This window comes from Anticarsia gemmatalis, chromosome 1 (assembly GCF_050436995.1).
Source record: "Anticarsia gemmatalis isolate Benzon Research Colony breed Stoneville strain chromosome 1, ilAntGemm2 primary, whole genome shotgun sequence".
Classification (NCBI taxonomy): domain Eukaryota; kingdom Metazoa; phylum Arthropoda; class Insecta; order Lepidoptera; family Erebidae; genus Anticarsia; species Anticarsia gemmatalis.
The window spans coordinates 2,340,651-3,494,083 of record NC_134745.1 but is presented as its reverse complement, the minus strand read 5'-3'; the positions used below and the strand labels follow the sequence as shown (position 1 = coordinate 3,494,083).

At 34.9% G+C, this 1,153,433-nt stretch overlaps 39 protein-coding genes, 1 long non-coding RNA gene and 7 other non-coding genes across 72 annotated transcripts; 28 read left to right on the top strand and 19 right to left on the bottom strand.

Moving 5' to 3' along the window:
- Window positions 1-21,581: 21,581 nt before the first annotated feature.
- On the top strand, window positions 21,582-21,653 carry TRNAW-CCA (transfer RNA tryptophan (anticodon CCA)). The gene has a single exon. It is a non-coding gene; the product is annotated as a tRNA-Trp (tRNA).
- A 392-nt stretch (window positions 21,654-22,045) lies between these two features.
- On the top strand, window positions 22,046-22,117 carry TRNAW-CCA (transfer RNA tryptophan (anticodon CCA)). The gene has a single exon. It is a non-coding gene; the product is annotated as a tRNA-Trp (tRNA).
- Window positions 22,118-23,174: 1,057 nt separating this feature from the next.
- TRNAW-CCA (transfer RNA tryptophan (anticodon CCA)) lies at window positions 23,175-23,246 on the top strand. The gene has a single exon. It is a non-coding gene; the product is annotated as a tRNA-Trp (tRNA).
- Window positions 23,247-23,954: 708 nt separating this feature from the next.
- TRNAW-CCA (transfer RNA tryptophan (anticodon CCA)) lies at window positions 23,955-24,026 on the bottom strand. Its single transcript has one exon. It is a non-coding gene; the product is annotated as a tRNA-Trp (tRNA).
- Window positions 24,027-32,233: 8,207 nt separating this feature from the next.
- On the top strand, window positions 32,234-33,294 carry LOC142987372 (uncharacterized). The gene is made up of 2 exons (XM_076136134.1): window positions 32,234-32,412; window positions 32,577-33,294. Exons 1-2 carry the CDS (start codon window positions 32,404-32,406, stop codon window positions 33,156-33,158), a joined length of 591 nt encoding a protein of 196 aa, XP_075992249.1. The 5' UTR covers window positions 32,234-32,403; the 3' UTR covers window positions 33,159-33,294.
- Window positions 33,295-37,665: 4,371 nt separating this feature from the next.
- Window positions 37,666-37,738, top strand: TRNAV-AAC (transfer RNA valine (anticodon AAC)). The gene has a single exon. It is a non-coding gene; the product is annotated as a tRNA-Val (tRNA).
- Window positions 37,739-228,758: 191,020 nt separating this feature from the next.
- Window positions 228,759-258,229, top strand: ken (zinc finger and BTB domain-containing ken and barbie protein). 2 transcript variants are annotated; one of them, XM_076113006.1, is made up of 5 exons: window positions 228,759-229,158; window positions 252,815-252,997; window positions 253,749-253,869; window positions 254,007-254,480; window positions 254,592-258,229. In XM_076113006.1, the coding sequence occupies exons 2-5, from the start codon at window positions 252,822-252,824 to the stop codon at window positions 255,522-255,524; spliced, it is 1,704 nt and encodes a 567-aa protein (XP_075969121.1). In that variant the 5' UTR covers window positions 228,759-229,158; window positions 252,815-252,821; the 3' UTR covers window positions 255,525-258,229. The 2 variants fall into 2 exon arrangements, with proteins under 2 accessions (XP_075969121.1, XP_075969112.1); XM_076112997.1 differs by lacking the exon at window positions 228,759-229,158 and adding an exon at window positions 232,957-233,290.
- Window positions 258,230-259,921: 1,692 nt separating this feature from the next.
- LOC142972143 (apolipoprotein D-like) lies at window positions 259,922-274,135 on the top strand. Its single transcript, XM_076112985.1, has 6 exons — window positions 259,922-260,007; window positions 269,840-270,108; window positions 271,976-272,133; window positions 272,536-272,720; window positions 273,103-273,329; window positions 273,567-274,135. Exons 2-6 carry the CDS (start codon window positions 270,028-270,030, stop codon window positions 273,774-273,776), a joined length of 861 nt encoding a protein of 286 aa, XP_075969100.1. The 5' UTR covers window positions 259,922-260,007; window positions 269,840-270,027; the 3' UTR covers window positions 273,777-274,135.
- Window positions 274,136-277,727: 3,592 nt separating this feature from the next.
- LOC142987910 (apolipoprotein D-like) lies at window positions 277,728-293,629 on the top strand. The gene is made up of 5 exons (XM_076112971.1): window positions 277,728-277,838; window positions 289,782-289,910; window positions 290,899-291,029; window positions 291,481-291,668; window positions 292,073-293,629. The coding sequence occupies exons 2-5, from the start codon at window positions 289,782-289,784 to the stop codon at window positions 292,213-292,215; spliced, it is 591 nt and encodes a 196-aa protein (XP_075969086.1). The 5' UTR covers window positions 277,728-277,838; the 3' UTR covers window positions 292,216-293,629.
- Window positions 293,630-303,737, bottom strand: LOC142987902 (uncharacterized). Its single transcript, XM_076136860.1, has 13 exons — window positions 303,113-303,737; window positions 302,884-303,047; window positions 302,321-302,520; window positions 301,683-301,797; window positions 301,389-301,588; window positions 301,003-301,256; window positions 300,664-300,918; window positions 300,358-300,502; window positions 297,531-297,682; window positions 296,530-296,709; window positions 296,145-296,287; window positions 295,637-295,834; window positions 293,630-294,199 (listed from the first exon to the last, which is right to left on the bottom strand). Exons 1-13 carry the CDS (start codon window positions 303,393-303,395, stop codon window positions 293,945-293,947), a joined length of 2,544 nt encoding a protein of 847 aa, XP_075992975.1. The 5' UTR covers window positions 303,396-303,737; the 3' UTR covers window positions 293,630-293,944.
- Window positions 303,738-305,356: 1,619 nt separating this feature from the next.
- LOC142987884 (uncharacterized) lies at window positions 305,357-448,142 on the top strand. 3 transcript variants are annotated; one of them, XM_076136832.1, is made up of 4 exons: window positions 305,358-308,344; window positions 373,014-373,148; window positions 435,002-435,053; window positions 446,723-448,142. In XM_076136832.1, the coding sequence occupies exons 1-4, from the start codon at window positions 305,598-305,600 to the stop codon at window positions 446,936-446,938; spliced, it is 3,150 nt and encodes a 1,049-aa protein (XP_075992947.1). In that variant the 5' UTR covers window positions 305,358-305,597; the 3' UTR covers window positions 446,939-448,142. The 3 variants fall into 3 exon arrangements, with proteins under 3 accessions (XP_075992963.1, XP_075992947.1, XP_075992955.1); XM_076136848.1 differs by lacking the exons at window positions 373,014-373,148; window positions 435,002-435,053; window positions 446,723-448,142 and adding exons at window positions 342,090-342,122; window positions 388,031-388,054 and having other exon boundaries at window positions 305,357-308,344; XM_076136840.1 differs by lacking the exon at window positions 373,014-373,148.
- Window positions 344,261-344,333, top strand: TRNAK-UUU (transfer RNA lysine (anticodon UUU)). Its single transcript has one exon. It is a non-coding gene; the product is annotated as a tRNA-Lys (tRNA).
- A 2,030-nt stretch (window positions 448,143-450,172) lies between the features above and the next one.
- On the top strand, window positions 450,173-456,656 carry Cog3 (conserved oligomeric Golgi complex subunit 3). The gene is made up of 11 exons (XM_076136808.1): window positions 450,173-450,447; window positions 450,578-450,766; window positions 451,090-451,216; window positions 451,553-451,701; window positions 452,107-452,363; window positions 452,720-452,938; window positions 453,245-453,384; window positions 453,657-453,817; window positions 454,139-454,774; window positions 455,015-455,197; window positions 455,551-456,656. The coding sequence occupies exons 1-11, from the start codon at window positions 450,307-450,309 to the stop codon at window positions 455,809-455,811; spliced, it is 2,463 nt and encodes an 820-aa protein (XP_075992923.1). The 5' UTR covers window positions 450,173-450,306; the 3' UTR covers window positions 455,812-456,656.
- On the bottom strand, window positions 456,593-458,259 carry UQCR-C1 (Ubiquinol-cytochrome c reductase core protein 1). Its single transcript, XM_076136818.1, has one exon. It carries the CDS (start codon window positions 458,160-458,162, stop codon window positions 456,762-456,764), a length of 1,401 nt encoding a protein of 466 aa, XP_075992933.1. The 5' UTR covers window positions 458,163-458,259; the 3' UTR covers window positions 456,593-456,761.
- Window positions 458,260-458,893: 634 nt separating this feature from the next.
- On the top strand, window positions 458,894-486,946 carry LOC142987818 (solute carrier family 25 member 32). The gene is made up of 6 exons (XM_076136758.1): window positions 458,894-459,286; window positions 460,275-460,428; window positions 466,209-466,458; window positions 477,677-477,790; window positions 481,041-481,186; window positions 484,636-486,946. The coding sequence occupies exons 1-6, from the start codon at window positions 459,136-459,138 to the stop codon at window positions 484,778-484,780; spliced, it is 960 nt and encodes a 319-aa protein (XP_075992873.1). The 5' UTR covers window positions 458,894-459,135; the 3' UTR covers window positions 484,781-486,946.
- Window positions 486,947-488,005: 1,059 nt separating this feature from the next.
- Window positions 488,006-513,999, top strand: Rab32 (RAS oncogene family member Rab32). Of its 8 annotated transcripts, none has more exons than XM_076136723.1 (5): window positions 488,006-488,176; window positions 507,322-507,535; window positions 510,325-510,506; window positions 510,917-511,060; window positions 512,800-513,999. In XM_076136723.1, the coding sequence occupies exons 1-5, from the start codon at window positions 488,021-488,023 to the stop codon at window positions 512,923-512,925; spliced, it is 822 nt and encodes a 273-aa protein (XP_075992838.1). In that variant the 5' UTR covers window positions 488,006-488,020; the 3' UTR covers window positions 512,926-513,999. The 8 variants fall into 8 exon arrangements, with proteins under 8 accessions (XP_075992838.1, XP_075992839.1, XP_075992851.1 ...); XM_076136724.1 differs by lacking the exon at window positions 488,006-488,176 and adding an exon at window positions 491,990-492,370; XM_076136736.1 differs by lacking the exon at window positions 488,006-488,176 and adding an exon at window positions 492,837-492,980.
- Window positions 514,000-519,292: 5,293 nt separating this feature from the next.
- Window positions 519,293-533,087, top strand: LOC142987246 (protein white-like). 2 transcript variants are annotated; one of them, XM_076136009.1, is made up of 12 exons: window positions 519,293-519,662; window positions 520,114-520,258; window positions 520,613-520,661; window positions 521,978-522,155; window positions 523,609-523,758; window positions 524,944-525,182; window positions 527,251-527,406; window positions 529,104-529,209; window positions 529,623-529,847; window positions 530,241-530,376; window positions 531,654-531,860; window positions 532,855-533,087. In XM_076136009.1, exons 1-12 carry the CDS (start codon window positions 519,648-519,650, stop codon window positions 533,034-533,036), a joined length of 1,788 nt encoding a protein of 595 aa, XP_075992124.1. In that variant the 5' UTR covers window positions 519,293-519,647; the 3' UTR covers window positions 533,037-533,087. The 2 variants fall into 2 exon arrangements, with proteins under 2 accessions (XP_075992124.1, XP_075992040.1); XM_076135925.1 differs by having other exon boundaries at window positions 520,111-520,258.
- A 2,319-nt stretch (window positions 533,088-535,406) lies between these two features.
- On the bottom strand, window positions 535,407-556,861 carry LOC142987725 (protein scarlet-like). Of its 3 annotated transcripts, none has more exons than XM_076136721.1 (12): window positions 556,075-556,435; window positions 549,595-549,830; window positions 546,697-546,745; window positions 546,298-546,481; window positions 543,995-544,147; window positions 543,267-543,505; window positions 541,393-541,603; window positions 539,907-539,935; window positions 539,652-539,757; window positions 538,888-539,118; window positions 538,484-538,619; window positions 535,407-535,827 (listed from the first exon to the last, which is right to left on the bottom strand). In XM_076136721.1, exons 2-12 carry the CDS (start codon window positions 549,797-549,799, stop codon window positions 535,439-535,441), a joined length of 1,932 nt encoding a protein of 643 aa, XP_075992836.1. In that variant the 5' UTR covers window positions 549,800-549,830; window positions 556,075-556,435; the 3' UTR covers window positions 535,407-535,438. The 3 variants fall into 3 exon arrangements, with proteins under 3 accessions (XP_075992836.1, XP_075992830.1, XP_075992822.1); XM_076136715.1 differs by lacking the exons at window positions 535,407-535,827; window positions 556,075-556,435 and adding exons at window positions 536,897-538,141; window positions 556,839-556,861; XM_076136707.1 differs by lacking the exon at window positions 535,407-535,827 and adding an exon at window positions 536,897-538,141 and having other exon boundaries at window positions 556,075-556,431.
- A 1,005-nt stretch (window positions 556,862-557,866) lies between these two features.
- Window positions 557,867-559,346, top strand: LOC142977980 (uncharacterized). Its single transcript, XM_076122191.1, has 3 exons — window positions 557,867-558,452; window positions 558,785-559,090; window positions 559,172-559,346. The coding sequence occupies exons 1-3, from the start codon at window positions 557,917-557,919 to the stop codon at window positions 559,344-559,346; spliced, it is 1,017 nt and encodes a 338-aa protein (XP_075978306.1). The 5' UTR covers window positions 557,867-557,916.
- Window positions 559,347-559,688: 342 nt separating this feature from the next.
- Window positions 559,689-562,712, top strand: LOC142987721 (ATPase inhibitor mai-2, mitochondrial-like). Of its 2 annotated transcripts, none has more exons than XM_076136683.1 (3): window positions 559,689-559,848; window positions 561,191-561,317; window positions 562,357-562,712. In XM_076136683.1, the coding sequence occupies exons 1-3, from the start codon at window positions 559,796-559,798 to the stop codon at window positions 562,489-562,491; spliced, it is 315 nt and encodes a 104-aa protein (XP_075992798.1). In that variant the 5' UTR covers window positions 559,689-559,795; the 3' UTR covers window positions 562,492-562,712. The 2 variants fall into 2 exon arrangements, with proteins under 2 accessions (XP_075992798.1, XP_075992809.1); XM_076136694.1 differs by lacking the exon at window positions 559,689-559,848 and adding an exon at window positions 560,035-560,182.
- Window positions 562,713-564,532: 1,820 nt separating this feature from the next.
- Window positions 564,533-875,954, top strand: Sdc (Syndecan). 5 transcript variants are annotated; one of them, XM_076136787.1, is made up of 5 exons: window positions 564,533-564,771; window positions 867,616-867,805; window positions 869,448-869,572; window positions 870,921-871,038; window positions 872,654-875,954. In XM_076136787.1, the coding sequence occupies exons 1-5, from the start codon at window positions 564,706-564,708 to the stop codon at window positions 872,824-872,826; spliced, it is 672 nt and encodes a 223-aa protein (XP_075992902.1). In that variant the 5' UTR covers window positions 564,533-564,705; the 3' UTR covers window positions 872,827-875,954. The 5 variants fall into 5 exon arrangements, with proteins under 5 accessions (XP_075992902.1, XP_075992894.1, XP_075992888.1 ...); XM_076136779.1 differs by having other exon boundaries at window positions 564,534-564,771; window positions 870,915-871,038; XM_076136773.1 differs by having other exon boundaries at window positions 564,534-564,771; window positions 867,616-868,003.
- Window positions 723,845-729,648, bottom strand: LOC142987713 (lipase 3-like). The gene is made up of 6 exons (XM_076136669.1): window positions 729,519-729,648; window positions 728,073-728,268; window positions 727,473-727,846; window positions 727,015-727,167; window positions 724,896-725,281; window positions 723,845-724,328 (listed from the first exon to the last, which is right to left on the bottom strand). The coding sequence occupies exons 1-6, from the start codon at window positions 729,591-729,593 to the stop codon at window positions 724,133-724,135; spliced, it is 1,380 nt and encodes a 459-aa protein (XP_075992784.1). The 5' UTR covers window positions 729,594-729,648; the 3' UTR covers window positions 723,845-724,132.
- Window positions 875,955-877,252: 1,298 nt separating the features above from the next.
- Window positions 877,253-883,485, bottom strand: LOC142987862 (uncharacterized). The gene is made up of 2 exons (XR_012960547.1): window positions 883,349-883,485; window positions 877,253-877,657 (listed from the first exon to the last, which is right to left on the bottom strand). It is a non-coding gene; the product is annotated as an uncharacterized LOC142987862 (long non-coding RNA).
- On the top strand, window positions 878,696-878,775 carry TRNAL-UAG (transfer RNA leucine (anticodon UAG)). Its single transcript has one exon. It is a non-coding gene; the product is annotated as a tRNA-Leu (tRNA).
- Window positions 883,486-890,689: 7,204 nt separating the features above from the next.
- LOC142987704 (uncharacterized) lies at window positions 890,690-892,445 on the top strand. Its single transcript, XM_076136658.1, has 2 exons — window positions 890,690-890,814; window positions 890,942-892,445. The coding sequence occupies exons 1-2, from the start codon at window positions 890,745-890,747 to the stop codon at window positions 892,222-892,224; spliced, it is 1,353 nt and encodes a 450-aa protein (XP_075992773.1). The 5' UTR covers window positions 890,690-890,744; the 3' UTR covers window positions 892,225-892,445.
- Window positions 892,431-907,737, bottom strand: LOC142987694 (acyl-coenzyme A oxidase 1-like). Its single transcript, XM_076136646.1, has 13 exons — window positions 907,464-907,737; window positions 906,210-906,369; window positions 905,177-905,345; window positions 904,772-904,895; window positions 904,272-904,516; window positions 903,775-903,935; window positions 903,298-903,460; window positions 902,572-902,762; window positions 901,836-901,982; window positions 901,552-901,657; window positions 899,490-899,642; window positions 893,240-893,356; window positions 892,431-892,728 (listed from the first exon to the last, which is right to left on the bottom strand). The coding sequence occupies exons 1-13, from the start codon at window positions 907,582-907,584 to the stop codon at window positions 892,585-892,587; spliced, it is 2,001 nt and encodes a 666-aa protein (XP_075992761.1). The 5' UTR covers window positions 907,585-907,737; the 3' UTR covers window positions 892,431-892,584.
- Window positions 907,738-908,191: 454 nt separating this feature from the next.
- On the bottom strand, window positions 908,192-920,042 carry LOC142987678 (acyl-coenzyme A oxidase 1-like). The gene is made up of 14 exons (XM_076136604.1): window positions 919,881-920,042; window positions 919,295-919,525; window positions 918,044-918,200; window positions 916,659-916,833; window positions 916,056-916,179; window positions 914,837-915,081; window positions 914,015-914,178; window positions 913,574-913,736; window positions 913,015-913,205; window positions 911,833-911,982; window positions 911,387-911,492; window positions 910,677-910,829; window positions 909,334-909,450; window positions 908,192-908,737 (listed from the first exon to the last, which is right to left on the bottom strand). The coding sequence occupies exons 2-14, from the start codon at window positions 919,428-919,430 to the stop codon at window positions 908,594-908,596; spliced, it is 2,025 nt and encodes a 674-aa protein (XP_075992719.1). The 5' UTR covers window positions 919,431-919,525; window positions 919,881-920,042; the 3' UTR covers window positions 908,192-908,593.
- A 490-nt stretch (window positions 920,043-920,532) lies between these two features.
- On the bottom strand, window positions 920,533-931,310 carry LOC142987687 (acyl-coenzyme A oxidase 1-like). Its single transcript, XM_076136617.1, has 14 exons — window positions 931,145-931,310; window positions 929,978-930,153; window positions 928,871-929,027; window positions 928,180-928,348; window positions 927,287-927,410; window positions 926,669-926,913; window positions 926,235-926,395; window positions 925,610-925,772; window positions 924,412-924,602; window positions 923,945-924,094; window positions 922,881-922,986; window positions 922,308-922,460; window positions 921,876-921,992; window positions 920,533-920,936 (listed from the first exon to the last, which is right to left on the bottom strand). Exons 2-14 carry the CDS (start codon window positions 930,099-930,101, stop codon window positions 920,790-920,792), a joined length of 2,007 nt encoding a protein of 668 aa, XP_075992732.1. The 5' UTR covers window positions 930,102-930,153; window positions 931,145-931,310; the 3' UTR covers window positions 920,533-920,789.
- Window positions 931,311-932,107: 797 nt separating this feature from the next.
- Window positions 932,108-945,457, bottom strand: LOC142987688 (acyl-coenzyme A oxidase 1-like). The gene is made up of 13 exons (XM_076136632.1): window positions 945,291-945,457; window positions 941,441-941,603; window positions 940,887-941,055; window positions 940,574-940,697; window positions 940,062-940,306; window positions 939,553-939,713; window positions 939,098-939,260; window positions 934,695-934,885; window positions 934,325-934,474; window positions 933,689-933,794; window positions 933,271-933,423; window positions 932,836-932,952; window positions 932,108-932,502 (listed from the first exon to the last, which is right to left on the bottom strand). The coding sequence occupies exons 1-13, from the start codon at window positions 945,406-945,408 to the stop codon at window positions 932,359-932,361; spliced, it is 2,004 nt and encodes a 667-aa protein (XP_075992747.1). The 5' UTR covers window positions 945,409-945,457; the 3' UTR covers window positions 932,108-932,358.
- Window positions 945,458-946,536: 1,079 nt separating this feature from the next.
- Window positions 946,537-949,246, bottom strand: RpL19 (ribosomal protein L19). Its single transcript, XM_076136593.1, has 5 exons — window positions 949,151-949,246; window positions 948,850-948,956; window positions 947,826-947,989; window positions 947,146-947,336; window positions 946,537-946,720 (listed from the first exon to the last, which is right to left on the bottom strand). The coding sequence occupies exons 1-5, from the start codon at window positions 949,153-949,155 to the stop codon at window positions 946,585-946,587; spliced, it is 603 nt and encodes a 200-aa protein (XP_075992708.1). The 5' UTR covers window positions 949,156-949,246; the 3' UTR covers window positions 946,537-946,584.
- Window positions 949,247-949,437: 191 nt separating this feature from the next.
- Window positions 949,438-950,897, top strand: LOC142987176 (14 kDa phosphohistidine phosphatase-like). The gene is made up of 3 exons (XM_076135797.1): window positions 949,438-949,594; window positions 949,848-950,038; window positions 950,611-950,897. The coding sequence occupies exons 2-3, from the start codon at window positions 949,877-949,879 to the stop codon at window positions 950,803-950,805; spliced, it is 357 nt and encodes a 118-aa protein (XP_075991912.1). The 5' UTR covers window positions 949,438-949,594; window positions 949,848-949,876; the 3' UTR covers window positions 950,806-950,897.
- Window positions 950,898-951,790: 893 nt separating this feature from the next.
- LOC142987662 (acyl-coenzyme A oxidase 1-like) lies at window positions 951,791-968,779 on the top strand. The gene is made up of 13 exons (XM_076136580.1): window positions 951,791-952,105; window positions 955,633-955,792; window positions 956,366-956,534; window positions 958,148-958,271; window positions 963,488-963,732; window positions 964,316-964,476; window positions 964,975-965,137; window positions 965,467-965,657; window positions 966,123-966,275; window positions 966,538-966,643; window positions 967,061-967,213; window positions 967,780-967,896; window positions 968,172-968,779. The coding sequence occupies exons 1-13, from the start codon at window positions 951,979-951,981 to the stop codon at window positions 968,313-968,315; spliced, it is 2,013 nt and encodes a 670-aa protein (XP_075992695.1). The 5' UTR covers window positions 951,791-951,978; the 3' UTR covers window positions 968,316-968,779.
- A 3,515-nt stretch (window positions 968,780-972,294) lies between these two features.
- LOC142987653 (uncharacterized) lies at window positions 972,295-975,153 on the top strand. Of its 2 annotated transcripts, none has more exons than XM_076136565.1 (6): window positions 972,295-972,495; window positions 972,568-972,817; window positions 973,011-973,074; window positions 973,156-973,315; window positions 973,529-973,762; window positions 974,030-975,153. In XM_076136565.1, the coding sequence occupies exons 1-6, from the start codon at window positions 972,382-972,384 to the stop codon at window positions 974,498-974,500; spliced, it is 1,293 nt and encodes a 430-aa protein (XP_075992680.1). In that variant the 5' UTR covers window positions 972,295-972,381; the 3' UTR covers window positions 974,501-975,153. The 2 variants fall into 2 exon arrangements, with proteins under 2 accessions (XP_075992680.1, XP_075992671.1); XM_076136556.1 differs by having other exon boundaries at window positions 973,005-973,074; window positions 974,030-975,152.
- A 374-nt stretch (window positions 975,154-975,527) lies between these two features.
- Window positions 975,528-980,918, bottom strand: LOC142987645 (uncharacterized). The gene is made up of 10 exons (XM_076136543.1): window positions 980,857-980,918; window positions 979,635-979,799; window positions 979,088-979,366; window positions 978,726-978,854; window positions 978,198-978,355; window positions 977,891-978,023; window positions 977,489-977,713; window positions 976,983-977,138; window positions 976,469-976,586; window positions 975,528-976,104 (listed from the first exon to the last, which is right to left on the bottom strand). The coding sequence occupies exons 3-10, from the start codon at window positions 979,205-979,207 to the stop codon at window positions 975,854-975,856; spliced, it is 1,290 nt and encodes a 429-aa protein (XP_075992658.1). The 5' UTR covers window positions 979,208-979,366; window positions 979,635-979,799; window positions 980,857-980,918; the 3' UTR covers window positions 975,528-975,853.
- Window positions 980,556-983,112, top strand: Galk (N-acetylgalactosamine kinase). Its single transcript, XM_076136532.1, has one exon. It carries the CDS (start codon window positions 981,144-981,146, stop codon window positions 982,620-982,622), a length of 1,479 nt encoding a protein of 492 aa, XP_075992647.1. The 5' UTR covers window positions 980,556-981,143; the 3' UTR covers window positions 982,623-983,112.
- A 499-nt stretch (window positions 983,113-983,611) lies between these two features.
- Window positions 983,612-990,649, top strand: eIF2Bdelta (eukaryotic translation initiation factor 2B subunit delta). Of its 4 annotated transcripts, none has more exons than XM_076136497.1 (12): window positions 983,612-983,775; window positions 983,870-983,904; window positions 984,177-984,392; window positions 984,587-985,261; window positions 985,695-985,868; window positions 986,173-986,306; window positions 987,313-987,412; window positions 988,233-988,412; window positions 988,770-988,897; window positions 989,303-989,480; window positions 989,918-990,098; window positions 990,395-990,649. In XM_076136497.1, exons 2-12 carry the CDS (start codon window positions 983,890-983,892, stop codon window positions 990,598-990,600), a joined length of 2,187 nt encoding a protein of 728 aa, XP_075992612.1. In that variant the 5' UTR covers window positions 983,612-983,775; window positions 983,870-983,889; the 3' UTR covers window positions 990,601-990,649. The 4 variants fall into 4 exon arrangements, with proteins under 4 accessions (XP_075992612.1, XP_075992595.1, XP_075992604.1 ...); XM_076136480.1 differs by having other exon boundaries at window positions 984,587-985,291; XM_076136489.1 differs by having other exon boundaries at window positions 983,613-983,775; window positions 985,689-985,868.
- A 1,342-nt stretch (window positions 990,650-991,991) lies between these two features.
- Window positions 991,992-993,607, bottom strand: LOC142987619 (dolichyl-diphosphooligosaccharide--protein glycosyltransferase subunit 1). The gene has a single exon (XM_076136507.1). It carries the CDS (start codon window positions 993,559-993,561, stop codon window positions 992,149-992,151), a length of 1,413 nt encoding a protein of 470 aa, XP_075992622.1. The 5' UTR covers window positions 993,562-993,607; the 3' UTR covers window positions 991,992-992,148.
- A 149-nt stretch (window positions 993,608-993,756) lies between these two features.
- On the top strand, window positions 993,757-996,601 carry LOC142987627 (uncharacterized). The gene is made up of 2 exons (XM_076136520.1): window positions 993,757-994,112; window positions 994,457-996,601. The coding sequence occupies exons 1-2, from the start codon at window positions 994,073-994,075 to the stop codon at window positions 994,741-994,743; spliced, it is 327 nt and encodes a 108-aa protein (XP_075992635.1). The 5' UTR covers window positions 993,757-994,072; the 3' UTR covers window positions 994,744-996,601.
- Window positions 996,602-1,001,415: 4,814 nt separating this feature from the next.
- On the bottom strand, window positions 1,001,416-1,015,142 carry CaBP1 (Protein disulfide-isomerase A6 homolog CaBP1). The gene is made up of 8 exons (XM_076136460.1): window positions 1,014,979-1,015,142; window positions 1,014,694-1,014,887; window positions 1,013,539-1,013,763; window positions 1,010,184-1,010,336; window positions 1,009,064-1,009,273; window positions 1,004,218-1,004,372; window positions 1,002,698-1,002,856; window positions 1,001,416-1,002,475 (listed from the first exon to the last, which is right to left on the bottom strand). The coding sequence occupies exons 1-8, from the start codon at window positions 1,014,998-1,015,000 to the stop codon at window positions 1,002,319-1,002,321; spliced, it is 1,275 nt and encodes a 424-aa protein (XP_075992575.1). The 5' UTR covers window positions 1,015,001-1,015,142; the 3' UTR covers window positions 1,001,416-1,002,318.
- Window positions 1,015,143-1,015,853: 711 nt separating this feature from the next.
- On the top strand, window positions 1,015,854-1,019,735 carry LOC142987580 (deoxynucleoside kinase-like). The gene is made up of 5 exons (XM_076136447.1): window positions 1,015,854-1,016,024; window positions 1,016,180-1,016,358; window positions 1,016,946-1,017,198; window positions 1,018,303-1,018,457; window positions 1,018,857-1,019,735. Exons 1-5 carry the CDS (start codon window positions 1,015,985-1,015,987, stop codon window positions 1,019,034-1,019,036), a joined length of 807 nt encoding a protein of 268 aa, XP_075992562.1. The 5' UTR covers window positions 1,015,854-1,015,984; the 3' UTR covers window positions 1,019,037-1,019,735.
- Window positions 1,019,736-1,020,282: 547 nt separating this feature from the next.
- LOC142987561 (solute carrier organic anion transporter family member 74D-like) lies at window positions 1,020,283-1,087,811 on the top strand. 4 transcript variants are annotated; one of them, XM_076136425.1, is made up of 11 exons: window positions 1,020,283-1,020,659; window positions 1,056,197-1,056,939; window positions 1,068,344-1,068,484; window positions 1,074,668-1,074,799; window positions 1,077,526-1,077,690; window positions 1,080,507-1,080,632; window positions 1,081,148-1,081,284; window positions 1,081,720-1,081,850; window positions 1,082,260-1,082,456; window positions 1,082,844-1,083,020; window positions 1,083,321-1,087,811. In XM_076136425.1, exons 2-11 carry the CDS (start codon window positions 1,056,273-1,056,275, stop codon window positions 1,083,521-1,083,523), a joined length of 2,076 nt encoding a protein of 691 aa, XP_075992540.1. In that variant the 5' UTR covers window positions 1,020,283-1,020,659; window positions 1,056,197-1,056,272; the 3' UTR covers window positions 1,083,524-1,087,811. The 4 variants fall into 4 exon arrangements, with proteins under 4 accessions (XP_075992540.1, XP_075992530.1, XP_075992549.1 ...); XM_076136415.1 differs by lacking the exon at window positions 1,020,283-1,020,659 and adding an exon at window positions 1,038,109-1,038,375; XM_076136434.1 differs by lacking the exon at window positions 1,020,283-1,020,659 and adding an exon at window positions 1,055,382-1,055,400.
- Window positions 1,087,812-1,093,179: 5,368 nt separating this feature from the next.
- Window positions 1,093,180-1,094,840, bottom strand: LOC142986386 (uncharacterized). Its single transcript, XM_076135200.1, has 3 exons — window positions 1,094,757-1,094,840; window positions 1,094,359-1,094,500; window positions 1,093,180-1,093,515 (listed from the first exon to the last, which is right to left on the bottom strand). Exons 1-3 carry the CDS (start codon window positions 1,094,818-1,094,820, stop codon window positions 1,093,377-1,093,379), a joined length of 345 nt encoding a protein of 114 aa, XP_075991315.1. The 5' UTR covers window positions 1,094,821-1,094,840; the 3' UTR covers window positions 1,093,180-1,093,376.
- A 2,071-nt stretch (window positions 1,094,841-1,096,911) lies between these two features.
- LOC142985668 (uncharacterized) lies at window positions 1,096,912-1,098,318 on the bottom strand. Its single transcript, XM_076134173.1, has 2 exons — window positions 1,098,211-1,098,318; window positions 1,096,912-1,097,301 (listed from the first exon to the last, which is right to left on the bottom strand). Exons 1-2 carry the CDS (start codon window positions 1,098,278-1,098,280, stop codon window positions 1,097,045-1,097,047), a joined length of 327 nt encoding a protein of 108 aa, XP_075990288.1. The 5' UTR covers window positions 1,098,281-1,098,318; the 3' UTR covers window positions 1,096,912-1,097,044.
- A 927-nt stretch (window positions 1,098,319-1,099,245) lies between these two features.
- Window positions 1,099,246-1,100,617, bottom strand: LOC142987554 (uncharacterized). Its single transcript, XM_076136394.1, has 3 exons — window positions 1,100,486-1,100,617; window positions 1,099,600-1,100,185; window positions 1,099,246-1,099,383 (listed from the first exon to the last, which is right to left on the bottom strand). Exons 1-3 carry the CDS (start codon window positions 1,100,547-1,100,549, stop codon window positions 1,099,377-1,099,379), a joined length of 657 nt encoding a protein of 218 aa, XP_075992509.1. The 5' UTR covers window positions 1,100,550-1,100,617; the 3' UTR covers window positions 1,099,246-1,099,376.
- Window positions 1,100,618-1,111,764: 11,147 nt separating this feature from the next.
- LOC142987547 (uncharacterized) lies at window positions 1,111,765-1,114,820 on the bottom strand. The gene is made up of 2 exons (XM_076136380.1): window positions 1,114,669-1,114,820; window positions 1,111,765-1,114,515 (listed from the first exon to the last, which is right to left on the bottom strand). The coding sequence occupies exons 1-2, from the start codon at window positions 1,114,763-1,114,765 to the stop codon at window positions 1,111,868-1,111,870; spliced, it is 2,745 nt and encodes a 914-aa protein (XP_075992495.1). The 5' UTR covers window positions 1,114,766-1,114,820; the 3' UTR covers window positions 1,111,765-1,111,867.
- A 21,248-nt stretch (window positions 1,114,821-1,136,068) lies between these two features.
- On the top strand, window positions 1,136,069-1,138,708 carry LOC142984898 (uncharacterized). The gene is made up of 2 exons (XM_076133159.1): window positions 1,136,069-1,136,240; window positions 1,136,325-1,138,708. Exons 1-2 carry the CDS (start codon window positions 1,136,232-1,136,234, stop codon window positions 1,137,189-1,137,191), a joined length of 876 nt encoding a protein of 291 aa, XP_075989274.1. The 5' UTR covers window positions 1,136,069-1,136,231; the 3' UTR covers window positions 1,137,192-1,138,708.
- Window positions 1,138,709-1,139,641: 933 nt separating this feature from the next.
- Window positions 1,139,642-1,140,829, bottom strand: LOC142987538 (uncharacterized). The gene is made up of 2 exons (XM_076136368.1): window positions 1,140,652-1,140,829; window positions 1,139,642-1,140,400 (listed from the first exon to the last, which is right to left on the bottom strand). Exons 1-2 carry the CDS (start codon window positions 1,140,749-1,140,751, stop codon window positions 1,139,751-1,139,753), a joined length of 750 nt encoding a protein of 249 aa, XP_075992483.1. The 5' UTR covers window positions 1,140,752-1,140,829; the 3' UTR covers window positions 1,139,642-1,139,750.
- Between the last annotated feature and the right edge of the window lie 12,604 nt (window positions 1,140,830-1,153,433).

Below are 1,153,433 nucleotides of genomic sequence, written 5' to 3'. Positions count from 1 at the left end.
TATCACGCCTGTTAAAGCCAAAGGTGTATTTAATGCATCCGCAGTTTACCATTAACATTGTTAGTCCCATGTGAAAGGAGCGAGCCTATTAATATTATTTGAAATTATTATTTATAATATATTTTTTTTATGCTCCTGTGAGTTCGAAAATGGGATTGAAGACAATGAAACTCCATAATTATAAAAAAAAACTAAATTGCTAACCAAAACATTAATCACTGACGTTGGTCAGTGATTAATGTGTTGGTTAGCCGTTTAGTTTTTTTATTATTTATACATTATCTGTTTAAAAAAACGGCTCCGAAAAGGAAAACCTTTTCCTGTATAACCAAAAAACTTCCAAACTAACATTCACCTCACACAACACGAGCCAAATAACCGTGAAAACATCCTTCAGTACCATATGTACGTATAATACGCATAAAATATGTACATACCATCAACATACCGTAAGCAAATTAAGCTCACATTATTCACCCCTGTGAATTGGTGCTAATAACCGACCCGGGAACGAACCCCACGACATGGGGTGCTATTGAAAAACGTGTGCCCACTTTGTGAGGATGCGTCTGCGAGATGATGGACGATGTCGGCGTTTTAATTATAATTTGAATGTTTCTTTTTACGTTTGTGAGTTTTTCAGTAGTGATTCTATGTTCAATGAAAATTATCGATGTTTTATATGCTTCACCGGCTTCAACCGATATAAAAATTAATCATACTTATTAAAAAAATATAGTTTACTTTTGTAGTCTACTAATCAACTTTTCGTTGTATATCTCATAACGTCGTATGAATAAAAGTAATTAAGTCTAAAACATTCACAAGAAATTATGGCTTTGATAATTAAACTAGGTGTTCTGTTTCAGTTACTCATAATGAATTCTTTTAACCCTTTATAAAATATGCATGAGACACGCACATATGTAAAGTATGAAAGATTAAGGTATTTTCCTTTGAACTAAAAACTGGTGTAGTCAAAAACGCGAAAGTCTCGGTGGAAATTTTAACAGATTGCCTCACGTAGACGCACACGCGTGGCTTGTGTTTAAAGACTTCTATCAATGGTTCTCGATTTTACATTTGTTTTAATCGAGAAGACTATGCTAAACTATGCTTATTTTAGTGAGTAAAGCTTAGAAAAACATAGACAAAGTTATTTTGTGCTTTTAAGCTTGGATCGGATAGTGTGGGATCGGATCGGATCTTGGATAGTTTCCTAAAAATAAAAATATGTGTTACCATAATATGACATGTGTTAAAATGTACTAGTGGCATTTTTCGTATTTTTCCTGAATATTGCTAATTTCAAGTAAAACCGAAGCAGGTACCTTTTCAATATTATAAAAAGTGAAGAAAATAAATATTTTTTTTATTCATAGTATTCATGAATAAAAAAAATAAGGTTAATTTATGAAAAGGATTAAAAGTAAGTAATCGTTCGAGTTTCCTTAGTAAGACTGCTATTTTGTACGCATAAAACATGTAATCCGTCATTTCATTGTATAAAGAAACGGATTATTTATATGTATAACGAGTATGTTAGAGTAAAGTATAGCAGAATGTAATTTATTATGAGTTTTACTTTTATTTACACCACTTTGTTTATATTAGGGTGCTAGATATTAGGCGCAAAATAAGTTTATTTGCAGCCCAGAGAGGGAATTACGTTTTCTTTTACAACTAAAAGGTGTGAAAAGGCTTTCTACGTTCAACGTGCGTATAAATATAAAAAAAACTGTAATTGAAACTGAATACGTTTTTACACGAATATTAAAAAATCTTCATTTTTTTACCAAAAAGGCAACTTTGCTCTTGTGTCGAGGGGACTTTAACAAACATACAAACAACGGACACAAAGAAGAACTAGACCCGAAAGTCAAAACAATTATATTATTTGTGGATTGAAAAAATAATGAATTATAATTTTTTGTTCCTTGTGTGTTAAGTATTAATAGTTCAAATAAACGATAAAAAAGTACATTTCAAATCACAAAATTCTGAGCATTCATTTAATAATATAACATCAATCGAAATTTGACTAAAACACCAATCATTCACAGACAACGAGTATTCATTGAAACAGAAAGTCATTTCCATTACCGTAAACATTTGTTTATTTGCGTCGTTCATTTCTAAAAATACATGTGCCCGTTTTGTGTGATATATCCCAAATTATCACCGCGGAAACGATTCAGTCATCTTTCGTCGGTTCATTAACTTTTTGCGTATTTTTAATGGTATTAAGTTATAAAAGAGTAGCAACTTTTCCTTAGAGCTGCACATACTTTATATTGTAGATTGCAACGCAGATTATAGGATTTCTGGATTGAATTGTATTTCGTATTCAAGATACAGATTGCCTAATAGCCTCCGACTTCATTCGCATGAATATTGTACATCGCTATGGCTTTATGTAAAAGTCCAACATTTTAACAGTTTGATATTAAATTGGTTCTGAGTACTAGAAAGTTTTTAACTTTGTTTAACAATTAAATTGCTTTTCAGTATGTAACTATCAAATTTGTTTATTAAACTCACTTTTTACGGGGTTTATCTCATAAAAACTTAGTGCCTCTCATTTTAAAAACACCTAGATAAAAGATTTTAACAAAATAATATTAATTATACCTACTCATATAGACAGGCTAAGCTTCTATAGTCAGCATTAGAAGCAATTGCTCATCACATAGTACTTATAGCGAGAATGCTTCTAGTATTCAGTGTTTATTACGTTCTGTGGTAGAACATAGTGTAAAACTCAATATGTGAACAACTTTGTCCCGTATCAGTACAGGGCAAACTTCGCTGACCATAGGGAAGAGTTCGCTACCAACTTTTCTACTATATTTGTTTTAGCACATTATTATGAAGATATATTATTATGAAGTAAAGGGTAGTTCGCAGGCTCATTCCCATGGTATATGTGATACATAATGGTCTATTACAGTAGTAAGTGCCTAGGTCAAAATTTGCGTAAAACATACAATGTACTAAACAATAAAAAATTTAATAAAGTTTGCAAATACACATTATTTTGAAAATAACTTAGTAGTGCGTGGGAGGCTGAGATATACAAAAAAATTAAAAGATTAGTAAAGTCATGTCATCAGCTCACAAGATTATAGTCTAGATATCGATCGAGCATACCAAGGCTCTCTACTTATTTATCGAAATATATAATATAGGAAAAGATACAGGAGGTTCTTGTATAAACGATTTTATTACGAGTGATTTGATTTTTAGTCCGCTGCCTCCTATAGATAACTCAATCTTTCAAAGACGAATAAAAAATCACAGCAATAAATCTTTATTGCCGTGTTGTTTGTCCCATATTATTTGTGCCGTTGAGCAATTTTCGTTTTCTTTGACAACATCATTTACCCTACTAGCAAGTAATTGCACGTGTGTGGCTGTTTGAGCAATAAAAATGTTTTACGCCACATTTTCTTGCGTATGTAACAATAAAACGGGGCAGGTAATGAAAATTGACAGGGAGACTTGAAAAATGCTTGGCAGCGAAATTATTTCTCTTGCTTGGGCACTTTTTCTTGTAATATAAGGTTATTTAATTGTTTGTTTTTTCCTCATATTGTTTCTAACTTAGTTCTATAACTATTGCAGGAAGTTATTGTGATAACATCAGGACTTTAATCGTTTATTTTTGAATTTTGATTTCATGTTTTTGCGTAAAGAATTATGCCATAATTTCTTCAAGGCGCTTGAATGAGACGATTTTGATCACGGATACACTTACTTTTGTCTTCAAACGAGCAAGTGATTAGCCACCCACCAGCTATTGGTAGAAGAGTCTTAGCGATTGTCCGCTGACCACCAAATGCTGTACCGAAAACTGTTCTTTATTATTATAATGGTCAACAGGTCTTAAACAGTGATCACGGTCGACGTAATTTGATCGAAACGTCGGGGAAACAAATAAGGTCCTAACCTTTAATTTTCAGTGGCGTTTAAGACCCGTTGCATTATAATATTATGTGTACAAGTCGCGAGAGTTTGAAAACGTTAACTGTTCTTTATTTTTTTTAAAGGTCTGCATAACCCTAACATCTGAACAAACAACACACTAAAAATAAACCAATGTGTTTCCAAAAATAAATTATAACCGAGTTTTAATGAAAGCCGAACGAAGTGACGGTTGTAATTAGAAAAGTTCAATCTGGTTTGCAAAAATGCCATCTCGGGGCGCGAGCCGATAGGAAAAATTTTAATTGGATATACAATACTGGTGGCAAGTTGGGCCTTGTTGCCGACGTGTTTGTTCAGTATGTTTTATGTTTTTTCGGTAACAATTTGTTTGGGTGAATTGTGAGACCTTCGGGACTTCCGATTGATGTTTAATTGGGAGCCAATAAGTTTTTTAATGATCTCATTAACATAAGACTAGTTATATAGGCGATTATGTGTATATGGATAGGTTACTGACAAAAACGTTTAGTCCTATGTTAATCTACATTGTGGCTAAATATTAATAAACACACATACATACTTCCAAACAATAACATCACGTCTAGTTGTAGGATATCAGCCGGCCGACTACTGTTAGTTCTGTTAGTATACTTCCCGTGGGTATTCTTAATTACGACGTAAACATTATTTTGACATACTTACATTACATACATACACAGAGAATATTTTCTTACAATTAAAGTAACGTAGTTTACATACAAGGTCCAACAAATAGACGGAGAGTCGTGCCAAGACGAGACGTCTGTCCCGTAAACAAATGCGGGCTTAACTTCTTAAGCTTTGTATTTGTCTTTTGGCTAATCCTAACTAAATTAAATTAGCATGACTCGTTTTTGAATCAAAATAGTATTACTTGTTCTTTATTTGTTGCAAATCTTTACCATAGCCTTTTCAAACTAATAACACTTAAGATATTTATATATTTATATATTATGTTTGTGTCAATTGTTTGAGATTGAAAATTGAAATATTTTTGTCCCTTTGAGTCCAAATTAACCTACGTCGGACATTTCGTTTGTAAAAAAAAATATAGTAGTCCGATTTTGGTTAAATTAATCCGATAAATAAAAAGAGTTTTCAAAGATGTTTCAGGGTTATTTCTCCAAAACTTTTTTATTACCAAATATTGACTTGACAAATGACAATTGTAAGAACTTCCATTAATAACTTTCGCCAATCGAACTGGCGAAGAAATTTCATATAAATCGTTTCCGTTCTTCTTCGCAAGTAACAGTCCAAAATCCGTTCAAATTGGATAGGTAACAAGTTTGGTGCTGGCGTAATGAACGGAATTCCGTACATACCGGAGTGCGAAGACATTGCAGGTAGGAGTCGCCTTTTATTGGATTTCTCCACTTCAACTGTGGAGCTTTGAAGAGCGTTATATTGAGTTTTTCGGAGTCACGCTCCGAATAGTTTTGGATACATTTTTTTACGTGTTTTCCTCTGATTTCGATCCTTTGTGACAGAAAATAAGGCGAGCGTGTGAATATTTTCTTAGAAATTTTCTATGAATAGATTTTATTGAAGTTACGATTCGTATCAAAGTTGTCAAGCCTATTTATTTTTCTGACTAGACATTTCAGATCTTATATATTTTTTATGTAAATAAATTAAATTCTATTTGCCTTTGTATAGTTGCCTTTTGTAAAGGTCGTTTGTAATAACCAATTTGAGTACAATTTATTTATCAAACTACAGAATTCACCAGGCTACTAAACTGTTTTCTTACTTAAAGTTTCGTAGTGACTAGAAAACAGCCGTAATTATACAAATAAATTAATTAACTTGAGCATGCAAAATCCACTTAGCCAGCAAAGTGGACTTTAGGCCTAACACCTCCCTCGTTTGAGTGGAGACCCGGTGTGTAACCCGAGTGGTAAAAAAAACACGAAAGTTTTGATTGTTTCACGATCAAAATGCATCTACTTCTGCACTGAAATAACAGTTTCAATTCCTCGAATTTTCCCGTTCAACAAAACATTACGTAATCCAATTTCGTGTTCCGCGTTCGTCCAAAATTCGTCGAAGATTACCATCGAAATGGGTCCATTCTCCAGACGGCTATTACACCGATAACGTGTACGGTTAGCCACTTCGCCTTGAGACGCTCAGTCGCTGAAGTAATTGTGACTTTGATAGTGAACCTGCACCTAATTTGTGTCAGCTAAAACGCTTTCTGATGGGATGATGCTAAAACGATTTTTGATGATACGCTGTAGTTTATTTTATTTGATGTGGATGGAAATGGGAGCTGTGTTGTGATTTTGGTTTGCGTTTAGCTTATATCCTGGTAATAGTTAGATTAGTTATTTTGAGATAAGTCTCGAATTTTGCCTGTACCGCTGCAATCAAGACCTGTGTCTTATTATACTATAGTTATAGTTCTTAGACTGGAGAACGCTTAGCTCGTAAAATTAAAGTTAAGGTTTTTGGTTCTACTTATTTAAATATTATTAACGTTGAATTTTACGATTGTTAATATATTGATGAAAATTTTATTAAAATTAAATGTTAATAGTCGATTTCCTAAAGATATATTATTTTCAACCAGTTAAACGCGTTGGTAACTTTTCAGTCCAACAATCTAAAATTCCAGCTTTTGTCGTAAGAAAACTTTGCAAAACTACGCCTTTTATGTAATGTTCTTTTAACGTATTTATTTTTACAGTTTCCAGTAACAGTATTTGCTCTTATTACGTATAAAGTTGGCCGCAGAAGTAACTTGCACTATGTTTTATACTAGGTTTTACTAGTTCCAGTAAAATCTCACGTCCGAGCTATTACAAGTTGGTATAAAAAACAAAGTTGCTGCCCCGAGTGAGTTGGGACTTGTTTTACATGTGTTAGAATGTTATTACTGAATGGGTAGAACAATGTTAATGGTGTAGTGAAGATTATTGTCGACGTGTACTTTACTGCGTTATACTATCTACTACTTATTTAAAAAAAGGCTCGAGGAAAAGAAGTGCTTATTTTAACGTGAAAATAAGTTCAATTATAAACTGGTTTCAGATTTCAAAGTATATTTTTGGTAACTAAAGTCTTACCAATTAAATATTCTAATGCTGGTTTCATCAAAATCTGTTCAGTAGTTTGGGAGTGATTGTGTAACAAAGCAATATAATTCAACTACACATCCAAAAACCCAAACTATTAGATTTACAATACAAATAAGATTAATTCTATTAATGATATTGCAATATCATTCTAACCTCAATAAGACATGATTTTGATGTTATAACAATATGTTCTATGTAGAGACAAAATTGCCATCTTTGCCTTGTGGAGATTTAAAACTTTAAGTCGAAGTTCCACTAAAAGACTTGCATTGTATAAATTCAATTTCATAATAATGGTATAAGTGGACTAGCAACTTAGTGCTCGCAATTTGCTCGAGATCATGTTATTGCATTCACGTGACGAGAAATCTAAGAAAACTGCACCACTTTGTTCTTATTGAGTCAATGCTATCAGAAAATATCGTTTCAGACTAGTTATATTATGTATTGTATTAGGTTATTTAAAGAAAAGATGTAGGTGTAAATAAAATCAATTAATATTATAATAATATGTAAAAACTGAGACGCTTGTCCAGCAGTTGGACGGTAATAAGATAAAAAAAGCATGAGGAACTTTACCTGATTGTATGGACAAAATTCAGGAAATGCAGTTGTTATCAACTTTGGGCTTTGTACACTTTGAACTTTATGTTATAGATAGTGCCTTGTTGGAGCTAGAGCAAAACAACATAATAATATTATTATTGTGTATTTTACTTACAAAGTTTTGGCAGCGGTAGTATTTTTATAAACCCATACTTAGTGGTTATTTAATTTAAGAACATTATGATATAATGCTTTTTACAGCCCTGGAACTTCAAGCTCCTCACTAACAAATTACATAATTACATAAGTAAAGTAAAACAAATCGCAAAATATATATACGAAGTTCTCAAAAAAAATCAAACCACGTTGCAAGCGTAGGAAAATATCCCGTTCATAATCACGTATAAGTCCCAGTGGCACAAAGTTCCTCGTGAACACAAAGATATCGCATCTACTTCACGCAGTTACACCACGTTACACCTTCTACAATATCACAGACAAAAAATTAAAAACAACAAAACGCCCCGACTGTTTGTCACGTCACACCTGCAGCTTACTGCTTAGGGAGTGAACACACTTGTACAGAAGAATAGATTTTATTTAGAATTTAGTTTTTAAGAAGAGAAGTATACTGATGTACAAAGTGTTGTTTAGATAACTGACTTGGTACTTGATGTGTAGTAAATAGATTTTTTTTTACTGTACTTTGATCACTTGGCCTCCCGTTCTCAACTTTACAATAACAGAAATTTAGGTAAGTACAACATTTTTTATAGAAATAATATTTATAGAAATCTCCAAGGAAAATAAAAATAAAATCAACGTCTTACAGTTATAATCAAGCGAGTCTTCCAAATAGTTCTTTAGGAAAATTACACTAAGCATTACAAAGAAAATCATGTTCTAATAATAATTCAAGACAGACGTTTTTTTATTATAAGCTCTTCAAAATCCAGGCCATCTTGAATCTAGCAAAAAACCCAGTAAATCTTGGTAATAAAATTTTATTGAATAAGTAGGCTCTGTTTGCTTTCACAAGTAATAAAATAATGATGTAAATGATGTTTTACCGTCGAAACTGAGCTTACGCGCGATTGAATGAATAAATTGTACAGAAAAACTGCCTGTTTATTTTTTCCTTGCCATATAATATCGGGATTTTGTTCTCACAAAACATATTTTTGTATTTTTGATGGTCTCTTTAGCGATACGGCTTTGAGTTAGATTATTTGGTTAGAGAGTATTATTAGATTCTATGTTATAGTATTGTTCCTATATTTATAACTAAAGCCGACCCTGGGCCCTGGACCTATGATAATATTGCGCAATAAGTTTGCCCAGTTTAATTCTACGCGGCCTTGTATGACGTAGTACACTGTCGCAAGTATTGTAAAAAACAACCTATCAAATATATTATGCAATATTCCCTGTTGTGCCATATTATTGATCTTATAAGGTGAGCTAATGGTAAAAATGCTTTCGATACTTTAATTTTACCTTTATAGCACGGTTTTAATATTGAAATGGCCTAAGATAAAAGTTCTTTGGGAACAATACCGGAAATACCATTGATTTTTCGCATAAAAGATTTCTACTGCTAAGTGACAAGTTTCTCTGAACATCCTGCTTAAAGTTAATATATAACATTTAAAACTGTTGTTTATTTTACTGTAATGTTTTCTTGTATATTTTCTAACGAATGATTTATGCTTGAATAGTGTGCTAGCACCTTACAACCATTTAATCACAGTTTAATCTAGTAGATTGCGGGAAGACTCGTTTTGTTCCACTTTGCACTTTCACTATTAAAAACAATACTAATAAATAAAATACTGTTTGTTTTACTATAAAAACAATTTCAATTTAAAATATCATAAATGCACAAGTCTGTCTCTGTTCTATTAACAGAGAGTATAAATAGTTAAAAATCCAAGGACACAAGGATAATACATAGACTTTATTACAATCAACCAGCGGATGAAATTTTGTACGAAAACAAAGCCAAGAGAATTAGCTGATAACTAAATGTTAGAAAGAAGATATGTCGCCAAAACGTCAGTGAAATAAAACATCGGCACAATAATACAAAATTGGTAAGATTTTCACTTATTTTTAAGCTTTTCCTCGTAGTAAGTAAATAAACAAACCGATTGAAGTCTAAGCCGCTCAGGCGCTTTAAGCCTTTCAACCTCCACTGTCTAATGGCATCAAAACCGATAGTTATTGATGCAAAGCGTGAGACACCTTAAGCCGATCAAAGCCGTCGCCTGTCTATCGATCAGGTTTACACCTCCAAGATTATCATATCAAATGATTAATGATCTTAGCCTAGATATAGGTTTTTCAATATATTTCAATCTGCTAGTAGTTTTCAGTGAGTATGTTTTGTTTTAAGAAATAATTGGACAACTTCCCTGAATCAGTAAGTACAACATTATACATTTTTAATTACCAAAAGTGTCAGAAATTATTTGACTTGTCGTCTTACCATAATAACAGTCCCGTCGCGCTGCCTGCATTTTTGCATTTGTACATGCTCTGCTTAAATTGCAATCAGATGATCGTGTATGATTTATTCAAAGACAAAACGTATTTTATTATAAAATGCACGTATTTAGAAGCAAGTGACTTTTTGCCTACGCACACGAATTGTAGAAAAAACGTAGATATTTGTACAAAACGAGATGTTGTCGCTCAGGAAAACCATTTCGTTGTGTAACTGAGTTGTGACATGCAAATGTCGTGAAACTCGACCCTTATCAGACTAAAAATACCCACGAACTGTTGGTGCATGTCCGGATTCTGCTTGAGCTTTAGAAAAAATATTAAAGACTATTGTGTAGCTCTCTAACAAACATTCCAGAAGCCCATTCTTAATTTTTATTAGAAAAATTCTCAAATAAATTAATTCAATAATTAATATGTGGCTTATTTGTAAATTTCCCCTTACAATAGAAATATGAAATGGGTCAAAACGAATCAAACCTATTTAGTCCCAAAGGTTTAGATCTAAAATACAATGCACTTAAGTTGCATCAATAATACAAGTGTGCTTTTGAATAAATAGAAATACACGAAAGTATATCGTAATTATAGCTTTCTTTGGTAGCTCTATTTGTTTGCTTACAATGATTTCACGTGAAATGATACCAAAAAAAACGTTTTTTTTTCTAATATACTCAATAATTGTATTTGATTATTATTCTTGTTCCTTATGGATAATAATTTGTTTGATTGGTAACTTTATAAAATTCTGACCGAAAATTAATTGTCAGGTAATATAAATCAACACGCATTTACGTTACCCAAAAACAAACTCAAATAAAGTTATTCGAGAGTAGAAAAATATATGATTGAGTAATTTGTAATAGAGTACATGCAAAACGAAAATATACTACATGGCTCGAGTTGACGTCACAATCTGCAATAGGATAGACATCACCGTATCCTTGTTCTAACGCAAGTCTGAACATCAAAATATTCCCCCCTACACTACGTGTCCATACCATGTCCATACCGTGTCCACCGTCCATCGTCTGTCCTTTATTTCATACAGACTTGTAAACCAGTACTCCCATTGCTATGCATATAATAACAGAATGTACTATCTGTATGCAAATTTCAAGTGCATTGTGCGTTACCGGCGCGTCAATAGCATAGAGTGGGGTAGACTTGTTCAGTAACAATTGTATGGCTACACAGCTCCTGTTAAATTGTGTTGTGCAAACCGAACTTTGATTCGGTTGCTCGTCTGTTTTGAAGGGTTTTGTCCGTGTTTTGTGTGTGTGTGTTTGATGTTTGTGTGCGGCTAGACTGTTTTTGTGAGGCGTTGGATCTGATAAATAGAAAGCATATTGGGTGTTTGAATGCGAAATTATTTGATCTATAACTGGCTTGTGCCCGTGGCTACTTGCGTTGAAAAGTAAGCTATGTTCGGTGAAAAACGCCGAAACATTAAAACTTTTGTATTTAATATACTTAACTAGTATTAGCTATAAAGACTTGTCTAGGGACCTATGAACGTTAATTATTTAATGAACTAATCATAGTAGGCTGAATAAACACGATTATGAACTACAATGTCCCTTTATCTAGATAATTAATTATTATTACTTACTAGTAAATCTAAACTATCTCTACATAAAAACATTCCTTGGAATTTCCAAAAACGTAATAAACAAACCTGTTCATAATTCCTGGAACCCAAAACCTCAACCCCACAATCTGCAATTTGGAATTATGAAAGGATTTTCTACAGTTTCATTGTATGTCAAATTATCTGCGATGTAACGAACCGGATTACAAGAGAAATATGGAGCGAAAAAAAGTGATTTTTGTCTTACAATGTACCGTAATTTGAATATATTATCCCTTGATTGCTGGCTTCAGGTGCAAGCTTTTCGTTTCGATAGAACTTTGTTGAGATAAGTTAGGTTGAAGTAATGCTCTGGCAAGATTTAACTTAGTTATGGAACTATGTTATGTTAAAGTGTATTAGTTAATTAGAAGATATGCAATTTTGATGAATAAAAGGTTTACAAGTGGAAGTTTGTTTGTCTGTCTGGCTTGTGGCGATAATAAAGGTATGAATGCAAACCTGTGTGTGTTAGGTACCATTTTACGACAAAACTGCCGAAAAAAGCAAGGCAAACACTTTGGATAAAAAATAAAAAAAAATAAATTTAACCCATTACTGTCCCACTGCTGGGCAAGGGTCTCCTCCCGTAATGAGGGAGGGGTTAGGCCTTGAGTCCTCCACGCTGGCCAAGTGCGGGTTGGGGACTTTGCATGCCCTCAATAAATGTATTAAACAAATTTTTAGGCATGCAAGGTTTCCTCACGATGTTTTCCTTCACCGTTGGAGCATGTGATAATTATTTCTAATACACACATAACTTCGAAAAGTCATTGGTGTGTCGCCTCGGATTCGAACCTGCGACCACTAGCGTGGGAGGTGCCAACTTAAACCACTCGGCTATCACTGCATTTTGGATAAACCAAAGAATTAAAAATTGCCGCATTGTTCATTGCTTCATTTTTCTTCATTATTGAAATGAGGAATAAAACTTTGAACGCAAAACCACGCTATATGTACTAGTTTCTGAATAACACTTTATTATTTCCATATATCTATAGGTTCACATTTATGCTTCTGATGTATATACATAGGTATATGTAACAGTTAATAGGCTAATGGTTGGACAGGTGTTCACATATCATTGAACAGAATTAAGTGGTGTGTACTAACTACGGATATCTGTGGTACTAACTTATGTATAAATTAGTGAGGCGAATGATTGTTTGACCTAAGTCTAAGTGATCGTAGTGCTGTTCGATAATAAGCTATATTTAAGTAGGTTTTTCTATTGATAATAGTGCTGAAAGCACTATAAAATACTTATATATCTGCTTATGTCGGATGAGGTGAGTCTTGAGGTAGCGAGTTCGATTTACAAGTAAGGCTTTCTTGTATCCTTATGTCCTCAATAAAACCCTCAAAAGCAACTATTATCGAATTGTATACAGTCAAAGGATTGTTCATGCAATTTGAAGTTGCTAAGTTGTTATGTAACAAGGCTACGGGCTAGGTTTCATCTCAGATGAACGGCCAATAGTGTAAGCGTCTAAGCAAGATTCTGATTAAAACTCAACAAAAAGCAACTGGAAAGAGGAAATTGAGCCATTCAACTGAAAAATAAATTTTAAAACTATACTCAATAAACAATCGAACATCAGCGTCACTATTACTTATACGTTCGACGAACGGTTAATACGAAACAAATGGAAATGTTACCGGGATGAAATGCAAATTTATTCAATTAATCCGGCCGCCAGTCTGTATTGGGTGTCGCAAAGCCGTGATTGGCGTTAAGTCGTTCAACCGTACGAAAGTGGTTTGGCGTTTACAGAATAGGGATGTGGTACCAAATTTGAATATGTTTGCTTATTAGTTTTAGAGCGATGTTAGTTCAGGCTGTTTGGATCGCGTTCATTGAATAGAAATAACGATTTAATTATTCTGCACTTAATATTGTTTGATTTTGTTTGACCTCTTGAGCTGACATTTAGAATTATGATATTATGACGACCCACGTTTCGACCTTTCCTTGATCAAAAGTTTGCACAACTTATACGAAAAAATATTTTGGTAAACGAACGTAATATTGAGTTAAAGGTCACTTGACAGGGTCTTTAGCAGTGTGTATGTATTCTAGAGGGAGATTATAATAATAATCTTTCGAAATGAAGCAACATTTATATTTTTTATGTAATTAATAAGCAGTGATAGCCGAGTGGTATAAGTTGACACCTCCCACGCAAGTGGTCGCAGGTTCGAACCCGAGGCAACACACCAATGACTTTTCGAAGTTAACTATGTGTGTATTAGAAATAATTATCAACCGTGAAGGAAAACCCGCACTTGGCCAGCGTGGTGGACTCAAGGCCTGACCCCTGCCTCATTACGAGAGGAGACCCTTGCCCAGCAGTGGGACATTAATGGGTTAAATTTATTTATTTTATTATATACAAATATATTGTCTTGTAATTTCATTTAACTTTCTCCAGCAAGGTTTGGAATAAAATAAACACTGCTGTGAAAACTTTTTAAATTTTTCGTCAAACTAATAACAGGAAAACGTTAGATGCACTCGAGACGAGAGATAGCGTGGAGTCGACAAGTGCTCATCTTTTCGGGGACTATTAAATTACTTTATTCACATCCACGGAGCTGCTGTGAAAGTGATGAGCTGGTACAAGTAAAAAACTTAAAGCGGTTAAAGGAAAAGTAAAAGAAATAAATAACACACTATTGACAAAATGTAAATACCTATCATATTTTCATCAGATAAAATCCATTATTTGTATTCTGTAAACTAAGTCTAAAAATACAAGTAGCGTACAGTAATACCTTACCAATTCTGAGTAAATTAAAAGTGCCATAAATTAAAAATAAAATTATTTTGCGAGCATCCCAACTCACGTAATTCTGCGAACAAGCATTTTCATTACGGTCATGGTACAAACTTCATTTTTTTTCTTTGCATTAAAATTTAACAATCGGAATCGCTTAATATTAAGCAGGCTGAAAGCAACAACACAAGAACGACAGATAAAAAAAATGTGTTTTAGAATACTCGATTTATTCCTCCTTTCCCTTGCACATCATCTGAAACTCAGACGTCTGCGCAATTTATGACTTCAAACTGTGAAACGGACCTGTCCTTTTGTGGTGCGTACGTACACAAGTCTAGAATATTCCAGTTTATGCATTATACTCGCATGTTCACAAACATCCTGCCAGAGCTGAAAATATAAATATTTTAAAAGAATTTTCTTAAATTAAATTTCAAAGTTGACATTCGTTTTTGAGTCTGTCTGTCGTAAAATATATTATACAATGTTTTGTTGTCGTCTTAAGACCTAAACTAGTTTAAAACCAATATCCCGTGAAGCAATAACAGTTTTCCCCAATTGGAAATGTAAAATTCTTCTTTATTAAAAAACTTTTCGTAATAAAATATAATTCATTAAACATTCTTATCTACACATCTTCTACTTGCGCATTCACATTCATAACAATATGTAAACCTAAAAAATTAATAATAATTAAATCGAAAAAAAGTTTAAAAAAAATATATTTTTATACATTTATGAAAGAATTTACGTGCATGACTAACATTTAAAATTTAGCAACAAATTTTATTGTCCCAATGACCCATTAAAAAAATAAACCTATTCACTGAATATGGAAACTCATTTACTATACACAAAACGGGCAAAAACTACTTTCATTTGCTTTCACAATATGCAGTGGGTGTTCAAAGTTTCATAATGCAAGCGTGACAATGAATACATTATTAGTTTTAATAACAAATTCAAACAAAATGCCCTGTGAAAACTCTATTTGTGTTAAGCGATGTGTTATTTTAGTGTGATGGAATATGATTATAACTTCATGCCTGTATTTATGAAGTAAATATGTTGGCCTTAATATTTAACATATATTGCGAGGTAATAAATTAATGAATTACCTGTTTGCAAAGATTTTTAGACTTTGTTTTGCAATGTGTGTAGACCTTTTAAGCCATGAACGAAAGTGCGCTAATGGGCATGTTCTAAATAATTCTTCTGTTACAGGACAATTATAGTGATATACTTTGTAATAGAGGGGCGTGCAGATAATACTACAAAATATGTACCAATTTAAACATGGACTTTCTAAAATGTATCGAATCTTAAGATTTTTCTGCGTTTCTTAGTGAATTTACGATTACAAATGCATGGTCCTTTTTAGGTTAAAGATGACTTGTAATGCGTAAAACGTACCTAAATATTTGTAACACTTTTTCCGTTACTCAGTAACTATTTAACCATAAAATATGGTAATTGTCATCACATATACCAAAAACTAAAAGAATAGAATCGTGATTACGAATATATTTCAGTTCCCTAGTTTCCATTCACGCCGAGTTCATTACGTGAAAGTTTACAAAGCCTTTTATTAAAATTCAAACGTACCGGTTAAGTTTTTAACGGTCCAAAGACTTTGAATTTATGAAGTAAAGTATTACATTTTTAATTTCAGCACGATTCTCTTTGTTGAATAATCTTTTTGATGAGTAATTTGTAGGTACGTGCTGACTGTGCTCAAGGTGATTTAAGGATTAAAGACAACTAGCTTTTGCCCGTAACCACGGCCGCGTGAAATGGATATTTAAAATGTAATAAATCTTTTGTAGCAATATAGTCCATAAACTATATCTGTGCTGAAATTCATACAAATCTTTTAAGGAGTACAACCTGGGAGAATTACGTAGAATAGAACAATAAAATGAAATCAAATCAAAACTGTCAAGATACCAATTAATATTCAGTATTAAAAAAACAAAAGATGACCCCAACTTACGCCCTCAAAAAGAATCAACACTCGATTTGAAACCCCATAAAGTGGAAAAAACACATCGAGTTACAAAGAACCCATTTAGAAACACTTACCTAAAAGAAACCATTAAATGAAATTGAGTCCCCGCCCAGCAAAGAACACAAATAAAACATAACAAACAGTAAGAAAGTGCTCATTAAGAGTTCTAGTAAATAAACAAGAGATAAATTACTGCACGGGCGACAAAATATTAAAAAAAAGCATGCAGATTTATGTCGCGTCTCACGAGGGGACACTAAAACAGCGATTAGTAGAATAAAAGTAAAAAGAAACTGTTGCGGAAATCTTTCGTTAGATAAAATAAGGACTACGTTTTTACCGGTTATTCTGATTATTAAACATCTTATTGTTGCTATGTGCATGAATGTATGTTTTTATCCATTATGTCTATCGAATAAATAGCGTACTCTGCAAATATCCACAGATGGACACTGGCGATTCGTATCTACATTGAATAGTAAGGAGGGTTACCTAAATGAAGCCTATGTCCTAATAAGGCCTTATTCTTTAATTTCCCGCTTCTTGGTGTCGAATGGACGACAATGTATGTAGAAGTGCGTGCATTAGTTGATGTACTTGCTGTAATTAATGTACCTTTAATAAAAACCCTCTGATGAACTAGTTTACAAATCTCGATGTTAGAAACAAAAGTCCACCCTGTACAGTGTACATATCTCTTGTAAGAAAATTAGAAATGTTTCCCTTTGTTCGTAAAAAACAAATTAGGTACAACACCGTTCTGCTTAAACGTTTGTCGAATTCGCTTATTTCATAGCTCGAACCGAAACATGGCACAGCAACGGTGTCAGTTACACAGCAAAAATATTGTCGAGAAAAACTGTGATAAGATACCGAACACGAATATTTTAAAATGTACAATATTTATAAGGGTTGCAATCAAAATGATAACCTTTTTGGCTGCATTGTTTCTGTGTATTGAATAATTTAGGTAAATATAATGTGTATTTTGATGGAAAGATTTAAAAATCAACCAAAAAAACGTATGTGTGACGTTTTATTATTACCTACTTTTGTTTCAATATTTTTAGTGCGCATGAAATATTTTTTCTGTTGTTATGGCAACCTGCATGATAGAGAGAGAGAGAGAAACTAATAACAACTTGATTGTTTTTAGATTTTGTCACTAAAGCACAAACTAAAGTTTGAAAACTTCCAATTAAGTTTCATACTACCTGTCTGTGAAAATACAAATATTAACTAGCCCGGGCTGACTCCACGTTTAAAGATAAAACAATGTGAGTTATTTATGTCTGCCAAAGTAATATTTTCATTTCGTTAAATAAAAATTAGTAGACTAAGCCCATAAGTCTAAAATCTAAACGAAATATTTATAAAAATAAATGAAGAATAGGTGTAATCCTATTTGAACTTATTTTAGAAACAATAAGCCTGTCGTAGACAAATCCCAGTGGACAAGTATTACGGGAAATATCGACATATTGACGTCTCCTAATAGTTATAATCCTCTGTACGGAATTGGAGAGAAAATCTTAGAAATATTGCAGACACCAATATTAGAAGTAGAGAATGTCTATTTAAGCTCAGTATGTCTGCAGATGATGTTATAGCTTTAGTCGTTTAAAAACAATTAGAAGTACGATTTGTTGTGTTGTTATTTGCTGCTGTATGAAGTTCAATCAAAAGATAGTTCTTAATTGAAGTGATTCTGCAAATCGAATGTCTTTCAAACTTTGAAAAAGTTAATTTTGTATGTGTAGTACTGGGTGGTGTAGGTGATAAAAATGTCGCGTCATGTGGTTAACCAATTGGCAAGCAAGAAGAAATAGATTCATTCACCACACGGTTATTAACAAAATCTATATGAGACTACATACTATGCTACTCATGCATATAAAATTTCGAGACGAGAAAAAACAAACTACAAAAGAAACTTCCACCTATTTATTAAAACATCATTACGTACGGAACCCCCTATTAGTAGAGATTTCATTTAGTGGCGGATCCCCTAAATCGTTTAAGTTAAACCGGGGATTTACCCCGAGGTGGAGTATTAAAGGTGCATTCGCTATACTAATTGAAAAGAGGGGAAATATTATTGATTGGCCACCTTTTTTTCGCTTCAGGATTTTGGTTAGCTTTTGTTTTTATTTCGGGAGGATATTGCATATTAGGTAGGGGCTGAAGTAAGTGAAGAGAGTTTTGTTAGGAAATACATCATATTACAGTGACGCGGTTTTGTATTATAAGTTCAATTTTTCTCCAAATGAAACGATGGGGAGGGGGTAAGGCCTTGAATCCACCACGCTGGCCACGCTGGCTTGGGGACTTACTTCTCCTGTTTTGAAGTCGGTTAAAATGAGTTTTGAATATTTTCACCCAGGTTCCAATATTTGCTACAACAAACGCTTGTAAACTTCTACTAATTATCTAAAACTAAATTCTCTTGTCCGTATAATCACACGATTCAGCTGCATAGGTGTTCTCATTACCTTCCAAACAAATCCTTGTCTTACAAACACGGTTGGCGTGACAAAAACGACATCAATTTACATAATTAATCCTCCCTGTGACACGGTTAAGCGGATTACTCTGAACCAAATTGGATGTGGCTACTCTATTACGTCATATATGTTCGTACCTGGGTATTTTTTCGTAGGATAATTAAAGTAGAGTCCGGTGATGGGGTTTGTTGATTTAGGAGATGTGTAGGAAGTAATTACTTGACTTAAAGAGAGATAATCCCGTAATAAAATATAGTTCAATTGATATGCGCGATAATATTTTTGATGATGGTAAATTGGTTTCATAGCTATAATATTTGTGGTCAACTATTATTTATCGAAATATTGAGACGATTCTTTTTTAACTACTTAGTTTCGATAGTACCATACATAAAATTAATGCAAGATCAGTATCATCACAATAAAACGTTATTTAAATTAGCTGTCATACTCAAGAAATACTTATTAGAAGCTTTCAAACAAGACATTTTCACCATAACAAGACGCAAATCGTCCAAAAATAGCACTTTCCAACTAAAATCAATCACTCAATTTTCAATTCAAATATTTTCATTGCTTCATTCCATAAATCAGCCTACTTTACCCCTGAAGGCTTCCAAAAATAGATAAAATAAGGGTAGAAAAAAACTTTTTTCGTGATATTGAATAAGGTCTCGTTGTTTTATTCCATTTTCGCGTCAGATCATACGTCAATGTGACAATGTGTGTGACGTCATCATCCATTTGTTCAAATCGGCTCGGCGATTTGGTTTTATATCCAACGTGTCCAACGTGCACCGAATTTGTATTAAGGACCGTTTTTTCTTATTTCTTTCGGTAGAGGTATGAAAATATATTTTTTTAACATGGTTGCATTTTTAATCATTCTGGCAGTACATTTTGATGTGTTTGAAAGAATATTTATTTATTCGTCGGTAACCTACCAATTTATTCGGCAAACACAGGAAATGTATGCTTTATTATTTTAGTTAAATCTGGACACTCTTTCTCTTTAATTTTTTCATAATTTTCATGACTAAATATAGTTTTTTAATCACAATATACATCTAAGAAATTCACAATTTAACTATAAGCGTATTATCAAAAACCCTGCTCGAAAGATTACAAACGTCCTTCAAAACCAACTACAGAAATCACCTCCTAAAATCACAGTACAAAACAATGAAATAGCTTTGTATAAATAATAACTGGAACAGGAGCTTGCCGACACGGACCGTCGTAAGCGGCTTACTCCGGCCCTTCAATTTGCCAGGCAAATCTCTTCGCACCTCGTACAATGGATGCCTTAGAGGAAAATTACGCTGGATTGACACCGACTCTGAAAGCCGTGGTTCTTTTGAAGAATATGTGGATTGTATGTAGAAATGGAATAGGTTTTGCTACTGGTCTTTTAACTGAAGAAAACCTACTACTGTTAGTACCTACTTGAGAGGATTCGTAGTTGAAGAAGCTTAGGTACAATAAGTAGAGTTTATTCACGAGAAAAAATTTGGTTGTATATAATAATTTTATTATATTCTTACTACACAATTTAGATACAAATTAACGGCGAACGAAGGAAAACTCATAATCTATACTAATATTATAAAGCTGAAGACTTTGTTTGTTTGAACGCGCTAATCTCAGGAACTACTGGTCCGATTTGAAAAATTATTTCAGTGTTAGATAGTCCACTTATCGAGGAAGGCTATAATCACGCTACGACTAATAGGAGCAGAGTAACAGTAAAAAATGTTACAAAAACGGAGAAAATTATGACCCATTCTCTCCTATGTGACGCAAGCGAAGTTGCGCGGGTCAGCTAGTTTTCAATATTTGATTTGATTGAACATTAATTTAATAAATAACTTTATGTAAATAAATAGTAAATAAGTTATTTATTAAATTGACTTATAGGTAATAGTTACAAATTGTGCAGCAGTGAAATATAGTCTATACTTTAAATCCTTTACATTGTGAAACTCTGGCCAGCGCTGATGCTGTAAAAAGTATAAAAAACAAATGACACGAGTTGCACTGGAGCTCCACAAATAAAACGGTTTGGAAACGTAACCTCAATCAACAAACACGCGTAGTTGTAAACAGCGATGCGTTTTTGTACGAATACGCGAACTTGCAACAGAAAGCCGATATTTTAAATGAAAACAAAGAACGAACGTATGAACATAGAAAATCTATTTATATGAATAAAAAATTATTGCTTAATGTGTGTGATTAGCGCAAAACTCGAAAACAGCTCAACACGGAAAGAAAAATGCGAAGAGAAAAATAAAAGAAACAGGAAGAATAAAGTTACCGGGATTGCACAGAAATTGTTGTTTCTAAATTGATGTCTTTATTTATCAACATTAAAGTTGAAAGCCACATAATTTTAGATAAAAGACATTCAAATCATTTTATTCAGATCTAAAACCCAAGATAAACGAGATAAAGAAAAAAACGAAATAATGAGTATTAATACTCATTAATTACGATTATTTTGGGATTAAAAGATAATAGAAATGTCACCAAAATGAGTTATTGATGCTTCGACAACAAGACTCCGTGGCGCAACGGTAGCGCGTCTGACTCCAGATCAGAAGGTTGCGTGTTCAAATCACGTCGGGGTCAATTATCAGTTTTTGATTTTGACAATATCAAAACTGGGAACAAAATTATAAAATTCCCAAAGGTGTTATCTTTTTAAAATCTTCTTTAAACTATTTGTTACCCTATAAATTACCGTTTCCAGACTAATACACTGGCCTTAAAATTTTAATATAGATGTTGCAATCAAATTGACTTGCAAAATGTTTAGCTCCACTTACTTATATTATTGTTATCAAAAAATATTCTTTGAACCTTATACAAATCGTAGTAAGTTGAGAATAAGAACATTTATGATGCAGTCAAAATGAGTTGCATAATATTTTAAGCACTGGTTATACAAACAAGACTATTTTCGTCTATGCGATAATTTATTGTCCCATTTGTGGCGTGCAATTTTGGCGTCTATGCATGTCGACTCCGTGGCGCAACGGTAGCGCGTCTGACTCCAGATCAGAAGGTTGCGTGTTCAAATCACGTCGGGGTCATGTCTCTCTTTTTGGACATTTCAAATATGATTACTTAGAGCTTAAATAAGTTAGTTTTGGAGTATTTTGGAAAAATAATTGTAATCCAAGTATGTTTTTAAGTTATTACATTTTAATTTTATGTATGAATGAAATTGCTATATTTACATAAAACGTGTCTGTGAGATAATTATTATGTGTATGTCTATATTCACAGGTGTTTTCTCATAAAAATGTAAAGTTGGCTCGACTTATTTCCTTTGATGTGACGTAATCGAGAACTCGTAGTAATTACGTAGCAAGTGCTACGACAACGTAACGCGACTGTCTTAAGTAAGTGCGTTTTGTCGCAGACACAGTGTTCACCTTAGAGTTGCATATTGTAAAGTAGCTTGAAAGCCAACAACATGGACAATATATGAAATTTGTACAACCTCTCATGCTTTTTAAATAATTATCTTATTAATAAATGTCGTGGAAACTCTCTGATTAGTAACACAGTGTTTTGTTACTTTCGATATTTTTTTTTACTGTAAAAGTAATAAAACACTATATATTATCAGAGCCTATACGACGTTTATTAGTAGGATAGTTTATCTGAATTATACTTATTGTACGGATGAGCAAAATCGTTTCTTCTGACTTCAAACTTAATTAGGGCCCAAACTAAACTATTCAGCTATTAAAATAAATTGAATTAATTAACATTAACGTATTACTGCACAGCTAATTGACGTACCTAATTATTATTATAATTACTAATGAGCTCTTGAGACCAAATTTACTGAAGTCTAAAACAGATAAATAATGTGGGTAATATTAATTATGATACATGTTACATAAATCCATGCCCGAATTACGATTCATACACAAATCTAAATTTTACACTGTTCCTAATAAGATGACAATTTATAAGCTCACGAAACCTTTTCATATTTCGATGTTTTAGCCAAAAACATTGGCTTCATAAATTTACAATCGTTTTAATAGTGCAGAAAAAAAAATGTCGAGACACGTTTTACATTCTGCTAATACTCGTTTAAAAAGTGTGCAGATATATTGAAGGTAAAAGGCAAGTGACTCCGTGGCGCAACGGTAGCGCGTCTGACTCCAGATCAGAAGGTTGCGTGTTCAAATCACGTCGGGGTCAATGACATTATTTTTGAAGAAAATTAAAATTCTGTTAATGTCGTTTATTACTATAAGAATGTAAGTACCATAGTAAAGTAAAAATTAACCCAAAACTCTAAAAAAAAAAAAAAAAAATTATTTCTAGTTTAGTTTAGTTTTTAAAAGTTACTTATAGTTAAGTTTTATTGTAATAAAAATATGGATTTATTTCTTAAACTCAAATATGTGATGTGAGTTTTTCTTTTATGAAGATTTGCTTTCAGATCTTTATCAACTGAAAATTGAAAAAAATATCGTATGAACCATAAATCAGTTACTGTTGTTACCAGTTTAGAAATAATCCGTTTAATGAACGGGCGCTTCAGAAACCAATTAAAATACCATTTTATATTTAAAAATAATCGGGAGATCTGTCTATACTGTTCATTGATTCTATTTGCTTGTACTTTTCTACTGTATTTTTAGTAAACTATCCCGTAAAGTGAAAGAATTCTTGGAGTCGGTCCAAATTCTATAGTTTATATGTTTTCTCTTTACTATAACAATTCAGGTTATCGGTTTCCTACAAGAACTAATAAGATGAACAAACCCAAAACCAATTAAAAATCAGAATCTAAAAGATTTCAAAAACATAAGTACCTAAATATAGTACACATCTTTACCTTTTGCAAATTAAATAACAATCACCAAATAAAAATATCGCCAAAAAATTACAAAAAGACAGTATTGACCCCGACGTGATTTGAACACGCAACCTTCTGATCTGGAGTCAGACGCGCTACCGTTGCGCCACGGAGTCATACTGGTAATGCGCTAATAACAAGACGTAACTAGAGCTAATAAATTATCTGAAAGATAATGTACCAATTAATTTCTGTTATCTAGTATCTACGTATCGACAGATACGCTATCTGTAGGTATGAAGTTGATAGTGAATGTTTGTTTACATTCGTAGAGTTATCTCGGAAATGGCTGAACTGGATTTGTTTGGATTGGAATGTGAATGCATTACGTACCTACTAGAATCTGTCTGTAACAAATGTACTTTATTTAAAGTATGATAGTATTTAAGCTGATGTTATTGATTACTGCTACTAAATTGTTTTTGAAGTTTAACTGAATCTAAAAGCTATTAAAACTTGAGGTCAAATATAATTTCACTGTATTTATCTCAAATAAACCTCTTTTTAGGCATTTTTTGATAACCAGTAAACAGCCAAAATAGTATATTATTTACTTTGAAACATTCACTTTCTCATATTTTTGTGTTTAAGACTGTCCGATTTAGTTAGCCAGCAGACAAAACAGAGAGAGTTAATTTCATGATTATTTTAGTAATATTAGATAACTAATAACAATATAACATGGAAGTGAAAGTTCAGATTGTCAAAACATTGTTCACATTCTAACCTAAAAATAGTCAGAAACATACAAAACAAAAATAAATCGAAGCGAACACAATATAAATGCGGTCATTAGAGCTATTACGTTCGTCTTCATTTACTTATTTAATTTGCTGATAGACACGCGACGATACCGAACAGTGGTTTCATTAAACGACTTTTAACTATCTACATATAGCTGTGATAGCCGAGTGATATACTTACCTATGGTGTCTACATTTGTATAGAAGTAGTCATAACCACATTTGCATTGACCTCCCACGTATCTGGTTGTAGGTTCAAACGTAAGGGAACTTAAATCTTGCGTGCACGGGAATTCAAGCAATAATCTTTATTATAATTAAGCAATTTTCAGTGGACTTGCTATTTCTTCTCTTAAGGTTCTTTCTAGATTCAGCAACTGTTAATGAGTAAATGATTTGATTGTAACTGTTAATGAGTAATTAATTTTGAATGCAAAATCAAAATCAAAATCAAATCATTATTCATTTAGGTCAAATATTGACACTTATGATAGTCGTTACAATTACTGAATCTACCACTAGCTCGGAAAGGGGGTAGAGCCTTATGAGAAGAGCTAGCGAGAAACTCACGGCCACTCTTTTCAATCGCCAAAAAGTTTTACAATGTGGTTGATACAATAATTGATCATGCGAGGAGCTGCCAACAATCAGCGATATAGACTAAACGTCAATTAAGTTAAATGAACATAGCTAGGTTATTTATTAGTCTCTGATCATACCGTATGTTGGGGGCACCTACTAGCATGTGATAATAAGAATATGGGCAGCAAGTGAGCACACTGGTTGTGAACATTATAAAAGAAAAAAGTGACAGTTTTATGAATAACATCAAATTGTACGTAACATCACCTATTTGCATCATTAATTGCCCATATTTTACAATATTTAGACCTACTGCTACTGAGTTTATACAATTTATAGCAAAGTTCCCTAATTTCAAAGAATCCTAATCAAGCGAGCGACTAATCCCAAGAGCTATTGTCGTTTAGATACTCATCAATTCTGTAATAAGCTTTCCTAACGAGATGTTCCTTAACAGCAACTTTGAATTTTGGCAGGGGTAAATCCATGATGTGCTTTGGAAGCTTGTTGAAGAAACGAATGCCGAGACCTACAAACGAATTGTGCACCTTGTGTAAACGATGATGGGGACCTACTAATTTGTGTCTGTTTCTAGTGTTGTAATTGTGTCTATCGCTATTTGTTGCGAAAGTCCCTAAATTTTGTTTTATATACAACAAGTTTGCAAGCACATACTGTGATGACACCGTCAGTATCCCTATCTGCCCAAAAAGCTCTCTCAAGGAGTCTCGCGCTCCTAAACTATAAATTGCACGGATAGCTCTTTTTTGAAGGACAAAAATAACATCTATATCAGCAGCCTTACCCCACAGTAATATACCGTAAGACATGACGCTGTGAAAATAACTAAAGTAAACCAGTCTTGCCGCATCCACACCAGCAAACTGTCTTACTTTTCTGATTGCGTACGCGGCGGAGCTGAGTCTCCCCGAGAGATGCGCTATTTGAGTGCCCCATTGGAGCTTGCTATCCAGACTGATACCTAAAAAAGTTGCCGAAGCTACCAAATCGATAGTTTGCCCATTTACGACTATGTTAGTACCTAAATTCCTCGCGTTGGGCATAGTGAACCTAATGCACTTAGTTTTGTTAGAATTTAATAACAGATTATTACAAGTGAACCAGTTGCGGACCTGTTCAAGAATACTATTGATATCAATAAAACAAGACTTCGAACGATCTACTTTAAAAATGAGTGAAGTGTCATCTGCAAATAATATAATATCCTACATCATTTTGTATATGTCCCACTTTCCCATCCTGTTTCAATCTCATTCAGGCGTGTTCCGCACAGTGCATATAACTTTTAAATAGCCTACATTAATACGCTCAACTCTTTGTTTACCATCAATTGATAGACAGCAATTACAATAAATCCCAAAGTGGGAAAAAAATCGTAATAAATGTCATGTTTTTGACATAAAATTAACTGCTAGGTACTGAAATTAATATCATTTAGAAGCAAAAAGTTGGTTTTGCTTATGTTAATTGCATAATATTTGATACTAAATTAACTGAAGCAAAGCATGGCAGCTAATTACAGATCTCACATATACGCTGAACTTCAATTAAGTAATAACTATTAATATGCTACAATCTAAAATGTACTCTAAACGCGAGGACATAAAGCTGAAATTTCCTTGTAGTGAAAATAAGTTATTTCAGCAGTACATATTTAAATTGGTGCACTTGTTCAACGTTACTGTTTTTGATGTTATTGAATTAAATTTTAACCGGCATTTTCCAATGGTTTCGCTCACAAGACCACTTCATTATGAAAAACATTAAAATCAGCTGTTGAAACGTTGTTTTATTTGCAAATTATGGTTATTCATATTTATGTTTATTGAAATAAAATATTGAGAAATGTGGCTTTTCAGAAGTATTAATGTTACTTTTATACTTTTAACATGATAATAATAATGTATGACAACGTTTATAGTGCAATGGTTAAAGTGATCATTGTGGTGATCAACGAACGGTGGTTTGATTTCCACTTATAACGAGTACTTGTTCTTCTTTCTTTACTTTTGTGTTCGACAAAAATGAATTAAATGCCACCTGACAAGCTTGATGATGGTTTGAATTTCCTACGACGCATATTTTAACTATTACCGTATCTGCAGAAATTGAGAATTTTACCCGTAAATTTTAGGCGTGTTAATATTTAATTCCTTCGGTTATACAGCAACATTAACTAAACTTTGATTGTGAATCTACGTGTATATTATAAATAGTTTTATGTTTCACTAGCTTTGCCCTCGTGGATTTCCACCCCCTTTAGAGTGGAATATCCACAGATCCTCTCTTAATATTTCTTAACAATTCTCATACCAAATTTCAACTTTTTACGCTCAGTCGTTTCAGCCGTGCGTTGTCCATCAGTTACTCAGTAGCGGAAGAGATTTATGTGTACTATCTCTTCATATCAGTCTATATAAAACTCATGTATTAAATCAAATCAAAATGTCTTCACCCAAATTCACTTCAAACGTACTACAATGGGCTCTAAGACAGTCTACACAGGACCCTCGAGTGGCACAGAGGTACTAGTACTAATGAAGAGCCGTATCACGCACCGATACATACCGAGTACGGCACTGATATATTACCGGTAACAGCTCTTCAGTACTCGAGTGGAGTCCGTAACTGGTATATGTATTAGGTATGTAGTTGCGAAGAATTACGAGTGTATGTTGTGCGTAGAGTATAGTTGAATTGGTCACTGTTTTGAATAGTATGTTAATTCTTTATAAGGTTTTTTTTGCAAGGGTCTGAATAAAATTATTTTTGTTTTTTTTTTCAATTTTTAAAATGAATAATAAATCTTTGGTCTCTGCCAATCATAAGGGGAGAAGGCGTGATTTTATGGTTGTTTGTATGTGTGGTTCTTATGAAAAACAGGCTTTATTCTTAATAGGTTTATTTGACGCTTATTGAAATAGATTAGTGCACTACTAATGTCTTCCAAAAATTAATTTGCCCCAGTCAGCTGATTCTTCATTACAAAAAAATAAAATATCAAGCGTGAAAAATAAAATTTGATGGCCTTTTCATGTTCTAGAATGATCTCTCTAAATCATGTTACACATTCCACAGACACTTCAGTCTATAACAGATCTATATAAAAGGAATTTGACCTTTTTACATAAACCAAAAGCAATTTTATCTTCGTTCGATACACAAGTGCAGTAGGTACCCCCACATTCAGCTTGTTGACTCGAGTCGATCTCAGTGAGGTCCCGCTTGTTATTACTGACTAAAAAAAACTTAAATAGGCGTATCAGGAATGAAAAATAAAATTCGTTGGCCTTTTCAAGTTCTGGAATGATCTCTCTAAACCATGTTACGCATTCCACAGCCACTTTAGTCTGAAACAGATCTCTATCAAAGGAATTTGACCTTTTAACGTAAACCAAAAGCAATTTTATCTTCGTTCGATAGTACACAAGTGCAGTAGGTACCTCCACAGTCAGCTTGTTGACTCGAGTCGATCTCAGTGAGGTCCCGCTTGTTATTACTGTCGGTCATGAATATTCAGCACTCGGCTCCGAGCACTGAAACTTGGAACAACTAACCGACAATCAGTGCGGAGAATTATGAAAATATATGCCGCTGAAGAATTTTTGGTTCGCTTTTTACGTTGGTATTTTTGGACAATATAGTCAACAAATTGGAATGTTTTACGACGAAGTTATGTATTTGGGTGTTGTAAATAAATTAGTAAAAAAATTTAGATTAATTATCTAGTTATGTTCTATTTAGATATCAACATAGGTTTGAGATGGACTGGGCCCAGTCCATCTCAAACCCGAACCCCATTGAAAAGAGTGGTTGTGAGCGTCTCGGCCACTCTTTTCAATCGCCAAATTATTTACAGTGTGGTTGATTCATTTGTCATGTTAAATTAAAATCCCATAACCTAGTACCTACTGCCAAACCAGGTACCTACACACACAAGTTTGTAGTATAAAACGTTGATATAGCTGGACAAAATTTGTACCGACAGACTCACGTAGTAAAGCGCTCATCAATTTAACAAAGTGTCTACCCGCCTTTACATGACGTAATTTCAATCGAATGTATCATTAAGCTTCTAATTTACAGTGGACGGCAGTAAATCGTGTCCGGTCCTTTAATTTATTGGTCGCAGTTTCATGGTCCAGTGCTAAATTAATCTAACACGTATTTAGCTAACTGACGTGTGGATGGCCTTGCAAGTATGGACTGTGGTATTTTGTAGCGCTTAGTGCTTTGTTAGAACATCATTGTAATTGATAACATAATTAGACAACAGATTTGAATGAAAACGGGAAACAATTTTGGACCACGTAGAGAGAGTTTGAAAATTAAAAATTATTTCATTTCAAATGATCAGGTTGCAATTCTAAGATAACCACAACCATACATCTTGAAGCAAGAACTGACCTCGGATCTAATGCAAAATAATAAATCAAGACTCATTTATATTGGGAGTTAGAAATCATTAATAAAGTACCCCATTATAAATTCTCTATTACATTATTGCACTAACAGTTTTCGTTATAAAATAATTTTTGCAATATCGAAAGCAAATATCAGGAAAATAACGAATTTTCAAAAATGCTTAAACATTATTGCGTAGTAAAACATCTGCATTGATTTACGTACACATTTATCAATTTTATTACTCCACTAGCTATCGCCCGCGACTTTTCCTGCATACGATATTCATTTATATTTTCAGCTTTATTTATTACTTCTTGAGAAGCAAAATTTATATTTTAGAGTTTCGGGATTATCCGGAAACGTTTGGCAGTTTTACGACTTAGTTCGTAGAAGCGATATAGATGATACTAATACTAAAATTGTTAGTATCTGGACATCGAAATACCAAGCACTATTAAACTTTTATATTTTGAGGAACCAAACGCGATGTGACGAATACGTACAAATGTTTGATGATTAAAGAGACTGACCATGCAATTTAATGGTATTAATTATAAGAATTTGTGTTTCCAAATAAAAATATGTACCTACGAACAAATTTCGAAATCAAATCATTAGAACAATAATTATCAGGAATTTTGATAGTCAAAATGGTATTTTAGTTTGTGATAAAGTGCTGTAATATTTTTCAATATTGAGTCTAAATGCTATTAAAATATTTAGCAAAAAGGTATTTCATAGAAATCAACGATTATAATTAAAGTTATAATGGATAATTTTACTATAAAAACACGTCTTAATCTGAGAGAAAATACCGATAGAAATATACACGTGAACGTTCTCATATTATTGTTTATGCTTTAAGTAAGCAAACAGGATAGCAATTAGAAAAATCTGCGCACAAGTTTTAATAGTATAAAGGCGTAAAGTACAAAAAAACCTGAGTCATATGGCCAATAATATGAGTACAAATAGCACTTGGACGCAATTCAAATCCTCGCAAACAGTTGCATAAAACTACAATGGTGGCTTCATTAGGGCTGCTGCGACGAAATATTTGCATTCATTGTTATTATTATATGTACTTATTTTTATCTATTATTTTACCTTATTTGTACTTATACACATAAGTAACATTAAACCGATTACCTATACCCGAAGGTGTTGGCAGAGGCATACAATATTTTTTACGTCCAATAATTTGTGTGCATACTTATTGGTATTTACCGAGCACATTTCCAAATGTCAGGCTACTATTTAAATATATTCTAATATAAACTTATAATAACTGTTTTCCTGACACGTGAACCGTACCCGAGACCTCAATTTGATTGATATTCTGCTTCTGTTTCACACACTTGGACTGGAACACTAAACAGAGTCCTACACAATTCACTAGTTTCAATAAAATTGACCGCTATAGCCAAATATCGACTATGAAGACATTTAGAAACCTGTAAAAAATACATAAAAATTACTCGAAATCATATAAATTTTCGTAGATAGATAATAAGAAAACAGTTAAGTTGAAAAAGCACAAAGTCACTGGCGGCACCTGCACTCAACCATTTCAGTAACAAAGAAGACCAGGAACATTTCAAGTCTTAACTCTTATTACAGGAAGGATAATAACTACTAGAAAAGCGGTAGTACTACTATTAAACTGTTGGCGCCCCTACTGGGATGCAAGCAAAGCCGGATATACGCGGCTCACTTTACGATTATTACTTCCTTTGCGCTCTTACTGTGACACTAGTGGGTACTGAACGCTTGTTTTATTGTTTATTATTCTTTCAATGGGGGAAGATCAGACAAATAAGGGTTGTGAATAAATCTGTGTGTTTTGATCACTGCTGATGGATTTCTTGAGAGTGGAGCTATTTATTTTGTTGAGGAGGGAATAGAATTGCAAGTTTGTTTTGTCAAGAAAACAAATAATTACTACGTTTTCTCACTTAAGTACTGAAATAAATGTATTTTCGTTTCTTATATTGTAATTAAAATTATTCCCATTTTTGCTTACGAGCACCACTTAAAAGTAAAGTTTGTAATCGTTAAATCGCTAACATTATTGTCCACAATCAGGATGAAAGGCAAATTCATGTCTTTAATCGTGAAAAACAATAAAAACAACTAAACCACCGATTCCAAAAGTATCGTATGTATCGACTCACTAAGAGACCACCCGAAGGCAGAGTGATCTGAAACAAATACATATTACTTCCCACTAAACTTTTGACTGCTTCCGTGGCGCAGTGGTTTAGGTCACCACGCCGCAACCATTGCGTCGGGAGGTCGTGGGTTCGATTCCCACACGGGGCAATTATTTGTGCGATCCACAAATAATTGTTTCGGGTCTGGTTGTGCTTTGTGTCCGTTGCTTGTATGTTTGTAAAAGTCCCCGCGACACAAGAGCAATTCTTAGTGCGGGAGATGTCTTTTTAAAAAAAAAAAAACGATTCTGCACAGGTGAATGTACCGGCTCACTCGCGTATTCACATTCACGTAGCCATAAATGTTCGATAATACAAGATTTCAACGCATAAATCTAAGGTTTATTGATTTCCTAAATTACGCTATAAAATCCAACAGCAATAGTGACGAAATACTGTTACGTTAGTTTGCAGAACATAATAGTAGGCTACTAGGAAGTGAGTTTATTATAAGTACGTGTTCAATATTTGTTTTTCGGTGCATTTATTTGGAACAATTTTGATTGAAATGTGGTTTTTAAGCTGAAATGATTTCAGTAAGTTCATTAAATATGTATTTGTTATTCTCTTTAATTTTTATTGTTTAGAGTTAAACATTGTCAATGAATTGAAAACTGTTATAAAACCCTAAAAATCATTTGGAACTGACTGTGTAGCACAAAATATTTTATGCTACTTTACAATTTCCTTTCTTTTCCAGGTCACATTACAAACATGGCTGCTTTTAGCAATAGCATCTTTAGGAAACTGTCAATACCCGGGGCAATTTGCAATGGTACCACTACCACCGCCGCCGCCACCTATCCAAGTGCCTGTTCCAGTTGCCGTACCTATTGGTATTCCTATACCAATCAGAGAAAAAACCACAACAACAACCCAGAAACCAGAAGAAGAATCTCCACCGATAAATATATACATTCCATTCCCTCCACCGTTACCTGCCTTACCCCCATTACCTTTTCCGCCCCCACCCTTCCCTCCAGGACCGGTTCCACCAGGACATTGTAATAACAACACCAACGGAGAAGCTCTACCGTTCCCACCACCTCCCCAAATGTACCCTTTACCTTATTTACTTCCAGCACCGCCCCCTATGATCATGGTACCAGATTTTCGACCAGCTACCAAACGAAGGCGAAAGAAAACCAAAGATTCTTCTTCGTCGGATAGCGATACGGATAGTGATTCATCGTCCTCGGATACTGATAGCAGTTTTGAGAGAAAAAAGAAAAAGAAATGGAGAAAAAAACATCGTAAATTACGTAAGAAACATGTTTGGTAGTCGTAACATAAATGTTTCTAAAGCCTAAAGGTGGTCTACTCTGAAATTACAACCTTCGGGACCGATGACACTCGACCGAAGGTTCCATTTCTTCTTCTAACTTTAATTATAATAAAATATGTTATTTTTAACGTTACTTAAGACCTTTTATAACTATGTATATTCATTCAGTAAGACTCAGTCATCAAAATCATTAGTAAAATCCGCTTACGGAATTTCAACAATGGTTTAGATGGAATAGCAGCTCCTTACAATGAACTTCTAACACACACGTAACTTCAAGAAATCTTTTTTAAGGTTCAGGTTTTCAATCATAGACCGAAATTGCTTTTGCCTTACGACAAACAGTTTTAAAATAGATCTTCTTGAAGTTAAAGACTTCGAAGATCTAAAGCACATTAAGGTTTCATGAAACAGCCGAACAAGCGACCTATTACCCCGAAGCAAAGCCAGTGCAGTGCATTACCATTTTTATAGCAGTGTGTCTGCGTATTATGCAGATTGGTACGTCGACGACTGAGGAGTGAGCGGCCTGATTGGGGAGAGGCAGCGGTCACACTCATTTATGAGATGATGTAGCTATGAAAAATTGTTTATGTATGTTATGAAGGAACTACAGTGAATGTAGGTCGACGATTACTAGTGTCTCTATTATTATTTGGCGTTTCCGAAATAATTTGCGTGTGCGATTGAAAGCAGACGAGCATTGCTTGATTGACGGGTATGCAAAATTTTCAATATTGAATGGTTCAAGGGTGCTTTATAATTCGATGGTTACAAATATGTCCAGAAGCACATGTGAGTTTTCTGCTAAATTGGATCAATTTCTTTACAATTCGAAGTGGTCGCCATGGCCAAAATAGGTGGTATAGAAAGATAATTCGATGGTTAAGTAACATCTCAGAAATGGAACACTAGTCTCTATAAAAAATCTTACAAACCCGTAAGATTATAATCGATAACTCTCAAAACGTAACATCATTGTAGATCATAAGACATTTATCTCTATTGACCGATAGATGGCGCTATTACCAAAACGTAATTTTTCGACAAGAACAAAATAACCGCTTGAAATGCGATATTGGGACATACCCTAATGTGTTCTGAAAGCGAGTGCCGTGCTAATCTATGCAAACCGGGTTTAAGATTGACTTGTTTGTAGGGCACACTTCGTTCGTGATTACGGCACACGTATGGAGACTAATCTCGGCTTTACCTATACACGGTTTTACAAGAGGGATTGTTTGGTATTACTCACTTTTATAAAATTGTGGATGGTTTGTTTATACTTCGAAGCCTTTTCAGGAGAGAAAATTTGAAAAATGTGAAAGCAGCTATTTTATCTATATTGTAATAATCTGGAGCAAAAACTTGATAAAATAATTACACACTTCAGACCCGAAATCATTAAGTAAATTTTTATTTGCTTTTAAATTTAAAACCGTATGGAAGTCACACTGCAGCGGCCAGCTCCAAAAAATTAAATAACTCATTTTAAAGCCAATTTAAGCTCAGACTCTCCCACATACAATCTTCGCAACAATCACCAGACTCACAGCATCAGAACTGCTCCATAACTTACGTACGTCGCTAATAAACGACAATGGCGTTACATAAATTTGTTGGAGGCAATAAATAATGGAAAATTGCCCACCCATGTCAACCGGTATCAAATTGGTGGTGTCAGTACTCCTTACTAACGTGTTATGTGAGGATTAAGTTGCTATAGATGTTACCGTAAAATAACATTGTGGTGAACCATGATAAGTGCCAGTTTGAGACGTCAGTAGCTCGATTCTCTACTACTATCGACTACCGACAACCGACCTGTCATCGAGAAATTTTGTATGAAAATCTGATCAGCGCCTCTGACGGGTGTCGTAGGAAACATTTTGGCAGTACATTCTAAATGTCAAAATTTCGATACCTAGCCGGTTGTCGGTAGTCCATAGAGGTAATGAATCGAGGTACAGAACATTTATGTGATTACTATTATCATGATGTAATAGTAAAGTTGGTCGTTGCTATCGATGCATCGAGATCATGCGCATACGATATGAATATTTGTGTGATACAGAAATACCTAGTTGTTTTGGCGCTGGTGATGTCTGTTGTTTGTAAAATTTGCACAATATTGATTAAATCTACTCTGGTAGTAAAAAATCAAGTATCCTGTTATCATAGTCAATTTAAAAGTATTTACAGCAACGACTAATCGTTTCTTAGCTTATAGAATCCAACTCAAAAACAGCAAATGTTCAAAAGTTTTATATAAAACTGTGCCCCAACTATATGCTCCATCGGTAAACACCTTAGAAAGTCTTAAGTTCTCCATAGTTAGAAGTTTAACAGTAGCACAATATATTAGGTACCTCATAATTCACGTGAACCAATGACCTCGATATGGTAGGTCAGGGTGCATGGAGAAAGTACAGGATACTTGAGAACGGTCCAGGGAATAGAGGATTAATGAAACAACATTACCTTAATGTAGGGTCTTTACGACGCAGATTTTATGCAAAAGAAAGGAGAAATCCAATATATTTTGAAAGATTTTCGTGAACACCACGGCGTATTTAACAGAAAAATAATTCAAAAATATACATATGTATTAGGTAACTACATGAATTTAATTTAAATTTGAAACCAAATATTGTTTATAGCTAGTGCATTGTTATATGTTTTAATCTGGGAACCTTTTATGTTTTATGCGTCTGTATTTAAGTTGACTGCCATAAATAAATGAGAAATGGTTACAAGTCTTATTCGCGCATCAAACTTGCTTTAAAATATTTTAATTTCCCGGATTCTCTTTTTCTTTTGTATAACTTTTATACTTATTAGCAACATTTTTTTATCACTCTGGCCTAGTTGACCGAGTTTAGGCGGCCTCTTCCCAATATTAGCAGAAGATCCGCCTACAATAATCAATCATTAGGCAAGCTTGTAGGATCGCCTCCCGGCCGACTGTATCAGCACTCCAGATCTCAAACATTAAGTGCCATTAATCACATCGACTTGTTTTTGTTACAAATACACGCTAATGTAACGGAACACTTTAGTGTATTGGCAATATTTTTAAACACTACAAAAATATATTTGAAAAGAAATAGTACTAGAATTCATAGTTAAACAACCGAAGCTCCCAATTAAATCCGAAATTTCAATTTTACGCTTCAAATGGTGTCGATAATACTGACTTATATACTTAATAACTAGTTTTTAGTCATCTAGACAATAATTGCCACGTCATAAATTCACCTGATGTTTCGTGAGCTTCTTTTCTTCATGTGTAAAATGATAATGTACAAGGGTAGAAATATAGGAACATAGAGAGCAATCCAATCAGATCAAAAGAAAAGAAAAGAAAATGAATGTAAAGTTTTTGAAGTTTCTTCTCAGCAATACATGCGGTTTAAACGATCTATCCTTTTCTGTTTCTAGTGTGCCAATTTAAAGGACATTATATCCCTAATTAAAAAGTCCATCAATAAGTCCCCATTCCCCTCTGAAAAGCAAAACCTTGCATTCCAATTAATCCAATGAGCCTCACAAATATTCAATTACAATACCTTAAAACGACTTTATATATTCCACTCAGTAATTCGTCCGCCTTTAAACAAATTATCCCAATTTACATTCTTAAATAGCAATTATTGTACAAAGGATCGCCTATTTATTATTAACGTCGGTACATTTTAATTAAAATGGCGAAATCGCAAATAAATACGTTTACAAATTTGCTGTATTGTTAATTTTATTTTGGTATTTCGGGTTATTGATAACGCAATCTGTTATCGAATATTTGTTTATTTTATCGCTTGGAAATGTACAATTTTAATAGCTTTCCTGCTGTTGGTAATGTGTCCCTTTGGTTAGGTACTTTGGGCTGGTAGAGACGCTCGCTGTTTCGTTTATTAACAAAAATATTAGGATAATTTTATTTATGTTCGTACTATAAAATACCTTTCAAGAGTATAATAAATAGGGCTATTATTCTTTAATCAGTTTTCCTACTATAATAACAAACGTTTTGAGAGTATGTTGTATATAGAGTAGATTATATTTCTATTCTTATTAACAATATCCTTATTATTATAATTCATTGGTACTTTTTCCTTTAAAACGATTGTGAGTAATGAATGACAAAAGATTTAACATAACGAGTGATAAAATATAAAAAAAACATACTTTTATATTAATCTCCCATGTAGTCACATAGGAGATTAATATAAAAAGTATGTTTTATATAGTCATATATCACTATAATAACAGTGTCATAACTTTAATAATATTTAAATGAATTCTAAATATTTATGATTATATATCGTCAAGGTAATTCAATATTATTATACATAAGTATAATGGGCGCAATAATAGAACAGAATTAAAAAGAGATAAAATATACATTTGTATTATCGAGGTCATTATATTATTGGATCAACTTTCTTAATCTAATAATAATAAGTAGCTCTACCTATACGACTAATTCGACACATGCTTTCAAGTTTCCGTGGTGTAGCGGTTATCACATCTGCCTAACACGCAGAAGGCCCCCGGTTCGATCCCGGGCGGAAACATATCTTTTTGCGGTTGGTGTTTAAAGTTTTGTTTAGAACACTGCGTGCGTAATACATTAATTTTGTTATATTTTTACCTACAAAACATATAGAATCTATATTGATATTTACCGTATTCAAAGATATAGGTATAACTAAATAAAAAATATACGTATGTATTAACATCGCCACTTTACCCCAAAGGACAAAAACGTTAAAAGACGTTGAAACATTGATAGAGTCATAATGAAGAATAGGTACTGAATATTTAAAATTTCGGTATTATACTTTTATATTAATAATTATGAATGTAACCATAATAATTATAAGGACTATAAGACACAAATAACACAATTAAAAAGTATTTAGCACCAAACTTTACTGAAAATGTTGCCATACAATTTGCAATGAAGTGTTGCATTAAAAAAAATCTTGTCACCTGAATGAGTTTTTATTCAAACACTCAGACCGTCCGTTAACGAGCCGTATGCCCCAAACTGTCTACAAACAGCGTTTATTATCCAACAAGGTACAGATAGCAGCAAAGAAATGAGAAAAGAGTTGCAATACATGACACCTTAATCCTTGTATCCTTCTAATCTAAGGTTTAAAGCATGTTCGTGCTTCGGAGAGCAGGTAAACGTCTGTCGAGATTGCTGTCTATTGGGATAACAGTCGATCACCCACGTCAAAGATCACGGGCGGCTCGGACTACTTTAACTTTAATAGCTTGATAAAACTGAACGTCAAATGAATAAAAGTGCCGGTCTCATCTATGTGACAGTCGTTTGTCTATTGCGTATGCGCATAGCGCTGTGTGATATGCAACGGACAAAAAAAGTTAATCTCAAGTAGTAAATTCAGGTCTTGTTGATTGTTTACTTGTTCCACTCGGTTCTTAGCAAAGAAGATATCTTAAAAATTGACTGTAATATACTAAATGAAAAGCCCTTCTGAATTTTGTAACACAGACACATCCATTGAATAATAATATATAGAGATTGGTTTACAATGTTAAAATAGTACTCACCAACACCTACATTTTGTCAATTTATATATTTAATAAAACTATTTATTTTCAGTCACATTCGTTGCTGACTATACCTTCATGTACATCCTTCAGTAAAACAACTAACGGAACACAAATTATCCTGGCACTACTTTAAAATGATAGACTTTATCACAAGTACATAAGGTTCAGTTTCGACTGACAGTGGTGTAAAATAGGGGTGCAACTAGATAATGATGTTTTGCTTGAATGACGGGTACAACGCTGTCACTGATATTATTTTTAGTATATTATGTAACTAGAGTTTATTATATGACATAATCATTACTGTTTTTATAAGGATCAAGTTTCGTAACAGCTAAATATGTTTAAAACTCTAAGGTACTCTAAGATATCAGAACATTTCACCCTCGGGTAAAAAAAATGGCTACAATATACTAGGTAGATATAATCACGAAAATTAACTACGTCTAAAGTGGGAACAGATTGCAAGAGGTTGGCAGCAGTTTTCACTATCGTTCAGATCACGAAGGCAAAAAATAGTAGTATTATTGTACCCAATTTTGAAGAAGAAAGAAATGCAACATCTTTAATTCAGACTTTAAATTTGTCGCCAGGTTATCTCCTTTAGAGAAATTCTTAGGCAAATTAATTTCGCACAAATGTGCACGGTGACTTTAAAAAAAATTCTTTAAAGCATTATAGAAGCCTTCATTGTATACACCATATAATAAACTTTCAAACAAACCAAGGCAAAGTTAAAAACTAACATCATAATGTACCATTATTTTCAAAGTTACAACGTCTCCATAACAGGCAAGTTTCAGAATATCCAGTCTTATACTCGGTGTGGAGCTAAACAAAACAGTTTAGGTACAGGGACACGCACTAACGAAGGCAACGCAGTGTAAACTTGTTACTGTGAGGGGTAAACAACAGCCTCGCCGCTTCCAGGCAGCCACTGTTACACTGTACGGGGGTAACGCAGTAGTTTAACTAAAGATCTATAAATTATTAAATTATTGAAATTATTTTTTTAAATACCTTGTAAGAATCTGCCCAGTTATCTGTTTTATGCTTTAATACTACCAGATCTATCAAATCATCTAAAAAATAACGCTTAGATGACATAAGAATAATTTTGAGATAGTTATATGACGAACTAATAATTCGTCAAATACCAACTATCTTAAGATTTTTCTTATTTTCTCATCGTCTATCAAATAATTTAGTAAGTGTTATACCATTTTCGAAAGCTCATTAAATGCGCCAACTTTTGAAGGTACATGCCGAAAAAGCGTAGTACAATTATTTTTCAGGACAGACTGTCAAAGTTGAGTGATGAAATTATTTTCACGGCATAATTCGCCATAAAAGGGATATTTTCTGATATTCCAATGAAGTTATGTGCAAATAATGAATTGAATATTGTGGGAGCGTTACTTAAGAATACTCCACATAAAAAAAGAACTAGAAAAGAAGTCATTTGTTGCCACAGTAGACTAAACTCATCAGAGGGTGGCAATTTTACAAAAATGGTTGTCATTTTTAAACTACACGAGATAGATTTTTTTAAATTATTTTTTGTGAGCCAACACAACTCGGCCTAGCTCAGGTTTTCATTTTGACGTTGAGTTTTGGGACACGTTGTATAGGCATACCTACTTAATTACAAAGACGCTTGTTTCCGTTTGCAATTTTAAGCCGTTGAATCATTAAAATGTATTGAGCAATCCAGATTACTAAACAGACCTGCGAAAACTGACTTAACAGCTGAAATTATTGGTATTTTCAATTATTTTAAGGCAAGAATTCATCACTAAAGAATTCAAACATTCCTTCTTATGCTTGAAGTAGTTGGCTTACTGCACTTTTTCTTTATAGTATCATCACCCTTCACCTTACACCTCATATCTGGAAGGGTGACATGAACACGTTGTGTTTACCCTTCGTCCTTACGCGTTACCTAAAAATTTATGAACAGATTCTTTAGAGCACCGATATGACCTGCCTTTTACTTCACATCAAAGTTTGAGATCTCTTAAATAAGAAAACTTATAAAATCCGTTAAAATAATGTTGAAAACTGGGCTCAGAACATGGTGTTAATAGCAAATTCCAGCGTAATCGGTGTACACTGTACAAACACACATAAAAAAACATACTGGCCGAAGTAAGAACCTTTTTTCATTACTGTGCAAAGTTCAAACCCTATAAATAATGAGTACCTAGTTAAAGTTAGTAGCCGTCAAACCCCACAAAAATACGAAAACCAAGAGTCCACGATATTAGTTTAAATTTTAATTTGACACAATAAAATTATCTTTTCACAAGAAAATGTTTTCCTACATACCGACAACTACTATATAAGAAATACAACACCTACAAGCACTTAACTATTAAATCATAAAAAAACATGCTAAAGTTCATATTCCTGTTTGCACAAACAGACTCCTTGAAAGCAATAAATACGCGATATAATATCAATTTCGAAGCATCTCCAGACAATATTCTCAACAATAAGTTTTAAAGTGTTTCAATACTCTTCAATAAGAAGAATGCATTATAATACATTCAAGTATTTTATACGACTTCGTTTTGTTGTTCAGTATTGAAATTTTATTGTATAGACAGTTTTATTGGTGTGAATATTTATTCTGACATTAAATAGGTACATAATGGTAACTTGTATTAAAACACTAGCTGACCCGTGCAACTTCGCTTGCGTCACATAAGAGTGAAAGGGTCAAATTTTTCCCCGTTATTGTAACATTTTTTATTGCTACTCTGCTCCTGTTGGTCGTAGCGTGATGATGTATAACCTATAGCCTTCCTCGATAAATGGACTATCTAACACTGAACGAATTTTTCAAATCGGACCAGTAGTTCCTGAGATTAGCGCGTTCAAACAAACAAACAATCAAACTCTTCAGCTTTATATTATTAGTATAGATTATTAGTATAGATTAAAACATTGTATACGGTTTGGGATGTTTATTTTCACTATAGTACCGAAAAATGAAATGTAGTGCACTTTGTGTGCACAGTTTATATTTTAAAATACGTCTGTCCCATGACTTACAGCTACCGATAGAGGAAAGATATTTGCCTAACAACGGGGGTTAGACGTTCAGATATCTCCGATATATAAAATTATGATTATATAATTAAACCAGTTTGTACATTGTACACACATAAACACCACACTTGTTATGTTCGAAAGTGCAAGCAGAAATGTATAAAATACACCCGTGTCTCGTCCGTATATATTTAAAAGAAACACTAGGAAATAATGCAAACTGACAAGCAGTATCAGAGGAACGTGCTAGTTTACAAAAGAAGGCACAATAAATTAACGTAAAGTACACAAAGCCTACCGTAAATTAAAAGGTTTTGCAGGGTTCAACAAAAAGTAAAAAGGATTTTCGATGAGTCCATGAAAATTACTTTCCGCGGTAGTATAAATATAATAAGTAAATGCCATAAAAACCTAAAAATCAAAGCATACTCAAAAGATCTATTCAAAATTCTTATAATTCTTAAACAAAACATTGTATTTCACATTAAATTTCTCCATACTAATAAATTCTTAAAGATGTTCCAATCGTACTATCTCCGACACACGAAATACCAACATACGTAAAACTCGGCATAGCCAATCACTTCATTATTGAAACAGAGCGGACTCCGAGTCAAAGCTCAATCAATCCGACCATTGGACCAAACACTTGGTACATACTGCCGTCCAATCAACCAAGACCTGTCGAAATCCAACGGTTTCCTTTCATGCGTCTGTAATTTCTTCGGCAAAGGGAGGTGTGGGAGCTCTAAGTGTAGTGGTGCGTGGTCAATCACATTGTAATTGCCTGCAGGAGCAAGATACCCGTGAAATGACGACTGCCCTCTGACAAGGGTCTCACATATGCTCCAGGGCTTTCGATTTAGCCTTACACCCTCTCTCATTTTCGGTGATAATACCCTATTTATATTTTTTAAGCCGCTCTCTCCTTTTTATCTGTATATTGATCTAATTTGTTAGGATAGGTAGAAAGTTCTTTATAGTTTGGAGAGGCGATGGTTTTGAATGAGTATTATATTAGCTGTTTGACTTGAGACCTGCGCTGCCTGCGCAATACCTGTTAAAATTGTATCTGGTAAAGTAAAGGGTTAGTAGTGATATGAAAATTTCTTCAAATGGCGTGACGTAGTAGTTTTCAAATGTTTTCTTTCGACTACATCATATATTTTGATTCTTAATCAAGTTCCAGTTTTCTAGTTGAAGACAGACAAACAAAAAATCTAAAAATGCTACTTGGCGTTTTTCAAAATTTAATTCAATTCATATACTAAGAATAAATAGTACATTTATTTTCTATGTTTTCAATAATAAGTACCATATTATTACTTTCGTAGTGTCCCATATAGTACAGATACTTGTACCAAGTATTGGAATCATGTATCACATGAGCTCTGAAGTTTGTAACCGAACTTCTTCGCGAAGTATTCGGGGTTAGTCTGGAATTCGTGATATAAGACCGAAGCGATATATGGATTTTAATGCCAGATAGTTTGAGGACGAATTCAAATTGAAATGAATACTTTCACGACTATTTGTGAATTTGTCATGAAATGTATGTTACATAGATGTGACTTTCGAACCTTTTATTATCCTTACGAGATGTAGATAAAAGACGTTTAAAAAATAAACACTATTCTACTAATAACACTATTCTAATAATAAAAAACAAACTATTTTCACAAGAATTTTCGAGTACCTACTTAATAATGAAAATCTGAAAATCGCTTTTTAATTTTATACACTGTTTTTATATGATTGGTTAAGTGTTGCGTAACCAAACAAAACATAAAGTATCAAACCTTATGCCTTAACATACATCTACAAAGTAAGTACCTCTCAAATAAATATACCTATTAAATTATTACTATCAAAGTAGGGCACACGTATCCAAAAACTTTTGCCCATACGAATATCTTATTACCGTGCAATTGAAAGTACAATAAAATTCGAACGTGTCCCGTAGCATTCATTTTTCTTAAGCATAAATTACACCCGAAACGTTTCCTTTGAACTTCATCCTTTTTTTATTAAGTTGTCCTATAAAGGGACGTACCTGTCCCTTTTTATTAAAAGGTTATAAATGAAAAAAGATTTTGTTCGCTCAAACGAAAGTGGGCACTTGTGTAGCGAGCCTTAAATTAATTAATATTCGACTAACTGCTCTTAAACTGATTATTTTGTTTCAAACGAAAAATAAGGAAATGTTTACGCTAATGTTTTAATTTTTGGATCCGTATCTGGGTCAGCGTATTTTCGAGTGAAAATTTTACTGTCGAGACCACAAAAACGCATAAAGTCGAATTAATCTTGTTACTGACTGCAATAATTTATGTTATAAATAAAAGCAAAATGAACGCTTTTAACATGGTGCAGTAAGCTCCGTATATAAACGATGTTGGATAAAATATTGTGTAGTGAGTGTAGCACTTTTTAATTGAAAATTTTACCGAATATTTTTTTTTTGTATTAGTGTTACAATAAACAATGTATTGTGTTTTTGTAAGTACAAATATTTTCATTTGGAGCCGGTATTCTAACACAAAAAAGCAGATTTAAAAATAATGATTAAAAAAGAGCTTTGATTTTTTGCTGATTATATTTCAAATGGTTCTCATGGAGAATCTGTATCAATCCAATAACATAAATATGTAAACCTATTAACAAATATTTGGATATATACTAAACTCTAGTCTACAACTGAAAGTGTTCAAAATGACAATCTGATAAACCCATATTTAGGTTTAGAAATATACATCTATACCACATAGTAGTTACTTTTTCCAACACGTCGAATCAAAAATACTTTCTACTAGAAAAATAACCTCTGATGAATCAATGCCAATTACTACAGCATCAATATTAATGATATAAGTTAAATACTACATTTGTCTTAATCGAGTCGTCTGTGAGAAATACGCATCTGTTCTTGAGCATCAATAAATACTGACCTACGTCTAGCCGTAGAACAAACGCGCGGATAGTACGACTTGAGATGTGTTTCAAGTATCTACAATATATATAAGTTGTTAGAATTATTTAAAATGTATGAAAGCAAAAAAGAATAAGTGCTAATTACGCTGTCAATTGCTTTCATATGTGCGATGCTGTGTACTGTATGTACGTCATGTGACTTCTAACTGATTGTATCGCCGTAACTTTGAAGCCAACAAAATATACGGCCAATATTTTTGACAGTCTATAAGTCTGACTCAAATTATTTACAGACTTCCTATTATTGGGTACTGATAATATAGTCCGAGCTTTGAACAGCCTAGAATAATTATTTTGTGAACAGATGTATACCGTGGTTCTTGTACCGCAAACCTTTATATATTAGTTGCGTCTAAAACATTAGAATTATAATTTCAAATCGCGATAGTTCAAAATTGTTAAACCTAGAAAAGCAAAACCTCACTCTAACCAAAACATAATAACAAAGTTTCCATTGATGCACCCTCAATATTATACCTATATAATACAGCGTGTGTTCAAGGGGAGGGTACGTAGAGCACCCTCTATTAGGCTCTATAATAATACCTAATTGTTTCCTAAACAGACAGGGCGCGGGGGTAACTTCATTACAACATTGTCTGAGTGCAGCCTCCGTAATTTGCGTTTGTTTATAATATTTATTTATTTATTTATTTATTTATTTATTTAGGACAACCAACAAGGCATACACCAGGAAGCATGCATAATACGATACATTCATAAAAACTTAAACTAGGTGTTGCCTCAATTAAAGGCTGCCACGGCATGCAAAGTAATAAAATATTACAAAAGATCAAAGCAGATCGTGAATACAGATTTATGTTACTGATCGATTAATAGTTTTTTTTGTTATTATTTAAAAAGCCGAAAAAAGTGCTAGTAACAATTTTGAAAAGCATGACATCAAAAGGTTAACAATGTCGATTACATATTTTTTAGTTGACTTATTAATTGTTTTTTAAATTTGTATAGGCTATTAAACATAATATCATTATCGAGGCTGCAGGAGCGTGTCAAGTGATTATATTGAGCTTGTAATCGTTTCAAAGTTGAGAAATGACCCAAGTTAGTTTTAGAACAGCCAGCAAAGAACGGTTGGTACCTTGATAGACGGGCGAGCCTGTAGGGTACATTGATATTTATTTGACTTAATAAATGTGAACAGTCTATGTAGCCATTTAAGACTTTGTAAAGAAACAAATGATCCAGGAGCAAACGACGGTCCTCCAAACTCGACATATTGAAGTGGTTTAAGCGAGAATTATAGGAGGGCAATTGTTTGGCCAGATTGCACTGATAAGAAAGGTGCCATAGAAATCTAATATAGGTATGTAGGTAGGTTTTAGGTTAGTAATATTTGCTGGAGAAAGTGGAAATGCAAAATAGCGGTATGGATAAACAAATATAGAGCTAATTTTATAAAAAGGTGACTTACTGGTACAGGTCGTTATTGCCTTAAAGTTTTGAATATACATTTAGTTTATGACTAAAACGCTGCACATTTTTATTCGCAATGTACTCTTCTTCACAGAAGTAGTGATGAGTATCTATCAGAAAATCAGCAATATCTTGTAGTCGTGTTTCTACCAGTCGTTGCATTGTGTTACAATCGGAAAGATTTTTCAAGTGACGATATTACATACTTACTCATTGGCATGCACTAAGGCCTTTACGTAGACTTAAAGCTACAAAGAATATTGTACAATTACAATGCCATTGCTGAACAGATAAATACCTGTTTTATAATCATATCTTCATAATCAGAAATTCACCCAAATAAACATATGAACTGTCCTCCCAAGCCAAAAATATTTGAACACAACCAATATTTCACCAGCTACATTATCATAGCAAACACTAATACATTGTCCCGTCCAATTAGCCGTTAACAAAACAACGCTAGTGAACGGGAACATGTACATTGTATGTGTCGAACACGGCAGCTGTCTTATGCAGGTGACTACTAATAGACAAACGCACGGTACATAGTCCATGTATATTGTATACTTGGTAAATATATAAGGATTGTGTAGTAGTAGAAGCGTAGTATATAAAGACGGTGATTCTATACCACTATCAACTATCAAAGTATCCATAACCGCAGGCTACCGAGAAATATATGAAAAACTGATCAAAGGAGTGATTTTCTACTCCTACAGACTATTATACAGACAACCGGCTAGCTATCGACAACGTTCATATAAAAAAGTGATCAGCCTCTAGCGGGCGACGTAGGAACTATTTTTGCAGAACACTTTAAATGACAAAATCTCGTTTGACTAGCGAGCATATGGCTAATGAGAAGCTGGCAAGAAACTGTCACATTACGATATTTTAAAAACTTTATTCAACTTGCGTCGTTAGTTCTTACTCACAAAGACACGAAACTAATGTTCTGACATACTAACACACAAAACTACGCACTATTCACTTTTATCTTGCCTTCAAAGTAAATATTATTTGAGCCCAATTCATAAAATCCAATACTTGGAATTAGTAATAACAAAAAATACCTTTCCTCTTTGACAATTACTGTAACAAACATAAAACTATATTTGAAACATAATAAGTAACATCGGCCGTCGATATATCGATATATACTGTAATTAGTTTTCTTCATAAGAAGGATTACTAGTCAAAGTTTGTCGTTAATAAGAAAAGTTACAGTGACATCGATACAAATAACTGGTGTTGTTAGTTTTGTTGGGTTATGGTGTTTGTTGGGCATGAACTATTGATGACGACAATGATAATCGTTGAAGCACTGAGTCACAATATCTGGCCAAAAAAAAACAATTTGTGCAATTTAAAACAAAGTTAGGTCACCTTTTGACTATTTTAAAAAGAAAAATAGTATTTAAAAAAAATATATCCTATTATTATCTGAACATTTCCGATATTCCGGTATTTACGGTATATTATTATGTAAATAAAGTTGTTATCACCATTCACCAATGTAAAATAGTAATCTTATTCAGCCATTGCTGATTTCTTTAAGCCCATAATAATTATGAATACATAATATTATATCTGTTATACTCAAAAGTGTAGGCAGCGGTGTGCCAAATACACCCACATTTCAGCATTCAATAATGAATTATACGAATTGAGATCGCATAATTCATAGCCAAACTAATTTTCTACAGGATTAATCTTACTTTTTTGAAACTCTCTGTAACTACATTTGATAAATCAATTGTATAGAAGTAAAGTTTACTACACATTTTTATTTAATAAGAAGTCTCTTATAAAATAAAAATCCATAGTAAACTTTCCTCTACATCATTTTTCAAAACAATTACTCTACACATTCAAGATGAAGTCTTCTAAGAAAACAAGCTACCCTACAAGCTACACAACTTATTTAAAATAAGTAGATGTTCCTGTTTGCTTCCAAGGAGGCGGCACTCAATATCGTTGTTCAAACATGACGTAATAGGAAACATCTTGCTAACGGAACCGGAAGTGAAGGAGCAAACACCAAGATTTAAATTCCTTTTTAGATATTTTTTCTTGTATGTTGGTTTGATTAATTTTGTTTGCAAAACTAAATTGAAATGTATTCGAAATAATAATGTCTGTATCATTGACGTTAAGGTAGTTAATACGCAGATTTTACTCCCAATCTCAAATCCGTCAGTATAACTCCCAATGGAACTAATATTTATCTGATATTCAATATCACAAATATCTAAAGGTTGCGGGTCTGGTTCTACCTTGTCATGGACATGTTAGTAAAAGGCTACACTAGATCTATTAGCTCTTGAGTTATCCTTCAAAGGCAAGTATTACTTGGAAACTAACCTCAACCCGCACTTGGCCAGCGTGGTGGACTCAAGGCCTAACCCCTCCCTCATTACGGGAGGAGACTTATTAATATACATTTCAGAATGGGAGACCGCTTACTAGCTTCTGTTTTAAAAGTAGTTTAGCTAGTGTGCGGTCTCCCTATGATTGACTTTTAAACGCTGAATGCTAAATACACCAATGTAAATAAGTATAGAGTAGAGACAGTAGTCTACTGTCACTTTACTATAGATACCTTTCAATACACTTGATCCAATAATAGTGTAGTACACAAACACGTAAGTTTGTACGCAAGTGGTTGGCAACACTGTCTCGCCCCGAGCTTGCGGTAACTTGCTTTTGTGATGGGTTTTCTACTTACTGTAGACACGTTAGACATTGTGTGGTGGTGAAGAAAATAAGGGTTTAAAAACATGGTAGATACTGCTTTTTTATAAATTAAATGACTGTTATACTTACCAAAAAATCATTGTTTTCTAGCACCTCTACGATCTCTTTATATAAGGATGGCAGGAGTTTTTAAACCAATAGAAAATCAAAACTGACTGCCTAAGAATATGAATAATAAAAACTATTTATATCCTTGGTAACTATAGAAATTGTTTAGTTTCAGAACAATACCTTCCTTCCTTATCTCTCAACAAAATCTCACCTTCTCTATCTCAAAATCTTTTTGCTCCTCTATGACCACCGTATCAAAGCAAACTCCACATATCCAGGCAAACTGCAAGCAAGCAGACAAGCAAACTGCCTAGGGATATGAGTCATAAAAAATATTTAAATCCTTGGTAACTATAGATTGAAATTCTCTAATTTCATAACTCTTAACTCTGAACAATTTTTTCCTTCTCTATCTTATATCTTTTTGCTCCTCTATTACTACCGTATCAAATTCACCACTAGTACAGAAACTACCCCCTCATATAATAAGTTTACGCAGAACACCGTTCCTCCATTCGTTTCACGGTGTGCACTTGCTAACCGAGTTTTTCGGCGCGGCTCCAACTCAAATCTGTTTAAAGTCTAACATAGTAGAGTAATTCAATCGTCTTATAGACAGTGTTATATCTCGTTTGGCTTATAGGAAGCGCGATTTTCTACACTCGGTACTATCGAGTATCGCACATGTATCAAGAGTTTGACATTTAAGTCTGGCTGAAATAATACTTCTGTCGAACGCAATTAAATTCAATTTAGTTTATTTCATTGGGCATGCATGTTTTAATTTTCTAAAAAAAACTTATTGAGCACCAATTAAACATATAGAGCGGTGTTGGTCTGCCTATATTTTGAACTAGCTGACCCGCGCAACTTCGCTTGCGTCACATAAGAGAATCATAATTTTCCCCGTTTTTGTAACATTTTTCACTGGTACTCTGCTCCTATTGGTCGTAGCGTGATGATATATAGCCTATAGCCTTCCTCGATAAATGGGCTATCTAACACTGAAAGAATTTTTCAAATCGGATCAGTAGTTCCCGAGATTAGCGCGTTCAAACAAACAAACTCTTCAACTTTATAATATTAGTATAGATGAAAGGAAAAAAAATCAAGTAATTACTTGAATTTTGTTTTTTTTGTGTGAATTTTCATTTTAAAATTGTTTTCAACTCTTTACTATAGAAAACCTCTGTTGTAGATAGTTTACATCGGAAAGCTATTTAGCTTCAAAAATCGTCAAGCGTGAACACTAAAGGTGTGTTACACATTTCAGAGAGTTTCATAAAAACTAATTTATGTATGAAAGAGCGCGTTCAGCAGACCGAAATACCGTTTTTCACTTGATTTAGTACCTCACTCGCTGTTCTCATATTATTATGTGGATTTTAATAATATTTGCGAATTATTTCGTGTTACTTTGTATTTTCAGTGTGTTTTGATACCGTTTTAAATAACAGTTTGTTATCATACGTTTTAATTAACCGTGTTATTTTTTATTCGGGTAAAGTATTCTAGTCATAGTATATAGGTTGTTTACTATAGCATAGTATAGGTAGAACTGTATTATAAATCTATGTAGTTTGCAATCAGGCAGTCGTTTGGGAGTTGTCCGATGGTATAGACAGCTGTAATTCTAATAATGTATACAAGTTGCACCTACATATGTATTTGCATAGCTAATGTAGATATTTAATAGTTTTCACAGAACAACATAAATTTTATGTAATAACAAAGAATATAGTATTTGATAGACTATATTTTTAATTATTTTTTACCATACTTTTTGATTGTTCTTTATTATCACTACAACAAAAACTGACTGAATAATAGTACACATAATTTATAGTATAAGTGTTTAAAGAACTTAATTATTATGTTATCACGCGATAACTAGCATAATTTATCAAATACTAACAGCAAATAATTTCACGGATTAGCAGTTCTGCCATCACGAGGGATTTGCAGATACAGCTTAAAAACACATATCATTGGCAAATACCAACATACGAGGATATAATTCAGATTCCATTAATCATACCGACTCTCATAATCAGCAAAACTATTTACAAAACATTAGAAAATAAACCTTATGTTTTAAACTCTAAGGTGTATTTTCCTTTGGTAGTTTTCAGGGTGATAGTCCATAAGAGGAATCCAATTATTTTGGACACAATCAACACGGAGATCATTCGGATATGTAGATGTCGCTCCGGTCGAATCGAATGAGCGGTGCCGAATTGAACGAATGATTGGACTTATCGAATAACTGTTATTTGCGAATATCGAATTAGCATATCGATATTTGAAACGGGAAATTATTATGGGATTATGTAATTATAGTGCTAAAATATTGCTAGTTAAATTTTTGAGGTTTCGATTTGTTAGTATTCGGGTAGAATAAACCGTTTACTATTTTAAAAATTTAATGATCAGAATACATTTGAATTTTATCCATATTCTCATGAATTTATATTTGTGTGAATGGTGTATGAATAATTTCGGTTCAATGTGTAAAATAAACATAGCACATATGTTATATTTACACACTCACAGAAAATAGTTTGACTTTATATTCTCGGTGTTCAATACATATACATTTTTGCATTGAACAATTGACGCAATAATCGTAAAGAAGGAATCAAAATTTTGTTCAATAGCACAAATGTAAAAAATGTTTTAGTTTTACATAAGTTCAGGGTTACATGTAATTAGTTGCAATTTGTGATAAAGTTTTTTATTTTCTTAGATCCGAAATCAATTGGAGAGCAATTTACCTATAAATATAAGTTATGAGATAGAAAATACATATTTTATTACTTGAAGCAGAATATAAACGTGGTATCTTCATGACTCATCATAATACCCCATTCTCATAATATATTTTGTCAAAATATATCATAATATGTAGTAAATCATAAACTTAATTCCACAAAGGGTAAAAGTTCAAGCTACAAATAAACCTATCGACAGAGTGAATGACTTGTTTTTCCATTCGGCTATCATTCACTCATTGTGGAAACCGCGAAAAAACTCATGTTTACAATCTACGACAAAGTTTATGGGAATTACGACAAGGGATAAGCGAATGGCGTTTGTTATTAAATAAATGTATGAAATGTAAGGTAGGTATCTTAATTAAGAATTACTATCTTCACTGTGTTATTCATAAGATATACTGAGAATAAATCTGAAATTAAGGCAATTTCTGACAAACAGTGCAACAGGAAAGTGAAGCTCGCGTTTACCTTTATTTCAGTTTCAAAAATCACTTTGAAATCACTTGACACTTTTTCGTCTTGTAATTAATGGTGTCGATTGCACCCTGTCTTAAAAAAACGCCTCAAAAGGATTGAAACAGATAGACTTAATGATTTAATTAGAATAGTCGATCACGATCATTTTGTGATTTACCTACTATATTATTATGAATATATAGGTAGTTTTGTAAGTAATATATCCAATTCGCGTCAGTCTTAAACTCGCACCAAAACCAGCGAAGACACCCTACTATCCACAAAAGGCATTCACAAACCACGTCTGGGTACTTCGTAAGACTAATATTTTCTTCCACAAGAGGGGTGGCTCCTATAAATTCTATCCCTATTGATAGTTAGTAGCACATTAGTTCTCCTTTTGTACTTCGAAGGCTATTCACTTGAAAAAGTGGCTTATACCATCGTATTATGGGCCGGAGCATTATTCTGAAGACTGTTTAATGGATAGACATATTTTAGTTTGGGATTTTTCTTTTAAGATGTGGTCACTAAGTTTGAGCGTATTAATGGGTAAGGTGACTGTGACCGCAGAATGGTAAACAAATTGTAGCTAGTATATATATATTTTTAATATTTTTATGTTATTGCGTGTTTTTTTCTTTAGACATCCAAGAAAATTAAAGTTTAGTACTTTCTTTGAAAAAATTAAACGAAACTGTTTTATGTGTGTATGTATATTTTTTTTTTATTTATTTATTTATTCATTTACATATAAAAGTACCTAATATAATTTGTTTAGTCACTTTTACTATTTTTTTAATGTAGTATTTTAAACAAACTGGCAACAAATCCATCACTGCAACTTAAAAAATAATATTCAAAAAGCCCATCCCCTGAAATTCAAAACTATTTCAACTCTAAAAATCCTACACACGTAAATATCGGCCAGTGCTGCACTCGTAGCGACGCGATAAGTGGTCCTCAAGCGAGATCAAAGCTATGTTACATTTTAATTGCCACCCTTACGCCTCGCGCCCTTGGGAGGGGACTCGCAGGGCGCGTGGACACTGCAAGTGCACACCCGGTTGGATGATTCTCGTTAAATGTGTCTAAGTGGATAGTTTATTTAGTTTCATTGCTGTCTAGGTGGGATATTTTATTTAAATTTTGCCGTAATTGGGTGCATCTTTTCTAGACTAGTTTTTTCCAAAGCTTCGTGTCTGTTTGCTGAAAAAAGGAGCGTACTTCTTCATCACAATCTTTTTACTTTTCTCTACTTCTGGCAGTATGAGTCTTGTATAGACATGCGCACCTTGCCAAATTGAGGACTGTTAGATACTACTGAGAATATTCGGACTGACAGACAAATAAAATGTTCACTAGATGACTGGGCCTACACGTTAGAAAAAGCAGCATAGAAATTCTGGTAGCAACTTGCTTTGAGCGAAGTATTTTTCCACGAAACCTAGATGAGTCGAAAAATGTTTTTCGTAAAACAAGCATACCAAATACTTTAGAGGATTCTGGTGAATTCTAAGAGAATTGGTCTTCTCAGAAACATTTTATTGTTCTCAGAAAACATTTTCAAAAGAACTGGTACTATTTAGGTCTATGTTGGAACTACTCATTATGACTGCAGCTAGAATACTATTATATAGCTAAGCTCTGCTTCACAGAAATGATGGTTTTAGTTGTTACCAGCCTGAGCAGTGCCTGAACAGATTGCGAAGAACTTAAAATCTACAAGTACATCTAAAGAGCGTGATTTTATGTACTCTGTACCTAAGTAAGTATGTAATAAGTTGAATAATTTTTTTCACGTTTACCGACACAGACATGAACTTTAAATGAGCACAAAATAAAAAAGAATTATGTTTGACTGAAAAACACAATCCACATCCAGACTGAGGGAATTAACAATCCAATATTTTACTAGTCCGCAAATTCAAACATACCGATAAAATTTATCAGATTTGATTATTGCAGTTACAGTTCATAGCGTCCATACACAATATTTACGTTTCATACATGTTGGTCGTTTTGCCGACGCGGCGTGCGTCCACGTATAATTTGCATCTGTGCGTCGCTCGCTTCAGTGCACGCTTTATGTTAGTCGTGTGCGTTTTGTTACCTTTTGTTCAGTTCAGTGGATTTAGTTTTTTTAGTACGGTTTGTATGAAAATATTTGTCTGTTAACGTTCATTAGTAGATATTTTTTGTTATAAATTTTGTTTTTATTTTCAAGACTACTCCCGCACTAAGAATTGCTCTTGTGTCGCGGAGAGTTTGACAAACATACAAACAACGGACACAATATAGAATCAAACCCTAAACACCATTTGTGGATCTCTCGAATATTTGTTCCGTGTGGCAATCGAGCCCACCACCTCCCGGCGTACTAGTAATGGCGTGGCGACTATTCCAACCACAGCACCACGGAGGTATTTGAATGTTGGAAAGTAATATGTAGCCGACTCATAATAGCGATACGCAGAGAGTTCGTAATATGAATCAAAATGGTGACTTCTTTGATAGTCGATGTTTTTCCATCAGCTTACGACCCAGAAAAACCAACGGTATCTGCCATTTGCCGGTATTGAGAGAACCGAATTCATTGAAAATTTTATTGAAATAGCGAATATACTTATCATTATTCAGGGCAATTTACAATTTTATTGATTTTCACAATTTTTTTTATGAAAATCTTATTATTTACATGGAAAAAAACAAGCGTAAAGTGGTACGCTCGGCTAAAAATTATATCATAGTACGGGCCTGCTGGAAGCACTCAGCCTAAGAGAAAAATATAAAACTAGCTGGAACCACTGAAACTTCATTATTATTGTTTACACTCACATTAAAAAGAGATACACTTTTTGTTTGTCCATAGTAAAATAATGTCAAATAGTATTGAATCGTTTTCAAAAACTACTTTATGAAAGGACTATAATTACTTCTTTAGCCAATAGTTTAAGCATCTGCCCCCCACGCAAGCTTTCTAGGGCTTGATCCCAAAGCTACAAACCAAGACTCTTCTAATGTAATCCCTTTCTTATTATAGGACCATTGCCTAGCAATACGACACTTTGCCTACAATGTCAGTTAGTTTATAGTTAGTAAGCAAGTCAGTTGATTTTTATTAAAAGCAAATTGTTTGAAAATCAAACCTTTTAAAACAAGTGAAGTCACTGGAAAAAGCCAGTTTGTTATATAAATAGGGCTTTTAAAGTTTCCTCGGTAGTAAAACAAGGTAAAATTGAATCGCATCGACAGCGTTGCCAACCTCGCGGTGAAAGCGTTGCGGTTTGCGACGTAATGTTGGTACACTTGGTACGGTACGGTGACGTCACTTTGTTCATAACGTTGTTATAATTTAGTTGTTGGTATGTTATGGTGTATGGGGAATATGAGGTTCTCAGTGAAAATGATTTCCCATATTATAGATTGGTTAGTGTTTGATCGCAAACTAGTTGATGACGATGTGATAAAAATTGACCAATAACTTAAAAACTAGTTATATTACAAAGTTTGCTAGACAACCCACTGACTGCTTTAGTAACTTCAAGTCCAGATACATATCCTGGATTCCATACTACTTTCATCAGTCCACGTGATATCAATACTACAATAAGGTTGGTATAGTTTGGTTTACGTTTTAGAATAGAAAATCTTTATAAAATAAATTATGGCAATAGAAAAATACTCCTCAGGTGACGACTTAAAATTGCTGTTTGATCCAAAAAAAAAATTAACACCCCTCGTTTTTACAAGTCTTTAAAAATCTAACGAATGCTTAGTACATCAAAGGGCAAAAGTATCAAATAAAATCTTTATCTTTGTACTTTGTATTACACTAGCAAACCCACCCCAAAACAAACGGGAAAAAAATCACTCCAATAAATTGACAAGCATTAAAAAAATATTTGAAACCTATTAAAATTAAGTCCCTCCTTAAGATGTTTCGATAGATGAACGCAAACAAAAATTCCATGCGACTCACATCAAAAGGGACCTTAAACGTTTTCACGGGTTCTTTGACAAATTTAATGTTACCTCAATGTTGGGGCTGTGAGGCCGGCGGGAGGTAATGAGCGGTACATAGCGATCTTACCGGTGAAGAAGTAGAAGAAGCAAGTAATCTGTATTTTTGTTAAAGCTTTAAGATTTTTAACGCTCGATAAAAACAGCCCTTAACGATTTTTAACATTATTTTTTCAATCGCGTTTAAGACCCGTTACATTACAATATAAAAAACAGCTCTTAATATTATTAAGTCAGTTGGATTTTTAATAACAAATTAATACAGTAATGATAAAAATTTAAATATTGTTTCGGTAAACAACGTAAAGCTAGTGTTTTACAACTTAAAGTAAAGTCGAAGATCTAAAGAAAACCAAGCCTATCAACTTCTGTCATAGGTTAACTAAAAAGTTACTATTATCATACATACACTACTTATTTATCATATGCTTATGGATAGAAACCACGTGCCAGCTATTGAAAAGCTAGTTTCGAGAGAAAGCTCTTTCGAGAAATACTTACTTCTTTTCTGGAGAACAATATTTTATGCCTTTTCCTATATGAATGTTTTCTCCGCGTTTTTAAAGGCCACAATCGAGTCGTTTGAAAATGTTTATTTACAACATACCAAAAAGTAATTTATTTTTTCATTCGTCAAAGCATTCGTTTTGCAAAGAAATCATATCAAAAGTACTTTATACTGTTTGTAGACACTTATTTAGTGTGTTTTTATTAGGCTTCTACATATGCCAGACTAACCTTTTGTGTACCTGAATACTAAAAGTCTGATTTGGTTTTAAAAATAAAAGGTAGACAGAAAGGAATAAAAAAAAATGGTGTTCAAATTGGCTTAAAAATCATTCACTTTAATAAAAATATAAAAATATTTTATTGTTGTTGAATAGTAGTAGTAACCTCCAGTTACATAGTCGCTATACAATGGTCTAGGACGGAATAAAATTAAAATATGAAACCTCTAATTTTAGTGTCTTAACTTGTCGGAATTTTTTCGCCAACTATTCAAATCAATATTCTATGGTCCTTTCAATCAACTTTAAATAGTTGTAGGATATACCGAAGCACATTTCAAATTATTACCTAAGCCTACTTTCCTTCATTTATTTTTCTACTTCTAGAGCTTAACTTTTATCAAAACACCCATAGATACCGTCGAGCCTCTACAGGACACTATGAGCACTTATACTGCACCATATTTGATATTTAATAATAATTTCCAGTAGGTATTATCTACCCACAGTGAAGATTAGCAACTAAACGAAGTGACGGGCTCACAACGTTCCATAAAGAAATTTTAATGTAATAAGCTTTCTTTGTGAGCTGGAAATTCAAAGGCTTTTAGTTTATTATCCCAGGTTATGAAACTACCGTTGGCGTACCGAAGCTTAAACTGTATAAGCGGGCTGGTACAATTTATGGGATGAGCGATTTCATAAGCGATGCGCGTGAGCGAGAATTTCAGTACAATGAGTGACATGTGCGTTTTTTATGTACGTAAGAATTCGAATTCATATCTTTATACATATTAAGTCTATATACATCTTCGAATCTCAAAGTGTGATCTCTAGTAAGTATATTCGGAACCCATTTCGTAATAGACATTTTTAACTGCTTAGAATCCTAGTACCTAGTAGCTCAAAGAATAGAAGATGTGACAAGTGTGGCCATGACAGGTTTAGTGGCTTAAACAATTTGAGCTATGCCTAACTTTATCTAAATTACTCATTTTAAAATAATGATGATATCAAAGGAATAGCAATCAATTACGAAGCTAGAAGAAGATTAAGCAGCTTTTAGCTATTTAGTTGGTTGTAGATTATAACAACATTTCAAGCAGGTTTTAACCTGCCTGAAAAGCCAATTTATTCTTTATTTTTTTATACTTTAAAAAAAGACAACTCCCGCACTAAGCATTGCTCTTGTGTCGCGGGGACTTTTACAACCATATAAACAACGGACACAAAGCACAACCAGGCTCGGAAAAATTATTTGTGGATCGCACATATTATTGCTCCGTGTGGGAAACGAACCCACGACCTCCCGACGCAGTGGTATCGGCGTGGTGACCTAAACCACTGCGGTACGAAGGCAGTCAAATTGTCATTTTTACTGAAAATGCGTTTATAAAAAATAAATTAAAAACTATTCACAAAAAATGCTGTTGTACATTTATTCATATAATATGTAAGTCATACATAATTGTAATAAAACAGTTGTAATGTTATAACTTGAAGCATAAAATTGCGATCTGCGGATTTATTTTGTTCTAGTAAGTACGTGAGTTACACACTATGAGGTGGATTTTACGATTATTTACTTTGTAAACTTTCATATTAAATCTTGTACGTAATTTGTTATGTTCAGAACGTTAACGTTTAGATTATATCGTTTTATGAATTGTTAAAGTGTAGTATCATCTTGTCGTGGGTATTTGTACGTAGTTTAATAGTAATGTCTGTTTATTTTGTAGTAGAAAGTGGTTTTAAGAGCACATAGCGAAGAAAAATATGTATTTATATCAACAACAACAAAAATTATAATGCATTACAGAATTATTTTGTTGATCGTAATTTTTTACAGATAAAAATGCTAAGCGCAAAATAATTAGAGAGTTTAAGAACTCATAAAGTAATTTTGGAAAACATTATCCTGAAGATTAAAAGCTCAGTGCAAAGTAAGCACTGAACGTTCATAAATTGCTTACAATGACATCTAGTGTACTAAACCGTAACAAAAACAGCTAGACAGATGTTCAAATGGCAAACCGTTGCCAGTTTTACCATAAACTGCCAGATGGCGCTGTTCAAAATAATTTCATTATTGAGATTACACTATAATAAATTAAAAAGTTATTATCAAAAGACCCATTCGTATATAAAAATTAATTAACAACTGAAAAATTCGGTTTACTTAGCTTTTATAGTCTAAAAGCGTAACGCATTGTGAAGGTTTTAGTTTCCTATATTTTCGATAGATGTCTCTTGTGTCAAGTGAAAATCAAAAATCTTAAGATTTCTACCTTAATAAGCCAGTTTAACTTGCAGTTTGTAGAGGCCGTGTTTTTTAATTAAATAATTTACAACAGAAACAATAAACGGCGCTAGAACTGTTGTTATAGTAATCTGTCACTTAAAGCCAAGCTATAGAATATATTCACGTAACTAGCCGTCAGTCCATAACATAAGAAATTGCAAAATAATAATTGAAGACTGATATCCAACACACCTTTCTCTTCATAATGAGGCATTAAAATATAGGACGTTAAGATTTTCTTTAAAGAAAATTGTAGGTTTCAAAAAAATCTTTCAATAAACTCAAAGACATCATCAAGTCAAAAAAGTTATAGCTGCTTCCATAAACAATCCAGTATATTTTATTTACATTAGGTTTTTTCTAAAACACTATCATACCTACTATAAAGAGCCACCTAGAAGATTGTTCTTCAGAAATAGTGTTTCTTCATCAAAGGCCATACTTAAGTACATAAATTTCCACACAATTTCCTCCAACGTAATCTCTTTTACCAAAACAGTGGGACGTGAACTTGAAAAACACCATCAAATTAATTATATAACCCACGAATTCTACCTACGTAATGAAGAACTAGGAAATGTTCCCACATACTTTTTTATCAAATAAATACAAGGCTAACTACTGCATGCATTACCAAAACCATAAGACCCCTGTACAAATACGAACATTTCCACACAAGAGCTCAAGTTACAATAGTCATACACCACCAACCAGTATAAAAGAGCTCTCATATACTATTTCATGGTATGGCAACAGAGGTCAAGTTAACTGGTAATATACATTCACACGCATATTTTAGTGTAGTTCGTGATTGACGGCGTTGTATGTATATGCGATAGCATCTGTTTGTCTGTTTATCTGTCGTCACCCTTCACGTGTGTACTGACAGTTTTCTATAAAGCGCTTACGGACATACGGACAAGTCTTGCGAAATAGGAAGCGTGAAATTGTATTTTGACAAGTTGATTATAACTTCAAGTTGGTATTCAAGCTGTCTAATTATTTTACTACAAGATTATGTAGATAGAGTTTACGTCTGAACAATGACTGACTGACTGATGACTGGCTGGTTTAGAAGTAGTATTTCTAACTCGAATTTATTGTATTCGACAGCAGATTTCGGAATTAGGGTTTGTTTCTAGGATGGCAATTAATTTTAATTGCTATGAACAAAAGCCAAAAACCTTTGCTTCCAGGAATTATGGTATTCTTTTTTCTTGATTCCACTCTCTCCAAGTTTTTTACACTGATCGTTAACAGGAAATTTTAGAAAGGTTTAAGGACGGCTTTTGAAACTTACTCCCTACGAGGATATCAAGGAAATTAACCTTATCCTAAAAGGAGATTTTTTGTAGATGACTCATTATAAATACATAATAATATGAACTTTTATGCTCACTTATCAAACTTTTTTAATATTAAAATTCATAGGCAGTAAATGCATGTTCAAAGTTTTTTTACTGCTGTCAATCATTTGTCGAAGAAGCTTGCGTGCTATTCTCAATAAGAAACCTAGAGCTTATAATTTGCTGATATTGTTATATTGAATGGTAAAACTATGAATTGATCTATCAAAGATATACACAAGAAGGCTAGCGCTTTGGACTCTTTCATGTCTGCTTGCTCAAGAAATTATAACTAAAGTTAAGATTTTCATTATGTTCACTAAGTCTTAAATAAGTAACTATTATTTTGTTGCAGACTCAGGAGCACCATACGAGTTGCTTATGCTTCTGCAACAAAAAAAAAACCATTCTGGCGAAGTTAGAATCAAAGTAAAAGTGGTTGTTTTAAACGTTGACCTGGCAAACATGATGGTTTTACCGCATCTAAAAGTGATGAGAAAACATTATTTTGATATCGAACAATTTATCTTTAGAGATACACATACTCTGATTCATGCATTTTTTGCTCCATCCACATTCACTCACTGAAACACAATCCAATAAAACAAATGCGGTTTAATGCAAAACAGTCATTAGATACCACTCAGTGAACTATATACAATATTGATTTAGACGCCTTTTTTCTATGACCAGTGGGAACAAATCGCCTCGAGACATGTTCAGATGAATAATTACAAAAATGATTGTGCTCATTACTTCAAACATCAGATTGAATCTCACACGGAGCGGACAGCGTGAGAAACAACTTAAGTTGCGGGCAACGATACAGAATTGTGCTATTTAAGTAAGGTCAGCATAATAAGATAATGATCATTATAAAAAACAACTTCTACAATCGTCAATGACGAATTGCGAAACTAGAATTAAGATAAAAACTATCTGGACATGATATTTTTCACGTATATTTGCGTAACCGACACGATTTTCGGACGGTCTTGTGAATTTTGGTGGGGAAAAGGCCGTGTCTATTATCACAACATGCTTTTATTTGTTTTCACAAGTTACCAACTGCTGCGATGACGGTGTAAAGGTAACAAACGCGATGACCTACTATAAAATAGTAGCAGAATAGTAGTGTGGTTTTCCCTACCCAAATCACCGAGTGTCACTGACGCACTTAAAGATAGTTGCATATACCAGTGAGTTAAACAATGGATTATGCAACCTATGGCTCGGACATGCCATAGATAGGTGACAGCGCTAAATTGTTTCTGAACTGAGCATCTCCTCGTTTTTGGGTTAAAATTAGCAACCCAAGGCTCAGGCATACTCGTACCATGGATAAGAAATCATTTAATGGTTGAAGCTGAACTTCTCCGTGATTTAGACACAGATAATAGTTATTAAGTCACTGAGTTTGTCAATAAGAAATTAGTTAAGAAGTCTATAGCCAGTGCTGGATAAATAGCAATAATAGGCTATAAGCTTTCACTCTTGCATGGGGTATTGACATTATATTACTGTGGCGAAATATCAATTTGTAATACACCTGCCTCACCCTTTAGAGATACTGTCGTGGTGTTATATTACTGGTTCTAAGCAGGCTTTTGTAGGTGTGTCTTCATGCGAAGTAAACTTTGAATGACGACTGTATAGGGCTATTATGTTGTTTGCTAATTTTATTTCTGTATCTACTGTTTAATCTAGGATTACGAATGCAGAAAATTATGCTTCGAAATGTACTTAATTAAATAAAACAATGTAATATCCCACTAAATTTGCATAGGGACAAGCGTACAGAATTTCATTTCATTCATTTCAACATTTTGTATGAGTATATGCTTTGTATTATCTACGAAGGGCTTCAAGCTATCCTAAATGACATTAAACTGCTTGATGTTCTTATCAATTTTCTCTTCTTTCACATTTGTATAGAATAAAACAGACCTAGATCAGTCAGTATAGGGTGTTATTTTGCATGCCAAAAGCTGATTATGGTGTTTCTGTACATATTTGTAACATATTTTAACATGTACCCATATCCGCAAAATAAATATTTGAATCAGATGACAAAAATCTACTTTCTTTCACAGACTTCCAAAAACGCCCATATCAAATTACGTTTTTACAATAATGCAATCTTAGCATTTTCTCAATGTAATGTAGTATGTGGAGATAAATAGAGTTTTTGTACATATTAACGCAAATATTGCTTAGCTGAATTTGGCAAACTCGAATAAGGCTTCTCAATAATATAAACATTTAAACAAAAGCAATACTACGACAATAAAATAGTAAAAAAACTGCAACAACACTCACAGCATGTAGAAGATCACATAAATAAATTATCCTTATTTACCTTTCCTTCAAATACCTATCTGTTATAAATAATTTATAACAATCCTTACCTATTGCACGTGTAAGACGTAATCGATATAAAATAGCTGATTTAATTGCAAGTTAAAAAACGAAAGTATAAGGAATACCTGTAGAGGCAGCGGCTAACCTTGATGGTATAATTGATGGAACCATAAAAAGTAGTGTGTTAGAATGTAAGGCTTTAGCTAGAGATGCTACGGATGTTTTATGTCGAGATTATATTATATTTGCCGATGAATGGAGCTAAATGACTGTTCATTTTTATTTTGTAGCTTCAGAAATGGCTTTGGAAGTTTGATCTTGAGTTTATATTAGTTTATTAAGTCTTTTAAGCAATACGATGTAAGCATTGTATTCAATTGCACTTTAAACAAAGAAGCTGTAAGTACAAGAATTCATTCGAAATTTGTGACCTTAAAATTACAAATTCGGTCTATTCTCTCATCTAAGCTCTCTTACATGGTAATAGTAAAACAAATTATTTGTACAAATGAATGAGATTATCATCTGTAATTTCTAAACAGCTATTATCTGTATCAATAACAAGTGTTTGATTACCTCTACCTTTCCCATCTCTAGTATTATTGACTTAGATGTTACGGCGTCCCACAAGGAAAGAGAATGGGCCCATTATTAGTTGACATTTAATGTTTGTGCACAGTCATCAATAACGTTCATTGGAAAAATGCGGTGTAATGTTAAATAACAACTTGCTTAGTAATACACTTGAAAATTGTAATTGCCGTCATTCACACGGAGATGTGTGAAGATAATTATTTTAAGTACGTAGTAAGTTCATATTATTATAGTGCGTGTATACTCGATAACCACCGTAATTATTTGATAAACAATATTAATATCAACAAAGTAGAAAAAGCAAAGAATCATAACACTGCCACTACTAAAAGTGTTGTGCTACTAAATATAGCTAAGTCTAATAAGGATGAACCTTGAACACGACTAGAACTTGATTGAATGCTTGAAGAAGATTATAATTGCGTTCCACCATAAAATAGGGTGTGGCGTTAATAGCTATTTCTATGAACAAACATTACTTAGAATATAATATACGTAATACTTCGAGATGACGTTATTGTCGACCATTAAATATGTTATTTATATTTCTACGCATTCTTTAGGTTTCACAAAACGTACTAAGTCTTTCCAAAACAACAAAAGGAATAAAACTCACGTTTTAAACATAATTTTATTACGAATCTCGACCATAATAAGATAAATCACGACCCAACTCACAATTTTAAATTTACTTTTTTTCGCATCACCAAATATGAAATTATTCTTTGGCCAAATACATTCGACCTTTGCGTGACTTCTCTATACGTTCATGTATGACATTGCCAAAAAAACTCAAGTAAAAACATGCAGGCAGACAAGCATTCTTTGTGTACGTCTAGCCAATGACCTTCGGATGTGATGAACGACTTTTTAGCCGATAAAAAACTGTTCGGTGAATTTACCTAACTTTTTGTTGGCACTTCTAAGAACTTACCTAAGCCTTAGGTAAATGCATTCCAGTTTGGTATTATACCGTCGATATAAAAGTCGGATGCCATAATTTTGGTCGATAAAGATCGGTTAGCTAGTATTGGTTTGCGAATCCGAATGTTTTGAGTTACCATCCCGAGATTCCTTTTAATTAATTAAGCAAATTTCTAGGGCGAAGAAACTGTGTTTTATCTTGTACCCAAAGAGGATGAGGTCAAGGAATTTGAGCGTCGGTATCAGTTTCTCTTTAAGTCGTGGGAGACTTTTATTTGTGGTATAACTTATCTTTTTTGTATGTGGATATTCGCTGGAACCTAGCGGCGAATACATTGATACCATTCCTTCTATTGATAGCCATAAAAAGTTGGAAGTATCAACAAATGAATTTTACGAGCCACATTTGAATAATGTTCAAATTAACATGTGTGAACTGTAGTTTGATATTTACAAGGACTATTACAAAATACTTTATCTAGAGTGCTTGTGTCTTTTGCTATTTGACAGTCACGGCTACAAAAGTATTTTAGAACTTCTTAGATTTAAGCCTATCACAATTCCTTCGAGTTTTTTGTCCAGATTTGTTATCTTCATCATTAAACACATTAATAAGTAATAGCTAAACATCATAATAACATCAATTAAATTGACATCATAAGAGAGCGCCGCGAATTGATTCTTTAAAATCTATACTAATATAATAAATTATTTATATTTATGTTAAGTATACGATATTTCTCATAATGTCAATAATTCATTCGGATTCATGGTTCTTATTCAGCCTTCGGACTTCTTTAAGATAATCATCATAAAAATATTCGTAGGTATATCACTTTTGACAGTTATCATATCCAACGTTAAAAATTAATTTGATCACCACATGGCTAAGCCTTGATGAATTTTCTGTGTTTTGCGGTAAACACGATAAAATAGACAAATTATTGTCAGCACTATGCTACTTAAGTCAGTAGGTGGTTTTCAAAGGGAAGCAATCCTTTAATACGAATTAAAATTGTTTAATACTCACGAAATGCATAATCTATACTAATATTATAAAGCTGAAGAGTTTGTTTGTTTGTTTGTTTGTTTGAACGCGCTAATCTCAGGAACTACTGATCCGATCTGAAAAATTCTTTCAGTGTTAGATAGCCTATTTATCGAGGAAGGTTATGGGCTATATAACATCACGCTACGACCAATAGGAGCGGAGTAGCAACGAGAAATGTTACAAAAACGGGAAAAATTATGACGCATTCTTTCTTATGTGACGCAAGCGAAGTTGCGCGGGTCAGCTAGTATGTCATATAAATGTAAGCTCAATATGATGTATTAGTTAGCTAAAATGTGTGCTTATAAAATCTTCTTTAGTTGTTAAGGATTAGTATGTATAATGTTAAGGCTTTATTAAACGAATCAATTCAACAATCTGCAAAAAAGGCCCATACTATACTTGACTATTTCAGGCTAATAAAAGAGCCTTACTAAGTAACAGCATAAACAAGCAACAACCTTAGGTATAAAACCACAGAACAATTCCATCAAGCAAGCTTAAAACATAACAATTATAAAATCAATTATTACAAACTACATTGCAGTGTTATGTGATTATACCGTTTTTTCTCGTCATAAAGGGCCGTCGTGACTGATTAACTCATAAATCCAACAATGGCAAGCTTAATGTGACTCCATTACTGTGGGTATTATCCTTGCCTCCTACTCTTTGCTGCAGGGCTGACTAGGCCAAATTGGCTAATTGGATGTTTTGTTATCTGCTATAGTCGTGAATGATTTTAAAGTATTCAATTTGGGCTTACTTTACAACTCGACACGCTTTAGTATATAGAAAATAAAAGAAAATTTGCATTATGTAGTTGTACCGAATGTAATGTAGTGCCTGTATTGCTTTGCTTATGGAATGATCTATGTTCTACTAAAGAGTTTATCAAGAGGTTTGAAGTCCTAATATTATGCAAATTGTGACGGTTAGTAAAGTTAACTTTGTAAAAATATACATAGTATCAAAATAGGTCTACTACAGATAATTAAAATGTTTAAAAAAACAAGTCAAAACATATTATTTTTAGTGTATATCATAATAAAAGTAAAAATTTAAAATATTGCTGTAGTTGCAACAAATTATGATGATGATGACAATATGGCTGCATTACGCCATTATCTGTTGACAAAAACAAACCGGTAAAAAAGTCAAATTAAAATTCGTCTACCAAAATAATTAATGAATATTACAACAATTCCGTTGCTAATGATCGTATAAATAATGTAAAATAATATTTATTAGATCATCCAAACGAGTATGAGTCACTACTGGTTTTGCAGTAGTTTGACGACAAAATACATGTATTATTATTATACCTCTAGTTGATCTATTAACAGAATTAAAAGAACTAAGTCTGTATTTTACAACGAATCTCCAAAACTCCTGGATCAATTTGAAAAGTTCTTTCATTTATACTACGTTATTTTTCATTTATGACTCGCTATTTTTGTATAAAGACAGTTGAAAAGGAGAAAATTTTCCTCGCGGAATATTTTCGCGCAGAAGCCCGTTTTCAAATAGATTCAGAAATTAATTATTGATGTAATATTGTGAAATGTTTGAGGTTAGTTTCGTGTAGGTGTTGTTTGTCACGATTCCTGTCTTTGAAACCGACACCTTAGTCATAAGCCCTTAATATTGGAAGTCCTAATCTTTATTACACGTATGCATCGTTATATAAATCAATCAAATCAAAGTCAGTCTCAATTACGCAGATTTTTTGTAGTCATAACAATAGGACTTTTATTATTGATATTTGCATACTAAAACAATTAGCGTGATTTTCCGCAGTCTGTACTACCGACTACGAAGAACGTCCAGGAGCGCTGTAGCTCGATTCTCAACCACTATCGATTCGGTAATCAAATAAATTTTTTCGATTGCTAGCCAGTTGTCGGTACAACTGGCTAGCAATCGAAAAAATTTATATGAAAATCTGATCAGCGCCTCTAACGGACGTCGTAGGAACTATGGTGGCTGCAAAGTTTGAATGTCAAATTTTCGATCATTTGTGACAAGTGATTGTCACAAAATTTGTAAGGGTAGGAACTCGCTCCAGTGTATCACATCTCACTTTCCTGACTATGATATCTGAGATCACATATAAATTATGGATTACTTTCTTCTTTCTGCTTCTTAGTTAGTCTGCAACACTTCAATTACCGTGTCTGAAATTTCTAGTTATTTTGCTGCAGTCTCGTTCTTTCATATCTATACTTCTATACTGATATAATAAAGCTGAAGAGTTTGTTTGTTTGTTTGTTTGAACGCGCTAATCTCAGGAACTACTGGTCCGATTTGAAAAATTCTTTCAATGTTAGATAGCCCATTTATCGAGGAAGGCTATAGGCTATAAAACGTCACGCCACGGTCATTAGGAGCGGAGTAGCAATGAAAAATGTTACCAAAACGGGGAAAATTTTGACCCATTCTCTTAGGTGACGCAAGCGAAGTTGCGCGGGTCAGCTAGTGATATTATAAGAGACAAATAACCGGGAACTTAAAAGCATTTTTTATGGACAATACACAATCACACCATCAATCACCTCATGACAGGTTCTTTATTGATTTTAAACTTCTTTAATTCAACTACCAGCCCTACAAATTCTACGAGGTGTGAAAATGACAAGTCGTGTATCAATGCAATATACACGTAAGTGGCAATTAATTGGGCCCTCATAACAAGGCTCATCATGCATATTCAGTTAATGCCGTCTGTCACTCGCGACTATTGTTCAACTGACACAAATTACTCGGCGTAGGCTCTTGAAGTAACATGTTTAAGGCGCTTTTAGAGTGAAGGAAACTTGTTTGTGGTGATATCGTTGGTACAGGTGATAAGGATAGTTTCTTTATAGTTCACTAGCTGACCCGCGCTACTTCGCTTGCGTCACCTAAGAGAATGGGTCAAAAATTTCCCCGTTTTTGTAACATTTTTCGTTGCTACTCCGCTCCTAATGACCGTAGCGTGATTTTATATAGCCTATAGCCTTCCTCGATAAATGGGCTATCTAACACTGAAAGAATTTTTCAAATCGCACCAGTAGTTCCTGAGATTAGCGCGTTCAAACAAACAAACAATCAAACAAACAAACAAACAAACTCTTCAGCTTTATTATATTCGTATAGATTTAGTATTATAGGACAGTAAGATTCTGGAGAATTGTAAATATAGGACATGAACGTTCTTTAGAAATGATTGACGAGCCAAATTACTATGTGGATTTAAAAAAGTATGTTATTTTTCAAAACTGCGTATGCCCAGGTTTATTATGTATTTTTTTCATCATTAAGTTCAAATATATGACGTAACGTGTCATGAAACATAATGTTTAAAGATAAAAAAGCAAGTTTGAAGTAATACTGAAGATGACACCAATTCAGAGTAAAATACTCCAGAAACATTAGCTTTTAAAACATATTCCAGTTCCCCTTTCATATTTTTCCTGCATTTGTTTCAGAATCCCTTTACCTCTTATCAATATAACAGAGCCTTTAGGCTATTACTGCCGCGTGCTGTAAATCCACTCAGCAAGGTTGTGTGTGGTCGAATAAGTGTGAGATTTAGTTCATGGAAAACCTTTGTCTACTTTACGTGCTTCATTTTCAATTTTCGATCGACTTGTATTGTTCTTTTTACATTGCTTTTTTCTTACCGCTCATTTATTTTGGGGTTAATCTTTGCGGGTAATGGAGCGTGGATGTTTTCGTTTGTCGTAATGTTTTGTTGTTTTTTTGCTATAAAAGTTGGTAAATATTTTCAAATAAGAACCGGTGCTTGATGGCTTCTAGAGTGAATTACCGAATAAAAATACTTTTTGTGGCAAATAAAATCTGATTTTGACATTTCCAATGTATTTTCTCTTTTGAAAAATAGCAATGATTAAATCATCAGTAGTAATACTGATGATTTGGCACGATATCAATCAGTCATGCTTAAATTTTGAATAGGTGTACGTTTAGACGAAGGTACGTTTAGTTTAGGTACAAAAATAACGTGATCAGAGTAATTCTTGATCAAATAAGGTCATCATCGAAATCCAATGATGAAGGAAACACAAATCTTGTTAATTGACAACAAAACACTTAAATTATTATGTCCGGTGGATGCACTTAACATTGTTTATAGACAACATCCTAGCCCACTGGCCTAGTACTTTGAACGATTTCATCTAAGTATCGTCATAAAGTTCGTGTGTTAGTCTGAAACGGTCTTACTGGTTGTTCAGAATCGTCTTTAGACTTGAAATGTAACTTTAAACGCAAACTTCTCGAGTTATTTTTATTGCTATAATTCCAGCTAAAAATGTTTTAAATAAAAACGAATTGTCATCTGTGTTATTAACCGTGCTAACATTACTAAACTTAATATTATCATAAATGTGACTTATTTTAATCTCCTCCGAAACTTTTCTCAAGAAACAACCTTTAAATAAAAACACAAAGAGGACAACCTACAATTTTCCTTTAACCTAAACATCAAACGGGCTTCATAGGAAGCCGTTACAAAACCACGCATCATTATTATTTATATATCCATCATTATATTAACATCTTTCATTACCATACCCAACAAGTTTGGCTCATTCAAGGAAATCTACTATTTTTCTTAAATTGTATCAACGCCTTTTGATATTCGCCCTTGACCGTCGAAGATTTATGCAAACTATCACTTTGCACATTACAATTTGTCAAGACGAAGTTACTTGTGAATTTCAACAGGTCGGTGATGAAATTGGACTAAACAATTATTGACGAAGCTCTTAGGTAACTGGTTCCTTATAGGGTGAGGTGTCTTCTTGGTCGAAGGGAAAGTTGAGAAATATTTTGTACTAAAAAGATTACGATGCTGACAAGATTGGTGTGACAGTTTTACGTGGTTTTACTACATTATTTTAAAATATTATATCATCCACCCTTAAAAAAAGTGTGTAGGCAGCCGTTAAAGAATGCCGCGATCTCTACTATCTTAAAATATGTTTCCTTATAAAGTACTACAACATTACATGAAAAAAAATTATTTATTTACATTAAATTCTGAGTTCCAAGATACCAACAGGGCATGTTAAGTTTTACAACTCAACCACTTGCGTGGGAGTCGAAACCTTAATTACTTACATAGGTTACAAGCGTGATAACCAAGTTCAAGATTTCCTTTCAAACATTTTTGTACAACACAATTTCCATAAAATGGTACAAAATAAACGGTTGTTCATATAACTATGGGTACGTTCTGGTGATGTGAAATCCGCTCGCCGTCAAGGTCCCAGCTAACTGCCAACCTTCTGAGAGGCATTTGTGATTAGAGCCGCTAATCAACGTTTGCTAACACTGTATTATGTTTTATGTGCATTATTTTATATCTTACTGTTTGAATGTGGATGATTTAGCAGGAAAGATAATGATTTTTAGGTCTATTCTATGGAAAATTTGAGGAAATATTTGGCGAAAATGCCTATTGACAAAGAAATTGAGTTTTGTTGATCATAAAGAAAAGCTATGATCAATGTGCATTTGTATACCCAGTGCACGTTTTGTCAAAATAAAATAGAGACATATTATCAAAGAATTTATTTTACAATATTTCCTTATTAAGGTCCTAAGTAGTCAAACCTTTATTTTTTCACTTTTAACACATACAAACCTATAATACTCAATTACTGAACAGATTTTGATAAAACTTGGCAGTATCGTACCTTATGAACCAAAATAACTATAAACTAAAAAAAAATTGACTAATACTAACTTTTGCCCGTGGTTTTGTTCATGTCGTCCATATCCATATTATAATTCACGCGGACGGTTCGCGGACAAGAGTCATATGGCTATGGCTAGTTCTATATAATCGTATCTTATTTAACGACATCCCGTCATTACTGACACGTTATTAATATTGATCTAAGCTTTTCAACGTTTTCCGCTAATCAAGCGAGACGTTTGATGCCAGTCACATCCCGTAGGTGAGAAATAACTTAAAGTTAAGTGAGGTATTAAGGCAAATTATATTCACTTTAGTGCGACATGAAATGAATTTTAAACCGTAATATTCTTCTCTTGCGTGGATATAATATGTGATCTTTTAAAAAGTGTTTCAATAGAACTTAGCAGTTTCTCCCAATTTATACAATTTCCAAAATTACCAAAGTTTTTTTGGGACGTTCTTTCTATTAGATTCAATTATGATTAATGTGATTAATTTTAATAGATTAAAATGCTGAAGTGGGCTCCCAGTCCCTCCCGATACAGCTGAATGACACTATTTTACTTGCAGCAACTACCTGTCGGACCTCCACAACCCATAATTTAGCGGATAAATCGTCAATATTGGTACAACAAGAGATCTTGCCACAGATTTCTCGATATACATTATCGTGCTGAAAACAACTTAAACAATAAATCAATCAGATCAAATCGAAAGCGATTATCCGTTTACGCAACAAAAAACAAAGGTGTTTCTCCTATTAAAGTTTCAAGTCATTTAAACTAGTCTAGATTAGTCTTGGAAGCCATGACAGACACCTTATTACACTAATTGATAGTGCAACTAGTGCAATCAATCATTACTTACATTGTCGACTGATAATGCTCTTTTTGTGTTTGGTTGTTGAATAACTAATGAATTGTCGTTTTAAAAGGTGGGTTTCAATGTGGAATTTTCGTTTTTTTATGATATCATGCACGTGTTATACTCGAAGGCGTATTTTGATGTATAATAATATATTTAATACACACAGTTTTCACCGTTTACAAAACAGTGCAGCTACAGACTTTTCACTTTACAGAATAAAACAAGTGAACGAACCAAGGCCCTGTCATTTTCTTTTACGAATACTACTAGATGTAATCACTACATAGTATAAAACAAAGTCGCCCATTTTGTCTGTAGTCCCTTCGTATGCATAAAACTTTAAAACTACGCAACGGATTTTGATGCGGTTTTCACTAATAGAAAGAGTATTTTCTCCGACAGGTTTTTATATATAATTGAAATACATTGAAACTATATTAGCGGAGTTATAGCGATTTATGTCCAAGAAGTCAGAAAAAAAATCTAATTGAAGATTGCATTTGTGCGTGCGCCGCTTATACCGTTGGATACAAGTAAGAACAATGTATAGCAAAAACATTGGTCTTTATTAGTTCTACAAAAAAGTCCGCGATGACATATATCCAGCTTTTTTATTTAAGTCACAAAAACTACTTTTCTGTATTTAAAAAACATTTAATTCGTTGGGTGATGTTTAACTGGTGATATAACCAATAATACATATATCCTTATCAAAATAAGTAAGTTCATCATCACGAGCATTTAATTTAGATTATTTTTGCAGTTTACAGTGTGTTATTTAGACATATAGTTTAGGAGATATCACGATATTAGTATTGCGGCACGGTACGGGCCGGCCGCGGCGGCGGGGGCAGCGTCCCTATAAATAGCGTATATGTAGTGATTGTGTACAATTCGCTTTTAAAACAGAAATGTACAATTGTAGTGCATTCGGTTTATCACTGTACATTTATCTTTTAAACCCTGAATATGCTGAAAACTGAAATCTATACTATATACTATATACTATTATACTATACTATAATATTATAAAGCTGAAGAGTTTGTTTGTTTGTTTGTTTGTTTGAACGCGCTAATCTCGGGAACTACTGGTCCGATTTGAAAAATTCTTTCAGTGTTAGATAGCCCATTTATCGAGGAAGGTTATAGGGTATATATCATCACGCTACGACTAATAGGAGCAGAGTACCAGTGAAAAATGTTACAAAAACGGGGAAAATTATGATTTTCTTATGTGACGCAAGCGAAGTTGCGCGGGTCAGCTAGTATACCTATATAGTAAAATGAGGGAAAATTAAAAATCTTTTTGTGAATTTAAATCCTTTTTAACCGGGCGTAAAACTCATGTTTCAGGTGACTTGACCATTGCTAATCACGCAAAATGAATATGGAAAAAGAATAATTAGAGGGAAAGAGCGGACATATTAAAGAGACCGAGGCGTAATAACATACTGTAACCAATAAAGGGACGACTAACTAAACAGCGCTTCGCAAATTACATCGCATAGAGACAGTACTTATATATTAACTGCCTTTATTTCTCTCTAAACGAACTATAATTATTATAATTTATAGTTAAATATACTCCAATCTTCATTGACTCATCTTAACCGCAATTTCATAATCGTCCTTTTCTCATCGACATCCTGTTGTTTATTGCAAGCGGTATTTTCTTGCAATAAATATGCAAATGACTCCCCCCCTCTTCCCATTATTGCGCAGTCGCAGCAAAATGATACGCAAATAGCCATTGTTATACATAATTACCTAATTGCTCTTTTCTCGTGTTATAACTTTCAATGTACGGAAGCCGGGAATAATTGTATGCACATTTGCATACCATTAATTCATTCTTTGTTACTATGATAGAAATCGTGGTCCAAGGTCGATAATAATAACATTAATTGTGGAATCATTCAGCGATTATTTCTTAACGATTGTTGTTTTTTCTTTGGAGAGTTAATTCGTGATTCGCGTAATGGAAAAAGCCCTTAAACGTGATTAACAATGGACATGTTGAGGTAGGTCGAGCTCTCACGTGAACTGACATGTTGTCAGTCGTCTTTCTTTTTTGAGTGACGAACTTGTTTGGAATTGATACTTACATGGTCGGGTATTATACCGCACCGATGTGGAGTTCGTTTCTAAATAATTTAATAATAATGCCATCTCATTTAATGTCGATACATATTGTTAAAATTATTTATTGCAGTTTTTCATGTTACAATAAATATAAGTATTCACTGTGATAAAACTTATACATGCATTTTGTAATTGTTAGTTTTAGGCCGGCAGGCAGTTTTTCAGTTTATAAAAAGATGTAAGATAACCATCTACTTTCAAATTGGTAGTTTTATGAAAAAAATGTATGAAAACTTCTGTGAAAATTCCATCTGATGAGCTTATAGCTAATGATGATGAATGATATATATTAAGAAGTCGCAAAACCTTGCATGCAATGCAATGCTTAGAAGGTATTATTTATAATTAGCAACATTATTTTTAAACTGATTTTATATTTAACTACGAAAAGTGTCAAATCAAAAATACACTGCGACAAACTTAACCGTCAAAACACTCACATATTTAAATCATAAACACACAATATTTAAAATGATAAATACTGGCTATATATTAGGCTTTCAACATATAACAAAGACATTGTTATTATAGCGGACATACATATTGAAATAAAGACATTTATCATAAGCAGATTTATAATAAATAAGCTTTTTATCGATAACCAGTTTACTTGGCGAGTAACACTCCCATTAGTCAACGCTTAGCGTTTAAAATATTATATTATAACAAGCAAATGCCCGCGGCTTTTTTGCAAAAATACTTTTAGGTAGTACTAATTATTAGGTGTATTGATTTTCTAGATTATCTGACTGCTAGCTGATTGGCAGTCATGATATGGTTTAGATTTATTTCGATCGCATTTCAAAATATAAGGAACTTATCTCGTGTCACTATTGATTCAAGTGCTCTCAACTCCCAGATTAATAAATTATTATGTATAAATTGTATTTATTTATTATACATAAATAATATACAATAATACATAAATAATTTAGTGTACCAAGAAACCACATATGTCGTTTATCGGTATAAAGATAGTTTATGAAGAAAATTCCTATTTTAACGATAATTTAAAACATATTAAATATGAAAACGTTATACGATACCGCGAGTTATCACAATTGGTAAAATATCATTGATCTACATCTAAACACAATGCATATTAATAACATTACGCTGAAAGCCGCATTGCATTAGTACCTGACTACAGATACTGAAAGGCTTTTTTGATCGACAACCGGCTATCTATTGAGAAATTTTATATGAAATCAGCACTTCTAGATGGCCGTAAGAACCAGCTGATCAGTACATTCTAAATGTCGTATCCTCGTTACTTGTTAGTACCCAATGTTAATAATCGCTCTACTATGTCTAACAAAACTGCAAAAAATAAGAAAAATGCAACAATAATTAAGTTAATCAAATTATTATTATCTTTTTACACGCACTGCTTTGACAAATATCAAACATACTATATTATAATAGGCCGTTTAATTTAAAGTCAATTATTATTTATTTATACATTTATTTAGTGAATTATCTACACATAGATCATTAATTATCTGATAATTATAATCTAAAGCCTGCAAAGTAACCCGCACTTGGTCAGTGTGGTGGACTCCAGACCTAACCCCTCTCTCATTGGGAAGGAGACCTGTACTCATCAGTAGGACCATAACAGGTTAAAAATACTTTCAATTATTATAATAAAACATATCTATCTATTGATCGAAGGAAATAACCATTTTTATATTAAGAAATCCTAGTCAACCCACGTATATTATAGTTATTCCTACACAGCTCGAGTATAATAATATTCTCGTCCATTCATCTAGTTATTAGTCCTATCGACAGTATCATTTATAACGCAATTCTCGTACAATTTCTCACAAACTTATACTAATTTAAAATGCTATTTATGGCTCTTTGTAATAAAACATTCGTGACAAAATTACCTTTTATTTATTGATTCGTTTGAGAGCTTCAACAGGGGACATTTCTCATTTTATTGTTTACACGAAAGCGATGGCATGAATGATTTTGGTGTGTAAAAGTACTGTTAAAATAAAACACGAACTTGAATGTATTGTTTGTTGCACTTGTATCACTAAATTGAAGTCAAGAGGTTAACATCTCGCTATTATTTAAAGAACTACTTAAATAAAACTTCTTGTGTTATAAAAGCGAAAGTTTGTGACTTCTTTACCCAAAAACTACTGGGTAGTTGCAGAAGCATTTTATCCAAATAAAAACCCAAAGTCGTAATATAACTTGTCCAATAGATTGACGCAAGGTTAGATGAATCTTATTCAGATTAGTTTACGCAAAATACCAAAGGGAGGCCGATTTATGAGAGATTTTTACACAGATTGAAAGTAATGCAAAAGCCTCATTTTTTTCTTTTTTTATGAACGAGCTAGGAGAAAAACCCTACTGCATTAATGAACTTAATAATGAAAAAATAGCAATTTATATTATCAGCTTATAAAATACGATTATGATCAAATATATGAATCTAGATGAAGCAAAGGAAATGTGTAATGATGGTAATTGGCAATCTTTATTCCTTTTCTTTCTGTGAACAAGGTATCATATGTTTTCTATATTTTTGTAATAAATAATGTACTTAAACAAGTTTTAAAGAGCGTGAGAACAATTACTGTTGCAAATTAATGAATATTTCATTCACAGCTTGATGTCATCCGTTGGTGTTAAAAGAAGCAATTTTTGCAGCGATTTCACTCTCTACGCCTATGAGCATATTTTTATTAATATTTTATTGGCGGCTTCCCTTACGGCTTGCCCGCTCCGGCTTCGCCCAGCTTATTAACTTTAACAATTTACACAATTAAGCCTTTCTCGAGAATCACACTGAAATAACGAATGTCGTGAAAAATAGTTCAATAAATTTTGAGCTTATTAAATATGAGCCAGACAGACGAGGCTAGAAGACATTAATTAGTGAATTATAAATACTTTACTTAATTATACATATGTAGTAAATACTACGAACATTCTAAACTTTTATGATATAAAAGTAAAACTTTTATATAGCTTATATACGAATACTTTGTATGAACACGCCACTAATACATAATGCATCGAATTAACGAGAGGTCAAACAAGTCATTCATCATTCTCTAATACAACATGTCCAGTATATTCTGACCTCTCCATACACACACCTCGTTAATTTCCCAAAGACATTTTCCGCACTATAAGAAACTAGAGAGCTCAAAGTAAAGTGGTGTTTTTTTCGCCAAGTCGGTTTAAAAAGTTAGATGTTAATTATAGTCGGCAAATCTCTTCCTGTTAGAAATAAGCGAGGTGAAGTAATTAATTAAAATGTGATTAGTTGCTTCCATGTTGGTTCTTTATATGGTTTTGGAGTTTTGAAAAATGGACTCCAGTTTAATTCATTATTTCCTTCATCGTATGGTTAATGATTAACCTAGTGTCAAAGCTCAGGTCGCCTGAAGGCCTTTAACATGGCGTAGCAGCTGTTATTTCAATAGACATCTACGGGACCGACTCTTTATGTGTTTCGGAAGCACGGAGATACTCAGCTCAAATACCATTGTGCGGCTACCATCATCGGAATATCAGCGCTATGATTGCTTAACTTATATATAGTTATTAGACCTTTATTAACAAATATGATGTTTTTTATCTCAAAAAGCATTCAACATAGATAATTTTGCGGGTCAAATCAATAAAAATCAAAACGAATGTAGAACCTAAGACAGTCGTTAAATCTACCACTAGCTCGGAAATGGGGTAGAGCCCGTTCTATCGACTTGTTAAAGAGTCATTATTTTAAACCCTCGTTCTGCATTTTAAAATAACTGAAGTTAAATTCCCTTATCAGTTTATTATAATCCAGTCCTATTTGCAACTTTATAAATGAGATAGAAGCAGTAGATTTAAGTATTAGTATTGCATTAATGATAGCTCTTAATCGATGTTCTATCGTGGTTCGCAAGGTGTGTTTGTAATTACTGAATCCAATTTAAATTGAATCTGAATGAATACGAAAGATAAGTAGTTTACAGACATTCTCAACCTTGAATTGCGTGATGTGCAGACGTTTTTATATATTTTGTTACTCATACTATATTTTTCAATATTTAAAATGCGAAAGTTTCTGTCTCAGCATAGCAATACTCCGATTTAAATTTTCAGTTCTTCAAAAATGCCAAGACGGTTTTGTTTAGCTAGAGGGAAGCCGAAAGGTTTGCGCTTATGAATAACGTACTAAGTTTTTTCGTGTTTTTTATATTTTTTACATAATTATGCCATTTTTTGCCATAAAATTCTAAAACTGAAAGTAATATAACGGAAAATGTTGAGCGCAGCTGTTTCAAAGCCTTTATAAAAGCAATTATTATAAATAATGGTACTATAATTTTAGATGAAAGCTCGTACGAGCTTTGTAATAATTACTTCTATTCGCATTTGTTTGTTTCGCTTTACGAGTTCGAGTTTTATTAAAATGTTCAAAACATGCACTAAAGCACTAAAAAGAAAAAGAACAGAAATAGTTATATTAACTTTGTTTGTAAGCTCGCCAGTTATCCATAAAGGTTTGTTTTTAAAGTAAACAGGGTTGTATTGAGAACCATCTACTTTTCACCGTTTACAAGTTAATAAGTGACTATATCCAAATAAAGGGCATGGAACAAAACATTCCAACAGATACAATCACTCAAAAATTACTATCAACCTCATGGCAGTAGTTCGCAGATCGATAGTCCGACATACAGTACAACCGACTGACAGAATGACCGATAGACCGACAGATCGAACAACTAACCGATTGTCAGATTGACCGGCGTGCTATTTGACAGATTGACTAATATTCAAATTGTCAGATCGACTAATAAAGCAATTCGTCAGATAGACCAATCGAGAGACCGACGGAATGACCGACAGACCGGCCGAGAATCCGACAGACCCATAGACAGACAGAGCAATAAGTCGACCGACATTCAGACTGACCGACAAAGCGGCAGACCGATCGATAGACCCTAATGAACCCACTCATTGAGAAAATAAAACGTCAAGCCAATACATTAACCTGCAAGACACAGTTAGCAAAGAAAAAGCTTTTATTAATTCAAGTCTTCTATCAGAATACCGTACGCAGTGGCGTCGTGTAACTAGTGTGAAATAAAACCACATCGTCGCTATCAATCGTGGTTGAAGATTAAGGCGGTCTTCCCACGGTTGTGAACACCTGTGTCCTGTCTATGAAGCTTATTGCTGATGCAGATAAAATAGGTGCAATTTTCTAGGGAACTTTCTGTTTCATTCAGAGATATTTATTACTCGTTAGATAGTTGAAGGAGTGTTTTTGGCCATGCATTATATTACGAAATGATACTCCGAATAATATATTCTGAAATTGTGAATTACTAAGCTGACTAACTATTAACATTTTGTAGGAATGATGATCGGATCAATGTGTAGATGGATGAGGAGGTTCAAATAATTTCTTAAAACAAGTAACAGAGTCAGAACTAACTAATACCTCACAACTGAGATAGAAATTAATTAATTGCATATAATTAAAAACTACATCTAGCCTTTCTTTCAAATTGCTAAAATCCCTTTCTTCATATTCCAAATCGCAATCCATGACAAAAATGTTACTTTTTTCGCAAAACAAAGCTCGCACTTATTTCCATCGCACGATGTATACGGGATAGTGCAAGCCACAACCGCAGAATTAACTGCAATTATAAGAACAGTACGCTAAGTTGGGACCTGCCCATCCAGTATTATAACGGTACTTGCTCTCGGACGAGCAGCGGAAACTGAAATGTGCGCTGGCGCAAGTCATACGATTTTAGCTAGTGAGAATTTATGCTTATAGTTTTGGGCTTAGGCCATAGATGATTACTACGAATAATTAGGGTAAATATGATATGAAACGTAGATTTAATTGGAGTATAGGGTCAGTTTATCGAGTTCATGGTACGATTTTGTTGATGAAGTTGCTAATGTTCTTAAGAAATGAAAATTTAAATCGTCAAAAATACTGAGCTGGTACAAAAATAAAGACATTTATATGCCTCACAGATATTCGCCACTATGACGGTTAAATAGCTGGTTTTAAGCCCGATGCAATTCCCACTTCATGAACAACAACAGACAACACTCTGCTCTACGCCTTTCTCCAGGTACTAAAACACAAAGCTCTCAAAACTTGTACCACTCAATTGAAGTCATTGCAAAAACTAGATTTTGTCACGCAAGCGGCCATTAAAGCTTTTGAACGGATATGACGACGATACTCGAGTTTAATTGGGTTTCTTTTTCATTTCTCCTTTTGCTATTCCGACGGCAATTTCTGAGCGTTTATCGATACATTCGTATCTTGGAATTTATCCACCCGATATTAACTACGTTTGTAAATGTAAGTTAAAAAGTGTTTTGCGAAACTCGTCGGTACTGTTTTGTGAGAAAAAGTAAAGAATATCATGAATTCTACATGTTTTTTTTTTGCTCCTTCGAGTATTTCGAATACTTTTTATATATGTCTTATTGATTAATGTTTGACGGTCTTCTTCTGTTCAGAAATGTGTATGTTGATATAATGTTGCAATGTATGTCATATTTACTTATTTACAGAGCTTACTTTTAATGTAGGCTTATACAAGAATCGATGGAGGTCAGAAAGTGATTCTAGGGATTATGATATTGCCAATAACACAATGACTCATGTAATTTTGCACACCTATGAAAGAGAAAATATCCCAAAGTACAGCCTCGTGAGAAAAAATACTAGCTTATTTTGCACGCCTTCAGAAAATAATTAAATTATCCAAGAATTTCAAGTATGCTCTTATTAAAAGTACTTTTAGACGGCGGCTAGTTCACCATTAACATTATAATTGTTAATTCAATGGTTCATTGTAGTAAAATGTTATTAGTACACAGGTGGAAGCTGTTCTCTTGCTCTTTGCGTTAGAGTGCTTTTACACTTTGTCGTCTTCAACTTTTCTAATAGGTAACTTTGTCAGTTCAAGTCTTTTAAAATGAGGTACATCTCTTAACATCTCTTATTGGCGCCTCTAGCGGGCGCTGTAGGGACTGCTTACTGGTTTAGTACGCAGTACAATTGAAATGTCAAACTCTTGATGCTTAAAATGACAAGCGACACACATAGTCGGTTCGGCTCGTTAGGTTCGGAAATATTTATCAAACAACAAAACAGAGTCGAAGCAATTATTGCACTTGCTCGGCTTGTGCTGATCGAGTTATTCTTTCGACTTATATCGTCACAATTTAGTATCTTCCCAGTAATGCCGAACAGAATAGAAAGAAAAAAAAAAGTTTATTTTCAGCGCACAGCACACACGCCATACACCATAGAAACAAATTCGCAAAAATGTGTAATTAAATAACAATACTATTAAAAAAGTCATAGAAAATAATTGATTTTCGGAAATAAAAATAATAATATACATAATTCATTCGGTGTTGCTATGAAATGAAGGAATATTTACAGTATTTGACCATAAGTGGAAAAGCCCCTTTACATAATATCGCACCTTTCGGCTTCTAAAAGTATCATATTAACGTATCTTTGGGCGGCTCGAATAACTTCGACTGGTAGTAAACTAACCGTAAGAAGAAAGGCGTAATGTTATATTAATGAACTATAAAGATGAAAAAATAGACGACAATGCATCAATTAACTTATAATTCGTAAAATTTTATAAGATTAAAATACGGAAAAGAGAAGTTGTTATTAAATTACAAAAATGTAAAGTAAAATACGAAGACAATTATAGAAGAATTTACAGCAATTTAGGATTTGGCTAAGTGCTAAATAGATTTAAAATGGGCTCGTTTGCCTTGTTTCTAAATTATCAGAAAAAAAGACTACCTATCGAAATACGTAAATATTTAAATAACGTACATACCTTTAGAGGTCCGTTACCGTTAGTTAAAAAGCAAAATGTTTCAAAAGGAAAAGACCGAAAAATGGGAATCTGAAAAATATCATCCTGTTTTTTTTGCGTTGCTAACCCAATATGTAATTTAATAATACATTAAATTGTTTAATATTCATTAAACATTAACTCAGAAACGCTAATAAAACTACAGGACGCAATTCAACAAATAAAAGGAAACCGTGTTAAAAAGAACTTTCAGTACCGCGTTAAAATTGTATAAAGTATGAATTACAATCGTTAATAAGTTTGACATCGGTAGATAATGGTGGGCAATATAAATGGCTAGCGAATAAGCATCGGATACAATGTTTTTTTTGTAAGACCATCGGTATTGGCTCCGCATCCTGTATGAACCGTTATATTTACATCGATGTACGAGTATTTTGCTATTTTGGATGTGAATTGCGAAGAAAATCACACATGGAAAATGGTTTTATGATTCGTATAATATATTTGTCGAATAAAATTTGAGTAATTTATGGAAAAATCTGTGCTTCTAGAAAATTATGTATGTTTCTTTAAAGATGACTAATTATTGGTTTTCAATATAGGCACTAAAAAAATCTCTCTCAGTCTAGAGGAAGGGTCAGGAGACCCTTGCCCTAGCGTGGGACAGTAACGGGTTAAAATAAAATTCATACTTACCCAAAATCATACATGATTTTAACAGATGACTTCAGCTCACCTGTTACCTGTACACCTGTTAACAAAATATGTTTTATGTTTAAAGTAGGTAGTTATTTCCATAATAAAGAAATCGTTTTCTATCTTTAAAAACAGTATATCTTATAAACAATGTCGTTATAAGCTACCCAGTTTACGCATATGGTTTAATAATGCACACCCACCCAATTAACAGGCAACGAAAGCACATTCACATTTTCTCACATTCACAATGTTATCATCCCTGAAAACCAGATTGCCAAGATCTCTTTTATCCGCCCTTAATTACACCACAACTTGTATCCTCCACCTGTCCATTATATATTTTTTATTTTCCATTTCATGGGAAAAGTATGGAGACACCTGTTCGAGGAGAGATGGTAAAAAACCATTGAAATATTGATATTCCCACAAGTGATGTTTGAACGATATTCAAGTAATAAATGCTTATTGAATCCAAATGTCCACTTGACGCATGACGTTTCAATTGGTCAGCTTTTTAAAATGTGTTTTAAAGAAAAAGTCTTGCGCCTTCGCCTTACTTTTGTCGTATTTTTAGGTGCGTGTATTGTTTTTTTGTGCTTTATTCATGATGACTTTAACAATAACTACTTTTTATAAATCGCGAGTGGACCAATTCTATGGAGAGGTCTCTTGCTCAAATATAAAAAAAACAAAACGGTATTTTTTCATTATTCTTAGTGGTTGTTCTCATCTACAATTGCCTATAAGAGAGTAGAAAATAACTTAAGTAATAGTTCTCATTACGGTTCAAAATTAATCAATCAGCCCCAATCGTACATCGGCAGCTCTAAAACGGTCTCAAGATTTGCACTAATGAAGTTAATTAAAAACTTGAAATAAATGCGTGCAACTACTTTAACAAATGTTTCATCTGGACAGTATATTAAGCTTCGATAACACTAATTATACAAGAAAAAATAAGATATGAAAAACCTACACACGCAACGTACATAGTTGCTTTAATAAATTAAATAAAAACTACACCATTTATAAAATTAGTGGCATAAAGCATCTGTTTGGAAAAACGAAGAAAAATTATGGTATCCGTTTTTGAATAATCAGTTAAAAAAAACTTAGAACTTATGGTGGGTACTTCGATATAATAAAAATAACTTTTCTTCGGGTGTATTTTTCTTTTCTCTGCATAACGCGTCTGTGCGTGCCTTATATGGAGTAAGTAATATAGCAAAAGGTGCTATTTCCACGTGGCCAACAAAGGTGCGCCAAAGCAAACACTAGTTATGATGGCAGAGTTCATTGATCATGCCATGAAACTTCACATAAATTATCGTTCGTAAGAGATCCTTGTGAAATAGTAAGACTAGCTTAGGGCGCATTAGGTGTTAATTTTGATGCTGTGATATTCGATCTAGATTTTATCGAAAAATCGGGTTACTTTGAACATTTTACGGAACTTACTATTCACTATTAGATGCTTACTATTAGTTTTATAGATTTACAAAGAAATGTTGAAGACTGAAAACTTAATTAAATATGAGTCATACTGAAAGAAATTGGAAGCTCATACGATAGAACGGCGAATAAGATTAATAGGCGATTTACACAATGAAAAAAAAGAGAAGAAAAAAATATTTCTTGAATAAAAAAGGAGCACTATACCCTAAAAAATATTAAAAAACATAAATTAAAAGTTTCTCTAACTTACTTGTCAAATATTAGCTCTTGTTCAGAATTATTGATAATAATTTATCTACGGAACCTTTTTCTATCGTAGAGGAGTCATACCAGTTTTATTTTCTCGGTGACCGGAACTGCAGATGGCCGGCGCATCACATCCGGTGACACCGAGCACGATTGACAACCTTCATTGACGGCTCAGACTGATCACACTTACATGAGCGAAGCGGGGAGCGAGTTAGAATGCTACCAGACTTACGAGATGTACATTTATTATCATAAGCAATCTAAATAACAAGCGTACATTTTATTACTAAAAAAAATCAGTTGAAAGCAAATAATAAATGTATGCAATGAATAAAATATATTTTCTGAATCGAGTACCGAATATTTTTTATTGATTACATTTCACATAAATTCTGTGCAAAAACAGTGGCAATATATTTATCTGAAGTTTATGATGTTTTTTGGTTTGAACACGATTTGGTAAGAATACTCAGACATTTAACACTCGCATTGCTAAATTTGGTCAACGAATCATAAACGGAAAACTATACCCAAAAATGCTTCCCAAAAAGGTTTATTTTTTGTTCATTCTTCTAAAAAAGCTACTATATTTATACGTAATCGCCATATCTTATACTAAAACCACAACCTCACATCCTTTTAACAAGCGACTAAGCATTACAAGATTAAAACAACTGCAGCCGATCACTAATTACGGGTCTCCTAGGTGTCCTGCTTACCAATATGGCAACCAACCCACCTGTCCATACATCGCGTTATCATTGTACCACTTGTCTAAGAAAAAAACTCTATTAGCTTCGTACTTTTGCGCTTTCGTTTTTTAATGTCAAGTTATCGAGAGAATAGATTGTTCGTGGAGTTGCTCGAAGGTGTTTCGAATGTTTCGTGTTTGAGGTTTATACAGACAGAAATATGGTAGTTTACGTCACTATTAAGGTTTTGGGGTTCGCCGTAGACGTCAATGTGGCTTGCATAAAATATCTACAATAATAATAATTATTATTATACAATAAAAACTCAACCATTATACTATAATAATTATTATTATTATTGTATATTTATTCAAGTATCAATAGATAAAATGACAGACAAATTTGGAGAATCCTTTAAAGTTAGATTCATCAGAATTTATTTAGTCACGGATAGGAGCATCGGTAAAATGACCGAATGTTCATATTCAAATCCTTCCGAATTGTGCTTACCAATGTTTGACTCAAAAGGGACCTGGCGGCGATTCTGTTTATTTTATTTAAGTAAAATTATCATTGTCTTCACTTCATTTACATTAAAAAGTATAGTGGAAGCGAATTAAGTGATATAAAAAAAAGTTTACGCCTAATTAAACTTCAGACAACAGATGAAAGAGCACATTAAATATTTTTATTAATATTGCGTTAATAATATTTCTATAAGCGTATCGCAGTAGCCGTAGGTGGATTAATTAATTTTATATTAAGCCAACATTCTAGATATGTGTAAGCGTGTTGTTTAGTTGCTTCAGGAGGCTTTATTGCCAGATGTTTCTTTAGTATCCTATAACGTCTTTATAACAACTCTTGAAGGGTTCTTCGCTAATCTAGACACGCGGTAGCATGTTGAGCTAAAGACAAAACTAGCGAACATCATCGTATGTAATACTAGCTGACCAGTACGGTTCCGCTCGCGTGGATGTCGTCCTGTCAAACTGCGCTGATCTGTTGGAAATTTAATCAGAATAGAGGCTTTAATATATTAATATTTATTTATATTAATTTATTGAGTACGTTTTATTGTAAATTTCAGGACTATGCACTATGTCCGCACCTATTTAGATACAGTTCTTCTTTTTGTGAAGTGAACAATCTACATTGGCTCTCTTCTAACATTTCTGTTATTATTCGAATAGTTATTTTAGGAGCGACTTTTCATCACTTTAATTTTACACTTTTTTGTTGACACGGGGAAAGTAGGTGGGTCATCACTTATCCCCGGCGTTATTAATAGGAACTAGAGCACGTTAGCCACATAGCACAGAGTACAACTAGGCCCGAAAGAAAATGAAACATAATTACTTACATTTTTGTTTCATATCAGATAAACCGTACAACGCAGTGAGCAATAATAGTAATGAAGCGAATGATTTGCATACAAATAAACACATATGTGCTTCTGGGCCACCAAGATAGTTAGATCGACCTAAATGTTAACTACAGGTTCATATTAGTCCTTAAATATGCATATAAGGACCACATTGTTTCAATTTTATGCGACATTACAATAAAAATATTTATAACCATTTAGCAACACAAAATATCGTCAACACCTACACTTTTTCTTCGAAAGCCTCACACGACGCCTTAATACAAAAACGAATGAGAAACATAAGATTCCTAAATAAATTCTTTCTTTCTTCGAAGTACAAATAGGAATAAAAATCTCGACGGGCATTCATATAGGTTTTAATGATAGCTGGTCAAACGTAAAATGTAGATAGTATCGCCAACCCGTTTCCTTGAGTTAAGTGTCTGCCACACGGTACGAACATTATTGTATTAATATTTTGCAAGAGATGAGTGGAAAAAAATGTTTTTTTATAAAAATGTTTAGAATTAAAAAAATATATATATGACAAATTGGTTTCAAAATACAGAGACCGTACAAAAATGTCTATTAAGAAAATAAAGGTTTTACAATTTTTTTGGCCCGATCAGTTAATTTCATGTACATTAGACTGCATGCAAAGTAAAGCCCTCCCTTCTCATTTTCACTTGTCTCTTTTCTTCGATTTCTGTATGTATTTTTGCGAGTACCTAAAGTCAAGCTGTCCTAGAAGTAGTATTTCTATTTTTTTTTCCGTCCACTTATTGAATATTAGTTTTTTAATGTATTAGTTTCCTTATGTTTTACCATCATTTTTGAATTCACATTCGCTTAAACATAACATGTTCGGTTCGCTGTATCGTCTGTGCAGGTCTTTACACCAACATTTTGACATTTACCCGAAGCCTCCAACCTTTTTATTTACGCGTGGAGAAATGATCCCGGGCTATTTCCTCCGGTTAAGAAATGCGGCCTTGACTGGACATCGAACTTGTATACAGTGCGGACGACTTTTTCTACACAAAAATAAAACACAACCGTGGGGTAGGTTCGATTAAAATTTGCGCGCGTAAAATATAGAGTTCTGCCGGAATTGTATTTTGTAGGGTTCCTCAAAATTAATTGGTTTGACAGTTCGACATATTATATTGATCGGTATTTTGAAATATTTGGTGGAATTTAGCTAACAAGTAATTGATGTAATTGCAAAATATTGTTAGAAAAAGAAAAATTATGCAGTGTGCAGTTGAAAATCGGCATTAAGGCAGGGTCACTATGAAAATAAAGCAAAAAATAACTATAAAATAATTTATACATTAATTTGATAGGTTCGGGCAATATTTTACCATATTGATTTTTATACGGAAGCCATGAGAAGTGAGCCATTTTCATCTTTTTGAAGAATTTACTTAACAATTTCGGTGGATATAAGTCAACTACCATAAAAATCTTATCAGCAGCACATTTGCACATTACACTTTAAGAAAAAAATTGGGATAATTTAGTACAGAACTTTAATCGTAAAAGTCAAACTCGCGCATAAGCTTTTTTATTACTTATTAAGAAGTAAATATGTGTGATTATCATTATATCGGGTAATGAATGCAACAAGACATGCCATTTTTGAAGGCAGCCATATAATTTCTATAATTGCAACGGACTTTTTTCACTGAAATGAACGAATTGGAACTGTATTTTCGTCCAAATAGTTTTTTAATTCCTATATTTCAATATGGTTATTATGTTTTCTATCAACCTAGTGTTATAGTTGCCAGAAGTCTTCTGACATGACTGTAATCCAGCTGTAACTGTTGTAATCGAGTGGATTTTATACGTGCCCTCCAAAGCACGAAGACGTTTATCTAAAATCCCACTACGCAATCACCCATCTACGAAATGTTCGCGCTAAGACCCTTACCTTAACCCACTATCATTTTATAAGCGCAACTAACTATTCGCGCCTACTTTCAACCCAAAAAAATAATAGTCTACTTCGTGCCCACTCATATCTTATTAACACATTAAAATAATTATGATATCATAACTATGAACATTAACCATTTATGGGAGTTGAAATTACTTTTGTAATACCTTATGAGTGCGCTAGTGGTGACACCTGTCGGATTAGTCTGATATTGCAATGGCTGTTTCAGTTCATTGACTTTGCAATTATTTTATTCAACTTTGTTATTTTGAGGTAATGAGTTGATGCTGAATGTGTAAAGCCGGCCAAGTGTCTGTCGTATTCGCGCACGGAGAGTTCTGTATCCATATTTACACTAAAGAGATTACAAAGAGCAAAAACGTTACTTATTGTATGGGGTATTAAATAATTGTTAAATTCTTTTTTTTTATTGTTATAGCAACAAGAATACGTCATCTGTGAAAATTTCAACTGTCTTGCTTAAACGGTTCGTAAGATACAGCCTAGTGACAAACAGCAGCAAAGTCTCAATAATAGGGTCCCGTGTGTTCCTCTTCGGTACAAAACCCGAAAAAGATATCTTTGAATAGAATACTAATACTAGTGGAGGTTTTTGTGGATTTTCCTTTATCCCCATTTTACTCTAAAGTTAAACAAAAAACTCTTTCTAATATACCAAATCATGAAGGTTGATATTTCCAAGTGACAGATGGTCGAGGAAAAACTTTGATATTTCTGAAAATGCCTAGGAATTACAGACATATCTAACCTAATATTACAACGCACTAAAAGAAGTTACTAATTAATGTAAAAACAGCTTAAAACGTGCATAAAAGTCCTTAATGAGTGTATTAGCATGCAATGAAGCAAGAGAATGTGACATCGTAATAGCAAGATGTTTACTGTCACCTATTAACAAATTAACAAGACATTTTGTACTTAGTATTAGACAGTTACAGGCATTTGGTATTTCAATTCAATTTCTCTAAAGACAGTAAAACGTAAAGCTTTGAATACACTTACTAAGGTGGAATTCCCTACCACTATCGACTGTCGACAACCGGCTAGCTATCCAGAAATTTTGTATGAAAATCTGGTCAGCGCTTCGGGCGTCGTAGGAAAGATTTTTGCAGTACATTTGAAATGTCAAATTCACGATACTCGGTAATACCGATTGTAGAGGATTGCACTACTAACCCATGCAACTCCCGCCCTTTTTTTTTTTTTCGTCAGGAAAATGCATTACTGCATGTCCCGCTCCAGGGAGGAAGCGGGGGCCTGTCGGGCTCTCCCGCCGGCTAGGCGTTCCGGCTTAAAATTTGGGCATACCGACTTAAAACCTGACGGTGTTCCTTCAATAGTCACCATAAAGTGGCCAGGACGCGGTACCTCCAATTGGATACTCCGCGTCCCAACTCCCGCCCTACCTCGCACACAAAAAAACCATTTAACTCTACTGCTTTATTTATCTATACTAATACTTAATATTAAGCTTAAGAGTTTTCTTGATTAGACGGGCTAATCTTTTAAACTACTAGTGTGAATCTGGGGGCACGGAAGTGCCCCCGCAAGTCGAGCAAAAAAAAAGCGGCACGGCCGTAACATCCTTTTCTCGAAGCAATTCGGGCTATTTTTGACACCCCTATAATTTCGTTGTGGATAAAACAAGAAGCCTGGATTTTCAGCAACTAATCAGTCATTGTATAAACACGGTATATTTAAAATTTCAGTCAATTTGAACCAGTAGTTTAAGAATGACAACTTGTTAAAATTTTGAATTTTGTCACTCACTGATTCACTGACTCACTGACTCACCGATCATCAAAAGTCTAAGGTACTTCTATCAGACTTAGAAGCTTAAAATTTAGAATACAAATAGGGTTTAGTGTCTTAATCATGGGAAAAATTTAATATTTTCTAATTTCGGTCCAGTTTTCTAAATACACCAACTGCAACAATAACTTTGTAATTCCATATAAATGTATAAGATTACAAGGTTACATTTGCAGTTAATAAATTATTATTACTGTAGAAAATAAAATAAACAGGTGTAAATAGGTAACTACTATATGAGGCATAACGGGAGGGGGTAAAGGGTTGGTAAGGGTGTTTAGCCCATGAAACTGAACAACATTCCCATAAGAAAATATGTTGAATTATGAAAAAAAAAACGTCTTTCCATACAAATTTGACTTATGTTCGCTCTACAAAAAGAAGTGAGATGCCATCAAAAACATTCTGTAAAAACCTCAAGTCTCGCCGTAAAAAGTGGTGAGATCTATATAATACCAAGTCGATTAATCTATTTAGTCCCTACTTAAAGGACCTTCTGTCTTAAGTTATTACGTATGTTATTATCATGCCAATTTAAAAAAAATACCTTTAAAACAAATAGATCGACTTGGTCATCGCAAGAAAACACAAATTCGCCATTATTAACATTTTAGGAGCATTAACTTCTTGTCGTGCTGTGTAGTGTGATACATACTAATAATCAAATCATGCGATGGCCAGGTCGGTCTATTTGTTTTAGAGGTATTTTTTTGAAATTGGCATGATAATAACATACGTAATAACTTAAGACAGAAGGTCCTTTAAGTAGGGACTAAATAGATTAATCGACTTGGTATTATATAGATCTCACCACTTTTTACGGCGAGACTTGAGGTTTTTACAGAATGTTTTTGATGGCATAAAATATGTATGTTTGTGTTTCCAATAGGAACTAAATTCACTAAATTGCCAGTAGCGTTAGACTGGGGACGCTTTCGTGCTGCTATTAATATTTTAAATTGAGGTTGTCGGAGAAAGAGAACTATCTCCGACAACCTCAATTTAAATTTTAGCAAAATCGCTTCAGTGATTAGATAGATAGATAACCTTTTATATTTATAATAATAGTTTGAAATTATAGATATAACTGCTTGCTATCCTCCATTTCGCGATTAGCATCTATTGGATGCTCCCGTTAATAGCTCTAATAAACGTATAGCAAAGTTCTACCTACGTATATATGTACATACATATGTCTCATATCTACTACAATGAACTCCATTTATTTTCCTGCAATCATTTTAGGTTGCTTATTAAAAAGCATTTAAACTATTTTTTATTTGTCTTGTTTTACTTAAAAATAGTTCTAAATATCTTCAAAATAATAATATACATTTGTTTATTTATGACATATGTTCTGAGGCAGAGGTCTCGAGTACAATACCCGGATTGGACAAATAGAGATTGTAATGTGGTTCATTCGGCAACTATTCCTTATGTATATGGCTTGACCACACATACGCTTTTTGTATTTCAATCAACCACTTTCCTACCCATGTACCCAGTTAAGATGTCTTAATGAATATTCATGGTACATTATCATTGTAAAGTAAATTAGTTTCGCCTTTGGTAATGCAAATATTGCAACTTGGGCGGTCTTTAAAAATGATGTATGGTTCCAGCAAAGACCTAGTTATTTATGATGTATTTATTTAACTAAAAATAACTTAGAAAGTTTATTTCGCTAAAAGGTTGTAGAGCTATTTTGAATTTAACAAAATAGCAACTAAAGACACTTCGAGTACATACAAAAAATAGTGCACATAAAATGATTAATCTTCAGATGCCCCCTAAAAATATTTTTTTAATTTAAAATTAAAAAAACAATTAGGTAAATGCTTTTCGTTGCAATTGTAAAGAAAACAAAATGTATTAATAAAATAAACTTTTTTTTCTTATTCCAGAATATTTGCAAACTCTTACCTTACCTATGTCATGTAATACATAAAAAGACTGCCTTATATATATGTTACTGTAAAAGCCCGAACTGTGGTAAATCCTAAGATTTTCCGGTAAAACCTAAGATTTACCAACTCTTAATGGTAAAAGTCCGAACAAGCCAGAGTTTAAAAACTATGTTACGGTATATAAAAAAATCCTCCTTCATAACTATGTATATAACTATTTCACGGTATAATTATATACTGTGACATAGTTATAAAGAAGGAGTTTTGGGCATAGCGACATGGGTAGGTTAGGTTAGAAGGCTAAGGTGGGAGCGAGCGAAGCGAAGCTCCCACCTTAGCCTTCGTGGTTATTTTTTTTTAACCACCCCGAAGGAGGAGCCCCGCGAAGCGGGGCTCCGGCGACATCTCGACATCATCAAGTGAATATAGGTAAAAGTTCGAAATAAAAGAATTGTTCGGACTTTTACCATTGCGAGTTGGTAAATCTTAGGTTATACCGGAAAATCTTAGGATATACCACCGTTCGGGCTTTTACAGTAACATATACATATATTAGCAGCCGCGGTAGAAAAAATGTGTGACTCTCTCTCTGCCTATGTCATTGTAATTATATTTATGGAAAGACCACCTAAACTACATTTGAGCAACTGCAGTAGAAAAACATCTTGAAAATTTATAAATATATGCTTGACTTTTCCACGTAAAAAAAAAAATAATTTTCCTGTACAATTTTCCTTGACTAAATGTTAACCTATCCATTTAATAATCTTAGTCTTTTATCAAATACTTCATTCACAGTCTTGCCACAAAACGATTATGAATTGTAATATAATAATTATGTAAATATACGCATGAATGTGACCTTTCATATAAAATTAGGATTATCATCTACACGATTGCTTGAAAGCAAACTTATCAATATAGTTTGCATAAATGGTACTTACAATGTTATTAGGTCGGTATGTGGAGCAAGTTTGTGTTTGTATGTTTGTCTGTTCGTTTGTTGAAAAATACTTAAGAAAATGATTTTGTAGAGTAAAGGAGCTAGAGTTAAAAGAAAATCAAGCCTACTTTCTGATGGCTTAATTTAACAACTATTTCTACACTAAACAGTAGTTTTAGACAATAAGTTTTTGGTCATTACATGAATATATAATTGCCATTTTTAATCGACAGCTTAGGTCCACGACAAGTGTACCTAGTGCCGAACCTTCAAGCAGTCGACGGTGAAATGTTGTCTTATTTTCGTACAATATAAGATTTAATTTATTCGATAGAGCAGAAAAACCTAATAAGGACGAAACACGCATTAAATAATATTTTTCCCAAGGAATGATTCCCAGATAGCCGGTTACGCAAAATGAACCGGCTGTCTTCTTATTTACAATATATTATTATAATATTTAACACCAGATGCTGCTTAAGTACACATTAAACCAAATTAAGTTAATAAGCAACACCTGACCATTGAAACGATGTATAATTATTATAGAACCAACGCTTAAAGTTCGATTGTAGCAATTATATTAAAAATAAATAAGCTGCCGATCGAGCCTTTTGAATTTCAAATAGATAACCTGATAAAGTGAGTAACTATAAAAGTAGATGTATTGCAGAGGTCACAATATCATTACTAAATCAGTCATTTACCTGTCATTTTAAAAACTAACGATTCTCAGCAGCCGTTACTTCCGAGTCTCGAAATGTGACATTTGAAATTTACTGCAAAAATAGTTCCTATCGCGCCCGCTAGAGGCGTTGATTAATTTTTTATTTAACGTTTCGACGATAGCTATCCGTTTGTCCTTAGGATAGTGGTCGAGATTCATGCTCTAGTAGCGGACTCATTTAACTGTGACTTATAGTGACAAAAACTACGGACTTTTCCCGTAATATTTTCCACAGGCACAGCCGCAAAAGCTGCCTAGTTTATGCCTACAGGTGGCGTGTGTATGTCTAAGCAAGTTAGACTAAAAATAGTCAAGCAGATGCGCCTATTGATGCACCTAGCTCAATTGAAAAGGTCAGCATAAATAATTTTGCATAACAAACTATGCACATAATCTAAGTGTAATATATAATTTGTTTGTTTACTTTGACTCTAATTAAATACTGAATATTTAGCGTGATGTAATTAAACGGGAGAATTTATAGCTTCATTTTAAATAATGTGGTTTTCTAACTAGCTGACACATCACAAATAGTGGTCTTATTCTCAACTAAGAAAAGCTTGTACTATGGTAATCAGACGACAGACAAACGTACTTTTAGACTTCCAAATACATACATATTCAAATAAATAAATTTACATCTAGACTCAGAACAGTAGCTCGGATCTCTACCACTATACCAAAAACCGGCTAGCTATCGAGAAATTTTGTACGAAAATCTGATCAGCGTCTCTAAAGGGCGTCGTAGGAACTATTTTGGCAGTTAATTTTAAATGTCAAACTTTCGAGACTCGACAGTACCGACTAGAGAAACGCGCTAATGATAATCGTACTTATTGGGTGGGGACCTACCACACTCATTTATTTATCTCAATTATATTTAAATAATACATTTTAGATAAATAAAGCAATAATCTTCATTACAGATGATACGAAATCCAATTAAACATGATACAATTATAAGTTTTATATAAGTACCCACAATTATGCGATTCGCTGTAATATTCTTCTATGGTATTTAAAATGACTCAGTTTATAAGTATTCTATCTAGGTGCGGATAACGTATACAATTCTAAGGGCAATTATAAAATTAACGACTAAATTAATGTAACTAATAATTACTTTTAAAGTTTTTTATTCATATTTGTATCAATATTATTAAGCCAGTTACCTGAAGGTCATGTTTTCTGTTCTATATTGATAGTTCTATGTAATAAAGGTGCCTAATAGCATTATAATAAGCCGTATACGATATGAAACACCGAGCTACTTGAAAATATCCTAAAGATGGCATTTTGCTGCCTCTATTTATTTTATAAATATAATTTAGTACCTCTTTGATGTAAAAAGTGCTGTTGAAAATAGCAATTAGTGAAGCAAACACTGCTTAATTTTCGAGCACAATAAATATTCAGGTATGCGATGGAGATGCCATACGTCCACCATTTTTAACATAAGATTCAGACTACATACCGATTTATGCAAGCCACAGCAGAAGCCAATCAAAGAGCAAACAAGTAAACATTCAAACTTTCTGCCATTCAAAAATAACATTCAAAAACAATAAGTACAATATAAACGTCGGTAAACTACCTGCCTTAAAAAGTGACCGTGAGATTTTTTGCCAATGTTTTTATATATTTTTGAATGCGACTAACTATAATTTCAAAACTTAATACGCCAACTTTACTCTTTTTCTTTTTGAAATGTTTGACTAAATACCTAAAACATGTTTTTTGATGGCGAACGATCACAACTATATATCATTGAACTTAAGCGGCTTCTGCTTTGAACATTGATATAATAAATATCTGTTTCTTATAAAGTTTTATAAGGACTTTCAAAGTAAATATTCCATTTCATCAACATTACTTTAATAGTTTTATGTTGGACTCTAAAAACATATCATTTGAGCCTATCTTTTGTTTTCTTTCTATCCTTCTACGATTACAAGCATACAGTATATTAGGTTTCCTTTCTTTCAGCATTTTTTTCTTCTACCTAAGGCATCCTGACTATCAGAATGTCGGTTCCCGCCATCGTAGATAGACGTGACAATCACTTTGACCAGAAGTAGCCCCCTATAATCACCAAAAATGTATTCATCAAGTGCTACCCTAACAAAGCCTTCTTTATGTACATACATGTGTAAATACGCAGTCATCTTTCTAGAATATTCTCGCGTCATAATTCTTAAGTGACGGTCTTCATTCAAGAATCCTTTCCACTCTCCAGCCATTGATACAACAAAGTATTTCTTAAAATTGCCTATTCGACCTTCGTCGTACCGTTCAATGCTCATACGTACAAAATAATATACATAGGTTTTCCAGCCAATCTGGTGTATGCAAATCAGTTTAAATGTCACTTGCAAGATTACTTGTAAAGGGTGATGACCTATTCACAGATGCGTTATCAATGCTGTTATTAGATTATATTGAAGGTATTGAAGCTTAAAGGTGTGAATTTCGAAGTCACATTAGCTGTTGGGATGTTTATTGGTGTCTTTTACTTGTGCCGCAGTTGGAGAGCTGTGTTGCTTTGGTGTTGAATTTTGTTTGGATATTATATGAACATTTCTACACATAAGCAGGATAAAACTTTAAAAAGCTTGTAAATTATATTAAAAGACTCAATTCTTGTTACTTCTTATGCTTGCTAACTTAGTTTCATGCCGTCTAAGATGGTTTATGTTTTTTTTGTTCTAAAATTGAGCTTTTAAATGAACATACATCGGTTAGTGTCACTAAGACTTCCATTTTGATTATGTTTTTTTTAAATTATCCTGTATACTATATCTATATATGCAGTAGATAAAATAACAGAAAACATACTATCAAATTTCTTCACAATAAAGTAAACATTAACTTTATTTTTTTCTCACAAGTGTTATATTACATTTTCCCACTACATGTATGGAAAAATAAATAGAAAGTTGTTTATAAATATAGTTAATGTATGCAGCTCGCGTCGGCATCACCGAATATGGATATCTGACATCAGAAACATATATCTTATGCATATCGTCTTGTTATAACAGCAGTTCATTTCAATGTTCCAAGAGAATTATTATGGAACACTAGCTGATTACTCGCATGCAAGCCCTAATTAGAAAATACTTTTGGGAAATGAAAAAACTTATATTTGGCGAGAAATCAAAAACAGCTCTAGGCAAATTTTGCCGTGAGAGAAACGTCTAAATACATTATTGGTAGTAAATTGCAGCACCTAAAATAAAACATCTCTATGAAGATTTCCTCAATTTTCCAATGTATTTATAGAGGCTCTCCTAGCTTGTAGCGCTTACTGTTCGAGCAGTAGTCTCCATAGATGATATTCTCCATAGCAAATGTCTCCGTGGCCGTAGAGTAGTACTTGAGTTGAACTGTCTTCGTGCTTCGTAGAGCACGTGAAATGTAAGTTGTATTTTTAACCATTTAGTAAGTCGTTAAACCATGTCAAATACCTTCGAGTGGTTTGAATAACTTTGACAGTATTTGACTACTTACCACACGATGAATGAAAGAATAATGTATATCCATACTAATATTATAAATGCGAAAGTAACTCTGTCTGTCTGTCTGTCTGTCTGTCTGTCTGTCTGTCTGCTACTCAATCACGCCTAAACTACTGAACCAATTTGCATGAAATTTGGTATGGAGATACTTTGATATCCGAGAAAGGACATAGGCTACTTTTTACTCCGGGAAAATGACGCATTTTCCGGGAAAATTCAGGTGGCGAACGAAGTCGCGAATAATCAATATTGTAATGACATTAAATTAACATAATTCCGTTGTCATGGCAACTGTTTTAATGGTGGATATGCCTTAGCGCGACTTCGTTATATTAAGAGATATAAATAATTTTAAGAATATTATTCGTGAAAAATAAAGCATATTTTATATCATCACGCTACGACCAATAGGAGCAGAGTAACAGTAAAAAAGTGTTACAAAAACGAGGAAAATTCTGACCTATTCTCTCTTATGTGACGCAAGCGAAGTTGCGCGGGTCAGCTAGTGTTAACATAAAATGCAAATTTTCCAATAAACCTTCCACGTTAATGTACAGGCCATTTGTCTTTCTGACCACGTTTCCCTTACTAAGGAATAGATCCTATCATCTATGATAAGTGACTATGATAATTCTAGGCGATAATTTGTGATAAAAATACATCGTCCTCCTACAAGTGTGACAATAAGAACAAAAGTGTAATATTCTTTTAAAATTTATAGCACAAGGCAACAAAGGATTAATTATTATATCAATTAAAAGTAATAAGTGATAAATTTTATAATTTATGCTCTCTATTTTGCATATCAAGTTGATGATATTTTAATGAAATTATATTAAAGATAGTGTATACAGTTAAATACCGTTTACTCCGTACGCTACAGTTAAAGACATAAAATAAAAAATATCTGTTGAGCTTAATGGAGAAGTGTTGAAACGTCCGTCAACTTGTTACTTTCATTTATGCTTATACTTACATTATAGTAGAGAAAGAAACAGTTCAGAACATAAAATTGATAGGTTTTGCTATATCTGGCCGGTAAAGTTTAGATTTTGATAGAAGCCATCCACCGATGGGCTCGCAAAAAAAGTTAAAAGATAAATAACGATAAAAGATTTATGTATACAAATCATACAAAACGTTGCATTACGTCAGTTTCAAACATTACATTAGCCGCACCTACAATAACGCCAAATATAAAATGCAAAACCGCATGAAGAACCGTCAAAGCGTGCAATCTCCTTTGTTCCACGAGTTCACATAATTCAGAGTTATCCAAACATCTCAGTTACAGTTGGCGATGTGTTCTACAATCTTTGTAATGTAGGCACCAAGAACAATGGGACCAAGCCTATCGCGGGACGAGATAGAGCACGCTAATTTTTAGGGCTGTACGTTCTACAAAGTATAATATCCTTATTGCTACGTCTTTAACCGTATTTCTTCGCAGGGGTTACTTAATCGGCTACGGGCTAATAGCACTATCAATTCTAGAGGAAAGTCCTCCAGAAGAAGCTAGACATAACTGATAACTGTAATCTGTAGAAATGAAGGTTTCAAGGCTTGATGTATTTTGTGGTTATTATTCTGCTTAATTAATTAGATAATCTCATTTTAATAAAATCACTTTTAATTAGTTGCCCTTACTCATAAATAGCAGTGATTTGAGTTTTCTGACTTTTAGTAGTTTTCACTGAATACATTTTCTCTAATAAACCCGAATGATACTGATCATTTAGTTTTAAAAACCTTTTTAAATTAAATGTACGACATCCAATACCGCTTTTGTCAGCCCTGACTCCACCAAAACTAGGTTTAATGTCACCAGTGTATTACAAAGCAACACTAGTACCTCAACCTACACCGGGGCAGTGTCAATCACGAAACTAAACAGCAATAAATCTTACACTATCACTTCAATCTCTTTGCATGCGATCAGCGCAACTTATTGGCCAAAATTATCAGCCAATCGGCGGCCTTTTGAAGTCTGCTATTGAAATTACTTGTCTTGAACATGTGAATGTGAATGGGAATAAAATTATTGTATGGGCTAATACTTATAAGATATCACTAGAATTTACGATGAAATGGCATTAAACTCCATTTAGTATTAGTTTCTTTACCCTAATTTGACTGGCAAATTTTTAAAGTAAAGTATTCTTTGTCTATATACTTTGTAGCGCGGTTTTCTACAGTCGGTACTATCAGGTATTGAGGGTTGACAATTAAATTAACTGTCACAATAATTAGTTCCTACGGCGCCGGCTAGAATACATCGATAGTTAGTCGATAGTCTATAGTGATTCAAAATATGGCTGGATTCAATTAGTTCGTATGACTAATGAGAGATCTAATTTTCAAATATTTATCCTTTTAGGGTCATTTCACAGAAATATGTCTAAATCACCAATCAGAGAGGAGACCGTTAAAGAAAACTTTCCAATAAGTCCTTGAAAATATTGCGTCAGAAGCCGAACACCGTTATAAATCTTTCATCTGATATCCTGTTACGGATGTGACTAGTCTTGATATGTATAACATTTATCCTACCCCTAGGGACATAAGCTGGTTGATTCATATACCTAAGTACCTGTATGTTGGCCGCTGGTCGACCCCGAAGAAAAAACCTATGTGATTATATGTCACCAATCACCACCATTGTCCACGTTTTGCCATCAACAAAATCGTCAGTCCCGTGTAATAGAGGGCGATCCCAATGCAATTTACCGGACACGTCACCAAACTTTGTGAGGAGACAGCTTAGGGAGACTTTCAAAAACCGCTTACCCATCTTGAAACTTATTTTATACTTACGCCCGCGTTACGTCCACGTGAATATCTTTTCTCGGGATAAAAAGTAACCAATATGTATGCAATGTATCTAGGCATTAAATTATATGGATACTAAATGTCATGAAAATCATTTGTGTAGTTTTTGCGTTAAAGAGAAATAAACCTCATAAATTGAATAGACAAATCTATTCAATTTATTTTAAACTTTATATACTTTAACTTTTTTTATAGGTGTATATAGTCGGAACTTATGCCAAAGGCATTTTCTACCAGTCTATCTTGGGGTAATGTAGAGATTGAATTCATAATATTAGGGTAGATACTGTTTTAGCCGTATGTGTTAAAACCGTCAAAACTACATTCAAAATGGCAATGATCACAAACATTTGTACACCGCAAGAGACGCGTGCGCAAAGCTCGACCCCATTCGATTGCGGCGTACATTACGTCATATTGGTTAGAGAATTAGGACGAGTATGTACTCATGTTGCTAAGTGACGTCATCACGTCATTTCGCATTGATTAGAAATGTTCGGCTTCTTGTTTGATGGTATTGACTGCAGTAGCGTGATTCTCTACATTCGGTACTGTCGGGTATCGAAAATTTGACGTTCAAAATGTACTGTCACAATGATTTCTGCATCGCCCGTTAGAGGAACTGGTCAGATTTTCGTAGCTAGTCGACAGAGGTAGAAAATTGAGTTATTGGTTGAATGATATTGCAAGTAAAGTGACATTTAATTATTCATTGGTAGCTGCATCTTTCAACTCATCCCGCAGTTTGTATCTTGCCTTTGAAATCACGTTTGTATGTATCAAGAGGTGCAAATTTTTGTCCATCGTTTTCACAATAATTTTACGACTGTTTAAATAGGAGCTTGGAGCTCTACCCAACTGGTTTATGATCAGCCCTTGAGTTTATTAGATGTTGAAGTTACTTGGTCTTCAGTTATGACTTTGGAGTCAGATAAAATATCTGACTCCAAAGTCTGTCAGAATATTTGTTTGGGCAAATCGCCTCTACGGTGTACTTTCAGTGTGTCGACAGCCATTTTGAATGATTAGGAATTCAGACTAATCAAATACCTTATAGTAAATTTGTAGTGAAACGCAATCACAGATGACAAGATCAAATTGCATATAAAAATACGAACTTGAATGCCATTTCAGATTTGGACATATTATAAATCACAGACGCAAATTGGAACCAGACATAAATAAATTTAAAAAGCCATTAGCTATTTTAATGATTCGAATAACCTAAAACAAGGACGTTCTCAGAATTTAGGCTCCAGACCGAATGTAATGCACATGTTTGCAACCATACATGCTGACACTAATTTGATCTTAACTCCCACAAAATAGTACTTAGAAGTTATTATCTAGGTCTTAAAACCAAGTACTTAACAGTGCATGTAATGAGATAATTCAGAAAGCATGCAAGCAGCATTAAACGACTATGCAAAAAATCGTCCCATATCATCAACAGATGCCAAACATATCTCATGAAATACATCTCGACATTATGATTATTTTTTACTATGGCGACATCACTGTAGGATATGGGGTTATCGTGCAATAAAAAAAAATGTTATACTTACTTATACAGTTTTATTAAGTATAAGAACTGAATTAAAAATGTACTATTTAACTAAAAAAAACTCGAGAGAGAACAGCCGTAAGACGTACTTTACTTTTTACTTTATGACGATGGAGGCCACCATGCCACATCTTGAGGACTTTCCAGAACTGACTGATGATGATATCATTTTATTCGCCTTGGGGACCTACCATATAAAACTTGCAAAATCCTACTGTGCAGAACATATTCGGAATGGAATTTATTATATTGAATTATTTAGAGAAAACCAGCTAACTGATTTGCCAAGGTATAATATTCGAGAAGATAATGTCTGGTTAATTAGAGGACGAATACAATCTCGACACGTTAGATCGCGCGTTTATTATTGTTACATATTAATAAACCGAAGTGAAACTGGGAGACGTGCTATTGAACAGTGGTATTGCACATGCCTAACAGGGGCGCGTACGGTTGGAAGTTGTGCCCATATAATATCAATTATATGGTATATGGGCAAAGGTCGACATAATAATATCGACTTTAATCTACCAGCGGCAATGTTATCGACTATTATAATAAATGAATAATATAACGTTATTTTTGTCTGGATAATAGTTCTGTTGTAATTAAGTATCTACTTGCACAATTGTTTTTGTGTTATTAATACTTAAAATGTCTAGTTGAACAATTGCTTTTTGTAATTATCGTCTAAAATGTAATTTTTTATTTTAAAATAAAAATACTTTATTTTTGTCAAAAGTCTTTTTAAAAAAAAAACCCCGTCGAATTCCGAACTAAAAATTGGTACTGGCTTTTCATGGGACGTAATAATGATATTGAAACTTGTCCCATGTCTGTTGATGGGATGGGACACTGCCCATACATTTTTTTGCATGGTCCTTTACAGCAAACAAAAGTGACATTTAACCAATCGTTTCGACCAAATACTGAAAATTTTACCTCGAGCTGTCCTTATGGCACGTTCACAGGAATTGCAGAGATAGGTCGGTTACTTTAGTCAGTATTCAGGTCATAGTTCGATCAATTAGAGCCGCCATCGACCTTATACCGAATAAATGATAAAAGTTTTCTACTGAAATATGAGATTGTATTTGTTCAAAAACAAAATAAGATATTAACAAGTTATACCAATAACGCACTCCCAAATAAACGTAAAAGGTAAAATTTGTGACGTAAAAAAACTTGAAAAATGCATGGTTATAAAAAGTAAATCGAAAAACATTTCTCATAACACGAGTACGTTTGAAAGTCAGTGTGTTTACGGCCAAAGACCTAAAGGCTAATTAGAGATAGGGCGAGCAAGGACATCGAGACAGACGGACAAATAATGTCCGCTATTGTTTTCGCATTAGACGTCATGTAGTGACAAAAAATTGGTTGATAAATTGCGATTTTAATGTAATAATATACGACTACATATATTAGGTATATTATACAATAAAACGGCTCAAATTGGGCTAAAAATTATATAATGTGTTTTAAGTAATTAACGATTAAAGTATAATATAGCGCAAATTGTAGTAATAATAACTTTTCAGCTGAGAACTTTGTTCCAAATAAAGTAGTGAACTGCAGCAGTTTAAGCAATATGGAAATGGTATCTGAGAATTGTCAATTTTTTTTATAACCCATAATACCTCTCTTGGGCCGTTTAAAAATGCCAAGGATCAAGACCACTCCCAAATAAAGTAACCAAAAAACCAGCAGTATATTTTACATTGACCTAATTCCAATCTTACTTCTTCGTACGACATAGATACTTCCTATAAATCCTTCACTTTTCAAAACAGATTCTTATCTAACCTTGTTCACACGTGGTCCCATGGAAATTTTAAACAAACTGATAAATACAAGTATTTCGCTATCAACGGTACCCTTCGGTCTATTTACAAAGCGAGGGGAAGACATGCTGACCTACATATATCCTGTAGAGGATAAAGGCCCTCTGTCTAACTCACACGTGCGATCTCTATGAGCGTGTGTTTGTCTGCGTGCTTGTGTGTCTGTATGCGTGTCTGCGTGTGCGCTTGTTTAGAAGTTGCGCGTATGTGCGTTTCTTACACGTGTGTGTTTGTGTGAATAAGGCCCGTTGTTTCGAGAGTGTTGTAATTATTTTTCAGTATGTATCTTGCGTTTTGAATTATGTTGACATTAGTAATGTTTTGTGTAATTGGTTTGGTCATTATTTTATTCTTGAAAATATGTGGACAGATTTGTATAAAAGGATTTAAGGATTACTTGAGACATGATTACATGAGTACATTTTTATCTTATAAGTCAAATTAAAGTTCAATTCGTCGCTCTATCTACATCTATCTTACATCAGCTTCTTATTGGTATTGTAAAACTAATAAGAGTAGGTATGCTTATACTTATTATACTCAATTACCTCTTCTTATTCGATTACTCGTTTCTTGTCTGAAGTCATTTCTCTGCCAAAAGAATTCTTATGTAAAGATATTATTAAGAAGAAAGTACATTTTCGAAATCGAAATCAGATCTGTAGAATTTTCGGGAGCTTGTTACGATTGCTTAATAGAGTGTTTACGTTCACACGGTCTCAAGTAATTCATGTATAAATAACAAGATATCCAAGATAAAAACAATCAGTAATCTTAATACTATTATTTGTATAATTGCTTCATTAACAGACTATAATTATTGTTCATTATAAATCTGCACAAAACATAGCGACTCAGGTTTAATCATTTAAGGTACATGTACATGCACATGCACACGTACCGTCAGTTGCCTGAGAAGATCAAGTGCGCAGTACTCGTAAGTCTTGTAAATCATGACGTATTGATGTGAATCAAAAGCTATTTTTTTCCATAGGAAAAAAGGCGTGATTTCAGGTATGTATGTAATAAATATAAGCTTAAGTGTACTCATAAAGCGACGACTACAAACGAGATGTAAGCCTCGATAGTAGTTTCCTCGACAGTAATAGGAAATTGCCACTCAGCACCTCATTATATATTTTATAAAATAATTAATTCATACCAAGTAATTTTATATGCAAAACGCTTGATAGAAAGGCAATAAAATTACAAGGAAAGTTCTAACTTTCAACATTTATTAAACCCTACCCTACTACGGGAAATTAACTTATAGTAGCATGCATACATTTTATTTTTGCGCATTTGTAGCAATATCTGCCGCATGTGAATATTGTGAATACAGTAGAAACATCGGTCGGTTGTCAAAATCTAGCATTGTCAGATAAAGTTTCGCAAACTATAAATAATTCCCAGTTTATCTAATTAAAGAGTTAAACTATACCAATACCTACTCAGAGATGGTGAAAGCTTATTTTGGTTATATCTCTTCAGAAGTCTAAATCGTTGCTTATCAGGGAGAAATATTATATGGATTTGCTGCCACTATATCTATGAAATAGTTTATCTATAAGCAGTAAAACGTATTTTTCTTGCTGTTTAACTAGCAATAACAATTTTCATTTGATCAGTTACGCTTCTATGTGAATACGGTTGTTACATGTACAGGCTCCTTTAGCCGTATTAAACCAGACCTAATAACAGAGATTAGCATAGCAATAGGTACAACAGAAATAAATATATAACATTAGTCAGAGCACTGAGAACTGCAACATTGTAACACGTAACGAGGGACTCGTGAATTGTGATAGTGGAACGTGAACATGAATTCTAAGACCTGTGACCAAGACATAAATATAAGCAACATGGACCATAGCCGTTAGTGCCAATACAAAATTATATTAATTATATAGAAACTAGTGGACCTGTAGCGCGATTCTGTACAATTGGAACCATTGAGTATCGAGAGTTTGACAGCTAAAATGTACTGCCAAAATAATTTCTACGACGTCCGCTAGAGGCGCTAATGAAATTTTTATACAAAATTTTTCGATAGCTGGCCGGTTGTCGATACTCGATATTAGTAGATAAATGGGCTACTGCGCAGCAAAATATAAGCGACAGCAAAAATGTTTTCTGAAACTGTTAAACTGGGGCTAATCTTATTACTTGTCCTAACTAAGTTCATATAAAGTACGGACTTACGCTAAATGCGCAATTCAAAATTTCATAATTCCTCGTTAGCAATAACTTTTTTTGTTATGACACTTTATGTGTTGACTTAAGATTTTATGATAGATAACTAGAGATTATTTTACTGTGGATCACTGGTTTAAAACTGTGACAAGAGGTCTCCTTGACACTCACCCAAACAGTTAGTTAAATATTCTTTTTTAATTAAATGTCACTCGCAATTTCTTGGACATCTAAAGAAAGAAATATAAAATATAATAAATTTCGATAATATTGAGTTTTTTATTAGTATTATGTTCTAGTAATAGTTGTTTCTTAACTAAATAAAGCTTACCACAGTAAAAGTTCATTTAAAACGAAGATAATCTTGTGAAGCAGGAACGTTAGCGGTTACGTCAATACGATTATACAAGAAGATGTTCGCATTTAATACTTGACTGATAAAGATCAGATTTAATTAAGAGAAACTCGAGAAAATCCCTAACGAACTACAGAGCCGGTTAGATAGACTTAAAGACTAACGATCGAAATTATAATGTAGCCGTTACTACTCTTTAAAGTAAATTCTTGTAACTAATAATAATTGGGTACTTTTGTCTCGTTGGGATAAAAATATAAGGTACACCAGCCAAGCCTTTCTTCCAATCATATTGGAGACGGCTTCCAGTTTCACCGGATGCAGCTGAATAACAGTTTTTACATGGAGCGACTGCCCATCATGTCTCCACAACCCTGTTACGTGGGCTATAACACGATAACCCTTGGTGAGTCTGTTTACCAGATTTTCAAGCTTCTGACTTCCGGTAACGACTGCCAAAGATCTTTGAAATAACAGCCAGGACCCACAAATTATTGTATTTTGCAATGCTACATGTGTAATATGGTCACTCGTCCTCTGACCAACCTTAGCAAGTGTAGCTTTACCTATAATATCGCTTTGGGCGCTTGATGCTACTTAGCCGCACAAAATATACAATTAATTATATTATCCTTCGAAAGCCATTATATGTATACCATATTATTACAAACTTTGCTAATAAACATTATTGTTGCTAACCTTTTTACTTTTATCCAACATCGGTATTGACAAATTGCTCTATCCAATAGTAATCCGATAGTTCCATTCTTGTACGCTAGATGCCGCTGATAACTACGGTTATTAGTTAAAGCCTCTAGAAGGTTTAAACACTTAATGACTTCGAACAATTGCAATTAAGTGTTAATTTAATTTTAAAATCAGATTAGAATTAACATTCTACATCGTGAGGAAACAAATCGTTTTATTGCGAAACTCTCCGGAGAAAGTCACTGGGTCACAATGATTTACAGAATATGTAACAATAATTATAAATATGAATATTAAATTAAAAGAAATCGTTGATTTGCAATCTTTTAATTCTGACATCCTTTTATTTACATCCATTTGCATATTCTGCTAATTGGCCATATTTTATTAAATCACCTTACATTCATTACCTGTAGACAGCACTTACCTTCCTAGGTACTTTTTTCTGATTCAATTGTTCTTAACTTCTCAAAAAATAGTATCTGGGAGGACTTTAATGACTTCACATAAATACACGAGTTTATAAATAAGTGTACAACAAAAAAGGATTAAGGGCAACATCGTTTCCCTAATTTTAGCCTAAAACTTTATACGGATGACATTGTAAAATACCTTAATATCACACCTGAATCTTTAAAATTCATATTTTGTGACACTATTTAATAGTTAAATTAATTATTAATTTATTAAGAACACTGCTTAGCTCCCAATAGTACAGGACAAAACAAAAATAAAAGTACAACGTTAAGAATAAATTATAAGACCACTGCACTAAATATATCCAATAACAGCCTTTTCCTTCGTTAAGATTTACGCAGGATGACTTTCAAAGTTTTGTGAAAGGAAATTATTACGTAAACCTATTTGAAGATGGACGTGATTTATATTTACGATAGCGATAGGCTACTGTTTAAATATTTATTTGGATTAAGACCAATTTGAATTTTAAATATTTGCGACTAAAAATTATAACGAAATTTTATCGAAGCAAAGGTGTTATTTTACAATACAGATGAGTGATCAATATTAGGTACTGACTTAAATCTAAGTTTGTCTTTCTGTTACATTTTTACGGTTAAACCAACGAGCCAATTTTGATGAAGGTAGTTTGTTGTCTGGGGTGAAACAGAAAGTACGCACAATTTTTCAAAACAAATCTTAAATTAACCAAATTGACGCGTGCCATATTTGGCTAGTAGATTAAAATATAAGACAGAATATTTGTATATAAACAGTTAACAAATGTAACATATGAAAATGACCTTAGAAACGCTCTAAAACATCACTAAAGTTACTGACCGCACCCAAAACACAACACGACACAAATAAAAAAACAAATAATTTAAAATAACATCTTTCCAAATAAAAGTGATTTGTCAGTACAACGCCCTAGTTAACCGCACAATAAAAAGCAGTGGCATAAAGGACATGAGTTCATTGAACTGTCTCTATAATTGCAAGAACAAGCGAAGATCACTCTGTTAACCTTGGTGAGCCTTTTTCTTCACATGCCTATACACAAAAACTTATTTAAGTATTAAAATTGATTACAGTGGAACAAAAGGTGCTTGTTCTGTCACTCCATATTTTACTGTCGTGTTTTAAGAACTATTCAATTCGGTTTTGCGTTTGGACTTTTGGTTAAGTCCAGGTAAAAGCAAAAGTGTGCCTAATTGAGACACTGAAGATTTCGTTATAGTTTTTTTTTCTTTTTTATTCCTTAGTCCCAATTGCCTTCAGACAAGATTTATCTATTTCTCTAAAATAGAATCTACAATATCTGTTAGAGCCATAATTTTTAGTGACAATATCGATAGATTGATCAAAAATTCTTGTGCAATACTTACCTCCGAAAAGTTGTGTTTAAGTTGAATGTCTCCTTAAGGTTCTTTCCAAATAAACAAAAATTTGCTGTGATGCAGTATTTGTTTTTGATGGTTCGATACTAACAAAATAAATCAATGCATGGAGGCAAAATTTTATATAATTATAATATATGCACACAAAAGGTGCAGATACTATTAGTATTGCGTTTACAGGTAGCGAAAGAAGGAGCCCTATTTAAATATATACTGCCTGAAAGAATCTTCTACCCTCTAACTCTGATCTTTACCCCTTGGATATAGGTAAAGATCAGAGAAACGCAAATATAGTGACCAACCAAATGGTATTCTTAGTAATTCAGGGTCGTTTTCCAAACGAAATACCTGATAAACCTTCTCATATATTACCTCCTTATAAGCACAATACGATAGAAATAAATCATATTATATTTTGCTGAAGGTTCCAAAATCGCGACCAACACACGTGTTGCGCAAATCATTGTCTAAACTATTGTTATTGTACACAAAAGCATAGTTTTTTCAAACGCATACAAAAACAATTTTAAACATGAGAACGCTTTTACTTTCTTCAACTTTTTTTGCTGCCGTTCCACAGATCGGTGAATCGTCGCCGTTCAGTGTTTCTTTTCGTACAACCTTGGAGTCGACTTACCGAGTTTGTTAAACCGTAAATACCTAATCATCGCAAAAAATACCAGAAAGTAATATGTTATACCTGACTGGATTCGAATAGAGTTTTATTTTGAATTTGACACCTTGTTAAAACGTTGATTTTATTATAAAATGGTCATACTTAATTGGAAAACGTTACTAATTTTGAAGAACAATAACCGTCACTCATAATTCATAGATGAATAACGAAGAAAACTTTCCCGAATAGTTTTAAAACAGTAAAGAAAAATATTGAACTGCGACGATGGGCGAGATTTACTCGAAAGCATATTGCATCGTTACCTGCACGCATTCCCACACTTCATCTCATATTCAGTCACCTTTCCCTTTCACTCGCGCGATTGTTTATATACCTCTCTCCCTCTAGCAGAATATCCACTTACGAATCGACGTCATCTTTCACTCTCACTATCGATACAGGTACACTCAAAAATATCAGATGCAGGTAAATTATTAGTCATTATTCTTGATTCATTGAAATAGTTCATTTAAATTTGTTGTACAATTATTTTTATTGGCAATTTGTCTCATTGCATTTATTTAATCTAATAAAACATTCTGTCGCTTTACATTAAAGTATTTAATAGCAATTCTAAATAGTGACAATAAATATTCAGAAAAGTAATTTAAACGTAGGAAGATAATAAAATTGATAAAGTTAATTGCTTATAGACTGAAAATGTCAGAGTCAAGTTTAAAAATATAATAAATGACATTGTATTGATAAAGTAAATGTTAATACGACACAAATAAAAATAAATTTGTATATAAATCATGAAGTAAATTCTTCAAGTAAACGACTTACGTGTTAAATTAATTTTAATTGATTGTTCTTGTTATTTTGCGTTTACTACTTGTGACGTAAAGCCGTTCAGCTGGATGCGCTCGCGCACTTTCTTCAAAACGAGACAGCGATACACTTTCCAATATGCGGGAAAGAGACGGGGTTAGAAAACAATGATGCTTGGTTTTTTATACCGTGCAACCATACTCTGTCGTAACATCACTTTCTTTCAGATTTTAGAATTCCGTAGCGCCTTGGGGCTTATTTATTAATAAGATTGTTTTGTGATGAAAATGAATATTTTTTATTTGTAACTGATTACTTAACATGCACGATGTAAATGAGAAATAAGCGTATGGATGTGGTTTGCAAATTAAATACGTCTACATATAACGTTTAAATTATTATTGTTCATATAATATTATATTGATAAATGAGATCCTTTGTACACATATAATGAATATTATGTTTCTACCATGTCTATATCTAGAAGGGAGGAAAATGTACACGATACAACCTAATTTCTTAAATAAGGTAATTGTTGAATTATGAATTTAACCGTATAGTAATAGCCTGGTTAACAAGCTTCAGCTTATTAAACTCTGGACGTTAAAGTAGACTTCCCGACAGTAAAAAACTTCCCGAATCGGTAATCAACCAGAGATCTCATGATAAAGTTAATTTTCAGCTAGAATTTTGTTTATTATTACTTCTAATTATATCGTCAGCTGCTTTTAAGCATGTGTTCTAATTATAAGCGTATTGAAGGAAATACGCTGTCGCAGGACATAACGAATGCAATGTACTTATGCTGTTTAATCTATGTTGTTTGCTCATAGAATCAGCAGATGTCTACGAATATAAAGTTGCATACTAATTATAGCAGCTGTAGGGATATTTTTTTCAATCATAATAGCATAGTAGTTAATTAGGCAAATATTGAACGCTTAATATCAAAGGTGTAAGTGGGATGGTGTTATATTCAATTAGAATGTTTCCGCTTACCTAGTTTATCGTGTCTATGTTCTTCCAGAATTACATGTTGAAACGTTTAATTAAAGGAAAACTTTGTAACATAATTTTGCTTGTTATTTTTTTATACACTAAACTGTAGTCTATTAAACTAGTTAAGTAGCTAGCGTGTAGTGAATTAAAAATATTTTTTCTCATTAAATAAATAACAGGTAATCTTTTTGAAGAATGCACTGAAAACTTATTTACATCTCCCCATAAATGATTGTGTTGAAAAAATCGTTATATAACTTAAAGAATTTTCATATTTGGTACAAAGGCTGTATATAACTGGATAAGGCATGTGATACTTTATGATGCTGTGACATGATTTTTTCAAGTACACCAAATAGCAAGCATCGGGTTGTTAATTTATAGTGAAACAACATTTTTTTTTTCTAAAAATAAACACATTCTATATTAGAATCATAATATTCAGGCTAGCATGTTATGTTAAGGCATATGAAAATTTTCATCCATTGAATTCTTCCAGGAGGCAGGAACAAAAATAACAAATAACCTATGAAATAATAGTCGTAGTTCAAGAGAACTCAGAATTGTACCAGCACCTCGCGCTTCACAGATTTTTTCCACGGTATCGTGTGCAATTCGTTGACTCCAATTATTAATCGGTGATAGAGTGAGAGCTCGAGTCAACGCGCACGCGCCACTTTCAAAGCCAATGACTGATGATCGACAGTTTTTCTCCAGTCATGCTTCAAATGGTTCAAGTGAAAATTGAAATGTATTGTTCTATTCATTTACTCGGTTGCACTTTCTCTTAGTTAGTTTTGGGGCTTAATTAGTTTGACGCAGCTTGGGGTAAACGGTTTCTTATTAACTAATTCTATTTTATATCTATAGCCAAGTGATCTAAACATGTGGCTTCTACACGAGAGGTTAAGAGTTCGACTTCAAGGCAACACACCAAGATTTCGAAGTCATGTGTATTTGAAATAATTATCACTTGCACGATGGGTGGAGAAGAATATCATGATGAAACCTTACATGCCTAAGAGTTCCTAAATACAATTTTTGAAGGGATACAAAGTCCTTAACCCTAACTGAGACTATGAAAGAATCCTCGACCAAAATCTTGACAAATAGTGCAGGCTAATAAATTACAGTAAATGAATCGGTAAATGAATTATTATCTTTACTAATATTATAAAGCTGAAGAGTTTGTTTGTTTGTTCGAACGCGCTAATCTCGGGAACTACTGGTCCGATTTGAAAAATTATTTCAGTGTTAGATAGCCCATTTATTGAGGAAGGCTATAGGCTATATCATCACGCTACGACTAATAGGAGTAGAGTATCAGTAAAAAATGTTACAAAAACGGGGGAAATTATGACCCATTCTCTCTTATATGACGCAAGCGAAGTTGCGCGGGTCAGCTAGTTTATTATAAAATAAATGCCTTATAAGCTTATTTTATTTATCGTAATAATATAATTTTTCAATATTATATGTAAATTTTTAAGAGAATACATTTATGTGAATATAATACTCTAACCTGATAAATTAATTATTATATACAAATAAATATTAACAAGGTACTAACTAACTAATATATTATAATAACAGCAAAATAAATAATATTAATGTATTCAAAAACTAGTTCTTGTAAGTAGTATAGAAGTTTAATAAACACCTGTAAGCATTATCAACTTAGCTGGATGCAAATAGGCTGCGTGCATAATTACTCTTCATTCTTTCCACTTACGATACAGTCACGAGCATAAACATGTACCTATATAATATTACATTTTTAATTGTACTTACTTTTTATGAATATACATAAACATACATACATATAAGCTGTAGGTAGAGGTGCAATACTCCCACGACTCACCACTAAAAATGTTAGTCCAATGTAAAAGAGACGAGAATATTTAATTGCTTTTTACCGGTCACTTTAAAAAACTTTTACCTACTTTTGAGAAATATTTTAATATAAATTAGAAAATTCCAACAGCTCTGTCCCGGGAATCGCACCCAAGACCTTACAATTGCCTCCAACCGACAGCCACACAGGCAGTCATGAGTACGTTTAGGAATATATCAATATAATTATTGAAATGAATACACAGTGCTGTAATATAACTTAAAAGTTACTCAACGGTAGTCATATGGTTATTTTCACACTGATGAAAATGTGACAGTGTGTACATATTATTGCTCTTGACTGTTTAATAAATATAGACATAAATACGTCAAGGAATATTCATGATGTACTAGAATAGACTAGAATTTATTGACTAAGTATGTTTTCTTTGTCAACGCCCACATTTCTCCAGTTATACTTTGTTATCTTGTAAAATACGTTCTTTTTATCCTTTACTTAATAAATTTTACTTATTATTATCATCCAACTACTGGTCACAGGATTTCAGAATGAAAACGGACTAGGTCTAAACCAGATTTTTTTACAGCAAACTTCTTTTATAATAGAAACTTTTGACGATAGAGATTAAATTATTTGTTTTAATCACCTAATTTATATAGGCCTAATTTAGTTATTACATGCGTCCTAATTTCGTCTTAACTAGACTTCCAACCTAGTATTTGTCGTAAAATAGCATAATAGTACGTTAAGCACTTTCCCAGTGAACACGTGCACTCAATTAAAAAAGTAATGTTATTCAAGCATGCTCCATACGGGTACAAAAATCCTCAACAAAAATTCAAAAGCTTTAAAATACACATACGTTTATTGAATTTCTTCGGTTCACTCACTGAATTCATAGTACCTTTAATCGAACAATGAACACGTACGTCTATTTATCCACGGCCACGCGTAACCTGCAATTTGAAAAAAAAAACTACAAACTTTTTGCTCCTATTATCCAACACAAAAACTACCAGCCTGATCTAAATCGGAATTCTTAAGGGTCGTAATAGAATAGAAAGAGAGGTGAAATCAAAATTTTTTGTTCGTCTGTCTTTCACATAACTTTCCCCGGAACACAATGGGACCAGGTAGGCGGGGGCCAAAAAAAGGTCCTTTAGGTACACCCGATTGTGTGATAGTGACATTTTATACATCGAGGTCATGATTCGACGGATTTTGAGAATTTATTCGAGTAGCGGGAGATTTTAAGTTATTACTGTTTGGTGCTCTGGATATCTTACTTCTTTAAGCGGCTTTTGTTTTAGGCACAGAAAACAGTCCTAGCAGAACAACAGTTCTTTACTAGGAACATGAAGGAGGTACGAAATTAGTGCTTCTATACCGTAGTTCCTTTTTGTGGGAAACAAAAAAGGATACGATCCCAACATTCGCTAAAGTTACTTCTTTCATCTTATTATTTGTTTATTGAATACTGCCAATGAAGACATCACACAGGAACATAATATTCTAACAGCCAGCAATATTTTGTTATTAAACATTCCTCTAATACACTTCGACGTTGCTCAACTATAACAATGTAAAAGTATTGACTAGTATTATTCTAGAATTTCCTCACAGTGAATGACATAAATGTCATAAGTGTAAACTAATAAGTCTAATGTCAAAGTAAAGGTTACAAAATGGTCCCTTATCAAAACGACCCTGAGACTCAACCTTCGCACATTCTACAGATATTTGAACGCTATGTTTGGACGTTAGTGTCAACAATCATAACATTGTATTGAGTTTATAGTATATTGATTTTAAAGCAATATTGAAGTTTATTTTACCAGTTACAAGTTTGCCTTGGATAGAGAAAGATGAAAAACTGTATGACGTCCATCATGTCGGTTCAAACAAAAAATATGAGAAATAAAATAATACTGTAGTTAAGACATATACTTATAAAAATACTATCTTAAGGTTTTGAAAAGGTTCTAACGTCGAACGGTCGATTATTTGGTGCGATCACTAGACCTACAAATAGGATAAAATCGGGATGCTATAATGTGGATGTCAAATGAACCACCAAAAGAAACGTAAAAGGCTCCTATTATTGAAAACAAAGATTACCATACCAGTCAATGTATTAAGAATTTCTTCAAACACATTCAATCAGTTCAGAGGTTAGGTAACGAACAAACAGACGGATAAAATATCAGTTGAAACATGAATTTAGAAAGTCAATTTGCGGGAATTTCAACTAATGATCAAAAAATTGTAATGTTGTGCCATATTTACGCAAATATTGTGCGGTGAAATGGAACTAATTTTACGGAATATTTCATTCACGTTGAAATCCTAAATTATTTCTTCATACCTATTTAGACATGGTAGCATTGTTCAAATAGTCTTCTTTTGTTTGGTTAGAATTTAATTTTATGCTGTAGTTATGAAAATACCTTTGACTTGGAGATAACATAGACTTGGCTTAACCTCTGTTAGTTTAACAACAAAGGGTGGAGACAGACTCAACGTGCGAATACAATTGGTAAAATTATTAATATTAGTGTCAAAAAAAATATTTCATTTGGGAGCAACTTCTTCAATTATGACTGTTGAATGATGATATTTTAAAATGTGTTATAAGTGATGTCCAGCAAAACTTTTACTAACTGATCTTTTAAAATCTTACTCACTAACTTATCTTTTCATTGATCGTATCTTATATGACTACATTGTTGATAAATCAGTACAGTCAAGAGCATAAATATGTATACACAATTTCAATTATCATTCGCATATCGATATCAGTTTAATTATTGGCATTATTTAACAATAAATACAAAGTCTTAGTAAAATTACTTTTGAAATAAAAAAAACAGTAATTTTAATATTTTAATACCTAAAAATGCTTTCGTAAATATGACATTCTATACATATTTTTGCTCGAGACCGTATAACAAAACTCACATTAGAGATTGAAACAAATCATGCAAAAGCCATTAAGATTGACGAATTGATACCGTGTAGTGCCATACACACAGTAAAAGTAGATTATCCGCTTGCTGAAGTAAAAGTGAATTAGCGAACATTATCTCAACTGGAGCAATGTACTACGTGATTTTTGTAATCCGTATAAATTGTAGATAGTTTAAAGAGACCTTTCTTAAATTTGTACAAAAATACTTATTGTATTTTATTTGTATTATAAACTATACTACTAAAAAAACTACTACTACAAGTACAATTAATATAAATTTGGAGGTGACAATGTAGTTTGAGAGTTAATATAACGAAAAGATACTTCAGGAAAAAAAATACCTCAATAAATGAAGAAGTAGACGAAGAAGTAGAAGTAGACATAAGTTAAAGATTTCAAGAAGTTATAAGCCCTTTAAAAATGAATAAAGTGATGAAAGAAAAAACTCTTAAAAAAATTATGCCAATTAACGTTACTGTCTCTATTTACATTACTTTCCTTGCACTACATATCAGATCCTAAGTACTATTGATAATGAAAACCAAACAACTCTCAATTTCTGCAAATGTAACTTCAAAACCAGTTATTATAATTTGCTTAATTACAGCCACAAATTCATGTTTATCTGTACTCGTACAAGTCTCGTTACCCACAACGAAATCACCATACTAACTGTGCCTTACAAATGCTTACCACACTAAATTGCATCAAAATCCTAATAAACATCTTGTTCAGATAACGTTGGAGTTATGAAAATACTCGTTGAAAGGAAAGTAGCGCCTCGATCTTATGATTGTGATGAAATATTGCTTAGCAACGTGTGAAAGGAGATTTTAATACGGCCTTTATGATAGATACGTGTAATTTTACTGAGTACAAAATATGTTATATTTTTGGGTCGTTATAATGTTAGAATTATGTGACACTAATCCATAAATATGTGCCGTAAAACAAGGTTTTCTTGAATTAAATAGATATAAAAGGAAATAATAGTTAGGTAGTATATGCCGAAACAAAAACTAAACCAAAATTTTATTTATTGCGACAAAAATAAAAATGTTCAACATAAATTAGCGAGAACAGCGTGGACCTAGAAGATGTGCGATGATTCACACGGTGGTCGTAATCTTTATAATCAAAGTTGGAGCTGTGACCCAAATCCGTGCAACCGCCGAGTACTTTCATTGTGAACGCTAAACTACTCTCACACTCACATAAAAACACTCACACAAACACAAAACAACGTGTAACGATACAAAAACTACACACACTAACAAAAGAAGTAAACACACTGATGTAATTTCAAATACAGATCGTACACATTGAGTCACCAATACAAACGCAACTTGTGTCTAGATGGACGTATGCGTGAAAGACATTTGCATATATAATGAATTAGGTATATCAGGGCAAAGGAATTCTGTTTTGCTTAATTTCGAGTTCATTGCATATATAACGGTATTATTATGTACAGGACTTATCACAGCACACGGCGCACACATAGACGTAGAACAACACAAGTGAAACCGGTGTTAGTGTTCACTCTACAAATGTGTGACAGTAGCGTATTGTGCTTTGGCATTAGAGCGAGAAGAGATGCGTATAATGTATCATTTAAGATCTAGGACATCATTCCCGCCTTGTTCTAATTACGTAGAAGAATGTACAATTGATTGATGACGACAAAAGCTGAAGAATTGAAAGAAAAAAGAAAGCGAGCGTGGAAGCATTGTGGGTCAGTAATGAAATGACTTGATGACAACGTACTGTATGTTAGAAAATGTAGTAGTGAAAGTAAAGACCGTGTAATTGCAGCAAATTGTATAACATCATATAGTGTCACAATGACGAGAATCATCAAAAGACGATTAGGCAAATAGGAAAATAAGCATAACAAGGCCTGTAACGTTGTCGTAAGGGTTTGTGTAATCGCATTTAGTAACGTTTTGCTAACCATCTCAACATCCAAACTGTTATACTTAAGATTTCATCTTGTTACAAATTGTGTACCTTTGTAATTTCAGAGTGGAACTAAACTGCGACACCTTGTTGCTAACATACTTAACCATATTCTTGTTACTATCCTTCTAATAATATGAGTTTTATTACAGTAGATTCGAGTCGTTATTCGTCTGAAATATACTTTCTAATTTCATGAATATAATGAAGCTGTTACATCAAGTCTTTCCATTTGACCTTTTGTTTATACCAACCAGTCTCTTACTTTTAAAAAAGCTGTGTATGATGAGTTAATTAAGAAATTATCATTAAGTAAAAATATAGTCGCTTCAGTATCTCGCAACCGACACCGGAAGCAAATCCAAATGAAATTGATTACTTCCAACGATCATTCAAATCAGTGTCATACAGTCATAATCTCTTCACAGGCAGTTGCGTAATGTGCGCTGGCGCATTCGTGACGTAACCGAAACGAGCTCAGCGAAAGTTGCTACGGCAATTTCACTCTCCTACCAATCTTTCTCTTAATCGTCCACCTCTCTCGCACACACCACTTTCATATTATCGTGTCTTTCTCCCACTTCGGAACGTTCACCATCTCTGTCTTTCGCACAGTTTTCTTGTATATCGCGTGCTCTGTCAGTAGCTTCTTCACGGTTGGCATGGACCATTTTTTCGGTTTCGCACGCGCTGGAGGCGTTGCCACTACGTAATCAATTGTCTTCTTGTTTGTTTGTACTGCGGTAGCGCCTTAGGCGACGTGTTTTTCGTCTTCAAATGTATCATTATACACAATCGATAAGTTGGTAATTGACTCAATTACAACTTGTTATAATTCTTTAAGGTTATAATATAGCTTTGCATTTTAAATCACTGGTACATATTACAACATCTTTAATATTATATTAGCATTCGACTATTATAAATTTGATGGTTGATTTATGTGAGCGGAGGCAATAAATAAAGTACGTTTAAATACCAAGCCTATTTCCGCATATTTAAAACACTGATGTTACCTTGAAATGTGCCCTTACATTCAAATTTCTAATACAAATACGGATATCGACTAATAGTGCAGTATTGATTGAGTAGATGTCCGTTTAATCAAATAACACAAAGAGTTGCTTTTTATATCAGACCGTAGATCGAGACCTTAAAAAGTGAGTTCAATAAAATTGTAAGAGTTGTCTTTATCTCAATAATTAACCTCTCATTAGTCTTTTTTTCTGTCATACAATAAGCAGAGAAATAAATAAATAACATGTTCCAAAGTAATTCGAGGTACGACAAAGCGAAATAATACATTTCTGACAACCACATTAACATCTAGTCTTTTTTATAGCCTACATTCAAAACGATACACGTGACATGCATAAAGTCTATCCTTCAAAGCCAAAAGAATCCCCATACCAATACAAAAATGATTATATTCAACAACTAACAGCTAAAAGGGCGTGCAAGGATCGCAATATCCTTAGTTTCTGGCGATTGGCAGTCCACTGAAGGTCGGTGGAAAGTAGTACCGCTGCGCTGGCATTCCGGCGACGGCTCACAACGCACTTTCGTCCCGCAAGGCTGCCAACTATGATATCCTTTATACTGTTTACGTTTGCTGGAAAATATATTTACAGTTATTTTTTACGGATTTAAAGCCGGAACAGTGATAAAACTCTGAGTTCTACCATCAATAAATGACAGTGTTAGGGTACTAGCTGACCCCACACTACCGTATGTGTGCAAAGTTTCATTCCAAACTGAGTAATTGACTACTATAGGTTACTATACAAAGATGGGCGGCTTTACACACGTGCAACCTTACACCCCGTATTTTGAAAATTCGATGTTCATCCCGGGTCTTTTACTATGTCCAGCGTCTTTCAGAAAATTTGTTTAGCAGTTTAGACGGGAAAGTGTAAAAAACAGCAATTTTTTAACGGTGGATCTTGCATCTTTTTGATATCTTAAAGCATAGTAGCTTCTAGTGACCAACCAGACACGGAACAGTATGACATTGGCATTGTCATGAATGCTGGAAATTATTTGTGGTTTTTTTGGAAGTGGTTTTACAACAGGATGCGGGATAATGTTTTCAATGTCACTGTTACTTTTAAATATATTAATAGTAACAATTTTATTCGAAAATTGCGTCGATACACTGACGGTATTGTGAGAAAACTTTTTTGACTAAGAAATATTGAAGAAGTGTAAAGTTATAGCACATTTGACCTGCGTGATGAAAGTGCCCGTTTCATATACATAACAAGTGAGTAAAGCAATCAAGCAATCTGTAAAAGGGAAAAGACGCGACAGGACGATATCTCAAAATTCTGTTTCGATAATACAGCTTCGACATTACCAACAAATGCAAATGAGTACATAAAAGCATCACACTTCTAAATTTATTTACCTTTTATCACAATTTTCATCGTCTTTCGATAAAGAAAGCAATTATAAACATGATATATTGACCAGTCCCTTATATTCCTGGCAATATTAAAGCGAATATGCAATGACGTACATCACTATCGGAATACCGCTACAATCGAACCATACTAGGAACGTTGTAACCGCACCTGGTACTCATGTATCTAGTATAGAAAGCAGGTGGCAAATAACTATATTGTTTCATCGCGTGAGCTTCTGATTTTAATTATATTTTACTAAGCAACTATAGGCATTATTCATATCGTTATTATAGTAACTTTACATATTTTAATCTGATATCTTGTGTAGAATATAATTGGAACCGTTCTACCTATAAAAACTTGCAAGTTTATATTATGTATAAATTAAATTTTATTCTCGCATCGTTTTATATTTATTTTTCAGGTACTCAGAGTAACTAAACAAGAACATATGATGATATCAAGCAAAGAAGTACTTTTATTCAAAATTTTATGAAAACTTAAAAAACTAGTGAGATCAAACCTACCTAAACCGATTTCATTCAATAATCCCTTCATTGGCTATAGCCAGTCTTCGAAGGTAGGACTGATAGAGTATATCAGACAAAGATGTTTCTATAAGAACCCCCCAAATAGCTAGAACAATAATTCCGTACCTGTTCGATTTTTTGTTCATTTCATCACTTGATGTAATATGTAAAGATATAGTAATAAAGTTAGTACCTAGATAGGTACAACGTTGAGACTAAATATACTCCAAGACTACATTAATTTTAACTACCATGCAATTCAAATGAAATCAGACTATCATCAGCAAATAAACGCAATACGCAAAGAGCCTTAGCTTTAATACGATTAAACGGCAGGGGGTCCTTTTAAATTTATACTACTAATTCTAAAGCTTACAATGTACTAGAAATATATCATCAAGTTATCGTAGGTGCACCTGTAAACCTTGCAATGGAAATAGTTTACGGGCAATTGAACTGCTTCTGTGGTCTGCGCGGTGTTATGCGACTGCTGATCGCAAGATTTCGGGCCGGCTAATTTGCTAGTGGGGTTTTCTAATTTATGTTATTACTTGTCTTATTAGTATTTGTGTAACGTGCCTGGTATATAGCTATAGGCGTGTCCTCTATTTCATGGGAGTAACATTGTAAAAGGCGAAACGTGGGTATGGGCACTTCGTACACCTACGCCACCTGTGAGTATAACAGGAGTGATGTTAAAATAGTACTGATTTTTGACTAGTCTAGGATGTAAGTACTGTAAATTGATATGAAATTTCAGATCCGGACTGCATACGAATACAAAATGCAAAATAATATTAACACGAAATAATGAACTTCATATTGATTTAGACTTTCTCCCTATTCGAGTTAATCGCAAACAGTTATATTTTTTAAGGTTTTGTAGCAAATTTCATTTAGGATATCCGATAGTTTCGTGCTAGAAATATATCTGTGAGGTATAGTGGGTGCACCTGTAAGCCTTGCATAGTAAACAGCTCGCGGCCAAATTGCGAGGCTTCAAAGATTGCTAAGTATTATCTGATTCGGTTTGCCAACCAATGTATTATTATATCTTTTGTCTGAGTACGAAAGTATACATTGTTTCCAGTTACCGTTTAGGTAAAGGCTATGGGAATGGTGATTTGGAATTTCGATAACTTCAAGAGCAGAGAGACTACAATCGACTACAGACTACAGCTAACGAGGTAGATAGAGAAATTTTGTTTTTACTGGTTTCCTCGCAATCCAAATGAACCGTGTTTTTCAGTACTTCACAATAGTCAAACTGACGGTATGTCAACGATACGATAAATTAAAGTGTAGGAATTTACGCTACCGTTCAGTGCTCCAAGGTTTCCTGGCAAAAAGGAACAATTCGTGTCTTCGGCTTACAACCATTAAAAGAAAACAAACAAATTGAACTAAATAATAAAAATCCAAAACCACCACAACCCACTGAGTCCCAGAAAGATGAAGAGCTTAAGTCTTGAGTCTTTGTATACTTAGGTACCTTAAAATCTGTTTTAAACAACTCCCAGACACTTATACACTCAATTCAATATAATTTTTCCTTTAGCTAACTTCTTTACAAATGCTATCATTGAAGGCAAAACAATCAAGCAATTAACGCTCAAACACTTGCAGTATCAATATCAGAGAAGAAAAATTTTCTCACATTTAAATAATAATGCGATACAAGTAAAAGTAAGTGCAGTTATTGTATAACGTAAACAACGGTTCAACAGTAGTGGGAATATCGGCTTTCTATTAATTAACGATTATCTGTGGGCGAGCTGCGTCGCCGTGTCATTGGTTTAAGACCAATACTCATGCGAGACTACTGTGAAAGTAAAAAAGTTGTAAATTTAACACTAGGACTTTTTAAAGTTAAGTTTCATGTGAATCTTTTGATGTGTATACTTTACAAGTATACAAACAATGGACACACAAACAAGAAGGCCTGAAAAAGTACGCGTATTATTTTCGTAGACTACAACTTTCAAAAAGTAGTAGTGCGTAGTGCCCTTTTTTAAAAAGGTTACACGGAGCAGTGACGGACGCACTTATTTCAGTAGCACAATTTTACAAATAGATAGAACTTAAATGAAGAGGAACGAATTAAGGCCTAAAAAATATATGCTTATAGCCAGATCCAAAACAGAGATAATGCTATCAGTAGAAACAAACATTAGGTTTACCAGGAATCATCATATAGTTAAAGCATTTGAATCAGGAATATTTGAACTTATGTCCTGCATGCACTGTTGAAAAATATTACGTAGTTATGTTAACTAAGAAGTCTTTAACCGGTCCATAAGAGTAGTAGCTAATGTGAAATCCCCCTAATTTAATGCGTGGTTTAAAATTATGGCAGTTTTCGTGATTTCTCCACATCTGCTAGTTTTATTTTATGACGGAGTTTCTAAGAAAATGTATTTTAATATTTCCCGTGGGTGCTGTATCGAGACTCTATTACGCAACGTCGTTTGCTAAGAGGAATATCAGAATATCTAAGCTGTACAGTTTCTGTATAAGCTTTTACAACTGCTACTTTTTGCAGATGCTGAATGTAGGTTTTCTTAACAAGATAATAATATGTACAATGTACATAATGAATATGGAAATTTGCCTGTCTGTCAGTATGCTTTAAGGTAAAATCACTAGACTGAATTTTCAGAAATTTGTAATTTGTCAAGTAGACTCAAAATGCACATCATAGGGTAATTCATTAGCGGCTGAAAGAGGAACATTGCACACAAACGAAGCCGTAGGTAGCTACTAGGCAACCAACCTTACATAAAAGTTTAAGAGATAGTTGACGGCTTATGTTCTAATGCTATCCACGCAATGCTTTTACTCTACCGCAATGATTTATATTCCGAAGGAATAATCAACAAGCCTATTGGACATCTTTTATAGAATCTATTTATGCATATTTCGGCGACACATTTCAACAATTTGCATTATGTACGATCAAAATTACGACTAAACCAAGCTTGGCCCTGATTTAGGCCCGGATTAACTTAGAACGGTATTACACATTTTACGACCAAAACCATTAAGTAAATAATCTAAATACACAACCTTCGACTAAAAATATTACACTTTAGTTCTAATATAAGTAATATCTAACGCATTAAGCTCAATATAATGTCAATGTAACGAATATGTAGACTAATATTACGAGATCAGGGTAATTGATAAAACTACATAGAAAAATAAACAAGCAAAATTGAACTTTATGCTTCAAACTTTATGGTACATTTTCCTGTGTAGTCGGTAGGTGTTCTTTGCTAGTAATAAGGCTTTAATTGGATGAATAAATTACAATCCCAGTACTAGGCAATATGTTTTAAAGTTATTGTTCAATAAAACTCAATGGAGGCAATACAGCTTTTGTGTTAAGAAACTTGCTGATATTTAAATTATTTAGGTCGTAAATATACGTGATTATGAATACATGTTAACTCATTATTGGTATTATTGATAGTGTATGAATGTCTGGACTAACAGCTTGGGATTTATATAATTATGCTTTTCTGAGCTTTAAAAAATGAGCTGACAATTTCTTAGCTTCGAGAAGTGTTTAATGTTTTAGTTACAATTTCCCCAAGGGTGTAGACAGAGATGTATAAATATACCCGCGTTTCACGGTAAACATTTGTTAAACCTTTTGCCATGCCAGACATGTTACCAAACTTTAGCAACTGTAGTAAACTAGTAACAAAACTAGTATATAAATTTAAAAAAATGCTATAGGTCTATAGTACTTCGACCGTTATATGAACCCGAGAAGTTGCAATCAGTAGGTCTACACCACTGTTCACAAAGGCAATCAGTTAGTTCCAATTATCGTCCCATACAAGAATAACAGCTAACGTTATTACTGTATGTCTTCGTATAATTTACACCTTGTTGACATTAAAATGACAATCATCCTTGTCATAAAAATTAAGGGTCCTTTTCCCACTTTCTCAATTATCCATTGCGCTGTTCCGATTATAAGAAAAATGGTTTATTAATTTGAACTATTATCCACGATTTCTTTACAAATATAAATAAATTGTTAAATGAATTACTAAGCGCTGTACGATAACGGATAGTCCGTTCGAGCTTTTCTTTTAAATGTACATTTCAGGCACAATTAAGGTTAATGTGGAGAGAATAAACGATAAATATCCAAATCAATTTTGGTCGCAAAAAACCGAGGAACAGAAAACTTGTAAAAAAAAGACCGACAAAATAAATCAAATTTTTGACATTTGGATCAGTACTAAATGCCCTTTCAGAATCAGATCATCTGGTCACAAGTCACCTTTATGACTCATATGGACGCGTCGACCTTTCCTTCTTTTTGCCACTCTTAAATAACCGCCGGAAGTACCTAATCAGGATTCTTGGATCCTTTTAAGTAATTTCGCTGTTTTTAGTCGTTTTCTTATAAATAAAGTTGGAAATTCCGGTTGGGATTAAGATTTAGGTTTTAAAGGTCATTGGGATTTTATGGCGGCTCCTGGTGAATTTATAGCTCTATAATAAATAATGGCTGGCGCGAGTGAGTAGTTAAAGTAATGACCTAACGGCTGCTGCCGTGTTGAATAGAGTTAGTAAGTACTTGAGTTATTTTTATCTTATAGGCTAGGTAAGGAGTAAGCGGCAGAAATTACCAAATACACTCGCTGTTCGCTATTTTTTTTTGTCTTTGACAAGGCATATAAAACTTTTAAAAGATCAGAGCTGCAATTAAAAAAAATGAAAAATTTTTAAGTAGGTAATTGAAATTTTATTGGATTTTACTTTGCCTTTTCGAGAACCTAATTTGTATACCTTTATATATTTTTATCCAATTCAAATATTTAATTAAGAGTTTTTTATGCCTACTCAATGATTTCTTTTTCTCACGTTTGTAAACAACTAACAAACTCCTACTAAAATATACGCCTACAATTCTAAATCAATTTAAAGTTCTTTATAAGGTAGAAAATTCATAATAAACTTCATTATACTGACCTCAACTGTCTTGTTGAATTTATGTTTTAATTTCAATAAATATAACAACACATTTGAATGAATCATTATACTAATTAAAACGTATGTTGTCTGTAACCCAATCATGTAAAAAAGGCTTAACGGATTTCGATAAAATTGATCTTACAGAAGTTGCTTGGATTGATAGGTACACAAATAGGATCTTTATACTTTCACGTTTTGTAATTAATATCTGATAATGCAGAATTTGTGAAATTAGGGTCTGTAGAGATAGGGCGTGTAGATTCAGATGCTTGGCTTTACATGAGAACTGATATCTTTTTCGCAGGGCAAACCTTATGTGGTCGTCTCAGCAACATTTTACACAAATGTGGAATTGAGTAGTTAATTTTAATTTAGAGGAATTAAGTATTTTACTTAGATTTGCTTGACGGTCCGGTGCGAGTTCTTGCAAGTTGAATGAAAAAAAAAATTACTGAAATCTCATCGTTTTTCTTTGATTCCATACAATATTATACGTAGACGAAGTGACAATAAAAAAATACCCTTGTACTTTTTACGACAAAATTGTATGTAACAGCTAGTTAGTCATAATAATGACTATAAACTCGCCCAAGGAAGTTAAGTTTTACAGAAAGCACAGTGAAAGTTACTTAAAGGCTTGTTGGCTTTATCGAAAGCGGTTACGTATTAACCGCTAATATTTGATGAATGAATAAAATAACAATGTTTGTCCCAATAAAAATATCTAGAAGACTTAAATATATTTGTGAAGTAGAAAGTTTATCTAAAATATGAGAATTAAGTACTAGCTTCCGTTAGAAACTTTCCCTGCAGTAATAGATGCCTTTTTCGGGTTTTGTAGATAAAAAATGGTTTCGTAAATAAATCATAGAGCTTTCCTTTTTTTTAAGATTTCGGATATTAAGGTGACAATGCATTTTACTTTGATTTACACGTATTTATCAGCACAAGTTACGCTGGCTCGATAATTCTTGATGAATCTTATCTAGTCATCGTGAATATTACTTAAAAGTTCAAAATTTATTGGTCATTTAGGTTTGGTTCGGTATTAAAAATATCTATAAGTCAGCTGTTACCGGACAAAATATCTGTAATTTGATAATTGTAGAGTTATTTATACCGCTAAGAATATTATTATGATGACCAATTAACTGAAGTGGAAGCTTTTAAACAATACCTAATAAGCAGAAAAATAGAGAATCATGTCACAAAAATGCTGTGAATGAGTAATTCCTAACCTCTACGATAAAATTAAAATGCAATATTAATAATAAATAACAATTCATAATACCAATGACCGCCATATTTGGTATACAAAAATAGAACTAAAATTCAAATTACTCATTAAATCAGTTTGAAGAGCACGCTATGGAACGTGACGTCATTTCTTGGAACATATTTTCAAATGTCACAATGACAGACGTGGTATACAGAGATTTGAAAAAGGTACGAATCATTATGACACATATTTAAAAAGAGGATGTATTCTCGGGATCCAATAAAATTCTTAGAACGCCACAGACAATGTATTAAACTTTTTCCTCTTTCGATTAATTTCTTTGGTGAATGTGAGTTCAAGGTGAAACGTTTTGTGTACAAGGTCATGGTTATGAGACATAAAATGGCTGTATCGTAATAATACTCTACTTAAGCAATGAAATGCAACAAACCACATTAAACTCATTTACATTACCAGAGTACCAATTTTCGGAGGTAGGTTAAAGGACCTTCAAAAATGATCAGAAGATCTTGCAAACTTGAGCCTACAATTTCAATTGTCAAAAACGGGGAAGTTTGAATTTAATATACTTGTAGGCTTAAAAGGTGTTTGTATGTGTTTGAGAAAAAGGACATAGAAATGAAAAGGGATTAAGACAGTAGACGGCTGATAGAGATGAATAGAAGATGAGAACATTTTGTACCGACGTTTCTTAACGTGTGATAAGAGTAAAGCAATGTAGGCTTAATAGGCTTATGCCAGCATGTCTAGGTTCAGTCCTTATGTAGAGTCTATAAGTTTTTAAAGGAGCTGTTTTTAGATAATTGCAACCTCTTTATTCAGAGGTAAGTTACCGTTTACAGGAAAGTAGGAATAAAAGTAAAGTTTCCGCACGTCAATGGCTTACGTGTATTCTCACACGACGTGGCCACGTCAATAAATCCAATCAAACAATTCATACAATTTCAAGGAAATATATAAAGTTTAGAAATTACCTGCATTAATCATCACTTGAATGTCAAGTTATATATTATATTACAAGCGGAAATCCTTTTGCGCTATTATTTAATCATTTATATTAATAACTGTATTTTAATGTTATTGATACGGATATTTTTATTATATTTTATTTTAGCGCCTAGGGTTTGTGACAGGAAATTCTTATAAACGGATATTTGAAGTATGGCCACTATGCCTAGGAAAACGGTAATAAAGTAGACCGGTAATATAAAAGACATTGCATTTTTAATATAAAATAAATTGCTTAAATTACTTACGTATTGATATGTCTATCGCAAATAAACTAATCAGCAAACGTTATTCAAGCATATATCAAAATAATTGAAAAAATATTTCTTCTCGTTCAAAGTGGCTTTTACCACCTTGTATAATCTAACGAGAAAATGGCTTTAGGGTTCCGTACCCGAAGGATAAAACGGGAATCCTTTTGCTAAGACTTCGCTGTCTGCATATCTATCTGTCTGTCTGCCTGTATCTTATGAACAATAAAATTTAGGCAGTAGAAATTTTCGCAGATGATGTATTTTTGCTGCCGTATTAACAACAAAACCAAAATAAAATAAATATTTTATGGGGCTACCATGCAGCAGGCTTGTCTATTTTGCCATTTTTTTAACAACGGTACAGAACCCTATCGTGCACAAGTTCAGCACTCACTTGGTCAGTTTTTTACTTGTTCAATTCTGGCTTAAAAATAACACACAGCCTTTTCAGACAGTAGGTTGAATACGTTCCTTAATAACACATGCGCTCTTAGACCGTAACATGCTAATTACAGCACGATCGCGTTTGAAACATCTAAATGATATAATTCACACAGGATGGTGCTTATTAGTTGACGGTATCATCATTAATACCTTACAGCCTATTTCCGAACACCATTTATAACGACATTAGCTTCTAAAAACACTTTGTAGCATGTAATTAAATAAGTCCTGAACACCTTTAAGACGATTCTATAAAATTATAGGGTTTGAGTATTTTTCTAGTAAAGTCTAGTTTTTTTAAACGGTCATATTTCTATGTAGTTTTATCAAGATGTTGAATATATAAATAACTATTTATTAAAATTGTACTGAATATTGAACAAAAATTATTGCGATCAATCGATTTACATTGGACTGCTAGGCGTTACAGCGCAGAGTAAAACGATTGTGGTTTCTTTTGCAAACTTCCTGCAAATTAATTTGAGCCTCAACAACCTGAAATTTTTGTAAATACTTAACCAAGATAAAGATTTTTTCAATCCGAAACATCAGAAGCAATGCAAAATACCTATCACTTTGAATTCTATCTTTTGACATCATTTCGTATGTTTTTAACTCCATTTTTTTTCAATTAAAAAAATGTAATCGATTTTCTTCCATAGGCCATGAGTAGGTAAAATGTAACTTCTGTTCTCCAGCAAAATCATAAACAAGATTATCCCAATATTACAGCAAGAGAGCTTACATTGTTGTAGCATATACCGCCTGTGTACCGACAAGATCTCTATAGATCGTGAATCGCATGGCGTGTCAAAATGCCGTTTATCCACCATCTTCACATGCCTGTCACTGAAAAAAGACTACGGCGCCAAAGTTGCAATACTTACTACAACTGTCTCTATGGTTTTGGCGATAAGTGTATACTACTGCTGCGTCTCGAGTTCGAGTCCCAAGTCAGATACATTGCTGAATTGTCTATGATGCCGTAGCCTGATTAATGATTATATTATTTAGATTTGATTGATTGCTGTTGGTATTTTAAAATCTTTTATTAAATATTTTTTTATTAGTGGCCCGAGATTTGGAAACGTGGCCAGTATACGCAATAAGCCTATTCGCTATCACATGAGACTTGCATGTAGACGTCCAAACACGAGTGTAATTTCTACAGCTCTACATATTTATACATTTTATTCATATAATATGTACTATGACCGGCTTTACTAAACCTTAGCAAAGAGTCAACAGGTTTTCCCACATCCCTTAACAAGTTAGCAGCTGCCCAATAACCTGATGTCTTTAAAATATCTAAGAAGATAATTGACTAATTTATTCTTCGATGCGGCGACAATTTATACCGCAAATGTAACATATGTTTTAAGTATCCTGTACGAATGTACCACCCATAGCGTTTGTAGGGAGGCATATCATTTGTGGTTTTGTTAAGGACCCGTAATGGGATTCTTAACACTATGTCTGAGGAGATGATGATTTAATTATTACGTTGAGTACTTCTGTTGATCCAATAGTAAATAAAAGCTTGAAGTAATTTCAGTTTTTGTTTATTGGTTTATTTTACTCCAAGTAAGTAACTCCAGATAAATCCAAAAATGTATACAATTTATCGATGTATGTTTATAGGTCTTAATAAGCTCTACTTTATTTGAAAGAAAAAAAAATATTTTAAGCGTTTCATTTCCTAATATTGTTTGTTCGGCTAACATAAAAAAGTTGCTCAATTTTGTATTGTATGGACGATACATATTTCTTTCAAAATCAGATATTTTGGCTACTTTTTGTTTACATTTTAATTAGAATTATTTATTCATGTGTATACACAGAATAACATGAGCTAGCTCAAGCACCTAAAACATAACAACAACCTTCAGAGATGGCAATACATAAAAAAAAATATAATAAAACAGTCGCGTTAAAGATTGCTGCGAACACAACCAAAGCCAAAGCAAAACGTACCACAATGAATAAAGGGTCCTACTACCTACACTTATATGCATCGACCTACATGTACATCCTCATAGAGTCAAAGTTCGCGAGGCAACCTTCGAAGCACCCAATCAACTATCTAATGAACCGCCAACGAAATAAATTACATACATTGAACATTGTTAATAATTTGCCGATGGGCGTCACTGTGCATTTATTTATGTGAATATGTACATAATACTTGCTTATATCATATAAGTATATAGATTGTAAGCGTGAGAGTGCATTTGTTTGTCTTTTCATATTTCTCTTGAAATGGACTGGACTGGTTTGAATGATATTAGAAAATGTGAAAGATACTTGTCACAATCGGTTAGAACCTACTTTAGGTAAGACGATTTCGACGAAAAAAAAGGGGGGGGGGGAGCTTTTGCTCTGCAGTAAGACAACAGAAGCGGCTAAGGAAAAGGATCAAAATCGACACAAAAAACTTGAGACAAAGGTGTTTTATAAAACGCAAATAATGCTCTTTACTTACCTAAAAATCTCGAAAGCATTTCTAGAGATAGTGCTAAAATGACCATTTTGTTACTGGATATTTCACTTATGGTGTGTATAATCAGTACTATATAAGGGAGATGATCATGTATTACAATAAGATTAAGATTTTGTATAAGTTCACTAAAAACCCTGAAAAAAAGATAGTTCTATGTTGCGCTGTGTTCTGAGTTCGAGCAGAATAATATTACCCGGGTCTTATTAAATAATAATTTGCCGATGGGCGTACTATGCATTTATTTATGTGAATATATTATTAGAAATATCAATTAGTTATAACTGTCAGATTTGCATGACGTTTAACTGGTCTTTGCTTACAATGTATTTGATTCTTAGTATTCATTAATTCTTGGTGGTCTATGCAGTTACAAAATATGAGGATTATACTACAATTTCAATTCAGTTATACCTTAAACGATTTGTTTCAAAGATCACTCTGGTATAAGGAGCATCAACAGCTGATATGGAGTAGCAGTGAGAGAGAGATAAGTACACGATCATGTGACCTAACTATATTTTATGCACGTACTTAACCAAAAACTGTTTTTAATATATAAAAAGTAAATGAGAAGCATGAAGTTTTTAATAGATTTATGTATCATGAAAATGCTTTTCAGTAATACAGTCCTAAATCTGAAGCAAATAAAATCCTTACTGATTGACCCATTTTTATAAATTTTGAATAATTTGGACAGTCTATTGTGATTGGAAATATTATTACATTTCATCAATAAAAGCTACTAACACTCATTGCCAGTAACACGATTCTGTACAGTTGGTACTGTCGAGTATCGAAAGTTTGACATTTCGCATGTACTGCCAAAATAGTTCCTACAACGCCCATTAGAGGCGCTGATCAAATTTTCATACAAAATTTCTCAATGACAAGCCAGTTGTCGGTAGTCGACAGTAGTAGAGAATCGAGCTACCGTACCATGGACAGAGCTTCAAAGCCAGTCTTCATATATACAGCCATGTCATGAGCTGTCAAAGAATAACGTTAACGCAACCGCGGGTGGCACTATTTAATTTTCCTTTATTGCATATTGAAAAGTATCAAATGAATACCTACATCAGTTGCGCTATAAACCTGTCGATATGCGTTTTATTTAAATAAGTGTTAGACGCAACACACCTTGAGTACAGGTAACGACAGAAGTCTATTATTGATAATAATATTTGTAAAGTTTGTGTTGTTGTTTAACTAATGGTTGTGTGTAGTTAGTAGAGTTTAGCTTTGTTAAAATGCTTTAATAGTTCCTAAATGTGAGATAATCTTGAGATAACCTTTATAATAATTATATTATTATTATCTTTATATTTCTACTACTAGCTGACCCGCGCAACTTCGCTTGCGTCACATAAAAGAGAATAGGTCATAATTTTCGCCGTTTTTGTAACATTTTTTACTGGTACTCTGCTCCTATTGGTCGTAGTGTGATGATATATAGCCTATAACCTTCCTCGATAAATAGACTCTATCTAACACTGAAAGATTTTTTTTAAATCGGACCATTAGTTCCTGAAATTATCGCGTTCAAACAAACAAACAAACTCTTCAGCTTTATAATATTAGTATAGATTTCATCCTAATCTGTTGAGTAGTATATGCGAGAAAGAGTAACAAACATCCATACATACATACTCACAAACTTTCGCATTTATAATATTAGTAGGATCTGTCTACCAAATTTCATCAAAGTTTTTCAACAGCTCTTTATATAATGTTGCATTTAAGTTAGTAAAAACTTTGTATGATACGTCTGTGGGGCTTTCTCAAAAACTACTGTATTATTTCACGATTTTTTTTTTTACTAATACAAACCTTAATTATTCCTTAACAACAAAATACCTATGCTTTTTTTTCACGAAAAATATTCTCAAAATTATTTATATCTCTTAATATAACGAAGTCGCGCTAAGGCATATCCGCCATTAAAACAGTTGCCATGACAACGGAATTTGGTAATTCAATTGTCATTATAAGGTTGATTATTCACGACTTCGTTCGTAACCTGAATTTTCCCGGGAAATGCGTCATTTTCCCGGGGTAAAAAGTACCCTATGTCCTTTCTCGGGTATCAAAATATCTCCATACCAAATTTCATGCAAATTGATTCAGTAGTTTAGGCGTGATTGAGTAGCAGACAGACAGACAGACAGACAGACAGACAGAGTTACTTTCGCATTTATAATATTAGTATGGATTGTTTTAATGCAGTCTGTACGTAGGTAAAGAAATATAAATCTTAGAACAGATGAAACACATTGCAAAACTTTTATGAAAGCTTAAGAAAAATAATGTAATATAAAAACCGATCAAGTTCGAGTGGGACTCGCGCACGAAGAGTCGTATGAGAGACCCATTAAATTTTTACTTATTTTATTTCGTTACTTATTCTAGTGATATCAGACATACATAAAATCTGTGAAAATTTCAACTGCCTGACTAGCTCATGAGATACAGCCTGTTCACGGACAGGCAGACAGACAGACAGCGAAGTCTTAGTAATAGTCACGTTTTTACCCTTTGGACACGGAACCCTAATTATGGTTTTTCCTAATTGCTCGGCTGTCACTGCGAAAGAGAAAACAAATCAGAATATTATAATAGGAGTTAGCTTTGTATACTCTTCAATGCGGCTAAAGTTGTTTTTTGTATATGAAAGATGGTTTGTTTTCTTTAGGTCTAGTTGTTCCTGTTGCTTTCAGTCAGCAACAAACCGGACACTTGACTTAAAGAATATTTTTTCAGTTATACTGCTTAGCTTAACTTTACAAGGACAGTCATTATTCTTACCCGAACCACATGAGTCATAAAAACATTATAATGTTTTAGGCAGTAAATCAAAATAACGCGCAAAACATTCTTAGAAGTATTTGAATCACTCAGGAATTTCAACAATAGACACTTTTCATCGGTTCCCACATTTTATTATGATTTTATTCCATTAAAATCGTATTCAAATAATGTTCTAGTCTGTTGTAATTAATTACTGAATTAATTGGAGACAATTATGAAAAAAAGAACTACTAATTATTTTTGCATTGTAGCGGTGACAACCATTTATTTTCAGTTGTACATTAAACTTATTTAACAAACACTAGATAATACTGTTCTTCGGAAATTCGCGAACAACTACTTATAGTTGTCACTTACTTCCAACTTATAGATATGTTTGATGCGACTCCAAAAAGTTTTAAAGTTAAACTCACTAAACAACCCATGGAAGCATTATTTCCAAAGAACTTTGAAAGTTAGTGATATTAAAATAATGGTGACAGCAAAAAAATTGGTTGTACTTGCCGATAGTATCTACGTCTATTTGCGCCTATACCTTTGCTTTTTAAAAAAAGTCACTACAATATGAAATAAGTACGGTTCAAATAAAATACCTAATTGCAGGAGAAGCTTATAATTACGACTAACCCTCGTTTCTTCATCGACCAGCCTTTAGCATTACTTCATTAAACTCTACAAAATCAAACGGCCATTAATATAATAAACATTTTACGATGTTCGCACACCATTAAATCACGCTTTAAAAGTAAATTTGCATAGATAAAATAATACAAAGGAAAATTGCTTATTCCTTGCATACGATGACCTCTGGGCGGTATTTCGCAAACCCATGGTTGGTTACAGTCCTATAGTGTTGAAACCGCGGCTGGGTATAATGTCTTGTGAAATTTTTGTCACAATGTTTGTGTGTTTTAATAGCTGTGTGAAGTGAATTATGGGGACAATATTATGTGTTAGGATTTATGATAAAACCTAGGAGATTGTTTCGGATTTTGTAACTATTTATTTTAAGTGTGCGGCATGTTAGGACTGAGTTGCTAAGAAGCCAATAACAAAAGGCTTATCAGTTAGAAAGTATAATACATGTCTTTTAGTGTTAAACGCTCTATGACCCGAATCTCTACCACTATTGACTAGCGGCTAGTTATCGAGAAATTTGGTATGAAAATCTGATCAGCGCCTCTAGCGGGCGCCGTAGGAACTATTTTGGCAGTACATTTCAAACGTCAATCTTTCGATACTCTACCGTACTGAATGTAGAGAATTAAGCTATCAGTTGCTGTTTAGGTCGAGAAAATTTCAAATATTAATAATGCCTGATGTAGATAAATATTAAATTTTTAATTAATATTTCATTTGCGCACACCCTTTCTTTCATTTTAACGGACAAAAAAGGTAAAAGATCTGACAAGCAATAAAAACGTTGTTGAGTGTCATTACAGTAATTTTGTCGTAAGCTGCTGAGTTTGAAAGTTCAACACTATAATCCTCCGATAATCTCAGGTTACTAACTACAAACGATAAGCAAGAGCTATAGCCTACCTATTTGTAGGTAATCAACGCTACATAATGCTAAACGAAATTATATTATTTTAAAGTTTATAACCCTTTCACTAAATATTACAAAATTACTGTTTCGTCCACGTTCAAATATCCTCATACATACCTCGGCCGTATTGAACTCGAACGTGTTCTATGTTCAACCCCGGGACTCGAACAAGGAATAAAATGTTCTATTATTGGATACTCGCTCGATGGATTGTTTAATACAATTTTTTTCTTAGCAACCTAAAAGCAAACAGATAGAAGTTAACCTCATGAAACGGGCAATACTGAGGTGGGCCGCTAGTATGGTAATACTTAATTATAACTATACCTTTTCACAAATACTAAACTCAATTCTAAAGTACCAAAAACTAGGGTAGCAACTAATCTAATTGACTGAACAGAATACTAAAACGCATTGTCGTAAAACAAATCGTAAACTAACTTAACAACATTGCTTGCCTTGTTCAGAACGAATTCTAGATTGAAGGCTGATTTATCTATATTTAGTACAAATTCCTTCGTCTAATTGTGTTATCAACTTCTTAACAGAAAATAGGAATTCAAACAGTAGTTCTAACTAAACAAAACATCACAATTAGATATAATTTGAAAGCAGTTTTGAGTCAAAGAAAGAGTTATTAAAAGTGTGTTAAGAAAATTTTAATGAAGTGAAGAAAATAATGTAATTTTATTATCGTATTTAGCAAAAACTTTCAATTAAAGGAAGAAAATCATAATTTGGACGCAACTCTTGTTCTACTTCATACCCTTAGCATCAACAAGGATAATGTTATTTTTGGAAACTTTTAATCAGTTAATATAAATTATCGACCCAGGTTTATGCATTAATAATGTTACTCTTATATAATAGAAGACGAGCCTATAACAATCAAGAAATATACCTACTAACATAAATTAAAAATACTATTAGTTCTTTGCCCGACACGGGAAAACTGCTCTGAATAAAAAGTCTGTAATGCAATACTAATTAACAAGATCCTAATTAATTACAAGTTAACCAGCAAGTAACAAGCAAAATAGTTTTCATCAGTCATTTTCCCATTTCACGGATCGCCGGTGTTAATTAAAAAACTATTGAGTGAAGTTTTAAAATAATGCTTACGTCACTAGTCAACCTTCGGCTAAATACGGATGAATTGGAAAGAAATTCGTTGGAACGTTTATTTTTAAGATATTGTTACGATTTTTTTGACTTGTTACTTAGTTTCATAGATCCTTGTCTATGTTACTTATTAAAAGAAAAGACGCTACGATCATTTTTTAATGGAGCATAGTTGTTCCTGAAATTATTCTCTTAAAAGAATTTGTAACAATCAGAACAAAAAAAAGACAATAATAAGGATGTTGACTAAATATATTTTATAAACCGTCTAGATTGTGAAAGAATATTATAAAAGTTTAATTTTTATACATATATATACATTTTCAATTTGGTATTCTATAATTTTGAAATATTTGTTAATGTATCCCGAAGCCTAGCTACGTGAGAGCAATAGGCTCGCCTCCTATCATGGGGATAATGTGAAACGTATAATTAAAACACTATGTATATTCTATAATTATTTGGATTTGGTAAAATGATCTGTAGATAAACATATCATAGTAACTGCGATGATGAATAACCTCGTTACCATTATCTATCGTTCTATCTATATTTTCAGCCACTGTTGAGCATTACTACCCACTGTTGAGTTAAAGCCTCCCCCTTAAGCTACCACTACAACCAAGATAAAAAAGTTATTTATATTTTTGTATGACAAGAAGCAAATAAATGAATATAGCTCACGTAATATCTAAGGAAATGTTTCGAAAAAGTCATGTCATGACCTTTCTTCTCTGAATACGATTATTTACAAACAATATTTATTATTATAGAGACATGCAAGTAATAAAGTCGTTGAAATGACGCTCAGTAATAAAAGTGAATAATGACTCAATTCATACAAATAATTTACCAGTCAGTAGAACCCTTTAAAATACCCACTAGTAGTCCAAGAGCTAGTGAACGCCAGTGACTTCAATTTTAAAGTAGACTATCATAACTTTTATACTTTCGCGTTACATGATTAATAAATAATAGGATACGGGAAATAACACATTTTACTTCGAAACCTGCAACGAAACGATAGGCATTTCAAGATAAAAATTCTATAAAATGAAGATCAGGGGAGCTATCATATATCTCTGTTGACAACTATTTGAAAGCCACTATTCTATTCATTGTTTTCTCCCTTAGATTGTTGTGATTAACACGTTACGTCAGAGCAGCAATGTAATGAATAGCGACCAACAACTTGACGTACACTGCTGTCAACTGAGATACGTGATATGATGATGAGTTGATGATTGACGTTCACAGGCTCTTGGTCTAAGGCTTTTATAACCAATCAATAAAGACAGCTCTATTAAAATTATGAAGCCCATATAACAACTTTAATTTATTTTTGTAAAAACTATTCTAGTTTTACAATAACAAGGAAAGTGACCTTTCATTTCATGACAATTAAGACCTCTTATTCAAAGTAACTTTAAATGTTCGTTACGTTTTCACACACATAAAACTGTCCAAAACGTAGGCGAACAGGGACAAAAGTTACTACCTTAATTTTTCCAAATAAATGTTGTTTAACCAAATAATGTTCAAAAACTGTAGGACAATAAATGAATAATTATTATCATGAAATAATTGTCACTCTATCTGAAGAAATGTAAATGAAACCGATCGTAAAACATAAAGGGACTATTCTGAAAGCGTTCGCAATAAACATATCGCGCACGACCCTGAGTCGAGCACGTTGATATAAGGAATACGGAAGCGATCGCTCTCAAAATTCACGGCGCAAAACTTACGCTGGTAATTTTCGGTGTGGTACGTGTCAGTGTGTCTTCCTTGTGAGGTGTGAGGCGCAATGAGTACGATGTGCCGGAAGGTGCGAGTGATGGACGTGAGAATTAGTATGGCGTGAAGGTTAGAACATGGGTTAGTGTTTGATGACGTGTTAGGTCAGGTTAGGCGCGGTTTCTTGAAATGTGAGTGATAGTAGTATTTTGTTAAGGTGTTTCTGTTCCTCTGATTTGAAATATTTCAAAAAGTTTTATATTATTGTTGCTGAATTAATTCAACTTAGCCTCATTCTTTTATATCTTCAACACTAGTAATTCGCTTTCCCAGATGGGTGCACGCTTGTACAGTGTGGTCAGAGCTGAGGACCCACTTGTCTCAGCAAACTATACCTTCAGAAGATTTTTACGGAGTTTCTCAAATCGCTACCACCTAATAAGTCATAGCTGTTGTAGCTAAAATTCATAACAATATCACCCAGACTACTGCTATATTGATTTGAAAACAATATTCAGTTCTAAAAAATAGCTGCGTTACTTGCTCCCAGTGTGCCTCTGAGGAAAATCCTCGCTACGCAGATGGGCCTATTTTATTTGCGCGCGCGCAGGCTGTCTGCGATCCGCACCGTCCTCTTGAATGACAAATTTCATTGGACCTTGAACATGTTCATATATATTTTCCTCGTGACGCGCGCGTGCTTTAAATATAAGATTATACATGCGTATGTTTTTGAGAATAGGTGCATATACATACAAAGTTATTTGACAATTTGAGTGAAGTTTATTGAGACGTAAAGGAGTTACACGGTCTGCATTTTTTTGGAAAATGTTTTAGCTTGTTTTATATTCGTGCAGTTATTTTCTACATCCGGTTTTCAAGAGATGTCAGTTACGATTGAGGAAAATCTTTAACAATTTATTTGGCGCTTTTATGTCTCCGAAAGTAAATCTGAACATCTGAAAGCAAGAAAGTAAAAAAACAGAAAGGTTTAACGGTCGAACAAATTAATGAAGTATCTAAAAAGGCATTTTGATGTCTCTTTTTAGATTTCATATTATCCTCCTGGATCTAAAAATCTAATCTAAAATGCATTACTAACCTCCAATTCACCACAGCAACATCAAATTCAAAAGCCTAAAATACATTGCAAACATCAAGTAACAAATCAGCCATTCAATTCTATAATCCGTTTAGCGCAAGTACAATTGTACACAACAGCCTATAAGTTAATACAGAACATATATCCCATTGTATTAGTGGTGTAACCAAACAAGCAATTAAGCGACTGTAAGCCCATATCGATTAATCATTTCGTTGCCCACGTACTATCAACATAGTGCTACAATACCATAGTAAGTTTAGGGTGCATATGATAGTTTTAGAAACAGGATAGTCCTTTTGACAGCCGTGATTTTTGTCTTCAAATTTAACTGAAAATGAGATATTCTATGGGAAAGAAGAGAATTACTTCATGCTATGCAACACAAGAAAAAACTGCTAAACAAAATTGTTCTGACTTTTGCATACTGCTGAGAACGAAACATACAACAGGTGAAAGAGCTTGAAGGCGTCTTACAAACCAAAATGTAACCAAGCTCCGAAGACACTAAGCAGTAAATCTTCACTAATTGGTAGCATCATTATTATAAAAAATAACAAAAAACAAATACCAAAAATAATAAAAATACCTCTGAAAAATAAATCTTTAGTAAACAGAGATATTTTTAAAAGCAACAAAAAATAACATCAAGGCATATGCAATAACTATTCGTGCAAAAAATTAGAAGTAAAATTCTTGTAACCCTGTAAACATTAAAGTATCACAACTATCCTACATCAACACAAACTCACAGCCACACTAAAAAGGACAAGTGCACTAAGTGTTCGTACATTGTTTTTGTTATAACAATAATTAATTACTGCCGCGGTAGGTATTCAGGTGGGCTCAGATGTTTGCTCACTCGGTAATTGTCCACCCACCGGTTGTATTGATGTCGACGCCGGCCCTGGCTCTAATTGACAGAATAGACACCTAGAAAAAAGGTTGCGTTTGTGTAGTTGTTTTATATTAATGTTTCGGGTTGTTAATGTATGACGGGCTTTTAATCTTTGGATTTTATATTTTGATTTTTGTCTTTAATGATTACGTATATTGTTAACTATGCAACGCGATACTATGCTGTGCGCAACTATACTATTTAGCGCGATTTAAGCATTATCCATCTATTAAAGACAACATTTTTATAATTAGATTACTGTTCCTCCACCTCATCATAAAATAGCATTGAAAATTAATAGCTTTCCTGGAAGAGCTTTTTTAAGAAAACCCGCCCTTGCTTTTTGATTTAACATCTCTCTCTGTCTTCCTTCGCAGAAGTGTACTATGCCTATAAGTGGGTCAGTAATAAGCTAAATATATTCATTAATCTGGAAGTTTACTTAAATGTAGATAACAGTCCGATGATAGAAAGTTATATAAATCCTCCTCGTCCTAAATGACAATCCACTAATGTCTACAAGAAGGAAGAACATAACGTTTAAAGTATCATCAAACACTGATAGCCATTTTCCTAGTCGGAAATCATACGAAATATGCCCATATTAGTTCACAATACCTTACTTGTTCCACGACACCTGGTGTCAGAGTGATTTATGTATAAGGAAGTTATCCAAACCCTTTGACGTTAGACAACGTGAAACTCGCCTGTATAGTCGAGCCTTTCGATATGTAGTACCTGTGGAAAGCTTTTAGAGGTTACGGTGCGGATACGACACGATATCGATCGGCAATAAGAATTACCTAATAACCTAATAAAACGAAATGGCTGCTACAATTGGTACTGTTGACTTTTAAAGGCGTTTTTTATGTCCGGAACATTATTCTATAGTGAAAGGATTTTTGGAAAGGAGGAAAATTATAAACCTTTAAGTTTTATCGAATGTAGCAGAAAAAGAATAAATTATAATTACGAAATTATGATTTAGAAGAATGACGTTGACCGCAAACAGTGTCGTATATACAAGTAGACCATCGAAACACCAACGCCCTTAAATATTCCTGGACAGAGTGCAGTGCCAATACCTTAATGACATTTCCAGTAGAAACCCACCATTTAAGCAGTTACCTGGAAAATGGAAATATTTTCACTCATAAAATATTGATTGATTCAATAAGACGTATACTAGAAAATGAGTATACGACTTAGGATCACAAAGTGATTTCGAATAAACATCGTATCGTAGTTCTAAAGTCACAATCTCAACACAAGAGTAGGAACGCTTGCAGCACACCAGTGTCGCTAATTACCCATTGAGTCGAGATAGCATCGACAACGCGCAATTCACGCCGAGCGCACTGTTCACACTCAGTTCAATTGGACCCGATACGTACGCAACTATTGTTTGTTAGGTGTAAGTTATAGAAGGACTAAGTGGAGTTGGTATTTTCAGAGAAAAAACAGAAACTCGGACTTACTGTAGTTATCGGATGTAAAGCTAAATTAATGATGAAAAGGAGTTATTTCCCTTTTGAATCCATGACTCATCTGTTTGAGAAATCGGATGTTACTTTTCTAGTCTAAATTGTTGGGGACGGAATGTAGCCTGTGAAAAATGGGTAAAGTAAGGTTTTAACGGGATGATTGTCAGGCGGAATCAAAAGAGAAAACTGAAAAGAACTTGTTTAATCTAGTATCAGAGTTCAGATGACTGCCAACTAGACCTGCGCCTGACCCCTCACATGTGGGTCAGTATTAGTAGTAGTCCCTTTTAGCAATGAGACTTTTACGAAAATCTAGGACTTTAGACATAAATATCAGTCATCAATTTCCTATTGCAAGATTTCACGCTTTAAAAATAGCTACTTGCACAATTTTGACATTATTGCAAAAAAAATGTATACCAGAGCAATCGTGACATCAACCTCTGACAATATCACTACATGAACTTTTAACCCTACCCAGCATGTCATTCCCATACATTAGACTCCATACGCCCACATTACAAAACATGGTAACAAACCATAACTGAGTACCGTGGACGAAACTTTCACTTATCCACGGCTTTTTGCGAATATCATGAGAATACATAGTTCAAAGTTTGCATAAATCACGACGAGATTGCGATTCTTGATTAGGCGATAACTTTGTAAGCGAAAGCTTTTGGATACGTTAGTTGAAATTATACGAGTAAAAATATTTCCGTCCTATTGTAAAATATGTATTTTTGACGCAATTTTCTGCTACAATCCCATCAGTAAATATCATTATAAATTGGCGATATATTTGCAAACATCGACTCATGTTTTTTTAAAGCTATTTTACTAAGAATTAGCTTTACGATCTTATTTTTTCTAAATGCGTAACGTTAATGCTAATAAGCAGCCTCTTATAACCTAAGATGACCTATCATGAGATATCTCATAGTTTTATTTCCTAGGGCACAAGTTGTTTACTTATTATTTTCCTAGCAGCAAATAGTTACAATACCCCTGAATATAAATTATCAAAATTTATTTATACTTCTTGTATCTGTGTAAGATACTATTTCAAAGAATAAATTTTGAATTCTGCATTAACTCGATATAAAAATTTTCACGCTGCTAGTTTTTGTCACAAATAATTGTTGAAATATGGAAAATAAAGTGGTAGAAGATGCTAGTTTTATTTCAAACCGCTATCTCCTACAAATTACGACGAGGAACTATGAAAGCACTAGATTTTATGTTTTCCGTGTGGCTCGTTAGTGGCTATTGAACAAATTGTCTGAATGCTAACAGCTTACTTGCGATGATTTAAAATGTGTTGCTTATCAATTTGCATAGCGATGTCGTAATAAAATAAATTAATTCAACCATTGTTTTTCTCGGACAAAGGATTCCTTGAATAATATTGCGGCTTTATTTTTATATGAATTTAAATATATTAATAAGTTTTATTTATGTAGTACTGTTAATATTGCACGCTGAAGCCCAGTTCTGTTATAAAGTGTTGCACTGCGCTATTATCAAATACTATCTTTTTCAAATCTTTTTAAAGTGCTTTAATTTTATGGCTACGAAGTAGTATTGTCTACGAAGCAATGTTATAAGTGATTAAATTGAGAAAACAGGGAGTTGTTTTTAAACTAGAATACACCTGACCAGCCAGTCAAACATTCAATTTTGGCTATTACCAGCTGCTGGTCCATTTTATTGTCAACCAGAAACCGTTACATACTAGATATTTAACTGCAAATTTTCAAAAAAAAATATTTTCCTATAAATTAGTCTCCACCACCAAGATAGAACTAGAAACAAACCGTAAAATTAATCAACCTTACAAGATTTAGGCTTCTTACAATAGTAAACAAACCTTCAATAAACCAATCTCTACCCTACATCTTACTAAGACTTCTCACACAAAACAAACAGAATCGATACAACCATAGCACATTATTGGTTTATTAGCTTTACAAGTAATTCCACTCATTCTCACTATCGACCATGTAATCAACTGCCTACAACATTATTAGCGGCTGAATTCAAAAGCCATTGTTATAATTATTCATTTGTATATTATTAAACTCGCGTTTGATTGCCGACTGATGTCATTGCTTGTTCAGAGTGAATGTGACATGGTTATTGAAGTGTTGTCGATATATATTAATTAATGGCGATAAAGGAGTACATAATTTCTGACACTACTACTTAATTATTAAAATAAATAAATATAAATACCATAAAAAATATAAAGATACGGTGGTAACTGTTGGTTTGGAACATAAATTTTAATCAGGATGTCTTACTTATTATATTAAGTCCAATTCAGTTTCTCGCCAGCTCTTCTATTCGTCCGTACCTTCCGAACTGGCGGTAAATTCGCTCACTGTATCTGACCATCATAAGTACACCAGTACATGACAAATGGTTTGATTTTATTTTAAGTCAATAGAAGTTAGGTAAAGTAAAAAGCTTAACGAAAAAAATTCATTAATCATTAAATATTGTAAAGAAATAACATTACCATTTTCTCGATTTACGTTTATTCTGCTCACCTTGCGACTACACATGCACTGAAAGCTTTAACCAGAAGCGGGATATCCACGACACCTGTGTTATAACATAATTTATTGACTAACCTAAGTCTATTTTCGACCTTTATGAACTGTTGAAATGTCACAATTGTGCTTTAATTCCCGATATATCATAGAACCCTTTGTTCTTGACGGGGACAATGATTAATGTCCACACGATCAGCTTACACAAATACTGTTATGACGCGTGAGGTTAATTGATATACAGAATAATGTACACGGTAATTGATTGATTTAGACTTTAATAGCCGGTTTAGTATGCATAAAGTAGGCCCTGATTGTTCTAGGCTATAAGACTTGATTTACACTGATATACTGATAGTATCGAGTTGTATCCAGCGCGTATCATATTGTTATAATTATATTGTTAAACTATCGCGTATGTATGAGGAAAATAAAGTTCAAATTTGATGTTCGAGTGTACTAAAGAGTGCAGAAGCTGCATCCTTCACAATAATAAAGTCCTAGAGGAAGCGATATTAAAAAAATAATATGAAGTTGAGACTAGCAAATGCTTCCTTTTTGAAACTTGATATTATTTGATATTTATATCATATCATAAATTGAAAATTCGGGTATATTTCACAAACATAATAAATGTTATGCTACCAAGTTGATAGGTTGAGCAAAACAAAACAAAAAAACATAGTTTACCAACAAATTGGGCTACCTACGCAAACTTTTTGGATTAGAATTGCTAGTAACCCATACTTGTTTAAAACTAATCTTAATTTGGAATAAAATAATCAGTTTATATAAAAAAAAACGTGCCGCCGGAATTGAGAAATCTCCTCCCGTTGAAGTTGTTTAGATAAATATACGAGAAAGACCGTGACTACGACTAATACTGTGTACACCAAGCCTTAAGCAGTATTAGGTAGGCTCTGTTTATACAAACACAGGACAATAAAAGTATGTTCAGTAATAAAATAGTTTGTATGCCAGGTGAAGTATGTTACATAACTACAAGATAAACTAAATATTTATATTATTAACACTTTGCGTAAAATGTGTATCGGATAAATGAATATGAATATTACTGTATACGGTTGTCAATCAGTGTATAAAATTGTTTTGATACTTGTATGGAGGCATAGGATCATGTATACTGTTACTTATGTACCAAATAACGAGTTATTATTTTGAGGAAAAAATAGATGTTCTCTTATTTTACGCGATCTTATTAAAATATGAAGTAAAAAAAATGTATCAAATAATATAACTGGACGTAATGTTTTTATTAGTATCTAAAACAAAAAGACTGTTATTTGTTAATTTAGACATCTTCATCGAGTTAACGGTTTTTTATTTTATTAACACATTTAATTTAATATTCCGACTACACTTTTTTTCTGGTAAAAAAACTATGATAGATGATATAATTAATTTCAGGAGCTTACAAAGCGTGCCACCTTGTCATCACATACACCTTTAAAAAAATATCATACATTATATACAATTTTTCACTGAACCACTAGTTAATTACCACAAATCATCTCTTACATCGATTAAACATAGACTTTACATTAATGGTTAATTAAAAAAGTTTCCGTTGTAAGAGCCACTATAGCAAAAGGCTTGCTACACACTTATTCGATTTGCCATTAATCGGACTAGCCGTTCGGTAAAACCGAATGCCATCAAAAACATTCTGTAAAAACCTCAAGTCTCGCCGTAAAAAGTTGTGAGATCTATATAATACCAAGTCGATTAATCTATTTAGTCTCTACTTAAAGGACCTTCTGTCTTAAGTTATTACGTATGTTATTATCATGCCAATTTAAAAAAAATACCTCTAAAACAAATAGACCGACCTGGCCATCGCATGATTTGATTATTAGTATGTATCACACTACATAGCACGACAAGAAGTTAATGCTCCTGAAATGTTAATAATGGCGAATTTGTGTTTTCTTGCGATGACCAAGTCGATCTATTTGTTTTAAAGGTATTTTTTTTAAATTGGCATGATAATAACATACGTAATAACTTAAGACAGAAGGTCCTTTAAGTAGAGACTAAATAGATTAATCGACTTGGTATTATATAGATCTCACAACTTTTTACGGCGAGACTTGAGGTTTTTACAGAATGTTTTTGATGGCATCTCACTTCTTTTTGTAGAGCGAACATAAGTCCGATTAGTATGGAAAGACGTTTTTTTTTCATAATTCAACATATTTTCTTATGGGAATGTTGTTCAGTTTCATGGGCTAAACACCCTTACCCACCCTTTACCCCCTCCCGTTATGCCTCATATAGTAGGTACCTGTACCTATTTACACCTATTTATTTTATTTTCTACAGTAATAATAATTCATTAACTGCAAATGTAACCTTGTAATCTTATACATTTATATGGGATTACAAAGTTATTGTTGCAGTTGGTGTATTTAGAAAACTGGACCGAAATTAGAAAATATTAAATTTTTCCCATGATTAAGACACTAAACCCTAATTGTATTCTAAATTTTAAGCTTCTAAGTCTGCTAGAAGTACCTTAGACTTTTGATGATCGGTGAGTCAGTGAGTCAGTGAATCAGTGAGTGACAAAATTCAAAATTTTAACAAGTTGTCATTCTTAAACTACTGGTTCAAATTGACTGAAATTTTTAATATACCGTGTTTATACAATGACTGATTAGTTGCTGAAAATCCAGGCTTCTTGTTTTATCCACAACGAAATTATAGGGGTGTCAAAAATAGCCCGAATTGCTTCGAGAAAAGGATGTTACGGCCGTGCCGCTTTTTTTTTGCTCGACTTGCGGGGGCACTTCCGTGCTCCCAGATATATGTGTAGATGAATGTTCGGGAAAAATGTCAATCGACATCGCTGTGCCGGATTGTTTAAACCCAACTAGGAACTACCCAATCGGCAAAAGCCCAACAAGTAAAGTAATTTTTGTTTGTGTTGGGAGTATTTGATATTTTTTAAACCCGTTATTGTCCCACTTCTGGACAAGGGTCTCCTACATTTTTCTTACTCGAATTTGATGTTTAACCAATATTGCCGAACCGAACGTGCCGATCCGAACATGTATGCAGCAAGCCTGACATACCTCTAGATAATATAAATTTATTTAAAAATCAATTGAAAGGACATTGACGCATTTATTCAATTGCAAACCGCCGAAGGTGTTCCTTACAAACTCATTTAGTTTGATTGCCAGGAATATTAATTAGCTAGTACTTAATAAAATGTGCAGCTGCTGATTTCAAGGGCCCCGGTTTGGTTCCCAGGTGGGTGTTAGAATTTTAACTAAAAATTATTGGCAGATAATTTGGTGACGACCACGGGAATCAACTTCTGTAGATAAATAGCGCACTTGATATAAAATTTAGTTATCTAATCTTTGAAATTAAGGCACTTTCTTAAAACTTATTTAAAGCCATTTTGATTATATGATGGGAAAACGGAAAAGCGTAATCCTAATCAGAATTAAAGGAAAATTAGAGTTACGGAATTGATCTTTCGGATTCTTATCACTATTTTAATTCTTAAACTGTACTTTTGATATCAATAAATAGGTCACCTGTTCTTAACTCTCGAAACTACTTAATAATTAAAAGCCGCAGTGGAATTTAAATAGTTAATTATACATTATTAATTACTTAATCAAATTAATCTTTCAATAAACAAACATGATCTTTAATAGCATCGAGATATTTGTACACATAGTTTTTTGATCTTTATAGAGAGAACCGTTTAGTACATTATAAGTATATTTTATAAGATAAATATGAGCACTTTAATTATTTATTTTTTTTAACGGGTGGAGTTTTGGCAGTGTTTTCATAAGTGAGGGACATTAGCTAGTTAGAAAACTTGCCGATTTCTAACTTGCAGAATATGTAGCAATGCGATTAAGATAGCCAGGTTCAAATACGTATCTCACAAATCTAACTTCCAATAATATCAAGTGTACTTAGTGATCAATGCAAAAGTGCGGATCTTAGCACGTCTGGTTGGTTGTTTGTTACTAAATGGGCGCATGGGAAAGCTTTTTTAACTCTTCCAGTAAGATTCTAAATTTGGATAAAGTAAAACGGATATAGCACGTCCTTACATAAGCTGTAGATTTATCGAGATGATGGTGTGTCCGTCTTTATTCATTAAAAAGCTTTTTTCTTACCTTTTTTGGACGAAAATAAATTATATCTTATATTTTCTTGTTTTTTTAATATTATTTCTATATTTCAACTTCCTTGAAGCTATTTAAGTGGAAAAACTAGATCACTTCCTCGTTTTTTAAATATTTTTACAATGCACAATTTATGTTAAAACTGCTTGTTTATATTGTTCATTAAAGGTCTAATTAAGACAAGTACAAATGATCACATTATACGAGTAAGCTTTTAAATTTAATGCTTAAATTAATTATTTGATGTATGAACTACTAACCGACCCGCGCGGCTCCACTCGGGTACAGACTCCCCTTAACTAAAAGACCGAGATTTTCAGCCCCCTATTATATATTTATTTATAGTCTGCAAGCTTTCTACTGGAGGCTAGAGCTTGTCTTTTAGTCTTCTATGCACGTCAGTCGTGAACTAAGGTCTGTTAATCTTCTACCAGTCAGTGACAAAAGTTGTTATTGTTTTATATAATAGGGCCTTTTGTAAGCTACAGAAAATCACCCTGTCATATTTCAACAAATTTCGGTCAGCAGTTTTCTACAGAAAGACGGACAAACAAACACCCACTTTAATATTTACATTATCAGTAAGAATTTACTTAATTGGTTTGCAAATAAAAATATAAATTTTGTAAACGATACCGACAAAAAGGTGTCATTTATCAAGCATGGACTTGATACCTATCTCACTCTTGGTCTACTATATTATAAATAGTTGATGAAATAAAACCGTTTCTTTTTTTAAGTTTAAGATGTATTAAATACTAGCTGACCCACGCAACTTCGCTTGCGTCACATAAGAGAGTCATAATTTTCTCCGTTTTTGTAACATTTTTCATTGTTACTCTGCTCCTTTTAGTCGTAGCGTAATGATATATAGCCTATAGCCTTCCTCGATAAATGGGCTATCTAACACTGAAAGAATTTTTCAAATCGGACCAGTAGTTCCTGAGATTAGCGCGTTCAAACAAACAAACAAACAAACAAACAAACTATAGTATAGATTTCCCATAATAATACTTACCCTTTATACTACAATGTAATTGATATTTATTTTCTTCCCATCCCGGTGACTTTGTAGTCATCTGTGAAATCCTGTGTATGAAATTTTTATACCGTTATATCCTTTTAATAGTTCATCTGATCATACTTGGTGTGACAGTAAAATAAGAGTCCTTAGGTAAATAAAAAATATATAGTTCTTCAAAGTTTAAATTGACTGATAGTTACCGTATATTAGTAGCTGCAGCTGAAGCTACATAGTATATTGATAGCATTAAGTATTTTATTATGAAGAGGCCGAATACAAAAGTACAAATGTTTTCTATTTGAAACCAATAAACCTGAATGATGAAGCTAGATGAATAACAAAATACAACGTAATGTCCTGTTCGTTTTTCAATATTTAGAGTAAAAACTACGATCAATTATTCTCGACTCCTAAACTATCGAGATTTTATTATGGTTCAAGATGTGGGCTGTTTTTTATAAAATTGGTCGCTATGGCTAGAAGGATATATTATATTTTGAACAGTATATGTACGTTTACAGCATGTTATGTATCGAGCTAAACAAAATGGGCAAGTATTTCCAGTAACAATCCTAGTCTAATTCATAACAAAATTGATCTAGTTCTGTACAGTCCAAGAAAAATCCTAAGCAAGAATTCACACCGAGATATTACAATCACAGAAACCAGTTAGTTTTGTCATTATCAATGGTATTCTTAAAATGTGGACTGCATAATTATATATTCATAAATACTAGCCATAACTTGTAATAACGGGAATAATTACGGACACGCAAAAAATGCCTGATCGACATGTCAACGGTAGTAAATGATTTAAATACGTCAGGTTGATTTTTTTGTTTGATATGTGTTTGGCCTAATCTGTGCATAATTAATACTGTCTATAGAAGACTTGGTATTAAAAAAAAAGGATATTATGCCTTATTTACTTTATAAAATGGATAGATTATCCGGAACTTATACATGAGCTGTTAAACGGGACCTTGAAGTACAGAATATTATATTTTTTTATATTTATAGATGATTTAAGAAAAATAAGTTTGTAGGAATCTTAGTAAATTTTGTTCTTTGGTTTCACGAGGTTTCTCGTTCCGGGCACGCTATCTTTTTTTTATCGAATTAGTTAATAGTAGCTCTAGCTAGTTTGTACGCTGAACAAGTGAATATCAATTATTCCAAATCAAATCAGAGTTAAACTTGAACGAATCTACAACTAAAGCTTTCGAAAATACATTTAGCCCCGTTACGTACTGAGAGGTTCGCTTCCCATAAATCTATGGTTATATTATGCTACTAGTTACTACCCTCTTTAACTATATCCACAACGTATTTGATTGAGAAAAAAGAAATTCTCTATCCTCAGGCATTCCCTGCCACCCTTCCAGAAAGGTGTCCAAATCGTCACGCTAACGCAATACCTTGCATTGATTAAAGAGTAATTTAATATATTAGGTCGGGGAAAAGTCTTTTCGCATTATAGTATGTATAATCTTGTAATAAAATCTTTTCTCTACACAAAAAAGCTCAATATTTGGGTACCTTACGAGCTCACTGAAAGAAACCTAATGAACCATGTACTCATTTGTGATTCTTGAAGCCAAAGAGATTTTATTACAAGCTCATAAATACTATAATGCGAAAAGACTTTTTCCCCGACCTAATATAATTTAACCAAAATTCGTAAGCATTTCAGATCGAAAGTAACAGCATACTATTATATCGATACTAAAACAAGAAAAGAAAAATGTTCCGCTTCCCGCTGCTCCTCAGACCATACGTCACCATAAACTCGATGGTTACAAATAGTTGGAGACAAAGCGGGGCCTTGAGGCAATTAATTAGATTCAGTGCGGCATGCAACGTGTGTCGTATAGATACCGAATGTGAGGCCGGCACTACCTACTTCTATAACATATGTTGAAGACATACAAACATATAATAAAGGAACCGTTAAATGGGTTGAGTAATATTTCGGTAATTAATTAGGACTTTCGCTTCTGTAAGCCAAGTCTCGTTTGTCGTAACGAAATATTATAAAGAATAAAAATTGACAATGTCCTAATTCAATTTCATTTTCATTCAGGCAGGGCAGAGAGTGATAGTCAAACTCAATAATATTTTTTGTTTTAGAGCCATTGCCTATCTAAAATTAAAGGAAATATCGGTAGTTTAAAATATTAGATACTTACCTGATTCAATTACGTAACAGACATCGTTTAAAATTAACTGTTTACAAAATCAGTGTATAACATACATTATTTAAATACAACTCTAATTTTGCACTCAGTTTTCACATAATACATTTATGTCAAAATAAAAGCGTCAAATTCACATAATAACTTACGTGACAAATGACAATTCAAGCTAGAATTGACATAATTCTCAGGAGAAACCCGGAATAGAGAACAGTTTATGTAAATGGCAATTAGGCCTACCTACTTTCTTAAACATATAACCTACGACGCCCGGACAAATAAACTTATTAATATATTTAAAGTTACTATGTTAAAGATTTGGTGCACCGATCTTACTATGCCAGTACATTCGCAAAATTTTGATATCCACCCGGAACATCTGTTTTGTGTGACCCATTGATAGATTGTTCCGAGTCTCCTCTTTTTCTTTCTGCAATTTGTATTTCAAATGGCCCATTCCAGTCCACATTATATGTTATATATTTTTTTAGTCAAAATTTTTAAGTTCTTAAAAGTTATAGCCACATCATTGATCGTACAGTCCATAATTACTAGTGTCTTTAAAAATAGTAATATCATTCAACAAAACGTTTGCTACAAATATTGAAACTCATCAAATTGCTATCCACAGACAAACGGACATTGTATGAGAAATTCTCACAAAGAAAATTACGTATGCCATTCAGCGCAGAGCGCCTAATTTTAGACGATAGTTAACGCTTCGCAAGGCCTTCTTTTGTTCAACAGGCCTATTGTGCCTAGGCATTAATGTGGTCTAACAGTTTCAAGGGAGTCTCGATTAGTACTTGCAAGCTTCGATAGTATGTGAACCGAAGTTCTAAAGATTGAACACATTTTTGTATAATATTACTAATGCAGCGATAATCCAAGCCACTGGCAGATGTACTTGTGGTGGCAAGATGTATTGATGTGAATGAAGAAAGGGAAGTTTGTTATCATCGTATGTCTCTGCCTACCCCAGTGTATAAAGGCGTAATATTATGTATGTATGTGTATTATTATTTTTTATAATCTAAAACGTTTAACAACCGTAGTGACACCTCGAAGTTCTAATGCTAATGGGCAACATATTTTGGTTAAGCTTCATTATAGTTTACGAGAGTACTGTAAGTAATTTGTGAAAGTTTGATTAAACAGTATAATAAATGATAAACAGTTTTCAAATAATGATTAAATTCTTTGAATATTGTTAAATTTGGGAAGTGAAGCCGCGGGAATCGTCTTTTTATTTGAAAAGGTTAATTCATTCTTCTATACTTGTCAAATTTTAGTGCTAGAGCTTAAACTTCTGATTTAAAAAACATAAGGCAATCAGTAGCAATAGTATGTTCAATCAGCACACCCAATAAGGTAATTCCAATCAATTTTTATTCCGTACTAATTGTAGTGGAAATCTATATCCCAACCTTTATATCCACACCGAATAAGGTCTAATTAAACTTGTAAACAATATCACAAACACTTGAGCCGCATATATTTTACAATTAAGAGATATAAATACCAGTTCTATGAATTAAACATGAATATCGAGATATTAAAACTAGCGTAAATGCAAAACGGAAACACTTGATCAATTTGATACGATCGACAAACCAAAACTGCACTTGCCGTTTTTGGCCAACAGGTGGCGCTTAAGTCTACTCTAATCACGTACGATCGTGCAAGGAAACCTTACCGATATGGCGTGGAAAAATGAACTTTATTGCGTTGTAATAGAGGTGTTGTTCTATATTTCGAGCGGTAAAAATGTGTCAGGAGTGCATAGAAGCGACCTTGAGGAGTCGGGGTATCGTAGCATATTAATAACGTATCACGTATGCAATCACCGTCTAGAAGACATAGGCAGCAAGGTGGAAGAAAGGGCATGGTATGTCAGCCAGCCTCAAGGCCGACCACTCGGTATAAACCGACGTATTATCATACTGCAGCTTTTAGAGGAAATCGCGCACATATTGTTCCTTTTACAATTCACTGTATAATACTAGTTAATTGCTCAGTGTGATTCTGCGATGTTCTCTTAGAAGGTAAATAATGTAAGTACGATCCGAGGCCGAGAGGTTCATTTCTAAAATGTCAAGGGTTCTCTCTAATCTTCATTAAATGTAATAGTTTACTGACGTATACCAATTTTATTGAATGACTTATGTATTTGAATAAATAAGTCGATAATCATTTAAATGGATTTTAGAATTATTTTAAACGTCAATGTCGTTTGAATGCCTTTACATTTACTATCAGCTTACACAATTTGAACGTTTGAGCACGCACTTCTTTATTATTTAATCATGCCGTTTTTTTATTGTATTTTTTTAATAAATAAATAACGTGTGTTAAAATAACGTCCTTAGACGCACTTAAATAAATTAATATGTCGATCACCTGTTAATGCACTAGGGTAGATACTAAATAAGACTGACCAAAAAAGTGGCCAGTATATATGAAAATAATTAAAAAATAAATAAATATCATTGGACAACTCACACACGGTCATTTGATTCCAAACTAAGCAGAGCTTGTACTATATGGTAACCAAATAACTGATAAACATACTTATATATTTCTAAATACATACTTATATAGATAAATTGACATCCAACAAAAGTTGTACACTTACCCAATTTCCTCCTACTAACCTAACAACCTTCCCTACAAATACTCTAAAATAGTTACAAAGTTACCATTAGATAAAGAAAATTACTCGAAGATCGCAAGAATAAGAAAAAACAAAATAAGAGAGACAGTTAAAGACAAAAACTTAAGGAATAATAAGTTCACACTTTTCAAGTTAATCATTAATTTTATTTTTATAGTATTTCTTAAATGTGTAATGTCACCTTCCGGTTATTCACATCGTTCGATGAATAACGCCTTTGTAAGTAACACTTTTTGTTACTTTTGTAGAATTTCTATGTAAAACAAGTTTGTGAAGAAAATAAACGTTTGTCGTTTAAACTAAAATATCAAGCATTTATATTAGTTACTTATATTATTATGATATTTTTAATTCAAACTCATTTTAATTTCTGGACTGCCACTGTATCGCAGTTAATTTGATCCACGGTTTGTTTTCCATGTCTTTTCTTACTTATTTTAGAATATTTCACCAACGCTTTTCGTTTCTGATTCCAAACGGTTTCAAGTAAAGAACATTCTCCTCCACACTGGAACAAGAGTTTAATTTTCAATTTTCTTGTTACAGAGCTCCTGATTTCTCCAAAAGAAAAACGCTGGCCGTAGCTGTTATTCACCATGAATTGAATAAATTGTAGTAGCTACTTCATCATATAATCAAGAGAATGATCAAGCATGGACTAGGATACATAACACTAAGAGTATCTGTGCGTACTAAATGACCATAAAGTCTATTATTATAATCAGTTATCATACCAATCTTAAGGAAAGAGAAAAGAAAAAAAGAACACGGGAAACTTTTCCACAATAAACAACAGACACGTGCAAAAACAAGTTCTCAAATCCAGCAAAAACATTTCTTAGTAGTTTTATATCACCATAGCTATGTCCTAACGTACAACAAACATTCATTCGAACATTACACAGTACTGCACATTGTGAAGGTAAATACTTAACAACAAAGTAAATAAAATATCCTATACCTATATAGGTAAGAATTATTTGCTGTTTTAAACAGTTATTCGTGCTATTCTATAATTATGCTATATACTGCTATCCTTTGCTAATCAATATCAATGGGGAAAATATATGTGTTTGAAGTACAATCGGTGAAAACTTTGATTCAATAAAGAAATCATTACATTGATAATATTTGATTTGCTTTTTGCTCTTTGCTATTTGTCTAAGCTTTGCAATAATATAATAATATATGGTTCCAAAAATCAATTAATACATTTGATAGTAATTAATTTGCTTTTAGGGCTTCGGTCAGATAATTAAAGTATAAAATTTTTCCCACATATAATTTAACCTGATATAAGTAACAATAATCTCTGCGAACCACGTGAGTAACAAAGGCTTTCCTACATTTCCCAACATGACAAAAAATTCAACAAAATATACGAAAATTCCCCAACAATTTTCTCGTCTCAGTGTACAATACAGTGGAACGATTGATTGCGGCATACCAACATTCATTCTACAATTACGAACCATTACGTCGCTCCATATCCACAAGGTCGGCCGTCGTGTGAAGTCGGTCTAGCATTAGATGCGTATGTACAGACGAGGAAAGAATTACTAAATATGTTTTCTTTGTGACAGCTTGTAAATGCGCAGCAGTACTGTAGCTGTATTATGTCATGGCCCATAATAGTTCCGTATCTTCCTAAGACTACTTCAACATGAATTTAATTGAACATTTGTAATTCTAACTCATGTTATTTTACTGTACCTCTATATAAAAACCAAAACCAGCATTGATTGGCATCAAAAATTTATCAAGTCAGCTAACTACTGGTAGATTTTTCCTTGCTCGCCACGCTGCAACTGAGTATGTTTCCTGTTGAAACGTAAGTACGACTCAGCGCGATAAACGCAGCTGAAAGATCTGGTTTTTGTGCGGCTAAAATGGAAATACCCCAGAGCGTTTAATGGTTTTAAGAAGAGATTTTTTCCGTTTTTAAATAGAAGCAATTAAATTTAGCCAAAAATATTTAGCGCGCGGAGAGAATACAGAGCGCCTTAAGAAAATTAAGGTCTTTATTATGCTCGTTATCTTGTAAAAAAATCTTTAATTTTCTTGAGGCCTAAGGGTGTATTAATAGGTCCTTTATCACCACTTCACCGTACGGGGTGATCGTCATGCACATCACGCACTTTGTCACGAGCCACATGATCATCATTATATTGAAGGTATGAACAGGAATGTCAAGTGATAAACATGAGTAGTGATTTCTACGTCGTTCACTCTTGATAGAATTCGTGCCCCTTGCAGTACATACCTTTTGTTTGATGATTTTAAAGATGTCAAATCAACAAAATTCTGTAAGTTCTGTCATAATAAGCCCTTTTGCACACAGTTAAATAAACCCAAATCTCTTTCATAACAAACGCATTAAAAAATATAGAGAAGAATAGAGTAAATCAAAAGTATCTGGTAACAAAATCCTTTGTTGATAACCACCACTTACCCCTTGTTCATATTTCGATGTCTTTTTCTCGTATAATTTTTGTTAGTTATAATATCTAGTCAATCAAAAACTCATCAACATGTTGTTTTTCCCCATACCGCATTTTAAACATTTCCCGTTTCAAGCATACCAAACTTATTCATAAACTTAACAATCTTCCAAAAAAATCTCAAAAACTCGTATCTTTGTTTGAAAAAAGGCAATTATATAATTTCAAATTCACTCAATGCGGTAATAGAGTTAGTTAAAGGTCAATGAAAAACCAAATGTATTTCTTGTATACACGAGTTATATCTCTTCCGCGTTTCGAGATGTTTTTTGTGGTTATTAAACAAAAATTAGATAGAAGGATGTTGCGAAATAGCTTTTTATTATCTTTATTTTAAATAAAATCATGATAATATTTATATTATTGTATAAAGAATAGAATTATTTTTTGTTTTGTTTGTTTATATGAGAAAAAAATAAGTCGTACATCGCCACTACAATTATCGCTGCATGAGATGCTGTAAGCTGTGCTATCATCAGGGAGCATCACAATGGATTTCTAATTATTAATTTAAGCGTAAGAATATCAATACTTCCTGCATGTTTTACTATTTCACGTGATTAATAACCACACCACCCAGGGTTTTAAAACATGATATTTTTATACCTAACAACCGAGACAAGAACATCTTTCAGTCCATTTCATATAGTTTGCAAGGCACATCTATCTTCCTAAAAAACGTCCTTCCCAAAAGCGAAAAACGTTTGTAATTCTAACCCACTGTCGTCGACAGTACATGCGCCTGAGCAAGTGCGTTGGATCCACGGCACGGAGTGGAAGGTCGAGAGATTTACTGCCTTTTGTGTAGCCTGCACTCAAGTGTACCGCTAGATGCGTTTGTGGTGACTGCACAATGCCTTGTTTATTAATAACTTGTGCCACTTTCAAATGTTCATGTGTGACCTATGGCTGTATGGTTTTCAGGATTATTTGTACTTAGGAGTCGATTATTTTGTACTTGAATGGGAAGTACACGAATCGATTGAATAATGTAAGAGAAGATTATGTTGTAAGTTTAATAAACGATTTATCGATAACTATGTTGCTTTTGATCAAGACTTAGGGTGTTTCATGAAATCAACATGAAGAAAGTAATACGGAAAAACATTTACTTTGCTACAGAATTTGGAAAACAATCGAATAATTCAGTGCATTTTTGTTCTATTCAATGCTTCCATACAATTTAAAGTTTTAGTTTCTGATTAAAATGTTATTATTGCCACTTTTCTAGAATTTGCATACTCACTGCATAGCATAATCATTTCGTCAAATACATAACTAATAAATATTCTAAAAATTCTTTCACAAAATCCACCGATGTCAGTACTGTCAATAAACTTAACAATAGAAATTAGCATTATCCAACATGATAATACAAGCGTTACTTAGTTAATTACAATACTGTCACCGACATTGAACCGCGCTCGTTTGTACGACCAACAAGGAGAAACTAATGAAATTGTATGGAAATTAGACATTTATTGCAGACGATTGAGTAATTTTTGTTTGAATATACAATATTTACATTGTTTTGAATATGATTAACCATTTTTCTGATAAACTCATCCTTCTATTGCTGTCATAAAGTGGTTAGAAGTAGCTCTATTGCTATCGACTATCGACAACCAACTTGCTATCAAAAAATTTGTATGAAAATCTGGTCAGCGCTTCTAGCGGACGTCGTAGAAACTACTTTTGCGGTACATTTTAATGTCAAACTTTCGATACTCGATGTTTCCAATTGTAGAGAATTGAAAAAAATATTTTGCCCAGGAAATGTCGACCAAATTTATCTTAAAACCAAGCTTTATGACATCTTCTGAAGAAATTACAGAACCTCGCATTCACTTACAGATTTAATAACTTTGCTAATCTAATAACCCTTTTCTCCTGAGAAAGATTAGCATTCTTCTCCATGATTTCTAGATATTACAAGGAAATGAAGAGTAAACTAAGAACCACTCAATAGAAGTAGTAAAAATATTTAAGCGATTGAAAACGAGATAAACATCAAAGGTCATACGCGTAGGAGTTGCATCGTTACTTCCGCGTTCGAACTAATCAAATTATATTACTGTGTATTTGATAGCTTTTTATTATTCTATAAACCATAATTTTAATATATTATTCTACTACTATTTAGATTGCATTTTCTCCGTTATAGTCAAATATATTGTATTGTGCCCCATATATATGTACAACTTTAGCTCTTATATCTCTTGTATCTCTCTCTATAGCTTAGACTTTCTTCCAAATTATGTTGGAGTCGGCTCGTATATCTCGGCTCTTTTAAGGCAAATTATATAGCACAACATAAAGTATTGCACAATATTATTATGTTTGAGGGATTATAACGAAATATATTATTTAAATCTTTACAATATTGAGGTATAGGTAAGCTTAGTACAAATGATGAATTATGTTTACGTGTAATCTATATACTAATATACTAATACTATAATATTATAAAGCTGAAGAGTTTGTTTGTTTGTTTGTTTGAACGCGCTGATCTCGGGAACTACTGGTCCGATTTCAAAAATTCTTTCAGTGTTAGATAGCCCATTTATCGAGGAAGGCTATAGGCTATATAACATCACGCTACGGTCATAAGGAGCGGAGAAGCAACGAAAAATGTTACAAAAACGAGGAAAATTTTGACCCATTCTCTTAGGTGACGCAAGCGAAGTGGCGCGGGTCAGCTAGTATTTAATAATGGGGAATGTATGGATAGTGGAGAAGAAACGATTAGCTTATCGGGTAAAATCCTGACAATTTTTTTCATACCTTTGCTGCCACTTTATCCATCGGATAGATTAACGACACTTACCTGGAAGTCGTGAAACTGGTTGTTAATCTATTACTTAGACCAATAACATAAATATTTGTTGTAAGCTGACTATGAAGTGCGAAGTGCCAGTAATGCATATTGCACTATATTAAGGTGGACACACATCAGGTTACTTACTTGTAACATAATTGTAATTCAGTCAAACGAATGCTTAACTTACAAATTACACACTTATTAAAACTTAACTTGAAAGTCTGACCACTAGCTTTCCGGAGGGTATCGTGTTATAACCCTGGCAATTAGGTTATGGAGGTCTGATATGCAGTCGCTCCATGTAAAATACTGGTATCCAGCTGCATCCGGTGAAACTGGAAGCCGACTCCAACATAGTTGTAAGAAAAAGGCTAGGCTGATGATGACTGTTCATAGTTAATGTTCTAATGTGCACTAACCTTTTACAAACAAGCATACAAAATAAATTGATTAGATTATCCGCATTATGTATCAGTTCTCGATATGGACATGTTTTACCATGTTGTAGTGGACGAGAGTTCTATGTAAATGTGACACTCGGCGCCATCTATATCGCGATTTATTGTTCTATGTCCTATTTATGTTTCTAATTAGAACTGGCATGTTTGTTATTGAATGAGAAAATAGAGTGATTAGTGTGCTTTTTTATGTATTGTTCAACAGTTTACACCCTTTGAGTGTGGATCATAAAACATGAGTTTCTGGATTTTTGTATGGTTGAATAAATTGCTAACGCTATTCATATCAAGAATTTAATTATTTTAAAGTTAAATAAGGTTAAGTAATTCGACGGTTGGTTTACGTACATATCTCTGTTGAAAAGAGATTATCCTTTTCTAATTAACAGTATGCAAATTGGAAACTGGAAGTTTATGAATGTGAAGATTACCGGTAGACCGTAGAGGGTTACTTGGACGCATTGCGAACTCTGGCTTTTATTTTTAAATTAATATTATCTTTATATTAATATAGCTAGTTTAAATATCTCTTATAAATTGCAAGTATTTGTTTTTATTTATTTTTCTAAATATTATTGTATGATTAAAGTGTGAAGATTAAAAGTAAGTATGTGCACAGCTGATCACACCCTTCTCGTTGTAGTGCCATTCTAAAAAGAAGAATGCAAACTTCATGAATAATCTCATTCAATTTTAATGCACATCTGGTAAATAAAGGTTTTGTCTCTCACCTGTACATCTTACCTGGCCGGTCACCGCAAAACCACTTAAGATAATTCTAGTTTAAACCGCCTACACGACAGGGTCAATAAGATAGGTAAAATACATATTGTACAAGCAAAAAAGACAATGCATGGGTGACCTTGCGAGCTAAGTCAAATTCTTCTGATGTGCCAATGTGTGGGCGACCGCAAAAACTATCCTATGACATTGCCACGCCTTGTTTTGACATGGTTCTAATTCTAACACATTTTGTTCCACGGATGGAACCTTGTCGGTTTGTGTTTGAGTTGAATGTTGGCTGGACAATTGCTTCGGCCCACACCTCCGAGTATTGTTGAGGACAGTACAAGCGATGATGTAACTATAAAATAAATTGTCTCACGCTCTCTTAATTATGTTTAAAGAATTTTATTTATGTGGAGTAAGTTAATGTTCCGTATATAATAGTGGCTATGACGATTAAGTATAAAATTCTGAAAATTTATTTTTCTTTCCTTTTATTTACCTATTGATTTCTTCTATCAATAGGTAAGGTAGGTAGGTTTTGTTTCCTTAGCCTGTTTAAGTCCCACCGCTGACAATGGTGGCAAGTTCCTGCCAAATATTTTTAAATTCTGCCTGAGTTTTACTATTTTCGCGAAGGCAAAAACAATAGATAAATAAATTATAGGTAGGTACATAAAATGTATAATACCGGTAAGAATAATTTTCTCGGATATTGTTTATAGAGTTACCTGTCGTTACGCGTGGCCGTAACAATAAATGCAAAACAATTCGTAATTTATTTATGCGGCAATTTTATAATACATATTTATAAGAGATTATTCTTAGTAACATTCCTAATGTGATCAGTGGTAACTAACTTGATTGAAGCATGGCAGTCTAGGCTAAAACCTGCGTTAAAAAATGGATCTGAATAACTAGTTTCATACTTAGTTGAGATACACGCAAAGGATCAAACCCTGGACCAATCAATTAGATTATTTGGATAAAATGTAGAGCAAAACACTTAGCTTATTAATTGACTAAAGCACTCGACACTTACTGACGTCCGCTAAAATTTGAGTCATTTGCACAGCGCTATTCTCCTTTCTACAACATCTTACTTCCTGAGGATACCTCTCTACTAGACCGTTACTGACGACTAACATTTCGTAAAGAAAATAGTTCTCTTGAACTACGCTAGGGGGCGTTGATCAATTTTTCATACATTTCGAATGATCCAGAAAATCGTTCCAGCAACCTTTCATAACCATAAAAGATATCATCGCTACTTTAACAGGTTCGCAAACCTAATCTCATGAAGCGTAGGCGAGGAAATTTCGGCAGGTAGTCTCATGCTAATATACATAGCAGGATCTTTTGATACCATCGCGTTTGGCTTCGATGCATTCACAATCTTGTAATGTGCCTGCATTTGAATAAACAGATTCAATGTCAAAAGATTCAATGTTTTGATCGGACCGTTTTGTTGAGACGCTGCAAATAGGTTTGCATACTAATATGCAATTGATACAGCTTTTTTGCTGTACGTAGATACAAAATGTTTTCTGTGTTGTATAATAAAAAATATCAATTTGTATGCATACTAGATCTGTAGATACAAAAATGTGTGATGCACTTTTTGCTTGTGCGGTGTTTATTATATTACAACCACTTTTCTATTTATATATCTAATTGCATGGTATAATTTTGTTCTACAAATTGTTTCAAAGATCACTGGACTATAAAAGGCTTCGATATTATTATCTAGACTTTTACTGAATGCTAATAATGCAGGTGCGACACATTGACTAAAATTACATTTAAATTGTTTTCTTCCTGGTCATTTATATCAAAATATATTTGTTTATATATCTCGAAACGTGTTCAACTTGTCTGAGAGTATTTTTTCTTTCGGCAAGTAATTTTACGCTCCGTGTACTTTTGTTTCCACATCTCATATTTTCTGTTTACGACCAACAGAAACAATTTAATGTAAATTTCGTTTCAAACCAAAAGTAATTTTCTTTGTCTTGATTTTTCCTTCTTTAGTTGTATGGTTTATTTTAAATTAACGTATTTCGAAATAATTGATATCTCTAAAACAATCTGCAACGTAATTTTAATTTCTTTGTTTGATATTTGGTACAAGTTTATCTTGTAAAGGTATCTTGAGTAGCGTCATTTCCTTTTACATCGTTTTAAAAGAATTGTATACTCTATATGAAATGATACTTCAAGATAACTGAATGATTCAATCTTTAAAATATATCATTTCATTCACTTTGTAATTAGTTCTCACTGTAACTCACCACGTTTTGACGAAGTTAAAACTATGTAGGTACGACATTTTTATTTACTCTGAGACAGTTTTTGACTCGTAGAACTCAATACTGGTTGAACTAAATAAATAAAATCTGAAGATCTCTTTCATATTCTTCACCATCACGCGCATCCTTCAATTGTTTATTCTAATCAATTCTTAGATCATGTAAAGGTAAATCTATTATTTTTCTTATCTCTCTATCATTAGGACCTCCATCGACTGACTTCCTTCTGACTCGTACATTTGTATTGTTCTCAACATCAAATAAAACACAAACCAAGCTTCTAATGTCCAGATAATGATAGTGGAAGTAATTTTTTACCAACATGTAAGGTTAAATTTTTTACAACACCAGCTAATGCATGTTGAGAAAATCTTTTGTATTTTTTAATTTTTATCAAAGCGAAAATTATTGTCTTCGTACCATTTTGATGAGGTTGTATGGAACAAAAGAAGACCTTGTCAGATTGACAACTCACGGTGGGTAATTTGTAAATTTTCATTTCCTCGGCACAAGGTCACGCATCGAATAGATATCATGGAAATTGCCAGCTCTTTTCACGACTTCTCGTGTGTGAACAAAATTGTTTTTTTCAATTACTTTAATATCACGAATAATGGCCATTAAAATTATAAAAAGACTTCCTTTTTTGTCATTCAAATTACCATACTCGAAATCTTTACAATTATAACTACTTAGCATTAATATCACAGGTTCTCTCATTCTCAATTTAGTAATTAATCGATTATAGTAACTGCCACTCTAATTCCAAAAAAAAATACCGCTACAAAATTCCATACATCATATTTCAGTCTATCAAGTCAAAGAACAAACTAGATCTACAAGATGCATACAGGACTATAACTCAGCAAGTAATGTACAATTTTCTGTATTACATTCATACATAGTTGCCTCGTTTAATTCACTCCAGCGCCAATTATACTCACACTACCGTACAAAGATCACGTTTGTTTGTTCCTATCTACAAGACACATGGGCTGAGAAATGAATGATTTATTAAAAAGATTGCTCTGCAACATGGCTGAAATTCAATACGAAACAACCTCTTAGTTTGATGATTTTAAAGATGTATATCATATCGATAACTTAATAAGTATCAACTTTCCATCGAATTTAGGAGAGAGGCTGTTTCATGATACTTAACGCATAGTGTAGCTATTTTTATGGATATTGAAACAACTACTGTAATGTTTAAAAGCTTTAAGAAAATTCTCAAAATGTTTTTTGTACATTGAACGTGAGGTACACAAACAATGACTCAAAGATAATTTCTTATTCCGTCTAAACACTTAGTCATAAAGAACAACTCAAAAACTGAACACTAGGATTGCCTCAGTTTAATTCGATCACGTGTCTTTCAACGTGAAGAACGATACATTCATTTTCCACGAAGAAAGCTGACGACATTTTCTTATTACACATCATACATTGCTCACTTACAACGTATTTTCAAAACTGTGGTTTAAGATAACCGGCAATGTATGTGACACGTCTTTATATGTTGGCGTATGAATTAGGAAGCGTTTTTGCCGGGCCTCTGAAGGTGTAGTCTGTTTTTTGTGAATAGTTACGTGCAATTCTTTGTGTGTATCAAAACTGTCTGGTTATTAGATGATTCACTCTGACTTGAGGTGTATTGTTCGGACTAATATTAGTGCATTTAGATGATATGACATAATAACAATGACTTTTTGTTTATTGCAACAAACTAGTTTTAATTGACCGTGTTTTTGTTTTATACTTGTGCAATACTATTTTCCATAAGGTCTGTAGACAGACCGATACAGTTATAGATACGTCTTTTGGTTTATAATAACCGATCCTATTTGCTTAAAAGAATTTTAAAGTGCAAATATAAGGTGAAGTACGGCACAGTGGTCTTCAATTAAAAAAAACTTTATATATATTCCGGACAAAAAAAAATGCTTTAAAAAGTATTTCCTACTCTAGACAACTAACTTCAACAGTTTTCCGTCGATATAAAATTTTCCTCACAATAATTATTTTAGTATTTTTCATGGAAAATAAGCTTATCATTAATTTGTCTCTCGTCTCAGCGCAGACGGAATGCATTCCATGTAGACTCGAACATAAATAAGGTGAGTGAATCAGATTGAATCAGTGCATTATTATTCTATGCAAGACTTGAGTCGACCGGGGAAATGGGTTACCTACAGCCTTAGTACGAAGCATTCTTCGCTTCTTTGACTCAAGGACTTGTTGATGTGTCTTTGAGTTAGTACCTTACAGAGAACGAAAGAACAGACTTTGTTTAAATTTGGGGATCCCCTGCTCCTGCAGATGAATAATGGAGATCAAATCTTATCAATGGTCATGGAGACTTTATCTAGAAAAGTCACAAAATCAGCTAAATGGTCTATGAGGTGTCAACCGCGGCTGAACTATTTATATCATGTATAGAGCTGCCTATCTAAAAATAATTCCTCAATCTTCGCACTATACTAATGCTTTAATAATATTCTTTAAGTTAAATGCTTCCTGGTAATTACAAAACGCTAATGGTCGGTAAACATTCAGGAAGCTCTCCCTAATTCTTTCTGTATTTGATATATGTACAATCACTACGTATTTTTACCTTCGCCTTCTCCTAAATAACTAAACATTTTTCAAACATTCGACCCAATTGTGTGTAGGTTAATATTATGTGTGAAACAGTGTAAACAGCAATAACTAGAAATGTTCACGTAATCGTGCGAGCACTCGCTATACGATCGCCGCGGTAAGGTTGCTCGTGGAGGGCATGTTGATATAATACTACATTCAGCTAGTAAAAACTATAATATAGTAATTAAATATTATACCTAATTTTCTTTAGAAATTATTCATGATAAGGATATTTTTTAACACCTTATTTACACAATGGTATTTTTTCCCAGAGGGTTAAAACCACACCCTTGGGGAGTTTTTGATACAGTATATAATACATAGTATATAGCATACTATGGTACACTCTATCATTGCGTCACACGTTTATTCATGACACAGTTTGGTAAAAATAGTGAGTAGATGGTAGTCTAAGCGAACTGTAAACTATCAGCAACTACCTACTGTTGAAATTAGTGTACTGTAATAAGTATGAACTATTAAAGTTGGTTTAGTAAAGTCGGGAATACGACGTTTTAGACTTTCACGTGGCCCAGTGACGTTTGTAAAAATAATATATTATTTTGTATAATATATAACAAATAACTTTATATTGTAATATTATATTTATTTATGACAAATTTATTCACCCCGGACAGTTTTTGACTAAATTCGCCTTAGTCCTTGCCAAAATTTAAAGTTTGTTTCGGTTTAGTAGCTACTTAATTCAGAGTGGTCATTTTGGCAACATATTATTTTATACGAAATGGAAAAGATTCAAATTGTGTTACTAGCACTACAAATAAAAAAAAATACAAAAAGCTTTTTATAATGATTACTATCTTCTTTGCGTGGAACAAAATATAAATAATCTTTTATTATAAACACCAAAGGGCTTGTTCTAACTTATCATGAAAATGAGAACTCAATTTTTATAGTACAAAACGTAGTAGATCTTTTGAAATTAATATCCTACAATAAACAATAAAACTAAAAACTACCGCATCTCCATTTTCAATGCTCTTAATCAATCAGTGTCGAGTATGAACACAAGCAATAATTACTTACATCGCAGTACACAATTAATTGTCCACCCATGAAGTACGGCGTTACCTAGATTATGTTATTACCTGCGACATAGTAATTAAAACTAGACGGTCTTGTTCTGACAGATCAAGTGGAACCAGCTTCAAATGGTGTTTGATTTCATGAAATTAGTTTGATTGGAGAAAATGTTAATTCCCAGCAATAAAGATATTGTTCACAAACTTTTGATTCTGTAATAATATGTATGTAAAGTTCCTCTTCTTTTGGCGCTGATATCGCGTAGCAATCTTCTATGGAATGGCATTTTGTATATAATACGCAACCGATGGCGCGGTCGGCCAACGTATGCGACGTTTGAGCTCCCCTTTCTGCAACGCTGAATCAATGTCAATCCTGAAAAGTTTGAACGCAATGCAGCGTACCAAAAAAAAGAACGTGTAAAAATGTCACACACCCAAAGTAGCAAAGGTTTGAAGATGTACGTCAATCCAAAGAAAATTGAAGACGGGTCCTCGTCGACCTAGCTGTGCGAGAAAAGTAGCCTGATTAGCCTGAGTTAGGTCCTGGTCCTTGGCTATCATGTTATGTTATGTTTTCATCAATGTTATTATAGTAGTTTAGCCATAAAAGACTAAAAATCTTTCGCCTCTGTAGTATAACTATGGAAGATATGATGTATGAAGACCTATCTATATACCTACAATACATAGTCTAGTAAAATCGCAACTGCGATTAATTTGCAGCATGTGTTTAGATCGCCATCGTAAATTGAACGAACTGCAAGCAAATGTGGCTTCAGAAAATAATTAAGTTGTCTCACAAAATATTTATTGAAGGCTTGTAATTACGTCTTAATTACTGTGTTCGTTTGGATAACCTTTCTATGTTTGCAGGTTAGCAATTAAAATACGCGGGACGTCTAATTTTATACAGGAAATCGTTTTAATTTTCTTGTTAGTAATGTTTAGGCCCTTTAATGCTAGTGCTTGCGTACTTTAGACGTTCATTAAACACACATCATGTTCTAATACAAGATACCTATAAACATTAAAGATAATAATTACTGACTGCCTATGTGGCGTGGACGGTAATGAATTTGACTGCTAATCACGAGGTTCTGAGTTTTATTCCCGAGTCGGACGTTGTGCTATTGGACTTTTTGTAATGTATATTAGATTATATTTATATAGTAGTCCGGAGTTTGGTAACATACCTAGCATGACGGACACGACATGGCAATAGGCTCGCCCCCTATTTCAGGGTACTAACACACCTTCGGGCATAACAGGCATGAAATTATGTTTGTATGTGTATAGGTGTGTATGTTAGTAGGATCATAATAAATTTTCTAATAAAATAATTAAATTTTTCTAAGAAAATAACAAGGAAGCAATTTTCTATACGTAAATAAATATTAGTATAATAATTTCCAAGATAATACTCATATTAAAAATCGATTATTCATCATAATGTTTGTACATTATATAATTATCCTCATAAACAGCCTACCAAGTTTGGTCATCATTGAATAGGTCTATCTCAAACTTTTCACAATAGACATTCAACGCGGTCCGTTTCTAGAGAAACTAAGTCGTAGGCCCAACTATTTCGTTCTTTCCAAGGCCTACAGCATTCTTCAAACATTTGTTTTAAACAATGGTCGCCTAGCAACAACAATTTTGCATATCATTACGCCACCGCGCCTTCTTTCTGCACCTAGGCCCTATGTGGTAACAGTGACGTCCCACTTCAGTCAAGGTTCTAACTTCGACAACCCATCTTCATGACAAAAACGACACATTTACTTAAACCAACACAAGCGATTGTAACCCTTATTGCGTTAAAGTTAGAGTAGCTAATGCTGCGGTAATAGAACACTGATGATACTGTTCCACGTCCCTGCCAAGGTCCTACCGCGAGGCAGTGCACACATTTGCATAACCACGCGAAAAGTCTAAAGCTTTACGCATATTGATTTTAATTATCAACCGTATAATCTTACAGATAGAGTTCAGAATGAAATGCGGTAGTGAGCGTAAATACTGCGTTTGGTATATAAGATATTACACAAAGGAATAACGATAGTATTGAAGTGTTACGCCGCGGTACGTGTAACCACGAATGTCACGTAGTTTTAACCATAATCTACTCTTGAATTTTTTATTATGCTCTAACGACTTTTCTAATTTAAACCATATAGTAAGAAACATAAAGTTGAGATTAACATGTGGTATAGTTTATCAAAAGCTTTAGTTAATTCCAAGTGACATAGATATCAAACCTTAGGACCGGAGGGCATAATATTGTATCAGAAAACTTGTGATTAAGATTAATGCTGGCAAAATGTGGGTGGCAAAACTGATTACAGACATTGTTATAATAATATTTCCTCGGAGCTATGAGTGCTATGACAAATATAATTAGTTTTGGTCGTTCATAAATATTTATGTTTTCTATTACAGGTTCGACAGTGTCCTAAAATAAATCAAGTTTAATAAAAGGTCGTAAACAATAATAAAGTGTGGTTGGCATAATAATTTCATGGCTGGTTTATTTCTATGTGGTATTTATGTCAAGTAGGCTGTCGAAAAAATATACTTATACCTTGCTTTTCCAGTATGTATTATTAAAACGCTAATAAGAACATTGACTGTTTAAGAAACATTGGAGTACTTTCAATAAGATTTGTGAAAACCATAGGTTCCTTTAGGTTTCCCCTATCTTGTGGCACCTAGCACCATTGTCTTTTTAGGCCTATTTTTTATATTAAATATATATTGACGAGACTTTTAATCAAGAAAATATTAAGTCGGCCTCACTAGACAATTCAAAGGGAAAAATTGTATATATAAAAAAAAACTAACCTACTCTACATAATTTTTAGTCGACTTGACTTTTTTATTTGTTACGGAGGTCAAGTTTACTCCTAAAGTCCTCGTCAACCGTATACTCCTACAGTATAGTGAATGATTAGAAATTACAACTACACTTGTAAAAGCAAAATACAGAAATCGAAAGCAGACTAATAAATGGGTCTTTTAAATACAATCTAGGTTTAACGAAACATCTACTTAGTCTGCACATTATCAGGCTTTAGCTTTCCAATGAATGTAGTTCTATAAATCAATGAGTTGAAGAAAACTCGACGCTTTCACCATATCCGTGCTCTTGGTCTCTCATTAATAATGATTTAGTTATTTCACTTGACTGTTCGTTAAATAGGCTCGCTCCCTACTAAATAGAACTAATATAAATAGCGAAAAGTGGGTGAATTCCGTACACCTTCGGGTACAACGGTGATAATTATTATGTATGTTTGTTTGTTGTTCATTTTTCTGCTTCTGTAGGCTTTGCTTAGGTAGTCCTACAAAGCGGTCTCGAGTTCCTCGAATCTGGTAGAACGCTACTAGGTTTTTAATTGTCTCCTGGAATATATTTAACAGTAGCTGTAGGTTTGGTGATATGCAGCAAATTAAAGTTACCGGGACGGATTTTGATAGAAACCTTAAAATAACGGCGACGGTTGCGAGAGTCCCGAACTCTGTCTATCTTTTTAAATATAGACTAACTGGTGCAAAGTTATTCTCTGGATCTGAGAAAAAAAATGAAAAATTGAAGGTTTTAAGACCTTAATTTTCACGTAACTCTGCGACAAATATCACCACGAGTAATGGCGCAAGGCGGATGCGATCGAGGACGTCTATACTCGAAAAAAGCTGTGCAAAAGTGAACGGAACAAATGAGTATAGATCCTATTGTTCAATTATATCTTTTTCACGTAGTCAAAGGTCGTGAGCTGCTTGATGAGAATTTGTTCCGCCATCTTCTCTTATGTGAACATGGAAATTATAAATTACGAAATTCGAGTTCGTGTATTAATTTGTAAAGCATTGTGGAAACATTTTAGGGATTGTTGCTAAACAAGAATATGACCAATTAATTTTAGTAATGTACCTAGACATCGTTTTAAAGTTAAATATCATTTGTAAAAATAATGTTCTTGATGACAATAAAAATATTAATGAAATGCATTATTCTATTCTCATATAAATCACGTATTCATTTATCGAAAGCACCGTTCACAATCAATCAAACACGCATATATTTATTCACAATAATATTGAATACTATTTTCTTTGTCATTAGGTAAATAACAACTATTCTATAGTCTACTCCACTTTGTTTGATACTTGCTATATTATTATATGTTATTACGCTTACAATAGCCTTGAATTAAACATGTCCAATACCATGGCATGAGAAATATTTATTACAAGACCAACTTAGCAGTACAAAAATCCAAGAGATTTCCGTAAGATTACATTAGCATACTGATTCCAAGTTTTATTTAGATACGGCCTACGAACGTATTTCTACATAAAAGGAACACATTTAAAACATTCTGAACGAGAAAAGAGCCTTACACAAAACAAAAAGTATCGTAAAATGTTGTCCTAAATGTCAGTCAAGGTTCGCGGAATTCAGAAAAAAAGGCAACATAAATATTTGCCCACAATTTGATGACGCCTTGTGTGACGACTAAAACAAGCCCTATTGTTCAACAAGATATGTATAAAATCACTTATTTGCTCAACAAAAAAAACGGTCAATCCGAAATTCTAACACAAACGAGGCAAAATTTCGCGTTGACATTGAAACGCAAGTGTTTCACGGTCTTTTCGGACATGAGTTCATTGCAACCTATTTGCATACGAAAAGGCATAGTGACGGCTTTGACTTTGTAGCTGCGTCGACTTTCGTCGTAAAAGGCAAAAACAAGCGATCATAAACGATGCAACTACCCAGAATATTTTTTGCACTAATAAAGTCGTAAACATTTTGTCCCAGTTTTTGTCATTATGATCCAATTTTTTTTCGAAAGTCTACAATGGTGGAATTATGTCGTAATGTTCGAACAATGGATTGTTTATTTTGACTGTTGGGATCTTTGTCGGGTGCCGATGGGGGTCCGGAAAGTAAAATGAATGCCAGTCAACACACTTCACTTTCGATTTCGTGTTTTGTTGGTAATTAAAAAGTGTTGCGACACCTTTTAAATGGGGCGCCATTTTGGGAAAAATCTTTACGCGGCGTATTTTTGTAACATGGTCATGTTTGACGTCACGACACGCTACGTTCACTTACAACATTACTAGTTTAAGATTTGCTATCTCTTAATCTCATAACTTTCTTGTAAAGGCTAGATTGGCAATATAGATACCAGAGAAATCGTATAGGCCATATACGTCTGTGAGACATATTGATGGCTTAAGTCGAAAGGCAATATGAAATTGATTTTAGCAGCAATATCTAATAGGCCAAATATGTATATGTTGGCAAATCGGTCATTAATCAACTTACTAACTGACCTGTGATTCGTTGAGAGAATGTTATCGATTGAATAGTTTGTTATGTAATATTAGATTATGAACGTTATGGTCTGCGGGATGATTAAGGTGGTTATTAAAATAATGCCTACATGGCTTGAGAAGACACGGCAGAACTGTATTTACAGACATTTGATGCAGCACTATCTATTAGCATATTTTGTGTCCGCAGCGGGCGTACTTTAGTATCAAGCATTTATTACGGTTATACTACAGTATAGATAATACACGTGTTATATGATACTCATATAGTAATCCATTCAAAGACTAGCAGTCAATCGTCTGCGTAACAGTGGCTCCTCAACGGTCACTATATCAGCAACCTTAGGCGCGGCCAGTTACAAAAGAAGAAATAAAACATTACTTTGGGAACTAATTAACAAAAGGGATTCATTATTCAAAAGTCCACTCCCTATATTTATTACGCATAAACTTGAGACATCATCTATACTAATATTATAAAGCTGAAGAGTTTGTTTGTTTGATTGATTGTTTGTTTGTTTGTTTGAACGCGCTAATCTCAGGAACTACTGGTCCGATTTGAAAAATTCTTTCAGTGTTAGATAGCCCAATTATCGAGGAAGGCTATATCTATACTAATATTATAAAGCTGAAGAGTTTGTTTGTTTGATTGATTGTTTGTTTGTTTGTTTGAACGCGCTAATCTCAGGAACTACGGGTCCGATTTGAAAAATTCTTTCAGTGTTAGATAGCCCAATTATCGAGGAAGGCTATAGTCTATATATCATTACGCTACGACCAATAGGAACAGAATAGCATTAGAAAATGTTACAAAAACGGGGAAAATGTTGACCCATTCTCTCATAAGTGACGCAAGCGAAGTTGCGCGGGTCAGCTAGTTTAAAATATACGTTCTAATTTGTCATTCAAACATTTATACTACGTAGGCATAATAAATGGATCCAAGTCAAATAAATGATGATTACCATCATTAGATACGACCTTACTTCTTTTAAGTCATCAATGGAACAAGTGATGGCCAAAAAACCAAGCCTACGCTGTTAGATGATTAAATATAGTACGTTTCAGTTTCGCCGTAGATTTGCACGTGTTGTTTATTCTTGGCTCATCATTAAGCAGGTATATTTACGGCAAGAGTAAGAAACAAAAACGTTTAATATTTAGCTACATTTGTAATCACGCCTTTCTACAAAAAGTGAAATTAAAGGCTAATGGTAAAGGAATATTCATTGAATTATTGACACAGATAGTTACTTTATTGTAGGTATTAGGCGATTAAAAGGGTCACAGTATCAGTTAATTAAAAGTATATTTTATTGGATTGAATTTTTTTTACAAAATCCCAACTTATTAATTCAACGTCAAATATCTTGCACGAGGCCAAAACTATTTCAAATAAAAATATTATATTTCGAATATTCAAAACAGTTTCAACCTTATCAGCATCAGTAGTAAAACTTTTGCTTTCATTTATATTGGTCGGCTTGTCAATACATCGGCGTCTTTCATCTAACAAAGCCCTTTGATCTGAAAGGGTACCGCATTGTTACATAATTACTTAATAGATTCAAAAACCTTTTTTATAGAAATGTGAAAGTGACTGTTGCAATAAATTTTATTATTCTGCTACTTTGGCTTCTTTATTTCTTTGTTTTACGGCTTTTAATGGCTTATTCAAAGTCGGAAGCTTATGGCTTAGACTTTCGTTTTCTGCCGATTTTTATTCGTTTGTTGCCAATTGTTTTGTTTTAGTTTATCTTAGCGCAAGGATTGTGTCGCGGCTCTTTTCAATAACTTTGGGTAATAACTTCTACTTTTGACGGGACGAAATTGTTTTTGTTAGATTTTTATGATGTTTGTTGCATATTTTTGAATAAGAGAGCCCAAATAGAGATAAAATAAGATTCTTTGAAGATTTAAACAGTTCCAGTTCAGTTATTGCAAGATTCATTGATTACGCTACTTTTCTTTCTCCCCATACATTGCTTTGGCTGACAGCTTTATATACAAAACACAACAAATGGTATGTCATTACCATGCTGTACTATGTAATGTTTCTATCAAAACCCTTAGTTTCTAAGCACGTATATTTTAAAATGCCTTGTTAAATGACTTATCAAATCTCGTATTTTCTTTATAACGCGCAATTGCGGTGACGTTGTATAAACTATCTTCAAACATCCACTCGTAAAGTATTAACCTAATTAACAATAATACGTAATTAATATGTTTTCTATCATAATCCTTATTGCTTTTCCTATTAATGAAAAGGTCACGTTGGGTCATTTCCAAAGAAATCACGAATAATGTATTTTTAATGTAAATATCATTATAAAGTGACTTAAGAGAATATTAAACTAATAACTTAACGATCTAGAAATGAGTAAAATACGATTATCTTTATCTTTATTATGTAATAATTGAATAATTTGACATATTATCTCGAATATCAGGACTTCAAAAACTTTACTTTTCCGTATGTTATAAAAAAGACAATCTTTTATGTTTATTATTTTGCTATTTAATGTACCTACGCATGCATTTCAAAACTTTGATATATTAATAAATGCATTAGTCAAAAAGACTATCCTTTTACAACAAAATCTACTGACAAAACAAAACAGCACACAAACTACAATCCTAAAAGTAAGTAATCGCGCTATTTAATTACTCTACAATTTTTTACCTATAGTTTTAAATCTAGCATTTCCCATCTCCTGTAAATCAGTCTAAGCATTACCATACCATTAAGTATGAACCTGCATTCAATTTACTTCATACTAAAACTGTTCCCATCTACAAAACCTTAAATCACCAATGACTCACAGCAATAACAGTCGACTTAATGCATCATTTCAAGTCATTTTAAACAGATTACATTTCGGGTCAGTGTAAAAATTAAATCTTGGCCTTTGATATGCGAGATTAACGTTGTAAAAACTTTGTCAATGCCGCACGTACTGTCCATCAGCTGTCGACGACTTTATCCTCACGACTAAGCCTATCTTGTGTACTGAGCCGTGATCGCTAAATGAATTATGAAAATATTTGGCTCATTTTGTTCGTGATGTGTAGGAAATTAAGTATGAGAGGAAAAACGCGTTATATTTGTTTTTAAAACAGATAATTACATAATTTTTGCATTTATGATGAGTTTGATTTAGTCGATATACGAATTACGTATTTGACATGGACTCAGATGGGTATCTATCGGCCATCATAGTCATCCACAACATTTCTCTATCTGCTCTTCAAGGCATATCCTTAGCCAGTTTTGCTACTATTTGTATAAATCATTCTTAACCAAGTTAACCAAAATATCCTTTATCTAATAAGCTCGTGAAAAGAAACGGCAAGAAACTCTTACTCACTCTACTCAACAGGCAGAAGTTATACCATGTGTGATGTGTAATTAAATTATATGTACCTAATAGCGAAAGTATACCTATTGCAGATATAACTGAGAAGTCGGTACTCTATAGCCAGCATTTAATACAATATCTCTTCTGTCTTTTTTAGAGTTTCCAAAAGCCCTACTGGCAGAAAAGATAAATCGCCGAATGTGAAATAGTCTGGAGACTAAAGAAAAATACCATATTTTAAGTCCTACATACTCTAGAATAAAATAAATCAGTTCACTACGACAGCTGTCTTAGGTCTGTGCTATAAAATGATAATAATATTTTATTTTTTCTATTTCTCATAATACTTATATTGACAGCACCAATTACATATTTTTTTCTATTCATATTTATGTCACTCTTATCAATCATAAATGCGAAAATTAAGTCTTATCGTCACATATGTCAATCAATCAACTTGAACCATATGTGTGTTAATATAAAATCAGTAAAGCAAATATTAGAACAAAGTTTAGAAACATAAAAAATGCGGATATAGATTAGTTTTTAGTGTTTTAAACTGGTAAATTTTGTGCTGATAAATCGAGGTGTAGGTAATATCATTTTTATTATTCACATAGAATATTAAATACTGGTAACATTCTCTGATAAGCTTTTTTATGTATACTAAACTGCACACATTGTTCTGCCCAACTCATAACCCAATTTCAGCGCTGCCATTTTTTTCTATATCTTGAAAAATGGACATCATATTTCTGACAATTGACATTTTATTAAGTATAGTTTTCTGATATCAGACAGTCAACCCTTTCTTATTTAATGCTCCGTATTGATAAATACCTCGTGCAAGTCAGTTCAGCGATTTTTGAGTTTATCCCGAGCAAGCAGACAAACAGACAGACTTCGGTTTAAAATATATCACTACTCAATACTAGTTCCACCGCAGTACTTCTAATATGTAACCGTTCACTACTGTCCACTGCTGTCATTTGTCAGATGTCAGTCTATTGAAAACGCTGACCGTATATGGCACTGACTGTTTATGCAAACATACACGCATACATACAAATTGTGTATGACATTGCTTAGTATTAATACACTGTACATACTTTCTATAAAATAATTATAGCAGAAAAATATTATTTTTTAATAAAAAATAATTAAATTTATAACTTGTAATGATAAAAATTATATTCAGGTCTGAAATGACAATCAAATAATTTAAAGAAAATTGTATCATCTTTTTAAGAAAATAAGCGTTTTATTTTTCAAATGGCCGCCGTATTTCCCGATCCCGATTCAAAGCCTCGTACCTAAATAGGAATATGTATTATACCTAAATAGGAATATATATTATAACGTAAAATTTTTTCTAGTAGTAAAATCAAAAACTGTTGCAAAACTTCTTTATTAATCCCTGTATTATTATCCAAGATTATTTCTCCTAAACTAATCCAATCAAATAGCCTACATCTACCACAGTTTAAACCCTTTAAAAACCCAAGCTTATCTCGTTTCCACAAGATCTTCATCATCCAAACAACCCAATTCTCTTTCAAACAGTAGTTTCCGTATAAAGATAACAAAGGCGAACAAACACTTCAGCTTTAATCCATTCTTCCTGATCGGGATGACTTGGTTATGCGGTCAGCGGTGCGTCATTGCCAACCTTCTAACGAGAACATGATGTGGGATTGGTTTAATTCATGAGAGATACAGATTTATGTTTATTATCGTTCATTCAATAAGAATTTTTTTATTGTGTAGTTAACAGTGGTCTTTATCGGAATGCGTATGAAAAAAGCACCTAAATCAAGACTTAACGTTTTTCAAAATATTTTAAGACAGATTTCATTCGTCTCCCAGCATCGGCAATGTTTATAAAACTAATTAATTTATTTATAGACATTTATCACACAAAAGTAAAGTTTGAAAAATGTTGGTCCTTTCAAATTGTTAGTGACGTCTTCGTAGCGCCTATAACATATTATTATCCGTAAGTATTATAGATATTTCCAGTTAATTTTACTCAAATGTATGCCAACACATCAAATATTTTCGTACTATCGAAGTCAAATTTCGCTGTGAGTTGTAACTTGGTCCATTCGTAACCGTAGCTTACTTTCAAAATAGATCATTAACTACCAGTACAGAACTGTCACGTTTGCGTGGGAGTCATCTTGTGTCCGTGGAAGTATTATATTGTTTGTTAAGGTACTGTTTCAAGTACACTACACAGAAATATCGTAAATGCAGGAAAATAATATAATTGCAAACAACTTTATTTATGATGCAGTCAAACGACGGAGTGCAGTCTCCCGCTTGTCTCCATGTAGGATATAACGCTTGAAGCAAAAGCAATCCTCCCAGCTTTCATAGTAAAAGTATGTACTTCTTAAATATCTGGGCAACTTAATCAAGACAAACCAATTTTCGGAATAACGTTTCTAGCTTATATAAGAAAAATCATACTATCACACTTTATTTAAAACGCTGCTCTTTGAGTTACCTAGTAGGCGACCAAACCTCTCTAGCGGGTAATATTTAACTATTAGTCGATCTACTTTTACCAGTTCAGTTCCTGTTTTAAGGGCTCCTTCCGAATTTCGGCTTATTAACTATATTAGTATACACTTTCTAATACATTTTCGCGAGAAAGAAATCCCAATATTATTTTTAAAGTCCTTTGCTGCATACTACCTTGCACTCTACGCTTTCGGCATTGAATCTACTGCACTAGTAAAAGCCACGTACTGCCGTCGTATTCAAAGACCTATAATTACTATAATTGTATCCATTAATGAACAGTCATAAATATAATTGTATTATTTATTACTTGTTAAGTTTATATTATTAGATTTTATTGTTTGTTTTTATTCAACGGATTATCATTTTAAACGGGTGTTCGGTTTTATTCATCTAGATTTGTAAAGAGTTAATTAACAACGTCTTTTTCAATGCTACTTGGTTTAATTGTAATGTTATATGACCTTTTTTGAACAGAGAGTTATATTTTTGAAGGTCGGTATCTAATTTTTACTTCTTATTATATACATTTTACTTCTTATACTATTTCAATATTTCTAACAGTAGACAGAAATTAATGTATTTTATTTGTCCAAATAACCAATGAAAATAATTTTAACCAAGGCTTATACGCCATACAGAAACAGTTTAAAACAAATTACAGAGCAATTGAAAAAAATCTAATATAAGTTACAAAAATCTATAACTATAAAAGTATTTTGCCCTACCCAGGAAACGAAACCCAGACCACACGCTTAGCAGTGGGATACAATACCGACCGCGCCACAGACGCAGTAAACAAAATAGTAATACGCAATACGGAAGGCTTCTTCTATAAAAGGTGTTCCATCAAACAAATCTATCACATTCAGTACAAAATTCATTAGCATTCTTACCGTACCGTCATCACTCTTTATATCCAAGTAATTCCATACTGATGATTAATCTATGGTACCTAGAGCAAGCCACGTGCATACTATATACTCTACATAGGGTCAAAGATCATGAATGTACTTACTACTATTATAAATGCACCGTGAAATAACATAGGAGTATTGTTTAATTTATTAATTGACTGTGCACTAATAGAAGCTTTATTTTAATTTATTGTATCTTCAAACATAGTCTGTTTTTGTTTTTTCTAAAATGCTTTTTAGGAAATATACCTTGAATAACCTCGTGGCTTACTTAACAACAGCCGCGCGGATCGATCTCTGAGGTTAAGCCATGCTTGCCGAGGTTGATTTGTGGATGGGTGATCATCTAATACATATCAAGTTCCTACGTGTTTCGGAAGGCACGTTAAATTGTGGATCCCGGCTGTCATTTTCGAAGATCTTTGACAGTCGTTAACAGCAGTCAGAAGCTTGAAAGTCTGACAACCAGTCTTACCGAAGGCTATCGTGTTATCCCAGGTAACTGGGTTGTGGAGGTCAGATAGGCAGTCGCTCCATGTAAAACACTGGTATTCAGCTGCATCCGGTAAGACTGGAAGCCGACTCCAACATAGCTTGGAAGAAAGGCTAATATATATACCTTGAATAACCTAAAAATAGTTTACATTTTTTCTTCTTTTTAAGCTATAGAAAAGAGAACTTCAGAAGACGACTGGAACAGCCTTTGCTGTGGAAGGTTTAGATAAATGTATGTTAAAAGATACTCGCAACGTTGTTGTAGTAGTAGATTCAGTAATTTGTTTAATACATTTATTGAGGGCATGCAAAGTCCCCAACCTGCACTTGCCAGCGTGGTGTACTGAAAGTCTTACCTCTCCCTATTTTGGGAGGAGACCCTTGCTCTGCAGTGGGACAGTCATGGGTTAAAAAAAAATGAGTATCAAAAGTGTCAATATTTGAGCTAAATGATTTGATTTTGATGTTGTAAAACTAATATTATTGTCTATTAAATTCACACATCCTTTTTATAACGAAGGGAAGTAATAAACCCTTCACATGATTCAACGCAATTACAATCAAGCAAAGGTTACCAGTGATTGGTTGTAGAACTGATGTTGATGCTCACGAAGGAAATTAACTTTGTTACGTAACTTCATGAAGTTTACAACCTTCACCTTTGCCGTCGTGATGATGTTGTTGTTGTGTGTAGAAGAAATGTTTATGCGTGATTCTAATAATTGTATTATTGTTTTATTTGTCAGCTACTTTATAAACTATAGATTTTATACATCACTAGCTCTTCCCCGCGACTCTGATCGCTTGGCTTGCGAGCTGTTTTATAACTTATGTGTTATTTTGATATATAAGCTACAACACTGCCAAGTTCCATCAAAATCGGTTTAGTAGTTTTAGGGTGATTGAATAACAAACATCCAAAGTTTTGCACATGAAACTTGTTAAAAAATATTAATTAAACTTTTCAAAACGAAACGAATTGACTTGACTGGCTCCGTCACCACGCCGATACCACTGCATCGGGAGGTCGTGGGTTCGATTCCCACACGGAGCAATTATTTGTGCGATCCACAAATAATTGTTTCGGGTCTGGTTGTGCTTTGTGTCCGTTGTATGTATGTTTTTAAAAGTCCCCGCGACACAAGAGCAATTCTTAGTGCGGGAGTTGGCTTTATAAAATGATTCAGCGATATATCTTAGACCGAGTAGATAAGTCTACGTAGCGCTCTTTACTCAAAACCAGATGTTACTTAAATCCAAATCAATAAACAAAAGCATTATGTAAGATATGATCAGTCATAATTCTATTTGCAACAATTGAAGTAAGCCAAAAGGTGAGTAATGCCTAAACACATAAAATGTGACCGAAATCACGCACAGTAAACCATAAAGAAAACACGTATCATCCTTCGCGGCCAGCAAACGACCAAGGACCAAGAAATATTCCGCAAATTCCAAGTACACGTAGCCCTTGACCGTCACGACATCTTAAAATAAACTAATTACAAACAATTATTTCCATTCTCAAATGAAAATCATTTAACAATACCGAGAAGTGTTCTACGCAAACCGTTTTCCAGTTAAAGATATAGGAATACAAAATAATAATGGAATATTGTTTATCGTGGATTAGTCAGAATGTGAATTATTCCTATATTAATTAATACATTGATAGTGACGTAGTTATTTGCGTATCGTTGAGGAAGCCTTAGTAGCGTAAATAGCTCTAATTGGGTGGCTGTTTATCTGAAAACAGGGAGTTCACCTCAGATGTAATTAAAACTTTGTTACCACAATTGAAATACCTAACTGTAATTGAGAGAGAGAAAGAGAAATCTTAAAAGAAAATACAAACCCGAAAGTGTTACTTTTTTAATTTATATATAGGTACGTTACTGTAAAAGCCCGAACTGTGGTAAATTCTAAGATTTTCCGGTAAAACCTAAGATTTACCAACTCTCAATGGTAAAAGTCCGAACAATTCTTTAATTTCAAACTTTTACCTCTATTCACTTGATGATGTCGAGATGTCGCCGGATCCTCCTCATTCTGAGTGGTTTTAAAAAAATTGTATACCGTAACATAGTTTTTAAACACCGGCTTGTTCGGACTTTTACCATTGAGAGTTGGTAAATCTTAGGTGTTACCGGAAAATCTTAGGATTTACCATAGTTCGGGCTTTTACAGTAACATATATATTTTTTAAAACACATTCAAATTACAATAGGTACTGCTAGTGAACTACGTGAAGACTAAAATAACAATTACACGTCACTGAAAATTGTTGCAGTCACTTTATGTTAAAGTAGAAATTTAAGATATGACGACATATTATGCAAAAGTTTTCGAGTATGATATAAAATTCGCCTACATTTCGCAATTAATATAGTCAATCCTATCTTATGGGAGCAAACCTATTGCCCTATAACGAGCACGTTAGCGAATTCCGAGGTACTGTTAAGAATAATCTAGACTATAGCCAAGTAGTCCACTATACAGGCAAATCCGGAGGTACATTTTCCAAATGATTAAAATGTGATTCAATACCTTAGTCACTTGTACACCGGAGATTAAAGTTCGTTGTGTGATCAACAATACTAAAATACCCGATGATTACGTTAATGCGTTTTCCATTGAATATAATTATATACAAAGATTGTAGCCACTACATCTATATTTTGTTTTAGCCGGTAATGTATGTTTAAGTGCAATTATATGTACATATTTACGGATAATATATAATGTCTTTCTCAGGGTAATCTAACAAGTCTATGTGAAGTTAATGGTGTACTTTATTTATTTTATGTTAAACAAAATCCTTGGATATATTTTATAACAAATGTTTTGTTGAGTATTTGCCCTAGAAATGTAAGTAATTAATATAATGAATGTGACTAAATAAACTACAATTTATGGTTATTGTATCAAAACTATAACAAACCACTTTAAAATAAGTTGCTTCTGACCTAGGCTTCTAAAGACATCAAATATAAAAAAAACAAAAGTGGTACAATAAAACCGAAAAATATAATACAGTAATTAGATTTTTCTATGAGGCCAGTTAAAAGTAATTTAAGATTTTCACATTTTATTTTTTTGCGTAAGTATATGGAACGAAAGTCTCCGTAAAAATACGTCGCAGTCGGTTACGAAACTGTAACTTTAAAGAATTTTTTTTTAAATTATTTTAGTGGTAGCTTTTTCTTTATATGCCTATAAAGAAAAAGCTACCACTAAAATAATTTAAAAACTTTATTTTAAATTTAAGCACCGACAAAACATTATACGTGTAAGATTCGCGGTTAAAGTCTCAATGTCAAATCTTTTAGAACGGAAAAAAGGTGTATCATTATACTGTCATTAGGATATATTAATAACAAATTAGGATCCAAAATTCAGAACTCATTTTAATAAGACCTTAAATTTTTCATAATTGGTGTGGTTTTATAAAAAGATAAGATTACGATCTAAACGATGAAAAAAGAATAAATACTTTTGCTAAAATTTTGAAATTAATTTAATTTTTAAGCAAATGTATATTGTTGTCTAAAGTTTTTCATAAAACAAATAATGAAATAAGCAATTAAAGCTTCGTGTTATGTCTTCCGGTATCTTTTAAAAACAAAATGTAGCAAAATTATTTAGACACACGTCTCACGATGTCTGTTTTACAAACGGTTTTACATTTCCTTGAGAGGACCGCCTGTCATCGATGCTGTAATGTTGTTCAATTCTAAATAAATAAATGCAAAGAATAACTTTTACAGGTTATGGATAAATGTCGGATAATCCAACCTAAAAATTGGATAAACAATACCTTATTTATTTATCTTAAACACATTAACTAATATCGGGTCTCAAATTCGAGTGAAGAACTTAAAAAAACACTTCTCTGTCTATCTCTCTTTCCCTCTCTACCTATCTGTTGTCGTATCAAATAAGTTTGCCGTCTCATTTCCTCACTAATGTCCATCAAAACAATTGATTTAATAAGCAATTAACAATAAAACACGACAGCTACATACTTTATTACATGTATACGAATGTAAATGGAAGCGTGATGTATAGTTAGAGATCATTAAATCGCAGGAAATAATCGTACAGCGATTGTAATATTTAAATATCGGATAAACATGGCATATAGTCACGGTTTAATCTCTAAGTGTAAAGATATAATACATGTTACAGTTAAAATACAAATTTTGACGTTGTAACAAACGTCTTTCTCTTCCATGCTATGAATCCCATATGGTAGTGGGGTCAGCCTTCCTGGTCTTTCTCTTCCACTACGCTCTGTCCTGAACATCGTCTTCGGAAACCTCACACTCGCTGATATCTTTCTGCACTACAGTTTCCCATCTAGTTTTGGGCCGCCCCGTTACGATGCAGTGCTTTATTTCCTACGTAGTCTGCAGGCCTCCTCTTGACCTTGCCATATTACCTCAGCCTACTCTCCTGCATTTTCAGACGTTGTAACAAACGTCTGAAACCAAATATTTTTTTACCACGTGACCGTCCCTCTGCTGGGCAAGGGGTTAGGCCAAGTGCAGGGACTTTGTTGCATTCCCTCATGAAATGTGTTAATCAATTATTTTAAGCTGATGAAATTGGTGTGCTACTTACATTTGTGTTTGTTGACTTCATTGCAAATATTGAAGGACAAAAGAAATAAGTAGTGAAAGTACATTTCTTAAAGTAAACAGGACCAGATTTACTAGCGCTGGAAATTATCAGCAATTTACCTAGTTCATAATGATTTATAGAAAAAAATAGCTGGGAGTTGGTACGAATAAATAATTAACATACACTTTCAGGCGGCAGTACGTAAGTGTAATCCAAATTAAACCATTCACCAATAAACATCACAACTGTCACCGCCAGACGCTGAACTTATAAAACTTACAAACATACTCGTATAATTTACGGCGCCAAAATGCAACGACGATACAACAATTCATAAATCGTACAAAATACTGCTTTCATACTTCGTCTACAACATAGATATTGAGCGTGAAAACTCAGTCGATTCGAAGGGTGAGGTCACCATTTACGAGCTAATAGTACTTACAAAAAACACGAAAGAATTTAATCGTACTACCAAATCAAGCTTTTTGTGCTCTGACTAATATTAAAACGGTCTGGCGGGTGCAGTTTTAGTTATCTATACTAATCTATACTATAGTATTATATATATACTATAGTATTATAAAATTGTAGAGTTTGTTTGTTTGAACGCGCTAATCTCAGGAACTACTGGTGCGAAATGAAGAATTATTTTACTGTTGGACAGCCTATTTATTGAGGAAGCCTATAGGCTATATGTCATCACGCTACGACCAATAGGAGCAGAGTACCATTAAAAAATGTTACAAAAACGGGGAAAATTTTGACCCATTCTCTCTTATGTGACGCAAGCGAAGTTGCGCGGGTCAGCTAGTGTAGTATATAATCTATTACATCATATCTTGGTACTAATTGTTTAATGCCTTTCAGTAAATATAATTTGTTCTTTAGACTAAGTTACTAACTGTAATGATGCAGCAAAATGCAACGATAGGAGCTTTTTTGTTTGTTTTTTTTTTATGAGTGTTATGCATTAGATTGCAATGCTAGCTTTAGTGTAGTTTTAAGAACGCAATCACGAATTATTATAGATGCGATTCGAGACTAGTTAATATGCAACAACTTATGATTATATTGTGTATAGTGTGTATTATGTGTTAAAAAAAACATGTTATCGAAAATGCTGGCACTTGGGTATAAAGGGCATAGCTTGGTTTTTCTAATTGAGATGGCAGGTTAAAGAAAATAATGCTTTCCAATATATTATGCTTATCTGCATAAACCGATAAAGATATTAATAGTATGTAATTATAAGTATTAAATTACAAATATTATGACAGAAGGTTATCATATTAATCCAAAGAAAAATATCCACTCTCTTTATGCTGTGATCGACCTTTATTTATAACTTTTACTAAAACCGTGACACTGACTGTTCACTTTCTGAAATCTATTGTCAGTACTTATTTATTATCAAATTAGATTTTTTTTATCGTACATGATTATGAAACAAACTGTATAATGTTTTACAAAAGATTTGTGTGTTTTTAGTGTTTTACTTTAAAGAGTAAATAAACCATATACAGTACAATACAGTCCACCGATGCCCGTGTAAATAACACGGCTTACATCTCAATCCTAAGTTTTGACATTTGGATTCATACTAAATCCTTATTCGAAGAGTTCAAGATAAACTAGTAACTTCCTTTAATCACTGCAGCCCTTTATTGGCACAAATAACTCGAAAACTAGACGCTCTGAGACAAATTCATTTGCATATTAAGTAAGCAAATCTGTACACATCAACTAATCTCATTAATATTGAAATGGAAACCAATTTTTCTCGAACACGAACAAGGCCTACGAAATCAATTTTTCCGAATTATTCGTGAAACAAATTGCTTCTTCGATAATTTGCTGAGATCGATGCGCATAATATCGATCAGTTTAAAAATCGATTACAAATCGATATTAATAGAGGGAAGCGATGCAATTAAAACTTTGATTGCAAATCACTGGTTAATTGTAAAAAATTACGCAAGGATAAAAACCCTTTCTACCTGACGCAACTTTTCGTTATATTTCATAGTTGTTCAATCCTGTTTGCGAATGAGAGTAAACTGTTTTTTGAATGCGTGTTACAAAAGTCTAGGTTGACTCATTTGTGAAAATAACGTGGGTTCTAAAAATAGGATCACGCAATAGTATGCCTTCTTTTCTTATAAAATAAAGGTCGTATTGCGTGTGAAGCAATATTGTCAGTTGTCTCGTTACTGGTGAAAATAATTAGTAATCAAGTTCCGCGAATTAGTTTCGTTTTAATGAACATTTCTCATTCTGGTCGGTAGGTTGTAATAAATCTATCAAATCCTACACGATTTCGTAAATGTTGCCATTTAATTTATGAAATCATTCACAGATCTGGATACAATCTTTGGTTACAATCTGTTATTTATCTTCTCTATTTGCTACAATTATTCTCACGATTGAGTAAAACGTGAGAATTAATTGAAGTGAATCAACAATATGAGATCGTAATTGACTACATTTGCATACACGTTCATAAAATCACACTTAATGTCGTAGAGGAAATGTATAAACAAGACACTTTATGTACTATCGTCTCTGTAAATGGGCTATTTATAGTGAAGTCTGGTGGAAAACTTGGACACTCGTATTAAATTGATGTGATTTATATAGCACAGAAGAAATTTAGTCAATGAATAATGATGGACATGTTAAAGATGCAATCGTACCTTTTCATTCATTTTAACAGTGACTATGTCATCTCTAACAAACAACTTTTTTTCTAATCTTCGCCATATATCATATACATAACGATACGTCTGTTATACGCAAAGGAGTATACATAGGTAGAGAGGTAGAGAATACAGAGGTGTATGAAATATTCCATCCATACGTCCCATGTAATATGAGGCGAACTTATTGCCAAAAATGAAGGTATTTTTTTTTTTCAAATAAAACCAAAGTATTTGATTTATCTCTCATAAACCTATGTGTTTGATATTTCACGTAAAAAGACAATATTTAAGCATTTTGTTTCGGTATTCATGATGCATACAAAACAGTACTTATTAAAACTAAAACCAGCTATTACAGGATCAATCATTGGTAATTTATTTGTACCTACTATTAAAGTAATCGTGCGTTTAGATGCAGAAAATGATTGATCAGATGGTTATTGGTGATTCACGGATATGAATATGAAATGTATATACAATACCTGTATGATGAACAAGCAGACATGCATAGATACGCTTTATCGCAACTACAGCGCACCTCGTACTGAATAGATGTTTGTTTTCCTTAGTAAGACCATTTAAGAATAAAATTAAATATTACGTAGCGTGCTTTTCTAAACTGGATACCATCAAGTAGAAAGTTTGACCTATAAGTTGAAACAAATAGGTCCTTCACAATGCGATAGAGGTGTTGTTCAGTTTCCAAGAAAAAGTTTTCAGTGACTAGGTACTCAGTCAACAACAGAAAATTGCTCTCCGGTTCTATATTATGATCACCAGTAACATGAACAAAACGAAAAATGTAGAGATAAAATTCAACTTTACAAACTTACAACACCAATATCAAAGATCTAAACAAAACAATACAAAGCTATATTTCTCCTTCATCCAAAGCAGTTCTACGGATAATATCTCAACGGATAAGCAAATAAATCCGGTACAATGTAACCCAAACGTTAGTAGGTATGATCATTACTCAGTCTATTGTAACACGACATTTAGTAAAGGTGACACCAGCTCTTACAACTCAGGATGTGACTCAATTCTTTGAGCAAAAAACACTGATATACACTTTCTGTAGAGTTAAGTACATGTACCAATTTGTAGGGCTGGCACATGTATATAGCACTACTCTGTATAGTCGGTCGTTTCGAGTATCGAGAGTTTGACATTTAAAATGTACTGCCAAAATAATTTCTACGCTGCCCGCTAGAGGCGCTGAATCGATTGTCTAATCGGTTGCCGGTAGTCGATAGTGACACCACGTTTCTTTTCATAACCAACGAAAGATCGAAAGCTTTTATTAAGTGAATGAGTCAATTGTCGATTTAATGCGGCCAGTAAAATCAATCGCCTGTTGGCCAATTGATGGCCTATCTCGTGTTAGGTGTATGTATGGCTTATTCCAAGTAAAACCAGCCTTTATTTCTGAACATCTTTCACCTCCAAATCACCGAATTTTCTATGAAATAAGAAATAATAAATCAGCCTTGACAGCTAGGGCCTATTCTAATTAAACCAATACTCTCGCAATAAGTAAGATACTAAATACGATTCTAATCATTCTGTAATTTCGTATGAACTGTTTTACTATACAAAATCACTATTTAAATATGCAAAGTTATAATAGGTATGTAACTATATTTTATACTTTTACAAAATTCCGTTTGGTATGTCATAAGTTAGTTACGCGAATTTACCCGGCCACTTTTGCCCTATAATTACTTACTTTCCTTATTCCAAAGGTTAAAGAATATTGGTAACACTAATATTACTCATAATAATATACCTCTTTCACAGGTAGTCCAAATAATAACAAGGAAAGTCCTACCGAACGAACTTTTAACCTATTCAATCAATTGTGAATAAAATTTCCCCATGAACAAATTTCGATGACAAAATTTATTACCTATTTCCTCGTTTCAAATTAAACTATAATAAAAGGAAGGCTAGTAAGCCTATTATTTTATTAACGAGCTTTTTTATGATAATATTCAGGAAAAAATATGGAACAACAATTTGCCAATTGAGAAAGAAGATAAATGAATGAAAAATAAACTTAAAACGTAATTTTACACCTTCTATAACAATGTTTAATTAACCTTTGTCCTGTCCAAATCAAAATCAAATAATTTATTCATATAGGTCAAGTACTGACACTTATGATTGTCAATGATACAGAGAGTAATTTTACCGCTATTTCGGAAGGTAAGAGCTGGCAAGATACTCTTGGCCACTTATCAAACCCACAGCTTAGGAGATAGAAATTAACAGTATTAACCACAGTCACTAATCTACATTATTTATGCCCGGTTTCTGAGGTGCATATAGCGGTAGTTTATCTAGTCAATTGCGTTTTTTAGTCAAAGTTCGTTTGTTAGTTCAAACGCTATTGAATATAACTACCGCTAAATGTACCTCAGAAACCGGGGGTTAATAGGTACTTAACATTTTTTTTTTTACATTTAAAAGCAAAATAAAAAGCGCAAATAAATACTTTTCGTACAAATTGTCAGCCCTATTGGTTCCAATTCTGACAAAAGAAATAAAGGTCATTCTAATCATTACTTAGATACGAGTCGCTTAAGGGCATTAACAATTACGTCTTATTTAATTGTTACATACTGAACTCATTGTTTTGTATAGTTTATTTAAACAATAGGAAGTAGACTTTAAATTAGAGAGCATAGTACATGCTTTGTGACTGCTTCTTATATAAACTATCTTATCACAAAAAACCGACAACTCATACTAACATAATCTGTAAGTTTTCGACTAGTAGAGTGAACTAGAGTGAATGAAATTTTGACCACGTATCTCCTTCAGGCAAGATAAAAGTATGTGTTAAAAATTTCTACATATACAGAAGTTGACTTGATAAATCTTTACTTATTTAGAAAAAAGTTATTACAAAAATTAAAAAGAAATTGAGAGTTACTGTGAATTATCAGGCAGGAAGTAATATCCAGAAAATCTGAACTTTAATGAAATCTTTTCCATATTAAATTTGCCAAACCTTTATAAATTCGGGACGAGTTGATAGTCTTTAATGTATCAAAATTATGTAACACGTAGTGTATAATACTGAAGAATGTTGCATTTGTTACATTTCGCGACAATATAAACATTTTTTGCCGTTGACAATAAAATCCACAATACCAGTTCAACTTATTTCAATAACGCTATGTGCAATGTTTGCATAAATATCAATTAATTGAATCAATCGAGATTATTTATCTAATATTGATCGAGGAATTAAAAGAATATTAATCAGTATAAAAACTATTGGAATTGTAATAACTGAGATTGTATGAGCTATAAAATTGTAGTAAAAAAACATTGTTTACAAATATTCCCAGGTTTTACCAGTTCTGAGTAAATATCGCATAGAGTGTCAGAAGTTTTTTTTTTGATAACCAGCTGCCGTTGTATCTCTTGGATAATATATTTGACGCTTATATCTGTAATATTTTACATAACTCTTTTTATTTACTCGCTCTAGAAGGTAACGTATAATGCAATCTTCCTAAAGCCGAACATTAGAGAGTATTAAGAACGTCCAGATTTATGGAAAAAGGTATTATTGAAAAATATAAAATGTAAAGGCGACACCCAATAGTGAGAGTACAAGAAAGATTGAGTTTGAAGAACAAACAAAACAACAACTAACAGCAGTCAGGAACTAAGGACACAGAATCAAACATTTCCGAAACATATTTCCAAAATAACCCAAATCTATTATCTCCTCATATAATAATTACATCACTAGTACAACCGCAACCCAATTTAGACTAACTGGTATAATTATGAAAGGTTTTTTCAATTTAATAGCCAAGTACTTGGGTCATAAAACGGACGCCTACGTAAGGCCCAAACCCACCGATTGCTCAATAAAAGATAGTTCGAATTATTCCACTTACAACTAAGCTGGTTTAATGTAGGCTTTGCAGACGGGCGATTTTACATGAAATACATTCAGGGATAAGAATACAAGTTATGTGTGTATTAGAAAAATTATTACTAGTTCCAACGGTAAAGGAAAACTTCGTAATGCAACTTTGCATGCCTGAGAGTTCTTTAGAACAGTCATGAACGTCTGCAACCTGCAATCGGCCAGCGTGGTGGCTTCAAGGCCCCACTCCTCTCTCATTACGGGAGGAGACCCTTGCCCAGCAGTGGAGTATTAATGGGTTTGTTTTCTAGAGTGCCACAGAGGAACATACATAAACAGAAAGACAGATAAATACATTACTTGCTTTTACACGGCGCAGTCAGTCAAAGTAAAGTGTGAATTATAAAACTGATCAATTTTTGTGATATCTAGACGGTAAGCATAATGAAAAGAATCTTTAATGAACTACTTACACATTGTTAAACAATAAATTCTGATGAAAAACTTATATTTTCCGTGTACTCAATTAGTTACAGAAGCGTTTCAGCATCATATTTTACCAACTGTCTTTAAAGAAGGCACTAAATTCTTTTTATTTTTTACAAATGCTGTCAATATTGTCAACATCATGTTTCTAGTATCAATAACTAATAAATATCTGACAATCAATCACAATTATGTTTCAACGCTGCTGTCGACTTAATTACAACACTTTACCGTTAATTAATATGCAATAGTCTTGTAAAGTACTAGAACGGTCTATTGATGAATAATATTAATAAGTTTGTTCCTGGAGTCTTTCCTTTTATGATATGACGAGTATTGTTAATTAAAAGGACAGCGAGACACTTTACATACGGCCCTACACTTGCTCGAGTTTTGTAAAACCTCTCCAGCTTTATATTGTATCCAAGTTAGAAACGATATCGATGTAATTAGACGAAAAATATATCCATAAAATCACGTCTTTTCCCATAGGAGTAGGCAAAGTACAGAGAACGCAACTTGAAGCTATCCTTGCGAAGCTCCTTAGCTTCATTAAAAACCATTAACGAAAAATACCGTACCGTAAGTATTCTTCCTTGAAGCTTTGGAAAATGGTTTCTTCTACTGAAACTCATAACCAGAGCAAGAGCCGTAAAGTAAAGCCAAAAAATATTCTTAATTGACTAGAAAAAGTTATATTTGTCACACATTTCCTGTACTCCCAAAAATCACATAATAATTATAAAAATACAACTGTTCTGCTATCTTTTGGACTAGTATAGTCGTCTGATACTTTAATTTCACAAGAACTATTACTACCACTATCATTTCCAATACCTTTCTATCTGACAATTGCAACATTCTGCATCGCAGTTGCTCGTATACAAGACCCGCCCTGACAGAAGCAAGATAGATTTATTTGTTGCAAATACAACCTGCTAATGAGCCCCTAGTTACCGGTTACATTGCAACAATTAATAATAAGTTTACATTAAGTCAACAATCTATATTGTCTTAGATCGTAATCTTTTGTATCGACCGGTAATTACGGAACAAGTCTACTTTACATTTAAATATTCTGTTCTGAATCTGACTGCCTCTGTGGCGCTCGCTGTCGGAAATTTATCCCCGAGGTGCCGGGTTCGATTCCCAGGACGAAAACGTTTTGGTCTTTTTCTTATTTTTGTTGAACAAGTATTTTTTTAGGTATAGATTATAGTCAATAGGAGTACCCCGGAGTTTGATAAAATGTCCGGTAAATTGCAAAAGGTCATCCCTTTTTACATGAGCCTTACGTCATTAACGGCGAAACAGGGCGTATTTCGTACACCTCTCCCTACACCTTTGGAAATCGCAGGCATGATATTATGTATGTATGTAAAATATTCAATTCTACGTCCATCTAATGATAAAAATGCTGAACTGCTCCGTTTTCCACTAATCGGATTCAATTAATAGAATATTCTATTCTGTAAAAGCGACAGAGTGATTTATTAGGTGGTTGTGCTTGATCTTAGTGATAACGTTTCGATTATAGATCTTTAAAGACGTTAGACAACAGATATTTTTGCTTGTTATTCTCATAATACGAAAATAATTATATTGCTTGAAAACTTATTGTTCGCCTATCACTTACTGATTTTTACTCCTTAACAGTAAGCTTCTGAAATCTTCCGCTAAGCTTATGAGTCGTTGCAAAATATTTTTTACATACACATATTTTTCGACATTTAACTCCCTAGTTTTGGATCTTTAAGTATTTCCTTCAAATACTTATTTTATCACAAATTAGCCACGAATGCATAATAGACAGATAGACAAACTACTATATCTACGACTTTAAACATAGATATGAGAGTGATCCTGCTCAAAGTCAACTTGTATTATCAGCTTCCCCATCAATTTCTCCACATCACATCACCATCAAACTCGAACCAGTACAACTTGTCTTCAAACAGATGCCTATCAACATTGCCCAACGAGCTTATAGAAATAAAATCAACTAAAAGATAAAGGCAACGATGACTGGTACAGATTTATCTCATCAAGATAACAATGAAAACTAATTAATTTAATAAGTGTAGGTGCGGGATATGACAGATTGTGTAATCGTGATAACAGGTCTTTGCGGTTTGGTGGTATTCACTTGTAGCAATTATGGGAGGAACGGAGATAGAAGTAGTGCTCTCTCTGTCTTGTGAATGGGGTTAAATGGTTTGTGCTTAAAGTTTCTGGGTATGTACGGTGTGATATAATCAGGATACGCTGTCATCTTGCTCTTAAGCTTTGATTGGGTGAAAAGTGTTTCATGACCGGTAGCAGTACTACTTCACTGTTTTAGAGTAAGCTCTTAACCCAAAAAAATATGTCAGAAACCAATTTATAAAAAGATTTTGTATGATGCTTTAAGATGGCCAGCAGCGACGGGCCAAAAACGGAAATGATTCGGTGATCTGGATAAATTCCTAGAATGATGGCTGAAAACAGCAAGCGTCTTAAACTCCAAGGGACCTTTACATGTAATTAGGCAAATGAGAAAAATATGTAACACGTCTTTTTGTTACCATTTTCATTATTAAGAATCAAATTTTTCATCATCTATAGAACTTTGAGTCTTAACAATGGATATAAAATATACAGATTTACACTACTTAACATTCCTTGGGAATAACAGCATCGTGACTGCCGTTATATATGTGTGACTTGTGCGTAACGGCAACAGTGATACAAAGAAACCTCATTGGTATGATCCGCAGATGTTGTCTCAGTATCGGAGCAAATAACTGGCTACTCTTAGAACTAACTGTCTGGTTACAAACCTTGAATTTGTTCTAGAATATAGATGATGGGGACAATACTAAAGAGGGTAACTCTTTAATATTGTCGCCATCATCTTACTCATAAAAATACATGAAGTTAATAAAGGCTTATAAAGAGTTTTGTTTCTTTCACTCCTTAGCGAAATGAAAAAGAGAAAACATATTAATAAATTTAACCCATTAATGTCTCACTGCTGGGCAAGGGTCTCCTCCCGTAATGTGGGAGGGGGTAGGGCTTGAGTCCACCACGCTGGCCAAGTGCGGGTTGGGGACTTTGCATGCCCTCAATAAATGTTTCCTCACGATGTTTTCCTTCACCGTTGGAGCATGTGATAATTATTTCTAATACACACATAACTTCGAAAAGTCATTGGTGTGTTGCCTCGGGTTTGAACCTGCAACCACTTGCGTGGGAGATGTCAACTTATACCACTCGGCTATCACTGCACATATTATAGTAGTTTTTTAACTAAAATAGGTTTATAGTGTGTTTATGAATAAGAGGATAAGATTATTTTATTAGTACAGGCGATTGTTGGTTGCGAGGTCTCGAGTTCAGATCCCAGATTTGCCAAATACAGTTTTTTTTTATCGTACTCAATAATAGCCCGGTGTTCAGTTTGGTAAGTTGAAGTATTATTTAGTTATGATCAGTCAAGGGAAAAGGCAAACCTTCCTTTATCTTGTTTGAAGCTAATTTAAGACTTCCTGGCTTGTTGAGTATCATCAGCACTGAGTTGATCTAATGTAGAATAAGAAGGAAATTCCGTTTAAGAAATAAATTACACACATTAAATCACGTGTTGTTTTGATGAAAGTAAGCAAAGCCTTATGAATGTTATTTGTTATGATCCATACAGGCTTCTTTTAAAGGAATGAAAACCGCAATGATCCTTGTACATTTAAATTTGAGAGAATATCTAACCCATTACTCTCACTATCTACTTCCCAAAAAAGGAGAAGTTTTGAGTTTACCACGCCGTTTTAGTTCGGTTTGGTGACTTTGTAGTTAAGGAATGCATTAAAAATCTTTATAGGAAAAGTTTCATCACGACGTCAAGACAGAAATAGAGCAAAAGACAAATATAATAGAATCGACTTGGTAAAATAAGTCCTATAAATATAATAAAGAAGTAAAATATTCTAAATATAAAGCAAAAGCAGCAATGTCTACAATGTGAACAATAGTGGACTTATACGGAAGTGAAACATACATTTCACAAATGGTGTAATTGTATTCAAGGACACATTTTTTCGTTTTATGATCTCCACACAATTCGCGATGACGTCAGAAACCTTTTTTTCGTGAAAACCAACGACTTGACTTGTCTGAGAAAATAACCAACTACTCAATGCATATACAATTTTATAAATACGCACAATTTTGTTAAACCCGTTTTTTTCCAGCTGGTAGTGAGTACTGAACACTAGACTGGGATTCGATTCCGAGGTCGAACAAAGTGCCACCGGTCTTTTCTAATTTATATTAGATTATATTAGTCTCAATAGTAAAGTTTGATAATATACCAATAAGTTCGCCCCCAATAACTTGGGACTAAAATTGTTAATGTGTTTCATACATCTCTGCCTTCACCGTCAAGTATAAGAGGCGTGATTTTGTACGTTATTTTGTAAAACAGACTACTTATTACAACAAAAATTGTATTGTGACTCACAACAATGTTCAATGTACATTGTACGTACCTATTCACGATATGGGGCATGTTTTCTTCACTGACTCACACAATGATGTGTTTGTTTGATAAACCAAATGCCGACAAATTTCACTCATGAATGAACTAGGATGACTAAAATTAAATGATAGTACTTATTTATACATGTTCTTGGAAAATTTCGTCATCTAGCTTGTAGTACTCGAGATAAAATCGCTGATAGTGTGCAGTGATAAAATTTAGAAGAAAAAACATGTTTTTTCGTTTTAGCGGTAGTGAAAATGACTGCTGATCGTAAAGTCTCAGACTCTCCTTTTAAACTAATCAAAGTTGATTGTGCCATTTTATTTATGATACCTAAAAGCTATCTAAAATGTTGCCCCCTTATAAAACTGACTATTCAAAAGTCGATACTCAGGGCGCATTTAATACTATTGCGACTTTCAAGTAGTAAAAAGTATACAAAACCTGGTCCTGAACTTGAAAATGCTAGAAAAATGAATTAAAGAATTTTGCTGTAAACCTAATTTTCAACGTTCTAGAACCTTCGATGATAAAATGATAATGATCGAGCAAATAACGTGCCTTCTGGATCGTGAAAATGCTAATCACCTGAGATTTTCTTTTTTGCATCGTTCTATTTGCAAACCAAATTACGTCATCATAAAAAAACCAGCCAGTAACAGTAAAGATCTTTAAAATTCGCAAATAAAAATTAACTAACTGTAACAAGTTCGTTGACTTTTCGATCGTGTGGACCTCGAAAATGTACTTTTACTGTTACTATTAACATTCACCGGAAAATAAACAAGCCAATGATAAAATAATTAAATGTGGAGCAGTTTTCCAAAACGTTTTAAGTTCAGCTATAACCTTTTTTCTTAATTTTATGACTAATGCAAAAACTTCCTTGTATTCTGACGTAATTTTGCAAAAACAATGTCTACTAAATTATGAATTTTACACTTTCCGGAATGATACTTTCATGCATTCAAGTAATTGTCAATTCACTTTTGATTCTTCTAGAATTAATACCGCTATTTTTGGTGTATGCATAGTGGAAATCAGGTTTTTGTCTAACGCTTAGCCAAACGTATCATAATGTTGACATTGACACATTAAAAAGCCAAGTCGGACTTCCCATTTTAGGTGTCGTCCGAAAGAGTTTCAGTGCGCCCTATTCTGGGTCAGATGAACTTCTTTGAAAATTAACAACTGTACAAATTATATGAATACAATATTGAAAACTATCTAATTTCTTTCGTTTCGAGTATCTAACTCTTTTACTTTTAACTTTCTTTCTTTTAACTAACTTTAATTAGGCTAGAGTCTTCTAACGGTATAAGGTTTTTGGACTTAAGTCCGTCATTCTGACCAAGTTGGCATCCCCTCAAGAACTGTTTTTCGAACTCTCAAGCATACACTTCATAAAAGTAGACTCAGGAAGACGAGAATTTGATCAGCATTTTACCCTTGTAAATGGTGATCAGATCCTTATCTCAAGAATGACAAATGCGAGTTCCTAGTAGCAATTTTATGCGCTTGCATATCCGTCTGCTAAAAGCAATTATGGTAATAATATAATTCGTATTTTAATAGATTAATTGACTCATCGACAGCAGTGTTTAGCGATGACATGCTGCATATAAGTAGTGAAGTAGGGAACCATTTTGCATATAGTTAAAACCTACAGTATATGACGAGTGCAATGGATAAATATAAATTCTTATTCATGCATTTGCACTCACTGATTGGTACAAAAGTAAAGTTTACCCTTTCGTCAGAACCCTCAGATACATATAATGAAAGGTATCATAGCTGAAATTGTGTACTATTTCTGTGTTAATTTGTGGAAAAAAATATTTTGTTTTGTTCCGGGTTTTTATCTATCTCCATGAAGAAATAACAGAGTCGTTTCAGCGTTATAGCCATTTAGACGAAACAGACCGGCGATAGTTTCTTGCTTCCAGTATCACCCTAAAATATGGGAAGGGCCTTCAATGTCTCAGTAGTCAAGTCGTTGGTTAGGAATAATAGAAATGAGTGTTAACTTTCTCAAAGAACATGTTGTGACATGTCTTTCTGAACTTTACGCTAAAGCTAGAAGTATCATGCGCTTTCTCTTACCTATAAATATTTTACTACCTAATTATATAATCAAAGTCAAATAATTGCGATACTTATTGCCCTAATTCAAACCGAAGGCTTTTTTTAAGTGAAGAAAATAATTTGGTAATTTAAAGTAATATTTCTTTTATGAATTATTAAGGTCACAATCACGTCACAATCTTGTATGACTTAGTATTCTATGTACAAATCGCGATAACTCAAACTATTTACATAGAATATTATTCAAAAATGGCTGTGTATATAAATTTCCCATATTTTCTATATTTATGACTAGCTCTATGTAAACAGTCCCTAATCGTTTGCCCAGCGGGTGGCACCACTGTGATGTTGAAAGCAAACATTTCGTCACGTTGGCCAACCTTACTTCATTTCACGTAGATTGTGCCGATATCTTAGCTTGAGAAAATGCTTTCAAATACGATAAGCCGTTTCATAATGGCACACTCTTTATGGGCTTACAACCTTTAGAAGTTGGGTCATGATTTATATATATTTTTTTACGGGCAGAAATTCCGAAAAAAAAAGTATAATAAGTGCTGATCCAGGTTATAAAATATCTCTGTAACCTAATTTCATTTTCTTTGTTTGATTGTTGTAAAAAAAATTTTTTTCATCAAATTCAGTTCAGTGGGAAGTTCAAGGCGAAATGTCTAGCACCGAACATCCATCTACTGAGACATTGTATAAACTGTGAAAATAGACCTTATGTATAAAATCGTGCTAACCACAACTTATCTCTGAGTTATTAAGGAGTCTGTGTCTGTCAGTTCAGAGACATTATTCTCATTATTAAACTCTCGTTATTATTTTATATTTTACCTTGAAACAAAATAAACATTTGTGCCTAAAATACTCTGTTTGTCGTATTTTGAGGAAATAATTAAATGCTATCAAATTACCAGTACAGCGGACTAATTAATGTATAAAATTATATAAGCGCTTACTTTGTTATTTACAAACAAGAAAATAATATATAGTGTAATTGTTTATTTATATACAAAACTTATTATTAATTTCTCTGTCGCCAACCTCAAGAATTAATCAGTTTATGTACCTATTTCTTGAGGAACGGTAATTAAATTTACCCTTTTATGGTAGTGGTAACATAAAAGGTAAAATTTACTCTCTCGTAGAGGTAAGTTTAAGTAACTCCTATTTAATTATCGAGAATACCTAAGAGTCACCTCTAGAAATAAAAAAAAACTCTTAAAAAATTCAGTTATTTTTGAGTTTTTCGTTCAGTAGCGGGACTCTGTACAGTCGGTACTGTCAAGTATCGAAAGTTTGACATTTAGAATGTACTGCCAAAATAGTTCCTACGACGCCCATCGGAGGCGCTGATCAGATTTTCATACAACATTTCTCGATGACAAGCCGGTTGTCGGTATCGAGCTACTAAGCGCCAACGCGAGCAAAACCAATATAATATGTATTATAGTATACAGTATTACCTATTGTCATTTGACCTTACGACCTTTCAAAACGTAGGTTATTGACCACAATACTTCTGATAAAGCTCTATGACATCATTATTAAGTTTTTAATGTGAGAACAATAGCGGTACTCTGGGCTTTCCAATTCTCAGTATAGGAGGAAACCAAAGGTTGTTCAAATAAAGGATAATTTGTAAATAAACTCTCTTATTATAATTTGTCTTATGTATTGTTTTATTGTATGATCTTGTAATTAGAATAAAGCTTTCTGCGGGTAACCAAAGCGATGGAATGACTCTTCTATATTTGTAGACTTTATCTATGTTTTGGATATTAAAAACAAAATTATAAAGAAGCTAGTCGTTACTCAGGTTGCCGATTTCTTACTACTAGCAACTATTGACAATCAGCTATGAAAAGTAGTAGAAAGCGCCTCTAGCAGGTGCCGTAGAAATTAATTTTGCAGTACATTTTAAATGTCAACCTCTCGATAATCTATAACACTACCGTTAAATAGTATCGGATGTACCCGATACACACATTTCACTCCTGTATCGACAATTTGAGTTTACAAAATACGTTACTACGAGGCGCTGATCAGTTTTTCAAAAAAGTTCGATAGTTTTAGGGAATAGTCCATCAGTAGCTTTTGTGTTTACTAACTTTTAACAAGTTAACATCTACGTACAATATTAGTATAGATAAAGATAGAAAGATAGACTTCATGTCGTAAAGATGTTTAAACATGAGCCAACCTAGTGGTTTGTTTAAAAAGGTCAGCTTTGTTCGAAAGGATGCCTCTGCGGGTCTCCGTGTAATCGATCGATCAAATCTGGGTGTAAATGTCTTCGACTAGTATAGACTAGTTCTATTCAAAGATAAAGCTTAGCAGCCGATAGGCTTTGCACGACAAATTAAAAAACATAGGTATTATATTTCTAATTTATCTCTAGTCTAGCTTACTTACTTACTTACCCCGTTGGCACAACGACCCAAAATGTGTCCTGGCCTCCGACACGAGAGAACGCCAAGCTACATTTTACAATAGACATGCGACGCGAAAATTTGAAAGCTATTCTATTGATTCTGGAATTTGTCAATCCGAAATTCAACGAGGTTTTTAGTCTGCGAGAATTCGAACTCAAAATTAGTAGACATAAATAATATAATGGAAGATATGTTGTTTGCTTTGTTCTAAATGTATGTCAATTATCGAGAAAGTCATGGCCAATAAGATGACTAAACTATTAAGTAATCTGTAGCATGTCTTCAAAAACCATTTAAAAATAAAATGCTTAAGAACCGAACGTGAAATATGACGGAATCGCCGAACTCTCGCGTTTGTGTTCTAAGAAATTGATTATTTTGGTTCAAATATAGGGCATGGCAACGAGCGAAAATAAATAAATAAACGCCCATCTGTTGTACTTGCTTACGTCATATTTACTATTAGACCTGAAATTCTCATGTTATCAATAGTATATTTTTTAGGACCGGTGAAATGAGGAAACTGACTTGAACATTAGTATAACTTACAAGTTACATCTCTAAGGCATTTTAAACTTTTGCAATGTATCTACTTTTTTCTATTCGGTTTCATTTTCTCCATAACCTGCACTATTAGTGTAAACATTGACAGAAATAAATGTTTTTATCTTCATCTTATCGTGGAGGTTCTATTTTTTAGTTTTCAACACGTAGAGGAAGACCAAAAAGGAGATGGATGGATTGTGTGAAAGAAGATATGAACAAGAAAGGGGTGAATACAGAGTTGACGGCTGAAAGGGATGAGTGGAAGAGGAAAACATGTTGTGCCGACCCCACCTAGCGTGGGACAATGGTAAAGAACATTATAGTTTTCAACACGCTTCGACATCACGTAGACATCCTAATTCCTACGCACTGCGTCAGAAGAAAATGTTCTGAAAAAAGTAATGACTCCAAAATGCTCCTTTTACAAAACTACCATTTTTTTTTATAGTAATCGAATGACTAATTCGAAAGTATGTCTCATATGCTCAAAAGGTATACTGCTCAGCCAGAGCCACAAATTTAACACTAATTATTCACCAAACCACAAACCAAATTGTCTAAAAATGCAATTTTATTGTGTGTACAAGTAATTTCTTTTAATAGTGATGATTTCATAACACTACGTCTATCAGTGGCAACCTTGTGCGGCGCACATGTTGTCCAAATCGTTCATTTTTTTGTCACACCGACAGTACATAATGTGGGAACTAGTTAGTACCTTGAGATTGTAAACATGATGATTTTCTTATGAGCTATATTCATGTTTTTATGCAGCGGGCGATATTACAGAATATGGATTTTCTCCAAGGCTGTTTGGTTTCTACCAGTGTTGGGTCAATCAACTAATTTTTTCAATCAATTGATTAGTCATGACTAATTTAGTCATGAATTATTTAGTCATGATTGAATTAATCATGAGTAAAAATAATAATCATAATCATGATTAAATAAATTAGTCATCAATCATTTAATGATTAAATGACTGATGACTAATTTATTGTATTTTTGTATGATGATTAAACTAAAAAAATTAATTCAGGTGACATAATTTTAGTTTAATTGAACACATCTATAAAACTATAACTGATCACCACCGTAAGTTGACTGAAAGAAGATAATTCCATTATTTATAAAATTTGATTTTCAAAATGCGTAGTTTTAAAAAGCAATTTAAATTTTTTTAAACTAAATTAGCCCGAACTTACATATTTTTGCAAATGTGTACCTGTGTAAATTTAAAAAAAAATTAACTGATTCTGTTGTAAAACTAGCTTTAATTAAAAACCTGTGATTAACAAATCAACAGTCATGGAACGTAGACTTGAAAAGCTTAGTTTTATTTAACTATCATTTTTAGTCATTAAAATTTTAGTCATGATTGAATAACTAACACTAACACTAATTAATCATCAATCACGACTCATGATTGAATTTTTTTAGTCATTATTCATTAGTCATGAATAAATAATTTAATCTTAATCATCAATCATCAATTAAACTAAATTTTGCCCAACACTGGTTTCTACCTTATTTTATTCTATTTTTTTGTGGTATCTTATTTTGGTAAATTTAATCGACTTATTTTATTTTATTTGCGAGTCCATCATGGCAATTAATTACCAAAGTACAAGCTCTGCTGAGTTTTGAATCAAATAACCGTGTGCGAGTTGTCCAGTAATAATATATAATGAATGATAAACAAGAATGGTATTATGGTGGTCATCGGCGGCGACGTGCAGTCTGTCGTTAATTTGGAATCGTACCCTAAACAAGAAGTAAAATAAATTCATACCTAACCTTATTTACTAATGACTATACATAGGAAAAGTCGTGTGCAAAGCTTTCAGTTTAAATGTAATTATTTGTTCATGGTCACCGGACAAACATGTAAGGAATATATTTTCAAAAATTTCCTTCTAGCGAAATAAGAGCCTTATTACAATTTATTTCTAAATAATAACCAATTAATTTTCGAAGCAAACCACAAACTTTATAATGACTTATTATTTACTCTCATTGTTTCAGTAATAGCTCGAAATCCTGAAATTTTCCTGCAAAAGTCAAATGGGAGAAGCGTGACTGCGAATATTTATCATGGAGCCTGCAATTTCCTGTAACACTTCCATATATTTCAAAACCTAATCAACGAATTCTTGGAATTTTAATATGGGTTTCAAATTAGTATATTGCATTCATTATTGTTTCACATTAATCTCTTCTCATAGATCCTGTATTGGATGTAATATAAGTTAATTTGATAGCCACTATGCTGTACATTGCGGCTTCGACATACCTAACATATTCCTCACTATTATATTAGAAAAGTTATGTACGCTAAACATAAATTGAAAAATGTAACAAGTAGTTTTTGCGGTGTAAGAGTAACAAACATCCAAACAAATGCACGCAATGATTCCACAAACACACATTCTTTTTATGTTACAGTTATATACAATGCCCTTTTAGAAAACAATTTATTTATTAGGAATATTGGATACCTTTTGCGATAACGGGACACGATCTGTCTCAATAGATAGATTCCATTAGTATTTATTACTTAGCTATCTAAATTACAATCTTACTTTCCCGGCTTTTTATATGAAATACGGTACTATAACAAAAGCAATTTACAACAATAATTATCGAGCCTCCCACCATCCGAGATACTACCTCGTATCAAGATCTCATACATTCGAAGGTCACATAAACTAAACACCAAAAGGAAGTCAAAGCTATTAAACAATCTTTGTTACATCTGACACAGCGGTCTCACACTAACCCTCATTTGTATTAGGAAGTTAAGCCAAAATGACGTGTGAAATGCTCCACCGTATCAATAATATAATCAATATTGTTTACAATATTGTTTGTATCCGACATCTACTCCGGTTCCCACCGCAGTGTGCGATCAAACTCGACATAACAAAATAAATATTCAACAGTTTGACTATAAACAAACTGCACACTTGTTCCTGCGTAACGGTACGGACAACACACGAACTAGCGATCGGCAAAGCTCGGCTAACCTCGGCTATCGTCGTTACAAACCTGCCGTTATTCAAAAATTCTCATGAAGTCTTTCGACTATTTTCGTGAAAACCGTATATTATTTTCTAAGGTCTTCGCTCACAAACATGTCTTAATTGGCGGATAATGAAGGCGGTAGAATTAAAATTAATTGCATGAAAAGCAATTATAAATCTACTGATCTCGGACGGTTTTAAAACAAGGATTTCCTGTTTGCCTCAACAAAATCTTCACATTTAGGTACATTACTACTGTTGCTAATGAAATAGCTATTATTATATATATTTATAGGTATTTATTTGGATTTTTTCCTGTTATTGCGGTATGTTATTTCCCTCATTTATTTTTACAATACAATTCTAAATTTTGTCCGTTTGTGTCCGTGTTACAATTACTACAGAATTAACAGCACCTTTGCTTAACCACATTTAGAGTTATCAATTTAATTTAATGAGTTCTCGCAGTTATTACGACTAAATTTGGAGGAAACACTTGTTTGTTCGAATATTTCCAATATATACTTTATTTCTAATTTCAATTAGTGAACATGAGAGCAAATAACATAATATGCGGTTTCTAAAGGGAATTTAATCGTAGGTTTATTAAGAAGGGAAAACCACTAAGAATTGTCCCGCAACGCTTGTTAGCCAATAAAATTCCAAAAATAGCAATTTCAAACAAGCACAGAATTAGTTAATTATTGCGGTTTTTTTCAATGTCAAACTTTTCCTGATATTTTTACAATGTAAGTACATATTTACAGGAAAAAACAGTCGCTAAAAAGGGATATTTTTATCATAATTATTTACCCAACCCCAATTGATAAAAAATAACAGGAAACGAGAAAAAATGTTAATTACGTAATTTTCCGTAAATTATTACAATTGTTGTTCTAAAAAAAGTAAAAAAAAATGCTGCAAAAGCATTTTTTTTTACTTTTTTTAGAACGGAAATACATGATTTGTGAAAATTTCAGCTTTCTAGCTATCGCGGTATATAAGATACTGTCTGGAGACAGACAGACAGCAGAGGCCTTAGTATTAGGATTGTATTAGTAATAGGGTTCCGTTTTATCCTTTGGAAATGGAACCCTAAAAACACTAACAATACTGGCCATAAATAAAAAGAGAGAGAGAGAGATGCCACTGCTGAAAGCGATCATTTGAAATATTCTATGCTTCTTTCTCATGTAGTTGTCAGTCAAACATGCCAAAGTTCTAAGCTATACCCTCTTATTCATAAAAATATATGAAGTTATTAAAGGCTTATAAAGTGTTTTGTTTCTTTCACTCCTTAGTGAAATGAAAAAGTGAAAACATATTTAAGTAGTGTTTTAACTAAAATAGGTTTATAGTGTGTTTTTGAATAAGAAAGTTAGGGTTTATAAAGATTCTTGCTTACATTGTTTTGCTGTCGGTACCTGTCCTCTCGTTGTAGGGACACGTTAAACGTAAGTGATCTGTCAGTGCGCAATTTATTAATTATTACTACAAACTACTTAACTTCTGACCAGAATGTACTTTTATACCTACAACTTTAAAACTTTCGCGTTGTGTAATAGACGCGATCAAGCATTTTTAATCAATTTCTATGCTTTTTTTAGGTAAAATAAGGGATGAATACAATTTCATCCAAATAAATTTAAATAAAATATTTTATAAGCTCTGCCCATTTCGTAAGCTTTTGCAACAATTTTCAGATTCATATGAAGGAGCTCTAAATATTTTTTTATTCTATCATAGCATCTATCATCGCGGTTGCCTTCTCATCACTGATTACTCCACTACCATTATAGGTTAAATCATAATATATCATAGAACGTGTTTAACATACTCTTTTATTTTATAACGGCCAGTGATAAAAATACATCTAAATAAGTAAAAAAATCAAAATATGTTGAGATTTCGTTCGACACTATAAACTTTTTTTGTAATATTTTTAAATTTCGTTCGATTGTTAAACACATTTTTATAGCCAGTTACTTTTTCTTGGCGGTATTGTCGATGTGCAAATGAGACAGTTTCGTCGCCAAGCAGTCGGTGTGTAGTAAGTACTACAGAGGAAATAGTAGCATATAGTAAGGAATGGTTTGGCAAACTGCCATTAATTGCTTCTGCAGAATAACAATGTGTTGCATCATTTTACACGCAATCGTCGTAATTTAGTTATGGATAGAATAGTTAGGTCACTGAGATATTAACTTATCACTAAAGAATTAATACTAAATGTGGAAAAAAACCTTCGTACTGAACTCGCGATCTCCTGACGCGATGGTAACGGTATGAGGGTTATCTTAAGCTCGGTAAAAAATCCGTGAAAAAGATATCGCGACCACCAGTAGTTTTATTCCGGGCAGCATGGAGTCCTAAATCCATTGAGTTTTGTTTCAAACTAATGTCAAGTTTGAATATTATAATTCTGCAAGATTGAACGCCGATTCAAAATCGAACTATGTAACCGTTAAGTAAAACATAAATTGGTTACAAAAATATTATAACTGTATATAATTTGTCACAAAATATACAAGTAATTAATTCTTTCAGTGTACATTCATCGAGCATTTTATTAGAAAGTCCGTATCGCACTATTTATTTCAGTGAAAGTGTCGTGAGACAGAACAATTACATAACAATATTATATACAATACATCTTGAAAAGTAATCGTAGCCTAGATATTAAATTATTTCCTCAAAACACACCGACTCTAATGAAGATTTCTATTTGAGAAAAAATTAACACACAATGCCTTAAAAGCGACTTCTACATTTCAAACAAATGTAATTCTAGAAATTATTTAACACTGCTTTTGTTTTTAGAAAATATTGTAGACGACAAGATAATCATTCAATTCCCAATAATAATATACCGACATAACATTGATGAGCCCTCAGTTTAAAATAGTAGCTAACATAAAAACAGCGAAACAAAAGAGTACTTGCAGCCCAGTCCGCCTTTGTCCATAACCGCTCAGTAATTTTATTACAATCAAAAATTTTCATCTCGTCTAAAATCCGTTGTCTCAGTAAAAAAGTGCAATGATACAAAAGTGATCGTTGACAGGAATGAGCATATATCTGTGCCTCTAGTGGAAAAGGGTATAAGTCCGATTTTGTCGGAAATGAGTTAAGCATACCAAAACGTTAAAAAATGCTCTATCGATAGGTGAAAACAAAAATTGTTTATTTTAAAAAAATGAGAAAGTTAGCAATGTGCAAAAGGGGTTACACTAAAAATATTGCAAAAGTGCACTCTGAACAATTTTTTTACAAATCGGACTTATACCCTTATACCTTTTTCACAAGAGGCACAGATATTTTATATCTTTCTACTAAACCATTTGGCTATAAATTCTTCCCATGAACTTCAAACGTGCAGGAGTAAAACTAGCCCATTTCTAATGAGGCCGAGTGAGGTCAGTCCGTTCCCTTTCCCTAGAAACTTGTACAATACACACGTGCACACATTGTACTGTAATAACAATACTAGTAAACAAATATGACCCATTTTACACTAGGCCGACACATGAAGGGTTAGTTCCAAACATGTGGTGTGTTAAATACCCGCGGTTTTTATTGTTGTTTATGTGACTGCTTCTGTTTAAAAAAATCATGCATTTTTGAAATCTCATACGCGGTCATCGTGAGCGCGATTTTTTGTAGTTGGTACTGTCGGCTAGCGTACGTTTGGCTTTTAATATTGTGGACAAAAAATCATTAAAATTATACAAATAAAGAACAAATCCGGGTGTTAATCAGTTTTACCATCAAAAGAATTTTATCTGAAAACAGTTCTCTAAATTGCCGATTTTAACAACTTTCGTCACTGAAAATTTAAATAAACAAAATACCCGTCCACGCAGTACAATTTTGAAGATTGAAAAAGATGGAGTTATTGTCACATTATGCGAGGAAATTGTTAAAATCCTGCCGAAACCTGGTCGGCCTCTTGTTATATATGTATAAATAAACTTATCTATCAGTTTTTGGGTTAATTCGCATAATCTTGTTTGTAAAACAAACTTCCTCGTTAGGGTTTTACTGGTAATTATATTTGGGAATACCTAATACGACGTTTGTCCATTAAAATAAAATTAGTTTTGTAGTGAATTAGGTGGCCCGCAAACGAAGTGATAACTGTTGTAAAATAGACGGACTTATTATTTTCTAATGCTTCATAAATCGACCGCACATCTCTTCTTTAAGTAGATATTATTTTTGTAAATTGACACCTAGAAAGACACACAGATCGTGTAAGTGATGTCTTGCGCAAAGATCAGATGCGTAGTACTCGTAACCGGCGATCCTGTAGAACAAGATATATGGATGTGAATGAAGCAAGGGCAATTTGGAAGGATCGCGCCAAGGGGAGTTCTTTGATCTCTGGCTACCCCTATAAAAAATAGACGTGATTTGATGTGTGTTTGTATGTTTGTTAGTGAAGATAACGAAATGGGGATTCCCCAAGATTTTTCCTAATATTCCCAACTTACTTTTCATTTTATTTTTCCCAAAAATAGTACCCGGAACCCCGTTGTTTCTAAAATACATACACATGGATTACCCATCAAATAATATTTAGGTAAAACCAAAATCATTTCGTTACCTAGACAGGAAAAAAATATGGAGTCTTCCTTCTAATTGGGAATCACGAGTACAGGCATTGGATAACTGAAATGCCTACAATATATAACACTGAAACAAAAACATCCTATTGGCTGAAGTATATCTGTTTTTCAGCAGCCAATAGAGTTATCCTAACGATAAGAAATAAATAGTTATGTTATTTTACTTACCCATATATTTAGGGTTTTTCATGGAGTGTATTGTTAAATCACAATGGACGATTGTATGAGGGTCTGTTTTAATTGAAACTGTATGTATGTATATAATTAGATTAGATTAGGTTGCACCGTACGTGGTTTCAAGTCAGTTTATACCGCGATTAAAAGCCTTCGATACTGTTTTCGTGTCGAGTGTTTAAAATTAGTTTTCTTTCGAAAATAAAATGAATGTTGACAGGGTAACAAAAAAATAATTCTATTTATTAGTTAAATAATATAAAATATTCATTTACTGTTTTTCTTAATACAGAAATGGAGACTTAATAAAAAACCGTTAAAGTTAGTGAGGCCTTACTATTTTGTGCGATTGGGCCAAATTAGATCATTTTTCAATTTAATATAAGTATAAGAAAAACAAACAAAAATATTCCCTAATTTTTTATATTGTTTGAGACAGAAAAACATATTCAAACAAATAATAGTCAAAAACTACCGGTGAATGTTCTATAAAAATAATTGAGTCCACTACTGCGGTTAAAACGTCAAACGAAAGTGAATAATACAATGATCGCGTTAATTCTCGCGATTACTTAAATAATCATGCAACACGAAAGTGTGAAAGTGATATTTATAATGCAAAAACAATGATGAAAATCTCCATTACACCTTTTGTCAGAGCTCACGCAAAAACCGTAAATTCAGATCACGCGATATTATTTCCAAGATAGTAGTTTTCGTTTTAATAAAACTTTACGCATGGAACACTAAATTGTCGGTTACAATTTGTTGTGTTGATTTATAATTTAACACCTATATATATAATTACTCGAAAATATAGGCAGAACTGAAAAAAATTGACGAATAGAATAGATGTTTGTCATATAACGGGCACGTTACCAAACTCCGAGTACTATTGAGAACATTTTATTAGAAAATACAAATTTTATATCACTTTGCCTGGGTTCCGAACCCTAGACCTGCAGAAGGACACACTACCGCCTAGACTAAGAGGCAGGTATCGATTAATAGTTTAAATAAAAAGTTGTTTCGGAAACTGTCAAGCCTCTCTATTACCTCTCATTCTCATTAATCATTCTCAATCTTCTCTGCCTACTGCAGTCAAAATCATAGACCTTACTTGCTACAAATTTTAGTTACCATACCATTAATATTTACAATTAGGTATTTACAACTAGTTTTTTCAATAGTAAATAGTATTCCGTGTTTGAATCTAGGTTATAAGCTATCCGTGTGTGTCTTTGATAAAAAATAAACTGTATTATTAGCGTGAAAGAACAACCAAAAGCGACATTATAATTAACTTTCGCATGTATAATGTTTATACGATAAAATATATCGCATAATACAATTATAGTACAAAAAGTGCGCTTTTTTCCCGTCTGTCAGTCAAGCATCACTTAAATAAATATGCGTCGTACATATCGATAAACAAATTGTTAGCTCGCCGTCTCGTTAGTACAAGGAAACAATTGCGTCTAAAAATATACTCCCAAATACAACTGTGACTAACTGCCTCGGTGGTCTAGAAGTGTATGTTAGTACTGATAGAAAATACGGACAAAAAATGTAAAGATAAGTATACTACTTTTAGTATAGACTTTATAATATAGAAAATATATTATTATGTTACGTAATAATTCGTACTACACTTACTAATATTTTGGAACCGAAAGTATAATAATATGTATTTGTCTGTCTGTTATGCTTTCACCGCTTAACGGCTAAACCAATATACATTGCATTAAGCGATAGAGAAGTGAAATAGAAATTTGGTAGTCTACGGGACAGATTTTGCCCAACAGTAGGGTAAAGATTTTAAGTAAATATTTGGCAGCGCTACGTATTATAAAATAAAGTTCCCTTGTTACGTCTGTCTGTTCTAACTAATAATTTTCTGTCTTATAGGTTTTTATCAATAGATAATTTATAATTAAAGAAAGTTTTCTTTTAAAAATCTCTCATTTTCATGTTTATGTTTTGCGTACTATTCTAAAAAAGCAAAAGAGATTTAACAAAATTCGGTCAAAGAATTCAAGTAAACAAATACACCTGTTTCTCGTTGTTTTATCTTTTACTACGTGTTTACTACACGTTATCATTTGATAAGATAAGTATAATAAAGTATTGTGAAAGTAACGTAGTACCGTTTCACTTTTAAACTGATAACGTTGATAGTTCATATCTAAGATTTCGGCGCTCGATTAGATAATATATTGTTTTATTTTTAATTTCGTTTGTAGTGAAGTCTGTTTATCTATTCGTTTATCAATTGGTTCGAAAATGCTGTATCGATTTTGTTGCCTTTAATTTTCTTCTCTTTTTGACTATAGAAGTACACTATACTACGCCATATCTAAATCGAAAGTGTATGTCGATGTTGGCAGGTGCAGTTATTTTCATGTAGAGGGACATTATTTGGTGAGCACATGCTCTAGTTTCTGTTTAAGTAGTGCCTATTTCTACCCAAAGGGATAGGTGAAAACACTATACTTTGCGAGTTATCTTTTGAATCTGCAAACACTACGACATTGCAAGAAAGATCAATTATCAAAATAGTAGTATTAGCTAAAAAATCACCGTGTCCCACTGCTGGGAAAGTCCTCTCCTTCAGATTTTCAGTTTTCTCCCGTCCGTCGTGCGATGCCATCCATCTAATAATGTGTCGGAGTCATCCCGCGATCTCCGTTTGGGTCTTTCTTCCCACTTCGTAGCAATATCGCGTCCTTCATTTAGAAGATATTTTTATGGAAAATTTCCAATCATCATTCTCAATGAACGCGGAAGGAGTGAATCAATCAGTAAACAGGTATCTATCGTTATCAAAACAAAATCTTTCTAGTGATAGATATACAGCTAAGTGTCAAATCTATTCCGTTATTTGTTTGTTATAATCTATGATTAATTGAGTATTTAAAAACGTGACATCGTAATCCTTTAATGAATAATTGTATGTTACCTGACAGATTTATTAAAATGTTGGTCAATGTAAATGGGCTTGGCTAAGGTTTGGTTATGCAAAATGCAAATTATAAACAAAATTACATACAAAACATTGTGATTGTTTATTTTCAACTGGCCTATTCCCGTGGACACGCCTTTTAATAATGAATAGGTATTACATAAAGCGTGACGCCACCTACGTTACTATGTTTTGGTTAAAGTATGTCTTTTCCTGAAATATATCTTAGGTTCTTCAAAAGAATACCATGCTAAGAGGTAGGTAACTCATTGGATAAATCGTTTAGATTGAAAGAACAAGGAAATTTTCACATTTCTAATGTTAGTATAGATAGTATAAATGAAAAGTACTTCCTTGTAAAACTGGGAATTCATGATCACAAGCAGTTTTTATCCTTGTTTTTAAATGAATGATTAAATTACCCGTACTCCCTCAATGACTCAGAGAAAGGTGTAATTTACAATTTGTCATATTTTACACATGGTGATAAGTGGTTAATGACTCACTACTCCAGTGAAACCCAGACCAGCCTAACCACAAACCCATACACATCAAACACAGTCATACAAAGTCTAAAGTGTATGGTATAATCACAAACTCGACCATGAATCGTCCTCCACAGGCGCCCGAATGTGACGCCAACAAAAAACGGATCGCGAAAAAAACGAAAACAATAAAAAAGTGTTACAAATGTATGAAATATTCTAAGATGGCTGAATTGGTTACAATGGGTGGCGTGTGACCGATAGATGTAACACAACCAAATTAGGAAGTCACTACTTTTCCTACCAAAGTATCGGATCCCATAGAATGTGTGTGCTTTTTAAATAAGTCATGTTATAATGGAATAAAAAATGGTCGGTGAGATCAGCGGGTCGGCCTTGAAATTGCAAAGCGGATAGCGCGCGAATTGAATTGGCCATTGGTTTTTTTACCGACGTTTAAACTTTCGAGTTGCATGAAAAGAAAATGTAGAGGTTTTTATGCGTCACAACAGGAGGTATTGAGGCGGCCACCAATTGACTGAAATATTTTTTTAGGCAATAAACTGGTACCTATTAGTTACTTTTAATTTTCGTATTGCATGACTATTATTTCATAGAATCGAGTTAATGCTAGTACGTAAAATTGTATGGTTATCTAGGTGGTATCTTTTCGGTACGTATGCTTTTCCTTCCCTATTTTGTTATTGATTTGAATAAAAACTTTCATAGTGAAAATCCATCCTACTCACCATATTTCCTATTGATATTATAAATGCGGAAGTTTATGAGGATATAATTATTATGAATGTTAGAGTAGGTACACTTCTAAAGAAAAAAATTTTTTTTTTTTATTTGGTTTATCATAACTTCTTATCGTTTAGGTAAAATTATAATTAACATAAACGTTACAAAATTTCGGCTGAGAGTAGGATTTTTAATAAATATTATTTTGTTACCAAACGGATAATTAAGTAACAATGAAAGGTTTCATTGGAAAAAAGAAAAATTGAACACATATGCATAATCTTATTAATATAAACAACCACCAGTTTCACAGCTTTTGGGTAAGCGACGGTTACATCCAATACTTTAAATGGCAGTAAAAGTAGAATAAACTGACAACATTCTAACTGATATACTAACCAAAACCAAAACTTATTTAAAAGAAGTAATAAAACCGGTCATAAATATAATTTCATATAATATTATAATGCAACGGGTCTTATACGCGATTGAAATTTTAATAAGACCCGTTGCATTATAATATTATGTGTACTAGTTGCGAGAGTTTAAAAACGTTAATTTCATATAGTGTATCAAACGTTAAATACACAGTGGCCAATTCACACCGCGCGCACATCACAAGTGAGAATGAAATTCGTGATAGTGTCTCGTCTCGCTTCCTGCTTCGTACAAACAAAACAGATATTAACACGCAAAAACACTAATTAACTGAATATAGAGAATATCCTGCTAACATCTAACACTAGGTATAAATAATAATATGACCCTGAACGCTGAGTTAGCGTGAGTAAACTTTCGGATTTTTCGTCTTGGAGATTCAAAGTTAGGCTGTCCATAGACTTGCAGTATTGCGCAATAGGTTTGCACAATTTAATTGCAGATTGAAATTGAACGTTACCGCCAATTTGTATATTAGAATCTAGATAAAGCAACAAATTCTCATTGGCAAGCAGTATCACCTAAACCGCGGTTTAAAAAATTGTCTCATTTGATAAAACTTCGGTAGGGTAACCAAGACTAAGGCAACGGTAAATACCTATATCATGTTATAATTATAGATTCCCCGGGTTTAAAAGTATCCTATATGTAAATACAGATTGAAAACCTTATGTTTACAATCTGTTAAGTATTTTTTTCGAGATTGACAAACTATCAAACACACATACCCTCAGAAACATTCGTATTTATAAATCAATAGGAAGTAAGATTAGTAACATATTATATTTATAGATTACTTAACTCGACATTTATGAATGAAACCAAAAAACTGTACAAAACAAAGCTTTATAACCGAGCCTACTAGAATTATGTTTAATGAATCGATGGTGAATAATGTACTACATCGATCACCTATAACATGAAGGTCATGTACACCATAACTTAATTACCATAGCAATATCCTTACAATTATAGTGAGGAAGTATATCGTTTATAATTATACGGTGTTGAGAGTAAACTGTGACTGTACTGTTAGATATGGGATTTTGCTTCGCTTGAAAAGTTAGGTCATAGTCTAACCGATGGTCGAACACAGGGGAATGTAAGAAAAAAAAGAAATCTTTAAAAACTAGTCCTGCTATATACATATACTATGTATACTATGTCTTGAACGTGAAAATAAAACTAGAAATATATTATCATTTATCATAGCAAGATGTTGGCGAATTTTGTGTTTGTGTCGCAGTTTGTGTTTCGAATAGAAATTATGGGAACCAATTATTTACACAAGAATTCTTAATCTTTTAATAATCATGGTGGCTTTTCAAAATATGGCATTTTCAAAATATTACAATGGTGTTCTGAATAAATATGTTGACAATATACCTAATATTTCACGTATTCAATTAATTTTACATTATCATTATACGTAAACGAAAATATGTATTTATTTATCCTTCCTCCCGTAACGTGAAGCGATTCAGGTATATTTTGGCAGTGAGTAAGATAACATCCCAGAAAATGGCACGAGCTTTATCACCAAAAAGTGCCAATGCAGGCAAAACCACATGCAAATCCAGTATTATTACACAGTCACGTGGTCTCTGCGAGTTACAACGTGAGTCAGGATTATGCTAACCGATAATGGCTTCCTCTCAACACTTTTAAATCGTGGAACTTTCCTACTATGTGCATTTTATTCGCATTTTGATATTCAGTATCCTGTAAGCAGAGATAAGTGCGGCCATGGTTATGCTAAACAAGCTAGAACTTTGTTGTAATAATGATATTCCTACGCGTTTGTATTGTAGAGAGTTTTTGCTTTTTTATTTCATGTAAGTGTAAGTTTTACATGAAAGTTTTTATATAACAATTTCAAAATTGTAGGAATTAAGGGGGTTGGGTCTGATTATCTTTTATTCAAAAAATTTGACACAAAAATTTTTTTAACAGACAGAAATGTTTGAACATTCTTTCGTAACTAGCATCACCTACTATTATTTGTCTCATGTCTGAGCACAGGCTATATGACAATAATTTAACCAAGAATAACACTGAATGATTTAATTAAGTATCTAATTATTACATTTATTTTGTTAGTACTCTACAAATTTCATTGTCGAAGTAAGAATTCCTATTTTCATTTCATTTCAGACACACCATTTTTCACCTGCATAAAACATACTCATGTAAACCAAAACATTACAAATTAAAATAATATTCGACTCTAGAAAATTCTATTTTTATCCCTCACATTTTTTACTCGGGACAAATTTAAAATTCGCAACAACATTGTTCAGAATGTTATCAAGGCGATATTTTATACGATTGGTATTCTAAAACAACTGCTTATGCTGTTCGTATAAATATAAATGTATTGTGAAGTGTCGATGAAGGAAAATATGCATTATATTTGCCCATTAACGCATAAGGTGGTGACTTAAAATATGGCAGGAGCGAGGAAATTCTCTAAGCTATTTTTTTATACTCCTTTAGAGAACTTTATTGAAATGTTGTTGATGATTTCCGTACATTAATTCCGAACGAAATGCAAGTTATTCAGGCAAATTTTTGTTTTCACTGCTAGACCGCTGAATTTGTTTAGATTTGGCAGGACAGTGGATTACATCCAAGAGAAAGACCGGCTGTTTCATTAAAATTATGGTCTTTAGCAGCTTTTGTAGTCCATTTCTACGCACAGCTGAGTACAGATTTCACTTCATCACATTCACCTTTCCCGTAATTATCTTATCCAGAGCATCGCATTTCTTAATATCGTTTACTCAGTGTGCTACTGGACGCCCCACACTCCTTTTATCATTCATTGGACAAAAAATATAGTCAGGTTTTAAATTCCAAAACAAGATAAAGCAGCAATCTATAACTACTTTTAAATAAAACTCTCAAAGTCATTGCTTTCGTCAAAACGGATCTACAATCATAATATTATAAGTTTTATCTTGCCGAGGCCGAGGGCTAAGGACGTCCTAGACAAAACGATAACTAGTACCGTCAAAACATAAATCTATTACAACATCTCCTTATCACTTATCACTGAATAGTCGAAGTTCGATGGATTTATTGTAGAACAAAACACGTGCGAGAGTTTTTATTACGATTGATATTTTGCTTTTGAGATTGACTTTTGCGGTTTTTCTACAAAAAGTTAAACATTCAATGCGCATTTTGGCATATTTCCGTACTGAAAACACGAAAAGGCACGCTTTTTGTGAATAGATATGATTTACATGATTGAAATTTCAGTTAAATAAATTATTTTTACATGTTGACGTTTTTAGTTGTTTTACAGGAAAATTTGTTGCTGTGTACATACACTGTGTAGAGACACAAAGTACCTACACAGCAACAAATTTTTTATGCGCATTTCAGAGTTCACTGCTTTTCTTTCATTTCCACATCATTTCAAAGATTTCCTTAATATTTAATTTACAGTTCTCTTATCTAAAACAAAATCCCAAATGTTTTTCTAAAAACATCAACTACGCTATAGATTTTTATCTCATAAATAGATATTTATACAACCTTATTGGTAAAATACAAAAGTTTATAACATTATCTTAACATCATGAATTGAAGAATACACTATGAAACAATATGTCTGGTCCCGCTACCGCCTGCGCGGAGGCCACACACGACCATAAACCGCTTAATTGACGAGATCACGTGGCAATAGGAAATAGTACCTATCATTTACAACAAAGTAAATTAACGTCCAACACAAGGTTCATGGAGAATTGTAATAGATTCACAGTACTGCGAGTGTTTATGTCATAATATTGGTTTACTAAAGGTATTTTTCTATTTAAGATCGGTTTTACGAACACTTTCTTGTGTTAATAAATGTTAATTTGTTCGTAGTTTCATCGCAGTTATCATTTTTATGGGCTTTTCTCTCGTAGGTAAGTCCTGTACGGAAAATCGCTGTCCCCAAGAGAAAATCGTTTTATTAGACTCTATTCAACCAATAGCTGTGTAACTACTGTACGGAGAATCACTTAAAGCGTGTATTAGAAATAACACATATTTTTCAGTACTTTTAACTATTTTTCAATATTATACTTTCTTTTTTAAGTAAATAAATTAACCAATATATTTCTCGACTTCAACAATTAGGCCAACATATTCAAAAACTTACAATATCATTTTCTAATCAGCAATGAACTTTTGGTTTTTCAAAAGGGAAACTCGTAAGCTACTTATACTTCCGTATGCGGCCGATATACGTTGTATTTATTAGATAATTGGGTATTGTACATACCCAGATAATTTCGGAATTACCTTGTTATTGTTCACCACGGGTTTTCAGGTTTTTAATTAGAACAACTTGTTCTTCAGGAATGTAAATGAAAATGTAGTAATTGAATTTAAGATAATTCGACTGCTTGTTATTTCGGGGTTTATTTCGAACTGGCTTATATTTTGGAATCGATATATGGGACAGCAACGCATGGTGCGGTCATTCCATAGATGGGTGATCGCATAGTGGTATTTGGTCCCTGCGATTGTCATTTACATAACAGTCGTTAGGTCATGTCAAAATCATCGCCTTCGGGCGGCTTGAACAATTTCTCACTAGGTTGACCCCAAACCGTGCGATATAATGCGGACTCAATACGGTTTAAAGGAAATTCAAGCCACTAATAAATTTTCATAATATATTAATAAAATATTTTTCTTTAAACTCGGTAAAAATACGGTATTTTAGAAATTATCTTATGACTAGAATTAACGTTACGTGATTTTAACATTTGAGTAAAAGAGAATTTGATTAACTTCAAAAGATTTCGCCCGATTACATTTTTAATAGGTAATAGTTCCTAATTTCGATCAACAGATAGCAGCACCATCTCCATAATTATGAATAAAGGACAGTGTTTATCAAAATAGTGTCGCAATCCATTGCAATAACAAAAATCATAATATTATTATTATAAAAATGAAATCAAAACAGTAAAATTATATATTTTATCATTTACTATAGCAGACTACATAACACGGTTTCCGCTTGCGTAACAGCCGAATGTGAATGATAGCCGGTTCGATTCCCCGGCGGGGTTATCAGTTTTGTAACATAATATCTTACAAATCAAGGTTGTGGCACAGTTTTCTTTTAGCTATGTTATCTTTTGAGTGGCTTCGTTCTATTATCGAATTGTGTTTGTACTTTGGATGGTGACTTTTTATTTTGTTATTTTTACTTACACTAAGAATTTCGTTTCTTCTTTTGATTATACTTACTTATTAGTAGTGACTGAAATGCAAGAAGACTATATACCTGTAATTGTCATACCTTAAAAATAATTTTATTTTTTTTATTCCGGAATTCTCATTTCCCCTGTATGGCATTCCCCCATGTATGTTTATCCCCTTTTAACGCGACATTACAATAAATTTTTCTCATTAAAAAATCTTATTATTCGAAATCAAACCCGAGACTCCTGTATCACTAGAACATAAACTGCTGAGCCAGGTAGCGCAGTGTCACGGCTTCGATTCACGTAAAAATCACTAATTACGTTTTTAAATTAAATACTTTCTATGATCATCATCATGCCAGTTTCAAATGACAACGATAGCCCCATCACTCCACATCTCACCTCTACAAACACACATATAAACTATTAATAACACAATAATATCTGTAAGCTTATCCGCACCAGCTAAACGAATTTAGGCCACATGCATTAGAAAGAGAACGAATTCCGCGATAAACGTTATTACGTGAGGTTATCAAATTAAACTTGTTGCTCCATTTTAGAAATGCGAGGAAACACCGATTTTATGTTATAAACAAACGTATGTATCTTTATGTTACATGTGACTGGTACATGGTAGTCATTGAGATAGTAATAGATACGTAGCTAGGATATGTTTGTGTTGAAGTACTATGACTGTACTAGATGAATCTAGTGTATCTAGAAACTAGTGTAGTTGTCCGAGGAAAAATACATGGTCGATTGGGATTTTTTTAAAGGGCTAAATTAAATTAAGTACAAGTAAGCCACACAGTGACCTTTGATGCGTCGGTGGCGTAAGAATTTGACCTTAGTAAACTTTGCTTCTGAAGATAATTCATTGTTTTTTTTTTGCTTTTACAATTACAGCATCGGATGAAATACGAGTAATTGTGACTAAAAATACCCATCAGACCTTAAAACATGGACATGCATTTTTTTTTGATAACACGAGAACTCTGGACTCAACTTGACGTTCTGGCCAATATAGCAGTACCAACTAGCAAGAGTCGTAACCAGAAAACAAGAAATCCATGTGCAACATGGGATAAAAGATAAAGATACAATATTTTTACCGTAAACAACATTTTATGTTCTAACTACTATGGCGTTATTGCCAAGAAAATTCTGTTCTATAACATATCACGTCAGTTGTAATCACCACATCGGTGCATCATAGCAACGACCACGTGCGAGTGACATTCAATCCACACACCCGACGATTCTAGGGTTACGTAATATAATGCCTACTTTCAATGTCGCCGGAGCCGCATGAGCATTTACTATGCACTATTATTTGTTTTCTTTTATAATATTATACAAGTGTTTCTTTGATAGACGAAGATTGTATACGATTTTTAATTTTAGGCTTTGATTTATTGGTCACTTAAGGTTTTTTTTTTGTTTTTAAGCAAGAGATTTTTTAAGAATTGATCTTGTGTGCTGGGGACTTTTACAAATATACAATCAACGGACACAAAGTACAACCAGACCCGTAACAACTATTTGTGGATCGTACATATATTTTTCATGATTGTTTCGTGTGGGAATCGAACCCACGACTTTCCGTCGCAATGGTAACGGCGTGTTGATCTTAGCTTAGCCACTGCGCCACGGAGGCAGTCTTAATTCTGAGAGACGTTCGATTTGAATTTTGGAGGTTACAGTTCGTGTATTAAAAAAAAGTATTGTATTCAGCATCAGGAGTTTACTGTTTTGCAAAGTATAAGCAGTTTTGGGCTTTAAATCTTTATGATAGGTGTCGTTGTTGCATAACATATTTATCAGACGAATAATTGCATTGTTTAATAATGACAATGAAAGTATAAACTGATATGTAAATATGGTTAAACAAAGTCTGTGAAGAAACGGTTCTATGCAAAACTCAAAAACAGGTTTTCATTAAGTAAACAATCTGCTATTTACCCATTCTTTCGGCGCAAATCGGAACGCAAATATTATTAAGTTAAGCATTACCTCATTTTTGTCTAACGGAAACTAATATAATGATCTATTACCAAATGAACGACAAAAACTAGTTTTGAGATTTGTTTTCAAGGACCTTCTATAATAGGCACTATGTCAAAGTCACATTCTAGGAAACACATTAGTATCTTGGTCAATTTGACCTCACAATGTCAAAATAACTTTAAAAAACATTTAGAACACTATCTTCCCACAGTGTATCCCTGAATTGAGGGAGGGGTTAGAAACATTTTAATCAACATTTAATTTAATCTTTTCTCATAAGAAAAGTACGTTAGCCGTGATAACAATCAACTAATCCTTTTAGTATCAAAATACAGTTAATTTAACAATGTAACATGGTGACCCAATCAGGTTTTTTTCAAGTTTTCACGGACAGTCCACAATAAGACCCTTCTCATTGTAATATTTCAGGGACGTTTTACAATGACCCTACCGTTAGTTTGACCTATTTTTGGTAGTATTCCTTTTGAGAAACCATGGTGACGTCATAAGCCTCTAAGGAAGGATGGATGAATGAAGATTATTAGAACATCGTCTCATACAATATAATTGAAATCAAGGTTTCAAGGACATTCTACAAACGTTACTTTGTCAATATGACATTACAGGGATGTTCCACAATGAACCCTTTGTCAATCTGACCTATTTATGTCAAAACGACATTTGAAAAATTTCGACACGACAGTTTCTCTTGTGAAAGATATATCAATTAAGACTATTAAAACCATTCAAGTGTTCATTAATAATAATCTTCAACTATTTCATAGCTGACGTTTTCAAGGGTAAAGAGAACTCTTAGTAATTTATTGTTTGAGACTCAAGATGTAGGGTCCTGACTAAAATAGATGACCCCATTTCCACACATGGATGTTCTAAGGGGTTAAGAGATCAAGGAGACGGACATTAGTGCATATCCTCATGTGTAATAATAAACACATACTGTTAAAACCCACTGAGTTTCAGCTTTCGCACAAAACTTGTCAATTTTATTTGAGACTAGCTGTCCGCCCGTGGCTTCGCAGAGGTTTAATCTCACTCCCTTCTGGGGGAAATTTCCAAAAATTCTCTCTTTAGTTCCTCTACATTTTCTAAGAAATCTTCATGCCTTATTTAAACTTTCTACTGTCAGGAGTGTGCGCTGTGCGTTGTCCATCAGTCAGTCACTCAGCAACGGAAGAGTTTTATGCATATTGAATGATAACATCAAAGAAAAATACCGAATTACATTTTTAAAACCTAAAAATAAAGTTGTAAAATCATCCGTGTTTCGCACTCCACACTTCGGTACTCTGCCAATTATCCATTATTAATAAAACCCAATTAAGCAGCCACTTTCGCATACCCATTAACATATTGGTCAACACACCACCTGGACCAGCCGTTTTGTAATAAAAATTAAAAAGACATACCATCAGCTTCTGTTTTACCACTTTGTATTAATAGGTGTAATTAAGTGAGAATACAAACGAGCTTTATCTTAATAACGAGACAACTGACAATGTGAAATTTTAAAATTTAATTAAATATTAATCGGTTTTGAGAGGCACGAAGTTCTGGCGTCTGGTTATCGGGCCGCTATCAAAAATGTATGAAAAATTAATTCCCGCCCGAAGCTTAAATGATATGAACTAATTTTGTCAAGTAAATCTAAATGTTGAACGACAAAAGGTGACATGATAGTATCAGTTTGTTCTCGTTATAGTTTAGATATCGTCAATAGTACAACAGCTGCGTAATATTCGTTTAGTTTTTTAGGTCAAAATGACATTCGCTAATCAGGAACTGTAATAATGATGATCATGATTGTTCATAGAGATAACATGTTTGAAATGTTAGAACTAAAAATTCATGGAATCATATTCCGCTAATCAATATTTATTCAATTAATATCTTTACGGGTAAATAAATCTTTAAACAGTGTAAATAAAATACGAAATAATAAAACCAACGAAATAAGAAGTCAGTTTTCATATATTTTAAAGCGAAGTAATTATTTTATGTTAATTAAAATTAAGTCAATTAAATTACACCACCCGCTATCGTGTATTATTAACGTTTGACACTTGTCCTGTCAAAACAACCACTAATGTCATATTGACACCCAGATAGTTAACATCGCAAAATGTCACGAAACTTCATCTCCTAGTGATAGGTACCGGTAATTGATAAATGTATCGTTGACCAATTTATCTGCAGATCATTAATTTGATAATATTATTTTTAAATTGGTCACGCAATTGATACAATGTTGATTGTAATATGATACTTTTGCCGCGAGATGCATCTGCACTTTATAAGAACACTATAAAGAAACAACTATTTTCCGGTAAAAAATATCTTCTGGTTTTTTGCATATTCATGAGGTTTAAGAGTCCATTCACATAGCGAGTGTTGAGAGCTGTTTAAATTGTGATAAATTTACATTCTATTCATTCATTTCACATCTCATGTAAATGTACTGTTAATTTGTAGTCTTTTCTTCCCTATTTGTGACCGACCCAACCAAGTGGGCGTCCATATATCAGAATAAAGAAAAGAGTGGACTTTGCTTAACGTTGCCCCAAAAATTAATTAAGACTGTCGTAAAACAATAGCAATTAATATGCTTTAGGAAACCAGTTACAACTGTATTTGCTTAAAGCAAAACAAAATACAGGCCCAATTTAATAGAAACTCAGTCTCCAGCATCCCGGAAAAGTAAATAACTCTATATTTTAGTCACACACAGTATTACTACGCAGATTACAACTTCTAATGTTATATCACATACATAATATAAGGGGAAACCCATTGCCATTTACCTGGCATAGTTCCAAATTTCGTATTACGATTGAGAGTTTCCTGACGTAAACTTTACAACTCTTACTGATCTGAAGATTATACTTGAAAGCAACAAGGATGAGTCATATTTCTTTGAAATTTAAAATTAGATTACTGCTGGAAAATATCGAGAAAATCCTACATATTTTCGATTATTTTTAGACTGGTATGATTTCAGACGATAAAACCAAAACGGCTTACGATAGTTTGTCTTAAATCCTTCAGCATTAACTTGAGTACCCCTTTTTAGAATTAGTAATTGAATGGTATTCAAATCTAATATTCAATTAGCAGCTTGGAGTGTGATAAAATGTGCAAATGTTACAAAGTCGAAACATAAATGGGAAAAAGTGCTACCTAACCTAAAAATAAAAACCTAAAAAATATACCTAAATTCGTAAATGAACGATTTTGCGACCTTCGATAAGTCTGAAACAGATTTATAAAAAAAAAACGTTTTTTTTTTTGCCTCATAGTTTTTTTACACGGCGAAAAATATAGGTTCCTATCTAATACAGTCTCGCTGGAAACCATATAGTATTAAAAAAAGTATGCGTAGAAACGTATTTAAAACTACTACATAATCATGTTTATGAATGACGTTCTATTTATACAAGGTCCTGTTTAACAAAACCGTTAGTTGCATGACCCATTTTATGTTACCAAATATTCATTAAAACAATGAAGGATCAATCATCGCGTCGAACAATAAAATAATACGAATAGTTTGGCGATCGTCCAAATATTGTAGCGATTGTAGAGAACAATCGAACTGTTTTTTATTAAGTACTGTTTGTATTATGCTAAACATTTGTGGCAGATTGTTTGTAGGATGGTATGCTTTTCACGTTATTTTGTATCGTGTGTCTGAATTAGTTTGTATATATTCAAGAAAGTATTTCAATCGTATCTTTAGATCAGAATATCTTAGTTCCTATTTATCTATTTCTATTAATGCTACTTACAATTATTACATTGTTGTACTACATTTAACCTTACTCGGACCTAACAGGACCCGCCTTATCCATAATCATTCAGAAAATTCCATTTTTAGACATTTTCTAAGTTACACTACCTTGCGATTCTGCAACGAAAAATGACGAGCTAACTGTCTGCCACAAATCATCAGCTAGCAGACTTAAAATCCTAAATGAATGTTTATACTAAGTAGGAGACACGTAGAAAGTGAACGGAGTTTATTGGCTCAGATCTATATGACATGAGTTGCTTGAACTTTCCTTAAATGCATAGTTGCGAAAATATTTGTAATAGTAGGGACAAATGTCATGTGAAGTTGACTTTGTAGTTTGTATTACATTTGTAGATAGAGATAAGCAAATTAAGCGTTGAGTTATTAATAATGGGTTGATTTAATAACCAGTCTGCAGTACCAGCTGCGGAGGTTTTTTAGTTTCATATCCGAGAGGAGGTGTCAATGAAAATAATTCGGTCTTAAGGTTCCCGTCTTAGCCCAAATTACAAAAAAATATATCAGTTTAAGGTCAAATACAATGAATTACATTGTTTTAAGAGACTTTTTTAAGTTCTTTATCAATACAAACCCCTATAAAATAGTAACACTATGACATTCAGGTTATAGTTCAATTGGTCAGAGAGTAAAAGTGCCACTGAACCATATAGTGACGATCAACTGTAACTCTTTTCTCTATCACTTTCGACTATAGACTATCTAGAATGTATAACTATCGGCTAGCTATCGAGAAATTCTATATGAAAACATGATCAGTGCCTTTAGCGGTTGCCATAGAAATGAAATGTTCAGTACATTTTAAATGTCAAAATCTCGATACCCATTAGTACCGACTGGTGAGAATCACCAAACTTGTAGAAACTGGCAAAATAATAAAGCGACCTTTCTACATAAAACGACAATTTGAATAAGCTTGTAATCTCGAATTGCAAGTCTCCAATACAAACCTTGCACCAAAGAGAAAGTAACGGCCTTTCTTTCAATTCCCGTCCATTTCAATGGAAAAACGTATTCAAATAGTATTCGGTATAAAACCGTTAAATTGGATATCATGGTCCGCTATTGACAATTGAAGTATGTTTGACAAAGTGATTTCTACTGCTGTATCATCATTTACTAAGAGAAAACTGTTTTTGGATTTATTGTTTCATTTATTTATTCACAAACAATACATAAAACAATTGTGTTTGAATTTTGTATTGAAAATCGTCAAATTGATATTGACACATTAGTAGAGTAATATGTATGTAGAGCCCTTTAAACTTATTTCCTAGATAAATACAAATATCTATTTCACTTGACTCTTATGTACATTATGAAACGATTTGAGTATTAAAATTTTAGTTAATTATGAAACAAGAATAATCTCACAATAAACTCCTTTTACAAAAAATACAATTACAAAGCGTGCCTAAAACAAAAGCAGAAATAAGAAAATTAAAAACAACTACTAATCAACCTTCAGAAAAGTGCTACATCACATGGTCAAGCGCATAAAAACAGCCTGAAACAGGAGACAGACATAAGAAAAACAATCACTATACAACCTTCACAGACACCTACTTAATCATGAAAAACCAAATTTCCCAAAGAATAAGATCTATAACAATGTATTTAAGTATATAACACGGATCTCTGAGTGCGGTTCAAGCCACGTTTGGAGGCCTCACAGGCCGGAAGCACGATGTAGGTAGTTTGTGTTAATTTTCTCACGCCAAGCCTTAGTCATGACAGTACAACCTCTTTTTAAATGTTCAATGGACGGATGGCTGCAATTTTTTTGTTGCTATTTTTAGTTTCAGTGTTTTATGTGGGTATTCCGGGAAAACCTTGACGAGATTGGACGAAATGTGGAAATGTTATAAAGTATTGCTTCGGGTTGAGTAAATAACGAGACTATTTGGGTGAAAATTATAATTTTATTCTGCCATTGTAGAGCTCTTAGAAACTCTACTTTATCTACTCTCTTTTAAAGAGACAAAAAATGTTTTTCCAACTCTACAATAGTGACTTTATTCTGACATTTTTAAAGCAGTAACTGTTCTCGCAACTGGTTACAAAAAACTGCTGTACACACATAGAAACAAACTGTCGAAAACATGTTAAAATATTTTACTTTACCTTCAAAATGTTGATATTTTCTCAGCTTTAGTGCAAGTTACCTAATGTTTACTACAACGTACGAGTCTAGACAACGTACTACAATAAATAACATCGTAAACTTGACCAGACAATCACTTAGTTTTATGTTCACGTGGGCTTACAACACTAATCTAATAAATAGTACTACAGCAAAAATATATATAAAATTCAGTTAGCTATTCAATAATCGCGAATTATTAATGCTGAGTGAGAGTATGTTTTACAGTTTCTTAGTTTAGGAAATTTGACTTTTGAACGATACATCCTCGATACTATCGAGTTGTTGGCAAGTGTCACGATATATCACCCAATATTTGGAACATTGGTTTTGAATTGATCTGTATAAAGAGAAAATTTTCAGTCACTTTGATAATGTATGACGTATTCAACAAATTATTACACGTTGCAAAGTTTTAAAACTACTGTAATCTAAAACGTTTTGAAAATCACTTAATCTGTATAAGTATAATTATGCCGAGCTAATTACAGTCCCTAAATCAAATCAAACAACACCAAAAACTGAACTACTGATAAAAACATTCACTTTATTTACATCGATTCATATCAACACTAATCACCGTATCAAAAGTGAAATCCAAACCATATTTTGCAAAGATAATCGCGATAAACTATTTCCACGCCTTGCCGAAGAAAACGCAACGCTTATCGTGGTTCGAATCACTGAGGGAATCAGGTTACAATGCGATAGACAAGTGACTACAACCTGCCAGTGTTATGCAATACTATCATATTTAACTCACTACTTTCTTTGCACGTGGCGGTGCAATAAGACACTGTTTTATCTATTCCGACTGTTTCTATAGAAAATATGTGTATTTTTTCGCTTTTTGAAGTGACTCTCATTTCTGATCAAAGATTTTTGTGAAAAATGTGAACTTTATTGATTCTAGTTTAATTTTTCTTTCAGATATACACTGTAGAGATATCTAGTCTAATAGTACTACTTCTACTAGTCTCTCTAGCTGCTCTAGTATTTAATATGAAAAGTCTTTGTTTTTCTCGAAATAGTTGCTAGATTTGCCAGAAATGTTGCTAAGATAGAGTAATTTTGTATTGACTTATTAACAACCGTCTTATTAGAAGATTTAGTTTCGGATTTGAATACTCTCTCCAAAACACCGAAACTAAATCACCTGCAGCGACTACTAAACAGAAATGCAAACAAAATATGATACGTTCTCTCTCACACGCGCACATGTACTTAGTTGCTAACGAAAGTGCGCTACCTACTTATTTTCCAACATATACGTATGTACATTGTACAAACGTGTATTTTACTGATTAACCAATTTCACTTCGTTTTCAACGGGACACACTGTCACTCATTAACTTTTCGGTTTAGAAAGTGAATATTTATACCTCGTATTAAATAGTGGACGCTTTTACTATACGAGTATAATAACCGTAGGTACGATAGCGTACTGCGCATTTCCGAATAATAACTTGTTTGTATGGAAAACTGCGTGGTAAAATCGGATAAAATATGTTTATGTGATAAGTGTTTACGTTTCAAATTATACGATTTCCATTCGCTATCGTTGTAATGAAAAGGATAAAGTTTATTTTTAACGAAAGTGACGTCACTTTTCAGAATACGTTTTCTATTGGGTGTAATGTTTTGGTGGTGTGTGCGCCTGTTGCATGGGAGTCGCGTATCGTGGCGAGGGGCGTGCGAGCACGGGCGGCGCGGCGGCGTGGCGAACGCGGGACGTGACCGCACGGGACGGGAGGAGTCGCGGCCGCGTGGCGCGGGAGTTGCGGGAAGCGACCTTGACGCCTCACGAGGAATGAATCACGGCAGCGAAAGTGGGAGAAATGTGCCGCCGCGCCCCGCGCCGCTCACTTTTACTTTCCAGTGTGGCGCAACCGACTGCGGCTTGGCGGAGCGCGCGCGCCACTCGCCCGGCGCCCGCGGCCCGCAGCGCCGTCGCGCCGACCCGCACACCGCGCTCCCGACACTCTCCGCCCGCGCCTGTGACTGTGCCCGGATTACAGTGATACAACCACACAGTGCATCACACACGATTCAGTTTGAGTGATTCCCGTGGCGAAAGTAGAAACCGGGTCGCCGATAAGCGTTGTGCAACAAGTTGCGCGCGGAACTCGCGCGCGGCCTCGCACTCTCCCGCAGGAAGCGTGTCGCAAGCGGGGAAGTGGCGCAAGCGCCGGGAAGCCGTCGCGTGCGCTCCTGCACACACACACACCCTGGATTGCCCCGGCGATACTGGATTCTCTTCTAACATAGTCCCCTGGTAAGAGACATCGATGTGTACTTAGTTGTAGTATTTAGTAGGCTATCGCTGTGAATTAGAAAGTGTCAGCTACAGAGAAAAGCAGTAATTAGAGGTCGCGTTCGCGCACTGTTCCATCCCGCGCGTTCGCTTCTAAGCGTCGGAGATCGCAGTGAAGGGGACCAAGTGTCAACCAACACACTCAAAGCGCACAATTGGCGTCACCGCCGACTGAACTTCGGCTCGGGTGTCGGAAACGCTACAAATAAAGAAGTGAAATATCCAAGGACAATACAACTTTCAAGTGATTTCGCGCGCGGCCGACAATAAAAACTTCGTAACGCGCCTGCGCAACCTCTCGGTCTCACTTTCGACGTCTGCGCCGAGCCTCGCTCGACGAGCCGCGCTTTCAATAACTATTACAAAACCTCCGGCATGTCGAATTTTCTTTCGAAAGTTATCGCCGCTAGAAATTTGATTCTGTGAAGTAACGAGCGTTTCAAAACTTTTATTAACTTAGGTGATGTTGAAAATGTGAAAATTGTGCTCCGACCACATGTTTCGGTGGAAAACCTTGTAGTCTCCGTGACCACAACTGAGTCATTTTGTTAAAGCCATTACGAGCAGCACGTTGCGAGCAACTGTCATCATTAAGGAGAACTGAAAGGAACACAGTCCAAGGCCAGTTGGATAACGAATTTTCGTTTAATATTAATAAATGGCAAGCACGGCCGATCGTGACGGATCCAATGGTGCACGCGGATGCATAGGATCTGTGACCGAAACACTTTCACGCGAACGCCCGCTGCGATCACAATAACCGAGCCAAATCGACACAATAAAAGACACGATATAGATGATATAATCGTTCGTAATTGACGAAATTCATTTCACGCAATTAGTTTGGTTGCTATGCTAGCGATACGAATTCTTTGTGCCGATACCTCGAATACAATACAACGTATCTATTCTTGCGATTTAAAAATACATTTATTTAAAATAAGAATCGCACACACAGAAAAGCCATAACAGAAACATGTATTGTGATGAATGAAGAGGACACATTACTCTCACGTGACATATTTTACAAACTAGTAAGCTGTAGAACAAATTGTCTATTTATTTATTGAATAAGTTGCGTATTATAGAGCCGATACATCTGTATGAATGTGATAATCCTTTCTAAAATATCTGTTAATCTATCAATACATCGTGATAAGAAACTAGTTATGCAATTCACGCATGCAACGGCTTAAACGCTTTCATTTTCAAACTCGAACATTAGTGGGCGGGTCTTTAAATGTCAGGATTAAGATTTATGATAAACATCGTGATTAGGCAGTGACAAAAGTACAATGAATATAGTTAAACTTTCACCCGGAGAAATGGCGGCGCGAAAGTGCGTCGGCTGAGCGGACGATTTCATCCCGATTTCACAAGACGATTTAACGAAATTATTCGCGTGTATCGAAATTTGAGGATGTGTTGAAAAATCGTATGAGTGTCAACACTTTTCCTTTACGTCGACGTTCAAGAAAAACGGCTTATTATGAGAATAAATCAGAATGCTTAGTAAAGTGAAAACCTAGAGTTTTGATGTAGTCAATTCTCGCAGGTACAGATCATCACAATTTGTGAGAAAAGTTTTAACATGTTTCCGAGGTATTTTATGGTGAATCATAAAGATGGTCGATGACGAAATGTCATAATAAACTTTAGAGCGTGCATCACAAGTGCTGCCTTTATACGGCGTGAGAGTTCTTTAAGTTTTGTAATCACATTGAAGTGCAAATTGTCGGTTTAATTTCTGACCTATTCAAGCCTCTAAGGCTGAATATAATAATAATATGTTTTAAGTAATATCTGGTACTGGTAAATATTTGCAAAACGTTATTAAAAAATACACATGAACGGGAACGCATGTTTATCAAAGAAACTGTTCAATTGTTGATATTTTACACTAATGACTGTGTTTTAGTAGAACATAGATATTTCGTAAAACCGTGAACAGACCATTGTTTTGCAACGCATATGAAAAGGTCTGTTACAAATACTATGATAAATGAATAGTTCTGCACAACGACAGTTCACTATTTATCAATAGATCCATTTATAAAATATCACTTTTGCATGATATCATGTTTCCGTGTTTAATTAATTCAACGGCAATAAATATATAGTAAGTGTTCACATCGAGATAAACAATAGGATTATACACGAGTCGGTGTTGGGAGCCTCTTACTTTGTTACAAAATAAGTTTCAATAACAAAAATATTAAATTGAGACTCAGAAACAAGTAGCAATTAAAGTAATTCTCACAGAGGCTGATGTTGTGTTTACGTAATTTGTGTCTTTTGAAGAAATTCACTGTGTTATCCAATCTGTTTAGACAATGATAGTAAGGAAATGAAAGTGGAAAGCTGTTACGAGAACGGAACAGTTGCGTTTATAGTCGCATTAGCACGTTATAAAGTTTACATCGAGCCATCTGGTTCGGATGTTCCATATACAAATCTGCATATTCATCGATATGCTAATGTCCACTCTAAAAATCTGTGCGATCACAAAAACCGTTTTTTTGTTATATGACATTTGTTTCTAGTGATATTTATTTATCATAAGTAGAACATTTGGCACGTAAATGTCGCGAGGAAATCCGTATTGCCTAAACCTGTATCTGCGGAAGGACAATGTTCGTTTCGAAGTAACAGTCTTACGGCTAGTTCCCTGGGTGTGTCTTAGAACATTTCTATCTCAGTACAAGATTATTTTTGATTCTTTCTTTCATAGTATGTAAGCTAGCTTCGACATATCTTTTATCTCTTTCCTTCTCTTTCCGTTGGCTACTGGAGAGTTCAGAGTCCCAAAAAAAGATAAATGTGTCAGCCCCTAACTTAATGTTTTTATATAAGTATTGTTCTTTCACTAGATGTTCTGTATCAGTTTTGATAAGTACTTTGGAACTGGTACCAAACTAAAACAAATAAATTAAATAAACTGCCTCACATTTATGAATGCGAATCTAGGCTAGGCTCATTATTCTTCAAAACACCATGATTAATGAGTCAAACAATACAATAGGTTAAAATATTCATATCATTTAACTTTTCTTTCAAATTTTATGAAACATCTTTCACTGCTCGCGGTAACAGCTTTATTTGCTCAAAACAAATGTGTTTCATTAAAACCATTTGCGAACTCTCTAACGACCTACTTAACTGCATTATCTTAAACTTCTTCACCTACTGTAATTGCGCCACAGTTTTCATTTCTCGGTGACCACCCACGCTAACTACGTGTCAAATTGCTAATAGCATTATCAACTTTCATTGCATCATCGTCGTCATCACTAGTAATTATAGTGTTTGTCCAGGCGACACCGCTCGTTATAACAATAAAGCTATCTGCTACGCTCATTAACTTATAAAAGTACTCCAATATTTATTTTGGACCTGCAGTTTGTTCAGTACTCGGACTCATCTCTAGATAGAATATAAACATCTTATATGGAAGCATCGTTTAATCTGTCGGTACCGTCAAGTAGGTAACAGCGGCGTAGGCGATGGCGGTACACATTGCAACGTGCCGATTCATATCCAAGGTCTTTCCTAGTGGAAGAGAACGGAGTTTCCTGCGGCCGCCTATCTCTCGCGCACACCGACATTCGCACGTGAACGCACACGCGCCCACGTGTCGCTATTCTTTGTGTTCAATCTTTCCTAGTTACCGTTGCGTCTCGCGAGGCATCTTCTTTTTGTGCCGTCCGCTAACGTTTGAAGTTTGAGGCTCCGACCGCTTCATTATATAGGCGACGGGCGATGCGCGCGCTTCGCAGTTAGTGTGTCACTAGAGCCGGCGCGAGAGGTGGCCTGCAAGGACTGTACCGCGCCAACCTTTTTTTCTGTGCGTGCGATGTTTTCACTTTCGTCATTTTGACCGGGCCAGTTTGATTTGACGTCGCTCGCGCACGGACGTGTCTAGGTTCCGGCGTTGTGATATCCTGTGATCGCTGGTGCTCCGGATTGTTATTGTTTATGAAATTTATTTTTTTGTGAAAATATGGCTGTGATAAAGTGTTAATATGTTCGATAGTAACATTCTTTTTAATTTCTACAATGAGATTGCTAATAGAAGTGCACTACAGTTGGCAAGGTAAGGTTGTTTTGTTTGTTTACCTTAAATTTTAGTATGTGGGGATGCGCATGTAGGTGTGGGCGGCGGGTAGGTAGGCACAATGTTCGTAGTCCGGTGGGACGGTCGGCACAACCTTGGCTCTAATGAACGCACTATTCGCCGCTTCATCCGCCTCTCGCCTTCGCCTGAGCCTCGCTCGGCGAAGAGGTTAATAGGTTCACATTAGATGGTGGTTTGCGAAATCGTCTGACTGAGCTCAGCGTATGCTGCGCCCGCGACGCTTTTCCACGGTTGGTTTCGCGCGCATTCGACACACACAAGTTTCATAAAGATTATTACGCGACCATTCACAATTTCACATATTGAGACTACAATAACTGCATGTAGAACATATAAAAACACAAATCGGAAATCATCAACACGGTACCTACATCACATAACATAGCGTAAATTAGATATTACACAATTCATTAGCATACAGAAAACTATTAAATAAACAAACATTGTAAATGGAGCTTCAACAACAAAAGTAAAAAATATTTATATTTTTCATTAAGAGTTTGATGTTAAAAATATATTTCCAAACAAAGTTTTGGAAGTCTCATCGTTTTCGTTCACCGGAGCACGTTAATGAGCGCCAATTAATTACCTGTTTAACCGCGAATTTCACTTTTGATTGCTCGTGCATAAAATCGATTTGGGAACTGATAAATACTCGTTTCGCAATAGTAAAAGTCGACTCATTGCTTTGACACGTAATTACCGAATATCATTACGGGCATGGGAATCGATTATTGAGAAATCATTGCGCAGTTGAAGAGTTTCAATAAATGTCGTATTTTTTTGATAGCCATCTTATTTGTGTACAGTTTAAAAATAATCAATAACAATATTGTCCAGTCGATTAGGTCTATTATTATTTTATTCGTCAGAATCTTACGCAAACATAACAAAACAAAAAATACAACATTGAACTGAATTAATTTCGTGTTAATCGTGTAATGAGTTATCATTTTATTAATTACTACCTATCCAAGGCTTCCAAACAATCTTGTTGATAATTCGTGCTATTGACAAATATTGTTACGATTGAGATAAGTGCGTGATCGAACAATATTTATATCACTTCCTTGATCAATAAAATATTTTCGATAATAACAACGCTTTAATTGCTCCCGAAATTTTAATTTTCGGCAACAGAAAAACGACAAAGAAAACTGAAACAAAATTTTGAGTGACCTAAATAGAAATGTTTTCAATAATAAAGTCCAAATATATCACGGTAAATAGTAACAAATCATAAAAATAAAACACACTAAAAATATAAAGTTGCTAACAAAACTTTATATTTGAAACAAGGAAGCAATAAAAACTACCTAACATCGGGAGCGTCAGATAGTTTTGTAAATAAAACAAAAGAATATGCTACAGTTCTGAATACGTGAGGTATCTACAAGTGTATTGTTTCAAATACTTTTATTACATGAACTACAAAGGAGAAGGTACCTATAGACGTAGATAGGAGAGCCTCTGTGCGTGGAATATTTACAAATGTTGTTTTGAATATCATCTATGTCTGTCAATGATTACTACAAGATTTTTAATGTTTTATAAACATCATTGAAACTCACGATGAAACAACTAAGAACAAAAGTTTGACAGCTGCGAGAAAAAGGAAAATAATCTTAACTACATCACGATTTCTGTTTTTGAAAGTAAAAACCTAAAGCACCGTCAATGGGGAAATACAATGACGAATATCAAAAACGAAATGCGCAATTAAAATAAAATGTTTAACCTTCAAACGATACATAAACAATATTTTGATCCGCAATCGAAATTAATAAAACAATAAGAAGCGGAGAACCACTCAATGAAATTCCACAAATTGCCTATTTCGGGTTAAGGGCAACTAAAATGTCATACTTTATTACGATACCTGTTATTGACATTTATACAAAATTGATGATCAGAAGCGCGTTGATGAAAATTACGCAATGTGAATTGATATCGATGTTTGTAGAGAGAACTGTGTCAATGAAGCAGAAGTGCTGGCAGTTGGCACGAGTTAACAATTAAAGGGCGAGCCACGAATGATCGCCCAATGCCGTTTTTCTATTTGACTTAACGAATATCACGCGTATTTTTAGTGTTCCGCACTTGTACGAAAATAAACTGCATATTTGTTAAATTGTCTTGTTCTAAACTTAGATGGAAATTTACAGGCCAATTGGAATATACGGTGATGGGAAATTGACGCGTTCCAATTAGATTATTAAGTTAAGTAGATCTTGTTAAGAAAATTTCGACTATCTATTTGACATTCTGGTCATTGCTTATAAGACTATCTATCTGTTCATTCAAATCATCATTATGTGCTACTCTGTTTTATCCATAATCTCTTAGTTCATTTCGACCACCAGATATGTTAATGACTCCTTGAACTTTTCTATATTGATGATATAGGTACATTCAATTATAATTCGAAATAAACCTCAAAGATTGGTTCTTATAAATATTTTAATAAATAACAAACCTTGATATTCAAATGCGGTTATGAAATGACTTGAATTAACTGTGGATGTAGTATTTTAAAACATGTCTTTGGATCGGCCTTCGTTCAGTATTGTCTGATTAACACGATGGGTACCGATAAGACCCACCGTTCAAATTGATAAGATTTTTGATTTGTATAACCTTTAAATATTTGATAAATTTAACCGCAGTTCCTATCTGCCCTACATTTCTTTATAGGATCTGTAGAAACACAATCAAATATCCTATAAGAAAATATACTAACAAGACCAATTCTAATAAACAGATTTCTGAAATTCTGTATCCAAAATTCCCATTCACCATTCATGTTTTCGCTATCATCTTGTAGCTAAGTGATATTATAAATTACTTCGATGCTTATCACATTTTAAGTAGGTATCGATACTTATAACCGCATAGATACAGTTGTTCTACTAAACCTACCAGTAACCCACACAATCAAATAATTAGTTTCGCATTGTCAAACACCAAATTAATTAGATTTGATAATATTTGTTTTACGCAATATCAGTGTAGCTTCCGTGTGGAACAATCCACTCGTTTATCGTCTACACGTGGTCACAAACTAGATCTTTTTCCCGCTGCAGTTTGCATAAACTAATTACGGACACGGGCGAGAACCTCTGTTTGTTCGTAATAATCTATTCGTTACAAATAATTGTAATATAACCACAAATGTAACCGTTGTAATTAGGTCACGCTATGATTCGATTGTAACTCCTATTTCCTGGAAATATGTCGCTGCTACTATGAACTTATCATGACCATTATACTAGCGTTGCATAGCAATAGGAAAAATCTTGAATCTAATTAATATTACCATCTATAATTGTCTTGAATAATAACGTAGGAAGTACGGAAAATAAGGCAACATAAATGCTCCTAATGATAGCGAAGCGTTTAAACTTGCAAAAACTAGTTGCGCACGTTTGCGAAAATCTAAATTTTCAATGGAGTCATAATTAGTAAAACGCATCGTTTGTTCGCAGGCTTTGTGCACGTATTTAACGTTCCGAGAAACTAGGTTTACAACGTAGAAACGCAAACATTTCTAAAATCCCAAATGCGAGAGCCGAGCTGCTCGATGCTATTTCGCAATCGACATTTACTCCTTGTAAAGTCGACATAAACATTTTCTCAGAAATACAAATATATTCGGCACCATTGCACTTAGAATTATCCATCCGAATAAAAATGTCTCAACTTCTTTATCGTCCGATGGAATTTCTTCATAGTTCTGCGTACAATTTGACATTGAACTGAATTAAAAAGCGTTATCAGAGGGCTCGATATGTTTGTCAGTGTAGTGTGCGCCGGTTGTGAAACACTCGTAACATTTGGACAGTAGTTAAATAGAGGCTCATTAACACCTTTTCGTTTGGTTTTAATCATTATTTAATCGAATTTTAATGTATCCTTACTATTCGAATGTGACGGTCACTGTCCATGTCCATCTATTAGCACAGTTAACAAGTTCCAATTCGATCAGACGTATCTCCGTCACCGCTAATTCTGCCTTTTCGATGCCGACATTTTAATTTTAATGTATATTCAAATAAAAAACTCGATACTTTAAACTTCTGAAACTCAAGCCAAGGTCATAAACGTCGGCGAGTACTGAAGAACATAATAACAGTAAAAATAATACAACGCGGCAGATATGGTAGTTCAAAAACACCATTGTATTAGGACACAATAAAATTTGGAATAGAAGTTGTCAAATTACTCCCAGCCCTTTCTTGTTCCCGTTCACGGTACAAATTACCGAAGGACGTTGGAACTGGGTCACTTCGGAAATAGTTTATTGTTATCGGCTAGTCTGCGCGCACGCAATGCTCACACGCACGCCCAAGCGGCGTTCGATTTTCAAACGTTTACACACACGAACGAACCCCCGACTCAATTAGGGTTCATCCTTTAAGACTCTCGGAAGTCCTTGTGCTAGTTTGCCTTCGGAATCTTCAATATCATCATCGTTTATATCTATGGGTGCGGTATCAAACGGCTTCCGCTTTCGTATCAAAATCAAAACGTACTTTCTTAAGGTCGACTTGTCAATAAAATTGAAAAGGTGTCGGATTTATATTTTCATAATATTCTTAATATAATGTCAATACGACTGTTGAGGCCAGAGTTTGGTCTATTAGTTTTATTACGTAGTTACCCTTGCGTCGAATATTTAATATTTATAGCCTAACGCTTTCGACAGACCCTTGGTAATGCGTGATCTTCGATGCAAGTACATGGTGCGCCAAGGCTCTTCGTTTGATTGCTTCTTATTAAATGATGCACCTCGATGTGCACCGATCTGACAATTGTTTACGACGCCACCAATACACCTAATGCATCACTCTAGTAATAACCTTTAGAACCTTGACCACGCCAATAAATTAATTATAGTGGCTTGTCACAGTCGGCAATAAAAATTCTCATCTACGCATAAAGTGTGATTGTTCACAATTTTATAGGCAATTCGATTAGTGGCAAGTTGTAAAATAACTTGGAGACCTCAAGGCTTCCAAACAATAACTCACACACGGCCACGTCGCTGGCACACCGCCACACAATGAATAGTACTGTTTCATAGATAACGCATAGACCTATCAATTTGGTCTAGCACATTCACAGGCGTACAAATCTGCGCTCACATCCGGAGTAGGGCGTGTAGTGCGTGTGTGAGTGCACTCACACTGTCGCGCCATTTCCCACTAGCTGACTAGCCCCACTCCGAGTGCGCACGCGCGCGCACACACAACCACACACAAACCCTATAGTAAAGACTAATAAGACTGAAGTATCGTGAACGAAAGCGCACGTTTCACGCCCAACATGTATTTTTAGCAAAATGCTACGCCGTACGGGTAGGTCAGTTACTATTATGACTGAAATTTTGATAAGAGCCATTGAGTGTATCGTAATGAGAGTTGCGTAACAGCTTTCATTATTTCTTATCTTTCCATTCATGTAACCTCGGGTAGCACTGTCCATGCCCGCCGGTATTGTTTGGACATACAGGTGCGATAGAGAACAATATTCATCAAAACAATCACTATAATCTTCATTCCAAACAAATCCATTATCACATTCATAGGAAGAGAATTCATGAATAACTTCACTATCAATAATTCAACAAGTTTTTTGGTAGCACATTCGCGGAACGTTTATCACTTACCCAAAACATTGAAATCGAATCTTTTGATTTCGGTAATCCAAATAAGAATAGCATGAAATATTGAAATCCTATTATCCTGATTATGGAAAGCGAAATGCCGCAACATGTGCTAGGAATAAAACATAGATGAGTCATCTTGTGGTTTTAGTTTGTCAAAACGTGATTCAATTGTACATACAATTTTAGCGAAAGACTCGCATGATTGATCATCGTCGAATTTAGAATGGTTTGAATAGTGGTCCATTTTTCCTCCTAACCTCTTTGCGGTTCCCTGAAATGATTGGTCCTTCTCCGTATTAAATTAAAGAGAATCATTTTATTCTCCAGAATTGATTACTGACAAGTACATCATTAAAATTAGTATTGTAAGTGAGAAGTATATTTCGCTTATACTCGTAAACTAAGAGGTATAACGACTATCTTCTATAACAACATTTATTAAATGAACGTATTTAGAACATAAGTTATGTTCTCCCGTCATAGGATCAGTCTTCGTTTTTACAACCTATTATGTTAACGCACAAAATATTATCAAAGTGACATGCCCTCGGTCGTATAACACTTTATAGCTTCATTGTCCTTAGTTATAAATAAGAAAATCTTTACGTTACAAGACATAAGTTGTGGCACTTCCTTGCTGTAAACAAACATTTCACGTTAGACAGTCAATACTTATTTAAATCTATAATCTATACACATGTTTCTGTCCATCTGTTCCTTCTTTTCTTATAATAAATCACTCTTCATTGAATCTCATTATTGATTTAATATTATGCACTTGTACTTGTATTTTAGGTTTAAAAAAGGTAACGCGGAGTCGCAGAATATCCTTAAAAAAATCACTTAGCAACCATTTTGTTGTTGCTTTATAAAGACAAAGATGTCATTTAACTTGAACTTTATTAGAATTTTCACTAGGAAACAGACAATAAATAATAAAATTATTCAACAGTCACAGTAACCGTATTTGATAACCTACAATCGTTTGTTAGTTCTACATAAATAAATGCGAAAAGTAATTTCATATTATTATATTTCCTCTTAATATTTTCTATATATTTTCCTATACTATTAAAGATAATGGGTAGCACTTTAACCACTATTTCCATTAGTTCACCTTTATAAATAACTTTATTTACTATGTTTAATGCCATATTTACAAGTTTGAGAAAAAATATTATCTTACAGTTGCTGGTGATACCTAATATCCATATCTATACAAATTTTATAAAAACAAAAGTCTATGCGGTTGTTTGTTACGCGTTTATAGCTAAACCGGTGAACCGACTTTGATAAAATTTATTTTAAAAATATTAAAAATATCCTAGGTCCTACATAGGCCAGGTCAAACAAAGGCATTTTTTTAATCCAACCCTTAGTGGTTAATACATTGAATAATTACTCTTATCATCTGAGGAATCGCTTGCGTCAGCTAGCGACACACAATTTTCAAATATCCTAATAATTAGTCATATTATTATTAAGTTTATCTTCTTTAATCTTTACTAAAACATTTTCACCTCGTTTATATTTATTCAAATCTTAAACTCTTTCAATTTCATCACATCTCGGGTTATCTACAAAATGATATTTTTCATGAACACGCTCCATTTTCCAAACGCACTTAATGTTTGCGTCGGTTGTGAAAGACGATGGTTATCTCATTAAAATTACGGCACATTTTCCCACTTGAGCAACCGTTACACTCGGTTTGATGCAAATGTAACAAAAAAATATTCTTTCTACATTGTCTTATCTCCTTTTTCGCTTGTTTTAAAATGTTTAAGTTATTTTGTTCCTGTATATTAGTCAGCTTATTACGTCATTGTTTATTTGTTTTATTTGAACACTTGTGAAATACTCGTCATCTTCTTCAAAATAATGTTTTTAAGTTTGATACCTACGAAAATTCGATACCTACAAACACCTCTGATTGGTCGCTCAGTATCAATTCCAAACCAATCGTGTTGTGAAACTGTGACAATCCAAGAGAAATCCTTAGTATGCTTATCTTCCCCAGTAGCATACATAATGTTCCGCTGATATTTAACTTCGCTGATAACTCGGAAATTGGGACAGACATTGTATTGTGGTCCTCTCACGTTTCGTGCTTAATCTTCGGTTGCTAACTTTTTGTTGTTAGCGATTAATCACTCCACGCTATTGCGCACTTTTGAGACGTAGTAAACATCTAAGATAAATATTTTGTAGTTTTACGTTTCTGTATTATGAGCTGGTTTTCATATAAATATGATAAATAAAAATTGGTCGATTCTATTGTAACGTTGAATTTGAATTGAATACAGTAGCATGAGTCAGAAAGACTCTCTTTGATTAACAATATAAAATGTTTCCAATAGGTACACGGTTAGCACTTATAAGTCATTCAATGTTGTATTATTAAGTGTTTTCCTCGACATTGTTTACCGATTTTAACGCTTACGTCTTTATTCCTAGAATTCATAAAAAAAACTCCCAAGAATTACCTTTACAAGGAAATGGGAAATTCCAGAGAATTATGACTTGTTGGAGGACAATATGACATGCATGTATTAAAATTATTGAGACATAATATATCAATCAAATAATAATCCTAATAAGGACACACGACAAGATATAAGAATTGAATAAAGATCTTCAATTATGAAAAGATATAATATCATGAATATACATGAAGATAGACATAAAAGGAAATGTCTGTATGAATGGCGAATAAATTGTACAGACACGCCTCTAATAGATGCAAAAATACGTAAAGGAATTAATAAGGTTACAAATGAAAAGCTCTAATACATTAAAGATGGGCCAGATGAGGAATATGAACGTAAATATGACGAAACTGTCGGACACATAAGATGATGCTTATTAAGATTACAACACTAACGCTAAAACGAGGCTTCTCAAAATTACCCCGAAAAAACCTCACGTAACAGTGATGGACATAAAAGCAAGGAAATCAAAACTGAGTCGCTACAACAGTTACGTGGTCGCATTACGTAAAGCCTTTCGCATACTTTCTCTGACAGCAAAATTTAGTGTTCGCTGTTATGCAACTTTACGAAATGGCAGTCGACTAAATTTCATCATTTCGACTACAGAGAAGATCACGGCTTCATATATGGAAGTGAGCGACGATGTGACGAAATAAGAAATGCTGGGATGTGTTTTTTAAGAAAACGTGTCGTTTTAATTCATCTTATGTACCAGCGGTCACATTTCGTTGATTTATTTCTTACTGAGTGACACCTGGTTTTAAATCAAATTACGTCACTTAGCAAATAGAAATCTCTTTCCTATTACGTATTCTGGTTAAGAGTGGAACCAGTAAAAGTAAGAAATGTGGGCTGATGTTAAATAGTCCAATAGAAAATTTGTTATGCTACTGAATTAAAAATGCAAACTGATTTAATGACAACCTATCTGTATAAATAACAATTAAGCATTGATAATTATGCAAAAACAATTACTAGCAGCAAGAACTTCTTAGGAACATTAAGTACATACTCGAGACCGGTATTCCTTATAATGACAGCTCAAGTTGAAACAGGAAATTTTCAATTAAAAAAAATCAAACATGTCAGTGAATTACCATAAATACTTCTATAATAACAATATAAAGCTGTCAGTCGGTTTTATATTGAGTTGAACGATGCAAATGTGAGTTTTTACCTAAGACTTGAGTGAAGTAACTTTCTAAAAACTGCTCGAGTGACCTTGAAATAAAACGCTGTTACAAAACCGCGGGCCGCTCGCCGGCGCTAACTCCCCCCTCCTGTGCAACGTGCCCGCGGATCTACGCACGCTCCACCACCACACGCGCACGCGCAGCGCCGCTGTGTGCGCACCCCTACACACACACGCACACACACAGACACACACAAACAGACACGCACGCACACACGTGCATCACACAAACACAAACAACACGTGTAGCTCATGTGTGAGTTAATCAGTTGAATGTGTAGAAAGGAGTGGTGAAAAATCTAGTCCGGTCCTACAACCTTACAACATTCTAAAGATTGGCATGTAATTCTTTGAACACGTGATATCAAAGAAAGAACTTCTAGTAACAGGGTGATTAAGAAAATGAGTCACTCGACGCTCCCGATCTATTGTGCGGTCTTCGTCTGCGTCACTACGATACGGAAAAACCGAAGAAAATAACTAGAGTTTTTCACTGAAATAAAATAGTCAGAGGTCATAAAATTATTCCATTCATACATTTATGCATCTGCGGCACGTTAACAAAACACGCCTTAAAATTCTGTCAGTTTTGAAATCATCGAATTCCAAATATGTGAAATCCTTGAACATGGATGTGGGTCATGATCAGGTTCCAATATGTGTCTCGTGCTCGGTTATTAGCATAGAGTTCTGAGGCGCGCGCGCCGATACGTTGCGCAATACTGTTGACTTTCATCCTGAAGGTCAAGTGCCATCCTATTTCAAAACGGACCTTGGACGAGTCTGGTTTACCTCGGACCGTTTGTAGAGAACAGTCGAGTAAACGGAAGAGATTGGTGCTAATAGATATTAATCAAACAAAGAAGACGTCTTTATGTTTCGTCGGCTGTTGGCTTTTAAAAATAATTGCTTGTAAATAAGAAAGATCAATCGCAGCAACACATCAAACAATCGAATGTAACTTTTTAGATAAGTATCGTTTTATAATAGTCGTATTCGATACAAACTTATGTTCGATTTGTTACAAAGCGGCCACGGATGCGAAGGTCAACTAATTTCGCGGCGTGAGAACGCCTCTATATAGACGATTTAATTCATCATAATTTGCTGTAATAACACCAGAGATATTCAAATGACTGCCGACAATCAAATCCGACCTTTTCTTAGACACGTTCTTTATAAATAGTCATCTAACTGCCGCAGTGATCGCAAAATGTCGAACACGAACTCGATTTGTTTCCGAACCAAAACAGTTGCGAAAATGTAGAAATACGCCAAAGGCGGTGTGTTGATCAGCGCGTCGACGGCGACGCCATTACCTCGGGAACAGAGGAAATCTTCATCCGAGCCGACGGGTGTCAATGTTTCGCAACCACATTCCAAAACGGCTGACGTTACATTTGTAATAAGCGCGTATGTACATTAGAGCTGTTTGCAGTAACAGTTAACAAGTATCTGGCACAAGGGATCGATCGTCAATCAAACGCAAGGTGAGAGTGTAACTGCGTAGCTATTTTAGCATCATCGAAGGTAAAACTGATTCGCGCTTTCGGCCCAAGACTCTCTCGTACAAGGGTACGATGGCATTTATAAATAAATACGTTTGTCAGCTGCCAACCGCAGTGTTATGTTTGATTATTGATTAGTCTACGCACTGCTGACATTCCGAATCACACCTACAGATAGCAGACACTCGTCATAACACCGAAGCGGTCAAACCACTGATGACCACCCAAATACCTATTAAACAATCTTACGCGTATTCCACGAGAACTAATAAAACGCAGTTATAAAGCAGTAAAACGATGAATGAAACAAAGCAAACGTTTGATGTTGATGTGAAACGTAAAGCCAATCATTATCACCCAAATTATCGTAATGGCAATGATCTCATTTGACTCGAGGCTCGACACTGATTACAATAACTAATTTGGATGGTCCCTCGTTTTAACAACGCAAAAGAAAATGATCAGCGATAAGCTTATCGATAAAAAGCGTGAATTCCTAAAGAGTTTGTTTTCGTCACACGTTGAACGATTATTGACACACGTCGAAGACGGCGGGAGCGGCGAACGGTTTAGTGGAGAGGGAATGCATTGATGGTGCACAGAATGCAGAGGCGAGCGTTGTTCTTATGAATGAAGTGGTATTTGTTGTGGAGTCGCATTACATAATGTATGTGGTGGAGCGGCATGGCGCATGGCGGCACTCGGTGCTGGCACCGAACATTTCGTCCGAAGGCCAGCAGCACAAAGCGTGTGCGGCGTATCGCTCGCCACGCGCGCCCAGCGGTTTCCTGTTTGACGACTATCGACTTACATCACTATCGCTTTCTGTCATACCTCGCACGCCTGTTAGAAGCTTGTAAAGGGGTCTGGCCCGTTGCTAAGTACCTTTGTACATGCGTTTGTCATTGAAGCTGTCTACTACCGGCATTATTATTACGACTTCCCAATCTCGCAACTCACAGCTCTTCCTTATTATTAAATTATTCAAACGCTCGTTTTCGTTATATCATTACGATACCGCGTAGCGTGTTTAATTGATGTATTTGCATTTCGTAACCGATAGGCGTGAAGTGAGTGCCTCGCCGATTGTCGCGAAAATTTCAACGGGTTACAGAATTGGCGTTAAAATGGATACAGACAATTTAATTTAGCCGATCATTTCAGTTATGTAAATAGAGCAGAAAACCGTTCACGAGCATGTAAATGCAGCCCATGAGATTCTGTGCGATTGTGAGCAAACCGGCAGAATGGCGTCGATCCGGTGTGTCAATCGGAACGCATCGGAGCATGCTGAGATCTAGCCTGGATACGCCGCCGAGTAATTGTTACTCGTATTCTAAACGTATAGATTTATCGCTTTGTTTTCTTAGTCGAATGCGTTTTACCAATAAGCCAAATGCTAATTATTCATTCTCGTAGTAATGTCTTCATTTGCATTAAAATGAACATTAGCATATAATTTGAATGTTACTTTTTCTGTCGTTTTGACGGCTGAGATTTTATGAGGTTTTGGTTCTTCGCGTCAATGAGGATTACGCAAGTGTTTGTCATTATCTTGCAAATGTCATTTCCACTGAGAATTTAAACAACAATTTGATTGACAATCAAGTTGACATTTCTATGAGAATCGTCTTGCAAGAGTTGTAATGCGATTGACCTCCCATTGATGACGACACTTCTGACGTCTTGGTCATTATCATTTGAACTTCAGAAGTAACAGATTGCAGGATTGCACCCATAAATCAGTACTGTAAAAAAACAATTGATGATTGAGCTTGGCCATGCAATTCTTGTGAGTTGTTCTTATTCTCATAATTCATTGACGATAACATAATGCTCTGATAGAATACGAATCAAGAAGTTAATAACTGTGTTGAATTTGAAGTTGCAACTGTTTTGATATTGGGTTGGGTCGGTTTAGTTTATTTTTGATTGTCTGGTGACAGTTATGAGGCAACACACTGCTTAAAGCAACATTGTAGGCCTGTGTTTGCGCAACATTAGAACTGCTCGTTTCATAGTCCTGTACACATTATACTGCAATATTTCCCATGACGAATAATTGTTAAAGCTTGTATACTATAAATACGAAAGTTATATTTGTCTCACGCTTTAAAAACTATTTTCATTTATTACATTTACTATGTTCATGTTTTGTTCGCGAAGGTTGAAATCATTTGTCAGATATTGTTAAAGTATAACTTTGACTTTAGGTTTTGTTAGAAAAAATCTGCTCTAAATCGGTTCAGTTTTAAGTAGAAGCGGTGAAAAATCCACGCAATAAATGTCATACTAACAGTTGTATTACTATTGTGTAGTTAGAAAACCATTTTTGTTTTAAGAAATAAGGCCTCTTTATTTACACGTTACAAGTGTACCTCCCTACAATAAACATAGCCGTTACTTTAGGACGATTGTGTTAGAACAACGTCCTTGTACACCACTCGTTCTAATGTAAATATTTGTTATATAATTATTATTTAAATTTTTCATCGTTTCAAATACAATTTCTACATAATTTAAATAAATTTCCATTAGACTATCGTGATTGTTTTGCGTCAATACAGATGTATATCCGATACAGGCCCTTGTACATACGTCAATAATTTTAGACTGTTCAATTATTCGTACAGTTACTTGCAATATTAGTAAGAAAATTTTATACCTATATGATTTTTATTGAAGACCTCTTGTTTTTGTTTAGTGAAAGAGTTGACCACAAACCACACGTTGACAGGTCACCTCTTTCCATTCATAATAATTATTTGTTCATATATTCTTAATTAGTAATGGGAATTCGCACAAATATGAGTCTTGTTTTGTAGCACTTTAGTAGGTGCTCTGAACAACCAGTAAACAATACAGGTAGTTTTAATATTTCGTGTAGAAATGAACTTTCCTCTGTATTGTACAGTAATGTTTCCGTGAAATGCAGTTTTTCCTCATAAATAAAAATCACGTTCTAGGTATTTAATATTCCTTTTTCTTAGTAATCATCTAGGAAAATGTCGAGGTGAAGCAATATTGAAATGAAATGCAATAAATCAATGGCTGACATTGTTTTTTTTTCCTTTTCTTATGACACATATCTACTAAGAAACGTGCGAAAAAATTAAACGTCATCCGCTGACGTTCGGAAAACAGCATTTCCATAGAAAGGAAATTAATAACTAGAAGAAACATAAATCATTACGTCAGTAGGAGAAAAACTATTTACCGGTAACTTAGATACAGATTAAATCTACTGTTGACTCAGATTACAAAACATTAAAATTGATCACCATACTTCATAAATCAAGATTTGACATAGACATTTTCGTAACTTTCAATTTATTTGCCAATGGACGGCGAAAGTTTCAACTTTTTTCAATCGTACGCTCCAGTAGTCCAACAGTGACTGTCTTGTACAATTTCTAGGCTTGCAACACTAACAATGCGATGTTTCGTAAAGTCGTTTATTCGCCGTAAACCGGCCATAGTGTCGGTGATATGCTCAATTAATTGTCATCTGTTCTGCACAACTCATTTTAATGAGTTCGCCATTGAGTTGAATATTTTTTTTAAATCTATGAAATAAGATTGTTATTTATTTTACACGGAATTATTACGCATTTCTCAGTTATCTTACAACGTAGTTCACGGTGAGGAAAAGAACAGCTTACGAAATTTTAATTGATCTTGCGTTTGACTCCTAAAATAGTGATGACTTAATTTTTCAGACGTTTCACTTCACCTTAGCACTGTTCACCTACTTTCTAAAGTGGCGTTCTGCAAGGAACTACTTTAGGTCCCGTTTTCGTACATTGTATCATTGTTGCTACAACAATATTTCTAAGAATATTTTTAATTGCATAGCGATAAAAACATTCAATCAATTACCTTAAAAGTAGAAGAAACGTGGTCGTTAGAAACAAGCCATTACTTTTGTCGAGTGCTACGAGTTACTAATTATTTATAAGTACACATTGAGTTACAATTATGTCGTTCTATTCCTCCTTTTACAGTGACATGACTGTCATAAAAACCATTAAGAGAGCAACAATCTAGAGTCGGTACCGATCGGGTAAGACCGTAATGTCAACCATTCTAGGTTACACAGTACGTGCTTAATTAGTGTGGGCAGGATTATGTAAGCCGAGCGGGCGTTTCTTTTATGAGCCAACCTTGATACTTGGACTGATTGAGATATTTTTATAGATGTTGATATTGTAAATAACCGTTGTTTTCGTTCTTCCTGATTGTTGACAGCTGATGTTGATTGGTTCGCTTCGGTATATCGTGTTTTGTGACGTGTTTATGTTTTCTTTTCAATCGAAGAGGTCTGTCCGCGAATTGGTTGCTTAGTTTCAATGTTTTGCATTAGCGATATCAATATTGTGTGTTAAATTTTTATAATAAAAAACATTCTTCCTTCTTTACTCTTATGGGTAAAAAAATATATTTGTTTAAAAACATAACAATACGGTTCGATTATAATAGGAAAATATAGTATAACTGTATTCAATTAACTATTTTATCAGTATTGAAAAGTGAACAGTATTGAGCGTAGCTTTGTTTGTTTTTATAAAATACCTACGTTTAATTTCCTTATGATGTAATCAATGCTTCGTTGTACGAGGCAATTATGTTAGTAGCTGTGTACCTTAACAATAGAATAGTTCACTATTATTACTAAATAGTAGCGTACCCCACTGACCTGTTTCGATAACATTTCTTAGTGAAAGTTGAACAGTATGGGCCTTATCTATGATCCTAAGTACTAAGAACCGTACAACAATGCCGAAGTAGAGAAACGTACTCGTAAAACATGGCTGTGTTACTCTCACTTTTTAACGAAAAAACAACAATAATATTTTGAACTATAATATTGCTTAACCGAATTACCTTCGTCTGCTCCAAATGAGTAAGTAACAGGCAAAGAGATTGTGTTTATTATTAAATATCCGGAATTTTGTTTACTGAAAAGTGTTGGTGAAAGTGTTTAACGAAGGCCACTCTTAAAAGGCCATGCAAATATAAAAACATTGAGTTTTATCTTTCATTCACGTTTTAGATAATTCCGTGTGCATGGATCGTTTTATTGGTAGTGCAGTGCCATCTGTTGGTAAACTGTGTAAGATGTTTACTACTGCCATCTAGTGAATTGGAAACGAAGCTGGTAGAAAGTGAAAGTAGTTGATGACTCAGTAACTTACTTATAGATGGTGCTTCAAAAGTTTAATTATTATTAACCTTCAAAGGTTAAAACCAATAATTAATTTTACATTCATCTAAGTCTAGAACAGCTGTTGGAGATCATAGGCAGCTATAATAACAAACGGCTAACATTTGCCTACAGAAAACCAGTTTTATGCGGTTGCAAAACATTTACCTTGATTTGTTGATAATGCCACTTCAAAAAACAAAGGTAACAATGTGAAAAAGTATGATTGTATCAACGATTATTATATTGTATTACATCATTTTTACTTCCACACCGACAGTAAAACTTTATTACAAGAAATATAATTGACTACACAGAAAACAGATTCAGTAGAATATGCAATATAAATTATGTTAGAAACAAATTAATATTAAATAATATTCTATTACATAAAACTTGAATTTGTAAGTTTCATCTTCATATTAATAAATGAAATCTCACAATTTGAGTGAATACATAACGAACAAGCACGCGTCAATTTTAGTTCAGCCTTGAGTATTCAAATTAACTGAACTGAGTGATTGACTCACAATAAATAAATTTAACATTTTAACTATTTACGACTTAATCGTTTATTTTTAACTATTTATTCTTAGTTTAACATCTAACTAGTTATCGATTTTGATATTAATTTGCCATGGGCGTCTTTTTACTGGAAGTTATCTTTTTGTAGAATCGTAGATTTTTTTAGAGTGTATTTTGCACTGTGTTTTTAACTTCAAGGCACCTGCAATTTTTTATTTAATATCAAAATTCAGCAAATAGTATAAACCTTATTGGCGCCCAAACGGGGACCCCTAAGAAATCTTCTCCTTCATACATCTTAACTTTTTATACCACTATCTTTATAATCTATCACAAACCGACAAAGAACAAAACCTTGAACCGGCTTCAGACACAGCCAACCCTAGATAACACTAATTCGATGCAAAACATGGGAACTGCATCGTTTCGAGCGGCTTCACATTGACAATGGCGGGTGAGCCTGCCTCGCATCGCTGGCCAGGCCTGAAAATACCACTACATGTACTAAACTGTATGATGTACTGATCAGTGTGCGTTGTCCCGCCCAGTGCCGCCCAAGGACATAGCATGAAAAGGATTAAGGAAATGGTGACATGGTTTCGTTGCTTTGTGAGTTCGCTGAAATTTTACGTATCGGAAATTGCAATTGAAACATGTTCTATGCCTTTTATTAGATTCGGGCAACTAGGTATTGGTATTTAGATAAAAAATTTAGAATAAAAATAAGGCATAATAACTATGCATAATTAAATTCCTCGTTACAAAAGAACAAAGCATCTGAAACGAGATTAATCAACTGCTTTGTATCATGTGTTGTCTGTGTTCCGTTTAAAACCAGTTTGTTTGATAGTTGCTCTCTGAAACACTAAAATAATAACCAGTTATCTATCCATCTTTAACACTTGTTACTTTTACCGCCGCCGACGCGCAACCTTCGATTAGTTCCACATTCATTACAATTTTGACGTACATTTGTTAAGCAAATTATTCTAAGTTTTTTAAATCGTGATCACGTCATATAATAAACATTTGGTATTAATTATGTGGCCTTCAATAAGAGCCTCATTAAAACAGACTCGCAGCCCACATTCATTGCCCAAGGAAAATTTAGCATCACGGTCTTCCACATAAAACGTATCTCATTTTTTGTAACCATGTACGGATACAAAGAACTTAATTCTCGTTTCAATGACTGCTCGTTTCCCGCGCTCAAGGAAATGTTCACTCTTTGTCAAGTCATATAATTTTATCCAGAACTTAATTAGTATTTTCGTTTTTTGTCAATTGTTAGTTAATGCTAATTGTAGAATTCTTGTTTCATCATTCAGAATTTTTAATAAAGATTTCGAAACATACCTAATTCTAACACATGTAAAATTAAACGTATTCAAAGGTATTCGTGAAGGCCCTTCTTGAGTATTAGCTCAAATGTTTGGCAACGCAACTGTCTAAACTGTAACGTTCGATGGCAACAAAAAGTTTGGAACAAACAATTGAAAACGAAATGATTACGAAGTCGTGACATAGCGTCGATTAAGATCGTCTTGTGCGAGAACATTCCGCAGCGGCGTACACGGTTATGTCCCTCGTTGCACTTTTATATACCACCGCAATTAAATATGACTTTTGAGCGAAACAGTGCAACAATAGAGCAGCAGTCGCCGACAACAATGAACACTACTCCACCGTTGTGACCCCACGGTTGCTAAACCTCGACACAATGCAAAAGAAGCGCCTGTTGATCGTCTTTTAAACGATCTTGCGCTTCTATCGCAACGCTAATAGCACGTTGTGATGCTTTATCGGGCCAAGGTCCTATTGCAACAGGCTTTCTAGCACCTGCGACTAGGACTTCAGTGCTACTTTTGGCAGTCCAAGTACACGTCAGCTGTTCACGTTAATTTAAATTCTTCTCACCTTTTAACCTTTTTAATTTGGTTGAGAAACTAGAATTGTTTAGGTAAGCGCTATTGTGTCGTATCTGCGACTGAATGGAGTATGTGAACAGTAAGTTTAACGCAGGAATAGATTTCGATTGATCGAGCAATGATATTGAATCGTTTGTTATCGTAACAGTCGGCTGGCCGCAGCCTTGTCTTCCTTTACACCGACGGTTTTCAGTCTGGCATAGAACAAGGCTAATGAACCAAGAACGTTATGACGGGCCTCAGTTTCGGCATGATTTCACTTATTTACGTGCTGCATTATACGATACGTCTGATCACGAAACAATAATTGAACTCATCTTCCAATTAGGCAACATTCATATACATATACACAACGCCCGTTGAAATTGATAATTTTGAAGCGATTTTTTAATTGGCATGTTTTCCACAATTTTTGAATAATAGCTGCACTTCCTTATGTCTACGAGTGGGTACAAAAACTAAGATGTAATGATTTCAAAGTCTTCACACGTTAGTCAAGTACAATAGGTATTTGTTACGCGGTACGCCTCGAATTTCACACAATTGTAAAAAGTGGGAGCGTGATCATCGTACAGATAGGTTTTATGGTTTTAGCTTGCGTTTTATTATTGTTTAATTTATTCAATCATATCAATGTTGATATATTATGGGTATACTCTCACAATTATTAAACATTCTTACATTTATTATCAACTTTCACTTAAGAAATTCTTATAACGTCAACGCAATCCTTCTCAAAACATATAGATCTCCAAAACTAGCTTACTCTGTATGAAACACAATACACAATATGTCACAGCAATAGTTCAGCTAATCACTGCACATTTCCTAAAAGCTAGCAACAAATACAATCGCAGATCCTTCAAACGATCCAAATAAAACCAGCTTTCCTATCTTATCTTAGATCTGACGAGAAATGGCGCTCTTGAGTCCTTCTTTAATACTTATCTGTTTGTTTGTTTGCAGTGCTGGAATGATGGGAGAGGGCCTGCTGACTCTGACGTACGGCAAGCATCACGCCTGCATCCTCAACGAAGTGGGAGCGGCGTGGCGCGGCGCTCGCTACTCCGACCTGGTGCTGGTGTGCGACGACGCCGTGCCGCTCGCCGCGCACAGGATCGTCATGGCCGCTGCTAGCCCACTCATCAGGTAAACACTATCTCTATGAACTACGACTAAAATCTTAACTTACAGGAATTTAGCGCCTTCTCATTGGTATTGAAAAAAATCTGTTTCCCAAATCTGGGTGTCATCATCAAAATTTTGAATCATTTATGTTATTTATTGACCTTCTAACTGATTTTCAAAACATATGTCTATTTGTGTCAAGCATTCATAGATCAGAATTTTAAAGTTCAGAAAATAAAATGAAAAATTCATAATCCATCGTACACTATACTATACAGCTTGCCGGAAGTCTGCCGATAAAGAAGTAGAACATCCAATTTGTAAGCAAAACTTTTACTTCAATGTCATTACTCACGAAGTAAGAAAATTATACCAGCTTTGTGAAAGTCGTTACGAATATCGTTTACAAAGTTAAAACAGTAGCGTGAATAGGAAGCAGTTACCTTCAAACAAATTACATCACCAGTTCGTAGTTTTCACTACGAGTACTACAATAGTTCTCGAACCGGCCATCAGTGTAATCTAATCTTAATTATTTAATAAGGTTAATTGGTAAGCCAATCCAATAACACACTGAAGCGACCGGTATCTAGTAGGTGTAAGGCAATGAGTGTACGCGGAAGATAGATATCTACCATTTTATCTGGACTTTAGACCAGGATGTATGAATAAAACTACATTTACTCAACTAGTTTATTATATAGTTAACTAACTATAAAGATATCTAAGATTCTAAGAATAACATAAACTTACGATATACTTTGTTTTCCAGGAAAATACTGGATGATACGCCGTCAGTCGAGAATCCGGTCACGATTCACATGTCGGGCATCAGCAGCACGCTCATGAGGCATCTCCTTGTGTTCTTGTACAGCGGCCAAGCCTACATAGAGGTTAGCATCAATTTATTATACACAACACAACTACATTATCATACATTAATTAGCCTCCAAGAAACTAGTCGGAACGACTATTACATTTGCATTTAATTTCAACTAGGATATTAATTTTCATCTGTGTTCTTTTCCAGTCTGGTGAAATAGATGATATGCAAGAGCTGTTTGAATTATTGGAAATAAAATCGGATGTTTGGAAATCAACAAAGGAACGACAACAGGCTGAGGAACGGAACAGATCATGCGAGCGACTAAAGTCAAAGACATTGAAAACAGATATCAACAGCAATGAGAGCAGTAAACACGATGCGCCTTCAGGATCCTCGCACTCAGAGAGTGAGCTCGTCACTCCTGGGGCAGGATACAGTAAAGACAAAGGAGATGAAAACATGAGTATAAAGAAAGAAAACATGTCTACTAGCAGTAATGATGAAAGGGAAGACGAAGAACAGGATGGTGAGAACAGAGACAAGGAATGTGGACGACTCATGGCGCGACGAAGAAGTTCATCCAACCCGGTCAACTTGTCGCTCGCGAGGAACTCAGAGAACACAGGCAGTGAACACGACGACTCACAGGACGTGGACGTGGAAACAGTTGCGGCAAAGGTAATTTGAAATTATATTATAACTTATAAACACTATGGGAGACTCCATTTTCGTTTCATTTCTTTTTTTGGTGGTAATTCAATTACTTATTGTATTATTTTCTTTTTCCAGAACATTAACAGAAGAAGATCGACATCATCAAGCCAGGAAGAACCACAGGAAACAACAGTATACCGGAGACAATTGCTTAGTGATAGGTTAGGTCGTGGAATTGAACGTGCTAAAAGGAAATCACATTATCTAGAACCGCCAGAATTAGACTTACGGACCGTCAAATTAGAAGACTACGCGCATCTCAAACCACCCGACCAAGACTTGATATCACTCGTGCAGACATCTCCCGAAAACTATGTCGTCACACCTCACCGGAAAAGAAGACCTGGCTTCCATAATTCACCTTCACAGAATCCTCCTTTCGTATCATTCCCCCCGAGTTACTTAGAAGAAATGGCACACCTGCGGTATACACAAGGGCCCGGCAGTGCGGCGGCAGTCGCAGCCAGCGCGCGGCTCGGGGTCTTACACCCACTGAGCACGTCGGCGCCTCCGTACTTACCTGAGAGGAGCGCGACTCCCCCGACCACGACGCACGAGGACGCTCTCAAATACAGACCTCCAAGTGCCGGCTCGTGGGGACCCTGGCTCTGTCAACCACAAATGGGTGGAGACGACACGCCCTCGACGGAACACGACCAAGGATCGAGCAAACAAGCGCCAGTACGAGAATATCGTTGTGAGTACTGTGGCAAACAGTTCGGCATGTCGTGGAATCTCAAAACTCACTTACGAGTACATACCGGAGAGAAGCCTTTCGCTTGTCGACTGTGTGTTGCCATGTTCAAACAGAAGGCTCACCTGCTAAAACACTTATGTTCGGTGCATCGGAACGTCATATCGTCGAGCGAGAACGACGGTCGGACGAACACGCCCGGCCGGTTCAACTGCTGTTTCTGTCAACTCACGTTCGAGGCGCTTCCAGAACTCATCAGACACTTGTCAGGACCACACAATAGTTTGCTTCTCAGTAAAAATTTGCATGAATGACGCCCGCTCACGTGACGCGGGCGCTCGCGTACCTTTGGACTTTGAAAACTTCTTCTCTCCTAGCGAGAGTTCAATTGTGATATGTGTTTAGAAGGATATAATGTTAAGTGTTTAGTTTTAGGACATGTGATATCGCAGAGCGATACTCATAGTGAGGCATCCGCGGGAGACCACCGCGGGTGTGATGTTGATGACTAATTTTAAAATCACATGTTTGCCGAATGGGTCCAAATTGTTATAATTTGTTTAAAAATTATAATCCGGGACCAACACCTTCCAAGATAGTATTTATTTGAAAGATGTATTTCATTAGGGTAAATATTATTAAAAGCCACCGACACATTAATTCCTTAAGCATAGAAAATAGACATGTTTGTCAAAGAAAAGTTGCGAAGTATTTAAGGCCTAAAGAGATGACGTCACATCAACTACCTCCTAATTTAAATCAGTATCTTGATGAATCTACTGTGGCGTTAAATAGGTTCGTATTGACTTTATACTTTGTAACAAGTATACAGTCAATAGATCTAGTCAGAATTGGAACTAAGAATTAGAACAAGTATAAGTTTAGAACATTATTACAATTGGTTACATTAAAACTACATCAGTATTTCGGTGCTTCTGAACAAATGTTTTCTACAATCATATACCTCTAAAATATACTAAAGATTTCATTTTCAATATTTTCGATCCCCGCTTCGTTCCAAACCATCTGACTTGACATTTCGCAGCTTTTTACGACATTTACAATCTCAATATTAGGTTTTATCATTTTATTGTAACTTCTAGAAAAAAATGTGTTCGTAATAATATAATTTATAGTTTGCATATCCTTCCATTCGTTCGTGCCGATTATTGCAATGTGGATAAGCACCAAAGATTTGTAAAGCATTGAAAACGTTTTGGTGTACAATTAAGAGAAATTAAAGGGACCTGAAATGATTTTGATTTTGTTAAACTTAAAGTAGGTACCAATTTAATAATCTCATCTGTAGTTACTAACGTTCTACTCTCTGTAACCACTTCCGTAATTCCGTTACGAACTTTATTGTCAAGCTTGAATATCTTCTTATTTTTGGATTAATTTACTTTAGTGTTAATACGAAGCTTACCAGGCATTATTTTCAAATGGATATTTTTATCAACTAGTACTTTAGCTTTATTAAAAATCTTCGAAACTTAATTTCGATGTCGCTTTTTATCGAACACGTTACTGTGGCCAGTTATATTAAAGCTATTATTGTAGTGAAGGCTGGATGTTCAATATTATTTAAGGCTTCTATTATACAAAGTATACAAAATTAGCGATTGATTGTTTCATCAGTACGATGCCAAAAGTTTATATTTTATTAATCATCAATACGTTGTATTGAACCTCGATTCTTATGTTTATTCCAATAGCCAGTTTACTGGAGAATGGAGAATATTATTCCGAAATACTCATTTTGTACAATCCATTTATACGTACTTTATTTGGAATTCCATTTATTTAATGTTCTCATTCACGCGGATACTTATCAATGCAATTATTGTTGTTTATTTATACTTCAATAAAACTAAAGTTACCATCGTTGTTCAAAACTTAGAGTAAACTATGAAATTGTCGAGTTGCTTTAAAGTCTCTTTCGAACGTTACCTATATACCTGATTTTTTGTCGTTTTTTTTTCGTGTTATATTCGACGTCGTTATTGACGTAATTATTAATTGGGGAACAATTTATTTTTAAGGATTGTGATTTCAAGGAATCGTTTAGGTTTATTCTATGTGATAATTGTCTGTTTTTGTCTTAAGTAGGCACGTTGAGAACGCTGTCTTCCAATGCGTTTTCCATTTTAAATCCATGTTGCTGGCACACGGGAATTCATTGAGAACAAAATACAGCAATAAAAACAGAGTCACTTTGAAAATAGAATAATTGTCACCTTTTTTCACTTGCATCTTTTGCAGTCTCCATGTTGTGTGATCGGTTTAGAAGACTCAATGTAATCCCGTGTTCTGAAACATATTCGTGTAAATAAAAATTATAGAATTAAGTCAACGATGCATGACAAAAAAATCGTCCACAAACCGCTGCCTAATCTATACGTAACTTGAACAAATTGTATTTTTATAACATTTTCTTGGAAAAACCAACTTGTAGAATAGGATCGTTGTGATATCTCGGCGAAAGTCGGAATTGCCTTAATATAAAATATCAATGCAAGTAGGAACTCACTGATACGTAATTGTGTTTCTTAGATAGATGTAATCGCTAGGTATAGTTTATACCTAAATATTTAGTCGCACGACAGTGCCACAGGCCAAGTTCTTGCGAAAAAAGTAGATATTATTTTTATAATATTTTTGGTGAAATAACAGTTTATAAATTGTACCTGCTTTGGAATTAAAATATATATTGTGTGAAAGGATTTATCTAAGGAACACAAACACGCCGATTCGAAATATTAATTTGTAAAAAACATGACGTTGTTAAGAATTAAAAATGTAAATAGTAACTAGTTATAAGTTTAATGGTAAATAAAGCTTAACTTAATCTTGTTGAACTTGAATATTGATTTTTCTCTGTTAATTGTAAATTAAAAAGTATTTGATAAGTTTTCACATACTTGTACAATTTTATGTAGATATTGTTTAGAAAATAACATTCTGTAAAAATGTGTTCTTACCGTAGTAAATTAAATAACGAGAATATTTTAGTTACACACGCTACTGTTGTTTATTTATTAACACGCTTAGAAAAGCAATATTCGGATAACCTTCCTTACCGTCCTTAAGATCAATCAACATGATAATTACATACCAATAAATAAAATATTAAACATATCTAATACACGAAACAAAGAGCAGTATTAATCTTATACTAATATGGTTCAAACCACCAATTAAGTAGGTACGTACAGAAACGATATCTACCACATTTCATCTTAGAGCACACGGGACACTCATATCCCGTACTATTAGATCAACACAACACATCTTTACCAATATCAACTTAGAAAGGACATCCCAACGTTTAATAGTCAATAAACTGCATAACTACTAGTAAACTACATGCTACTGCGAATATCAAGTTTAGCACCTCATTGATGTGCGTTCAAATTGCTTCTACAGCAGTAACATGGGTTAATGTCACATTTGGATAGTTTGAAATATTTTAAAGTAAGTCTTGTAGGAGCAGTGGTTAATAAAGGTTTTGTGGAAGTAAAGAACTTGAAATAGACAATGAGACTGGACCCTTTTAGATAGCGGCGAATCTACAATAAATTAGGGATCATGAGATGAAGACTTGATATTGGAGGTAGGTCTTGACCTGGGTGTCATGTAACATCGGTAGTTTCTGGTGATGTCGTGATTGGAAGGTGACTCGAAGCCTAGGATCTGCTAACAGACGGGAATAATGGATTCACCAATAACAGTAAAAGAGATAGCAAATAGTATGAAGCAAAACTATTCGAATTCGACATGTATCGGTAGTTTTACAATAAGAGAGAGATGTTTCGTTACCCGATTTTGAATAAACTAATAAGGTTATGATAATTGTTTAGTTTCCTATGCTACAAATCTTATTTTTATCCCACCCAGGCCCTAGGCATGGTTTAACTATTTAAGCATCTAGGAGACTCTACGAGATCGTAGTTCTGTGGTAAGCTGATAGAGGGCGTGAAACTTAAGAATAAAATATGTTTCTTTTGTATTGTGAAAGAAGGACATAAGTTACATTCATAGTATCACGCCTGATGTACCCAAAGGTGTCGGGCAGAGACATAAGTTTGTCCTTCCTAAACAAAGAAAATCTATTGGAAGAACAGAATGACATCTTTTCGGACTTGGGAATCACTCTCGGGACCGTAGGATTTGCAGTCGATTAGTCCGACCAAATCGAACAACCACCTACATCTTTTCGAATGTAGAGAATTAAAAAGTCGGAAATTATTAAATCGTTACATAGCCATAAAGCTATCAGATGTTTTAAAGAATAAACACCTTGAATATTTTGAAATCATGTAACCAAAATTATATAGATTTCGATTTTTGACCTCGTTGAAAATATGCGCGCGTTGTAGCAAATACCTACACAGCTTGACAATCTAGTCAACTTATTCTAATTCAGATTTGTTTTAGATCATATAAAAATTAAAATTCAATCCAAAATAAATTCTTTGATTTTCCATCAATAAACAATTTAAGACCGATCTGAATATAATACAAGGATAGTCAAAGCAAAATAATGAAGCCACTCTTACCCAAGTAAAGTCATTTTAAGCAATCTAAAATGGCTTCTAGCCGGTTAGTAAGTCATATACCAATATTCTCTTACAAATCACTTCAAGATCACCCACTAGAACTAAACTGGATAAGTAAGGAATTATAAAGAAAGCATTCTATTGGTCAGAACAAATCATATTACGTGTGGTCACGCGTCGCGAAGCCTTATGATATAACTAGAGGAACAGTCCAAGTTGTGACCTAACTGCTGAACAGGTGAGTTGTATATCTGATAATACCGTGATTTATTTAGACCATTCTAGAATATGATACTGCCATCCTCTAACTATAATGCCGTTATCTACAAAAACAATTTTTCGAGATATTCGATAAAAAGGCGCTAGAAAAGAATAATGCAATGCTGTTTCGTAACTATCTGGAAACTGCGATTGGAATTATCTTTAGCAGCATCTGGGAACAGCATTGCATGTTTCTTTTCTCGCGCCTTTTCGCGTATATCTCGAAGCAAAATGCCGTTATCTACAAAATTGTTTTTGTAGATAACGGCATTATAGTTAGAGGACGGCAGGATAGATGTCGGGAGCACTTTTGAAAGAAAAGTGTGAAAATTAAGGTATATTCCCAGTTGTTTTCTCTACGCTGTCATCTCGGATGACAAGTGGGAATTTTCTACCTATTTTTATTCCCAGTTATCACCCATGGGACAGTGTTAGAGGGGACAACTGGGAATATACGAGTACTAAGCCCAGGCAAGTGTTGGACGTATTCGCGTTAATTCCCGTACCCTTTTTTTTAACCCTTTCCTGTCGCACTGCTGGGCATGAGTCTTCTCCCGACCGAAAAAGGGTATAGGCCTTGAATCCACCATGCTGGCCAAATGCGGGATGGACTTTGCATGCCCTCAATAAATGTATTAAATAAATTTTAGACATGCAAGGTTTCAACACAATGTTTTCCTTCACCGTTAGATCTAGTGATAATTATTCTAATACACACATAACTTCGAAAAGTCATTGGTGTTTCCTCAGGTTTGCACAGTCGACCCATCATGCAACGCGAAAGTTACGATGGACTTGTGTCCATGGTCAAAAAATTTATAAATCACTACTAATATGAACAGAATGAGGTACTAGTAATTATTCATAGTGGCAAGTGTTTTCAAAACGGAAGTAAGATATATATCCTACGAAGAAACTAAAATGTGTTAAGAAATGCCCTTCGTTTACGCGGGCCCTTAATAAATTTCCTTCTTTTGGTAATAGAAGAAAAATCTTATATTATTTATCAAGTGATAAATATTGCAAGCCTGGGTTCTTGAGGGGCTACAAGGATTCAAATCTAAACTAGGTTTTGTGATGTGCTCATGGTGAAATTTTTCCCTCATTTCGGAAGGACATTTAGACTGCAGTGGATCAGTAATCGATTAAATTAAAAGCTTTTCAGCAACGTTTTCTAACCGAAAACCTCAATACACATTGTTTGACACATCAAAACATTCTAAGGTGCAAATAGTTTCACAAAGAGTTATCATAAATACAACTAACAATGTTGCTAAAGGAGTAGCGTTCTCTTTCTATAAAAGCGAGAGCAAAAACTCGCAGTAACTCGCCTTAATCGTGAAAGAACAAATAAGTCAAACATTCCTGTTCAGTAAATTACTATTTATAATTCTTTTTACTGAGCCAACGCTCTTTAAATAGACATAACCATAATTAGATGTGCTCATAGGAGTTTATTGTAAAAAATGGACGATTGCAACCCACTTGTAAGTGAGTATTCCGTATAGCTTTAATAATTTCGCCATACCCAACGTTGATTCGCAACTTTACTTATAAAATAATAGTTTTTACTTCCAGATTTCATAAGTTTGTAAGTTAAAAGGTATCTAAGGTATATATACCTACCTAAAAGATGAATCTTTTAATAGATAAATAAATGTTACAATTATTTTAAAATAACCTCTTGAGCGAACTTAGCATAAGAATCGTACTTACTTTAACAAAAAAAATCTAAATCTCAGCATAATAGCTTTCTGTATAGAATTTAGAATCTTTCTTCAATAGCTACACCGTTCGGTGATAACGTTTTCGATCTGGAGAATTTTATTAGGGTTTCGTACATTTCCCCCTCGGGGAGTTTCCACCTTGTCGTGGTGAGGGGGCTCAGTAGCCGTGGCAATCCAGCCACGGTGAAGCTAGGAGGGACTCAACCCGTAAGGCCTGACGTAAGTCGGGTTCGGGGGCTGCCGCCTCTTTCGAGGTGGTGGTCGCGAGGAAGAAAACCTCTATAAAAAATTACCCTTTGGCGGCTCCGTTCCTCATCCCACAAACCTTCGGGTCGGTGGTATGGCGAGCGGTTCTGGCTGGTGTGGCGGGAAGCAACGGCAGGTAATCTCCTCGCGGGGATTGCTGGCCGGGGCTTCCAGGCCAGTGGGGGGGAGGACGGGCTCACCCGGATTCGGTATCGTTTCCGGGTGGGCAGACTTCAGTCACCGTCCTCAAACTCGTTATCCCGGTGGAGGCGTCGTGGTCACGTCTCGCGGCCACTGCTGGGACCGAGGGCCTTGCCTTAATTGGCTGGGTCAAGAGGAGAAAACCTCAATAAAAAACTTTAGGTTAGAATGCCCGTGAAACCTGCCCGACCTCACGGTGTAGATAGGGTTACCCAGGTACAGGGGGCTCTGCCTGGGTGGACGGTATATTTCCCCCATACTCGTGGGATCAGTATGAATATTGACAATTTAAATAAAAAAGTTTGTGGAGAAGTTGGGGACGTAGTCCTTGTTGTGGACGAGGGAATATTCAGGCGTCCTAAGACGCCTGAAAATACCCAGAGGGTGGAAGGAGGTGGAGGGGGTTCCAGGCCCCAGACGCTTAGCGAAAGGGGTTCTAGGTCCCGGACGCTTAGTGGAAGACGTTCCAGGTCCCGGACGCCTGTGGTGTTGGGGGCCTCTAGTTCGGGGCAGACGGACCAGCTCGCTGAGCTATCCGAGGCTGAGGAGCCTACGTTCTTCAGGCGTCCCTCGATTAGTGACAGCGAGTCGGAAAGGGACGAGGCTGCCTCTTCGGGCGGAGCCCCAATATTCAGGAAGGGGCGCCAGGTAGCCAGTGAATCAGGCAAAGGCCGAAAGCGGCCAGTATCAGCCATGCGCCAAGAGGCCGTGCCTCTGGCCAAAGTGAGCCCACGCAAGGGTGGGAAAAAGAAGAGAGGGAAAGCGCGATCGTCTCCCGCTAGCGAAGAGAGTGGCCTCAGCTGTGTCGTAACCGGGTCGATGACCGACCTGGACATAGCCCTGAGTGCCGATGAGGGAAATCGCCTCCAATTGGAGCCAGGGCCGTCTGACCGGGAGCTAGAAAAACTGACCGCGACAGACATCGCCCAACTAATGTTGCGGCACATGGATGCCGTCCGCCATGTTGCGGACCGCTCCAACCTTAAGGGCTCATTTGCTAAGTCCATTAAGGAGGCGGAGAAGGAAGTCCGGCGGGCGGCATCCGAGTTGAGTCGGCGTACCGCCTCGGTCGAGAATGTTGCTTTAAAAGCAGAGAACCATCGCCTTACTCTCAGGGTTGACCTTCTCACCAAGGAGGTGGCGGCCCTGAAGGAGGTGGTGGAGTCCTTGTCGGCTAGTTCTAGGCCGACTGAGGTGACGTCGGAGGGCGATTTTGATCGGAGGTTTGCCGATTTTCGGCTATTCTTAGACGCCCGCTTCGGGGCAATAGAGGCCCGGCTTCCGCCGGAGCCTCGCCTCCGCCCGCCTCTAGCAGCGGACAAAGGGGTGGCGCAACCAAAGCCCGCCCCGCAGACTAATGTCGCGTCGGCAATTGTCTCTCCGGCCCCGGCTCCTTCTTCGGCCCCCTCATCTACCACTGAGAGAGATGGCAAGGCCTCCAAGGGCAAGGGCAAAGGCAAGAGGAAGGGGAAGAAGTCAGAGGGGGGAGTTGTACCGACTCCTGCCCCTGCTCCCGGCCCAAGCCAACCTTCTTCGGGCCTTCCGGCGGGCCCACCGCTTCCGCCACCCCTTTCAGAGGGATGGAACGTTGTGGTGCGTAAGCGCTCAAAGAAAGGGGCAAAAGCTGCTGCACCGGCGCAGACGCCTATAGCCGCAGTAACCAAGAGTCCTGCAAAGAAACAGGAGAAAGCGGCGGTCGCACTGCGTCCCCCGTCGGCGGCAGCAATAATTTTGACGGTGTCGCAGGATGCCGTCGCGAGAGGCATCACCTACGCTGAAGTGATCGCCAGGGCGAAACAGAACATCGTCCTGGCGGATCACGGCATCAGCGGGATCGCCAAGATCTGCGTCGCCGCGACTGGCGCGCGGAAAATGGAGATCCCCGGGCCAGATGCGGAAAGAAAGGCGGACTCCCTCGCGGGGAAATTGAAAGAGGTCCTGGGGAGTGACGCGATAGTGTCCAGACCCTGTAAGTGTGTGGATATACGAATTCGCGGTCTGGACGACTCTGTAACTCCAGAGGAAGTGGCTCAGGCGATCTCGCGAACCGGAGGCTGCCCAGTGGAAGCAGTGAAGGTTGGCGCGGTCCGCAGCGGACCACGCGGAGAGGGTACGGCCTGGGCAAAATGTCCAATTGTGGCTGCAAAAAAGGTTGCAGATGCCGGAAGGCTACTGGTGGGGTGGGTCTCGGCTCGTATTAGTGTCGCTGAACCCCGCCAAATGCGCTGCTTCCGGTGCCTGGCCGCCGGTCACGCCCGGGCCGTTTGTGATTCTGAGTGTGACCGCAGCGACATCTGCTACCGCTGCGGTCAGGCCGGGCATAAGGCGGGGCAGTGCTCCGCCGCACCGCGCTGCATACTGTGCGTGCAGGCGAAGATGCCGGCGGAGCACCGTCTTGGGGGTCCCTCCTGTAGGGCCCCCAAGCCCAAGAGTAAGGCAGGAAAGGCCTCTCAAAAGACGGGGGGTAAGGCTCCCCAGAACAATATGAATGGCCAGCCGTCACAGGCCGGGGAGGCAATGGAACTTGGCAATTAAATAATGGCCGAGATCCGTCTCCTCCAGGCGAACCTTAACCACTGCGCTGCAGCTCAGGACTTACTTCTCCAGAGTATGGCGCAGTGGTTGATACACGTGGCAGTGGTCTCCGAGCCCTACATGGTTCCCGCCCGTGATAATTGGGTCGGGGACCTAACGGGCACGGCGGCCCTGGTAAGGTTGGCGTCGCACGGCTCGCCACCCTTCGAAAAAGTAGCGAGGGGTCGCGGATGCGTGGCGGCGTCAATGGGATCCGTGACGGTGGTCGCGTGCTACTGCTCTCCGAACTGTGTCCCGTCTGACTTTGAGCGATTCCTTCAAGAGGTGTCGAGGCTCGTCAGATGGGCACACCCCTCCCCCGTTCTCGTGGCTGGGGATTTCAACGCCAAGTCTGTGGCGTGGGGATCTCCGGCAACTAATGCCAGGGGTCAGGCGTTGGAAGAATGGGCTGTATCGCTTGGGTTGGTTCTGACCAACCGGGGCTCGGTAAACACGTGCGTGCGTCAACAGGGCAGCTCGATAGTGGACCTCACGTTCACTAGCGCCGCCCTGGCACGCCGTGTCCAGGACTGGAGCGTGCTAGAGGAGGTTGAGACGGCATCCGACCACCGGTATATCCGGTATCGGATTCAGCCTTCTCCGGCCGCTCCGAACAGTCCGGGTCGGGCCCCGGGTGGGGCCGGCCCGCGGTGGGTGCTGGGACGTCTCGACCGAGAGCTGCTGGTCGAGGCGGCCTTGGTGCAGTCCTGGAGTCCAGCGCCTGAGGGTCCGGTGGACGTGGAGGTAGAGGCTGAGTGGCTCGTGGACGCGATGTCACGCGTATGCGACGCGTCCATGCCGCGGGCCCGCCCCTGCCTCCCTAGACGTCAGGTGTATTGGTGGTCACCGGAGATCGCGCAGATTCGACAGAACTGCGTGATCGCCAGACGTCGATACGCTCGAAGCCGGCGTCGTCGCCGCAACGAAGCCCGCGAGGCCGAGTTATATGCTGCCTACAGGGACTGTCGTAGGGTCCTGTCGGCGGCTATTGTGGAGGCCAAACACAAGGCCTGGGAGGAGTTCCTGGACACGTTAGACCGGGACCCCTGGGGGCGGCCCTACAGGATGGTGCGTGCCAAACTGCGCCCCTGGGAGCCCCCAGTGACGGAGAGTCTCCAACCCGAGTTTCTGGAACAGGTAGTGGCAGGCCTGTTTCCGGACCGGGGGGAACATCCTCCCCCGTTTGCGGTTGCGGCGGCGGTGGATTCGGGGAGCAGTGGCAGTAGTGAGGAGTTTGAGGAAGCAGTCGCGCCCGAAGTCACCTTGGACGAGTTGCACCGGGCGGTGGACAGGCTGAAGGGCCGTAACACCGCTCCGGGGCCCGACGGAATTCCCGGACGGGCATGGGCATTGGCTCTGCCCAACGCGCTCGAATCCAGGGTGACATGGCTGTTCTCCTCGTGCCTGGCACAGGGTCATTTTCCCCGTAGGTGGAAGACGGGAAAATTGACCCTGATCAAGAAGGAGGGACGCCCGCCAGATTCTGCGTCGGCATTTCGTCCCATCGTCTTGCTCGATGAGGCGGGCAAGCTCTTTGAGCGCCTTTTGGCAGCTCGTCTCACCGAGCACTTAATGGGACCGGGACCGGACCTCTGTGACTCGCAGTTCGGGTTTCGCCGGGGCCGGTCCACCATTGACGCGATCTCGCGGGTGAGATCCCTGATTGGGGACGCAGTGAAAGGGCGAGGGGTGGTCGTGGCGGTGTCTCTTGACATCGCCAACGCCTTTAACTCGCTTCCCTGGAGCTGCATCCTCGCTGCGCTCAGCCACCACCGCGTGCCGGAGTACCTGCGGAGAGTGTTAACATCTTATCTCTCCGACAGGTCCGTAGCGTATCCCACGCGGGACGGGTGGTGCCAGAGGATCGTCAAGTGCGGTGTTCCACAGGGGTCGGTACTTGGTCCGACGCTGTGGAACATCGGCTACGATTGGGTGCTGCGGGAACCACTCGTGGCGGGGGTCGACGTGACTTGTTACGCCGACGATACCCTCGTCACGGCCCGCGGCGATACATACCCAGAGGCGGCTCTCTTGGCCACGACCGGCGTCGCCGAAGTCGTCAGCCGTATTCGGCGCCTGGGACTCGTGGTTGCCCTAGACAAATCCGAGGCCATTTGTTTTCATGGGCCTCGGCAGGCGCCGCCGGTCGGAGCGCAGCTAGTGGTGGGCGGAGTTTCCATCAGCGTTGGTAGGTCGATGCGGTACCTAGGCATCGTCCTCGACAGCAGGTGGAACTTTCGGGAGCACTTCCTTCGCCTTGCACCCAAACTTGTTGGAGCTGCTGGGGCACTGGGAAGATTGCTTCCGAACCTGAGGGGGCCCTCGGGTGCATGCCGCCGGCTTTACACCGGCGTTGTGCGCTCGATGGCTCTTTACGGGGCGCCCATCTGGGTGGATGCCCTGAATCGCCGGAACACTGCGGTCCTTCAGAGACCGCAACGAGTGATGGCGAACAGGGCCATACGGGGCTACGTGACCGTCAGCTTTGGAGCGGCATGTGTCCTCGCCGGGACTCCCCCATGGGACCTTGAGGCTCGTGCCTTGGCGGAACGTTACCGTCAGGCGAGAGCAGAGAGGAACACGGGGACCGGATTACTGCCAACGGGGGCACTCGCACGGCGTGAGTGCCGCGACGAGATCGTCCGGCAGTGGTCCGAGCGGTTGGTAGAGCCAAGCGCCGGTGTTTTGACCATCGGCGCTATCCGACCGGTCCTGGATCGATGGGTCAACAGGCGACACGGGTCGATGACCTTCCGGCTGACGCAGGTCCTCTCCGGGCACGGTTGCTTCGGGAGATACCTGTGCCGGATCGGCAGGGAGTCGACGATGGCTTGCCATCACTGCGGCTGTGCCGAGGACACGGCGGAACACACACTCGCCGTGTGCTCGGCGTGGTCGGAGCCGCGCGCGACGCTTGTTGATGCCATCGGAGCCGATTTGTCACTTTCGACCGTGTGCCAGGCCATGGTCGACAGTGGCGAGGCATGGAGCGCCATGGTCACCTTCTGTGAGGAGGTGATCAAGCGCAAGGAGGAAGCGGAGCGGGTCAGGGAGCTCGATCCCCTCGCTGACCCAAACCGCCGACGCCGCGTCGGGCGCAGGCGGGTGGCGCATTTGCGCCGCCTTCCTCCTTAAGTGGAACCTCCGGGTGACGGAATTGGGACTTCCGTCGCCCACAGGAGAGGTGAGGTTCCCAAGATAGGTGATGGGCGGGTGGTGTCACGTCCATCGTCTATGGTGTTTGATGCCGTCACTATCCACCCAGGCGGCATCACCCAAGGTAGGGCCCCCCTACAGGGGGCGAGCCGCGCATGGCGTGCGTCTTGCGGTACTAGCTTATTGCGGTTATCCCGGCGCACGTCTTTGCGGAAGCGGTTGGACACTCGTCAGGTTTTTAGTGGGCTCTACGGTGGACCACATACCCCGTTTGCGCAGTCCCAGTGCGGCGGGGACCTAGCCGGTGGGTCGACTTTTTACAGCGACCCCGATTGGTTTCCCTGACGAAAAAAAAAAAAAAAAAAAAAAAAAAAAAAAAAAAAAAAAAAAAGGGTTTCGTACATTTGCTGACGGAACCCAAAGAAACGGGCTAGGCAAGCAATTGAGTCCTGCAGGTCTGGATATAAAAATAGATGGGAAAAGATAGAAAATAAAAAGTCGTTGTCGGGACGTCGAACCGGTACGGAGGCAGATGGCTGTAGCCTTTTTATTCAGTCATGGGAACATTCTTTTGTCGTAGCCAGTACTGCAGGTTATTGGGGATGTAACTGTATTTCAAATGGTATCTGTATGATTGCAAATAATTATCGAGGATGAAGGTAATTTTATCGGAATTGAAAATCTTGATTGACGTTGCTTGGTATCTTTATGGTTGTTTTACCTAGTACCAGCAGCCTGTCTCGGCTTCCACCAGTTTTGCCTTACTTACATTTGCATGCATAATATATAGAGTCGTAGAAATATATAAAATAACGCCCATCTTATATTATAAAGACTAAGTGTCTATAATTTTTTTCTCAATTGTACTGTGGAAATATGTCTATGTCCTAGGAACGCGAAAAAGGTGATCGTCTTTTTCTAATAGGTTTAATCTATTATAATTTTCATCACAAAAATAAATCTCAATTATCACAAATAAATCAAATTACTAATTCACCACGGTCCCCGTCAAATTTGACATAAAAAAATATTTTTTTTGGAATTTAACAAAAGCTTACATTTTGCGAATAAATTATGGTCTACAAAAGCTTGGAATGGAACAGGTAGGGCTTAGAATAGGTCATATTCTAAAGTCCCTGCTCAAAAGTTATATTATATATTTCATAGATTTTACACATTTCCTTCTATTACTTCAACCGCAAACCAATATTTATCTTCACTCAAAACCTATTGCGAAGAAGACATCCGGCGTAAGACAAAAGCAAGCAAACAAACAACGGGCCATTAACTCACACATATATACACACGCATACATACGCATGTCTGTGTATACAACTCATTACCTAACAAGGATCGCTGTGAAATTAAAACTGCAACGGCTGTTATAAATCAACCATGAGTTGTGGCTCTCAAAGTTTTCACCCTTAACAATGGCATGATAAACTCTTTAAATATCAATGGCTGGTTTGAAATTGTATATAAAAAGACGCTGAAAAAAATAAATTACGACAGATTACAAGGGCACTTCTCAGGTCAAGTCAGTCAGGTCTTCTCAGTCGAATATTAAAACCCTTTTTGAGAGACTAATTTTGCACACGTACTGTTGCATTGTTTTGAACTTACTCTATCTTTAGCCCACATCTTCGTCCGCGTTGTTTGTGACTAAGACAAAATATCCCCTTGGGGGCAGAATTGATCAAAATCCTTTCTTAGCGGATACCTACGTCGTAACATTTACTTGCATGCCAAATTTCAGAGCCCGATCCGTCCAGTGGTTTAGGCCGTGAGTTGATAGAACACTATGTCAGTCAGTCAGACCCTTGAGTTCTATGTATTTAGATTACGTTAATGTAACGTCTAGTACGTTACATTAAAGTAAAAACTATAACCTTTATTTTTTTTCAGTTGGCAAGCATCTTTGAGAGGCACTGACCTAGTGCTTACTAGATAAGGTGTCCCATTAGATGCGTGCAGGTTCCAGACCGGTTGTATGAGCTGCGAAGGTTTATAAGCGGGTGTCTGGACGTCCCACGGCATTCCCGTGCTCGCTCCCTTGTACGACCCTCGTCTGCTGTCGGATCCCAACTGTCAAGATGTGGCGACTGTTTCTTCTCGGTTTCCTGGCGACGGCCTCGGCCCAGATCCCGTCTTTGGGGTGGTGTCCCGATTTTCAGGTAAGTTGTTCATGAAATTTTGTGTTGATTAGGGATTTTTCAATTGTCCTTTTGGTTTTAAAACTAATTACTGAAATTATCCGTTCCCAAATATTCATTGTTGACTAATTATTATACTCAACATCGCTTCTTTTGTGGCAGTCACAAAAAATTATAAATTCTTATGACTTTTATTGACTTTCATAGTTTGTACCTTACTCTGTACCTTTACTTATATCCAAATAATTTTATTTAAAATCCGTGAGAAAAATATTATATCCAAAACAATAATTTTAATACATCATGTCAAACTCCATGATTTTAACAAAACAAAACTCTAAGTCTTACTATAACTGGTTGGGGTCACAATTTCAATACCCGAACAACAAAAAATCCAAAACGATCAGACGCCATAATATTTCTTACTGGCACATCCGATATGTTTTAATCACAAAAAATAAACTGGATTCCTAAAATGCTTTCACTTATTATGTCCTTGCAAAAACCATAGTACAAAAAGCCATGAGTTGACCTTGGCAGGTGTTTCACGTAACATCACTGACCGCGGTCAATATAACTGGTTGTGGACGACGACCCCGCACTTAATTCACTAACTTTCCTTCACTCCTTAAAGAACTGTCTAGTAATACTATTGAAAGAGACATAAAATGTTTGGAGACAGTTCATGCTTAAACTCTGCGTTTGACGTACATGCATACATACTACATAGAATCATGACTTTCATACTAAAAGGGTAGCTAAGGCACTAGGCAGAAACCAAGTAAAGCCACTCACTATTATCCCTACATACTGCTTTTGCTGCTCACTTTCATTCATACATCTTGTCATACTGTATGAATTGAGGGGCATAACATAAGCTCGATCAGAAAAAAAACACTTTCTCCAAAAGTGATCCTTGCAAAACCATAGCACAAAGAGCCATGAGGTGACCTTGGCAGGTGTCTCACGTAACATTACTGACCGCGGTCACTACAACTGGTTGTGGATGACGACCCGCACCTATCTCACTCACTTTCCTTTAGCCCTTAAAATATTGTCTAGTTCTAAGTGTTACATTGCACTCTAGTAAGGACCTTAAACATGTATTGTTTCCATACATTACATTTCATTTTATATATATACGATAAAGCCTTTCTCCCATGACGGTTGGCAGTGTCCAAAGAAAGCCACAAGCTACAATCCCTATAAACGTCTTTTGCTTCATTTTAATTCATACTCTTGTCATACTCTACGAATTGATGGACAAAAAAACACTTTCTCCAAAAGTGGTCCTTGCAAAAATCATGGTACAAAGAACCATGAGGTGACCTTGGCAGGTGTTTCACGTAACATCACTAACCGCGGTCAATATAACTGGTTGTGGACGATGACCCGCACCTATCTCACTTTCCTTCTCTATATTATTATTACGTGATTGAATAGTACTTAGCAATTGGTGTATCTTCGGAAATATTCGCGAATGATGCAGCAGATTTTGGGCGTTTTGTTTAAGATTGCGTAACCGGAAAATATATTTTATTTATTGCCAAGATTTCTGCATAAGAGGAAGTTATCCGCTATTATAGTGTATTCATTAAAAACATTACCGAAATACTTTCTTAAAATCTCGACAACGTAAGTCTTTTAGAGCATTTCGTTGCAAACTCAACGTTAAACTTTACTTTGGACGTGTATTCCCACACACTTACATATTTCAAACGCACAGACTTTAGTAATGATATTAGAAAAGTGACAAAAGAAAAATTTATCACCTAAAAAAGGTACAACCGTTATTCTTTTGCTCTAACAACAACAAGAACTGTAAAATAAAATCCGGCTTATAACCACCAATAAAAATTGCTCTAATACCTATTTTTTTTCTGTCCAGGCGATGGCCAATTTCAACATGAACCGTTTCCTGGGCACGTGGTATGAAGCTGAGAGGTACTTCACCGTCAGCGAACTGGGAACACGCTGCGTCACCACACACTACACCGCCACGCCTGAAGGCAGGATCCTTATCACTAACGAAATTACTAACTCTATGTAAGTTTTTACTATACTCGTACTCTTTATTCAGGTACACAGCGATGTTTAGTTCCTTAGGTTGGAACCATAAAGTATTTGCATTTTTTGTTTTAAATAAAGTAAACTTTATTAACCTGCACTTGAGTAGTACGGTAAACAGTTTTACTTCTATGGTAATGGTCTTCTTCTATTATCAGCTGACTCAAAGGGTAAATCTAATTAGCATCTCTAAGATTTGTTGTTTATGAGAACTACTTAAGAAATAATTGTTTATTGGGGTGGCAAAAAAGGTAAACTTAAACTATCCAGCACCTATAAAATTAGAATAACAAGTACCTAGAACATACATGGCATTACAAATATTTATTATAAAAACTAGGCTCTACATAAACTTCATATTATTTTTATTGCTATTCTTAGCACCGGCTTCAAGAGAATAATGGAAGGTCACCTGCAAATGGTGGGACGTGAAGGCGAGGGTCGCGTGATGGTGAAGTACTCCTCTGCTCCCCTGCCCTATGACTTCGAGTACAGCATACTGGATACTGACTACGACACATACGCTGTGATGTGGGCTTGCAGTGGCATTGGACCTGTGCATACCCGTAAGTTGTCATTAAGTTTTCTTTTAATTTAACTTATAAGATTACTTGAAAAAAAAAATATTAGGCGATAAGTAGTTGACCTTACAATATTTTTCGATGACTATGAGGTTCTCCGCTGTAAATAATGGTAAAAAAGAGCTTTTGTGATGTACATTGAATTTCATTTAAAACAAATACACCGTAGTCTTGATGATGCAAAACTGGTCAGTCTAATGTCAGTTTGTTTATAATACCAGAAACCTCGTGATAGCACCACAACATTTGAGATTCGTACTAAATAGTGCGCTCGAAAATTGCAGGTAACGTCGACATTTAACATTCATCAAAAAATCCTGTACGAATTACGATTATTCTGAATCATAACTTTTTTATTCTCCCCTAGAAAACACATGGCTCCTGACCCGTGACAGGCTTCCATCGCTCGCCGTGATGCAGAACGCGTACGCCGTGCTGGATAGATACAAGATCTCGAGGACTTTCTTCCAGAAGACGAACCAGGCTGACTGCACCATCCTCCCCGCGCCGGCTGCTACCAGCGAACTGTCCAAGAGCGCTGATGTGGTAGAGCCCGTGGAAGTCCAGGAGAAGGAAGTGGAACAAGTTGTTGAGGTATGATATTAACACTCCATCATAAAAAAAAATGTACTTGTATATTTTCACATTGTACTTTCGCTTTAGATTTGATTGTTAAACTTAAAAGTACTTTTACCAAATATGTTAATAACTTAGGTATCATTTCAAATAAGTGGTATGTAGACATCCAAAGATCCACACTAAAATATATTTACAATTTTTTCGCCGATATCGTCCTCATTTTTCATACTAACAAACCCCTCTTGTCTACAGAAGAGAGTAGCAGACGTGGAAGTAAAGCCGAGCGAGCCCGAACTTAGGTCGGCGGTCCCCGACATGAAAGAAGAAGCCAAGCCGATGCAAGTCCCGGAGCTCATCATGTCAGAATCCGAGAACAAGGAAACCATTGAAAAGATCGAAAAAATTGAAATGAAGCAGCCAATTGAAGCGGCTCCCGAAATTAAAGATACTCCCGCTCAGTAGACGAAATGAAAAAAGTTCACGATAGGAATTGCTTCAGGGAAACGTCCGTCTTATTTACTTAGTAATAAAGACGCAATTTGCTTGAAACTATATAATTCAAATTGTTGAGAACAATCTTTTTCAGATAGTTTTGATACTTGCGTTTGACAGACGATTTATTGTTATCTAATACCCTCATTCCTATCCTGGATTTTGATAGAAGTGTGATTTTTTTTGTGAGCCTTCAATGGTGTCTATTTAGGGCTACTTTACCAAATAAGTAATAAGTACCTACACGACACACAACGTTCGCGTCACGCACGTTTAGTTAACTCGATAGTCATTGCAATAAGTCAACTCTGAATAAAATAGTAAGAGAATTTTGTTGTTTTATTTTTTCTGCTACTGTAATCCGTCATATTATTATCTATACTAATATAATAAAGCTGAAGAGTTTGTTTGTTTGTTTGAACGCGCTAATCTCGGGAACTATTGGTCCGATTTGAAAAATTATTTCAGTGTTAGATAGCCCATTTATCACGCTACGACCAATGGGAGCGGAGTACCAGTGAAAAATGTTACAAAAACGGGGAAAATTATGATTCATCTGACGCAAGCGAAGTTGCGCGGGTCAGCTAGTATCAAATAAGGCGCTGTATCAAACAGGCCACTATCAGCATAAGCCTGCGGGCTCTCCACCAAGTGGCTGAACTATAGCTCAGATGAACTATAGTTCTATAGCCTATTACTCACATAATTCTCATACTCATTTCCGCAATAAAAACCATCCTATGTGTTTTATCTGGTCACAAACTATCCTTGTTAAAAAAAATATCCTTATCTGTTTAATGCTTTAGTCATGATGAAGAGAAAGATATACAGACAGGGTTACTTTCGCATTTATTATTCTAAAGGAGATACAAATTATCATGGATTAATATAATCATGAAGTACTTTGTACCTACCTGTTTTATCGTTAAATGTAGAGCAGATTGATAAGAAATAATCCTGTTATAATTTATCTATTCTAGAAGACAATTAATTAGTCTTCGATAATATGGTAGATCTGTAAGAAATCCTTCTTGTTAATTTATCAGCTTAAAGTTAATTGTCTATTACTAGTTGTAGGGACTATAAAAACTGATTTACCTACTGCGCAGTAAAAGCACGTTCATACCCGACCACGCAATAGACTCAAATATAAAGATGAAATCCCTAAAGAAGGAAACCCTTTAATAATATTTTTTTTTTCTATCTAAATGCTCTACATTATACAAATTTTGTGATAACGATTAGAAGAAAAGTGTCCCTGTCTGTGGCTCTGCAGAAGCTCAAGTAAGAAGAAGAAGCAAGTTAAGTACTTGCACTTTTGGAAAAGAGGGAGAGCTTAAGTTTTAATTAACCAATCCTAAAAGGACCTAAAACTTAATATGTTCAAAATTAACATTTTACGCATACCGATCTATGGGCAATAGTTAATCACATGAAACAAAAAATAAAGCTATCAAATAAACGAAACCGAAACGACTTCAAGAAAACAAATAGTTTTGCTTAAAAAAAACAGCAAAAGGAAAGGGTCTGATTTTATTGGTCAGGCTGTTACTGAGCACCCACTCCCGGCCGCTATCCCACTACTGCCCGATACGGGGACTTTTGGCTGCTGGGTTTCCCCCCTGGCCCGGTTCGCCCCTCCTTAGTTAACCTGCATCCCCCAGACTCCTCCGGGGGATCCATATTAATACCGGGCTTAGTGTGGACGTCCAGTCAACATGGGCCACTCAGCACCAGAACTCCCGACCTCAAACCATCCTCCAGTCCAGACCTCCGAGAAGCCGGATTACAGGAGACGCCACGCTCCCAGTCGAAAGATGTGTTCAAATAGTCGAATGCCTTACACCAAAACGCTGTACGTTCAAACCCACACTACATGTAAGTTAAAGGAACTGGTAAAGGAGTAACCCAAATAAATTTTTACATATTTTTTAACATTTCTTAAGAATTTTCACTTATATTTTTCTATAATATAACTGAAAATAAGGAAAAAAACAAAAAGTCTACGCAAGCGCTACCTATATCTTTAAGCGAGTACTAGCTACAAATGTACTTACCTAAACTTATCGCGTACATACCTACCTACTTAGTAGTTCGAATCCAATTGTACAGATGGCGCTAGTCAGCAAAACCGTTTTTTTCCGGCGCCTAGCTCTGATTAATTCAAGGACAACATTTAGTTGTTTGTACACGCCTCAAAATAATTAGTTTTAAGGCAATCAAGTTCAAATTTTAAGCGGTTCAAAGTTATAATGAGGTCGATGAATCGCTCTGTATAAAATATCTTGCCCTATAGACAATATAAGATTATTTTATAGCGGGCCATTTTCGCAATAAGTATTTGTTTACATAAAAAATAAACTGAACAGCTTCCGTAAAAAAAGATGCATCGGTCAATCACTAAGGATAGAAGGGAAAGTCAAGACATTTCATAGCTGTAATATCTATAGCTATGACTATGAGGCGACATTTAGAAGAATCATTAACAAGAACCACTTCTTACAACAAACCACTTTCCAAAAAGGTTCCTCATTTCATTTTGAAAATGAAAAATGTCCCTCTTTGATGAGTCTTGCAAAAGACCAATCTCTATCCATGCCTTTTCCAATTTTAGGTTCAGGTATATTGCTAAACAAATGTTCCTTGTGCATGTCTCTCGTGTCCATCTTAAATAAATTTTAATCCATTAATGTCCCACTCCGCAGCGGTCTTCTCCCGAAATGAGGGAGGAGTTAGGCCTTGAGTCCACCAAGTTGGCCAAGTAAGTAATACAAAAATTCCATCAAGGTAGGTACATCTTCAAGTCTTGCTGCTTCCTTGATGCCGTTCTGTCCCAAAAGAAACCAAGTAGTTGGTTGTTTTCATTTTTAGATACAGTGGGACGAAATATAAAGGATTAATGTGTATTCTTCTACTCTATTTTTAGTGGGTAAATCATACTATTTGTGATTATTTCTTGCACATAATGCGGAAACCGCACCTTTTCATGTACGCCTTATTTTACTAACGTTATCTGTTACAAACAGTTAATCATACAGTCTTTACATTAGCGGTAAGAATAAAGCTCTATGTAAACAATGATGACTTACTTTCATAACTTGTTTACTGAATAAAAAAATACTGTTTAAGCCATACTTCTCAGAAATATGTGAGTCGAAAGGAATTGAAATTAAAGAAATTACACGACTAAAACAGCTGAATATATATATTGTTATAATTTAACGATGAAATTGAACAACAAAACTTAGTAACCTGTTAAATACCTACAGTTAGTTACGCCCTTTTTCTATGGAAGTAGGCAGATTCTCAGAGCTCGACTTGCCAGGATGCCTACAAAATCTTTTATATCATTCACATTCATGCAAGACAGCCGGTTACAAGTACTACATTACTCAGGACATCCAATATTGAAATTATAAACACAGGAATGTGAAAATGAAGAAAAGTAACGGGAACATCCTTATTTTTTATAATTTTTTTTTTAAAAGAGCTTTGAGCCAAAATTGACTATTTCAGCACTATAACAGTAACATAAAATATAACATAAGTCTGTTTAACAGTACATACTTAAAATTATGTACAAATAAGGAGGGTTGGGAACATCCTTAGATTATAGAAAATCACGAAAAATTTTTAGACAAAGGCAAGTAAACATAGATTTCTGAGGTACATTTAGCGGTAGTTTAACTATTCAATAGCGTTGAAACTCATATAAAAGAAACGCTATTGAATAATTAAACTACCGCTAAATGTGCCTCAGAAATCGGGGGTTAATCTGTGTTTACTTGCCTCTGTCTAAAAAAGCGTCTTTTTATATGAGTTTCAACGCTATTGAATAGATAAACTACCGCTAAATGTGCTCAGAAACGGGTTAATCAATTCCCTGCGTACGCGTTGAACGCAATCAGCTGGTGTGAGGATCGAAGAGCACAATAACAGACCTACTCTGACAAACGGCATGCAACAGTCAGTGCGAGCGGTCCTGTGTAGTGTTGTGTTATATAACTAGAACATATCGTGGAGCGAGTCAAGGTAACTTTGTTTACATGTTGATATTGACTACTACTGAAGAATTTCTTGAGTTTTTATAACAGTTAATAAGTAAGATGTAAAGATTAGCATTGTTTTTAGGTAAATTTTAAGAATACTTTAAACAAATTTTGGGTTTTATAGCGATGTTTTTAGTTAAACTAATGTTATACGTACTTTTAGTTACTATATTATTTTTCTTTAAGTTGGTTTTGAACTTATTCAAAGCCTTACATCTTTTTCGTTACCGGTAAAGTCCTATGACCAGGGAAGCCCATTCATGGGATCAATTTATTTGAAATTTTAATCAATTTTGAACTTACAACATAGCTCAAATGGAATTCTTTTCCATCATTTTAAATTCTAGAATATTCATAGTCACGGGAATTTTAATTTGCCCGATTTGTTTAGTAAAGGCTTCTCGATAATCAATTCGTTCTTTACGTTACGTTTCCTATCAAACATTTTGGCTGTCATCCTAAATCGACAAAAATGAGACTTAAAAAATATCGGTGATTTAATTCGAATGCTTGAATAAAGGTTTGTCTTTAAAACAAGATGTAATCTTGGGTCAATGTACCGTTAAACCGGTAAGCAATAGTGCATTTCAAAGAGGAATCAAAAATCAAAATCTGTTAGGTTTATTATAATACTGCAATCGGTTCAAATGTGTCTAATTTCAAAGAATGTAGAGATTGTTTTTCATCATTTGAACGTGGTATTAATATGATGTTGATCAAATATTATAATTATGTAATGTTGTATGACTCATTTCAAAATAATAGCAAAGAGTAATTGGCACTATCCGGCTTGTCGTAAATCACTAATGTATTATAAATTTTCCCATACTTGCTTCAGTAGCCATTGAAAATATATACACTCTACATTAAATCACCAGATATCACGGAACGCCACTTCTCCTTCTACACCATCTTCATTGAAAATATATCTACTTAAAAATATGCAATATTTTCTAATTTTACATCCATTTGCTTGATGTCATTAATATTTTATTTATACCACTGAACTCAGGCATGGAAGTTTGAATAAGATTATTAGTTTGTAGATTAGAACTAGTTGTCAGATACGTGTCCTTTTTACAATGCCAACAACTCTCCACTCCTGACAAGTTTCTGGTGGACATAATGAATGTAATTTATTTAATCAAATCTTTATAAAAGTCCCTAAATGCGTCAAAGCTACCCGTTTTAGAGGCTCAAAACTTAGAGAGAGGACTGAAACTTGGCCTAAATGGCATAAGATTTTCGCACTGACACTCATATCCTACAAACATTAGAAATGCTGAAGATTGTGGGGATGGTTGTTTGTAACTTACGAAAGAACGGATTTTCATGAAATTTGATACACAGACAATTTATAACATATATTTACACATTTGATACTTTTTACCTCGTAAAATCCATTTACGCCGACAAAGTCGCGGGCGAAAGATAATGTCAAATGTTATTAATCATTAATAAAAAGCTTTCGAAAGAAATGCAGACTTGGGCATGACCTACTGCAGCCTAATAAGAGAGTGTGCAGTCAAAACGAAAGTACTTTCATATAAAACAGGTTTTAAAATGTATTAATGTCGTATAAAAATATATAGAAAGCATATCCTAATAAGTACGTTCGTATAAATGCAAACTGACCTCAGTGTTTCCGTCCGAAAGGTTTTATGAATAAAAGCCTCGCCGCGCAAATAATGGTGCTTCCTAACTAGTGAAAGAATTTTTTAAGTCAAATACTGACATATAAACAAAAATAATGAGACAAAAAAATCGATATTTTTTTCTTATAATAATAAATTAGACATCATAAAAGTTCGATGATGTTTAATATTCTGTTGAAAAAGAGTACGTCTGTCATCAGGGTCTATAACATACCCCATCTCCTTGTGTCGAAACATTCACTACACCGTAACAAAATATCTCTAGAACATTTCTATTAAAAGCTTATTCAATCATTCTCAAATATTTTTTCTATTCAATAACATCAAACAGCATGACTGGTAAATAGCTAAACAGTATAGAAAGTGTAAGTTGATCATAATCTATACGAAAGGTCAATGCCGTGGCTTCACAACTTTCTTGTATTTACCAGTGCCTTGAACTTACTGCCTATTACTTTGTACCATACATACAGTTATTTTAAGACAGCTTAATACCATATATTATATAAAAAAATATACTTGATAGATTTGATTTTGTAGGAAATTACAGGTCATGTGAGTTAAGAATATTTTTTTGTTGCATGTTCTAATTGAATGGCCTCATCATTATTGGATTTTTCATGATTATTCTGACTTAAATGGATAAGGGTCAATAACCCCTATTTGGGGTTTAAAGGTACAAATGATTGTACAGTTACGTATCTAAAGAGCCATGAATTTAAACTTCATATTGCTAATTTTATTTCTGATTACTATACATTTTATTTGGACTGTTATAGATCATTATTTTCGTAGAGTCGCCGTTAAGTTACAAACGAGAAAAATATTGCTATTTGTAATCCCGTAAACGAATGCGTATCGTGTCTAGAGATTACTACATGTTACTTAGTAATTAACAGCTAATAACAACACAATCTGTAATTAAAGCCTGCTCTCCTAAGAGGCCCATACTGACCGGCAGACCGTGACAGACATAATACCAGTCACTAAGCCAATACATAGTTACTATAAGGAAATAACATTATTACATAACTAAAGTAAGGGCAAATAAACGGTACCTACTGCTAGCAAAAACAGTTTTTTTGCATCAAATATCATAGTTCATTGTCAAGAGCGTGCGAATTATCATGTTATGCAATGTTTTACTCAAACGTATAAGAATGCGATCACGAGTGTTTCCGACTCTCAAATGACATAGCAAAAAAACCTTCTGTTCCACTCATTTTGAATTTTGAAAAACAATTCAACCGTTTAGCCATAAAACACTAACAGAGACTTGTGCTTTAATAAGTATGAACTAGAGAAACTGTTGTTTATTCCGTAAAATATATTTTAAAGTAGGCAATTGAAAAGCGAAATACTAGCATTTTACACACCGAGTACTTATAGCAATCATCAATATAAATACTCTTACAAACTGTCTCGAAAGGAAACATAATCCCATAAAGTTCACAGATATCATACTATTCCGATTTCTGACAAAACAGCCCGTGAGAATTAGTGATATCAAAACATTCCCAGTCTTTTATTACGCCATTTAAAAAAATCTTATGTACGCTAATAACAATTAAGTAATCTGATCATAGAATGATCTAGCACCTGACTCAGTTTAGAACCAAGTTGTATTAAGTTCCTTGTCTTTTTATTCGACCGCAAAAAGTTGAGGTTTTTTATTACAATCATACCGACAAATTATTATATTTAGCACATACGTATTTGAATGTGGTCCTATGCAATACAATTCTAGGAAAACATGCATATATATTTTTGTTCATTTAATAAACCTTATTGCCGGACTATTAACTGTTACCAAAGTTTGCTTGTTTGGCTTCCTAACGACATTTTAAAACCATGGTTATGATTTGTCAACAAAGCCTTTTAAATGATTTCTGCTTAACCCCGTGAACTATGAAGGGTCATATTGTAATTTTTGTTCCAAAGAATACAAAACTATAATGAGTTTTAGTACTTAACTATGAAGTAATGACATTATTTGTTTTGAAATTAAAACTTACCTAATGAGTAGCATTGTTCTTAATTTTTAAAAGAGGTTAGCTTTGTGGTGAAGACCATTAATGAATCTTGTATACACACAAAAGAAGCCCTTTAACTAAATAGTTTTACCTAAATATTTAAGAGGAAAAGGCTAAAAATAAAGTATCTTATATAAATATAAAAGGCAAAGTATGTATCTTTCAACATTCAAAAAATATTTTAGTCTGGTTTCTGTCCAGCTTATGTTCTAAGAAATTAAAAAATCAAAACAACTTTCACTTCAACTGCAGTTGACATTTTTTATTTTATTCTAATTACTAACATACTAATTAGTAACAGTATTTGATATAGATAAGTATGCATTAAGTACAAAAAATCTATAAAATATTTCGCAATAAATTTTAGTACTCGACTCGTACTCGAATGTCTAACAAAAAAGCAATTTATACTTTTAAACTAGTTTACTTTGATAACTAGCTACAGTGAAAAAACAACCTATTTGCATTGATAAGAACCAAACAATTTGGTGGAATGAAATTTCTTTATTTTCCTTGTTTATCATGTCTTTTTTCTCTATTTTCTTTATTTTCTTTGTTTATGTTGTTTTATTTTTATCATGAAAACATTCGGTAAAATTTAAATTTCTACATCGTGATTCTACTGTTCCTCAATCTTGACCTAATAATAGTGTTCTGATTTACTCACAATACTCTTCAATGATACTCCTAACTCGTCCATTGTCATCGCAAAGTACCCTTAGACGCTACGTATGTCAAATTAACTATAAACTGATCTATGTATGTATACACTCATGCTATTGCTGGTTTAATTCGTGTTTGAAGAATTATTATGAAATGATGCACAAGGTCTGATATGTTTCGATAATCATAAGGTTCAACTTTGATAGAGATTACATGTCGCGCTACAAAAATAGTAACAAACATTCCTCTATCTGACGCCACCTGAATCATCTGCAATAGATGGACACAGGCCAATGATGATGATGATGATGACAAAAATAAAAAAATAATATGACGTGTCATTTTCTAAATTGTATATTCAATCATTTTCACGAAATTACTAGATCGATGTGCCAAAAATATTTACACAATCAGTAAAACAAGTAAAATTTTGTATTGGCTTAGTTGTTTACACATTATAACTTGTAGTATGGATAACACGAACTACCCTTATTTACCCATTTTTCACTCATTTCAATATCACGAAGATGTGACAGATGCATACGCATATAGTTTATACCTACATAGGTATAATCTGCAGTGGAAAGCATCTCGTGAATCGCTCTCGCTCATTATCCGTTGTGCGATCTGTCGAACCGTTATGCGGTACCGTAATGCTAGCATACTTACTAAGGACAATGTTGACCCACTGCACGGCTTTATTCAATATTTGTATATGATATTTTGCTACAACTATGTATGATAGCGATAGATTGATGATAAAATGGCGTAAATAGCTCTACCTGTTGATCGTTCTACCACTTTTCAGGATATTATAAGGCTGATTTACAGGAAATTTGAAAAGTTACAGATTCAGTGCTGGGAAAGGTTGTAAGCTATTTTTTTAGCTAGATAAACATATTCATACAAAATTTTATATGCAAGAAATCATATGAGATTTTATAGATACGACACTTATCCGTGGAAAGTAAATTATAATAAAGACAAATCTCTGGACCCGGAGTCACATGCTCTTCTGATTGCAAGCTAATCAGGGCTCGTAGTTTGTAAACCTCTTAATCCACATATAAAACTAAAAAAAATACCTGAAGACGCATAACAAAAACATGCAGAATCGTGCAGTCTAGTTAATAAGTCTTTATGTCCCTTTCAAAAACCACACAAACGACTAACCTTAAACCAGTTCATGCATAAAACGCATACAAACGTCCCTTTTGTACTCATTGCCTATAAGATAAAACCTTCTAAGAAAACAGTACATAATGCATGTGATTTCACTCTTGTTGACATTTCTCTTGGCCTGGATCACTTCGAAGCTTTCTTACTGCAGTGGACACATGTATCTTTGTGCGAAAGTTTTGTCTGACGATGTGAATGTGATGTTTATGAATTTATTATGAACTTTCTTATTCATATTTATAGATATTAAAAAGAGATGAAGTTATTGGGATACTGTGTCATTTTGATGACGTTCGAAATGCAGGGGCTAAGGTGATTGTTACTGCCTTGACAGTATATAATAGAAAAAAACCTGCTAGAATTGAGCGTAGGGGTTTTGGATTCGCTTCTATACATCCAGATAGTTCTTTCAGATCTGTGTGAACTTTGTATAAAATTCTCACGACATTCTTATTTCTTAGTGCAGAAATCATCATTTTAAGGAAATGTAAGAATTAGCGTGAGAATGAAGAATATTGTTTTTATTTCATCATTGTTTCCGCAAGTTCAGATCCGAATCGGTATCGTTATTTGAGATAGTCATACTTACATACTAGTTCTTACGGAAAGTCGTGTGAATTTGAGAAATCTATAGAAGTTCTGGAGCTGGCTTTTACAACCTGGTAACCTGGTGAACTAGTGAATTAATAAATTATACGGAGAATTCTTGACAATCAAACTTAAAACTAACACACATATTATTCGAAATACTTTGCAAATGTGTATACTTATCTAATTATATATGCGTCAATTAACTAACTTCAATATGACACTATGGTAATTTCTAAAAGAATTTGGTCAATGTTACTAAGTAGATATTTAAAACATACTATTTACATACAATCGATGCAATGTATTGCTTCATAGTAACACAGTGACCGAGTGAACTTACCCGTCTATTACTACTGAATGAACTACATGTAGTTAAATATTACATGCAATATAGGTCAGGTTTGAATATATATTAAACTACAGATGTTTTTTGATTTCTGTGGATATCAATCTCTCTATCTGCATTTATTGGGTTGTGGTATACATTGACAGGTCGTTGATTGATACATATTTTTAACTAGCTGACCATGCCATGATTTTTCTCGTTTTTGTAACATTTTTCACTGGTGCTCTGCTCCTATTAGTCGTAGCGTGATGATATATATATATATACCCTTCCTCGCCTATAACCTTCCTCGATAAATGGGTTATCTAACACTGAAAGAACTTTTCCAATCGGACCAGTAGTTACTGAGATTAGCGCGTTCAAACAAACAAACAAACAATCAAACAAACAAACTCTTCAGATTTATAATATTAGTATAGATCTATAAAATAGCTTATGAAAATATTGTTTATAATCTCCAAAGTTTTTAAAAATTGGAGTGAAATCTCTATTAATATAATACCTACTTCAAATAACATTTTCAACTGTCTGTTTAGGTAATTATACACAACAATAAAATAACATAATTTATCTTATTTAAGTAGGTAAAATCCAAGTTTCAAATATTAAATTCGCTTTTGGTAAATCGAAAAATTATCTAGTACTTATACTGTGTTTACCAAAAGAACTTGTTCATACTAATATAATATCTGAGTCAGTTTAGCTTCTATCCACAACCTTGCTCGCGTGTAAACTGACTTTGCAAATATTAAGTTATCTTCCGCAATCCAATAATAATCAGATTCCGTTAACCAGTTCTAGGGGCTAGATTATGTTTTAACCTAATATACATAAAATTATTAAAAAATACAATAAATCTAATAACTGGGCATTAAGAAATTTCTTATTCTCGTGGTATGTTTACGGATCGCTACTGAAAAAGTATCTCACTAAATAATTACGGCAATGTTTTTGACTACCGATTAGAGTCTCCGTTCGATTTCCGAGTCCAGCAAAGTGCTATCGAATTTTTCTAATCAGCTGAATTTAGTAATTCACCCATATTTTCCAGAATAACTTACGAGATGTTATGGTGATATATGATAAAAAGTCTATTTTTTTAACTATCTAGGTCAACCTCTCTATGTATATTCATGCACTTTCAATAATAATAGGTAAGTACTAAACTTTTTTTCGTTCTAATGTTATCACCCTTATCATTTAATTTCCTCAGCTAACTGTTAGATCAATTAAAAATATAAAACCGGTTAAAATCAAGGCCAAGTGACTATATTCAAATTTCTTACATAAAAATTATGTATAGGCCATTTTTAATGTCAAATTAAAATATTGGTTCAATGCAACTATACTGACTGATCATGCTAAACAAATTGCTACCGATATTCTTTAAAGCTTTGGAAGAAGTAAATTAAAAATTAATATGACAAAGTTTATATACAAAGTATATTCCCCCATATTCGAATTCAAATTAAAATTATCCTTTATTACGTAAACTTCGTACATAGTGCATGATTGACATGATCATCATTTTATCAGTCATCGTTTAATGATTTAGGTAACATTTAAGGGGTTTGAAGAAATAGATTCTATAGATCCCACTTCGTAAAGTCTCTACTCATAATAGTTTTATTAAATACTAGCTGACCCGTGCGGCTCCGCTCGCGTGAATTTCGTACTGTTGCTTATTCGTTTGAGCACGCGAATTGCGAAGCACTCAATACACAGACCTACACATGTCATCGAATGGTTATTTACAAAAGGGACCCGAAGGGCACACAATGTGACACAGGCTCAGGCAGGCCTGATTTCCTGTGGTTACCTTCTTTTCCGCTCTCGTCTGTATCCGTACCAGTTTACAGTGTAAAATATAATCCCTTTTTATAGACTAACCATTGCTTACCCGTCTGGATTCAGAATATTATTGTAGGTACAGACAGACCTACATATCTGCGCCGGAGCTCTTCACACGCGTAATAATGTATACTTGCGATGATACGTCCGAAACCGCGTAACCCGTAATTATTTTTTATATATCATCCGTTGTTTATTTTTTAAAACTTTACCACATAGTCTGTCTCATAGCTATCCAATTTATTTCCTTAATGCAACCAATTAATTTGGTTATGTGTTACGAACTACAACGTCATCTGTTAGTTACGGCGAACAACGACAACAAACGAAATTACTCGGTTTGCCATCTAGGATATCCCGACCGCACCGGACCCACGTAAACCAACATTTTTGTGTTATATATCATACAACATTTATAGCCTAGCCTGTTTCAAAGGTATTTTTTTTACAATAAAGCAATCAAAATAAATTAATTAGGAAAAACATGCTGTGTTGCTGATTATAACGCCATCTATTGGTTGGTGCTAACAACAGGTATCGATACGGCCGGCGCCACGTTAACTGAATGTGAATGTTGTGAAATGGATTGCAACGCCATCTATGGTCTCTATAGGGAAACGCATGTTTAAACGAATTCTACGTTTTTTTTTTCAATTTTCAAAAAATATTTGAAATTTTATGCGATAAAAAGTATCCTATAAGTTGCTCCACTACTTGTTCTATGCATATACCTAATTTCAGTGCATTCTATTCGGTAGTTTTTACGTGGCAGCGTAACATACAGACGGAGGACAGACAGACAGACAGAAAAGAAAATTATAAATTGAAGATTCGGTATCAGTATCCGTTACTAAACATCCCCCATTAGTTTTTTTTTTAATATATTCAATGTACAGAATTGACCTCTTTACAGATTTATTATAAGTATAGATTCTTGACAGCTTAATAAATAAAGATCTGCAATTTCAATAACTGTAAGCACCACCAAAGAAAATAATACTGGCCACGCAATATAACTGCAATGTCATCACCATGAAATCATTTATTGTCAACTGAAGAGCTCAGGGCTCGAGCGAGAAATCATCCATTGTAAAAGTGAGTGATATTTCCACGCGTGACTGTACCGTACTTGACATGTTTTCTCTTTCAATCGGTAAAGGCTCTGTCTTAGTGATAAGCTACCGATACTATATTATACATTATGAATGTGATTATTTATACGTTTTATGTACTTACAAGTCGATGCGACTGAATTGTTATGATAAAAAATTTACAGTATGATAAAAAAAATCTATAAATGTAAGCTACCTTATTGAAATTCAATGCAGGCACAACCCCAGGCATAAGCTTGTAAATAGTAAATTAATGTGCTAGTAAAACATATTTTGTGAACATTGCAAAATAGTTGACATACTGCTGAACTGACTTTTTTGCATTAAATCGTACAATAAGTATTCATTCAATAATATCTAAGATGATGAATAAAACTTCGCAAAGGCAACAAAAGAATATTGTACTTAATATAGTACAGGTTTATTTGGTCCATAAAATATCTACTAGCCGCTCATAATAATATATCTTGCTGGGTCCACGCCTTAAGCCGCAATACAAAGTACAGTCTGTTACATTTCTTGTCAAGGAAACCATTAGCATGTGAAGCTAATAGGCGTGAAATTGTACCACTGGTTGATGACCCGTCTGCATTCGTTTGCTTTGAACTGATACATTTTCTTTTCTCTTTATGTCTTTGTCTGCTACTATTGTATGGACTGTGGTTTTAGTTTTATTGCTATCCTTTTGAAGCTGGTCTTTCTTTTGTTTAATTATTGTGGAGCTTTGAATTTCTTTAGAGGTTGCAATGAAAGATAGTGCTTTGTTAAAGTGTCTCTTTTCATAGAGATTTATCTGTAGTTGTTAAGGCTTAAATAATGTCTGACCTTTTATAATCCCTTTTAAGCACGGTGATGCTCATTTCAATCATCCTAAGTGTAAATTAAGACATTAAAAAAAAATAATTACAATATTACATTGGTCCAGTTATTCTTTATTTATACTACAACAAAACTTTTTGCATAGAGCAAACGACTAATTCATCTAATGCTATAGTTTTTAAGTATAAAATTAGCTCTAATTCAAATCATAAAAACAAAAAGCGTAACTTATTCAAAGCACTTAAACAATAAGCAAAAATCGTGTATGTTTTTGCAACAAAAAGCTATTTTTTTCATCCTAATTACAATATCTAAAATATAGAAACAAAAACATAACAAAGGCCAGTAATAAATTTGTGAATCATAAGCACAAGTAATTTTATTAGGAGTGTCGGTGATGTAAGCAGACTAAGCAGTGTTTTACTTGAAATATTGAAGGTCGGCATCGATGTGTATAAACAAATGCCTATATAAGATGTCTATAACACAGACAAACAATTATCACGTATCACTTATTTATATAATGTTCCTAAATACTGCTATTTTTTACTGGTAAAATGGACTGTGATTGATTCTCAAGAAATACTTGTTTTTGTATCTATTTTACACCATCTTAATTTCTTTCAAATGTTTCGTAATTTCTTTAAGTAATTATTTAATTTATTTGTAAGCAACAAGAACTTAACAATGCATTTTAAATTCTCCTTGCAAAAAATCATACATTTGAATTAATTAGTTAATGTTGTTTGTTGGTTTATGCCTTAATTTCTATTAAAACTTTTATGGGACTAAACATTTGGTTTAAATTACATAAACATTATAAAGTAAAGCTAGTTATTCTATTAATAGCATTATAAACATAAGAAGGTTAAAACCCGTCAAACACCATCGTCACCAAGGTGACCAGCCTCATACCATGCAACTTCAATGATATTTACACTCTAAATCCATGTATATTGAATCAAAATTCTTTCAATCATTTACTTTAAAATTATCTATTTAAAATATAAATACTCTAATTTATTTATGTTTTCAAATTAAAGCTTGACAAAATATAGCTACAAAGTAACTTGATTTTATTTTTAGTCAAACTTTTAATTTTGGTAGGAATCGATATAATGAACCTATCGAATTAAAATACTGTAACTTAATTCGTGTTCCTCATTGTTTGCAATTATACATGCGTCCTAATATGAAAGTGTCAAAGAATATCATTGTTTATCAAATTTGGAGCTAACACGCATTTAATTATGTTGCAGGTCATTATAACCTATAGTTTGTTGATCACTAGTAACCACAGTGTGTACTAGTAACCACCTACAAAATAAGACGTCCTCTACATTTTCTATACTACTATTGCATTTTATATGATCAAAACATTAAATGTTTTGATCATATAAAATGCAATAGTAGTATATTAGTATAATATAAAAATACTCTTTCGGAATGCACATTCCATCGATACTACTACCTATTTAGAAAATGTATCAGTTTCATAACTCTCGCGATACATGTTTAATATTTAAAACTAAAATTAACGCGAACACGACAGAATGCATAACGTTTCGGCGCAGGTTACACTCGCCGCGGTCGAGGGCTGACTTTGTATAAATAAATATTATTTTGGCATTCGGTTTTGCACTTTAGTTTACTAATATTATATTTTTCTTATTCCAGATGTCAGTACTAAGAGCGATAGCTGTATTCCTGTGCGGATTCCTGTCTCTAAGGTTATGCAGAGCGCAGATAATCATGCCAGGATCCTGCCTCGATATCAAGGCTATGGACAATTTTGATGCTAGTCGAGTAAGTACTTTTATCATTACCATATCTGTATTCACTTACTTAGTTTAAACTCTTTGATAGATGTTTGTTACTGAGTCACATCAGAACTATGGAAAGTGTCTATCTATCTTTATGTATCCGACAGAAAAATAGACAACGCGTTCAAAAATTACTTTCGAGACCCTTACTTTCGAGTTCGAGAGAAGTCGAGAGGTTCGAGTCCCGACATTAAATTCACGTATATATTTTCAACAATAATGATTGCGCGTGTTGATCTAAGCTTAAATAAAGTGCTACAACTTAAACAAAGTCCAACTCTGGTCTATAACTGTGTATCTGATCAAAAAAGACACAAAAACTTAGATTGCAGATAGGTCATGGTCATTTGCTAGCTAATTTGCTTCTCAAAATTACTTGACACGATATCAAAAAACTAATTGCCTATATTTTTTCTCAACATCAAATCATATTGAAAATGTTAAGGTTTTGTAGCAGGGTCAAATGTCTTACATAACTAGTTTATGAATATTTTATTCTGATATAATATTCTATGAATCGTTAACTCATACATTTTTGTTGTAGACTGTAATTGAATTTTAAATATTCATGTTTGAAATGTTAATAAAATTTTATTATAGTCTATGTTCATGAGGCTCAAAGATTATACTAGGCAGACAGCCCGCATCAATTACATAATGTATACCATTGTTTTAAAGGATAAAGCCTAAATTTTAGGTATGTATTTCTCTATCTATATCGTTAACTAGAAAGAGCTTAGCATAGAAGCAAGAGGCAACTACTTTCGTGTGTGACTTTTTACGTCTTGGATTTTTAATATCCGTGCCGTTCAATCAAAATAATAATAATTACCCAGGTGATTATAGGTATATACGTGCCTGATCCAGATCTCAAAAAATCAAGATGTCGATTGCAATTCATAGAACAGGAACTTTTCATGTTAAATACTTCATTAAGATGGTGACCTAATTTAAGTGTTTAAATGTTTCAGTACCTAGGCAGATGGTATGAGGCTGAGAAGTACTTCTTCGTGTTTGAGTTCGGAGGCAAATGCATTACAGCAGACTACACCGCCAAGGAGAAGGGAGTGATCGGCGTTGTTAATAAACAGACTAGTATTCTGTAAGTAGCAGAACATTTTTATATTTAAAGCTAGTACAGGAGTAACCCATTAAGTCCAAAATTCTTTTTGAGGCGAAATCTGACCATTGAATAAAATAATAATAGTTTATACTAGCCGGTCAGTATTTTTTTCAAGGCGAATTGATTCTGACCTGCGTTGCTGCTAGCTGCTACATATTTTTATAAAAGCGTTATATGTATGAGATATCTTCAGCAAGAAAAGTAGAATATTTTTTTGAAAACTCTATTACTTACATTAACATGATGTGTCGAATGGGCTCACTTTTTCTTATTTATGATCGGCGTTCTTTAAAAAATCATCATGAATAATACAACGCTATCAAATCATTCATATTTACTCAAAAAAACCATAATCAGATATTCATCCCCATACCTCCTAAAAAGTAAATATTTCTAACCCGAATTTATATAATAACCATTATACTTTCAGCTCTGGCGTCCAGTCAGAGATCCGAGGTCAGGCGGTACAGACGAACAAAGACTCTAACGAAGCCAAGTTAGCAGTCTCCTTCCCCTCACTGCCGTACAACGTGGAGGCTCCATACTGGGTCATCGATACTGACTACGACACTTACTCTGTCGTCTGGAGCTGCTATGAATTTGGACCATTGCATACAAGTGAGTTAGGATTTTGAAACAACTATTTCTACTACATCTCAATCTGAAACTGCTGGACTGGGTCTGTACGTGTTTGAAGTTTTGTCTCCCAATCCAGCCGCTTGAGGGCTAGCTGATACATTTTACTTATAGCTTTGTTGTTTGTGACTTTGAAGGCAACTACAAAAGATTTGGATCGGCAGTCATGTACTTCGTGTTCTGTAGGCTCTTTAAGTCGATATCCTGCAGTATGATACTTTGTAAAAGTATATTAATAAAGTTCATGAATTTACACACATCGCCACAAGAGTAAATGTTATACAGCGCCTTAACAAAGCACAAAGCTGTACAAGCAGTCCTGGTCTCTGGTCTAAATCTTTTCCTCAAACTTTTAGTCAATTTCAATTATTACCTCAAATTTTCAGGAAACGCATGGATCCTAACGAGAGAGCGTAATCCTCCCGTAGAAGTAATGGAGAAGGCGTATTCAGTCCTGGATAAGAACCATATAAGCCGAGCTTACCTCATCAGAACGAACCAGAGAGAGTGCCCCAAGAGTGACAACTGAGGACATTGACCTTGACGTAGGACTTAAGATACTGGCATAGACCATGCTGTGATATAAAGTGAATAGGCAGACTTAGAATGTCGTTACATTTCTATAAAACGACACTGTCATAGAACATCAACGCATGTTGATACTACGAAATCGTTTGTGTAAATATAATTTACACGACTATGTTTATGATAATTTTCAAGTAACGGTAGCTGCTGTTACTTCTAAATTATCACTAAGTTATCGGATCTTATGCTTAAATTACCCCCGGTTTCTGAGGTACATTTAGCGGTAGTTTATCTATTTAATAGCGTTAAAACTCATATTAAAAAACGCTATTGAATAGATAAACTACCGCTAAATGTACTCAGAAACTGGGGGTTAATGTTCATATGTAAACACGCAATGTGCATAAATCCTCTCAACTTTTCACATAAAATTAATAATTGTGAAAGAACTTTCAGCATTAAGTTACATATTTATATTCCATTCTTTTCTGTAAAAGTGTAATGCCGTATTAGCCGTCATGCATTTATTATTTGTAGTCTTAAAACTTTAGTGTCCATTATCATGACCTTATTGTATTGTACAGTCAGCTCCATAAGTCCCTTTACAACTTCATATTTTCAAAGCCTCTTTATTACCAAATTTTAATAAATACATGAACAAAATCGGTTACAATTAGTTGGCATTAATCATTTCAATCAACGTCATATGTTTTCTCGATGGATGAATATGCAATGCTACAAATAAAGGGTTTCGAAACATTGAATAATATATGTTCAGCGACTTTTGGAGCTGACTGTACTTTTGACGAAAGCAAGCTTATGAAAATGGATACCGGCTTGTTCATAGTTTAGTTCCTGTTATACAAGTGTTAATATATTTTGAGAAATACTTACTTTTTACTTAAGCACCTTTAAGTACATGTCTATAAATATACATAGATTGGTATTATATCAATATAATGTAAAAAAAGATATTAAATTTTTTGAATGCTGTATTGATTTGTCTAAATTGAGAAGTAAAAATGTCACTCGAATTTAAGTTGTGCTTAACTTTTTTGCTCTACAATGTTTTCGATTTAAATACTTTTAAAGTACAATTTAGAAGCCTTATACATGCATGTGAGGAAAAAATATGAAATACCTGCGGTAGCGAGGCATTACCTACATATTTTTTCCTCACAAAGACACCAAACTACGGAGGGTATTACATATTTATTTAATAGTATTACTCAGAAACCGTCACAACGATACGCTGTCTACTCTCTTCTATCGCATCATGAAGTAAGTTTTCAACTTATACCTTCAAGCACTACTAAAGTTGAGTGACGTTTGAAAATATTGTAACTTGTATCAAAGTAGTATAGGTTTATTGTTATTTTGTTAGTTTAGTACCGTAAGGTTAGTAATAAAACGATGTATAATTCACAACAATGTATATTATCCATTATCTACAACTTAAATAAATTAAAGCCTTTACAAAAGTTGCTTACTTTAACTACTATCATAAAAATAGTGCGATTAAAATTACTGCGAACTTCTAACTTAACTTTGTAACCTTAAGTTAAACTTTATACATTTAAAATGGCGTATTCTTGGGCGTAGTCGAAGCCTTCGAAACAAAAAATGTAATATAGAAAATCTCATACGAACTTTTCATGCTACGCTCAAGAGTAGCTGTGACGAAAAGTCGAAAATTATATGATTCAGGGTTTTTGAACACTAGATTTCCTTCCCTAAGTTGGTGTACTGTCATCGGAGTGCCAACTTTTCCTATGTTCCCCTATAGCTTCATCATAGGTGGGTGGAGGAGGTATGTTGTCACTCTTGGTCTTTGTCGGAGGTTTCGCCGGGACAGCCAGTCGGTCTTCTTCGGCCTCTTCCGGGATGGAATCACGACGCCTCGGGTCGTATTCGGAAAGAGCTGGTTGCGAGATGTTTGTGCGTTGTACAAGTCCTGCTAGGCCGAGTTTTGGAGCACTATGGGCTTGCTGTAAAGATATCATTCTATTAGTTATATAGACTTCAAAAAGGAAGAGATGGGTACTATGTTTGAATTATTGTGTATGTATGTTTATTATTGTTTATCGATTTTCTTTATAATTTAACAGACTGGACATGAATTGTCCCAGAAGGTAAATTAATATGTCAGTTACCAACTTGATTGCTGTGAGCCAGGAATGTGTCCGATCTTCAAGCGAAAACCGGAACAAAAGAGATTGTTCCTGTTATCGTTAGCAACAAAGTCACGCGATATAAAGTAATTTCTATTTATCTCACTAGAAAAGCTTCCTATCAAATATTGCCATTATTTTTTACCTAAGCCGCAACGTTGTAACATAATCAGGGTAATAAATTAGCAATACCACGTCACAATGGAAGATACAGAGAACAAATAAAAGCATAAAACGTAAGATCACAGCAAGGTTTCATTATATTTGAACAAGAATCAACTAATTAAATAATCTCAACTTATTTATAGCCTTCACAATTTATTTACGCAACAAAAAGTTCTATAACATTATCAATAGCTAAGACTTTAAATCCTAAGGATTCAAAATGTATCAATGTTTTTGCTTTTTCGTTTTCTAGATTTACTTTACGATTAATTTTATCTTCAAGTTCAGTGATCTGTTCGTGTAATTGGTTTTTCATTCTTATATACAATTAATTTCAAGTTTATTATGGCACACGACAATCTATAGTTCTACAACTTAGCAGTAGCCTTGGCGTGTACGATCTATCTAAATTAAAGTTAGTAGCTTTGGATATTTTATTTTAAAAATAAAATAGTTGTATCAAGCAGTCCCCCATCAGCTGCATAAGCTTGCGAGTCACTAATTTGCTAAATTCTGAATCTTTATTCCTGCGCCAGCCAAGAAACTTGCGTGCAAATCACTTTACTAAGTTGTTAGACAATAAAAAAATTAATTGAAATTTCCGAAGCAATCAAGTGAAATGAAAGTCAAATACTAGTCTAAGATTATGTCTGTCTAGATAATTGGCTGTGCTATTATTAGCTACAAATAGCGTGATACGTAAATCCAGAGCGGTTATTAATAAGACAGGAAACAAGATAGTCATCTCACGTGGAAGATGTAAATCTAATTAAAGCGTATCTTTTCATCAAATACCTGTATAAATCTTTTAGGCCCGGTTTTTCTATCGCTAGATAACTTTATTTAATTAACAACATTCGTTTTACTTTCTTTCATTATAGGGATATTTTAATATCAAGTGAGCGCTGTCAGTTGTAGTTGAGCAGAGATATTACCTACCTGATCCTACAGGATTACTTTACTCTCAAAACATTTCTCTTAAGAACTGTCTTGGTTTGGTAACAAAAAAGTTTTAAAGATATCAAAGCAGCTTTATTTGTTGATCAAAGTTTTAGAAAGAAAAGTCTTCAATCAAAAATGAAGCCTCACCTTATAATGATTACTAGGCCGGCTAATAGACAGTACTGGATTGGAAATATGCCCTTTGCCCGTATGATGGTGACTGATCTCCAGAGCTGAACGAAGCAGGTCCACTTTGGAAGCAGACCCTTCATAGTTGCTGCCACGACGCTGACTGTTGCTGCCGCTGCGACTGCGGCAGTGCTCGTTTATGTCGCCTTGGGAGAACTGGAAAGTGGATTGGTAGAGTCAAGTTGAAATCTGTTTAGAAAATCTATTTCTATGAAAGTATGGACAGAAGGTGGCTATAACACAAAGAAGAGTTCTGTATAACGGTTAAATTTGTAATTAACTGAAGTATTGGTTCTACTTAACCTTTACTGATTGCAGTCTAGAATTCAGTTAGTAGAAACCTATCCATTGGGATGTATCGCTTTTGCAGGTAAGAAAGCAACGAAAAGATTTTCTATGTGGGTACTCCTAGCTTGCCTACTCGAGATCCGGACTCACGTCAATTTAACAATCAATTTATACGTACCCTTGAACGAGAGCCTCTAGGTAACGAATGCAATGAGCCAAGTGGGTTGAACCTCGTGATCATGTGAAGACGCTCCAAAGATATCATGGTTTCAGCATCCTTCCGCAACGGTTCTCCGTTCAGCTTATCGCCTTCTCCACTTTCTAGAAGGATTATGAGTTTCTAAGATTCTTTGTTTTACATATGAATTCAGTAAAAAGAAAATTATTAAAAATCTGATCTACACGTAGTTTGAATAAAGTATTTGTGAGTTTGTGACCATCATGCAAAAATTATTATTTACAATCTCACGAAGCCTTTTGGCGGAGCAATGCAGGAGTTCCCTTTGATATCAGGAATATGAACAGCTTTATAACTTAGAAATCGTCTTTATGTATTTCCTTACCAGTGTCCGGTTCACAAGCATCCTGCATCCCCGTCATATTGATGTTCTTCAACCAGAAGTAATGCAGTAGACCGTACAGGACTCCTCCAAGGAACGCGATTAGGCCCATGTAGCGGAACGCCTCTCTTGTTCCCAGGGAGGCTATGAGGAGACCACCGCCGAAGCTGCCACTACCCCGACCTAGGAATTAAAGACTTTTGTAAGTAGTTTCTTCTATAAAAGTGTTTTTTATGGTTACTCAATCAGTTAATGCTCTGATTATTCTCTTTTCAACAAATGCTGCTCCAAGATTGACTCACATCATGATTTTGTGTTTTTTGTTCCAAATTACTTTTCAGGGCATGAAAAAGAAAGAATCCGTTTACCTCCATGTTTTTTGATGACGGATTTCTTTAGCAGGTGTGACAAACAATTTCGGCAAATATGTGATTTAATTAGCCAGGTCATGGTACTCTTGCTACGTTTCACTTTTGTTCTTTGTTTTCTTAGAAAATATTGAAAAAGACAGTTTTCTCAGACTAACATAAACAAAACACAGTCTGAAGCTTAGAATGTTTTCACATGACGTCAATGTTATCTCAATTCGAATAGTAGCGTACAAAGTAATGCCGTGGCTTAGATTTTTCAATATTTGCCTAAAGATATTAATATCAGTGTATTCGTATTTGTCTTTTCCTTCAAACAGCCTCCTGTTTTATTACTCATTACTTAGAATTGTCGTTTTTATAGCAAATAAATGGTTCATGATACAGGTGTTGTTTCAGTTTGCTTATAGTATCTACTAACAACTAAACACTTTAAAAAAATGTAGTTGGATTATATCCGACAATCTATTCAATGCGTACAACGCTTTTTCTAAAAGCTTTGTCTTGTACCGAAGGCACAAAGTATTCACACCTATAATTGTGTCCATGAAATTACCCCCAAGTGACCTTCCGTAAATAAAGCCCTCAATTTCGAAATAACCCAAATCATTCTATGAACCATTTAAAATAACGTACCAAGACTGAAATGCGCCATGCCCAACACTCCGATCAAAGTGGCAAGTAAACTCTTTGGAGCCAACATAGCGCAGTACGTAGCTGCTGCTACCCACATTAAATGCACTGATAACGACTCCATAGCTTCAAACGGAAAGCACCACCAGGAGTTCCTGTGAATAATCAAAAAGTCATTTTTACCCAAGGTCGTGTCATCAATGATAAATCAAGTAATCAAAATGCAGTCGCAGTTAACACTCCTACATAGGTATTTTAAGCCACAAACGAAGATGTTCTTTCTTAACAAATATTCCTCTGTCTGACGCCACCCGAATCATCTGCAGTAGATGGACACAAGTCAATAATGATGATCATCAGTAAGTTACAGAGAAATAAGGCTAGGATGAAGACTTTGTTAAAAAATACGATATGCAAAAGATGATCTACTGTCGGCAGTCGGCACATATTAAAGGTATTACGTGGTTAAATTCAGAAAATACTGTTTTATATTAACTGTTTCGATTGAATCCGGTTGCTGTATGTTAATATTCACCCAGAAAACATTTTTTAAATAGCGCCAAAACATAATAAATAATATCAGTATTTATAATCATTTTAAAAACAATCATAGTACATCTTTTGTAGTCTCTACTATCAATGTCATCTAGAAATATGATCTGCATCGCTATCCAGTTCAATCTGGCATAAATAGGAAATCACGCATCTGATAAATACAACACAAGCTCACCTAGTTTGTAATACTAACTTTGTTTACTGCACACAATATAAGCACACTATTATTTAACGAGACTATAAACTTGAATTATACAAAAACTTGTTGAAATAAGAGTTTGTTGTACCTTTTTACGACTCACAACGAGAGTATCGTTGATAATTACCGTTTTAAACAGAACTAAACACGAATTAGGTTCTAAGACTTGAATTTTTGATCCTGAATTCTTTTAGAAGTCACGCCTGTTGTATAAAAGCAAAGTAAAATATTTATTCTATTCTGTTTTTTTTACAATTTATCGCGGCTATAAAAATAATAAATTTAACCCATTAATGTCCCACTGCTGGGCAAGGGTCTCCTCCCGTAATGAGGGAGGGGTTAGGCCTTGAGTCCGCCACGCTGGCCAAGTGCGGGTTGGGGACTTTGCATGCCCTCAATAAATGTATTAAACAAATTTTTAGGCATGCAAGGTTTCCTCACGATGTTTTCCTTCACCGCTGGAGCATGTGATAATTATTTCTAATACACACATAACTTCGAAAAGTCATTGGTGTGTTGCCTCGGATTCGAACCTGCGACCACTTGCGTGGGAGGTGCCAACTTAAACCACTCGGCTATCAAAAATAGATCGGGCAAAAAAAACACTGTTGAAATTTCAACTGTTTTACTATCACGACTCCTAAAATACAGCCTGGTGACAGGCTGCGTAATTAGTGTGATACATTTACCCTTTAGGTACGAAATCCCAAAAAGGATATGTATAAAATTGTTTTGATAAGAAAGTTTAAATGTCTGTCCAATTTCGACAGCGTCAGTCAGTTCTTTTAAAGCTTCTCGTAAAAATGTCTACGTCAAGTCTCTTTCGGAAAATACGAAACAGGAATAATCCAGTAAGTGGTTCATTGTAGAACATGTATGTTCTATCAGGTAACTGTTTGATAGTCTCGTCCCACGCGCCATCGTTGTGCTCATAAACTTGACAGTGCCTCGTAAATACATTCATCTTGGAAATGGTGATTTAATGCGTAAGGACACCGCTGAGATCCGGTCCACTGAATCCATTTGAACCGTTTTTTAGGATTATGTTTAGGTTTAAGTATAGAGTTGTGAACATAAACAGGTAATCTTTCTTTGTTATGTTGCTAGAGTTTATCTACTGAATCGCTTCCGCTTTTTTTCACTTTAAGCAAAGGTAATGGTTGTTAGTCATTCGATTATATTATTATATGGGACACTAGCCGACCCGCGCAACTTCGCTTGCGTCACATAAGAGAGAATGGGTCAAAATTTTCCCCGTTTTTGTAACATTTCCTTCTGCTGCTCTGCTCCTATTGGTCGTAGCGTGATGTATATATAGCCTATAACCTTCCTCGATAAATGGGCTATCTAACACTGAAATAATTTTTCGAATCGGACCCGTTGTTCCTGAGATTAGCGCGTTCAAACAAACAAACAAACAAACTCTTCAGCTTTATAATATTAGTATAGATAATTGTAATCAAGATGTAATACAAGTGATGTATGCATGGGAATGCAAGAAAACATTATAATTATATACAACTGGTATTAAGAATGCCAATAAGCAAGTTTGATTAGATTCATTTGTTTGTGAAGGATGAACTGATTCGTGAGAAAGATTACGATAGCAAACATATTTTGATCGTAGTGTCTCAACGTCAGTTTATCCTTCGGTCAATCAGAATGAGCTGTAAACTGTTCACTACTCGTAAGGATTGTATCTAAATATGTCACTGCCAGGGCTGAACTTATCAGATGCTCTATATTAGCACAATTGTGCGTAGACAATAAGTGAGTGCTCCATGCTTTATCTTAACACATCGTACTACCATTGTTATGTCATTTAACGTCAGTTATGAACAACATGCGAGCAAACTGGACGAACGAACCGAATCCAGTGTACACTTTATTTACCAAACAACTATTTTCATATTTGCTACCAATGTTTTCATTGCAGACTATCTAAATAATAAGGACGTTATCACACTGCAGCTTTAACGGACAATAAAACATAAATTAAACACACACAAACAGAGTCACGTGGTGGGATTACGGACACGTTAGTAAATGCGGAAGACGAGGACGAGAGATACTCACTCGATAAACGAGTAGCCGACGAGCCTCGCTGCGTGGGAGAAGAACGCGACGATGATGACATTCACGTGGCCGATGCGAGCGGTGATGGCGTCCGCGCCGTAGAGGAACGGGATACTGCTCAGAGTGCCCACGGTCACGGTTATTCCTGGACACACGATGCACTCGATATAGAACATACTACAAACCACATAATGACCACTACACAGATTGTTTGCGCTGATAAACTCGACTGCGACTTTGAAACGCCCCCACTTGTTAACATTGATTTCAAAATAAGGATTACACCTTATTGAAATAACAACTTACCTAACAAGAAATTGGGTGCTCCTAATTCCCTCAAATAAATAAACAGATAAGATTCGATAAATCCCCAAAAGTTTCCTAACGCGAACAGGAAAAAGATGAATATGATTATGTGTGGCATTTTGATAATGTTGACCAGGTCGCGTAGGAGGTTGTCGGCCGGTAGCTTAGCTCCGAGGGGCATGACGGCGACGGTAACGGCCGATATCAGAAGCAACACGTCATATGTATAGAACGCAGCCGAATAGTCGGTGTAACCTGTAATCAACAAACCGATGTAAACATTTAGTAACACTATTGGCATTAATGATAACTACGTGTATTACGAGATGCCGTACGTACCAACTTGTTTACTCCTCATATCTATAAGCATGCCCGTGATAGGGGAAAATATGGCCATTCCGATACTAGAAAAAAGCCTTTCTCTACCAAAATCGCCGCCGTACTTTTGAATCATGGTTAGGGCTATAGGATCCATGATAGTGACGCCGGCTGACAGCATGATGGTCCCCATAAATCTCAAGAAAAAGTAAATATAGAAGGTCTTATCGTCGCTCTCCTTGTAGTCCGGTGGGCAGGTATCAGGGCCGCCTCTCCTGTAATATTCCGATGATAATTTACCTTTAGATAGCCACCGTTTGTGCAAACTTAAGATAAATATTAAGTAGTTGGCTTATAAATAATATTATAATCAAACAGGGGTATTAAATCACCTGTTGCTACATTACCTGAAGGCACATTTTTGTACCATGCAATCTGCAGATAGTATTTCGAGGCGTTGCTGGGACAACTTGGTCATGTTGTGCAACATCACAAGGCCACCGCACCGTAGATCCTCTTTATCTAACGCTGTTATGTTTACACCTTGAGCTATTAAGTGTTTTTCTTCAAATCTTGATCTAAAATCTGTTATTTGGTCGTCCTCATCCTAAAACACACGCAAGTATTTAATACTTTCAAATGTGTTTATTCTTATCTCTTCGTAAATCAACCGCATTATGCTTTGTTCTTTATTTACTTACTCTTTCCATTTCGATACCGAGTTGTTCCTTAGGTTCTTCCAAATCATCGTGCACTTCAATAAGAAAGTAAGCTGCGTCGGTGAATTCTTCGTCATCAGTTATATTTAACACACCGCTGCAAAAAGGAACTGGCTAACAAACGCATAATTTCCTTCTTAACAAAAAGAAACAGATATCCCTTTTTTGAAAGAAGGAAACGAGTTGTTAAGAGATCTGGGACACGAGGAAGTTGGTCATAATCAATTTTAGACATTACATTAATATCATATTATAAAAATATAATTTTTGCCATGATAAAGACGCTTCAAGAACCAATTTCCTTTGAGAAATTCTTCAATAATAAACTTCAGGGAGAACAAAGTTTCAAATTAGTAAGCAAACCCCGTAATGTTTGCTTGAAACTCGAACACATTGTTATCGTCGTTATTTAATGTAGTAATAGCGTAATTTACATGATTACTGCTGCGCATTAAACGTAATGAATATCAAAGTTATATGAATATATTAAGTTAACAAATTATTTGACGGGGTAATGTACGTAAAAGTTCTAACAATGCAACTTGGCATTTGAATTATACTGAAATATCGCTCTATCTGTTATGTATGCATCTAGAGTAGAACAAAGAACGACAATATACCTAGCATTAGACAGATTCGGCGGTTGAATCTTATGACTAATGTGAAAGTCCAGATCGTCTTTGTCATCGGAAGGATCGCTTGAAGGACTCTCGGTGGCTGGTCTGTACAACTGACAGTAATCTACGCAACGATCAAGAACAAAATCTACTGTTTCGTCCTCACCGGGACATTCTCTGCTCGGGCACGGACTCCACCAAATCTAAAAAGAAATCACACAGTAAAAGATCGCATACATCCTTTATTCTACAGTAGTTATCACGCGTAGATCAGTTGATAAAGTGGCCTTCCCTTACGAATTCTTGTTTTAATGCGTTTGAATTAAAATTATAGGTTCGCAACGGATGGCCCATTATAGCATTCAAGGGTAAAGTCCAACATGCATAAATTTAGCTTAATTCCCTTAACTAATTCAGAGATACAGGCTCACAAGACACTACTAGTTAATTCGCCCTGAGGCCGGATGACGACGATTTGCTTAAATTCTTAGGTGTATACCGTGCTAGTACGAAACAAGGTCCAATGTCTTTAGGGGTCGATTTCGAAACAATGTCAGTATTTATACCTCAACAGTGTTCCTAATGGGGTGGCGCATGACGTAAGCCGATGGCATCATCCCCGGCGTCTCCTGGTGAGGTATTAGAAGCAGCGAGTGGTGAAAAGCGGCATTCAGGATCAGAGCGGTGATCACGACCGGCTTGTACTCGCCGAAACGGTCCACCAGAAATCCTACAACCATTGAAATTCTGAAATTTCTGCAAAAAGAGTTTTTTGTCTCAAATATTCAAACTTACCGGTTATCGGTGGACTTAAGAAGGTCGTAAACGGCAGAGCTAAATACACAAAAGATATTTCGGGCACAGTAAGTCCTATGCTCTGCATGTGTATCGTCAAATACGGCAAGAGGGATGCAGTGGCTCCATACATTACAAAAAGAGTCACTTTTAACATAATCAGGTTCGGGTTGATCCCCATCCAGGCCATCAGCCTCTTGGCGCACCCCGTGTCTTCCTCACTGTCTCCTTCCATGGTTGAATCGTCTTCACTATTTTTCTTCACGTCAGCAGTCTTTGCCATATCCAAATCACTCACATTCACATTTTCATAACGAAAGGATGTTTGTTCGTGGGCTCTATCTTATCGACTGCCGCTCGATTCGGTAGCAAAGGCTGTCGGAGCAGTGGTGTGACGATTATTTACATAAGGGTTCTTCACCGAGTTGTAGTTTTATTGAGAATGTGCGTACGTGTGCTCGGAGCCAACGGGAGAGCCAGGGAGGGTCCCGTGCTCCCGAGCGACTGCGACGCGGCCAGTTCGCGGCGGACGTCGCTCGGTACACCAATTTACAAATAATAGCAAATTACCTTCGTTTAAGAAGTGTCACGGCGATTGGTGGGGATGCTGGCTAAATCGGCTGGCGATCCGAAGACCTTGTGGCTAATGGCTGGGGTCGGGGCGCCCGATACTCCTTTAGTTCCCGAGATGATCGCGCGGATCGCGAATTAGTGCGAACTTTGCAGCTCGCCATTTGTAAGTTGGCTTTGATTTATTTTTTATTTTTTTATTTTTTGTTCAGCGACTGATATTGGGATTCTAAATATTAAAAGTGTGTTGCTATGTTTGTGTACTTTGCGTTTTTTTAATACAATATTTGTTGTATTTTAATAAAAATATTTTGATAACTATTACTACCAGTTCTCGAAATCTTGATCTATTCTTAGAAATTCCTTATCCTTTATAAGCCTTGTATGGTACGTGCCTGCCTTGTGTCGGTAGTTACGTATTACTACGCAGAAGACTGTAAAGCCAATAATAGTTTTGCATAGATTGTTCCGACTTTTATAACTTTCCTTAGAAATATTCCTTATTTTTATATTTGTTTAGACTTTAGGTAAGTCTGTAATCGCCGAATATTCACAATGCTTATTATATTTTATATGATTATATCTTGGATTGATGCCTTACCTTTTATAGTTAATATGACAATAGAACTATTTGTACATTTCCTTCTAACGATTAATATGCTTTAGTAACAATGAATTTTAAAGTATATAATGTGTATGTGTTGTTCTTACTGGATGCAGTAGGTTTTACCAGTAAACATGTACGAGTACACATATTTCAACAGATGCCAGGTATCAATTAAAAAGTTATATAACATTTTTAATTAACTATGTTTAAAATTAAAATAAATGTAAAATAAATATTAATCACGCTGTTTTCTTAGCATTATGCAATCGACCTAAGTAGTTTTAAGCAAATGCTTTTGTTTAAAAATATGTACCTCAATTAATTATAACGTAATGTTCTAATTTAGTTATGTTCTAACATCTAACAACTTCAAAATAAGTGTATCGAAAATATACTCATAAGAATGAATTTGATATTATAGACTTTTTTTTGTTATAGTTGTAATAATACTGCCATCTGTATGACAATATAGTAACTATACAAATACCGTTTTAGACGCCATCTGTTGTGGAATAGCTGTACTAAAATGTATAAATGTGAGTTGAATATTATTTTATATAGAGAGTATTAATTAACAACAAAGCATAAATACATTAACCTAAATATTTATTTTTTATTATGTTACATTCTTCTATACAAAAAAATAGGTAGGTACGTCAGTGTGACGAATGTCGAAGTAAAAAAAAATTCCTGAGAAATAATGTTATCATGTTAAAATGTTTGTATATCTATAATAATATTACTTTGCTTATAATCTGATATTATTTTCACTGCAAAATACTTTTGTATGTATGTATGTATAGTATATTTAAGAAACAAAACAGTACCTACAACATATTTGACATTTATGTTTTATTTATATTCGAATTCTAGTAAGCCTGAATTTAAATCAACAATAAATATTTCGTGTTACTACTTAATTGTTTTGTAAATAAATCTGAAATAAAAATCAAAGTATTATAACATTTTACAATTTTAATCATATGCTAGTACTGCCATCTAGCGACCATAGATCTGAACCAACACGAATCCGTCTAGAATGTCTATAGTCTACTGCAAATTGTCAACCATAATGCATTGCGCATAAATGGCCGCCATGTTGCTGCCGTCTGAAAGATGTTCGCAACTGTGTGTGTTTACTAATGAATTTTAAGAACTTATATAGTTAAATTACTGTGTTTGTGAAATTGTGAGTGTACAATGATTTTATATTTCATATCTTATTGTGATTGAAAGGTCTATCAAATGTCTCTGAAGCCAATAAACAGTGAAATTTTCTTTAGATAGTCATTCAGTTCGGACGGCATAATGGCTGACAATCTGATTCAAAAGTCACATAAAACTAGTGAGAAAAACAAGTATAACAACGTTGTTCACCGTACGACGAGTGAATCTCTTCGACTGAACGAGTCGGAGAAGGGAGTGACTCACCCGACGAGTCTGCAAGCCGCCCATAACCCAAGGAAAATATCTTCATTTCAGATCACCAGTGTGACGGTCGGCTCTCGAGTGAGCACTGATGCTGGCGAAGACTCCGCCGACGATCTAGATGAATCTCACACCGACGACATATCGAGAGTGACTGACATTGAGAATGAAACGCCTAGTTATTCCGAGGACACGTTCTCGAAGGATGATGTGTTCTACAACGCGTCAAGTGCATCTCTAGGCTGCGCCCCCGTCATCCCGACCAGTTCTCAGTACGGGCTCGCGATCGTCGGCCAGGACAACGCCACTAACCAGATAGGAGGAGCAGTGCCAAATAGTAATAATACAGAAGTGACTGACATGCATGTCAGCGTTACTAATGCCGGAGCAGGCAGCATTATTAATCTCATAGGAAATGCTAAACCACAAGAAGGTATGAAAGAAATACAAGAACATGTTAGAAATGAACGGTTTAAGGTTGTAAAAATTGAGAGCACTGAACCTTTCCGAAGGGGTCGGTGGATGTGTATGGACTACCTGGATCACACTACAACACAACAGAATGCTCCTATCACGTTGAACAACAACTTAGATGTGACAGAGACTAATGCGCTGCAGGCTCCAGACAGTGGTGTAGTAATTAATGATAGTCAACATGATGAAGTGTCTAATGATCTGATTAATAAAGGGCCTAAAGACATGCAAGGAAATGCTCCTACTGTACAGCAGCTAGAACAAACTCTACAAAAACAATTCCCTATGGCTTCCCCTGGGCAGTCACTGACCCAACCTTTGAATGTGGTGCAGCAACAGATGCCTGTTTCTCAGTCTGTGTCTGTTCAGTCGCCACCATTAGAAATGCCTCAACAGATGCCAAATCCAAACATGCAACCTAACCAGCAAGTTGGACAGCAGCACCCACAGAGTATGACACACATTACTATGCAGAATGCTGGCCAGGGTCACCCGCAGCAGACTCAACCTCAGCAAGTGCAGCAAATACCACAGAGTTTTCCTCAACATCAGTTACAACAAGTCATAGCCCAATCTCAGGGTATTGCAATGCAACAAATTCCTATGCATCAACAAATGCCGCAGCAAATGCAGCAAATTCCTAATCAACAAATGCAGCAAATGAGTCAGCATTTACCTCAGGCACAAATTCCTAATATGTCTCAGATGCAACAGCAAATGCCTCAGATGCAGGCTATGCCCAATCAGGGACAGATGCCTCAGGTAGCGAACCAACAACCACAAATGCAGCAAATGCAAATGCAACAGATACAAGGCCAACCTAATCCTCAAATGCACATGCAACAACCACAAATGACTAATATGGGGCAAGCTCATCACCTTCAGCAGCAACAGCCTATGGGAGCCCAACAAGCTCAACTTCAACACTTGCCGAGCCAGGCTCAGATACAAGCTCTTCAAAATCAACAAATACCTAATCACATTCAACAGATGCAGATGCCTACTCAACTGACTGGTGCCAACCAGCAGATTCCACAGATGCAAACTCAAATGCACCAGCTACCATCACAACCCCAGCAGTCTGTTGTGACGGGTATGCATCCTCAAATGCAACAACAGGGAATGTCTGGAGTACAGCAACAATACAATCAAGCTGTCAATCAGCAGTCCAATGCTCAGTCTATGATTAACGCTAGCATGCCATCATCACAACAACAGATGGTACAACCACAACATAATGTACCACAATATCATGCGCAACAATCACAGATGAGCCAGCAAGGCCAGACTTTGCCACAAGAGGTGCTCACAAGTATTGTTACATCACAGCAAGGTGCCACTCTTCCTACAAATCTACAGCCAATGCCTTCTCAACCTCAGGGTTCAACGTTGCCAGCAAATCTCCAAAGCCTCAGTCAACAACAGCCGACCGCAGTGCACACTATTGCTCCGCAGCAGGGCAATGTGACTCAAGGAAACATTCAACAAATGATGGCTGCAGCTCCTCAGAATATGCAGATGACTCTAGACGGGAATCAGCCTAGTATGCAGATACCCGCCTCAGATCCTATATTCATGCAGTCAGCAAATGTGGGTCAGCAAATGCCTGTTGGACAGCACATGGGGCAACAGAATATGTTGCCGCAGCAGGTGGGCGGCCAAGGGCAGATGGGGGGCGTGCAGTACGTCGCTAATCAAGCGGTGGCGCAGGTGTCTATGGCGCACCAGAACATTCCGATGGCAATGCAGCCGTCGATGCCAGTCAGTATGGGCGGTGGGGTCCACCCGAACGTGGTGCAGTCCCAGACTAGTATGGGTCTGGGCTACGGCGGCGTCGTGCCGGTCATGTCGCAGAGCAGCGTGGCGCCCGTCGAGGCGACAGTGTCGGGGACTAACTCGCCGGTGGTATCGATGCCGGTGAGCTCGACCGCGTACGTGGGCAATGCGGCGCAGCCCGGCCATGACAGTCAGGGCTTCGGTAGCCCCGTGAGTGCGGTGGTGTCTCATGCGATAAGTGGCGCAGTGATGAGCAATGTGAATGTGAATGCATGTGATAGTGGTGCTCCGGATGTGTCCGCGGACACGCTGCAGGCAGGCGACACTGGTGACGGCAAGGAGGAGCCGCAGCCCGCTCCACCGCCCGAGGATGAAAGGTCAGTGACGTTTCATCTTGAACTTCTATTCTTCATATCAATATTCAACACTTGCTTTATATCAACTTTTACAATATGAAAACAAACTGGCAATGGAAGTGACTGTAGTTAGAATTGTTTGGTACCTAACAAATATTTTTTGTTCAACTCACTGAATCTTTAAGTTTCAATGATATTTTTATTCATTAATTAATATGTCCTTGTTTAGTTTATTTTAAATAGACACGTAAAAAGATAGAAATGGTTTATATATTATTATTCATTAGGGAATAAGGTAAATACCCATTTATATTACCCAAATTAGATCCAAGATAATCCAGGTAGGTAGGTATACTAGGTATCTAGGTACCTACCTCTTATTGCCACCCAAGATTTCCATTATTGGAACTTTTGAGAATTGAGATTACTAGTTTAATCTTTAATTTACTTTACAAAGATTTTGAGATATCCCATATCTACAATCTGATAAATGTTTTCTCTTTTTACTGAATCTTTTTGTTTGACTATGAAACATTCAACTTGCATTATCTACTTTAATTTTTATATTGTGCATTAAGTCCATTAGCATTCCTGAAATATCATTGGTGTTCTAGCTATTAAAGTTGTGGTAGTCGTTTTTTCATACAAATGAAGATTAAAGCAACCACATCATGATTCACTTAATTGTTATTTATTCATTCATTTATTCAAATTGAGTTGTGACTATAACAATATTATTACCTACCTGTAACTGCCAAAACCAGATAACTAGATGACTGACTACCTAGTTCTATCCTTGATTTGGCTAGCATACCTAAGTTTTTCTGCACACGAATTGTTTTCTCTGATTCTTGACTCTTGATGACACAAGGCTGTACAAACTCGCGAAAACAGTTTGCAACAGGCCTTAGATCTTAACTTAGCTAGCTTGGATAGCGACAAGTTGAACGCATGTGGCTGAAAGTGGCGAATCCCGTGTCTATTTGCGAAAATAACTCATCCGTAGACAATGGTGGTTGTTTTCGTTGCTTTTGGTTGGTGCTCGCACCGCCGCCGAGCGGAATCCGACGTCCCTTTGATGCTGTTTATTTGCGCGTTCGTCCTGCGACATAAATAGGTGGTTGACACGTACGGTGCATGGTGCGCGCCGGTATGCCGACGAGTGACTCACGCGCAACGCACCCGATCTACGGCCTGGCTAAAAAAGCGACGATCGTGCGTTCTTTTTCGTCTGGCCTCCTCGACGATACACGTACACTTTTTATTGTACTAGATTTCTCGCAATCCTATTGTACCTGTATCCTTTAATATAATCGCGGGTGCTTATAATTACCTGTAAATTGGGTGTATAATGCATTTTTGAAATCAATTTGCGATTAAACAGATAACAGTGATTGGGGTCATGTATAATTATTGCTGTACTGGAAACTCACTGGGTAACTTAAACCACATTCCTTTAGTAACCCTGAGTAAAACCGCGAATTTATTCACAGTATTAAAGACTTCCTCATGTATTCATGACACGAAGCCGCAGAGAAGTTGGTATAGGCGCCAGCGCAACTACGTCACTGGCGTCGTTGGTAATCGAGTAGAGAACCGAAGGCCGTGAAACCCGAACCTTCCATTCGCTTCTGATCGACTCACATGCACTACCATTTGTGCTTAAAATAGTTCAACTAAGTACTCACTTAATATGACTAACAAGATACCAGCGAGATACTTAACAGGACAGTTTATGTTTAAAATATGGACTCATTTGGTATCCTGAAAATGATGTTTGTTGTTTTGTTTCTGGGCATAGTACTTAAAAATAGCAGTTATGTCAGCTCCCGTTATTTTATTGCTTGTAAAGATTCCTCGAGTTTTTTCAATGGCCCATTGTCTAAACGTACTGTTTTTTAACTCCTGTCCATTCATGGAATCATGGCAGTTTACGGCCAGTTCCATGGACACATGATTTTGCGATTACATATACCGGAAAGCTGCCTAGCGCAAATTTGTTGTACTTAGACACAATCTTTTCATTATCATATTCTATTATGTCGGGAATACCTAGGTAATCGTTTTATAAGACAAAGTATTGAAAATTTGAGTTTGTCATCTGTCTGAGAATTATTCCGCATATAAAGTTATCTGACGATGGAAAAATAGCTGGAGTAAAAATATTCCTCGGCTTAAATGAAGTAATTGACATAAGCTTGTATTTCTCTATAAATAATTGCGATAATACGCAACAAACGCTTGATAGCAATTCCATTGTTAAATAGATTCATATTGCAAGTATACTATCTTTATGAATAGGCGATGTAATCTTGAGAACTATTGACCCGAGTTAATGGATCTTCATTGCAAATAGTCCTCGCTCTTACGGCATGTTCGGGACTCGGGCCCAGAGAAGCGTAACGAAACGTAAAACGCGTCATGTTTTAGAATGAGATTAAATTTATGCATGTTATTACGACCTAGCCATATGAAAGCATATTTTAAGCAAATCAACCTTTCATGCTAATGACTAGATTATGAAACAACATGCATTAAGACTAATGACTTATTTTTATTGCCTGAAATTCATGGCGGCCTATTCGTGCATAATTTTAGAACTTACTCATCAAAAGATTATGTTATCTGTTGTTCCTTGATTGATAACAACCCATTCGGAGAAGTAAACTTGAATCGATATACCAACCTGCGTTATAGTTAGTTAAAATTTATTGTTGATTTACTCCAAAACTCTAAACTGTTATTCGTTATCGATCTGCCTTCCTACAAAAATCTTAATAATCGTTAAGACTTAGACTGATGATTGAATGAAACATTGTTTTATTGATTAAAATCCTGCATAAAAAACAGTAAGTACTATTAAATTAGCGGATTGAAACAACGAGAATAAGAACAAAGATCGATTAACTTGAAGTTACGTGCGAGCCAAGTAGATTTCTAACCCACTTAATAATGTAACACACTTATCTCGGGTACGTTCTAAATATTACTCTTACTGATAGTGATTACAAAGAAAATATACCAATACCGGACCAAATCGCGTAGTTTCAGGCATTTCACTTAAGATGTGAATATTCTCTATTGACAATTCGAGAGAATTATCCGCGCGTACATTTTCTACCTCGCGATGCAATCTATTGGCGTGCTTATATTGGTGAAAGTGGATGCACAAAATGCCTTCTTGGCTGCGATCTGCGCGTTGTACATTGTCAAATAAAGCGGCCATTTGTAAAAAAATGTGGGCGTGTTTTACAAGTTTGTAATTTATATGGTCCAAACAAGTTTGGCGGTTTTATGAGTTCTCCGTTTTATTGGTATTACATGCTTTATGTCACGATTGAGTTGCTCCTTTTAAACAAGTGATGTGATGTGTATTAAGATTTTGGTAATCATAAGATTTGATTGCACAGTTCCGTTTATTCAAGTGACGTCATAATTTCACCACCTGTGTTAAATCAATTTTACGGATTGATACGTCAGTTGCATTTATATCGCACATGAATCATTCGAGAAATGATGAAGTCACATGCACCAGAGTATAATTTTTCCGTCGGAAAGATAGCTGAGAACATTTGATTAGCACGTCAGAGCGGTCGTGTTACCATTAATTATGTGGTGATAACATGCGCCATATCGCGTTAGTTTGTTGTCAAACAAACAGCTGTGGGCCGACGGTGCGTGACGGTGCCGCGCCTTGCAAGGACGTCCAGGGTTCGAAAAAACGCGTCGAGCGACGAACGCCGTCTGACTTCTTTTTCATCTCGTACTCGATGTAAAAAATATTGTTTTTCGCTCAACGTTCAAGAACTGCTTGAGGCAACGATAAAGTGCCGATTACTGCGCAGTAGCATGTCATTGTACTAAAGCAATAGAGTTTTTTAGAAGATAATAAAATTTGAATGTTATGATCATGACTTAGCAATACTAATGCTTAAATGAACCTTTATTTTCTTGAAAAGTAATGCAAAATAGGCGTACAGAATTATAATGTATAGATTGGACCATATTATGCTTTAAAATTACCCGTATTGTAAACTATTGTACCTACCTACCTAGATAAATGAATGCAATCTACAAAGTATTAACGGTTGATGTGATCACCAGTCATACTTTATCACAGTATAAATTGGCACTTAGAACTACTAGACCAACGAATTAATCTGATGTTTATCAAATATTGCTAATGAGTATAACTAGTTTCGTATAAGGTCGTGTATTTCCAACATTTTTTTTAACTTGTTTTTACAAACATTTAAATTACAAGACAACAGAATAAAATATAATAAATTACTGGACCTCAATAATCGCACGTCTATTAAAGTTTGTTGACTGATAATGGCCAACGATAATATAACAGCTCAACGAACCGCTCCCGTGATATGGAAACTATTAACAATTCCAAATATCGATAAGATATGATTTATTGCAATTAAATGTGTACTGTGACAATATTAGCGCTATAAATTTTAAAGTTGCTTTCACTTCGCCATTACTGAATATACTGTCACGATTAAACGTTCTAAAAATTACCTAAAACGTATTTGCATTTACCTAATTATAATAATTGAATCGATGCTACAGTTCGAGTGGTTTCGTGCGAATAATTAAACCAGTCAAGGGGCCGATGGACTTGTTGGATCTCACGTGCATTCCGCACATGCTTCCACGCCAGCTAATTAGTGCTGTGACCTCAGATTCAAACAAAATAAACGATTATCTACCGACACTATCGTTTAACAAATCAAACATTCAAGTGTTACGCCGCTAAAAACTCTGTAAACTGCAATAGTTGATAACAAAAATACCTATTTACCTCGCTCAAATTATGACGTGATCCTTTTTACATAATTTGACAACTGTCAACTGTGACAGGCAAGCGTTAAAATCGTAATCAAACTTGTCGAGACAGTGTTAAATTACCAATAAATTGATATTTTCGATTGTGCTATTGATTATACCATTCTTATTACGTCGCTTAGTGCAATAACAATTATACGGAATAGATAGTGCTTCAATAAATGTCTTCAAGAAACATGACATACAAAATACCTCGTGTTTCGGATTTTGCCATAAATTCTTGAGATAATATCATTTATCTATGTAGAGGAACGTAGGTACAGAGAAACAGGCGAATAATACTTAAGTTCAATAATCTGATAAAGTATTACTATTGAAACATATAACCGAGCCATTGGAAATTGCGAGTCGATGCGTGTTGACCCCTGTACTACACAATATTTCTAATTATAAACCTTTATCGTTCTTTGTTTCGAAATGTTATAAACTTGACAGTGGACGTTGTTCAAATGTTCAATTATAACTAACCGTTAATTAATGTCTATACAGCTGTGTAATTTCTTACACTGAAAGTTTTTAGTGCCCACCACGAAGCAATGATTTTCTTTTACTGTTTTTTATGTACCTAGATGCTTTCTTTCACTAAGAAAATACACTGAAATTTGTTTATTTTCTGTCGCGTCTCCTTGAAAAGCTGTTGATTGATAAGACAACACAGTGACTAATTTCAATCCTATAAAAATTTCCTACTTTGTATCGAAATTTTCCAAGTAAGTAGTAAGTACCCTTTTAGATTGAAAGTAAGAAAGGCAAATAATTACTCGCTATAAATTGGAATATATAATTTATAGTGAGCTTACATTCAGTTTTATTCTTTAAGTAATATTTTGAAAAGTTTATTTTGAAAATGTTCTTCCATAACAAGTGCAGCATACTAGAGCTTTACTGCGAAAGGGGAAGCGTTGGAGTTTAGATAAGGTTTGCGCGCCGCGTGTGGTTCCAGTTTGCTATCGACACAGAAATGTATATTGCGTTTGATAAAAGCTTCTCGGTTTGTTGACCCACATGGATAGATGCTTCACCAACAAACGCTTAGATCTTTCCTCGCTATATTCAATTTTAGTGTATGTGTAGCTTTTTAAAAAGTAAACAACATTACGTTGAAAATGACGCATGGCAGAACCTCGTCCGCTCGCAATTGTAATTCAGGCGTCGCCAGAACGAAACGGCAGTAGCCGGCGCTTGCCGGAAACGTCCTCAGAATGGCACGTTGCCAGTCTTAATGAATGTAAGTATCATCCTTACAGAATTTATTGCGTTACAATTGCCATAACTATTTATTCGCGCTTAAAATCAGTTTGACCGAGCTTAAATTATCGCACGAGGTATTTGACTTGTTCTAACCCGAAGCGATGCCCTCGAGCTTCGCATTTAGATCTAATAGACGTGGGAATATATCTACTTAGCCGTTGCATTTTGTAGAGGCATTTGCAATTCAAACGCAACGCTTTATTGGTTGTATGTACGCCGGTGCGCCCAATGAAAATTCAAGCAATAAATTGTGTGCAATGCGACTAAATAACGTGGTCGTTGTTTCATACGGGGCCGTTATGAATTTATGGTGTACGCGAAGGTGTTCGGATAACGTTCGTTCCGCGACAGTACCTGTGTGACCCAGTGGCGCGAGGCTGCATTTGCTTTCCCGGCGGCATCGCCAAGTTCATTGGCACCGTGTCCCCCCTCTTCCCCCTCGCCGAGCTGCCGGTCAAGCCTAAAAACTGACACGATATTACTCTTTGTAAATAGAAAGTAGTTAGTTTCGCTAATGTCTATTTTTAGCGACTGATCGTTGAATTAGCCACGAACGTGTCGTGTAACAAATGTATCAATAAATGAAATCTTCAGACCCTAGTATGTGTAGCCTCCAGTGGTGTTCAAACATTGCGTAACGTAGTCATAATATAATACCTGTAATACTTCCTGAACTTTTCGGCACAGCCTTACGTAAGCTAATATTCGATTACTAAAAATTGATAGGTACCCAATATACCTTATGTATTCAGCTATTGTGCATTATATATTCATCAGCTCTAACATTATTATAAATTGAGATAATACATTAATAAAAGATAGCATCTGTATTTTACGGACATTACATAAAGATAATTCTAACGACCGGTAATACTAGTCATAATTCTTAGAATAACTTCACTGTTCGTATAATATAAGACAATAGAATTTTGTTGCTTTAGTTTCATTAAGCTACGTTATTCGTATTGATAGTAAAACAGACACTCGAGATAGAGGAGCAAGTGAGCCGAGACAAGTTGCAGGGTTTATTTAGGTAATCTGTGGTTATATTTTGTACCAATGTAATGTGGTACTGGAGAATGAAGGTACGATATGGCGATACGGACCGAACTCGATAGAGCTTTCAACCTCCCCAGCGTCTTCTATACCAGCTCTGCCCTAATCTACAAGTGTCTTAGGCTTATCACAATTTATTACACTAATTAAATTGTCAAACCTTGGAAATAAAGCTGTGATTAATTTAAAATGCTATACAGCCCTCCATCAAGAGATTAACAAAAGAAATACAATGTATTCTAACACCGTTAGGGATTACCATAAAATTGTCAAGTGACGTTTGTGAGTTTTAAACCCAGATCACATTATAATATACCTACACGCATATTAATTATGGTATCGATATCAAGAGGCGAAGATACGCAATCTCAAACGACACGTGTCCAAATACCTAACAGGAAAAATCCACGTTTTACTTTCGACGATTTGACATTCGGTATTTTTTGCTGAGCGTTCCGCTCTTAACGGAAAAAGTGGATTATAGTACGTTGTACTATTTTTAGCTATGATATACTAATACACCGTTACGACTAAGTTGTACTCGACACATCATTGATGAATCGTTACTACTAAACATTACAGCACGTACGGTACGTTTGTAAAATGTATGCTAATATTGTAAATAGCAGCGGAAACTTATTTACCTATTCTCAGGTCAATGGTACTAATTGTTTCTTCTAATGTATCCAACCTATAGCCAATAATATTGCTGGAAATGTTAAGCTGTGACAATAAACTCGATAAAATACAACACTTCCACAAATTAATTAGCGGAACCCTCTTTGGGTATAATGTTGAAAACACATTCGAAATAATTATACTGAAATCTGTCAACGAGTCCCTCGTTTCTCCTAAGTTCAAAGCAACTTACTTAGTATTAAATTAAATGCAATAAGCAACAAATCTTAAATAAATATTGTCGTTACAAAGTTATCAATGAGAAATCACTTGGGTCAGTATGCTAGTACTAGATGTTTCATGACTGGCACACCTTGTTATCTGTGTTTAGACATGATCCGTGCTTATTTGCAATGAATGAAGATTACCATAAACTGCGTCGCCGTCGGATGCCGTACGGATGCCGCCCAGGCCTCGTGAATACTAAATATTCGTTTTAAATTGAAATGTGATACTTTTGCGATTCGTATCGTGGGTTCATTTGATGCACATGATTCGTATACGTTTTCCCGGTGTTTGTAATGTTATAATAAATTATGAAAGCTACATTATATTAACTAACTTATAAGTAAAGAACACAGATAATAATTCATGTGTTCACCAATTTTTATTTCCTCAATTAATATACCTAACTAGGTAGGCAACTCTGTTATAAAAATATTAACAAATCAATTTCATATTTTGTTGTGAAGTTAATTTGTGCTCTATCTGTTATTTATCTTTCTTTTTAAGCGACTTTGTATATTCTACTTTCGCATATTTTCCTCTTTGATTTCATTTTCGCTGTTCTTTTCTTACGTACCGACTTCTACCGGCTCATTATAAACAAACAAGCATTTTGAAATGACCTACCTAACTTACTCATTTGCGTAACCCTTTTTACTACTATGAGAAATGCGAATGTTTGTGTAAATGGTGAACATTTGAATTTTAACAAAATTTGGGACACAAATAGATCATAACATGAATAAACACATAGGACATGCCTTTACTTTCTGACCGAAGATTTATAGGTATTAGCTAAAGCTAGTTAGTTTTAATATAAACCCGTAAGTCTTTCAAACGCTGAACAATTGACTCCAGTTACAATATGGGCATGGTCCTCTGATGGACGGCATTATGTGCCACTCAACCATGATTTATTTTATAGCTTTATTCTCTGTGTATGGAAATGGATACGACTAGGACATTAATCAGGCTGAAAGAAAATGAATTACTTCTCAATCATTTGTTTACAGTACCTCCTTGAGGCTAAACATTATTTTATTCTGAAGATGGATAAGTTATAAATTTAGATTCTGCTGTAGTGCAAATTAGCAACGAAGTAACGACCACTTCTGTACAATTTTGTGATAAAAAGGAAATGATACATTTTCAATGTCTAGCCCTTGAATATTTTCTTATAACTAGTAGGTAGTTGTGCAGACAACAATATAAATGAAATAAATTTTATTGTAGCTAATATTTCAGAAAAATTTAAACTGTTCTTTACGAGACAATTTCTAACAGACACAACAAACTTTGTGGCATTAGTGAAAGATTATCGTTAAGCCCTAATGTTGAACCAAATTACGATGTTATTAAATAAGTTTGCTTAAATAAATTTAATATTTAAACTGGGATTTGGGCTTGGGCTAAATGCAAAGTTCCAGTTAAACCTTGGATTACTGGATCGTAGTTGTAAGCCCTGTGTTTATATACTGAGAATACGCCCATCGATTAGTTTGTGGTTCATTTTGCAAACGAGCGTACCAAGGTCATGGTACCGCACCAGCTCGTACCACGTAAATTTCTTTACTCTTCGCTTCAGTTTATTGTCTCGTGTCCCTAACATCGATTCTATAAAAATGGAGGGAGAACTTTTATTGATATCACAATTCCCTCGACAAATGCACGATTACATTTTTTTCTGAACACAAACCGGATAACGATTTAGTTTACAAATCATATTCTGCTGATATCATGCCATAAGTAGTAAATGGTATTTAAAAAAATATCTTAATGTATAGTAGGTATCCGATACACACAAAACGTGTTCTGGTGACGTCAGTAACGGATTTTGTTTGATGAATGAACACACACGTTGGAACTTGTACAAATTCGACATCGATGTTATGTTGTTCTCGTTCTAAAATCTAATGATGATTAAATCTACCAGTGCGCCAAATAACCACTTGCATATAGGCTGATTATTCGGTAAAGTGCACATCACTAAACAGATTAAGATTTTAATTACGATAAGTGCTTCTTCTGATTATGTCTAATGAAAGCGGCACCTAGATAATTTACTTCCATTCCTGGTCTGAAATTAATCTAATAGCAGTTTCTCACGTGAGCGTCAGATATCTACGATCGAACTAAAAATATCGATGTCTGGAATTTTCATGACTGTGAGAGAATGCGATACGGTCATATGTACCATCATCGACGTTGATGTTCGCTATAAAACTTGCTGATCGTAAATGTTCACCTGTTGACGTATCGGTCAGTTTTCGCCGGCTGCCAATTTGACTTTTCTCTAAAATAGAACCCGTAATGTAATTAAGCACAAGGCGGCTCGATGTCTAGTTTATTTTCGTAATCCCTCTCGGGAAATGTGTTTTTTTTTGCTAGACATTGTTCAAGGCAGTTACTTGACCTATATTTCGGTATACGCTAGCAATTTTCTAAAGCTTCTTGTGGCTTTCAACTCGTTTATATCAAAGCGAATTGTATGAACATGGGCTTAAAATTTTATTTTCTCTTGAACTGGCTGAAGCAGCTATAAAAGTAACTATACTCGGTATTGACAGGTTTGATAGCAATTTTGTAGAAAACTATCAACGAATACTTTTATAGACATCAGACAAAAATCTAAAAGGAAGGTGACGGTGAGATTAGGATATCTGTTTCATTCACTTCAAAGACATGTAGATACCTACTTCAGTAATAGAAGTTTTTCAAAGCTATTCAGTAGTGGGTATTAATAAAGTTTTTCCTTATTCAAACTCTCCTAAATATTGTCTTAACATTTTGACAATAATTAAAAGCAGGTTAGTAAAATACAACGAACCGTAATCGTAGCGGTAAACACTACAAATGAATTCATTATTTTATTACACATTAACGACTTATTTTGCACAATCTAGCCTTTGAATGACAAATTTGCGTCATACACAATTGTGTACATAAAAGCCGTCTCGTCCATTCACACTTAAGAAAATTATATGTACGGGCGCTTGTGGATAAAATATGAAAAGCAAATAAACGTGCTCATACTCACCTGTTATTTTTCTAATAACAACTTTGTAACATCGTAATATTCTATGAAAAACTATTACGGATTGTAAACGGTCATCTCTAAATCGGTAATTGAATGTATAGTTTTCCTTTTGTTTCAACATTTAATGATTTAAGGATTTGTCTTTTATCTTACAAACGATTTTAAAAGTAAAATGGCTCAGAACAAGCATAACAATGTTCACTTCAGTGTTAATGGGCAACTTTCAAAGCGGTGCTGGAAATCTAAGAGATCTTTTAACGAAGGATTTAGAACTCAAACGTTAAGACGGTGGGCTCATATTCGTTCGAACGAAGAACCGATAACAGCATCCTCCACTTCAAGTTTCGCACTTGCGGCCATCTGCAGTGTTACATCTGAAAAGGGTGACGAGCAATGTCCTCAGGCATTACATTTAATTTCAATGCCTCCGTTCGATACAATACAGAACATAGTAAACGACTTCAAAAGATTCTGTTCTCATGAAATTTAAAAAGTAAGATTTTTTGCTAGTGATCTATTTAGAACTTACAGACGGGCACTGGGTCATCGTTCAAAATCGAATAAGAACAGTTACTTTATTTTTAACAGTGAGATTTCTCAGAACAGAATACGCTCTCTCACCGCAACTCTTTTGTCTAGTGATGGCTCAAAATCAACTGTAATTTCCTGTTCCGATTCGTAACTCACAATGATTTCGAATTGACGGGTCATTTATCATGTTATTAAATGTTTTTTATTGTGCGAATTATGACTTTGTGTGTATGTATGAATATACTAACATGGTTTCGATATTTATGGGTACCGAATAAGTGAAATGTACATTCACTAAGTTGCGGTTACAATGTTTATAAACATTTAAAGATATTGTTCTTAAAATTGCCTTTACCCAGTTTCTTTGTAGGGCATGACATTTTTCGCTTTATCTGCTTAGTAATCTTTTCCTAGAATGTTGTAGTGGATGCTGTGATGCTGTAACAATTACAATGCTAATCAGTATTACGTATGCCATTAAAGGACAGCTTCAGAACATTGCCGGTCAATGACCTATCCCCACTCTGTTGCCGAATTTGCGACTTTCTAACAAGAATAAAGTTAGCCACTACACGAGCGCAAGATGACGTGCAGTCGGAATGCAGCCGCTGCAGTGGGTAATTGCATCCGTCGATGTTAATTATTATATCCGATGCAAAATCGCTGAAATTCCGTTTTATAATCAGTCGGTGCAGTCATGACGATAATTTAAAGTATCAACTTCTACCAGGTGATGAATGGATCAGAATCTAGATTTATTAGATCATTATCCAAAACATTTATTAAGTTCTCATTGACTGTTAATGTCACTGATTCATTGAATCGTTTTACTGAACGCGTGCAATTAGGTATGTTCTTGTGGAGCTAGAGATCGCAAGGGCAGACGGGCTTTCACCGTCTTGTCCCGCGAATCACACCTGCAATTTGAAAACTATCTCTGTTGCCTCCCATTAAGGTACTTATTCGCTCATCGACAGATCTCTTCCTAACTTTCTGCCGCTGTCGCGCGGAGGAGTTATTGATTTGACACTCAATATTACATGCCTTTGTACATTACAGTGAACAATTTTGTATTGAAAATTGTTATAAATGTTCAATCAGGTGTAGCATACAGAGAACGTAGGCATAGTCGCCCAAAGAGGATTAGCCCAATTCCGCAGACTGTTTTCTCAACGCGTCTGACGGGTAATCCTTTTAGTGCATGAAAGCGGTCGCCGGGGTCGAGGCCTTCCAGTCAATCGAGTACTGTTTCATAAATAAACCAGCTGTTTAAAGATCATTGTCCCAATAAGTGCAGAGCTGACTGATGTATGGTTTCTCGTAATATTCATTTGCCTCAATTCGCTGTGTAATTTTATAATTAATGATAACGTTTTATATTCAAGAAAGTTGCTACGATTATATCTTGTAAGGTTGACGAGAAATTGTCGATAAAACCGTGTCCCCGTTTGAAACGAATTCCTTTAGGGCAAGATGGGAATCGATGGCAGTACAGACGTGGAGCTTAGTAGGGCATTCATTGGAATTTTTATGAGACAAATATTTTGGGTAAATAAGTCGTTAACGAAACAAACAGAAACGTAGCTACTGTATGACTAATCACTAACCGGCATTGTAAAAAATCGTGATTCAATACATTTTCAATATTTGCTTTCGAATGATTGAAATTCACTGGAATTGATTAAAAAGTAAACGTTTAGAAAATCAAAATAAACAAACATAATGGAACTAACTCATCTAACTCCCACTCGTGTAAAGTAGTTCATCATTTGGAAGGCGATTGCCGTTACATTTATAGACGGGCGAATAACTCACATTCTGATTAATAGTCTTTTATCTCGGTTTTATGTCATCGTTTTCGATTTACAAAATGATTGTAACGTTTTACATTTATGGTGTTTAAATTTTAATGTGTGCTTAAGTCATAAAACGAATCTCTATATATTCTAATAGGAAATAGTTAAGATATTATTTTGCAGAGCTTATTAAATGCTATTAATTTATCACGTATATAAATGATAATCATGAGGGTCATGATTTGTATATTGAAAGTGGAAGTGCCAAATAAGTAACGGAAGTCAATATATCAATAGCACTAGCTGCAAGAGGTCCTGTTAAGGCTTCCGGCGTTCCTCCAATGTCGTATCTGTTAAAACATTCGACGTATTCCGATATTATCGCAGCGCTTAAAATAGCCTTTATCTCGTCCGCGCTGAGGTCAGTGGGCGCTGTGGCTGCGCTCGCACACGCTCGATCATTAACAACACTGATTAAAAAACCCTTACACTTCTGCGTAGTAGTTTTTGTTCTACGTTATCTTTGACATTCTCAATGGAAACAAAATTAACGGCTGTGATTCATTTATGATTATAAACTTTAATCTTATAGTATTTTCTACTTTCATTTTAAACACAAAACATTTTATTATTCTTCTGTTGTATCACGTGAGTTTTATGGGGTATGCCGGAATGTATATTAGGTTTAATAGGTCAAAGGCCTTTAAACTAGATGAAAAGAATTTTAGTTAGGTTACTTCTGGTCGTAAGCCAAAAACTATTTCATAACAATTGCGGTTAATGGTAAAATTAGCGGTTGATTAGTCACTTTACATTTACCACAGATTATTTAGAATTATGCTGTTGAAATAATTTGTTTCGGATCTGATATCTTTAACGTTGGCAACACTGACATCTGTCATTTGTGTTGTGACATTTTAATCTGCTACTTGACATCTGTCAAACTGAAAGCAGCGAAGTCATCGATCGAATCAAGGCTTTGTTTGTTTTGTAACTTATACGAATATTTAATTATAGGATTGTTTCATTGGTTGGTAATTTTATTTCCTATTAACACATTTTACACTCGTTCAATATAGTCAACCTACTGGGTGTGAATTATCTATTCTGGAAAGGTTTTAAAACAGTCATATCTATTAAATTATCAACGAATAAGTATCGGCCTTTTTTATCTTACTCTACCGCAGAATGTTATTAAGTTTTGATACACTTCAAAGTAAACAATAGGCTAATACTTTCTGCAAATATTGTGCACGGCGAATAATATTTATTGTTTTAAGGCTTTTTATCTGTCAATGAGATGTTAATATCAAACGTAGCACATTAAAATAACTTAAATAAATCCAACTTTCTTGAAATCGTTAAATAATTGTGTTTTGACAAAATGTTGTATCATAATTTTAAGTTAACACACAGAACCCTAGTTTTAAATATTATTATGTACAAATGTTTGTGTTTTATATGTCCAATTAAACAATAAATCTAATTTCGCGTATCACGTTCGCGAGCCGTGACGGACTAGTAATGAGGTATGCAGAATTTTTATGTTGAAACTCGTTTCAAACGAGCTTTTACTCTTTTATATACTGCTACTAAACTGCATACCTGTGGTTTTAAACCGTTTATCTATTTCTGACCTATTAGAAAGTAGAGTCTGCAAGCATTTTAGTATTGATCCAGATTTGTTGTTTGTTGAAAAGATAATAATAAACACAATATACCTACTGTATATTTGGTCACGGACTAATCGCAGAAAATTAGCCAAAGTTCAGCAAATATAGACTATCATTAGGCCTATACGGGACACGCTTATATTGGAAAAGTTGGAAGCTTAGGGTTCTAAATATACAATCAAGCTTATTAATTCCATATTAACCCTGTATTTCCCGTCAGCATGTTGAATTTAAATTAGCATAAGGATATTACATTCTCGGGACCGCCAACCTCCAGTGCTCCAGTCCCCAATTAGTGTGGATAAAATTTTATACTTCGCTGCGCAAACTTCCTCTATGCAGTTCCGTCGTGTCCAACCATTCCGTTAAAACGTCATAAATAAACATAAAATGAAACTCGAGTTTCGCAGTTGAAATAGACGAAACAAGCTCGCAAAATATATTCAATAGATATATCTAGGCTTTCACGAAGCTGCTTACAATAAATCTTTTATGTATGAAGAAAATATTGCACCACACGCTTTGAACTTTTGTTCACCCTTTTCGAACGTTTTGTTTAATATTTTACAACTTTCCTATAAGTATTAACTAAAGTAAACGCACTCAGAGTTTAACTGTTGTCGTAAATGTGTTTGATCATGGCGATATTAAATTCACGTCTCTATGGGTCTTGCTGGGAAATGTAATAAATAACTTGACGCCAGACTCTCGCCATATGCCCTTAGATGATTTAGCACTGGGCGGACCGACCGCCTGACTTGTTTAGGATTCGACGTGCTCGCAAAATGAAATACAGGCGAAGATCACTTGATTCCATTGCACTGAATGTAAGTGAATTCCAAAAATAAAGTGCGCTCCGTTTCCATGAAATTGAATTTCGTTTTAGTGATTCTAAAGTGAGCTTGAATTCTGAATAAGATTTGGCGACGCGCTCATCTTTTTTTTGGAACCTTATAAAATAAATAATAATGTAAGATAACAAAGAGGTGCGCGCGGTTTATTTACATATTGTAATTAAGTTAATGACGATGTGGCAGAAAAACCATTCGTCATCTATAGGTAGACAATTATACATGGCGCTTTGAGTTTTTGCTAACCTTTTTTGCATGTAACGGGTTGTGTTGACGCAAGGTATAGAGCGTGGGCATAAGTTACGCACAAAAAGTAAGCACAGCTGCCTATTATCTGAAGAAAAGATTGATTGAGCCAACACTGAAATGATTGATTGCAGAAACCAAAGTTTGAAACCATTAAGCAATTTGTTATACTTTCGATTTTATATCCCATAATTATTTATCAAGACTGAAACTTTCTCTTTTTCGAGTTTTGATTTCGCCTAGATGTTGCGTAATATCAAAAACGTAATTGTGGTGAGTAAATAATACCAATTTAACTACGGTTATCGATAGATCGATCTTCTTAGAAACTGGCTGCCTACAAGCGCTGCTACCTATCGTGAGTCATTATTGACTACTGCGTCGCTTAAATTATAATATATTATGGTTTAGTCATTAAACCATTTGAAAAGTTGTAACTTACACTGGTCGGATGTCGTATTGTAAGATATTTCGCCGCATTGCCTTATACAAGGTATTTTTATTTTATTTGCCATCTTTGTGAATATTTTTATTATTTAAATACCAAGGTATATGTGTCTAAAATACCTAGTTGTCATATTAATCAACATTTTTCAAACTCGTTATAAGTTAGATGGGTTTTTCAGGATTTAACAAAAAAGTTTTATAGTAGCTACCTAGTAACATGTATGCAGTAGGCACGAAGAGAGTTTATTTCGTCAGTGTAATCGATTGTACGGCTAAAGTAAGTGGCTAAGTTATAATCACGGGTTTCGTGAACGTTTATTTATTTCCAAGTTTACGAACCAATCAATGTTCGAATATTAGTTCCAATTAACCTTTATGTGCGACCCAACTCGTGTTCAGAGTTGAAACTATTAGTTGGTTTCCACTTAATTGTGTGACAAAGCGAAATATTAGTCTTAGAATGGTTTTATCTGGTAGTCTTAATAATTGGAAGTCCTTGAGGCCAGGTTTTATCTTCTCTCGCAATATATTGAACTGAAAGCGTGTTTTATATTCTTCTGGTGTTAAAACAATTTCTTATTACGTAACATGCTACACCATTTTGTTACAAAATTAAATAAAACATTTAACATGTTTGCGTTAAAATATCTATTGCGATGTTTGATTTTTTGTGTTTAATTAGGCGCACGCGCAACCTTGCCCGAGCTGAGGGCTGAGCGCCGCTAAATGTTAGACGCAACTGCGCAGTACCAAGATAAATAAATTCGTACATTGGCTTTGAATTACCTCAATAGTTATAATGTCAATATTGTTTATATTGAAAAGAAATAAGTATAGACGCAATAGTAGAGGCAAAATTTATACTGGTTTAAGTAAAACTTTGCAGAAATGTGACATTAAAGTTATCATCAGATATTATATTATGTTAATTTTATTCAAAGCAGGAAGATAATTTATTTAGGTAGTTTGTGTATATTACGTATGTATAAAATGTTCCCAACGTATGCGCTGCGTAAGCGCAAGTTATACGTTCACGTTTTTTATGGAAGTTTATTGTTGCCGTATTTACGTCGACACTCGGCTAAAATGTGTATAATTCTGTACAGTGTACGGGCATGCACCGAAGAGATATTAATATGCACGTATCAAGACCAAAACCACACGTTTTAGCTCTTGAACCGAACATTTCTGTTGAGTTTTAATACTCAGTTTGTACTTTCCATTTATGTCTACTGATCTGTATAATCTGCCGTATTTTGGTTTCATAAGCTATGAAGTATGTCACCTAAGCGGCGCACTGGCCTTAATCCCTCTTATTACGAGAGGAGACCGAGTTCACCAGTGGGACAGTGACTGCCTGATGCTAATTACCTGCGTAGCAAGTTCTCTCAAATCTGTCAGTACCCTCAATCTTGACTGCAATCTGTGATCATAATTTACTTGACTCATAACTGGTTCTATTGCTAAATGTTATTCACTGATCAATGATAATAAAATTTTTCAAATTCCGAAAAAAAAGACATACTTTGAATAAATTCTTTTTTTATCCAGTTTCTCAACCTAGTATCTTCTTTTGCTGAAGTCAGCAGCAATGATTATAAAGTAAAAAACCTGATGTCAAAGTAAAGCTTTGAATGCAATTTCTTAGCTTGTTCATAGAAACTATCCGTACATATAGCTGGAGTTCGATCAAGCAAAGTAACATTGATTTGTTACTTTCCTTCTTTGAAAACATACCGCGCAATACACGGCAGCTTTTAATTTGCTATTACTCATCGTGAATTACTGCAAACATCTACATCTACATTCATATGCAAATCAGTCCTAATGCTAATGGCGGTATTTTTGTTCGTGTATTTCAATGTTGCATTGCTGTAAGATCGAACATTGTCTTGAGCAATGAAATAAAAGAATTTCCAAGAAAGTGGTCTAAGTGACAAGCAAACTGGTTATGGTGAACCTGTTTCGTCTCTCACTATCCAATGACCTTGTAGAGGTCGACCCTGTCTATTCGCACTCATTCGGCAATAAAGCAGTTGCTCAATGAATTAAACCGATTAAAAAGAACCATTGGCGGGATGCCAGTCTGCGTCCGTATAAACATTGCGAATTTAAAGAAAATGTCGTTACGTAACGCGAAGAGATAACAGTTTTGATGTGGCACGCGCGTCATGAAGCCGTGATATCATTGTGGATTCATAAAACAGGTGTATTTTCATGTTCTACGTCAATGGGGGGTTGGCCGAGTTACATGTTTCATGCCCTAATCGTCAAAACTACCAGAAATCGAAATTCTGACTTAAAGTAACCCGAAGCAATAAGACAGTTGTCTGTCTATTTGAATATTTTCGTACTAACAACAGAAACAGAATGTTGCAAACATTGGGTCCACCCACTGCGATATTTAGATTTATATCTCACTTCAGCAGAAAACAATTAGTTACAAAAGTACTAGGTCTAGTTATAGACGCTAGCCTGCTATGAATACGTAGTTTAGGCTCTTATTTAGTCACGGTGCGTCGACCTCCTTACTTAAAGCTAACAAAGAAAGTTCTGGAACAGTCAGCTTCCATTTCTGGAAACAGATACAATTCGCTTGCTACGCCTACGGGAATATTGTTGTAAATCACATCTCGGCCGCGACTCATACCATGACTAACTTAGTATGCTTGTTGCTAGCTGCGCTAACTTAGTATTTGTGCGTACATAGAAATTCTAAGTATGTTCTATGCACTCATTAAATTGATAAGTGCACGAGGAAAATCCATTCACCTATTCTGTGAACACATTGATATGATTAATCTGCATTCATCCGCATCATAAACGAATCCTATTTATAGATCATGTAACCAAGTTTCTTTATAGAAATATTGAAGGGAGAAACGAAAATCTATTTTTTCTGCGCTATTTATACGAAAGCTGTCACGTGCTTTTAAATAGGATTGTATTATAGTAACCGAGCGTGGGTTATGTGTGTGTATAAGAACTACCAATCCCTGTCAGAGTTTTTTCAATACTTCACACTTGATTATACATATTGTTGTCATTATCGATCTATCAGATAGCATTGTATATGGCACTTCGAAAAGTGAACGTGATGAATCTTAATACGTGTCGTCATTCAAGCCCTCGCGGTGTGAATTCTCAACGAGTTCAAACAGTTGAAAAGCTGTTTGTGGAGGCTGTTTCACATGTCGAGGCTTGTCTTCGCCATAATTATTGTGTATATTTATATTAGTGCCGGAGACAGGTGGCGTCCTGTGCTGTACGTTGACTCCGCGACCTTGGCGTCCCTCGTTTCAATGGCATGCTATAGCCGTGTTATGGCATGGGCTTAAGTTTTTTTCTGTCAAGGCCAACAGCTTTATATTCGCTTGTAACGACGGCATGGACGGTGGCATTTTGTTCTAGGCAGCTTTTTGTTCGTCGTTTAAATTCTTAACATTCCTTTTTTTAAATATAGACATCAACATTTTACTCGTTAATTATTCTGTAACGCAAATGAAAAGATTTTTTAAACTGTGTCGAACTTTCAGTTTTACAAAGCATAATTTAGACTTGAATATGCAACGGCTCGGTGTTACTCGGCTTGCCAAACGCATTGTTTTCTTTGACGCGATGTATGTGTATGTGTACTAGTGGCTACTATATTAGCATTTTAAGCCACACGAAATTTACTTGGACCTATTCATAAACGCGACTCCTAGTATATCAAACTGCGCTAATTTAGTATTGTGCCGCTTTAAATTCCATTTTCTGACTGAACAAAGACGTCACGTCCCACGCTGTCGCGTAGTAAGTATCTATTTTGAAGCTACATTATGTCTTTTACTGTCACTGAAAAGGTTATAATATATCATATTTAAATTAAAATAAATGAAACGTCACATCGGTACAATAAGCATCTTTTAAATAACAAATGGAGTTAACTAAGGCTGATAGGCCCGCTGCCCCAATTGGCTGATCATACTGTGACGTCATCGGCGTCTGCGCATCGTCTGCCGCGGCTTCCCGGAACGGTTGGCCGCAGTGCCTTCCTGCTGCTCACGCCCTCATTATGCCTATGAATGAACTCTTGTACAGTTCACTATAACACTTTGGACATCGTCCTTGTTTAAAAACCAAACGCTTACCCTTATTGGCTCTCGTTACGATGACGTCATCGATGTCTGTTACTTGTCTGTCATTATTCCTCACAACGGCACTACTGCTCTAGTAATGGTTATAATGATGAATGGATTTCACTCTCTCGAAGTCATTGAACTTTGATCTAGTTCGCGGTGTGGGTGTTAAAATGACAAGCGACAAATTCGCTGGTATTCATTTTCGCTAAGTAAAAACTTACACGTGTCGTTTTTTTTCTTAGATTTAATATGTTGAGAAATGGCAATTTTACCCATGTCACATATCTCGTTCTGAGAAAAAATAACAAATTTCATTTGCGTTTCTGACAATACGTTGTGCGAAGATGAATCTCAATAATGCAAATTACCTTGCAGGCTACATTGTAGGCTTAATACGTTTTGCCAAGGTTTAACTTAATATTGTAAGACATACCTACTTAAGGCAAATTCGGTTGCCATGAAAATCCATCATTTGAGGCCACATTTAGTATTCGCCTGATGTCAAACGGCCAGGAAGCGGTATACCGTTTACCTCACATTACGTTAGCTTATTGTGTTCACGGTGTATTGTTCAGCAAGTGATGCCTTGCATTAAAATTGAACGTGTATTGACACTTTCAGACGTTTGAATTACATTTTCTTTCAAATCGTTTAAAACATTTCAGTTGACATTTTAAAAATTGCTTTGGTAACATGTGGCTATTTTAATTCGAGTGATATGTCAAAAAATAATTTTAAATCTGGACTAGACGTCTAGGAAATCAATGTAAAAGCTGGTGTCGCACTGCAGATACCTACCTACACGCCGCTTCGCTTACTGGAGAAAGTTACTCGACCTATTTTCGGGGTTTCCTTCCAGACTTGGAACAACGAATAGTTTGCTCGTGCTCCGTAGTTCGGCATTCTTTTCGACATTCTCTTCAAGAAAGCCTATTCTCAGTTTCTCACTTAGGCATTCGGCTTAAAGCCTCTTGCTAATTTCACGCGTATTTATCGCTCTTTCAATGAAATCATTTGTTAACACTCCAAGATATATTCATATCTGATAATCAATGCTTTACTATTTTCTCCGTTTTAAATGTCATAAACATTACGCCTAGTAAAGTGGTATAAACAGTCTATTTGCGGCGGTAACAATGTTGCACTCGTCGCCTCTGCCCATAATTCCGAATGAATAGTTTATTACAGTATTAATTTAGAGGCGTACAGACTACAGAGATCGGATCTCGCCGTCAGCCGGCGGCGATGGGCGCTGTTGTCTTCAATTAACCCAGTTCTGGTCCGGCCATTGTGTGCAGTCTGCCCGGTGTCTGCTTTCTTCCACTAGCCAGTAATGAGTATAAGTAATGAGAGACTTGCGGCGAAGGCTTTGTTTAGGCGTCATTTGAGCACTGTACACACATTTTCCGTAAGTAATATTACGTTCAATACTATTCTTATATCACCAAAATTGTACACAATTATCTGATCAGATGTTCCATTAAATCGATCATTGATTTCGAATTATCTTGAACACTTGAAATTAATTTTGTTTCAATCTACTGATAGTGCTTAGTCGGATTTATAATCGTTATGTTTCAAATCAATTCCTAATTGAACAAAGCCCCTTGTTGCTATTCGATTTACTTTTCTAAATTATTACCAAATGACGTAATCATTACCTAAAGTAATGAGACATACTTTTCCATCGTTACTTTCTCTCTCCCTCTCTCAAAGCTTTATAATATTCTTACTGTTATAGTATTTTAGCAATAAAGAACATTGGTTATACTTATCTCAATTGTAGTAAGTTGTATCAATTGATCTATCATTTTTTTTCAGTAACAGAACGAACTTATAAATTCGTGTTACATAAATGATACATAAAAGCCCTGATTTTATTGTACCAACGTCTATATCGAGAAAACAAGGAATTGATTTATACTATGTTTGGACGAAAACTCGCTAAGTTTGTATAACAATTGCTTGGAACTTCTGTCAACTTGTTTGCCGACCTTCGCCTTGTATATTTTCCTCACAATTTGAGTGGAGGATCCATATTAGAACCGATTGTTTTCGCAAATCTTGTTCCCTGTTAGTTTAAGCATATTTTTATTGCGTTTCTAAATCACGATAGTATCTTGGTAAATATTGACTGAATCCAAAGCTTGACTCTTGCTGTGGTGCAATGCAAACATCACTTGAAATCTCAATGATTTTCATAATGCTAAAACAAATTATCGACACGTCAACGTTGCAGTACTTTCTATAGTAAAATGCCGTTGAACTCAATCGAAAAAAATCAACTATCCAACATAAATATCAGTGCATACAAAAAGGTTTCATAATTATTGATAGAGATGTTTATGAGGAAAACCTTACCACTTTTCCAAGCTTTTGCTATGTACCACCTTTCGTTTCACGATCGTTGGAGTGAGAAAGCGACCACAAGCTAGACACCGCCCAGACGGCGTAACCGTACCTCGTCATTACGTTAAATGATCCGTCGGATATTTTTTTTATCATAAACAGCGCAATAAATACTTAGAAAAGTATGTAATTAGCTGTACCGTGGTCCGTGATGTTAAACAAATCTAGCTATTTGCATTGTTAGTTGAACAAGCAATTTACTGAAACAAAAATACTTGTACCCGTCAGGAAACGTAATGATTGTTTCATTCCAGTAAATAGTAACATCCAATTGGAACAATGCCCTTGAGTGTTCCAAATACATCATTGCCATTTTCGTGAAATTATTCAATGTTGGCATTTCTGTTTAGTTAGAGAAAGCTACCTGTTAGCTATTTTCTCGTTATTTCTTGACAGACATCTGACCCAATTGGCACACGGGGAGATTTTTCGGACTACATGCTCCTTCCTTATTACTATTTTACGACGCAATTCGCAAATTACGGAGGCGTAACGGTACCCAAACGAAAATATAGATTTATTCTATGTATGACATCGCCAAAATATTCTACTACATTCTATTTAACTGACAATTAGTCAACATGCCCCTGTCTAGATGATCTATATATGTATGATGTTGATGACTTGTAAATGCGTACGCACAAATCATCGGGCCTGAGACTACAGTAGTAATACAACTCTTAGTTTTGGCATGTGACATAAGTGTGCCGTCCTAATATAATTACATGCCACCCGTCTTCTATCAAGATGCTATAGAATGAATATAAGCTTACATTCGTGACGCAAAGAGAAATCTTAATAGCGATGGGAATACTTCCATCTGTGACGACTGTGACACAAATTGATATAACATAGGTAGTTTGTATTTGGATGTGAATTTTTGTCTAGCTATTAGTGTCTAGCCGGTGCAAGCTTTGTGAGAGATCATTGCAAATTTGACTAATGCATTAAAAATGGCGGGCGTCAGCTCCCGTGACGTGTGGTCATTTTACACGTTCAGTTGCGCGCCGGCTGAGTGAAAAAACTTGGCAGTGTTGCCAGATCGTCCTATCCTATGGCGCTCTCTGTGTCAGTGGCGTTTGCTAGCGGCGCCTGCGCATCTTTTACGTTACCACAGTGTCTTTGCACCTGTTTTGTTTTTATTTTTCTTTTTGTGTTTTTTCAATTGTTTCGTCTGTATGACGATAACGTTCCAATTGCGCCGCAATTATTTTTTGTGAATGCTTTGTTTTTCAAGACAGTACTTTCAACTTCCGATGTTTGTTTAGTATAACATATTGATAATATATTGTAATCTTTAGTACGTTTTATAATAATAAACGTTTTTTTTTTGTAAAAACTGATAAGATGTACTTTTTGGTGGGTGACATTCTTACGTGTGGTGAGGAGTATTTCAAAAGAAAATTAGACGCCAGCGAAGAAGCTTTAATTGGACGCTTGTCATTTGGCACGTAGATTGGTATGATGTCCCGCTTTCGAGTTTTACAATACAATCAACTTAAATTCACTGTGATTCGGTTTATTTCTGGATAATGTTATGGAAGCACCTATCTAAATAACGCTGTTTTGACTAGCTTAGCATTTTCTTGTATTCTTTAAATTTTATTTACTATTCATCGTTCATATTGTGTTATTTCTATTGAAATGATTCCACACCACAATTACATGAAATAGATTTACCTACTCAATAATGTATGTGTATTTTCGCGCCACTAATCCGTGTCGATCAATCGGGCCGTCGGAACTTATAAAAACACACTGGCCTATACTACAAGTTGTTTAGTTGTAATTGCACGAAGCACACTTTCAAACACCGCGCCGTCTGTCACTCAGAGTGGTTTTCTATGTTGTAAAACACCTCTATGGGTATATACATAGATGTTTGCAGTTCCAATATCGTCGGAACCAGTCTCGGCGCGCACCGACTAGAATTCTAGACTTTATTGTGCAAAAAACATACGTATTTGAAATAGCAGATGCAGTAAAACGATTATCCTCACAACTCAATCGTCACAAAATTATTTATTTCCTTGTGATTATCAATTAGACCCACATTACTATTTAATAGACGCGATATCTATTAACATTCGTGGCGGTGGTATTTTTATAAGTTGAATTATGTTCCTTGAAAAATGCTGGTTTTAAAAGCCATATATCCGGTGTTCAAATATTGATTTAATTAGCTATTCGTTTAGTTATATACGATATTATTTATTACTAGCAACTAACGTTTCATGAATAACGAATTCCTGAGTGTTTCTACAATACAACTGAATTACAACGATATCAAGCCCATCAAAGTGCACTTCGCAAAATAGACTAAGATGTTTTATGACTGTCCTCCCACGCGGCCTTATTGTATCTAAAGCGTTTGAGTTTTCTTGTAAACTATCACCGGCGTTAATATAAAGATTTTTTTATCGTCAGACTAACAATGTAAAAGCGCATTCTTTAACAAATTACTTACAGAGATTATTATAACTAGAATAAAGTGATTAGTTGTTAACACGCGCCTCATCTATATCACATTGAGGTAAAAACAATATTGCAAACGTAATTGGTTTACTCTCGTAAAGTCTTTTTCTCGTACAAATAGTCTGAATACGTATGCTATGACTTAATCAAAGCGCGCATCGTGCTCTATGTATTTTCGTAATCGGCAAGCGTTTACGAAATAGTTCCTAGAAATCGCTGAAAACAATACATAAACATTGTTGCCCAAACTTCATAGACTTGCGTGACAAATGATGGTTCCGATCGCACATTGCAAAAACTGCTTCCTCTTGCATTTCAGAATTTTATATTAGACGGTTTGCCAACATCGCGTACATAGTTTCCAAACTGGCACATATGATTTGTTTTGGAAATTCTTCAGTGATGAGCGTGAAAACTATTGCTAATGTGTTGAATCATGGTGTTATTCGAAATCAAGAGCTTTACGTATGAATAAACGCCAATAGCGCGAAGTATGCTGAACGAAATAGGTTGACTACATTTTTATGATGTTCTGGAGAATCATTTCGAATTTTTCATGGAATTCAAGGCAAAAATAATCACATGATACAGGTTAAGTAGTACACTGGAACGTTTCAGTAAAATATAATAAGGTATGTAGTTTTGATAACTACTAATCATTCCAAAGAAAGGAAGAATTATATTTAATAAAAATGTGCTCTAAAGTTAAATTAAATTTGGGATTATATTTTATTTCTGTTTATTGATGTTAGAGAACTCGCAAACGCTCGTAAGATTAAATTGTTTGTAAATTTCAAACTAACATAGCACGGTAAATATGTAGGCTCATGCAAAACTAAATTACTAAGACCCTTAGATCCCACGATTGTGTTACAATAAGTAGCTTCCAACTTTACTGACGCGTCTGAGTTTAATTCCTCTTGAAACCAAAGCCGGGGCTTTGCCTCAGGCGAGTACGAATTAATTGGAGTGCTAATGAATTTATATTGTGTAGTAGATTTGTCTATAGCAAGGATAGAGAGTGTTATTCTATAGCGTCTGGTAATTTCGGGAACTGCTGAACCCATCAAATATCTTGTTCAATCATAATTACGAATGCTGAATAGAACCTACATTCTACGTAGTTTATTATAACAAATGACAAGCTTGTTTCGAACAAAATAGCTTTGAAAGATTTCAAACAGATTAGCAGTATGAGATCTCAATAAGCGTTCAGATGATTTGTGCGACCTTGATGCCCATTAACCTCAACATGTAGTGACCTACTTTTTTAACAATTATAACGGACACGATGCATTTTTCAATTGAATATGCTGTGTAAACATTTCGCTTGTCAAGATTCCGAAAATTTATGTGACCGTATTTTTTTATGAGCCGCTAGAATTATCATGTTACTAGACAAGACATTAAAACTGTCCTTTCTTTCGTGTCTTAAGATGTGAATGTAATAGCTCTGATAGTGCAAAATGTCATACATTTTAATTTTTAACTTAAAAAGGATCCACCAATTTTACAACTCGTATGCTTCGTGTAGGTTCCATATCGTGTAGGTATCGTTGTTATCTCATTCGGCTGCTGATCGCTCCGGATTGTATTACAGATATAACCTGACCTTATAACATATGACATAACATCAAACGTGTTACTGAGTGCTTTTGTACCGGATACGAAACTGATAAAATATCGGGACTGTTGTTGTGACAACCGTTACAGGTAAAATAATAGATTGTGCCTGCCTCGTGAAAGAAAAATCGGTATCAGGCAATCAAAAACAGATGTTGTGTGAATCTGAAGCCGGCTATCTAAAATCCTCGTATCTTAATACGAAAAACAACTATCATCGTCCAAAATACTTTTATAATCTTAATCCGTTTTGTCTAACGTTTAGGATATGTAAGACGCGCGATGATTTCATCAACGACTACCACCAAATTAACATTCCTAATGCGTAATAAAAAATCTACGTTATATTACCACTCGTCCACAAATTATGTAATTGCTCGGAAGGTCAATATAATACCCAAGGCCGATCGTGGGTGATATGAAACCTGTTCAAGTTGTTAGCCGTTGAACGCTGGAAGTTCTTCAAGTAATTGATGGTCCCTTAACGTGGCATTATGTTGTTGAGGAGGTGATACGCTTTGCGAGATAACTGCCTCACAATTTGCATTCTCAGAAGCACAAATTCAAGGTTCCACGCCGCTATACACTTCGGTAAAGGTCTAATTTTCCAATTTCACGCATTAGGATAAGTAGTCAATGAATCAACTAACGTTTCCTATTGTATTTGACGTGACTAGTAGTCTCTGATATTGTTCAAACTCGTTTGAAAAGACTGGATTTGTTTTTAAACATGCTAAATAAAGTTCGGTGACTTGTCTTTTTTATATATATTTTTGTAGAATGTTCCATGTTATCTGGTCTGCAGTTGGAATACAAACACAAACGAGATTTTTCGAGTTTTGTATTCACAATGAGACTAATGGAATTTTGCATATAAATTGTACGTACATGTAACGTGCTGAGAAGAACTGAAATCGTATTTCACCAGTCATCATTTGTCTGCCCGCTGGGCGAAGTTCTTTTTATTTTCCCTTTGAAACTTCCCCACGCAATTTCCTGCCGTTACTAGTCCTACGAACGTGTCTAGCCCAACCGCTTATTGACCTAACCGCCAGCGGTAAATGCCAAAGGGGGTAAAACCTAGTAGGTCTTTGTAAACGGGCATGAGCTAGCACTGTATTGTACAGTCATATTGTGTCATAGACTAGTTGTGTTAATATTTTGTGTTCGTAATAGGAGTCTTCTGTTACTTCAAAGCCAATGTTTGACTCAAAATATACGCTTAAAATGATTTGAAAACATCCTATTAATAATTCAAAACTTAAATATAAAAATTTCAACATAAGAACACCAATTATATACAAATAAGTTATTTGAATAAGTCAAATATCTATTCTAGGTATAATTAATGCTCCGGTAGTCGTTCACAGTTTACTTCGGTATCCAACGTAGAATCTAGAAATTAAAATACTAGTTTAGGAAACCCCTGAGGCCCCATCCAACAAAACAAATGTGCGGTGCTAACCAAAGCCGGCTCGTTTACCAACGTCCGAAATTTCATCCTAGACAAATGTTTAAGTATCTGAAAGCATATTGATTATTCTTGCCTGACTGATAGACATATTTGTCGGAATGGCTGAAGTGGCTGCCTTTCAGTCTCGTTAACGTGCGTCGTGAGGGCGTGGGCGAAGCTAATTTTATTATAGTTATTATAACTAGCAGCATATTACTATAATGTTGATAATATAGTGTCGATATCAGGAGAGTACGGTTCATTCACATTGCGCTCCGTGACAGAGAAGCTGGGAACGTTTATCTGTGTTCAAACGTCATTCGTATTGCATCTGTGTACTGTTCACTGAAAGAATGAGTGAGTATTTTTACATTAACAATCGATAGTTGATTGCTCGACTTCATTAGTTTATCAGTTATCACTTATTAACGTTAAATAAATCAGATTTTAATGTGTTCCAACATTCCAAGTCGTCTGGTCGTTGGAAATAGAACTTTTTACTTTAACTTAAATTTGAAACGACAGTACTACTTTTATCTACACTCAGTGGAATAAAAATTGTGTGATAAAAGATGGAAAAGCGATTGGATAAAAGCTTTGTAGGTGGCAGGGATGTTGACTTTCTTTTGTAAAATATATTTTATGTTAATTACATTCTCGATTAATTGATGAGTTTGTATGAAAGTAGTGGTCGTTATAGATGACTTCGTATATAAATCAAATAAGAAAGATAACGTTAATTTAAAATATCGATTCCTCACGAACGTGTTACTTTCGAATCATAATTAAATAATTAATATTTGTTGTTGTAATTTTAAACCAATTCCGTAGTTTCGCTATACTGAGTGTTATGACGTCACAGTTTTTAAATTTAAATAAACTGCTATAAGTTAGTATCTTGTATGATGTTAAGCAACATCTTAAATGGCTTGGAGACGCAACTTGCTGCCATATGGCGAGCAGAACACGGGTTTCAGACATGACTCACTGATTGAAATTGAAAAGTAAAGAGAAAATGTCATCGACATGACATACGTCCAATTAATTCACTTGACTGATATTAATGTCAATTATGCTACAATCGAAACGTTTATGTTTACATGATGTTGTGAAATTCTGACGTTGATTTTGTTCTGCGATACAAAGTAAAAAGCATTTATTTTCCTTTTGATTCTTTCATGCTGTATCCTTAAATATAAAATGCTTCTGTGTTGAGTCGCAGTCTCCTAAGAAATACTTATTAATTTTTCAATACCTACTCAAACGCGAGAGAAATTGTGGTACATAATATTGATAAGCATCTTTCTAACCCTTGGGAAATTACAACCTACATATTAAATTATGTAATTATGAAATCGTATTTATTTAATGTTTCCTTCCTCTCTGATAGGAATATCACAATATAAATTACTTTCCACACATTGTTGTGGTAGAAACATATTTATTTTTAGTCTAAGTACATACTTGGGTTGCTATGATCATCATTTACAAAATATATTAGTTGTCCAGTAAAAATAGGGCAATGTAATTAGCCGGTTTATCAACTCGCAAAATTGTACTTTTCGCTATTAATACAGCCTAACTTCGCTGATTACCGGAGCCATTTTGTAGATAGTTTGTGGACTAGTAATTCAGTTTGTAAACGACCCATATAAACCTATTAATGTCTCATAGCTTCGTGTATGGAAGGTACTGCCATAATGCCTACTATTATCTACCATACAATACTTTCAATAAGCGAGACGCTCCTAGACCGTTAGGAAACGATCAGTACCTTTGTCGCGGTCAATCAATAGATGGATTGTCGCTTTAAACATATTTAGTTTCAAAATTTAAGTCTCGTTCGTTATAGTAACCAATAGCCATACTTAATTCAGACAACTCACACATGAGGCAAAATTTATATAAAACGTTTACTAAGAAAGGAAGTAAAATATCTCGGTATTTAAATGTGTAACTTTCTGCTACCTGCAGCAGAAAACGCTTAATAGTCTTATGCGTATTACTTATAATCCCCTGCGGCAATACCAGCTGTGTATTTCTTATAGATAACTTAATATAATTTGAAAACTTTATACAATATACTATATCAACCGTACCACAGTAATTGTTGCGTGAATCCAGAACATTACTTTTCTGCGAACAACAAGAATACTTTTCCATTATTTATTAAATTAACTAGCGATTACTTTTTGCAGTGCAGCTCAATATTGTATATTTAAAATTGCAGAGGCATATGGCAGCTGCATTGCCTGTAATATAGCGGTCGGTATCCAATTTATATTGGGGACCTTTTCGATGTTTTCAATTCAGTTTCCATCGCACATCGAATGTCGATTTGATGGTTCGTTTCTGTTTAATTGTCTCTGTTGACTTTAGTAATGGAGTTTGATGCTATAAACTGTTTTTTTCATCCGTTCGATGAAAAGTAGAACGTAGGTGTCCTATTTAATAGGGATATAGGTCTCATATTAAACGGGGACACGTCTCCCTTTTCATGTTTACCCTTGATCTAGATATGAGGCTCAAGGGCAGTCAGGCTCGAATTTGGCAACAGAATATCATAATAAATGTTTCATTAATAAGTGGAATTATTATGCTTGTTCACTAATGTTACAAAGTTCAAGTTTCAAAGGTCCTTTTTAATAGACTGGTATTTACTTGGAAACATGGTTTTAAGATCCTTTTTGTAATGGTTATTAGGTTTTTAAAACCGTGTTTCCAAATGAATGCTAGTCTTTTAATACGGATCTAAGATTTCCTCTAGTACGTTATTTTTTTCAATAAAGAGAACTGGAAAGTACTCTTATCACACAACTATAAAAAATAAAGCCGACTCTACCAACTGTAAGCTTTTGAACGAACAATGCGTCCGACATTGTGTCCGTGCAAACACTCGAAGAGCTTTCAGTTTAATAAGCTCTAGGGGGTTGCAATAGCGTATTTTTTAAATCAATAAAAGATAAGGAAAGGTCAATATCTTTGGACATATTTTATACCTCTTACTGTCCCACTGCTGGACATGGGTCTCCTTCTGCACAAAGGAATGTTTAGATTGTTTAGGCCTTGCGTCCATACTGGAACATACATACATAAAATTACCCTTTTTTACCGTTGGGGTAGGCAGAGACCATAGAATGCCACTTGCTACGATCCCTACAAACTTCCGTTCCTCGATTCACATCCATACATCTTGTCATCTATACTTATAATAAATCCGTAGAGAGTCTTTAATATAGGTATTTGCATTATTTTGATTACTTTGAAAAGTAGAAAGATACACAAGGCTCTAATTGATTGTGTTCAGACAAGTGTGTAGATTTTACATCTGGTGAGCATGCATGACGAGATGCATAAATGTAGATTAAGCAGAACAATTTGTGGAGACAATGCTTAGCAGCATTATTAACAAGCTATATAATTTTACCTATTTAACAGAATAAGTATCCACAGGCGTGGAAACGAGCTATGTCATCTAAGACCACTAAATACCTGACTACACAAGCGCTTATACATATTCTAAGAATAAAGAGAAAACAATTGTTGATTTCCTTTAATTTATCCAATCTTAATAGCTACAAGAATCATCGCACTTGGCTAAATGTAAAAAACACAAAATTTTGTTTCTAACAAGGTTTAAGGGTTTAACTTAAATAAATAACATTTATCATATAATCTTTTTTTTTTGGTCAGTTTAATCCTTTGAGGTCGCTGTAAAGTTTGTCCATCGGCTTTGCAGAATTTGGAGTTAACTGGCATCTGTTAATTCCATATTCTCTTACTAAAAAGAATAAAAAGTCATCTAGTAATGTTATTCCCCCATACTTTTATATCTGTAAGCGATATGTTTATGATATGCTTTTGATAGTGTACAAGCGTATCTTCCTTGTACGTTATCACGATCGAATCAGAACTGATACCGTCGGATAACCGATTATGAGGTTCATTCATATCGTATAGAGGAGCCGATTCTTTTGTGAAGTGATATGATTTATCCCACTTAATACGTAAAAGAGTGAAATCCGCCTGATAAACGAAATGACTTGATGACAATATTGATCTTGATCTGCATAGTATGTAGGTACTAGAAATTTCAAAGGCGCTTTTGCTATACTTTTATTTAGGTATGTTGAGTTGTTGTGTTGTTTGTAGGTAGTTTCTGGCAAGACACTCAAATTAACTTGTAGGTACAGTTTTACCTATAAGGTTAAAGGCATTTGAATAATCAATAACTTGTGTAGAAATTAGGTAATAGATTATCGTAAATTACATCTTGTATTAATTTCCACACTGTTTCGTTATTTTCTATGGCCCTTCAGAACTAATTTTCATTTAAGTTTAACTGCAAGGGAATCGGTTCCGATTTCTCAGAGAAATACCAACTTTATTTATAGATCGGTCAGCTCGGTTAGTGTTAATTGACTATTTACTTAAAACGGTCACGTACTAACGCGTGAATACCACATTTAATTTAATATCCGGTTTGTCGAATGCCCGTCCAATATCATTATTGATATTTTGTGCAAACTACGCTCGTTTATTTATATTATGGCAACATTGCTCGCCATTATGCGTTATCTGGCGCGTGTTAGAGCCTAAGCTTGTCTGCGAACAAAAATATGCGAGTAAATTTCAAGAGTTTTAAGTAGAAAGTCCTTTGTCATATTGTAAGTAGCTCGAGTTGAAGAGTTGATTGGTAAACGTGGCCAACTAAGTAAACTTACTTACGTATATTACGAAGTGCCTACGCAAACCACTGTTTGAATGACATTTTGAACCAAAATGTAGATTGGTTCAATAATTTTATGCTCTTTGTACTGAACATATTCTGTCATATTTTAACACGGTCTATTATGTCTAAACGAACAAATAAATATCCATCCACGCGAACTCGGAGGCGTTCTCTAGATTGTACGTTTCCTTTCAGCATTACATTACGTCGGCACTCAGCACATCTTATGCCGATTGCCGGCACTCGTCTACGGCCCGCTAAAACGCACTAATCACAACTGACCAACTTTCCGTTTGTTACAGGTACTATGACAGTCTACGCCGAACACCGAGACCGTGAGTCATCCGTTGATAAATGACGCCCGCTGACGTATCGCACAAAACATTGACACTATTATCATTCAATATTAAAACCGACGTAGAAAGGAAAAGAGGTTAATTGATTAATTAATTATATATTTTTTTTATTCAAGTTGATTGTATTCTAAAAGAGTCAGGATCCAATGTAATGTTAGATGCAAACTTTTTGTCCATTTGGATATTCTATCCGTCTGCCAAAGCGAATAATCAGTCTACAGATCTATTTCAATCTCAAATATCGTCTAAAAGGTGACTGATTTCTTTTGGAGTTCAATTACTCTAAATAATGATGATGATGTCATAATGATTTGATGCGATTCGTCACTTCTCAAGGCGCTTTTTGTGTCAATCGAATTCGGATAACGTTACCGTTCCTATTAAGGTCTCTTTCCTGTCTACAATTGGGTAAATGTGTTACATTTTTTGTGAGCGCTCTTATTTTTTTGTCAGCCGTGACTCACTCTGACATTCAGTGCAGATAAAATCAAAATTTCATGGACTATCTGGCATTGTAAGAGCTTGTATGAGAAAAAGTTCTAAACTCCGCCAACGATAAATATTAAGCACATAAAAGGCCTCTGTTATTCGGAAAAGTTCAGAGCCTCCTTATTATTAATATATGAGAGAGTCCATACAGTCGCCTCTAAGGTCGGCTCTTATTCTGAGATTGAATAAAAATGTTTTGTTCGTTATGTACTCCCATTTATTTAGGTATACATTTTAGATAACAAAAAGCAATTTGTCATGATTCGAGAACGTTATACAAAAGACTGACAAATATTGGAGGTAGGAATACTGGCTTACAAAGGTTTACAATGACCGTTCGGTCAGGTAAAGAGACTTTACTAGGAAACATTTACCCTGTACGTACGTGACTAGACGTCGTATTGCAAATCTTTGTAACGTACGAAATAATACTACACGTTTCGCTAAATTGTAAATTTTATTAGTATTAATCGTAAACGTCCGCAAACCAGTTGCTATTGATGGTTTTAGGAAACTGCGGGTTCGACGCGTTAATGATTCACGGAATCGGTTTTAATAGGATTTTTTACGGTGAGCGTTTTGTGTAGTTTATAGTTTTGTGATAATAATTTATAGAAAAAACTTAACAAAAAAGTAAAACCTCCGTCTCTTCGTAAATTTTATAAAATAACCGTTTTTAAAACTATATGAATTATTCAATAATATTAGCATTTCTGAGGAAGAGACGTATGTGTTACTTTTGAATGCAACTATAATCATTTTGTTTCCAACAAATTAGGGTTTGTACATAGCGAAAATATTCGCTGTTGTTTGTGTCATAACGCCATTCAATAGATCGACCTTTGTTTTTGTAAAAATTTTTCAACACCGACAATGCAACACCTGGTTATTGCAAGCGCTCGACTGGGTTCGTTGGCCTTTTTGCGATGAAAAAATCATGGATGGCGTTACGATTTCTAGGCTTTCTAGTGCTATCTCGTTATCCTGTGCCCCGCCAAGGAAGCCACCGTGAGCAGATCGTCCTCAGGGTTTGAAGTCCTACATGGTTTGTTGGCAAGGCTACCACAATTTGTTTTTTTGATTTGTTTATTAATCTTACTTTCACGCGTTCATCTTATATTTACTTACAAAATCATTTTTCTTCACTCTTTTTTTTACTAATAACCACGACTTTTTGATATTATAACACAAACAATATCTGCAGAACTAGACGAACACAATAATTCCGTTTTATTGAACGTTCACTTCGAATGAAGTTAGTTGCACATAACGCCATCTAGTGTCCAGTAGCGGTATTAGATACGAACTCGTGTTACCTAGGCGTCAGATATATTCTCGGTTGACTAGGCTGAGTAGGGAGTAGAGCGTCAGATTAGAAGAATGTTTTTATTTTACAATAAATTCATGATATTATATAAACTTAATAATGTAATATTTTTTTATATTTCAAATCTATGTAGGTTTCCATAACTGACAACAGAATAAGGTAGCATTGCGTCGATTTTTTGTAACTCATTTTATATAACAGTTGTATAAATCTGAAAAATGTTTTGTTCTTTTACACGAGTTTGTTAGCTGACGTAGTTGTGAATTGGAACTAAACACATTTTACGCCTCTGCTGACAAGAGCCCGGATAGCTCAGTCGGTAGAGCATTGGACTTTTAATCCAAGGGTCCAGGGTTCAAGTCCCTGTTCGGGCGGCTATCTTTTTGGTCATTTTTCTTTTGATTTCATATTAATACTGAATGTTTTTATAAATATAGTTCAGAAATCTTACTTATTTAACAGTTTATATTTGTTAATATACTTATTTCATAACTTTTCAAGTTTAACATAATAGAACCAAACAGTTTGTTCTCTTAGAATATTTCCAAAATTATAATTACATTTTATTTCCTAGTATTGTCTGAATTAAACAAATGTATGTATGAGATGCCCAATAAATACGAATTTTTCAGGATGTTCTAAACACCTTGGCTGTAGAAAACATGGAAAAATCGAGGATAATGTTATGTATTTGATTTTTATTAGCTTTAGCTTCTTCCACGTTGATAGTGTTCATAAATACATAAAAATATATATTTTACATAGTGAGCATTCAAAGTCGAATACTATCCTTTCATGAAACAGCGTGTTGTTGGTGCTAGCATTTATTGAGTGCAGCGCCATCTACTAGTTTGGCCGTGTAACACTTCGTGTTTCATCATTGCAGTGTAAAACTAGCAGCACGAGATGTTGAATATCGTATATCAAGTAGTTCAAGCTTATTACACTAGATGGCGTTCAACACAATTTATAACTGTTTAATAAAAACGTTCACAGATGGCAGTAGTAGGCTAAAATGTTTAACGTATGTATTTTATATTTCTGCTAGGAACTGAGACTCCCATTTACTTCAATTTAATAGAGGCGCTTTGGCGAAACTTTTCAGTTACATATTAATTAAAATATTTAGTGTTTGATTGTTCAAACGACCTTAGTAACGCAGGAATTTTGTCAATTGTTTATCACATAATGAAAACGTAATTAATATTTGCATTGTTTTCGTTTATTTGTGGAAAATGTTGTAATATTGGTCATATTATACAAAACAGTTACCTATATTTAGAATTCATATTAGCTAATCAACGATGAATACATCCAGGAATTAAAAAAAACAAACTATAGAGTAGGTAAATGGAAGAAAAACAACAAAACAACTTTATTTACTTTAAAAATGACGTTTTTAATTACCCAAGGTTACCTTGGTATGATAATAAAAACGTTACATAACTATAATTAATTATATACGGTAATTTGTAATCACACATGGTATACTGCAAGATAACCTAAAGCTACCTAGATATATATGACTTAGCACTTAATACTTGACGATTAACACATAATCGTAATAGATGTTATAATATGTTATTTAATCGTTTCACAAATATAATATAGATTAATGGTGACATACATTTACTAAATATTCTAATAAATTCTCGAGAATCGATTTCAAATATCGTTGATTCGATTCATTCATTTTTTTTACTATTATAAACTGGTATACTTATACCTTTTTTATTTTACGTGGTTAATGCATTGAGCATACCACGGTTTGTGTAATTCCATTGAAATGTCAATTAAATTAACAAGTAAGGTATCCTAACCTTTAATTTTCAATCGCATTTAGGACACGACATTTAGTTGGGATTAATATAACAAAAAACAACCTCGTAACAACTAAAACTGACTTTGTTGGAGACTCCAACTCTGTCAAAAACTAGAACAAAATAATATTACAGCGCTTAGCTACTTCTACAAACATAGAATAGTATCTGATAGTAATATCCTAAAGGCCCTTTGAGAATTTTAATCTAAGTTGGGATGGCACATTTATTAACTCTGGGAGCAAAAGGCCTTTCAGATTTAGGTCAACCCTTTCCTATCAAGATCTACAATGCCGTCTTTTAAATGTCCTAAGGAAGATTACAGTAGGTTTTTTTATATTACAGATAGAAATATTTTTAGTAATAGATTAAATACACAGACTCCGGAATTTCCAAATGAGAATAAAAAAACCTCATTGCTATATTGTGTAATTCTCAACAGACAAATTGAACAAGGTTTTCTAGAAGTTTCTTGCAAAGGTCAGACATGTATAAATAAACTTATCACTAGGTACTGATACACATACGGAATAGGATAAGATAAGTTCCACCTTTGTTCAGTTATCTGGTAGATAGCCATGGCAATTAAGTTATCATTACCATTGTAGTCTGTGTATGGCATTAGAAACCTAATGCGAAAATACAATTTGGTCAGGGACCTTTAGAGAATCATATTCATGCTTTAAATGAGTAAAACGGCGGCAGTCAAATGCACGTGGCAGTGCTGAGTTATTTATTTATTAAAACTTCATGTACTTTAGTGGTACATAGGCGGACTTAATGCATCAAGGCGTTCTCTACCAGTCAATCATTGGGTTAAATAAACAGCTTCAACAGTTATCATTGTATGGTTTATAATGTCTAAAGTCCCGGCTTGACAAATACCTGGGGAATTCCGGGATCATATAGGATTCACACACAGTTGTTAGGTACGCTAATTTATATAGGTAATTAACTTTGGATACAAACAGAAGTATGAAGCAAATGTTTGCACATCTTTCTGAATAATAAATAAATCAACCATAAATCTATTTCTATACAGTGCTTATACATTGAGATCAAACTGTACAGAATATCGTAGATCCGCTCCGATTTTACTCCAATGCGCTGTAATAAAAGTTATCTGGGGCGTCCTCGTAATTTCGGAAGTCCTGAAGGTTCATGAACCGATAAATAGTCATCTTTGACCGAGTTTATTTCGGCACTTGCGAGCTAGGTTGATATAAAATGGTGGTAATATTAATGAAAATAAAAACTCAGCATTCACTCAAGTAAGGTCCTTATGCCGTCTGTGGTTTGAGGGAGATGTGTGTACTGAAATTATAAGTGCTCAAAAAAAATGTGCTGAACGAGGAATACTTCATTGTTTTCGATAACGACAGAAGTGACCGATATATGGTACTGTTTTGCAATTTATGCTATTAATTTTCGCAATAAATAATGATGCTGATAAATCTGTATTCGATCTGTTCGACTTGAGTAATGCGTAAGCTTATTGAATTGTGACAAGACTGCCACAATCTTGGCTTAGAGAACACCTACGTGTACTAATAAATTACAATTGTTTACTACACAATTAAATATATTATTTATTTAAAAATCATGTTTTGGTTGTAATAACATTATATTTTTTTAATTTAGTACTACAGGCCACCTATAAAGTTTGTTTAACTAGCTGACGAAGAATTAACGAGATTGTCCATAAAAATATATCAGAAAAATATTTTTATGTGATATCGTAAATATTAAGATTTTAAGGGTTCCAGTGGGTTCTAGTAACATGTAATGTGTGATTTGTTAGAAAAATAGATAAAATTAGTCATATTTATTAAAAGTAACTAATAAAAAATGTCTTATACAATTCATTGGATCAGTGGAAAACATTTCTGCAATGTTCAAATACAACTTTTATTTTGTTACTAAATCTCAATTATGAGAGATCAAGGTGTACAAGTGCCACGGAACTCTACAATTTGTAAAATCAGGACAACTAGGTGATTTATTACAGACATCGAATGCTTAACTGGTATCGTTGATCGTGTCAGCGAAATAATCATGTGACACCAACATTCTACATAATCTACACCTACGTCTGTCGACCTTCGATCTTTCAGCTTATAAATAAATATGATTTATACATTGTTTACTATATTACCATATTATCTGTATAACAACTTATAAGACCAACTTATAATGATATTTATAGTTGAATGTTTGGACGGGAAATTCAATAACATCATTTAAATTCAGCATTTTGGCGCACGGTTTCTAGTTTTCCGCTCATTTTAGGCAGAATATAATTAAGAATATAAATATTATAGTCAATAAAATAAATATTTGCTACTGCGAATACAAGTTTAGACTATGCAAGTGACGTCACCAGTAAGATACACCGAGGTGTCGGTATCTTCAAATGAATGGAATAATTTATTATGATGTGTTTACCTACTCTCTGTGTAGTTTCCATAATCCTATAAAACATTCCTATAGGGATAGCTGTGAATCATATACTAAGTCATTATACATATACCTACATGATGTCATTTAATATGAAGTTCAAGACATTGAACTACTGATAAACCAGGAAGGATGTATAACAAGTATTTACCGCGTTAAAACATTTACATTGTCGTTTTGTAAAACTTCTTATGCATCGCCAATATTATTCCAGTAAGCAGTTTACTTTTTTCATATTATTTGCTAGTCGACAAGATTTGCATAATGACTATCACGTGTGCAAACACGATTCAAATTAAGAGTTGAATGGACGAAATTTAGAAATGTGTTGAACTGGACAGAACGAGCTGCTCAACGCACGTGGTCGATAAAAATGTTTCCATAATAAAGGCTATGTTTGCAAAATCTCACGAAAGTTGGTAGCCTGTGAAAGCGGAACTAATGAACAAACTAACTTTCGCATTATTAGTTAAGGATTATTGTAATATTTGACAGCGGTTGCGTCTTTCCAAAACTCAACTCTCAAGTCTGGATCAGGAAAGGGTATGCAAGGTTATTCGCAACCTTTAAGACCAATTCAATTTAAACGCAGTAATTGAACTCAACCATAATTACGGTGTGGTTTCAATCTGATTATATTGTCAAGTAATATTATCAATATTGCGGTTTTATTGCAGGCCTTACTTGGGCAAAATAAATAGATGCCATAATGTAATATTTACAAAAGGCTGCCCAACCGGTTCACTCCTTCGCTCAACATCATGTGTTTGGTGATAAAAAGTGTAAACGACTTGTCACTGCTAAAAATAGAATCGCGCCATACCGACCCACACCGTGCATAAATTTTGCGATTTTTGCCGAATTACAAACAAAAAATACATTTTACTCTTTTTGTGAGATGTTTAAACTTGGATCGTAACGGATTTACAATGACTGCGTAAATTATATTACGATTAACGAGAACTTCGTACTAATGAAACAAAAAACAAATAATTGAAGTTCGTTAGAAAAACGCACATTAATTATTTTATAATATGCCAGACTTGTTTTTGTCGGAGTATTAAAGTGTAGCTTCTGTAATAAAAATTACATGTACGGGTTTTCCAACATCTTGACGGATCTACTTAAGTTGTTATTGTTTGGTGTTTTTATGACTGAAGACACGCTAGTTTTAGGATATTTTTTATTATAATCTACTTAAAATTTCACAAGAACTCATTAACATACTTGCCATTTAAAATTATTTTTGAAGTTTTCCTTGTTTTGATATTTTTATTAAATAAAATACAGTTTTCAAACGAGAATCTATAACTCAACAGGTGTGAAAGTTGAGAAATTATTCAGAAATGCATAGCAGACCTGAAACTGTCTTCAAGACGGGAGCATAATAAGGCTGACAACTAACCAGACAAAAGGTATAATGTTAACAAAGCGAAGCAACCTAAATCGAACGACTACGGGCAGTTGACATAGGTACCGTTTCTCATTCATTCTTAGCACTAACAGATTACGTAGATTAACATATTCGTGACCAAGTTAATACTCTGTCGTGCGCGTAAACGAAAGGCGTTGAGATAACATTTGTATGCCAAGTTTAAATTCGTTGTATTTCATTTACAACATTGTTATCATCGTGTGTACCTTTGACAGGCGTGTTTTTGGACCGTATTTCAACATCATGGGATTATTATGTTAATCGACGTAAGCCGGTTCTGTTTACGTTTTTTTTTTATACTGTTCCGTCAAAACAAGCTTCTTTACGTTAATTTGTTTTCGTCCGCTCGAAATAGACAAGAATTGAATTAGAATATAAATGGGTACTTATGCTAATTCGTAGCAAAAGACAGGTGCGTTCGCGTTTAATTAATATGAGTTTTATATTTTTAGTAATCTTTATGATTGATGAGGTTTTTTCCGAGCGACACTCTTAATTATATATTTTTTTGTTGTAATTACCAATTCATTTCTATCTAATCGATTACGTAATATAAAACTGGTCGGTAATAGCGTGAACTTAATTAATTTCTATAAGCGTCTAATGAGGCTTTGAGAAAAATAACGTTTAAGAGCTTTACGCTAAACTGAGCTAGACTGGCAAGTAGATCAAGGGCAAAGTCCCTGGAATATAGACTCTAGGCCGTTGTAGAGAAGCGGCCTTTAAGTTTTCAAGGAAACAATCTCACAGCTTCATTACTTCTAAGCATTTCGATACTTCGAATACCACATAATCACGTAATAACGTGAAACGTGGAAAAATATACAAAGTCATTATTGTGAATTTTCTCCAATTACCGACACCACTCACTACCGCCATTGATCTCGACTAATCGCCAATGGTCTATGGAAAATTACTCACGTGCCATCAGCTTCGTGGAAACACGCCGCATTGCGGCAAAACTACCCATACTAATGAAACAACATAAAAATTGACTATCACCATGATTTCACGTAACAGGAAACATTTCGGAAGTATGTATGTATAAACAACATAATGAAAAAACTTGTACTGTTTCGGTTTAAGTAAAAGCTTAGCTAACCAGCATTGAAAACCGAATAAAGGTGTTGATGTCAGTTAATCGTATTAGACAGTATTATTCATAAGGCGAAGACGTGTAATGCGCTCAGGAAAGCTTCGTAGTACCTGCGTAAGCATGCAAGGTGATGTCACAGCCCCGCATAGGGATTCGTTCGATGACATCACGAGTTCCTTCGATACCTTTAAAAATATATTCCGCCTTCGTTTGACATGAAAAACAAAACGATAAATTCTAACTTAAGAATTCAGGTAAAATGGAACACAAAACAAATTTTTATCTTCAATTTTGTCGACCTCAATACAAAGCAAGTAAGCTAAGAAATTTTTGTCTCACAAGGTTGTCTGGCTCAGAAGCGTGTCTGTTTCTATCTGCGAAAGTATCTTACACTTAGGAGTTGTAAATTCGTTTTAAAATAGTATTAGTTAGCTAGATAAATTACCCTGAAAAATATTGTGGACTCATCAATTAAGAAATTCGGTCAAAATTTATACTCAAAAACTTGAGAGATTACATCGTTTGGCGTGGAGATAACATTCAAACGTTTTACGTCTACCCTTGATCGATTGCCACTGTATTCAACTCGTCCTTCAACAACCCGACACCATAAAAACTTCGCGCTACCCTCAGTTCACTCACCCCTTCCAACTAAATGATTTACGCAGAGTTACAATAAAGTGGTGTTTGGTTGAATTCTCATTCCAAGAGTTTATTTATTCGATGGAATTGAGTTCATCGTTTCGGAGCTTAATTATTTCTATGATTTATACATTAATTATGCATAGCCTCAGTGTCATTGAACTTTAAGTACCGCTAAGTAAAAGGTATTTGGTAATTTTGTTCTCATTTTGAGTGTTAGACGCCAGTTTTTGCTCTCTAATCAATTTGTTCTTCGTACATCGTTCCAAGAATTGCAGTTGATTTTTACAGAATCCCGTTGAATATTGAAGCCAAACTGAGCGCTGTGAACAAAAGCTGCTTGTATAAATTTCCCGTAGGAAATGTCCTAGTGGAATAATCAATTTGCCATACACCGTCAGCCCCTAATGTTTTATTTATTTTGGGGATGTTCAGTTTTCAGGTAGTGGATTCGCTTGTGTCTTTTTGTTTGTCAATATGAGGTTTTTTAACTTTATTATTGGATTGGTTTTCGATTGATATCAATCGTATTAAATTCTTCACTAAATTCTATGGCCAGGTGATTGAACAAAAGTATTTGGTCCTTTTAAGTCTACAACCATCGCGATGTCGCTCATTGTTCAAACATTTTGAATCTTTTCACGCAATTGTTTGTTCAAAATCAATTTATGCGGCGTTTTCGTTGATTTGTTGTTCGATACTGACATTGAAGTTTCGTAGAATAAATACACGCTTCGTTTTAAATTTACATTATGTATAACGCTCGACCTGGTAAAACGTCTTGCTAATGTTTTCTCGAAATTACATTTACCTTGCTTTTCTAACTACTTGGCTTATTCCTAAATTCATTTAAAAACATTTCTGTGTAAAGCTTTATGTTGGAATATTTTTGATTCTTAACGGTTCTGTGAAATAATCCGTTTGTTATTTATTCAATGCTCATTTATCTTCCATTCCGTTTTACGAATGTTGAAGCCCTTGAACGTTCTTAAGATTTCTTTTTAAAATTCCTTAATTAGTTAGATAAATACGTATTTAAAAATCGCAATCGCGTAAGCTGGCTTTTATCTTAGCTATGTTAAAATTTCCTTAACAACTAAGATTGTTAATACAGTTGATAAATTGAGTGACTCATACTCACGAATAAACTTTATTATAATCGATACAGTAGGGATTTTCACAAGCTTTATTTGTGTCATTTATATCAATTTTATTTTATTAATAAATAAAAATAATTGACCTGTTTATGCCCCAGTGCTGGGCAAGGGTCTCCACCCATAGTGAAGGAGGGGTTCGGCCTTGAGTAAACCACGCTGGCCAACTTCGGGTTGGGGCATACCTTTAAGAACTGTTCTAAAGAACTTTCTAATAATATCAGATTATCTATATACGAACATCACGCACCGCACTACAAAACTCACTGAACTATAAAACAATACACGCACTCCTATAGATAATCACTACGCGTAAACTAGTTACATGAACCGACGCAATTGCGCTTTGCGTAACACCAGCGGTCACTTGCCTGTCACAACTGATTAACAAATGACTTAATATACAAAATATATTGGACAGTTGTACAGGTTCATTCCCGGTTGATGCAACCGCCTGGTTTTCAATCTGTACAGGTTGTACTAGAAATGTATTTGTGTTGATTTTTATTGATGCTAAGACTTTTTTTATCTGCTTATTCATCTGGCTTTTAGACAACAATTTATTTGTATTATTTCCTTAATTGAAAGATATATTTAGATAAAAGTGAGAAATTTATTGAAAATCGCTACGATTTATAAAAAGTGTCGTCGCCGCTACTGGTCTGTCTGTTCGCGGTAAACTAAAAATCTATTGAGGAGATTTTGGTCCACTTTTCACCCATAAATATGAGGATTCTTGAAGCAGGCTTCATATAAAAGTAAGATTCTTATTCAGGATGGCTTTAAAACCAAACGTCTATCCTTTAATCTAACCGATTCTTATCACCAAGTCGTGCGACAGTATAATCTACGATGACTTCGCATTTTCCTAATCCATTGGTATTTTTGTTTTTTAGAAACATTTCCGCTCTGTTATTACAATACCGATGTGATAGCAGAGCTAGATTTAACTCGATATTATGTAATTGGACATTTCTATAGAAATTGTGGCTTACTTCTTATATTATAAACGCGAAAGTTTATGTATGGATGAATGTATGTTTGTTACTTTTTCATGCAAAAACTACTTGATTGATTTACATGAAATGTGGTACACAGATAGTTTATAATCTAGATTAACACATGGAAATGTTTCGTCACATTGAAATGACGTTGGCAGAAGATACTATAAATGTAGAGTTAAAAGTGATAGTACAACATATTTCTATAAAGGTTAAGTACCTCGTAATACTTAAGTGTGGTTACACTAGAAAATGTAATCGAAACCTAACATCAAACCGCAGCCTATTATTAAAACTCAAAACGAGTTATTCCCCGAATTAGAAAGGCGTTAACAACCGAATCGGTATTACGCTCAATTTTCCGTTTTAACTAACCAATAGCACCGACAGTCGCAGATAACGTTGTGCGGTAATCTGTTGAATGCATAAGCTGTATGCAGATGGTTCGTATACGCCATTTTAATGTCGGCGACAGAACAGACATTGGACAAATGAAGTCATTTATTCATTTAGGTCAAATTTATGACTGACAACTTAGCGTCAGTTCGGAAGGTTTGACTAATTAGAAAATCTGGCAGGACACTCCGTTCTTCACCTAGGCTCTCGTAGTTACTTATCCACCAACCTTACTTCTTTTTTTGATTGCTTGTTGCTATATTCAGGCACAAAGTTAAGTGACGTCTACTCTTTCCACGGCAAAGAATTTACTGAAAATACATTTGTCTGATTATTTCTGAATTATAAAATGTTTTCGTTTTCTAAAGTTTTTAGATAATAAGCTACATTCACGAAAGGGTTTTAACTTGATTATGCTGTGTTACGCCTTTGACGTTCTGAATCCCTTTTCAGAGGTTCCCGCCTTTATTATCTTAGATCTCTTTTCCCCTTTTCTGTTTATTATCCGCGAATTATTCAGTAATTCAGTAAACTCTCATAAAATATCTAAAAATAATAAAAAGTGATGCATCACGCTAGGTCTGGGCCGTGACACATAACATTCATGGAATTGTCACACGTGCTCTATGTAGACAGTAGCAAGAATAACTGATGGAAGATGGACCAACGTGATTACAGTTCACATCCGGTACGATCAAGAATGATTCATTTATAAAAGTGTAATTAAGTACACAGTTAATATAATCTACTTTTCACATTACGTTCGTTCCCTGTTCTGGTCCCTTTTTGCATTCAAACGGGTATCTGTATACTTAAGTCGAGATGAAACGTATTTGCGTTAGCATATTGGGTCACAAGTCCGTATCTGTATCACAACACCTTATCGTAATCGCTACGTGTATCTCATTTTGAATGCAGATTTTCAAAGTAAAATATTTTAAATAGGACTCCGGTATAAGTCTGTTTTTCACTTCGGTACCTTATCTTAAAATATATTGCCTTTCAAAAACATTAAGGCAGTCAATTCGTATCCAATCGCTTCCAGTCGTCACCTCATTTAGGACTGCGTTTTACTGTCACTATTTCTTTCATTCGACAAAGTATAGAAAATACTGTAACCACGCACTTTACGTCACAAATTGAATACGCAACAGTGAAATAATACAATTGTGAACCAAGCTTTACATATTGTGCGTTATGTACGTATTACACAGTTGCATAGTGTTGTAACAATAATGCGTAATGTCGTAGATAAATGGGTGATTAAAATAAATATGCGTGTGAAACCGGAGCGGTGCAAGTGGAGCGCATCGGAAGCACTGACAACGCGTCAAAACAATAAATGCGTTCTAAGCTTGATTTGCAACAAGTTCGTGTATTAATATAGACCGATTAACGCAATCTGATTGCTGAAACCTTTTATTTTGTGCGTTATTTTACTAATCCCATATTTTCTAGCACAATCTGAAGGAAATCGATAGATCAGACAAGTGTACTAAAATAACGCGTAATAAATAATAGAATTAATATTCGTCAGATTTGGAACTGTCAAATGATACATGGACTTAAAAGGTGGAAATATCCTCTCAGAAATGCTTGTCTATAATCTTTCCAAAAATAATAAAGGATCAACACGACTGAAAGCAAGTTGAAAGAACATACTTATATCCCTTTGAAATGGTGATGTCCATAAACGGAGCAAAAAGAACTTAAGAACTTCCCGTGACAAACACCGGGAATGGTTAATGTGTTTCATTGAACTCGCAGTTCGAACTAGTTTTGTTCGTATGTGTAAATAAACAAATGGTCTGTGTTACTTACGTGCGCTTCTATGAAAGATTGTATGCGCAGGAGCAGTTTTGGGAATCACGAGTTCTTGTAAAACGTGTGTGGAGTAAGATAAACTATACTAACTGATAGCAAACGATTCGTACTAAACGGTTCTGCATTTACGTAGCAACTTCGCTGTAAGATAATAAGATTATTTCCATTTACTTAAATGAAGTTTGTAATCTAGACTATTTGCGTGATTCTCTTATATTATCTGTCAGGTTAAAAGTAAGTGTTTATTAGTTTGTTTATAATAATACTGATCTCTATTCACCTTCTAAAGAAAACATGCTTATATTCCACGTCTTAATCGTTGTCATAAATGCGTTCCATTATCTATTATGTTAACTAGAAAGTCGCGTATCTAGGCGTTATTTCATTCCCTCGTAAATATTGATACTTACCTTTATGGCCCATACTTTCTTCATATTTAAATACACAACTAAACCAATTTATAGAATCGCTGTCATTTAATCTTTATTATAGTAAAAGTTGTGATCTAGCAACCGCGAAGAAAACTAGGAACAAGTTATGTAGGCAATCATTTTATTCAGTGACATCTGCATACTCGTAAATTCTTATTATATCTTCTTCACATAAATAAGCCAAGTTGTAATTTAAATCTCTAGAAAGTTTATATTCAAAATCAAAATCAAAATCAAATCATTTATTCATTTAGGTCAAATATTGACACTTATGATAGTCGTTACAATTACTGAATCTATTGGATATTATTATATTACGCTGATATTTGGTATCAAAGTAGGCAAAAAGAAAATAGTTATGTTTATGTCGATAAATTGTGTAAACAAACAATTTGAATACAACTCCCCAATTGAATAGTGAAAGTAAATTGAAATCGAATCAGAATCGCCACAATTGACTGTCTTGTTTTCTCTTTGTTTTTTATTATTTGTATATTATCGCCTTCATTGTTTGATTCGAGTTCAGGTCAGTGTTATATCAGGTTTTGTGAAGGTGTATTCTCTGCATTCATCCGCCTTTCTTTCGTCATGACTCGCATTTAAAGTGTACTCAATTCTAGTGTAAAGTTACTTGAATTTTTGCATCAACACGGAGCCAGCGAGCAGAACGCTACCCATAATAATGTTACCAGTTTTCCATAATATAGTGCTAGTAATACTTTACATAACAAATTGCAATACACTTAGTATGAAGGCTGGCCACTGTCGCATTGCGCGTACGCAATTATTGTGATTTACATCGCATCGCGCCGCTCAACAAAGTGCGTCAACTCTGAATTATAGCTAGCATTACTTTTGATGTATGAGTTCCAAAGAAAATTATTGTACAGGTAACATAAAGACCTGCCTAGTAACTTTAATAGATCAAGAAAGAAAAACCCGTGTAGGTTTTATGACTTGTAAGGAGAACGATTTCGACGCTTTTTATATTTCATTGAACTATTCGCGTTAATCAATTCAGCTGTTAGTCAAACGTAGTTACTAAGTATAATTTACTCACTATTCCAGTATTATCAATATCTTAATAAGGTGTTCAGAATATTACTATGATTCGTTTTCACTTGGATATAATCTTAACTAAATATCTTGAATAGGGAAAGTTGACTAAGTAGCAATAATCACGGGCTAGATATTAAAAGTAATTATTTTATGTTGCCCTGAACATTTTATCCAATAACAAAATCTCGATACTAATGCCTTTCTCTTTTTTCTTTTCCTTTTACATAACTATAAATAATTATATTTGTAATTCGTTTATTAGTTACATTTCTATTCAACTACGTAGTTTACTCAATGTTGGTTTATTTCACATTATATTGACCTCAAAGATGTACTTTGCGCTGCCGACTGCTATCAATGAGACGATTTCTATTAGAATTAGACTAGTAAAACACGAATAAGCTATTACGAATAGCTAAAAGGCAACATGATAAGTTCAGCTTTAAATCATATTATTCTATTGTCTTTAAGAAATAGGACATTTCTATATTTTATTATAATAAATAAATGCCACCCAAGTTACCCAAAGTATCCAATAGGTATTATGTTGTAAAATATTCACAACAATAGTTATGTTACGTGCGTGTATACGTGCAGGATTAATGGTAAAATCACTCGTTTACAATAAAACGACTATTTTATTAATACCTGGGCTAAATCTAATATGACGTCAATCCTTTGTATGAAAATTGCCTGCAGTCGATCAGCATTTGATTTATAATCACGAAATGGACGTAGAATGTAGATCGTTCGAGCATTATGGGAACAATACAACGGTTGCGCAAACGCAGCCCTGTGTCCTTCCACTGTATGTCACAATCGACCCATTCCATCCGCGTCTAATAATAGCCTATCATTTGTATTACTAATTATATATTATGTATTGTTGCGGAACTCGAATAAAATAAGTAGGTAATTTATGTGTTCCAGGTGATCATTTCAAGTATCCGAAATATTCTACAACGTGGCCTTTTGAGAATAAAGGCACAGTTAATAGTTAATAGATCATTAACGAACTGCGGTTGATCTAATTCCGAGCTTACCACAACACAGACCAATAGTTAAAAGAGCAAACCACCTTCACTAAACAAGGCTAACTGAGCAATATGTTTTTCTACCTAGCAATATTTTCGTTCATTTTCCTCAACACACCTCAATGTAACTAGCATTGCAACTTAATCATAGCCAAACACGCACACTGTCAAACGAGATAAAAAATTATATATTACCGTCATCACCTGTCTCGTAACGCCCTACATTGCTGAAAAAACATCCGGCTGAATGACTCATTGTATACCCAATTTGCCCATATAGGGTGTGATAGTTTCATTATTTTATATAACCGTCTTTGGTACACATATAAGTTACGGTGCCATTCACAGAGACTCGCATTGCGTAGACCAACTTCTTGTTTTTCATTCCGTTACTTGGTGTACTGTTTATGAATGATATTTTATATGCATGTAAAACTCTCGTTATATTATAACGTACGGGTGATATTGAAAGGGTTATTTTCGAAGGGATTTTGACCTTCGAAGCCTAAACACCGATACCATAATCCTTTGTCTTTAAGAAAGGTTAGAAGCATATGCGCTCATTAGGCATTCGTGCGACACGTTTACTGAATATTTTTTCAGTTCTAATGGGTTCGGCACTAGAGGTCAGTGTAAGTCGTTCCAAACGACCAGTGATCTCATCAGGTTCGTTTCACTGATGACGTCAACTCACGGGGTAAACAAGCTGGGCTTGGTAGTTTTTTAATCTTTTGTTTTGATGCCTCTTTGCACGCGCCATATGTGAATTAGCGAACTGCCGACATGGATTAATGCGGAGCATATTTTATTTTAGACACTTCGTATAAAGTTACGTCAGCGCCGTATTTGTATGTAATAAATCTGCTATGACAATAGTCTTAACTACTTTTTAGAATAGCCCATCTAAAGTTTCGAAGCGTATTTCAAGATTTGTATATCCTGGTCTGACCTATAAGTTACCTTTAGACAAAACGGTATATTGTGGAGTTTGACGTCAAGGAAGAAAAGATACACAATTTAGACATCATAAAGGAAACAAGTTATTATACTAAAAGGTAAAAAGAGAATGAACGTAAAAGTTACGACTTGCGTGTTTATCACCTGGAAGTCTGGTGTTATGCGAAAATAACGAAAACATAACAACAATATTATATTTATGCTTCACAAAGTCATTGCTTTATGACTTCAGACTATATCCATAGCAACTTTATCTCTGAGAGGTGACTTGTTAATTTTCGCATAACAGTATTAGTGCATGTTTAACAGCTTAACCGTTGGTAATACTTTGCAGGCATCCGCTAAATTCGACGGATGCTAAACGTTTTATTTATTTGCCGATTCCGCATCGGAGTTAAGTGTTTTGTACTAGAAAAACAACATTGCACACACCATATAAGCAATTATGTGTTAGAAAAGATCCGAGCGTCCATTAAATACGAAATAGTAGTAGTGTGGCAATCGTCATAGAATGAGTTTCTCAGTCTGAATGTTTTATTATACAGTTGTTAAGAAAGTAAAGAATTCGCAATTCTATCAAGGTCGATTATGGTACCAGCTAACCATGGGCTAGGCCGCAAATGAATATTTTGCAAGGAATGTTGATAGTAGTATTTCGTTGAATGCATTTGCATTTTTGCATACAGATTACGTGTGTGTATTGTGGACGAATGTGTATTTAACATTCCGTGTTTACATGAGAATGAATGGCAAACAAATGAGTACGGCGCCACAAATATTGAGATTTCATGTCTAATGCTGGTTGGCGCCACTTGACGAAAGCATGAGTAATGTTCTGCTTTTTGGTGGTATAGAAACTGCTGTTTAATGTGTAAGCACACTTAACAAACAATACTGAACTTAAACATTATATTTGTGAGACTAGAACTTTACCGTTGTATGAAATGGACAATCATTGTGTATATAGATTGGCCATACGCGTGTTCTGCTGTTTGAATACACGAACAAGTTCAATTTCAATAACATCTCATCTTAGCAAATTGTATTTTTTGGTATCTACATTCTCCCTATAGGATTGAAGCTTGATTCATAACATTAGATATTTCCTTTGATGTAATCCATCCACAAGTAATCTTAATATTCATCACCACAAAATTAATTTAACACAAAGAACTATAAAGAACCCAACTGCCTTTCAAACACTTTATTAACGCATCGATGACATCGCTCAGTTATTTTAGGGCGTATCATGTTGTAAAGTAACGGTCCACTGCGTCGATTGACGTGAACACAAGCACATGGAACTATTTCTGTGGTAGATCAATTCGCAGGAACATGGGAAGTTCATCGCACGCAATAATGGTCACCTGTTTATACACTGTTAAAGTACCTGGTTTTAAGTAATGTAGATTAGAAATAGTGTCGTACCCCTTGACATTTAATTACATTTAGGAACCTCTTTCTCAGTTCCGACCCCATATTCATAGGAAACATGAATACTAGTATACTTACTAGAAAACTCACTGGTGATTAATTTCGATACAGGTTTTGACTTTGATCCATCCAAATTGTGCTAATTCCTTCCGAAACGTGATATGAAAATAAATTATGTGTAATGTTTAAATAGGTTGTTGGTTATAATCGTTATCACAATTACTCTTGCCCTGCTTACTTAAATCACATGTCATGATATCGCGAATTCAGATGAATCACTTTCAGGATGCGCGCGGCCTTTATCTCTCTGGGAAAATTATGAAGCTGTTTTATTAATGTATCACCATTCTATTTATTATCCTCAATAATTATACGTTCATTGTTCGCAATTTACTTCTACTTGAAGATGTCATGGCTTCTCTTTTGATGACGAGGTGAACGAACAAAATTCCTAATGAAAAGGTCAAATTTTAAAATGATGCGGACAAAAAACGTTTTGCGTCTCTCATAATTATGGCGGTATACAAACAATTTGCAACATCATTACGTTGGTCGTTGAACTACTAATCGCTTCTGTTGCTATGACGACTGGCACTGTTACCATCAATCATGTGTTTGGCACCCGGAAGCCGCTAGAAAGTTCGATCAACGGCCTTTACACGCGACCTTGGTGTCGAATTACGACCAACCCCACACGGACATGGATATAAATATCAGAGTTTATCGACTTCCACAATTCTTCCCCTTTCTGTATATTGTCTATTCTGTGTATATTTCGTCAAAGCATCTACTGTCAGCTCTTCATGTTTTGAATTTATTATCCACTCAGTTTACTGTGTAAAAATCTTTTACAGAAAGAAAGCTAATTTATTCACTTAAAAGCTACATAAATATTATTTTGAATAAATAATTCAGTAGGCTCGTTTATCACGCTTTTGTCAAAGTTGACCCCTAGATGTGGCGTCATCGGTCACTACCCCCGCGGGCACCCTTACCCTCGTAATTGTTCAAGGTTCACCGCACGACCTTCACGGCTTGTCAGGGTGTCACTTTACTAATGTCATTAGCGTTTTAAGTTACCGCGTTAGCTCGTCCGGTTGCACCACCACTATTTTTACTCCGCTTTCTTCATTTATTTTTATCTCCTTGAAGTTTTGATTGATTTAAATCTTTAATATCATTTCCAATGTTTTTCAAACAAACACTAGGGCATCTCAATTCCTTCGTATAACTTGGCAACTATTCCTGTTTTATAAATGCTGCAACACATCTGTTCTCCAGTAGTTTTATGGCTTTATCAACAGACGTCTCGTTCATCTCTGTCATAATCAGCTGTTTATTACTATTGTTCTTGTTTAACAAGTATCTAATATCTGTTCAGACGAACGTCATGTTTCTTCAATTTTGTTATCTTTTGTTGTCCTCTGTATCGTTTATTGTGCACGTCTCGCCGGTCGTGTAACAGTTCGGATTCGTCATTCGTCTAATTTTGAGAGTTGTGGGTGGCGAGCGGCAATCTTTACGATTGCCACGAGATTGAATTAAACCTCTCTATGTTACGTTTTAATATATTCTGCGTCATGTCGTCACAGTTAAATGAGGCTACTTAAAAATAGTTTGATTTCGTGATAACACTCATCAACTATCTCAAATTCATCTAGGTATTGTTTACGTGTTCTTGTTTTCATAAAACTCATCGTCAACGATAACAATTTAAATGTTTTCTTCAACATTGACTTTGTTATTTCCATAATATTTTCACGCAAGTGTATGTATATTGGAGACACGACAAATTGCTCTCTTAAATGCGCTGAATTTAATGTGACAATTTTGGAGCGCGTGAGAGCTTTCATAAATCTGGTGCCATTTCGGAAAGGAAAACCTTCGGCGTCGTAAGATTAAGGAGTCTAATTTTTCATGAAAGTGCAAAGCAATGTTATACACAAAACGATCTCAAGGCTGTGACCTGATTTATTTAAAACTACTATACGAGTCATGCTTATTTGGTTTTATAATTTATTAACAATGATCTATATACATTCTGTCTATTATTTTATCCAGACTTACGTAAAGTACCTATAGAAGAAACTTGTGCAGTAATAAATTTGTTATAGTGAAACTCTGCTTCAAAAGCACCCAAACAAATACCAATTTAAAAATTGGCCCATTCAAACCCACGCTTCAATCAATTCCGCTTGTTATTAACGATTTGTTTACGTATCGTAAAAATGCGTTGATCGGGGTGTGCGCTGAAGCCGATATGTATGCCTAGAAGTCTAGACTCGCGAGTCAACATTGACGACGATTCGACCTTCGGACACTAACCTTTCTTTTTTGCCGTTTTAGTCGCAACAGTCTCGCGTATTGCCAAACAAAACCGACACAACGTGATGAAAGTAGAACCGGACTTAATAAATTCATCACAATTTACGAGTTTCATAAATTACACTATACGCTTTGAGATGGCTGCTTGTGTAAATGTCTTTTACGCTGAGCACACCAATTAAACCTTTTATACATTCGTCTCGTGGTTGTGTCGTTGGCAATAAAACTAATGGACATCAGTCGTTATTATACCTCCGCATGGATCTATCGTCGCATAGTTGAGAAATCAGTTTTAGATTTTACTCCGCCATTAAATCGTGGTGTAACTTTGAATTAAAATAGATTTTATAGCTCACCTCTGCTTCTTTGGAGCCAGAGGTAAACATGCTAATTTTGTACTGAGTTGTATACATTTGATAAATTGGAACGTTTTGATCTTTAATTCGTTACAAGTAATTTGTGATCTGAAGCTGACATAAAACTTAGTGTCGACAACATCGCATAAACCGCTATGTTGACGTCAGCTGTTGCTTTATATCTCTTACCTTACAAATTCAACGATTTTCATTTAAATACTCTGAGAAATATGCGGAATCTTCCGCTTAGCAATGCGCAATGAGGGGGTGGAAGGTCAGCCTTCCGTGGTTTGTTGCACTGCCGAACTCCGGTCAAGGCGACCGCGGCGCCAGCCCGGAGCCGAAACTAAAAATACCAAATAACCGAAACATAAATAAATTGGGTAAATCTGCAGAGTGTCCGGATGCACCCACTTGAAAAGGTGAAGCCGTAGGACTCGCAGAGGACACGTGTTTCCAGATTAGCAACTAGCGATAGAGAAGCTTTGTGTAAACTAGAACCTGTTTGAGAACCGTTAAGTTTCATTCACCATCTTCGTCTCCCAGAGTTAACAAAATAAACTCTTTATTTCGCAGAAACTAGTTGCAAATAGAATCTCGCAGACCAAAATGACAGATACTATTCGAGATTGAGCCTGTGCCCGCCGGTGACGCAATGTACCAGCAATTCCGTGTCAAAATATATTACATATATTATGTTATGTGGCATTTGCCCAAATTAAATTTTCTATGACATCTAATACACCTTGTCAACCATAATAATATTTGATATAAATGATTTTGTTTTGCGTTAGTATCGCGGAAATATCATCCCATTTATTTTTAGTCAAAGGATTTTTTATTCGGGTTTTAAAATTGTATGTAAAGTGTAGGTACACCACGTGGCATAAAATTATTTTCAGATGAAAGATTTATTTCTATTGCGGCATAGGTTTTTTTTCGCCTCACCGTTCTCGTGACAATTTTCATGTTTGTAAACAGAAAAAGAACTGTAATGACATTTTTGCGCTAAAATTCATCTTGATATTTCTGAATTTGTGTATTGTGACAGTAAGAAATATATCTTGACAGTATTTTTTAAACATTTAATTTCGATTTGTGTAGAAAGTACACGGGTGCCAACATAAATAATGTGGATGCAAATAATGTTCGCTTGAAATATCATAGAAAAGTAACGCAAATGCGGAAATGGTGGGTGATTATGTAAACGTGTTCTCTTACATTAAAATTTGTACATTATCAGCTGCTGCGTTCTGGGTTAATGCATGTCGTTAAAGTATGTAGATTATTTTCTATATTCACATTAATTAATCATAATGTTCTCATTCTAGCGTTGAGCTCGTTTGCGGCAGCTTTTATCTTTTCTGCGGTCACGAACCACGATACCTACCATATTGTGTTTGTAATTTATTCAAATAGTTACTCTTTCTCGGAAATAAGGGTTATAGTAAACGTGATTCCGAAATAAAGGGCGATTGTTCTCTACTATTTATCACAATTCATGGTCCATTGCGTCTACAATGAACTCACATAGACGCTTATCCGGTAAAGTGAACCGTATGTTTTAAATGTAAAGCATAGTTCGTGTTGTGGTGGATTAGTCGCATGAAGCTGATTGTGTCTCGTTGTTATCGTGTCGTATCGAGTGGCGCACGCGCCACAAACGACCGCTTGTATGATTTATAACGTGCTCCACTGAAAGGTACCATTGTTGGTATAACAGCTTCGACAACGATTACACAATCGCATCGTTTGACGCCTGACGAAGGTTATCTGTGTATAGGTTAGCTGTGTGCACTATGACCAACTCAACTTGACCGATTCTAGACGTATACTGTTAATACTGTAGATGGTATTTCACGTTTCTGATCTTTTTGCCTCGGCAGCCATTGACCATTTACCGTGGAATTTGTGCCCTTTTCCGGCACTAGTCAAAAATGCAGGTGTGCACTCTTAAACTATTTCAGTGTTGCTCAATATCTTGACTTATGAAATGTTCCAATTTTTAACATAATGACGTCTAACCGGCTGAGTAAAGACTAATTAGGAGCAGTTTAATGCTTCTCGGTGTTGAAATTGTCGCATAAATTAACCGTCACTCGAACATAAAATATCCGTACTCGTAATAACATCAGCACGTAATATTGTCGATGTTTGGTGTACATTGTAGCTGCAATAACAAACTGGCATCAGTTCCAATCGTTCCAATTAGCGTAAATCAATTACATGGTTTCGAAGATCCAACACTAACTAACTGCCGTGAGGTGGGAAGTATGAATCACCAGTTTTGGTGATTTGCCAAACAGTTGGCACTTTACATACCAAAGCCACATTGGAATTTGTGTTTTTATTAATATGGGGATTAACATATCGCAATTGCGCAGTTAGTAATTTCTATTTACACCATGTACGAAATCTGCCACGACAGTTTTATTTGTATGCAACATAGCTAACTGTTGCGAAGACTTATCTTTAGATCACACGTTTTTGCGCAGCATTCTGTGAATACGTCGTAAATGATACCTGGAGGAGCATTAGTTCCCCGCAGTGTTACTGCTCGACATATTGTTATTTCAATAAACCGCTGTACTTATACGCAGAACAAATCGATTACAGACTAATAACCTAGAAAATCATAAAACAATACATCACCCATATAATTTATTCAGCTTTACCTAATGGTTTCTTGAAGCTAAGTTTATTATGTGTTGGCGTGTAACATGTAACACGGTCGTTGTATGACTCATACGCTGCATACACTATCTATGGTAATTTATGTCATTGCGCATGCAGAAAGTAATGATGCTAAGTACTGGGTAATTATAGATAAAGATGAAAAAGTGAATGGTGTGCAATCATCGCCGGTAATAATCATCGAGTACTTGCAAGTTTTATGAGAGACCAGAGACCTCTTGCAACTTTATATTTATGACAGATTATGTGATATAAGGTGCTTTATTACGATTTTGATGAAATCGCACTTCCGGGTAATAGTATCCTGTAATACGAAAGTTTGGATTGATGTCGGTTACTCAATCATTTCGCAACTTTTGCACTAATTACAAGATGTTAACAAAGCTTTACTGTGTTACAGTTAATTACACACTACTATGAAACAATATGAAATCATAAGTTAGTAGGCATTTGGGTATATTATTCTCACTTTATATACTCAATTTGTGACTAACATATCGATAACAAATTTTAATATTATTATTTCAAATGTCAAAACCCATACGTAATTCCAAAACGTATTACAAATATTTGCACGACGTAAAAAACACTACACGATTTAAACAGTTGTATAAATATTTGAAATATTTACAGTATCAAGATTAGCTGAAAAGAATATTAAGTCGCATTATGCATTGAAATATAACTGATATGGTATCGTGGATAATCTTCTGTATACTAAACACACCTTCCTTGATACCAGTATCTTTTGCAAGTCTCACCTATATTTACTCATTTGGTCATATGATTGCCGTGGAAGCGATTATTTTGGTCCTTGCTATATATCTTTCTTTTCAAAGCGTGTACATGATTATGATACTAGGCATGCTACGCAGTGGCCTTAGTCGCAGTTTTACGTCTGAACTCTGATTGTATTCTTCCCGAGAGTTCTCTCCCCATTCTCTTTTTAATAGCTAATACTTCACACTGTACTGAATTCGCATTAAATGATTTAATCGATTATTCAAAAGGAAATCGTATAGTGTTAATAGAAATAGTCGTTCCACATTATATCACAACCGCATTTTGCAGTGCCGACAAACTGCAACTATTTCAAATCATATTAAAATTATGCAACGTAATGATTTACACAATAAAACTCTATTATTGCAATATTGCAAATGCAGGGATAAATAATACATTTTATTGTGCAGTTTCTCTCATTGGCAAATGATAATGTACCACCGACGCATGTTCGTTGCACTAATTTAATGTTATAACATTCTTCTAGTGGCTTAGCCCGCTTGTACTAGTTTTGTCTAAGTCCAACCATTTCGAAGCATAACGGGTTAACGTATGATTTGCATCAAGGGAATATGTCCTAAATTATTCAGAAATATTTTGATCAGTCGGTACTAATGCTTATAAATAAATGTTTAGGCAAAGCGGTTTCCGAAATTAGGTAGGTATAAAACTAAAGTTTACCTATTGAGAAACATTTCCTCTATAAATTGGCGTCTCTTTAAACCTATTACTGATTAAATGATTATTGGATTTCCCTTCACGTCATATCGCGCGATATAGTTTGAGGAATTTAAGTGCAGGCACATTTCGTTTACCTACGTATTTTAGTAAATGTTTCCAATATTTTGTTCCGTCTTATCTACAATAAGAGAAATAAACTCTTTTGTTATTTCCCCCTATTATAACAAAGGACAATGTGCTAATCGTGTATTGAAAACAGAAGCTGCCGTCATTCCCTTATCGAACTGCGTAAGTCGTAAAGTTGACGTAGGGAAAAATGTACTTTGAGATAAGCTATTGCAATTGAATAATAATAAAGAACATGTAAGTAGACATAAAATAAGGATTGCCACGTACACACGTTCTATTGCCTTATAGATTACGTATTCACCGAGTCATCCTGATTTACAAAAAACTTATTTTTCTCTCGATAATGTTACTATGTTAAGCTCAGAGGATCTACAAACATAATACCACCACGTATTCATATGACATGGCAAAATAGTACAAGAAAACTACTTGCTACGATCTCTACATCTTCCTCTACTTCATCCGCATTCATATATCTAAAGATGTAATCAAATCGTAATACATTTTATGTTTTATTTAATTCTCTATCTAAGAGGAAAACGAAACCTATTGTACTCGTGTTACGTCTTGTAAGCTCTGATAATATCGTTATTTGTAACCTTAGCATCGGCCTTGGCGCCAGCGGTAAATAGTGAAATGCAACTAACATGATGCAATCAATGTCTGCTACCTAACAAATATTTATTTATAACATTCGATAGGTTTATTTTTAATCGATTGTGTTCGTATTTTCGGCTTGAACTTAAAAAGTAATTGTGGTGTTATTTCAAACGATTTGTTACGGTGTTGTGTTGACCTTGGCCTCAAATATGCCTACAGATTAGTAGTCATGTTATTACTGTACGTAACTTATTACATCAGAACGACCTTTTCGTTTTTCTTTTGGTTACCAACGAATGTTTGTGGAGAAGCAGAATCTTCTCGAAAGGGCTCGTCTGTTGAATCATTGCAACAACCGAAACTAAAGTACACCGACTACGCCAAAGGTTGCTTAATCTAACTGATCGCTAGTGAAGTGTCTTTGAGCGTGCCTCACTTTTTTGTAGGGATTTTATACATTTCTGACAGATCGCTAATGTTTGTAAGGCAATAAAAACGCTAGTTAACAGATGGTTATGATGAAATCTCTTCAACTAGTTTTATAGTTCCACTGTTTACTAATACTAGAGAATAATATATATACTGATAGCACAAGCCGTTAACTACTTTAATTGCTCGTAACACCGCATCGTAAATCCACTCGTAATGAATAGGAAATGCAGTTTTAATATTGTTTACATTCGTCTGGCCCTTGAAATGTCCGAGAAATCGACGTTATCAAACTCATTATAGTTTGCATGCATGGTAATGCCGAGGTCGCATGCATACAATGGTCAACGCGATAAAAACGTAATCGCGGCATGTCGTCGCTATGGAATCCAGTACAAAACTAACACAAAGGTCTAGGTGCTATTTTTATTATTAGTCATCTAGCTTTCTACCTACGACTGAAACATACTCCGAAACGTTAAAGATTTTTATAGATAAAAAGTAATTTGTCGGTACCAAAGAATTTTGTTCGGAAAGAGTAATAAAATCGATTTCAAAGTTAAATCTTTAAGTGTATGTAGCATATGTTGTAACTTTAAATTAATAGAGCCTCCGGGTGATCGCAAGCCCTAGCCCAATTACCAGGCTTTAGGATATAAGGGTTTTCAGGCCGGAAATTAGAACTATCTCCGGTGGCACAGTATTACTTGTCAGTTTTAATTTATCACTGGCCGTTGCCATTTGAGGATGTTATAGATTTACTATTATGGTTTCCTACTCTCAGATATTTTAAGTATTGCTATTTCTGTAAATTCAATCTCACAAGCGTTTTACACAGACGTTTGAAATTTTGAAAATGATTTTTATTTACTATAAAATACGGGAATTAACGCGGGCACGCATTTTACCTAAAAATGCCTAACGTTTCGGCGCAGATCACATGTAACGAGAGTTTAAAAGTTATAAATGATTTTGATCTTATTGTTCAAAATTCACCAGTAACAACGTTCCTTACAAACAAATCTGGCTATCTATAGCAGACTCAAGACAAAGGACTAGCATATTTTACTATTATTTCAAACGAGACGGGTGTTGCAACTGACTAACATATAATTTCTATGATGTATACTTTGGCACGACGGCGACATGCATTTGCTTAGACTACACAGACAATAGACAACATACCAACCGCTTTGTGTCAAAACATATGACTGAAAACCTTTTACTTACATATTGAAACTATAGATTGTGGTCTCACACAACAATATTGAATAGAAATATTAAAAAAAGTGCGCTTTATCGGTGAAATTTAGATAGATACACGTCGATATGAAGGCATGCAAATTTTCTATAATAAAATACAATTTAAAATAACGGAAATTGTCCATTTAATTGTAGAAAATCTTATGAATACATCAATTTTCTTGCTCAAAATGCAACATAGCAAGCTATTGTAAAAGTTCACAAGTATCGTATGAATTGCCGACAAAGCAATAGCCTTGCAATGCGCAACTGAGAATGAATAATCAACGTCCATTAATATGTATTTGAACATCAAACAACCAATATTATACAATCTTTAACATTCAAATTGCGTTATTTGTATTTACGATATCGGTATCCTTCGCATACACTTAATTCATGACAAATATATGTTTCCATATTCGTCTTTTAAGATCACAATGATATTTCTAGAAACGTATGTAAGGCGATGTAATAAATCAGTACGTTTTTGTGACTGTCGAAGTGTTACACATAAAAAAGCACTATAAAAAGTTAATGCACTACAGTTTATGTAATATAATAAGAGTGAGGCATGTGATTGGATTGACGTCAATACGCAATTACAGTACGGCTCAATCAAATAATCATTATATTTAAAGGATATTTGTTTTGCTTACATCACTGTGTAAAATTGCTTTGCTTTATTATAAGTAAACATGGCATTTTTCAAAAGATACGTTTTAAATTCTTATACATTTTGTACAAATACTTCAAAGTGACATTTGGAAATACGTGGGCTGCAAATTCACGTGTCAAGCAGTCTATATTGTTCACGTCGTTACGACACATATCGTGAACGATCTACATGTTTAGTGCTTACTTGATTCCTGAGTGTACAGAATATCAATGTCGTTAAGCTATTTACACGCGACCTCATTGGCACTGCAACCAGGAATAAACCTACACTTTTCAATATCACGCAATCACGAAAATGTAGAAGAGAATTGTGATGCAACTAGATGAAATGAGCGGAGAATTCTGGCTTCTTATCCAATCTTTACATATCTCTGACGAACGTTTTAGTTCTCAAAATTGTTTGCATTGTGAGTAAGCTCGCTAAGAATACTCATATTGCTCTCTGTTGCATATTCAAAGGCGCCAGTTTTCCGCAGATGTTAACAATAACAATTCGAGTATAATCCAAACTTCCGCCAAAGGTGACCTGAGGCCATGACGCTCGACCTTCGCATTTTATAGTCATGTAAAAATGACAATTTACGGAAATAAACGTACTTAATGCGAAGGTGGTTCAAGACAATTTCGTTATAACGCAAACACCACACTGAACGGAAATGCATAAATCGACCACTTTGCACAGGGAACACAAATAAATTTTAGTTTTAATTCGCTCATTTACAACGATTAAAATTGACGTCACTTTATTTTTTCCTTGCCGGAAGTATAAAAACACAAATATCAACTCTTCTTTTGACACCTGAGTAATAATGAAGTCTACAAAATAGTCTCGTTGTTGCCTTTGTGAAACAGCTTTTGTTAAATTTCCGATTAAAATCTCACTAGTACAAAGTACCTCTACTTATTTCAATGTACACGAAGGCTTACATTGAAATACTGATTGAGTTTAAGTCACGCCATTGATTAGCGTATTTCTTGTTTTTCTACCGCAATATGTGTTTTAAACTCTTTCAATGAATTTGATTGTATCGCATAATGAGAAGGTTACTTAATCGCAAACACCATCACGCGAGCCGAACATTATCGCATCCGTATAATTTGAGGCTATCCGCCGGCATCTAACTATTTATAACATTTTTTATTTTGAGTTTATTAAATTGTCTGTGACTCCTAAAACATAATTTTAGTCATTTCCTGTATTTTGATTGAAAAAAATTGTCGTTCATCAACCTCTCCATCATCGCAATTTTAGCCTAAACATTTGACGTCAACTGAGTTTGTTGCCAACTGTAACAGTAACACAGGGCTTTTCACTGAACTTAGCTCTATTTTTTGTATTAACACTTTAACCCATTATAGAAGATATAATGGAGGCGATGAGTTTTCGCTGCAAGTAATTTCAGCTCACATTAGTGTAACAAAGCGCAACCTTGACGATGGCGACGGCTCGGCTGCTTTGTCACAGCGACTGGGACTTACGCACTCGTCCCATTCATACTCGTGATGCGTCTGCGCGACATTATTCTTTACCGCTGACGTGAACGGCGCAGCTAATTGTCTGTTCTCGCCCACTTCTTAGCTTCGTGACTGATCCTTCGGCGATTTCCTCTTGACGCTTATCTTCCTCGACTCCATGATTGGCATCACAATCGTTATTACTATTATTCACTCTGACCACTATTAAGGCCCGGCTGATTTATTTCATTGTTGTATCGCTAACCGTCTAGACAACTCTTTGTTCTCCCGGCCTCAGTACTTTAATTAATTTCGATTGCAATAGATGGACACTGTCCAATTAATATTGCAGCCGATACATTTATTGTTATGTCTTGATGGATGGATCTTCATCTATGAATGAACTTTATTGTATATGATAACATTGTCATCGTCGACGGTGCATCTATAACAGATTGCGTGCGGAATGCTTGCTTGCCAATAAATACCTTTATTATGACTGACACTCCCGTTGCCTTGCCACTAACTAAACATCACTGCTTATGTATCTTCACCCCGCTGAGAATGCTCTGCTTCGCTCGGCTGTTTGTAGTCCTATAACAAATTATACAAACACGATAGAGTTACAGAGGCATCTTTAGTATATCTATAATGAAACTTGGCGGGATATCATCTATAGGGAATTTGATATAACAACGTTAGTTACTGAGATAATCATGAATAGAATAGTAACATTGTTAGAGATTATGAATCCTAGTATGAATATTAGCTTTGGCTTATCTGCTCCAAGGTTTCACTGAATGTTTCTAACCCTAGATTAGTATTGATGTTCTGTGTGTTTGCGTCGTGTAAGTAAAGTCGGAGGGAAGGTTGGAGCAGCTAGGTCTGTGTACTGTGGGCGTTGGACGCTAGGGCTCTGGTGACGTGGTCATGTGTCGGCAGCATCAGCGGGCTGGCGCTGGCGCTGGGCGGCAGCGGCGCAGGCAGCCCCGCGGCGACGGCTGACTCGCGGGACCAGACGACGACCTCATCTCGCGCGCCCTCCCCGCCGCCCTCCGAGAGGCAGCAACACTCCAGGTAGACGCGCTCCACGCTCGGAACGTTTGGCTTCTCTGGCTGTGCCTGTTTTTTGTTCAACATGGAATACTAGCGTTGACATTTCAATTTATACTATTCACTGATATTATATTATCATACAATAACAACAACAATGCTAGTGTTCCATTCGTAAAGGTGTTGGTTACATTTGTGTACTGTAATTATATGTGGGTCACGGTCATTGCAATTTTTTGTTGTACTGTTAGAACGCCATACAACGTTCCTGTGTGCATGCTTGCCTGCCTGAGTGTTTTTTTATTGGTGGTAGACAACTTTTTGTGCTGTTTGTTTTGTATTTCTCTGCTGTATGTTTGAATATTGTGTGTATGTTTTTACCCCATAGTTTTTGTATCCTGTTCGAAGGTTGATTATTTTTTCCTACAGCTGCGCATCTTAGTGAATAATACGCCAATTTATCATAATCTGCAAATGAAGCTGAGGATCGTTATTGCGCTGCCAATAGCTGAAATAAAGGAGTTTATAAATAATTCAAAAAGGAAATTAAGTTTAATGATCGCGCTAAACATTACAATGTCAAAGTCATACGTATCGCGTTTTCCTGTCAGCAACCGGTTGACGTCAGGCCTAAATAAAACTATGATGTTTGTTATTGGACGCTTTTGTACCTGCCGTCCTGTCCCACTCGGGTTTCAATAAGAACAGTTTATTAGCTACCAATGTTTGATTAATGAGGGTACAGATAATAACAACGCCATAACAAACGTAGCAATTGAAGCAGGTTTAAAAATAACCCAAAGTACTTCGCAAAAAATATGTTTATGAAAAACTAAATATACAAATGAGATACAAGAGTCTCTGACAGGTACGAAGGCTTGATAAGATCAAAATGAGTATGTTCGATACGTGTTTTGGGACTTTAAGACATTGACAAGAAAATTAATTTAAGTATTTCGGTGTTATACAAATCAATGATACAATCAAGAGAGACGTCAAAGCCAGGCACGCGTATACGAAAACTCCATGTTTTGAATATCAATAACTTGGTCGTTATCTCGACGTGAGATCTAGAAAAGTGTTAGAATCGCAGTCAACTATATTGCTTTTGTAGCTGTTTCATACTCAGTTTGCTTGTAGGGAAATATGATTTGAAATCTTAATTATAAAACAAGTGTTCCTATACACTTGTTCCGTATTCATTGTAGTCTAACGCAAAGACTTAGGAACTGTTACCAGTTTTTAAATATTTGTACAAACTTATTACATTACAAGGAACTATACCAGCAAAGAATTAAAAAATCTGCTAACTTGTACACAATTGTATGGTGTTACAGTTGGCAGGCGGTGGCTGGATATCTATAAGCAAGGCAAAATCAAAGAAAATGCTTTTATTCAGCTGCCGGCTGTGTGTGCGTAGGATTAAAGTTTGCATACTATGCTGCATGATTAGAAAGACACTTAGTCTTAATTAATTCAGGATAGTCTAATAGACTATTTTATTGTTAGGCATAACAATGTGTAGGAAAATTTCTATAATCTAGAATGTGTGTCGAATGATTTACGAGTGGTCATATGCGTTAACATAAAAAATTCTGACAACCAACAAAATGCACTAACAGTTTAGGAGTTTTAGGAAACAGAATTTACGTCTGAAATAATTAAAGGAAACATATATCAAAGCAGAAAGAAAGTTCCTTTTCGAAATATATGAACGCCCTAAGTGGTTTATGCAGATTTCTAAATTAAATAGGCTTTAAACTATTTCCCTGCTCGATAACGATCAGTTATAAATAAAATTTAATGATAAACTATCGTAAATCTAACCACTATATAATTATTACTAAATTAAATGTTGAGTAGGAAGTGTCAATTATTTCGTGTTGATTACCTTGTCTTAGGACTGTTCATGCCGCCCGAAGACCTCCAACTAGGACATGCGGTTAGTTCACCTCAAATCACTAAAGCAGACATATTTTAATTTAAGTTACTATCAGTAATATATTACCAAAAAAATAATATTTACGAATTGCCTTTATAGCTACATTCTACCACCCAAGAATAGTAAGCGTCACTCAAATAGTTCACTATTTACTAAAGCCATAATTTATCATATAAATCGATAAATTACTACACGATTTATTACTTTACATCGCGTGGGATATATAATAGTCATTGTCACATGATATCATCTACATGTGACAATTTACCGCTTGTCTGTTTGATTACAAATAAAAATCAATACACGAACTGCGACAGTCGATCGATAGTTGCTGTGTGTTTTTTGTTCGATAGCCTTGATCTTTGCAGTCTTATTGCAAATATTTAATGTATGTACGGTTACGATCTTGATTTGAAACGGTTTTTGAAGTTATTTCTGTTTGTTTGGATAATTGATTCGAGGGTCTCGCTTAATCTTCGCATAATTGACATATGAATGCTAAAATATTGGCAAACAATATCCTACTTAGTAGGTAGTATATTTATAGTAACCTACCTTTGTCAAGTTCAGTGTAGTAGACTGTAATACATTTTGTTTATAATTAGTAATTACTTAATTCTAAGTGCCCACTTTTTCAATTATTTATAAGCAACCCAAAGTAACGCGACTGGTAGTTATTCTCATTATAAGAAACGCTTAAAACGCTGGTTAAATAATAATTGGTTAATTGCTACGTTTTCCCGTCACAAAGTCCATAATGATAACATTCGACTCTGAACCAGGAAAATGCAATACTGCAACTGTTTACAACATGATTAGAATTACTATAACACTGACGTCCTTAGTGACAAATGATACTAGCAATTAGCCCCATGTAGACTGGATATTAACCATCATAAAGCTCAAAGAACATGGCAAAATGTACACAAAAAAACTTTAAATAAAATTACCATCCCCGGTATGAGCCGAAAACATACACGAGCATTTATAAACCTTCATGTCATTATCTCCTAACGACGTTGAATCATTACGATAAATGATCATGCATTCACATGCCCCATCCCAAAAACTATATGTGCTGATCATCTTGTAATTTCAACTTCATAATGCTGCCACGAAGCTTACGTCATGCTCTCAGAATAGTGCGCGGCTTTTCAGTGTGTAGTTATTGTAGATTTTTTGTGCCAGGTTATTGACTTGTACATTTAGATGTCATGGCAAGGGTACCCGTGGTCCGACGCTCACACCGCTGCGAACGTAAAACTTGCAAGCAACATTGTATCGACAGTGTCGTAAAATGATTTATGTAGTTCAATTAAGAAAGTCGTGACGTGTGGTTTGTTTTTCAGTTGAATTTAGGTGTTTACGGTTTCATACGAATACAATGTATTTTATGTTTTGGTCAAGATATGAATTGAAAGGTATAATGTTTACTTTGTGATAGTAAATCGTAGGACGTCTTTATTGTAACTAAATACTACGAGGAAAGAAGCTTGGTAGTTGTGATGATCTTAGTCACAGTCACATTAAAGTCTATCCGAAAATTTAACAAATAAATATAAATCATCAGTGTAAATAACATCTCTTATAATAACGTTCGTGATGATATAATGAACGGATAACACTTATTGCAAACGTTTTTTTTCCTAACCGTATTATTTGTCTTTATATTTTTAGCCAGCACCTTAACTTATTTGAAGTCCAAACACAAAAAACGCAAACTTTTTATAACTCTTCAGGTGTTAGATTAATAACTAACACGAATATAATGGTACTTAAACATCAAATCTCAAATCAAATATGGAGTTCATGACTCATTTGAAATAATAGAACATATAAATATTGCAGAAGCATGTCTGCTTTGAATATCGGCGTGGGTGTTATATATTTTATCACGTACGCAGTTTAGACCTTAAAACGAAGTTGTCAATGTAAACGAGCACTCAGATTTACATATTGATCTTGAATTAGCTAAATAATTTCTATTTTTAGACGCACTACTGTTCTTGTCAGATATAAATCTTGTTTAAACTCAATACAAATTGCATGCAACACAGCCGTTTACTTAATACTATTCGATTTAATAAATAATGCATCGAGCTTCATTTGAATATGCATACCCAATATCAATCACCGACCAAATCAATTTAATAAATTGATGTGTTCATACATATCAAAAGATCCTTCAGTCCCCATTTCGCAACATGAACGATGAATATTAAATTGATACTCTCATTCACTCACAGTATCGAGCCTTCGATTTAATTTGGTAAATAAAGTTGACGAGCATCTTCTCAATATATCCAGTATTCTTATTGAACAAATATATCTCCCGTATCCGACTTAAGTCTCGTGATTTGACAGTGAAAAGGTTCCCAAGTGCGCTATAAAGTACCCGCAAATGTGTACGTAATCGTTACCATAATTCACCAGTAATCTTCGGGTTGAATTCTCTCGCCGGAGCGTTTAAGCTCGTCGAGAAAAGTGAGCAATTATTGTGGTGTTAACTTGTACTCGAAGCGCGAGTTACACCACCTCGCGTTTGCACGTTACCGCAAAAAAGTGTTGTTTGGAACCCAAGTAGCTGTTCATAATGTTAGGGTTGAAAGGACTTCAAACAACTGTTGTTGCTCAAGCTAACGAGCGTGCGGTACTGGGGTGGAAAATAACATCTATTTCTGCACGATGTGGCTGCAGTCAGTTTACGGCTGAAATGATTGATGAAGCACAGGCATGTTGATCAAACAACTTTTATAACAAACACAGAATATTATGAACATTATTTTTTTGTGGCAGTCGAATTAGCCCGGTTTATATTTTCTCGAAAACAATGAACAAACAAAATCTGGAATACTTTATTTAAGCCGTAATACTTTATTAAGCAAGATAATAAAAACGGCATCGTAAAAATACGAAGTTTTACTGAACATTAAAGTGACATTCGCGTGTCAAAAGAGTATTTAATTGAATTGGGACGCAGTGGGACGCTGAAGGACTTCAGCTTGGTTATGAGTCAAAGGTTGGGAGGATATCGATAGAAATGGCATTTAAGAATCGTGTTAGAGTCACGTTATACGTAAGTGAAGCTTTTTCTAGTTCATGACAACGACATAGATATTATAGGTACCTGTTAGGTCCAAGAATAGGTGATGTGTAATTATTGAAAATATTGCCTGATTAAAAACGTGTTTATCGTACAACATTGCGCTGTAGACTAAATGGTTTAAACTTTACAACCAACATCCGTCAATCATGAACACTTAATAAGGAAATGCAGTAACCTGCCATTTTTAGAATAATCCAATCACAATGACAGCTTAAATACCTTACAAATGATTACAATAATGCAAGGATTGCTACATAACTGTGCCATGCATTATAAAAGAGCAATTAATAAAACATTACTACCATATGTGAATAAAATGCAGAAAAATAATAGCAGCACTTTTGCCTTATACATGTGGTCGATACACGTGCTCGGGAGCCGCATATCAATTAGAATTGCGTCACTATAAGGATAACTTTACGCTATGATGCAGTTTCCATGTGTTCTCGATCGTGCATTTTATAGTAGAGCACCCTGAATTCAGACTTGACAGAGAGGCAGACAGATATTGACTCCAGACTTTTAAGAAAAAACATTCATCATAATTATAATTTATAACATTTCACGAATATGTCAAAGATATGAATAGTAATAGTAAATATGTTAACAAGTAAATAAGGAATAGTCCTGAATTGCAAGATATAAATAGAGAAACTACAGTAACATATGTACGGGTTCCCATTGATATCCCCTACAGCTATTTACGCGCCCCACTTGCCACCCTGCTGGGGTTGAACCAATTAAATACCTGACCCAACATTTATATTGTGCGGTGTCGCAATACAGTCATTCTGCTGACATACAAAGGCTTTGACTAATAGTATGTACAATGTTTCATTGGTTTATTTTCATAAATTATATCGATTCCAATGAAACGTTTGCAAAACCTTCCAATATTGCTTATAAACGTTTAATTGCGATAGACTTTAACTTCGCGACTGCTGAATTGATGAGGCGTAAAAAGTAATTGAAAATTAACTGTTAATATCGTTATACTTTCCTTTTATACACTACAGTTATTTTCGTTTGTAAAAAATATGTTCTCATTGAAATACCTCGATAAGCCTTCAATAGTGCCGTTACGTAAACATTCCGAAATAGACGGAAATGGAGAATTTTCTATTTATATAAACGATTATTTCAATTACTTTTTGTCAATCAACGAGACATTGCGTGCACACATCCATCACTCGTGATGCCGTCAAACACCACTTTGCTTCGTCGCGATAACCATCGTTCCATTTTGAGTCTTAAGCCGCGTACTTAACATAAACATTCTATTACCAATAATTACAGACTTGTTTTAGTAATGGCCTAATTGCTACGCAACTGTTGTAATTTGCTGTCTTGTAACCCGTGAAGAGGCACTATGATGTGACCCGTTATAATCTACCTAGTAACTATCCACTAGAGAGTTCGATGGCCGACGAAAGCAGTGACCTCATGGATTCGCAATTCGCAATTCATCATTTCGAACAGGCTGTCTCTCCGACCATAGTAATTGTGCGATCTATGGCAGTATTACCTTTCCATTAAAGGAGGTTACAGCTTGGATAATTTTCTATTTATGAAGCAATATTGTGAGCGATTGTACCCAGCCTGGTCGTTAGAAGAATCGTGATGTATGACGGTTTGTGCAAGTCGTGGGTCCTAAGTAATTTTGATTCCTTTCGTCAACATCACAAATCAATGTATCGTGAATCTTCCATTTTCGTTACAATGTATTGTCTCGGGTCTTCGTGGAAATATTAGAAAATCATGTATGACTGAGCGTCAGTGAAAAATATTTACATATGACTTAGTTTCCAAATTCTATTAACTCACGTAGTAATCACATCAGGAGACAAATATTTGCACTGAAAATTGAAAGAGAAAGGTGACTCATTAGTCTCTATTCTCTGTAGAGTACCGGTTGCCCGTTGCAGTTCCTATTCTTGCCCTTAGCAACAACGCACTAACGTCATCTCATACGACATTGAAACCTATCCCGAGTGGTTGTAACCGCAGCCACGGGATGCGTCGGCGCACCCAGCCGTACAAGGACTCGATCTGACGTCACTCACAACAATAGTATTACGCACACAAAATCACATCTTTCACCTTAACTACAGGGGCGATATTGCCCTGTACGGTACCCACTTTTAAACCTTGAAATCCTTATACAGTGCGGTTTTACTTTGTTGCGTCGCATTACCGTCGCGATGATAGTACTTCGTCGTAGGATGATATACTGCCTATCGAAGTTTTATGCGCCATAAAACGAAATACCTTCAACGAATGGCTCAATTTTGCAACGCCATTTATGTTAAACGGAAACGTAACCCTAACCGCATTTCCTTATGCATAAATAACCACTGTTAACAATAAAATACCTACAATGTTACATTCCGAAATATGCCCATAAGTCTATATAAAGCAGTGACATCACTGTTTGCCAGAGATTGTCGTCAAACACGAATTACGTGGATCACATGTTATACAACTGATTTGCCAACAGATTAGCTTGTCACTTTTTTTGTTCTGACAGTACTTTCTATTCGTTACTTGAATACGAAAAATAATTTCATGGAATTGACAGTTACAGCTGCTTTACAAGAGCCGTATTTCAATATAAATCTATCTCGGATTGTTTACCTACGAAAATATCAGAAGAAAAGTTGGAGAAACTAATTAAGTGTCAAAAGGAATGACCACGGTTGACATCCAACACATTGTATCTATCTGGAGTTCGTAAATCATTGCTTGAATCTAATTTACAGTGATAGAACTAAAATAAGAGAATATCTAAATTGAAATTTTTAAATCACAGCATTTTCTGAGTAATTTAAAAAAGCGTGGAATTATAATTTTTAATTATACCCACCAATGACGCCATGAACTTTGCCCGTACACTCACTTTAACAGGTACTACCCAATTACTGAGTAATTTGATTGATATTAAAAAACCGTTTCCAATTTTCACATCATGCAATCTGACACATGAATAAATTGCATCTGTAACCACATCTGAATTCATTTTTGACTACCTATCTTATGATTAAACTTGAAACTTGACCCATATTGTCTGACGATTTCCGGTTCTCCGGGCAATCGGCCTTGATGTCCCCGACGCAAAGGCCGACCGAAGCGAAAGATATATTCGTACACATTCACTCGATTTCGTAAAGAGATATATCTAATTAATGAGTGTAGAAGGCAAAATTAATGCTTACATCATAGGAACTATGTAACCGCTTTTTCCTTAATTGAGTTTCTTTGATTGCTTGTTTACTTTCCTGTAAACACCACAATGTATAATTTATATAATCGTTACTTAATTACAGGCAAGGGTTAATCATTTCTGTTGTAGGAAATACTTATTATAATTCCTTCTCGTTGATGATGTGGTAATGTTTCTAGGAATTAGTAGCTGGTCTGCTAAATGAAACCATTGAAATATATTTATTCAAAAATTAAATTCCCACGCCCCGTATATAGCAAGGGAGAAAGAAGCATGCGTTTATTGCTTAATTATTCCTGTACCGCGTTCATGCGCATAAATAACCATTGAATATTCAATCATAGTTATTGATTAATCTGCTAGATTTTAAAGAAATTGAAATCGATATTTAGGAAAGTCGATAGTTCTTATATTTAGAAAACAATGACTGTGATTCGGACTTCTTGTGTGCATAAAATTTATATCAAATGCTAATTTATTCTCCAAATATAAATGATGGCTAATAAATTTAATGTTTATCTATCGACATCTGTATTCCCAATTGACCTTGCGTCATAGTACGTAACAGTGACACCGATACACAGGGCAACCCTCTTCTCAGATTCGATTATGCAAACGATAGAGTTGATAAAATGCTACTCACAGACGTTCTACTTATCAACATGATCAATTTATTTATCTGTTCCGTTTTACTTGCGTTTATTATGTCGAGATAGTAAAGAACTGACACTATCGGATTATACTATGACGTCAAGGAAAGGATATTTCGAAAGACACTTTCCCTTTCCTAGGCAGGAATATAGCTAATTGACTAGGTATAAACTACTTATATTCATCAATAATTTCATTTTGATATCTTTGAATATAATTTCTATTGAATTTAATCGAAAATGTAGCAACTCACCAAAACCATTGCTTGACTGATCAATTGTATTTCAATTCAAATACATACAATTTCAATGGTGCGTATGATTTAAATATTAAGTGAGTACCATCTTAGTCCCGTTACACACGAAATGGGGGCGTGACTTTGCCACCAGTGCCAAAGATTTGCGTCCTATTTGCCAAGTATTTGATGCGGTGTTTGCCTAACATTGGTACGTTCCATAATGCACCACGTATTTGTATTCCTACGGATCTATGATTTTCATAGCATTTAAATAACTTTCGGCTTATATCAGCATAAATTCTTTAAAAAACTGAAAGAACTCTTTCGTATTTTAAACTAATGTTGATATAATAAAATCATTACTTTTTCATTGTGTAAATTTAGCAATGTATTCTCATGACTATAACTCCAATTATAATATTTGCAATTCAAAACTAGTTTCTACGTAGCTAAGCTTTACAATACATAGTTCTTAATCCGTCCACGACCTCTATTTTTTATAAATATGACCTAAGCAAAACTGCAGCTGACTTCAAACAGATAAGTGGCGCGACGAGTAATTTATTTTGTGTTAATTTTGGCAAATTTGTAGCAATAACATATTGCGGAAAATTGCGAACGGGATTTTTTTTATGAGTAATTCAACTTGTTGCATACGTACCGAAATATATTCGTGTTTTCCCTCATTCGAATGAGCAACGACGACCGGTAGTGGACACGACAAGAAAAAAATACCATCTCATTCAAATATTTGCTAAGATCTACAAAAAGTTTTTGTATAAATATTATTCTGTAGTGAAATGTTGTTATAATTGTTGAAGATAGCAATGAATTGTGATGTTGTTTGTACGGCAGTGTTTTGTCTGTAAACTTTATCAGCTATCACTTGAACAGACTTCTACCTATTCTGCTTGTTTACTCAAGTCTGACTTATCTCTTGTTTACTAGCAACAAGTTGAAAGAAAACATATCATAGTTTGTAGGCCGAAAAACAAAGCACCTGAGATCTGACATAGTTCTAACATTCCTATATTGACACTAGTTTGATAAGTTATAACAATGAAAAGTAGTTGGTGTTGTCTATTAAGTATTTTCTTAGTTTGGTTTGAAATAAAAATTGTACGTTCTTATAAACGAATCAGTCTAATCTTTTTTACAGAAAGAACTAATTTTAAAAGATAAATAGATTTATTTAATGAATGTAATTTTCATTTAACGTCTGATATAAGTAGAAAATTAGTTTATAGGAGATTTCTAAAAACGAATTATAATCTTCTGGTACCGATACCTATAATTCATATGCATTGATACAAAGACTTTTTTTTTTACCATATATGGTTTTCTTGTATACTATGAGTACATCCACATGACGTGTACTTAGGTATTGTATATCTGACAGTCATCGTGGCTAAACGGAAATTCTTAGTAAGGAAAATTATCACGTCAAAGTCCACTCATCGGTTGACCAAAAAAACGTAGGTGCATGTGCAAACTTGGTAGTTAATACAGTAGCGTTGAATTGTATTTACCTATTTTATTATAGTGTTTCATGAATCAATAAAACAGAAGGCTTGTATGTTATGGATGGTATGGTAGGTATTAGTCTGACTCACATCACACACATTATATCCTTTCTTAAACTAAAACTACTCGTATGTCATACAAAATAATTATTCGAACACATGTATAAATATATTCGATTATAAAGGGCTACCATAGTGGGTCGGAAATGTCGCTTACCGATAACCCCCCGCCGGGTTTTGCCATGATATTTGATACGATTGTAAAATTTCCATTTATACATGGTACGTAACAATATGTTATTTATTTACTCCCTCGTGCCTTTTGATTATGTTCCCAGAACTACGTAAGAAACGGGACAAAATTAATATTACTTTAACAAACGTTCATTTGCTGTTTGGAAAAGTACGTATATGGGTAATTATGAGCTGAGTTCCTTTGAATTGAGATTGACAGCCCTGTACACGCGGCATTATTTAAACTGTTTCAATTAACCGTGTGCTAACATTGACCCGGCCCGCAAATAGATCGCACGCGCAACTCCACATGCGCGCGAGTTAATCTTATATAAATGCATTTTTACAATATGAAAACAGACCTTTGCCCCATAGCGTGACTTGATGGACAAGTACTATTATATTATTCAACGGAAAACCGTAATTATCATATATTTACAATCTAGAGTCAAATTAGCAGATAATCTATTAATGAATTGCCGTAATCGTGACTTCATATCTTCCAAACTTTTCCGTTGTTGACACAAACCTCAGCATGATTACTAAAGACCACATGTACACAACAAACACTCGGTCCTAAACACAAAGCCATCGATTTGACAATAACTGACGTACTTGAAGAGTTAACAAAATATCTTTGTAACGTTCAGAAATAGCAGACAACCGCAAACTACGCTAATAGAGAAGATGTATATTTAACAATCTATTCTTCTACCCACACGCTGTGACGCAAATCAAGTTTTTTTTCACATTACCGACCCATACATGGTACCATTGAATATCCATAAAAACTGTAGAGTATACAGGTTGAATTTTTAATGGTTTTGAACATAGTCTTTTTTGAATTATAGACAAACACATTGAAATAGTCGACTAGTTACTATTTAAATATTGATCGTAGGCATAATTTCTCGACTTCTGTCTTCTAAATAATAACAATTTATTCCATAGATATATTGTTTGTAAATACCAACTATTCAGGCACCAAATGACTCTACTAGTTCTGAGGAAATCTAAATGCAGAGCTGAACAAGTGGCAAACAAGGGGCTGCCAACAGTCAATAATATATTTGTTGCCATTGCATCGTCAGGTGCATTGTAACTTAGTAGAATAACTATTTTATGGTATTTTCAAACTGTTGCTATAATTTAAACACACCATAACTATAAACTTCAGCCTGTACATCAGACTAGAGTCCATTGACATGCTTATAGAAGCATCACTGGCGAATAAGCCGGTCTAATGCGGCCTGTCTTATGTCAAGATACATCATGTAGAATATTGAATAACGTCGTGTGTCTAGGCTGTAGTATGGCGCATAAGAAATGTTGTCTGTTACCGTTATCGTCTGTCAGTAGGTTTTATATCTGATGGACGGTGCCAGCGGAGTAACGGTGCTTCATGCATACAATGTGGCCTGAGTTGCCCAAGGGTGGTACGGTTAGGATTCGGTGAAGATGTTGGCGGGGATCCAACTACACCAAGTTTGGTAGCGCATGACATTTTGACACAGTATATTGAACTGATATGGAAGTAAGATTTACGTCGTTTGGATCATAATGCAATTTTATTATGTTTGAATAAAGCTAAATGTTAACGAATGTTTGGTAGACTTTGAACCTGAACACTATTTTACACGATCCTATCGCGTGTTCATAACTCAACACTAAAATCTTTTTAAACTTTTTGCTCTTCAGACACTTGCGATTTAAAAGCAAAAGATTTTAAAGTGTCACATGAGAAATGAAATAATGTTTTAACATTAAAATATTCGTTATTTATCCTCGCTGTGTTCCCGCTCTCCATACGACCTAAGATTCACGTTGTTCGAGGAGGGCGGGCGCCTGCGCACTATCCGGGAATAAAGTGACAATGATTGAGCGGTCGTGTTAGCCCGGTCTCCATTCCACGTGACGGCAAATATTCTCGCTCACCGTCATTTTAGCGATGAAACGCGAATATAATATTACATGGTCATATAAATAAACTGCCTAGAGAAAACTAGCTACTAATCCAACAGTACTTAGTTTATCTCGAATGGCCATCTGCAACGCTGTTGTGAATCTACAGAGCTGTTTTGTACTTTGAACGTATTTATGGCATGAAATATTATTTTTAGAAACGAGATCATAACCGTTCGTCTATATACAAAAAATAAAGACGTGGTTAGCTTTTATTCCGTGATAGTGGGAAGAACGAAATGTATTCAAGTTTTAAGCATCGTTATTGAAGACAATTTTATAAAGCCGTTGGTTGCTTCTGACGCCAACCTTTGAACCTTATTTGTATGTGCATTCGTTTACATAATCTTTTAACAAAAAAGATCAAGATTACATCGACGCAGCAATAATAACCATGATTTGTAAAAAAGAAATGAAAATCTAAAAAGCCGAAAATGATTTTCCAAAACTCCAAATGGTTCGGATTACGAGTGGTTCACGCTCCAAATACCGCGGTTAAAAGCCGCGCTCAATACACAATGATAGAATTGTAACAGCCACCGTTTAGGTACCTATAACTAATGGTTAAATACTTATAATGTACCTGTAATGTCTTACGTAACAACTCTTACTATAACGAGCTGCCATTGTTGTGATATCATAACACGGACGTTGATATTTAAAAGTAATGATATGTCTATTTAGGACAATTTGCGCGCGTATTGAACGCCACTTGATTTTCTTATAAAAATAATTTGCATGTCAATTGGGCAAGGCTTGTTTCATACAGGATATATAATGGTTATATAAAGAACAAAATGGTCGCTGATAAATCGTTATTTGTACGCAATATTTAAGAAACACTGTACCAATAACAATTTAACAGATATTAGACAAAATACCTCTGGGTTTTCCCTGTAATAATGTAGATACAAGATGTTTTCGTGAGAGAAATAACATAAAAGAGCAAAGCCAATGAAATAAAACATTCTAAATGGTATTTGAAATATATTGTATTAAAAAAATGGCATGTCGTAAATGTAGTCTATGTAACCGACTCCCAACAATATACTATTTGTCACTGTAAATTAATGGCACTCTTAAAGGCTGTACATAATAAAGATCACACTGCGTTGTCGTGGCTGTGCGGGCGCATGGTGTACAACGTGATTTATGCATTTCTAATCGCGCATGTGCCATGCCGCTCGCCACTTGTATAACAAACCATACCTTTGTCAATAATCGTAATGTTGCCATGCGACGGTCACGGAAATCTTTATGAAACATACGGTTAAATATAAACACTTGTATGCACTATGTTGCACAAGTACACAGCGAGGTTCAATGTCACTCGGTCGATATGTGCGAGATTTTGTAACGTTACACCTATCTGCTAGAGGTGCTAGAGTTCTTGCTCTGTTCAAGGTCTTATTTGCCTTTGTGGTGTGTTCATTTAGCTTTTGTTTGTTTGTAATAAGCTACCGGCTTTTATTTGTTTTATTACTTCTTTAGATTGTTATACCGAATAAGGCGTTGTTTTTCAGATTTGCATAAAAGGATACTAATCATTTCGAACAAAAAACAATAACTGTCGTGTCGAATTCGGCGAACGTATTATTTTCTCGTCAACAAACACATAAATCACGACATTATATCCAAATGAAACAAATCAGCACACATTACTTAGTGTCTGGCAGGTGGCCCGTGGACCGGCGATGTTTACACCGTGAATCAAACCCGATTGTCTCCACACTCCACGTGCTTTTATTGTATTTGTACAATTGTATACAGTCCTATGTTTACTATAATACAAATAACCTTGTTCCCTGAATTCGTTTCCATTGTTGTTTGTCGTAGGAAAATTCTAACGAATATATTAAGACATTTATATTTGCAGCTCGAATGACGCTAGTCGAATTAGAACGGTTCTATCTTGTCACACATATCAAAAGATGAAAGCTGCTTTAGAACTAAATCGGTATAATAGTCAACGGCAATTAGTAAAAATTTTGACACGACAAGTTTTAACATTTCATCTATTTCTGTTTCAGGTAAGGCAATGTCTTCTAAACGGGTGACATCTTTTTCCAAAAGAAGGTAAGTACGTCATCTGTGGTGATCAATCACAAGATGTCCACGGTAGCATACTCTCTCCGCAAGAAAAGTCGACCAGGCCGGCGTTCTACATTTGACAAAAGCTGCTAACAAATTGTTCATTGCGAATTAGCCCATCTTTGTCTTTAATCTTACCAACCTTTTTTACTTACAAACCTGCCATCAATATGAACGACAAACAGACGGTCATCCACCCCGACATTGGTTACTTAATGTCCAACGATTAGTCATACAGCTCAAAGTAAATGTTTGGTTAGTCGACGTATGGCGCGATCGTATGATTCGGCGGAAAACCACAACGTGCTAGTATTCCACACTCCAGTTAATATAATTAGTCATTGCACTTGTTACGTCATGATCTCGGTCAAATAGTGAGATGTGAGACTGAATCCGGAGCTGAGGTAATAGCAGTTTCAATGTGACGCCGGCGTCGATTTTGTCATCACTGAATCGTAATAATGACAACAATGAAAGGATAAAATGGTGTTAATTCTCATGACCATATCGAGAGAGATTGAGAGTTCAGCGTCTAGTCAGGTAGGAAGAAGCCCGTTAGAATATAACACGCCGAATCAACTCAGATCTGAAATAGATTGTTTACGCCACGTCCTGGCGCTACGCCAACGGTCACCTGAAGCCGTACAATAAGGTTTTGGCACATAATTAAATTTTTATCAACCAGTCTGGCGTTTGACTCATTTCTGACTGGCATTTTGTCTACAGTTTCTCAGGAACTGATTTTGATATATTGTATGTAATTAGCTTCCGTGGGTGTTTTTTTGTATGTGATTCGTATGTCATTATTCATTATACGTATCTGTAATCAACTTGCAGACGTTGTTTTTCTTCAGCAATGAATATTGATGTTGCCAACCAATTATTTTGATTTAGATAATGACTATAAAAAAATATTATTCAATTTGCACTATTATCAGCGGTTATTTTTACCAACACTTGTCTTCATTATAAACGAATTTTAGAGAATATCGCAGTTGTTTCATAATAATATACACACGATAATGTGAACGACACGCGACAATAGTCGATTGTGATGTTATCGGTGCGTTGCTTCATTACCGGAGCTATCTCGCTGCGGTCGATCTCCCGTCGCGATACTGCCATGACTCGATAACTATCTATCGTTTTATTGTCTACACACTCGTGCTTAGAATTTCCCTCTTGTACTCTGACGTCATTTAATTAGTTGAGGAGTGCTATAACAATTAACTTGGGCAAGCCCCAACCATTGTTTATCTTGAGCTTTCAATAAAGCACTTAAAGGCCGACAATGTCTTTAATTAGAACTCATTGAGATTCTATTACTCATCTAATCAAATAACAAGACTGTTGATATGTGAATTTAATATTTATTCCAGTAAAATCAGCGTACAATTTGTCGCTTGTTGAACTCGTAATCATTTATTTGTCGACACACCTATTAGACATACGCAATTAACAAATATATAGCTTTAAATGTAATCTAGGTCGTATTTAAATATACTTTGGCATAAAAACAATTTAGTGGTTCTGTCGTTATCTGCGGGTTGATGGAAGATAACCCCTGGATGGTAGCCGGGGCGTAAGTCTCCAATAGATCCGCGGTGTCAGCCATCTTTGTGTAACCAGTTATCAATGTTTATCTATGTCGTGTTTACATTTGCACGCTTGCTCCTTGATAACGGTAATGATGTACGAGATTAGCGTCAATTTTAAAATTATTAGTGTGAGAACATAAAATGTAATTATTATCGTAGAAGCGAAGTTCAAAGATACAATTACACCTTTTTTATGTACGTTACAAATATTGCTACTATTCTGCCCCCAACTAATTCCATTCGCATGTGTTTTGAACATGGTCAATTAATGTTATAATATATTGACCTTGAGCTTATGCTGCAACCGTGATATACATTACCCAACTTCTCAACTTCAGACATAGAAAGTCACGTCGAGTCACGCAAAAAACATATTGTGATCCAATAATCACATTGGTCGTAACAATATAATTTAACACGCGCAACAATCTTTTTTGTTATTTTATATTTGGCATCATTAATATTTCTGACACGGATTTCCGGACTATTCGTATTATCTACTTTAGTTTTGACACAAACTTAGAATACTTACAGGGCGATCAGAACAATCGCAGAACACGAGTGATAGATTTATTTAGATCTCTTAGTATTTCGGTTTCCCTAAAGACATGTTCAAATAAATTTCTGTAAGCCTCTTCATTTCACATATACCATCTGTCGAACATAATGCCAAGAGAAACCCAATATTTATTAAGCCCATTTACGTCATAGTGTATTTTAGTATTCAGTTAATCTTATAACATAAATATCTGTTTTAAAAGTCCTGCCGGTAGCGTGTTTTGAAACTGTTAGTTACGTAAAAGTTTTACTTGAAGTGTTTTAGACACGGTGTCGAGTGCAGCTTGTTATGAATTAAAAGTGCGCATTATGCAGTTGGCCTAGTTGGTCCAACAGTAATGGTTGGTAACTGATGCCGTTAGCTCTAGGTTCCGGGTCGTACATATGTCTAAACATAAGAAAAAAACTCACGTCTCTCTTGTTATCGCAGTAATATTACCACCACAGACTTAGTGTTCTACAAATCGACAGTATAATTGTACTAAACAAACCATTGATCAAATCCCACAATTAGTCACGACACTCCTAAAGCTGATTATAATAAATCCGCCAACAGCTAAGCTTACTATAATTTACTACAACGTTGCAGCGCGATTATCATTAAAGGTCACACAGAACAGGGTTTCTAGAAGCAGCCGTTGTCTCTCCGCCAAGATACAACGTCAAATCAATCTTATCAATGTCTCTAAAGCGCAAACCTAAGCGGATATGCTGAGAAACGGGTCTTAGGTCACCTAACAGCACGTGTCTCATTGACGTCAATCAACACACATCGCGATAGCTTTCTAACCACACACCTAGCCAGCCCTATTAAATACTTTGTTCGAAAGCCATATATTTATATCAAATTATGGCATGTTATTGCTATCAATCTTATGCACGTGCTTGTGAAAAATCAATATTTAGTAGCCCATCAACATGTTTATCAAGTACATCGCTAATGAGTGTGTCCCTCATCACTATCACAATATTCGGGCGTGTACCGATAACCTACATCTCGGCCACGAGTTGTTTACGCTATAGCACCTAATTGTCCAAATTCGTATTACGTCACTCGTTGCTGACTCGCTGCCCACATCTATTGTCCGCACAAATTCGTCGATCGACTCTCGATTAAGTATGTTATTTATTGCACAACTGATCGCTTGCCCAAATAGACATTTTGCAACTTGTTTTGATACATATCTATTATACTTAAAAGGATGTTGACATTTACTAGGCTATCTCGCAGATGGCGATGTTTCTGTTTGTAAGCCCTTAAGTTAAAACTAAACTGCTAACTATTCTGTTTACTTGTTTCTAAGTATAACACGCCATGATAATTGACGGTGCCCTTTTTCATTAGTTCTGTGTACTTCAGTATTATTATGTCATTTTGGTTGTTTGGCAACATTTCGTTTACTGTAATAATTCTTTGTGAAATCTTGGCAGATATGTTATCAGCGTTGATAATAAAATGGCCCAAATTTTGTAAGTGTTCCTCACATTCAGCGAATATTATGCAAAGTTTGCATAAGTAAGATAATGTCTGTTTACTTTAGTCCAGATTTCAGTTGATAGTGACTCACATACTGCGTTGCTTCTAAAAACTTAGCTGTTTATGTCGTTACCGCATTGCGTAACACAGTTACTGGCTTGTGATTTACGTGCTCTTGAGACAACTATGAGCTGGTGAAAACCTGGTATTCCAACCGGTCTCTTCCTACAACAAATTCTATGACCCGAATTCTTCGCGAATGTTTCGCATCATTTACGATGCTATTTAATTTGACAAATCTACGCAACTTGAACTGAAACATTTTTTTATACGCTATAAAAAATATTTCGCGCTCGCAGTTTATGTAAGTGCTCTCTAAAAGCCGGCCGCGTAGGCCGAGTGTCATTCTTATAAACCGGTTTCGATTTATTTTTGTGTATCGGAATCAACATTATAATTTGATGTTTATAAAATTTGTCTAACAACATTTGTACTTTCGCACACATTATATATTTTACGTTTTGTATTATAATTGTACCTAAATACACGGATCCGATTAAAGGTTTTAGAGCGTACTTAACCTACTTGAGCGTAAGTTTTATTGTAAGGCTTCAACACCTTTACTCCTACATCAATAATTCTTAACCAATACGTGGTTACTGCCCGTTTAGGTGCCGTTCGGTTCGTTATTATATTGAAGCTGCCTTATATAAGATTCTAACGATCTCTAGCGTGAAAACTACAGTAATATATTATTAATTCTTAGTACTGGAAAGTGGAAACTTGCAAATGCTTTTAACTTTCTGCAAGTGGCATTCCACTCCCTCGAGGCTCGGTTTCAGGTGATGTCATTGCTGTGATGTCACCATACGATCACGTCATACTTTGTTTTGGTTCGTTGCAAATGTTTTGGTGTCACTCAAGGGAACCATGTGGAGTGTGAAATGTCATCATCACCTAATTATAAAGTCATTCGATTGCGTTTTAATTAAATTCATGTGCTAGTTGTTTTTATTGTTCTTTTATTATAATATTTTATACAGCTTTACCCGAGTTGACTTTGAAATTAATTATGTTTTGCGCGGTGTGGTTTATAAATAATAATGATTTATGCATGTTACGTCTTATGATCCGAGCTAAGAAACCTTTTGATAATAATAAACCTCAAACCACAATTGTTCCTAACAATATATTTAACCTCGGCTTCTGTACGAAAATTTGCGTTGATCTTTGACACAAAACAATACATTGTATTGTCTTTATTTATAGAAATACCTTCAATATAAACAATAATAAACAATGTTAGCATCAATGCGGTAACTTAAGTTGCGAGATAAAATTAATTAAGTTAATTAAAAAGCATGCAAAGAACACGTTTATGAATTTGAATTAATAAAGATTCGAAAATTGCCAATCAGCTGGATTATGCGATAATTTGTGTTCAATAAACTATAAACCTTGTAACTTAAATTCCGAATGAAAAAAATCAGAACGCAGTGGTTCTCAAATCGCGAACACTTCCTACCCAACTGGTTTAAACATACGATACAGTAAAATCGTACCACTCGTAATAATTATTATAGTGAGTGACCTCATGAGTTCGATTTTGATACTACAACCATTGCAGAAACCGCAACCATCGGACCTCAGGCCACTCGCGTTGCATCATTACTGAATCACATATTGACACCGCTCCTTCGATGATCTCATCTACTAATATTTCCTTAATTTCTAGTATAATAATATGGAAATTTCATTCCACAAGTTTCTCAGGCAAATGTTTTCAAGTAGAAATTACTGCACGTTAGATAGTTATCATTACGACAGTAGGAAACTACAAAGATCTTGTGATGGCGTAGTATTTTCACTGGTACTTTGAATATTCTTTACGATTCTATTTAACTAGTTGTATAGTTACTTAATATGAAAAAATGCAAGGAGGTCGTGGCTTCGTTTAAATATACGATGGATAAACTGTTGCGGTTAAGTAACGATGGGTTGACCTATTTCTACGCAGCCGTTTACGAGTATTCGTTACGCAGACTAACTTACGCTTTCCTACTTAATTTATTTTCTACACGACGATTAGTAAAAGTTGAATATTATTTCTAGATTAATCCCGAAACCTGTAAAATATTTCTTATTTATGACATGCTTTTTAATACTAGAAAGCAGAATTATCTCTAGTTTACTTTCTAATCCGAAAAATACTCTGAAAATCTAGCGAAATATTCGGACGCGGGCGTATCGTTGGTTTATTTATTCCGATTGTTTTGGCATTTATGCTACTATCCTTTCAGTTTATATATTGTGATGACATAAAGTTGTTTGTTACTCGGCTACGATGTTACTGAAAAGAGGGTAATGGTTATAACACGGATGTAAATATAAGTAGCGTAAGTGGGTAATGAAATGGTTGAGGCGCCAATTTGAACGAATGAGGTGTCTGTTTATGTATATCCGCATCAATCTGATGAGTGATAAGACTTTTTATATTGGTCGTAGTTGCAATATAAATCCTGTTCACGGTAACAGGAAAACTGAATTGACCTTTCACAGCTGTTAGCTCGGTTTTATCCTCTTTAGGAAGTTATTATCTCATTTTTTAAGAATATAGGAGCTTAGTATTGTACTCTATTCTTTGTGTAGGAAGACGTTTACGACATTTGATATTAGGCAAATTTCTGGTCGGAATTTTGGTTCTTATAGGCCTTTTTCGTATTAAGTGGCCGGTGTAAAATAGACTACACCGACCACATCAAGGACTAAACACACCTATCTAGCTACCTTAAATGGTCATCTACTTTCAATTAGCCCGTATCACCCGCACTTACCACTTTCTATTTATTTTAATTCAACGTCAGCGTTTATGCGTTTCTTATGACACTGCCGATTAGCATTCATTTACCGACGTCAAGCCTGCTATCGTCAGTCGACACATGCGACCCGCTGCATAACGCACTTAAACGATTTCACTGCACGAGACTCTTAAAAGATTATGGGATAATCTTAATGTTAGCCTTGTGCATAGCAACTTCACTCATGTGCAACTTAAGGACGTGTACGTTTGCTCTACTTCGGTTCACACACGCTGCCCTAAATGTATATTTCTCGTACAGAGAAAGGTTGTCTGGACAAGATCGCCAAGTTTTGATAAGGCCGAAAATTGTGTTACCGAAATACATATCTAGTTCTTTTTTTTAACACGCTTTTATTAGGTCGAGCGGTAACAACGTAACTATAAGAAAATCCGAATTACACTCACTTTACATATTCGTTTGAACGTGAAACAACAAATATCCGCTATAGCTTATACTTATGTTACCGTTCAAACGCCAAACGCATATCCTTCATTTATAATTATACAAAATATGCGTAGGTTATAATTATATACGCACATCGTATAAAGGTTTTAGAAAATATCCTTGTCGAATTCGCCTTGTTGCCCGCCCAAACATTAATACCTGCCAGCGTTAAAACGCTCTATACCAAAAGGTAATTTATTGCGTCTGCTTCGTCTTCATTGTTTTTTCCTTCAGGTTGTTATGTGTCCGTATTTATGCAAAATGGAACCACACGACAATTTTTCAATTTTTATTTTTTAGCGGAATACTAATATAGAAATGGTCTAAAACCTTATACAAAAAAGAACGACGCGATTTTCGCCTCAGAAATAGGGTTTATTAAAAGCAGAACAGAACCAACTACAACTGATAGAGCTGCACATGTTTTTGTAAAACCTTTGATATCTCAAAAGTACGTATTTGCTGTGTGGTTCCTTTTTGCATAAATATGGACATGTAAATATTGCAGATTACTTTGTATAAGATTTATTCGTTTCGAAATTTATATGACTATTTTAAAGTAAGCTTTATTTTTGGAAGAAGTCGAGTCAAAGGCCCCATTAATCTTCTTCATTGGTATGCTAATCGTCGTTCCTAGAAAAATTATCACCTAAATGATTCACTTGTTTATTTTTGTTCATCCTTTTATGACTATGATGGTAGGTTGACGCCATCGCCATCGCGTATCATAAAAAAGTATTTTGACTTCTTAAATTGATATTGGAATCTAAATTGGTCTTGCTCAATTATATAATTTTAGACTAAAGAAATTGATTCCAACTGAAAAGGTCAGCATCTTGTTGCCAGATGAAAGTATGTCTAATTGGTGTTGCCAATCGATTGGCTTTGAATCATGACCATGGACCATTTTGTACTGTTAGCAAAAATCTATTGAACAACTAAATTAATAAACCAATTAGGTACTTAAGGCCGTTATTATTTTTCATCTTATTATATTTCGCGGCCATTTTCATTTGTAAACGTCGCCCCGGGCGTTAATTAATGAATTCAAAATGTCGCCAATGTGGCTGTCAGTTTTCTTAATAAGAATTGTTTTTTGTGCGGGTTCAAGGTACGCGACACACGTTGTTTATCAACAATTATAAACGTTGTTATTTCAGACATAAGTGTATTTGAAGTATTATTGATATTTTGTCGCTATGATAACATCGTACGATCGTGAGCTTATTGTTGTCTAACTAGATGTGGCATTTTTTTATTAATATTTTATTCGTTGCCAAGCCACACTCGTGACTTCCGTATCAGTAACCTTATCTGTTAAACAGACCAAAAAGTACAGTTCAATTTAAATCGTATTTGATCATCAGTATAATTAAACCCGATCATAACTGTATTCCGAATGTATTCGCAACGTTCAAGGCGAAACTTGATTACATACTTTTTTTATCAAATTTTAATTTGAATAATTTGCAATTCATTAAATAAAATATCTGACTTGCTAATCTAATGACAACGTCGCTGAAAAATGCTAACATTGATCATCATAAAATAGCGTTTTATGCTCTGTCGTATTACGTCACCCGCCTCAACTCACACAAGAGTTTTTATATCCACGCCATGGTCGGTAATCCGTCTCTGTCCCTCTCGTCACTTATCTATATTCGCCTGTCTCGCTCTGGTGCTGGCGGCGACAAGCAGTCTGGTTCTTTCTGGCGGACACTGCGTAGCAAACAAAACCCTAGGTCACGGGCACTGGACACATTTTCGTACAATGCCATGTCTGAATAAGTTTTCGTGTAGTACTCCCTCGCGATTGTAGCCACCTTGTTTGGATTGTTTAGCCTTCAGGTAGAATGCTAAGTTGCTGTAACTTAACTTAACTTACTAACTTAACTTACTTAACTTAACTTTATCTGCGTGACTTCTATTTAATAATACAATATCTTTTTTCCGAGATTTCTACCTAATCTACTAATATGACTACTTGGAGAATTTTAAAGTTGACACAAAGATTGCACTCGTCAATCTTCTAAATTTAAAGCCCAATCGTGGACAAAATTTTAATGCGAGGCGTATTTTGCTTACAAAACTGTCTTACTTTACATTTAAATCATTTAAGAAGAAAAATTATATTTTTATGTAGCTTACCGTTCCTCTTGCCAAATATACAGGCAAGGTCAGCTACGGTACAGGGGTCCTTTACAGAAAAACAAGGACAGCGTGAAAACTCCCCGGGACAATGAACGCGGCCGTCCCTTACTCATTGTTATTAATACAGAAATCTGATAGGCCGAAATCTTGACAGGCGTGCGTGCCAAGTAATACATTAGCATCTCATTGGAGATAGCATCGTGCCAAAATATGGGGCGGAGTGACTGACAAACGGAGTGCTTAAGATTTCATAGCTCGGGATGACAAATTGAATCTATGTCTGTCTCTATTCACAAGATCATCAGAGGAGAGCAAAAAAATAATGAAATTTTGATTAGAATGATTTCTATCTGTTGTCACATAATCCATCAAAGACCAGTTACAAATCTGGTTTTGTTCAATTAGCCCCCGGTCACGATATCGCAAGGATTATATAATCTACTAATATGCAAATTACAATCACCTAGTCGTTAATAGGGAAATATCAATCCCCTCGTCAATCAATCACTCGTGCTTGCTAATTTTAACAGTGAAATGTTCTAGACTGAATTGTTACGCAAAAAACAGGTAAGTTTTGTAAAATATAGATATTTGTAATGAATGTCCGCTGTCTGCCCGGAGTATTATGTTTTGACAAGTGCACGTCACACTTTTTTTTCTCAGACGGAAAGGGCAAGAAAAAGAGTAGCACAAATAATTGCATAGAAACAACATGTCTCCATTTTTCTTTCTCCAGATATTATGAGCACCGAAGTATGTAGATGTCGAAGTCAGGCTATAAACTTGAAAAATATGCTTACAGTGTAATATCCTACAGCTGTGTCAACCAAAGCAGACCACTTCCAACGCATTCGACAGATTTTATAGACTTTGCTAGAGATATAACAAGTTTAAAGTTTTAGGAAACTATCAAATTCCCGCTACATGAGTAAAAATATTTTTAGAGTGGGCAACCACCGCGTTGATATCCGACTGTATTGCACCGACATTGCGGTGGTCTTTGTAGTTTGTTTTGTTACAGTTTTTATGTTATTCCCTTAAATAACGATCTACTCACACAGGTTGTTTTATGGTTGTCCATTTTTATGATTCTTTTATTGCTATCGATGTCTATTGCATGGAATGATTGATACACATTTATGCCGCCTAAGGCGCTTCTTTAACGACATATTTATTGCTTCTCATACATTTTATTTATTTTAAATTCATCGAAGAGCATCGTGAAGGTTTCATTCATGCTACTACAAAGTGGGTTTTTCTTGTCATCTATCACATCAGTGGCTAGTGCTTCCAGACACGTGGCATCAGGCCATTCCCGGAATGAAACCAGCGTCAATGATGGCCGTGTTGATTGACGGATGTCTTCCTGCCAGTTAGTCAACATATTCATCAACCTAATACCGACCTTAGTTCACTGTAATAAGTCCCATTTGATAAAGCGGATCAAGTTTGTAGCGGCACTTTTCACGGCTGCGATCGATTTGGCCTCAAACGTGGTGTAGGTGTCACCGAAGAGCCAAAACCGATCATCGACTTCTACGAGAAGTATTAATAACTCAATGTTACACTGGAAAACAGTTCACGTGTGTTTCGTTTAAACTATGTTTACTATTTGCACTTTGAAACTTGGCCCGTGCGGTGCTATTAACTGAGTCGCTGATGAAGTCACCACTATTGTAATGGACGTGCTAATTTTTTATGTATTCTTTTACAAAAGTCTATTATTAAGTGAAATAAGTTAGAATAGGATGGGCTCACTTCTGACAGTACAATAGAGGATACGTCTTACTTTTTAGTACTTAGATAATTATTTTCTTAAAGAAAACCTAATAATATCAGTGTCGTAAACCGACTGACATCTGAATTGTAAAAATAACTTTAATATTGGTATGTCCCACGAGCTCAAAGTTCTATATAATTAAACTGGGCCAGTCATGTTCTCGCACGGTTCTGCACAGCTTTTATTTATAATATGTGGTTAGGTAAAAGAACAAACTATAACTGCGCAATATTTTCTCGTAGTTTTCCCTCGCTTATCGATCCGTTATTCTCTTAGTCGTGTCCAGATTGTGGCAGTTAGACTATTAACATAGATACACTAGATTGTAGACAACTGAATAAACACGTAAATATACCTACATGTTATATACATAGCGGTATATACAAGTTATTTAAATGCAAACGAAGCATTGTAAGAACCACCATCTGCCGACCACGAACAAAAAGCAATTCATCTCACATTAACATTACCAAGTGGCCGCAAAAAATAATGACATCACTCTTTATTTTGCTCCAAGTGTTAGCCGCGTTCAAAAAGCGCTCGATAAGAACCGACACTTAGCAACAATGTATTTATTTATCGATAAATCTAATAACAGTTAACCTTGCAATTGTTTCGACCCAAAAATCATAATGAAAGCTGTTACATAGTAGGCGTCGACTTGATCGTAGACAGCTATATCGATCAAGTATACAACGGAAATTGATGTCGCTGTACAGCTATTTTGTCGGCAGTATCAATTTTCGTTAATGCCTCAGACAATGGGCTATTTATGTTCTACTATTATACAAAACGATCAGGCCAATCGCTCGAATGTGAAATACTAGGCAAATTTCGTCTATGACACAAGTCACGTTTTCCTAAGAATGTTGACGATGCAGCAGACACAAGTATTGCATGTAATTCACTTAATCAGTACGTGGAAACAAATGCCAGGCGGATTTATAATCATAAAGCAATTTTCAAATAATTTAAAATCTGCGAAGTCACTGCACGGGCCTTGGAAACTTAGCAGTGCTATTAGATATAATAAACCTCTGATGGAAATATTCCATTGCTCGTTTCATATTACTGTTACAATGTATTGCGATACGAGAAAGGTATAATGTAGTGTTAAAGTAGAAAAAACCGCTTTGACTCTCAGAATTTCATCGTTCACGCACTCACCCAACACGCGCAATTTCATCCTGCGAGTTTTTTGCCAAGTTTTTTCGTTCGCCTCTCGCGCAAGAGTGGAACGAAACAGAATAAACAGGTCTGTTTTTGTATGAGATTTTTCATGGTGAAGATTCGGTTTTAAGCCCACGTCACGGTATGATGGAAGCGTTTTAAATTACGGCCTACAGGCTTGACTTTTTTTAGTAAGCGAACATACGCATTACTTGTACTACTATGCGAAAATGAAAAGCAGAAAATTCGTAATACCGAAGGATAAACTTACGTCAATTATTTTTTTCCAGTAATTAATCGAACAAATTAATGCCTTTCACACCTAAATATTGATATACAAAAATGATAGTAACGTTAAAAAAATTATAAATTCCTCTTCGTTGTGAACTGCAATCGTGTAACTAAGTACATTTCATATAATAATATACTGTTCATTGTCATGCTTGTTATCTTCTGATACATTGTTTCATAATATAAAGTAGAATTTATAATTTATGCTAAACATGCCTGAATTCGTCACGCTTATATTTAGCAACATTTCCTTGGTTACTTGTTTACAACTTTTTTTTAATTTACGGTGTAAGTGTGCTTCATACTCATTACCCTCAATTTGCATATAGAGTGGGGCTTCGTGTTCCAAGCCGCCCTTAACTGGCCCTCGGGTATAATAGGTACTCTCGTCAAGCAAACTTTAATTAAAAATGATTTTTAACCCTTTCGTACTATTAATTGGTTTGTGCTAACTTTCCTCGCCTACTAGAGATGTTTAGTAATGGGATGCATGCATATGCAATGTGTGATAACCAAGTGATGGGCAAGGGTCTATAATTTTTTAATTAAGTGCTGGAAAATGCCATTAATTTTTAAAACTTTAGTCCAAAGGCTCTGTATTTACTTATTGATACAATAACACCTTTTGTATCTAATGTTTGCCATATTTAAAAGTAGTTGCTATTTGTGTTAAATCGGCTGCGGGCTGCGGTTTGCGTTGGCCTTTAACTAATACGAGTATTATGGTAGTCTCAATGATATTACGTGTTTTACTATTACTTGTACAAGTCCTTTCGACAATGGTAGAGCACACACCTCAAAGTGTTGCTGGTTATATTTGCGTACTGTATGACATCATGCTTCCTCTGTCCAGATTTACGGATGGTTTACTCTTAAACAGAAGCACAAGGCAGAACATTGGCCGTTTAACAATTATAATTTTTGCTCTTCACAAAAAGTACAGTACCTAAAATCTACGTATTGATTTAGTGGCGAACAATAAGAAATAACACTCGCTTGAGCACATCTATTGAAACTATTTTTAGCTATTCTAACTAAACGATAGTCTGTAAAAGTCGAATGTCTAGAGTCTAGACTCTAGTGCCACACATGTCGTGCGCATGCTAATCAAATCAGCTAGACAGTACTATTTGTTTATTCAACTATTCAATATGCCACTTATGGGTCTATCAATGGATCATTTAACACAATGCGTGCAAATTTGATCGCGATAAAATCAATGAACCGACGAATTGTTGCGTGTAATCCGACGCCCGTGGCATTGAACTTCGCAATCCCCGTTTGAATAAGAAACAATACAAACTTAGTGCGTATTAACACTACATTTTTAATATTCGTAGCGGTTACTGATAAACCATCTCCTTTCGCCGGTGTTGTGCTCGGCATAACAACAATAGCCGCTTCTAACTTCAGCGATGATGTCAGCTTTCCTTTAATGACCGCTCGGATCGCCTGCAGCATTTCACGAGCGTAAACAACTAGGTTTTTTTTCTCTTTTACATAAATTCATACCGATGATTACCTGTACCATCAAACGTCGAAGCAAATAACGTGCTTGTATAAGAACATTTAATTGGCCTCGTTTCATGTTTCCTCTTCTACATTTGTGTTGTTTGCAAGTCCACATAATTCGTTGCTAACTAGTTGTGTTTACATATCGAAATAACTTTATGTATATCATGTAACAGAACCGGTTGTTTTGCAATTCGGCACGCATGCGCGTTTACTCCCATAACTGAAACCCGCCGGGCCCTTGAGAGCCCCGAAACCAATTATTAACATAATGCCCCGCCACAAGCATTATTTGGAGAATGAAATCCATCACGAAAATGATTGAAATTACTCACAACCTTGGCTTCATGTTCTCTTCTTTAAAGATTATTTTCTTTAAAGTTTCGACAAAACCTAAATTATTATTATGGAACATGCTCGACCGCGGCTGGCTTCGGTCAGTCAGATGTTTATCGCTCACTGAAACATCTAGAGCTGGGTTTTGTATGAAAATATTTTTAGTTTACCATCACCACGCATTAAATTAAACACGTGAAAGCACTTTAGCGAAATAACTGTGAGTTAGCCAAGGTTGTCAGATTTAGAAACTCACCAGGAAGCTAAGTCAGATCGTGCAAGAAACAGGTGGTCATCGGTTTCTCCAATCCTATCTGCCATCACTTTGTTTTATAACTTCCCACCATGGGTTAATTTATCCGCGATTTCTAAAGGGTATCCTTAATAACAATGTGAGTATGCTAATAAACTTTGTACTTACATAATGAACGGTTCCAATCTATGAACAACAGTTAGCGAAGAGCATAGTAATAACATGGACGTTGACATTACAACTTCCGTTTGCTTGATCAGTACTCCATAATTTAAAACTGCCAAATGGCTTTTTAAAAATTACCACATATTCCACTTCTGAAATTTTAAACGTCTGTGTCAAAATCTTAATTACCTTTAATATGCGCTTAGGGAGGAAAATGCTTTGAAATGACCCCGCACGGCGTTGTTAGGCAAGGATAAATTGAATGAACTTTTTGTGTCTGGCACTCTCGTCTCAGTGAATACCTTGCGTCTTTTTTGGAAATTGTTCGTGTAATATTTTACGTTAATGGCTTACAGCTATATAAGACTGTCGTTGCCGAATTATAAATTATATTTGCTCTTTTATTCAACACATATACCGAACATACAAACCTATAAAACAGAGCATCCAACTGTCACTACGATCAAAAGAACTCATTGGAATTCGACTGAGAATCTTTCTCGCCGCAAATTATACTCCATTTGATAATAATAACTGTTTTCAATTGAATAGTAATTACAGTTTGCGCATGAAACGCTTACAACTCACAAATTGCGGGGTTGTGCCGTTGAGGAGCGCGCATTGCGGCGTGATGCTCCTCACGATGGTGCCTTTAGACACATTAATTTGTGTAATCACTGCAAAACGTTAAAGTTTGTAGCTCACCTTCAAATGATTGTACTTGATCCTAATTTTGCGCCTAACAACTGGATCACGATAAACGTACACAACAGTACGGACTACGGACACTCGTGTTTTTCTCCAGAAAGTTCAAGACAAGATAAGCGAATTGTTAGCAGACAATACAATGTCGAGCGAACGACATTGATTTCTCAAATGAAAGTTGTTGTGCACCACACTCAGACAACGTTAAAGTTAATTACATTCATAGTTCTTAAGCTCCTGATAAAGAGCGAAGGTCACGGATTCAATTTTTAAGAATGAGTTGCAGAATTTGATTTAAATTGCTTGCTGTGTAGTTAGGTGATTGATTCGTACATTTAGGTGTTATATACGAAGATTTGAAATGAGACAGATTTGAAATGAGGTTTTAGCGACAACATTGTAATAAGGAAAATGGCCTTTTTACATGTAACAATGTCTTAACTGAAAATTGTCTTGTCATAGTAGCTCCTCTGTAGAAAATAATACTTCACTGTAGAAGAGATCTTTGTCCGTACTTTTTAAAAACAGGAACAGCTATAGCAATTTATTCTGGCTCTGGGTTTTTAGCTGAGTCCACAAAGCTTTTGGCGCATCTGTAATCTTGTAAATTTAAATGGATTTCGACATCAACTTGCATACAGCAAACAGTCATTATTGCTTGCGTATTTCACACTGTCACCTATAATACCTCTTGTGAATATTTTCATTGGTGGTAAATTATGTTTATTACCTTAGCGTATTATCATAAATTTGTTGTTTCCTAAATAACGATCTTACACTGCCAGAAGCATGACGTAATGCACCATTTTAGCTTTAAACTTAAAACATGGATCCAAAGAACGGCAACATTGTTCGTAATTTTAATTATTAGCCTCGTAAAATAGCTTCTAATTTTGTCTTCAAAGATAAGAAAAAGACATCGCACAGTCGGACGGAAATGAATGACCAATGTTTCATGTGAAATTTTACTTTGTGCGTAAGAGCTGTTATTCTTTTGTCATCTTGTCTTCTCTACAGAAAATTTGTCATTTTACATTACGAAAATAGTCTGCAACATTGTGGGGAATACTCGCAAGCTTTACGGTCTTTTCCTTATTGCAATTATTTACTTTGTTTCTTTTGTATACGCTCAGATGGATCGTTGCAACGATGATGTGTGAATTCGATAGTTCGTTAGCCATAAACACGTTGCAATGTTACTATTAAATGAGTAGGACTTCAATCAACGCACATATACATTTGCGCAGTTTTGTTTGTTTATTTTATTATTCACTGTAAACTACATATTTGGCAACGAATGCATTTGAGTTGCAATGTCTATGAATATTTTGCAATTTCAGCATATTGGTCGCGTTATATTACTGCAGATAATAGACAACAATATTGGAATGCTCTTATTTTAATTTATATCTGTTCATATACAATTTTTCTTTTTTATTTGTTACAGGTATTGTTTAATGTGTAATTATTGCCGCTATCTTGTTTGCTGTTGCTAAGGTAACCTACTATATTTTTATAGCGTTAGAATAGAAGCAATCATAGTCAGTTATAACGATCAAAGCTCTTGAACTAGTTTATACAATCGTTATTATTGAGCTTAAATACTACTCAATATTATATGGTTGACTGTAAACACGATGTTTATTATTGTGATTTGTAAAATACGGATTACTTCGTAGAATTATTCATATTATAAAGATCGAGGTTTATTAGACAGTCGTGCACTCGTTTCTTTTAATTGCTACTTCCTCTAGCCTTAGGTTTAAAGATACGGTCGTTATAGACGATGACACACATTCTTCACGGTTTGGTATTCTTAGAAACCTACACAAATGTTTCTTTTTATCCACGTGTTAATAACCTGTTCGGGACAAATAACATGGGGTAATTTTAGCGACGAAAATGGTCCTCATTTTGCACGTCGAGCGTTGATCAAAGCGTTTGGTATGAGGAGCGGTACAAAGTGACGCTTATACTAATTGGTCAGATTACAGTGGTCGCTTTTGTCGTGCGACTGTCGCACGGTTGTTGCGCGACGTCGACCGTGACAGATACGCGATACGAACGAGTTTGCGGAAACTCGGATATCGTGTTGATTCATTTCTGTTCAACCTTATTTAGATTTTTTTGTTTGCGGTTCCGTTTTTGGGGTTGCAAATGAGTATGTTCTTGTGTTATTACTCATAATAACTATACCCCATATTTCAGTATTACATTGCACCATCGTTTTAAAAAAAATGCATAGTAATAAATGCATTCGTTTATAAACATGTGATAATACACAGCTCATCTGATTACATTGAGTCACCATGGAACTTACCCCGCTGTATTACTGGCGCTGATTGTATGTGTATTTTCTGCAACGTAATATCAGTGGGACAAATGTTCCCGGGTTATCCCCACAATTAAAAGCAGTCCCAATCAGCTGCCAAACGTGATGTCATCAGAGCGTTTCTTAAATTTTCACAGGGAATTTTCCTGCCTTCCATTTTTAAATTGAACGTATTGTTATTTTACCGAGAACTGAATAACTGGACACGTCGGTCACGTTAGTCTATGACGAGGGGCCAAAGTTAGTTATTTTCTCGAAATAGCAGAGCAACTGTTGCGAATTGTAACTAATGACTGCAATGTCTCGAGGCGATTGCAAGAGTGCAACTGTATGATAAATTGTTAACCAACCTGATCGTTTATTCTTGACGTGCAGGTATATCATTTTCTAAGCAAACGGCGAGCTAAAATTTTACAAACTGTACGTTATTATTTTGTTGATGGCTTCTCAGAAATGCTATATTCATTTGCGCCGTACGAAGATTGCAAGCGGCAATTCATCGGGTTTTTTTATGAATCAATTTCTCGCCTTCAGTGCGTGATTTAGCGAGCCAAGGTTAATTGTTGGATATTTTAAATGTACTTTTAACTATTGTAATGTAAGAATTTCGTGGAATTAAAGTGGACCGTCAGTATTTAGAATGCCGACGCACCGCATTGTTTTAATAGTAGTCAGAACATAAACATGGCGTGAGAAATTCGCCCACTGCCCATAGACAGGTTCTCACGGGCATTCCCCGTCCTGCACGCACACCGTACAACGAGAGCACCCTGTCCGTAGTATATCTACATTGAAACCTTATATTCGATTGCACGTTTTATAATGCATAAACATTAAATATGATTTAACATAAACATTAGTCAATCAATGTTCGGAAAATAGGTAACGTATAATTATGTGTAATGTTTTGTTTTGTTAGGTATCGCTGTGTTGCCTAACTCAACCACACTTGCATTAATATGTACTTAAGCAGCGTAATTCAATAGTGTATCATATTAAAACGCGTGACCACAGGAACAGCCAATCAGTGAAAAGCTATTTCGTGACCTTAAATAACAACTGTAAACACTATACCCAGGTCATCGGAATGTTACAATGGAACCATCTGAGGTTGGCAAATTTGTAGGTGAAGCAACCTTCGACTCGACAATTAAAGGATGAATAACCGCGTTGTGGTATTTCAGCTAAACGTTTCCGTGCTTTGGAGGGCACGTTAATAGCTAGCAGTCGGTAAATCATGTTAACAGTCTTCGATTTCCTAAGACACCCTGACTATAGGTGACCACCACCTTACGATAAATAAACAATGAAAATGATAATGAAACCATTCACAAGAGTATAATTATGATACAACATATTTCCACCCTCACCTTACTGGTTTTAATTTCATGTGTTGCATAGTTTTCCTTGTATTTACGGTCATTATAAATTTGATTCGTCATTGCAATACTACATTTTCCTTGTTTACTACAGATTCGCGGAATTCTCAGTGAGAGTAAGCCTTTCGTGTGCCATACAACCTTTTTGTTTGTTACAAGTAATTAAGAAATACCGTAATTATATCTGACCTTGTATGTGTTACCGACCCACTATTCAATGAGGCTATCAATTTATGAAAATAAATCATACTCTTGGTTTAAACAAAGGGAAATAAATGGGTGAAATATGTACTCTGTCAACTATTGTTTTGAATATGCCTTTGGAACTTTATACCCTTTCTCTTTACGTAATAGAAACATAATATATGTACATGATTTACTTTAACTAGTTAAATGGTTTAAAATATATGATGACATTTGCATGGAGATAGTTGAAGACACGTGATCAAACGTAGGCTCTTTTCTATTTATTTTAGTATTATATCGACTCTCAGTAAGACAAAGTCGATGAAATATCAAAAATTCTAAAATCATACGTGCATAATTATATTACGACCATGGCCACTGTAATTTAAATCTATTGAAGCTTCATTATGCAATATTGTTATTGTCATGTAATAGCCAGTAATAGGACACCGAGCATTGCTATGTCGGGTGATAACGTAACATCTACTATCGCATTCTTTCCCATAGTACAGGTCAGCGAATACCATTCTCGAACTCTCGACTAACACTCTCACGTGACGCGGCTATACTCGTCGTAATTAAAAGCTAAAATCGTAGCAATGTTGATTAAACTCTTTGTTTGTTACGGCAAAATCGAAATTTTATTAACAGGAATAGGGAAACGTAATAGCCACGTGCGCAAACACGTTGCAAGTATTTTCTTCAGCGTCTAACGCTCGCTTTATGCAACTTGTAGACAAAAATAACCTACTATTGTTTTAACACTTGGTAAATTGTATATGTTTGTTTTGCAAAGCTAGCGCACAAAGAATGATCTTCATGATGTACTTACGTTTTGGACGTATTAAAAAGCAGCATAATGACACAACTGAGTGCAGAAATCATTCATAGATTTTTTTCGTGGTTTTTACATCTAACCCTCAGACGATAATTTAAAAGATTTTTTTTTATTGATCTTAAAATATATAGGTTCGTAAATCGTTTCATCGTGGCGTCAATAGTTACATCACCCTAGTAAACTTAATTGATTTTGCCAATATTGTCTACAACTACTTCAGCCCACACTGCGACGAAAATGGTGTATCTAGTGCTTCGACGATCTGTATAAGGGCTTTAGCCTTAACAAATGACGTATAAAACAAGTTGTAGGAATATTGTCAAGTTACCATTTGGCACGAGACGGGTGTGCCGCAATTGCGAACACGCTCGCCCGTTCGTAATGAGAATAATGATGGAAGCTTGCGCCATAGATCAGTTAGAGCGCGTGCGCGGCTTGCCGATAGCGGGAAATCGCTAATACTTGCGTAAATACGGCAGCCGCTGCTGGGCTTTACATTAGATATACCTGATAGAGACTGCGCTCAAATGAATATGTTATTATCCGTAATTTTGTGCCTTGTACACTTACGTTTCATAACTGTCACTAGTTTCTTGCTATCCGGAACTAGACAACACGTACTACCACTTCAATAAGGAAATGAAGAGCAATGATCTAAACGAATTGTGCGGAAAATACTCTTAACATTTACGGAGGCAGTTTCATAGAATTGACAAGTGGGTCACATTGCATCAATAGAACGATGCACGCGAACGTTAGACACCATAGAGCTGATTGCGAATGCAACTTTGTAATTTTCTCGTGTCACGAACAGCTAAAACGTATGCAGGCGAAACACTTCACAGGGTCCGTTACGTTTACAACCAGCCCATTATCTAACGCAGTTGTTCGAAAATCGTGTCATTGATATTACAAATATCGAAACTAGTATCGATTTCCCTGACTTCCATTTTGCATATGATGCAAAAAAGAAACTTTATTAATAAACAAATGCATGCGCAGCGTTGTAATAATATGGAAGGATGTAATGATTAACACTTCATCAAATAGTCTTACATTTCCCATTGCGTATCGCGCAGATATGTACTTTACGCACTAGAAAATATACGGGTGGTTAACTTTCAACGAGTATTTATGTCAGTTTGACGGCTTGTGCGTTTGTCTTGGCGACTTGTTGCCAAGTCTTGACCGATCGGATTAATTATGAAATAATAAAGCAGATGCGGTCTCATAAATTGATCACATTTGTTCTGGCTAATTTGTATTTGTAGTATTACTTGGAATAACAGTTAATTAAGTGTGAAATTTAAACGAGTTTACAAGCTTTTGCTCGAGGCTCCGCGCACTTCGTGTTTAATTATAAACACCTATATTCTTTTATATCGATTCAGGAGTTAATCTATGTAAAAGGACCGTACAGTCATAACTGGTATAGATTTTGTAACTTTATCAATGCTATTTTCAATAGGAAAATACTTATAATAAGTTCTACTCAATTATGAATCATAGTTTATTGTTGGGTGCATTTGTTAAATAATTACGAGCGTCAATTCAAAAGTAGGATACCGTGATGCATCTCTCTGAAATCATTTCTCAGAAATCAAACAGAGCAACGTCGGGAAGTCGGGAATTATTTTCTAAGAAGCCGACTTGTTGTCGTCCCTCACGTTCGACAAAAAGATTATCGAGAGAAGCGATGACACTTGGCTCTTACTTTATAACTGTGTGACGCGTAATTTATTTAACTGCTCGAAGAAATTATTGAAAGTTCATAAGCAGCAAAAAATTCTGACAAGCACACCTCTATCCTTTTACGATTAACCGAAGCTTCTTAGCTCTACGCAATAGATCGCCATACTCGGGTCGACGTACTCTGTATTAAGAAATTCGATATGTCGTCGATGTTGCGCCGCTCATGGAGCGTTGCGGTGAATGGGTCAGATGTTAGAAGACCCGGGAGTTCATTAGACGAATTCCGGGCACCACTTGAAACGATGGCAAAAACTCTTTTACGTCATTTCGCTACGAACGACTCCGATGGATGGTGGGAGAGTTGTTTTTTTTGTCTTCTTGTCAGATCGCTCTATCCATCAGTCCGTCACGCGGACGTTGACCGTGGTTCTACTTATATTTAGGGTGTTCAGTTACTTTGAGACTTTTGAACACTTCAGCGACATGTGTCATTGTAATTAATAACAAAAAAATAAAAGTAGTCTTTTTGTAATAATTTTGTTTTGTTCGTCAGTTTTAAAGGTATTGGATGAGATGATATTTAATAATAAAGTTTATTATCTAAGATTTGACAGTGAGTATATTTATCGGTGAGAATAAACGAATATCGAGATCGTTTAATTACTGCGTCTTAGTAAGAAAGTCATGTCATCTCTAGAATTGAATCGGTTTATTTTCAAATTTACAAAGCAGACAAATAGTCTGCCACTATCGCCGCTTTTATTTAAAAGTTTGCTTGAACTTTTGAGGCCAGCCAATCTGCCTGCCAAAAAGTTTTAACATTTCTGCAATTCATCATAATTCTTTACTCATCGTATTTCAAGGGTGGTTTATATTTGTTAAAATCACCTATAAATCCAGGAATACTGTTGATATTTCATCTCTTCATTTTCCTCATTATCTAGAAATGGTAAGAGAGTCAGTTTTGAGCCGGGTCACTTTGGAATTGGATGAAGATGATGATCTCGACAATGTTTATGGTTATCTATCATACCTCCAAAATGTAAATGAAGGTGTGCAGGCTGTGCGTGAGTTGTATGTACGTGGTATAGATAGTGTGGTGAGCGGATATCGGGCGGGCGGCGAGCACGCGGCGCGAGCGCGCCCAGTCAGAGTGCCGCCGCGCCACCAGACGCACGCGCGACCTGCACGTGCTAACTACGACTTTATACACGACCAGCTCATCACTCAACTTTGCGTCGCAACAAACTTTGTTTACTATACAAACAAACAAATGATGTCAGTTTGCATGTACCTCTTTTGCCCCTGGTTTTTTCTCGTGATCTACTTGGGTTTCCTAATGCTGGACGTCTGAGAGCTGAAGTCTCCGTCCTAGTGGTTCAGAACGTTTGAGAGCGCAGACGCGGCGTCGCGATCGATAAGTGCGGGTATCGCGGCCGGTCGGTGTCAGGCGTGCGCCGCGCGGGGTAACACGCGGGTGGTTTTGGCGCGCTCCGGCGACGGTGCGAGCGGTGCCGCGTGCCGGGAGCGCCGTTGGTGTTATGCGGGGCGGGTGCGGCCGCCGCCGGGCCCACTGCTGAGCCAGCTGAGCCGGCCGTCACGATCGCTCCGCACGCGTCGGGCACGCGGCCGCGCGGCGCGCCCGCCATGAGCGCGGCCACGCCGGAGGTGCGCGGCCCACCGGCCGACGCAGCCTCGCCGGCCGTTGCACTGCCCAGGATCAAGCCGGACCTCGGCCTCAATGACGCGACGCTGTTCGCCGTCTACTGCTTCATTAAGAATTTTATTGGGTGAGTCCTAGTCGAAGGATAGCCTCACTAGGGTCGATGCGTCAATTTGCTTTGTCTTTGTATTCTTATGTAACACACGAAGTATGAGCTGTAATGTGTTCACTGCGATAATATTGATATTCTAGAGCAAATGTTTGTAACACAAATTGCCTAGATCATAAAAATTAAACCTAAATTACATACGTTTGACTTATCTGCACCTTTAAATTGTACACTCGCGCCAGTAAAGACCTTAGACTACAGGTGTAATTAATCTAACGATATTAATCTGCTGATAAGTAATTGCAGACATGAAGAATATAAAGTTGCAAGGCCAGTGCATGATTTATATTGTAATAATAATATATGTAGTTGACCCTTGATCTGTAGCTAGATATTAAGTAACCAGCAAAGTGGTAAAGGAGCTTGTAAAACTATCTAAAATAATAACATTTATTCGCAAACCCAACCTCATTGAAAACTAATAAGATGGGGATCCTGAGAGAACATTAACTGTTATTATATTTTACACAATGCTCAACCTTGACTGAATGACTGGACTGTAGAATCACTTGTTTACTATCGGTTAGCAACAAAATATAAAGGCTCGTATGTTATTTTCTTATTGGCCGCTAATAGTCGAACGACCATGCAGCTATTCGGCTTTAACTGTACCCTGACACGAAAAATATTTACAATCATAGTATAAAGTCGTATCAAATGTTTCACATATTTACAAATTGCTTGTTTGTATTGATGTCTTTATCTCGAAAGATAAGAGTGTTTGATACAATATTTTGCAGAATAACCTTGAGTTTAACATAAACCGAGTCATGTTCACTGTCCACACCTATGTTTACGTTTTTTATCGCAATCTGGGTTTGGCACGACTGACAAAAAAACCGTGTTGACTTTTTTTCAACTAATTGTTACCGTCTCAGATCCACTTCTATTTTCAATATAGTACTGCCTAAATTAAGCTTTGATGGCAATTTGAATACATTATAAAGCCCAATTGTTGTCATCTAAGATATTTAGTAAAATAAAACAATCCTATTGTATTTATAAAACATCATCAGCAATGAAACAATAAACCATTTCAATGTTTATGGTTTTTGGTGAAGTGAAATTGACCGGCAATATCATAATTGATGGTGGCGGGCTATCACTAAGCAATTACGGAATTTCTCGTTGAAGCCTTTTAGCAACTGCGTGTAGTGCTCTAGATAATTTTCTTTTTGCCATAAATAGCACAGTGTCTGTTGCTAATTGTCGGCAATAAAGGGCGGACATTTGCCGTGCCGAACTTTGTTAAGAGAAAGTCTTCGTTTAGAAAGTACGCTTTGTTTTGTTTTCGTGTTCAGCTGTTCTGGTCCTTGGTAGATAAGCACCCATTAGATATACTAGATAACTCATTGTCTTCGGACCACTATCTGATATCGATAGTCTTGGTAATCTGCATTACTCGGCCACTGTTTTCTATATATGCATTCGCAATTAACATTCTGAGTTTCCATTTTGCGTATCTAAGCAGATTGACGTTCTATTTACCGGCAACTTGATCGAGTGCATCGACGTGCACGTGACTGCGGTTGCTATGAAATTTCGATTTCTTTAGCAGAAAATGTTGCTTGTTTGCACGTCTTCGAAACTAGATAGTTGGTTTTTACGATAGCTTTACGGCGAGGTCTGAACACGGCTTTACATAACTTTTCACCATTGCTGCGGATGTTTTGATCGGTGGTTGATTTTAGATGCAAACTGTTGCTTTGTTGCAGCGGGCATCATCACTTTCACAAGAAGAAAAGGGAAAGTCTCGGTGGCGCCCGCTCCCTTGCGGTCAGATTAGCTCAGGCTATCGGCCGGCGCTAATTCCTCTTGTTTATTTCATTTCACACTAATGGTTGCACACTAATCTATGTCGATTTCACTATGAACATTGTAATTTTACAGAAAAAATATTATCTCTTCATTGTCTGGGATCCTGGCAGTTATTTGTTCTGAAAGACATGTGAATTTCACTAATAATTGCGTAACAACAATAAAAGTTCTTCATACATTTATGGACGGTTATATAACAAACGAAGATCATATCGACATCACGTCTGTTGATTTTTATCGTAATCAATCTACGCGGGGGATGCTTTCGACAATCCTTTCTTGTCACATTTGTGCTACATTATCAATATCATCGCGACTAACTCATTATTTCTTATTCTACATTTTGTTTGGCTACACATTTATGTTGTTATCGGAGATGCATGTTATTATATTTTTCCTCCTTTTACTTTTTCGTATCATGTTTCAAGAGCAATAGCCTCATTATATTTTTTTCCGTCTGATTTATATTCCATCTCTTTTTTGCCATAAACCTGTGTTTTGATCGAAGTAAACAGAGCATTTTTTACAGTTCATTAACGCTGTTTGCGCTGAATTAATTTAAAAATAAATTCACTTTTCACGGCTTCTGCTTCAGTGGAATAGCTAAGTTTTTATTCTACAATGCCCAGTCGAAGTTTGAAGCTTTACAAAAAAGTTTTACACGAGTTGTTTTAAATATAACAATTTATTATAGGTAATTGGACCGTCTATCAAAGGAAGTTAGCATTTGATGTCTAAGCGTAGTAAAAAAAAATATTTTGAAATGAGCACGTGCCTTATAATGTGAGGTGTGCCCTTCAAAATTGCATATGGAAATACATGCAATCAAAACCACGTTAGAACATTAACCTAAAAATGATGATTTTCACAGGGCCATAATATTACAGTAATATCAACGTAGGTACGAAGTAGGTACGCCGGTTGAAGTGTGTTAAATTATGTCCCTAGTCCTAAACAAAAAACATTTTTTGCCTACATAAATGAATAGATAGAAGCTCGCCAAGCACCTAAATAAACTGGAATATCATTAAACAGGTGCACTTCACCATACAAAACAATTGTACGGAATTAAAAATTACATACATAACATATTTTTTCCTCTATTTACATAATTACTCACCTTTAAGAACTGTTCTGTAGTTAGACTCTAAGTACCTTCTTCATAGAGTACATATGTTTTACCATTGACTAATGGAATTGTGTGAAAATAATGAATGTAGAACAACACGTGCTTACTGAGAATATCATTTAGTACTTCGACTTAAAAATGTATGAAAATGGAAATAAAATAACATTGGTTTGATATTTTTTCGAAAGGTCATATGTCATTTAAATATCATTGAAACGATACTAAATGTATATAAATATTTTAAGTGGTTTCCTCTATATTGAAAGCCAACTTCTAAAGGTATAGGAAACACGACTAACTCCCGGTTTCTGAGGTACATTAAGCGGTAGTTTATCTATTCAATAGCGTTTAAACTCATATAAAAAACGCTATTGAATAGATAAACAACCGTTAAAAGTACTCGGAAACCGGGGTGTAAGTCAAAATGATCTGGGGCCTGTCACGCATTTCAGTTGACAACTAAGTATTTGAAATCCACTATGTAGTACACTGTTTTCCCCATTAGACTACGGTGATTAACACGTTATGTCCAAAGCAGCAATGTACTCAATAGTAACCACGACGTACACTAGTTGTCAACTGGGATACGTGATAAGCTCTCTAAGCATTTTTCGATCAAAATTAAACATGAAAATATCACCAAGCAATTTGCAGTAGGTACTCGACATGTACTGTCGATCAGCTGTCGTTTCTCGCAACGATGCGTTCTGATATGATAGGAGATAGTGCGTGTCCGTACCAAGTGCATACGTAACTGGGCTTGCGTAACGTAACGTACTATATCATACTCTACACCGTTATTCGGTTACCGTATTTTAAACTGCAAGATTTTTCAATTTGATTTTCGTTTTTTTGTTCAAAATTGTTGAACATCTCTTTGGCAATTTATTTAGAGAATATAAGTGAATTAAAGATGGTGGAGTCACATCTGACAGTGTAGTATTAAGCTCTTTAGCCAACGTGAAGGTGTTGTCACATTGTTTTGTTTCAACATTCCTGTCAGGAATTTATTTCAACCCTGAAGGAAAATTCATAAATTATCTTGCAATTTATTTTAGTTCATTTCCGTACGTGGTCTTAAAGAAAGCAGGAGTAATGCGAGTCTTATATTGTACTTGGTACTCCAATAATCTTACGCAGCTACAAATGCCTACAATAAATTTTTCATGCCTTCGTATAATGAGAACAAAATGTCGTCATTCTCTTTTTTGTGCGTACGTTTTGTTTGTTTACATCAGTACCAAGGGAATGGAAAGTTTATAAGGTGAAGGGTCAGAAAAAATAAACATCATACAGTTACGCAAAGCCATTCGCATCTGCAGTGATGTGCATACGTAAACCTGTTGCGTGTGACTTACTTGTTGCGTACACTTTTACAATTGCACAAACAGTTGCATCAACGTCTTATCAAAAAAAAACACCTGAAATAAAAAAAATCTGACCTTAATAGAGCAATAAGTGTTTTATGCGTGACAGTTGGACGATTAGCCAGGATCTCATCTCGCATATTGATTGACGCGTTGCCTTGACGTGCTACCATGGCGCCACCCTATAAAGCCGCCCCTTTCACACAAGGACGTCGGGAATAGGGACGCGCGCATACTCACTACTACGTTCGGGGTCTCCAGCCAGTGTGTACACGGTCATCGGACAGAGAGCACGCTTTCTCTCACCTCCGCGTTACTTTGACCCGCGAAAGTGTTCTAAAGTGTAATTCTTCACTTAAACCATAGTCCAGTGCACTGGAGGACTCACTGAAACACCACTTGTAAGTACTGCATTGCATTGATACTAACACCAACCCCAATACTAAAACTAGGTCAAGCTTCCGCGTCCTCGGCCCTAAAGGTTTTTATTTATGAATGGGCGTGTTGTTTTTCTGCTTTAGTACGGCTTCTTTAGCAATTGTTCCAAGCAATTTATTATATCTACACAGTTACGATGTACTCAAGTCCTGTAGTACTACCAGTGGTGACGTCATCACCCTTATTCACGATGGGCGCCATGGATACACACAGGGTGGTTATTCCCATTCCCTGCCATTTGTTCATTGATTATTTCAACAATGTAGGTGGAGGAAGCATGACCCGGAAACGAATTGCATCGGATTACAATTACGATAGTTCCACTAGTAATGCAAATGCATTTTCCTTGGAATTTTAAACCTAAACAGTCAACAAATTGTTTTGTAGCTAGAAGTGTATCAAAGTCACTACCTACTCGGTTCCTTATTTATATTCTTTTGTTCCGTTTCGTCGCAAGTCTTTTGTTTTTTCATAATAAACCTTCCCCTTTTTAATTTGTGCAAACCGTGCACAAAACTTTAATAGCCCATAACGACGCAGGACAAAAGCTTTGGGTGAAATTCATAAATATATTACATCCGACGAAATGGATACAAACAAAGGGAGCAAGTAATCTAAAAGCACGGTTGCGTGAACTCCACTGTCAGATACGTACAGCTCGTGGCTGTATTCAATGTGTGGATGCATGGCTTTTTGAGATACCAAAATGGTAATACCCCTACCCATGGCAACTAATAGATAAGTCAGTTCAGTAATCGAAAGAAATCGGGTGCACGAATCGCGCACTTGGATAAGCAATAATAGTTAACCTATATTTTTCTATAACATCCAGATCGACATAAAGAAAGTTACAATTAATGATTAGTCTAACAACTCGCAATACTTCCTCTTCACTGTCCTCGATTGTGTACGAGACTACGAGTAGGAACTATAAGCCGTGCTGATGATTACGCTCGGATAATCTCAATCTAATCTCGCTCCCTCTCATTGGGAGAAAGTTGTTATCGCAGGACACGCGCTACCCAACCTCCAATGTTCCTTCTACGTACTCATTTATTAATACCTTTACGCGTCCGCATAATAATTACACAATCCCCCATTTATCTCTCCATCTACTTATTATGCTTTATTCCTACACAACAAACGTAACTCGCGTATTACGTATTACGAAAATATCTTTATATAGTTTAATCGTTCTCATTATTTGATCCAATTCAGGCAATGCAGCCGTCTTCTCCGAAAATAAAATTCTCTTTTTAAACGGAGCTGTAAACTGTAAACGGTTGCTTAAGTGCAAGAGAAGGGCCAACTTGCCGAAAACCAGATCTCTATTCGGAACATTTATGTCGAAAGAGCCCACATATGTTTTTATTTTTCTTGTGCCAGCGCCGAAGCGAGACAAAGGATTTCTAAAAAGTTCATCAGCCTGCAAAACGTTGGCACTCACTTTTATTCTTGCATGCGACTGTTGCCTAAATATCGTACAGACGTAACTGACCGAGTATCCATTACCTAAATTCCGCATATTTATTTGATGTCGTTAGAGAATCTAAATTAGAGATTAAAACTAAAGTGTACGTACTTGTGTAATAATTTATTACTGTTACAATAAAACGTTTTCAGTTATTCAACTAGATTTCGCCATGTAAAAATTACGTTACATTTTCACTGGCTGTCTGGTTGGTCGGTGGTGTGCTCGGCCGGCCACACTTCCTGCGGCGGCGTCAGGTGGTGCTATTTCTACCTCTCCATGAACCGACTCGGCTCACAATTCACGTTCAAAGTCGATTATTTAAAAACTGAAACGGAACCGAGCTTGTTTTTCGTGCGTTTCGGATTCAAGGATTCTCGTCTCGGTGACATACCTCGAATTTCTCAAACGTGTTTGTTTACACGATCGTGTCACACAATCTTCCTGATTCCGTTCTGGAAATAATCTGGTAAATTCCAAATGCTAATACGATCACGTTATCTGCTCCGTCCTTGGTCCAATTTGGGAGCGTAACAGCGTTCTATTTATCCCAACTCTTCGTTTCAAACCCGAACAATGCTCGTATGACCCCGTTTCCTCTCACCGCCATTGTGATCCACTGCAACCGACGACCTACATTTGCTATTGTTTATTGCTGTGTAATTAGTGAATCGCTCATAACTGGATGCTAAAGCCCGATTGACGGCCTTGGCCGTCAGGATTCCATTCGATTGTCATGCCAATTAACCATTTGTACGGACTACTTAGAAAGCGAAAAACGCAGAGTATCTAATCGTATCAAAGCGTGCGTATCGTGCGTCCCGAAGATCCCGCCTAAATATAAACATGTTTATTCCGTCTCATATACACCACCTTGCGCGCTCATCGGGCACTTATAAAAAGCGGCGGCGAGGTCAAAGCGTCGTACGGCGGCCGACAGTGTGGAACCCGCACGCGCGTTGTAACGACGCTTGTATCGATATCGATGCTTTATTATCACGTGCAGCAGTGACGTCACGTGTGTATGCAACGGCCGCGCCAATGGCTCTTGGCAAGTTGGCTGCGATTGATTGAGGTGTACGTCTTCACTAGTGTGCGTTGCGCGGTTGAGTCCACTCGTGTCCGTATGGTGCAAAAGTTGATGGCGGAGTTGAAGGTGCTCATAGGGAAACGAGCACCGGCCGGGGGCGCGGCACCCGCGCCACCGCCCCCGTCGCCCGGCCAACAGCAGTACACACGAAGGGATCTCAAGGCGAATCTACACAGACACATGAGTATCGTATTAGACAGGTCAGTAATGACTGAGCGTAAATTTTGACTTAATTGTACATTCGAACCGGACTTCGTATCCAAATTCGACGAAATTAAAGTAATACCAGTATCAGTATCAGTGCGTTGTTTTTTGATAAATTATAAACATATCTCCCGATAGTGTCGTGCCAGCAATAGCAGATAATGATTGCGATAAGGATGAGGTGAACATGATAAGTGAAAGCATTTTCACACCATACGTTTAAGTTGAACGTGTTATCGTGATGTAAACGGGCCGTTTTCTGAATACTGCGGTTGGCCGTAACGTCGATACTATTGAATATTTTATGATCGTTTTATATCTTTGCCATCATGTTGTAGACGATATCGTCGATGCCGCAAATTGGCACTCAATTTTCAACAATGAATGTTGAGGCTATGATTTAATGTATTACAATGACTATTTAAAAGTACGTTGTGATTATGCATGCAAGGATATTAATCTTGATTCATGGACATCAACAAAAGAGTTCCACAACAATTACATTGAGTCTACCTTTAAAGAAAGCACATGTATTATATTACTTTAAACACAAACATTCCATTATTTTTGGAAGCCGTTTATAAATATGCATTATTAAGTTTGAATTCATACAAGTTTAAAGTGAAACTGCTTACTTAAATCTGATTTAACCTTAAACTTCATGAATACTCATGAAGACGTCAAGGTCGGACACGCCTACATTATAACCAACATTAATTGATATGATTATTAATGAAAAAGAAAGAAGGTATAATGCCGATATCTTATCGAATGCAAAACATTTAAATACGACCAATTAGATTATTTGGTCGGTTATTACTTAAGCACACGAAAATGTTCACTGCCCTTACGCATATTATGTTGCCTACCTTTTGAAACCAACAAATAAATAACTCCAAACTAACGTTTTACTTATTCATAAAACACCTTAACCGATTTAAAGAAGGTCTTACCACACGATCGACGCAACGCAAAGCTGTAACCAATGATACTAACAAACCTTGAATAAAACATAACGCTTACCAAAAATAGTTTCTTTTCGTATAAAAAAATATACTATTTTTGGTAACAATTGCTTCAACGCGATACGCATAATACTTTATATAATTTTAATAGGCTTAACGCATGTACTACGGTTTTTGAATGTATAAAATTCAAGGTGGGAACTCTATTTCCCAACTCGTATTACGAAATCGTAACTCGCTATCTTTTCATAGTAAAGCCACACAAACAATTGCGGTTATCGCGTATCTTAATTAATTTGAATGAACTAAAACTGTAGCAACAGAGCTATTAACAGAAACTAAACTTTTCGCTTTTGGTACAAAAGCAAACCCAAATCAAATATCTTCATGGTAGAGAGATTCACAGCATTTTTTCGAAATTGATTTCTAATAACCTGAAAGACAGTTTATATTAAAAAATAAATCATTTTATCACGGTATCATTCAAAAATCCACTGTTGATGACTTCTACCTAAAATTATATTAAAGTAATGCTTAAGTTTATCTAAAGTCAACGTCAACTAAAAGGTTTCGTTGTAAGAGACCATGTGTTGCATGTAGAGTCACTAATTTACTTCAGAATATCTAATATGTTAGTCACGATGTAATGTTTTTCCTACTTATGCTAATTTCAACACAAACCATTGTTTTTAGTTCCGTCAATGTCAAACTTATTCATTTACAGTATTTTATTAATTCTTCTAAAAATATTGTGATCTTCCGTTTCCTGTATTAATAAATAGTCGTTTTGATGGAATATAAGGCAGCTTTCTTTATTATATATTCTACTAGCTGATCCTTGCAGCCCACTCACAAATTTTCTTTGCATTTTTTTGCTGTTTTGCTATCTATAAAACCCTTTTCCGTGTCTCAAAGACAATTTTACTGAAACAACAAGTCGAATTGGTTGAACCGTTCCTAAGTTTTGCGCTAAGGAACACATTCAATTTTATATAAGTTTAAGATAGCTGAATACATTAATGGGGCAAAAACAAAAGTTCACCTTAAATTGAACTTTTATTAGTAAATATGAATACAAACATGATTAAACGTTGCTTTAAGTGATTCTATAAATATCTTCTTTTTTGTGTAATGGTTGCTAAATAACCAGTTCTTAATCGTTTTTATTACTCGTCCGTAATCCTGTTTAAGAAAACCTCTGATAAGAAAGAAGGCATTACGACGAATTTAACCTTCACAAAGGTTGTAGTAATTTCCTTCTTGTCCAAAACCTTGTTAATCCGACCGAGTAAATGAGTTGCGTACACAGTTTTACTGCTGCTTACCCCTTTTAATGCTGGGATTAGTAGTATAATCCTGTGTCTGCTTGTTCCCAAGGATAAGATACTTAGTGACCCTTTTCGCTGCATCAAAGCTTCCCTCAGAGAATCCTTTTATATTCAAGATTTGGAACGTTCTAGTTGCCACAAATCCTGAGCGAAACCTACTTTCTCCCTATTCAAATAGTGCTACTGAAGTTTCCTTCTCTCTTCAAAAAGTTATGCCTACGACGCTTTAAGAAACGTGAGATATTGCTTCAGCCTTGGAAATAGTAAAGTTTTCTTTTAACTACCCAATAAATTTTGAAGGCACTTTTCGTTTGGTTAAATAGTGGACTTTGCGCTCTGTCTTTGATCTTTGTACTGTGTTGCACAGTCATAATCACTCTACCATTTTTATGTGATCGTCACTTGCGTCACCAACACTTTGTATCCGTGTGGTGTTTCTATTTTAATATTAATTATACTGTAATTTTACTGTCGACATCCATCAAGTGCAGTCATTAGTGATCCGATTGTAATGGCTTCTTAATGAATCTTTGCAATATGCATGCACTTTTTTATTTGTGGTTTATTGTAAATGTAGTATTCTTCCGCATGGTTACATCCGTTAACCGGATAACAACGAAATACAGAAGTTACTTGTCATTTAAATCCAACTATATTTTGCATTTTAGTGCAAAATCATTTATAAAACAAGGGTAACAACAAACAACAACTAAGGAAAAGAATATTTGGGCTAAAAAAACCACAAGCAAGGTCTTCATTATGCAAACTAACTAAATACATCCACTTTTTTCTAAAACGATAGATATTTTATCCAAATGTTCCGTCTTGTCTATTTTAATACTAGTCAATCTTAACTAATGAGCCTCCAAAAATACAAGCAAATTGGTATTTCGTCCTGTGTCTTGGGAATTATTTATCCGGTTGGGATAAAACGTGGCCCATTTCCTCTTCCGTGACGTAATCTATCGGCGCAAATTTTATCCCTCCTTCCTTCAGTGGCCCATTGAGACTTGATCCAGATATATTGATAGAGTTCGCTTTTCTTTCGTATTAGCTCTATCCCGAAAAATATTGAAGAGTTGCCTTTTCTTCTTTGGAAGTCATAAAAAGATATTACTCAAAAAGTAATTCAACTCGGGATATTAGGACGAATTGACCGAGGGATAGATTAACTTTAATGTTACTTCATCTTTCTCTAAATATTATATGGAAACACATATAATTATTTCTGAAATCTTTATCATGAGATTACGAAATATTCTGCATTCATAGTAATTACACATAGTAGATGACTTTTGAATGCGGCATTACACGTTTGACTATCTAAAAAAATTCAAAGCATAGCCACTTTGAATAGTGTCGATGACAGTTACGCATTAATTTTAGTTTGTAATAAATGTAATGTTCGCGGCCCGCGACGTAATAATTGTCAAGATTATGTGGACAGCGATGAAAGATTAAATATGGCTGTGCTAAATCTGTTCAACCATAACGATGTCAACATTAATGCTTAATAATTTCTCGTATCTTTGGATTCATTAGATTACCCGTACTTTACACAATTCAATTGACTTTCCTGCTTCTCTACTTTATGTTAAGACCGTGATACAACTGATTAATTATGTGCCTATACCATAGTACTTACACGACAACGCATGTTTATTTAACAGCTACACGGCAACACACCATCAATCACCTCTGCAATTATACTTATAACGTAGTAATGACTTGTTTACATACGCTAAAGACTATTTCTCGGGACATAAAATTATACCCGTGTCGAGAGGGTGCGACTCGCCAATATTTAAATTCGTTACACTGAAATGCACGTCAAAATGTGTCGAACTCTTGGCATCACTGTCAGACCTGTGACGCGGGACACATTAAAATAATTGATACATGTGATGCATCACATATTTCTTCCTTGATCTACCTGTAAATGCGTTTATCGAACAGGCGAGACGTAATACTATTCTGTTGATTGTATCTTTTAAAACCGGAACTAATTACTTGCATAAATTATTACTATTTCTTTTTTATTCTGCCAAGAATACCAATCATATACATATCGGAATCGTTAATGCGAAGTAGTTATTAAGGTATAAATAATTTACGCGAGCGTGATTCGAACGACACACGCCTTTTCATTTTCATGGAAAGATAACATTGACACGATCGATCGTCTGTCGAAGGTTGTATACCAATCGGTTGTAGCAACCAACAGAGAGAATTTTTGATTCAATCGGCTCAATTTCATGGAAATAAAGACACATATTGATTTTGTTTACATTAACTAATATGAAATCATATTTGGCATCTAAGTACTATTTTAAATGACAATGTTGCTTTTTGTACAGTCAATATTGCTGGCCAATAGCCTGTATAACAGTATAATTATAACAGTACTTCTTTCAGACGGCTGTACTTTCTATTTTCTTTTTCGTTCACTCACTAGCCACTGTATATTTATTTTTCAGCCTACATAGTATCGGTGGAAAAATACCGAAATGTACTTTGTTTCTAATCCGGGACTGTTCAATGTCGAGCATCAAATTAGAGGGAAGTAACATTAAATTTTATTAACTCCGCTGACAAAAGCATCCTATGATTAATTTCTTGAAACAATTTAGAAGCCGGCCAGTGTTCAGAAATAACGACTCCAGTGCGACTCAACAGACGGCCTTGTGCTGAATTACTGGTCTGAATTCTACTAAGTGCACGTTCATAGGGACTAATCTCTCTCGCGATCGAGAAGCTTCATCCTAATATATAAATTACATCGGACACCTGCAACTGTTGGCATTGATTTTTGGCCAGGCACCCACATGTCATTATATCAGAACTTCAGCCTTCTTACCTGAGTACCATGAGGTAATACTCACAAGTGTTCTACGCCTTAGTTGTGAACTACTAGTGACTATTATATTCTAAAATTGTGTGTTAACGTGCGGAAACTGTAGATATCGCAAGACTGTTAAAATCTCACCCTCCACAAACTGAGTAAGCAGTGCTTGTGTTTTGCGTGGTCTGACTAAAATTAACGTTTTCCGGGTATTATTTATAAAACGATCACGGTAATCTGACTTGTGTACGATTTATGGGGAAAAGCATCCTATGACCCCCAATTATTTATACTGATCACCTGGACGGTGTCCAGAGGAATGTCGGAATGACACCTCGGGGCGAGTGGTAGACGTATGTAAATCATACGATGCTCACGTATCGCGGTATTATTCACCGCAAATATCGATATCTTCGTTAACGTTCGGATTACGCCGGGCGGCGGGGGTGCTTTGTAGTGGTGACCGCAGTCGCATGCGCCGAGCCGCCCGCGCACGGCCGCCCGCCGAGGCCGTACCGAAGCCGTGCTATGCCACACCGTCTAGGTCATTACACTTATTCGCGTGTATACCTTATCGCGTTCTTATTATCGCATTAAACATATTTCACTCGAGTATCGATCGTATACGCCGGCCGTGCCGAAGGAGTCTTGAATTTCGTGCGACGAAGGCGAACGGTCGCGCGTGTATCGCTCGTCGGATGACATCAGTTAAGCCACCACGTCCGCTGGAAACAATAAGCGCTCAGTGTCCACGCCGTGGCCGTGTCGGACGCACGAGGAGCTTCATGGAGGACGGTCGGTGCGCGACGTGCGAGGCCCTGGGCCGCCGCAGCCTCTCTACGAAGCTGCTTCAGGTGGCCACCGCGCAGGCGCACATGAGGACATGCTCGCACGCCTCCCCACCTGAGCAGGTGCATGACTCGGATCTCGCGTCCCGGGCTCTCGCCGCCAAGCGACGCAAGTCGATAGCGGGCTTCAAGCTCAACCTAACGATAGACTCGCAACCGACGTCGAAGTCGACCACTACCGAACAACCCCGATCGACTTTCGCTCGCAGGAACACGTGGTGCTCGTAAGTGATACGCTTCCCATTCAAAACTTCTTAATTGATTTACACTTCGATTGTTTTTCTTCTCAATTGTCATTTGCTAAGACGATAACCTTTGCACACAAACACTTACATAATAGCGGCACATCCTGTTGTAAACACTTATATTATTTGTCTATTTTATCGCAACTTGTCTTATCGTATCATTATTATCTTGCGATTGTTTCTATCATTCGCACTGTTGTTTCCTCTCACACATTTCTTGTTCATCACGTTAAGCTCTTGAACATCAACATTATCAATTATGTGAATAAATAACCTTGAAGCTGACTACTCCAGAATTAGTTGCGAACTGTTATTTTCGACAATAGACGAAGGTCCCAATGTTTACCGGCATCGATACAAACTACAGATTAGTTTGTATCAGCAACCTTGAACGTATCAGTCCATGGATACAATCACCTATCGTAATCAATTTGTACTTAAAATAATCTATCTTTCTTTCTAAATATAAAATCCATACAGACATTACAAGTGATTGCAATCTTTGCATGATTTCGTAATAAATAATGACCACTTATTCTGATTATGTTGTAATAATACACACTTCGTTGCATTCTGTCTGTCAAGAATTCGATTTAAATGATTAATGGTGTACTGTGTGCGCTATGAACTTTATTATAGACAGATAAGATTTAAAATTATCGCTTTGTGTTCATTCAATCTCGCTACTGTTTACCGGTATAAAATAATATCTATTGCGGATACAATAATATTTTAAATGACGACGAATGATGCTACAAGAGTTTCTGTCTGGGAAAATCCTTAAGGGACTCCGGTTCAAACTTGAGTGCACCATCCATTCATTTGAAACTAACGGAAATTCCAATTTGTACGACTTAGTAGCCTATTAAGGCAATAAAGAACGAAATCAGGAACTAGTCACTTTAGTGAATTTCTTTCTGCATTATCATGAGTAAAAAGGTTTCAAGTGCAACAGACCTCAGCTATGAGACATGACACATTGATTTGAGTAATCGCTGCTGGAATGTTCACGAATAAATATTAAATTCGTGAGACACTGTTTTTTGTTGAATCTTTGAGAGTACTCAACTTCGATGACAGTACAATATTTAGAAGACAAACAACTTCAAGAAGAGGTCCATTCACTTCTTATGATACCTACTAACAACGCAAAAAAGGATATAAGGGTAAAAAATCTGCCATTACATATGATAAATTACACTTAGTCTATTTAGAATCCAACAATAAAACAATGGTTACTTAGTTATAATTACATTAAGTAGAGTAAAAAATTGCTACAACAGTCGTTAGATGTTTTGCTTACTTTTTATACTTACGGATAATAAGTGAGTATTTCTATGCCGTCATTTTCCACTCGGTTTGTATCAATATAAAGGTCAGGAGATTAAGATGAATAACATTATGATGTAACGTAATTGATTCACCTTTATTTAAAACCTTTGTTGCGTGTACTGTAAGTTCTAGAACGTTGTCAATATAAATGAGCTTCGTGTTGTTTTCCTTATGTGTATTGTGTGTGTATCTTGATTTTAAAACGGGTAATTTATCTCATACGATGTTCTTTAAAGGACCGTTTATCTGAATTATCTTTTCTACGTTTATCACATTTCCACAAATCGCCAGTTATATCTTCTTTCAGTGTCATGTTTGAGATGCCATCTATTTTTGATTGATCGTTTTGAATTCCTTTACTGATATCCGGGTTAAGTGCAATATTTATATCTTTTAGTATGCTCTTGGCCAATACATTGTTTTGATTCAGTCTTTCATTTATAATCAGAATTACCGAAATATATTGCGCTACCTTACAAAATACAAAGAACTTATGAATAATTGCGATGCATTTAAAAATTTATAAACTCGTTTACATTAAAATTCTAAGATAACAAATCTTTAACATAATGCAGAGTAACAGTATAAATTAACGCTTATAATTATTATAATAACGAAATATGTAGATGAGATCTAAAAAAAACGTTCAATGTAATGAGCTCGATTTAAAATTTATTATAACTTAATATTTTATTGAAAGGCCAGAGGCGATGAACGGCTTTGTTTTTTACATGTCTCGATTTAGTTTTAATTTTAATCACTGTGCTTTCGTCGTTATCAATTATTTCGTTATTTTTTGTTGTTAATTATATTTAACGACTGGAGATTATATTAAATTAAGTCGTACGATTGGTGAATCATTAACTTGAGTTATGCGGAAATGCCAATCAACATAGTCATTATAAGTGGTTTTGTGTGATTTTGATATGATATGAAATGACACAACCGAAGATGAAAATATATACCATATTAATGCTCAGTTCAAACTTTTGAAAGAAACTGAAATTTGGCATGCAAGTAGATGTTATGACGTAGGCATCCGCTAACAAGGGGTTTTAAAAAATTTCACCCCTAAGGGGATAAAAAAGGGGATGAAAGTTTGTATTGTATGTTCTTAGTTTTTCGACAGATTAATCGAAATTCACCCATAGGACACTTTTTTCTACGGGAAACCTTTTCACGCGGACGAAGTCGCGGGCGGATGTTAGTATGGTATACACTCGTAACATTCACTTGTTACTTAGAACCACAAAACTTTTTGCGTCAACAATTTTCGCTTTAAACTAAAATAAATTCTTAATAAAACAATGAATTTCACGTGCCATGTTCCGTGACCAGGGCTCATAACTCACCTTCCATTTCAAATTTGAACATGAAGTCACACTTGACGCTATTGCGGTTTATGGCCAAAATATAGCCCATGATGAATTTTATGAGGCATGCACGTTCACACACAATATACCCCATAGTGCCAAGTTGCACATAATAGATACCTAAACCATATGGTCACAATATGGACCAACAATACATCGCACACGTTCATATTGCCGGCAATTTTTTTGCTAATTAAGATACAATTAGCGCAGACGGCCAAGGTTAATGGATATCGTGTCATATGTCGCATGATGAATATTTAATTCATCTCGTTGTGTTAATAACAATGGTATCACATAACAAACAACGTGATACAGGTACTTTAGTTGACTTAATTGTAACAGGAGATATTGTGAAATATACAGTTAAGTAATTAAATGAAAACGAAAATAATTTGTACTTGCAATCAGCGGTCCTGTATGGCAAGTTGTATGGATGTGAATGAGGCAGGGGAAGATTGTAAGAATCGTACTAAGCGGCGTTCTTCGGTCTCTGCCTACCCCTATTGGAAAACGGCGTGATTAATGCATGTTTGTATGAATAATTAGATTAGTTATTATTACAAAATATGAAAAGCTATTCACCCCGGCAGGTTTTGGGAATAGCAAACACCTTAAATTTCTCTCCAGAGAAATATATGGTCGTAGATGTTGCGGCCAGCGCGGCTCTACTTTACCAAACATTTCGATCTATGACTATTGAAGAACGTTGTCGTTTGAGTGACGATTTAATATAGACATTAGGCAAATGAATAAAATAAAATAAAGCCACATATAAATCTTGAATTGACATAGAAACATTATTTTCTGTAAAAAGGTTTATGATTACTGATTATTTTCCACCAAAGTGAAATTATGAGAAAAAAAATATCTTATAGTAACTATTACTAGACATGGAGCTATTGGTTAACGAATTGATGCATAATTATAAGTAGACTTAATGGAAATATAATACGAAAATATTCGAGTACATTATAAATTCTGGTCAGGTTGACAAATGTTCTAAAATATTGTGGTGTATTCATTTGTGTGTATGTTTATTGTAGAAGATATAATAATGATGCACCTTGAAGCCTCGCCAAGCCACTTGTCGTAGTTACAGGTTGTTATGCTTCTCGGTTTATGCAAATTACCACTTCGCGGATTGAAAACATGTCGGATTCCCATTGTAATGCATCGAACATATTGTTTTCTATTTTCCACTATTGAAATAATCTCAAATTTTCACCAATGTTGTTGAGGTTTCTTCTATATTTCTATTGGAGTCAGTTTAGACATATTTTCAGTACGAGCATTTCTAAATATTACTGCGTTATTAAGTCGGTTTGGTCTATTTCGTCCAAAGTTTGTGGTGTTGGTTTTTCTTATCATGTTTTATTTTTGAGGTAATTATAAATTTGAAACATTCCCTAGTCCTCCCATTGCGTGAAACTTGAACTCGACAGAACAATACACGGAAGCGCCAGTAGTAATGACTGTAGCAATTGTTTGATGACACTCGTCTAGCCGTCTCACTGATAATGCCTTGTTGAGACTGCCTCTTCGTTTTATGACTAGCTCATGCATTCAGTCTCCCTGCTATGCACTTTTAACATTTCATACCTTCAGTTTTTTCTCTGACGGACTCTACATATTTTTTACGTCTATGGGTATTTTGTTCGTTATGTTAATAAAAATAAAACGAATGCAATTCAAGCTTGGATTTTTATGTAATTAAAAATAAGTCTCGATTGGCTATTCGACTTGTTTTATTTTTAGGAATTCGAACAATCGCAAAAAGCACTGACCAAATCTTGTTAGCCTTGAACCTACGCGATAGATTAAATTTGAATGAGCTTCAGCATTAAATTCGAGGTGCGGTGACTGTTAGATTTATTCTCGTTTTTGAGGTACAACGGGTGTGTCGCAAAAGCGTTGCCTTGGTGTTTCGAGGCGCCATCGTAGCCCGTAGTAGGTAGAGTCGTGCGCGCGCCACTTGCTCCGATCCCCTCCCCCGCCCGCCCCGCCTCGCTGCGACCGGCCCGGTCCCAGTTTGCCGCAACGCGTCGATCCGGTTGCCCGCGCGCCGTCAAACATTTTTTTTACCATTGCTACCTCAGCACGCACAACGTTCTCCAACGCACAAAACAACAAAGACGGCTCCGTTAAATCCGAGGACGGGGACTCGAGGGTCCCGGACGGTAAAATCGATAGGCGAAGTGGAAACCATGCAAACAAAACTTATAAGTGGAAGCTATACGTCCATCATGAACAAGCAAGATCTACTGAGAGAAGTCGTCGTCAAGTACATAGACTACTTCTATCCCGTGTGAGTACTGTTTGATTTATCGTTTTGCCCGCAATGTGTTATAATGATAAGCTGACGCATTGCGGGCCCGTAGTGTTTACTGTCGATCTGTCCGAGTGACGGTGGTGTGAAGGTTCTCACAGTGCTCAGCTAATTACCGAGCCGGTAAGTCGGTGAAGGTTCCATGGCAACGTGGCCGGCTGCAGCCAGACAAACCGTTGCGCCTGACGTCAGCGCCGCCTATTGAACTTAGGTGTCTCTATCGTCTGACTGCTGTATCGATCCGTTGCACTAACCACCATTATTCTAGAGGTCTAGGTCCGCTTTATCGCTAAATTCAACCTCGCGTCCTTTGAATTTTTATTGATATTTAGTGAATTTATTGCATAGTTGACATCCAAACGACTATAGAACCATTCAACTCCAATTCATTCACATATTATTTTTAGTTGCCACCAGGATCTTCGTATGACTAATCTATCTTTTCACGGTCGTAACCAGCCATTCGTATAAAGCATAAATTTATTTATTACTACATATTTGTATTATAGTTTTCGATCCAGTGCCGTTTCATAATGAGGTTTTTTGATTGGATTATTGTATTGTTAGGTCAAGGTGCTAATATTTTGATTAAGTCATTCACAACGGCGGTGGTGCTTTATGAAATCTGAGGGAAATCACTGTGGCGTGACCGTTTCGCGTGACGAGTACTGACGACCACCATAATATTCCCCCGGTGTCCCACTAATTTCCTTTATGTCCAATTGATATTAGAATTCAGGTCTGTTTTATGAGCGACACGTGAACTGAACATGGCTTTATAACTTCACGTGATATAGGTTTATGGCTGAATTTCGACAGCGTATGTTTCACAAAAAAACGTTTAAACTTCCTCTATAATCAACTACAATCATGAACGTCTATCGTCTACACAGCCAACAATTTGCTCAATTGAATTCATACCGTCGCTTATTCTTTGGGCTAATTGAAAGGAACCGCGAATGCGTTATGAAACACGGCTACAAGATGTAATGCTTGTGAGCCGGTGGCGCCAGCCGTGTCGACACGACACCCAACGATTTCCCTTCAATGACCTTGTGCGTGCGCACTCGCCTCGCCACACGATAACAATACACCAACACACTGCAGCTCTACGATAATGCTGATAATCCCTTATTAACACAACTAGCAACTGTTCAAAATCCGCGACCGAAACGACTGCCTATCCTGAATAATAATGATCACTTAATAAACGTTTTGCCTAGCCAAGCGATACGAATCAATGAAGTCGTTTCGAATAGTCAACAGTTTAAACTAATTGAATGCTATCAGATGAATGCCGGCAGTGAACAAACAATGCGCGCTTTAAGTGTTCGTTTTCATGACTAACACATTAAATTTTCATGCGACTCGCATAATTTCTTCAGTGACCTTTGTTTTCTAGCCGGTATTGTTGTTGTGTCGATTACTACAGCGCAATTGTTTGATACATCATGATTCATCGTATTAGCTATACCTTTATTTTGATACTGTTATCGTACCGATGTGTTCCTAGGCGTCTGCTAATTGCTTTTGTGAATACGTGATAGCAGACATGTTGCACTTCTTACTATGCATTGAAGCGATCTCTTATCTTTGTTCTACTATCTTCTAGAACCCAAGTATTATATTGTACCCGATATGGTAATCTAGATCATATTCAGGCACCGCAGTATTGTGATCGGCTATGAATAATTTAACATCAGTGCGTATTTTCCATCGGGCCATCGGCAACTGATGTAAATACATTTAAACGAATTCTTACTTAACTTTGTCGTTCGCCTACATTGACTCGTAAATACGAATCTGATGTATTTTAACAAAACATTTCCATTAAACCAGTTTTGTGATAATTCACTAAACATGAACAACCGATGAAAGAGGCAGATGTTATTTTAGATCATATCATAAATAAAAAGGTATTATTGTTTTTGCTCAGTTTAATGAAAGTCTTGAAAGATCTTTGTCCCTCATGGAAGTCTGACAAGCTCGCCGGGTCTTTGTTCGGCATGTTTAGAGTGCAGTAGAGTTGAGTGTGATCTACGCAAGCGCAAACACGCACGTGCGTGGTGACAAAACGTTTATCTCTTTGTTTGCCTCTTCTATTTACTTAACATCTTTTTAAACACATTTTCATTTAAGTTCTGTTTAACCACTCATGTTAGTATAGTGTATCCAGTTTCACCATTTACGATAAGCACGCTCAGAGTTTTAACCAAACACTTTTTTGGTATCCTCTTGGCTTCAAATTCTATTTTTTCTTGGTGACTCTCGTGTGAATATGTCGCACGACGCTTGGTTGCCAGGTTCGCTTTGTTGACGGACACGTACAAAGCCCACCACTTAAGTTATATTTGGCAACATTTTCTTGCACATATGTAGCGTGAAAGTCTAATAGCCAACATCAACCACAATGCAAGAATAGCAATGATTTTACGTGGGAATCAATAAATCTCAAATGCTTACATGAATAAAATGAGTTGAGCTCTGTTTAAAATTATAATTATCATCGTTTAGCAGTGGTCTTCACAAAGAAATGTCGTCACCTTCGCAAGATACTTTCTCCGCTTCTCAGGTTTCGCTGTCTTATGTTTCAACTTTTTCATGCACCTCTACGCTGGCGGTTTGCAATTTTGTCAACTACCAAACTTGCGTAATCACTCAGCATACTAAAACTTGTTTTTGCAGAGTTCCGCCTAGAGAAAGCACATTTTTTGTTATAATATGTCAACACTTGGTATTAGATTAGACTTTCAAACACTATCTCCGAATCAGTTGACATTTACATAATTATTGGTTAGGAGGCGTAAAAGCCGGCTCAGCGGGTTGAGCACAGATCGCGAACGTTAATGGGCTGACCGTCCATTGTTGCGGTGGTGGTCATGTGGTCCACGGCCGTTGTTTTATATCGGAGAGCTCGGTGGCGAACCGGTCGAAATCGATCCGCGACGCGGTCCTCAACGGTCGAATGGCTTCAACTTTAGCGTTGTGTTGTTCACCTCGTTGACGCGACACGGAATCCGTCGGAGAAAGTCAAGTACGCAGTCGTACGTCGTGCTACATACTAGCTACCGGACGATTACACCAGCGAGATTGGATCATAATGGGTAAGTCCGGCAATCGTGGGTAGTAATGGTATCTCTCCAGTTGCTAAGTAGAGTGTGTCGTCATTCTCGCGCTGCACGTGGAGCCGGCCGCGTGCACTCCTCGTGACACGTTGCTGAATGCAACGCACCATTGTTTTGCTGTTGACCGTACAATTTGCGCTAATGATTGCACCGTAATGACAAAATTATGTTTCAAATGCAATTTCGCATTTACAGTTACCTACGAGAGGTTTTAGACCTCGACGATGGTTCGCTGACTTGTAACGTTACATCGTTTTAAATTAAGTTCTTTTTCTCGAATCTGGCTCGGCGGCCGGCTGTCTGAACGGATCAATAGAGGTTTCTAGGTCAAGTGTCCACATCTGGCCAACGAAGACGTATTTCTTCATTTTTATCCACAATAGATAGACTGGCTGTTTATAACGTCGCTCTACGTTACCATCTCGTTAATTATACACACAAGCTTGTTATAATTTCCACATAACTAAAGCGAAGCATAAAGGGTACGTACAACAAACCACGCCAGAATTTAGTCTTCCATTGTTCCCTATTGTTGTTACAAATACCGATCAGTTCAGCAGGCAGCTTTTGCAATATTTATCCACAGCGCTCGGCGTTAGCGTAATCATCCGCAGTGCAACCGACGGTAGCTTTTCTCAAAATTACCGGCCCGTACTTATTTATTACAGCGATAATAATTACATATTGAATGTGCATTATCTTTCTAAGCGATCGTGCGCCCTTGCGCCACCTTCACGATTGCACCAATATGCGCTTGCAAACGTCCGCGGTTGTTTTTCGCGGAACATTTGTTGTAGCATTCTAAAAACGTGGAAGCGTTTCGATAACACAACTTATATTCGCATTCCAATACGGCGATAATATAATAGAGTTGACTTTTACGTAAACGATAAATCTCCGTGCTAATTTGGTTTAGGTGGAGACAAAGGCGTCGAACGTATATCGAATCGATAATATTGCGGAAACCCCCAGTTACATGGGAAATGTAAACGTACGCATTATTCGCGCAAATTCATGTATTTGCCAGGACGGGCGCGCATCCGTGCGTGAATGAATTATGCTTACACGATTATGGTATTGGATTTCCGCATCCCGAAACCTTGTCGATTACTCTATTTTATTATGTTGTGACTAATAAATGCAATATTCTACAATATGCATATTTATTCAATGCGTATTCTTGTAAAAAAACGTTTGTGTAAGCGTTAAACGGCGCCGTACTACTTAAAACTATGACTAATTTACCTACATACTTCTTTGTTTTAAACAATTAGCAAATTTTCCTTTCGATGATTCAATTAGTCACATTTATATTTCAGTCTATCAAATTTTGAACGTATATTCTTTGTGATATTAATTGTTACAAAGGAATCTTGAACTTGTTGTACAAAAATACTTGGTAACGTTACAAAAACTTGTTTATTTATTGCATTATTTTTGTTACAGCGCATCGGGCACAAGCGCGGTGGCCATCGACAATAAGATCGAGCAAGCTATGGTGAGTACCTAAATATATTTTGAAATTATTATCTAAGCGTGCCCAATACTGACAAGGGTTTCGTAATAATAGTACATTAAAATTTGCTCTTGAATAATGCTGGACCCCCTTTAAATGCCTTTTTTACTCTATAATACTGCTAACAAACAGGCACCAGATATTTTACAGCAGGTCCGTGTTATTTTCTACAATACAAATAGAAAACGCGAATGTATTTTATTCCGTCATCGCGAAAAACTTCGATAGCAACAAGATATTCTCTCGGCACTCCCTAAGCCCATATGTAGCAAAAACGTGATTGCACTAATGCAAACGCACCTGTCACTAGAACCGGTTCACTTATCGCGACTACTTTTTATTCGTTCACCTTATTATTGATGTACCAGTGACCCCTCGCGAATCCCCACTCGTGAAACACGCTTCAATGAGATTTATAAACCATTCTACAGCTCGTAAATTACTGTCTTTAAAATATTGACCGACAATTCTAACTTTCCAAAGAGCAGTCTCATTTTGCACCTGCAAATGTTGATCTTGAAGCATTCTGTTATCAGACTAGAAACTAGATGTTGCCCTTAACACGCTTTAGATAAGACTCCATGACAAATCTAACCAAACACAGCTAATCCACTAAGGTCTCATAAACGGCGCGACCGTAGAAATTTTCCTTTCGTGATATTACTATGATTTCCACAGATTGTAACGCGGCATGATTCAAATAATGCCTTCGTTGGTAAAGTGATTACGTGACTTGTTAAACCAAATCCACCTTTATACTAGCCGCTAGTTATCATAATTGACTTTAATAAAGGAAACTGAATAACGTATCATTAAAACACCGACCACGAGTCTCATCGCATATATTATTATAATGCCTTGATGTGCTAAATGCATCTATTACGGCCAGTCGTTTTAATCCTTTTTGATCCTATTTATCGTCAAACTTGTTGCGAATTCATTAATCTCTCTTCATAACTATTAATCCACCCCAGTCAACCTGCCTCTTCTCTCCATAGACTGATAATTTTTATCCTTCCGGAACATTCGCAATATTATTATCTATACTAATATTATAAAGCTGAAGAGTTTGTTTGTTTGTTTGATTGTTTGTTTGTTTGTTTGTTTGTTTGAACGCGCTAATCTCAGGAACTACTGGTCCGATTTGAAAAATTCTTTCAGTGTTAGGTAGTCCATTTATCGAGGAAGGTTATAGGTTATATATCATCACGCTACTACCAATAGGAGCAGAGTACCAGTGAAAAATATTACATTATTACAAAAACGGGGAAAAATTTTAACGCTTATGTAACGCAAGCGAAGTTGCGCGGGTCAGCTAGTAAAGATTATTCTGCTAAACGATTTAATGTTGGTGGAATTTCAGTTAAATTTTAAAAGAAAGCTTCGAAGGTCTACTTAACTTTTCCAAGGACTATTTAGTTACTGCGCTCGTTGATGTTGTCCATTCTTTGACAATATTCTTATTAGTTTCCTAGAGTTTCATCCTGTTTCCAGTTAGTTACTGTTTAATCTTCTTCTAAACTGGGACCAGAAATTATCGGGTAGTCGCCTCTAGAATTACTGTCGTTTTACGAGGGAAACGGGAAACTTAATCGCCTTGAGAGTGGTGATCGAGGAGACTTAATGCGATTAGTAGCGATACAAAATTAATGTCGCAGAAGAGTCTCCCACGCTATCCATGTTCCGATTTTTATTAATAAAGACGCGGTCGTGAAGCATAAGTGCCGTTCAAAAAACCATTAGTATGTTCCAATTATCATTCCTTTCTTAGTATTTAGTGCTTGTCGCTAGAAATCCATCTGACGCTGACGATCATTACTTTTTACGAGACGTCGCGTAGCAATCCAAGATATCCAGCAAGTGCCGTGTCAGTCGGCCGCGCTAGTTCCGCATGCTCTCAACCCTAGTAATTCGTAGAACATTTTATAACCGGCTTTGATGACGCCGCGGCCCTTTTCAACAGTAAATCGCCGCATTCAGATAAACACCACGCGTGACCAGCCACGGCACGAATGTGCGATAACTTTCATATTCCTTTATCTATTACATACGAAAAAAAAAGCACAACTACTGATATCAGCTTGTCATCGTAAAGCCTGCAAGTCAATGAACTCACAAATTCTAATATTATGATAGTTGGTATAATTAAAAGTTATTTCTTCTTGATCATTCTGCAAATAGAGACCTGCATAGAACGATGATGATATATCGAATAAATATTTTATGCAATAAATCATTCTCCTTGAACGAAAACTTCCGAGAAATATCGGTCGATAGAACCATTGACCGATATCGCGTTCGACGTAATGACGATAAACTCACATTGCGTATAATATTGAAGGAATTTTGAAATGATCATCGTTTTTCACGTTACACACTGAATAGGTGCCATTACTATTCCGTTTCACGCAGCAGTTGCGTAAAGATGCAATCTCCCGAGAGTTTATCCGTGTTTATAATAGCAATGGTTGAGCTGCATAACACCGTTATTAGATCGGAGTCACCATTTGAATCACTAATGACTTCCCTTTTTTAATGGCCAGGAAACGCGTCCCGTTCTGCCCCGCAGCGTATTACACCATGAGACCATATTTTATGTCGTTTTATGAATTGGATGTGGTGCCTACATAAAGTTGACACGTCCTAGTCTTATAAACTAGTTGATACAATGTCAGAGGTCTCAATTATTTCTAGCCTCCTAAAACCGCCATGATGTTGTCAAGTCATCTGCGTCGGTTTCATTGTGGTGTAGGTTACAAGACAATGCAACCTTTTGTTTCCTGCCTTCCGAATATTACGTCCTACATTTTGTGTAACTTACATAATAGTCACTTCACAACATGACAATGCGTATCTCAGTCCCACTAATACCATCGATAGCATTATTCTTCTGTTGTGTTAGTAGGTTTATTTTTGTTCGAGACTCTTCCTCTACTTTTATAATGCAATCAGTGACCGAGTGGGCACAACATTTGCAACAGATTTCACTACTTCCAAGTACATCTGCGATCGCAATTGAGATTCATCGTCGTGCACTATTGGACGCGTCTCACATCGTCTATAATTAGCCGACGCAGATGGCCTCAAGCGATTGACCCCAATCCAGCCCTAATGCTCACTACCATCGCATCATAGTATTTTTATCACTCCCCACAACACGCTCGCGATGTTCTCCTTACTCCTGACTCCTATATATGTCTTTGATGTCGTTATCGCGCACGAATATATTGCTTAGAATATTATTTACATCGAGGACGGCTTTGTTGCCGATAACCACTTATTACTTTATAGCCTCTTACTTATTCCGGTTCGTACTAGTCTAAATTTAGTGCGGTCGAACAACTTTTTATCGATTTGTTTTTCAATAATCATACGTTCATACCACGTGTTCACTCAGATAATCTATAGATTATTATTACTCGACGCTGTATATATTATTTTGGTGTTATTTATCAACCCTATCTAACGTAAATCGTGAAACATTTCTTAATAACGTGTCTTTCAGATCTGACAAAATATCACGTACTTTTCCTTTCGCAATCACTTTGATTAAATTGAGTTTACATAATTCCTGATTATTATTTATTTGTTATTGTATTAGTACAATAGAAATTATCGGAGGTATACAATAATTAAATGTTCATACTCGTATTATATTTCAGCAACAATGTATTGTGCATAATGTATAGTTGTATAGTGGTACAGTAGTATATTAACATCTCAACCGTCAAGCAGACGTGGTACGACCAGTATTTAAACCGGTCCACCTTGAAGAACGCCATCTTACATGGCGCACGATGAATGTACACCTGCAGATTGTATATAATTTCGGATTCTGTGGTACACTGGTTCTCGCTGGTTTTCGTAATATCTACGCCTAACGTTACGTCACCCTACTAGATATGTTTACGCGTACAGTCATATTGATGTGTAGCAGCCATAGCTTACACCACTGACCCGGTTTCACGCATCTGTTCAAACATAAATTTCTTTGATTCTGGTCAAGCGTTTACATTCATTTTACTCTTTTAAGTTTCTCTGTGATGATTGACGCGACCAACTTTTTGTGCCGTCGTGTGATATACCAGCACACCGCCCCGTTAGTTTTTGTCGTGTTTCCAAGATGTCATTAGCAAGTATTATGAAGACGGTGTTTATTTGTTCAGAGGTGCGTGTGGAAATTTTTATTTGCTTCAAGCACCAGCGTATGCTAATTCCCTCGTTGTATACGTGATTTGCATGAGCCAAACGTGACCCGACGGGACTCGGCCGGCCGAGAATAGACACGGAAGGAAAGCTGGCACCGGCGCGGAGCTGGAGAGACACGTGCTCCCTTGATTATGCGGCCGATTCGTGTACGCCCACCAACTGGATAAAGACCCGGAGACGTCAGGAGGTCACACGATTCGGTCGCGTGCCGACAATAACGTGAACCAGCGTCGAGTAATTTGCAACTAAGAGCGGCTCCGAGAGAGCACGCGCCAGATCGGAATCGCATCACGAACCCAGGAAACGCTAGAAAAGTTTTCTTGGAAAATAAACCTGCTCCCGGTAATGAAGCCGTTGTCGCATCGCGTCCGCGGCTCGATGTGCGTCTGCGCTCGTATTTGTTGACGGATGCTTGTCACCAAGTCACCACTCACTCTTGTGATTTGCTACCAATCTTGATCGTCACGCACAAGCTGTATTACCGACTTCCTGACCTTTCACACAAAGTTTAACTACACTAGCGCTAGATTTATCAAGAGCACAAACATTATTATTTTGGTATCCATTTGCCAAATGGCTTAGACATTTGAATCTGAGACTGAAACTGCTCCTAGAGCCAAGTATAGTGAAAAATATTACTCTTTTCATTTTATGCGCCAAAGATACAAAACGAATGACATGCAATATTTTTGGAAATGTGTTATCGAAATTAGCAACCTTGTTTACGTAGCTTTATATTGTTAATCTGTTATTGTTTACACCTCGATGTTAAAGCATTATCTGTGTATTGGAAAAATATGAAATCTTTGGAAATCTACCAGCTTTAACAATCTATCGTTTATATCGTATCATACAATGTTAGTAGATAAACGCTAAACAGATTGCAAACATTTTGATAAACATGTTTTGCTCAAAATACCCTCCGAATGTTACTAACATCTGCTGTTTGTTACTTGGCGTGTTGATCAGGATTTTTTATATCTAAAAATGTAAACATTGAACAGTTTTTATATCTTAACATTCAATTTGCAGAAGAGTTGCTTTTTATAGATTAGATTTTGTGAACATTATTTTTAAGCTTTACGAGACTCTCGGGCTATAAGTTATCCAAACAGGTTTAAATATATTTTCCGGTTGGTATTATTCATGTTATTGATGTTACCTTTTATTTATAAATATGATGTTTATTTTTCTTCGATATAAACGTACGGGATGAGTATTGCAATGACATCACCTCAGAGGGGTCAAACGACCAGGCTTGATTACGAGCTCGTTTGACCGCTACGGAACAATTTTCACTTGTTTGTTATAACTTATCAACGCGATAAAACATGCTACGTCAATACGTGTTTACATTAAAACATACACATTGGAATTATTTTATAAAGGAGATCGGCAGATTTCGTACAGCTTAAAGTTTGTGTTGTTTCGTAACAGAATTTGTACCACTTATTAAGGGGACTAAGTCAACTATTTTTATTTGGGAGTATTATTTTTAGAAGTCCGGATTAATTAGAAAGTATTTGTTTATTTAAATAATAATTTTTGGTCTATTGCTTATATTTGTTGACAAATAAAGAAAAAGAAAATCTCATGAGACGTCACTGTTACTCTGACGTCTACGCATCCGCTAATTTGCTGTTGTTTTGGATTGTGGTTTTGACAGCATCTGAGCAATTTAGCGAACTATCGGGGCTTCTTAAAATGGACATAACTTTTACCTCCCAACTTTTAAAAATATAATAATTTTAAAATAAGCTTGTCTATCATATTAGCTACCAATTTAAACAAAAAGTAAACCTAAACATGACATTTTATAAGCTGTACGAATTCTTCATACAAACCTGCCGTTCTCCTTTAAAATTCCATAAGGAAATCGATAACGACGTCTGGACTGAAAGAACACAGGTCAAGGATGGTGTAGTACCATGTTGATTATCGAACAATATTCATTATATTACGTAACCAATTAAGAGGTAAGAAAGCAATTAATGTAATTAGCTGCACATCGGAAATTGCACGCAATATAGATAAGATATCAACACTAAACACGGGCTAATAAAACAAGGAATATAGTTACACATATCGATAGTAAACAAATACACTTATTTGAATTGTGTCATGAATATTAATAGACCATTGTTTCCAACTGTGTAAATATCGTATATATGTTGTATAACGCGATGTTTCACCAAACAAATAATATACGATCTTAAGAATATTTAAACAAATGTTTTTCAAATAACTTCGCTGATTATTCGCCTTTTTCTATTCGCAGTACTTGAATTTCTGAGTCGCAATTATTCTAAATTTAGTTTCGAACGACAAATACACCATTGTTATTCCGGTATTGTTGTTCACCGTAACTGGTATTTGCACAAAACATACCACAATTATATGTATTACATATTATTTTCGTTTTTATCAATACTAGTCGCGTGGTTTCAAAATAAAAGGAACCATTACATTTCACCAGAGAAATGTAAACAAGTAGAAACATCTTCATAGCGTTAGAGTCTGTTTGAATTACAAAACAAATGTTAAAGACTATCGCAAACAAAGTGTTGTTGTGTTTCCCTTCATTTCATTAGGAAAGCGCTTGAATACGTTAGTAGGGAGAGGTGAAAACCTAAAGTGAACCATGTGTGGAGAATTATGCTCGCTCGACCACTTTTACGAATGCTCTTTGGAAAATCGGTAACCCGTTTTGCAAGTTAATGCATATTACAGGGGCCGAAACAGGTCAGTAAAGTCAGTAGAAGTCAGTATTTTTGGACCTGGTCAGTAAAAGTCAGTATTTTTAAAAATCGGTCAGTATTGTCAGTATTTTTCCAAACTCAATTTTTGTTTTGGTTTTCCTTTGCTGTTGGCCAATCATACATTCTCGATTTGTCCAGTACCTAATTATATCTGAGGGCTGCTTTGGATACTCTATATTATGTGGATGATCTACGTAAATATTGAAACACCACATGACTTCAAAAAATAGCAAACTAAAATTTACTATTTTTTTAAATCAGCATTTTTGAAGTGAAAACTTCTTTAGCGGTGTTGTGCACTTTTTTTTGGGATGGGTAAAAACTTCTCAACTCGCGTCAGGATTCAGGGACACGCGACCTGATCAAAAACTCGTAAGACCTGATCGAAAATTCGTAAGACCTGATCGAAAATTCGTAAACTCTGATCGAAAATTCGTAAGAACTGATCGAAAATTCGTAAAATCTGATCGAAAATTCGTAAGAACTGATCGAAAATCCGTAAGACCTGATCGAAAATTCGTAAAATCTGATCGAAAATTCGTAAGAGCTGATCGAAAATTCGTAAGACCTGATCGAAAATTCGTAAGACCTGATCGAAAATTCGTAAAATCTGATCGAAAATTCGTAAGAGCTGATCGAAAATTCGTAAGACCTGATCGAAAATTCGTAAAATCTGATCGAAAATTCGTAAGAGCTGATCGAAAATTCGTAAGACCTGATCGAAAATTCGTAAGACGGAAAGTTTATTAGAGTTTTTGGTGTTCAACGGAGTTTATTGGAGTCTATTGGACATTTAACACAATAAAAATGCGGTGCTGGTTGGCTATGGGGATGGTTTATATTTCATTGGCTTTATATTTCACACCATTCACCCAAAAAAACGGTTTGGAAATGGTCAGTATTTGGTCAGTATTTTTGAATTTTTGGTCAGTAAAATCAGTATTTTCGACCATGGAACTTGTTTCGGCCCCTGATATTAATGAATTACTGACTTCCACGAGCCGGTGATAATTTTATACTCCTGACATAAGATATTTTCATTTTGAATTCAAACCGTTCTAGAGTTTCACCATTCAAACAGTAATATGATTCTTAGAATCAACGTTATCAAACATTTGATTACTTAATACTCATTTCATACCACTATCTGTGTTTATATTGCTATCACCTACATTTACATGTTATGTCAGTAAACGTACCGTGTTGATACTCTAGAATTGAGATGCAATAAATATGTCGTTAGCGTCTGCAAGGCAAATTTTATAATCGTTAACGTGTGGAACATACCAGATGATTATGATAAATAAGAAGTGTTTGAGAGCAAAGAGTTCATTAGAACTGTTTACATTAATCGTACGACCGGTCCCCACAATGTTTAGTCTCTGTAAGCTCCTAGTCTAATAACTACACGATATATGGAACAGTTATTTAATAAACAGCTAGCTAGTTTGCACCCACATGCACTCAAACGCTCTATTAAAACCCAAATACAGTTCATGCACATATTAGTATAATACAGGTCGTAAACATGCCCGTATCTATCGCTAGGATCGTTACTATTGTGGCTACGTTCAACTGTGTTGTGTTGTTTTGGCGCTCAGTTCCACCGCACATGTGTATACAAAACAGCCCGTTTTATAATAGAGATGATGTCACTAATACAATTAAAATAAACTCGTCTGTTTCAACTGTTTACGTGTTCGACACAAACCTGTTTGCCCACCTTTTTGCCTTTGCATAGTTCTTTTTTTGTTTTCGTATTTTGATAATCGTCCGTTGTTGGATGATAAACTTTAACGTTTACGTAAGTGCCGCTAATAGCCGGATGTATAAATAAATAGGATTACAAGATATCATTGTTATTGATAAACGTTAATCTTCGATTATGTGTTTATTACTCGCGGCTTTTGATTATCCTCTAAAAAATATATATAAATAACTTTGAACGTTATTGTCATTACGCAAATGAGATTAAATTAATCAGAAGCCAAGGTAGTTAGCTCGGGTCGTAACTAATTCTATCGCGAGTTAAGTGGGCACGTTACTGGTACCGTCCGGTTATAATTAAAAACAATGCGACAGGTTTTAACGTATGCCCTTGGACTGGTTATATCATCGGCCGATGTATTCGGTGCGCCACTGCGCAAAAAGTTCACTGCACTCTTTACGAGTCTGCTTCATTTGCTGCCATCACTTTCTTTCCAATAACATATTACGTTCAATCTTCCACTATCTTTTGTTTTTATGCACATAATACAATCTTACCTAATTTGCGCGTTTGCTTTTCACCACCTTTATCTATTTCACCTACTGACATAAAAATGTTAAGAGATAAGTGGTGTTTTACTTAGCATTCGAGGTGTTAACGACTACAACTGCCTCTAATCACCTTTTTTCCTGTTGTTTTAATTAACACAAATTTTCTAGTTTCTCGCGAATTCGTTCTCAATTGAATGCCAATATATTGTAGCGATGAGTACATTGGCGCCCCATCAATCCGGCACTGACGCGAGTCTCAATATTGTCTAACGAGATCCGGCACAGACCGGTGTAATTTCAGCACACAGATTCTTCTAATTGAAGGTCGCGACACCCACGCGACCAGCATGCACTGAATAAGATCTCATCAAGACTTCTATTTATATCCTGTTCTAATTATATCCTAACAGAAAACCACTCACGGCAGACCACATTTAGCCGCACATTCAGCCTATGTGCATATCTTGACTCACCAAAAAACACAGAATCACAGGAACATTGATCTCGGTAAAATTGTTTTCCCCGTCCGTTCTCGTAGGCGTCGGCATAAATATATCTCCAATGTTTTTCGTGATACAAAATATATTCTGTAATATACAATTTCGTAAGATGGCCTATAAATGTTTATTGCCGTCATATCTGTCTGCCATGCGGAATGGAATCTCAGATAACTAGGAAATCGGAGTCTCTATACTGACAGTTTGACGAGCAGTTAAAAATAACTCTGATATAAAATAGAATGTTTTATCGGCATCTGTAAATGATCTTTGTGCTGATTCTAAAGAAATATTCTTACAATGTAATGCTTGTTCTTTCCAAGCCAAGGAGGCTATTATGGAATCGTTGACGATAATGTCAAGTATTTGTAACATTGCTGTTGCTTTAATTATAACGTTATAAATAATGTTGAGATAGAGCGTTCTAATGTTAACATGTAAGAACCAAGATTATTTATTGTCTAAGCAATGTATGACGCTTGCATACTCGTTTGCTCCATTATCCGCATTCTCATACTCTGTTACATTTATTATCGTACAATCTTAAGCAGTATTTTTTATAATATCGCAACTCACCTATTTTCTTTTTACTAAAACGTTTTAAACGTCCTCATGTGTATCACAAACAGCCCATGAAATTGAATATAAGATTATTTTGTTTTTGTCAGTTTAAACTGTTATGCAACCTTGTATTAAAGCGACACTTGGTAATTAGTTACATACCGACACAGTTTAATGTTTTTATTTTTGTCGACCGTCTATTTGAGGCTCCTTATTAAAGGCGAAAATTTTCCAATGAAGCTTAATTGGCTCGTGTAAACAGTGGGCTGCAAGCGTTGTCGTAAACATCTAAGTACATATGCATACAAATCTTCGTTTAGCAACACGCCTTGTTTAGTCTCTGTATGTGAATTTGCTCTAGCAGTACGATCTTCTTTATTTAGTTGTTTCTCAAGTTTAGCAACATTATTAGCGACGTGGCGCTTATTCAATCTATTTATAACCACTCAATTGAAATGCATGCTGTACTGTCGTGGAAGACTTTTTATTTGCTGCAATTTATAACTGACTAGACGTCAATAACTTTGTACATATCCGCATACTTCTAGCGATCGCAATTATTGTTTTCATAACTTAGTATTTAATTGCTTAGAAGTACCATTGCAGGTGATTTATCTTGATGACAGTCGATCGCGTGCAGTGCGACGGTAAAGTGTTCATTAAAATAGCTAGTTGTGTATTGGAACGTGGTAAAGTTGCTATTTCTGAGTATTTTTATTAGTTCGGTGATATAAATCAAGAAAAATAAGGGCTTCGTCGATGATATCAATGTAGGTTGAGTTGAGTTGAGTTCAGGGTGCACGGTCGGCTGGCGTGGCGTGATGACGTGTTCGCCGCCATTTTAAATAGGGCGAGCGCGCGCGCAGACCATCAGTCGCCTGGTAGGACTCGCGAGCGCCACTTCGTCGCACGAGTTGTCCGAGTTAACGTTATCGTCAGTCGAGTTTCAGTCGTCGCCGGCGACGCTTGTACATTCAGTGACCCTGAAAACTTGTTTACCACTCGCTTCAAACATGATCGACGTTTTGCAAAAACCTAAAGATGGCTGTCTGTACGAAATCAGACAGAAAGGACAAAAAGACACCTGTTACGTGGTCGTGCCTAATCCAAAAGTACGTTTTATTTATTATTTCAAAACACTTTGTTCATTTCATTTTAAAAATTTTACTGCCTTTTTGTCAGAACATTGCGTCCGGTTTTCAATATAAAATACAATCGTGCGTTATAATTTTCTTATTAATTGTTGGTGCCTGCTCTTGTGAATTTGTTACGTTTTGGCAAGACTTACATATTCTGATAAGGTGATAAGAAATGTGAACCTACGCATTGAGCAAGTGAGTAACGTGAATATTTTTCGTTGTTTCAGGATCTGGTTAAGAGCCACTTGATGTTCGCGGTGCGCGAGGAAGTGGAAGTACTCAAAGAGCGCATCGCCGAACTGATGGAGAGGATCAACCAGTTAGAGGTGGAGAACACATACCTGCGCGCGCACGCGAGCCAGGATACACTGGCGCAGCTGCCAGCGGCGGCGGGCACGAAGCCGCCGGCGGCGCCACAGGGCCCTCAGCCGCCGGTGTCGTAGGCCGGCGGTCCGGCGCCGCTGAACTCGCCCGCCGGCCCCCGCCGGCCCCGGCCGCCCTCGGCCTCGCCCTCGGCGCGCGACCCCGCCACCGCCACACGGACGTCACTATGGCTGTGCTATGTTAATTCGTAGGTTAACAAGGAACGAGTGTTAAGTACACCGGTCGAGCGCCGAGGGATGCAGCGCGCACGCCCCGCGCCGGCGCGTCTCGCCGCCCTCGTATAAATCACACAAGTGTCTAGTTAGTGTAGCGCCGTACGCGCACGCACGAGCCTGCGCCACCCCCGGCCGGGTGGTGCTCAGCTCCAGGCTAAAGCCTTCGACATTATGCTTCGGATTCATAGATATATATTTTTCTGTTATTCATATTTAGGGTGCAGAATTTCGTGCTAACTGCCATGCTTTTGCTACGCATCTCAGCAACGAGTCGTTAGTGTTTCGATGTACGCCGTGTATATTGTTTATTTGATTTAAACGTTAGGTATCTCTATCCACGTAATGTATTCCATTTAAGGTATCTGTAAGACGTGTGTTAATAATATAAAATGTAATGAAATAGTGGGATATTCCTATGCATTGAACAAGGACTGTGTGTTAATTTATTATCTATATATTTTTTTAATTGTAATGTTAAGTTATTTATCAGGTTTCTCTGTATGTAAAGTACGTTGCAGTAAATTGCAAGTGTTCCTGTAGGGCCGAGAATAATGATCTGTCGATAGCAAAGTACTGAATGAGTGGTGTGCACTTTTGTTTTAGTTGGTACTGTTATACTGTTAATGACATATTACGATTAAATATAAATGTTTGTATTTTGGATGTATGATAACCGCAGTTGTTGTGTAACGTTTAGATTAGATCGTTGCGAGAATGTCCTCGTGCGATGGCTGGCTTTAGTCAATTTTGCACGCTGAAACCGAAAAAATATACTATTTTTATTCCAACCTATGATAATGGAGGTATATAGTAATTTAACATTGTATTTTTTTAATAATTAAAAATTGTTTGTATATAGTACAAGTTGTAATAGAATTGTGAGTCGGAACGATGTATATAACGAAAGAATGTGATTTAAGGAACCGATTCCGTAGTCTGCCTTGAAGGACGGTAAAGACGGTATCAGTCGGTATCAGATGTTATCGCGAGAGGTATATCTAAAGTTATAATTTAAATATTCGCTGTATTTATATAGCTTGATTGTTTAACATTAGACAAGCGAACAAAGTGGCTGGTGACTGTTTGGACTGCTTGTAGTGGGAACATGTGAAAGTCAGGCTCCGATGTTTGTTTAAAAGCCAAAGTTAGGAAGGCGTGTCCCAGCGACTGATGTGTGACTATTTTACCTATAGAGTAGTATTTTGTACAACGCTACTAAATATGTATTTGTATAGACGATTTTTGTTAGGTCTTCATAATTATTGTGAATATACAGTAATTTACTCCTAGAAGCATTACTCTAGACCTAGATATGATAATATGAACTATATTATATGATACAGAAAATTGTAAATATACTGTAAACAAAAGTCCATTGTAGCTTATGTTGACCAGAAAGGTTCCTCATACCCAATAAATGCAAAACTACTCAAAACATTGTCTTATTTGTTATTTTACCCCTACCTTTATCACAATTACACTGCAAATTGCAACATAAACGATTCTATGAGAAATGTATTTCCGAGATCAGTTCGTCGTAAAACAGAAATTGCAGTAATGATACCAAACATTACACGACACAAAAACAGTATGTGAAACAAATGAACTGTCAATCAATACTTCCGCGGAAGTTGTACGAATCAACTCAGGGAAATGGGAAATGATATCTGAAACAATATGCCAAGTATTCAACGCTGCCTTTCGTCGAAAGAAATAAAGCGTTGTTTTATTTATCACCTTGACTTAGAACTGCGTATAACACCATAGAGGAAAATTGATGCAATAATATTAATATAAACAAGGAAAAAATAAATAAATAAAGCAATGGGAAGTAACGTGCAGTCAAAATAATTGTTATGTTGATAGAATGTTCAAGTTCACTGCCCAAATAAAAGTTGAATGACACTTGAAACTAGAGGTCATAGAAAGTATTGTTTACAAAGTATCAACTTCCTGAGGTGAGATCCGTTCCGAGATAAACCAAACACAATCAGGTGATGTTTGTTTACTTACAACTTCCTTTGCTCACGGTTTATTTTGGGATGGTCTGATTACAGCGCCATCTAGTTATAACTTAGACAGTCTTTTAATATGTAATAAGTTGTAGCTAGTTTACAGTTAAAGGCACAGATGGCGTAAAATACAATGCAAGTTTTAGCGCCATCTATGAAGGCATGTCAACACTAGTGATCATTAGTATGCAGAACTGATGGAAATAATAAACATAATTTTGTACAGATGGCGCTGTGCACAAAAAAATATAACGTTTAAGAGTGTTAACAGATAGCTGTTACCTACTAGTAATAAATTATTAATATTAGTATAGATTATATAGGATAAAAATTTATTAGAAGTTTTGACTTCACTGTTTCTTCCTTTATAAAAGAAGATATCATCGATATCACCTATTTTAACATCTTCTAAAACCCGTAATTACCTATACATACAAAATGACCAACAAATAGTCTCAAGGAACTATTCTTCATACGATGAGCGAAATCTACTTACCCCTTGATTTCTGGCTTCTTGATCAGATAAGAATTTCGCCACCTTGCACTTCATCTTAAACTTTTTAAATGTAAAAACAAGGAAAATTATTCGAGCTCCCAAAACTACGTTGATGTTTTGTTTATTTATCTACGTTACACGACAAAGTAATAACTAAAAAATCACTTTTGAACTGAGATTATGAGGTGGTTTTTGTAAAATTCGTACTTTATTAGTTCCCTGATAGACGCCTAAAGTCACAAAAGTCAAACCGTTTCTGCCTGCCATTTCGGCAAAATAATTGTGATCGCTACTCACCGCTAGATGTCAGTTTTGAAGTAAATGTGGTCGTATTCAATGTTTACAAGTCTATTATTTTTTATAATCTTGGTGGCATAATACTGAATATAATCAAATCATATTTAGTAAAGTTTTAAGTTCCATTTTTTTTCAAACCAGTTGCATATTTTGAGTTGAATTAAATTTACGAACGTAAATTCAAATGTCAACAGAACTGCGTTACAGTTCACAAATATATTACATTTTTGACATTAAAAATTGCCACCTCTGTCATATGCAATAAATAAAACAAGGATAGCATGTTTTAGGTGTATGTATGGAACGTAATCAGTGGCTTACGATTTGTTTACGTCATTGACGTATGCACTGTCAAGCGATTCTTCAATATTTATAAATTGTTAAAAATAAGCTAGCCTAACTATATTATGAGTCTGAAAGAGATTCAGAGTAAACTGTTATTATGGGAAGCCTCAGAAAATCCATTGGCACCACTTACATCTGACCAAAGGGAGGCTATTCTTGATCTTGAATCGCTAATTCTGGGGGCTTCGGCTGACTTGGACGATGTTTGTATATTATTTACTATTTATTACAGTTATAACAAAGTTTTCTTCCATTCAATGGCTCAAAATTATATCAATTGTTTGTAAGAGGCACTTTATCACTCAAGCTTTCGTTATTTGCCTATAATTTTAGGGAAAATCAGTTAGTAAAGATGCGGATATTGAATCAAGCACGATCCCGGCTGTGGACACAACATATGACTTCCTGGACTGGTACGAGGGTCTGTGTGACTCCAACCTGAAGGCAGATGACACTCCTTATGAAGCATATTACAAACAGTTGGAAGATAGAAGGAATGAGTGTGTTGCACTTACTGATCAGGTAAAAATATTCACTTGTAATAATTGAACATTAAATCTTCGTTTTATAATTATCTCTAGCTGTAAATTCATATATTTCTTATATGTAGGGAATAATGAGATTGACTGCTATTTTCAATGGTTTGCTTGACATTTTAAGTACAAGAGCAGTAATGAGCAAATGATCACATAGTTAACAGCACAAAACAAACATTAGTATTAGTATAAGAATATTTGTGATAATGGTACACTGCCATTGTAGCTTTTTAAACAACAATACTTGCAAAATTTGCAGCAAGATAGTCATGAACACCAAATTAACCATTTTGTCCATATATTCTTCAGATTGGAGCAACAATGTCGGATCTGGACAAGTTGTCAGAGCAGTACAACTTTGTGTCCAACAAGACTAATGCACTGCACACCATGAGTGAACAACTGCTCGCTGATCAGAACAAACTCTCCAGCATTGGTAAATAAATAGTATAATAATATACTTTACTCTACTTTAGTTGTACTTAAATCTGACCTTGGTTTCATAGTTGGTATCAGGCGTGGTGTGGATGTTAACATCGTCCTTTGTGGAATATCCGTGTTATTCTAGATGTTATTATTTGGTTCTTCAAGAGCCCCACTTGTGGATCTAGGTTTTTATAGGCTACAAGCAAGTAATGACCAGGTGTTCATATCCGCATCTGCAACATAGTACATCCACATTAATTCAGAAATTTGCATCTACGTTGACATACCAAAGTACATTTTTCTGTCTTGCCCGAAGCTATCCTAAGTTTCATGTTGTTATTTCCAGGTGATGACATAAAGCAGAAGCTGCACTACTTCACTCAGGTAGAGCACTTGTCTCAAAGACTGAACAGTCCCACCATGTCAGTTAACAGTGAGGCGTTCTTCAATGTGCTGGCCAAGATTGATGAGTGCCTGGAGTATATGAGGACTAATGTAAGTAGAAAGTTTTTGTCTAAAAGAATTGGGATTATTAATCAATAAATTGAATTTTAAGTTATTTTCAGTTTTTTTAGGTTTCACTGATATATGAGAAATGCTGCTCTAAATTTCAGTGTTCATCAATTCGTTTTTGGAATTGTCAATTTGTAATGACACTGGCTAAAGATTTCGGTTGTGTTATGTAATGTACTATATTTTCAAAATTATATTTAAGGGTTTAAAGAAAAACTAGAAGTCTTAGAAGACTAAAATGTCATTCACTCATTCTAACATTGCCATGACAGTTATAGACAGACTTTCAGAAGATTTTAACAATAATCAATTAATGAAATTTCAGCTAAATGTTGCTTCAGATTTTATATTACAAGTTAATTAAATATTTCTTCTTCTTTATTCCAGAACAACTTCAAGGAATCCCACACATACTTAGTAAAGTACCGTCACCTACAAAACCGCGCGATATCTTTAATCCGTTCATACGTGACGCACGTTCTAAACCACGCAACCGAACAAGTGTTAGCTCCTAGTGATGAACAAGATGACCTGGAGACGATCGACACGGCCTACGCGGTGTACTTCGGCAAGTTTCAAGCCGCTGCACCTAAGTTGAAGATGGTTATTAGCGAGATTGAAAGAAGGGCTGAGAAGAATATTGAGTAAGTTTGAAGCATGTTTGTGTGGTAAACTTGACTGATGAACTTAAATATTTGGTCTAAGTGTATCTATGTATGATGTCTGTGTTGTTCTTTAAAGCCTAATACGAAGTTATAACAAAATAGATTTAAGAGTAGCTCAAAGTTGAGAGACATTTAAACTACATAGATTATAATTAAGAAACACAAATTGTAGCTTTAATTTGATGTAGTTTCTCACTCGTCATAAGCCTGAGTACACCAGTAATTTGCCAATTAATTTATGATCTATTATGACTGGCTTCTTCAGCTTTGCAGGTCTATATTACCTCTTTCAAACATATCTTGATCAAGTTTGTAAATTATAATGTTATTCTCAGCTATGCGGGCTTGCTGGGCGACATTCAGCGCGAGTACGCGTCCCGCCGGTCCCGCGTGGCGGGCGCGGCCACGGCGGGCGCGCTGCGCGCGGCGGCCACACGGCAGGCTCGTGACCACTGCTCGCTGGCGCGCGCCGCCTGCTCGCTGCTCGCGCACGCCGCCAGAGATGAATGTGCGCTCTACAATCACTTCTTCTCTAACCCGTCACCTGCCTTAGAGTAAGTTTATTATTATAACTATTTCATTTACTTTGTACGAAGTATACAAATAAAGAATATTTAGAATTATTTGAACTATGAAATGAAAAGTGTGGTATTGTTTTGTGGGGAAGAAGTTTAAATACATAATTTATTTTTTGACTGTCTAGAAATAAGAACATTGAACCATGAAAAATGACACGTGAAAAAATCTCCCGTTCTTTTTTATGAATTGGTGGTGGCTTGTTCATATTAATAATAAGTAAAATTAAATAAAATATAGCTCCGTTATCCAATGACCTTTAAGAAACTTTGCTGTTTTTCTAGGGAGTATCTTCAGTCACTGTGCAACGGTTTATACGAAACTCTTCGCCCTCACATCATACACATCAACCACTTGGAGACACTCGCTGAACTGTGTGTCATATTACGAGTTGAAGTTATTGAAGAACAAGTTAATAACGACCGTAAGTACACTTTGTTGCTTCAAATTTTTCACTATTAAGTGTCGAATACAGATCTTAAATATCCTGCATTTATCTTCTTAGCTTTAGAAAACAGCTGTACTAATTTCTCTTAAAGTTCGTCATGCCACGTATACTTAGTATGGCAAAGGTTAAGGTGCATATTACAAAACCACCACTTAAAATACGCTAGGCATATGTATATGACTGTATTTGAATAACTAAGGAGTGTCATATGCATGAAATATTCTCAATATTTAACTTTGTATTCCCAGCGGTTCGTTTAGCAGCGCTAGGAGCTTGTGCCCGAGCTTTACTACAGGACGCTCAAGAACGTCTTGTGTTCCGAGCACACGTGCACCTGCGAGCTGATGTGCTGCTGTACCGACCTGCACACGGTGACCTTGCGTACCCAGATAAATTGCTTATGATGGAGGTACGTTAATACTTACAAGTAAATAAACGTAGCAGAATGTACCGAAAATGTAAAATAAATGAAAATTATACCATGTATTAAATGCGCAGAAGTTTGTGAAGTGACCCTTAGCCCCTACTTACTTCTAACGAATACTGGCAAGTCACTGAATTCCAAGAGAAAATTTAAAAATAACAATAAAATTTACTTAGTGACATTTTTAGACACTATGTTTCGAGCAGTAGATATCGAATATGCATAATTTAATTAATGTGTTCGGCAAGCGATTATGTATTATTTTATAAATACCGCCAGTAATTCACACACATTTTACATTTCCAGCAAATTGCAATGGAACAATCACTAAAACGCAGCGACTCCCGCAACTCTATGGTATCGGACATATCAGCAACATCACAGGAAGTAGCAAATATCAACGTGGAAGCTCAAAGACGGCCTCAGGCTTCCCCCGCCGACCTCCACGGCATGTGGTACCCAGGAGTTAGAAGAACATTAGCCGCATTATCAAGGCTGTATAGATGTTTGGAGAAAAAAGTCTTCCAGGGATTAGCTCAAGAGGCTATCTCATTGTGCGTGCAATCAGTAGACAACGCGTCGAAACAAATCACTTTAAACACAACCAGTATTGACGGAGAACTCTTTCAGATAAAACATTTACTGATTCTCAGAGAACAGATTGCACCGTTTCAAGTAGACTTTGTTATAAAAGAAACGACGCTAGACTTCAGTAATATGAAGAATGCGGCCTACGGTTTAATACAAAAGCCGAGGCAGATATTTTCTCTAAATAGTAATAATGCGTTGTTAGAGTTTTTGCTAGAAGGTACTCCGATGGTTCGAGAACATTTGTTAGATTCGAGGAAGGAGGTTGATAGACAGTTGAAGAGCTGCTGTGAAACTTTTATCAAAGGTGCCACTGAGATTCTCGCTGGACCTATGATTGCGTTTATTGAGAAAGTGAGTATACCGATTTTGTAATTTTGCATGTAGGTGGGTACACGTTAGGTAATTCTCGTTCTGATGAAAAAACCTTAAAAGTCTATAAAATTACAAGCCGGTATAAGATGTAAAAAACAAAGTTGTGAATAGCGAAATCTCAAAAAACTGACTGAACTTGATTCCGCGTCGATTCAGTGTAATATGTTTCTCAATTATACTCAACTTACAGTAAGATAAAAATATTTTTATATGTTCCAGGCCCAAGCTTTCACACCAATAGAGCAGCTGAAGTCCCAACCGTGGGCTACTCCTGAAGAACTGGCGGTTGTGGTGAAGGAAGCTCAGAGAAGGATCAGAGCGCATCTCGCGTCGTTACAACGATCCATGCAGCTGTATCTAGCTAACAAGGAGACTGAGTTTATACTCTTTAGGCCGATCAGGGTAAGTTTTCGGTTATTTGAGAGCAGAACTAGGACCTTACTGTTTATAGGTTAAGCATATTAAAGTAGTTAAAGGATTAGTTATTATCACCCATTTTTACTTTGAGAATGAAAACCGCATGAAAAACAGTTTAGTAGATTGTGTTTATCGAAAACAGACAGAGAGACAAAGGGGATTTTTTTACAATTTCTAATGAAAACTGTGATGAGCGTAAATTATTGTCTAAAAGTGTAAAAAAAGAAGCATGAAGTCTCTATCAATATATAGGTACTACAGTAGATACAACTATATAACACAAAACTATTCTACACTATTCTATTACGCAATAGAATAATCTAATCTTTTTATTTCAGAACAACGTCGTCGGCTACTTCGTGCAAGTGGATCAGCTGCTAACAAACGCGGGATATTCGGACGAAGACATGTTAATCGTCGCCTGTCCCACTCCTGAACAAGTCTCCGTATTTATATCTTCAGCTAGTTTGATAAGTCATAGTGAGCCGGTACAGCCTTATGGGAGTAAAGCTAAGACTAGCGTTATAAGGAAGCCTAGTGTCACCAGTGTGCCGGAAAAGAATGAAGAAGTTAGCAGCGATGCTCCAATTACTGTGTGAATGTATTGATTTTTGTTGCGTTAAACATCCTGTATGTATTAAAGTCTATACCCTTAAGGGCGCGTTCCCACTTTGTCGTGACGACAGATAATCGTGTAGTTTTAAGTGTCGTGGCTTATATGTTTAAAAGGAGGTGTTCTACACGATTTCGATCGTTACGACAGTAAGTAGTTTAGTGGGAACGCGCACTTAGTCGTTGACCCGCTGACATATTGATGTTGGCGACACATTTCAAAGAAATCCTGTCGCCGCATGAAGGTTGCCTTTGAATGTAAGTTGCTGACATGTGATGGGTGGCTGATGACTTTTTCGTGAAGATTTCTTAAGTTATTTCCTATTATGATAAACCATCTCGAAAAGGTCACATCTCATGTTTTAATAACATAAGATATGCCTTTTTTTAAATTAATTATTCATATTAAAACTTATAAAGGCTGTATTCCTAAGATTGTTGTTAGAATGTATAGTATAATTTGAGTTAGGTTAGATCTAATTTGAATTTGTAAAGTCCTATGAGAATTATGCAATATTATGAAACTTGTGAACACAAGTATGGTAGCTGGATGAAGTTGTTTCATAATGGAAGTAAGAGAAAACCAAGTGTCGGACAAGATAGATAGCTTTTGGATAACAGGTCTACGCACTACCTACAAAGTGTCTTCCAATAGACAAAATATTTAGTTATTATTTATTCCATACTTATGTTAGTTTATAATTAGGCACCTAATATCCTATATTGTTCTTCTTCTAAAATTAGGTTGTTGCCAATAAAAATATCAAATAGAAAAACATGTTTATTTACACATTTATTTATTCTCCTATAATAAATACAGATTCCACCAAGACATTGCGTTTTATTCCAATAAAACAACAGACATTGGGCGAGAAATGTTTAATGCGTTCTTAACTGATTTAAATAATGTTTCTAAATTGATAATTACTATTGGTTTTTACACTCTAAGCCAGTACATGCCAGCACGGATCCTAGTGTAATCTGTGAGACCTTCAACAGGACCAACGGCGGCTACAACAGGGCAGCGGTCATACAGGTACTTGTAGCACACATCACGGACATTCTGGACAGAGACAGCTTCAATGCGAGCATCAAGCTCGTGGATGGGGATACGACGGTTGTAGCACAACATCTGACGGCCAATGTCTTCACACACAGGGGTGGTGCCATCCAACTGAAGAAGCATGTTGGTCTTGAGCAGGTTCTTGGCACGCTCAACTTCACCCTCAGTGACTGATGTGCAGAGCTTCATCCATTCACCCTGAATGTTGTGTACCATGTCATCCAACTGCAGGCCTTCAGCTACAAAATAAATACCCCACAGTCCAGTGTCCTTGTAGCATGTGTTGAAGGACTGGAAGCTGTGGCAAAGGTTACCAGCTGAGGCAGCACGTGCCAGGTAAGAGGCATTGTTCATGCCACCACCCTGAGAGCGGTCCCAAGCTCCAATAAGAGTGTTAGCAACCATCAAGGGAATGTTGTCAGCATCGGTCCATCCAGCACCCTCAACAGCAATAGCAACGTGAGCAAGTGGCATGGAGTCATCACGGACTCTGATTTCAGAGCCAGTGTAGCGGCAGTGTGACAGCTCAACATCAGTAACGGTGTTCTTCAGCCCACTGAAGTGTTTGTTGGCAAGGTCAACCAACTTTTGGTGTTCAACTCCACCAGCACCAGCAAGAACAATGCGAGCGGGCTGGTAGTGGGTCTTGATGTAGTTCTGGAGGTCAGCCTTAGAGATTTTCTTGATGTTCTTAGTGGGTCCAAGAATGGTCTGGCCTAGAGGTGTACCTTGGAAGGCAGTGGCGTGAAGGTGATCGAACACAACTTCCTGCAAGTTGCTTTCGACGTCTTGCATTTCGCGGAGAATGACACCCCGTTCTCGTTCGATTTCGGGTTCTGCGAGCGATGAGTTTTGAATAATATCGGCAAGGATCTCGACGGCCGCGGGCACGTCATTGGCCAAGCACTTAGCGTAGAACACGGTCTGCTCCCGGGATGTATACGCGTTCAGGTGGGCGCCCATGTTTTCTACGAGCAGCTCGAGATCGGTTTGCGACCTCTTGCTAGTGCCTTTGAATGCCATGTGTTCAAGGAAATGAGCGACTCCATTGTTCTTGGAGTTTTCGTACCTGGATCCAGCGTCGATCCATAATCCTACGGTGGCGGTGGCCGCACCGGAATCTTCAGTGGCAACGCGGAGTCCATTATCTAACACTGAAAGTTTTGTTGGTGGGACGTTTACTAAGGCCTGCTTGTAACCGACGGCTGTGGCCAAACAACGCACCTGATTGCCCTGGTTTGAGATTAATCTCAAAGTAGTCGCCACCTTCAACATTTTTGTCGTGTTTCTGATCCTTACTAATTTAATTTTTTGCTCGCAGATTTACGTAATAAATGGGCAATAGTTTCGAGATGTCAAAAAAGGGTAATGTTAATGTTACCATTGTGTTAAAAATTTTACAATCAGAATCAATGGGATTTTAGTATGTTATGTTCTTCTTATTTCCAAATATTGGTTTGTATAAACCATCATCAATTATATTTTATAATAGAACTTTTAAATATTGTTCATCGACTTTTTAATGTTAATTTAAGTATTACAAATAACACCGTTATTTTCTTTGAAACAATTCTACCAAAATAATATTTGCGGCAATCATGGTAATACTGGATTTCGTACTGTCAAACATTAGTGAAATAATATAAATTTATTTGCTTCTAAATTTTTTTTATAAATATTAGATTTAATGTTTCAGCATTATAATATATTATTTTTTGAAGACCATATTTTTTATTACAATTTTAATTTTATATCAAGTTCAATCGCACTTATCATCACTATAGAACATGACATTTATCGTAGTACAACACTAATATTACGTCATCTTAATTTACGTTCCAATATTCCTTCAAAACGTTGATAGAGCATTTTAGGTGACGGACATATTATTTAAGATTTATTTTGTGATGATAAGATACTTTTTTGCAGTGTGATAACGATCTTTCAAATAAAGGAACGCCAATAGATATGTCAATGTCATGCTTTTACAAATCACATTGATTTGAAATTGTCCAGTCGTGCATGTTTCGCGAAAAGGAACGGTATGTCCAATTACTTTGGAAATCGTTCATTTTTTATCGCACGTAATTCGTGGGATTATTACGAGAGCAACGATGTTTAGTGAAGATTACAATAAATTCAGTTTCGTTAAAGATTTCTGGGAAAGTGTGTGCCGGTAGACATAGGTGTAAATAGGGTCCCCGCAAGATGCTATCAAAAGTTTTATCTGTGATCTAGTAAATTCTTCATGACTACAATGAAGAACCCTAATTCGTCGTCTTCTAAGCTCGCATTGTTCAGCCACATCAAGTACGAGCACCTGGTAGCTGGTATATCAGGTGGCGTCACCTCCACTCTCCTATTGCACCCGTTGGATTTAATAAAAATCAGATTTGCAGGTAAGTCGTGCGAAATTTTCTCACGTAATTGCCATGTGAGATCTCGTGATTTTATGAGGTTAATGTTTATCGATTAGATTTTCACTGAGACGCTTACGACAGAGTGTGATCTCTGTGATGAATTGGGAATAAATTTGACGTAGATTAGTGGCTGTAGTAATTATCAACCTTGAACTTCATAAAGTGAAAGTGAAGACATGACTGCTTTGTTTACATTGCACAGATAACTTCAGTGTTGAAATTTTAATAACAAATCTGATGTAAGTCTGTCGTCATAAACTAGCAGTCTGTATTATCCTTTTTCATACAAAATTCCCAAAGCAAATTGAAATATTTATTAGCTAATTCAACTTATTTTTTAAAACAATATTATCATGCCTGGTAATCAAATATTAATGACTTTATGTCATTACTATGTAAAGTACAAGATAGGAGAAAGCCAGTACTTTCACTCCTAATCATTGCCCTTGAATTAGACATTATGGTGTACTTGAAACCACTTATATTAATGATTTCCACATTTATAATCTGTAATTACTATGCAAAATAATACCATAATGCTAACTATAATCCATGGATACAATTAATGCTTATAATCTAGATAACAGCTTGATTATTAATAGGAAAGTTCTGCAATAACAAATTCCTCTAGCAAATGTTTAATAATAAAGCTAATAATAAAATACTGATCTTATAATAGTTTATTCTATAATTATACATACATAAGTTACACCATTTTCCCATAGGGTACTAACTAAGAATGCCACTTGGTACAATCCTTGCAAACTTCCCTTACCTCATTCATTGCCATACAAATATAGTATGTCATTATTATGCAGACATAATGGTAAAATAAAAATGTAAATACTCTTCTTATTTAATATTCTATACAATAATTTAATACTAGGTTTTATATGTAGGTGAATTTGAAACAATGCTATTTTGTACTAGTAGGCATTAGGTATGTTACACACTGTGTTATTTTCAGTGAATGATGGCAGGACCGCAACAGTTCCGAGGTACGATGGACTTGGCAGTGCATTTGTCACTATAGTGAAGAAAGAAGGTGTAAAAGGTCTTTACCGAGGAGTCACACCTAATGTTTGGGGCTCAGGCTCAGCTTGGGGCTTCTACTTTTTATTGTGAGTATACATTACTTATATTATAGTATACATTTTTAAGCCAAACTATTAAAGTATAATATGCCATGCTCACTGCTAGTTTCGGTTTCAGTGCCGCTCTGGCTTATGTGTCATTGCATAAACTATTTTACCAAATTTTGTTCAGTAGTTTTTAAGTTAAAGTGTGACATACATACATACTGACAAGTGAATCAACTTTTCCTGTTGGACTTATTATTGGGATAACTTCTGAATTGTCTGATTCAGAGTACCTACTTACAGTGAAATCTAATGTTAGCATTATTATTCTGGTATAAAACATGTGAGTGTGAAATGTAAACAAGACAATGTAAAAAACATGTTTTGATGCATTTACATAGAATACGAGAATTGTAAACAAAGTTACAAATTAAGTACTGGACATGTTATTTCACTCTGAACTGGACACAAATATTATGTTTCAGTATTCTTTTGCAAATCGTAGATTAGATTAGGCTTCTAATTAGTTAGAATATTTTATGCTTGTTATGATCGTCGTCTGTCGTGAAAAGTAATAATAGTAATTCGTATTTAATTTACTATATTATTATGTTACTATTACCAATGACTAGCAAGCTGCGCTCACCGGTCGGTGAAACGATCAGTCGACATTTTATAAGAAAAGGCTGAAAAGTGGTTTTTCATTCGAGCTTCCCCTTAGTTCTTGTCGCTCCTGTTGGTTGTCAGTTAGGGTAGCCGTTTAACCATGCCATAAGCCGTCGGGTAGATTTTACAACTTAGACACCATGTTGACCATACGATGAATGAAAGAATTTTACTAACCGTCAATGATAAGACGACTATTTTATTTCCATACCTAATTTGAGAGTGCGTACGTAAATAAGGAAAATATCTTGGAGAAAAGATATTTATTTCGTGATATAGATTAATATTTGAAGGTTTACGGTACCTACCATATTTGGTAGCTGTCGTTAAATAAAAAAAGTATTTCGTGATTTGCAATTAACAGAACTATCGCGAACTTTTTGCGACACTATGTCTATCAATGGCAGTGTGTCGATATTACTCATCTAGATAATCATTTAATTTCACGTTGGGCTCCGATCCAATATCGTAATGCCAACGAAAGTAAGAGTTTTCGTACTTGAAGACTGACATGTCAAGTCCGAAGTCCGCCATAGAATTACCTTAGCACCACAGTCCAGGCGAGAGTCATGTGATTGCAATACACTGTTATACATTTTGTAATTTCTATGTGCATTCCTGGAAACTGTAATACGTTTAAAAGCAAATAATAAATATTTTAACGGTATATTTTATTTAGGTTACTTTAGGTTTTAACCATTCAAGTTGAAACCGAATGACACTTCATATTCGCTTAATTTCACTCAAGTAATTCCTTGAAGATAAATAGCAAGGGTCTCATTTCGATACTGCTTAAGAATTTGTTGAAGTGACCAATCCGTAAGGAAAATTATGATCTTACAAAAAACCACACGGAGGAGAAAAAGTTCTTTTGTGTACAGTTGGCTGAAGTTTCAGAGTCCCAACAATGTGTCATCCAAGGCATTTTTATCGTTAAAAAGATTGAAATGTCTTGTATAACAATCGGCACGTGTACATTGTTTCATTGTATGCATCGAACAACCGCATCGACGTCAGTGCGTTATTTAAAACGTCTTTTACGTTGTCGCATTTCGTTCGCTTGTCTCATTAAAGAATCGGTTCGTTCTAGATTCTTAACACGTAATAAATATAAGTTTGCTTCCAAACAATCACATTACAATGCACGCTAGTTACAAAAGTCGATTTTTGTTTTATTTTTCTTGGCATTTTTCTATCGCCATTAATTTAATTTGCTGGCAAGTATTCTCGACTTTCGCGCGTAGTGTCAAGTGCAGTACTCTTGCGCATTCTTATTTGTAGTACTGTCACATTCTGATATCGCTTAGCGACAAAAGGTATAATTAAAAAATTGCCAAGTACCCGGTGTTATAGTCATAGGTTCACGGGGCCATAGGAGGTCTCTACCTGAGATGATCACTCTCACACGATACCCTAATCATGCCTGATATTTTAAACCTCTCTTCTCCAAACATTTTTAACCATAACCCTGTTCACCTAAAGTACCTCAGTTGTATAAAACCTTTATATAAAAATGTTTGTAAAGAGTTTAAATCCCACCAATTTTCCATTTGATAGTACTTTGTAATGGAGTTTTAAATCAATTCCTCTAAACCTCGTTTCTTGCTGACTGTACAATACAGTGATTTGCTATCGTAAAACATGACGACAAACACTGAAAATGAATATATTCCTTGGGTTAAGAAAAGTCGTTAACCCTACAAAAGTTTATTGTTCTCATATATGTCGCGTATTGACCGCTGTTGCATTAATATTTAGACCGCTGTGTTTCATCCTTCAGGTTACAATGACCTGCGTTTTGGAGATTGAAAACAAATGTCCCCGTTACATTTGACGCTTCAAACATTGCTGTTTGAATTGTTTAATACACAATATAAAATAACTGATCATAGCATAGCATAGCATTTGCTGTTAAAAACCTGTAGTCTAGGACGCCAGATGTCCTAAGTTGCATGTGGCATGAAAATGAATTCTGATTCAACACTGATCGCATTGTGTCGATTTATACCTTTTTAACGCAGACCTAAAAAAAAACGATGCTTCTCTGTTTCCCGATAACCTTTTAACGGATATAAATGTGTGTTTCAAGTAAAAATATGGACGTAACGCTTTGCAAAATCTCAGTAGTAAATATTGTCGTTACGTTTCACTTCCATCAATGTGTTTCATGGTTGTCATCCATTTCTGGCAAGTGACGTTCTCATCTCCATTCATGTTTTAAAATAGTTTTGTATAGGCACAAGTCTTCGTGTACAATGTCGTTGACTTCTCAAATAATACGAGAGATAATACGGCTTGTTATTAGAATAACATACAATTCGACGAAAATATTTATTCGCCTTGATTTTATCTTGAAAACCGACCTACCTATTTGTGATTAGTTTTTAGATAGGATCTAGAGGCCTCGGCTGTTGTCAAGTCTGTGCCATTCCTTGACAAAATCAAATAACTGAAATTTAAGGGTCGCCCTGTGGCCTATATTCGACCGCAATTGATAAGTACTCAATAAGTTAAAGCGCAAGCGTCAAGCATTTTATCCGAGCACGCATGTCGAAAGGTATTCAAAGAGTTGTACAAAATTTTCCTACTGATACTAAAATTTGTATAGTTGATTATTCTGCTATTCGGAGTGATGATCAGAACTAACAACCATAACCACTATCTCGTGTTTGGAGCCAAGACATTTTGTCTGCATTCCATGCCCTTGAAATACGCGCTACGATCTGGACGGAAACTGCAATATTTCGTACAAAATTACTATAAATATAGAAGGGAAATGTTGTATATTGTTTTACGTAAGTAGCAAATATCGGCACTTCAGTTACACGAGTTAGCGACAAAACGTGACTGTGAATATCACGTTCCTTCAGACTGGTGCCGGAACTAAGATATCGTAACGACTGCGATCAGACGATTTCCTTTATCGTTTTTAAATTGTGATTTGTCTGGGGATAATTTGAACTTATTATTATGCACACGAAAAGATAAAACAGCCGTGTCATATTTCTCATTACGTCAAAGCCGATAATCTCTTTTAGGGAAGTCTTGAAGGATTTGTGTTGGTAAAGAGAGTACGTTTGTTATTCAACAAAATCGTTCCTTTTCTGCGTTTCCTTTAGTACCATATAAACTACTATCGGACGCACATCTAACGTAATATCACGTTCCCGTATTACCTACAAAGCATCGTCATTACCAGTTGGTATTTGCTAATTACACAAGCTATAAATCCATATTTGCCGTTCTGCTATAATCCAAATCCGTGTGTTTTATTGAGATTAATACCACGGAACGCATGCACATTGTGTGCACAATAAACCGGTTCATGAAGCCTGTAATGGAGAATGTTAACAAATTTGGATTATTAGCTCTCCATATTCTCTGTTAAAAATAAAAAATACTAGTGAAAGAATTACTTTGATACGTCAATTAGTTTCCGATTTATAAGTAAAACAAGTTGTAACCGCGCGAATCGGTGTGACGTCATTGTACATTACGCTAAGTCTGGCTCACATAGTCTTTTTTAATAATATTTACTATTATTACACTTTAAATGTAATAAGCAGACGAAAACACAACAAAATACTGCATAAGCTATTACATCTACGGCTGTAGACCTGATATTAAGCGGGACACGGCCCGCGCGGCATGGTGTACTATGACGTCACGCTGTTAGCGGGACTCGATATTTTTTGAAACTTTGAATGCTTGTAAAATCAAAACTACTTGGTATTTTTGACTAAAACAAAAACTAGTTTTCATGTACATGTACAGGCTTTACTGAGTCAAAATTTCAAGCGATTTGGCATGCCTAGTAACATTCTCCATTACTCATTTCGACTGTTTTACTTCAATTCTTACATTTGTTGAAGTTCAAAGTGTACGTTAAATAATTTCGAAAATGCTGAAACTGTGTCATGACTACTGATGATTCACAATGTACGGTTTCTTGATAATGTTTTTTATGTTGCCTTTTATCGTATAAATAACCTATTTTTCTGTTCATCCACTTCAAATTACCTGAAGGAGTTTTTATACTTTCGACTTCTACAGAAATATGATGTCTAACAAAGCTAGCGAAATGTTTTCTGTCCATGAAGTACAAGCACCTTTCAAGGGAAAAGGAAGTGGCTATACTTTATGGGACAAATCTATATACTATTATACTATCTTTACTAATATTATAAAGCTGAAGAGTTTGTTTGTTTGTTTGAACGCGCTAATCTCAGGAACTACTGGTCCTATTTGAAAAATTCTTTCAGTGTTAGATAGCCCATTTATAGAGGAAGGCTATAGGCTATATAACATCACGCTACGGTCATTAGGAGCGGAGTAGCAACGAAAAATGTTACAAAAACGGGGAAAATTTTGACCCATTCTCTTAGGTGACGCAAGCGAAGTTGCGCGGGTCAGCTAGTCGCTCAATAGAAAGAGTGTGATGTGATAATCGAGCTTGATTTAAAAAAATCTTGCGCTATATTGATTCCAATATAGTTTAGATAGAGGTAGTTCTTTGAAATGGAACAAAATGTTCAGAAATGTGTTAAACCTAACCTATTAGTGGAATGTAGTCAGCCTAGGTTTGACAAACTAGTTGTGTGCCTTTCATTCGTGCCGGTAAATTACATTAGTCACCTTCGCATTACTAACTTTTGAACTTTCGCGCTGCATTATGTGCTAATACGGGCACGAATTCACGCGATCATACCTTACCTTTACTTACTTTATTGCTATTTTAATGTTATAGTTAGATTTATATGATGGAATATTTGAAATATTAGATCGAATTTACGAAAAACGCTCCATTTGTTTATGGTAATCGAGGCTATAAAAGAAGCAATCAAATAAATCTATTTATTTTATATGACTCGTTCAGTTTCAATACTTAAGTATTGCAGAAGATTGTACACGTATGTATATTCCATATTTGTATATGAAATATACATAACTAGAAAATATTTTACGTTTGTAAAGACTTGCATATCTGAAAAGCCCCTTTTAGTATATTCATCCTAGCCTTTCTTCCAAACTTTGTTGAAGTCGGCTTCCAGTCTCAGAATGCAGCTGAATATCAGTATTTTACATGGGGCGAAAGAGATTTTTAGATATCCGTGTCGAAAGAAACTATTCTAATTTTACTGTTGTTTTCCCAACAGTTATAACGCAATAAAAACATGGATCCAAGGCGGGAACGCGCGGACGCCCTTGGGGCCTGGCCTCCACATGCTGGCAGCCGCGGAAGCCGGCGTGCTGTCGCTGGTGATGACCAACCCTATCTGGGTGGTGAAGACCCGCCTCTGCCTGCAGTACAGCGAGGAACACCTAGCCGATCACAAGAGATACAAGGGCATGATCGATGGTCTAGTCAAAATCTACAGGACTGAAGGAGTTCGGGGCCTGTATAGGGTAAGTGTATTTTATGTTATTATTTAGATTCTGATGAAACTTCAAAATAAGCTGTGATACTAACAGTCCTATAAAAAAATCGACTTTTGCCTTTCACATTCGTTTCGGAATATGCGCTATTACCTAGTAACAAATATAGTAAAAGTGAAAAACTACGTATTAATATGTTAAAAATAGGAGATGGTACTTTGTAAAGTTATTCGGCAAGAAAAGGCCGAAACCCGTATATTTCTTAAACAATCTGCTTATCAGATTTTGGAACGAGAAGGAAAAATCTCAGCCAATTTCGACTTCTAATAACCATACATAGAGCGATTTATCCGATTCATGTATTATTAATACATTACATTTTGGCTCTATCACCCTATAATAAATTAATTAATTGGAGCTCATTATTAAATCTAATAGATATCTCTCCATACCTTCGTCTCGTGAGAGAGTCTCGTGCAACTTGCATCACTATTTACGATAGTATAAACATTAGGTTTTATAGATAAGCACTAGAATTCTAAATATAGCTTTAGTTGTATATGTCTACGTTAATATATCTACTAATATGAAGGACGCTATCGTATCTCTCGATTGAGTAGTGAATCGTTATAGATTTTATCAATATCATTCGTATATTGACTGTAAATTGCTGACCAAAAATGTTATATGAAGATAAACCTTTTATCACAGTTTAATAAGGGAGATTTTATAAAAAAAACTGTGACGTAGAATGCATTTGGCTGCTGTATTAAAAAGAAAGATCAATTTTTCGTAGATTTTTTTTATCGTAATGTTTTTCTGTGCACACTAAATAAGTACATTCTAGGTACCGTAAAATGGGGCTACTTAAGGAAAATTTGGGGTTAATTCTAAATATTATAGAAATAACTAAATAGCTCGCATAAAAAGATAGCGACATTTTCAGTTTTCGTGTTTTTAGTACTAAACATCGCTATAAATAAAATTGTAGCATTTCAAATAGTGTAATTGACCTTAAACATGCCCAATTTTTTATATTTTAAAGTAAACCCTGTATTCAAAACTAACCCCGTTTTACCGGGACTCAAAATCTGCATTGGAAAAGGACTGAATAACCTTTAAAACTGTACGATCTGCCTACAATTCTCATGATATAATTCAATGCATAGATACTGCTATGTACGCGGCCAGATGGGAAGCAACTAATTCCCCGTGCGAATATGAACACAATAAAGACTGCTAACAATCACATGGTATTATGTAATACACGCTGCGAATATTTACAATATACCTACTACACGTATCCTACATAATATACCGCCCATAGTAACAATATAACAATCATACATTATTTTCACGGCTATTATACCCGAAGGTAGAAAGAGTTATAATAAATACATTAGCATTTTGCTATTTAAATTGTTAGTTCTATGTAGGAGCGCGTCTATTCCTACATAGCAATTAACAATCTGGGGTTCTACTTTGAATTAGTCTAGTATAAATAAGACGAGACCAATAGCACTTGCCTGAGTCTGGATCAAACCCAATACCTCGTGATCAGTACACAACTAAAGAGGCAACCGAAATAATAAGTTAAACAGTATTTAACCAAAAGATACATTTGTATGTAAAGTAATGTTATAATGCGTCAGTCCATATTGTTTAATGGCTGGAAGTATTACTCATTCATAATTTTGATAACATTGTTGTATTCGAATACTTACTAATCCTACCAATATTATAAATGCGAAAGTTGTGGGGATGGGTCGATGTATGTTTGTTTGTTTTTTACTCTTTCACGCAAAAACTTACATAGATTTATAAATATGAAATTTGCACACAGATAGTTTAGATCCTGGATTAAGTCATGGGATACTTTTTCCCGGAAATGTATGCGCGCACGAAGTCGCGGAGAGATGCTAGTTTCAGTGAAGCTTTATTTGCGGACGGACAATTCAATATTTTAACTAAAAAAGCAAGGACATCATTCGTGCTGAAGTTATGCAATTAATTCATTAATTAAAAACAAATGTCCATTATGTGGTAATTATTTCCACTGCAGTTTGGTTTTCCTGATATTTGAAACTTGAAATACGTAATTTATTAAACAATATTCTAAGTCAAGCTAATAATAATTTATTATGGTTATTAATTGTAAAGGCCAACTTGCATTTCCTATTTCCTGATTGATACGTTCTAGTACTTCTAGTAGGTACACTAGAACCACAGTATAACACAAACAATACCTATTATTGTGTAAATATTACTAGTAAGTATCCCTTAAACGCTTGTTTATAAACTATAGAAGAAATCTTCCTACTGCTAGTAGAGATCTCAAATGACCCCTTACGAAATAGCTATGTACAACAACATCTTCCTATCATGCAACTAGGAATACCTTTTGACGGTGTTCAAAGGAAGAGCGTTACATGGACGGAAAAGACAGATTGTAAGATCTTAGGGGCTGAGAAAATGAGTTTGTTATACTTTTGAATCGTTTTGAAGCAATTTGTTAAAAGAAAATAGTTTTGATTTGTCCGTAATGATCAATAGTGCGATTCTCTACCATACACTCTATCGACTATCTACAACCAGTAACCTATCGAAAAAAAGTATGAAAATCTGATTAGTGCCTCCAGCGGGCGCCGTAGGAACTATTTTTGTAGTACAATTTAAAATGTAAAGCTCTAGATACTTGATAGTACCTACTGTAGAGAAACGCGCTACAGTACTCGGGGAAAATGACTAATATTAATTCCTAATTATAGATTGAAATACGTGACATTGTAATTGTAGTACTATTAATAGTAGTAAATAAACTTGTGTGTATTATAAAATCGTAGTACATATGTAACATGATATTTTAATAATATAGGTAGGTACCTCGCGTGCGATATGATATGTTTGACGTCATCGCTAATTTCCAACTTTGTTGATAATAATATGCACTCTAGACGTACACAGGATAGCACTTATTATTATATTGCTGTGTTTTGATTGCGTAATAATTATAATACTGGCGTTTATCTAAGATTTGATCCACGTGGTAAGCAGAAAGAAAACAAATTTTCTCTCGCGGGATGAATTAACGTTAACACGATTTTTTCCTTAGGATACCTGTCGTTTTGGCGCAGGTTATATACCATGGCAATATAAACATGTAAAGCGTAGGTTATAATTTTGTGAAAAGAAAATATCCCGTGACTATCCCATTGCTAGGCTAGGGTCTCGTTCCAAACACGTGAGGAGTTAGGCCTTAAACCGCCCAAATCATACCTGCCAAATATTAATAAGAACAGCTTAGTTGTCAAATCTTGATTAGGTATTAAATGGAATTATGAAATGTATGAATGAATAGTTTGTATGGGTGTTTTCAGAAACGTATAGATAATTCACATACATTTCGCAGTTTCATGGCCGTACTGCAAAAAATACGTAATGTTCATCGTTCGAAGGCAAAATAAAACAATGACCAAGTTCCAAATGATAATAGGGCATTTATTCGACCAGTAATGTCCCAATCTTGGTTCGACATTACAGTACAATATTATAGATTTTGTGGTATTGAAGAAAACAAATAAGCTTTTTTTAGTTATTTTTATACAATAGATCGTTTTTCACACTAAATATTTTTGATCCCGTGATAGCCGACATAAAGTGGACATTGTTATACCTAAATGACTTATTTTGCAATCGTTCGAAGATATTATATTAACTTGTATCACAACATTACAATCGACATGTTTTACTGTTTATCCACACTCGGTATGTTTACAGATTCCCTCTATGTTTTCAACGGCATGCTAAATACGACGTCAATATGGAAAATACAAAATTATTCATACACAAGTTTTACATTATTTGTATACTTTATTATGCAGATTTATGACTCGCTACGTAACTGAAGATAGGTTATCTCAAGTAAAAATAATGATAAATTGGACTTATATGACGAATTTGAAAACAAATGATAATACTTTTTTAAGAAATCTTTATTTTAACTACCAGATGAAATGTTAAGTGTTACTTGGGGAGATGTAGCGAAGACGAATTCATGAATTTCATTCAGAAGAGTTCTCAAGATTGCTTATGTTATTCTGAATACATTGTGTATGTTTAAAACATCATCTTGTTATTCAGTAGCCAACAAAAATTTGCGAATATTACCCTTTATGTAAGGTGAATAAATGTGTTGAAGAAAACGAAAATCGTATGCTTAAAGCGAAAATTCCGGGAATCGTTCCGTCTCATTCTGTTTGCTAAATGAAATCCGTTACGAGAAACGACAAATATCGATCAAGTAGTATATCTATTTACTAGAGAAGTAAAAAAAACAATGAAACATGCAGTGTCCAAGCTTTACCAAAACTGCAAGTGCGCGAAAGCCTTAATATTTTGAACACACCTAGTAAGATAAATGTGACGTGTCTTATGAAATAATGATTGATGTATTACAAAGATAATGCACTTGTAACACCTTTTGTTGCTGTTTGTACACAATGCAAATATCAGTCAGCGTCTTCGTAAGATTGATAAACAAATAGATTATCTCATTTTCGTGTTTACATGTGCAACTGAAAATAGTGACGTCACATGTTTTCTTGCTTAAAATCTGGTGTTTTTGAATTGCACGAACATTTTTTCTAGAGATATTAGATTCAACTACATAATATAATAAGTTTCGGTATTTCACTTTTCACAGTATACATAATTTCCTAAACAAACTTACGATCTTTTTCACAATGTGAGTAAATTTTCCTATAACTTTTGTATTGGTCGTAAAAAATGTTTTCTTTATTTACTGCAGTAATTTCTTGCCTTTTCAGTCTATATTCATATTTTCACCTTTTGTCAATCACGCTTTTGCGTTTCACCAAACAATAACAACGAAATCTTCGAACATGTTTTTCAAATATAATTTCTCATTCCTCCCCAATATCGACGAAAGCTTGCCATAAATAAAAACGATGAACAGAAGTTACCTTTACTGTGGAAAATGTATATAGAGGTCAAGGACCTTTGGCTGTGACGTCATTAAGTAACGTTAGTGTATTGGCTATCAGGGCTATTGATTGCCTTTCATGTTATGAACTCACTTGGACTTGAAATTATTGAAATTGGTAACCGAAAAGATGAGTCTTCGAAGCAATTCGATTTACCTTAGCTTTTTTAATGTGGGTACTCTTTATTTCGGCATTATTTTATTTAGTTTGCATGCTGAAGTTTGAGTTATATTCCACTTGCTTAACGTTAAACGATTTTCGTGACTTGTTAAATAGGATAAAGAACTTAAAGGAAAACTCCTCGCTTTATTAACTGCCTAATAGCCAAACGATTTAGAGAATGAGCTCAGTAATTTAAGAGATAAGTCACCTACAAACAACCCAATAATTTCCTCATTTAAACTTTAGTTTCAATTCTAAGAAATCGCATGTGTTATAAGTAACCAAGGAGAACCTACATAAACCACGAACACGTTACAAAATGCAATTGAAAGTGCAAATATTAGTCGATTGTAGAAAGGTCGCTCACGATATACGTATAGATTATACGGTACATATATTCAGTATGTTATTACCAAGTAGGTCGGTATTAGACCTTCGTTTGTTATCCAAGGCTGTAGGGCAAACACATAGAAAGTTATGACAAGGTCGGTGCCTAAATGAAATGTGGTTTGAAGGTTCTTGATAGAATTGTGCGTATTTTTGTGAGGTACGCAGTTTCGAGTTGATTTTGTACGACGATTTTTTTTAAAGATTTGCTGAAATATTATGGGGATTATAGATTTTTCCGCTGTATCAATCTAGTTGATGGATAATTAAATTCCAATAAACGAAGTAAAAGTTGCTTTAATCTTAATAGTGTTTTATAGCATTTGAAAGTTAAGGAGACCTGATCGAACTTTTCATCTTTGAGTCGATTTGTCATTTTTGACTCTATAATCAGATCCTTCATACTTATGTCTTCTGACAAAGATCTTAAGTTTAAGAAGAGAGAAAATAAATCTGCCCTTAAGCTCTATAAATCTGATTATTACCATATAACATAAAAGCTATATGTCTTGTCGTTGGAAGTTTCAGGAAGTTGGAAGCGTTCATTATTATGATCTCACATACATACGTCCTTGCTATGTTTTTTATTGAAGGGTTTGTGGGAACGCACGCACGTGTTCCTACAATAACATTTGACGTTGACGAGTTCAAGATCAATGTAATTCCACCTATAATTGCTAGAAACCTTCAGAATCTTTCCCTTTACATTTTTACTCTATTTTTTTTTATAGTATTTCTTCATTCTGTATGTGTTGAAATACTGTAAAAAATACTGTAAATCCTCTTAAAGTCACTGAGTCAAAATTCACGGTATAATTTTTTCTAAATGTTTTTCCTTATAGTTATGAGGTCTTCCTCTTGCATAAGAAATCTCGAATACCCTTTTAGAGATCAGGTAACTAACATATTTGTGTTTATATTGGCAATTCTTTTAGTTTTTCAATTACTTTAGGTTCGCTACACGTATATTCGGTTCGGCAACCGAATATGTGTATAGCAAGCCTTACTCACTTGATTGATTCAATCCTTTCACAATTTCACTCCTTATTTTCTTAGGAGACAGGCAGAGAAACATGGAAGGCAGGAAGGAAACTGTAATAATATGAAACTTGGTCATCTCATAGTTGCACGGGTTTTCCTGATATGACATGATAAAGCTTAGTTCTTATAACCAAATAAAATCTGAACAAAGAAACAGTATTTAAATCTATGAAATTGCCAATATATCGAAGTTATTTAATATTAATACATTCCCAGTGCATTATCTCAATATGAAACGCTGATAAACACATGTTATGAGTTCCAAATATTCACACCGGTTTCAACTAGTTATTCTAGTTCATAGTTCACGGTGATATCAAATACGAATTGCGATACAATAAAATAATATAATGGGTATTGATTTCGCAAAATATGTTTTATTTTGTGGATCAAAAGATGCGTTTTTGAGTGGCTGATGAATTAAAGTAATGTGAGGAATCCCTCGCTTTGAGAGGTCTTGTTCTTCAATGACAACATTTATATAAATTGGTGATAGGAATGTTAGTTGCTACGGTACATAGTGTGAAGTTTGCTTGTTTTGTTTTATTTAATGACATATTCTGATCTAGCCGATAGGTGATCTCAATTTTAGACGCTTAGGAATTAATAAACAAAAGAGGCATTTTTTTGATCCTGAGTCTGCAGAAATCTCCAAGCAAATCTTATCACAAGTTAAGCGGGTTAGCGGATAGCCTAACTGACAGGCAGACTTTTTATTTATAATTAGTATTTCATCAAGAATATAAAATTAAATCTCCCATTATTTATTTTGAACGTCATGTTGATGTAAATAATTGCTAATGTAATGTAATTGAGAGCCCAATATGCTTAATTATTCATTCATAGGCGATAGTCCAGTAACCTTCAGGAAATGTCAACATTAATGACGAAATAATAGTCACTGTTGCAACAGATACCTTTATAAGGTATCTACTTGAAACCTTTATAAAAAAAGAAGTTAACCCATTACTTTCCTACGGCTGGGCAAGGTACTCCTGTATAATGGAGGGACTGGCCGAATTGGTGACTTTGCAAACCTTGCGACAGGAATAAAAAATAAACACAAGTGATTGTTTGTGTGTGTGGAAGCACTTATAAATCTCAGAAACTGTTGATGTGTGTCCTATTATATTGCAAGTAACTTTGTCTTTGTGTGTTTTTTTTTCAAACACAGCCGCACTGTGAATTAATTCACATTATTTAGAATTTTATTTATAGTTAAAAGGCTTGGAAAATTTTGTTTGTTTTTGTGTTTTCCGAACCTTGACTGACATTTTGTGTCCATAGTCCATACTATTTATAGCTTCATAAATAAAATAGGTACTTCATAAGGCTTGCTTAAGACGTCAGCGATATGTTTTAATAAACGATCTCGTTTTTTACAATAAATATTTACAAGCACGCGTACGTAGGTGTATCATTGACGTAAATGATGGACATTTTTTTATCAATCAATAAAATTAAAAGTCCATGATTCTTTTACTAGTATTTTTATAACATTTTATGCAATAACAGGTGATTTGTGACGTGATTTGAGAAGACAGACGACATAATAATTTATCGTCTCTGATTACCGAAGATATGTTATCTATTTCCTCAAAATATTTGTATATTTCCAACTAAATCACGTGCTTTTTATTTACGTGTATTTATAAAAATATACTTAGCTAATTTGTAAAAGAAAAGACTTTAACTGTACGCACTATTTTTGTACCTAGTAACACTCTCCGCCAAACAAATAATTATCGTTAAAATAGAATAATTTGAGATTTTTAAAAGGCTTCAAAATTTATTAACTCCTATAAGAACTTTTCCCTTTTCATGTCCGCCAACAATAGATCCAGCAGTTTTACATATGAAGTTTTCCTCATACACAGACAACATAGATCAAATAGGTGTACTAGACGTCGCATAGACTATATCCTGTACAATTGACTCATTATTCGAAGACCTTGACTCACGTGCAAGGCGGCCGGCTGTCTCGGACATTTCTACCGCGTCTTTGTTCTATGTACATACTAGTTTCAACCGACGTAAACTGGAACACGACCGAAAATACTGGATACACGTCAACGACTCTATAAGAAGTCTATTTGAATTAGTTATTTCTTAAATGGAATAGATAAAAATAGAAGTAAAGTTTCTCCGTCTTTTATTTCGACTGTCTTGAATCTTGTTCCAAGCGACAATGTCCGCTTTTAATTCAGTTAAATTCCTTTGTTAGACTGAATACGTGAACCAGTAGTGGTTGTCCACGCCACTACCAGTGCGTCGAGAGTGGAGACGTTGTGGGTTCGATTCCCAGGACCAAATATTTGTGCGATCCACAAATCATTGTTTCGGGTCTGGTTGTACTTTGTCCCTTATTTGTATTGTATGTTTGTTAAAGTCTCCACGACACAAGATCAATAATAATTGTTAGTGCGGGAGCTTTTCGAAAACAAAACATTCTAAGTTATATGTTGTTAGAAAAGGAAACAAAATGAAAAAGTTAGTAAAATTATTTATCTATTTAAGTGGCTCTATCACAGATATATCATCGAGATAAGGTAATAATAGGGTACTTGACTGGTAGACAAATCAGTTCCCTATATGAAATATCCATAATGTTCTTAATACCGAAATACTGGCATAAGAATATAACGTCACAAGTATGGCTAGGATCAATGAGCGATTAAAATGTTCATTTAAATTTTAATAATACGAAAGAAATAAATTACCATAGTATCAGGTCGTCATGGCGTGATCTGCTAAAATATAGGTACACTTTACTATGAAGAGGGGCGATGACTCGGTATGACAAGGTTCAAGATACGTTAGTTTTACGTTCTGTCTAGTTTTTTGCCGCTGCTATTATATTTATTTTAAAATAGTAACTAATAAGGTACTACTATATCGACGATATACAACATTACATGTAGATTGTATATAATAATATGTCAATTTACTATAATGGATTCTAATAGAATAAAATATTTTTTAAATGTAATCAATCTTGATTGTGAAAGGATTTAACGATATTTCAAGAAATTTCCCATGTTTGTAGTCACTCAGTACGCATAATAGAGCTGTAAGACTCTTTCAGTTATCTTCTGACAAAGGTTTTTTTGAAAATGTGTCGTCATTTCGGAGATTTACCCCTCACAAGTAACTCTATCTGTTAGTAGTATAAATAAATTAATAGTGATCACGCCACTATTCACCTACTTTTTGGGTCATTATACGCCACAAACCGGATTTATCCAGTTCTATCATCCGATGTTAGAACCATTCTATTTTTTTAGACTTAAGAGCCAGAGATATTATCTTTTTGGTGAATCTTCCGTCCTCTATAATTAGTTAATTTGGCATGGTGGTATCCCATGACTCAGCTCAGCTTTGACTGCCACTAGATTTTTTACTGTAAAATGTTGATATAATTGACTCTGCTGCCTGTTACCCAGATCACTTTAAGTTGCCTTGGGCCACGTTCATGGAAATGTGATGGAAACTGTTTCCTAATAGTCCACATACCATCGATCGGTCTATTCTTTTTATATGCTTTGACAACCATTAGTATTTTTTTAAGGAAAGTTGATGAGTAACTGATGAAAAGCCAGTCTTGAGTCACAGTCACAGTCACAGCATGGCCGCATAGATCCAAGGTGTTCATCACCGATTGGCCAAAAGTTAAACAGAATATGAAATGGACAGGCCAATTGTACGCGGCATTCTAAAAATAGTATCGCAAATATCATTGTGCCACTGACGTTTCCTTTTTCCTTGACCATGATCGAGAGCGTGCTCCATCATTTCGTAGCCGACGTTCATCTGATTCCGTATTTATCTCGTAATGTCATTGATAAACGCATGGATTGATATGTTTTACGAAATTCTTTATTGATGAAAACATAAATATTTGTCTATTTTCAGATTTTGGTATTTGTGTTCGTTCAATAATGTTTTTTTTTAATACAAATAAGCACTCTAGTATCTGATAAGAAAATATCAAGTATTTGATTAGAAAATTACGTGATTCGATCCTCGAAAAAATGCTGTTAAATAAATATTGTCATCTAAAAAAATATTGCCGTTTTAGAATATGTTGAACTATTATGTTAGGTACAAGATGAACGTATTCGATTCTTTAGCTGAATATTCCTTAATTACATAGTCTATTAAACTCCGTCGATATGTGAAATCTTGCATTATAGTGCACTTTTATAAGGATTAATATCATATATTATTACCGTGTGTGCTGTGAAGCGTAAACCTAATAGCTTTGTTCTGAGAAATAATTGTAATTACAAATTATACTGAAACACATTTCCTTGCAGTTTTATAAAGTCAAATTGATATCTAAAATAAGAGTGTTGTGAGAAAAGTAATCCTGGCTGGGTTAATGTATGTCGAAATTTTGATGTCTTGGAATTATATAATCATTTTCTTTACGCTTATTTAAAGGAATGACGTCATTACCAAGAAAAAAAATACCTCACTTTTCAGATAGAAAGTGTTTTTTCATTAGATCAGCTTAGCAGATTCCATAATGATATTTAATATCTCGAAAAAGGCTATAAAAAGTCCAAAACAGCTTGCAGAAGATACCCTTTAAAATTCTTTATTAACCACATATGAACTTAGTTGAGTTAACATCTCTTGTGTTAATGTTCCAGGGTTTCGTGCCCGGCATGTTCGGCGTGTCCCACGGCGCGCTGCAGTTCATGACGTACGAGGAGATGAAGAACCGCTACAACCAGTATAGGAATCTGCCGATTGATATCAAATTGGTAAGTACCGTAAAGTAATTATGGTAAACAGTACAGGCTCCAGAATGGTAACTGTATGGAAAATAGCCCGTCTGATCAAAAGCGGATTGAAGGTTTTTACGATGCAATTCTTACGGACTACGTTTTCAAACTATAGCGACCATGCCTAAAGCGACTAATGTATTCAAAACAAATAGCCTGCATGACATAATTGTGCCCTACGCTGCTGATTTTTTAAACTCATCTTTTCGTCAGACAAAGGGCCTCCTGCCTATTGTCCTGCCCAGCCCTGCCCAGACAAGATATTTCTGATAAAACTTAATGATTTGTTGTTTCTTAGATGAAAATAGGTTCTATTTATATTCTGGCCAAAGAAAAAGGATTAGATAGACAGTAATTACATAGTTATAGACAAAAAATAACTGCCCTTGATATAAATTTCTATGTGAAGACGTATCAATTAGATTTACAATAAAGTGAAAGAAACGTGTCCGTATCATAATTGTGGAACGTTATCGCGATAGTGCCGACACCTGCGGTTACTAACGCATGATGTAACGATATTACGTAAATGTATTGACGACACTTTCATTGTTTTCAATAATTATTAACTTAAGTACTAGCTTATTCTTGTACAAGCTAAATCTTAGGTGGACGTAAAAATATCAAACTGATGAAATCATCTGAAATCATCTGACGGCCGCCGTGGTTAATGTAGTCACCACGCCATTACTATCGCTTCGGAAGGTCGTGGGTTCGATTCCCACTCGGGACAAATATTTATGCGATCCGCAAATTGTTGTTTCGGGTCTGGTTGTACGACACAAGAGCTGCTCTTAATGTGGGAGTTGTCTTTAAAAATAAACAGAATTTATAATTATGCATACATTACCTACCATTTGTAAAACCTGAAGCTGTAGGGCTGTGTGAAACACCCATATTTTATCTTTCGTAAAATTGACGTCAGATTTAAAAAAGTGAACATTAAAACAATGATAGTCTTTCTGTTACAATAAATTTGATTTGTTACTGTTTTATAAAATCCTTTTAATCAATTCATTCTAAATTACAATTATTTATTGTTTTTCTAATGTTAATTTATTATAGGAAGAATACAACTATTTCTTAATCAATAGTTATTATAAATAACCTTGTTTATAATCAAGTTTAACGTTCTATTCTAAGTGATTCTCATGGGAATTGAAACAACTGTCACAAGGCTGTCCGTCATATCAAGTTGAATGTCACAATAATGGTGACCACTTAGCCTTGTGTGACGTCACATGGAGTATGTTTAAACGTTTGTCGTTTCACATGCAAAGTATGATTTTGTACAGGATTAAGATGTGTACATAATGCGCATTTCTTTTTACGGATTTACGGCCAGTTTCTTCAAACATATAAGTAACCGCTAAAGCCTATCCCTCTTATTCATAAACACACTATAAACCTATTTTACTTAAAAAACTACTGTAATAATATGATTCCTCTTTTTAATTTCGCTAACGAGTGAAAGAAACAAAACTCTATATAAGCCTTTCATAACTTCATATATCTTTATGGATAAGAGGATATGAGTTTTACTTGACATTTGTGTAGTAAAGGCAAATCTGTTTCTTTATAAAACTATCAGAAAATTCTAGAAGAAACAAAGCTGTCTATATTTTTTTCTTTACTTCTATACATTGGCTGTTACTTCTAATAAAGAATTTGGCCGTTAGTAACGTAACAGTTGTTCCACGTGGCTCGACACGCGTTGAGATTTCATGCATTTCAATCCTTAATCCGTAAAAATAAATAAAAATTACGATAACATAGTGATATTTATACCGACTTATTATCTATCCTTTTAAAAGAGTAGTGAATGATCGATCAGATTCAGAGTACTTCAGGTACTTGCATCTGGTATCCCTAGAATCCCGGCATTGCAAGTAGGCCCCTCTTATTTTCTTTCTGCCAAGAGATTCTTTACCCCAAAATGCAAAGGTAGTGTGCACTTACTTTTAAATATACTGCACTTATTTCTTAGTGCATAAATAAAAAAAATATTCTATACCAAGCAAGCAAGGAAACGGAATAAAAATTTGAATTTTAACGTGTTCATTCAACATTTTAAAGAATTACAGGTATTACCGGTACATGTGATACGAGCCTTTATCCTACCGTAATTATTTCACATGCAAATTGAATGAGCTTGTGTGAACATTATATTGTTCTTTACTCTACCAATACATTAGTATTGTTTAGCCACGTGCGCTAATTAGTTTTAATTATGGAATATTTTGTATTGCGGTTTGCTGTCACATGTTTTAAAGAAATCCTGTAGATTATAGGTACTTATTTATTTTTATAATGAGTTATAAGAATAGCTCTGATCTTCCTTGCTCATAAAATGAACGGATTACTTTTTTAGCTTGTAAAACTTGGATCTTTCGACTATATGTATGCTGTAATTGGAATGTCATCTTTTATATGTATGTGAAAAGTCTAGTACAGCAGCGAACAGCTTTTCTAGGGATTACCCCAGAATTAAACTTAATAACTCTTTGTAATACTTGTGTAGGCAAATGGGTTTAGCAAATCAAATAGATTTTTAATAAACTTGAAAGTGCAATCACTTTCAAGTTTGTATGTATGTAACTCTTTCTCGCTTCCACAAAATAATATGTAGATGTACCACTTCAGAAACCTGGTCAGGTGTAGAAGATTAGTAATCCAATTTATCTACAAAAAACTATGTAATAAAGAAACAAAGCAGTGACATTAATGGTTTATTTTATTACCATTATAATTCTGGGATGCAGGATAGTTAAACCGCCAACAGATTAGCTAAATATTTACTGAAACTTGTTTACCAAGTGTTTGCAGAACTGCATATTTGTGGTAGTTTAGTATAACAGCGCTAATCTAATTCAGAAAGTTCTATTTTTGTATTATTTGATGAAATATTTTTATTTAAAGCAACTGCATGTTTATGTGTATTATAGAGAATTATGGAGAAAATCTTTTAGTCATAGACTGTACTGTATAGACTCTCATACTTTATCTATTCTGCCTACTGTTGAGCTTAGTCAACGTCTTTATATTGCGGTCCTACAATACAACCATGTTATGCAATCATCTACTAAGGGGTCTTCCCCCCAATTCGCGGCCTTTCAAAACTCTCGTACTCATTAAACAGTAATCCACAGTGCTACCTTTGACACTGTTTATCTTCTTTAATTTCACCCTCTGTAATGATTACTAACCGAATTCTTTCCCTTGTTTCCAGACCTCAGTCGAATACCTAACATTCGCCGCCATATCGAAGCTAATAGCCGCGGGTGCGACGTACCCGTACCAAGTGGTGCGGGCGCGGCTGCAGGACCAGCACCGGAGCTACAACGGCGCCTGGCACTGCATCAACGAGACATGGAGGTACGAACGACTCAGGGGCTTCTACAAGGGCCTAACGCCGTACCTACTACATGTAACGCCAAATATATGCTTAGTTATGCTCATATGGGAAAAGTTTACCAATAACGATTGATTTATATATGTCGTCTGATGGGAAAAACATGTACACAACTATTTATTTTTGAATGTTTATCTGTTTTTATGTTCTTTTTGTTTTTGACAGTTCACTCGCAGATTATCCGGTGAATTTATTCTTTTTAGTTCTCGTTTTACTGTTGCGAAGTTTTTGGAATAGCGTAAGACTTCATAGTTTGTTGAAAGTAGATGTACATTAGAAATATTTTGGCATAATTTTGACAGCTAAGGCAATTTTAGAATCATCGTTTTTGCGTATCTTTTATAATATTGTGGCAAAGGCATGGCATTTTTTTACGCTAAGAACATTTAAATAGGTAACAATATTTTTATCCAAGATTACTTTGCTATAGACCTAAATCCGCTTAATGCATTTGTTATCTAAAATATTGAAATCTGTACATAATCTATTTTGAACAAACTGTTGTAAGTAGTAGCGCTATTTCAACGACTCGTTGTATTTGTCTATGGAGTGTTTATGGTAAGCGTTATAGTTTATAAGTGGGATAATTTATTCTATAGCATAATTTGTATTTGTATAATCACGCATTTTTTTCTGTTTTTATGTATTGTGTTGTTAACTTTTTGACATTTCGAAATGGTTATTTTCACTTATTGTAATAGTAACGTTTATTTTTAGTTATGACATACGTATTTGGCATACACGCCAGTAAAGGGACACAGTAGTTGGCACAACTTCAAAGCGAATTTTGTGATTTTAATAGTGATTTTAAAATATAGTTGACTGTGAATTTGTTCTGAGAAATTGTGTAACTATGTTTAGAAGTTATTTAATATGAACGTTTTACAGTCAGTAGTACAAGCGTTTTGAATTTATTACGAGGACGATTCGACAAGTTGCCGGTGATGAAATGAATTTATTAGTGTGAAGGCTTGTGGTACTGACTGTACTATAATAATAATATATAATATTTAAAATATAAATGTGAAATCTGTCTCACGACATATGTTGTGTTTTTATTATTTATTTGTCTATTTAGTAATCTCTTATAAATAGTAGTCGTACTCTTTCCCATCAGATTGTGACTGACGTTAATTTTAAAGCTGGCAACACTTTGTAACGAAGTGTTGCCACGCATAGCACAATTTAGTTTTAATTTATATTTTTGTGATAATAGGGTATGTACTTAAAACTGTCGCGTTTGCCGAAGTATTTAACAAATAAAAGTTTTAAAAGACATGATTTTATCTTTGAAACAACGTTACATGTGTGGTGAGACGACGTTAGGATCTTTATTGTATAAGATAGTATTGTTTCAGCTTGCTCATACTAAATAAATAAAAAACTAAAAAATAAATAAAAAATGTTGAAGTAATTTTTCAAAGATATTTTATTATACTTCGCAAGTATGAAGCTATTCTGTCTTAAATCTTAATACTAGATGTAACTCCCGCCTTCGTTGTAGACCCGAATCATTCTCATCCCTAAAAACAAATTAAAAAAAATACAAAAAAATTAACCCCTTTTAGTACAATCACGCACAACAGTAGTTCGTGAAAGTTTTTATCATAAGTAGGGACAATGTAATAAAAATACTCTATTTATTTCAAACATCACTTACGATGACGTAATTTTGAACATTCTGAATGGTTAATTATGGAGATGCGATATATATTATATGAAAATGTTGTACAATCAAATAGAGTGTGCATCGAATACACCAAATGTGATTAGTTAAGTAAATCTGAATTCAATTTATTATTTTGGTACGGTGTCATCGCTAGAGGTTCGACTTAGAGGCAAGTGCTATGAAAAATAATGGATTTTTGTATTAAATTTAATATCTGCGTCAATGGTGGGGATTCTGTTTATTTGTGTTTTGTAAAATCTATTTTTTTGTAACTAACATTGGGTATATGTGTGTATGTCTGGGAAAAACACGTAGATGTAAAATTTTAAAATAATTCGCTTCTAAAATTGGATTTAAAATTAGCTAAAAAGTCTTTTTATTATAATTCTTTACGTTGTTCTTGCAAAGAGGTGAGAAATAATAATTAATAATAACAGAATCGATGCCGTAATTTATGACTTTTTTCTTGTAATTTTTAAATAAATCATGAAATCTTTTACGATATAATCACTTATATAAGTGTTTAAAGTACATGTTAAAGGTAGATCTTTGTGTAATCATACGAAATCCATATATTCTATAGAATAATTTAGGTTTAAGTAGTTAAACATTGTGGTTTTCGTATTTATATGCAAACTTAGCCTTAGACATAAGTCTTTATTCATTTGCAAGGTAACAGTGTGTTGCATAACTCGAAACGTTTTTGAAAATAAAGTTAATAAGAACTGCCCAAAACCATATCAAAAAAGGGAAAATTATCTCAAATTGTACAAAATTTTCTTCTCTCTAAAATATTCTTTAAAGAGGAATCAATAAAGTTGTTTATTACAAACATTTAGTAGGTTGTTTAAGTAAAAGTTTAACTTTGATGATATTCTAATGTTAAGAAATTTTTGTCTAACATGCCGTTACCAAGCATTATGAATGAAGATTAAAGTAATCTTTAAAATAATGTTTGTAACACCCAATGTTAACTATTCAATTTCAAACTACCACATATCACTACAATTTAGACTACAATACAATTTTACCACAAATTAATTTAGTATAGAATTCTTGGACATTTTAAATATTAACTAAATAGTTTATTTGATAGTCTACTCGTCGCTTATCGTAGCTCTAGCGTTGTGACCGCATATGTTATAATATTGTCTTGTTCGGTGGCTGGCCACAATAGCAATGTGTAAGACGTATATAATAATCAATTATTATTATATTTTTATATAATCACTAAAAGTTCAACTGTTTCGAATCGCCTATTCAATTTGTGTAATCAATAAAATGATAGCAAATTGATGACTCTGTTTATTTGTTCTTTATTTCTGACTTTAAAAATCAAATCTATCATTATCAACATTAACGAAACCTTCATGAAAATAGGATAAATAAAGCTTTACGGTTCTGCAATATTAAGTCCAAAATATCATACTTCAAAATGCTAATGTAATCTTACTTCTACTGTAGGAACGGGACCAATGGGATTGAGTTAGGGTTCCTATAATGGTCTCTGTTTTGAGTTAGGATAAATAGCATGGGAGTATGGACATCTCTTAAATATTCAATGAACATATTATCAGTAAGACAGAATTATGTTGTGTGTTGAAACAAATTAGGTAAATACTCAATATTTTTTACAATTCACCCGAGTGGCTTTCATACCAACGCACTACTAAAAGGTAAGATAATTATTTTTACCCGTTAGCTTTAAAGACACATTCTAATGGTTATATTTCGCGTTCGCAGGCACGAAGGCTGGCGGGGCTTCTACAAGGGTCTGAAACCGAACCTTATCAGAGTGGTACCGGCTACGATGGTCACATTCTTGACTTACGAGAACGTGTCGCACTATATGTTGAATAGGTCCAGGGATATCAAACTTCCCTCTTAAATACGAAGAAACGTTTTTAAATTATAATATTTAGGTGTTGATACTGGTGGTTGTCAGTATTTAGAGTAGGGGTTTTAAAAAGTTCTTAAACCATTTTACCGCCACGGTATGCTTGGAAAATAAATAAGGGAATGTGCGTGTGGCAAACGTTTGTGTATGCACTGATTGATGGATATTCTGGACCGGGTATTCAAATCGTTAACTGATTAGCGTAATGGCCACAATTTGGACTGTTTTATTCCAACAAAAAAGACACAGACAGACCTAAATCCTTTCAAGGTCGGTTATGATTTGGATACTCGCCATTATAAACTGTTTTAAAGAACGAGTCACGTAACTATGGCTTTTATAAAAGAATTTTATGTATTATAATCACTACGTGCACGCATGAACATGTCATTCGCACGTATCCATTAGTTGACGGTAAAAGATAAATTTTACTAAAGTTTGTTCAATTTAATAACTGATTGAAAACGAAGATTGGAATATAAGGCGCGTTGGTGTTTCAAAAAGGACTTTCTAGTGTTAATATGCATAATGCAAATGCTTCTTTTTAAAGATGTGACAAATCATTCAATGTAGGACGAAAAGGAAATAAATTTTCCAGGATTGGAATTGTGTAAGTATGAGTGGAAAAAATGGTATTCATCATTTTATTGCACGACCTTATGAGTGTTAACACTCTCCGGGCTTACTGTTAGCCTGTTACGAAACGTCTTAAGCCCTATTTAGCTATAAAGACACGTAACATTAGGCATTATTTAAATGTTGTTGTGGATAAATAGAAACAACACATTTATCTAAGCTCACTTTTATCACCTTGCTTCCATCTCTCAAGTATAGAGGCTTCAATTTCGACGAGAATAACAACGTTGTAAGGTCCGAAATGCAAGGATTATTTATACAGAGTGAGCTGTGTTTAAAATGGTTTTAGATATTGATCATTTTCATTATTTTAATCATTAGACATCACATGGACGTACAAATAATATTTTTTAGTTTTAAATCAATATAAAGCTTCCAAATTAGTATAGAGATAATTTGATAGATTTATTTTCATTTCTTATTCTTTCTTAGATATTAGTTGGGGTTTAGTTAGTAGTCAGTTTTAATAGAAATTGGTTTGAAAAAATACTCTTTGTTCTTGGCTTTAGTAAATACATACATAATAATAATTTATTATAATTGAAGGTAAAATGTTTTTTGGGTGTTGTATCAGTATTTAATCATTTAGATTCGTTTACAAATCTGTTCTTTTCCTTTGGTATTCTTCAAATGTTACCTATTAATTTAATTCCATAAATATGTTCGGAGTTTTAGGATTATTTAGTTTTAATACTTAGTTCATAATTTGATTGTGTGCATTTTTAAATTTAGGCTGTGTTTGTGTTCCTTTTGATTTTAAATTAAGGGCTTACGAATAGCGTATCAGGAAAATCAATATTTCACCTGTAGATACTGGCCGTAAGTCGCCCACTGCCCAATGATGACAAATTGACACAAGTGGTGAGAACAAACTTGGTTATTTCTGTTTGCGTATTTGAAAAATTATGTCGTTCAGGATGAGTATTGCAGATTTTTCTTTTGTTAAGAGCTTGAATTGGGTCAATCAGAGCACCGAATATCGAGAATGTGTCGATCGCGTTAAAGTAAATATAACTCATTCTTACTTGCTCTGTATTTATCATTTGCTGTGTGGGTAAATGAGACAAGCACATGCACATTAAGTGCACATTGAGCACAAGCAGAAATAACTGAGAGGTCTAACCATAGCAGAAATTGGTGGGATTCTAAGTATAATTTTAGTTTACTATGTATAGGATTGTTGATCATTTCATGTTTACCAAATATATCACAATATTTTTAGTTTTATTGGTAAGTATATTTCCCTTTTTGGTGACAAGTTCTTCTGGATGTTTCGTTTTGGATGAGAAAATACTCCTCTGTCACAAAATTTTAGTTAGTTCATTCAGGTAATCTTAAATTTACATCGTCGATTGGTAAAACACTTTTCTTATTGTAGGTATTACATTGTAACAAAATCAATGTCTAGCCATTTCACTTAATTAAATGTTCGTCAAAATCTTTACTTTATATTCTATGTGTTACCTCTAAGTTTCAACTAGATTAATCGTTGCTTGTTATTAATAAATTAATTTCCAACTATTCCCGTTGTTTTATTATTTTTAAACCTTATTTCTCAAATCAATACAAACGGCGTCAGTCTTTTATTTGATATTTAACGCAATATAAAAATTTTACTAATTTAAAAAGGTCTCTGCAGACATCTGATAAGTAACTTGGACGGAGTTGGACGGAACTAAGATGATCGTTGCCTACATAACTATTGCAGGCGTTTATAAATTTTAGATCATGTTTATATAAATGTAAGAGTCCAGTAGTAGTTTAGGTAGTCTGTAAATACTGCTTCTACAAAAGAATATCTTAGCTAGTAAGATACATGCATTAATCACGTAAAGTAAACAAAATGTCAAACTAGCAAGGTTTTCATAAAATATTAGTTTAGTAGGTGCCTAGCTGGCAGAAGCAATAAACCTACCTGCTTCTAAGACTATGTTTTTTTATGGTTGTAGGTAGGTATTATTATTTTATAATACCTAGTAAAAAGATCGGCACTAATATTATACTGCCGCAACACAATTTCTCATTTATATGAAAACTGACCTTATAAATATAAACGTAGGCCTACTGACTTCTTGCAATCAAATTATATCTAGTGCATTGTTACAATTATCTTGTTTGATATAGAACACTTGAATCTAATTTAAACTTTATAATCATAGCTATAGTGTTTAAAATTACTTGAAAAATATGCTTTGTGTGCTCTGTTGCCATGTCCTTTCTTTACACTCAAGTGGTTCTTCATAATGGCACGTATAAATACAAAGCTCCCGTGTATTCTCGTCTTACTTTAACTACTACTTTGTTGCCGTATTCAAGAGATTTAAAAGGAAAATGCAGTTATAAACTAAACACACTGCAATTCAGTCGATTTTATCATCCTTTGTAACAAACTGCGATATAAAACTTGCATTTATCGGTCGTAGGTGCCAAACCATAAAGTGCTTAGCTGCGCGCTACACCAAAATATCCTTCAGTCCTTTTTATTTGCCCAAGATAAAATCCAGTAGCAAAGATAATATTAATCATAGTGACGGCGTGCCCTAAACCGGTAATTAGAAACATAAACATAATCATAACGTTATCTACACGCAAATCATGTGTACCGCCGTCGCTCGCATCGCGGCAGTGTCCTCGCGGGAAACCGAGAGATGTCTACGTCGGAAGGAGCCTCTCGTGATTACACCGAAGAAAAAACATTCACCACACTGTCCTAAGCATCGTTCAAAGAAAAAACGACATCACCACACTATGGTAAGTAAAAAAAAAACATTTGACAGTTTGAGGTTATTTATTCATGGCGCGAAAATTAGTTCCTTTTGTAATGTGATACACCTTTTCATAACCTGAATGCATTCAATGCAAGCTATTTGCAACTGTAAAGTGCGGTTTTAAGATGTCCTGCGTATAAATATGAATGTTTTAAGTTTTTACTGGTAACTAAGGTGACAATGACGATAAGAGTCGTCCGCGCGACTGTTATCTTGTATTTTTATCAGAAGCATGTACTCGGGAGGATTAAAATGTAGTTATTTACCTATCTATTGGCTTGTACATATGTAATACATTATCTTGTCATTCATTAATGTAGGGCTGTTGTACAAAACACGAGACAACCCTGACATATTTAATTTTCTAAGATATTTTCTATTCGATCGTAGTACCTATATAGCGCATCGTATGCAAATATAATGTTTATAGTTTTTTAAACCTATGTCTTTTTGTTTCTGATTTTGGAAATAGATAATTAAGATATTTATTAAAACAGGCAATAATATTGTTAGTAATTAAGTACCTATTATAATTAGTCATATCTATCTAATCCAGTCTGCTAATACCTAATCTTAGGAGATAACAAACTATATACAGGGTGTCCCAAAACTCAACGATAATCCGAGACAGGATGAAAGGCCAACTCATACCGGTCCTAGGAAAAATAAAAAAAAAATTACATATCACTTAGTTCAGCAATAATAGACACTTTTCAAAAAAGTTGAAATTCCACACCCTTGGTCGCATTTTCAAGTCCTGTGATCACCAATGTCACAATTTCGCTGTGTTTTTTTGAATTTCGTGATCTTAATTAAATATGCTATTAATCGTATAACAAATTAATGCACAAAACATTGTTAATTTAATAAAAAAAGTTAAGTTTTAGTGAGTCATCTTTCTCAAAAATATCGTTAATCAACTTTGACGCTTCATACTGAAAAAAAAATGTACTACACTACCCTTGGCAAGTTATTTCAAAAGTTGGCGCATTTAATCAAGATTTCGAAATGGCATAACATTTGCCACTTTTCTTGCCATTAAAAATGTTATTTTTATTTGAACGAAGAGTATCCTCGCAAATGGATTGGGCGCAGTGGTACAATTTTATGGCATCCTCGTTCCCCCGATCTAAATCCAGTAGATATTTTTACTGGGAATGCATAAAAGAAAAAGTTTATTCGAAATCAATACAAAATCTATCAGAACTTCGCCAGAAAATTGACAGAACGTCAGAAGAAATAAATGCAAGGAATTTTGCTTGACTGTATAATCTTAGCTGAATCATGACTCCAAAATAACTGTTACTTGGTATACATTTTGTTAAATCTGTACATAAAATACTTATTTACTTACCATACAGGGTAAATAAGGTACCTTAAATCTTACCTTTTTTTAATAAATGCGACAAATTCGATAATAGAGAAGCATTATAAACTTTGCGTGGCCACTTTCTCTCGTGATTCTTATGATAGGATATGACATGAAAGTAAAAAAAAAAAACGAGAAATCACTTGCAAGTAGCACCATCGAAAGTTTCGTCGCGTACCGCTAAAAGTTAATCCGAATAAAACCTCATATAAGGTTTGGACCCACAACTCGGTCAACTTATTATGGCTGAACCCTAATAGGGATGTAGTTAGCAATCTAACTAGTGCTGTTCTGACCTAGGACAATGGAATTTGCTCGTCGCGGGTACAATCTGATTTTCAAGTACATAAATGGAAAATTACTGGTATTATTTAATTGAGTGCATCCACTATTAGGTACGAAGAAATTGTTGTTATCAACTTTCTTTGTTGTTATCTAGCAGATAAGGATGTAAATGAAAGTAATTCTAGTCCAAGAAAAATAAGAAAGTGTAATAGATTTATTATGGTCTGTTTTGAAACAAACGCTCCTACTACAGTTTCCATGGAAAACTGTAGTAGGAACGCATTCAATCAATTCCTACGACTATTTCGAATTAGAGTTCGGAAAACTTATAGCGGAAAATATTTGAAATTGAACCTCTTTCTTGCTATTTATCTTTTTAACTCATTAGCTGCTATTATGCTACTGCTAAAATTCAAGCTGATACACGTGTTCAAAATGAGAGGCCACTGGCTGAATAGATTTGTATTATACAGTTGCAATTTTCAAAATACCATGTCAGCTCGAGGAGTATTAAGAAACCCAACACCTTTTTAAAATCTATGATTGTCTGTACAAAAAAGATAGTATTCTGTAAAGTTAAACTTTACACAATAAGTACGACAGAATCAAAGTAAAAAAATGCACCAAAAAATATTTATAGTACTCAAAAGTTAGAGCGTAAGAATTTAAAACCTGTCGTTTGATATGATGCTATTCGATATTATAGTATTTACGCATCTTAGCTATCGTGTCGTCACCGGGGTGTCGCGGGTCACCGATGTTATTTGTATCGCCACGCTTATTACCAATTATATCCATACAACGCAATACACTAATTAATCATTTTCGTTTAGATAACGTAGATAACCGTTGATTTTTCGTCTAGCTGATTACGGAATATTGGTTTAACCGTAAGTGCGTAGATCGTTTCAGCGCAGACCGTTAAGCTGTTGATAAAAACAGGATACTTAATATATTTTCAAAATTTTAGTTTTTTGTAGATCGATTGCAATTTTTCCTTTTTCTCCACCTTAATTAGAAGTTTTAAAGTCCTTTAGTTACTTCCATTTACTGCAGCACTGATAGACAATTAGTAATACTATTGATGACAAATCGCTATTAATCATAACAAAGGTATTATGTCTGATATGATTAATTCAGAAATCATTCACAAGGTTAAAGCAGAAGATAAAAGCATTAGTGGATTGAATATGGAATCATCACTGTGTCCAAGTACACAGCCGTAGTACTTTCTGTTATAAAAACATAGCTTTTTAGAAGACCGATTTCCCACAAGCAAATCCGTTGGAAAATGTATTACTGAAATAATTTTCTCAAAGATAGCAGTTAAGTTTTAAAAATAAACTAGGTCTTAAGAGGTTATTGGCTATTACACCCCACTCAAAGTGCTGATAAACGTTCAATATCTAATGAAAATGTGGAAAATAACCGAGCACTGGTCTTCAGGGGATTAAGCGATAAACCACTTAAACAATATTCACTTATGTCACCTATTCACGAAGTAGGCTCGATATCTAGTACGAATTAAATACGCTTGTTTGAATGCGCAGAATGTTTTTGTCATTTTTTTTCTTATGCGGGTAGTAGATAAATGTTGAGTAAGCCGAACACGTTTTGTTTATATTATGAAAAGTCCGAACGATTCGGAAATTCTGATACAATGGGTTTAATGAAATTACAGGTATCGGTAGGGACAGTCTTAGAATGTAGGTAAACTTCATTTAGAAGAATTCGTTGTCATTGTGTTTCTAAATAACTTGTTTTATTCTGTAGTTTCCAGCTCAATTAATCGTTTACAAAAGAAATGCTCCACGCGAATAGCCCACGATAACAGTTTATCACACTAGTTGCGAGACAATACCTACGTTACAATCATTATTTCAATAGTAGCTCCACATAAGCCCACCCAGTAAGTATGTATAGCACGATTTAATTCAATGAATGGATAATTTATGACCATCCAATAACAATATTGTTATTGTTAACTGCACGTTGACCTGGGCCGTTGCTACCCACGTAAACAATCTTTTACTGAAAAATTAATGTTGCAAATAGGCATATTAATATATTCTCCGTTTTATCTTACAAGAGGGCAGACAATGATGTACGACCAAGTTTATTTCGCTGCGTCCGACAGATAAAGAAGCTTGTGCGCGCTTCAATTAAAATTAAAATTTTGCTTTTCGCGCCAATAATTCACGATTTGACGTTTATTTTTTTTTATTCAGTGCCCAAGATCAGTAGTGTTGGCATTATTTGATAAAAGACCTGTATTACGACGCAAGTAGTGAGTGCACTTAATATCGCGTACAGAAATGCTAGTGAGAAATATTGATTTCCTATTTCAATATTGGCTTGTGATATTTTAACTGTTTAATAAACATTCGTATAATGATAAAGCATTTAAATAAGAATACCGTGCATGAACATTTGTTGCAACAAGAGAAATTGCTTGAATCGAAAACTAAGCCGAAATATAGCGGCAACATGTCGGCCACAAGGAACGGAAGATGGCTTAACCAGGTGTGTTTTTATGTCTACCCTTTTTATTAGTGTACCGTACATCCTATTTTACTTTTATAGCAAGATTTTCTTTACTTTACATCGGAAAGATTCCGTACAGATAGGATTTTAGAATAAGTTAGATTTTATGTAGAACTTTATAACAAAGTATCATGCTAAAATATGCACAGTTCTTATCGATTCTGATAACGATTACGATATCGGTGATACACGTGTTGCTGGCACCGATTAGTGTTGCGTTATACCCTGCATTGGATAGGTACAATATTAATGAAGTACAAAATTAAATACTTATATCTAATATCCGTGTAAAGCGATAAATGTGGAATAAATAAAGACATTTCAATGCCAATAACATCTTCACGATAATTAATGTAAGGTCGTCAACCTAATTAAAGAAAAGTTTAAATTTGAACTAAATATTGAACGAAAAGCTTATGAAAAAGTGTTGTTTTTTTTAAAGTGATGATTAGTGATGTGACAAAATGATTACTAAAGTATAGTCATTGCATCATCCGTTAGTTTATTTTGTGTATTTTAGTTTTTGTTTTAATATATTATGATGTATGCCGAAGAAGCTTATGAAGCGGAATTAAATGGGAGTTTAAAAGTAAGTTTTTTGTTATCAGTTACACGTTTGTTGTTATAAGTGAGGTGTGAATGACCGGAAATCGACTACTACTAGTTGTAAAACGGTCAATGACATTGACCTTATATTGTGCAATTTTGTTCCTGTAATTTGCTGAAATTCATTTATTTTTATAGTAATTGAGGCATATTCGATCTTACGTCTTGATAAATCATATTAATCATGATTTGAATAGCATTTCGATGACAATTAAGTAGGTATAGATAAATGCTAACATAATTTCATCATAATATAAAATGACATAAGTAACGAGACTTGTTGCGCCGGCGGCAGTAGTGCCAGGTTTGATTACTGGGTATGGCATTATTATTCGGTTAAGAGCGGATTTGCTCCAGACAGTTTCTCCATATTATATTAACTGAAACAAATTCCTTGAATAAAGTTAAAAAAATTACTAATATTTTCAAACGGGACTAGATATTATAAGTGTAAATAACACCGCATTTGCTCTATAACAGTCATAACGGCCTATAATACCTCTACACGTAGTTGAAGACATCATTTTCATTTAAAAGAATTCCACGAGGCAAAGGTCTTTATTGATACTTCCTGTCATCCATAGAGCATTATCGCGTTAATGTTTCGACGTTTGTCGTAACGGATCATGTTGATCCGATACTATAGAAGCAATTGAAGCGATATCATTTAAGGCTTGAAACTATATGTATTTTTTTATAACGTCTTCGTCATAGCCTGTTACATCTATACTAATATTATAAAGCTGAAGAGTTTGTTTGTTTGTTTGTTTGTTTGTTTGTTTGAACGCACTAATCTCAGGAACTACTGGTCCGATTTGAAAAAATCTTTCAGTGTTAGATAGTCCATTTATCGAGGAAGGTTAAAGGATATATATCATCACGCTACCACTAATAGGAGCAGAGTACCAGTGAAAAATGTTGCCAAAACGAGGAAAATTTTGACCCATTCTCTCTAATGTGACGCAAGCGAAGTTGCGCGGGTCAGCTAGTCCTAAAATACAGGCAGAGATGCATGAAATACACTCATGTTTTATAATTAACAATGTCAACCCCAGATACGTCGCGAGTTATTGCAATATCTCGCAGTGGTTTAGGTCACCACGCCGCTACCAATGCATCGGGAGGTCATGGGTTCGATTCGGTTGTACTTTGTGTCCGTTGTTTGTATGTTTGTAAAAGTAGACGCGACACACGAGCAATTCTTAGTGCGGGAGTTGACGTTTTACAAAGAAAAAAAAAGAACGTTTCCTAATTACGGTCTACTATTAAAAAATTCTAACTGAAATTCGATTAGCCAATAATACCACTTTGTCCGGCCCGGAAATTGAACGAGTGATATCGAGATCCGAAGCTATCTAGGTGAATACCTATACCTTTATCTTTGTAATTAAGTACTTCAGAAACAATTTAGTTACTTTCGACAACTCTTTTGCAAGACATTGAACTTGTCACCCACGAAATTAAAGCAGAAATAAATGCAAATGTGACGAAATTGATTTTGTCAGGTCACAAAAAGTACATCAATCGCAATTTTACAGTTTAACGCAATTCAAATCAACTTATTCAAAGAAGATGACAATATAAATTCACGGTTTAACTGTCATACAGTAAGTGACAAAAAAGATAAAGCACTTTTTATTTCCAATTTAGTAACTTGTAAATCGAGAAAATGATCGAAACACAGCACTATACAGTCAACCTTTTAGATGAAAAATTCCAAATGAAAAATTATTCTTACAAATCCTTCTTTTCTTTAACCCATTACTGTCTTCTCCCTACAAGGGTCTTCTCCCGAATTGGAGGGTTTAGGCCTTGAGTCCACCACGCTGGCCAAGTGCGGGTTGGGGACTTTGTAAAATACATTTAGGCATGCAAGTTTTCATCACGATATTTTCCTTCACCGTTGGAGCAAGTGACAAGCATTTCTAATACACACATAACTTCGAAAAGTCATTGGTGTGATGCCTCGGGTTCGAATCGTCGACCACGACAGCATTAAATTTTAAAACCAAAACCCCCATTGACACTATTGTATAGCACCTTGTTATACTTAGTACTCATAGATATGAAGGCCAAGAAAAAATAGATGATTCAATTGAATAAAGGAATTAAACCATTTAGGCGTACTTCGCTCCACCTACAATCCTACATAGGTACTTAACTTATTGCGAACTATGCGCGCCTGAGAAGCCAAAAGTTTCATAACATGATATAAACAGACTGGTATCAACTTGGGATCACGGTTTTATAAGAACCTATTTTATTAGAAACGCCCAACGGTTCTTCTCAATTGATACCAACCTATTAATACAGACCTTACCTATATAAAAGTTGTCTTTTTTTAAAACCAACTGATGAAAACCAACCATAAATCGTACTTTAGGTATGAAATGGGTTGAACACTCTAAACCACATAAAATGCGACACTTAATCATCAGAATAAGAATCCCTAAACAATCAACACCTACTTAGTCCTTTAAGCGTTAAATCCCCGAAATTTCCACTAGCTGTACATACTCGAACTATGAGTAGGAACTGATGAACCGTACTCAGCTGGACTATGGCAGTTGTACGGAATCGCTTACAACATGTAACGGAAGAGAATCCATACAAGACACCTTTGATATCGACTTGCAATAGGAAATACGACTTACCGTTTGTAAGTCAATGGTGAATGTTCTATGTGCGTTTTTAATCTATTCTTCGTAATTTATAGGTTATGTTTCTATAGTATTATTGTATGTATCGTGTTATAGAAAAAACATCGGATATAGGCCTATATCTTGACAACCATAAGGCAGTAAAAAACGTTACCTACTTATGGAAAATTTTGTGTACATTTTCCGGTTTTAATAACGGGTTCGTGATTGTAACAGTGATAGATTAACTCCTAATTAAAGGTAATATAATATTTTTGTTATTGATTAATATTGCGACACAATTTCACTGAATAAAATGCTGCCGAATTCTTTATTTTATCGCAACAATAATGGCAACCTTATAGGCTAGAAACCGCATCCATAATGATTTGTTGTGCAATCGTTTGATTATGTAAATTCTTCATTTATAGTTTATTTGATTCACTAATGCTTTAAAGACTAATTTTGGAGATGCCTAAAGCCGATTCCTGTCTATATATCCATTTAATACTAGACCGGCCTTCGACAATTTGCTATCGAGAAAATAAACGGTCGCAACGGTTGTAACTATCCTGCACACATTTAGTACACATTTCGCGTTCGTATTCTTCAGTCGTTGTACAGAGTAAATACAACTTCATGTCCTTACTCTCGTCGGCTGATGTAGGCACCCTTCGTCCAAATCACGTTGTCATGCTCAGGGTAAGTATTAGACAAGATTTGGAAATTTCTTAGGAATCGTAGTTCTATTTTGCGTAGGTATAGCATATGTCACAATCAGTTGGCAGTATTGCCATTGCTATAATTAAGTTAATCCACATTCATTGGACCGTCACGGGGACGGTTTGTTTGTCTGAGTAGTGAGTACCTAAGGGAGCAAGGTCGGCTGGTGTGGAGGCAGGCAGTCCTACGCCGCGCGGCAGTCGGCGCGCCGCGCTCGCTCCACGACCATGCGGGACGAGGAGCCCCCCCTGCCGCCCGCGTCGCCCTCCCCCGCACGCAGCGGGCCCTCGCGCCTCCGCCGCACTCTACACACGCTGCGGACGCCGTTCCGCCCCGGTTCGCCCTTCCACATCGGCTTGATCAAGCGCACCGGCTCCTCTAAGTCCGTCGTCTCAGACGGCGAGATCACCCGCGACGAACGCACGATGCGTAAACGTAACAAGAAACAACGCGAGGCCGCCGCCGCCGCGGCCGTCAGCGACGCTTCCCGCAGCACCGACAGCTCGCCCAGCATCGACAAGAAAAAAAAGGAGGGAGGCGGCAGTTTCATTCGCAGAATGGGAAGTATAGGCAAAAAACGCCCAAGTGACACGTCTCAACCACCCATCACGATACAACCGGACACCGCCGAGTCGTCGACTCCGGATAACACCCCTACGCCACCCCCAGAACCCGTATTGCCTAAATTAGCGACATCTGAAATCGCAACGCCCGAACTGGCGACACCCGAACCGCCAACCCCTGAACCTACGAGCCCGATCGCGGTGGAACACCCCGTCGCGACGAGGCCTTTTACGAAAGCCGCGTGGAAACGCACCACTGAACTGGAAATGGAAAAGCCCGTGGAGGAGCCGAGCCCGGAAAATGCACTGCGGAGGCGCATCGCGTTCGTGACGCAAGCGTCGGCTGCGCTGTCGGAGGAGCACGACGACGGTGACGGTGACGGCGACGGCGACGGCGACGGAGAGAGGGGAGGCGCCAGGGTGGGGTCGCTGGAGGAGGCGGTGGCGCTGGCGCGCGTCAGGCTCGCGGTGGCCGCGCCGCCCTCGCCGGCGCAGTCGCACGACGACGACACGGAAGAGGAGGGGTACACGGACGCGATGCCCGCGTACGGGGACCTCATCGAGCCCAGCGGCGACGGCGCCCCGGTGAGTGTGCGGTGGTGAGCGGCGCGCGCCGACACTGCCGTCAGTGGCCGAAGGGTCTCCGTGCGATGCGCGCGCGCCATGACCTTCGAGGAGGCGGTTGACGACTCGTATCTAACGGTGTGCGAGTGCTGCGGCTTCAGCGCCGAGACGACCGTGTTGTTCCCAGTACGTTACATTTCACGATAGTTTTCAGCGGACGTCAACGTGACGCGGCGCGATGCCCTTCGTGAGTACGACCAGCTTGCTCGTGTGCGCTTCGCTTTGACAACACATACGACATTGTTTGTACAAGTGCACGTAGTCTCTTTGTGTTGCAGTTGGTAGATACTCGGTATTACTCGCCACTCCGCCACTTATGTACTTACAAACCTGTATATTGCAATCATATCACTTTCGTTAAGTTTATTTTGCCAAAAACATTTAAACGGTTCCATTTTATTCCTAAAATCAACATTTGCGAAGTATTAGAGTAATTTTTGTTGCGCAACTGTCTGTAATTCATTAAAATCGTATTGATAAAAACAAGTTCTAAGCTACTCAGGTGTTAAATTTGTAAACTCGTTATAGTAACCAAGTTTCGGTAAGTCGCAATAATTATAATTAACAACTAAAGAGTAACTTACGAAGCAACTGCACAATGTTGGTGAATATTTTCATTGCAATTGAAACTTTTCTTTATTTAATCTTATTTTGCGAGCAGTTTCCATAGCGATTGTTCTGCTTTGTTACGTTAATATATAGGGAAACTCGCTGAAAATTATATACATATTTAATATTAACGATTTTATGGTGTTAAATGTTCCGTAAAACAAAATATTAAGTTTTTCACTGGTTGTGGTAGGTTCTAGAAATCCGCATTCAGACGGAAATATTCTAATTAGTGACTTCATTATGACTAAAAGTAGTGACACCTGTTTTTATCACTCGTTATCGCATACGACGCGCATATAACATCAAAATGTTAAACAACAAAGTTCTAATTAATCTTCAAACTAAAACATTGTCTGAATTTTACTGAAATTTTCAGTCTTCTTTTCGTAACTTAGTTATTACCTTGCCTATTTACATAAATTAGCCTTATTATTAGAATAGGCTTTTGTAAGGTCTGGTAACATTAGAGGATGCAGAAGAGGCACAGAGACACGTGCCCCCCCCCCTTTTCCAGGCGCGTTATTAATAAGTGATTAAGTGAATAATATACTATCATACAATAATCAAAGACAATAAATAATAGATCCACCCTTTACCGGATTTTTGGTAATTGACGGGACTTTATGACAGAACTAGGTAGTTTTATAATTTCACCACTATTATGTCTGCGTGCAAAGATTTCCCGGGGTAACTGTGTGCCTAATTTCATTTAAAACATCCAGTATTTCTTGCGCAAACTCGTAGCAAACACACATCCGTCCTAAATTTTAAACTAGTTATTATAAATTACTACCCATTTAAATGTTATGCTTAATGTCAAAAAGCATAAAGTTCTTATCATGCAATCAGTCTCTAAGATAATTTTATCTGTCTGAGACTTGACATTTAAAACTATATGCAGTTTTATGTTGCAAAATATTCTGATCAAGAAGTTTTAAAGTGCAATATCGATTTAGTGTATAGATAGCATCGATTCTTAAAATATTCAGACGAAAATCTATGATTATCATTGTAATGTGTCTACGTCTACATTTAAGTGTTAAACTTAAATATCATTTGATAACAGTTGACGATGATGTAATTGATAACATAATGCAAATGGTAAAAAAATCTTGATTTAGAATAGATTATTCTTGCTTAAAAAACTAATTAATCAAATTGCAACCTCTTTAGAAAAACATTGTAGGCCACAGGAATATTCGTGTTAAAAAAATATATATTCTTTTTTTGAACGTACAACATACGTATGTAGCATTTTTTATTTTAGGATTTTGCGATCGTTTATCTAAGCATATATTATGTTTAAGATAAATTATTACTAATCGGCTAACAAGTTAGATAATATAATTAGCCTGCCTTACACAAATTATTGTGAGCAATGCAATTAAATTTATATTCAACAGCATTTAATAGTATTCCTGTCTTTATTCGAACCGGCAGTTCAGCAATATCTATTTCAATTGACTAGAAAGTGTTGCCAATAGAGAGTTACTTCAAAATGTTCGAAGTAGCCTTGTCTCCATTTTCCCCTTCACCTAATCTGCTGCCTTACATTAAGGTTACTAAATTCTCTTTTGTAACACTAGATATTCGACTAGGTCGATCGATGTGACATTTTTTTTTAAGAACATAAGTTTGAATTAGTCGATTATTCTTTTTTATTCATGTTATAAATATGTGCGTATTTGTTGCTACTCTATCTATTCTAAGTTTGCCTTCCATTTCATTCGTATAGAACGATATTAATGGTAGGCATTATTATTTAAATGAATTCAAAGTATGTCGTGGAAGGTCTTTTAATTGAAACTTAAAGAAGTAGCGTAAAGCCTTGTCTATTGACGTCCAAATTATGTGATGAAGGTGAATACATACGGTTGAATGAAACGATGGTCATTATCAGAAAATTATCATTTGCATCTCAGGAACCGAATTAAGAGATTCTACTGTTCTAAAGTTCAAACCTATTTGTACCGGTTGATTTCATCATAATCAATGTACTATATGCAAAATTCCTTGTCTTTTCCGTCTAATTCATACCTATAGCTGAATTTTTTACAATCTGTTCAAAATTCTCACTTTCTTTATCGTGTCTTCTGAAAATGAGGTACAGGGTATAATTTTTTATTAACAAAGCAACTGTATGAATATTTTTAGCATGATTGCTATTGTTCGTGGCAAATCATGTATTTATGTAATAATATGTCGATAGGTACAAAACTACAGACAGTCTAGACTTTTCCAACTAGACAATAAATAAAATCTGCATCGAGAGATAACATTTACGATAAATGCATCAATATCATATTTCAGTGCTAAAGTTGCACTGATTTTAGATAAAAGTGAACTAATTTGCATAGATTTTGCATCAACAGTTATATAAGATCTCTATTACGATATTTATGACCCCGACCGCAGACCCCGGTTGGGTTACAATATGGTGACTTACTTTTGCCCACAATTTGGCTTACTTTGAAAGAATTCCCGTTATCGTTCCTGACTATATGACTATTATTACAGCAATAATGCTCATTGCCCAGATTTTATTTAACAATCTTTAAATTAAATTTAATTTAAATAGCTTTTTTCTTGAGTTATTTTTGATTTACTGAATTTGGTATTTTCAAAGTAGTTGTGGAATTAGTTTGTTAGACATCTAACAAACTAATTCCAAGAAAGTTCCTTTCGAAAGAAAAGGGAATATAAATCGGTTCAGTAGTTTCAAAGATCGCATTCAAACTTTAACAGACTCTAGACTCTTTGATATTTGAGGTACTTAATAAAGATTCTGATTAAGATCGATATTATCGACAAACGATGCAATTAACCTTTCTTAGATCTACATAAATATGCAGATATATATTAAATGCAAACTTCCTTCAATTTGTCTCCATGCGAACTGCATGATCATTGGAGGGAATCGTGACACGACGGCGCTTGTAAACTCGGTGGACTGGCAAACTGTTATCATTTGTACCTACTACATACATACTTACTTACATAATATAATATCATGTTAGATGTAAATGCGTATGAACTAAATTACGTGGTTACGTGATATTGATAAGTTGATCTCGGAATTCTTTTTGAAAGTAGATAGGCTTAAGCAAGTACGTATATATTTTAGTTAAAAGTTAACTCTTGCATTTATTTTGATAAAGTTCAGTTAAACTACGTGCAATATTTAACAAATAGCTTACCAGATGGAATTTTGACAGATGTTTCCACAAATTTGCTGCCACTTAATTTTGAAAATTGGGTATCAGCACTTAATTAACTATGAAATAATACGAAATGTCTTACTCACAACTCACTGGTTTTTTTACTGAAAGAATTTGTAATAGAAAATATATTATGATAAAATAAAGGCAAAATTTCGTATTTGACTTGAGATTCGAATCAACTAAAAACAAACTAGCGTCAGAAATATTTTTTTATACGTCATGTAGGCAAAGGAATTTAAATACAAAGCCTTTACATCCACTCCATCAACCTAAGTTCTGTTTGAATATTCTCGTGTAGGTTTCTAAATTAAAAAAAAAATACTGGCAGCTTTTTGCCTAATTTACTATGAGGTTAAAGTCATCGGGCCTCTAGTTATATCCGCCTACATGCGTACGTTCTGAAACAAAAAACAAATGATTATTTACAAAGGTCACATTCTAGTTCTCTTTTCAATCAGAACACGCCCTCTGTTAGTGTGTATAGTTTTAAAAAACATTACTTTTTAAATATTTTTTTCTTAATAAGATTAGCTATAGTATTTCGTCGTAGTAGTTTACGTAGAGATATCAATAAAACGTATCCTGCTCTGTCATTTGTAAGTAATTTGATTAGGGAATTAAGAAGCCTTAGAAAGTAGCCGTGAAATTATGAATTAATGGGTCAGAAAATTTGATAGTTCAATTAGTAGGCGTTTGTATGGCTTCATTTGTCAAGTTGGTGCGGATACAGCTGTTTATAGCATCGCATAATGGTAGAGTTAAAGATTAAATGATATATTTCAGTATTCTTTCTTTTTTTTATCGTAACGTTAGTGGTCAACCTAGTGTCCAAGTTGTTCAAGCCTTTGACGTGGCTTAACGACTGTTATCTTAATTGACAACAACCGGAACCGATTTTTATGTGCCCTCCGAAGCACGGAGACGCCCAGATGAAATACCTTTACCTGACCTTTTAGTTTCAAACATTTTTTTTTTAACTATTTGCGTCCAATAACATGCACACTTTACCAATTTTGAACTTACGAAATCAATTTGTGTTCTAAATTCGAACTTTATATGCCGGCGATTGATAGAGAGGAGACATATTTACCACAACTTCACTTAAATTTATTTAAAAAGTTTCGTAAAAGTTTTTATCCTTTGTCAATTAATGATCAAGATTCAATGAAAGAAGAAGAACACTTAAATCTGCAACGGATTGTAAATTACAACTGACTTTATTTTTTTAACTTAGTATTGCTTAAAAACTAATCATACACTTACTAAATTACCTCTTTAAACTTAAATCACCTGAGTCATATTAATCACTTACTTAACTTTAAAAAGCTCTCATCATTTGTTTAATTACCTTTAGTTTTTTAATCCATCATTTATTCATTAGGTAACTAATTGCAGCTTTAGGTGATGACTAACACTATTGGTATGCAATTATTGCATAATAAAATAATCATATTCATAGAGGATTTTAGTAACTATACTGTAAAAAAAATAATCTTTTATGTTATTAATGGCGAATCTAAAACGCAGATCGTCAACATGCTCCATCACAGTTTTTCTCTAACCAACTGCAAGGTTTACCTTCGCGATTTAACGCCAGTCATACCCATGTCCCGGTCTTTCTGAAAAACTTCATTCAGTTATCATATATCAAAAGGCTCTTATGTAGTAAACGTAGCTAGCAAATTCCGAAAAGCAAGCTGCTAGTGCGTAATTTCACATTTCGTACGCAACAGCAAAACCACCAACCAGTATAGCTTTATCATGTGGCATGTAACAAACACCAATCAAACTGCCTTGAAAACGTCTGTTTAATAACCCTCAAAGATTTCCATATTCATTGTCCATTCTCAAGCCAGTATGTCGGAGGTCGCCGTTGATGCGTGGATGTAACACAATACCGGGGCTAGACTTACCGCGGCCGAGTCGCGGTTCCAACGGTTGTGCAATGTGCACTCCCCTGACAATATGTGACTGCCAGTATCGGGTTTATGTAAACAGTTCTGTTTTTAATTGTATTGGATTTTCACACCTCTATGGTTAATTTCATGTATGCGGAAGGGAGGATTATGTCCTAACATAGCTTTTTTATATTGTTGCTCTAACGTAGTATAAGTCTATCTACCTATTATTTTCAGAAAATTCAGTAGACCTAGATTAAAGGCTCTCGGAAAATTATAATTAAAAATATTATATAAAGCGTCTTAAGATTGATCATTTTACCTAACCATTGTTGTTAATGTAGTTTTATAAGCTCTATCTACCCACTACCCAGTCTTTACAGCAAATTCAGGCGGCAGAAATTAAAGAGTGTCTTAGAAGAAATGTGAAATAATAATTTTTAAGGCACCTAATATATTAAAAAAACAAAAAAGTAAATTTAAAAAACGTTTTTTAACCCAAAAATAATAAAAATAAATTTGTGATTTTAGCTATTTAAGACGATGACACACTAACGAATTTACATACAGAACTTTATCATTTTTAAATTACCAACTACCAATTTAGTCAGTGATGTAATCATGTTAGAAACTACTTATTTAAGAATCAGATAAAAGTCAAGTTTTCTTCGATTTTATGAAAATCCAGAGACAATAAATTTTAATCGTATCATTTGAATTGAATTTAATGTCCTTGTCGGGTCAAGGGGAAAAGAACCGGAAAAATAAAAAATATGTGTATTATTTATCAGTTCGACACCAATATTGAATCGGTTACTGGCCAAGGAGTGCAAATGACAAATACTTGTCGTTATCAGGTGGCCGATAAGCACTATCTTTCCACTCGACGCGACTTCATAAATAGCTGGCCATCGGACCGACTCGATAGTTTGTATTGGAAGTCTGAGGGAATTAGACCATTGTTACTTATTAAAAAAGAACTTTTACTTTTTTATATTCTTCATTTAAACATTGCGCCAATTTTGTTTTGTTTTGCATTCAGATGAAAATTGTTCTAATTTTTGTTTCAAGTTAAATTAAATATATTTTCTTTATAAATGGAGGAAGAGTGAAGTAAATTATAGAATTGGATATAAAGTGCGATGTGTGGTAATAAAATCGAGATAAATATAATATATCGTTACCGTGATTTACATTATCGGACTTATTTTTGTGTTTCTTGACGGCTAAGAAGTTTTGATAAGGATTTCTGAATGAAGATGTCTCCGAAGCAGAAAGCTAGTAACAGCGTGAGTGACTTTGTTTATTGTGACGCCATTTTAAATATATTTGTCATAGATTTCGTTCGTATCTTTGAATTAAATTGATAACATGGAAATATTTATGGGCCGGTTCCTTATTGCTCTAATATAATATGTAGGTTTTGAAAACAGTCCCTAGTGTCAATGATATGCCTATAATAAAAAACAGATTACAAATTGCATTACTACATAAAATGATCGCGAGCTTAGCGTAGTGTGATACACAAATTATATCATGAAACAAGTGTTTCAATTGGTGCGAGTATATTAAAAATATTGCAGATATGTAATAATAGATTTGACCTTTTGTTTTCTAAATTCAAAATTAACATAACATATAATACATATCTTATCTAAGAAGAATCATCTGATAATATCTTGCAAAAACAAAACGAGATCAAGTTACGATAAAATCTTTTAAATCTGAAAATATATCTAGTTGAACTTTATCTGTTTTGGAGAATAATAGCAAGATTTAAATAATTCTAGTTATAAATACCTACTTTCTATCTCTTGAATTCTATTTTTGTTAGAAACGAAAACTAGGTATTAAAACTAAAATGCCCGAATTTATTCGTCCATTTTCATAGGTCGATTCTACTCTTACTTATAAAAACTGAAACTATTTGATAGATATAGCAGCAGTAATTTTTACACAACTTTAAAAACACTTATTAAACATTTTGTTTAAAAAAAATCCCCTTATTAACTTAACCAGAGGGAAAGCTTTGTTAATTAAACTCAAATATAATCGGTACCAATGTACTGATAAAGATTTAGTCATATTTTAACACGTGACAAACATGACTTATTAAAAGTCAATACAGTCAGTCACTAATCACTTTAATAATAAAGTTAAATAAACTTAATAATAAGTTTGAACATTAGAACATCATTATCCTTATCTTTGGTTTTATTTTAATAGTTTTAATTTGACTCATGATGACGTATGTAATCCATAACAAAAGGTATCAAAATAAAAACGACTCTAGGGCTCTACAAATACGAAAAAAGTAGACGTACGCAGAACTCAAAGCAAAAGATGCTGAAGACCCAAAATAACACATAGGCTACTTTTTATCCCGGAGTTCCCGAGGGATCGGGATTTACATGGGAAGAGGTTCCACGCGGACGAAGTCGCGGGCGGCCTTTAGTTTTTTATAAAAGTAATTGTCATTATTGATTTGAGCTCATAAGACACTCTCACATTCTTACTCACTCTTAGAATATAAATATTCCAATACTGATATACCGATTACAATTTCATCACTGTTTTAACGTGACAAAAATGACTATAGAATTTGCGGATATCGTATCTTAGATAGTCTTTCAATATGTTTGTTTATATTATCAAAACAAAATATACATAAGTCACCTAGTATGTAAAATTCTCGTTACTATTACTAATACTTTATCTTTCATAGATAGTATTGTTGTATTCCTAGAATATGTTACATGGTTTCAGGTTATGATAAACTAGGTGTATGTAAACAAATATAATTGTCCTTCTAAAATCTTTAACTTTAGGAGAATGGGTACGAATTTGTACGTTCTGGTGTAATATAAATAGTTTAGTTTAGTGTGTATAAAGAGTTCTAAATATCGAAAAATAAAACTTTTAAAATGTTTCCACTAAAAGTTTTTGCTGCCATCAGAAATGAAGTTTCTAGAGACAACAAAAATATCAAAATTTTCCGAACGGTAAATTGAGAAATGCGACTACACTGAAAATTACACCTATACGTAATAATGTGACATTTTGAGCCTATTGTAAGGAAGTTAATGTTGTATCCTTAAGCACTCATTGAGTAGCGATCAATTGCCACTAATTGTCGTATATTGCTGTTCCATGTTTGCCATTTAATACAGATCTATGTAGGTTACCTACAGATCATCTTATCTTAATGAGTCATATTTGTGACGCTAGTCGGCCATCTTTCGCGCTCTTATTTTAATATATATTTTATATAGAAGTTATATCGTGAACATAAATCTTATGTTTTGACGCCGATTTGATCGTACATGACATGAAGTTATCTGGGCAAGCTATTTATAAATTGTGAATACCCATATGACGTGACAATACTGTTTGTTATTTCTTAATATCTACATGGTATTTTTGTTGTTCGATTACGAATATGGAACGATAATCATGGTAATTTAATACCCATAATTAACCTTCAATGTCTATTTATATCAATATTTTAATGTAATTCTCATACAGTTCATTAATACTTGTCGTTAATATTTTTTTATTTAAGTCCAAGTTCCAATTATGTAGTTATAAATTGGTTAATTTAGCTTAATTTGATTTATACGGAAATCGTTGTAAAACATGTTATTTTGTCTACTAAATACTTATGTTAATGAAAGGTAACATGAACCTTACCGGTATTTTAAAGTATATGGTAAAACTGTACACAAGGATTTTTACAACGTACTCGGAATAACACAAACATATTTATGTATTGTAACATGTATATTACGTACAATAAGCATTACTAACCCCCGGTTTCTGAGTACATTTAGCGGTAGTTTATCTGTTCAATAGCGTTTTTTTTGTATAAGTTTAAACGCTGTTGAATAGATCAACTCCCGCTTAATGTATCTCAGAAACCGGGGGTAAAAACGTCAATACGCGCTTTTATAAAAAGGAAACACGCTTTTCTTCTATACGCTATACGCAAAAAGAAGGAAACGCCAATCTTTGTTCAAGGAGTAACATATTCCCTTTCCGTTTCAGTCACACGCATCTCCCAGCGCCGAGCGTAGGGAGCACTTGTACAAGATCCTGGTCATCGGGGAGCTTGGCACGGGGAAGACGTCCATCATCAAACGATATGTGCACCAGTTCTTCAGCCAACACTACCGGGCGACCATCGGAGTGGACTTCGCGTTGAAGGTCCTCAATTGGGATGCGAATACTATTATTCGGTTGCAGCTATGGGATATTGCGGGTAAGATAAGATTTCAATAAATTCTGTATGTAGATTTAATGCTTCTTTCAATTAAACATATTAGCTAATAGTAAGTAACGCGATTCATTAGGCTTAATAATTTTTCTTCAGTTTGTCTAAAATTCCCTCGGAAAATCGCATAAGTAACAGTAACAATCTCTATCCAGGAAGCAATACTATATTAATTAAGTTTTTTTTGTCTTCACTTTTAGAAAATGTCTTTAGGTCGTAAGTTTTTTTGTAGCATCCGTTTCCAAAGTATTAAAATTCCTATGGTCTGATGACAAACATACGCACATTTAGAGTGACACCAATGAATTTAAGAGTGCTCCAGCTAACACAAATAGTGTGTTATCAAATCAAATAAAGGAGACTCTTATCGTAGTTAACAGCCAAATATTGTTCCTCTGTATCACGTTGAGAGCCACCACTGTGGTACAACGTGACAACACACATGACACACGTCTAAAAACCTCATGTTAGATGCAGTTTAAAGAAAATTCAATGTTAGATACTTTAAAATACGAAATAGTTATATTCACTTCTAAGGGAAAATAATGATAAAACGACTACCATAGCTATCAATATTATTTTTATTATGGTCTAAAAAGAGCCTAAAGTCATGGTTAATAACACAGAAAACCATATTTTTGTAACTTGTTCATACAAAATTATCTAATTTCGTGAAAAGAAAGGTTAAAAATAACGCCTTCATGGAAGAAAAAGAAAATTCCCAACATCTCGATTATCTAAGTCCCTTTTAAAAATACATTTTCCATTGTTTTACCTACATTTAGTAAGCGATATAACACATTTTTTCAATAATATTGTAACTAGATGCTCTGCTCTTTTAATAACTACATACGTCAATGTATGCCCATTATTAGCGTACGATCCTAGTAAACATCTAGCTGTGCCCCTTCGTGATGGACTTCCGACTATTATGCGCTGGACCTTGTCCGCTATCAATGGACGATTTAATCATATGATTTACTACCTTGAGAACCTAGGTACCTTAGGTATTTTGAACGACATATTATACTAGATCTTTCTAAATTTACCATATTGGCATATTGCTAAAATATTCTCTGATAGACAATTATGAGATATTTAGAAGCAGAAATATTTGACTGTTTGGTTTAGTTTTATATGTACCGTAAAAGTCACAATAGTTTAAAACTGTGACAAGTTTTGTCTAAAATATAACAAGTTTTCAACAAACGTTTGATAGTCAATCATTATCAAAATTACAGAGCTAAGAAACAGGATAATTCAGAAAACAACAAGGCACAAACAAATAAAAAATGTAAAAACAGTAATATTATAAATAGAATTCGTGTTACCAAGAACAAATATAAAAGTCCAGGTTGTTAAAACACAGATGATCATTAGAGACCTAAGAGAACAAAGAGTCCTGTATTTTAACAAAATTAAGTAGTTTTTACGAACATCGCTGTAGACCAGTGACACAGATCTGTCATTGTTAAGAATTATCTGGCGCTTACGTTATCAACTGTCGGTTAAATATTAATTGCTACTCGGATAACCCATACATTATTTTTATCTGACGCGTCGGGCAACTGTCAAAGAATGTTCGATATAAAGACGCCGACCGATCTTCTAGCAATGTATCAATTTTAGTAGAATATTCGAGATCCCCTTGACACAGAAATGCAGTTCGATAATACTGTAAACACGGTGTTAATGGCTATTTTTAGGAAATATTCATGTTCTGTTATCGTTGTAAAAAAAGTCTGAAGATAATTTTGGTAGCAAAATATAAATATCTAGAGTTAAACTCTAACACGTTTTTGGGGACGTAATCAAAAGTAAATTGCCAATTATATTATTCCGTAGACCTGCGATCTAGAAACAGAATGGTAGAATCTCTTTGGGCCTTCCTGTAATCCTGTTAGGGTAGAATATAAGAATACCAATATAGGATACTGCTATTTTAACTTTACAATTCGACTAATGAACACGTAAAAGGAGTCCCGATCCATTTTTATTATATCTCTTTGGTGGATTATTAGAATCTACTTTGCAGGCGTGTCTATAGTATAAATAAATAATCGTTGACATATGTCATACTATCATCAGTATATCAGAAAGTAGTTGTTTTGCCCATAAAAGTTATAGAAAAGGCTTGAAAATGCCGCAAAATAAAATGGATGATGCGTGCATGGATCTAGCAAATATTTTCACTGTTGCTATGTTAATCTTCGGGCTACTGTTCTTGTCTTTATTGCTCTCTATTTCAAACTGATTCTTAGGTAAGGATCTTTGTAAGAACTAGTAATTAATTGTATTACGTTACAAAGTTAGCAGAACGATTTATCCTTGATTGTAAAAGCTCACGTTTCACGAGTTAAGTCAAGGTCGAGAGCAAAGTGCTAGTTAGTTTGTAACTTACAACTTTATTAGGTAACTTGAGAAGTAAGCTACATTTCGAATTTGTAAATTGAAAGAGGCTTGGGAGAAAAAATGTATTGACTGAACCGCTAGATCAATTTTGTTAATTGTTCTGGATAGAGATAAGCGTTTGGTTTTAGGGTTATTTCTTATTAATCTCTTAATTATAATATAGCCTTTTAACGTCACATACCCTACCCGGCTCTAACCCAAACCATTTACTACTTGGACTAAACTGCCTTATTCATCAAAACGTATATGAGGCCCATAATTTCCTTCACTCCTTAGCAAAATGAAAGAGATGAAACATCAGTAGTATTTAAAAAAATAGCTCTGAGTGTAATGGGCTCATCTAAAGCGCAACTTTTTGCCTACAGGTCAGGAGAGGTTCGGCAACATGACCCGCGTGTACTACAAGGAGGCGGTGGGCGCGTTCATCGTGTTCGACGTGTCGCGCGTCGCCACCTTCGACGCCGTCGTCAAGTGGAAGAACGACCTCGACGCCAAGGTGCAGCTGCCGGACGGATCACCCATACCTTGCATATTACTTGCGAATAAGGTGAGCAAACAACCTGGATAGAGATACACAATTTATGTTTTGATCCTGAAAGTAGATATGTCAGAAAATACGGTAGTCTTTGTTGGATAATGATCTTTTGTGTCCCTCTGTCACGACTGTGCGTGGACTAAATTAGTAGGTATAAATTTTATCTATCTCTGTTTGTCAATGAACCAATGAATTACAGATTTTCTTTACAGATCTTGGATCAGAGGAAAATTAAGTACCCCAACGCAATGTCTAAGACTAGTAGTCGTTAGATGTATTGCTAAACTCAAAGATCATGCTTCGTGAGAATTTTCAACTAGAACTTCCAATATTCCTTGGACTTAACTTGTGGAAACAGATTTCCTCAAAATCGAATTAATTGTTTCATCACCACAGTAATATAATTGTATTCTCTTGTACAGTGTGATCAACAAAAAGAAGGCATAGTGAACTCGCAGGCCAAGATGGATGAGTACTGTCGCGAGAAAGGGTTCGCGGGCTGGTTCGAGACCTCTGCCAAAGAGAACATCAACATCGAGGAGGCCGCGCGCTCACTAGTTAATAAGGTAACTAATTACATGACAAATATTCAACCTGTTTGTTACTGCTTATTGATTAGTTATGAGCAAATTGACAAGTAGAATAAATACTTGTTAAGTATTGTATGAAGTAACAACATGTTTGGCAAAATCTACTCCCCACGCCTACGTATTAAGAATACAGATTTGGTGGGTGGTGATGTTCGTGTGCTTTACAATAATTATTCGAGCGCCTTTACTATAGTTTTATTTGAAGAAAAACAAAATATTTTTTAGAATATGAGACAGTTCATAATTTTAAGTCAAAGTTTTCTGAAAAACATAATGTTTCGTAGCAACACATTTCTGAAATATTTTTGACAATACCTCACAAAGAGAAGCCTATAAAAATCATCATTAAATTAAATCAATGTTCTCGACACGGGCACCCGAAATATAAAATTGTTTACCTCAAGAACATTAATATTAAAGACCATAAAATGCAAACAAACTCGTTTGTTAATAGTTAAAAAATTCTATCTATGAACCATTAAGGTTACCACAACGGACCTCTACGGAAAGTTTTTCGGCCGTTTAGAGAATGCCGTGGTCCGGCCAGTTATTTTATAATGTTGTGCAATACTACGTCATTCGAACTTTTCAATATGGAACTTTGGTAGGCGGGAAAATAAATGTCAAACGCCATGTTTTTTTTTATTGAAATGATCAATCATGTGTACAGACTATAAATTATGTTTAAATTGGTTAAGGGCCATTTATAAAGATCACAATAATAAATGGTAGGAGATTGTACATTGTGTTGATGGATTCATAGAGCTGTGGTCGTTGTCGGGTCTATTTTGACGGTCGATGAATGGGAGGCATGTTTTCGAGACCGGTATTAGGGTTATTATGATACGGCCATTCGCTTTTATTGAGTAAAAAATATCGTGAACTCGTGAGCCGAGGACCACCACGTGGTCACGGCTTTTTTATAATAGTCGTAATATTGAACAATGAATTGTATAGCTGTAGTACCTACAAGCAACGTTTTTGTTAGATTTATTGTTATGAAAAATACAGTAGCTTGTTGAAGTCTTTTCTTTTCGATTTCTATCACATAAAAAAACGCTCTATGCCTCTATATTTTCCTAAATGGCGGTTTAGTGAACGGATAAGCTTTATTCGAAACTGATTATTTTTCAAAACAACATTCCATTATTATTTAATAAATAAATATTACTGCGTTGTATTTTAAAACTAATTATGCATGCTTCTATAAAAACTATATCATGCCTAAAACGGCCTCAGCATGAGTAAATGTGATGCAACTTTGTCTAATATAATACGATATTAATAGTTAAAATATACGTGATCGGAGAGCCTTGAACAAACACGACGATCTCAGTGATTAGTTAATTGATTTAGTTACAACTACGCTGCAGGAATTTTGTTAATATCTTTGAAACAAGACCACGTGGCTAAAATAAAAAGAGACTTATTGCTTCGTTAGAAAAAAATCTGTTTAATCGAAAAGAAAGCACAAATATCCTCCTAATCCTAATCCTTTTTACTCAACATTGGTAACAAAGGCTTACAATGAAATATAGTGATAATAATGTGAAATTTAGTTAATTTAATGTTTTGATTGCGGCATAGAAAAACCGCATGCGTGCCTAATGGCACCCAACTAGGGTTGCCAGATTCAGGTTGATCATTGCCTGGACATTTCTAACTCTTCTATCCATTAACTATTGTGTTACTTAATAAAATGTTTTTCTTTCCAGATACTATTAAACGATAAACTTCTTCAAAGCAACGACAACAGGGACGGTGACAAATTCGCGCTTGAACACAAAATAGCTAACGGTGAGAACAGCAGGGACGGCCTCACCAAGTCATGCTCGTGCTGACCAATCAGCGACCGCCATCGGTAAGGTGGCCAATCACAACGCCAAACGTTCCGCGTCAAACACGAGGACCAATCACGATTGATTTAAAATTTAAAAACTCTCTATTAGATGCACCCATTGTTTGATATTTGAAATTTTGAAATTCGATTTAGGAATAAGATATTCGTTTTGGAAAAATGTTGATTATGGAATTATTTATGTTCTTTTTTATTGAAATTATTTTGTAATACCCTCGAATTCAATAGAAATGTTTTTGTTTTGGCTTGGCAAGTAGAGCTTTGAACGCCAGGTTTGTTAGATACTGAAAAGTTAAAAAACAACTAAGCCCTTTCAGATTCAGCTGACGAACAGGTTTTTAAACACGTTCGCTGTAGTTTATATATTTTTCTTGAAGTTAAAAAAGGTTTACAAGGCATTAAACCTCGTCCTTTTTTAAAATCATACTACAAAGTATCAGTACACAGAAGCAGTTTTTCATCAGAACTTGTTATGTTAATTCTGCCTGTAAGAATAATATATTTTACATTTAAACTTAAAAAATCTTTCTTTTTTTAAGCGAACGTGTGACTATCAATCGTTTTTTGTTATAATTCTAATTAAATATTAGGATCCGTCTTCCTAAGCTTACAAATAACTGTAATAATATTTTCTTAAATAGGCAGTCTCTATATTTATGAAGGGATCAAGTGCCTATTCGATCGAATTTATCAAAATATAATGTAATATTTGACTTATGTATTTGACTCAGGATATTTGCGGGTCATATAGTGCCATTACGGGCGGATTCCGTATGACACAATTTTAGTTCAAAAAAAGCAAAAATAGACATACATTCTTTTTGACTTACGACTTTATTCTTCCGAAATACAACGGTTTTCTTTACTGAAGACGTATTTTTGAGGGAGAAAGGGCGTAAGTCACTATAACTTGATTTCGTAAATAGCTTTTTTTGAATTGATATTGTGTAACGGTTCATATAGTGTACTATACGGTTATTGTAATAAGTATTATCTACTTATTGTATGAGAGTGTGAGAGTTGTTTTTGTAAAAAATAAAATGTTTAGTGATGAAAATATTGTTTTATTTCCAAAATTCATTCATAGTGGCTGCCGTTCTTCAAAATTATAGCAGAATCATCACTTTTTTTCACACTCAAGTTATGTGTAATTGATATTATGTTGTTTTATTGTTCCAATCTTTATCTTTAGTATGTCATAGAGTATATAATAGTGCCTGTTGTTTTCGAAGCCGTAATACCGTTTTTTAGAGATAGAGTTTCGTCAATAATATCCTATATAAGAGTATTTAGAAGCAAAGAAAAATATACAACAAATTTTGCATCTGTAAGTATAACATATTACTTAGAAAATAGCCGTTACCGCTCTCCAAGTCACTTCTATAATACTTATACCATCGATCTATCAGTTATAAGGCAACATGTTAATTCAAGAAAATAACTATGAGATCGGTATGACAACTGGGATTTTTCTCCCTATTTTTATTCCCAGTTCTCACCCCGAAAGATAGTGTTAGAAGGGACATTTGGGAATATACCATAAGATCTAGGTAACCAAAAGTATCGAAGAGGTATCCATATTGGGCTATCACATATTTCAGTGTACAACTATTTGAAGCCACTATGCTGTAGATTGTTATCTCCCTTAGATTATAGTGAATAACACGCTACGTCAAAGCAGCAATGTACTGTTTGGTGATCATCAATTTGCCGTACACTAGCTGTCAAATGAGATACGTGATAAGCCCGCAGATCTATATCATACCTACAACGGCTACTATAGGTTTAATAGGTTATAGAAATTTCTCAGAGAAATCCCCTGCTGACACCTTAGCCCATTAGAATATAAAACTCGAGGCATTTATCAACTACCCGTCACATTAACTAGTACCAAAAAGCCTGTTCTATATCTTCCATAATCTCCTAATAAAATGAACTAAAAAAATCAGGTGCCATTAGAAGTAGGCTCCGGCCTTTTTATCACAAACCTGTCTTGACTATTTGAAAGCATTACGGAATAAGATTAGGCGAACGTTGGAAAAAATGTGTTAATTGATAGCAGGTGACAATGCCTACGCGTTCAACTTGTTTCGATAAATATAGCTGCTTTTCCATGGCCGAGGAGAAAATATTTAAACATTTTTGTTTATTACTGCTTCTAAATGTTTGCCTTTAAATTAGGTATTAAACGCACAGTATGGTGTTTTTTTTTTACCTTTTTTATGCCTCATATTGTGCAGTAACTATTAGGTCGGGGAAAAAGTCTTTTCGCATTATAGTATAAGTACTTGTAATAAAATATCTTTGGCTTCAAGAATTACAAATGAGTACAAGGTTCATTAGGTTTCTTTCAGTGAGCTCGTGAGGTAACCAAATATCGAGCTTTTTTGCGTAGAGAAAAGATATCACTAACAATTTTTCAAGTAACTTCGGTTGTTCTATTTGTACCCTGGAAAAAACATTATTCTAGCTGTTTTATGATTTATATTAGGTACACGTTTTATGTAAAACAATCAGGTTTGTCTAACCAGATTTGGCTGGATAAGTTTTTTAGCATAACTTATATAAAATTGATATAACGATATGGGCGTTGCTAATTTAGGCCGCTTTGTGAATCATGAGCAAATTAAATCATAAAATTTATTTCTGTGAAGGTTCGTAATAATCGTACGAATGTCAGAAAGATTCGTATATGCTGCACTAAAGAAAACGTACATTACTGAAAAAACATTCCTAAAAATAAGTCTATGGTCAGCAATAGTTAATAAACAAAAACAAACTTAGAAGTAAGTTATCCAAGTTATTAATATATGAACAACAGGTTGTATTTACTGAACTCTATTTAATATTTTACGAATTGTCTGACTTCAATATAATTGTTAAACCAATTTACTAAAAATATAAGCTTTTAGAGATAGAGACGCGTTTTTATTGAATAATATCATATTTCTAATTAACATTGTGGTTTTATTATATGCGACAATCTAATGTATTTAAGGTTTTGATTATTAAAATACGAATCTTCATAAGCATTAATTTCACACTATTTTCATCAACAGATTCTTTCAGTGCACCTTTTTCACATTTATGGTAACAAAAAAAAACATTTCGGACCTTTTCGTTTATCACATAGTAAGAAAAGAACACACATAAGTATCTTAGACATTTTCCCAGTTTCAGGGAAAAACAACTGCTATATGTATATTGGAAATGACTATATTATTAGAGGTATGTACAGAATCAACAGCGACACGAATTTGCCAGTACAATGTTCTTAAATAAATAAGTCATTCGCTATGACTTTGACAACCTAATTTGTTCTGACACAGACATACTTATCAACTATTTGTTGCTTGTAAAAAAACGAACAAAAGCCTTCACAAAACGTAAACAAAAAGTTTGACGAGTTACGAAACTAATTATAGATGTTTATTACGTTGCCTTGGGCTCCCACCAAACCTACTGACACATACTCATGGCAACCATCGCGTGATGGTATGGCGTATGGTGCAATAGATAATGAGATAAAATTTAAATAAATACTATAAATAGATATAAAAAAACAGGTCACTTTTGTATCTCATAATAGTAGTTTTAACTAACCGTTGACATTTTTGTACTTCAGCCGATTCTCTTCTACCTTTTTCTTTCTATACTTAACGTAACTTCGACCTAGCAAATCACGCCAAAAAATTGCTCTGGAACATCCATAAAAATGATTTTTATCTCATTCTGAGGTCTGAGAAGAAACTAATTTTAGAATCCTCTCTCTTTTTCATCTTTTACAACACCGTACGTCAATTTTGAGTTTAGGCGTAGCTGTGATTTTCAGGTTACAGTTAATAAATACAGTTTGCCAGTTAAACTGTTAAACCCTACATAAGCAAGCCACGAAAAAACTCTTATATTAAGATTATTTGTGTCCCAAATCCGGTTGAACTTTGAAACTTTAAACCACACTGCACTAACGTCTAAGCAATTACCGTTGTCGTAGGAGTGAACATTAGTCTTGTACCATCAATCAACGATGTACGGGATTACAAATCATCCGGTCTTAGCCCTTCACTTGCAGCGGGCAGATGAAAAGGTCTCACTAAGTACACCTTTAATGGCTATAAAATGATTACGCTGTCACTGATTGAAAATTAGCTTACTCTGCCAACTTGTCTCCAAAGTGAATTTTGGTTTACTTAATACACGTACTCTATTAAACTCTACGCATTTAAATAACTGTTCACAGATAAAAAATACCTATATCGAAAAAAATCGAATAAAAAAATAAAAAATATCGAAGCTTCATTTAATTGCTAAGTTAGTTCACAATCCTGTTTTATAAGTTAGTTTTGGCCTACACATATCACAAATCAGCCAATAGTATCTAAAAATGACATGATTCAGGTTTCCTACTTTATAGTCGTAATTTAAGAACGTTGCAATGGAAAATTTAATCTGACAAGGTTTATGCGCCCCACATACAAGATGGCTGACCGCTTCCGAGTTTCGTCACACCTGTTTATTAATGCATTAGACAAGTTGTTAAATCATATTTAGGGTAGAGGGCCTTGAACTTCTTGTTATGTTTACTGTTAACGTATAGTCTTAAGTTTTTTCAAAGCAGATTCAGAGCTACAGCTCGCATCGCTCTTACCCTGAAATGTACGCAGTTTTAGGACGACGAGCTTTTAGTTCGTTCAATATAAATGATGACCCGCGTAACTTCGCTTGCGTCACAAAAGAGAGAATGGGTCAAAATTTTCCCCGTTTTTGTAACAATTCTTACTGGTTCTCTGCTCCTATTGGTCGTAGCGTGATAAAATATAGCCTATAGCCTTCCTCGATAAATGGGCTATTTAACAAAGATTTTTTGAAATCGGACCAGTAGCTCCTGAGATAAGCGCGTTCAAACAAACAAACTCTTAAGCTTTATAATATTAGTATAGATTAACCCCCGGTTTCTGAGAACATTTAGCAGTAGTTTATCTATTCAAAATGTGCTTAATGTGGAAAATACTGTTAAAATCTTCTGATATGTATATGACTCTCTCGGCTCACTCGACTCGGCTGCTGATTGATACTCATTCATTGCCAGCAGTTTTGTGATGATTGAAAATGACGAAGCAAATTTTAAAGGCACGATAGTAGCAACCCGCGTTAACAAAATCTTGTTGAATGTCAAACTGTACGCGAAATAAAGAACTTAGTGTTCTACATTTAGCACAACTTAATTGAACACTCATAAATTGATTGATTTAAAGCAGACACAATATCCTTACAATGTTGATAACCTACTCGAAGAACTCGAAAACTACTCGAACTCTAGTCTGATAAATTTCTATTAAAAAGTTAAACTTATTAGGAATCACCCGCTGTGAATATGACAGACAGACACACTTATTATTATTTAAATAGCTGCAGTGTACATAAAAGCTATAAATATATGCATTTTAGGTATAATAAAACAAGAACTTATAGGTTTTCAGAGTTTATAAGGCATTCACCTAAAAAGATAATGTCATAATGTCATCATCTCGCCGTAGAAATAGAATATTTTACTTTTGTGAAAGAATTTTGTGCGTGTAGTTCACTAATATTATTTGAACTTATTCTAGAAGCTTTTTTAATAAAGTAGTTGATATAATTTACACAAAAGTTATTATTAGCTAATGAGTGATATTTAAGTAGTTATGGAAAGTGCTTAAAAAAGTTGCATTGTGAAATAATTGTGTCGAAACCCTGTCAGGTGACTGTACACTCAGTAAACGGTGTAACTGAAGAAATATAAAAGTTTTAAAAGTGCGGAATTCACTTGTGCCGTCATGGCGTCACCAGCAAATTACTGCAAACTATTATCAAACTAGATCTACTAAGCACACTTTGACATGACAGTGTGGCTATTTACGGAATATAAGATATGTTTTAAGATTTTAGATATTTCTAGATTATTTTAAAATAGATATTTTATGATATAGGACACGATTCGTATTGTTATTTGAAGTTGGCTTCATCATTTTGGACCGACCTTTTAAAAATAGCTTATCTTCAATCAGAACAATCTCACGATTACGTTTATAAAACTACTTATTAATTGCTCGTATTTGATTACTGTGATAAAAAATACACATTTGATTAATTGTAATCTCAATAGATCTTTTAAATAGAATAAATATTATGTTACGATAGCGATCTAATTCTATGTTTGTAATTAAATAAATAAACGGCTTATTTAATTTTGTAAGGACGTGACAATTTTTTGTGTAATTATATTGAGAATTATACGCAATGTGAGTATAAAATGATGTACGGCGTATTTACATGTAATCTGTTAGTATTATGCTCTTTCATATCTCACAGGTCAGCTTCCCGAGTAAGTAAACATTGTGCACAATTTAAATATTCGCATCATATAGCAAAATAGCATTCTCCACGCAAAAGCAAGCCGTTTTAAATCGAAATAAAAAAATTAAACTCGTCTAAAACTGGAAAAGAAGAATAAAATTAAGATTACTTTGTTAGAGGGCGAATATTTTAATGGCGGACAAATAAGCGGGTGTTCACGTAAACTTTTTATCGTCATTATGTGCATAATGATAATGGTATTTACTGTGGTTTGTTCATTTCACTGTCTCCATAATTGTTTGAATAATTCGTGAGTGCGGGCTCCTTCGATGTACTAGTGGTGTTTACGTGAGTCTGTGTGTTTTCACAATGGAATTAGATGAGGTAAGTTGCAAAATCTACATTTTTTAAGTGCATTTTGACGTGAAGTTTTTAGTTATATTTTCATTTAGATTTATTTTAATTAACTCCTAGGTCCTTTGCCTGAATAAGCTTTATTTTTGCGTGGATTTTGCGTTAATAATAATACAAATGATTGTGCTACATTTCTCAAATCTTAAAGTCGTCTAAAAAGGCCTTGTTTGACTTGTTGGCATTCCAAATGTCCGAGGTAACCTCGGGACTACAGAGTCCCGGAATCTATATTTTATTTGTACCTCAGCGAAGTACAAATAAAACATACAAATGAAATTTTAAAATCGTATTTAAATTACTTTAAACATGCAAATTGCTGCGGAATTGAACGTATCAGACGCATAATTCGAGAGTAAACTTTGAAACAAAGTAACACATTTGATTAGAAGTGACTAAACAAGTGATACTATTGTTTTAGCAGAAAATATACCCGGTTGATGATCAACAAGAGTTTGTGGACAACGATGTAGTGATCAATGTCAAGGACCTGACTGTTTGGACACCAGAAGAAAAGTCCTGGTGGAGACGGAAACCAACCAAATATAAAACTGTGATTGTTGATAATGGTAAGACTAACTTCGTTATTTAAATTTTATGCTTAAAAGTTAGTAATTTCGTTAGAGACTAACTTCTTTGTTGACTCCTGATTACAGAAGTTACATCCTTTTGTTAAGTGTTGAATAGTTTATCTGTATAATTATAATATTATAGTTTAAATGCCTAAATATTTTTACCCAAATTGCCTGTTTCTTTATAGACAGTGAATGAAGCAAAAAAGTTTGTAGGGATTGTAGCAAGTGGCGTTCTTCGGTCTCTGCTTACCCCTACGGGAAGAAGCCTTGATTTGAATGTAAAACTTGCAGAAATATTTCCTATTTTATGTTTTATATTTGTTTCTGATTGTTTGAATGTGTTTGTAGTTACAGGATGTATAAGAAGAAATGAGTTTGCAGCTATCATCGGACCAAGGTAAATATTTTCATGAATAAAAGTTCACTGAACTCTGATTACGTTTCATAATTTTTACGCAATTATTATACATACAGTGTTTGGCGCATGTTAGTTTTGGTTTTGACTATGGTTCAATATTTTATTTGCAATTAATTTGGTTAATTCAGAAGATAGGGTAATTTAATATAGTCCGATAAGACATCCGTGATCATACTATGTTATAATCATAGCTATTATGTTTTAATCACAGTGCATATATTAGATTAATTAAAATATTGTGCAACAATAATAAAAAGTAAAGTAAATTCTGCATAACCTTTCCAATTACAACTGTCCTTACTTAAATAATTCAATTCAGACATTATCAGGCAGTGATATAATTTTTTACTATCACCTTAATTGCCAACAGTTGTCTTTTTCTCGTAAAGCGTCTATTAATTAATTACTTGTGCATGAATCTTTTTCATTAATAAATCATATTTAATGTCAACACACATGATTTATTATTGAAATTATCTTTTTCAATTAATCGAAAAGGTTGCCTGCAAATGGAATAAGGTAACTTTTGAATATACTTTTGAACTTTTGAAACAAATGGCTATGTTTTAGGTTATTTATATATCTATTTTAATTGAAATATTTAGTTATTTAGAGATATTTACTATCATGAACCGACTCATTAATCTCGACGCCAGCTTCTTGTGCGAGTTGTTTTACGGAGAAAATATGTATATCACTATCTCCAAATTTCCACGAAACCACCCCGATTTACGTTGCCTTTTCAATATTGCATAGTAAATTATCAGGTCGGGGAAAAAGTCTTTTCGCATTATAGTATGTATAACTTGTAATTAAATCTTTTCTCTAGACAAAAAGCTCGATATTTGGGTACCTCACGAGCTCACATATCTACTCATATCTACATACTATGATGCGAAAAGACTTTTATACCCGACCTAATATATTATAAATTTTATAAAAAAATAAATTTAACCCATTACTGTCCCACTGCTGGGCAAGGGTCTCCTCCTGTAATGAGGGAGGGGTTAGGCCTTAAGTCCACCACGCTGGCCAAGTGCGGGTTGGGGACTTTGCATGCCCTCAATAAATGTATTATACAAATTTTTAGGCATGCAAGGTTTCCTCACGATGTTTTCCTTCACCGTTGGAGCATGTGATAATTATTTCTAATACACACATAACTTCGAAAAGTCATTGGTGTGTTGCCTCGGATTCGAACCTGCGACCACTGGCGTGGGAGGTGTCAACTTATACCACTCGGCTATCACTGTAATATATTAGTTAACTTTAATTAAACAGTCATATTTTTTCAGTGGAGCGGGCAAAACCACGTTCCTAGTATCTTTGGCGGGAAAATGCACGCTACCATCATCAGGCCTCGTGACCTTGGGCAAGACAAATGTCAAGGAGTGCCCCGGAGCCATCGAGATAGTCCCTCAGCACGAAGTCTTTGTGAACAGTCTGAGCGTCATGGAACATTTGGTCTTCATGGTCAGTGTAACTTTATGGAGTCAAGTTTATGAGTTTTTCCGGGTGTAAATGTTAGTAGGTCTTTGAGTAAATATCGTAGGAACTTTAATTTGTAGGGCATGTATTTTGATTGATAGTTAATGTATTTTGCAATTTTGAAAAGGGACGTCTGTTACGACTTTGTAATGTAATTTGTATCTTTTACAAAATTAGATACTTATTTTGATAATCTCCAGTAGTGTGAAAACAAGTCTAAAATTTAAGGCTATAGGTGAGTGGTATTTATATAGCGTTTTTTCATTTACGTGTATATTTACAAATACTAAGTATATCATTAAATAACTCATTGATTGTAGGATTATCTGGATTCTATAAAGATCATTAACGTAAGTTTTTGATAAGAATATGTTACAGGGGAATTCCCAATCACGCATCCTCGTGTCAATCAGTTTTGTTTATCAAGCTTAGAAAGTTCAAAAGTGATGTTTAGGAGAGATTAAATAAAATAATGATAATAATTCCAAGAAAACTAAGAGGCAATTAAATAATACTAAGATTGAAGAAACTGGATTTACCCGAATTATTCTAATTCTGTGCTTTATGATACGAATATAATAATTTATAACATACTAGCTTCTGTTCAGCCAAATTGCGATTAATTTTTGGAATAAAAAGCATCTTATAATATGTCAATCCAAGCCATAAAGCCTGTAAGTTGTTTTTACCTGGAGCCCAATTCCGTATAGTCTGATCTGTCGAGTTTTGATAGTATGACATTAAAAATGTGCTGCCAAAATAGTTCTTAAGGAGTCCGGTAGAGGCGCTAAACAGATTTTCGTGTAAAAGGAGATTGGCAGATTTCGTACAGCTTAAAGTTTGTGTTGTTTCGTAACAGAATTTGTACCACTTATTAAGGGGGCTAAGTCACTTATTTTTATTTGGGAGTATTATTTTTAGAAGTCCGGATTAATTAGAAAGTATTTGTTTATTTAAATAATAATTTTTGGTCCATGGCTTATATTTGTTGACAACTAAAGAAAAAGAAAATCTCATGAGACGTCACTTTTCGTCTGACGTCTACGCATCCGCCAATTTGCTGTTGTTTTGAATTGTGGTTTTGACAGCATCTGAGCAATTTAGCGAACTATCGGGGCTTCTTAAAATGGACATAACTTTTATCTCCCAACTTTTAAAAATATAAGAATTTTAAAATAAGCTTGTTTATCATATTAGCTATCAATTAAAACAAAAAGTAAACCTAAACATGACATTTTATAAGCTGTACGAATTCTTCATACAAACCTGCCGTTCGCCTTTATCGATAGCTAGCCAGTTGTCGGTAGTCGATAGTAGTAGAGAATCGAGCTACTGAAAGAGCAGCAAAGGTACATTGATCCTCATAAACTTTCGCTTTATTAAGCTAAGAAACGGTGAATGTTATGATGAGATAAACCAATGTATATTAATGTTTTAGACAGAAATGAAACTGGGCAGCTGCAAGGACCCTCACAATAAGAGCATGTTGAACGCTCTGATCAAGGAATTAAAGCTGAAGGCACATGTAGACACGCCTATTGGTGCTCTGTCAGGTGGTGAGAAGAGATTACTGTCATTGGCTACCTCGGTAAGTAGCCTTACTAAAAAATATAATATTAAGTACGACTTGATGAGAAAAAATATACATCAACAAAACAACAAATAAAATTTTGTAAAACGAAACAGGAATGACTATTCATTTATCATTTTGCCTTAGAACTGCAGAATTGTATAAATTTGTTTGGGATTTTAAAATAACTTTTCAGAGTAGGTCGAAATTTTCATCATATCATCATATTTTTTTTATCGATTTTTTACAAAAGCGAGACATTTTGTTTACCAATGTATGATTAGACTAATTGGTGGCAGAGTTATGCTAGCTAGCATTTTCAAGAGAGGATGATAATGAGGAAAATTAGGGGAACGCCCTGATGATGAAGAGGAGACCTTTTTCTTTAATTTGCTACCTAAATGTAGTACTAAATAAAAAAAGTCATTTTAACAAAACAAAATCTTTGTCAATAAAAATACCTGACGATACACAAAGTAATTTGACCCACTGCTCTGAGACAACGTCCGATTTGACTACTTATCGACCCTCTTATATTTACATTTACTATTCAAGATTGACAGATAACAGTTATCTTATCTGATGCCATTATACAATAAAGGATACAGCAAATGTCAAACTAGGAATAGATACAGAACCTGTGTTTTATCGTGTGAATGGATATCATTTTTCCGTATTCCAATATTTGATAGGACATGTTTGATAAGAGTCTAGATTACCAACTCTAGATGCTAAGATGTCTAATCGCTTTATTATTCTTATTAATGGGCAATTTGATTGGGTTTCCTTGAATGGAGATTTATGTTTTCTTTAATAGTTTTAAGATCATATCTGTTATATGTTTAGAACGAAAAACAACTAGTCAAGCAACAGATGTTTTGTCAATTTTATTAAACAACCATTTCATTGAGAGAAATATAATTCGTCGACAAAATTGGGCGAATAGAGACATTCATTTACACTATGTCTAATTGTCTTATTGCTCCCCAAAATGATACCCTTACTGATTTATGCAATTATTAGCATGGTGACTTATATCTTTAACATCGTTATCCTCCGCCATTGTTGATTCTTATCTGTTGTCTACATTTAACTTAGAAAAGCCCAAAGACCAATCTCCTTGGAGTACCGCAAACCGTCTGAATGCATCATCACTAACTAGGTTTATCAATACTTCCAGTAACCTAACTATCTTTCTTACAGCTTCTATCAGATCCTCAAATTCTAATCTGTGACGAGCCAACCACAGGCTTGGACAGTTACAACGCGCTCCTTGTCATAGGAGTTCTCAAGAAACTATCACTCAATGGCAAAGTGGTTATCTGTTCTGTACATCAGCCGTCCTGCGATTTGTTCAAGGAGTTTAGTAGCATAATATTGATGGCTGATGGCAGGTTACTGTTCCATGGGACTAAGGAAGAGTGCAAGGATGTTTTTGAAAGGTATGTAAATAATTCCGCCAGTTTTTTGAGAGATTTATTTGTTAGTGTTTGTGCCCGTACTGGAACACAAAACACACTAATTTTCCGTTTTAATACCCTTTAAAACAAGTAATGTAATGTGCTGTACTTTTGATATCAAACGTGGAAATAATACCTTCTACAGCAAGTTTAAAGTATTTTAAGACTGTAAGACATCAAAAGTAAGAATTAAAAAAATACGGCTGACACAGAAAAAATATTAATTCTTACCAATTAATAAAAAAAACAGTAACCAAATGCTTAAAAATATCAATATTCTCATCCTGTTTGTTCCTCTTAACACCACTTAACAACTGCAAAGTGACTATAAAGTTCACGACGATCTTAATCATGAATGAGAGATATTCATCGATTCCTCGAACTCAGTCAAATGAATGATCGCAGGAAGTGAAGACCATTTGCGAGATAACTTGATATAAATAGATTGGTTTTATTACTTTATGGTGCCTTTGTAACAGAATATACCAAAATTGTTTTTAAGGTAATAAATATTTTTTACAAAGATTTGACTGCCTCTGTGCCGCGGTCGGTAGAGTATCCCACTGCTGATTATGAGGTCTAGGGTTTGAATCCTGGGTCAGGCAAAGAACTATAAGAATATTTTCTATTAGCCCGGTGTTTGGTACTATGCACGGTATATAGCAATAACCCCGCCCCCTATTACATGGGACTAAGAAAATGAATGGCTAAAAGAGGATATATTTCGTACACATCTACCAATACCTTCGGATATAACAAGCGTGATTGTATCAACTATAAAGTACCTAATACATACACAATGTATGTATTACTTTATAGTTAATACAAAAAGTTACTAAAGCATTAATTGCTTCTATGGCCGTAACTATCAAATAAATTTTATTAACATCGGTTATGGTGTCAAAAAAACCGATTCGTGAATAAGGCCCCGTAGTTCATAAATCTTATTGCTTTTGTTGTCATGTCTAATAGAGATTAGAGGTATTTAAAATACTATAAAATGGTAGGCTGTGAGATTTATTGATAGTCGTTTTGGAAGGTAGAATCGTGGCCTTGATTGAGACTGAAATGATTTAAATAACGAGGCATACATAAATAATGTTTGCTACCGATGATCCATATTTGTATAGGAAATGTTATTCTTGTATTCTCGACTGCCAGTATTTTATTCCCAGGTCGGATGTATTTTGAATTTTTGTCAAAGATTGGTGCTTGCATTTTCGGAATAAAGTGGCAATAAAAAACTATATTCTTCAATAGCAGTTAGCTTAAATAATGTGATAATAAATAGGTATTACCATCAACAATAAATTAATCTCTAAAACCATGAAGATTTTTATTCAATTTCCTATAACAATGCGAGATAAAACATATGTTTTTGAATAAATTATGTCATTAAATTGCTGCTATAAATTGTCTAGATTAAATATTCATCATATTCAACTGCATTAGATTTCACTTATCGCTAAAAGATACGATATTATTGATGACTAAACTAATTAAAGCGAAGTTTAACATGTTCCCACGAAACAAGGAACTAGTCACAACCAGTAGGTCGGTATATTTTGCACTCTGTGCAATAAAACGCCAAAAATTCAAATTATTTTGTACATAAATCGAGCTTTATTATGAAGTCGTGTTCAAATATGGTGTTGTAGTCGTTTAAAATAGGATATATGTGTAATAAAGTTAGATTATCGTAAATATTGAAGTTATATAGAGACATAAAGTAAATATGTAAATTAACATCAAAAATATCAGAGCATATACTTTAACAGAATGATTTTAAGCTTTTTAAGTCTGGCGAAGCGCTTGAAGTTAACTATCTACAATTGTTTTAAACTGTTAAAAGAAGATTTGCCTGGCTCTATCTTTTGTAAACTACTAATCAATTCTTGAATAGTGATTCTGAAAATCACAAAATATTGGACCCAATTTTGCAACTTTACGTTACTTATAGAACTTGAATTTAGTGTTAAATTTTACTACGTAATTGTAAATTAATATGACACTATCTTCGCATTTTTCTAAAACGCCTTTTTTTCTACAGCATAGACCTCCATTGTCCACTAAACTACAATCCAGCCGAGTTCTACATCAGGGCGGTATCAAACTCCAGTAATAATATAAGTAAACTGGTAGAACTATCTGAGAACCGGTTAGAGACGTGTGACGGAGTTATTCCGGAACGAATCCATCGTAAAACGTGAGTATAAAACCTAGTTTATGAGTTTGAAGTGTTGGTTTATGGCTTTAGATATTTTAACTTGTTATAAACTTAGTTTGAGGAGCTGAAAGGCACTCCAGGCTGAGCTTCTCGCAACTAGAGTGTCAACTTTGGTACATTTTTTCGTTGGAATGATGGGTTAGACTCAACCAACCTATCTTAAAGAGAGAGTCTAACGCATTATTTAAATTAATTTTAGCTTGGTAAATTAACACTGCTTTGTATGACATTTGAAGTTATTAGGCACAGATGACATTTTAGTAATGGGTTTCTAGAAAAGACTCTGGATAATAATGGCAACAAATTGAGCATTTTCATTTTTATGTTCTAGCTAAAAGTTTTTTTAGAAATCTTCTATAATACTTTAGCTCTACTATATGTACATTAAGCAACCTAAAACACAAAGAATGGCTAAATATAACCCATACATACCTAAATCTCCAATCCCTTCTATAAAATAGCAACAAACTTAATACAAAAATTCGGTGAATCATGATATGTATGTTTTCGCTTCTATCTGCATTCAATATGTAAGTCAAATCATGTCAAAATCTAAACCTAGGTAGTATCTAAAGCCTTAACTAAATAAACTAGCGTAATATCACAATGTTTCATACATTTGTCGTGTTAAATTCGCGTGTGAGTAAACGTGACCGGCCCACAGTTTGTTATTCTCGAGAGAAACTTTTTATACGCTTCAAGGTAAATCTGGGAAGCGAATAAGGAATGTGATTCGGCCATAAATGTTTATGAATAGTTTGGAATATGCAAAGAGATGTCTCTCATGATAAGTTCGTACTAATATTATAAATGCGATAGTAGTCTGTCTGCTATGCTTTCAATGCTAGATATACAACTAGGTTTAGTTAATTTATGTAAAATACTAAACGGTGGAAGTTTGCTTAGAAATGAACCTAAACGTACATGTAATTCTATAAGGGCTTAATTTATTTCTTGACTAAAGTAAGTCGATAATTGTCCATAACGTTACAATTCTTATATCTCATGACTATTGTTTAAAATAGATAGATTTAGCTACTTGCCTATTAAAAAATCTTATAAATCAACATCGATGTCAAAATCATTTAGTAAACCAATATAAATGTATCGAAGGATTCAAAACAAATTATTATAATATTTAATTTTGATTTAGTGTCGTGATACTAGAGTGGAGATCACGTTTGCAAAATAAAATATTGTCACGCAACGGAATGCATAAACTGCCAAATGTATTTGATATTATAATCAATTTTATATTTTACATAATTTTATATTTTATTTGAAGAATTTATAGCACTTAATATTAAAATGAGTCTACTGAGTGCAATATAGCTTCGTCCGCGACTTCAACTCAGCAACTCTCAAATCACTTACAAGACAGTCTAGCTTACATCGGTAAAGGGTTCAGTTGTTTTAAAATTATCCCTTAACGAATAGGCATAGTTTTGCTCTGAAATGTACTCGTAGGTTTACCTGCCCGAGAAATAATCTGCGTGGAAAAGATTCCTTTTTCAATGTATGCTTTAATCTGAGACAGAAACACTCTGTATGCGTGAACCACTTATATGTTTACAGGCAACACACATCCAAAGAAATTTTCTGATAAATAATACAAATTAGAATATTAGTAGATATTGTTATAAATAAATATGATGATTGTAAAATTTTTGCAATAGGTCACAGAGGAACTGGTTCAAACAGGTGCATTTATTACTATGGAGGCTCTCGCTCACGTTGAAGAGGGATATCCGGGATCAAATCATACAACTATGCATATCAGTGGTAAGTCTCAAAGCCTTCCAAGGCTTGCTACACACATATTAGGTGCAGCACGTTTACTTCGGCAATATTTATCAAACAACAAAACCGCCTAAACTCACTTGTTCGGCTCATGCATAGCGGGTTCATCTACATATATTCGGTTTTGCCTTCCGGCTTGGCCGATTCATGCTGAAGGGAATATGTGTTTAGGAAGCTTTACTCTCAACCCTTCAGATTTCTACTCTTCCAGTGTTTACACAACATAGGCACAAATATACAGACTCCATAAAGGAGTGTAGAACCTATTTCATCTTAAAATGCTTACCAAAGAAGAAGGGCGACAAATATAGATGTCTTCGTCAATCGCACTCTTCTTTTATGTTTTACTCGTTTTATGTTTTACCGTCTTTTTCTAAATATATTTTTCTCTACAGATAGTTACTGCTATGGTTCTTGGAGTAGCTTACGCAGGTACAACAGGCACCACACAGCGCGGGGTCGATGATACACGAGGTCTGCTCTGGCTGATCACCAGTGAAGTGGCGTTTGGTGTGTCGTATCGAGCGCTGTACGCGTTCGAATATGAACTGCCGCTGTTTAAACGAGAAGTTGGCATGTATAGGTGTTCAGCCTATTTTGTGTCAAGGTTTTTAAGCTTTGTAAGAACCTTTTTTTTCTATTTTTAGTGTTAAGGATACTTACTAAGTCACTAGACTCTCCGAATAACCAGCTCTCCTATTATATTTGGGCGAAACATTATTTTTAATCTTTCCAATTTTTCCAAAATTTACATTCCGTCATACTTTTTTTACCACATTGCATTCCTGTTTGCTGTTTAGTATAATTTAATAAGCTAAATAAGCTTTTGGAATGTTGTGTTAAAAAGGAATGCAAGCAACAACTATCCTAAACATCAATAGAAAATTCCTTAGCTACGTAGATTACTAAAAACAGATACTCAAAGATTTCAAACACTTTAACCTACTTTAACAACAAATAAAGAATTGGAATATCTTCCACATAACTCTTTCTTAAGTACAAATTTCCAACAGATTCCCCGGTGCATACTGTGGCCGATCACTCTAGTCTCTTTGACCACGATAGCGGTGGACTTGCCCAACCACGTGATAACTGCGATGGAGTTCATCGTAGCTTTGACGCTCAGCGCTGTGCCTGCCGTAGCCTATGGTAAGTGGAAAAGACCGACAACGTCTTTGTTAGATCATTTGACTAAATTGCTGGATAGTCCATTGAAATGTTACAATTTGAGGGCCGAATATTGCATTTCTTAGAGGACGCAATTTTATTTTTGGAACGTGTAGGGGGGGTCAATAGAAGCTTAACTTGAAGTTTGTGGGGTTGCCACTCTTGTCCCCCGGCCGCCATCTTGGAAAACACTTTTTTCGCTATATCTCAGAAACTATGCGTTTTACAATAAAATTGTAAAAGCATAATTTGTAGCAAATTATTTTGCCTACAAATATGTAAAACAACTTTTTGCCCTAAATTAACAATTAAAGAAGTTATAAGCAAAAAAGTGATTTTATTTTTACAAAAATTTTCTTTCCGAATCCGGTCTACTTCGGAGCGCTGTTACTGAGTTTCTAATTAATGAAGGTGAAAAAAATTATAGGGATAAATTCTCCTCGAAAAATACTCTACAAGATTGGTCTGAGGTAATTTTTTAATATTTATACATATTAGCTTAGCCTTTTTTCTAAACTATGTTGAAGTCGGTTTCCAGTCTCACCAGATGCAGCTGAATATCAGTGTTTTACGTGGAGCGACAGCCTATCTGACCTCCACAACCCAGTTATCTGGGATTTAAAACGATACCCGCCGTTAAGACTGGTTGTCAGACTTTCAAGCTTCTGACTACTGTTAACGACTGTCAAAGATCTTCGAAAATGACAGCCGGGACCCACAATTTAACGTGCCTTCGTGCGAAAAAAGTGTTTTCCAAGATGGCGGCCGGGGGACAAGAGTGGCAACCCCACAAACTTCAAGTTAAGCTTCTATTGACCCCCCCTACATGTTCCAAAAATAAAATTGCGTCCTCTAAGAAATGTAAAACTTATGTAACATTTCAATGGACTAGGATAGTGGATACCAATTTCTTCTCTCAAGATATATAAATGGGTAAAGATACTTTTGTTTCTCATTAATAAGTTTCGTGAATTGTCCATATAGTGGACATTCGATCAAAGACGCTGCAAGACATTTAAAAGTATTAAAAATTCTCACCAATAAATCTATTGCAAGCGGAAAGATAAACATTAAATTGTCTGAAAACATCGTCATATGTGAAGAACAAAATACCATAAAATATGGCGACTTTTTACTAATTTAGCCTAACGGTTTTCCCAACCCACTCGACACAGCCCAGCTAGGAAGCCTTCGGTCCACATATTCTACCCGAATATATTATCTATACTCTCATTTTTTTTATGTTTTATTCCCTTAAGGTCTCGGCATGGCAGCCCTCTTCACGTCAACAGGCATCATGGGCGACGTGATGCCGTGCGCAGACTTGCCACTGTTCCTGATGTCCGGAGCCTTCCTCCGTATCTCCTCGCTCCCCACCTGGATGTACCCAGTGAAGTACCTGTCACACTTCTACTACGCATTGGAAGCTGTTAGCAATATTTATTGGAAACAGATTGATCATATTGGTAAGTGCAGAGAAACAAATTATGATTTCTTTTTATAGGTACATCGTTTCGTGTGTGGATAGACTTTACCGAAATTCCTAGAAGTGAAGTTTATCAGAAGAGATAAAAATCACAGGTATTGTGCAGACAACAGTAAACAGTTGTTCTTACTGGCGACTTAAATTTCTAAACGAATCAGGGAGGCATGGGTGTCTTTAAAGACGTTTTTATAACTACATAGGAATAAGTACTACTACTAATCGGGCAATAAAACGATAACATTACCTAATGCCACGAATTCTAAAAACACGGACGGATTTCCAAAAAATACAACTTTACCTGAGAGTAGATTAAAGTATAGGTATTCAGGTATAATAAAAATAAAAAGTTTAAGGTTCAGATGTCAAGGCCTGTGAACCTGGGCGTGAACATCAAAATTATAATTTGAAATTCCAGATTTCGAGAACTTAGCAAATTAGTCATAATTTGTGATCTAATATTTTGATTATGTTGACCAGTTTAGTGGTATTTTAATAGTATAAAACTATAAAGCAAGAATGTGATACTGCGATCGTTAGTTTTGATAGAACTGACCTTAAAGAGCTTCCGAGTATATTGTAAGATTGATGATCATCATCATGCTTGAACATCGAAATTATTTTATAGTTACAAAGAAAAATATAACGTGGGAGGTAAACGATATAGTATAAAAAGTTCTGTGTTATGTTATAATTGAAAAAATTACAATATTATTTAAGAGCATAAACTTTAAGTCCTTCAACGACTTATATTGTTACATTTTTAAATAGGTGACATCAAAATCGATAATTTATTATGGACTAGGCTTTTCGTGGATGGTAGTTTCGCCAAAATACATACCAATTAAACTTGAGTTGCTATAAAGAACGATACCACTTTTTAACATAGCTTTTGTTACTCGCATTTTCAAGCCGCAAAGTTCATCTAAGAAACTGACCAATAAAATAAAAATGTGGGTACTTGTGTTTTTTTTCAGATTGCCCAGCAAATATAACAATGACGTGTGTCAAAGATGGATCAGCAGTGTTGTTAGGTAACGGGTATTCAGAAGACTTCATTCTACAAGATTTATTGGGATTCTTATTTGTGACAGTGTTCTGGAGTCTGCTTGGTTACTTCGGACTGAAGAGGGAGGAGAGGAAGGGTTATGCCTATTAGAATTAAGTTTTATAGTTAAGAGGATTTTATATTTATTAAATATTTTATTATTGGAAATATCGTTTTATTTCACTTTTCCAATGGCAAAATAAGGTCCTGTTTGGTTATTACTAAAAGCTTTCAAGATAAGAGAATCTATGAAAACCAGAACTTAAGTATTTTTTTTATTTTATTATAAAAAAGAGCGAAGCATTAATTTGAGAGAAGAATAAGATTCCTTTAGCAGCTGCCGGAAACTTAAACTGAGTCGATTGCCCTATCATCTGGCTATTGGCTATATTATAAGACAAGGCTCATTACGCAATAGACTTCATTAATATGCATTCATTTTTAATTAGTCGATTACGTAACTGGTACTAATTAGTTATCAACATAAATGTATGAGTTCGTTGTATGAAAACCATAGTACAATTCTTATTTCTTTATACATCTTTCGGAGAAAGATATTAGATTTAAGAATCACGCACTAAAATAGTTACTGAGTAGTATAGTCATGGTAGAATATAATATATTCAATATATCATCATTGATAGTAGCTATGCCCGAATATAGAAAACAATAAAACATTTTTTCTTCAACGCCCAACATGAATAATGTTAAGGAAGTCTCTGTATCCACATAATTTGTCAGAACAATCACATCGTCGATCATGGCGGAACAAAAACGAGTCTTGACTTTTTATGATCAACTTCATAGATATGATTCACAACCGTTCGGTAACTATGTGTGTTTACTTTTTATGTATTTTACGAGCTTACAAACATAGTTTAGTTTCGAACAAAGTTTGCTCTTATATATTAGCCCCCAGTTTCATTACGAGCAACATTTCATAAAATCAATTGTTCCAACGGTGAAGGAAAACATCGTGATACAAACTTAGCATGCCAGGGAGTTCTTTAGAACAGATCTTGAAGGTATGCAAAGTCCCCAATCCGCACTTGGTCAGGCCAGCGTGGTGGACTCAAAGCCCACCCTTATTACGGCAGGAGACCCTTGCCCAGTAGTGGGACATTAAGGAGTTAAAATTTTGTTTATTTTTTTCCGTTTATTGATTGATTTTTGTAAAAATACACCTATGTTTGATACTGTGTCTTAAACTAACTCTATGCTAAATTTCGTTACAAACGGTTGGGTAGTTTGGCCTTAAAAGTGATAGAGACAGACTTGCATTCATAATATTAGTATAGTAGGATTTTGTCCTTTATTTTTATCATATCCTTGAAGCTTTGGACTTCCTACGCGTAGACTAAAAAGTTTGATATGAATATTTTTATGATAATATTCAGTACAGTAGTGTTTAGTATGTATGTATTATGATTGCTTAATCAGGTTAAATAAAATATGTGAAGGCGTTACTGCAATCTTGTTTCGTTGTAGATAACCTGCTCTACTTGATTCTACAGACAGATTCCAAAAAAATATTTTGCATATAAATATGTAGTTATGATTTATAAATTTATGTATATGAATTATAATAGGAGCCCCTGCTGGTCTGAGTGGGGACTACAGCTGCGTAGATAGGCATAGAACCGCCTGGTGATCTTTTTATTGACAAATTTGTAGGTAAATGTAATTCTATTTAAACTTTACTTTTGAAATGCTGTAGTAGCTCGAAGCAATTGGACTGCGCTGTTTGATATTAAGCTACATTAATCGTGTAAAACCATGCGAATACAATTAGCTAAAAACAAGAGCCCCCGAATTAAAAATCTTCAGACCTCTTAAAAAACGCTGATCTTTAACAGTTTAAACCATGCTTGGCAACACTGTGTTCTTGTACTTTGTGCTCTATAAAACTAGTTTGATGATAAAAAAAACTCATATTTTTACGTAACACCATAGACGCGTTGCTGTGACGGTGCCCTCGAGCCATCATTACGAACGAACACTCTAATTTGTCATGAACACCCAATTACCATGCAAATGTTCCGACGATTATTATAAGAGATGTTTATCTATCCAGTAGGTTTAGATGTGATTTAAATCAATAATCGTAAAATTAATTTTAGGCTGTGTGTAGCATCTTATTAAAATTTTTGTATATCGTTAATGTGTGATAATAGGTATCTGATTTATGAGATAGAATAGCAGTGGCTATATCGAGTTTTTAAGTAGGTATTCAGTAGATATAAAAATGGCTCTGTTTTTTCAGTAGTATTCAATTCTACCATACCTGAATGCTCCTCAAACTTAAGTTTTCTTAAGCAGCCTTACCAAGTAGGTACTTCGAATTGCGATTATGTCGCCTTTTTCGGAAAACTACGGAACGGAATATTTTCACAACATCTCGCACGCTTGCTCCAAATTATTCATAGATCTACAGAAACAAACATTTTAATACAATAAAAAAACAAAAAATACTCAGTAAAAAACATATATTTGTACATTTATTCTTAAAACTATCAATACACGGGTGTCCCTTTACTTCTTTTCACCACCATGGCGTAAGCCACACAGTTACCAAAGGCATACAACGTCATAATACATCCACAATCTATCCAGAAGTTAGCTTCGTCATAACCAAATCGCTTTAAAACTCCTGCTCCTGTTCTTATACAAGGCATACCTTCGCCGTTCGCACAATTGATAGTATCAACCAAGTTCCATTGGAGTACGGAAACGCATTCCGTGCCGTAATAAAACCCTGAAATGTATCGAAGCCAGGAGAAGTATGGTGGAGCTGTAGCCAAATTGAGGTAGATCCCAGAAAACATGATCCCTATTAAGTCGTGAGGAACTGATATTAATGCTGCCGTCTCCATTTTGTCAAAGGTTGCTGACAGAAATGAGCCTGAAACGCAAGAAAGCTGTTCGAGATTTTATTTTATAAAAAAGAAAAGAATATTAATAATTCTTGTCTGGATTGTTATTGCATGCAGATTGAAATGGAAATACCGAAAGTCTTAGTTCAGTAAGGCTGCTATGCAAGATCTATTTTTAGTGTGCCTAATTGAAAAAACCTTTCAATTTTATATTGTGCGCAGTTTTATCTGAAATGTATGTTTATTAAATTGCGCTAATGGAACTTTAAAAGCACTCATAAACCTTATCTCACTTCACTTTAAGCAATTTAAATAAATTTTGAATCAAAACTCTCTAACCTAGCACGCTAATAATAAAGTTGTAAATGCATAGCATGCATATGCATAAGCATATTTATAGAGAAAAGTGGTTTTGAACAAAACAAGGTATTTTAATTGACGTGAACATTTTCTTACTTAATTATATTATATAGCTACTTATATTACACCTTTACATGTTTATACGATTGAAATGCAGGTAATAATTCTCAAATTACATTAGAATTGGGACTAGTAAAATGCACAGGTTACTGAATACTTATTCTGTAAGTTGAGCTGTGGGATATAATATGATAAGATTCAATTATACGATAAGGTTCGTACACAACGCTACGCAAGACTCCGATGCTCAACTATTTTAGTCTTCAAGTAACTACCGCCATACTAATCCAATTATGGGACCTTTGTACAAATCTCAATGGGTTCTAAAGTCTCTGAGTTTCGGAGATCTGAGTAGCCTTGCGTACGAGCAGTAATATATCTCAATTTTTAGAAGGCTTTTGCCAAGCAGTGGGATACTGGAACTCATGGGTTGTAGTTAAAAGAACTGTAAAGCGACTTACCTTGGTCTATACTTGGTTAATTTATAGGAGAAAGATTGGGAACGGGATTACTTTTCCTATATTTTTTGTGAGGGTATAATTAAAAGTTTAATAAACCTACGCAGACGAAATACTTTTGCTATAACTCTATCAAATTGTAAAGTCCCTCCTCTGCGTCTACCATAAAAGTAGCAAAGTAAAAAAGCGTAAAAGGAATAGGTAAAGGGTTAACTCAAATAAATACACATAATAAAACCTTGTAGAATTTATTGAGCTAATTCCCTAAGATTTTGAAAAAATATAAGAAATTAATGAAAACAATTTAGAAAAATATCATAACAAACATGCTTTTTAGCATTAAATTTTGCAAAACACGTCCTTTCACTGAATTACCAGAGTATTTTTTCGTTTGTATGGTTAGTGGTTTACATTGAGCTTGAAGGCTGCGTTTTCATCGTGCGGGGTAGAGAAGCAGTGCGTGAGGAAAAATCCCATCAAGAGATTGCTTTAGGACATAGTGGTGACATAACATCACATTTTTTTTGATGGTGTTTTTCCTACTTCCTAACTACGCGTACTCAAGGGTGACGCCCCAACTCTGCACTGCGTCAACGCATCGCAAAGACGACGTCACACGTCAATACAAGATTCATAGACAAGTAGCTCGATTCTCTACTACTACCGACTACCGACCTAACCAGGTTGTGATCGAGAAATTTTATATGAAAACCTGATGAGTTTTAAGAAGTATGAACAGCTACGATTTTCTAACGCTGACAATATAGTTGAGAAAGTACATAATATTTACTCTTATACTTATTTACTCTATTCGATCTCCCGTATACCGGTCAACTGCTGTATATAATGATTGAATATAAGAAAATATGTTTATTGCTATGAGCATTTTGTTACCAATATTTACACATTTTAAACTATTTTGTGACTTTTATTCGAGGTAAGCTGCTGTCGAGACTATCGTTTAATCACATGCTTTAAAGCTAAATTATGCTAAATTAACTTCTACGTATTGTCAACCAATTTCCAGTTGCGAGTATTATCAAGCATCACTAAGTGATAAAAAACTATTTACAATCTTAATAAACGGGCGTGCCCCTACTTCTCTTCACAACCATGAGGAAAGATATCAAATGAGCGATACAGTACATAGAAAGCAAGCAGAAACAATTACGCCAGAAATGTTCTTCGACATATCCATATCTGTTTAATACACCAGCACCGGTTTTTATACAAGGTATACCCTTAATTTCTACACATTCGATCGAGTCGATGGAATTCCATTGAAGTATGGAAATGCTCTCTACGCCATAGTAAAACCCTGATACGTATCTAAGCCATGATAGGTAAGGGGTAACGCTGGCTATGTTGAGGTAAATGCCGGAAAACATAGTGCCAATAAGGTCGAATGGTACGGACACGAGCGCTGCGGTCTCCATTGAGTCGAACGTCGATGATATTAACGAGCCTGCGGATATGAAAATTTAATTTCATTGCCAATTTAAAAAAAAAAGAATTGTATGTGCTTGAATTTGGAATTTTGACTACCCTTTTAATTTTGCATATTGATATCTGACACGCGCTTAATTAAATAACCTTAGTATTGCTGCAATATGGAATAAAGCCTTTTTAAGTGCTACAGATTGCATAATCAACATTAAGCGTGTAATACAAGCATAATACTATACTAAACTACTAACAAGACTAGGGTAAGGGTAAGAAAACACCAATATAATCAAAGGGTAACGGTACAACACTACAAATTTAATAATGTGTGAAAAGTTAATATTTTCATAAAAATGGTACTTACCATAAGCATTAGCGTAGTTAGCACAGAGTATACAAATGAAGTTGAATCCGAGCCAGCCCCAGAAACCACCGCGTAGTCCGGCTACCAAGAATATAAGTGCCGTATACAACGTCGGTTCTATCACTGCACGAGGTATCTACAAAGAAAAAGAGATTGAAAATATTTAATTACAGCTACATTATTCCGCGTTATCCGAGCATTGATAAACTCTAATTCAGTAGTAAATCTAAATGGATCCACTTTAGCAATTTGCTAAAACGGAAAATATTATTCCGTAGTTGTAACACATAATAGTTTATTTAAAGTTCCAACAAAAATGGTTGTAAAATAAACAGTATAATTAGTTACTAAACTGACGAACACTTAAAACATTTACCCAACAATATATAACTGCGGAAACTTACCCAAAATATCATCTTCGACAAGTAATAAGGTAACGGCGAGTACAATCCACTGGCAGTCTCTCGAAGTAATATAGGCACTTCGCTCGGGAATGTGATGAATACAGCGTATATGAATAAGAATATCGTTTCAGCAATCGTCAAGTATAGGAGTCCTTCCACGTTTTGTATGTCACGTTGATCCAGTTCTTCGAAATGTCCCGCATATGGGATTGAGATTATCAAACCTACGAACTGAAGAGAAAAGGTTACCGTTAAGCTGTTGGTTGATTTAAATTAAGGAAGATATATTACTATACGATCCGAATGGAAAGGGTAAAAGAAAGCAGAAACTGTTCGTTATAAAAGGTAGCGATAGCATTATTGAAATAATTATTGTTCACAAATATCAGGTGACCACAAAAGCAACTATTGATCCTTTTTCATTGATTATTGAAATTATATTAATAAGGTCCTAGCCGATATCCGGCTACGGCGGACATTTTCATTGAAACTGGTCAATGTTGGAGGACTTTGTTTATAGTATAATTACGTAGGCTGTACACAAATAATAAAAGATGTATGTACAAAGAGCGCAGGTGTGTTAAGAATAAAATTAATTGACGTTTTAATTGTTTTATTACAAATAATAGCAGGGCAATAATTGGCTTGATTGGTTAGAGACAATTTAAAACAAAATACATGTTTAAATTACATTTGTACACTTACATATAAATAAACTACAACTACAACACAATAAAAACATAACATTTTAATTCTAAACTTACCAAAAGTAGTACAAATTCCGCTACCCATATGCTATAGTTTCTTTTCAGTGCCTGAACGTTCCTCCACATCAACCAATAGAATTGTACGAAGTAATTTACTTTGACTCTGAAATATTCACACCAGAATTAGAATCTCCATGAACCTAGAATAATACTTTATAGCATAACGCATATTGAAAAATTATTGAATTGAATCAATAAAATTAGGAATGGGGTATTTGCTAAAAGTTAGGGTAATTATAACTTATTACTTACAGAGTTAAATATCTTTCGAAGTATTGATCCTGAAACAAAAATAACTTAGATATAGTATTGTTATATTTTATAAGAGTTGTTTGTACTCAAAGACGAAATAAATCGATGTTTTTTTCATTAATGTTGTTGCTCCCATGAAATTAGAGCTTATATAGCCGTAGTACCACAGCAGACTACCAAATTCCAGGCTAACATCGAGAATATTCCATTAAAAATTACGAAATTAGAAAAACCAAATAAAATAGCAGGAACTATTTATCGCACATAATTAGCGTATTTTTATTATTATTAAGTCTTTTAACAAACGTTGTTGAAATAATGAGGTGTTATTTATAACGTTATAATAAAATAATAATGAAGTTGAAAAGATCATGTTTTATTGACACAATAAATATTCTGATTATTGCTATTGATTAAGTGCTTTGTGTTTGCAATCAAATAAATATATCAAACTAACAAACGAAATCTAAAATTCTAATGCGATGTTTTTTCCTAGTATTTATTTTATATATTATTATTAAAATGTATTTAATCTTACTGACATTTAAAAAAATCAAGTCAATAAAATAAAATAAATATTTTTTTTTTTTTCGGAAAAGGTCAAAATTTAAAAACTATTTTATAGTATTGTTGTAACAAAAACTACGTGTCACTATTATTAAAAAACAACATTCAAAAACAAAAGAAAAAGTCGTTTTTGTTGAAATAATAGTGTGCAAATTAAATTAAATAACGCGAAAATAAAATATTTCGACCTTTTTAAAAGCAAAATAGTGTTATTATAATAAAATTAGAATAATGGAAACATAAAGAAATACTTTAAAAACGTGTAAATTAATAGAGGAACAATTGACACATCGTTAGCAAAGATAAATGCATAATATTTAGATTTAACGGTTTTTAGATTTACTGCATCGCCAATTCCTTGTTGGGAGTTAAAATGCAGTCAAAATAAATTGCGTCACTTATTAATATACGACTCACGCTAATATCTGGTTTATAATTTAGCTGTCTGTATACTACTTCTTACTTTTCTAGAACACGAATTGTGCATAATATATACACTAGTTAGTAATTTTTATAACAAAATAAAATACGGCTCAATTTTTCTAATCTAACAAGAAGTTAACTCGAACCTCAACATCAGATAAATCGTTGCAAACTATCCATGAGACCGTTTCCGGAATCAACTTCGGAATAAAACGTTATAACAACAGATAAAAAAATACATCTTAATTTAAAACATCCTTTTGTTTCAAAGTCGATCTAACAGAAACAAACGCTCTCATAATATTTCGTCATAATAATGAAGGAGTCTTAACGCATTTCCCGCACTTGGCGAGCTTGGTGGACTTAAACCCTAATCCCTCCCTCGTTCGGGAGGAAACGCTTGCCGAGCAGTGTAATGGAAAGACAAAACAGTACCTAATGGGTTTAAAAAATGGACCATACCTATTATTGACAAGCGAATTTCATATTTACTTACCTTTTCATCCACAGTACCATTGAAGTATTCGTTTTCGTCTCTTACAACGCCAACTTTGTTTTCAATCTCTCCTGCGATGTCTGAACGTTGGAACTCGTCACATATGCGTCTGATACGATCCCGACTCTCTTGCTCCTTGTCTAATTCTATGCCGAGGAGCGAGATGTAGTATTCTGCTGCGTTGAATCCGACTGGACATTTGTAGTTTAGGCTGGTAGAAGGTAAGAAAATGACATTTTGAGGAAAGGTTTGGTCATTTAGTGCAGATTTTGGCAAATACAAAGACGTGGAATATGACAATGACAGTCACATACAGGGTGGAGTGGCACATGATTCCACTCTAAACCAAGATACATTTATAGACACAGATAAAAATTGTGTAGTTACGAATAAGGAAATTTGTCTTCTGCAATTGCAAGGGATCTTTGAGAAAAATACTTGCGCAATTTCACGACATTATAAATTTCAGACTCCGGCAGGTTGCCTATTCTCATAAAAGGTGCAATTAATAAACCCATATTACTCTAATTTTAAACTCTATGAGTTCATGGAAGTATCATACGACTTGGTTTAATCCCAAAATCTCGGTGACGTAATTCGTTAACCTATATTTTACGCCAACAAAATGTTCTCACGGATATATATTTGTGATATTACCATAAAATATGTGCATACAATATATGCAATTTATCAGTATCGTAAATCCCACATATTTTTATTAAGTTTATAGGTCAAATATAGAGCCGGGGAACAGTATCTTGTATGATACGTATCTTATAACACTAAAACATATGTGAAGAGATCTTTATCAATAATATGTGCATAATACTGTCTTTAAATATATAATTATGCAGTTCATTCAACTTAGTGTAGATAAGTATGTCAGATATTTTTAGAAATATTTATTGCTGGAGACTATTTTACGGTGGTGCATAGAAAAATCGTACAAATATTTCTGTCTCCCAATATTGTTATTGATTACTTATTAAGGAATAAAGTGTCCAATTTAACCAGAACCTAGCGAAAAAAAAAATTGATCGCTATTATTGTCAAGGTTTGTCCAAACTTTTATCGCCGGAGACACATTTTCAAATTTTCTTAGAACTGTTCTCGATAAATTCAGGCCAAAATGAATTGAAAAGCATCCAACCACAGGATTTTGAACGATCCGATAAGAAATACAACAAAACCTAAGGTTGTAAGTCGCTCCTTATAGTGAAATACTAAATAGTTTCCACGCTAGCTAGAAATACTAATTAATTAGTTATTAAAATATATGCTTCATAATAATATCGGAGGCAAAAAATGACTTTCTCATTAAAAAAGACTACCGTTACAGTGTTTTAAATCATCACATCATTTATTTCCTAAAATGAATAAAATATAAAAAATAATAATAACACTAGATTAAAAAATAGTTCGCCTTGAACTTCAAAATATTCGTACAAATAAAAGAAAATGTTAAAAGTATTAAGTGACATTTTATTTTTATTAAAATCTTAAAATGGCATAGATAAGCTATCTCTATGATCCAGTCTTGACAAAGTAGGTTGGTTTAACCTTTTTTCTAAGTTATTTATTCACCAGGTAGTATTTTTTTGTGCAAAATGCAACATTTATTCTAGTTTTTATTATTATTATTTATTTTAACAAAATGCATATTTAAATGATTTTATCTAATCGGGAGTATTTCTAATGTTTATTTAATATTCTTTTTCACTCATAATAAAATAATATACAGCATTTTGTATATTACGATATTTTGGCTAAATAAATCTAAAAATAAAATGGTACAAGACCCTGAAATAAAACAATAATTTACAGTCTTACACGACATTCATACCAAGAACTAATTACAAAAAGCAGGTACTCACGATCCAAAGAACTGGTCAGCCATTTCAATAGTTCCTTGGAAGGCAATCCTTCCAGACGCGAGCAGCACCACTTGATGGAACAGCTCGAAGACGCCTGAAGCTGGCTGATGGACAGAACAGACCACCAGCTTGCCCCCAATAGCTAGCTTTCTAAGACGGGAGACCACGGCCGCTGCAGCCCAACTGTCTAAGCCCGTGGTGGGCTCGTCGCAGAACAATATTGGAGGGTCGTTTAGTAACTGTAAGGGAATGACTGGTTGTAATTATCTGTTTTTCAGTAGAATTAACTATTTTTATTAATTACCAAAGAAAACTTAATAAATTACCAAATTCGCAGCTGTATTCATACCTCATTAATAAAATTTCATAATTTCGTACCAGAAAAGGTAGTGATGAAAAAGGTTCAAATTACTTCAACGCACAAGACTCGTTAATGAATTAAACTTACGATCAATTAGCAGGTGCATTTTGAATACTTAATATTGAATTGACAGTTATTGAATTCTCAACAAAAAACTTGCAAATTAAAGAACACCCACTAAATAAACAATATCAAAGTCCATACAACGTATTCTATTAATAACTGCAGCAGTAAAACAGTAACAGCGAGTGTTACCTTTCTGAAAAACCATCAGTTAGCTAAGCAAACATACATCTAGTGTTACTTTATCTATTGGATAGGTTATCCGACACTTATCCACAAGTTACGCAAGTGTTTCTTAGCTCACCTGTACAGCTAATGAGACTCTCTTCCGTTCTCCTCCAGACAAAGACTTGAGTTTAGTCTTGGTGCAGTTGTTGACTCCAAGCTCGCTAAGTAATAGTGCTACGCGCCGAGCTCTAGCTAACTTTGTTGATCGTTTGTCCATCATCATGCGAGCCTAGAAGAAAACTTCACTTTAAAGACCCTTCAAGGAAGCTGTTTAACCAATTCTTCAGTTGAGATAATATGATGTTCCTTAGGTGGATGTTTGTTACACAATCATGCCAAAACTACAAAACGGATTTAGATACGGCACACAGATGGTTTAGAAACTGAATTTCATCAGAGGGTACTTATTACCCCCGAAAATCTTTTCTTGCGGAATAAGTCGCGATTATCGAGGATTTCAATTCTATTAAAAATAAATAAACAGCTCAGTGGCTGAGTTGTGTATGCAACAAGTGTATGTTACATAAAATAAAATAAAATAAATTATATTAAATTAATTTGTGCAAATTTTATAGTCATTATACAGTACATTACTGTTTCTAAGATGATAATTGTTTAATACGTTTAATCAAAGTAACTATGTATTGCACAGCGGTTATTTTTGTTACATTTGCTTCCTACAAGCCATGTATAAAATGATTTTGTCGCATCGAATTGGTATCTAGAGCATAAAATACCAACAAGGGTATGAGTCCTAACAAAATAGAAACTTGCATTTATTACATTTACATTGACACCTAAAAACACTTCCTAGAATATGTTTGTCATGACTAAATTAGTTATACCGTTTAACGCTGGCTACCTAATAAGTAAGTCTAGCCAAAAAATATAATTGTTAAAGTGATATGAATATTTAAGAAATATATTACTTATTAAATTAATACATGCATAATTCCACATAAAAAATGTCCCATGTTATAGGGTGCCAATCTATTACCATATACCGGGCACATTCAAACTCCGGGCTTCTATTGAAATTATATTAGTATCAATTTTACATTATAAAAGATCAACAGTACTTAGCCCGGGCGGGGAAGCCAACCCGATACCATTTGGTCAGTAGTCGCATACAAATACCGCCGTCGTATACAAATAGCGACAGTCCGATTATTTATTACTATAAAATTTAAATTAATGTAAATAAAATAACAATTTTGACTCAATCCTTATCTTTAACTGCTAGATGTGTATCAGTAAATCTGAATATCAACAGATACATAGATAGATAGATATTAAGATAACGAAAACGAATGTGATATTTCTACATTAGTAAGAATAACATAGAACTAGTTTCATACATCTAGCTATATAACTTAATATAAACAGGGCCACGCCCGCACCGTTCTTTTAAAAAAAGCTTGTTTCACCATGTTTTCAAATAGTTCATTATCAAAATCGGTTCCGAAGGTTAGTCGATAGTCATAGTTTAGTAATAATATAAATACGAAAGTCTGTTTGTGTGTTTCATTTATAGGGCTAAACTACTGAAGGAATTTTTAAAATGTATAAATATTGCATTGAAGTATTTGAAGACATAGTCAAATAAGATCTTTTAAAAAAATCCATGCACGCGGGGCCGTAGTTTGAACGTGGATATTTATTATTAGTTTAGAACCACTGTTTCCGCGTTTGTTAAATATAATTTATGAAAGTTATTAAACTTTAGGCATTACGTTTGTATCTATAATCTCTTCCTGAATTGATAAATTTTGTCTAAAATCTTTAACTAACCCGATACTGTAATTCAATCATATTAAATCTTTAAAATTAATATGCAATGCGGTTAGTTTTAAAGGTTAACTTGTACGATTAGGTTGCAGTCATTGAATTAAAAAATAACTTTGATTAATTCATGCTTGCAGGAAATATCCACTGCCGGTATAAAAAGTGTCAATAAATCATAATGCAATTATAGATAGAATATTAAGTAAAGGAAAACTAATTAGAATCTTAAATGAATGATTCGTAATTTTCATAGGTTTAACACATAGGACAGTATAAACAAGGTACAACGTTGACACTTAGAATACTTAGTGTAGTGAGCATAAGCTTGGATTTAAAGCCGTTGATTGGATATTAGGACAAATCTATCGTTGATGAGAGGCTAAGTAGGACTTAAGCTCAGTGACTATTTCTGCGGGTACGTAACGGAATTTTGGACAACTATTAAGACCATTCAACGGAATAACAAAACTTAATAGCAGTTAGTCTGACTCGGGATCGTGAAACGACACCTAATGGTTTGCAGCCGCATACACTACACCACTTGGACCGCAAACAGAACAACAGCTATTGAGTTATAAGATAAAGGGAACTCACCATAAACTCCATATGTTCAGCCACCGTCAGGTCATCAATAGCTAAATCTTCCTGAGGTACGAAGCCAGATATCCTAGCTATCAGATCTGCACCAGCTAACCTTCCATTCAACATGAGATAGCCGGTCATGGCACTTTTGTCTCGACGGCTAATAGCTGCCAGTAGTGTAGTTTTACCTGCACCGCTAAAGGAAAAAAACGAAAACGTATTTTTTTTTGCAAGTAGGTTAAACAATTTTTATCCTACCGCTAGGTAAGGGTCTTTTCCCGGATTAAGTGAGAGGTAAGTCTTGAGAAACATGTGTGGAAGGCGCATGCTTAAACCCCTTGGCTATCTCTGCGATATTTTGTTAAAGATAATAATTATTATTTAGAAGGAGAATGTATACTGTGTTCGTACCTGGATCCCATTAAAGCTACTAAGTTGCCTGATGATAAGACGCCATTTACTGTAAAGAAAAATAAATTTTAGAATTTTGTGGTTTCGGTTACATCATTGCACTTTTTGCAGACCCATTAAGACATTTGATTTCATGATACATTCTATACTGACATTCCATTGAGTGAGTTCAAAGGCTTATGGGTGTCGGCCGCGGCAGTGGTGCAATGGGTAGGATTAAACACCACAACCTCTTCATCCATTGGCCTACCATTTCTTCCACTAAACAATACTGACTAATCATATTCTAAACTGTAATTTGTGACCAAGTTGCAAGGTAAATGCGTATAAAAAGTTGATATCCTTAAGAATAGATCACATACATATTCTGTAATCGATATTACAAGAAGTAGAAGCCTCAAAGTGTCGGCCCTTTGACGTCTGTCAATAAACATTAGCATGGTTATTGAGCAGTAGAAAAGGGTCAACTAGTTTGTCGGTTTTATAGCTTCAATAAAGATAGTGTGATTCTGTTTTATTATGTGCGTAGGCCGTATTTCGTTAAGTTGCGTTCTACTGGTATAAAATGCTTTTCAATCACGCTTTTTCAATAATAGCGCTTGTTCCTAAACCGATTTTATTAAAGAATGAGGTTCTTAATTCTGTTTTATTGCTATACCTGCAAAGACATAATTGCATTGTTTTCTCTTATACATATTTTTGTTGGAAAGTGGTTAGTTTCAAAATAGGCAACATTTAAATTTGTAACCGACTTCAAAATGATGTTTGAGGATAGACAACGGTATTTTCATTAAAAACGGTTCATGTTATCGATTTTTTGTTGTTCAAAACCAATAATTGCGTTTCGTTTTCAGTTCATTAGTTCAAAGTAAATCGTTAAATTTATCCACCCAAGCCGTTTGTCCACATTCCTCTAATCATTTTAATTTAATTGACATCAAATTATGCAATGTGTTTACCGGTTTTGTTTTTCAATAATATTAAAGTAGCTAGAGACCTCCATGTTTTAAAACACACGCATAATTTTGAATATATTATGTTATTCCTAGAGCCTACTAGTTACGAGGTCCATAAATTAGAAAAAAATGTTTTAAATAGAATATTCTGTAAAGTAATATATGAGCTTTTATTTAAATATAAAAGCTTATGTAAATAGTTTCTCATAGAAACTGCCTAAAAACTTTTAATTAGCTCACGATTTCTGCTACCATATTAATATTAACAGCAATAGGAATAGGCGAAAGAAACTGGCAAACGGCGACGGGGGCTTATCACGTATCTCAGTTAACAACTACTATTTGAAAGCCACTATACTAGTAACATTTCTAATCAGTAGTCACACCCTTTTTTAAAATCGCTACACAATTAAATTTTCATATTGTAACGGAACGGAAAGTAATAATACTTTCCGTTCCGTTCCTGGATGATGGTGACCAATAGGTCTACTAACTAATCGACGAAGGCCATCTCTTCGTAATTTTATGACGACAGTAAATTAACGTCACATAAAACCTATAAATGGACGCTTATGAATACACAAATAACTGGTATTTTAAATATTTAAATCTTCAAATTAATTAAACGAGAGCCACAGTAACATAATAGAGGCAGCTTCGAATATTTGTCGTAAATCAAACACCAATTGCTTATATTTTTATGTTATCTAGAATTGACTAGAAAATTAAGAGATTTAAGCAATGAATTCATGTTATTGTCAGCATACAAATTCGACGTTAGCATTGTTATTTATTAACGAAGAGACATATTTAGTTTTACTTTTATTGGTGACCTTAAGCAGTGTTTGATACCGGTTAAAGTCCTTTTGACATTTTAACTATGGAAGTTAATTATAGAGTAGGTACTATTTATTTTCAGTTAACATTTATTTTTCTCATCTGCCCTTTGGTGGTCAAAGCAGCTATGATCAAAGGAACATTGTCCTAAATGTAAAGATAGTTCTTAGTAGATATGTAAAGTTAGTTGTAAGCTTTACTTCCGGAAACCAGTAGATAGAACCAGTCATAATACTTTTACATAGCTCATCATTTCAGTATACTGTCCTACTCCTACAATTAAACAAAGATCGGTCTTAGTCTCTTTTCTTCAATGCGTCCAAAATGATTTACAAGTCATGTTAGCATAGCATTTTTTAACAATCAAAATCATCATCTAATGCAACTTCCGTATAAATTTTTTTGCTTAGAACATCTTGGATGGGACCTTTACCCTTTAGTTCAAACTCGTCTTGATATTCTGCGACATATTAGTAAAAAATGTAGCGTGATGCATTATATGAAATATGAACAAGGCCAACCGCTTGTCAGGATTCTATAAAACTGCTAGCTATCTAAAAAAAACTACTTTTGCATAGTAGTATTCAATACGTGCATTGGACAGATAGACAGGTCTGATGATGACTTACTTGGCTTAGCACTCAGTTCTCATTTCAATAGGTAATCTATCGTCCTTTTTATGAAGTTGAATTAATTAAGAAACCGCTCTTTTGCATACTTTAAGAACTATGTAATTTAATTAGGTATGTAATGTAACTAGGTTGAATGTAAGGACAACGAACGTTTAACGGAAAGTTAAAAGAGTTTTAAACATACAAAAATAACAAATTACTGCTACGATAGTTTCTTACACATGGTAGAAGCATAGGTTTCCAAAAACGTTTAACACATCTCGTGAACTTTTGATCCCAAGATAGTACTAAGAACATGATAAGGTCAACAGATGCATATCCGCGGATATTATACTTATCTGATACATACTATTAAATTACTACTCCACAATATCCGAAAAAAGCTTGCATACAAAAATAGCAGATACATACTATTAAATCGTTCCTCCACAATATCCGAAAAAACACACACAAGAACAGCAAAAGGTACTTACGTCCATGTAAAACTCTGACATCTTCATAAACCGGTGACTTCCATATGCTAGTCTGGGTCTTCTTCCTCCTATAGACGGAGAGGTCTTTCCACGCTAAAGACAGGTTGCCAGGCGTGTCTCCCAGGCCTATGTCGTCATCATCCCAGTTCACCACGTTCCCGGTGAGCACGTTGCGCGTGGGCAGCTTCAAATCTAGATCCTTCATTTTGATTTGGTGTTACGTCATTTGGTTTTGGCTGGAAAGAGAGACAGAATTTGTATGTTACGGTTTCTTTTTCGTTGTAAATACTTAAGGTATACAAAAATAATCAAGGTCTTTTTATGATTTTCACTGTTTTTGTTTACATACTCTGTCGATTTAGCACTCGAATTCAAAAACTCTATCTGGCGCTTTATTTTTTCAACTGTGTAAGATTATGGAAGCAGTAGTATGCCGACGCTCTCGTTATCTCTTATGGACAATAGTCATGTTGTTAATTAAGGTATCAATAGTTACATTCTTTGAATTTGTTTAGGTTATCAATGTAATTAACGAATATGTAGTTCAAATAAGTGTTCCTAACCATTTTTTTTGGTGGTGACGCAAAGTTGAATACATTTTTCTATTTAAGTACTAACATGTTCACAGGCAGAAGTAGGTTTTATGCGATAGAGGAATTAAAAAAGGAAAAATATATCTAAAGAGAATACATATTGTTTACTAATTTGGTAATTCTTACATGTGTTGTTGAAGCACTAATCAGTGCAAGAAACAATTCGTTTTGAACCAACATACTTGCACTGTACATGCAACTAACTATATGCATGTAACTGCATGCTACAGTTGATTGCATACGTCAAATCATATGAGCGACACACTTTCGATCCGATCTATCTTACATTAATGCTCAGTCGATGTAACTCGACCAAGTAAGATCATTCAACCAGTAAGGGTGTAGTAAGATCTTGTTGCGAATGCCTTTTGAACTAGCAACAAAGTTTATTTACCCATAGGTTGCTTTGCACTTAAGTATGCAGATCAAATAGGAAGTTTTTTCACCTAAATTAAGAGTTCCTGTAACTTGTACCTACATACTGTACTACATAATGTACATAAAATCAGCCCATCTTCAGATAAGGGTAGGCAGGGACCAGAGAACGCCACTTAGTACGATCCTTACAAACTTCTTTTGCTTAAATGACACTGCTTACGGATTATTTCGAACTTATCTCATAAATGAAGTGACAGCAAGTTCAGCCTAGCCTTTTTTCCAAGTATCGAACAGTTGGAGTCGGCTTCCGGAACAAAAACTACATTTCTACTGATAAGCTATCAGGCACGGTTACAATTAATTTAATTAACCCTAGATTCTTGTTACGCATGAAAGAAAACAAAATGTATTTATGAACGTACAACACGTTCCTAGTTGCAGTGGCTAAGGTCGAAGGTGAATTCTAAGACAGGCAGTCAGCCAGTCTTGTTTTACATTTATATTATTTTTATCTAGATTCTTACATATTATTATGACATGGATTAGATCTCCGTGGGAAATAAAAAAGCAACAAGGCCACCGTGCCGACAAGAGAGTGAACAAATCGTTGTAACTCTATCTATTGAATACACTTCCGATAACGTAACTCAATATGATTGAATGAGAAAGATTGGTTGGTGAAGCCATTACAGTTTGGGCGCTAATAAAGTAATAAAAGTAACGATTAGAAATAAACGCTTCGATAAAAGTAGATAAATAGATATAAGCCATAGTACTATTTCTACGTCAAGGGTGCGTTTTAACAATAACGCCGATGGTCTTGGAAAAGATTGGAAAAGCTTTGAAACGGCACAGAAGATGATAATCCTCCATATTACGTACAAGTTTTCAGAGAGAAAAATTCTATGTATGTATTCTATGGTGTTTTTGCGTTGTGAAGTTACAAACATCTATATTATTAAACGAGAGTTATCCATGCAACAAACTTTTACGTTTTATAACATTGATAAGACAGATATTTTACAGTGAACTGGGAATGGGTTCATTTATTCAAACCCAACAATAATTATGTACATACTCAAATATTTCGCAAAAGTAAAATCATATGCTATTGATTTCTATCAGGTGTATGTAACGTAGTACAATAATCTTCTTCACGCCTATTTAAATTGTTACATCCCGATCCTTACTCTTGCCGAATCCTTAAGCAATTTGTATATCCGGTCCGCTGCTTGTATCAATTGATACAAATTGAATCAATTTCGGCACCTTTTTGACTGGCTGGTATGGCAACAGATAAGGTTGAGACTGTTCTTTGAAAAGCAAATTACAGTATTCATAATTACAGGAAAAACAATGTTAGTATTTTATGAAAACCGTGCATTACCGCTATTTTTTGAAAAACCTTTAACATTTTTTTTATTTAGTTGAGAATGAGAAGATTTTCTGAACTTTTAAGAATGCACTTTTTTACACTCATAGGCACGAAATAAATTCTTAATTTTAGTTCTAAGTCTAATTTTGAAACCGATGTAATTATAACGTTTTTATAAGTAACATATTCGTTTAACCTCTGTCCAATATCCGCATATTCCCTACGGTTAAATGCAACACATTTATTAGTAAAGTTTATTTAACAATCACGGAACTATTTAATTAAAATAAGCAAGAAATATAATTCACGTCTAACAAGACGTACTTTTTGTTACAATAAACACACAACCATTACCTGAGCAAATTATAGTCTGTGGTTATATTAGGCCTTGACGCATAGATAAGTAATTTAAATTAAATAAGTATATGCTAAATTCTAAGATTATTATTATAATTAAGGCACAATTTAATATATTTTAGACTATAAAAACCGGTAAATGAAAATGGCTATAGAAAAGGATGTAGATAAGGAGATATTACTAGACATTTATGAGAAACGACTACCTGTGGTTAACACGTGGGAAGTCATTTTTAAAGAACTGGTTAAACAAAGAATATGTGAATATGTGTTTGTAGGTAAAGAAACCTTTATTAGTAACAGTACGGTGCTTTGAAAAAAGGTTCTGAGAAATAAAGCAATACCTAAGTTGTGTCAAAAAAAAAAAATATGAATGAAATTACTGTTATAGAGTATTCACTGTATTGAGCTTTCTGATAATAATATTAAGTTAGGAACCGTTAAGTCTAGGCTGGACTAATTATTAATTGTGAGATAACTTTATTCGATGAACAATTGTGTCGTCCACACACTACCCGTTAAAACTTTAGAATCTTCATGAGACAAAGTTTCCTAACAATAGAAGTCGGCCGTAAGTGATTCAAAAGAAAAGCATATGCAACGACACCCCTAAAAACGATGTCAGGTCATTGATCCTAATCGTTTTTAGTCCATTCTTAGTACATACAAGGCCATAGTCGCCATGTTATTGCAAAACTCGTTCTAGTAAAATATTTTACACTTTTTTTTACGTTTTAGGAGCCGGAGGAGAAAAAGGGTGCAAATTGATTCACAAACCCGTTTTGATATTATCTAGAATGTTACATAACCGTTTAAAATTGTTATGCAATGCATTCATAGACATCTTATAGGTCATTTTTGTTTGGTAAATATTTTATCTAAACATTAAATAATAATCAAGTTAATGGAGAAGTCAATTTTATAGTTAATCCGTTTAGTTAAATGATAATGAAACATCAAAATCTAAGCTTCATGTAAAAATAAAAATGAGTCTGGCTCTAGGGATTATGCATGAGTAACTTTCAAGCTTTTATTAGCAGAGATAAACGCCAAAAATCTGTTACGTTATATTCCATAAGCGACCATAATCTAAAAAAATTACGAATGACAATGATACAAAATGGCAAACAGTCGTTGTGTAACTAATTTAAACTTCAGCACAAAACCATCGCTTAGCATAATAATATACGTTTTCGCATTGTTCTGGTCAAACATAACAAAGTTTGTATTGCGCACTAAACAATTACTTTGTTAAAGCTCTATAAAGTCTATCTACGAGATACAACTACGCAAGCAGGTAAAAAACTATGACAAAAAAATGAGCTTTGCTTTTTGTATGAATTAATATTTGTCTTGCGTAAGGCCTTGTAGCATGGAACAACTTATTCAAGTCAACATTTTAAACTCATTCAACCATTCTACAATGCGATTGAATGAGATAAATAAGAGTTTTACAAACTGTTCATTCGATTGAATCAACAATGTCACTTTTGTGTATATTATTTACCAAAACTAATTTAGGAAGAATATGTTTTGTCATCATATTAGAACTTTTAACAATCATCTTGTACCTATAGTTTTTCCCGCAGGGCATAATTAAGCAAAAACTAAAACTTTTTAGTTACTTTTCCATCCAACAATTTGTTTAGGCCGTATTTCCGTATTTTGAGAAGGTGGCTGTCTAGCAAAAGCTGTAGTCCGTTGGATTCATAAAATTTGGCGTCCGCGAGGATCGGAACACAGAAAAACAATACTTAACAGCAAATAATCGGTATAACGCATAAAACAGTCGTATTTAATATTTTTCAAGGGGATCGATTCTAGAAGAGTGGTTGTAGCCTCAGTTAACGGAATGATTTAAGTTTTCTAAGTACTCAAGTACTGGAATATTTCCAATGCAGCGGGAAACGAGGCCGGGCCGCTTTCCATCGTGTAACATTACCGCTAACACTGGTATTGAGTTACTTTACACGTACCTACAACAGACTACAGAAACAGTAATACCATAAGTAATACCGATATAACAAAATTAGTTTAAACTACAATTTATGATAAACGCGGTTGGATAGGCACAAACTGACAAATATAATTGCATTTATGTAAAAATCTCAACGTTTTTGATATTACTTATTTTACAGACCCATTTGAATAATTGCACACATTGTTCAATAGCAGTACCTACATTATTCTCAACTAACCGCTGTTAAATGATTCCATATAATTGATCTCTAACTTCTGATTTTACATTGAATACATCTAGAACAAGATATCGTTCATTAAATGTGTCCTTAACAATGCGTTACATTTTAAGTCAATACAAAGTTTATTAACCTTTTGAACGTGTGTAATAAAGATATAGTAATCTAGCTAATAACAATATTTGCATACTCTATCTTAGAGGACATCTGATACACGTATGTGCCCTTCCTTCTAGTCATTGAGTTGGCTTAAGTTACACGTGCACCACTATGCATACAATCATACAAGAATCTATGTACAGAGCAGTACCTATGTGTAAGAATGTTTCTACACTGAAATTACTTCTTTTTATCAGAGATATAGAGTTGATATTTTCCCAAGATGTGTATGTAGATACGCCTTCCCTAATAATAGGTAGCATTTATTTGCGAATGCTTTCTAGGGCTATATGTTTTTTAGTGGTCATGTCAAATTTTATTCATCCAAAAATAATTACCTACTCTATTTATTGAAAGAACATAAAAGTTTTAATATAAAGTTGAGGCTGTTTAAACGCTGTGCGGGCATAAGTAGATCAAGAATATTCAAATGAAACGCGCCGGGGAATGTGAAAAATTTTCTTATCTTCTTTTTTATAGGTACCTAAAAAACTTCGTCGAAATTCATTCGTAAATTGTTTTGAAATGCCAAGGACGATTACATAATTAGTAAAAAGAAGAGCTTTCCACGATAAGCCTGTTAATTGTATATCTAATTAACTAATTATTATTAAAATGAATGAATCACTTTTCAGGGCCTATTATAAAGCCATTTGCCATCAGTAAAACATTTTATCGGCCGATTGAGATGTTGTCAAGTATTGCACAATATTTTCGGAGCCTGTTCTGATTGGCTATGGACTCGACCGGAGGTACTTATGGAAGGAGTATAGGAATACTTATACCATGCCCTATGTTTTAATGGGATATCGAATAAATGGATATATTATTGCTGCATTTTAGAGAACACGAGGCATTGTAAAATAAAATGAAAATGCGTGTGCTTACAACACGTTTTGTCACATTTGTATGGGCATAATGGAAAACTGCCTACACAAAAGTGCTATACATTTTTTAGATATTAATCTTACGAGTGGAACCTGGCTATATAACAAGGGCATGATGATTGTAGATTCCTTTAAAAAGGTATAAAAAAAGTCCTTTTACAGTACAGCAATACAGTGACCATGTAAAATTTTATAAAAATACTTAATTGCATTCAATATTGTTCTATTAAAATACATGACGCACGTGAATAAACTCTATTATGCATTTAACACGATATTTTGAAGGTCCGATGCCGGTCTCGTGTCTAAAGTCATCGGCATCTTATGCCCTCTAAAATTGTCCAAAATATGTAGATACGATTAAATAAAAATTACTTTTTCAAAATAAGTAGAGCTGTTATAAAAATAACAAAATATTTCTTAGAGGTTAACATGAGGTATTTTATTTTTATTTATAAATGTCGTAAATAAATTGGTATATATTTATAAACTCCAATAGAACGAAAGAAAAACTATAATATCACTTAACTCACCGATAAAACTTATGAAAACTGATTTCTTGAAAGCACTGATTTCAAGAACTTTTAATTATTTTCACTCAGTTTATGATCCGATAACACACAACAGATATAAACACTATTTAAAAAAAAGAAAATGTAGAAAAAAAACTATAAAGGTCACTCAATGAGTTTAAAATTCAAACGACGAACGTGCTTCGCTACGGAGCCTCTACATGCGACTGGCTTAATTACTTGAAAGAGTGCTTCTAATTCCCTCACTTTTATACAATTTAATAATGAGAAGAATCATAAATGATAGCTAATTACAATACTTAGTGCGATAATACTTAGTTTAAAATGAGTATTAAAACGCGTGCACTATCGGGAACTTTAAAACCAAAAGAACGATTTCGCGCGTAGCGATTTGCAAACTCGTTTCACACAATTATGCTGAATTAATAAGTATTTTAAATAAGATTGTTAATATTCACCGGTTCCTACTTGTATTCTATCCGATTGTAATGATATAGATTTTTTTGCTGTTACTTATTCAAATATCTAATTCAGTGTAGAGATAAGTCCATCGCGGAAAGCTTCCACGTAGAATGTATAGGGTCCCGAAATAATTCTATTTGAATTTAGTAAATAATAAATATGTACCTACTAAACCTTAACAAAATTCGAATTCTTCAACATCGTCCAATATTTTACTTCCTTGACTATTTGTACCTAAATAGTTAAAGTTTCTAGTACTTAAGTAGTTACATAAAAATTAACAGTTTCTTTGAAATACCTACCTACTGGTAGAGTTAGTAGCAGAGTCAAACTAGACTGATGAATAAACTAAGACCTTCTTAGGTACCTACCTACCTAATATTTTTATAGAGTTTATGTTCTATGGATACATTTTACGCTACATCTAACACCATCTATTGGTCGCGTATGGAACTAATAGGATGATTTCTTTACTTGCACGTAAGTTACCATGTGGTGTATCATCGGGTATAATAACGTGTGTGTGGTAAGATTATATGATACCTAGCTTGGCTTGGCAGTCAAGGATAACTTCTAAAGATACATCTAACCATCAATGGTGACTTAGGTTTACATTAACTAACATCCGACATGAAACTTAATTTATAATAGGTAGGTAGGTAGGTAGGTAGGTAGGTACCTACACTCATTTTATACTAAACAACAAACAACTATCAACTTGAGGAGAGTTGACAAGATGATTGAGATGGAAAGTTATACTACATTCGAAGAATTAGATGATTAAATTAATAATCGATAAAAATCCCTTACTTACTTTGAAGTTAAAGTAATGATCTTGAAATGTTGTTTGCGCGAGCGTTGCCATCCTGAAATTAAGATTAATGCCTCTAAAAATAATTCACTTTGATTACGACGATTACTAGGTATAGATGAATGTAGACAAATAATATAGTTAAGTGTTAAAAACTCGAATTACTATTATATTATTAATAATTATTATGTTTAAGAAAGAGTTGGTAACTTTCTTTGCTAGTGAATTTTTATTTAATAGTTATCGGTAGGTAGGTAGGTATCTACCTCGACAGAATTCAAAATCGCGCGTCAATCTGAGAAGAATATATTATTACAGTCAAAATTAGCTATCGCGAAACGATTTTTTATACCTACCTAGTAAAGTAATAACAATATCATGTATGAGGCATCGCCTCATAGATAGAAGTTTATTGATTCATTTATTTCTCACAAATTCGATAATTTAAAAAAATAATTTATAACGAAGTTCATTTCGAAATAGGTTTTTAAACAGTACCTAATTAGCAGCGCAGCTGTCTATACCCTGTCAAATTTTTTCACTCGTTTCCGCTCGTCGATTGTTTTTAAATGTGGAACCCGGTAATATTGGACGTCGAGTGCATTGTTTGCAACAAATCGTTGCAAAAGATTAATCATCTTCCTCATCAGGATACTTGCGGAAAGATGGGGAAGATTATAAAGATAAATAACAACAGACGGCTCCGGACTCCGAACTGGTCATTCGAAGAAAAACAGTATCTCCTTGAATTAATTAAACAACGCAAAGATGTCGTCGTCACTAAGACTAACAACGGTCCAAATCATTATGAAGAAAAGGATGTTGCATGGAACGAAATTTTACGCGCGCTATCGGCAAAATTCGGCAATAAATTTACTGGTAGCTCTACGAAGAAAGTGAAAACACAATGGCAGAATATGAAAAGAATAGCCCGCGAAGAAATAGCGCTTAACGGACCTATGCTTCAAAATTATTCTCGATTGTCTCTCGAAGTTTGTAATATTATTGAACTGATAAAAGATGGTGTGCTTCGAAATGAAAATGAAAATTCGAACGAAACGTCAATGACAACTAATGTTGAGATAAAAACAGAATATATTGAAGAGTAAGTGCCAAGTTTCATTAAATTACCTACCTCTGATATATTTAATAACTTTATTACATTTTGTAGTTGATTTGTAGTACATTAATAATTGCTCAAGTATTTTTGTATCAGGATATTATTGTTTCTGTCAACTGCAATGTTTACATAGGGGGTAATATTTTTTCATAACCATAGGTCAACTCATTATATTTTGTACTTTAATTTATGATGATAAGTTACAATTTGTACAATGCTTTGTTTAATTTACTACACTATTAGCCTAAAATATAACATTTGAGTTGTCAATACTTTGATTAGAATATGACATTTAAATTATTTATTTTTAATTTTAGGGAAGTTAACCAGCCTAGTTGCAGTGGTTTAAATACAAATTCTACCTCTGTGGAGATGGATAATTTACAAAATAAAACCAATAGTTCTAATATGACCACAATAACCACCAGTCAGCTGGAGTCATCTACATCATCAGTATCTGATGCCAATGACTATGAAGTGACAGAAGAAGATAATTCCAATAAGTGTGATAATAACAGTCACAATAAAAGACATGCTTCGGCTATGACTGAGAGACTTCCTTTGGATGATACTACCAATACATTTTTTAATCCCTTTCATAGGGAATTGCAAGAATACTTTCAGTGAGTTTATGAAGTGCTAAATAATATGTTAATTAATCATCACTGTCAACCTTGTACTAAGCTACTACTTGTATTGCCTAGGTTTACTGCAGCAGAAAAACAGCTAAAGATGGATTCTTTGAAAGAAGAAAGGCAAGTCATTAGGGCAATGAGAGAAACAGCTGAGTTGAACAAAATAATAGCAGAACAAAAATTGAAGCATGTCCTTTGGGTGAAAAAGCAAGAGATGTTGTGTGTATATGATTTTCTTATATAATTTTTGTTCAATAATTGTAATTTAGATACTGCTATTTGTTAATATTCTCATCAAATAATTTAATTGTCAAAGACAACATTCCATCCAAAAAATTCAAATATTCCCGCTCTTTAGTTACCATCCATTTATGACATAGGTAGTTAAGTTTTTTTTTACCATAGAAAAAAAATCTTTAGTTTATTTTATATATATGTGTCCTTATAGATAAACCGATTCGCCAGTAGTTTATGAGGTATATAATTACCCAAATCAGTGTATAAAATTCACAAAAAAGCGGATTAAAAGGCATTGTTTCAGCCATAACAAAAATATTGATATTATATTCTATTGTCTATGGATTCCAGTTGATAAACGTCATTTTTCTAAAAAAAAAATAATCTTCGCAATTTTTCTATAGGACCTACACGAGTTTGATATTCTAACTAGTATTTAATTTAATTTATTAAATCATGAGCATTACAAGGTCCAGGGCACTTCTGTCACGCGCACTTGTTAGTGTAAGGTAAGAATACAATACCGGCTTGTCAGGTTACGCAACCTCGTGAAGTTTCATGAAGAGTAGTTTTAAAAAAGTAAATGATACATCAAGAGGTTGATGACGGATGAGTCTTTAATGTCTTGTCAATTTGTCATTGATCTATGCTTCATCTAGAATGACTACGCAGCTCTATATATGCATAAAAACTTATACTAAACTGCACATGACCCAGGTCATTGATTCACTATCTATTCTCGTCTTCTTGCATTACTCTTTGTCTGAGCTATCACTTGCTAACTAATCTGTGGTGTAGTAGCATCTGTTGTTTATTTATTTTTCTTATTTTCTTATCTACAAGGTAAGTTTACTCTGAACTAGATACTAGAGTATATTGGCTCTGACTTTTGTTTGATCTTGAATTTTTAATCTTTGTTTGATATAAAAACAAAAAATTGTGTAATGAATTGAAAAGATAACTTCTCTGTTGAGATGAGGGAAATAACTCAACAAGGTTTTTATTATTATAATTTTTACTAATTTTATTGTGGAAATCCACTGAGTTCTGTCCACTGTAGCTTACAAAATAACTGTCACCTCAATCTTAACAACAAGAAGTTTGTAATATTTTCTTCTTACTCTTTGGCTATTATGTTAAAAAAATGCTTTAATTGTAGTCAAACCAATGATAATTTTGTGCAATGATTTCTCATATTATGTACGTTTTCTATTTCATACTTATTAACTTGTAACATGATTGTCATTTGCTAATTCTAGCACCTTGTTTACAAAAGGTATTGTCACACATGCAAAAATAGAAATGATGCAAAACGATGATCTGTTGTGAAAACAAACAAGTTCTTATCTTAAGATAAAGATATTTTGTTGGGTCAATTACTAAAATATTAATTGTGTTCATATTATATTTGACATTTTAGCTAGAGGATATAGGCATAGAGAAACACATGGTGCTTTAATCAAACTCTTTCAAAACTATTTTTCCTCCTAAATATCATAAATGGAAATAGGTGTATTAACCGATTCGTTGCGGATGGCACGACGGGCGTGCCATTCAATTCTTTTATATATGGCGTATGACACGAGAGGCGTGTCCTTTTTTAAATATTATATAACTCGCTCAAATTGAGATTTCATGAGGTGCTTTCAAACTAAAGCTTTATTTGTTTTGAATACATTGTTTGCCGCCACAGCTAGAAGTTTACGAAAACGTAAGTCGCAACGAATCGGTTAAAGTTGAATTATCAAAAGATACATAAAATCATTCCTTAAAATTATGTGTAATCAGACGGTAATGACAATTAAAATATAAGTATGCAATCATAATGTTATATGTTCTGTTCTATTTCAGAATGTACAGTGGAGAGCCCGGTAGCGGTGCTGGCAGGGGTGGCGGTGGCGGTGGCTCTATCCGCGAGGCAGGTGGTGCCTTCGGCAAGATGGAGGCTGGTCGTGAGGAGGAGTACTTCTACAGGAAGGTATAAAATCATAATGATTTTATGATATACTGTTTTAAAATGTACTAAATTTTTGGATTGGTGTACCTTATTAAATCAATGCGCATTGCAGTTTACCATAGGCCATATTTACCGCTTGTCATTTGCTTACATGCCACTAGAGTGTGTATGTGTGGTATATAGAAAGAAATTCCTATGCTGACCTGCCACTCTAATAAGAACTTAAATTTCTTAGTTAGTGCATACCTTATTGCTCTTTGTTCAACTGATAATGAATTTAATCACACAGTAATAAAGTTCAGAGTTAATTGAAAACTATTTATTTAGTAACTGTTTATTAGGAATGAGATAACCAGTGATTATGTTCCTTGTCAAATTGATTAGCAATAACTGCTCATACTATTTGTTGCTTATTATTTTCACCTAATAGTAGAATTGTTCTTAATTGTTTGTATGTAAAGGAATGTAGTAGAGGAAGTCTTGGATGAAATCCAAATTCTTGATGTGATGAAAGTTGCTCAATTTTCAAACAATACCAAAGACCAATGTAATGTAAAAAGAATCATTGTATGTGAAACAAATGTTTATTTTTATGCTTATATATATATTTGTTGTTAATGTAATAGCCAAGTTTATCATTGACATTGTTACACTTTTATATTGAAGCTGATAACATAACAATACTCAATTTATTTCAAACATGATGTTTCTTTTAAATGTTAACACACATTTTAGTAATCTAATAGCTTGGGTATAGAGTCAAGACTAACTCCTTATTGAGACAAAGGGACATGGGAATTAGATTGTGCAAAATTTATGCCTACATCATACAAAAATAAACTATTTTTTGTTCAATTGCAGGAACATATTATCTTGTAGAATAAAATAATTCAATATAATAGGAGAATTCTTGCCTAAGATGCCTTGGCCATATCTGTTGTACTAAACTTACAGTGTATTTGACACCATCTAAAACTTACCATCATTTAAAAGTCTTATTTAAACTTACTAAAACCTTATTGAACATATTGATGCTGATGTTATCATTTTCCAATTTCAGCAAAAGGAGCAGCTCGAGAGCCTGAAGGGACACTTGGGCAAGGAGATCAACTTCCATGAGGACCAGATCAAACGCCACGAAGACGCCATCCGTCGCCACAAGGAACAAATGGCAGACATTGAAAAGAAAAACTAAACTAGCACGTCATTTTAAGCGGGAAAACTTAACATCGATGGTTACTCAATTATGTTTTTAAGAAGAGTTTTTGCTTTTATTTTGTTTAGTCGTTAGAGGTTTGAACAACAATTATATGTTCTCATAAAATATGTATTTTATTGAATGGTTTTAAACCGATTAATGTGATTAGTAGTGTTTTGTATGTACCTGTAGCTTGGAAATAAAATTTTAAACATTCAGTTCTAAGTAGTTTTAGTCAGTAGTTTGAAGAATAGTACCAATAGTAATTGTTACACATAGGAACATCGTCTAGAAAACTCTAGTGTTAACATTGCTAAGAGTAGAGTATTTACAGTGTCATACACGAAAATACGCACACATGGTCATCTTACAACAAACTAGACACGAGTCACTAGATTACTTACGCAGTCTCTAGGCTATCAAACATAGAACACGCTCAAAAATACCATTATTGGAATATTTTCAACATTGACCCATGACACTGCACAAAAGCCTTTGCCTATTAACCATGATCATACTAAAATTCGATACTATAAGGGATTAATATTATAAACATAAACAATAATTCAATGTACACAATAACTTTTTATATTAAAAACTTAACTAATAAAACTCTTAATTCAATTTGCATTACAATCTTGTGTTAGAAAGTAACTGAACTCCGAGTTTGAACTATCGCCTTTATACGACCATTTGTTACAGAAATAGCCACAAAGCTACAGCTGTTTCTATTTCAGTACTTCTAATTAAGCTCCTCGCTGTTGCGGTACTTACATGAAGCAATAAGTATACTTAAGCCGGAATATAGCTGTGTGTTCAGTGATTTACTTAATAAAAAAATAGAAAACAATTTTATAACAGGCAATTAAGACCTTAATATTTTTTTAACTTTGAACTCTAATCGTGACGAAAGTTTTTAGAGAGAACTATTGTATCTGGTCACTAGCCATTGGTGCCTATTACCAATAAAACGTTGTTTTCCAAGCTTTTTTGAAAAAAAAAACTACCTATTTAATTATCACGTGAGGCTAAATGCATGTTATACTTTCGGATATTAGTTGTTCCGAAGTAAACACTTTCTAAAATGGATAAATAATAGCAACTCATCAGATAACACAAGTTTTGTTACTTGTGTTCATAAATATAATGTTTATCGCGAAATTTCAAAAGCGCCATCTAGCGAAATATGTTGATATCTTTTAACATCGTCGCTTAGTAACTTAACCCAAGAGTCGTAGGACAACTTATTTACGAAAACTATGAAATATTATTTAACTATACGAGTACTCTTACTATGATATGGTCGAAAATCATTAATTTAGTATTTTAGTAGAATTTAGTTTCTCTGTATGCCCATACTTTTAGATATTATGGTTTATGTTAATGTCGACAGGTGGCGCTAGTTCCGAGTCTTACTGTATCCCAGACGATCCCAGCTCACCTAGCTGTAATAAAATCAACTCTACTTTCGTTGACTCGCAGACACCATTATACAAAAACTTATAATAGCACTTTCGCTTTCAACCTCGCCAACTAGTGGTCGCATAAAAATTGTTTATATTATAGGTAGATGCCATTTGTAACAATCGAGCCTATTACTGGTCATTGGAACCTTGGTACTTTATCTTACTTCATTGCCTTGACGGGAAATAAATTGTAGTGGACGCATTTAGATAGCTATCGCATGACTTGTTTGTTTTGACGACGTATCTTCAATGTTACACAGTCGGTCGTCGCCCTAGCAAATAATATTTCTGTCTTGCCCGTGACCAAATTTAGAACAAGTTCCTTTGTGGGAATGCGTAAGCCAGTCAAAGGTGGAGGCCGGTTGATCGAATATAGGGAGAATTAGGCCCTGTTTTTGTGAACGCGACGAGTAGCCCATTATTCTTCGACGTAATAAATAGGAGTGCGTGACGCGAAATATAGCTCCATCGACCATCGGGCGACGACCGAACGCGACCCACACGAGCGAAGTTAGCTACGAACGGGCCGCGTGCGGGGCGCGCGCCCTCAACGCAGTGAACCGAGTGCCAAGCGCCACTCAGTTTACTACTATCGCAAACCGACGCCGCATGTCGATTCGCGCGTCATTTTGACCCGAGTGTATGGTGTTAGTGAAATAACATAACAGCAAATTGTTTTGTGCTGTGTTATATTGTGTGATTGTGTCATACTGCTGGTGCGACCGGTCCGGTTCACATTGTTGTGATGCATTTGAGGATATACCTATGGCTGTCTTGTGTAGTCCTCGCAGGATACGTTCGTGCGACAGAGGTAAGGGGGACCGTCTTAAATGCGGCACTCGCCCGGCTTTTTGTTGTGTCGGAAGACAGGGAACGTGAGTTCAGTCTGGTAAACATAGAGCTGCGTTTTGTTAGCACGAAAGTTGCATCGACTTGCGTAACTGTTTTCAATGTCAACAGAGTTTCAATACGAGATTAAACTTGTGAGTCTGTCGAGTAAATTGAAGTGTAAACGTAGTACGGTTAAGTTAGTTACTAACATTACATAGGTTGGTTACCTTGAATGTGCTGTAATCTCAGGTAAACAATCGTTATCGCGATACGTTCCCATCGATTTGTGTCGCGTTATTTTTGTTTCGGTATCAGCGAGTATCGTGTCGTATAGTGTGCTCGGTGTAAACACGAGTGGATCATGAATGGGAGCGCGCTGTCGCCCACGTTTTGGGAGAAAGCTGAGACAACGCACACCTACATAACCCGGTGCGGGCGCATAGGCCGCCGTGAACCCATTACTTTGTGTTGTTTATTAGTACTTACTAACAAACTAATTTACAAGCAAACGCTTGAATACACGAACTTACAAACTATGACTCACAGTGAAGAGTACAATGTTGGAAGCAAAGATATCTTATTGTAATCTTTGAAGTATCTCTATACCTACATTAACGATGATTCGCTCCATTTAGTTAACCACTTCTATGAAATTATTCCACCGGCATCAACCGTTGAAAAAATAAATAAATCCACGCGTACAAAACCTGTTATTACGACGATAAATTAAGATAATTTTACTTTGGAACATTACACTGATTACTATAATTACTAAGTTGGAATGCTCACACGATAGGCTACCTTATTCTGCCCATTCTGCAAAAAAGAAACAAAAGGTCAACTAGGCATGAATCTGAGTGCTTACGTATGCCTCGTGTAGAATTGCCTACAGCAAAACAATATCGAATAGATTATAGGCACATCTAATTACATTATAATACAATACAAGAAAAAAACAGTCGGCTCACTTTATTCAATTTCGTCAATTCAGCATATTCATGTGAACCTACTCGTATGAAGAATGGTCTGTGTCATCAAAACTAATTGCTATTGATGTACTATGCCATGATACTATTTCATACTCGACTAAAGAAATGATTACTTCGTCCCTATGTCCCCCGTTCCGCCTCTCGTCGCTTCGGCCTCTGACGGCTGACGGCTGACAGCTGTCAAAAATGCATTAGTGTGCTATAAAAGTTTCAAATAGTGATGCCCAACTATCGATAGTTATACTATCGATAGTTGACCTTGGAAATCAGTTAGAATATCGAAAGGGCTATCGATAGTATCGATAGTATCGATACTATCGATAGTATCGATAGCTCAAAATGTGGTAATACTATTGACAACTTGCAATAGTATCGATACTATCGATAATATAAAGCTTTAATCGTCACTATGCTACCGATACTATCGATAGTATCGATAGTATTTTCGCCCTTGACAACTTTACTATCGATACTATGACATTATCGATAGTTTTGGACTATCGACAGTTTAATAAATTTCGATAGTATTGATTAAGGTTTAATAGGAATATAACATAAGAGAAGGAGTTACGCAAGATCCATTATCATCCATTGAAGAACGTTTGTATTTTGTGTTTTTGTTGCTGTTGTTGTTGCCTTGTGCCCTTTGAAAAATAACAACAACATTGCCTATATCAAAATTTACAAAACTACTATTACACAAAGCAGCGTTACTCCTCCTTCTCATTTGTTATATTGCTATTAAACCTTAATCAATACTATCGAAAATTATTTAACTATCGATAGTCTAAAACTATCGATAGTATCGATACTATCGATAGTATCGATAGTAAAGTTGTCAAGGGCGAAAATACCATCGATAGTATCGATAGTATCGATAGCATAGTGACGATTAAAGCTTAATATTATCGATAGTATCGATACTATTGCAAGTTGTCAATAGTATTACCACATTTTGAGCTATCGATACGATCGATAGTATTGATATTATCGATACTATCGATAGTCCTATCGATATTCCCACTATTGCCACACTATCGATAGACTATCGGTAGTCTATCGATATTTGCCTATCGAGCGGCATCACTAGTTTCAAATTGTGTGCAATATGAATGAATATCTGAGCGCATGTGTGATTTAGTAGCATAGGAAAATCTTTAAAGTTTAGGTAGCGACATACCGTTAGCCGAAATTGTACCTAACAATAACCATACACAGATAAATACAGTAACTTAATAAAACAGCTGTTATTTTGTTAACCAGAATATCTAAGCACCTAATCCGTAGTGTCTGTCCTGTCCCCTACCAATAGCATTATCTTAAGTAGATATACCAACAATCCTATTCACAGTCCCTACCAGTAGCTAAGATATTGGCAAAGGTTGCCAGACAATCAAGACGAGAGCTTAATTTAGTCGAATTAAGGACTTTTCAGCGTCGCGTCTAAATTGAATGTCCCACCAGCCCACCACATGGCAAAGGACTCCCCTTTCGTCACTTAAATTATTCCTGTTATGCGTAGGAATCCTTTTAATTATTATATATGTAAATTCGCAAGAAAAGTTTTAAGGAATCGTACCAAGTGGCGTTCTTTGCTGTCTGCCTACTCCTATGGGAACAAGGCGTGATTTTATGTATGTATGTTTGCATAATTTCACATTTCGAAAATCATTTGAGTAGGTATTATTCTAGTTACGAAAAATAATCGACTAGTTCAACAAATTATCCGAGTACTTTTTATACTACATGTTCTTTGTACAGTCATCTAAAACGTAATACGATATTGGCCATGTGTCTGTAATCTGCGACATAATATCTGTTTTGCCGTTATTAGAAGGGTAAGCTTGGACCCAGACAATAATAATGTATGGCTATTGAAATGTGAGCTCAAAACGTTGGCATTATTCTGGTAATTTCGCTGTTGTATTATAGAAACGATGTTCTTAACGTCTTATTATTTTGCTCCAGATGAGTATTGGTTATGGTAACTAACAGGTTAAAGGTTTATTATAATTTTTGTATGATAGTTTGTAACTTTTACTTGTTTGTAAAAGTCAACTGAAAACATTTATCTAAATGCGTGATTTTGTCGTTTTGTCAACTCATAAAACATTAATAGGCACTCGGTCCTAAAAACGCGTTGACCATTTCATATCGCTTTAATTAGACGATAACTTTACAATTGCCTTATATCTACCTTTTTTGTCATACGTGAATCTGATCCATAATCTGGAAAATGAATAATTATTTAATTTTCCTATTGAGACATGTACCTAATTATCAAAATTCCAAAAGTAAATTTAAAGCGAGATTTGAGGAAAGGAAAGGCTCTAAAATAAGCAACAATCCACAGATAAACGCGTCAGTTATGATTTCATTTCTGACATAGAAGCTTAAGGCGCAGTGGCGGCGCCTAGCGGTAACCCCTTGTGGCATCCAAAACAATAAAGCTAATTTAAGTTGTGATCAGTTAAATGCTTGGAGAAAGTTAAATTATATTAAATAGACAATCCTTTTTACTGAATTGAAAACTTTGTCATTTGTAATCCAGGAACAAATAACCTGTGTTTTGTTTAGATGAAAGTATTTTAGATTAGATACTTGGTTGTAGTTTCTATCCTAGGAAATACTGAGACTATCTGAACTCTAAGAATAATATACATCCCTATGTATAACAAAGCCTTGCCTTGCCAATAGTAACAAAGTGCTAGTTTTATTGTCAAGCTATTAAAAGTCAGTCACGACTATGTTACCAACACACCAAATATTCAGGCACTTTGTACCATAGACGTAAAAAGAGATGGTCTGGAAAACTGTAGTGACAACGTAATAAAGCTATCCTTACTGTTAAGCATTGTTACACTATCCTCAAATTATTAGTAGAAATGCATTAAAACTTTAAATATTAAGTAAGTGACGTTTTCTCTTCTAACATCTTTTTTGTCCACACGGAAAAAAATCGGTGGAGACATAAATTTTTGTTCAAATATACAGTTTATAATTAATTGCCCAGAAATTGCAAAAATATGGTTATCAATTGCATTGTCAGTGTATTTATTATTTTACAAATTCGTATAGACTCAGAGATAATTAATTGGTTAAGCTTCAAAGGTAATTTATTATTTTAAATGCACATATACGTGATTCACGCTCAATGTATAATTTTAACTCAGTTTTAAAGCGCAATGAGTGGGAAAGTGGTAAAGATTCTTTACTTATTCAGATTGGTTTCAATTTTATGCTCCTAAGGATGTCGGTTCTTTAATAATATGAGCTTTAAAGTCAACCAACTTTTACTCTTCGGTGGTGAAATAGGTAAAATGTAGCGACAATGTAGTTTAACTTTAAAATAATTTATGAAATATAATATCGTTTTATCCTACTCAAAAAACATACTCATCATTTAAATACCAACTTGAATCGTCCACTTTAAGAACCATAAAAGCCTTAGATATTACCGTCACACATTGGAGCGAAATGACAGATATCTATATCATGAAAATACCTTTCTTCTAATGTATAATATAATACGGGAATTAACGCGAACATGCATTTTACCTTAAAATGCCTAACGTTTCGGCGCAGGTTGCACTCACCGTGGTCCCAGGCAGACTCAGTCAGTCGTATTCTATTATACCTTTCTTCTATAGTAAACTACCGATGTCTTAACTCATAACAGCATTCCAACATTATCATGGTTAATCGACTGCATAATTCTCTAACCGCAGACATGACAACTGGATATCAAACGAGATATACACTAAATTCACGTTTTATCAATGCAAATACAACTTATCTTTTGCAGGTGTACAAACAAACTAAATTAATTCATGTTATCGTTTAGGCATGTCTGGTACGTCAAATCTTGAGAAATTTTCTTATAATAGGAACATACCGAGCAGTTTTTTGCATTTGTGCTCTATTTTTCTAAGATTGTTAACGATTATTGTATATGATAAGTAAAGTTTATATAAAGACTAAAAACACGTAACTATATCTTACGTTTCACTGTAGAAAGTCTAAAAAAACAATTCTTTAATTACTGTAAAATTATAATCCATCATTTGCGATTTTATAAACATACCTACATTACATTATTTTGTAATTAACGAGCGGTTACGCTCCATTACACAAAATGAAAGAGATATTAAAATAATCGTATCAAAACACATAACGAATCAAATCATCCTACCAATATATCGATTTGTTAAACTCAAATTGCCTAATGCCTATACTCATACAGATCAAAGTCACTTTCGAAATCCCACTATCATCTACAATAAACATCAGTTTGCATAGCAACAGTAAATGATCAGGCGAGTGTAACCCAAAGGGGTTCGCGTACCAATGGCGGTCACCCACACAATGCTTGAATGGCTGTTCAACGCGTAAGGCGATCGTGCAGCCGGCAACCACTTAACTAAGCCCTTGAATTTATAATAATCAATACCGTTTTATTTTTAAAATGATCAAGGCTGTTTGATGCTTCAATCGATTATTTTTTAAAGAGAAAAAATGTTGAAGTATGGGTAGGTACACATGACTTTTATTTTTACGCATAAATATTAATTTAATTTACGTTACTAAATATTTAAAAAAATATGCTGTGCATTCACCACATTTTTTCTACATTTCGATTCTCATAAACTGTAAATATGTAGGTACGGTCTACTTAGTTAACAAAAATAAAGTTACATTTTGATGAACATCGTAAAAAGATTTTCATATCTTATGATGAATAACATAGAAGATCTACTTTTACTGATTATACACTTTAAACAGTTGTCGAGTTGTTAGTAACTCTACTCTCAATGTCTCCGTGAAACCGATGTAATATGTCAACAACGGCCGCCAATTTCCGGACAAACAGCTGGCGTTAATTTTGTCTTTGCGATAAATTGCTACAATGACAACATTCGTGAGACACTGAGAATTGTATCTTTTTGTAAGAGTAAATTTGTAAATAGTAACAGTTGAAAATGTTCCATCATGCTTCCAATACACCTGACATTTTGTTTACTACCACTTTAATATATTGATTTAATTTGTTATGACCTAGGTGTGTTCAGTGATGTTGGTAGCAATTCTAATAGAAATATTGTTAAAACCATTTGGCGATTAAAAAGAGTGGCCAGGAGTTTCTTGTCAGCTCTTGTCATTGGCCCTACCTTCCGAATTGACGGTAAATTCACTCTCTGTATCATTGACTATCATAAGTGTCAGCATTTGACCTAAATTAATAAATGATTTGATTTTGATTTTATTTCTTTTTACATAGGTCCACTTAACTGGACAAAACTTATTTTGAACAATATAAAGAGAAGCGTGCAGTAGTAACTACATTTCTAGATGTGGACACAGCATGCTTAAGATACACTCATTGGTTTAAAATGCTTTAGATAAAAATGACTTTTATGTCTGTATAGTCTCTCATATCTACGCTAATATTTAAGCAATACGCAAGCATAAAATTATTAAATACATATTATGTACAAAATAAGTGTTCAGAAGATTGAATACCCCGTCTTTACATAAATAGGTAAGTAGTTGTATGTAGTAGTTTTACAAATCACAATATAATCATTCTGTATCACATCATCAGTATTATGAGTAAGACGATCCAGCACAAAATTCCCCGCCTGTTACGAAGCAATAATAAAATTTGTCACGGCAAGTAGAACTAAACAATGAAAGAGGTCTTTTATTCAATAGAAATAAAAGGGAGTGCACTGTCGGACTTGCACTGGCATCCGTGGAGACGCCTCTTGGTAACTTACTGGCTAAATTTATAAATATTCCTTCTTTAATTTGAGTGCGGAAATATCGACTAACTTTTGTTCAGTAATGACAGCAGTTTTTTCTATCGGCAGTATTTTTTTCGAGGAATCCATTTTTGTCAGATGTCATTGTCAAAACAGCCGTTATTGCTAAATATTGTCATTAGAAACTGTTTTTTAATTAATGTGAATTTTGAAGTAGCGTTAACAATCACTCGTTATTTCACATAATTGCCCACTTTTAAACTAAATCAATCAAATAAATGGCGGTTTAATAAACTTCAAATTAATCCTAACGTCAATTGTGTCATGTTTTCGACAAATATATTCGTTTGAAAGTGTACATTAAATTCATATTCGTGACTATTACATGCGTAAAATAAACATTGATCACTATTGCCAAATGTCACTAACCTTAAAACAGACACGAAAATTTCTAAAAATAATTTACCTACTTGAAGACGGTAACTAGACAAAGGTTTGCTTAGTAACTAATATATCTCTTTACTATATCACATCCTCTATCGGATATGTAGGTATATCGGTTTTTTTCGACTAAGGACTGACCAATCTGACCATTCAATTCAATATAATTGCTGTACAATTTAATAGCATTCATTTACTAAAATTGCATTTACTTGCTTTCTGGACGAACGAATTCGATCTTACACAGACATTTTTAGTTAGACATTTTAACGTAATTAGTTACTTTGTATTCATAACGGACACAGTGATAGACATATTGAACTATAGATTATAATTACTAATTACATATTACTAAATAATTATCATTATTTACAAAGAACAGAACGTGATTACCAACTGTGTAGTGGTATTAGGATCGCGCACCGTCCATTTATAGCGAGGCATGTTAATATTCTAAACAATAGCTGCAAAGGCGAACACCACAATGGCTGACGGACAAATGCAGATTATTTGCAAACGCATTTGTTCCTTTCAATTTTAAACCAGTATAATCGTGACTAAGTCCCGCTTTTTAGGGTTAAGTAACCAAAGGGTATTAATGGGACCTTATTACTCAGACTTGCCTGTCTTTCTGTTTGTCTGAATGAAATCAAGAGTCGTATTATTTATGTATTTTTGTTGCTCCTATAAGAACAAATACTAAAAACCAGAATAAAATAAACATTTAAGAGGTCTTTTCCTTAATTTTGTTCGACGGCAATAGCAAAAAGTAGACGCTAAAAATATTCACAGAAAATGTATTGATAAATTTACTTTTCTTACACGGAAATCATGTAAACAGTTATGATTATGGATCAAAAACACTTTCGAACATATCGTGTCTGTATGTTCGTAATAAAATTGGACTTACAAATGATCCAGTTAACAAAATCGCACGTGATTTAATTACGAACACGCAGCCGTTTCAATTAATCACATGATTTTAGAGTTAGGTTACGTATTAGATACTTAATATTTGTAATTAACAACAAGGTTGTGTGTTACCCAAAATGGAATAATTGTAATTCCTTTATTTATGGAATACCAACGTATCTATAAATATTATTTACAAAAATATGCACACTTCAGGTAAAGTTAAGTAGGTAAGTATTTTTAAGATCAAACATAATTCGATTAATTTAGGTACCTAAGTGACGAAACCACGTGCGGATATAAAAATATTTTATACTTTTGTACTAACTAAAATTTTAGGGCTATACTTAAGACTTAAAAAAAAGTTTTGTATCTAGTGAAACGAACGATAATACGGTCTTATAAATATCATCAACACAAAAATAAAGGGGCTTAAAAATCCGAAATATGCAGGCAGCTACCTACCTTTGGGTGTCAAGAGACGTGTGAAAATAGGCCGTCCGATCCTCCCCATTGTAGCCGGGGGTTTTTGTTTCCACTTTTGACCAGACATTGTTTGAGTTCGAAAGCCTACGTGGAACAGATGACGCCGGCAATGAGTTCCACAGTTACAATGAACGTGTAGTAAGGGGTTTTGGGTTAAAAACTTATTGATTTTGTCGATTACTTTCCGTTAAATTGGTTTTGAATTTGTAATATAAATATTGTATTAAGCTTTATTCAGTGAAATAATATGATTAGGTTTTGCAGTTCGGTATTAATAATATTTTACAGATAAAGTATTAATATTCTTTTTGAATAAAATAAGAATGTAAATGCCAAAAGTAATTTCATTATCTAAAATGCTTTAGATCTTCCCCTTATTTATCAAACTAAGGCTATCTAGTTAGTTATTTTTAATAAGATAGCTTAGGAATAAAGTATTAAGCAAGTATTCTTTTATTTACTACATATGAAAAAATAAATCCCTATGTTTACTATTCATCACTTCATGAACCAAGAAATCTTTTATTATCCTAACTTTGACTAAAACTTTGCCTAGATTCGCTTTTCTCACGGGTTTTAGTTAATGACGGTTCTATTTGATAAGTTGGCTGCTTTCTGTTTTATTTACTTTTATTTTGTTAGGACTTGTTTAGGCAAGATTGAGGCTGTTTCCTTTTGTTTTAATGTTGGGTAGTTCTACAAGTTATCTCGGCTTACAGTTCTGATCAATGTTTATTTATTTCTAAGTTTCGGATCTTTCTGTTCAGTAAAATCTAAATATTTTGTAACTTTTGCTCAATTTGACCTCTACAGACACAAGCTAAAAAACTTCCGAAAGTAACCCTAAAATAGTTATTATTTTAAGGAAACCATTATTTACGATTTGTTTCACGAAGTGCGTACTTTCCCATACTATTGTAGGTGGTGACTGAAACCAAACATCGATATTTAAATTGTATGTTACCTGGGTGTGTCTATCTTTTGTTTTTCCTGGTAGAGTCATCTTTTTATGCAGAAATATTTTCTTTCATTCCGTCCTATGACTCACATAATAACGGGATGTTCGTCAACGATCTTAAATCTAGTCCTTTTACTCAATACATACTCCATTCATGCATTTTACAATGCGTCTACATTGCGGTAAACACTATGACATCATTTTAGACCCTATTCGGCACAGTAAATATGGTAGTGACCGTGAAGAGACTCTATAAACTATGTTATGTGTATACCTACCTACTTAGTTTTTTTAAACTCGTTATTGTCCCACTGCTGCGCAAGTGTCTCCTCTCGAACATGGGAGGAACAAGGCTTTGAAGCCACCACGCTGGCCAAGTTCGCATTTTGGGGACTTTGCATACCCTCAAGAAAGGTATTGAACAAATTTTAGTTTCATCACGTTGTAATGTGTGTTTATATAACTACCTAGTTGTGTATGATGTAAAAATCAAAATCAAATCATTTATTTCATATAGGTCAAATGCTGACACTTATGATAGTCAATGATGCAAAGAGTGAATTTACCGCCAGTTCGGAAAGTAGGGTTAAAGAAGAGCTGGCAAGAAACTCCTGGCCACTCTTTTTAATCAAAAAAATGATATTAAAAAATGATACATACTAAAAAAAAATAAGTTATTTGTTCTACCAATCTCATGTCCCATATTTCTTAACCAAATATTGAACAATTTCTTAAACGGGGTCTATTATAGAACACTTTCTAAATGAACATAAATTACGAACATCTGTGCACAATAGACTAGATAATCTATTTACATAGTAATTTCACAATAAAAAGTAAACTATGCACCAGCTGTTTTTAAGACGATGTTTTGTAATGGTATAAAATAATAGCACTTAATAGATATCATTTAATTTGAGATTTAGACAATGACCAATTTGATGCAGTTGACACAATGAGTGCCCTTTCTTCGTTTCTCGTATTTCATTTAGATAGTTCAATCTAATGACATTTACTTGCATTATTTATTACCGAATAAACTAAATAAAATTAAAAAAACTTAAACAAACTTTCTTCCTTCTTTCTAATTACTCTTTGATGGTTATTTTAAACTGTAATATGAAGAGCTCGCGGAAACTCACTCTGACAAAAGTCATTTTCTCAATAAACACATTAAAACATGCAAATTTTACTAAAATGACGACACTTAAACATTCCTACATAATCAAGGTGTTTGTCTATCACAAAGACATTCTCAACAATAAATCATACAAAATTACTCGAATCTTTCGTTCCATCTGTTCACCATCTGCCAGCAAATGACTGCTTCATTCATGATTTCGTCATAAACAAATGTCCTGCTATGTTACAATATAAGCATAAACATGTCGAATATCTGCATAACATTTGAATTATTTAAAGCTAGACCAGTCTGTTGTGAATTTATAATTGGATGTGGAGACCATGTTTCGTTTAGGTGTACACTTTAGAATTCACTAACATGCCCTCTGGTTCGCAGAACTATGTAAATTGTGTCTGGGTTACGAGGAACGTCTAATTTACTATTGAATAAAAATATTAGCATATCAGAATTGCGTCGATTCTAAATAGATATGTATAATAGACGAAAAGAAGATCATTATTTCAAGCTGCGGTGGCTATACAAAAATAGTATTTTTTTTAAACAGAAGTAGGCAGTGTACCTTGTTACTAGAGTACCTCTTCTTCTTGTGTAATAGAGCACATCTCTAGTACTAAATTAAACATCAAAATTCCGTTCTCTATATAAAATTTTATAGATAATGGGCTTGCAGAATGCGTCCGATGTTAGAGTCGTTTTTACATACACAGGCCATCATCGACAGCGAGTGTTGCCCACTTTGCCGTAACACGAAATCTTGCTCCATGACGTTAAGCATCTTTACTTATAGACTTACTCTCTTAGATTGTCTCTTTCACTCCTTAGCGAAATGAAAAAGAGAAAACATATTATAGCAGCTTTTTAACTAAAATAGGTTTATAGTGTGTTTATTAATATGACATTTAGACATTACTGGTAAGTTAGCAGCGGACATGAAACGGTGGCAGACATACTAGCAGCCGTATACCGTCGAGTTTACTAGGTGCAGCCGCTACCGTGAGTGCCCCACGTCGGCCTGATATAGTAAAAACATAATTCCCCATTCAGATGAGGCTAGATTGTCTGTCAGTCACAGTTGAGTACACGTGACTCACGTGATGGTTTTATTGTTAAATTGTTCCGATACTGGGATGAAAGTGTTCGTCCTTGCTCGACGCGTCTTGAGCGGTGACGTCATCAGATTGTTGATGCAATTCGTTGCTATGTCCAAATGTGACGAATGGTTGGTGTACAATGGAGTTTTTATGACAGTTTAATGTTATGATTAGGGTCTAGGTCAAGGCTCTTATGGGAAAATTTTAACGGCGCCGTTAGCGTATTTCAAGTTAACTAATCTACACTATAATACTGTAAATGCAAAAGTCTGTCTATTTGGCTGTTACGCTTTCATTTTGAAATGTCCGAATCGATTTGGATTACCATGGAGATTGCTGATATCCCGGGATCAAAACTTAGGCTACTTTTTTCTACAAAAATCCCTTAAGGGCTGAAATAGGGGAGGAAAATTTGGACGCGAGGGGAGCTGCGCGTGTCAGCTAGTTTAATATAAAACTTTGAATGTCCAGTAGCGCGATTCTTTACAGTCGGTATTGTCGAGTATCGAAATTTTGACATTTAAAATGTATTGCCAAAATATTTCCTGCGACATCCGTCAGAGGCGCTGATCAGATTTTCATACAAAATTTCTCGATGACAGGTCGGTTGTCGGTAGTCGATAGTAGTAGAGAATCGAGCTACATACGCCGAACATTTGAATGAAACCAGTTAGTATTGCATTAAAGCCATACATAATCAACCATTACTTAACGATTGTCGTTAATTACAGCATTCTCGCCAAATACCTGAGTCTAGAAATAGTTCGTAACTAATTCAAATCAGACAGACCTGTTTATTACCGAAGTATCTAATTTATATTCTTTGGCAGTGCAACTCACAGAATAATAAAGATATCTTGTCATTCCTTTTGCTTTAGAAAATGTCCATTCAAGACATCCAGTTATAATGCTTATTATTGATTATGTAATAATATTGTGTTAGTTTTATTAATGATTGTGCACCTGTACTAATAACCTTGAATAACCTGTTATTTTTATTAGGTTAGGTTTTTGGTATAATATATTTATTATTAGATTTCTCATTTGTTTTTGTTTTATAATGCGGATTCGATGCTGCAAAAAGGTTTTTTTTCTTAACTCCTTTGTCCGTTTCGTTTTGTAGCAAAATAAGTTAAAACAGGCTACGTATCTCTTGGATGAAATAAAATATAAAATAAATAAAAGAAGAAGACTTTTGCATTTACATTATAGTATAGACTAGCTGACCCGCGCAACTTCGCTTGCGTCTCTTAAAAGAATGAGTTAAAATTTTCCCCATTTTTGCAACATTTTTCGTTGCTACTCCGCTCCGAATAACTGTAGCGTGATGTTATATAGCCTATAGCCTTCCTCGATAATTGGGCTATCTAACACTGAAATATTTTTTCAAATTGGACCAGTAGTTCCTGAGATTAGCGCGTTCAAACTAACAATCAAACAAACAAACTCTTCAGCTTTATAATATTAGTATAGAAAATATAAAATATAATACTTACTTAATACAAAATAACGAATTAGCGAGGATGAAACATTTCAAAAATTGCAAATTGTATTTAATAAAATATACTTACCCATAATACCCATAGTACCATGTCGAGTAAAAAAAATACACAGACATGTGCAAGAAAAAACATTCAACGATACTTTACTTTCTCCAGCAAAAAAATGGCATCTCAATCCTTTAAAAACTCAAGATGGAAGTTTTTTTATAAACTTAATTAGGAAACGTCCAATTTGGCCAAGTAGCCCTCAGTGTTTAATAATGCGTGGTTGTTCATTATTTATGATGGCTACCCTTCAGCTGCGTACAGCCGTTGAGCGCTGTTACCAAGCCATCATCCTCTTAGCCATCACTCGTGGGAATACCTTAGTACGTCATGAAAATGCGGATGATGACTCGAGTTTCTAAGGATTTAGTTGTATTGTAATACTTAAGTATTATATTGTATTAAGCCAGGTATTAAACCGCATAATAATATGAAGGTTATAGGGTTTTTCTGCTGGGTATTTCCTATTGTCGATTCTGTTAGTAAGTAGTGACATACAATCAATGCTTGCATGAGACCTAAAAATATTTTAATGTAGGTACCTATCTGCTGATTAGTCTTAATCATGTCTAGTGTTGTATTTCAACTTGTTGTCTTAAAGATATTATGTTAAGTTTCCTAAGAAAGTGTGTTCTTACTTCTTCTAGATCAGTGGTTCCCAACCAAGTCAAAATATGGTCCGCGAGTGATTTTAAAAGTTTACATTTTCAGGATGAGTCTTACACTTTATTTTTAATATACTTAGATAGTGGTCCCTGCTAACAAGAATAATATAAAAGTGGTCCCGGACTAAGAAAAGGTTGGGATCCCGTGTTCTAGATCTAGGCATCTTTAGACTTTAGAGCAAATTTTTGATCACCTCAAACCTTATTTCTCTTAGTAATGTCGTTGCTTTTACCAGATACTGGCAACAGACAAATGCATAACTACGGAAAAAGTTACCTGAAGACAGAAATATCTGCCTTTTCACAGTTTCAAAGCTAGGATATCACCAATAACAGTAATAAAAGAGATAAAACAATACCATGTCGTCGACCCATCGCGTCCTATTTAAACCCTTCACTGATCGGTGAGCACGAATCCTAATAACCTAGTTGATGGTGGGTCTAGCGTTGACACGACGCGCAACCACGACCAATTGTATCAAAATGCAAATTGCTCACAACAATTTAGTTAGGGCCAGACGGGCTGTTCTGTAACCATGTTTGTATGTGTACTGTTTTTGGAGACATTTTGAAGAGAATATGGGAAAAATAGGGTATTGCAAAGTAGAATGGCCACGCTCTCTTTGGTCGCATCATTGGAACTTTGACTTTTTGCAGAATATTAAGGACTACAAGACAAAAACCAATGCAATGTAATGATCTATATTGTTAGTTTTACCCTAGTATTTGGGTCAATCGTATGGTGGTCAAAAACTATGCCTTAATTCACTGTCTTTCACTGTCAGCTGTCGTCTCAATAATCTTGTGTAGTAAATTACTTTATAAACATCCTAAGTACGGACATAAAGTTCAATGAAGTTCAAGTTTACTTGTGGATCACGCTAATTCATATCAGAGGAAAAATCTACTGATTTAACTATTTAGGCACTATCATTTTGTAAAAAAAAAATACAACATAATATATCCATAGAAAAAGCAGTTAAACGGTAAATTTACTAACAAACACATTTAAGTACTATAAACTATAGTCGATTGAATTCGGATCTCCCGTGAATTCTGAATGGGCATGTTAAAATGGCTTTTATAATAATTCTATCTAATCCATTTATCCATGAATGGTCAAAGCGTTGTTTCTGTTATTGACAATACACATATGGACAAAAAGCACCCGGAATTTTAGCCTTTTATATGTCAACATGCTGATCAAAGCTTTTTCGACGATATACTGAAATATTCGGGAAAAACACGCTCATTCTGTATGTATTTTGTAGGTATTTTGCTGTTGCTAAGTTTGACATTTTTTGATAACACGACAATTATGAATGTTTTTCGTCGAAGGTAAAGTCAAAGTAGACAAGGGTGTAACATCGTCTCAATTGTGATGCATGTAAAGTATCTTTAAACTTACTCAAAAAAGAACAGTATTCTTTTGTACGCGGACAATAGTCCTCTTAGATATTCAGCAACATCGTCAACTTAGCTGTTCAAACTAGTGGCTACTATTTCTTTACGAAAGTACTCATAGTACGCTGAACTTAAACCATTGACTGCACGAAAAGATGCATATCCTTACGATCGTTTACCGATAAATGAATGTCGACTCTTTATTCCTAATAATATTACAAGGAAAACTCCAGTAAAGTTAAAAGTCCATTCGTTTAAGGATAAATGAAGTCGTTATCGAAAGAGAAGTGACCGCAAATAAAGTGTTTAAAATGTAAATAAAATTGCGGTCATATTATCAGTTATGAGACTATATCCTTATTTAATTAAAGTTTAATAGTTCGTAAAGGACATTTATCCTACTAGGCAAGTAAAATCAAATACATTTTCATAGATCAAGAAACTTAAGACAGGCATTCTTTGTATAAAAAAGTAAAGGCCACAAAGACTCTCAATTTTATGATCATAATTTTTGAAAGACCCAACACGCACTTGGCCAGCGTGGTTCACTCAAGTCTAACCCCTCCTTTATTACGGGAGGAGACTCTTGCCCAGGAGTAGGACATGGTTTAAATATATTTTTTTATATTTGAAATATGAAAAGAACACTGTTCTTATGACGTCAAGTTCTGTAGAGCTAAAAACATATCAGGCAGTCACCACAGATTAACAATATAGAATATCCCATCGGTATAAGCCCTCGGCTGTATACATCGCAATACGGGTCTTAACAGGCAGCATCCGTCTCGTCTAGCTTGTGACAAGGACTTCTTGTCTAATACAATGTATTTATACTAACACTACATAACTGGCCACTTGCGAACTCTTAAAGCTGTTTACTCGAAAGAAAATGCAGTTTGAATTTTTCGAGGTTTTAAAGTTAGAATGCAGTTTTGTGAAGTGAATATTATGGTATGTTAGCAATGAAAAAACAGTTTGGTATGAACCAGAATAGACTATTTTACTCATCGGTAGATAAAATAAAATGATTGATAATAAAGGATGGTTTGTAGGTAGATAGAGAGACCACTGCAGCGGTGGAGAAATTTAGGGGAGATATTTACCCAAATTGGACAAATATAGTGTCATAATTATGTTCCTGTGCTTATGTATTATGTATTTTTATTCATTCTTTAGTATAACTAAGGAAAGTGAAAAATTAGTTTTAATTAAAAACTAACATTTCGGAAAAAAAATACATTTCACACGTCATTCGCTCAGCAACAAACCCAGACCTAATTCATCATAAGAGGAGTAAGATAAATCTTTAATATTAAGTCTAGGTTATCACGATTTAGATGTAAAACCTAAAAAAGTATTGTCTATTGTTTAGTAAACAATACTTTTTGGTATTGCAGTAAGTTAAATACCACGCTACAGTCTTTTGTCCGTGGTTGATTCGTAACCTTATCGTCTAAGCGCTGCTTTGTTCAGACAATGTTTACTAAGATTTCTCTTTTACAAACTCTACGTCTTACTTCTAATATTTATTTAACACAGCTTTGTTATAGACTAGTTACTTCAGATGTCAGGTTAATTAAAACAACATAATTTGAAAAATGTTAATTTAATTCCTTCCTTACAATTTTGTCTTACTGTAGGTACTGTCTATCTGCAAAAATTTCAAGATTTTTTTAAGCGTTTTTCCATTTGAATCTATATGATTAAGTCAAATGCTGTGTTTGATTCCCGATTAGATTGAAATTATATCTGTCGTCTTGTTTTACATGCGATTTTAAAATTAGTACAAGTTTCATCGAAGGAAAAGAATTTGCCTCTAATATTAGTTTAACCTACATTGATAAGTGCTTTATCTACTACGCAAATATTTTTAAAAATACGCACTTAATTACGCAACACATATTTTGTTCAAACAAATCTCAGAAACTACTTGGCTACCAACAACGCTGATTAGCATATCTAGCTTCCATGTGACAACTGGGTGTTGCGAGTCAATAGTCACATGTACAGTCTGTCACATGTCTAGGCTAGGCAAACGTGACCAATCAGGACCTCTCCCGGCTGGTATAGCCACTGGAAAATCGGGATGCCTTTCGGCTTGGAGTTTCTCTGCTTCTTTCTTTCCTGGCGCTTCAATAAAATATTGTAATATAAGAAGGTCACCAAATGGGCTAGAAAGTAAGACAGGTCGATATAGATTTTCTTGTGTCTGTCTCAGACGTCGCTTTAATGGAGATGAGTAAGATGTCATAATATCCATAATATGCGTTGTTCGAGCTAATCGAATTAATTGTCTGGTAGATAGCGTTTTCTATACAGTCCATGTCTCTAAAATAAACCAGACACGTTTCATAGTTCAACGAGTATCATATTTGAACAAAACTTATTAATCTATAATGAAAACCAGCTAATATTAAACGCTGAACCTTAAATAAACAGCAAAAGCCAAAGCAGATCCGGAGCAAATATTCGCACAGTGATGTTTGATGTAAGCCGGTCTTAACCGAGCCCAAGATCGGCTGAGCTTTGATCACGGTAAGTGGGGCAAAAACTTGAATTTTAACGCGGATTAAATGTACTTGCGATGCTGCAACTTGATTCTGGAGTATTGAGTGAAAAAGTTTGCTTGAGTACCTTAGATGTTGCGATTTAATGTTATTATTAAAGGAAGCCATCGTTAAAGGACTTTTTGGTAGTTTTAAAAATCTATTTTGATAGTTTCGTGATATTTTTTCTATCATATTTTATCTTTTTTGTCGGTTAACCGCCACCTTAAAGTGACTATGAAAAGATAAAATACCGAATGAAGTATAATTTTTTTGGCAATGAAGTATATGTAATATGTTACCTATAGTTTCTCAGGACTTTTCATTTTGATGTACATTTAAGATTTATTATATCCCTAACACATTTTATGATAAAATAATTAAAAGTTGTTTTAAACCTTAAACAAGCTATAAAGTCGTGTGAGAAATCCGTCAAACGGACACGATAAAGATAACGTTGGAATGTCGTATCTTGTAACATGATCAAACATTATCTACATTAGATGCAATGATTTAATAGGAAATTATATTCTTAAATTACTTGTTACTTGATAAATGGGTACTTATTGATGCTAAGTTTAAGATAAGTTGGGAAATTTAGCGATGATTAATAGTTATTTTGCTATAGCATGATAGAGCCACAAGAGGTATATCTAGAGCTTCATGTTTACCTACCACTTTAACAAAACTTTTCACTACTGGCGAGTGCAATCCCATATAAGGGCCTTAAAATCTTTACCCTCCTATTCATAAAAATATATGAAGTTATGAAAGGCTTATAAAGAGTTTTGTTTCTTTTACTCCTTAGCGAAATGAAAAAAACAAAACATATTTTAGTAGTTTTTTAACTAAAGTAGATTTATAGTGTGTTTATGAATAAGAATGCTAGGCTTTTCTATGTGAAATTACGAGCCGATCTATTGTCCCGCGAGGCATTGATGCGAAATCAAATCATTGATTTGGAGTAAATATCGTCCCCGGTGACGGATTATCACCGCAATTTGTTCACCGCAATGTTTTTAATTACACAAAATTGTTCAAACATGCTTATTATTAATCATTAGCTTAATATCTTGCTACAATTACGAGTAAACAAACTCCCCATTAGAATACCTAACAAAAGATACACAAGTTCACATAGACAACTTGTCACAGTACGGAGAACCGATCGATTGTCAGTTTTACGGGTACCATTCATTATGCATGCGCCGGACTTCGCTAATTAGTTCCCATGCTATTGTCTGGCTACTAAACACTGCTATGGTTTCCATCGAATCATTGCGACAACTGTTATTATGGTGATCTTGATGGTATAATGAGAGGTTCGTGGTGGATTCACGAGTATGCTCTCACTGATGTTCTGTAATTCATTTAATGTATGGCTATCGTTCATCAATGGCCAAAGATGAAGACCGGTGGAGGCGTTTAGGGGGACTTTAGCCAACATCAGGCAGGACAGCATAGGTTTAGAAAAAATAAGTAATTTTAAATCGTATTTTATTGGTTGCAATTTGAACAAGAAAGTTTTAATAGTATTTTTGAAGAATTGAAGTAGGTAAGTCCGATCTGAATGCAATTACTGTTCATAAGTCTTATACTAAAGCCGTCTGTAGTCGATCGTTTGGCACGATTTCCGTAATTTTTCGACGGCACGATATTCCGTGAATTAAAATATCCGTGATTAAGATAATACACCTTTACGTCGATGACAAAAATTGCTAAACTCAAATATTACGCACTACAAAAAAAAACCGAAGTAAATAATATATTTTTTTATACTGTCCCACTGCTGGACAAGAGTCTCCTCCCGAAAAAGTGAGGGGTTGGGCTTTGCTAGTAAAAACATACACTTCTTTCCATAGGGGTGGATAAGAACCAAACCATATTAGTGCAGGTAAATTGGGTAAGATCAATTTTATAAAAATACTCTTCAATGGTTGTTTGTTTGGCTCATCAAAACGGACGAATGTATGACATCGTCTGTGTTATATTTGGCAAAGTATTTCTAAAACTAAACAGCAAAGGTTAAGCCATGGGCAGATGTTGTCTATTTAAATCTAAAGGTCGAATCTATGTCATTAGCTGACGACCTTCAATTACTGTGTTTGTGAATGACAATTAATATAGAACAACACAGGTACAGCTATAGTACAATAGGTTTCTATAGATGAATATGTAATTCTGTTGCAGGTAATTTCATGTTTTATGTGATAAAACTTATCAATCTGGTGTCTCGATTCAGAAGTAGGTATCTTTTAATCTTTCTTATTTGTCTTATCCTTATCTCGTGTCCCGTTAAGTATGATCGGTACAACATGTTTTCGCTCTCTAAAGAGATTTAACTGATTCAAACAGCTATGGCTTAAAGACAAACACCCTGAACAAAATAACCTCCTTAGGTATTTTGGATTATAGGATAGGTAATAAGTGGTACTAAGTAGTCCAGACTGCGCTAAATGTGACTACGGAACGACCGTATTTAAATTCCTTGCCTCAATACCTCAATCAAATTGTCGTTTGATTTCCGTTGACATTTGTTTACTGATACCAGTCAACAACTTTTCAAATTATAGAAAAGGCGGCAATAAAGTTGTCCCATTCCACAGACTTAAAAAACTATCCTCTGTCTACAACTATCTGCTCAAAATATCTACTATCCTATCGCTAATAATGTTCGGACAAAAACTCAATGAATGCAGAAACACAATAAAAAATAAAAAAAAACTGCAGACGAGAGAATGCAGCAGCAGTTTATATCTAAAACGGGTGATGGTTATGGCGCCGTCTAATTAGAAACTGTTCTAAATATATTTTTATTCTCTCCGTTGATGTGTCAAATGGTCTTGTTTATTTCGCTGACTGCTCATCGATTTTTATATTGTGATGAAATGGGATTAAACTATGTGTTTGTTATAGGAAGCTTAAAATTTCTCGGCTTTGTTTTATACGAAAATAGTTAAAAGGTGTGCATTTTAATATTGAATTACCGACACAAAAATGTGTCTCACACTATTTCTACTATGAGAATCACTAATCAATTTTGTCTTGAGGAATTTCCTCATGAGCTTGTGTCTACTTTTTATATCACTCTTCACATACTTATGTACCTAGGTATATTATATTGTATTGTATATTCGAACGACAACATCACAATCTCCAACCTCTATCTATCAAGGTACCCACCTGATGTTGCAGAAAGAAATAATACACAAAAGCCTAATTTTGTAATGAATGTCACAAATAAATGTTTGTATGCCTATAGCACATTCTACATCTCCATTTGTCGAACTATCAGCACCGACATTGTCTTAATTTGCTTACAGTAATTTACGACCTTTGATCTGGTATCGGGTCTTGCTAAGCCTCTGTCGGCTCTCATCCGAAGTAATCAATCATCTGAGGCAGCTCCTTGCACCGACCACAACTTGCCAGACCTACGGCATGCTAATGAAGATTTAACATAACATAACACGGATGTATTTCCCCCAAGATTTACTAGAGATGTTATAATTGACGCACGTATTTTAGCAAACGAATTCTGAAGTAAATAAAACCTTTTGTACTTTTTTTGAGCAATTAAATGGATCTACCATTCACTATTGTATAGTAATAATAATAATGTGAAAAGAGAAAAATACTAAAATTTATATTTATGTATTCAAATGACTATAAAATTTTAATATCATGTTTCCACCCGCTTCGGAGAGTCCAAGATTGAGCGTTTCACACTTAATTAACTATGAGTTCCAGAGACCAACAGTCAAATCCTTAAGCTATATACAGATTTCAACAACATCTTTTAACCATATCGCACCTGAGAAGAATCTTTAAAACATCCCTATTCTATAAATATTCGCACGGATCGATCTCTGAGGTTAAGCTACGCTTGCCGAGGTTGTTCCGTGGATGGGTGACCATCTTATACATATCGAGTTCCTCCGTGTTTCGGAAGGCACGTTAAATTGTGGGTCCCGGCTGTCATTTTCGAAGATCTTTGACAGTCGTTAACAGTAGTCAGAAGCTTGAAAGTCTGACAACCAGTCTTACCGAAGGGTATCGTGTTAATACCCGAGTAACTGGGTTGTGGAGGTCAGATAGGCAGTCGCTCCATGTAAAACACTGGTATCCAGCTGCATCCGGTGAGACTGGAAGCCGACTCCAACATAGTTTGGAACAAAGGCTAAGCGAATATATATATATATATATATATTCTATAAATATTCGGCTACACAATCTCTCAGCAGTAAATCTACCAATAAATAGCTAAAAGAACAAGTCTTAATCCCCAATGAATATTAATACAAACTCATTAAACAATCAGCCATTGTTAGAGATCTCATGACATTGGCAATGACTTTATTCACGTATTCTCGTCACGATACTCAATAAATTGTCTTGAGGAAGTAACGAGCTGCGTAAATAAATGTTATTGATGATCTAATTGATTTGCGCATTGCTTGTCACTTGTTTATCCGGATTTGGTACCGAAAAGGATTGATGCTGCTTGCAATTTTAGGTTTTAGACGTTCAAAAAATCGGTACAAGACGAGCCTTTCAGCCTTTATTGACTAACATTATCGAGAATTTTGTATGGAAAACTGATCAATTGTTCCAGCTTAACGTGTTCTGAAGAACTGATTATTTTAGGTTAAAAACATTAGTAGTACCATACCATAGGAATACGCGCTTCGTCAATATTTTTTTTATAAAAGGATAGCCAATTAATGACAGTTAACGAGGTTTGTTACTTTGACCATCTGAGCATTCTGTGCCAATTAATTTTAATACCTTTGTTGACTGTAAACTTCTCCATAACATAATTATTTGCACGCAAAACTTGTTGTTTTTTAAAATAGAACAATAGTAAATAGAAGTTCCATATTTAGCTATTGCATGTGAAAATAGGAACATGTGCTTTTAACAGACCGAATAATTAAGCAATCCTTTCATTGTCTGAATTCTAACCAGATGTTGATAGCATCCATTAATCGGCTATTATTAGCTACCATTATCGATATTTTTATAGCCATACAACCCAGACGGTATTTAGTCAGCACTATTATGAATTACGAGCTGCGCTCACGATCAAAGTTTTGCCCTTATTTTAGCCACTCAGGGGGGTTGATTTTTCAAAAAATTTAGCTATGTTTTGAACTGACTACATGCCTTATTTTGTCAAGTTTGGCGGCTTTTGCGGTTTAACCGTGACATTTTAACAGATAAAAAGACACTTAGGCAGTTTTGATATTTATATAGCTAGCTTTTTATAGCCTTATAGCCGAGACGGTATAGTCTGCACTATTATGAATGTGAATGAATGATTTCAACAGAAATGAGAACATTTGCGAATGTTTACATAATTTCGGTTGGTTTGCTTGCTCTTCTCTGAATTTATAGTATGTTTATTTGTTGAAGTTTCGATATTGAACTGTTTAGAAATGAGGTTGATTTAAGATGTAGGTGATAGGTAGTTCTATGTCGATTATATAAATAGTTTTGTACAAAGTTGAAGGTCGTCCCGTCATAATCTTAGCAGAAAAGATATGGCATATTACTGATTGACTGGAATCGCTTGTATTTAAGCTTCTTAAAAAATCATTGTACAAGGCAGACTTAATGACATTAGCATGTTATCGGTTCAGGAGATAATTTTTCGACATACTTTTTAAGATAACTATCAATTCTCGACAGTGTATAGAATTGTAGAGCGTACATTTTGTAAATATTTATTTTTAATAAAAGATATTTTAAATGTATTCAGTTTCGATAGTTAGAGTTGGTGTGTAGACGTTTCCGTGATTTGTGATTCTGCGTATCGTCTAAAAACAAGCGCGGCATCACTCTTTTATGATAAAATAAATGAGTTTTGCGTATTAGTGTCAAATATTAGAACTAAGATTGCTAGTTCAAGGTCTTAAGATAACCTTAGCAAAGCAAAAGTTACGCGATAAGAAAACAGTATCGCGAATTTGTTAAAATGCACAGTGTGTTATAAACCCTATTTTTGTTTCGCCGTCTTTTTATTGAATTAATCGATAGAGTATACCATTCTGAGGATTAGAGTAAAACTCCGGGCTCGCTAAGACTTGTACTTTTTTCGTTATTCATTGTCAAAGTTCCGGAATATCCGGCTATTGAAAAACGAAAAAAAATTAATTACAATTTAACGGAAGTACTTATTCCAGAATTTATTTATTCTATCGAAAGAAGATATAATAGCCGACCATTCCACCAATTCCTGAAGCTTTAGCATGAATAGGTCGAGAGATATGATTTTTTTTCTCATTTTTCGTTTTTATTTTTTTATTCATCTAAACCGCCGTAGTAGGTGGTCATTCCTATATCAAAAAATTGCTAATACTTTCTTTTATTTGCAGTATTAGTTCTAAAACCTAACTCGCTGGTTTCCAGGAGATATTTGAAAGTTTAGTAATATCCGAAATATCCGCACATAGGGCTGCCACTTCAATCAAAATTTAATAAATTATTTTTATAAAGTTTTAGCTTTTATATCACGACCATAACAAGATGTCATTATTTTGTGGCTAAAAATGGCAAAGATTGGGTAATTTTATAAAGGAAATTAAAAAACAAATTAAGAAATTGGTATGATGTTGATTGATACATTTATTTGGAATCTGTCTATAAATTCTAACTCAAAAGACTCAACTTATAGTAAATGAAAGAAAATCCTTTCCGATATCTCATAAGTATATCTATAAATCAACATTCAACATAAGTACTATTACCACATTTTGTTTTTTTTTCAAAATATTTTTAGATAATTTATTTAATTTTACAATTACTTTTCAAATGAATTTCATATTATTTTTTGATTTAAAACTACTTTTTTTAAAATCAATTTTATTGTAATTTTTGTGGTATAACAATTTTAAGAATAATTTTTAATGTATTTTATATATCTAAATGAATTATATACCTATCTATAATTTGAAATCAAATTTTATCATGTATGTACATCAATTGTGTCGATTTTTTATTTAAAAAATACGATAAAATTATTTTCGTCAACAATTTATTTATCATAATTTATACACATATTATGTAATTATATTTGCTGATTTTTTTTCTAAAAAGCAAAATCAATGGTTGTTCCATCTGGAGTTGAAACAATTTTAGGGGACTGAGCGCCAGTCAACCTTAATACCGTAACCGTACTCTGCACTTCAACAACCTCAGTAAGGCGGGACCGGCCGGGCCAGGGGGGCTTGCCTCAACTTTTTTTTCAAATAAAGGTTTATAATCTTATATAATTTTCGGATACTCGAAAGTGACAACCCTAAGTAAAATTTTAAATTTCAAATATCTCCTGGAAACCAACGAGTTAGGTTTTAGAACTAATACTGCAAATAAAAGAAAGTATTAGCAATTTTTTGATGTAGGAATGACCACCTACTACGGCGGTTTAGATGAATAAAAAAATAAAAACGAAAAATGAGAAAAAAAATCATATCTCTCGACCTATTCATGCTAAAGCTTCAGGAATTGATGGAATGGTCGGCTATTATATCTTCTTTCGATAGAATAAATAAATTCTGGAATAAGTACTTCCGTTAAATTGTAATTAATTTTTTTTCGTTTTTCAATAGTCGGATATTCCGGAACTTTGACAATGAATAACGAAAAAAGTACAAGTCTTAGCGAGCCCGGAGATTTACTCTAATCCTCAGAATGGTATACTCTATCGATTAATTCAATAAAAAGACGACGAAACAAAAATAGGGTTTATAACACACTGTGAAATGTTACGAAATGTTATAAAAACATACTAGCTGCCGCCCGCGAATTCTTCGTCTACCCGTTTTCACAATTTTGATTGCTGCTGTACTCTTATTAGCAATAGCGTGATGTTAGCTTATAGCCTACCTTAATAAATTGACTATTCAACTCAAAAATACTTTTTTATTTTGAACCAGTACTTAGTTTGAGATAAGCGCGTTTAAACTAACAAACTCTGAGTTTATTATTATTAATATGTATAAATAAATAAAAAATAGTTGACGGTTTATAAGCACCAAATATCTCTGCATAAGTAAATCTTTAGTCATCCATCAGTCATTTTAATATGGCAAATACCTAGTTAATGTTCAATTCAAACCTAGTATATCGATAACTAGATATATATACACATGTAGTAATTTATCGCACAATTGTAATTATAGTCGACCCTGTATTCTGTAAACACTTCCTAGGTTTTCAATGTCGCTACATAGTAGTGCCCTTATATAGGACATAGCTTTTATTACATTGTTATTTTCATGTGGGAAAGTATTTCTTATCTACTTTGTGAAATTGCGTGTACTTTATGTGCGTATTGGTTAAATGATCACCACGCGGACTGCGCGCAGTGGTCGTGGGTTCGAATATTACCACATAGAGCGACCTAAAAAATCGCAAATGTTTAATTTTTAGGGAATTAAGGTGAATTGGATTCAACAGCTTACCGATGTATTTTGGATTTTTAAAAAATAATTTTATGTTAAAGCAGTCAGACGATTGTGACTCAATATTTTATAATGAGAATATTACTCACTTAAAACTGTTAAATAAAAAGGCTAAAATAAAATGTTAGAAAAAAATATTTTTCTGTTTATTTTCTTTAACCTGCTCAACATAATTTGACGCACCGTCATCAAAACAAACCATTGAGCGAACCCTTCTCATATTGTAAAGAAATATTTGTACATAACTTCTATTCCTTCCCATCATATCTAAGATCAGGGGCAAAGCTGCTAAGAATAATCTCCCTTCAATTCAGATAGAAGCAGCGTCAGTTCGGTCGGTTTGATTAATATTGCACCAGACAGCTTTCGATCGATGCCTCTATCCGTAGATTGGGCCACGTTAAACTGATTACGTAACCCTTCCTTTACTCTTAATTTCCTTGCCTTACGTTATGGAATATTTTATGATCAATTTTTACCGTTGGAAGTAAAATAAATGGACTTTCTTGCTTCCTGTTTGCCAGGGTAAACACGAATAGTTTGCATAAAAGATTGATAGCTTAATCTTGCATACATACATAACATCATACCTGTATTCATCGAAGGGGTAGGCAACAAAATGGTGATGTATGAAATATCTACTTAAATAAAAGTCCTATGAAATAGGATGAGAGCTTATTGCCTTGTACGGGACATGTTACCAAACTCATGGCTACCGTTGAGAATAACCTAATATTGATAAAAAGACCAATAGCACTGCCTCACCCGTGAAACGAAGCCGAACCTCAGTCAGCAGTGGTATACACTATCCCCCTACAAAGGTATTATGTTCGTGATTGTACTTGGAAACTTAAAAAGAATGCGAATGCATAAATAATTTCAACGTGTCACTATGAATGAACATTTTTATACCAAATCGATTCCTTGAACTTTTAGTTGTCAATCGTGTTCTCTTTCGAAACACGAACACGACCTATCACATAGGTCATTATTGTATAATCTGTGTCGATATGTTATTATTAAAAGTTTTAAGGTTAACTTTTGTCCAATGTAGGTACAACGTGCAATTTTCTACGCTAGATACTATCGAGTGGAAAGTGATTGACATTTGATTTAAAAAAGTGGCCGGGAGTTTATTGCCAGCTCTCCTCCTATTTAGTCCTAGTTTCCGATCTTGTCGAAAATTCACTTACTGTATTACAATCATAAAAAATTGTATTTGACCTAAATATATAAATGATTTTATTTTTGAAACTTACCACTTATTAAAAAAATTGTTCTTACGGAACATGCCAAGGGCGCTGAACAGTTTTTAAACAAAATGTTTTTATAACTTTCTTGTCAACAGTGGTAGGAAATCGCGCTACAGGTGTGTTAAACTGTATCGATTATTTCTTTGTTTGGTTCATATTAGTTATTGTCTTATGAATGAACTGTCTCGAAACAATAGCATAACTCATTAGTAAATCGTTTAGGAAGTTCAATAACCTTTGATATTCCTCAAGTAGTTACTATTTGTCCAAAGGTTTCATATTCGGATCTTGATTTTGAGTTCACCTCTTCTTTCTTTCATACTCAATATTATTGCTTTTAAGTTAAAATAATAATAGAATCATTATCAAAGCTGACATTATAACTCGGTACACTATTCGTTCGTTATAAGATAGTTCAACCAGCCGTAAGGCATTGCACTAGCCTTTATATCGATCTTCGCATTTAAGTAATTAAGTTATATATATGCAATCCTATACTAACAGCAGTTTTGCGTGTTCTCTGACTATTATTATGTGTTCCTTGCCTATTATATTTTTATTAAGTAGTTGCACAAATGTACATATGTACGCAACTTTAGGAATTTTATTTTAATGGAATTTTGACACAGTATCAAAGGGAAAATCATTGCTATGATATCATTTTGCAACTTAGTTTTTTTTTTGACTTTATAATTTTTACCTATATAATTCAGCAATGGCAGAACTGGTCTCAGGTCTTAATTATATGCATGAAGAGACACAAGATTATATTAAAACTCTTTACTGATTTACTAGCCACTCCACAAAACACACTTTTCTCACACACACTGAAATACGCTTCAGCTAAATTTCAAGAAAGAGTTATCACATTGTCACGCAGAAATAGAACAGCAACACAATAAATTCCTCAATAATAAACCCAAGGTTTTACAAGAATAATAAACTATTTTGAGTGTTAATAACCAGTAGTAAAGACAATCGATGTACCGCTCACGATAAAAGTGATGTGGCCTAAATACTTGCGGGTGACGATCACGATACGTCTTGATGTTCTAGTTTAGATTTATATTTATTTATTTACTAGCTGAGCGGGCAACCGTTGTTTTGCCATATAAATAAAAAAAAGTGTCATTTACAGGTATAGATATTGGCCGATTCTCAGACCTACTCAATACGCTCACAAAATTTCATGAGAATCAGTCAAGCCGTTTCGAAGGAGTACGGTAACTAACATTGTGACATGGAAATTTTATATTTAAGATTGCATAGTAAGATTATATATGAATGACTTGATCGAGGAGCTGAGCAGGACACCAGTGGGGCTGAGGCTAGGTGACAGATATGTCAACAACCTCAGCTACGCAGACGATATGGTTCTGCTCAGCCCCTCGATCAAGGGACTGAGAAGACTGCTCTCTATTTGTGAGACTTATGCTAGAGAACATGACTTAGTGTATAATGCTAAAAAGACTGAACTTCTAGTATTTAGATCAGGAAGAGGTCCACAAAATGTTCCACCAGTATGGATAGGCGGACAGGTAGTTGCGGTGGTGGAGAGGTTCAAGTACCTTGGTCACATACTGACGTCAGACATGAAAGATGATGCGGACATTGATCGTCAGCGTAGGGCGTTGTCAATTGTTGGCAATATGTTGGCCAGGAAATTTGTTAAAGCGACCCCAGAAACCAAAGCACATCTGTTCAGGGCATACTGTCAGAGCTTCTACACGTGCCAGCTCTGGACTGAGTATACAAAGAGGTCTCTGGATGCCATTCGTGTTCAGTACAATAACATCTATAGACACCTAATGGGCCTGGCGCCGTACTGTAGCGCCTCAGGTATGTTTACCGAGGCGAGACTGAACACGTTTAATGCCATCCAGAGAAACCGAATAGCTGGATTCATGTCCAGGGTTGGTACGTGTGGAAACACCATTATTAGGGAACTTGCTGACAGACTGTGTGCAAGTTCCATGTTAAGAAGATGGTTATCTATAGCTGCTTGAAAGTATATATATACTGAATAAGGGAAGTTGTTATTTTTGTTTTTTTTCATTTTATTATATTTTATTTGATTTTTATTTTAATTCTAATTTTAATAGTGTTTAATACTTAGTTTTTGTTTTTGTGATTTTATTGTAATTAAAATTGTAAAAAAACCTATGGAACTTGGTTCTGAAATAAAGATTTATTATTATTATTATAGTAGACCAACAGCTAATACAACAGGTATAAGATGTGAAGATACAGCGTGAAAAAGTCAATTACAGGTCTACATAAATATGTAACAAAATATTATTAAAATAATTATTATATGATCAGTGTGGACAACAGCAAACATACGCACAAACGTAAAATTGCAACTATGTTTTTAAAAGTATAAAATGACACAAAAAACAGCAATACGTAAGATGAAATATAACGATATGACGTTTCTATAATCAATACAGCTGTTAAAATTGTCTTACTAACTTGTCAACTTTTTTTGGTGTTAACGTGTAAAAATGTTATTATACCAAACGCGTGAGGTGTGATCGATTTTCTAAAAAAACTATAACAACGTTGCAAGTGGATCGTGATTTCGTATTAAACTTGTCACTTATTATGACATTGAATAAAAACTCGCGTGAAAGCCTGGTGACAGCTGAATGCTGATACGCGATCTATATGAAACATGCCTTAGCGCAATTCTCTATAGTCGGTACTGGCGAGCATCAAGAGTTTGACATTTAAAATGTACTGCCAAAATAGTTCTTACGGAGCCCGGTAGAGGCGTTGATCCGATTTTCGTGCAAAATTTCTCGATAACTCGATAGGGCAGAGAATCAACCTACCTAGCAGAAGATTTTAGCGCCATACTTACCTAGGGCATTTAAATTTGAGTTACACACCACTACCATTGCGTCAGGAGTGGGTTCGATTTTCACACGAAGCATTTATTTGTACGATCCACTAATAGTTGTTTAAGATCAGGTTGTAGGTTTTGTCCATTGTTTGTTTATATGTATGTAAAAGTCCTCGCGATACAAGAGCAATTTTAGTGTTTTAAAAAGAAAGGAATGACTTATTGTTTCTCAATATGATTAGTATTCACTATAGGTATTCGAAATAACCTTATCTATGGGTAATCGTAAAAGTCCCATAAATAAAACAAACCCATAGAATAGAGTGGCGTATGGGTCACTCGTAAAATACTGTTTATCCCTTCGGGGAGGGAAAGGTCACTCGATCTATGGAAAGACTAATATCTGACCTCCTAATTTGATTAGATTAGATAACCCTGTAATAAAACTACGGGTTTACTTCCTATTGTCTTGTTTAGAGGCTATGTTTACAGGTGGTAGATATGTGTCAGATAATCTATCCGACTGGTAACGTGACATTATAATACTTTTATATAATAAACGTACAAATAAAATAAAAAAAATCTCAATATTGTACATTGTAGAATATAGTACACAACAGTCAAATTTGTAGAAACACACTTGATCTTTCACACTCAACCGATGACGCGACGATGTGCAGCCCATCCTATTAAGCTACGTGCGACACATCCTGAACCGTCACTCAAAGTTATGATTTAGATGACAAATGTATTAAAAAATCTATTAAAATTCCTCCTTATAAGCCAGTGGCGAAGGGTCATTTATTATAAAAGGTAAGCCGGAGCTATAAGTCATTGTGTAGGTATAGTACCTACCTACATATTATGTACATCGTAAGAATGCCGACGTAAAAGTAGCGTATTACTGCATAATAACAATATGAGAGTATTATCTACATTCGACTACAGTCTCTTATTTCTCTCTCTACAGACTAATAATACATAGGTACTTACCATGCTACCTAATCATGCTTGTTTTGTAGTAAGTTACTCTGTCTTCAGTAGTAACACGTAGGTAACACAACAGCACATATTTAAGATAACGTATATCGAACGATTGATGATTGTCTCACACTGGTTGTTTAATAACATATTATACAAGCAATTTAGAATGTATTCATCAACAATATAATATCAAACACATTATGGATAAACGCAGAACACTTTTATAGAAATGAGTTTAACCTATAAATCTTGACAAAATGAAAATTTACTCTAATAGAAACATGCAAAACAACCTAATGACCTAATGTCAAACTGGAGAAAATATAATACTTATGCAGGATTCTTAGCTTATATTTCGCCATCTCGCTCTTGCACGCGGCTCGCGCCGCGACAGAAACATGCGTAAGATCATGTGCCCGCCGCGGCGCGAGCGATGTAGCGCGAGGCAACCCGCTCTTCCTCCGGCTTGCTCGCCACTATGCAGCGCGGTGCGAAGCGCGATCCAAAAGGACGTAAGCGACATCGCCGCCATAGTTTTTATTGTACGCGATTCCCGATCAGCGCCTCCGGCTTATTTCATTATTATTACCTCACGTTGCGTTTATAGCGGAGCGTAATTTTTGAAGGGCAGGCGTTTTCGTAGTTTCGATTAGATTAATGATTTTAGTTGAAGATTTCGGTTTAAATATTGGTGATTATTTATTAATTGTGTATTATTTGGCAATAGTAAACAATTAATTTAACACTAATATTAAGTCTGTCCAGAAAGGGAAGCCGGTAGGAATCGAGTTGTATGGAGCCTTCGCCACTCACTGTTATAAGCTATCCGGTGCATATTCACAAGTGATGAAACCAGCGATGAGTATTTCAATTGTATTGTATTGGTTAAGATTGTTGCCACGTCATTTGCTGCACAGGAAGACGTGGGTTTGATTCCCACACGGATCAAAAGTTGTGTCATACTAACTTAGTCGTTTTATTATCTGGGTGTGGTTTTATGTGAATTTCCTTGCACATAATAATAATGTTTCTAGCGAAATGTTTGGGATGGTAATATCCAAAGCGCTAGGAAGTCGTGAGTTCTGGACACTGAGAGCCACTTTCACAGATTATTAATAAGTGATAGATAGCCCATGTACTAGATAAAGTGGCAGGAAATGTGCTAAAACTACTGTCAATATTTCATCTGTTAAGCTATCTCCATTACATCTGCAATTGTGAAACCAGATTGTTGTTCCGGGTCCATTGCACTATTCGTGGTTTGAGTATTTGCAAAAGTCTCCACGCCACTCCAGGATTTATTGCTAACGCGAGAATTGTCTTTGTAAAATTATTCTTTTTGTAAATTAGGGCGGAATATAATTGTACCGAGTTCACCAACCCCTAATTGTCAATAGATCTTTTTATATCATGTCCGAGTTGGCGCGAATGTTGCTAACGTCACTCCCGTATGCAAAGTTTAGTACACAATGACTTTAATTCATGTAACGTTTTGATCAGAATCAGAACAGCTATAATTTGTCAATTTGTCTGTTTTTTGGCGCAAATTGTGACTACTAGCGGGATAAAGTCGCTGTGTTAATAAGTTTTCATAGGTGCCTGGGGTGATTTGCATATTGATAATTGGACTAGTATCGTATTTTTTAGGAAACATCACGGAAAGGCGCTGAGTTATTTGGTTCTGTTTTCTAAAACCATACATGTCTTCAGTGAAGTCTGCAGTAAACATAATTACTGCATACAAACCTTTGATTTTGAATTTTATATTCGTACAGAAAGTTTACGCCAAAGTAAAGATAACATAACAAAGGGGTTCAAAAGAAGTTTTTATAAATTTTTGCCTAAAGTTTTTAATTTAATTAAAAATCAATCAACCCTGCAAACGCTTGGGTGGGTAAATTAGACCCCCGTAAGCGTAACCCTCGCGTAATTACGGGCGTGACGAGCGTAATTCCGTATCAACTGAGCGCTCCGCGGAGATTTTAATTGCATCTAACGCCGTACATTAATTAATATTATCAAAATTTTGGTAAACATTATTATCGTGATAAATATTAATTATATAATATAAAGGATTTTAGTGGTAAGTGGTGGATTGGATAATTATAAGCTGACTAATTACTCGCTGAAATTAACCGTGTTATAAGATAATTACGTAATATGTGGTGTAGTTTTAATAACCTCTTAAATACTGGGCAGAGAGAATTCGCGTATACATTTATCAAATCACGCTCTTTTATCGTATCAGTAGGTAGTGTATAAAAATCATTTATCTATATATTTAAACGAAAACTTCAGTAGCTCGATTCGATTCGCTACCACTATCGACTATCACAACAGCGAGCTATCGAGAAATATTGTACGAAAATATGATCAGCGCCTCTAAGGGGCATTTTAGGAACTAGTTAAAAAGAACAATTTAATTGTCAAACCTTCGATACTCGACCGTACTGACTGTAGAGAATCGCGCTCCTGTAGGTAGGTGTAGTGTACATAACAAAATTTACTACGATACCTCTAATTACTAAAATCCTGCAGCTAAAATTATGTAATAATTAGCAAAAGTTACGTGCGTTCCAAGCTCTGTTTTAGTGCAGTAAAAACAGTGTTTATGTTTTGAACATAATTTGGCTAAAATTTCTGTATGTAATAGATAAAAGTTTTAATATTTGATATGTATAACCTAATTAGCCAGTTAGATAGTAAATATTGAAATGTCAAAAACAGTTTATTACGCATAATAATAGAAATATTTTAGCGGTTAATATGAAATTTTATGAACACCATTAATGCGTGATACTCAATGCGATGTAGCCTCCTTTTTTAATCTTTTTTATCAATAACTAGCTGACCCACGCACTTCACTTGCACATGTGAGAGAATGGGTCATAATTTTCCCCGTTTTTGTAACATTTTTTACTGGTACTCTGCTCCTATTAGTCGTAGCGTGATGTTATATAGGCTGTAAGCCTTCCTAAATAAAAAGGATATCCAACAGTAAAATAATTTTTCAATTCGCGCATTAGTTTCTGAGATTAGCGCGTTCAACCAAACAAACAAACAAACAAACTGTAAAATTTTATAATATTAGCATAGATTTCGAGAATTTCGACGGTGCTTTTCATACTTTGGCTGTCTCTTAATCGATCGGATAGATTTATACAAAAACGATACTTATCCACAACCCGCGAAACTAGCCCAAATCAATAATCATCAATTTGTAAGCATCAATGTTCATCAGCTGACTAATTCTCGCCTTCTAAACCGACATTTTAACTGTACATTAACTACAGTATTACAATAATTAGTAAACTTATATACGTTTGTAAAATCTGTGTGTGTACGTTAATGACCCTGTATGCTGGTGCAGTGCAACGCGCAGTAATTTGTCACCGTCACTCCGCTGCGATATTTAATGGAAATTTAGTGTCAACCCTAGCCAGCTCTGTACCTTAATTGCTAGTGATTGTTTCATTATTGATTTTTAACTTGAACACGCGACGGATTTAGTGCTGTTATTTAATTTATTTCGATTATGTTGTCATGTTTGGTTAATCGTTTTTAAGGGTTACGTACCCAAAGGGTAAAAACGGAACTATATTACTAAGCCTCCGCTGTCTGTCTGTCCGTCTCTCACCAGGCTGTATCTCATAAACCGTAATAGCTAGGAAGCTGAAGTTTTCACAAATTATGTATTTTTGTTGACACTATTGCCGCCGTTACGGTGTGTAATCATTGTCGTTATACTATAGACTAGCAATACGACTACTAACTTACTTTCAGCCTTGCCTTTCTTCCAACTGTTGTAGTCGCCTTCCAGGCTCACTAGATGCAGCGGAATACCAGTATTTTACATGAAGCGATTGCCTATTGTACCTTCACAACCTAATTATAACACGATTCTACTAGCTTACTTTAACTTCAAAATCCATTGACACAAAGAAGACTAATTACAGCTTGGTCGCTGTCGATTCATCATAGTACACGTGTTGAACAATTGAACTTTGATTTATATGGAAAAAATCTACGATAATTGAACAAACGTAACTATCGCGCTTCTTCAATAATAACGCGATATTCTTGAAGTGTTGTATAATCTCCATAACCGACAAACAAAGCCACTTAAATCATTGATTTTATTAGTGTAATATTACACGTCACTTGTCATACAAACCACAGGCATGTAATAAATGATTACTATGCTTTGATCAATGCGCAAAGACGAGAATCAAGGCAAAAAAATAATTACATCTTCTAAGAATATTCTTGTGATGTTCCGCTCAATTAAACACTGATTATCTGAGATTGAGCGAAGAGTGAACTGACCGAAATGTACGTTATCATGTGTATAAGTTCGGGTTTATACGCTCAGAGATTTGTATACGTAATTTTTCTACTGGGTAACTGTATCGGACAATATTTACTAAGACGTTTCTAATGAAATTGAATTATCTGATGATGGGAAAATCTGCGATAATGTCGTGTTACTTCAATTATTTCGTAAATGCTTGAACCTATTTATTTTACTATTTGTTATGATAATGTAATTATCGACAAATTGACCTAAGAAATTGATGTTTTTTTACTTGTTTATCATTATTTAATCTATAAACAATAACTGTTTCTAGATCCCCTGGATAACCGATTTATTTATATCAAACCTATTTAAAGAAGATTAGAAGTCACAGGCTTTTAAACAGTGGATCCTTATCGGTTTCATAATTCAAAAAATAGTAAAAAATACTACAAATTTTTAACAGTGAAAACTATTATTCTACTTGTAAATGACCAACACTTGTATTTAAGTATAAAACCAGATCGGTGTATCATATGGCAGTGCGATATAGATTAGGTGACGTCATAATTAGCTGCTTTGTGGGTCAATGGTAGTGTTGTGTACACCACAGTCTATTATGCAGAAAGCACGTAGGACTATTGTTTCCTCTTGTTTGTTCCAATTGGATTTGTAATTGAGTAAAGGATAGAGATAACGAAGTTAAACGCGTAAGTAATTGGAGATTAGTTTTGTTTGAGATAAATTTCAGTAGCTCGATTCTCCTCTACTGTCGACTACCGACAACCGTCTAGTTATCGAGAAACTTTACTCGAAAATCTGATCAGCGCCTCTACCGGGCTCCGTAAGAACTATTTTGGTAGCACATTTTAAATGTCAAATTCTCGATAGTCGACAGTAGCGACTGTTGGCGAATTGCGCTACAGTATGTAGTTTGTTTTTAGTTTTGTTTTCTATGCTAGATAATTTTAGCGGTTCTCATTATTCCAAGATTAGTTGTCATCGGCTTGCTCAATGTGTTTCAGCTAGAGTATTATTGTTTTACTCGGCATATGACTGGTAACCTAGAAAATTAAAATTATGAAGTAAATTACGAATTGATATATTAATAGAAAAAAAAAGAATAGTAGTTTGAGCTCTCCAGTGAAGATATTAGCTATGAAACTGCTACGACATTTAACTATGAAAATGTTTGAACAGCAGAGAAAATTCGCGGAAATATTACTTTAATGCTTAAGTTGATCATAAACCTGCCATAGAATGATTGACATACATCATTTAAAATGATAATAGCCGCTTTTTCCTTGATGTTTAATGAGTGTATTCAGGTAAACTATTAGATTTATTGATGAACGTCAGTCTAACTTTTTCCTAATTATTCATAAAGACACCTTGGTAGGTTGTTTTCACTTGATAGTTTTGATTAGTGTTAAAACACCGTGCAAATTGCCATTCCCGAAAAATACTCAAATTGTCATAAATACTCAAATCTGTCTATTGCGCTTAATCAACTTTATTTAAATTTCACATGAAGGGAGTTTAAAAACTGGAACAAATATGGATTTTTGACCTGAAATGAGGCAGAAAAGTCTGTACGTGATCGAGCTACCGACGGTAATCGCTTGAAGGCTAAAATCGCTGGAGTATCGAAGATTTGCGTAGCCTTGTATACAAAGGACCTTTAGTAGTTAATGTAAGTTAAGATGGTAAATATAAAAGCATTTCCAATTCTCTACTAGTCCTTAATTTCCAATCGGCGGAACGCCCGGTTGATTCCCCTGAAACAATGTAAGCATACCTGTAAATAAACAATAATTCATACAAATGCTAATGTACAATCATACATAAATACTCCGGTATAATCGATGAGGAACCGCGTTTGTGGTTAGCGTCGTCGAACGAACTCGCTTCCTACAAGGCAACCAAGTGCGAAATTACTAATGATTGAAGACTTTATACTGTGTATTTGAAACTGACGTGAATTAGTCTGATTTAATATGACTGTTTTTTACTGGATAATGTATTGGTTAGTTTAAGTTATTTTTTAGTTTTTCAGAAAGACAACTCTCGCAATAAGATTTGCTTTTGTGTCGCGGGGACCCTTTAAAACAACGGACGCAAGGTACAACTAGACCCAAAACAACTATTTGTGGGTCGCGCAAATATTTGTTCCATGTGGTAATCGAATCCACGACCTCTCGACTCACTGGTAATGACATGACGACCACCTTAACCACTGTCATTAGTTCGGTTGTAACAATTTAAGTTGTAAAAGTTTACAGGCAGTCGATTTTTAACCACCATAGACTATCCAAAACCGATTTAGTATGTAAAACTGTTCAACGCATTTAGCGCATTAAGCGTCAACTATTTTTTAGGTATGTTGTTTTTATTTCTAACGTTCGCTAGTCGTAATTGTCCTAAAATTACTCTTTAGGTATTTTTTATTTTGGTAGTCGTTACCAAAATTGGTGAACTCGTAAATAACGACACCTTAAGAACATTCAAATCACGGATATAAATTACTCCCACGCTGGAAGTAAACATTTTGTTCTAGTGGGCATCAAACCTACGATATCCGGAGTAAGAGTAGTGACTTATCGATCTTAACAAAAGTCTACTTTTTTTACTCCTAAGTAGACAAATTAAAAAAGAAACAGTATAACGTGACAGTGGTTATTTGTCAAACGATTTATGTCACCTGTCAGACAACTGTCAAGTTGAATTATTGCCAGATATTCTAGGTAAATGTTGCCATTTCCATAAATGAGTTGTTTACATAGGACTAGACAGATTCCTATTTCTAGATAGTTCTGGATTCAACATGGGTCTTGTAAAACAAACATTTGAAATAGCGACAGTACATTTGTATTGTAAACACAATTTTACAATCATATATCACTGATGTCTAAATAGCGCGATTACAGACTTTCGATGTTGTCGCGTTCCTGTCAGGCATACGACATTTAGACATAAACTATTAAACAATTATTCACCAATATGGCAGGGACGTTAAATCTAGCACTATTTTACTAGCTACCACGATGCTATTCAAAATAATCACCAAACTACTGAGACTGATACTAACTATTATTGCGATAGCATTTATCAAAAATATTTAAAAGTTCCTTTTAGTAAATTACGGAATGTTTTTTGTTAAGGGTAGTTTCCCTTTATATCTCATAGTTGTTATCAAACCTATATTTACAATACAAATCGTCGTTTAAGTTCTTTCACCACGTAAGTAATTTAACAACTTATCAGGAGAGACAAATTTCAATTTTGTGTTTTGATTCTCTAGCCAGTGACATCAAAAAGTCAAAACTGCCAAAAAATTACTTAGGTGGTGATAGAACTTCAACGACGAAATTGAGGTATATGTAATAAAAAATTGCATTGTCAGACTTCAATATGACTTTAGCAATAGAAAAGTAAAAAGACAAGCAACGAGACAGTTACTTTTACAATGACAATAATTTCCATATCAACCGTACGACGAACTGTCTCGAAGCAGTCACTGCACTAAGCGAATGCCAATGCGTAATGGTACTTAATCAATAACCATTCGTTACTGTGCGTGTCAGTCGCGATGTTGCACAGTATATGCGCGCTACAAGGCGAACGCAGTCGGCTGTGAAACGTGTTGTTGTTAATGACCATTGTGGGTAAGCCTATGACTACATGTTATACACTTGAGGATAAGTGAAGATCAAGTTGTACATATGTATAATTTTATCTAGTCGAATATTAAAACAACCATTTGGCACTCACAGCATCAAAAACTGCGCTTGATTTATTTTTTTGTAAAGAAGGCAAGAACGAAAAAATCACTTACACAATTGAAAAGTTATGATTTATTGGTTTTACCATCTACTGAAATGTTTATGTAGAGGCCTGATAAAAAATAATCAAACTCTTTCTTAAACATAATTATAGTAGTTCTATAACACGACAATGAATCTTATTGGCGTCGTAATAGATTCTCCATTTTAAACTTTGGATACAAAAACATTAAAAAAATCTGATTAGTGTTATTTCTTGTCAATTAACCAATTTCTTGTTTAAATGTAAGCTCGAGCAATAACAATGTACATAAACATCATGTCTTCACAAGCTATCGACAAATTATGCAAACATTTTTCAAGCTGCAAGCTGCAAGCTGCTTGCTTCTGGAACACAACCTAACACATAATAAATAGATTAATAATAGATTGAACGTTGAGCATTGAATAACTAAGTGTTTATGTAAATAGGCGATTAGCACTACTTATTGTTTATTTATGAGTTGGCGTGACAATGCCCAGTAAAATACACAATAAATAGCAACCACTACAATATCTGACATTCGGTTCGAACACTCCGAATTAATGCATAAGTAAAACTGGTCATTAATTATACCTTAGCTATTCATTGTTGCAAGTTTATTGGACTGTTTAGGAATGTCAGTTGTTAAAAAAATATTTAGTACAAGTTTCTGCCCGCGACTTTTTTTTTTTTTAAAAGAAGACAACTCCCCCACTAAGAATTGCTCTTGTGTCGTGGGGACTTTTACAAACATACAAACAACGGACACAAAGCACAACAAGACCCGAAACAATTATTTGTGGATCGCACAAATAATTGTCCCGTGTGGGAATCGAACCCACGACCTCCCGTTGCAGTGGTATCGGCGTGGCGACCTAAACCACTGCGCCACGAAGGCAGTCAAAGACTTAGTCCCGTAGAAAAGATTTCCCAGGATAAAAATTATCTCATACGTTCATCCAGGTTATTAACTATCTGTGTACCAAATTTCATAAAAATTCGTTCCGTAGTTTTGGCGTTGAGCAACGAACATCTAACCAATTGTCCGAACTGTCGCATTTATCATATAAAGGTAAGATTTTGTTCACAAATAGATGAATTTTATTTTATTTGATTATTATTTGGCAATGTCAATGTCAATGTCAATGTGGTTGACACGTTGACAGATGCACAGTATGTAGTAAAGTTTTAATTTTCCTTCTTTCTTTCACTGGACTTATCAATATGTGATTTCAAAATGATTTTTTAATTGTAATCGAATATTATTTATGTAAAAATAAAATAGTAATCTAAAAGTGGTGCGCTATTCAATACCAATTAAGTAAACAGGGCTTTTCATTAGTTGAACTTTTTTTCACTTTAATAGCAGTTTTTGTTACTTATTTAAATATACTGAACACGTTTACTGCCAACATTTTTCTGTATTTTTTGCGTATACTACATTACTATTTTAGTTACACTACAAACAGTGTAAATTTTGTTATAACTCACTACAAACAAATTTTCAATTGTTAATAATTTTGCAATTTATACTTCAACGCTTAATCTTCATTTCTTACGGGCGATTTTTGACTTTTACAAAGCTTACAAAAAGAGATACCTAGTATAAGTCACAGAAGCGATACAATAAGGAAAAGCTCCTACTGCAGACGAAAACGCGGTCTAAACTAAGTAATCTTAAATACACTTTCCCAATGATTGTTGTACATACATACAAGATAAGAGTAAGGGCTCGTATCCTATTGTTTAATTAGTATGTATATCACAAATGAAATCTGGTACGGTGCGTTAATTAACTTAGTCCTTGACACCCGGTATAGGTACCTTGTTAACTATACATATAGGTTTATAAACTCAATTATTATTTAGAAGGACTGTGAGTTTGGTAACGTGCTTAGTAAATGACAATAAACTAGCTCCCTATTACATGGGACTAATATTGTTAATGGCGAAATGTGGGTGTGTTTCATACACCTCTGCTTGCATCTTCGGGAATAACAGGCGGGATATTATATGTTATATATTTGGCAGGAGTAAATATAAAGCATTCCTAGAAGGGCTGTGTATTGGTTCTAATAGTAGTGTGTAGATAGCCCACGTGCTAGGGAAGTTTTAATCCTTAAGCTCTAAACTTAGTTATATGAAAAACATGAAAAAATTAAGAAAATACAAGAAAATTTTATTAACTCGATATAATCTTCTGATTTATGTTGATGTGTTCTCCATTTTTGTAGGGCTTTTAAGTCTCGAATGTTTTCAATTGGCGATCATGCTTCTGTTGTCACAATCAGGACACTTAAAAGATAATTGTAATCTTTTCGGGAAATCTGAAGTTGTAGATTTTTTTTTACAAACCCTTCCGATATAGCAACGGAACTACATAGTATAAGGTAAATGATGTATACTTTATCATCAAAACAGCAAATGTTTCAGCACACATGTAAACATTTAGTCAATCATGAGTGCGTAACACCACGTGCTTCCATTGAATCTTCATAAATATACTACTTTACGATACAGTTGTTGTAAAATACTCGTGATATTTTTAGTAATTTAGTGCCGAATTATTATAAAACCACAAAGTAATATACAATTTAACATACTCGAAATTTATACCTATAAAATTATGCCCTAATCTTATAGTACCACTGTAGAAAAAATGCATTTCCATACTTGAGTATGTTTTTAATTTTGCTTTTCTACAGCGACCGGTATAGTCTTTAAAGAGAGAAAGATTTTATAAGCACCTGTATCATCTAAAGCTTTTCTTTTAACTGTCCCACTGCAGGGCTAGGGTCTCCTCCCAAAGGAGGGGGAGGGATTAGGCCTTGAGTCCTACATTCTGCACAAAACTATTAACATATTATTTTTATTCTACCCCACAAAAATCAATAAGTACAAACATTTTATTGTAATCAATATTACCAACCAAATTTGACCAATGTTAGTTCCGTAGAATCATAGATTCACTCGGGAGTGTAGCGTAAACAGTCAATCAGTCAATAATGAATGGGCTTCATTTAATCTAAATACGCAACTATAACATAATACTGAACACGTGCTAGCAGACATATGTGCGGTGGAATTCCAAATAAGTCGCAAGGTCGACCGATGGACGTGATAAGGTTTAAAGCTGTTTACAGTGGGGTGTTTGTTCGTCAGTCTAGTTTGTTACAATGTTGATTTTACTGTTGAAAAAACGTAGTTTTGCGTAGTGCAGGAGGCTTAAATGTGATACCGCTAAAGCCATTGTAGCTTGCGCCGAAACGTCAAGCAAACTAAAGCAAAATGAATGTTTAGTCTCCTATCATATTAATTGACAATCATGCAAGAGGCAGGCTTTTACATACGCAGGTACGTGGTTTGTTTTGACCGAAAGCTTGAGTCATTTTTGCTCCATCTCCGATTCATGGTCTTCAGGAAATTGGATCGCAGCATTCAAGATCGTACGGTACTATAGCATATGTAAATATGTATGTCTGTTTGTATGCTTGAAATTAATATTGTAATATTTCCTCGAATATCTATAGTTCAACAACTTAGAAGAAAGCCTTGTGTGCGGGGTTTACGACAGTCGGATGTATAAAATTCAAATTAAATATCGTAGTATAGAGTTAATGACAAGTTCACAAAATTATCGTCATCACCTCACGTAAAAAATCCTTTCTTCAGGCAAACTTTAGATAAGACCTAAGCCTCAAAATATTATGACAAACAACAAACAGTCATGCCTATCAAAAAACAAACCTTCCTAATTAGTCAGCTTACATTTACAACAACACACGGTACACACTGACTCATAGAGCCTACATATTATACTCCAGTATCATACTTCATAGCCTTCTCCGGTAGCCTTTCTTATGTAAGGTCGCTGCGTTTTTGTTAAGTATTTTCCTCGAAAGTGTTAATTAAAATTCAGGTTTCGTTTAAGATGGAGTATTCTGATTTGTTAATAATTAATAATTTAATTTATTTTTATTTAATATTCGCAAAGGAGCAGGTTGCTTTTCCATTGTCAATGAATCGAAAGCATTGGTAAGGACTTTATTTACGGAAAATTGATTAAAGATAGTACCAAAGATTTGTTTACTGATATGAAGCAATCTGCGAATTAAAATAACAAGTTTACTATTATATTCTCCGTTTCACACAATGTTCGTTGAAAACCCGATTATTGATCAAGCCACAAGACATACCCTCATTGTACATTACTTGCTATAGTCACAGTTTCGTCTTAAAATAATACACTCTGTCACAATTTCACCCAACAACTTGATGACCCTAAACATAAGGCCTATTATCTCTCCCCAACTTATAAACAGTATTGTCAAGAAGCTAAACGTCGGCAATAAAAGCAAAAAACTAATTTATTTTATTAGTACTAAGGTTGAATTTCATTTGTACAATAAAAGACTCCTTAGACTACCATAGAGGCTTAAGTGTGTACTCTATTTGTGAACGTAAAACGAAATAGACAATGTAATCAAAAATAACTGCCTCTTGTAAAATATGTTTAAGACGAGGACTTAAAAGTTCTAGATGAGCTATTGAATGAATGACCAAAGGTTTAAGATCAGTGGAATAGAAAATCAGTTTGTCGTTTTTTACATTTACTTGTGGCAGTTGGACACTTTGGTACGATTATCTGGTCTGTGCTTAGGGTAAATATTTTTGACCAATAATTTAGGTAGATTATTTTAGACTTTCTCAATCTCTCTCTTTTAAGTCTACACCGGCTGCGTAGCTAGCTAGGTATGTGTCAAAAACAAAAACAATTAAAGCAATTAATAAAATTATATGTGTTTATATGTATTTTAGAAACTTAACACATAGCTTTGACTCGTGGCAAATCTTAAAAAAGAAACAAACTCTTATTAGGTGAATATATGAAAATAATAACATTGCTAACTTTACTACGCTTATTTATTCTCATTTAAAGACAAATCCCATGCCTAGCAACAGAAGTAATGAGCCAACATTCTGTAGTGCACGTACTTCAAGACTAGCACATCTAGCAAATCTACATCTACAAACCAATAGAGTTTTTACGATACAAACTTTATTATAGTTATGACCTTATAATTTAGACCATATTCGAGTTTACGAGTTTGAATTAAACACTTACATTAAATGTGACGCCAAGCTATTTGTTTAAAGCCTATAAAGTATAAAATATTTATTATGATTATAAATTAACAGTGTTATAAATAACCGCAATAAAACTTATAATTAACGTTCGTTGTCTGGGAATCGAACCCGACACCCACTGCGTTAATGTAACAAGTCTTCCTGATAGGGGAATGGAAATATGGCGCCGGTTTTATACGCTTATATCGTAGTGTTCTTACAAATTACACTTTACAAATGATGAATTTAAAATACATATTAACACTAAAATAATTGAATTACAATAACATAGAATTTTTAATGAAATTTTATTTAGGGCATGCAAAGTCTTGGCCGGCGTGGTGGACACAAGCCTAAACTCTCCTTTGTTTGGTAGGAGACCCTTGCCCTGCAGTGGGACAGTAATGGGTTAGAAAAAAAAAACAAGAACAGAAAAATACCTACTACTTACATATTCTTCAAACCAGAAATCGAACCCACTGTACATTGTTTTAAACAGTACATACTTCAAAGTTACTACGATTATTTTATTAACAATGGTATCTTTAATCTCTCTCAACCCTATAAAGGGGGCGTAATAGGGTCATTTATTTATAGCCTAGACCACACGATAGAGATCCTATGTATAGGGCACTGTTCTATTTTAATAGTGCAGTGGGTTCAACGACCTCACACCGTCTAATAGGGTAATGTTCAATTTCCACAATTGACTGTTGCAGTACTGCAAGTGCGGTAATGTGCGATAATTTTGTGAAATAGAGCTTTGGTCTGTGACTTCTTACGCCGCGCACGGAATAATTCTGAGTCAATGAAATATCAAGAACTAAATTTTGAATTCGTCCTTCGCCTGGAATGGTTTTTGGGGTAAAAATAATGTCCAAAGACATGTCACAAAACGTTTTCGAAATGTCATCAAATTCAAACTTTTCAATTTATAATATGAACGGAAGTATGGATACCCTGAAAAATTATGATATATTTTCATCTAAGACTATTAAATAGTAAATACATCTTTTTAATGTCTTCACTGCACACTTCTACAAAATTGCTCGATTAGCGTGGATTAGAAGATTTTTTAGGAAAACGCTTGGTAGAAGTATGTTTCATACAAAACAGCTGGTATTTAGGGGCTAGTTGTCTTTTTTCGATTATTACGTCGAGTTTCTTCTATTAGTATTGTTGCGAATACCTATTAACTTAACCTTGATTTTATTATCACATTTAAATAACAGAACTCATTTAGCAAATATTGTTATGTAAATAAACTCATAAAACGGACACGTTGTATTATAAATCGATATTTTATAACTTATTGGTTCTCTGACGCCATTTTGCACATTAAGCCGGCACCACACATTTTTACGCACACGAACATTCGCAAGCGAAAAGGATCAAACCTATGAGCGATCTTAAAAATAAATTATTGAAACCTCGGAACAAAATTCTGTCTGGCACGGGAATCAACTCCGAATATATGTGACCGGCAGTCACATACACCGCCAGTAACTAAAAGTCTACACTCGCTTTAGCGAAACATATCTCAATGAAAATGAAGTGTTCGAACAAGTTAAGCACTGAATCTACTTTTAATTCATCTTATCAACTGTAGAACGAATCCACCACAGTGATATATCCAATCAACCACCAAAATTTGCCTAGCAGACAGATTTCTTCAAATATTTACCTACGTCTAACACATATCTGTCACCGTCTTCCACTTGTTAAAACAGCGGAGGCGTATACACAAATAAAGACAATTTTATCGATTATTTAGTCAACAGTCCACTTTTATGACCCACATTAGAATAGCTTTCGTAATCGATATCAGACAAACGGCTTTTATTAATACCATATGTGCGTTTCCTCATATCAGACAATAGAATTGTTCTTTCACTTATTTAATTAATATATAATCAGTTATTTCGTTTATTGTACTTATTGTTATGTAATACGCTTGGAATGTTATTATTCTACTCTCTTTTCCTAAAGCGATAATAGTCCTTTAGTCTTACTAACCAGTATATTGGACTTCTGGTCTAACTGTCTTTCTTTCCGGGGAAGACCCGTGCCTGTGAGACAGTCATGGAGAAAACAATTTTCCATTAGTTATTTTAAAGATTATTTGTTAGAGAATAATACTAGTTAATTGCTAAATCTTAATTAATGGGTTTATGACGGAAATCTAATGAGTGGTAACCAAACTAGTATGTGTATTACGTATCTCTATACATAGATAACTAGTTTATACCAAATTTATCATCACTATTCAGTTCATTGCTGTTTCGACGTAACGTGGTAATCATTATAATCTAAGGGAGACAACAATGTAGGAACATCAAAGTGACTTTAAATAGTTGTCAACTGAGATACACAATAGCTCCCAGATCCTCCTACGTACGAACGTCCTACACCTTCAATATTAATAAAAAAACATATGACAAATGTACTCGGTAGGTGCATCATTCAAAATGTTATAAATGAACACTAGGCATGTTGTTAGTCGTCACAAAACCGCGTTTTATAATTGAGTGCTGTTATCTCGACGTAAAATATGATTAAGTCTAGCACTTAATATGTCAAAGTATATTATACGCACTAGAATTGATAGACATTCTCGAGTGCTGGCAGCGCTTGCGTGACTCTTCACTGTGAAGATCGAATAGAAGCATAAGTAATAAGTACTACATAATGTTTACACAGTTTTCTTGTTTTTACTACAAAATAATAATAGTAAAATATGCGAAAGTTAACGTGTTACGCTTTTCGGCTTAACTGTTAAACGGATTCAGTAGATTTTAAGGATTTCTCGATGAATAATTATTACACTGGAATTAAAGGAATCACGTTTTTTAACTTCGAATTTGCTCGACGTTTTTACAAAAGTTGTAGTAGCAGTGGTCGTAGGCTGTCTGTCTTAGTATTGAAAGCACTTACTACAGTACTTATATTGATTTTGGCGGGTTGGAAAAAGATATAAACTATTTTTATAGAAGAGAATCAGCCGAATGAAGCTTCGTGTAGAATCTAGTGCTATACGTAAGAATACGTCAATATGCCTACATTATATGTCTTGAGCCATACAATATGTTGAAATAGGGAAACGTGTTCGGTTATTTGACATTTTACTACCTAGACTTGTTACTATTTTTTATAGCCTGTCTCGAAACACGAGTCTTGTCTTTTGGTATTGAAATTGGAAATATACGCTAGACATATAAAATTAGGTTTTCGAGATCAACTACAAGCTCTATTGAGTACGGATATCTCGGTAATCTACTAAATACTCAAAATAAAACGTAGCTCAACAACGCTGTAATAGCAACAAAAGCGGTAAAAACAATTTATGGCAAAGATAAGGAGTACTCATAAATACTACAAATATATAAATATCTATATCAATGTTTTGACAGAAAACTAATCAATAATTCAGCTTGTGTGTAAAAAGCGTGAAATTACGAAAAATTGCAAGTCAAATAGAATGATATGAATTACATTTGGACAAATTAAACCTTTTAATCATACATGCTACGTTACCCTTCTAAAATATTTACTGAACAGTACTAATTGTTGTTTCTTTTTTCAGGTACGTAAACGATACTGAGCGAAGATACATATGTGTTCGGACAAGCGAGTGGACATGTTAAAATATGGGTATGTTAGAACTATAAATAAATAGTAATTAATAGGTCTATTTTACTAATAAACGTTGTGTAGACTGCGATTAGTTATATTTCGTTGTCACTTTCAGTCAATTTTTAAACTGAATATGAGTAAAAAAGATGAAAAAAATTATGACAAATAAGTTTCTGCAACGTTTAAGACAGTAAGAATAAACTGGAATTAGTTATTACCCACTGTCATCTGTTTGATAGTAGCTGTACAAAAGTTTCTTAAGATTGATAAACGCGTTTCATGTATAGCATAATTTAATGATTGTTACAATAAAGTGGCTAATAGCACTGAAACGGCTAAATACAGAAACGTCTCACAATTCGTCTTTTAGCAATTATTCAACCTGTTATAATTTCAACGTGTAGCGACAGAAATACTTTTGAGGAACACTTATCAATGGCATTAATTACAGATATTATTAGCAAATGTCTGATAGTGTAAAGGATTTGTAAATTCTGGTTTTTCAATAAAAAATTCAAACGAATTACGTGGCCGCCATACTGAAAATGATCTTATTAATCAAGCTATCTCTACTGTCAAAACTGCTCCAAAAATCCTTTTAAAAGCATGAAAATCCTTCATCAAGCTATCTACATATTGACATGTTAATATCGTCGCACAAAAACTGCAGACAGGTGATAAAAACGCTTTACCTAGTTAGATAAGCGCCCTCGATTAACTCATACATAGGCAAGAGCTCTCGATGCGCTGACAAAGTGCTGATTAATCGCTCTCCTCTACGTAGTACGTACGTCAAATGTAAAGAACTTTTAACTTATAGTTTATATGAAATATAATGTTTTATAGAGAAAACTAAAATGTATGTTAGTATTTTTTTTTTTCGGGTATAGTTACTTTGTGTCTGTTGTTTGTAAATATCCATTCATAGAAGAACGATGCAGTTTAATTTTTAAAAATAAAAAAATGTTTGATTACTGTATGTATTACCTAACCCGCAATTGCCCAGCGTGGTGGTCTCAAGGCTTAACTCCTCCTTCATTACGAGAGGAAGGGTCCCCTCCAAGGGCCCAACAGTGGGACATGAATGGGTTAAATTTATTACTGTATGTATTATATTTTCTGAAATTAATGATTGCATTATGAATTATTTGTTACTGCTTTGCTTGTTCAGTTGCGGACTAGTTTTCTTAAAATTATATAGTCTGCAAGGAAGTCTGCTAATGAATGGCTAAAAAATATCGCTTTAAAATTCATCTCTAAATATAGAATGTCGATAAACTACCGACTAATTTAATCAAGGAACCAATTAAAAAAGTCCGTAGTCAAAGTTTTTGTGTTCCGATAACACTACGATAGCTCCGGGAGTGTATCAGTGGCCCTTAGACTTGTGGCGAGACACCTCCGAGACACCATACGTTTGGACATTTAGAGACATTAACTATTTTCTACTATTGCCACCTGTACCTTAAATATTGTTAAAACCATTTGGCTAATAAGAAGAGTGGCCAGGGTCTTGCCAGCTCTTCTCATTGACCCTACCTTCCGAACTGGCGGTGAATTCACTCTCTGTATCATTGACTATAGTAAGTGTTAGCATTCGACCTAAAATAGTAAATTATTTGATTTTGAACTGAAATATTACCAGGAAGAACTATTAACTTTATATTTCATCGCACAGGGAAGTCGCTGTTATGAAAATAGTAATCATTATTATAATATTACTACTAGTTTCTCTTGATATGCAATTCTCATTCTGTATACAAAATATCACTGCATTTTACTTTGAGTACTAAGATAACGCATGTATAATACGCAAGCTACAATATTCAATCTATACTAGCTTTTACTAGTACTTCTTTTTAATACAGGAAATCACGAGAAATTACTCATCTCAAGCGATATTATCAGAAAGTTATTACTTAATAAAGATGTTCGAAAAGATTAAACTCATATTAATAACATGCGGTGCAATTTTCCAACCGAAGCATGTTAACTACGCAGGCTAAAGACGGGCTAAAGTTTATTAAAAAACCCTCACTCATTGGCTATCGTCTGGCTATCTCAAAGTTCTCACAAGTAATCATGACCACCCTAGCTCTATCGAGGGAAAATATTCAGCAAAAACATGAAAGGAACTTAAATTGGAAGGCAACTTTTCCAGCTAAACTTTAAAGAGGTTTTGCTCGAAATTGATACAGGGCTTTTGGTAAAATTTAATTACGACTTTTATCATTAAAATTATACTTGTAAATTTAGACAATAGGACTCTGAATCTGTTAATTATTAGGCTAAAGGTTTTAGATCGGGTAAATTCATTTATTTCTCTGTACATTTTGCTTTGATTTGATGCTTATAGACTCTTTTCTCGGGAGATTTTTTCAACAAGGTTTCTTTCGGGTCATATTTTTATTTTATTTAGTAGGTATTATTATAATGCCCTTGAATCATGATAGTAAAGAATAATAAATACTCGTAATTACAATATCAATACTCTACTCGCTATTTTGTCAAATAAAGACATTTATTCGCGTGACAAAATCTAGACAGAAATAAAATACGTTTGAAGAAATTGCGCCGCTAAAACATTTTTCAAAATTGCAATTACACATACACAGAATCAGATGAATATAGTCCAAATAAAAGCAAAATTCGTCTACTATTATAAACGTATTACGAATTGTCACTTGCTTCAACTAAACGCGATCGAGTGTGACACACGAACAAAATGAATACATGGCTACCAACTTTCGAACACGGAATGCTTAATGCAGCTTTCCGGAATTTCTTGCAAGCATTTTTTCATTTTTGTATTTGTTATCGTGCTTGTGAGACGTTAGTCAATATTGTGTGACTTTTTGTCACATGCCTTGACTGCAGTCACGCAATTACATCGATATGTCGACGAATGGATTATTTATTTAGCTCTTCGTGGCTATTGTTCAATGATTTATGTTTTTAAACATTTTATTAGGAATACGTTTTAAAAGTGATTAATGTGAATATTTTTTAGGTCGTTGTCTTCGAATTAATTATCGCTAGTATAAATATATAGCTATGAAACATGTAACTGAAACTGAAGTATGTGATTATTTAATTTGAGCCGTTTGGATTTATTTATGGCTCGTTATATTTAAACTGTGAAAAATATTGCATATATTAGAATACGAACATGTCAACGCTACACAGTAGATTAGAATACTAATTTTCTGAATTCCGAATTAGGACTCAACTTAGTAATCAATTGCAAGTAGGAATGAGCAAATGAATTATCATATCGTATTTTCTGATAAAGTTTTTGTACAACTTTCACCAGAAGTATTTACATAATCGAGCTGCCACGGATCCCGACAAACAAATAACGAAACCTTCAACTAATTGGCTAATACAACACAAATACAAATGGGATCAGAGAAATGTTCGCAAAATATCATCGTCCTGGCGAAACTCGCACAAACGATATTTATCTGAGGACGCGATAATTGGCGAACGGCCGATTTCATCAAAATAGTCTTCAGTGGCGTAATTAAGAAGAAAAATCGCGGCAATTTCGTTGTCTCCGGTAGGTACTATTACTATTACTAAGGAAAGTCGAATGAAACTCGCCTTAGTTTAATTTTTTGGGTTTAAATTTCGGATAAAAGTGAACATTCGATGATAATTTTCATCATCATCATCATCTCAGCCATGGGACGTCCACTGCTGAATATAGCCCCTCCAACCCCAAAGATTTGCAGTGTGACCGATCTGATGCGGCCTGTATCAACCGGCTCCCTGTGATCTTCATCAAATTCTTCAAATCATCTGTCCATCTTGTGGGAGGACGTCCCACGAGATGATAATTTAATGTACTCCAATTTTGTCATTTACAATATTAACATTAAAAGTCTTTTCATTTCGTTTGTGGTTATAGTAACAACAAAGTACTTATGATTCTGTATTCATATGATGTCAATTGCTCTTACCTCAACATTCATATTCATAGTAACTTTGAATTCTCTATTACACTGGAATTCGAATTGAAAGTTCACAGGAATTATTTGACGGGTATTTCTTAGAATTCTGTCGTTGTGACTGGGAAATTACTGTTGGAATTCTAACCTCTCAATATGTGTAATTTTCAACCAGAATATTAGCTTAGTTTTTAAATTAATTTTAGTGATTGTCACTGTATCTGCCGGCTCTTATCGTGACTCTAACTTAAACTTATATTCTACAGAAATTAAGACGAACACGCATTTTACATTGCATTACTAGACGTTTCAGCATTGGTTCATGTGTAGCGGGATTTTCTACAGTCGGTACTATCGAAAACGAGGGTTTGACATTTAAAATTCCTTTAAAATTGTGTTTGGAAGCCAGTATACTATACGCTAATCAGTTTTTCATACAAATTGACATTCCATAGTAGCAGAAAATATTCCACTGAATACTAAAATTGGTATTCAAAGTCATTAGTGACTTTTATCACCTTAGTAGCGTCGTGTGAAAATATCGTGATCTAAAGGCCGTCGATAGGACGTAAGCGATACCCCAGGCAAAGCCTAATGGCGCGTTAGTCACCCCCTATTGTTACCGTGAGCCTCAACTTATACCTAAATGTACTACATTGTTGCTAAATTGCGCCTGAGGCTGGGACTGTCAACCTTTTGTTATGGACGACTATTTTAAAGTCGTTTTATCGGGAGTTGGTTGCCAATATTAATTCTTAAACTAAGTATCTGTTATGACTTTAGGAATGTACATTTTAAGTTTGGTATAGGTGTCTTTGTTTGTTTTTATTATTATTACGGACCGAAACCGGTTTTACCACTAAATGATAAAATGTTAGCCATTAAAATTCAACAAAAATAATGTTTATTGTTTGTTTTTTTACACACAGTGCGTAATGTACCTGATGTACCTCCTTATCTATGTATAGTATACCAAGAGAAAGTACATAGTCCTACAGTTTCGCAGTTTAAAACCTGGCGAACAAAGGTTTAGAACCCCAGATCTAAACCTATATCAGCTGAAATGACTCGTTGAGTTAAATTACCTGAGATTTTGGGTTCCCTTTACAATTACTGTTCGTAGTTTCGGGACGTTTGAATAAGTACCAATTCATTAAATGTAGGAGTTTTATGCTAATGTGCTAGGACCTTCACATTAGGACAGTCTGATGAATTAGTTTAGTTTATTTCTATGTAGTAGGTATACCTATACTATACTAGGATGTGAAATAAATATTAGGCAAAGTACTTACTTAATGTCAGTACTAGTACAGTACTTATTTAGGAATGTGATAGAATAGCAAATATTAATGCGTACTTTTCCTATTTTAATGTGTAAAGATTACTTATTGACTTTTTATTTTACAAAAATATTTTTTATTTTTTATAGAATTTACTCGAAGAAAGACTGTCTATGACTTTAAGTCTGATCCCTTCCTGATTTCAAGAGGACAATGGCAAATTTTTTTCTTCGTTCTGAAGACGGAGGGAGCCATGCATAATTATATTAATTAATCATCTATGCATAAATTGGTCCAAATAGACTGATAAGGAATGGGGTATTCGAAAAAATACCCCTTGGTTCAATTTTCCTCACCAAAAAATATCCCATACAAACCAATTAACAGCACAACTCGATGCTCTACCACTATCGACAATCGGTCAAGTCACCAGCGCCTCTGGTGGGCGTTGAAGGAACAAATTCTGCAGTACATTTCATATGTCAAGCTCTCGAAACTGGATAGTACCGACTGCTCAGAATCGATACATTATCCTCAAACGGCACCTGACTTATTAATTCTATTTTAATACAATTACCTTTTGATTATAAAGTCCATCAAATAGGTTACATTCATATCACGTGCGTCCTGCGTTGCGTTGATTGCATCTGAGAGGATGTTATAAGTACCCACTGCCCACGTGTATAGCATGAACTACTTCGTTAATTTATTTAGTTCTATGGAAATATACTATTGTTTGCCAGTTTTGTTCACCGTTGATGCATTTTGAATGGTTTTTCTGTACAATATAACGGTAAAAAAGGAAACCACGGCGGTCACGGCGAGTGCATCCTGCGCCGAAACGTCAGGCAATTTCAAGGTAAAATGCGTCCTTTTTCTATTATGTAGCTCTATTCTATTCTGTCGTATGGTTAGTGGTCAACCTGATGTCAAAGTTGTTCAAGCCCGAAAGGGCTTTGACATGATTTAACGACTGTTAACTTAGTAGACAACAACCGGGACCGACTATTTACGTGCCCTCCGAAGCACGGAGACGCTCAGTTCAAATACCATGCTGTCACCCATCCATAGATTGACCGCGCCAAGGGTTGCTTAACCCACTGATCGTATACCGACGGGTAAGCGCAACTGGCTATGAAGAACACGAAATATTTGAAATATGGGTACTCTAGGGAATTTGGCTGTCGGACTTCGCTTCGTTCAGACATAAGTCGTGCGATGTTCCTTGTTCCTAGATGTGTCGATTTTTTGCTTGACATATCCTATACATCATATACATTTGTCTTTTGTGAATCCGGGCATGATCAAGTAAGGTACCTGGGTCAAATATGGCCACATACCATTATTCCAAACCCCATGCATGTCTCACTTTAACCGACACTAGGCGACTAGCAGGGCTCTGGAAGGATTGGTAGGTACGCCGTTTGTACATGCGACACTAGCGACAATTAATGGTCGCGTTACAATATTTCGTGTAAGGAATATTGCTATGTGGCTATACTTTTCTGCTGGCCATGTTTGATCCAGGTACCTTTCTTTTTAAAAGAGTCGTTCTCTCCGAAGAGTTAAAGGTGTTGATTAGTATCTCTTCAGGTATATAAATTGTGTTTACTTTCATTACTAGGTGCTAATGAAGTAAAACGAAGGTCTTTCTGTTTCAAATTTCCTAGTAGCCCGTGATAGAAAAGTTCATTCACAAGCTACGGAGAAATGAATTCAATATAATCTTTCAAGGGAGACTTGCTGGAACAAAACCTGGAAAAAGTTTTTTGTTAGTTACTGCAAAGACAATAAAATAAAAATATTATAACATTTCAACACCGCTTCTTTTTCTTGTTTTTAGTGAATCTTAATTAAACTGCAGTTTGTCACCTTAACTGCCTAACAATATAAATATTTGACCTCACCATGATCAACTTAGACGGAAATATATGCATTTGTAAGGATATCTCAAAAATTACGCGCCAGACTTGGATTTAACTTTATGAGAACCATATGAAAAACACCAGTTTTCAAATAAAATATTGTCATCAAAATCAAATACTCTTTAAGAAAATAGATCGATTCACGAATTGAGAACCTGTGCTTTGTTTCTTCAATAAACGCCTCAATCAAAAGTTAAGGCAGTTATTGCAATAACAAATAAAAAAAACATCTCGTAGATTGCTTGGATTATTTTTGTTGCAGTCAACCACAAAAATATAGAACCTACAAAGCGAACTGGGAATTCGAAGTATCGAGTCTAGCCGTCGTAGTGACGAATGTGGCCCACTTTTATCTGTCTCGGACAGCCCCGTCATGTGTCATGGCGGATTACCAAGCCCGATAGATTAGTTGTTATACTCCGGCAAATGGCCTGTTTGCTTTGATATGGGACGGGTCTTTAAGTAGTGCATTATAATCAGAGGCCTCAGAGGGATTCGGGATTTAGATGAGTTATATTTTTTGTTATAAAGCTACTGCTGCGTTGGGAGCAAACATTGTGTTGGTAATTTAAAAAGCTTTTCGTGTAATTGACTAAAGTGAAGTCCTAATCAGGCAGTTGAGATATTCCAATAATAATACAGATGAATTTTCTGCGTTATTCAACCAAAAGGTGGCTTAGACAAAACAAATGTCAGGGAATGAGAACATCCTCTTGCTTGTACTCAACGTATCGCCATATTTCTGTATCACATATCATGTCAAAAAAGATAAAATATTTGTCCGAAAGTTATTAATAATAATCAACCGTCAACGGCCCAACATCCGACAGAAATTCGTCAACATCTCTATTGATGGAACTCAATGTTTTTCCTACGGGGGTGAAACAAATCCATGGTATTTTTCGTCTTCGTCTTCTAATCTACATTTCTTTGTACAACACTTGATGATTCGATTCATCGGTATTCCCAGTGACAATACAACGGAGAACCTATTTCATCAAGACGTTCGCAATTTACGAGGCGCCGACGTCCTCGACCCATTTACAGAGCTCACCCTTTAAAACATTCGTCCTTTGTGAAAAAACACTATAAATTATGCTTAGTCTACCGTCACTCTTTCTATTATTCAGTACGTATCTTAAACCAGTGACTGACTGGATCATTTCTGTGTAAGTCTTGCAACACACATTCAGTTCGGCATTAATCGGGTATAGCCGGGCGGCAAAACTGAATATATGTAGATGAACCTGATTGGCACAAGCCGAACATGATTGTGAGTTGAGTCGGTTTTGTTGTGCCGAACCGATTATGTGTTCAGAAAACCTTAGAAAGAGACGATTTCCTTCTTCTGTCGACCATCGGCAAGCTATCGACAACTTGCGCAAAAGTCTGGTCAGCACCTCTAGCGGGCACTGCAGGAACTATAATATAATGTTGTAGTCCATAATGTCAACCTCTCGACACTCGATAGTAGCGCATCGGTATAAGTAAGTGCAGCTAACGAAGGTAGTAAAATGGTGCTGTAATTAATCGGTCGCAGATATAAGAGGTATTTATTAGCTATGACTATGATAAAGGTGCGAGCATTCGCTTGACCTAATTTTCTGGTTTACATTTTTCTCAAAAACCATTATTGACGAAGGGAGATAATATAAGTAAATGTATATTTTATTTACCCTGATTCCGGGTACCATTGCTGAGAAAATCCACTACCTTGAATTTTCAGTCTCCACTGTCGATAGTAAAAAAAACATAGGTATCAATTAGAATAAAAAAATAATTATCCTAAAATTATAAGCAATACACTCAGTTATTTTCGGTTATATTTGAACGTATTCGTTAAATTGCTTCTGCTTGTTCCCGGAGCTGTAGCCAGTCACGAAATATTCGATATCATGCTCAAGTTGATCACCGCCTTAATAAGAATTCTTTTGATACTCCCCGTCATAGTAAAAGGTGGGGTGACGTTAATTTAATTAAGAATTTTAATACTCCTCGCAAACTTTATCCGAACCGGCAAACTGTTCGCTCGGAACTGAGTTTTATATGCTTTTATATCTAGTGGTTTGTTTTATTTTTACCGATTGTACATTTCTTTTGATGTTTTGTTAGTGAGATTAAAGTGGTTTTAAAAAAATGATATCTATGAAAAGTGATTTTCGAATGAAATACTGTTATAAAAAAAACAACGATCTATTTTGAGAAACCTCAACATCATATTTTTATACTTAAAAGAGTTTTGCATTTGACTACAATATTAATAGATATAGATGAAGATTAAAATTGTCGTAAAAACATATTTTCAACTACATACTTATCATTGCTTATCGTTCTATTAAGTACAACGAAGTGCAAAAAACTTACCCATAATAATTCTTAAATCATCTATTAAAGCGACACAACAATAGTTATTACAATTTCCAAGAATTCTCGTCCCCAACACCCCAATTTTTCCTAACATTTGTTATACGTTAAAATATTCCGCTCTTTATACATCCTTCATTAATATTTTAATAAGCAACGCTGGTTTGTAAGGGACAGAGGCTCACAATATGAATACCTACCTGAATAATGAACTTCATTATACAGGAAGGAGGCCAATGAGAAATTACTGTCATATCGAATAAGTCAGCGTCGAGGCTTTTATCGATAACATCGAATCCGATCATTCGATTAATTGCAATTCGTTCTTCCTTTAATTGCAGCCGCTCGAGACGTTAGATCACAGCGTACACAGGGAAATAACTTGGCAGCAAAACAGAGTGGTAGAAGGCACTGTTGTTAGATTTGTCAGACTAGAATCAAATTGTTATTGTTTGATAAGATGCTGGGCTAAACTTAACTACCGTATGTAAAGGAAAAATCAATGTAAGACAGTGAATTTTTGCAAGTTTAAATCACCGCGTTTTCCCTTTTTCACATGAATTAGAGGCTGTTTATGTTACTTTTCTCACTGACCGGTTATAGATTAACAGATTTTGCCGATATTCCATAAGAAATATCGCTCGCATTTTGAGAGAGAGTGTGATTACACCGCACTTAATCTACTGTATAAAGACGTTGCCCTATAGGTATTTTATCAATCAATTGAAGATGCTTTTTCAAATGCTAATGAAATCTCCGGGACCAGATTGAGGGGAATATTCGAAGGTTTCAAAGTAATTGCTCGGTGGAGCTTCACATTGAACAATGCGACGCAAATAATAGTGGAGTAATAAATTGTCTCAAAGGTTCCACATTGAAGTTTCTTAGAAGGAAGGCGTTAATCTAGTTTCTAGTGGCGCTATGTTTATTAGTGCGGCTGGAGAATACGGTTCAGTTACGTTTAAAGGTCTTTATTGACGGTTTGCTGTAAAGGTTCTCGATTTGTAATCTAATATGGACTTTCTGTTTTACTATAGGGTTTGCTTTGTAGGAACCTGTTTTAAATTTGGATTCAGTCTAAGAGATAAAAAGGTTTTTAAGCAGGCTCTTTACCAACTAACGTTCGAGTTCATTCAGCTCTGCGCTTTTTGCACGAACACAGAAGGCACAAACGGGTCCGAAAAATCTTGGTTCTTATTTGAATAAACAAGAATTTATAAAAAAAATTGAAAAGCACGTGTTTTTATATGAAATCGAATCCAGTATACCGTAGTGAACCTACACGTGCCAACATTACAAACTTTATCTATACCCAATTTCTAGATATAAACACAATATTAGCATACATAATGTTTACGGAACCAGTGAACTTGGCATACAAAACAATAATGTTAGCGTTACGTGTATGTATGTATGTATGTATATTGCCCCATATCACTTACTATCGATTTCTTCGCCCACGCCTTACCTAAGTGCCAGTGGCGTGAGAATATTTTTTGTCACTATTATGTTTGTGTGTTGAAAGTTATTTTTTATGTAAGAAAGTTGTTACTAGGGGATGATTCTTAGTAATCTTTAAGGAGGCAACGTACTTTGAAATTTTCTTTTACTGTTTTTCCGTAAAAGTGTCAGCAAGGTTGGTGTTAATAGCAATAAAAATATAGTGCTCTATTCAAGGATTCTTCATAGCGTTAATATAAATTTCAAATATAAATATCTTGGTTTTGCCGCATAAAACTGCTTCTGTATTCTAGAACCGCATCCTTTTTTATTAAAAAATCCAAACACAAGGTTAGCAGAATAAAAACTGATTGTTCCGCAAGAATTATAAAAGAAAACCATTAGAAGCGAGGCAATGAAAGAATTTAAAATAAAAATAATTAACAAAGCAACAAAAACCTATGAAATTTCTAGAAACGCGTCGTTCATGATAAGGACGGGCCGGGAAAGGCCAAAAAAACTTCCATGGCGCTAAGGCTGCAGGGAAATTCACGCCAACGAAAATACAACTTTAAATCTTGAATGTTAAGATTGAAAATCCTTTATCCTTGCAGCCACACTCTGGGCTCGTAGCCAAGTAGATGTGGAAACGCACATTTTCGTCTGTTTTTCATACTGATGCACGTTTGAATGGCTCTTATATATATTTTTTAAATGCTCTAATGGTTAGAGAGAACTGAATTTGGTTTGTTATACGCTGCCACTATGATGTTGAAAGACATCAATTAAGTAACTAGGTATACAGAAAAGTGTATTAATTTTCGCTTCCGCGATCGATCAATTGTCCTCACAAATATTCTCGTAAATATAATATATCGCAAAATTAATGACAAAGCAAAAATCTTTCCATTATTTCTTGGTTCCTCGGTACCCGAAGAATGCGAAGTATAAATATTTTTAGGAGCTGTATTCTTACATTTAAAGTATTCTACAGCTGGTTCGTAAACTTAAATGGCGGACGACATTGCAGGTGTATTGTCGTTTAGATTTTGTCTGTAAAGTGAATTCTAATGAGAGTAGTGAACGCATTAACCTTAATGTTCCACAACTGCAGATACGAACGAAAGGAGAATTCTAATTATGTTTTTACAAATATTATATTGTTATTTTAACTTCAAGGAGTTCAAAGGTGACGTAAACTGTATATATATTTCTATTTTATTCAAACTTAAGGCAAGTTATCACCTTCCCATAATTGTCCAGATTCCAAAAATTGTAAAACTGCAAGCATTTTAATTTATTCGCCACCCGGGTCAACTCTTTAACTTCATATTACCATTGTCAGGTACCTAATTCAAAACAATCTAATCAATGGGAAACATCAGCATCAATCGAGTTGACCTTAAAGAAAAGAACAGGCTAAAAAGAAAAGTCCAGAAATGGTGGGAAGTTCTTTGGAAATCTTTCCATTCAGACAAAATGGCCGGTGGAAGAATTGCTCAGTCGACTCACAGACCACGTGACAAATAAAGCAGTCCAAACAGTATGTTTTATTCATTGTTGTACCCAATTGACGTATCAAAGGTGTGATTGAGTGGTTTACCAATTGTGATTCTTAGAACGAATGTCGGTTTAGAAGTAAACAAAGTTATTTAGACTGGATGAATCATACTTAAAAATGGGAACTACATACAGAATATACGGCTGGTATACCCAAAGGTTTAGGCAGAGGTTTAAGAAATACACCCACGATTCGCCGTTAACGATGTTAATCCCATGTAATGGGGGACGAGCCATTTACCAGTCACGATACCAAACTCCACTACCATTGATAGATATTCTAATATAAATTAGAAGAGGCAAATAGCGCTCTACTCGATCGAACTGAACTCACGTGATCAGCGCCATAGGGGCAGTTGATAGAAAAAATAAATTTATATAATCAAAAACGACAATATAGTGAAGAACTTTCGAATAAGTTTCTGGCCTGTGTGATTTATTAATTTAAATGCAGTGTAAAAGCTTTTCGAGCAGCCCAGAGGCGTCTTGTACTTATTTGTTCCTTCTCGACAGTCCCGAAATTCGCTCCTTCCGAGAATTTGGCACTATCCTAAGTACACTGAAACTGGATGAAAGAATGTAATATAAGGCTGAAGTAAACAATATGCTTTTAACAACAATTTTGTCAATTTTATGAGTATCATGTGATAATTCGCTATCGAATTTTAATGTCCGCAAAGGAGTGCTGTCTAGTATGTATTAACGTATGCATCAAAAAACGTCATGATCAATTTCTTTTATACGCCGATCTTAGGAATTAAGTCGCCTTTCTTTTTTACCCGTTGCTGTCCCACTGCTGGGCAAGGGTCTCCTTCCGGACGAGGGAAGAGTTAGACCTTGAGTCCATCTACCACTTGCGTGGGAAATGGCAACTTATACCACTCGGCTATCATTGACGACTCTATGTACTGTCACATTCCCTGTCTTTCAAAATGGTACTACATCGTAAATACTATGGATACTATCGATGCGTATTTCGTCCTTTATACCAGGTAAGATCCCTAACAAAGGCATTAACTACCAAGTCATCAATAATAAACGAATCTAAGTGCCCTCTTAAACCTATCAAGGTATCCATTATCTAAATAGTCTGTAACGGATTACTCGAACAAGTAAGATGGTACATACATTATTCTGATTACAAACGGCGAATATGGCGCATCCCCTCTCCGTCACCCCCTCTTCCCTCTTGACACTTGTACGTGACTAGGTTCGGGAGCCAATCGATTTATTGAAATTGCCAGTGGACATACAGCTGGTAGTTAATCTAATCAATCGACGGCTACCTTGTCTGTTTGATCGTTTGTTTATGTTGCTGTTTGCTGTTGTTGTTAAGCTTCGTTTAGTATGTTTTAGTTTATTATTATGGTCTGTCAACTGTCAGTAAGTACGCCCCTCGACGACTGTATATGGATATTTTAATGAAAATTAACATTGTTGCCTAGCAGTGGAAATAATGAGACTTAAAAATATTTTTTGAATTATTTTATTAATACTAGAACCTACTGAATAAGGCTTGGCTACTTATAAGCCAAATGAAAGTTTCTGGTATCTGCCATTTTTCATCTTATAGTTAAGTCCTATGTACTAATTATCTAAATATAAAACAAAACATGAAATCAAAAGACATATTTTCCAGTCACAAGTATAGGTATTTGGCATACCATAGCAGACAGAAAGATCAAAAAATTACATAACTAGTCAATGATCGTGCCAACAAATTTGGCACTGACAAAACTTTCAAAATGAATATCTACAAGTCAAATAAAAAATGGTACATAAGTGTTTTGATACAAACTCTAGCCCTTACAGCCCCAGGGGCGGTTCGAAGCCACTTCAATGTATAGTAATACTCAACTGAAAGGGATCAATGGCACTTATACCGGACAATTTCCTCACCCGTTTTATAACTGCTAATGTTAAAATGTGAATTTTTATAGACGATTTGATGGTGCTTATTACGTTTTAAAATTAGATTAGAAATGGTTTTTTGCTTGTTAATTATGTACGGAATTTCTTTAAGTGTTTGTGTTTTGGGTTAAAAGTTCGTTTGCTTTTTAAATGCTTGGATTTCCTTGTCTTGGGCACAGAGTCTTTATTATTCACGTAAATTAATCATTTAATTTAATTTGCTACAGATGTCACAAGTAAGTGAAATTGATGGTGTTAGAACCCATGTGATAATAGTAGATAAATTTGAATTTTTCTATTTAAAATTACTATTAATACTGAAATCCAAGACATTCTTTAACCTGTTTTTACTTCAAAATTAGGACATAAAAGTCGAAAGTGGTCACAACAATGAGTATCGATTTAAACTAGTTTACAAACGTTGTTTATCCTGAGGTGCGGCTCTAATGTCAAGGACAATTGGCTTTGTTACCGAATTGATGAGTTTCATATCGATCCCGCACTAGTGCTTTACTAAATGTATCGTTAACAGCCCGCTTTATGGCTTTTTTATAGGCAGCTTTATATTTTTTCTTTTTTTATGATAAACTTTTATTGCGCAGCGGAAAATGCTGGTGATATAGAATTGTTGTATTTGCTATTTTGGTTTTTAGTGGGTTTTATATTCGTTGCGTTTTATGACAGTTATTTTTGTTGTATATAAACGACTGCCAAGCGATTTTACTGATAAATAAATTTGATTCATTTATATTAATGCATAGCTTTTCCAAATTAAAAATATTATTTCGCAATTCAAAAATGATACAAATCTAAACTTACTGCAAGGATAATTTTGTTACTCGTAACGGCAAAACTCTAAACGGCTCTAAAAGAAAAGAGTGTAAACTGAATTCAATCCTGGCTGAAAGAAACGACATACTTTCTTTGACAACACTCATTCATAAAGAAAACAAAGCAAAAACGTGCGCAAAACAACAAATTCGAATAAAGAACGCTCTCTTCTAAATTATAAAAAAAAATACCATAGACAAAGACCACGTCCATAAAAGCTGCTTCCTAGATGTGTCGCCGCAGGAATGCACAGCGAATTAATTATCTGTTCCGTTACTATTTCCTCTCTTACTTTGTGGTTTACATTGGAATGGAAACTTCAACAGTTTGGCTTGGAAAATGTTAGATAATGTCACTACAAAAGAATGAATTTCGCTATGTTTTTCTGTTGGTCTGTATCTGTAGAGGCATGCGGGAATTAAAAAACTTTTTATCGCGACCTCTGGCCCGCATAGTGTTTTGTTGTATAGCGGGTTACTTTGGCCTGCGATAGCACTTTGTGACTATCTTGACCACATCTGGCTTGTTTAAACGAAGTTTTTAGTCATTTATTTTGTAGAATGCTTTCTTACAATATGAGGGTATGTATTTTCGCATATATTTTGAGTTCGGATGTAAAATATGCCGAATAGATGGTTCTTTCAGCAGAGCAGCGTTAATAAAATGTCTGCATTTTTTATTAAATCCTATCGATAAATTAACTTATAGAAAATATTCAAACATTTATTTTACGTGACAATTCATGACACACATGCTTCTGTAGTATAAATTGATTAAAAGCTTTACTTTTCCTTGTTTTTGTAGGTAACTGTTTAATAAAAAACGTTTAGCGTTATTAATGTTAATTAATTAACCATTATAAATGCTAATCCATAGTCATTTCGGAATAGAAAAAACATAGACACAGAAGTCTTTACAAAAAATCCTTTTACTTAATTTTATCAATTCCTGTTGAGCCTAATAGCTCTAATTTGATTTATGATTGAGTTTTATTCTTTTAACAATATTAGTCTAAAATGTTATTTATAACGGGTAAGAAGAATTTCGTTTCGAAATATAAACATTTCTCGCTCCTTTGATCAATAAATCGTAAATAAACCGCATTTTTTACTTGGCAACATTTGATTGACGGTGTAAGACGGGATCGTAAACACCTGTTACACGTTCACTGTTATATTTCTTTTGTCACTGTATTAAGCATTATAACTGTATTGCTATAAAATTGTATGTTACATTCATTCGTTGTCGCCTTCTTTGGGTAGGCGAACCATTGGGCCCTTTGTTAATTATTATTCATTGCTATTTGGAGTCAGAGTAATACTGAGTTCTTCATTATTAATAACACGTATAATATCCCGCCATATTATTCTAAAAGTAAAGTTGCGAATACTATTAAAATTTGCTGAAGTATGGGCGTGCAAATAACATACCCTCTAACGAAAAGCGTCAACACAACAATAGTAGACTAGATGCCTTCGCTGTCCTACGTTAATGCGTGACATTACAATATTATAGCGTTTCATATAACCTATTTAAAAGCACTACAAAACGAATAAGATCTAACACGAACAAGCGAAATTCGCGCTTTATTTATTAGTATGAATATTCGTGAATACAAAATTTTACAAAACATCTCTCTACGCACATATTCAGTACTAACGCAACTAAAATCGTGAAACACAACTCCTATACAAACTCACTAATACAAACTTCGTGGCATCAATTGACAAATAAAGTTGTTTCCCAAACGTCTTCACTCATTCTCATTCTGAGACGGCTCGTATATTAACTCAGTGCTACTAAAGGAAATTAAATGGGATTTGAACACGTGATTCGGAGCCGTGACTAGATTTAGAACTAGCGCTGCTAAATGTTGCAAACGAATCGTCTTGATGTTTTACTTTCAAGCAATCGTTGCAGTCTGACAACTTAGTAGAAGGCATTGACGTAAACGTTTTTTTTTTTTTTTTTTTTTTTTTTTTATTGGTTCATAAAACTGGACGTTACATAGTACATAGGTACTTATATTCTATGTTAATGAAATACATGTAAATGTACGACCTTCTAGATATGAACACTGCATGCAAAATTATTACAATATAAGGTTAGAGTACACTACAAACACAAAAAATGAAGATAAAAAAAATGGAATCAACTAATACAGTTAACTGCCATATTGTTTCAAAATGTATTTCTTTATAGTAACTGGTGTTTCACTGAACAAATCCAAATTATTGCATATTTTATTGTAAGAGGATAGCATACGATACAAAGGTGCGTGTTGTTGATAGTTAGTGTGGCAGAAAGGGAGGTTGAACGTCACTCTGTTGTGGAGACGGCTACTGGAACGGGGTATTTGTAAATTACATTTTGCAAGTAAGCTTGGGCTGTCGATTTTACTAGTCACTATTTTATGTAAAAATAAGATATCGGCTAAGTTACGTCTGTACTCGAGTGGAACCATTTTAAAATATTTCAGTCTAGACTCATACGATGTGAGATTGCCGCAAAGATTATTAGCATATGATAAGTGGTATAAAAATTGTTTTTGAGGTCTTTCTATGCGGTGGATATGTACAGCATAAGAAGGACTCCAGATTTGACAACAGTATTCTAAAAGAGATCGAACGTAACAGTTAAATAGAAGAATTGGAATTTCGGGTTCTTTGAACAGCTTTGTTTGACGAATTACAAAACCAGCTAGCCGTGCACCTTTATTGGTAATAGAATCAATATGCCTACGAAAGTCCAACTGTGTGTCCATTATTATTCCTAGGTCACGCACATGTGTGATTTCGGTAAGAATTATATCATTTATATAATAATTAGCAGGCGTCGGATTTCTCTTTCTGGTGAACTTGATATGAGAGCACTTAGATGGATTAATAGTCATTCTATTGACTGAGCACCACTTGCAAATACTATTAATATCGTTTTGTAAAGCTATTACATCGTTCGGACCACGGATAACTCGGTAAAGTTTGAGATCGTCGGCAAATATTTGATAGCGACATAAAATATCATTACACAAGTCATTTACAAATACTAGGAAGAATAGAGGACCAAGGTGCGAACCTTGTGGTACCCCTGTTGGCACTACATTTGTGTCAGATTTATAATTTCTAACTGAAACAAGCTGTGTTCGATTTCTAATGTAGGATTCACACCATCTTAGCAAAGAGCCACATATACCGGCACGGTAGAGTTTCTCTAAAAGCAATCTGTGGTCAACCACATCAAACGCCCTCGAGAAGTCAGTATATGTAGCATGTACTTCCAGCTTATCCTCCAGCGCTTCATTTATGTCGGTTACATACTCGAGGAGATTTGATACGGTAGACCTCCCTGAAAGGAAACCATGTTGATGGATATCAAACATCGGTCTTAGATGATAATGAATATGTTGTTGTACCATGGATTCAAATAATTTGCCCAAAGAAGATAAGATGGAAATTGGTCGGTAGTTGGCAACGTTAGCTAGATCTCCTGTTTTATGTATGGGTGTGATGTGGGCCAATTTCCATTTGTTGGGAAAGACTCCGCTACAAAGAGACTTATTAAAGATGTAGTGCAATGGTTTTATGAGTTGCATTGAGCAATTTTTTAGGAAAATTGGAGGAATACAGTCAGGGCCCGGTCCTTTGTTAGTGTTGATTTGACGAAGTGCTTTTGAAATATCTGATTCCGAAAGATAAATTTTATTAAGGGATCTGATTATATGGACTGGTTCATTAGGGACATTAGTCGACGATATTTGATCTTTAGGGTATATCGATTGAAAATACTCCGAAAAGAGATTACTTATTGCTTGTCCACCTTGAACATTCTCAGCATTGAGGTACATCTCGTCAGGTATGTCGCTACTATTTGATCTTATCGATTTGATAAATGTCCAGAAAAATTTTGGACGATTTTTAATAAGGTCTTTTGCTTCCGATTTGAAATTGTTAAGACAGTTATGAATCATTTTGTCACATTGATCGCGAAGTGACTGGTACACCAACAAGTCTCTAGGGTTGCCGTATTTTTTAAATCGAGAGTGGAACTTAGCTTTCTCTTTTAATCCTTTAATCAATTGACGATTGAACCAGATCGGATATTGATTATTGCCTTTGTGGCTTATCGGAGTGTTTTTTTTAATTATTGGAGTAATAAGGTTGTAAAATATTTCAACAGTTTCGTCTATACTATACTCTTGTCTAAAATGTTCATGCCACTGTATTTTATCTAAGGCTGCATTTATTTCCGTGTAATTGGCTTTGACAAAATTGAAACCAGTAGATTTGTTAACTTTTGGATTCTTAAATGGCTTGAGTTTTAATGTAACCGCTAGAGCAGGATGATGAATATCCTCTTTTAAGAGAGGTGACGTACAGTTGGAGATTGAAAACGCATTATTTGTGTTAGTAAGTATCAAATCTAGTGTACGTGAGTTCGCGTTGCAAACTTGATTTATTTGATTAATGTTATTAAACGAAAGAAATTCTACAAACCGGCTGTCTAAATCAGTTAGGTTATTGATTGGATGCAAACAATTTAAAGCAGAATCGTATTGCCATTGCAGATTGGGTAGATTGAAATCGCCTGTCAGTAAAAGTATGGAATGACGAGGTAGTTTATGTTGGATAATATTAGAAAGGGTAGATGTAACTATATCTAAGCGATCGCGAGTAACAGGTGGTGGTAAGTAGAGAGCGCAAATACAAAGAGAGAACGTTATGTTACTTTGCTTAACTTTGATTACAACCCATAGATCCTCGTTTGGTGATTCCCAATTTAGCTTCCTAACAGGTTCATACTTTTTTTGGACAGCAATTAGGACGCCACCTCCTTCGTTTTTATCAGAACGGGTACTACTACGATCGCGCCTAAATATCGTGTACCTGTTGTCAAACAACTCATGATCAAATACCGAGTCATTCAGCCATGTCTCCGTCAAAAGAATAACGTCCGCCTCCTGCTTGAGAGCATTAGTGAAAATGGTCTGGGTTTTGGTCTTGAGACCCCGAACATTCTGATACAATAAGTTAAAGTTAGTACATTTGTATGATGAATATAAAGATGAAAGCATTGACTGAGTTACAGTTAAATTTATAAAGAGCTAAGAGAATCTATGTTTTTCACAAATATACTATTTGAGTTTATGTCCTTTTTTATATAGATCCGACCGTTCCGCACCCATACGAACTGAAATTTCTTATCCTTTGCGACTCGGCGAGCAGCTGCGTGTAAATGTTTATTAGTCGGTGACAAATGCTCCGAGACGTAGATTGGCTTCTTATCGCCTGCAAGACCCAAATGCGACGAGTTAAGCTTGTCGTTTTGATGACCCCTATTGAAGGTTTTTGCCGCTGCTATGATTTTGTCTCGTACTAGAGGGCTAGATAGTTTTACTACAATATTGCGGGGCCTGTTGGTATCTTGGTTTATCTTGGCGACGCGATGATAGTTTAACAGCTCGTGTTCTTGCAGGGGATTACCCACTATAGTTGCAAGTTGTCGTACAATGGTGCCTATATTCTCTGACTTATGCTCGGGTACACATTGAATTTCTAGGTTGCAATCTCGAGACTGCTGTTCAAATTGGTCTAGTCTATAACTTAGATCGGTTATTTTAGCTTTTAATGTATTGTTTTCGTCCTCCAAGCCTTCAATTTTCTTAGTTTTGATGCCCAGGTCGTGCTTAAGTTGCTCGTACTGAGCAGTCATGAAATTGATGCTCTCTGTAAGTTCCTGAATTATACTGCGAGTGTTAGAGCTTTCTGTCGTGAAATCGGTTCTGATATCTTTAAGGAGACGTGAAAAAGATTCTTCAAGCTTTTTGTCAATATAATGCTTCAGTTCCTCGTTTGTGTCCGTAGATATAATATCCTGTTTAGGTGTTTCAGGTGAAGTAAAGTGATCAGTTTGTTTGACGGTTGCTTTGCAATCAATGCACTTCCATGTAGCCTTATACGTTTTTGATTCCTTCAGAAAATTATCAGCTGAGATGCCCAGGCATTGGTAATGATAGGGGCTTTTACATTTACTGCAAGCTTTCAGATCGCTAGCTTTAATTGGTTTGTTACATTTGCTGCACACCGACATATTTTAATTCTACCACAAACCAAATCTTCTGCAGCTCTGGCAACACTAACTTAATGCCAAATGCAAAACTGGTACTGTCAATTGAGTTTGACACTTGTCAAATTGAAATTTGACAGTGTCAATTGATCTTGACAATTGCGAAAATGAATTATTGGGGGTATATCGTATCTGTCAATAGGTGATTCCATATATTGTCAGTTCGCGGGTATAAAATTATGACTTATCTTTGTTAAATCCAGGGACTCCCAGGTGGTATTGAACGTAGATAACGATAACACCGGTTATTTGCGGAGAAAACTTCACTTCACAAACACTTTGCCGTATATATGTGTAGTATTTATATTGTTTCTTTGGAATTTAAAGTAGCGTAAGTAGTGTACTCAATGGCGGGGTTGTCAACCCCGCCATTGAGTTTTATCTATACTAATATTATAAAGCTCAAGAGTTTGTTTGTTTGATTGTTTGTTTGAACGCGCTAATCTCAGTAACTTCGGGTCCTATATGAAAAATTCTTTCAGTATTAGATAGTCCATTTATCGAAGAAGGTTATAGGCTATATATCATCACGCTACTAACAATAGGAGCAGAGTACCAGTGAAAAATGTTGCAAAAACGGGGAAAATTTTGACCAAATCTCTATTATGTGACGCAAGCGAAGTTGCGCGGGTCAGCTAGTTTAGATTATAACTAGCCTTTGCCTGCGACTTCGTCCGCGTGGTTTATGGCTTAGGACAGAATTTTCATACAAACTTTTATCCCCTTTCTTAGCGGATGCCTACGTCGGCCTTACGCCAAAGATGGGTTTCCCTGTTGTAGTTTTTGAATGCAGCGTCTCCGTGCTTCGTACGATATATAATGTCAATAAAAACAGTAAAAATAATACTATTTGTTAACTTCAAAGCAATTTTACATTATCTTTGTAATTATTATTGATTAATAGCAATACGAATATGTCTTTGAATTGAAAAAGTAATACAAAAAAAGTACGGAAAAAGTTGACAGATTACTAATTTTTTCTAGAAACGACTCGATATTTATAGCCCAAAAAACACTTGATACTTGTATTTTTTTAATACAGACGGAATTGCTGCAGAAACAAATCAAACAAAATAAGTGAAATATATACATGCTATTAGCAAAACGCGATACTAACACAAATAATTAATTGAAAATTGTCAATAAATCAAATTTCACCGTTTCAGTGATTCGGTCAATGCGGTTGCGGAACATGGAACAGAGGATCCGGGTTTGATGATCCAATTTAGCGAAGTGTTTAAGACATACTCATTACATACTCGTAATACATTGTTACTTATTTAACTGAGCTTTTCCATTCATATTACTCGTATATTTGTCTGCTTCTGTGGAGCGGTCGATAATGTATACCACTGCTAGCCAGGAGGTCCCGGGCTCGATTACTGAGTCGGACCGAATGCTATTGGACTCTTTTTTTTTTAAATATTTTTTAATATTTTAGGACAACTCACACACGGTCATTTGATTCCAAACTAAGCATAGCTTGTACTATGGTAACCAAATAACTAATAAACGTACTTATATACTTCTAAATATATACTTATATCGATACATTAACATCCAGGCTCAGAACAAATACTCGTGCTCATCACACAAAGATTTGTCCCGGGTGGGATTCGAACCCACCACACGCGGCGCTACGATTGTTGCGGCGAGGTGACCGCTTAAACCACTGCGCCAAACGTGCAGTTATCTTTACAATTTGGTATTGTTTCTCAATAGTATTCGTTTGGTAACTATACCATGGCATACCCTATTACATGGGACTAACTCTGTCAATGGCGAAACGCGGGTACATTTCAACGTCTGCCAACGTTTTCGGGAAAAACAGATCATATTATGTAATCATTGCAAAAGCTGTCTTCTAATGATAATTATTTGACCCACAAACTGTTTATTTCACGTTGATATTCCACAAATTCTAGGAAACAAATCAGCATAAACATTTGTAGTGTAATTTACGACTTGTGTGATTTTCAGTAGTCAGTGCGCTTCTGAGAACCCCGTGCGGAGATCGGAAGTAAAATTAATTTACCTGCGAAACTTGTTCCACGAAATGTGTCGTTTATTTATTTAACTATGTTTGAATAACATGGACTGCGATGTGTCATGATAATGTTGATTTTAGTTTGGTGATTATAAATTAAGTAACCAGTCATGTTTAAAATTTTATTAAAATGAAGAAAACTGAAATTAGTTTCAGGTTAGTTTAATATCTAGTTTTATTTTGTAACTGTAGATAAAAATGAAGACTCTCTGAAAGACTCAGTAGTATTCGGCTGTAGAACTATTTTGTTGTCTTATATGTAATCGCGGAAAAACTGAGTAAAACCATCTCAATTAACATTGAATTGGAAACTATAAAGGCTCCTACACACAGTGCCGGCGGCAGGGCCGCCGGGTAAGCCGCCGGCCAAGCCGCCGTGCACCCGGCGGCATACAAAGCCGCCGGCTTTGCCGCACAAAGGAACCGCCGGCATGGCCGCCGGGGTGTGCCGGCGGGTTACGCGGCTCAGTTCGTGCCTGGCATTCGAGCGGTAGTGGTGTGCGTTCTATGTGACTGTCACAACCGGAATGATGCTTGACGGCTTTGTGCGGCTTGTGCCGGCGGCTCGTATTGCCGGCGGCATAGCCGCTCGGCATGAACCCGGCGGCATTGCCGCCGGCATGTGTGTAGTAGTCTTAAAATACTATGCCTAACTATGATGATATTCTCTAATACTATCGACTACTGACAACCGGTTTATCATCGAGAAATTTTGTATGAAAATCTGATCAGTGCCTCTAACGGGCGTCGTAGGAATTATTTTGGCAGTACATTCTAAATGTCAAACTTTCGATACTCGACAGTACCGACTGCACAGAATCGCGCTACATACTGAACTAGAAATTAATAAACAAATACGAAACTATACAGTTGTTTAAAAAGGGAATCCAATATGGCTGGAAAATTGAACTCCATGTTTCAAATGTTTCACATTTGTTTTTTACTAACGTAGCCCGTGGCATCGCTCACATGGCATGTTATTAAACCCCTTTCATCTCCATGATTTGAGGTTTAAAAGTACCTACGTTCAATTAAAAATGCATCCATACTTCTGATATTCTGCCAATTAAGGATTTTACGTTCAGTGGTGAGATGTTGCTATAGAATTCGTTTTAAAAGAGTTTTTTAAATTTACTTTATTTCATTTATTTATGTTAAAGTATAACGTTTTTTTTGTTGCATAAAAAAGCATCTTAGCATTACAAACTTATGTTTGAAAAATTAAAAAATCAGTGCAAAGATCAGTCTCCGGAATACGATAGTAAATATAGGGAATTCATATGGCCTTTGTTTATTACATAAACAATAATATTATATGTGTACAAAGACAATAATCTTCCTCAAGTATTTACTCAACAATTTTCCGTCATCCTTTCTTCGAAACGAGAGTCACTCAATTTACTTATTTACCTCCTATCAATGTCAACGGATGAATTTGACACTTGGTCAATCGTATACGCCAATAGCGATCACAAACTTTTGATAGTAAAAGTTCGGCTCTATCGTGCAAATGTCAAACTTTATGTGACGTTACGGCGCATGAAAAAAATAGTTTTTTGACACCTGTCAACAACTTCATATATTTTTTTATACGAATTCCTTTAATGTTATTTATTAATTGTGCTTGCATTTCGCGCTTATTTACTTATATGTATATACAGCCTTATAAATAAGAAATATATTTTAGCTAGCATACAGAAACCGTAACACTATCCTAATCTGCAATTATAAAGTAGCCCTAAATTTCGTTTTAAAACTAATATTTTGTATATAAAAAGGCCTTAAACAGTATTTTTAGAACATTCTCACGTTCTTTTAGATATAAATAACGTCTAAGTATTTCCTGAACCGTTTTGATAGCATTAAGTAAGTATTTAACTTCAGTGCCGCAAGAAATTCTGCACGTGGACTTTCCTGACCTGATTTTTTCTTTATTTTATCTATGCAAGTTTGTTTTGTAGGAGAAACAACGCTGCATTTGGTTTTTCGCATACTGTAGTGAGTTAAAATTTGTGAGTTAGTTTGAACTATAATTTGTATTTATTTGTACGTTTACAATGTAATCAAAATCTAAATCCTCCTCCTAGAATCCTGAATCTCCAAAACTTTTTTCTAAAAAAAGGTGCAAACATTTTTGTAATTTATAAATGACGAATTTTTTAAACTTGACAATTAAAAAAATAAAATAAAAACGAAAGCGACTTCTATCACGTAGACAGTAGCAGTAGCGTGTTCCCCTAAACTCGAACGAACCCCGAAAACAAAACAAAATAGAATCTAATTGAACTGGGGACAACACTGCAATTGCTTCACAAATTGCGTTCCGTTGCCAATGGCGATCATTGGGACAGACAATCGATAAACGCGGTGGCTGAACGAAATTACGCCTGTGCGTGTTTAAAAAAAAGAATCACTTTTGCCGTCTGTCGCGCGCTTTTTTTAATGTCAAAAATGACAGACATGACGGAAAAAAAATTGGAGGGAACCGAGCGAGTAGCGTTTTATTTGTCTATGCCTGCCCTACGGGTAGGCAATGGTTTTAATTTAGGTATGTTGTTGCAATATTTAATACAACGCTAAGATTTTTCAGCAAATTTAATGCAAGAATGTTTCGTATTCACTCAATAAAATTCAATTATCGTGTTTAAACAGTTACCTGTGTTGCTGGCTGGTGATTTTCAGAAGATAATTGCAGATACATATAAGTAAAAAAATCACCAGATATAATATTCAGATTCCTTACCGTGAAAGTAACTTTCAAGATTACTTTATTGGATGAACTAAAAATGCCAGTATTTTGAATATCATGTCATCGGTATGTTGAAAAATATCCTTCAACATACCATCAAACATGTTGTCCAATCGCCCTTAAAGCTCAACACCTTCAAGTGCCTCCATTCACGGCTGCCACATACAAAATATCGTTGAAATATAAAAGACTTAAGCACCAATGTTCCATCGATATAACACTGAAGTATTCGCCTCTTGTTTGACACTTGCCACAAGTTGATAATGGCGGCTTGAAGCTTCACAATAACGTATTGTGTTTTAAGATTGGACGCGTAAAACCTGAGTAACACGTAGTATAGGTATGATTAGAAACAAAACCGAACGTTGAGAAGTGAAACGGGTTGTCAAGTCGCACATGTACCCATTATTTCTTACTTCTTGTGTAAAATTAATTAGCTAGGATTTTAATGATTATAATGCCAATCCGCACTTAGCCAGCGTGGTGAGCTCAAGGCCTGACCCCTCCCTTATTTCAGGAGCGGATCCTCGCCCAGCAGTGAGACATTAATGGGTTTAACCGTTGGTTTTCATTTGGATACCCGTACAAAAAGTTGTTATTTATAATATTTTCTCATTGTGTGTTACGTCAAAAGCTGTTCTATAAACTTTCGACTTTCGATTATTTACTTAGTGGTAGTTGTCTTCAGTCATGTATGTTTTAAGCCTGACGATCCCATACTTACCTTAATTTATGTACTTAAAGTACTTACTTATAGTTTAATTTCTATAGTGATATTCACTAAACGATCAAAGAGAAATCTTTGTAAAATACAACGATATCCTTTTAACACGTTTATCGCGTTCAACTTGAAGTAACTTACAATTAAACAAAGACAACATTAAACGCAAACATCGATCACGATCTGTTTATATCTCCGTCCCTGTCTGACCCTTTGTTATTAGTCGTTTGTCTCTTTCACTCAACGTTAATTGGGTGGCAGGATACCATAAACAACGGGTGAGTTTTACCTTTTACTTGCCGTCTAAAGGTAAATACACATAAGAGCGTTTAGTTGTATCAGAGTCCCGAACAAATCAATTTATGTTACACTTTAGCGATGCATGTTTTGTAAGAATTCTAGAAGCAATCTTCAGACATTATGCCAGTTTGTTCCTAGATAGCTCAAGATTATAAAGTATAATTAAATAGTCAGGTATAAAAAATATTAGACACATATTTCTAAATTCTACAAAGAGATGATTTCATAGTTTAAATGTATAAAGTAGGGAGTAGCAGCTTATAACCTGTAATATAAAGTTTTCAATTCCTCGTATCGCCTGATTTTTATGACTATTCAAAACTTTAGAAAGAAATCTAACAGACGGACGCAAAAACCTTGTAATCGCAATACAAGATTATGTTCTAATAGACAAGTTAATTATTATCTAATCTATTCTCTCCTTTACCGTTATCTTCACTCTTAGTGAGTGATGAGCTATCCAATTGCCCAATGCATATATTGTGGTATTTTCCCTAACAGTGACGTCATGTAATCAGGTTCTCTGGAATGAATGACGTCATTACGAAGGTTTGATGTTTTCACGTGTTTTCAGGACTAGATTTCTTTAGTAAAGGGTATTTTGGGTTGATTAAGGTATACTAGGAAAGAATATGGCATACAGGGTGTATTGTAAACGATTTTTGTACTCATTGTTCTTATTTTGGTATTCTTTTGTTTCAGGTATGTAAACACTACATTTTTCATAGACGTTCTTTCTGCTAGTCTTGGTGAGATTTGGTGCATTCTGGGCTACATTAGGTAAGAACCTTAAATTTTGAAGTTAATCATGCAAAGCAGAAAAATGGTGGGTAGGTTCTGGCTTCTTATGATGTAAGGAATGTTTGATTTGATGAGATCTAAACACGGAGTAGATTGTAAGTCCAACTTTGTGTAATATCAATTCGTTAATCAGTTATTAAATACAATGTTTTAAAATCAGAAAGCATACTACAATTACACTCCTATCTTTAATTAATCTATTATGAACATAAACACATAAATCTAGAGTCAATGCACTACCTTATGGAAACGAAAGAAAGTTTTATTTCTTCTTCCTTAGTTCAGAATTACAGATCGTAAAGATGTAAAAGTCTATTTTTTAGGTGTTTCTACAAATAATTTCTTAGTGACATCCCGAAGTTTCCCGAAACAATAAGCTCTTAGGTTCTCGAAAACTTTCGAAATAATCATAGATTAAACACAAGTTCTCCTCAATTCTCCACTGTTTTAGCTAGTATATTCCGATAACTTAGTAGAGACCCTGTATGCAAGATTCGTGGTTAGCGGAGATCTACAAAACCTAGAATTTAGAACAGTGACTGCAATATAGCTGTTTGCTATATCTATCTAATCCTACCTATATTATTAATTATAAACTAGTGACATCTTAAATGCCAAGATTCTCTACTAAGTTGTCAGACTATAGTATCTATAAACTTATTAAACACATAAATCCTCGCAATGAACTCGAAACGCGACTTCGAAAGTATCTCCTGAATTCGATAGCGGAAATACCGTCCAGCCAATAATTTTCAGTAAACGAAAGCCCCTTGGTGTATTGGCGTTTTGACAACTCGCTTGGGGCGCAGTGGCGTACCACAGGGCAATTTATTAGGTCACCAGTACACTTCTGTAAACCCTATATAAATCGCATGAAATTTTACAAACTTGTCCACGATATTGACGAAGTTAAGAGAGTTTTTTTACAGAATTTTCGACGGTAGTTCCCGATTCCGTAGTCCGATTCTCGACTACTATCGAGTATCGACGACCGGCTAGCTATCGGAAAATTACATTATTCTAAAGACAAATAATAATTGTATGAAAATCTGATCAGCGCCTCTAGCGAACGTAGTACAAACTATTTTTGCAATACATTTTATATATCAAACTCTCGATGGTTCCGATTGTAGGGAATGGCGCTACTGTACACTCCTGTAAGCCCTATATACTTATATAGAGAGAGAACATGACATTTTACAAACTTGTCCACGAATTTGACGAAGTTAAGAATTCTTTTTTTACTAGAATTTTTGACGGTAGTTCCCGATTCTGATCGGGATTTTTAGTGTCAATTTTCCGTGCTTATTTCTTCGGCAGATATTTCATTTTTATTGGACGGTTTTCGATATGGCGTTTTCGAAGTCGTTTGTAACTGAGACGTGAAGTTCTGATTCAGCAAATAAAATTATATGTCGAAATTGAACCTTAAAATTATAGAATAATACTTTTGGAAATTGTAAATACATGCTTCTAAATTGACTACTACCAAATTAGACAATCTTCGGTAACTTCAAGGCAAAAATCTAATTTAGTGTGCAAACAAATTATACTTATCAATACCAATCAATCTATTCCCAAAGCTAAAAAACTAGTTACGAAACACTAGTAAAACAAGTTCGATTCAACACAATTAAGCTATAAAAAGCCATAATACAATTAATTTGCATTACGTGGGTGCGTTTGTATATCACCGCCCACATACAAAACGTCTCAACCAATTTTGGTAAATTAGATGTCGTTAAACTCCTATTATGTAGGGAATGGCTTGCGTGATGCGATGCCGCGCTAAATTCGATATGACAGTTATTAGACGCCATTTTGTCTCGTCACTATAAAAACGCGCCAAAAATGATCTTGATACTTTAATTTATTTTAAGCTTTTATTTTACTTGTGTTTTATACCGGCTTTTATGAGTTGATGGAAATTAGAATATTGTTTTTTGTTGGTATGTTTTCTTTATAAATTTACTGCGTTGGTTGAAAGTAGACGCTACTATGCCACGAGTGTCGCTTGGTTATCTAAGTCACTAATTAACTCGATTTTGTATCAGTCAATTGAATGTTTGAGAATTGATTGGTAGCTAAAGACTCTAAACAATTCTTCAACAATGACTGCCTCCGTGGCACAGTGGTTTAGGTCACCACGCCACAACCATTGCGTCGGGAGGTCGTGGGTTTGATTCCCACACGGGACAATTATTTGTGCGATCCACAACTAATTGTTTGTTTCGGGTCTGGTTGTGCTTTGTGTCCGTAAAAGTCCCCGCGACACAAGAGCAATTCTTAGTGCGGGAGTTGTCTCTTTAACACAAAGAACAAAGAAAGAAACAAAACTATGGTTTGTTTTATTTATTCTTATGTTTCTAAATTGATTAAGTTTCTTTCCTAATCCTACCAATTTGAACAAAACCCGGATTTTGAAATTAATTAACCCTTATTTGAATTTATTTAGTTATTCATACTGTCTTATAAATTAAATTCCCTCAGATCCAGATCTTATCACAGGTGATAGGTCTAAGCATTAAGTAATTACACACTCGATTAGACTAAGTTAATCACTAGGAGTAATTGCAGGGTAGTAATTATAATTTAGGAACTGCGATTGACGTTTCAAGCTGTGCTTAGTGAAGCAACTTTGGATTTGTAATGACAGGGTACCTACTGAAATTCGTAAGTTATTATTTATCATTAATATAATTATGTAAGGACCGTGTGAGGCCTAGATTTATTAAGTACAATTAATTGAATGGCATTAGGCTCGCTCGCTATTACATAGGACTAACATTGTAAATACCGATATGTGGGTGTATGCGAAACACCTCTAACTAAACTTTGGACATAACAGTGCGTATTATGTATGTAGTCTGTGTGAGAAAACATATTGAACCATTTAGCAAAGCGATATTTGCATCTAAAAAGTTAAAACATTATGATTATACACTAAAGAAACACATCATTTGAAAGTTATTCCGAAAGGTCTTTGCCCTGCAGTCACGCAAAAAGGCAGTTTTAAAAAAGGATCTAGTCGATTATCACCCTATAAGATTGCAGCCTTTTAAAACGTTGCCGTAAAACATTTGCATACAAGCATTCTCCCCTTATAAAGCTTAACTATGGGTATTTGAATACCTTGAAGAGTTGTTCAATTTACATTTCCACGTAGGAACGGACGAACCCATGTTAGTCTAATTAAATGATATAAAAACGAAAGCCGTACATGCAAATGAACGGCATTGATGGAAATATTCTCCACAAGTAGTTAGCTTGATTCCCGGTATCTGTCGTTAAGGTTGAACCACATTGTTTGAAAATGTTTCAACTTATTTGCATATCTAGTTGGACAATGATAGCCGAGTGTAACTATAGAAGGGAGTTGAAATCTAAGGGATGCAGTTTTTGCTATTTTCGTAATAGAAATGAATTGTCTGTTAAAAAGCTTGTGAGAATTCTTAATTCTTAAAGAACGTCTTTCAAATTGAGAGTTCTTGAAGCAACTTTGAACCAATTTCATAACTAGTTTGATGGAATATGGCTGTAGGACAATTCTCTACAACTGGAACCATCGAGTATCGAAAGTTTGCGCTCAACCGAATGTCATACAAATAATAGAGAATCGAAGTACGGAAAATATGATACTATGTATCACGCAGTAATCCAAATCGAATCCAGTCCATTGCTAGTCAGTTGAACAAGCAATGGAGATGTTCCATTGTGCACAAATGACGTCGGGAAAGAAAGGCTCTCGAGCAGTAATCGTTTCCGGAAGGAAGCACTGGACGGACGTGTGACCTGGCAACGCGAGCAGAACAGTTTTATTTCTGCGGTGCATTGATCATTCTTTCTGTGGAAATGTATGGATGCTAATGTTTTAACTAATATCTTCTGCTAGGGAGAGGTGTCTGTACTACTTTGGTGTTTCAATTTGTATGTAAGGGCTGAATGAATTTTAATGGAAATTGTGGTAGGCAGTCGACACCAGAACCCACACCCACACTTTTTTTATAGATTAGGTGCGTAAGATAAATACACCAGTTTTTTGTATTTAGATTATTATTCGACAAAATATAAATAAAACTTTATTTTTGTGGTAATTGTTAGTTAACATCTGGGTCATAAGAATTTGTCGTTAACGTTAACATTACAAGCTAATATAACCGTGCCCTAACCGATAGTTATCTAGAATTAGTTAAGTAGAACGGAATCCCGGCAATGTGAGGGGATGTAGCCAGGTCTCGATATAATTTGCGAGTGGTCGAGCCGTCATCTGCGGAATGCAATATCGGAACACGTCCAAAATATCGAATGTCACACGTATAAACGACGTCCATTTTTGCATCCCGTCTGCGCTAGGTTTTAGATGCAGTTATGGAGCTCTAAAAATGTGAATAGATGTAAAAATATTTGTTTAAACTTTTTAAATACTTACTTATAAATAAAAACTGAAAGCTACTGTGTCTAAATCTAACGAGCCTGCCAGTCACTGTATACTAAATTCGGTATTTTGTATTACTCCGCCACCCACGAAAGCCCGCTTCCTTCCAAGGCTTTTTTACTAAGTTGTTGGAATAGGTATGATAGGTAATGATATTTATAAGTAAGGTGTAAACCTATCTTTTAAACTAATTTTACCATTTTTGTTTTTTTTTGTACTTAAGACTAAATGAAGCAGCCCTTACTCTATAGGATCATGCCATTGTAAAGAGCTGCAAAGCAAAAAAAACAACTACTGTTAAACGGATATTGCTCTGTGAAAGGACACACTTCAAAGGATCTAATTAAGTATGTGCGTGTAAATTTCAAACGGCCGTCTGACATTTTATGGACCGACTTTCTGCTACTATATTGACTAATCGACAGCTGGCTAGTCTAAAATCAATCTTTGATTTTGTAATAAAAACCAATCGGCGTTCCTAGGGTATTTTTTGCCAAAACAATTTTCCTCAAGTAATTAAAAGCAGTGACAGCCAAGTGGTGGCATGTAAAGTCCCCAACCCGCATTCGGCAAAGGCCTAACCCCTCTCTCGTGCAGGAGGAGACCTTTGCCCAGCAGTGGGACATAAATGGGTTAAACAAAACTATATTAATATGTCAAACGCTCGCTAGTCGAAAGACTCTAGAGAATCGGACTTCTGAAATTCGATAATATTTGATTGAATGTTTATTATGTATCGATACCGTACCGTAGATAGCTTATACTTTTCACAAATCCGTTCGCTTCACTTATTTCTAAGATACATATGCATATTTCAATATATACGTGAAATTTATTAAACACGTTAGATTTAACTATATTCACGTAACATTTAAATACATATATCTTCATTAATCACGATATATTTATGAATAGACGAGAAAATTTCGAATCAACGAGTTGCTTTGCTTACGAAATTCACTGCTGACTCGGGACAGGTTCAAAATATATCGCATGTCTAGTCGTTTCTTGCAATCAAAGTGATTTATTTATTTAAATAGGAACTGAACTCGGAATATTCGCTACGTGCTCATACCTGCTAAATGTTTCATTTCAGTAATTAATTTTCAGTTAGATACGGACATTGTATCGAAGCATTTTTTTCTAGTTAATGACAAACTCTTCATTAAAGAGCGGGCATTATTTGCTACAGGTGTTAATTGTATAGTAATAATCAAATAAAAGTTTTACTGCTTAGGTGAAGTATAGCAGTTATACTATTCAACGTACATACATGTCCACTTTGTGTGGCTTCTAAAGATGCATTTTTTTTTGTGCCTGAGTTGCAAGTTTAAGGCCACACTGAGTAAGATACCCGGATGACATTATGATAATCGTTTAACAGAGATAAATGGAAGTATAATGTTTTACATCACGCTCACTCAAATAATGCGGGGCAAGAATTTTAATAGTTCACCGTTATTAAATCAAGTGAAAAGTATCATATTAATCGTACTTCTTCTTCTTATCGTATGGTTACTGGTCAACCTAGTGTCAAAGTTGTTCAAGTCGCCCGTGAATTTTAAGTGACAACAACCGTTACCGACTATTTACGTGTCCTCCGAAGCATGGAGACGCTCAGTTCAAATACGCGGTCACCCATCTATAGAGTGACCGCGCCGAGGCTTAATTAACCCACAGATCGTTTCCCGACCGGTGAGAGCAACTGGCTACGGGCGCCTAATAATCATACTTATTTACTACATATTTACGTAAAGTTAGGTAAATCGCATTTGTTTGCCACATGCATATCAAAGTGCCAAATGTTAACCAAACAAAAATTTAATGAAATTATTATCAGTGATTTTAAATATTATTGTTTAATTGTTATTGTGAGACCTCCACGTCAGTTCTGGAGACATTATCTGATTATTGTTAAACAACACATTTTGGTATAATATTGGACCTTACTTTACTAGGCTGCAATTTCTTTCAATTGCTTAGTACAATCTGTCTATTATAATAAAATAAACCTGAGATTTTTCTTATTGCTTTATAAGACTAGCATTTTTTTGTAGCATATATGCATGTATGATTATGCTATCCTAAATTTCGCTGCGAATTACAGGACTGAAGTAATTACGATAGTCACGACTAATCCTGTGGGGCATAACTTAAATCAATGATTTACGTGACTTTAATGCTTGTTAAATATAATACACAGATTTTATTCGTATAATAAACATATATCATATCTAGAATAAGTCAAAGCTAATATATTATCTGAACAGTAACTGTCTACATGCCAATTAAATCAATTAAAGCACGATCGAAGCACTTATGAAACGACAACTGAAAGCGGTGTCTTTAAACTCATGCACATGCGATCAAATGATAATTACTATACTAGTGATACTGACCATTTCTCGTTTATTACTACTAGCTATTGCCCGCGACTTCGTCTGCGAGGACTATAGTTATATTGCTTCTTTTGTTTTCACTTTTGTGGGATTGCCGGGAAACAAATTATCCTATGTCCTTTCTCGGGACTCAAACTATCTTTGGACAAAATTTTATCTAAATCTGGTCAATGATTTAAGCGGGAATGTGTAACAAACAGACAGTCAGGCATAAAGGCAAACAGAAAGACAGACAGACAAAGGTACTTTCGAATGTATAAAATCAATATGTATATCATACAATCGTCATCATTGGTCATCGCGTGTCTATTTATACTTTAAAATAAGGTGCTTGCCCTGTTGCTTTATTCTACTCTGAATTTCAAAGGTAGAAACTGTATAAAAGCGAAAGGACATTTGATTGATGGTAATGTACGCACTTTCGTGGGTTTATGCATTCGGAGTTGACTATTCATTGATGTTAGTGATACTTTTGCTCTTGTTTCGTTGATTTATGCAACAGCTGGTTAATAGAATTCTTGCAACATTGTAGACTGAATTATTTGAATGCATTCTAGTCTTTACAATAATCTACGGATATCTACTACGCATCATTGGTTTTTATATCGGGTTTTCTGGATTCGGCCTACCCCTATGGAAGCAGGCGTGATTTCATTAATGTGTGTATCAATGGAAATATATTATTATTGAAACTTCATTTGATGCAAGTCTTTCAGACCTCAGTTTGGTTTAGATAAAAAACCAGACGTCCTTAAATTATAACTACGTTACTTTGGCCTTCCCCAGTATCGTATCATGAGCTACATTGGTGAAAAGAATCAAGAACGTCTTCATTATTTAATGACAAATGTCTGGTTTTTTGGACAGAACTATGACGAGTTCATCGCCCATTCACGTCTATTGTAGTCCGACAACATAGTAGAGACCCTTGGTATACACAATCTATCTAGATTATAAAGAATATTTTTGTGTATTTCCAATATAAAGTAGCTGTATCAAATAGGCCACAGTCAGCTGCATAAGCATGCGGCGGGTCTCTTATATTCTAAATTCTGAATTTTCATTACCTCTGCTAGTTACGAACCTTGTATAAAAGGCTCTCTACTAAGTTGTTGGACTATTAGCAGCATCATTTATTTTCATAAAATCATGTGTCACTTTAAAAACAATACGCCCAATTATTCTCGAGACCACATCGACGTAAATAGTTTATGAAGCGTCTCGGCTCTCCACACGATGTATTAAACATTCACAAATGTGTCTCGTGTCGTAAAACTCAGTTCGTTGACAACCTTAGGGAGAAGTTATGGATCTCACCTGCTTATTTGAAATTATTTAGGCTGTTGTTATGATGTGATCTAGGTTTGAGGTCTTTGAAGAAAATGTTATAAGGCTCTGGGATGGATGTTGTTTTATTTGATTAGATTTTTATAAATTAAGTTTTAGCTCGGTGTTACCGAATTAAGACCGGTAAAGGTCAGCCACGTCTTTTGGAAACATATATTGTTATATCATTTAAGTACAAAAAAACTCTTTGAAAGAAATCTTAAGTAATTTTGTATGGTTCTGCACTAGCGGTTCTATATTATATTGTATAGTTCTGCGATGTATTTATTTTGCAAATATATTTTTAGCTTTGTTTAGTGACAACCATAATTTATCCACAGGGTTGTCAGAGTCACGATAATGGCGTGTTTTTATTGCCTTTAAACTGTGTAGGGACGAAATCGTAAATGTATTTTACAGGTGAAGGTGTGCCTTTAAATAATCTTTATTATATTCGCGGCCTATTTTATAAATGTCAACTAAAGTTCATATTATTTTAAATCGTGCTTGGTGTTTATGGAGAAGATTTTTGAGAAATTGTAATTTTAGCACGCAATGATATAGGTGAGTGACATTCAATTGTTACTACAAAAGATCTTCAGGTTTTGGCATTTGACACCATAACTTTTTTTTTGTTTGACCTTTAGCTAGTTGCTGGAGCTCGGTTTGTATTTTGAGAGCGCAAATCGTATGAATACATACGTTATATCGGTTACTGTTGCGCTATTTCCTATACTTACTGAAAATATTTAGTTTATAAATAGTTTGAAAAATAGGAAATGTGGAACACTCTACAGGTGCTAGTAAACTTTTCATATAAAAGGCTTGTTAGAAGCTCAGTTGCCGATAGTGGTAGGGAATCACCCCTCAATGCTTTTTAATACGGTTGGATATCAAATAGTTTCTCGTCATAGCAAATCGCCTGGTTTCTTTTATGTTTGCAACGATTACTGCACATTTATTTTTATCACGAAGCATCAATAAAAGTTTTGATACTTTAATAGAAATGTCAAGGACCAAGACTTGTTTTATTTGTCACGAGTTCACAAGGCAAAGTGCAATTTATTTTAGGAAATAATTTTACGATTCTCGAATCTTGTAGCTATTTAAAGTGCAGTCAATATCTTCTCTGTATGTAAATATTATCGAGAACCTCTTGTATTGATAATTTTATTATTAGATTAGATAATTTTATAAGGGCCTCACTCAACACTATCAACTTTTCGTAAATTTTCTACTCAACGCTCTTGTATTTTGTAAATGCAAAAGTCTGTCTGATTATTACGGAATTTAGCATGTTAGATCGTGGCAAAACACAATAAAATTTAAGATTCTTATTTAACAAAAAGCAACGCCTAAGAAGATTAAATCAAGGATGTGCCGCAATAGTCAACCAGTTCATAAAATTATATCAAACTACAAAATATGACCTGAACTGACACGTTCTATAACAAAAAGTACACGGATCATCTCCCAACTTACAAGTGTTGCCAAATTGAGTGGCTCAAGACGGACTTGTTATTATTGAGCGGCTTTAACGTCTGACACTCAAACTAAGCCCTCCGTGGAGACTCATTGCCGCTCCCTTCTTGCTTTAAGTACTGCACTTTTATATTTTGATGATATCTTCTAAGATATTGCTGAAAGGCTGATGGCTTTATTGTACTGTGATTTGTTCTTCTGCTATACTATTTTGTTCGTTTATACATTTGCTTCATAGGTGTAGAAAGATGTCCAATCAAAACTTTGCATTCAGGGACTTTACATCATACTGTTCTCAAAAACCCAATGTCTCGATTTGATTTGCGTATCAAATATTAATTTGAATCTAGTTTTAAGTTGTTCCGAGTTCCGTTTTAAGCAACGCGTATAGTAATTTTAATATTTTACTTGTACTTGAATTTAATTTAATAAATCAGTGTAATGGCTTGCAACTCTTCAAGAATCTGTCATAAAATTTATTAATTTTTACATATCTTTATTCCAGCTAACTTAATTACGTTCATTTTTTATACTTTCACAATATAACGTGGTTACAACCTACGCTAGACAGCACGAATATGCGTGAAGGGACAAAAAAATACTAATCCTGTGATGTCTCGAGTCGGAAGTAGGGGCGACATTCCGTCGACACTTGGCACTGCGCGCTTCCTCGACGCTTGTTCGTCTCGCTCAGATCTACCTAATGTTATATTTCTTGAGTACATTTTTAAGATGTTATATTTTTTACGAGTATTAGCCCTCGTTATATTGTGAGGGAAATATTGTTCTTAGTTTTTACACTAAATACAGTTTTATATTTTTGCGTAATTTCATTGTGTTCTTTTGTGAGTGGCAAAATATAAAATTGTACCTATCTGTTAGTTGGTTAAATGTATCTTGAGTCCTCGTAATGTTGTGAGGGAAATATTGTTCTTAATTTTTACGCTAAATAAAGTTTCACATTTTTGCATTATTCCATTGTGTTCTTTTGTATAAGGTGCCAAAAATTTATTTACCGTGGTATATGTGCTGTTGAAAGCAAAGCATCTTTTTGTACATAACTATGTAATATACAGCGTGTATCGTAATGCGTGGGGTACCATTACAATTTATACGAATTATCAAAAATCAGAGTAATATTGTATTCTAAATTAAAAATTTTCTCTAGTTATAAATGCAAAAGGAACCATGTTTGCATGAATCAAAATCAGGAAAATATCAGGAAAGTATCCCTACAATATCCACATAAGAAGAGCTACTCGCAATAATTCTTACAACTAAAATTTCAGTTCAAACTGATTGATGTTAAAGTAAACGATACATCAATAACATTTTCACTTCAATATCATAACATTTCGTGTCAATTCACTTTTCACGTTGTAAAAGCGTTAAGAAGTAAACATTATAATGTGTATCGTGTATCACGAACGAGTTACAACAGCTGACTGATTCTTGTATAATCGATGAACTCGCTACCGAATCGATTAACTCGAGAACTTATCATTAGTTTTTTTTTTAATCTATACTAATATTATAAAGCTGAAGAATTTGTTTATTTGTTTGTTTGTTTGTTTGTTTGTTTGAACGCGCTAATCTCAGAAACTACTGGTCCTATTTGAAAAATTCTTTCAGTGTTAGATAGCCCATTTATCGAGGAAGGCTTTAGGCTATATAACATCACGCTACGGTCATTAGGAGCGGAGTAGCAATGAAAAATGTTACAAAAACGGGGAATTACTTATATGGCTGTGAGTGACGTTTGGGCTGCCAGTTATGTAACGGTGACTTGTTTTATTTTTATGACACGCAAATGTTCTTTTCTTTTTAGCATGATTGAGTGTCTCACTGCTGGGCAAAGGCCTACCCCCGTTCCTTCATATTTCATAAGGCCGAAAAAGCCAGTTAAACTACGAGAGCGGTCGCCTACGACTCTTCTAAATACATAATTATGCTTTTTAAAGATATAAAAAATGATTTGAAATAAAATACTAAACTAATTGTTTTATTTGGAATACGCCAGAGGCGCTTATTAATATTCTTGCAGAATTTATCGATACCTCCGAGTGAGGAGCACTAGCGGGCATCGTAGAAACTACTTTTACAGTACACTTTATATGTCAAACTCTTGATACCCGAAAGTGCAGTCGGCACAGAATTGCGGTACCGCACGGGTCAGCTACTAATTATAATTTATATAATTATAATAAATAATTATATAAATTACTATAATTTATTGCACTCCTTATTGCATTTCATGTGCATCAATCATGTTTTTTGTGTTATCATGCCATTTTAGATATGAATAATATGAATATTCTGTATGAAACGGACCGTGTAAGCGACAAATCATTTTGTCGCGAACATTGTCGTGTGCTGTCATTTTATACAACTAATATTATACGAGGATTAACAAAATCAATCAATTGTTATATTTGTTTGCTTGTCATTTCGGCTTAAGACTAACGCCGTGTACTGACAGCTAAAAAGATGGAATGAAGTTATGACGATAACTTTTTTATTTCTGACATTGTCTTGCATTAATTTTGTATCAATTTGGTCATAATTAGAAGTATTAATTACTCCTTATTTTTACTGAAACAAAGATAGCGATAAATTGAGCTGACGTCTAACAAAAAATAGTCCAAACATATCTTAACTGAATGTAACATTACAAAGCCTTTTCGAGCTAAAACGTTTTATATACTAACCTATTTGTAGTCCATATCACAAACATAAGATAAAAAGTTTACGTAATCTATCCACGGTTACATTCAACACGATAGCAAACGAAGTTAATTTGGCGGTCGATTAATCCGTCTGGATGGTGCGTAATCGCACATAGACACTAGACAGTAGGGGTTAATGGTACGGAACCCCTCTGCAGGGGTCACACTCGGCTTATAGCCGTTTGTTACTGTGATACGAAAACGTGTAGGGCTTGATTTTTTGTAGTGGTTCTTTTAATGGCATTATAAAATAATTTTAATTATGTCCACTGCTGAACAAGGCCTCCCATAATATAATTCTACCTTCATAATAATCTTTTAACATTAGTTTGGGCCAGTTAGTCAAATGTACTTAATTGTATAGCCCAGGAAGAAACCGGGTTCAGCCAATATGTATTCTAAAAATTTTATAGGAGAAACGTGGTTACCTTATTGCCAAAAAATAACAAGAAATATAATATTTCTGTTCGCATTCATAAATAAGTTGATACATATATAGTATTCCTACATCTGTAGCGTAAAATTAAATTAATAACGTTACGTTGCATCGAGCAAACGTTGGAGTAAAACAGCTGTTACTACAACATTTTACATGCATAAACGATGTCTTTCACTCATATAGAATGTTTTGTTAGATGCATAATGTATTTAGAGCTACATATAGCTTGATTTTCTATAATCGGTACTATCGACTATCGATAGATTGACATCAAAAATGTACTTAAAGAATAGTTTCCGCACTGTTTTCCCGCTTAAAGCGCTGCTGGTCAGATTTTCATACAGAATGTGTCGTTAGCTAGCCAATTCTCGATAATCGATACTATCAGAAATTCACCCGTCTCCGATTTTAATTATAAAATTCTCTTATATTGTAATTTCTGCATTGATATTTCCTGCCTTTTAACCGTTAAATTTATGAACTCATTTAAGCAAAATCTTTGAATTGTAATTGTAAAAACATGTTAAGTCAAAACCAATTTTTCTTGCTAAATTATTAAAATCTCTTCAAAACCTGATTGAAGCAATCTACTACGAACATTTTCTAAATACACATCAAACATTCAACATTAACCTCCAGACCTACTTAATACCACAGCCTTAAACATCAATAACATATGTGAGACCTAATTCCTTACCCAAAAAGCTTACAAGTTATTACAAGCCCTTCAGCTTCCTTAGAGTCTAAGATTATGCGTAAAGGCCCGTTAAGTAGAATTTAAGGCAGTTCATTTATTCATAGGTGTACTGTCGCACGTAAATTCACGTAATGCGATTTATTTGTGCAAAGCCTATGCATGTTTGATGTATATTACGAACGTCGTAGGGTGTCGCTGACATAGGACCTCGTTAGGGCGAGGTGCTACTGAAAAAGAGCGATTTGGCCGGAAAATAAAGAGTATTTATTTGGGTTTATTTTGTACTTGTAAATGGAGAGAAGACTACTGTAGCTCAATTCTCTATTACTATCGACTACCGACAACCGGCTAGCTATCGAGAAGTTTTTCACGAAAATCTGTTTAGCGCCTCTACCGGGCTCGTTAAGAACTATTTTGGCAGTACATTTGAAATGTCAAAGTCCCGATGCTCGACAGTACAGACTTCACAGAATTGCGCTACTGTATCGTTATATTAAATTCTAAATTAACTTTTTGGTAAAAGATACACTCCTATTAAATTATTTTTGATTTGATTATTTCGGAGAAAGATTTCGTTGACTTTGTTGTGTCTATTTCAGGCAACTTTAAAAGTTACGAGAGAGAATGTTTTAAATAAAAAGCGTAGGTACACTTGTCATTCCCAACCCCCTACCATTTTTCGATTAAGTCAGTTAAAAGTCTCTATATTAGGATATACCACGTCATTGTTAGTGCGGGAGTTTTCTTTTAAAACAAAAAAAAAAACGAATACCCACGTTTATGCCTAACACGTTATTCCCTGTTCAATATTACATACTTATAACTACTTCGGTAATTAATATACTTCGTCAAAATATTAACTGTACTTCGTCAGATCGTAGTTATTTTCCTCCATTGTTCGTTGATGAAATTCGCAGTCAGTACTAATACTTGGCTCGTACATGAAGATTTATTGCTTAGTCAACGTGTCCCCTTTATTCTAATTCACATAAGTTTTAGTGTTGTAAGTGGGTATTCCATTGTCTTTGTTTCGACACACCTTATTTTACGATTTGCTTTTTGTTTGGGTTTCTTTTGTTGGGAAAATAAGATGAATTAATGTTGGTATTTGGTGAAAGATAAACGTAATTATGTGTGTCGTTTTAAAAGCTTTTTTTCTGTATTATTATGATGGTAAAAATAAAGCTTGGGATGAATAAATATTAAATAAAAATACAGATAGCACGATTGCATGTCGTTCAATTTCGAAAACGAAAATGTTACTTGAAGTAAGCAATAGTTTAGATACACCAAAGTTATCTAAACTTTATAATACTCTTATTATCGTGGCACAAGAGTCACTCCAAAGGCCAAGTAAAAATATGCGTATGTTTTCAAGTATCGTCTACCCGCTTTCCGCTTACATTCTTACCTTGACTTTACTCGACGTTGAATTTTTAACAATATATTTGAACGTCCCTGTTTACCGTATTCTTACCTTTGAATGATACCTCACAGTGGAATTATTGCGCTCCATTTTTACGTAACAACATTTCTCGAACATACTGTAGAATCTACAGCGTGTTGTAAATTCCCTCGACGCCTGTAACTCGAGATTCTAGGAATGGACTAATAATGGAATCGTTTCAGCAAATATTTTTGGTATGACAGCTTGTGTTTGTTGAAATACGAATCAGTATTTTACTAAATGTTTTCAAATTTTATAATGTGTTGTTATTGGTTTCGTTTCAAAGCTTTGTTATATTAGTTTAGTTTAGCACGTACTGAAGAAACAGTACCTAATTGTTATATTTATTATTACTCTTAAACATTCGGTACTGCATACAAGCTCTGAAGAAATAGCACCGGATTATTTGTTATTGCGATTGGACGTACCGCATACAATTTTCTCGGAATTTCTATAAACGCCACATTCTGTGTAGGATTACTTCTGAACAAGTGGCTAAGTAGTAGCTGAATTTATTTTAAGTGATTTCTAGTAATTGTTACTTAAAATAATTAATTTTGTAAGCATATTATTATCATGTCAAAAAGTCTTCACTGGCGCTAGTAGAGCAATATTATTTAACTTGAAACTTGCACTACTCAAAAACAACTGAATTCTATTTCTTCTAAGGTTCATTGTACATTATCGACTTCGCAGTACAAAAACACTTTAAAGAAAAAGGGTAAACTGATAAATAACCCTTTCATCAAATAAAAACAAACGACAAACAACTGATCTATCCAATTTGTTGTTTATAATCTTAGACGGTAATTAATCGGTGATATTTGATATCAGTCTGGAGCTGTTAAGTCAGGCTTTTTCCTATGGGTTATGATCCGGGAAAACAATACCCAGTTTTAGTCCCACTTGGTAACAAGATACCGGGAAATGGTTTCGACAAATTCTTGGTATTCCTAAGGCTCTCGGAATTTGCGTTTAGGATTCTGTCAGTCACATTTCATGATTTAATTATTTAATTTTTCTTGTGTTTGTAGATGTGTTATTTATTCGATTTTCTTTTTTGTTTCAGGTAAATATGAAGAGAATGGTCACTGAAGTTATAATGTGAAAAACCTTCAGGTTGTATCAATAACATGTAATTACGTAGACCATCTACAGAAGTACTATGTGTACAAGGAACGATAATTGAAAACGGCAACAGTCAACGGCGGCTTTATAAAAAATCCAATGAAATCATTACTTAAGCTTAAAATATCGAGAGTACATTTGCAGTTACTACATAACAATACTACTACTACGGGATATTTGTTTTCACTACAACTGTTAATTTAACTAAGGCGTTTCTATTACAAGACTGAAACAAGAGAATATTAGACTGCAAGATTTCCTATACTTTTAATAAGTCCTACTAATATTATAAATACGTAAGTCTGTGAGGATGAATGTATGTTTGTTACTATTTCACGAAAAAACTACTGAACGGTTTTTAATTAAATTTTATACACAGATAGTTCATAGCCTAAATTAACACATAGGATACCTTTTACCACGAGGAAATCTTTTCACTCGAACAAAGTTAGTAGAAGCTAGTGTTACTATATCCTTAGCTATACATTACTACATTCTTGGTTAAATACTATGTTGGTTTCGCTCGTTACTGCTAAGACAAACATACAACGATCTAGAACAGTAACGTTGTTATGTAAAACAAATTGGTATAATACTCGACGCCCACTGTCACGGCACAGATCTCGAAGCTCAAGTGATATTTTAATTTATTCCGCAGAAACAACTATCCCGGAGTTCATTATTACAGTACCGTAGTCATTTGCAGAAGGGGATAGGGCTGGCTCTTTGACTACTCTGCACTCTCTGTTCTGCACGAATTAAATTTATTGTTCTGTCGATATGAAGATGTTAATTATTATAGACGAAAGACACAATAAGGTAGTTGCTGGTTATTTCAAATTAAGTCACAAAAGCCTTTTTTTGTAACCAATAACTGTCCCATTGCTGGGCCCTCCTAAATGTGGGAGGGGAATTTTGTAAAATTTAATTAATATTATTAAAATATCAAGGAAGTAAGAGAGTCTTATAAAATTTTATTAATATTGTCTATATATTGTGGTCAAGAAAGTAAGAGTAAAATTATCTTTTTCGTAGATGTTGATCGAGAATATAGCCATTATTTTTATATTCCAAAAAGAGTCACAAGAAATATTTAACTACGTTAAAGCATATAAGATTAAAATTTAACACCGTTTTTGTATTTTATTGTAATGTACGTGCTAAGTAAAGTAATATACATACAAAAAGAATTCCTAAAACACCTTAGAGACTTGAGAATTTGGCACTAAGACCTGTTATTCGGCAACCCTACGCGAGAATAACAAAGTGGTAGATTTGAGAGCTCTCTCAATACGACTCCTTTAATATTCATAAGGAACATAAATCTACACTAAGATGATATAGAACAACTTCAAATTTTTAGGGTTTCGTACCTAAAAGGTAAAAACGGAACCCTTTTACCCAAGCCTCCGTTGTCTGTCTGTTCATCTGTCCGTCAGGCTCATAAATTGTACCTAATAGGCAGAAAGCTGAAATTGTCACAAATTATGTATTTCCGTTGCTGCTATATAATAACAAATGCTAAAAAACAATAATAATAAATATTAAGGGCGGTCCCCATACAATAAACTTGTTTTTATCCAAAACCACGTCAAAAGCCTTCGGGCGCCTTAAACCATTTTGACACTAGGTTGACCACTAACAATACATTAAGGAAGAAGTTTTTGTCCTATTTGTTGATACGGAGTTCTTCGTTCGCAAGTCCGACTCGCACTTGACCGGTTAAACATGCGTAGTCTGGACTTGACGTGTTTACAATATGTAGTTAAATATTTATTACTGATTGATGAATGTGGTTATAATTTTTTATTTTTTTGTAAAATAAAAGTAATTTGGAACAGGAGTTTTCTACATTTAAGCGTACTATCTTATATGAACTCTAGAGAGAGTCTGACATATGTACATTAAAATGTACTACAAAAATAGTTCCTACGGCGCCCGCTAGGGACGCCGGAGAATTGCGCTACTGGGCACCACAAATCGACAAACCTTACGTCCCTACGCGTTTTTTCAATAGCAATTACATTCTTTTAATTATAGTTCTTTGACCTTTCTCACTGCCCCCACAAACAAATCCACAGTTGAATTTCCTGATAATAATCTCAGAAGCTTACGGGAAAGTCATGGAAAATCCCGGATTCCGAACCACCCTATTACTTCCTTTAATGAAGATACCACGATAAGAATTCCTTTGATTTCGTGTAATTCTTCGAATATGTAACTAGGAAACTTGTTGCTTGGGAGCTGAAAGGAAACATTGGTTTTGTACAAATTTAATGTAATTAATTATGGTATTTGTTTGTTTCTTTTTTAAATATTGTTAGACAACGGTCACACACAGTCATTTGATTCCAAACTAAGCAGAGCTTGTACTATAGTAACCAAGTAACTGATAAACATACTTATATACTTCTAAATCCATACTTATGTAGATAAAACAACCAGGCTCAGAACAAATACTCGTGCTCATCACACAAATAATTGTCCGGATTGAGATCCGAACCTACACACAAGGCGCTACTGTAATACGTTACGTTAAACACATATATATTTTTTACGAACAATCTATTATTTAATTTAGAAATACAGTCAGCAGATACAGTCCAACACCATGAAGCGATTGCGACGCAAATGCGATTAGTCGCTGCAACGCTTGGATCAGTGAAGCGACTTGACTGCGCAAAGTATCTTGCTTTCATATCTTTGAACTAGTCTGATAATCTAAGATTGTAGAATACTAAAGACTGCAAGTAAGTCTGTAAAATAAAAAATCTTAAAAGAAAGCATCCTCTCTAGACTTGAGGTGTAAAGTTATATCGTAAGTTTATCAATTTGACCGCGAAATGAAATTAAAAAAAAATCGTGTGTGTGAATGTTTACATTTATTGATGCATTGACGTAGAAATGTAGAAACCGAGTGCATTGTAAGTTATCGCAAAGCTCCAGTCAAGATAACAGCGCGATATCAAATTACACATCCCGCATGTGTCGCGAATTTTTTACATAGAATTTTTCCCAACTGCTTTTATTTCCTTTGTTTTTCTTTCAACAAGATTTAACATTAAAGAGGCCTTCAGGAAGAAAGCAGTACAAATAATGCTTTAGCTTAAAAAAATGTTAAGGTCTTTCAGAAGGGGAGATAGTACTACATTCAAATGTTTCTTTCCCTTTCCAATTAACATAAACATCGAGGGGACAGAACCGAAACAGATATATTTATTTTATGTGCGCATGTGCGTATTAAACATACGTAACAAATGGCAACTGTGGCTTTACTATCGCGTTAATTATGTTATTACATGTATATTGTCGTTTGCTATTAAGGGGCCCAGAGGATACTAAAAATAACGACTATTTTTGCAGACAATTTAGACTTATTGAACTTTCAGTAGCACGATTCTCTATAGTCTGTACTGTCGAGTATCGAAAGTTTGACATTTAAAATGTACTGTCAAAAGACTTCCTACGACGCCCGTTGAGGCGCTGATCAGATTTTCATACAAAATTTCTCGATAACTAGCCGGATGTCGGTAGTCGATAGTGGTAGAGAATCGAGCTACAGTTCGGTATACTGAGCATAGAGCATGTGAAATCGTAAAATCATCGAAAAAATATGGTTATCGCCATGCTGAAAACTAAAACTGAATCAATCGTCTTTTTTTATTCTGACAAATACATTTACTTCTCCAAAAGTGTCCACGACTCTAAACTGAATTATAATCTTTCAAAGAACTGAAACATAGAAACATGCAATTCGTCATCACACTTTGCTCTTACAAGTTTATACTCAAGTTAAAATACGGTAATAAGTCACCCAGAATTCAAGTAGTCGACGTGAACGAATGTGCATAAATTTAAACATTCTGACTTCAAAACAGTTTGTATCGCAACTGTTCCGAGTGCAGATGTCGCTCGATATTAAAACTCATTTTGTGTCAAGTCTGTTTCTTAATTAAACGTTATTAATATCTTAAAATGATAAGTTTTCAGGCTTCGTTGGTGCTAATTAGCCGGCGGGCCGAACAGTCTCATAATTCTCTGAGTACCCCCCCTCATTCGCTGTGGAACTTTTGTGCGGTTTCGTCCTTTGTATTTTCTTGTTACAAAACTTTTCTTTAGTATAATTTTAAAGAAATCATCGTTATTAAACTTTGTGCAAGGAATCCGCTGTGACGCCTGCGATATTAATGATGTCTTATTTTAAGAACGCTTTGTCTTCGTTAATTAGGTGCGCTGTCATTTGAATCAGTGTCCAATGTTTACGTCTGAAATCATTCTCATTCTCTTTGTAATCAAGACTTCATTAGCGCAAAGCGAAAGTAATGAAATCTTGAATTGTAAATATAAGGATGTATCTGTATTTTATTTTCCCAGGAATACACTCAATGAAACTACAGTTATGATAATGTCCGATTTTTTCTTTACGTACCTGAATTATTAATCAATGCAACGACTAATGACTTACCTACGTCACATTATCAAAATACAACAATATAAAAGGAACCCTGTTCATCCGTTATTCCTAAGTACATCAATCACCCACGTTTTTTCCTTAACTAGAAAGTTGGAAACGGGATCAAGATAACGGGCACTGGCACCGTTTGAATCCATGAATAGTTAAATTTATTGGAGATCAAAATAATGTACTGAATCTCATCTCGGCTCCTTAATAAGCAATGTGGTGCGTACATTGCAACTTTATTTACATTTTACATCGTAGCGTGCGCGCGATTGAGAGCGAATTTAAGAAATTTAATCTTAGCATGCATTTGAGGAGCTCGTGGCCAAGGAATAAAAGCAGTGCTGATTGATATCTCAGGTTAAACTACGCTTGCCTGGCTGGTCTGTGGGTAGTTTCTTAGTAAAAATATAGATCCCATAATTACATGATTCCAAAATCGTCCCCTGAATCTCAGCTTTGCGAATCAAATTTTGTGTTCGACCTACTTAATAATGTTTTTGGTCCCGAATATTACAATTGCTATATTTTTCATCACCTCATTCAAATATTAACTGATGTTTAAACACCATTGTTTTAAATCAAACGCGTTTTCAAAGGCTATGAAGATCTGAATGCTCTTTCTATTCACTCACCCCACACATCTATCTTTGCTCCAATCGACTTTTATCCGTCGTTTCCATCAAGATGGAACGACAAACAATTAAGAAAAAAGCTTATTAAGCAAAGTAACAATAAAAATAAACTAACATAACGGCCTTCGTATTAGCGAACAAAGTAATTTACTACCATACAACCCTATCCAATAGATTCAAGTTCCAAATAGCACCATCTACGTCCAATGTAAAATTTATATTGGAAAGACCAATATATTCACCCACTTACAACGCTAACTTTCGCCCTAAATATACTGCATAAGTCGCCGAAACAATATAACGACAAAAAATGGGCCCTTCTCATGAAAAATAAGTCTTTTCTCGTCCATTTCGATAACATAATCCTCTCAGTGAGAAAGAATTACAACCTTCTTGTATTAGACGAGGCATCAGTAGTTATTGGCAGATTTTTTACGTTTCGCCTCCTTGTAAGGTTCCGCTCACATTTGATGGAGCGAAGACGCTACTATTATCTTGGTTGTGTCTTCAAATCGTACTGTACTTATTTCGACTAAAGTTATTTTATCTATTCCTGTGCTCATAAAATAAAAAAAATAAACTTAGATGCGCAACGGTTCTTATGTGCGGTGAATATTGGAAAGATTACGATAACTACCCGACACCGCGACGTTTCGATCTAGTTGCATCGATCGTGGTTACTTGTCGGCCTCGTTAGTATTATTTAGACTAATTTGACAGCATAACACTTTATACCTATACCTCAAAAAGTAATATAGATATGAGGAGTTTTTCAAATTGCGACGCTATTTTTAACAGTCTATTAGATTTCTTTATTATTTAGTTCCATTGATAGATTAATATCCACTAATAAAACTAAAACTTTTTCGACCAAACTTTCCAATGTTAAGTAAAGTCAAAATCATTGTAAACCAATAATTTATTCTTTTACCCCGATACCTGTGACTTGGCAGTTGTACACTTATACGGCTAAAACGCGTTGCATTGTGCCCCAGTATGATCTAACCCGATGTTGGAGGGCCGCCAACTTTGGGGATGGTATCGTACGTTCACGTTTAATATATGTAAATAAAGTCTGGTGTCACAACGGAACAGCTTGGTACAGACAGTAGCTGATGCCTTTTATATGTTTTGAATACATGTGATATTAAAAAGTTAGCATTAGTATTCTGTAGCGCGATTCTCTACTATTATCGACAACTGGCCAGCTGTCGAGGATGTTATATGAGAATGTGATTAGCGCCTCCAGCGAGCGCCGTAGGAACTATTTTCGTAGTACATTTTAAATGTAAAACTCTGTACTCGATAGTATCGGCTGTAGAGAATCGCGCTACTATTAGTACTTAGTATGAAAGATTTAAATACCATATACAATTTATTAATGAACTAGATAAATTAATAATGAAGTAATAAAGAAAAACCCTTTAGTAAACTTTAACAGAGTAATTTGGATTTGCATATTGGTTGCATCCATGTTTTGTATTAACGTTATAATATGTAAGAGACATAATATTAAGTTATATTTTTCATCAAAAGAAGCCCGGCAACTATATAGCGTTATCTCTGTATAAGATTAATAAAATTCCCCTTTCAAAATACTTAGTTCGTCTCTTAACTGTACTACTACTACGTTACATCAAATACTATTTTAAATCCAAGGTTGGTAAATTAACAGCATTTTCAACAAAGAACAGTCAATGACCTCTTCATATTTACGAAATAAATCTACAATCGGACATCCCATTTCGAAAAGGACATATATCACATTACAAATATATAAAACATAGGCCCTTTTTGAATTCCGATATTCAATAATGAAACGCAATGTTCCATGAATCTAAACGTGTTTGTTTAAACTTAAATGATTATTGTAATGTATTAATATTGCAAACGACTATTTGATATTGGTATTTAATTTCTACGATTGCCAAATAATTATTGGAAAGTGTAACAATTAGTACTAATCAGTGTTTAATTAGGTGCTTATGTTTCTATTATTTGCTTACATTTTGTTAACAATAATGTTGGACTAAAATCTACTACTCGTAACTTATTCTTCTATGGAGTAAAAGGTGAAGAACGTTTCAGTATCTTTTGACTGAAGTTAATTTCTTGTATATTTGCTCAAGATTGAGTTAATAAAAACAATTTATCTTACAGAGCTAGTAATCAATCCGCCTATTTTCTGTTAAACGAAATTCCACAAACCTGGCAGTTCCTTCTACCCCCTTACAATATATTTTACAAATTGAATTATCATACCTTAACAGTATTAAAATTGTATATTAAACCGACGATTTCTGTGGCAAACTTTCCTAGAAGAGAGACCTACAGTTTACTTGCCTAAATATTCCCGATATTAATAAAAAAATACCAAAAAATGAATCAGAGTAGCTCTACTTAACAATTATTGTTGGTAACAGATCAAAATAATAAAGATACTGACGATACTGTACATATATTTTTTACGTATTTTAAAGCCAGTACATACCTACTACAATTTTTTACGAGCATGCCACCAGTGGGTGACTGATAACCCTTGTATATCTGCCCTAAATGCACTATCTACCCTCGTGTCAAAGTCAACTCACGAGATATCGATGTGTTTACTAATTACATTACGTCTTTAAGATGTCTCGAACACGTTTTCTTTTATCGAGTTGAATGGAGAGAAGATTTTAGGTATATTGATAGTAAAATCAAATATGTATCATGCTGGGTTAAAAAATAAATAAAAAAATTGTGCAATAAATTATTTTTTTAATCGTCACCACGTCACGTAAAGTTGCATTTGAATAATAGGAACCTAACCCTATTTAATATAATTGTAAAATTGACGTAAAAATACCCCAAAAGGTTATGTAAAATGATTCAATTAAAAGTCTGTGCAGATGAACAAAAATAGGTATTCGAAGTATGCTATTTGCATTGATTTAGCTTGCAACTATCTGTCCATCCATCCATATTTTGGTAATCATGTAAGTTAGGTCATAAATAATAAATTGGTTTTAGAATTGGCGCCTGTTTAACATGACTTAATCCAATAGCCGAATATTTGCGATACGAGTAACATACCTACTACAAACCAAATCATAGAAGAAATACAAGACCAAACAGTAATATAAAAAACAAAAAGCACTATCCTGTTTTTCTCTCACGAAATAACGCTACAAAAAATACGCCATCAATACTATTTTTTTCAATAGAAAATAACCTAGAAACATTGGAGACCTTGTACGTCAGTACATTTGACGATATTGATACGATTCTCCTTGGCAATCGCACACAGCCACTTAGCGAGAGTGCCCCACAAAAACAAACCTTATCAATTCACTAGGTGACGGTTAACACGTATTCTTCTTTGCTATATCTTGTGGGGGAGAAGTTTTTACAAGATTTTTGTTATGAACATGGTATTCTGGTAGAGAAAATAGGTACATTATGTGCTTTTGCAGCTTCAGTTTCATGTGCAGTGTTGAACTGAGTATCCTCTTGATTTATTCGCAGAAAAACAGAATTTTAGAGTCTAAAAAAATACATGTTTCTCAAAAAGACAGGCTTGTTATAAAGACAGCTTATAGATTAAGATTTGGACTGGATATAAAAGTATCAAATTTCAAAAGGCAGTAACTCCCTGGAATTATATTAGATTGTGGGAGATGAATCCAGAATGCACACATATTTCTGAGAGCTAGTTTTAACCAAACTGCTATAATGCTTTAGGCCACGCCACTATTCATTAAGTTGAAAGCATTACCGATTTTCTAGCTAATACATTACATAATCTCTAATGCCTTCAAGTTTTAGCCCTGAAATGTGTTTTCGGTAATTACATTTTGGGCTGGTGTTCAAGTAGCTGCTCCATTCTTTGCCTGCTGTCTTATCTTTGAGTATACTTATAACCTCTTGACTTTAACAAAGCTTTGCTCACTCTCATTATCTGGCAGGAATCTCAATACCCGCGGTAGTAATACTAAACCAGCAATACAGACATTATTTTTAAACTTACATAACATCATGCCTTTCTCCCATGGGGCTAGGCAGAGACTAGAGATTGCCACTTTGTATGATCAATCTTTGATGAAGCCTAACTGCTGTAATCTTCATAGTCATCAGCTCTTACGTTCCCTCCGAAGCACGGATTGGTAATACGTATGTCGCCAAGTTTCTTTGGAATGCCCGCGCTCAGGTTGCTCGTCAGGTTGCTCGAAACGCTATGAGCGCCTCGATTTTTAATTAGTACTTTATAACCCCAAAATATCCGCAACAAGACTTAATTATGTATCCAATATTTTTTCTAATTACTTTCAATAACCTATAAACAAAAAGTCCGAAAGAATCCGCTTGGGAACCTCTAATAGCTTCGCAAAATTACCTGTTACAGAAATTAACATATTTCAACTGACTCCAAATTAAAGAGCCCTTGAAAGGAAAAGATTTTTCAATTCGTTGAATAATAAATAACGTTATTACCATAGTCTTTGTGAGAACAAATAGAGGTACGTTTTCTTCAATGAATTAGCATACAGTCCTGCCTCTCTGTTATTTTTCCTGTTCAATCTTTTGTTTCTGGCCTTTTTTCTGCAATGACTCTTTAGGTACGATGCCAGTTTAGCTGCAGTGAAAGTCAAGGGCTTCAGCGGCTTAAGAATTATTTTCAATCACAAACAAAATCTGCTGAGGCCAAATATTCTTCATAAAATATTATGGTAGCCATGACCGTTGGCGTAAAGAATATAGAGAAAGAAGAAGAATAAAGGCACGTTTTAACCATTTCCGTCGGTTTACAAAATGCTCTGTTTACTTCTGTTAATCGTTTTCACTTAACTATTTCATATTGAAATAAAGCATTCTTATAATAGTTAACTAGTATTTATCAAATCGTACTTCTGAAACGTTTAACACCTGACTAAATATTTCCGGTACACTTTCAACTCACAAAGAACTTCTTATGTAAAATTCTTCCATTGAAACCATTTCAATACATTTAAAAGGGTTACGCTGACTCAGAAGAAGTCTTTCTACTTTATCCCTGAATACCAAAAAGATCCTAATACTTTGAATTCTTAGAACCACTAAAAAGGCTTTTAGACTATCAGTCTTTGCTTTAAAATTTCAAATGGTAGTGTTTTAGTAAGATTATATCTGACTTTTTCAATTTATGCTCTATGGAATCGGCGGCATGCAGTTCTATGTATAAAATTCTACCTAACACTGGACTAAAGAGTTTTGGATAGTCATTGTTTAAGCTTTGTTTTCTTATCTTATAACACTTTAGGGACATGGAGGCAAGGGATTGAAAATAAGTAAAGTCTGTTTCCCTTCTATTGTCATTATCGTTCCACAAATCCACTATTAAACAAAGCAATAGTTTCAGCAATCTAGTTAATCATTGTCCTGTCTTTGTCCCTCTCACAGCACATCGCTTTGCAAGAGGGAGACAGCAACATATGTTCGGATCTCCCATGACTTGCACCGTATACAAAATGAGGGTACCATAGATTTATGCGGCCCGTAGCCTCGCAGCTGTCGAGGGACGACCTGCCTCTTAACGCTAACTGTTATGGCTATTCATTTTCTACTTCACTACCGAACGTTCAACGGGAATGCCCTTCGGACACCTTCGGATTTGAAGAAAGATATTTTTTTGGTTGCTTTGCAAAATCGAAGGTGCACAGATGGTTGCTTTGGGATTAGGGAAATGATTGATTTTGTACTTTGAAACTATGTACGACTTTTTTTCTGTAGCGCAATTTTCTACAGTCGGTACTGTCGAGTATCGAAATTTTGACAATGTACTTACGACCAAAATAGTTCTTACGACATCAGTTACAGGCGCTTATCAGAATTTTATATAAAAAAATTCTTGATAGCTAGCCGGTTGTCGTCGATAGTGATAGAGAATTGAGGTACTGATACAGCAGTACTTTTAGAATAATCCTAAATCCAATTACTCGTGTTTATCTTTTCTTGGAATACTAATAAATGTTTATATTCGTATTTCGATTATTCCAATAATATTACCTGTGTTGAGATAGATAGCCACATCTTATTTAGTTTTTTCTTGCACTAGACATTACACATTTATTTATTCAATACAAGACAAAACTGCTAAATTTATGATCTATCAAAATTATTATTGAAGCCTTTGCGAATCAATTAACAACGATGTCGCACCAAAATATTTCTTAAGTACAACATGTTGCTCTATAACTAATGAAAAGTTTAACACAATAATTGACAAAGCTTCTATTCTATTACAGTCTTTAGATCTTGAAACAGTTACGAAAGCACTACGATATTCTCAACCACATTGATCAAGTGCTACAATCTATTAAGTCAGTATTTCTCTAACCTGAAATATAGCCTATTTCTCAGACAAAAGATCCTTTCTGAATTTCAAATGTCACAGTTCAAGAACAGATTCTAGATATTCGTATTTGCCATCGATTTATTCAAGTCTCTCACGAACTTGTGCCGTTACAGACTCATATATACGGACTAAAAGACAACTTTACGATAAAACTTACTACGAAAATGACAATATATTGAAGAAGCTGTAAATGGAACTGTTTGAACGGAAACGGATATGTGAACTTCCTATGAACACGGTAATGTACAGTTTACATTATTTTCCTTCACCCTTGGAAATTGTTGGAAAATCAGTTCAGTTTTGATGTAACGTCTTTATCGTGTGGTCGTGGAGAAAATAAAAGTCTTCATCTCATCTGGTCGTCGTTCGCTTGTAAAAGGTTTGTGTCGTTTTATTTTATAGGGGAAATGCTACTTGTTGAGGACTTATTGAGGTCTCTTCTGCCTGTTTATGTCAAATATAGCCATGATATAGACGCAGATACTTAAAGCCTGATAACAGTTACCTATTAGCTACTTTGAGCCTCATAATCGGGTCGAAATCCCAACCACATTTACGTAAATATTTTTTTATCACATTTGTCCTCGCATTACTTTTTTTTTGAGTATAAATCAAGTGCCTATCTATTGATTATACAAATTCCTAATCCATTTAGTAATAGGCACAGTTGGTGCAATAGTTGGTTAGTAGTTGGTAGGGCAGCCCACGCTGTGTGTATCAATTAAATTGAACACGTCTTGTTTGTGAAGCATCGTGGGCTGGTCAAAGGTCTTTGACGTAATTTATAGCACTCGATCGTTGACAGCTCAAGTGTTGGGAAAATTCTCCTTAAAATTGTGGGTATTTTAGGTATTTATTACGGTTTTATGGTAGAAACTTGTGATTGGTAGATCAACAGAGTTGGTAGTACTGTGTTACGCAGAAAACTAGAAAAAACGTGTATTTTCGAAATTTTCAGACTACGGTATAATTGATCAAATTTTCATGAAATTCCCACAAAACTGGAACTCTTTCCTTTGTATGAATAATGAATATTGTAAATGCAAGAAAATCTGAAAATAAAGTTTATTCTTATTCTTTTAATTAAAAACCAAGACAAAAAAACTGATCTTACAATCTTATCACTCATTAACACCATCGTAAACCTTATGTGTTTTTGTGTTTCAATATTTTATCGCATCTCAATCGGTGATTTACAAAAACATATACTCTTCTATATAAACATTGTTCACCATCCGTTAAGTTCAACAACAAAATATTTCACTTCAAAATGTAATCCTAAATCCCGCGTTAAACTATAAACAATGGGTGGCAAAGAAAATAGGAAAAGTTATTCCGCTCGCCATCTTCTTGTAAATATAAAATGTTGTGCATACGAAGATGTAGGTGCAGTATTGCAGCGGGACTCTTGTGGCAATCACTTTTATGGAGATTCATGGACAGTTGGCTTCCGACGTTTGTTATTTAGCTCGGTACAGAGGAAGCAATGTATTAGACAATATAAGTGTTCCTTTTTTAACGTTAGGGTGCAGCAATTTGTTGTAGTGGGTACACGTACAGGTTTGGTTAGTTTTTTTGGATATTCTTTTTTGTTACACCTTTGTTTGAATGCAGGATTAAATTTTAGTTTAGTTGTTAAAGGGAACAAATAGTTGTTAAGATTAAAGCCAATTATAATCTCAGGGTACGAAAATCGGTCGAAACAGAAAGTTTCGTATTGTATCCGATAGATGGCAGTCGAGTCGTATCGTAACAGTAAATAAACCTGAAATACATACAAGTAAAGTGAAGATACATTCCTCTATAAAGATAAAAAAGAACTTGTTAAAAAAGTCCGCGTTAATTTGCTGTTTAATATTTATTAACAAAAACAGGACGTCATGGAATATATTTTCTCATAAAAAATGTGTTAAACGAGGTGTTTACAGGGTTGGTGCTTTGAACAATATTTCGTCAGGGCCATTCTTCATGGTGGTCTATGGGACGTCCCTGTTCATGAATACATTTACAAAACCGATGTCGCTACAGCATTATTTTTCATAATTCTTTATTTAATATCCAACCTTTCATGATTATTTATTATAACGTAGAAATTTTCACATATGTTCATATGTTTTTCTTTTTATTATCCTGTCATGTAGTCTGGAAATATTTTTAATGAATGTACTTGTAGTATTAATCTCATGTTTTTCAACTCTCGCGTTGGACTTTTTGTATTTACATGTATTTTGTCTTGTATTGCTTGATATTTCGGAAATCGAAAATTACCTACATCGTTGTAAGCAAATTGCCCGAGTCTGCAAATTTTTAATGACAAATTATCATTTAAAAGATGAAAGTCTTGTTTTTCTCAAAAACATATTAATAGTCTTCCGAAGTTTGATATTCATGAGTTCAATTCGTCCTTGCGTACAACCTTTTCATAATTTTTAGTTTCAATTGCCTCTCTTTCAGCCTTTTTCATTTTATTAGCGGCAAAAGATCAATGAATCAAATGACATCTGTCACTCATGGGTAAAGGATTTTGGACATTCGTCGAGCATTTAAACATGTTTTACCCACATCACTGTCATTTCTCCCTTATTTTTACCCAACTGAGAAGAAAGGTGATGTTTTTTCTTATTGTTTAGCGTTACTAGAACAGATGACATGTGCCAGTCAGAGGGTTGCCTTACAAAAACCCTTTAGTAGGTAAATATTTCCATACTAATATAACAAAAAAGATAATTTCGTCTGTTTGTTACCCTGTCACGACTGAATTGCTGTACTGATTTTGTTAAAATATGACCTTTTGGAAGCTTATATTGCAGAGAACGTATATAGTTACTATTATGATATCAAATTACGGGCACAGTCATAGACTGAATCCTTAATCTAAGGTCCGTACGGATCTTAAAACGGTGCTTCCAAATTAATACTAGTCTATCAATACGGACTCAGAAAGACTTCTAAGAATATTAAACAGCTTTTTTTTTCGCCTTTCAAGCACTAACTAAGATTAAAAAGAATAAACATGTGGTTTGATTTTTCCACCTGCATGCTTAATGTGTATCTCAATTGATACATAGTGAACGACAATTTCATAGCCACTCAGTACATGCTGTTTAGAAGTAACGTACTAATCACCCTAATATTACCCAAATAGTTGTCAACTGGGATACACAATAGCCCCCTTGTTTCAGTTAAATAATACGATGATTTTTGCTTTTATGACTTTAAGACTTATTTTTATAAGATATTGCTACCGCCGTATACTAATTGAATTTAAGTTGAAGTAAGTTCGGAACACGAACGTGTCTCGTTTGTGAACTCCAAGTTGGCAACTTAATTAAGTGAAAATTCTTCATTAACGAATCATTCTTTAATTTGAAATTGTACCTTGTTCATTATGTTTCTTTATATTGTAAGTACTAGTGTTTTTTGTAGATGGACATTTCGTCTGAAGAACTTTGCGTGGTATTAGATATTATCAATATATGTACACTTTTATTAAGCGAGTAAGCGTAAAAACTAAACCTTTTCCACATTATAACTCGAGGCATGAGTATAAAAATTCTATTTTAGAACCATCAGTAGAAGATTTACACCCCAAAAAATTTACTGAATAAGACTTTAAACTAACTAAATTGCTTAGTAACCAAACAAGTAAAGCTTAAGTGAGTCCATATCTTGCAAAACATACGCCTATCTCTGAAAATTACCATAGAACATTGAGAATAGTAGTATAACTGAGTCTTAGTACTAAGATTGCGTTATGAATCGAAAAACAGTTCGGTAGCCTAAGTGACGGCAAACTAAAACATGAGCCACATGTTGACATGCCCAGAGTGCCCTGACTCTTGCTCATACCAGGACCTTATGAGCTGTACACGTAGCTGAATACTGGGCTGGCAGTGTATAGCAAGACAGAAAGTGTCACAAACTATTTTATGTTTTAGTAATATACTATAATTTGATTGCCATCGACACGCTAAGAAGAAGAAGAAGAACATGTGCCAAATTCTGTCATAATTCCATTCGTTAAGAAAATCAATATTTATCCACAGGTGATGCAATGGTTCGTATGAACTCTAATACCCTTGTAATTTTATACGTGAACACCCAAACACATGGTCACCACCACCTTGATCCGATATCAAACAAACCCGAGGGAAATGCCTCGCTTTTAACGGTGCAAATGGCTTCCTTCCATTCACTGTCGGATTATTGGTGCCGCCTCTAAGGATTTCGTTACCTATGTCTCGATGTATTGTAATCACTACAAACAATGAATACGAGATGTATTGATTTTTAAGATATTTATGTGTTTTTATGCTGCATAGAACTGTTTAAGTAGTAATGGAATTATTTCAAATCACATCAAACATTAAGTACAATCATAACTACTTTACTTTCATTTTCTCTTCCACATGATATTGATCCCCATTTTAGTCAAACAACATATAAGTCAAATGATCGCTCAAAAGAATTGTAAGTCATATTAGACGCTGCCATGTTATTTTAAATTGCTTAAAACCAAAATTAATTGGCTAGAAATCTGCCCTAGTAACAATATTATAAACGTGGAATAAATACACAATATACCTTTTCGCCAAACAAAAGTATTCTTATATAGTTTTATAGAAATTTTCATTTTTTAACAAAAAAAATAACTACTTCAATTTGCCCTTCAAAGGTCAAGTGTAAATCCGACCTTGACCTTCAAAAAAAGGGTTTAAACTATGCGTATTAGTGACGTCATTGTACCTAAAAGCCTTTTCTGTTTCCCACCCTTAGGAGGATTAGGGGCGGATATTTTTCATGCGTGTTGACTTGTCAGCTAGGGTGTAAGGCTTTTATTTTAGAGAATTTATGCGGCTGTTATGTTCGTGTATTATTTGAGTGTTTGACCTTACGTTTGGTAAATCAAGATATTTTATGGAAAAATTGTTTGTACTAAATACAATATAGAAATTGTGAAAAAGAACACCAGATTTTTCAGCTACCAAAACACCATTTTATAAACAAAAAAGTCCAGTCGTTTTAGACATAATCATTACTTACTAGTATACCCGTCAAATGAAAAGCCTTAACACACCCATTAATAGCAGTTTGACTTACAGATTACTAAGAGCATATTATTATGGTAATCATTATCTTTTTTTTTTAAGGTTATTCCTACTCACATAAGAGAATATTAACAATAGATATGAAATAAAATTTAATTGGATCATCTGCAAAGTCTAGCCAACACATCAAACACACGACCTTAATACCATTAACCGTACATCAAAACGCAGAAATATCCTTCTTTCATTAATAAACCCAAGTTCAACGTATCCAAAGCTTTGTATCAAACTTGCAGATAAGATTAATTAATATATTCCGGGCCGGGTATGTGTTAAAAGCGTGCACATGTGGCATTAATCATGCATCGCGGTCGGCCACACCTGATCCTTAGTTATACGCTCGTCACAGCGTATTTTGTGAAGAAGATACGCGTTTTTTTATATTTTATTTACGTTGCGTCTTTGTATGGCCGCTATAAAGATGTTTACAGCTTTAGGGCTGGTGAAGATGTGGTTTGGTTACGTAATTTTTTGTGCTTTAATATTCTTTTTGTGTGAAGAAATTCAAAGCTTTTAAATTTGGTTTTTGATTGTGATAATATTGTTTTTCGATATAAAACGTGAAGCACTATTTATAAATCTATAATTTAAGTCCAGCAGTGTCCACAACTAACTCTCTCTCTCTATCTTATAGGTGTATTAGTAAAGGTTAACTTCAAAGAAAAAACCATGTTCAAAAAATGTATTCAAAGTACACATACGCAAAGGATTTAGCGTGGTCAGAATCCATCCAGTTGTAAGCCAAGACGATTTGCATAGCCATTGTGCAGCATGAGTAAAACTGCAAAAATCTCTCGACAGCCCTACGGTGAAATCTTGAACGTTTCTTAGTTTACGTCCGTCGTATATTTGCGCTTCGTTCATGCGCTTTCGTTACGTTTTATTGTGGGAATACAAAGAAAAATGCAAACAGATAGATCGACTTTACACTGTAAACTTTGCTGTCGTAAAGTTAAAATAGAATTTAGTGATGTTGTCATTGGTTTGGGAATACTTATTCGAACATTATCGATTCGTCCGTACGATTCGATTTATTTGCTTATATTGGTTCTCAAGGTCATCAATGACGCCTGAAGGTTGACTTTCACCTTAGAATACATAATATAGTCCGATAACTTAGTGGAAAGCCATGTCCAGGCAAGATCTACTCAGATTATGCTAAATATATCTGCGTATTTCTAAAATAAACTAATATTATTAAACAGGCTATCATCAGCTGCGTAAGAATGCGGGTCACTGATGTTCAAAATTGTGAATTTTGTATACCTCCGTCAGCAGTAAACCTTGCATACAATGCTCTCTATTATAGTGTAGGGTTATAGGACGCTACCAGTGTTGTCTGAACCGTGACCTTTCTATGACCTAAGCATGGACGCGTAGTGACAGTGTGGTACCGCGCTATTGACAGGACGCGCCAAGGGCAACTTACCTCAGTATTGTAGCCGACAAGATCGAATCCTAAATTAGAATCGATGATACTCCGCTTCATTTAATAAATCAACTGAGTGCGATTATCACTTAACCTTTTCTTTTTGACCTTTGAAATTACCCAAAAGATTATTCGACTTTAAATATACATGACCTTTGTGCAACAATAATACAATAAAAAAAAACCATTTCCCATGAAAAGTCAATCTTTATTATTACATTCAACACATCGATCGTTTAAATGTTTATTTTAAAACTTGATACCTTCAAAATTAAATTTTCATAGGTATCGAAAACCTTGGGTTTTCCTCTCCAAAAACCTAAAACAACATTCATAGATTTAGTTACATTATATTTGGGTTTTTCGTGTTACGTTGTTCCACGCTGTTAGGGGCTGTTGGGTAATACACCCTTCCAATTTGTGATTAATTTACCTTCGTGAGAATGTGGGCAAATGTTCATTTACTTTGTTAGTGTTATTTGATTGGCTTTACCTTTGGTGTTCTAGGATGTCGAGTTTGTAGGTGGGTGTCGGTTTAAATTTAGACACGGTTACGGAACGTTCGGTTATTCGTGTATATTTCGTGATTGGGTAACTGATATTTTCTTGGAATAAAGGCGTTATCCTGAAGTTAATTCATGGAATCACAGAATATTTGCCAGTAATAATTTTCTTACTAGTAACTGACATTTTTCTAACACATTCAAAGTCAAGTCAAAGTCAAATACGTTTTATTTCATAAACTTTTAACAAGTATTTCATATCGTCAATTTATTTGACGTTTATTGACTGTACCACTTACCGTTTAACAATTATTTGCTAGTGCAAAAAAAAACAAAATGATTACAACACTCTTCGCATAAGACAACGTAACACATAACAAAAGGCCCTCTTTCTCCAAAACACACCATACCAACAAAAAATCAACTCCTATGCCAAAATTCATCACAGCCCATCCAACACGATTCCAATTGATTTATTCCCAGCTAAGCCTATAAAACAACAGTCACCGATACACGCAATACTCGTAAAGAAGATAGGTTCCATACGTTTATTCTGCGGTTTCGCTTTACTTCCCAAGGCTGCTTGCTCTATTTTTTTCTTCCGCCCATAAAATCTTTATTGCGTGGATCAAATGCTCCATTTAATTTGAAGATCAGAAGAGCTCGATTTAGCGACCGTGTTTTTGAGTTTAACATTTTATTTGACTCTCACTAATGTTTTTTATTGCTTTTATATAACTTTGCTAACAAACGTGCAAATTAGGAACATCAAATATTAGACCACAATTTTGATGTGAGGATTCCATCAAATATTGGTTTTGTCTGAGAAGTAGTTGTAAAGATAAGCAGCCACATGATAATGTGAAAAGTTAATAGTTATAGTTTTATTTAAGAATACACAATTATCCATACTCAATTGACTTATGCTATATCATAAATGTGAAGAGTGCTTTGTTGGACATTTTATGTGGAAAAACGACTACACGAATTTGCATATAATTCGACAACATAATAGATTCTGGCTAGAGCATATAAATAAAATATTTTAAACCAGGGCGATAAGCCAGTATTCAAATGGATATCTACTAGTCTATAAACTTCTCATCTTCTTCATACAAGATGAGTATCAGTTGCGTCTTCATATTGTCTGTTTGTTTCCTTGCGTTCTACGGAACGTGTTTGTATTGCGTTTCCTCCAGGCTTGTTTGAATAAAGAGAGTATTGAAGAACTTGATGTTGGGTTAGTTGAGCTATTTGTGTTCGAACACGATAAAGTTCTTGAATGACCGCGTATTATGGGACAGATATTAAGACCTTAGTGTAAAAGTTGCAAAGATTAGTATATTATCCACTGAATTGTGCACAAAAAAGGTGTAGTTTTAGTTTCAAGTATGTAAATCTGCAACGAATTGCATTGCGGTTGCGTCTTCATTCGGTTGGCAATGCGTTGGCAACACGGAGAGCGATTCTGAATACCCGATACTATCGTATAATTTTCGTGTCAAGTAGTCCACATTGACAACATAATTTAAACGAAATATTCCAACGCAAAACATGAATTTTCTTACGTAAACGAGAAGCATCATAACTATAAAAACAAAAGGGAAAAATATCTTGAGATTCGCGATGTTTTCACTTAATAAAGCCATGTTGATGTCTTAAAGGTCCTTAGTTCTCAAAGAAACAGGCTTTTGTATTATATTTTTGATCCAGGCACATCATTACTGGGAGACCTTTCATCGCACCCTTAAGGTAGAACCTTCGCTTGTAAAAAATAAAATATTGAATGTAGGATTAAAATGTAAGGTAGATTTTTTGACCTGAAAATTGATTTCTTCTACACGGTTACTATATTGAGGGAAGCAGTTACAGCCTCATCAAGTATTCCATTAATAAACGTCTAATAAATTACTGGCTTCAATTTGCTTATTATATTAATATTAATTATTCTTAGGCTTAAAATAATTAAGCTAGGTACGCAATATATAAAAAATAATTACCGCGGGCCTCGCTAATACCGCTGATCAGTCTTCCATACAAAATTTCGATATGAAGCCGGTTGTTGATAGTCGATAGTGGTATATCGCTCCACTAGTCTGTCTTGGAGTCAAACTCAAAATTTACCTTTTATCCGTATCTTTTTGCCGTACTCAAAATCTACTCAAGTAGCACCGCAATGAATAGTTAGTGTCTACATACAAATAAAATGAAACAGAAGATAACTTTACAATAACATACAATTACAACTCGAAATTTAATAATTCCACTGAAAATTATTTATTCAGTTGCTTTCTTGTTCACTTGAATTTAATAAGCACTCGGTATTCTTAGAAATAATAACTCTGTAAGTAGTTGAATACTAATTAGCTTAAAAGTCAAGGACATTTAGAAATATTACTCTTACGTGACTGTAATTACTTCTTAATAATACCTTTAAAGAAGTCTACACATTGAAGTCGCCGACTCGCCGACATTTTATGCCGACAGCTTAATGCCAGCGACTATTTAATTTTATAAAATCATATCCGTGAGTTGTAAAATGCCTTTGAATTAAATCCGCTGACATCGAGTCGCCGACATATATCGGCGGGTCGGCGACTTAGTGTGTAAAGTTCATTAATTTTATTTTGGTGGGTGGTTTTATAAGTTATTGCTGTAATTAAGGAATAATGTATGCCTATGACCTTTTAGTATTTTACCAAGAACAATTACGTACGTGTAATTTATTGTTCTCAAGTACTTTCCACAAAAAGTTTCTAAGAATTACCGTCTTAAATTGCGTCACTGGTGACGTCACACAACAGTTTACAATTTTCAGCTAAGTTTGAAATGATCATGAGCCAACGAACTATCTTGTTGACAATCGAGAACAAGATTTTTATATCGACTTTGTATCAAGCTTTTAACATTTCAAAATTAAAACAATTTAATATTTTTTTCTATATTTAATCATTTTTAATCGTAACTTCGTTCTTGAATCGATTGATCATCGCGATTAAGAATTTGACATTTGAAAAATACTGAAACTATTAGTTCCTATGCCACCCGCTAAAGGCGCTGGTCATATTTTCATAGAAAATATCTCGGTAGCCGGTTGTCGACAGTCGATAGTGATAGAGAATAACGTTACTGTGGGTTACATATTCAAAGATAGCTCAGAGTATATTTTCTCTAACACATGCAACTTCAACAGCATACAACCAACTATTAAGTGAAACTAATCCATCAGATTCATCCCTAGAAATTCGCATAGGAAACTTTATTCACAATGAATTCGAACTGCAACTGTAACAGTGGCGGGTATATTTCGAGAACGTAAGACAAACATGAAACTTATTCAGTAGCTTAGCGGATATGTAAGTTATGTGGAGTTATATCCTTGCTTGCGTACCGCTGAATCGATAGATTTGGAGTATTTCGGTGCGAGATATTCTGTGTGAGGTGGATTATATTACGATTGAAATCTTCTTAATTATATGAGTATATTGACAATTAACGAGAATGCAATTGAAATGTATAGTTAAATTGTGAACAATACTTTTGTACCTAATATTGTAAAATCAGTATAATGTGCTCGGCATTAGTTGGGTCAAGATGAAAAAAATTTAACGTTTGTGTGTAATACGCATTGAGACACTTCAATAATACAGAACTTACACATTAGAATAAGCTGTTATTAAGCATTTGTATCAATTGTAAGTGACTGTGCCACCAAATGTGTAAACTAAAACAAGAACACCTTTAAAAAGAACGCATTGATCGTTACTGCCTAATTTTCTTTCAAAATTTGTTGTATTTTTAGCAGATTTAAGTCAGTATACTACATATCTTTCAAGAACCTATAAACTAATAATCAATTTCTAAATATCTATTCACCCAATCTCATCATCTTACGCCTCCGTCACTTCCCACATTGAAGTGACTAATATCAATACAATGTAAATATACACGTTCAACTATTACAGTGATTACTCAATCGTAAACCACTGATTTGTATCGAGAGTTTAAGCAACAATGTTTATTGAACAAATGAAGTAGAAGAACATTAGAACTATAGATAGAATTGCTATATTACTGTTGATACATTGCGCCGGCTTGTAGATTTTGCAAATTGTTTTGAATCAATTAATCGTGAAGAATTCAAATTGGGGAGTCATGTGGTAGGGTCTTATTTTTTACCATATATTTTTTAGACGCCGATTGGTGCCGATAGTATGCTTAAGTAGAAAAGGGCTTTTGCTCAGCTGTGAGATACACATAAGAGCAAACAAAATACTTATATATCGCTGGATTGTAAAATAAATTCATTACATTATTGTTTTATTTTGTTTCAGGTAATTTATTCTATTTATTCGTGGCAGACTTTCATTTTGAAATACGACTTCAATGTGTAAGTAAACAAATTTTTAATTCTGAAACTAGTCCATAAGCTAGTAGTTCATCTAAAATTAAACAATTGGCTGCATCAAATTAAATCAATATCTCGTAAGTATAATATAATGAATCGACTAACAATTTAGTACGAGTAATTTTACATCGGGATAATCGGATTATTTGTCGCATAGTAAGTAATTACAGTGAAGATCAAGTTTGGACCACGATTGATCTAGCCGGTGCGAAGTCTTGCCCACCGATTAACATCGGCGCTAAACTTGAGCACAAACTCCACGTGGCGATATGTTAATAGACTCTGGTTAGTTGTAAGCTGCTTGTGTATTGAGACGTACTAGAGCTAGTTACTATAGGTTTATAGGGCTTTGACTAAAAGCAAATAGTTTTCCTTTTTATTTCGTACTTTTTATGTTTGTCATATTGAATGACAATCACCAAAAGCACAGATTAGTAAATAGTCAAACAAAAGTACCAAACGGATTTTTTGGATAAGGATTGACACATGAGATACTTTTTACTCAATCGTATTGAAATCATATAGATTAGAAATGCGTAAGTTAGTTGAAGTTATTAGGCAACTTTTGATTCAAACTACTGCAGCAGTATTGATTGCTTTTTACGGATACATTATAAGCTCTATACAGGTTTCCAATTTTGGTATTGTTGATATGTTGATTTAAATACAACGTTTTTTAATTTTCCCGGAGAGTTTCGAGTATACAACTCGTCTGCAACTTACAATGTTATGTCATAACTTGAATTGACTCTCACGTTATTATTCTACGAACGAATGTTATCGTTTTCCCGACATATATAGCAAACAATCTCTTCCTTATATACCAAAGTACATTAACAATAAAATAAAAATATAATACAAGAAACACATTTCAAACGAATGCAACATTACCCAAATGTTTTCTATTAAACAAATGCAATCTCGAAATACAAAACATACCTATTCGGGAAACGGTGCTCACAATTTTTTATTACGAATACAAAATATAATAGCGCTGTGCGAGTGTTGGCCACAAGCGGAATTGGCCCCAGCGCTCGAATCTCATTCGAATACAACTGGAGATGAGAGCCACGTATGACAGTTGTAAAGAATAGTGTGGATGCAAAACCCTTTACTACAAAACTGTTTTTTTTTGGGAACTATTGCGAATTATACTGGTTGGGTGGTAAATAGTTATGTACAATCCAATGTAAAATATAAATAACTCCTAATAAAATCTATAGGTATTTAAAAAAATACACAGAAGGGACATGCTATTTACTTATTTTAATTTAGAAAGTATAGATATTTATTTACACAAAATAGAGTAAAATAAAAGAGAAATTAAAAATTTGGGAAATACCTACAGGTATTAAAGACTAGCATATAAGATGAAAAATCACAGAGTAATTTTGCGCGAAACTTCCAATCCCTAAAGTATACAGTACGTCAAAAGATTTTCATTTAATCTTATTATAGTACCACGTGGGAACAAAACGTGATATCGTATATCACTATCCAAGCTTCCTTGCAGATATTTTCAAAAATCGCCTCGCAATACTTTCTCCAGTATATTAATACGACAGCTTGGTTGCCTCGCGGTTCCTTGTTACGGGGGTAGATCGTAAAAAAGCAATTCCCACTACGTCAGATGGATTGATTTATGTTACGAGCCCTCCAGTGTATCTTAGAAAGTTAAACAAAAGGGCATCTCAGTGTTGAAGGGTAAACCTTTACTTAGTAAATAAGATATAAGACTTGTTCGAGACTTATATAGGGCTATGTACTGAATAACTGAGTATTTGATCTCGGATATAGGTCAACCTGTTCGAGAGTTTTGTCTGCGGGATTGTTTTATATCTTTTCTTGGGACAGTTTTCAAGTGCGTGGGAGTAGTTTGTTTGTATTGTAGTGGTATTCGCGGTTGTATACCGGGGGCAAGTTTGCTTACGTCATTTTGAGCATATTCTATTTATAATTATGAACTTTGGTATAATATTCGAGTACTGTGATGTGTAACTTCAGTTTCCCTACAATAGATTTCCATTTTCGTCGTTTCGAACAGTTCAGTTTTAGTAGTTTCATAGTTTCAAACAATCAGTGCAATATAAATAATATCAAAAGTTCCTACGTAGAAATTTATTTACTAGGAGGTGGTAAATCCAAACGTGCAACTTATAAATTCTCTTTGATTTATTACAAAATGTAGTTTTAAAACTCTAAATATACGTCTGTGTCGTAAATCATAGATGGGCGACGTAGGCCACAGTGGTGTAAAATTTAAATGAAGCTCAGGTGGTCACATCTGCCGTCGAATGAACTATGGCACGAACATGGACTGCACCACACTGGACTTTGTGTGTTTATATTCTCAAATAAAACACCAAGAAGAATGTGAGAGTTTTTTTTGTAAGAGCTGTAACGATTGTAAAGGAAAGGAATTAATGATGATTCGGCTTTTAGTAAAGTACTTTTGGTAGTTAATATTTTATAATCCATAAACTATTGGGCAAAGGATTATATCACTGGTTTCCTCCTCGAAAGTAAAGTCGTAGTTCAAGAAACCTTTTTTAGTATAAAAATCTAAAATTTAATAATTACTTCGTTGTTAAATAAAGAGACTACCTGCTCTTCTTTAATGTATAAAAATGATTAATTCCATTCTATCAAGTAGTCATTAAAAACAAATAGTACATTAGTCATCATAAATAAAAACTAAATTTACTAGTCAAAAACCGATTTTCCATAACACTAACGCCACTACTACATTTGCGTTACCTTTACCCCACCCAGCAACTCTATTTTATGTCAAGTACCTTTCTTAGTACATTTTCCCTAAAACAGTCTAAACCCAGTTCATTGACACTAACAATTACATCACAAAGCAAATCACGGAGACGTCACAACCCATCGTCAAAGGTTTCAACTATAGTATAACCTTTTCAAGAACCGGCTAGACTTATTTGAGAGCCTTAACAAGTCTGTCTAACTATATTAGGTAAGTCATAGTCTTAAACTTGAAAGGCCTCGGGGTCTAGATATTCAAAGGGTAGTGGATTTTGTAAATTGTTTAGTAGTTACGAACCTAGTTTTTAACTAACATTTGGGTTAAATGTTGAAGTGTTTTTGGGCAGATAGGGTATACTTTGATATGTTTTAAAGTTTCGTGTTTACTTGGTTTATAATAATAAGGTAATAAGCTTGTTATAAACGTGTAACATGCGCCGAAACGAAAACAAATGAAGAAAAAATGCGTAACGTAAATGCTTAAATTTTTTCTATTACCGTAAAAATTAAGCATTATGAATTTATTAAAGCTAAATTCAAAGCCTAATACACAAACACTTCTATTATACATGATATGGTTGAATAAACTATCTTAGTTCTATCCTTATAGATATACTAGCTGACCCGCGCAACTTCGCTTGCGTCACATAAGAGAGAATGGGTCAGAATTTTCCACGTTTTTGTAACACTTTTTACTGTTACTCTGCAGCTATTGGTCGTAGCGTGATGATATAAAATATATATTTTTTTACGAAAAATATTCAAATTTATTTATATCTCATAATATAACGAAGTCGCGCTAAGGCATATCCGCCATTAAAACAGTTGCCATGACAACGGAATTTTGTTAATTCAATGTCATTAAAATAATGATTATTCGCGACTTTGTTCGCCACCTGAATTTTCCCGGGAAATGCGTCATTTTCCCGGGGTAAAAAGTAGCCTATGTCCTTTCTCGAGTATCAAAATATCTCCATACCAAATTTCATGCAAATTGGTTCAGTAGTTTAGGCGTGATTGAGTAGCAGACAGACAGACAGACAGAGTTACTTTCGCATTTATAATATTAGTATGGATAGGTAGTATGGATAATAGTAAAAAATCTGGAAGACATTTTTTTTTTACTAGTTAATACAAATATTATTTACGAAAAAACTGAAAAAATAACCAATAAATTCATGATTCCCATCCTTTTATAGATAAAACACGACCAATATATTTTCGTCAAGCGTCATTTGCATTTTCAGTGCAAATATTTGCGCGCCGTGAAACACGGTGAAATGAAAATAACATATATTCTAGCATTTAAAATGTAACCTGTATTGTTTGATCGCTATAAATATGCTTTAAACAATATTTTATTTATTTAAACATGTGAAATGTGAATGTCCTTGCATATGGATGAATCAAGGATTTTCAATAACACTATAAGTACGATTTATATGTATTCTGCTGTTATCTACATCAATGAAAAAAATCTATTTCTGATTAGTTTATGGCGACTAAATAATTTCGCAGAAGATTGAAAATTAATTGAAATTATTCACTATATTATTGTAGATATGAAACAAACAAATGTACACCTAACTAATTACTATAGAGCGACTAAATAATCCATAGAGGATTGGAAGTAAATTCAAATGAAATTATAACATTTTATATTGCATATTGGTTAAATCCCTAAAATACCATATTGATAATAATTAATAATCAAACGCATAATTTTTTGAGGTTATTTCAGCTTTATAATTTCCGTGTTAATTCTGTTTGAAAAGATCTAACATAATTTATTAAAACAATTAAAAAAATCCATGACATGTTTTATTTCATTTCATATTTAAAAATAAAAACTCAGTATTCATGGACACTGAACGAACGAAAAATTTTTTCCCAATCGTCAACAGTGTTGACGAAAGGGTGTTACCGAGCGGGAATAACCCGTTGTTTTTGCAGTAAACCGATTTGACACACAAGTAGTTCATTATCAATGGGTATATATTATAACAATATACAATTAGTAATAAAAAGTGATCAAATCATTAATTTTCTTTTGAATTGTCGTTGACGTCACGTATGCTAATTAGTTACATCTTTTACGCAAATAAGTAAAATATTGATAACATTTTTAAAGATAAAAATGTAGTAAACTTGTTTTCATACTAATATAATATCAGGGCTGAGGAGTTTCTCTTAAACGGGTCTGATAAATTAAGAATTACGAGAAAATAATTGTTATGATAGAATTATCACTGCTTTGTAGGTCACTAAGTTAAAAAAATATCGCGTACTAATTAAATGTTTAGACTATATTTTTTGGTAATCATTCTTATTTATAGCATACGATTATGATTAGTCAGTAAATTGGTCATACTTATTACACCATAATTCGCAATTAATACAGTAATTATGTGTGTCCTTTTCATGTAAAGAAGGCTGAAGCGATTTTGAATTGACAATGTGATAGATCGTATTCCAAGAGAGAGCATACGGTGCTTTTTCAATATTAAAATAAAATATCTTACGAAATGTGTACTCTCAGTATGTCATTCACCTTATCATATACCTCTGCTAGACACATATTATTTTATGTACGTACAGAAACACAGAGTTGTAAATAATAATACCAACTAGATGAAACTGGTATAAAGTTTCAAAGACATTTGAAATGAATTTTCATGGCGAAACAACTTTGCCAAGAAAACCAATATCGATAAGATTCAATATTTGTACTTACTAACACAGAGAATAATAGCTTTTGGGCCTGTCTCATATGTGACGCGAATGTCTTTGCTGTCGAACAAGAACATATATGTTCGCCTGTTAAAATGTTGTTCTGAACCTGTTGTTTGTTAATAACTATCAAATTTCTACAAAATTACTGCATGTTATTTTGTTCTCTATCTGGTAAATCTCACTGATAAACTTTCTGCTCTGAGGAAGTCTTCTCATGTGATACTTAATGAATGCGTCGAAATGTAACCTAATCTGACATAGATAGCAGGCAATGTACAAGTAAAATGCTCAGAATTCAATTTTAATTACGTTCAACAGTTGTTAAAATAAGCAGTTCCGAGAATGCGTAAATGTATGCATCGCATAGTCTTCCCTAATCCGATATTATGTAGATTTATATCAGGCAGTATTCAAACAAAATGTTCAAAATTCAGTTTCAAAATTGTTGTTTCATTGCACGTGAATGCCTTTACGCTAGAACATGCGAATAATATTACACTTCATAACGAACATTGAACAGCAGTTGAAAATTCGCACGTGTGAGTTAAACTTCAACTTTGTCGTATATCCAAAAAGGGGTAGGTACAACTTTAGGCCAATTTAACCGTATTGGTTTAGTCATTTATTACTCGCGAACCCAGGAAGGGACTAAGATGTTTACGGCCCAGTTCCCTCGGGTCCCAAATCGAGATGATAATCTGGACCATTTTCGGCCCCTAAGGAGGTGAAATCCTCAATCAAGTTTTGCCCCGATTTATTTCTATGCTGATAAATATGGATATATAAGACCCAATATTGGGTAAGCAAAATTATAATACATTGTAGTTTATGTAACATGTATTCGGTAAAGTAAATAGAGCCTTTGAATTTCTGTCGACAGTAGTTTTTCAGTGATGGTTAGAATAGAAATGGTTGCTATACAGTGACTGGTTTTGTGGATTTTCGGAACCAATATTTGAGCGTCGAAATTCGTCGAAAAGACACGTGAAATACAGGCGGTATCAAAGGCGGTGGGAGACAAATCTACGGATAGCAAACGTGGTTTAAACTCAAGGAGACTCGTATACTAATGTACAGTATAGTACAAAGTTTAGTGCCTTCTATAGCGTATTGTTTCAACGTTTGGTAAAGGTCTTCCTCATTTCTATTCAATCCTCTCTTTCTGTTGTGTCTAGCTATTTTATGTTGAAACTTAAGTTAAAAAATAATCGTTGTAGACGACATCAAATAAACAAATCCAGAAATTACTATTAAGGTGTAACATTGGATAGGAATATAACAAAATATCAGATTCCTCTGTTATGTAACTTGGATATTTGTATCCTCTATAAAACGACTGCCAAAATTATCTCCATTCCAAATCTCTGCTATTTTTTCCCGCAATAAAAGCCTGCAAAACTACTACTAACTCAAAAGCTAACATCATAAATCAGAATATCGCAAAACATAAAGGTTTTTCCTCCCCAAAACTAGGTTTACTATCGCAAAATGCATTTTCGAATAACTGGCCAAGTATTTTACGAGCGAAGATATTGGCAGGCGTGTGTCGCATCCGATCTCGTTCAGAAAGTCGTCACGACGTTTTCCAGATTGATGTACGACAGACAGATGGGTAGTACTGATTTGCTATTGCTTTATAAGTGAAATATTATGATTTGCTCGACTTCTGGGTGTGCCGATACATTTTTGTTTCGTTTTGATGTTGGATGTCAATTCCTGTTTTGTATTTTTTCAATCTCAGTGCATCTTCTTCGAATACGGTTCCTCTGCCAATATTCGTATTAGGGATAAATAAAATTAGAATATGAGTAAATATTAATTATTTTTTTATAAAATAGTAGTAGTAGATAATAGCAGTAGTAATTATCTAGTCTCTGCCTACCCCTATAAGTAGAAGGCTCGATTTTATATATGCATGTAGGTATGTATGTAGTAGCAATCAGAATAATTCGATAAGTCTAAATTTTAAAGACCAACAATGACACGTATTCACGGAAAATACTATACAACTAACTGAATATAATCTGGAATATAATAAAATTGAAAAGTTGATAACTCCGAATGATCAAATTGGGTGATATACATTACAAATGTATATCAGCCAATTGTCCTAACAACTTTGTTAGCGAAAACGTCCTCGTTTTTCAAGCGAACGGTCACCAAAACGTAATTGTAGCAATTTATTTGGTAGAATGAGAATATTCCAATTTGTTTGTCGTTAAAACTGAGTGTTGCATGTGTTGATCACGCCCTCGAGGCTACTGCTATACAAGTTTTATTGTAAACTGAGTTACTTTCTGCTTTCTTTCTTTAGTAATGTAACTGTTTGTGTTGATTATTTTATGTCGATTGCTGGTATGTTCTTATTGGTCTGACTTGTACAGATGTTATGTTCATCGTCTGTTGTGGATGTTTTCTAATAGCTCTAGTAAAAGAGTCTATTACTATGTGTTTTGACATTGTACAGAATGAAACTGTTAGGTAACTAAAATCTTGCTTTTCAATTTTATTTTTATTTCAATAAAACGTAGTGCATTCCCGTATAAACTATTTGAATAGATTACAGCCTGATAGTTAATTTCTTAAAAGTCTAAATAATCTGTCAAAACGTTGACGAAATTTCTCGAACAACGTTTTCTGACGACGGAAAAGTCAGCACTAGTTCTATAATACCTATCCTCATCGTACTTGCGAATGTTTTGGCAAGATATTTTTATGAGAATACCATAAATATCATCCGAAACTTTCAAGAACACAAAATCTATCATAGTTCCTGTTATTTTCACTTTGATAAATATCTTTATGTTAAAGCTAAACGAATTCTGCTAAAGATTTTTATACCTTTTTTACTAGAACAAGTGCTGTTACTATTTTACGGGGTATTCTTCGCATTTTTTCCTTTTATTCAGTGGTAAATGAGATTGGCGCCAGCGGTTTTACTTGCTTTTGTATGTCGACATGTATCTTATGTTTCTGTCCAACTTTTTAGTACCACTGAATCTCATTTAACGAGGACAGACTGAATTGTACTTGAACAGTACTGCCTTATTTTGGAAAAAGACTAGGGAGCCAATTATATAGATGTTTGTCACTAAATATGACATGCGGCCAAAATGAGAATTACTGCATTCAATTTGACCTAAAACTGAAATTGGTGTATTTTGTGTTTTTCATTACAGTCTAAATAACAAGAATTGGCTTTTTCATACAGCAGAAAATGCCAATCATAGAAACCAGGTACCTATTAGTGGAGCTTATTTTAATCTTGCATTTTTTACATTAGACTACGTTTTTACGTAGAGGTTGGGCCTTGAGTCTATTTAAGTTTTTCTACCCAAGCATTAAAACTTTATAAGCTAAAACATCCAGCAATAAACAAAACACGACATTACATTTATTTCTATTATTTTGCGCTCGTTCATAAGTGGTCCACATTTCAATGTCTTGGAAATCTATGGGAGCTAGAAAACAGGTCTGAAATGCAATTCCACTCCAGTACTGTATCTTGTAGTTACTTTAGCGCTTTTAGCCGGTATAATGTTAGTTGCGCGACTTGTAATTTGTACCAAGTTCAATCTAGACTGTTAGATCTAGTGGAACGGGAGAACTTTTGCTTAAACTGTATTTAGTAGCTTTTAAGAATGTTCTGCTGTTGTAGTAGATTTTATGTGCTTGTTCAAGTGTCTGACTGCAGCCGGTTACAGACTTTTGTAATGTAAGAGTCTCTCCTTAAACGAGAAAAGAGCTTGTGTCTTCCCCACCAAGTGCTTGGCTGAAAATTTTATTATAGGTTTGTTATGAAAAATGCGGACCTAAGTAACCATACATCTATACTAATATTATAAAGCTGAAGAGTTTGTTTGTTTGATTGTTTGTTTGAACGCGCTAATCTCACTAACTACTGGTCCGATTTGTAAAATTATTTCCGTGTTAGATAGTCCATTTATCGAGGAAGGTTATAGGCTTTATATCATTACGCTACGACCAATAGGAGCAGAGTAGCAATAAAAAATGTTACGAAAACGGGGAAAATTTTGACCCATTCTCTCCTATGTGACGCAAGCAAAGATGCGCGGGTCAGCTAGTTAAAACATAAAAATCATAAAATTAAATATTCTTGCATATCTTTGCACATGAAACTATGGAACTATAAAAATACATTATTTTATGAGTTGTATCCCGGCTCTTGTGCCATCTGTTAAAATCTAAGCTTTTTAAAATGCATTGTTATTTTGCAGGAGACTTAAACACGCTCCTTTAAAGAATTGCCAAGGAAATTTCTAGAGAAAATAAAATATTTATTTCAGGTTTTAATGTTTTGCAATTTTATTCTAGATTTAATATTCTTTGGGATATTAATGTCATATTATGGTTTAAATGGCAAAGTATTATGTTATCATTAAAAGTAGGAAAGAAACGATAAGATATTAATTTGGTATTAAACGTCCTACTTTTAGTTTTGTACCTCGATTCTGTACCACTATCGGCCAACGACAACCGGCTAGCTATCGAAATTTTACATTTAGAATGTACTGCCAAAATATTTCCAACGACACCCGTCAGAGGCGCTGATCAGATTTTCATACAAAATTTCTCGATGAAAGGTCGGTTGTCGGTAGTCGATAGTAGTAGAGAATCGAGCTATTGGTCTCGTTTGATAAATATGATATGCAAACGTTTAACCTTAAATCGATTTATATTGTATCGAAAATTGATTCATGTGTTCATTCACTGCATTGAATTAGCATCCCACCCACGATTTTAAATCAAAATTACAAGATATTCACACGTTTTCATTAAATAATGGTAAAGTTATTGTATCTCATTATTTAATCCACCTGTATCTGTTTATAACCTTCACAGTACAAATTGAATAAGTAGATGCTACATCAAATATGAAAGCGAAATAATTTACATCGAAACATTTCTAAGAAATTCCTAAGTTACGTGAAACGTGACAGAAATCTAATTTACATATCTAATATGGCTATTAAAACTGCCTTGTTTACAGGGAGTTTAAATATTTGTTTCCGAAATGTAAAGAACTATAAATTAAGGACCAAAACCATCATTTTCTAATGTTCAAAGATTTGGCATTTAAAATTCACCTAGAAAATTAGTTCCTAAGTCATCCGCTAGGGGCGGGGTTAAGTGTTCCGTACAAAATATATAATAGCTATAACAATAGAAAATTAGTCCATAGTCGTTTTCGAAAATGAAACGTAACACCTACCAACAAATTGTATAAGATCATTTAATTTTATAAATCAGGTTTATTTTAAACTAATCCCTAGACCCAACTACGGATGACGCTACCCTTACGCACAAACTATACAAACTCATATAAATTTTATAGCCTATTCTAACGAGCGATACTGTAACCTCTACGCCTACAAACACTCGATTATGTCATAATCATTACAGCGAGATCGATTATTAGTCGCAGGTGCGCCTAATGTCTGTCTTTTAATCTAGATATGTAGGCTTTTAGGAGACTTTAATGGGCTATTTAGAGCTAGTAGGCTTGTTATTGGCTATTTGGCTATTGTGTTTGTGTTGGGCGGGGCTGTATCTTTAGTAGTTTGTGTATATTACGGTAGTGTCTGTCCGTAACTTCGTCCGATTGAGCTATATATGGCTTGTTTACATCCTTAGTTATTGATTTCGTAAGATTTTTGGGTCAAAAACTATGTTCTGCTTTCGGCCTCAAACTGTCTTTGTTTAAAATTTTATCCAAGTCAGCCCAGTGGTTTCGGTATAACGAAGAGAAAGACAAACAGACGAGAGTTATTTTCGAAATATTTTTAAATTATTTAGAGAAGATTCTTACTTAACATATTATATTTGCGTTTGTTTAGCCTTCAACTTGTTCAAAGCCACGTGGACATTGGCGTCTTTAATACGTAATTAGTCATTACACATGTCAATAATAATTATGTTTTCTTAACTTATCTCTCGCTTCCCGATGCCCTGCTCAAGTGACCGAAAACATAACAATACTAAGAAACTAATGTACGTTAAAATTTAAGGAAAATACTTTTTGGGCGTTCGAATTATTTTTATAATAAAAACGTACATTTTAATGATGTAGGTAGATTATTATTTATAAAAATTGGCTGCCTCTGTTGTAGCGTGGTTGGTATCTGATTGTGATCATAAGGTCTCGGGTTCATACCCCTGTTGAGCAACGCCCTATTGGTCTCTTCTAATTTATATTAGAATGTCAATCGCAATAGAATGTCAATAGAAGCCCGAAATAAGATATTGTGCTAGTCTAGTGCTAAGCTAGTCTCATAGAAGGCGAGCCATTGACACTTGTGATACAAATAACTAAAATATTAATTACAAAACACATTTTATACGACAAACAGATAAAAATACAAACAGGTCTTTGACAAGGCTTGACGTTGGGGCCCCTCCACTCGTCGTGTGTGCCCCTACGTTCAGGGGCCCTCCGGGTGCCCTTTGTACCCACCTTTATTGTTTTACGAGATTCTTCGCCTGTGTAAACGTGTTGTGACGTCACTCGTTATGTCTTTTTATTTGTGAATAGTGTTTGCTCCGAGGGTGTTTCGAAATGTTTAAATGGTAGCTTGTTTTGCTTCTTGTTTTTGCTACAGAGCAAAGTTATCGATTGAAACAGTGCTACGAGAATTGAAACAGTTCTTTTGTGTTTGTTAAATGATTGGTTATTATTTAGATCCATATTTATATGTTTCTTTTCATTTGTTACTCTTAATTATGTTTTTAGATTATGATTATGGTATTGTTGTTTTCAATTCAAGGTTAGGTCCTTATTGCAAACGATTGACGTATGCCGATCACAATAGCATAATGTACAAAATCTGTACATACCACTAAAAAGTGCTATTATACATATATTGATAAATACTTTTGCACAAGAGTAAATAAGGCGAAAGGAGGTTTTTGTTAATAGTAAGATTTCAATGTATAGAGTTTCAGAACCTAGGATTATAACTGCCGTGTATTTACGTTAGAGAGCATTGTTTCGAGACACATTGTCTTGCAGTATTGGCTAAGGTGGATTGTTAGTCGTAGACCGTACAGACGTGTGTATCTATGGATTAATGGAGAGTAACTGATTGTTTACGGCCTTAGTCGCAGCTCGAAATAACGAACCTATTCAGAATGGTAACACGAACTATGCTATATACTAAATACCGTAATCTTACTCTTTGGGGGTATTGTGGACATGTTTCTGGAGTAAAAAAATATGTTAAAATTGACACTTCTGTCAATAAACTTGTAGCAGTCATAGCCTAGTGGTGTAAGCATACACCTCACATGTAAGTGGTCGACGGTTCGGAGCTGAGATAACTAACCAGACATTTCCAAAAAAAACTTGAATTGATTGAATTTTGCGGGACCGTGTATTCTTCATTCTTCATTTTATACACCCTTAAAACATTTTCTTCCAAGCCGACAAAGGCGCTATAACCTGGGCAAAGCTATCGCCAAGCGAATATTTAGCTAGTTATTTATGAAGCTAGTATTTAATGATCTGCTAGTTCCTTTGTAGATCACATACGTGTGTATGTATAACTAACAAATACGCTAACCCAACTACTATACCGTGAAAAATAACAACAGTAACAAAACAGACCCCTCTATCCAAGTTCAAAGTCGCACTCACATAAAAGACTCGTAAGTTACCGGACTGCCCTTCGAAAGGGGCCGAAGCACCCGACTCCTGTTAGAAAAGGAGAGTAAATGATCCGACGTCATTGGAGGGTTAGCCTTGGGTAGGGCTGCCGTGTTAAGAAATTTATAATAATTCACATGACGTCATTGGTATGTTAAGGAATAACAGTAGCGCTATTTAGTGCAGTCAGTACTATCGAGTACCAAGAATTTGACATTTAAATTGTTATGCAAAAATAGTTCTTAAGCCGCCCGCTAGATTCTTCAGATTTTCATACTAAATGTTTCGTTAGCTAGCCGGTTGTCGATGCTCGATAGTGGTACAAAAACGCGTTACTGTTAATGAAAGACACGTGACCATACCGATGATGTTTTAATACGACTTGGCGTAAATTGTTACTAAGAAAATAGAATAGTAGACTGATTCAATTATTATTACATTGATATTCTGCATAGAATATGGAGTGAACTATATTAAAAGGGGCCTTAAGAAATCTGTTGAGTCTGACTCTTAGTTATTTTTTACGAAGTTATGGTAAGAGTAATAACGCTCAGACTACGAAAGTATAAATACGTATAAATCTCAAGTGCAAATTATTGTTTTGTGACCTGCAACAAGACGTTATTGAAAGCTGGCAACCCTGTCGTCGTGCTCCCTAATGAGTTGGAAACACAATCAGTTGGAATTTCGCGTGATTGTTTGCGAAGTTGCGGGTAGCTTTGTCAGTGCTTAGCAACATTCGTTTAATCTTATTGTTTATGTATAGTTCGAGAATAGTTGGCGAATTTGTAGGCTTCCTTTGATGTCAAGCATTCTCGAGTTTCAAGTATTTTTGCGATGTATTAAATTTGTGTATTATGGTGGTCAAAGTATAGTTGATCGGCTTTTATTGTTACAGTTTTGTGTAAGAAGTGGGATTAGGAGAAATTTGTTTAACTCAATATTAAGTGGTTGCAGGTTAGAAGTACGAACGATCATAGTTATCAATGGATAGTTCTTAGTTATATATTATGTGTAGTTTGGATTCGTTTACCGAGTCTAGGCTTTAAACGGAACTTTATTTAGTCTCAGAAACTATAAATTATTTGAAAATCAAATAATAAGAAGGCAGCTACATTTACAACACAAATTCACACTTATACCAAAGTTATATTTAAATCAAATAATGTATAAAAATTTTAGAATAATATACCATTATATCAACCAGGATATAATGGTAGGAGCTCGTGGCTTAGTTTACAACAGCCGCACGGATCGATCTCTGAGGTTAAGCTACGCTTGCCGAGGTTGTTCCGTGGAAGGGTGACCATCCTAAACAAATCGAGTTTCTCCGTGTTTCGGAAGGCACGTTAAATTGTGGGTCCCGGCTGTCATTTTCGAAGATCTTTGACAGTCGTTAACAGTAGTCAGAAGCTTGAAAGTCTGACAACCAGTCTTACCGAAGGGTATCGTGTTAATACCTAAGTAACTGGGTTGTGGAGGTCAGATAGGCAGTCGCTCCATGTAAAACACTGGTATTCAGCTGCATCCGGTGAGACTGGAAGCCGACTCCAACATAGTTTGGAACAAAGGCTAAGCGAATATATACCATTATATCAACTCTTTTTCGCTCCCCGCCAACACATCCTTATCACAGGCGCCACTCGAACAATTATACATTTATTCTCATACATAAGATAGCATTGATTATTTTAATTACATAAACGTTTGTTTATAACGTGGCGGTGATAACAAATGCACTGAATCAAGGCCTCGTATATAACTCCATGAGATAACACATCAGTGGTGCCGACACTTAATTATACTCATTCATAAATACAATGTATTATTAGTTTATTTGTAAATAATATTGTTTTAAGTGCTCGTGTTGTTTATATAGACTTAGATTTTGCTTACATTTCTTGTTTAGGACTAACTTATGCCCGTGTTTCAAGTTATAATCTATTAACCAGCCAAAATTTACACAAATCAGTTCGGCCGTACTGAAGTGAAAAATAGACAATAAAAATGCTTTTAAAATGATTTTACAAATTAATAAATATTTTTTCTACATGCGCGATATAATGAATACATTTCATTATAACACACATTTAAGAAAAAAGACATAATCTGTAGATTAAACAAATTTAAATATCTCTGACGCAAGAATCGAATCACAGACTATCTACGTAAGTCAACAGCGGCTTATATTCAGCAGCGGCAATACTTACATAAAATAAATCATTTATGAACTAAATAATCACATAAATGACAATTTAAATTACTTCAAAAACATTAACTTATCGGCAACCGTTAATCAAGTAATCAAAATGTAAATAGACCTCATTATGCACGATTGATGTCTTTATTTCGTGTATTGAATGGAAACTTCTAGACCGACGGGCCGAGGCCATATATAACTAGAGAATTAGTTCCTTTAAATTAAGTCTTAGGAAAGTCTTTAGAAATTGAAAGTGATTGATGGCTTTGTCATTACAGTAGGTAGTCAATACGATTCCTATTTAAATATAAGAAACAGGTAGTTATTTTGAGTTCATGATTCTGTTTGTATGTAATATACATTGATAAAATCACGCCTTTTTCACATAGGCTAGGCAGCGACCAAAGGACGCCATTTGGTACGATCCTTACAAACTTCCTTTCCTCATTCACATCCATGCATCTTATCATACAGGACCGCCGGTTACGAGTACTACGCACCTGACTTTTTTGAAGACCTCGCCGATGTGATGCTTTTGTTTTTTGTCTGTAAATAAGTAGTTTGTGTCGAAACTTGGCATTTACACGCATCACGCCTTTTTCATACGGGGTTGACAGAGGCCAGAGGACGCCCTTTGCTACGATCCCAACAAAATTCTTTCGCGTCATTCACACGAATCAGTTTGTCGCTGATCTGTATTGTAGCCTTTTCTTGTAGCACACTGTAACACCCATAGTGCTACAGTTTTATTCGTAGCGTGTTGTACGTTCTCGTAGCAATGACTTGTTCCTAAAGTCAAGTTCATGTGAAAAAATATGTAGCAAGATTACCTGAATTGCCGTAGATATTGTAACGCTACGGATGTTGTAGCATGGTATTCGTAGCACACACTCGCCAAGTTGTAACATACAATTTACGAGTTTTAATGGATTACAACGTCTACGACCTTCAAAAGAATTACATTTTGTCAAAGATTGTTAATTAGTAGGCAAGGTCATTGACCGTTTTCGTTCGTAACCTTTTATTATACGAATGCTGACTCAGCCTCTACGTTTGATTTGTACCTAGTTATGTACTTATTGTTTCCCTTATTTATCATTATAATTTCCACAAGACTAAGGGTTAGTTTTACAACCTATGGTTAAGGATCTGATAACCTATCCAATAGATAAAGTGACAGTAAATGTTAGAAAAAACCTGTCAAAGTTACGCCCTATAAGTATTCTGATGGCTTTTCGAAAAAGGTGAAAACAGCTATAATTCTTATTTTAACGCATAAGCTACTACTTATAAATATAACTCCCACAAGAGTAAATCATGTTTTTATACTGCAGTTGATCACTCATTTTACCTAGCCACGAAATTCTCAACATAAGCCAGTGCATACAATGCTTTTACTCTATACCATGTAAAGTGCACGTACACATAACCCCACTTATTTCACCAATCATGAATATTAAGCTAGTAAAGTTGGACTTTACGCTCGAACATAAAAGCAACAACAAAATTAACTGAAGCTGCTCCATCAGTATTACAATAATGTTTAAAGCCATGGATTATTCCGATATTTTAATACGAAATTCAAATAATATTGGGTCGTTGCGCTTTAAATATTATGGCATGTTTTATTTAACACATTACTGTCTTTTGAAAGCACGATTAATGATTTTCCTCTTGTGTAATGAGATTCGATTACTACTTTGTGCAGTTTGCTGTAGCTGTTTGCTGTTTAAGGTTTGCAGTTTGCGGTTGACTGCAAAATCATAATCACAAACTGCAGCTATGATTGGCGTCTTGTTACTTATTAATCGTCATAGCAGTTACTGGTCATAGTTTGCGGTTAACTGCAAATTAGCAACTTGTTCTTACATCGTCACAGGTGTAGTTTGTGGTCACAGTTTTTGACTGACTGCAGAGTCACAACCGCAAACTGCACATCAGATTTGCACTTGACTTGCTTGCTTAACTAAATCATTACAAGTTTGGCTAAAAACAGAAAAGCCATTCGGTTAGCAGTTAGTTATTTTGAAGTAAGGGGAAGTTGTTCGCCTGCATTATTATGTTACACGGAAATGCCCATAAGTGACCGTATTTAAATTCGCGATACTCAGTATGCGTAAGTCCGGGGTATTACTGCAAAATGCCCATTAAAGCCTCCGTAGCACGTTTGACCTTTGGGCCGCGTAAATATTTATTCGTTTCACTCTCTTTTACTTTTTATATGCTTTTTAATGGCTCTTTTTATGTACTACCTTCCTTGTTTAGAAGTGTTGAGATGTCAGCTTTGAAAGCACTTGTTAATGTTAATTTAATTTGTTTGGTGATTTCTTAATGATTGGTGTCTTGCTTTAAATATGCTGTGAATTTTCTTTTAGGCTCTTTGAATTACTTGGTTTCTTTTGCTAATGGTGCATGAGAAAAATGCTGACCTAACTATAAACCCTCTGTCTGTATCCTACACTGTCCTAGATAAAACTGAAAGGGGGGCAGTTACTTCCCAAGTGATTTACAAACCTATAGACTCTATACACCTTTCTTTCGATTCGCTCTAGACTTTGATTGAGATCAACAATTGACTGATTTATCCTTATCGTGATTTTTGTTTCTCAATATCAAATCACCCCTGCATGGCATCATTCATGATTAAAGAGTTTAAAGTTCCATGTGGAGATTGTCCTTTTATAAAAGAAATTGTAGAGAGCGTAGTTAAGATTATTATTTTTATATAAAGTTGCCTGTGGACTTAGCAATGTAAAGATTAGTAACATCCAATCTAGTTCGTTATTCGCTAACAGGCGTTGGTAAATAAACTGATCCTGTAATAGGTTTCTATTTAACCTTGCTGTCCGCAACCGTTCCTACGGCTTCCGAGCTCGTGTTACGTGCTATATTGTGTTATATAACTATGTTTATATAAGTTGTAGTACAGATTTATAGTGTAAAGATAACGCCTAAACGTAAGTGGAGAATTTTTATAATTATGTTATAAGCGAGTTCCAAAAGGGCATATCTCGCATACAGAGGCAATAACACGTATAAGTATTTTGTATTAGATGCAAATGCTGGTATCGATTGATTGTGTTTTAAGAATTTAATATAATGTTTCAGTTGATTGTGAACTTGTTTGTGAAAAGATAAAGATCTCAAGTGCATGGTACTGAAAATATATTATGATGGTTAATTATCTATAATGCTAGTCCCACTCAGAATTTTAAGTGACAAAAATATTTTATATTATGATTATGATTCAAATTAGAAAAACTAAAGTCTATCTGTCTGTAACGCATCTTCTAGGAACAGCTATATTTTTTTAAACATAGCAGATCATTGCCCTCTTATATTATTCCCGTGAGGTTCCAAAAGTAACTATTTAATAAATTACCTACTTAATATTGAACAAGTGAATGTATTAATAATTAGTAAAATCCCATTGTTATCCGGGCCGGTGAAATTTAAATTATACTTACATTGTGAACCATCATTAATGCATATTTATGAGTGGGGGAAAAATCTCCACATAGTCATTAGTAAAGCATTACTTCGAGTTTGGTACAATGTACAAGTGTAAAGCGACAATTTGCCAGTGTCAAATTTTGATCTAAAGGCACGTCTGGAGCCAGCGGTTTTTATACCAGTTGTTTACAATAATAGTTAGAAGTGATGAGAGACGGAAGGAGAATTTGACCTCTTGAATTTTGATTCCAACTGCTCTCCCCACTAATGAGTTTAGATGGAGATTATTTAGATGGCAGACATGTTTCATCGTGAAACATATTTGTGTAAGATATTTAGGTGTTCCCCAAAAGATATTTAGGTGTTCCCCAAAAGATATCGGGCTCAGAAATTGAGTTTTGAATTTCTAGAAATCATTTGGTCACTTGATTGTTGCTTCGTTTTATCTGTTGATTTAAAAAAGTTCATAAATATTAAAATTTAAGATATTTTTTCGTCTAAATCGCTTTTTCTTATAAGTTAGGGGTGATCGTAAGTAAGGGTGTATAATGGGCGCGTGTGTTTGACGGGACACGCCCCGCTCCGCTCACTTTGTGCCGATGTTCCGATGTATTGGCCAGCTTTTCTTTATAACATGTTTCGTTTTAATTTTAGACGAAAATTTTATATTGGCGTGCATTTTTGCATCTCGCAAAACTAGTTCGAAATATGTGCTCGGGGCATTCACACTAGGGAATGCAATCCCGATCTCGCGGGATCCCGATCTCGCGAGATCCCGTGCATTTTTTCGGGATCAATCCCGAAGCATAATATGACGAGATCCTGTTCGGGATTGACAATGGAAACATGAGGCAACGAGATTTTCCAATTGCTAAGTAAATTTCTCATAAGGAAAGAAATTAAATATACAATTACACGATTTATTGTAAAGAACGAACCCAAGTAGAGACGATAGTTTTAAACGAAGATGACTTGCACTTTCTATGATAGCAGAAGGTTTAAATATAAGTACTCCTACTACACAAACGAATACTTCATTTCAAGAGGAACTAGAAGAAACTCTGCGAGCGTCTAAAAGTGTAAAAGTACTTTCACACACATATCACATTAAACAATCCGTTTTAATCGTATTATTTTACTAATAAGACGGGATCCCAAAAATCTCGGGATCCCGCGGGATTGATATTTCTGATCCCGAGGGATCTCGAGTTGACGACCTCGAGTCGGGATTGCATTCCCTAATTCACACTATTTGGTGAATAAATTTCGTGTTTAGCTGTCACGTAAAATATTTGGTTTAGGAAGCGTGTAAAAACATGTTCCGAATTGTTTTCTGATCCAAAAATGAATCCAAAACTAAGCTATAGTAAAATACTGTCAGCTCTGTAGCTGTAGCTGTCTCCTCAACAAGTCCATTTCACCACCAATCTATTTACAAACCGCACCACAAGTCACTTAACCTCACCGGCAACATGAAACTCGAACCAATAATAATTGTTTTTAATCAACATAACGCTTGGTATTTAGTGCTGCAAGTCGCGGTCGACTCGATGAACCGTTATTCATTATAGTATCGGCGACCGCATCGTTAACGTGTGCTCCTGTGACCACAATGTGTGGGAATAAAGCGCATTGCCTTTATTTGTATGCACCAAAATAAGAGGTGAAAGGATTTCCAAAAAAATCACGAGCATGAGTCATTTTTTTCTCTCAAAACTTTAATATTTTCCCATTGTATGACTGTTGTCTAGTATTTAAAATTAATAAACGAGAGGCTACCTGTCTCTATGGTGGCGTCGATAGTGTATACGACTGCTGAACTTTATGCCTCGGATTCGATTCGCAGGTCAGGCAGTACTATTTTTCTTTTTTAGTTTATATTAGAATATTTATTAATGGTAATTGCATGGTAAATCGCATTAAGCTCACCCACTATCACATGGTAGTAACATTGTAAATGGTAAACCGTGGGTGTATTCTAGAGGTATACACCTCTCCCTGCAAGTGACGAGTAAACGATACTCTTGCGTTTTACTTTGGTTTGCTTGATGTTTCACACAATATTGTCGTTAATGATACTATAATGGCATGCTAATTGAGATGTTTTTATTGAAGTACCTATAATGAACCCGAGAAATATTGGGTGATAGGTAAATCATTAAAATAATGTATGTGTTACGATTACATTTATTTCGTGATAGAAACAAAAAACAAATAATTAAATAAAACTAGAACAAATTACTTTTCTTTGCTTTCGATTGTCATCACGAAAAATGTCGTCATTGTATTCGTAGCAATAAATCTTTACGTCAAATCAGACCAAAACATTTTAGTAGTCATTACAAAATCAATTATGAACATAATCAATCATTTTAATAATAAATCAAGTAGTTTTGTAAACTAAGCGAAGGAAAAATCCGTTGAAACAAATGCTTTTGTGTCGCCCTTCACTTAATTGTGTTCAACCACGATAATTCAGATTAATGATCGTATTGTCCGCTGTTTATCATAATTTACGGACATCGTTTTATGCTGTTTAAAGTGCGGTACGTGTATTATATTTCTTTTATAGTAGAAATTGCTCTGATAATAATGGTCGTTGTTTTTTGGTTGCCTTTGTTACTGATAATGGGACACGCTAAAACTGTTATGTCATTGGATGTTTATTGAATTAAGACTAAAAAGGGACAGCTACTTTTATGTTAATGTAGGTATTCATTTAGTGTAGTTATTTTTCTGTAAAAATTAAATTAACAAGCTATTATATCGATTTAATGGCGTCGTAAAGCTATTTGTATTTTGTTTTGTGTTTCATCTCAAATGATAGAACTATAGTTGGATATAAGGCCTCACTCTTGTTCTAGGCGTACACTTGTAGTTATAGGTACAATCGGTACACATACGTACGTGAATAGGCAAAGTAATTTTATACAAATTGAACGTAGGTACCACAATCACTTGTCGAATAATTTCAAACACATTTTAACGCTTCAATTTATCAATGAAAGTACCTAGTACCTACGTGTTTCTTAACAAAAATACAAGGCACATACACACGGGAGTCGATAGTTAGGCCTGCGGAAGGCTTCAGCGCGCCGATGAGCCGTTTTTATCGAGCTTCCACTCCGCCGAGCGGGATAAACGACAGGTAACCAGGGCTAGCGATCGATTCAAACTTTAATTGATATACAAGTATAAATAACTTTAAGGATTTGTACTGCGGTTTCCTTAAACGGTAAATTACTCCATGATATTTTGTTGCCACTTAACTAAGAATAGTTACGTTGGTTTACATTTTGTCGAAAACTTTAAAAGTCTAACTGTAGAAAAACAAATATTACTACTCAAATATGAATCCTTTTCATATTGTGATTTACCTTTCATTGAAGACCGTAAAAAGGCTTTTAATTTTTGCTTACATTGCCAGCTAACTTCCTTATTCAAATCTTGAATATGATCTTTTTTTCCCGTTCCTTTGAAATGGCCAATCTTAACCTTAATGATAGAACTAGTACACTACTCAAAGGTCCTTGACCTGTCTTCAAGACTGCTGACTTTATAGGTACAACCAGTACTGACATTTCACGCACCCTTCAAACAAAGACAAGCTCAAATATCACAAAGTGGGCGATGGATAGCCAAAGCAAAGGCTTCCTACCTCACTGATCATTTAACCGGTGAATTTATACCGCAACGAAATTATAAATTTAGCTTGAAATTTAAAGCAAGCAGTAAAATACAGTTACTTTACTGCATAGTGCAATTTGCAACAAAGTTGTAACAAATATCATAAAATTATGTGTGTAAAATGAGAAACTACTCGGGTGATTTAAAGTTAGCGGTATTGTAAATGCTCTATGATAAATGTTACTATTCTTTTATTATATGTTTGAATGAAAATTGGCATAACTGGAAACTAATATTTTATTATACTATCTGCAGTATTTTAAGGCGAACTTAACTGTTTACTAAATTGTACAATGTATTTACCAATGCCCAAAAGATAATTACATCTGTTATTTGCCCTCGTCTCGTCCGCGTGAAAAGTTTTCTTGAAGTATATAGTGTAATCAAAGTTCTAAACTATCTGTGGCACAATATCCATTAATAACAGAATATCCTTTAACTTAATACTAACTTAATAAATAAAATTGACATAAAAGTAGTAGTGTGCCAGCCCTGGAACGTGTGCTTTCCTGTGAGGCGCGCTATTCTATACTCGTATTTTAGGCAAATTCACCTATTACTTATTCTTTGGTTCGCCATGCTCTGTGGATATGACACTCTATACGGTACATTTTGATAGAATGCATGTATTGTATGTGTGTGGAAGTTTCTTAGAAGACTTGTGTAGAGGATGTAGGTATACGATGTATGTATGGAAAGTAAAGTGTTTATTTTGAGAAGCCATTTAGAATCACTTTTATACTACATTTGCCAAATGTTGAACCGGTTACATAGTGGCAATGACCTTTTCTTGAAAATTCTAGGGCACTGAAACAGTTTCGTATAACAAAATTTAGATTTTAGAGATCAAATAATTAGTCCAAAATTATAATGTTATTAGAAATTAAACGATATTATTTTAACAATCACAATATATATTTGTTTCCATAAATCTTTATTACCATATTATATAATTATACCTTAACTTAATTCTTAATTAAATGAAAATATTATTTATTTTCGCACGCATATCAGTTTCGCAGATCTTTTCTTTGAGCAAAACGGCTTATTGCGCCCTTTATCGTATGAAAAACAGACTGCTTGATAATATAACGTCACATTGCAAGTTATCCAGTCCATTTGACTTGACTGTGGTCAATGGACTGTCTCGTACGTGATACGAGGATATAAATGTATTTATTACACGAACCTCCCTGCTACACCCTTGCACTTGTAGACGAATGTGAGTAAGCATATTGGTGGGAATTCTTTAAGACATTGCGGGAGTAGTTGTAACACAATTAGGTTTTTGAAAGAAATGATTTATTGACTAAGCAGATCTTGAAGCTATATTGTGAATTAGACTTGTACGAAAGTAATAGTTTCTTAAATACTCATTTAGAATTAATTTCTGTAGCGTAATTCTGTACAATCTGTACTGTCGAGTATCGAGAGATTGACATTTAGAATGCACTGCCAAAATAGTTCCTACGACGCCCGTAATAGGTGCAGATCAGATTTTCATACAAAATTTCTCGATGACAAACCGGTTGTCGGTAGTCGATAGTAGTAGAGAATCGAGCCTGTATTAATTAAACGACCACATGTAACCACAGGCCTTAGATATTATAATATTGATTACATTATACATACTCAAGTTTCAGCTATTAGTTGTCTAAAACCCTAAACCTAATAATACCAACCCATTAGAAGATTAGGTAGCCTCAATAAACACTGCGTACATTGGTCTTTTTCCTTTTCTTAATTCCACCCACCAGTTAAAAGAAAAACCACGCTTCTTAAAATAATATAACCACCTAACTATAAATTCTGACATGTTTTCATTTAATTTATCGCCTTTTACCCTCGAAACTCTATACGTACACCGCGTCAACGGTATAATAAGTACATAGGTATTATATTTCGGAGGTATAACGATCATATTGTTATCAAGCATAGTACTATGTTCAAGCCTGGTTAAGTATGTAATGGTTCAGAGAATGTGTTTATCTTTAAGTAATGTTTATTCAAATATGCTTCAAGGATCGCGAAAAGCCATTTTATCGTTTTTGCTTCTGTGAGTAACGTTTTAGTAGTAGTACTCTGACATTAGGTTGCTGTGCCTCGATTCTCTACTACTATCGACTACCGACAACCGAACTGTCATCGAGAAATTTTGTATGAAAATCTGATCAGCACCTCTGACGGGTGTCGTAGGAATCATTTTGGCAGTACGTTCTAAATGTCAAAATTTCGATAGCTAGCCGGTTGTCGGTAGTCGATAGTGGTAGAGAATCGAGGTACTGTACCTCGATTCTGTACATTCGATACTAACGTCACGCTATCGAATACCATACATTACTATCGAGCTACTCGTTAGGAAACCGGCAGCAATCCGGCAGAGAATCGCGACCTATCGAGTATCGAAAACTTGACATTCAAAGTGAGAAAAAGATTCGTTCTGAAAATTAGTTCTTTAAATAAAATGTTATGGGTAATAATTGTGTATAAACTAATTTTAAATATATTATATAGTGGATAAAAAATAACCATAAAAGGTATTATTCTCAAAAATAGTAATTATAGTCTACTTTAAACGGTATTAGTAAAAATAAATCAATAACATAAATATCATAATTAATGTTGTTCAACGAAACATTATCAACACAAAAAAAAAGAATCAGCGTCTTTTTTTTTTCTACGTTGAAGCAGGCAAAGGAGACAATACCTTTTCAGCCTCGATGGCCTCGCCTTCCTAAAATTATCTAATAAAGAATATTTAAATAATTTATTAAAATTAAAAATGGAAAGAACATTTTATTTCGGAATTCGAATTTCGAATTGCCCCTAAGTGCGCTCCAGCTAAAAAAAATAATTTATTTAATTTTAATGTTTGGTGGAAAATGGCGCCATTGAAGAACATAGTTGTTGCGAAAATCCGCTAGGGGCGCTGATCAATTTTTCGATAGCTACTCGGTAGTCGATACTCGATAGTTGTACAGAATCGCGGTACAGATAATACATTTTACTTTCTTTTGTTTCTTTACTAATGTGGTACTAAATAAAGGTTGAAAATTTGATAGCTATGTTACTATGTTGTTTTAGTTCTCAATGAGTAAGAGGCAGCCAGCTTAAGAACTTGTATGAAGGTTTAACATACTAGTATCCAAGTATTGCAATAAAAGACTTAATTCAGTATGCTATTTTTGAAGTCTCGTATTTCGTGTATTATTTTGGTATGACCTACTGCACAGAAGTGGGATGGGAAAAAATCTAATACGAATAAAGGTTTTCAGTATGTAAAGGTAAAGAATATATAGACGTTCTAGGCGTAGACGCTGAGGTGAGGTGGTTCAAGTTCTATATGAAACAGATACATATATGTGATCGCCAAACTGTTGTTCCGGGTATCTTTAACACGATTCTCTATAGTAGGTACTATTGTGTATGGAGAGTTTGACATTTAAAACGTATTACAAAAATAGTTCCTACAGCGTCCAATAGAGGCGCTCATCAGATTTTCATACAAAATTTCTCGATAGCTAGCCAGTTGCAGATAGTCGTTGGTTGAAAGTCGCGCTACTGGTTATATTATGTGTCCTATTTTGATTCTTTGTATGAGTGTTTCTGAGAATAAATTTAAATAAATCATAGGATATTAAACAATATATCCATTCATTGTTCAAACATAGTATTAATTTCACAAGTAAACTGCGAAACTAAAATAAACTGGACATAACAGTTGTCTAATTCCAACTTTTCCGTGGCGCTCATCGGACGTGCCAACACTGACCACAGACATTTTGGCGAGAGAAACTCCACTGTTCCCAACTCATTACACGTTAAACCTTTAAGGTGAACATTTTCGGCTTAATTAATGTAGCGATGTACTGTGTATAACGTTGATGGATGGTTGGGAATTAAGTAAAAATCGTTGGCAAATTTAGTACTACAATGAGTTTCGTAACGCGATTTCTTACACTCGGTAATATTGTATTGCCTTGGTATCGAGCAGTTGATCTTAACTAGATTTTCCAGGAATCCTGATTAATAATTGTTATAAAATGAGTTTTTGAGCTACTGATGTCGATAAATACTGGCTTCAAAGTTCTGTCACAGCATTGTAGAATAAACCAAATCACTGTTGAAATTCCGCTTGAATGAATTATACCATGAAGTTTCGTATTTGAAGCATATAACAATCTACAAAATTCACTATAAGTTACTACATTGTTGCGTAAGGGAAACGCAAGCCATAACTAAATCTGGACCTTCTTTTTCTAAGAATACGCTGCGTGACTTTTGGTACGTTTTCAACCAACCCCATACACCTTGTATAATACTATTTATGTCTATAGTATTAATATTAAAAGCCATAAATAACTTAAAACGATGGGCAGAATCCTCTGCCATAAAACAGATGATCCCAATACATACAGCGGTCAAGTAAAGCCGTCAAAATGGCACAAATAAAAATAACCATTCTCGAATACTGTTATATCTACGAGTATACTAATATTATAAAGCTGGAGAGTTTGTTTGTTTGAACGCGCTAATCTCAGGAACTATTGAGGTGCGAAACGAAAAATAATTTTACTGTTGGATAGCCTATTTATTGAGGAAGGCTATAGGCTATAACATCACGCTACAACCTACAGGGGCAGAGTAGAGGGCTACTAGTAAAAAATGTTACAAAACGGGGAAAAAATTGACCCATTCTCTCTTACGCAAGCGAAGTTGCGCGGGTCAGCTAGTTTTAGATATTCGACGGTTTCCGATAAAACGCTATAAATATTACATTATACATGTTGGTGTAGGAGTCCGGAAATTGTAGGCTTAAATCGGTATATTATAGTACCGTTTATGAAATAATCTTTGTAGTTTCGATGAATATAGAATTCAGTTTCTGACCCTAATGTTTCCGCTTTTTGTAAAAGGTTGCGTTGTTTTATAGATTTCTGTTGGCTTAAAATATCGGTGACTATTTGGTGTGTTTACTTTAAATTAAATTAAATTAAATAATCATTTATTTCAGGCAAATCACACATACTTTTGTTTACATAACATAAAGATATTACATGGATATACATAACTATTAACTAACTTACTTAAGATTATATTATTATTATGTACCTAAAGTAACTTATTATTATATTCGATTCAATATTTTCAGCTTAGTAGGTACATATTGTGATCGTCTTGCTAATATTGTTTTTATCTTTCTGTTATAGTGTACTTTCTTTCTCTTATAATCATCGCAATTGTACGGCTCTTGCGCTTAGCCTAGCTTTTTTATATCAACCTGAACTATCTTCAGTAATTTAATTATTAAGAGAATGAAAACATATTTTTTTAATTGTTCTTGACTGAGCTTAAGTTCTGCTTATGTTTTTTAAGTCCGGTACATTGGATTAACATAATATCACGATATTTAATACAGCGTATTTTGATCTCGGTTCGAACATTTCGTAGGAACCAATTTCTATATCGGTTTCATAAACTATTTACGGTTCGCATCTGTAGTTCTGTCACGTAACACATGGCTCGAAGATATTGCGTTTCTTTAGTGTTGCCATATTAACTGCTTCGCCTTTAATTGAGGGAGTTTTTATGTTCTGCGGACTACTATTTCGGTTATGAAAAAATATATATTTATTCCGAATATTCGTCGTTTTCTCTGATTGCTAACATACTTACGTAAAATAAAGTTCAGTCACTTCAAAAAGCATAAATTGCGGCAACAATTGAGCTAGTTATAAAACTAAAATGTTAAAGTCGTAAATACGTCTAAGATCGTAAAAATAAGTGGGTAGTTTAAAATTTAATAGCTGGCAACACTACGTTAGGGTGGCGAGCACATTGATACGCGGTACAGGGCGCGCACTATGGCAATCCAATAACTTATTTTTAGCACCTTTTTGCCTCTACATTTAGGCCCTTTAAAAGAAACGCAACTTATACGGAAAGTCGGTTTCCTCGATAAGAAAATCTTTAGAAAGAAAGATTGACTATTTCTGTCTCTCTTATCAATCCATTTATTTCAATCATAAACTCAAAAGTCTGTAATTTAGCATGAAGAAAGCAGAATGAAAACCAATATCAATGTAGAAAATATCATTCACTGAATCTCTTTTTTCTCGGTAGCCAAATGACACATCAACAAATTTCCTAGTAATTAATAACAGAAAAATATACGAATTGAACCCGCAATTAAAAAATATTTACAAGCGAATCTTTAAATATTACTGAACTAAAGCAATATTTAAAGTATCAAGTGTATTAAAGCAATCAGCAATGGCAAAATTGATTTTATTAATAAAGTAAAATTCCTGCAATTAACGCTAGCCGTTTTTTGTAAAGGCAACATTTTAAATACTGATATCAGATATTCAGTTTTCGATGAAGATTAAACATCAAAGAGTTGTTATTGCCAGTACAAAATATTTTTGAATGGTGAAAGACTTTACTTGACGGGATGGTATGATAAAATATTGTTTTAATGTTCGTAATGTTGGTTAAAATATTAACTGTAGGTATTTTTCGATTGTGCTGTTATTGATATTAAAGCATAAGTAGATCATGTTTGCTACATACATAACATCACGCCTGTTATATCCGTAGGTGTAGGCAGAGGTATTTGTGAAACCCATGTACTAACACCATATAATAGGGGGCGAGCCTATTGCCATAATTACACGGAGCGTGTCACCTGGGCTACTATTGTAAGTATTTTAATATAAATTCGAAAGCCCACTCACTTTGTCCGACCCAGAAATCGAACTTAAAACCTCTTGTCCAGATCTTGCAAGATTCATAAGTAATAACATATTTTTTTAGCAATTTTCATATTTTCCACAATTCTTCACCATAATGAATTTGCTACTTGAACAGATCAATTGAATCCTCCACAGGAAGTCATTTAAATATGATTAATTCACGTACCTCATCATCGGGATTAAAGTGCACTCAACAAGATCAATTAAAACGACAATCATCGACAAATCGATATTGAAGTTATTCGAATGTTGGTGCTCGGTGCACGGCGTGCGGTTTTAAACGAGTACCGAGATATCGATTTTGATATCGAGTCGTCTGAATCGATAAGATTGTTTTCGATTGATGTTACGATTGGTATAAATGTTTGTATTTTATGTACTTAAGTATGTTACTATTTTGTAATTGCTAAGCAGTAAAATATCTATTGGTTTAATTTAATTGTCATAACTAACCTGGATTATACGTTACTTTCATGGAACACAATGTGTTAAATGTATCAAACAATTTAAACTTATTTATATTTTACGATTGTGTGAGGAGCATTTATTTGAGTTTAGGCTTAGATGTAACAACGACAAAAAAATATACTCTTAATGTAATATTAGACTATAAATTGTTCTGTAGCCTCTACGAATTTACAAAAACTCTTCGTAAATGTTTCGACCCGAGTGACGCAAGGAATACTCGTGGCATCCATGACCTTACAAACTAATACAATATAACGTGCTTATATGAGTCACTATTGTTGATCCACTCACCCTACCCTTTTCACCCAGCATTTGTTTACCTAAATAATTACACATACCACTCACAAATACACGTATTAAGTAATCAAAACAAGATTACATCACATGTATCATAAAACGCCATAAAGAACATTTTACTTAGGGCGCTCCCGTATCTTCCCCTAGCATTACGGGGTACGAAGACAACCCCAGTACTGGGGTATCAGCGCACCCCAAATTAACCGGTAATATATACGCATATCACGCGATTGGTTCTTAGTGAAGTTAAGCTAAGAATACACTGGCGGAAACTCAGTTTGAAAGACTAATGGTCCAAGTTGTTTCAATGCGTTCTTTGTACTCGTTCAAAACATTTTCAAGCTATAGAAAATGATTGATTTTGGTTTAATACAGCGATTTTAAACTCAATAATACATACTTACTTGAGATTTTTACTTTATCAAACGGCAATGTTTCCATATGATGCGTAATTTATAGAAATAAAATGAACTACCGAAATATTGTACGCACATAACTTTAGAATAACTAAATAAAACTGCATTTTTTTTATATGGGTTCGATGGGAACTAAATACTAGACCCGGACGAAGTTGGGTCAGACCGCTAGTAAATTATAAAGATGCTCAAAATCTTAGAAAGAAACTAAAAATAACTAAGTTAGTGTTGATTTTCGAATGCAAATTAACTAAACTCAAGAGCCATCGACGTAGAACACAAAAAAATAAAACTCCTTTAAAGACAAGTTCGACAACATTCGACCTAAGATAGTTGTAAGACATTTCACTCCAGAGCCAGAGAGTCTAGGAATAATTGAACAACATCTGCTCAAAATAGGGGTGTGATGTAAAACTAAAAATATTCTGACGTCTCGCGAAGTCTTGGACAGGGAATAGCGAACACGGATGAAATTTTAAGGCGAAACCTTGCGAAGAGGCAGTGCGAGACATCCTTGTAAGTTATTTAAGAATACGTTGTGATTGAGTAATAAACTTACAACTTGAAGACGTTTGTATGAAATTTTATTTTATGTTGCATTTCATTACTGTTTTGGTAGAGCATTTTAATTTTAGGAAACTAGTCGCGGTTTTGGCCGTAATTTGTAGTTTCGAAGGAGGAATCCGGTATCTGAAGCTTTCTACTTACAAAATTAGGTGAATAGGTACAGATTTTATTTTACAGTTTTGAAGATAAACTAAGCTAATATTAACCTCTTTGTATAGCTAAATAGCAAAAATAAATTTATTTTTCAATTTACATTGTATTTCTAAACATAATGTTTTAATAAGCACATTTTTATTTAACACGGCATGCACATAAATTCACCAAAAAATAACATTTAAAATTCAGCTCCGTGGCTTTAAAAAGAGACAAAGTTTTTTCGGCAACACGTTTTCATAATGAGGACTTGTCTAAAGTGCTGAACCACAAACCTGAAGGGGTGTTCACACAACGCCAGACTGTTGAGTGTGTAGCCGCCTTTATGCGAAGTTTGTTAGTCGGGAATCGAATCCCGAGGGAGTAGTTGACCCTAACTGTAGTCAGAGAGAACGTGAGTGGAATACAATCGACAAGTCTTAATATCTCGAGAATTTGGTTCGATTGTATTATTCAACGGTTTGTGAATTCTGTGCGTGTTTAAATTGTTGCTAACTAAGTGTGTTATACGTAGAAGGTTATTTACGTACAATAGAGCCAAGTTTAGAGACCCGAGAAAGAAAAGAGGTACAAAATTCGAGCGATATGAAATACGTAATATGACAAAATTATGTCTTATCTTATATAGCAATTTGTTTTAATAAGATAATATAAATGATATCTTCTTATTAGATCTGTATAAATAATTAATTTATTAAATACACACACGAACCTAATTCACATAAATAAACAGCTAATCTGAATTTTAACTTGTCAAAGCAAAAAATCCAACATCTTAACTTAAGAACTTATAAAACAAAACGTAATTTAAAAAACAATACAATAATTTAAACAATCGTAAACAATTAAATCTGATTACAGTTAATATAGAAACGCTATTTGCTACAATATCGCAACGCCATTTCTAAAGCAATACTAAAGTGGTTTGAAGTAAGAGCTTTGAAATAAAATTGAATGGCGGAACGTCTGCTTTTTACAATTTTTTACTTATTCTACCTCCCCTAGATTGCCGGGGTTTATGACTTGTAGCCTACAAGATAATGTTTGTACATTTTAAATCATATTTTGTGTTACATAAGGTATCTTTTTCTTTGAATAGAATCTGATATTGAACATTACTTCGTTTAGTTTATTTTTTTTAGGTATATGATAAAAAAAACAATTGAAAAATATATTTTGTATTCAATTTGAACTAATGTGCGTGTACATTTAATGTTCATCGCATTTCAAATCGGTCAATTAACACAAAGTGCCGACCAATAAAATTGTTTTGATAGCGTGGCTTTATTCAATGTGAATTTGATAAAGTAAACACATTTTGTTACTAGCGAATGATTAGTATTAAAAGTACTAGGAATACGTTGTGCCCTCTGTACTTTGTATCCGTTATTTGTATGTTTGTAAAAGTCCCTGCGACACAAGAGCAAATATTAGTGCCGGAAATGTCTTTAAAAAAAATTGTTTCAGTACAATCTCGCGAAACTATAAAATTCATTTCAGAGGAACAAACAAACATACTTCTCAACATTTATTTATAACTTTCATATCATTAAAACAGTTTTAAAAATATAACTCAGTATATCAGTACAGAGCAAAAACTCGAAACACATAACCCAATCAAAACTCGCTCCGAATTTTTCAACAACTGGAACAAAATTGCACATTTTGAAACGAAATTAAACAAGTAAGTTACACCTGTGATGCTGAAACTGCAACAATTAAATCAGATCGTCGAGTCGTACGGAAGCGAGCGAATGGACTCGCGTGTGAACACGTCCTTCCTGCAACATTTGACAACTGCCTTTATTTAGCTCGAGTTTTTGTTTATATTGTGAGTTTATTTCGGTAATTTTGCAAATATAATAAAAATTATAACATTTTATGAATGGCGCAATCGATATTATACGGAACTTGTGTGAGAAGAATAGATAATAGTACCATATCTGACGCGGAAGTTAGCTTTTGAATTTAAACAATTTATTAAAAGATAGTCTCAACTGCCGATACTCGGAACAGGATAAAAGATGACTGTAGCGCGGCTTTTTTTAATCGGTACTATGAAGTGTCAAGAGGCGTTTAAAATGTACTCAAAAATCTGTTTTTTTTTTCAATGAATTTGTCGATAGCTAGCCGTTTGTCGATTGTCGATAGCTGTGAGGAATTAAACCTGATACTTTTTGCTCAACAGTGAGACATCGTGAATATATAAGTGAATATTTTAGATCAAAATAACTAAATACGAATTAGAAAATAACACAAATTGTTTTACAAAGCGGCAACTCGCCGAGTGTGAACAAAGTTGCCAAAAACGTCACTCGTAGAAAAATATATTATTTATCTGTGATTTATTTCACATATTTTATATTTGTTTGCCAAAAAATGACGGATATTGTTTGTGCTCGTTCAACGAATAGTGATTGGAGCTTTGTTTTATTGTAATTTGAATTTTTCAGTAGTTTTTTTTTGTACTGGCGGATAAACAAATATATTTTTGTATAGAAGACAATTCTTTGAATAAAAACCAACTATTTATTAATAAACAACTTACTTAATTTTAAATAAACATAAATACCATTATATTAGTAACCTTTTTGTTTAACTATTACCCTTTGTTAGTCTTGTGCTGAACTGACTTGCTTGGCTACAGAAAAATTGAAAAATATGCAAAAAAAAGCTATTTTCCTTCATGGGGATAATCTGCCAATTTCTATTAATTAGTCGTCTTTTATCTAAATATTTGTCAAAACTTTCATTTAAAGTCCAAAAGAAATTAAAACGTGTTACCAAAGTGGCCATGTAACTGCAAATTGGGGGACATTTTGTTTGCAACGTTCCACAGTGAGGGCTAATGTGTTAGCCGATGCACCGATCCTTTGAGATCCGACTACGTATGGAAGTAATGAAAGCTAAGCTCTCACTATACACAGGGGCATTGATAGATAAACGATTTCATTTATAGCACGTTTATGTTAAAAAGACTTGAAGTTTGTAGTCTCAAATGTGTGTGTGATCATTTGCTTTTAATGCAGTGGCTACGACCTGGCTAATTGGCCATCATATTCTGTCCTTATGTATGCATAAATCTTTGGAACCACGGATTTTTTATGTCATTTTTAATTGATATGGCTATTCTAGGGGAGATTGAAGTTTGATTTTTAAACCGAGCGATAAATGTAACCTAGTCTATTACAGGGTAATGATGTTTAAAAAGCAATTAGATAAAAAAAAGGATTATATATATCAAGCCATTTGAGTTTGTACCTCGCAAGCGTGCTTAAGTTCTTTTCATAGTATATAGCTCACTGAATACGTACTTATTCTATACTCATTTCACGGCAACTTGATAATGTTACCAACAATCTCCCATACAAGGATTAAGTACAATGTTGTAATGTTGTACACAAAAGACTTAACAAAGCTCTTCACATTTTCTTAATCTAGACTATAATCATAACAATAAAATAAAACAAACAATACAATCTGCAAAAAATCTAGATTTCAACGCGAACATTACAAGCGTTGAACCGACAAAGACACGAAACCCACGCTAATGTAGAAGTTATTACAAGAAAAATTACACATTAAACGACTTCCTTAGAGCATTTCCTTCATTAGTACTGCGGCACCTTAACAGTGGCTGTTTATCCGTATAATGTTCGTGATAGCTACTAACATTTTAGACCGGCCAGCCACCAAGACCTCCCACAACACTGTATTCTTCAACCACTCGGTGTAATCTCACAGGTCTTCTTACATTGGTCATTTGGCAACTTCTGTTGACACTCTTTAAGGCTCTATTATGACGGTACCGCGGGAAGGACGGTAACGGCTATCCGTCCAATATTTACACCTCGGCTAACAGACTATTTTGTTTGAGTTGCAAGCTTTCTCGATATTGTGGGATGCATCTTAGTGGAATTATACTGTACAAAGATACTTTTAGAATTAAAAAGTGGGATTAGTTGAGACGGATACAGTTTTTTTACAAGTTCCACAGCTCTGACGTCGGAATTGTGGTGGATAAATGACTGATTTAGCTCGACATTTGTATGAGTGGTGTGAATCTGGTGAGTGTAAATTGAGTCGAGTTTTTGGATTTCACATGGCGTGCAAGTTGCGTTTAGCTTGAGAAATTAAAAATTCTATAGGCCAGTTTTACAGTTTAGGTATGATTAAGAGCCAATCTGCTAGATAAAGTGACAACAAATGAATAAAAACAATGGTCAAAATTTAATCCCTTAAACTATCTGGTATTTATCTGGAAGAAATCAAATCGTCTCTATGTTTTTATATTCCACTTTTAAAATAAGTAACAATATTAAAGTCAGCGAGTACAAAAGAGAACATCCATTACGGTCATTACGTTAGACACTGTCTGGCGGAGCGTTGCGAATGCAATCATAGATGCGGTTGACCGTCCATCGTGGAGCCATCCGCAGGGATCCGAGTACTCGAGAGGCGCACTCGTTTATCTATTCGATCGGAACAATGCTGACTGCCTTACTGGGAGTAACGTCTTGGCTGATTTGAATTTTAGAACACTATTTCGCGTGATTTGGTTTTACTTTTTTTTTATTTGAAAATAGAATGGTGATTCGTCAGCCTGAACTGGTTTTTCTCTGCCTTAAATACGTTTTACTAAATATTTTTTTATTTGAAGATAACCTCGTTTTGAGATATTGTTATAAAACACCGATGTTTCAATTCAATATTAACTTATAACTGCGGCACCGCCCGCCCGGAGTAGCATTATACTAACTCTATTAGAATCAGTTCAATACTATTCATGAACGTAAACGAAGACAAACAATCAAACACAACGGCACATTTGTCATAATATTATCAAAAATAACATCATTAATTTAAAAAAAAACTATATTTCTATTAATATTTTATTAAATACGCAATAGATAACAACTCCACTTCACACTGTAAGCATAAAACACAACAAACAAATCAAACCAAATAACTTTACACAACAAAGTGAAACCATCTTGTCCACTTCAATCCAGAACGTACACGTAACAGTATAAAACATACACCAGTTCCATTACCGTGATTATATTCGATAGCTTTCAAACGGTTGACAGAGCGCTGGATCGCGCTGGATTGCGTTTGACCGCTGTCCTCGATCGCTTTGGTCCAGCCGCTGGTGTGTCCAGTCGGCTGGAACAATACTGTTTGCTTTAACGCGAGTATCGACGTACGATGGATGTCGTTTGTATTGGTTTCTAGTGGGTGATTTTGACAAATTGCTGATGAGGTTTAGGCTGTTTATATGAGCTGTATTTTACTGTTAAAATTACGGGTTTGTTTGTGATAGCAAAGAAGTCTGTTTTTTTGAGTACTTTTCGTTGCAACTTAAATAAAATAATGGTAAGTTAAGCTAATGAGTGTAAACGAAATAATTTTCAAAATCGGTTCAGTGGTTTCAAAGATTATCCCCTTCATACAAACTTACAAATTTTACCTTTTTATAATATTAGTATAGATCACAAGAATTATCGTTCCAACACAATATTCTACCTACCTCAAAAACATTTTAACTAATAATGCATTTTCTTCTTTGCAGGTATGTATCCATGGCCTTATCAAGTATCCTGTAGTAGTAAGTTTAGATGTAAGCAGTGTTGGTTAAGCTGCTTTCAGTGTCAACTGAAACTTAAACAATCATATTAGTTGTAGTAGGTACTGCTGTGCACCCGATTAAAAAGAAATGAGAAAGTAATGTAACCGGTATTTGATCTTCATGCAGCATCAAAATCGGTTCAATGATGAAAACCTTAAGGATTAGCCGACAAACAGACCTGTCAATTTATATTATTAGTATAGTTAATCAAATAGTTTCAAACTGTTATTTTCAAATCGTTTAACCACACAAAAAATAAGGAAAGAAAGAAGGAAATATAAACATTAAACATTTATGATCTTGACGATATCACAGTTCTGTGGTGAACAGCGATCTCTCGTCGTAAACTGGACCGCGTAAAACTATTCTGCTGTTAAATTTAAAGGAAAGAATAAAATAAGAGTTAAAGCAAACGAGGGCGGACTTCTTGCAAAGCTCTGGCTTTTCTTTAAGATGTGTTTTGTAACTATTCTTGTTTATATTCGATACTCTCTCTCTTTTATATAATATGGATGGAAGTAATAGAACAATAGAAATTGCTGTGATAGTAGGCCCGAATATACAGACTTTTACGGAAACACACTATCATGAAAAAACAATCGTTAGCTAGGTACTAATTTATTAATTTTTATTCATAAATTTTGTATAATTTTTTTTCGTTTTACTCGATTGTATTTCATTATACTTATATTAATGGATTCAAGTATAGATTAGATTTTTAAGAATAGTTTAATTTTATTTGTATTTACATTAAATGTACAGAAAAGAAGAATAAAGAATTGAGTTTATTTTACTTGCCCAACCACAAATCTTCATTTAACGTGAAGTTATTCATACATATTATTTTATACATTAATATTATTTTCAACATTTTTTTTGTATCAATAAAGCTATACTTACTTCCTTTTCCCAATCCAGTAGCTTACATTCACAGTCGGTGTTCTTCGATTGAGTTGAGATTCTCTATAATCCAATGACAATGCACCGCTGCACTCCCGCTGTAGTCTACGTAGAGGATACTATGCCTAAATCCTATATTGTTTACACCAGGATATTAGAACAATCTCACTTCAATACGTTCTAACAGCTTAGACTCATATGTTTGATTGTTTAATACATTTCTTTTGCTCATGCAAAGTTCCTAGTCCATACTTGGCCAGTGTGATGGACGCAAGGCCTAACTTTACCGTCGTCGGGAGTAGACCCTTGCTCATCAGTGGGTTATTAGACACGGTTTAAAAAAATGTTTGATTGTAATGTACTTCAAATTAAATAAGGTATACCGAAGGTAGATGGATTTGTATAAAAACAAATAACCGTTTCGCTAATTTCTATACTTAAATTATAAAGGTTGAACCATTAAAAAAGAACTACACCTCATAAACACGAACCGAGCCGTGCAATGCAGTAACATACATGTTAAACCTTTAATCATGATCTAAATGTCATATTCAAGAAATAAATATGCACACCATCACACTATGAATACCTTTTAACGGTTCTCGAACTCCCCTTGTGAGAGGCATTCCAAAACAGTCAACCAAAAAGTGATGGAGCGAGCATTAAAGCAAGTGAAAAATCATCCGTATTGTAAAGAAACAAAAAATACATATTTTATCATTTTGATTTCTTTCTAAACGGATGAATAGATTCTCGCAGACTCCAGTTTTTCACCTTCATATTTCGTAGCGATTTGTTTACGTGATTTTACAAGGGAAAGCAGACTTTATGTCTTGGAAATAAGGATTATATTTGTAGAAGAATGTAAATTTCTATTTGAGTGGATCTACTTTGGCTTTTGGAAGAAGATATATGGCTTTGCGTTGGCGAGAATTGACATAATATTGTCCTTTGAGTACGTTGCAGCGTTTGATCGTGGATGCGCCCGTTTTGGCGCGAAGTTTTCTAAATGCCAGTAAAATTCTGCATTGTGTGGTAACGATAGGATATTTATCATGTATTGAACGTTTTATGGCTCGGAACGAGAGGATTTTCAGTGATATTGTTGAAAAATAATAGTAATGCTTCAAGTAACGTTACTAGCTGTTAGTGGCTATTCCTGGCTTTTGGTGTAGATTGAGTGTTTTGTTTTTAATATAGGGTTAAAAAGATCCTCGAATTTTAAATAACTTTTACCAATAGATACAAAAAGAAACTTTCCAGCAGTCAAGTAGTAAAGGATTATAAGCTTCACAAGATCAAGCTTTGGCAAAATAATATTGCATAACTCGGTCTAGAAATGTTAAAAATTGTAGCTAAGGACATCTCATATACGGGTATTTCCAAATAGTTCCAAAGTAAACTGAGCTTTAACTATAGTAACCAGATTAATAAACACAGCATATACTCCTGAATACCTACATATAGCTAAAAACAGTTACAAAAACCTCTAATTAACAAAAAACATGAGCAATTAAAACGAAAATGTGTAATAAAGTGAAAATTTTTGAACGTACCGTCAACAATGGCGATCATGACCTGATAATATAAGCGTAGTGGCCTAAATAACGAGGTTTATTACTTGCACACGCTATGTGCGGTTGTACAGTATGTGAGGAATAGTCGTCAAAGTATACCACTAATTATATTAGGTGAGTCATGGTTTAAAAGTATGTAGTATGGACTTTTGCATTGGCTGTTGAATCTTTTGCATAAAATTCAATGAATCAAATGTATATTGATATTATCCCTACGCTCTTATATACATCTACGTCATTTTCATTGTAAAATTACCGTAATGTTGACTGGGAATACTTCTTGCAATTATTACGCCGTGCACATGGTAGGTATATAGCACGCCTATTACCTATAAGATTTGTAGTTTATTTAATTATCTAGGATTTTGCCTTGTCTTTAACAAAAAGTGAATAATTATGTTTTTTGTTTTCTGAAGCTTTAATATTTAACTAGGTCTAGCTAGGTCAGTAAAATTAATATGTAGTTTGCATATAAAAATATAAAAAATGGCTAAATAAGTTGTTAAATATAACGAGCCATATAACCAATACATAATAAGTGTCAATTTTCGCACTAAGATAGTCTCCATAGCAATAAAAATACTTATAATAGAAATTATAATAATTATTTCAATCCTATTTCAAAACAGACCCATTAAAATGATTTTGAAAATCCCCTCGCAATGTAATTACCACGTCTAATAATCCTCAAACATTTTTGATTTAATTGCTGTAAATTGTTGGCAAGGAATTTAATAAGAAGTTAAACGCAAGCCACCTGAACGACTCTCGTGCTACTCCAATTGTATAAAGTGGGTTTTGGCAATGGTTTCACTTTATGAAAAGTTATTAAGAATAAGATTTAATTATCATATTCCTTTATTATTTTGATAGTTTTATGTCCTTATTACTAGTAGTAGTAGTACTATACTTTATTTTTCTGAGGATCACACAATGCTAGCAAATTTCCTTATATTGTCGCTTGTCCACAAACGGCTAGATACCGTATTTTTTTTATAAAAACCTGTTTAGCGCCTCTAGTGCATACCATAGGATTAGGAAGTAATTGTTCTGTACATTTTCAATATCAAATTATTGATACTTGTTGTTGCCAATAGTAGACATTCGCGCTACGCTACAATTTCAACGTCCTTTCATTTTATTTTCTGATTTTATTTAGACTTTTTTACTACAAGTTTCTAACCTGAAACTTTCATTACAACAAGATTCCAACCTGAAACCCTACTGTATCTGATTATTAAAAAATAATAATTAAATACAAACAATTTAAAGTAACGAAGGCTTATTTGCTATTTAAACCTACAAACTGATTAGCAGTCATTGCTTACAACTCGACACTTTTATAAAATAACGAATCACACAACAACGGCGGCTACAAAGCTCCCCAATATATCAAAATATCACATTTTTTTCAACAAAAACATACTGACAAATGTTTGGGAAGTTGTGACGTCATTAATTTGGCTTGACACGGGTCCGTCAAAGTCGCTTGTGATTTATCCCGCGGCCTCTGTTACGTAACACGGGATATCGGGTGTTCTTCAATATGCCTGTGTCATTTACTGTTTTAAACTTTTAATAAAGGGTTGTTTTTTCAAATTTTGTCGCATTCTGTTTCGATTATGCTATTAATACAGTAACAGGTTGTTTTAATAAAATATTTTAAAACACGTCAATAAATGTATTAACTTCAACTTCGTAGACCAAGTGAATGAATAATTAAGGTACGTAGACAGTACGTAGAACCGCTACGCAAAGTATTTTTCAAAGACATTTATTCGTCCTAAAGCCTGTCTTTTTAGTCTAGATATTTATTTTTTTATAAGCCTAGATTGTCCCACTGCTGGATTGCTCTGCCACTGCTCAAATTATTTTTTTAACCAACCCTATCTTCAGTTCAGGGCCTTCAATGATTTATAAACAGTATTAACCGGCCTCCCGAAGTTCTGAGAGGCTTTGCTAACATACAACTATCCATCTAATGCCAAGCTTGCTCAACCCACTAACTATTACCATTGAGCTCAGTGTTTACTGTATTGCTATTGTCATAGCATCCACTTTCTATAATTCACCATTATCACCAAACAATCTATTTACTCTATCTATACTGCTAACAATAATTACTAGGCTCAGTAACAGTCGGTATCTATTGGCTGTTATTAACAATATGACCCTAAGCTTGCCCAAAGACGATTAAACTGATGTTTCAAGTACATACGCATTGATGCACAGGAATACGGTACTTAGTGTACGGTACTAATAGTTTGTGTAAGGATCAAATTCAATATGCTATCAGGCTACTATTACGAGCGAAGGTTGTGGGTTTGACTCCCGTATTTAAGAAGTTTTTGTATATCAATGAGTAGTTTTGATTTTTCAATTAGTTGGAAATATAGTCCCACTAATTAAATAAAAAAAGTGTATCGGTGCCTACTTATTTAGGTAATACCTACGTTTTACAAAACATGTTTCAGAAATGTGGAGATTGAATGTTTAGAACTTAGAACCTTGTTATTAAGTTATTTTGCGTGTGATTATGATTGTGTTTTTTTCTTAATACGGTGCTATATTATGAGGTCGTGTTACCCAGCATACCTATAACTTCGCAACTTAAGGCAAAAATATGGAAAAATATTCTGGTCCCATATTTTTTTTCGAAAAATATTGATCCACTTTTTTGATAACAAATAATGTGTAAGGGGAGTATAGGGAAGGAAATTAGTGTCTTGCTATGTGATGATAAGACATGAGTTAGGGGAGGGGCACCCTCCGAATATGTCTTATCGGTGTCTAGGAGCGTATTAAGGGGGGCCATGTATTTCAGTAATGGGGAAAAAATGACGAGAAACTGTATTTTGAAGTGCAAAATGATCAACATTTGAAAAAAATTGAGTACTGAGATTTGAAGCATTACTTTTAAATTTAGCTAGTGCAATATCATATAAAGTGTAGAATTGAAATAATACCCAACGAGCAACATATCGGTACGAAGTTCTGATTGCATTTATGGCTGTCAGATTTTAGCTAAAGCTACTACACGTTTGCAGCATTCAGACAATCGTTGATATTTTGTGGTTTATTTTGATTCTTTACAAAACCAAGAGTTTATAATTGTCGGTTTGAGGAGTGATTTCTTACTTATATATATCAGCCAGAGATTGCCATTGAAACATTGGAAAAGTTGATCAGAGGATCAAGTTTCAATGACAAACCCTTAGCTGAAGCACAATTCTTGTCAAGCAATTTTAAATGTCTCTTATACGCGATGGATTGGACCAAGTATAGTTGATTGTATATCGAACAAATCTATGTTATGCACTTCTTAAAGTGTAGATATGATTATGATTGTATTATCTACAGGTATCTAATTGTTTAGCAGGTATACTCCATAAAACCTACTAAATAGTACCCATTCCACGATATAGATTTCTTACAGCAAAAATATTATCTCATGTCTTTTTTCATATTGTTTCTAAGACAAAATATATTTACCTACAATATAATCTACTGGTTTATGTTTTATATTCTTGTTTACTCGTTCAATGTTTACTGTAATTGTAATGTGAAGAAGCAACACTTTCGTTTATGACACTTGGAACCCGTTCCAGTGATTTGTGTCCACCGGCTTATAAGGAAATTAATTTTATGATGACATTTCATAAGAATAGATTGGAGAAGATCTGCTTTGTGTTGTCGTATAGATGAGTCTTACGTAGACTATTGAATTGTGCTAAAACTTAGATAATATATTTTGCTCCTGGCTTTGCCCTTGTTTCTATGCAATGAGGCCTAAGTCATTCCTGGTCTAATCTAGTTGTAATCTACAATCATGCTGATTATTTTTCCCCATCAATTTACCTGTGTTCATATTAAAGAAGGCCAAACAAATACATTACCTAATTGGTATGTCTAGGCTTACGATATCAATAAAACAAGCAACTTCAAAGGAGCGTAGGCACTCCGCCACTGCTCTATCAAGCTGTGGAATATGTTCATCATATGAAAGCCTAGAACTGCAGTTTCAATCACTTAAAGTCTACAGTGACATTGCATTGACGTAGAAAAAGGAATACTATTCGTCACGTTTTCACTTACGATGCAGAGATCTTATTTTTCTACCAGCTGACCCGCGCGGCTCCGCTCACGCTTTCTTGTTTTTATTTAATACCACGCATTTTCAAATTTATTCACCTTTTACACCTTCTCTGGACTTTCATAAATAATTCAAAACCAAAATTAGCCAAATCGGTCCAGACGTCCACGAGTTTTAGCGAGACTAACGAACAGCAATTAATTTTTATATATCTATATAGATATAGATATATAGATTCACTATGCATTTTTTTTTACCCATTACTGTCCCTCTGCTAGGCAAGGGTCTTCTCCCGAACGAGGAAGGGGACTATATACTATGCATATGGTATGGAATATAAAAATCTAGATTTGTAAAATATTTTTATGTTTATTTACTTCTTTATTCCCTGTACTCTTATACTACTATAATACAATATCAATATTTATCACAATATGTACATTTATACAATAAATAAATACAATGTAGCCCAACAATGTACCACTGCTGGGCAAGGGTCTCCTCCCACAATGAGGGAGGGTTAAGCCTTGAATCCACCACGCTGGACAAGTGGTTGGGATCTTTGCATATCTTCAAAAACTTTTGCAAAGAAATCTCAGGCATACAGTACATTTAATTTTATACTAACTAAACTAAATTTATTCTAAAATTCTCTTTAACAAAAAGACTAAACTAAAAAGTACTAGATACATATTAAGTACAGCACTTGCTGCGGACCCTGGTACGGGCGTGACAGTGGTGCCCTCTGTGATGACGTCATCAATGATGATATCGGGAGCAGTTGTATGGTCTACTACGATCACGTCGTCTATTCCTATGTCTATGTTGTCATCCCTGAAAATTTAAAGCATTTTATTAGAACATGATTATTGTCTTTCTAACACCGAGACGTAATTTGTTGGGTACAGGTATTAAGTAGGTCTTGAATAGTGACGTATCTGATAATAGAAATAAAAGTAGCTGGCACTTTTATTTCTCACGTTAGTCTAGCCCAAGATTTTCCACCGGTCTCCTCACCTCTACTGCGTTTAATAGTAATCTGATCAGATTTTCACATAGAAATTTCTCGATGACTAGCCGGTTGTCGGTAGTCGATAGTAGTAGAAAATAGGGCTACTGGGTACAAAAAGGTCTTACGCCTTCGTCACGCATGCATTTGTAAAATATTTGTAGAATTTTCTTTCACATATGCATTGATCATAAATGCGAGTACCTAAGTCAATTTTAATTACAATTATTTTGTACATTTGTACCTTGAACCTGAATTTCTAAGCATTACAAGACAAAATTCACAATAACATCATAAAAGGTTCAATAAAATTATCACACCTTCGATAAGTAATCACATCAAAACATTGTCAACCAAATAACTACTTTTTCAAATAAATATGTAATACTTACGCAATATCGACGGCACTTAGAAGAGCACCTATGATATAATCCGTGACTAGTTCCTTAGCATCAGTGGCAGCAACGAAATCTTCATGTAAAAAGGTTTCTCTAGCTACTTTTCGGACTCTTGTATTAGGCATATCAGCAGCCATTGCTAAGACATCTCTTTCATCTAATAAAATGTCGCTAACTGTATAATGCATTGTGACGTCAGTAGTTATGAGACTTATATTGTAAATTGGTGGTTCTTCTAAACCGTATGTTTGTAAGTTGCTGCTTCTACCGAAATGGTAGCGACGGAATGATTTGTCTCTGATATTTTGGCCGTAGTGAGCTGCTTGTTTTAGAGATGCTCCTGATGGAACGTAGTCATCTATGAAAGAGGAGTTTTCTCTCTGAAATCATTAACATTAATTTGTAAAACTGCCCAAAATTTACTCAAGATGGGAAGACGCAAGGTAGCGTTCTGGGGCCCCACCTCTCTGATTCAAATAGCTGCAACTGACTATATTAAACATAGTGAAAGAGTTTTTCTGAGCGTAATCCTAAATTATTTCTCACATATTAATTAGGTTGGAGTTGCTAAATAACAATAGATTTACCCCCTACATAGGGTAAGGAATAATATATCTACATCTAAAGTCTCGATAACAGTAAGCATGAGGAAAATTCAGCACAAAATGTTATAAACCTGCCTAATAAAGATAAAAGGAGAAATAACAATAGTAATTTTGATATACGATCCTTTGATTATAAAATTTTAATATGTAAGTCAAAGATAAGTGGAGGTGTGTGAAATTAAATCATAAATTTGATAATATTTTATTATGACTATCTGTATTTGATAGTTTGATTGACGAAATCCCGATAATATTATAAGTCCGGTAAATTCTTTGGATTATGTGAATTCTTTTCTTGGTGTTTTACCGGCAGTGAGTCATAAAAGAGAAGTCTTTTGGATTAAATTAAGTACTTGTGTACTGCGCTTTTCGTAAGCAGTAAAAACTAGTTTTTATTATATGTATGTTAAAAACTAGTCTTTGCTAAAATAAAATTAATTGTCAGGACCGGAGATCGTCAGAAGAGATGATGTAAATAGCCGCAATTTTGAACAATTTATGCAGATTCAGTAATAGTAGAATTGTAGCAGATCAGTACCGCGATTCTGTACAACTATCGAGTATCGACTACCGACTCGCTATCGAAAAATTTTGTATGAAAAATTGATCAGCGCCCCTAGCGGATTTTCGCAACAACTATGTTCTTCAATGGCGCCATTTTCCATCAAACATTAAAATAAAATAAAATTATATAAATATTTTTTTTTTAGCTGGAGCGCACTTAGGGGCAATTCGAAATTCGAATTTCGGAGTAAAATATTCTTTCCATTTTTAATTTTAATAAATTATTTAAATATTTTATATTAGATAATTTTAGGAAGACGAGGCCAACGAGGCTGAAAAGGTATTGTCTCCTTTGCCTGCTTCAACGTAGAAAAAAAAAGACGCTGATTCTTTTTTTGTGTTGATAATGTTTCGTTGAACAACATTAATTATAATATTTGTATTATTGATTTATATTTACTAATATCGTTTAAAGTAGACTATAATTATTATTTATGAGAATAATACCTTTCATGATTATTTTTTATCCACTATATAATATATTTCAAATTAGTTTATACACAATTATTACCAATAAAATTTTATTAAAAGAACAAATTTTCAGGACGAATCTTTTTCTCACTTTAAATGTCAAGTTTTCGATACTCGATAGGTCGCGATTCTCTGCCGGATTGCTGCCGGTTTTCTAACGAGTAGCTCGATAGCAATGTATGGTATTCGATAGCGAGACGTTAGTATCGAATGTACAGAATCGAGGTACAGTACCTCGATTCTCTACTACTATCGACTACCGACAACCGAACTGTCATCGAGAAATTTTGTATGAAAATCTGATCAGCGCCTCTGACGGGTGTCGTAGAAAACATTTTGGCAGTACATTCTAAATGTCAAAATTTCGATAGCTAGCCGGTTGTCGGTAATCGATAGTGGTAATTTAAAATAATAAAATTCAAGGAAGATTACGACTGTAACTTAATAACTTGGCTTGTTAAAAGAATACTCACCAAAAGATGTCTGACTCCAATCAGTTCGCACATGTGTCTTTGATGTAGATCTCCGGTGCAGTAGTCAGCCATGGTATAACCTTGCTGCGGTGACATGAGGTCAGCCAAGAAGTCAGGGAACAGTTCCACAATACCCATCAAACGGGCCAAGCTCTAAAACATTAGACGAGTTATTATTGTTTTATTTTAAATCCAGGGATACACTAGCGGCCAAATGAAATGTGTCGCCAGGGATTTTTGGTGAAGTGCAGTAGTATTGCCGGACTTCGTTCGACTTGCCAGTTTTTTCTCGTCACTATGGGCATAATGTCGCAGATCAAGTCACGGGTCATTTTCGTGGTCTTACTAATTCTATATTTTTAAACAATTAATGTAAAAAAATAGCTTTAAATTTAGATTATGAACTTCAAAATAATAAAATGTGTTACAAACTAATTAAAATATTAAAAAAAACTTACATAAATAGTATCAACATTAGCCGCAGCAGTCGCTAACTCCTCATTAGGGAAATAGTCCATATACCCAACACCAGCTAACAGATGCGCAGACGCAATCTTCGCATTATACTCCGGTCTTATAGAACCTAGCACTAAAAACACTGTGCCTCCTTGCGAATGCCCAATGTAATGAAGTTTCTCATTTCCAGTATATTCTAAAGCATAGTCCATCATGGTAGGTACGTCGTGGATAGCGATCTCTTCGAAGGTGAAGTCAAAGAAGGAGTATTTCTGGGTAAAACCGTCAGGGTTTAGAGAGACGTGAGACCTGGAGAATGAGTTTCCTCGAGCGTTGCCCATCCAGACGTCGAAGCCGGCGTCTGCTAGGTTGTAGGCTGCAAGAGAAGTTTGTATGAAGCTAATCTTTTAACCCATTAAGTCCTGTCGGACTGCTGGGCAAGGGTCTCTCCCACGAATTGAAGCAGGGGTTATGCCTTGAGTCCACCATGATTGGAGACTCTTCAGTTAAAAATATATCCAAAAAAAGTTATGCAAACATCAATCTTACATATTTCGGTTAGCAGCCATTTTGGCAACAAAAAACTAATTGATTATACTCACCAACACTCAATTCAGGACCCAACATGATGAAAGACATGGAGTCAGCCATGAGTCCATGCATCAAGAACACCAAGGGTCTTGGACCAGTGCTGCCACTTCTTCCATATGGGATTCTGTGGATCTCCAAGTTGTACCCATCGATGGTAGTCACACGGTGGACCTCTGATGGGAAACCATCTGATGTTATTTTTTGAACCTGGTAAATGAAAAAAACATTTTTTTAGTTCTATGGCAATCCAAGCTCTATGCAGGATTACATCAAAACACAGTAATAGAATGACTCAAATAGTTTTTCTATTACATCGATTGCTAAGCTACCTTGTTTGGGAAAAGTCCGCTCAGTAACTAATATGAATCAATCAATCGGAGTAAAACTCTTTTATGTGGTTTAACTATAGTTCAAGTTAAAGGTCAATTAATTCGGAAAAAGTAGTGAAACTTCCAGAATTTTTTGTTTCCATTGTTTGATATTTATCTAGTACCGAAAAGTCCTGGAAATGTTACATTTTGTGAGGTGGTTGACCTTAGTCAGAGAACGTTAAAATATTATTCGTTCATTTAGACTTTTCCGAAAACTCGAATTCCACGAAGACAGCTGCTTTAGTATCTTTTATTTTCTTAAGTAAACGTATAGCTTATGAAAAGTACCATTATTCACGTAAATCTCTTCAACCACTGTATTTAGTTTCTTAGTACCTACTAAAGAATACAAAGCGCTTCTTATCAAAACAACAGTAATCTAGATTTTAATTATCCATTATGAAATTATCAAGGACCCTTATCATAAAACTCTATCAAGTCTAAAGCCACTCTCGGTTAAAGACATGAGTGTGAAAAAGATGAGCTTATATCCAATAGATATTAAATTATCTCTCTCTGTGCTTCAGGTTTCTTTTAAAGGTGATCGTATATTATAACAGCAGATTATGAACAATTGTAATCACTAATATATCTACGAATTAGGCATACTATTTGCTATTTAATAGGGTTACTATTTATTATTTATGAACAATTATGCTCGTATTGTTCTTTGCATTACTTTTTCTTTAGTTTAGAAATAAATGGTTGTTTCATTATTAATTGAAGTTACTCACGAAATTATTAAGCACATTTTTGTTTAGTCCATTATTTATTGTCTGTAGTTCAGATGTAAACCACTTTTGCCTACAAAATCAAGTTTAGAAAAGATAAATGAATGTTTATTAATCAAGAATATATTTCACTTTATTGATCCCTTAAGTAGATATATCCTACTCTAGGATACAAGCTCTCGAAGATTTCTTTCAAAGCTTTACAGCAGTTTATTCGCGAATTCATATCAGACTTACTAAAATTTTAGATTTTAAATTCCTACATTTTGGATTACAATATATGTTATATATAATCAATCAAAACAAAACTGGTATAAGAGCCAATCTTGTAAAATCGAACTCTAATAAAACTTACAATCGACGACTGCCGAACACTCCTCGTGTCAGCTAACGCCAACACACACACTACACAAAGCAGGACCTTTCTCATCGTTACAACAATTGCGCAAGTATTTACAACAAACAAGTATTTATAAGTTTCTATATCTCATATATCTTTACTTCTTTACGATCCCTTAGCCTTTATCTATACTTCTATACTAATATTATAAAGCTGATGAGTTTGTTTGTTTGAACGCGCTAATCTTAGGAACTACTAGTTCGTATTGAATTCCTTTTGTATTGAATAGACCATTTATCGAGGAAGGCTTCAGGCTGTATGACATCACGCTACTGCTATTAGGAGCGGCGAAGCAACGAAAAATGTTACAAAAACGGAGAAAATTATGCCCTATTCTCTCTTATGTGACGCAAGCGAAGTTGCGCGAGTCAGCTAGTATCTCATATATATCTTTACTTCTTTACGATCCCTTAGCCTTTATGGTTAGATTAAATATATCGTATTTTATTATTTGAAAATGTCTATCAGTTGTAAATTTTCTTATCTCGATCTCGAATCCGGAAACTGTAGGTGACAGAAATGATGATGTGGGTTTTTCATGAATATTTTATTTTTGTCTTAAGCACTTTGTTATCTCGCTAAGCATGGTATTGTTGGTACGTTTGTACCAGGGCTTTTGACGATCTCATCTGTTTTTTTTAAGCGTGTAATTATTTGCATACATCTCTTTACTAATCTAGAATATTATACAATAAATCAAACTTTGTTTTTTATTCAAACTTTTCAAGTTACTCACAAAAACCAAATGTAATCACTACGATTACAACTATAAAAAATAATGTTTATCAATCTAAAAAAGAACTTAAACATTAACGTGTGTTAATTTCGGGATACCTACTTTTATCGCATTTAAACGCATTTTTACTAGCACAAAACGTGGGCTGAAGCTGTTTTGAGTCTAAAATAACACATCTAATTGCACCTACAAATTCACCATTCAGTTTTATTTGCATACAATTTCACCGGTGTCAATGATCAACGCGCCGTGTAATTCTCGTAAGAAGATTACACAATATCACACAATAAGATAATATCGCCCTATTACCTCCAGGAACAATTGTAGCTTTATTTGTCGCAATCTGAGCTTCTCATTAGATATTAGTACTCATTTTGCTAAATAGATGGCATCTTTAGTTAGTGGCAGAAATACCAATAGACTTAAGACATTCCTCAGGATATAGATATAAATAGAAAGTATATCTTGCGGCTAAGTTCAATCTATAATGGTTTAGCAACTTAAGTATAAAAACATAACAGACAAAGTGGCGGATTTTATTTTGCATGTATGTATAAATTGCAAAATGTAATTCAAGAAATATACTATAAAAGTATAGCTTATAGTATGATATTTTTTTAGAAATGTTGTCGACATGGCAATCAATTATGGGTCTCCATATTACACGTGTTTCCTGTACACGAGGACATCAAACAGGACACTTAATTCTTTATGAACCCAACCTTCACAAAGGTCAGCTTTTGTATTATTATTAGAACTGATAGATACTGATACCTTGTGATTATTTTACCTCTACTTATTTGCTGTTTCGATACAGTGCGTTACTAAGGTAGTTGAACGAAGACGTGTTAAAATATTTGTTCTGGCCCTCTACACTTCTTATGACCATCATTTAAAAAGACCAATAAGAAAGTATGGCCTTGGTCTTGCAGATGGATTTTCCAAACTTTTTAGACTACCCTTCTTCTAGAAAAAGTTTTACTACTTATTTAAACAAATTGTATGTGTTTGTTAATTATTGACAGGACCATGAGTTTTAACACACTCAACATCGGAGGAAAATAACCCAAATGTTGTGATTCATTTTAACGATACAGATACAATAATTAGTGTAACAGAACAAAATCATTACGAGCCCAGACAGTGGGCGTAGACCTTCGTTATAACTTCATTTGGATTATTTATTTTCAAATTAAGCTGCCCTCTGAAATGACCTTTAACCTTGTAATTTAGGTGTAATTGTTTCGATAATTAAGGACCCTAATTTGGGTTGAGTTCATTTTATTGTTGAGCTGTAATTTTTTGGATTATATCAACCCTTATTTTTGTAAAGGGTTAGTTAGACTGCTCTTTTGAGCGGCCTGGTACGCCCAAAGTAGTGCCGCTATTTTAACCAATGAAACAGGTGCGGCACGTATTTTATACCCAACGTGATGATGCCATGACAGTGATTCTTCATCGTTATACCGCGTAACCAGTAATCTTATTTTTTGTTATGCTCAAATTTATTAGGACTAAAATATGAAAGTAAATTTGAGCCTGTTTAGTTTTTAAAAATGAATTAGAATAGGTAGTTAGAGTTAAAATATACAGGTACATAGTTTAAGTTATCAAATAAAATTCCAAAAAGGTTAGTATCAAGGTCCATTACTTCACTCAAAGTTTTTTCTTAAACAAACAAAGTTTTCGCAAAGTTCTTACACTACGTTTTCATTCAGTAAGACAAAGTAGAACAACATCAAAACCCTTTAATTGGACAAAGATAACTCAGAATCGGGGGATTCCGTAAAGCGTAACGCTTCTAAATGAATCAAAACTTTTAATGGCTGCAGAAAGAACTCCTACTAAAGGTTGATATTCATTAGAACACTCGTGGAAAACATGAATAATATTCTTGAAGACAAACATTTGATATGATATGATGTTCATCAAATGAAGGGAAGTATAAGTTGGTGCGAAATGTAGCATACGGTATTAGTACACGGGTCGCTCGGGCACTTAAAGTCAGTTGCCGACTGTCGCTCTAGTTTTTCTGCCATGTCGTGATGGTGCATTACATTCACGAATATTTCCAACTTGTTCAAAACAATTTTGTGGTTAACCGATGTTTCCTACTGTTACAAAGGTCTTCTCCACAATTTTGCCTAACACAAACTTAGAAACGTCAAACGTTTCATAAAACAAAACGCAGTGTATTATCTCAATTCGTTAGAACGTTACATGCAAATGTCTATGCCTCTTATCTATACATACCATTATATAGGTTGGAAACAAATAAAGTCAAATGAGTTACGAGTAAAGTTTTTGATGACGATACTCGGGAACGGTCGCCGATTTATTTGGCCACTTTCAATTTATAACGCGATTAATCAACCCTCGAAGACGTCAGATTTGAAGCTGTGACTTTATACGCTGTTTTATGTTCACGTTGATATTGGAAGAAATATTTAGCTTATAGTAAATAGGCTCATGGGTGCGCCAAAATGTAGAGTTAATAAAATAAATTAGTAGTTTACGGTTAAGTTAATTATAAGTTTATATGTACGAGTGCTTAATTACTAAGCTTTTTTCTGTCTGGTAGGTGTAACCGATTATCTGGGTATTTGCTTTATATTTCGGCGTATTGTACTGACCGTGAACGAAGACTAATATATTGTTTGTCATTCAACGTGAAAATTAGCAATAAATCATTTCTCGCTAGACATCCTAAATCGGGAAACGAGGATAGCTCCTTAAAATACGATACTGCTTAAACATACTCATGTAGCCTACTCTTCCTTATCGTATGGCATTTGCCAATTGGCATTGACACTAGGTTGGCCACTAAGGTCAACCTATTGTCAAATTTGTTCAAGCCGCCCAAAGAAAGCATTTATATCGATTGACAAACCTTACCCTATTTCATATCCCTTTCGGGAAAAACCTGTACCATAATACAATCAATAAAAGCTAGCTTTTGCTAACAATTCGTACAATTCACGGCATTTTCCAGACGGTGGTTGCTACTGTATAGTTGAGGTACACCAGGTATGTATTGTCACGTGCTCGCTCTCAGCTGCGTTCAGCACGTCCCGGTCTGCTATCGACTGACTGTTGCAGGTTTACCACTAAACTGGGGTTTTAATTTAGTTTCTATTGTATTTTGTGGTTAAATCTTTCTACAGGAAAAATTATAGATTTGGGATTTAAAAACTTTAGTGTTGGGTACTTTTGAATTGAAGTTTATTGTATAAAAATCTTTATAACTTAAGCCCTTTAGAAAATATTTTTGTCAATATTATTGCCTGGGAGTTTATTTTAAAGGTTAAACACTATTTGTGCTTTTTCTTTTTTTTACTCTCGAGTATTCAACATAGCGCGATATAGTCATTATCAAGAGTTTGACAATCAAAAAGTACCATAAAAATAGTTCCTGCGCCCGTTAGAAGCACTGATTAGATCTTCATACACCAATTCTCTAAGCCAGCCGGTTGTCGATACTACAGGAGAGAATCGCGCTATCGTTGTCAACTTTGCAAGTAACCAGTTATTATGTACCTATGATTCAACAACAGACATGTAATGTCAATCAAGTTGTTGTCCTCACAAATCAGTCACTTTGCTTTCAAAAGGCACTGCCCTACAGTAGAACAAAAAGGCGAAGTTAATCGAACATTATTACCTATTTACGTTATAGATTTAAATAACAAAGAACTTATTATCCTTTTATATTACTGCGTCATCGATGCTATATAAACAATAAAACATAACAATTTTTTCCAGCAATTTACTTATCGATCAACAGAAATAATACTGCGTAATTTAGCAAAATATTAACGCAGGTGTCTTCAATAACTAACGAATTGAAAATTGAAAAAATAAGCCGCCATTTTTTAAGAGAATGGCCTAAAAAATATATATATTTCTCATTCTCAAGACAAAAGGTTCTACTTTCTTCGCTCCAGTAAATCTTTTATTGGCGAAGAAATCTAATTCCAGGCTTGATTAAACATATAAAAGCTTATTGGTGTACTGCGAAAACTTTCCGAGGTAGCGATTTTAAAATGATAGATTATATTAACTTAGTTAAGGAGTACTTAAGTAAGAGTAACAAAGAGTAAGCCTTATAAAGTAATGGAAAGTTACTTAATTTTGAGAATACCAAATTGATTTTTAGTTACCTATCCATTAGGACATTGTGTCAACAACGTTAAGCAAACAATGGAATAAAAAGTTTGGGTTTTTTCCAAGGCTTTAATTCTTAAGTAACGTGCCCGATACCAATATAAGGTTTTATCATAAAAAATATGGCTTTCATAACTCTTGCTGGAGTGTCCAGTAAGATTCTTTTGAATTTATCAGATTCATCATACACACTATAAGTGCATCGTAGCAATGCTCACGGTCAACAATTATACCTTTAAAAATTATATAAATAAAAATGTTTCTAAAAAAGGTATTCTTTAGTTCCACGTTGTTTTTCTTTGTGATTGCCAAAATCAACGTGTACCTGCGTATAAAATAAGTGTTTTTATTATACAATATTAGAGTTCGGACTCACTCAATCTGTGATATATCTTATCTAGTAATAAAGATAGCAAATACAATATTATTTCATACGGCGACCTTCGAGAATATTTCCCTATTATCTAGCCATCATAAACACTAATAAATAAGGTAGCTGAACTTGTTATTTTCATTCTACGTACTTAGCTGTTTTCTCTGTATGAATACGATGCAATGAATCATCATTTTGTCATATTTCATTTTATTACGACTAATATTCACGCAAGGTTGAAGAAAACTGGTAATTAAAAAAAACTCATTTTAATGTCACATGTCACGTTTCTAAAGCTTCTGCAGAATAGATTTCAGTAAAATTATAAAGTATAGCACAATTCTCTGAGACTTTAAATATCGACAATTGGCTAACTATGGAGAAATTTCGTAAGAAAATCTGATCAGCGCCTCTAGCGGGCGAAGTGGGAACTAATTTTTCAGTACACTTTAAATGTCAAACTCTCGATACTCGATAGTATAGAATCGTGCAACAGAAGAACTTATTCTTATATCACATCCCGAAGCCTATCTAGATTTTTTATTTGTAATATTTATGTTTATTACTGTACTACCGTCGCAGGTAAAATAAATAGCATTTTCCTGCACCCCGGTACACAATACTTTACTCCAGCGTAATAAATAATGATAGTTTGACAGGTGAATAGTTGAGTCATTCCTTTGTCGCTAATCCTTAGCTTAAGGCAGACAGGCGAGCTTCCTGTATCGGGGATTACGGTTTAATAATTAAGTAGTGTGAGACGTAGTGGTGGGATGTGATTGCCGGGAACGCTCGAACGGGACATTTTTGCCGTTATGATTATTTTAAGATTTGAATGGATGAAAAAGATTTAATGATTTATTCATTTTTTTCTGTAAGTTACTGGCTTATGTCCGCTTTTTTTGTTAAAATAGTACCCTATGTCCTTACCGGGGCATAATATAATTTATCATTCTATTTTTAATTTACATTTTTCCGTTTATACGCGACGCCGTAAAAAGACAAACAAACTTTTGCATTTATAATATGAGTACATACTACTCATGCAGTAAGTTTATTATCCAGCAGTGTATCTACTTAGTTTTCTATTGAGAACTTATTATAAAGTAGCCAGTTTCATAGAATTGAGTAAATTCCAAATTTGTCACGTCACGTGCGTGGATATTTAATACGAGTTCAATTATACTCACAGATTCTTTTTACTTTTACAACGTGATGAAACATGTTGGACGTGATTCCGTTTTCCCTTTCCGTTACGTGTTTCAATGGGTTCGTAATGACGTAAAATGTTTGTACTCATTTACGTGGCGTGAGCATGAAAATAAATATTGTTATATTTAAAAATAAAATATTTTATCCTTATAAAATTATAAATGGATTTTAGGCTGTTTGTTACTCAATCACGTCAAAAGTACTAAACGGATTTTGACTGAACTTTTTTGTATTGTAGCTTATGTACCAGAATAATACATAGACTCAAAATAAAGTCAACATGGACAAAATCGCTAGCAGTTAGTATTATAAATTCGAAAGTTTCCTATGACTTAAATATGTTCGGTACTTTTAAAAAAAATACCAAATGCTTAAATGCAAAATAACACAGAAAGGTTCATAATCTGGATTAATTCATGGGATAATTTTTACATCGACTTTTTTTCATGCGGACAAAGTCGCACTGGAAATATAGTTTTTTATATAAAGCTAGAGTAATATATTTCTAGCTTAAACCTCAGGAACACAGGCGTGATAATACTAAGAGCTTAGTTGCGATTTGAATTACAAATTGTGGTATTTGTGTATAACACTGAAGCTGCTTATCGCAAGTAATGAGATTCAGTGCATGTTAAAAGATTAGGTTTGTAAACTGTGTGTGGTACTTTTTAGTGTTAAAAAGTAACGTTTGTTTTATTTTAAAGGTAAGTATTTTGATAATTTTTGAAAAGATTGGGTGTATAATATTATTATTAGCTTTATTAAATAACGATAAGCGAAGTTATTCGAAACGATAATACCGAATAGAAATACGAAATAACGAAAGATAATTGTCTGTAATTGTTCATAATCTGAAGCAATTTGCATCTATCTCTTGAATCCAGATTGGGATAAAATTATTTATTACTTATGTAATTATATATTAAATCTGATAGGATTAATAATATTTATAATTAAAGCCTTAAAACATTCGAATCAATTAACGTAACGCAAATCCCTTACTGTAAAATCGCTTCAAAATTCAACGTAAGCTTTCATTATTTAAATTTTGTTGAACCAAATTTAAAAGTTTAATAACGTCGATTAGAGATAGGGATCGAGGCAATCGACCGTAAAACTGCATTGAAAAGTGGGATTCGGTCGAGGACAATGCGATTGGGGCGTAGTGAGACCGGGAATCCCGTTCCCGGGGTAATTGCCACCTGTCCCGGCGCGTCCCAGCACTAGTGTGACGTATGGGGGCTGTTCTCAGTTAATCGTGACGTATTCTCGTTATAAGAGATTACTAGTAAATGGTGGTAGGTAGTGTGTTTCAATGATAAATGTTGGGATTTTGGTTTTTGAATTGTTCTTTTGAGTAGTTTTATTTATTTTATTTTATTTATTTTTTTAAAAGACAACTCCCGCACTAAGAATGGCTCTTGTGTCGCGGGGACTTTTACAAACATACAAACAACGGACACAAAGCACAACCAGACCCGAAACAATTATTTGTGGATCGCACAAATAATTGTTCCGTGTGGGAATCGAACCCACGACCTCCCGTTGCAGTGGTATCGGCGTCGCGACCTAAACCACTGCGCCACGGAGGCAGTCATTGGAGACAAAGGTAAAGTAAAAGTAAATTGGTTGACAATTTAAAGCTCTACAGTCACTCCTCATTGTGATAATGGCTGGTTGAGAGGTTTCGGGTGTTTCTTTAGTTGTTGTCAGTTCTGTCTTCTATCGACTAATCACATAACAGTCTTGAACATCTTTGAGTGCTGATTGGGTTGATGGCGAATGCAAATGGAGTATGTTTTTAAAGAACAGTAGGTATACATAAAACTGCAAGTGGTTAAGATTAATTACTATTTAAAGACTCTGTTAACTTTAACGAAAATCCATAAACTTAACTACCGAATTAAGGCCAGGACGTGCAGGGTGACGGATCTGTCTTTTAGCATACCTACCGTAAACTGCCCCCGTGCATTACGATGTCTCAAATTTGATTCCCGAGTCAAGCTTTAGTTTTTCTGTTAGAGACGTGTACATTTTTTAATGCAGGTTTAATATCAGTAATTTTAGCCCAGTTATATGGTACTACCATTATAGGGGACGAAATTGGGTGCCTATTGATATTATGTACGTAGCCTTACATCTTGTCTATTCTTTCTTAGGCTTGCTACACACATATTCGGTTCTGAATCAATCGGCCTGGCCGGGCGGCAAAATAGAATGTTCGGGAAAAATGCCGCTCGACATCGTCGCACCTAAATGTTTAAACCAAATGGTGACGATCAGACCCGAGTATGTGTATAGCAAGCCTTACCACCCATTTGATTTTGGGAAATAATACTCTCTTCCACGAACCACCGTATCTATAACACACCCTTTAGCCACCCCTTCCCAAAAATCACCCCCAACCATTTTCATAACATAATGTAGGTAAAGGTAAATACATTGAGGGATGACTTCGCCTATGACCTGCCCCTCCCTCATCATGATAGATGTTGCCCCTCGAGCCCTCCGACCCACGTTCAATACATTTCAGTCTGAAAAATTATATTTGAATAAAAATGCTAAGATTAATAGATGGAGATTGAGCATTGGCTATTTTTATGCAAATAAAAATAATTATAAATAAATATCATTGGACAACTTACACACGGTGATTTGATTCCAGACTAAGCAGAGTTTGTACTGTATACAGAAAAATAGACAACTAGGCTCAAAGCAGATACTCGTATTATAATTAGTATTTGTAAATATTGTATAATTTTACAATCCAATCGAGCATTTAACTAGTGGAAAGGCCGGTTGGCATGGCATTAGAAAATTTTACGTTTAAGGTTCTAATGCCTTAAAAATTGTCCTGTGCGTATGAAATGAAAAAGGATTGATATCAACAACTTTTCTTACAACTACTGTAAAATAGTGAAATAAACACCATAAATCATTAAATAATTATAAGATAATAAATGTACTATCATAGACAGATAATAGTAGACAATTTATGGTCAGAAAAGTTTGCATGCGAATAAATGAAAGATAACTGATAAACTAAGCCCACGACACAGGGAATCCTAGTGTGGGGCCCAGAGATAAAATTGTAATACTATATTTTAGTGCTAAGTCCAAAATGTAATATGTGTATATGTATTGTACTTATATTTTTACAAATAAAGATTATTTTATTATTAAAAAAAAAAAAAAAAACTATAATCTTAGATCGATCCGTAAAAACAAAATTAAATGCTCCAATTAACACTACTAGGTACAGCATAAATACTAACTATATTTATAATAAACGTCGTAAACGTAAGCTAAGATTATACAGTCGAGTTTTGCCACTATCAATCAAATTTGAAACAGTTAATGAGTGAAAAAGACAAAACACTATACCAAGTGAGCTGTTTATATGTGAAAAAGACAAAACACTGCATAACTTATCAGTGGGCTTATCCCGCTTATATTTCAGTTTACAACTATTGTACGTCAAATTGATGGTCACTATTCAGGACATTGGTGCTTCGACGTAAAATGTTAATCACTCTTATATAAGGGGGAAAATAATGTACAGAATAGTGACTTTCAAATCGTTGTCAACTGAAATACGTGATAGCCCCTTGAGCTTATACGACATTTGTTAGTAAGACGTTAAATAATTTAAATTCACTCACTGCATTCAAGTCTCTGAGGAAGTTTAGTGAATTTTCATAGAAACATACATCTAAAATGAAAATGTCATGCACTAGCGTCTTAAACGTCACATGCAAGCACCGTTGAGACTGTGCGTGCTTGTTAACTCTACATGTACATTTGGATAAACCGGCGGAGTGAATTTGCGAGACATATATATTTTGTAGGTTGCGAAAGTGTGCGAGGAACCGTAAAACTCGAAACGTTGATAATTTTAACGGTTTTATTAATTTATTTCTTTGTTATAATTGCAGGTAACCATATTAATTTAGTGATTCATTATAAATATTTAATTTTAGATATTATATAAAGTTTGATTACACTGTACTTTATTTCAGTAGATCTACTCTACTCTAAGGTCTACTGCATTCGAAGCACCTGTGCTTTTGCTTCACAGTATCTTTAGTTAGTTAAATAAGCTTTTAGCTACCAGTCTTCTTCTTATCGTATGGCTAGTAGTATACCTAGTGTCAAAGTTGTTCAAGCCGCCCGATGGCCTTTGTTGTTTTTGACTAGTCATTACTGGTAATCAACTCATCGCCCTGCTTCTCCTTTATCGACTTATTCTGCCTTTTAATCAGCATAAGTTGAACCGAAACACTGTAGAACAAGATTTATAAACGCCAAAAATGACTTAACACATCAGTCAATCGATCGTAACGTCTTCATACAAAATGTTTTAAAGTTAATCTCCTAAAGCTGAGCACACAAGTCAGATGCCATACGCCGTCGTAAGATATTACATCATTTATTTTGTTAAACACTTGACGCGACAGAATGTCGATACACGCTTGCTTCGTCGCATGTTGGGAAAAATACCCTTAAAATGTGAAAGCCTAAGGACCGATAAAGGAATGATGTAAAGGGAAGAGTGTCAACAAAACTCGTCGTAAGCCTACCGTTTCACGTGGACAATGGCCGTCCTGAGTTTTATCTTTAGGCTTAGTGTTATTACGAGATTGATGTTCTTTATCTATAGGATATGATAAAGGTAGGCAAGGTATTTGTTTGTTGTTTATGAAACAAACAATACAAGATTTAAAACATCTTTTGAGTAAGTAACAATAGAGATGTGTTACATATAAATATATGTTTATATATAAGAAAGACTAGGATAACACGGGAAATAGAACGCAAAACTTAGTCTACAAGTACTAAATTTACAGTTGCGAAAGCTATAATAGTAACATTTCTGTAGTAAGACAGCAAGAAGAGAAATAAATCAAAGCGCCTGACATTAAAACAAAAGCAATAAATAGCAAGAACGCAAGATGCTAACGTTATTCGGCAAGGAGAAGTCAGTCACGTTCCTTTACCCGTTCAGCTCCTACTCGTTTTTATGTCGGCACGCATATTGAAAGTTGTAAAATTTAAAGTCACAGCGATAAAACCACGCTTTACAATCCTAACTCGAAATCATAAATATTTTCATGGACATGATTGGAATTTTAATTAAGTAAAGGGACATTTAGACAAAGTAAATCAGATCAGAATTGTAGAAATTAGATAAAGTTTTATTGAATCTGTAGCATGAAAAACTAGAATCGTTTTAATTGTTTCAACGTGCGGCTGTTTTGCTTACATAATGACTGTTCCAGCTATGGTAGTAATTATTATGGTAAATTCTATTGCACCCGGGAGACGCCTAAACGAAAGCATAAACATTTTCTTTAAATACACAATTTACCCAAAATGATAAATCATCTCCTACCAATATATTTTCAGAGCCAATAACCGTATTTTTTAGGTATTAAGGGAGGCGTAATATAGGGGTAGGTAATCTCCATCCCCTTTAAGATTAGAGTAATTTAGATAACATTACGAGGCTGATAGTGGTCGGTAAATTATTTTATGTTTACTAAAGTTCCGTCGCTATAATTAAATTTAGTTATATTTGCTGGAAAATACGTTATAGCGGTTTGTGTGATATAAAACGGGTGCTAAACTGGCTTTATTCATTTTATAGTCAGATGTTGTAGATTGAAATACCTAACTAGATGCTTAGATCTGCTTGAATAACTTTTATTTTCGCGTACATTAATATTTTTAGATAACGCATTTTAATTTCATTTAACTCAATACGAAATGTCGCTGAATTACTGTAGTAAAACTTATAATATAATAACTATAGCTTGCCCTTTTACTTTTACAACCACTTTAGAGTCAATTTTCAAGGTTAAATTTTATTTGCACGATTCTCAAATGCACCACATCTCTTAAAAATATTTTCACCGAACTCGGTCAATGTCATTACGAAACGCCATACACGCTGCAATACGCTGAGAAAATTGATAGTGTTACTACGTTATAAATGTTCTGTCAGCAAGGGGTAATGTATGCTATGTAATAGACGGATAGCTCGCCTGTCCGTCTAGCGATAGCATTTGATAGCTAAGATTGCATTTTCTGAGATGAAATTTTCGTTACACAATTTTGTTTGCTTCAATTTTTGGTTTGGGTGTGCCACAGGGAGGTACTTTAGGTCCTTTCCTTTTCTTTACATTTGTTAGATGCAATAGATAAAAATCTGAAAATATTGCTCTAATTTTGAGAACTAATATATCCTCTGCTTTTTATAAGAATAGTACTTAAAGACAAGGAGGAGCTCGTGGCTTAGTTAACAACAGCCGCGCGGATCGATCTCTGAGGTTAAGCCATGCTTGCCGAGGTTGATTTGTGGATGGGTGACCATCTTATACTTATCGAGTTCCTCCGTGTTTCGGAAGGCACGTTAAATTGTGGGTCCCGGCTGTCATTTTCGAAGATCTTTGACAGTCGTTAACAGTAGTCAGCAGCTTGAAAGTCTGACAACCAGTCTTACCGAAGGGTATTGTGTTATCCCAGGTAACTGGGTTGTGGAGGTCAGATAGGCAGTCGCTCCACGTAAAAACACTTGTATTCAGCTGCATCCGGTGAGACTGGAAGCCGACTCCAACATAGCTTGGAAGAAAGGCTAAGCTGATATATATACTTAAAGACAATTTTTGTTCGTTACCAGATATAATTGTGAAAATGAATTTGCAGGCAGCAGATAGTTTATTTTATTATTGTTTTATACGATTGATATAATCGTTTATCGTATTTTAGCTAGTTAAAATGACAATATTATCGAATAAAACAATGTTGATTTGCGGTTGCAAATCTGGATTGTTTGCAAATCCCTTGTCGTACAGCAAATAAGGTAGCTCAATTTTGGTCGGAATATTTCGTAAACAGTAACGTTTTCGTTAGCATTGTATTGCACATACTATGTTGTAGCTTTTGAGGCCTAACTAAACGCTATTGAAATAAGACTACTTAATGGTATAATTACTGGAACACTCTTCTATCACTAAAATCGTAAATATTTAAAGTTTCTTAGTTTGGTCCAAATAATCTATACTAATATTATAAAGCGGAAGAGTTTGTTTGTTTGTTTGATTGTTTGTTTGTTTGTTTGAACGCGCTAATCTCAGGATCTACTGGTCTGATTTGAAAAATTCTTTCAGTGTTAGATAGCCCCTTTATCGAGGAAGGTTATAGGCTGTATAACATCACGCTACGGCCATTAGGAGTGGAGTAGCAACGAAAAATGTTACAAAAGCGGGGAAAATTATGTGACGCAAGCGAAGTTGCGCGGGTCAGCTAGTTATTTTATATACAGCGAAATACACTATAAATTCACAAAAGAGTTATTATATGGCCTAATCTTGGTAATATCTTATTTTATTGCAACTTTATTCTTAAAGTCAGCTGTCAGTCATAAACGTCAGGTTTTTATTGCACGTCAGCAGATTTCAATCTTCACTCACTTGAAAATAAACGGATTCTATCTAAGCGCTATGACTATTATAGTTGAAGACACAGAAGACATACCTTGTTCTCAATGCGACCAGATACGAAGAACATTTATGTTAATAGCTTTATCAGCTGTTCTACCGATGGTGTTCTTTGCTGCTCTCCTCCTAGCAACAGTCACAGGGACTCTTGAACCAAATGTTGAAAACACGACCAGCCTTGTCGTGGAATTTGTATTCGGACTTCTGTACGTACAGCTCTTCGTGGCTACTTCAATCTTCATCATCAGTTTCCTCAAACGGAGACACCCACTCCTTAAATATCACTACTGGTACTTCTACTTCCACATCGCCATCATGGGCCTGTTCCTCTGTTCCTGCTTCATCATGACAGCCGCAAACGAGTCCCACAAAGTCTCCGGATTCGTCTTCATCGCTGGCGCCGTATACTTCTACGTTTTATACACTTTTATGGAACGAAACAAGACCGCGTGGACGACTTTGAGAAGAGCTTATTGAGGTGATTCGAAAATGCTTTTGAGAACTTAATAAATGGCACTCCGATGTCTTAAAATTGTTTGCGAATTTAATAAAGTTTGAGTGAGTTTAGGTGGCTTTTCGGTAAGTCTGATAAGGCGGGGATTCGGTAATAATTGTGTTTAGGTATAAGTTTGTAACTTGTCGGTATTGATGTCATTCGGCTAGACGTCTCGTAAACGCTCCAGTTGTGCCTCATCAGTTTTAGTTCCAAGACTAATCTGTTTTGGTTATATTGCTGACAGCTTTTCTCGGTCTGAAAGTTAGGTTTCTGTTGGGATTAAGTATTTGCACAAACTGACCCGAATTCAACGACTCGCTAATGCTGAATAAATACTTACTTTTGTGAATTGGATTGCCACGTTAATCTGGACTGATCTCATTTTGTATTTTACTATTTATTTTCTAGGGCTTTAGGAGGTCTTTTCTATCACTGAATTATTAATTATTCATATATAATTTTAGTAGGTCATGTGTATTTTCTCATCATAAGTTATTCAATGTTTGAGCAAATACTAAAGAGATTTCTCTTTACACTGCGTGGCTCCAGACGGAACAACCTGGTTGCTTTGAGCTTCAAACTAACTTCGTTTATTTAGCGTCTAAACTTTATAATGTTCTAGCTTCTTAGTATTTCATACACTAAAAGAAGTACTTTCGGAGTTTGTAGCGAATCCAAGTTTATATTACTTATCTCATTACCGTCGAATAATTTATTTTCATTGTTTCTTCAGTAACCTAGAAAGTAGTAAGTGCATCAGTTTGTTTAAGGTTATACGCCTTTTTTCTTTTAAAGTGAATCAGGAAGTGCAACAGCGAAAGTTTTAATGCTAGTTTGAGCTTTCAAGTATCTAAATAATGGAGAACAAATTAGGTATATTTAACAATTTGTTAGGGAAATGTAATGTGATTTTAATCTCTTCCGAGTACACTTTTTATGTAATAAACGCTTAATTAGCGTAAGAATAAATTGAACTAGACAGATTGGCAGACTGCTAATTGATAAACAGTACATATTTAGCCACTTTGCTGAAAAGGTTTGGGATTTGCCTACATGTGTGATTTCTGTTATGTCCTCCCTTAGACTAACACCTTGAAAATAGTCAATTGACAGAACTATCTATGAGATCTATAATATCTCATCTAGAAATGAGTGCGTCGCATTTTGTGTGATATTCTATCATGTTACCTAGTCTTGATATTCCTGAAATTAAAGCCAAGAAAAAGCCTAGCTTCTTCCACACTTATCTTCGCAATTCTGTAAAACACACCCCGACGTCTGGGCACAAAAGCGTAAAACCTTATCGCTCTCTGTGAAACTTGACCCGAACAGATTTGGTAAATCGTAACGCTGTATTTACCTTCATTACGCGGCAATATTTTTGACGAACGCGGCCTATCCGTTCCGTTTACACTTGAAAATTCAGAGGCGGTGCCCATAAAAAATATCGTCGGGAAACCGCCGTAGCGAAACATAATTTGATGAGAAAAGGTTAAAAAGTTATCCCAATTTGCTCTTTGAGTAAGCACTCTTTGAAAGTTACGAGTTTTATTATCTGGTACAGTTTTTTTTATAAAGTCTGTTGGACTAGTGAGAATAAGTTGGAGCGAGGTAAAACAACAAGTTATGTGCCCCTCGACGACTTTACATTCTATTGAATAAGTGAGTTTGTTCCTTTTGTGTTATGCCGTAAGATGTTAGGAAGCATCTATAATATAATAGAATAGAATGGTGAAACTAGTTCTGAGAACTTCGGTTATACGCTTTACGGTTGCTTTTCTAGCAAAGGTAAATTGTAATCATACCGAAAATAGCGGATTGTGTCCACTATGAAATTCACTGGGCATTCATTTCTTAGAAGGTTATATCAATAAATCCTCGGAAGGTCTCTAAGAATTCAATGAGCGCTAAAATCCAATGATGCCTGTAATTGGCACGACCGACAAACTCTACATGAAAGGTTGATACGATAGTTAAGTTTATGCAAATTCGTAAACTTTATGTGGGGTTCCCGAGACGTAAATCCGATTATGATGTACCCTCCCGATCCTCAGAAATTGGGACGCCCGACAAACGCCCGAATTACCTCTACCGGAGTTCTCTACACGAATATTTTAATTACGTCGTTAATATGTAGATTTCGGTGCGTTTCTCTTGTATTTTTTGACTGATTGTGTTTGGTCGCCAGTGGTGAGGCCGATGATAATGGAATAGGAATTAATTTTAGGACTCGTTACACTCGTTGTAACCAAGTACTCTGTGTAGGTGGAGCTTAAACCGTAGCTTATGACAAAAAATAGAATTACGAGTATATCATATACCTACCAAAATGCGGATTATTTGGATCAAACAGCTATTTATTTGTGTGCAAAGACCATATTATTAGACACTTATTTTGACGATGCCTGTGGTTAAAGTGATCGTGGAATTTAATAACCAGTTTTTAGGCTTCTGAAAGACAGAAAGAGAAGAAATGTGTAGTAATCAGTAAATAAAATACCCAGGTGAACAATGGGCGAGATCTTCACCCAACAATGATTAGAAATTATAGATAAATAATAAGCCAGATAGTTTACTAAAACGGGTCGCAAGTAATGTACTAGGTCCCTTATATTACTGCAGTTAAATTACATGTATCCCACTGATAGATGGATTCAAACGCTAAAGTGACACCAAGGCCAAGCACAGCAAGCACTTACGAGTGATATACGATCTGAACGTATTACCGACATATTAAGATGAAAGCGATTCTTAATGGATTCTCCTCTTAGATTGGGAATGTACATGTTTACGTTTACGTATTATGTTGCTTAATGCGAAATTGTTAAATGTTTTCTTTAATTACTGTATGATATAATTTGGTTCTTCCGTTTTGCTCTTGTGTTAAATTGTCGCGTAATTCTTTACAGTCGGTACTGTCGAGTATCGAGAGTTTGACACTTAAAAATACTGCCAAAATAGTTCTTACGGAGCCCGGTAGAGGCGCTCAACAGATATTCGTGTAAAATTTCTCGATAGTTAGCCGGTTGTCGGTAATCGATAGTAGTAAAGAATCGAGCTACTGGTGTCATACAAGGCATGTATTATGTCCCAGAATTATTTAGATTCATTAACCAACCAGAGAGTCAACGGTTGTTTTGTTTTTAAAATAACTATCGCAAAAAAGTTGCAGGTTTTTTAAAATATCCTGAGATTCTCAGCTCAAGTGTTTGGACAACTAATAATAATTTAGGGTTTATGGTTTAATGGACCCTGTTGAAGAAAGATTAGACTTATAATATTATGTGTCTAGGATGGAATAGTACCTACCTACATATACCTAGGTATATACTATAATCATATCCATTATTTAGAGATATCTGAGTATCTACAAATTGATTAGTATAAGTACTATGAATATGATAATTTATTACAGCCGTGATACGAAATAGATATCTTTATTTCATGCTAAACATTTCAATATCTATCTAAAATTCAAGTTTTATTACCCTATTCCTAAAACCTATCTCTCTCGATTGGAAAATCTCTTGAATATTTTCATTTAAAACAATTTTACATAATGGATGCCTGTATTTGAAGTATATTTTGAAGGTAAAGTCTATTTAATTACGAACGGTATCGTGTTTTGATAATAACATGGTTCGCTTACTTTATTTTACGTGAAATTTAGTTAGTATATTAGTTTACGTTACATTTTAGTAATTTTCTTTGTGAAATTTCATGTTTTTTTGTGTAAAAGGCTATTGAAGTTGTAATAATTTTAACTTAAATTATTATTGTATTGTTTCAGGTACGTTCAAAGGGTGGATTACAAAAGAAGACATGAAATCAGGGTAGTGAAAATGCGAAATATGTATATTAAAATACAAAACTTAAACTCATTTTGTTTAATCTAATCGATTAGCAGTCTAACCGGTAGTACGTGGCTGATCATTGATCGATTACTTTCCGAGAAGTTTACGATCTTAAGAGTTGGTCAGGTTGTGCGTTCTACATGTGATAATGCAAGTAATAAGACCCGTCATACTCCGCCTCAACCCGCGCTTGACACGCACTCGCTTTCCGTGTGAATTCCTCTTAAAAAGTTACCAGCAATCGTTCGATCACACAGTGAAACTGGCCGCAAAAACCGAAAACCTCAAACGACGAAAGTATTTCATTGGTGGGCAATAAAAAAAATTTTACATCGGTAACATTGTGGTAATGCATATTCATGAACGGAATATTCGTTGTGCAATAATTGTGTTAACGGCTGTAGTAAGTTCGTTAAACGACTGCGGTTTTAACTACGGATAACGCTTTCAATGCTTTTAAAAGTACAAGTGTTTATTTTATTGAAGGTAAATAAATTATCTGTTGCTTGTTTTGAGTTCACAAGTTCTTACTGTTGTGAGTACGTGAGTACGTAACTTTTATTATATATTTACATATTTTCCAAATCTCTACTCCAAATAAATTTTCAAGTCATTTATAATAATAATCTGAAGATCAACTTTTTAATATTTTTATAATGTAGGATATATGAACATTACCTTATTCGTCAGTAAATAAATAATATTTACTACAGCTATATGAAACGGTTGATCGACTACATTTTGAAAATGCTTCACCCAAAACAAAAAGATCTAAAGAAACAAAAAGAGCATTTGTACAAGTTGATTACTGTACTACACATTGCACCATCAACAATTAACTGATAAATTTACCAAAACACCACCAAGCAATACCTTTACTACACACAGATCACTACAAACCGAAGCCTTACCATGTGAGTCCTCCAGCATTCCATGTAACCAGTTGATTCTTCAACAGCTAGTGCAATAAGTGGAGCCGTACAGACCAATTACCTTTGAATTGAAGCTCGATACACGGTGCATCCTCAATGGTGAACACTCCATTTACCGAGAGTTCCTTTGGATTGAACTGCGATTTCGTTTTTTGTGTATTTTTTTATCTTTATTGCTGCGTTATTTAGTCATTTGCTGCTCTTGAATGCTTGTAATTTCTGTCTTAGCTAGAAAGTCGTTAAAGTTTACTACTTATCGATTTTTCAATAACAAGCTTATGTCTAAAATTGTCCTCGTGGGAAGATGCCATAAGTTAATCCAAGTTACAAACTATCTGTGTACCAAATTTCATATAAAACATTCAGTAGTTTTTTTCTTAAAAGAGTTTCAAACATACCTTGACACAAACTTTCGCATTTATAATATGATGCACTTTTTACTTATAATATTTAACAATGAGTTTAACACAGGTACAAATATTTAAAGTACCTATGTATGGTAAACTAATGCGATAAACGTGTGATAATTACCGTATTATGATTAATTAACTATTAACTCGTTAATTCGAGCGTGTGATATATTTAATAACGTATAATTTAAAGTATCGGAATCCAACAGTAACTATCCTTTAGCGCGGAAATTTTAATGAACCGAAATGAGGTTGAATACATTTTAATTGATTTAATTGAATGTAAAGATTCGAAACTGCGCCTTTTAAACTAGTTTCGGTAGAGAAATATGAAATAAAAATCTCTAAATAGCATACTGCATGAAATAAAAGCTGAGCAGTGCTTAAATATAAAATGAATAAACCAATAAAAAAGTTTATTGTGAAAAAAACGACGTCAATAAAAACAAAAATATCTTTGATTTACAGCCATACAATTTCATGATAGTATTTAACTGCGCTATAATTCATACGAAATAACATTTTAGGCGTTGATTCGAAATAAATGTGACACCATTTGATCCCTATCTTAGTCCATTACCATTCAAACTTAATATCGTTCTGTAAAAACAGCCTAAAAGAAATTAGACCTAAAATGTACCTTTTATACCAAAATGTTAGGCCATTAGGCTTGCTATACACGTGCGACAAATGACCGAACGCCGACGCTAGATGGCGGTGCGACCAATTAACTTGCCGCGTTGTAAAAACGTGTGTCGACTGCCTTATGCGATGGTACATTGTATTCAATGATAGGGAAGGTGTGTGGGTTAATGACCTTTGTGATAAGATAGTGAGTTGGGTATTAAGAGCTTTTATGTAGATAATGTTTAAGTAATAAATTGTGTTTGGTTTTGAACACTACTCAGAAAAAGTTGGAAATAAGCATAAAAAAATACTTAAGTAATTAGGGCTTTTGTAGGTGCAAGATTAATTGACAGCTTTTTATGATATTATTGTAAGTTACCTCTTACTGTTCTTAATTTATATTCCCTCTATTAACTACTTCAAAAGTCTTGTGACGTTTTCTTTATCGCCAGATTATTTTACTCGAAGGTGCATTATTGCAATCGGAATAAGTTAATAAATAAACTCGTTTTATAAGATAAAATTTTCTGACGATGGAATAATAGGTGAACAAAGTAAACGTCTATTTCTTCTTTATTTATTTTTGTATAAAGCGTAACAATTTTTCTGTAACATTGTTATAAACCAGTCATTTCAAAGCATCAATCCCTTTCAATACACGAACTAACAAATCGATCCACCTGATATAAACTGTGAGGCTCACTCCTCCTCCATTAAACTTCGATTACAAATCAACTATGTCCAAGTTGTTTCTTTACTACTTATTGTACAAACTTGGACAGTTTAACTGAGTTGTGTTGTATTGCCTTTGATTGTGTGGGCTTGGTGTAGCTTCGGAATATGGAAGTTTGCTTTGGAAATAGACTGTCGTAGGGTTATTATTATTATAATTGCTTTTATTTCAGGATATTTTACGGTAGTGTGCAATATCGCACTTAGTTTTTTTTCACGCTTTGTTATCACGGAGTTAGGTAGAGACTTTAGAGAATCGATATAAAATTCAATATTATACGATCAAATATAGACTATTCAAAAACTTTTAGATTTTTTCACTGATCTACAAAGTACCGGAAGTTCCATAACTACGGCATTGTGCTCTAAAATATGTATTTTAGATATTGGGTTTATCATTTATGTTTTAAAAATCGTACTGAAGTATATAACTCCAAATTTTTCGTAAAACTAATTTAAGTGTATAAGACAACGTAGAATTGGCAAGATTTCTTGACCCCACAATATGCAAAAGTTTTCCTCAAACACCTACCAGATTTAACCATAAGATAGCTTATCTAACGCACCGTATCACATACTCTTACACCATAGAATTTGCAAATTTCAGGTACTTTCCCCACATAGAGTATTAAGATAACATCCTCCCACGCAAAGATCTTTGTGAAGATAGAAAGAGGTATATAGAACAGCCGAATTAGATATAAAGAAAATCTCTAGACTTATTTCAATAGTCTTTTAAGGATTATCAGGGATTTTTCTGGAATATACGAAAGAATTTTAGTACGGGTGTATTCATGAAGGTAATTTGGGACGTATAATATGCGAATTAGGATTAGGCTTTCGGTTAATTTAGGTTTTCTACACTTTTCCCGTTTTCTTATTGACGTAGACCTTAGTTACTGGTAACCTGTCGTGTCGCTACTTATTTAAGTTTACCCCAACTATTGTATTAAATTTGATATTTTTAATGGATTTTGTAAGGCGTTTAGTGTCAAAGTTATTTATTCTGATAGTGGTCAACTTAGTGTTCAAGTTGTTTCTGCTGCCCAAAAACCTCTGTAATGTCTCATTAATTCATTTGAAGTGCCTTCCGAAGAATGGTGACGTTCAGTTCAGTTTAAGGGCGTCACGCCAATACTAGTGAGTCGGGAGGTCGTGGGTTCGATTCTCACACGGAATAAATATTTGTGTGATTTCCAGATATGCAGTTGTTTCAGGTCTGGTCAGTGCCAACTTTTTGCTCGTTGTCTGTATGTACCCGCAACACAAAATCTATTCTTTATACGAGAGAAGTCCTTAAAAAATACCACTAAACTGGTAGGTAACCACTTATGAAATTACCGCATCACGGTTGCTTAACAACAACTACGGCTATGAGCGCTAGCAAGTGTTACATATAAATAGATAGGTCTAATACAATATTTTCATTTAATCTACACATAGTAATCAAAGATAGTTGTTATCTGTGTCTCAGACGAGGGATGAATAATGATGACTGCTCAAGGATAACCCTTTGAGCGTATGAATACCAATGAATTAATCCCTTGTGATAATCTACTAGTCACTATACAATTAATAATACACGAACTTGTGCGACATTTGTAAAGCAAAAGACGTTTGTAAGAATCTATTGAAGAAATGCTTCTTGAAGATAACTGGGAGTAAAACTATACAAATATATTTTTAAAGGTTGATTAAACAAAAGCAATTTCGATTAAAGGCTTATTGCCTTTTATTACAATACCAAAATTGCTTTTGCCGTCAAGGCATAACAATAGACAGACAAATTTTCAGTCTGAAGTATGGATGTAGAGTGGAATTGAATTTATTAAAGTCCGAATTATTTTACTTAACACATTCTACACCAAAAAAAAAAAAAACGTAGCGTTACCTTTAAAATTGTCAAACAATACTGATTCTTTACTTACGAGTTTAGTGCCTAAATAAACGACGTTTCGTAACAACTTGACTTTCAGTAACTGCTAATAATTGTCAACCCCAATATTACTCGACAATAATAAGCCTGCGAAAAAGCCTTGTAATTGTCATCTAACAAATACTTTCCAGTACAACAGACCGCGTTAATGTACTAGATGTCTACACTACCTAATAAATTATACACCAGGCCCTACGATTCAGACAGAAACATCTACCATAATCCTTTACACAACCACGCAATTATAACAGCTACTACCCAAAGAATAAAGGTCAAAATAGTGTGTACAAATGTCGTTGACCGTACCAAACTCAGCTGTAGTTAATGTTGCGTGAGGACGATTGAATTTAATTGCTTTCGGGTGTTGGAATAGCAGAATTCGTAGGGCTGCCCATTATGCGTTTTAATTATTTGTCCTACTGAATTATACATACAGTGGGTTTCGGGATACAAAAAGCCGACCCTTGAAATGCAGCGGCCTTGGAGGTGCTTGGTCCCCCACGAAAGGGGAAAATCCATTTTGGTTAGAAATTATTAATTAAATCACTCATGGGTAAAAGTGTAATCGAGTAAATGGACTTCCTACTCGTTAATACGGTTCATGTACGCAAAGCATATTTAATCTTGTGGTTGAATGTGGCGCTATAATCTGTAGGTATATTAAGTTCTGAATAGATTTTAGCTCTTTTTCCAAACAACTTCTTCTTAATTTTATCAGACAGGAACGTATTTATGTCATTATTCTTCATAACTTTTATATACCTACTGTAGGGCATAAACCATTACACTATTAAACCCTGTGTAGCGCCACTCTTGTCCATGTCCTGCCAACAGACTTTACCAACTCAGCGATAATAAATCGTATCTTCCTGGTTTATAGTCAAAGCTTTTCAAACGCTTTGAACAACTCATTTATTTATATCAAGAGCAGCAACTAATATAACTCTACAATCTCAAGATCCCATTACGTTCAAAGTTTGAACTAAAAGCATGATAATGAAGCAGCCAGCAAACAAATTTCTCATCGAGTTTTCAAAGAAAACATGAAACGCAAACAGCAATTTGAAGAAATGGTTGCCATCAAGTCTCCTTATAAAATGCACTCGCGTCTCCAAAGTTTAGTTGTTAAGTCCTTTGCTATTGTTATTCAGAAGTTAAGAAGTCAGTAGTTTTGAATTTTAAAACTGTGTAGACAAGGGAAGTTCGTGTGTGAAATATTTTTACTCGGGCAAACTGTTTATAAGCTGCTCAAAGAGGAATTCACATGCATGAGAGTATTAAAACCAGTTCTGAACATAATTTCGGTTTTGCTGATTGTTATTTAGTTCTCTGTCACATTTAAGACTAGTAAAAGTTCTTGAAAGTGCATGAAGCTTGACTAGCTTTCCAGAGTATTGTAACGTGTATCTATCTCCAATAATGTAATAAAACATCAATCAATTTTTAATTACGGATAAAAAGCAATCTATCTCGCTTCTTAGCAAAAATGTTCACTCAAACGTCCAATTTCAAGTTTCAGTTAAATTCCACTAAAGAAACTGAATTACGTAGAATAATTTAACAACGAATTATTTTAGCAATGCCGGCCAGAATTCAAAATGTCTGTACAACGGCTAAAGAACAAAAATTTAAAATTCTTGCCAACTTTGAAGCGTCAGGCATTCGACGTCCATCTTGAATTCATAAATTCGAATTTGGAAGTGCCCTTAGAAATTAGATCTTTGTCGTAAATATCGAGTTGTAGATGATAATGAAAAAGGTAACGTCGAGTTGAAATTCTTGTCTCTAAGGGATTTTCTAAATAATAAATAGCTTTTTTATAAGAAATTGGTATAGAATATTCCCTTTTGGATTATAAACTGAGCCGATTGTTTAATAAATGTGTAAAGATATCTATAAAAATTCTTCAGTACTTAAAGCTAAGCCGTTCTTTACATTACAACTGCCTTGCAACTCATCTTACTTACATTGACTCACGTTAGCTATACAAAAGTTGGTATAATATTGTACTGCGTTTTTCTATAGTCTGTTACCTATTACAGAGAGTTTGACATTTAAAATGTACCTTTAAAGTATTTAATTCCTTTGGCACCCGCTAGGGGTACTGATCGGATTTTTATACAAAATATAGCGACAGATAGCCGGCTGTCCATAGTCGATAGTAGATGGAAATCGCCCCATTCATTAAGATTTTAGAAAATGATTGTAAGAGGAATATGATGTCCCCACTACCTACACCTTCGAGCATAACAGGCGTGATATTATGTATTTAATTTGTAAGATGCTATGCTGAAATACAATGTAGTTCTATTACACTATTCGGTAAACACTAACAGGTAGCAGTTAAAGTTGGCACTACGTCTTTAATTACCGTTAACTAAATGTGCTGCACGAAACTAATGAACCGATTTTAATGGCACTTCTCGAACTACCCTCAAGGTTTGCCAATGTAATGGGCTAGAATGGCTGACTTGGGAGCGAAAGAGTGTTACAGGCTTTTAATTAACAATAATCAGTGTCTTGGAAATAACAAGGAAATATGATTAGAGAAGGCCTTAAGATATAATGTCTAAAAGACATAAATTTTAAGGGTTGTCTGTGTGCTGCTTGTACTATGCAAAGTTAAATAAAGCCATAAATAGTTCTGAGGTTTGCTTGCATTAGAAAAATATATATTTGCTAACAAATAACAGTCTTACTACTTAAAAACTTTTTATAAACGCCTATATCAATAATTAATATGAAGTCTAAGTAAACCCACACAGCCATGAAACTAACCATGCATCATAAATATACTATTTTAATTCCTGTTGAAATCAAAATCACACCTCATTTTTATCATGTGGTTGCCATACATTCTGTATTCTCACTTTTTGAAATAGGAGAAAAGTAAATATGCTCGAAAAATGGAGTTCTAAACTAACAACAAAACAATCTAACTGAAACCGAATACCGATTTCAATTACGTCTTATTAAATCGAGTGGTCGGATTGCATCGGACGGCGGTCGCCGTGTCACTATGTATTGTAATCGATTCTGCCGCTCGATTTCGCTGAATCGAGTCACTTTGATTGTGGTGCAGCACTGACTAGTTCGATTGACGCGAACAGTCTGAATTTAGAATTACTGTTGTTGTAGGTGTTGAATGAAATCGAATAACGTTTTACCGGTAACTATTACGGTATTGTTGATGGAAAATGGTCTTTTTTGTAAAGGATTTTTGAAAATTTGGTTGAATATTTATCATGGTAATGGTATGACTCACAATAATAATTACTTGTATTATAAATGTGAATTTACTAAAAACACAGGTCTAAACTTAGGAAAAGTTAACAAGTTTAGTAGTTAATGTCTATTTTTTTTACTTATTATTGATACTACCGTAAATAAAATAAGTTAGAGTCCTTCCTAAAAACATTGTAACAAATACGAAATGTTTAATGTATTCCCGTACAATCAACATTTTTACGATCGAAAAATTCCGTCACAAACATAAAAATAGTTCCAGCTCTAAAAGAAAGCTTTCGGCAAACGGATAACCGGAGACTTCCGAAATTCGGACAAAACAGACTAACTTTATTAACCTTTTACGATTCGCTGGGCTTTACCGGACTTTACCGTAAAACGTTATAGCGTGTGAACCTGCTTGCCTCCTCACTGTTTATGATTCTAAGTTTTCTCTCGTAAAAATGGACTCCTAAGTTTTATCGATAGGTTTGAGAATCGAGTAAGATTTCGATATCTTTTACGATTTCGTGCAAATAACAATAAATAGTTGGAGGAATAAAACTTGAGGGTCTGTGGTGGTCATGGCCATTTGAATTTATTTACGTAACAGACTTTTTTACATGCTAAGTATTATAGTAGAGAGCCTTAGCATGCACGATATATCTAGATCTTAATTAACCATTCTGAATGTTTCCGAAATAAGTAGTTGTATTGTGGAGGAACCAGGTGATCGTGTTCCTCCAACACAAAGGGAGGATCCTCCGACCAGGCGAGGTGATCATGCCTGGTGGGCCTAGGCTGCCCGACTGTTGTAGTCGGGAACTTGTATATATAGACAGTTGCAGTGCAAACTTCGATAGCGCGATCTAGGACTTGTGACGTCAGTCGCACTGCGCGTGGTGGTTGGTTGCGCGCTGGTCCCAGAAGATGTCGCTGTATGTAGCGAGCCGCTACAGTATTAAACAGGTCATCGTCAGTTGCATACGTTTACGAGTCACGAGGTTGATCCGTCAGCTGCAAACAGCTGCTCTAAAAAGCTGTTGGATTATACCTATACCTAAATTCCGCGCCTTCTAAATTAATAAATGATTACTTCGAAATTCTAGACATTCCGTTTAGTTTTAATACTTGAGCGTCCCGTTTCTTCGAAGGGCACATTGAATCCGATTTTGTAATCATTTGCTAAGACCTTGAATAAGAAAAGCCTTTAAATTTAAAATAAGATCTGAAACGCGAATTCGTCAAGTAATTGAAACATTTTCTTCCAATCAAGTTTCCAATTGGAGCCGATCAATACATCTTTATAACAAAATTGAATGTCTAATGCTTAAACTGAAGAACTTTTCTGTCTTAAGAAATAATTATTTTTGTTAAAGCTACTTTAATTACTTTAAAACCTTTTAATCAAAGGCACTTATTCCAATCTTACATAAAAAAATGTGTAACTGACTCCACCACAAATGTTGTTCTTTGAAAACGTAAACTATAAACACATGATATTACTTGTAATATTTACATTCTATGAGCATGTTTTATGGGAACACAGTGGAACGTACGAATACGAAATGTACAGATACTCATAATTCATAATTTCTAGATCAGAATAACTATGGAAATCGTCATCACATGCTTAAAGTTAGTTCTCTTGCGTATTAAGAAACTAGGCCAAAATCTTCACGTCTAGATTACCAAAAGCACTAGATATTGAACCAACTGGACCTCACGTCCGATCGCCTAATTGCCTCCATATCAAGACCATGCTTAATATGAACGACGTGTGCTCGGCATATGCAATATGTCGCAGATTGATTCGGAAACAATGAGACACGTGACCTTTGGTACTTATTGATTTGACACATGGAACAGGGGGATGTAAATTTTGAACTTTGACTTTTGAACTCATTTTTAATTCGATAGAAGCACAAGTTTGTAGATTACTATACATACTAAAGATATTACTAAATAATAATACAGATTGTTATCTCAGTTATGGTGCGTGGTGTATATTGATCATGATTAAAACATATTTAGCGTTCAAAAGGAAGAGACTTTGAATGTTTATATAAATTGCCATAATATTAAGATATTTCCGCAAACTTTAAAGCAATTCAAGTATAAAAGTCTGTCTTTCAAACATATTTTTTTAAGTTCTTGGCTTGATAATAATTTTATAACATTTTTGTTGCAGGTATGTACTTATTTATTTTGTTAAAAATGGAAACACTGAGAGAAGACGCCATAGAAAAAGATATACGCATTACGCAAAACGTCAGGTTAGTGCTCATAACCGGTGATCCCACATGACAAGTGGTCAGGCATGGATTTGAATGACGCATTGAAGTTTTAGGTATCGTAGGATCTTGCATTATTTGGCCTCTACCTAACTCTTTGGGAAAAAGGCGTGATTTCTGTTTGTATTTTTGTGTTTAATATATCTAAAGGGCGCAAACAAGACATAATATCAATAATATCGTGACGATCCTATTACCCACTTCACAATAGAGCCTTATTCTTCTATTCTTCTTATTCTCAGAAAGAAGACCCCGAGGCCTACAATACATTTGATCATACATTCGTAATTTGGTACACAATACTATTCAATCTAGTTAGAGACTGGTCCTAGGGTCTAGAAGGGTCTGATCCAATTGTACTAGATACGGAATCTGATCACAAAACCTTATCAGCTTCACAAAGGTTGTTATACTTAGGGGTCGTCTATCTATCACGTAGCGCTTGATAAGGGGAAAGGGGTTGGGTAAAAATCACTATCAATATTGCAAAAAACATTGGGTCTGGTTAGATATCATAAAATTTTACTTTAAATAAATACGCGATTATTAAAAAAAAGTTTTGTGTGGAACTTACTCGCTATTGCGGAAGAGAGAATTTTGGTTTAAGGTAATAAAAGGGACATGATTCTGAATGACAAAAAAAAACACTATGTGTCTCTGGGGGTCTAAAATGTATCCGAACCATAACGTAATTAAAGGGCAGTCTTTACATACCGGGGTCTTTATATATCTTAATTTTAATTTACGAGTTGTCTACAATTAGATGAAGGATGTAGAAATTAATGGTTACTGTTAAGATCTGATCTTTACGATGCATATTTTAAACAATTCACGGGTTAGGTACTTAAGATTGGCACTTGAAATTGAAAGATAAGTCTGAGATAGACAAAAGGTTTTTAGAAAAAGAAGAAAGTAATGAAAATATAATATAAGTGGTTTTAAGATCTACCAAACTGATGAAGCATTATTTAGACAACAATCTTTAATTATAATACATAAAACATAATTATAATACAAGTCCGAACATTAAGTTTTAGAATGTTAAAAAATTATTCATGAAGAACGCTGAGGTGAGAAGCTTACTTGATTATTAAAAGATAAATATCGACACATCGATAACTGCTTTTTTTTTCATATTGATGTTGAAAATTTTGTCACCAACAACTCGACCGGAAATCTGTTAGCAATCAATTTCGTACGTGCCCATCCTCAGTTCCTACCTATCTAATTTGCTCGGGTGTTAATCATACGAAAACATAGCAGGAACCTTTTGCTCATTCCGCGTACGACAGTCACAGGAAGGGATGGGGGTGGTTCAATTCTACCCCGGAAATCACACGGTAAACTCACACTAATGACTATTACGCCCTACGTGATTGGGAGTGAACCTATCGATGGTTTGTATATAATAGTATGCAGGGTATAGGGCTCATGATCTTCTGGTCATATTTTAACAAGGCTTCTTGAATGTACGTGTGTATTAGAAATAATCATCACTTGTTCTATCGGTGGAGGTAAACATCGTGATGGAACATGGCATGCTAAAAAAATTGTTCAATAAATACATTTCTTGAGGTAATGCGTAGTCCCCAACACAAACTGCACGTTTGGCGCAGTGGTTTAAGCGGTCACCTCGCCGCAACAACCGGAGCGCCGCGTGTGGTGGGTTCGAATCCCACCCGGGACAAATCTTTGTGTGATGAGCACGAGTATTTGTTCTGAGCCTGGATGTTAATGTATCTATATAAGTATGTATTTAGAAGTATATAAGTATGTTTATCAGTTATTTGGTTACCATAGTACAAGCTCTGCTTAGTTTGGAAAAAAAAAAGAAAAAAAAAAAACTTGGTTAGTGTAGTGGACTAAAAGACTAACCTCTCCCTTGTTCGGGAAGAGACCTTTACTCCGCAGTAGGACAGTGATGGGTTAAAACCAAAAAAAAATGCAAATTTATCGTTACTAACCACTAAGTAACTTTTGGCTACAGGTGAAAAAACACGACATAAATATTTTCTAAAAAAAATGTACCTAGTGAGTTTTAAGTAACAAGTTCTAACCTTCCATTACTTCACATTTATAAAAGACCTATTCACCCTAAGATCTTTCAGGACCCTATTAGACCAATTCTAAACAAGCGTACACAAAGTTAAAACTAATCTGAAAACTTCAATACATTGCTTTTAGCGGTCCCTTAGTGAGCCGTTTTTTTGCTTGAACCCTTAGGCTGCTTGTCCATTGGTGGGAAGCGAAGCTACGCAGAAATATTCGCCAATCGAATTGATCCACTACAGAGGAGCAGAGATTTTGTAACCATCCGGATCGAACGACTGAAGAGGAAATGTTGTGCACTCCTCTTCTTCTTAGCCTTGTCCTCATCCCACGTTAAGTGATGTCAGCATAACATGTATTCGTGCTTAAAAACATAGAAACAGAATTTGTTGATGTTTCTACAACTCAATCGTCCTTGGGAATCGTCCACATTGAAAAGGAAATTTAGAGAAGAAATTAGAGAATGAATTATTGGTAAGTATAAGAATCTGGGGCAGATCTGTCGGACGCTGCAGCTGTAAGAAAGGAGTTGGTTAAGGCTGCAGTGGCTTGAATATCTTTATTCTATGATCGGATAGATCCATAAATAGAAATGCGCACTAATACGTCGATAATGTTGCACTCTCCTTTTAGTTAATACATAAATATTTCTCCGTTTTTCAGCCTCGCTCTGCGCGACTGGACCGTGAGCCTTAAAGTGTTATTTGGGATTTGGTCCCTTTTTGTTGCAGGGCTTAGGTAGCCCGGGGACAAGCAAATGATATGCGCGTATCCCCGCCATTAATCTCACCGCTTTGGGATAAAACTCACTGATGTGGTCAAACTTAGTCCTTGATAATGTTTTTGATTTATTTACTTGGAGTCAACGTTTTTTTGAATAAAGAATAAAATTAACTTGTTTGTTGTCTGTTAAAATTGACTGTATGCAACATTTGCCATGTTAAATATATAATATGTTTCGTTTTTAAGACCCGTTCTGTGGTATTACCTTAACTATCGTTTAAACCACATTTTCATTTGATTCCCTCATTACAAATGTGGAATCGAGTACTTTAAAAACTTTAAAGTTTTATGCAGTACATTTACATATTTCCATGAAAAAGTTGCAAAGGGTGAAACTATTTAAACTATCCTAACTGGTGTGGCTATTGCTTGAATCTGGCCTAACAAAAGAAGTACAACATATTCCTAAGCCTTCTAATCTATTAATAATAATAATATCTATCTATATTTCATTCTTAGCCATCTACATAACGCATTTCTGTATACAAACACGTATACTTCGGAAGTTCTCAAATAAATACTTGTAACGTGTTTAACATCCTCTCAAGCCTTCTGTTGAAGATCAAAAACATTCCCTCGAGCCTAACTGTACCCGAGTTTGGAAAAAACAAGTTTTAATTAAATACAATACGGAAGCCATTGACGATCGAACTCGAATTGTTTTGAGATAACTCTGGCCTTTCTTTTAGAACGATTTTTGAGATGTTTTTCGATTGTTAGACAAAGGGTTTTTGAGTCGGAATGCCAATTCTTGCATTTCATGAATAACATTATTATGGAATTATTGTTATTTTATGAGCTTGTGACGTTTTGACCAGGTGTGTAGTCAATTGAATAAAAATATCAGACTAGGTAAAATTAAGAAATTAGTTGCATTTTTTCTCTTCATATTAGAAAATTGATAAACGGTTCCGAGAGTCTTCTAAAGAAATGAATTATAAGATTCTGATATAATAGCAAGTATAACAATTAAGTATCCCCTCTTTTTCCAGTTACCAACATTTTCACAAAAAAAAAAATAGATCTGCCAAAATTGTACAAGTTGTTTCATCACTTAAGTTTCGAGTACTTCATGTACTATCTAGTAATATATTAATATTTTCTGGTCGGATAGCTTTAGGCAGTACTTTATACAAATGTCTAGTTTCAGGTCTAGATTGTTTGAAAGTCTGGCTTTATTTGAAGTCTCAGTCTTTTTTCTCTAAAATATTCGTGTTTGATATTTGTTATCTTCTTTTATGATGAGTTTATACAAGCGTTACTTTATTTTATAGGCTAGAAGATTGAATTAGGTTGATTTTTAGAGTGATTTTTTTATTTCATTAGGTTTAGTACGTGACTAAATTCATAGAGGAATCTCTTCATACTGCAGTGTTAAATTAGTTCAAGAATTATCAAAATGAGTTCAGTAGTTCTATGGTGCAATAATTTATAATTCTGTTGTCAATTATTGTATGAAACTAAACAACGCTCAGTCGTCGGGATATTGTTATTATTTTTAAACTCCTCTGCACTTGATAGTAATCAACTAACATATAAATAAATAGTTATGAATGAACTAGATCCAAGTATCTATAAGAATAGTATCCAAAGGGCTTATATTATACTTTAAGCTTGTTACACCATCATAGAACAGCAGTGTCTAATGCACTTTAAAAACTTCCCTTAAAACAAAAGCCTGCCAATTTTTCTCTCTTCCTATGAAACACTTGTTAAATATTTTATTCCAATTTTCGTTGAAGATGACATCCAATATTAATGCAATTTTCTCTTCCAAACATTTTGGTGACCTAATTTTCAGCGGAGTATCAAATTTTGGTTGGGGTCACCAGTTCGATTCTGGCTCGGAAATCTGTGTACAGGAGTTGTATATATTAAATTACTTTCTTCAACGTACAATATTTTGTTTTGCTTTTAGCGTTATTTATTTATAATTAATTTGCTTTTGCCCGCGACTAAAGTTATAAAGCCTTTAACCATATTACCGTTCACTTGCAGGATTTCTGGGAAACAAACTGTCTTATGTCCTTTCTCGGGTCTCAAACTATCATTGTACAAAATTTCATCTAAATTGATTCACTAGTTTAATTGGGAAAGCGTAAAAGACAGAAAAACAAACAGACAGAGTCATTTTTGGTATAATTACAATTATTATGTTACTAATACTACGGATAATATCATAGTCATTATTATTGGCACAGATAAGCCTTCCTTGTTTTTAACAAAAAACGTCCATTTAACCAAGTAAGCACACGTTGTCTCACACTAGATGGCAGCACAATATTAAGGCCGGCCAACAATACGACACTCATGGCTAATGGCACTTTACTACTTGCGCCCAGACACTTTACTACAGAAATATATAAATTCACTTAATGACCACACTGAGAATCATTTTAGTTAAGTTAGTTGTTGCTTCAGATTTTTTGTTGTGTAAGCAACGAAGCAAAATTTTTAAAATAGTTTATGTTTTTTAGTCGAACATAAATAGTAACAGAATGGGATCAAATTTTTGCCTTTTAATTGCCTACGTTTTGAGTATGTGACTGATAATGGCGGTTACAAGATCAAACACTAGCTATACACAGTCGTTCTGATGTATCTATATGTTACTGTAAAAGCCCGAACTGTGGTAAATCCTAAGATTTTCCGGTAAAACCTAAGATTTACCAACTCTCAATGGTAAAAGTCCGAAGATGCCAGAGTTTAAAAACTATGTTACGATACCTATATAAAAAAATCCTCCTTCATAACTATGTTTATAACTATTTCACGGTATAATTATATACTGTGACATAGTTATAAAGAAGGAGTTTTGGGCAAAGCGACATGGGTAGGTTAGGTTAGAAGGCTAAGGTTATTTTTTTTAACCACCTAGGTAAAAGTTCGAAATAAAAGAATTGTTCGGACTTTTACCATTGCGAGTTGGTAAATCTTAGGTTATACCGGAAAATCTTAGGATTTACCACCGTTCGGGCTTTTACACTTTACAGTAACATATACATAATTAATTTGTGTAATTCTTTTCTCTAGGCGTTATTTCTTCTTTTCTTGTATTTTGAAAGTCTTATTCCCTAAGGTTCGTTTTTAAGGCCTACTTTTGAACATAAACACTCATTGCACGATCTACGTCAAATAGAGCTTCGACTTAACATGGGACTTAAACCGTTAGTATACCACATTTCAATTAAGCACTACCAGCGCTATGTGATGTTAAAACAATTGTTTCAATTCCCAATGTAATTTGACTTCGTAATTTGAATGTTTGTCCCCGAAATTCAATTTGCATTTCCTGCACACAATATGAAGACAGAATCACGCACTCAAATGCCTACCACAAGTTCTCGAAGAAACCACGACGTCGAGTCGAACTCGTTAAGAAGTCTGTCAGACCACAGTAAGATTACGACCTTTATGTCATGCAAATGGGTTTCCTCAGGATATAATTGCGCTCCCAAGTTCCACGGTCTCATTTAAAGGGCATTCAAAAAGTTCAAAACTCAATTCTGGTTTCGCAAACAAGTCGAGACGTGTTGTGTGTTTGTTATCAACAGACATGTTCTGGCGTGTCAAGGGCAAATTTGCAACAATTTTTCGCTTATAAAGCTGTTTTGGTATTGATGGAGCACTTGTTTCTTCTCTCTTAGTACATGCAGAAACGTATTAGTGGTATCGAGAAAAGTAAAACGATAAAGCAAAGAGAAGCAGCAAATCGTGTTTGCATTTTTTGACGTAGCTATGCGTAGCATGTTGCCGCGTAGCTTAATGCCACGTAGCACATTCTCGTGTAGCATCATGTAGCGTAGCATGCAATTGCCTTAAAAAGGCGCTCGTACTTTGTCTACTGTCAATTTAGCATTACAGTATTTTTGACAATGTTGTTACGCAGTTTTTGCACATTATAGAATAATAAAAAACTGTAAGTAAAAAACAAGTTAACTTTATAATACCAGAAATTCTAAAATAACAGACAAGCTTTCAAAAACATTCTTCCTAAACATCTAATAATCATGAAACGGAGAACCGACAAAACGCGATTAAAAAGAAACGCTTCCACCCAAAAAACCTTTTGGTAAATAAATGATGGTCGGTTATACGTGTAATTAAGTAGTAATTACAAGGAAGGAGGCATCTCTGAACCAATTAGTGACTCCGACCACTTCACAGAATTCTTCTGATGTCCTCTGTACAGATTGTTTACTTGACGAAGTACGAATTGATGTGGAACTTTCGTTAAGTGTGTTTTGAGGTAATTTAATGTGATTAATTTATTAGAACGAAGTGATTCTGGTCTAATTGAAGTTTAGAACGTTAACATAAAATAGGTATATTGATTGAAATAATGTTACTAGATTTGATAGAAAATATTTGTAATTTGAAAAAAGCGGTGAATGTGTGACTTGATTTCATGAAGAGAAAATCAAAATAAAATAAAAAATATTATAACTTGTTACTAGAAGTTCCTAAAATTTAGAATTTAAACTAAATCCAGACTATTTCTCTAAAATAAAAAGTTATATTTTGAAATAAAATATTTACCTGTTATATTTGAACAATAGACAATCTTAATCAAGTACCAAAATCTTGCTTACCAAAAAGCCTTAGACATTTCGTAATAACTATTTCAGACCAAAGAAAATATAGAAGAAAATTCCAGGTGTTTAAGTAATCATCCAGCCTAATAACTCTGAGTAGGTAATCTCCATTACCAGAGCTTTACTCAAGCGGTACTTATTACGAAGCATTTTTACCACTACCTCTGGTAATAGTGCGTAATCGAGGGAGCACTTTGACTGCCATATCTTTACGTTTAGTGCTCCTTCATTTGTCTTATATTCCAGGTTTAATCTAAGTTTAAGGCTAAAATTTTAAGAGCTCTTTAGAGAGAGGCTGTTTGTTATTTCATCTGTTGTAAAATATTTTGGAGGTATTATGAAATTTTGGACGTAACATAGCAATGATTTGAGGGAAGGATTTTTTCCGGCCCAATTTTTTTTTGTTTTTTTTTTATTATATGAATGTCCATGTCACCGAGTTTTCTCGGTATTCTTTAATTTGGCGGTTTTTGATGACATTTGATACGTAGATAGTTTTTATCCCGGATTTACTTAAAAAAAATAGTAAGATTCTTTTCTCCTGGGAAGTCTTTCCTGCGAATGAAGACGGGAGCGAAGACTAGGCTAGGCTAGGCTAGTGAATCAATTAGGCAGGCACGGTCGATATAATCTTTAAAACGTCAAACGATTGAAGACATAATGCATTATCATCTTCTAAATAAACTGGAATAAGTATGATACTTTTTGTAATGTTAATATGGTGAGCCTATCAGTTCACTTCCACGAGTAGTATTATTATCAAACAATTCTAAGTAAAATGCACAGATTAAGGCCAGTGATCAACAATACGAAGTGACAACAATACACCTGACCCGGTCTTCAGGTCAAGTTAAGACGTAACCTAGAAGCTAGACTAATGATTTAGATCTAGTGTTTGTCCGTAGGCTAGGTGTTAGGCCTTCTATTTCTGAATCAGGTCGCGTCAAGTGCTTGCCTGTCACTCGGAGACCGTGAAACGAATGGGTTCTTTATCATATCACTGTTTTGTACGACATGAGGTACACAGTGAAAATATAATATATTATTATGTAGTTTGTTATAATTGTTTTCAATGATTTGTCATTGGATTAGTATCACGAGGGTCTTTATTCTTATGAAAAAAATACAATAAATATATATATTCACATAGTGTAGAGATGGAACAATTAGCTCTTGCTCGCGACGCCATTCTTGTGGTCTATAGTTTATAAGGCTAATTACCCGCATAATACTTTATAGTGTACTGTACTGTTAAACTATCTTTGTACAAAATGTCATCCAAAACAGTTCAGTGGTTTAAGCATGAGGAAGAGACAAACAAGCAGAGATATTTTTGCACTTATTTATAAGGATTTCTGATAACCCAAAATTTTTCCTATCTCAGGATTCCAATCTGGGAACCTAAGATCAGCAGTAACGTACACTAACGGATAAACTAACGCACAGTTTACTATACATTTAATTTTCTTTCGCAATTAAAGGTATCACAACTTACCGGTAACCAGTTCACTGCAACTTGCAACCATTTATATCGTTTAACACGTTCAGAAGAATCGAAACTCGTTCAAATGTTTAAATGTAGTGAGGGTTAGCACTCTAAAACTGTGAACTTTGCCAAACTCTTTAGAGCGTCTTGAAAGCGTCTAGTGTTTTCAGGCTCTCCACTAACTAGGTGTTTTATGGTGCCAACTTGTTACGGAATGTATTTGGAAATCAGCTTTTTGTTCATAGTTTTGAAATTAAATTCAATTCAAAATATCCTTTATTTCGTAAATTTCGTAAAAAGTATTTGAAATCGTCATACTTATATTGTATTTTTTTTCTCCGTTTCGGAAAAGCTGATTGCTTGTGAGAAGAAACGGCAAGAAACTCGCGGCAAGATTAGACAAAGAGTCATTTTTGAACCGATTTTGTAGTTGATGTGTCGTAAACATAGATGGTATTAGTAACATTTTTTGGTCTTGAGACAAAGAAGATTTATAAAATGCCCTAATCTATATTGAGTAAAAAAGTAACTATTAATTATATGATTACTCATTTATTAGTATTACGGTGAAACAATCTATTGGCAATGTGAAACAACAAACATGTTGGTTTTAAATAAAACACAAAGCTTGTATAATAAACCATTTATTTGGTGAATATTGATAAACTAACACGAACAAACTGGTAATCTAAAGTCTAGTTCACATTGGGGATTTATTAGATTTGACAAATTTTATTTCAAAACAATCGCACCTATACACATAACCTAGACATAGTTATTAAAGAAAAGTCCCCAACCTGCACTTGGCCAGACATAATAATAAAAGTAAAGTCCCGCTCTTGGCCAGCGTCGTGGACTCGAGCCTTTCCTGATTTGCGAGGATACCCTTGCCCAGCAGTGGAACAGTAACGGGTTAAATAAAAATGAAGACATAATAACAGAGCTCATAATTTAAGTAACTCTACATGGCATTTTCCCATATTATAATTACCTACTTTATCATAAAAAACCGCTGACGACACTTCACCAAGAGGAATGGAGCGTGCAAAGGCTTAGATAAAATTACGTTTTTTTGCAACTTCTGGCTCAAAATTCATCCAGAAAGAAGAGCATTCCAGTGTAAAGTCGGCCAACAATCCAATTTGACTGTGCTTTGTGAATTTAAATTACAATCGCGAACCAACGCGTGTGCGAGTCTGATAAAATTTGATTAACAAATGAGAACTCCATAAAATAATACTCGTGTTACGAAGCTTATGGTGTCAGTTGATATGAAATGGAATTATTGAGTTTGAATATAAACAACGTTCTTTTTTTGTAGCTAGCTTGTTCATTGGCTGTGAAAAAGTGACGTAATACTCTGTGTACACCAATGAGATAACCGAATAGAATTCGTTATATTTCCAAATATTTTTTGGTACTTCACAAACTATTTTGATCTGCTATGCGTTCTATAGGTTTAATAAATTCAGAGAATTTGGATGTTATAACAACATTTCTAAACTTATAATTTCCTGGAATTTTTAAAATTGCTCCCAATAAAATAAAAAAAAACAAAAGTATTGAAAGTCGAATATTTGTAAGATTTTTTGTAACAAAATAGGTTTTTTGTACAATTTTTTGACAAAATATTGTAAATGTTCCGTGAAACAGTGCAGTATAAAATAATGCGTGGTCCAACTTCGGGGATTGGTGGCCGGAAACTTCGTTGTATGACGAACGTACGAGTTTAGTTTGTGGCCTGATTGTCGGTACAGTCAACCGCATATAAACCAATGAGGTGGCCGAGTCATTTATTTAAAATCTTTATTTAATTTATAGAGGACTTGGTATACAAGAGAAGCGACCATGTCGTCCTCGTAATGCTACGATTCAGTAAAGAGAATTTGGCCGAGTCATAAAATCTTTAATCTGAATTATATAATAATACACGGCCAGGCAGTCCAAGATAATATGCGTGTTCGCATTAATTAACATATCCTATTATATTATAAGCATGCAGGGCAAAGGGTTAAAAAGTCATGATTTTATATAAATATTTTACAGTTCAATCATTTGTGTGTTGCTATTGAGTTATTATTTGAGTTTTAATAAATATATAGAATTGGCGAAAAAAAGTACACACAACATGTAATTATACTTGAAAAAGGTTTTGCACATAGCATACTGTTTCTAGGAATTCAAAATGTTCGGTTTATCTATTATAGTCAATTAACTGGATACATTTTTTATTCCTAGAACCACAATGTTACGAGTGTGTGAAATGAGAGTTTTTTTTATAATTCTCAGAGCTCGTTTCATGTTTGTTTGCTTTGAACGTGAAAACAATTAATCTGGGGTCAGCTTTATTAATTTTAAATTTGCCTGGCACTGATTTCTCTACGACGAAGTGTTTGTATTCGTAGATAAATATTATTATTCAATAGATTACATGTCTAAAGATACAGGTCTAGCGTAGTTCAAAAATGTAGTGTAATTTCAATGTAATTAAGTATTTTTAGAAAATAAACATTTTTATCTTTGTATATTGCATTTGTCTTTTAGAAAGCACAAAGTGTTTCAATTTCGCGCGCTCGACTGTACTCTACTTTTATTCGGCGGCGTCAACTTTTTAATTTCGTTTGCGAAGTTGCGAAATTCCGCAACGCAATATGCGCGTTACAACTGTTATAGGTTTTTGCAAGCTCTGCCTTTTTTAAAACCCGTTGTTTCCCACTGAAATTGATTTGGAAAGTCCTATGTATACGATTTTAGAGTTCGGTTGCCACTGAATAAAGTGCGTGCCGAAATATGAAAAAAAGGGAAGAATGATTCTAACTTTTAAAACACTGTGGTTTTTGTATATTTTTTATTGGGAGGCGAAAAACCGAAAAACATTTTGTTTTTATTTGAAAGCACCAGCTGTGGTCAGTGAAAAAAATACGGTCTTACCACGAAAACGATGGTTTCCCACCACTATCGACAATTGAAAATCGATCTGCGTCGCTTGTGTATTAGGCCGAAACTATTTTTTTGAGTCAATTTAAGTGTCTAACGATCGCTACTTAATAGTACCTATCTAGTCTATAGCTTGCGTCAGAATACTGTGTGCTGAATCTTATATATTTTTTATTAAATATTAGATTTTTTTTACATAATGAGCTAAACCTATTAGCGCAACACAAGTCTGCAAATTCCGGAAGAGTCCAATAAGCGTTGAAAGCGACGAATACCTGCGAGAACGAAGTTCACCTTCAGTTGGCAGTTGGTGCGAGTTGCCGGGTGATTAACGGATGAGTTACGATCACGACCTGGAATACTTGCACGGTATTCTTGAGGCGAAGGTATTCCAATATACGAAACAGGGACCTAGTACATTAAAAAGGGAAAAAAAAGGAAATTTACAGCTGTTGGGTTGGTATGCTTTTTGTAGAGTTTCTTTCAGGTTGCGTTATACCGTTTGTGTTGAAACGACTAAGAAATATTTCATTACTAAAATGTCTCACCTCTGTCATACCTTTGAATGTGCATTTTGAACGTGTCATCTTTGAAAGAAAAGTCTATCGATATACCCACACACTTATTTAAAACTTTAGTAATAAGACCAATTCATGTATGTCATTCTCAAACTTCCATCAATCCTTCAATGTATATCAAACGTGGAAAATAAAGCGCTTTTCTCTAAGAGCTCTTCGGCTGTTTAAAACGTTCTGTAACTTCGGCGGTAAACAAAAAGTTGCCGATACGTATTGAACACAGCGTTTGACATCAAAGTTTTCCCATTACAAGTTTGGGTAACGTGAAAATTATTCGGTTTTGAACCACTCTCAGTCTGCCCCATATGCTTTTAATAAGCTCTCAATGTGAAATGTGATTGATTTTATTGCTTATACCAAAGTTGCGTTTTGTGCTGTGACTTATCGCAGCTTTGCTAAGTTCTATCGTTTGGCTAAGTCATTAAGGCTGCGTTCTCACTTTCTCGTGACGAATAATCTTTCAGTTCCATTTGTTACGGTCCTTATATTTTAATGAAGCTGTTTACAAATAAGATGGAACCATCAGGTAACGTGCCCGGCAAATAACAATAGGCTTGCTCCTTATTGCATGGGACTAACATCGTTAATGGCGAAACCTGAAAGTATACCTGTACCTTCGGGTATACTTGGTGCGATATTATGTATATGTATGTTTGAAGACAAATAGTCATAAAAATGGAAATGGTAGATGAAAAGGTATAAAATAAAGATAATAGGTATACGATAAATTAACCCCCACGATGTAATGCTACCGTCACAGTGAGCACACAGCCTAATTTATCAGTTCTTAATGGACTGTTACTTATTAAAGAAATACCATTTCTTAATCGAATGGTACTTATATCTTTTCATCCGTTATAAAATGCTGACTCTTGTTAAACTAAAGTGAGATAGTTAGTTGCGTATTTTTATTGTTAAAAAGAAATGGATGATATTTTGAAGATGTACGACCGTGTTGTTGTATACGAGACTTTGTTTGTGTGATGAAGTGCTTCGGATAAACAAATTAATTCTGTTTTAGTGCCTATTTCGCGGGAAAAACAGATTTATTAGATACTACAGCGCAAAACAGACTGACTAGACTAATAATATCTAACAAAGATTAGGTACTCTCTGAATCTGGAAAAATCGGATACTTGCTTAATGTAAATTAGTTTGATAATATATTTTCTTCACTGTTTTGATCAAAATAGCAAATAGTAAGAAGTAAAATATTCAATAAAATCTCCTTATTACCTCTTATTTTGCAATGCTCTTGTTCTACAACAAGAGAGGAGGACGTCTTGAATCAAAACATACAAACAATATAAACATACGTTAATAATTCAAGTAAGCAATACTTACTTACTCCGTTGGCTCAACGACCCAAAATGTGTCTTGGCCTCCGACACGAGAGAACGCCACTTTGCCCGATCTTTGGCCACTTCTTGCCAATCCCTGGCTTGAAGCTCCCTCAGATCTGCCTCCACTACATCCTTCCAGCGGTATCTTGGGCGCCCGACAGGGCGTCGTCCTGTCGGTCGACCTAAGTACGCTCTCTTAACACTACGATCTTCTCGCATTCTCTCAACGTGGCCGAGCCAACGGAGTCTGTGAGCTTTTATTTCTCCTATGATGTTAGGATTGGCTACGAGTTCCTCGATTTCGGCATTTTTGCGAATCCGCCAGCTCCCATCGGGTCTCTGCACGGGGCCCAAGATCTTTCGAAGGACCTTTCTTTCTGCGACCAAGAGCTTATTCTCTTCCTTTTGTGTCAGTGTCCAGGCTTCGCACCCATACATTAGAATAGGTCTTATTACGGTTTTATAAATTCGTATTTTAGTACTTCGGCTAAGAAGCCCGGACACTAACACTTTGTGCAGGGCCGCGCTACATCTTAATGTATTTTGGACGCGGATGTCGATCTCCTCCTCTCGAGTGTTCGTGTCCGTTATGGTGCAGCCCAAGTATTTGAATTTTGAAACGCCTTTGTAGATGGTGTCTCCAACATATAGGTCATTTCTGGCGACGCGAGTATTTTTGTAACGCTTCATGTGGAGGTATTCCGTTTTCTCGTGGCTTATTCTTAGTCCCACTTTCAGAGCTTCCGTTTCCAGGACCTTTGCTGACTCCTGCACCTCACTACTGCTCTCTCCAAGAAGGGCCAGATCGTCGGCATACCCTATCACCGTATGCTTTCCATTCAGTTTTGCCCCTGCGTCTAGTGCAAGCACTTTTCTAAGGACATGCTCTAGAACTAAGTTGAAAAGCATAGGCGATAAGGCGTCTCCTTGTTTTAGTCCTGTGACAACAGTAAACTCGTCTGTTAGCTCGTTTTGGACTCGAACTCTCATCCTGCTTTCTTTTGTGGCCATTTCGACCAAGTTGACTAGCTTTTTTGGGATATTAAAATTCCTCAAGATGTTATAAAGAGCTTCCCGGTCTATGCTGTCGTAGGCCTTGGTGAAATCCACGAAAAGGGAGTGAAGACTCTGTGAAAATTCCCATTTTTTCTCCATTATCTGTTTCAGAAGAAATATTTGGTCAATTGTACTACGGTTCGGCCGAAAACCACACTGATAATCACTGAGGATTTTTTCCGCGTACGGTTCCAGCCTTTTTAGTAGTACATATGACAAAACCTTATAAGCCGTTGGTAACAGTGCTATTCCGCGGTAGTTGTTGCATTTCCTCTTGCAACCTTTTTTGTGGATTGGGCAGATTAATCCCACGTTCCATTGTCCAGGCTGTTGTTCTACCTCCCATATTTTGAGTAAGAGTTCGTAGATCTTGGATTGAATTGCTCCCCCACCATTCTTCCAAACTTCCGCGGGTATGCCATCAATTCCTGGAGCTTTATTGTTTTTCAGCCTCATTATAGCTTCTCGGACCTCGATAAAGGTCAAGGGTTCTATCTCCTCAAGGTTATCAGGAATGGTGCGAGACAGAGGGCTTTCGAGAGGTGGGCAGTTAAGTAATGTCTGGAAGTAATTGCGCCACAAGGTCTTTATCTCTTCGCTAGATGTTGTGAGATTTCCGTTATTGTCTTCCATGACTTGTGTTCTGGGCTGATAGCCTTTCTTGAAAGTCCGGACCTCTTGGTAGAACTTTCTCGACGCGTTAGCTCTAATGAGAGTTTCCATGTCCTGCACCATGTTATTGAGGTAATCCCGCTTTGCTCCTCTAATAACTCTTCTTGCCCTTGTTTTGATTTCCCTGTAACTTTCTTCCCACCGTAGATCTTGTTCCGAGAGTAGTTTGTATTTTCTTCTCTCTTTTCAAGTAAGCAATAATACAAGTTTTCTTCTATGTAACAATTTTTCTTCTTCATATTACCATACAAAGCTCACAAATGACTCTTATAAATTGTTCAAACGTAGCAAAAATACACGCAACGTAACTATTATCTCAATTACAGAAATGTTGAAGCACAGTTCGAGTGACGTCATTTGCTCGTATAATTGAAAGATCCCGTTGTAATATGTGACTATGTTTGTTTCTGGGAATTGCATTCGTTATAGGTTTTCTTTGCTGTTGTTTAAACTATTTTTTTAGATTACTAGAGTTTTGACGTCTTTTAGTCTATTTTCATGAGGAAGTTACTTTTGATATTTTTCTTTTACGTAAGTTGAAAAGTCGCCCATGGTTATAATTTTTTTCTTCGATAGTTTTTATATTGTTTTACATTATGTACAAATTTTATTTTCAACCTGCTTTTTTTTTGTTAATTACTTTTCATTCTTTGGTGTGTTTAGTGTTTCCAAACTTCAATTTCATGAACTAAAATAGCAATAGTAAAAACAGTACAAACTAAACTTCAAAATGCTCACAATTTTCAACCGACAGTCTAGCAACAGATTTATAACGGAATCAACCCAATCATTATTCTAGTCTCAACCATAGCCTGGATTTCAATCTGTCTGTCCAAACGTTGATATTAGCTATACCGTTATTGCAAGCTTTAGCGGCTAAAGCATCGATTGATTCGTGGTCGGGCTTCCTCGCGGTCAAGCTGGCTGACCGCCGCTTACATACCAAATATCTGTCTTGATTTAGGTGCGAAATGGGAATGATATTGTCATTTTAGAGTCAAAAACTACTTACTCTTAGTATCTGTTGTAAATGCTGTTTGGGAAACTTAAATAATCTGCTAAATGTGCAAATTGTCAAAAGGCATGACTCCTATCATTTTATTGTGAGTTGTGTCCGTTTCAAAATGGCATATTTAGTTCATGGTTATTTAGGAGACGATGGAAGAGCCTTGCAGCGGCTAACACAAATGTGTTTAAATTTAAATGGAAATCTAAATATAATTTTATCGAAAATTGCTAATCGCGGTACAGAATAATATATATATTATCAAGGAAATGCGGCCATTTTGTTACTCATTAGGTATACCTATCAACCTATTGAAGTTTAAAAAGTCGCGAATCTCTAATAATAAAAAAAAATTAAACAATCACTGTCCCATTGCTGATCATGGGTTACCTCAGAATTATGGATCCTTGAGTCTACCACGCTGGACTTACGCGAGTTGGGAACCTAAAACCTTTAATTAGGTCACTTTAATATTATTTCAATCAATAAACTATTAAAGCCTACTTCAAAAATACCAAAAATAATTACATTTGGCTACATATTAAGCTGTGGCTACCGAATATAAACGAATACGAGACTTATTTAACATAAGTTGGCAAGATTAACCGGCGGGAGTGACCTGGTCACCTTACATTGGCTCCATTCCATATTCCAGTACAATATTGCAATGTAAGGCTTCTGGTTTTTGAAATTATTTTTGTGGCTTGGAACAGTGAGGAGTGGTGAGTTGGCGTGTGAATGAAGTGTGGTTGGTGAATGGTGGTGTGACGACCAGATTTTGTGGTCATTTTTAATAGATTACACACCATAAAGAACAATTTTATGATAGTTTCAAACGTTGACAGCGTTTTGAAATAATAATATTGCGATAAAGGTGTTACAATTAATCTATACTAATATTATAAAGCTGAAGAGTTTGTTTGTTTGTTTGTTTGTTTGTTTGTTTGAACGCACTAATCTCAGGAACTACCGGTCCGATTTGAAAAATTCTTTCAGTGTTAGATAGCCCATTTATCGAGGAAGGCTATAGGCTATATAACATCACATCGCTACGGCCATTAGGAGCGGAGTAGTAATGAAAAATGTTACAAAAAACGGGGAAAATTTTGATCCAGTCTCTCTTAAGTGACGCAAGCGAAGTTGCGCGGGTCAGCTAGTTAGGTATATGATTCATATTTTGAAAACTTTTGCGTTGCCTGACTATGTTTTAACAAACAGGAATAAGAACATACCTTCAATATTGGACTGTTCGACTTTTTGGTGCAAGTTATACTAGCCATGGTCGCAATTTGACAGGTTCAGTGATGAGATAACATGTTTTGCAAAGTCGATGTCGTCATTATATGAAGCGTTACTTATAAATCGACTAAAATATAATCTGATATGATTTCTATCTATAACTGTTGTTAAAACAAGTATTTTAGTAGAGTCTATCATTCATAACACATATTATTATATTGTAGTAACTTTTTGATATCCTATTTTCCCACGCATATTTCAGAACGTTATCCATTTCATACGTAACTGACAAAACAATTGTTATCTCATTCAAATTAGACCATTGTCCTTCAATGAGTGAAAGAGAGGGCAGCATCAAATAATCCATCACGGAGAGCTTACTGTGCGTAAATATTCATGAAAATTTTGTCTTTCGTTTATTTAGATTTGTAATAAAGAACAATGCGGTGTTACCATATTTTCATACATACGCAAGTACTTTGTTAGAGACTGGAGATGGTTTTAATAAGGATTTTATATTGGATTTTTGATGAAATGGAGGCTAGAAGAGATGTAGAGAACAAAACAGAACACTTTGAACTAAAGTTGCCATCCTTCTGAGTGTTGAATTAAATATTAGCACGCATTATTTTGGCCACAAAGTATTTAAAATTTAAGTTTTTCAGAGCCCTGTGTATACGGTAGCTGAGGTCAAGGTGTTGGGTTCGATACCAGCGCCGGCCAAAGTGCTTTTGGTCTTTTTTTAACTTATATTTGAAAATTTCTCAATATTAGGCCGAAGTTTGGTAACGTGCCCGGGTAAATGGCATAGGCTCGTCCCCTATTACATGGGACTTTATTATTCATGGTGAAATGTGCGTGCTATTTCATACACCTCTGTTTACTCTGGCAGAAAAATCAAGTGTGATGATATTTTTAAAAACATTATGTAAGCAATTTCAATATTTGAGATAATGAAATTGTGTTGATAATGTTAAATGATTAAGTTAAATTACGGAGCGTTGACAAGAAAAATATAGTAAGTTTTATTAAACGTCGTACAACAAATTAAGTCCTTATATTAAAATGACCTAGCTAATTCCAAGTTTGTCATCAGAACCAACATTATCAAAAACAAAATCTAATTAAACTTATCCGAGCGATAAAACATCTACCCGGAGTTTTCCAATTACCTCTAAAAGACAACCTACAAGATATTTTTATCGTTTAGACATTTTCATAAAGTTTATAAAAATATTACTGCCGTTTTCCGGGTAGATTATACTATTTTTTTTCGTGAAACGGTTGTCAGAGGTTTTTGATATGTAGGTACTCACGTATTTTCGTTAATATGACTAATCTTTGATTTCTCTTTGAATAAGTGTTAAATTGAATATTTTCCGATCTAGTACTTAGTAAGGGCAAGCCTCATAACTTTTAAACTCTCGCGTTGCATGTTTAATATATAATAAATAGGATACGGGAATTAACTCGATCACTCATTTTACCTTCAAGATAAAGGGCAAACCTATTGCTATAATATACCAAGCAGATAGTTAAGCTATGAAAAAAATGCACCGTAAAACTATTCGGGAATCGCACCCGAGACCTTACGATAGGCAAACATTGTTGTGGAAGACTATTCTCATCAGACTAACAGGATCATGAGAAATAACATGATATGTATATTTTAATTTCGTACAAGTTGCCAGGATTTTTGAGTTCAATGACCTCTCTATAAGTCCTTATTAAAGGTCGTAAAGTATGTTTGCTTCATGTCATTTTGCTCGTGAGTTATAAAACGAGGTAGTTAGACATACATTAGACTAACTAAATTAGCCTGTACACACCCTGTGATGTCCTAGATTATATTTTAATGGCTTTGTATGGGACCCAAGGGAACACATTCATAAAACTAACTGTTAAGGTGGGGTTCAACACGCGAAGCTTACAAATATCCTTGTTTTTACAAGATTTTTAGAAATTCTAATACTCTTGTTTTTTTTTTCTTAGGGCCTGTCTTTGTTTCGCGTTGCTCGCTAAAACCCAGTTTCAAAATAGCTCTTAGAAAATGTAAAATCCGTTCAGATTATTATATAATTTCGTACGATATATCTAATAGTGATAAATCTGAGAAGTAATTTAAATAAATTGTAAACTTTATTTAAATTTAAAAAACCCCTAACTTAGGGTTGAATTCGCCTTATCCTTCACTCATATTTTCACCCCTAATCTATTTAACCAAACACAAACAGACAAGAAAGCAGCTGAGATGCAACTGACAGTGGTAATTATACAAAATAGGGGTGTGTCGCTAAACAAAACACGTTTGCGGTAACCCTGGAACAATTCTAAGGCCCTCTGTATACTAGCCACTGTTTGTGGCTCAAAATTTTCCAGTGATAAGTCTGTTAAAATTATCTAATAATACCTTGACCCGCACAGCTCACGAAATTTATCTGCATATTTGTTGTATTTTCTCTCCATAAAATCTTTTACAATTTTGCAAGAACAATAAGTCAAATTGGTTCTCTACAGTCGGTATTATAGAGTAAAGAGACCTTGACATTAAATCTGGGGGCACGGAAGTGCCCCCGCAAGTCGAGCAAAAAAAAAGCGGCACGGCCGTAACATCCTTTTCTCGAAGCAATTCGGGCTATTTTTGACACCCCTATAACTTCGTTGTGGATAAAACAAGAAGCCTGGATTTTCAGCAACTAATCAGTCATTGTATAAACACGGTATATTTAAAATTTCAGTCAATTTGAACCAGTAGTTTAAGAATTACAACTTGTTAAAATTTTGAATTTTGTCACTCACTGATTCACTGACTCACTGACTCACTGACTCACCGATCATCAAAAGTCTAAGGTACTTCTAGCAGACTTAGAAGCTTCAAATTTATAATACAAATAGGGTTTAGTGTCTTAATCATGGGAAAAATTTTATATTTTCTAATTTCGGTCCAGTTTTCTGAATACACCAACTGCAACAATAACTTTGTAATCCCATATAAATGTATAAGATTACAAGGTTACATTTGCAGTTAATGAATTATTATTACTGTAGAAAATAAAATAAATAGGTGTAAATAGGTACCTACTATATGAGGCATAACGGGAGGGGGTATAGGGTGGGTAAGGGTGTTTAGCCCATGAAACTGAACATCATTCCCATAGGAAAATATGTTATATTATGAAAAAAAAACGCCTTTCCATACAAATTGGACTTATGTTCGCTCTACAAAAAGAAGTGAGATGCCATCAAAAACATTCTGTAAAAACCTCAAGTCTCGCCGTAAAAAGTTGTGAGATCTATATAATACCAAGTCGATTAATCTATTTAGTCTCTACTTAAAGGACCTTCTGTCTTAAGTTATTACGTATGTTATTATCATGCCAATTAAAAAAAAATACCTTTAAAACAAATAGACCGACCTGGCCATCGCATGATTTGATTATTAGTTTGTATCACACTACACAGCACGACGAGAAGTTAATGCTCCTGAAATGTTAATAATGGCGAATTTGTGTTTTCTTGCGATGACCAAGTCGATCTATTTGTTTTAAAGGTATTTTTTTTTAATTGGCATGATAATAACATACGTAATAACTTAAGACAGAAGGTCCTTTAAGTAGAGACTAAATAGATTAATCGACTTGGTATTATATAGATCTCACAACTTTTTACGGCGAGACTTGAGGTTTTTACAGAATGTTTTTGATGGCATTGCTTTTACGGCGTGCTGAAAAGGCTCAGCTTAAATACCACTATGCGTTCACCAATCTATAGAACGAAATCGCCAAGAGTTGCTTTCACACGGATCGTTTACCGACCGGTTTTTTTTATCGTATGGTTAGTGGTCAACCTAGTGTCAAAGTTGTTCAAGCCGCCCGGGAGGCCTTTGACATGGCTTAACGACTGTTATCTTAGTAGGCAACAGCCGGGACCGACTTTTTACGTGCCCTCCAAAGCACGGAGACGCTCTGTTCAAATACCACTATGCGTCACCCATCTATGGAATGACCGCGCCAAGGGTTGCTTAACCCACAGATCGTTTACCGACCGGTGAGGGCAAGCTATTAGCGCTTTCCTCGTATATCTGTTTTTGTATCGAGTGTGCAAAGGGTCATAATTGAGTTTAAATTTACCAGCTGCATACTTATCTTGGTCGGTATGCTCCCGTTGATTTTTCATCTAAACTTTGACGTTTAATTTACATTTTTAAGGTATTTGTAATTTGTTTTCAACACAAGTGTAATCAGATGAAGTTGTTTTCATTTCATTTTTGTATTATGTTCTGTTTGTTTCAAATAATTAAGGACGGTTAAGGGTTGTGCTATATGATATTTATTTTGTTGTCTAGTTAGAATCTATAATTAAAAGTGTGCTTATATAATATTCTACCCCTTAGTATCAGTTACATTAATTTTATCATGAAAAAATCACACAGTATGTGATTGTACTGTACCTTTCATCGCCATGGAAGAACAGTATAGTTAATCTATGTTTCATTCAAAAGAAGTTATCTATGATAGAAAACGATAAAACAGCAATTACAAAACATTTATTATTAAGGCAGGGTATAACGAAAGATCAAATTCTACCTATCGTTCTCGATTTATCTATCGTTAGACCTTCAAACAATTGACATCCTACAGCATCAAGACTTCCCAAACTAAAATATAACGAGCAAATATAATTCCAAACACAACATAATGAAGGCACGTGAACTATATGTCCCCTTAAAACAGAACTTATTAAATTAAACAGTACTCCTTGAGTTTGCAGGGGCTCTTATCTCGGTGCTGCCTCGGAGGCCATTAAAACTTGGACCTTCCAACTGTGTCACTACACTAATTGGTTAGAGAAACCACTTTGTGATAAATTAAAAATTATTATCAACTAGATTGGACTTGTTTAGGTTGTTATAATCTAGAATAAACATGACGTGGACAGATTTTAGTTCGCGAACATGGGTTGTTCGCGTTTGTAAGCTTTGAAAAACCTTGCAGTTATGAGAAATGGTTTGTTGCGTAATATCACATGCAGCATATGAAATCTTTAGATAGTAGTTTGGCTTATTCAATTATGAATCTGAATGATGTTTAACAACCAATCGATATGGTTTTTTAAGCTTAACAAGTTATCTGACTGATAATTTAATTGCCAAAAGTAGCACTAGTTACCAGTGCATTTACAATACTAAATGTAAGACTTTATTTATTTTACGATTTAAATCTTCAAAGACTAGACATAGCACTGAAAACTAAACTAACAGACACAATGCTTACAGCACTAAGTCCAGAACGTACTGGTAACAAGTGGTAATAACTCGTAAATTCCGGTTCAGTCCGGTTAGCGGCGCCTTAGGCAGTCCAACTTACTTCACAATGGACCGTTTAGAAGCCCTGTTACTGGCTGTTACTATTGTACTGCTAGTGTGGACCAAAGCTTTTGAAGACTGGAATATAATCTTATATTTAAGCGACTGGAAGTCATAAATGTAGTCTCGTATGTTAAGTTTTTCAAGCAGTTTTCTTATTTACAGATGTGTAGCCAGTCTTTAGCTCGTAGTAATGTATAGAGTTATTTATTACATTTTCCTTGATCCATGGTTTTACGCACTCGCAGTAGTTTCAATGGTGATATATACACATTTTGATTACACGTTTGACTACCTAGTTGTAATACCAAACACAGGCTTTGCTTACTTTGATATCGGATATCCGTGTGTAAGTTGTCCAAAGATAATTGTTTTTTTTTCATCGGTAAAGTCATTATATTATTATTAATGTCGCGAAAATAAAGTTATAGCGGAGTTGCCTCGATATTGCTAGATAGACTTTTAGTTTCAAATTTAAAAGATCTCGCAAATTGCTTACACAAATAGCAACTTGGAAATGCTTATTTCTGCAGTTCAGCTGTATACGTAAATAAACATTAGTGCGCTTTTATTTCACAATATTTGAATTGCATAGCAGGTCGTTTACCGTTTTTGTAAGGAATTCAAGATCTTCTGCAAAGACCAAGATCATTTTTGTTTTATACAAACCAAATGTGATCTCCTAACCTTACTTCTTCGTATTTTAAAGGTATCATTATTACGTTTTGGCCAATATTTTTCACAAAACTATTTATAGTTTGGAAATCTAAATAAAAATAATGCCTTGTCAGTATAGTCATTAATCAGGTTTTTTCGAAATATGTTTTTTGGAAAAATCAATATGAATCATCTGCTCAAAATGTTAATCAGAAAAACGTCTGCGAAGGGTTTTAAGTTTATGGGGAAAATTTTAAGGAAATTAGGGAAGATAAACAGAATTAAAAATCAACTTAAGCAAAGATCCACCCTATATCAAAGGGAAAGCCTTGGACAAACAGACAAGGCAATTAACTAGTTAGTTATAATTAAGATATGTCCTCACAAGACAGACCGAATGGTGAGACATATATTTTACTGAGTATAGTAAGCACTATTTAACTCTATGTGCGTGAATATAGCAGCAAGAGCCGCTGCGAGAAAGACCGAGAGTATATAAAAAAGCATAGACCAAGACGTCGTCGTTGTTGCGTCTGTCAACCGCACTCCTTGCATACGTCTCTTGTAATTATTTTTCACTTTCTGTGCAATGGCTTGTTGCTACATTCAGACGCCCAAAGTTAAATGGCGCGTCCTATTAAATTATAATATGTTTTCTTTGGGAGAAAACTGTAACCGAAGCGTTAGCAAAATAAATTATTATTTATTAAGTTGAGCAGTTTTGTGTTGTTATTTAACCTTTATAGCTATTGGAAAACTTGGATAGCTGTTTAAAAGTTTTAGCAAATGTTTCAAATGACTTACTTTGACCTACGAAAGAGTTTTTCAAAGTGAAATATGATTGCATTATTTACATTCGACTAAGTTAATTGCGTAACTGTCAAACTTTGCAACTTTAATCATTTACATAAAACAGAGTGGTTATAAAAAACTTGCGTTGTAAAATTTTATGCGCGTACTTAGACATTTTGACTCTAAATAGTCATACAGCTGAAAACTTTAGTTAATAAGACAGACAACATGTTGATACTTAATTTTAGAGTAGCGTTTAAAAGTAAATTCTATAATACGGTCTACAGCCTACACGTTAAAATATAAAACACAACGAGATTTTAAGCCCGATTGCTACCTCTGATGAAGTATCAGATAATGATTGTCTATTGTATGGAATTTTGGTATTTGTGTAATTAACAGCTGATTCTGGCACTTTTTATAGGTCACCTGACATTTATTTGTAATCCGTAATACCGGCTCTCAAAATTTACCAAGCACATTTCTTTCCTTCTTTTAGTTGTAAACTCTACATGCAAACATTGTTTAAATATAACCAGCAACTAATCTCAGCACCATATCCGCTGTCCTATTAATCCGCAATCACTCACGAAACTTCTCATATTGCGAGTGTTGGTCATAAAACATTGCTGTCCAAGCGTGCACGTCAAAACTTGCTCTTTGGTCCCCCCACAACTTGACCGACACAGTAATGAAACCCGCCGAAATGAAACTGACACTCTTCCCCCTCCCCCCTCCCCCTCTTATTCTTATTTCCTATCTGACACTCAAAGTGACAGCTGTCAACTCAGACACCAATTTGCGTTTTAGAAAAATCTATGGGTCGCTTTTTGTTTTATGCGAATTGTGAATTGGAATGAAAATTGTGGGTTGCGTTTGAATTTGATACCCTTTATTTGATTATGAAAATAAATATTTTCTTTAGTTTTGAGATCTTTAAAGTCTTTCATTTTACAGATGTTATTTCATGATTTATTTTTCGTCTGTTGTGCAATGCCCCTTAGGATTACCTTAGTTGGGTAATTATGACAAAATGTAAACAAGTAGTTAAGTTTTAAGAATTTTCTAAAAAGTCGATTATTATTCTATGTCTATAGACTCTAAAATTTAAATTTTAGGGATAGATAAAACTTTCCATTTATTTTCATGAATATTTTCCAATTATGTTTCGTTGCGAGGGTAGATTAAAAAATAATTACTTTGAGAACGAAAATAAGCGAAAGATATAAAATATTGTTGTAGTTTACGAAAGTAATTATTTGCAGACAGCTTAATTAACCGTGTTTATCAAGTAGGTCATTATTATTTAAAGTCATGCTTTTTACCCTCGACTTTGAAATAAAACATCACGCTTTCAGACTTTGTTGTTTTTAAAGGTCGTACTATCTTAGATCCTTGCTTGCATCCTGCGTCTTTGTATTTTTCAATCCTAAAGGAGCAACTTATCTTAAGAAATGGTTTATAATTTAGGATAAATTATTTTACATATTATTATGTGTACCACAAAATATTTATATACCTACCTTGTGTCGTTTAGCTACTTTCGAATTTGTAATCTTTGGGTAATTTATTAAATATATAGTAATATATATATAAGCTTAAAATATGACCTATTTTATAAACTAAATATCATCGTTATAATAATAGTGTTAACTCCCACCCCGACCTCATTCAAAACGTTATTAATTTACGAAACCAATATAACTAATTAAAATGAAATTTCATTAGATATTAAATCCTAATATCTGCTTACTACTAATTAGCTACTGTTTGGCAACAGCTGATGCTCGTTAATTGATCGATTTCGTATTAAATTGTGATCGAAATTAGTACACTACGTAGCAAAATTAATTAGTAGTTTGATTATTTAAGATAATGAGGTCGTGGTATCTTGTGGTAGTGTTTTTTATATTTACGAAAAATCACGATGTTTTCCTTTAAGTTTGCTCAAGGTGTCTGTATCTTTATCGAATCTAGGCACTGTAGTTCTACCCTGTGAGAGCAACTGATATTTTACACATTTAATTTTTCAATATGAAGTTTTTCTACTCACGCGCAAGATTAATATTTTTTTTATTTCAATAAACCTCGTAATTCATTTATGAAATTAACAATACATATAATTAATTTTTGTTTCTTTTTCTGTTAAATATGTTGTTGTATCGGACTTAAAAAAAGAAAATTTAATTTAATATTAACATTATTATAGTTATAAAGTCGGGCCACAACAACAGCGGTAACACAAAACGTCACAACAAAGTTGAGTCGCACGCTCCTAATCCCAAGTTAAAGCACGTCTCTTATCTAATCGCGCTCGCTTCTAATTGAAACTTCTTTCATAAAATCGCTGCTAAACGGTTCAAAATGTCATATTCTACAAGTTAAGGTAGTTTTATCTTGTTACAGAGATGGTTAGAGTTAATGTGGACGCTTTTAAAGTGCATTACTTATTTACTTGTCCTTTATGTAACGCTATTTTTATAACAGTAGATTTTTTTTTAAACTTTAGACCCATTAAGTCAGACAACCACGATATGGAATTAATATTATAATTAAGTTATAGTTTTTATTAAGTAAATTTAGAAAATATCTAGAAATAAATTATATTGCAAAATTATGAAAATCCATTAAATGACTGTTAAAAAAAAAGTCAGACTGAGTATGTTCTATTGGCAATGACAATAAGAGATGTAGAAATTGGTATAAATCTGTTATCTGAATCGTTAAAATTAAATATAAGATGAAAGAAGGCAAGTCCCAAAGACACAACATTGTCTTACCTTGTACTCAACTCCACAAACGCCATTTCGCTTACAACAAACAAAGCAACTAAAACATTCATCAAACGGCACTTAAAATTTCGTTAAGCCTTGCCCCAATGTTGCACATTTCGAGCACTTATAAGTATTAACAATGGCCGAAAGTTTCCTCATTACACGGTGCGTTCCCCGCGATTTACCCTGCTTCTGCACTGGCAACATTCGCGAATAACCACTCACAATTCGCCAACTGAACTCCCGCTAATTCAGTGCAGACATTAGTAAACAAAACTGCAGTGTTACGTGACATACGAATTTCACCCGTAACGCGTTGAAATAAGGATGCGACTGTACATAAATTTTGGATCGCAAGAACTCAGAACGGCAAGGATATAAACAATTTGGATGGAGCCGTGAAACCAGCGGGTTTATTTGGAATTGCATCTGCACTGCATTCTGTAAGGTGTTATTGAATACCGACCTGAAAGCGACTGTTGATTTCTGCTGTTTCGAAATATTTTACAGACATAAATATGTTACACTACTGCAATTTAGCTCTCATTCAATCAAGGAACTTAAAATATAGCAAGACAGAAAGTGTTATACACTATTTTAAATTAATATTATAATTTGTTTGCCATCGACACGCTAAGAAGAAGGAACTTAAAATACCCTTTATATTTATGTACTAACATTACATCGTTTACCGTCTAAAAGCCACTTTTTATATCAGTAACTAAGGATTTAACCACGTTCATGTACACAATCGCTCCTCCCATGACCACTATCCCAATCATATCATTAACCCGCTGTTCCGCTCGTCTCTCCGCTAGTTTGATGGCCTATCTTTCAGTGCGGTAAGTGACGACGACAGCAGTACCCCCGCCAAGAAGATTTACAAGTCTTGCTGACTGCAAATGAATTCGCGACTGCTACTCACACTATGTTTTGTGCTATTGCATACGACACTCTTGATTCTTGATTAATGCACTATAATGCAGTGGTTTAAGAAGTGGGTACTGCCGCTTTGCTACATAGTATAAAACTGAATCTCAACAACACGTCCGTACATTCGCGGCAAACTTAAAATGCACTGAATGTATTTTCATGCGACTTGTATCAATATAAAGAATGATTCTTGGGGATCGGAGGCTGGGACGGGCCTATAGTATCAAATTAGGCATTGCCAATTCATCTACACATGGCTACGGGTCGGACGCAATGCCTAGCTTACTATCACTCCAACTATGATCTTTTTATTCTAATTAAATAGTTTTTAACTACTGAGTAATATGACGTGAGCACAAATACTTATGAAAGTCTCTTCTGTTTTAGGTATGTGTGAACAAGATGGCGAATGTTTCTTTAAAACTTAACAAATAACAGTGTTCTTCACGTCTTCAAATTGTATTAGTATACATTTTAAGATAAGTATTGATAGATTTCTTAATCTCTTATTGAATTTTTTAAAGATTTTCGTAGAGCTTTTGATTGCGTTGGTAAGTGTTTTTTATGTATACTTTCAACATTTTAGCACATAAATATTTGTAACTATAGCTTGAATTTATTGCCAGTCCTCCTGATTTGAAAATATCATGATCGCAAACACCTAAATTTTGAACGAATATCATTTTTGTTGAACAGTTTATATAACCGAAATCCACCGATTGAAACCAATACTTGCTGTTGGTCAGTAAAATACAAATGAAAACCTAACACCTATATCATACACCTAAATATATATCTAAACGGCCTATTCGCAAAACACCATTTAACCGATAGAAAAACAAAAAAAAACATTACCTTATTTACACCATTTACAGTTTCAAAGTAAAAACAAAAAGCGGGCTATCGCTAACGAATCGCAAATCGTGAACAATAACAGTGAACATTTTGTACAAAACAGAGCTATGAATATGCAATGAATGCACAGGCACAAAGATCTCTTGGCTTATCTAACTTTTCAGTCGAAAAAATGTTCCCGAATGTTCCATGTATGCTGGTGTTAATGTGTTTGTAGTAAAATTTTATGGTTATTCGGGATTATGGTAGAGTAAGTTGTGTTGAATGGTTTTGTGTAGTATTTTAATGATTAGTCATATTCATACTTGTGTGGTTTGTTTTGAAATAATGTTATGTTGTAACATAGCAGTCCAAAAGCAATTCCTTGATTCGACTTTCGGTTTTTAAATAACATAATTTATTTGTCTGGAATCATTGTACTTCAGACTTGCTACTAAGAATTTTGTAACTTTAATATCCAAAAACTTCATTTGTTTTGGGTGTATGTATTTATTTTTCGAGATTGTAGTATTCAGAAGTTATGTATGTATCAGAAATAATTATCACTTGCTCTAATGGCGAAGGATTCATCTTATAACGTTTCATTTTCTATCACTATATCCTAATAAACTACATAATTATATATTATTCTAATAAATTAAGCAAAGATGATAATCCCCACCTCTGATTACACATATTATATTTCAATTCAGAATGTCCCAACATTGGGTTGTTCAAACAAAAAGGTTTTATTTACTCGGTGCCAGTAACTAAAACATAAATATGAAGTTAATTCGGTTGAGGGTAAACAGAGTGAAACCGTTTTGACATTGTTTATTAACTTATTACAAAAATGTTCATTATTTTATTACATAAAAATCAGCTTCAGAAATTACAAAACAACTTTTAAAGCCTAAAGTTCAAAGAGACTAAGAATATTAAAATCATTTACCGCAGACTCTCTCTGTCTCTTTAATGCTATGAATCCCACATGGTGGTGGGCCAACCATACTGATCTTTCTCCTCCACTTCGCTTTATCCTGGACATCGTCTCCGGAAACCTCGCATTCAGACAATATAAACAAATATCCAAAAAAATACATTTGCAATCTTTACATAATATGTTTATGATGACCGTCTGTTTATAATTATTGTTCTATTTTTTGCATTTAATTAAATCAAACCAAACGTTCTTTTCTTTCAAGCGCAAGATCATGATAACCACCTTAACCACTGCATTTCACGCAACACCAACAATTTCCGTTACGTCTTCACCTAAAATCTAAGCTATATTAAAACTGCCTAGTAACCACGTAATACCTAACACACATAATAAATATTAAAACGGTCCTAATCCTCTGTTATGACAAGCCTTCTTTAGGCTTAGCGTGATAGCGATTTTTCACAAAATACTGAATTAAATTTTGACAAGCGTTTACCTGTATTATGTCTGTGGCCGCCCGTTTATGCTCCGAATAAAGGAGATTAATTAATTTATCCATTATTCTTTTAAACCTTGTGAGGTGGGCAGTATTTATAAGCAAATGTGTTCAAAATAAACTTCGGTGGAGTAATATTTTTTTATTGCCTTGTGGCAATTTTTATTTACAAGAATATAGTTGATCTTGATTCGTCAATTTAAATCTGAATTGCACTGATTGTTACGAGTTAATTAATTTAATTAAACAACTGGGTTTTAAACTCTTTGCAGGTTTTTCTCGGATAGAATTCACATGCGATGATATTGATGCAATGTAGCAATGGAAAACCAAAAATTTCTTGAACTTTAACTTTGAGTTTTATTAAATAAAAAAAAAAAGTAAAAAAGCAAGCATTTTGAGCAACAGCGCTCAATGCGTTATGGTTTCATTCTTCCATTATTTACTCTACGAATGAATGTAATATTTTCAAAACTATTCAGAGAAAAACAGCAGATATTTTATTATTTATCACTGCGTAAAACACTTTTTTACCTGGAACAAAGGAAACCATTTTAATTTAACTACATATAAAATCCTTTCAGTGCTCCCATGAGTGAGGAACTTCATATAAATGAATGGCAACATAAAAACATTACTTTGAATACGTTTATTTACTTTTGCTGAAAACACTCTTGTTTTGTTCTTTCAAATAAGTGTGGGAGTCTGCTGGCGCTACGTTTTATCCAAGCTTATAGAGGATTAATTAAAATGAATATTTCCACTCGAGAGCGCAATATAAGATTGTGTTGGACTAGGCTAATAGCTTGTTGTTTAATTACTTACAAACAAATAACAAATGAAAACATGTACTTTATTGACTTCAACAGAAAAAAATATTGCAGAAATTGACTTTTTGTATCTCCGGGGATCGTTTTGGAAGTCGAAGTCGTTTTGGGCAAAGTCGGTCGGATATATTATCATAAACAAACCGATAATGTAATTTATTTTATTATTTTTTCTTTTTTGTAGTCCCTCTAAATTGTGTCGATAGACAAACTCTACAAACTGTCCAAATTTGTAGGAATTAAATAGGATGCATTGTTTTGATTTTAACTTACTTTTCCTACTTAGATTCTATTAATAATTTCTGCCATCATTTTGGTGTTAACAAAGTGTATTTACTCAATAGTATTAATAATTTATTTTATCACTTTGCTATTGACAAAGTGTGTGATTTGAATAGTGTTCAGTTCAGTGCCCAGCAAAATGTTAGCAACATACTCTAAGCCTCGTCGGGAAATATGTGAAAATGGAAATTTGCTCGGAGCACAGCGATTTAGATGCCGGTTTTTAGCTCCATCGGTGGAACAATTTGATTGAAAGTTTAATACTTTGTCGATTGACCGCGCATGCCTTCCAATTTAGTTTTGACGTTTTTTTCACTGGATTCTGTTGCGTGTTTTTGAAGTGCACTGTTTTGATAGACTATAAATTTTCTGTGAATTATGAAAGTGTTTATAATGCTGTCGAATATACATATTTGTTATGACAGCCTCTGTGGTCTGAGAAGTAGTGTACCTCCATATAACTGCGCATTATGAGATTTCGAATTTGATTCCTGGATTGGGCAGAAATTTTGGCCTTTCTAATATATATTATTCTTAATAAGTAGCTCGGAGTTTCATAACAAGCCTGGTTTAAGGCAACAGGCTTACTCTACGATCTTTGTAAATGATGAACTTATTTTTTTACTACTAGGTGTCTGAGTTTCTTAATGGCAAGGTTAAGATACGACTTAAAAACCATCAAAACTTTTGAAGAGGCGAAAATAATTATCCTCTACAAAAGTTTTCTCAAAGTTATAACATTCAACTGGATTAAGTTAATAGAAGACTATTTATATTCAATAATGAATAAGCAACACATACGATTCCATTCCATTGTTACAACTGAGGTGTGTAATCCGCCGCGCCACAATGCAATTAATGGCCACGTAATTGCGGATTACTAACGCAAATCTGATATATTTACACAGTACAATAGTGACTCGAGTTCGTGTATCCAAAAATGATTGGCAGCAATATGATTTCAGTATTTATAGATCTTATGTAATGTATATTTTAGAAACTCAAGACTCAAGGCCTAACCCGTCCCCCTCGTTTGGAAGGAGACCCTTGCCCTGCAATGGAACAGTAATATTTTAGAAATGGAGCGCCTCTAGTTCTAGTGCACTTTGGTACAAGGCTCAATAATTACATAAGAATAATAAAAAGAAATGTTTAAATCTCAGATTGTAGTCATAGTAAAAGTTTTACGAAACTATTGATTTAAACCAATAGCAAAACTAACCAAACTTACTTAAAATTAGTTTAAATTATCAATTTTTCTGGCGTCAGATAACTTTATTCGTACTCAAAGAACAATTTACATGTTTTGTAGATACTACAAATTAGCCCTCTTATAAAATCACTAAAGCCTTCGGGCGGCTTGAACAACTTTGACTCTAGGTTGACCACTAACCATACTATAAGAAAACTAAAGATTTCAGGATCGGTCCTTAACCAATAAAACGTTGTACAGGTACGGAAAAAATATAACTATCTTCATATACGATACAAAAATTGCTGCACAATAAATAAAATGACTAACACAGAATATCTGGTCTACATTTCCTAGCTCAATGCAACACGGAAGCCATTGAATAGTCTATGAACTAGTCACGACTCACTTCGTTAGCCGAACGTTTCCGAGATACTTTTTAGTCGTTCAATCGCTGAATTTTATACGAATGTAGTCCGATGAATATACTAGAAGTTTCTGATTTTATCACTTAGTAGATTAGACAGGTAGAATAATAGAGTTTGCACGTCTTTTCTTCAGTTTATTTTGTAGTAAAGAAACCTTGAAAGTAAAATTTTTATTTTACTGATTTTGATTTAGGCATTGAGTTTATCTGTATTAAAAAATGTTTGCTAGATTGAATAAACATGGCTGTGGATACCGTACTTCATAATAGCTGAATATCATCAGCTCGATTTCCAGACGAGAAAAATACATATGTGCATGATTAGCACCATTAGTGGTAATGCTGTCTTTTTGTTACTTTGTGTCCGTTGTTTGTATGTTTGCAAAAGTCTCCGAAACACAGATAAAACCCAACCAAAAAAATCTCAATTGCACAACACAATAAATATTCCACCAAACTTTTTCAATTAAAAACTACGCTGCATATCTTCACGGATATAAATAGCAATTAATCAGTTTTAATCCGAATAGTTTGGTAAACTTCCCGTCCGTATCCGAAAGCATTCCATGGCATTCCGACATTCGTGATATGATACCTACAACGGTTCAATAGAGGCGTTTTTCCGCCCATAAAACTTTATCCCATTAGAGCAGGTATAAGAATGGCTTAAGGTAGCAGCTGTGGCGGGGAGGAGCGAGTAGCGATTTCATTGATGATAGTTTAGCACAAGGTGGTTAGAATTACCTTAAAAATAAACGATTTTCTTCATAGAAATTTATGTGGATTTCTGTATATGTAAAACCTATTTTTATTGTTTTGTATTTCTTAACCATTCGCGGTTAATATAAGTTTAGAAAGTAATTCATTTCGAAAAGATGATATCGTCGTCGTTTCTATCACAAAATTTTGCTTTACATTCATGTGGTCTTCTTCGTGTAAGCGCCTTATATTCAATAGGCCGACAGTTTGAAAGCGTCTATTTGTGTTAAGTATTTTTTAATTTTACTTTTAATACTGTATGATACAATTAGCTAGCTAATAAAAAATAGTAGTTTATATACATACAATTACCACCAATAACTATCAACATTAAAATTTATGACAAAAAAAAACCAACAAAGTACAGTTGATCGCGCTCATGACTAATTAATCACCGCGGTTTTACTTTCCCCGATGACTTCGGTGAAAATGATTTCCGCTTGTAACGTTTCCGATAAAACAGTGTAACGAGGAAGTGTATCAATAATTAAATAGTAAAAGCATGGCTTCAATGCGTGCTTGTGGATTTCCTCATCATGATATTAATGCCATTCAATCGCGTGCACTGAATATGTAGTTGAGTAGTTATTGGTTGTTTACATTTTAAACTGTACGAATAAATATGTTTGAATATGATTAATTGTTTGTCATGACATGGTTGGGCGATAGAAATGCGTGTAACTACGGTAAACCTAATAACAGGAACTTTACGATGTATGTCTTAGATACAGTTCACAAGTAGTAGACAATTTATAGCGTGTGACTACTCTAGTACAACAACTTTATGAAGTAGGGGAAGTCGTTGAAGTTACATTGTGCAAAGTATATCTGTGTCTGCATTTGCAGAAAAAGTTACAATCGCAAATATAGCTATTGTTGAATGTAAATCGCTTGTGATAAATAAACTATACATTAAGCAACCGATTAGTTACAACTCAAAACTACCTAAAAATCGCTGAATATCGTTTCCCAATGTTAAAACTTCCCCGCTACCGCTTATGCAATATAAGTGCACTCGAAAGCGCTTAGCGGGCGGCGAGGCTTGCTTTAATTAAAAATACCTACGAAGGAGGTGGCGACCAACTTCATTTGCTGCCGCGATTAATTGAACTGGAATAAAGCTTCAGGTGCTTGATAGTTCCCACTCTTTGTGCGGAACGGTGAACATCGGAGCTTTTGTTCCGAGATGAATTAGGCTTTGAGCTCCCGTTTGTTTCGTTGTTCTACCGGCTTTCACTCGTTCTTTGGTTTTTGATTCATTTACCTAAGTTACTGCTTGGAGTGATGTGACTTCTGGGTTGAATAGAGCCTAAGGCTTCAGATCTTTGTACGTTGGTAGGTAGTACGAATATCGACTTGACTAGTTTTGACTGCCCCCGTGGCGCAGTGGTTATGGTCACCACGCCGCGACCATTGCGTCGGGAGGTCGTGGGTTGGATTGACTTATTTGTGCGATTCACAAATAATTGTTTCGGGTTTAGTTGTGCTTTGTGTCCGTTGTTTGTATGTTTGTAAAAGCCCCCGAGGCACGAGCAATTCTTAGTCCGGGAGTTGTCTTTATAAAAAAATAAATAAATAGAGGTTGCATCTCTATATTGTATAAACGATTCATTTAAAATGCTTCAGTAATAGCTAGAATGACTAAAATAGGGAATTTTATTTTCAAAGAAATATTCCTAATACAAAAATTAGAAAAAATTTCACAATATAAGTACCTTAATAGTAATACTATAATACATCATCATTTTCTTCAAGTTCGGTTTAAATATGTTCTTTAACTCTAAATTCAAAGTCACAATTATATATTAACCGACAAATAAAATACACCAAAATGCACTAGTTCAACAACCTTTACAATACAAACACCGCAAACAAACAATCCTATTCATAAAACCAAAATAACATTCACACATAATTTCAGTGGAATATTTAAACCATTCCTAAACCCCGTATTACGAACTTAGCGAAGTGAATTATACCGAACAATAGTTCTATTAAAATATAAACTGTTCGCCGCGAGTTGACAAAAGCCGGAGTTTAATTAAATCTAGTTTAGCCCCTGTATTGAAGACTGGCTACATTTTGGATGCTGTTCTAAGAACGCTGCAAATATGAAGTAATAACTAAAAGTTTAGATTGTGTCAGTTTGTGAACTGTGTAGTGTGTTAATAAGTATTAATAAGTTTAGTTTAAATTATTCATGCCTAGTTTTTGAGTACACTTAGCGGTAGTTTATCTATTCAATAGCGTTTTTTTTAAATGAGTTTAAACGCTATTGAATAGATAATCTCCGGCCAAATGTACCTCAGAAACCCGGGGTAAGTAATTTTAATTAAAGTCGCCAAAATTTGTTCATATAAATAACGTTATGTAAGTTCATATCTGGATAAATATAAAATAATATTATGTTTACTTAGTACATACATAATATCACGCCATTTTCACATAGGGGTAGGCAGATTCTAAATACTTCCCTTGCCTTTTTGTCATCCATACATCGTCTCATACAGGAATTACTTATTGTCCTGTTTTAAATGAATCAAAAACTAATTTATTCTCATACTTAAAAGAAAACATCGGTATCTATAGAACAATAAACTCCCAAAAACTAAATTTACTCTTGATTGTAAAACACTATTATTTCAGCTTTAACTAAAGAAAAATACGTTTACATTTTCACTGTTCGGTACAAAGGTCAGTTACCGTCTAGTTCATAGACTGAACTGCTTTTATTTCAATTGATTTGCTTAACAAGTGGCCAACTGCACTCAGACTTTACATAAATACTGAGTTTCTTAGAAGTGTGCGAAGAACTGATATTGTTGAAGACTGAAGTAAAAATGTTGGCTAAGAATTGGCTTTGAAAGTGAATAAAATATTTTTGGTGTTGTGTGATAAAAACAAAACATGTATGATGTTTTTAAGCAGACATACATACTTTTCTAAAGGAAAATTAATTTAAACTGTTAATTACTAAGCTACAAAATGTATGTTTAGTGTAATAGGTGTATGTTGGCGCCTACTAAAATATTCCGAGTGTAATAGTTCTATCTCAAAGATCGAAGCTTTTTCTTTTTGATATTTCAATTATATTTTTGCAATTTTTGCCTTGATTCATTACTCTTAAATAGCCTTGTTAACTTATGCAGTATGCACGTTATTTTAACTGATATTATTTTTTAATTTTAATAATGTGTGAGGTATTTATTCCCCATCTAACTTGATAGTAAGCGACAATGAAGGCGAGAATGAAACATCCCTATCCAATAAACACCTATTAATTCCGCTTTATTCATTTAACTTTATACCTTATCTACATAAAGGCTACCACACAATACATCTGTAACATTAAATGTGCACGTAACAGAGCGCAGCTGACGCATGCTTCGCTTTTTCAACAGACGTGACTCGGCCGTCCTATTTCAAATCGTCCGGCACTTGTGTTGATTTTTCTTGAAACAAGCGCCTGTAGCCGCAGACTGTACTCGAATAAAAACCCCCAACTTTTTCTACCATTTTTTTATATGTAAATGTAATGTAACAAAGACTTTTTCGACTTCCCTTTTATTACATGATGCCAGTAGTAATGATACTTAGAGACGTTTATATTCTTGGGCTCTGATATTATCTAATACTGGACTATTCGGAAGATTATCCGAGATCTTTTGAGGAGTTAATGTGAGGAAAACTTTTTAATATAAACTGTCTTTTTGCGGACGGACAGTTGGCATTGATATTTTGCAGAACTATTAAAAAATAATAAACATAAATGTGAAAAAACAAGAAAGTGTGGCGTGATTTTTGGGATATTCTTTTGTGTTCTTACCGTCACTTACTTACGTCTTTACTTACGTTTTTTGTGTTAAGTTTAATTATCTCTTTGGAATAAATGAAGGCCTTATAAAAATATTTTTACAAAATAAAAAGGTTTATTCGTATCTACCTGTAGCTTATGAAAAGAGCTAGCAAGAAACTCACAGCCACTCTTTTATCGCCACAAGATTTAAAATGTGGTTGATACAATAATTGATCATGCGAGGCATTTGTTGTTTTGATTTTAACACCAATACCACAAACAATTTCCATCTGACATTTCCACGAATGCGTTAAACATAGGGCAACCATAACAGTGTATCCAGCAATTATCGAGTGTGTTAATCCAGTAACTGTATTACACACTAATTCCTAGCATTAGTTCTCAATTACATCACAATAATATTAATTACATCAACACATATATACTCGGCTAATGCGAGCGGCCATTGAATAAATTATTATGATTGAGCGAATACACTTAGCTAAATACTCATTACTTAGATAGGCGTTCACTAATTATGATTAAATTGCGAGATGTTTGAGATTAAAGTGACTGTCACATGGTATAATTAAAGACAATTTCATTAGAATTCGTCAATATTTTCTTTAAATACTAGTTTTATTTTTATTAACAAAAATGGATGCCGCAACTGCGTTTTGTGCAGCGTGTTAGTATGTTGTAGTCTTTATAAGAATAATAATTAGTTATGTGTCTAATGTTTAAAAATAGTATTCTTTGATTGATAGTAACGTCATGATTGAAAGTATCTCAATCCCAAACTTGACCGAAAAAGTGTAAGTGACTGATTACTTTTTTCTGCAGTATTGACACCAAAATCCAAATGAATAACTTGTTATAATACAATACTAATAGAACCTTTTAAAAAGATAAAAATCATGTAAAACAAGCGAGATAATAACAGAACAACAATAAAATATGCTCAAATCACTTCTAAAATGTAAAAACTTAAAACTCTTCGAACTCACTTTTGCGAAATCACAGGTAACAAAAATATACGAATCTAAAACAAAATTGTAAGCTAGGTCTACATTCTAGAAAATTCAAACTAGCGTCCGTACTTTCCATTACAGCGTATCCATACATCCCTTGGTAGCAAGAAGGGCTGTACTGAATATCAATCGGCACTTCAAAGCCAATAGGAAATAGGTCAGGAGATAGTGCGTGTTCCTGAATAATGAGCGAGCTCCAAATGTCGATCATTATTGGCATGTTTATGGCCTACCATGAATGTAATCGATACAAGAAATGTATAACTTAGAAATACGAAAACGATTTCGTTTCTGCTAAGTTTGGTCCCACTACTTAAGAAACCAAACTTAGCCAAAAAGCCTGATTTACCACAGTCGTTACTATTTAGTATCGTTATCATTTTTAGTGTACTCAAAAATTTGTCGGTTCGACACGTGCTAAAGGCACTACAGGTTTTCAGACATATTTGTTGATAGCTGGCCGTTTGTTGATAGTCGACAGTTATAGGAAATCGATCCAAATGTCTAAAACACCATCGACATGGCTGCTTATTTATTTCAAAGTCAGCAAAGACCAGAATACGATGATCACATAAGAAATCATGTCTCTATCCTTTTCAGAAGCAATTCCGTTGTTATGAATGCTTGTATCTTTCCAGCTTAAAATGCCACTAAAATCCGACTAAATCTTTCAAATTTTACCTACAATTGCCTCCACTTGGCACCTTTTTAAGGAATCCTATCACGTAGCTGCCTACTCACCTCGTTATCTATTTTCTTTTTTGTAGCGCAAAACGAATTTACTGAATCCCAATTTTCTGCTTTATCGTATTTTAAAAAGTATTTTTTCTATGTTTATTTTGTTCCTATTCTATACTCTCAGTTTCCTATACATTTGTTGCTAAGGTAAAAAAGCTATATCATAAAGCTAACTTTGTTTTACGAGAAAACCATATTGTAACCCTATTGAGATTTTCGTAAACGGATCTACCATTACAACTATTTAAAATACCTTTTTATCATGACATTTATGATCGCTCAAGTATATCCACATCTAAGCAATCTACAATTCTTATACTTAACTGTAACACTTGACCAACCAAAATAAATAAAATAAAACCCTTTAATCCGCGCTCGAATGCCAAAAACCCATAAATAATTGCAACAGCAACATCTTGCCGCTTGTCAAAATGGCGGCACTTACAAAATGGCTGCCGATGATTTGTGACGTCACGGGCAACTCGATAGCGACATTAGCGCCCTCTGCACCGCGGCTATGTAAATCATGCGGAGGCTTAGCGGTTAAGTGGTATATTGATGGTGATACATTACACACGTTATTGTTTCAATTTTGAAATCTAACGGCAGAGAGATTTATTCGAAGTGAATGTTTGAATAAAACAGTTATTTTCGTATATGAATTCGTGAAATAGTTGTGTTCATATTTTTAGTCTGTTCATTTGTTTAACGCGGCACGAAAAGCTTTACCTAATTTTTATTGCCGTAAAATAACTGATGGAAATACATACCAAAAACTATTTTTGAATATTTGTGAAAATAATTAGTAATGTCTAGTATTCATTTACGTTTTTCGTCTATCAAAGGAGAAAATTATGAAGCAAACAACTTCACTTTAACAGCAATAAATCAGCCTTGTCACTCCCACAAGAACCAGTTAACTTGATAATAATGCATTAGATCGTTCTACTGTCTCAATGTAAAGATATATGTACCAAGTGATTTATAAACCTATAAACATTATGGTAGTTGTTTCAAACTTTGACTTTTAACGGTTATAGCAAGCACTTTAGGCGGCAACGTGTAAAATTAAAGGAGGGTAGATAATGTTTTGAAGTACACTCGCTCAATAGATGGCGCTACAAGTATTTGAGTTTTTAACTAAAATACAAGTGATAAATAACGGCCATTTTCTCAAGATAAAACTCAAGGGAATGTGCTTTGATATTCTTGTTGTCTATTCTTTAAAAGTTCGTGAAAATTCTTGAAAGGTTTCGCAAGTTTTCAGCGACAATGCTTTACATTTTTTCTACGAAAAAAATCTGAAATATTTTAAATTATTCGTTTTTACAGTACGCTTTTCACTTTTTTCGTGGCAATTTACCTTGGTCATTCTTATTGCCTTAAAAAGTTGTGGAATTTTTAAATAACGGTACAAAGAACATGCTGAGAATAAAAGGCATTCTTTACGTAACGGTGATTCTTAGAAAATCTTAAAGAATACCTTTTTATACCTGAGAAACACTAAAATATGCTTTCAAAGATGACATTGGCAAAGTTTTATCATAACTCATTCCTGAGTGCCGGTTGGTCCATAATTTTACCTAAATCTATTATAAAAATTAGGACTTTTTAACACCCTATTAACTTTTTTGTGTCTTAACTTGTATTAAGTAGTGAAACTTATGCTCTTTAAATAAGAGTATTTAAAGAGCATAAGTTTAAACAGTATAATATGTAAAGGATATCGGTGATATATTTAAACTTTAAGAATAGTCCTGGGAGGGTTACTTATACATCGATAGATCATAGTCTTATTATTCGTTGATTTTACGAACACAATCGTTAGTGCATATTTTTCTCGTATTTTTTAATAGCACCATAAGTTCATTAAAAGAAAAACAGTAAGAAATGATAAACATCTTGCATTTCTCGCAATGGAACTGAGCAAAATATTAATTAAGCTTGAGAATTTATGTTCAAAATTTTGCAGCTCCATTTAACAGAACGATATCAAATGTATTAAGGTAAATACATTTGAAATGACATTTCATTCAAATTTGCCTAAGTTATCTGTGGTTTCAATGGCAGATGATTGTCAGATAATTTTGTGCAATTTATTGATGTAAAACTTTTGATTGTATAGATCTGGGGGCACGGAAGTGCCCCCGCAAGTCGAGCAAAAAAAAGCGGCACGGCCGTAACATCCTTTTCTCGAAGCAATTCGGGCTATTTTTGACACCCCTATAATTTCGTTGTGGATAAAACAAGAAGCCTGGATTTTCAGCAACTAATCAGTCATTGTATAAACACGGTATATTTAAAATTTCAGCCAATTTGAACCAGTAGTTTAAGAATGACAACATGTTAAAATTTTGAATTTTGTCACTCACTGATTCACTGACTCACTGACTCACTGACTCACCGATCATCAAAAGTCTAAGGTACTTCTAGCAGACTTAGAAGCTTAAAATTTAGAATACAAATAGGGTTTAGTGTCTTAATCATGGGAAAAATTTAATATTTTCTAATTTCGGTCCAGTTTTCTAAATACACCAACTGCAACAATAACTTTGTAATCCCATATAAATGTATAAGATTACACGGTTACATTTGCAGTTAATTAATTATTATTACTGTAGAAAATAAAATAAATAGGTGTAAATAGGTACCTACTATATGAGGCATAACGGGAGGGGGTAAAGGGTGGGTAAGAGTGTTTAGCCCATGAAACTGAACAACATTCCCATAAGAAAATATGTTGAATTATGAAAAAAAACGTCTTTCCATACAAATTGGACTTATGTTCGCTCTACAAAAAGAAGTGAGATGCCATCAAAAACATTCTGTAAAAACCTCAAGTCTCGCCGTAAAAAGTTGTGAGATCTATATAATACCAAGTCGATTAATCTATTTAGTCTCTACTTAAAGGACCTTCTGTCTTAAGTTATTACGTATGTTATTATCATGCCAATTTAAAAAAAATACCTTTAAAACAAATAGATCGACTTGGTCATCGCAAGAAAACACAAATTCGGCATTATTAACATTTCAGGAGCATTAACTTCTTGTCGTGCTGTGTAGTGTGATACATAATAATCAAATCATGCGATGGCCAGGTCGGTCTATTTGTTTTAAAGGTATTTTTTTTAAATTGGCATGATAATAACATACGTAATAACTTAAGACAGAAGGTCCTTTAAGTAGAGACTAAATAGATTAATCGACTTGGTATTATATAGATCTCACAACTTTTTACGGCGAGACTTGAGGTTTTTACAGAATGTTTTTGATGGCATTCCATTTAAGAAACGATATAATTCAGGAAGTGATATTAGTAAACTTTAATTGTCGTTTCTTTGTGTTTTCAGGTGAGATAATTGTTATAGTGTTAGAAATTGATGATTGTTTTGTTATTGTAAAGACGTATTAAATAAAACAAACCTTTGTGTTTCCAGAGAAACAAATTATGGTTTCTTTTTGAAAATCCTGAATAATATATCTTATATACATATTAGAGCATAGACATAACAAACAAATGCATTGTAATGTAATGTAGAACGATTTGATATTTTGTTGAAAGAATTATGCATGAAAATTCATTTTATTGATAAAATTTTTACACATACCTAGTAAAAATGTATTTACCAATGTATAATTTCTGTTTTTAGGCGAAAAGGGACGAACAGAAAGCGAATAATGATATTTGTAATAATTTTAGCATATTCATTACGAAAAGCGTATTATGCTTCCAATTTGCTTAAACAAATGTATATTTCGATGAACAGTTCTTCACTACGATCACAAGTACTCATAACACTACAAACAAATACACTAATACGTACCTCAGAAATACCGAGTCTAGTTGCACCGCAGTTAGCAGAAGCAAAAGGCAATAGCTAAGTATTCCGGCTGAGATTCCAGCCGTGCCTATGAATATTAGTCCCGGTATTACTCTACAAACGTTCGTTGTTACAATACTCGGAATAGGTAGTATTTGAGCATTGCTACTAGTTTTAGAAGTACAGGTTGGAGTAGGTACTGGTACTATTATTACTATTATGAGTCGGTTTTGGAACTTACTTAACTGTACTTCAGATTACTTAGTTTTCATTGTAATGTATTATTATGCATTTTCATAAGGTTATTAAATTTTATTAGTATTGATCATATAACTAACAAGTACTTAAATGAATAAGTATACATAAATTAAAAAATACCTCATCAATACCCCACTGCTGGGATGAGGGAGGGATCAGGCCTAGAGTATACTCCTATTTAAAAAATAATGATAAGTTAATTTTAAACGTTAACGATATTTAGGGCCACTTTAATTAAAATAAATATTAGCAAATGTAAATAATACAATTAACAAAGTTCCACCTGATAAGCTATAATAGATATTTATAAGTGATGAAACTAGGCCTAAAGCAATTTTATGTTATAAACTGAGATAGGAGGATTCAAATACGCAAAGTATATTAAAAGTCAGTTAAAAAAGTTATCGAGACTTAAAAATCATTAACATTTCAAAGGACGGACGTCCTTTAACAAATCTAATTTAGCCGAAGAGCTCAAAACAATTCCAATCGGTTCTAGAACAAAGAGTTTATCATTTTTAAGCTGTATTTTATAGAACAAACGCTTGGAATCTCGCCGGGGACGGAATTTCACTAAGCTGAAATGCTGAAATTAAATTATGCGAAAACAACGAGGCCCGTTGTTTCTCCACTTCTGTTGGATATCAGTTTGGTTATAATTTCCACTCTGCTGTGCTTTATTTGAATGCAATTTTTATTGCGCTTTGATATTCTTTGAGATTGCTTGTTTGTTTCCGTTCTTGTTTTAGTATTGCCATCTGTATTAATGCTGGATGTTGGAGAATGCGGACAGACTTCTGTGTTCTTAAATTGAGTTCGTGCTTTTCAAATTCTGAAATGTTTTTGAAAGGCTTTGGCTTTTTTTTTTGGTGAATATTTAGGAAAAAATATTTAGTCTAATTAGGTTTTTTAATTTTATGATAACGATATTATAATTAACATATAAGTTTTTTGAAAAATTAATTATTTATAACAATGTAATGGGCCTTAGTCGTTTTCTTACCAAATAAATTATTATTATTTTAAGAGCAAAGTGGTATCTAAGCCAATTTTTCTCACAGATCATATCTAGAAAACTACGTAAAAACCTTCCATTTCCTTTGATATAAACATCAGTAAAACCCTTCAAATAAATCTAGCATCTTCCCCTTTCCGAATAGAGTCTTCGAATTGCGCCGGAATTCGGAACGTGCCTCAGGAATGACAATGAGCCCTCCCTTGCACATTCAACCCTTATGGAGGTGCAAGGGGTTGGCAGTGACAAATGGTCAGTGGAAAACGCCTACCTTTGTCTAAGGGCCCGTTTTGTACTAAGATTGTAGTTTATGGTCCTCTGTTTGAATCTTCGAATCGGCTATTAGTGATTTATAAACCCATTGAAAACATTCCGAAAAGCGAGTAACCCAGAATGACAGATAGCAAGCAGCTATCCTGTAATCTGATTACTATAATAAGTATTATTAAATAAAAAAACATACTGACCCCATTGAGAACCTACTACTTATTTATGGCTGAAAAGGTATTCTTTGTTGCTTTCTATAGTAGTAAGAAATATTTTGATCGGTTGCCTAGTTTCAGTCATTGCCCAAGCAGTCAAATAAGCAGTATAAAAATACTAACTACCTCAGAAATTTAACCGTAAATACAACGGTTTTAAAAAAAAAGATTTTTTACAAATTGTGGCACTTCTGCCTGCTTATTCAAGGGTACAATGCTCATGGTTTTTATTATAATATCAAAATGAAACAAAGTCGAAATCATCCAATTTCAGCGGGCTCCTCAGAAACCAATTAAGCATATCCAATTGTAAATTACCCGTATTACACAAAGGGAGTATAAGGAAAAAGTAAATAAATAAAAAGAATGAAGAAATAAAAAAGTTTGTGCCATGTAATTAGAGTGGAAGGAGGGAATACAATTTTTTGTATGAACCACGCTGGTTTCACTGTTCACGTACCAAATTGGAGTTACGTTTCCTTTTTATTCAACATCGGGATGCTTTTTGGGATAAGGAACTGGTTAAACTTTTTCATAACAGAGTACTTTTATGATTTGCTTGTGTAATAAGTTGTCATTGTTTAAGACAAAGTTACCCATGGGTAGAAGTCGTTGCAAGGGTATTATTCATAAACTGCATTGCAAATCATCTACAAACACACAAGAAACGTGCAATGTACTTTATTTAGAAAAAGGCTATTGGTACTCCCTCTCAATTTCTAGACGGGAAAAGCATATATAAACCCATGTTGAACTTAAATATTTATTTAATAAGTAATGTGAATAATGTCATTGATTTTTAAATGGAAAGCTAAGGAATTAATTTTGTATAGAATTCCAAAAGTCAAAACCACCGAAACTTCGACGATTGATACGAGCTATTGTATCGAAAGTTCGTCACCGACTTAATAAGAAAACTTGCCCAGAAGGATTACCATAAGTCCTAAATCACACGGTCAATTTTGTAAGTAAGCCGTCTAAGTAACCGAACACTTAAGTAGGTGGTCGATTATCCCTCAACGCGCTAACTGGCGAGCACTAAGTTCGGCTAAACTTGGATACAACAATTAACTGGAGACTAAGTTAAACTGGTACACAAAGTGTGTGATCCCTATCGTTGTGAACCTGGCTTTATTGCGACGAAACTAATATGAATCTGAAAGTTGCAAGGAGTGATGCTTTTGATTAAAGCGGTTTCGAGAGTTACGTACACCGTATTAAAATGATACGGAATTTTAGTATAGTTTGTTTAGCAGTTTGATGTCTTAAGCGAGATGGTTTTCGTGAAGGAAATTGCTAGATAATGTAATCAGAAAGAATAAACGAGGGATCTATTTGGGAAATCGTCTGTCGAAAACTAAAATGTCCTTTTATAGATCGATTATTTGTATTTCTATCTCTTCTATCACACCCATAAATAAAATGGATGCCGTTAGCGTCACTAAAACTATAATTTCAACCTGCGTAATATTAGCTAATAGGTATTATGATGTTGAATTTTGAACAGTAAAATTAAATTTCGATATAATTATAATAATGGAAATCATTTTTCATTGATCACAAGTAACAAAAGCATTAAATACTTTAAAAAGCGACCATTTTTATTCACTAAATACATAATATAGGGTAGTATTAGGCTAGTATATTCATCTGAAACCCTTTTTCGTATCTCAGGGTTATCCCGGCCTTATCGCTGGATTCAATAGCGGAACCCTTCCTGAGAGCTCCTCTGAAAGAGAATATCAATACCTGTGGGATAATGTCTGGCTAAGTCAGAAAAATAGGGCTAAAGATGACATTGACGTAGCTTTTTCTTGAAGACAATTTTCTAGTAGGAAGGGCCGTCGAAAAATGGTTTTATTATAATAAGATATCTTGTTGTCTAGGCTACAACTAGTCTACTTACCGATAGTTTCTTAACTTTTTCATATCTATTGGTTAGCGTAGCAATTAGAATTGTAGTAGACATTTTGGTACATTTGATAGCCTAATTTGTTAGTGGTCAAACTGGCAACTAAAGTTATAAACGACGTTTTACAGGTTGCTAACTAAAATTCTGTACAAAAACGAAACAAAAATATTTTGGACGAGTATTTTCAGATATATTTCATTTTGATTCAACTTAAACAAACCATTTTAAACATAAAGTATCCAAACCAAACAACATTTCAATTTGCTATTAAATACCAATAAAAACACAGTGATCAGTAAAAATCCCTCGTTTTTCCGGTTCACACCATCAACTAAAGTAATATAGTAATAGGGAAAAACCACCACAAAATAACTAAGTGAATTATCAAGGGAGTACGCAACACAATCAAATTTTCTACTCGCAGCTACCGATCGATTCTCGGCCACTAAAAAGATGAGAACGAATATGGCAAACGAATCGCCGACCGATCACAGTATAGACTTAAAACGGTTTTACAATCATTGATTTAGTAGTGGCGGCATCGACTGATCCAAAAATGCTAGATTTGTTAGTCTTTAACGTTATAAAATAATTTTTTTCGATGTTTACATGCGGTGTTGTTTTTCATGGAAAAATGGATACATTAGTCCTTTGTACAAAGTGGACTGATTGTTTTGAAACTACAAGGAGCTGCAAACAGAAATTTATTTAATTTATAGAATTCGTATAGGAACCAATATGGGTATAGGCGGACTTAATGCTTGATATATTGCCTACAAGTCGACGAAATCCTTCAAAATCGGAAGAAAGTCCCTCAAAACTTTATTTAAACACATTTCAACAACAAAGTGTATTCGTCTACAGGTATAAGTATGCATTTATGAGTATGCCTATGTTAATAAGATATTTGGTTACCAAAGTGCAAGCCCAGCTTAGTTTCAAATGACCTTATGAGAGTTGTCTGATAATATTTATTTAAAATAAACATTTGCATAAAAGTTTCAAGGAGTACCTCTCCTTATGTTCGCATCAGGCATATCAGTTAGCAACAATCACTCGGCGAAGTCAAAAGTTGACCATAATCGGTTTATCCGGGATGTAAGGGGGGGTAAGGCAAAACAACCCGGTACGGCTTAGTTTAACCTTTATCGTGGTTAATACGGACTTCAGTTAGTTGTCCCTTTGTAAGCTTATGTGGAGTATAATACTTTATTATAATGTTAAGTAACTTCTGTAGCCATTTTTAGGTTTTACGATGTCGATGATTTAATACTAATAATATATTATATATTGAATGTTTGGATGGTAAAATTTTGCTTGCCTCAAAAGAGTTAAATATCTGAATTGATATATAATACTTTTTATCTCGGAAAAAACCTTTGCCGGACGATGTCACGGCCATAGATAGTAAATTAAACCCTTTAGACATTTACTATTAAGCTATTTATTTTGATTTTCGCTTGACGCTTCGGCTCTTGTTACATTAACTGTAGTCACAAGCTAAGATCCAAGACATAAACATAACAACAGATTACACAGATACAGATAGACTACAATTTAAAACTTTGAGTTCAGACTTAAATATGCCTCATACCGCTGATTAAAGTTCGTAAATATTTAGATTCAATGACCTCTGATTTTTCAAAGTTTAAAGACTCTATATTAGTTAATTATGCCCGTGCAAAGCCAACTATTAGTAACTTAATAAAAGTTTAATTAAAAAATATACATAGTTAACTTAAACTTGTTTGATATTTGTAACTACTTTACTCAAACTTTAAGTGAGGTATTAAAATGAGAGTCACGAAATTCATAGAATTTTTGTGAGTCACTTTTCTTGACTGAAATATTTTACGAATAAACGTTATAATATTTTATCAATACTTAGGTAAATTAGAAATATACGTAATTGAGAAAGCATGTTTCTAACTTAACAAGTCTGAAACCGTATTGATTTTAATGGTTCATGTTATTAACTTTGTGTATTAACTTTGACTTTAACCTCTATTGAAACATTGAAAGAAAGATTTTGATTTATTGAATAACGGTGTTCAGGTTAATGTATTTTATAATGCGCTGCGACTATTTTATCCCTATTGGTAGAACCTTTTGTTTATATCATCACGCGTATGTATACCCATTACAAGGAATAAGGACGCAGAACTGTTTGAAATATACCCATATTTCGCCATTTACAAGTTAGTATGACAATTTATGCTAGATTCCATAATTGAGGAATTATTGAGAATATTCCAAGATAGAAAAAGGCATACACTTACTAAATAATCAAATCTAGGATCCCATGATCAATTGCACATACCACTTCACCTTAGGACCAGATGTTGTAATAGACAAGAAATAACAAAACCACAAGTTGTGAACAACAAAACTTTCGCTAGAATGCGTTTATATATAACATCTTGGTTAGCACGTTAACTTCAGTGAACGTTCAACCGTGCACATCATAAAGCAATTCTCACGTACATATTCACGTACTATGCGGTGCACCCGTCAGTCCAGTCAGGGTTGTCACGAAGGCTCTCAGCCGAGAATTTACACCGTGCTCGCCGACCTCCGCCACAGGTTACGTGTCTTGACCTGTTTCAATTATTCTGAAACCTGAAACATTTCAGCTTTGTCAGAACTTAGAAGGCTTGAGCCCGCGGCTTTCGTCTTCTCAAGAAGAATATTAATAGATCTAGATTTTCGCTTCAGGGTTCACGGTTTTTAAGCGTCTTAAAATGACGGAGAGATCTAAGCTTTTCTAGGTATTTAGAGCTTCTTGGAAGGTTAACTTTATCGTATCAAAAATAAAAAAAATGATACTTAGAAAGGTATGTTTTCTTACATTTTTGACTTTCACTTCACTTTCTCAATTCTTTTCAGGTCTAAGAAACTTTATTTCCACTTAACTTTAAATAGTATTTTTTTTATACAACATAAACTTGTTAAGTAACGGCAGTCAAAAGGCTGTTATTACCTTTGTTTTCTCACTTTGCTTATAGTCTGCAACAGAACAGCAGCCGTCAAAGCTATATTGGATTGTCAAAGCATCTTTTTTAGCTATCCAGATTCATAAAAGGCTCATTAGTCAAACAGTCTAAAGCAATAAAGGACATCTACGGTCTTCAAACGGCACAGGGGACACAGAAACTGTTTTCCAATTACTTCGACATTGTGAACAAACGTATTTTGTGTCGTTTAGCACCCAATTTGTTATTCGGCACGGTGCTACTTATTTTTGTCAGTGTCTGTGAATAATTCGCTCGTGAAAGTGTACGCGACGAAATTAATTGTACCGCTGTGCTGTGAATTTTAGCAAGGAATATTTAGAATTTCACGTGTATTTTTTGTGTGTTGTTATGACGGTGTATTGTCTTGTTATATCGTCTAAAATGTTATTGATATCCTCATTTACTTATTTTATTCTTTTAAACTTTGATACAGTGTTTGACACTTCTAAGAGTGTTCCATCTATGTAGAGGTTGAACTACTTAGACTTTTGCCCTTGAGTCGGTTATCTGTACCTTCTATACCTTATATTATAAAGCTGAAGAGTTTGTTTGTTTGTTTGATTGTTTGTTTGTTTGTTTGTTTGAACGCGCTAATCTCAGGAACTACTGGTCTGATTTGAAAAATTATTTCAGTGTTAGATAGTCCATTTATCGAGGAAGGCTATAGGCTATATATCATCACGCTACGACAAATAGGAGCGAAGTAGCAACGAAAAATGTTACAAAAACGGGGAAAATTTTGACCCATTCTCTCTTATGTGACGCAAGCGAAGTTGCGCGGGTCGGCTAGTCAATCATATTTTTTAACAAACGATGTTATTTCTTAAAACTGTCTCGATTAAAGATCTATTTAAGGATTTATTTCACCTAACTTCTTTATACACTTATTTACCATTATACTTACATAATACTCTAATGCCCATATATGGTAAAAAGCCATAAACAGTCACACAAAGTCGCAGGTCTATTAGCGAGTGTCGAGAGCGGGAGAGTTTCGGAACAGATGCGGCTGACGGCGTACCAACACTACCAACACTTTCGACATTACACTGTGGTATAAATAGTAAACGTATAGCGGGAACGGTGCAGTGAATTAATCAAGAGCTAAAGTAATGATAGAATAAACACTGGTATTGTTGGGTGGGATTTCTACGATGTGGATTTCTATAAAATTATGTTAAGAGGGAAATAAAGCAGATGTTTTGATTTTTCATCAAAACCGTCACATAAATATTGTTTACTCATTATCGGTTGCAGTAACTAAAATAAATCGTAAAATATTAACCTTTAGTTTTAGGTTTCTTTTTAATTATGAAACCAATATATTTATGACTACAGTGTCTGAAATAAGATTATGACGTAATGATATTCTTAATTACGGCACATTAGGTTGTTAACTTTCAAGCGCACGACTTATTCCAGCATCAAGAATAAACCAACACTTTAACTCAACAGAACCCCTAAATTCCACAATCACAATCGATGCGTGAAACAAGCCTTCATCTAAGTATAAATACCGTAATGCTAACGCTATACGTAGTAACATATATATGCGGATACTACATCCGTAGGAACGTATACACGCGGATACTATATCCGTATGCGCGTATATGTGTATGTACGCGTGATACGGTCGTAGATTTTAGAACGAGTCTCATTTAGGTGTTTCACAGCTGTGAATGACGATGTAACCGCACAAATGCCGCCCTTCAGTATCCCGTGGTGTGAGTTATAAGATTTTAGCGTTTTTTTTCTAAATAGTCATAATGGTATTTATTGAAAATTAACAGGAGTTTGTAGGCATTCAACGCGAATAACCTTTTTTGCACATTTTATTACGCATAATTTCAAACTGTTTTATTTCAGAAGTGAATTGAAAAAAGATGCTTACAATCTGTATATTAGAATTTCTTATTTAAGAGAAAATTGGTTTTACTGTTGATATAATTTATAACATATTCACTATTAACCACGAATGATGAAACTACTTGAATTCATATGAAATTTATCTCCAATATTTCCAAGTATTTTTGCCTCGGCCATTGAATTTTAGTGAAATATTTATGAAAATTAAAATACGAGAGTGAACTGTGTTCACATATTCACATTTATTTAAAGAGATATTAAGCGAAATTTAACCAATATTCCACAATCAGTTGGCAGAATGATGCCACAATATAATCAGCCAATAAGCTCTTTATTTAACCTTTTTGCCGCGGCAACTGTTGTAAATTAAATGGGCGCCATTTTAATTATAACGGTGAATTTTTGTTTTTAATTCCTGTGCTGCTATTTGGATATAATTATAAAGGCATTTCATTCAATGAATAACTTGTAATGAAGTGGAATGTTCGTAATTTTATGTTGTTTAATTTATGGCGCATTAAATGTGTGTTTGTTTGTGTATACTAATTGCGTTAATTTGTTTTGTTTGTATCGGATCGGGATCAATTAAAATTTGATAGAAATATAAGCCATATTTCAATCATGGACTTTGTCACTCGAATTAATTCTTCGTTTATCGTTTATAGTAAGTATTTCTGTTTCATCTGCGGGAAGACTCAATGTAAAATTAAGTTAGAATTTATCATAATTCTAATCAGTACTAAGCCGCTATCGCTTATGACTCGCATCTTAATTTTCGCAATTTCCGCCATAACGCCTGGGCTAACTGAGAATTAACTACAAAACAGAGACCTGATTTACACATTGAAATTCACATACAATGTATAGAATAAACTATAGGGCGCAGACTAGTCGTGGATTTATTGCTAAAACAGTGTTAATTGAGGAAAAATTTGGCGAAACCGTTGTGAATACTATTCGAATATTAATATCATGTGATCTGCCGAATCCTTAGTTCTATACAACACATTATCATTATGATCATCATACTATGAAACGAATGTACCCAGTAGTTAAGCTGGTCGTCACGTTACTCCTACATCAAGCTTCGTGAGTTGCTACGCAAAAAAAAAAAACAATGTACGAGTAAATTAACGCGTAATTTATTTGGCACTTACTACACTACTTTGAAACAATAAACATGATCTTGACTAGAGATTTAGGTAGATCGAAACAGCTGATTATGATTTGAAATGCTGCTCAAAATCGGATCGAAACAATTTATTACTGGTATCAAGGAAATTCTCAACATTTTTATAACGTTAAGATTGAACAGTTTCCTCACACAATAATCCAGTTCACTAACAACACGAGGGAATACACTGATCACTTCACTTCGACCTACAGGGAAAAACCGTAAACGATACTCGATTCATCCTATTATTCTTGTACAAAACAACCGAAATCTCAAAAGATAAAGAGAAATTCCTTTGAAAAAAGATGAAAGTTTCCCTTAAAAACGAACTAGGATTATTCTTTGGTTTTAAAAGCTTTGCCGAAACGTAATGGTGGATTTCAGAGGAATTTGTTTGTCGCCTTCGTTAAAATAATCGGCTTTTGAGATCATAAGTTTTAGTTAAGTGGGAGTAAAAAAGTTACATGGAGAAAGTAACATTAGAGTAGATGTCTGAAATATGCTAAACAGAATAAATTACATAAGGTCTTTAATTTGACAACAAAAGCCATAAAGTTCAGATTACACAGCAAAATACTATTTTTGTAATATTAATAGGATTTTTAAATTACTGTTATAACGATTTTTTTTTGTCAGCCTATACAAAAATCTAAATCATATAATTTATTCATTTAGGTCAAATGTTGTCACTCATTAGTCGTTATCATTACTGAATCTACCACTGACTAAAAGAGAAAAGCTAGCGTTAGTTTTAGCCTAGCCTTCCTTTATATTGTTAGCTTAAATGCACATTGCAATACACGAATACAATCGAATACAAAAACATTTGTGAAATAATCTCGTGAGTGCATTTGATTTGCTGAAATGAAAGTTACACTTTTTTCTCTCATAAAAGAGGCGAAATATCAAAAGACATTTTTCAGAAAGCAGTAAAATCAAATGGCTCTGAAGTGGCTTAGGGCTGCCAAATACTGAATCCTGTTTTGTTATGATACTTTTTGTTTGCCATTTTAAAGATGGGTTTTGGACTTCTCATTTTGGTAACATGATTCTGTTACAAGAAAATTAACACCAACTTACAATTTCGTTATCTCAGATGGCTTAGCCTTTAAGCACAGGTAACATAGGTCGTGGTCAGTTTGCGCGTTTACAAACTTGACTGTGATAAACTAGCTATAATAATAATGCTTTATTGCAAATACATAAATACAAGAAAAGTAAAGGTAAAATAACAAGGTAAAATAGCAGAAGACCTTAATATTTTTAACTTAACGTTGCATTTTCGTTATTTTTCATGAAAGCATAGTTTTCTTTCGGGCAGCCCTACACGCCTACTTGCATGCACAATACGATGCACCCAATTTCGGCATATTGGAAACAATATCCGCATTCTAGAATGTAGTGCCGTTTCTATTTTAAAGGCTAACTTAAAGCTAGAGCCTTATGGCTGTTTCAAAAGTGGTGCTTGAGAAAATTCCGGCTCAAACAAAATGCGATCCGGCGAGATTGTTGAGTGTCCCCGAAATTTTGTCGTTGGTATTAATATTGTGATTGTTGTTTTAAGTTAACGAATATTTTTAAATAACTTTCAGTTGGTGTATTTAAAATATTGTGAGACCAGTTTGGAATACAAAATAAGGATATATAAAAAACTAATGATAATTATAGCTGTTACTTGAAATTTAGTGATGCAAAGGTATAATCTGCGTTGAACGCAAAAGATCTTATTAATGGTAACATTAACGAAACATGAGAAAGCTTATAAAAAAAGTGGATAAATACCATGAAAACCACATAAATGTACAAACTACAAAAAAGTATGCCTAGATAATAATGCAGTCATAATTGACTTAAACTTTCTTTAAAAAACAATAGCTAAATCAATAGGCATGCATTTCTATCTCCTTAGAGATACTTCTAAAGTTTACGACTCTGACCTTTCGCTAATATCATCTTCTATCTCGCTCTCTCCTACCTGCCTGACAACACAAGTAGCAGGAGAGGTTCGGTAATAATCACGCACGCAGGTGTTGCCTCTGTCCGTATTAATTTCAGAACAAATTAAAGATGTATTTCATTTGTATGGAAACCGAGATACGTTTTGAAATTTGAGATTGAATTATTAAATTTGTTCTTTTTTTCTTTTACAGGTAAGATAAACAAAATGTTAGCAGTCAATCTTCGGCGGTGTGAGTACCAAAACTTGAACTGAGCTCGCAACTCGTTGAATGTGAATAAACTATTATTGTTGGTGACTAATACCACATAAAAAGCACTTATTCTTACGGTGAAGGATAAATATTAAAAAGAAATGTTGCATACACGATAGGTCTTATCACATATCTCAGTTGGCAACTATTTGAAATCCACATTGTTTTCTCCCTTAGATAACAGACGTTACGTCAAAGCAGCAATCTTTTGAATAGTGACCATCAATTTGACTCTTTTTGTCAACTGAGAATTGAGATGCATAATAAAGACAACTCAACTTTACAATATTTTAGCTTCGATTAGATTAAATCTCACTATGGTTGATTGTCATAAACATTGATCAGCATAGTGGATTCAAAGCATTACTCCTCTCTCAGTCCAGGAGGAGATCCTTGCCCAATAGTGGAATAATATTATTGAAAACAGGTCGTTCTAAACAGCAGGCTTAAATTACAAAACTAATTCACATTTAGTAGTTGCATAGCTGATAAAATATTTGTAAGTGCTCCACTTCGCGCGATAATACGAATCCCGACTGACCTTAGTAGGTCAAGTTACAAGGCAATGTAATTATGTTACGGCCTATATTTCACCTTAGCGCTGTGTTAGTTTTTTGGTTATGTTATAAAAGGGCAAAAAGTTCAGTTTTTATATCACACATTTTGTTCTGCATATCCCTAAAACTGATAAGAAACACATCTGAAAATGGAATATTCTTTAGGTTTCGAAAAAAGGACCAATGACTCTTTCTGACCTGTGGCATAATTCTCTATCACTATCGTCTGCTGACAGTCTGCTAGCTATCGATTGATTAGCGCTCCTAGCAGACGCAATAGCAACTATTTTTGCAGTACATTTAAAATGTCAAAACTCACGATACTCTAGTACCAACTGCAGAAAATCGTGCCACTGAACTTAGTTTTAAGTAGATAATAAACGTCTTACTAAGAAACTTACCTTAGTTAATCCTAAGTAAAGCCGCAGCTTTAAACCAAACTTCCTATAGTTCAATTAACTTAATAATTGCTATCAAAAATATGCAGAAACCGCAAACAAAAGAAACAGCCCCTCCACAAATCATTCTCGGCCAAGACTTGTCTGGTACATTAGTAGCGTAAAATATATTCGGCATATTTTAAAAGTTCCGGGTTCCGTACCGAAAGCAATTTGCTTTGAAGCCGCTCTTGAACAAAGGGGCGACGCGATATTGTCGTAACGAATTCTCAAAGATATTTAGGCCGTCTTATTTTATTAGGGTACCGTAAGGCGAGGTGAAAACGGTATGAGACGTATTTTGGATTTTATTTGTGCAATTTTAAAGCGGAAGAAATTCGGAAAATCCGTATTTTTTAGATTTCTTTGCTGTATAGAGGTTTCCTTTGAAATGTAATACTTTATGATAGATAGATAGGTTTTATTATGGACGTTCTTAGTAGATAGTAAATAAATTAGTTTTTTGTTGACTGATCCCACTTTAAAAATCAAAATTAAAAAATAAAATAATAGCTCTTTGAATAATCACTTTCCTCTACATTAATTATGTTACTAATTTACTACACGCAATCAAAATTTCTAAAAGCGCTCCGTTTCGTGACATTTCAACCCCTTAAAGGTATAAACTCAAGTAATCATTATTCAAATATAAAACCAACTGCAGCCTACAATTCAAAATGAATTACACTCGAATAAACTTGGAACCAAACATTGCAAGTTAGTTTAATTAATTTTCCAACTGGCCGTATTATTAGGGCAATAAAAATAATAATTTGTCAGGCCCGCCCTTTGTCCCGCCCTACGATTTACTTACTTCGTAAGGGGACGCAGTGTAAGAACATATTTTTTCCCAAGATTCTCATGAAACTTTTGTCTTCTGCATAAGGATTCGTAATTTGAGGAATATTTTTGAGTAAATGGAAGATTTTATTGGCTCTGAAATCTTATTTGTTTTTTTGAACTATGTGCAAGAAGTGATACGGAAATGTGATTTTTTTTTTCAACACTATGAACCTAAATGTCTATGTCTAACCTAAATCTATTTTAATAGATTGACATAATTATAGAAAAAACCTTAAATAAACACATCATGAATTTTTCTCAAAACATTTTAGGCTAGTATTTACAAAAAAATATTTCACTGTTGTACTAAAGATAAAACGTTAACCTAACTTTAGCACAATAATTTAAACTATCTATCCATTGATTGCTCGCACTTGATTATCCATCATTTATAAACGTTTATAAAGCTTACTTCGGGACCATTTCAACATTCCAATTATTCATTGCATGCACACATTTTTCTATCATATCATTGTTTATAACACGAGAAAGCTCTCACTTGGTTTAGAACAAAACTCACAAGATATACCTACACATAAACAAGCTACAAAACCAAACAAACCCTTCTATCAAACACACAACTTAATATTTACTCTACAGCGGTGACAGACAGGCGTTATTAAAATTCATATAACAGTATCTAATGCAAACTGTCTGATACTCAGTCTAGACACGATATAGGCTAGACTGAGGTCGTGAGGTTAAAGTGTTTGTACATGTTTCTTAACGTTTCGTATGTAGTAAATTATAACAAGTCGTGGTGGCTTTTTAGACTGTGTTTTTGTGGGATTCGGTGCCTAATGTAGGATATTAATTTGGTTTTTGTTGTTAGTTCTTGTGCTTGTTTCTTGTAAAATGTTTATGTTTAATAAATAGTAAATAAAATTTGATTTACAAACATTTTGTTTAATTGAACACAATAGAACTGCAAATAATTATTCACTCACACAAAACTAAGAGATTAAGTTAGAATATCCAATAATCATTGCTAAATTTCAGACAATGTATATAAATTTGAATACGCAAGCTCATCAAAATCTAGTCTTTTAAACAATAAGTTAAGTCATTCTTTTTGTAGCGGTCAAAACACTAGAAATTACAAATCTAGCAAAAGGAAACCTTGAACTTTAAAAATAAAAGACTCATCTTCACTATCTCAACGTAGATCACGTTCCGAAAGCAAAGAGTTTTTAATATTTTTACTCTCTCGTCCGATTTACCGTCGCACGATGTTCCTTCGCTGCCTTCTGCTTTTTAAATGAACTGTTGCTTTAAATCGCTATTTACAGGCTTAATGTTGATTGATATGGATTAAATCAGTTTTTAATGCTCAGTTTATAATCGAAGTACCCTATGCATATTTGATGATAATCGCCAGATTTCAGTGTTCAATATTGCTGATCTCAATCGAAAACGTAGTCAAACTAGGCCTTGGTTATTGAAATTAGACCGTGTTTTTAAAACTATTTCTGCACCTACACCTAACCTAAATAAATAATTAAAGATATCGACCGCACATTGACTCTTATTGTCAACACAGAATATATTATGATAATATGATGATCTCTCTCTCTCTCTCTGAACAATTTTGGTCTTGGTTACTGTCTTCGACTCCTAAACAAACTGGCGCTGATTATATGCGCAATTTTAACTGGAACTCGTGTGCAGAGAAAATAATCGTTCGCAGAATATATAATAATACTGGGTAATGATATAATCAAAGCTTAGCGCCCTGTAATAATGCTAAAACTACGTCAAAACCGAACATAATTTGAGATAGGCCGGTCTAAACAGAGGGTAGAGACTACAAAGCCGATACAAGTAGTCATTTGCTTCCCTAATGACCAGTAAATTTTGTGCATCACAACGCAACATGCACGGTTTCAGGGAAAATTTCCCCGAATATACGAAGTATTTTAATGATTTTGAGAATATGTGGGGGAAAATTTACCCTAAATACAGTAAAGGTATTTGATATCATACGAAATGTGTAACAATCACTCATTTGTTGATTACGTTTTTCCCGCTATTTTCGAACTAATGCAGTTAGTTCTTGGATACTTCGTCGTTATAACAGCTGAGAGTGGTATGTAGCTATGTTGATCAATAAGTAGTCAGTACTACTTATAAATTAGTAAACTGTAATCGTCTTAAGGTAGCCGAGTAGTGAAATACACTAAAGTCTTCGTTCGACAAACATTTAATTAATTTTATAATAGGTACTGGATTACCCTCTACTATTAAACTAAAATCTATTATCCTACTAATATAATAAATGCAAAATTTTGTGAGGATAGTTGATTATTCCTTTTTCACGCAAACATTTTGACTTCAATTTTAATGAAATTTGATACACATATGGTTAACAACCTCTATTACAAACTACATAAGACACTTTTAAGCCCGGAAAATCTTTTCACGCGGACAAAGTCTCAGCCAAAAGCTAGTCGTTATATATAAGCAACTTCATATAATTCAAAACAGTACCTATAAATCGGCTTACTCAAATACGTATCAAAATCTGGCTCACTTACAAAGGTAGCGTAGGTCTTTGATGTCAAAACGACGGCCGCAGTCGATCGTACAACGAAAACTTTCGTAGGTGTTTGCTCGCGACTGTGTTAGTAAAATCCAAGTCTATTTAACATGATGTGAGTTGTGAGGCTGTTCGATAAAGTGCTAGTTTTTCTTCTCGTTTAAACTTTGTTGGAACGGATTGAAGGAAAACGAGTGACCCGTATTCTTCAAGGCTGTGGAATTTTTATGAAGCATTATGTATTATTTTATTATTTCTGCTAGTGCAGCTTTTAATCATTGTCATGGTCATATTATAATATGAGTTATTGAGCGTTTTTTTTATAATAGTGTATTTTTTTATATTAACAAATAGAATTTCAAAGTTGAAATGAAGTTTCAAAGTCTTGGTGAGTCTTGGCCTAAACTACAAATTAAATTCTGCAGTATAATACAGAATATTACACCCTTGAAAACACTGCATCAGCCAGTCCCTTTTATTACACCAACATAAAAAAACAACACTGTATACTGTCATAATCTTATATTATTCTCCTTCACTCCTTACTCTCGCAGCAATAAACAGAGCAATGTGTTTGCATTATCTCATTTTCCTACGACACACATCCAATCATAAAACAAATTGCATCAAACACGTCACAGAGGCACGGTAGACACGATAGACACGTTAGACACGATAGACACGGTAGGCACGACAGACACAATTATCGTGGCAAACACACGTGGCCTGCAATCAAGAGTCCAATTACAGGCGTCTTCAACAAACTAACGCAAGTTTGAGAACTTCGCAGTTCGGACGACAAGCCTCTAAGGAAATGCTACCTGTCGGAATGTACTCAGATTATGCCTTGAATTGCCGCTTTGATTACTTAGATTTGATGTTCTGATTATATTATAACTATGTGAGTAGGTCGAGAATGTTGGTATATTTTAGAAGTCTATATTTTGTCTAAATAAATTTCTATTAGGAACACGATAGTTACGTAATGATGACGAAGGATTTTTAACGACTGAAATATTATATAAATATTTTTATATTAATAGACGATAATAGTTTGGCTTCGTAGGAACATTTCTTATATCTATACTAATCTATACTAATATTATAAAGCTGAAGAGTTTGTTTGTTTGTTTGTTTGTTTGAACGCGCTAATCTCAGGAACTACTGGTCTGATTTGAAAAATTCTTTCAGTGTTAGATATACCATTTATCGAGGAAGGCTTTAGGCTATATAACATCACGCTACGGTCATTAGGAGCGGAGTAGCAACGAAAAATGTTACAAAAACGGGAACATTTTTCATTCTTTCTTATGTGACGCAAGCGAAGTTGCGCGGGTCAGCTAGTTGATAATATATTTACTATCACGTGTAGTTCATATCATTAGCTACATCATAATACTCGACTCGATGACTCGGTAGGGATCGTATTTTTTTTTTATTGGTTTAATGTGGCAAAGTACATACATTGTTTGTACACGACGCTAAGTAGAGACGGATAACGTCACTAGCTACGATCCTAACAAAGTTCCATGTGGCAAAGTGTCTAATAGATTCAAAAGCAAACTAACAATATGAGCTTCAATCCCAAATATTATCGTCCATTATACCATACCTCCTTATCATATTAAAAAACATTATCTAAGCAATAAATACAATTGCTACCATACCCCTTCTTTGACTTTCCACATTTTAAAACACATGAATCTCGGCCGCGTTCAACAGACACATGTAAACACACTACAAGATGTTTACAATCTACCCGCATTTAATCGCTTCCTGCAAACTGTGCTCGAACTAACAGACCCGTGTACTGTGTACTCGTAATGTGTATTGTGTACTATGCACTGTGTACTGTGTACTCTTGCCACTGACAGGTTAACAGTGTCAAAGGAACTGATTTATGTATGTTTTATGAATTCAATTTAAAGAGAATATTATATTATGGTTTAAAGATAAACGGGCTTTACAAGTTATGTTTTGAGGCGTGAAGGCTTTGTTATTGATTTGTTTTGACGAGAATAAAATAATACATGTGAATTTCTATTTCTATGGACTGTGAACTACTAAGTAGCTATTAGAAATTATGTGTAAAAATATATGAGCCACCTAGCGTAATCCGCAAAAACGAATTTTTATTTCAAGTAATTCGAAATGTCAAACACGCGCTACTCGATTGTAGAGCGCGTGGAAAATTTCGTTGTAGCTCAATTCAATAATATATTTCAACATATTTATTTACTTGTCAAAACATTTGGCACAGTAAAGTTCAGTGAAACGAAATGATACGTTTGAATGAGTTAAATGTTGAAAATAATATCTGTTTATATTTCGATGTTTAGCTTATTCAATCAATGTTTATCAGATAATTTCAAACTCGAACTTAGCTCAGCTGTCAAAACCGCAGACAACTCAGGGCGAAAAATTCCAAAACTTTTTAATTTGTTTGAAAACAACTAAACAGTTGTAAATTCAAGTTGAAACCGTTTCTAAAACAATTCGGACTTGTTTACATAAACAGAAGTTTATGAGACCACAGGGCAACGTTGTTTCAAATACGAGTAGCATTTCGTATTGGAAAATTCCACCCTTAAAGTGTATTGCTACAAAAGCGATCGTAGCTAAACCGTAGCACTTCTACGCACGCTACGAAGCTTTCGTAGATGAATCGTTGAAAGAATTGCTACAAGCGGCTACGGCTTTTGTTGTACTTTGAAATGAATTGTTTGGATTTTTTGAGTAAAAATATCCTTTGTTGGATTTGTATTTGTAAATTAAAAGGCTGTCAATTATCTAGGCTTTGTGTTTTAAAAGCCTTTGGTAAAAAAAGTTTTATGCGAACATGATCCACTTTCATTGTAAAACAAATAAATTAGTGCCGTTTAATGCAAAAATCTGCCATGTTTTTTGTGATAGCTACAAATAGAGTCTAATTTATTAAATTTAAAGACAATTCAAATATGTAATGTCCCTATCAGATTGATTTTTGTTTTTTTTTATTGCCAAGCTAGTGATTTTTCTGATATTAATCGGTCCCGTTTAACCAGAACAAAAAATATATTTTCCTATACACGTATTGTAATTTTAATTCAGCTTAGTATTAGTATAATCATTTAATCCAATTTTCCTCAATTTTGCCCAGACATATTAAGTTTATTTCCTATTGTAAATAAAAACAATAAAAGAGTGTTTTCTCGGAGTGTTTGCGGGTATAGAACAATGGGGATGCGTTGTTCAAGCCCAAAGATTGTTTTCTTCCGTGCCATTGTGTTGTGCGATCGCCGAGATTGGATGGAAATGGGACCGAACTCACGAGCTGTGTTTAATACTGATTTTAGGATGATAATTGTGCGAATACTGAAGGGTTAAACTGTTAAAATTTGTTTTTTGTTAACAATTTTGTTGGGTTAAGTTGGAGTCTGTTGTTACTAATTCTCGAATTTAAAAAAAAACAGTTAGAATTGGAGAATTAGATTAGGATTTTGGATTTAATTTGTGTGATTACTGGTCTATTAGAATAGTCTAAGAACGTTAGAAATAGTCTAAGAAATCTGCCTTATTATGCTTGCTTATGGAAGCAAGCACGATAAAGCAAGTTTCTGTAACAGAATTGCATTTGAATTTACACTAATGACTGTGTTATTTCTAAGTTATCATAAAGATTCGAACGTTAGATACCTACGCATAAAATTTTCATAATTTTTAACAAAGCTTAATATAATTAAACTATTAACAAGAATTTCTCAGAATACTACTACCTAAAAAAAACAAAGTTGGCCCCAATAATTTGATATATAAATAATCACTAAGTAAAAATGATCATAATTGATATAGGTATTTCAGTAGATATGTATGACGGTTCTTGGAAGCACACGTTAATATACTTGAAGCCAAGTGTATGACTTCTTGCGTATAATGATTCTGAGAAAGGTTTTAATACGGTTTATTTATTTATAGATACGAATCTGACGTTTCGTATCAGATATTTTGACGTGCATTGAAATTAATCGATGTGTTTATGTGCTAGTTTTCTTAAGCAATTTATTTTATAGCTATGAAATATTACGTTCATTTTTTATGCACAAATATAAACATCATTGAAAATGATGCATTTGGTAGTAGATTGAAATCACGATCCTTGCAGACATCTTGCTCCTTCATCTATATTTAAACATCTGGGCTATAAAAATAATTACTGTATATTAACTCCAAAACATGTGACACAGCATGTTATATAGAGATGAGGAGAGAACATTTGGAAAATAATATCGGTGCGTAAGTCCAAAATCTTTTGAACAATTTACATTATAAACAATATAAGCTCTGATTGATTTTTCGATTCAAGAAAAAAAAATCATAAACGTGCCCTTATAAAAGTTTTCCTGAGAACACGCCTGTCTCGGGCGGCGGAAAATATTTATTCAACGAATTCCCTAAGTTTCAACGTTTTTTTTTTATTCTCCACGGCTATTTTTCTTTGTTAACGAAATTGAATTCTCATTCATTGCTTTATGGAGGTTATTCGTTCTATTATTTCGTTATATTACTCTGTGCCCTTTTTTATTGGGACTTACAATCGTATCTTTTTTATATCGACAGTAGACATGAATGGCTTTTAAGACGATTTTATTGTAGGGAATGTTTCACTATTTTGACACTGGAACTTTTAGTGTTGTTGATGATTGTATCTGACATTTTATAACGAACTAGTTTACTCGCGTAACTTCGCTTGCGTCACATAAGAGAAAATCGGTCAAAATATTCCCCGTTTTTGTAATATTTTTTACTGGTACTCTACTCCTATTGGTCGTAGCGTGATGATATATAGCTTTCCTAGATAAATGGTCTATTCAACAGAAAAATATATTTTCAATTCGAACCAGTAGTTCCTGAGATTAGCGCGTTCAAACAAACAAACTCTTGAGCTTTATAATATTAGTACAGCTATAAAATAATATCTAGTACATTTTTTTTTTGTTAACATTAGGTACAAAATATTCACACGCTTTCGATTCCAAGTTACTAATAAAGTACATATTATGATGCAAATACTTACTACGACTAGAGATTGAACTTACTTTACGCTGTTTTTGATATTTTTATCAATGTTGCTATTGGTCATTATTAAAAAGCTTTTATACATTATTTTTTAATTATCATCAGCACGAACTGTAATTAAAAATAATGTACATTTCCATCTTCTGTCCAATTAAAAAGTAGAAGTCATAATTCCCGTGGCATCGAAAAACAAACAATAAATAATTAATTCAGTATTTTCTTAGTTTTTTCCTTGAGAAACGAAGGCATTCGAAGTTATCTTGGCAGGAGTGCGAGTTGTTAGTATTTGTACACCTGATGTCCGACCCAATAATAATGAGATACAAACAAATTGAGGGTGGGTAACACAGGCAAAATATTTACATTTGATTAGAACTGCAGTTGAGGAATGAGGCGGTTTGATGTAGCTGTAGACCTATCAGGTCTTTTAAGTCACGAACGAAGATGTTCCCTCATTACTAATATTCCTCTATCTGACGCCACCTGAATCATCTGCAATAGATGGACACAGGCCAATGATGGTTGATGTAGCTGTACTGGTGAGGGCAATGTAGCCCTTAGAAACAGGGTGTGAGTGCTGTGGTGTTTTTCTTTGTTGACATGCAAATAAATTGCCTTTTATAACAATAAGGCCTTAGTACATTATTCTTTTTTAATCAAGTTAAATTACGTTTCGGAACTTTTATCGTTATTACTGTTTTATCCCATTATCATGTCAATAAATAAGGTTAAACGCATAATATGTTGATTTATATGTTGTTGTTACCAAGTGAAATGTCACAAAAACAATATTAAAATAATTTCTAGCCTCTATAGTTTTAGTATCCATGATAGAAACTTTAAAATAAATTATTATTCAAGCACTAAAGTAAATTATAACTACCGACATCTTTTCATTTATAAACACTAACTTCTTGTCATATATTAAGTACTCGAGTGATATTACCCACAATTTTATTTTCATATAACATTTGAATAAAAATTGCTCTAAGATGCTCTGAGATTAGAAAATAAGTATTTAAGTACGTAGCATGAAAATTTCTGGAAAATTAAGCACTTTAAGCCTTTAAGAATTTTACGGGGACAGTGTCAAAAATCCTTTAATTTAGGCAGTTGTATTTTCAAACAAGACAATTTAAGATCTCAAAGGACACTTGAAATGTTTTAAAGCATTCAAATGTAGGCGTATTTTGAAAGCCCTTAGGATTTAATTTGGACTACAATGTTATTTTATAGATGAAATGTTTTGGTTCTACTCGTTTTTTAAAGTTTAAGCTTTGTTTTCTTTGACAGATGAAATAACATCGTTAGAATTACATTTTATTTTTAAAATAGTTACTTTGTAATTATATATTTTTTGATGTTTAAAGGTCATATGACCTACACTAAAATTGTATTGTATCGGTAGAATGAAATTTATTTACACGAGTACTTAAATTTGTTTCAGTAACATTTAAAATTCGATAACTATTACATGATATGCGAATTCCCCAATCCACACTTGCCCAGCGTGGTAGAGTCAAGGATCAATCTCATTTGGAAGGAGAATCTTACCCTGCAATGAAAGAGTCATAGCTTAAAAAACTATTCCTATTAATTGGACAAATGAACGAGTATTACTCTTAATCCTATTATTTATATGGAACCTAAATAATTACTATATATTTAATAACTATTTATTTACTGCTGACACGTTCACAACCTTTGCGTAGTACATGGCACATAATATATGATTTTCATGATCACCTGGCGTGTTCAGTCACTACATCGACAACATTACCTAGAAACTTATATTTGTAATTAATATTTACTAAATAAGCAATATTAATATGCCTAATGTATTAAAACCTGCCATATTCATAAATTGTGGACAAAATTTTAATGTTACTAATATTATAAATGTAAAATTTTGTGTGATACATACACACTCTACCGATGTGAATTAATTGGTGTACATTTATGTACGTGTGTTACTCTTCTACGCAAAAACTACTGAACCAATTTCGATCACATATAAGCACAGAGGTTTACAGCCAAGATTAACACACATAACACTTTTTTCCCCGAGAAAACTTTTACGCGAATAAAGTCACGGACAGGAGCTAGTATAAAATATTTAACAAATTCCTCATTGTACAAGTAATATTATAATTACAAGCGGTGGAATGTTCCAGATGATTTTAATATTCTTGAAGGCAATAAAGTAAATTTCCTGATAAGTAATTGGAGTCTATTTTGAGGAACAATTTATTATAGTGGCACGAGAAAATTCTCATTATCTCTATGTTCATAAGCTACATTATTTAGTTCGAGTAATGTATTTCTTATTTTCGTAAATCTTAGAATAATACGATTATATTTTTGTTTATTGCAAACAACAATTGTGGAGGAAAAGAATTGGTAGAATGGAGTGGTATTAAAAAGACAACTGACTTCTTTCTTTCTGTTATATTGCGGATTCTACTACAAGGCATTCGGTTTCTATTTAAGGCGAACCGAATTAACTTTTTTTTAAATATTTGCCATAAAGCTTATCAAATGGAATTTTGGTAGTTACTTTCATACATTTACTGTCATTTCATTTAACAGCATCAACTATTTTGTATCGAAAACCGGGCTTCTTTCATTACCAATTATTTTTAATAGACGATTAAGCCAAATTGGTGCAATAGCACCGAATGTAGCTGGTCGAGACATCAAACCCAATCGGGCCTCTGCTAAAGTGAAGCTGTAGTAATTATAGCTCATTCTTTTAGCCATATTTCTCAAGGTGATTCGCCCTTTTAAAAAGCTTTGACTGTCAAAAAAACTCAGTTTGAGATTATAACGAACGTCTACGCAAAGAACTACGTCCAAAATTCCCTCAGCCTCAACAAACTCTTTTTGAAATGTAAATCACAACCAGAAAAGCCGCAGTCTTTGATGTGTTAATTTTATATTCGTTTTAACCCAGATTCTTATTGGTTTTGCGTTAATTAAGATATTCAATCTTATGTGTTATGAAGTTATTTGAAGTTACTGCCTGTCTTAACTACCATTTCAGATTATGAAATAGAATTAAGCATAAAATCCCTTGAATTTGCTTAATTTTGTGAATATTTAATTTTATTCAACCTGTACAAGCTTTACACTAGTGATTTTGGCTTGTAATAACTACGTGAAATGCCAGTCGTTTTTGGGGAAGTTGTAAACAAACAAGCAGTGACACTCCAAGGGTATTTTTATAAAATTGAACTTATAACAATTATAAAATCACGCCTGTTATACCCGGAGGTATATACAATATGAAATACTCCTACGTTTCACGATTAACAATGTTAGTCCCATGTAATAGGAGGTGAGCCTGTTGACATACTATTTCATATACACTTCTCAACAACGAATCATAACGTTAATAATAACTAGTTACGATTGTTCATAATTCAACTTATAGCTTAATTTTAAATCATCACTCTTAAAACACATTAATTTTAATAAGAACGGACTCAGATATATGGATACTAATAAACAAACTAAGTTATGAAGTAAGTTAGTTCACTGTAACATGTTCCTTATCATTTATTAGATACAAGTAATTAATGCTCCCAGTTCACGTACGAGAATAAATCTTAGTTTTCTCATAACTTTAACTAACTCTCCGATAGTGTCTGGTCTTGTTATGGTTATATGAGTATTTTATCAAGAAGATATGTTAATAAGTGAATTGAGTGCCAAAATATTGGTCATAAGCGGTCAGTAGAACATTATGAGGTTGGCATCGATTGCCATTTCCTTTAACTTAGAAAATACAAATATATTATTATGTACAGAATTAATCTAAAACTAAACTTCGAACTCAGTTATTGAAATAAACTCATAATCTGACAAATTTAAGATTAAATTATTACATTATTTTAAAAGACTCTCATAACATACATGATTTGTGAAAACCTTCTAAATTACTCCTCGAAAAGGGTTAGTTCCGGTGGAAACATCACCGAACTCGAACTATAAGTGCTTAAAATCTTGCCTCGAACAAAAACTTAAGTAATTTCTATTCGTGTTATATAAATATAAGTGCCTTAATACCAATTAACCTTCCAATAATACACCACAACTAGCTACAGCACAAGAAAAACTTACCTCGAGAAAAGCAACAAATAAAATCGCCTTGAAATAGCCGTACATAATACGCTATTAAGCGACTGTCCGCTATAAAATATAAGTGTCCAGCTATAAATAACGGTAGCGATCGACTGCGAGAGAGATTACTCCGTTATCCTTGGCCACCGCTATCTCTGTGCAGGCCATACACCATGACAAGGAAACGGATGGCGATCGCTATCTGAGAACCTTCGGAATTGTCTCCTTATGGTAAAAAATTGTGACTGGCTGATTGTGTAGAACTTTCAAAGTATTTGATAGTTGTGAGTAGGTAAGCAAACGTTTAAATATTATTGTGCTATAAATAAAACCATGCTTTGTTACTTTTAAGAACAAAACAATAAGCTGACAAAATAGACATAATCTAAAAAATTTAGTAAAAAATGAAAAAATATCGAAAAATCTGTCTATATAAATAGCAAAAAACGCTTGTGTTATTAAATACATACTTAAGTACATTTGTTGTATGAAAAATTGTTCAGAGGCAACAAACATGGTAGTAGGCGTAAAAAAATCAAAATAAACCACAATTTGTACTAAAGGTCAGTGCATCAATCCCAAAATAGAATGATGACAAGCCAAAGATATATTATTTTCTTATCTCACAATCTTATTACAAAACATATAAGGAACATTTTTAGATAGTATCTTACATATCCTTTTGTATATAAACTAACAAAAAAGCCTACATATAAGTAGCTTTGGTACAAATACAAAATCCGTTATCACAAAATGGCGGGTCGCGTTATTGTGCTTCACAAGGCGCTTCCTTCTTATAGATAAGGCTCACAAGGAAGGATAACATCGCAAGATCCCAAAGTAATGGTGGATTTATTTTGTCTCCTATTACTGTGTTAACAAACCGAACTTGTATGTATCGTGATAGTAAACCTTGGGTAGTGTACCCCGTAAATAGTAAAAGACTTCGTCGAATAAAAAACATAGGTGCCCGGAAATAAGAACATCGTTGAAGCGAGTGTCCAAAACCTAATTAATTTTAATAATTAGGTATATCAGTGGTATTTTGAAACATTATTTTATGTTCTATAAATCATCACTGTGTATAAGACTAATGGTATGAGAGCAGGTGAACTTCCCTGAATTACTATTTTATTTCTTTTGTGAGTCTTTCAAAAAACAGACGTCGGCATAAAATATAACGTTCACTATGATTTATTTCAGCAAAAAGCTGAAAAGGCTGTAACGCTGGAAAAATATAACCCCTTTTCCCAGTTGCTAAATTTACCCCAAGTCTAGTGAAAATAATAATTTCTACATAAGAACTGGAATGGCTCTAGAGCGAACACGCTCTCGACCTGCCACTCAAAAACATCTAGACCAAAAAATTATTACAACTATAAAACGTAGTTTCTCATATTCCAATTAACAAACGGTATGCTTATTAGCACTCGACCCGTTTACTTTACGTGAAATGTATGAAGAAATATGTATGTAGGAATGTGGGTAGTTCGGATGAAGTTTGTTGGCGCCCAACGTGGGGCCTCGGTACCAATTGCAAATGCACTCACGCATCAGTGCCTTTATAGCTTTGTGAACTCACAAAATTCAAAAGTTAAGTTTGTAAACAATCTTCGCTTAATTCACGTGTTTTGCGCAGACATTTTATGGCACCAAGTTGTTATGGCGAATGCTATGGTGATATTGTTTGAATTATGTTCTGATTTTTCTTTATGTAGAACCCATGTTCTAGATAATTTACTAAATCATTATTGCCTTAATTGAATTGTCGTTTTTGGAGATGCTACAAAGATCTTAGAGACCTACGTCAACATAGCAATGGCAAGGTTAACCCGATAAATAGATAAATGAATAGCGCGTATTTTTGACAATCTGTATTTTTACCTTAGTACTTGGTATCGTATGGTATATCATTTTGTACGTCATTTAATATTTAAAAAAAATATTCACATACTTATGTTGAAACCACTATCCCACTCTTAATCTAGATCGTTGGATCGACACACTTCTAATCACAGTAATCACTACATTTAGAACACCTGTACGTCCCAACATGTTCAATTACGAAGACATCTTGACTGCGGTGGCTCTGAGACTCGACTCTTGATTAACCTGGCTGTTTGCTAATAGATACTCAGTATTTACATAATGCACTAGCTTTGACGCCCAACTCCGCCTACCTGCTAATGAAACGCGGTGTACTAATGTTATTGCTGTTTGAAGTGAAACGGATTGCTATCGGATTGGGAGCTTCTGATTGATTTCTAAGCTTAGTATGTATGTTGATTACTTTTGCTATGTTACTCGTAATGCTTAAGGCAGGTAGTAACGCTGCTTCCACTGCGTAAATTTGGATATTTCATTTTCGAAAAGAATTTTTTTAAGAGTTTTTTCATACAGTTTTGTATCTGTAAGTTGGGAGTTCTCAAAACCTTAAATGAATATGAGATGATGAAATGATACTTAAAAATATACCAGATGGTTTGAACATTTTATCAAAGTTCTGAATTTATTGATTTCACAAATTAAATATTTTAGATTATATGTTTAATGACCATAGAACTCAATAATAGCAAACAAATATTTCGTAACATCAAAGCTAAATATCTTCGTTCAAAAGATTACATCGAAATCCTTTCCTTTTGAAGCATTTCCTTCAATGCCTAAGCTAGCCGTGTCGTAAAACCCCTACAAATAGCGGCATTATTAAGGGTACGTTGAATTTGGAGATTAATTCCATCGAAATACTAGAGGTTCCGTATCTATTACCTGCTCGAGTTAACTTTGAAGATTATTGTGAGACTGCGCCGTAATTTGGATCGTATGCCGTTTTATTGATTAATTTTTGAGAAAATAAACGATTGTTTTTTGGATTTTGTACTTGAATTAATTGGAGAACGTAGATTTGAGAGGAAACTCACTTCTGGGGCAAGAACTCATAAGAAAAAGAGGTTTCCTGAATAAAATGATTACTGGCACAACTTAAATCCATGTTTTAGGCAACATGTGTATATTGTCATACATAGGCATACGCTGTGTCAGCAATAATCTTACTTACTATCTATGACGAAGTGTATGTATGTACGTAAAGTTGTATTTACGCTTCTTTAGGTCAACAGTATATTTATAATTACAAAAAAAAAGTAATAAATTTGTATGTTCTTAAAATAAAGCTTTACATGGATTTATCTTAAAAATGGATCATAGATTTAATTGAAACTACAAATCAATTGAAATCTATCGCTATTTTCTTTAGAAACAAAAAAAAACATTAGTTCTCCGATCTCTTTTGTGAAAGTTTTTCCAAAGACCTCTAACTAATTGAGGTCCAAATTGTTTCTCAACTGTTTCTTAATACTTTAATCTCTCTTGTGAATGTAACGATGAAAAATCATCAAAGTAATTTAAGTTTTGTAATTAACTGTGCCTTTTACTTGTGTACCTTGAATTTTGTTGAACTTATTATTAATTCATTATGTAAAATAACTGGTCTATAAGCTTTTGGAAGTGATCAAACTTATTTATATTAGTAGGTACCGGGAGTAAAATTTTTATTCGTACAATCTTCGCTTTTCTTAGTTATATGTAGGTATTTTTATGCATCTAGTGCATTCCTACTTTGATAATACAATTATCGATATTCTACGCGAGCCCCTGTTGAAATCTCAAAGTATTTGTCTCGGGTGGGATTCAATCCTAAAGTTGCAAATGGCAAGGTGACCACGTTAATTTGATGCGCCAAACGTGCAGTTCATGGATCTGCAAATTACTTATTGATTGTAATTGAGTATTGGTCGTAATTTCAAAATTACTTTTTTTTGCAGCAAAAATACCAATACACATAATAATATGCATTTCTTGACTTGATAAATGACAAAAGTGCTTTTAGTCATACCCGACAAACCTACACGACATAAATATTCTAATTATATTCAAATCGTATATAAACCAAAGTACAGTCACGAGCAAAACTGCTCACATCGCGATCACACGTCACGTCAACCTTTAAATAACACCTGAACGCTCACGTGCGCTACTAACGACCCACATATTTCTGCCAGCTTTTAATTTAACCCCCTAAGTGACAGCGATGGGGTTGAAACATTATTCGTGCCCGCCACTGTCACTATGAACAAGAGAAAGTCGGTTGATGTACGAGAACAGTGTTTTTCATATGGTTGGTGATATAGAATAATTGTGTGTGACTTTAAGTATTGTTTTAAGGGAAAGGGAGAGGGTATTTGAAACACGGCTGCAATTTTATTTTCTTTTTTCGGTGATTTGGTTTTTACTGATCTCTGAATTTAGACCATTCACACCTAGTATTATGTAAAATAAACGATATTTTTCTTTACCTAACTATCGCACGTAATTTAAAGATACACTTTTGTAGCGTAATTTGCACTCGGACCACTAATACGGACATTTAAAAATTACTTCGTAGGGAGCCTACTTAGGAACTTACAATCAATAATTACATTTCCCGTATATACCTGAATTGATTGTATTGTAGAATATTTATTTTCCTTTTATCCTTTACTGCTACAGAACCACTATTACGCATTGCATAATTTGTGTAGTTTAAGTATTCGTTTCTATTTAGGTAAAAGCTAAACCAGTAGCATCTCAATTACAGCCAAAAAATAACACTAACCATTAAAAGCCTTCACATAAAGAATTCACACAAACTGACTGAAATAATCTCATCGGAGCGCGTCCTTACGAATAAAAACACGAAAATGGGCCATTGTCCTTGCTTTAAAGGCACAAAGCAGAAGCCTTACGCATAGCAATCGTCTCGAGTCACTTAGTAGGAGAATCACATCAATAATATATCGTATGGGTTCGAAACGTCTTGTGGAAGATATGACCTTCTTATCCATTCGGCCCACGGTCCCGAGCTATGTGGACATTCTATTATATTATTCAAATGCCTTCTTCAAACCTTTTGAAGTTGACATTGTGTGCAAGATTCTTTGTTTTAAGTTTTTCTGTTAGTTTAGTAGTCCAGTTGAATATTTAGTTGTAGTTTTTAAAAACATAGAATAGAATATTTGCGTAATATGTTGGTACAAAGCATGATAAAAATTATTGCTAAGCACATGACAAATTTTGCCATTTACAGTAAACATGGCAAATACACAAATACAGATTTTCCTATAATCAAAAAATATCAAATCTGTTAAAATTATTCGACAGATAAAGTTGTTTTTACTATTAAAAACTTATTTTTAAGCTAGACATCAAGACACTACAAAAAATCTTTGGCTAAAATTACTCTTAGTAATAACGACATTAAATTATTCTACAGAAATCTCCATACTTTTATTATGGAAATAGAATAAGTACTTATTGAGATTGATACAATATTTTATCAAACGAATGCCTACAATTTCGCAATAGAAAATTTTATTCATGCCTAAGTGGCATTTCAATTCAAGTGATTGGATAAAATCAAACCGTACAGTCAGGAACAAAAATGATTAATACGTTTATATCGGAATATTTTAATATGAATTATATTGTCCTATTTCTCTCTAAGACTAACAAAAAATTAAAGAAGCTTTACACCTTTAATTTTTTGTTCTTAGTCTTGAGTCTATTATATGAAATACATTACTTTTAAGTTATTCCTAATCAATATTTTATTTATCTCAAATACACAAATGTATAGGCATTCTCAAAACATTAATTACTCTTCAAACATAAAATGGTTGTCATAACTGGGAATCAAACCTGTGTTTTTTTCAGATAGGTTCAATTTGAAAAAAAATACCAACTTCTTTCTGCGCCTGTACCTAGTAAACTCAAATAAAGCCTGAATATCACCTGAATAGCACTTATAAAAGTACCTAATAGCAATAAAACACTTCGCTCTGTATACTCATTAATTATTAGCTAGCTTTCATGAAATTAGGTTACCTTTTTTTCTAGGTCAAATTCGTTCTAGAATTAGGTAGCCTAGTTGATATTAATAGTGATGTCTTTTCAGTTGATTACTTGGAAAAAGTAGGTTTGTATTTATTTTATTGTGTTATTAGACTTTGTAAGAGCAATTTTGTAGATGAAAACATTTGAAGTGTTGAGGGCTACTGATACGGGGCGATTATTTCCCAAATAAAATTACAGCAAATGTATGGAAACAGCAGCAAGGACCAGATTTACAGTTTATAAAGAAGTGTCAGATAATCTATGTATTTGCTAGATACAACCAATGCATGAAATCATCTGTCATAATTTTTACGCTATTTTGAACAGTGTTGAAACTGGTGCTAAAAAAATCGAAATTACTAGCTATCTGATACTTAGCCAGGAGTGATGTCCTAGGGTAAAGTTATCTTGGAATGACTTTTCTCCGAAGGACTAAGATTTTAAATGTCTTAGCAGAGAAAACTTGCAAAAAATAACGCCTACACACTATCTTGAAGGGTCAGACAGGTATTTATACCTTTGCTTTTCTGTTAAGCTTTTATTTTCACTATTTATAGGTTAATACCTAGGCCAGACTTTGTGTCCAAGCGACGACAATGTTACAAGATTATACGTGGTTTTAAATATTATTTTATAGAAAGCCCACATCAATGTCTCGAAAAGGCCTCTTACACAGACTTTCGGACGCCCTGGGTCACTTGCTGTCTTTGACCATTATGATCATCATCATATACATAGAACCACGCCTTTTCGTAGGTAAAGAAAGCCACTCGCTACAATCCCATTTTTTTTTGCTTAATTTACATTTACATTTCATATTATTAGTGATACAATTTTTTTTTTCCACGCTGGCCAAGTGCCCTCAATAAATGTAATCTCCCTAAATCCCTCAATACACACATAACTTCGAAAAGTCATTGGTGTGTTGCCTCGGGTTCGAACCTGTGACCACTGGCGTGGGAGGTGTCACCTTATACCACTCGGCTGTCACTGCTCATTTAACTTTGCACGCCCTCTATAAATGGTTTAAACAATTTGTAGGCAAAAGTTTTTTTACGATGTTATCCTTCACCGTTTTAAAAATTAAGGCATGATATTCAATCTATAGGTCTTGTAATTTTCAGACTACCTTACTACACAGTCTAACGGAATTCTAAACCAAAACTACCAGCGTCAGTGGCACAGAGTACATCACATTCAGAGGGTAGAACAAACAATTACTGTGTATATTAATTAACATACGCCAGCTTACCTGTAAGTGCGCAGCTGTGTGTCATTTGTTCACGTGATTACTGAGACGGAATGTATGTGGGACAAGCCATGAGGGATGGGAGGCAGTGTTTTATTTAAGAAAATTTATTAAACAAGGCTCCTGCAAATGATACTAAGTTGCAAAACGAAAATTTAGAGGTTACGATACCTTATTTACCCGGTGTTACGATCGAACTTGATCGTGGTCGATGTAGCTGCTAAGCATTGTCTCTTAGTGGCGTGAGTTTGTACACCTATTCTCGCTTGGTCTTTACTATTTCGTCCTGCGTTATTGTGATTAAGTAATCAGATCATTGGTACAATTAATACATTTTCGCAATAGATATTCGAAAGAGTAAAAAGGCGGTGTATTTATGTCTTCCCTCATATATCTTCATCGTAAAATGGAAAAATACGACCATGTTTAACCTGTGATCCCATTGTAAAACTTGTTTTTAGATTGCTTACCAACCAGTGAATACAATTTACCAAGAATTGCATTCAAAAGAACATACTTTTCACAGATTTCTATCTTAAAAAAGTATGCACAAAAGCATTCCTAAAGCTCCCGCTACTTAAGAATTCGCTTACGCTTACATCTTGCGACTAAGGACGAGTTATCCTCCTAATTTAGTTTCCATCTCAGCTTATGTCTAAGCTTTATTGTAAGTTATTGCGGAGGTGAATGAACCTGTCTCACTTTATAACAATTTACTAGAACTTTCCAAACGTAAAGTAGCTGTGTAAGGATCGTAGTTAGGGCTCGTTCACATTTTGGTGCTGTAGCTCTTCATACAAATAGTAAGACTTTTCGACTTTAGTAGTCTCTACTTGCATGTAGTTTGTTATGAAGTAAGTAGTGGTCATTTTTAGACGACTATAATAGTTCTCAGTTTTATTGTATTTAAATTTAATATCGCGTTGGGGAGTACCTACTACATTCAATTCATGTCATGCGGTTTGTAAGAAAACACTCAACATCACGGCTACGGTCCCATGTGCGTGTATCACATACTGAAAGTATTTTTAATGTATCGTGGGTGTATCAATATAATACACATGTCTGCCTTCCCCTCCGGGGCAGGACATGATCTGCATTACATTCTGAGAAAATTAAAATGCCGAAAGCATACGCCTACGAAAAACATGCACAAATCATATTGACGATGTTCTTTAAAAAGGTCAATCTCATCAACCAGCCAAAAATAATTTTCCATTTAAAATCAAAATCATTATTTCGCCTTAATCTTCCTTACATAATGTGAACGTACCTGCAAGTTATATGCAAGAACCCTCATCAAACTGAATATTCTTAAACAATAACGGGTACCTTTCAAGATTGTCCCATAATAAAGTGCTCGAACCTCGCTTAAAGGCCCATTGTGCCTCTTCTATTCACCCCTTACACCATGTACCGGACACTACAGAACTATTATTTTATTCAAATCCAACCCATTCTAGCCAAAACCGCTTATCCTATGAAAGGCGAGATAAAACGAGAAGTGAATACACCTATCTCACTCGCACTCATACGATTTATGCTTACAAAAACTTTGCGGAAATGGAAAAGTAATGCAAAGAAAATATCCCTTTTGGATTGTGAATTTCTTCGGGATCCATTAGCATCTGTTCGAAGTATTGTACGTAGGATTTATTAACTTTGATTCATGGCTGGCTATTGATAAGTATTTTTGATTAACTGGGAAGGAATGGGAATATCTGTATTGATGCGTGGACAAAAGAAGTAGCGTATTATTTATTGTTCAACTCAGAGCTAGCTTTTAGGATTTTGTTTCAATCAGGCCATTCAGGACTACTGTTGAGGCGTGATTACGAGCCGTCGATAGTACCTTGGTGTGGTGATTGGTTGAAGTAAAATGACATTTAGGTTATTTAAAGAGCTCTATTGTGATAACAGTTTCCGGAAGCGGAAATTCTATAAACAACGTTCTAACTAAATGTAAATATATTCTACATATTCGTACACTTTAGGCACACGTGCTAAAATTTCTTCTTACATACAAATAAGTTAAATTATTCGTCCATAACTGTAGGTAACAAAAACATTTGCGATCCTCCCACGAAGTCGCGATGAATAAAAAATAAAGGTTAGAAATATAACGTGTAAGCAAAAAGGGGGGAGGCATAATTCCTTCGAGGGCAGTCCTACGTCGTCGAAGTTTTATTCGGCCCGCCGGTCTTTGACATAAGGCAGAAGTAGTAAACTATTGGGAATATCGATGTTTAGTCGCCTGAAGGTTGGATACCATTTTTAACTGAAGAAAATGTATTATCGCGTTTTTATTTCTCCTTTTGGAAATGATTCTTGCCTTTTGTTGGATGTAATACTGCTTGTTGGTTTATTTATATGGTTGGTCATGTAGAGCGATTAGTAGCGTGATTGTATAAACTCTCGACTATCCATAACCGACTAGCTATCGAGAAATTTTGTACGAAAACCTAATTAGCGCCTCTAGCGCGTGCCGTAGGAACTATTTGTTCAGTACATTATAAATGTCAAATACTCGGTACTCGTTAGTACCGACTGCAAAGAATTGCTGGACGCTACAGTAATTTCTTCAATATTAAAAATATTGTGATCGACAGATAATTGTCCCGTTGTACTCTATCATGTTGAGCTAGAAGACTGATTATTGAGTAGGTAAAATGTAAACCCGATTCTTTTATAATACGAAAGTTAATCCTTTTTAAAATAACTTAAATGAAGAAGTCATCAAAAGATTCAACTTTTCTATTACACAGTAACTGGCTTTAAAGACATTTGCGCGTTTTAACGACGTCGAGGGCGGCACTGTTTGAAGAGAGGGTTTTATGTTTTTAATTGTCAAATAAACGGAAAAGTTCTTTCCTCTTGACTTGAGTCGGAATAGACCAACCATTTTACATTAAAATTAGTATGATTTTCAACAACGATGAATGCAATTTGATTGAAATAATATCAAACTAAAATTTGTGCGCTTTTACCACAAAACAACTAGACTAATGACCGATATCACCAATTTGGATAAGTATCGGTTAATTATCAAGAGGAATTTTGACAGTGTTTTACTTACATATAATACGCTCTATCTATCAAATACGTTACTTAAGTGGCCTAAATGCGGACCTAATTTGCATAATGTATATTATTTAAACCATTACTATCCCACTGCTGGGAGAGTCTCCTCCCAAACAGATCATTGAGTCCACCACGCTGGTCAAGTGCGGGCTGGGTTAGCATTATGTATTTACTCAAGAAATATATTTACTAAAGAACATTTGTCCCATTAAATCTTGTGTGAAGTCCAACGTAATAGCTAGTGATATGATAAATCCATGACTATAACTTAATAAATAATACTGTGCAAGTCCACTACAGTCCAATAAATCAGCATTGTGTTTGAGAAAATTCAATTTCCTCCTTGAATATGATGTTAATTAAACAAAATATACTCACATCGCAGCTTGTATAATAGACCTGATATATTGTGTCATTTTGAACATTATTTTCCCTCAAATTAATTTGCGAACAGGCTGCTCATACAACCCTTGTATAAGGCAGATGAATGAACACACGTGTTCGTATTTTCGTTTATTTCATGCAGTAAATACACAATACTGCTAATTTTAAATGCAACAGTTTGTTCAGATGTATGTTACTCTTTAACGCAATAGCTTTAAAATATACTAGCTGACCCGCGCAACCTCATTTGCATCACATAAGAGAGAATGGGACATAATTTTCCCCGTTTTTGTAACATTTTTCGTTGCTACTCCGCCCCTAATGGCCGTAGCGTGATGTTATATAGCCTAAAGCCTTCCTCGATAAATGGTCTATGTAACACTGAAAGATTTTTTTCAAATCGGACCAGTAGTTCCTGAGATTAGCGCGTTCAAACAAACAAACAAACAAACTCTTCAGCTTTATAATATTAGTAAGTATAGATTAGTATAGATTTGTAAAATGGGCCTAAATATAGAAGTGGTCTATATATCCGAGATAAACATGAATATAGCATTCCTTTACCCTGTATTTTTGTCCGAATTGCGCCTAGTACTGGCGATCTATGTCTATTTTAAATTTAAATACGTTATATTCATGATCTATTTATTCCTGTAATAAGTTACACTAAACTTGAAAGCATCCAGCGCAAACAAGTATTTTTTTTCTTAGAACTGTATCAAGTTTTTATTTAAGCCCAATTCCTAAAAAACCTTATTTCTATTCGTGCACTACTCTTGAGTGTTTTCTAACATCGTTCGATTTCAAAATTGAATCTGTATTGAAGTATAACTCCAATATCACTTGGAAACATCTGGTTATTGTAACCAGAAGCAAATTGTATAAGTACTCATATTGTAGATAAAACATAGCACCGTCTTATATCTCTCTTTAAGTCTAACAGAGATGAGAATGTTGCTCATAATAATCATTTGACCCACGACATGTGGTACCCAAAAACTGTTATTTATTATCGAATGAAACGTCAATAGAACTGCTTTATAACATTATTATAAATTTACTAGCTGTACTGTACAAAAATTTCAAAAATACTTTAAATTGCGTACTTCAACAATTTTCTACTGCATCAATGGGAGGACCCATTTGTCATATCACATAACCTAATACCCACGTAAAAGATAAACATTAAACCCATTATAAATAACAATAATTTTAATCCAAACAGTCCCACATCGAAGTCAGGGGTAACATAACTCAGTGCGGCTTAACACGCCTTTGTGTCATACCCCTATTATTTATTCCGCTTTTAATGCCCAGTGTGAAGGCGCCTTAAGGAGGACCATTAGCAAAAAACACTGTAATTTATCAACAAAGACATCTGCAGTATTCTACAGAATGTCGTCAAATCCCTACCCCATTATTATTCCGCTTTTGCCCACCACAAGGGCAATTTGCGTAATCCCCAGACGATTTTTTAAACTTTACCCAAAATGCGTCATTCGGTTTTGCCTCTCCAGATTTTGGGGATGGATTATATTATGCATGTTAGCTGAGAAGTTAGGTGGGGAATGATATGTTTCATTTTTGCCTTTATTTCTATCTGATTGACATGGACTCACCGAAGGGCGAATGGAAAGACAATCGAGCAAAAACTAGCTGTATTTCGAAAACAAAACATTAGCCAGTAATATCTGACACTTATGACCTTTTCAAATTAAGCTCTAAGATTTATATATAAATACAAGTCCTAAAAACGTGTGATACTACAAATTCTAAGTCGTTTAGCACCTATCAGGTGATAAGCAAGAGAACTCAGTTCAGGACAGAATGACAAACTGGACGCTTATCGCCAAAGCTCGTTTATTTACGGCCGGCGCAACTTCTCTAATGACTGGATCACTGACCGGAACCGCAACAATAGCCAAATATTTTAATACTGCCAGGTTTTTGGTTCGAGTTTCAAAGCAAAATGTGTGTATTAAATCTCTTGTGAATGTACATGTATTTGAAATAGTCTAAAAATTATTTAATCACGCTGCTGTAGGAAAACAAAATTATAGCCCGAATAAGAATTTTGATACCATTTATAGTATGAACATTTAGTATCCATTTGGAGTGGAAGACAACACACTTAACGCAGTTTAAGTATCAAAAAGATTTTTTTTCAAGTCAAGCAGGGTTATATTTACAAATGTCCAATAATATAATTTAAAAAAATCACAAGTCTCAAATATTAATTTCACAGTCATCATTCAAGAAACCTATTCTTTCTCAAACAATATCCTCGCGAATGAAACTACGACTTACAAAATATTCCCGATGCACTCAGTACAAATACATTTGACCCACTGACACGTTTCTTATCGGGAGCCAGAGGAATCCCTTTATTGCTTATATGGAACATATCCAACGTGAATGTATGCGAAATGCTCTAAATAAAATTCCGTGGGATTTTTCACGCTCCGTTGTCATTTATTAAAAAAAGTCAATTTGAGATATTGCTGCTGACTTTGTTAGTAAAGAGATTGTTTTGAAAAGAAGTTTATGTTTCGTAGAAATAGTGTTTCAAAGATTGGTGTTTTTTGATATTCTTAGTAAGCGCAGTTTTTCAACTTCGAGAAAATACTCTACGGAAATATTACCTGTATTTTTTAATTTCATTTAAGTATTTTGTTATGAATATCTTACAATGTATTGTTCCTGTAGAATCGTCTTTACGAATACTTTGTTTAATACTTGTTTATAAGTACCTCTGTAAATAAATCCCCAGACCAGAAAAAGTAACTAACAAACTTCTTACTTACATTTTGAGTGGGAAAATATATTTAAAATAACAAAGTTCGTATCACCTGAACGCTGTACCGTTAAAAAAATCATCTTCATAAAATTTCCGAAAGTAAATTCTGAAGGGAATTGTATTCCGAAGTTTTTGGCGTCTCTTTTATTGTTTGTAAAGTTAGGTTCGGAATGGGAAGACGAGGAAGCATGGCCGATTCGAAGTCAGTGGCGATGGCGCCCAACGAGGGGCCACGTAACTTTAAAACTCTTTCATTTTACTATTTGTTGGTCGTTCGCCGTTCCGTTGAAATGCCTGTCACTGCGTCATGTAAGTTAAACACGCAAGTTTTCGTCGACTTTGTATTTTTAAGAATTTCGTTTTTAGGGTACAGTATACTTACAAACTGTTCAAAGTTTTATTTAGATTCGTTGAGCAAAACGTTAATATTTTTAGTGACGTGTAGAGGACAATAATATTTCTGGGTGTTTGTTATTCGTTTATGAATTGTTTTATTCCTTCTTCAACTTGAGCTCCAATAACAATTTTTATATACATTCAGCTGCACGTATCTGAAATATCATTGTACCGGATCACTTATTATGTGCACTATGTGTTTTCAACGTCCTAAGAGGCAAAATATTTCCAAAATTATATGGAACCTTGACGACACAAACGTATTTTCACTTGGCAACTTTTTAACTTGCCCGCTACCCTATTACACGCTACCGTCGTTTTCTCATGGGATTTCAGAACGCAACCTAAGTTTTTCTTTTTCACACCTTTTGTTTTCATATCACCGTTTATTCATATTCTTTGGTAAAATCGTAGCAAAAGTAATAAATCATATCTTTGATTAATATTGGATATCCAGTTTAAATAAATTTTGAACTATTCACGCATACATAATTTACAAAAATATTCATGTTTGTATGAATTGTCTCGTGTCTCATGATTAAATAAATAGACAGTGCATTTTAAGGTCACGCCAATGAACGAACGATATTATTTACGTTTATAATAGTGTACAAGTAAACTGAAGTGCTACCAACTTCTTCATCAGCGGAACAATCGTTTACCTTGAACCAAATCCTTTAATCCCTCAAGACAAACAACCAACAATATTTCATTTGCATTCGCACAAATTAACTCAGAGCTTCGCATTCAATTATATGCACCTAAAGAATAATTGTCATTGCTGAGACAAGATTCATTCCGTCTCGCTCTAACATAGCTCTGGCCTTTTCTACCTCGTTTAACGCAATGGGCCCGGGATTATTCTCATTAGGCGTAATTTGTTTCTCCTGGTGCGCCACTCCAGCTTGACAGTTATGACGTACATCTATTTCTTTAATGCCTACGGGATTAGGCAGTCGTTTTTGTAATTGTAGAAAAAGTAGCTGGGAACATTATCGGTTTAAGTTGGTATTTGAAAAGTTTTGATGGCGTGTTCGGAGAGGCTTCTTAGCTCTATAAATGTTTTAGTATAACATTCTGTTAAAATTGAGACTTGAATACCTGAATAACTTCATGGAAGCATGCTTTTGAAATACCTTTCACTTACTATGAAGGTTGAAAATATGTTTTTATAAAGAATAGTTTTCTTCGATGTCTTTGATGTCGGTAAATAACGTGTGTGAGAGAATTCATTTTAGTTTGAACACTAAGAGCGTCATTCTTTAGAACCGCTTTTGTTTGCTATTTATTGATGCATAATATAAATAAAGTAATTTATAACTATACATAAAACTACGCGCGAATAAAACTGAATATCAGCAACTAACATAATTCATCTAAAAACAGTGAAATAGATCTCTAAAATATAATTTTAGTAAAAGCTTTTAAGCATCTAAATTGTGTTTGTATCATTTTCAATTTCAATTTAACTAATTTTGAAATTCTGTTTTGTTTCAGGTACTGGCTGGTTTCACTTCAATCAAGTTTTTTACAAAGGAGCGGAGTAATTAAAAAGCTTAAATACCCCAATTTTTATTTTAGAAATAATTTGGGCAAATGTTTGATTTGAATATTCAAATTGAGAAGGTTTTACAAGACTTTAGCAACGTACTTTTGGATTGGAATAATTATAATGCTATATTACGAAAGGTTGTTTGCAGTCACGTTAGTAAGACAAGATGAATGAAGAGGAATGTATGCGAAAAACGTTTATGGAAGTCGTATGAAGTTGCGTTCTTTAGTTTCTACTTTGTATCATTCCCATGGGAACAAGGCGTAAATCTTTATTTTATACAACCTGTAACATAATTAACGCACATCCTGAAATTAGTTAGTTCAGAAGCGGTAGCTGAATCCATCCCACTTCTTTCCAAAAATTTTTTTTTTTGTTTAGAAATACTTGAAAGTTAGTAAATTGTAGACATTGTCTTCATAAATCACGTTTAAGTCATGTTTAGGTACATACCTAGGTAGGTACGCCAGCGCTGCTCGTGTGCGCCTGTGCGTGAGTGCGTAGGTTTATTGTGACCATAGAATTTGCGGGATATTTTAAAAACAATATGTTCCATAAACAATATCTACAATAATCAAATTAATTGTGAATGAAAAAGGATTTTCTTGTTGGGGTGTCTGAGGATGTGCGTTGTTTCCGTTACACGTTGTATATATAATTCTTCTGTAAGTGTGTATGTCACTGAACTTCTCTTAAACGACTGGACCGATTTTGATGATTTTTTTTGTGTGGGGATCTGAGAATGGCTTAGATTCAAAATTTTGTCCGCTGGACAATGTTTTTTTTGACGTGTAGACAGGACAACGTCTGTCGGGTCCGCTAGTATTATCATAATATGTGTGTATGTCACTGATAATATATCAGTGAATATTCGACCCCTATGGCTTTGTACGACCTACAAATAAATTTTCACGCTTAGTAATATTTTCTGTCTGTATGTCATCAATACCTCGCCAAAAACCTAACGGTTTTGAAGCAAAAAAACATACTGCACACGCGGCGTTACATTCTCATAACATGCAAAAAGATTTTTTACCAATGTTCGTGCTCCGTGTTCAATGTTTCACAAAATTAGTAGCCACGGGCTCGCCATGATTGTCAGGTTTTTCCCTACCATGAAATCTATGTGCGTAGCGATATCGATCGCGCACCCCTGAAGTTGCATACTACAAACGACAAGAGCTATTGTGTTATATTTTCATAATATTAGCTTAAGTCTTCGTAGAATTCCGTACTACTTTTGTATTCCAAAAGGTGATTACTTGACTATTAAAGCTGTGAACGAAAATAATGACAGTCGTACAAAATATTGTCGTGAGAAAATTTGGCATGCCTGAGAGTTCTTTAAAGGAATGCACAGTCCCCAACCCTCACTTGGTCAGTGTGGTGGAATCAAGGTCAAGAACTTCTTACATTCCTGAACGATCCGTGCCCAGTAGTGGCACAGTAATGGGTGATATTGTCTTTTTTCGATAGCCATTTCATGCCGTACACGATATATTTTAGAAATAGTTCGCTTGCCATAATGGGTTGAAATCCCTTCTCGTACGGTTACCGAATATCCCAGTAAACGTGCCAAACTTCCAGCAGTTTATTTTCAGGCTCCAGTCCTTTGACACACAATATCAGGCTGACTTTACAGAACATTTTTGTTCTTAAAAAGTCGATAAAACAAATTGGTTTCCGCTGTTTCTACAATCACCTTTGGGACCGCCATTAGAAAAATCAAATACACGGTATACACATAAAAATGGGTCCTTAAATCCGAAATTTTCCGCGCGAACTGCCTGCGCCCAATCTTACAATTACGTGATAAAATTGAAGACTTTTTTACTCTGTCAAATTCGTTTCACTTAAGCTTCAAAATCCCAATGGAGATGGTCGCGGCACGAGACGGCCTTTAATAGGTATTAGGTTATATCTTAGAGTATCAGCCCTCCGCCTCATTCCGCCTAATTCAATGCGCTTTGGATTTGTAATTTAGAATCCGCTCTGATAAAAGAAATCTTCGATGTTCGATGTCTCAATGTGCTATTTTATGTCTCTTGGAACTGCAGATGTCAAGATCAAGTCGTAAAAAGAGTTTCAAGAATACAAATAAAATTTGCATCGAATGACACCTATCAGTATAATTAAACCAAATACACTTTGATCTTGAATATTCCTTGATCAAATGATCTCCCATTTTTTGATGTTTTTGATAAAACGATCGTCTTACTTCTAAACAATTATATTCAATATCAATCAGAATCAGAATCTATCGAATCGATATCACTCAACAAACTGTCTATTACATACATTATGTAAATTCAGTCGCATCAAATCTGTCACATAAAGGCTGAGCACAAACTAGTCAAGACTTACTATTAATTTGTTATTAATTTTCTCAACACCACATATTGAAATAATATTAAATTCTTAAAAAATATATTGACAGTAAAAAGAGAAAGCCTTAAGTTCAAAAAACAGCTACCAGCTTTTTTAAAATGGTACCAACCGAAAATCACATGACTAACTACTTTAACTACTTTTGTAAAAAGTTTACGAAGGTAAGCATATTTTGTATTTAATTTTGATTTTTAACTGTTTAAAAATACACAATTGCTTCAAAAATGCACGCACTAACAAAACGTCTTAAGACAATATTGTCTCATATTTTCTAGAAGACAAATTAGTCTATATGTGACAATTATGTCTCCAAGTCATGTCTAAGGCCTGTGCCTGCCTAAGCAGTAATTAATACTGCATGTCAAATAGTTGACATTACCAAGTATCGAGCATTGAATATGACAGATCGACGTTACGAGTGTTACAACGACATGATTTATGCCAATAATTGATATAATTAGGAATAATATTGTAATTAATTGGCTCATTGTGATGATGGAGGTGATTAAATTGTTTCTGATTGAGCCGAAAGTAAAGTTATTGTCGATGGTTATGTATTCGATTACCGGATGAAGATGTATGTTTCTGTTAGTAGAAAAAAAAACCGAGTAATTATTATTTGATTAATGTTTAATTTATATATATATGAGTGACTTTTTGTTTCATTCATGAGTTTTCTACTAACCTTTTAAAACAGCTTTGCCGGACGTTAAGACTAATAGTTTAATTTTAAGATTGAAGCTAAAATTCTAAAGGCGTTACTGTAACTCACACCTCGAAGCCAAAAATATCTAAAAAAGCAATTTACTATATTATTCAACATACCTACCTAGTTTTTTTACAAGAATCTGAGAGTAAACGAAGTGAGCAAGTATGAACTACAAAAGATAGCCGGCTAAGTAATCACAAAGTGAAGTTACTTCGACCGCTTTATAAACTGCGGCCTGCTTAGAGAGACCACAGACTAGCTAGAGCTAGCATCAACGATTGTTTCTTTTAGAAAGTTGATGAAGCGACTAGCATTACTCCCTCGTGCACTTAAAAACACCTAACGCGGCAATTAATTGCTTTTGGAAACTAGATACAGCAACCGATCGCTACATCCAGCATACTAGCAGACAAGGCCGGTCGCAACGGTTTGACAGCATCCGAAGAGCAGTGAACGCGAAAACGCGCGACCGAACGCAGGTAGTCGCCAAAACGCGATGCAGCATCGCTAAATCGCCGATGCTAAAAGTAGCTAGTCTGCAGTGCCTCTTACAAAATAAAACATGGCTGACTTTATTATAGTTTTCAATTTCGTCTTCCTTTAATTAGGGGTGCACTTAATTATTCAACGTTTAACATGAATAATTACATCAGTGATTTTTAATTAAGCTTCCCTTTGCTATGAATTTTGATAGGAAATTATAATGCGGAAGTTAATGGAAATATTATTTAAGGGGACGCCCTGAGATTCACGGGTTCTTTGGATTTGACCTTGAAATATTCAGATGAACAAGATAAGTATATGCAAGGTATCAACTATTATTTTTTGACATAATCAGAAGTTTAAGTTTTGGCATTACAGGATTTATCAAACTTGCCAAAACAGGGAGCGAAATATAATTTAATAGACAGGTTTTTTGTGTAGCATATAGTGAAGCATGCTACTAATACCAGTATGAGAACAACCAATAAAAGTAAGTAGAAAGAAGTAAGAAATTCTTATTTGAAATCACTTACTATCAATTTATGTATTCTCGAAGAAAAGCGAACCATTAGCATATCATATAAACATAAATATAACAATTTCATATAAACGTTGCAAAATATTTTTGAAAAGTCATATAACGATCAGCGTTTTTTAAATCTTTGCATTCAAAATCTATCTAGTAATTAATAACGCGATTCAGCCGTCTGTTCTAAAAACGTTTAATTTTCAAATGTTATATTCTTGTATAATTTTTCCGGCGGCTGTCAGCCACTGTATATTGTGTACAGTGATTTATGATGCAATCTTTTAGCCATAAATCAAAAACGCTAGGCACCGCGTGTCCTGCAACATTGTAACTTGGAAACAATCGCTACGTTTTTTTTAACTTTATATTTTAAACTTGTTTTGATTTAGAGTACAGATACTTTATCAAAATACTTTTTATGAAATGGTGGAAAATATATCTGATTCTGAGTGTTCCTTGAAATTAAATGGTCTTTTATCTTTTGAACTCTAAAAAATATAGTAATGTAACAGATATTTTTTCTAATAGCCTACAAAACTTTCTTATTTCTCATAATAACTAAGTATATAAGAATCAAAAATATCGATACATAACACCTACATAAAAGATTACTGAGATTCTAAAAAAAAATGACTTCGTTTATTGAAACATAAGACATACTGAAACTAAATTTAGACAAAACAAGAATTAAAACAGTTATATTTTCTTTTAAAAACGTATACAACATTATATTTAGCAAATATTAAATGAGACTAGCACGAGTTTTGTAAATTGTTATCACGCGGGTAGAAGCCGTGAGTGTTGCTTACACAATAACACTAACTGTGTACTTTCCTTATTTACATGAGAAAATAAATATAACGTACATTCAGATTGAGTCACAAACATAACTCAGAGATGAATTAATACATGAATTCATTACTCTGTACAAATATCAATTAATTACCTATCTGAAAACCTCATCTGTGAAACGGAACGTTGCGATTTCAACGGACTGTTTTGTTTGGTTTTTATGTTCAGCGGTCGAAGAATTGCTGTAGAAGTTTCTACTTTCGGAACTATTATATTGTAAATAAAAAATATAAAATCTTTGACTAAGAATAACTTTGTACAATAACATAATAGTCATCAAAATAGGGTGAAATTCACTGATTTATTTATTTTTAATATTTGCCCGGGGTTTCATAATGATTTTCAAGTATGACTTCTCGCATGTGCTGTTTTTGTTACACTATTCAAAAAATTAAGACTACCAATGATCATTGCCTTTTAAACAATATTTGCAAATCCAAACCATAATATTATTGCAATTGTTGAATTTTCTAACTAAAATGTAACCACTACTTAAATTAAATTATGATTAGCATTACTGCAGACCAATAAAATAAGCTTTACACACGTAAGTGCCAAAACACTCAACGGCTTCGCAAACCCACGTATTCAAAAGTACATTTCCATATATTTTTTTAGAAAGGCTAGTTTTGGTAAAATAATATTTCAGCCGCATCTGGAGCATTTCCAAGTCCTGTGTATGAATGAGCACGATTTATAATAGCACTCGATTGCACAAATATTTTTCCGATGTTCAAAACATTACATGGGATGGATATTCTGATCATAACATTAGAATAGGTTCGGTTCTTGTTTTGGCTTGAAGTAGGCAGTGTTTACCACTCTTTTGGCTGCTTTCGAGGAGGTATTTCCTTATGCTACCGTGCCAACTATTGAGTAGGTAGCAATAACTTTAACATAGATGATTGAATTTTTTTTTTGTCAATTCCCCGTTGCTAAGTCGAAGTTTAGAAACTCTTTCCTAATATCGAATTTAAGATTAAAAAAAAATATAAGATTTAAAATTAGAGCTATAATGTTCAAAAGAATTTAAATGTAATTCATAACTACTACGCACTTTATTATTAAAATCTGACTGTTATTCAAATAAGATATAATTGTTGCTACGATGACATCTAAAACTTACTTCGAACACATTCTTCCTTTGCGTCTACAGGATATTCCATAAATAATAGATATTATTCTTTAACAGATAAAAACATGTGAAGAAATGTCTTCGCAATAAAAATAAAACTGAGTGAAAGAACCAAGCACAACAAATATACGAGTACAAAATACATATTCGTATCTCAGTCATGAAAAAATTCCGCGCAATGTTGTTTCCTCTCAACTGAATTAATAAACCGGTTCAGGTACTGCCTACACTGTAAAAGACAAAATCGTTTATAAGGAAACGAAAACGTAATCCAAGGATATTCTGTTCATTTCCTTAAATAAATCGCGCTTCATCAGCAACGGGTTTTGCGATAAAAATGTTAGATACCTACTAACTTGCTCGAAGAAAAAAGAACATTTTGGTTATAACAAAACCTTCTCGTACTTAAATGCAGCCCTAAGTGTTTGGTGATCAACTTTGTGTCAACTGTTATGATTTAATAAGCAACTGTGCTAAAGTAAAATGGCAAGCGAGTAAGAAAGGCTTGATGCAAAAATATATTAAGTACATGCTTCCAACTTGGCACTTATACCCGTAAATAATATAACAAAGAGTCGCAGCCTCCCGACAAAATAGCTATCTACAGATACTGTTACAGAAGGAAAATGCTGGTGTAACAATTTGATACGGAAAAATAGCCGTGATATTACAAAATCCTATCAAAGCAATGCAATAATAACACAAATCTCGTTCCTTTAAAACGTATTACAAAAGATATCGATGTACACGAAATCATTATAAACAAAAATTACATTCCGTAAAAGGTAAAAGAGAAGGAATACTTCAATTTTAATTTTCTCCACTGAGCGAAGAATAAATTATTTTTCCGGTCGGCCGGCGTTCTCGGGAGACGGCTTTCCAAATAGAATTTTATCCTTTAACGACGCTCTTAATAATATTTTATTGCGATGCCGTATCTTTTAATGTTATTTCTGAATATCTAGTAGTCGAATCTAATTAGCAGTTGGAATTTTTCAACTTGAAATTCAATCGATGTCCAGACAATTCAATTGCCGGGGAGGAGAAAAATCGAATCAAATTCGGCATAATTCTGTAAAAGCGTGCGACGCGCCGCCGCGTCTTGACCTAATTTGGGTCGTGTTAGCCAGAGGCCGACCAGCCATTTCCCGGGCTATTGGGCCCAAATGCTACCTCGAGCCTGCTATATTCCGCAACGACATCTAATTCTGCTGACAAAAAGGAAATTTTATGGGCCTTAGTAAATCTGCATTCTGAACATGTCTGAGGGAAGTCTTAAGTATGGGTATATTTGTATAAGTAATTTGTTTTTAAAGGGGATCACGTGACCCAGAAGCGTATTGCTAAAGGGCATGTGAAATCAGGCACATGTCATGCGTCGGCGAGTACGGAGTCGAGTTGTTAAATGAACCGTACTCCCTTGTTAGTGATCTCCGGAATGGTCCTGCATATTTACAGAGTCCGCCAATTTCTCTTTTGTTTCCGACGCAAACGATTTTGTAAGGGCTCGGGACAATTGATAATGGACACTGCCTTTAAGTTTCGACTTTTCAGCGCGACGATAGAATAACTAATAAGCTTGTAACTGTGGGTAGGTGTAAATAAAGCGGCCCCGCGTTGGGCGTCAATACGGGCGGACCGGAACTATTCCAAGTTACAATGCATTTGTTGCTATTGTGAGCTTTGTTGGTAATCCCGGCATGAGCTCTCATAGAAATGTTGAATAACTCAATATCTATTGATACGACTACTGCCATCTAGTTAACACCGTTGGAACGTCTGAACCTAAAACTGGCATAAAAACATAGTGTCTCTGACAAGTAAAATCTTTTTCAAACACAGTACCAAAAGTTCTTAGAAAAGAAATAACATACCAATGAAAACAAGAATCTTAAGCATACAATCGAGCCGAAGAAATCAAAACTACGAACACAACAAATAATACAATCACAAGTCGCTAATTGAAAATTCCTGGACACCGAATTAATTGCCAATATACACTCGAGAATTGCTTTGAAAATTAATTTAATGCTTCAGAACTACGGTACGTGCCCTTTGTATAAACGTTATCTGTACTAACTAAATTGGGCGTTATAAATTATGAATAATTTAACATTTACGACCTTTGGTAGCGGAAATCAAGAGATATGTCAACCGCAAAGATCTTTGCTGATTCGATCTGTAATTTAACCCTTTGGTTATATTGAATTGAAAATGAATAAATCGACACATTATTTTGTGATTCAATACATTTTTTTCCTCGCTCTCAACTAGTTAATAAGCTGTTTTGCTGCTATTTATGGATCTCACTAAAAAATGTTTTATCTTTAGCTTTTTTTAACTAACTGAAATCCATATTTATTTTTTTATTACTACTACTTAGTATTGTAAATTGTAAAAGAATATTACTATTATAGTATATAATTTTTATTTTTTTAAAAAGATAGAATTAGCATACTGTATATGGAACTTTTATTTTGATAAAACAGGCTTATATGTACGTTTAAACATTAGTTTTGCTAATATACTTATTAAAGGAGAATGGGCACTTCTGGGCGGTCGGCGGCCATTAATGGAAGTAGTGTCAAATTAAAGTAATGATAACTAGGAACAACTTTTACTAAGAACGTTTCGTTGCAATCCTTTTAGGTAACAATATATTTACATGTAAATATAATAGAATTTCATAGAACATAATAACGATTATTTCGTATCTGTAATGCATTGAACGTTGTGTAATAACGTTACATCTTCTTATAAACAACAACCGTAACAATATGAATAGACAAAGAGCAGCATTCCAACGTATCACCGGCGATCAGCCTTTTTTCGACGATTTTACTAATCTGTCAGAAGATGATGATGATGTGTGAAGTGAAGTAAGCTCGTAGTTAGTATGCTATCTATCTATCTATTATATGGTTAACCTAGTGTCAAAGTTGTTCAAGCCACCCGAAAGGCCTTTAACATGGCTTAACGACTGTTATCTTAGTTGACAACAAACGGGACCGACATTTTACGTGCCCTCCGAAGCACAGAGACGCTCAGTTCAAATACCACTATGCGGTCACCCATCTATAGAATGACCGCGCCAACGCTGCTTAACCCACAGATCGTATACCGACCAGTGAGCGCAACTGGCTATGAACGCCTCGTTATTGAGCTGAGCATTCAAGACAGGCTTCTTCTAATAAGAAGAAGATCATGAACAACAGATAAGTCGTCTCAGTGAATATGTGAAGAGCAAGATGTTTACTTCTTACGATATTTATATATTTACTTGTTATGATAGTTCGAATATTAATAATGTCTATATTTGTATGCAATAATATAAATAGTACTTTTTATTTAATCTCCGAATATAAGCCAAAATATGTTTTATACTATTAAAAGTGCTCAAATACAAAAATGTATTTTATTCGTCATATAAGTGCGTCGCGGCAATAAAACTTCTACACAGTAATTATAGGACCAAACTACATTAAAAAATACCAAAATAAAGTTTGGCCGCGGATCGCCCAGGCTCCATACTATTTTGCCCATTCTCCTTTCACCTTAATTTAAATTTCTCGTTTTGACATTCCACAAAAACGTTTATAAAATTGTCAGCGAATGATATCAGACAAAATAATCGTAACGAACAAAAGATTATCCGTTTTGATCTCGATCAGCGGCTCGCTTATACTGAATATCGTTTATTCAAAAAATGCAAATCGCATGAACAACCTCGGCTTTAAATACAGATTTCCCGTTTACAATTGGTTTTACAGTTTTTTAATTTTTGTTCAAAACTATATTTTTGTAGTTATTATTTTCGTTGTTTAATTAAGAATGAATACAACATCATCTAATGGATGACTGGGCGAGGATGCCGTCCGGCATTAAGTTTACCTTGTACTTACATAAAGTGTTATAAAGTTTGAATTAAACTGATAGACTATTTAACAAGTACGTATTTCATGTTCAATTTTTAAGCTTTGCTATTTGGTTTTAAACTCGAAACTTAAAAATCTTACTTAAAGTAGAAATGTGCAAAATTAATTTCCAACAAAATTCTCTATCGAAAGTTCTCCGTAGGAACTTAAAATATAAGTAGATGTCCTTTGGTCCATTTTTCGACCGTTTTTCGTTTTCAATACGTTACTTTGATTCCTCTTTGCTGAGAATTTTTAAGTGGTAGAATCTCTTTCTTTCTACACAATAACATTAAATACAATCAAACATTTAAAAAAAAGACCCTAATGTTGCATAACATTCTTCCACGACGACCACGTAAGCATATGACGACAATACTCCATCGCTCCATTAATACCCTTACAAATCACAACTCGAAACAAAATGCCGGACTCATAATAAATTCCCTCCGTTTTCCACATTCAACACATCACACTCATCCGGTTATATCGTCATAAACAAGTTGGACTGCCGCTGGACGCCCTGATAACGCTAAAATGTTTTTTGAGCCTTCACGAAGACGTTATAGGGGCTAATTGGCAAGAGGGGGCAATTATGCGGCCTAACAGCACACCCGCCATTTTGTGGAACGACCATCACTGTATATTTTTTATTCACACACCTTTATTGCGCCTAATGAAGAGTACGTAGTTTGTTTTTCATTTGCGTTCCGTTGAACGCTTTGTTCGTGATTTTTGTCGGGTTTTTTGGAAATGGTAAAGGTGATTATTATTTTCTGTTAAAAAGGAACACGTGCGAATTATTAGGATGACTTGTTATGTTTTGTTTTTTATGTATGTAGTAAAATATTATATTGTTCGCTGTATCTTTGATTCTAAAAATGACGACATTTCCATCATGAAAATCTTGACTAACGACTCACAGCACCTGTAAAGATTTTCAAGAATCACGATTCTCCTATCCATAATTAACTGAAAACTTGAGTATGCGTGAAACATAATGTGATTTAAATTGAATAAAGACATTAAAGCATACAAATAATATTCAAATTAGTACGTAGAACAGCGGTCCATTACACATAATCGTCGAGGGTAGTTAGCGTTTTACTCACATCGCACTCCACCGTCCATCACAGCGTTATCACTTCCACATATAATTTTATCAGCGAACGCGTAATAACCGGCTCTTTCATAAAAATATAACTCTGTCGCCAGCTTTTAAGCCAATTAAAATGATAGAGACTATAAAAAACACGGGGCTTTTACTGAATAAATGTTTTCGAAACGTGAAGTTCAGCGAACCGCAAAGATATCGCGCGTAACGATATACTAAAAATGTATGAATAATGTGGATAAACGGCCTTTAGATGAATCTTTCACGTGCGCTCGGCAGAATTGCCAATGAGATACGTACTTGTAATTGTTTTCAAAGTACGCATGTTGTTTCATGTTTTTCTTCTTTTTAATTTTCATTTGTTTGTTTGTTGTTCATCTGAGTCTCTAGTAAAACACACAATCAATTATTTTCGACGGTATCTTTCAAACAGGTCAAGTATTTGTATATAAGCAAATGTTTTTTTTATTACTGCCTATCCCCATTAGAAAACCATGTTTTAAAGTAAAATAGTTATGTTATCCACGTGTGTTTATATGCACAAAAATAAGCTTACATAACAATGGTTAGACTCTTATTTAACCCCTACAGTCAAATTCATAATACGTATTTTTGATAGCTAATTATTGTACTAAAATATTTTAAATACAAAAGCACGTAAGTTAATTTTAAAATGTAATAAAACTTGTTCTCGTTAGAAAAGCATTGCTTTAAAAGAGGTTTGCAACATGTCTTTCTTAATTAAGATTTCTTGGAGACATACAAGTTGCGTGTTCTTTGTGATAGTTGCTTTTGTGATTATGTTGTTGCAAGAAAGCAAAAGATTTCGAAAACAAAATGTCTGACAAATTAAAATTAGTTTGTTATTTTCATTTATTTATTCTTTGGGAAACAAACAGCTTATAAATATGAGACTTAAAACGTAAGCCTTAAAAAGTTTTCCCGTAATTATGTGTTATCATAAATAAATTGCATTAAAAAAAAGGTTTAATAATTAACAGGAAGAGTCAATAATGTTTTTGTAAAACATAAAAGAGCTTTGGAAGTTTTGGGATGATCCTAAACTTTGTTTTACCAACATCGATGTGTTGATGATATTTTTATCCATAAGTTATAATATAATGATGCAAAACAGAATAAAGGTTATGTCAGTTCTTTCTGAAAACGTCGGTTGTATTAATATTATATAGTACGATAGAAAAACGTCTACAATTATACTTGAATGAGTTTGTCATTTTCATATGATAAACAAAAATAAATATGTAATACACAAATATTTGCCATATTGAAAACGAAAATTTCCCGTTACACATCTATAAATTATGCGTCATTCCATGCCGTCAGACCTTCCGATACCGTGGTCTTCTATGGAAGATTTTTGCACCAATTATTGGAATATAACATCAATGACCCTAAATGTATTGTTTTCTACATGACCCATATAACTCCAATACAACCTTGACCATCAATCCATCTATCATACAAAACAAACAGACACACCATACTCAGAACCAATCAGTATATATATTACTGTAAAAGCCCGAACTGTGGTAAATCCTAAGATTTTCCGGTAAAACCTAAGATTTACCAACTCTCAATGGTAAAAGTCCGAACGTTCTTTTATTTCGAACTTTTACCACCATTTAATTGGCAAATCTTAGGATTTACATAATGACACGGTAAAAGTTGATAAAGTCATATTATAATGTGTTTGAGCCGTAATATAATGATATTGCTAGGGATATAATTATATGCTGTAACATAGTTATAATGAGATATTGAAGATGTCGCCGGAGGCCCGCTTCGCGGGGCTCCTCCTTCTGAGTGGTTTAAAAAAAAATAACCACGAAGGCTGAGGTGGGAGCTTCGCTTCGCTCGCTCCCACCTCAGCCTTCTAACCTAACCTACCCATGTGGGTTTGCCGAAAACTCCTTCTTTATAACTATAAACTTACTTTATATTACCTACATTTACCTGCCCTTGAGGTATATCCTAAGATTTACCAAGTGAATAGGGGTAAAAGTTCGAAATAAAAGAATTGTTCGGACTTTTACCATTGAGAGTTGGTAAATCTTAGGTTTTACCGGAAAATCTCAGGATTTACCACAGTCCGGGCTTTTACAGTAACATATATACAAACAAAGATATCAACAAACTTCCGACTAATAAACCTAGAGAACATTAATCAATGCTAATCTACACTTGCTAAATTATTTCCAACCTTAAGGTACAAGTCGTAGGGTTGATTTCACATCATCGTTATCTGAAGGTTTGCTATCAGCTTGTCAATTGTAACGAATAAATACGAAACACGAGTTAGCTGACCCAACATTCAATAACACATTTTGTTTACACATGTAGGTCAGTACGGCTAACGAGGCTGTATAAAATAGACGGGATGTTTTATGGGATAGGTCATGGAAGAACCGCGATGTGAACACTTGACACTGGCAAAATCACAGGTGAAATAATACGTTTCGATTATAATATTATAATGCAACGGGTCTTATACGCGATTGAAAATTTAAAGGTTAGGATACCTTATTTGCTGCCCGACGTTTCGATCGGGTCTTATACAATCGCGTATAAGACCCGTTGCATTATAATATTATGTGTACTAGTCGCGAGAGTTTAAAAACGTTTCGATTACTTCTATGTAATAGGGAATAAGACTATCTGAATACACAGTCCATCTCTGGGCTTTTTTTATTTCTCACACCTGGTTATCAAATTCCATTCAGTCTTCCGTGGCACGATTTTTTATGCTCTGTACTATGGCTATCTAAGTTTGACATTTAAAATGTACAGCAAATTTTTTTTCCAGGGCGCCCGCCAGAGGCGCTGTTAAGGTTTTCATACAATATTTGTAGATTGCTAGCCGGTTGTTATGGTCAGTACAGTCAATCTCCTGCTGTTATGCGGTAACAAAAACCCCACAGCACACCACAATCAAACTCCAGCTGATCATAAATACACAAACTGGACTAAAAATGCTCGACAAATTTATGTTTTAGATAGTTATATTTTTTCCTTCAAACAATTACTGCAGTGATGTGCAATGTCAGAACTCGAAATACATTATCTTTTCTACGACAGTCTCAAAGCATCAGTATTTTAAAAGCAAAGTCAAACGGGCATTTCAAAAACAAATTCACTCAGTAATAAAAAGTTGTTCAAAGAAACTAGTTTTAAAACAACATTAGCGTCTCATTATGCTCATTGTAGTATTAATAAAGCTATATTGTAAACTTCAGAGCTCCAGTACTTTCTCGGCTTGCTAACGTTTTTACTCAGCCTCTTCATTTATCTCCGTCATACGTTTTTCTTTTCCAAGTTTCCATTTCTTTGAGTTATTTATCAATTTTTTCTAATTAGTCTGTTATACACAATGGCTTTTTAGGATTATTTCAAGATGTTTCTAGCGCTTGGAGTGCCAAATTTGCATGACTTTTTTAATACATCTTGAAAATAATATAGAAGAAAATAAATCTTGTATCTGCTTTTTAAATGAGAATTGTAACCTTTTTGTGCTATTGCTATTCCAAATACAGCCGTAAACAGTCGAGGGAGAACATAAACGTCAATTAATATACACAGAGTAGAACAATATTTAAATTACTTCATAGGATATTTGACGTGAAAATTGTCTTGAGGTTGGTTCATTTGCTTCCAATCCTCAATCCGCATCATCGTTACACATAGACCTACATACTGAAGCTTTTACCCTCATACCGAAATAACAGTGTCATGCACAATTTACGTACATTTCCAAAAAGAATCCCTTTTCTTCCAACATTGGACCCAACACAATAGGTACTTTAAACCTTCCCAAACATTAGCTTATCACTTGAACCACACAATAGTTACATGCACGTAACACAACGGCTGACCCAATATAACCACCAGCCTACCGTGACCTTCCTGTCCCCTCAGGCCCCGCACACAATGCGGCCATGTAAAGGAAGCGGCTCAGCTTAGAGAGGTCAAGTTTATCTGGTCTAACGATGCCACCTCAGTGGAACCAATCGAATGACACTCCAAACGTTTTCATTTGATCACGTTTGGGATTTAAATTGGACTGCAGAAAATTCTGAACGGAAAGATTTTGTATCGGTTCATTGTAGCGTATATTGTTAATCAATTCTTGAACTCATTTTTAATACAAAAAGAGGTGTTTTACTTCTGGCATTAGTGATCGGCGATTGTGCAACTAAATTGCTCGTACTTTACTGTCTAAGAATTGGTTTTTACTCGTGATAAAATGTGTAAAAATATTCTCCAATATTGACTGAATGTAAGACAATCCCGTCTGCCATAAATCTAGTTGGTATCTATAACATCGGAAGTACGGCCTTAAAAACTTCACATGCCGTAAGCAATGCAGTAAAAACAGTCAGTAAACGGAACACAGTCACAAATAAGAAAGCCTGCCAAATTCTTAACCCTTACTTTATTTTTCCTTCGGGCAATAAATCAATAGCCGAGCCGGGATATCGGCTGAATAATAAAATTTGTAACTAAACCACGCGGGTAGTATTGAAGAAACTTTCCTATTTGACATATTGGAGTTTGTAACAAATAGAGACAAAAGTAGTAAGTTCCCGGCGGCCTTATAAAGTGGTGTGAACGACTTTATTGTGAACTATCGGCGTGACATGTTAAAAGTGTTGAGTAATGCCTTTTTGTTTTGTGAGAATTATTATAAGTTTCGACCCTGTTTCGCCTTGAAGTTTCCGACTGTGAATGTTTTACGAGTCGCTGCGATGAAATATAGATGTTTGTGAGTGGAAATTGTATATAAAGTAAGTGTTTCTGAGTATAAAATGGCTAAACATTTGTCTTGAGATGATTATTTCGTTACTTGAAATAACAGTTCTTTGACACAATGAAGTCTGAAAAGTTTCCTACTGTTATTCTAGTGATACGGTTTTGAAGTTCGTTATTGATTAATCTGTAAACCTTATTTTTATCTGCATGTGTATAAATTTCAATATTTTGATTAACGTGAATATACGTCAAACGAACTCCTCACAGACAAAGCTTAGGCACCTACACATATAGTAGTACAGTACAAGTGAACCTCAAACATAAATCCAGAGGAACTTATCCCATCAGTCCTAACGCCCTCAGATAAGAACGGTGTGATGTCAACTAGCCCATTACCCCTTAATATTCCCTTAGCGCAACGGATTTCCATTAAACTTTGTACATTTTAAACATTCGCCTTTTGCGTCCACTTGAAAATTCAACGCATATTTAAAGGTTTTCACAAAGAGCCTCTGTTTAACTTTTTAAGCCGGCTTAGGACGCCGTTCGAATATCAAATTGCGTTTAATGAAAAACAGTGTGACAGTTGACAGTTGTGAAGTCGTTCGGGAATATGTGGTTCGTTCAGAAACGCGAAGTTTTGCCATATGTCTGGTGCCGGTGTTCGTTATGTGTTAGTTCATCATGTAGGCATGTGTGTGGAATTGCTTTTGCTTCTTTCGACGTTTCCTTGTGATATGAATTTCGTTGGCGCCCTAATTTAGTTGTTCTGAAATATTGTTGTTGATATATTAGGTGGGGAGAATTGTTATGAAATTCCTTGGATAAGTATTACACAAAGCCTTATTGCTTTAGCTTTTTCATCGTAAAGATACTTTTACACTTGTATGGCTATAGAGTATCTGTGATAAAAAAAATGTACATGTTGTAGGTTTATTTAACAAAAATCCGTGGCCTAGTTATTCCGGTCAACTGTCGTAGTTCCATATCAAAGGGATTAACCGTTTGTGTAAGCTCCACGTGGGAGTGTAGCGTTAAAACGCTTACGTATTACCCAGCGTTCCTCATGGGACTACCGATTATTTACAAAATATGAATATCAAATATTTATTCATGTTGCAGGAAAGGCTATTTTACGTAGCGACTCCATCTTTTATTCAATATGTTGTGTCGATCTATAGTGCCGTAACGAAATGTAAGCGTATAGCGCTGTAATTTTACCCTTGGAGAAAATACCTATGTAGTACGTTTTTTGCATTTATCATGCCATAGGCTTTAAGCATCCTTACAATTAGTGGTGTTTTCATAAAAATATTGAACTGCACCCGTTGCGAAAGGATTGTCAAATCAAAGCATTTATCTGTAAACGAAACACCGGCACTTTTGGGTACATAATTTTATTTATCCCAAAATAATAAGTATAGTCTAAAACAATACCTGTACTGTAGCATTAAAATCGGTACTTTTCATCCTGACTGATAAAGAAGAACCTCTTAAAAACCTATTTTTTTAACTAAGAAACTAGCATGTTAAGTGACAGAGAAAAAGTAGCCAATAAGAAAAACTAGCAAATTCCAGGCGACCATTTTTAAATGAACCTGCATCTTACCAGTAACAGAATATATTTGAAATGTATCCTCTAATTCGTAAACCGTATTGTCTCAACATAGTATATGTAGTACATTACTAGAGATAAATGGGCAGTTCGGGTCAGGCCTGCCATTTACTGTGCCAATATTGATAGCACTCAATTAGTACACATACATTATGTTGCCGTCAGTGTAGGTATAATATAGTAAGCCTAGAATAGGAATACCTAACTACCTGCAGAAACGATTTTATCAACCGAACCTAAGCCTTCCTCTAGTCTCTCTAGACCAGCAGTGGGACAGTGATGGGTTAAATTTCGACACCCCGCGTGTATAATTATATTTTAGCTTTAGTTAACCTTTCCGCCCGCGACTAAACCCGCGTGGAATTTTACGCCCTTTAAAGGAAAATTTCTTAAAATCATCTCTTAGTACTCCTCTACACTTCCTAAGGAATATGTATACCAAATTTTAACTTTCTACGCTCAGTAGTTGCGGCTGTGTGTTGTTCACCAGTCACTCAGTTACGGAAGAGTTTAATATAATTGTATCTATTATATTGATGATTATAAATTCTTTGGAAAGTATCAGAATTAATAGCTACCTTCAGTATTGTACATGTTATCGGCTATGTAAACGATCACTGATGTTAGAAATCTTTTTCGCAGCTAGTCTGCAGACCGATAAGCTTAACCGTTATCGCGATGTAAAATGCACACAGAAATAGTTCCCGTTCCTGTACTTACTTACTTACCTAGTCTAAGAAAAGTCAGTCTTGAAAATAGCTACTGAAGAATAAAACAACAAGATCTAAAAAAAAATAAAGACTCCTATGCTCGTCTTGGTTTTAGCCACGTTTGCTATTAAAAGATGTAACCTTTCCTTGGGGCATATTTTTGGGGCATAACAGTATTTTTATTTCCAAATTGTTTTATTAGTTTATCCGTGAAAGCCTAAAAGATGAAATATTCAAACCGACTTCCAAAGAAGGAGTATCTCAAGTTTTCTATATTATTAGTATAGATCGAAAACTGCAAAGTTAATCCGATACAACTTTCCCAACAACGTAGATCCAAGTACACTCCTTAATTTCATCATTGTGGATTCAGAACGACTGCATAAAGCAAAATTGCCAGTCATTGAACCCATAATACTATCCCTTATCCCGTTCAGGTAAAGAGCCCTTTGTAAAATGTCGCCCTTCATGCCTATTAATCTATGGACCGCTACGGATTGTTGGCCAAAAAGTTTTTAAATTATTTTCCGTAAGGGCCCGTAAATAAATTGCGATTAAAACTCCAAACTCCGTGATGGGATTGGATTTTCGGTATCTGGTACCAGAATGTTTCAGGATTAAGGGGGGATAGAGTGGCAAGAATTGATCGATTTAGAGAAGAACCTTATGATTCAGCAGTAATTTCTATTGTATTTTGATCATAATTGTTCTCAAATTCGAGTTTGATATCTATCTCCTTGTAACCGTGGATACAGAGCACGTTAAAGTGTTCTAATGCAAATAAAAGGGTGTCGTTAGAATTACAATTAAATTTTAATCATAATGTTAAAACGTTGTTGAAGCTATGTAATGTCAAATCAGAAAAAACCGCACAATATTACACAAATCGGTTAACCATCCTTTAAAATGTTCTCTCTCACAGAATTTATTCACCCTCATAGATTTATTCCAATAACCTATAACGTAAGTAAGACATTAATATCATCAAAGTCTCTTTAAAATAAAGGTATAATGCTATTGAATTCAAAGAGTGTGTATCTTTCCCCTTCTACAGGGTGTCCCAAAACTCAACGATAATCCGAGACAGGATGAAAGGCCAAGTCATACCAGTTCTAGGAAAAATAAAAAAAAAATTCCATATCACTTAGTTCAGCAATAATATACATTTTTCAAAAAAGTAGAAATTCCACACCCTTGGTCGCATTTTCAAGTCCTGTGATCACCAATGTCACAATTTCGCTGTGTTTTTTTGAATTTCATGATCTTCATTAAATATACTATTAATCGTAAAACAAATTTATGCACAAAACATTGTTAATTTAATAAAAAAAGTTAAGTTTTAGTGAGTCATGGTTCACAAAAATATAGTTAGTCAACTTTGACGCTTCATATTGAAAAAAAAATGTACTACACTACCTTTGGCAAGTTATTTCAAAAGTTGGCGCATTTAATCAAGATTTCAAAATGGTATAACACTTGCCACTTTTCTTGCCATTAAAAATGTTATTTTTATTTGAACGAAGAGTATCCTCGCAGATGGATCGGACGCAGTGGTACAACTTTATGGCCTCCTCGTTCCCCCGATCTAAATCAAGTAGATATTTTTTGACTGGGAATGCATAAAAGAAAAAGTCTATTCAAAATCAATACAAAATCTATCAGAACTTAGCTAGAAAATTGACACAGCGTCAGAGGAAGTAAATGGAAGGAATTTTGCTTGACTAGTGAAAATATCGTTTGTACGCCGTTGCAGCGCCTGTATTCGTGCCAGAGGAAAGCAATTATTTTTAGTAAAGAAGTAATTGAATCAGTCCATAACCAATATTTAATGTAATAAACATAATAGGTAATAATTATAAAAAAAAAAACAATTAACGAACTATCGTTCTTATTTAATTATTCTCCTTAAACTAAAGTACTACCGAATCGTTTTCCTCTGGCACGAATACAGGCGCTGCAACGGCGTACAAACGATATTTTCACTAGTCAAGCAAAATTCCTTGCATTTACTTCCTCTGACGCTGTGTCAATTTTCTGGCTAAGTTCTGATAGATTTTGTATTGATTTTGAATAGACTTTTTCTTTTATGCATTCCCAGTCAAAAAATATCTTCTTGATTTAGATCGGGGGAACGAGGAGGCCATAAAGTTGTACCACTGGGTCTGATCCATCTGCGAGGATACTCTTCGTTCAAATAAAAATAACATTTTTAATGGCAAGAAAAGTGGCAAGTGTTATACCATTTTGAAATCTTGATTAAATGCGCCAACTTTTGAAATAACTTGCCAAAGGTAGTGTAGTACATTTTTTTTTCAATATGAAGCGTCAAAGTTGACTAACGATATTTTTGTGAACCATGACTCACTAAAACTTAACTTTTTTTATTAAATTAACAATGTTTTGTGCATAAATTTGTTTTACGATTAATAGCATATTTAATGAAGATCATGAAATTCAAAAAAACACAGCGAAATTGTGACATTGGTGATCACAGGACTTGAAAATGCGACCAAGGGTGTGGAATTTCTACTTTTTTGAAAAATGTATATTATTGCTGAACTAAGTGATATGGAATTTTTTTTTTATTTTTCCTAGAACTGGTATGACTTGGGCTTTCATCCTGTCTCGGATTATCGTTGAGTTTTGGGACACCCTGTATATTCCAATCCATGACCTACGCAATCTAGCGACTTACACCGCGCAAGTCTAAACAGTCGCAAAGCCACTTCTGGAGTTCAGCCAAAGATAATACCAAGTTACACCATCCAAGTACACCTTTTAAACTCATTTGCATTCATATACGCTATCGTCATTTTGCGATCAAAGTTCCTTGCGAGACAAGGATAGCATATAGTAATAGCTGCTTGAGTAAGTGAGAGGCAAGAGTTATCAGTAGGAAGTGCTTGGTGCTATCATTTTTATGGAACGTTTCGTTGCTGTTATCCGTGGTCTGATGATAATAGGTTCTGAATGTATGAAAAATCTTATTTGACATTGTTGTACGGTGTTTGGAAACATTACAGCTTTACACCCCGTAATATGTATTTTATGATCTTTGTAGAAGTATACTTTACAATCTCATAGATACCAAGGTTCTTGTTAGCAGGGTTCCAAAAATAGTCAAAAGAAATATTATTTTACATTTAGGTAACATCAAATTTTCGTTCTTTTGAAGAATCAGCTATCTGTGAGTAATTTGTATACTTCTTAATTTCGTTACCTATGTTTAATAGAAAATGAAGCTCAGATTCCTATCCAAAGCTTGTAACCATTAGCTAAACAGTCGTTTGACCATAATCTCTCGTTAAATAAATATTACTTACTTTAAATTGCGCCGTAACCTGTGTTCAGCACCTTAAGCTATCGCGATGTGGTTTACAGATTATATCGTGTTTATTAAATATTTAACTTTACTGTGCTGCCTAGCTTTACTCTAGAAAGCGATTTCTGCAGCGTGTAGCTTTTTAACAACAATATTCGATCTACAAAATGTGTAGGTTAAATTGAAGCTAGAATCTGTATACCATAGTTATATTGTAAAGAAAGTGCGTACTGCACTTGAACTTATTTAAATCTATTCTTCATGTCTTCTTCATACAGTTAATTTGGCTATGAAAAACTGTACTCAAAATGTTGACGCTTTTTATAAAACAACTGCTAAAGGAACATAGATTGGGAAAATCTTTACGATTATAAAATATAAAAAGAAAATTAAACTGATTATTTTCTTATCTTGACAATATTCTAATTTACTAGAAAAAGTAAACATAACCATTTATTAAACTGTTTTCCAGCGTTGTAATCTACTAGAAAGAGGTAAATAGTTCTATTTATTTAATTATTTTCCATATTTCGTTAAAACATATACAAGAAACATATCTTTACATACATACTCACATTTGTATAAATCTAAATAATCCGTACGTCATCGTTTGATGTTACAAGGGAACATGTAAAACTTGTTACTTACTACTTCAAAGGAAATGGCTGCTATAGGCATTTCTTCAAACAGGCAAATTTATGTTTATAAAAATGTTTATAAATGTTATTATGCTATTCTAATATTAAACAGATTCCATATAGAGCAAAAAAAAACTTCTTACCGTGATAAAATTTAAAAAAGTCTAGTTAAGTATGAAAATCGGATCAGCGCCCCTAGTGCAATTTACGAGAACTATTTTTTTTGGTAATATCAATTTTATTGATACGGCTAGTCAATACCAACTGCAGAAAAATTGTATTTTAGTGTCTTCTTCTGAAAATGTATGAAAGAGATTAAATGTGCTGACTTATTTTCGATTGATTTAAATTTTTAACAATTGTACGACTGGATCTATTACAGAAGGTAGATTTCCTTCTTTTCTGCATAGCGATAATTATTTTCAGTCGTGTTTATAAGTAAAATAAAATCTCTTCCGACATGCAGTTTTCGTTTCTTAGGTCATTCCAAAATAATTGCCCGTTTTTCAACAAAGCTTCACGGTTTCCAGCACCATAAAATATAAAGCGGGTATTCAAGTATTCCGTGTGATTACGCCGGAGTTTTATCGTAAATCCCTCGCAGGATAATGAGAAATATTATTTATTGTTGGGGATGATGTGGGCGGGGTGACCTGTCCGTGTTTACGAGGGATAAACTGTTATATACACTGGTGCATTGAGAACTGAACACCTGGTTTGCACCTGGGCAGTAGTTTGGTACGATAGTGAATTGTGTTTGAACAGATGGAATAAGACTGAGGACTGTACAAGGACAGTACAAAAAGGAGTACGTAGCAATGCATTAGGGCAAAAGAAATCCCCTTTTTTATTTAATTTTGATTGAGTTACATAATAACTTAGTAATTGCTATTGCATCTTGCAACATAGGTTCAGCCCACATATACAAAAAATATAATGCTGTCTGTTTATTCATCCGTCCTCAAAAGCGTTTTTTTTAATCTCTGGAACCCTATGATTTCCAAGAAAGTTTTCGACATTTGTCAGAATATTTATTGGCGAGTAATATTTTGTTAACATTATGAATGCACCTTTGTACTACGGTGTAAGCCTGTCTGATGATAATAGCAATGCGTGGTCAGATGCAGTAGCTTTGTGTTTTAAATGACGTATTTAATTTTTAACTGTAAACAATCAGTATGAATATCATTCCAACTGCTTCTGTAATACGCATATCAATTACTTTTGTTATTGTTTGCATAATATTATTCAATATGGAACATCGTATGTTATTTTTTTGTGGAGACTTTGAAACGAATCTAGATATACATATAGTTGTATGCCTAAATTGCAACGTAACTGTAAAATATTTCTATATTTCTAAACGAGTCTTAAACCCGCTAAGAATTTTAAAGTTACGATACTTTATTTGTTGCCCGACGTTTCGAACGAGTTATTAAAATTAATATTTTCATTTAGCAATTATTATGTGTACAAACTGCGATAGTTTAAAAACTACCTGTAAATTATTGAAACACCCATAATAATACGTAGAAAAATAGGGCGTAATTTAAATCTCCACTATGCATGTACCAACATTATAAACAAAAAAGGCTTGGTACAGTGTTGTCAACATTACAAACTGACTCGTACCATCTCACTTGTCTCTTCACATGAAAGGCAAAGGTATTTATTTGGACAGCCTCCCGGTTCTGTTGCTACACGCATACTTTGAAGTTAGCTGAGTGATGCGTTGTTGACTGAGCTACTGTTGAAATATCCTTGTAACTTTAGTTTTGAAAATTTCTATGTTAAGAAATTAGATATGTTATACAAAGTGATTGTTTTTTTTTGTAACCGGTACTCAATTCTCCAGTTATTACGGGAAACTACTTATTTATGATATTTTGAAATGGAATGCGTCAATAGATTAGTATATTATTGTTATTGCCTATAAACGATTAGAAAACTAAGAAAACTACTCAACCTTTTTTTCAATGCGACTATATAGAGAGATTTTCTTAAGGCATTAACTTTGCAAAACGCCACCTGGCGGTCAAAACGTGAACTTCTTACACGCCTCCTGAAAACGTTCTAAATTTAACCACTGAATGAAAGCCTCCGTGATCCCGGCATCTACCGGCGGGTGAGGGAACAAGCCGAATGTTCCCGGCGCCCCTCCCTACCCTCCCCCCGAAAAGCCTATCGATCCACCCTTGCAGCCACAATTCACGCCAACATAGTAAAGCACAGACAATCTCCTATCAAAATTATCAGTAGTGATACAATCTGGCCTAACTTTACAAATTTAATATATCAAGTAGGAAAACGTTTAGGTAAGTGAATTTTAATATTCTATGTACTAAGTACTCCATTCATGAAATTGCTCATTCATGCGTTCTGACGTCAGAAAGCGCAGCAGTGATTTTTTGTTATTGTGAATTTTCTTGCTGAAAAACTGCAGTTTTCTTCAATCGTTAGTACATTTTTCGTTGTGATTTGTGTCGTTTGAGGTTCATTTGTGATTAAACGGGTCAGTGATTTCAGTTGGACGTTGTCGAAACAGATTTTTCTCGAAATAGGTCGGTGGTCACGTCATCTAATGTGGGTGCAATTTGATCGATATTATATCTCAATGCGTATAATGAGTTTCATCTCTGAGCTCTAATATTTGATGCATTTGTGTAACTGAAGTGTATTTTCGCTTGTTTTCATCGTTATCTGTTACAAATCTTTCCGTTCGCCATTATCTCGCAAAAGTTTTTTATTACTCCATTTTATCATCGTACTTCGTTTTAATAGTATCAAAGGGTTTCAATTCGTTTTGGAAGGTTTGTTTTACGACTTATCAAGTGAAATAAAACTCCTGTGCAAAATCGTTTAGCATTAAGCTACGTTGTAACGAATACATAGTGCGTAGGTATCACTCTAGTAAATTCTACAGGCGTAACATTATGTTCTAAACAAAATGGTGATACTACCGATCGTATAGTGTTAATTCTTACCTGATTTAACCACGGTATATTAATAATAACATTACTTTGTACATCCTATTGTGTCGACAGAAACTTGTATCGCAGATTATAACGCGCAATTTTTTAAATGAAAATTTATCTCAATTCCAGGACGCGGCCGTAGAAAAGCCGACAGACGAACCAATAGTCCCTGTACAGAACGACGTGCACTCGCCTCCGGACCACGAGCTGTTCATTGACGACGCTGACGATGGGTCAGGCTTAGACGCCGACGAGAGCTCGGGCTCCGGCTGGGGAGCCGGCCCTGGACCCGACGACGAGGACGGCCGGGCGGGATCAGGTGACCCACCCAACGGACCTCCCGATGACGAAGACTATGCAACAACTACTAAGGCCGCTGAAACCGAATCCTCCATCCTTGACTTCGATACGCCCAGACCGGAGGAGACGGACGAAATAGTTATCCCGGAACAACCGGACATTCCCAGCGCCTCGGAGTTCGATCCAATCCTACCATTAGATCCCCGGCAGTTCATTCGTGAGTAGTGGCTGAAGCATGCCAGTTTTTTTGCGTTGTTTTTATTTTATGTTTCAGTGTGGGAAGTTGTCATATAACGTTACATATACTTTTTAAAACTGTATCAACTGTTATTTGTGTTAATAAACATACGCGAAGAATTGCATACGATTGTCAACAATCATAACTTTGTTTTGCAATTCCTAAATTACAATGACAACTTCTCACATAAAATTTTAGACATAATTTTTATACTGTAACTTGTTTATTCGTTTAGTAATATCATGAAACAGGATAACTGGATCATACGAGCTATGAGTCACTAACCCGTTCGTGTAAACTTCATTGAAACTACAATAAGTGACGTAGCCTTCGATTAACAGTTTATTATTTTACATTGTTTATTAAACTGCTAACCACACGACAGTTACTGTGCTAACTTGAGGACAGACGAACGTGTATACCTGCATTAATAAACCGATAATTTAATTATTCTAAATTACGTTAACTTGCGAGGATATTTTGGTAAGTTTTTCGTAGTTAATACTCTACGGCGTTTTTACTTTTTTATCGCATGACTACGTTACTATCATGCAGACATTAGTACCATTTTCTGTAGTTAGCATGTCTAAGGTAATATAGCCCTGGAAGTTCATCTCATTGATCCATTAGCTTAGCGATGTTTTTCTATTACAATTGTTGTTTAGTATTTTTAATCATTGGATGCTTTTGTTCATGCTGTATCATGTATGATCCCTTTCCAACCCGCCTTGTATTCCAATGTAAATAATTTCGCGGGACATGCGATGTCTATCAGTCTGCCCACATTCCTCTTATCCATGATGGCCTTGATCGTGGTCATATTCCGCGTTAATTCCCAATAATATTTGTAACAGTCTTCGTCATCTTGTCATTGTGTCTATCAATAGTCATAGGTTAATCAAATAGTATTGAAAACATTGACGTCAAACAAAACCACATAACGAGTCCACAGTCGGGCTTCCCGGATTCAAACCAAAGCTCTTTGCATGAACATTTAACATGAATTTTACATGAGTAACAACGATTTATAACAAAAAATGTTACGAATATTTGACCGATTCAACAAACGACTCACGACTGCAATTTCACATAAATAATTTATAAGTAGAAGGATGTCATGTTCTGCTTGAACTAACAAACTTCCCCTTCATTCGTATGGCTAGTTACCAACTTAACATCAACCGTTTTTCAAGTCTTCGAACTAACGATTCAATACAATTACAAATTCTGACCATAGTGGCTTGTCTTTCAAAAATCAAAATTCAAAAAATAGAGATTCTGGATTAATATACCAGTGTTCAGAAAGACCGAGCTAAAATTTAAAAGTACTTAGGAGTATAGAAAAAATATGTCAGATGAAAGGGCTAGCAGATACTTCAGCCGTTTTTACATCATATTAAAGTATTTCTATAAAATTTTCCAGCAAACTCGGGCAGCAGACCGAGAGAAGACACCTCGGAAGAGGCGCGCGGCGCGGGGGAGGAGCAACCCTCGCGCCCAGATCAGACCGACATCAGCATCTCGGGAGAGGACATAGGACACTCGGTCGTACGTATTAAAGCTCATTATTGCATGCACAGAACACTAGATAGAACACTTCACAATTTGTACTGACCCTGAAGTAGCAATCTTCGAACAGTAGTTTTGGATTCTAAAGTTATTAAGTCCAATTAGTAGAGAGCCTAGTGTGCAAGGTTCGCGGGTGCCTGAGGTATACAACATCCAGGATTTAGAACATCAGTGAACCACAGGCTTATGCAGCTGACGGTGGCCTGTTTGGCCACCGGCTACTAACTACTAAATAATTTTGTTTTAGATATAAATATGTTCTAAAAACGGCACTGTTTCTTTGTATGACGGGCTGCAGTAGGTCCAATGATAAATGGAAAACCATAATAAATTGTTACAACTATTATTTACAGGGGATGCGGTATTTTTTTTTCTAATAAAAGGGGTGGTAGTCCATAAAAGATCGAGAACCTATCAACCTACTAGAGAAATCAACTATGCTCTAGTTAAATCTTGCATGCTAAGGGTCTCTACTAAGCCCTTGGGCTATATCTCCTATCCCTTAACTAACTATAGAAAGTCCAAACTGTTAGCAGAAAAAGTAAACATTTTCATAACACACATATTTAGTTCTTTGTAGTCGAGGTTGTTGTTGCCATGGCAACAACCAGTACTCGTATCTAAGTTCACAATTATTGTACGTAAAATTGATGGTCACTATTCAGTACATAGCTACTTCAACGTTACATGTTAATCAGTATCATCTGAAGAAGAAAACAATGTACAACATGGCTTTCAAATAGTTGTCAACTGAGATACGTGACAGCCTCTCTGAATACGAAACACTTCCCTAGAAGATTTTCTGTACTTTAGGTACTTTAAATTCCCCTTTACTTGTCCATTTGTTTGCTATATTTCACACAGGATGACGATGGTGTGTTGGCATGATAGTGTTATAATAATACATGGTAATCTGACATTGACTTCCGCTAATTCTTTAGTATCAGTATTGTACGGATTGCAGTAGGTACGCGGTTTTTTCCCGAACTTACTTTTTTAGATGTTTTGAGTTTTTCGATCAGGAATTTCCGGGAAAAAAAGCATAATATATTTTACTCTTTAGGACTCAAACTTACAAAAAAATATTTACCTACATTTTGTGTTAACTATAGACCCAATTTTTTTTCCTATCTTCTACTTACAAATTTGTTGATCACATTTTATCAAAAACTTTTCTGAAAATAAGAAAAATATTTTGTAATACCCTTATTTTTTTTTACATTTTCCCCCCTGACAAAACAAGACATTGACAAATAAATCAACGGATCACTGACCCCAATGCGTCCACTAAATCGTATAACCATTTGCTATAACATTGCAGGACCAGGAACCGTCTGGCACGAACGTGAACCCAGAGTCCCGTGCGCCAGACAAGGTCGTCATCATGAACGCCAAGTCAGATGAACGGGCTACCAGCTTCTTCGCCCAGCCGGGAATTCTCGCCGGTATGTATTACTAATATTATAAAGCTGAAGAGTTTGTTTGTTTTAACGCGCTAGTCTCAGAAACTACTGGTCCGATTTGAAAAAATCTTTCAGTGTTAGATAGTTCGTTTATCGAGGAAGGCTATAGGCTATATAACATCACGCTACAGCCATTAGGAGCGGAGTAGCAACCAAAAATGTTTAAAAAACGGGGAAAGTTATGACCCATTCTCTTTTCGGTGACGAAAGCGAAGTTGCGCGGGTCAGCTAGTTCAATAGAAACGTTGGGTAAACAAATAAGGTATCGTAATCTTTAATTTTCCACCGCTCTTAATACCTGTTGCATTATGATATTATTTCTTAACTGAGTAATTATACGGGCCCTTAGTCTTGCTTAAATTGGTAAGAAAAAGAAAGCTGTCTTTTATAATTTTTTAAGGCAATTTAGCTGGCAATTTTTTTTCTGTTGTCGAGAGAACCTAGCGATCTTGTTTAACCAAGTTCAAACACATTTATTAAATAGGTTCGTCAATATTGAAATAAAATTCTAAAATCTCTGTACTGTAAAACCTAAAGTCCTGCAGAGAGCTAAAAAGAAACAAGAGTCTAACAGCTCTTTTATTTTAAAAGAACTGAATATTCCAGATTTTTTTTTCTTAGAAGCCTGACTTTTTATATTCTTTGCTCAATTTGACCAACGTATTTTTAAATTCCACTTTTTATACAAGGTTAAGCAGTCCAATCTGGAGTTGGACATAGGCAATGGAGCATTAATGCTTGGCCCATAATTACCGACTAACGACTAGATTAGGTAAACAAGACAAAAACTTAGCTATTGTTTACCTACTAATAATGTGCAGACAATGCGTGTTAATTAATCAAGCATCGTGAGAAAACCTGCATTAAATGTAATCGCAATCTTTTGTGTTTACGAGGTTATGCAAACTGACCGTCATCAAACTAACTGATTATATTATTACTGTATTGAAACGCAGGTTACAACTAGGATTTTATTCTGGTAGTGTAAGAAAATAATCATTTCTTCCAACGGTGAAGGATAACTTCGTGATGCAACCTTCCATGTCTGACAGTCCTTTAGAACAGTTCTTGAAGTTATGCAAAGTCCCCAACCAGCACTTTGCCAGCACGGTGAACTCAAAGCCAAACCATCCTTCATTCGAGGCGGAGACCCTGCCCCAGAGTGGGACTTTTTATTGTAGTGTAAGAAAAAGATTAGTACCTCGTTACCTACTTCAATTTAGTTTAATAGTACCCTTGTCATAGATTTTGCGGTCTTTTACGTACGTCACAATAGTAGGTAAATGGTCATGTTATTGCTAAGCAACCTTTCATTACTTCATTAATGACAATGGAATGTAGTTCTAGGTCAGTTTAATTGACATTTTAGATTAAGAGTAACGTGTGACTCGCTGTGTTTGATTTTTTTAAAAACAATCTCATACTAAGACTTGCTCTTGTAACAAATATTTGTAGATCACACAAATAATCGTCCCGTGTGGGAATCGAGCCCACGACCTCCCGACGCAATAGTAGTGGCGGGGCAGCCACCTTAATCACTACGCCACAGAGGTCGTTAAGGTGATATTGTTCTAACATATAATGTTGTATGTTCCAGCTGTGATTGGCGGCGCAGTAGTGGGTCTGCTGTGCGCCATCCTGGTGGTGATGTTCATCGTGTACCGCATGCGCAAGAAGGACGAGGGCTCGTACGCGCTCGACGAGCCCAAGCGCAGCCCCGCCGCCGCGTCCTACGGCAAGGGACACAACAACCGCGAGTTCTACGCGTGAGACGACACAGACCAACGCCCGCCACGTCCCCTCTAACCGCCAACACTAGTCCGCAGGTCGCCGGCGCTCGCCGACCTCCCCCGCGACACCGCACCCGGCGACACCGCACCCGGCGACCGCTGCCATTTTAACACATATGACAGCTACAAACCATAAACAAAATGCGCGGGAAACAAGAAAAATAAAATTTATCAGTAACGTGGCTAAAATTGTTCTGTGATTAATTTTTAAAACTGCGATCGATGAATTATTTATTGTTCTTAATGTTTGACATGAATAAATAATAATAATTGTAAGGTACGGATTGTACAGTGATGTACAGCCTGATACATAAAATTATACAAGTAGTCAGAACGACGATGACGCAAAAACTAAATGTTAATAAATTATCACCTTTGAGACCAAGTTTTTTAATCACTCGTGTGATTATTATAAGTGGTGTTTATCGAGTGGTTTCGATATATTGATGTATCTATTGAAAAGACCAATGTGGTTCGCATGTAATGTTCTGAATGATAGATCTTGTATGTTTTCTGTAAAAATGAATTTTGTGCCATCCGCTTATCTTCAACTGTATATTGCCAATTCCCTTCGCGTAGACTATCGTCTTAGTCTCGATAATAATCTATGGACACGTCCATAACTTCGACTATTACGTGTAATATATTATGTATGTGTGTATGTATTTAGATTGAATTTTCTAATATAAGTAGACTTTGTAATATCGAATTCTTATGTTTATCAACATATTTTATAATTTGCTGTCAACGATATTCGAAAAATCTTTTTAAAGTGACGACTACGATTGATTTTACATTTATTTTAAGGCACTAATTTTATAAGTTTATTAGTTATAACTATGGGGTTTATTATATTTAGGAATTGACGTATCTCTATCGTTTAGTTTGTTTTATTATAGTTTTAGATACCTTAATCTCATGTTTGTCTTTAATATCTGAAAATAGGTTGTGCAACGATTTTTAATTTGTATTGCTTTTGTGCCATCTTCAATTTTCTAACTTGTCTGTGTAGTTTGTTTACATTAATTAATAATGCGAAGTAATTTATAAAAGGTAAACGATTGTGTGGTACACGGTTGATCGAACAGCTGACTTGCACATACAAGAATCTTTACTCTAAGGCTATGGTAGGGACTGTGCCTCATTTTTTACAGCTAACGTCATTCATCTTAAAAATGTCATGCGATTGTACAAGGCAAAAATCCGTTGTCTCCACACATTAAGTAACGTTCAAATATTTAATAATTTATGAACATAGAGCATTATTATTAATGTAAAGAACTCAATGCCAGTGTTATTTAATTAATTTAATTTAAGTAACACATTATGTCAATTAATTTATTAAAAATAGAAATTAAAACATTTCGATCACTGTAATTTATGAGAATGATTGTTGAAATATAATTAAAAATTAATTATAATTATTTCTGTAACTGGATTTAATAACTGTGTGTAGGAGGTCTTTGGGTTATAAATGGGGAGTGTAAAATATATGAAAAGTCAAAATTTGAACATTTCATTAGTAACTTAGTCATTGGGAACGGTGTTACTAGATTTTTCTAGATTTAAACTGTGTCATAATTCTACATAAAAATTTAATGTTAAATTTCAAATAATTGATGTCATCAAAGTATAAGAATGCAGTCATCTCGACCGGGATTGACATTATTGAGTCAAAAAATACCGGGCGTTGTTGAAATAGGAAAAATCGTTGCATTTAGAAATGGATTTTGTAAACTTAACCATAGCAACTCGTAAAAACAGTATCTTATACGAGTAACTGTAAGTTAATGAAACCATTAATAACAACCATTATTAGGTCGAATTGAACAGATAAACATACGTCAAATACAGTCTATGACGTCATGACTGACATGACTGTTCATCCAGTGTCATTTAAAAAATTAAAACTGGAACACAAAAATAAGTGTCAAGCGCAATCTATGACGTCATCATTTAAAAAAAAACTTCCATAGAACACCAAAACACCACTAATGACATAACCAAGTAAATAACAGTTATTCAAAATATTTTATTCTATCAATAATCCGTTACAAGTATTTAACGCAATATTGATAGAAATGATAATAACAAACCGGCTCTATTCAAAATTTTATACGTGATTTTTGTTACTTCAGTTTTGAACAACAAAAACTATTAGTAACTACATACATATAAACAAAGAGCAGCTATAATATATTTAAGCAATTTTTAATTTTAGTAAACCTAGTGTCAAAATTGTTCAAGCCCGAAAGGCCTTTGACAATATTTAACGACTGTTATCTTAATTGACAGCCACCGAGACCAACTTTATACGTGCCCTCCCAAGCACGGAGACGTTCAGTTTAAATAACTGCGGTCACCCATCTATATAATGACCGAGCTAAGTTTTGCTTAACTCACAGATCGTTGTCAGACTGGTGAGCATAACTGGCTATGCGTCTTATTCATAATGTCGTATAAAAAAATAATACAAATGTCACCGGTGCTTCCATAAGGCACTAAATTTTAATACCCCAGCGGTTTATTTCTAGAAAAATCTAGAAAAATTAATATCCAAATACATTCCTATCGGATCGGTTACATTTTTAAGCTGTAGTGAGCTACGGCTCTTTAGTAATAAGAAATTTGTACATTGTAACTGTAAATTCTTTAGATTTAATACCACAATGTAAATATCGTACAGTGGGTTAGTTTTATACATCAAAACAGTTGAAAAAGGGCTTAAGTGGTACTTTTTAATATCGACTTACGACTTTATTCCACTGACACATTATTGTCGCTGACAGATAACACGAAAGAAAAAAAAATACCGATTCGAAAAAAATATCGATACTAAGTTTCTATACAAAGGCTTTCTAGACAAGTTGATTGGTATGATGCTAACTCACTGAACATAAGTCCATTGTGTTAAAACTGAGTAATTTATACGGTAATAATATTGTGTAACCAAATATAACTAGTTTGTTAACGATTATCTGTTGCAGCCTTGTTTTTAGAATAAATTTATGTTGCTTAATCATAACTATATTGTATCATGCATTTGACAATACTATGTAATCCGCTTTGTGGACAAGTTAGTAAATAATTGAAATGCAATAATGGAAATACCTACCTAAAATAATGTACTTTGTACTAATAAACGTCAAGTAATCTCTGATTTTATATACTGTGTTTTGTCTTTTTCTCTCACCGATTTAAATTGATTAAGTGACAAAAGACTGTATAAAAACGTAGCTACATGACGTTTATTAGTAAGACACTAACAATCACGGCAAACTACAATACAACTTAAATTTTTATCGAAGTGTACGTTTTAAATCCACTGAAAATGAGTTGTGGTTGAAGGGTTCCCATTAAATTTGATATAATGTAGGTGATACAGCATAGCCCTCACCCTTTATTTGTTTCACATAAAGGAGGAACGAACAGCTAATAAGATCAAGTTAATCGCTTTAAACATCTATAAAAACATATATTATTATGTGCCAGTTGCAAAATTCAGTGGTTTAAAAATGCGATGTTTTATTCAATTGTTTACTAACTTGTTCGCGTTTACCTGTGACGTTAAACGTCATCGCTTGACATACATATCTGATGGTATACTTGGCTTACGCCTACACATCGAACCGTTGTAATGCAATTGTAATGTTGATTATATTATTTAGTAGCTGTTTCATCACTAAGAAAAATAATATTGTCATGGACATTGTGCATACATAAAAACCAAGTACTGTCATTAAATATAGATAAATACTATGATCTGATGTCAATCGGTATAATATTTAATAAACTTACAAAAATAAATCTAATATGGCCGCAAAATTACATAAGTGGCATACTTATTGCAAAAAGACTTGTGCAGAATAAAAAAAAATTAGATCCGTTTAAAAAAAGTTAAGTGTTTTTTTTTGTAGTGATGAGACAGTTACTAAGTAATAGTTATTCTTGATTTATGACTAATTTCTGTAGACGATTTTTTTTCTTATGTTGACTTTTGAACAAGAACATTTTGGAAACGAACACCGATTCAGAGTACAGTTAATTTAAAACTTACCAACTTTTTATACTAATAAATGACTGTTAAATATAACAACTAAGTATAAGAGAAAAATCTACGATTTCGTCATGTTCATGTTCGAAAGTAAAATATTTATATACACATTTCAAATCTTTAGTTTACTTAATTTTAAAATTTCCAAAACGCCTTGAATAATCTAATGGTAATTCTATTTAAAACTAATCCGTAATACTAAACTGAAAGGTGCTGACAATTTATTTATTTATCTTGTCTTTGTAAACAGTCAAATATATTTTTAACTGAGCCATTATGGGCCAACATTATAATATTCCAAATTTACATTTAAAAACTTACTCATTTAAAAAAAAATACAAAGCCTAAACTATTTTTAAAAAACGAATTAGGTACCTACAATTGTTTTTTTTTACTCTAAAGTTTTGGTTTTAACACAAAGAGGCTAATCAAAATGTATAAATTTTAATCAATTTTATGCTTTTAAAAACGTTTCGTTTTTCCTTTTTATAATCTCATATGTTTTTACTAATGTAAGGAGATAGGTTAGGATAAGCATATACATAATTATTGATGTCCACCTTGTAAATATTCTCCTTTACACTTAGGTAAATATACAGGATATTATGAACAAAATAATGTGTTTTATTTGTTATTTACCTTGTTCCGTTTTCCTGTTCCAGTTTGTTACCTGTTTCCTTATTTTGGTTTAAGTAACTCTCCTTACTCATTTATTTTTCGTCATCGTCGACGCTAAATAGATCACTGTATCTAATATCTGAAATTTAAAAGCATAACATATATTTTTCCTCGTTACAGTAAAGGTTAGCAATTTTCGATTGGAAAGAGAAGCATCCGTCATTAATTGCGAATTCGATTCCTGATCTAGGCTACGGACATATTATTCTCCGCCCAAAAATATCGAATACAGTAAATAATGAGTTTACGTGAAAGAAACGTATGTAAGTATAGTATTTAAACAACCATGAAACAAGCAGGTCTATTTGACTCACAATGATTCAAGGAAATTTGGTTCCATTTAATCACAGTAGATGGCGCAACATGCTTCAGAAGTGAGTGTTGTGCATAGAATTAGTTTCTTCTGATCAATAATAAAATGATACCAACAAATACGGACTGGTTTTACATCCACATAGTCAAATACCAAAAAATGACGACTTGTAACAACAATTGACGAAATTAAGAAAATTATGAACAAAAAATTAAATATACCTACATGTAGGTAGGTACCTAAGTATGTAACAGTACTAAGTGTATGAAAATAGATTTGGCAATGTCACTGCTACGCAGGTGTTATAACTAGCTAGGTACTTATTATTTCATGATACTTATGAAAAACGCATTCTTTTGGGGTGCTGTTTTTCTCACTAAGCGTAGAAATGCTAGTAGGTACCTATTAGTAAACAAAATATCAGTTCAATGATCTGGTTTCCTCTTGTCTTCATGTAAGTTATCCAAATATATAACATTATGTACATGTTTATGTACCCTGAATGTCATAATTTGGTTTTTAATGCAAATACCTAACTACGATTAAATATAGGTAGGTACTAACTAGTACTGTTAAGTAAACCTTTCTGAAATAAATGCGTACCAACATTGGTATTATGTCATTGAAAAAACAAATATTCTGTCTCTTTATGTAGAACGTTTCTATAGCTATAGTAATATTTTCATAGAAGTAGAGCCAATACGACTTTAAAATTAAACAAACATTCATCCGTACAAGGTCTTATGACGTCACGTGAGTCAAGTGTTATATAGTACTTGATAATTTTACTACTCCGGTCACGACGGCAGCGTGGCCGAGTGGTCTAAGGCGCTGGTTTTAGGCACCAGTCCGAAAGGGCGTGGGTTCGAATCCCACCGCTGTCAAATACCTTTTTGCTATTTTTAATCATTTATTGCGCAAATATGATTACATTGGACAGTTTATTTACAATTATTTACTGAATATAAGGTTTAATTATTAAATCGAATGGCGATAAACCATTAGATATTATATTAAAATAAACAGTCATTGTCAAAACTATTGTAACATTGAGAGTATAAAAAGTAATAGTAAGCTTGATCGTTATTTATGTGAAAATCGCTGAACCGAATTTGATAAATGTTTAGTTTAAGAAGGTTTTTGTAAACAATCATATGTTATCAATAAATTTAAAAATAAAAAAGCCTTGTCTAGCAAACGTCTATCAAACAACTATGACTAATTTATTATGAACAAAACGTAGGGTAAAACACCCGGTAGTCGGCCCCCAACCAGTAGTCAGCCTTTACAGGCTTTATATCCATATAATTAGTGTCGAAAATAGTAAAGACCATTAAAATAATCATTAATCGAATCTGTATAATCTTATTGACTAATGTGCACAATTACGATTCGATAGCATGGCAGGTTAACGTGTTACACTCATTCTTATGAACTGCCATCAAAGACATGGCCAAAAACGTCGCCATTGCTATTTTTTTGTTAAGGATTCGTGTTTTAGTTTTTGGCATGTTTTTCAATGAATTTGATGCAATATGGAACGAATTGATATTTTATGCTAGTATTTAATAGTTTATCTTCGATAAAATCATGCATTGCACGCGTTTTATTTGTCTTTTGTATTATAAATTAACGTGGCCGACTATTGGGTTTCCAAATTATGAGGTTGATCCAGTAATCGGCCATGGGTGGCTGACTACTGGTTTTTTGGCAATTCTCATATATGTGGTTGAAATTAACAGGGCGAATAGTTCTCAATTTAACTATTGCGTTGAGCTAAACTCTTCTAAGACAAAAATAGTATTTTACCAGTAGTCGGCCGCATATAAAGCCAGTGAATTTCATGAGGCCGACCACTAGACCTACATATCCCATAGACGGCCGTCAGTTTTGCTAATTGAAATTGGGTCTTAAATCCTTTCATTAAGGTTCAAATTTGTGGACGGCTATGTTGGCACAAAACTTAGTTACTTGTTTTCGAATAGTATCATATCAAAAAGACCAAAAGATCTGTATAAAGAGGAATAATTGTCATGTGCTATGATGGCGATCAAAAATGTTATGAAAATCATGGAAACGAGTCGAGTACTTGGCATTTCACACATTATTATGACACTACAAGTCCGAAATCGTTTAATAGTCTCACAAATGCCCCGTACCATTAAGCTAGACTAAGTGCACTCCCAAAAACAAATGACTGCCCTAAGGAACTGGTCACGATATGTTGGCATCAGCTTCCAGTTTCACCGGATGCAGTTGAATACCAGTGTTTTATATGGAGCAACTGCCTATATGACCTCCACAACCCAGTTACCTGGGCTATACCACGACTACCATAAGACTGGTTATCAGATTTTCAAGCTTCTGACTAATGGCAACGATTGCCAGAGATCCTTGAATGCCTGCCGGGACCTACAATTTACCATGCCTTCCGAAACACGAAGGAACTTTGGGAAATGAGAAAAGAAAGGAATGATACCAGTTACTTCTATCATCTACCTTCTATTTCCTCGCCTACCATTGACTTATGTATCAACACATCAAGATAGCTAAAATGGTTTTATGGGGAGAGATGAGAAACAGAAGGAATAAAGGAACAGAAAATAAACTTTTATCGCTGTGAACCGTGTGAAGAAAGACTGACTAGAAAACATTTAGAAATCAATTACCTAAGTGCTTATAACTTTAAATTTAAATCTTGAAAACCCCCGATTTCACAATATATTTTTCTATTTCATACTTTTTATAGGTTGGTGGTTAGGTTAAACCATTCTAACTTTCCCACCACCAACTTTCTCAGCATGAGAAGACATTTGAGACCCCGTCCGAGTAAATTTGCAGACATTCGGTTAATCTCCCCACCGATTTTCATCAAACATGTCTAAAAACACTCGCACATATGTCACCTTTAATTAAAAAAAACTAAATTGAAATCACTGCATCCTTTCGGGAGTTATGATGCCATAGACAGACAGACACACAGACAGACACGTCGAACCTTATAACACCCCTCTTTTTGCGTCGGGGGTTAAAAATGAATGGATGTATAAATTTTACTGCATGGTATTTTTGCAAATTTATTTCCTGGAGATTTAAATAAAAATATATGTATTTAAAATAGAATATTTATATTGAGTAAATAAGAGGCTGACTACTGGGTAAGACATGGCCGACTAGTGGCGACATGGGGCTGACTACTGGTAAAAAGTGCCATATTTTGTTTAATGTGGATTTTTTCCATAATAATCTTATGAATATGATATTTTGTTAAGTTTTTCTTAAAGTTTAATAAATTACCTTTCATACAATGACTAATGATTTTACATCTAGTTGTAAATGTTAAAAATATGGCTAAATGAAATTGACATTTTCACTAAAAGGCTGACTACTGGGTGCTTTACCCTACCTACATCTGTTTTAAGGTCATTGCTCTCAAAACTTAGATATACTTGGTCTAAAATTCTAAATCAATGAGCCATAAAACAAAATGGCGAATGATGTGCCGCCAAATGGTCACAATAAATTACTTCTGTTGACAACTACATGAAATACTACAAGTTGGTTTATTTATTGGTACCTATACACGGGTAATTTAATATTCTTTGGTATTTATTAGGTATTAATTGGATATACTATTACTAGGTTTTTAAACATTGTTATAAAGCCAGTGAATTTCATGAGGCCGACCACTAGACCTACATATCCCATAGACGGCCGTCAGTTTTGCTAATTGAAATTGGGTCTTAAATCCTTTCATTAAGGTTCAAATTTGTGTCTCTTTTTGCGTCGGGGGTTAAAAATGAATGGATGTATAAATTTTACTGCATGGTATTTTTGCAAATTTATTTCCTGGAGATTTAAATAAAAATATATGTATTTAAAATAGAATATTTATATTGAGTAAATAAGAGGCTGACTACTGGGTAAGACATGGCCGACTAGTGGCGACATGGGGCTGACTACTGGTAAAAAGTGCCATATTTTGTTTAATGTGGATTTTTTCCATAATAATCTTATGAATATGATATTTTGTTAAGTTTTTCTTAAAGTTTAATAAATTACCTTTCATACAATGACTAATGATTTTACATCTAGTTGTAAATGTTAAAAATATGGCTAAATGAAATTGACATTTTCACTAAAAGGCTGACTACTGGGTGCTTTACCCTACCTACATCTGTTTTAAGGTCATTGCTCTCAAAACTTAGATATACTTGGTCTAAAATTCTAAATCAATGAGCCATAAAACAAAATGGCGAATGATGTGCCGCCAAATGGTCACAATAAATTACTTCTGTTGACAACTACATGAAATACTACAAGTTGGTTTATTTATTGGTACCTATACACGGGTAATTTAATATTCTTTGGTATTTATTAGGTATTAATTGGATATACTATTACTAGGTTTTTAAACATTGTTATAACAAGCGCATAATAATTAAGAGCTTTTGATGTCTCTACCGCAGTGACTGACTATGCGTAGAATTAGCAGATATTACATTTTTCCTGGGAGTAACAAAGATAGCATAAATTAAGAAAAAACTTGAAACAATATTGCTCTGTATTTAGTAGGTACTTCCAAATAAAGTTAAAATATGAGTACGTCTACGGTCACCAGTCAACAGATTTAAATGAAAGGTAGTAGGGTACCTACTCAGATACTTTATAACCATATTAAACACATAGGTTACTTTTTATCAAAGAGATCTGTTTACGCGGACAAAGTGGTTGGCAGAAGCTAGTCAAACATAACTGAATTTTCCGGAACTTAAGCGAAACTTTACAACGAAACATGTTATGAAGGTGTGACGACCGTAGACTAACCTTTGAAAGAAACGGACCAATAGATTACTTGAATAAGGCATTCAAGTAATCTATTGGTCCAGTAATTAGAGAATATTGCAAAATTTTATGTAAGAAAATCATAGGTATGTCAAAAATAACAGGTCCTTAAGAAAATATGAATGTAACTGCGCCGCGCGCGCCGGTGTCAATCACCTGGTTTACAAGATTTTAACTTAGTCTGCAGTTAATTAGAACGGTTTTACTGATTAAAAGTTTTGTAGTTCATTAATATTCATAGAACAGTTTGTCATTTTGAGTTAATTAGTTGAGAATTTGAGATGAGACTGGTGATATCATTTAATTTAAGGATTGATGGCGGAAAGGCAATGACATTTTGCTATTGATCGAAAAATAAATTGTTCTTAACTTATTGAAAATATATATCTGCAGACGAAATTTACGGGAACATGTGTTGTATCTACTTTTGTTATGTTGTATTACGTTTGATATAATTAATAAACTGCTGAATAACTTAAAAAAATAAATCTTAGTTATGTCATGGTTTTTGCTAAAATCGACCACGAACTATAAACATTTGTAGACATTCCATCAAGAGGTTTAAGAGTTCTATAATCTAATAAAAAAAAAATTAATGGTTTTAATACTTACCTTATTTATTACCGGATGTTCCGGCTGACTTATATCGGTGTTAGGTGCTGGTGGGCTGATGTGGCTGCTAAGAGTCGTCCTCGGACTCCGTGTAGCGCGAGATTTTACACTACCCTCACTTGGTCTTTACTTTTTTTTGCATTGTTCGAACTTGTCGGTACTTCTACAAACAACACCAACGACATCTTAGTACTTAACGCTATGCTGTTAGAAGCATTTATTGTTCTTACGATGGTTGTTAGTCAATCCCAGTCGCATCAAGTAAAAACATTTTGCAAGTCATCCTAGAAAAAATAACAGACATTTTTTTAAAAGAACTTGCTAAATCGTGACGTACCTACTCCTCCCTCTAGTCTCTGACAAGTGTCATAAACAATCCAAAGCATTTATTAACCGACAATTTCGCGCCCAAAATGCTACTAACCTCAAATAAAATCGCTTACTTTCGCGATTACGAATTAAAATAATCGGTAAATCGATTACTATAATAAATCAAGTTCAAGGCGAAGTAGTGCGGTACAAAACCGGTATTTTTACCGAACGGAATCGATGTCCGATCTCGATACTAGACGCGAGCGTGCAATTAATCGATGTCACGACGGACACGATTTAGGAGATCCTGCGCATATTATTTACAGTGTATGTAGAGTAGGTGCGTGACAGAGATTGTCAAAACATTTTTTGCCTTTATCATTTGATGTAGATATGGTGATTTGTGATATTACTGAAATAAAACCAAATCTTTTGCATGACATATAGGAAAAACAGGATGCATTGTTTGCATTTCTCCACTTGTGGGTCACGATATTTTGAAAATTCATGTCACTGATCTTCCGATAACAAAAGTACGTACTTAGTTGTTGTCACTCGACGTGAGATTCTTAAGTTCTACGTATACGGATTCTTAAAAAAGAAGTATTTCCAATTGAAGCCTAACATGTAAACGAAAAATACAAGCAAGATATTAATTTCAATTAGCCCAAACGGAAATTAAAAACGACAACAAAGCTCTTAGAAATTATATTTAACACCATTTTATTATTTAAAAGGCAATCCAAACATCCCAATAAACTAACTTTAAAATAAAATCTCCGATTATAATAATGAATAATATAAATAAGCTTCTGTTTTTATAACGCTACCATGACTAGAGCTAATTCGTCATAAACTCACGCTTCTAGTTTTGGTGTTACTCATATAAAACAAAAAATAAATAATATGAAACCAATTATGGACCACCCGTGGTGTCGCTTGAGTTGATAAAAAGTATTTAATGAACTTAGCTGACGTTTTTTTAACAGTTGTATATACTTACTTGAAAAAACATAAGAATACTTTGGGCAAGATTTTAACACTTAGGTACATGATCACCAGTTTCCTTATAATAGGAATCTCCTTTTTAGGTCTTTGCATCTGCGTCAGTAATTCAAGAAACATTGATTTGCTAATGTACCAACGAATGTTTCTGAAAAGAAAAGTAAAATTATTCATTAGCCATTACATAATGCAATAGGGTAGTTGACTTCTAGCCAAATCAGTTACTCTTTATGAAATGTGAAAAACAAATTTGAGTAAAAAAAATACGGCATATGCACGTCACTTTATCCTATTTTCGTTGGCATCAAATGACTGTCGAATAAAATGTTTCAGTCAATAATAAATGTAATTTCAACATTGTTCATGAGCATTTTGGATGAACCTTCTTTGCTTACTTCTCAAATAAGTAAAATTCAGTAAATACTAGATACCTCTAAAATAATTCATAAGTGATAAATTTTGACGCGTCTGGAAGAAACTACCTACACGACCATCTATTTTAATACGAATATCCAAAAAAGTTATATTAAGATGACTAATGCAGCGTTTAAAATGTAGGTTTAATTCTAACGGACAAATCAATCATCTGTCTCCGTTCATTGCTCTGTGGTTTTTGTTATAAATCATTTTTATATACCGATTGTATATACATCTAGCTATAAATACTTGTATATAATTTACATAAACAAAATAAATAAGTGCAAGTACGGTGACAGAGAAAGTTGGTCAGTTGACAGATTGGACTAACTAGAAAAGAGTAATTGTTTTACAATGTTTTTAAGTGAAGCGAAAGTGTTTATTAATTAGTGGCGAGTAACTAGTTCTTGATGAACAAATTAACTTGATAAACAGTTTTTAATTAATTTATTTATTACCTTTAATAAGGAGTCATTTCCTTAAGTAATAAAGGATGCTTTTGGCCAAGTTATAACTGTATTATTGAACCCGAAGGTTAAATTAAAATCACTTTTTAAACACACTATTTACAAAATTTACTTACATCCTCGCTACTGTGATACCATTAAAACAAAAATACTCAAATAAACATCAAATACACTCAAATAAACTTTATACACTACACTTATAACAGTTCGCTAAAGTGGGTAGTTTCTTAAAATTGACAATCTTAGTATTGACTATCGAATAACAAACTCCGCTCAAATGTTAATAAAAAATAATCATCATACCTTCTTCAAATTCCGCAACTGTCCAAAAACACAAACATTTTCCTAAATGTCGTCCATATAATAAAACAAACTCCAGTAGCAGTAACGGCCTAACGTTCTCATATAATTGCCGTGATTAACGTCACTACTCGTTTTAACCATAAACAAGGAGGATGTAAAAAAACTTATAAAAAAAAACCCACCATATCCTCGAGTAAGTCATGAAAAAAATACTTAAAACCGTCACTTTAACGGCTATCTTAGATGGAGATAAGTTTCACGGTTCTAAGTTCTTTTTATGCATTTCGCCGACGACTGAATGACATAAGCTTTTTGTCTTTTCATTCATGGTAGGTACATACTTCAAATAAAGTTTGTTTAAGTAAAGCCTGGGCCTGTATATCCTGCTAAATCTATGGTTTATTGAACCTAGATTGTAATTATTTTTTCATATTAATGATTGACTATGGAAAAAAATTATAATGCCTGAATCTGAAATTGGGTAACGTATCCAAAGAAAACTCTGAACGTCAAACCTGACTTTCTGAGGTACATTTAGCGATGGTTTATCTATTCGATACCATTAAGACTCATATAAAAAAACACTATTGAATAGATAAACTACCGCTAAATGCACTCAGAAACCGGAAGTAAAACACTTTGAGTAGCCTCTATCAATCGGCAACATTAGGTTAGAAAATTCTTAAAACTTAAATGCATAAAGTTAGCGGTAACACCGGTAAACACAGTTTATGAGTTAAAAAACATAAGTATATGTAAAACAGAATAAGGTAATTAAGTTTTGAACGAAGAATATATTTCTAGCATAAAATAGTTCTAACTTTTAAGTCTGGGTGGTCTTTCGAAGGACATTTTCAAAACAAGGCCATTGGCCTAAACGTCACACACGTCAATAGGTCGTAACTTTACTATTACAAATCTTGTTCTCTTCCGCAATTAACAGATTCCTATACTTTATAGACTATAAAGTAATAAAACCTCTTTTATAAGAATTAATAGTGACAATGACCGACCTGATATAGTACGTTTCAAATCTTTTTGCCGATGACAGTAAAATAGGTCTTGGCATTTTCAACCTTTACATGCAAGAAATAAGTAACAGAAGACGGTAAATATCACACTAGCGGCTGTAACATCATCTGAAATGTGCTATGATGTTATCGCTGACAAAATGACCATAAATCTAGGCTGCCATAGAGAACAATGGTACAATAGATTACAAACAGGTTGCTATGAATGGCGGGTTTTTATAAAAGCTTTCAAAATAAAATATGGGCGCGGAAAGATGATTAATTCGATACACCATTAAATTGGCAAATTATCACCTGATAATTAGTTATCCAATCAATTTTATAATTTAACGTTACTATGAGGTTATTGCTTGTCTACCAATGAACGGAAGGGCTAAACCCAAGAAAAGATGAACGACTTAATAAAATTATTAAACTATATTTGTCAAATTAATTGGTAAGTATATAAAAATGTATGTAGGTACAATTAGCACCAAATCGTGTGAAGAATCGACTGAGAAAATGAACTGAATAGATGATGACAATGCAGATTTTAATGGAGTTACGTTCATGAACACATTGAACACTTCGATTTATTTTATAGCTCTACTTCTATGTTTCATAGAGTTTAACTTTGAACCATTACGTTCCTTTACTTGAGGATTTTCCGCATTTCAATAAATAGTCTTCATCTATGTATGAAAATCTCCATCTCGTTTCGTTATTTCAATGATCTTCAAAATATCCTGTTAGATTACATAACTGAACTCTAAATTCAATGTTAAACTTTTTTATAGTATGTATATGTATACTTAGAAAGTTCTTTTTATTTGCATAGAAAATTATCATAATTAATTACATTACAGTAAAACTTCATTTTATTCAGATTCGAGTCGTAAAGTATTTAATGAGGGTGTTTTGTGGCAGCCGCCATCTAATTTGTCGACTTGTGTGTTTAGATTCATCAACGTTTCGCTATAAAAGTTGGTGAAATGTTAAATGTCAGGTGATGCGAATTTCTTAACTTTTACTTGTCACTGTAAAGAATCCTAGATTATTATGATTTAATTGGCTTAATATATCTTACTTGTGCCAGCAAATAGATATAAATATACATACGTACCCGTTTCCCAATTTACACCTGAATATGAATTCCACGAGCTTAAACTTGAATACACTCCCTTTTCACTGAGGTCTAACTGTCCCTGAAATAGGGGTGAAAGTTCCGAGCTTTTGCTAAGACACTAAAAAGTTGTTATACAGAATTAAATTGAGGACTGCTTGAACGGAGGCAGTCATGTCAAATAAAAACTATTGTTACAGTTAAAGACAAATGATGGCCAAATAAATTTATAGTCTCGTTAAGCCGACATTAATATCTGTCAAACGGTACTCACGTAGACAAACTGTATCATCTCTTTATTCACATAGCAACAGGCTTATTTTCATCCAAAACAAAATTAATAAGAAGCAATCAAGATCATACTAGTTTGATTTAATTAGTCATTTCCATATCATAACACGTTAAAAGCATACGCATGAAATCGAATTATAAATCAATAGGCTGTCTAATTCTATGCCTTTGCCTGACTACTAGAAAGTGACACTCGATGACAGGCAGCAAAGCCCGCCAAACTACTTTTATTTACGACCATCGGATATTTAAAAAACCGCAAAAAAAATATTAATTGAAGCAAATCGTCATAATCATCATTAATTTTTTTCAATAGGCCTCTGTCGATATTAGCGGAAATAATAATCAAATTTTACCATTTTCTTATAATTTATTAGATCAATTAAGTATTTTTATGTTACGTACTTCTGTAGTCATGGTTTTTTAAGAAATAAACTTCTTAATTTATTATGTTAAACGTCTCACGTGTAAGTCTGATGTCACTTGCTAATCGTGAGATGGAATGCTTTGGTATCTACGATATATTATTTAAAATAACAGGCCAAGTTACAGGAATTATGACGTAATCGTACAACTAAATAACAAGCTAATTCTCTTGTTTTGTATTAGGCAAACCACTGCATCGTAGGAGTGGATCGCCAGATTACTAGATTGCATTACCCTGAATAATATGGACTACAGGTGTAAAAATTGGTTAACGTTCCGTGCGCCATACACACGTCCTGAAATCCATATCTTTTCTCTACCGTTTTACAATAATATCAAAGAAAACATACCTGCGAATTTTTAGTATCTTGCTAGATTATCACCATCAATGTACAATTACGACAATCATAATTTTGTCTGCAATACGTGCTAATAGGTTAACAATCTCTGTACCTGTTTTATTTGATTTGAGAAAATTTGTAGGCTTCCTGTTTTTTTTTTTGAGTGTCAAAGCAACCATACTGCATACTGCCTACTGAACTTTTTAGTTACTAACATCATGCAACAGAATATTTCATTGACCTCATGTTACCTTTCGTGGAAAAAACGGTTCGCATGCTTAATGTTTGCGGAAAATACTGCAACCTTTATGCACATAAAGAGTGATTATTTATAATATCTAATAACTAGATTAAATTTACTTTTTCAAATACATCAGAAGGCGAGATTAATTAAAGGAGTTATATATATTCATGAAACCAGTAGGAAGCGATGGCAAATAATATTTTTTTTGATCGTAGAAATAAATTTAAATTTTTAAAACTATCAAAGCTCTAGGTTTTCTTTACTAGTCCACATATTTTTTACCATTTTCCACAGAGAAAACATAACCTCAAACTAACTTCACGAAATTTTCAAAATGATTACTTACCTGCTTATTGATAAGGCATATCACTGTTGCACTAGAGCTGCGATGTATCTCGTCACAAGGTACTGGTGTTTGAAGATCATCACAGATAAGATTCGTGTATTCTTTCAACGGTATCCGCCCCCGCTAAGACCTTTCACATTGAGCCTCCTGTTGTTTTTTTTATTGTTACTTTACTTTTCCTCTCTATTTCAGGGATTCTAAGTTGAAATGATATAATGAAAGCACGATTGGCCCTTATTTTCTGCAGCATGTTTTTCTGCATGGTATGATATGTGTCTTGAAAAAGTCACCTTAATAACTTGTAGAGAATTAATTATACATGATGCATTGTGACTTTATTTACTCATCTACAATATTAGGAAGAGAGCTTTGATTGCATAGACAATTTGTTGGAGTTCTATTTATCCAAAGTACGCTTAAGTTCGAAGAAGGCACAAATCATGTTATCTATTGGTTAAATCTGATTCAAAGAACTCGCTCTTGTTAAAGATCATAGAAATTACCGCTGTACTATAAAATAACTTGCAGAAAGTAGCACAGTAATAACAACAATTGTTTTATCTTAAATCTTGATTTGGAACCAGTTATAAAACTTTTAAAGTTAGACTAGATACATAATTGATTATTTTATATTCTCGAAAACGCTATTACCATCAAAAACTAAAACAGTGAATTTGACGACTTTACACAGATTATCTACATTTATTATTATTTATGATCATAACTGCAATTTATTTATGGTCTTATCGCCTAACTGGCTACTAACAAAAGAATCGAGTTCAATATTCAAAATGCTCATCGCATTACGTAAACAAAATAAAAAAGTAACTTATCACATGTCAAGCTCGAGCAGAGTTCATTGCACCTAGAGCTTTGGCATCTAGTACTAAACGTTCTAATAAAAATCTTCCTTAATTAATAAAAAACTTATTGGATATTCTCGCGTCGCAACCCATCGGATAATTTATGAGTGTCAGCTTGTAGGTGAAGTTCACAAGTATGGGTCAGTGTATGCGCGGGAGTGGTGGTAAACGTTTCATAGTATATAAGCGCGGAGAAATGCTCTCACTGCATCCACTCAAGCGAGTCCTCTCATCCGATAATAAGCAACATGGCGGCAAAGTTCGTAGTAGCTGTGGCGTTGTTCGCCGTGTGCTCATCCAGCCCCGTCCTCATAAACGGTAAGATTTCATGTTAATATAGGAATTTAACAATATTTTACATTACGCCCATTAATAAATCATCAGTATATTTTGATATTTTTTGGTTCAACAAATCAGCAGGACTAATGACATAATTCTCTCTCAGGTGTCGTATACCGTGATGGACGCGCCTACTCCATCGGCCAGGCATACAACTACAACGGTGGTGCGAGCGTTGCATCTGCCAATGTGAACGGAGACAACGCTCAAGCTTATGGCAGCACTAATGGCAACCAGCTGGCTCGTGACGGCTTCGTGTACCCCGGCCAAGCCATCGCTCAAGCTCAGACATACGACGTTGGTGCGGCTAAAGCCGTCGCTCAAGCCCACAACGGCTACTACCCTGTGCCAGCTCCCGCTACCGTGATCACTTACGAACAGAACTTCGCGGCCCCTAGTGAAGTGGCCTACGAAATTCCCGGATCAGTGCACGCTCACTCCTCTGCTGTAAGGAACGGTGTCTCCGACTCGTCTATCTCCTCTGCCACCACCAACGGCGCTGGAGTCGCTGAATCTTCAGCCAACACTGGTGTCGGCAGCTACGGTGCTACCTCCTCCAACGCTAAGACCTACGGTGGTTACGGACACGCCGACTCCAAGGCTAACTCCGGTTACGGCTCCGCCAGCACCTCCGCCAGGACTCAAGGCCAGGGTTCTGCCTCCTCCAACGCTCAAACCAACGGTGTCGTCGGTGTTGTCTACCCCGTCGCCCCCGAAGCCCCCGTTGTCATCCCCGCCCAGGAGCTGCCCTCTGTCATCGACGTCAAGACCCCCATCTTCCACACCGCGTACGTGCCCGTCGCTCCCGCTGGCATCGCCTCCTCCAACGCTAACGTTGTCGGCTCCGGAAGCGCCGCCTCTTCCGCCAAGCTCACCCACGGCAGGACCATCTCTTGGCGTTTCGGTACCGCTTATGATGTCCCCGCCCCCAACTCCGCCCAGGCTCAGGCTAGCACCTACGGTCAAGGTATCGCCAAGTCTCACGCCAACACCAACGGATACGGTTCGGCTAACGCTGACGCTGACGTGAACTCCTCTGGCTACGGCTCCGCCAAGTCCACCGCTAACTCCAACGGTGCCGGTTCCGCCAACGCCAACGCTGACGTGCACGGTGCTGGCTACGGCGCCGCCAAGTCTGCCGCCAACACTTCCTACGGCTCTGCCATCTCCACCGCCAACTCCAACGCTTACGGACACGCTAAGTCTGCCGCCAACGTGGGAGGATACTACGGAGGCTCAAGGACCTCTGCTGACGCTCACTCTCACGGTTACGGATCTGCCGCTTCCTCCGCCAGGGCCCAGCCCGTGAGCACCGCCTACAGGGTGGCCAACTCTCAGGCTCTCTCGTCTGGCTCCGGCTACGCGCGCGCTAACGCCCAAACTGCGTAAGCAGCCAGTTTGGTACATCGGCACTAGTACACGAATAAGCAACCACATCACGACGACTTCCGGTAATACCGAAAACTTGTCTTGATGTATTTGCGAAGTGCCCGATCGCATTTATTTATTTAAATTAACTTATTTATTTATTTGAATTCAGATTATAGTACCGTCAAACGACGTTGTAAAATGATTGCCATAAACAAATAAATGACTTTTAAAATTACAAACTGATTTATTTATTTACAACATTTACACGCATACCACATACCGATGACGAATCCTTTACAAAACGTGATTTGAGCTAGACCGAGCTTTAGCAATATACAAATACAGTGCAATAAAATTATTTACTGTTAAGGTGGTATTCTACAGTTTTCCCTGCATGAACGGTTTAAGATACTTGTGGAAGCTCTGGTTGACAGGCTCCGCGTTGAGAGGACTCTTGAGCGCCTCCGCCATCAGGCGCTCGTACACACGACCGTCGTACGCGCCTAATGTTGAGTTCAGGATCTAAAAAATACATAATAAACCAAATAAACATTTCAACTACTTAATAAAATATCTATTACCGTATTAACTACAATAACCATCTATTTATTAAAAATGATCACGATACTCGACAGTGATCCACTGCAAGGAGGAGAAATAAATTCAAGCTGAATAAAATATAATTTAAATTATCTCCACATGTAATAGTAGCAACAAACTGGTTTACACTGGACATCATTAAAAACTGGCACATTAAAAATCGATCGCTAGATTAGACGTCAACAAGTTATAAAAAACGTCAAAACAATAGAACGCTGTTTTTTATTTTCATATTATCCTAAATTCTTTAAGCAGCTGCAGTACAAAGAAAGATATTGCATTTTCAGCCTTTGTATGTTTTGTTCCCTTATGGCGCTCTGGATAATAACAGGAGAGGCAATTTTACTAAAACGTTTTTGTTTTTGTCACGTATTAATGGAACGGTAACTAATAGTATAGATATTATATTCAATAGTTACTAGTTGTTAGTTACCTCATCTCTGAAGTCGAAAGCATCCACCAGGCCGACGGCATTGGGTCTGATCTTCTCAAGCAGTTCCTCGTAGATATCTCGCAACTGAAGCACGTCACCTTCTGATATTGAAGTGTACTGAAACAATTTAAAATATACTTTAGATTGTCCTATTTACAGTTATTAGGTAGCTTTTGTAAATACTGACATAGTGTAAAATTCTGTTATTTTCTTGAAAGAATAGGGGCAAGATGTAAATACCAAAGATAATAAAATAAAGTTTATTCAAAGAAATGTATATTTTCAACGTAATAACAGTGTTGACTATTTATATCTCGAAATCTATAAATGTCTAATTAACTATATCAAAGTCTTCCATGAAAATGAATGTATACGACAAATCTAGATAGATTTATCGTGAATCTGAACTCGGATCTAAATATCAACCTTAATTTTAAGTTTACGAGCTTTGATTGCGAACATAAATCCTAAGATTCCATTTCTGTTCTACTTCATTTTATTAAATAATCTAGTTCAAATTCGACTTTAGTCGCCTAAAATCTTGATTCTGACTCTGAACAATTTTCCCCAGATGGCAAAAGAGCTGAAGAAAGATACAAGACTACATCGAGAAAAGTGGTGCAACAATTTGATGAGAAAAAATCTAACATTGTAAATTAAGTTTCTACAAATGAAAATACAGCCTACAGTAGCTCGATTCTCTACTACTATCGACTACCGACAACCGGCTTGTCATCGAGAAATTTTGTATGAAAATCTGATCAGCGCCTCTGACGGGCGACGTAGGAACAATTTTGCCAGTACATTCTAAACGTCAAATTCTCGATACTCGACAGTACTGATTATACAGAACTGCGCTACTGGTTATCACGTAGAGTGCCACTATCGACTACCGGCAACCGACTACCTATCGAAAAATGTTGTATGACTATCTGATCAGACTTCAAACTCAGAGTCAAACTCTCGATACTCGATGCGATAGTTCCAATTGTAGAGAATCGTGCTGCTAGTAGATTTCATTTTATTATATCTGGATGTATGATAATACGGTTACTTTCTAAATACGTACTTCAATACTTTCTTTCAGGAAAGTTTCAGGCGATCAATACGAAAACATTTTCATTTCCATAAAGTTTATTTTCAATCATTAAATAGGTGTTATCAAAAGGCTGATGACTTGATGACGTAAAGAAGCAAAAACGCAAAGTTATCATCTTGTCATGGCAGCGCTAATGTGGCTAATACGATGTGAGTGTGAGGTCAAATGTCGAGTCCTATCATATTCTCTATCTTTGATGACATTAATTATTGTTGTCAGCTGCGGTCTTATTACTTCAATATTTTTTTTATAGACCGTTTGCGTACGATATTATATGGTATAGTTTAAGCACTCAAATGTTTAATTTATTATTGTTTTTATTTGTTGCTTCCGTTTTTCCCAATCTGCAGTTACCGTTGGCAGTACTGCCAGTTAAAGTCATTTCACTACTAGGAAAAGCCCTCACCTTATGGTCTTCCATATTCCTCGCAATCACGATTCTACCTGGTATTACCTTGGAAAGGTATTACAGTCTCAGGACAATTTTAGTATGTGTAGACACAAGTATTTTAATAGTTTTGCATAATTTAGCTTTACTATTCTACATTACCTACATGCTCACTTTTTATTCAATACTATTATCGATCTTAGTAACTAAAATATACAATAGTGTATATATTCGATACTAGGAATCAACATCAGCGTGTGATTTTTTACAAACATAGATAAATGGTGGCTTATCTCCTTACAATGATGACCGCAAATATGTGATTAGATGATTACCCGTTGATTATGACGAAATAACATACATGTTAGATTGTACGACGTTACTTTCTTATGATTTTTAGGAGTAATAATTATAAAGAAATAAAAAAATTAGTGTGTAGTGAACTAACGATAATACGAAAAAAAATGTTATTTCTCCACTAACATAGTCCGTTGTTTTTCCTTTCCTAAAAGCTTAGATTCTTCCATTACCTACATTATAGTGAGAGATACAGTGATAATATGTAGAAGTTAGATATATGCCTGTTGTAGAGTGGTAGTAGAGAGATAGTAGAAAAATATAAACACAAACAATTCTCCTTACTTGTATATACATATAACCTCAACGTCATAAGGTCCTGTATACAGTTACACGAATAGGGGTCAACACACGAGTGGTCGGACAAAAACTAATCGATCATTACAACGTGTCAATAGAACGATTCCGAACGATATATCCTAGCAAACTCGTTCCGTTTATAAACATCAGTTAGTTTCAACTGTAGATACAGATATCAAACAAAAAATAAAGTTAGATACCAGTTCCCAGTGCAAAACACATGCCTTCTTAATTCCTTATTTATTAAGACACCTAGTGTGAAGAGAAAATAAAGTTATCATTCATTCATTCCGGGAGGCCCTTTCTTTATTTCAGGAGACCCTTGCCCAGCAGTGGAATCAAGGATTAATCCCTCTCTCACACTGGGAGGAAATCTTTGCCCAGAAGTGAGTAATTGATAGATTTATTTACTAGAAGGAAAGCCATGCCCAGCAGTGGACATTGATGGATTTATTTATTCATCTTAAAGTTAATAAGCATTGTTTAATACGATTTGCTACAAGACTTACTTTTTTATTGTTGACATATGAATAAGGATGTCAATATAACGAATCAAAATAAATCGATATCTGTCGATAAAATCTTAAGCCAGACATTGGATCTTCAACCACCCGTAACCTGGAGCGTCAATTACTATTATAAATAAACATAGTATATTATATTTTTTTCTAATTCTAATTGTTCGTACATTAGGTACTAATTAGGTACATACTTGGATAATGAATATGACTTGTATGACTTGTACCTGAGGGCATAGACAGAGGTGACTAACCATGATCTGTACAATACTCTACATAGCTAAACTTTAATCTGCAATCATAAATTATGAAACATTGTTGATTTTCTATATTTAAGTTCGGGGAAAAAGTCTTTTCGCATTATAGTATGTATGAACTTGTAATAAAATCTTTTCTCTACACAAAAAAGCTCGATATTTGGGTACCTCACGAGCTCACTGAAAGAAACCTAATGAACCGTGTACTCATTTGTGATTCTTGAAGCCAAAGAAATTTTATTACAAGTTCATACATACTATGCGAAAAGACTTTTTCCCCGATCTAATATATATGTATATATAATTTATCCCATTACTGTCTTACTGCTGGGCAAGGGTCTCCTCCCGAACGAGGGAGGAGTTAAGTCTTGAATCCACCACGCTGGTCAAGAGCGATTAAGATATGTTTTTATTTTAAAATATAAGAATTTGTTTTAATTATTGTCTTTTGGTAAAGTTTAATCATATCAATAAAGCCATAAACAATATATTTTATTCGATAGGTCCGCTTTGCATGACCTCCGCTATCTGCCTAATTAAAATATGCTCCAGTTACTTTTAACAACCACCTGGTGAATACCGGTTTTAAGCCTAAAATATAACGAATTATGTTAGCTAACTAGAACATTTGTATTTAAATTTAACATTAATTTTGCATAATTTATTCCGTTTTGTCGCAAAAACTTTTCCAACTTTTATGCGTCGTTTTCTTATCTGCAGCTTTTTAATAGTTTCTATACAAAAAACTAAGAACATGAGAAACCTATAATCATAAAAATATATAATTATAACATATATTATTATTAAGCAATTATACTTTTAATAAGTTTTCTTTTTGTCCCACTTTTGGGCACGAGTAAGTACGATAATTACCTATGGCACACTTATTACTAAAAAAAAGCGACTTGAAAAAGTCTTATAATTTCTACTAGCTAGGTATAAAACTTTTCATTCGTATCAAATTTAAAGGTTTTGACAAAATTGATTAACTTATTAATATTTTGAAAGCTCTAATAAGACAAGTTATCATATAATTTAATATAGTTATTTATCGCTTCCGCCATTACGGCTAATCAATAAAAATATTCAACATTTTTGTGTTTAAAAGTCGTTTTTACAAGAAATAATCTCAACTCACATTAATCACAACTAATTGTGTGTAAATATGTATTAATGAGGTTTTAAATTAATAACATATTTGATAAATGTCAACATGAAGAAAATTTATATAAAGATCGGTTTGTTAGGTAACTTATTACTTACTTATAAAGATATAAATCTGTCACTAAAGCATTGTCAGAGTTTATTATAAAGCAGTTAGTACCTTGAAGTTATATCCAGAAATATCAATTTACGGGTTGAAGAGTTTTAGTGGTACGACACGGAACCGCAGAAAGTGTCATCATAAATCTTACGCCTGAGAAAACTAAAAAATAATTCTAGAACATAACTAAGCGTATCTCCGCAGTAAAACCTTATCTTTAATCAAAACACGCCCATTACAACAAAATAATTCGCATTAAATCTTTTTCACAATAGTTTATTACCCTCACTCTCCATAAATTAAAAACATATAATTTAAAACTCTATACATCTTTAAAAAGTTAGATGTTATCTATGTCACGCGATTTTATTGTCTAAAAATATAGTGTTCACTTAAATAAAAAGATTTTACGATTTCAGAACGAAATTTCAATTAGTTTTAGACGTAAATCAAATGCAGAAATGTATTTGATTGGTGAATTATATTGTCCAAGCACGTTGCATAAATTAGATCGTAATCAGTTAAAATTTTTGATGAGTGCTTTTTATTATTCTATTAAAAAATCTTAGTTCGTTTACACCAAATGTCAATTTTATTAAGGAAGACATTTTTCATAGAGATAATCTGCAACTTTAATACCGATTTTTGGTATTGGTAACTTGTCGATAGCTATAACCGTTACAAAAAATAGCTTCTGCTTAATAACGGCATTTATCAAATCTATTTTAAGACAAAGGACAGGTCATTTGCTTTATTCCTAGTATCGCACAAATGAATGGGCTTTTTATGCTTATAATTTATGCTAAAACACTTCGATAAATAATCTTCTAGAAAAGCTTTCAAACATGTTTAGGCTCAGTTCATTCTACATCAATACCTACCATTCTTTAATTTATTTTTATCATCAAATGATTGACCATTTATTGCTTGTAATGTAGACGTGTTATACACAAACTAGTACACCCAAATACAAGTGTAATCAACCTGCACCAGATAAAAATAGATTTTAATAACGAAGGCCAATGATACGAGCGTCAATGTCAGAGAACAACGGCACATAACATCTAACTGTTATGTTGAAGAGCTTCAACTGCATCAAGATTCAAACCAGTCATTTCACAAATACGTCATATTTTTATGCGCTTTTATCCTTATATGGCTTAAATGCAGCCGCTAAAACAGTTATGTCATAACGTAACTCAAAGGTTCAACTTACGTAACGTTTTTCAAGAATTAAATGTCTTTGTCGGTAAGTCTGGGAAAAACGCTTAGGCATTTCTTGTAATCCCAACCCTAGCGCGCCAAATTAGTGCTACAGTTATAACATAACCTTTTATGGACTGGCTGAATGCACCTAAAACACATTTAAAAAAAAGAGTGTGAAAAAAAAATTGCAAGATGGCTGACTTTTGAGATATAAATAAGTTTTTGCACGTGCAGTTTTTTACAACGTATTATTTAACTGTACCGTTGCAGATAATCAATGCTATTGTAGTTCACCATTATTTTTGATAGCGGTTCCTTAGATTTATCTATATTATCTAACAGTACGGAATAATTACTATTATGTTCTTGATATATTTATGTCAAGTGTAGATGGTCAGATATTTATTGGGATTAGTAGACTATAGATTATGATGAATGGTGTTGCGAGAATGAGAACGAATTGTTCGAACGTACAGCCGTGAGCAAAATAGACAATGAGTAATAGCATCTTCTTTGCGATTTGACAAATAATATTTTTGATCTCAGATCCGATCGAGGTTCATTCAGAATTTTTTATTGAACACGTGTAAGCGGACTTATGTTGCGAGGTCTTATAACAATTAAAGTATGATAATGTGCATAAGTTATACCTACTTATGTGGCTTAATGAGTAACAAATGTTTACGAAGTAAGGTCATTCATTTATTTTGGCGACTTTTAACGTACCTATCGATCACACTAGATTTTTGAATAAGTTGGTGTTAATAAGTGAAAAATATATTAAAAGTATCTTGTAAAAAAAATATCTAAGAGGTGCCTAATTTTGACAACAGCCTAACCATGAACTTGTCTTTATCTTACCAGTAGCAGATCTCCAAGTTTCTCCAGTGTCCAATACACGGCATAAAGCTCAACCAGTTGGTAGAGGACTCTCCTCAAAGGTTCCGATAGAGTGGAAGTCGTCCTTTCCACCTCTGACTTGTAGGTCGATAGAATTACTGCACGGCAGTGAGCCTGCGACAAAGGAAAAAAAAGATAACTATTACTTTACTTTACTTTTTTTATTTATGCTGCCTAAATAACGTGTTTATCTTTCAGGACACTAATTCCAATGGGATAAAATAGCAATTCACTCTTTTTATTTATATTTTATAAAAACCTTTCTCGGTTCAAATTATAATTAATCTTTCTGCATACATTTTAGCCTCAACATCTGCAAGATACATTGGTTCCGGTTCTAGTCTTCAAAAATACATTAAAAAGCATAACAATAAACCTATCAAAATAAATATCAAAGAGACACGCCCCCGCCCCGCGGATACAAAAAATATCTTAATTATAATTCTAACAAATCGCTATATAATATATAAAGACATAAACAGCTCAGGTTTTATTTAAAATTCTTAAATACAGCCTCATTGATTAATGAAGACAATTTAATTGAATTATTAATAACATTGCCATTTTTCAAATATTATATTTTTTTAATCTGACAACCGTTAGATCAGTCGTAGGAGAATATGGTCTCTGCTTGTTATTAACTAAGGAGGTCTATTCGTTAAGGTAATTAAAAACCGAATGATTAATGATTTACATGTATTTTTATTGTTATTCGACGTTTATTAGGTAGCGTACTTTTTGAGGTGGTGAAACATTCTGCGAAACTACAGAAAACTTAATAGGTAAGGTGGGATATACCGCTCCTCAATATGACTCAGAGCTTTAAAACATCAAAGCATCAAGTCCATTTTTATAGACAATTTGTCATACAATATTACAAGTTTAGTGGTTTAAGCGGTCACCTCGCCGCAACAACCGGAGCGCCGCGTGTGGTGGGTTCGAAACCCACCCGGGACAAATCTTTGTGTGATGAGCACGAATATTTGTTCTGAGCCTGGATGTTAATGTATCTATATAAGTATGTATTTAGAAGTATATAAGTATGTTTATCAGTTATTTGGTTACCATAGTACAAGCTCTGCTTAGTTTGGAATCAAATGACCGTGTGTGCGTTGTCCAACGATATTTATTTATATTTATTTATTTATATTTAGTAAATGTGACAGCATTTTAAACTTTTCAATATTTATCTTTGTAATAAAAAACGCATAACACCTCATTTGGCGAATATTATTAGAAAATAAATAAAAATATAAAGAATATTAACTGCATCTTTCGTTTTATTTGCTATTTCGCCTTTGTATCATATTCTGCTTTTTATATAAAGATCGCTCCTAATAAGGAGAAATGAATGATTATTTATCGATCAGAAAAGAGTTAGTATTTTCGCAGGAAATATAAAAAACTTGATATGGTTCCATATAAAGACATAAATACTGGTATTTGTTAAAACATAGTGTAATAAGGTAGCAACAGAATCGATAAAATTCGTAAATTTGAATATTTTTAAAGCACATTAATAAAAAGCGTAACATTAAGATCAAAATGAATAAATAATTAAGGAAGTGAAGCGCGATAAAATAGCGTAAACAAATGCGAAATGGTTAAAAATAATGGTTACCTACGGTACTTATCACATCAAATCGATTAAAATAGCACTGGCCATTTAAAGCCAACCCACGTAAAAACGTGTTCGGATATGCAGAAGTTCGCGAGAAGACACGGCATTAACCTCAAACCTGGCTCTTTACAATCCGTACTAATATTATAAATGCGAAAGCAACTCAGTCTGTCTGTCTGTCTGTTACTCAATTACGCCTAAACTACTGAACCAATTTGCATGAAATTTGGTGTGGAGATATTTAGATTTCCGAGAAAGGACAGGACTTTTTACCCCGGGAAAATGACGTATAATGGGAAAATTCAGGTGGCGGACGAAGTCGCGGGTAATAACTAGGTAACCATATTTCCAATTTTTTTTTTAATGATTTTTGATAAGTTATAAGGGTAATGGATTGTTTACCTCAGAAGCAGCTACCAATTGAACCGATGACTTGTTCCAAGCGTCTTCAGGACAGAAGCCTTTACTCCTGTATTTCTTGATACACGCTACGGCTGCGGATATCTTCCTGTTATAAAGAAAAATCATATTAAAGTAACTTAAAACAAACTTAACATCTGTCACCAAAAACAGGAACATCAGCAATATTTTGAATCGATTTTGAAAGAATAATTTAGATTTACTGCATCTGCCTGTGTGTAAAAGATAGCTACTGATTCTCAAATTATTATTGTATTAATTCTTACCCAACAGCCACTTTCCGAAACCCTTGAATGATCCCATCCACTGTATTTGTCCACTTCTGTTTGCCCGTACTCTTTTCCGATAAATACGCCATGGTTGGGCTTAAAGGTTTTCCTGATTGAGCTTGTTCGTATGCTTTTACTAAAGACCTGGAACAATAAGAATTAATAAACAATAAATATAAAACTTGCTTTACTTGGTTGTGATTCGAAAACGTAATGCATTCACACGCAGTTAGATAAATGATTTATTTATGTGCATAGAAAACTGCATAAAATTGTGACTTTTATAATTTACCCAGTTATCAATAAATACAAGAATAATGTTTACTTTAGATACTGCGAGCAAAACATATAGTATATATAAGATATGTAGTACGAGTGAGAGCAAAACTAGTAATATAACGATTACAAACTTTCTTTAACGATATCACGGCCTTTGTAATGCTGTGTTTACTTATTACTCGCCAGAAATAGTTCTTGATATGCGAGCTATCAAAATAACTATTATTGTCGATGATCAATAATGATATATTTTTAGTATCTACCTAGTTAATTATTTTCCTTATAAACTTTGTAATTAAATTTTCAAGATAGCAGTCGTTGAGTCACTTAAAAGGACTTTGGCAGCTTAAACAAAAGGTTTATTGATATGATTATTCATACAAAAACGATTGACTTTCGTAAGTCGATTGGGATTCGTAATTTCAAATGATTTCTTTAAGAAATCCAGCCCTACCTGGCAGTCTGCAACATAAGCACAGTATTCTCTCCCTCGTAAGTACAGGCGGCGGTGATGAGCCCGTATATCTGGGGCAGGTTGGACGACAGCATGTATCCGTGCCCGCCGCATGACGTGCGACAACGTTCCGACATTGTTGCCGTGTCGGATGTCGTGACGGCTTTCAGGCAACAGGCTAGGGCATGTAACTGGGAAAAGACTACAATTCTCTATAATAGGTCTAGAAAAGTTGACCTCGATTAAGTATGAAAGGTTAATTTAAATAAATATTGTTGGACAACTCACACACGGTCATTTGATTCCAAACTAAGCAGAGCTTGTACTATGGTAACCAAATAACTGATAAACATACTTATATACTTCTAAATACATACTTATATAGATACATTAACATCCAGGCTCAGAACAAATACTCGTGCTCATCACACAAAGATTTGTCCCGGGTGAGATTCGAACCCACCACACGCGGCGCTACGGTTGTTGCGGCGAGGTGATCGCTTAAACCACTGCGCCAAACGTGCAGTTCAAATATGAATAGTCTGTTACTTTAGAAAACACTACTACTTTAATGGGTTTGAGAAGAAACTAAAACACTTTGCTTGCTCTTCCAGCATCAACATAACATATCAAAAATATATGACGTTGATTTTCAAGGATTAAACAGATCTTTAAAAACCCACGGTGCCCTTTTATGTTGAAATATAATTAGGTATAGTTACGTACCTCTGGTAAGTCGTCAGTATTTCCTTTCTCCAAGTCCTTAGTGACCCTGTTGTACAAACTCCACAGCCACTTGGCGTTGAGACTGATGGCGTGACTCGACGCTATGGCGATGAACAACTTGTGCTGCTGCGTCACGTAGTCCAGGATCTGAGGTTCCGGTTCACTACAAACAAAAAAACAGCCGTGTATTTTAGTCTGATTAGTTTATTGAGGGTAAGAAGAATGCTCTTGGTTACTAACATTAACTTAAGAAGACTTTTGTCAATCCATTTAAATAAATTTTCATTGTAGCTCTTCATTAATTCATTTTATAACTTACTAACACAAAGGACACAAAGTACAACCAGACCAACAGTGTGGGACTCGAACCCACGACCTCCCGACGCAATGGAATCGGCGTGGGCCTAAACCACTGCGCCACAAAGGCAGTCAACTTTAAAGTCTTATTTTAAAAATGTGATGTAAAATTACACTTACTCGGGCTTCAGTTGCGATTGCCTTCGAACAGCAGAATATCTAATCGCGATAGTAGCAACTCTAGCCAGTTGGTTCGCCATGCCGTTGACGATCATCACCCTCACATACACCATGGTGCCGTATGTCAGCTTACTGTTCAGTGATCTTTTGAAGGTACCGTCCTGAAAGAGTTATTTGGGTTTAGATTTGATAAAACAATATTTTTTTACAGACTTTAACCACCGTTCTAGAGCTAACAGCTGCTAGAGATGAATGGACGAAGAAAACATACTGTTCTGACCCTGCTTAGCGTTAGAAATGCTTACGACATAAGTAAAACACCTTTCTTGAAGGAGAGGTGAGAGTTCAAGTTTATATTGATGACGACCAAGATGGCCGTTGGCAATAAAAACTACTTAAACTTATACCTATACTTACTTACTTACTTACCTGAATCATCTGCAATAGATGGACACAGGCCAATGATGATAATGATGATGAAACTTAAAAAGACGTACCTTTAAAACTTGAGCGTTCTTCATCAACATCCTATCTCTCTTAATCCTATGTTGTTCAAAGCCAAGGAACCCATTGTTAACAGTGTTAAAGCCGAGTTTAGCTCCGATCTCTCCAAGCTTGATGCCGGGGAGAGGAAGGTGGGTGTCTTCATCTCTTAGCTGCACCATGAAGGGCTGGATGCCGCAGCTCTTGCCGTTGATGTAGAGGTGTGCCATCACTACGCAGTAGTTTGCTGTGTGGGCCACTGGAAGAAGAACAATTATTAAACCCAGTTTCAATATTTAGGAGTTTATTTATTTATTTATTTTATTAAGGCTGTATGAAAACGTCTGGAAGCTATAATTCCACCTATCAATCGAAGTAATACTTAACCAAAGGTGGTAATTGCAACGTAATAGTAAAAATAAAAGATATTTGGATAAATCTAGCAGATTTTGGTTTGTGAAGTTGTCTACATACATTAAACACAAACATTAAATAAATACTATTTCATACTTACAGCTCCCGGGCCACCATTTGTATGCAGTAAGAGTAGGACTATGCAAAATAAATTCTTCAGTCTTAGGGTCGTATGTGGCTGTGGTTTCCAGACCACGGATGAATGTACCGTGACCGAGCTCCGTCTGAAAACCAATGAAAGATTATTGACGAAATAAGCTACAGTGTTTGTGTACTAGTAATGTTAAATTATAAAAAAAAATAGTCAATGGGTAGACATTATTTACATAATTACTTAATTAAATTGAACCCTCGATATATTAAAATTCAATGATCAAACTTATAAATAACGTAATCTTTCCCATAAAAAATATAAAAATAGAAATAAGAACTAGTAAAAGTCGGTGCATTAACAAACCTATTAAATCTAGTACAAATTCTAGCTACATATTTATTTTTCTTTTACCTGTGCATAAGTGCCAATAATTTCAAAGTTGCTGGCTCTCTTCAGCCAGTATTTCCTCTGTTCCTCATCAGCCTGGCCAACTATGGCTGGTATGAACATAGCCAGTTGGAGAGCAAACGGACTGTTGTCTTTGAACACCGCTGAGGAAAGCAAACTGCGGTATGCGGCCCTAGAAACGAAGACATCATTACAGTGTTAAACTAATATTTTATTGACAAATTCATCTTTTTCATATACTTAGATAAAGTGTCTATCAAGCTGTGAAAACAGAGAATATATTTCAAAACAAATCCTTATTTAACGCAATTTGCTGATGTTGTCAAAATCATGTTTATTCATTTTTAGCCAGAGTTTCTGCTATATTATTATAGTGTCTTTTATGAAATTCCATCGTCTCCTAGTGCTAATTTTAAACAGCTAACTAAAGTTAGTAAACCATGCTTAGTGAAGTACATAAACAAAAAAAAGTTATTAGAATAACAACACACAAATAATACCGTAACCGTATCGAAAAACGTCGAGTCATATATCTAGCGCCAAGCGTTTATCTGACAAATAGATCTAAATGACTATTATCACTTGTCAAGTGCCTCTATAAAAACTTGATAACATATTTGTTAATCAATATTATTCAAAACATTTTGGACGTTGGTAAGTAGTGTAGTACCCGTGATACAACGGTAGCTACAGAAGATGTTGATTGGACAGAACCTATTTTATTATTATAGAACGAGAGAACAGTGTTTTTCGGTACTTAACAGAACTTTTCTAGATTTTAAAGAAATATCTTTATATCAAACTACACTTCAATAAAAAGGGCCTAAAGAGCGAGTGAAGGGTCGAGTGCAAATAATATGCTCTCCACCTTTGTCATTATCATATTTCTTTTTTTATAAATTTCTATAACTACTTCAACTACACAATACGAACAAAAATATTAAAACCTTTCACTAAGACCTCACAATTACAAATATAAAATACTTTAACCCACAAAAAACCGTCGCTTAAAAACTGAAATGTATCTATAACATACGTAGCCTTATCCTGTTCGCTCAAATTAGGGTCAGCCGCTTTCTGCATCGCTCGGTAGAACATCACAGCTTTGCGTATTGCATTCTCATACTTTTCCTTGTGGCTCAAATATTCCTCCGGTATTTCATCTAGCAAGCCTTTGGTGCTGAGCACTCTGTCCTCTATAAGTAACGAAAAAAACATTATATTGTAATTTGTTCGTAAAACTATTTGACTACCTCAAAGAATAGTTTAATACGAGTCAATATACGAGCGGTACACAATGACTTTTTTACCGACAAAAAAGGGAGGAAATTCTCAAGTCAACAAGTAGTTTTTTTTTTAACAACCATAAAAACGACTATCTTTGCACCTAGACCAAATTCAGATATAATAAGTGCCTGTAAAAATGCATATAAAATGCCTACCAAATAAGTAGCATAGATACCTCGGAAAGAAACTTAACTTGTAAACAAACGACTCTCGTTGCTATGATACTAACTTCAGGCATTTACTTATTTATTTTAGTAGTTACTTGCCCTAACCTAACTTTTCAGTTTTACTGCCATTAGATAACTCAACTCTTTAAACAAAATAATAAAGCAAACAAATCTTTTAACAATATTAAATGCATACATAGATTTGTTATCAATTGTCGGTATGTTGGAAAAAGTCTTAAAGAAATACCTACTACCTCTACAATTTGTTATTATTAAGGACAACTGGAATTTCTATTGTAAATATCTTTAGACGAATAAGTATGAAGATAAAAATATACCTCGCAAACTACGACAGAATAGTTAGTATACAATATTGTTGTAGTTTGCAACTTGAAACAGTCTTTAACAACTTTCCTCAAAACTATCATAAACAAGTAAACAGTCGATCAATGTTTATTGCTAACTTATTAATGAAATTTCGACCTTAACTGCATAAATACAAAGTCTATTTTCATTCACTTATATTCATGTTTCATAACACAAACAACTACTCCAATTCCATAAATATTAATGAAATAACAACATTACGAATGAGTTTGAACTGCTTGAACTAAGTAATTACATACATATAATTACTAACTTTTGACCGTCAGTATGTCCGTCTTTAACAAAAACCCCGGGTTGAAAAGTGCATTACATGTTAGTCCATATTATAATCTAGCTGTTTACTCAATTTCACTAAAATCCGTTCAGTAGTTTTTGCTTGACAGCCACAAACAAACATAAGTCCTCAAAATTTCACGTTCGTAATATTAATAGGATATTTTTCAACTTACCCAATTTTCTTCTATTCTCAGTAGCCTGAACACCTCCATCTAAGTAATAAGTCAACTCTTGCACATCAAAAACACATTTTTTCCTTTCCTTCAATAAATCTTCATTTATTTTCGCCGCCATTTTAACACGACTGTTTTGATAATACAACAGAATTGCTTGGTGGGGTGTCGTACTACTAATTTGTGTGCGAAATGTTATCTTCAAGATAATATTTATCTGTTAAACAATATTATATACACTGTTAAGAATGTGAGAAGGTAAATGGGTTTTAATTTGTTATTATGTGTTACGTCACTTACTTGTATGGATGTTGGACTTTGTACCTTACTTATAGTTTTGTGTGTGTTTGTGTAGTTCTGTTCAAAGGTTGATTTTAAACTCGTAATTGTCTGGGGGCTATTTAGAAAGACATATTGAGGATTATAGAACTGCTATCATAGCTTAAGGTACACATAGCCAGTCGTGCTAAAACGATCAGAGAGTTAAGCAACCTTTAGCGAGTACGTTGTATAGATGGGGCGCCAGTTTATGGCATTTGGGGAAAGCGTCTTGAAAATGCAGAAAATGCGTTAAGTCAATTCGGTGTCCTGGTTTTTGACAATTGATTGCTAATAAAGAAGCTGAAAGTAATGTTGAAATATCGACTATGTATGTATGCTGTACAATGTACATACTTCAAAAGGGGTATACAATAAAACGAAAATAGAAAACATAAATATATTTAATAAATATATTTAATCCACATTATTTAATTAAACCTACAATATATTCGTTATCAAAAAATACAACATTGTCCTCATAAACAAATAAATGCAAGAGATAACAGTCACATAATATATGTACTCGTACAGTTTACCTCGAAAGTTACTTAATTATAGTTAGCAGTTTTATACGTCGACCACGAATATCAGTTCCATTTAATAAATAAGTATAAAAATATGTATTAAATAGATAGCCACATATTTATTTAACGTATTTTTTTCGAGATAAAGAAGATTTTTTTTATAAAGTAAATACCTTAAAAATAATCACTGTGCAGAGAATATTGTCAGAATCTTGTCGACAGTTTGCAAGAACCGTCTTTAAAATCCATGTTATCTTTATTTGTCTAATATATAATTATAAGGTATCACAGTTTTCCCTTCATCATAGGTTTCACGTACTTGTGGAAGGCAGGACTGACGGGCTCCTTGTTCATTGGATTCTTCAAAGCATCTGACATCAGCCTCTCGTATACTTGACCATCATAAGAACCTAAAGCTGAATGAAGAACCTGAAAAACGAAATTTTAAGTAATCTTACTATCTTGGATGCCAGTGGAACTGCCAAAAACCAATTACATCTACCTATTATGAGCCATAAAATATTCCCTATAAGTAACTAATTAATCTAAACACTATCGGCATTCATAACTTTTAAAGTCTCGCGTTGCATGTTTAATGTATAATAGAACCACGACTGGGACCACGGCGAGTGCAACCTGCGCCGAAACGTTAGGCATTTTAAGGTAAAATGCGTGTTCGCGTTAATTCCCGTATTCTATTATACACTATCGGCATTTTTCTTCAAAAATTGATTGACTGCGACATTTACGCAGTTGGTTTATAAGTATAGGCCCTCACCCCTTATTACATTGGACTAATATTGTTAAAGACGGACGGTGACGGGTGTATTTTATATCTAAGTATGTGTATACTTTTAGGTATAAAATGTAGAATTGATCACTAATCTTTTTTCAAGAAGAAACCTTAGTAAAGCCAAAAAATTCTTGCCAGCTCGTTGTGAACCAATGGCCACGAAAATAGGATAGTATCAAATGTACGTAGCAATGTTCGGAAAATGGGAAAATGGAAGTCACTATTTACTTACTTCGTCTCGTAGGTCGAAAGCATCAACGAGTCCAACAGCATTAGGTCTGATCAGAACCAGCAGTTCTTCGTATTTTATTTGCAAGTTAATGATGTCTTCCTGAGATATCGATGTGTACTGAAAACAGAACACATACATTACTATTACAGTTAATAACTGTGATGTCTTGCAAAAAGGTCAGGGATTACTATGATTGAGGAAAACGAAATATCGTAAAATATTAAAGGTGTTCGTGTATGACTTTTCTCTACTGTATTTTGACACGGAGTTCAAACGACATTTTATAGCGAATAGAATTATGTTATGTAACAATCGAAATTTTAAAAATTTGGGTTTTCCTTAATTATAGTAAGGCCTCTTGTACTACTCGTAACTGGCGGATCTGCATGACAAAATTTATGGATGTGATTGAAGCAAAGGAAGTTTGTTAGAATCGTACTCAGTGGCGTTCTTTGGTTTCTGAAGAAGGCGTGATATTATGTATGTATGTTTTGTCTTTCTATTAAAATCTTCTGTGTTCTTGGATCCAAGCTTTATGAAGAGTCTTATCTCCAAGCGTATAAGATGACTAGGTGGATAATATACATATGAGCTCGTTATTAACCCTAAACTCTATCGTGCTAGATTCAGGCCTAGAACCGCTCTAATTTCGTATTCCTTTCCCATCGGTGACGTAAAATTATCAGTGTTTTTATTTAGTATCAGGTAAAAGGTTTTCGGAATTTACGCATAATATATGATATGATCTATCAAGTCCAAATTGATATAATAAATGTTTCACCTCTAGATATTATTGCAATAACATTACCTAATTGATACGAATCTATAAATTTATTATCAGAGATATCCAAATAACCCTTATCAGGATCTAGAGTTTATTTGATCTGCCTCTACCAATAATACTCGACCAGTGATAAAGCAATAATAATCTCCTTTTTGCTATGATTATAATAAAAAATATAAGAATCTTGATATGTAACTGCCTCTGTGACGCAGTCGGTACTGCATTCGGCTGCTAATAATGAGATCTCAGATACAATTCCCAGGTCGGGCAGAATACTATTGGTCTTTTCTTATTTATAATAAAATACTTCTTAAAAGTAGAACGGATTTTGGTAACTTGCCCGGTTTATGGTAAAAGGTGCGCCCTATGATGTGGGGCTATCAATAGTTTAACGTTTCATACACCTAACCTATGTCTACACCCTCAGGAATAACAACTGGGTATGATGTATGTATCTATCGATGTACTATGATTTATAAAGTTCTAAAGATCCCTTAAGCTACGCAGAGCTCGCAAGTCGTGAGTGTATAGTGAAAAATATATTTTTTTATAGTCTTACCCTCAATAAATCTCCAGTTTTCTGTAGCGCCCAGTAATGCACATACAAGCTGACTAGTTGTTCCATCACTATCTTGACGTTGGTACTCGATTTAACCGTCAGTCTTGCGATCTCCTTTCTGTATGTGTCTGATATCACCGCTAGACAATGAGCCTGAACAAATGATGATAAGGGCCAAATAATTCCAACTGTTCATTTAGTTTCTTAATATTTTAACTTCATGCTAGGGTCTTACTATAAAGCAGGGGCTCCCAACCAGTGGTCCGTGGAAGTGAAAATACGGTCCGCGAGTGGTTATAAAATTTAAAACTTTCAGGAGGATTATTAAACTTTTTCTTTAATATACTAACATAGTGGTCCCTGCTAACAAGAATAATATAAAAGTGGTCCCGGACTAAGAAAAGGTTGGGAGCCCCTGCTATAAAGATACGCTGTACTACAACAACTTTGTAGAAAGCCTTGTAATTTAGATCGTCTGTCACTCGTGGACTTTCGAATACTTGTTATGACTAGTTCGTCTTTACATACCCGGAATTATTAATTAAACTCTAGATAATCGTTAATGCCAAAGCTCCCTACCAAGTTGTTGGACTACAATTTCCGCCATCCTACAGGAAACCATTTCTATAGATAAAATAAATAAGCAGACACATAACTCCATTAAGGAAGAAGTATGATTATAGTTAAGAAAAGTATTTGTAATAAGTCACCTCTGCAGCAGCAACTAGCTGAATGGTCGTCTGTTCCCACGCATCTTCAAATGAGAGTCCGGTCTTCATACGCCTTCTAATACTCTTTACGCAAGTGGCCACATTTCTGAAAAAGAAACGGCTATTAGCTATCTCAGTTTATTGCCTACGACGTGGCGGAGAGGACAAAAAAGGTACTTAATATTTAGAGAATTTCCTTGTTTGGTTTCTTGGTTCTTCTCATAAGCTCAAATTCTGAATTTCTGTAATAGCCTTTAGGCTATCTTTCAATTAACGGGAACCGACGCTACATGCGTTAATCAAAAATCGTCGCTCCTCTTCAATGGTTCATTCTGATTGGTTAATATTTCTCCATTTCTTCACACCGTAGTCTCGACGATAGGCAGGTAGCCTTAAGTTGTTCCCAAAAATGTTTTTAAAAGTAGAGATTTTCAATTTGCTCTTACCCAGCAGCTACCTCTTGGAATGCTCTAATGATGCCTTCAGGGGAACCGACCCAAGGTTTCCTCTTTCCCGAGACAGCTTCCGTCAAGTATGACACGGTTGGTGTCACTGGATTCCCTGCTTCAGCTTGCTCGTATGCCTTTACCAGGAACCTGCGTAAAACACATTCTAATATATTTGTAATCGTCTTTAGAATAATTTGATTATAATGCGGCATGCCACTAAAATATCAAGTCACACGTGAGTTTATGCAACATTTAAAGGTGTTAAACTTAATCTTAATAAAGTTTTAATAAACAAGAGAGACAGAAGAACAAAAAGTTAGGATACGATGAGAACGTTTACTACGAGGACATTCATACAAATAGAAAGAAAGAAGCTCTTGCAAGGCAAACATGCGGGGTTCAGACGCAGTCGCAACTCCATAAAACTAGCCTTTATAACCCTAGGTTGCACCCTGTCATCGCATTCCTTCCTTTCAGCCGGGCAGCCTGACTTAGCTTATCCTCCTGCGGCTCATTGTTCGTCCGTAAGAACGTAATATAAAAGCGATTAAAACCCAAATATAAATAGTGCATACAACCGATAATGACCCATTGTCCTCAGATGAGTCCTCATTTAAAAGTTTTATTGATATTTTAAACTAGCTGACCCGCGCAACTTCGCTTGCGCCACATAAGAGAGAATGGGTCATAATTTTCCCCGTCTTTGTAACATTTTTTTACTGTTACTCTGCTCCTATTGGTTATAGCGTGATGATATATAGCCTATAGCCTTCCTCGATAATTGAACAAACTCTTCAGCTTTATAATATTAGTATAGATACTAATATTATAAAGCTTGTATTGTTTGTTTGTTTGAACGCGCTAATCTCAGGAACTACTGGTCCGATTTGAAAAATTCTTTCAGTGTTAGATAGTCCATTTATCGAGGAAGGCTATAGGCTATATTTCATCACGCTACGATCAATAGGAGCGGAGTAGCAACGAAAAATGTTACAAAAACGGGGAAAATTTTGACCCATTCTCTCTTATGTGACGCAAGCGAAGTTTCGCGGGTCAGCTAGTAGATTATAATATTAGTATAGATTTTGTTCTTCCACGAGAACAAAATATTCTTTGAGAAAATCATTTAAAATTGTTATTGGGGGGCAGAAGGCTATAAAAGTGGGTTTAAGTCCTCACCTCGCAGTCTGCAATAGCAGGATAGTATAATCTCCCTCATAAGTCCTGGTGGCGGTGACGAAGGTGTACAGGAACGGCAGCCCCGAGCACATCATGTAGCCGTGCCCGCCGCACGCTTGACGGCACTGCTCTATCAGAGATGCTGACTCTGACGTACTGATCGCTTTGAGACAACTTGATAGTGCATGGAGCTGGAACAACCAAGCTTGTTTGGATAAAAGCAAACGTGAATGTGTATTTCCTATATGCTCATTGCCCATGGCAAAGTTATGTGTATTTTGCTAATAAAAACGAAATCATAATACCTACCTAATAGGTAAATTTAAAGTAAAAAAGCTTTAGTTGCATGTCAGAAAAACTCTTGAAAAGTCTACTAAAATATTTATATCTTTAATCTAGCTACGACTTTTCATCAAGCGATTAGGTTTTAGTGATTTATATTTTATAGATGATAAAAGTCAATTTGTCTTGATAACTTAACAATTCTTTAAAAAATGTTAATAATTCTCATATTTTGCCAATATGGAGGACTCAAAGCTACTAAATTTCAATAACTTACCTCAGGCAAGCTGTCAACATTCCCACGTTTCATGTCAGCGACGACCGAGCTGAAGGTACTCCACAGCCAGTTGCTGGCGATCTGTAGCGCGTGAGCTGTTGCTATGCAGATGAACAGCTTGTGTTGTTGCGTCACGTAGTCCAGGATCTGCGGCTCCGGTTCCCTGGAAACAAAGGTTACAATATGTTCTTAAGATTTTACCATCGAGTATTTTACCTACCTAGATTATGTCCAGATATTAGTGCCAACCAAAATGTTGCACCTAATATCAGAATTTATGAGAAATAATAGCTCAAAAGTCGTAATCACAAAATTTTTGTTGAAAAATTTGAAAATGCACATTTCAAAATGTTTCGAGACCAGGCAATTATAATAATCATAAAGCTAGATGAAATCGACTTTATGTTAAGAAATATAGTTCGAACAAAAATAATTACTTACTCAGGTTTAGGTTTGGACTGCCTTCTTACTGCGGAGTATCTGGTAGCGATAGTGCAGGCTTTAGCCAAGTTGAAGGCAACCTCGTTCACTAGGATTACTCGTACGAACACCATAGTGCCGTATGTTAGTTTACCATGTCTGGCTTCTTTCACGTATGTGCCGTCCTGGAAGTAGAAGAATATGCCATAAGATAAAAGACCAAAAAATTATATATTTTGAAAAGTCACTTCCCATTACTAATTAATGCATACATTAATATTGATGGATGCCTAAGACATGTGCCTTTCTCACAATTGCTTATTCTTTTTAAGTAGGACCTTAAAAATAAATTGTAATTTTTACACAAGTTACGCCGGACGCATTAAAAATCGTAATTGACCAGGAAAAACCAATTAAGTCTATTGAGACAATAGGTATATGTACGTGCGTACGTCTAATACTCGCCAATTAAATACTAGCTGACTCGCGCATCTTCGCTTGCGTCACATAAGAGAGAATGGGTCAAATTTTTCCCCGTTTTTGTAACTTTTTTACTGGTACTTTGCCCCTATTGGTCGTAGCGTGATGATATATAGCCTATAGCCTTCCTCGATAAGTGGGCTATCAAATACTGAAAGAATTTTTAAAACGGACCCGAAGTTTCTGACATTAGCGCGTTCAAACAAACAAACAAACAAACAAACAAATTCTTCAGATTTATAATATTAATGTAGATAGATATATTATACGCAAGATTTACCCTTTAATCTCACCTTTTAAAAAATAACTTAAGAAACGAAGAACGAAACAGTCAAAGAATCCTCTATTGTGAAGCCAACGTACCTTCAAAACCTGTGCATTCTTCATCATCATATGATCCCTGGGTATCCTATAATGATCGAAGCCAAGGAACCCATTGTCTCCGGTATTGAAGCCCATCTTAGGACCGATGTCTCCCACCTTGATGCCGGGGAGCGGCATGTGGGTGTCTTCATCACGGATCTGAACTATGAAGGGATGGGTGCCATGACACTCTCCTTTTGTATATAGCTGGGCTACTACTATGCAGTAGTTTACTGTTCTGCCAACTGTAAATAGAAAAAGGCATTTTAATGAAGGGTTTTGTACAATTTTTGTATCTTTATACATTTGTAACCTTTGAGAAAATTTTGGTTACTGTTTGAGAAGATTTTGTTTCCATAACTTTTAAACTCTCGCGTTGCATGTTTAATTTATGTTCGCGTTAATTACCGTATTCTATTATGCATTAAAGATTTTGTTTGTAAATGATAATTAATTTGCCGCCAGCATTCTGGGCCCGTTACCGGTCAACAATAATCAAGACAAATATTACAACGCCAAAACATTATTTTTTTATTCAGGGCTATTTGTAAAACATCCCGGATCGCAGGACTAGGTAGCTACCTAACCATCTCAATCAATCAGCTAATCCATCGTAGAACATAAGCTGTTGCTTATAATGTTAGCTATCTGCTGCTGCGGTTTTTTGTGTTAAATTTCACCCTGTATAATGTTTCTTGTGTGTTTTGAAAATATGTTTTAAAAGTTAAAACGAATAACAAATTTATTCGTTACTGTAAAGAACTATGATTGTTCCAAGTCCAACATTGTCATTACGCAGAGTATTACCTTGAACTAGTATCATTTTCCATATCAAATAGAATCATTATTTACATTATATTATTTTCGTAATTTTGTACTGACAGATACAAAACACATTGATATACATATTTGTAATTTATAAAGTAGCGTCATTGAATTTTATAATAAAGTTCACTCATACATTTTGAACAAATGAAGTCGTTTCAACATAAAACAGCTAACAACCTACAATAGTATAGTTCAGCTTTTATCCTTTTCTATTTCTAAACCAATTTATCACATCAATAATAAATAAATTTATGGTGAATATTTACAACCGACCAGGAGTTTGGTCATTTCTTTAAAGAGTAAAGATATCTTTAATAGATGATATCTCTGGACAACTATCACACATTCTTGTGAAGCCAAACTAGGCGGAGGTATATCGTTTAGTACTTACGTCCACCCGCCCACCACTTGTAAGAAGTCAGGGTGGGACTGTGCAGCACAAACTCTTCAGTCTTCTCGTCATACGTGGCCGTGGTCTCCAGACCTCGGATGAACGTACCGTGGCCCAGCTCCGTCTGAAATATTGTCAAATTAATTTATGTAATAAGGCTGACGAATTGATAGAATAAGTAAATCAAAAACCGTTTTTAACGTAGAGCCTGCAAATTTTAGAATTCCATGCCATAAGGAATACAGGTATGGTTAGGTCTATCGGTAAAACCTTATTTGCCAAAAATAACTATACACAAAGATCCTAACATCTTGGGAATTTGGATAATATCACTTTAATACTTAAAAGTTTTTTTCACTTGTCTAGCCAAATCTAGCCATACGTCTATTCTACTATAAAAAAACACGGGTCGATGCCAATTACATTGAGACAATGTAAATTCTTTATAACAAAGTACTAACAAATAAAGTAATCGATGCAACTTATTAAAACGAGGAATCGATGCACCAATTACCACACAATCAATTTAAAATCAGTTCAACAAAGTATATTACGACATACTCACAACAAAACTATTTGCGTAATCTTAAACAATATAAGTACCTGGGCATAGGTCCCGATTATTTGCATGTCTAGAGCCCTTGGGAGCCAATACGCTTGCTGCTCTGGAGTGCATTGACCTAATAGAGTGGGCACGAACATGCCCAAGTGAAGGAGAAATGGAGAGATCTCTTTGAAGAATGCATCTGCTGTCCGACGGATCACTGGTGAATGGCCGCTGAAAAAGATAGATTAAAATAGGTCAGAATTAATACTTAGTAAATGTATGAACACAACTTAGATCATGAGAATTTTGGAAAGACAGTCGGACGGACTCCGAGTCCGAGTTCGAGAGTGTCGTTGGTGAATTTTGCCAAAAATCTGTTATATTTCGTATATACTAGGAAAGAGGTACTAGGGTCTACTAGGAAAGAGTGCTTAATCATTAAAAAATCCATATAGGCCTAGAAACCTTGATTTACTTGAACTACAGGTAAATAAAAGTTTACTGTTTCAAAACCTAAATCGAATCCTTGAACGGTATGATTTCACGAAAAATAATGAACAGTGACAAGCGATATTGGTCAAAATAGTGAGCTACTATGAATTTCAAATTAAATAAACTATGACTATTCAAATTCAAAAATCATTGTCGTTACTCGTGCTCCTATATTACCTTCTTTAGAATATGCAATCGGACCAATAAGAAACATTTTAAACGACAATATTCGATTTTGCGACACCGGGAGTATACCTACTGATAAGACAGTCCATCTAGTGGTCTCACCAATTGCAAAAGTACTCATTAAAGCACATATAAGTTCAGTACAACTAAAGATGCTCAGTATTTTTACTTAGAATTTAATATTATTTTTACGGAACATCTTGCATGCCTCCAAAATACTCCTACAGTATGAAAAGCGACTGACCGACGAAGACCGGGCTAGTTTTTAGTTACTACTACTTTTAATTGGACTCGAAATGATCTAATCGAATATTCGAGTAGTATCCATTGACGTAAAAAGTGTTCGTCATTAGGTTAACTTTATGAACTCATGTCGCATGCGTTCACTTTCTTTACACAGGTAAAGTTAATAGTTTCATACGTTATTTATAGAAATAGTGTTACAAGAATTACCACACAATGAACACATTACTCTATTGAATGAAATTAACATAGGCAAGAACATAGAAAGTGTTAGTTAAAACATGGTTTTTCAACGCATTTTTAAACTACTTCTAAGAAAAATGACAAAATACTAATACTACAAATACATACCTACATATTTTGTCATTAACTATTCTAAATAATAAAGTAAAAAATGGTTAAGTAGATTTGAATAGACTTTATTAGATGTCCGTTCAAATTTGAATACCAGTCTCTGCCTACGACTCGGCTGACTTTCGGCAAATGTTCTAAAAGTCACGGAATATTCTTCTTTACTTACCCAAAAGTCTCAAGTCCATTTAGATCTGCTATGTTATTCTTAACAATTTGTGCATACAGTACAGACTTCCTCACGGCATTCTCGTATCTTTCGTTAGGACTCATGTATTCTTCAGGGATTTTATCTATTGAAGCTCCTCCGTCTAGTGCTATACTCTCTGAAAAGATATTAACATGATTATACGTTTGTATTTTCTTTTAAAAGTAAAGTATGTAATGCTCCAGGAACTAATCTGATTGCATTGTGGGCTCTTTGGCAAACATTTGACACAAAGTACCAGTCCCGAAACAATATTTATTGGGCAAAAGACATGAGTTTCACTTGAGGATCAAACTCACGAAAGGTGCGCATTGGTAACTACGTAGTGACCGATGCTAGGCATCGTTGATTTAGCATTTTATTCCTCGAAGTTATATAACTTTTGATTATTAGCAACTTTAGTTTCCAATTCAGAAAATTAAGAACAAATGATCATTATAGTCTGCTTATTTCGTTTCAAATCTCAACTAATTAGGTGCTTATATAAAACTTAATTAATTATTACTACGCGTGTAATTGAAAATGTTAAATTAAGCAAAGTCTAAGTTCAAGGTAGCAAGTATAATACGTGATTAATTGCAAATTTAACAAAATCTAGACAAATTTACTGTTATAATAAATTTATGAAACATTAGGAATTGATTTCTTAACAGTGAATCAGCCGTGAAACTGTACATATATGATAGGATAGGGTACTCTAGCGTACGTAGACTGTATTCTATATCCTGTACATCAGTAGGACCATTAAACACAATCTTTCAACTATATCAAGCTTAAAAAAAAATTCATGATGCCTTTTTCATGAATTTCGGCCAATGTGCCGTTGTCTGAAATTCATGAAAAGTTACTTAGTTACAGGCTCTTTTATTACTCTTACGGTCATTCAGCGGTCGTTACCAGTTGATTATAAGATTAAATGCTTAAGATAACGCAAAATGCATTTATTGCAACATCTCTTCATACCTAGCAAGTAATACCTTGTAAATCTGACTGATAGGTATTATATATGCGAAAGATTTAAAGTATGGATGGGTATATGTTTGTTACTCTTTCACGAAAAAACTACCAAACGGATTTTAATGAAATTTGCTACACTGATAGCTTATAACTTGTTTTAACACATAGGATACTTTTTACCCCGGGAAATCTTTTCACGCGGACGAAATCGCAGGCAGAAGCTTGTTTATAATTAAGAGGTTTGAAAATCCTTACCAACTTTCTTCCTATGCTTCGTATTTTCTTCTCCGCCATCAATAATATGAGTTACTTCTATAATATTAAAGTTGCATTTCGCACGTTCCATAAGCAGGTCCTTATTGACCTCCATGATCGTTTTATTTTGACTCATGTTCACCTCACGAGACGTTCACCTCACACTGCGGTTTGTCACAATCTGGCTAATTCGCCTCTGTATTTCCGTCATGCATGTATAAGTAATTGAACCTATATACATATAATACTTATATACATTGTAGATTCTTTCCTTTATCAGAATAATGCATTTTTATCAATCTTGTATAATCAGTGCATATAATCTTTGCATCGGTGTTTTGTCGGCAGCCGGATGCATGTAAACAATTAGTATTACGCAACTTTCGCTCTCTTTGCTGATAATTTTAGCGCTTCACGAAAAAGATATTGAAATGCCAGACTTTTTACGTCCTTGACTTGTAAACCAGTGGAAATAATTATAGAAATGATTTTAAACAGTTGTAGTAATTATAGAAAATTTTAAAAGTAATTTTCATTTTTGAATTACCACACAATGTATAGTCTTTTTAAACAAAGGAACACTTACACACACACAACTTATTTACAAATACAAAAATATCATCGCAAAAATCACGTTTTAAATATTTGAAAACTCTTTTAGCCTTTCCACAGACTACGCTTGTTCAAAGTAAATATGCAAACTGCAATTGCAAACTATATTCGTACCGAGTGCACACAACTACGTATAGGTATAATGCGTGACAGATAGGAGGGAATGACCGGTCATCGCAGTGGAGCGTTCAATTACAGCACCGTCCGAGACTTGCAGTCTTATTTTAAGTGCATTGGGGATAAAATATTAAGTTTGGTTTGTGTCGTGTGAAGCGTTTGACTTCGTGTGCCTTTAATATTGTAAATCGTACAGGGAAATGATCAATTGTAATTGCAACCAAGCTAAAGATGTGTGCCTGATTTATGAGTACTTATCGACAGATGCTTTTATTTTAATTTCATCAGGGGAATAGATTATGCTTGCATATTTAAGGATGAGGTTTAAGTCCTATTAACCGCTTGGAAAAAAATGTAGTGGAAGATTATTAAATTATGTTGTAGAATTGTGAAAGATTTTGCCAGCATTCCGTTGTTCACATCTCGTGCCTGTCAAATGCGGATGTGGTTAAAAAGATAAAGAAGTATAAAAGTAAAAGGAAATAAGGGACAGAATTAAAACAGAATAAATTAATTACAAAAATATATTATGTTAAAATTCATCACAAAATTACGTATAAACTTTTAATAAAATATGATATGTACATTACCATTACCTTGCATACATTAAATATTGTACTACATTATTGTACGAAATCTCTTATTCATAAATTATTAAACAAACAAAACATATCACGTCGTCTTTGTCATATTACTCAAAAAAGAAGAAGACAGCAAATATTTTTATTTTTCTGTTGGAATATTTACTACGTTTATGTTAGTATTATCACAGTTTGGCCCTCGACATGAGAGGTTTAAGATACTTGTGGAAGCTCTGGTTGACAGGCTCCGCGTTGAGGGGACTCTTCTGAGCTTCTTCCATCAATCGCTCGTACACGCGACCGTCGAATGCTCCTAATGTTGAGTTCAGAATCTAAAATAAAGAGAAATTATATTATTTTGGAAGCAGTGAAAGCCGAGTGGTATAAGTTTACCCCTCCCACGCAAGTGGTCGCAGGTTCGAACCCAAGGCAACACACCAATGACTTTTCGAAGTTATGTGTGTGTTAGAAATAATTGTCACATGTTCCAACGGTGAAGGAAAACATCGTGAGGAAACCTTGCATGCCTAAAAATTTGTTTAATACATTTATTGAGGGCATGCAAAGTCCCCAACCCGCACTTGGCCAGCGTGGTGGACTCAAGGCCTAACCCCTCCCTCATTACGGGAGGAGACCCTTGCCCAGCAGTGGGACAGTAATGGGTTAAATTTATTTTTATTTTATATTATTTTCAAATACTAGGTGAATTTTCATCAAGCACCAAATCAGCTTAATTGAAACGGGCGTGGGTCCCTTCAGCTGCATGCAACCTGAAATCTGGGCAGTGAACAGCACTATATAGGTGCCATTAGATCCTCAATAGGTCCCATGCAATAGGGGACAAGCCTATTGCCCCTTACCGGGCATATTACCAAACTTAGAGCTACTATTGAGAAAACACAAAATACCAATAATAGATACTGTGCCTTACCGGGGAATCGAACCCGAGAACTCATTACTTACTGATTGAATACACTACCAACCACATAGGCAATCAATAAACTTATGACTATTCAAACTTTATAATAATAATAAAATCCGTGGTTTAGGTCGCCACGCCGCGACCATTGCGTCGGGAGATCGTGGGTTCAATTCCCACACGGGACAATTATTTGTGCGATCCACAAATAATTGTTTCGGTTTGTACTCTGTGTCCGTTGTTTGTATGTTTGTAAAAGTCCTCGCGACACAAGAGCAATTCTTAGTGCGGGAGTTGTCTTTTAAAGAAAAAAACATTGCCATTACTGAAATATAACGTGTTGTAAAGTTACCTCGTCTCTAACATCGAAGGCATCCACTAGCCCGACTGCGTTTGGTCTCAGCAGTGATAGTAACTGTTCATAAACACTCTGCTGTTTGGCGATGTCTTCTCTTGTTATTGTAGAATACTGCAACAAAACATCATAATGTATTTCCTAAATTAATTAATGTACACGAAAGAGAAATCGTCAAGTAATTTATTAATGTTGGTTGAGAAATATTATACAAAGTTCGCCGGGTCAGCTAGTCTATAAAAAAATTAATCGCCAAATGTATTGTTTAGCGCAAAACTCAATAACAGCTCAACCAATTCGACTTTTCTTTTTGTAAAATTGGCCCTTAAGGCATGAGCGAGGTTTTTAATGGAAAGAAAAACAAAATTGAAAATTCGTGAGCGACGCTGCGCAGGTCAGCTGTTTAATAATAACTATAAGAATACATACCAGCAGCAGGTCTCCTCGTTTCTCCAAGGTCCAATATATAAGGTACAGCTCAGCCAACTGCTCCAGGACCTTGCCTAAACTCGGAGACACTTTCTCTGATAACAGCTTCATCTCGCGCCATGTTACTTCGATAAGTATCGCACGACAGTGAGCCTGAATAACAAATTAAATTTCTTAAGCTAGATACAGAATTTCTTACGTATATGGAAAGTAGGAACAAACTGATGATTGATAAAGTGATTATAATATCAATAATATTGAAGCCATCAGTTCAAATATGCTGAAAGAATTTCTGTTTTTAAACCAATACATATCAATCTTCCAAATTACAGTAAAGATCCCGTGTTACCGACAAAAAGGTACCTCGAAAAGCAAAAATGATAGTGATATAAAACATTTTTTTCTCAAGATGATACCTCCTCCCTCGACCAGTGATCCTGAAAAGCGTCTCATCTATCACTACTTTGGTCTCGAGTCTTTACTTTAGGCGTTTGCTTAAACCATCCTCAATCCGTCCATGTCTCAATCATCTATCTACTACAGATAGATGGTACATGTTATAAAAGCACTTACCTCGCTAGCGTTGACTAGTTGAACTGAAGCACTGTTCCAAGCTTCTTCATAGTCCATACCCATTTTCTCGTACTTTTGAATAGCCTCATAAGCTGCTTTCGTTTTACTGCAAAGAATTCAATACGTTAAAACAAAATAATTTACTATTAAATTTGTATTATCCATTTACGAAATAATGGACACCCGCGATCATTTTTTTTATTTTAGAAAAGCAAAACGCGATAGCAACCCTACGTCACTGCCCGTTTCTGATGCCATAAATTGGTTAAATATTTATTTTAATGTTAGAAAATTATTACTCTATAAAGGCCTTGTATATCCCAATGTAACGATATTAGAGATGAAACGGATATCCGGTAACTATCCGGTATCCGGCCTATCCGGCGGCTTTAATACTATCCGGCCGAATACCGGATAACTACTATTCGGCCGGATAGACATCCGGCCGAAATAAAAAAAGCTCTGGATAAAAAAAATTGTATAGTAATTATTTACTTTATTTAGTAAGACTTAAGAACTTGAAATTTTCATTAGCACAATGAAATAATAACCTAAAGTCACGCACGTGTCTGCACTGCAATCGACACAATAAGTCAATGAATGAAAGAATTGCTAACTTCGCTCATCAACGAAAAGACCCGAATCAAACCGAGGCCACCCGGTCGTTCGCACGTCGCCTACGCCAAGTGTGTGTGCGCTGCACCAAACGGCTAAGGTCCGCCGAATATTCGGCGGCCGGATATCCGGCTATCCGGCCAGGTGGTAGGCCGAATATCCGGTATCCGGTATCCGGCCAAACTACTATCCGTTTCATCTCTAAACGATATACATATTTCGGCTTAAGCATATAGTTTGGATTCTGTAGCTCGATTCTCTACTACTATCGACTAGCGACAACCGACTGTCATCGTGAAATTTTGTATGAAAATCGGATCAGCGCCTCTGACGGGCGTCGTAGGAAACATTTTGGTGGTACATTCTAAATGTTAAAATCTTGATAGCCAGCCGGTTGTCGGTAGTCCATAGTGGTAGAGAATCGAGGTACTGGTGTATGTATAAGTTACCCGGCAGCTACAGCCTGGAAGCCTCTGACAATGCCTTCAGTATCGTTGGACCACTGCACACGGTCGTTGTCGAAGAACTTCACCAGGTAGGAGACTGTCGGTGTCATCGCCGTGCCTGCGGTCGCTTGCTTCCATGCCTTCATAAGGAATCTAGAAAAAACAAAAATTATAATTTTCTTCATCCGTGCTGCCATTACAGCTTATATTTTTATCATTTGATTGCTAGAACTTGAATTATGGAAATGTGTGAATTCACTAATTGTGACAAGAAACTTTAAAAAAAAGTTTATCTTCGCAGGGAGTTGAAATACAAAAAAACTTACAAGTGATAGTAGAAATAAACGAACATTTCTGTAGTAATTTTTTTTATTTTTCTTTTTTTCCTCAAAATCCCGTTTCATTATACCTAAAACCTCTTTTACAGCAACCAAATAAAACATTTGAATCTTAATCTTAGGTGGCAGTACCTGGCCGTCTGCAGCATGAGCACGGTGTACTCTCCCTCATAAGTGATGGTGGCGGTGACGATGCCGTTGATGATGGGCAGGTTGGAGGACGCCATGTAGCCGTGCCCTCCACACGCGAGGCGAAACTCCTCCACGCGGGCATTCGCGTCTCGACTGCACACGCCTTTGAGGCAGCAGGCTAGAGCATGGAGCTGGAGGAAAGTACAGCAGCATATTAAAGGCGAGGCGCTCATAGCCAGTTGTGCTCACCAGTCGGTAAACGATCTGTGGGTTAAGCAATCGTTGGCGCGGTCATTCTATAGATGGGTGACCGCATAGTGGTATTTGAACTAGGCGTCAACGTGCTTTTGGAGGGCACGCAAAAAGTCGGTCCCGGTTGTTGTCAATTAAGATAACAGTCGATAAGCCATGTCAAAGTCTTTTCGTGCGGCTTGAACATCTTTGACACTAGGTTGACCATAAACAACACATACATATATATATTGAGCACATATTTTCACTTTGCTGTGTCCAGTAAGCTGAATAACTGCTAATTTATTGTAAATAGATACGAGTACATACGTATGAGATAATATTGTTTACATATAATTTACGATAGTGATTCAATTGATTACGATAGAAGATAAAAGGTAGCTTTACGTGTAATCAGTTTATCATTTTATTATGTTTTATTACCTCACAAATGGATATTTGTTATTACCTACCACTGGTTGTATTACTCATATAATATTTGGGTTTATATTTTACAGGCTAGGTACAAAGTACAAATCATGTTTAGTATAGCTTACTGGCTATAAACCACTGATTCCCACACCTATGATATCAATAACCTTAATAAACGATACTTAAATACGAAACTCAATAGCCAGCTTTTCTAAAGACAGTACTATCGAATATCGAGAGTTTGACATTTAAACTGTACAGTATACTTAGAAATTAGTATCTCCTGCACCCGCAGAAGGCACTGATCAGTTTTTTCTTACAAAATTTGTCGATAACTAGCTGGTTAACGATAGGAGATAGTAGTAGAGTAACCGAGAAAATTAAAAAACACAAATACAATCTCCCTTAATAAAGACTTTTTATCATTAAGACTACGACTAAAATTTATTTCGTGGATGTTGAGATATATAACGAATATGCCGAAAACTTCATCCATAAGATTATAAAACATAACCAATAGTGCAATGTTACTGACCTCAGGCAACTGGTCCATGTTTCCCTTGCCCATATCGCTGATGACCTTGGAGTAGGCCTTCCACAGCCAGAGGCCGGTGACCCTGAAGGCGTGGCTGGTCGCGATACCGATGAACAGCTTGTGTTGTTGCGTTACGTAGTCGATGATTTGACATTCAGGCTGACTGGAATGAAAAGAAAAACTTCGATGAGAGTTCTTTACAGATGTAAGTATACCTTACAAGATGGAAGAGCGACCACTGAACATAAGACAAGGGATGGAGAGAAAAACCCCGGTTTCTGAGGTACATTCAGCGGTAGTTTATCTATTCAATAGCGTTTAAGCTGATGTAAACATGACAGTTCGAATAGATAAACTACCGTTAAATGTACCTCAGAAAACGGGCATAAGGAATGTGGCAAAATTTGTTTAAAAGGCCTAGATAGGGGTCGCGCTGAATCGGGACCACTAAGAGTCAACAGGTATTAAAACATAAAAGAAACTGTAGTTGTTTTTTTTTATGTTCAATATTGGATTAGACATTTAACTCCATTCTCACCTGATAGGAAGTGACAATAAAAACTAGGAGGTTATAAGAAAATCTTTAGATACAAACGACGAAATTAACTATGTAATAAGTTCTTACCCAGCCTTCAACTGCGACTGATGTCTGACAGCGGAGTACCGGACAGCGATAGTGGCTGCTCTCGACAGCTCATACGCCAAGTCGGTCACGATCAGCACCCTCACGAACACCATGGTGCCGTATGTCAGCTTGTCGTTCTTTGATTTTATGTACGTACCGTCCTGCAAGAGGAATTTATTATTAGGTGAGATATCCTTAAAACGCTAGATACTGGAGTAGCCTTAAAAAGAATTTTTTTCCAATTAATACATGGTGAAAATGATATGAAAACTACTAGATTTTTTTTTGATAGTCAAAAGAACATAGACTTTAATGCATATTTCTAAGAATAAGAGACACGATTTACCTTCTGCTATTTAGCTTATAGTTTCGTAGTTGTTACTGAAATTATAATTATTATAATTTCTATATTTGGTAAAGACAACCTAACGTACCTTCAAAACCTGAGCATTCTTCATCAACATATTTCTCCTAGGTATTCTAAAATGTTCAAATCCTAGAAACCCATTATTCGCCGTCTGGAATCCCAGCTTAGGTCCGATCTCTCCCACTTTGATGCCAGGGAGAGGCATGTGGGTCTCCTCATCACGGATCTGAACGAAAAACGGGTGGACGCCATAGCATTCTCCTTTTGAGTATAACTGAGCTACTACTATGCAGTGGTTTGCTGTGTGCGCCACTGAAAAATAAAAGGAATAACATTAAGGCGTATGTAGAAAAATTGCAAAGATATTGCGACAAGCCATGTAGTACTAAGAACGCTTTCCACAAATACTCTTGTTATAAATGGGAATGTGATAGCGTGTGAGCTTCTTTCACGTCAAAACGACTTAACCGATTTGGTTAACATTTGATAAAGTGCTAGATTATATATCAAGAAAAGGTACTGGCTACTATTTCGGCATAGTCGCTAATATCAACTTGTATACTAAAGTTAAATCAATGTTTTAATACTGATCTTAATATTAGGATCTAAAAATGAAACGTGATGCCTAAGTACCTAACCTAATAGATTTTTGAAGCATTCGAAAATATTGGCTAGATATACTTACAACCACCAGGCCACCATTTGTAAGAAGTTAAAGTAGGACTGTGTAGAATGAACTCTTCCGAGTCAGGATCATAAGTGGCTGTTGTCTCCAGACCACGGATAAAGGTCCCGTGACCGAGTTCAGTCTAGAATTATAGAAAACTCGTTTAAAAATTAATCTTTTAAATATAATCCATTAAGTATATAAAATACTAAGAAATATAATCTAACATTCTCGAATCATAACAATTCTATAAGTCACGAATACAAGACATAGATAAATTAAACAATAATATTTATAGATACGACGTTAATACAATTATAGATTTGAAGGAAAAAAAATACCTTAAAACGTTTTTTGTTATTGTTACGGATTAAGCAACCTTTGCCCTATAATTTATTCGTTAACGGTGAATAGATATAAAAACTTATAGATTATTTTACTAATAGATAAAACGGTTATAGAAAATGGCACGTGTAAAAGGCTAAAGATATTGATAATCAATCTACACTTCAATAAAGCTGAAGTTTATTTGTTTGAACACGCTAATCTAAGGAGCCTCTAGTTGAAATAATAAAAAAATATTGTTGTTTGCTTGTAGTTTTTTAAAGCATACTTCGACAACTAGCGGCCATATGATTTAAAGGGGACTTTATTAATGTGATCAGGCTTTGATTTTAATTCACCCTGATATCGGGGTGAATTTCAATAAACCAACATACCTACCGGCAAAAAATATACAATTTTTATCTTCTGCCTATCTACAAAAAAATGTAAAGCTTTATAATTTCTTAGCAAGTTTCAAACATGAACTATACGAACATAACGATTTCGTTTATATTGATCGAACGTTTGGGAATGTTAATAATAAGTGTAATAAGTGTAATTTACTCTAAAACTCTTTCTTTTCTTACCTGTGCATAAGTTCCAATCATTCCCATAGAGATTGCTTTTAACAGCCATTTGTCTCTCTGTTCGTCATCAGACTGGTTCATCACTGTAGGCACGAACATGCCCATGTGCAACATGAACGGTGATATGTCCTTCACCACTCCGAATGTCACACGGTACTTGTTTGTGGGTCTGAGGATTAGAAATAAACTTAAACATGGACCCAATAAAGGCTATTGGCATAACTGAAGTTGATTTAAAAAAAGGGACTTTAAATGGAGATTTGAAAATAGGATGGTTATTTTTGTTTGATATAGTCAAATTGAATTAAACCGATTTAATTCAATTTGACTACATTCAGATTTGAATATAATACATACCGGGGGCAGTAAGTAAGACGTATACTTGTTTAATCTATTATTTGGGCATATTTAACTGAGTTCCTAGGTCCTATAGCATACACTGTTATCACTAGTTCGGGGCAATTGAGGATTTTGAGGCCAGACACTACTACAAAACAAGCATTAGATTTATGTCTTCGATAACCTCTGCCAAACGATTCGATAGACAACACAATGGAAAATAACACAGAAAACCTTACTAAAATGCTTTCAAGTGACACAGTACCTATTCAAGAGCAATTTGTAGATACAGATACTACACTTTGATCTTAGCCAAGAAGCGATACTTTGAAGATAATCATTAAGAACTTACTGAAAAGCATCCATAGTATTATGCTTCTGACTGTACTCTCTGAGTATCTCGAACAACGTGCATCCTTTCCTGACGGCATTCTCGTATCGTTCTTTGTGACTCAAGTATTCTTCTGGCACTTTGTCTTTTAGTCGAGGGTCGTTGCACACGAGATCCTCTGAAAGAATTGCATCCGTGAAATACCTTACACAGCACTGCCTTAGGGTGACAAATCAACATCGAGCTATACTGCGCTTTTTTTTGCGGCAGGAAAATGCATTACTGCATGTCCCGGCCCAGGGAGGAAAGCGGGGGTCTGACGGGCTCTCCCGCCGGCAAGGCGTTCCGGCTAACTTGGGCATACCGACTAAAAACCTGACGCTGTGCTGTGCTATGTTTGCTCAACTCGCTCGTCTAATATTTTAATGAGGATACAAACAAACCATGCTTTGCTGCGCTGTGTGAGGCTACGCTCTGTTTAAAACAACTTCGAGCTCAAACATTGCACAGCGCAGCATAGCTCGATATTGATTTGTCGCCCTTACTGCCTAATTGCTGCTGCTAATTTAAAGGTTTATTGAATAAGACTTTAAAGTATTCAGTTTGTCTTTGTTTAATAAATCTTTTGAAAAAGTACGACATATCGTGAGTATTTGTTTAGAAAAAGTAATAAAAGGGATGTAATTAGGTATAAGAATTCGTGATTAGAATTTTTTCTACGATGAATTTAAATGCACGGTGAACAAAATATCTATTTCATGTTCGTTCTTACTCAGGTACAAGATATACATTTCTAAACAAAAAAAGAGCGTATTCTAAAAGACAGTTATCTAAGAAACGAATAGTTCAATTTAAACAAATCATCCACAAAAATAAGTAAGCCACCTCCAGCTCTATACAAGGCTACACTCTACACAGAATTTCTCCGGTAGTTGCGGTAGTTTGTCTATTCAAAAGCGTTTTTTTTGTATGAGGTTAAACGCTATTGAATAGATAAACTACCGCTAAATGTTCTCAGAAACCGGGGGTTACACATCCAAAGAAACGTACGCGTCGGCTAGAGAACCTACTCCGTTTTACATCGGTATAAACATCTTTATAACATAATAATATAGAAGAATCACTTACCAACTTCTTTCCTCTCTTTCGTATTCTTCTCTCCTCCATCAATAACATGTATCAATTCTTGTACATTGAACGTACACTTATTCCTTTCTCGCACCAGCTCATCGCACACCTTAGTTTCAGCCATATCTCTTCACGATTACAATTGTACTGAGTCCTGATATGCCCCGATTATGTATCTGTGGCGTTTTTTATATAATAAAGATAAATATGTACAAAGTCTTTAAAATAGACTTTGATATTGCAATTATCTGTCACCTTACTTACTTCATTGCGGTAAATCTCTCTCCTATTGTTAAAATAATGTCATTGTTATTTTTTATTATGTTATTTCTCAAATAGTTTTTCTTACTAACTATCCTTTTATATTTAATAGGTATGTATTGTTAAATTTTAATTCATTATGAGAAAATTTTATGACTTTTTTGGTTGGTGTTTCAACGTAAACTTGAATTTATTATATGATGTAGTAGTATCTATAATTTCTTAGAATTTAATCTCGTTGATATTTGACTGACATACGTAGGTATACAATTTAAGTACTAAAAAGGAACAGGCAACCATATTATTATTAGAAAATCTTTAAGAAAATGGGTGAACAACCTGTGTAACAGCTGTTGTATTTATTATTTTTATATTTTGTAAAATCTAGTTCAGCTACCAGTACTTTCCCGAAAACGCTCTTTCTTAGATAAAAACAATTATACATAGGTATACATTCAATTATAAAGCAGAAACTAGGCAAGTAGGTATCTACTTGAACACACGGTCGCGGCAATGACTTTAAATATGCAAATTGACCACTAACAGAACAATTAACTCGTTGAAAATTAATCACTCTTAATAATATAATTAACACTCTATAACATTAATTATAGTATTCATTTTACTAAAATTTATTTAATATTTAATTTAATAAGATTAACTCCTATCAGTAGTTCATAAATTTATGGTAGGTTAGTATAATTCATTACAACTTTTTTGCTTAATTTAAATATTCCCGCACTTTTATAATTCAACAAAATGATCTATCTCATAAAGATTGATATTAACGACATCTCGTGACACTCTCTCGAACTACAATGCAAAACAATTATATGATTTGACAGATCATTGACACGAGAGATAAATAAACATACATTTTCTTATACAAAATAGTTAAATACTTACAAATATATTCAAATACGATGAATCGACAGTTCTTTTGTAAAACAATCACTGATTAACTGTAAAAAGTTCACTATTTGAATAGAAATAAACACGAAATAGTTTGTTGGATATTTATTTATGTTTGTGAACGTGCGGCCATACTCACGGCTTTCTATACACTGACAAGACCAGTTTGATATACTGTAGTTTACATTCGGATATGTTAATCAACTCTCGGAGAATCTTTGCTCTTTGCTATCACAAAAAGTATCAAATATGTTTACTTAATCATGATTGTGTTGTACAAAAATATTGTAGTTTCGATATTGACTTAGCAATAATCTTCAAGGTTAAATCATTAACATCGAGTTTTTATTCTATGCTTAGTAGATACCTACCTACCTTATCTACTGCACTTTATTGACAAATCTTTATTAATATTTATTTATGCACTTTAAAATCAATAATATATATAATTTTTTTTTTTTTTTTTTTTAAAAAGACAACTCCCGCACTAAGAATTGCTCTTGTGTCGCGGGGACTTTTACAAACATACAAACAACGGACACAAAGCACAACCAGACCCGAAACAATTATTTGTGGATCGCACAAATAATTGTCCCGTGTGGGAATCGAACCCACGACCTCCCGTTGCAGTGGTATCGGCGTGGCGACCTAAACCACTGCGCCACGGAGTTCTTTCTTTCGTTCTTAAACTTAAGCTACGAATGTGCAGTGTTTTTGACCTACTGACTACGTAACACCAAATTACCTGTTATTAAAACCACAGTTACGCAACTTAACTATCATACTAACGTATGGTCACGATACACTTATCTTACATACTTATAACTCAGAACTTAAATATTTCGTTCGCGTTCGCGAGCTCTTATAATACAGGTAGATGTTAAAGTAACCATTTGCAATAGATGTATGCAGGCCAATGAACATGAGATGTAAAAACAATTAATAAAAATAACTGAGTACAAAAATAAATATTTATTTGTCCATATTTGTATAAATAATATCACTTAATATTAACTTGAGCAAACATCCATCACAGCTTTAATAATTAGTCATAAAATAATCCTTCATTAGTTCACTCGCAAAATAACATCTAGGTAAAAATATATGTATGTGGTTAACATTTTCATCCATTTTTTTAACATCAAAATTGTCTTTGGACCTTCCATAGAAAAAATCCGTACCTTATATTTTATCTTATAGCTAAAATATCACAGCTTGGCCTGCATGAATGGTTTAAGATACTTGTGGAAGCTCTGGTTGACAGGCTCCGCGTTGAGAGGACTCTTGAGCGCCTCCGCCATCAGGCGCTCGTACACGCGACCGTCGTATGCGCCTAACGTTGATTGTAGAAACTGCACAACGCAAATAAATATCGCTTTACAATTATCGCAAAAACAAGCGAAGATGACGGAAGTCTTTCAAAAGTTGAAAACGAAGATAACCTGACTTTAAAACACACCTAACTTTTCTCGATTCGGCAGATGAATCTTAGCGAGCAGTGAAACAGCAATAGAATAACTTTGTTTATCAATCCACGGACACAAAGTACAACGGTACAGCCAGCACAAAAACAGCTTTTTTGTGCCCTATAAACACAACCCTTTTTTTTAATAAGACTCGAACTTACGAACCCTGCGATCTCTGTCACACATACGTCATCTTGTAATAAATTTTGTTTCACTCACCACATCATCGATGTCAAAAGAGTCCACTAGTCCCACGGCATTTGGTCGAATATTACTGAGAGACCTCTCGAACCAGCTCCATAAATACTCGACGTCCGATTTTGATATTGAGGTATGCTAAAACACGAACAAATTAATAAACCTCTGTTTCAAATAAGAGATCATCACTCTGTGTGGTAACGATGATACGTGGCTAAAGTTTCTATAGCAGAAAATCCAGTCAAAATGTATTACTCATATCAAAAGAACTTATGGCTTTGGTTACCACTTCGTCATTCGGTATTAAAACCAGTCAATTTTCCAGCTTCCAAAGAGAAGCTTGATGTTACATTACAAAAAAAATGCAACGTAAATCCTCTCCGTCTTTAACTGCTCTCCAACTGAGTTCACTAGCCTAGAACGCCTTATCTCTACTGTTAAGAAAAATATTCTTACCTCAAGCAGATCTCCAAGTTTCTCCAAAGCCCAATACACTGAATATAACTCGACTAGTTGTTGCATCACTTTGGCGAGAGGTGGTGACATCGTGCGACTTGCTTTTAGCACACCTTCATGGAAAGTTGACAGGACTATCGCTCGACAATGCGCCTGGGAATAAGGAGAAACAGAACTTACAATAATATATTGTTAGCGACGTAAGGCGTTAATTTACATATGGCTAAGTCATTATTATTCTCCAGAAATCAGAAATCTCTTTCTAAGAGACCTTTTTTGTGCATATTTAGTGGATATCCACTGGCCAAGGGGCACATGCAAGATTTCCAAACCCGTGTGATCTACAATCCCCCAGAGAAACATTGGATTTTCACTTAGACAGCATAACATAAGTGTCGACTGAAGATCTTTGACTTACTTCTCCCGACGACACAAGCTGTATCGACGTAGTGTTCCACGCGTCTTCTTGAGACATACCAGACATTACTTTGTTCGTCATTATATCCACACACGAAGATATTTTCCTGTAACATTAACATATATAAGTACGTGTCTCTACGTAAGAAACTGCAAGTCTTTCAGACACCACTGTTACGTTATTACTTGTACTTATTATTTATTCGTTGCTGTTGAGAAACACTTAATTCTAGTTCAGAGAAACATCTGGAGAAATATTGCTTTGAATTTTTTTTTTTTTTTTTTTTTTTAATAACCCATATCTGTCCCACTGCAGGGCAAGGGTCTCCTCCCAAACGAGAGGGAGGGGTTAGGCCTTGAGTCCACCACGCTGGCCAAGTGCGGGTTGGGGACTTTGCATGCCCTCAATAAATGTATTAAACAAATTTTAGGCATGCAAGGTTTCCTCACGATGTTTTCCTTCACCGTTAGAGCAAGTGATAATTATTTCTAATACACACATAACTTCGAAAAGTCATTGGTGTGTTGCCTCGGATTCGAACCTGCGACCACTTGCGTGGGAGGTGCCAACTTAAACCACTCGGCTATCACTGCGTTTTTGAAAATGCATAAAGAAAAATGGTAAATGGGATCTTACTTCATAGAAACTATTTGGAATCCACGAATGATGCCTTCAACAGTGTTCTCCCATTTGTAGATAAATCCTGGCGCGGAGACCGTCTTCAAGTAAGATATCGTAGGAGTTATGTTTACCGTGTCAATTTGTCGCCAAATTTTTACTAAGAACCTGCAAACAGAATACGTCGTAAAGACTTTTAAGCATTGCTCTTTCATAACGACCAGCCATAACTTTCTCGTAAAATTTTCATTGCCTAAAGTTATACAGTAATTGGTCCGCTGAATGCAGCCAGCACGCAACTACGGCCAGTTTATTCTTCGTCGACACGTCAAGCAAGCGAAAATACTACATATTACTAGAAAATTTAAAACCACAAAAAACTTCGTACCTGGCTGTCTGCAGCAACAACACAGTATTATCTCCCTCATAAGTACAAGAGGCGGAGGTGAGCGCGTATGTCAGCGGCAGGTTGGAGGAGTGCATGTAGCCGTGGCCGCCGCAAGCTAAGCGGCAGCGCTCCGTGAACCGTGCTGAGTCTGATGTGCTGATCGCTTTCAGACAACAGGCTAGTGCGTGCAGCTGGGGAAAAAGAAGGCGATGAAATACTAGCGATCATTTGACGCAGGATTTTGATTTGAACGAGTTTGAGGTGTTGAAGTAGGGAATTTTATGATGATTCTTTTTCAAACAATTTTAAGAGATTATAAAAATAATAATAATATATATAATAATAATATATTAATATATTATATTATTATATTAATTTCACAAAAACGTACAACTTTTAACAAATCAAAAACAATTGGGCAAACTTTAAACACAAAGCAATTGGAACACTGATACCCATGGTAAGATCTAACTTGTGTTATGGGTATCAGGTCACAGCAAGTAAATTAGTTACAGTAATGATGTTAAACAATATTATATTTTGCTGTAGCCAATACATTATAATTCATTCATATATTATGTACCTCTATAAAACTAATCATGCAATGTTAAGAGTGTGACTGTGTGTGGGTGTGTGGTGTGTGCATAATATATATGCAAGTGTGTGTTTGTGTGTGTGTGTTTGTGTTCGTGCTTGTGTATAAATGTTTGTGTATGAGTGTGTCAACATGTGGTATGTTTGTAATTGTTACCGTTATTACAGAATACTTATTTTAAGTAGATCTTCAGTTTCCTCGTAATTTTTGTGCATGAGCCAATCAGATACTTTTTTCTTGCACTCCGATCTGAGGAGTGTATAAATGTTACAGTATCTATTAACGGTATTATACAAATGGATACTAAGCACACCATAATGTCTAGCTGCTAGTGAAGTTTTAAATTTTTTGTTCTGACATATCTTATATGAGCGACGTGCGTTAGTAAAGTTTGGGTTGTAGACCAGTGTGGCATGTTTTTTGATGACTGTTTCCAGCACGAACAGTCGCCTAACTGACAGCAATTTACAATCATCATACAACTGTGAGGTAGAGTACCTAAAATGCTTGAAGGTCATTACTTTTAGAACAGCCCTCTGTGCACGTTCCAAAGGCAAGAGGTGAGTCTTAGCTGCTCCACCCCAAACAACAATACAATAAGTTATAATCGATTGGGCTAATGAGAAATAGACTGTCTTCAATGTTTCAATGTCAGCAGAGTGACGGAGCTTTTTAAAAATGTAAATAATTTTGCGAACTCGGGATGTAAGGTTGGTTAAGTGACATTTCCAGTTTAGTAGGTGATCTATATAGACACCTAGGTATTTTACTTGGTTAGTTCTATTTAAAGTCATACAGTTACATGGGGTTATAGTATTTAAAACGCAGACGTGTGCTTTGATGTGGTAAGTATTCATTGGGGGCTGGGTTAATTTCGAATTAGAGAATGTTAGGTAAGTAGTTTTGTCAATATTTAATGTTAAAAGATTCTTATTTAGCCATTTCATTACACAACTGAGAGACAGTTCAGCACAGTTGTACACATCACGCCAGTTTCTGCCACGGATGAGCAAGGCAGTATCATCTGCGTATGTGATTATACTACAATTAGGAAGGGCAAGTTTACACAGTGAATTTATGTAGAGCAAGAAGAGCGTAGGGCCAAGCACTGAGCCCTGTGGTACACCAAAATCTAGAGCCGCACAGTCACTAATATTAGAATCGATCTTAACGCACTGGGTTCTTTCAGAGAGGTAGTCGGAAAAAATTCGTAAGGCATATCCTCGTATTCCATATCTTTCCATTTTCGATAAGAGGTGTGAAGTAGAGACAGTATCAAAGGCTTTTTTTATATCTAGGAAAATACCTAAACACTTTAGACCACCATCGAAGTTGTCAACTACTTGATCAACTAGTGAAGCTACTGCGTCTTGCGTTGACTTTCCATTCCTAAAGCCAAACTGGTTCGGGGCAAGAATATTGTTTTGGTTTATAAAATTAATTAGACGGGTGTTTAGTAGCTTTTCCAGGATTTTCGACAATGAAGACAAAATAGATATGGGCCTATAATTACTGAGACTATCTCTACTTCCACTCTTATGAATGGGATGAACAATGGCTCTTTTAAATGACCTGGGAAATATACCGTTAGACATGGCTATATTGCAGATATGTGTAATAACAGGCACCAACGTAGCTGAGCACTGTTGCAGTAATTTGGTTGGTATCCCATCCCATCCGACAGCACTATTTGCCCGTAAACCCCTTACTATCAGGTCGACTTCCGCCTCATCAGTTGGTAAAAGCACAAAGCTGTTTGCGGGAGTAGATTCATCTGTAAGCAGAACATCAGTGGATGGCCTAGGGCCAATTTTGAGTGCTAAATCTCTCCCGATACTAGAAAAATATTCATTTACTTTGTTCACAGATGCCATCGCACTGGCTTCAACTCCAAGTAGTTCTTTTGCGGAGCTTTTTGCAGAATTAGAATTAGTAATAGTTTTAATCACGTTCCAAGTTGCTTTAGGGTTGTTATGGGCTTTCAAAAATTCACATTTCTCATGGGTGTGTTTTAATCTCTTGAGTAATTTATTGCAAAAGTTGCGGTAGCGGAGGTAGGTTAATTTGAGGCATAGATTTTCAGGATCATTTTTCGACCGTCGAAACATAGAGTCTCGATTGCGAATACATCGCAACAGTCCGCTAGTTATCCATGGCTTAAAAATTCTACGATTAGAAGGAATAGGCCTTATTATAGAATGTGAATCAAGAGTTTCTTTTATAATGGACACGAATCTATCTGCCGCTAGGTTGGGATCCAAGGTTGTCTTTACCGAAGTGAAGTCAGTATTCGAGATTACCTCATAGACACCAGTAAAATCAGTTTTTACATAAGTGTTGCGGCTTCTGTGTTGTTTTGTATTCAGTGTGAGTTTAATAAGAACTGGGGCGTGATCCGTTATACTAGCATCAACTATTAAAGTTGTGCTTTCTAATTGTGATTTGAGTAAAGTGTGGTCTAGACAATTTTTATCTCGAGTGGGGAGGTTATGCGTTGGTAGAAGACCATGCGAAGCAGTTAAATTGAGATATTCAGTAGCATGTTGGTTAAGGTTTGTAGGTATGATATTTATGTTGATATCTCCTATAAGAAGAATATTCTTATAACTAGATACGGATGTGAGAGTGTCGTTTAGTCCATTAAGGAAATTATCAATATTATGAAAGCTGGGAGACCGATACAAAGCAACTATGACAAGGTTCGCTGATTCTACTTTGCAAATTAAGCAATTTGAGCTATGGACGTCTGGTTCGGTGATTTTGTGTACAAGAGATGTGGCGACATAGAGAATCAGTCCAGAATTTTGATTAAGGTTGTTATGAGTGTTATATGTTACATATCCATCAATGGTTGGAACGTTTGATACCTTACTGAGCCAGCATTCCGATAAAACTATTATTTGTGGGCGTATTAAAAGCGTATCGAGAAAGACTAATAGTTGGTCAAAGTTTTGATTGACGCTGCGTATGTTTATATGTAATATTTTAATAGAACTGTCGTTACTGCCTATGCGTTCCGCACATTGTCCTACTTTACACACATAGGATTGCGTTGTGCCTAAAATATCTAACTCATTTGATAAGGAATCTATATCAACCATTGTGACAATATAAAGATGCGATGCGAATGAGCCAAACTACTGATCCTTTTAACAATTATTGTATTTGTTGTCCTTAAATAAACGAATTTGTATAATGTGCTGGTGTTTTGTTTGTATATTTTTGTGTATTGTGCGAGTTTATGTAGTAATACTTGTACGTGTGTCAGTTGAGCGATATCTGAGTAGTGTAAGTCAAACGAGTTTGTGTAACATGTATACATATTATATGGTGTGTTGTATGTTATAATTAATCTGCAGTAATAGCGGTGTATTAAGGTAATGTGATTAGTGGGTGTATAAAAAATAAGTAAACTAACTAATTTAAAGGTAAGTATAAAAATGTAGTTATTAGAGAGATACAAAGAAACTTGATAAGCATTAATAATGCTGTGGTTTGAGTAATCTCTTAAGGCATGACGATGTCTTGATAGAGATAGCTTATTATTATCCTAAGTATTGTAGGAAAATTATAAATCTGGGATATTATGTTCTCTAACTCTGGAACTGCTACAAGTACCGAGATCTGCTAGACTACTGTACCACGTTTGAACAACCAATTTTCTTGCATAATCCCCGTGCCTTAGAAAATCAGTTGCCTATATCATGCTATTAATAAGTTTCTTTACGATAATAGTAGTCCGACTAATCGGGATAGATCATTACTATCTACAATAAATCTGATTACGGTAACCAGTAGATGTGCTCACCTCTCCCAATCGTTCAAAGTTGCCTTGATGCAGCTGTTGGTTGATGACATGGAAGGTGTCCCACAGCATAAGAGAGTTGAACTTCATGGCGTAACATCCTGCTATTGCTGTGAAGATCTTCTCCTGCTGCGTCACGTAGTCTATTATCTGACACTCTGGCTGCCTGTGATGATAGAAACGTTATTTATTTACCAGTATTATACTCAATCCGTTTTTATATTTCTATCTCACTTTTGATCAGTTGGACAGAAATGTTTAGGACTGAGATTCAGTTTTATAACCAAAATGTTGCACATCGCAGTTCAGTAACATGGCTAAATTATTATTGTATCAATTTTTACGTATCACCGAATTTAGCGAACTTCAGTGACTAACGGAAAGACGACCCGAGTATTCAACCCAAGACCTTTATATGAATACCACAAAACATATTAAGAAGAATGGTTTTTACCTACCCTGCTTTTAGCTGCGATTGTTTCCTGACAGCAGAATATCGAGTGGCTACAATGGTGGCCTTTGCTAAGTATGTGACAGATTCAAACACGATCACCACTCTCACGAACACCATGGCGCCGTAGATCAACTTGTTGTTCTTTGATTTGATGTATGTACCATCCTAGAATGAAATGTAAAATATAATCATTTATAATTCAGTCAAAGTTGCAATTAATCTCCATTAACTGCAACTTTGACCAGTGTAGAGCCAGTGACAAGATTATTTCCAAATTTTAACCGTTTCCGAATTTTAGTTCAAGCAACCATAATCCAACAAGTAAAGGCCAGTTGCAGTTATTGTAAGTTAAAATCGTTAAAATATCTATCGGCTATCGTTAAGCTTTCATGTGAGTATGTAAATTTCATTTCAATTTTAATGACTCTAAAAATAGTTCTGAGTAGAATTCAATTGATAACCAGATCTATGAGTATTACTCAATGTAAAAGAAACTATGCACAACGGACGTACCTCTAAAACTTTCGCATGTTTCATCATCATGTGTTTCCTGGGTATCCTCACGTTTTCGAACCCAATGAACCCATTGTTGACAGAGTTCAGGCCCATCTTGGGTCCTACTTCTCCGACCTTGATTCCTGGGAGAGGCATGTGAGTTTCCTCATCACGGACTTGAACAATGAAGGGGTGGATCCCGTGGCATTCTCCTTTCGTATACAATTGCGCTATGACGATGCAGTAGTTGGCTGTTTGACCCACTACAAACAAGTAACAGGCAGATTATTAACCAGATCGTATTCATGTGAAACCACTAATCAATTTTATTTAGGCCTTTCGTTGAGTGGGACCAAGCAGCGTTAACAACCTTGCTGCTTTCTAGTTCAGTAAGATTTTATTTCAGCGATTTTAAAAATTCCTCCGACATAAAAGAGGTGTTAAAATCCAAAAAAATAACGAGTTGTTTTCTTTTCTATTACACTAGTTTTAAACTACATAATGGGGCGAAAAATGAAATTACGACTTACGTCCACCCGGCCACCATTTGTACGAGGAGAGCGTGGGACTGTGGAGAACAAACTCTTGCGTATCAGGATCATACGTCGCTGTGGTCTCCAACCCTCGAATGAATGTACCGTGACCGAGCTCCGTCTGAAAATGCAGCATATAATTAATCACCATTTTAGACTGTTTTCTTATTCTTGGATCGGATATTTTGTACTTAGCTTTTTAGTTACCGCATTCTAAATTTTGTTCACGTGTCTAGTTTGTTTGCATATTTTGTATAAACACAGAAAGTGGCTTTAAAACGAAATGTAAAGAGCTATTCGTAGTTATCACCTGTGCATAACTGCCAATGATTTGACAGTAAAGTGCTCGCTTGAGCCACTTCTCCTTCTGTTCGTCATCAGCCTGGCTCATGAACACCGGTATGAACATGATGTAGTGCACGCCGAATGGTGATCCATCCTGAGATATTGACGTACCGAGCACACTGCCCAGGAGATTCCTGGAGATGAAAACCAATATTATACGATAAAGCTCGCACATGGGTTTCTTTGAAATAACAATTATCACTTACTCTAACCGTGGAGGAAACGATATTTAAAAAAAATCTACATGTCCGAGAGATCTTTAACATAGTTCACAGTGATTTAGGAATGCCTGCAGAAATTAATAAAGCTCTCATCTGTACCGCATTCTGGGGTAAAAGGCCCGTGTTCACGAGACAAAAGGTTTATTTTCATGTATATTTCATCTTATGACACCTGAACCCACGAAACCGTGCGTAAAAGTTTTTGCGAGGCGACCGTTTTAACCACTACGTCATATCTTACGGTAATTATAACTTGACTGTTTAAAATTAAGCGTAGCGGAACTAATTTCAAACTTACTTATAGTCAGCGAGGTCTGCCAGATCTCTGTTATCTATTTTTCTTAACAAAGTGAACAGTGCTACTGCCTTCTTCACAGACGATTCATACTTTTCCTTATGACTGAGAAACTCGTCAGGAATGCTGCCAAGCAACTCATCTTTATTGGATATTATTGCTTGTTCTGTAAAGAGATAAATAGACATGAAAAATTCTGATGCTAGTGATGTACTAGGTCGGGGAAAAAGTCTTTTCGCATTATAGTATGTATGGACTTGTAATAAAATCTCTTTGGCTTCAAGAATCACAAATGAGTACACGGTTAATTAGGATTATTTCAGTGAGCTCGTGGGGAACCCAAATATCATGCTTTTTAGTCTAGAGAAAAGATTTTATTACAAGTTCATACATACTATAATGCGAAAAGACTTTTTCCCCGACCTAATATGTTATCTTCGTCGACATGTTTGTTCCTTCTTAATTAAATACACAGAGCATAACATAACATGATTCTATATCAAAATCTTGTCAACCAATTAACTGACTGCCTCTGTAGCGCGGTCGGTAGTGTATGCGACTGCCGCGAAAGAGGTCTCGGGTTCGAACCCTGGGTCGGAGAGCACGTAAAGCCTTAGGTCTTGCGCCTGACCTCTCTCTGGTCGTCTCGGTTTAGCACTCCCACCGGGCTATGAGAGTAAAAGGAGTAGAGAGTGTACCTGTGTATTGTGCACACACTTGGCCATTATAAACAAAGTCCTCCACAGTTGACTGGTTTCAATGAAACTGGCCGCCGTTAATCAGAAAGGACGACATCAACCCATTAAACTACACTTGAAAAAGGAAATCTTAAGTTGGGAGTATGTTTATGGCGCTAATGCAGTAGTTGGGAATCAAACCCGCGACCTTTCGATTACAATCCCGGTGTCTTAATTAAGTGTTAAGTAATAACTCGTGTTCAAATGGCAGCTGGTGTCTAAAAAGGCGCATTTAGGTCTTGTTGTCATCAGTAAGTTGTTGTCAACTAAACTGTTTAGGAAACAATTTGACTCACTAATAGTAATAACGTACCTAGTTAATCAATTGACCTTACTTAAATCAAGTGAAATATTTTCGGTAAATACCTATGCATTAGCATGACATATTATAATATTTATTATGCAGCGACCGTACAGAAACTACCAGTATATACAAGTTACCCTATATTCGTAATACAGGCACCTGCTTTTTTCACTCCCTTTTCAAAGATTATAACTAAGTACCTAGCAGGTTTCGTAAAATCAATAATGATTTTTACATCTAGGCATAGCACGTTTGTCCTGAAACTAAAATCTTATAAGAACAATTTCTATAGGTATTTCAGCTCACCACGACCTATTTCATTCAAATTAACCACACATAATGACAGACTGAGATCAATTACTTTCCGACGTCAAACAAGATGTTACAAATTGCAGACAAATTAAAAACTACTGCGGCTTCTTTAATATTCCTTACGAGACGTTAAGATCTAGTATAAAAGGCCGAGAATTCTGGGTTTAGACATCAAATATCTTTGGTTCTTTCAACAGTAATCAAGTACTAATTATATTCTTCAAGATGAGTAAGATAAGCATTTTGATTCTCGTCATAGCTTGCCTCTGTATGTTTGCCGAAGCCCAGCTGACTTTCACGTCCAGTTGGGGCGGCAAAAGAGCAGCGGTGACAGCTACCATGTCGTGCAAAAACGACGAAACAATCGCAGCCATCTACAAGCTAATTCAGAACGAAGCGGAAAGACTCATCATCTGTCAAAAACCTTGAAGATGAGGTTTAAAGGAAGATTTTTTATGAAAAACCACCGCAGTGCCATAACGGATTTATAGTTTAAATGTGTAGTGTAATGGATCCACGCTGTGCTGTATTGTTTATTGTGATTCATATGTTGTTGAATAAATGTGTGGGTCGATAAACTGTGCAATTGTTTTAATTTTTCCACACAGGTCCTCACAAGTTCGAATCGAGTCCTCACAAGTCTCGGGTTCGAATCCTGTGTCGGGTCAAAAAGTCTGTACTCTCATGAGAGTAAGGGAATAAATAGTGCACCTGTGTATTGTGCACACACTTGGACGCTATAAATCATTTCCTGCACCGTTGGCCAATTTCAATGAGACTGACCGTTGTAGCGGGATACACAGAAACCTATAAATAAATTACTATTTTAGCGCAGTGGTTTAGGTAGCCACGCCGATTCCATTGCGTCGGGAGGTCGTGGGTTTGATTCCCACACGGAACAATTATTTGTGTGATCCACAAATAATTGTTTCGGGTCTGGTTGTGCTTTGTGTCCGTTTGTTTGTATGTTTGTAAAAGTCCCCGCGACACAAGAGCAATTCTTAGTGCGGGAGTTGTCTTTAAAAAAAAAAATGCAAATTCTATTTGAAGTTGCAAATGGCCACAAAGATGTCGATAGCTACAACCGGGTCACCTGCCCTACTCTGGTTGTTTTCCGTAATTGCAAGAGCATGATAAACTAGACTTCTATCTAAACACTCTCATTCTGAGACCATTCCCACTTTCCCAGTAACAGATACTTGTAAAAAAATATTTATTAATGTTTTTTGATCCTTAATGATTTATATATTGTAGAGCGCTTGTTCTCGAGCATAACGCATTGTCCAGTTATCATCGCACCCTTTTCGTCCAGCTAAATGGGAATGGGGTGACACAGTGTCAAACCATTAAATTCTTATGCATATAAACAAAGTCAAATCAAATAATTCAATCGTAACCCGACCATTGAACGTCTGAAATGTAACGTACCGATTAACCTCTCTTAAACCTTAAACCTAACGTCAGTAAATGCTAAATCATTATGAAATTCAAGTAACTAGATACCTACTGGTAACTATTAAAATCTAAATAAAGTTTTTTTAACGATTGTAATTAATCTTTGACACAAAAAAAATGAAAAGCATATCAAAACCTATATAGGTACTATAAAATAAAAGTTTGGATTATGAAAATCTTTGACACTACTTTTAAATTTAAGTAAATCTTTATACCTAAGTAGGTACTTTCCGAAAGAATATAATATTAAAATATTGTCGTTAAGCTTCTTGTATGGTTTATTTTTTTGTTATATTCTCACGAAGAACAATAACTCCGAAATGCGACACCTCACATCATTAAGAAGTACCTATACAGGTATTTAAAATAAATATTTCTTTGGACCTTTTATCCGCATTAATATAATAACAATGGAAACCAGTAAAAATAAATTTAATACAATTTATTTATCTTTAGTGTGACTCCTGTCATGTGGAATTTAAGAATTATTAACACGACACCTAGAGTCATGAGAGATCGAGAAACTCAGAAATTTAGAATCATGGTTTCGAACCTGAGACCGCCAGAACTGCAGTAGATCATTCCTTCTATTTTCTTACACTGTCGCGTCGTTTGAACTACAACTGACTCAACTGAGACAGCTGTTTTTTTTTTGTGCAAATAACAATTAAGAAAACTACATTCGTGGATAACTTACAGAAGCCAAAAATAAAATAATTGTAATGCCATTTGAAGTATGTAGGTGCGGTCATTAGTTTGCCCTTGATATATTTTATCAATTAAAATTGACAACTTACTAATTAACATATTTTAAATAGATTTTTTACCAGCGAATCTAAGTTAAAAAAGTAACGTATGAAAGACAAAATAGGGACACTTTATTTACAACTTAGAACCATTCATCTTTTAGTTTTTGATGAAGATAATAAAAAAAAGTTCTACAAAGTTCGTACACAAAAAAAACATCGCATAAAAAAATTCATGATAGGTATACAACAACTTTAGCCCGGATTAGGTCAGGCTCTTTGATTTAAAGTTCATTTACCTTGACGTTTTCGTTTCAACGTATTCTCTTTCCCGCCATCCAGAAAATGCGTTAATTCTTCCACATTAAAAGTGCACTTGGACCTTTCCTTTAATAGGTCTTCATTTATTCCGCTCATGGTTTATTCCGTTTATTATCACTGCACGCGTATAGCCACAGAGCGTATATTTACGTGACTGGCCAAACCAGTGTTGTATATATAGTGGGGGGGACTTTGACACGAGTCGAAGTTGAAATATCATTAGCGTTTCAAAGATTCCGCGATCCTCGCGACAACAAAAACAAGGCATTATCAATAGACACTTAAGCAATTACTTACTTAGGTTCTTGTGCTTTGATACAATAAACTTAGAAAAATGAGATTAAAACGAATAAATAATTTATTTAACCCGGATCCGAAGAGTATACATATTATGCTATACCCGGATCTCATTAAAATTTGAAGCAGGTATATGTACACGTAATGTGGTAGTCTGCTGCGGACTTTTCACGCAATATGCCAGTACATTTGCTTAGGGGTTTAATCCTAAACCTTTTAAATCGATGTTAATAGGTACCTACCTACAACAATATCCGTAAACTGTAAATAGGTTCATACCCTAGGTAGTTCTGCTTTTCTTTATCACAATAAAGGTCATTATGTTAACGTTTCATCTACTAGGTACTTCTTGTCAATCATTTACAGTCAGATCTATAAGTATTAAAGTAAGCGCTACCGGCTAAATGGAGTTCCAGCTCGCGGCGCCTACAGACATCTACAGGTTCGATACTTATTAGTGAAATGTTAGTAATCCATGAATCGTTTCACCTTATTTTTGCAATACGTCGTTATCTTCTGATAGGGATTAGAAGAATACATACATCCACAATACGAGTACATGATCTAATATTCTGGTCTCTCTTTATTTGGTTTTCCGATTTTTTGTACTTAGGTAGCGTACTGTCTGCTCGCGAAGTTAGTTATACATCTAATCAGGTAAGTATTATAATAAATTATTATAATACAGACACACTACGAACTTAGTTACATTATATAATCTGTATCTTCTACAGTGTAGACGCTCTCAACGAGGCGAAAATTTGTAAGTGAAACGCCAGTCTATCTCAAAATATAGAAATTACCTAGTACGAGCTACGCCTTCCAACGCATATCAGTTACGCGTATACAGGAACGCTACTCTGTTCATAGACTAAACAACATCTAACAGAGGACACAAAGGGTTTAGATTAAAAATAAACACACAAATTCGACCCAGTAATTTATTGGATCATTTTTACATTAATTACAAAGTAATCACTTCTTAGCGGTGACGGCGGCCTCATCCTCCCGCGCGAAGGTCTGCAGGAGCTCCTCCTTCTTGGCGGCGATGCGCTCTTCGCGGCGTTTGCGCGCCTCCTTCACTTTGTTACGGCGGGCCTCAGCCTGGTCACTGCACACGAGAAAATGAACAATTTAAAAATGCATATTGATAAAATCAATAAACTAAACGTAAAACAACATTTTATAGATCCAAATGTACAAAAAAATTATAAATGCAGTAGATAATCTCCATTATTTTGTGATGCAAATCAGACAACAAAAAAGTTTGTGAAGTATTTGATTGGTGAGGTATTACACTAAAAGAAACTGGTACCCTAATGATCTCGTAATTGTTATCAGCAAATTAAAATGCCTAGTGACATCATAGATAGACGAAGGTCATGCTAGACTAGTCACTACCTCACCATGAGACTACTAGCGACAAAGATATGCACAAAACAACATTTGTCTTGGTCAAAAGCTACTTAATAGTTGTGCAAATCTCACTCATAGGGTAGAGTCATCAAGCTGTTTCAGATATATAATAAAACATACCTAAGCATCTTAGTCCTAGCCTTCTCAGCCTTCTTCCTGTGGATGTACTCCATAAGCACACGCTTGTTCTTGAACACATTACCCTTTGCCTTCATGTACAGGGCATGGTATAGATGCCTGTCAATCTTCTTTGCTGTTCTGTATTTGAGGAGCAGCTTACGGAGAACCCTTTGTCTTTGGACCCAGAGTTCCTGGTAGACAAAATAGTCAAGTTATGTGTGGAGCAATTTTTTTTCTACATTTATAGAAAACGAAAAACTTTTCCTTGCACTGTCATATGACTTATATCATAATTTTGTAGCACATCTTCAAATTGATCAATAGGGGAAATCTTTTAAAACATGTTGGTCCTTGAATAAAGTTAAGCTAATTATTTAGCATCATTCATGAAGAGCTAAAAATCAAATAAACAGTGATCATGAATATTTGGCAAGAGTTTTAAACAATTGAGGTTAGTGCACCCATTTAGACACCTAAAAATATAACTATTCTACAGATCCCGTTTCTTTATTGACACATAGATCTGTTGTCATGTTACAATCACTGAAACACTTGACTTCTTGTGTACAACTAATTTTGGTACCAAATAAAATTTTTGTTTATTTGATTTTATCACTGGGCCATAGTATTCAAAAAGGTAATTAGAAACAAAGCAATCATGATGAGTAAGAGCAACTTACTTTCTGTGGCATACGGGCATTAGCCGTACCCCTTCTTTTACCAAAGCCGCAGTGACGTCCCTTTCTTCTAGCCTCTGTGTTCTTGCGGACACGGGCGCGGGAATGTACAGCTACAGGCTTCTTGATGACGAGACCATCCTTGATCATCTTACGGATGTTCTGTCCTGAAATAATTCACAATTCTATGATAACTATGATTCAGTTAAGTAATTTTATACCTAAAGCCATTGCTAAAATCAAATTATCTTTTCTTTAGTAGACTTCTGACAAGTACTTAAAATTCTGAAGTTTTTTTTAATGTACCTCCATTTAGAAAAATCTGGTTGCTTGTTATAAGAAAAGGCTAGAAGCTCACAGCAAATTCTATCCAACAAGTAGAACTGTTGCATGCCATGGTGCAATATAAACATACAAAAGATAAATCAATATCAAAACAATTTACACTAAGAGTACTTGAAAGATGTCATGGAAGTTTGAAAGATCAAAAGTATAAAGATAATTTAGACTACTGTTTCAAATTAACTTCTATTTGGTGGACATCAGATGGAGCACCTGTCTTCTCTTTTACTACTCAGTTATCCAGCCTACTATGTTGAAGTTGAATAGAATAGCAAGTAAGGTAAATAATTGTCTGGTGAGTCTTTAGACAATGAAATGGAACAAGGCTTAGATCAAAGATTAGGGTCTAAGGGATCTAGGAGAAATTAAACTAGAATATATCTAGGTAAGTATAAAAACTAGATTTCACATGTGTGGGAAAAAATACATGATATTTACGATAAAACTCAATGTTGTAGAGTATGTTATGTACTTAACCTAAGTCAGTCAACAAACGGACAAAAATCCCAATTCAAATAAAAATATTTCTGATCAAAATAAAATCTAATTATCATCTTAATATCTGAAATCCTCACTTTCACATTATAATCAGAACAATATTGGGAGGATATCATTGTTTACTGTTGTCATAAGTACATGTGTGGGTAAGTCATGCCGCGCCGCAAAGTTGTATGTCGGTACTTACTGGAGTTGGTGTTTGCGATTTCATTGATCTCATTGGGATCAAGCCACACCTTCTTTTTACCGCATCGCATAACAGAGGCTGCAAGCCTCTTCTGCAGCTTGAGGGAACTGAAAATCCACAAAATACCAAGTATGACCACATGGCTTCCAAGCAACACGGTAACATGTTGTGCGAGTCCGCGGTAAACGTATATTTTCGGGCAAAATTTATATTCTGCATAATGTCTACACACTTTTTAACTTAAATATGCATTTATACGAATATAAACTAAACAAAATCGTAATTATTTATCAAAACTAACCTCATCTTGACTAGAAGAGCTCCAACGCACACAAGAAAGAAATATGGCCGCCTTCTTCAGTGATGTATAAGCTGAATGTTACTAAAGATTTTGAAATCGACTAATATTGTTAAATAATAATAAATTACATATTTATGTTAGTAATAAAGTTATATAAACTGGTTTTTTAATTACTGTTGTGAAATATTATTCTTTGTCATTTATTAATCGCAAAAAATTATAATATTATTTACTTATTTCAAATGTTAAAAAATCTTTATGGTAACATGACATATTGACAACACTGGTCGAAATCAGCTGGAGTGAAAAAAACACAGAAAGCCGGAATTTGTCTGATAACAGTGAATGTCACACGAAATAAATAAAATACAAAAATAATCTTCCTACAAAATTTTATTAAACAAATTGGCTACTAGACACCGCTACCGCAGGATAATAATTTAGGTAATCAAAAATATAACTAAAGATACATTTTTACTTTTAAAACTACTTTTTTTTCTTTGGACATCATCCTTGTAAGAGCAACAAAAATACGACAGCATGCTTTTATGTATTTGCAGTTCTGATAATCTACCTCTAAAATGTGGTCTGTTTTGTTACAACAGAGCATAAAATCTATTACAAGAGGCAAGTTTATCCGATTGCATGTTTATGTAACCTCATTTCAATTGTGACTTCATTGATGAATATTTTTCAGCTCCTAATTTTATCGTGCTTGCTCAAAGAATGTCGGCGACACTCGACGGTGTACCCAAGGTGGAAATTGAGCCGACTGGCGTATTCAAATATGTTATGATAAAGGTCCATGACACTAAACACCCAAATGTCGAACCAGTCACCATAATTCGAGGCATTCAGCTCTCATACCATTCTGATATTTATGATGTGGTAAGTTACTATGATACCTGGATTTTAATATCTATACTAATATTATAAAGCTGAAGAGTTTGTTTGTTTGTTTGTTTGAACGCGCTAATCTCAGGAACTACTAGTCCGATTTGAAAAATTATTTCCGTGTTAGATAGCCCATTTATCGAGGACGGCTATAGGCTATATATCATCACGCTACGACCAATAGGAGCAGAGTAGCAATAAAAAATGTTACAAAAACGGGGAAAATTTTGACCAATACTATCTTATGTGACGCAAGCGAAGTTGCGCGGGTCAGCTAGTATAAGCATATAATATAGCAGCAGCATAAACTTGTGAAACAAACCTATTTGATTATTATTACAAGATTGTAGTTGTTGCAGACCTAAGAAATATTGGGTAAAAAATATGCACATAAAGTACTACCAGTTATTCCAATGTTAAATAAAGTAACCTAAAGGAAACATAAATATTTTTTTAGGCTTCAAATAAATTGCTGTGAATAACATGACATTAAACTTTGTAGAAAGTAGTGCCTATATTACAAAGTAAATAAAAACTAAAATTTATTTGTTTTTTGTTTCCTTCAGGTCCAAGAGAAGTTACAACCCTTAGATTGTGAGCCGATTGGTGGAGGAAGAATATCCCATGACCCTGAAAATAAGAAAATCTTTATTTATGGTTATTCTCAAAGTTACGGCAGAGCTGATCATGAACTTACAGCCAAGTTAATTAAGAAAGCTTACCCAGACTATTCAATTAGTATCACTGATGATGAATATTGAGAAAGGTGTTACTGTCTCAGTTTGTCCATAACTTATTTAAATTTTTATACATGTATACATAAGTAATAAATTTGTTTGTGCAAAATCTACAATTTGTGTTTCATTAATTCCCATGAATGATTAACAAAGCTGTTTTTTTTTCAAAAATACCTATTACTTTCATCCGGCCAAGTGCGAGTCTGACTCGCGCACGAAGGGTTTCGTACGAAAAAAACACGTTTATTGAATGGGCACCCCCAGAATATTACATGTTTTGTTATAGTGGCAACGGAAACACATCATTTGTGAAAATTTCAGCTACCTAGCCATCAGGGTTTATGAGATAAAACCTGGAGACAAACGGGCTTTGTACGGAACTTTAAAAAGTAGGGTACCGTCTTTGATCACGGCGAACTGTGTTCAAGCCATATTTATTTAGACCTGACCACTAACCCACAATAGTCGACAATTTATTAATTTATGTCGCCGAAACTGAATACTAAAGGTTGCAAACTTGCTATATTGAAAAACTTGTTTGTTGCACCTTGCAATGTCACTGTCAAAAGTCAAAATATGTCAATGTCATTAATATATCAAAATAATGAAAAGTCAACAAAATATATTCTTGATTGTGATTGCTTGGTATTCCGATAAACATTGTTAAAATTGTTATGATTAACCATCAGCTAAACCGAGAATAATCACTAGCCAAGTATCAAGTAATAGTCTAAGTTTAACTTGAGATTTCTATGGAATCAGAATATTATTATGATAATTTTAAGCAATGCAGAGTCCTAAATTGGTACATACATAATCTCACATCACGTTGTAAACAATTCGTAAACAAAGAAGTCATTAGTAGTAATAGTAACATAACAAATCACTTTTATTCAGTTATCATCATTGGCTCTAAGTTCGTTAATAAATTCATAATATGACATGCATACTAGTTTTTCCTTAATTTGGGCTCATTTTTTCCAAAAGGTTTTTTTCGTCTCGCAAAACTGGGCCGGTTCCGATCTTTGCCGCGAGTCCGCGACTGCTCATTATTTACCACTTTTCGTAGCTTCACATTCACTTCGCGCTGCGTAACGTTACGGCTCGACCTACTCGCTACTCGCTGTCGTCAGTTGAGTTACCGCAGTTCTGTAGAGAAGACGCGCGTTTATCTAGTGATTTAATTGCTGACGCAAAATGAGTGATTCTACCAAAGTTAATGTGGATTTACAAAGAGAAAGGGAGAAATGTACTTTCAATACATTGGAACTAACAAATTTGTTAGATGGAGGCCCTCAAATGACTGAAGAAAGGAGAAGACAAGGTAAATAAAGTTATTGTTTATTTCTGACAAGTGTTTAACAAGTACATAGTACAAGTTTTTTCATTGATTCTAAAACTTTTTTGTGGTTAATTATAGAAATCACCTTATGTACTTTGGATCCATGAGTGTGGTATAATTTCAAGCATTTTTTTTATTTTGTTTGGCAATTTGGACAAACTTAGGTTGAATAACTTATGATTAATTGACCCCAATACCTAATAACTTTGCTGTTATTTCTCAATTTTAAGGTGATTATTTGAGAGGCTTTGGCTTAGTGTCTTATAGACTAGTGAATCTCTTTGTTTACTTAAGACTCTTAATTATATTGAGTATTGAATCATTATGTATATCTACACATAATGTTGATTCTAAACCTGACTTTAAGCTTACTCACTAGCATGTAAGTAAATAACTACCAAGTTACATAAAGGATATTTTGTTCCTAATGAGTGTAAATAAAATTATTCTTATTGGAAATTGATTATTAATTTTTATTTCTTAATTATTTCCTGCCATTGAAATTGCAGAGACAATAAATCATTAAAAATTACCTAGTAAAAAATACAGGCTGCAATGAAAACACATTTTAGAACAAATAAATAGAACAGTATGTAGATCATTTAAAACTTAAAAATAACAAAGTTATCGCTCCAAACAGGTTTTATAATGTTTATTTCAAGCAGTTATCTTCTTAAAGAGTCACATTATGCAAGCATTAATACAAGTCAGTGTTATGACATTTATAAAAATTATTTGCTTGAAGGTTTTAAACATTTTACCACAGTAATAACATCTTTGTCTTACAGAAATAATTGCAATCTTGAAGAACTTTTTTACAATAAAATACTCATTGATGTTCTTATGACATTCACAAATTCTGTTAGATGATTTTTTAATATTGTTTTTTTTGGCTCTTGCTGTTAAAGATAGGCACTACAAAGTATTCTGTTGCAAATATTTTGACTTAAATGTTGTAAAGGTTTGTGGACTAAGTAATTAAACCCTAGGTAAATAGAATAGATACAGATACTTTAAGATCTTTGCACTTTGGCCTTAGTAACTATGCAGAACAAGGATAAACTGTTTAACTAATAAATGACTACATGTAACATATAACTTAAACAGCAGAGCTCTAGTTAGACAGAATTTTGTCTTTTTTATTCATATATACAGTTTCAATACTGATTGACAGTCACCAAATACTGTATAACTAATCAGAAAATGTTTATTAGTAATACAGTTATTATATTGGACATGTATTAAACTAACTATGTAACTACTTACATAGGTACTAGTAAGAATAAAGATAAAACTTTATCCAAATTACTCATACAATATCACATTAATTATTTTTTACAAACAGATAAAGTAATCTCATATATGAATTATATTATCATTGACAGTAAATGATTTATTCTGATAATTTCTGAGATAAATTGTTATGTACTTAAATCTAAAACAGAAAAACTGGGTGATTGACATCATAATGGAAAATAAAAATCATATTTTAATAATTATTGTTTGATATTTAGTTATTTGTTTTCAAATTATATTTGAACTATTGTTACCTAGTTAATGAAGGCGTTTTTCTTAACAATGTAAATTTTATTTTCTTGAATAATTGTCTGTCGAGCATATTCATTACGCCATTCGGGGCTGTCAGGGCTAGTCCTAATAAGACTAGCATGATTTCATAATCTTGCATGCCGGTTTTCTAATTTTTATTAGGTACGTACCCCCTCCCCTCATCTCTACCCTCTAGCTATCCTCTTCTCCACAATCAACTTACGCTAACATGTCGAGACCATTAGGTAATTACTTATTTCTAAATATAAACATTCGAGATATAAAATCACCCATTGTAAAAAGTACCCATGCACGCGAAAGAGGTCCAAAATTTTAGTGCTAATGACTTGCTAGCGGTTCGCATGGTCAGTACCCGTCGTGAATGCATTACGGGCCAATGACCTTTAACTAGTTTCAAGGTAAATTTATCGATGTATGTAACATTTCAAAGGTTTTGAATATTCATATGCAGGTATGATTAAAGGAATACTGACCGATACATTCCATGTATTGGATTTGATTTCGTTCAACAACTACGTAACTGAGTCATTTTAAGGTTTAGCTGAATATTATTATAGGTAGATACCTACCTGCCTACTAACTACTAAACTCACTTGCCTATGAAATTCACCATATTTTTTAACTTCAATGGTACTGGAGCATATTTGAAAATTATGTACCTAAAGACATTTATTTGGCCGTAGTCAACATCATAAACTATCCAACACCTCTCGTTAGGGACGTCGAAAAGTCACTTGTAACAAAGAACAAAGCCCAAAAAAGGGTTGATGCTCTCAATAAAATCATACAAAGTCAAAACAATTCATTTGTTTGTTGATAACAGGATACAATGTATTCATAAATATAAGATCTGTATCCGATCGCAGAGCAAAGGTCAAACTCCACTCGGTGTCGGCCTCAAACCCTGTTTATGCAATATGTTATTAAAAACTTGTATTTTACGACTATAATTGTGCGCCTTTTCGGTTGTTTGTCATTAAAATGTTACTCACTGATATTTAATTCAAACTTGTCGTCAGTGGGCACAAATATTAAGGTCCCATGTGTCCTGTTGAGGCTTGAGAAGAACTCTTGAGAATCCGGCTTCTTTACGAACTTTTCTTTAAATATTTGGTCGGTGAAAAGTCTTTTCGCATTATAGTATGTAAACATAGTACTATAATGTGAAAATATTTTTTCCCCGACCTAATATTAAACATGAAAATAGTAATTAACAGTATTAGTACACAATGTTACGTGGGAAAGTGTAAATCCAAATTTACCCTGGAGGCCAAGGTTGCGTCTGGCTAGTAATTCGATGATGATACAGCAAAATATAAATCAATTTATAATTATTTAACAGTGTCATATAAATCTAATTTGCATTTCAATTAATGCCAACATACTTTAATATTTGTAAAATTTCTTCGTAAAGGAGCAGTATTTTGACTCTGTTTTATAAGTTGCTCCCAATAGACCTAAACGAAAATGGGAGAGTAGGATCATTGGTAATGGTTATGCTTCGCATGCTTGATGATGTTGAATATGTATATCGAACATGTATTGCGTTCCCGTAGGTCGTAAAGTGACGTGAGATATCCTAAAACCGTCTAGTATAATAACATATCTTAGCGCGTCCGAAACTAGACTAACTAATACTCATAGAAACTTTTTAACTTTATAGCAAAACTAGCTGACCCGCCCAACTTCGCTTGCGTCACATAAGAGAGAATTTTTCCCGTTTTTGTAACATTTTTCGTTGCTACTCTGCTCCTAATGGCCGTAACGTGAAGTTATATATAGCCTAAAGCCTTCCTCAATAAATGGGCTATCTAACACTGAAAAAATTTTTCAAATTCCGTTCCTGAGATTAGCCTGTTCAAACAAACAAACAAACTCTTCAGCTTTATAATATTAGTATAGATTTTAAAGCAGCATCTGACAAATTCATTCTTTTTTAGAGGAGACCGTCTTAAAAGAAGGCATTCACATCGAAGAAGTGCCTTCAGAGTACCTGAGTCATAAAGAAAAGTACGAACTGGCTGTGAAGAAAGCATGCTTACTCTTCAAACTTATTCGAAGACTGCAGGAGGAACAGAACACTGGCATGGAAAACTTCAGGTAATAGAGTTGTACATTTTCTTAGTTTTACCCGCGACTTCGTCCGCTTGGAATAGTGACTTATATAAGACAGAGTTTCCATACGAACATGTATCCCCTCTTCTAACACTTTCTACCTCTTTTTGCCTGTGTTTTTTTCTTAAGGTCAGATCTATCTCTGTTCCAAACTTCATTAAAATCGATCATTGATCATTGAGTAGTTTAGGCGTGAAAGCGTAATAGATAGACTGAAACACTTTCACATTTATAATATTAGTATGGATAATACAGTTTATTCAGTTTAATCTGACTGTTCTTGAATTTATATTACAAGCTACATTTTAGCTTCGTCACATCGGCTTAATCACAAATACATACTCGTAGTGCGTTCCCGAAGTTCTACAAATAATACAGGTTTAGTAAGTTGTTTGTAGGGAAATATCCCCGAAACTATCGAATAGATTTGACACCATTCTTTTCGTAAACATTCTTGTTGTTATGATCAGTAGTCAGAAAATTTGTTAGTAATTATTCTCTTCGGTAAGAACAATCATAAAGTCTGATAAATGAGTATAAAGTTCTTCGTCTCCACAGGGCGGTACTAGGTGGTTCTCTCGGAGCAGCCATTCTTCAAGACGGCTCTCCCCTCACTCTTCACTATGTGATGTTCATTCCTACGCTCATGGGACAAGCGTCGGTGGAACAGCAAGCCTACTGGATCGGCAGGGCTTTCAATCTTGACATCATTGGTACTTATGCACAGGTTAGTTATGAACTGACTAGCTACTGCTCGCGTGAAAAGATTTCCTGAGGTAAAAAGTCGTGAAAATATTGCAAAGATCCATCCTCACAAACTTTCGCATTTATAATATTTGAAGAATTTTCCACTAATGAAGAGCCTGTTTGGTTTTCAATCTGTCAAATCCAAACTAAATAGGTACCTGCCCTTATTCAAAGATGATGATGCAATGTATTTTTTCTAACTGCGACTCATATAATATATGTCTGTCTACCTATACTGTTATTATCATTTAAATTTTAGGTTTCCGATTCGTATTTACTAGTCCCAGCTTACTAGCACTTGTCCCCTGTGCCCTTTTGCTCTTTTGCTGTAATAGCAAAGTTAATTAGCAGTTTTTTAAATTCATGTTTTTATTATTTATTAAGACACAGTAAGGTCACCCTTGTACTTTATTTTAATACAACGCATAATAAAAAATGAATTGAGAAGTTGCTCATTTACACGATTAATATAACTGTTACACTGAACTTGGGGTGACTTAGAAAGAAATTCTGAAAAGTATACAAAAAATTTAGTCATAAAATTTAATGATGTAAGTTATGAAGTAATTGATTATATATTTCGCATGATTTTTTACAGTATTTGTTAAACAATATGATTGATTGATGACCTATGTATTGACAGCAGGCAATTCTCATGTACACAGTTCTATAAAATACTCATTTATTACAATTATTACGTACTCTTATATGTATAACTCTTAGGTATTTTATAATATCTTGCTCGTTTATTTTTGAATTAATCTATTCTGTACCAACTTAATAAACCAGGAAACCAATAATACAAATTACTTGTACTCATTTACACAATTAAATATGTAAAAAAGCATTAATTTAAATATCCGTAAATAAAAAGTAGACAGTTCACAGTAGTGCGATTCTCTATCACTATGACAACCGAGCTATCGAGAAATGTAGTATGAATTCCTGATCAGCGCTCCTAGCGATTTCCTCAGGAACTATTTTTACAATACATTTTAAATGTCAAACTCTCGATAATATCGACTGCACAGAATCGCGCTACAGGTCTGTGATGTTCTGATGTTTAATGAGCATGCGATTGTACTTTAGCCTGGGAAATCAACTATGAACAGTACATGTGATGCTTAGTCATACCGAAGGCTAGCTATGTTTCTAGATAACGGAAAACCCAGTATACTTATTAGCTAACTATAAATACGTAGTTAAATAGATTTGTAATACTATTATCTCGTTATCCGAAGAGCATTACTGTAAACGATTTAAAGCTATATTTTAATTTCTAAATGACTCGATATCCTAAGTTTTGTCACTCCCGATAAATTTAAAGTAATAAATAGATCAATAGCTTAGCCAAACCCTTATGACATTGTTATTTTTAAGTTCGGAAAGTCTATTAAGCAAAACCTTCTTGCATACAATAAGTATCTATTACAATAATGAATGAGGATTCATTAATTCTATTACTATATATACTCATATAGTACTCGAGATAATCACTCCCATAAATCAAAATTAAAGAAAATGCTATTAACCAACAGCTGACCACAAATAAATTTGTCATAGTCAAAACTAAACCCTGTTTTTTTTTCACAGACTGAGTTGGGCCACGGCACTTTCATCCGTGGTCTGGAGACTACAGCTACCTACGACCCGAAGACCAAAGAGTTTGTACTGCACAGTCCTACACTCACTTCCTACAAATGGTGGCCTGGTGGTTGTAAGTATACCAGTCTTATATACTATCCGTCGATAATAAGTTATACAGTAGATGGCTTCGGCAAAAGGCTGAACAGATTTAGGTAGTTAGCAGACTCATAGATTATGTCCTGCTAAAAGATACAGACTATTTTTATCGGGTATATGCGGATGGTCCCGCGAATAACAGAAGGTTATCATGTCTACTGTCTAGTAAATATATGACCATAGTTTCACCAGTGATGGTGGAACGAAAAGTAAGCCAGAAAAAATGCGATTTACTAAAGTGTTACCTACTCATCTTTATGTTAGTGTTTAATAAAGCATACAGGTAGAATGGCCGTTTTTATAAACATATACTTAAGGCTATGTCTCGTTATATTATATTATGTTGTTACTTCACGATCGTAAAATTCGAAGTGTTATTTTTTACGAACTATTGACAACGTGTGATTTGCGTAAACATGACGTAAACATTGTGTCTCAATTATATCGCCGGAGTTCACGACTTTGCTATTAATAGATATATTTTAACGATTATTCTGAATTAAAAAATAATTTGATTTTGAAATCATGCATAACGAAAGTAAGTTTCTTTATAATTTTTCGTCGGCCAACTGTTTTGGTGCTTCAACGAACGAAAGCGAGATTATTGTACCTATTTTGTTGTATGTTTTTCTTTATAGTTATTTTAATACATATGTGTCATTAATAATTCCGCTTATCAAATGCCAAATGTACTAAGCCCTAAGTATTTTTAGAATCTGACACTATTTCTGTCTATCTTAACTGATATTGTTTGTGTGAAAGTCCGCATAGGTACTATTACGTTGTTATACTTACTTATTCTATTTTGGTTGAAGTTCTTCAATGGAGCGAAAATAACTGAGGTTCACAATTTATACACCAACACCCTTAATTGCTTTTCCCGGGAAATCTACTCTCGTAAGTCGCAGATAGAGACGAACAGAGTTGTTAACGGAAACTAGTTTCACTCGTGCTTTATAAATAGTGATTATTCCGCTCAATTCGCTACCATAGGTCTTAAGCGTGAAATAGATAGCTCCTAGCCCTCAAAATGATCGTTAGTGAGTCATGTATTTTTTTTAATTCTGACCATCTGATCGAGAGTTCAACGCCTTAAACAAAGAAAAAAAATGCGGTTGCAAGCATCAAATCTTTTGCGTTTACAATTTTTTTTTATTGCTTTTTTAATTCGTCTGTAAATACAGTCGTGTGAACAATCACATTGTCATATAAATGAGTTATATTCGTGGTTATATTATTATTATATTATATCAATAGTTCCCCATTATCATGTTTACATTCGATACCCCTTTGTTCGCCGTGCACGGTGACCTAAAACAAAACATTAACGTTATCTATCTAAGCATAACTTATCTCTTTATGTTATCGAAATAAATCCTTTGAAATATTCATCAAATCAGTATTTACCGATTACGTGCGTTATAATCGTTTAATACTCGAACTACATTATTATTCTTTGGTGCTTACTTATCCTGTTAGATAAAACTATGTTTAGAATTAGATGTTAATTAATGATATTGGATGTAATTTTGCAAACATTTCGATGACAACTATGTTATATTATTTGGAATATATAAACATTAAGTAAGTGCCTATCAGCACTTGCTCAGCGTGGTCTATTCAAGGCCTAACCCCTCTCTCGTTCGGAAAGACCTTTTCCTATCAGTAGGACAGTAATGGAAAAAATACCATAAGTACAGTTATTCAATCTGAAAAGGGACTTCTCCGTAGATTTACGGTCAGATTCGTATCTTAAGAATAAGTGTGTAATCTATTTGCTATATTATTGACAGCAAATGTATAAAGATAATTGTCTAAATTCCATCTTATTAGCTGTCTGATACTTATCCAGATGCCATACCACATACCTTCCAGTGAAACCTTGAATGTGGGCCTTACGATTACAGTGACATTAGAAGCCGTTCTTCGACATGGCTTAACGACTATTATCTTAAGTGACAACCGGGACCGACTTTTTACGTGCCCTCAGAAAGTGCGGAGACGCTCAGTTCAAGATCTGTGACAGCCAAGCGTTGCGTCTGTCACAGATCGTTTACCGACCGGTGAGCGCGCAACTGGCTTTGCAATGCAATTAAAGGCCGTATTAGTACTTTTGTCCTACATTATCCTCGAATTACTTATCAATATTTGAAAAATTCTGTTGCCATTTAGATATTTGCGTCGAACCGTCCTTAATTAGCATAGAATAATCTTAAATATTCGTAGCAGTTATTTTAATTTTGGCGGCCTCCGTGGCGCAGTGGTTAAGGTGGTCGTCACGCCACTACCATTGCGTCGGGAGATCGTGGGTTGGATTCCCACACGTAATTTTTTTTTGTGCGATCCACAAATAGGTGTTTCGGGTCTGATTGTGTTGAATGTTTAACCACGTGAAAAACCGGGGGCTAATAGTATCCTGTGTTAATCGTAGTTATAAGCTATCAGTATACCAAATTTCATTCAAATCTGTCCTGTAGTAGTCGCGCAAGAGTAACATACAGAAATCCATGCTTACAAAGTTTCGCATTGGTAAAAATTAGTAGGATGACGACAATTTAATTATTTATTAACTAAATTTAGTAAGTTTAATAAATCTAACGTACCGACGAGAATGTAAATTAATTATTAACGAGTATATAAATAAATCTATTGTTTCAATAGGTGAGCTAGGAAAACAATTATGCGTATATTTCTAGACTAAAGTGTCGTATAAGGGCATAAGTTCAAGATAACATTACATATTTATGCAGATATAGAGCATATTATAGAACTTACAGACGTAATAAATAGGTATTTTATAAAATACGAATGATAATGGTCGTTATTTAGTTCCTATTACTAGCTAAATTTCAATTTGTTCTAAACAAATTAAAATTTAGCTAGTTATAAAACTGGGTTCCCTGAAAATACTAATGCCTAGTCGAGGTCGTTCGTACATCAGTGATCATTTGTCGCCGAGAAGAAAAAAAACATTTAAAATATTAATAGTTATGACAGAAGAGTTTTAAGTCATCCAATTTAATTTAGAGAATTTCCGAGTATCCTTGGGGCTTTTTGTTACAGAATTCAGCACTTTAGTTTATATATTCAAAAATGTTTTTATAGCCCGAAAAGGCTACGCCCCAACTAGCACACAAGCGCTATAACAAGCTGTACAATGGCCGGTTAAAGGATTTTTATAACGCCTTAGGCTCCTTAGTAAGAAGTATAGTGGTTCTATAAGCGGCTACAGATCTCTTGTAGCGTCAAATAGGCCCATACTGTCCAGCTTATAGCTCGACATTGGATCTACAGTGGTCGTAAATAGTAATTATAATAGTACGTAGTATAGTAGTAATACAGGAGCGCTAAAATAAGATGAAGGTGGTATAATCGCGTTACAACAGCTTTTTCGCAGCTTCGTGGCGCTTACCAGCTCTTGTACAGAGGTGGTTAGCGCCACGAGCGTTCGAAAAAGCTCTTGCAGCGCGATTATACCACCTTTACCTTATTTTAGCGCTACTGTGTAACGGTTATAAATGCTAACGCTCTAAATTAGTAATATAGTCGGTTTATTATGGTGTAAACTAAATATATTTTTTTAAAATGAATCATCAGTGACAAATGAGGAGACATTTTATTTTTACGGATTGGATTATTAAAATAACAAGTAGTCTATCGCTTTTATTTCTTTGTGTACGTGATATGAAAGTGCGAGTTCAAGTTTGCTGTCAATATATATGTATATTTGTATATTATCGTCAATATTTTCATGCGCCCTCAAAATATTCAGTTTTAAGTGCAAAAATTATATAGATAATAATATGTGGATTTGGAAATTGTATTTTGAACATAAATAAGACTTTGAGGGTTACAGATAATTTAATTAGGGTTATAGGTAATAAAAAATGATTTTAATTATGTTTACGTTACCAGGCTATAGATTTTTATGATCTTCAAAAGATCGTAATAACCTCAAAAAATATGTTTACCAAATGCTGTAATGGCGTCTCGATCAAGCAGCTCTCAGAGTTGGTTACATCTGCTCTAGCGCCTTAAGCTGTACAAAGGCTCTAGTGTTTGCTGTTGTAGACCTCAAGGTTCTGCAGTTGTGGCATAGGAGTGCTTCAATATAACTGTTTTGGTCGCACACCAGCATTTTACTCGTACTTTTAGGGGTCAGTCGTTGAATATTAAAATAGTTTGAAAATCTTTTTTATTTATTTTATTTTATTTTATTTTATTTTATTTTATTTTATTTTATTTTATTTTATTTTATTTTATTTTATTTTATTTTATTTTATTTTATTTTATTTTATTTTATTTTATTTTATTTTATTTTATTTTATTTTATTTTATTTTATTTTATTTTATTTTATTTTATTTTATTTTATTTTATTTTATTTTATTTTATTTTATTTTATTTTATTTTATTTTATTTTACTTTATTTTTTTTAATTTATTTTATTTTATTTGATTTTATTTTTTCTTTAAAAACAGTTGACAGACTGAACCACCACTGCACCTATGTAAATATATTATGATAATAATTTTAAGCTTTAGTATAAAGGTATATTACTCGGTTATAGCGCTTTAGGTGCTTAACATAATTCTGTAATCCCCATGGCTGTAAAAATGTTTCGAATGATACCTTATACATCTATTTGCCGTACAGAAGCCATATAAATATCTGATATAACGCTCAAGGCGCTATTAAAGACCTACGCAACTCTTTTATAGATGAGTAATACACTAGCCCTAAAAAAATCTGTTATAGAACCTAAGGCATTACAAAAAGCTTATTTACGCTCTTGAGCGCTATAAGCGCAACGCATAACTCCGTTTAAACTCCTTTATCTCCTAAAGTCCCCTTATACAGTTAACGGTGTTATAGAAGATTCCATTAACTCAGTTATACTTCCCTAGGCTGTCTAGCGATGCAATGACATGCTCATATATCACTATAAGTCATTAGTTTCCTACTAAACGGCTACTGTCCCGCCTAGCTGTTAAAGGGTTTTTTAAATAGCTAGTATACAACTTATAGAGAATTGTACAGCATTTGAACGACTCTTATGCAACTATCAGGCTGTATAACGACTGTATAAGCAGCTTGTGTGCTAGTTGGGGCCTAATGGGGTTGTCATAGTTATAAGTACTTAATACATTACAATAATTTAGTAATAATTTATTTGATTTATATATTTACAGTGGCACATACAGCCAATTACTGCATAGTAATGGCCCAACTTTACACCAACGGCCAATGTCATGGGATCCACCCGTTCATCGTCCAGCTAAGAGACGAGGAGACGCACATACCGCTGCCAGGTATCAAAGTGGGGGAGATTGGCGCCAAGCTTGGCATGAATGGCACCAACAATGGGTTTCTCGGCTTCGAACAAGTCAGGATACCGAGGGAACATATGCTCATGAAAAATTGTCAGGTTTTGGAGGTAAGTGTTGGGCTATGTTTAACAACTCGTACTTGGCCAGCGTGTTGGACTTAAGGCGTAACTCCTCACTCGTTCAGGAGGTCCTTGCCCAGCAGTGGGAGAGCCGGGATTCAGAACAGGTTTTTCTTGATTTCTCTATTACTAGCGACGCAAAATCACATGATTGTAAAGTTTAATTATAGTATTCTTTGTAGTGCACGTGCATTAAGATTCAAGTGTTTGTCCATAAAAGCTACTAATATTATGCAAATTTGCATTGAACCACCGCCAAACTCTTCTCGTCTACAAAGACTAGACACATTACTAGAAATAATTAATACTAAAAGTTTGTCTGTCTAGGTACCTCTTCAAAATCCAGATCAAGAACTCATAAAACTTTTCTGCTTTACATTTGGATAAAACAAAACTATCATCTTCCAATTCATACTTTTTTTTTTTTAATCCGTTACTATCCCTCTGGGCCTTTGGGCCAGGATCTCCTGAACGAGGGAGAGGTTAAGTCCACCACGCTTACCAAGTGCAGGTTGGGGACTTTCCAAGCAGTATTTATGTGGGAGACTTTAATTTGTATCTTTGTTGGTAGGACGGTACATACGTAAAGTCTCCTAGCTCGAAGCTGACATACGGTACGATGATGTTCGTCCGCGTGGTGCTCGTCAAGGACATGTGCAACTACATCGCGAAGGCCGTCACCATCGCCACCCGGTACTCCGCCGTGAGGAGGCAGTCGCAGCCTAAACCTAAGTAAGTTGGATACTTTGTATTTTAAAGATAAATTAGTTTGGCCTTGAAGTTTCTAGGTGTTTTTGGAGCTGACAGAATCTACTTGGAAGATGGATATCGCAAGATTTTTTTATACATAACTTCCGCACTAAGTATTGCTCTTGTGTCGCGGGGACTTTTACAAACATACCAACAACAGACACAATCAGACTCGAATTATTTGTGAATCGCACAAATTATTGTTCCGCGTGAGAATCGAATCTACGACCTCCTTACGCAATGGTAGCGGCGTGGCAACCTAAACCACGGCGCTACGGAGGCAGTCAAAGTGTCACTCATTTTATTCCATCATTTTTGGTTATTTAATCCTGGATGCATGAATTAGAGCCTTTAAAATTTCAATGAAATCTGTAAACTGATGATTAAGTCACGATTCAATATAGCAAATATAATAAAGGCTCTATATTTTAAGAACAAGCGAATATAGCATTTCTCACTACTCCAAATCGTTGTTCCCAGTGAGCCGGAGCCCCAGATCCTCGACTACTTAACCCAGCAGCACAAGCTGATGGTTGGCATAGCAACCGCGCACGCGTTCCAGCTGAGCGCTGAGTGGATATGGAACATGTACAACAATGTCACCGCTGAACTCGAAGCGGGAGACTTGGAGAGACTGCCTGAAGTAAGTACTAATTAATACTTATAAAGTTCATACTCTATTTATGCAATTTGCTCGTATCGGAACTCTCGAACGCCGCGCTCCAAACCTTCTGTCCGCGCGAGGTCTTATATCGGTTCTATAGTTATAGCAAGGGTTCTCAACCTTTTCCTAGTCCGGTACCACTTTTATATTATTCTTGTTAACAGGGACCACTATGTAAGTATATTAAAAATAAAGTGTAATATTATCGTCCTGAAATTTTAAAATTTATAATCGTTCGCGGACCATATTTTAACTTCCACGGACCACTGGTTGGGAACCACTGCTTAAAGCGTGTTATTGTGGTGTAGTTGCACGCGCTGTCGTGCTGCCTGAAGGCGGTGACGACGGCGGACGCGGTGGAGGTGGTGGAGCGCTGTCGCCTGGCGTGCGGCGGCCACGGCTACATGCTGGCCTCCAACCTGCCGCTCACGTACGGACACGTCACCGCCGCCTGCACCTACGAGGGCGAGAACACCGTGCTGCTGCTGCAGACTGCCAGGTACTGCCGCTACACTCTCACATATACGACATTATCTGTTTTCTGATGTAGGCTACCACCTAGAATCTCCTATTTAACACAAAAAGCGAGATTTATATACTTTACCTTGACGGTTTTTGGCATTTATAAGCATGTTAACTGTAATCGCTAGTTATCTCTTTGGTTATGTATCAATACAAATTACACGCCGCTTCTATACTTATCAGCTATTCAGTATAAGCTCGCACAAAAATGGGCGCGTAAACTCATTTTCTCCTAACTAAAAAAAACTAGACTATTGAATAACTAGATACGGTTCGAGCTACACATAATATAGATAAGAAGAGTTCTAACGTATGCCTTAATAAAGGAAAGTTCAGATTAGAGCCTTGTTCGAACTAAGCATGTACTCATTACCGTCTAAACATAAGATGGAACACAAAACTTCAGACAAGTAAATGAGTTAATTCAATCAATTCCCCGCAGATACCTAGTGAAGGCGTGGCAGCAGGCGGCGGGCGGCAACTCTCTGCCGCCCACGGTGTCGTACCTGACGCGGGTGAGCGCCACGCGCCGCTCGCCGCCGTGGGACAACAGCGTCGACGGCATCATCAGAGGCTTCGAAATGGTCGCCGCCGGGTCAGTACTCACTAAATACAGTAAACATATTTTGAAGCGTTCAAGGCAGCCAAGGCTGTCTGTAGACGATCACCACTGATCGTTTACAGACCAGTAACTCACGTTAAGCAACCATATCGCGGACATTCCGTAGGTGGGTGGCTACAGAGTGGTATTGGATCTGAACGTCTCTGAGGCTTCTGAGGGCATTCAAAATCCGTCTTGGCTGGCTAAAATTATGATGTTGGAAAAAAATTGTTCAATGTTAGTATATTATTTACAGTAAGATCGGAGTGTGCGTGGCGAACATCGAGAAGCGTCAGAAGAGCGGGATGTCGTACGAAGACGCGTGGAACATGACCTCTGTGCAACTTACACAGGCTTCCGATGTAAGTAAACATTTTACCGATGACCACACACAAAAAAAACTATATCCATAGGTTTAAAAATGTTTTGATTTATACATTTAAAAAAAAACATTTTTTTTTGTGATAATGATGCCCAAATTATTCCTAACGACTTTTTATAATATCTTTTAAAAAGTTATAACAATGACTTCAACCCTTACCAAATTAGTGAAGAATAACTTATACTACTTACTAGGAAAGGCTTCTATTGGCGACCATTTCTTCTCATTTTAGTCACTGCAAATAACTTCTTTGACACGTCTTCTAAAGAAAAATTTGATTGGTCGAAATCGACTTGGCTTTGGCTCTGATATAATATCCTACTAGACGATTTATTAAAGTAAAATAAAATCTCCACTACACTGGATAAATAAAAAGAAAAACTACATCACATTTCAGGCGCATTGTCGTGTATTCGTGCTAACTTCGTACTACGAGGAGACGGACCGTCAGTGCAAGAACGTGTCGCCGCAGTTACGAGAAGTGTTGTTGCAGTTAGTCGACCTGTACGTCATCTACTGGGCTCTTCAGAGGCTTGGAGACTTGCTACGAGTAAGTATTTCTAAATATATTTCACTCAAAGGTGACTGAGCCCCGGTTTCTGAGGTACATTTAGCGGTACTTTATCTATACTAATATTATAAAGCTGAGAGTTTGTTTGTTTGTTTGAACGCGCTTATCTCACGAACTACTTGTCCGATTTGAAAAATTATTTCAGTGTTAGATAGCCCATTTATCGAGGAAGACTACAGGCTATATATCATCACACTACGACCAATAGGAGCAGAGTACCGTTAATTTTTTTGACAAAAACGGGAAAATTTTTTACCCTTTCTCTCTTATGAGACGCGAGCGAAGTTGCGCGAGTTAGCTAGTCTATTCAACTTTAACTTCTTATAAAATGTCAGTTTGAATAGATAAACTACTGTTAAATGTGAAACCGAGTATCAGTCACCTTTGAGTTGTAGTGGATAGTTCAGATGTGTCTGTAGCAAGCCTAACACCATTAACTTTACCATCGTTGGGGGGGGGGCCTATGACCAGCAATGGCACGTCTACAGGTTGATATGATGACGATGATGATTATGATGATGATAAAGCCCTATGTTTATTTCCAGTTCACATCAATATCGGAGCGTGACATAGAGAAGCTACAGAACAGATATGAGGAGTTACTTATAAAGCTGAGACCTAATGCCGTTGGACTCGTCGATTCCTTCGACCTACGTGACGAGGTCAGTACTAAAGACTACTACTATTGCGTTTCCTATTAAATAAGATTGTAAATGGTGAAACATGAGCGTATTACATGGTCCGCTACCTGGATCTTCAGATGTACCAGGCGTGATCTTATAAGTATAAAGAAACTATACTATTAGGCATCCGTCCGGCAATAATATGTAATACACATGTAACTTTGAGAATTTAACATTATGTTGTCTTGCCACTAGGCTTTAATAGTTTAATTTTGTAACAGCATTCTTCAGTCAAAATATGTATGTTATTTTAGATACTTCACTCAGCGCTAGGCGCGTACGACGGTCGCGTGTACGAGCGCCTGATGGCGGAGGCGCTCAAGAGTCCCCTCAACGCGGAGCCTGTCAACCAGAGCTTCCACAAGTATCTTAAACCGTTCATGCAGGGAAAACTGTGATAGCTTAAATATAAGTACCACTTTAAGGGCATATTCCAACTATAAAATCAACATTAATGATAATAATCAATTCTTTTTTATCTACGAGTGATGGAACAAGTTATAATATAGAACAGTTTATAATATATTCAACGTCGTAAGAAGACACCTGCCTTAACATCTCTATGCTCGGTGTATAACTATGAAGAGGAACAATAAAAAAAAGCAGAGTGGACGATTTAAATGCTCGGAAAGATGATTACATGTACATTAGTGTTAATATTAAGAGCAAAATAAATATATAGCTTTTATAAATAATGAAGTCTGGGTGTATGGTTAATAGATATATTTTTATATTGTAAACGTTTACCGTTGGGTGGCGGATGCTAGACATTCCTATTTAATATTGTATGTAGACAGTATTAGTCCCGACTAGAGATTCTGTCATGAGATTTGTGTTGATAATAAAGTTTTTATATATTGTTCTTGTGTATTTTACTTATATCCTGGTACCTGATAATTGTGATAAAATTAATAAATGTTTACAAATCGATTAAATTTTTGCATCGAAATGGAACAATCTAAATTGCATGGTTTATCACAAAATGTACCGCAATAACATACCTACTTACTGCAAAATATATATTATATCAATTGTATTTAATTGTAATTTTTACTTATGAATGTTTTACTAAGTTCAAATATAGTATTCAAATCAAGGCTAATTACCACATTAATCAGGTAAAACTTGCAAAAAAAACTACTAAAATTTTACTTATAGAAATATTTATTTTTAAAAGGCACTTATGTTCGTAGTGAATCAAATAGTACAATCAGTAGAAGAATAAAAAACTCAGGTAATTTCTGACAAAGTAGTAAGTATCAAAACAATCACAACAAATAATTATAAACAATTCTATTTTAAAAGTATGACATGTTTAACTTCCAAAATTATTGTAAACTCAATACAATAGTTTAAATTGCAATTGCGACCAAGTAATTGGCTAACATTTAACATTGTGACCAAATAATTAAAACGTTTTTAACAGAAAGAAACTCTTGAATGGTTAACAATAGTTACAATTTGGTTACTATCAACAACATGATAGAACATTCTCACAAAGTACAATCAATACAACATACAATCAAACATGATACAAAAAAATAGAAATTTTAATACTTTTGAGAATTTTGCTTTAAAGTATCTAACAAATAAATCTATAAATGCAATAAAAAGGATAACATCAAATTATCTTAGACATATTATATTATGTATACAATAGAACAGAGACACTTTTCAATAAAAAACTAAACTAATTGATGCTCTCTTGTTAATATATTACATAGATTCATCTTTGTTTTATGACAGTATCAAAATATTCTTAATTAACAAGATAAAATAAGCAATTGAAATATGTAGCGTTCCAATCTCAAGTTATAATAAAAAAAAATCAACAGATATTCTTATCCATTGTTATACTTAAAATAATTCAGTCTCTTCAATCTTCGAGTTTCATCAATATAGCAATTTTGACATAAATCAGCCAGTGTGTGTGACATGACACATTAGAAAAGTATTTGTAAAGAACTTTATTCCTGCAGTGTTTTGCAAGTGAAGCAACATTTTCTGTTCTCTTTGAAAGTCTTCAGATGTGCCTGGAAATACAATAATATGATAGATTACATTTGATATTACTTATAAAGGTTAAACTTAATGTTTGATTGACTCAAATTATTAAATCTTATTCTGCCTTCATTGATTAAAACATGCTTGTTTAGTCAAATCTAAGTGTAAAAAAAACATGTTAAAAGTAACCATGTCACATGTGGCAAGCCACACCCAAATAGGTCTGAAATGTTGAGTGAAATAGGCCAAAATATAGCTATTCATGAATATTTAGGTAATTGAAACCTGAAACCATGCTAAATTAAGTCTGTGACTAAGACACAAGTGGAATATGGAACCAGCAGGTAGCAATTAGTATGTAACAATATACTATACCTAAATGTATATTGTTACATACTAATAATAATAGTACTATACCTAAATATTGTCATCTTAATCTGCATCACATAATATAATATTATGTACAATATTTTAAGAATATTGCTACAATATTTGAAATTCACTTTTCCATAAATATTATTGAAATATAATCAGTCCTATAAAAATAAAATCTTCAATGTGTTTGATGTAGGTCTGTACATTAGCTTAGAGTCGTCCAACACTCTCCCATTTTTTTTTTATTTCTTTTTATTAGTCAATTTCGTAAATCCGAATCCTCCTTTCTTGATACAAAAATGTGCTCGTTTTAATACATCTTCCTTCAAATTACTTAATTTTTTTCTGTCCTGTCTAACTTTATTAAAGGCATCCATTATAGCACTGCGTAACTTTTCACCACTGTTGATTTTCTTCGTGTACACAAGACGTTTAATCTTTGGCCATAAATAAAATTGCATTGGTGTCAGATCCCTGGTCTTCTTAGGCCAATTAATTGGTCCATAGCGACCAATCCAACGGTCACCAAACTGCTTATTTAGATATTTACGCACAGGTTTTGTCCAATGGGCAGCAGACCCGTCATGTTGGAAATACATATCCTGCATGTGTGCCAGTGGCAAATTGTCAATTAAGTCAGGAATAATTGATTTTAGTGTTTCTAAGTATGAGTCAGCTGATAGTGCATCTTTAATAAAAACAGGACCTATCAAAATGTCATTTATTATGCCAGCCCACACATTCACTCTGATCTCTTTATCATTTTTGCAATCTTCTTCACTATTTATTTCAGACTTGCCTACTGACTCAGACCAGATATAATTACTTCCTCCTTGGGTAAACAATAAATCATCAGTCCACAATATATTGGCAGTAGGATTATCAATTAACCACTCACTGAAAGCTATTCTCTCTTCTGCATTTGTTATATCTTGTGTCTTGACGTTCTTTGTATTAGTGTTTGTTTGGAGGGTATGTACAACTATATCATTTTCTTCTAGTGTTTTCCTAATATAATTTGCAGTAACATTGAATATGTTAGCCGCTTTACGAGTGCTTTGCCAAGGGTTCTTCTGAAAAAACTTCACTATGGCCTTTTCTCGGCTACTTGATATGTTCTTACAGTTTCCCTTAATACTATGGCAGTGGCTAGGCTGACGAAATTGTCCAAAATCGCGTAAGTTTTGGGTAACGTTAATGATTGTTTTACCGGTTGGTACACTAGGGTTTGGAATCCCTCGCTTACGCAGAGAATTCAAGTGATTTGGATCAGCATATAATCGCATGGCCTTTTCTGCACTATAGTTCGCAATTGCGTAGAATTGTACCATTGATAAAAATTCGTCATTCGAATACTGGTAAGTTGCCATTTTTCACGTTTATAAAAGAAAGGGTATGTAGAAACCTTATAATAAAAACTACCTATTCAACTGTCAAAAACTTGAATTCAAACTCTGGTTGCAGGACAGGAGGATCACTAACCAGTACCTATAGGTATATTATGTACTCTGTGATCACTAACTACGATGACATTTCATGATATTTATTTAGGTAGGTAACAGAGCTTGCCGACATATTTTATCAAAAATCTCTGAATCTCTGAATGTAGTTGTATCTTATTATTAGAAATAGAAGTATATTTCTCCAGTTAATTAAGGTATCTCGTAATTTTAAAAAAGTTTCCCTCCAGGGTATAGGTCATAATTTATTTTACTCTATCTATACCTACCTACTGAACTGAGCTTGAATAGGCTGAATATCGCTATTCCTCACGCCCGTCGGCTTAAGGCTTAACCTCACATTGTAAGTGAAGTGATAAAGGTTTTTTTTTTAAGAACCTGTAATTTACCGCGGAAATACTAACACAAGGGAAAATGGTGTACCTACATATCTTTCTATAAATATTTTTTTGTGACAACATACAACATAATTATTATTATGTCACTTCACAGAGCCGTAAAACGGGATAACAAAAAAATATATTATGTCAGTTGTCACTGTCAGTGTCTTCGCTATTTACGAGCGACGGAGCATAAAAAATGTAAACATTCGAATTCAAAACAAATGTTATAAATTTAATTACTAATGGCAAATATAAATCAATTGTGTCGTGCCTGTCTTATAACAAAAGAATCTTTTACATACACATTGTTTGATAACGTATCTCCTAATGTTTATTGTTTCTGTACATCGGTCGAAGTAAGGGCGTCTTATAAATTTTCAGGATATTTTATGAAATCAAAAGAACTAATCGTGTGATTCTTGCTTCAGGTGTTCGAAGATGAAGAATTGCCGCGGTCAATTTGTAATACGTGTTATGAACTTATCGCAAAGTATTCTGAATTTAAACAGAAATGTATACAGTCACAGGACACACTACTCAGTTACAAAAAGTCCTTAAAATGTGAGACAGATTTTGTTAATATTGATACAAAAGCTGAAAGAGTGTCTCATGATGATAAACTGAAGACTGAAATAGTTGACATTTCAGTAAAACTTGAGGAACTGGAGGAAGTTCAAGGTAACAGAATTATATACATGGCTGTATATTTAATTCTTTGAGAATTAAATATATTACTTACAATACAGATATTAAAAAAGAAATAAAGGCTGTTATGTATTAAAACAGTAATAACTAATACTTAACAACATCTGGTGTGAAACTATTATTTTAATACTAGTCTGTTCTTTAATTTATTATTGCTTAGTTTTAGATTATTTGGAAACTGAAGAATTAGCTGAGGATACTATAGTAACAAATAAAATAGTACAAAAGAGGTATGTATATAGATAATAAAAAATTCATAAACACACATTACAATCTATTTAAGTATACTAACTAAATAACTTATACTACAGGAAATCAAAAAAACATGTAAAATTGAAAAAGTCCAATGTAACAGAAATAAGTACAAAGAACAAGAGAAAAAAATATACATACACATGTGATCTATGCCGTAAAAAGTTTAACTACAAGGAAAGATTTGAAGCACATAAACTTGAACATGAAGGCAAGCCTGTAAGTATCATTTTATTACATACATAAGAGCACACCTTATTCCCATAGGATAGGCGGAGACCAGCAAACACCACAAATTTTGTTACTCTAATAAATATATACTATAACCATACAAGTTGCTGTCATCTTAAATGGTTCCATATTCCAACTAAGATTATAGATACATCTTGGTTAGTATATGGTCAAATTTAAGTCAACTTAGCATGGTTTCAGGTTTCCATTCACTGTTCTCCTTGTGGCAAAACTTTTATGACATGGAGTGGTTTGAAGAGGCACAATGAGAGTGAGCACACACTCATAAACCTTGAGAGCCTGAAGTGCAAGACTTGTGGAAAGATTTACAAAAGCCGACAGACTTTGAAAATGCATGAAAAAACACATGGAGAGAGAAGATTAAGTGTTTGTGATGTGTGTGGCAGGGGGTTCACTACACCTGTTATTTTAAGGGTAAGAGCAATGAGAGATTTAAATATTAAAACAAAAATATTTTTCATCCTCTGTCTTGTGCAGTTGTTGTGGCTGATCAATTTACACATCGTAAATTATTTTTCAATCGGTTTTTTATTAAAGCATGTTGATACGTGATTTGTTGATTGATATCAACAAAAGTAAAGCCACAATTAATCATTTGATTCGCATGCATTCAAACATATTAAGTTCACTTTATAAGTAATAGCCAATTTTATGTAAACTATCACATTATTGTATTTGCAGGCACATCTGGAAACTCACAAAGAGAACAGGGAACGTCGCTTCACTTGCGAACACTGCGGGAAGAAGTTCTTTACAAATACCATTCTAATGTGTCATGTGACAAGGCGACACACTGGCCGACGATTTATATGTCAAATTTGTTCCTACCCTTTTACAGACAAATACAACTTGGCTAAACATTTACTAATACATGATGGTAAGAAGTTATATAAATGCGACATTTGCGACAAATCTTACGCAACGCCCTCTACTTTGCTGGAACATAAACGGATTCACTCTGGGGAGAGGCCATTTATTTGTAGTTATTGTCCAAAAGGCTTCGTGTCTAAAAAGAGATTAACAGATCATATAAGAATCCATACGGGAGATAAACCTTATAAGTGCACTGTTTGTGATCAAAGGTTTACTCAGAGAGGAACATTGAAGAGACATATGAAGGTTCATGATAGAATTGTTCCTGCAATCAATTGATCTGACTTTTTTAATTCTTTTTTTTGAAGTAAAGAGGTAAACTGGAAGGTATAGGAAACTGAATAATTATGAGATAAGTATATCTGTGAAGGTTCATTGTAATGATATGAGCTGTCTTTATTAACTTTTCAGACAGTTGGGTAAACTATTGTGTTTATAATATTTATCTTAATATAGCTCTGAAAAAAATCGATTCTAGATTCTTCTGTCGTAGAACGAATCTACGTAATATCTTTACAAAAGAGAATCAATCAGTTTAGGTTTTTTGGAATGTCTCAGAAAAATTTTAATGTTATCCTTTTGCTTTAAAGACTGATATTTTATAGATTTCCTAAGGATAATTCTCAAAAAAACAATTTTATTGCATTGAATCACCTGGCAATTGGTACAATTGATTGCTATAAACTCTATATAGAAACCAATTGTACCAATTATAAGCCGTTCGGTAGTTTATATTAGTCAAAATAAGTTGATTTTTTGGTCTCGAAATAAGTCACATACCTACATTTTGTAAAAACACAATTAATTGATTAGTCATTTATTTTAATCGTTCACCAGTTTCATTTCTTTTCGATTGTTAGTGCAGCTTTAACTACCGATTGTACTGTTTTTGTATTTTAAGTGCCTATGTAAAGTATTATTAAAATAAATATATTTTTTTAATAGTAGGTCTGTACGTTTTATTTTGTGAATTCTTTACCCAAAAAGTGTTAGCTGTGTTTGCGAACCTCTAGTCGTTTGTCATATTAATATAGATTGGTCGTGAATTTTGAAAGGTACGGGTATTATTTGGCTTATCGATATTATCGAAAGTTTCAACATTTTTGCTGTCAAATTTTCAGTAAATTACCTGGAGTTAGAGGTCTCAATCTCTATGACTCCTGCGGCTTCTAAAACTGGCAAACATAGACGTATGTCGGCTAGCGAGATATTATAGTCTAATAATGATTATGTCTGTCTGGATCTTAAGCTAGGAATGTTAATAAAAGAGTTGGCTCCATGTATACATAACAATATTTATTTTGTTGTTATTTACATTTCCATAACGATATGCCATTTTACGTAACATTTTGAATTAGTTGGTTTAGAAACATTTTTCTTAATATTAGTAACATTATGGTGACAAAGCAAAAATAGTTTCCTTAGATCTAATTTACCAGGTACATTGTAGCATATACATACATAACATCACACTTGTATCCCCATAAGGATAGGTAGAGATCAAATAACGTCACTTGCTACGATCCCTGCATTTTTTTCTAGCTTCATTCTGATCCATTCTTTTTGTCATACGGGTTAATGCATTGCAGTATTTTATCTCTGCCTAACTACTGCTCAATTCAAATACATATGTCACACATCCTGCCATTGCGCATACTCCCCGCTTTGTAACCGCGCTCTTATCAATATATTCTGTGGTTTCTCATTGTCCTTCTGCATGTGCCCTTTCATGTGTCTGTTTAGAGCACACTTTTGTATAAACGCTTGATCACAAAGTTGACATTTGTGAGGCTTCTCACCGGTGTGAATCATCCTATGATTCCTCATATCTTTACGTGCCATGAAACTCTTCGGACAAAGATCGCAGGAGTAAGGACGTTCACCTGAAATAATTTATAACTTTAAAACTCTTCTCACAGAATGCGATAGGTTTTTGTTAACACGTCAAAATTAAAAAATATATTCTATTTATGTGTAGCATGCGCCAATTAACTTTCTGTTCGAAACGAATAGAGGTCGTTCTTACGTCTCCATCAACACCTTTCCTGTATAACTTGTTTTTACTTTTTTATTTTATGCAGCTCTTGCTGCTATTTTGCCTTACTATTACTATTGACGCAAGACATTTGTGCCACTGGATCAAAATAATGGACAAAAATGAAGCTCTTAGTTTTTCTAGGAGTTCCGACAAATTCATAAAATTTTAGGCGACTGCATAATAATTCAATAAAAAAGTGATATGAATACCTGTATGTGTTCTCATATGAACCACTTTGAAGCTGTTACTCTTGAAAGTTTTGTCGCAATACTCGCACGAAAACGGTTTGTCTTCGGAATGAGACCGCATGTGTTTGAACAAATCACTCTGGAACCATTAATTAAATTGCGTTATTATACATTCTAAGAACATTACAGGTTCTAAGAATCATTATAATCATTTTCGTCAATTCATCTTTTGCAAATGAATAAACATTCAAAATGTATGTATGCACATTACTTAGGAAAGTGAAAATTCTTTTTTAATATGGTTGTAACTATCGACACAAGTTGTATATGGGATCGAAATTTCCACGGGAATGGAATCAACGGCATAATATTGCACCATATCCAGGTGGAGTGTAGCAGAGGATGTGCAAGGCAATGTGGACGACGAAAATTTCTCGCGACTTTTTAACGACGGATTGATCGTGTTTTTTTTGCGTTTATCTGGACGAAGACGGGCCAGTCTGCTATAAGAATAATAGATTAAATAAAAACCTACCTTAACATAAAACCTCATGTCACATAACTGGCAGGCTATGTTCTTAATACCAGTATGCCTTATTAAGTGTATCTTCAGATTACCAGCCTGGGAGAACTTCTTACCGCATTGCCCGCAAATGTAGTTCTGTTCATTACTATGTGTTCTTATATGAGTCTAAAATATAATTTATAAGAGGTGTAGTTAAGTTAAACAATCAGTAAATAAGAGGATTTATTTAAAGACAACACATCATTAAGAAATGCTCATGTGTCGCGGTTTTGTCGCGATTCCCACACGAAACAATTATTTGTTAATCACACAAATAATTGTCCCATGCGGGAATCGAACCCACGACATTCCGGCGCAATGCTAGCGGCGTGGTGACCTAAACCACAATTAGGAATGAAAGTACTCCAATATTTTGCTAGAACTAAAGGTATTATACACTGGTGGACTCCAGAATTATAAATAACAAGTTACTGAAGATTACAATTAATAACATAATAAGCTTGTAATAGACATACCTTGAGATTATATCTCTGCACAAACTTAGCATCACATATATGACAGACATGTCTCTTCTCACCCATATGTATCAATTCATGGTTCTTTAGTACATTGAGGTACGCAAAGCTCTTCCCGCAAGTCAGACATTGGTATTTCCTAACACCAGTGTGGGTTCTTGAATGACTGTGGAGATTGCGCAAAGTTGGGAATGTTTTGTCACAGTGATCGCACTTTATGTCCGGCTGGAAGGTCAGATATGAGCGTTAGTATCCCATGTTGGTTTCTGGGGAAGAAAATAGACATGGTGCATGACTGTGAAGTGCTATTTCTATGATTTTACAGTGTTAGAAGATTGATGATTGAAATATAGTATAAATAAGTGATATTAATGATGATATATTATGATTTATTAAAAGTACCTTCTTTCCAAAATGACTTCTCATATGTGCCTCGAAATTTTCATATTTCTGAAATGATTTCTCACATTTTGGACATTTCATTCTTGTTCTTTTCTTCAAAGGTCTAGCCCGTTCTCTTTTTCTACGTATTCTTCTGCAAGAGAAACAATTTAAGATAAGACAATAGTAAGCCATGGACAAGATGAAACCACAGTCTATAATAATAAGCTAAAGTAGCATGTTTTGCATAACATTTGTATCTGATCAATAGTGAAGATTTCAAGCATGTCATTATTTATTAGTTCTTTTCCTAGTATTTCACATATACCTGATAATCTCTGCAGGTTCCATGGACTGGTCAACCACAACAATCTCATTGTCAGCTGCGATGCTCTGAGTCAACAAGTCACCAGTTATCTCGGCAGCATTTATTTCTATTATTTCATTGTCATTTATTTGGTTCTCTTCCAGTTTCACCTGTTGTTGCTGTAATAGTTTATCATGTTAAAATCTATGGCACCATAGATAACTAAACTGTTGATTCTGTTTTATGTCACTCTAAAATTTTACTTTGTAAAAATTTTTTTGTTGACACAGTTAGAATTGGCCCTCAGATCTCTTTGTAAGTAAACCAAAATAAACAAAGCACTTTTTAAATTTCACATCCTCCATAGTCTTAACTAATTGGAGTAGTAATTAGACAAATTTGCATCTAGACAAATCTAATCGACAACATTGGGATGAATGAGTTATTGAAAAAACTAAGTCAGCATTTATAGTCATTAATGAAGGGGTCTTATAATCAAGGTTCATCTGTACTGTTAAAAAAGTAGATAGTATATTTTTTTTTACTTACTTCTATTAAACCTTGTTGTTTTATAATAACATTGGATCTGATTGCAGACTGTTTGAAGTAATAGGCTTTCTTCAACAACTCCACACAAGGTTGACATAGTTGTTTTGGTAAAGTATCGTCTTTTAAAACCTTGAAACAAAAATTCACCGTATATTGTATTTGGCCAGCGATTTGGTGAAGAAAATATTTTGTTTACTTTAAAAATGTTTTTTTTTTATGTTTAGAGACCAACCAGCACTTAGCTAGCGTGGAGGAGCAGTATAATCCCTTCTTCACTCCAGAAAGAAATTCTTGATTAATAGTAGTGCGTAAACGAGCAGAATTTATTAGAATTATTTACTAAACTTTGTTCGATTATTTACCTCCACAGACGTGCAGTACTCATAAACCTCAGGTGTACAAACCGAAAACAGTTCTTTCATAGGACCCGTGTCCGATAAACAGGCACGGCAAATCTTTTTGAAATCTAATAAAATCTCCATTTCAATTAAATTCAACTGTTTCTTGGTGTTTTGTTAATGTTTGTCCACCACAATTTAGTTAAGTTGAGTAGGTACTCTGTGGTTATCTTTTTGACAGTTCAGTAGAGTTCGATTCTCGCCATTCTCGGTGTTCAGTCGAGTTGGTAAAAAAAACGACTCCTTAAAAGAAAGGGTAACGTCGTGAAAAACAAAGTAATACTTAACTAAATAAAAACTGAAAATTTATTACAAAAAACGAAAACCCCGACTGCTTAAAAAGAAAAGTCAAATATAAACGAATAAATTTATATTAACAACAAAAAAAATTAAGCCCATTAGTTTGGAATGGAATATAAAAAACAAATCTAATTATGTTTTATAAGGGCTTACGTATATTTTCCAATATAGCGTGGGATGGATACAACATACTTTCTCTTTATATCCTTACCTGCGTGGCAGCAACCCTCCATGGAATTTTACTATAGCTACCTATCCCATAATATTGCAGATGCATGCTGTTGTATGTCGGCATTCCATGATTTTGTTGGAAGGCGGAGGGCACTCCTAAATGCTTTGAGTCTGGTCAAAGTATTATAATGATAGTAAAATCCTCCTAAAAAATAAGTAATGTCTTTAAAGGAAGCTCGTCCTTTTGTCCGCAAACTGCAGCATCGATATTCCAAAACACAGAATTTAATGACAAAATTGAAATCTAATCATATCGTGATTAAATTAAATAAATTTCGTAACAGTAATTACCGACAATAGTTAAGCGTTATCGCTGGTTTTACCATGTTTACTAAGTATCGGGTAATTCTCTTTAAATAAAATGGTGTTCTTGAAATAATTACCTACATTTCTATCTAATCAGGCGCAATACTTTCGTATCAACTATTAATTACTATCTCTGTTAAATCCGTTGAGTTAAATAGTCCATTTAAAATCTATGTCACCGCAGCTTATCTTATTTACTTTATAATCTTTTAGGAAGTAAAGAACTTATCAACATAAATATTTATGTTTTATTAAGCGCGCTTTATTTTTTCTTATTGAAATAATATGAATTCGCGACTGTGCGTAAATAAACGACACGTGTAAAATAATAATTAATGTAGGCGCTTTCGCACAAATAATTTTGAGTAACAAACGCTTACCTAAATAAATTTGCTTCATTGTGGGTATTTTACAGCTTTTTTTAAATATCTACCAAGTGTCGTAACAAATATAATTAAGTACCTATTTAATTATTATCAATGATTACCTATCGACCTTATCGGCATAAGTGCAGTTACTCGGCTATAAACATTTTAACTTCGCCGTTAAAATATCCAATATAATTTTATATGTAACTACTATGCTGGCAGTTTCATTTGCTTAGATTTTTGCAGGTGTGAGGCTAGAAAGAAATGTGGTAGTTTCTTTGTGCGGACGAAAACACAGTCTAAAAACAGGTTTTACATAACTGTAAAATTGTTTAATCAGCAATAAAAACGACCGTGTGCTTCAATGAAATACACATTACCGGTTCAAGATGCGCGCTGCGTCATCAGTCGATATATTAGTAATACACAGACTGCTATAGCAGCTGTGTTAGCATTTTGTAGGTTATGTAGTTTAATTCAGTCGACAAAAAATATCACTGCGTCACTTAATTAACAATGTGAATGTACCTGATCTTGCAAAATATTTTATTGTAGGCGTCTAACTAGATAGCGACTGTTGATAACGAGAGACGAACTCCAAGCTAGTGAATGCAAGCGTTATATTTATTGTGGACAATAAACGAGGCTGATAATAACATTCGTTAGAGTTGTTACAGTGTAGCGAATCAGTCCATACGTGACTATTGATAACAACGTTATTCAGTCAGTAAGTTTCAGTGCTACACGACGCTTGTGTGTTTCATACTGTGTTACCGCTTTGTTTACATCCGCGTTTCCTTAACTACGACACCAAAATGAACTGCAACAATTCCAGTGATGAAGTGCCTATTACTAAAATAGTGAATAATGAGAGGATAAACCGATTGAAGAATAGGTTTAGTGAAGAATTTGGAAGTAAACCATTGTTTTTTGTCAGAGTGCCGGGCCGCGTAAATCTTATTGGTGAGCACATCGATTATTGCGGCTACCCGGTGTTGCCCATGGCGTTAGAACAGGATATACTAATAGCTGCTGGATTAATAAAAACACCACAACTGCATATTCGAAACATCAATGATAAATATAGCAATTTTGATACTGAAATAAAAAGATGTGACGACATTGAAATAGTTTCAGACCCGAACGGCAAGCCATTTTGGTATAATTATATTTTGTGTGGAGTAAAGGGTGGACTAGAATTTTTAAGCGACAATATCGTTAATGGACTGCAGTTGTGCGTGGATGGCACCATACCTCCGGCCTCTGGTCTCTCAAGCTCGTCGGCATTAGTGAGTGCGGCATGTTTGGCTTTGCTGCACGCACAAAATGTTCCTCTGAGTAAAACTGACATTGCATCATTATGTGCGAAAAGTGAGAGATATATTGGTACTCAGGGAGGTGGAATGGATCAGGCAATAGCGTTTCTAGCGAAAAAGAACTGCGCTCAGTACATAACATGGCAACCCCTGCGGGCTACACCGATAGCTCTTTCAGAAAATGCTGCCTTTGTGGTGGCCCACAGTTTGGCGGAGGCGAATAAAGCAGCAACAAATGATTATAACAGACGCGTGATAGAATGCCGGCTGTCAGCTAAAATTATAGCTTCATGTGCAGGTGCAGTCACTGATAACAAAATTATTACTCTTAGTCAAGTGCAAAACAAACTTGATAATACTTTGGAAGATATGGTTAAACTCGTACATGAGTATTTACCTAAAGAGTTATATACAAAGGCAGAAATATGTGAGATATTGGATGTAAGTGAAGAAGATTTGGAAAAATTGTACTTCACCGCAAACACGAAACACTTGACGGAGTTTAAATTGAAGCAACGCGCCCTTCACGTATACGAGGAAGCGATACGAGTAGAGGAATTTCGTAAGCATTGCTCGCAAGCCGTTCATAATGGTAACGGGAGTAACGGCTGCAATGGCATGACTGAGACAAATGGATCCATTGTTCATAAGAATGGTAGCAGCGACGATATTATAAACATCCTTGGACGACTAATGTCGGACAGTCACAAGAGCTTGAAAGAACTGTACGAATGCTCTCACCCTAATTTGGATCAGTTGGTGAATATATCAAAGGAAATGGGCGTTCACTCTCGTTTGACTGGTGCGGGATGGGGAGGGTGCATCATATCGATATGTCCAAAAGAGAAAGTAGACAAATATATTGATACGTTGATAGAAAGTTTTTATATGAAATACTGTAATGTAAATAAAGAAGAGGCGCGCTCTTATGTGTTTGCTACTACACCGAACCATGGTGCTGAAATATTCGTGTGTTAGTAATTTATTAAAGAATGTGTTAAAAATCAACGAATAAGATGAATTATGTAATTAATGTAGTTCTTTGATATTAGTGATAGGAACACTGCAAGCCATGTAACATAAAAGATTATAAATGTGCAATAATAAAGGATATTTTTATCGTTTAGAAATTATATCATAAGCACCGTAGTAGGGCATAGTACCTAGATCATCGCTTGTATTAATATAAGAAATTATAAGATAGTGTATTTCAATTGCATTTAAATTAGTCACAATACTATCCTTACTTAGACGTAAGATTGTATTTAAAATATACAACTATATTTTTACATAATATTTGGATTTGATAATTACCATAACTAAAGTGTTATGGTTGGAGTGCAGCAAAGTTTAAGTGGGACTTTGTAGAAATTGTTGAAGAATATAGTTTTATATTTCTATTGCATTTAGTAATATTTAATATTAGATACCACCTTCCAGGACTTTATCTATTGATTAATAAATTATTATGAATAATAAAATTGTTTTATTTACTTTATCTTATCCCGTCAGAATAATAATCTGCAATTTTATTACGCTTATAATTACGGGGTAGACTAGACGGGGTAATCAGGACGAAAAAATTGTAAGCAGTAAATACCTAGGTATACCACGATTATTATTATAGGTATGTTCTGATCCTAGTAAAGTTAGTATAGCTGTTCCCAGACAACTTGAACACAAGTAGATATGTTAGAAATCAAACTATACGTGGATCTAGTGCTGATGACTCGGTTGACTATTCTACCAATCGGGCGATCAAAGCGTAATTTCATTATTTATTTTTGGTGATTATTATTTAACTGTTTTCTTTTTGATTCGTTTGGAAATTCTGGTTTCATTCCAAATTTCGCCAATAACACAGAACACAGAAGTAAAGAAAATACATTTTATTTTTATTATTTCGACTGCAAGGTTTTCATGTCGATAACTCTCTTCGTAAACGCTCAATTCTGCAGGATTAATGTCAAGCTGTCAAACATTTGTGACAGTTCATACCTACGATTCTAGTTTCACAAAATTTCTTAATATTAAGCGTTATCAAGCGATTCTTCTGTATTTAATACAGTTTTGACAATAAAATAGGCGGTTTTACGTGACGATACACGTCTCACAGATTTTGGACATAAAAGTAAGTACAATTCTACATATACACATAATGGAGCAAATTAGGCTATATTTGTGTCTGAAACTTACAATATTATAAATTCCCACAAATTTTATAGCTTGCCAAGGATAAGCAGCAATGGTTTTCTCCGAGGTATATTGTAATTTAGAATTATTGTTGTGATGTGTCACTTTTTTTGTTGAGGTTATATTCGAATGCTATATTGTATCATATGTTGACGAAATATTTATATATCCTGTTGCAATAAGTATCAAAGGCATCAGTAGAAACTGTATTATGTAGAACAAGCTTGTTTATATTCAAATTGGTAGCATAGTTTTTCAAACAGCTGAAATTGTATCAGCTCTGCATGGCAAAGCCAATAAACAATAGAGAACTACATCTAACTATCTTTTTCTTCTTAGGCCGACCCGAGGTACAAGTATAAGAGGCCAGAACCTGGTTGGAAGAGGTTCAGAGTGAGTGATCTAAGGACACTTTTAGCGAATCGGGGCAGAATCCAAGCTGTAAGGCCAGAAAACGGTAATAACGAGGACTTGGTGTTCAATCAGGAAGCCACCCAGTTTCAAAATTTACTCAGAGCTGGACCTCACACACCTGAGCTTGAACCAGAGATTGTAGTGAGTGATATTTCATTTATTATTGTGATATGTTCTTAATTGTAAACAAACAGGTTGTATAAGTTAAATGTTTTAAATCAGTTCTTTCAACATAATTTACATTTGAACTGAGTATTTTCAATGTAAGTAGTGTTCAAGTAAGTTAAGACACACTGATTGCAGACCAAATGTTTTAAACCGCTACTGTTTTGCAGGAACACAATAACAATACTGCAGGTGCTAAGAAAAAGTCTAAGTCAGCAGCTCGAAGGAGGGACAGAAGAAACAAACTAAAATCTTCAAGATCTGAATCAAATAACGCTGAGAACAATTCAAACAATACCATTAATGAACCGAACAGTTCAGGAATAACTTCTAAGAGACAATTAGAAGCACCTTTTCCTCCCAAAACGGGAGATGAGAAAGTCCGTATAATCAAAAAGAAAGAAGAATCAGATATGGCGGACAATAAGCCTAGAGACGAAGTCTTAGCCGCAAGGCAGGCTAAGAAACTTGCCAAACAGAAAGGCAAAGGGAACGAATCAGAAGTAAAAGCTACACCCGTAAAAGAAATACCAAAACCAGTTAAAACCAGTCCTCCTAAAGGCAAAGATGAGGTAGATAAAGCTTGTGTCAAAGTTGATACAGTAACAGCTGATGATAAGAATAAGGAACTGATCAAAGCTGAGAGAGCTGCAAAGAAAGCGGAGAAACAAGCTAAGAAGAAAGGTAATGAAGGAGAAAGGATTATATCAAAAAAAACTGCAGATCAATTCAGGCCAACCACTGAATACAAACTTATTATTGAACCGATGACAGTCCAAGATGTAGCTGAAACATTAAGAGATATCGTGTGCGTGGCTAAAGAAATGAAAGATGTCACTGAAAAAGTTAGTGCTCTTGATTTAAGTGGGAGGAAGGTATGATTGCTAAATTGTGTTGTAATTTTTCCTGTTTCAGTGCCCATGATTTACTGTAATTGTTTGGTAGATTAAAATATTTTTTCTAAGGTTATTTCTGCATTATGAAATGAATAATTATTTTCGATTAATGTCATTGGTTGACTTTGTTAGTTGATTGAAGCATTACTTTGCATATAGTGAAAATTTAGGATCTAAAATTCATATGCGATTTTGCTATCAGTCAGCATCCAATCATCTGGTATGGTTACTCCCTTGAATATTGTTCAAAAAATACCAAACATTGTGAATCGTGGGCCATTGTCCTAGGAAAAATTACAAAAATATGCTTCATGTAATCTTTCTTTAAGAATCACATTCTGGCAGATTTGTTTTACATTGTATTTGTTCTCAACAGCCTCAGGAAATCAAAGAAAAACCAGACGAGAGTGGTAAAAGCAAAGCCGAGTTGAGAGCGGAGAGACGCGCGAAGCAGGAGGCTCAGCGAGCGGCGAAACAGGCCGCTCAGGAACAAAAGGTAGTTGCTAAACCACAGGAAACTAAGGCGACGCCCGACAGAGATACTCCAAGCAAGGAGGTTAGTAAAGATTTCGTCCTGGTCCTCCTCACACTACTGGTCGCACTGCTGAGAAAAGGCTTTCTGAGAAATGATTCATCTCTTCAAAGGTCTCCAAATTCTTAGTTCTTATAGTAAAGCTGGAAATGAATATGGAATAAAATTTAAGATTGCTAGGACTTTTTTAGACATATATAACTATGGATATAAAGAAAGTTAGTTACTAAGCAGACTTTTCTGTACAAAAATCGACGACAACAGAGCAGTGGTAGTGACGTATATGGCGTAAGTTTTAAGTTAATTCTCATTACTTTTCTTTTTGTAGACAAAGGCGCCTAAACAGAAGACAGCAGAGAAATCAAAGGCTAAACCTCAAAGCTCTAACAGGTTGAACTGGTTCCCTGATCTATACAAGGAGCATGACAAGGAATCACTTAAGAATATTCCAATCAATTCACAGTAAGTATGCAATTAATACTAGTTTTGTGACTGCACCTTGAAAGCCCTCTCAAATATGCAGAGCCTATCTTTAAAGATCTTCCAAACCTCCTAAGTAATGCCCTCCCGCGAAACTGTTAAACCCTCTCCAAAATTCTGGATATACTACTTACTTTAAACACTAGCTACTACCTAACCAGATAATGTTGCAATACCATGCAATATTTGTTCAATTTTGATTAAGTAAGACTAATATATACATGTATAACATATGTACATGTATACAATATGTCTTTATGTGTACACATCAAATTTATATTGAAAGTTATACATTATGAGTCTCCCTACAATGCCCTTACTTTGTATGATATAGGTGAGGTCATCTTAAATTATAAATGGTAATATATAATCATAAAACAATAATATTCGTCCTTAGCTTATATATTGAAGTACATACATAGTAGTATTTTAAGAATAGGTACGTCGTATTGTCATAACAACACTCTCATTGTCCCTTGTTACACGAGGTCAATTGTACTGAAGCCTTGGACAAAATAACACAAACACCACTTGAAATCGTTACATAAACATACATAGCTTGCCTGTTAGTTATTGTTATAGAATGATATTCAATGTTATAAAGTATGGAAAATATCTTAAAATTACGTCTTTTTTCCATTGGGATAGTCGGCGGTCAAAGAACGCCACCTGCTATAATCCCTATAAAGTTCTTTTTCTTTATTCTCATCCATATATTATTATATGTTGTCATTTCTAACTATCTCTGAATACAAAAGTGTCACTCATCCTGCCATTACCCATACTTCCCAGCTATTCACGCATCTTCATAACGGTAGGTATTTGTTTTCAGGGTCGACTACACCTAACAATTGCTATTGGATTTTTTATACACAAATAAACATAATAATGTATAGCCTTAAAGCTATGTGCTCCCTACCAAGTCCATTTTTAAAAGAAAAAATGTGCTTTTTCAGTCATCCTTATTATATTATGTTGTGTTTTTCAGCTTGCATCCAGCTATTATCAAGTTGGGTGTGCAGTTGGCGACTCGGGTTGTGACCGGCTCCAATGCGAGGTGTATAGCATTATTGGATGCTCTCAAAAAGGTATACCTACAACTACCCTAATAAGCAATTCTTTTACAAATGGTAATTAATATCCATGTAATAACTAAGTAACGTTTATGAAATCAGCTTTAATTACATGCGAGAGAAGCCGTGCGGGTCATGTTAAAGGTTTTTGAAATCATGATATTACTATAAACTGCTGAGCTTTTTTATATTTGGTTCAAATGCTCCACTTTTCTCTCACAGAAATAATAATATTTGTTTTGACAAAAGTATGTTAACATAATTGATAATGTGTGTCCTATTTGTAAATACATGATAACTCATTTCCTGTAGTTCTAACGCGTATATTCGTCAGGAAATAAGTATATGTTTTAACAATTACTCAACAGCTGATAAAAAGAGTCAGCATTGTAATTTTCTATGACAAAGCAACACACTAACACCTTTAAAAGTTATGTATTTATTAGAACTTCTCATCAACATACAAAATAATGATCTTTGCTAACTGATCAATGATCTGAATCCTTGCATGCCTGAAAGCATGCAGAGATTCCTAACCCACAGTTGGCCAGCATGAGGGACTCAAAAAGCAACTGTAAGGGATTCAACTTTTCTTCTTCTTCTTCTTAACACAACTCCCGCGCTAAGAATTGCTCTTGCGTCGAAGGGACTTTTACAAAAATGCGACAATGGTCACAAAGTACACCCAAATCCGAAAAAGCTATCTGATCTGTGGATCACACAAATATTTATTCCGTGTGGAAATCTAACCGACGACCTCCCGGCACACATGACGTGGCGACTACCTTAACCACTGCGCTACGAAGGCCATCATTATATTGTTCATTGTTCTCAGATGGTTCGCGACTACACGTTGCCAGCGAAGACAGAGTTCGCCCGTGGTCTGGAGTCTCACTTGGCTTCAAGTTTAGAGTACCTGTGGTCGATGAGGCCGCCCTCCGCCTCGCAGACCAATGCTGTCAAGTTCTTCAGATACCACCTCACGCAGATGCCGAATAATATTGATGAGTTTGATGTAAGTTCATAATATACTAGTTAGCTATTTGTATCAAACTTTTTCTTACTAGGCTAAAGTTTCCGATTTTTTTTGTCTAAAATCTTACAACTATTGTTTGTCTGAGATTTTGATTCAAGAGTACCTATTTTAGATTCGTTATAGAAGGTTTAGCACATAGAATAAAGTAATGCGTCACCTGCAACATGACTAGTTTCAAAATATACAGCTATGTTTTTGAAGGATTTATACATCAATGAAACACATCAAGCAAATTTCAGTAAATTTCGGGAGGAAACCCTTGCTCAGCATAAACCTTAAACACGAAATCAGACTAACGTTATGTGTATGTCTATAAATGTTGTTTGTACGTAACAGGCAAAGAAGACACTGCAGGAAGAGATTGACCGATATATTAGGGAGCAGATCGACATGGCGGGAGAAGCTATCAGCATAGCTGTACGCAACAAGATCTCTAAAGGCGATAATATACTCACTTACGGATAGTACGTATTATTTTTGTTCATCTTTATAGTTTTGTGTCTGTTTAAAATATTTTTATATATTACTGTGCCTTCGCGGGTAAATATATCTAGTGTGCAGAAGATTAAACATAAGACTGCTTGAATAATAATTCTTAAAATGAAATCACAAACCAATAGCATGTTTTAGAAATTTAGAATTATTTATGTAATTTTTTTTTTGTATTTATGTATCACTGAAACTGTTACCAGCAACATTTAGAACAGGGGTAACTTTACTTGATAACTATAACAAGCTTTAGTACTCTTTAAAGCATCTTATTCAACAATTTCCCTTTATACTCAGGTCGAGCCTTTTAAGGTTTTTTCAAACTAATCTCTGTAGTACTCTGTACATGTGAGATTATGAGAGTGTTTTTTGTTGTGCAGTTCATCTCTGATCGAGCGCATCCTCCGCGAGGCGTGGTCAGCGGGCGCGCAGTTCCACGTGGTGGTGGCGGGCGCCAGGCACTCCGGCGCCGCGCCGCAGATGTTGCGCAGACTCACTGCTCACGGCCTGCCCTGCACATACGTCGATATTACTGCGCTCTCTAGCATCATGCACACTGTGAGTACAACTTTATAATAGACTAACGTAACTTTTTTTATAGTTTTTACTCGTTTATAGGAAAATAATAGACACGTAACGTATTGCTCATTTTGTCGTAAAGAATAAATTACAGCTATACAATAACTTAAGAGTCCGTAACGCCTTTTACTTAGATGTGACATAAATATTAAACTTTATTGCGATTTAATTAAGTAGGATTTACTTTCTTTGAAAATGAAAAAAGTATGGTTCCAATGTATGTCTGGTGAACTAATTAGTATTTCATTTTATTACAGTGCAGGTCCATGTGGGACTCCGAAATAATTTTTCAATCAATTATACCTAACTATTTAAAACTTGTCTAAAATTCACACATCTCATATAATATACCAATGTTAGTTTCAACAAGATACAATATTAGCTAAGCGTTATCGTAACAACAATGTGTTGTTCAGATCAACAAGGTGGTGCTGGGCGCGGGCGCGCTGCTGGTGAACGGCTCGGTGCTGGGCGCGCTGGGCACGGCGCAGGTGGCGCTGGCGGCGCGCGCCAGGAACGTGCCCGTGCTCGTCGCCTGCGAGACGCACAAGTTCTCCGAGCGCGTGCAGACTGATGCCTTCGTCTATAACGAGCTTGGTACGTGGCATACATAAAATCCATACTGTTACGTTTTTACAACAGTCAGCTGGCACCTACTTTATATTTTGCTATGTTTGCGCTGTATTGAGAAATGTAATCCTACATTTGTTTATTAGTTCAGAATGTAGATAGGTTAGATTTATGTTAAAATCAATACTACATTTTTTAAAAGCAGATAGCATATCTTCTTGAAAGATTGGACAATGTAAACAAAGTTTTTTTCACTTTGAAGTAAGTAAAATATACTGTTGAGTTTCACTGCAGCATAGCTTACAATTGTTATCGTTCCCCAGGTGATCCAGACGACTTCATCGACAAATCTGACGAGAATTCTCCGCTGAAGGACTGGCGATCGAACCCTAACCTGACGCCATTAAACTTGACCTATGACGTCACGCCAGCCAGCCTCGTCACCGCTGTAGTCACAGAATTAGCCATATTGCCATGCACCAGCGCGCCGGTCGTGCTGAGATTCAAGCTATCCGAATACGGAATATAAGTCAAGAAAAACCATTATGTTGTGAAAATTAAAATATATTTTAGTTTAATTATTAATTTATATACTTTCCTACTAAGTAGTTTTTTGATCATGAAGATTATTAGAGCCATTTTCTCGAAGTACTGTGTAATTTTTAAACTTTATATTCAAGAAAAAGTAGAATGAATTATAGTTTTCTAGTATTCTCCAGTAGTTGTCTGTGTCCTTTTATACTCCAGTATATTATAACACGTGGTATTTATTCATTTATCTCGTCATATTTATAGCACTTAGGAATTATATCAATATATATTACCGGAATAATCTTAGATGTAACTTATTATGCCAAGAAACATGCGGGAGTACGCTAGATGCCGATATTTTTGCTCGTTCTATCTAAAGTTAGTAAAGTCCTGAAGAAACCTGCGTTTTAAAATTTCTATCTGGTTTAAATAGAAGTGGGTGACTAATTCGATTAAAAATTCGTGGATATGCCTTTTACAGGCAGAATAACGACTGAAAGAGGTTGTATCATAGACAAGTGGACCATTCACTGTCTTTTTAGAGGTATCTTTTACAGCCAGGTTTAACTTGCGCTGTATAAAAAGTGCTGTTTTATTAACTCAGGGATGGAAAAAAAATTGGCCTAGCCAACCATTTAGCTAAGTGGTTATAGTAAGAAGTGAAGAGCCACATTACATGATCTTCAAGTGGTTACAATTTTATTGGCTGATAGCATAGGAAGTTTTTTATTCAATACTCTGGATATAATCATTAATAATCATCATATTTGAATTGTATTTATTCATCCAGTGTCAATACTTTTGGATAAATATCTTGGTTAGCTTGTTGGGTGGAATTTATCTGTCAGGCAAGTTATCCAGCACTTATCTATTAGCTTTGAAACTGGACTTTACTGTTGTATGTTGCTATTCAAAATGTAAACTTTTGGTGTCTTCCTAGTGTCAGTCTTCTAAAACAAACTTGTGTATAATTTCCCTTAATTTTTTAGTTCAGATATTTCTTAGGTTTAGTATGGGTTTCTGTAAATATTTTTTTATTAAAAGGAATACTACTGCTCAAATGATTTTCCTGCTTTTTAAATAATTGTAAATAGTTCTGCAGATTTGTATACCAATTCAATAAAGAAAATTCTTATAAACTTTCTTTTATTTTAGTACCAGTTTTAATGATTGAGGCCTGAGGATTGATGTATTGCATTGAAGCTTGATGCAAGAGAGTAAAAACTTATCTCTCATCCAAAGTTTAATGGCTGCTAGCTAAAATAAATGAGAAAAAAGGCAATTAAGTTCTATTGTTGCCATTTATCTTGTTCTCATCAGTAATTACAATTAGTAATAAAAATCAGAATTACAAAGCAATAACTGCAAATAAAAAACATCAAAATTAAATAAAAAAGTAGTTTTGTAATAAATCAATAAAACCACAATAATATTAATTAAAAATTACTTCTATTCAGCACATAACATTGCAACACCATAAAAATGCACAAGAACTAGATGTGTTTAAATTATAAATGAAATATTTGTGAATGTGTTACTAATTAAATTAATCTTTATGAGGGTGTTCAGCCTTATGAATAGAGAAATCTAATCTTACATAGACAATAACACATAGGAATAGAGCATAGAGGAATCCTACAACAAGTAGGGGCTCCTGCAACATGAGGAGACGAGGGAATGTGTAGCGCAGCTGGAAATCTTGAATGTGGTTCTCAACAAGATTCTTCTTAGTGAATGTGATGACTGGGCGACCCTTAGTGTCCAAGTATGTGTAGTGCAGACTGTCCGGCAATCTGGTCACTGCATAGGGAAGGTTTATCTTCACACTGGTTGAACCTTCAGGCAAGATTATCTTTGTGACTAGTTCATCAACTTGCATGTCATCATAGATGTGGTCAATGACCCTCATCTTGAGCAAGTATTCATTGCCAGAGTGGTACAAGTACTCATAGCTGGGTACATTGTATCCAAGAGTGTAGTGAGTTCTCCAGCCACCAAACAATGGGTATCTGGGCCTCAGGTCAAGTTCCACTGAGTCTTTCTTTACTTTCATGTTGGATGTGGAGATGTTTCCGTTAGTGTCTCTGTAGTACACATCAGAAGCAGATGCAGGGAGCAGAGTCTTGTATGACCTGACACTTGCTGGTCCACTGTGGTGGTCCTGTTGGTAGTCATAGCGGGAGAAGGGACCCTTCAGCTTGGCTCCTGTGTGTTCAATCTCAATAACTTCCTCAACAGCAATATTACCCCAGTGGGACACTTCAATCAGTCTCTCAATGCGTGTTACAGTCAGGAAGGGTGAATTGTTTCTGTAATGGATTATTAACTCCTTCTCACTGAAAGGCTTGGTGTTGGGATATGGGCCATACTGGATGGAACCATCTTGTTGAGAGAATGGCTTCACTTTGGTGAATGTTTCGATGCTCTTTGTGTTCACGATCACATTGGTTTTCTGGGAGGTGACATAGTATGGTGAATAAGTGTACAAGTTACCAATGTATTTGATTAGTTGGTCTTCTTGCTGTGAGATAGCTGTAGGGAAGGGCTGAAGTGCCTTAGTGGATACAGATTCGACTGTGAACGTCGCTGTTGCGCCGGCATTCACCGCCTCTTTCAGTTCGGCACGCCAGAACTTGACATACTCGTAACCTTTGACTGAAGTCTCAACTAGCCGCACATCTTTGTTACTACTATCCTTAGCTCCAAAGAAGGCAATATTGTTCTTCGCATTATCTTCAGCTGCTAATAAGAAACTTTTTACCGGCGAGCCTCCTGTGTTCTCCAAGGTTATTTTACTTGTAATTTTTACAAGTTGTGAGGAGATATCTATTGTTCTGTCGACATTTTTTATTTTTATATCACTAGATATATTGTCAACAGTGGCACTTTCACATTTTACAAGTAGGTAAACGATAAATATAATAAAAGAAAACCGTAGTTTCGCCATTGCCGGTAACATTGTTATTTTTGACGTTTGACAACGCAGTAATCGGAAGTACACGCCATCACATCAAAGCGGAAGCGCGTTGGCTTATGGTTATGTCTATGGTTGAGCATTTACAGTGTTTTAGTCGATTAAAGAATTGGTTACATTATGTTAAGCCATAAACAACTGAACGTCAAAAGTTCGTTCAGATGCATGTGTGTAGGTTTCGTTCTGTATTTTTTGTGTGTGAGTGGCTGACTGACTTTAACTGACTTTCGTTCATCATTCGTTTACTTTTTTTCAAAGCGCGAAGTTGTGACTTTTGCTGCAAAACTTCAAGCAAAGTGAAAATAAATAGTTTATTTTTATTTTACAAAAACCTTATTATTTTTTTATGGAAAATTGGTAAACTTTTACGTAACATAGTTATAAATTATTCGATTGTCGAAGCTATTCGGCAGTACGAAAGTGTTTGCGGGGTCCTCTGGGCGAGTGGTAATTATTTGTCGAGCGGTATCCCTCCAGGAAATCGCAGCGATCAACAATGATAAGTTTATTGGTTCGCCTAGGCCTTGCGCTACTAGGTAAGTGAATAAATATAGTGCATTTAATTTATAAACCAGGTATACCGTTACTTTGACGCTATAATTTAGACTTGTTCGTGTCAGTCCCGTTTTAGTTATAAAAACAAAAAGAAAGTGTATCACTGTAACATTATATAAATTAGTATGCTGGTTGAATAACTTGGTAGATATGATAGAAGTTTTGTCATTACAAAAATCACACTCAAAGTTTGTCACCAAAAGTTTCATCATAACTTTTTTAAGCAAGTACGCAACATCAAAACTTAATAAAAATTATTTGACCGCCATTCAATCCTACTGTGTTCAATATCCAAATTGGTAACAAAAACGTTTCCTTGTTTCAGTTTTAAATGCATTATTCACGCCGGCTGACGCTTGGGGTAGCTACAGGAATCCGAATAAAGGCTACCAGGACCCTGCCAAGCCTAAAACATTCGCCGGCGACAGTGCCGGTATACCGTCACAGAACACCACCCGGAAAGGCTTAGGTATTTCTGCATGGGGCATTGTGTTTGCTGTTGTAGGGCTCATTTTAGTAATCATGGGATTATACTATGTCTCCATCTGCTACAGTGTCTGCCAACCAACAAAGAACAAATATGATAAAATGGGCTTGCCCACTATGGCTTAGTGTAAATCTGGTTAATGCCCTGTGATTAGATAGCAGTGTGTTCCACACTTAGATAAATGATAGGTGACATTTTTGTATATTGAGGATAAGATTTGTGAAGTTATTTTGTAATACAAAGAACAGAATGCTAAGAAAGGTTTTTAAATGCATAGTCTGCTTATAGTAAGATTTAAATATGGAATATCCTGTAAAGATATACTATTTTGATATAATTCTAAGTGTGGCCTTATGATGTCTCGAAAATATTTTTATGAGAAAAAATTAAAAGAGGTTGTGACCTAATTTTATAGCTTTCTATAAGCATGATATAAATGTTCTACTTTCTGAAAAGTAGGTGCTTCCTTTTTAGATATATAAAGGCTTTATATAAATAAAAACAAGACTGTTTTGGACCAAGCAAAGACAAAAACATTTACATTTTTGTAGTGATCTAATTATATTTATTGATAAATGAACTTTATGTGTTCAAATGTAGTTTAATAAAACTTTTATGAACGGTGAAATAATGTACATGTTATTGTTCAGGTTAACCACAAAATAGGTATTACCTCAATGCAAAAATAGGTGCCATAAGTAAAGCAAAATGAAGGATACCAATATTTTCCCTAAGACCAGTAATGATTGTCTTGAAATAGTCTCAAGTAACTGTTCACTGTAAGAAGCTCGAATGTTGACATAATTTATCTGTGAGTGTATAAATAACATATCAGAAATGCAAAAATAAACATAGTTACATTAAGATGTTCGATGTATTCAATAGTATTCATGTTCTTTTGATGTGAATTACAAAAAATGAATTCCTTTTTATATAAGTTGTTGAAGTTTGCGTAAAATATTACGTTTATCTTTGACGGAAGTGAGTATTATGGACATGCAAATTAGAGTACCCATATCCGTCGCCTGGTTTACAATTAGTATAATTATCATGGAGCTATGTCGCATAACTATCTCGCCTCGCTGTAGTAACACCCTGTACTACGAAATTAATTGTTACAACGACAATGCGCCGTAATCCTTGAAAATATATTTATTATATAATTCAATGTTATAGAGTCAATAAGTAGAAAAAACTGTTGCGAATTGCAGTCACTTTATTTAATTAATTACGTGGCTACTTTATTTATTTATATAGTTCGTGGTTTCGAGTCAAATGACTGTACAGGCTCTATTTAAAACTAAGCTCTTTTCATTTAACTAGTCAATGCTCGAAATATTGTCGATAAAAGTTAGAAAATATTTACTTATTTTTCCACCCACAGTCACGTACAGTTTAATCATATTTTGATAAATGTCTGTACTCTATATTGGCGAAATTATTTTCGCGCTGAAAATGCCCCATGTTTTAAGGAAAAAAAAAGAAACTGGATTACGGTGTTCAACATTCATAAAAGCCTTTCTATATACGAGCTCGAGTTGTCCTCATATTTTTTCGCGAAAAGCATAGTTTGGATAAACCCGGCACATAATTAATACCCATAAAAAGTCCGGTCGACTGTGGCCCATCACATGACATTAAAGTTTTCGACTGCTAAGCAAACTTTCTCGTTTTAATTACAATAGGGTTTTTAAAGGCCGGGAAAACCAGGATTATTCTAGATTTGCTGACGTCTTTCCGTGTCCAGTGATAAGACTTAATAGTCTCGAATTATTTTTTCTAGGACCTTCTAACACAAATTCTACAGCACGTTCCTACTCGAGTTCGTAAATATTTGTCGATACACAATTAATTCGTAGTACCGTAGTATTATCTAGTTACTGCCCGTCTATACGTAAGACTGTACACAAATTAGATGTATTTAGAATAAGACTCATATCATATTGTTTAAAACCAATGCTCAAATAAATATTATATACGTGACTTTCCGTTTTATTTCCAGTTTCCTCTTAATTCTAAAATTACCAGAGTACAATGTAATTGCATTGTCTTATTGTAATAGGTTTTCCTCTGGGCCTTACGCGTCAATAACATACATTCCTAATTGTTTACCTGCCTTTTCATTTGATAGCTCATTAGGTAGGTGTAATTAGTTTCTGGCTGAGGTTTCCTCATTAAGATGTGCGTTGTTGGTATACCTGGCTGAGTTGTACCTTCAATAAATGTATTATTATAGTAGGTAATTAAAGTAAAAGATATTCCGCTAAAATAATACAGTAACGGCTATTATTTGGCATTCTTTTCTTGTTGTTTTCCGCAAAGTTAGCGAACTGATCGATTGCGCAACAGGTTATGAGAACCCAGGAATGATCGCCAGGTTGATTTCAAAGATCAACATGATGGATCCTACACTTAAGGGACAGCATAAAACAAACAGTAATTAAGTTTAAAGTAATTGCAAAAACTTCGTTCATTCCATACATAAGTAGGTAGTTATCTTCCTAATCACAGCACATGTAAAATTCCTCTCTAATTATTGTTTCATTAATTGTATAGTTTCTTATATAATGTTATCTGTTAAAACTATTAATAGCATTAAATTACTGCGGTTTTAAACTATTTTTAACCGCAGTTAATGACGATGTCTTTTTCACGGTAGGCTTCGCACTACAGTTCCATACTTCCTAAAAATACCCTCCGTCATTAATGACAATGAGTAACGGATAACAATCGTAACGTTCTTCCATTCGCTTTTACGTGCGTCATGACATTTACGTACACTTATCAATCGAATTCCCCGTTAAAAATAGACGTTTTTTTTATATCAAGTTTAATCTGACGTTATTAAATTATTAATACTAGTGATAAAACTATTAAACTAATTTGATGGAATGTTAGTAGATAGGTACTACGATTCTTGGGAAAAGCGCGAATTCAGAAATGCCAAATCTTAATTAGATAGGACACGAAGTAGGGTAGGTAATTAGCCTTGTTGCGTGTAAAAAGGTATGTACCTACATTCTTATACTGTCAGAAAATCAATTCATCTTGACTAGGTAGGTACATACCTGATATTAACTGAAATAGGTGCATCACAAATATTTTTGGAATATTTACCCCGTCATATTCAGCATCAGCAATGATTAATACAAACATATTTATTGAAAGGGTGTCTACGTCATTAATTGTAATTCATTCGTCAAACATGTTGACAATACAAACCTACTTATTAGCTGGTCTACTGGCCCACAGTCGGGCAGGTTGCCTAATTATATTTCAAAAAGGGTCATCTGTGCGATGACATAAATTCATCGATAAGAGCCCATTGTTCACAAACAAATTCGTTTTGTTGTGCCTTTACCTAATACAGAAAATAGTTCGGGTACATAGTGGCATGTGTGAATTAAAAGCTACAAATAAGCAGGTAACTACTAATTAAAGTTTAGGAGAGTTTAAAGTTGTAAGTTCTTTCAAAAAGAGGGAATCAAATCTGTTGTTGCTAAAAAGTCTGAAACATGTGGAATCGAATCCGGAAATTATTGAATTTCAATGGTTTTATCTTAATTATGTTACAGATTTTAAAATAGTAATTCATCAAGTTAGTTAACTTCTTTGTTTAACCTACTTACAATGTTAGTTAGTACTTACATCATTATTGTAGAGACCGGCTGTTAAACAAACAACCTCGCTCTTCACCTTAGGGAAAACACAATTCTAAGCGAATAATAGCTTAACGCCTATTGAGTTCCGGGTGACTCATAAACAGGATAATAATTCCTAAAATTCATACTCATTAAGTATGTAAACAGAAAACTAACAAAAAATTCTGCTTATCAAAACGTTTTTCTGATAAATGTGACGGTTGTAAATCTAGCTCAGTTAATCATAAAACGTGATAACATTTTTTAGCTATACTTGAATTTCTGACATGGAAGTAGTAAATTTCTGATTAAAGTCTTCTTAGGCGCAATACACACCCATGTCGGCCGTCTAGTACACGTACACAAATTACAACAAATTGGCAAATTAACTCGCCGACAAAACGTTGCCGACATATGCTGGCGGGTCGGCAACTTTGGTGTGGATTGCGCTTTAGAATAAGCCTATTATCGGACGCGAGCTAATTACGCGGATTAATTTCATAATTACTGGTTGATGCTTAAAATAATTAATTTATTGTCACGCCATGTTTCGGATTATAGTTGAGACCGATAAAGTCACATAACCTTTGCACTGGGGTTCGATTTCTCGGGGTTAATACTTGTATGAAATGCAAATGTTTAATTGAATTTGCCCCGCACTTCGCTTCAACGAGCATAGTTTTGGTCCAGGTATGAGGTCCGTGAAAATACGTGGGTACAGTCAGCGACAAAAGTCGCTAAACAAATTGAACTTTACATTGCCCTATGTTCTGAAGCGTGCTTTTTATACGCTCAGGAAACAAGTGAGATTGATTGAAATTGATAATTGTGATAAGTTGGTCCTTTTTCGTGTACACAATGTAAATAAGATTTGAAAAAAATGTGTAGTTCCGCGATTTTTCTATTCGACTTTACCGCCGTAGGTATGATAACGATGTCGTGTGATGTCTAAAGAAGTTAACACATAGGTAATTATCATTATCTTTTGGGGTAATCTCATGTCAAACAAGTTAGCCGAGAGATTCAAGGCTAAATCTTAATAATGGGCCAGGGGTTTTAACAAGTGTCATGTAAGGACAATTTAGTTTTATTATGTACTATTAACTTTGGTACCGTAAAACGGGGTGAATAGAAACAATTTTCAACTTTGTCCTAAAAATTTGTACCGAATAACTTGTTATTTTTATTGTCAGGTTGTTTTATATCATGTCCGGCGCCATGAAGAAAGAGTTAAAACCATATTTGTCCAAAAATATGCATAGTTTTACGATATTTCATTAAAAAAATGGTCAATTTCTATTCACCCAGCGATAGGGGTGAATCGAAACGACCAAAGGGGTGAATGGAAAAATTGTGTTTTAAAACGTTTTTTCAGTTAACAATATTGTATCTTTATAGATAAATATACACCTAAAGAGATAAACACTCCAAACAACTCATTAGAAAAGAAATTCCACTTTAAATCCAAAGTTTTGAAAAAAATGTATGGACCATTAAGGCGTTCGAGGACGGTTGACTTTGAAGCCATTTTTTGGGTATAAATATCAATTTAAACATTTAAACAATTATGACACCGCAGAGAAGTAATATCGACGTGTAATCATTTCAAATTTGAACAAAATTCTTAAACGAGGAGTACTCAAACATTGGGCTTGAAAACTTTCCTGATTTTTTTTCTATTCACCCCGCGAATTCTATTCACCCCGTTTTACGGTAACTTTGGTTATTGTTAAAACTTTTTGACCTACATTTTCCCTATTTACCTAATTCTATTATATTGGAACCACATAATAAGTAATTGTAGTTATTGCAGTATTTCCCTGATCAAACAATTAAAACAATACATAATTTTGTACGTAAATAAATAAATACATACATATAATCGCGCCTTCTTCACATAGGGGTAGGCAGAGGCCATAGAACACCACTTGGTACGATGACATGGACTGCCGGTTACTAAAATTACGCACCTGACCTTTTTGCAAATCATCACCAATATGATCTGTGTATGACTTACTAGGGCCTCCCCTCCTGGCGATTCCATTTTGGTTCGCACAGTAAATAAATGAACGTAAATAATATGATGATGAAAATAAATGCATCTGTGTTGTGCGTTATCTCTTAGCGGAAGTTCGGAGTTCGATTCTCCAACAAAACGACAAAATACTTGTGACCACAAATACAAACCAATTTAATCGAGTATTCTTATCTATCCATTAACATTTGACGCCAACAAAGTTTCACTGTTAACCAATTTAGTTTGAAGTTGTAATGAGTCACACTTAATTTATTAGAGACAACTGTCTTGTGCTTGGGTAATCCCGCGTGAACTAGCGCTCAGTTGCGTATGTTGTTTTAATTATGTAATAAAGTATTTAATATCATCGTCCACCGCGGAACACAGATTATAGAACGGATATCTTTTATTTTTCCTGCATCTAGATTTACATAATTTAGGTAATACTAACCCGTAATACACACCGGCGTGGGATTCATAATTTTTGACGTATTTTTACGAACCTTGGTATGGTACCTACATAAATTTTTGGCGATTACTCTAATCTAGGGTGTTTTTCAAAATCGTACATAGTCCATTGAAAAATTACTTTTACTGTTGCGTTTTTCACCGTTTTCTCCCGGCCGCCATCCACCCCACAAACTTAAACTTATTAACCTTCTACTGACCCCCTACAAATTCAAAAATATATAATTGCATCCTCTGTAAATCGCAAGGAAAGACCTAAAAATTATAAATTTCAATGGACTAACATTAAATCTTCGTAACTTTATGGTCCAGTTCCACATAAACCTCTTTGACTGGTTGCTGTGTCTATGACTCATTCGTATTCTTTTGGAGAAAATGGTTTCGGGTATTTCCAACTTAATTTCCTGTGTTTGTATTTTTATGTTAACTTTTGTTTTGAGGGGATCGCCACAACTATTAGATTGTTTGTAAATATACTTAACTTTAACACAATGACCTCACTAGTTAAGTAGAAAGTTACACAGCTTTCTTTTGAAGAATAATGATTTATTGTGTCATTAGCATTGGGTATTATTGTAAATATATCACAAGAATTAGTCAGATGATAGCGATAATATATCCACGAAGTCGAAAGCCGAAAATCTAGGGTTTAAAACAGAAAAACAAACAAGTGTTCTTATTAAAAATTTATTACCGATCATAAAATTATCCAAATTCGCTCTCCACATCAGTAAATGCGTAACAAAATTAAATACATATTGGAAGAATGATAGATGACTCTAATGTACACTTCAATTATTATCTAATTGCATTACGTTTATCTAGACGACAATAATTACTATGCCATCTCTCTCTAAACATATCATTAAGCCCATATTTGATAGAAAATAAAGCATTTGTGCATAAACAATCACAATTATGTAATTATTATGACCTCTAAATTGACAGACTTTTTAGAATGAATAAAAAGAGACACTTTTTTAATTTGCTGTATTTTAGAGCAAATAAAACTAAATTTGATGATTCAAAATTATGTTATCAGTCCTTTAAACTCTAGCTAAAACAGTAATAAAACTAAACATTGTGATATTCATGTTAAAATTGTCATTATATAAAAATAATTTAACTAGACCTAGTATGCTGTGTAAATAATCAGTTTGAAATGACGCAAACATTAATGAGCTTACCATATGGAATCACTGAGCAAAATAAATACCATCATAAATAAAACTGGCCAAAATAGACCATTGAATGTGAAGATAAAAATAAAACAAAATTATTCCGAGTACATCTTGTATGTCAACTCATAATGTTGAAATGTTCATACCCTATACTTACGCTAAACATTAAAATCGTTTTAATATTGGGTTAAGTTGCATAGCTTGTACAAATCTTACATCGATAAGCACTTAATTGAGAGCTGGAAGGTGGAGCCCTGAACGTCTAAAGTCAGGTAAACGCTTCCTTACATATACTCAGGTATTCTGATATGGTTATTAAGTAAAAAATCAGGAATATTGAGGCGTAGTTGCCTCGTAACACACAGTTCATCACAAATAAAGTTCTTGTTTCACTTATAACTCGTCCTTCTCGAGGTCTACGTCTGAGAGGTCGATGTCCTCTTCTGGGGGCAGTTCACCGTCCTTTCCGTCCCAGGGGTCAGTGCTGACCACCTTGGGCATCTCCGCGCCTCGTACTGGAGCAGTCTGGCCACGACCGAAGGACAGATCCCTAGAATAATTAAATTTATTAGTTGTCTGTTCATTGGCAATATGAATTTTCCTCATATGAAGAGACTAGTCTGATCTGGATAAGTGTCTTTTGCTTTGAATATTTAAACTACACCTTTCATTTTGTCTTTACCCTGGTCTATCCTTATGTTTTAAACAAACTTCGTTTATCAAAGAGCAAATAAATAATCACAATATGACGTTACTAAGGTTCTAGACTTACCTAAGGAATTCGTTGATACCAGTCTCTGAGAATGATCCCCTGAGTGTGGAGAACTTAAGTTTCTTGGCGTTCACGACAGCCATGGCTGGGTAGCCGAAGCCGCCCAGTTCCAGCGCCTCCTCCAAGGCCGTCTGGGCACCAGCTTCCGCCCACACCCATCTAGTGAAAAATAATAAGAGTATTAGGCATTTAGCTTATACAGCTATGAGCTAAGATATCTTAACATGTTACGAGCTTATACAGCAAAGTTTTCTTAACAAGTTACGAGGTATTGTTATTTTGCTTTCATTTTCTTTTTCGTGGTTAAAGAAAAGCTTTATTTCAAACAGATATCTCCAAAACATCTTACAATAAACATCACACATTAGGATAAAATTAACTAACAAGTAAGTGATAGTAAAGTCCTTTTAGGCGTAAATTTTTATATAAGGACAACATATTAAAGCTTCAATTGTGCCCAATAAGATGACATAGGTTTTTACCTGCGCAATAGAAATTGGAGCACTTTAGTCGTCAGTATAGGCTGTAAAATTGTATTAAATAGAAGGTATTTCCCTAAGATAATCCCGTCTGCAATGATGTTTGTGCGTTATTCAGAGAACGAAACAACGTCATTAAGATTCATTGCAATAAGGCAACATACTTTAATAATTAGTGTTATTTACTTCGAGTGTTTTCCAAACCGCAAGACAATAATAACTGAATAATTGTGTGCTAATTTGAAAAGGGCAAATGTCTTGCTTTAGTCATGTGAGATGTGCCCTTTTCGAAATTGTATGTTAGATTAATTTCTGTCTGTTATGGATTGACGACAGGCTAGCTGTCTCAAATGTACAACGAACTAATAATCTACGAAACTTTGCGGTTACCAAAATAAATCTATACTAATATTATAAAGCTGAAGAGTTTGTTTGTTTTTTTGAACGCGCTAAACTCGGGAACTACTGGTGCGAATTTAAGCATTATTTTACTGCTGGATAGCCTATTTATTAAGGAAGGCTATATATATGTCATCACGCTACGATCAATAGGAGCAGAGTACCAGTGAAAAATGTTACAAAGACGGGGAAAATTATGACCCATTTTCTTTTACGTGACGCAGCGACGTTGCGCGATTCAGCTAGTGGTTACTATTGATTGCCTAGTGTGGTTAATGTATTTGTATTGTTAGAATGGTATTACGCAAGAAATAATAGTACACAGATACACTCATTTATCTCCGCTACTGAAAGAACAGGCGGAGGATTGACGACTTTCCACACTCTTCGAGGTACGGAGGTGTATGACTTCAACTTCCTAACATCGGGCAATCACTTAAAATTTCTTGATCGAAAACGTCAGGAATATATTTTGGTCTTACACTACAGTCTTAATTCGAAACGGACCTGGGCGCTGCAATCAAATACATTCCCTACCACACCAAGACTTTGATCTGACCCGAGATTCGAACCGGGGAACTCGGCGCTACAGCCGCACGTCTGATACAATAATAGTATATTAGATATAGTAATATTACATACCCCCACATCTTGCTCTTGTACTTGTCCCCGAGTCTGGCGAGGATGGCGAGGTAGTCGTTGCGGCACGCGGCGCCACAGTCCAGGATGTGCGGCAACACCGACACCACGCACAGAGGCTTCTCCGCACACGCCTTCATCGACTCCTCGTTCACCACCTACAAGATAATATATATTGTTAGAATGGCGTCATTTTGATAATGCAGGGTTTTCTTAACTAGCTAGGAAAACAGTTAACAAGAGCTAAACACGGTTAATTTCTACGTTTACGTTCTACGTTTTACAAATATCATTATTATTTGATCTATGTAGGGTAAAATATTTGCTTTCTTGGTCAGTGCATATATTATGTTATGTGCTACCTGGTCTCCGCAAAAAACCAGAGTGCTCGTACCTATTAGTCGTTCGTTTTGAAATTTTTTAAGGTATTTATTAGTATTCGGAATGTTCACTAAAACAAATAGGTAGTTCTTGTTTTATGAAACATTCTTCTGTGTTTAGTTTAGTTATCATCGCTAGGGGATTGCAATCCGGTCCGGCGGATCCGGCGTGTTTCTAGACCTACCAGATCCGGCACTGAAGCAACGGATCCGGTGCCGGATCCGATAAACCTCAAAGTCGCGAAAATATAATCCATAATATCATATGTTAAGGCAGAAAGAGCCTTTTCAGCCACGGGTCATATTTGTAGTTCCATCAGAAGCAGATTAGGGGATAGAACTATGAATATTATGTTATCCTAGATCTTTTTTTCAGACCCAAAAATGATTGTTTTACTGATTCAAGTACTTGAACTTTACACTGCACTGCAGCAAATAAATGCATTTTCTTTGAATGACTAAAGTTGATTTTATAAGCACATATAAGACATTTCTAATGATTTCTTTGATTGTTAAGTCTGTTAAACTAATTATTATGTTATTGATTGTTGTCAATATTTAAACTGATTGTTTTGTTATTTAAAGTAGCTTCATATTTTCGATAAGTAAAATCCAAAAAATATAAAGTTACTAGCGGACCCGACAGACGTTGTCCTGTCTACACGTCAAAAAAACATTGCCCAGCGGACAAAATTGTGAATCTAAACCATTCTCAGATCCCCTTGAACACACACAAAAAATTTCATCAAAATCGGTCCAGTCGTTTCAGAGAAGTTCAGTGAAATACACACTTACAGAAGAATTATATATATAAAGATTATTGCTCTAGTCTAGTAGGTAGTAAGTACTTACAGATAATTACATTAATAACTAAGACAGATAATTTAATTATATGGAATATGTAGTTTTATCTCAATTTCATTCGGTGAAAACTAAATAGTAATTCATACTAAAATGTTATAATTAAAGATGATATTATTCTTCATGATAAAATGTTTTATATCTATCTATTATTTTTTAAATCAAAGTACATTTACCCTCAAACACATTTGCCCATACCTCCCATTCATAAAAAATGGCGAATTATGTATAAGCACTAAGCAGTCTCTAATCTAATCTAATCTCATCTAATCCGGCCGGATCCGGTCGGATCTGGCCGTATTGGCGTCTATCCGGTAAAATCCGGCCGGATTGAAAATGATACCGGATTGCAAACCCTAATCATCGCATATAAGATGGGCAAGATTAATCACTTTATTATCGTTATAAAATAAACCGCTTATTGTGTGACCGACATTTCCGGATTTACATATCGTCGGGGATAGTGCATTAGATAATACCGCGTATCTGCATTTGATCTAATTCTGCACGAGGAAGTCTTTAAAATAAATATTTTAAGGACAATTGTAACGGAAAAATTATGGAAAATATACATAAAACATATCTATTATCTATCTCTAGTAACAATAAAACAATAGCCCATTGAAATAAATAAATAAATTTAACCCATTTATGTCCCACTGCTGGGCAAGGGTCTCCTCCCGTAATGAGGGAGGGGTTAGGCCTTGAGTCCACCACGCTGGCCGAGTGCGGGTTGGGGACTTTGCATGCCCTCAATAAATGTTTTAAACAAATTTTTAGGCATGCAAGGTTTCCTCACGATGTTTTCCTTCACCGTTGGAGCATGTGATAATTATTTCTAATACACACATAACTTCGAAAAGTCATTGGTGTGTTGCCTCGGGTTTGAACCTGCGACCACTTGCGTGGGAGGTGTCAACTTATACCACTCGGCTATCACCATTGAAATAACGATATTAAAAGGTTTTAACTTCATCATGTACAGTTTGATCGAAATGCAGATACGCGGTATTATCCAATGCTAGATACGCGGCTTTGCACTATCCCCGACGATATACCTTAGCGTTTCGTATCATGTTATTTTAGATATAAATTGTTTTTAAAAATATATAAGTGTTTTTTCTCTAATTCATTGTATAATACTATCCAATTCATTTTCTGTATTATCAGAATCATAACAAATAGTAATCAAAGGCCCAGTTACGTGTTTATTTCAAAATACGAGTAGTAACAAGTTACACGCGGTGCTGTGCGAAATTTTACGACTTATTGCAAATAGTGCAACACACTCCAATGGAAGCGTTTTTATACACAATTGAAAATACGTTCACGGTAAAGGGCATTTTAATTTTACTTTATACAAGTGCAATATTTTTCGTGGTAATAAAAATTACCTATTCACCATGTATTGATCTGAAAGACAGAGTTTTTTTAAGAAAATAATTACTTTATAATACGTATATGTACATACGAGTGCACTCAATTAAACGTAGTAATATTAACAAATTAAATGAGGTTGAAGTTAGCTACAGTTAAAACACTTTTTAGGGAGTTTAGGAAAGCACGATTAATCTTAATTTTAATTACCAATAATGTGTGTGTCAAAAATAAAATGGCTACCGCCGAACAGACTACCGTCAGCCAAGCCTGTTGGTTATTAAAGTTCCCAATTCTTGCATATATGGCTCTTTACTAAATTGTTGGACATATGCTCTAAAAGTCTCAAAAACTAAGTGTGTTGACTTTCTAACAATATTTCCCATAACATTTATAGCCTGTAATAACAACGATACAATTTACTCACACGGTATTGCGAGTACGAATAATAAACATAGAATCATTTGTAGGTAAGTCTTTGGTGGATATAGTCAAGAAATTAGTGTTAAACAGTTGCCACAAAATGGGCAGAGATGGAAGCTTGACTTGGAAAAAATGGGTAGTTTAATCAGACATTTATTTACTGCTGGTTTGACCTCTTTTTAATAAGTATCGAGGAATTTATTAGATGATATTTTGACAAGATTTTTCATACATTTCCTATGTCAGATGTGCTATCAAACATTCTAACTATAAGCTGTGAAACTATTCTCACAATCTAGTCTTAGTTTATTTTTGAACTAAGATTCTGATCATAATTATTTCCCTATCACATTTATTTGTTTGTGCTTCAGATAAATAGTTGACAGTAATCCATAAATGATCAATAAATTGTTGATAACCGGATAATCTTGTGCTGTATCGCGTAAAACCCATGTGGAAGTCGGTAAACCGATTAGCCAGAAGATTGTTTTGATTACTGAGAATACGTTAATATTATCGTGACATTATATTATATACAGTTATTAAGATTATCGTCACGCCTACTGTTATCGGAATTAGATCGAAGTAATTCGGCAGTCTTGCACGACAGTCGTAGGCTCGCCCATTCATAAAGAAATAGTTTGTGTGAACACAGGTAAGTTTTTGCCTGTCTTTTCTTAGATTCTGTTTGTTCAACATTCAAATTTTATGTTAAAAATCAGGCTATAGGATGGCTTACGTATTTTTATTGTTTTGATATACTGTTATAAATCAGGTCATTTTTCGATTCGAGAAAATTATTGGCCAAATACTTGTTGGCCAAATATTATTCGAGACAGCTGTTCACAAAATATAAATAATAATAGTGTGCAAACGTAGTAAATAAAGAAAATACTAGTTTCCCGAAATATTATTAAAGACAGCTGTTAAATATAAATAGTGATTAGTGTACAATCTAGTAAATAAATATATAATTTAAATACACATAAAAATTAGATTAATTTGTACAATGAGGCATTCGTTGCGGCAATTAATTATTTGCATTTCACAAAACAAATGTTTCATTAAACAAGTGTTAAGGAAAGTGTCTTGTCATATAGAATAAACTACAGTACAGTTCCGCTAAGTGCTTGTTTGCTGTGATTTTATCAGAAATTGACCAGATTTTTATAACCAGATTGATATCAATATGACAATTGATCATTTCCGCCGCTAACTATCGAAATGTAAGCATCTGGATAATACACGCATGATTTTATCAATGCTTTTAACGCAAGTGTAATGTATGCAAGATCTAATCGACGGTAGATTGCACAGATACATATTGTTGTACAACAAAAGTCAATAATATTTATCGAATATAGATAAATGTGTTTGCTTACCACATAGCGGTTTACTTAGAACTTTGTTAAACAAAGTTAGTGAACCGCGTTTTAAAGGACTGACGGATTTCGAAGTGTATTAAAATTTCTGTATTTATTTGTCCACGTTTTGCTTCTAATAATTTGGTGAAGTTTGTTGTAATTTTAAAGAGGTTTTTTTTAACAGTGATCTTATGTTTTTGTTAATACGTTTTTTAATTGTGTTTATATTATTTATAGTGCCACTATTTTGTTTAGTCTAGTGTTTAAAATAGTATGTAATGAACATTTTTATATCCTCAATAAGTTGTGGCCGGGACTTCGTCCGCGCAGTTTGTGACTTACGACGGAATTTTGGTACAAACTTTCATCCCTTTTATCCACTTGTAGATTAACCTTATCTTGTATGCAGATTCATCAATTACAAAATTGTTATATTTCTCTTACCTGTATAATCTCAGGCGCGGGCACATTCTCGGCCAGTTTATCAAGGGCCCAAGCGACAATATCGCTTGAAGTTCTTCCGCCGTTGTAGTCTTCGACAGAGTCACTGGTCTTCTTGCCGGACGCGAACATCTTGATGGTGGGGTAGCCTTGCACTTGGTAACGGGATGCCATGACTTGGTGCACGGTCGCGTCTAATGCTCCTAGTTTCACCTGAAATGTTTAAAGTTTTATTAAGTGAGTGTGTTTTGTGAGTTGCTGTGTCTGTCTGCATGTTTGTTGTTTTTACCGACTTTAAAAAGAAGGACTTATGTTCAAATTATTGGTATTTTTTTTCTGTCTTGGTTATACAAACAAAGTGACGTCTTTGGCAATCTTGTTTTAAGTTAAACAGTATTCCATCTAGCAACTATAAGAAAAATAAGTCGACCTTTCCTTTATTTTTCATTTTTGTGTTGGAAAACTGTTTTGTCGATAATTTAAAAACTTTTTCTCTCCAATCGCACATGACAAGGTATCTAATCTTAGTGGTCATGATTGTCATAACTAACATTACTTTACATTTCTAAAATCAATATCTAATTAGTTATCAAACGTAATTGCAACGTAAACGTAGTACGGAGCAAGGAGTCGACGTGTTATCATAAGTGCGACCAAGTAGTTCACTGATAACGTGTAGCATGAAATTAATACGATGCGGTGGTACCCATTTTATACTGCACCGTGTTATTGCTCTAATTCATGTTTTGTTAAACAATTATACGATATCGATAGTACTATTCGTGAAAATTAATATTAATGTAAAAAAATGTATGATATGATATCTTTATCCACCGTGGTTTATTCAGAAAACAATGCTTGGCTCGCTACAAACGTATTCGGGTCGGCATTAGTCGGCCTAACCGAAGTAGCAAAACCGAATATGTATAGATAGGAAATGTTCGGGAAAAATGCCGCTTAACATCGCCGCGCATGTTTAAACATTGTGACAATTGGACCCAAAGGACCCGATTTTTTGTCCTATTAATATTGCCAAACCGAACATGCCGACTAGAATACGTCGTATAAAATTTCTCAGTCGCATTGTGGCGACTATTTTTCTCAATATCTTTGGTATACTAACCTTTCCTTTAAGTTCAGAGGCAGCCTTAGCCCAGTGAGGCTCCAAGTTCTTGCAGTGTCCGCACCACGGCGCGTAGAACTCAACCAACCACAGATCATCGCTGTCGAGTACCAACTCCTTGAAGTTGCTGTCTGTCAATGTGATGACGTCAGACTGAAAAGAAGAAAAAAAAGTTTAATTAAAGAACCATTTAAAATAAAGTATGTTTACTGGCAGCTAGAGGTGATGGCCTTTAGCATTTGGTTTTTTATTTCTGTAAAGAGTATTTTGTTGTTGCAGCCAACTGGTCGAACAGAATAATATGTTTTTTAATGTTTGTGTCTCTTCTGACTAATGAACCTTTTGGAAAGACTAAAAAAAAACTGTCTCAGGGATTTTAATATAAAATGTATACTGTATTTAAATTTAATACTAAACGCAAAGTCCCAGTTCTATTACAAACAACTATGTATAGTTTCTTTGTTTTAAATATGTACCTGTTCGTTAATTTGGCAGTTGACTTAAGTAGGTCTTTATTCAGTAATACGCAATACTTTAAATTCTCTTCCGTAAATGTACAAAAATAGCATTTGGATGGCAGCCATTTTTGTCGAGACATATCGAAATACTTTGTGTAAAAACAACATCGAATTGATATTTGAAATAGCGTTCATTGTTCTGGCGAGTGTTCTAATTTATAAGAATATCCTATTCCCTATTTCTATTGTTAGGGAACAGGTTATAACTAATAACTATAAATTACAGTTCTATCTACACAGTGCAATTTGAAAATAGAAAGTTCTCCTGCCTTATTTATACCTAGTACTTCCCGAGCGATTTGATAGACTTTGTCTGAGAATTAAAAATTTTTAATCTCGAAAACATGTAAATATGCTGGTAAAATTGAAGTTGCCAGCAATTTACAAAGCTTTGAATTCTGTTAATTACAAATTACAACGTATCTTCTTCGACTAATTAAACAAACATCTTCAGTTACTACCCACAGATAAGGACAAACTAAACCGTACATCAATCATCATGGCGCGAAATCGTAAAAGGAGGTCAGTAAGATCGACTGACATGTCCCAGTGGAGAATATTCTAGAGTGAGAGGAAGCGTGGGAGTAGGCGACACTCGAAGAAAAAATAGATTTCCTCCCACACTATTTAATGGCGAAGATTTCTATTTAAATGTTATGTTATGACTGTCTCAATAAAACTATTAATGAATGCAACGCTTTTAAATCAACAAAAAATACTGTAGTTTTCTCATTACTTTTTGCTGTTATTTATATGTGATCTTCTAAAATCTCGCCTTGGATATTTGGAGTTTATTATAGGAGTGTATTTTACAGGTACCTATCACGAATAAAATAAATGCGACCGGCACTCGAATGACACCACACCAAATCCTAATATGGAAGATAACAAAGATCTTCGAACTTTTGGACATATGAGTTGCCATGCAACCAGTTAGGAATATATTAGAGAATTTTACTTTTATAACTAAATATTTCTCAGAGAGCAGGTACTAAATAATGTCTTAGGTGATTAAGGTTGAATGATTTCGGTTACGGCATCCGAAAATAGATAATTTGTTGATACAACAAACAAGCTCCGAGCGTTGACGATAACGAGTCAACGACCCACGGTACATTACACCTTATGGAAAATAATATATTATGTATTTGCATAAATCTACATTACAAGGGAACTGGGTAATTTTACTTTCTTTAGTAAAAAGATTTTTTTTTTATAAATTGCATCGAATATTTCCGTTTGATCATCATAGTAAAATATGTATGCTGCTGTAATAAATCTGAAAGATATTTTTATGTTTTGTTTGAACCTCTATAGTTACATCTATTAAAATACTATTTTAGTGTATACCTATTGAAACTTGAAAATATAAATAAAATTTAAAAAATATTACCGTATTTTATTTACACATTAAATGCCCTATTCTCGTGCATTTCATGGTTTTACGATAATCATCTAGGTATGAACGATTGCTTAGTTAATTTTAATTAAGTTTCAAGAATGTGTCCAAGTATTGTAAATATCACTGTATCGTATGGAAAGATAAATTATGGCATGTGTAATTGATGCCTATTATTATCTTAATTCAAGGAACTTGCTAAGATAAAATTGTATTAACAAAAGTTTTATACTATGAAGGTGTGCCTCGTACAGGAATATTTATCGACAAAATACGAGAGTTTATGAGCGATGTACCGCGTGTGATGAAAGTAAAATCAACTGTCAATGTATGATGTAGAAACTCTTTGTTCTCGAAGATTCTTCGCGAATTCTTTCACATGGATTTGCGAATAACAAGTGTAAGCATATACTCGTGTTTAATTAAAAAATAAAATGTTATGTCAATGTTTATCATACCTAGTTAAAGTACAAATTAAAAACTGAGCAATTTTACAATTAAAAAATATAATTTTAATCTCAAAAAATGTAAACACCACAGTTACGTAACTAAGTCTACTTTTAAGCTCTTTTCACTATATTTTTTGGTACATTCTTTTGAACAATGTGACTGGGAAGATGTTTTATTAGAACAGACTTCACAAGTCTAGGACGGCCTACTTCTTTTAGTTTTTGACGGAACAACTGTAACTGCAGTTGATTAAACCTTGCTAAGTTAATTTTATTATTAGTCGTTGGTTTTTTCGTAGTAGTCTTTTTGGGGGTTTGCTTAGTGATGGGTTTCTTTTGAATGGTAATAGCCTTTCTTAATGGTTTTACAGTTTTGCGTGTGGTAGCACTGGCAACACGAGGCGTTGGTTTCCATGGTATTCTGTGACCATATACCATCGTGTTTTGCTGCTATTAAAAACTGCATGTTTAGTAACTCTTTTATAAACTGGTTGTTAATGTAGTGTTAGTCACGTTATAATAGTGATGAAATATAAATATATAGAGTATTATTTGTTTTATTTATATAAGAATTGTTAAATTTTGTTATATTTATTAGAGCTAGTTTAATATTTTTAAGATTACCTTATTATTAGTTAATAGAAGAGTATAAGTGTATGCTTGTTTTGCTTTGTCATTGTAGTTATGCTATTTTATGTAATACCAATAAAAACGTAAGGGTTAATGCTGCCAAGTTTATTATTTGTTGAACCATACCCCATAGCAATAATAATAATATAATAAGTTGCAATATAAATTAATAAATATAAAATACAGAAATTAATATATTTCCAAAATCCATAAACATCCCAAAGTTAGATAAAAAAATTTGAATCATTACAAAATTAGTAATCATACCTATGCTTCTTTTTATGCGGTATGAAATCATTGAGTAAATCGTTAAGTTTATTCAAATGACGGAGTTTCTCCGATTTAGATTTTGATTTTACCTTGTCTGATGAAGAACCACTAGGTTTCTTTCCGAGAGCATCATAGGCCTTCTCCTTGGCTGCTTTGAGGGCAGCATCGATGAATGCCTCAGCATTCCTCTGGCCTTGGTAAGGACTGTGTTTCTTGCCCGTGAAGATCTTGATGGTGGGGAATCCTGAGACTCCATATGTGTGTGCAAAGCTCTTGTGCTGGTCAGCGTCTACAGCTCCTACTTTTGCTATACCCTAGAAAGAATAGAGGTGATATGTTTATCATGTTATTAGTGGGTTTCTACCCACTGATTGCTATCAATGTAATACAAATGATAAAGAGCATTATACTTTTAAATTATCTAATTCCTGTAATTAATTTTAATGCCTCATGTCAAGTAACAATTGTCTGCTTTAGCTTAGATTTAATTACGACTAGGGCATGCAGTATTCGCTTGATATTACTATTCGAATAATTCAAATACTAAATTCGGCACTATTCGAATAATTCGAATTTTACGAATACTTTAAAGAACTATTGAAAAATTATTTAAAAATAAACAACTTAAAACTGTTTTGTTAGATATTTATTAAGAGTAATACTTAGCTAAAGCACGAATAAAAGAAATAAACAATGAAAAAGTTACAAACAAAACAAATTCAAAATAAATAAAACAATTCACTTTCGTGTGTTTAAATAGTAAGAGCGCATAAAACTTAGTGCGTCTAATGTACTGTCGTTAAATGAGCGGCCAGTTATTCAACTGCTATTGGTCCGTACAAATAGCCGAAATCGGATACACGCATTTTTTTATCGACAGTTTTGTTTATGTTCGGATACAACAGTCTTTATAACACATAATCAAGTATTCGTTTTATTCGAAATATTCGAATAGTCATTCCAAAATTATTCGAATAGTAAAATGGACGAATATCCGAATAAAACGGATATTCGGATATCCGAATTGCATGCCCTAATTACGACACATTATAGGATTATTAAAATGTTGTTGATGGAAGTAAAATAATTACAGATTTTGGCCAAACTCTGGTATTAGCAACACGATGCGATCATGTTGTAATTGAAGTTTCTAGAAAATAATTTATCCTAGATTTGAAATAAAATAGGATGGACGGGACAAGAACTAACCAAACAAATTAATTAGTATGAAGGAAATGACTAACCTTAAGTGCTCTAGCAGCCTTCTTGTATTCAGGAACTAAGTTTTTACAGTGACCGCACCACGGCGCGAAGAACTCCACAATCCAGACCTCTTCAGAATTTGTGACTAGTCTATCAAAATTGCTGGGCGTTAGGTCCACCACGTCCGAGGACGAGTCGTACAGGGCGTATGTCCCCGCGACACATAGTAAAATACCTTGAAAAAATAAAATAATTCAAATGCCGGCACTTCATAAAACCTACGTAACAAATTGATTTCGCAGATTAATTATGTTATTAAAACATACCTATGATGTGCGTTTGTAACATTGTATACGATTTAACGCTATTTAATTTAGAAATGATTAAAAACACCAGCTATCTAATGAGATCGCACACGAGTTATCGGCCAAACAATGATCGGAAATTCGGAATAAACACGTCAATGCTTTTTGGCAACCGAAGAAAGACACGATATTGTCAATGGATTTCGTGGACCTGTATCATTGGCCAATTTATTTTTACCGCCATGGATTTTAGATTTTATTTTTATTGGCAATCTTGTCGATAAATAAATAAATAACTCGTCTTTATGGCTGATTTTCTAATGGATTTTGTATAGGTATTCAATTATATAGGTACCTACAAAGCTAAAGGTAAACAGCCATTAACAGGTATTAAGAGCGAGAAGTAGTCAGTAGTGGGTACATTGCTGTATTTCATACACTAAATTCCTATTGAAATATAAAGAAAAAGGTCAGGGAATTTAAAATTTATTTAGATTATACTGTATTTTCAATTATTAATGTATAAACAAGTAGAAAGATATTAATTAGATCGCGGCAACAAATATCTGCCAGGAGATTTTACTCAAACAGTTACGATAACAAATTATTTTTTAATTTTAGCCGCCTCGTATTGTTTATGGTATATCGATGCATGTTAGTGACGCACACAGTACAGATATTTTAGTCGACTGCGACATCGATATCAATTACAACAAATATTAATTCTCTTGTACAATTTTGTTTTCAACTTATTTTACATGTATTTATCTGCTGAGATTTTTTTATATAATATCAAAAATGTTTATCATAATCCATAGCATTAAATTATTTCCGAATTAGTGCAAATTCGAGGAGGATGTGAGGTTGTTACTATCGTCATAGGAAAAAAATAAGCTGAGAAAATAAGCGTACCATTGACAATTTGACAAATTAAAAAATATTTTAGTCTTCGAAATGCGAAAGAGAGCTTTATTCATTAGATGCCTTAAATATTACTGAATATAATTTAATTAAATGTATTGTTACAATGAATAGATTGCTTATTGGGAGACGAATAAATGTTAAAGGTACTTGTATTTACTAAATTCATACTTGACAGGTTATGTTCGCGCGTATTGTTTACTATTTTTGGGACGTTTGGGCGGGAAACTACCGAAAGCAGTCGACGATAACGCATTTCGGTGTGTGATTGACCCCTTCGAACTATTCAATTTGTTTTCAGTCGCGAGGTATTTTCACAAAATGAACACTAACAGCGTTAAGCCGTTCACTGTTTTCGTCGAGGGTAATATTGGAAGCGGAAAGACGACATTTCTGGAACATTTTCGTCAATTTGAGGATATCACTTTGCTGACAGAGCCTGTGGAAGAGTGGAGGAACTTGAAAGGATGGAATTTATTGGTATGGCTTAGTTTTGTTATTAATTTTACCTTCATGAGTTATTGAGGTCAGCTGTTAAATTTGTCATTGCTCAATATTTACTATGATTGCTTGGCATTTGTTCGTGTTAATATAACTGAAGTAGGTGTAATTAGAGATAGTTTAGCCTCTTGAGTTACAGAATTACAGCTTAAAAATCGATTTGACCCTGAATATTTCGGCTTCACCCCTTGCACACCCACATGTTATGATTATGAGTCACATGTATGTCACTTAGACAAGCTACATAGATCTAGGTAGCATTTGTTGATATAACTTTGTTTTGGTATATCAATAATTATGTTGAAAACTAGACTGATTTTGCCTGCTACATTTTCCAATGATCAAAATGCTGAAAAAGCCATGTTTGGTACTCTATATCTACTACCAATATAATGTCTTCAATACTGCAATAAACTATTTTTAGAACTAACTGCAAACATGCACTTGACTCAATCAAACTGCACTTCAGTTGATCATCAAGTGGTTAATACAATGTGAATAACTGACCTTAAAAGCTGTTAGCACAATCATGCATCATCTAGAACATTCTATTTGTTCATTTACAGGACTTGATGTATAAAGACCCAGCCAAGTGGGCGATGACATTCCAATCATATGTGGCCTTGACAATGTTAGATATGCACCAAAGACCTTGCCCTACACCAGTGAAGCTGATGGAAAGATCTCTGTTCAGTGCAAGATACTGTTTTGTAGAGCATATGAATAGAAGTGGGACTCTACACCCAGCACAGTTTGCAGTCCTTGATGAGTGGTTCCATTTCATTCAAAACCAGATCAAAATTGATGCAGACCTCATTGGTTAGTATACTTATTGATTTATATACTACTAGATTTTGCTTGCGATTATGTCTACATTTAAATATTTCTTGGAGTAAGAAGACATATGAGTGAAATCCAGGTTATACACTAGTGGTTTACCAAATTTTGTTGGAATTTTTCCAGTAGCTTTTCCTGAAAGAATAACAAACATAGATTCATCATCCCTTTGTAATTACAAACTTTTGCATTAATAATATTAGTAGGACTTCATAGGTTTATATTGCTATAAAATGTATTGTTTATTGTTTAAATTGTGTTAAGGAAGTTCAGTTGCAAAATACTGATATGAGTTTTGAGAATTAATTTGTTCTAATGCTGAGGTGGTATGATTAAAATGTTTCAACATGTTCTTGATCATACATGTTCTTTGTAACAAGATTACTTTGTTTATATTCACTGAATCACAATCATGCCTATATCAAGTAGTTATCTTAGCTATTTGCAATCTTTGATAACATTCTATTATGTATAGATAAGAATAAATAGGTCATTATTACAGCTACATTATGTATGTACTTTTTACTGTAAAGTGTCTTATTTTCTACTGTAAAGATGGTATTGATGTAATTAAATGAACAATTTTAAATATTAGGTTCATTTGTTGTTCTTAGTTATACACACATACTACTACAATGGAAATAGGTTATATTGTACTTCACTACTCCTGAAAATCATAATTACATAGTACTTAATAGTACACATATTATATACAATGTTTAAATACTGTATTCTTACTCTTAATGAATTATTGATTAGATAAAACATGCCTAAACTGCTGCTCTAGAAGCCGAATGAGATAAAGATATAAATAAGAATTAGGTTATTGGAGTATGTTTTTTCAACTAGTAGTTGGTCTTCATGTCAACTAGAAGTAATGTTCTTATTAGCCAATTTATTGTAGTAAAGGCCCCTTATATAGTTTTTAATTTTAATTGCTCACTGAGGAATGAAAGGTATATACCTTAAAATTTAACACAACTGCTTTTTTAAATAACATAATTTAAAATTGTAATCACAATGGTTTGATTTACAGGTCCATAAATATTCAATTTAAGTAAATTTTTACACATTTAATCATTTCAGTGTACCTCAAGACTACCCCGTCCATAGTGCACGAGAGGATTAAAAAGAGAGCCCGATCTGAGGAGCAGTGTGTGCCACTGTCATACATTGAGGAGTTACACAAATTACATGAAGACTGGCTTATTAATAGACAACATGCTGAATGTCCAGCCCCTGTAAGTTGAAGGAATTAACACTATGTATTCTTACATACATACATAAATAAAATCAGGCCTTCTTTCCATAGGGGAAGGGATAACTATGTATTTATACTGTAAAAAAATCTATACCTTTTTGGGTGTGACTTCTGAAAGGCACAGCACAGAGTATTGAGTTTTAATATGGTTTGCTTTTTATCAGACCTGTAGTTATTTTGAATATGAGTGCTGTAGATGTTATATGACTAGTAGGTACACACTGACTATCCTACATTGTCCGTAAGGCACATCATATATTATAAATATCATCTTTCTAAATTAGAAGATGTGTCTAGAATGTTAAAATTCTACCTCACTCTAGGTACATTACTCTTTTTGGCCCCATTAAAAATCTAATCTTCACTGTTTTTGTTTCAGGTTTTAGTATTAGATGCTGACTTAGATCTGTCTCAAATAACAGAAGAATACAAGCGGAGTGAACACCAAATATTGAGGAAGGCAGTAGATGTGGTGATGAGATCACCCATCAAGCTGAGCCCAAAGAAACCCATCACCACCTCACCTATATCTATTGTACCTCAAAGGAGAATATTATAATATTAGTTTAAGTCACTTTATTTTGTAAAAATGGTCAAAGATTTAAATTCCCGTTTCTTTCATAAGCCAAACTTTTCTTAAGATTGGTGAAAGATTTTTCACCATTTAATTATTATGCAAATAAACTTATCTAGTTATAGAAGAATTTAACCAGATCCAGTGATCCAATATATAATTCTAAATGAAAAAGCTGTGTAGTTGTTTGGTGGAAGCAACTGAGTAAAAAAAATATTAGTTTGTTAGTATGTAGTAGTTAAAAAAAACTGATAAGAACCTGGGCAGCTCACCGCCATGCCTGGCGAGATGCCTTTATATTATGTATTGCAGGCGCGTTGATCTTAGAACTTAAATCTTTGACGCAAATAGATATATTCCTTGAGACTTGTCCTTTATGTTTGACTTGTAAGTATTTTAGTTGATAAGATTATGAATGGCCTGATCACAAATATCGAATATAGTGTAATGATATGAATTATAATTATGCCCTTCTAAATATTTCTTCCATGGTAAATTTAGTATTTTTCTTAAAGAGATGGGATTGCTTGATGTCCCAGTGAAACAGATTGTACCATATTTTATATGACTACTACATATGTGCATTTACTTTCTGAATGTACCTTCTTTTGTGTATGTATGGTATCAATTAGTTTATAATTTATTTGCCTTTAATTTTATGTAATATATTATGTTCAATCAATACTGACGGTTGTTTTACACATAATTCCCCCCTTCCCTTATGGAATGATAGTTTTCTGTGCCTAAGCTATCTGACTTGCTAATGTTGCTGATTATATCTTTATCCAAAGCTTCGACATTTTGGTATTAATGAATCGAAAGGAAAAGCACACAAGATCCTTTATACAACAGTAAATGCATAAAGACTGTTGTCTTTATGAGCGATTTATAACCATTCCTGCAGTATTCGCCACTACCCATTACTGCTGTCTGCTTTGACTCACAAAGCAGTAACAGACAGGCTCTCAGCTAGCTGAGAGCCGATGATTCAAAACATTACCTACCCCAAAAGTCAGCCCTTAGTCAAAGATGGTCAAAGACACGCTAACAACAGCAGCATTAAAATAAATACATTTTAAACATTTATTCAAGTTCTCAGCTCTTATTAGATGCTCTAATATTTTTGTCTTGTTTATTTGCACTGTAAACACTAGTACAAAATAAATGGAGAATTTATGGCAACACTAATTACCTACTGTCACACTAATTATTGTGTCATTGTCAGGTGTTTACTTACATGCCGATAATTTAATTTAGGTCAATTTTTTTAAATAAAATATTTTTAGTATAGTGTCTAGTAAAATTAATAGTTTTAATGTGTTATAAATATTATTTGTAATGAATTCTTGTTGCGGCAACGAGTTAATGTTGAATTCTGTCGTAAGCGAGGTGGTATCGGGTAATATAGAACAAGTATCGCATTTTATCAATATTGTATACATTTCACGTTTTATCCTTGGTGCGGTTGTTTTAATTGGAGTCGTGGTGTTCTTGGCGAGTCGTAGAATCGGTGTCAAGACTTGGTCGCGAGCGCGCTAACGTTTGAAAGTAAAAGTACCTATGAGACTGTTTACTGCAAGCCTGTGCCTGACACCTCTGCGTTGAAAGGTAAGAATGCATTTATTATTTATTGTACATGTTTCATATACTCGTGTGACAACATCTCGAATCTTGTTTTGATTTCCCTTTTATGTGCTGTCAATTTCCTGTGATATAAATATACAATATTTTAGCTTATAAAAATAAATATTATGCGACAGACAGCAATAGTAACATGTAAACCTGGTTTTTAAATTAAAAACGACAATATTAAATTGTGGATATATCTTATCTCTTGCACAGTTGAAAAACTTAATTAAGATTCTGTAAGGTAGGATAATTGCTGTAGATCTTATGTCAGAGGTTAATCATATATTGCAAAGAATATTACAGCTAATTAAATACTCTAAACAACAGTGCAATTACTTTTAAATTATGTAACTCTTACATGGTTAATTCTCCTTATATTTAATTAATAAAATCATATTAAATAGAATACCTACCTTTTATGATCTCTGGCTACCACTATGGGAAAGAGAATAATACAGTATAATACACAATATAACAATATTGTGTATGTAAATAAAAAACTTTTCCTTTTTGGATTATTTATAACAGAATGAAAATAAGATATTTATAGCTTAATTTATTAATGCCCAGATTTGCACACAATATACATGTACTAATTGAAGTAGAGAACCCTGGATTAAGAGATGGTTTTAAGTTTGTTATAAAATAATCTACCTAAGAAAAAAAAAATAATGGATTGAAACAATATTATAAACACATTCAATAAAGAAACCTCCTCAAGTAGTTAAAATTTCCTTGAGAACCTACCTAGTTAGTGTTGCCGCCTAAATTGTACTAAGCATGAAACTGATAATTCCCATGTACCTAGTCATGTAGATAACATTATAATCTTTGGCATATGTTGTAATTTTTTCATGTGTTATGGTGTTGCAAATGATATAAAAATATTATGAAATACAAACTTTATGAAAGAACTAGAAAGAGTATTATCTTGTTGATAAAAAGTATTGTTTTAGAAAGAGATCATATTACATATTAAGTATTCTCTAACAACATAAGCTTATTCTTTAAAAAGATATGGTAAAATGTCTTCATCAAATATGTTTACAATAATAAAGTGATGAGCCAATCTGATTTTACTTATAACACCACACCAATCAATATTGTATTCAAAATATATTTCTGAAGTGAAGTTTGAATTATTACATAATTCATAAATAATTGTGGTTTATTTGGTTTCTCTAAACCACAATTCAATAAATTAAATAGGTAGGTATTTGACGCTGAAATCACTAAATGAGTAAGTAACCAAGTTTCCAAAAGTAAATTCCATCTAACATTTACCTTGGAGTAATGGTGAGCAATTATTTTGGTACTCCAAATAAAGAGCAAGGCTTTGATTCTAAACAAATCAAATATCCCTCTTGAATAGGGGATAAGATATAGATTACGCGTGCGGTAATGACAACAATCAATGTTGTAGCAGTTGGACTTAAGATGGGCGATCAATCGAAACATAAAAGCGGCTACTAAGTAAATCCATTTCAATAAGCTATCGAGTATCCCCAAAGTGCATTTAGACAAAATGAAAGTCAGATCATAGGCGTACTTCAAACAGGATACTACACAGTACTATACGCCGCTTTTATAGTTATTGTTAAAGCATAAATTCCATACACCGCCCTTCACCTTTCGCCGATCGAAACATCACGTAATATTTTAACAGAGGCTCTTTCAACCAGAGATTCTTAGTAAGACTTTCGTATTGTAAAGGATAGTAACCGAAGTAATAGGTGAAAATGTATCGTTCCCTTTGCTGGTAAATGGCCTATTACATTATTATTATCTCATCTAGTGAGTTTTATATGCCTACTGCCAGTTAGACTGGTTATCTGGTTGAACGAAAGTGAGTGCGGTCGGCGCGCGGTGCTAGTTTACCACACTTACATTACCTCATTCGGGCTCTGGTCGCGGCGAGTTTTTCACTTTCCTCCATGTCCATTGAACGCAGAAAGCGTAAAGTTGACATATTCAGATTTGTTTTATAAACAAGCATTAATTAATGTGCTAGGTGTAAGAATTTATGAATGATAATTGATCTGTTGCTTGGTGTAAACTGTGTTAACTGTTGGGCCTTTATGACAAACTCTTTCACGTTGGCTTCAGTATATTGCCTATTGTATTAAAGATGTTACTATAAACTGGATACAATTTAAGCTTTATTTTGAAAATAAATTGACCGGGGAGATGCCCTAGTTTCTGTTTTCATACAATAATATGAAATAATGACTACCTACCTATGTTTTAGTTTTCTTTACGCTAGTACATATACGTAATTAGTAAACCTCAAGTAACAATTTTCTTAAAGTAATTTGGACTAAAATTGGCAACATTTTAGGTCATTACTACGTCAAAACTTGCAATACCGATGTTTAAAAAGATGGGATATTATTAAACTATTAATATAATTGTAGTTTTATTAGAACAGACATGAAAATACATAGCTCACGTATGGCTTAACAGGTTTATGATTGTATGCTGTGTAAAATGGAACGTAACTACAGTATTTAGTATTAAAATAAATGATTTCTTCGACTAATATGGCAGTGTATGGTATTCAAAAACGTAATCATCGTTATTCGGCGTAAATGCTGTCTATATGCACACGGATTTTAATACTAAACGTATGCGAGATAGTTGATAACAGATATCGTAATATAATAGTTGTTACAATGCCGGATTTTATGTTTACGTCATTTTAGTCACCCCAATACTAGTTACCACTTATATCAGTGACTTATATTTACATATCCTCTTAGTTAAGCTATTTAATTTCCTGGGAAAACCTTCAAGGATTGTTGGTAACATCTCATAGGTATATGTTTTATCTCATCTTATTCTTATTCAAATTTATATTGCCCTCATGTGTCACACATAAAGGACTACATCTATAGATTTTCATGTCTATTAAATGTTTAAAACTTCTACTAGCTAAGATAAATATTGTGGAAAAACCGATTCTCAAGTACAGCCGTTAACTAGGTTTTCGAAATTTTAGGCTATAGGTATTTTTTAGAATACTAAAAAGGAATATGTAAGTAATGTTAACCGCAAACACGCGAAGTACTGAAATTATGAGAATTCTAAAAGGTACATTAAGCTAATATCGCGGACTTTACTAATATGAAGTTTGAGGAAAGGATTGCATTAAAGAAATACGATCACATATAGGTACCTAAATTCGTTCTCGCTTTGTCCTCTTTACAATGACATGCTTTACTCAGAATCATTGTTTGGAATCCCTTTATCCTACGAAAGTTCTATTATTGTGGAAAAACTCAATACAAGAAGTAAAATTGGTGAAAAACCCTGCCTAATTTTCTCCCACTAAAACTAGATTTTCTCAGTTCCTTACTCATTTGCGCGTTTCGATTGAGTAACTACTCATACCATCTCGTATAGCATTCGGACTGGACTTGTAGTCCAATATAGACCGTATTGGTTTACACATGAGTATAAACTAAACTCATATGAGTACAAACTCACACGAGTGCACTCAGTTCGGAAAAGCCGAATGAGATAACCGGGTGTAGTGGAAAAATCCGGAAGCCTTATCGTTACGTGTTATCATACTGAAAGATGATCAGTTTTTAAAGATCTCTGACGATAAACGACACATTTATATAGATAGGTATGTAATTTTATATAAATAAATTTAATCCATGAATGTCCCACTGCTGGGCAAGGGTGTCGTACTGAGAAAGGGGTTAGGCCGCAGTCCACCACGCTGGCCAAGTGTGGGTTGGGGACTTTGCATACCTTCAAGAACTCTCAGATATGCAAGTTGCATCACGATATTTTCCTTCACGTGATAATTATTTCTAATACACACATAACATCTAAAAATGATTGGTGTGTTGCCTCGGGTTCGAACCTGCAACCACTTGCGTAGGAGGTACTAACTTATACCACTCGGCTATCACTTGTCTGTAATTCTATATAAAGCATATAAAGTTAAATAAATAAAACTATTTTTGTCGACTGTATAAGGAATGGAACAAAGCTACACCGTGATACAATTAATCGATATTCGGTGAGACTCATGTTTGACTAGTCGACTTGGGTCGTTACCCCGCACTTTCCGCCATTTTTATACTATAAACTTAATCATTTATGTTTAAGTAATTTATGGAGAGTAAAATAATGCAGGTATTTTAACTCCACTCCGTTCTTACTTATAGTTGACGGTTAAAACTCCGTGTAAAGGTAAAACCTAAAGTACTATGGATTTTTTCAAATAACAATGTTATCGTATGTTATATTGTGATTATATCAAAACCGTATACCGCGTTTATGGCGTAATGGATAAGATAGACGTCGCTACTTTACATTTGTTTAGGGAGTTACAGGTTTTCCCACAGGGAGTAGCTATCCATTCACATGATATACATGTAAATTCGGTTTTGCGTACTTCGTTTATTTTAATTTATTATAAAATGCTCTCAAGGACTCAAGGCCTAACCCCTCCATTAATTCGGGAGGACACCCTTGCCCAACAGTAGGACAGAAGTGGGTTAAAAAAAGAAAAACTAGCCGTTTTTAGGTAGTTAAACGTTCCGGTAGAGGTGATTTTCCTCACCTGAACTTATGGGCAGAAGTATTCTGCGTTTACCAAAACGTCCATACAATTTGTCACTCTACTCGCTCTAGCTTTAACACGATAGTAAAGTAAATACATGGATAACTCATACTCTTATCACTCTTAATGTTCATAACAACAATGACCCTATCGCGTTAGGCCTAACACTTGCCAGTAGGCATGCACTTGCCCTACATACGCAACCGGGTGACCTTATAATTATAACATAGTTATTCATATTTTTCCTCTAATTGTCATGATTCACGTCCTATTTAATGTGCCACATATATTGTTCTGTGATTTTTTATAGAAAAACTATAACGTGTTGCTAAAAAATATTCGACGTCTATGATACTTTTCACAAAATGGTTTTTTAAGATTGTCAAACCGCCAAAATTCGTCTATGTGTTGTTTATTGCTGTGAATTGGCTAGTATGTATTTGAATTGTACAGCCATTATTGCCCACAGGCGTTTTCTATAGGTATTCGATATTTCATAAAAAGTGGTAAATCAATCAGGTCGCATTCCGTCCAAACCAACATTTTTTACCCTAATAGGCAGTAAAGCTTATTTCCTTTTATTGCTATTTTAACGAGGTCAGTCACCGATTTCTTGACTATACTTCGAAATGAGTCAGTTTGCTACTAAGTATGAGTTTTAGGCCTTTTTTGCTATAATTTATGTTGCACGCCCATAATACTCATCAAAATAATGATGCCTATAGGCCTGATTAATGCTATAATCTATCAAATTTTTGTTTGTGCTAATCCTCTCCGCAGTAAAAACGTCTATTCAAAACATAACGGCGTTTGCACATGTCTTTAGAATCATTTGTCTAACGACTAGGCTGATGAGATGTATTTCCTTGTTCCAAAGTAGCGACAACAAACCAGGCTTGAATTGTACTGTTAGTGTCCTTAATGAGCTCTGCGAAAAAAAGGATGAATTGATCATACCACTTGCCTACAGGTCTGTTCATTGTCCGACGATGACCTGCTCTAAAATCATAAACATTTATCCATATTATGTGCTTTTAAATCCCGCTAGAGTCATACCACAGCTTTGCCTTGGTTTGTAAATGCCAAAAATGTATGTCAGAGCTTCTTTCCTACTGCCTCTTCACACAACTCCTCAAATAAAAGCCGACTCGCCAGACGATGAGGCATATAAGTTGACACAAAGCGGGTTTTCCTTGAGTTCCAAGGCGCTAAAATACGCTTGTACATTAAGGCACCTCCAGTACTCTTCCAGTCGACAGTACATCGGCCGGAAGTTACAATAAGTTATATTATCGGCGTGTACTGTCTATTAAGCGTTATAACTGGTCTGACCATTTGACCGTGGAAGTTTTCCTTGATTCGGCATAAATCAAATTGGATTCCCACGTCTGTTCCATGATTCCATCATTGTATGGATTTCGCATAAACAACGCGCCAAAAGAGAGAGGATTCGATCACCTTGGTTGTTTTATTAACACCATAAATAATTGTAATGTGGAGGTTGCATGGCACTCATTATTTATTAACCATGGTTTGTCTGTATTCTACTGTAGGCTGTGTCTAAAACAACTTTTCGTAATTACGTATTTAAAGAAAGAAAGAATTCTTAAGAATATTGGCAAGCTATCGATCAAACTGCACGACCTATTCGATAACTTCGTTAGGTAAATTATTTAACTTTAGTCAATAAATTGTTTAACTAAAGTTAGGTCCTACTTCCATCCTTGCCAATGTCGTGCAACACGAATTACATTCAATGTTCTGAAATTGCATGCTCCTTTGGGCGCTTCATCACTTCAATTAAAAACAGAGATAAATCTTTGAGTTAACCCGTCTGGTTCATGATTTATATACAATATACTACCTATGTAGTATTTATTTAGTCTTAGTCAGTTTAAGACATAAATCTTTCGCCTATTCTGCGAAAAACAAGGATTTTCTTTTGTTTTTCTATAAAATTCACCAGTTAAGTAATACAAGTACATATCGGCTTGCGAGTCCTCGAATACAACGTACTCATAGCTTGCCATATTATCATGTTGCGCAACTTGGCGAGACGTTGCATGTTGATTGTCTGATCCTTCCTTTGACATTGCCCTCGCTGACATAGTTACAGGTTGGTAAGAACCACTTCTACCAATCAGCGCCAATGCGACCGATTGAATACGACTCTCACGAAGGGTGATCAATTCGTCATTTACAATTTGTATAATGTCAATCTATCTCAATCAAGTTTGGCTACGTCTGACTGTAAATCATTTGCTGGTCGTGTGATGCATTGTTGCCTACTGTTCCATTTTAACACTAGTGATGTAATAAAGAAAACTGTTTTTATGAGGCCACTATATTTTGCGCTAGCAAATTCATCATCCGCGTGGTTTGTAACTAAGGACAGAATTTTCATACAAACTTTCATCTCCTATTTTATCCCTTTGGGGGTACAATTTATCAAAAGCCTTTCTTAGCGGATGCCTACGTCGTAATATCTACCTGCATGCCGAATTTCAGCCTGATCCGTCCAGTGATTTGGGCTGTGCGTAATTGATCACTATATCAGTCAGTCACCTTTGAGTTATATAAGTATATTAAATATTTAGATATTATTTCAATCACCAAGTTATAATGCATTCAATTATGAACTGAAGGAAATTACTGCTATTAGATAAATTTACGAGAAAATTATAACGGATAACTGTGTCGTTTTCTTTAATGCCCTCCAAAAATGTAGATAATATTGCGTTGGTTATGGGCTATGGCATAACTGGTGTCATAAAGTATGACTTAAACCAGTCGTATAAGATTGTTATTAGTAATTACGTTCACTAATACCTAAGTTTGGACTAGTTTAATTATTGCACGTTTGTTGACAACGTGATATGTGGAATTTGTTCGTTAAATAGACGAAATACAGCACCTTTGGACTTTATTTTTCACTGCTTGTTTACTCACTTGAAGTCTATTTTGGTAAAGTTGGATTTTGGAACAGGTTTTTTTACTATGTCAGTATATTTAGATTAAATTTCGTATGAAAAATGACTAGTTTGCGAGTTTCGACTCGGAACTCCAAGGGTCCTATCTCCCTCGGGTATTTAAAATTAGCAAATAAAAAAATAAAAAAAATAACCCATTACTGTCCCACTGCTGGGCAAGGGTCTCCTCCCGCAATGAGGGAGGGGTTAAGCCTTGAGTCCACCACGCTGGCCAAGTGCGGGTTGGGGACTTTGCATGCCCTCAATAACTGTATTAAACAAATTTTTAGGCATGCAAGGTTTCCTCACGATGTTTTCCTTCACCGTTGGAGCATGTGACAATTATTTCTAATACACACATTACTTCGAAAAGTCATTGGTGTGTTGCCTTGGGTTCGAACCTGCGACCACTTGCGTGGGAGGTGTCAACTTATATCACTCGGTTATCACTGCTAAATAAAAGATAATAAAATCTTTCGTTCAAATAATTATTTCTGCACCTTTTAAAACAGTTTCTTCTCCGTAAGATTCAGTATCTCCCTAAAACATTGTTAATATTGTGACTTTAGAACGGTGCGCCTGCGTCGATTCTTAGAACACGTTCTAATGAATTTGTTGTTCTTAGTCGTTGAATTGAGGAAAATTAAATCTACTGAAGGTCTTCTTATTGATTGAAATGTCATTCATAATTATACTCTCCCTCTATCTCTTTCGTGTTGTCAATATTTGTCTCCCTTCTCCTTCTATATCTACTAACTTTACTTCTATACTATTAATTTTATAAAGAGGAAAGTTTTGTATTTTGTTGTTTGTAACGAATTGACTCAAACAGTTATGTAAAAATAAATAAAATAGGCTATTTTAATTGCAAGAAAAAATAAGGATCTCTACTAAAACAACAAAATAAATGTCCTCCAGAACGAAGCCGGGGCAGACCGCATAAAGTAGCACATTGTTGACATTTTCACCACGCAATTTGGCAGCCGATTGTGTAATATCAATTCCTGAACTTGAATTGTTTTAATTAAAATTTTGATAACCTCGTCAATCAGAATTCTCGGGGATTTGACCTGAAGCTCTCTCTTTATAAGCACGTGTATAGTTAAAAGAAATGATTTCATACTTATTTTTGTCTAAAAGTTAAAATATTTTAAGAATCCGTTCCCTGATTATCGTTACCACTTAGCAGAAGTTAGGATGGCGATTAAGAAATGGTTTGCGGTCGTTAGCAGGGATAGATAAAAGACAAATAGCTTAAAACATTTATGGTTAAATGGCAAATGAGATAAACCATCACGTGACATACCATACACCAACTCACCGTAGTTACTTATTTTTGGCAGTAGGTTATTTATGCCGTTTTTCTGCTACCCTAGGTCACTCTTAGAGCTTACTTGTTAGATTCTATTGCTACCTTACAAGTGATTTGATGTCTCTTCTCTTGAATCTACCTGTCTTTTATTATCTGAAAAAAAAAATAAATAAATATCCTTCTCCCCATTATCAGTCTAGCCTTTCTTCCAATTATGTTAAAGTCGGCTTCCAGTCTCACCGGATGCAGCTGAACCTGTATTTTACATGGACTACCTATCGGACCACTGCAACCCAGTTACCTGGGTTATAACCCGATACCCCTCAGTAAGACTGGATCTCAAACTATCAAGCTTCACTACTGTCAAAGATCTTTGAAAATGACAGCCTGGATCCACAATGGGGATTGTTCACTTTTTTTTAAATGCTGTAATTCGAAAACCATTTCGAGGAATAGTGCTCCTAAACATTATATATTAATTTTTAATGAAAAATATTATTATTACATTGATATTTTTGCAAAAATATGTTTGACCTTGCTTGCCCTTCAAATGACGTCATTACAGGACTTTTTGGTTTGTGCCTTTGCCTAACAAATTCCGAAAAAAAATTCTGCCAAATATTAATTGTCAAGTTTATGTCAAAATCGTAAACAAAAATATAACCTATACAGTTGATAATCCGATATCGTTGCGATTTTAATGTTGTATTGCATACAGTTTTTGGATTTTATTACGTTTACTCATCAACTTTTATAGATAAGTGGAATATGGAATGCAGGAAGCGTTTAGTGCACAAAAATATTGTACCTGCGTGAGAAGATTTAAGGAAGAAGTGGTCTCGCGAAGCTGTTGTTGTTTTAGCTATTAATAGAGGTTTTAATAGTATAGATTCAATATTAAGCTCTCGTGGCATGAGAGTTTTAGGCCCCCGAGTGTTTAAACAAGTAGTAAACAACCACATTCTGAAGTTTTACAAACTAAGGTTGTAGTAAGCTTGAGATTGAAAGTATAGCACTTATTTAATTTACAGGGAAAATAAAATAAAAAGCTTTTGATAATGTAAGTGGTTTTATTCCTTTCTGTTACTTTCAATTAATTTAACATTTGGATTTTTGCTTCGTTTATTTCATCCACACTACGGTGACTCCTAGTCGAGATATATTCAAATATCATAACAGTATCTTCATAAGGCAGGTTTCGAGAGTCTGCTTGAACAAAAGTACCACTCATTTTGTTGAAACGTTTATAAATATCAATAATAATTACGATTACAATAAGTTCTAGATCAGTTTATAAACATAAACAGAAATATGACAGATCATGATGACAGTCGACACTTGACACATAGAAAATCTTTTTTCGGAGTTCTGCTTATAAGGCAATGGCACAAGGCATTATGCCACTGATGACGTCACATAAAATAAATATGAAATAAATTTTAAATATTAAAAAAAAATAACTATTGTTCCTATAATTAAAATATTGAAATTAGTTTCTTAAAATACTCTATATTTTCAAAAAATAAAATAAAAACCTATGTTAAAAAAATATGAACAATCCCCATTTAACGTGCCTTACCGAACCTTACCCGATTATACTCCACCATCATGGATTTCTATCCATTTCTAAAATCGGTCCAAGGCATGAACTTGACTTTAAAAAATAGTTTCTTGTTATGTTATTTGGGTTTACTTATCTTGATAAGTAAACCCTTGATAATGGGTCGTTAACTTTAACCTCTTAGCATTCTTGAACTGATACCCTGTCACTCGCAGATAACCCTCGGTGACAAATATTTAAGTGCTTTCTTCAGCAATAGATAGAGCATTTGGTTTTGTTTTATCTTTCAAAAACATTAGCATCGTAGCAACGGAAAGATATATAGACAAAATACAATTTATTTTGAATGTAGTGTATATTTTGAATGTAGCTCCTGTTTCACTAATTTTAAAAAAATATGTAGATAGCGTCTGCTAGGTCCACGGCTAGGTCCGCGTTATAGTGTCCCGCGATAAAGAGTATCCTATGTGTTTATCCTGGTTGTAAACTATCTGTGTACTACGTTTCACACAAATCCGCCAAGTATTTTCTCCTAGAAAGAGTATCATCCATACTCACAAACTTTCGCATTTACGAGTATAACATTAGTTAGAAAAATTATTACGGTACAATCCACTACAAATAACAATGGTTTAGATGAATCTGTTAACGATTTTAGTTTTTTTTTATATTTTCCGGATTTTAGTTTCAGAGGTTACCCCCTGCAATCAAACATAAAGATTATGTCATCATAATGTAGATAACAATTTTATTACGTACATATCCCACGCCGTTTTCATACACATTATTTATAGCCGAATTTTCTCGAAAAACTTACATTACTTAATCACTAACGACAATAACGAAAAAGTATAATCTCATCACAACTAATAAGATATTAAATATCAATTTTGATATGACGAATATTTTCTCGCTCGTGATAATAATTTGGCACATTATACAATGTCACAATTCTTATCACGAAAACGTCAAAATTATCTAATATTGTACAAATATACGTCTTTGATTCGTTCCGAACAGATAGCGGAGATATTAAAGTGATAAATCAATAAATTCTATTGTCTTTCGTTCGACCTCATTACCTAGTTTTCATTTTTATTTATGCTTTATTTAATAAGTGATTAATTTGTACACCGTGGCTTTGAGCAGTCCTCATCAATAATGTTCCAATGCTTCCAATTATAGGATGCTAGACTCAGTAATTTTATTACCGAAGAGTTAGTTTTAAAGTGAAATTGCTGTTATTATACACTTAAGTACATAAAATGTCAACCATGTCTCGGTTTTTTATCATATTTTTTTAAATTATCAATTATAATATAAAACATGCTGCGGTTTAAGTGGCGCTGGCCAGGTGCACTGAAACTGTAAAGTGTTTAAGCACTCAAAGCTTATTCGAGTGAATAACTTGTACATATAAAATATATTTTTTTCCTTTTTCGCACAGACCATTTAGACATCACTCGACAATACCTAAATTCTATTGGCCTTATCTATTTAGTTTTACGATGATGATAAGCTAAATACTCTCGAGTTTATGTAAATATTGACAGCTCTTTTCGTTTTGCACTTACTGTTAACATTTAGCAAGGTTAAGCAATGTTAGGCGCGTCCAGTCTGTGGGTGGGTGACCGCACCTAGGCGTCTGTTAGTCGTTAGTTGCAAATATTACACTGCAACTTAGTGTTCAATTCTAAGATGAAACTACGTGATTTTGAGGTGCTGTTATTATAATAAGAAGAAAGTGGTTTTATCGGGTCTATCCCACTAGTCCCGTTGAGTTGTCCCGTGACGGGACAACTGGCACTATTTTGTCCCAGTTGTCCCGTGGCGGGACAAGTGACACTGTTTTGGTGCCAGTTGTCCCGTTGCAGAAAAATCACGGGACTAATGGGACAGACGGAAGGGTCAAAACAACTGGTTTCATTGAGTTGCTGTGTGACAACAGGTACTTGGTACTTCGGTAAGATAGCAGATGATGAATTGTACGCTACTCTATGTAAACTTTAAATTCACAAGAAGTTTTTTTTACCATTTGGGCTTTTTACTTTATAAATAAATTGACGAGAGTGTCTATATCTATGACCTTTCATTCCATAAATTTAATGTAAAATGCTTATTCGAAATTCCCTACTTGAAAAAACATAATGTAAGGAAACAAAAAATATATTGTTAATAGGCCCCTGAAGCAGCTCAAACACTCAAGTCAATTCAACGTGTACTTAATGTAATTTCAACTTATCTACTAGAAATCAAGTAAAAATGTACTACAACACAACGTATAACGTCTGCTATCTTACCAAAGTACCAAGTACCTGTTGTCACACAACAACTCAATGGAACCAGTTGTTTTGACCCTTCCGTCTGTCCCATTAGTCCCGTGATTTTTCTGCAACGGGACAACTGGCACCAAAACAGTGTCACTTGTCCCGCCACGGGACAACTGGGACAAAATAGTGCCAGTTGTCCCGTCACGGGACAACTCAACGGGACTAGTGGGATAGACCCGTTTTGTCGTGTTTTGGATCAGCGTCAATACCAGAAAAGGTCGTGGTCGACTGAAGGCCCCTTATTTATATAATTTCAGAGTTTTCATCTTAATTAATCCATCATAACGATTTGTGATGCTCTGTCTTTGTCGGCTTCTGACAAAAGAGACAATCTTCTACTCTAGAAAATTGCAACACGAAAAATCTTATCAAAATTCTGTGCTACTGTATAAAACCAAACAAGAAACTCAAAATTCAATGCTTACTTGCTGCTTGTATTAGATTTTAAAATGACTTATGCGTTCTGTAAAGCATTAGTAAGTCAAGTAGGGTATGGTCTCAAGGTGTACGTCACATGTACCGCCACGAGACTTAGAATTATTTATGAAATAACAAAAGGACTAAGGATATTAATATTCGAATTCATGTTTTTGGATTTAAAACACGTTTGCGATTTGAAATTCGGCTCTGTATATTGTCTGGATGAAGACAATTTTATTTCACGTTTAACACGTAGTTGTTAAATTTTTTGACTGTTCAATTTTAGTATTGTCAAAGTTTTTTTTATAATTCCAGTAAAGGTGCCTAAGAGCTGTCTTCTAATGGGTATATTTGGCAAAAACTTGCAGTTTATTTCCCTGTATCTATATTATTTATATTTTTTAAAATGTAAACAATTAATTATTTTCGTACAAATAGTACAAAAGATAACGTCAAACATGCAGCTCATATTACAGCTTAGCTTTACATTACTACAAGCTCAAACTCCAGTAATAAATTATACAGATCGATCTTAGGACCTTGTTTAATATTAGGTATTTAACATCTGTACAAATTTCTTAATATTTATGCAACGCGCCCTACTTCCAGCGCAGTACTAGGTAATTAAGATTACTATCTTTTAAATTTCGTTTAGCAATTCTAAATAGTCGTGTAGTTATTCCAATTACATATGTCTACTTAGAGCATTCTTGTTTATCGCATTGGACGTTTTATCAACGCTTATAAGCGCTGAGCGGGCACGTATACGTGCGTATACGCATGAGCTGCGTGGACGCGTTTGCACGTTTATTAGTCTAGTCAGTGGCATAAAATATGTAAAATAATATTGAAATTTCATCACAAGTGTAAAATTATATTTAAATTAATTTAATGAACGTTACTTTTGACTCTCGACTCTACTTACTTATTTTCTGTTACAATTAAAACGTATATTCTACGGTTATTTTATAGCCTTACTAATTAGCCTCATTAACTCGATTATTAATTATTAATGTCAATTATAAGCCAACGTGTGAGAAACAACGCTATGGAGTCACAATACAGCACTGAAAAAGCACCAAGTCTTTGTAGTTTATTACTCACGCGGTCAACAATCAGCGCGTTGGCCGCATTGTAATCCCCTAAGAATAATGACGACACGACAGCCACGCATAAATAATCATTTATTCTTATTTATATTTTAATATACAGAAAAAATACTTTATTATATAATCTTTTTGGCAGTAAATGAATGATTGTGTTAGCTGTTTATATAATGGTTATATTTTTTGCTCTGATTTGTCAACTGGGCTATGATCACGGAGGTAACACCTGGTAGGCTTGGTAATTACGAGAGGCCAGTGACTAAGTGATGGGGTTAACGACGCTACGTCGGTCAAGTCCTAGTTACCATTTACAACCGTCACGCCTCTTCAAAGAACACATTAGGCCGTCAAATTCATCTCATTATGTTGCTCTCCAAGTTCAGTACCCGCGTATGCTGAAAACAGGCCTAAGAGTATTGACATCTTCTTTGCTTGCGGAGGCTGAATGGCTGTTACAAAAAAGAACGACTATTACATTTACAGTTGGTTTTATTGTCTTCATTAGTTAGGTAATAGATGGTTATGTTGATAGATTTAATGTTTTTTCTGTCTTTTGAAGGATGTATTCTACTTACGTAACTATCAGACTGTCCTTCAGTATTATTTTCTTTAGGTTTTGGAGTGAAAATCCTTGTTCTTGCAAGACTGATAAATATGACTACAATATTGTTTGTTATAACTGGACATATGATATACGACGGTACGTAATAGACGCGAATAAATGGGGTTGTTTTTTTCATTACCCATATAACAAAGTACGAAGATCATCATATAACTGTTTATGTAACAAAATCTGTTTTATATTCCACATTAATATTAACTGCGAACAGTGTGCGTCACTAACTCACAATTCAAGATATTTTACTAACAGAATGTCCCGATTGCATGAACATGAATCTCATGGGATACAAATTTAAAATTCATCCGTCATGTTATATTGATTCGTCCTGATCTCAAATGACAACGAGTGCATCATTACATATGGATGTTTCGAGAAAAGTTGTTTTTCGTACCGAATGTAAGATTTAGTTCAAGATTTTGGTTTCATGTTGTCGATTTTATTTCGGTGTTCTTATTTGAAACGGTACTTTCCTGCTTGTTTATATCAGTAGGCCGTATTTCCCTTTTCAATAAAGATATATAAAGTTATTGTAACTTTGATGAATGTTACAGTCAACATTTGACCTAAATAAATGCATACATATTTAAAATCAACTATTTGCCAAAGGGGTAGGCAAATACAAGAGAAATAAATAAGTACTTACTTTACTCTAGCGCGGGTTATTATTGGGTGCGATTGAGTTTAAAATTTTTTTTTTCGGTTTTTATGTGTTACGTACGGATGCTTCTTGTGTAGCAGGACTCTACATTTATATTTTTAAAATAACTTAGTACAGACACCAATTAATGATCTGTGAAACTCCATATACATTCTTGTGGGAGTCGTGTCTATTTCACCATGTTGTGTCAACATACGTTGTGGTAGACTTGATTCTCACACTCTCATGGTAGGGTCATCCCCTTATCATAGGGGCGCACTATAACTCTGCAAGATCAATATTTTTATGGTGTAGAGTTGATAAAGTGAAAATGTTGAAACTATTTTATCGAATGTTAATGATAATTAAATTATTTGATATATTTTTACAGAAAAGTTAACGTTAAGGATAACGGATAATAAGCATTACATTCCGTCTGATCGTATATTTATCCTTATTTATTTATGTTAGTAAAAGGTTATTAACACCGATTACTTAATGCGTAATTATAAAACGATTTTAAATAGATAATAAAAAGCAAAATTCATTATTTCAAAAAAAGAGCTTTGTGGGCCCTAAATATAGTGAACTTTACAGTTTCTTCAGTGTCTTTCAGTTTTCTTTTTATTTGTACTTTTCTTATAATACTCTATCTTAAAAATAAAGACATTGTATCCAGGTTCTTTATTGTTCACAGAAATAGAACGCACAAGTACATACATCGAGGGGCTAAAATAGGTCCTCCAAGTCACATTGCTGTCATGTTTAAACATGTGCAACGGGAAATCTGTTTTGACTACCAATCGATCAGATATCCCGTTCTTATTTAAATATAGACGTCAGCCAGTGGGAATAGGCACTTTAGCAAATGTCGAACATGTGACAAACTGAATTTTATTTGAAAGTGAAATATGCACTTCGATTACCTTCTACATATTATTAAATGTTGACGTCAAATCCAATAAAAAATGCTCACCACTTAGAACCATAAGGTTCAACCGAGTACAAAGACAGGTAACCACTAGTAACCAGTGTACATAGTTTATAATCTAGTACTAAAGTAAGATGCAGTGCAAAAAGTGGTTTACTATGTAGCCGAGTTGTAAGCTCCAGTTGCATTGCCATAATTTTGCCACAGAGCGACTCTACTACATTTAATTCTATTCACAGCCGGTTATCGTGTGAAATAAAAGGCATTTTTAAATGACTATTGCGTGTGGAATAGGCTTATAAATTAGGATCAGCTACCAGTCGTTAATATGGTGTTATAAACTCGGAGAGCTCAAGAATTTCATGATGATTAATCTCTTTTTGTCGATCTAGACGTTTATCGTGATGCGTAAATTAGCTGATATTGAACTGTGTATACTTTGACCGTCGCCTATTGGCGTTTTTGTAACTTCGAAATTCTGTCAATAGAGAAGTGAATGGGGCTACGATTGTGTCGACTCATTCTGGTATTGTCCTGGTTAAGCTCTAGACAGTTTTGGAAAATTACCACTTGAGGGAAAAGGCAATACACTATTCTTTTCAATTTCAATTCTGTTTAGTTTAAGAAAATATCTTCAACATAAACAGCTAAAGTATTGAAAATGCAACCGATTGAAGTTTAACCTCGTTTTATTTGGTGAAAGAACTCTATATTTAGACGTGTGGTGTAACAAATGAAACGTCACTACAAAAGAAAATTGATTGAGATCTAGTCCCGTGAAGGTGGAAATGTCAGCCGGTGACGGTAAAAGTTAGAAGAGCAGTCAGTTGTCGGAACTCGGCACGCTTTAAACGTGTGCCGGAGGAGCAGAACACTTGAGAATAAAGTGACGTAAGTGAGCGGTGTGTATTCTGCCAGGCTTTTCGGCGGGGCCCCCACCATTACGTTTTGTTTACAAGAGCGACGCCTGAGCGCCGGCACTCGCAGCCGGTCAGCACGCGGGACGCGACGCAGCGCGCACGACACCACCGCTAAAAACGTTCACACTAACCATTGATAAGTGATGCCCCCCGAGTGTTGAGGCCCCGAGGACACACTACCGGTTCCGAAGTCGTCCGAGAAAAAACTGGAGCTATTACACATCTATTCGGTTAACATTAGATCATATCCGCGAAATTAGACGTGCATCGAGTGTGTGCTAAGGACCTGCATATCGCCGAAAATTATCGTAAGTCACGTTGTCCATTTTATTTTTATTTTGTATCCTAAACCAGTTTTTTGTATAGCTCGAACATTTAGTTACGAAATACATGCAAATGTTATTTTGCAAAGTAAGACGTGAAGCTGATCGGTGCGCTTGATCTATTTGTTCGTCGAACGTTATTGTTGGTGCGACTTTTAATTTAGGAACAAGTATCGTATACGTGAAGGTCGTAATTTTTATATCACTTACGTTCCTTTTCGAAATCAAAAACCGGTTGTGATCTTTTTTTAGGCTGGTGTAATAAAATTAACATATCTGTGGCAGGGATCGGTGCACGTGTAGTATCACACAGGTACGTTTACATTCAGGGGACTCTTGCACCACAACATGGGGGTGATGTATGGAGGAAACCATATGCGACTCGCTTTTTTTTAAGACGGAATCGGAATTATAATGATGTGTTGCAATGCGAGTTTTTGTACATTGATAAGGCTGTATCTCCCCTCGTGTGATGTCGGCATATTTGTTTACATAGCATTTGATCTAAACACGCGTGAACACAAACTGATAAGGTGGAGCATATTGCTCAATGAAAAAATATGTGATTTCTTACATGAATGTGTATACTTCAATGTCTGGTACTCGTATTCACGGATATTAGCTGTAATTTGGGTATTACCAGACTAATCTTGATGCAACGAGGCGTCTGCTCTAGTCGGGTAGCTGTAAAGTTGGAGAACCACGGACGAATTAAAGATTATCTGGCTCCAAGCTCACGATCATAAACATTTCGTAATGGTCATTACTTTTTATACGCGTTTATTACTTTTCATCGATATAATGTATTCAACCACTGAATACATAGAGCGGAAAATTCAATGCATCAAACATAATTGTTTCCGAAGACATTGTGTAGAATGTTGAAACGATAAGTAATCGTGTTATTATAATCGTTACGGTAATCGATACCTAGGGCCGTTTGCATATGAAGTAGCTTATAAAATCGATACTAATTTGTGTGTATTAATGAAACTGGAACATTTGCGAGCAACATTATGTTGAACATAAAACGTTTAATATTTGTAATAAAGTTGTTAACGAGTGCAAAGTAAAAAAACCTACTTATTTATTTGACATTGTGTGAAATTACCGAGGGATTTTATAAATTACATTTATATTGTTTGACTCTATCTGTAGTAGAGTTATATCGGTATTTATTTAATGATAGAAGCAAGTATATCTATTGATTCATACTCCGTTCAAATATACGTAATATAATATATTTTGATATAACAATAATGGCACAAATAAATGTGTTATTTGCTCTTTGAATTGGAAACCTTAAGACATTGTTACAGCTCTTTATGCTCACCTTTGAACCGAACTCAACGGGAGTTCTTATTGTATGTAATACTTTAGAAGTCTTCGTTACTTGATTGATATTTCTTGCATCTATTTACTTATAACAGCTACTAGCAGCGACTTTTCAGAAGTATTTGTTATCTCATTGCATATTAGACTTGACATTCAGAATTTCATTTACTTTTGCAATACATAGGTAAAAATAATGCATAATTATGCAAATAAGTTTGTTTAATTAATAAAGAACGTTCATAGGTTATTAATAATATTTAATCTAAAACGCAATGTCAGTAAAAGGACAACGATTCAAAACAGTCTATTGACGAAAGGAGGAAAATTATATTGAATGTTTGTTCATTGCAAAATTTATTGGTTTTTAAATACGAATGTGACTCTATAAAATACTAGGGCTCGATTTAGCTTATAATTAGGTTTTGGATAGATTATCTGTAGAGAAAGAGGCACTTAATGTTATTATTTACCATACATATCCTAACACAGTTGTCTCTGCGAATAACTGACATTCATCTCTAAGTTATAACACCGGCATTAAAAAATCACGTTTTTTGGTACCCAAGGGTAAAACTAAAAACGGAACCCCTACTGCTAAGCCTCCGCTGTCTATCTGTCCGTCTGTCAACAGGCTGTATCTCGTAAACCGTATTAGCTAGGAAGCTGAACTTTTAACAAATTATATATTTCCCTTGTAACAACAACAAGACAATACAATAAACGTTGTGACATGTCTCGTTTAAAAGAGTTCATTGAAAATTTGCCTTAGGGTGGGTCTGATCCCAAGAGGTTTCGGTAATAACAGTAATCTCAACACCCTCTTCCTTACGACCTCCAGACGCTTGACCTCTTGGGCCCCTCACGATACGTCATATCGATCATGTCGGGGAACACATTACAATAATTTCGTATTGTTTCCGACACTATTTAGTTACCATGTTTGAAGTTTTAACGACTGCTTTGTCCAAACTTATTAATTGAAGTAATTATTTTACTTTTTATTTAACATACATTATCTTTTTCTCTCTCTTTTATGTATTTTATCCCATATGCTAGCGGGTCAGCCGGCCTATTTTTTCCCCTGAAAATCTGTAGGTTTTTAATTTTTAAAATGGCAAATTGATTTCCTCTAACTTGGAACCCAACACCGGATGTTTTCTCTAACAAAGTAAACAATTACTTTTTGGAGTTAATTTACACAAAACTGTAATGAATCATACCTTCAAACATTATTTATGAATCACTTTGTTCAAAGGTGGTTTTGTGAGAATATATTGATTAGTTCTTAAGTTGATCATGTATAGACAAATAGACAGCCACGACTTATATACGTAGTACGTAGTGAAATATTGCAATAGATATAAGTTAATTATAAAACATTTAGCCAATAAATAGGAACGTTAATTAAGTTGACAGGTGGGAGTAGGACAGCATGTTAAATGTTATTAAGTGTGAAAAGGAGAGGAGTATCTTTAATAAAGGGTATGAAAATAATCGCTCACTCGTATCGTGCCGCACGCAGAGCAATTTTTCACTTTCTAGATATTATATTTTTACTTTTATTATTAGTTTTATGCATTAGTATTTAGTATGTAGACATCGTTCTTATCTTTATGAACCCCTTAGAAAACAAGCTATTTTAATTGTCTATATTCGTTTCTAAAATAATTGAGTTCAATGGAAAATACAACTTTGTCACAATGTCGGCCAATTAGAAGACATTTTTCTGCAAGGCATTGTTTCTACATTTATGGGTAATTACGATTTAATTTTAAATGTCTATTATATGAATATTTTTTTTGTAGAAAAAATGCAAATTACACTAGTATTGATGCTTTCCCGTTCTTAAATTTATTTTAATTTTTTACTCCTCACTAATAATATCGAGTAGCACTTATGTTCTACAATGTATCAATCCCGATTGAGTATTTATAGCCATTTGCACTTACTAGTTGAACGATTAACTACATGAAGCCTAAGTATTAGTTACACCAGTAGGCAGGAAAGCAATTATTTTACAACTGGATGCAGTATATTCAGTTAATATAAGCACAAAATAATTTAGCTGCCATACTTACAATCACCCCTTTTTCCCATAAAGATAGGAAGAGACCAGAACACCACTTGGTACGATCTCTACAAACTATTCTTGCTTTATTCATATCTATACATTATAGGTGTCAGAGAAAATCTAAACATTTAATTTCGTAGAGCCTTTAATCAACTTGGTTGGTAACGATGAGTTAGCATGATTCAGAAGAATATGTAGTTAAATTACAACTATTTAGATGATTTGTATATCTTATGAAGCGTATCTGGGGGCACGGAAGTGCCCCCGCAAGTCGAGCAAAAAAAAAAGCGGCACGGCCGTAACATAACATCCTTTTCTCGAAGCAATTCGGGCTATTTTTGACACCCCTATAATTTCGTTGTGGATAAAACAAGAAGCCTGGATTTTCAGCAACTAATCAGTCATTGTATAAACACGGTATATTTAAAATTTCAGTCCATTTGAACCAGTAGTTTAAGAATGACAACTTGTTAAAATTTTGAATTTTGTCACTCACTGATTCACTGACTCACTGACTCACTGACTCACCGATCATCAAAAGTCTAAGGTACTTCTAGCAGACTTAGAAGCTTAAAATTTAGAATACACATAGGGTTTAGTGTCTTAATCATGGGAAAAATTTAATATTTTCTAATTTCGGTCCAGTTTTCTAAATACACCAACTGCAACAATAACTTTGTAATCCCATATAAATGTAAAAGATTACAAGGTTACATTTGCAGTTAATGAATTATTATTACTGTAGAAAATAAAATAAATAGGTGTAAATAGGTACCTACTATATGAGGCGTAACGGGAGGGGGTAAAGGGTGGGTAAGGGTGTTTAGCCCATGAAACTGAACAACATTCCCATAAGAAAATATGTTGAATTATGAAAAAAAAACGTCTTTCCATACAAATTGGACTTATGTTCGCTCTACAAAAAGAAGTGAGATGCCATCAAAAACATTCTGTAAAAACCTCAAGTCTCGCCGTAAAAAGTTGTGAGATCTATATAATACCAAGTCGATTAATCTATTTAGTCTCTACTTAAAGGACCTTCTGTCTTAAGTTATTACGTATGTTATTTTCATGCCAATTTTAAAAAAATACCTTTAAAACAAATAGATCGACTTGGTCATCGCAAGAAAACACAAATTCGCCATTATTAACATTTCAGGAGCATTAACTTCTTGTCGTGCTGTGTAGTGTGATACATACTAATAATCAAATCATGCGATGGCCAGGTCGGTCTATTTGTTTTAGAGGTATTTTTTTTATTGGCATGATAATAACATACGTAATAACTTAAGACAGAAGGTCCTTTAAGTAGAGACTAAATAGATTAATCGACTTGGTATTATATAGATCTCACAACTTTTTACGGCGAGACTTGAGGTTTTTACAGAATGTTTTTGATGGCATTTAGTTTTTCCTTATTTGAAGATATTCTTTTGCAACTGTCAAACCGACTATATTTACTTAAAGCTATATTATCCCCTGATTAACACAACTTATTACTTCGATAAATGTTATGAGATTCCGAAAGGAACTAAGTTTTGAATATCATCGTTTTGGAGGATTAAATGAACATATTGAGTTTGATGTTCACATTATTTCATTAACTTATAAGCATGTTATTATAAGTAGTTTGACGTATAACGATAAATCCGTGACCCCGCTAACATTTAAGTTGTTTGAAATGTTTAAACATAAATGACCTTACAACAACCATGACAAAAACAAGGTAATTTTAATGATTTATGTCAACGACATACTTAGCATTCTTCGGAAATGCGATGATTCCTTAAAGAAATTCCTTTACACTGCGTGATTGAGAGACTGGACTGTTAATGAGCATTTTATCAAGTACCTGTGTAGATAGTGAGCGGTAAAAGATCAGTGAAATAAGTGATTTTTGACACAGCTAGTCGTTCGTTGTTAAGTTGAGAATTTCAGTGTTCTATAGGCAATGACTGGCAACAATGATATAGGTTTTTATAGGTACATGTGTTGTTATGTCAAATGTGCTTGTATTAAAATATCTTTGACATCAAATTGGAAGAAAAGTCAAACAATGGCAATTCATTTAACCAACAGTAATTGATTGTATTAACATTATTCTTTGTTACAATAATTCTTTCTTCTCTTTTACACTTGACAAGGATAAGTAAGTGTCATTCACAAATGAATGATTTTTTGTCTTTCTTTTTACAAAGCCTATTTAATGTTCCTAGATGACGTCACTATGTACTTGTGTGGTATGTAGTTGCTACACTTCGTTTACTGTAAGCAGCTTTCGAAGCAGTAGAGTGTGCTCTATTTAATCGTAGTATTTTTGTCTCGGCTCTACCCTTGGCCCTTTTACAGGTCACTCCCGTTTATGTAAAATTGGTTCAGTGCTTCTACGCAGTACACATCAAAGTCGACCGATTTATCCATCAATTTGTTAGAGCTTTAACAATTTCTGCTACATAACGTTATTTTAGGCTTTCTCATGGCACGAGTTTAGTTATGCAAATTGTACAATAATAATGAGTTCCAAACGCGTAATATTATGTTATTTAATATTATGTTTTTATGTGTTCTAAAGTAACGTAACTGCCTACAGACAGATAGAGAGAATGATAGGAATGATAACGTTGGAATCACGTCGAAGGTCCTGAGTCTGTTGACCTGTATAATCTAATGAAAGGCGGTTATGAGGAGAGGGTACACACGATTATTTTCTCGGTAGTTCATTTAGCGTAACGAAGATAACTGCGTGTTATCGGCCATTGACCGCCGGCCACTCGCGATCCGTTAACTGATAGCTAGTTTTTAATTATTTCGAAACGTTCCGATTATCTGTATTGCTTCAAATACAACTGTCAATAATCGTTAGTTCAGTTACAAAATTCAGTTTCGCAACACCGCCGATATAATGTCGTCATAATAGCTTAATTATATAATATACCGGTGTAGGTAGAATTTGATATTAAATAAAAAATGCATTCTAATATGTTAAAAGTATAATTGGCCACCTGACGACGAAAATTGATTTCCAACTATAATATTCACATAAATCATTTCACTTTTTATTACAACAAAGTCATCAAAATACAGTCATATGTGAGATATGAATATGAAAGTTTTTCTTGTCATGTCGGGTTTTTTCCACGGCGTTCTATTGAAAAAATAAATACTCGTGAGCCAATCGAAAGTACATAAATCATATTCAACTACATGGCAGGCTCTAATTCAATAATCTGGGTTACGAGTTCCACTTTGGACGACCAGATGAAAGTAATTAAATGTTTTCGCTTTCGTCTAACCAGTTCTGGCCTACTGTCGCTATACTGTTCACATAATTTTCCTTATTCATTACTTTGTTGCAAAAAATCTTTTATGTGGGTTGGGTTTTTCGTTTGATTTCAAATAATGCTTATTCTATTTGTAATGAACGAATCATGGATTTTGTTAAAGCTTTTTATACACAGAAAATTCGGTGTGTCAGTATTACGTGTAAAGTTATTGTGGTTATTTATTTTACGCTCTACGCCGCTTGAGCCTTTGATGATGTATAAATTACGAAATATGCGTCATCGAATATGTCTATATTCTGATTAGGTGTCGAAATCTTTCGTATATAATTTTTTCTTTAAACGGCTCTATTAGCTTTATTAGAGAAGTTTACTTAATCTTTTCCAAATCGCTATTACATGAAGACTTAATCTAATAAAACACGGTAAATGTCAAAGAAAAGCAATCTTTTCATAATGAAAGTAAAAGTTTACTTTCGGCATCTCCACCAGATGAAAGTGATCCAAGTGACTAGTTTGTATTAGTTTCGCTCTCGAGCGCTTTTGTCGGGAATTCTTCCAACCATTGTCAGGTAGAAGTAAAGTTGTATTCAGTCGGTGCCAGGTCACATATGCATCGGAGAACCATCACGAATATCTAAAGTACCAATTTCTACTCGTTGACATTCTTATCTTGTTGATCGTATCGATTAGTATTCTGGGGTGATTGTTTTACATGGCTAAATATATTTTTCACAATCGCTTAGTGTGCAAAAAAGCGAAATTTAACCAAATGTGATTGCGTAGCTCTAAGAGAAAGTCGCAGTATATGGCCCGCGCGTGCGTCCGACGGATTTACGTGCTGATGACGTGCGTGTTGCGAAAAATCGTTCGGAAAAATTTGCGATAACCGATAACGCATAGGGGAGTGTCTATTAGCACTCATTGTGCTATGACGTCAATGGAGGACAACCGGAGAAATATGAATGAATTCGCTACGCAAACTCTACCGCCTCTGTGGTTTGCCTACTCCACATCGGCGTGTATCTATGTCAAGTGTTACGCAAAGGCAATTCGCTAAACTAGGTATCGTTTTAAATTTCGGGGCCGTGAAGACTCCACCCAGCTTAAAGCTCCGTACCCATTCATTGAAAGAGAAATTCGTGTCATCACCGAACTCATACAAATCGCTGGACCGTACGCCCGGTGCCGAAGTAAAAGTGTTCCAAAAAATTTACGTCGCAAAATTACATTGCGATTTCGCCGTAACGAGGTCAGAGATGTAGGTCGAGTAACAGCTATCTGTTAGAATTGGTACTTTTTTGTTTGTTACATTTAGCATCCGGCAGTCAAGGCGTAGTTCATGGCCATCCAAGTTTTGGACGTCGGCGTCGTTAGCAATCATCGCACGAATAATTTTGTGAACTGCCATTACAAGTAATTGATGTATTGTGTGAACGCCCATGTACACGTTGTGCTTTATAAAATGTGCCAAAATCAGGTTTTGTACTGTACCTATGTATTATGTGTGTCAGAATATAAATTGTGTTGAACAATAAAACTCAAGTGGTGCCCGTATAAAAAGGTTACGAGGAAAAATGTTTTAATTCCATTCAATCAATAATGTGCATGTAAGTATGGAGCTTTGATATTTAAAAGGGAATTCGCACTTGATTTAGGTTCTTTATGTAGCGAGTTGTTTTAAATGGCCAGACGTGGACTTTATCAATTTACATTGGCAATTCACGCCTCAGTTATTGCAGCCGCTACCGATATACGTACACATAATAGCGAGTTAAATCGTTAATGTGGATAAAAAAGGTTGGCGAAATCATGTGATAATAGATGCTTTATATCTGGTGCTACGACGAGAATTTTAATTGTATCGGATGGTGAGCTTGACAACCTACCAAGGTTTATTTTATACAACTCTTGTTTTTTCCTTGGTTTACAATTCGCTCATTTAAAGGTATTTTCGTGCGTTAATTAAAATATACTGAGATGTGAAGTCGAGCTCGTCGCTGGGTTTGTACTATCGTTATTTATCTTTAAATGCATATTGCGACACCTGGCGGTGACGCTTTGATAGTTGTTATTTTATAAGTTAAGATATAACATTATTATTTTGCCGGTAAAACCCGATTCGATATTCCCGTCTTCTGCAACACCTGACATGACGAATAGTCCGCCGTTCACGTACAATGTTCCGTTATATGAACTTTAGTGTCTATTTTCCTTTTATTGTTTTATTTTACGTCTATTAAATACACAGTAAACACACCCTTTACGATATCTGATACAGCATTTTGAGTGCTTTTCTTCATAAAGTTGGATGTCGTTGACCTTCCCTGAGAGGAGTCTTTTTAGCTTCGATGGCATTCAGTTAAATCTCTGGATGATATTTAAGCTTGTAGACAAAGCCTTTGAAACTGTATTGTTCGTCATTATTTTTACGAGCCTCTACTACTATTATTACTATTCAATTACGGTTACTCTTTTAGATATGACCTGGAAATTATGTGCGTACAGCAAAAAAATGGTTTCAAATTTTTACGCCTAAGAACGGTACTAACTAAAGCTTACTTGTTCGCTCAAATCTAAGAGTTTTATTCAAAATATTCATACGTAAGAATATTCTGCAGATATTCGTTTTGTACATTAAAACACTAAAGTCTTTACGAGATTGGCCACGTTCCGGTTACACGTCATTTTAGTTTCGGCAATTAAGATGAATATGTTCTAGTTTCATAATGTTACGAGAAACAGTCTCGATTCTTTTAATATTTATTGCAAACGCTTAGATTTATTCTCTTTGACATTTTATTCCAACTGTCGGTTTTTGTATGAATGAGGTTTGGTCCTAAAATAGCTCCTTGTAGAACGCCGATAACAGCTAACAAAACACAAAATTTACTTGACGAATTCAAGAATTTTACATGTTCAGTACTTTCACATATTAGATAACTTATTTGTTAACTAAAGAACCTTATCTGTATAGCACGATTCCTCATAAAGTTCTATTTCAACACTCTCAAATGCCATTTATACGTAAACGTAAACGAATGGTTTATTATTATCTTTTAAGTACATTCAAGGTCGCGTCTAAAAACGTCCATACGATGTGTAAACCTCTTGGTTTGTTGTGCTACGGTGTGTTCTTGTCGGAAGTGGCCGCCGCCGCCGAGTTGTTTGACCAAGGCGAGAACTAAAACCAGAACCACCTTCTTTATTTGTTTGCCTTCGCCACTAACGTTTGAAAGGGGTTTTATATTTGTGACTTTATGTGTAGTGAGATCTTCACCTCTGTACCTTTCTGAGTTTAAGTATGTTTTTTCTTGCGGCTGTTTTATGACTTCTACAAGACAAGGTGATGTTTAATTTTCAAAGTTTTTTTGTAATGCTCTCAAGTTTCCTACGAATGTGTCGTAGATTACAGTTGCAGATGAACATTACAAATATACCAAGTCACGGTGACAAAACTTATCTTCTCTTACCTGTTCGAGTTGCTTCCCATATATTAATTACTTCAAATCGCCTCACCCCCGTAGAAGCAAAAAGTTGTTTATTATGTTTTTTCTTCAGAAAGCACAGATGTGTGTGATTTTTTGTTAATGCTTTACGACAAACGAAACTGGTTATACATCAGGTTTTTACAGTTTGAGTTCGGAAGGGTACGCGTGTACATTTCTGTCGCGGGTTCGACATTTTAATTGATTTCATATTGTTTTTGTAACATATTGACGCGCAGTTTATTTGTGCCATTAAACCTAATTAACTATTTGCTCTCAATAGTTAATGAGTGCCAATAATATTTGTGTTCGTGATGCAATATCAGTGCTCTATTAACAATGTTTAATTCTAATTGTTTGACCTAGTTTAAAGGACGAAGGAAGGAAAATATACTCGCTGCAAATAATTTAAATTGAATCGTTGCCGTGCTGTTTAATTCATTTTTAATTAAAAATACTGCTCAGGTAACCCAAAAACGTATCTTCATAATGAAAATGTTGACCTACCTTTACAAAGTAAGCATCGTGTTATTAAAAACTGCCAAGATAATATCATCTGACTCTTTGTGCCCAAAAAGCTTAAAGTGCTATTAAAAAGTGGTATGTCCGGATTTCTCCGTGCAAATTCAAGTGTTCGTTGTATGCAAATTGTCGATAACTACGCACCAATACGGAGGCGTTTCTTTCGAGATGACATTTTTATCACCCCGCCCAACGCACTCACGCTGTATCACTTTCACCGGACCTTTTACATCGAGAATAAAAAGTATCGATACTTTTTATTATTTGTCTTAACCGACGGAATAATACCGTTGGTATGTATATGTATACAACCAATTTAGTAATTTTATTGTCTGCGTCAGAATTTTGTAGTGCGTTTATATTTCTGCGTTGAACTATGATGTAGAATAAAATAATACTTGACTGATCTTTGCAGTGTTGTTGTTTGACTTTACCTAAATGAAACTATTGTATGATAAGATGCAATGCTAGCGTCATCGTCCAAGACTGTTCAATGTCAGCTTGACTGTAACACTTTGAACGCAGTAAGTCGTATAACCAGTATTATTTATTTATATTCAGTTATATCATATGGGTAAAGGTTCTCGTAAAACAGTAAAAACACTGACATCAGATAATACGTAGAGGCATGAAATTATTATTGGTTAATTCTAAATATCATTTCCGGGGAATGCTATACATTTTGCTAGAGAGCCAAAGATACGTACGTTCAAGTACAATTTGTACATTCACGATTTGCATTTCTTACACAAATCAGATATAGTGTATAGTGTAAAAATAAATCAGCGCCTCGTCTTATCGTCAGTGCATTAGTTATTTACGTCGATGTTACTTAAATATTTGTGCTCAATGCTGTGACAAGTGCATTAACCTGTTTCGAGAGCACCCTTGCGATCACATCGTCTATAATCTACTCGATGTTTGAATTGATTTTACCTTCAAATGTGACATCTGTTTCATCATTGGTGATGCTTGTTAAATGATTACAGGGTAGCGTTTCGTTTCTTCATTTACACGTTCCACTTTGTCCAATAAGCGGAGGTGAGCAGTGTCAAATTGGTGGTACTAGTGATTCGTTGGCAGCGACCTTGCCCGATACACTCATTTGAACACGCAGTTGCTCGGCAAAGTGCGTTACGCAGATGATTTCAACTTTGTACGTGTAATTTTTTTGCGTACATATATTTAGTCACCACTTAAGGCGTTATTGTCGATCTGATTGATGATCTTGTCTCGACGGTACGATCTCGGTACGCGTGGAATATCTGAATAGCGACGATAAACCAGGGTGTAGTCTTCTGATACTAAAGCGCACAGTTTATTGAGATGTTTATCCTCCTAGAGGCTATTCATATTCTATGGCCGATTAGCGAGCCTTTTGGCCGCCATGCTACCTGCGATGGCTTTGGCACGGATCGCCGGGTATGAGATCAACAATGTCAAGGCACGGTTATGTGAGTGTTGCGCAATGTGCTCACATACAACACCGCTGTTGGTCAACGAGCTGCCGGACATCACTCAAATACATCAAGTTTTTGTCCGCAACAGTCCAAAGTGCGGTGCAATCGCGTGCAATTGTTCATTATAATTGCAGATGGTCAGTTTTAAAGTAAGCGGTCATGTGGATCGGAGTTTTTCACCATCGCCTCCCGATTTGTACTGCTCGCCGTTACATATTAATCTTTTTCCGAGAATGACCATTACGTTTTTGTTACACAGATACATGTGAAGGGCTTGTCGAGATTTATTGTTTATTGGTGAATACAAATATCTTACACAGCTTAAAAATACGTTCAGTAGCATACCTAATCAAAATAAGACATGAATATTTGAATTAGTACCGCTGTAGATAGTGGCTGTAATGACACATCCAAATGTTGGCCACGTGTCTATTGTGTAAATGATAAAGATTGTCAATTGTATGTAAATGTGATACAAAAAGAAGTAGTAAAGGTCGCGACACGCGTCCATTACGAACAACACGCAGAGGGCAGTAAGTCAGTATATCTCCGGACAGCGCGCGCCCCGGGGTGTCTCCTGTCAGAGCTTGGTTTATGTCGGCACACCTACTCGGAAGATTTGCTTCACACGCCTGTCTCCTTTGCTGAATTATTACCCTTAATCAGACTTTCGTTTATTTCGCATTTATTTATTGGCGGGTTTCGATTTCGATTCATTGCTCGCTTTGTTTTGTTTCTGTGTCCATCTTAAGATCCTGTTCATTATTTTGTATCTGTTCTCCAATCTTTATTTATTTATATTTAAATGGTATTGATCCCTGTTTATTTTTTTGGAACCGTTGTATGCTGCATTGAGTTTCATTGGGTGCATCGAATAGGTGCGTCGTTGTTTGGTCGTCGGTGCCAACACTAGTGTCATTGGACTTTACAGTAATCACTTAGTAAATCTCGATACAGTTGGTATTGGTTACAAGTTACGAGTAATTACCGACCGGTGCACTTATCTGTTGATATAAATCATTTGTCTCATAGACACTTAACGGCTGCTGTTGAAAATTAATACACGCATTAAGTTGAATTTGATTTGCAAATAGAGTCTTAGCGGTAGTCACGCAAGTAGGTTCGTAAGCGTTATTAACTACCATTGGATCGGTCTTAAGGACCGTGCTCAATTAAAATAACTGGAACTCGCTCCTAGGAATCTGCATCGAGCATACCGAATACGTATAAATTTTAAATGCTAATATATTCATAATAAAAACATTTACAGAGCGATGATTTACTCGTGCTAATCTGGGGGCACGGAAGTGCCCCCGCAAGTCGAGCAAAAAAAAGCGGCACGGCCGTAACATCCTTTTCTCGAAGCAATTCGGGCTATTTTTGACACCCCTATAATTTCGTTGTGGATAAAACAAGAAGCCTGGATGTTCAGCAACTAATCAGTCATTGTATAAACACGGTATATTTAAAATTTCAGTCAATTTGAACCAGTGGTTTAAAAATTACAACTTGTTAAAATTTTGAATTTTGTCACTCACTGATTCACTGACTCACTGACTCACCGATCATCAAAAGTCTAAGGTACTTCTAGCAGACTTAGAAGCTTAAAATTTTGAATACAAATAGGGTTTAGTGTCTTAATCATGGGAAAAATTTAATATTTTCTAATTTCGGTCCAGTTTTCTAAATACACCAACTGCAACAATAACTTTGTAATCCCATATAAATGTATAAGATTACAAGGTTAGATTTGCAGTTAATATAAGATTACAAGGTTAGATTTGCAGTTAATGAATTATTATTACTGTAGAAAATAAAATAAATAGGTGTTAATAGGTACCTACAATATGAGGCATAATGGGAGGGGGTATAGGGTGGGTAAGGGTGTTTAGCCCATGAAATTGAACAACATTCCCATAGGAAAATATGTTGAATTATGAAAAAAAAACGTCTTTCCATACAAATTGGACTTATGTTCGCTCTACAAAAAGAAGTGAGATGCCACCAAAAACATTCTGTAAAAACCTCAAGTCTCGCCGTAAAAAGTTGTGAGATCTATACAATACCAAGTCGTTTAACTTATTTAGTCTCTACTTAAAGGACCTTCTGTCTTAAGTTATTACGTAGGTTATTATCATGCCAATTTAAAAAAAAAATACCTTTAAAACAAATAGATCGACTTGGTCATCGCAAGAAAACACAAATTCGCCATAAACATTTCAGGACCATTAACTTCTTGTCGTGCTGTGTAGTGTGGTACATACTAATAATCAAATCATGCGATGGCCAGGTCGGTCTATTTGTTTTAGAGGTATTTTTTTTTAAATTGGCATGATAATAACATACATAATAACTTAAGCCAGAAGGTCCTTTAAGTAGAGACTAAATAAGTTAAACGACTTGGTATTGTATAGATCTCACAACTTTTTACGGCGAGACTTGAGGTTTTTACAGAATGTTTTTGGTGGCATTACATGTAGTTTTCAAAAAACCATTCTGCTGCATGTTGATATTTTGCTTGCAAGTAATTCATCATTTGTTTTGTATGGAATAATTTAGCTGTCTTAGTTAGTGCAGCCATGAATCTTGTTAATTAATAGCCAGTGGGCTGAATCCGGTTTAATTTAATTAAGACCCCAACTAATTTTACTATTAACACTCACCTCGGTGTATGTTTACTTTCGGTACTACAAGCGACCGGTTCTGATTAATAAACCTGTGCATTCAGAATTGTTAATATGTCAGTTGCGTTTGTAGTAACATTGTTACAAGATATTTAGTGCTCGTAACATTATATTATATCCTCTTGCGTTCATTTTATTGTTTAACGTAAAATGGAAATTATTTCAATAAGTAAAATGTATCTCCGTTTACTGGGAATAATAAATCGTTGGCTCTAAGAAATTTGTAGCCGTATCTAAATGTAATTCAGTTTTATGTGTATTCATATAAAGTGAAATAAATAAATGCTTATGAGTATAATCATATAAAAATATTTGAAATGTCGTCGGGACTAACCTGTCAGGACTAGTTGGGAGTACATCTGCTTTCCATGTAAAACTATCAATATTTGTATTCGTGGAACAAGTGTTTGTTCTGTATTTAAGTGTTAGTAGCACAACATCGCGATAGCCCTTAGCCGTTGACACCTGACGTGATCTATAACCGACCCTATACCATCTGCTATATTCAGTCAGTTTAAATGGCACATTCATTTATCTAGACTAGGTCTAGGTCCTTGCACAGATTCATAATGTAGTTTCTCTGGTGGTTAGCAGTGTATTTCTCATTGGTCGCGGCTACTGTCATTGTAAATTGTACCTTACGTTATTTAACTGGGTTTAAGGTGGAGATTAATGTTGAGTGCACAGTGTCATCGACAACAGGTATCTGCTCACTCACCTTGACCGCGCACGTTGTCCTCTCACTTATAGAATGATCATAGACGTCTTCGATTCGCCCGCCTCGGTAGCGTACACCCTGCTCTATGATTTGTGCATGTGCGCCACTCAACCTTTCAGTTCATAAACTGCAAACACAGTGGGTATTTTTTTTTTGGTGAACGACGAAAATATTTTTCCCAGACATTTCACTACATCCTTTATTTTTTATTCATTATGTTCATGAAAGATGTATGATATGTTGTTTTTATACGCTCTTTAACTTTTTGATTTTGTATCAATCTCGATTTGTATGAATTTCAAAACGTATGTATGAGACTTTGTTTTTTCCGAAAATTACAGAACTGTATCTTTTTGTGATGTCTCGGAGATGAATATTTTGATACGGGTTGACGTGGAGTCTGTTCTCGATCGTCGCTCATTCTGTCGTGTCACTGAATCGTAAGTGAGGATACGGTGTTAAGCAATTTTTTGTATTCCGATATGCGTTTAGCTAGCTTATCTGATTTCCACACAAGTCCTTAATTTAAATATCATCGTCTATACGCAGATGTTGCGTTGATACGATAGTTTATTCAATTTATGCCAATAGATTGTCCGGCGCTCGCATTATATGATTCATTGGCACTCAATCGCGATGGGAGATTAAATAAATCGTCAGTCGCCGGTCCCGTATGGTCGCCTTCGATGTCGATGTGATTGTCCGCGTGTGCGGACTGTGCGGACTGTACGGACTGTGTGGGGTTGACTTTCATACAATATTGCCGCCAATTAGATCGTGTCGTCTCGCAACGCTGCCTAGGACATACTCGAGTCACTTTACTCTCAGATCTATTACGCTCGACTTATTGCCTTCGTTTCATCAATATTTTGTACACTCTTAAGTTTCACGTATTTTTCTTTAATAAATTATGCCTCATTCGTTTTCCAGCACGCTCCGCTGATTTTTTTAATGTCATTTAAAAAATATTTTAATATCGCAAGGTGTGGTCGACATGAGTAAGTGAAGATAAATTATAAATTTGGCTGCATATCAAAGACAGATGATTCTTCTCAGAAACAAGATTGTGTTTAAAACGTTTTATTGTAAAGGTCAACCAGTACTGGCATTTGAGATAGTGTATAATGTTGGTTGGGCAGTAACCCGCTTCACTAGTAGTCTATTTGCTGCGTCCCGTTATCACTAAAGCGATAGCATTTGGTCGATAACTCGACCATTGCACAAGTTTGTGAGCTTATCTCAGAATGCAGTTTACAGTGCACTTAGTTTATCATCAGACGTGAAAAAAATGGGTCGTCTGGGCTCACCCCTAAATATAGTTTATTATTAAAGATATTAAAACGTTATCCTGCCAATTAATAGAATCTGATAAAGCTTTGCTACTGGAACTGGTCGGCGGAGTGCAATAGTGCGTCGTGGTCGGTGTCGCCCGTGGTCATCGGCCCCCATCGGTGAGTTTCGCAAGTCCAGTTAACCGTATGAGTCGATCACATTAATATTCTACGGCTGATTTTATTGCGAACCTAGCGTTTGAAGCCACCAACTGTTGGTATCGATTTTATTGTATTTTGCAAATAGTTCCTCTTTAAATGAACGTTTTGACAAGTGAGTAAACTTTTTTTAAACATCTAATTTATATTTAAATTAACGTGAATTCAAATCGTAGCGTGGAGCAATGAGACAAAGACATTCCGTAGTGTCGAGACGAGAGGGAATCTTCAGTGAAGGGCGGCGCGCAGACGGCTTTCATCGTGTGTAAATGCGTGCCGCACAAAAAACGGATAGACGGCCAATAAAAACCCCGTGTGGAGAGAAGTCGAGGGGCGGGCGAAGCGGGTGCACTGCGCTGTGCCAGTAATTGCATGTTGCAGTCGCAGTCCGCCGCGCTGGGTGCGCGCACGCAGCCTCCAACATCCCTCTGCTCGGCGCATCGGGTGAACGACTCCCCAATACACTATGCGTACGAGTGTTCTGCGCCACACGCGTGTCGCACCCGTTTCTTGGTTTCGCGATCGTCGATCATTCTTTATATTTCGGTCCCGTTAACCGGAAGCGTCGCCATCGTTGAAGTTTTGCGTGCATTTCGTTTGCGCTTCGACGGTCACATAGACTTTACTTAGGGGTTGTGTGTTATACGGTGCCAGTTGCGGTTAGCTTGTGATTATGACGTGAGTCGGCTGCAGCAAAATGTGTACGCTGTGTGGAACCATGTGACATGTGTAAATGATTGTTTCTCAATTGTTACAGGGCGAGCGTTGTCACTAAAGTATCTACAGCGGGCGGGGAGGCGGGTCCCCCGGGCCCGGCGGCCGAGGACGCCGACATGAAAGGCGTCGAAGCCACACCAGAAGAACAGGAACGTCTAGCGACAGGAAACAACAATGGATCTCTGGACTGCAAACACACGGCCCCGCGGCCGCTGCCGCTCGGGCCGCGGTCGGCGTTTCACTCTACACGAGTGTTCATGCTCGTGTTTCTGTCGGGCTGGGTTCTCCAGGGAATGTTCCTCACATACTTCGTCAGTGTGACGACAACAGTAGAAAAGTTGTTTAAAGTAGAATCTAAGACGACGGGCACATTGCTAGCCGCGACGGAGATAGGACAAATATGTACGGCGCTATTCCTCACGTACCTAGCGGGGCGAGGGCACCGGCCTCGGTGGATCGCGTGCATGATGCTCGTGCTCGCGGTGGGCGTGATCGGGTGCGTGGTGCCGCATCTGCTGTACGGCACGAAGCTGCTCGGCGTGCACATGGACTCGCATCGAGGCGGCGCCGCGCCGGTCTGTCACTCCTTCAAGAATTCTTCGATACTGTGTAACGAAGAGTCCAAGCAGGGTCAGGACGATCGGTCCTCGATCACGGCGGTCGTGATACCGTGGCTATTCATCTGCCTGCTGGTGGTGGGCGTCGGTCAGACCGGTATTGCCACGCTTGGAATACCCTACGTAGATGACAACGTCGGTAGCAAGCAATCGCCTCTCTACATGGGTGAGTGAATATTTATTGCTATAGCTATTAACTCTATAAAAACCAGGTGCGGTATGAGGGCGTGTTCCGTGACAGGAGAGGCTTGGTAATATAATTGTTTCGTCAGAACTTTCTGGGTAGATAAAGACGTTTGGTTCAATTGTAAATTTTTGCGTATAAAATCGGTACGTAAAAGTGTATAAATCATAGGGGCCGCCCACCGCGCCGCCCACGAGCGTCTCTGCCGGCCGCCCTCTGATGCGTTGCGTAATTAACTATCGACTTGAGTGCAGCTTGCACTGACGTTAATTGCCATTTTGTACGAAGCATCACTCTGTTACAAGTACAGCGGCATGCACTACATTGATAAGAGAAGTCACTATTATCTAAATCGTAATAATTTCTCACATGAATTGCGTATTAGTTATTATGGGCATAAATTTCGTTTCGCTTATAAAAGCTGTACCTAACGTTAAAAAACAATAAACGGATAATGGCTTTTGTATAACAGGCATAAAAACTAAACAATAGGTGTTTGGGTGTGGAGTACAGAGGTGCACAGAAGTGTAGGGCTTTATGCATGTATTGTTGTGTCTGCGTCGTATCTAACGACTGCACCGGTGCGATTGACGACATGCGATACTTCCATTGCGCCACTGAAAGCGATGAGCGGAGCGATTTACGGCCAGTTTCTTTTTATATAATATCTAAAGTAATAGCTAAAATCATGGACTTCTTTTTGACATATATTTCAGTTCGTTAAGAAACAAATTTGGCTGTAATTTTTAATTTCCCTATACTTTGGCTGTTACTTTTGATGAAGAAACTGGCCGTTATTGTGAAAATATATTCGTTGAGTGGGTGATTTCCAAAACATTCAAAATGATAACAAAAATATCTTGTACTTTCAGTAAAATTTGTTTTTCAGTCGGTTTCGTACACGTTTTTTACGTGAAATTTATCTACGGAGTCAAAGAGCGGAAGCTACATATATTATTATTAAACTTTATATAATTTCTGAGATATCTTCTGATTACTATAATAAATAAGGATTTCTATTTGATTTTCCAGTGTAGTGATTTTTAATAATCGATAATATTTTTGTTAGCATAAATATCGATTTTTATATTATAATTCCGTTTATTTATTATGACAGGTGAATTCATGCAGCCATTAATTTATAAGAATGGAGTAGTTTTCTGGGTCATGTCGTCTGTAATCTGTATTTCATAAATCTATTAATTTGTTTTTGATTTTTATGCTGTTTTCTGTCATTACATCATTATTAATTAATCATCGTTTTCGAAAATTCAAGACTTTTTGGTTAATGATTTCATTATTAAAGTAGGTAAATAAAATAAGATGAGTTATAGGAATTTGTGTTATTCCACAATATATGTTACATGTGTTGGACAGTTTTATTTCATAGAAGTTGGAATAATTAAATCGCTGACACTGTGTCTTCGCCTTATATCAATTCTGTAAAATTTTGTTCATTGTTTTCGAAACTACATATTAGGTATGCCTGCTGTACTGTTACTAGCAAATTTATATTCTTTTACAAGATTTATTTGCTTTTAAAAGCTTATTACCTATTTAAATACGTATTAGTGACACGGCGAAACGATTAAAACAACCCATATTCTGCAAATAATATAATTAAACAGCAAATTAAATACAAGAAGAGTCACATTCCTATGTAGTTCAGTTGCATTATAAACTGAACCCACTTTACTAAAGGTACTAAGGTGACCTCCTCTCAACAGGCCATTGTTGATAAAAAGAGTTGTTTGTGTCCACAACTAGAACATACACGTGCCCTCTCGATAATTCACCCAGATAGTATAGACTAGCTGACCCGCGCAACTTCGCTTGCGTCACATAAGAGAGAATGGGTCATAGTTTTCCCGTTTTTGTAATATATTTTACTGGTACTCTGCTTCTATTGGTCGTAGCGTGATGATATATAGCCTATAGCCTTCCTCGATAAATAGGCTATCTAACACTGAAATATTTTTTCAAATCGGACCAGTAGTTTCTGAGATTAGCGCGTTCAAACAAACAAACAAACAAACTCTTCAGCTTTATAATATTAGTATAGATTAGTACAGATTTATGTTATGTCAACGTCACAGTAAATGAACTTGCTAACGATTAGATAAAGATTGAATAATTACGCTTGTATTATGTGGGCCAGCTATTTATCGTTACGTTCATTCAATGTATCCTTCACAATAATTATTGTACGTATTTATGTAAAAAGGAACCACACAGCATATACGTATTATATCAGATATCAAAGGTGTTACAAAAACGTGTCAATCCTTTAGTTGCAGTTCGTTCTGTTATGCTTTTTGTAAACCCTATTTCTGAGGCAAAAATCGTGTCGTTCTTTTTCGTTTAAAGTTTTACACCACTTTTATATTAGTATTCCGCTCTCTCTCTTCTGGCTATTGGTCCTATATGGTAGTGGGCCCTATCCTTGACGTCGTCTACCTCAACCTCATATGCCTTCATATCATGCCGCAACACTTCTGTCCACGTGGTCTTGGGTCTCCCTTTTGGTCTTTTTCCGGGGACGGAGAGCTCCAGTACCAGGTAAGGCTAACGTAATCGGGTAGTCTCCTTATAACATGTTAAATTAAAATGAAAATTTGTCGTGTGGTTCCATTTTGCATAAATACAGACAATTGTCTCTGAGCTCTTATCTCGCGTTTTAGGATCAGTGTGTCATAAAGTATGTGGCGTCGCAATCCTTTGTAGATTGTCTTTCATTTAATTTGATGAAGCTGGGAAGATGTTTTGGCGATGTGCTAATCTTTTTTCGGTCATCTTTCTGAGAATTCGTAGCTGTATTTGCTCTGAAGAGAATAAAACTAAACATGCAAGTAACTTTGTCTGGGGAAACCCTGATGCTGTAAATATGTGTATAAAGAATAAACACTGGCAATAACAAATAAATTTAATTTAATGGGAAGGTTGACACAGTTGTGGTTATCATTATACACTGTTCCATTTACCAAAATATTATTGTATGCGTATGATGAGATATGCACTTTCAAATTAATAGCATTCGACTCGAAATTACTGACTCTCCCCCGTTTTCAACCAATGGGCTTTTTTTAACAGGTTTTTTACAACTTCTGACTTGAATGCGTACTTTCTCAAAGGGACATACATAATTTCACGCCTTTTCCCAAAGGTATTGGCAAAATAATTTCCTCAGTCAAAATGTTTACAATTTCGTTTGCAAAGGATCTTAAAACAAGTTTGTGTGTTCTTTTCTTTTTCTTTCTCTGTGACTTAGGATTTTAAACATATATGTTTTTTTTATATGACTAGGTAATTATAGTTAAGATTTATTATGCAACTTATAAGAATATTAATAAACATTATATTACAAGTTTAGTCTTGGTCCAGGAATATAAATGCGCCGGAACTCGCGCTGCAAAGCTCATTACTAGTTATTACTTAGTATTACTTACCAAGGCACATACAAATTGACGTGTAATTGTTACATTAAATATATCTTTATGCGATAACAGATAATGTTAATCGTATTTTAGTTCTGAATCCAACAATCGGATTATCTTTGTAAAATATTGAAGCAATACTTGATATAAGTATGTAAATAACTCATTTACTTTTCGTAGAAGAAGTTAAATAACTCTTTCGTACATTTTAAAGTTACGCTTTAAAAATCTAAATAATATGATTGCTTCCGTGAAGATGATATAAGTATATAGAAAAGAAAAAATTGGATATGAATGTCTTACTTATTGTATTTAATCAAACAACACGACGAACCAGGTTTAAGAGGGAAAAAAAGGTCAATACCATTTTCTCCCAAAGGACTGCTGCAGAGATGTCATGTACATTTGGTCCGCCCCAAATCTCAAAAATAAACCTTAAATCTGTTGATCCATATGTTGCGGTGAAGGAAACATTAATTTAATAACACGCAACACATTACGCTAATATATTGAACAATTAAATCCAATTGCAAGTCGACCTAAATAAGGCTCGGCCAATACGCACGGGGATCATTGATTGGACCTAGTGTGGATTATGTGGGTCAATTATTTACTGCGATAGTGACCTTATATTATGTCATGCGGGAGCTTTGTAGCTGATACATTCTACTGATAAAATTGTTGCATTGCATAGAATTACCACACAGATTAAATTACAATTTAAAAGCAATTCCTTTGATCATTTTTGAAAAGGAGAATTTATTTCTAACTAGCTGACTCGCGCTGCTTCGCTTGCGTCACAAAAGAGAGAACACGTCATATTTATCCAGTCTTTGAAATATTTTTTTAATGGTGCTCTGCTCCTATTGATCATAGCATGATATTATATAGCCTATAGCCTTCCTTAATAAATAGGCTATCCAACAGTGACAGAATTTTTCAATTCGCACCAGTAGTTTCTGAAATTAGCGCGTTCAAACAAACAAACTCATATGCTTTATAATATTAGTATAGATTGAATGAGTGTTCTACAAAAGCTGGTTTAAGATAAACAAACCTTATTACTTAAGATTCAATGGTACAGGTTTACAGTTTGGACATGTATTGGTCGATTCCTTTATTGCCTAGAACAGGTACACAATTGCACATTACAATACGTGTTATCTAAAATGCATAAACGGAACTAGGCTTGTATCCGCAACAAGTTATTGTCTCGAGACCAAATCGCACCTGTTTTCCTTGTGAAGTTTGCTCACAAACTAGATTCGTTCAGGATCCTGAATTATTTTATCAACTTTATGATTAATGTCTCTAAAGCAGTATTTTCCTGTACATATTAATTTTATATTAAAAAAGACCTTGATGGACGATCAGTTCAACAATACGAAACGACCTTAAACACTACCTACCGAATTATGAAATTGAATTTATTTCTATGATAGAGCAGCTTACTCTTCTCATGTCTTCCATTTGTTTTTGTTTGTGTTGCTGATTGTTTAGTTACATCAGAGTTTATGTCTTTATACGAGACGATCTACTAGTTACTAGTAAGTCAAATTAAAACCTATTGAGTGTATTTAAACGTAGATGTGCAGAAGCCCTGTCGTGCAGTAAAACGTTGGATGCAATTGCTATTTCAGTAGTTGGTTAGCGCAAGTGTGTCAGTGTGCCGGGACGTCTCGGCGACAATTTCAGCTCGTTGCCGATGTCATTGCGTGTCGCGTGTCCACAAATGCGGCGTTGCCCTAATTTTATCCCTTATACTCATCGTTCGGGAACGCTCCATGCGTTTCCTTGATCTGTTTTAGTTCACGTATTTTATGTTTGTTGTTCTGTTTAGATCACCTCTTATGTAGAGCTCTTATTAGCTTTCTGCTTTGATTTACTTTCGACCATTTCCGCCATATTCCAATTGATAGACTTCTAACTTTTCATCACTGTCGTAACATACGTTTATTATTTTTCATAGTTGTCATAGATTTTCCTTGTTCCAAAACATTTTCTGGTTTTGTTGAATCATAAATGTCGAAGTTGATTAACCTCTAGTATCTGGTATGCACCTAACAAGGCCCACCTAGTTCAATATCTTTTTTAAGACAAGAATATGCATAATAGAGTTGTTGTACAAGCAATAAGTGTACATTACAAATGTCAAGGAAACATGATTTTGCGACACAACTCAACAAGTTGTTAGAATACATTTAGATTCAAAGATTATAATCGTATTTATTAACATTTAAGATATTGCTTCTTTTATAATAATCTTGTTACATAATATCTACTTTAAATCTGATGCTAATGTATTCAATGTGTCATAACAATATCACGGAGCACTTTTTCTCTTATAACTTTGTTTCTTCTTACAAAATTATGGTGATTCATAATATTTACGACGAATGATTATTTTTCATTCGTGTTTATTTGGGCCATCGTCGTTTATAATTAACTTAGTCAAGTATGGATGCAATCATATATTGATAAATACTTTAGGTAGGCTATATACGTCTAAGTTGCTTTTGGGAATATAGGAGTGTAAATTCCTGAGTTTCAATTACTATACATTTGGGTCCATATAATCATTAAGCCGATTACGATCACTACATTTATGAGATATAATTGGCTCACGCGAATTTAATGGTTTTATATGATGTATACTAAGTTTTGCTTTAAATGAACGATTAGTGAGTGATATAGACAGCTACCCGGCTATATCACTATTAACAAAGTGCTATTGACTATTGTAGTTATTTATTAAAGCGCTTTTTATCAAAATACAGACAGTAGCCTTCAGGACATATAAACAGTTTAAAGACAAACAAATTACAGTACATTAAATAAAAAACACTACAAATTACTTGGGAATGTTTTTTTCATGAAATCGCACTATCGGTTTGCAATCTGATTGCGATTAATTAAGCCTTGTATGGACGAGAAAATTACCTCGTTATTACATTACAAGCGGTATTGCACTGTGCACCTTATGCAACTTTTTTGCGCGTGCGCTATCAAATTGCGCTCCACCTAATCATTTGTGCTGTACTTGTTAGTTGTCATAGGTCAGGTTCTTGCCACATCGCTAGATTAGATTACGTACCAGATTAGATTCGATTATATCGAAACTCATTATCTTTATATTTGATTTTAACCGTAGTGACGTCAATCCCACTTTTATATCTTTCGTTTCAATAGGTTTGCCTGATTTATTGCTTTTGAAGCTATTTCCGACATGTCTATTTAGGCAGGTGTTTTCTTGGAAACCACACTCAGTAGAGTATCTGTGTGTTTTTGTAGCGGAATTAGTCACACTACTAAAATGATTTTGCATCACAGGGGCAATGAACTTTGTGCCGATTAACAATTGTTTTCCTATTCCTTGAGCATTAAAACATCGTGACTTGAAATATTGTGCCAGAATTTATTCTGCGGTCGAATTCTCGAATTTTGCGGATTATTTCTTGTCATTTATATGAAACATTTTCTAGTTTATCGAAGTTGCTGGATAATCTAGTGGCACGATAAAAGGAGCCGCATGTTATGGCAATAAAAATCGTATACATAATGTTATTGCAATCGATTTGAATCTAGGTACGACAGGGACCGGTGCCGTGTTCTTAATATTTTGCATTACTTATTCACTTGCGATAAAATAGTGTCAACCTACAAATTGATATAAGGTATGGAACACAGCTCGCTTGCATGATTTGTTCCACGGATATTATTTAATTTCTCTTTCACTTTCGTGTTGACGTTATTTTTTCCAACACTCATATCAGTGGTGATAGTAGCAGAGAGATGACCTTATTTACAGAAGCGGACATGACAAGGTTATCTGCTCCAGCCCTGCAGCTTTCCATATCACTCTATTTATACACAAGTGTCTATTGTGATACATGATTCTGAATTATTCATCACGAATTCGTCTATTTTTAAACACTAGCCGATTTTATGATAAAAAACGTCAACAAAAAATATGCTAAACGCACAGAGCTCAGGTGTTTGAGAACTGGGTCCATTTTTATGATGCAATTCGTCATTTTTTGACAATCACTGAGCGTTAATTCGAGAGAGCAGCACATGAACGATGTTAATGATGCATCGGAACCGGTAAGGACGAGTGTACTGTGTACCGGGACATAATAAAAACTTGTACCGAGGCGCGGGCACCGGCCGTTTTGAAAAACGATCCTGACGAGGCCATTATTTATTACAAAAGCGCATGATGATAATAGGAACGTATATTTTATTTTGTGTCGAACGTGAAGCACGCGAGCTGAACGCACGCCCGTCCGTTTTTTGGCAACCGATGCGGTTGGTTTCTGGGAAAGATTACATTCGGGACCTAAGTACCTGATTGTTTTTCGGTCACTCACCCTGCAACGGTCCTTTGTTATTTTATTATAACAGGTTTTAATTTAATTTCGAAATTTGGGACAGTTCTTACGTAGCATCGGTTTTATCGGATGATTCGTTTCGGCCGTCCGACTCGCGCGATTCTCGATACGGAGTTGGCAAGTAGTTATCGTTAAGTATTTCAGTTAAATAGTTAGCACAAATAGTTAGTAGTAATGTATTTCTTGGTGCAATAACTCGAAGCAATCAGCGAGCGTCGGCGTCTCGCCGCATGTTTTTCCTTCGCGTTCTAACATCAAGTAGCCGAGTAGCTCGTATGCAGCAGCGATCGTTGACAGCGGCAATTCCTCATACGATAATTTGTTGCTGCGGGTTCGACGACCCTCAATTAGCCTCAGAACCCTAGCCCTATTGAGATAAACGAGTGCGGTCCACTGTGTGCAAGAGTCCATCTCAATTTGCATAATGGCCATCTCCGCCCAGACGATTACGCACATTAATATTTACTACGTCATTAAATGACCGATAATAATATTTCCTTGAATTAATTCAGTGTTGCTATTTCATGTTGTGGCGTGTGATCCGTTGCATTTTCGTGCGAGTGAATGATTTCAGTGCACAGTGGTGCGTGCAGTGGAAAATGTATTCGTTTCGTGTACTTGTGCCGTAATGCTTGCAATACAATCTTGTAGCGTAATATTATTTAATACTTGGCGAGAGCAGACATGTGAAATTCAGATTTGTTCCGCATTCGACCCACGATGTTTTGCCCCACATAAAAAAATCCGTATTTGCCCTACATTTTATTCCTGTTTTACCCCAAATGCCATATTTATTCTTAATTTAAGCTTTTATTCCTGTTTTGCCTCATTTATCGTTCCTGATTCGCCTCGAATATTTATGAGTTCAGATTTGTACTGTTTTAGTACAGACAGCCTACAAAATCATAAATATTCATTCATATTTTATTACAGCTCTTTGCACACTAACTTATCAGCAGGTAAAAAAATAGACAATGGATCGCATCGCAACCCTTTTTTTTCAAGGCCAGCCAAATGTGGTCAGCCAATCAGGGACCTTATCAGTAAGGGTCGGGTGACACATAGCAAAATGCAGGTAATTAGAATTAGTACTCATTTGTTGTTTGTGTGTGTTCGAGTTATAGTGCAATTTTTTAACGAAGTGCAACAAGGTAAGTTATAATTTTGAATTTATTATCTAATGTGTTCCCTTTTCGAAATGTAATTCAAATTGAATTTAGTTAACGTTCATTATTTTATTATAGGTATTAATTGAAAATGGAAGAACCTATTCAATCTACATCCCTTACAAACCTATCGTTTATTAAATCAAAGCGGGGCGAGCCTATGCTTCTGTTCAACGGATATGAGCACGTAAAAAGGAGAAATAATAAAAATGGTACTATTTCGTGGAGATGTGTAAATAGAAAATGTAAAGGCGGACTAGTTACCATTAACAATGATGTAAATAGAATATTGCAACACAATATTTGCAAACCTAATGTGGCAAAAAATGAGATCAAAGAAGAATTGTTTCGTTGTAAACAAGAAGCTGCATCTGCAGATGGTAAACCCATCACATCAATTTATAATGAAAGCTTAATAAGGATGAAAAACAGAGGTACAGATCTAGTGGAAGATTTACCAGAATTTTCAAAAATCAAAACTGGTCTCTACAATGCGAGAAACAAATCGCAAAATATTAAAAAGTCAACGTTTAAGATAGCCTCTGAGGTTCAAATACCAAAGGCTTATGAAGACTTTTTACTTTTTGACTACGGGTATAATAATTCAAGAATATTGGCATTCGCTGATCAAGAAATCAGAAGATATATCCAAAATATAGAACATTATCTCGGAGATAGCACTTTTAAATGTACTGTTAAACCATTCAAACAATTATATATCATATATGGAGACCTTGGCAGCACTCGGGAGAAAATACATGTTGTACCATTAATTTACATCCTATTAATGGATAAAAAAGAAACAACATACAGAACTATGTTTGCTCTTATTAAGTCCCAAATCCCAGATTGGAAACCAATTTCATTCAGAACGGACTTTGAAAAGGCAGCCATAAACGCTATTAATACTACGTTCCCAAGCATCATAAGTAGAGGTTGTTATTTTCATTTTAGTCAAGCTTTATGGAAAAAAGCCAAAGAGTTAAACCTCAACAAAAAAAGATTTTACAGAAAGCATATCGCTCTATGTTCTGCAGTAGCTTTGCTACCATCATGCTATAAATCTGACGCATGGTTATATGTTATGGAAGATTGCCCTATAAACATTAACATTGACAAGTTTAATGACTATTTTGTTTCAACCTGGTTAGATAACGAATACATGAAAGGAAAATGGGATTTTTTGGAGATATTTTTAGGACCAATAATCCAGTAGAAGGTGGTAATGCGAGATTGAACAGAAAGTCGACATTGTCAGGTAAACTTAATATAATAAGTTTTTTAAAAGTTATTAAAAATGATGCTGACCTCTCCTTAACCCGATTTCAAAGTCAGGGTAATGCACGCCGTTCTGATGATATTTATGTAGACAAAATTATCAATGATTCCATAAAAGCAATGATTAATGGCACAATAACTTTGGGTCATTGTTTAGAAAAAGTTTGTCCTTTTGTTTTTTAAGTTTCACCTTTTGTCATATGTTATTTTTTATTTGTACATTAGATTTTATTAAAATTGGAGGCAGTTGTACTGTTGTCTTAGTTAATGATAAATGATTCCATTTTTATTATTAAGTTAATGCTACTTACATATTATTTACAAATATATTACATACATGTTTTGATTAAATACCTACTGTTGATTTTGCACTATTTTATGTAAGTTTTCAAGGAAATCATTGTATATTATTGATTTAGCACTAATTTTGTAAATATTTTTTTTATATGATTACCTAATAAATGATCTGTGATACTGATTGTGATTTTTGATACTTTGAGATTTACATAATAATAAATGTTTTGTTGATTGTATCATTTGGTTTTATTTCTATAACCTAGCTCAAAGACAATGTAAGGCTTAGTTGAATGTATTTGAGCACAACTCATGATGACTATGTTATTTAGACAATAAACATTTCTAAATTCCTTCACATTATTGATAAATTAAACCCAGACATAACAAACTGTCGCATTGGCCATAAGACAATTAGGTAGAATCAATTTGTGTGCTAACCATACTCTTTTCAAGCGGGGCGAAACAAGAAACAAATTTAACATGGGGCGAATAAAGATTTTTTTGGAATGTGAGGCGAACGAGTGAGGCGAATGCGGAACAAATCGAAATTCATTACAATGTTAGCTATATATTCACTATTATATTAAGCGTGTTTTTAGTTGCATGCCTTTGAAATGTATTTCTTGTGCAATTATTGTACAAGCTCTTACATATTTATTGTTGTCGCTTTTATGGCGCTGTTTTTCGTCATAGAAAGTGCTTCTATGGATATACATCTAGAAAAGGAATTTTAATATATGCAGTTTTAGTCAACTTTACAATTTTACTTACTTAAATACTTTTTAAAACATTACTAACTTATGTATTTCTTTGTCCACAGCCATCACCATCGGCATCAGGGTGATAGGGCCAGCTCTAGGGTTCCTCCTTGGAGCTCTATGCACAAGGGTCTACGTGGACCCACTGTTCGACCCTGGCTTTGAGTCTACCGATCCAAGATGGGTTGGAGCATGGTGGTTGGGTAAGTACCGTCGATTTTTTATTCAAATAAAATATAGAGTAAATTGAATACTAGTAATAACAGATTAAGACAGACAGGTGAGGTTTCGAACTTTACTCTATTTCTAAATCGGTCATGAAGTAATTTAAGAGATTTTCTAATTTATTTTGGAAGTTTCTCATTTCAAAGCTAAGACTTTTGTTGCGTGTTTGATATTTAGATAAAACATAATTTAGGCTTGGTTTCTACTGTAGAATGTTTTCGGAATTTGTTAAAAAAGTGAATTGGTAGCAGTAGCTTCGCCTTTAATTACGTGTTTAAGTATATTATACTGAACCTAAATTCACCTTTATATGTTTACAATCGGTAAATAAAAATGGTTGTATAGTCAAACAACTTGGTAAAGAGCCGTGTTTGCAGGGTTCACGGCAGATTTTTTTCAATTAGTGGCAGGCAGGTTTATGCTTATGATAAGGTCTGCTTGATATAGCTACTGTATTTTGAAAAAAAATATACTGAATAAATTATTAGAATGTAGATAAATAGTGCATGCAAAGACTCTCCACTAAGTCGTTAGACTATAGTTATGTTTCTACCAACACATAAGCCTAGTTGTTTAACAGTAAATACATTTTATAAATACAACTAAATGTATTATTTATTTAAATGAATGCTATTTAAAATACCACTTGGTTCATTATAATAATAAAATAAATGTTGTTTTGACAACATATTTCTTATAATATTTTAATTATTCGGCTTTTTATTAATTTGGTATTTTTATTATTGATTATTTATAAGGTTTCCGATAAAAATATTGAATTTTCTTTTTGTAACAGTTATTTTCATAGTAAATGCAATTATTGGTTTGTTCAATAATTATGTAGATATCAAATTTCTCAGACTCTACAATCATGCATTACTTGTCGTAGTTTTAATAATATTTAATTTAAAAAAAATATGATAGTAAAATATAATACAATGAAATTATACTGTACTACATCGAATTTTTTTGACTTACCTATACAAAAAGTTAACTAACAAAAAAAAATATAGATTTCATTGCTTTTGTTGCTCCAATAATAAAAGCCTATATCGAGAAAGGGAAATGCCGCGTCATCATCACTATATTCGATGGAAACCGAGTGTTAAATAATTTCCAACTCAACCGGAATATTTTCATATAACCAAGAACAAATAAATTATTTATTAATTAACCTAAAAATAGTAATTTAACAAACGTCATCGATCAATGAAAATAACATTAAAGTAATTTAGAATGAGACTAATTATACGGATTTTTCGTTTATTAGTATAAACATGGTCATTAACTCGAATTGAAATCCTTATTTCGGCAGATGTCATCTAACACTGCCTAGCCTAATGGTATTGCTGGCTTCTGCCCGCTACTTCGTTCGCGTTAAAAATTTCCAGGGGTAAAAGTATCCACTAATTCTGTTTATAAGCTATCAGTAAGTACACCAAATTTTATTAAAATCTGTCTTGTAGATTTTTCGCGAAAGACTAACAAACATACATACATACATCCCTACAAACTTTCGCATTTATGCCATTAGTAGGATGAAAATTAAATAGGCTTTTATTTCTTCTTTTTTTTATATAAAAATCCTGCTATTATTTTGATACTAGAAATCCTGGTAGCTTTATCTAATTATTAAATCAAGATTAAATAAACGTGAAATACATATCACTAATTGCTATTTTTTATCGAATGCTTAAAACAAAGTTAAGTACCCTTCGTAATTATCTTTATATCTTTCATCCCCTCTTCATTATCACGTCTAGTTCATACGAGATGTTGACACTAAATTCTTATTAAAGTTAATAGCAAAATCACCTGTCACATTTACAAACCCGATTCTATAACGATAATTGTTTACACTTCGCGTTCTACAGTCACCAGCTGAAATATATGTCATTATGGCATTTTCAAACGCATTTTATACATGAAAATATATTGTGTATAAGTAATTACACATTGATTGTAAGATTATTCTAAATGAGAAAACCCTAGTAGTTTTAGTATTTTTATTGACGAAACTGACAACTAGTTACAAGATGTATGTGGATGTGAATGAAGCAAGGGAAGTTTGTAAGAATCGTAAGTCAAGATCAAGTGGCGGTCTCCGGTTTCTTCAAGAAGAAGGCGTGATTTTTTGTATGAATGTTACATACATATATTATGTACATAAATCAAATCACCCCTTTTGGTTAAACAGGTCAAACATTCTAAAGTGTGCATACATTTTTGCTCGTGACTGTACTTGAATAAAAAAAGCAATAAGTGATATATTATCCCTGTAGTTATAATACTCGTTTCGACGCAATTATGGAGCATGAAAACACTACTAAACGACTGGCAGTTTCGCCTCACCGCTGTGTAAACATAGTGCTATTGAAAATCGATACAAGTGGGCGAGCGCCTTTAACGGCCGGTTTTCCTTACATATTGTGTTTATGTGTAGGCTTCGGAATAATTGAAACATTCGTTAGTATGCAAATTGGTGTTTTACTTCTGTTTAGTTCAACGGTACGGAAATTGCGCTGGTGACAGTCGATGTTGCTCTTCTTTATTGTCTAGATAGTGCTTTGGGGTGAGTCCGGAGTCCGGACTACGGGTAAACTCGGATAATTTCGAATTGTTGCAATATTCTTGTTCTCAAATCTATCTTCATCCAACATTTAGGTATATACTATAATGAAGATGTTATTTTCTTAACAAAACCATTCTATTTAAGCAGAAATTTGAGCTGTCATTCGGACTTACTCTTACGCATTATAATACATGGATCTGTATACTTTTTCTTAATGTTAGGGTAGTATATTCAAAGGCACTTCAGGCGAGCGTGATATATAAAATTATGCTTACGCTGCTTAAGTAAATTAGTCATAAAGGTTATATGTAATCACAACTTGTTACAAACAATGAATAATGTTGATAGAGTCTGACTTGATAGAGTTACGAGTAAACTTTTTTACTGGGATTCTAAGCAATTTGCTACAGGAATGTTTAATGGTGGTTTCAAATATGTTGTTCTGATTCCCAAGATCACAACTGCTAATAAACGGTGACGGATAGTCTATAAAACATGCCCTACGATCCACTAAATACGACGAGCCGAGCTATAACGAAATCGAAGTAGCAGACATTCCAACGCGGAACAGTCATCTACCGTTAGTGAAGCACTTGCACAGATTTGCGCGCAAAATCCACGAAGAAAGCACGCGCGTGACCCGCCTGCCAAACGAATGCATGTAAACAACGCAAATCAACACATACCGCAACTAAATCACACATGACATCTTAACACCTATAAATTAAGGTTCAAAATACGAACATAAACGCTTTTAGGAAGTGGTTTACGCGTCGTGTCGCGGTAGAAAACTGCTTCAAGCGTGTCCCGACTACCAACGTACTGGATTCGCGAATACGCATTCAATGATTTCTGCGTATTTCCTCATTGTTCCAACATGAATGAAGTTCTGAATTTTAATCAGTTCATTTTAACGGACATTTTAAACTTAATAATGTCTAGGCCCAGAGCCGGTACGTCGACTCCTTGACTCGATTATACTAAATCGCTGTAACGTGCATTCTAATTATTGAAAATTCATTGAATAATCACTGAATAAATTACTTTTGATTTCTACGCAATACATTGTATCTGACTTTAAATATCAATTAGGTGTACTTGGCTGACGGCGATTTATATTATTATAAGAACATTTCTTAAAGGATAATGAGCATACAGATAGTATGTTGCGAGATGTTAATCACCGCTCATTACTTCCCTCAGCCGACTCCAACAGTCGCGCGATTGCATTGTAATTGTTTCTGAGAAGGGGTGCGCGAGACATTCTTGGGTTGCGTAATTAATCTTTCCCAATAACGTGTTTCACATAAATATGCAGTTGTGTTGACGTTAGGAAGTGCGCGATCGCCTGGTCGTGTTCGAGCGAGCTATTGGAATGTCGAGTATGATGTGTCGTAGACGCAGTGCAATTTCCACTCGGCTTTCGCTTTTTTCTGCGCTGGCGTGACGCTGGTGCGGCGAGGTGCCGGCGCGGTGCCGGCGCACGCCACTAGTTATATAACGCGTTACATCACGCCGCGTCACCACAGCTAAAATAAGCGCTCTATCCACACCCGGTCACGGCCAAGGCTGCGCGCCTTGTTGCCGACAATTATGCTGTCGGTGCCCGTAATGAGGATTTAGTGGGTGGACACGCGACCGACGACGCGCAGCTCACTTTTACTTTTAAACCGGTTCTCTTGACCTTCGTCTCCCCGCGCCATCTCTACTTCTCACCGAATTGCATTAGACGATGCGTATCTTAAATTTCTGGTGCATTTAATCCTACCGAGAGCATCGTAAACAATGTTCGGCGCATGTATCCATAGTCCATACCTACCGTGTCTAGCGAACGCCCTTGACTGAACGTCGACCGGGCGACCTTGTGAACGCGCAAATGTTTTCTGTTTGAATCTATCGGAATTGTTTTTGATCGTGTCCAAGGTTTCATGAGTTATGATCGCAGAATTTGGCAATTTGTAGCGTTTAACTTCCTTTTATGTGTAAATGCAGGTGCCGAAGTGATTCTGTACACCTTAGTTAGGCTGCGTTTCCACCAGAGATGTGCGAGGATGCGTAGCGAGGGATGTGTTTGTAAAGAACCAATAGAATCGCTTCATTTACCTCGCCTCGGTCAGCACAGCTCTGGTGGAAACGGCTCAGCGGAGCTAGATTTTTGCGCATACAAAACAAGCGAGGAATGTGTGCGAGGGATGTGTACGAGGGATGTGTGCGAGGGATGTGTTGAGAAGGATGCGTTGCGAGGTTTGCGCATACTGTACCAGCCAGTCCACAGACGGAGTTTGTTGGAAGTAGAAGTGCGTAAAATAGATATGGATAATTGGAAAAAGAAGATACTTTTATATTTAACAATCGCAACGCATCCTCGCACCACACATAATGCGCATTTTCACAGCTCCGCTACACATCCTCGTAGACACATTTTCATCGCACAGCTTTGGTGGAAACACCCACACATTTTCACAGCACAGCTAGACATCCTCGCACGACACATTTCCATCGCACATCTCTGGTGGAAACGCAGCCTTAAGCAGAAAAGTAATATTGAAGAACGTAAATTGGTTTTAAAGTGTTACTACTCTATATTATTTTTGTCTAAATACACGTATAGTAGGTACGTAATACGTATTGTGCGATCAGTCTCGCTTCATGGCGCCTCTCGAAGCGTGAAACATCCAACGTATTTTAATCTCTTGACAACGGCGGATTAGACGATGTATTGAAGAAGCTTTTCTCACTTGCCGCCTCGATAATTGCCATAATTAGAATATTCCATAACGCTGATATGTTGTACAAACAATGAATGAGTCGCTACGTTAAGCTGACCACGCACTTTGTTTGCTCGTTAGCGATATTTTTTGCGATGCCAATGATTTCGATTTCCTTAGCATGTTTTATTTGGCAGAATAATGACGCTGTGTATGGTAGTCATTAGGCTGAGGAATCTTTAACGTTTATGTGTTTATTTGAACACGGTTTTGTTACGTGTATGATAACACGGGAGAATATTATAGACACTGTTATAAACTTATTAGATATCGTGTCGTGTCTGCTGTAGTTACGGTTGAACGGCCGTCAGTAGACATATTTGTTTCACATATGTTTATAGTCCATCCATACAAGAATATTTGTTTAGTCGTTACGTATAATACAGGTTCACTTGAAACAAATTTACAGCTGAAATCTGAATCATGTTGGAAAGAATTTGCACCGACATCGACGACAATCTAAACAAAGTTGAGCTGTCGTTTTGTCATGAGTGATATTTCACTTTTTGCCGGCGTATATCTCTGCTAACATTGTTTAGATTCTCGAGACATCTATGACAAATTTTAGATTGAAGACGGTAGCGAATATTCTAGAATCCATGCATTTTTTCTAATACGTTGAGCATGTGGAAGGATTCAAAGTTTATTTACCTTTATCAAAATTAGGGCGTAGTTAGAACCTGTTTTGCAACTAGTATATTGAGTCAGCAGTATACATAGTATTATGTAGATTGGAGATTAATGTATTGAATTAAATAGACAGTAAGACACATAGATATTTCTCGACATAGAATACTAAATAGTATGATATTGTTCCACAGGCATGGTGTTCATCGCTGGGTTTATCGTGCTTCTGTCAACGCTGATGTTCTGCTTCCCGCGTCAGATCAAGCAAGAGCCTCTACCGCCGCCACCCAAAAAGAACAAGGAGAAACGGGAGCCTTTCTTCAAAGGTAAGATGTCTTCAAAGAATAAATAATCTGCACTTAAAATTCTTCGAAGACTATATTTTGTCCTCTGACCATGATTATGCAGAAATGTTTAGCAGATGTTTTCTAAAAATCATGATGCATTGAACTGATTTTGAATTCTTATTTACACTCAGTTACACGTGGCCTAAACCAGTTTTGCCCATGCACCAACTTAGGTATCTATTTCAGGTCATCAATCAGACTAGAGTACAATACTTAATAGCACTAGAATCCAAGCACTAATTACAAATCAGATATTTTTTCTCAACAATTTGATTTAGTAATAGCATCTAATGGTTTTTGTTCTCACGGTCTGTCTTCGTATTTTATTCGTCTAGTCTATTCGCTTCGGCTTCTTTCATCCACTTGAGTTTACGCCTGTCTATCGCCCGCTCATCAATACCAATTCAAACAATCTTGCTCTTGTTAACGGGAATTCGCGATTTCTAAGTTTAGACTTGTAAATTTTCAGCTTCTATCACGTATTTTCGTGGAAATCTTTCATAAATTGTTACTAATTACCAGCCCAGTTGGAGAGTATCCATGTATAGAACTACAGAACTTGCTTTAATAACTTCTATGTATAGAAAGTATAATTATAAACTTTACGACGAAATATTAAATTAAATATCCAAATATAATACGCCCTACGGTTTCAACCATTACTTGTATACTTTATTGTTATTACACTTTCTTTTGAAAGCTGATGATTACTTTTATTTTTGAAGCGCACGTCACGGTTTCAAAACCACCGAAAATAGCGACGTAAATTTCACTTCGAAATGACTATCTTTGCGTAGGTCAAGGTTGAAGTTTTCACACCTTATCACCTACTAGCTGACCCGCGCAACTTCACATGCGTCCTATTAAAGAGAATGGATCAAAATTTTCCACGTTTTTGTAGCATTTTTTGTTTCTATTCTGCTCCTATTGGTCGTAACGTGATGATATACGTATACCTATAGCCTTCCTCGATAAATGGACTATCTAACACTGAAATAAATTTTCAAATCGGACCAGTAGTTCCTGAGATTAGCGCGTTCAAACAAACAAACAAACAAACAAACAAATTCTTCAGCTTTATAATATTAGTATAGATGTTGTCTGTTCATGATTTGAAACAAGAGTCCCATAGTTCCGCTTGCATTGTTTTTGTTCTGCGCTAGTTTTTTTTACCAGAAATTCGTTGGCCGTTGTCCAGAGAGTACAGATAAATGTGTGACAGCATTAAACATTGGTTCCTAGTTATCAAGAGATAAGTGCGTTGTATCATGGCCGATATATCAACGTAAATATATAGGCATGTATAGTACAGTATTGGATTAGTTTTGTTTGTATACAATTTTGTTTTGACGGGTGTTGCCGGTCGCCACGATGTCCTCTGGTGACTAATACAATGTTCGTTGCAATATAAAACCCGACCTTGTCTAGTTCGCTGCGATTTATCTTTTCGTTTTCTCTTGAGATGTAATTTTAACATTCAACTGCTAATTTATTGCTACTTACCAACATTTTTGTAAGATTTTCCATCCATTTTTTATTACATCTCCTATCTATCTTCTGCTATAGTCCAACGGGTTAGAGAAGAGCCCGCTAGTGCATGCAAGGTTTGCGGCTCGCGGAAGTAAACAAAATTCATAATTTAGAACACCAGAATGTTGATAATTTCATTTAGAACCCACAGGCTTATGCGACTGGTGCTGGCCTGTAGCAGTATGAAACAGCTACGTTATTTAGGAAATGTACAAAAATACGCACTCTACTAAGTTGTTGGAATATAGAGAATTTCCTTCTGTAACCTAGACAATTCTATTGACACTAAGGCTGTGTCTTATCACAAGCTCAGATCTGACGTATTTACATATTATTATGTATATTTTGCAGAAAGAATTACCCTACTTAAGAGCACACTAAACTTTTCAAATATAATGTTCCCTCTAGGTCGTCAATCAGTGCAGTAGTAATACATGAACTAAAAATAGTCCTATCGCCACGTGTCCTGATCTCATTCAATCCTAGTTTAGACCACTCATCCTTGCACGTAGGAGGTGACGAAGTGACTACGGGAAGTGGCTGTTCATTTCATTTCGTGAACTAATCTTGTAGACTTTTAGAATGTTTTACTAAGTGTTATATTTTAAGAACTGGCTCTTCTATGTTTGGGTTGGGCTATAAATTACGTTCAATATTATGCAGTTGATTTTTAACTATGTTGCCTAAGAAAATATGTTTGTTACAAGCTGTCTGTAGTACTTAAAAACGTCGTGTAAGCTCTGATAGTAATACAATGTTTTATACAATATTTATAAGATTCGCAATTATTTAATCTGTTAGTGATGAGCTAAAAACCTAACGATGATGCCTAAGAGCACATTCTTTCATAATTGCGTGCGGGTTTTGATTAAATTCAGTGTGTAAGGTCGTAGTTAACTACTGCATGTGGGTATTGGTCGTTCAATTCATAGATAGACATAATATTATTTTTACTAGCCACTATTATATGCTAGATATATGAACAACACAATCATAGGAACGGAAACCGGATTTTTGTATTCATTCAGTCATGTACAAAAATTATCATTTCCATGCTTCTGAAGGCATATTCTGATTACATTAAGGCAAAGACAAATCACATTAATTGAGTAACTTTAAGTAAATTTAAGAATCCGTAAGAACTATAACTACATAAAGTCAATATTTTTTTCCAGATTTCTTCGCAACAATCAAGCGGCAACTGACAAACGACATTCTGATGTGGCGCACGGCGAGTTCGGTCCTGCACTTGATGCCCATCAGTGGGGTGTACAGTTTCCTGCCCAAGTACTTGGAGAAGCAGTTCCGGCTGCCCACGCACGACGCCAACCTTGTCTCGGGTGAGGTACTAAGATGAACACTCTTTGAGTACTGGCTCCAGGGTTTGGAAGCCACTACCATGGTTGCCATGGTAACGAGTATTGATAGAAAGGATATTATCTTAGTTAAAGATTTTAAATTCTCGCAACTTGTACACATAGTATTATAATGTAACGGGTCTTAAACGCGATTGATCATTAAACGTTAGGATACCTTATTTGTTTACCCGGCGTTTCGATCGTATTGCACTGACCGTGGTCACGGGCTCACTAATGTGGCTGCCAAACGTCGTTTCCTTGTGGCGCGAGTTTCGTAACTTTGATCGAAACGTCTGGTAAATAAATAAGGTATTCTTATTATCTATGTTTCTCTATGTTTAAGTTAGTTGGACACATAACCTACCTTTGCGTTATATTCGAGGAATTCTAGTTGCCCTATGCGCAAGTGAGCTAAACACATAATCCTTAGTGTAGCGTAGTCGGGTATATTATAAGTAATTTTGTTGTTATTTGCGTGCGGAAACGACTTTACCTCATAAGGATTTGTAGGAAGCAGATATTTTCCAAGCGGATGTGTAAAATTATTATAAAGTTAAACGTTTCCTAGTTTCTTTTGAACCAGCCCCTCTACTTCGGGGAAAGTACAGATATGTACTATAATCTTAATGTCGTTCGTTCATAGTTCAAATATGAGCTAACATTTAACTAGTTTTATGGTCAGTTTCACAGCTGTCTGGCAAGTTTCTGTTAGTTATTTTTAAATGTCACAGTTATTTGACATTTAAAATTAAACAACTTTCTGTCTCAATTTGAATTTATCTGAAAGAAGACATATCCAGAAAGTGCACTCAATAATTTATAAAGAGGAAATTTTCTAATTTAATTATCTCAGGTACCGATTCACAGTGTGTTATAAACCCTATTTTTGTTTCGTCGTCTTTTTATTGAATTAATCGATAGAGTATACCATTCTGAGGATTAGAGTAAAACTCCGGGCTCGCTAAGACTTGTACTTTTTTCGTTATTCAGTGTCAAAGTTCCGGAATATCCGACTATTGAAAAACGAAAAAAAATTAATTACAATTTAACGGAAGTACTTATTCCAGAATTTATTTATTCTATCGAAAGAAGATATAATAGCCGACCATTCCACCAATTCCTGAAGCTTTAGCATGAATAGGTCGCGAGATATGATTTTTTTTCTCATTTTTCGTTTTTATTTTTTTATTCATCTAAACCACCGTAGTAGGTGGTCATTCCTACATCAAAAAATTGCTAATACTTTCTTTTATTTGCAGTATTAGTTCTAAAACCTAACTCGTTGGTTTCCAGGAGATATTTGAAAGTTTAGTAATATCCGAAATATCCGCATATAGGGCTGCCACTTCAATCAAAATTTAATAAATTTATTTTTATAAAGTTTTAGCTTTTATATCACGACCATAACAAGATATCATAATTTTGTGGCTTAAAATGGCAAAGATTGGGTAATTTTATAAAGGAAATTAAAAAAACAAATTAAGAAATTGGTATGATGTTGATTGATACATTTATTTGGAATCTGTCTATAAATTCTAACTCAAAAGACTCAACTTATAGTAAATGAAAGAAAATCCTTTCCGATATCTCATAAGTATACCTATAAATCAACATTCAACATAAGTACTATTACAACATTTTGTTTTTTTTTTTTCAAAAAAAATATTTTTAGTTAATTTATTTAATTTTACAATTAAATAAATTAACTAAAAATATTTTATAATGATTTACAACCATTTTTTTTAAATAAATTTATGTAATTTTTGTGGTATAACAATTTTTAGAATAATTTTAATGTATTTTATATATCTACATGAATTATATACCTATCTATAATTTTAAATCAAATTTTATCATGTATGTACATCAATTGTGTCGATTTTTTATTTAAAAAATACGATAAAATTATTTTCGTCAACAATTTATTTATTATAATTTATACACATATTATGTAATTATATTTGTTGATTTTTTTTCTAAAAAGCAAAATCAATGGTTGTTCCATCTGGAGTTGGAACAATTTTAGGGGACTGAGCGCCAGTCAACCTTAATACCGTAACCGTACTCTGCATTTCAACAACCTCAGTAAGGCGTGACTGAGGTACGTCGTGCAGAACTACGGCCGGGGGGCTTGCCTTAACTTTTTTTTCAAATAAAGGTTTATAATCTTATATAATTTTCGGATACTCGAAAGTGACAACCCTAAGTAAAATTTAAAATTTAAAATATCTCCTGGAAACCAACGAGTTAGGTTTTAGAACTAATACTGCAAATAAAAGAAAGTATTAGCAATTTTTTGATGTAGGAATGACCACCTACTACGGTGGTTTAGATGAATAAAAAAATAAAAACGAAAAATGAGAAAAAAATTCATATCTCTCGACCTATTCATGCTAAAGCTTCAGGAATTGGTGGAATGGTCGGCTATTATATCTTCTTTCGATAGAATAAATAAATTCTGGAATAAGTACTTCCGTTAAATTGTAATTAATTTTTTTTCGTTTTTCAATAGTCGGATATTCCGGAACTTTGACACTGAATAACGAAAAAAGTACAAGTCTTAGCGAGCCCGGAGTTTTACTCTAATCCTCAGAATGGTATACTCTATCGATTAATTCAATAAAAAGACGACGAAACAAAAATAGGGTTTATAACACACTGTGCGATTGGGAATAAACACAAACATTTTAAAAATTTATCACGACCAATTTTTTTTTTAATCTTTGTCCTACATACAAAACCCAACCTTAGCCATCAGTAATAAAGTATATTTCTGACTGTTCCTTGTTACGTTTCAGGTCTGGGTGGTATTTTAGTGATGGGCTTGGGCACGATAACTTCAGGCGTTGTTATATTGAAACTGGTGCCGACAGCGAAGCAAGTGGCCGCGTGGACTGCAGCCAGTGCCGCTATGTATAGTGCCGGTAAGATTCTTTACAACATATAATAAAGGGTAAAAGAAAACTTAACAAAATTCTAATTAATCTTCAATTTTAATTATGTGGTTTCTTGGGATCGGAGTAAGAGCTATCTTTCGTGACATATCTGATATATGAAGTTATTAAGTTTATAACACCAAGCAGCCATAATTACTATCGAATGGAAAGTTAAAAGTTTATATTAAGAGTCGTTTAATTGTGAGGTGTTCGAAGACGATGTCTAGGACAGAGTGAAGGAGAAAGATCGGGAAGCCTGACCCTGACCATATGGGATTCATAGCATGGAAGAGAGAGTGAAAGAGAGTTTAATTTCCCACCTATAATTTGTAGCAATACCAAACCTAAATAGAACATTTTCCTAAGTTTTTTACATCAGGCATCAACACGCCAGGTTCTATAAAGTAATGTTTGTCCACTTAAAGTTTGCTACAAAGATTAGACTTTTGTTGCCAAGATTTTATATTTTAAAGATATTAACAGTGTGTGTGTCCGTGTTTCAGGCATGATAGTGTTGATGTTCGTGAGCTGCCCGGAGGAGAATTACTTGCGGATCGACGGAACCATCGCCAACAGCGTGGTGGAGTGCAGCAGGGGCTGCGAGTGTACCGATGTACCTTTCAACCCTGTTTGTGGACAGGTAAGCTTGAATTTGCTTACGAATTTTATTGTGACTACATAAGAAATAGTTAACTCTTGTTGAATCATTGAAGGAAAACATCGTGAAGCAACCTTGCACACCTGAAAATTCTTTAAGGTGTGCAAAGTCCCCAACTCGTACTCGCCCCTCGCTCATTTCGAGAGGAGAACATAACTGGGTTAAATTAATGCTATATTGGTGTTTGTTATTATTAAAGTAAGGAATGCTGCTTCTCTTTTCTTGTATGAGGCCAAGTGAAGTTCCCAATTTCAAGTTTGAAAATAGCATTTCTAGACTCTGCCGTAACAGACTCACGTTAGAGGCAGGTAACTTTATTATACAGTCTCTGTTTTGTTCAGCGACTGAACGAGGTCTCCCCTTTCAATGGTTTATTTAGCTATCATCTTACAAGGCATTTTAATCTTTGTGTTTCAGGATTCCTACACGTACCTATCTCCATGCCAGGCGGGTTGTCTGAGCAGTCATCAGTTAGACAACAGTACATGGGTGTACTACAACTGTTCCTGTATCGACGGCTCGCTCAAGGGAGACAAGGCTTTCAACACGTCAGTATTGTTTTAGCTACTGATAACTTTATTGTAATGTTTTTACTCGTATTATTTAAGTGATTACTTTTTTTGGAACATTACGTGCGTACACGTGCACGGCCGTATACGCGTATACGTTTACAGTATAGTCTAAATGAAATAACAGAATTTGGTAACTCTATTTTACGATATAATACGTCTGTTATTTATAATCATTGTCTGTTTATGAATCAATCTCAAAAGATTCATAGATATAATTCCTTTTAATCAGACTCGATTTCTATTTTAGCAAATAGTAAAAAAACAATTCTAAAACTGTTTTTCTACCAATCCATAAAACTACACATTACATGTACTTCAGATAAATTATATTATTCATCAGTAAGTTTCCCAAATTCATAAATATTCTTCTTCTGCCCCTTCCCAGCCTTGACCGCTACACACTATCCAACACATCGGACGACATGTTGTCCAGCAGCCTGGGCTTCGCAGTGAGCGGCGAGTGCGGAGGTCCTTGCAACCAGATCTACACGTTTATAGCGGTGTTCGCTGCTATTATGTTTGTACATGCGACTGGAGAGGTCGGCGCTGTACTGCTGATTATACGATGTACGGATAAAAAAGGTATGTAAATATTTTATAAATTATATTATTTTGACTGCTTACGTATTTTGTGATTGGTTAGGTTCAATTCAAATTAGAGCGCAAGATTTCGTTTGATTTTTTGCCTTTAATTACTGCTTATTTAAGTAATGCCTATTTTGGATAAAAGTGACTAAGTTTTGATGTTACTGTGTTAATTCGTACCTGTTCTTAACGCATGGTGATAACTTAGCGAACAAGTATTTTCCTATTACTTACAATTTTCGACAACTGGCTACTTGTAAGCGCCCCTAGCCCCTCCCCCATCGATACTCAGTATTACAGACAGTAGAAAATCTGTATTGCAGATGCTATGGCACAAGAATAGTATAATATTTGTATGGCTAATATTGGAGTTGTGATGTTCAGACAAGGCGATGGCGATGGGCGTGATCCAGTTCGCGATCGGCGTGTTCGGCAACGTGCCGTGCCCCATCGTGTTCGGCGCCGCCGTGGACGCCGCGTGCCTCGCGCGGGACGCGCTGTGCGGCGTGCTCGGGGCTTGCGTCAGCTACGACAGCGACAGCTTCCGACACTTCTATCTAGGTACACACACACTTTACATTATGAACATTGAAAAGTCCACGCTGACCGGGAGTAGCTAAATATTTGAATAATTGAAAATGGAGATCCTAATCCCTGATTCGAAAGACTGTGATGAATCTGCATTTGGAATCCAGACGGCAAAAGCGTTGTTGCCCCATCCGATTGTGTGAAGTTTATCTCATTACACGAAGAGATAAGAATAGCAACACTGCATTCCTCTTCTATATCTCTTTCTTTACTTGCCCGCATCTTTGTTCTTATTTGAGACACAAAATATAACTATGTACGTTATTGTTGCAGGTCTGTCAGCAACACTAATGTTCCTAGCGTTCGTAATGGACATGCTGGTGTGGAGCAAGGCGGGGCGCATCGACATGAACCCCGCGGACGTGTGTCCCCCCGACGCCGAACCGTTCGCGGCGCGAGCTCTCCCCGCGCCCGCGCCCCCCGCGCCGCTCTCTCCGCTGTCCCCCCTCTCGCCCCCCGGCGACACGCAGCTCTGACAACACACCATACACGAGTCGCACTTCTAAGTGACACGTACGGACTATACACCACTGTGACGTCATACATGCGTTATTTCTATGTTTGGACGTATATCGTAAGCCCAGTGACCACGTAACCTAGTTAAATCCTGTGCTACGATTAGATATTGGGATCGGAATTTGAACGGATAAGTAGCTTAGAACCTCGTTGTAACCTGCACGATGGAATCGGTCGTGTTATCATGACGTCACAATCTTGGACCGCGAATCATGTTCGGTATCATCCAGTGAATTTCAATGAAGAGTCTTAAGGAAAGTGTACCTTAATCAGAAGAAATAGTGTACATATTTGCACGTCCTTATATCCTTATATCGGTGGGTAGGAATATCACGTAGTTGGTTGTCTAGTGACGTCATAGTATGCTATTTCTTGTGGCGAAGTGTATTTAGGGGTATTTGAATAGTAGTGAGTGTTGAATGTTCTCGATGTCGCTTCGCAGTGCGTCGGCCAGTATGTATGTTAACTATATTCGTTGTATGAAATCGGCTGAACCGCCATTATGAGCCATATTAATAGAAAAAAGGACAGTGCATGCGTTTTGTATTAGGACAAAATTTAGATACTATTTGTATATACAATTATAATTTACAAAAAAACACCAATATTTTGGTTATTTATTAGATTTTTTCGCTATTTTTTTCCTCTTTTTTATTAGTGGAATACCAGTGTTATTTGAACTATAACGGTTTTTATAGCGACATCTATGACTGAACAATGAAATAGTTTTATTATGTGCATTTTATTTTGTATCTGTGCATTTTATACACTAGTTATTTTACTGTATAAGTATATGCTCAATTTTATAAACATAATAAAACAAAAAATACTGGTTTCAGGCATAATAAATATACATAATAAAATGATATAATATATGAACGATTTGGGAGCAAGTGTTTGATATACCAAATTATACAGCTGTATAAAACTTGTAGAGCCAATATATGGCTAGCGTTGTAAATAATATATAATTTAATTATACTTTTTCAAATAGACATCTTATTCTTACTGAAGTGTGGTATTTGCTCTTTAGCGATAACCAGTCAACTCGTGTATCATCAAACATTTTATTAAATAAATCAGTAAAGCGGTCTTCAACACTCTCCGAAACTTTTGTTGGGGGCTTTATTGAATCTTTATCTAGTAGGTATTCAACGGTTACATTACCATAACTGTCGTTATATGGTATAAAACTTGCGGTTAACTAGCGTCCTCTACAAAATCATCACAATGAACTCATGACGTTTGCATGAGTAATTAATGAATTAACTAAGCCACACTTCAGTAAGAGATTCTTCCGAGCTGTTCTTCTCGTCAGTCCCATACACGCTTTATACATCACTTGATATAAGATCACATAGTTTAACGTTATATGGGACTGAGTTACGTATGCTGATCACATTGTGTTATAGAAACTCAAATATTGCAAGTTGGGCAGTGTAGTTTAAATTTACTTTTTGAAGAATTTCCTAGGAAACAGAGTACTTGTCTTCCGAGTATCGTTATATTAAGTAAAAGGTTATTGTCATAATGCATATTTTCATTTGGATTTGATTTTTTTTTGTTTAAAATGCAGAAACCCGACTCGCATTGCACGTTTGGAATAGTGATTTTTTGATTAGTAGAAATGGTTTAGTCGGAAGTGGAAAAAGGAAACTTTGGTTTTTAAGTCGAGAGGGCGGAAATTTCAATATTTTGAGTATTTATAATACAATGTTTTTTACGCGTTACATTAATTTCGATTATTGCGATTTACATGGCTAGTGATTAGACGTTTATATTAGTTTTAGTAAAATATTTTTTTCGCAACAAATTATTACTTACTAAAAACCTTTGTAAATAATATTAAATGAATTAAACACATTGTAATCACATTAAATTTAAATTTAATCTAAGCATTTTTAACTAGAGTAATGTCGTTGTCTTTTATTTGTATGTAATCGATTGTTTCTCTTTAAATAATACTTCTCTTTTGCTAAGGTCTGTCGTTATTATATCTAATACGCATTTTTTTATTATATTATATATTTATTTTCATAAGGTTGTATGGCAACTTACTTTTACATTAAAATCATTCTTCGCTCCACTCATGTGCCGCCGTCTTTTCTATATTCTCGAGTCTATGATATTATTTTTTTAAAACAATATTCCATTTGGTCTGATATTATGTGCCTCGTATTTTAGCGAAAGACCATAGCTTTATAGAGTATATTAAATATTCGATAAAAAAGGCTGGGCGAGTGTAAAACTATTTAGTGAAATTAGTATAGCGGTTATTACGATAATTTCGTTGGATAATGTTCTTACTGTTTACTATTCCGCTGGGAGAAGATAGCTGCATCTCACTCGCTTTTATATCTTTCGTCATATGTGCGAAAGAGAGATCCGAGGCGGGTGCAGCTATTTTTTACTAGTGCAGTTATTTTATTTACGTAAACTGTGATGTTGTAACGTAGCATATTACAATATAGATCTGGTTTGGTAGAACACATTAAACTTGGAATACATATGCTATTAAGTAGTGCTCTTATTTCCAAACTGTTAAGATTATTTTTGCTTTAAAACTACACGAAAGCAAGCTTGTGAGTTTCTGAATGAATATATCTTTAGAAAGCTTCTATTCCATTTCGTATTGTGTGTATTCCAAGTTTTATAAAATTAGTATTGTGTCCTATCAAAGCCAAAAGGGCATGAAATCCATTAATCTACTTAATAAATCATATTTTGAGAGTTAGTTATATTTTTAAGTGCAATAATCGGTTCTAATTTCGAACGAACACACAGAGTGACAACGAAACCTGAGCTCTTAGATTTGGTGTTGCAACTTAAAAAATAGGTTTGTTGAGAATATAAGTAGTTTCAATGTCCGTCTATATAAAAAAAATGTTTTTGATACTGATTAATTATAATTGTTTGTTTATTTTTTGAAAATTATGGGTGTCTTAAATCACAATGAGTTTTTACTAAAATTACATCACTGAGGACTATGTCTCCTATTATTGTTCCTTAACTTTAAATCGTGCATTAATATCGTGCAATCTTTTATATTTATTAACTATAATCTTATATTTAATATTTGCAATATTTAAGCAAATTATTTTAACTGTCTTATATATATTAGTAAAATTACTAATTGCAATTTCTAGTGAATATAAATAACTATTCTTTTTGATAAGATTGGTGCACTGAATCACAGCGTACAGGCGAGTGAAAAACTGCTTAGAGAAATGTAAAAAATATAATCATGAATGTATAAATTTCAAGATATTTTATCTTAAATTATTGTTATATCATTTAAATAAATATCACGAATGGATTTAAGTAAAGGATCAAAGCATTTGGAAGTTTTGAATGAGCTTTTTCGTATTGATTTGTCATTTATATTTAGCTAAAATATTTATGGGAATGGGGTACGGTGTTTAATATAAAACTCGGCTGAAAGAAACGAGATTCTATGCACATACTTAAGAATTTAACACGAAACTTTTCAAAGCGTTTTTTGTTAAAGCTATACACGCAAGAACGTCTGTGATTGGTTGCATCTTTTAAACGTTTCCTTCGGCTAAGTTTGTTTCTTAAAAATGTACGTAACAATACGCTCGATAGCATCTATCTGTAGTACATAAATACATTATGTATATGAATGTTTATATAAGTATATGTACTGTCGTAGTTACAATTTACTTCACTTCTCAGTGGTAGCTTTTAGCTAAATTTGTTGTTTGTTGCTGTAATTTTACTAAATACAATTAAGATTTATAAATTGTAAACTTCTCTTCGTAATAGTGAACACAATTTTACTAGTCTACGTTTTAGTTTTAGAGAATAATACCTCTGGATTTTAGATTTATAAAAGTCTATAACCGTATACTTGGATGCTTGTGCATACATATTTATCTGATGGAATTAATGAAGTTATTGAATTTATTATATTTACGTGCCACGAATTATCGTTATTTACCTATTAACCTCAATTATACAACTGTATACTTCTACATCACAATTGATTTTCGATATAAAGTCTGCTTAACGCACATTATAGTGAGTTGATAAAAGTTTTTGTACATGACTGTACATGCAGTTTTTTTATACAGGAATTATTTTTTTAAATAAAGTCCGTCTTCGGTACAGATGAGTACACACGTTTACAACCTTGTATTTGATTATAAGTACAGTGTAGATTTGTTATTGTGACGTCGGATCACATATTTTTTAATTATTTGTAAATAAAAATTATTGAGATACAAATTGATGTTTTTTATGTTTGAACCCTTACTTCCTATCAATATACGAAAGCATAACTACCAACATAGAACAGTTAAAAAAAGAAGATGACTACTTGAATGACAACCAGATGAAATCACAACCAGTACCTCGATTCTGTACATTCGATACTAACGTCACGCTATCGAATACCATACATTGCTATCGAGCTACTCGTTAGAAAACCGGCAGCAATCCGGCAGAGAATCGCGACCTATCGAGTATCGAAAACTTGACATTTAAAGTGAGAAAAAGATTCGTTCTGAAAATTTGTTCTTTAAACAAAATTTTTTGGTAATAATTGTGTATAAACTAATTTTAAATATATTATATAGTGGATAAAAAATAATCATGAAACGTATTTATTCTCATGAATAATAATTATAGTCTACTTTAAACGGTATTAGTAAAAATAAATCAAAAATATAAAAATATCATAATTAATGTTGTTCAACGAAACATTATCAACACAAAAAAAGAATCAGCGTCTTTTTTTTCTACGTTGAAGCAGGCAAAGGAGACAATACCTTTTCAGCCTCGTTGGCCTCGCCTTCCTAAAATTATCTAATATAGAATATTTAAATAATTTATTAAAATTAAAAATGGAAAGAATATTTTATTTCGAAATTCGAATTTCAAATTGCCCCTTAGTGCGCTCTAGCAAAAAAAAAATATTTATTTAGTTTTATTTTATTTTAATGTTTGGTGGAAAATGGCGCCATTGAAGAACATAGTTGTTGCGAAAATCCGCTAGGGGCGCTGATCAATTTTTCATACAAAATTTTTCGATAGCGAGTCGATAGTGGATACTCGATAGTTGTACAGAATCGCGGTACAGAATCAGGTTTTTAATCTAGTAGGTATAAAGGATTATTCGAATCCTCAAGTCAGTTATTAACTATTGTGCATACAAGTGCCAAGTAGTAAACATACATTACATAAATACTGATGCAAACCGACAAAATACCATCTCAATTTTATCAGAAGTAAGTAGCTAAAAGATGATTTTGATCAAACACCGAGTATATACCGTAGCGTCGCGTGTGGTGGGTTCGAATCCCACCCGGGGCAGATCTTTGTGTGATGAGCACGAGTATTTGTTCTGTGCCTGGATGTTAATGTATCTGTATAAGCATGTATTAAGAAGTATATAAGTATGTTAATCAGTCATTTGGCAACCATAGTACAAGCTCTGTTTAGTTTGGAATCAAATGACCGTGTGTGAGTTGTCAAATGATACTTATTTATTTTGCTATATACATAGTTCTAAACATCATGACGAAAAAGTTGTTTACAAACAAATCAAAATGACCACATCTAATCCTATAATCCTAATTACTTCGAACGCTAATAACTGACTATCGATCCATCTTTAATCAATACGGTTATTAACAAGATCCTTTATATCCAGAAACAAAAATAAGGTCTTACAAAATTACAGGTTTTTGTCTATTGTTAATTCGTAGTAACAAAAACTAAATCGATTAAGTTTAGCCGTTGGATAATATAATTTTTAGAACGATCTGAGCTTAATGCGCGAGGATTGGAGTATTACATCATAATAATAATAACACTGGTATAGTAGGCGAAGCTCGACATATGTTGGGCGATGTTTACAATATAAGTAAAACGTGAATGGGGGTTTTTCCACCAGGATGTGTGGAAGAATGAATTATTAGGATTAACCTTAGTGAGCTGCAGTTTTTGATAACTAAGAAATAATCCAAATCACAGATTCTTAACCCCCTTTGACATAATAGTAAAGCCATTTTTTTATTATCTTTTGTTATTTTTACTTGTTATACTTTCGACTTACTACCACTCGAAAAGCACTAGCGCCCACTCAGAGGCGGTATAGCCCCTGCTGGGAACCAACGACCTAGATGCCGATATACTGAGACTGCCCAAAAGTCCAAGCTATTTTTTAAGAAGCTAAAATGTTTAAGGTAACTAACTTCTTATCTAGGTTTACGTACTAAACTATACATATTATTATATATGACACTTGGGTACTTACGAACACCGCAGTGTCGTCAGTACAAATACTTACATGGAGTGATAGGCAAGAGTCATATTTAGCTACCAATCTGTTACTTAGCAATAGTAACATATCTTTAGAATGTGCTGAAGAACTTAAACAGGAATTTACATTTTGCGAAACATTAATAACTGCTTCTAGTGACTTCGTAGAGCACTACGTAACAGTTTCAATGAGGTTTCATATTTCCGGGACCTCCCGGAATGTACCAAATTTTAATAATGGACACTATCGGAATTCTAACAACATAAACAGATGTTCACTGATGTCATTATTTCCGATAAACAAAATCCAATTAGAGGAAATCCCATTGACCTGGTGTACAATTCTACTCGTGCGGTAAATTTCGTTTGTCACCCCAAACAAAAAATGATGACACTGAGAATTTCACGATTTGCATGAACAAAACAGGATGATTATTCGTTTCAAACAATGGTATGGGTGGTGTATAAAACGATGTAGTATTGTAGGAATGGTCGCAGTTGTCCAGAGCAAGTAACAAGATGGTCAGATTAGTGTTTATTTTATTCGCTTCGGCTCTCATCGCCGCTTCCTGCGTCGCTGCACCGAGCAGAGGTCTGGTTTTTGCTGTTTTAAATATTTTTGAGATCCGTAACATTTGTTTGGAGTTATCGACGAGCGACAGACTTATTTTCAGTTGATATTATTTGACCACCTATGAAGGGAAAATAAAATCATTTAGGCACAGTACCTATATATAATATACCTATGGGTTGAATTAAAAATAAATCGTCTCTAATTCCGAATTTGCAAGCGCAGATTTTTTTTATTTTTTTGATCTTTCCTATTTTGTGAGATAAGACTCATTTGAATCTATAATTGCATTAAAAAAAAATTAACATAACGTAGGAGCAATTTCCACAGGCTTTTGTAAAATTTTGTAACTTAATATTTAATTCCCAGGAGAGCGTGTGAAAAGACACGGCTACGACTTCGGTCACGGTGGCTATGGCGGTGGTCACGGTGGTTACGGCGCCCATGGCTTCCCAGGCCATGGGTTCGGAGGCGGCACTTACCCTCACACTCAATCCTACAGCCAGTCTAAAGCTACGGCCAGCGCCAGTTCCAGCGGTGGAAGTATATCGGGATAATTAGATACTTAGTTCAAGGTAAGACTCTATAAAACTAAGTAAATTAAATATTAAAATACTATGTTTACTTTGATTCTAGCAATTTTTTTCAGGATGCACGCCGCACTTTTTGAAAAAGATAGTCTTAGAGCTTCGCTTGACGTGGAGATTATTTATTTTACGATTCCTTTACAATGCTAGCTCAAACGTGCGTCCTTTTACGACGAAAATGCCTAATGTAGTTACTAGTTGATTTCTTCTTTGAAAACTTAGTAAAAGGACCATAACAGATTCTTTGGATTCCCCGGTTGCACCCTGATTCCTTCACTGATAACGATTTAAACCTCAATAACTTTTATAATTTGTTACAGATGTATTTTCAGAAGTCCGCAATCCGCCGTAGTTAAGAAACCACCTAATTTACTACTAAGCTCTATACATATAAGGTTGTGATAGTTATTCATGTAAAGGCTGTATTTTCCAGCGTTATGTAACTTGATTCAGCGTATAAGAATAACTGTTTTGGAAGTTTCCTTTTACTTGCTATGTCAAAACACCGACTTTATGCTTTGAACAAAGTTATTTGACGATGGAAAAATCAGCGTTAAGTTAAATAAATGTAGAAAAAGTAAGTTGTGCGTAGATCTAATAAATTATTGTTGATAGATGTACGTTTTTTATTTAACCTTTACTTCTCGCAAACACTGACAAGTTAGTAGCAAAAAAGCATTTGTCAAAATCAATAAAGTGTATGGAAATAAAAAGATTTTCTCAGAAGGAGTACTAAGTAAATGGAATGGGTGATTTTCTAAGTATAGATCTTTGTTTGTGTTAGTTTTTATCGTTAGTTCAAGTGAATCGAATTATATAATAGTGATCGGTTGAACATTTATCAAAATAATAGTTAGCGTCTACTAAAATGTAGGTACCTAATGTACATGTTGTATATGTATACAGGTGTGTTTATATACTTAACGACGCTTCGTCACGTAGTCGTATCTAGACAGCAAATTGTGAAGTGTTTTAATTATTTTAATTTTTTTTCCTTTCTCGATCGGGAGGGGCCCCTGGCCAGGCTGTGGAACAGTGATTTGTTTAATAAAACGGAGCCTCTTACATTAATTCTTATAAAACACTACCTATGTTATTGTTTAACATAAAGTAACATCATCCCTGTTATATCGGAAGGTGTATGAAAAGTGTGGTATCAGATAACACGTTACAATAAAACCGCCACCTGGACCAGCTGCTCCCGGCTCCCCTTCTTCTTCTTCTTAGCGTGTCGATGGCAAACAAATTAAAGTATTAAAACTTAAAATAGTATATGACACTTTCTCTTGCTATACACTGCCAACCCAGTATTCAGCTACGTGTATGGCGTTTTCTGTACAGCTCATAAGGTCCTGGTATGAACAAGAGTCAGGGCTAGTCGTTGTATCCGGCTCCCCTGATACCCGAGAAACGCCTCAGATATGAGACATATACTGTGACCATTCTATAAGTTCCGGAATTTTGATATGTAAAAGGTCATCATCCCTATTGTTCTTAATTTTTAGTTGTACATACGGTGTGAATAATATGTTTATCATACGTTCCAATATATCCAGAATTCTAGACAAATAAATTTATAAATTCAGTGGATAACACTTGTCATGAAAAACACATTTTTACTCTACTACAGCAGCCTTAAGCAGACAAAAACCATAAAAATATAATACATAGCAAAATAGGTATAAATGTACCTAATTGTGGTTATTTTTTATTTATAAAATAAATTACATTAAAAATGAGACATTACGTCGCGGGCTTCCCTGAGTTTTCAGCGGAAAATTCACCGTGTATAATAAATTAAATCATCTAATTAGCGTCTGTAATAGAACTCTGAGAATAAGAACAGGTAAAGCTGTAGGTCAGCCTGATTAGACTGTTTTGTTTGTGCATTATAATGACGTAAGCGTTGTCTACGAAATTACATTGAATTGCATTTACAAGCTGATAACATCAATCGTTTTAGGTTTCTCAGTATCACTTTGTTATTTGTCGTGATAAAGACCTTGGTATCATATTTTGACAATAAGTCTAGTTTTTTTTTATTGAGTCAAATTTTTTGCATAAATAATACAACTTTTTAGAAGTCATATATGCGGAAATAATTATTTTCTTTTCTTATGAGGTTATAGTATGGCTAATAATAAAAAATGTCATGTATTTACAATTTATTTATTTCGTTTCTCACATTTTTTTGCTAATACATTCACGTATCTAGTTATACGTACTAATAAAAACTTTATTTAAAAATAATCACAATGAGCTATCACTAAACAGACAAAAAATGTCATTTAAATATCAATTTCCTTATTTTAAACTCAGTAGTTTATTTTTTAAACATTCATTTGTTGTTTTTTCATACATTTGTTAGAATTAGAGTGCAAAGTTGTGGTTTTGGTTAGAGGCGGTAGCGGAGGCGGAAGCGGACGCTTTGCTAAACGAGCGGTTTCCACGGCGGTTGTCGTTCTGGCGCCCATCTCTGTTATACCCTAGCTCTCGGCTGCCACTGTATCTAGAAAAAAGAAACAAAGTTTTGACAATACTTCCTTAACTGTAAGATACATCAATATATTTAGTGTTATATTTGATGCATAAATTAATAATCTGGATGTTATTCAGCACTCAAAATATTCAAACACATTCTGTTAGAAATAATACTCTTTTATTCAAAATGCATGACTACATAAGTGTCAGAATGTTCCTTTTATATTTGATGGCACATAGCAATGGAAATAACCTTGGAGATTGCCAAATAGCTTTATTCTTCTGAATTGAACCACATCCATTGCAGCTACTTACAGTAAATTGAGCATATAATAGCAAAGTGATCAAGTAATGACAATCATTGACCGCTTGTTAACCCGTTAAGTGATTACCGTATTATCACCGCATGCTTGACTGCTAGTCAGACGGAAGAATATTGCTGTATTGTTATATTAAATCTGACGTATTTCGTACTAGTTTATCGAGTAGTATGAAACATTTGACAGGACAAAGACTACTAAATATTTACAATGTTCATATATCACTGATGAGGTGCTTATTAACAATACTGATATGTGTAGTAGAAGGTCATGATTTGAGGATAGTCTATGCATTATGTCAATCATAAACTGTATAAAGTAAACAAATGGACCGTAATAGGGTAGAATGCTGTCAGTTTAGTCTAGTAATTCTTTTAAAATCCCAAAAACACATTTTATTTCAAAAGGGGACGTAAAGATTTAAATTTAAACATTAATAAGGTAAGTAATTGACCTAGCATTGAGCGTTTTGGATTAATCATTTTAATATTGTTAATCTAGCACATAAAATAAAAATACACATAAAAAATATTCATAGATTTCAAACTCACCCCCTATCTCCCTCTCCACTGCAAGCGTTGAGTCCTTCCCTGCTGACGCTGGCATTTTCATCACTTCGTCCAAACGTGACGTCACTGCCGAACCCGCCGTTATATCCACGCTTCACCCTCTTCGCTGATTCAAACCGCCAATCTGGTTAAAGAAAAAATCGATCTAATAAGTCTAGCTAACGTTAACATTAAATGCTTTGAAGATGCCGAAGACTTGCTCGATGGGTCTGGCAGCGGCACCATGTACCACTTAGCTGCTAAATCACTGTTAAACGATGACAAGGGAAGGACACAGCTAAAGGAAAATCCAATAGTAACCATTTCAGTACTGGAAAAATCGGATTTAAGGATTTTTTTTTAAATTTGGACATTATTTATTGGAAGTATGCGGAACTCACCTCGGCTTTCCACCGCTACAGCAAGAAGCACCATAGCCACCAAAACAGCGACCACCTTCGTCATATTGTGATCCAAATGATAAATAGAATACTATCCATCATCCACATGCTTTATATAACACAGCCATGTTCCGGTCAGGATGACAGCAGATGACCCCTAGTCATGCATCATATCCTTCATGGTGAATCAAAATGCCACATTTTCGGTGACATGCCTTGATGGCTGAACAATGCATCGTACGGGTTAATTTGGACGGTCTGACTGATGCCCTTGACTGAGGACAGGGCCCGATTAGCCATAGATGTGATTCAAATATGGTAGGAAGTGTCTGCTGGGATCAGTTGACAGTTAAATTGCTTCTCCGTTTGGAGTACTTCGTTATGTAATGCTTCCAGAATGTTGTTTAATTTGTTTTGACTCCAATAATTGGACTTCATTGTTGTTTGTTTACTTCCAAACCAAAGTCATATAATTTATTAATTCAAGTCAAATGCTGCCACTTATGATAGTCAAGAGTCGGCAACAAACTCCTGGCCACACTTTTTAATCGCCAAATGGTTTTAAAAATATTTCTATTAGGTATAAATCATACTACTTACCAGCTGTACCACCCCGCAGTTTCACTTAGACTGTACCGTTCTGCATATTGTTAGATACCCTATGATAGGTCAATCCTCGAGGCCTTTTTAGTCTTTTACATGAATTGGAAGATAATGAGAATGTAAAAGATTTGTTTTATCCAATTTCGCATTCTGATTGTAAATCACCTGTTCCATTAGTACCTTAATCATTCATCGTTCATTGAAGTTCTTATAGAATATAACTAAACATTACTTTTAAAAGTTAACGATAACACGTTTAAGACGTAACTGGTACACGTTTGTTGGCAACACCCGTGCATGACAGTGACCTTGCCTATTCGGTCGTTCGCTCGGGACTTTTTTTACCCCGAGGATAATATGTTTTTTGTAAACAATCATCATTTGTATTTAAAAAAAGTTTGGTAAAACCTTTCAGAATCAACTGAGCGTAAACTTGTATTTATTATTGGTAGCAAGTCGTTGCTCCAGGCTGGTGGAACTGTATAGGTTTTGCTGTGTAGTTGTTAGTTTCTTTGTGTTTTGTTGCCTGGACATTCACACCAGCCGTGGACATTTGATCATGACTCATAGATTTAACGGTAAATGCTGAGATTCAGGGTAGCCGAATCGTCTTGACATTTACATGGCGCAACAACATTGCACCTCTTTTTTAATTTTTTTTCATTATGCATGATTTTTGTACATAAAGTTACAATTTCAGTCCTATCGTACCGTATACAAGATAGTGTAATCTAAAACTTAACCATCGTATCTCTTCAAATAATAATATAGTTATCATCTACATACATGTTGTTGACTCGTTGAATTATTTTATTAGTGAGTGCAGAACACATTTTCCTGTACATTTGATTTCCTTAGAAATAGTAAACCTACGCAGGAATTTTCTAGGAATCTAATTTGTGTTGTGGTTCGACCACACATCATGGTAGACATTCACAATAGAAATATAGCAATTAATCTTCACATTACTCGTTATGTGATCAATTATTTATACAATATTGTGTAAAACCGCAACATTTATTGGTATTAGTACATTTTTATTCATCAAACGAAACGGTATACATAATTTATGACACCTACAGACCGCAGGAACGTGAGATGTTAATGGAATCATATCAGATATGCACAAACACTTGATATGCACTAGATCCATTTATTTCACGTTAAAGCGACGATTATTATGATTTATATTAGTTTTATAGGAAGCATTGTTGACGCGTGTAACTGAGATGGAATCACGAAGTTCCGTGACTGTTGTTATTGAAAATAAATCAAATGTTTTGACTTGTACAGTTATCAGACCGTTCCTGGTGTCTGTATTTTACAGAGGACGTAACATAGTAACATAGTATATATAATCTTTTAGAGGTCTATGAATTTGGATTTCTATGCTTCTCGTACCTCATATATAAAACTGACAAGGTACTTTAATGTTTTGGCTAAATATCGTTGCAAACTATTTTGGAAATGTTGTGAATATTAACTGGGAGCTTCTTAGAATATACGAGTTCGTAAGAAACATATATTTCTGGGGTCATGAATAAAAATACAATTTAAACAGACATCTTTAATGTGTCAATTGCGCAAAACAAAAATAAATAAGAATCTATCGTTATATCTATAATTCAGCAGCCTAACAACTAAGATTTGGAATAACAAACATTATAAAGTTTTATTACTTCATGTTACCACTTCTTGCCCCCTTTACCGTCGTCTTTGCCCCCCTTCTTCCCCACATCGTCTTTGCCGTGGCCTTTACCGCTGCCGTTACCGCCTTTACCGTGGCTCTCTTCACTGCTCTTAGATTCATTCGATTCACTGCTACTGCTTCCTTTGCCGCCATGCCCTTTGCCGTCACCCCCTCCGTGGCCGCCATGTCCCTTACCGTCGCCTTTTCCATCACCTTTACCCCCTTTGCCGTATTCGCTTTTACCGTCGTAGACTGGAATATACAGAAATATTAGTGTGACATCTACTGTTAATTTTTATTTTTTGGTACAGTTACCAATATTTTTTACCGACTTCATCAAGAAGAGGAGATTTTCAATTGGTCTGTTTAGTTTATTTGTCTTCAGGTTAAGTTTAAAGTAAAAATATCAGTAGTAATCGATATACTCGGACAGAACTTGCATTTAAAAATAACACAAGTTTTGTCCGCTCTTGACTACCTATTTAAATATTCCGTGAATTCATTTATAAGAAGGCACTTATTAGCAGAAGATTAATAACTACTTTTGGTCTTTTTATATCATAAATCTAAGGGCGAAATAGCCATTAAGTGTTTAAATCCAGTTACATAATTAGCGTCTAAATGATCTATACAGGTTTTTACTACGGTACATTTTTTATCTAGCTTGCCCTAGACTTAAAATTGATTGTGTTTTGATTCAATGTGACATCTTAATGACCTTAAATTGTTAATTAAGGTAAATCATAAGACTTTAATAATGCTTGGAAAAACCTCAGTAACTTTAAAGAGAAACCACTGCAATTTTTATGTCTTCAAAAGAAGACCAACTAACCAAATAAGACGGTTATAAATTCTGGTTCGAAGAATCAGGTATATGTATCATTAACAAAAAAAAGAGACAGGGACAGAGATAGGGACAAAAGTTCTACTACGTAGGATAATATTATGATGTATTATATTATGTACATATTGTCCTAAGGAGAGTTGTTCTCAAAAGGGTTGTCGTTAGGCATCGAGCCTATTTTTAAAACATCACCCAAATCCCCATTACAGCAGGTTTTTGATAGAAAACATGTCGTGCTGATACCACGAAACGTGAAATTAGGACCAAGAATACATATAGTGAATGATTTTCTATATGTATGAATGTAAAACGCTTACCTCCAGGAGCTGCGTATGCGCAAGCTACGAACACAACAGCCAGAAGAACGACCAGAGTAATATTCTTCATTTTGTTCTATTTGACCTCCTTCCACGAACTGCTATCGACTATGATCAACAACAAACATTGTACTCCTTAAATACTCATTCACTTTCCGATTTTAACAATTTTTTGTGGCAAAATGTCCTGAACAATTCAATCTATTTTACGTTACCTTGATGCTTTGTTAATTAATTCAGATTGATTAGTTTAATGAATAAATAGAACGTGAGAAATGAGGATTTACGATTATCAACTTTAGAATACCAACGTAAGGTTCAATATTTCATTAGTGAAGGGTTATTGAAGAAGATCTTTCTCATCTTGTATGAAACCAAATGTGTAATCTTATTTCAAGAGTTAATTTTATTGTTCGTGAGCAATGTAGAAGCAGATGATATTTGTTCAGACTAAATGTCTTGATATTGTTCGTGCTGGTAAGTTATTGGGACATAGTTACCTAACTATGTCCCAATATATTATACAATAATTATTTCCAGACTTGGTGCACGAATTAACAGCATTGTGAGAGGGATGCTAAATGTTTCGACCAATGCAGATGTGAGACAACGAAATGTTGCTTCTGGATTGTTCTAAATGTATCCTTTTTTCTAAGAAAGATGAGATTTTTAGTTCTAATAGAATCGGATTATACCGGTTTAATAATAAGAAAACTATCAAAACTTGATGAATCGAAACAGTTTTGGACTACTATGGAATATACCTACTCTAATCATGCTTTAGAAACGTATACTCTGTTTATTATCGAAATCTCTGACTTCAGAACTTCAGAACTTAAAGTATGCTGCTCAATGGAGATTAAAAATATGTTTCTTGCCTTTTCAGGATTTGGCTTTGTTTCAGTTTATGTATTTGGGTAATGTTTTTCTATTTTTGGAGTGTCTCTGTGCAGTTATTTTCACAGGTCAGTAAAAAATGCTTTTGTGAAGGTGATGTAATTGTAGTGGGATAAGGATTGTAGATAAACAAAAAAATATTTCAAAAATAATATATTTGTATTAGCTAATACATATGTATTTACAAATGTATGGCGAAACGTAACTTATAAATGTATCACATTGAGCTTTTTAGATTTCACACTTAATACTTCTTTCACGATGTACTCCTAACGTCTGAAACAAAGAAACACAATATTATAAAGAGGACAAGTTATATGAAATGATTATAATGTGTATTGGCAGGAGGAAGACTCGAAATAATAACGTTATATTAACATTGAGTTTGACAACACAATTTTTAGGCTACAGAATAATTAATTAGAGTGCAACTGAGGACTTTCTTATATCTAGTCATAAAACTTATAAACTATTTAAAATAATGATAATTACCCATATCCAGGTTTGTGTCCGCCATGGCCGCCGCTCTCACCGCCGTGTCCACCATAGCCGCCAGCTCCAGCGTTGGCATTAGCGTTAGCGTTCGCATTGGCGTTGGCAGTAGCGCCTGAACTGCCTCCTCCGTAGCCGCCGATGAGACCGCCTCCATGACCACCGCCGCCGTTGCCGCCACTGCCGTAACCACCGCTGCCGCCTCCTGAGTGACCACCGCTGCCGCCGCCTTGGTTACCGCCAAAGCCGCCACTTTCGCTGCCACCGTAGCCGCCGCCACCGCCGCCTCCGTGACCGCCGCCGCCTCCCTGGCCGCCACCGCCGCCGCTGTTGAAGCCGCCTCCGTGGCCACCACTGCCGTGGCTTCCGCCTCCATGGCTTCCACCTCCGTGGCTACCACCACCTCCGTGGCTTCCACCGCCTCCGTGGCCACCGCCGCCGCCGCCTCCGAAACCTCCGCCTCCGCCTCCGCCCTGGCCGCCACCTCCGCCTAGGCCACCGCCGTAGCCGCCACCACCGCCGCCGCCGAAGCCACCTCCGCCGCCGCCACCCTGGCTACCATAGCCACGGCGGACACGGTAATGTTCTGCAAAGATAACAGAAAAATATTAATATTATACTTTGGTATTAGATTTCTTTATCAAAGAGAGTTTGTATAGATCAGTAAATATAATTTTGTTTCACATGATATCCCCATAGATCGCTCCGTAAATCATGAAATCACGAATATTGTACTGGAACTATTTCCAATCAGATATTTAAAAAACACATGTTAAAAATAAACATATGTATTTGTTATGTTTTTTTTAATCTCCCAAAGCACAAAGTAACACAGTTTTAACACTCAATATCGAAATACAAGTCAAAATAATGTTTGCAAACAGACCTGAAGCTGCGTAAGTGCAGGCTACGAGCCCTAAGGCGATGGCGATGACTGCTAGCTTGGTCATGTTGCCACTGTGCCGGCTAGCACCCCGACACACCTTATATACAAGTAAGCTTATGTCATTACCCACCTCGAGCGCGCAAGTGTTTATTACACTCTTCACTTTTTGTGCACGTTTTTATTAACATTATTTATTATGGTTCCGTTGCAAGGATATTGTTAGTTCGGTTTATTCTATTTGGTCCATCTGACTGCTATTTTGTCTTACGGTACTGAGATTTTGTGATTTTGGAACCGACATTTTGATGTTGATAAAGATTTTCGAGCTTTTGTAGCAAATGAAGGATGAAGTCTAATAGTTTGACGTAAGGCATAGAGCTTTAGTATTTATAGCTTTTCCAAGTTGTCGTGCATAGAAACAAACACATTCTGGGTAGTTTGCATCATTTTTTTTCAGCTCATCCTGAAAATAAACTAGTAAAAGCGTACATGATTATGTAACAGGAACTAATTAACTTAAAACCAGCTTCAACATTTGAACTGTCTATGTTCAGATAATAAATTGAAAAGTCGATTTAGAGTTTATAAGTACCTATTATCAATCATCGTATTAATACTGTAGCCTTTAATAAAGTCGGCCGAAGTGTGAACGGCCAAAGTATTATGAGATTTTGAAAATTTTCTTACACTATTCCCGGTAGTAAGGAAACGTAGATGGTTGTAACAGGCTTGTCCCATATCCCTCTTACTCATAGAAACGAGAAAATATGTTCGTATTTCATATATCTATACCTACCGGTATGATAACAGTCGGAAACTTAAAAATAAATAAACAGTAAATAATTATTGTATCCTTTCTAAAATATCAAACAATAATTGACACTATCTTAAACGTTAATTTCAGATAGAATCTAATCCTTGCCACGGAACCTTGTTCCTTCATTTAAAATTAATATTAAAATTCATTCGTTAATTCATCGAAGTCGATAGTTTTTGCTTACGCGCTTCATCGTTACAATAACTATAATAATAACTGGTATAAATATATACTTACTTAGTTCTGTATCGTAAGCGTTCAATATGTTCATATAAAATAAATGTAGGTGCGTGATGCACTAAAAGCTATTGATGTATCGATGTTTTGCGATAGAGTAAATAATGAATTGCAGTTATTGAAGTGTGTGAATTCAATTGACAAGTCTCAGTTTGAATAAACATGTTGATTTAGATGTTCGTAGAAAACTATGTTTTGTGATTCTCCTTAGGACTTAGACGTAAATATTAAAATAAATTACAATTTGATTTGACTCTCAGACTAAACACTGCAATACGCTACATCAAAAGCATATGTATGTATGTTACTGTAAAAGCCCGAACTGTGGTAAATCCTAAGATTTTTCGGTAAAACCTAAGATTTACCAACTCTCAATGGTAAAAGCCCAAGTTTTCTTTACCTAACAAACCGTAACCTAGGGAAAGCATTACTATGATACAAATATTATGAGAATAATTGATTTCTCCGTTACAGGACCACAGGAACACGGAAATGACGGAAATAAACGCACAAAGTATAGATTAGTCACAGGTCAAATACGATATCGCATAATATAGCGTAGCTAAAGCATCTGTAGTACACGACATACCTCTCGGACCTATCCTTGTAGTTACTTGGAAATATTTTTTCTTATTTCAGTAACAAGTGAATTGATAAGGAAATATCACGTGTTGTTTATTATTATTATGTTCTACGAATCAGTTTATCGACCGCTTGATCTGTTGTGGTGCAGGGACTTTACTTTGGTATTCTGTGTCTAGGGGACTAGGTATTGAAGGCAGTCCGATTTGGACTCTTGAAGGGAACGGTCGTGTTGGTGAGTGTTGTACAGGAAGAAGGATTTGCGTATTTATTTTTGTTTATGTATGATACATAGCAATATTTATTTTGGTCTTTCTTTCTTGAAAATGAAAGGTTTATTTTATTTTTAGGTACAGTTAAATATCTTGGGTTAATGAAATCAATAATTGTGAAGTTGAGTTATTATAGTATCAATTTGTGAATTTAAATGAACGTTTGATGTTAACTTTTGTACGTGAAATATGAAAATTGTTGATGCAAATAAGTTTTAATTACTTACGTTTTTATTAGTTATCATTTAAACTAAGTTGACGTTTATAGACATTTTCAATAAGTTATTGCTATTTGTGTACCAGTACAATCGGCAATTCAAACAAGTTATGTCCTATGAATAAGTTTCTTAAAGAGTTTCAAAGATAGTTAATAACTACTGTTTATGTGTGTTGGTAATACGATGACTTTTGTTACCGGAAGATATTTGATGAAATAAGTCACACAGTTATTGAAAGAACATGCAAATCTCGGACATATATTCTTGTAATAACTAAATATATTACGAGAGACTTAACGCAATTATTCATATTTACAAGATATCGAATATTTTTTTTAATATGACTGTAATTAAAATGTTTTTTTATTGACTTTATACTACAAAACACAGTTCATAAACGTAAGTGATACAACTTGTTTTCCAAGTAAGTCTAATTATTTTGTGATTCTACTTTTTTCAGTAGCGGTAAACCGAAAAACCCACCACGCTTGGCTGATTTGTAAATTAGGATTTTTCAGGTAGACGCTGCATCATTCATTTGAGTGCATTATACTAATATTGTCAATGGAAATGTCGGTTAGAATAGAAACAATTTAAGTTTTTTGATGATTTATAACTATTATTGTAGGTGAATTCATTTAATGTATCAAAATAGTTGCAGTCGTCCTTATCACATGGGACTAATATTGGAAATGGCAAACCATAGGCATGTGTCGTACACTTCTGTTTACACCTTAGAGCATAACAGGCGTGTTGTTGTGTGTTTATGTATGTATGTATGTTGAACAGTTGTAGCAAAAGATACAACAACTAGTTTCTCAGTATAAAATATAAACTTGTAAAATACACAAGTAACTTAGTACATTCAAGCAATTGGATATTCATTAACATTATCCGATCGTTTAAGAGTTAACTTATAAATAGAAATATGATTCATCTTTATAAGCATCCGTATTCTAATGGCGCGTAGATATTTGTACTAATATTTTTTCTGTCTCCTTTTTATGACTGGCTTTATTTTTAGCTGGAGTTAATATTTAACTTAGTTACATTTGAATGTTCATACTTAATATTTAACTTAGTTATATCTTAAGATTGTTAAGTTTTTCTTGAATCAGACACCTTAGCTTCTAATTTATGATCATGTAACATATTTCTTGAGAGCATGCAAAATCCCCAACCCGAATTTCGCCAGGGTTGTGGACTCAAGTTCTAACCCATACAACGTGTGGGAGGAGACCCTTGCACAGCAGAACGGTCAGGGGTTAGAAAATAACCAAGGTTTTATCCAATTTTTGTTGAACATTGCCAATATTTATTTCTTTCTTGAATTTTTAGGATTTGGGTTTTATGGGTGGGTCTTAAGATGTTTCATGAGAACAGCTGGAGACTTGCAGTATTTGGTGAATGTGATGCATGCAGGTGGTATTATTGATGGCAATTTTTTTTAACAAAGCTATCAATGATTAAAGTTACGTCTCCCGAAGGACAAATAGAAATTGAAGTGGAGTATAGGATTTAAGACGTAAGCTATAATTTTTACAGCAGAAGCAAAATAACCAGAATGAAGAAGTTGGTGTTGTTATTTGTAACTGAACCTGATTTCTACTATATACATATTTAATTATATCTTGTCCTTTTGTTACAATATGCCCCTATTTTAACACATAGTTTTTTTTATAAATAACCCTTTGCCTTTGAGACTTAATTATGGTAATTATGTACAAGAACATCTAGTAAAATACATACATTATTTAAACACATCAAACGCAATGTTTATCAATTGTATATATTTTTTGCTTCTCCGCCGCTGATTGTTTTGTTACAAAAACACAATGATCTTAACACGTGAGTATGAATAATGAAGTTTATTTACTGTAATTATATAAAACAACTATTACTTAGATTAGGTAAAGATAAATGCAAATGAGTTGGTCCAAACATGTGTTGTTTGGGATAGACTTTCAAATAAGGTTCGCACCATTTCACTTCGCGTGGCTGAATATAGGAAGGAACCACAACAAACTGCTGAATACAAGGAACGTATGCTAAGAGAGTGAAGAAGATGTCACCAAAACGGCGGCTTTCTGTACTGATTGCTAATATGCAAAAATAAATGGCACAATTCCAAAGATTGTTTGATTTTCATAAATGGTACAATTTAATGAAGGTGTTTGGTAGAACGAAATTAGAAAAAGAAATTGTTGTCAATATTCAATGGAGTTGTCGAATAAGACGCCTTTGGAAAAATTAATAGAAACATGCTTTTAGCAATTTCGTAGGTATTTACAAATGGCTATTTAATTCTTATTATTAAATATATCAGGGAGCAGGTTTACAAGTTTTGATAAGTAGGAATCTTGCGAAACATAGGTAAGGGATATAATGTAACTGAAAACCTGGATTGTAAGCTCAAGTTTCTAAGAAAATCTAGAGATCCTTTCGTTTTGATGAGAGCAAGTAATCGCTTTATCTACCAAAGCAAATATAAAGGTAAAGACACCACAATAAGAAAAAGTAAGTATTGCTAGATTTTTAAACTGTAAAAGCGAAGTGACAAAAGGTACATTTTGAATTCAACTCTTCATAATATTGGTAGAGAAGAAGATGGACCTTATATTATTATTATTCTAAGAGGTGCCATTAGACTTTCTTTTTTAAGAATTAGTGATACATATAAGCCTGACGCCTGTATAAAATATAGTAGCAAACGCTTCGCGTGCTTGAATTGTATAATTTTGAACTAGGAGTCTTTACAGAGTTTCAGAAATTAGTTGCGCTTATTTATTTTATTTATTTTTTTATTTTATTTATTAACTTCATATACAAAATGTATAATGGCGGACTTAATGCCAATGGCATTCTCTACCAGTCAACCTACGGGTGATGCAGAGATAAGAAGAAGTAGGTGTATAATAGAAGTGAAGGAGTGAGTTGAGCAAAATAAACAAATAGTTAAGAAAGATTAAAATGGAAAGAAGTATACAAAAATACATAAATATTGATAAATACACATAGCTACATACATACAAAATATAATACTAGGTACATAAATAAATACGTTATAATACATATTATTATTAGGTATTATAAATTATAAAACATGTAAAATAATAGAAACCTATATAAATACCATAAATATATACCAATAAACTATGATAAAAGTGATGATTCTGCGACTTTGTTCAGCAAGAGATCCCGAACTTTGGCCTTGAATGCCAGACGGTTAGTGGACGCCCTGATTTCGAAGGGGAGTGCATTCCATAATAGAATAGACTGAACAGGGAAGGAGGAGTTAACAAAACCAGAGGTGTGGGAGGGGCAAAGAAGAAGAAGATTGTTTGAAGAGCGGAGATGGCGATTGTGGTTATCGCACAAGTATTGAAAGTGGGGAGTCAGGTAGGCTGGGGGGGTGGGGGAGCCGAGAAGGGAGAAAAGTGTTGTAAGAGCCCGTAAGTTACGGCGCTCACGGATTGGCAGCCACCTGAGTTGGGAGCGATAGGAAGAGACATGATCATACTTTCGAAGGTTAAAGATAAATCGAATGCAATTGTTAAGAAGCCGGTCAAGTTTATTGAGGAGATCTGCATTCAGGTCAAAGTAACACACATCACCATAGTCGATTAAAGGGATAATCAAGGTTTGTACAAGCATTGTTTTTGTCCTGGATGGCAGAAAGTTCTTAAGGCGATATAGGGCTCGCAAAGTACAGGTAACCCTACGACAAACATTTGCCACTTGGTCTCTCCAGCTAAGAGTGGAATCGATGTAGAGGCCAAGGTTTTTAACATGGGAAGATACATGTATTGTGGTGCCATTAAACAAGATTGGAGGCATTTGCACATCCTTTAACCGGTTAATACTCCTAGGACTGCCTACCACAATGGCTTGGCACTTGGCAGGATTAACAACCAGGCCAAACCTCTCTGACCAGTTCCTGATGTGATCAAGGTCAGTATTAACCGAGTCAATCGTCGTGGATATTGAGTCCACGGTTCCTTGTGAGTAAAGCTGCAAGTCGTCGGCATACAGATGATACGAACACTGAAGGTTGTAAGTTACATGGTTAATAAAAAAAGAAAATAAAAGAGGGGAGAGGATGCCGCCTTGAGGAACGCCAGAGTCGAGTTCACACCAGATCGATGATGATTCACCGACACGAACCGACTGCCGGCGTCCTTGAAGATAACTTGAAAACCAATCTAGAACTCCGGAAGACATGTTAAGATGGGAAAGGATGGAGAGGAGAATATCGTGACTGACGGTATTGAAGGCGTTCGAGAAATCTACCAAAGCCATCACTGTGACCTTAGTGTCCTCCATGCCCGCCCTTATATCGCCAGTCACTTTGAGGAGTGCAGTTGTAGTGCTGTGACCTGGTCTGAATCCCGATTGCATCGGATTGAGCAGATTATTTGTGAGTACAAATTGTAATAATTGCTTGTGTACACAGGCCTCCAGCACTTTGGATAGGAATGGGAGAATAGAAATGGGCCGCAAGTTAATAGGAAGTGTAGGGTTAGAGTTTTTGGGTAGAGGGATAACATGAGCTTTCCGCCACTGGGATGGGAAGGAGCAAGATTCAAGTGAAAAATTTATAATGTGGGAAATGGCGGGGAGAAGAAAATCCAATACGGCGACGATCATGCGTCGACTGACGTTATCAGCGCCTACCGCATTGGATTTAATTGACAGGATTATCTTATGAATATCTTCCGAAGTCACTTGGGAAAAGGTGAAGGGATGAAGATTGGGTCGTGGCAATTTGTTTAGCATACGAACAGTCTCGCACTTGGTTTGGTGATCCAGTGGTAAAGAGGTGGAGAAATGTTGATTAAGGTCATCCAAACCAACTGTGCACTGTGAGTTGTTGCCCTGCCGTTTGCCAATACCCAGCGTTCCAAGGAACCTCCAGATATCAGCTGGGGAAGAAGAAGAGAGATTATTGAGAATGTGCTGGCGTTTGGCATTACGTATCATCTGATTGCACCGATTCCTTGCAACCTTAAACCGGACCCAGTGTTCGTCACAACGGTCTTTCTTAAATATAATAAATGCCCTATTCCTACGCCTCATAGCCATACGAACTCCTCTGGTCATCCAGGGAGCGGGTGGACGTTTAAGCTTCACCTTTTTCACAGGTGCATGTGTGTCGTATAAACCGATAACAGCGTCGTTAAAAAGCGCAACCTTCTCATCGATCGTTGGTGCAGCTTTTAGTCGGTCCCAGTTTATCCTTGCTGCATCAAGACGTAAATTGTCAACGTCCATCCGCCCGAAACAACGCCTATACAGAACCTTAGGGGAGGATTTAGGAAGCTTTAGGATGTAGGAGGCGAAAATGAGGTCGTGGTGGGAGAAACCTGGAGCAGGGTATTGGCCAAAGGTTGAGACGAAGGAGGGAGTAGCGGTGAGCATTAAATCCAGCCAGGTGTCTTCGCCTTGCGTGTTGTGATGAGTGGCTTGCACAGGTAATATATGGAGACCGGCGGACTTAATGATTTCGAGCAGCTTGCGGGAACGAGGCGAACCGTGGGAAAGGAGATCAGTGTTGAAGTCGCCCATGATGATGGTGTGGGAATATTTAGACCCTAAAGATTCCAGCACCGAATCGATGCTGGAGAAGTAGTCAATGGACGGTGGGCAGTACACAACGCCAAGAAGGACTTTGGCTCCTTTGACTCGAACCTCAAGAAACAGATATTCAGCGGAAGCAGAGTAGTTGGGACAAGAAGAATTTACGATTCTGTACGGAAGGTCGCATCTAACGTAGATTGCGACACCACCCCCCCTCCTGTCAATACGATCGTTGCGAATGAGGGTGAATCCAGGAAGAGGGTAAGAAGAAGAAGAGATTTAAGGTAGAGAAGAACAAGGGAGAAAACGAGTAGGGTACTAGAGCAGTGGTTATGGCCGAGACGCTACTAGCACTGTGTCACGATGTCGTGGATTCGATGCCCACACAGAACGTATGTTTGTGCGATCAACAAAAAATCTTCTGATAGGCATACTTTAAGTCTCTGGTATTTGTATATTATGTCAGCAATAAAAGCAAATTTTTAGAGCACGACGAATTTTAAATAAGTTTTACAAGACAAGATAATCCAGTCTAGTCCTAACTGTTAATCTAGCTAATACAAATTCTATTATTTGACTGCCTCTGTGGCGCGGTCGGTAGTATATGCGACTGCGGTGTGAGAGGTCTCGGGTTCGAATCCTGGGTCGGGCCAAAAAGTCTTTCTGAGATTTTCTGTTAAGAATTTCTTAGAGATTGCCCGGAGTTAGGAAGATGAGGTCGAAGACCTCCGTGCCTCGGAGAGCACGTAAAGCCGTCGGTCCTGCGCCTAACCTCTCACTGGTCGTGTCGGTTATCCGTCCCACCAAACTATGAGAGTGATGGAATAGAGAGTGTACCTGTGTATTGTGCACACACTTGGACACTATAAACAAAGTCCTGCACAGATGGCCAGTTTCAATGAAACTGACCGCCGTAGCCGTATATCGGCTAGGAGGACATTATTACAAATTCTAGGTTACGTTAGGTTCCAAGCCGTGACCTTTAACTTTATAACCATCATTATGACCAGTCTCTATAGTATGCAAATAGCTAAACAATAACGATGAGCATCTTTATCCGATAACTATCAATTATATACTACTAAGCTGATAATTTATAGGATAAATCCTTGCATATGATTGCTTATTGGAAGTTGTTATAATAACATAATTATACTTTAAACAGATTATTGGAAACTGTTTATTTTACCTCAATCTCATGAACGAATCTCCATATTTGTGTTTATAAAAGAGGGTGTATAATTATGTTTTTCTGGTAAGTATTTCCCAGGACTTATCTAGTTTTACATTACATGTAAAATTAGTCCTAGTTTCCTAAATAAGGCAGTCAAATATTTATGTATAATATTGCTGAGAATGAGTTTCCTCTGGAAATAAGAAAGGAGTTGTGACTGCACACAGACTCTATTCGGTCTTTGCATTGTAAGGTTGACTTTGATTTTGGCAAAATTATCATAAAAACATTAATAACTTTCTTCACCCGTTTTCCGCGATATTCTCTTTCTTCAGGTCAACTCTATCTATATGGTGAAATAGTTTAAACATGAAAGCGTAACAGACAGACAGAGTTACTTTCGCATTTATAATATTATGTAGGGATTACGAAAATACAGGAGTGTGTCGACCATTCAGGTTGAAGGCGACTTCATTCCACTGTCACTGATTAATATGTATTACTTATAATCCTAACAAGCCTGTAAAGAGTTTGAAGTAATAGCAACCGTTTCTCATTAATCGGACAATATTACAAATATTGTAAAACTTTATTACAATAAGCCGGAAGATAATCATATTGATGGACACAATCATGGCTCGATGTTGGTGTAACGCCTGCACTATAGGCATTGTTTAATCAATCAATGGCGATAATTACTGGCTGGTGAGAACTCAGTAATTGCTCTATTTGTATTGGCTAACGTCACAGCACTTTAAGTGTTTGTTAATAAAAAGTGTAACTAAGAATACTTCTTGTGTCGTCTTTACAAGAATAAAGTTAAATCAATTGTAAGATCTAAAATAACTATGCATTTACGCTGCCTGTCTATATTGTACATATATCTATTTTCGAGTTTGAAACGTAAGCTCTGATAAGGCGCCTCTGTGCTCGAACTTATGTGGCAATTGGTGGCAGTCTTTTATCCCGTATTTATATTACTTATTCTTAAGTCATGGCTTATCTACTGGAAACATTACTTTCGGTTGCATACTTTCAGATGGCAACACTCGGGTGCTACGTTTTACACCATTAGGAATCTGTTGATGTTGTTAAATTTGAAATTTCTTGAGGTATTAAAAATAATGGCTATAGAGTTTCTTGCCAGATCTTACTTTGACCTCTACTTTACAAACTGGCGACAAATTCACTGTTTTGTTATTTTAAATTGCCACGGTATGCACGTGTCATCAAATGTTAGTAAAAAACTTGAGAATCATAATTCGTAGACACTATCAATTTAAATTACGAATGATGATGAAATAATTTCAACAAAACAGCGAATGAGTTGAAAAAAACTGAAATGACGGCAACGGCTTTTAATTCACTTATGTACCGACGGTAAGGCTGTGTACTCACACATTGCACACACAGAAAAATGTGAAGTAATATAGATACTTTTGTATCAAATTCTGCATTTCCTCTTCTTAGTTTGTTAATGGCGTCTTACCGATTTACGACCGACTACGAATTAATTTGGTGGGTTGAAATTACATCCTTTTTGTCGACTTTACAACCCTGATATGAAACTCCGCTGAAAAGACGCTGGACCACGCAAGGAAAATAAAATAATCAAGATCTATAGCAAAGTAACTGCCTAGTGCCTTGTTCAGTAGTAAAACGTTGCAATAGTTTTCATTTGATTATTCCTTGTGTTCTAGTTGTACTCTTTTTAAACGAAATATCATCATTAACATGGTATTGAAATAAATAAATTGGCATTTAAAAAGACCAAGTTGTGAGTTTCTTTCCGTTTCTTCTGACGAGAAACCAGCTTTTCCGAAACGGTAAAATGATTATATCGAGTACAAAACTTAAAGGATATTTTGAATTGAATTGAATAGTTTATCTAAGTTTAATAAGGTTCTGTTATGTCCATAGCTTAAGAAGTAAACAGTTTTTGTATGAAGACGTATTAACTGGGTTTTTATGTAGTTTTTATAAGCATTATTATAATGTGACTGGTTTTTTGGAGGGTTAAATAAAATCTTGTAGTTATGCGTGCTACTCTTAATATTCAGTAGCTAAAGTTTTTGTCTACTGAATTCATTTTTAGAGAAAAATATTTCTAAACTTCTTAATTAGTCAATGAAGTATTTTTTGTGTATGGTCACTGACCGCTTATGATCTGCAAAAGATTTCATTGTTCATACTTTGTTCTCTAATTTCAGTGTTTAATACGGCATTTGTTCAAAATATAAGCAATTGTAATCTCTGTAGAAAAGGGTTATGTTTGTTTAGAAATATTTGAATATTAATAAATCTGTAATCAGTGGAAAAACTATTTGTAATAAATTGTTCTTGTCACTTGAAGTAATACGAAATGTCTGTAGTGTGTGTAGGGATTTAGAAAAACAACAAGATAACGTAAAGATAAATTATTTTAATGACTAAAATTACCACAAATCAATCGATATGGCCGTGCGACTCTGACTACTTTTACAAAACAGAACTAAGTGTAAAGCTTTAACCGTATGAGCTCGCGCTTGCAGACGCTGAAGCAGATGCGCTGGCTGAAGCTTTGCTACCATAACCTCCGCTACCTCCGCAGCCGGAGGTACAACCGCCGGAACCGCCCGCGCCACCTTGAGCGTTAGCGCTACTCGACGCATCGCTGTAAGCCCCACTACTGCCGGACGCTCCGAATCCACCGCCTATACCTCCGTAGCCACCGCCGTTACCTCCGTGACCCCCGCCGCCTGAGCTTCCTCCGTATCCACCACCGCTACCTCCGTGGCCTCCGGAGCCTCCATAACCACCACTGCCGCTAGTACCTGCACCAAAGCTTAGTCCGAATCCGCCGCCGCTACCTCCATGACCTCCGCCGCCAGATCCTCCGCCGGCTCCTCCTCCGTATCCACCGCCGCTTCCTCCACCAGCTCCATGTCCGCCGCCACTGTGACCACCGCCGCTTGAACCGCCAGCACCTCCAAAACTGATCAAGAAGTCACTGCCGATTCCTCCGCTACCGCCGCTTGATCCGCCTCCGTGGCCTTTACCACCTCCGGCACCTCCCCCGTATCCACCGCCACTACCGCCCCCGAAGCCGGTACCACCACCGCCTCCGTGACCACCGCCGCTTGAACCACCTCCAAAACTGATCGCGAATTCATTACTTAGTCCTCCGCTGGCACCACCAGCACCGCTTCCTTGGCCTTTGCCGCCTCCAGCGCCTCCCCCGTAACCACCGCCAGCACCTCCCCCGTATCCGCCGCCACTTCCGCCACCGGCGCCTCCACTGAATCCGCCGGCACTTCCTCCTCCGCTACTGGTATGACCGCCTGCACTATGTCCATGTCCACCGCCACTTGACCCACCACTACCGCCAGCACCAAAACTGATCGCAAAGTCACTGCCAGATCCTATATTGGCGCCGCTGGATCCACTTCCTTGGCCTTTACCGCCTCCGTATCCGCCGCCACTACCTCCGCCATATCCACCGCCGCTGCCGCCGCCGATGCCGGCTCCATGGTCACCACTACTTCCATGGCTTCCCCCGTGACCACTACCGCCTGCACCGCCACTAGTGAGGCCACCGAAACTGATCAAGAAGTCACTGCCTATTCCTCCAATGGCGCCACCGGATCCACTTCCGTGGCCTTTGCCACCTCCGGCACCTCCGCCGTATCCGCCGCTACTTCCTCCACCAATGCCTGCTCCGTGACCACCGCTGCTTCCATGACTGCCGCCGTGGCCACCACCACTTGAACCACCACTTCCACTACCTCCAAAACTGATGGCGAAGTCACTACTGCTGCCAACCGAACCACTTCCGTGGCCTTTACCGCCTCCAGCGCCTCCTCCATAACCACCACCGGAGCCACCACCGCTGCCGGCTCCATGTCCGCCACTGTTTCCGTGACTGCTGCCGCTTGAACCCCCACTTCCACTACTGCCAAAACTAATCGCGAAGTCATTGCTTGCACCAACAGAACCATCTCCATGGCCTTTGTTGCCCCCGGCGCCACCTCCGTATCCACCACCAGATCCACTTCCATATCCTCCTCCGGACCCTCCGCTAATGCCGGCTCCATGGCCACCACTGCCTCCGTGACCACTTCCGCTTGAGCCCCCACTTCCACTTCCTCCGAAACTGATAGCAAAGTCATTACTGGCGCTAACAGAGCCACCTCCATGGCCTTTACCACCCCCAGCGCCACCCCCGTATCCACCACCGGAACCACCTCCATATCCACCTCCGGAGCCACCACCAATGCCGGCTCCATGGCCACCACTGCCTCCGTGACCACCGTTGCCTCCGTGGCCACCACCGCCTGAGCCTCCACTTCCACTTCCTCCAAAACTAATCGCGAATTCACTTGCTGACCCGGCGGAGCCACTTCCATGGTCTTTACCACCTCCGGCGCCTCCACCGTATCCACCGCCGGAGCCTCCGCCAAAGCCTGCTCCATGTCCTCCGCCACTTCCATGACCACTGCCTCCAGCACCGCCGCTGCCACTGGCACCGAACCCACTGCCTCCACTTCCACTTCCTCCAAATCCAATAAGGAGACCTCCTATTCCTTTCCCGTGGCCAGATCCACCGCCTCCACCGTGTCCGCCTCCGTATCCACCGCCACTGCCACCTGAACCACTGGTTCCATAACTACTACCGCCGCTTCCACTGGCTCCGAATCCAAAGTTGAGTCCACCGCTGCCACCAGCGCCACCGTGGCCTCCGGAGCCTCCTCCTAGACCGCCGCCGCCTCCAGACCCACTGCCGAAGCCGCCTCCGTATCCACCCCCGCCCCCACTTCCACCATGGCTGTATCCGCCACCACCGCCGTAACCTCCTTTGCCAGAGGAACCGGTGAAGGCGAATCCACCAGAATTTCCATCTTCGGATTTTGTGACAATTGTCTTTTCATTTCCAGCGCCGAAGCTCCCGCTGAAGCCACCGGCAGCTTTTCCTAAACTGCTGAGGCCAGACGAGAATTTTCCGAACAGGCCGCCGATTCCTTCACCGATTTCTTCAATGCTTCCGCTAATGTCGGCACTAGATCCTCCTCCGAAGCCAAACCCGCCGCCAGAGCCTCCACCGTAGCCGAAGCCACCACCTCCTCCACCGCCGCCGCCGCCTCCACCCCCTGCACCATAACCGCGACGAACGCGTTCTGAAAATAATATAAAACATAATTAAATACTCCGACTTCAAACTGTGATGACTGCAAGTAATAGTAGGTTTACAAAAGACGTTTTTATTTGCTTAATTATTTCTCAAAAAATATAAATTACTTTAATCACGTATACAACAAAAACTTAATTACCTGATGCATCACTAAAGCCTAATATGAGGCACAGGACGATGCAACAACGCATCGTCTCCATGTTTCCTGCGTACTGACTGCGCTCACTAGATAACATCCTTTTATATTAAATGGTTGTTCGTTCAAAGTTCATAGGAACTTATACATACGTACGTACTGGAAAAACAATTACTTTTTATAACGTTTTATACTTCCCACAACAGGTTATGAATACGAAGCCGGTGTTTTTATTTCGTAGATTAGTCAGAAGCGATAGTAAATATTATAACATCTTCGGCCTCCTTGAACTATGGTACCCTATAACGTTAGGTACCTACGTAAGATCACCTTGGGGGATACCTACGTCTCCGTCTCGAACAATGCATTTTTTTGCAGAAACAAACGGCGATCGTGATGGAATACATAATTATACTTGAGTATAGAGTAAATTCATTCATATTGATAAGTATTATAACAGAAATAGTGAAAAACTCAAATATATTAGTATGCCCACTAATCAATCAACTATGTATCTCTAAATATCATATTTTCTGATCAAAATACCTTTGCAACTCTCACATTTAAAACAACTCAAAATGTGCAACTGTCATTCCAATACTGTAATATAATATTGGAATCATATTATGATATTACCTAAGATGTTGTAATAATGATGGAAATTGTATAGTACGTCAATAAAACAAAACCATAACAATAACATTTTAGTGGGCAGGAATAATTTTGTTAACAATAGCCCTAGGACTCTAATTTATCTGTATATCAATTGCATGCATCTAATTCTTGCATACTTGCATGCACAAAAGCTTGAAAATCATTGAAAAAATGCAACATTTGTATTATAAACTTAGTATCGTGCTTGAAATCGACTGCCTCCATGGCTCAGTGGTTTAGGTCGCCATGCCGCTAGCATTGCGTCGAGAGGTCGTGGGTTCCATAACCACACGGAACAATTAATTTGTGCGATCCACAAATATTTTTTTCGAATCTGGTTGACTTTGTGTCCGTTGTATGTTTGTAAAAGTCCTCGCGTACAATTCTAAATGTGGGAGTTGTCTTTAAAAAAAACTACACAATAAAGCTATTCTCTACACAATAAGCGATATTTGGGTATCTCACGAGGTCACTGAAAGAAACTTAATGGACCGTGTAGATTTTATTACAAATTCATACATATCTACTATAATTCGAAAAGACTTTTCCCCCGACCTAGTATGTAGTTATTGATAAAACATAAGACGATTCATTTTCATATGACTTTTTAACCAAAGATAATGGTTTTAATTAAAGCATAAAAAAGTAACACGTTGATTTATCTTCACGTTTCTTATTTGACAAGTGCCATCATAAATTATCATAGAAATAATGATTGCGTGTTAAACGGTCTAAATGTTCATTAAGTTTTTAATGTGTGGGGAGAAAACAATGGATGGGTTTCACACATTGACTTGAGGAAGTGTTAGAAACTTGAAGTTAGTTGAATGCAGTGCTTCGATATAAATAAAAGCGACAAGCCTATTATGTATCTAACAAACGCAGATCAATAGCTATCATTATACATACTTTGTTGATCGGGCGATTATACAGACCTTTTTATCTTTTTGAAAATGTTCTATATTTTTCAAACTTTTAATAGCGTTCATCAGGGTGTTTTCTTGAACCAATTGTAATTTTGTTTTTGATTTCATATTTAGTTTCATAAGCCGTTTTAGCCTAGTCGTGTGAAAACACCACAATTTTCTAAAATTATTATTTTTGTCCATTTTCTTGGTAGTTATCACTAGTCATAATCGACTATTAAACAGATTTTTATTTAGCGATTTCCATACTCGTCTGAAATATTTGTTTTAAAAAATCTAATTAAACCTATATCGATAGTCGTATGATGGCACTGATGGATATCTAAGCACCTTCAACCTCTACAAACCAGATTCTAATAGACTCTAGTAGTATTTCTATACGTCGTTAAGCCCAGGGTTCAAAGTGACGTAAGCAGACGATGCGTAGACCTTGATACGTTTGTTTACTTTATCTTATTAACGTTTTCAATTATTTGTTCTAACAGCCCTTTATTTATTTTAAAAAGTACCACTACAGGTATAATGTAAATATTTGGTCGGGGAAAAAGTCTCATTGGCTTCAAGAATTACAAATGAGTACACGGTTCATTAGGTTTCTTTAAGTGAGCTCGTGAAGTACCCAAATATCGAGCTTTTTTGTGTAGAGAGAATATTTTATTACAAGTTCATACATTCATACTATAATGCAAAACGACTTTTTCCCCGACCTAATAAAAATAAACAAATTAAAGCTAAAATACTCATATAAAATACCCAATTACAGTGTTACCAAAGCTTGCAACAAAAGTTCCAATTAGAAGCTAATTATATTCATACTTAATCACGCCTTGGCTCCAAAGAGGTAGGCAGAGAAACGCCATCTGGTACGAGCCTACAAAATTCTACAAACTTTTCTTGATTAATTCACATCTATACATTATACCACATATTTATATTGATAGCAAAAAGTCATTGTATTTCATACTCTGCTTACACTTTTGGGTATAACAGGCATGATGTTTTAAAATTATGATGTTTATCCTCTTAGTATTGAAAAATAATATTAGGTTTTTTGTTGAGCCCAAGTATACATACGTAGGCAGCAAGCAGACACCTATGAGTTCAAACAACATGACTGAAATGAAATTTGTATACGTATTGATACAAAAATTCGTAAAACCCGTATTAATAAGGTAAGATGATGGCATCATTTTAATAAAATTGTAACACGTACGGGTCAGTGGTTAAAGTGATTACAATTATCTGTGTGATTCATAGTAAATCGTTACGGATGTGGGTACTTGGTTTGTTATCCGTATTACCATAATAATATATATATAGGTACTAAATAGTGGAGCTTGTAGCTAAGTAACAATAGCCTCGTGGATTGATCTCTCAGGTTAAGCTATGCTTGTCGAGGTCGGTCTGTGGATGAGTGACCGATTGCGAGTCAGACTGACCACCACTGTCAGAAGGTAAATCCAAAAGTATGTTACTTTGTTTGTTTTTTTATTATCTCGTTAATATGATTTATTGCATTGCATTATGATTATACTACATATAATTATTTACTTACTATATGTATAAGTTACCACAGGTTATTCAAATAACTAGAACCAAACATTAATATAATTTATTTTAATGACTAAAATCAGAACACAATTTACAATTAATATGGCAGTGCAAACATGACTTTGTTCAGAGAGTATAAACTAAGAATAAAAACTAACCGAAAAGTGGCTTCTTAGATGCGGAGGGGCTTGTAGCTGCAGTCTTGCTAAGTATCCCGCTACCTAAGCCTCCACCACTACCAGTTGTACCTGGCCTAGCAACCGTTTTAGTACCAGCATTGCCTATTGCGCTACTAGAAACGTCAGCACTGCTAGATGATGCTACTTGTTCATTCGCTCCTGCATTAATTTCGCCACTTTGACTAACGTTTGCACTTAGGTTCTCACTGGCAGATCCTGCACCAGCTGTGGCACTTGATACTGCGTTAACAGTTTTAGGTTTACCTGAGGCAGAGTTTTCCTCAGTACCACTGCTGACGCTAGCATCTATGTTAGCTTTTGTAGAACTTGATTCTTTAACTAGAGTTCCCGTTTTCGTTTCTGCCTCCACCTCTGCGTGGGCCCCGGTTTCTATACTGCTACTCTGGCTGGTGCTAGCATCGACCTTAGTAGAACTTGAACTTTCAACTAGAGCTCCGGCTTTTGTTTCAACTTCTGCTTCTCTTTGCACCATTGTTTTAGTTTTCACTGCAGCATCCGCTTTGGTCACCGCTTCCGCTTTTGCATTTATATTGCCTCCATTTCTAGCACTCGCATCGATGTTAGCACTATCTGTACTATCAGCTAAAGCTCCTGTTGATTCTACTGCTGATTCCGCCATTGTTCCAGCTTTAGCTTTCCCTACTGCGTCAACGTCCGTTTTAGCTTCTGTTTCTGCCCATAAACTACCATTGGAATCAAGTCTACCATCGCCAGAACTTGAACTTTTAACTAGAGATTCTGATTCTGCATTAGATTTATTACTCCCGATACTAGAACTTTCCAATTTTCCTTCACCATCGATAGTGGTTTGGGAAGATTCTGATGTACCAGTTGGCCCTGCTCTCACTTTGGCCTCAACCTCTGTTTTTACACTGTCACTGGGACTGACACTGGGACCGGCTTTACTTACAGTGGAATCTGAATCCGCTCCAGCTCTGTTGTCACTGTTCTTATTACTGCCTCTGCGATTTGCACTACCGCGAACGCTCGTAGAGCCTACGTTTCCTGATTTTTCTATTTGGGTTCTTGTCTCAGCATTAATACTAGAACCTGAGACTACATTAACGCTTTCTCTAGCATCACTGCCACTACTGATGTTGCTCCTGTCACCGGCATTTGCACTGTTGCTATTACTGGCGGACCCTGTAGTTTCACTTATCGTACCCGTTCTTTCTCCAATGGACGCGTCCACTTCTGCCTTTGCTTTGATACTGCCTCGACGGCTGGTGTTACCTCTAGACCCAGTATTTCCTGCTGTGGATGTTACTTGTGCATCCGCATTGGCGCTAGAGTCTTTCGCTGAACTTCCTCTGATACTGCCTCGGCGTCTAAGAGTCCCTCTAGCAGAACCCGAACTTTCAGCTGTGGTTCTAGCGTCTACTTTTGGTTCAGCTTTTGCTACTGTTTCCGAACCCACTTCTGCTTGTGCTCGCGTATCGGTATCGCCACTTTGCTTTGTACTTTTTCTGAGGCTGCCTTTACTAAAGCTAGAATCTCTCGCTGTGTTTTCTTTTTTTTCGGATTCCACTAGTGTAGCAACATTTACACTACGATCGCTTGTGGCTTCAAGTTTACTACTAGTTTCTGTATTGTCAGCTACAGCTACACTTTTCGTATTTACTGCGGTGCTGTCGCGTTGGTCAACGTTTGCGCTAATTTTATCAGATGCAGTACTTGAGTCTTTGTTTAGACTTCCCCTGATACTGCCTCGGCGTCTAAGAGTCCCTCTAGCAGAGCTTGAACTTTCAACCGTGTGATCACCTTTCACTTTTGCTTCTGCTTTTGCCACCGTTTCTGCGCCCACTTCTGCATCTACTCGTGCATTGGTATCAGCGTTTTGCTTCGCATTTTCACTGAGGCTGCCACTAACAGAGCTAGAATCTGTCATCGTGGCTCCAGCTTTATTGGACTCCACTAGTCCTGCTACATTTCCGCTGTGATCGCTCTTGGCATCAAGTTTACCACTATTTTCAGCTACGGCTACGGTTTTTGTATTTACTACGGTGCTGTCGCGCTGGTCAACATTTGGACTTACTTTATCAAGTGACGTTCTTGAGTCTTTATTTAGACCTCTTCTAATACTTCCTCTACGACGAAGAGTACCTCGAGCAGAACCCCAACTTTCAACTTTGGCTTCCATCTTAGCTCCTACTTCTATATGTGCATTGGATCTGCCGTTTTGCTTTGTATTTTCATCGGCACTGCCAGTAATTACGGTAGAATCTCCAATAGATCCTCCTCTGCGGGTCGTAACGGTCCTAATGTTACCATCGGCTGAGCCTGTTTCCGATCTTGTCTCTCCATTACGTATTTGACTACTGCTTCCACTTGCACTTCCTCCTCCATTGACATTACCGTTGTACTTAATACTACCTCTCCTGCTAGTACTGCTACTCTTTACTTTGCCGCCTTGAATACTTCCAGATTGTGCACTGCCGTTTTCAGTTTCAGTTTGACTAGTTCTTGCTTTGGTCTTACTATCTATAGAAACGGTTTCGCCTCCTTTTACTCGACCGCCATTGGTAACGCCATCGTATCCACTTTTAACGGTTTGAATATTACTATTTGCACTAGCTTTAGACCTACCTTCATAGACTGATTCAGTTTTGTAAATTTTGGCACTTTTGGTCACTTCACTGTTTTCATTAGTTCCTGTTTCAATATTGGTGGAGCCTGAACTAGTGACCCTTTTACTACCTTCGGTGCTTCCACTAGTGCTAGGTCTAGCATTGGCACTAATGCTACCGCTTGTCGTTTCTGATTTGCTTTCCTGATCGTTTGCGCTCAAGGAACCTCTGATATGCCCACTTGCAGTTGCTGCAGTACCACTTTGTATATCTACGGCACTGAGACTACTACTGGCCTTGTTTGCCGCACTAATGTGCATTTTATTGCTACCAGCAATTTCGCTGTGACTATTGCTTTCCACTCCAATACGGGCATTTAAACTAGCATCCGCAGATTGTGTACTGACACGTTGTTCACTATTTGTAACAACGTTTTCATTTTTTATGTTACTTCTGTGGATGGTATCGGTTTTTGTGGTGCCAACGATGCCGCTAACGGAGTCAGAAGTACTTCTGTGGCTTGTACTATCACTAGAGGTACCAATAGTATTTCTCACGGACCCGGAAGTGTTTTCGTTAACTTCACCGCTTTTTGTAACACCGCCTTGTTGGACAGTTTCTGTATCTGTTTTGCCACTTACACTGGAACTGCTCTTGGTAGAGTCTGATTCAGTAACATACATTTTACTATTCCCAGAGCTTCCACTATATTTGCCGCCATTTCCCGCTTTAAAGTTGCTTCTAGAGCTTACACTGTCGCTTGTAGACGCTAAGGTACTTTCTTGATGGTTATTATGGTTGGATTTTGTAACGATACTTCCACCAGCAGATTCTGAACTTTTTCCAATGACTTTAGCATCGGTATCGCTATTGATGTGACCATTGGTGCTTCCTCGTCTGATACTACCTTTGTAATCAGCATTTGCCCTTATTTCAGTACTCGCAGTGTTTGAACTACTTTGGCTTGCGATAATAGTGCCGTGTGTAGCGGTGTTAACTGTTTCTGTGCTGCTAGTCTGACTGGTGCTGCTACGAACTCTATTAGTTGCATCATTCGACGTAGTTCCGTGACCTTTGCTGCTTATAGTGCTTCCAGTAGTACTAATACGACCACTGACGCTGCCTCCAATGTTACCATCAACAGTGCTACTCTTGGCACTGCCAACGATTGCTTTGTGGTCATCAACGCTTCCAAGACCTTTACCACTACTAATACTACTGCCAATGCCTCCACTAATTCTTGCTGCTTGAACAATCTCGCTGCTAGTGACGCCGCCGTTACTTGTTATTTGACTACTGCTACTATCGTGGCTTTTTATATGACTACTGCTACCTGACTCAACACTTTCATGGTTTTTTCTTTCCGAACTAGTTCCAATGCTTCCACTTATGGCTTCAGTATTGACTCTACCACTTAATGTGCTGCTTGCATCGTTTCCTGTACTAGTTCCAATAGACCCTCCAATTCTGACACCATTAGTATCTTTAGTAATGCCACCGCTAATACTGCCGCTGTGTACGATGGCTTCGCTTTCAGCATTTGCACTTATTCTATTACTAATTGTACCACGTACTCCGTGACTTTTCATATGAGCACTTCCACTTAAAGCGTTACTTCCACGACTATTCGCGCTTGCGATGCTTCCTGCATTAAATCCAACAGTGCTTCCAATCCCGACGCCATTATTGCCTCTACCAATACCTCCATTGATACTGCCACTGTTTGTGCTAGCCTTTTGGTAAGCATTTGTACTAAATCCACCATTGGTGGTGGCAATACTACCACTTACGGCCACTCCGTTACTTCCAATTACTCCATGACTTCCAGTATTGACAGTGCCACTTAAAGTGCTACTTTCACGACTCTTCCCGCTTACAACACTTCTTGCATTAGATCCAATAGTGCTGCCAATTCCGACGCCATTATTGCCTCTACCAATACCTCCGTTAATACTGTCGCTGTTTGTGCTAGCTTTCTGGTTTGCATTTATACTTATTTCACCTCGAGTTGTGCCAATACTACCGCCTATGCCCACCCCGTTACCTACAATTACTCCATGACTTTCAGTATGGGCACTTCCACTTAAAGCGTCATTTCCACGACTTATACCGCTTGCGATGCTACCTGTATTACTTTTGATAGTGCTTCCAATACCGACACCACTACTGCCTCTGGTAATTCCTCCGGTAATACTGCCGCTGTGTGTGCTGACTTGGCTTTCAGCATTAGCACTAATTCGGCTACTGGTTGTACCAATTACTTCATGACTTTCAGTATTGACATTTCCACTTAAAATGTTACTTCCATGACTCCCACCGTGTACTATATTAGTTCTAATAGTGCTATCAATTCCGACACCATTATTGCTTCTATTAATGCCTCCACTTATACTGCCGCTGTATGTGCTGGCTTTGCTTCCAGCATTTACACTTCCGTGGCTTTCAGTATGGGCACTTCCACTCAAAATGCTACTTCCACGACTCTTTCCGCTTACTATGCTTCCTGCATTAGATCCAATAGTGTCACCGATGCTTCCGCTAATACTGTTACCGATGCCCGCATTACTACTACTTGATGCACCTACATTGTGACTTCCAACACTTCCACGAGTTCCTGCATGCAAACTTTCACCTGCAATCTCAATTCCATGGGCTTTGCCACTTACAGCACCGCCACCAATACTGCCATCAATGTTAGCGCCAATACTGCCGCTCATACTAACAATACTAGCTATATTCGTGTTGGTTTTATAGCTTGTACTAGCTTTAGTGCTACCAATGGACGATTCAATGCCACCATTGATACTTCCATCACTAACACTGCTGTCAATTCTGGCACTAATGCTATCGCTTCCGATGCCTCCGTTAATGCCTGTTCCGTGTACATTGCCTTTATTGATAGTACTGCTGAGGCCGCTGATGGTACCAATATCACTAATCATTTCTGCGCTATGACTTATCACTTTTGCTTGGTTTATTACTTGGCTATTACTTAAAGTACCAATTCCGTGGCTTTTTCCACCTACTGCACTAATAATATCACTGCTAATGGCACCGGCACTTCCACTACCGATGTAACTGTTAGTGTTGCTACTAATGCCGCCGCCAATTACTGTTTCCTGACCATTAATGCTTACATGGCTTCCTGTAAGAGCACTTCCGGTTGAGGTAATGGTTTCATAGCCTTTGGCACCTGCGCTGATTACAGTAGTAACGCCGACACCAATGCTGCTGCTGCTGCTAATGTTACTGCCAATACGGCCTTGAGTGCTGCCGCTAACGGCATCGGCAATGCCCACTCTGTGTGTATTACTTTTGTGGTTAGCACTCGCACTAAAGCTACCACCTGACGAACCAATGCCGTTGTCAATTCTACTGCCAATATTGCCAACGAGTCCGCTACCAATGATGTCGCTAACTCCTTCTATGTGGCTGCTACTGCTTGCGCCTTTAACTTGACTACTGGTTAATTCACTACTTCTGTGAGTTTCGCCAACTACTGTACTTCCAGCATTCGCAGCAATACTGCTTCCAATGCCACTGCTAAAACTGCTTTGTTTAAGGGCACTGTTAATGCTCGTTCTACGTAATGTGTGACTTCCACCACTCACAGTACTTGTAGCACTAATAGTGTTTCCAATGCCTCCGACAACGCCCACTGTCGTACCTCTGCTGGTTTCATGGGCTTCTGCCACGCCATTTATTTGGGTTTTACTGCTACTAATATTATTTTCAATTATGCTGCCGATGCTTCCTCTGTGTGCACTGCCACTGCTAACAGTAGCACTAACACCTCCAATGCTTGAACCAGTTTCACCACTTATAGCAGCTCCCTGAAGACCAAAGCTTCCGTGACTTTCTCTATGCTCACTGTTCGTCAAAATGGTACCACTAATTCCTTTGTCAATACCACGAATGCTGCTGCTCTCACCACTTTTGCCGGTTATATGACTATCGCCAGTCACGTGACTTTCTATGCCGGTTGCGCCAACCCTTCCACTAATAACACCAATGCTCGCAGTAGCATGTTCACTGCTACTAAAGACATTACTTTTAGTGGCTCCAGTTTTGATCGACGAATCACTACTACTGGTTACTGCTCCAATAGCGCCACTTGATAGTGTTCCACGAGCGTTACCTGTAATAATGCCTTCACTGTTTCTAATACGGCCACTGATTCCAATGCCACTAGAGCTTCCAATCCCACTGGTAAAACTCGTCTTGTGTGAACTGCTTATATGTTCTTCACCAGTGGCGATTCTACTACTGCTAAAGCCAATGCCGCCGCCAATATCCGCTTTATGCCCATCAATGCTTCCATGGTGTTCTGCGTGGTTAGAAACGCTAAGGTTGTCAATTCTGTGACCTCTAATGGTACTCGCAGCACTGCCTTTTATTTGTCCTTCATCAATACTAGCGCTTATTGCACTTATACCACTTTCAATTCCGTGGCTTCCGATATGACCACTGCCTAAGACGCTTCCAACACCATTACCAACAATGCTCTCTTTGTGTGTACCGCTCTTGAGGCTACCACTAGTATCTATTCTCTCATGGACTGAATCAGTAGCTCCAAAGATTCTATGACTGTCTATATGGCCGCTACTGCTTGACGATATACTGCTATAGATTCTTCCAGCGCCAGTAGAACTGCCGATAACACCATTAACATTGCCGCTAATGTCGCCATCAACGCTCGCACTGTATACACTGCCTTTGTCGCTTACACTGGCACGTAAATTTCCCCTAGATGATCCAATGCTACTACCGATGGCTGCTCCGTGACTTGTACTGCTGCTGATAGCTTCATTAACATTGCCGCTAATGTCACCATTAACGCTTGCACTTTGTACACTGCCCTTGTCGCTAACACTGGCACGTAAACTTCCTCTAGATGATCCAATGCTACTACCGATGGCTGCTCCATGACTTATACTGCTGCCAATAGCTCCATTAACATTACCGCTAATGTCACCATTAACGCTTGCACTTTGTACACTGCCCTTGTCGCTAACACTGGCACGTAAACTTCCTCTAGGTGATCCAATGCTACTGCCGATGAGCGCCCCGTGACTTATACTGCTGCTGATAGCTTCATTAACATTGCCGCTAATGTCACCATTAACGCTTGCACTTTGTACACTGCCCTTGTCGCTAACACTGGCATGTAAACTTCCTCTAGATGATCCAATGCTACTGCCGATGAGCGCTCCGTGACTTATACTGCTGATGATAGCTTCATTAACATTGCCGCTAATGTCACCATTAACGCTTGCACTTTGTACACTGCCCTTGTCGCTAACACTGGCATGTAAACTTCCTCTAGATGATCCAATGCTACTGCCGATGAGCGCTCCGTGACTTATACTGCTGATGATAGCTTCATTAACATTGCCGCTAATGTCACCATTAACGCTTGCACTTTGTACACTGCCCTTGTCGCTAACACTGGCATGTAAACTTCCTCTAGATGATCCAATGCTACTGCCGATGGCCGCTCCGTGACTTATACTGCTGCTGATAGCTTCATTAACATTGCCGCTTATGTCACCATTAACGCTTGCACCGTATACACTGCCTTTGTTGCTAACACCGGCACGTAAACTTCCTCTAGATGATCCAATGCTACTACCGATGGCCGCTCCGTGACTAATGTTGCTGTCGATAGCTTCATTAACATTGCCGCTGATGTCGCTATCAACGCTCGTACTGTGTGCTCTGCCGTTGTCGCGAACACTGGCACGTAAACTTTCTCTAGATGATCCAATACTAATACCGATGGCCGCTCCGTGACTTATACAGCTGTCGATAGCTCCATTTACATTGTCGCTAATGTCGCCATCAACGCTTGCACTGTGTACACTGCCTTTGTCGCTAACACTAGCACGAAAACTTCCTATAGATGATCCAATGCCACCGCTGATGCCAGTTTCGTGACTAACGCTGCTGCCAATACTGCCTCCAATAGCTCCACCAATATCGCCGCTTATGTCGCCATCAACTGCGCCTGCGCTGCTTTTGTCGCTAACACTGGCACGTACGCTACCCCTTGATGTACCAATGGTACCGCCGATGCCAGCTCCGTGACTAATGCTGCTGCCAATACTGCCTCCAATAGCTCCAGCAATATCGCTGCTTATGTCGCCATCAATTGCGTGTGCACTGCTTTTGTCGCTAATACTGGCACGTATGCTATCCCTTGATGAACCAATGCTACCACCGATCCCAGCTCCATGACTAACGCTGCTGCCAATACTGTCTCCAATAGCTCCACCAATATCGCCGCTTATGTCGCCATCAACTGCGTGTGCGCTGCTTTTGTCGCCAACACTGGCACGTACGCCACTCCTTGATCTACCAAGGGTACCACCGATGCCAGCTCCGTGACTAATGCTGCTGCCAATACTGCCTCCAATAACTCCACCAATATCGCCACTTACGTCACCATCAACTGCGTGTGAATTGCTTTTGTCGCCAACACTGGCACGTACGCCACCCCTTGATCTACCAATAGTACCGCCGATCCCAGCTCCGTAACTAACGCTGCCAATACTGCCGCCAATAGCTCCACCAATATCGCCACTTACGTCACCATCAACTGCGTGTGAATTGCTTTTGTCGCTAACAGTGGCACGTACGCCACCCCTTGATCTACCAATTGTACCGCCGATCCCAGCTCCGTAACTAACGCTGCCAATACTGCCGCCAATAGCTCCACCAATATCGCCACTTACGTCACCATCAACTGCGTGTGAATTGCTTTTGTCGCTAACAGTGGCACGTACACTACCCCTTGATCTACCAAGGGTACCACCGATGCCAGCTCCGTGACTAACGCTGCTGCCAATTCTGCCGCCAACTCTATTAATATCGCTGCTTATGTCGCTATCAACTACGTGTGCGCTACTTTTGTCGCTAGCACTAGCACGTACACTACCCCGAGATGAGCCGATACCAATGCTGCCAATACCACCAGCAATGCTCGCTCTACGTGCACTGGCTATGTAGTTAGCGCTAGTACTATCACTCGAGGAACCATCGCTGATACTACTTGTGCTTATACTGCCACTGGCTGACCCGAGATCACTGCCGACGTTTGCACTGCCGCGAATGCCGCTTCCAAAGCCTTCGGTAAGATCGCTGTTAATTTTGCCTCCGATAACGCCAGCTACACTTCCACTATCTTTAATAGCATTGGTACTTGTGCTACCACTAGATAATCCAATTTCACCGTGGATGCCTGCTTCATGAGTACTGCCATCTATGCGACCGACAATGGCGCCGGGAATATCTGCTTTGTGTGTACTGTCTGTGAGGCTCGTACTGTGTCTAATACTGCCTCTTGATAATCCGACACCACCGCGGATGTTTGCGCCACGACTAATGTCACTGCTGATGCCGCCAGCAATATTGCTACCGATGCTGCCAGCAATATTCGCGCTGCCATCAACACTGCCAGTGCCACTCGTGCTTCCACTGGATAATCCAATTCCACCGTCGATGCCGGCTCCGATACTGCTGCCACCTGTGCGACCGACAATGGCGCCGGCAATATCTGCTTTGTGTGTACTGTCTGTGGGGCTCGTACTGTGCCTAATACTGCCTCTTGCTAATCCCACACCACCACGAATGTTTGCGCCACGACTTATGTCGCTGCTGATGCCGCCAGAAATACTCGCGCTATCTTCAACACTGCTACTGGCACTTGTGCTTCCACTACATAATTTAATTCCACCGCTTACGCCCTCTCTGTTACTGCTGCCAATACCGTCACCGATGCGCCCGACAATATTTTCTTCGTGCCTACTGCTTATTTGACTAGCACCGGCACCAATACTGCCACTGGCTAACCCGATGCCACTGCCAATGTTGGCTCCACGACTGATTTCACTGCCAATACCACCACTAATACTACTGCTTATTCCACCGCCGATACCACCTGCAACACTTGCACTGTCTTCAACTCCAGCACTTGCACTTGGGCTACCACTGGATAATCCAACTCCACCGCCGATGCCTACTCCATTACTGCTGCCAATGCTAGCACCAACACCACCATCGCTCTCACCAATACCGTCTCTAATGCTAGCACTGGAGATGCTAATTTCGATACTTTCTTCATAATTAGTACTTTTACTGACACTACCACTGGAGGAACTAATAGCCCCGCCTATGCCTGCTCCGTGACTTATGCTACTGCCGATACCGCCGCCGATGTCTCTACCAGTAATTGCTGTTCCGCTACTTCCAATGTCGTCGCTTATACCAATACTTGATATTCCATTGACGCCAGCACTGCTACCGATCCTGCCACTGGACAAGCCACTGCTAATGCCCGCTCCATGACTAATGCCTCTGATATCACTGCCACCGACACTACCGCCGATGCTGCTATCAATACTAGCTTTATGTGCAGTACCTATGTCGCTAGAACTGCCTCTAATATTACCACTGGCTGACACGATACCGCCACCAAGGTCCGCATTACTATTGCTTATGCCACTGGTAATACTCGCACTGTCTTCAACACTAGCACTGGCACTTGTACTGCCACTGGATAATCCAATTCCACCATCGATGCTGCCAATGGCGTCGATGCTGCTATCAATGTTTGCTTTGCTTCTGTCTCTGTGGCTAGCACTAGAACTGATGATACCACTAGATGACCTAATTCCTGAACCAATGCCGCCGCTTATACCACCGTTTAGGCCAACTCCAATACTTTCACCAATATTCGCTTTAGGTGTATTGCCATCAATGGCACCGGCTATAGTACCACCAGTTTCTACATGACTACTGCTGCTTGAAGCACTTGATACGGAGCTGCCAAGAGTCTCTTTGGACTTGACAAGGAGGCTACCAGTCCCATCAACACTGCTAGATCCTCCAATACCAGAACCACCTTTGCTACCACTGCCAATACCTCCAAAGCCGAAGCCGCGGCGACCGCGTTCTAGAAAACAAAAGTAAACAAATAAATAGAAGTATAGTAGGCTTCTAAAAAAACAAGTTTCGATTATATTTGTCACAAAAACGTTAATTTAAACATTCTATTACGATTTAAATAACACAAATATTGCTATGGACATTAAATTACCTGCCGCATTAGTTATAGTTAATATGAGGCAGAAGACGATGCACCAGCGCATCGTCTCCATGTTTCTTTCGTTCTGACGCCGATCACCAAATAACTTCCTTTTATATTCATAGGATGCTAATTTAAAGTGTATAGGAACTCAGTGCTGGAAAAACTATTAGTTTTGTTAATATGTATAATTGTCACAACAGGTTATAAATGAGATGCCGATGTTTTTGATACATTCGATTTGACAAAGCATTATATACCAAAACATTCCTCCTTGAAACATACTCGAATACCTTGGGTACCAACATTCCACCTTGAGGGATACCTACCTCGTGACAAATGACATTTTTATAAAATAAGTTTTTCGAGTATCTTGAAACTCCATTTACTGAGATTTCGCAGTCCTGGGGAGCTATCACGTATCTCAGTTGACAAGTATTTGAAAGCTACTATGCTGTCCATTGTTTTATTCTTTCGATGATAGTGTTTAACACGTTAGGTCAAAGCAGCAATGTATTTAATAGTGACTATCAATTTTATGAGACCAGAGATACCCGGTGGTAAAGTAAAAAAAACGACCAATATCATAGACTAGCACGTATTGCATTAGACCGTTGTGTGTGCTTTCTGTTAGGAAACGTAGAGAATGCCATTTAAAAATAAGTTCTCGAAATATATTACATTCCAATATAAAATATTCTCATTGCCGTAACAAAATTTAAATATAAATTCAATGAATATTTTGGCAATTAATTTTTATTTTGTTTATGGGTAGGCTAAAGACATGTTAATTTAAATCAAAGTAATTTATAAAATATGTCAGCCGTATGTAAAAAAGTATCTGTTCCCGGTTCTACGTTTCTACATAAGATTGTCTCAGAGAAAACATTGCGAGCGTAAAATTGATCTTAATTACGAAGAGCGCACAACGTTTACAAGAAAATGATATCACAAGAAAAAGAAAAGGAAATTTAAAATACAAAAAAACGATAGAACAGAGAGATGCACTTTCTGAATTAAACAAGTGCTAAAATTAATATTACGTCCGACATAGTCAAGAGCTGAGCTTCGACTAAACTTGTCATAAGTAGATTAATATTTCGCGTTGATTTGACAATAAACTTAAATAAGCTTATTGTAATTTGTATAGGCAACTACAGTCGTAAGGCATTTTGTGCTAAATGACATTAACACAAAAATATGTGTTTAAGTATAACTTTTTAACACCCCTCGACATCGCAGTAAACAATTGTAATACTTATTCTGTCATCATAAAGTGTTCTCATTCAAGTTTCGATTTACTCAAATGTGAAGATCAACTTGAAATGTTATTGATGAAGTGGCATTAATCACATTGAAAAGTAAAGTTCGCTCGTTGCATCTAGCTGTCTGGTCGTGATAAATACAAAAGGTACTGAATGGATTTTCATGCGTTTTCTTACGAATACATAGAAAAATTCTTAAGAAACATTCTTTAGCAAATAGTTTGCCAAAGGTTTGAGTGCAATAGCTTTTTAACTTGAGTTAAACGGTCGCTTCATTTTAATATTTATTATTTTTCGGACTTTATTGATAAGAGTAGAACTTTATTTGTCATTTTAATGGTCAATGGGAAAAATACTACTACTGCGTTATTCATGCATCGTCATAATTTACAATCTATACGACTATGTGCATCAATCACATATGCACATAACTAGGTGTTACAAGAATAACCGGTGCAATTTGTAGTATAAATTAGTCACATAATAATTCCCTATAATTGATGCCATTAAATGTCTTTGACAACTAGATTCTAAGTTTAGATTGTATGAATAAAGTTGCTTACATATAATATGCAAAAAGTATGAATAAATAATTGTCGAGTCTATTCCGTCGGGTAAGTATGCAAGCAGAGCATGAACTAGGCATTATTTTAAGGACCCTTTTTATATTTTACACTTATACTTATACATAGGCATGTATTTATTGCGTCATTAAATCTGGTGGTACTAAATTACACTCTTAATATTTCAACAGATCTACATTTTAACTACAATCTCGGAACTTTTAGTGAGCAATGGTTTTCCCATATAAATAAAGATTTTCTTGTACATAGGTTTCCGGTAGTAGACTTTATGAAGGCTTCTTATGACACTTTTGGATCAATTTCAATGATAAGGTATAACTTCCTCAGTAAATGTTTTATGCAATTCCTCGAATCATATTATTCCCTTGTGTAAACGTTTCTTTAACAAACATCCTCGGATAAAGTCACGATTTAAAATGCAACTAGATACATAAATATAATTTATATAAATCTGACCACATCCGGGTGCCATCTTAGGCATTCCTTGTACCTACATCTATGGTTGCACGTTTTACTTTTTATAAACGTTCTAAAACAATGCTGGCTGTTTTTAATCTATGCGCTTTTTGTTTTTTTTTTCACGTTCGTTGATAAATAATTACGTTTATCGTTTTAATTGACAGGTAATTAACATTTTCTTTGTGATCTTAGATGTATTTGTTGTAATAATTATTTTAATTGATTGTTTATTTCTATGTTTTTGTAATTTGATTCGCTCGGGTGTACCTAATAGTAATTTTAAAGTAAATGTTGTAGAGAAAATACGAATAAAACAAATATAACTAATTGTTTAAGCCCTCTTTTTTTAAACATATTTTATAAAGTGTTAATAAAACCTTATAGCATTTAAAATTTACGAACTTTGCGTGCATTTTAGTCAAGCACTGTCATGATTGGAATTTTAACAGAACAACATTTCCATCCATAATATCCAACATTGCTTGGAAGAAAGGCTAAGCTGATATATATACATATATATAACATTTAAGTAATATTCTCTCATAATTAAATGCGGTTATTGCCTTTATTCTTTCGTTTAAACAAGTAGGCTCGCCGAATTAATTCTTAATAGGAGTCAACATTCGCCGATTAGATAAAAATAATATTGAATAATTTGCAAATTATAATTGCTAATGATGGATTAAATAATAGTCTTATACCATGATGATGTTGTGATGACTAGGCGTTATGGTAATACAAGAGGAAGAAAATTTAGAGGACGCACAATGTTGCGCTCTATGACATAAACAAAAGTTAATAAAAATACCGTATTTTATTCATATTTGCAAAAAAATAACAGCTGTATCACGGAAGGATTTGAAAATATGTCTTATAAATCGTGCTCACCAAAAAAATACGTCAATACGGCACTTTATAAACATACTTGACAAGCCACTGTTTCTCATAAACACAAATTCGCCTGATATTCGGTTGTTGAAACAGATCGAGTGTTTGGCAGACGGTTGCCTATATGACAAAAAATCTATAGCTCGTTTCTCTACTGACTACTACTATTGGCTATCGGCTACAAGCGGCTAGATGTTGAGAAATTATGTTGGAAAACCTGAAGAGCTTCTATACATTTTTGAAGTACAGTTTAAGTGTCGATTCTCGATAGGACCAACTGTAGAGAATGGCGTTACTGTAGTTCGATTCTCTACTACTGTCAACTACCGACAACCGGCTTGTCATCGAAAAAAAATGTATGAAAATCTGATCAGCGCCTCTGACGGACGTCGATGGAATTATTTTGGCAGTAGGTACATTCTAAATGTTAAACTTTCGATAGTCAGCAGTACCGACTGTACAGAATCGAGATACAGATCTAGCTGCTGTAACCCCCTCAACAGCCTCCAAAAATCATTTTTATGGCATATGACATGTGCGTAACAGGACTCTACCATCGACCACAAACAACATAAACTCTTACGTTATTTATATCCTCACGTTTACAATCATTAAAAAAAGTTATGATTAAGGAAAATACTTACGTCCAATTAAGAGCACTCGTAAAGTTACGTAGAATCGATTAAATACGCGTCATTGACAGCTTCTGTGAAACACGCTGCAAGACGACGTAAAAAAATGGAATAACGTGTTAATCTATTAAAACACTTAGATGAAGTGTTGTTTACGATTTGAAAGATCATCAGTAGCTCGATTCTCTATTACTATAGACTACCAACAACCGACTGTCATCGAGAAATTTTGTATGAAAATCGGATCAGCGCCTCTGATGGTCGTCGTAGCTTTTTTGGCAGTACATTCTAAATGTCAAAATTTCGATAGCTAGCCGGTTGTCAGTAGTCGATAGTGGTAGAAAATCGAGGCACAGTACTGTCAGTATAGTAGTAATTTTTATTTACAGCTTTTTTTCACCCAATGAAATGTTAACTCTTGCGCTAGTACTCGTAGTTCCTGTCCTATACAGATTATTAGATACAGAACAAATATTAACATTTTCAACATTATTTTTGCTTACTAAAATGCATCTTAAAAATATAACAATGGTGATTGGGTTTTGTTCGAGACAGGATATCTGCGTCATTGATCTAGAAAAAGTAAAACGAGACTGGTTTTGTAATTGTGTTTTGATCCTCGTGAATCGTGACCAATAGTCACAATATCTACGATACTAACATAAGCTTTCAACTGGTTTTATTTCCAGTTCTAGAAATTATGATGTTGGAAAAGGCAATTTAACTTGCTTAGCTTATGTCTAAATGCTTTTGAAAAACTTATGGCACCATTAAAAAAGTGACTTGCAAGAAAGAACAAAATTTATTCGCTAATTTTAACACCAAAGAATCCTCAATAAAACTGCGATATATTTCATTATTAATGCCAAATCAAATCATGTTCATTTATTTGTTGTTTCCCTATTACTAACATTACATTGCCATTTTTAATTGACGCAAATAACCCGATTTACACCATCAGTCATCAGTTCAGTGTCAGTCTAGACTTGTTTATAAATAATCTAGAATATCAGGAAACGAACAATAACACGACGCCTTGCATAAACCGGACGGTCAGAGATTCCACCTGTATGGAAATATGGTTGAACAAAAAACTGATTAATCAAGCATTTGTTCTACATTGACGGCTATTATATCGGATGCTAAGAATATTTGCGCATTAGGAGATTGAGAACCAACATACTGTTGAGTAAGTTTAAAGCAAATATTGGTAGTTGAACTGGTTTATATATTTGTAAATGCAAATTTATACGTTTTACAAACAGTAAGTAAATGTACATTTTTGCCAAGAAAGACAACTGCAAAGTAACATGTTCTATTCTTGAGATATTTGAGATAACATTACATTTATTCTACTCTCTTTTTGTAAGCTTTTAAATGACGATTCTTAACTTAGACTGGAATCAGTAATCACACACAAAATGTATTGTTTCTGATAGCTACACATCACATGTTATTATACGAAATTGTCAATAATATTTTGGACAACTTTGCTAGCGATTCCCTTTCCGGTTGATAACTCCATGCAACTTTTAGTCGCCTACTCAGTTGACCACATTAACTTAATACATACTGAAGCTTATAGCTTACATCAAGTCAAGGTCATTGGTGTTGTGAACACAATGTTGTGTATATAAAAAGCCGAGAACCGGTCAGGTCACGCGACGGGACCGCGCATGTAACACAATTATCCACCTTGTGACTAACGCCAGTAACGTAAGGGAATATTTCGATGCCTCAGCTTCTGGTTATGACGCAAGTAATGATGTCATTAGTCTATTTGTTACATTATTTATAAGGTTGATAGGCTTATATAATTATTTTGACGGTTTCAATTTGAGAAGCTCATAATCGGTAGCGTTGGTAACATTCATTGCAATAGGCAATCGTAAGAATCGTGTGTTAAAAGATAATTAGAAAGCACCATTCTTAAAATGGCCACCTGCTAAGCGAAATTTTGGAGATCATTTCCTTGATTTGGAGGGCCTGCTTAAGACAGTTCCAGATGTTTTTTTATGAAGATAGTTAAGCTGCTAATAAAATTCTTCCGCTGAATGTGGTTGAAATTGATATTGACAAAGATATTTTCATTTGTGAATTATATCATTATATGGCACGTGTAACTATGAGTCAGGTTTCAGGACCTGTTGACATCTTTCATCAAGCTAATTATGAAAACAAACTTATCCAACTGCTGGCAGATTCATCTGATGTTTAATAACAATGAATGGAAGTTATTCAAAAGAAATTAGAATAAGTGGAAGTAATGTCGGAATGCGTGACGCGTTCAAACTTTCCCACCGTTGACAATGAAACAAGTTCTCAAACAATAATACTATAATCGATTACAGAAAATTACTATAAATTCTCCGTACTATAATAGTTCTGTAATGAACTTGAAAGTAACTGTCGTCGAGTTTATATTTAGTATTTAGTTTATAGTAGAACAATTAAGAACATTATTTTGTTCTTAACAGGCTGATCAAAATCTAGAATATCACTCTACGCGTGGCAAATCAGCAAGCACCTAATACGAGTAGGTAGCACACCTAGGTGTTTGGAACAGTCATAAAACCAGCAAATGTAATATTTCAATTTTATTAATTCAATAAAAAATACTATGAAAGTTACAAAATCAAAAAATGAGTGCTAGTTGCGCATAAATATAAAACAATGCCTCATAGATTTACATAACATTTATTCTGACAATGTTTCAAAACATTACCTCTTTTGTTTGCTTACATATTTTAAAAACATGATTTACGTAAGTATACTTATCAATGGATGGACCCATTTCTTTAGCTACATATTGTTTCTTTTCTCACTTTGTTCTGTTTATTGATTCCAGGTACACATATGGACAATACTAACACTACTATGCTTAACACCTGCAAATCCTCAATTCATACCATTTCCAGGGCTAGTACCAATGATCCCGCCACCACCGCCAGCAGTACAAATCCCTTTACCGGTACCCATACCAATACCAGTAATAGTACCAGAAAATACTACCACCGAAAAACCTGAAGAACCTACTACTCCAGTGTCAATTAAGATTGTCATTCCATGGCCTTTTGGCATGGCACCTGTGGGGCCACCGCCTATGCAAATGCCTTTGCCTTTTCCACAAATTGTAGTGATGCCTAATCGATACCCTAACAATGCTTTAGAGTCGTCTCGTTCTTCTTCCAGTGATGAGTCTTCATATTCCTCATCGTCAAGCGATTCATTCTCATCAGAAAGTTGTTCAGAATCAAACTCATACTCCGAATCAGACTCTGATAGCAGTGACGAAAAACCAAGAAGAAAAAGAAAGAAGCGAAGACGGAAAACGAAATATGCTATAAAAAGAAGTAATGATGCTTCGAAGGTCGACAGTCATAGTGAAGAATTGAAACCACTACTTACTTACGTGTCTAAAAATGGAGATGTAAAATTAAAATGGCCGATTAGTAAGAGAGAAGCGTTGTTGTTGATGCATAAAGATGATTCAGTTGAGAAAACAAAAGTGGTTCATAAAGAAGAAAATGGACGTAAATCTAGCGGACCTGCTAATGTCCTAAAAAGATCAGCCAATAATGAAAATAAGACCAATTTAGTGAAGAAATATACTGCTTTAAAAACCTTTCAAAATGGAAATAAGAAGTTGGTGTTCAAATCTCCGGATAATCAGAAAATAACAAACTTCTCAATGTCTTTTAACGTAGCAAGTTAAAGCCATTGTTTTTCTAATTATAGAGAACTTGTATCTAATTATATGAAAATGCAAATTAGATGTTGTAAATACTTGGTTAAACCCACAATAATTAAATATATGACAAATCATGTAGCTTAAAAACAATGGTCTTATTTGGGATGGGGTAAGTATCTGGTATTTATTTTTAAAATAATTTTAACAGTATTTGGAAGTTAATACATCGTGGGTTGTTTTTATTCTTTTGTTTTCCTTTTTGATTTATTTCAACCGTGACGGTCATGATTCTTGCGTTTGAAACGTGATCAAATGACTGATAATAATCATTGCACTCAACACTTACTAAAGCAATTAATCAATATACACTTTGTTTTTCTGTGAAAGCAAACTCTATGTTTAGAAGGAAACCACGAGAAAAAAGGTTTTTTTCCTACTAAGCAGTACCTATAGAAATAATTTATGAGTTTTTAGGTAAGATTTAACTTATAATGAAAAGGAACATATTGTTTTGAACTTAAATATTTTTTAATAAAGTCTTCTGTTTGGTCTTAATCGAAATTTATAGAATAAGGATTGATTGAACATGCACTTTCTTCTCCCTTTGGTAAGAACGCAAAATTCAGATTCATACCATATCTAGATAGGGATTTACTGAAACACTATTATGCTATATGACCAAAATAATACTGTAACCGTCTGAAAAGGGGAGTCCTACACCTCATAATTCGGTAAATTACAACTGAATCATCTGATTATCTATATATCTGGCAAAACCCTCGCCTTTCAACGGTTCATGAACTTTTTTCTGTATTTTCCCCAAAATAATTGCTAAGTAAATATAATTTTCATACGTTTTTATGTACGTCCGGTTTTTTGTTAGTTAAATTGTACGTAACAGACGGGTTCTCCCATCTTGTATGTGTGCAACCGTGACATAGGTAGGTTGAATTTATAATAATTATTGCGTTTCAAGTGCGGTCTTCCCCACATCATGATATGAGTATTTATGTATGAACAATGCAAAAAATACTAAATAAAATGAGGTATGTTTTTTAAATACACGTTATCTGTTTAGTTTCTGGTATAGATAAGTAGAAAAATCCACGTAGAATAACATGGCGACTTAAGTTCGATGTGTATTTATTCATAACACTGTTAAAAAGCGTGTTGTTACTGCTATTATGTATTTCCTCAATAGATTTTGTTACTTGTTCATTTTAAAAGTATAATAAAAAATGATTTCGTAATTATTTTCCTTATATCAATATAGCAGATTGCTAAATATAAATATCTATCATCTTTAATAACATTACATAGCTAAATAAATTGTCCGTCTGTTTAAACGAGGTACACTCAGAAACTGTGTCTCCAATTTGGAAAACTGTGTACTTTTAACTACAGAAAGTTAGGTATTAAAATTAATTCTGATCATCTCTGTTCTCTGGTCTTTGCCAACCCCTATGGGAAGAAGGCTGATTTTATCTATGTATATCTTATATCCGCGAGTACTACAGTAGGTATATTGAAATTCAAGCAAATAAAAAAATGTAATTCAGCTATTTCCATTTTTTTTACCCTACCCTTTATTACTATCCCACTGCAGGTAAAGGGTCTCCTCCCAAACGAGGAATATCATAGTTCCAATTAATACCTATATTTTGTCTTAGCTTTAAAACAGCATCAAACAAAAGGAAAATCATTGGTTATTCAACGTTTTATAAATAAAAAATACTAGTTTTATTTGTAACTGACGCGTTACGCGGTTACTGAACTTGTTCAAAAGACTTTTTACATCAAATAAAACAACGTGATCGACTGATCTAATGGTCACGATCGAAGTTCAATAAATATAAGTGCTAAAGTCCAAATTGATCGTGATTTGTGTATATTTTGTCTATTTTGAAAGATTTTAAATAACTTTGATTTTATTTTATTTAGATTTAAGGTTTTGTTTTGCGAGTGTTTGACTTTGAATGATCTTTAGCAATGTAAAATGTGAAGATTTAATTAATGTGAGTAATATAAAATTTTAAGTGTAGTTTTGAAACATGATTTTTATTATTTAAATATTTTCTACCTAGTAAGATTAATATCTTTACTACCATTGTAAAAATGTATTCTAGTTAAGTGCTGGTTTCATCTTTTAAAATCGACTATTTGATAGATAAAGCGACGACGAAAACTAATAAATTGGGTTAAGTTGTTATACCACAAATTCAATAATAATTATAGTATAAGATGGTAAGATACGAAGTGATGAAGTTGTCGAATGAGTCGAGTGTATTAAATTGTATGATTTACTTAAGATCAGCAAGAGCGCCATCTCTTATTTATGTTTAGAACTGGTTTAATTAATTCGCTGGATCTACAGCTCAGATTCAAAGCTAGCGCGATTTAGCGCGTTTATCAATATTGATGTATAAAACCTTCGGCTTGCGGCCGATAGATGGCATTAAAATAAAATTACAAAATGTAATGATAAAATTTATTCGTATGAAAGATGGAAGGCGCATAAAATCTTACATTTGTATAACAACGTGTTCATATAGAATTTATTTTTAACACTAATTATGTATAGTTTTACACTCTTTCTTCTTGTCGGGGGGATCCGTAGGCGGTCGCGTGGCTAGTGGCGACGCCACCACGACCAGTGCTGAAAGCGTTGGCAATAGCTGTGGGTCCGCCGCTGGGCTGGTTGCCGGACCTTCCGCCCCAACCGAAGAACATCGGGAAGAAGGCACCGGCAGGCATCTTGGGAGGATAGCTGTCTTCCTCATCATCGTCATCAATGGGCCTCTTCACTTGCTTCCTCTTAGACACAGCCTTCTTAGGCTTCTGTACAGGCTCCTCTTCAGGAACTTCTTCAACCTCAGGCTCAACCAATTCGGGGACGACGGCTTTTGCTGTGGTCGGTGCAACTTCAACAGCTTTTTCCGTTGGTTCGGCAAGTTCAGTGGCTTCAGTAGGGAATACTGGGGGGTTTTCAGGCTGTTGGGGGTAAAATACTTCGTTTTGTTGGGGAGGGATGAAGTTGGCTTCCTCAGTGACTTGGCGACGTCTGTCGGGGAGATAGTACTGGCTGGATTGCTGGGGTGTTGCTTCAGCTTCTGGTTGTCTAAAGCCTGTTGCCATGAAAGCAGCCATACCTCCACCAACGGCACGAGGATTGTAGTACGGGTTGTAGTAGCGGCTCAAAGCCATGCCACCGCGGTTGGCGTCACCGTATGAGTCTGGAATGAAGAAATGATTGGTATTAAAATAAGTAAAATAATTACCTACTGACTGAAATATTTTTGAGTGTCAATGATTGATTAAGATATTCATAGCTTACGATCTGTATTGAAAAGCTATGTAATATATTAGTTGGAAATTGCGTTATTAATTTATTTGAGGAATTTAGTGTCGCTAAATTTACTTTTTTCTAGTAGACTCGAAAAGATAGTTTTAATTAGGAACCAAAAAAATATTGAGAAATACTTACAAGAATCTACATTTCCGTAAGACGGGTAATACGCGTAGGGGTATCCTCGAGCCTCCCAGAGCGCGCAGCTCAAGATCACCAGCGAATAGACGAACTTCATTATAACACTTGCTACTTTTTGGCTATCAAAAGGTGTTGTGCGTTATGCTGTTGGTCAGCTTGTGTTGTCCACAGACAGTCTCCACGTTATATAGTCCGGTCTGCCAGGTCTCATTGTGATGCAGGACACGGGCGCCGGCCTGCACCCGCACGTTTCGACCGTCATTTTACACTGCCCGCCAGAGTTCTCCAACCGTTATGGGAAACTGGACATCCTAGTGGAGATGTGATCATGCACGACACGTCTCACGCTATTAGGTAGGTGAACCGTTGAACTTTTTGTTTTGGTGATTTTTTGCATTTGCAAGAACAAATCGATGAGTCAGGTTTACTTGTATATTCGATTTTTTTTTTGAGAATCGCAATTTTTATACATGCCACAGATTCCGGCAGTTAAAAACGATAGTTTTTCTCCAGCATATTTTTCAAAATTTTTTTTTCGAAATTCATTGTCAAGGATAAATGTAATATTTTCCCTATACTCATTCTACTACGGTGTAAGAAATCCTACAACTTTATTTATAGCACCCCCGTGTGAACCTGCAAGAACAAAGTGCTATAAATATCGAAAAAATCGATCTGGCCGGTGCGTACGCATTGTATCGATGCGTGTGCTGCGTACGACCTACGTGGAATGATAAAAGGGTTCATTCATTAAGATTTATACCCATAGTAAACTAGGGCTAGTGTGTATGTTTAATGACTTCTTGGAAATTAAACAACGAGTAATTGAAAAGATTGCGGAAAATTTCAACTTAATTTGTTCAAAGCTTTGTGTTTCAGGAACGTGTGTGAATAAAGGTTTGTACAATGGAACGAATAGTAAGACAACGTAATTATGTTATGCATGCACTTATATTTTGATTTCAAATATTGGGAGTCTAGTGTTGTCTAAGCTTTTTGAAAATTTTACCATTGAAAGTTGGTATATGTACTCATTACCGAATTGTCTGATGTGCTATTTATATAAAAGATTAACAGTACACAGGAATCTCACCAGGTGGCCAATCCTCATTTTACCACAAGCAGCACGTATTTGAACCAATTATAGATATTCATAAGATTTGCGCGTATTCAATGTTATCAGGATGACATGTGCCGAATTCTAACTCACGCCTCGAATTTTGATAATGTAATCAGCGACGTAAATCATTTCAACAGAATTATTTTACGTATTCGCCAATACGAGTCCGAGGAGCACATGTCCGAAATTTATAATATTAAAATGCTTGAATATTTGTATGGCGTCCACGTGACAGATTTGAGTACACTAGTAGCAAAAGCGGCGATAGTATCTCTCACTTGGGCTCATACTTACGGTCGATAGCATCAGGGCTCAGCGTATATTCTGCTAAAAAGCTCATAACTGTCTCATTTGCCTGTTTGTATCCAGATGTATATTGCCGTTGGATTTATGCCGGAAACGTCGTGTATTGCCCATTAGTATTGCCAGCAGATCGCTCTGATTCATGCTCTACCAGACTCTTGTTGTTCCCAGCTTTGAACACCTGTACGATGGCGTTACGTCTGCCGTCCAATGCCAGATATTGATCTTAATTTTTATAACGATTATACGTAATCAGTTTGTCCAGTCATTTAAAAATAACGATGTTTTCGATGCAAAACCTTGCAGACCGTACCAAGTAAATAAAATACAAAAGTAGTCCGATTTAGGCCGTTTTTGGACTGTTCTTAGAACTCTTATTCCGAAAATAGAGGTGTTAAAATACACTCATGCATAAACATTTGAGATATTTGTAAAATATTTGCGTTAAAGTATTCGTTGAACTGCACTTGCATGTTCGTGGCTCGGCAGACATTCTGACTGCGAGTCGCCTGTCAGATGGCGCGATACGCTTACATGTTGATAGCCTGATATCACTGCTAAAGAGACGGTGCAAGGACCTCCCAACACCGCTACAGTTACATTCGCTGTAACTATGTAACTTTTAGACATACTTCAACAACACTTGTACTGAGTACAGTTGCGTTTATCGGCATAGATTGATTGAAAGTGTTGACGATAACTTTATGTGTTTTGAAAGATTTTATGCGTGTTCTGAAACCCAGAATAGTGGTAATTAGATATAAAATATTCGGAACTGTGATTGCAGATTGCAGTAACAAAACAGTAAATCGACATTGAATTAAAAATAACAGGTATATTTTAGTCTAAAGCCTGCCTAAAATACTGTGTCTAAGCTACACATGCAAATTAATTCGTTTACTTATTAATATTCAGAAGGTTTATAAGTTCGGGGATGCATATACAGTGGCAAATAAGATGAGAATTATTGGTAAAGTCGTTGGGACAGTCTGTCCCTTGTAATCCGGGATAGGTCAGTAGCTTCGGCCATTTATCAATAGATAAGCATCGATGGAACTTTGACGGTGACTCCATTAATTCTTGGTATCTTAAGGTCGAGATAAAGACAAATTCTGACATTAAACTTCGTATTTGAATACAATACTCATTACTGGACAGACAGCGCGTCTTTTGTAGTCTACATAACTGTGCACTCATTAAAATATAAAAGAAATTATTTCGCACAATTGAACTACGTTTTAGTGTATGTTAATCAGAAAAAGAACTGTTTAGTAGGCTGATACTTCTTGATTCGTGTAAAAAAATTAGAAAATGGAGAGTTCCAGCGACTGACACTGCAATTAACTGGACCTATGGGCCTAGTAGCCAGTTTAATTATTTTTAATTTATTTTGTTCCCGGTGACTGGGATCAAAGGTTCTATAGACAATCAAGCACGACTCTTAAACTAAAAGAAAATATCTCGATCTAAAAATCTGACCTGAAATACCATACACTATAGTCATATATACAGGCATAACTTCATGTTGGACCACCGACGGAGACAAGGGAGAGTTATGTGACGTGTATAACAAATTAAATCTTGAAATCCCTTTCCTAACTTAAAGTAAACGATTTTGTATTCATCATTAATACATTTTATTAGTCCATTGTATTCAACGAAGGTTTTAAATTTAAAAAGTACGAACTGTTGCTAACTGCAGTTTGCTTTATGTTCTTCGCTAAAGGAATGCCAATGTCACTGGGGAAAGACGGTACATAATTTTAATATAACTCAAAGGTGACTGACTGACTGACATAGTGATCTTTCAACGCACAGCCCAAACCACTGGACGGATCGGGCTGAAAATTACGTGCAGGTAGATGTTATGACGTAGGCATACGTTAAGAAAGGATTTTGATCTATTCAACCCCCAAAGGAATGAAATAGGTGATGAAAATTTGTATGAAAATTTTGTCCTAAGTCACAAACCACGCTGGCGTAGTCGCGTTCAAAAGCCTACCTACTTTAAGATATGCTTTTAAATTGTTAAGTAAATTTTTGGAAATACCAGATAGCCAGTTGTTCTGTCGGCAATTTGAACAAGCTTCTGTAAGATTTATTTGCGAACACATGTTAATGGGTCAGCCGGATTTATGTGTTTCGTCGGCAATTCTTTTGGTCACAAAGTTCAAGTTGGCACCAAAGCTAGCCTCTGTTTCACATTCATCATGTATATTATGTGTTTATTCTTATCACGTGGTCCTATTTGCATTCTTGCTTGATCCAACAATGAATTTATAAAGAAAAAATTTCGCTAGCTTTATTTCGGCTGAAATAATTCAACCGCGGATATGAACTTGAACAATGCTAGGCATTTTTTGAGCTTAGTATATGCCATAATGTGATACTTGAATTGTAAGCTTTGTCATCAAGGTTTGCCGAAATTATGCGTAAAACACGTGGTTACTTTATATAAATTCTTATTCGAGAATCTGCCACAAGTTTAGAGTACCCCTACTTTTATTTTTCTTTCAGGCCAATATCTATCTAAAGCTGCCTAAGTATGAATCTCATATAACAGCTTGCGGGGTAATTATTGTTTGAAACCATTTTTCTGCGTGCAACTACAAACACGTATAGTGTTTAAACGTTAACCACCCGTTAGATGAGACTACTAGCAGAGTTTATCGACCATCATATTTTGGGCACCATCTTCAACCATCTAAGCTTCCATTATCTATCTACGATATAAATAACTTCAACTAGCTCGACTATCGACTGTCGAAAACTGGCTAGCATTCGAGAAATTTTAAACTAAAATCTGCTTAGTGCCTCTACCGGGCTCCGTAAGAACTATTTTGGCAGTACACTTTAAATGTCAAACTCCCGATACTATAGTCAGTACCGACTAGAGAATTGCGCTACTGATTACAAGCCCCGCCCATGGTAAAAAGTCACGTAGACTTGTCCAAACTTGTACATGCTTATCACCTACGTCACACTCCCTTCGCCTGACTTCTGTTGTACATTCAATGCTTATCATGTCCATCTTGACGTCAACACCGTCCATTGTATAGACATATGAAAATTTTCCTGTTCTTTGTAATGTCCAGCCATGTCCATTGTCCATTTGCTATGCAAACGTGCCTAAGTTCACGATCAATTTTTGTTGATGTAGATCAATACAAGGTGTGAATTTTATATGATTATCCTCTTGCGTTATTTACGTAATTTATATAATTCATTATTCTGTGTTTATTTAGACTTTTGTTTTCGGATTTGAGCTTTCGACGTCATGTCTTTGCAGATTTCGTAACTAATATTTTGAAAATTCAAAAAATTTTACTCTTGAATCATAGAATATTTTTAAAGGGGATCTAGGCTGAAGATGATACTGTTTTCGCATTAGAATATTTCCCAATAGCAGCCTAAAGTTGTTAATGGCGAATGATGGGTGTATTTTATATACACCTCTGACTACACTTTTGGGTATAACATGCGTGATATTATGATGAACTGAATGCTGCACTTTATTGCTCGTGTGTCATAAAAGGCTCCATGCTCCTGTAACCGCTGTAATCTCTTGCGATTTTTCGCATAGCTTTCATAGTTTGTCTAGGCGTTTAATCGGACGAACGCAATAGATTTTTGGAAATCATACCGTTAATTACCCGAAAAATGAGATATATTAACCATTAATGGTTTTTATTGTAATTTAACGAACATTTAATGTAATGTAATAGCTTCCTATTGTCTTTGTGTGACGCACGGGGTGTTGCGACATTTGTATTGTAACGATCTTTATGGCATTCGTTACTCATTGAATACATTGATTTTTACTCTCGTTATTTTAAATGTTCTCAGAGAAACTATATTATTATTATCAAGATCATTTATTTTATCATCAATGTTTGTGGGTAATTTCGTAAAAAAGACTACTCGAAGAAATCTGGAAAAATAACTAGATCGTGCGGGGAGTCATCTCTTGATTAATGAAAACCTGAGTAATCGTTGATTGGTATTTTTTTGTTTTTACTAGCATGTACTTTGTAGTACAGTCAATCTATTTGCATTTTCGTAGTTATTGGACAATGCAAAAACACAAAAGATCTTCACTAACTAAAAAATGTATGGTAGCTTTTCTTTTAAAAACACCTTCCAAAAAAGTATTTCAGAACTTTATTTGCTAGCCTTTTCTGCGATAGTAGTATTCTTGAATGACAATCGGTAAGATTTGATCGAACGATTGGAATTAAGTGACTACTAGCCAGTGTCAGCACAACAGTGCCAGTGTTTCTTCTACTAGCCCAATCGGGAGCTCAATAAAGGAGCTTAATTCAAGTCACGTATAACGATTTTTTAATTTACGACCTCATTGGTACATCTCGTTTAAAAATGCCTTGTGCGTTTTAAGAATTTTTATTGTTCCCAGTTGTTATAAATTCGGTAAAAACAGCTGCAAATAATAGAACGGAATATAAATCCTTGGCGAGGTCGTAGTATTTTTTTTCTAGTGATATACAAACTCTTTGTTACCTACGCTATAAATTGTCGCTTAGACAATAGGTAGCAAGTGTACGGAACGAGCAATTAAATGAATATTTCATTGCATATTCTTACGATGAAAAAAAATATCACGTGTGCATTTTAATTGTTTTTATGTCTTAAATCTAAAATAATTTGTGCAATGATGCTTTTTGCCTACTAATGAGGTTTCGTCTGCATCAAAATCGTATGCAACAACTATCGGTCAAGTTTGACAGCGTATGGAGATTAGCCATTTAATTTGATTTGCACAAAGAAAACAATGGATTTTGTAATTCCAATTATTTTTATAAATAGAATTATTCTAAGTACTAATTGTTAGTCGTCCTCCGTGGGTGGTATCAAGCGGAATGGTAAACAATGCAGTTTGCAAAATAATTTTTAAAGCAATCGCATAGAAGGTACTGGCCACTTGTGCACAAGTTATTATCTGCCGTATTTTTTTAATTTAAAAGGAACATCTTTTAAATTCAAATATTTTTTTAAAAATATTTGATTCTGTTCAAATCTTTATCAAAAGTAGTACTATATTCGTAAAACTTTTGTCTTCATTTCTAACTATCAAAAACTTGACTAGAATTTTCACTAGTCTAACGAAACAATTAATACCCAATGTGCACTCGAACGGGTCATAATTCACGATCGCTTCATTACATTCAGCGACAAGAACAAAAAAACTAATTAATACATTCGCCATAGTAACAAATCATTGGTTAAATCTGTTCTAAGAACTCAGTCTATGTGTCCCATAGTACATATCAACTAGGGACCGGTAACGGCGGGGACTCTCTGTTCTCCTGATTGTATTCAAATATTCTATTATACTTATGTACTTACTAACGAATTTAAACACGGAGTGACTTTTTTTTGGATTTTTGTAGGGATTAGTCATGTTATAAGGAGTGTTGTTTCCTGTGTAGACTATTCGGGATTTAATTTCAGATAAAAATTTTGCTACAGAACCTTTTTGCTAGAGAATTCATAGATATCAATTGAGCTCCACTTCTGTTAAAATTTTTGTTATTTTAATTTTCGTTCCTGTTCTATTTTAACTAGCGGTATATTTTTACGTTGAAGTGACTGCAGTTCTCAAAAACTGAATTTCGAGCGGCTGATTTGTTTTTCTACCACAAATCTTTCTGCTCTACCCTTAATTCCCATTAATATCATATTTCTTTCTATCTCTCTTCTGCATTAAAGTTATCTATTGCACCTAATAAACGCATAGTAGGTAATATACAACGTCTTTTACCTTATACAGCACTTACAATGCTTGAATCTCATGTAACACCATGTACACGACGGACAGGCACGTAGTAGGTTATTCGTAGCGCGTGCGCATGTGATGTCAGCAGCCACGCTCCACGAATACTATTACCAGATTATTTTACACTAGCAACCCTGCCTGGCTTTGGGCAGATTTTCTTCTTAGTTTTGTATTAAATACAAAAAAAATAGAGTTTCCAGATAAAATCAGTTCTTTTACCATTTGCAAAACTTTACCTTTGTGCATTGTACTCATGTATTCGCAATGTGCAGAATTCGAACCCACTACTTCTTGATCGTTATATTTCAGTTACAGCCATAGGACAAGCGTTTGTAACTACACAATTATTATATTTTTATTGAGAAGCAATTAAAATACAATATGCACATAGCATGATGTTACTAAGAAAAATATTTTATAAACTTTACTGGGACATCCGATGAAACCTGATCCAAATTCGAGATGCAATTTGGAAGAAATAAACGTACAAACAAACAAACTTGAATAGCGTCTTCTTTTTATACAATTTGACATTAGCATTGACACTCGAGCATCGAATTTAACGATATGTACCACTAATTTGCTATTTCCATTCTGACGGAGAAATTGACATCAATTGTGTAGCTGTATCGAGTATTGCTCATGTTTCCGAGAAAAACGGGATATACTTATTCAAAATCTTTGTTAAATTTGTGTCGTTTCAAGGTCCGGTTTGTTGGTAATAATATTTATTACATTATTACTTTATCTGAAGAAGCATTTAATGCATTATACTTGGATTACGTTTATTTACGTTCTGTGGTCACTACCTACTCTAAACCCCTAAAAGGCGGGATCTTGTGTACATATGTATGCATGTACTTGGATTAATAATTTGTTGTTGGATACCTACCAAATTGTGAAGTATAATTTAATTTAAAATGGTTCACAAAATTTTCAGAAAATAAATAACGTAACTTTTTTTTAAGATTATTTACCTAAGCTATATAACAGCTAGTAAGATATATATCTTAGTAGATTTCTCGTATTAATCTTATCCATGACCTGAAAACCCAGACGGGAAGTTTCATAAACAACTCAATCGACAGTTGACAGGAGATATGTTTATAATAGCAAGTTGGCTAGTTTACCGAGTAAAGGTCTTTGCCAAAACATGTCTGTCTGGCGCCGTCTTAATTCATACAAACTATCGTAGAGATGCAACTAGCTGCTACTTTAATAGAAGTTTGTTAGAGACGTCCTATTTCTTTAGCATAAGGGAGTCCAAACTTTGTGTTTCTGCTAAAAATGCTTAAAAAGTCAGTCATGTTGGTGAACTTCATAAGATCCGACACCCGACAAGTGGGAACCAGTCGTAAACGGAATTCCATTCGGGCTTTGGAATGATAAGTTGCTAACACAGAATTATAACATATTCACATTAAATAGTGAAAAGAAAATAGAAGGAGTCTTAAGGACAGATAATTACTACTACCGCTCCGTTAAAATAGCTCACTGAGACAATTACCAGGCGATATCAACCTTGATTTGAGGAGCTCGGCTTAGTTTACAACAGCTGCACGGATCGATCTCTGAGGTTAAGCTACGCTTGTTCCGTGGACGGGTGACCATCTTATACATATCGAGTTCCTTCGTGTTTCGGAAGGCACGTTAAATTGTGGGTCCCGGCTGTAATTTTCGAAGATCTTTGACAGTCGTTAACAGTAGTCAGAAGCTTGAAAGTCTGACAACCAGTCTTGTCTTGTCTTAAAGGGTATCGTGTTAATATCCAAGTAACTGGGTTGTGGAGGTCAGATAGGCAGTCGCTCCATGTAAAACACTGGTATCCAGCTGCATCCGGTGAGACTGGAAGCCGACTCCAACATAGTTTGGAACAAAGGCTAAGCTAATATATGTATGTATATCAACCCCTGTTATTTATTTAAAAACTTCATATACACATTACAAAGGCGGACTAAATGCCCAAGGCATTCTCTACCAGTCAACCTACGGGTGAATTGTAGATTCTAGAAGTAAGTAAAAACGAGGAGAATAAATAATACTTATGCTCTTCTTGAATACAAGATGCCAAAACACTATCAAGATGTATAAAGCTCAATCTACACTAGGGCCAACCTTCATTCGAACTTCCGTGACATATTTAACAATAGTAGTTTAATATACATAATATATGTAAAACGTCCTCGTATCTGACCGGATTCGACTTAGCATTCAAGCCCCAACGCCCACCAAATGCTCTAATTTGGAGAGCCAAGATAATAAAACTCGGAAAATTATCGTACATGTGTCTGAAACACCAGAGATCTAATAAAAAACCATTTGCTGATGGACCATGAAGTGGGTCTATGTGAATGGAATAACTACGCAAATGTAGGTAAATATTTTTGGTAGTCATTTTAGTAACAACTATGTTTTTTGGGTCCATTTTGACTGGCAATTCTGATGCTCGAAGCGTAGTAGAACAGTAGTAGGTTGAAAGGATGGAACTAGATTTTTATTTATAACGATCAAAGGCAGCATGAGTGTTTTTGAATTTGGTTCATGTTCCATCTGTCCGTTTGGCGTTCAGGAGTCCTTTTAACCGTTTAACCTCTCTGCTGAGGTTTGTGACTCCTCCAAAACTAGTACATACAGTAAGATCTGACAGCTAGTTGTCTTCATCACATTCCTCCCATTGCTAGATTAAGGAGTCCATTAATCTGGTTCACCAATGTATCTAGTCTTATTATTGTGTAAGACTTCGGCTTCTAAACCCTCTTTCTTCCACTTCAGACCACCAATCATAGCAGAAGTGTATGATTAGTATAATTTATTAGGTCGGGGAAAATTCTTTTCGCATTATAGCGTGTATGATCTTGTAATAAATCTCTTTGGCTTCAAGAATCACAAATGAGTAGACGGTTCATTAGGTTTCTTTCAGTGAGCTCGTGGGGTACCCAAATATCGAGCTTTTTTGTGTAGAGAAAAGATTTTATTACAAGTTCATACATACTATATTGCGAAAAGACTTTTTTCCCGACCTAATATTTCAAAATTTTCGGAAGATTTTGTCTATTAGGTAATAAATAAAACACAGTACAAAATGTACATAGATTACAAGGCACCGTATATTTACAGAAAACTTAGAATAAAACTTATGTTAAAGCATTTATCACTTAACTTGTACACCGCGATGTAAAGACTAATGGAACTTAATACACGTATGTATTCAAAAAGGGTACAAACAGCGGAAGTTCTTAAACTAATGGGTTCGTATTTTGACAGATCACATAAATTTTGGAATACAGAGACGCAGTGAAACAGTTAAGGGATAAAGTTTGGTACGTTATTCTATGTTTTTTGTGTACTATTCTATTTTATTTCTGACACTAGCTGACCCGCGCAACTTCGCTTGCGTCACCTAAGAGAATTGGTAAAAATGTTCCCCGTTTTTGTAACATTTTCCGTTGCTACTCCGCTCCTAATGACCGTAGCGTGATGTTATATAGCCTATAACCTTCCTCGATAAATGGGCTATCTAACACTGAAAGAATTTTTCAAATCGGACCAGTAGTTCCTGAGATTAGCGCGTTCAAACAAACAAACAAACAAACAAACAAACAAACAATCAAACAATCAAACAAACAAACAAACTCTTCAGCTTTATTATATTAGTATAGATATAGTATAGATAAATAAATCTAATACTCAACGTGTTAAGCTGTTTGAGGTTCGCAGAATACTTCCATTACAAGAATGTTTAGTGCCTAAGGACAGTGATTCTATATCTTGCGACCATTTAGTATGTATCCAAGAGGCATTTTATTTCAGCTTTTAATTTAACGTATGATATATAACTTATATCTAAATATATACTGAATTTTTTAATCAGACAAATTCAACTTTTGTCTAAAGAATTTTACAAATCGGACCAGTAGTTCCTGAGATTAGCGCGTTCAAACAAACAAACAATCAAACAAACAAACTCTTCAGCTTTATTATATTAGTATATTGCGTCACCTAAGAGAATGGGTAAAAATTTTCCCCGTTTTTGTAACATTTTTCGTTGCTACTCCGCTCCTAATGACCGAAGCGTGATGTTATATAGCCTATAGCCTTCCTCGATAAATGGGCTATCTAACACTGAAAGAATTTTTCAAATCGGACCAGTAGTTCCTGAGATTAGCGCGTTCAAACAAACAAACAAACAAACAAACAAACAATCAAACAAACAAACAAACTCTTCAGCTTTATTATATTAGTATAGATATAGTATAGATAAATAAATCTAATACTCAACGTGTTAAGCTGTTTGAGGTTCGCAGAATACTTCCATTACAAGAATGTTTAGTGCCTAAGGACAGTGATTCTATATCTTGCGACCATTTAGTATGTATCCAAGAGGCATTTTATTTCAGCTTTTAATTTAACGTATTGATATTAAACTTATATCTAAATATATATATAATTTTATATTCAGACAAATTGAACTTTCAACTAAAAATACTTTTTAATTTCTTGATTAGATTCTAGTCAATCGATTTATGAAGTATCAATAATTATACCTTCTTGTAAACCTATGACCTGCAATTAAAGTGATTAAGCAATTTTCAACACGTTTATAGGTAGGTAAACTAGGTATGTGTTAGATATATCTTATATGGTCACTTTTAGAAACTGGTTTTAGATACCATAACGAGTTGTCTAGTCGTCTTACTTTATAAGGAAGAGTAAACGAACATGCTATGAGCCCATATGGTCTTTAACATTTTGCGCAGTTGTCTGCTTTACTCATAGGAAATCAACAAGTTTTGTAGCTAAGAAACATGGAAAGAACCTCTGCTTTTAAAATTTAGTTTCACAATGACTACCTTTTTATATGACTACTTCATTAATAAAAACTCAGAATTTGCAATTAAAAAAAAATATTCTGCGTTTTGTTTCATTCGTTGCAGATAGTTTAAGGTTGATTGAATAGACAAAACAAAGGTTACTTTGTCAGTATTTACGCCGCATTTATTGATACAGAAACTATCATGACCCTATTCTGAACACAATTGTTTAGTCATTAAGACTAATAATTGATAGCTACATTGCCTCAAATACAGTGGCCTGCGTTTACAATCATCAATCTGTGACATCAAAAGAACAACATCGACACAATAAATCTTCATTCTGTATCACACAATTCTCAACCTTAATCTTTTTAATTTTAATTGTTAGCTGATATTAATTAAACCCCTCTCGAGAGGAAAGCGCTGCCCAACAGCAGGCCAGTATTTCAAAAACATTAACAACATTTCCATAAGTCTAGTTCTAGTAATTTAGCCTAGCTTCCACCCTCGCTCCGTCTAAATTGGCCTGCACGATGGGGCGCGAGTTTGTTCGCGTCTGTCGGTTATTTTTGTTCGGTGTTATCACTTGCAGCACTGATTCCACTTTCACCTCTTCGATGTATGGCCTGCCGTCCGCATCTGGAATTGAACAATTTGCTAATTAAAATAAAATAATGACTTTTGACTTTACAAGATTTATTAAAAAATCTAGTTAGTTAAATAAAAGGCTCGCTGAACGTAAGTAATG

What these genes read in the sequence shown, in the direction of transcription:
- ken (XM_076112997.1), top strand. Translation starts at nt 233,220, where the DNA reads ATGTTCGATAGTAACATTCTTTTTAATTTCTACAATGAGATTGCTAAT. An exon ending in AGTGCACTACAGTTGGCAAG is followed by an intron (nt 233,291 to 252,814) that starts GTAAGGTTGTTT and finishes GTTTGTTTGCAG; the next exon opens with TGCTGGAATGATGGGAGAGG. An exon ending in TGGAAACAGTTGCGGCAAAG is followed by an intron (nt 254,481 to 254,591) that starts GTAATTTGAAAT and finishes TTCTTTTTCCAG; the next exon opens with AACATTAACAGAAGAAGATC.
- LOC142972143 (XM_076112985.1), top strand. Translation starts at nt 270,028, where the DNA reads ATGTGGCGACTGTTTCTTCTCGGTTTCCTGGCGACGGCCTCGGCCCAG. An exon ending in GGTGGTGTCCCGATTTTCAG is followed by an intron (nt 270,109 to 271,975) that starts GTAAGTTGTTCA and finishes TTTTCTGTCCAG; the next exon opens with GCGATGGCCAATTTCAACAT. An exon ending in AAGTGGAACAAGTTGTTGAG is followed by an intron (nt 273,330 to 273,566) that starts GTATGATATTAA and finishes TCTTGTCTACAG; the next exon opens with AAGAGAGTAGCAGACGTGGA.
- LOC142987910 (XM_076112971.1), top strand. Translation starts at nt 289,782, where the DNA reads ATGTCAGTACTAAGAGCGATAGCTGTATTCCTGTGCGGATTCCTGTCT. An exon ending in AATAAACAGACTAGTATTCT is followed by an intron (nt 291,030 to 291,480) that starts GTAAGTAGCAGA and finishes TTATACTTTCAG; the next exon opens with CTCTGGCGTCCAGTCAGAGA. An exon ending in ATTTGGACCATTGCATACAA is followed by an intron (nt 291,669 to 292,072) that starts GTGAGTTAGGAT and finishes TCAAATTTTCAG; the next exon opens with GAAACGCATGGATCCTAACG.
- LOC142987902 (XM_076136860.1), bottom strand. Translation starts at nt 303,395, where the DNA reads ATGGCAAAGACTGCTGACGTGAAGAAAAATAGTGAAGACGATTCAACC. An exon ending in TCGGTATCGAAATGGAAAGA is followed by an intron (nt 301,589 to 301,682) that starts GTAAGTAAATAA and finishes CGTGTGTTTTAG; the next exon opens with GATGAGGACGACCAAATAAC. An exon ending in GTACAAAAATGTGCCTTCAG is followed by an intron (nt 301,257 to 301,388) that starts GTAATGTAGCAA and finishes GGAATATTACAG; the next exon opens with GAGAGGCGGCCCTGATACCT.
- LOC142987884 (XM_076136832.1), top strand. Translation starts at nt 305,598, where the DNA reads ATGGCTGACAATCTGATTCAAAAGTCACATAAAACTAGTGAGAAAAAC. An exon ending in CCACCGCCCGAGGATGAAAG is followed by an intron (nt 308,345 to 373,013) that starts GTCAGTGACGTT and finishes ATGTGTCGGCAG; the next exon opens with CATCAGCGGGCTGGCGCTGG. An exon ending in GAGAGGCAGCAACACTCCAG is followed by an intron (nt 373,149 to 435,001) that starts GTAGACGCGCTC and finishes TTTTTGTTACAG; the next exon opens with CGCATCGGGCACAAGCGCGG.
- Cog3 (XM_076136808.1), top strand. Translation starts at nt 450,307, where the DNA reads ATGAGTCTGAAAGAGATTCAGAGTAAACTGTTATTATGGGAAGCCTCA. An exon ending in TGGAGTATATGAGGACTAAT is followed by an intron (nt 451,702 to 452,106) that starts GTAAGTAGAAAG and finishes TCTTTATTCCAG; the next exon opens with AACAACTTCAAGGAATCCCA. An exon ending in AGGGCTGAGAAGAATATTGA is followed by an intron (nt 452,364 to 452,719) that starts GTAAGTTTGAAG and finishes TGTTATTCTCAG; the next exon opens with CTATGCGGGCTTGCTGGGCG.
- UQCR-C1 (XM_076136818.1), bottom strand. Translation starts at nt 458,162, where the DNA reads ATGTTGAAGGTGGCGACTACTTTGAGATTAATCTCAAACCAGGGCAAT.
- LOC142987818 (XM_076136758.1), top strand. Translation starts at nt 459,136, where the DNA reads ATGACTACAATGAAGAACCCTAATTCGTCGTCTTCTAAGCTCGCATTG. An exon ending in TGGGGCTTCTACTTTTTATT is followed by an intron (nt 460,429 to 466,208) that starts GTGAGTATACAT and finishes TTTTCCCAACAG; the next exon opens with TTATAACGCAATAAAAACAT. An exon ending in TGCCGATTGATATCAAATTG is followed by an intron (nt 477,791 to 481,040) that starts GTAAGTACCGTA and finishes CCTTGTTTCCAG; the next exon opens with ACCTCAGTCGAATACCTAAC.
- Rab32 (XM_076136722.1), top strand. Translation starts at nt 496,587, where the DNA reads ATGCGGGACGAGGAGCCCCCCCTGCCGCCCGCGTCGCCCTCCCCCGCA. An exon ending in GCAGCTATGGGATATTGCGG is followed by an intron (nt 507,536 to 510,324) that starts GTAAGATAAGAT and finishes TTTTGCCTACAG; the next exon opens with GTCAGGAGAGGTTCGGCAAC. An exon ending in CGCGCTCACTAGTTAATAAG is followed by an intron (nt 511,061 to 512,799) that starts GTAACTAATTAC and finishes TTTTCTTTCCAG; the next exon opens with ATACTATTAAACGATAAACT.
- LOC142987246 (XM_076135925.1), top strand. An exon ending in AACTGTGATTGTTGATAATG is followed by an intron (nt 520,259 to 520,612) that starts GTAAGACTAACT and finishes ATGTGTTTGTAG; the next exon opens with TTACAGGATGTATAAGAAGA. An exon ending in TGGAACATTTGGTCTTCATG is followed by an intron (nt 522,156 to 523,608) that starts GTCAGTGTAACT and finishes TTAATGTTTTAG; the next exon opens with ACAGAAATGAAACTGGGCAG.
- LOC142987725 (XM_076136715.1), bottom strand. Translation starts at nt 549,799, where the DNA reads ATGAAGGATCTAGATTTGAAGCTGCCCACGCGCAACGTGCTCACCGGG. An exon ending in GTAGCTTTAATGGGATCCAG is followed by an intron (nt 546,482 to 546,696) that starts GTACGAACACAG and finishes TTTTTCCTTTAG; the next exon opens with CGGTGCAGGTAAAACTACAC. An exon ending in GCTGACCAGTTCTTTGGATC is followed by an intron (nt 541,604 to 543,266) that starts GTGAGTACCTGC and finishes ACCTTCTACCAG; the next exon opens with CCTAAACTACAAATGTCCAG.
- LOC142977980 (XM_076122191.1), top strand. Translation starts at nt 557,917, where the DNA reads ATGTGGAACCCGGTAATATTGGACGTCGAGTGCATTGTTTGCAACAAA. An exon ending in AAAACAGAATATATTGAAGA is followed by an intron (nt 558,453 to 558,784) that starts GTAAGTGCCAAG and finishes TTTTAATTTTAG; the next exon opens with GGAAGTTAACCAGCCTAGTT. An exon ending in GAATTGCAAGAATACTTTCA is followed by an intron (nt 559,091 to 559,171) that starts GTGAGTTTATGA and finishes TGTATTGCCTAG; the next exon opens with GTTTACTGCAGCAGAAAAAC.
- LOC142987721 (XM_076136683.1), top strand. Translation starts at nt 559,796, where the DNA reads ATGAGCATTACAAGGTCCAGGGCACTTCTGTCACGCGCACTTGTTAGT. An exon ending in CGCGCACTTGTTAGTGTAAG is followed by an intron (nt 559,849 to 561,190) that starts GTAAGAATACAA and finishes GTTCTATTTCAG; the next exon opens with AATGTACAGTGGAGAGCCCG. An exon ending in AGGAGTACTTCTACAGGAAG is followed by an intron (nt 561,318 to 562,356) that starts GTATAAAATCAT and finishes TTCCAATTTCAG; the next exon opens with CAAAAGGAGCAGCTCGAGAG.
- Sdc (XM_076136769.1), top strand. Translation starts at nt 564,706, where the DNA reads ATGCATTTGAGGATATACCTATGGCTGTCTTGTGTAGTCCTCGCAGGA. An exon ending in AGATCCCCGGCAGTTCATTC is followed by an intron (nt 868,004 to 869,447) that starts GTGAGTAGTGGC and finishes AAAATTTTCCAG; the next exon opens with CAAACTCGGGCAGCAGACCG. An exon ending in AGGACATAGGACACTCGGTC is followed by an intron (nt 869,573 to 870,914) that starts GTACGTATTAAA and finishes ATAACATTGCAG; the next exon opens with GACCAGGAACCGTCTGGCAC.
- LOC142987713 (XM_076136669.1), bottom strand. Translation starts at nt 729,593, where the DNA reads ATGAGAAAGGTCCTGCTTTGTGTAGTGTGTGTGTTGGCGTTAGCTGAC. An exon ending in GTGTTCGGCAGTCGTCGATT is followed by an intron (nt 728,269 to 729,518) that starts GTAAGTTTTATT and finishes TTCATTTACCAG; the next exon opens with GTTCAAAAAATAACATCAGA. An exon ending in TTGGAGTCAGACATCTTTTG is followed by an intron (nt 725,282 to 727,014) that starts GTGAGTATTCTT and finishes TAATGATTTCAG; the next exon opens with AGAGAAAACTCCTCTTTCAT.
- LOC142987704 (XM_076136658.1), top strand. Translation starts at nt 890,745, where the DNA reads ATGGCGGCAAAGTTCGTAGTAGCTGTGGCGTTGTTCGCCGTGTGCTCA. An exon ending in CAGCCCCGTCCTCATAAACG is followed by an intron (nt 890,815 to 890,941) that starts GTAAGATTTCAT and finishes ATTCTCTCTCAG; the next exon opens with GTGTCGTATACCGTGATGGA.
- LOC142987694 (XM_076136646.1), bottom strand. Translation starts at nt 907,584, where the DNA reads ATGGCGGCGAAAATAAATGAAGATTTATTGAAGGAAAGGAAAAAATGT. An exon ending in TTATTGGCACTTATGCACAG is followed by an intron (nt 904,896 to 905,176) that starts GTAAAAGAAAAA and finishes ATTGGTTTTCAG; the next exon opens with ACGGAGCTCGGTCACGGTAC. An exon ending in TTTCGGAAAGTGGCTGTTGG is followed by an intron (nt 901,658 to 901,835) that starts GTAAGAATTAAT and finishes TCTTTATAACAG; the next exon opens with GAAGATATCCGCAGCCGTAG.
- LOC142987678 (XM_076136604.1), bottom strand. Translation starts at nt 919,430, where the DNA reads ATGAGTCAAAATAAAACGATCATGGAGGTCAATAAGGACCTGCTTATG. An exon ending in CAAGTGGTGGGCGGGTGGAC is followed by an intron (nt 915,082 to 916,055) that starts GTAAGTACTAAA and finishes TTCTATTTACAG; the next exon opens with TTGGCAGAACAGTAAACTAC. An exon ending in AGCTAGTTGCTGCTGCAGAG is followed by an intron (nt 910,830 to 911,386) that starts GTGACTTATTAC and finishes TCATTTGTTCAG; the next exon opens with GCTCATTGTCTAGCGGTGAT.
- LOC142987687 (XM_076136617.1), bottom strand. Translation starts at nt 930,101, where the DNA reads ATGGCTGAAACTAAGGTGTGCGATGAGCTGGTGCGAGAAAGGAATAAG. An exon ending in AGAATGCTCAGGTTTTGAAG is followed by an intron (nt 926,396 to 926,668) that starts GTACGTTAGGTT and finishes TTCCTCTTGCAG; the next exon opens with GACGGTACGTACATAAAATC. An exon ending in TTCCAGGCTGTAGCTGCCGG is followed by an intron (nt 922,987 to 923,944) that starts GTAACTTATACA and finishes AATTCTTTGCAG; the next exon opens with TAAAACGAAAGCAGCTTATG.
- LOC142987688 (XM_076136632.1), bottom strand. Translation starts at nt 945,408, where the DNA reads ATGAGCGGAATAAATGAAGACCTATTAAAGGAAAGGTCCAAGTGCACT. An exon ending in GTTGAAACGAAAACGTCAAG is followed by an intron (nt 941,604 to 945,290) that starts GTAAATGAACTT and finishes ATCTCTTTACAG; the next exon opens with AACAAGCAATAATATCCAAT. An exon ending in CAATCGCAGCTAAAAGCAGG is followed by an intron (nt 939,261 to 939,552) that starts GTAGGTAAAAAC and finishes CTATCATCACAG; the next exon opens with GCAGCCAGAGTGTCAGATAA.
- RpL19 (XM_076136593.1), bottom strand. An exon ending in ATGCCCGTATGCCACAGAAA is followed by an intron (nt 947,337 to 947,825) that starts GTAAGTTGCTCT and finishes TTTGTCTACCAG; the next exon opens with GAACTCTGGGTCCAAAGACA. An exon ending in GCTAGGACTAAGATGCTTAG is followed by an intron (nt 946,721 to 947,145) that starts GTATGTTTTATT and finishes TCTCGTGTGCAG; the next exon opens with TGACCAGGCTGAGGCCCGCC.
- LOC142987176 (XM_076135797.1), top strand. Translation starts at nt 949,877, where the DNA reads ATGTCGGCGACACTCGACGGTGTACCCAAGGTGGAAATTGAGCCGACT. An exon ending in ATTCTGATATTTATGATGTG is followed by an intron (nt 950,039 to 950,610) that starts GTAAGTTACTAT and finishes TGTTTCCTTCAG; the next exon opens with GTCCAAGAGAAGTTACAACC.
- LOC142987662 (XM_076136580.1), top strand. Translation starts at nt 951,979, where the DNA reads ATGAGTGATTCTACCAAAGTTAATGTGGATTTACAAAGAGAAAGGGAG. An exon ending in AAAATTGTCAGGTTTTGGAG is followed by an intron (nt 963,733 to 964,315) that starts GTAAGTGTTGGG and finishes CTTTGTTGGTAG; the next exon opens with GACGGTACATACGTAAAGTC. An exon ending in GGCTTGGAGACTTGCTACGA is followed by an intron (nt 967,214 to 967,779) that starts GTAAGTATTTCT and finishes GTTTATTTCCAG; the next exon opens with TTCACATCAATATCGGAGCG.
- LOC142987653 (XM_076136556.1), top strand. Translation starts at nt 972,382, where the DNA reads ATGGCAAATATAAATCAATTGTGTCGTGCCTGTCTTATAACAAAAGAA. An exon ending in GGAACTGGAGGAAGTTCAAG is followed by an intron (nt 972,818 to 973,004) that starts GTAACAGAATTA and finishes ATTATTGCTTAG; the next exon opens with TTTTAGATTATTTGGAAACT. An exon ending in TTGAACATGAAGGCAAGCCT is followed by an intron (nt 973,316 to 973,528) that starts GTAAGTATCATT and finishes GCATGGTTTCAG; the next exon opens with GTTTCCATTCACTGTTCTCC.
- LOC142987645 (XM_076136543.1), bottom strand. Translation starts at nt 979,207, where the DNA reads ATGGAGATTTTATTAGATTTCAAAAAGATTTGCCGTGCCTGTTTATCG. An exon ending in GAAGTCATTTTGGAAAGAAG is followed by an intron (nt 977,714 to 977,890) that starts GTACTTTTAATA and finishes CTGACCTTCCAG; the next exon opens with CCGGACATAAAGTGCGATCA. An exon ending in TGCAGAGATATAATCTCAAG is followed by an intron (nt 977,139 to 977,488) that starts GTATGTCTATTA and finishes ATTATATTTTAG; the next exon opens with ACTCATATAAGAACACATAG.
- Galk (XM_076136532.1), top strand. Translation starts at nt 981,144, where the DNA reads ATGAACTGCAACAATTCCAGTGATGAAGTGCCTATTACTAAAATAGTG.
- eIF2Bdelta (XM_076136472.1), top strand. An exon ending in AGCTTGAACCAGAGATTGTA is followed by an intron (nt 984,393 to 984,586) that starts GTGAGTGATATT and finishes ACTGTTTTGCAG; the next exon opens with GAACACAATAACAATACTGC. An exon ending in CTTCGTCTATAACGAGCTTG is followed by an intron (nt 990,099 to 990,394) that starts GTACGTGGCATA and finishes ATCGTTCCCCAG; the next exon opens with GTGATCCAGACGACTTCATC.
- LOC142987619 (XM_076136507.1), bottom strand. Translation starts at nt 993,561, where the DNA reads ATGTTACCGGCAATGGCGAAACTACGGTTTTCTTTTATTATATTTATC.
- LOC142987627 (XM_076136520.1), top strand. Translation starts at nt 994,073, where the DNA reads ATGATAAGTTTATTGGTTCGCCTAGGCCTTGCGCTACTAG. An exon ending in CCTAGGCCTTGCGCTACTAG is followed by an intron (nt 994,113 to 994,456) that starts GTAAGTGAATAA and finishes TCCTTGTTTCAG; the next exon opens with TTTTAAATGCATTATTCACG.
- CaBP1 (XM_076136460.1), bottom strand. Translation starts at nt 1,015,000, where the DNA reads ATGTTACAAACGCACATCATAG. An exon ending in GTTACAAACGCACATCATAG is followed by an intron (nt 1,014,888 to 1,014,978) that starts GTATGTTTTAAT and finishes TATTTTTTCAAG; the next exon opens with GTATTTTACTATGTGTCGCG. An exon ending in CCGCGCCTGAGATTATACAG is followed by an intron (nt 1,004,373 to 1,009,063) that starts GTAAGAGAAATA and finishes ATTATCTTGTAG; the next exon opens with GTGGTGAACGAGGAGTCGAT.
- LOC142987580 (XM_076136447.1), top strand. Translation starts at nt 1,015,985, where the DNA reads ATGAATAGATTGCTTATTGGGAGACGAATAAATGTTAAAG. An exon ending in TGAAAGGATGGAATTTATTG is followed by an intron (nt 1,016,359 to 1,016,945) that starts GTATGGCTTAGT and finishes GTTCATTTACAG; the next exon opens with GACTTGATGTATAAAGACCC. An exon ending in AATTGATGCAGACCTCATTG is followed by an intron (nt 1,017,199 to 1,018,302) that starts GTTAGTATACTT and finishes TAATCATTTCAG; the next exon opens with TGTACCTCAAGACTACCCCG.
- LOC142987561 (XM_076136407.1), top strand. An exon ending in GGTTGGAGCATGGTGGTTGG is followed by an intron (nt 1,068,485 to 1,074,667) that starts GTAAGTACCGTC and finishes ATTGTTCCACAG; the next exon opens with GCATGGTGTTCATCGCTGGG. An exon ending in TGCCGCTATGTATAGTGCCG is followed by an intron (nt 1,080,633 to 1,081,147) that starts GTAAGATTCTTT and finishes TCCGTGTTTCAG; the next exon opens with GCATGATAGTGTTGATGTTC.
- LOC142986386 (XM_076135200.1), bottom strand. Translation starts at nt 1,094,820, where the DNA reads ATGACGAAGGTGGTCGCTGTTTTGGTGGCTATGGTGCTTCTTGCTGTA. An exon ending in TGTAGCGGTGGAAAGCCGAG is followed by an intron (nt 1,094,501 to 1,094,756) that starts GTGAGTTCCGCA and finishes TTCTTTAACCAG; the next exon opens with ATTGGCGGTTTGAATCAGCG. An exon ending in AGTGGAGAGGGAGATAGGGG is followed by an intron (nt 1,093,516 to 1,094,358) that starts GTGAGTTTGAAA and finishes TCTTTTTTCTAG; the next exon opens with ATACAGTGGCAGCCGAGAGC.
- LOC142985668 (XM_076134173.1), bottom strand. Translation starts at nt 1,098,280, where the DNA reads ATGAAGAATATTACTCTGGTCGTTCTTCTGGCTGTTGTGTTCGTAGCT. An exon ending in CGCATACGCAGCTCCTGGAG is followed by an intron (nt 1,097,302 to 1,098,210) that starts GTAAGCGTTTTA and finishes TGTATATTCCAG; the next exon opens with TCTACGACGGTAAAAGCGAA.
- LOC142987554 (XM_076136394.1), bottom strand. Translation starts at nt 1,100,549, where the DNA reads ATGACCAAGCTAGCAGTCATCGCCATCGCCTTAGGGCTCGTAGCCTGC. An exon ending in CTGCACTTACGCAGCTTCAG is followed by an intron (nt 1,100,186 to 1,100,485) that starts GTCTGTTTGCAA and finishes TTATCTTTGCAG; the next exon opens with AACATTACCGTGTCCGCCGT.
- LOC142987547 (XM_076136380.1), bottom strand. Translation starts at nt 1,114,765, where the DNA reads ATGTTATCTAGTGAGCGCAGTCAGTACGCAGGAAACATGGAGACGATG. An exon ending in AGGCTTTAGTGATGCATCAG is followed by an intron (nt 1,114,516 to 1,114,668) that starts GTAATTAAGTTT and finishes TATTATTTTCAG; the next exon opens with AACGCGTTCGTCGCGGTTAT.
- LOC142987538 (XM_076136368.1), bottom strand. Translation starts at nt 1,140,751, where the DNA reads ATGAAGTTCGTCTATTCGCTGGTGATCTTGAGCTGCGCGCTCTGGGAG. An exon ending in TTACGGAAATGTAGATTCTT is followed by an intron (nt 1,140,401 to 1,140,651) that starts GTAAGTATTTCT and finishes TCTTCATTCCAG; the next exon opens with ACTCATACGGTGACGCCAAC.